Source organism: Lacerta agilis, chromosome 7 (assembly GCF_009819535.1).
Source record: "Lacerta agilis isolate rLacAgi1 chromosome 7, rLacAgi1.pri, whole genome shotgun sequence".
Taxonomy (NCBI): domain Eukaryota; kingdom Metazoa; phylum Chordata; class Lepidosauria; order Squamata; family Lacertidae; genus Lacerta; species Lacerta agilis.
Window position 1 is genome coordinate 63,701,246 of NC_046318.1, and position 1,153,433 is coordinate 64,854,678.

General features: G+C 41.4%; 16 protein-coding genes, 1 long non-coding RNA gene and 1 pseudogene across 46 annotated transcripts; 6 read left to right on the forward strand and 12 right to left on the reverse strand.

The window, feature by feature from the left end:
- Positions 1 to 16,876: 16,876 nt before the first annotated feature.
- NIPAL2 (NIPA like domain containing 2) lies at positions 16,877 to 55,996 on the reverse strand. 2 transcript variants are annotated; one of them, XM_033155635.1, is made up of 11 exons: positions 55,654 to 55,993; positions 49,115 to 49,183; positions 46,696 to 46,867; positions 42,827 to 42,886; positions 37,892 to 38,013; positions 33,631 to 33,727; positions 27,795 to 27,930; positions 22,803 to 22,891; positions 20,315 to 20,378; positions 17,361 to 17,455; positions 16,877 to 17,000 (listed from the first exon to the last, which is right to left on the reverse strand). In XM_033155635.1, the coding sequence occupies exons 1-11, from the start codon at positions 55,744 to 55,746 to the stop codon at positions 16,906 to 16,908; spliced, it is 1,092 nt and encodes a 363-aa protein (XP_033011526.1). In that variant the 5' UTR covers positions 55,747 to 55,993; the 3' UTR covers positions 16,877 to 16,905. The 2 variants fall into 2 exon arrangements, with proteins under 2 accessions (XP_033011526.1, XP_033011527.1); XM_033155636.1 differs by lacking the exon at positions 42,827 to 42,886 and having other exon boundaries at positions 55,654 to 55,996.
- A 64,072-nt stretch (positions 55,997 to 120,068) lies between these two features.
- On the forward strand, positions 120,069 to 121,946 carry KCNS2 (potassium voltage-gated channel modifier subfamily S member 2). Its single transcript, XM_033155637.1, has one exon. It carries the CDS (start codon positions 120,103 to 120,105, stop codon positions 121,534 to 121,536), a length of 1,434 nt encoding a protein of 477 aa, XP_033011528.1. The 5' UTR covers positions 120,069 to 120,102; the 3' UTR covers positions 121,537 to 121,946.
- Positions 121,947 to 142,427: 20,481 nt separating this feature from the next.
- Positions 142,428 to 247,348, reverse strand: STK3 (serine/threonine kinase 3). 4 transcript variants are annotated; one of them, XM_033155640.1, is made up of 11 exons: positions 247,123 to 247,343; positions 240,558 to 240,638; positions 239,233 to 239,361; positions 235,743 to 235,857; positions 232,267 to 232,431; positions 231,183 to 231,350; positions 209,691 to 209,828; positions 205,940 to 206,065; positions 196,607 to 196,805; positions 185,065 to 185,240; positions 142,428 to 142,792 (listed from the first exon to the last, which is right to left on the reverse strand). In XM_033155640.1, the coding sequence occupies exons 1-11, from the start codon at positions 247,143 to 247,145 to the stop codon at positions 142,634 to 142,636; spliced, it is 1,479 nt and encodes a 492-aa protein (XP_033011531.1). In that variant the 5' UTR covers positions 247,146 to 247,343; the 3' UTR covers positions 142,428 to 142,633. The 4 variants fall into 4 exon arrangements, with proteins under 4 accessions (XP_033011531.1, XP_033011532.1, XP_033011533.1 ...); XM_033155641.1 differs by lacking the exon at positions 142,428 to 142,792 and adding an exon at positions 175,804 to 175,840; XM_033155642.1 differs by lacking the exon at positions 142,428 to 142,792 and adding an exon at positions 176,187 to 176,219.
- Positions 166,841 to 166,913, forward strand: LOC117050515 (annotated as a pseudogene).
- A 21,119-nt stretch (positions 247,349 to 268,467) lies between the features above and the next one.
- On the forward strand, positions 268,468 to 280,078 carry OSR2 (odd-skipped related transciption factor 2). Of its 2 annotated transcripts, none has more exons than XM_033155643.1 (4): positions 268,468 to 268,880; positions 275,442 to 276,218; positions 277,721 to 277,820; positions 279,447 to 280,078. In XM_033155643.1, the coding sequence occupies exons 2-4, from the start codon at positions 275,512 to 275,514 to the stop codon at positions 279,627 to 279,629; spliced, it is 990 nt and encodes a 329-aa protein (XP_033011534.1). In that variant the 5' UTR covers positions 268,468 to 268,880; positions 275,442 to 275,511; the 3' UTR covers positions 279,630 to 280,078. The 2 variants fall into 2 exon arrangements, with proteins under 2 accessions (XP_033011534.1, XP_033011535.1); XM_033155644.1 differs by having other exon boundaries at positions 279,529 to 280,078.
- A 50,809-nt stretch (positions 280,079 to 330,887) lies between these two features.
- Positions 330,888 to 691,285, forward strand: VPS13B (vacuolar protein sorting 13 homolog B). 7 transcript variants are annotated; one of them, XM_033155647.1, is made up of 62 exons: positions 330,888 to 331,116; positions 332,733 to 332,899; positions 338,893 to 339,036; positions 365,181 to 365,298; positions 365,513 to 365,680; positions 366,089 to 366,270; positions 368,691 to 368,865; positions 373,702 to 373,958; positions 376,067 to 376,162; positions 377,022 to 377,144; positions 377,553 to 377,690; positions 380,248 to 380,335; positions 382,985 to 383,182; positions 385,139 to 385,308; positions 385,570 to 385,764; positions 388,631 to 388,755; positions 398,873 to 399,054; positions 430,868 to 431,002; positions 433,739 to 433,912; positions 464,853 to 464,962; positions 475,507 to 475,648; positions 481,547 to 481,677; positions 491,041 to 491,275; positions 497,053 to 497,273; positions 505,036 to 505,242; positions 511,452 to 511,623; positions 512,702 to 512,816; positions 515,748 to 515,889; positions 518,994 to 519,402; positions 523,318 to 523,429; positions 539,190 to 539,393; positions 546,564 to 546,690; positions 548,970 to 549,113; positions 568,128 to 568,830; positions 583,926 to 584,063; positions 588,357 to 588,761; positions 605,587 to 605,789; positions 609,111 to 609,318; positions 609,622 to 609,806; positions 622,266 to 622,462; positions 627,841 to 628,022; positions 629,999 to 630,348; positions 641,994 to 642,155; positions 652,383 to 652,538; positions 654,072 to 654,335; positions 654,979 to 655,062; positions 655,226 to 655,401; positions 656,366 to 656,536; positions 657,161 to 657,362; positions 660,309 to 660,497; positions 661,220 to 661,366; positions 662,840 to 663,123; positions 666,095 to 666,222; positions 666,534 to 666,733; positions 671,932 to 672,047; positions 673,152 to 673,975; positions 678,207 to 678,383; positions 679,155 to 679,325; positions 685,349 to 685,525; positions 689,070 to 689,172; positions 689,792 to 690,041; positions 690,134 to 691,285. In XM_033155647.1, the coding sequence occupies exons 2-62, from the start codon at positions 332,753 to 332,755 to the stop codon at positions 690,380 to 690,382; spliced, it is 12,087 nt and encodes a 4,028-aa protein (XP_033011538.1). In that variant the 5' UTR covers positions 330,888 to 331,116; positions 332,733 to 332,752; the 3' UTR covers positions 690,383 to 691,285. The 7 variants fall into 7 exon arrangements, 5 of the variants coding, with proteins under 5 accessions (XP_033011538.1, XP_033011539.1, XP_033011536.1 ...); XM_033155648.1 differs by lacking the exon at positions 515,748 to 515,889 and adding an exon at positions 515,150 to 515,216 and having other exon boundaries at positions 330,889 to 331,116; positions 475,504 to 475,648; XM_033155645.1 differs by having other exon boundaries at positions 330,889 to 331,116; positions 475,504 to 475,648.
- A 3,879-nt stretch (positions 691,286 to 695,164) lies between these two features.
- Positions 695,165 to 702,846, reverse strand: LOC117050193 (cytochrome c oxidase subunit 6C). 2 transcript variants are annotated; one of them, XM_033155651.1, is made up of 4 exons: positions 702,724 to 702,846; positions 696,405 to 696,532; positions 696,160 to 696,285; positions 695,165 to 695,283 (listed from the first exon to the last, which is right to left on the reverse strand). In XM_033155651.1, the coding sequence occupies exons 2-3, from the start codon at positions 696,516 to 696,518 to the stop codon at positions 696,166 to 696,168; spliced, it is 234 nt and encodes a 77-aa protein (XP_033011542.1). In that variant the 5' UTR covers positions 696,519 to 696,532; positions 702,724 to 702,846; the 3' UTR covers positions 695,165 to 695,283; positions 696,160 to 696,165. The 2 variants fall into 2 exon arrangements, with proteins under 2 accessions (XP_033011542.1, XP_033011543.1); XM_033155652.1 differs by having other exon boundaries at positions 696,156 to 696,285.
- A 7,247-nt stretch (positions 702,847 to 710,093) lies between these two features.
- On the reverse strand, positions 710,094 to 783,956 carry RGS22 (regulator of G protein signaling 22). Its single transcript, XM_033156102.1, has 28 exons — positions 783,932 to 783,956; positions 782,191 to 782,219; positions 775,561 to 775,623; positions 772,747 to 772,971; positions 769,987 to 770,072; positions 765,694 to 765,859; positions 763,769 to 763,910; positions 760,099 to 760,164; positions 758,443 to 759,082; positions 757,709 to 757,870; positions 756,317 to 756,491; positions 755,224 to 755,378; positions 754,254 to 754,350; positions 752,582 to 752,704; positions 749,699 to 749,800; positions 742,005 to 742,199; positions 740,499 to 740,591; positions 738,826 to 738,998; positions 737,140 to 737,302; positions 733,467 to 733,625; positions 731,950 to 732,018; positions 724,507 to 724,668; positions 722,097 to 722,276; positions 719,493 to 719,633; positions 717,394 to 717,504; positions 714,729 to 714,837; positions 713,353 to 713,463; positions 710,094 to 710,616 (listed from the first exon to the last, which is right to left on the reverse strand). The coding sequence occupies exons 1-28, from the start codon at positions 783,954 to 783,956 to the stop codon at positions 710,600 to 710,602; spliced, it is 3,939 nt and encodes a 1,312-aa protein (XP_033011993.1). The 3' UTR covers positions 710,094 to 710,599.
- Positions 783,957 to 789,939: 5,983 nt separating this feature from the next.
- FBXO43 (F-box protein 43) lies at positions 789,940 to 799,980 on the reverse strand. 7 transcript variants are annotated; one of them, XM_033155657.1, is made up of 6 exons: positions 799,474 to 799,980; positions 797,219 to 797,287; positions 794,352 to 795,865; positions 793,426 to 793,528; positions 790,994 to 791,179; positions 789,940 to 790,480 (listed from the first exon to the last, which is right to left on the reverse strand). In XM_033155657.1, exons 3-6 carry the CDS (start codon positions 795,839 to 795,841, stop codon positions 790,232 to 790,234), a joined length of 2,028 nt encoding a protein of 675 aa, XP_033011548.1. In that variant the 5' UTR covers positions 795,842 to 795,865; positions 797,219 to 797,287; positions 799,474 to 799,980; the 3' UTR covers positions 789,940 to 790,231. The 7 variants fall into 7 exon arrangements, with proteins under 7 accessions (XP_033011548.1, XP_033011549.1, XP_033011545.1 ...); XM_033155658.1 differs by lacking the exon at positions 799,474 to 799,980 and adding an exon at positions 799,161 to 799,326; XM_033155654.1 differs by lacking the exon at positions 799,474 to 799,980 and adding an exon at positions 798,343 to 798,420.
- Positions 799,981 to 801,513: 1,533 nt separating this feature from the next.
- Positions 801,514 to 804,739, forward strand: POLR2K (RNA polymerase II subunit K). Of its 2 annotated transcripts, none has more exons than XM_033155661.1 (4): positions 801,514 to 801,613; positions 802,014 to 802,077; positions 803,490 to 803,582; positions 804,574 to 804,739. In XM_033155661.1, the coding sequence occupies exons 2-4, from the start codon at positions 802,017 to 802,019 to the stop codon at positions 804,594 to 804,596; spliced, it is 177 nt and encodes a 58-aa protein (XP_033011552.1). In that variant the 5' UTR covers positions 801,514 to 801,613; positions 802,014 to 802,016; the 3' UTR covers positions 804,597 to 804,739. The 2 variants fall into 2 exon arrangements, with proteins under 2 accessions (XP_033011552.1, XP_033011551.1); XM_033155660.1 differs by having other exon boundaries at positions 801,546 to 801,668.
- A 2,257-nt stretch (positions 804,740 to 806,996) lies between these two features.
- On the forward strand, positions 806,997 to 836,814 carry SPAG1 (sperm associated antigen 1). Of its 2 annotated transcripts, none has more exons than XM_033155663.1 (19): positions 806,997 to 807,130; positions 809,511 to 809,652; positions 810,703 to 810,862; positions 810,990 to 811,115; positions 811,895 to 811,962; positions 812,757 to 812,869; positions 813,648 to 813,753; positions 815,287 to 815,417; positions 817,565 to 817,671; positions 820,813 to 820,975; positions 822,178 to 822,597; positions 822,960 to 823,059; positions 826,061 to 826,213; positions 830,584 to 830,759; positions 831,100 to 831,250; positions 831,881 to 832,007; positions 832,314 to 832,478; positions 834,954 to 835,322; positions 835,467 to 836,814. In XM_033155663.1, the coding sequence occupies exons 2-19, from the start codon at positions 809,513 to 809,515 to the stop codon at positions 835,596 to 835,598; spliced, it is 2,907 nt and encodes a 968-aa protein (XP_033011554.1). In that variant the 5' UTR covers positions 806,997 to 807,130; positions 809,511 to 809,512; the 3' UTR covers positions 835,599 to 836,814. The 2 variants fall into 2 exon arrangements, with proteins under 2 accessions (XP_033011554.1, XP_033011555.1); XM_033155664.1 differs by having other exon boundaries at positions 806,998 to 807,130; positions 831,109 to 831,250.
- LOC117050199 lies at positions 815,343 to 819,856 on the reverse strand. Its single transcript, XR_004427070.1, has 2 exons — positions 819,702 to 819,856; positions 815,343 to 815,402 (listed from the first exon to the last, which is right to left on the reverse strand). It is a non-coding gene; the product is annotated as an uncharacterized LOC117050199 (long non-coding RNA).
- A 3,461-nt stretch (positions 836,815 to 840,275) lies between the features above and the next one.
- RNF19A (ring finger protein 19A, RBR E3 ubiquitin protein ligase) lies at positions 840,276 to 877,285 on the reverse strand. 6 transcript variants are annotated; one of them, XM_033155670.1, is made up of 12 exons: positions 876,101 to 876,184; positions 872,554 to 872,703; positions 858,091 to 858,870; positions 851,956 to 852,164; positions 849,919 to 850,063; positions 848,760 to 848,922; positions 848,228 to 848,342; positions 847,350 to 847,511; positions 846,622 to 846,835; positions 845,751 to 845,894; positions 843,914 to 844,113; positions 840,276 to 840,390 (listed from the first exon to the last, which is right to left on the reverse strand). In XM_033155670.1, the coding sequence occupies exons 3-12, from the start codon at positions 858,684 to 858,686 to the stop codon at positions 840,356 to 840,358; spliced, it is 1,983 nt and encodes a 660-aa protein (XP_033011561.1). In that variant the 5' UTR covers positions 858,687 to 858,870; positions 872,554 to 872,703; positions 876,101 to 876,184; the 3' UTR covers positions 840,276 to 840,355. The 6 variants fall into 6 exon arrangements, with proteins under 6 accessions (XP_033011561.1, XP_033011560.1, XP_033011559.1 ...); XM_033155669.1 differs by lacking the exon at positions 840,276 to 840,390 and adding an exon at positions 876,998 to 877,285 and having other exon boundaries at positions 841,938 to 844,113; positions 876,101 to 876,142; XM_033155668.1 differs by lacking the exon at positions 840,276 to 840,390 and adding an exon at positions 876,590 to 876,750 and having other exon boundaries at positions 841,938 to 844,113; positions 876,101 to 876,142.
- Positions 877,286 to 923,757: 46,472 nt separating this feature from the next.
- Positions 923,758 to 940,043, reverse strand: ANKRD46 (ankyrin repeat domain 46). Of its 2 annotated transcripts, XM_033155672.1 has the most exons (5): positions 939,992 to 940,043; positions 935,792 to 935,894; positions 931,583 to 931,919; positions 928,210 to 928,368; positions 923,759 to 924,776 (listed from the first exon to the last, which is right to left on the reverse strand). In XM_033155672.1, exons 3-5 carry the CDS (start codon positions 931,891 to 931,893, stop codon positions 924,560 to 924,562), a joined length of 687 nt encoding a protein of 228 aa, XP_033011563.1. In that variant the 5' UTR covers positions 931,894 to 931,919; positions 935,792 to 935,894; positions 939,992 to 940,043; the 3' UTR covers positions 923,759 to 924,559. The 2 variants fall into 2 exon arrangements, with proteins under 2 accessions (XP_033011562.1, XP_033011563.1); XM_033155671.1 differs by lacking the exons at positions 935,792 to 935,894; positions 939,992 to 940,043 and adding an exon at positions 935,227 to 935,326 and having other exon boundaries at positions 923,758 to 924,776.
- Positions 940,044 to 943,380: 3,337 nt separating this feature from the next.
- On the reverse strand, positions 943,381 to 964,332 carry SNX31 (sorting nexin 31). 3 transcript variants are annotated; one of them, XM_033155674.1, is made up of 14 exons: positions 964,145 to 964,332; positions 962,646 to 962,720; positions 959,017 to 959,131; positions 957,800 to 957,864; positions 953,244 to 953,354; positions 952,675 to 952,765; positions 952,152 to 952,239; positions 951,910 to 951,979; positions 948,600 to 948,692; positions 946,969 to 947,172; positions 946,344 to 946,442; positions 945,405 to 945,482; positions 944,423 to 944,476; positions 943,381 to 943,620 (listed from the first exon to the last, which is right to left on the reverse strand). In XM_033155674.1, exons 1-14 carry the CDS (start codon positions 964,208 to 964,210, stop codon positions 943,522 to 943,524), a joined length of 1,308 nt encoding a protein of 435 aa, XP_033011565.1. In that variant the 5' UTR covers positions 964,211 to 964,332; the 3' UTR covers positions 943,381 to 943,521. The 3 variants fall into 3 exon arrangements, with proteins under 3 accessions (XP_033011565.1, XP_033011564.1, XP_033011567.1); XM_033155673.1 differs by having other exon boundaries at positions 944,423 to 944,479; positions 964,145 to 964,330; XM_033155676.1 differs by lacking the exon at positions 964,145 to 964,332 and having other exon boundaries at positions 944,423 to 944,479; positions 959,017 to 959,148; positions 962,646 to 962,700.
- A 12,270-nt stretch (positions 964,333 to 976,602) lies between these two features.
- PABPC1 (poly(A) binding protein cytoplasmic 1) lies at positions 976,603 to 988,914 on the reverse strand. 2 transcript variants are annotated; one of them, XM_033155678.1, is made up of 15 exons: positions 988,575 to 988,914; positions 984,911 to 985,104; positions 984,698 to 984,813; positions 984,095 to 984,225; positions 982,854 to 982,948; positions 982,001 to 982,138; positions 981,507 to 981,602; positions 980,639 to 980,911; positions 980,269 to 980,359; positions 980,049 to 980,159; positions 979,704 to 979,858; positions 979,391 to 979,475; positions 978,475 to 978,605; positions 978,258 to 978,351; positions 976,603 to 977,033 (listed from the first exon to the last, which is right to left on the reverse strand). In XM_033155678.1, the coding sequence occupies exons 1-14, from the start codon at positions 988,765 to 988,767 to the stop codon at positions 978,259 to 978,261; spliced, it is 1,902 nt and encodes a 633-aa protein (XP_033011569.1). In that variant the 5' UTR covers positions 988,768 to 988,914; the 3' UTR covers positions 976,603 to 977,033; position 978,258. The 2 variants fall into 2 exon arrangements, with proteins under 2 accessions (XP_033011569.1, XP_033011568.1); XM_033155677.1 differs by having other exon boundaries at positions 984,086 to 984,225.
- A 33,585-nt stretch (positions 988,915 to 1,022,499) lies between these two features.
- On the reverse strand, positions 1,022,500 to 1,046,562 carry YWHAZ (tyrosine 3-monooxygenase/tryptophan 5-monooxygenase activation protein zeta). The gene is given in 7 exon segments (XM_033155679.1): positions 1,022,500 to 1,023,540; positions 1,023,818 to 1,023,913; positions 1,024,000 to 1,024,125; positions 1,024,127 to 1,024,164; positions 1,030,553 to 1,030,676; positions 1,043,145 to 1,043,448; positions 1,046,401 to 1,046,562. Coding segments are annotated over 6 exon segments (738 nt in total). The 5' UTR covers positions 1,043,439 to 1,043,448; positions 1,046,401 to 1,046,562; the 3' UTR covers positions 1,022,500 to 1,023,480.
- A 96,293-nt stretch (positions 1,046,563 to 1,142,855) lies between these two features.
- On the reverse strand, positions 1,142,856 to 1,153,116 carry ZNF706 (zinc finger protein 706). The gene is made up of 4 exons (XM_033155680.1): positions 1,152,955 to 1,153,116; positions 1,146,068 to 1,146,204; positions 1,144,893 to 1,144,998; positions 1,142,856 to 1,144,492 (listed from the first exon to the last, which is right to left on the reverse strand). Exons 2-3 carry the CDS (start codon positions 1,146,200 to 1,146,202, stop codon positions 1,144,903 to 1,144,905), a joined length of 231 nt encoding a protein of 76 aa, XP_033011571.1. The 5' UTR covers positions 1,146,203 to 1,146,204; positions 1,152,955 to 1,153,116; the 3' UTR covers positions 1,142,856 to 1,144,492; positions 1,144,893 to 1,144,902.
- Between the last annotated feature and the right edge of the window lie 317 nt (positions 1,153,117 to 1,153,433).

The following is a 1,153,433-nucleotide window of genomic DNA, read 5'->3' on the forward strand; positions in this document are numbered from 1 at the left end:
AAATAATGTTAATAAAGCCATGGAAAATGCATGAAGGGTTGGCTCCCTCACCTTAGCCTCAGCTTTTCTGAACAAATTATACTGTGCAAGTGTTCCACTTTGGACAAAAGTCCTTCACTATTCATGAGAGAAGATGGCTTGACTTGCCCTGTAAGCCACACTGCCTTTTATGATCAAGTGGAAGAATCATGTTAGAAGAATCATGTTACCTTCATCTTAAATACGAATTTATTGCGAGAGGTGATATTCTGTAATCAGTAAGTATACTGAAACACGTAGAAGGCAATAAACTTGCTCACAACATAAAAATATTTGTCGTAGTGTTTTGACCTCCTGTAAAGATAAAAGCGGCTTAGTCATGCTGGCCACATGACCTGGAAGCGGTCCACTCCCTTTGCCGGTAAAGCAACATGAGCACTGCAACCCCAGAGTCATCCGTGACTGGACCTAACAGTCAGGGGTCCCTCTACCTTTTAAAGATAGATAAGGTTGGGAGCCCCCTGTTGGAAATCATGGAGAACTGCTTCCAGTTTGTGTGGACAGGTGGAGCAAAGATCTGACTGTATAGCAGCTTCCTATAGTTTTGGTATTGACCATGCTGGTTGGGGCAGGTGGGAGTTGTGGCCCCCACCTACATCTGAAGGCTCCTGTCTTAGCCACCCCTGCCTTAAATAGTAACCTAATAGTGTGTCTTGTGGGACGCCAGTGGCACTGTGGTCTAAACCACAGAGCCTAGGGCTTGCCAATCAGAAGGTTGGTGGTTCGAATCCCCGCAATGGGGTGAGCTCCCGTTGCTCGGTCCCTGCTCCTGCCAACCTAGCAGTTCGAAAGCATGTCAAAGTGCAAGTAGATAAATAGGTACTGCTCCGGCAGGAAGGTAAACGGCGTTTCCATGTGCTGCTCTGGTTCGCCAGAAGCGGCTTAGTCATGCTGGACACATGACCCGGAGCAGTACCTCGGCCAATAAAGCAAGATGAGTGCCGCAACCCCAGAGTTCGTCCGTGACTGGACCTAACGGTCAGGGGTCCCTTTACCTTAGTGTGTCTTGTTTTGGATACATACCGTACTTAATATTACCCAAACCAGTAGATAATTGTTGCACCTGTTGTTGCCATATTTTTCGTTTGCTTTACCGTCTGGTGAATGCAAACTTTAAAATATTACTTTCGTTTTTTGAAAAAACAACAACTCATCTACGTCAAAGGATGTCATTTCAACCAAGAATTCCAGCTTGAGACAACTAAGCAAAACTCAAATCAGAAATATATTTTTTTTAAAAAAGAAAGCACAGTTTCATCTGTTGTGTAACCTGTCTGCTAACCTTTCTTTGTTATAAAATTGTGGTGGGGATCATAATTCATTGACAAAAACGCAACAGCAGGGCCAGATAAGTTCAGTTCATCAAAATGAATGCAGTGGTACCTTGGTTCTCGAACTTAGTCCATTCCGGGAGTCCGTCTGACTCCCGAAACCCTTCAAAAACCAAGGTGCGGCTTCCCATTGGCTGCAGGAGCTTCAAAACTGCATCGGATGTTCGGCTTCCAAAAAACGTTCACAAACCAGAACACTTCCAGGTTTGTGGCGTTCAGGAGCCGATTTGATCGACAGCTAAGCTGTTCAAGAACCAAGGTACCACTATAAGAATATTGAAAGTCAACTGTTCTTCCAAGTGTGGAACTATCCTAAATACTATTGTATATTTTCCAGCTTGGGTTGATTTCAGTCTTCCATGTATCCCATCATTTGCAGATGGCACTGCTGGAGCAACAGTGTCAAAGAGGACCAGTGTTGAATAACAGCATCTTCCATACTGGAGTATAAGATAATGTGACTTGTATAGGAGCTGCATACTTTTAACTGACTTTATCTATCTATCTATCTATCTATCTATCTATCTATCTATCTATCTATCATTATTTTCCTCCTCCAAGGTTAGCTTATGATACGTGATTCCCACCCCTGCAAGCCTTTGAGATAGGTTGTGCTTGAGAAATGGTGATTGGCTCAAGGTCAACCAATGAGTTTCATGACTTAGTTGGGTTTTGCCTGGGCAAAATAAGGAAGAATAGCTTCTGGTAACTCAGCACAGAGACACAGTTTGCACACCACATTAATCCAAACCATGGTGGTAATTTCTTTATTTAATTAATTAATTTGCATATTGCCATTCACCTGACGATCACAGGACGGTTCATAACACAAAAATACAAAATGAGAACACAAAAATGCCTAATAAAACAAGCTTAACTGCAAGCCGTGGTTGAGATGCTGCTCAGTCTACACCAAGTCTTGGCTTATCTTAGCATTGTACAGTAACAAAAAGGATTGGGGAGAAACAACGTGGCTGCGAGCATCTGTGAACTTGCACTAAACTAAGGCTTGGCTTAGGTTGACACAATAAACACCATTTAAAAATCCAGTATATAAAATACACAACCTTTCAGCATAAGAATAAAAGGAAGGGCTTGATCTAACTGACTTCCTCCCGAAGAAGTCCAGGGCAGCTTGTATTTCAGGCTTGCTTAACATCAGAAAGCTTTTAACTGTAGAAACTGAAGGTTTTGCTTTGGCATGTTTTCAACGGCTTTAAGGTACTTAAGTTCTCTAAGTGGCTGCTGTGGACAGAGGAGAAACATGGGTTAATGCTATTTGTCTTGGAGTTAAATAATTCAGATACTGATGTGCTCTGGATGGATTAGTTGCTCGTGGGGTTTCCCAAAGGCTGCATTTGCCATGCTTTGTAGACTCCTTAGTTCCAGCAGCTAGATGTCCTCCTAATTAGCTGCTTTGCAGAAAAGGCTCTTTGTTGTGTGCTGGGTCACTGGCACTTCCATGTAGCTCATTAAGGGACATTTGTCATTCCTGTGCTAAGCCTGACACAGTGCACCTGCTTGCTAGACAGGAAGCAGGTTGCGGCAGCTTAAGGAGCTTACAACTGGTTATTTTGTGGTGGGGTCTGGTTCTTGGGTTTTTCTTATTTGCAGGAGCCACAGCAATAGTCTTGTTTCAAAGTAACAGTGCTGTCAACATTGAAAACGGCCACAAGATGTCCCCATAGGAAAAACAATGGCTGGTTTTGAATCTTAACGCGTCGTATAACCATGTGCAAATAATAAAAACCTTTAAATAGGCTGAGCGTGTTTTTCTCAGGTCAGCAATGATGGATTTCAATCAACCTTTTGAATTGTTTCCCATTCAAAGACAGTTCCAAGGCTCTTTATTAAGTTTGTTTTGAACTACCTCTTTTTCATTCTTCCCTTTTAAAGCCAACCATTTTTATTGGCTTACTAGCATGGGCTTTGGTCTACAAAACACAGTGAGATAAGTCATTAACAATTGCCATTGGTGAGCCTAATTACACCTTGCTTCTTGATTCCCTAAAGAAGAACGGAAGGATTTCCTGTTCCCCTGTCTATCCCTTAAGCCAGAGATGGAGAACCTGTGGCCCCCTGAATGCTGTTGGACTCCATCTCCCATCAGCCCCAGCGGTCAAGGGCGATAGGGAATGACGTTTGGAGGCCCACAGGTTCCCCAGCCCCGCCTTAGCATTTAGCCTCCTATATTTGGCTCACGATGGGCAGCACTGCACAACTTAATGGCTGCCAGATACTGTTGAACTCCAGCTCCCATCAGCCACAGCCAGCATGGCCACTGGTCGGGGATGATGGGAGTTGCAGAGCTGGGACCATGCTCTGAGAGAGCCAGTGTGGTGTAGTGGTTAAGAGCGGTAGACTTGTAGTCTGGTGAACCGGGTTCACATCTCCGCTCCTCCACATGCAGCTGCTGGGTGACCTTCGGCTAGTCACACTTCTTTGAAGTCTCTCAGCCCCACTCACCTCACAGAGTGTTTGTTGTGGGGGAGGAAGGGAAAGGAGAATGTTAGCCGCTTTGAGACTCCTTCGGGTAGTGATAAAGCGGGATATGAAATCCAAACTCTTCGTCTTCTTCGTCTTCCTTGGCTTCTGCCTGTGCTGTCTCTCCATATGTAGCATTTGTTCCTTTAGCTGCACTTTTGACTAATTGCAATAAGTAAAGCCTGGAGTGAACATAAGAAGATCCTGCTGAATCAGGCCAATGGCCCATTTAGTCCATCTTCTCACAGTGGCCAACCAGATGCCTCAACCTCAAGAGCACTCTCCCCATCTCTGGTTTCCAGCAACTGATTGCTTCTAGCACCTCAAACCATTGATTTGGCAATTGAATAAGTCCTGGCAGTCTGTTTTCTTCTGTTCTTTGGTTGACAGTCCAGATTTGCTAGTCGTTATAACATGGTTATCTAGATTTAAATGTGATATAGGATGCCTAGAATAAAATGACTGTTTCAGTCTTAAATTTTGCAGTGCTTGCATCCTGGTGTATCAAGTGTGTTTCCAGCAAACCATTGTCATTTGGCTCCAAGTTAATTTTATACAGTAATCTGGTGTGGATTTTGATACGTTAATTTACCATATTTTTTCACACACTGTATGTTGCATGACTCCCCCCTCCCCATTTCATCTCGGGGAGCTGCTCAACCTGTACTTAGAAACCCAGGAAATACATTTAACCAGTTATTTATATGCCATAGAGACGGTGCAGGCCTTGGGGTCAGATAGTTTGGTGAGGAGGTAGCATTCTCCCGAATTAGCACTTTGGCTCTTGGGGAAATACAAGCTTGGGTTTTGCAAACTTTGCTAATATATCCTGGTTTCTTTTAAATCCACTTACATATTTGATTCCCTTTGCTGGCCAGTTTCCCAGTTATTATTTTGAACATGGGGTGTACGTGCTAACTTGGTGACTTCAAGTTAGGAGTATTGATGAAATCCTTATTTAGGTATTTGACGCTGTGCTGTGCAAACCACGTTGATACGGAGCGGGAAGGGCATTTCAGCCTATGAATCTTAACTCCGAGCAATTTTTTTTAAAATATGGGGGTGGTTTTTGACAAGAAATTGAGTCCACCCTAGAACAATCAGAAGACTGTGCTGAGTTGTCCTCTCCATCTGGTTGCCAGAGTAAGCTGAAATGCTATGTGATATATATCCCACTCTGAATATATATCACAAGCATTTCTGCTTACGCGTTGCTATTTCCCATTGTTAAAGAGTTGCCATTTATGGCCCTTTACCATCTGCACTATACATTTAAAGCAGTATCATACCTCTTTAAGCAGCCATGGTTTCCCCCAAAGAATCATGGGAAGTCTAATTTCTTAAGGGCTCCAAGAGTTGTCGGGAGACCCCTTTTCCCCTCTCAGAGCTACAATTTCCAGAGCGGTTTCACAGTCAGCCTTTCTTCCCAGGGAAATCCATCAACAGCATTTCCTCCCTCTCCCTCTGGTGAGGGACACTAAAAGGTAAGTCTTTTCTGTTGTAGTGAACATGGATGATCAAGAAGAGTGTCATACCTGAGGTTAATTGGTCTGGTACAAAGCCAGCTTGACCACAGCAAAGGATGCAAGGGGAATCTTTGCCAAAGCTACTGCTAAGATAAGGGATGAGGGAATTTGTGGCCACCCAGATGTTGTTGGACTCTGGGTCCCATTAGTTCCTACCAGCATGACCAGTGGTCATGGGGTGATGGGAATTGTAGTCTAAGAACAGTTGTAGGGTCACAGCTTAGCATCCGTACAAAGAGTTGCTGCTCAGTACTTGAGATGGCAAAGGGGTCCCTTTTCCTAGAATGAATGTCAAAGCCCCAAAGAGCTTTGTGGCTACTAAAAGGAAGAAGAAGAAGAAGAAGAAGAAGAAGAAGAAGAAGAAGAGTTTGGATTTGATATCCCGCTTTTCAATACCCGAAGGAGTATCAAAGCAGCTAACATTCTCCTTTCCCTTCCTCCCCCACAACAAACACTCTGTGAGGTGAGTGGGGCTGAGAGACTTCAGAGAAGTGTGACTAGCCCAAGGTCACCCAGCAGCTGCATGTGGAGGAGCGGAGATGCGAACCCAGTTCACCAGATTACGAGTCTACCACTCTTAACCACTACACCACACTGGCTCTCTTGCCTCATAACTCATAAGTGCCAGGGACCAACACAGAGAACTTTACAATATTTGGTGAACCATTCTTTCCTGGCACTTTTCCTTTGAAAATAGAATTTCAAATCCTACCTGTTGTCTTTTTTACTGATAAGTACCAAATGTCTGTCTCATCTGGAAACTCACTCTTGAAAAAGACCCACGACTCCTCTGAGTCAGTGCCTGTTGTGTCTGTATAAAAGTTTTAAATAAGGTCTTGGACAATTCACCGCTTCTGACCTGCTGCCCACTTTTAGGATATTTTTCTAGTTCTGAACTGCTTGAGGCAGTAGGCCTCCTCAGTGAATTCTTGTTGCCTGAGGCAATGTTGAAAATGTAGCTTTCTGTGAGTGGTTGGTGTTTTTTTCTTTTTAAATAAATACTTAATGGCTATTTAGGTAGAATTACATGGAATATGAGGGTTCCTTCACACCTATATTTTTTCTGTGTTGATATTTTAGCAAGAAGTGTGAATTTATAAACAGGCAACCGGAAAAACCATTTCTGAATATTTAAACAGCGGTAGTGTTTATGGAGAGATGCAATTGCCTGAGATGTATCTTTTGAGTACAGTACTCACCTTATTTTGGTGGGTGTAGGTTGTTTTATATGAGTTATTACTGATAACAATGGTTATTGATTATTGATAACAATAATTAGTAGTTGTTGTTTGACTACAACTCCCATCAGGCCTTGCTATCTTGTTCTGATGGGAATTGAGACCTCTGGGTGTAGGGCGGTATATAAATTAAATAAATAATAAAAACATCTGAAGCACATGTAGGTGATGAGTGTCAGCTCCCCAAGGCTTCAGACAATGATCTTTCCACCTGAGGTGCTGAGAGGTGGGCTTTGGATCCTTCTGCATGTGTTCTGCTGGTGAGTTAGGGCTCTGGCGTCTTCAGTTAAAAAGGTTAAGGTAATTAAAGAGATCTTGCCTGTCTTGTCAGTGACTTTGCAGGTTCAGAGTAGACACTGTTTGGTTATACAGACAAATAGTCTGGTAGAAGGCAGCTTCCTTTGTCCATACTGAGTTTAATAAAAAATACCCCTAATTATGCTGTGGTCATAATGAGCCCCTTGATTCCTTACTTGTTTTCCACCAGTGACACAGTCAATGTCTGAGACTTGAAAGAGCCATTTTTTTAAAAACGGGAAGATTTATCTCTGTGGCTTCATTGTGGTTGCCTGTGACCCATAACTGAAAAAAGCAATGGTGCCAGGATAGGATCTTAATGCTGAGCTGAGACTTCTGTGCTAAGTGTCAGGAGCTACACACAAGGTCTCACAGTTACATCATGTGTTCCCCACCCCCTCATGTTGCATAGCTTTGTTAGATTTGGTCCCAACTTGACCAAGGATGTTTCCAAAATGCCACTATTGTGCAGGAGCAAGATCAGGTTGTGCAACTGCCCAATGACACTGCTTCCAAAAACCAAAGCTGGACTTTTTGTGGGAAGGAAAGCAAACTGAAAATCGTGGGACAGCAATTGCTTGGCATAGCATTGTATAACCTCCCCACAAACAAATTGGCACGGATGTTCCATAAGCAGCCAACGTCGTATAACCTGCCCGCAAGCTTTGTGCAAACAAATCAGGACAAATGCTTAATAAAGAAGTCTACTAGAAATGGCCACCGGCAGTTTGTCTGATCTGGGCTGATTATTGCTATGCTTGGCAGCACCGCCTTGCACGTAAGACCAGGCCCACACAGCAGACTGTCATATGCAAAACAGCACATGTGGTCCACACACCTTGAGACTCCCCCTAGATTACTATTCCCCAATGCAATGTGGCTTTCAAAAGACGTGACCAACTTGCTGCAGTAATGCGGACACTTTGGTTGAGGTGTTTTAGTCTCTTGCCAAGTTTAAAGAGTTAACGAAACCAGAACTGCTTTCTGCAAGCCATTTTGTCAGCATATTAATTGCATCCAGGCTTTCCAAATACTTTCGCAGTGCAATAGTTCTTGTAAGTTAGTTGGCAAATATATCAAGGGACTCCAAATTATATCACAAAAATGTATCAAATTAGCTAAGAACTATAACCAGATCCTTCCAAAGGAAAGCAGATGAAGAGATGCATAGGAACATCAGGACGAGTACAGGGAAGGACTTAAATACGCTCTGTAATCAGATTTTTGAAAATCTACTTTTAATCCCACAGAAAGCATGTTGATTGTAACTAAGCAACCATTAAGTGCCATGTGTCTTGAGTTCCTGTTTGCCGGTCATCCAGTGGGAGTGAAGAGCAATTGTCAAATGAATGCAGAGTCTGTGTAGCTGAATTTCGTTTATAAATTATATGTGTTCATAGTGATTTGGGGGCATAAAGGGGCACATGGGTGTGAGGACAGGAAGCTTAAGAGCCCATGGCTTCCTGTTCGCTGCAGTTTTCTGCCCACAGACTAACACCTGCAGATGCTTTGATAATGCTTCACTGTGATTCTATCAAGGTAATTTGATTTTGCTGGCAACTCACATTGGAAGGATTTGGCTCCTTAAGAGGCGGGATATAAATAATTATAATAAGATATTTCTTGTTCATAGCATTGGATGGGAATGCAAAGGCTCGGAGAAACTGCGAAGGAGTGACAGGTTGCTGGATAAGAAACAAGATGGTAGACAAAGATTGGCCAGTGGTCTGAGCAAGCAGGGGTCTTCTTACCTTACTCACTTCTGCTTTTAAAAAAAGAACTCTGCCTCTCCACCTCTTTCCAGGCCATGGACCATTGGGCAAAGCCATCCCGCATGCAATCACATGCAGACCAAGGCTTTACAAAAGTCGAATAAATTAGTGAACCAAATGAACATAACGGGGTTTTTCAGCTGGAACTCACCAGAACTCAGTTTCGGCACTTCTCAGGTGGGCACAGGGGCATAACATGGGGGTGCTGGGGGAGGGGCATTGCTCCAGGTGCACAGTTTTTTTTGGGGGGGTGAACCAGGCACGCCCACGCAGGTGACCCCAGTGTGGCCCTACCCACCTGCCAGGGGCCATGTCAGCTGGCCAAGTTCCCCCTCCCCCCCCCGGACCGGAGGGCAAGCGGTTCAGTGCAGACTTGCTCTGCTCCGGTGGGGGTGGGGTCACTCTGGCAGTGGCGGCGAGGGCTGGGCTGACACACACTGCCTGACATGCACCCACCCCGGGCACTAGCAACCGCTGCTACGCCACTAGGTGGGCGCCATTGCCATTATAACAACATGGGAGGTTACAGGTTGGTAGCCGTGTTGGTCTGCCATACTCAAAAACAAAAATAAATAAAGAAATAAAATCCTTCCAGTAGCACCTTAGAGACCAACTACCGTAAGTTTGTTCTTGGTATGAGCTTCATGTGCATGCACACTTCTTCAGATACACTGAAACAGAAGTCACCAGACCCTTATATATGGGAGATGTTCATGGTGAGTTCTAGCACCTCTTTCTAGAAAAATAGCACTGAACATAACCATGCCCCCCCTCATTGCATAGTGAGATCCAAAGCAGAAAGAAAGTGAGCCACAGATTCCTTTGCCAAGATGTGGGCCCCTCTTACTTAGAAGTCACCCATGGAAACCCATTGCTCAAAGACGTCTACATGCAGACTCTCGCATCTTGGCATCCGTTGGGGAATCTACAAGTTTTGGAGGCTGTTGCTTCCCAGTGCAGATGGTTTGTCTATGTCTGCTGGGGAATATGCAAATTACTTATTTATGGTTGCAGAAGGCTTTTAAAATGTGTGGATTTTTAAATTCCCAAAGGTCAGGAATGCCTTCTTTTTACAAGATAGATTTGATATAACCCTGCTATTAGGAAAACAGATGTTTGTTGTTGTTGTTTTTTTATTTCGAAGGGGAATTTTAATTGTGTGCTATATTTTATCTTGTAAAAATATCTCCATTTTGTTCCTTTTTTATTATTATTAACAGAATGTATCATTACTGCCTGTGGTGACATTGTTGGAATAATATTGTAGATGGAGCAAACAGACAAACAGATCACATCAGAGCCACTTTTATTAGCTGGAGCAGCCAGAGAAAAAAGCTGCGCTGTAGCCTCGGCCATAAATTTTAAAGCAAGAGCATTAAAATACTTGCTTGTCCCAGTTGTGCCTCAGGACTCTGGAGGAGGGCAATTTTAGCATATGTAGATAGATCTGTTTTGGAAATGAGGCAATGAAATGCAGCTAAGCGCTTTTATAAGCAGTGAAGGTTATACGTATTCTACCAGCTGTCCCCTGTTCCCTGTTCTATGGCTGGTGGAGAGTCCTACACATGCTTGGAGTTCTTCGTTTGGGATTTTGCAGCAGCCTGGATGCAAGCATTGCTGGAGTCCCTACAAGTCCCTGGCAACTCACATGACATTATTGTTAAAAGCCAGATCCTAAACACGGCAGTTGAGCTTGACAAGATTTGCTTCAAGTGCGCACAACTGTCGTAAGATTTTCCCACAGTGCTGAAATTGCTTCAGGTGCATATCTGTACTCTCAAGAGTCCCAGGAGAATTGGACAAACAGTGTGCTTGGGTGGTTATGGGCATCATGCTCAATGTTCTTTAGGTGGTTGAGGGAAGCAGTTACGCATATTCCCCTGTCTCAAAAAACTCTTTGTCAACTTTAGTGAGTGCATGGGCCTGCTTTTGGGATACACACAGCTTTCAAGGAATCCAAGCGCAGATTCTAAATGTTTCTTTGCAACAGAAGTTCAACAGAAGAGGCGACCTTCACTTTCATCTGGCAAACATTTCTCCACCATCCCCTTTCCTCATGCTGAGAACAACGATTTACCACAGCAAGTAGAAGCTCAACCTGTCTCGCAGTTACGCTTTGACATTGTCATCTTCAGATCTCTCACCACGCAGGGGTCTAAGTGAAAGGAAAAACTAGTAACCTCACAAAATGTCAGCAAAAATACATTCTAGTAACTTTACTCCTCAAATGATCTGGCCTGAAACGGACTTTTGGCACACTCTTACTGATTAGCTTATGTTTCTAAAAATAAAATATTTAAGTACGAGTAAATTTTTGGCCTCTCACCAGAAACAAAATACAGGCTAGATTAGCATAGCGGCTTATTTAACCATATCACGTTGCAAAGTGTAGGATGTTAACCCTCCCCCCCCACCTTATTTACCACGTACGTTCTTAGGCTCTGGAATGGTGACACGGGGAAAAGAGGGAATTTTGCTCCCACTTGGGAAACAAGAGAACTTAATAAATGGGAAATGCAGAATCTGTTTGCTTTTGGCATCGTGTGAACCCATTTTGTTTTCGTTACAGGGGCAAAAACTAGGCTAAAGACCGCAGGGCTCTTTGGAGAGTACAATAAATGGCACACCAGCAAATGGAGTAGAAAAGAATGCCAAGGTTGTCACTCCCCATCAGTGGTTTGGATGGATTTCCTCCTCTGAGAAACATTTAGAGCGCTTGGGGCTAAATTGTGCGCAGGCAACAGGTGGTTTGCTTTACCAAAGGGCATGTGTAATGCTTAAGTGAACGAGAGCCAAGTTCCAGCAGATGTGCTATAGCTCACTCTGCTTGGTGGAAGGATATTTTTCATGTTATGTGTGGAAAAGAGCAGTAACCCTGGTTCACTGGAAGAGGTTTTGGTCGCAAAATAGCCATTAGCAAATGAGTCATCCCAATCACAGAGCAAATCGCTGTAGGCTTCTCACAGAACACATGCAAAGCTGGACAGCAGAGGGAAGGTCTGCTGGGAATTCGGTCAAAGTAAGCATTTTAGTCATGATATTGCCGTTCTGCTAATTCAAATGATTTGGAATGTAATCCTGGAAGCATTACATTAAAAACAGCAGAGAGTCCTGTGGCACCTTGAAGACTAACAAAAGTGCCTTTGATATTCTTAAAAAAGAAACAAAACAAAAAAACTTTCTTAGGGACCAAAGCTCACCCACCTGCTCTCATTCCTAAGCAGCTGCTTGGTGCTATTGCCGATTTTCTGCTAGGACTGTGTGAATGCAGCCCTGGGATCAGTTGCAAGAGCTATGTGGGCTGGGCTCTTTCTGAGTGATGCTCTTCATCCAGTGTGAGCTGCACATGGAATTTTTTCTCTCTTTTATGCACATGTGCACCCTAGGCAGAGGAATGCAAACAGGTTCTTGGATTCCTGTTGCATGCTTTATTCAGAGCAGTAAGCATGGGTTGTAGCCAGCTCAAGTTTTGCTCCGAGCAGACCCATTGAAATTAATGGACCTAAGTTAGTCATGTTTATTCATCTCGATAGGTTTACATTGAGCAGGGCTAGAATTGGATACAACCTCATGGGTGGAAGTCAACATTGTGCTATTGTAGTCATTCCGTCAACGCAAGCATTTGTCCTCCCCCCATGTGCTATTCTGGGGAGAAGTCCCATTGCGCTAGTGTGATTCATTGAACTAGCTACCATAGGCACAACTGTTTTGTTGAATATGCCCCATGTGTCTAGAAAACAAAAAATAATATAGGATGGCATTTTTATGTATCCTCCAGTTTGCTCTTCCTTGTGCCCAGTTCTTGTTCAGTATGTGGAGTTTCTTCCAGGATGGGGGACTGCTGGTGTTGGGGCCAGTAGGATGACATGAAACATGGCAGCACACACTCCAGATTCATTAATGTTATGTTAGATGGAGCTGCAGGGTGATCAGGATGCTGACTTTTTAAGAGCCAACATGGTTGTGGATTGAATGCTGGATTTCCAATGCTGCCAGTACATGGTTGTTGTTTTTTTTAGATGTTTCCACATCTAAATTTCAGGTCCCTCTTGATGATGATGATGATGATTACAGAATTAATTAAATGTACCATTCACCTAACGTAAAGCAACTAAATGAATTTCACATTTAACCAGCTTCAATAAAACTATATTTCTCCAGCTAAAAACATTATGCATCAATGCATCAAATTTAGAAGGGTAAAATATAATGCACATTAGCTTTGAGCAATCTCTGGGAAAGGACAGCACCCAGATATGCCTCTGTAAGTGGCAGCAGGCTATGTGCATGGGTGCTATGTCTCAAGGAGTAAATGTCAGAATAACAAAGATGGTTACCCCTCCCTTTTGTCAGTCTGTATGTCCCTCCTAGGGACACCAGCTCCAGGGGCCCAAGCCCTTTTGACCCCACTACCACTATGCTTTTGGGGCTGGTGCTGGGCATATCCAAAAAGCATGGAGGCTCATTCTCCTCCTCCTGCCGCAGAGGGGAAGGAGAATTGAAATAGCCGCCTGCCACCGGCCATTGAAGCCAAGCAGCCACTGGATCCAGCTCTGCCCCTGGCTCCTTCCAGTGTCCTGATGTCACACCCGCAATGTTGGTCCACCCCATTGCCCTCATAAGAAGAAGAAGAAGAGTTTGGATTTGATATCCCGCTTTTCACTACCCGAAGGAGTCTCAAAGCGGCTAACATTCTCCTTTCCCTTCCTCCCCCACAACAAACACTCTGTGAGGTGAGTGGGGCTGAGAGACTTCAAAGAAGGGTGACTAGCCCAAGGTCACCCAACAGCTGCATGTGGAGGAGCAGAGACGCAAACCCGGTTCACCAGATTACGAGACTACCGCTCTTAACCACTACACCACACTGGCTCTCATAAGCTGGTGCCTCTGGTCCCTTCCCACCACTGTACTCAGGGAAGATCAGCAGCAACCAAAAAGTGAGGCGAAGGGCAATTGGCACAAGGCATTTGGGCATATTAAAGGGTTGCTACTTTTTCTTCTCTTGTGCCTTTTAATAGTAGCTGTAACCTGCAGCCCGCTGGCAGGTGATAATCCATGTCTCCATGCCATGCAAAGCTGCACCTACTGATTCCTGCAGCTTAAGCTGTTGTGAAAGGCACAGGCACAACTAACACACACACACACACACACACACACACACACACACACACTTGACAAGCCTGTAGTACTGTGCCAACACAAGGGTGAGCCAGTGCTAGTAAGGTTGCAGTAATTCTTTTTTGGGCTGCAGCAACAGAGCAGAACCAGACGATAAGCTTCAGTCATCACACTAGAAGAGGGAGAACATTTGACTCACAGCGCTTCACTATAATGACAGGTTATATTCAATATGTAGGAAACAAACAATGACCTCGTTTGACCATGAAATCAGGAGGGTGCTAAAAGGTGCAGGCAGTTTTCCAGCGAGGAAGCCACAGAGAAAGTGACTGAGCAGTTGGCTTGATGCTGAATGCAGTTAGTCGCTACCGTTCTGATGTTCTGTGTGAAGTGGCACATGGCCTTCGCTTCAGCGATGAAGTGAAGGCCTAGATCATAGCTTTCTGAACTTTTCATGTTGGTGACACACTTTTTAGACGTGCATCATTTCACAACACAGTACCGTAATTCAGTTTTACTAGCAAACCGGAGGTTAAACCTAACCCTTTTCCAGCCAGCCCCGGGAGGAGTGTGAGGAGCATTTGCGCGACACACCAACACACTGCAGCAGACACACTAATGTGTCGCGACACACAGTTTGGAAAGCTCTAGCCTAGATTCTAAGTGAACATGTTGATTTGAACCTTCAACATCCATGCAGGCACTTGCCAATCTTGCAGTTACAAGTTCTGCTGCTCCTGGAGCAAACCTCATCTGCCCTAGACGGATCTGCTTGTGGCTGTCTTTACAGCATTTGTCCACTACAGCAATAGCACGGCAATTGGCAATTGTTCTGATAGCTGATACCCACAGGCACATATTCAGAACGGAAAACTTGGCACTAAGAACAGCACATTTCTTTGAACGGCTCAGCATGCCCAGAAATATGCTTAAACTCTTGTCTCTTTAATATAGCAAGCTAAAAAAATGATCGTGGCTGAGAAAGACTAGTGCCATATGAACGCCGCTGGCAGGCACTAAATGCCTCACAAACATTCTGAATTTTAGTTAGCATCTGAAGCACAGATGAGCTGTATTCTATGTGAAAAAATATATCAAGCATCTTAAACAGAATTGCCAGTTTTCCATCCCATTATCTTCCTTGTATATAGTATTGTCTTGGGCTGCCTATAGGGGAAATCCTGGAAAGTAAGCAATTCCATTTATGGCAATTAAGGTAAATCTCCACATCCAACACCTAGTGGCAATGTGTGTGTGATGGTCCCACCCTGTTCCTACACCATCAAAATTGGTGCTGTTGGCACTAATAATGCAGGGGTGGGTGGTTGTGACATAGTGCAGATGCCTCCACTTATCCCCCCGACCTCATGTGCCGGTCAGTAGGAAATCCTTAGGCAAAGCTGCCCACCATAGAGGAAACATCTGCAGCCAATGAGTTTGGAAAAGGTTACTAATGATAGGGGTTAAAAAAAATAAAAATCCTATTGCTTTCTACACATCCAAACGTGCGTAGTAACTGTGATTGGAAGGGAAATAGTGCTGTTTTACAAATGCTTAAGGGTTTGCGCTGTACTATAAATGGTAGGCGCTGAATTATGGTGCTGGAGGAGACTCTTGAGAGTCCCATGGACTGCAAGAAGATCAAACCTATCCATTCTCAAAGAAATCGGCCCTGAGTGCTCACTAGAAGGACAGATCCTGAAGTTGAGGCTCCAGTACTTTGGCCACCTCATGAGAAGAGAAGACTCCCTAGAAAAGACCCTGATGTTGGGAAAGATGGAGGGCACAAGGAGAAGGGGACGACAGAGGATGAGATGGTTGGACAGTGTTCTTGAAGCTACTAACATGAGTTTGGCAAAACTGCGAGAGGCAGTGAAGGATAGGCGTGCCTGGCGTGCTCTGGTCCATGGGGTCACGAAGAGTTGGACATGACTGAACAACAACAACAACAAATAAATGGTAGGTCCTACAGCAGTTCTCAAGAGCTTTCGTGTCTTCTTGCATAAGCAGAACAACAATTTTGGATTTAGCTTGCCTTTTCCAGATCATCCAAGATGTGTGTGAGGATATGCTCTTCACAGAATGGCTTATGTGTCTTACTTTACAGAGAATACCCCTCTTCTTCGAAGGCTGGGGACCTGTCACCCTCTAGGTGATGCGACTGAAGATCGGTTACTAGCCAAGCCTCTGTCTGAAGGCCTGTCTGGTCCAAGTCTGGCTTAAAGACAAACAACCATGAAAAGGGACAACGGGGTCCTCTAAGCCCATCAACAATTAGCAGTATGGACACCTCCCTGCGCAGGCAGAAAAGTCACCTTGTGACAGTCTTGCCCAGTATAGCAAGATGTATTATACAGTGGTACCTCGAGTTAAGTACACTTCAGGTTAAGAACTCCGGTAAGAACAGAAATCGTGCTCTAGCGGCGCAGCGGCAGCAGGAGGTCCAATTAGCTAAAGTGGTGCTTCAGGTTAAGAACAGTTTCATATTAAGAACGGACCTCTGGAACAAATTAAGTACTTAACCCGAGGTGCCACTGTATTTCTATTTAAATTACAGCAATTATTTCTAAATTTGCATCTAAACATAGAATTAGCACATGCCCTTTTAATGAAAATCTGTGTCCTCTTGTCCTTTCTGTGATGCATTTCGGGGTTTGTTTGTTTTTGGCGGGGGTGTATGGTGTGTTAGCGGCCACCATAGTTCAGGTGCAATTCTGATTTGCTGGACTCATGTTGTTCCACTCAAATGGAAATCAAGGAGACTGTTTGCACAGTTGTGTGTTTATCTCATCCCCGCCCGCCCTGGGCCACTTTGGCCGCAGAAAAGCAAGGAAGAACCACTGCAGAAGGAAAACACCCTGGGTCCATTTAATGACTGCTTGCTTGCTTCTTCCTTTTTTCAGGCACAATAGCTGGCTTAAACCGCAATGCATTTGTGATAGTCAGGGGATCCTCAAAGAGGATTAAATAACCATAAGAACTGTCAGGATAAAATAACTTGACACGTAATGAACAAGTGTGATAAAAGGGTGGTGTTGAATACGAAGCCAATAAATGGAAAGCTTCTCTTGTTAACTGGAATTTAAAACGCTCTATTCTCTTAGCTTTGAGTCTTTACAGAGTCACCTTCATTACATAAAGAGCCGTAGGATAAACTGGTTGAATCTGGCTGTATTTTACTCCTCATCTCCTTTCCTGTGGGATTAAAAGAAGAAGTTTTTTTTTTTTAAAAAGTACTCGGAGCAACAATGATAAATCAAATCTAACAAGTTTAATTATGTTCCTCTTAAAAGGCTTCTCACTGCAGGCTTCATTTTGTTTTGCTATGATAGACTGTGGCAATGGGATGGAAGTCATTCGGGAGTTTTTAAAAAAGAAAAATCTACTGGAAATGGGAAGAGAAATTAAAGGGAAAGCAGTTTTTATTAAACATGATTGGAAGAGCTATCTGATGTGGGTTTGTCCCCCCCCCCCCCTTTGGCCATTCTGCTCATGGATGCTTTTCAGCTGTGTGGATAGGGATGACAGGCAAAATACTTCCAGGATAAAACTTACCAGGAATGTGTCCATAGTCAATATAAAAACTTCTCAAACATCCCTTGCCTCTTTTCCATGTGAGTATAAACACCCCAACAAAGGACAGAAAACACCTGCAGAAGCATTGTCAAAGTCACAAAGTCAGGCGACACCATGGTTTGCATATGAAAAGAGAGTGCCCAAGGTGACCACAGTATAATTATGGGCCCTGCTGGCAAGGAAAGCCAAATTGCTTCAGTAAGGTCTGGAGATTTAGGCCACATGGAAGGAGACTGTGACACAACTCTTCCCACAAGGCTGAGTGTCCAAATGATGGGGAGGGAGAGAGGGGTTAAGCTTGTTGATTAATGAAATCTACAGACCTGCTATTCTCTTCAATTTTAGCCTCATAACCTTCTAAAACCAGAAACTAAGGGGTCCGTCATAAAAGGTAAGGGTGCCAGGCTTGCTCTGGTCACTAAAGTCCGAGCATTTATTGTATTACCCCAGCAGTGAACGTACCGGTAAGAACAGCTTGTGGGATCTGGTCCAGCATCCTGTTCTCAGGGTGGCCAAACAGATGCCTGTGGGATCTGCCCTCAAGCGGGACCCGAACTTGTTTGAACCTCTTTCAGTATGTGAAGCAGCTGGCATATAGTAAGCCTGCAACATACGCCAGGGTTGCATTCCAGGGATCGTGCCTAAAGCCAAAATGGTGCCCAGCGCTCACTTTTATGGTGAAATGCCATTGATACAGCCACTGTCTGGTGCTGTGATAGTTTCACCTCTGGAGAACTTGAGTGTGGTGCTTGGTGTTGAAAGCACAGCCTTCAGGCTGTGTTATCCCATGCCACTGATGTGTGTGTAGGTGAGAAGTGAGAGGACATGTGGGAGAATAAATAGCACCTGTCCTGTCTAAGGATGGAAAAATCAGTCAATTTAGGTTTCTCTTACACACACACACACTCAGTCCTCGTGGAAATTCATCAGCATTTTAGTTTGAATTTCTCTTAATATACACATTTTTGTATGCAACTTTCTTCAGTACAATGCATTTCTGTATGCTATTTTCACTAATGCGTGCCTTTTTATGCAGAGTTTCCCCAGTACATACACAGTTGTATACTTTACTTGGCTGGCGAACTGTGTTGTAAAATTCAGAGACGTGTGAATTTTGGAGGATAGCTGTGTTTCAGTTCACTTTTTGTTTTGGAAGATTTAATAAGCTTGCTTTCAAATGTGAATTTCTCCTCCATCTCTAGCCCTGTCTGTGGACATGTGTGAAGCAATGCAGTCTGAGGAATTCTACTAGCTGACCCATAATTCTGTGAGATTTCTTAACGGAACGTATCAGCAAGTGGAAGCTTAGTTTCCATTCACTGAGATCAAAATCTCTCACAGCACTTTTAAGGCACTCTTACACGGTATCTTGTTCCCTCGGGGAAGTTGCTTCCACCTGGTTTCTCTTCACACCCTGGCTCCAACATCTAGTACAATTGGCAATCCGGGTCCTCCCTATTGTGCAGATTTTCCATGGCAACAGCATTTAGTATCTCTCTTCCTCCTCCTCCTCCCCCCCTCCAGTGTGTCTCAGAGTGTGCTACATTCACCATTTGATTACCACAGTTGGACTTTGAGACTGCATCTCTTCAACTGACTTGCATTTCTGTCCTAGTGTTTTAAAGTGAGTAAACATGTATTCTTAGGGAAGGGCCGTATTTCAATGATAAAAACCACGTGGTTTACACACCGAATGCCTCAGGTTCCCTGCCCTGCATCTCCCGAAAGCCCTGGAGAGCCAGTGCTATTCAATGCAATATTGAATTCAATCGTCCAAAACTCTGACTCAACATAAAGCTGTTTCCTGTGTTTCTTTAGATTATTTACTTATAAGAGAAGTTTTAGACCTTCATCCTATAATCTCAAGGTAGATTACAGTGCAATAAAACAGCAAAACACCACTACATTTATAAGCTTATAAGCTTATGATCAGGATTTTGTTGCTCTTAATTCTGTGTTTTGCTTTGTATCGTGCCTTGCTTTCTTTCAGATACATAACAAATCATAACTACCCAGCATTGGTGTGCAAACTCTCCACAAATACACAGAAACTTGCCTTACACCAGGTCAGACCATTTTGTCCCTCTGGCTCCCTATCACCTCTGACTGGCAGAGCTTTCCAGGGTCTTAAGCAATGACTTCCCACATCACTAGCAACCCAATCTCTTTACTTGGAGATGCAAAGAACTGAGCAAGACCTTCTGTATGCTAGAACATGATGCCTCACCACTAAGCTTAAGGCCCAGTCCTGAATTGGGATGATTGAACATCATTGCAGCGAGAATAAAATGTTGATCTAGCACTTTTCAAGTTGGTTCTTGAAGGTTTTTTTTTTAAGATTTTAAGGTGTAACTGCTTTTCAAGTTCCTGAAGCAGTGTTTTACTGTGAAACGTGTGGAGCTACAATAAGTGAGAAGTGCATCCATGAGAACTGTTCTCTGGTTTGTTCTGTTCATCAGGAGGATTCAAGTGACAAATTGTAGATGGCAGATGCCACAAGTGAAGTGTAGCCATCCAGAAGTGGCCTATTTAAGGCTGAGATAATCTGTAGTCTATCTAGCTCATATATATTGGTTGAGCCATGGTCAATGGCCAGAGTTGATGGGATCTGTATTCCTGCAACACCCAGAAGGTCACACATTCCCCATCCCTGATAAACATAATGAAAAGTTCACCCCCACCGGCACAAGCCCCATAACTGTTTAGCCTATTCTGTCAGGTTGCAACACGACCGGTTCCATTTCCTTTCATTCGTGGAATGGGATCCACAATCAGGTTGCCCTCCTTAGTTGTAGTCAGAAAGGCAGACCCAGCCGGCCCTCGTGTGTCCATGGTTTGACTTGGCCATGTATCCTTGCCTTTCTCAATATTGTTACTATTCGCTTAAATGCCTTACAACCAATGTGAGTGAAGTATTCACGGAATATGCTTACCCAAAGAGAAACATGAAGCCACTCAGCAAACCAGTACCTCGGAATTCCTCATAAAATATGGCCCCTGGATTGAGACAAACCAAAAACAGCAACTCTTGAATAGCAGTTAGACTTGACAGGAACTTAGAGGTATTCTTTTCTATATGGAGAGAGACCCATCCAAACTGCTTGCTTCCACCACCAAGGCTGCATCCTGGCCATTCACAGTGGCGGCGGCAGATGGGGGAGGCCAGGCACACTGACCCAATTGCCAACTGGTACCAGTGGTGCAGCATCTGTTTTTGCCTACAAAAAGTCCTAAATTTAGCTTTTTGCATCTCTGACTAAAATGACCCGGTTACTAGTGATGTGGGAAATCTCTGCTTAACGTCCTGGAAAGCACCCTCAGAATGCGTTTTGGAGCTTTCCATTAGCCTCCACAGGTGGGAAACCCACCAGCAGGTCTTCCGCCTGCCCACACATTTGGTCATGATTTGCTAAATGTCCACCACCAGCATAGTCTGGCTTAGCATTAAGTGCAAACTGAGCCTCTCAGCCCCACTGATCGAATGGGGATACATCTTGACCTATGATTAAAAATTTAGTTACAACAATTACCATGATTAAAGCCTGAAATTTTAATTCCTATGCCAAATTTCATGCCAATTGGTCATGTGGTATTAAAGATAATGAGGGCTAAACTTCAGGTGACCAGTCCAGCATAATCTTAATGGTAAGAGCGCCTGGGCCAGAATAACAGTTGCATATATGCCAAGAGCAAATGTCTATTTCTGTTCCTTATAGCTTTCTAGGCTATTTTACTAATTGCCCAATAACTGCACAAACCTGGCAGGCTCCCATGGCAGCAGGCTGGGAACTCTTCCTAATGCTAATTGATCTGCAAAGGAGCCCTTGACATGGCCAATAATTAATAACAATGCTAACTGTTTTACGTTAACAAACCTGGCATATATGGGTGAAGGGTAAGTCCCTTCATTTTAGTTTTTAAATGGGACTTTGTTTAGGTCAAATTCAGTATGAGTAAGGATATTTAGCAGTTGGCCCAGAAGTGCACACCATCAAATTCTCCATTTGGTTACATCATTACAGCTGTTTTGGGTCAATCTTTCCTCTGGATCATACAGCACAGGCCTATTTTAATCCAGCTGCTGAACCAATCCATATTTTTAAGCTTTGGTGAGCTCCGAATAAGTAATTGACATAAACTAATGGAATTTCTGTATGCAGATCTCCTGAAAACCAATGACAGAGGAGGCCCCTGTGTGTGTGTTAAAGGGGTCATAAAAGTTATAGTAACAATAACTTCTTGGCTCACTGCAAATGCAGCATATTGGTCCCACTTTGCTTGCTTGTTCTTACCACACCATACAATCCCAGGGAACTGGAGTCTCTTTTCAATCATATCCAGTTCAAAAGTTCTCACCCAGGATAAAATGTTAATAGCTTAAAATGGCTTTGGATTCATTCTAATACCTTCGCTGTAGCCTAGCACGTAAAGCCTGCTGAAACAGAATATACACTCTGACCGCTACGGAGCACAGCTGGTTGTTATCTTAAGGGCTTGCTTCATTGCTGAAATTACTTTAGCAGGTAAGAGAATGAGAAGCCAATGTGCACATGGGGAAAACATTCATTGTATGTCACTGCAGGTACCTGTAATAAAACCAGCAAAGCAGGATGGATGGGGAATGTCAACCCTGAGAAAACGACATTTTGATGACAGTAGACTTTCGTCCCCTCTAAGTCATAACCAAAATGCATCTCTGAACGCCGGGCATGCTCCAGCCTCAAAGGAACCTTTTTACATCCCATAGATTTAAATGAGAGACTTGAGCACATATTTGACTCTCTATCTTTGCTATCAATGGAACTTGCAAAGTGATTAACTCTGACTGCATTGTGACTGCCATATACGATGCTAAGCAAATGCTCATTGGTAAGCAGGAGGAAAAGAGAGAGGCAGGGACGTAGGAAGGGGTGTGTGGCCCACCCCGGGTGTCACCCTGATGGGGGTTGACAAAATCACAGGCGGCATTCGTCACCGCAGGGCCTGCAGCGCGCACAAGCCACGCATCTCGGCACCCGCAGGCTCCACGCTGTTGACCCCTGCCTCCCGCCAGCTGTAGGGTGGCTGAGGCCCCGCTGTGTGCCCCATCCCTATGGGGACGGCACGGACGACATGGCACAGGGCGTGCGGTGCCCGTAGGGACAGCATGGGATGCCGAGTGCCCTGTTCCGTCTCTATGGGCGCTGTGCATGCCATCCCTACAGGCACCGCAGCCCGCCCCATGGGCACTGTGTCCCGCCCCTGGGCACGTCGCCCCAGGTGCCTAAGAGGCTTCCTCTGCCACTGGAGAGGTCCCATATATTGCAGGCACCCCTGGGGGGGAGGGGAGTCACAATGAATCTTTGTGAGCTCTGCACACAAGAACACAATGGAGCTCCCAGTTCTGATGCCTATATTTGGTTGACAAGGGTACCTACTAACCTGCCACAATAGCGCTAATGCTGAAGAATATATAGTTCATTGGGACGACCTCTTCTGCACTATAGAGCTTCATTGCGTCATTTAAAAACCTATGAGAAGAAAGTCAATGCACTTTTAGAGTCACATCGATAAGAGTTCACAGGCCAGAGCAATTGCAGCCAACATTTATTAACAACTGGGCAATTGGCATTCCAACACTCCAAGGAGACACAATGCTTGCTCTTCCTGGGCTGCTTCTCTACCATTACTAAAACAGAGCAGAAAAACCCAAAGCGCCAGCATTTGTCATATATGCAACAACCAAGATGATCAAGGGCCTGGAAACTAAGCCTTATGAGGAGCGCTTGAAGGAGCTGGGTATGTTTAGCCTGGAAAAGAGGAGACCGAGAGGAGATATGATAGCCATTTTCAAATGTCTTAAGGGCTGTCACATGGAGGAGAGAGCAAGCTTGTTCAAGGTGCAAGAAAGGAGATTCTGACTAAACAGTCGGAAAAACCTTCTGACAGTAAGAGCTGTTCAGCAGTGGAACAGACTCTCACAAAAGGCGGTGGACTCTGCTTCTTTGGAGGTTTTTAAACAGAGGTTGGTTGATTATCTGTCATGGAGGCTTTAGCTGAGGTTCCTGCATTGCAGGGGGTTGGACTAGATGACCCTTGGGATCCCTTCCAACTCTAAGATTCTATTTCCATAGACCCCCACCCCCTCCTCTTTCTTTCTTTTTTTCTTCCTTCCTTCCTTCTTTCTTTCTTTTTGTGATGCAGATGACATTCTGATCTTTTAAGTTTGACCGGGAACCAGAGCTCTTCATATTTCATAGGGAGTTGGAACACACTCCTCTGTACATTGACCAAGGTGGAAGTCCCTCTGTGCTCAACAGAGCTTGCTCCCAGATAAGTGTGCACAGGATCACAGCCTTACAAAGCTATGGGAAACTCTTAGGCTTTGAAGTTTATTTTAACAAGTCTGAAAATGGGATTATTATTTTTTAAATAAAAAGGTTTTTAAGTCCACAAACTATATTAGGTTAAAATCAAAATATCAAATACTGCAGCCAGGGGTCTAACGGGCTTGGGCAGCATGCTCAGTGGTTTTTAAAAATGTCTTTTCTTTGAACAGCAAACCTCCAGGCTATAGCATAAGCGACTCTTGAATGTTTCTAAAGTGATTTGCCTGGCAGTATCAGGGATTGAGCTAGTATGGTATTATCATTAGAATCTCAGTCTAGGAATGAGGAGACTCAGGTTCAAATCCATACTCAGAAGTGAAGCTCACTAGGTAACCTTGACCCAGTCATCGACTACATATACAGGTGAAACTCGAAAAATTAGAATATCATGGAAAGGTTCATTTCTTTCAGTAATTCAACTTAAAATGTGAAACTAATATATGAGATAGACTCATGACATGCAAAGCGAGATATGTCAAGCCTTTATTTGTTATAATTGTGATGATTATGGCGTACAGCTGATGAGAACCCCGAATTAACAATTTCAACTTTGGGGTTTTCATCAGCTGCACACCATAATCATCACAATTATAACAAACAAAGGCTTGACATATCTCGCTTTGCATGTCATGAGTCCATCTCATATACTAAACTCCAGTAGCTAATGAAAACAATTGCTTACATAAATGGACTTTTCCACGATATTCTAATTTTTCGAGTTTCACCTGTACACCATACATTTAAAGCACACACCACCACCACTCCAAATCCTGGGAACTATAGTTTAAGAGTACTGGAAACTGTAGCTCTGTGAGGGACTCTTTGGGTGCGCTTCAAATGAATGGTGTGTTTGCAGCCACTATCTCTGTCAACCTTATCAACTTCACAGGGATGTTATGATGATAAAATGGCAGTGAGAGAAGCAAACAGAAGAACCAAGGCAGGATATGAATGTAATAAATAAATGCTGTTTAAGAACCCAAGCCAAAAGCCTCTTTGAGTATATATGGAACTTGTTACAAAATACTCTGGTTCTTGGCAGGTACTTCAAAACATGAGCATTACTCAGTGCAGAATAACACAGATGAACAAGCCTGTGAGCAAAATCACCACACCCTCTCACCCTTCCCATTACTTATCTTTCTAGGGAGGAAACTAAGGAAATCACCCATGTTCTTCAGCCTTGGACACCTTTGGCCATGGATGGCACGGAAGAACTCATTTAGTGCAGTGGCTCAGGAAATTCCTGGCTAAGATTTCACTTCTGCCACAAACTCACCAGGCAGGCTCAAGTCAAGCCACTGTCTTGTAGACCCAATCTTACAGAATGGGGATCCTGCCTGAGATCTTGGGAGATCTGCTATTGGTCAGAGTATTATTATTATTATTATTATTATTATTATTATTATTATTATTATTTCAGCTTAGACAATGCTATGCTAGATGGACAAACAATCATGTTATAATACAGCTACCTACGTTGCCAAGGTAATGTTTGGCCTACCTTAAAAGGTTGTTGTATATTATTATTATTATTTATTGAATTTATATACCATCCTATACCTGGGGGTAAAGGGACACGGGTGGCACTGTGGGTTAAACCACAGAGCCTAGGGCTTGCCGATCAGAAGGTTGGCAGTTCGAATCCCTGTGATGGGGTGAGCTCCCATTGCTCGGTCTCAGCTCCTGCCAACCTAGCAGTTCAAAAGCACATCAGAGTGCAAGTAGATAAATAGGTACCGCTCCGGCGGGAGTGTAAATGGCATTTCCGTGCACTGCTCTGGTTCACCAGAAGCGGCTTAGTCATGCTGGCCACATGACCCGGAAGCTGTACACCGGCTCCCTCGGCCAATAAAGCAAGATGAGCGCTGCAACCCCAGAGTCGTCTGCAACTGGACCTGATGGTCGGGGGTCTCTTTACCTTTATACCTGGGGGTCTCAGGGCAGTTCACAGAATAAAATCAAGATATAAAACCACAAAATACCTAATAAAAATAAAAACAACCCAATATTTATATTTAATAAAAGTATTTCTGTACTGCCATTTCATATAATAAACAGGGTTTTACATCACCAAAACATAAAAATGTTGACGCATTTTAAGAACAATAGAGTGTTATATTATATTATTATTTATTAGGGTAGACACGGCTGCTGGTTTCAAAACCTATTATTTAATATTTAGTCCTGTATTTAAATATTCTATTTTGTGAGGAGATGTCAAATCTTTTCTGACCATCAGAGCTTCCAACCATTTCTGCCTTATCAATTGACAAAAGAGCCGCTTAAAAAAAACAACACTGGGGGGGACACCCACCACATCCCCAAAAAGCTGGATCAGCAGTTGAATATAGTAGTCTTAATTTCATGTAGAAAATGGTGTGCATCCTTTAAAAAGAGCAATCTTCCAAATGGCCTACTGATACAACATTAAAGTCCAGCTTCTAATCTGTTTTAGACATTAGGAGTGACTGCAAGGTTATTTTAGCAACCGTTGAGCAGTCTCCATGGAGCTTTAAAAATAAAATAAAAAATCCTGCATATTCATGGCATAGTCAGGATTTCAAAATCACTGCAAACACCTCATTACTTTTGGCCAGTCATACCAATGACACTCTGAAAAAAAAATCCAACATAAATGCATGAAGATGCTATCCCCTCCCCTAAAATAAAATAAAAAGCTGTTCAAATGAGTCACTAAAACAGGGATGGCCGACCTTTGGCTCTCCAGCTATAGACAGACCACAAATCCCATCTTCCCTAAACACTGGCCATACTGGCTAGAACTGATGGGAGATGTAGTTCAGTAACATACCGAAGGCCACAGGTTGGTGACCCCTGCACTAAAATACATTTTGAGTTATGTTTGGCTACAGGAGGAAAAGCTGTAAAAGTGTCAGCTGTAAAGTCCCCGGTTTGAATCTTAATTCTGGTATCAGTGCACCAGGTGGTCTTAGGAAAGCCACGGTGAAGGCTGCATGCGCACCGTACATTTAAAGCACACCCGCCCAAGAGTCCTGGGAAGTGTAGTTTGTTAAGAGTGCTGGGAATTGCAGTTCCGCTAGGGGTAAGCTACATTTCCCAGGATACTTTCAAGAGACGGGGGTGGAATGTGGTTTAAGCCTAAGAACATTAGGAAAGCCCTGCTAGTTCAGACCAAAGGTCCATCTAGTTTGTTTATTCATGATTAAATTTTGCGTTCCACTTTCCCATAGATATATGCTCAAAGCGTCTTATAAAGGAACAACAAAAATGCTAATAAATGCTATTATTAAAATAGCAACGGGTTCACATTGCCTGCAGTTGGTGAGAGTGGAGAAACACAGGGCATAATGATACCACAGCACAGAGTGAGTTAAACTACTAGACAGTCTAAAGGTTTGGGGGAGAGCTAGACACGGAAATGCTATTATCGGCCGCAGCCCCCTGTCTTCTGCGAGAACTACCATCACAGCCAGGTTAATCAATGGACAGACCTTGAAAAGACAGGAAGGAAATCCCAGTTGGCAGAAGAACGCTTTTGAAGACATAATTATATGAGTATTCTGGGGAGATTAAGCCCCTTCCCCTTTAATAGTAATAATAAAAAAGGACAAGGGAAATTGTGTTGCTACAACCTGCGAATACAAAGCGGCATGGGGGAACGGGAAGGCGAAATTAGTGAAAGCAGAGCAGGGTGTTAGTTTTATTAGTGACTGGCAGTGGGTGTAAAAGCTGTGGAAAATGTCAGAATGAAAAAAGCAGCAGGAAACCAGCAAAGGTTCATCTGGTCTGAAATCCTCGGCAAATGTAAAAGCGCATTTAGGGAAACCTGCATGGCTAGTTAACAGCAAAATAAAGCATCGCGGTCATAAATCAAAGCTAGAAGTGGGCGCATAATAATGCATCTGGGCTGAAACCATCAGCGCTGAGTTTGGCCAAGGGCCTGTTAGAAGTTGGCTGTATAAGCTAAGCTATGGTACGAAGCATTAACTAAAGGAACAGAAATTAGCAAATGGCTGTTAATAGGGTAATAAGCTGGTATGTGAATACGTTAGAAACTTACTTGACTTGGTAAGCACATGTTAGTGCCATCAGAATGAGCATGATATAGAAAACAGGGTAGGTTAGCTGCATGTTCCCTCTCACAGAAAGTGTAATCATGGTTGCCACGGCTTTTACTGAGATGACGTTCAGAGATGCTGGAAAAAACAAAACAGGCTGATTCATGCATGCACATTATCTGAATATCTTCTCTCTCGGTGTCTCCTGCCTCAATGTCTGAATAGGCACCGCTGAAAAGTGTTGTGTTTTAAGTGAGCAGAACCAATTGTGTTTGAATTCATTTCTGGTTGCTTTCATTTGTATTTATTGTTTACTTGGAAATGTTAGAAACTGCTTGATAAAAAAAAAAGTGGTGTGCAAATAAAATGATAGGTAAAACACAGCTAAAATCCACAAACCAGTTAGAAAAACAAATACGCAGGAAAACCATAATCAAAATTGAAAATATAAAAAAAAATAAAAAATCAATATAGGTAACTAAATCATGTTTCTGGCTAAGCTAGGCATCCCACCCCCATCCCAGGTTTACAGCAGGCACCTAAAACAATATAGTGAGGGTACCTGCCCAATGTCAATAGGATGTTTTAAAAACATCTATTAATGGGCAGGCATATATTATTCATTGGTTTCTTGGCCTAATTTCTCTGGATTGGATCCAGACTTACGCTGTGGGCACATTACCACTTACTCTGGCTCCAGCATGCTCCCAACACTGGTGTCTAAAGCTAAATGCACATGACATTAGCCACAATCCATTCGTATCCTGTAGTTTCTTGAGAAATACTCCTGTTTGATGCACTTTCCCCTGAATCCAGATTCCATCCAATTATAAAACAGAAGCCACAGTTAAGACAAGATGTGTACATTTCAAGCAGCCATTGCACATGTGCAGGTGATAGCTTTGGTGAACTGGAATTCGGTGTGGGGAAACAAATCAGGTATTGGGCATTGGGTGAAGACATCTCTGCCCCCTCTCTAGTGCGTACAGGAATCCAAGACAGCAATGATAAACTTGGGGGAATGATCTCACTGTGTTTCAAGCTGCTAATGTGTACATACCCTAAGGCTGGCATCCTCTACACACACTTACATAAGAGCAAGTCCCACTGAATTCAGAGGGACTGATTTCTGAGCAGACATGTACATGATTCCTCCGCACGTTAGCTTCACTTCACTACCACTGAAATCAATGGAACTTAGGCATGGCTAACCTGTTCCATTGATTCCAATGGGATCTAAGTTCAACTACCCGTAAGTTGTGTCTGGATCCAGTGCCATATAGTTACCCACAAACGTCTGAATATCTTATCTTTTGAATGACTTGAAATTCACCCATTTGATCTTGATATTTTGCATTAGGAAAGTCTCCCATGTTACCGGTCAGCCTTTCACATTTCCCTGTACAACATGGTATAGCTCACTGGAAATATTTTACTAAGCCTCAATTCATCCTTCACCAAGGGTGTACACAGGAAAACAAGTAACTCGTTTGGATCTTAAGGGCTTGTCTGAATCGGAGCAAAAAGCAGATGTTGCCCCACTGTTGTTCTGAACTTCCCCCCTGTAAATGTGGGGTTTCTCAATCCTGGACATTTTGGACTTTCCAAGGATCAACACACACACACACACACACACACACACACACTTAAAGAAGGAAAAGTCCAAGGCAATGCTACAATGGTGAGGATGTCTAGTGGACCCTCCTGTATCAATGGGGAGACAGGTGGGTGCAAATCCACATTTTGCTCTGGTGTGGACAAGCCTTATGTCTTGTAGGGACTATCACAAATACATGGTGAGAAGTGACATTGTTAATATATGTGACATGGGCAGATATGATGGGCATATCTGGGTAAAGAGGAGAAACAAACCTCCTAGCAACACAGCTCTATGATTTTGTCATCTACAATTGCCCCTTTTTTCACAGAGGCAATTACACTGCTCTGTACCTCATCTGTCCAACACAAGCGCCAAGGTAAAACAATGGGAGATAAACTCGGCAAGTTCAGTGCTGGCACGAAGCTATGTGGAAACAGAGTCAAATGGTGTAAAATAAAAGTTTTCCAATAAAACCCGCCATATCCGTCCTTCCTGCTGACAGCTATATTGCTGGAAGGTGAATATATTAAAGCTGACAGTATTATCAGAGATGGTGGGACTCTTTCCACCCAGATTCTATATAAGTTTAACAATCAGGCATAGGAAGCCCCTAAGAGCCTCTTTAAATATTAAATGCAGGAATTGTTCTTCTGGTTAACGCAGCACCAAAGAGGGACAAACGGCTTTTGCTGACTCCGATAACAGATCCCCTTTAGCTAGCAATGCAGCAGCTGAAAAGTGACATCATCTGCAACAGCAGGAAACGCAGAAATCCTGCTCAGTCTCTCCCATTTCACCCCTCCAGTCTACCATACTGTAAATTGCATGAAGCAAGGTGCTTCTCGATGAGTCAGTTTCCAGAGCTGCATCGCCCAAAGCGTTTGCAGATTTATACCAACACTTCTCTGCTCCTATTCCGGGGGAAATAAAAGCTAGCCCAAATGTATGAAACACAGATCTCTCTGCTTATTACGACCGATGTGACAAATATATGAAAGTATCCATACACCACACCTCTAGTGAGTTGTACATATGCGTAAGGGAGGACAGACACTAAAACAACTCTTTCACAATAAAATATTATAGCATTGTTCCTTGCTGGTTTACACATCATACCCTGAGGGGAGGCAGAATGTAGGAAAGTGTGTTGGTCTTAAATGGCTCTAAAGGGTGATTAGATAAATTTGTGGAGGTTTATCAATGGCTACACTGAAACTTACATGTTCACTTACATATATCCCATTGAATACCAGCTGCAGGGTAGCAACAGCAGGGGGAGGCTATTGATTCCATGCTCTGCATATGGGCTTCCCAAAGGATGCTAGACTAGATGGAGCTGGTCTGGTTCAATAGGACTCTCCTTAAATTGCATTTAAAAAGACATCCAAATGGGGACATCATCTTAACACATTTATAAGGACCAATTCCCTGCTCTGGGATTTTTAGCTGCTCATAATAAAGATACAAAAGACAGGACTGGATGAATCCCAAGCCAGAATTAAGATTGCTGGAAGAAATATCAACAACCTCAGATATGCTGATGACACAACCTTGATGGCAGAAAGTGAGCAGGAACTAAAGAAACTTTTAATGAGGGTGAAAGAGGAGAGTGCAAAATATGGTCTGAAGCTCAACATCAAAAAAACTAAGATCATGGCCACTGGTCCCATCACCTCCTGGCAAATAGAAGGGGAAGAAATGGAGGCAGTGAGAGATTTTACTTTCTTGGGTTCCATGATCACTGCAGATGGTGACAGCAGTCACGAAACTAGAAGATACCTGCTTCTTGGGAGAAAAGCAAGGACAAACCTAGACAGCATCTTAAAAAGCAGATACATCACCTTGCTGACAAAGGACCATATAGTTAAAGCTATGGTTTTCCCAGTAGTGATGTATGGAAGTGAGAGCTGGACCATAAAGACGGCTGATTGGTGAAGAATTGATGCTTTTGAATTATGGTGCTGGAGGAGACTCTTGAGAGTCCCATGGACTGCAAGAAGATCAAACCTATCCATTCTGAAGGAAATCAGCCCTGAGTACTCACTGGAAGGACAGATCCTGAAGCTGAGGCTCCAATACTTTGGCCACCTCATGAGAAGAGAAGACTCCCTGGAAAAGACTCTGATGTTGGGAAAGATGGTTGGACAGTGTTCTCGAAGCTACCAACATGAGTCTGACCAAACTGTGGGAGGCAATGGAAGACATGAGTGCCTGGCGTGCTCTAGTCCATGGGGTCACAAAGAGTCGGACACGACTAAATGACTAAACAACAACAAAACAATAAAGATACTATTCTTGAATGACTGGGAAGGAGATTCACCCTTCCTTTGATGGTTTACAAAGCAAAGCGCTCTTTGACTGGCAATCAGAAAACAAGTTGGAAATGTCAGCTCCTAGAAATTGCAGTCAATTACTTTGTCAAGTGGTTCTATCTCCTCACCCTTCAACCTAGAACGATGATTATTCTCAGTGCTATTTTTCCTGAGGTGCCAGAACTGAGTTCCGGCTGGAAAAAAAAGCCCTGATTATTCTACTGCTTTAGTTGCTCCTGGCAGCTACTGAATGACACCCTGGTCCAAGCAAACTAGCAACAACACCATACAGATATCATATTTATCATGACTGGTACATATTTGGCTAGCTGTGACATCAGAAAACAAACTGAATTTGCTTGTGCAGCTGTGGCAGGCAACTCCAGCCTGTACTTTATGCAACAATCACGTCTGCCACAAATGCAGTGGTGTTTCCTATAGCAAAGCGCAAAAGACAGACACATGTATTGGCAACAGACCTGTCAGAGCTCTCACACATGGGTGTTTACTGACACGTGGCTGTTGTTCACACTCTGCATGTGTGTTTTGCAGGAAACAGCAGCACACCAGTTAATTTCTAGGCATGAAATTCTGTGTAAACTAGAGCTATTCTGAGATCGCGATGTCTTGCTCCGGCTGAATTCAACAGGAGAGGGTTAATTCAGCATAAAAGACATAGATCAATATTGGAATCCTATGCATAACTACTTAGAAATCCCTTAGAGTTCGGTGGGACTTATTCCGGGGTAGAGGTGTACAGAATTGCAGTCTAAGGCCCTTAAATGTCTTCAAACACTTTCCAAACTGGGTGTCATTATAAAGGGGGAAGAAGACATAGTGTGTAACTTGTGTATAACTTGTATTCCATTAAATTCAATGGTTTTTACTAAGGAATGTTCTCCAGGGACTGTGGCATATATCCATAATTTTTATTCTTCTAGGCTGAAGACCGTTTCACTGTGCAAACAATGGAATATGTTTCAGCTTGAGTGCACCATGAAGAAACGCAAACAAATGTACAATACTAAAATTTTTATTTGCTTTGACTCCAACTCTAAGGGGAAAATATGTATGCAAATGAGAGACAAAAACTGAATAGGTCTCCTGTTGCCCATCTCGACACACAGCTTATATACACTTCCACAAAGTGCTTGGATAGGCTTGGGCTTTTATGCTTGAGTTATTGGTTTGTTTACTTCAGCTAGTGCTGGGCGAAATCTCTTTTCAAGCAACAAAGAATTTCAGACAGACTCTCTAATTCACTCTCTCCGGGATCAAGTGGTCCAGAACAGCCATAAATGTCTTACCAACTAAAGCTGACAAAAGGTATCCCTAGTCACTGTGCCTTTATGCGCTTCAAGTGACAAAGGTGGATCAAGGAGCATTCCCAGAAATGTTCATGAATGTCATAGGTCAGAGAAGGCAACAGTGGAGTCTTGGCACCTACGTATGTTCCATGAACTGACCGCCCTACGTATAATCTCTCCCCAAGTGAATATTTGCAGCAGAAAGACGTGGACGGAGTTCTGATTTGACTGAATGGTCTGCACTCTTCAGACTGCAGGTTGGATGTACAATTTATGGATGTTCATCTGTGTTAAAAAAAATTTCCCTGCAAATAGAAAGCCAGCAGGAACCTGTCCCCTTCTGTGCTAGCTTTCTACTCACAAAGAGTTTGTTATGTGGCATAGGATTCAACAGCGGTGTTCTCCACCTGTAGCCTGACATAGAACCAATATCTAATGTGGCATTCTGCTGCATGGATACTCAAGACCCACATAAGTTAGCATGAAGAAGAGGGGCAAGGGGGCAAAATTCTGGAGCCCTGCAAAAAGTTTTGGGATCAGCCACCACAAAATAAAAGAGAACAAAGGAGCGATGTGCACAAAATCAGTACAAAACATTGTAGATGAGCCGTATTCTTACCGAGTACTGCTACCATTGTCAACAAAATCACAATGTGATTCACTTTCTTTCTTTTATGGAAATACAAAAGAATGCAGAATGCTATTACTGCCAGGATCTGAAAAGAAAAAGAGTAAAAGGCTTAAGTTGCTAAAATGCAGAATAAAAGCTTCAGACAAAATCTTTAACAAGATGGCACATACTTATCTCCCCCTTTAAAGGGATGAGTAAGAGGAGTAACCTCACCACCATTTATCAAACAATTATTCCTATAAACCTTTCCTAAGAAACGCTCACATTTTGCTGTCTAGTTCTCTTACCCTTTCAAGTGCCTACTTTGTTTTTACAGCCTTGAAAAGATTTAAAACAAAGGAGAGAGGAGGGAGAGTTCTTGCAGTAATAATCTGGCAAGCAAAGGCTTCCAATTTTAACTATGTATAATCATGTTGAGCCACCACTGTACATGGCAGTGCCTGCCATCCTCCAACTGCAACGAGACTACTCTGGTGTAGGTGACTTGAAGATTGCGGCCCAATATATGGCTTATCTTACTTATCGCTTGCGTTAATTACCTTCACTTACTCTTCTGTCCTCCACCCTCATCAATAAAACTTGGACTGAACGCACAGTTCTGCTCAGAACACCTGCAATGCATTTGTAACTCTGCACTGGTTTTCAATCACTGCCTAGCCAACTACCTGTCAAAAGGTTGCATAAAAGAAAAATATACCAGCAGAGTTAATGGTACGCGAGGAGAGGCTGCTTTGCAAGACATTCTGCAGATGGGATTTCCTTAACGCTGCACGCAGACTGGGCTTGCTGCTTCATAATCGCCAGCAACACCCCCCACATGCACTGTAGCTCCACTCCAAAGTGGCTTCCATATGGGCCATGCTGCTTAGTAGACACATTCTATGGGGTGAATTTCCACTTTCCAGTGCAGATGTTGGGATGTGGTGGGTGCTTCTTTGACCTGGAAGCGGTGGGTATGCATACATAAAATTCTTTTGTGCTGGCCCTGACCTAATACAGTATCACCTAGTATTACCTTATGCTAGGTAATACTATAACCCATCAAGCCCTTTTACATAGGAACACAGGAAACTTTTTTTACATGGAGTTAGGCCATTGATCCTTCTTCTTCTTCTTCTTCTGTGGCGATCCCTCATAGCCAAGTAAGATTGTCTTCCATAAACAAGGTTTTAACAGTAGGTCCCTAAGTAACTGTGGAGGCCAATTCTGGATCCACACATCCTTCCACAGTGGGGACATAGGTTTCCGGGCGGGAGTTGATCATGGTGAGGGTTTGCCAAGCATGCCTTCCTCTTAACACATTTCTCCCTTTCATCCTGAGTTTGAGCGTCTTCAAAGCCCATGACACCTTTGGTAAAGGCTGTTCTCCAATTGGAGCAGTTGCAGGCCAGTATTTCCTGGTGGTCAGTGTTTATACAGTGGTACCTCTGGTTACGTATTTAATTCGTTCCGGAGGTCCGTTCTTAACCTGAAACTGTTCTTAACCTGAAGCACCACTTTAGCTAATGGGACCTCCCGCTGCCCCTGCGCCGCCAGAGCACAATTTCTGTTCTTATCCTGAAGCAAAGTTCTTAACCTGAAGCGTTATTTCTGGGTTAGCAGAGTATGTAACATGAAGCGTATGTAACCCGAGGTACCACTGTACTACATTTTTTAAAGATTTGCCTTGAGAGAGTCTTTAAACCTCTTTTGATGACCACCAGCATTATGCTTTCCATTTTTAAGTTTGGAATAGAGTTGTTGCTTTGGAAGACGATAATCAGGCATCTGCACATCTAACTTGATATTGTCTAAACTGACCGGCAGCAGCTCTCCAAGAGTTTTAGACAAGGGTCACTGCAGACCTTACCTGAAGATGCCAAGGAAAACTGAACCTAGGATCTTTTGCAGGCTAAGCTGTTTTGAGTAAGAATATTTGTCCACCAAGCCCTTTTGCACTCCTACTAGCAGCGGCTCTCTGATCCTTTTTAGCTGGAGATACATAGGGACACAGTACTGGGTCAGACCATTGGTCCTACACTGACTGACAGTGGATCTCCAGGGTATCAGGCAGGGGAATATTCCCAGCCCCACTTAGAGATGCTGGGGATTGAACCAAGGACCTGCATGCAAAGAGATGTTCTAGCATTCAGCTATGGCCTTTCCCCTATGGGAAAATACAGTACTACCAATTAGGTTTCTTCTACAGCAGCAAGATGGCACAGGCTTCCTGGCCTCATCTGCCTTCCCTCCCAGCACACAAGTCTTTCTTAAGGAACCTCAGGGAAGGTGGGGAAGAGCCCCCACTATGTAAGGGGCGGGGGAACCTTGCTTTTCAACTTTTATTACTGATATATATTTCAGAAGACTTTTTTTTTATTTCCTGTGAGTAAGGAGAGTTTGGTAACTGAAAAAGCTGCCTCTTCCTCATTTGCACAGAAAAGCATGTGGTTAAATTCCTTTAAAAAAAATAAAACCAGTTGATTTTAATCATCTGTGTTTTGTTATATGATTACTCTGTTCCATTATGATTTTGGACATCTGTGCTGCATATTCAGTTTTGCTATGGCTTATGGTCAAACAATAAAACCTAAAGAAAATACATAAATAAAACAGCCAATCAGGTATGGGCATTCCTTGGTATTCCAGCTTCCAAATCTGGAACTGTAGGTTTAAAATTCTAAAACTGCCCTCAATCTGTTCAAGTCAATAAAGAGCAGCAAGTCACACTTGGAAACTCCCCTTTTTACTTCTCGCAGAAAAAAAAAGGTTGCCAGTAAATGTTCTGAAAACATGTTCAAATGGGTTTTCTAAGTGCTTCCCTGGACTGCAGCCTAAAGCTTTAGAAGGTGAGGAAAGGTATTTATCCCTAACAAGTCCACGATTTTAAGAAAGTTTTTTTATTCATTGAGAAAGAAACGACGCTGGACATGTTGGCAGGGCAAGGCGCTTGCTTAAAATAATGGTGGAACAAAAGCAGAATAGTGGATATTTTGGCTCCAGGCTAGGAAATTGTTAAGTGTGCTATGGGCTTGCTGGCTTCCCTCTTTTCTGATATGCAAATTTCCCTTCCCTTCCCTTTATAGAACTAACCAAGACGTTGCAGACCTGTGCTTTCACCAATCATAATTTCAAGCCAGAATATGAAACTGAGGTTTGAAACATTGCATGCTGTTGATCACAGAAGTGATTCCGATACTGCTTAAAATGCAATGGCATTTTTACGAACAGCAACCATTTTGTGACAGCGCCCACGACACTTTATCAAAATTCCAGATGCATTCACCAGTCCCCAAAGATTAGGGACCTCTGAAAAGATGCGAGTAAAGATACGGTTTTGAGCCGCATTTAATCCATCCACCTAGAAGTCTTTCTCCCACAAAAAAACTAAAAGCAAACTCCTCTTGTCTTTCAGGGGTGGGTTACAAGACATGAAGGGTCTGTGCTGAACTACTGTATATCCTGAATCCTATGCATTCCTGACTCATAAATCATATTTTCCACTCTGTCAAGATTCCCATAAACAGGCATTTCCACTCAAAAGGCCACCACAAGCAGAGCCTCCCTCTTTGACATCTAGCACATCAAGCCATGCTTCTAAAAGTACGGATTTACTCTCGCCCTTTCTTGAATGCTAGAATGTCCAAGGCAGCCTTTGCAGATTCAGTTTCTGCAGCTAGTACAGAATGCTGCACTGCAGCATCTTTGGGCCAGCTCTCTCATTTAAGAGCATTTTACATAAAACAAATCAAACCCAAACTTACACTACATGTATATAAAAAAAGTTTTGTTACACTAGCATTTAGCTTACTGCAGAGGCAGCCTCGCCTTTCCCCCCCATGCTCATTTCCCTATAGTTTGGAAAGGCGCTCTTAAATTCACACTCCGTTTGACCCAAGGAATGTGGAAGGAGTAGAAGCTGAAGTAAGCAAATAGCAACATCCTTGACCGAAAGAACAATCGGTTCCCACACGAAAAATACCTTCTGACTCCGCAAACCAAGAGTGCCTGGATTACCCTGTACTAAGAGGGAATTCATTCTCTGAGTGCTGATCGTTATGTGCTTGAAAATGGTACGTTCCATGCACAACAGGAAAGTAGCAGTGGACTTGTGGAAACGGCAATGGCCACAGAATGCCAAATGATTGTTGCAGAGAGGGGAAGGTGGACTACACTGGAGGATGCTGGAAGGAGAACCACAGTGCTTCTCACTGTGACGTTTCGTTCTAGACCCCACTTGCAAACAGTGACTTATGAATATTGTACTCACCACATAAATCAGGAACTGCCAGCTAACTAAATCATTCTGTATCTTTCTTGCCGTGACTTCCTGGGTAACGCGTGGAGCAAATGTCACCACCAAAAATGTTCCTGCAATCGTCACAGTTCCACCTTTCAAAATAAATACATGTAGACAAACATGTCATTATTATTATTTTTACAAAACACGCAACTGGAAGTCTCCAGAACAACCTTCTAAACAGCAGCAGTTTGATCAAATTTAGGAGACCATGATTATGCACAAGCTCCATTTATCTGCTATGACCTGGTCACATTACAACCATAGAGGCAGCACAATTCTATGCTGCCCACCAAGAAGAATGGCCCACCAAGTTCAATGGACTTTACTCCCAGGACTGCAGAAATGGGAGCATTTGTTTTCCTGACTATGATTTGGCTACATATATGTCCAAACTGTCTTAGGCAGTTTTACTCATATTGCTCCCCAAGATTACCTATGATATACCAAATAATATAATCAATTAACTTCCCTTCCTCTAATTTGGTGGTCTTTCCATTCTGCTTTGCATGTTTTTGATTTTTGTTGCTTGCATTTTAACTTTATTTCAAAACACAATTCCATAGAATCATAGAATTGTAGAGTTGGAGGGAACCTTAAGCATCATGTAGTCCAACCCCCAGCAATGCAGGAATCCTGTCCACAGCCATCCCTGGGTGGGCTCAAACCACCAACCTTCTGCTTAGCAGCCAGACACACTGACGCATTGACCCATTCTCCTTCTGACATGCTGGTAGTCTCATTGTCCAGTATTTGTATCTACCTGGTGCAAACTGGTTAGCATCATCTGGAATGCTAACCCTCTGTCATAATAATGCTTCTAGATGCCAGGATGATGTGAAGCATTGACACATGCCAGGCCAGGTATCTTAATTGTGGGCTGGGGGTCATTCGGATTTGGGGAAAAGTAAATATCACTGGAATCAAGGATGCAACCGCATATGTAGCAGTTGTTTGAATGCAGAGCTGGTAGCTGCATAGCACAGCTCTGATGCCTTGAGATAGTTATACTGCCCTCCTACCTCTCACCACTAATAGCTACTGCTCCTGGAAGTGGCCAGAACTCTTCCTTAAGCCTGAGGACTCTGGGGATTTCCCCAGGCAGCAAGGCGTATGCACAGAGTCTTCAGAAGGCACTCTGATATCTCAAGATCACTTCCAAGGGAAGTGGGGAGCAGTGTGAAAATTAACGATCGCAGCACAGGAAACTGAGGAATTCTGCTCCCCTTCCTTTGGTAGCAGTTTCCTTCTTTACATCACTCGTGGAAGGGCTGTGTGGTAACTGCATTCATGCAAAAGAGGATGTGGGCTTGTGTCAGAGTGTTCTTGAACGTGCAAGTGCACACAGACATGTGCTTTTCTTCATGAGTATGTCTTGTGTTCTTCAGTGCTGCCAAATGCCAATTTTAAATTGGTCTATGTGGTTTCTAGGCTGCTTTTTAATTTTATTTTAGAGGTCCCATCCCATAAAAATTAAATAAAACAAATCAATAAATCAATGTGGAACGTGAGTTTCTGGGGCACAGACTACTGCATAGAACATCAATGGGACATAATAGCATACTCGCAATTTAGAGGTGGTGGTGGGGAAACAATCCCCACAGTGTTCTATATTTATGTATTTGCACAAACCTCCCAACAATCACCGTATCTGCCATGGTACAGCTAACTCCAATGGAATGCAGCAACATTGTTAAAAAACCTCCATGGCAAAGACAAACTCGCAGAAATAAAATAAATCAGCCCAGAACTCTAGTTAAAACATTGTGCAGTGTACAAGACTGAAGGGGAACATGATCAGCTGAGGGATGAATTCTCCATGTATCACTTGGACCAAATAACTAAATATTATAGGGCTATTGGAGCAGCACTGAATTTCTTTCTCCAAACGCCCACAACAGCTGTGCAATTACAATCATTACACTAACAGCCTGCATCATCTGCTTGCTTATTTGCGCAGGGAGCCCAGTCATCCTCTTCATTTTGCACGAATGACAGGCACTCCAAACAAGATAGACGTTCCCACACAGATAGCACTTCTGCGTAGGAAAAAAGTATGCAAATCGTCACTAGGGATGGGTGAATTCTGTCAGTTTTGGTTATTCCCTGTTTCCTGTTTTTCTAATCTGAAATTCAGTTCTCCACATGCTAGTTCACAATTAAAACAAAAACCAGCCTCATGAAAACCCACCGGCCTTTTAGTGCAAATATCCCCTACTATACACAATTTTTGTCTAACATACACATTTTTGGGAAAGCAGTTATCTGCAATGTAGTGCATTTTGTATGTTATTTGCACTAATATATGTCATATAGAGGTCAAGCTTGGTCGTAAACTGATCTGGCTGGTTTGAGCCCTCCACACCAACGAATTACCTCTGTGGCACTTGTTCCCAAGCAGTTGATGGGAAGACCTTGTCTAACAGCAAGTAGACAGGTAACACTGCTAGACATTGCTACGGAATTTGAAATTGATCCTTCATCCACCAAACTCCCAGTTAGAGAGCGTCTTGCTTCACTGAGTGACAATGTCATAAGGGATCTGTCGACTGATCAAGCATATGGGTACTGGATCATATGCTGTCATAAGGACAGGGAAACTCTCCCATGGATTTGGCCCTTCTTGAAATTGGTCCAGTGAGCCATTCAAGGTGGTTAACAACAGCAAACTGGTTTTGCTGCACATGGGTTTCAAAACATGGCTTTAAAGGCAAATCCCTCAACAACTTAAAGACTGTTAATGGAATACATCATTTGTGCTGGTTCAACATCAAAGTAAAACACTCCTTGAGTAGAAGGCCCACACCACTTCTTGTTTCAGCTGTGGTGAGTTAGGCTGCAAAAGAAGGCTGTGGTAGATGCTGTTTTGACAACTGCCTGGTGCTTAGCATGGTATGCATTCAGTGAAATAATCCATACACTCTCATGCTCCTATGACAATGGGAAGAGGAGAGTTGGTGTCCAAAAGATCATTGACCTGAGGGGCAGAGGCAATGAAACACTGGGAGATCTTTTTGTATGTCTAGAAAGACACCTTCCGTCAACACCAGTGCTTTGTCCCTGTTGGAGCTGATAGACTGGTCTAACAGGATATAAGAACCTCCTTTGACGTGTAAACTTACAACAGAGGTAATAGAGAAGTTCATTGATGAGCCCATGCAAATTCCACAGTTTCACTATCATGTTCAGTCTATAGAGAGGTGTGTGAAACAAGTTGCAGAGGCAATGGCCAGGGTGTATGGACATAAGAAATGTGAGGGCTAAATCAGGCCAAGAAGCAAGTCGGAGGCTGGTGTCCAAGAGCAAATCAAAGCAAGACTTAATGAAACTTATTTAAGTTTCTTATTAACTGATGTCATTAGTTTCTAATGTTGTTTTATGATTACAGTGTATCCTTAGTAGCATGTGCTTTATGCAGAGAAACTAAAACTTTTATAGCATTACCCAACCTTTTTTAGGAGGTAAAATTAAAATTATTTGGTTTTCCAAGAGTAGTTGATGTGCTTTTTAATCAAATGAATGTCCAGTCACAAAAATAATAGCATATTATTATGTTGTCCAGTCACAAAAATAATAGCATATTTATATTCCTCACACCCCAAAACATATTTTTAAGACCCCTCACTGAATAAATTTGCAAAAATCAAGTTTCACCCCTTGAAATGGCACGTCCCATTGTGGTAGACCCATCCATAATCGTAGTGGAGACAAAGACCAGAATGACTTGTCTGCCCAGCTGGTTTCCTGAATTTGGTGCCAAAGCTTTTTGTTGGTTGAAGAAGGTTAGTGAGGGAAAACAATACTTTCCCCAGGAATACATCCTAGTGTTCTGGTTGAGTTTTAGAGCACATGAGCAGAACTATGACTATGAACTGCTGCTGTGGGAATAAGCATTGTGACAAAGTTTGAGAATCACAGTCATCTCAAATATGTCAACAACATTTATGTAGCAATTGGCCAGAGTAATCTCAAATGCCAAAAATAGCTATAGACTGATTGTCTTACATAAAGCAACCAAAATATCTGCTGGAACTAGTCACATATCTAATAAACGAACCGTAGAGCAAGGCAGATTTAATTTGCAAAAATGTTTTTTGAGGCAGACATAAAGTCCAATGTTTTGTGCAACTGAGATCATGTGTGCCAGCAAAACATTGCTGAAATGCTCTTGGAAATAACCAAATTAGTATAAAAGGAACAAACAGTTACTATTTTTTAATGTTATTAAAAAAAGAGCTTGTATGCGAATATCAACACTAAAAGAGCTGTGAGCAGAATGATCAAGCAATTAGATCACGTCTTGTTTTTCACAGGACTCTTACTGTTGTCAAATATATCAAAATATGTAAAATATTGAAGTATTATCTCCCGATTTAAAAACTGGGAGCAAAAACATGAGCATGAACAGAAAATGCCCATTTAATTGATACAGATAAAAGTCTACCTAGGACAGCTCAGTCACGAAGGAGACTCATAATCTCAGGGTCGTGGGTTTGAGCCCCACATTGGGAGAAAGATTCCTGCACTGCAGGGGGTTGGACTAGATGACCCTTGTGGCCCCTTCCAATTCTACAATTCTGAGTCTACAATTGGAACAGGAAGAAAACTTACCAGAAAAAATAGATTCAATGGACTTTGGGATTTAAAATCCAGGCTTACTTAACATTTTTTTGGAGCAAAACTGGATGTCCCTGTCTATTATTAAAACTATGTTCCAACCTATTTTAAAATAAGCATATTTATATTCAGCTGACAAATGTTGGGGGCATAAACATATTTTGCTATTAATGCACATTGTTAAAATTCTGTTGAGGGTTGCTAAAAGATATGTGTTTGAAAAGCAGCATTATTTTCCCTATCAAAACAACACTCCAATTATTAGACTGGCAGCAAGCACTTACTTACCTAATATACCTTCGGATCTCATGTACTCTTTTAGGAATAAGACAGAAATAACTGCACTACCTGGGGAACAAACAGTCACTGTTAAATGTTACATAATAAGAGAATATATTAAATGTGATGAAGTCGCCTGTGGTAACATTGCTTAACAATAATAACAAGAAAAGAACCCATTTGCTCCCACATCAGCAAAATAATCCTGGCAAATCCTGGTGCTGGAACTAAACTCCTAGTTTACTTCCACACACTTTTTTTTTTAATCCCATGGTAAACTGGCTACAATCCAAGAGACAGGAGAAAGGAGTGATCTGCACAGCACATCATAGCTGTCAAGTTTCGGTTTTGAAAATAAGGGATCAGCAGTCTCACCTATCCCGGGGACAGTCACATGTCAGTGGTGGGCGGAGCCAGAAGCAAAAGTGGGCGGAGCAGCAATGTAAACTCCAAGTGGGCTCGGGCTCGGAGCGGAGCAAAGAGGAGGGCAGCCATGTGTTTTGCGCGATGGAGCCCCATCGTCTTCTTGTCTGATCCCATCAAAACAGGACAGGAAGCAGCAGCTGCTCAAAGGCAGCCAGGCTCCGCCCGCCAGCTAACCCTATTGGCCGGCTGAGGGGCTTGGCGGCAACAGATAGGGGCTGATGCAGGGGGAGGAATACACCCCCCTGTAAGCACGGGAAACGGCTCCCACTTGCTTTGAGGGCTGAGGCTTTTCTCTCCAAGTAGGCGAGGTCTTCCCACCCATTTCCTGGCCAACAGGGGAGGAGCTGCTTCCATTAAAAACGGGAAATTTAAGGGAAATAAAAAATAAGGGAGAGCAGCAGGAAACTGCTTGAAATAAGGGAGAATCCCGGGGGAAACGGGATACTTGACAGCACTGCAGCACATCCCTCAAACACTGTTATTTGGGAGCTCTTAAACTGCCACCAATACTACCCACTTCTCCTTGTGCACACATACCGGTAACTTGGGCACCCTTCTGGCAACAAATGGTTGTGGAGTTTCGACAGTGCCTTCCACATGACTTTACAGGCTTTGATACGTGCCATTTCCGCCATGATTTCTGCTTCTTTCCAACTCTAATCCCTGCCATACATGGACAGGGGCATTGTGGTTCCCATTGCTCAACAGAATTTAATTCCCTTTCATTGTGGTCACACCACAAGAACATTCTTACGAGACCTTGTTAGGTGGTACACATAGGTGGTACATATACGCGTCACACAACAGGGATGTGAATGGTGTACCATGGGAAGTTCCTTTTGGGCAGTATCTCAGCCCCACAGAGACTTGCTTAATTTACAAATGCAGCAAAATGAAGTGGTTAAAATCCTGAGGTAGTACAAATAAACAGCACAGACAAATATCCTGGTGCAACCCACTACCCAATGGGCTAGTGTTGTATTTGTAGAAAGTTTTTTTTTTTGTCTAATGGAACATTTAAAAAAGTTTCTGCTGTTCTCAAAAAAAATAAAAGTAAATCTAGCATATTTCCATTCTGTCAATGACCCATAAAAACAGCCAATGAAGAAAATGGCATTTGCAGCAGAAAACTCACATGTGGTTCTTCCAAGCATTGCAAAACATTTGTTAAAATCAGTGTCCTGTTTCAAATGCTGTCAAGGGATTAAAAAGAGATAAACAGCAGTGTGTACACTTGCTTCATCAGCAGGAAACCTCCCCCTGAGGACGCATAACTTTCTTCTCCCTAGAAATAATTTAAGTATAATTGCTATAACGAGCTACTGGGGGCTGTATAAATTATGACGAGGATAATAATAGCAAAGGTCTTTTTTTAAAAAAAAAGGAGTTATTTGAAATGCACTTAAGAAACCTATCAACTTGAGATCGCCATTTCATGTGAAATATTAGGATGACAGCTTTCGTGAGCAGAAAGTGCTAGTATCCAAGCAACATCTTGTAAAACTGCAGCTCTCTGACTGAAAAATAGCCTGTGTGTGTTGAGGCAGGGGGAAATGAACCCATCTAGAATATAAATTACTTGTCTCAATGATGCCTCATGGTGGTAGACTTCTGTCTCACTGGTACCACTTCAGACTGTGGTTGGGGAGGGATGGGGATCACATGACTGAATGCTCTGGTATAAAAAAAAACAACAGCCCCCACACTGGGAGAAAGGGAAAACTTTCCCCCTGATATTCTTATACTCTGTGTGGAAAAACTAGGCCTGAAACTGACGCTGGGTCTTTCAAATATCACCAAGGTACCGAGACAGTTGCTATAACGATTATCTAACCGACACAGGGTTTATCTGCTCAAGCATTTCTGTCCCCAACACAAAAAATACTCTGTGCTGAATTGTAGCTACTCCAGTCTATATGGAGCCAGTGATTTGCACCCCATTGCCATGCAGTGCTTTGACGTAATTGTGACATAGCAAAAAGCAGAATTTGTTTTGGTACAGGCTGAAGCAGTCAGATATCAGACCAGAATTGGCTTTTCCACATCTGTCACAGCTGGAAATAGTCATGAGAACTCATCTTCATCATAGACACTAATGACGTCCGAAAAGGTACTATTCAGACACAAGAGGAAGCTATCAGCAGACTTTGGGAAATCTTAATGTATGTAAGTATGCAGCATATATTTAAGGGGGGAAACCCTACAAATGGTAGTGGTGAATTCAAAACAGCCCCAGGAGGATGACGCATGCTCAGTAGAAATGCTGTTCAACTTGGGGAGGGGGGAGTCAGAAAGCTGAGGGTTAAAGGAAATGGAATATCATGGCAAAGGGCATGACTGGATAGAATCATGAATTACACCTTTTTATTGTGGGTGCCACTTGTTTCTCTCTAACAGGCCTATCAATGTTTTTACGCCATATGCAGTCAACATAGAATGAAATGTCCATGCAATTGAATCCCATACTGCCACCCAAATAGCCAGTTTTCATAATGTCAGTACAAAGCTATACAAACAGAGCAGGTATGGGGGCACCTGCAGCCCTCCAAATCATCCCTGACCATTGGCCATGTTGGCTGGGGATGGTGGGAGTTGTAGCGCAAAACATCTGGAAAGCACCATATTGGGGAAAGCTGTTCTGTCCCATGATCCAGTATGCTCATGCAACAGCATCTTGGAATCCAAGTCAGTGTTATAATATTAAAAAGCACAGGGATTTTATAGCACATCCCTTCCACTGGAATACTTCCTGTTCTAGCAAATCTCTCTCTCCAGAGATCTCTCTTATATGTCTCTTAACTTTCCTTAACCATTTGTGCAATTATCTCAAATAATTTAAAGAAAAATATTGATGGATGTCACAGAGGAAAGGTGGGAGGAACCAGCTGGGGAACCACCAAGGGACGAAGGCTCAAATCCCAGGGAGTGGTGGCGGGACAACAATGAGTGCTCAGGGGGAGAAGACTGGGAAGAGGAGGTGTTGGAAGATAAAGACGTAACAGGGCTCAGTGAGCTGAGAGAATCTGTGGCAGAGAGAAGTCCAGGCTCAGAAGCAGAAGGTGAAGTTGAAGCAAGAGAGTTGGAGGGAGGCAACCAAGAGGCAGGAATGAGTCGGACTGGTGAAAAGTCATGAGGGTCTCCCTCTCCTGCCCTCCTCCTTGACTCTCAGAACCAGAAGAGGCATGAAAAAGGCGGAGGAGAGCTTGGCTGCACACAGGCATAGTCTCTGATTGCTTGGAAAAAAACCTCTGGAGAAGAGGAGACTTAAGGCAGCTGTGGGAAGACCTACCATGGATGAGCTGCTTTGCTCATAAGACCTGACACTCAGCTGAGCCTGTGAAGTTGTGTTTTTGGTAAGAAAGAGTTAACCCCAACTTTGAACTGTGTGAGTTACTTGTGTCTCGTTCTTTGACAATGAATAAGGGATGGGGTTGGGGGTCGGGTCATCTTACCTATGACAGCCACATTTCCTAATGGAGCAATGAGCATGACTGAAGCAAATCCGTAGGCGGCGAAATTCCCAATTTCTCCAGTCCCCATGAGTATAATGCCGAACCACCAAAGCTTGCTTCTGTAAAAGGGCTTCTGACTGCCTTGACGCATGAGTCGAAGATGACAGTATTTCTAAAAGTTAGATATGACGGAGAACATGGGAATGAAAGACATGAGTTTGCATGCATGTAACAGATATTGTACTTGACATCAATATGGCATTGCAGAAGCTTTGTGCATCCTGCTATCAGTGCTGAAGAAATTATATAAATCTCCAGTCCCTAAATAAACACTCCTGGAATAAAAATGACAGCATGAGCTGAAGTTAGCATTCTGTGTAGGTGGTTTGCAATGCATGACTTTGGAGCTACTTTCAAAATAATGAATTTTTCAGAAAACTCTTCGAATTCTTAGGGATGTCCAGGTGTCAACGCCAAGAAACCAAAAAGAATGAAAGACCTGGCCAGGTGCCAGTCTGAATAAGACTGATAAGACATTAGCTTCACTTACAGTAAGTGGGGAAGGTGGGAAACTGCATGTAACCAGAAATACAAAGAGACCACCAAATGACCAAAATTAATATTTGATTTCTTTAGCAGCAAGCTCTAAATGGAATTATTTAGATTTGTATGTAGATCTGGACAGAGGAAACTCGGTTCACACAATCAGTCATTAGGACTGTCTGTGATTTGTTGAGGGTTTCTCCAGACTTACCACTCTTTCCAAGCACAGTCCAGGATTAAAAGCTCCATATTGGAGCAATTCTTTCTTTTGCCCTGGGGCTTTCCCTGTGAAAATCTACTCTTTAAAGCTCAATCAGAGGAAACATCCATTTGCAGAAAACCTGAATTGGCATTTGCTCCAATGTAGCTTTAAAGAGTGGGTCTTCACAGGGAAAGCTTGGAGCAAAAAAAAACCACACCCCAAATTGCTCAGACACAGAGCTTTTAAGTGTGGACCTGTGCCTGCAAAGAGTGGGGCAAAAGGTAAGTCTGGATAAGCTCTGAGATAGTGCTTTCAAAAATCATATTACTCATGAAAAGCAATAATCAGCTACTATACTAAACTGCTACAGAAGGGGCACAGCTTCTTGATGGACACAGTGGACCCCATGCAGTTCTCTGATTTGCCCTCCATTTCATACACATACCTGGCCCTAAATGGGCAGAATGATGGCAACATGAGAACATGCCTTGTCAGTGGTGGCTCCCCACTTGTGGAATGCTCTCCACAAGGAGACATGTCCTGAGACATTTGTTTTGTTTTGTTTTGTTTTGTTTTGTTTTGTTTTTAGCTGCCAGGCAAACATTTCCTTTTTACCCAGGATTTTGGTCCTTAATTTGAATGGCTTCAGATATTTGAACCTGGAATTGCTCAGTCGGTACAGCATGAGACTCTGAATCCCGGGGTTGTGGGTTCGAGCCCCATGTTGGGCAAAAGTTTCCTGCATTGCAAGGACTTGAGGTGGCCCTTGTGCTCCCTTCCAACCCGACAATTCTACATTTTGTGGCCTCTTTTAGTGGTGCAGGATCTGTAAGACCTGACTTCTATTTGCATACATGTGCTTTTTTTAGGCTTTTATTGGTTGCGTTTTGTTATAATTGGTCATAGTGTTTATACTATTTTGGTAAGTTGCTTTGGGTCACCTTGGTGAGGAACGCAGCATAACAACAACAACAACAATCTGAACACTGGAAAGAGAGGGGATGGTGGCAATATGAAAAGCTGCTTTCAAATGGTAGAGCGATTAAGCCAAGCGCTCGCATACAGAATCAATTTCCATTGGCTTCCACATGGGAACTGTAACATTCAAATTGGTAGTCAAAATATCTTTACTGTGGGACAAGGATTACTGAGTGCGTGGTGAGCATTGATTTCATGGAAGGGTGGTAATCCGATCACTGCTCTGCGCTGCAAGCCAACGCTCAGCTCACTTTCAGACGTTTTGTCTTAATATGGGCAAAGTATAGGGACCGAAGAGAAGGAAATGTGGCAACTGTTAAGGAAGGACAGGGATGTGGCTCTTGTTTATATGGAAATTTGATATGGTGGCTCCTATGCTTAGGAACTTTTGCCTAGCATACAAAAAACCCCAAATAAATCACAATACTAAATACGATTCACAGGAAGAAGGTTGAAACTAAGTTGTGTAGTCAAATATCAACGCATTAAATATAAAAGTCGCAGAACTTTAAGTGTGCTTTTATGCCTGAACAGAGAAATAAAACTCAAAGCATATTGTAAGGTAATCAGTAGCTCAGTGCTGTGTTATGTAAGTGCGCTATTAACCAACATTAAATATTATGGCTGGAAGCCTGTGCACACAGTTTGCTGCTTAGATCTCATTACAGCCCACCATACAAAGGAGATTTTTCATACCTGCAGATTCAAAGAGATGCTAATGAGAATGTTTCCTGCGATTGCCAACAAGACGCCTAAGAGCAAAGTCTGCAGAAACAAAACATTTGTGTACAGTAATACAGATAATTAGTGGAGCAGCAGGCAAATAGGTATGCACACATTTTCATTTATTTATAAAATAACAACTTGCTGGGTATTGGGGTTGCAATACTTCCTGCTCTTTCAAGGGTAGGGCTGAGCTACTATGTTGCCTGCTACTTACAAACACTCTTCCATATCCTAACAGCAGAGCCTAAATTGTAAAAGTACCCGAGACATGTTGAATATTCATCTACAGTATGCATCTTGAATACTAGCTCCCCAATTTCCCCCATCTTGCCCACAAAGAAAATGATTGAAAAAGAAGAAAAAAGACTGAGAATCCTAAGGAGCTGCCAACATTGATTCCCACCCCACGCCCAAATCATGCAGAAAGTAGAATTGGTTGTTCTTGTTCTGTAAATAAAAAAATAGTCATGCCAACATACTGGAGCAGTTCAGCAATGGAACCAATTGGGGTGCAGTCCTCTCTCATTGGAAGCTCCCCATTGGCTAGGTCTTCTCAGAGGTGCTTCCCCATTTGTAGAATTCCCTCCCTGGTGAGATGTGTCTCCTTCCCTCATTACTGACTTTCAGGAGGAATTTTAAAACATTCTTGTTAACCCCCAGGTATTCAGTGGCTAAAATATACAGCTCCTAGCAACTTGAAATTATTGGGTGGGAAAATCTGTGATTGTTTCACATATTTTTATTTGCTTTAACTATTTTCTTTTTTTAAATGATTTTTAATTGTATTATTTTATCTGTGGTTTGCCACCCTGGACTCCTTTGGGAGAAAGTGCAGGCAGGGGCGTAGCAAGGGGGGGCGTAGGGGGCGGACCGCCCCATGTTCCATGATGGAGGGGTGACAAATTATCAAGGAACAATTATCTGAAGAAGTGTGCATGCACACGAAAGCTCATACCAAGAACATACTTACAGTGGTGCCTCGCAAGACGAAATCAATTCGTTCTGCGAGTGCTGTCGTATAGCGAATTTTTCGTCTTGCGAATCACCAACGGGGGAATAGCGGTTTGACGGGGGGGAATCGCGGAAATTTTTCGTCTTGCGAAGCAAGTCCATAGGAAAATTCGTCTTGCGAGACAGCCTTTCGCTAGCGAATGCCTTTCGTCTAGTGAGTTTTTCGTCTAGCGAGGCATTCGTCTAGCGAGGTACCACTGTAGTTGGTCTCTAAGGTACTACTGGAAGGAATTTTTTTATTTTGTTTTGCCCTACTAGGGCGGTTCATAAAAAACTTTTTTAAAAAAATGTCTGCTCCAAAGGTCTTATCTTACTATACTAGGGATTATATAGCTATATATGAAATTTCATGCATATCGGTTAATATCTTGACCCTCCTCCACCAAAATAGCTGATTACTTGGCTGTTTTCCTATGTCATGAAGGCTGAAATTTCAGTTCAGTGGAGCACTTACTGTTCCCAACCCTAACCCTGTGGAAAGCCATCTAATTAGACTTTAATTTGATTTTGAGATGTTTTTAGGAGGTAATTTAATTATTGTTTGATTTGATACCAATGTTATGTATCTGATGTTAGCTACCCTGAGCCCGACTTCGGCGGGGAAGGGCAGGATATAAATAAAAGTTTTTTATTATTATTACTTGTTATTATTCCTTTGTAAGAAAATATGAAATAACGTAAAACCATTTTTGCAGGGGGGGGAATCAATGGGGGGTGATAAGAAATTTTCTGCACCAGGTACCACCTGACCTTCCTACGCCTCTGAGTGCAGGATGTGAATTCAATAAGTAAATAAAAGAGTTCTGGATTTCTAGAAAATACTAAAACGAAAAATAATATAAATTATGCAAATCTGACTAAAAGTATGCAAAACCAGCGTAAGCTTAAGATTCTGAATCAACTTGGCAAAACACAGTGTTCTCTCTATAGAATTTTATTATCTCATCAATTACTTTATTGCCAAAGGAAAACGTGCAGTTTTCGTAACGGTATACAAATCTGTCCCAGATATTGCTTTCTCAAAGAAATATATAAAGGACAGTATATAACAACATGTAGAAACTTTTCAATTTGGTTTAAACTACAAGGAGAGATACATTTAAAGTAGTCGTACCTTGGTTGCCGAACGCCTTGGAACTCGAACGTTTCGGCTCCCGAATGATCGAAAACCAGAAGTGAGTGTTTTGGTTTTCGAACAATTTTCGGAAGCCGAATGTCTGGCACAGCTTCCGATTGGCTGCAGGACGCTCCTGCAACTGTACGGCACATTTCTATACCTTCCTTCTAATGCAGCTTAGGGCAACAGATCTAAACAGGCTGTTTTGTAACAGCCATCCTCTCGCTCTCTTTCTCTAAGTCCTTAAAATCACAAGGCAGCAGAGCAATGTAAGGGAAATATTTATACAATGGTGCTACTTCAGACGCCAATACACTATAGTTACTCTGTCCATCTGAAGAGATGCATTCCAGGTGTGGCCAACTCTGAAGAGACTGCGATCTACTCACAGAGTTAAAAACGGGCAGTGATCTACCCCTTTCTGGTCAAAGTTGTTAAGCTTTTTTTAGGGAGGAGAAAGCCCCATTTTAAGGGGTTCAGGTCAAAGTTGTTGAGATTTTCTGAGGCGGGAGGAAAGCCCTGTTTTGGGGGGGTGAGCATTTTTTTAGGGGAACCAAAGTCGTTGAGCTTCTTTGGGGGGAGCCAGTGATCTACCAGGGACCCAGGTGGCGCTGTGGGTTAAACCACAGAGTCTAGGGCTTGCTGATCAGAAGGTTGGCAGTTCGAATCCCTGCCACGGGGTGAGCTCCCGTTGCTCAGTCCCAGCTCCTGCCCACCTAGCAGTTCGAAAGCACATCATAGTGCAAGTAGATAAATAGGGACCGCTCCAGCGGGAAGGTAAACGGCGTTTCCGTGCGCTGCTCTGGTTCGCCAGAAGCAGCTTTGTCATGCTGGCCACATGACCCGGAAGCTGTCTGTGGACAAACGCCGGCTCCCTTGGCCTATAGAGCGAGATGAGCGCCGCAACCCCAGAGTCGGACACGACTGGACCTGATGGTCAGGGGTCCCTTTACCTTTACCTTAGTGATCTACCAGTGATCTACCACAGACGTCCAGTGATCTACCGGTAGATCACGATCTACCTGTTGGACGTGCCTGCTAGACAACCTCTGCTTCAAGAGGGTGGATATTTTTTTTAGCATGCTCCAATCCTAAACTTCTAACATACTGTTCAGATAAACTTAGCTTCACTGCTTAAGGTTGAAACGAAACCTTTCCAAGATTGACTGCTCATTTCCTCTAAGGCTACTCAAACAGCTCCCTAAAGATAGTTTTATAGCCAAAGGTTCTATAGCAATAGGGATGAAGAACCAGAGAAAGGGCATGACTCAATGAAATCACTTACAGCATTTTTGTTACAGATCCCACTTGTTTCTCACCAACAGCACACTCAATATTTTTATGCTATATGCGGTCATAAAAAAAACTTTAAAAACCATGCCGTTGACTCTCACGATGTTACCCAAATAGCCACATTTCCATAATGTCAATACAAAGTGATATAGATAGCACAGGCATGGGAAATCTGTGGCCTTCTAAATGTTGCTGAACTACAGTTCCCATCATCCTGAGCGATTGGCCATGAGGCTGTAGCTATTGAAAGTTGGAGGCCAACAACATCTAGAGAGCCACAGGTTTCCCCACTCCTGGCATGGCAGCGTAACAGGCCTTTCTCATCGCGCCAACATTATACATATACACAAGAGATGATTTAGGCAGTATATATCCTACTGCTCATATATGCTTCCAGCCTGATGGAAGAGACACTGCCTGGCTGCCGCAGTTAACCCAGTAGGCTCTGATGTAATGGATAGGGTCCACCAGTGCAGTGCAGCTGAGCCTACACTCCAGATGAACGTCAGTCCACGATGGTGTGCCACTGGACAGTACTGAATCAAAATTGGCTGTACAATCCAAGAATGCTTCACTTGTCATGGAAGTGACCCCCCGAGAAAAGGTACATTCTCCTTTGACACCACATCACACCAGTGACACGGGAAACTTGATACTTTGGGGTTTTAATCCTGTTATGGATATTTATTTCTGCTGGCGGAAATGGGCTTAAGCATGACCGAATACGAAGGCACTTCTAGAGAGAATATCAAGGTTCCATGCCAAATATCTGTGTTCTGTCACACTTCCTAGACTCCTAACTATATTTCAAAAGCAACAGATCAGTTTAAATCCAAGCACCACCTAAAAGGAAAAACAACAACAGCCCTGGATTAATTCCAGCTTTAGTTTTGCATTGCTTAAGTCCTCCAGCTTTTGCTGAATATAAGGTACCTTACAAGATTTGACACGTAAAAATATCAAGGCTGAACCCTTTCTGAAGGACCATTGAGAAATTTTATATAAGTTTGGAGAGAGAGAAAAATTAGCTGGCTTGAAATAAACCAAGGTTAGAATATTTGAAATGCCCAGGGTGAAAGTTTTATATAGCTGTGTTAACTGCTGGATTTGTATATTTATTTACCAATCCACAAGGACTATGTATATCCAATGATACTTGGAACAGACCCACTGAAATCAATCAACTGGAGTGATTTCAGTTTCAGTGGGTCTACTCTGAGTATTACTAATGTTGAAGATCACCTATAGGTAACAAAGCAACAGCAAACAAGAAAAATTTAGGGCAGTACCACGCTGTGCTATCATAAAAAGAGAAGCACCTCATCAGGTGTGGTTTGGTTAAGACCACAACATCATTTTCAACAATAAAAAGGGCAAGGCACCTAAAAAAGCTTATGTAACTAATAGCGGCACCTTTGAGGATCATGGAAGATAAATAATAAATACACACATAATAAGATCTGGTGTAATAAATATTGCAATTAAGCTTTCTCACGAATTCTCTACAAATAATCTGAGATCTAAAGGGAGGTTGTTTCTTGTTTCTGCTTTGCATTAACAGAAATACCAACGGAATAATGTATGTATACTAAATGCAAGCGTTTCCTAGCTCCTCTGGCAACACAATAGTCACCAAATGTGCATTTAAACAACCTCTCTAGACCATCACAAAAAATTATTTCATGTATATTACACCCCATCCCAATGGACTGAAGTTCAGAATAATAACATATGTCACAATAATTACAAAGGAACAATAAAAACAAGATAAAGCCAAGAAGATAAAATGCCAATTTCGATTTAAAAAGTAATACTGTGGGCATAATCCAGACAAATTTAAGTACATTTACATCCTGCTGGTTTTAATGAGCAAGGGTTAAGCATGTGCTGAACTCCCATTCAAAGCAATGTGACCTCAACCTGGGTGGAACTAGATCTCAGACTTTTGATAAGTCCCCAAGATGGAGGGGTTAGCCATCGAAAAAACTTCTCTCTTGGAGCCATTGTTCGCATTTTGGGTCCAGAGAAAGTTGATCTCAAAAAGCTAATGTTGTTTACTCACATTCTACAGTTTGATTAGCATTTGGTAATAATCCAAGGTTCTACTGTCCTAAGAATTACTGAAGGCTTAACTAGACATTACAGAGTAGACATAGCTATGGCCAACCACATCGTTCCCATGCATCTCCATGGTAATATCCAGTAAAACAAAAGTGGTGTGACCTGACATCATAGCACGCAACATTTCCCCCACCTCAGCTCACTGTCTGCCCCTTGCAAGAGAACGGGGAACACTCGCTGCGATGATGCCACATCATGTGTTTCATTTACTAAGCATTTCTGGAGGAGACAGCTGCCATACACTGCCACTGTCACCTCCTTGTATCTACCGATACTTTATGCTGTCAGGGTAGCAAAACCACTTTCGCCTGGGGAACGAAGAGGAGAAATGTTTTTCTCATTGGCTACATCATTTTGAACTACAGGTAAGTCATTGCCTCAGGGAAGGGCTGTAGCTCAGTGGTAGTAGGCCTGCCTTGCGAGCAGAACGTTACCACCCATAGAAAGGGAAGGTGAGGGAAATATTCCACACCTTTCCCCAGGTGCGCCCAATTCCACAGGGCGCAACATCTGACATCACTGGTTCCTTATCTCGGGCATTCCTATCACCCCACAGAAAAGCTACCACAGCCACCCCCTGATGTTGAAACATTTCCACTAGCTCTCTGAAAACAGCTTCTCGTTGTTTCTGGTGTCCCAGTTGGTTTTTGCACACTGCCCCACGAGGTTCACACACTTACCGCACCCTTCCTCCAAAGAGTTCATGGTTCTCCTGTGCCCTATAGCATCGTCACAACCACCTCTCTGATGTAAGAGTCCTGTATATAAAGTTGACTATACATTTATGGTGCTGAGTGCTAAGAGAGGGAGAAAACGAGGCTTTCTTGCAGTAGGGAATTGCGGAGGTCTTCTTGTTGTTTTACTGGCCAACATTAAACATTTATCTGTGTGCCAAATGCACAATTCTGGCCCTAAAAGTCTATTATTTAGGGCAGAAGTGAAGACTTCTGTGTAACATTTTGCTTACCTGGTTTGAGTAGTACCACCCGCTGGAAAGAAACCCGCCGCTGCTCTCTTTACGCGCGAGGGTGGCGTTTTGCACCAAGCGCGCCTTGGCCATTGTCAAGGCGACCTTTTGGAAACGCTCTCCGGGGGTCTTCAGCTGCGCGCCTCGGATCGGGTCGCCCCAAGCAACGCCATCAGCGATCGCAGCAAGGGAGACCGGATTTCAGACTTTTCTCCCACTTCCTGGTCTACGATTGTTTGGGGAGGAGGAGGAGTAAGAAGAAAGGACTGTTTGTTTTTGGAGAGAAGTGGTTGCTGTTTTCTTTTGCCCGGAAGTTCACAGGTGCTTTAAAGAGCTCTTGACGAAAGAGAGAACCTCTGCTGAGATTGGGGTGGGGGTGTTATTTATTTATTTATGTGTTTATTTGCTTGGGTATTTTCCTTTTATTATTTTTGCGGGAGGGAGGGAAATATTGCAAGTAACTGTGGACAGTTCTGCAGCAGCGCCAAGAGTAGATTTGAAGGCTGCTTGTGTGTTTCGTATATCCCAGCCCCACCTACCTCCTGTTTGAGCTGCGGCAGCCTGCCATTTAACTCTTTCAATACTGACGGAGGACACAATAGAAAAGAATGACACCGAAAGGCCGTTGGATCAGAGGGAAGGGGGCATGTTCAAATGAATGCCCAGTGAAATCCATCGGTTCCTTGCCAATGGCCATAGGGTTGCAATGGATTTCCCAATGGCCATGGGAATGCAAGCACGTGACCCAACACGTTCCTTCTTAATGGGGGCATTGGACTGCATTAAGGCTAAGCCAAGGGACAATGCATTGTTTGTAAGTCCTCAGTTTAAAAAGAGAGAGAGATCCTGCAGACTGGGAGCAGAAAAGCAGCAATATGTAGACTAAATCCAGAAAGTATTATCCAAGTCTTGTGTTAGGCAATGGATGAGTTTAAGTTACTGTGCTGAATTCTGCTTCGTTGATAGTTCATACCCTGTTTCTCCCAAAATAAGACATAGCCATAAAATAAGCCATAGCAGGATTTCTATGCATTTGCGAAATATAAGCCGTTCCCCAAAAATAAGCCATACCCCGAAAATAAGCCATAGTGACGTGGTACCTCCCATTAAAACAGCCTGGAGAGGCGTGGCTATGCAGCGTACCGATGTGACGCAGTTAAAATAAGACATCCCCTGAAAATAAGCCATACTGTGTTTTGTTGAGCGAAAAAAAAATATAAGACGGTGTCTTATTTTAGGAGAAACACGGTAGTTCCTTGTGCAAAAATATTTTTCCCTTGACAGTGTTGGATAATTAATAATAATAATAATAATAATAATAACAACAACAACAACAACTTATTTATACCCCACCCATCTGGCTGGGTTTCCCCAGCCACTCTCGACAGCTCCGAGTAGAATTAAAAGCACAATGAAACATCAAACATTAAAACTTCCCTAAACGGCTGCCTTCAGATGTCTTCTAAAAGTCAGATAGTTGTTTATTTCCTTGACATCTGAAGGGAGGGCATTCCACTGGGTGGGGGGCACTACCAAGAAGGCCCTCTGCCTGGTACCCTGTAACCTCACTTCTCGCAGGGAGGGAACTGCCAGAAGGCCCTCGGCACTGGACCTCAGTGTCTAGACTGAACAATGGGGGTGGAGACACTCCTTCAGGTATACTGGGCCGAGGCCGTTTAGGGCTTTAAAGGTCAGCACCAACACTTTGACACTTGTTTGAGCATGAAGACCCCATGTTCATCATCATATGTAAAAATTCAATTGGATCTGGCACATGGGGAAATCTTAGGTATGCTGGCCAGCACCACTGAGTTGTTTCATATGAAATTCCTTCGGTTTCAATCATCGTGCCTCTTGTCTGGTTATTGCAAAAGATTATGCTGCAACACCAGCATGGCGTTGTGAAAATCCCACCTATAAGCCAGTCCGATGGGAGTCTTTTCAGCTGAAAAGCAGGTAAGAAAGTTCTAAATAAATAAGAAGTTGCTGTATGTGCACTCACATGTGCACACAAGTGCCAAACAGCAAGCTGCTTGATCATGTGAACTGGACACACTGGTATCCAATCAGAATAAGCCCAATGCCATTGACTGGTGGGAGGAACCAGCTGGGGAGTCCCCTTCCTTCTGCACAAATTTCCCCAGGGTTGGATTTCCAAGTTACCGGTATCTCTAAGAACTGAAACCCATGGGAGGGCCATGGCTCAGTAGCTGAGCATCCATTTTGCATGTAGGAGGTCCCAAGTTCAATCCACAGCATCTGCAGTAGGAGTGGGAAAGACTCCTGGTCTGAAATGTTGGAAGACCGCTGCCAGTCAGTGTAGACAATACTGAGTTAGGTAGATCAACGCTCTGACCCAGGCAGCTTCCTATGTTGCGCATTTAATTACTGGGAGAGATCTGATGCTCTGTTTTGCATGCAGCAGAGAAGTGTGAAATGGGGAAATTTCACTTTCTGCACACCCACCTAAACGTGTCAATCATGTCCAAAGCTTCTCCAACTGTTCTATAAATGGAGCCTTAATATTTAAAGGGACATTGAGGGGATGTGGTTACAGTAGGGGAACCTGTGTTCTGTAGAGATTGCTGGACTCCAGTTCCCATCAGCCCCAGACAGCAAGGTCAATAGGCAAGAAGGATGGGAACTGTAGTCCAACAACATCTGGAGGACCAGAGATGCTCTATCCCTAGGTTACAGCATAATGAAGGCAGTCTTTGGCATGTGGACTGGGAATGGCAGGTTTATATTTAGGTATATTAATATTTCTCTCTTTTTTGTTTGTGGGAAGGCTGCCTGAAAAGGGTATGAAACCTTCAGAAGAAGTGCCCATTTTCTTTGGCCCTTAATGTTTAATACCGCCCACCTGTAAGCCTTCTGCAGCTCCAAAGCCAGAACGCTGCTGCCATTTCCTTAAACTGGCACAGGAGGGAGACCATATTTTCAAGCAAAACTCTTTGATTGAATAATTAGGTTGGCAGCCTGCACTCTTTCTCTGCTCCACTCCAGGTTTGCTTATTATTATTACTGGGCAATAGTCCCAGAAACACAAGCCATTCAGCCGTAATAATAGCAGCATGCCCTTCTAGTACATCTCTGCTCATTTACTGTGAGAAAAGACTCATGGCTCCACTGGCAATGAATGCACATATTACTATTGAGGAATTGCCGCAAGAGCAATTTGGATGGGAAACAGAGGAAGGAGAACAGAAGAGAACAAACAAAAGGAAGTGCTTTTGTTAGGCAGTAGATGATAATTGTGCTAGCTTAGAAGGGTTTTTAAAGGATTAGACAAATTCAGGAGAGACAGGCCTGTCAATAACTGATAGTGAGTGGAACAGACTATAGGGAATTGCTACCTCTAACACACTCACTACCTGAGCTTCCCAGAGCCACCTGGTTGGCCATGGCCAATGTTGGAGACCTGTGCTCACATTAAGCTAGGCATAGGCAAACTTGCCCCTCCATATGTTTTGGGACTACAACTCCAATCATCCCTAGCTAACAGGACCAGTGGTCAGGGATGATGGGAGTTGTAGTCCCAAAACATCTGGAGGGCCATGTTTGCCTATGCCTGCATTAAGCCAAGTTTCAGTCTCAGACATGACCCAAGAAACCATGACTTGATCTGCCTAATCCCGGCTCCTTTTTCTCACACTCTCAGTCCCCTCTGACAATGTCCTTAATGCTTTTGAGGTGTTCCTGTATTAAAACACCCTTGATGCATCGCCCGCTTGCTCAAATTGGGTGCTGAATTCTCAGAGATTTGTGGCACTCAAGCAATAAATAAATGCAGTACATTTTTTAAAAAAATAATACACAAAGGTTAATCTCCCTGCCAGAAAATGCCAGTACATCTCTTGGATATGAAAGGCAAATAATATAATCCTGATCCAGCAGTGTTTTGTAGGGGTATGAAATCCAATGCATTCAATGAACTTCTATACCTGCAAAGGATTTCTCAGTTGCTTCAATAGCCCCAGATGTGCAAAGGGATGTTTGTATAGAGCTGCTCCCTTCGTTAAAGTGGATGGGGGTATCCACTTGTGAAAAGGACCCTTATTTGCAAGACTGCACATTGACCTCTGGATTGGAGAAGGACAGTACTTTGGACAGTACTTTTTAACAACTCGGTATATTCAAAGGGAAGATTTGTTTTTAGGGTGGGAAGTCAGAAGAAAAGTTACTTCTGGTCTAACAATGGTGGCTCCCACCCTGGCTACAATTTCACTGTGTAAATACCTTTGAAATTTATATTTACAAAAGGGACAGACACAAACAGCAGGGGGTTAACTTGGAGTAAGTCTCATTGAATAGGGTGGTGAGATCTGATAGAGATGGTCAGTGGTAGGTAATGCAGCTGAGATTGGAGACAACAAACTACAAGTCCCCAACTATATATTACAAGTTGCCAGTTTCCTCAGACAACATTTTGCTTTCAGTGAGATATCACTAATGAGGTCGACTTCAACCATTCATTTAACCTCGGTTCAGGTACTTCAGTCCCAGCTTTCTCGCTGCTAAAAACTTGAAGGTATTCTGACACTTTTAAATTGAATCTGGCACCTTATGCAGATTAGTTTCAAAACTGTGTTAATATATTCTTAAGAGAACCATCTCACCACCCCAGAGGAGGGTCACAAAACTGCAGGCTATTTGGCTCCAGTCATGGGTGCCCTTCCCTGCAACATTTACCACTGCCTAGGCATATTAAAAGTTTTGCCTTCTTGTGCCTTATCGTGTGCTGAGCATAACAATAGCCCATTAAATGATCAAGCCTTGACCAGGATATTATATTCTCATTTTCATTTGTACAGCCTGTCCTGTTTTCCTGCCCAGGGCAGCCAATGTCACTCCACAGTGTCTGCTGAATAGAGAGGATATTAACCACCCCATGCACTGCTAAACTGCATACAGCTTCTAAACATGGAAGCAGTGATACTCTCCATCCAATACATTTGCATAGCTAAACTAGGTGCCCCTGGAATTTGGCACCTCAGGCAAAGTCCTACCTTGGACCAGTTCTGTCACCTCTTATTAAACTCCTTTCACTCAGCTGCAGTATCTAAAGTGCCTCGTTGTTTTAAATACTCTTCTTCTTCTTCTTCTTCTTCTTCTTCTTCTTCTTCTTCTGGAAAATCAAGCCAAACTTAGAGGTAAGAACATAAAGAATGTGAGAAAAGGATGAAAGGTTTTTTTCATTTGCATCCTCCTTTTTACCATTTCATTGAAGCACATTGATGCCACCAAAAACAGTATTTCTGTTGACAGTGGTCCCTGCCCATCCCATGAGGTTCAATCGATTACCTGTTTCCCCCCCCACTCCTGCATTCATTAGAATGCATCAGAAGGTTGACTCTTATCTAGTTAATCTGTGCAGTCAGAAATGTCAACTTGGCCCCACGACTGTGGGTGCCAAGGCCATGAGTGCCATGTAGCATGCATGGCCCCTGTACTGGAATTTGTGGGTGCATGGACCCTTCATGGGGAATTTTGTGCGTGCTCGGGCACTGAAGGCTCCAGGGAGTTGGCACCTATGCTGCAGGTAGTATCAGGAGCCTGGCCAACAGATTCCAGTTAACTTTGTACCTGAGTCTAGTAGCTGAGTCAGATTTCTGAGGTCTCTTCTTTAGTTAATTGGAAACCGAAGTCACAGTTAGGGAGGAAATCTATATCAAAAGTAAATAGAAGGCAAGGTCACAAGGGACACAAAGATGGAAAGGTTGCATGGGCTTAGGCAAGGAAGTTCTGCTTTCTCTGCAAGAAGATACAGAGAGAATGTTCAGAACTGAGGCTGACCCAGAGGGGTTCCTGCAGGGCTTCTTCTGGCCAACCAGAAGGTCAAGATGGACATGAGAGAACTTGAGCTTGGTAAAGCACAGATAGCTAACCAAGATCAGCTTGACTTTCAAGTTCAAGGATGGTGACCTTCCAAATGTTGTTGGACTTCAATATCCATCAGTCCAAGCCAGCATAGCCAAAGGTCAGGGGTTATGGGAGCTGTAATCCATCTAGAAGACCACAGGTTCCCCATCCTACTCAAGGTGCAGCTAAAACAGGGAATGAGAAAATACCATTCTTCAAGAGCTGATTATATTAGATTTCAAAGCTCTTTGTTTCTGGCTAGTCCTTGCATTGTTTTCCTCCTTTGGCAATGCCAACAGCAACAGATCCCAATGACAAACAAATGAAGCAGATTATAGTTCTCAAGCATCCCACCATCAAGTGACTAAGGCTTACCTGAGAGTAAGGCTTATCAAGCTAAATGGGATTTACATCTGTGCAAATATGTATATGGTTGAGTTCTAAAGCTGAAATGTCACGTGCAGTTGTATGGAAGTAAACCACATTGAACTCTATACAGTGGAACTTACTTCTGAGTAACCATAGGTTCTGACTGTATGAAAATGTTCTTTCTCTCCCTAACAGTCATGTAGCATCCCCCCCCCCAAATGTGTATGCTACCTGTGAAGCTGAACAGCTATTATGTGGTTTTTATTATTCCTGTAGTAGACTACAGTATCCAAAGTATACACCATGCATACTTCTTCACTTAGGAGCCAAACACAGCTATGTAAAGTGAGCAGCTTGTTTACAGTAGACCCTTATACTGGTAGGGACCTATGCTATCAAATTAGTGGGAAATCAGTATTCTAGTAAACAGAGGTCAGAGATCAAACCCACAATTTCATATAAAATTCCAGTCCATGTACACAAAATATTAAAATAAAAAAAATCCAAGTCACAAGACCATCAGCTAATCTTAAAGCTAATCAAAAGCAGGGTAAGAGTAAAGGAAGTGATATTTAAATGTAACATTAATCCAAAATTTAATGCAAGAAACAGTCCTATAATGGATCTCTTGTAAACCTTGACAACTGATTGTCAAACAAGCAAAATGGTTAGGTTCCTTCTTATTCAGATGGTGTCTTAAAATGTCAGTTTGAATAGTATTATAAATATATTCCTCAAACTGTACCTCTTCTTATCTGATAATTATTTGGGCTTTGTCGAGAGGTTTTTGTTTTGCCATTAATTTTATGTAAACTTGATGAATTGTAACCTCCTTGATGTCTTTAGTTGCCTTGTTTTATCAGGTCTCCACTTCTCCAGAATGGTTTCACAAGCAACGCCTCTTCCAAGGGACCGTCAGGAACTTCAGCTCTGCAAGGGATACAGGGGCCACCTAACAACTCACAACACACTTAGCAAGCTACCATTCCCAGCATCCTTTGTGTCACTTTAGATTGCAGGTGTGCAGTCCTTTCATATATAAGTGAATGCTCCTTCCCAGCAAAAATTCTATTCTAACAGATGTCATACATTTAGCTGAAGCTAGTTGGATTTGGGGCAATTTACCATCATTAAGCTAGTTCACTGCTTCTAAGCACCAATGCAGTTAACATCGCAGCACTAAGTTCTAAAATCAATAATAAAAAAAGAAACTGCTGAATAATAAATGAGAAACGGATGAAGAACAGGAGCCTCTGAAAGCCTACCGTGCTCTATTTCTTTACCAAATATCTGGTTCCCCAGTGCCACCAGATGTCAGCATACACTACTTGTCTAAAAACAAACATGGGACTTTCTGACAGTGAAATCCTAAAAGCAAAGCAGGTTCCATCCATGCGGAGTTGTGCAAACTGATCCCTCCTTTTGGACAAACTGGATTGTTTCTTTGCTGCCCCACAGAGAGAAGATTGCCTCAGTCCCAAATCTCAAATGCCACACCATTATGTAGCTTGAATATATGCAAAACAGTTCAGTTAAATTTCAAACCACTGCTCTCCCAGCCTAAGCTTTCTCAGCTGATGGCTTCATCTTTTCCGGTGAAACTCCAATCTGCAGAACATATTCAGAAGCACTACACTTCTGCTGAAGAATACGGAAATGATAAAATAAGAATAACTATGCAGAAGGAGCTATAGAGCCATATGGCAGGCATATAAATACAAGCCATATTGTCTATCCTGGTGGTTTTCAAATAATCTGCACTCAGGGAATATTTTTCTACATTTATTTGTCTGCTGAGGAACCGCTGCATGTTTGCCACTGCATCCCCATGTGCTGGCAAGGATTCTCAGCTGTTTTCTACAATGGTGAAAGTTCTAGACTGAGCTCCCCATTTGCCTCACAGAGCAAAGACCAGGGATGTAGCATCCAACTCTTCATCTGCTCAGACCGCTAGTGCACCCTAGAACATGTCCAGCTCTCTTCTGTGGATCTACTATTGCTAAGGAAACTTGGTTAATGGCAAGTGATTTCCCTTTCAGGACGCTGCTAATTAATGAGCCCCAATAATGGGCTTGGGCAGCCTGAAGACAGTGGGCCAGATTAATTTAGGAGTCCAACTATAAGAAGCCTGCGCAAGGACTTCCCTAGCACAATGGGGCTTTTCCCTCCTCCCTGTGTGCCCCCTATGAGCCCCAGATTGGCTTGCAGGGGTCAGGAGAACCCACAGTGCAGTGCGCAGTGAGAAGAGAGGGGGAATTTGTCCATCTGGCAAGCTGATATGCACAGCATGCCATTGTATTCCACCCACTGTGCAGGCAAAGTAGCAAGAGTTTAACTGCCTTGAGAGATGGTAAGTACTTTAGAGATGTAAAATTTCCAGAAATTTTGAAGCTTGGAAACCCCCCCCCCCCGGTTTTTTCCAGTTTTTTTCTGGAAAAACAGAAATTTTCGGAAAAATTGAAAAAGAAAAAAGTTACATTGGCAATTCTTTTTTCTTTTCCAGATTGAAAGTCATTCTGTTACTTTAGAAACATAAAATATAACCATGGACAATTTTAAAATTATCACAACTAGCGTATTAAAAATATAGTGTATCCAAACAATTATTATAAACAGAATTTACTTTTAAAATAATATTGATTTGTATTTGTAACAAATGGAGCAACAATCTCCTGAACTGTTTACTAGCTTATGTGGAACAAAAACAAAAAAAAAACTCCACAAAACAATTTTTAAAAATCCAGAAGTAACAATTATTCATATTTCCTCTCCACAGTATTTAAAAAAATATTCTCATAAAAAGAACTGAAGAAGGAAGTGGGACTAAATTTCAATGAATGGGCATGAAATTTAATCAGAATCATTTTCTGAGCTGTAATGATCAGTATCAGTTTCCGTTTCTGCTTCTGCATCTACTCTGTTGTGTCTGTCATTATCACAGTTATTATGGACTTCTAAAAACTGAATGTTTGCTTGGATTGAAACAGTTTTTCCAATTTTTCAGGGGGAAAAGCAAAAAAGGCTTCAGGGAAAAAAACTGATTTTTTGCCTGAATTTTTCCGGGGGGATTTCTGGGCCTTCACATCTCTACTGTTGATCTACATTGATCATTTCTCAGTGAAACCAAAATGCTTAAATGCATCCTGAAAACACAGAATTCTTCAGCAACTCAGTGTTTAACTTTGATTCAGCAATCAAGCCCGGTGGAATGTGCTTAAACGTCGTCCAGAGCTAACTTTTAAAAGGCTAAAGCTTTGAAATACAGATCACAGAAAGCTGCATTATACATGGCAGATCTTTGGTCCATGTAGCTCAAAACTGGGCACACCAGCCTTCCCCAGGTTGGTGCCCTCCAGAAATTTTGGGTTACAACCCTGATCAGCCCCAGGTACATGGCCAATGGTCAGGGATGATGAAAGTTGTAGTCCATAATATCTGGCCTACTTTGACTGGCAGAGACATGGAATTAGCTCTGTTTAGACATAACACCAAAGCATAGTTTGACATTATTTGAATGAGCCTTGGGCTCACAAAGTTCCTTCTCCTCTCTCACACACAAATTTGCTCTTGCACTTTTACTTTTGTGGCCAACAATAGCTTGCTGTTACATCCAAATAATTTGACTGGTGTTTCCAGCTTTGGTTTACAGGCAAACCATGGTTTATGTCTGTAGATAATTTTTTTGTATCTGTTGTTGCTCTGGTTCCTTCTACTTTTGGTCTCTTGTGGCTTCTGTCCCACCAGCCCCAATGGGCAGTAGCCTGTAACATTCTGCTGCCTCTGCAGGCTATTTGTTTCTTAAGCTTTGGCTACCCCTCTGTTATGTCCTGCTTGCCACATCCATTTGTGACATTTGAGTGGTTCAACCAATTACTGCCAGGGGGATTTATCATGTCACTGACACTACCATAATATTTGTTAGTACACGGCAATCAAAATGTAGATACATACTTCAGGTTACACTGTCTGCTCCCTTAAGGCAGAGTACTTTCTGAGCAGCCCACTGTAAGAAACCAAATGAAATGACTTGGATAGGTGAATACTTTGCTTACTTCAAGCACACATGTGCAGACACACACGCACTCAGACACACAACCCACACACCAGTTTTCTGTTAACAATGTTACTGAACCCTTTTTGAAAACAATTGGTATGTAAAATATGTTTTGCAGAAATGCCATGCAAGATTTACCTTCCTTCAGGGGAGGTAAATCTTTTCTTGTCATGAATTTGATTCTGTGTTTAGAATCTGCAGAACATTCCTTATCATATTTATTATGTTTTCACCATATTATAACAATTTCAAAGTTAAAAGGTCAATGGTTTATTCCATATTTCATGGCTGTGTCCATATTTTTGGCTTGTTTAGCCATCAGGAACTGATCTTTCTTTTGAAAATAACTTTTTCTGTGTGCGTATTAAAGGTCGTTTGATATCCAGTATTTAGAGACTGGCTTTTTACTGTGGGTATAAACATGATGGAAAGAATAATGTGAAAGAGAGAGAGAGAGTCCTAAATTGAAATCAAGCTGTACCAGACAAGGAAGTTGATTATAGATGGAAAAGATTTATGGGGATTTCAATCAGAGAGGCTTATGGGCGTAACACATAGAGCTGGTTGTCGTGGATCATCTTGTTCCATGTCCAGTTTTCACACATATGGAATAAATGGAATCTACCCAAATTCCAAGCCCCCAAGGCTTTCTTTAGCTTTGTAATTTACTCTTACAAGAAAAAGTTTTTGTGTGTTTTTTGAAGGACAGTAATCCCACCACATATGCATAGTGGAGTGGGGTGGGGGAGGCAACCTCACTTTCTAGTTGATTGAGAATTTTTGGGTTGGGCTTTAAAAATAATAATAATGCAAGGCATTTTTTGAGAAATACATGATGAATCTATATAATCCAGTGCAATAGTTTCTCTTCTATAAAACAGGCACAGCTTGGCGAGTTCAAGAATTTCTCATTTGATTATCATAGCTTATAAAATCACTATTAAAGTATGGAGTGTATATAAAGTAAAGTTATTAAAGTTGGTTTTGTTTCAACATTAGGAGTGAGTGGTAACCTCTGGAAACGGGATGGCTATCAATTCTAGTCTTGCTGGAGAACACACAAAGAGAGCTCGCCGTGTGGGAGTCTTCGCAAAAAGACAATTGTGAATTGGACTTTTCCTTATTCGTTTGCAGAGAGTGTTCGCGCTCCCAGTTGGTGGATGACCTTGTGTTTTGCAGTCTTCCTCTTCCATTTGGGATTTTGACTGATGGAGAACCAAACTAAATGTCTTGAGGCAGTTGTTGACATTTCTATCACATTCACATATGATGCACATGAGGTTCTGTTTATAAAGAGGTGGGGAAACTCTGTTCCTCCAGTTGTTGTTGTACTCCAACTTTCATCAGCAGCCAGTAAGTATGTTCAGGGTTGGTGGCAGTTGTAGTCCAACAATATATTCAGGTCCACTGGTGGAAGGGAGGGAGAGGTGATTCCATTCTTACCTCACACTACTCCATTGTTGTAAGCAATGGCGCAATGTAAGCTCAGTTTTTTCTATTAATTTATTTTATTTATTTACTATATTTAAACAGAGCCACCCAATAACAATTTTCCCTGGGTGGCTTACAGAATGAAATAATAACATCCAATTAGAAGCACAATATCATAAAATAACAATTTGCAGCATAAACATTTCCATCACAGAGAAGAATAAAAGCAGATAATTAATGAAATAAACAGCACATAAACAGTGGTTCAGAATGCCAAAGCCAGAGCCATGTGAGGATTTTATTTTTAAAACGCCTCAGCAGCATAGCTGTCAAGTTCTTCCTTTTTTTAAGGGAAATTCCCTTATTCCGAATAGGATTCCTCGCGAGAAAAGGGAAAACTTGACAGCTATGCTCAGCAGGATCACCAGCTTTGGGTGAAAGAAAATCCGTGAGAGGCTTCAGGATCCTGTCTAGTTCTATATATCTCAGGAGACGAACCACCTGAAGTGGTTCCCCATTCCTTCTGTGCAGGGCTGTCTTAAGCATATGCGGTGCCAGGGCGCAAAGATCTGCCTGGCACACACACACCCCAGGTTGCCCAGTCCCAGGCACACAGGAGGGTGGAGCCGGCCGACTGCCTCAGCGTCTTGCTAGCTCGGTTGCCCCCGAACTTGCAGTGCAGGAGAAGAGCCTGCCACTCCAACTCTCAGGCCCCATACCCTTGGCCTGGCACTCCTGAAAACCCGGCGCCCGGGTGCCCCACACCCCTAGTGCCTATGGGTAAGACGGCCCTGCTCCTGTGAGAGGACAGGGGATAGGAGACTGCTGTCGAAAGCCAAAACATTACCAGATAGTGTTTTGGCCAAGGCAAGGTGATGCACTTTATCCTTCCAATAGTCAAACCACCCTACCACTCTCACTGAAGTGAAGACCAAATCAAGTGTGTGCTCCTCCTTATGTGTGGTCCACTGACAACATGGGACAGCCATGAAGTCCTGAACTGCTCCAGACAAGGCAGGCTCAGCATGAATGTTGCCAGTTCTACGACATTGACTTGGGGTTATACACACTCAAGTTGACCTCAGTCAAGGAGACCATTGGGTAGCACCAACAGCATCCCCAATCTGTCCCACAACAGGTAAAGGTATTCAAAGCCAACTCCAAGACAAAGGGGCTTTCTGGTAAGCAGAATAGATGTCTTATGGGCCACAGCAGCCTTCTAGCACCAAGTACCCTGGGGGTAGCTGGAGGCAGAACTGAGTACAATCCACTCCACCCAATTCACCCACCCAGGTCTCAGCTATACAAGTCAGGTGAGCTCCCTCATTCATAGCTAAACTGTGGCCTTATTATGTACTGATGTGGCACATAATAAGAATTGCAGCAGCCTCTGTAGCCAAGTCACCAAGTTACCTGCAACGTAGGATCAGTAGAGGAGATGGCCTGAATCCATTGCTGCCCCCTCTGCTTTTCTGAACGCTATAATTTACCATAGTATACCTTCTCCTCTCAGGAAAAACAATGCAAAAGGATGCCTCTATAGCACACCCTTTACTCCAACACCTCCCATCCCATCCATCCTGCACTTGCAAACAAGTGAATGCTTCCCACTTATCCAATTTTAATTTTAAAAAACCCTGGGAATCGACAGCCTCATAGCAGACCATGGTAATCTTGGTGCTTAAAACCATGGGGACATAACTTCAGTACTGAGAGCTGCAGCAATAGTTGCATCTGGCTGCTCCTTTGGAATCCTGTCCACCACTCCCAGGCCTTGAAAGCATTTGCAATCACGGACTTTCAGTTTGGTTTTGATGCCTTTTAAGGACTCCCTCTGTGATGCATTGTTTCCTCTGCTCTCCCACCCCACCCCTCCCATCACACATAGATGTTTTCCAGTGCATGCTAGCGCTGCTGAAGCATGAGAGATGATGTTACCATTGTAAAAAAGGGGGGAATTGTCTTTGAAGTGGCTTTTGATGAGATTCCTCTTGATGAGATTGTGCATGACACTAACCACAAAGGAAAAAAGCAGATTGAAAAGAGAGAGTGGTTTTAAGTCAGAAGCAGCAGCCATATGAGCACAGGGGTAGAACAGCATCATTAAAAACTTAAAGTACTGATCACAGCTGTGCAAATGCTAGGAAGGGGCTTGCTCCCATGTTTTTGAGCTGCTGGGAATTATTCTTGGAGGCCCTAAATCCAGATTTTCAATGTAAATGTAGCTCCCATGAATCCACCCCCACAAAAACAAAGGCCCCATTTATCTTTTTTTCAAAAAACAAAAACTTGGCTTCTACAGCTATTGCGTAGGTGGAACTTAGCAAAATGTCTTTTTTATTTTTAATAAATTAATTGCCTTAAGGAGATCTAAAGGTACTTTAAGAATCTACCACTTATGGTAAGGGAATATATTTCCTAAAATTGTGAGGTGATGATTCAAAAAGTCATTTCTTTGGAGCGAGTGCCCAGAAGCAAAAGGGGCTACGTGTTTTTAGATCTTATCACAAACCAGCCGCCAATTAGCTGTGGCTTCTCAGACGTCCATATGTGTTTAAAAGAGACAACCTGCACAAAGGCATCACAGTATTTCCTGCACAAGAATGTTTCCCCTGCGTAACACGGAACACTTGAAGTGGCCCATACCTGTAGTTGTGTGTGTTACATGTAAAGATGTCTCCAAGGTGTCCTCTTGACATTTTAGACATAATCTTTTATGGGGTCATTTTTCCTCACAGTCATGTATTATTCTCTCTGCACCCCGAATTTAATTTGTGGGTGGGTACTTTGCAGTACTGGGACCCAGGTGGCGCTGTGGGTTAAACCACAGAGTCTAGGGCTTGCTGATCAGAAGGTTGGCGGTTCGAATCCCTGCCACGGGGTGAGCTCCCGTTGCTCGGTCCCAGCTCCTGCCCACCTAGCAGTTCGAAAGCACGTCAAAGTGCAAGTAGATAAATAGGGACCGCTCCAGTGGGAAGGTAAACGGCGTTTCCGTGTGCTGCTCTGGTTCGCCAGAAGCGGCTTTGTCATGCTGGCCACATGACCTGGAAGCTGTCTGCAGACAAACACCGGCTCCCTCGGCCTATAGAGTGAGATGAGCGCCGCAACCCCAGAGTCGGACAAGACTGGACCTGATGGTCAGGGGCCCCTTTACCTTTACCTTTACTTTGCAGATATCCCTTGGAATTGACTATATCTGTCTCCTGCAACCTGGTGCTCTTCAAATATTTAGGACTCCAACTCCCATTATCCCTGATCATTGACCATGTTGGCAGGGGCTGATGGGTGCAATATGGTGGAAATCTCTTTTCCCCCATGCTGAAATGTCACGGCACTCTCTATGATCTGTGCCTTAGACATGCTAAACATCTTGATATCCATATTTCCTCTATTTCACCTTGCAATCTTTTCTCAACATAACATCCATCTAGAGCAGGAGTCAGCAAACTTTTTCAGCAGGGAGCCGGTCCACTGTCCCTCAGACCTTGTGGGGGGCTGGACTATATTTTGAAAAAAAAAATGAACGAATTCCTACACCCTACAAATAACCCAGAGATGCATTTTAAATAAAAGGACACATTCTACTCATGTAAAAAACACGCTGATTCCCGGACCGTCCGCGGGCCGGATTTAGAAGGTGATTGGGCTGCATCCGGCCCCCGGGCCTTAGTTTGGGGACCCCTGATCTAGAGAACACTGCCTTTCCCCCTGAAATTTGCTCCTCTTAATCTTTTTGCTATCTGGATGGATGGGGTTGTACCTACATTTGTCTTAGCATCTGTTTATTTATCCGTCCATTTAAAGCATCTATGCTAACTACTCTTGGTCTCATCAAAAAAGCGAAGCAGACTTGTATCTTTACAAATATATACATGGCAGTCATTTATTATCTGATCTACATCTTTCTGCATCTGATGGAACCTTGGACTTGAACAGAACTACACATGTGCTTTGCTGTACCCAAGCCATATTTCTGAGCTGTCTTCCGAGCTCACAACTACTTTCATCTTTCTCCTTAAAACCTTTGCTGTGCACCTTTTAAATTATGCACATGTTGAGGGGCTAGGAAAAGAAAAGGTGCTATTTCACGATCTTTCATGACGGTAGTATGAAAAAATGTGCATACACAAGCACATTCAGGCCCTATTATGTATATTGATGCTGTGATAAGAACTTCCCTGTTGGAACAAAACAAGGCCCGCTTCCAAAAGCAGCGAGCCAGATGCCTCCAGAAACCCACAAGCAGGGCGTGAAGGCCATCTCTGGGTGTTTGTCCCATCATCTGGCGCAGGGAAGAGCCAATCTTAGTGGTAAAGCATCTGTTTCCCATGCAGAAGGTCCCAGATAGATCTTGTTGAGCAACTTGCAGGCCACTGGTCTTGTGTTCCTTTATCATGGGCAAACCAGACTTAGACAAAGAAGGGAGCCCTTCAAATCTCTGGCATCTCCAGGAAGGGCTCAGAAAGACTCCCTGTCTGAAGAGCCACTGCCAGTCAGGGTAGACAATGCTAAAAACTATTGGGTCTGACTCAGTATAAAGCAGCTTCATATGTTCCAGTGGTATAGAAACACTGCTTCTGTACTTCTGTGTTTAATTTAGCTATCATCACAACTAGTTGTTAATGATTTCTGCTCCGTGAAAAAAAAAACTATCTAAACATCCTGTTATGATGTACTATGTCAAGAAGTATTTTCTGTGGTTTATCTTCTCCTGCCTTCTCCAAGATCCTGCATAAGTCCTCCATGTCCTTTAGGGTGGCCATGTGTCCTACTTTACAGTTCTTGATTTGAAGGACTGTCAGGAGGGCAGTCCTCTATTTGAAGGGCTGCCTTCTTTGCCCCAAGTCTGGAATTATATTTAAGCACAGGAGCTTGGTTGGAACATGCTCACCAACCATTAGCACATGAGAAGGCCCACATGTCGCCTACAAGAGGATGATAATAATAATTTCAAATCTGCATTTATTAGCATGTGGAAATCTTTATACAAATCTGCATCTCCATTATCATTTTTGGATTATGCATTCCCTCTTTTTTTTCTGGCAGTGCATTAGAGGCTACCCTGATGGCCTCATCTCCATTTCATCTCGATGCTCTCATTGGTTAGGGAATACAAGAGCTGTAGTTCAACATCTGAGGGTGGCGGGATGGATGGACACAATTTCCCAGTCCCTATTGTAAAGCACTATTCAGATTGAGGGTGCCTAATAAAATGAACAAACACAAAAAATAAACGGGCATTCTGTCCAATGTGGGCTTGCATTTCAATTACACATCCGTTTGAAGGGATTTAATGCTCATTTGTGAAAACAACCTGTTTGCCTACTTCTGTTTTTCTAACCAAATGAAAAGTAGGAAGGGCTGTGCCTCACGAGCAGAGCATGTGATTTGTAGGCCAAAGATCCCAGGCTCAGTTCCAAGCATTTCCATGTAGGGCAAGGAGAAACTTATCTCTGAAATCCTGAAGAGCTGCTGGAGAGCTGGAGACCAAACTGATCTAGATGGACTAATGGTACGACTCAGTCCAAAAGAGCTTCCTATATTCCCATGTTCCTAACTAAAAAGCCTAAATCGCTTAACCTTTCCTCACAGAGAAAGCTAATTGGGATAAAGGAACAGTGTTCGCCTCCCACGATACATATGAGATGTAATTAACCTAATATAAACAGATCTCTTGTTACCCAACTTTAAAAAAAAACACCATACATAAGAACCCCATTTAAATTGTAAATTGACAGTACTTGTACATGCAATTTTATTTTCTTCACAGCTGCCAGATGGTGTGGAGCAGATGATGCTTTGCCATTAAAGAGGGTCTGAATTTTAAACAGTCGAGATCACAGTATCCCCTGCCCCACCCACTTTAATCCTTGACTAAAAGGACTGGGTGCCCTTTTGATCCCAGCACAGAGCAGCCAAAACCCAGACACCACTTCTTCTTTGTTTTAATCAGTGCCAGACAAAGAGAGGAAAGGACCAATTGATCTTCTCTCATTTGTCTTCGCTTGTGGCTCAAGAAACAGTTCGGGAGACAAACAAGCAAAAGGTTACGCCAGTCCCAGAAATAAATTGACTTGGAATTGTGCAGTTACAAATCACAGGACATTTTCCTTCTGAAAAGTTGACTGATCATCTCTACTGGTGTCCTTGCTCTGGTGTCACCTGCTGCAAGATGACAAGGTGGCTCTGGCCCAGAATAATAAGGCGTTTTAATATAGTATGGAAAGTGAGTACACTACCAATGTGCAATTTGTACACATGCTGTTGCTGGCATTGCCTACCATTCAGTGTATGATAAGCCCATAAACCTATCATGTCTAAATCCCCACCCCTCGCTTTTCCAAACGGGACACTATCCTCTTCCCCCCACAACGCTGCATTTAATGTCCAAGTGGACACTAAAAGAAAATACTGATTTGATGATAAGTGCTTTTGTACAGCTGGCTGGCTGTCAGAGCTTCAAAAGAGTGTGCTTCAGTGTAGATTGTTTAGGGTTTGGTTCTCCATTCAAATAATAGTTCAGTCATAGTAAGAAGCCATTATCTCAGCTACATCTTCAGTAGAAAGGGATCAATAATAAAGTTCATCTGAGGAACAGAATTGTGAGAAGGATGAAATTTATAAACTTTGAACCATTCTGAGAACTTTTTTTTACAGTGGTTTATGGGGTTTTCAAGAAAGAAAAAAATGAATGGTCTGCCACAGAATTATAGAAGGGCTGTAGCTGGTGAGATTCAAGCCCTGCCATCTTCAGGTAGGGCTGGGAATGCTCCCCACCACCACCACCATCTGAAACCCTAGAGAGCAAACAATGCTGAACTAGATGAAGCATTGGCCTGACTTACCCAGGTCCACTCAGTCCTACTTAAGTTGGTGTCAATTTTATCCCTCAGATCAACAATTGCCAAGGTATTTCAGTGAAATCAGAGCCTGAAGGAAAATCTTCCCTACGAATATTTAACCTCCCTAAAGTAAGGGACAAAAGCAACAGTTAAATAATAGTTAAAACAGGTTATCTGTTCAAAAACCTTAAGTCACTAAATAGCAATGTTAGGTCACCTCCATGTACATTTACAGTACTCGGTTTACCCCAACAAATTCTGGGAGCTGTTGTTTGTTAAGGATGCTGGGAATTTTAGCTCTGTGGGGGTAAGCTACATTCCCATAATTCTTTGGAAGGAGCCATATGCTTTAAATGTATGGTATGGACTGACAATGAAATTTCACAGGATTTTTCTTGTTGACATAAAAAAAGCCTCTGCTTCCTCTCCCACAATGTAGGTGGTTCCATGCAACCAAAAGCCCTAACTTCCTCCTAGCTTTTTGTTCCTTTTTGAAGAACAAACAGGAAAACCCTCAAGGTTGTACTTTCGGTTGTACATTTCTACAGGAGTCCCGAGTCCTTATCATCCCAGAGGTCGCCAATGTTGTGCTCTACAGTTATTGTTGGAGTACAACTCTCAAAATTTTTGACCATTCACCATGTTGGCTGGGGCTGGTGGGTGTTAGAAGGCACCACATGAACTCCCCTTGTGCTAGACTGACTGTTGCTTTCACTACAGAAGATTAACATGACCACCTCTGTGGAGTTTGGCTTACATGCTTGGGAGTTGAACACAATGACCCATCTTCCAGAAGAGTAATGGCAGAAGCTGGTCCCACTGGAATCCAGTGATTATTATTATTATTGTTTTCATGGCCCCTTCCAACTCTACAATTCTATGATTCTATGAAGTATAAAAGTCAAATGAGTTGTTGGTGGCAGAGACCTCTTCCCAAGATGTAATAATGGAAAATTCCCTTCAAGAACTGGTGTTTAGACCTCACAAAAATGCGCAGCAAATTGCACTGTGATTTATTTGTCAATGTCTTTATAGGCTGGGCGTTACTTTACCCACAGCTGGAGTCAATTTTTAATATTTAAAAGTGGAAAGAAAGCAAAACCTAAACACATACAGATTTGTCTGTTTTAGATTGTGCTTTCCCCAAACATTACCGTTTAGAGCTGAACCCTGAATATATTTCACTGGGGGAGGGGACAACTGGCATCCTAACTGGAGCTGGGCAGATTATATAGAACGGCCTCCTAAACTGCAGTTTATCTGATCTGGGATCCGTAACCACTTCAAGGGTCAGGAAATTGCTTTTGCGTTATGCCCCCTTTCCCTGATAAAGAACAACAGTCTGTGTGTACGTTTGCCTTCCCTATCCAGTCTCTTGTGTGGCAAACACTAACGGCATCTGTGTCACCCAGGAGATTGCAGCCGCAGAGATAAGAAAAGAAGAGTCATTCCATTGTCTGGAGACACTTATTGGTTCGCATGGTGAAGGCATTTTCAATGGAGCCCAGTGACAGAAGCACACAGCTAGATTGAGGCAGCACTGGGGATTGAAATCTTGCACCCTTACAATTTTTGTATATTATTTTCACTAACATATGTATTTTTATGGGCACTTTACCTACTATATGCAATTCTTTCCATGTTACTTGACTGAAGAACTGCATTGCAAAATTCAGAAAAGTGTGAATTTTGAAGGACAGCTGTGTCTCAGTTCTTGAATTGTATCAGATAGTGGAGATTTTGACAGGGTCACCTTTAAACAGGAAGTGAATCGAATTTCTACCCTGTCCCTACTTTGCAGAGCAGGTGCACATAGATCCAGCAACTCCTCTCTTCTAAAATAACCTGTGGGGCACCCACTTTGGATTGGGACTGCAGTGCAGGGATAGTCTAACCCTTTTCTCTCCCTCCTCATGGCCTCCACTACCCAAATTGTCCCTTGTCTAGAGTTTTTATTAGCCACAGAGGGGGAAACACACAGGCACTTGTACCTGTATGTTTCCCCCTCTGTGGCTAATAATTGTTTTCAGGGAGAGGTTTGAATTATGGTTGTGGCATGCACACACTGTAGCTGTTTTTAGAAAAAAAGAACAGCACATTTGGAAGTTCCAGTCATGGCTGTCACATGTCCTGAAGTGGGGGAAGGAGTAGCATGAGGCACTCCATCTACTGCTGGGCTGCAACTCCCTTCATCTCTGACAATTGTTCATTCTGGCTGGGGCTGGTGGGATTTGGAGTCCAACAACATCTGGAGGGCCACGAGTTCTCCATCCCTGTTGTAAAGGTATATGCAAGTCTATTTCCAGCCCTTTCTTTGGTGCCAACAATGTGCACAGCCCTTTATTGAGTACAAAAGGAAAAGTCCCTGCCTCAAGGAGCTTACAGTCTGAAATTCAGTGGTAAAAAGGTAAAGGACCCCGGGACAGTTAAGTCCAGTCAAAGGTGACTATGGGGTTGTGGCGTTCATCTTGCTTTCAGGCTGAGGGAGCCGGCGTTGTCTGCAGACAGCTTTCCGGGTCATGTGGCCAGCATGACTAAACCACTTCTGTTGCAACAGAACACCGTGACAGAAACCAGAGTGCATGGAAACACCGTTTACCTTCCCGCCACAGCGGTACCTATTTATCTACTTTCACAGGCGTGCTTCCGAACTGCTAGGTTGGCAGGAGCAGGGACTGAGTGTCGGGAGCTCACACCGTCATGGGGATTTGAACTGCTGACCTTCCAATCGGCAAGCCCAAGAGGCTCAGTGGTTTAGACCACAGCGCCACCAGCTTACAGTCTGCAATTCTGTATAGGGAATATGGCAGGGGAAGGGTGCAGGGGGGAGTAGCAGAAATGAGTGAAGTATGGGTAAACAGAGAAACAACATGAAGATATTTCAGCTGCATGTGCTCAGTCTTAGTTACAGTAGAGAGCAGAAGGAGTCAGTGAGTTATGTCCTGCTTTTCAGCCAAGATTAGCTTACAAAGTCACTTGCAATTAAAATCCACACAGATGTACAATAAAATCATGGACATGTTGGTATGTGTATGGCAGTCTCTTCTAGCTCCTGGCGGTTGATGACATAGTCCAGCATCCAGCCTCTTCACCCCTGAGCGGGAAGGCGGAAGGAGCTGGAGCTGGACTCGAGGGCTGCCTGGTGGTAAACAGCCCACAGAAGCAACTGTTTAGTTAAGCTGCAGAGTATTTTGGCCCCTGGCTCTGCGTGACACAGTCCAGGTTCCAGACTCTTGCCTTCAGAGGGAGGGGACTGGAAATGGACTCGGGAGCTGGTTTACGGCAAAGAGGCTAAGCCACAAAAGCAGCTCTTATCTGTGTGTTTATCCCATAAACACTGTGGGCTTAGAGCCGACCCAATACACCTTGCAGCCTGAGGCAAAGAAGACCATGCCTTCCTATTCTGTATACAAAAGTCAACAGTTGAATCTCATTTCTACACTGGCAATGGAACTGTGTGTCCTCTGCTACAGCAGGCTAGCTTAGTGGCTAGCAAGGGATACCTCATTGTACATACAATTCTTCTCTTCAGCATCTGTTGCCAAAGGCAGTCACCTCACTCTGCCTAATGGTAGGGCTGGCTGGGCCAAAGTGGAACACAGATCCTCAACCAATCTTCTTCATTAGCCCCATCCTGGCTATAGTATCTGTTCCCCCATCAACCTACAACCAGCCAGTGCACAGAGATGCTCCCCAGGGGTTTTCCTCTGGCTGCCTCCACTATCTGAGATAAGACTGGGTGCTGACTAGGAAGGGACTTTCAGAATAATGATGTCCTACATATGGAATTTTTTTCTCCAGGGAGGCTTCCCTATCACCTACATGAATTTCTGATGGTACCAGACCTTTCCATTTTCCCAGACCTTTTAAATTGATGTTATATTTTATGCTGTTTTGTTGTTGCCGTTGTTCTGCTCTTTTATTTATTGCGGTTGATTTATTACATATTTATTGTTTTCTGTCTTTTAATGTGAATCAACCTGGAAAGACTTATTGTTACAGGATGCTAAATGTTTTTGTGGTTTTTTTTTTAACATTTAAAAACCACATATACTCGATTTCTGAGCTGAAAAACAAGGACCAATCTTTCAGGTTTTTGTCCAACCTGGAAGGATCTGAGCATTTCCAGCACTTCATTCCCAACAGCCATCTTTTTGAAAGGACTTTAATGAAGTGAAAAGCAAAAGGGACAGAGTGTGACATTATGATATTACTTCACACGGAATGCTAATCGGGAACTTTGAATTAAAATTTGTTGTTGTTGTTTAATACACGCATTTCATTATTGTGCTGAATAAAAGTCATTAAAACAACAACAGCAACCATCAAACATATGCATATGGCAACAAACCATCCCAGATGGTAACCACAGGAGAAATTACTGAAAATGCATGATACTGAATAGGGTATGTAAGTGGCATGTGGCCTCTGGAAATAATTCATGAAGGAATGCAGCTCTTGGGCTGGAAGTTTCCCAACTCCTGTGCTAGAAAATAGCCATCACACAGGAAGCAACCGAATAGAAGAGGCCAAGGTGAGGAAGTGTCTCCAAATTACCACGAGACGTCAGCCCTCACATCAGTTCCTATTAAAATATACTGTAGGAAAGGGAAATCGACCAGTCAGGCTGATGCTGCTTGACCAATTGTTTCTTGTGTAGCACAACTTAGCTGATATGTTGATTCTGTCAGTATTAAACCTAATTGTGTAACAGACATTAGCTGAGGTGATAAGAGTTGCCTCACCCATTTTCAGGTCATTAGTTGGTTGCCTGAAACAACAGAACTCTGTGCGAAAATTGCAACTCACACCTGAACATGCCTTGTGTCTCTAAACCCTGGTCTACATATGGTGCAGAATGAAGCAGGAACCAAGGCAGTATAATGGGTTGTACTACTCCAAATATTCTTTAATTTGCCCTCCTATTTTATTTTATTGATTTGTTTTTTAAAAGAAAAAAATCCTGCAGGTAGAAAGCCAGCAAAGCAGGAACTTGGTGAGGTTACCACCTTTCTCCTGACAGGTTATCGTTTACTTAGAGGAAGCTGCTGCTGCTTTTTACACACAACAACATGGAAAACGACACCCAGCGACTGTGGCCTGAAGTTGTATGGCATGCTCTGCCACTTTAGCATTCTACCACCTCATTCTGCTGCATGCCTAGACACCAGGCTTCAGATCAGTGATGGTGAACTTGCATCCTTCCACATGTTAGGAACATGAGGAGAGTTCTGCCAAAGACCCATCTAGTCTAACCTCCTCTTTTTGCTGTGGCCAACTAGTTGCCTGTGGGGAAACCCACAAGCAGCAACAGGTCCCATCATCCTTGGCCATTGGCCATGCTTATAGAGACTGATGGGACCGGTAGTCCAGCAACATCTGGAGAGACTCGGGTTCTTCATCCTTCTTGTAATTTGATGTGTGCCAACTTAGTGTATGTTTGAACAGGTCCTTGCTTCCAATGCATAAAATGTGAAGAACTGTGTTTTCATCTTAGGCCTCAGCCCCCTCTGCTTCATGCACTTCCCTAACCCTTTCCAAATCAAAAACAAATATGTGTCCCACAAACATGTTTTGAGGGATTCTAGCATCCGCAAAGAGCCTTGAAAAACCTTCCGCTGGGAGGGAACAGAGTGTTAGTTATTATTGTCATGGAGATGATACCATGCAAAGAAACACAAAGCATTACACTCATTCTCAGGCTTCCTCTTTTCCCAGACTGATGCTCTGTTTGGTAGAAGGCTCTTGCCAAATGACAGCCGCTTCCAGCTCCACAGAGACGCTCTGTGTTTTAGTAAACTGCATATGGAAACATGAACACATTTGGAAAAACAAAGGCATGCGCCTCTGCATGGCATATCACACTTCATGGCCAATTTCAGCCTCAGAGCTCTATTGTTCTGCTGGTGATTGGCACCAGTCCCCCTGAAGGCTGCCATGGGTGTGTTTACCAACATAGCTCTCGTCTTTAACATACACCATATGTAGGAATCACAAAGAAGAAGAAGAAGAAGGATCCCATTTGGTGATGCTGATTGGACCTTTTAGCTTTTCTGGTCTGCATATTGTCTTTCCCCCTATGGAGTCGAAATGGATGCCAAATGGAGCCAAGGATACATAAGGAAAGCTGCCCGTTAACCATAAATTTGTCTTGCTTGAGCTGGGGAGAACTGCAGAGAGCAGCTCTTTTTTCGAAGTTTTATACATACTGTTGGAAGACAGAGGTTTAACTTCTTACTGGCCTGGCCAAAATATTGCTCTTTTCTGCCTCAATCTGGTAGAGCTGTTGACCACGGACCACACAATTTGGTGTCCTTGAAAGCAAATGCAAATAGGTGGCTCACAGAATCCAAGATGGCTGCACTATGTTTTGTCTGACTCCTGGGTCTGCAGGCCTCTTAAAAGCAGCCATGAGGTTCCAAGTCCTAGCCACTTCTATACCTGGCCATCCTTAATTAATATGTCTAATCACTTTTATAGAGGGTGGTCAGGTGTCCTATTTTATGGAGGACAGTTCATTATTCAAAGGTCTGTCGAGTTGCAGTCCAATTTAAAGATAAATGGTATAAGTAGGGGAGAGCAGAGGTCCCGAATTCCCCCAGTTAGCACCTGGGGAAATTCAGCACACTGAGCAGGCACACAGGTCACCTGGTCACAGATTTCTCCAATATGGTGAGATGTACTGCATTTCTATTTTAATATTATATCTTATGTCTCAAATAAGTAGATCATTTACACAGTACCACAGACTTAACAGGACATGCCAGACAAGAAGCCAATACAAGAACTTTATTGTCTCTGTCTAACAAGTACAGAAGTAAGATCAAAACAAAAATCTAAGGCTGAGTGGAAATATGTGGAAGACTATCTGAAAAAAGAAGGTATAAGAACGGATTTGGTGATTTGCTTAGATTGAGATATATGTGGGGAGATTTATATTAAAATGTGAGCTATTTGTTTAGTTATATATTTTTCAATTATTGTATAAGGTATAGCAAGTTTTGTTTTATTATTAAGGGAAGCGATATACAGACAAATGGAAGCCAATTTTTAATTGTTATTTATAATTATTTGCTTTTTTCCATGTGTTTTGTTTTTTCATATATTATTTTTTTGTGGATTACTATGTCTAGATTATATGCTTTTTTGTTTTTTGTTTATTTGTTTCTATTCGTTGATTTGATATGGTTGTATTTTATAAGTTTGAAATTAAATAAAGCTATTTTAAAATCTAAAAGAAAAGAAAAGAAAAGAAAGGCTTTGTGCCAGACAGTTACACAAACGCCACCTAGTGATTAAACTATATAATGACACTATCCACCCACCCACATGGCTTGAGTTTTCAAGGCAAATAGCAGCTTGGGACAGGGCAATTGTTGTCAGAAGCATAGCAGAGGGGAAAGGCTTCCACTTCCTCACTCCACCCTACTGTCTTGATGCTACACCGACTGCTATTTGCACTCCTCCCCAAAAAGAGCTTATTAATTGCATTCATGCAGTCAAGGGCACATCTAGTAGCAAGCAAAGCACTGCAGCCACTGGTTCGTGCAAGCTCTTCCTCCTCACCACACCCTGCCCCTTTTAGTCTTCTCCATGCCTCAATCCAGAAAGAATGTAAAGATAATCATTTTGAGGAGGGGAGGGGAGAGAAAGCACTTGATATTTCTCCTACGGCTTTTGCCTAGGAGTAACTTGAGTTATGAGGTGTATATCTTATGAGTCTGCAGGGATGTATAGTTTAGAATGCATTTAAATGCCTTCCACTTTCCTTACCCAGTGAGATATTTGCTGACAGTTTAGGCAGGACGAGGTGCTCTGCAGCTCTCTCGCTCTGGGAGGGCTTTAGATATAACTCATTTCTGGTGCTCCATTTCATTCTTGCAGCTGTAATTGTTATCTTTGCTCAGCATCCTTCCCTTGGATATCATCATCATTACCGACCTGATCTGAAGGTCTTAAAATACTACCAGTCACATTGACCCTAGTCATGTTCCTGCAATCAGTGCACGAAGGAAAAACTCTCTTTCCCTCGAAAGGTCTCTGATCTTTCTTTCTCCCTCTTCTATTATAAAGAGAAATTAGGCTTGTTGTATATACTTGTGGTTATTTTACCTTAGCCTGGAAGACATCCAAGGCTCAGACTGAGAATTTGGGGTTGAATGGATTTAAAACACTCCCAAAATGCACCAGGAGAGCAGTAGAAGGACTTGTACAAGGCAGGATTATTTGAGGAAAGCCACAACTGTTTCAAGTGGTGTGATACTGCTTTTAATGTATAGTGCGGATGAGACCTAAGGATGCTTTTGAGGTGACCATCTTACCAATGGTTCCCTGACTTCTATAAGAAAACAATTAGGGAAGCGAAATATGCTTCAAAACAAATACGGATGGCTGGAGCTGCAACAGACAGTTCCTGACATCTTCTGAAGCTCCTCCATTCTTCCATCCGATCAAAGTTATTTCCCTCTTGTTTGTTTCAGACTTCCTTTTTCTGGATATTTCAAAAGTATTCTCCCTTATTTCTGCATAGTTTCAGAACAACTGGTTACCTGGTTTTATGTATTGGAGAAAATTAGTTTTTTCTCCAGATGTGTGTGAACAAATTGGTACGTTTCTGATATGTGTGTGTACATCACATTAAAGTCAGAAAAGAATTACTTCCACTTGTTTTGCAGAGCAGTAGTTGTACAGGCCTGTTGTTAAAAACAAAACAAATAATCCCTCTGTATACTTTGAAGAGTTGCCCCTTCAAACCCAGCAGGACCTGTATATGGTGGAGGATTCTAATTCAAGGTAGCAATGGTGAAAATTAAAGCATGGTGGGCTTTGTTTTCATATCGAACAACTGAAGACACTGGCTTTGCCCATCATAATTTTTGAGCCACCCACTGCTGGGATTACTCCCAAAGAAATATAAATCTCGACAGAAAACATGTTGCCAACCCCTGGCATATATGAAAACAGAATTAACTCATGGAAATGAGAAATCTTTTTTTCTCCCACTGAAATTTTAGATGTGGAGTGGGGGCGGAAGAGAGACTTTTGCATTGTTCCTATTTTTGCAAAACCCCAAAATTTTGACCTAATACAACTTGACAGTGTCCCTTTAAGCTTTTCATGATGTGGATTCTTTGAGTTATTGTTCACTTGTCTGCTTTTCATTTATATACGTTTTCCTTCAATGCAACAACTGGCTGCTTTACTTTTAATATCACTGTAGCACGCAAGCAATAAAAGAATGACATCGCTTTCAAACCTACAAATCTTTTTACTAAGAAAAGAAAAAGAAAAAGTTACAGGACTTGTAAGAACGTAGCAGGAATGGTTGCACCTGTGGATTTTCTGCAATTTAAAAAGAGTGACAGAGCATCACATCCTAAGAATCACACATAAAGCTACCTGCTAATTTCTTCTGGCAAAATACCAGGGTGGATAGTGGATGAGATTGCCTTGAAGTTGCTTGTCCATTTTTCTCAGAGAGTAGCTCAACTTTCAAGGGACTCAGCTATACAGATGCAAATACTACATTTTAAGTGTGTTGCAAAGTGCAATATACAAATGTGGCACTAGATGGCGATGGTGAGCTAAGGCAAATTCAATATATTTTTCAAAACGTTTTTTTTAAAAAAAAAATTCGCAGTGTTTTTTTTATATGTGTGTAGATTCCACCAAGGAGACCTAAAGGAGTCTCCACTATAGCAAAGGTACAATGTGGGGAAAGTAGAGGAGAAAGAGTGTTATGGTTTTTTTTTCTTTTCTTTTCTTTGAGCAGCACCTTTGTGGAGGGGGAAAGTGAGGCTTGAATTGAAATAAATAAAATAATTTGAAATATTAAAGAAAAACCAAGAAGGATGTTACCCAGTTAACTAATTTTGTTAGCATAAGGATTTGGGCTATGGCCCAAGGAAGGAATCAGTCTAATTTGGCATGGTCTCACTTGCCTGAGAGACCAGTAGCTTCTACAGGCCGTTGTAGAAATAACCGTTTGTGTATATACCTCTCTCCCAGTGTAATTGTAAAAAGTCAAAGCCATCTTTATCATGAAACAAAGCGAAGTAACTGCTTTAGGTGACAGTGTAGGCCCTTTTCATGACTCTAGTCTTCTTTCTGCATCTTTAAAACAAACACAGTATAAAAAAAAATCCCGGTGCAAAAAAAAAGTCTCTGACTGCTGCTGGAGAAAGAATGTGACATATTTATCCCTTCTACACACCATAGGCTGTCTTGAACTTCGCAGGTGTTATGTATTGAAGTTCTCACTCTAGGCCACTAGGGGTGATAGGGGTGATAGTTTCACTCTGCCCACCGTCGCTGCAGTTCTCACTCAGGTCCACATACAAATGAAGGATTGAGAGTGCCGTTCACGGATTGGGTAGCTAGAGAGAGTTGTTACTGTTGCATGTTACTGAAGTACTATATAAGCAGGCTGGCTCAGCCCTTCAGTCCAGTTCTGTTCAAGCCTGAGAATAAAGAGAGCTGCTCGGAGAATCACTGTGTCGTCTGCTATGTCCACCCACTACTTAATAGCAGGCATGTGTGGAAAAACCAGCATGAGGCATAGGTGACAACTCTATAGGGCTGAGGAGTTTTCAGCACCCCGACCCATGTCTGTTGGGATGGGGCTGAGCCCCGCAATCTTGAGGGGCCGGGTCTCACAGTGGTGGCAGTTGTGGGCTTTCCTGGGCCTCACGGCACAGCACGCGTGATGTGACACATACAAGATTCCCCCCCCTCCAGTGTTGGGTGGGAAATTGAGGACACCTTGGAAGCATTCTGTTCATCTTGGTTCTCAGTCCTGTCAAGATTCAGGAGCATTCAGTCATGTGAGTCCTACCTGCAGTCAGTCAGTGGCATACCCCCGACACAGATTTACAACATCCACAATGACAATGTGGGCATATGACCTATAAAGCTGCCTTATGCAAGGTTGGACCACTGGTTCATCTAGCCCAATATTATCTACTTTGACTGCCAGAGCTTCTCCATAGTCTCAGGCAGAGAGTTTCCCCCCATTACTTGCTGCCTGATCTTTTGAAGGAAAGGCCGTAAGCCAGAATCATTTCCCAACATCTCCAGGTAAGGCTGGGAGAGAACCATGCCTGAAATCCTAGAACGTCCCTATCAGTCACTGTAGACAACACAAGCTAGATGGACCAATGGTATGACTCAATATAGCGTCGCTTCCTAATTTTCCATGTGCTCCTGAACTGGCAATACCCGGAATTGAACTTGGGATTTTCCTCAAGAAAAGCAGGCACTCTACCACTGAGCTATGGGCTAACTAACTGCAAGCTTGACTTATTAGTACATGTTTTGTTTTTGTTTTAAAGGAATTGAGAAAGTATTGGCAATACAATTTGCAGAAAGTGTTGCATGTACATTAGCACCCCCTGCAAAATGCATTATGCATTTTTGGTGTAACAGCTCTCAGGTCTGAATATTTCTCAGCTGAACGCAGTTGTGTGCTTCATTGCGTAGGGGAAGGGGAAGAGGAGGGGAAAGTATCTTCCCCCCCCCTTTGCGCAGCAGCTGATGGAAACCACATTGATGGCTGTAGGTAACTTTTTGATTCCGAAATGCATACCATTTTACTTGCTTGGAGATTATGGTCAGCTGCCATTTTCTTGTTATTTTTAAGTTACATATATATATATATATATATATATATATATATATATATATATGATTTCTATGTTGATTTTATTTCAAGACCAGTGTGATTGCATATTCACTGCACACAGCTTTCTTTGATTGGAGGGGCTCACGTCTGTATTATATCACTGACAGCTACGGCATTTACTGCGCAATGGTATGGAAAGGGTCATGATTACCCAGAGAGAAACATAAATGTGTATGCACTTACTGGCTTATTTGACTTGGAAGCACACTGCTAGGTACGGGTACCCTGAGCGTTATAATTGGTATAGGGAAAGCTGCTCGAGGAGTGCAATCAATTTAAAATATTTAAAGAGAAACATGCATGCGTAGGCAATCCATCGTACTTGCCTTCAACAGGCTGGCTGTTCCACATTACATCGCTAGAAGCAGTAACCGCCTCTTGCAAGATTTACTGGGGCCCATCGTTGCACAAAGGGCAGGGAGTTTCATGTAAAACAGGGTCAGTAATAGTAAAACCATTGACCTTTCTGCTCTCTCCTGGAGTTCATATTTATTAAGATAGAGTAAGAGAAAGCCATATTATTGGTTCCCCCATCACGTTTGTTTGTGTGAGAGCCTTTCATCTGCAAACAACCGATGTTACGGAGAGGATTTTGCATTTGTGTTTTCAGTGCGTGTGTGTGTGTGTGTTCTTGTAGCTTTTGCAATAAGGTTGGGCTGTTGCGAGGGAGGAATGGCATTATTGATGGTAGAAATGCTTAGAAATGAGTTAGAAATTTAAACTTTTCTGGAATATGAGGTGTTGTTCATCATCTAAGATGTTCAGTATTGAGTGTATATAATGTACTGTATTTGAGTCCTCTAAGGAGCAGACTTAAAACACAATAGGAAAACTGATACAACAAAAAGCAAGGAAAAGCAAAAAAATAATCATAACATTCCTGAGCTTATTGCCACTCTGATTTCTAATGCAGAGTAGTGAAAAGGACAGCAGTCTTTATAGCAACTTCAGTCACCGTTTTATTGAATTATGCTAAATTCTTGGGTTAAGTCTACAGTTCACTCTGTACAACTGTACACATTTACACCCCCACATAGAATTTCTGTATTTTTGAAGTCTGATGACAAACAGTGAAGTATTCTCAGCTGTTATGAGCTACTAGAAGAAACCTTTCGTTTTGCAGCAGAACTGCTCAGGGCTGAGTACAGTGAACGAGGCAGGCTTGTGGGTGACAATAAATTATTTGGAATTTGTGGGTGGTGAAAATGAAGACCTCAAAAAGGAATCTCTTCGGTTTGGGTGAATGAGCAACAGGTCTGCAACTGTGGCAAATGCTCCGTACACACCATACATTTAAAAAACAGTTAAAGCACATGAGTTCCCCCCAAAGAATCATGGGAACTATTGTTTGCTGAGAAGTGTAGCTCTATGGGGTGCAAACTACAATTTGGTCTAATATACACATTTTTGCAAAGCATATTTTCCCCAATATTTATATTACACACACACACACACACACACACACACACACACACTTTTATGCACACTTGTCTGTAGAGCTGAACTGAACTACAAGATTCAGAGAAGTGTGAATTTCAGTCTGCCTTGTGCTTCAGAAAGTGCACACTAGGTAGATTCACCTGTAAATGTGAACTGAATCCTATTTCCTCCCTCAGCCCAAATTGAGGGACCTCCTTTGCACATGTTTCTCTGCAGACCCAACATTAGTTTAAATACAAATAAGCACCCACACCAGTCCAAGAGCGAAAAAACGAAACAAAACGAAAACCTACTGTCTATGTTTTCAAAACTACTGCCACAGCTTTATTTGAAATGCTTTGAACTCCAGCTGGGCAAAAAGACTGCCTTTCTTAATAGAACCTGTCATTGCTTTTGAAATCATCCTTGCTCTGTGCTCCGTGAGCTTTTACACAGCCCAGCAGCACAGAAATAGCCTCTGAGCAGAAGCATGATCAAAAGCGAACTTCTGTTATTTAATGCATCATTGTATACTTGTAACACACCCTGGTACCTTATGGTGAAGGGCGGTTAAGAAATCTTATAAATAATCAATCAATCAGTCTAGACAAGGTACTTGCCAGATTATGCCAGTCTTAGCTGATGAAAGGGTTATGCATTACCATCTTGGAACATTTCTATGGTGAAAGCTTTTAACAGAAATAATAGAAACTATAATGGAACTGGAAATATTTATCTATTTCCATGTATGATAAAGATACACACGTAGAAACACAATGCTATATAAATCAGGCGTAGGGAGCTTTGGGCCATCTAGTTGTAGCTGAACTACAAATCCCATAATCCCTGGCTTCTCCTCCTCCTCCTTTTAAGCCCAGCCCAGTTCTTTTTCTTCTTCTGCACTGACTCCCACCACTTAGCCATGGAGATGCGGAGGGATGGGAGGAGGGGAAACCTTCGGGAGAATCTATGCTATAATTTGCAGAGACTGATGTTAATTGGGAGAGGGGAGGAGGACAGACCCTCCCTCCCTTGAGAGTCTTTGCAATAATTTGCAGTTAGCTCCCAGCAAGCTTGCAAGCTGCACGCAGAACACAATACTAATACTAATAATACTACTACTACTACTACTAATAATAATAATAATAATAATAATAATAACCCATTTTAAATGGTGCTTTTGCCCACCTGGAGATTCAAGAACTTCACCTACCAGCTGGAGCACACCCTCCAACATTTCTTCAATGAAAATAGGGACGTCCCATTGCATAATGATAATTTTACTATTTATACTCCACACGTCTTGCTGGGTTGCCCCAGCCACTCTGGGCAGCTTCCAACCTATATAAAAACATAATGAAACATTAAACATTTTTTAAAATTCCCTATACAGGAATGCCTTCAGATGCCTCGGGGGTTGGATAACTCCATACCCTTCAACATTTCCCCAATGAAAATAGGAAAATCCTACCATACCCTCCAATATTTCTCCAATGAAAATAGGGACATGCAAAGAAAAGTGGGACATTCCGGGATCAAATCCTAAACCGAGACGGTTTCTCTAAATCAGGGATGTCCCTGGAAAATAGGGATACTTGGAGGGTCTGCTCCTAGGGGCCAAGATCCCTTCACCTCTCCCTAATAAAATATTTGAGGGGCCCAGCATTGCCATTCAAGTGGTGTGTGCATCATGTAATCTATTATGTAGGGCAGGGCTTATCTCTTTCCCCACCCCCAATATTTTATTCAATTTGGCACCCTTGCCTAGAGGCAAACATGTAGACTCCAGGTCAGACCTAGAGATCTAGCAACCCTGGTGATTGCAGCAACAGCAATGATGAGACACCACAGGAGACTCTTCTATGGGGCATTCCTTCTTCCCTTTTATCTCAAACACAGAAACAGTAGCATCATAGACACCAGGGATCTGGGGAAATATAGGTCTCCAGGGTGCCTGAGGCCTTGTATGGATTGTAGAACCCTACCATTAGTCTATGACCCAGATGCAAGGAGCAACTGGAGCATATAGCCATACTTAGAACTTAGGCATCCAGAGGAACTACAAATCCCAGGATCCCTGATGCTTGGGATGATGTTTCAGCATCCAAGGTCCAGGGAGGACCTTTCCATTGCCACAAGCACTACCAGTTTAAGTTTGGAAGGAAGAAACTGGGGCGGCTGCAGTAGCAGGAACTCATGACGTTGCTGGCAAGCCCACTGCCAACAAAGCCTGAACACCATTAATGTTCAGCCTAAGTTTATACTGAGTTGGGGGAAAGCAAACTCTCATCATGATGGAATCCAACTGTTTCCGAACCACCACTAACCTTTATGCCAGGGTCAACATGGGGTCCACTAAGCCGGGTGCAGCAAAAACAGATGCTCCAGCCAAGGTCTGTATTATATCTCATCATATTTTGGTGCAATCCACAAAGCTTTTCAGGATATGGGGAGCCACGGTCTTGGCATGTGTAAAAATGGGCAGGTCACGCAGACTTTGCCTCAGTATCAGCATTGCCTCCAAAACCACTGTGTGGATTGACTCTCTGCCATTTGAGCTTTGGCTAATGGGGGCTCTAGTTCAATTTATTCTCTCAAGTCTTTGAGGAATGGAATTTACAATATGCACTGCAAGTAAATGCTCATGGACACAGGGGGAAAGCTTTGTATCAATTATCCAAGATTTCAGATATTGCTACTCCATTTAATGGTGCATAAGAAGTATGTAGCATTAATTATATAAGTTAATAGTCAGAAGGCGACATGAATTTTTTATGGTGGAGTTGTGTCTATCTGGAAACTTAATTAATATGCCCTCCTATTTTTTTTTTAATTTATCACATCAGTTCCACAACTAAACACCTCAAGGCAAGAGGCCTAATTGTTATGCCTATTTTGGAAGGGTCCTGGTTTTTCTGGAAAGGTAACAGTATAAATACTTTAATAGCCATGAATAAAACATTTTCTAAATACATGCAATGGGAGATGCAGCTGTTCATGGGCAGAAGCAACAAGGCAGTTTTGTCTTCAGGAATGCAAAAGGATTATAGAGCCCCTTTGCTCAGCTTCCAGAGGTGTAACAGCCCTGTTAGTTTGTCACAACAATATAGAATATTTTGACACTTTAAAGGCTAACAGATTAATTTTAACTTAAGCTTTTATGGTCTTGAGTTCACCTCATCTTATGTGTTGGATAAAGTGGACTCTAATCCACTAAAGCTTATGTGACCACAAATCTGTTAATTTTTAAGGTGCCAGAACCTCTTTTCTCTTTCAACTCAGTACCAAAAAATGAAGTACGGCTGCATTGTGGTTAAGAGAGCCAGCTATGAGCCAGACATCTCTCGGCACATTCATGAATTCATTGTGTGCAAATCCCTATAATTTTATCCTCAGTGTGTAATATAATAGTGCTGACCACCTTTGCAGGGTTGTAGTAAACATTCCTAAAATACTGACTCTGAAATGGTTCCATCACTTAGGGGAAATGTTGTTGAAACAGTAGTAGTAGTAATAATAATTTATTAGCCGGGATTTTTTTTCCAGCTCTTGTCTTTCCTGTTAAATTAAGATCCAATGACCTGCTTTACACTCAGTCACACCAAGGGCTGCAGCTCACTGGATCTGTTTTGCATGCAAAAGATCCCAGGTTCAATCCCCAGCATCGCCAGGTAGGGTTAGGAGAGAACCCTGTAGGGAACATTGGAAAGCTGCTGCCATTTAGACAATACTGAAGCAGATAGACAAATGGCCTGACTCACTATGAGGTGAAGTCTTGTGTCTTAGGTTAATGGGCCATGGATTAAACCCGCTGCTGCTGGCAATCTACAACTCATGGACCTGAACCTCCCCCAATTACTGCAAGGCATGAAACCTATATTCCTGATATAGCATTATTGCATGTAACTAAATGGATATGAACTGGTTTTGTACTTCATCACTCAGGAGCTCCTCTGAGATGACAACAGGAAATTGATTTGTGCAGAATGCATAGCTTCTACTGACCCATGGATAAATACTGAAACCAATGTGGGCAGAATAATACAGTATAAGGACTCTGGAGATCAGGTTTGGTTATAAGTTACATTGGGTTGCTTTGGGCAACATAAAGCAGCTAATGAATTTAAATAATAATAATAATAATAACAACAATAATAATAATAATAATAATAATAATCTGCATTCATAGAATAATCAAGGCAGACTTGTCCTAAAGTCCAAACAACAACAACACCCACTTGTATACATGGTGGCATGCCAGGGTTGGCTCAGGTGTAACACAATGCATTGCACTTTATGTTGCTGCCACTGGGGCTTTCTGGTGAATGAAGATGTGTTGCTGTCTGTCACTTGACCCAGCTCCTTCCTAAACTCAGGATTCCTTGTTTTGAAAAGCAAGTGAGAGTCTATTAAACCAGGAGGCCATGTCACCCTCACCTCTGCATAACCTTTGTGAAATTATTCCTAATGCGCTGCCCGAACCAGGGAGAAGCCATTTACCTCCCTCCAAACAAAAACTCAATCTGCAAACAAACGAGGGAACTCAACCTATGGAAATCGGTTCAAACTGAACAGGCAGCTTGGCATTCCTTACCAAAGAGGTGATTTGTTTTCATAACCTCTTTAACTAAACAGCCCTTAACCCTTAAGGCATGAAAGCATCCATCAACCTGCAGGGAATAGTTAGCTTAAAACAATTACTCACACAGATTTCTCCCTCGTCTCTGGAGCGTAATGCTTATCATTTGGCGTTTGCTACAGCCTTAACCTTTGGAAAGGCTGCCAAACTGCACGAGAAGCCTACAGAGGCTACCTGCCCCCCTCCGACCCACCTCCCTTTCAATAGGGGGCCTCCTTTGTTTGTGTTTATGGTGGCTCCGCGTTGCTGCAAAAAGGTATCGAAAATTCCGCACGGGCTTCCCCAGAGCAAAGGACTGCTTGTGCCAGGCATTGTACAGGTGCAAAGTTATTCTAAAGCCTCCCTTTAGAATGGGGAAGAGAAAGAGCAGAGCTCTCCAGCTCAGCTGTCATTACTGCAGCTGTGGTTACAACACAACCAGAGGTTTCTGGGAGCAACACAACAGGCCTCTTTTAAAGGCAGCAGTCTGTGCTCACAGTCCCTGAGAGGATACAGTCACCGAGACTGGCCTGAGCACAAGTCTTTTAATAGCATTTGCAGGTCAGGCTTGTTCAAACAGCTTTTAACAGTTGGGTAATTTTACATTTTTAAAGATGAAAACGTCAACAATCCGATCCTCTGTGAGCTGACCCTTGGACTCTTCATAAATTCGGTCGGAGAACATATTCTTATTTATACGCGTAAGAGGATGGTTTCTCTGCCGCAGCTGACTTCCCACTTGGAAAGACAGGGAATGGGTCTGTCAGTGATCTGGTTACAGTTCCCTGATTGTTTGCCCAGGCTGAGCAGGGCTGGCGTCAGTAAATGCAGCCTCTCATACATGAGAATGGCAGCAACAGAGCTCAAGGGACCAGTGGGAATCCATTATCTGTAACAACAAACAGAACATCTACAGTTCCTCCTGCCCTCAACTTTCAGGGAAAGAATGAGGATCCAGCTCCTCAGAACCTGAGACCATACTGTGTAAATGGTATCAACTTCTAGGAGGCTTCATGCGTCCATGGGTGTCAAGCAAGGCTTGTAGAACAAGAACTTTATTGCACCTCTCCAACAAGAATGAAATAGTAACAGGAAACTCTTGACTCTGCTCAGCCACAACTAAGTCCAGTGCCACTAAGGAGCAAACCATGCACAGTAGATAGCTTTAGGCTAGTGGTAGCCAATGTGTTGCCCTCCGGGTTTTGTTGGACTACAACTCCCATCATCCTCGACCATTGGCGGTGGTGATTGGGGTATTGGGAGCTGTAGTCCAACAACTGGAGGGCTACCCCTTCTTTAGGCTGGGTTGGGTACTGCCTTCAAAAGGTTTCCATTTACCCTGTTAAACCACTCCTGCCACATTTTCCCACAGCTCCCCTCTGCTGAAACCCATGCAAGCCCCTCTTACAGACTCGAATAATAAATATAGCATTCATCTTCTGAGGGCAGGGCGCCTGTGAACTTCAGGTGTTGGAGACAAGTTGCCTTTCTACTAAGCTTCTCAAAAGGTTTTGATTGGACACAGTAGGATACAGGCTGCTGGACTAGATCAGGGCTGGTTTTAAAATAAGAAGAGCTATAGGTAGGAGGTGAAGAATCAGGACTAAGTGTTCTCGAGTGTGGGTGGGGGAGAATAGACGAAATTGGGTTGATATAACTCCTCGTTGGGTTATTAAGAATATGTAGAGGGAGTAGATAGCGGTGATAAGTGTTCCAGTACCGGTAATAATAATAGTCAAAATAGTATTTGGGCAAGTGTGTTGCCAAAGCCCCAAACTAAGGCTAGGCAGAAGTAAGTGTGACCTTGTATTGTAGTTAGGAGAGGGGGGAGATTTTATTATTATTATTATTAAGCCAAATCAATCAAATTTGCACTTTCCGGAGCAATACGAGAACCAAAACACAGCAGTGTTTGAAATCCACACTTGTCCAAATTTTGTGATGCTGTTCTCCAGCCAAACAATGTGTACAAAATTGCATATACTGGGGTTAAGTGTGCGTAAAAATGTGTATATATTGGTTGAAATAGCACACAAATGTATTGGGGGGTGTAAATACATTTTGCAAAATTGCGTGTATTATGCAAAATTACACACAAATGTATGTATTCAGAGAAATTCATACTAATATGCTGATGAGTTGTCATGAAGACTTTTTAAAAATGCAAAGTGATGTGGAAATATGGAGAACTGAAGAGTGGGAAAATAAGAAACTGAGAGAAACTGAAACCAACAGCTCTGCCCACCCCTATGCAAGGATGCCACTTTTTGTGGCAACCCTGTGCCTGCCATAACTTCTAGTTCCCTCCTGAGTGCATCCCATACCAAGGTGTGTTTGTGCTACAGGTTAATACAGTAGAGAGAAAATACCCTTATTTTCACATGTGCCCAATGTGAGACAGAACAACACACAAAAACAACGCACCAAAGTGTGCACCAAGCTGGCACGATGAAAGGCAAGGAAAGCTATGCAGGGGTCCTGTTGCCCTCTCATCCCTGACTGCGCCGTTGTGCAGCAAAGGCTTGCTTGCTTGAAGGTTTAACATTCCACAATTAACATTCTTACAAGTCAAGCAGCAGCTTGAAAGGGGATCTGTCAGCTAGTTATATTCTTGTTTGTCTTCCTCCACATGGCCACAGAAGAAACGGTATTAAACCTGATACGCCAAAACTATTCCCAACAGAGATACGGCTGAACTCCTGGAATAACAATGTAACATAAACACAGTCAAGTACAGAAGGAGAACGGAATGGGAGCCCCGACCTTTTCTCTTCCCTTCACTTTAGTGCAGCTTTCCAAGTTAAAATCTGGCACAGCCAAACCTGTTACTAGCTACGTTTACTGTCACAATGGGATAGAACGTAATATGCTCTGCTGGAATTTAGCTATGCACTCCAGGCCAAGAGTTGTTCCCGCGAGAGTCACCATACCTCACCTTGTCCTGGAGACAGCTGCAGGTCAAATCAACCCCTGTTGGAAGCCAGAGCAGCTGACACAGAACACATTCGCTGTATGTTGATTGACGTGTAGAAACTGCAGGCCCTGACCCAGAATCTGCACTTTTTGTTGGTAATAATTCTCACCCTTCAAATGACCAAGCCACAGAAATATGGCCTGAAGGAAACATAGAGCCTCAAGTCTTAAGGGAACAGTAGTTAAGCCTGCCAATTGACGAGAGTGCTTGGCTGTGGCCACATTGCAATCTTGAAAGTCTAAGGCGGTGGTTCTCAAACTTTTTTTCTCTGGGCCAAACTTTCAGAATAAAATTTTGCTCACACCAAACCGAATTTTGTATTGATAAGAAATACACTGGAAAACAAAAAGAAGCAACACCCAGCAGTGCTTGATTTATAACACAGAACAAAACTAATTTGTAATATGATCATGGGACATCCAGAAAGTATAAAACAATGCCGCTACATAAGAACATGAATCATTCCCAAAATATAAACAAGCCACATTCCCTGTCATATATGGCACTCTGTCTGTAAAGATTCCAATACAAGAATCCCATGAAATATCACATTTTTCCAAATACTCAGATATTGTTTGGAAAAGATCTTGTCCTCTGGCTTAATTAGGTTGTTGAAAAGTAGAACTGTGTAATAATTTTGTCATTGTGAATGAATCTGATATAGGCAAGCAACTGTGCTTTTCCACTAATGTTAGTAGATTCATCAACTTGAATGGCAAATTTAGAATTCTTCATGCTTTTGGAAACATGCTTCCCAATATTAGCTGACATAACTGTTCTTCTGTGAGTTGTATCATCAGACAAAGGAATTCCCATAACTTGTTGCTCAGCATCATTGCCAAACAATTTTTTCACAATCAAGCCACAGGCAGGCTTAATCAATTTTTCAGCTATCATATGTGATTTTCTTCTGTTGAGCAATCACTTCACCCATTTGGTAAGATATAATTTGCCTCTTATCTGAAGCTTTTGTTCATTTTTTGAAATATTATTGTTGGCATTTCTGCTGTTCCAAAAGCCTTTCAAAATATTGAACATTCTTGTTTGCCAGATTTCCATGTTCTGACAACAGATGTCTTTTCCTCGTTTGGTGCCATATTGGAAATGGAATGCTTCTCACCTCAGATCAAGCACATAGACTGAGGAACGTTGTCATTTTCAGTCCATGTGAAACCGAGACTCAGATGGCTATCCACATATTGTTGACAAACTTTCATTTTTGGAAGTTTGCTTGGGCCTGCTACTGGTGCCGAATTAAATGAGACTTCTCCAGCACTCTGTTCGAACAACGATTCTGGATCACAACTAGGATTGTCCTCAGTGTCATTTGCTGCTCTTGCTCTCACTTTGAAAAGCTATCTATCCATATTCTACAAATAATAAAAAATATGCTATGCTATGCTATGATATACTGAAATGTTCCTTTGATTGTCTGTGATTCTTCCTGTCACACTTGCTATCTTCTCCTGCCACACCAGTATGGTACGCCGCACCCTTTGAGAACCACTGATCTAAAGGCTTGTATAAGCCTCACCAGCTTTTCCATAGAACAGAGATGAGGAACCTGCATCCCTCTAGCTATTGCTAGACTACAACTCCCATCACTCCTGACCATTGATCTGGCTAGCTGGCTGGCTGGGGCTGATGGGAGTTACAACTGAAAGGCCACTGGAAAGTGGTAATCTCTTTATACCTTTTTACCTTTTCCCAGCCCTTCCCTGTCTTGCTTATTTCTGGGTCCGGGAGCGGCGGCGGCCCGGCAACGGAGTGAGCATGCGCTGGATTTGGCGCATGCTCACTCTGTCCTGACGTTGCGTCATGACGTCATGTCACAACGTCAGGATGTTCCGCCCCCAGGGGGTGCCTCTGTTCGCTGCCCCGAGTAGCGAGGAGGCTTCCTCCGCGCCTGTCTGGGTCCTAATCTCTGCTGCTTAGTTTGGAGTATGTCAAGGATGGAGGAACTGGTAGACTCCAGGCAATATCCTCTTTTTGTCATTCAATGAGATCATCAAGAGAACAACTAAGTTTGAGTGATATTCAACTAAGTTTTACTCAGCATAGATCCATTGAAATTAATGAACATCACAGAGTTGGGTCCACTGTTTTCAGCATGTCTACTCTGAGTAACACCTAGTTGAATACCACCCAGTAGATCACTCAGAAAGTTCTGAATCTCCCAAAACAAACTAACATACATAAAACTATCTGGCACCCATAGAGGAGCACAGGAAGGTAGGAACCAAAACTTTTCAAACAAAATGATCAGAGCGTGCAAATGTCTTCTCAAACCCCAAATGTCCACCCTAATAACCAAAAACACATTTTTCCAAACCAGCAAAATTTCAGGCATAGCAACTGCTTCTTGGCATATGACTATGATATATCCTGGTGAATAATTGTCTTGAAGTCCATGAAAATCTGTGCCAGCCTAGATACATATTGGTGAAATTACATAAACCGCTAATCTGTGTCCCACCTCTGAGGTTTCAACTCTGCAAACATGGCCAGGCAGCTCTCATGCAGCAAGGGCATTGGAACATCAAGAGAATCTTCCACCTTGAAACTGATACACTTAAAAAAAAAAAAAAAAGAATACAGAAAAGAATATGGCACACTAATCAGAGATCCGCACACATTTTTGGCTTAGAAGTTGAGTCCTTATTGTAAGCTACTGTGAGAACCTCTGTGCTGAGCATGACTAACCTTTGCCTATATGGTTCCTACTTTAGAACTGTAATTATACAGAATGATAGGGTAAATAACCACAGAGCACTAAATTCACAAGTGACTTGTTTAAAACAAGAACAATGCAACAGTGCCTTTGAATCCAAAGAGAAAATTAGACAACTACTGCTTGCAAACTTTGTAGTGAGTCAGTCCAAATACACCTCTAATTCGCCAAGACAATGTGAGGAGAGAGTGTTTCATGCCACTCCTCATATTAAAAGCTTGGTGGGAGGGGCAGGAAAACTTGTTGACTTCCATCTAGCTCAGACCTTCTTGCCCTGCTCCTGAACTCCTGAACAGTGATTTCTGAGCACTGTGTCTGCTGCTGAGTCTATGCCGCTACTTGCCTGAATGAAGATTTCTTTCTTTCTCATAAGTAAGATCCTTTATCTGCATGTTTTGGACAGGAGCCAGAACAAGCCACTCATAGCTACTATTTTAATTTCCAACAATTCCCACAATATAGTGCCACTCTGGGGTCACAGTGAGAAATCAAAATGGTGGCTCCACGGCATGTGGGCCCACGGCAGGCATCAGCTTGGACGCCAACAGCTGCCCAAAAGTAACCAAGTTGACATCAGGCCTGCTGTTTGGATCCACTGAATTAACAGGACTGATAGGTAACAGGAACTTAGCAGATACAACACAGGGAAAACTGAATGGAGCTTCTGGGACAAATGGTCCTCTATAAAAATTAATGCAGATTGGCTGAAAAGCAAGAACTGTCATATAGATTGAAAACAGGCTGAGGTGCATAAACAAAGAGTAATGAATGATAAGCAGCCAGGCGCAGAGTTCACCAGGAAGTATCCAGTGGGATCTGGATTAGATCTGGTTTTATTTAGCATCCATATTAATGATCTGGACGAGATGAATAAACAGCATGCTAACTCAGTTTATATACATTGTAGAAGATTATAACAAATTGGAGGTGTTGCAAAAAAAGAAAGAAAGAAAGGAAATAAAACTAAAATCCATACACACCACCACAGTGTGGAGAATCACTACCAAGCAACTGGTGAGACTTAGCAAATCTGAGCTGAAAGTGACAGGATGTGAATGATGCTGAATGTAATTTGGAAACAGGGACATCTGAAAAACGGTTACTCATTGGGAAAGAGAGATTTGGCACAAAGAGTTCCAGTCCCACTGTGATGGGCAGCAAGCTTGCTATGGAAATTCAGAACAAGGCACATCTCAGGGTGATAAGCCAGAAGAATTCACTGATGAGGAATGAAGAGAAATGACCGGTGAGTGATGCAGTGAATTGATTGATGAAGTGCTTGCATCTACAGCAACAGTAGAGGCAGGCCATGTGGCCGTATTCTTCCCTTTGCTTTGCTAGGCCCCAGACATTGATGGAAAGCACTGCCAAGAGAACTTTGCATGGCACAGTTCATGCACAACAGCACGCACCACAATGAGCTGGGCTGTGACTATGACCATATGAACAAAGTAACATATAAACTAACAAGACAAACCTGCCTAAGATAAACCTGGCTGCATTAGACCTAGTCCAACTTTGTGCTTCTCAAGAGTGACCAGGCATAGGTTTTCAGGAAGCCAATGTTGCTCTCCAGCAGCTAATATTCAGTGGCTTGCTGTCTCTAAACATTGAGGTTCATATTCTCAGTAAGTGTGCATATTTGTGTGCAAACAATTAGGCTAATTGTCATAGCCTAATAGCTATCGCCCCCTTCATGGATCACTGCCTTGTCGTGGCGAAGGGGCTTGAATTACTCAGGCAAGCTATGGACAGGTCAAGATGGACAGGTCATAGCGGAGAGTTTGGACCAAACGTGATCCACCTGGAGAAGGAACTGGCAAGCCGCTCCAGTATCCTTGCCAAGAAAACTCCATGGACAAAGACAACAGGCATATAAAAGATATGACGCTGGAAGATGAGCCCCTCAGGTCGGAAGGCGTCCAACTTGCTACTGGGGAAGAGCGGAGGACAAGTACAAGTAGATCCAGAGCTGATGAAGCGGCTGGGCCAAAGCCGAAAGGACGCTCAGTTGTGGATATGCCTGGAAGCGAAAGGAAAGTCCAATGCTGTAAAGAAAAGTATTGCATAGGAACCTGGAATGTAAGAACCATGAACCTTGGTAAGCTGGATGTGGTAAAAAATGAGATGGCAAGAATAAACATTGACATCCTAGGCATCAGTGAACTAAAATGGACAGGAATGGGCGAATTCAGTTCGGATGACTATCATATCTACTACTGTGGGCAGGAATCCCGTAAAAGAAATGGAGTGGCCCTCATAGTCAACAAAAGAGTGGCGAAAGCTGTACTGGGATGCAACTTCAAAAATGATAGAATGATCTCGATACGAATCCAAGGCAGTCCTTTTAACATCACAGTAATCCAAGTTTATGCACCAACTACCAGTGCTGAAGAAACCGAAATTGATCAATTCTATGAAGACTTACAACACCTTATAGAAATGACACCAAAGAAGGATGTTCTTCTCATTATAGGGGATTGGAATGCTAAAGTAGGAAGTCAAGAGATAAAAGGAACAACTGGCAAGTTTGGCCTTGGAGATCAAAATGAAGCAGGGCAAAGGCTAATAGAGTTCTGTCAAGAGAACAAGCTGGTCATCACAAACACTCTTTTCCAACAACACAAGAGACGACTCTACACATGGACATCACCAGATGGGCAACATCGAAATCAGATTGATTATATTCTCTGCAGCCAAAGATGGAGAAGCTCTATACACTCAGCAAAAACAAGACCTGGAGCTGACTGTGGCTCAGATCATCAGCTTCTTATAGCAAAATTCCAGCTTAAACTGAAGAAAGTAGGAAAAACCACTAGGCCAGTAAGATTCAATCTAAATCAAATTCCTTATGAATACACAGTTGAAGTGAAGAACAGGTTCAAGGATTTAGATTTGGTGGATAGAGTACCTGAAGAACTGTGGATGGAGGCTCGTAACATTATACAGGAGACAGCAACGAAAACCATCCCAATGAAAAAGAAATGCAAGAAAGCAAAGTGGCTGACCAATGAGGCCTTACAAATAGCGGGGGAGAGAAGACAAGCAAAATGCGAAGGAGATCGTGAAAGATACAGGAAATTGAATGCAGATTTCCAAAGAATAGCAAGGAGAGACAAGAGGGCCTTTCTAAACGAGCAATGCAAAGAAATAGAGGAAAATGACAGAATGGGAAAAACCAGAGATTTATTCAAGAAAATTGGAGATATGAAAGGAACATTTCGTACAAAGATTACCACAATTAAGGACAAAAGTGGAAAGGACCTAACAGAAGCAGAAGACATCAAGAAGAGGTGGCAAGAATACACAGAGGAATTATACCAGAAAGATATGGAGGTCTCATACACCCCAGGAAATGTGGTTGCTGACCTTGAGCCAGACATCCTGGAGAGTGAAGTCAAATGGGCCTTAGAAAGCCTTGCTAACAACAAGGCCAGTGGAAGTGATGATATTCCAGCTGAACTATTTAAAATTTTAAAAGAGGATGCTGTTAAGGTGCTGCACTCAATATGCCAGCAAGTTTGGAAAACTCAGCAGTGGCCAGAGGATTGGAGAAGATCAGTCTACATCCCAATCCCAAAGAAGGGCAGTGCCAAAGAATGCTCCAACTACCGCACAATTGCACTCATTTCACACGCTAGCAAGGTTATGCTTAAAATTCTACAAGGCAGGCTTAAGCAGTATGTGGACCGAGAACTCCCAGAAGTGCAAGCTGGATTTCGAAGGGGCAGAGGAACCAGAGACCAAATTGCAAACATGCGCTGGATTATGGAGAAAGCCAGAGAGTTCCAGAAAAACATCTACTTCTGCTTCATTGATTATGCAAAAGCATTTGACTGTGTCGACCACAGCAAACTATGGCAAGTTCTTAAAGAAATGGGAGTGCCGGATCACCTCATTTGCCTCCTGAGAAATCTCTATGTGGGACAAGAAGCTACAGTTAGAACTGGATATGGAACAACTGATTGGTTCAAAATTGGGAAAGGAGTACGACAAGGCTGTATATTGTCTCCCTGCTTATTTAACTTATATGCAGAATACATCATGCGAAAGGCTGGACTGGATGAATCCCCAACCGGAATTAAGATTGCCGGAAAAAATATCAACAACCTCAGATATGCTGATGATACTACCTTGATGGCAGAAAGTGAGGAAGAATTGAAGAACCTTTTAATGAGGGTGAAAGAAGAGAGCGCAAAATATGGTCTGAAGCTCAACATCAAAAAAACTAAGATCATGGCCACTGGTCCCATCACCTCCTGGCAAATAGAAGGGGAAGAAATGGAGGCAGTGAGAGATTTCACTTTCTTGGGTTCCATGATCACTGCAGATGGTGACAGCAGTCACGAAATCAGAAGACGCCTGCTTCTTGGGAGAAAAGCAATGACAAACCTAGACAGCATCTTAAAAAGCAAAGACATCACCTTGCCGACAAAAGTCCGTATAGTTAAAGCTATGGTTTTCCCAGTAGTAATGTACGGAAGTGAGACCTGGACCATAAAGAAGGCTGATCGCCGTAGAATTGATGCTTTTGAATTATGGTGCTGGAGGAGACTCTTGAGAGTCCCGTGGACTGCAAGAAGATCAAACCTATCCATTCTCAAAGAAATCAGCCCTGAGTACTCACTAGAAGGACAGATCCTGAAGTTGAGGCTCCAGTACTTTGGCCACCTCATGAGAAGAGAAGAATCCCTAGAAAAGACCCTGATGTTGGGAAAGATGGAGGGCACAAGGAGAAGGGGACGACAGAGGATGAGATGGTTGGACAGTGTTCTTGAAGCTACTAACATGAATTTGGCCAAACTGCGAGAGGCAGTGAAGGATAGGCGTGCCTGGCGTACTCTGGTCCATGGGGTCACGAAGAGTCGGACACGACTGAACGACTGAACAACAACAACAACAATAGCTATCGCAATACTCTTGAGTGTCAGTCATTATGCGCCCAAAGCAGCAGCATCCACAAGGTGGAGGTATCGGCAGTGGGGGAAACCCTATGGGGGGTGGGAGACCCAAACACAGCCCAGTGAGGACTAAGCATGCTCAGAGACCACAGAATGCTGACTGACAGTGGGTGGGGAAAGAAAAACCAAGTAGGAGGAGGAATGGAATGGAGTGTCCTGAACCAATCATCATCTTGAACCAATCAAAATCATTTAGTTCTTCAGCCCTCGTTGTAATGCCATGTGGTTACATATAATCATTTTTCAGTTTCTTTATTAAGACCTTGACTAATTTTCCTATTCATTAAATGTCACCCAATATCCTCTTTCTTCTACTTACAAAATAATTCAAGATTAATCACAATTGCTATGCCAAGCCAATTCTCTTTTCACGCATACAATGGCCATAGAGTCTATTCTTTTCAGTGTTTTGGAATGAACGTTTGCTACGTACAGTACCTAAAAGCAGCTAGTCCTGCACTGTAAAAGGTAGGGAGACACAGGTCTTTCCAGTTTTGCTTGGCCACAGGCTCAAGAGGAAATGGAATAATCAAAACCATGCAGTTATATGGAATTATTATTTCCTCCATCAGCATCTTACTGAAAACCACCCAAAGAAGAAGCTTGTGTTATGGGGCAGCATATTAATGCCCAAAATGTAACAAATCAAATTTAATTAAAAAAATGCTGTTGTATAACTGCTAATCAGAAGTGAGTCATCCTAACATGTTTTTATATCTAGATATATGGGCTTGTATGTGTTCAGCTGAATTCAAACAGTGTAAGAAGAGATTTGTTGTAGCTGTGCTCCCAGATATAGCACCCTGGGACCAGCTTTGCAGCTACACCAAAGAGATAAGGAAGTCAGGGACAAGTGAGGCTCCTACTAATCTTTTTTTTTTTTTTAAATGGAAATGCTTTATTTCAGAAATGGCCAGGCTGCTTCTTAAAGCGACAACCGTCAGCTAATTGAAACAATATGCAAAGAACTCTTAACACTTTTAAAGAAGCAATGTTAATTAACATGCTTTGCTGCCATATGCCACAGTGTGGGTGAAGCAGCACAACAACAGATGTTTGGCAAGGCAAGCCTGGAAGGGCAGAAAATAATATGGGTTTCTATTGTTGGTAGCCACGCCATCTGAAAGTCCCAAAAAAACAGTAGCTGCCTCTATGCGCATATTCAGGTACTTTAACTTAGTGGGGCTTTTAAAAAAAGTCAACAATACCTCACAGCTCAAATCATGCGGGTGCACAATGGAAGTGGTCCAATGTGGGCAAAGCTTGATTGGGTCAGAACCACCAGATTCTATGGGTAAATGCATTTATCACTACCCAAAGGAGTCTCAAAGTGGCTCACATTCTCCTTTCCCTTCCTCCCCTACAACAAACACTCTGTGAGGTGAGTGTGGTTGAGAGACTTCAAAGAAGTGTGACTAGCCCAAGATCACCCAGCAGCTGCATGTGGAGGAGCGGAGACGCGAACCCGGTTCACCAGATTACGAGTCTACCACTCTTAACCACTACGCCACAATGGCTCCTGGAGAGAGAAGGAACCATTTCAGCACATGCTAATTTCCCCGCAAAGGCAACTCTATTATGACAGTGGCATCTATGGTGGTGGGGAAGGTAGAAACTTCCTTTTTGTGCATCAAGAATCCTGTTCTGTATTAAAATTGGCCATAAAAGAACCTGACATTCTAAAGCTTGTGTGAGGTTTGCATATAAGCTGCCTGACCCTGTGAAGTTAGCTACAACACACCTAATCCCATTGATTTCCATGGACCTAGGCATTTATTGATTGATTTACTTATTTGTTTATTTGGGTAATTTATATATGACTTGAATTTGAACAAAACTCAAAGCCGTTTACAGCATAGCTTGAACTGTCTTAAATAAACAGCATATACAAAAAAAATCAGGAAATTTCTGTGTTCTATAAAACACAATTAACAACTGTCATGGAAACTTTTGTTGAGATTTCTGCATTGCAGGGGGTTGGTATAGATGACCCTCGGGGTCCCTTCCTGCTCTAGAGTTCTGTGATTCTATATGAAACAGAGAATTCTCTGTGGTATCAAAATTAACATGGCACATAGAAACGTAATCTAACTGCAGGGAGACTAGGCTAGGTTAATATTTGTACATACGCAGCAGTTCTTGACAACAGATTGCAGTGAGATACAAGGGGCCCAATCCACAAACAGTGTACTGGGTCCAGGTTGACTACTTCTGGAGCAGGGTGGTGTTGGTTGCTGCTGCCTATTGTTATGGCTTTGTTAATTCTAGTCTCTTTTTTAAATGCTGCTCTTTTTAACTTCATAAGTTCCTTACCAAAGTGATTGTTGTGGATTGGAAGAGCTTTGTAGAAATATTAGATAGATAGATAGATAGATAGATAGATAGATAGATAGATAGATAGATAGATATGCTCCAGGGGTTAAAATGAAGAGTCCAGTCTTCAGGAAAGCAATGCCTTTATCCCCAAGTTTACTCATCTGCAGTTCAGCTACAGCTGAATGCCTATCTGCAAGGTGTTTACTGTTGCTAACGGATGGAATTGTTGCTTGGAATGTTTAATTCATAGCAGAACGTGCAGCGTTTGCTCTGTGCAACCCAGCTTTCATCCAATGATGATCGTATAAATAAACAAAGAAATACTCAGGGAAAACAAATCACCAGTCCATCAAAATGCCTGATAAATTAGTTCAACAGTCTGGACTACAGACATATTCAGTGAATCATCATCTTCACCCAGAGTAAATAAATTCAGATTAAGCCAAACTTGATTGAACCCTGCTGAAGTTTGGCACTGGGAACACAATGGATCAGTCTGAAATCTCACATTAGGAACACATAATCTCATAAGATTTATGACTGTTATTGCTCACCACATATGTTTCTAGGTTACTGTTTGCTGTGTTAAGAGTGGGATGCTCAGAGTTTATAAAGGTTTCCTGGTTGTTATATGCTTTAATCGTGTTAAAAGTGTGTGTACTTTGCTTAAGCTCACACACTTTCAAAGGTGGAAAGCAAACTTTAACCTTTGTCACATACTTGAGTCCCAATCTTTCTCTTGTTTATATCATCGGCCTCTAATCCACAGGACTTTTGGATCAGAATTCTTGTAAACTGGCTTTGGAGCAATGAAAATGTGCAATTATCCTGTACACCTGAAGTTTCTTGTCAGCTCCTGAGGGGAGAGCTAGATTCAGAGACTTGGTGATAATCTTATAGAACTTGATTGGCCATGAGGAAAATTTGTATGTGCGTCCCACAACAGTCTCTGGTTAAATCTGTGTTTCAGGAAAACAGAAACAAACATTGGTATTCACAGCACATGTTCATTTTGCTGTGACTATTATGACAACCTTTGGGAAAGGCCTAAAATTAGTTGCTTAAACAAAAATGTTTTTATGGGGTCCTGAAAACAGTACAGCGAAGGCACTGGCCAAATATTAGTGAGCAGGGAGTTCCAAAGTGTAGGATCAATTCCTTGCAAGTGCAGAGCAAATAGTATGTGGCATTTGTAAAAGTGCCACCTCCCACAAATCAAAGTGGTTGGGTGAGTATATATGGGGAAAGGTGATCCTTCATGTAAACAGGTCCCAAGCTGTTAATGCTGGAGGATATTCATTACTCACAAGGGATAAATCATGGCTGAATTAAAAGTGTCACCTGCATTAGTTATGGCATTGATTCTAGAGGATTATGTAGGCTTGCATATAAATGTTTCTTGGGTTCCATGATCACTGCAGATGGTGACAGCAGTCACGAAATTAGAAGACGCCTGCTTCTTGGGAGAAAAGCAATGACAAACCTAGGCAGCATCTTAAAAAGCAAAGACATCACATTGCCGACAAAGGTCCGTATAGTTAAAGCTATGGTTTTCCCAGTAGTAATGTACGGAAGTGAGAGCTGGACCACAAAGAAGGCTGATCGCCAAAGAATTGGTGCTTTTGAATTATGGTGCTGGAGGAGACTCTTGAGAGTCCCATGGACTGCAAGAAGATCAAACCTATCCATTCTCAAAGAAATCGGCCCTGAGTACTCACTAGAAGGACAGATCCTGAAGTTGAGGCTCCAGTACTTTGGCCACCTCATGAGAAGAGAAGACTCCCTGGAAAAGACCCTGATGTTGGGAAAGATGGAGGGCACAAGGAGAAGGGGACGACAGAGGATGAGATGGTTGGACAGTGTTCTCGAAGCTACTAACATGAGTCTGGCCAAACTGCGAGAGGCAGTGAAGGATAGGCGTGCCTGGCGTGCTCTGGTCCATGGGGTCACGAAGAGTCGGACACGACTGAACGACTGAACAACAACAACAACAACATAAATGTTGTGGTTGAGGAGGAGGTTCAGTTCTAGGTCATTGCAGGTATATTCCCCTATGCAGTCACTACTATGGAGAGGCTTCTCCCCTAATAAAATGATACAAGGCTTCAGCTTATACCTTTGTTTGAACGTCCTTTGATTACATGCACTATCACCATTCTCATGGCTCACAGCAAAACCAAACTAAACACCTTGGAGCATGCACAGAGTCCTAGTCAAACTTAGCTTCTCATACGCATCTGGGCTTTCTGATCCATGGCTATTGAGAGCTGAGGTGGTATAGGTGGCTAGAGTGCTGGACCAGGACCTGGGAGACCAGGGTTAAAATCCCCACTCAGCCATGAAGTCCACTGGGTAATGTTGGGCGAGTCACTCGGTCTCAATCTAACCTACCATGCAGGATTCTTGTGAGGATAAAATGGGAAGGAGAAAAACTATGATATTGAAAGGTGGGATATAAATGTGAAACAAACAAACAAACACTGTTTCTATTTGGCTCAGTGGTGGAACATCTGCTTTGCATGCAGAAGGTGTCAAGTTCAGTCCCAAGCATCTCCAGGTTGGGCTGGGAATCCTCTGCCTGAAATGCAGGAGATCTACTGCCCCTCATGGTAGGTAATGCTGAACCAAATGAACCATGGGTTTGGCTCAGTATAAAGCAGGGGTCAGCAACCTTTTTCAGCTGTGGGCCGGTCCACCGTCTCTCAGACCATGTGGGGGGCCACACTATTTTGGGGGGGGGGAGAACAAATTCCTATGCCCCACAAATAACCCAGAGGTGTATTTTAAATAAAAGGACACATTCTACTCATGTAAAAACATGCTGATTCCTGGACCATCCACGGGCCAGATTGAGAAGGTGATTGGGCCGCATCCGGCCCACGGGCCTTAGGTTGCCTACCCCTGGTATAAAGCAACTTCCTTTGTTCCCATCTATATGGATTATGCATTATTTACTGGTGGGTTTTTTAATAGTCAGCTTTTAAAGTTCAATACTACAGTATATACTGTAGCTTGCTAGTATGAGATATCCCCAGAAATATGACTTATATCGCCGGCCAAAAACGAGATATACTGACCTTTAAAAAAATACTCTGTAAAACAAAAGCTGCTCAATTGTGGCCTTCCAGGATTTGCTCCAGCCATGAGCCTTGGGTTGACTTTTCAGCTTCCATTGTGTTTCTGCCTGCCAGTCCTGTTTCTGCTGCAAGGCCTTGAGAAGGTCTTACAGGACTTGGCAGAATAGCAACATCCCACAAAGTCAACACTATAGCTCTCTTTCTCTCCAGCTGCAAGGAGAGCTGAAACCATTTTCTAAAAGCTGGGGGGAGCCCTTAAAAAAAATCCATGATCTCACTCTTTCAATGCATGAGCAACAAGTTCACAGCAATCAGTTTTTTTTTTCAACATTTGGTTACATTTCCTCTCCTAATCCTAAATATTTTAGTTTCCAAGTAAAAGCTGCAGATTCCACTGAAAGCAGTCTCCAAGGAAGGGTCCTTAGATTAGAGTTGACTTTGTAAGTGCACAAAGGGATGAAATGCAGCCTGCACAACTTCACCTAATACTGCCTTACCCTGGTGGGAGACGGTGCCAAACCCCCTCAGTGAAGATGGGAGTGAGAGGATGTGACTGGATTTTGAGGTGACTTTAAACGTTCAGACTCTCCCTGTCAGAATACTTGAAGGGTCTGTTATTATCTGTACGTGGCAGCGTTTCTTGATAACCAGCACCAAGGTATTGCAATTATGTGATCAAAGTAAGAATGAGGCACTTTTGGAACAAAACTAGAACTTTTATTTATTTACACTTGATGAGGGTTACAGCTTAATGGCTACCCTATTAAGGCACAACACTTCGTTTTAGACAAACACTATTTACAGAGATAATCGAGAACTTTCTTAAACTCCTAACTTTGAACCTGTCTCTGAATAGAATAATTCCTCCTACAATGACTATAATTTGTTCCCATGCTGCCCCTGACATTGCCTGTCACTGAAGTGCTTAATAAACACATATGCCTAACAAGTTTAATTCCCCCACCCACCCATTTGTTAAACTGCACATTATCAGCTTTCCCACTGCACCATTTCCCTGCAACTCCACATTTTGTATCCAACTGCACAGTGAGAAAAACAACCAATAATATCATTGTTGCTGCATTCAGGTGTATCAGAGGATGTTGCCCTGCTGCAGACCCTCCAAGTGTCCCTATTTTCCAGGGACAGTCCCAGATTTACAGAAGCCTTCCCAGTTTCTGATTTGATCCTGGAATGCCCTGCTTTTCCTTATGACGTCCCTATTTTCATTGGAGAAATGTTGGAGGGTAAGGAGTTATGCAACCCCCAAGCCGAGGAGATAAGCAACTATGCAACCTTTAAAAGACATCGGAAGACAGCCCTGTATAGGGAATTTTTTGAATGTTTAATGTTTTATTATGTTTTTTCTCAGTGCTATTTTTCTAGGAAAAAGGGGTGCTGGAAGTCACCATGAACTCACTCTTGTTCTCTTATAATGGCCCTCACCTGAGAGGTGCTGCAACTGAGGTCCAGTGAGTTCCAGTTGGGGAAAAAAACTTGTGAAATCTCAGAAACACTGTTTCTTTTTTATTACTGTTACACTACTGCTGCTTCTGTAGCTGCAGGATTAGGTATAGTACAATATCATCTGAGAACAGCAATCCTCTTCTGGTTTCTTTTTCAAATAGTAATGAGATGCTGCTGCATTAAAATAATATACAATGTGACTGTAAGATGGAGATGTAGAATCTGCAGCTCTCCTAATGTTGTTGGGCTACAACTCCCATCATATCTGACCACTGGCCAGGCTGACCGGGGCTGATGGGAGTTGCAGTCCAACATCATCTGAAGGGACACATGTTCCCTATCGCTGTTATAAGGGACTGATTGCATCAGGGACGGTTCTGCTGAAATAGGAATCCATCTGTGCACCTGGCCAGCTTGTGGGGGAGCCACAAATAATGTTATGCGATGGGTCATCCTGCTAACCTTCTTATAGGCATTATTTATGTTATATGGCATTAAGCGTACCCCTCGGGGGCATGCATTAGGACCAAGCTAATTGATATTTATAAAGCTCTTTGGAGATCTTGAGCAGGGAGCCACGAGCATTTTGATTCGCCCCGGGACCACCTGCCTCGAAAAAGGATGCATTAATTTAAATGCTGCCTGGCCCAGTGCAGCCACCAATCTGATATCACTCCAGGAAATCCACAGAACAGATGCGGCTGTCACATTCAATTTCTCTCTCCTCCCAAAACACAGAGGACAAGGAACTCCTTGAGGTGGAGCAAAATAAAACAAATGAAAAAGGAACGCATTCAAAGCAGGAGCAGAAGGAAACCCCATTGTTTCACTCTAGCAGCTTATGAAGGAACCACCCGTGTTGCGAGAGAGAGTGAGTGAGTCATTTTTCCTCCCACAGAGCAAAAAAGACCTGGACTCAGTCCCCTCTTCCTCCTCCTTTTTAGCATGTGCATTGGATAGCACGGTGTCTTCACCTTCCCCACATATGCCTGCATTTTGAAGCAGGGAAACCATTGTCAGATATTCCTTGTCGCAGCTTTTAGAGCTCCCTCATCTTTTCCATGAAATCTGGACATGTCAATTAGTGGGCACCATGCAGCAGTGTCATACATTCATTCCCCTGCCCACCCATTCGGTTATCAGATTGTCTCTTCTTATTCTGTAAATAGAGGCAGGTTTAGGGGAACACAACCAGTTCGGTCGCACTGGGTGTGGAGCCTCAGGGGCACCACAGGGGACGCCGCAACAATGTGGAATGAAAGGTGGGGGGGGGGGTCAGGGGGCCACCGCATTTTAGTGTGACACAAATTTGAGGTGCCCATGGACCACCACTGCTGGAAATGCAGGCCTGTGTGCATTTTATCATATGTTTCAGGCATCTTTCTCAGCATGGGTCACAGTATCCTCCTCAGCATTTCATTTCAATTAAACAAGAACTATGAAAGTTACTAGTCCTCATTGTTGCTTAAAAGAAACAAATGGAGGATGATGGCTGCAATCAACCTCTCTGTAGAGAAAAACCTACTGACACGCCTTGTTTGGTTATTTCCACTTGTATCCTAGCCATTCCCGTGGGGTTTAAGCAGGAATGTTATTAAAATTAAATAGAAAAGAGGGATTTTACAGTTAATATACAGGTGTCCTGATTATAAACAACAAGGAAGTATTGAGTGGTATCCAACTAACTCATTCCATTGGTGATTGCGGAATACAGGGAGAGGAGGGTGAATTCCATTGCACAATGAGAAATCCTTGCCCTAACTAAACAATTTAGTTGGATGCCACCCACTGTTTCTAAAACATCAGAAGCTTTGGTGAAAGTTCCACAAGAGGGTATTGTTGGGAGTAAAGCAACAACACCTGTACTAAGTTACCAGAACCAGGGGGTGGCACCTCAAATTTCAGTGGTGCCCTGTTCAGCACCAAAATTCTGTGCCCCTGCCTCTCACCTTCCATTCTGCATCATATTTGCTCTGCGCCCCAAATCCACCTGTGGGTATGTGATAGGCAGAAGGACAACCTGTTGCTCCTCCTTACTGATTCCGTCTTGAGTAACACTACTTGTAGATTGCTTTTCGCTTCCTTCCTGGTATTTCATCAGTATTAGTGTCAGACTTTTCTTTTGTTATCATCATAACCTCTGAAATGGCCAGATGTGCTTTGATTGCCAGGAGTAATAAATCTTAAATTCATTTACACTTATGAGACTCTTTGTTTCTACACCCCGTTGCTATATACACCAACAGGAATTTCATTTTAGTATTCAACTGATCAGTGGAACTCACAGCTGCGAGCGGTGGATAAACCCATTTTCAGATCAAGCAAGCTGGGGAAAGGGAAATTGCTATATGATTGATGATGAGCAAGTTTCAAACTTAGGGCCTGCAATAATGGAGTATTCCGAAACACACTCCACAGCTCAGCTGGGAAAAAAGTGCACACAAGGACATCACGTTGCAGGGATGAGAAACAATTGCTTTGTTCGAGACTGCAGTATAGAATAACTCTCTGAAGTTGCCTTTATTGTGCTCGCACTGTGTTAGCATTTCTATAGCAACTGCATGCTTGCATCTGTCTGATTCCTTCCTTTCTCCTCAAAGAAAGCAAAAGGTGAATTCAGCAGCAAAGTTTACTGCTTAATTAGAAAGATGTGTCTGAACCAACAGGTGTGCATTGAAGTCTGACTCCAAGGACCGGTTACGTGGACATTGTGATGCAAAGCATACGAGGTTTGTTTCTATCAGAAGAAGAAGGCAGATTGCAGCAAGGTTTAGAGACCTGTTCTTGAATGCAATTCAGGTTTACAGAGCATGTTATAAGAGCATTGTGGATAATGTAGTGTCCATACTGACCGCCAGTGGCTCTTAAGGATTTCAGACAGGGTTATCTTCCAGTCCTGCCTGGAGTTGCTTGGGATTGAACCTGAAACCTTCTGCATGTGAAGCAGGTGCTCTCACTGAACTCTCACTGAACTATTTTACAGGAAGTACAAGGCAGCCTCTTGTGCATTGTGGATTTCTGAGCGGATACTTAAAGAGGCCTTTCATGGGCACCACAGGAGGGTATTAGCAGGCCCATTGGCACCTGAGGGCACCATCTTAGTGACCTGGGAGCTAGAGCGAGCATCAGCACAGAGTGTGCCTGGTTGCTCTGCTCAATGCCATCAGATTATACAATCTGATTTTCTCCCCCAGGGATAATTAGGATAGAATATTCTTCATCACCACTCGTTCTTCTTTTTCCATCGCCAGCTAGAATTATCTCGCTATGGATTGAAATAGATTGAAACCAGAAAACAAAGCTGTCATATCCACAATATGCAATTAAGACATTTCTAGGTAAAGACCAAAAATTCCCTCTGCTATTTAACACTCTTCTGAATTTAGAAACTGATGCTCTTGTCAAAAATATGAAGAGAGAAATGAGAAGTCAGCTCAGCTATTCCGCCCGGAGTGAAGGGTGTGAATTAGCTCGGGTATTTTTTTCACAGTTACAGAGAACAACTTGCACGTCCCAATCCTCCCTCTGCCCCCACAACTGCATTTTTTGAGAGACAGAGGCACGTTAAGCGCACAATAGCAAAAAGACAATCCCAGTGAAGAATCTTCGTGCTTTATGGACTTTATTGTAATGTAGATTGTAATCTTCTTGCTGGAAGGGACCTATAATGACATTTTTAAAAGCATAAATGGGGCTGTAGTAGTGCTGTAGTAATAACATGCCAACACAGCGATTATTGTTGCTCCTATTTGATTCCACCTTGTAAAGGAATTTCAGTGGCTGTACACTGGTAAATTATTTGACGTTTTGTTGTTCAGTCGTTCAGTCGTGTCCATGATCCTATTGTCTAAAATCAACAACCCCACACAGCAGTAATGGGGGAATCTGTGGTCCTCCAGATGTTGCTGGACTCCAGCTCCTGTGATGCAACATCTGGAGGGCCATTACTGCTCTGTGGGGTTGTAGATCCCTGTCACAGAGGATGCAATACAGGCCCAGGCAGGTAGGTATTGAATATGTTTAACAGTACCAGAGGCACCATCTTCTCAAGTCTTGACGTCGCCTGTACAACGTCATGAGGAGCAAGGGAGTGTTGCCAAAAGCCCTCTGAACTTTGAGGGGGCCTAGTCCCCTTAAAAAAAAACCCATGGGGGGGGGAACTGCCTCGGCCCCTAGGAGCTTGTGCATATGAACAGCACACGTGTTATAGTGTTGCTTGCAGAAGTCTCTGTGGAAGCTTATTATTATTATTATTATTATTATTATTATTATTATTATTATTATTATGACAAATGTATAATGTTCCCCAAATCAGGATGGTGACTGCAAGGAGGAGCTCATGGTTAGACCTATCCAGCAACCCTTTCAGAAGAAGAAATTCTGTTCCTGTAAAGAGGGCCTGCCAATTGTTTTATCTCTGGGAGCAGCTCAGCAATAATCATTGCCGGTCTGCCACACTTGTGGGCATTCTACCAGCTACAGATTAGATTGTCCTTGTGTAGGGCGTGCCTGACCTATTCTCTTATATGCTGGTAAGTGCCACTTTGGGGGATGTTTACAATTCAGGTCCAAATCCTCAGCAAAGTTTCTATTGACAATAGCAAGGCATACTGCATATATAAAAACCCAAAATGTCAATGCTGATGTCAAACCTTTCATCGTCCCTTGTCAAAGTGTACTGGATGTCTAAGGTCTAGTCTAGTGATTCAAACTGCTACATCTGATCAGAATAAGAAAGAAGAAAAAGTAGGCAGAGGCCTTAGACACACTAATGAATAATAGCGTTTTAATGCCCTGTATACAGTATCACTTTAAGGCTATTAAAAGTATTTCAAACCCTGGCTACCAGGAGCGATGGAAGGACCTCCTCCCGTTCTCTCCGTTTCTCATTTAAATTCAGTTATTCACATTTCTACATCAATGTGCAAATTTCTTTTTTAAAATCCTCCTGAAATTTCTTCAGCATTTTAGTGTAAGTTTCTGTTTGTTTGCTTTGACTAATACACGTCTTTGCAAGCAATTTCTCTAAATATAATGCATTTTTGCTTGCTATTTTCACTAATATATTGATTTTTTTGCACTCCTTCCCCTAATATGTGCATTTTTGTTAACAATGGTTGGTTGGCGAACAGCACAGCAAATTTCAGACAAGTGACAATTTTGAAGGATGGCTACATTTTGGTTCTCATACAGTTTCAGAAAGTGCAAATCTGATAAACCCAGCTTTAAGTGTGAACCAAATCAGTTTTCTCCCACATCCCCCATCACCTGCAACTCCCATCAACCCTGCCCATTAGTCAGTGTGGCCAGGACTGATGGGAGTTGGAATCCAGCAACATCTGGAAGGTACCACATTGGCTGCCACTGGACTAGAGAGACCTGGGTTCAAATTCCCACTTGGCCATAAAACTAACATACAGGGTGACCCGGAGCCAGCAACTATCTTTCAGCCTAGTCTAGCTCATAGGTTTATTGTTTAGATAAAAGCAGGGACTATTTATGTTGCTCTGACCTTGGAAGGTCAATCAATAAATGCAAAATGCTCCGCTGAAGATCATTGCTTCCCCCCCCCCAAGCAGGTGTTCTCAGACTATCCCAGTGAGCTCTAAGATGAGAAACATTTGTTCAGTCCTCTCCAGTTGCACAAACACAAACACTTTGATTGCCAGAACTTTCGACGGTGAGCCCAGGAAGGGACCTGCCAAGGCAAATGCATCTGGATTGTAACCACATGGGCTCACGGAGAGCTTACAGCTCAGGGACTCTTGGGTAGGTGTATCAGCATAGTAATGAACCTGTTTTCCAAAAAGAAAGCTGTGAAGCTAGCTGAGGGCAAGCTCCATTGAAGTCAATGGGATTTGCTTCTGAGCAGACTGTAAGAGATTAGCCCAGTGGACCACAGCATTATTGGTCCAGGTAAGGAGAATAGGAAAGTGTGGGGAGGGGGAAAGGGAGCAGACTACTGAGCAATTTCCAGTGTAAGTATGACTGTTGAACTTAAGCTTTCCCATTCCTGCTGAACAATCAGTGTATCAGTCTGATCTCCCTAATGTGTATTCTGTTTGTGAAGGACAGAAAAGAGAAATGACTCATGGCAGGAGGAGATGCACAAAGAAAGGTCACTGTACGTCTAGATAATTTGCAAAGAAGATATGAGTCTGCTCGGATACATGCAAACAATTTCACCAACTTTATCCGAATATACACAAGGCACCAGGGTGATTGCAGGCAGGACTGAGTCACATGCATTGCTTGCCCAACCCATGGTATGTTTGTTTGTTTGTTTAGGGAGTGATGCCCCACCCCTCAGTGAACTTCCCAGGATAGCTTACAAAAATGTCTTAACAGAATAAAATAAATTAAAACATATGGAAATGTATGAAAGCCACAGTGTTCAAGCCAAGAAAAAATTAATCAATCTGCATTGAAAACCTTGAGAAAGTAAAAAATGAAGTATTTCCCTGGTGGTGAAATGACAGACAGTCAGGTTGTGTATCCACAGCAGTGACCAGAGGAGGAATGACCATTGGGAGGAGTGCGGAGAGAAGAAACACCCTGGTGCATCTGCAGCAGCACAACCGGACACCTTCATCTCCCCCAGCTGCAACAAAACATGCCTCTCCTGTATCAGTCTCTGCAGCCACAGCAGGTACTGTGACCTTCCAACAGTTTACCTCTACCCCCAAATGCACATCCAACAACAAACCTACCTAGGGAGAGCATTCCACAATCAGGGTGCCACCACTGAGAAGGTCACCTTCTTCCCATGGTGGAGGACTGAGTATGCTCACTTCTTCCTCTGTACACATAACATATGGGGTATGGGCACTCACATCTCATACTAAAGAGGTCACATTCTGGACTATATCTGTATTGGGGTTGTGGGGGGAGATTATGTGTGCTTTTATTGTTAAATCGTGTCAGGATGTTTTAGGGGAAATGACTCATAAATAAATAGTTTGCGTGTTTTTTAAAGGAATGCACACACCTCTACCTCCAGCATCAAATGTTTCCAGAGGGGTAGCCCCACGATTCTCTTGCAGCAAAAACAACAAAGGTGGTATACTTGATCCAGCTGTGCACTTTTTATGTTCTATTGTGCATCTGGTGAGATGTTAAACCAAGGTGACATCCACACAAGACATTTAAAGAACAAAGAATCTCAGGAACTGTAGTTTGCTAAGGCCGCTGGATATTGTAACTCTGCAAGGGATAAACTGCAGCTCCCAAAATTATTGGGGGTGAACCATGCGCTTTAAATGTCTGGTACGTAACTAGCCAGATAATCTTGTCTCACCATCAAAGCTAGCACTGTGTTTATAGCATAAGCCTCCACTAACTACACCCCTCTTCCTGTGAGGCATTGGCTAGAGTCCTCCTTTGTCAGGCAGATGGGCAGAAATTGTGTGGCAGGCAGAAATTCAACTGATTAAGCCTTTTCTGGTATGGAAATACAGTGATGGAAAACACTTCACCTGTTTATATTTTGTCTGTCAGACATCTTATTACACATGTGTAGTCCCCAATCTATTCTTACATCCCACCTGTAACAAAAGAACACAAATGCACACATGACCTGAAGTGTATGCAAATTTTATCATTGTTTTGTTTTGTTTTGTTTTTTTTGTTTGTTTGTTTGTTCATACCCCGCCCATCTGGCTGGGTTTCCCCAGCCACTCTGGGCGGCTTCCAACAGAATGTTAAAATACAATAATCTATTAAACATTAAACATTAAAAGCTTCCCTAAACAGGGCTGCCTTCAGATGTCTTCTAAAAGTCTGGTAGTTGTTTTTCTCTTTGAGAAGGTGTTCCACAGGGCGGGTGCCACTACCGAGAAGGCCCTCTGCCTGGTTCCCTGTAACTTGGCTTCTCATAGTGAGGGAACCGCCAGAAGGCCCTCGGCACTGGACCTCTGTGTCTGGGCAGAATGATGGGGGTGGAGACGCTCTTTCAGGTATACTGGAAATTTTTGCAAATTTATACCCTCTTTTGCAACTGAGGCGCTCATCTCACCCACAGGCTTACAATCTAAAACAAATGACACACACAGGGAAAGGGGCAGGAAGGGAAGAGTGGGAGGGAATAAGAATTCAAACACCAATTCTTTAGCAGGCAGAGTTCAGAGTGCCTGATGGAGCTGGTCTGTCACAGCAGAACTGCTGGATTGAGCCCTGCTTCCCATCTCTCCCACTAAGGGAGAGATGTGGTGGCATTTTCTATGGAATGTTTTTGTAATCCAAAGCATCCTGAGGGCACCAGATAGGCAATGACTGGTCTAATGCGACACCCTTGCAACAGTGACCAGACAGGTATGTCTGAGAAGCTTAAACCTTCCCAGTTGTGTGTCTCAAAAACATCTGTGATTGGCATAAGCTGCCTCTGAACCTGGAGGTCAGACACTTTCCCCGCTTGATATGCAGCATCACCACCTCACCCACAGACACCTGAACATCTGGTTGAACATCTGGTGGTAGTGTGATGGCTTACACACACAGAGAGAGAGAAGTGAATAGGAACGATGGCCAGTCGGTGTCCCAAGTGTGCGGACTACCTCTGAATGCACAAGGATTGTGAGAACAGTGAACTCACTGGAGGTGCCTGAAGAAGAGGGAGAACCATTAGCCGTTGTGAACCAGCTGCCAATCCGTTTCAGCAAGGGTCCATTTCTGAAAACGGACGAGACGCTCGCGAATCTCCCCGCTAAGACGGGAAAGCATTGCAAAGCAGGCAATTTCTGGACACGGAAGCGTGACTCGCTGGCGATGGGGCGTCAGCGCGATGGGCTCGATCGCCACTGAGGGCAAGAGAGCTTCCGCTCATCGGGCTGTGATGAAAGCATTGCTCATGACAGATACTCTTATCTGTACAGAAGGAGGCTGGCATCTGTGGCAGAGCTGTGTGTAGGTGGGGGAGAGGAAAGAAACCCCCCTCCCCACACTCAGGCAGGAATCAGTTCCCCTCGCACACGTATGGACTGGCTGCGTTGCCTGCCCGCGTCCTATTTTTCCCTACCATCGATGCCCGCAGGCGACGGGTCTTCTGTCGGTCAGCTCGCCAACACAACACGCCCATTCCCTGCCTGCGCGCAGATCGAGTAAGCGCCCAACAGACAGTGTCTCCTCGTTGCTAGCTTTGCCAATCGCAGCCCCGTCCCTTCCCGTGGCCCAAGAGCACGATGTCTCTGCGAACTTCGACCTCTAGAGCAAAAAAGGTGTAGGGGGGTGTTGTTGACTGTAGGATTAGGATTATGATGACTATTAGCAAGCTGCACGGGAATGTGGAGTTAGGGGGAGACAGGTGGGTAGGTGGGTGGTGGTTGCAGTCGCTCTAGAGCGATCGGTCCCATTCAGTCCCAAGACACGGAGCCAGGATAGTTTTTGTGCACGCGGAGCCCCTGCAAAACCTGCCTTCCCCAAGAGAAGGTGTGCATGGAGCGCATCCCTCTGTGTATCCCCTCCTCAGGTATCTCTCAGCTTCAGCCCGACCGGAGGAAGAAGCAGGCGGCGCCCACCTTGGGTGGGGGTGCGGGGAGGCGTTCAATCCTCAGGCAGGGCTTGCCTGGAAAGTGTGGGGGGCTGCCGGTGGTCGCCATGACTGCTGCTGCAGCAGCAGCTGCTGCCGCCGCCGCTGCCGCCTTCAACTGAGTCGGGAGGTGCGGCTGGAGAGGAGCTGTCCATTCAGCACCACGGCGCCGCGGCTTCGCTCTTGGTAGTAGCTCAACTCTCGGGCGGTGTAGGCGCTCCAGGATGTAAGCGACGCTCGCTGACACCTTCTCCGGGAAAAGGGCTGTCTGCCTACTTCCATCACACAAAAGGTTAGGCGGCGGATCGGTTCCTGGAGCCAAGACATCTTCAGCCTGGATGAAGGACCCCGCCCCAGCGATGCTCGAGAGGTGCTGGGGGAAGTTTCACGCTCCAAAACGGGGTCGTCGCAGCAGCAGCAGCAGCAGCAGCTCTTGAGGTAAACGGGGGTAACAGTATTTAAACGGTGGGGGTTCCTATTTTGGTCGAACCTGGGGAGTTGGCCGTCGGAAACCACTGTCTCTCCTCGCCCTTTGTTATGATGGAGAGCGAGAGAGACCTACATGCTTACTGAGAGGTACCTGGGAGGTAAAGAGAAGGCAGCAAGAGAGACTTGTCTTCACTCCACTCGCCAGCGCTCCAGACTTTGGGGAAAGACGCCTATTAGTCTGTCACCTGGAGCTGTTTTGGCTGCCCATCCAACCATTAAAATCCATGCCCTATTTCCAGCGGCTCCACTCTTGCTAAAGGAGGGGCTGTGGCTGTCAAGGGCTATGCATGGCATTGTGCCAGTTACAGCATTGCCAGAGGATGCGCACGGAAATAAAAAGAGGGGAAAGGGCCAAGGAAGCACAGGGTGTCCATTTGTGGATTTAGCACACATTAAGTGATCCCCTCATCTGTAGTGAAGAACAAATGCTACACCTTAAAGAACGGAGCATCTTTGTGGTAATCTGTTAATATGTGTGGGGTGCTTGGGGTGTAAGTCTATTTTGAACCAAATTAAACACAAAAGAGTGGGGGTAGGAATAATTAAGAATCCCCTCACTACTGGATAACACTGAATGCCTCCTTTAATTATTCCATAGGTCTTCTCTCCCTGCCCCATATAGATTTGGAAGACACTATGACAGGGCTGAGTCTGAGGGATTTATCAGAGGCTGATTTTGAAGACAGTGAAATCAGCATCAATGTCGGAGGCTTTAAGAAAAAGATGAGATCCAACACATTGTTGAGATTCCCTGAAACGAGGCTGGGTAAACTGCTGAGCTGCAATTCAAAGGAGTCGATTCTAGAGCTTTGTGATGATTACGACGACACTAAGAATGAGTTCTACTTTGACAGGAACCCTGAACTTTTCCCTTATGTGTTGCATTTTTATAACACTGGAAAGCTGCATGTGATGGGTGAGCTCTGCGTGTTTTCCTTCAGTCAGGAAATCGAATATTGGGGAATCAATGAATTCTTTATTGATTCTTGCTGCAGTTACAGCTACCATGGGAGGAAAATGGAACCAGACCAAGAAAAATGGGAAGATCACAGTGATCAGGAAAGCACCACCTCTTCCTTTGATGAGATCTTGGCCTTCTACAATGATGCTGCTAAGTTTGACAAGCAACCCTTTGGGAAAGTCAGGCGGCAGCTGTGGTTAGCTTTAGACAACCCTGGCTATTCTGTCTTGAGCCGAATATTCAGTGTCCTCTCCATCGTGGTTGTTCTTGGATCCATAGTAACCATGTGCCTCAACAGCCTCTCAGACTTTCAGATTGTTAATAGCAGTGGGAACTCTGAGGAAGACCCTCGATTTGAAATTGTGGAACATTTTGGTATTGCGTGGTTCACTTTTGAGCTGATGGCAAGGTTTGCCGTGGCTCCAGACTTCTTGAAGTTTTTTAAGCATGCACTCAATCTAATTGACCTAATGTCCATCCTTCCATTTTACATCACTTTAATTGTTAACTTGGTGGTGGAAAGTAGCCCTGCTTTAGCTAATTTGGGTAGAGTAGCCCAAGTCCTGAGACTGATGAGGATATTCCGTATCTTAAAACTTGCGCGGCACTCAACAGGCCTTAGATCTCTTGGAGCCACCCTGAAGTATAGTTACAAGGAGGTAGGGCTTCTCCTGCTCTACCTGTCTGTTGGAATCTCTATTTTCTCTGTAGTGGCTTACACAATTGAAAAAGAGGAAAACAGGGCCCTGGAGACCATCCCTGCTTGCTGGTGGTGGGCTACAGTTAGCATGACCACTGTTGGTTATGGAGATGTTGTCCCAGTGACCACGGCAGGCAGGCTGACAGCTTCTGCATGCATCCTAGCGGGCATCTTGGTAGTGGTCCTTCCTATCACACTCATCTTCAACAAGTTCTCCCACTTTTACAGGCGCCAAAAGCAGCTAGAAAGTGCCATGAGGAGCTGTGATTTTGGGGATGGGATGAAAGTTGTCCCTTCAGTCAACTTAAGGGACTACTATGCCTACAAAGTTAAATCTCTTATGGCCAGTCTCACAAATATGAGCAGGAGCACCCCAAGTGAACTAAGTCTGAATGATTCACTGCATTAGTCTCTGGTTCTAAGACCAGTTTGCATGATGGAAAACCAAGAGCTGTATTTATGTGTGTTGTTTTTCCCCACCCCGGCATCTAATACCATCAATTAAGCACCATAGGCAGGTCCACATAACCATTATTCCTCAACCACCATCCTTTTTTTTGGCAGTAATCTTTCAGTAGTAATTCATATGCACTTCAGTCTTGTGAATGGTTCATCGTACATTCGGATTTAGAGACAACATGCATTTTGAAGTTTGTTCAGCTTGTGCTAGCTTGCAATTGGAAGTGTGTTGAACCCATCACAAAGCCATGGTGCACATAAATACCAACACATGCAAAGGGCCACCTAATGGGGAAAATGGTTGTGGGAATCCACTTACTTTGGCAATTGTGAAGAATATAAAGTTTACTTACAGAACGATATGTGGTGCATTTTCATCTAGCTACATAGAAACAGCCTCCTGGTTTTTCTATGCAGCTGTATTTGTCTCCATGACATTTAGTGCTGGTGATGTTGAGCTTCTTTGTCACATGCATATTTTGCTTTGGAAGTCCTTGTGAGAGAATCGAAAAGAATATTTCCAGGAAGACTACAGAAACAAATCACCTGCAAAGCTGGAAATGTGGCTATCCCAGTTCCATGCACGCTTGTGATACAGTAAAAAGGCCACACAGTTAAATCACTCCTTTGTTTAAGCCCATTATAAAGCAGCTATAACACCCAGATTGCATTTCCAAAACCACTTGCCGCTACCATACTTTACTAGTTAATTGAGAATTCACTTGGGGAATCACTGCCCGTTTATGAGAAGTAAAGCTGTTGTAACCATAATTGTGCAGCTTCAATTGAGTTTGATTATTCTGAAGAAATGGGAAGCAATTGTCAGCAATCCCTACCCTAAAGTGTGATAGAACATTGGGAGAGAGTGACAGAATGTTGGGGATCGATCGATAAATAGAGAGACAGAATGATTTCAAAGACCATCAAGTAAGTGCATATTTTTATTTCTTCTGGGTGTCATTGATAAGACTCTCGTTCACAAGAACTGATCTGTGATGACAGTTATCTCCCATCAGCTCCTGCTCCTGAAACATGCATTAGGCCACCCTCTCAAAAAGAGCGAAAGAAAGAAAGAAAGAAAGAAAGAAAGAAAGAAAGAAAGAAAGAAAGAAAGAAAGAAAATACCCACTTTTGTGCTGAAGGAAATATTTAAGGCCTAATCTTCCTACACATCAGAAACTGATATCAACTCTTAACTTCAGTATAATCTTTCATGCTCAGAATTTACATCACACATACACACACACACACACACACACACACACACACACACACACAATGTCTGAGCTAAGGGATCAATGTAGTCACATTAGAAGATATTCTTACAGCTGACTAGTAAATAGAAATACACCAAATCCAGTGGTAAAGGCAGCAATGTAATATGCAAGCTGACAACTTGAATGGCTTTAAAATAGATTAGACAAATTCATGGAGGATAATGTTATCAGTGGCTACTAGATATACTCTGCCTCCACAAAGTATTGTGGACACAGTGCTTTCACAGTGGGAGGCATATACTTCTGAATACCAGTTCCTAGAAACCACAGAAGCAGAGAGTGCTCTTGAACTTAGATCCTGCTTGCTGGTTTCCCACAGACGTTTGGTGGTCAACCATTGTGAGAACAGGATGCTGGACTAGATGGGCAATTGGCATGATTCAGCAGGCTATTCTTATGCTCTTTGTTTCTGAGAGGGAGCCACAGGTTCCAATGAGAAGGATGGAGAGGACACATTATATTTTAACATTTGAATGGGAGGCCATTTCCTAAGGCGACCTAAATTCACATTCAGGAGGCTTACTATGAAACAAATAAACCATACCCATAAAGAGAGCACAGTTCTATACATCTCTATTCATATGTAACACCCACTGAGTTCAATGGGGCTTGTTTCCAGGTAAGTGGTTATAGGACTGTAGCCTCAAACAATTATCTCAAGCAAGGGTTCCCAAACTGTTGTCTATGGACCACTGCTGGTCCACAAAGTTCATTCAGGTGATCCACAGTAAAAATACAATAACAAAATCATATAGTATCTAACACAGAACATTAAAATTTCTACAACTGGCAGAAAATCAACTGACTGGTCGTCCAAGACCCTCATCGTTTTACAAGTGGTCCAGGGGGCAGGGGGGAATTTGGGAAACCACTAATCTAAAAATTCTGGTTGAAGGAACCTAACTGATCTCTTAGGGGAGGCGGTTCCACACTACAGTTTCATAATATATATGTTGGTCAGTCCTACCATTAAACAAAGTGAGTCAAATACCTCAGGTGGCAGATGCTCCCAGCCATTTTCCTCTGCTGGAGGTCAAAGCATCATATGCTCCATGGTATGTCTTCCCACTGCCACCATCCTCTTAGAGGATATGGAGGATGCTATAAGCTTACCGATGATGAAACAAGATTCAAGCACCTGTCAAGTCAGTTTTTGTACAAGGAAAGGAAAGGGGAAACCATCTTGTCCTTTACCTCAGGCAGCAAAATACTTCAGGCCAGCCCTGCACATACACAAGGCTAAAGAGATGTTGGCACTACCCTTTGAGTCCATGCTTTCACCAACCCAGAAGTTCATTTCCAAGTTGAAAAATGCTGTGGCCTTCTCAGCTGGTGGCCCTCTCTCAGCTTGCAACAGCGTTCAAACCATATTAGATCAGCATTCAACTAGATTGAAAGTTGTTTGTATTGTATCCTGGAGTCTGGTTGGTCTCAGAGAATGTTTAATGCTAAATACTCCAACACCATACATTCCGTGGAAGTGAGTCTCACTGATTTCAGCAAGACTTATTTCTACAATATGGGGGATAAATTCATCTGCACACGCACACACTTCCAAAACACCCCCGAACTCTGAAGTGACTTTTACCAACATGTGTAATTCTGGGTACTTCTCAGGATCCTTGCAGAACTTTGGATCATGGTGCAAGATTAGGAAGCTTTTATATTTAAGAACTTGTGTGAAAAGGACTTGGTCACTATTCCTGATTACTCCTATTTCTGATCAGGTACAGAAGTGTGGTGTGATTTACCCTCCTATGTGGCAGGACCATAGAGTCTGCCAGTTTACCAAATGGTTTACATGAACATTATGGTAAGGCTACTACTTGTTAAATGATTGTGTGTATTCACGCAAATGAATGGTCCTACTTGTGATTTATTGGATTTAGTGTTTTGATAGGTAGCACACAGAGAGCTGCCTTGGACTATGTCAAACCACATGCCCTTCCAGCTCAGTATTTGTCTACTCTGACTGGCAGTGGTTCTCCAGGGTCTCAGGGAAAGGTATTTCCATCAGGTGCCACCCGATTCTCATAAAATGGAAATGCCAGAGATTGAACCTGGGACTCTCTGCATGCCAATTGTGTGCTCTAAGGATCTAACCTTATTTATGCCTCTGTATTAAAAGTCAATACGTTCATCAAACTAGAAAGACTTGCATTATTTACAAATTTAAATCTTTCTCGAGCCATTTCATTTTTTAAAGAAATCCTAATCCCATTTTACGACTGAAGGGTTGAATTCAAAGTGTATATAAATAGTACAGCAGGTAGAGTTTTAGTACAGTATACAGTGGTATCTCGGGTTAATAACTTAATTCGTTCTGGAGGTCCGTTCTTAACCTGAAACTGTTCTTAACCTGAAGCACCACTTTAGCTAATGGGACTTGCTGCTGCTGCTGCGCCGTCAGAGCACGATTTCTGTTCTTATCCTGAAGCAAAGTTCTAACCTGAAGCGTTATTTCTGGGTTAGCGGAGTATGTAACCTGAACCGTATGTAACCTGAGGTACCACTGTATATGGGTTATATACTGACCAAGCTATCCCAGTATATAACCCACATATACTGGAATAGCTTGGTCAGTAGAGTATGAGACTCTTATCTTATAATATTTATAATTTATAATTTATTATTTATACCCCAGCTCCCAACAAAATATTAAAAACATAATCAAACATCAAATATTAAAAACTTCCCTAAACAGGGCTGCCTTCAGGTGTCTTCTAAAAGTCAGATAGTTGTTTATTTCCTTGACATCTGCGGGGAGGGCATTCCACAGGGCAGGCACCACTACCAAGAAGGCCCTCTGCCTGGTTCCCTGTAACTTCACTTCTCGCAGTGAGGGAACTGCCAGAAGGTCCTCGGAGCTGGACCTCAGTGTCTGGGCTGAACAATGGGGGTGGAGACGCTCCTCTTAATCTCAGGGTCATGGGTTTGGGCCCCACATAGGGCAAAAGATTCCTACATTGCAAGGGGTTGGGCTAGATGACCCTCAGGGTCCCTTCCAACTATATAGTTCTATGATTCTAAATAATATGTACTTGGATTATCTGACCTGGGCCTCATCTAGATGTGTGGAAATTGCCAAAATCCTTGTGGCAAAAATAAGGACCACTTACCGGCTTGAACCCAGGAGCGGCAACTGCGATGCGGTTCAGCAGTCAGGAGTTAGGGGTGGTTCCCTGGTCTTCCCGCATGATTGATGGATGATGTCAAATGCAAGCCTCATTCCAAAGGCAGTTTAAAAAAAACAAACCAACCCTTAGTTTTTTTCTCACTGCTCTTTTAGCCAATGGCAAGAATTAATTTCTTTGGTATTAAAACAAAAAACTCCCTGGATTCTTAAACCAACTATCCTTTTAACTTCTAGCCCAAAGGAGTTGCAAGTTCCCTCCAGCTCACAGATTCCTCCAGCTTTAGTCAGGAGCACAGGGAAGCTGCCATCTGCTGAGTCAGACCATTGCTCCACCTAGCCCTACATTTTTGGAATGGGTTGGCAGAGGCTTCATGGGCATCTGTATGAATTTTTAGGGGGTGCGGGTGTGACTAAAACACTGAAAGTTTCTCATTTTAAAAAAACCTGAGGAGAATAATGGCTGTACATTTTCCTCGTATCTCAGGTTCTACAAGTGCTAGAAACTTACTCTTTTAAACAAATGAAAGCTTGAACTATTGAGATTATGGTTCATCAAGAAGGGGGGTGACAACTGCCCCCCCCCCTTTGCAGACACCCATAAGTGGCTCTCCAGAGTTTCAGGCCGGATTGACCCTTGGGCACACAGGACACATGCCCTGATGCTGAGATATCACTATTCCCCATTAGTCACATTTGGGGCACATAAATTAGTTTCAGATTATTCCCTGTTATAGTTTGATTATTGACTGAGGCTAGGCTTTGTTGAAGCTGCAGAAATGGGTTGAAACATTCCCAACATTGCATTTTCCTACGAAAAATGAATGGCTGTTTTTATTGCATTGTTTGGAAGAAATTTTCATTAATGCTTTTAAATGCATTCAAGTGCTTTGATTAATACGGGCTTAACAAATAAAACATGTTGCATTTTAGCATGAAGTCACTGTCCCAGTTCAATAGAAAAACAATGCTACGGTGAAACTTCTCACCCAATGAGTTTAGAAAATGATGACTCATTAAGACTTTATTTTGCCAGTGAAACGGTTGGGTTGAAATATGGAAACTATTTTAAAAGAACGAGCCAAGCACACATTTATCAAAACTGTAGCAAACTGGACGCACAGAATGCAAAATTCCCCAAACCTGGAGAATGACAGAAGAAAATAAACCACAGGCCAGTCTATGGCTTACATTGAAGACTTAGCCAAGTAAACGATCCCATCCCTTTAGAAGTAGTAACTGATGAAGCAGGAAAATAATGGGGGGGGGGGAGGTAAATACCTGGGTCACATCCATACCATACATTTAAAGTAGATTTATACCACCTTAACAGTCATGGCCTCCCCCAAATAATCATAGGAACAGTAGTCCCCAGGTTTTAGTCCAACACTCTATCCACTAGAGCAGGCCAGAGGATCTAAAAGTTGACGGGGGGGATAGAGAGAAAGGCAAAGGAGGATTCCCATTTCTACCATTTTGGCCAGTCCTGTGTGAGGCATTATTTCCATGCACCAACCGTTGACAGGGTCAAATTATCCTATGTATAAATAGGAATCCTTCTCGTGCTTGTTGGACATTGCTGGGGGCAGTGCTGCTGCCTGTTACATCTTTAATCGCTGATCTGCTCGTTGGTGTGTGCATGCTTGCTCTCTCTCTCTCTCTCTGTGCCATTTAAAGGACACATATCTGGCCTCAGTGGAAAACACTGAGCACATGTGACTATGACTGTATCTGTATAGAAATGGGATCTTTAGCATTTAAGTGTATTCAGATTAAGGCATTTCCAGCTGAGCAACTTACTTTGTTAAAAGGATTACAATTTGTTGTGGAACTGAGGTTTCTAATATAAAGTCAATTTGTGCCACTGGAGGAATAAACCATATCATACATCCCTTTTGGCAGCCTAGGAATTATTTTAGAGTTTGAAGTGAAGTAATTAATACTTGCTCAGGTTTAGTGAGAGTCAACATTAATTATATTAGCTGCTAATTGTACTTTTCAGCAGACTTAAGGATTTTTTTTTGTAATGGCTTAACAATGTGTTTTCACTGATTAATTGATAAAGCAATTTGCAAATTCAATTCTATACCACCTTAATGCACTTCCTGGAAGTTCTTGTAGTTTCAAATATCAAGAAATTGATCACAGATTAACCCCCATACAATGTCTCCTGAATCCAATTACATAAGTCTGTAGCCAGTACTAAATGGGTGCTTTCCTCTGGAAAAAGCAGGAGTTAAATCAGTTGTGACTCATGATTCTTTATTTATTATTTGCGTTTTCATTACAAAATGCAACCCAAAGCAACTTACTCAATGCATTCTTACCTCATTCTTCAGCAGAAAAGGCTCCCAGAGTAGCTTACACAAGATCAGTAACTAACAAGACAGCCCTTGCAGGCTTACAATCTAAAAGACACAACACAAAAGGAAAAGAAGAAGAAGAGAAACAAGCAACCTCAGGCAACAGTTCTTAAAGTTACAAGGTTCTTATATCAACCAGCTGAAATGGTAATAGTTCAGGGAGAGGAGAGCTGGTCCCTCAACAGAGCCAATGGAAAAGAAAAGAACTCGCCCTGAAACTGACCCACAGGTGGTACCTAACGCCAAGAAAGTTAGTGCTAATAGGCCCAGGAACCTCACCTAACTGCTGGAGAGGGTGCACCTCCACAGGCACTTACCTCCACATGTGGTGGGAGTGCCCCAAAACCCAACGATTTTGGACAACAATCATACGAGAAATAGGTAATATAACAAGTGCTAGAAATCACTCCAGAACTGGTCTTACTAAACATATTCCAAGATAACAATACCCACTTATACCACAAAGAACTCATAACCCACTTACTCTCAGCAGCCAGCAACATCATAACTAGACACTGGAGAAACCTGTCAGGAGTAAGCATGGACCAATGGTACCAAGTAGTATGGGAAACAGCCCTACTAGAAAAACTAACCAGTAAGCTGAAATTGACATGGGGACAAATAGAAGAAGACGCCTTCACCCTGGTATGGTTCCCCTTCATCACACACACAGCCCAAAAAGACAATGACAAAAATCTACCGACAGCATACAAATCAATATGGCTAACCTGATCAAAAACACTCATCCACCCCACTCACACAGGAAACCAAAGACCACCACAGCCAACGACAAATGAACAATCACACCCTACGCCAACCACAACCTCTCTCATCGCCAAAGGAGCACAAGCGAACAACAGAGAACCTGCACAAACGACGATGACACCAAACCCTACATATATTAAGTAAAGTAGAAACATCCCCACCCCATCCCGCCCACCTCTCCCCCCCTTTCCTTCCTAATGTCTCAACAAACGAAACTGATGTGTAAAATTGTTACATGGAAAAATACGAGAGAGACATTGCATATACCTTTGTAAATCAAGAAAATCCGTAATAAAATTTTTTTTAAAAAAACAGAGCCAATGGAATGCCTCTCATTTCCATCCCTCCTTCTGATGGCTGATCCTAGAAGACCACTGAGAGAGATTTTACATGCCTTAAAACTGGCCTTTGGAGCTAGTTTGCTAGCAGATTGGTTGGGAGGCAAGTCTGAGTTATAGCAGAGGTGGGCAGATTGTGGCCTTCCAGATGTTGCTGCACTACAACTGCTCCCATCCCTCCCTATTGGCCAAGCAGGTAGGAGCTCATGGGAAATGGAGTCCAACAACATTATTTTGTGTGTGTTACTATGTTGCATGTTCTTTCCCAGCCAGATGGGCGGGGTAGAAATAATAATAATAATAATAATAATAATAATAATAATAATAATAATTAGTATTAGTATTAGTATTAGTATTAGTATTAGTATTATATTTCTGTTTATATTGTAAAATGCCCTGTGATCCTTGGATAAAGGGCAGCATCTCAAGGACCAACATCTGCCCACCCCTGAGCTTCATGGAGCTTTCTGTCCTTCTATATATGCAAGTTTGGTTTTTCCCTTTTCCTCCAGTACTGGAAATATGCAGGCGGAGGCGGAGCACAGCTGGCAGTGTCCCCACTTGCCCCTCCGCGCCCTCCGGCTGCCCGCCGTGCCTGGCCCTGCCTGGTGGAGCGCGAGGGGCGCCAGAGGGATCTTCACGCCAGGGCACCAGATTTACTTAAGATGGCCCTGGGGGCAGCTACACCCATGGCACTTCCTGATTGCTGAGGGATAACAGTGTGAATGAGCTAATGGCCTCATGTCCAGCTTGTAAACTTCCCATAGGCATTTGGTCAATCAATGTGAGAACAGAATGTTGGACTCATTTACTGACAACAGCAAAGAACTCCAGCAGAATCTTAACTAAATTGTCTTTCTGGAGGGGGGTTGTATTTTATTAAGCTGAGTATTAATGAAAAGCAGTCCCTTCTGTTCGGCCCCCCTTGCCAGCAAACAGAAGGCACAGAGTTCTCGTTTTCTCTTTGGTAGATTGGAGACTTGGCAAAGCAGCAATAATACTCAGAGGTGCTAAATCAATATGACACGACCTTTCGGCTCTTGCACAACAAGTCCTCTCCCCCCAGGCCCAGCTGTGCAATTGTTCCTAGTGACGTGCTTCTCAAACTCACTGTCCTTTACTGTATCGGTTATTTACTTTCATTCACAACAGGCTTTGTGGTCGTTGTTGTTTTAAGTTTCCTAACTTTGTCTAACGGCACTTGGATAGCATTCATCTTGCTGTCACCATTTCTGTTCCTCGGAAAGCTCTCATACCACAGCTCTTCCTTTGGTTAGCTTGCCTGACTTTCAACAGAGTTTCACCTGGGGCAAATTTGGTCCAGTGTTTCAACTTTCCAGCTGTGTGCAAGGAGGCAGGGATGTAATGACACCCCCTCCAGGCTTTTAGAAGTATCTTAAGCTAAATGTATCCTAAAGAGAGAACGAGTATTTTCCATCAGAGAATAATAAGGCACTGTATTAAGAACAGAGACAGCACATAAAGAATTATATAGAACAAATTGCTGGCTTCTTTTCTATCTAAGAGTCTGCCCTAAGCTTTCCATTGTTTTGTTTTAAACACCGGATTCTGTGTTAGTCCAGAAGAAACTTTTCATAATCCACATACAGGCAAGACCAACAAAAATATCACAAAAATAGTGAGCCAGCTTTTGAGTTCTCTGCGAACTTCATGTTAAGCAAAATGGGGGAGGTGTTGGGTTGATGTTGAAACCACAAAGACTTCACTTAGTGCAAGGCTGAGGGTGGCATATGAGAGGAGATTGTATACTTAGAGTGCAGTCCTACATCCACTAGCCTGGGAGTAAACCTCATGAAACTCCATAGGACTTACTGCTTGGCAGACACCAAAGGATCTGCTCTGTTAATTGAACTACAGTGGAACCTCGGTTGTTGAATGTAATCTGTTCTGGAAGACTGTTCGACTTCCGAAACGTTCAACAACCAAGGTGCAAAGGGCTGTTGGCAATTTCCATTGAAAAATGTGCCTCAGAAGCAGTTCGACTTCCAAAGCGCGTTAAAAAATGGAAGCAATTACTTCCAGATTTTCACCGTTTGGGTTCCGAACCGTTCGGCTTTCAAGAAGCTCGAAAACTGAGATTCCACTGTAGTTTCTACTATAAGGATGGGGATCCTGTGGTGTTCTGGAAGCTGTTGGGCATTGACCACGGTCATATGGAATCAAATTCTATTTCAGCCAGGAAGCTCACATGTGAGCATGGGTGAAACAGCCACTCTCTCAGCAAAAACTTTTGCACCACTTTGAGGTGCCTCTTTGGAGCTCAGTGTTGTCTGGCTTTCAATTTCATCTGGATTTAAAAAAAAAAAACGTTTCCTGAATATATTTACAAACAGAAGCATTCTGCTGGGCAACAGCTTGTAATACAGTCCTTGTGACCTGGATGAGATATATATCAACTAACCTACATATACTCAAATCCCTAAATAGTTCGGTTATAAATTCTGCAGTTTTAAAGAGGAATAATACCCTCTATATCTATTACACAAACACTCATATACACATTCCTGATTATTTCCCCTCCACATTTGACCATGGAACACCTGACAGCTTTGGGTATATAAACAGAGCTGATCATTTCATTTACCAGTTGAACAAGGTTTAGGTTCAGCAAATCCTTGCACAGAACAATCGAGTAGCTACCAGTAACTTAAGGAATATTGCATTATGGAAGATAAACAAACCTGGATGCCATCAGATTTCCCTTAAAGTAGAGCAATCAAGTCTTCAATATCCTTGACTAATAGACGAGACCACTACGAAAACAGCCTATGGTTACATTCAATCAACAATTTGTATCATAGGTGCACAACCACAATCATCACACTTAAAACTTTTCTCCTGTTCAGAAGGATTTTCTACCAAGAGGGCAGGCATTTCTCATGCCCAAGGACAAATGAAAGCTTATAGTCACAGCAAGATATTCAATTTTTATTGATTACTAATTAATTATGACTATTGCTTTTTATTTGCTAAACAGCAGATCCTCAGCAAGCACTGCTTGAGAAAGTTGGGCAATGCAATGCACCATACTTTACCCCCCTGTTACCCTTCACACTAGCATAAAGGCAGGTATCTGAAAGAATTACCACCAAATGACATTAAGTTGTTTCAACTTTATAAACGTATCCTGAGAAGTATATGGTGCACAGTGGCTCCTTCGCATCTCTTCATACCGTTGTAGAAATGCTCAGCCCAGCATTCCTTGCTGAGCTAGGAAATGGAAAACAGTTTAAGGAAATGCAAGAAGCAATGCAAGTATGTGCTGGGAATCTACAGAAAGCCATACAAAAGAATGGTACCCTTTGGCTGTATCATTTTATACCCCTCGAGTGTTTAAAATAACAAACAGAAGGCTGTAGATACAATAGTGTACAGTCGTACCTTGGAAGTTGAATGGAATCTGTTCCAGAAGTCAATGTATGTGGTGGACATGTGGGGAATGGCTCCATTCTGAGAGGAAATATTTGTTGAAATGAAAATAAGTACCAGACAAAACCTTCTACATGTGCAGATATGGCTCTGCTCAACCTTTTTATGGGAGATAACACTAACTTGCAGTTCAATCCCCTAATAAGTTCTCTTTCACTAGCGGCAAGGCTTGTACTAATGAGATACTGGGAGGGTGCTTCTTTGACAAATTGGTATAATAAAGGACGGCAAATAGCACTTGTGGAAAAATGGACTAATAAAATAAAATTAGCACAGGGTTTGAAGCATAAAGACTCTTGAACTAGATTAGAACAGCTTTATTACGTTCGTGGCTAAAAATGGAGGACTCCCCATTATAAAACCTTTTGTTTAGCATAAACTGTATATTACCTGCTCTACAAATGGTTGTCTGAGATATGAACTTACTACCTTACTTGGAAGTCATTTTTGACATATTACCGAAATTTCAACTTCTGCATCATTGTGGGGTATTTTATTGTATGTTTGTACAATGTTGTAATATGATGTCATAATTTAACAACATTTACATATGTAAAAAAAAAAAGACGCTATTTCAGGGATGATCAAATTGTAGTGCAAGAATGTTTGGAAGGCCACAGATTCCCCACCCCCAACCTATTGTTGACTAAAGTGAAAATGGGCCAGCTTTTTGAGAGCACTTCAGAAAAGGAACATTTCGTTCCCTGTTTTACTTCATTTTTTTTATTAAAAAAAATGATGTTCCAAATTACCATTTGCCTGCTTTTACGTTTAGCCATTAACTGGTATACAAATAAGCACCGACAATTCTGTTTTGTACTGAGAAAAGGCAACACAAATTATCACTGAAAGAAAAATGTAGGCTCTCAAACTTCCAACATTGTATACTGTTAAAATGTCACAGTATTCTTGATGGCAGATTGCATTTTTAATACAGGCAGTCTTGTGAAAAAAGGTATAATAGTTATCTGAAGGGAACAGGCACACCAAATAAACTGTAAAAACATCCACCTACTTCTACATGTTGCAATGTAATTTTACCACTAAAATCATCATAAAAACTTGATCAGACAATGTAATCACAGCTTCTTTCACTTTGCAAAATAGGTTTTTGGAATAGGTGCTTCTGGCTTGATTTTGCTTCAAATGCAGGATAGAAAATTTGTTATACCTTCTAATGAGCTTCAAAAGTAGTTGTTGGTTGTTGTTTTTAAGGCCACACAAATTCCCTGTAGCATGCAGTTCTACTGTGCAGTTACACCTAAGGGAATTATTCTCAAACAATACTTTAAAAACAAGGCAGTAACCCAAATTCATAAGCTTTAATAGTAATTGAGTGAGATCCAACAGAGCATGAGGTGGTGTCCACTCATCCAACGCAGATTCTCCTTTCTCTCTGCCCCCATCTAACCACCTGCAGCTCCCTGCATGCCCCAAAGGGGTGGGGCTAGAGGATTTCCTTTTGATGTCACCCATTGTGTGTGATAGAACTCATGATCACACCTGAACTCCACTATCAATTTCCCCCCTCAAGTTATATCAAAGTTGAATGGAATTGGCCTTCTCACCAGTATGCTTTCCAAGTCATGTTTTGGCTTTGTATTACCTAGCCTCTGCCTTTTGTAAGATGGGCAAACTAAAAATAGAAGAAATGTGTTATTTTTCTGATCGTTATAGTCTCACTTTTTGCATAGGTCTATTTAAGGGAATTAACCATGGTAGCAGAACATTCCTATCCAGAGAGAAAGTGAATATTTCTAATTTCACGCCGCTATGTACAAATTACAAGGGATGGCTCTACTGGGCCCTACCTGTAGGCTCTGGTCTGAAGGCACAGTATACCACCTTGAGTTCTACTGAAGAAGAAAAAGAAGAAAGGGTAACACATACATATGAGCTTCCCAGGAACATTTCATTGGCTGTGGCAGATGTTGGAATAAATGTTGGAATACGTGTTTGATCTGATCCACCAAAGCCATTCCTATGTTCTTAGGCTGGGATATCCCCTTACTTAAGACAAGCCTGCACTTCCAGGGTTGTGTTATGAATTCAGAACCAAAATCAACTACCTAGTGACTGTCCATCTTTCTGACTTGTCCAATGTTTCTGACAACTTCAGATAAATGAGGTTTTATTACAGAATACACAAAACAATGAGTACATCATTTTAAGCATTTTTCAAAAGAAAGTGCTTATGTCCAGTGTCATTTTTAAGACTTCGTGCAAACTATTCAAGGTCCTTGCGACTGAAAATTATTACAGGGTAGGGAGGTTTTGTTCACAACACTAGGCTGGATTCCTCTGTTCAGCAGATATTTCCCTGATGAGTGGTTAGATAAATTACTGTGGAAGAAGTTTTAAATGGCTACAACACATTTTTTAAGATAATCCATCATGCCATATTGTGTTAGCAGCCTATAATTATGTTTTCCATTGTTAATCAAGTCAGTCGTATTCTGGGATCTGTTTTCATCAGCTTAATAAATACTCATGTTATTGAAACTAGTATGTGTAAGAATAAAACTGCATTGTTGTACAAAGTAGTTAGTTGGCAGGCAAGATATATGTCTGGAAATGCAGTAGTCTCTTGTTCTTCTAAATGACTTGCCGATGTTGAACAACAAATGGGGACATAGGCAGCTGCCATATGCTGAGTCAGACCAATGGATCCATCTAGTTGAATATTGTGTAAATCAACAGTAGCCAACATGCCACTCTCCAGCTGTAGTTGGTATACAACTCATAGAATCAGAGTTGGAAGAGACCACAAGGGCCATCCAGTCCAACCCCCTGCCAAGCAGGAAACACCATCAAAGCATTCCTGACAGATGGCTGTCAAGCCTCTGCTTAAAGACCTCCAAAGAAGGAGACTCCACCACACTCCTTGGCAGCAAATTCCACTGTCGAACAGCTCTTACTGTCAGGAAGTTCTTCCTAATGTTTAGATGGAATCTTCTTTCTTGTAGTTTGAATCCATTGCCCCGTGTCCGCTTCTCTGGAGCAGCAGAAAACAACCTTTCTCCCTCCTCTATATGACATCCTTTTATATATTTGAACATGGCTATCATATCACCCCTTAACCTTCTCTTCTCCAGGCTATACATACCCAGCTCCCTAAGCCGTTCCTCTTAAGGCATTGTTTCCAGGCCTTTGACCATTTTGGTTGCCCTCCTCTGGACACATTCCAGCTTGTCAGTATCCTTCTTGAACTGTGGTGCCCAGAACTGGACACAGTATTCCAGGTGAGATCTGACCAGAGCGGAATACAGTGGTACTATTACTTCCCTTGATCTAGATGCTATACTCCTATTGATGCAGCCCAGAATTGCATTGGCTTTTTTAGCTGCTGCATCACACTGTTGACTCATGTCAAGTTTGTGGTCTACCAAGACTCCTAGATCCTTTTCACATACAATCTCCCATACAAACTTTCCACAAGGGCCAACACTGATGCCGAAATCCAGCATCGCCTGAGCTCTGCGAGTGCAGCTTTCTCCCGATTAAAGCACAGAGTGTTTGAGGACCAGGACATTCACAGGGAAACCAAAACACTTGCTTACAAAGCTATTGTACTTACCAACCTTACTGTATGCTTGTGAAACATGGGCCACTTATAAACGCCCTCTCCAACTCCTTGAAAGATTCCATCAATGGCATCTCTGAAATTTTTTACATATCACTTGGGAAGACAGGCAAACTAATGCCAGTGTACTGGAAGAAGCAAAGATCAGTGTCAAAGCAATGATTCTTCAACATCAACTTCATTGGACTGTTCATGTTGTTCAGATGCCTGATGATCATCGTCCAAAGCAACTACGCTATTCCAAACTTAAAAATGGAAAGCATAATGCTGGCGGACAACAAAAGAGGTTTAGACTCTCTCAAGGCAAATCTTTTAAAATGTAGTAGAAACATTGACAATTGGGAAACACTGGTCTGCGAGTGCTCCAATTGAAGAACAGCCTTTACCACAGATGTCATGGACTTTGAAGACAATCAAATTTAGGACGAAAGGGAGAAACGTGCTAAGATCAACTCCTGCCTGGAAACCTATGCCCCCACTCTGGAAGGACGTGTGGATCCAGAATTGGCCCCCACAGTCACTTACAGACTCACTTATAAGACCATTTTCATGGAAGACAATCTTACTCGGCTACAAGTAATTGCCAAAGAAGACGACCACCACCACCATTATCATTGGCTGCAGCAGATGAGAGTTGGGAGTTCAACAACATCTAGAGAATACTGCATAAACTACTCCTGGCTATACTAACTGGTAGCAGTTTTTCAGGGATTCTGGCAAAAACTCAGCCCTGACTGGAGACTATGGTGACTGAACCAGCAAATTTTTGCATGTGGAGTATGTGCTCTACCTCTAAGCTATGCTGTTACCCTTGAACATGCATTTATTGTGTCCATTCACTGTGTAATTTCCCTCTGGCAACATTTTATTGTGTGAAGGGGTCTTTCAGTTTATGTATCTTTCCTACACAACCACATTGCTTGTGAGAAAATTAGAAGGCAAAAACATTCTTCAAAAAAGTTGTGAAATGTGTCTAAGAAGTATCACAGCCTACTAAATGGCCAAAGGAGAATTTCTGGAAGCCTCAGATGGACATCTACCTCCAGGCTGATCTGTCCAGTACTTGGTATGGGATAAATGGACACCATAAGAGCAATTTCTGGAGTCAGGAAGTACAACCACTAGGCTACTAAAAAATAAGCCATACTCTGATTAATCTGGAAGACAGTTCTTAATCTGATTTTCAGAATAGCAACTAAACAGGCCTAATAGACATCCACTGATGTCTATTAGAGAAACTTTAATTCAAGACTTAACAGTCAAGCAAATAAAGAAAACAGAGACAATGCTGGCAAGCCTGTGCGTTAATTCTAAGACACACACACACACACACACACACACACACACACACACCACACACACACGTGGAAGACTGCTGAAAACTGTAGCCACAATCCTAAGCATAGTTATTCAAAAGTAAACCCCCAAGTTCAGTAGGACATTATCTAGTAAGTGAGTTTAGAAATGCAGCCTAGCAAAGCTAGAATGAATAGTATGACAAATTGAGGCATAGATGGAAAATAACTTTTATTCAAAATGTTTGGTAACAAACAATTGTTTTTTCCAGAGTTTGGGGCAATTGTACTTTAAAACTTTTATATACAAGACAGGAAACAAACCATAAACCAAGCTGGGTTAAAATTTCACTAAGGTTAATAATAATCAACTCTACTAGATTTATTGCAAATTTTAGTAAAATAAATACTTTACCAAATATGTATGTCTTCAGTGGAAATAAAAGTTAAGGACATTAATAGTATATGATTCAGTAAATATTAATAAATATGAACTAATAAAAGGTCAATTGCATATAAATTCTAACCCCAAATTCAATTTGTAGCACATAGTTTGTTGATCCAATAAACAACTTTTCAACGTTGCTATATTCATTTCTGTACATATAGAATTCCAATGGCATGTTTCGTGTGCCACTTTGCATTCTGATTTAAAGGTGTATTAACTGTAGTTTAACAAAATAAAATAAAACTGAGAGATTCAATTCAGTTCCATCTTTTTGGAGGAAAAGGCTATTGTGAAACTGAGTGGTTGAGTGTGGATATATATATCCTCGCTTCATAAACTGTGATATATACACAAGCCTTATGCTTGCATATTCCATCTTCATATCTCCCATTCCTTCTTTGGTACACCATGATTAACCTGAGAAGTCGTCCATGAAACTTAGTCCCATTATTTCCAAACTGAGAATCATAGTTAACTGGTTTGGAACAAGTCATGATCTGAAACCACAGTTTGTAGTTGATTTAACATACTGGCATGTTCCAAGCCTGGAAATCATATGTTCTCAAACTGGACAGAGCAAGAAACTATGGTTAACTTCCTGGATTAATCAAGGAATGCTGAAAAGCGAGGAACAAAGGGGCAATATAAGGCAAGAGTATGTTTGTTTATTATGCAGATCTTTGTACATTCAAAATGGGCCAGTATGTGAACATAGATTTTCCAGATTCTTTGCATGTGTATTGACCTGTTCACTGGTTCTTTAATACTGTCTTTCCAGGTTACAATGTGTAACAGTAACCAAAGTAACATAAAGTGAGGAAGTCAGAGAATGTCCGATTGGTCAAAGTCAATTATGCATAAGGCACACCAGAGGAAGAAAAGGCTGATGCCCACTCAGATCTTTTTAGTAATTCACTTTGCTTAATTGAAAAAGGTGTGACTTATAAATTCATTAAAAACTTTAAGACTTTGGTGCTGCTCTGCAAAACTGATGGGGGGCCTCTCTTGACACCCTTTGGAGGTCAACTGACTCCTTGCTGTTAGTGGGGCGGGGGGTTCTCACTGAAGCAATAAATAGTGCTGCTATTTCAGTACGGAAAAGCCTTTCTCAGGGCAGAAGCACAATTGGACCCATGCATTCCATTCCCAATGCCCACAGCCTCCTAGCTTTTGTACGGCCATGCACTAGCTAGGAGCTGCATCAAGGAATTATTCTTTACTGTAAATATATCTGTGCAGCTCTGGACTGTTCATCTCATACAGGATGTTACAAACACATGCTAGCTGCTATAGTGGAGGGTGATCATACTGCTAATGAGGCAGTGTGCATGATTCCTCTGCACTGTAGATTATTATAAAGCATATAAAAAGAACGGTTCCATAAGTCACGCCGTAATTACCTATAATTAACAACAAATCTGTATTTTATTTAGCAAAAGGTTTTAGAAATCTGATTTACAACTAAATGACCAACTATGCTTTCACAGTACGTCACAACAACTCTGATGTGATGAAAAATAGTGGCATACCAGGAGCACACAATTCCAATCAAGGTATCTATTCCAATCAAGGTTTGCAACCACAACTTTCCCCACCTCTTTCACGAAAGCAATTCAGGGTTTGCAAGAGCATTTCAGGAAAATATAAATTATATTATATTATTTTAAGGACAGGTACACAGAGCATGTGCTAAGATCATACTCAGCTGAAACTTAAAGATATGGTCTCTCTCTCTGCTGATCATTTCTTTTGACTGTTTAAAGGCTTTTCAGAATGTGTGCTGTATGGTTTGCCTGTCTGCAATGCACAGTACAAATGGAGTATCTGGTGTAAAGCCCAGAAATATTTGCAGAATAATATCTACATAGTGGTCACTATTAAAATCTTTACCAGCACTGTGTACAAGTCATTGTCAATTATAGCAAATTTTCCGGGAGGTATAGAAACACCACAGCTGCATTAATTGTTAGTCAGGGGGGGAAAGTCAAAATGAAATAAACCCATGGTCAATGTGAAAGTAATTGTACAATGACTTATGAAATGGATTGCACATTTGTACAGAAGGAGCTTACTATATTGATTGCAATAGGATACTTCTCCCCTACCGTATATAAGCACAAATCAAAGACTGAAAAAAGTAATAGCAACTTATTAAGAGGCAAACAGCCTGGTTTCCTGGCTGGCTAAGAGAAGCTCCTGCTGCCACAGTGAAAACTCTTGCTGCCATGGGACCTCACACATGTGGGTTACATGAGAAGTGCTTCTTCACACAGCCCATGGTTAAACTATGGAATTCACCAGCTATGAGATGTGGTGATGCTACCACCTTAGATGGCTTTAAAAGCAGCTTTGACAAACTGATGGGAGGATAAGGTTGTCAATGGCTACCAATCATGATGGCTAGATGCTGTCTCCAGGATCAGAGGCAGAGGAGCCAGTTATAGCTGACCTTGCGTCCTGCTTGTGGGTGTCTGATGGGCATCTGGCTGGCCACTGAAAGAAACAGGATGTTGGACTAGATGGACCTTTGGTCCAATCCATCAGGGCTCTTCTTGCACTAAGCAAAACCCATTGAGGTTGCACTGTTCCAAGAAAACCCCAGACAACAGGGCTGCAGTACCTGTGCTGACAGCAACCTGTTACTATGCAAAAGCCAGATTGCCTAACAGTTACAGGAATTTTGCTGTGCTTTTTATTGTCACCCGCACAGTGTTATGCAAGGCTACCTGTCTCTTAGGGTACTGTATTTTTCTCGCAGCGGTACTTCCCTACAGAAAATGTATTTCCTATAAGAAAATACAACTGCAAATATGCAGTTAGGATATTTAAAAAGTACTGATATGCTCTGTCTCCTTAGGGGGATTATTAAATTAGGATTCCTATTTATTGCTCACAATGCAGCAAGGTAATTAAGGCCACAACCCTATGACCACTTACATAGGAATAAGACCCACTGAACTCAATGAGACTTACTTCTGAGTACACATGGATAGGATTGCGCTGTAAGACACATACTTGCCTGGGATTTCCCCCACAGCTATTTCCTTTGCTTGAACAGCAAAATGCAAAATGAATTTTAAACTCAGCAGTTTTTGTTTTTTGAATGGCTTTGGCATTTGTCGTGAAAAGCTGCCAAAAGGGAGAAATACTAAGGGGGGAAAGCCGCCTATGCATGCTTGTAGCTATGGACCAGAATAGTTTTCTTTGGCTTTTCAATTAGTGTTTCTTAACGTATGTTTATAATAAAAAATATTTCCAATACAAGGAGGAAAAAATGGGTGAGGGTATTGGGGGAAAAGCAAAAGAGTTCAAAATGGTCCATTTAGTGTAACAGTATTGTTTTAAAGTGTGGAACCAAGTAGGCTATTAAAATAAAGAGTGTATAAATGAAAAGCAAAGGCAGGCAAAAACGTGAAACAAGAATGAGTGACCTGAATTTCTCCTCCATAATAGGGGGGGGGAGAGAGAGAGAGAGAGAGAGAGAGAGAGAGAGAACGAACTACATAGGCACTTGTCCCTTATTTTGTAAGATCCTTTTTAACAAAAAGCAAAAGTGGTAAGTTTAGGGGGAAACTGCTGGGGACGTTTCCTATTCAAATATTTGGGCCATGAATAGAAGTTGTTTAAGAGTGCGTAACCCCCATTCATATATATTTAAAAAATTTGCACAGGAAAACCTTTTAGTGGATTGTGCCCTATGTCCCTACATGAACATTTTCTCTAGCATTGCCAGTGTTATCACTAGCTCCTCAAAATCTCCACAGTGCTTAAAACGCATGAACTTCAAGCTCAAAAAAAGAAGCAAAAACAAAACCATGAATTCTAAGTGTGCACTTACAAGCCAAGTAGAGCCAACACTCAAAACCTGAGCTAAATCTTAAAATATAGTTGTAACTTTTGTTTAGAGTGTGGCCGCACACATACATTTTACTTACTCTATCACGGCTTCCACTATTAGTATCTGCAATCACTATTTATAGCCAAGAAGCATCAAGCATAAAAATAAATAAGATCACCTACGCATATACAATAAATATGCTTTTAAATGGAGGAAAATATATTGCAACTTAAGGCCCTGCATTATTGTGCAATTAGGAGATAGTTTTAGGTCTTACCAGGAACTAGACACTACTCCTTACTGTACAACACACATCATTACTGCAACATAGCCAAATAAAATATCAGGAAGTGGAATGTGAAATTTCTATTGTATTAAAACATAAAAATAGGACAGGGTTTTCACTCAGGCTGCCAAACATACAATGAGCCTTCTTTAAGGACTTCAGCTTAAGTTGTTGTGAAGCTCAAAGTCGCAAGTTTTCAAGACTTGTAGTTATGTACAGTTTTCACCAGTGTCCACTTCGCTTTGCTGCATTATCTCGCAATGTTGGAAGATCAGAAGTTCTGTTGCCTTCGTTTTTTTGCATCCATAGCATCCAGAATAGGCTGCCTCTTGGCTGTGTATCTTTGACGAAGTTCTTCAATTTCTCGTTCCATCATTGGATCCAAAGCTTTCAACCTCATCTGCAGCTCTTCCAAACTCAGGTTTTTCAGCTATCCAGATAGGAAAACAAAAACAAAAGCCATAAAGCTTATTTAAAATAAGAATAACTTAAGACTGAGCAATAGCTGTGCACAGTGCAGCAAAATGCATAATAACCTAGAACTTGACAACATATGAGCATATCTGTATCTTAGCTTGTTTTTAGCTCCCGTTTTCATATAGTTTCATGGGTAACAAACCATGAGTTAACCACAAGTTGTCCCACAGAAGATCAAACCAACCATGGCTTTTTCTCTGGTTGGTTTGGTTTGCAGTTTCTCTCACCTCGTACCTTTGTAGTTTCACATCCAACTCCCAAGAGACTGCGATATACACCCGGGGGGGGGGGTATGTCAGTGATCTACCCATTGTGTGTGGGGGGGGGGAAGAAGGTCAAAGTTGTGAGCTTTTTTTAAGGGGGCACGTCAAAGTTATTTACCTTTTGGGAACACCGAATAACGCTCACCAAAAAAAGAGCAGGGCAGCAATAACTCTGACTTCCATTTTTGCGATCCTGGACGAATGAACGACACAGCAAGGGGGGGTGGAAATGAGGAAGCAGTTGACCATGATCAACCAATATCACCCGGGGATCGACCTGTCGATCACAGTCGACCGGTTGGACATCCCTGGTATATGGGATGGGGTGCTCAAACAAAGCATGGTTAAGTAAGGGTTTTGAGTTTACATGTAATGCTAAATCACAGTTGGAACAAACCAAGGTTTGTTAACCAACAACAAACCATGGTTTCATACTGTGGTTTGTTGATGGTGTACAAACAACAGTTCAGCTTCTGGGCTAGGTTCACATGCTATCTAAAAATTTAGGAGCTTGTCATGCCTAGTTTGGCCCTAAGGCAGCTCCGTATGTTAGGAGACAGGAACTTATTGTGATACAGAAAGCAACTATTTACTCTTGCCTTACTCCTAATTTGTTTCCTATTACAGTATCTTTGCTAGCAGTGAATGGTCTGCTCACTGCTACCCAGAAACAAGAAGCTATTTTCAACATGCTCATATGGGCCTTCAGACAAAAATTCAGATCCTTCACTGGGTCACTGTTGCACCTACTCAAGGCAAGTTGTCTTGGATGATCAACACTACCTTAAAAGAATGGTCTGGATTCAGAAAAAGAAGACTGTTAAAATCAACTTCCTTCCTCTCAGGGCAGTAGTACATTAGCATTTTTGCAAAAGGAGTGCTTGGTTAATTTCTCAGGAGCTATCCAAACAATAATAATGAGGGCTATTTACAAAGAAAATGGCTCATTTGCATGCCGGCTAACTGCAGTGAACAATGAAGCTGGATTCTTGCCAGCAAGTGGGGGGTGCTTTAAGTGGGGGCTCCTCCACTTGTACTTGCAGGAAATAGTACAGTTTCAAAACAGGGGTAAAATTTTGCCTATTTTAGGGGAAACAAACCATCTAAAAGAATCAAGACAAAATCATACCCTTATGTGGGGAAAAAACAACAACACAAGTTTGATTTTGCAGTAAATTCCCTGACATTTTGAACACATGGGCCTAAGAAAGAAGCAAATTAATAAAAGCATGGTATCTGAATTGACCTGGTTGTGAATCAATACTGAATTAAGTGTATTTTTCCATCATCAAAGTTGGACCTCTTTCTCTTGAGGATATAAATATTATCTTCAATCTTTACTTTTATTGTCATCTGCAGCATACAGATTCGCAAGAACCATGAGTGTTGGGCAAGCAAAATACCATGTGGTCCTGTACTACAGCAATGTACACTAGAGTGCTTTAGGATTGGGTACAAGTACTCTACCCAGTAGATCCCATAAATTTGCCACTGGCAGGCACTCTATTTCCTGGCACATTTCCAGAGATTCACCAGTCTATGCCCACTACAAGGCAAAGGGCCAAAAGAGAGGAGCGGTAGCAACATGACAAGAACAACTGTAGTACACAATGATTAAAATATTTTAAAACAGAACAGCTAAAATAATAACATTATACAGAGGTTCGACAATAATGCTAGCTAAGACCCAGGGCAAAACTCATGTCCCCAAAGTCAGGGTGAACAAAAATGTTTTCAGTTGACATCTGAAACATAGCAGCATGTAGAATGATTACCCTTCCCCAGGGATTGCAGTGCTGTTTTTGACCTCAGAGAAGGTCCTGTCTTTAGTCACCACATCATAGGCCACTCCTGTTGGTAGGAGCACATGTGGGACCTCCCCAGTCAACTGCAAAGCACAGGCTGTGAAGGTGATAATTCAAGTTCTTGGATCCTGAGCCATGAAGGGCTTTGTGTACTACACCATGAACACCGAACATAGACTGGGGGCCAGTGCAGTGTTTTAAGGATCAGTGTTATATGACCCCATTTAGCTGCTTTGTTTAATAGTCAATAAGTGGCATTCAGCATAAGCTGCAGCTTCTAGATATTCTTCAAGGGTTGCCCAACATAGAGGGCATTGCAGGAACTGAGCATAGGTATTCCTCACCACCAAGGACAGTTGTGTTTCCTTTTAAGAACCCCAGGCTATGTATAACCTGTTCCTTCAGGGGAAGTAAAACCCCACCCAGGATAGGCCATCTTCCTAATTCATAGACTTGAGAACCATCCACCCACAACATTGGGTAGATAGAAATAAAAAATAGCTAATGTTCATGCTGTCAACCATGATTGGTGCATACCTCATTTCAAAGGGGCCAGTCAAAATATGTGCTTTGCCTCAATAGAATGTTTTTTGGCTTGATGTCCACATGTGTGTGTGCGTACATGTGTGTGTACACTGTTAACAGGCACTCTCAGGAACTACAACCTCCCATGAATAAAGGATTGAGCAGAATGCACGAAAAAATCAACTTTACTAAAGGCTCTCATGCAGAAAATGTACAAACATTTATTAAAACATTCAAGCTCATAGTTCATTCGCTTCCACTTTCCGTTTGCTATTAATTAAGTAAAAGCTACAAATAAAAAACCCATAAAACCCTCGGTTCAGCTTGGGAAGGGTAGGCTAAAGCTTATGATTTGATTATTTTCGTCATGATTACTTAGGAAGGATTAAACAGAAACTCTGTTTCCTGCTGAACAAAACTCTCTGGCATCGAATACGCCATTGCTTCATCAGATAAAAACAATTTCCTGGTGAAGCTACTCTGTAGTCCAAAAATATCCTTTGTCTACAAAATTGAAAACACATATCATACTTTAATTATGTTGTTACACTAGAAAACAATTCTGGAATGCCAAAAAGTCCTTTGTTTTTGTAAAATATCAATTGAAACAATGAAATTGCTGTTGAGAATCTCCTAGGGCAATCAACTTCTGCTACAAGAAGAGACTGTAGAAGCATTCTCTTCCTGTGAAGGCCACAGGAAATAGAAAAGTTCTTCAAATGACATTTTTATAGCTTTTTAAAAACACAACTAAACACAACAACTCACACAGACCCACGTATCTTTCCTAAATCAGACAACAGCACTTGGTGCTACCTATCCCAGCTATGGAACCATCTTCCCTTTCAATATTTTTCAGGACTGAAAGTCCACAATCCAATAATCCAGTGGTTTGGCAATGTAAGCTACTGGCCAATGTGGAGGAAACAGCAAACACAGCACAGAGCAATGTTCTGTATTATTCTGTAAGAAGACATGTAAATCTTGCACATAGGCCTGCAAGGCTTTCGTCTACCTCCCATCAGAACTTTTTAAGGTCTTATCTGCAGACAGCACACTAAATTTAGGCAGTGGTCTTTCCCCACGTGCATGTTCTTTGGATTATAGCGACCAAGTCAACCTAGTTAAGGTTCATCTCATCTTGCCTTCATTGGCAGTCCCTAGAAGATCATTATATTACATGCTTATTTGCTCCCCTTTTTCAAAATCTGCAGAAGAACAGACATTACTATTTTCCGGTTAAAATGGTCCATGGCATAAATAGGTAACTTTCCTTGATATAGCTGATGGCCGTTTCTGGTCTCTCTCCTGCTGCTTTTATAAAACAGATGCTTTCCTTAGTTTTAAAGTACACATACACACACACACACACACACGAATGAAATGGGAGCACTTCAGAAGGGCCACTACTGTTTTTCCTTCTTCTGCATTAAGGGTAGAGAAAGGAGAAATTACGCAAACATTCATTTGTCATTTGTTTCTGGAAGCTAACTAGCGTAGTTCATAATATTAATGCCGCACGTTTTAAAAGTAAATGCTAGCCGGGAAGAGACAGAATTGTGGAAATGAGTCATTTTCCTATTTGGAATCAGCAATATGTGTTTTCAAAAAAAACCTCCAAAGCAACGCTTGTAGTATTCAAGTGCCAGGGAGGTGGGCAGAACCAAAATACAAGGGAAGGCAACATTTGAGTGAAAAGTGGCATAATGTGATGCACACAGATAGACTGTTTTGTTAACAGCAGCAATGGATTTATGAAATTAAACATGGAGCTCCATAGCCAAGAGCAGATTGTTAAAAATGACATTTAAAAAATGTTAAGATTCCAAGTAGAGCAATATACCCCAACTCATCCTGACATGGTTTGAAAATTTCCCAAGATACAGCTCATGAAAAATTTACCCAAACCCGGTAATGCATTTTTTCCCCTGGTGATAACAAGCACAGGATTCTAAAATTTAAAATAAACAGAATTATTTTGAGAAATTTCTTCTTAAAATCTGAGTATGTCATACTTTTACTTCAAAGGAAGGAAGGCATTCTCTATGATATAAATTACCATTTGATTAGATGTGGCTAGTTATCAAGTAAGAAATCAGATCAATTTTGAGTTAGACAGCTATCAATCAAAGCAAAGCAATTGCCTTCCCCAGTAACACAAATATTGGTTAATTCTTGTCAATCCTACAACTTTTTGATTTGATTTATTCAGTCCCACCAACATAAAGATACTGGGAGGCAGAGAACAGAAATTGTTTGAACCTCTTTGTTTGCAGTCTTGAAACACATTTGCAGTGGTACCTCTGGATACGAACGGGATCCATTCCAGAGCCCCATTCGCATCCTGAGCAGTCCGCATCCTGAGCGCCGCGTTTGCGCATGCTCGCCCCGTGATTCGGCACTTCTGCGCATGCGCATGACGTCATTTGATGCATCTGCGCATGTGCGAACTGCCAAACCTGGAAGTAACCCGTTCCGTGACGAACACAACACGCAGCGTTCGTAACACGAGGTACGACTGTACTTGGAAGTAAGCCTCAGTGAATCCAGTGGGATTGATCTCTGAGTAGAAGAAGAAGAAGAGTTTGCATTTGATATCCCGCTTTTCACTACCCAAAGGAGTCTCAAAGTGGTTAACATTCTCCTTTCCCTTCCTCCCCCACAACAAACGCTCTGGGAGGTGAGTGGGGCTGAGAGACTTCAGAAAAGTGTGACAAGCCCCAGGTCACCCAGCAGCTGCATGTGGAGGAGTGGAGACACGAACCCGGTTCCCCAGATTATGAGTTTACCGCTCTTAACCACTACACCACACTGGCTCCTAACCATGCATAGGATCACACTGGCAATCAATACACCAATTGTCACTGAGGAATTTCAAGATGCTTATGAATCTCCAAATAGTTTTTAAAATGTTGCTCACTTATTGTTTAAAACAACAATGGCAGGAATGCACAGAAGCTCCAGTCCATTTCAGCAACATTCACAAATAATCGATGTTCTGATTTTAGATTAGATACTGTTATTAAATGGAAGACATGGAAGTCATCAGTTAACATTTCCAAAATAACTGGTGTTTAAATTTTTAAACAGAACAGACATTCACTAAGAAACAAATTATATAGACAGGGTTTTGTTTGCTTCAAACACAATTTCTTCCTAGCAACTGTTTAAATGAATCTCACAGATGCTACAGGCTTTATTAGGGGCCTTTGATTTAAAAAATATGGATAGCTAATACTGTATTTCTGAGTCATCTATTTTCCCATCTGCTAGTAATTCCAACAATGTGAGCTATCAACATAACGACTAACAATAATTTTCTATGGCAATTGCAATGGTGGGTTGCCTGTAGCACTTTCTAAGATTTAACTAGTGCATGCCTCAGATTGTTTTGAGTTGTTAATAGATTCAAGTAACAGGCACCCTTTTCTTTCTTTCCAAATCTCCATTCTAGTTCATTCCTTTGCTGCTTGTAAGAAGAATATGGTTTTATTTTATGGAGTTTAGTCCATCAAGGAGCTCATTTTATTAAAAACTGTGCTTGAAACAAGAAAAAGCAAGTTAAAGGTCAAGCAGTTTATTTCTTGATCTGAGGTCAAAAGCCAACGGCCAGAACCTGCTTATTTATAATGCCATTTGTCTCATCCAGCCAAGGACATTTCTACAAGAGTTCACACGATAACAGCTAACTGTGGCTGAGGTGACAGGAATAATGGTGTAAATAAAAACATGGTGCTATTAGATCTTTTAAAAAGCAATATGTTCTAAAGTTTTACTGACAATAGGGAAGCACAGTACTAGCATTAACTGCAGCTTCAACCCAGAAATACAGGCACCCCACAAAGAAGCCGCCCACACAAGTCTGCCAGGATGTGTCCAGGTGCACCTATTCACCTGAAAGATGCTTGGGGGCTGTCTATCTGTATTGATAACAACTATTTCCTGTTAGGAACTGATGGAAGGCTGACCTCTGTCAACAGCGCACAGTAGGGGCAAGGGATAAATTTAGTTAATCCTCATATATAAAGATTTACACTGATCTGTTACTTTCCTCAGTATATTGTGCATGGTTCCTAATCTGCTATCGGGAACTCCATCCAGCCTCAAGTGCTGGTTACAGATCTAGTATTGCAAACCCTGCACATTACTTTTTGGATCATGCATAGGGCACATCTTCCATGAGTTCTAATATGTAAAATGGCTTTAACTGCTACCAGGAATAAAGCTGCAACTATGGCAGGAAAACCATGTGAATTCTGGAGGAGTCCAGTAAATTGGTGAGAAAGAGGGATGGAAAGCAAAGGCATTAGGCTTCAAAGACAAAACCCAAGATGAATTAGTAGAGCAAGGTGCTGCAATAAAAATCTTTTCATTAGCAAATTGAGCACGTTAATCTGCAAGCTAAATCAACATGAGTGTGATGGCCTTATTACAAAGGCCACCAATCCCAAAATCACATTACAGTATAAAAGACATTGCTCTTTCTAAATCCTTCCCGCGTTCAATAAATATACTGAGTAGTGTAAGATATTCAACTGGATTATACAGAAATATAAATTGAGGCTAAGCTTTCACTCCAAATCTATAGCAAAAAGAAGAGAGACTTGCCTAAGGCCACTCAATACAGAGAGATTCAAACTAGTGACTTCCATATTCACAGCTCAGTTAGCGTACACTTAGGAGATTAATGGTTAGAAATAACTAAGTAGGCAAGCCTTGCATTATGGAGACTGTATTTCAATAGATCATCAAGTTAGCTTGCAACTTGGCTCGGCATAAAGTTGTCACTGTATAATTTTCAAAATTACAGTTTACTACTATACCGTTATTTCTCCAAGTAGAAATTCAAGATTTGTTAAGTTTCTCAAACATAAATGGAGGGATTTCAATAATATTACAGATCAACAGAGAAATAGTAATGCTTACAGAGTATTCTGAAATAGGTGACTAAAATTCCTGTTCTATGCTTAATACTGTTAAAGTTTGTTTGAAATTCCAGCCCAGATGCTACCTCAGCATACAGATGTCAACACCTGAAGTTGAGCAGAAATCAAATAATTTTGTCTCAGATATGTTCCAAAATGTCTAATAAGTCTTTCTTCAAAAGAAAGCTTTAGGGCAGGGATGGGTTGGGTCACCTTTTGCAGTCAAAGAGCATCATTCCCTCCTGGGCGACCTTCGAAGAGCCATGTGCCATGTGGTGGGCAGGGCCAGAGAAACAAAATGGGCAGAGGAACATGTAAATTTTGCTTTTGTCAGCAGGCTAGTTTCTTCACACACTCACACAGCCCTCTCTATCCTCCATCCAGGAGTCCAGCAGAGAAACATGCCCGACTGGCATGTTTTCTCCCTCCTGGTTGGTCGGTTGGCAGATTCAAAAACTTTCTCCCGCCCGAACATCACAGCAACTGATACCAAGAGGCATCAGCACACTTCAGGATCAGCAGAGTATAGGCAGTCAGCGTACAGACTCAGTAGCGCAGCATTTGGCTAAACTATGTTTATTTGCATATACACACTTGGAGCATTGTAACTCAGCTCCTTCCTCTTCAGCATCAGACAGCAAAGAGAAGAACAAAGGACAAGAATCCTACATCACGGAAACACAGTAATAAAAACATCCTGTCTCCGTCACTTCCCACAATGTGGAATGAAAACATACACTGTCGTGTGATATAAACAATCCCATGACTGCAACACAGGGAATGAATCCTAACATCCTCCCCTGATTCATGTACCGTGTTGTAGTCATCAGTGTAACTGCAACAAACATACAGATGTCATACGCATAGTATACCCCTGTATCACCCGTTCCACCCTTGGAACTACCTGCAACTGGACTAGCCTTAGGCCTTACCATCTTGCACATCTTGTTACCCTTCTTCCATGGGACTAGAGCTCTAGCTCTGTTCCTCTCTGAGGAAACAGTGTCTACCCTTACAGCCTTTGGGCATGGTTTTCCGGCCTTTGAGGACAAACCTTGTACCCCTTTCAAGACTTCAGGTTCCAAGACCTGTGTCAAGCTACTAGCTACTAGCTACAGCTAAATCTGCACCAACTGTGTCAGTGGAACTCACCTTGGTATCAGGCATCAGTACTCTGTACAAGCCTTTTCCATACCCCAGGAAGATACTGTTTCCTGCCTTGTGATGTCTCCACCCACATGTCAGACCCATCCGTTGGTCCCTTGGCACTGTCCCTATCAGAACCTTTGTCTGATACAGAATCTGTTTCAGATTCATCATCACCAACAAGGTGCCTTTGTAAGATACCCATATTGCATTCCCCTTTTGCTTTGTCCCGAACACCTTTGGTACACCTGACCACCTTCATGTCACACATCAGCAATCTGGAAGATCCATGCATACACCCTGCATGAAAAAAAATGGTTATCCGACACAGCATCATATATCTCCAACCTTTCCACCATCCCTTATGTCACAACACAGCAAGAACAAGCCATTTATACAATCGGCATGTAAAATGTCGCTTTTGTTCTTCTGGATGGTCACATGCTGTTTGTTGACATAAACAGAACAGCCACGCTGCATCAGCTGGGATTCTCTCAGCCTGCTGCGTTTTTGACCTGGAATGAAAAACACGTTAGACAACATAACGTTACAGTTTTTCAGTTCCACGGTCCCGATTCTTTGCACCTCTAAGGAGTCTCCACCCGACTGGTGGATCAGACCCTTCTGTGGTGTAAACGTGGTGAACCAGTTCCATCTTCCACAAAGGTGTGTCTTCGCCTCAGAATCTACCCCAAAACATTCTTGCACCTCTGCGCTGGAACAGCCTGTCACCAAATATGTGCTCTGCGCAAACGTCTCCTGTGCTGGAGATTTCTCCCCCGGAACAGGAAACACCTCCCTCGTGCATTCTTACTCCAAATGCCTCCCATCATGTCTGGAGCTTTGGGTTTCAGCAAAACAACTCTGGAATACTGTATCAGCCTCCCCCGGGGCGTGACTTCTGGCAGTCTGCTGAGCCATTGCCTCCCACTGCTTGTGGGCATTGGAGACAGCAAATCCTGCCCTCCAAACCTCTCTGGCATCCCGGTCAGCAACCCCCCGCCATCTTGAAGTGTCCATTTGTGACGCAGCTTCAATTCCTGCTGAACACACACACTGCCTGTTGGCATCAGACACATCCTGTGTCCCAAACTGCTTTTACAGCTTTGGAAACATAACAACTCCCCCATTCCCCTTTCTTTTCTCAGGGAATAAGGCTACATTCTTGGCAAAGTCTTGTCGTCCCATTCCCTCTACGTAACTCCAGTCCTGCTCAATCTCCATTCCAGAGATTACTCTGAGCCAGGAAAATACAAAAGCATCATAAATCAAAACAGCTTCATCTGTGCACGAGCCGCTGGCATCGGCACAAAAACAGTCCAGCATATTCACTTTCATTTTTAGGCTCTCGCATCTCCAATTACAGCTGTACTCACACAGACTGCACGCTGCAGCTGCTGGTTACCAGAGGCTTCAACCGGGACAAAAACAGCTCCCGGTCCTTTCTGCTGGTACCAAGCCTGCTGTCCTCTGTGGCCACAAACCCTGGGCCCATAACCATTGTCACGAGTAGGAGTCCAGCAGAGACACATGCCCGACTGGCATGTTCTCTCCCTCCTGGTCGGTCATTCGGGAGATTCAAAATCTTTCTCCAGCCCAAACATCACAGCGACTGATATCAAGAGGCATCAGCACACTTCAGGATCAGCAGAGTATAGGCAGTCAGCGTTCAAACTCAGTAGCGCAGCTTTTTCACTAAACTACGTTTATTTACATATACACACTTGGAGCATCGTAACTCAGCTCCTTCCTCTTCAGCATCAGACAGCAAAGAGAAGAACAAAGGACAAGAATCCTACATCACGGAAACACAGTAATAAAAGCATCCTGTCTCCGTCACTTCCCACAATGTGGAATGAAAACATACACCGTCATGTGATATAAACAATCCCATGACTGCAACACAGGGAATGAATCCTAACAAGTAAGAGGAATTATCAGAGTTCAAGGACACTTTCCAGCCAAGCAAAAACAAGCAAACGTGTGAAACAGGGCCAGTGGGAGTTTCAAGGGCCACACAGAGTGGCCTGAAAAGCCACTTTAGGGCCCTGGGCCTGAGGCTCTCCATGCCTATCAGACAACTCTCAACATGCCATCTAAAAAGTCTAAAAAGTCAACTGAAAGCTACTTTCTGGCATTCAAGTTCACTTATGCATGTTTGCTAGCTGTAGCTTCAAGTGATGATTTGCCTGTCTGCCATCCCAGAACCACCACCATAGAACTAGTGTACTACAATGGAGATGGTTCACGTCATGTGTTCGGCTCAGTGTCACGAATGAGTTATCAAATGAGAGAATAAGCAATGCACATGTATGTGTGAATGAGGCATTTTATCCTCCTCTCCTCCCACAGTGACAAGCATGCTCTGAATTTTCTGTGATCACAGAAAATACTGCCACTGAACTCACTGTGCCCCTAGCTCATATGTTTCACCGCTTGCCAGGATACCGCTTGCCCGAAAAACTTTTAAAAAAAAAATCACAACAGAAATTCAATGCCAAGACAGTCCTACAACTGAAATGCTACTTAAAGACTTTTGAAAATAGAAGAATTTGCTTCTTTTTTCAACTTAACATAGCCATTCATTCAGCCTTTACTGACATAATTTAGACAATAAAATAAAAAAAAACCATCCATAAAACATTAACTTAGATAATCAATTGTTATACCTGAACAATCTGTGGTTAGCATTAACTATGGTTTACTGAAACAAACCAACTTCAATCCTTGCCTTTTTAGAAACACAAACCACGTAATTAATATTAGCCACAGCTGAACGTTAAGACATGACAAATGGCAATTAGTTAAAAATGGATGTGGATGATTACAATCTCCTCCTTGAGACTACACAAGCAAAGAAGATAGGGGAGGGCTGGAATGCTTGAGTCCAAGACTTCTACACAACACTAAATTACAGTCTAGTGTTATGTGTGAACTAGGCCATTAAAAGGGATGTCATTTGAAACTGCCTTAAAAATTCTGAAACAACCAGTATTAGAGGCACATAGTATTGCATGGGTGATCTTCAACTAAGTTTTACTCAGAGAAGATCCACTAAAATTAATTGACCTAAATTATTAATGCTCATTAATTTCAATGACTCTACTCTGAGTAAAACTTAAGTTGAATAGCACCTCGTATTTACACTTCATTGTCATTAAGAACATCTTCAAAAACCCATGGTGATGGTCCTCTATTAAGACGTATGTTGTATTTGCATGGTCTATGTAGAAATTATGCAGTTAGGGCTGTCTATTCTGAATGTGGAATAAGTGAACCAACAACCATAGATGAGTGTTAGGTTACATCAGTGCTTTAGCTGTGAACAACAGAAGTTTTATTTTGAAAGCACAAAATGTTCATCTATAAAAATGGTTCACAAAAATTGTTACAGTAAATCTAGCTCATCCTAACTAGGAACGCTTGCTGGAGATCTCTCTCAAGTTCTTCTGAAAACTATTTGAATATACGAATGTATCTTAGTTACTATGATAAATCTTGACTTATATGGAAGTAGGAAAAATCAGCCCAGTTTAAAATCTGCCAATTTCAGAAGGGTCTAGGAAAACAAAACTTAATTTAAGCAATATTATCCACATATTGTTTGTTAACTGCACTTTATACAGAAAGCCACTGGTGGTCCCTTAGAATATGATCTTCTGTAATAAATATTCCAGATGCCTACACAAGTCGGTCTACTACTCCTGCATCTTTTTAAGCACAAAAGATGAGAGAGAAGGATAGAGGGAAATGAACAGATGAGATGGAGGGGTGAGTACATCAGCAAAGACAGTTAAATGGAAGGAGTAGGAAGGATGAAAGAAAGGCAGTGTGAGAGATGAGAGGGGATGGTGAGCAGGCCAACAAGACATGGAGAGGACAGGAGTAATAGTGATGGTGACAAGTGTATGGACTCCATAAGCAGAACAGGAAACAAGCTAGTCAACTACAAAGCTAAGCTTTGGTAGAGAATACAACATAGCTACAAGCATTACACTCCAGTGGGACAAGGTCTATGGCTTCTGATGACTTCTGTTTCTATTGTATCTTATTGCATTTTTATTGACTTGATTATATGTTTTTAGATTATAGCCTTATTCTCTATTTTGCTCACCACCCAGAGAGCTCAGTGGCTGAAAGTAAAGAATAAATAAATCCATTTTCCTTCAGAAAAAAAGCTTATGGGTAGAGCGGAAATTCAAATCCAGATATGCAATCATTGTGTACAGCCCAAGTTCATCCTCCGGCTGCCTAAGGAGCCCAATCTTTCTTTGCCCTCACAAATTTTCTTGGGTGCCTACTTATAAATGACTCACTTAATGCTGATTTCCAAATGACTTCAGGCTGTCAAAATGCCCCCAGTCCTGCATCTGGTATGCCTCTTCCTTTCCCATTTCTGTGCTATGTTACAATTCTCATCACACACTGGTTTGTTACAAATCTTAATTGTGCCTATGGTCAGCAGAATGGCACCTATTAATCTTGTTGCACACTGCACATTTGATTGCTTATTTGGTATTTTAATGGACAACAAGAGCAGAGGATGCATAAGGTGAAGAAAATGCTAAACTACCGTTTTGAATTAAGATTTAAAACTGTTGTTATAAAATAACCCCTCAACCAGTTTATACAATAATTTCCATGGGACAAGGTAAGAGTGCACTGCTTGCAACAGTTGCTAAATGAAAACAATAGTATTTAAAATTTTAGCACAATTATTTCATTAAAAAATAATAGATATTGGGATAGCCATTTACATATATGGTTGGGGGGGGAGGGTTCCAAATCCAGAATTATAATACCATCATTAGCTGTTATATTTGTCTCTGACTTAAACCCAAATGAGCAATCCATTCACAAGCTCTCATCAGCTGGTGATTGTGATGCTTTATTTAGAATTAATTATTTGAACGTGGCATATTCCATTGACAACTTATTCCATGAAGTACAAAATAACATCACTTTATTTGATCAGCTCCTTTAGATTAAATTCTGTAGATACTTTAGTTACTTGGAAGGATGGGGCAGGAATAATACTCAGCTGAAACAAGTGTAATACAGGCAAAGCCAGTTTTTGTTTTTCTACATAAAAGCATGATCATAAGAATATAGCATTATTTCCTGTAGCATTATTGCTCATGAATTGATATACTAATAAAGTTATAAAGGTTTACTGCAAGTCTATAAAACTGGACAGGAGGTAGGTTTATGCCCTACCTAGATAACTGACTGCAACACCCCTCTCATATGCACCCCCGTCATTTCATTTCCCCCCTCCCTCCCTCTCTCTCTCTCTCTCTCTGTGTATGCACACTATTCTTTCAAAATGATTGTGGATTTTTTAAAGGAAGAAGAAGAATAAATATTCCTCTTCTGCCACTTTTGGATCTTGCACAATTAGGGTTCTCCCAACACAGGGACAGAATGTACTTCTCCCCAAGAATCTGCCATACAGTAAGTGATGGGGGAGAAATCATCAACATATACAGATTACTTGCAGTTAGGGATGAAAAAGAATTTGATTTGGTTGACACTTTTAAGCAATCTAATTCACGACTCCCACACTAATACATGGCTCAAAACATAATAATCTTTTGGATTTCACAGTACTCTGAATTTTAGAATATAATTCTTAGCTCAAAAATGCACACTTTAGGGTAAAATATGTTTACAAATGCATATACGGAGACGAAATACATATCTAAATAAGTATTTTGTATGAAAATAACATTTAAATAGGAATTTTGAATAGATTAATATGGATATGGGATGGAATGGGGTTATGAATGTGAAATTGACATAAACAGGAAGTAGACTGATCTGTCCATCCCTAGCCTTTGTTGTTGTTGTTCAGTCATTCAGTCGTGTCCGACTCTTCGTGACCCCATGGACCAGAGCACGCCAGGCACCCCTATCCTCCACTGCCTCCCGCAGTTTGGCCAAACTCATGCCAGTCGCTTCGAGAACACTGTCTTTGTCCATGGAGTTTTCTTGGCAGGGATACTGGAGTGGCTTGCCAGTTCCTTCTCCAGGTGGATCACATTTAGTCTAAACTCTCTGCTATGACCTGTCCATCTTGGGTGGCCCTGCATTATTATTCAAGCCCCTTCACCACGACAAGGCAGTGATCCATGAAGGAGCCTACCCTTATGATGAACTTAATGTGGACACAGCTCAGTGGATGACAAGAGGACAGTTCGTCATTCCATCTCAAGTCAAAAGGCTCTCACGTAGCAGGCTAGGAAAGGTTTGTCTGAGACCTTGAGAAGCCATTTCTAGTTGGCCATTGCCCAATAGTCTGACTTGTTTTTAGGCATTCATATGGCCCTCAGTGATGACCCTGCTAGCAAATGCCTTAGTTGCAGGTATTTAAGCAAAGGCGGGGGGGGGGGGCATCTGTATGAGATGCTGCAGTTCCAAGATTTCTGGACTGAGCAGAGGATTGGACTAGATCACTTCCATTGTCCCCTTTCAACTCTAGCACTGTATGACAATGTTCTCAAGTAGGTATTGTAGGAAAAAGCTGGGAACAAGGATCATGTCACAGCAGGGACTTAAACTTGGATCTCCCCTTACAGGTAGGTAGCTGTGTTGGTCTGCCATAGTCAAAACAAAATAAAAAAATAAAAAAAAAATCCTTCCAGTAACACCTTAGAGACCAACTAAGTTTGAGCTTTCGTGAGCATGCACACTTCTTCAGATACACTGAAACAGAAGTCACCAGACCCTTATATATATAGTGAGTACAGGTTTTCCACACCTATCAGCCAATTCCCACCACCCTTCTGAGTAATACCCCTCCCCACTCTCTCACTATATATAAGGGTCTGGTGACTTCTGTTTCAGTGTATCTGAAGAAGTGTGCATGCACACGAAAGCTCATACCAAGAACAAACTTAGTTGGTCTCTAAGGTGCTACTGGAAGGAATTTTTTTATTTTTTTATTTTGTTTTGGCTCTCCCCTGTTCAACATTTTCAATACTATACTACAGATGAGCAACACTGGGGGGACCTAATTCTCCTCTTCAAGTAATTTTATTTCTCTTTTAAAAATTTTAATCTGGCAAAACCCATACCTTCCCAACTTAACAGTTTCATGCCCCCGCCCCAGGGCATGAAATGCACAGAAAACAGCTCATGTCTACCTTTTGGAGAAATAGGTCCATAAGCTTTCAGAACTGACAAACAAAAGGAAAAGGAAAGGAAAGAAGCTCTGCTTCTACACTAAGAATTACCTTTGCCTCTATTTTTAGCTTTCAAGCACCTGATTAAGGATGACTCATCCTTCACCTTCCTAAAACAGCCATAGAGAACCTCAAAGCTCAAAAACAAAAAGCAAACCCTCTTCACCTTTTCATCCAGAGGGACCACCGTATCCATCTTCATCACAAACTCAGGCTATCTAGATCGTGGGTATTTCACAGTATCAAACCCTTCCTCGGGCAAAATACAGCTCATGTTCAAGCACCATTGCATCAAGTCACCAAACTGTGGCTACCACTTGGGAAACTTCAAACAGCTGTCTGGGGGAAACGGAGGCATCTTCTGAGATGTACGTCCTTGGAAAAAGGCAAGTATGCACCCACTCCTCTGGTTTTCAGCTTTAATTATTCATGTCCACAGTGTGTGAGGCAAACTGAGCATCATTCACCAGTCTGAAAATGATATTAGAACCTGAGGAGTGATTTAGCCTATTTACAGTTGCTATAGAAACAAAAAGGCAGCTATCTGTCTAAAGCAGCAAAAGGAGCTTGACACAACAGTTAAAATGACAGGAACAGAACAGGTTGAACCAGGAGGCTCTTCAGTTCTGCATCAAAATGTTGTGTAGAAATACATCGTGAATTACAGATCTTACAACAACTGCATATATTAAACCAAGAGTGTTGCTTATGTGTCTGTTTCTGCCTGTGCTGGAGGATATCGACACTGGGAGCAGATAGAAAACTGCACCAAGGAACAGCTTCCAAGCACATTCTTATTCTTCAGTTCTAGACCTTGTTTAATCTAGATGTCCCAAGGGTAGAATATTGGCACAATCCAAGCAGTCAGAAGTTGGATGGTATGAAGCAGGAGAAGCTGCAATGTGCATGACTCCTATAACAACAAGGCCAGGTCTACACAAACCCAGAAACAAGCAAATTCCTTCCTCACCAGTCATCCCCAATATGGGTGATGGCAGCAGAACAGTCATGAACTGGTGTCATTGGAGATGAGGAAAGAAAACAAATCAAATATAAAATGCATAAATTGAAAAACACAAAGAATGCTGTGAGAACAGGGCCTTTGGCAGAATACTATGTACTATCTTCCCCTGTTGAATGCCACTGTAAACAAAAACGGCTTACTCAGCCTAGTTCACAGTCCATCTTGGTAAATCTTGTTTCCTATAAACTCATAAGAGAGCTGTTCTTTGGAATCCATTTCTCCTCCAACTTAATTTGTTCATCTGCTTTTCTGAGGCTGTGCCTGTACATTTATTTAAGACATCAAGTGATCTGCTTACGCCTGGCTCAGAAATTCAGAAGTCCCTTCTGACCTGCGCATATCCTACTGCTGTGTATTTCAAATGACAATGATCATATGCACAAATTACCGTTGAACATGAACCAACATAGTTTCTCCCCAAAGTAAGAGCTGGGTTGAGTGTCAAGGCTGTATAGTTCTTTCACACCTCTGCGTATTGTGTATAGAAAGTAACATTTAAAGAGAGAGAGATTCCACATTTATTTGAATGCAGAATTTTACTTGCAATATAGAACCTTATAATAAGGTAAATACTGAGATCTGACGGCTGGTATGTTTTCCATGTGCCATCACACTCTGCCCTCATACGATGCAGAGAGAGAAACAAGCTGTATCAGCGAGGCGTCGATACAGCTTGTTCCTCCCTCTGAATCTTTAAACTGCTATACTGAGGAGTGTGCAGCTGCCCTTACCACAGCCGAGCAGTTAAAAGAGCCCACATATTGGTGCTGGCTCCCGTGAGCTGGTGGCAGGGTGGGGGCTCCATGAAACTGCTAAGCTGAGGGGAACACGGTTGGCACTCCCCACAGTGAGCCCTGATGAGCGGGGGGAGCACTGAGGCTGTCTCAGCTGGGGTGGGGGAACCTTCCCGATCCCCAACTGAGCTGTGCAAACAAGCTGCGTTGTCCCAGCCCATGAGTGCGTGGGTGAAACTGCCTTAGTTCCCGAGGTGAGAGCTGGGGCAGTTTCACCAGGTGCAGAGGCCAATGCAGCTTGTTTTTTCAACATCGTGGTATATCACCAAACCGCAATGTTTAGCTAGCGATGCACTGTGATGTTGAAAAACTGTTATTGCCCAGCCCTAGCAAGTGGAGGCCATGAAGCTGTGTGCAGCTCCAGCATTGTGACCCTCTACAAGAAAAAAGGTGACTTCCATGGCTGGAACAACTTCCATGGAATGCCAAGAGCAGAAATGCTTGGACATTGGACTCTGCCTTCATAGACCTGACAAAGGCCCTTGACCTTGTCAGCCAAAAAACAGCCTAGCTGTATTAGAAATCAATTTATCTGTATGCAAAACAAATAAGATATACACTAATAATCTTTCTCTAAGTTCTTTTGTTAGAGCAAACTCTCTCAAACTCTCTGAAGACTAAAATGCAAGTCTCAACACTTGGGGTGGCAATGTAGCTCAATGATACAGCACATGATTGACATACAGAAAGTCCAAATTTTAACTGCTGGCATCTCCACTTCAAAGGATAAACAGCAGCTGACAGGAAAGACTTTGCCCAATACCCTTCAAAGCTCCTACAAGCTGGTAATAGGCTAGATGGACAATTACCAGTAGTCATAAGGCAGCTTCCTAAGCTCCACATTATGCAGTCATCATTTTTATAATAACCTCGCTTGTTTCATGTGACATGTTGTTGCTGAGTCTTTCTTAGCTCTCTTTCATAGGCTAATTCCATAACAAACTGCATAGGACAACTACTCCATGTGGCTAACCATTTGTGTTCATGTTGCCATATTGTTGCTGTTAAGCCAAGGTGCCAGCTTGCAAAAATGATGGGGGGGGGGGAGACAACATGCTCGGGACATTGGGAGGAGCTGGAGTCAGAAGTAAGCATGGTGGCCGGCAGCTCCTCCTCCTCCTCCTTTTGGGACGCTGCTTCAACCCTCCTTCCCCTTCGCAGCTGGAGGAGGAGAAGGAGCTGGGCCCGGGAAGCATGCCACACTGTGCTTTGCTCTTTGGCTCCATGCTTTTGGGGCATGGGGAGCCCAGCCCCTACCCCAAAAATATAGGGGGGCCCAAAAGGGCTTGTACCCTAGGAGCCAGCGCCCTGCTGCTAAGGATTCCTCTAGATAGTTATGCAATAAGTATGGAGAAATATATGTATTACAGACTGAGGCATGGCAAAACTGCCATGTGGAATTAATGCAAAGCAGCCTCCATGCTGATTGTTGTTTGTGTGAAATGAGACTCACCCTATGAAATCATAAGTTTCTCCTTGTGTTTCACCTTCACTTTCCATCTCAGACTTCACAAACTTCCTTCCATGTGAGGCCTACCAAATTGACAAATGCAGCTACAGAGCTTCATTCAGCCAATCAAGATTATTAATGGCAAAGATCACCAGTTGGTTGTTATTTGACACAACTGTAGCAAAACAGGAAAATTCTCTGAATAAATGGTGCTACAGAATGATTCTGTAACAGAAAATTATTTCTTATGATCCTTAAACTTGCTTGCAACAGCATAAAATGGGAGCTAGTCAACCATTGCTGAAGAAAGCAGAATCGTGATACAGCAAGCCATGGAAATCCCAGGCAAGAATCAGCCTCTGAACTTACTTTTTCCTAATAAACAAAAACCCATTGCATTTTGTCTTCAGCAACATCGTTCTTGCTGCAGAATGATACATATAGTTGATGGCATTCAAAAACACAGGAGAGGAATAAACTGCTGACAGTTCAGCATGGTTCTCTACAATTCCCTCCAGCTGAACGAACCAACAAGTGCCTTAGGACATTATGAGGAAATCCAAAAGAAGTGATTTTTCCAGGTTGCCCCACTACTAACACTGTATAATAAATGTAAACATGAAGAGCGATATCATTTCATCTCTGCTGTTCACCTTTCCAATGACCTCTAAGAAAATACCCTGCAGCCAAATTTGGAAGGAAAAAAAGCATACGAATCATGCAGGCAGGATAATATTACATCCTTACCTACCAGCGAAACACCTTTAATACATTAATCTCTCCTGAAATAAAAATAAATATAGTAATAAGTGAAAGATGGAACTAACACATAGCCATGTTAATTAAAACAGAACTTGTGCATGCAAGCATTTTGAATTCTATTTATTTAAGCATCATTGCTGAGGCAATTATAATCTATTGGAAGGATCATTTTTAATTTCATTGCATTTATTAGTAGCTAGCGATGGGTAGAACATTTTGAAAAGAATGGTGAAATCAAAACTAAATGGGTAACATCCACCACTCTGAAGATAAGCAATTGTAATTCAAAGATAAGCAATGGTAGCTACAAAAAATAGGATTGATAATCCAAGAGGCTAAACAAGCTAGTACTATGGAAACAAAGAAAGACACGCTTTGCCAGTATCAAGCAAGAGAAGCAAACTATATCAGAGAGATACCACATCTTTGGATCCTACCCCCCACCAACAGCATTAGACATCCTCTCCAAAATTAGTGCTCTTATGTAGCTCCAAGTATGAAAAACAGTCTACAAAGAAATTTGTATATTATTCATAGGAGAAGTGACAGCTAAGAAGGTACAGAGCAGCAGACCACTCACCTATAACCACAGTTTGCAGACAATCTTTATTTAAAAAATCATGAATGAAAATAATTCATAGTTTTCTAAAAGTGCTGCCTACTATCCTGACCTAACTGTTTCTTACTTCTGAATTTTTCTTTTGGCAAAATTGGTCACAGCTATGTCTTATCTACCTATCATTTGCTGATAAATGTTTTTATGTGTTGTTTATGTGTATCATAAGTATTATAACACTGTCTGGAATGTTGGTGGGCACAACATCAGTTTTACATGAGTGTACATGAAGTACACTCTTGAGTATTTTCTTTTCTTTCCCCCTATTTAGGGAAGCTTTTAATGTTTAATAGATTTTAATGCTCTGTTGGAAGCTGCCCAGAGTGGTTGAGGAAACCCGGCCAGATGAGTGGGGTATAAAATAATAATAATAATAATAATAATAATAATAATAATAATAATAATAATAATATTTGATTCTGTTAAATCAAATAAGGAGGAAGAAGGTTTTATGGTCATATTTGCAGGGGGTGGAGTAGATGACCTTTGGGGATCCCTTCCAACTCTACCATTCTATGGTTCTGTGGTTCTATGATATTGGGAGGGTAATCCTGGTGTTTATTTTGCTTTAGGAGGCTTAGTTTGATCAGAATTGAGTATAAACTTCCAGACTTAATGCAAATTACATTACTTTTGTTAAATGAGTCACCATAGCTGCTAGAGGGCCGTGAAAATTTGTGTCCTGGGCTTTTTAGACTTGTCTACCCATGTACTAGGATGCGGGTGGCGCTGTGGTCTAAACCACAGAGCCTAGGGCTTGCCAATCAGAAGGTCGGCAGTTCAAATCCCCGCGACAGGATGAGCTCCCGTTGCTCGGTTCCTGCTCTTGCCAACCTAGCAGTTTGAAAACACATCAAAGTGCAAGTAGATAAATAGGTACCGCTCCAGCGGGAAGGTAAATGGCATTTCCGTGCACTGCTCTGGTTCGCCAGAAGCAGCCTTGTTTGTCATGCTGGCCACATGACCCAGAAGCTGTCTGCGGACAAACGACGGCTCCCTCAGCCAATAAAGTGAGATGAGCGCCGCAACCCCAGAGTTGTCCGCGACTGGACTTAATGGTCAGGGGTCCCTTTACCTTACCCATGCACTATCTGGAACCAAAGTGTTGCATTGGTTTCCAGATGTGAAATATTTTGGCATTATTTTCAGCTCTTCCACCCCACTAAAGTACCTGCTGAGAGAACTAGTCACAAAGTGGGAGCTCTCCATGGTCCTGCAGGTACTTTGGGTGCCAGGAACACTGATGGGACACAGCTGAGCTTCTGCTGTAAGCCTTGAGCTCATAGAGCAGGACAATAGCAGATCTTATTGCACAAACTTGTGCAGTTTCCTCATTTGTCAAGGTCAGACTTTCATATCTATCAGTCATAAAAAAATGTTTTGTTATTGTATCTATTCCAAACTGGAGTCCACCTGGCACTGTGCTACCAATCATCCTTGTCTCTGATCCCACTCAGATACGACTTTGTTTGAAATAAAATATTGTGAATCTCTGTTTACACATAAACCTATATCCATACATTTAAAAAGCATGTGATACCCCTTCTAGAAAAAATTCTCAGAGCGCTATATACTATTGAAGTTATTATCATTTTGTTAAAGATGAAATCTAAAAAACTGTTAGGCCAAAGCATGGTTGTGGAAGTTAGCCAATGCCAAAAATCTGACAAGTTAATCAATTCACATTACCCCAATGTATACACACCATGGCTGCTTTTATGTCAGATGACTTTTGCCACTATTTGTCCTCTTAAAGGACAAGCTACAATTGACAAATATTTATAGCTTCAAAAGGAATATGGTTTCACTAGAAGGGAGTTAACAAGTCTTGTTTCTTACTTTGTAGACTTGTTACACTTTTTCAAATTCATTTTATTATTTTCAAATGGCACACATATGTCTTGATTAAAATTTTAACAAATTGCGACACACACTGATATTATATACATTTAACGAGCCACCCAACAAGATGATGTGCCGAAAGTTTTATCTGTTACAGATTTGCTATTTGTGGCCTGAAACTAATTGAGCTTTTAGAACTGAACTGTCAATTTTTGAACTTTAACTGGGTTGTTCTGGTACTGCAGTCATTTTAGAAGCACCCTTAAAACTAAACCAGCCTTATGCACAGCATTACTGCATTCAGGGTACCCCACAAGAAATGACTCAGGACTAGGGATGGGCACGCAGCCTGGTGCTCAATGTGAACATCAACTAGGCTCTTCAAGCATTTGTGCTGAACTGTCAAAAATCCTCCAGAGGAGTGAGAATTCCAAAGGAAAATGGAAGGATCTATTTAATACAGCTACTCCTTCCCTCTTCCTCAGAAGGAAAAAGCTTTGATTTGGAGAAGGGTGTGTGTGTAGCAGCTGGTGGACAGTTTCACTAAACAAGAGTCCCAGTGGGCATCTCCTTAAGAAAGGTGATGCTTATAATGTCTTTTGCACTACAAAAAAACCCCTATAATTTCCAGTAGGAAGTGACAATGTGACTTCCCACCACAGGTCATAGAGGGGTGTATAGCTCAAGCTCATGATCTCTGGAGACAAAATGTCACTGTGAGCAGCACTTTCCTGAAGAAGACACCCACTGAGACTCTCATATGTTTGGCAAAGCCTCCACCACCTGCCACCTCATTCCTCTTCCCCAAATGAGTTTCTTCATATCTGTGAGATGGAGTAACAGCTGACATCGTGTTAGGGCTATGGGGAGAATCAAGACTATGCCCTCAATTCTGCTTGCCACAATTTAAGCATGGTATCTTGTACAGTTATGTGAACAAGCATGTACATACGTCTTTTAAATAAAGATTTAAAAGTCCTCACACTTGTATTTTGCTTTACACTGAACAGCTCAGGATAGCATGTCTAGGGCAGTCCCATTTTATGCTCAGAGAGGGGGGGAAAACCCTAGGTGAGGTGGATTGCTAGCAACTAACTCAAGATCAACAGCAGCTGAGTGGTATTCCCAGTCCAGCATTTTAACCTCAATTTTGCATATGCATTATAGGCATGCCACTAGGATAACAGTAACAGTTAAAAACATTTTGAGCTATTTAAAACTATGTACATTTTTAGAAGCCAATGCAGAACTTGGTTGAAATAGTATGCTTTACCATATTTAAACCTGCAAACCTTACATGTAGAGCTCTACATGTACAGCCTGAAGCGATTACAGTGAAATGCTAAGTACTCTTAAGTTATCCAGACACCTTTCTAGGAAACAATGCCCTAAAAGAGAGCTGGAGAAAGGCTGTAACAAATTCCAGAGTGCATAGCTGTCAACTTCCCCCCTTTTTAAGGGAAATTCCCTTATTCCGAATAGGATTCCTCCCAAGAAAAGGGAAAAGTTGACAGCTATGAAAGAGTGGCTACTGTCAATGGCAAAACTCTGGTTGAAAAAACAGATATAAATTTAACATTCAAGCAGTCACACGAGAAGAACAAGAGCTTAAGTTAAAGTTCATAACTATTCAGATTGTGAATGAATGAACTTTATTACGGTCACATTGCTTCTAGGCCTTTTGGCTAAGATCAAGTGTAGTATCTATTCAGATTGTATGCATGCCAAGTTACCTTCCCAGGCCAATGGGATTCATATCTGGAGAATGAACTGAAGAAGGAAACACTAAAGTAATAAATCTGAGAAGTTATTAATATAGCAACATATAACAGAGGCCATGTTCTCAAGTAATGTGCTAGAACTAAATTATTTGTAGTGAACTTACTACACTGTCATTTCCATGTCAAAGTTATACTCAATTATATCAATTTAAACATTGCTTTAACTTAGTTCATTCATCTAACTTGAATGAACTAAAATTTCAAAGATTATTAACTGAAGGCAGAGGATGGGAATTGCAGCATCTTATCTGAAAGAATGTTTTAATGCAATATAAATGCATGTTTTAGTAAACTGCTATTATGATTATTACCCATTTAGTTATATGGCTGGAAACTACATGGTCTCCAGCTTATATTCAGGAAGAGATACAAGAACATCATTTTTACAGGTATGCTTATAAAAATCTGTGAGTAGTTTAATTTGGAAGTCCTGGACAGCAACTCCAAGCAATCCTTGACCATGTAAAATGTATTATAAATAGTTCCATGTGCAACATTCATTTGGAAGCTCACTGGAGACGAATAATGACCTTGTATTTTGTTCTCATTTACTCTGAATTAGCCAAACCTCCTGTTTCCAATACACCTGGCATGGTTTAATTACAGCAAACAAAACATCATTTAAACAAAAGGTGACCTTGAACATAATCTATCAAAACACTAGTTAGCTTTAAAAGTTCGCAGTTTTTAACAAACTGCCAAGACATGCAAGAGCAATTTTCTGTATAAGTTCATACATCTTTTAAAGCAACAGATTTACCACACTTAAGAAACATCTGTATATGCTTTTTAAAACTGCAAGGGTTTCTTCTTTATTAATTCAAACCCTTAGATTTCAATAGCCATATAAAATACAGCTTATGTGTAATATTAAGGTCATACTAAATATGGTTCAAAATGTTGTAGAGTGATGGTTTGTTAACCTTGGTAACCCCTTAAATAGCTTTAGAGTTTTGTTTTGTTTTTTTAAAAAATGGCAGTCGTGCCCCTTACCCACATACTGGAATCCCTGTTCTCCAATGAGACACTAAAACTTAAAGGAGGTAACCAACATTATTTCGGGAATATATCTACTTTGGCTCAATGCATAAGCAACAAACAGTGATGTTAACAATGTATCAGCCCTTAACAAAAGTAAACAAAACAGATCCCTGCTGAAAGTTTGTATATGGAACCTAGACAAGGAAAACACAACAGAGGGGAATGGGGGTCAGAGAAGCAAAGGGAAATTTGCACAGGGTTATGACAATGCAGTTGTACCATCTGAAGATAAGTTTACAGTGAACAAAGATCAGTACTTCTGTAATAGCTACCTCACTTCAGTACTGCGTACATGTTCTAAATTACATCAATAATCTCATGGCAATCCATGGTGAGCTATTTATTTGCATGGCGGGCTATTTGCATCTGCACAATGGGAAACTACTCATGCATGTCTACACCTTAATTCTGCATGTTCTGACAGATGCATATAGGATTTGTCCATATATGGCCAGTTTAAATAAATGGGAAGTGCAGCAGCCAATCTGAATGTACATACTAAGGCAATTTAAGGGCATTTTTAAATACCGGTAACTGGTCATGCTCCTGGAGTGTGTGATGGCTGTAGGCAGATCTTTGCCCATATTATGTACTGTATGTCTGAACTTTGCAGATAAAATGGGTCACATTCACTTCCAATGTAAATGGCTCATTAACTGTAAATCCTAGGCAGGAGATGGCCGTGGCCTCCAGCAGTCTGATTTGCTTGGCTGAGCTTTTGTCGTTGCTTAAGGGTGAAGACTGTGTCAACCACAGCAAACTATGGCAAGCATTTGACTGTGTCAACCACAGCAACCACAGCAAACTATGGCAAGTTCTTAAAGAAATGGGAGTGCCGGATCACCTCATTTGCCTCCTGAGAAATCTCTATGTGGGACAAGAAGCTACAGTTAGAACTGGATATGGAACAACTGATTGGTTCAAAATTGGGAAAGGAGTACGACAAGGCTGTATATTGTCTCCCTGCTTATTTAACTTATATGCAGAATACATCATGCGAAAGGCTGGACTGGATGAATCCCCAACCGGAATTAAGATTGCCGGAAAAAATATCAACAACCTCAGATATGCTGATGATACTACCTTGATGGCAGAAAGTGAGGAAGAATTGAAGAACCTTTTAATGAGGGTGAAAGAAGAGAGCGCAAAATATGGTCTGAAGCTCAACATCAAAAAAACTAAGATCATGGCCACTGGTCCCATCACCTCCTGGCAAATAGAAGGGGAAGAAATGGAGGCAGTGAGAGATTTCACTTTCTTGGGTTCCATGATCACTGCAGATGGTGACAGCAGTCACGAAATTAGAAGACGCCTGCTTCTTGGGAGAAAAGCAATGACAAACCTAGACAGCATCTTAAAAAGCAAAGACATCACCTTGCCGACAAAAGTCCGTATAGTTAAAGCTATGGTTTTCCCAGTAGTAATGTACGGAAGTGAGAGCTGGACCATAAAGAAGGCTGATCGCCGTAGAATTGATGCTTTTGAATTATGGTGCTGGAGGAGACTCTTGAGAGTCCCGTGGACTGCAAGAAGATCAAACCTATCCATTCTCAAAGAAATCAGCCCTGAGTACTCACTAGAAGGACAGATCCTGAAGTTGAGGCTCCAGTACTTTGGCCACCTCATGAGAAGAGAAGAATCCCTAGAAAAGACCCTGATGTTGGGAAAGATGGAGGGCACAAGGAGAAGGGGACGACAGAGGATGAGATGGTTGGACAGTGTTCTTGAAGCTACTAACATGAGTTTGGCCAAACTGCGAGAGGCAGTGAAGGATAGGCGTGCCTGGCGTGCTCTGGTCCATGGGGTCACGAAGAGTCGGACACGACTGAACGACTGAACAACAACAAAGGGTGAAGACAAGGCCCTTAGGATTTGATCAACTACCTGTGCACTTGATCCTTACCTTTTGTGGCTGGTTCATGCTAGGCTAGGAAGGTTGCCTGAGATGGTACACAGGTAAATACCTCTCCAAGATCAAAGGAATGGCAATACCGCTACTGAAAAAGCCATTATTAAAATATGAGCCAAAATAAATATCAGTAAATTTCCAACCTACTTTTTAAAAGCAAGGTAATGAAGTTTTCACAGTCAATCCTTCCCCTCTCCTCCCTCCACATCATAATTGTTCACAGCACTTTAACTATGTGGTCTTTATTACTGCTACATGGAAATCATTGGTGCTGGCATAGACTAGTTGGTTTATTCTGCACATATATTTGTCTCCAAGTTTGGCTCAAAGTATTACTTGGAGCTGCAAAGACTAAAATTCAAGCTAAATTATGAGAGACAGTTTCAAGGCAGCTCTTAGATTCTGCTATTCCAGGCACCACCAGCAGCTGCCAATCTCAAACAGTTCCCAGGAGCAGTTGGAGGGGGGGGGGCTTTCTGTCCACTGAAGTCCTGGGACGATTGCTGTTTACATGCTATTGGGCTCTCATGATTACAGTTAATTAGTACAGCAGATTTGAAGCATTAAAGCTTCTAAACAACCAAGGGTATGTTTCCATGGGAAATCTACCCATATGCCATGTGACTTGCAGGGATCAGGTAGACCAGTGTTTTTCAACCACTGTTCCGCGGCACACTAGTGTGCCGCGAGATGTTGCCTGGTGTGCCGTGGGGAAAATTGAAAAATTCAAGAGAATTACTTTATATATAGTCAATATAGGCACAGAGTTAAATTTTTTAACATTTTCTAATGGTGGTGTGCCTCGTGATTTTTTTCATGAAACAAGTGTGCCTTTGCTCAAAAAAGGTTGAAAAACACTGAGGTAGACATCTAATTCTCACACATGACATGGGGCCCATTGCCTAGCCGTGGTAGAGCCAATATGGATAGAAGCATCATGGGACTTTGTCAGGCACAGCAACCTCCTCCTCTACCTGGAGTGCTTGAACATGCTTGAAACATACTCTACACATGCTAAGCATCAATACACCACCTTTGCTTCTTCCTTTCTAATAAATGGGACTTCTACCGCATTTCCTGTGGAGTACTGGAGTGTAACCTGGGAACCCACAATTCTTCTATGTAGATGATCTTTAGAAATGCAACAAAGCCACATGCCCCACAGCAGAAAGCTGTGAAGGGGGTTCAAACAGATTGCAGCAATATGGCAGAAGGGCTAAGAGCTGTTATTCAGTTCCTCGCTCTCCCCACCCTACACCCCCCCCCAAAAAAGCAGGCTTCAACTTGAATAGTTTCCAACTTCTAACAGTTAAATGTTATCCAAATAATTCTGAGCTGGAATCATTAGGAAATATGATAGAGCAAGATTTGGACTGGGCATTACTCAGAGAGGACATTACTATCTCACTACAGAAAAACTAATTGCCCCACTGCAGGTGCTCACTACTTTCTATCTAACTACTCTAATTTGTCACCAGTAATCACCGGTTGGAGAAGGAAAGTAAGCCATATCCACTCCAAGTGAGTGGCCAAACAAATCATAGTTTTAAAGCAAAGCTGCTGGGTTCAGACATAATGCCAACCCATAGTTCATAAGCCTAACCAATGTACACAAATTCATGAGTTTAAGAAGAAGGAGAGAGAGAAATTTAACAGGCTCACAAAAGGATATTCACATATGGATTCTTCTCTCTCTGGAAATGCTAACACATTTTATAAAATGCAACTCACTGCTTACCTAATAAATAAAAATGTGACAGAAATGGTAGGTCACTGATATTTTAATTAATGTTGTGAATACCATTTGATTAGCTTCCTCTTCAAACAGTAATCAGCCTGGCAGGTTTGACAAGTGATTATACAACACTAATAGAAGACAATTACCTGTCACAGAACAGAGTACCAGGGTGCTGTCGAGAAGTACCTGCAAGCTTTCAGGTACCTTTAAGATTAAGGAACTTATGGTCCTTAAACATACTAGCAGAAAAAGTAGCTCAGTGCTATCGAAACTTTCTTTCCATTGAAGAATTTAGAATCCTTGGGGAAGTCATTTAATTAGAAATACTGAAAACAGTTTTCAGCTGATGGCTTATTAGCAAGCTACCTGAGCCTGGATTAGAAAGCAAAGATCTTTCTAGTGGAACTTGTTAAAATAGTTTTCTTACTCTCAAGCATGAAAGTAAGGGAGCCAATTTAAAATTTTATTTATTATAGAATTTATATCTATACAGCATGTCCTTATACCTTATTGTCACTAAGCCAAAGTACATGTAATTGAAATAATTGTATATTCTTCTCCAGCCTACCCATTCCTCCATTTCCCCCTTTTTCTGTTTTGTTTCCTTATAGCTATTTTAATCTGTAAACCCCTTGGGACACAGGCCTGTCATAACTGTTATTTGTAAAGCACCAGGCACATGGGTGGCCCTGAATAAATAAATAAATGCAATTTTCAACCATTCTCCAACTTAAGAGAAAAAGTCAGCTAAATTTGACAAGTAATTTAAACAAAGACAAGGTCTAAGAAAGGATCCACATTGCTGTCTATTCAGGTTCAATGCTACAATTTCTTTTTGTTCAGTACAACAGATGGATAATGTAATTAGTTCTCTCAATCAGTGCAGATTATCACAGCAACTCATTGCAGTGGTTAGTAATTTTTGCCCAATCAGCACGTGCAGCAATCACACCAAAATTCACTGTTTCATGAAGTGCCTTGTATTAGGGCTTGCTTGCACCCCCATTTTCAAATCAGCTGCTATTTGCAATTCAGGACAAGTAGATTGATCTTCAAGGTTCTTACTATGCTGGACCCTTTTCTTTAAATTCTTAATATAGTGTGAGAAGCTTTACTCCAGCGGCAGATAACCTCTGCTCTGAAGGCCTAATTAGGCTCTGATCGCAAAGGCCATTTTCCCCAAACCACACCTACTTTTCCTTCACCAGGTGTCACATGGGAAATCGAATGTGGACCAGGTAAGCTCTTGACTCTGAAGGATAGATCAGGAGCTTAAATCAAGCTCCCAATTTTTCATTTGAAAGTGACAATCTCAGACAGCTAACAATGAGCCCCACTGGGATTGGCTGCAGAAGGAAATTCCCTGCCCAGTTCACTCTGGGCCAATTATTCATCTGGTGCTGAGAGTGTGCCTTCAAAGGGGCCCCTTCAAAGTTGTCACCTGACTGTTGTCCCTGGGGTGTTGGAGGAAAGGATCCTGCCCACCCACCCACTGAATCCCATTCCCCTCCCTGCTTCACTCATTGGGCTTCTGTACAGGAAGAGTGAAAACCAATATAGCTCAGCCCAAAACAAACAACTGAGCTTGCCTGCAACCTGGCTCCAAACTGCCATGCCACATAGATTTCTTGACATGGCTGGGAAGCAGATATACAACCAGTGTCCAAAAATAGATAAAACGGAAACAAAGCATTCATACACACACACACACACACACACACACACGAATTTTACTATGGCAAGCAAATAGGCTGACAGAGCTACGAATAATGTGTTTCAGATATTCTGCTAAACAAGAATTAAACTGAATCAGGTACAAAATATTGGTAAAGGGAGCTAGAAAGAAAGCAGCCTAGCAGTGGGCACCACTTCAAAATCAACTCCCTTCTTATCTCTGCTAACCAAGAAGATGAGTCCAGAAACTTCATTCTCTTTGCTCTGCTGGAAATGGAAGATAGAAAACCCTGTTAAATTCTGCTAAATTTTAAAACGGCAAGCTCACTCTTCATCTCTGTACTCAACAAGAGCACAGATAGAAAAAATTGTCCTTCCTCCCCCTGGATCAGCACCCCAGGTGCTGTTTGTTTCCAGAAGCTTTAATGCTCAATCAGTACCAGACATATGCTAATCACCAGTCAAAGGCACAGCAGGCCATACATATCTCTACTCAAAGGCATAGGTATACATGGGCACAAGCAAAGAAGTTGATCCAACAACACATCCCTTGCTTTCCTGTTATAGGGGCAGGCACAACTTAGCACAGCAATTTAGCACTGCCCCTTGAAAGCTGTTCTGTTCATGTCTGCACTAGTGTCTCTGGGAACTGGAGAGGTGGAGGGGTCAAGCACAGCACCCCCCTCTGGAGAGACAGGGCCAGACCCTGTATCTGACTCCAAAGGTAGGGTGATCGGGGCAATAGGCACAGTAAGAGCTTCAGAACAAGACTCTTGAAAACCGTGGAGCTTGCAGCTCTCCACTCTGACAGGGCATGACAGCAAGTTGAGGGAAATCCCCCACACACACACACACACACTTGGGGCCTCCCTAGGATCCTCAGCATTGAGCTCCTCTGGGTCAGAACACAACCCCCAAGCCCACTGGAGCCTTCCCCAGGGTCCATAGCAAACCACCCCTTTGCGATATCCTGACTTGACCAACCTGTGATGTCTTGTGTTCTGTTTGGTGAAAAGACTTTCACAAATTGCTCCTGGACTACCACTCAGTGGTATAAGATTCTACAAAAATAAACCCCAAAGCATCCAAAATACTGAGCGTTCCTTTTAAAAAAAAGTTTGTGTGCTCTTTTCTTAAAAAAAAACCCAAAACTTTATAAGGGTTATAAGCACGATGAGATATGTATATATAAAGTACAGTGACTGTGATGAAGTCTGCAAAACAAACATTTTCACTAGCTCTCCAGTTTTTAGATTCTGAGCTATTCTTTGAAACGCCTCAAGCAAAAAAGTAGCTCTCGGTGTATTTGGCCCCTTGCATGGATTTGAGATAAAACAGTTCCAAAAATTCCTAGCAATGGCAAAAATACATGCACATTGAAGTTTTACCCTTACAACACCCCCAACTTTTGAAAAGAATACATTTTAAGTGCCTGGTCCTAAGTATTGTCACCATCAAATGATTTTTGGTAGTGGTATCTACTTCCCGGAATGGTTGCCTGGTACCATCTTTGTGGTCTTCCAAGCCTTTTAAATAACATTCATCTCATTGTCTAGCCTCATTCTAAAATATGTGTTGTTGTTGTTGTTGTTCTTTTATTAAAGTTTATTTTTTATGTTGTATTTTTATTGTTGTATCTGTTTTGTGAGCCACCTATAAAACGTATTTAAATATAATACATAAATATTTGAGCCTAATATAATATATTTACAAAAGCAAAAAAGCCATAAAAATAGAAACAACACAGTTAAAAGCTAAAAAAAAATGAATCATGGTTTCAAAGTTTTTAGAAAGTCATATGCTCATTAAAGCCTACATTATTAATATATCCATACAGTCAGAAGAAACTGGAATCTATTCTGAAAATGCATATAAATGTTTTGGCAGTGTCATGGTGGAATTGGACATCATAGATAATAAATGTTGACTACCGGGGCAGCCAGTATTTTCTGGAATGCTGTAGATATAGCTATATAGATGCTGTGCAGCTATATAGAGCCAGTGTGGTGTAGTGGTTAAGAGTGGTAGACTCATAATCTGGTGAACCAGGTTCGCGTCTCCACTCCTCCACATGCAGCTGCTGGGTGACCTTGGGCTAGTCACACTTCTCTGAAGTCTCTCAGCCCCACTCACCTCACAGAGTGTTTGTTGTGGGGGAGGAAGGGAAAGGAGAATGTTAGCCGCTTTGAGACTCCTTCGGGTAGTGATAAAGTGGGATATCAAATCCAAACTCTTCTTCTTCTTCTTCTTCCTCTTGATACACGTGATTAGGACAGTAAAGCGAAAATTCAAAATAAATCTCTACTTGCAGTGCCAATTAATGTGGCAACTCCCCTATGACTCTGCAAAGCCTGTGAAAACTTAAACTAGCATTCTGTTCTCTTCCGGCTGCTGTTCCCATGACAACAGCTCTCTAAATCACAGAAAACAGGTCAGGTTTTTAAAACTACCCACAGTTTCCCCCACTAGTTTTACACTAACCAACCTGTTTAAGATCATCAGAGGACTTGTTGCCATAGCAGCTGCGGGAGACAGTGGAAAAAAGAAGACCATTATGTTTTCAGAGGGACAACAGAGAGAGGCAGCTGCCTATATATTTGCCACTTCTTCCCTCATCATCTCTTCCCCCGCCCTATTTTTAAATCTCATCTGTAAACCTCCACATTACTTTTCAATTTTAAATCCAGTATCCAAAGCATTCCGAGGAAAGGTGTAGACTCCCATGCCCTAAATTTAGCCTGGAGAAGAGGATCCCAGTGCTATTAAAACAAATTTACAAGCCATGGTCCCTCACGAATCATTTTTGTGCACATATACTGAAGAATGCTAAATATAAGTTACTTTCCATACTATTTGCACTAGAGCTGGTCTACTTTCTCACTGTCAGTTGGTTTTGGAACCCTAAAATGGGAGGAGGAGGTGAGCAAAATGTGAATTCTTCCATTTCATTTCGGGAGCAGGGGGTGGGAAGGGAAGCTTCTTGATTTACTTCATTTAAAATCTGCAGATTGTGCAGCACAGCAGCAGATAAGCTCTGGGTCCACCACAGTCACAGTCTTTCCTTCTCAGAGTGTCACCTAATGATATATAAATTATTTTAAAGATGAAATAAATAAATAAAGTGTTATTCCTTTAGCATCTTTCCTGAGGAAGACAAGATGGCAAGCAGTTCTAACTGCTACTGCCATAGTACCAAAGTTGCCAGTATAGTGACACCTTTTATTTAAAGACAGAGAGAAATATAAGCATCCTCCCCACGCCTTGAAACTATTTTAAGCTCAATTTATGGTCTCCAAAGTGCCCACCACCAGTTAACTACCTGTAAGTAAGCGTGGCAAAGGGGGACAACCATTTTGATCCATCCGAAATACTTCAACACAGAGAATGGGATTCGCCTCTCACCTGCATAACTTAAAAAAGATCTGGAGCCTTAATCTTTTACATTTGGTTCCAGAGTATGGTCTGAAGGTACATGAGGCTACCACCTTGATGAAGCTAAGCAGGTCATGGTCTGGATAGTTCTACTTTGGGTTCCATGACAGAATAAAGGCGAGATATTAATGTAATACAATACAAATAAATACATCAAGTGGAGACTACTAGCTTCTGGGAGCCAAGAGGGGGGAAGCAAATTCAGGCAAATACTGAGGGCCTTCTCAGTAGTGGCACCTTCCCTGTGGAACGGCCTCCCATCAGATGTCAAGGAAATAAACAACTACCTGACTTTTAGAAAACATCTGAAGACAGCCCTGTTTGGGGAAGCTTTTAATGTTTGATGTTTTATTGTGTTTTTAATATTCTATTGGGAGCTGCACAGAGTGGTTGGGGAAACTGCCAGATGGGCGGGGTATAAATAATAATAAGTTGTTGTTGTTTTGTTGTTGTTGTTGTTGTTTGCAAAGCTACATTAAAGAATGGTTAGAGAATAATGTTGCTTCCAAGCTCCCAATGCATTCTTATGGGAGATGTGTATGTATTAACAACCACTAAACTGGTACTATCCTGGTATGGTAATTCATATTATTATAAACCTTTTAAACTAGGATGGTATTGTTTTTGTTTGTTACTATGTAGTAATAATTTCGTGTTTTTATATTGCAAACCACCCTGTGATCCTCGGATGAAGGGTGGTAAATGAATGATTGAATGAATGAATGGTTGGGCTACAGATTTTATGCTATGTGGATTCATAATACGTTTTAAAATGTGAAAATATATATATAAACTTCAAGACAAAAAAGTAACACATGCACAGCAACAATTTATAAAAGCAAAACTAATTCAGCTAGAACACACCCAATGATGTACATAATTAAACTTAAAAAGCACAAGTTCATTTAAGATGTAAATTATCTCAGAACTAGGCTCATGATAGTCAAATTGCCTGAAGCCCAAAACCCAAATCACACTGATGCATAGGGGGTGGGGTGGGGGCTATGAAATGTCTAGTCTGGTCTAGTTACAAACATTTCAAAGCTGTCCCTGAACTCAGAAGGCTACTGAGCTATGTGCATGAGATGTATTAATATGAACAATTAGTTACCAAGGCAACAAAGACAAATATAACTGCTGCTTCATCACACTATTCTCACCATTTTATTTTATTCATTAGAGTCCTCAAACTATTCATGAATTATGAACCTGTTATGCAACTAAACAGATGTTAACAGAGCTGGCCAGGAACCTTCACAACCTACCGATTCTCCTAAGAGTCAATTCACTACAAAAACCATCCTAGCTTGTCTTATGTGCCCAAGGCTTTGTTTTCATTTAATCTTGATGTTCTACGAAAGATAGCATTTCTGAACTTTGTGTTGAATCTTAAAAGAAGCAGGAAAGGACTATGAAATTTGTTGCAGGAAAACCTGCCTTATCTCATAAGTGAGCAAGGAAACACATGAGAGATAGTGAAAAAGGAATCCAAAGTTTATTTCTGCTTAGAAGTTTGGTCCAGTGGGATCACGCCTCAAAGACTGGACCCCGAACACACCTACAAGCAATCTTTTATAAACATCCCATTCCCTAACGCCCATTCAGAACCCGTGAGTCCTGTCTTTCCCTTATATGATAAGCAAGCTTAGGCTATGCTGTCGGCCTGTGATTGGTTCCCTTTTGCCGCATAGCAAAGCGTGCGCACTGAGTCGTGGCCTCTATGTCTACATATCAAATGCCTAGCTTTCCTGTACTGTCTCATTCCCCCCCCCCCTTTTCAAGCTATAGTGCAAACAAATTGTCACCTATAGCTTGATCCTCAGTAGGCAAGCTTTTATACATCAAAAGCAATTTTCTAGACGTTGTAGCTCCTACAGTAGATTCTATCATGCGCCTAAGGTCCTGCAGAAACAAAGGTATAATACATGGCAGAATCAAGAAGAACAAAAACATAACCAATAATCCTCCTATCAAGGTTTCTGGCCTCTCATCTGGGGAAGCCATGAAGACAACCAATCCAGATTCCAGCCCTCCCAAGTCTGTACTGGGACATGGGCTACTGCTTCCATATGATCAGCTGGAGAACAAACAGCCTCACCATTATCAGATATGTTGAAACAACAAACATCTTTTGTTAAATTAAGTGTGTTACACATCCCGCCCTGTTTGACCAGGACATAATTCAGGCCCATTTTGAGTTGCAGAATGGCAGTTCTACTTTCATCTAATTGTGGAGCCACGACCCGCAGAGTCTGAGTGGTTGTGTTGGTGACAATTTCCACTACAGCCTGCAGCCTAATGATGCGGTTCATATTATAAATAGGCCCCTGGAGCCCCGCTACCAATTCATGAGGGTTCCATATAGCCAGGCAATAATGTTGTATTATCCTTTCTGGAGGCCAACCATTAGTCCCATACCAACTTTGAGCCGAGCCTCCAGCTACCGTCTCTATGGCCCCTGCCGCATTCTGGATAGTTCTCCTCCTTCAGTGGGTCAGATAAGGGAGAACCCACATGAGGGGAAGAAGGGTGGCTAGATAACAAGCCCCGTGCCAACTGGGGAGAATTTCCTTATATGTTCACTGTCTGCACACCCACCACAGAAAGGAGGCATTCCCTCGAAAGGTAACTCTGGCTTCAAATATGACCTTGTGAGTAATGCTACCTCTTGGGCAAGTCTTATTGATATCTCCACTATGATTCCAACAGATTTTCCAAACGTGGCTCAATAATTTTGAACATCTACAATAATCAAATGTCTTTTGAGTCTGGTTCCCACATGTCCAGTTGTTAACATCATGGCGCCACCAATTGCGGGTGCATGACAAAACTCCCACCCCAGTGCTGTTTTGAGTCTTCTTCTGGCGCACACACAGCCCACCTTTTAAAGGCGCCACTCTAATTCTTTGCCTTAAGTTATACATTGGGGGCCATTATTTGAGGTTCCCTTTGGTGAATCCCACATCCAATACTAATCCAGTGGCATTTAAAGGATATAGTAGGAGAGTCATACCTCCCGACAAATCACAGAGTTCTAGGGAGCAAACTAGACACTTTCCCCCATTCGTTGCTACCTCTTCTGCCATTGCTGCCCATTTATTATCTTTTGCCAACTTTCCCCACTGCTCATTTTCTCCACCTCCTTCCACCTTATAGAGAAGAATAAAACTACAATACAGAGTAAAATTAAAATGAGGAGACAAGCATCTTGCTTCCAATCTTCCCCTGTGCGTTGACAGCCAGCATCCAGAGTGGCTATTGCAGAGGGTCGTCGCTCTCACGGTGCCCGTGACCCAGTCAGCTCCCGGTGTGACTAGGTACAAGGGATTTCCTTGTCAAGGTTACCTTTAAATCAGTTTCTGGGTGTTGGGCACATGACCATATGCCTTCAGCTCTCTTGATACATGTGTGGTGGATCCAGGGCACAATCCTCCCTACCCTTACTGCTGTTGGTGAGGTCAATAATACAATGCATGGGCCACACCAGCGTGGTTCGAGTGGGTTTTCTCTCCACTCTTTGACCCACACTTTGTCACCGGGCTGGAATGGGTGCATAGGGTCTCTTAGGCTAACGGGGGTGCGCTCAATGGTCCACCTGTGGAGAGAATATATGACACGGGGGAGAGACTACACTTGCTTCTTTAGCACATGTTCACCCCATTCCATTAATCCATGGTATAAGGGCTGAATAACAGGTGGCAGTCTGCCATTACATCAATTCAAATGGCAAGACTTTTAATTTTACCTTAGGGGCACACCTAATGTGGAATAGGTCAAAGGGCAACACTTCAGTCCACTTTAAATGAGTTTCCTCGCACAGTTAGGCTAGTTGAGTCTTTATAGTCTGATTCATGCGTTCGCTTTTTCTCGAACTCTAGGATCTCCAGGCCAATCACATCTCCCAGTGGGGTCCCATCCACCTTCTCTCTAGTTGGTTGGTGTCCAACCTCCACGCCACTGGTCTTGTCCTCTTCCTCTTCCTCTCCCTCTCACTATAATTCCTCTACCTCTCACTGAGCCACATCCTCCTCTTCCTCCACGTTCCCCTCTTGGGCATTCATTCTTCCAGTGTCCTTCTTCTTGGCATAAAGCGCATTGGTTCGGGCCTAAGCCCCCCCCCCCTTCGCCAACCTCCTTTTGCTCCCCAGCCTCCTTGATATATGGGAAGTCTGGCTAATATGGCCACTGCCAATAACTCCACTTCCCTTTTCATGTTCCTTTCTGCTTCCCTTTTCTCTTCCAAATCTCTATTTATATATACTTTCCCAGCTACTGCCACCAACTGTTCTGGATTCATTCCAGCGAATCCTTCCAGCTCCTGAAGCTTTCTTCTAATGTCTGGTGCACTTTGTTTCACAAAACTCATATTCACCATAATGCGGTTTTCAGGAGCCTCTGGATCTAATGGCGTATAGGTCCTATAGGCTTCATGAAGTCTGTCCAGAAAGGCGCCAGGAGACTCATCTGTTCTCTGTATGATTTCTCCCACCTTGCTAATATTCAGTCCTCCAGCTTTCAAGCCTTCTATTATGGCTTGGCGGTGTCACTCAAGCCTCCAGCTTTCCCCCCCCCTTCATTGGGGTCCCAATGAGGGTCTTGATTTGGATAATTCTCCGCAACCCAGGCCTGTGTGTTGGCCGCCCCATGCCTCTCTGCTTCTCACTTGAGCCATTCCTGTGCTTGTTGATCGACCCTTTGCCTTTCCTCAGTACTGAGAAAGGTTATCAGTAATTGCCTGCAGACCGCCCAATTGGGATAATTTATTCCATAATTGTACTAATCAAATCTGTTATGACTTTGGGCTTTTCAGAATAGGGTGGGCTATGTGCTTTCCAGTTCAATAGATCCATGTATGAGAATGGCACATACTTCCATATCCTAGAGTTATATTTTTCCTTATCATCTAGAGGGGTTGTTGGATTAGGCACTTCCTTTAAGGGGAAGATTCTTGCCCCTGGGATCTTGTTGCATGGACTGCCCAAGGCTTCCAGTGCTGCCGCACTTGGTTTGGGATCTGGGTGGAGACCATATTCTGAATTTTCTCGTTGCCCTTCCTTTTCAGTTTGCTCTGCCGCCCCTGTAGTCCCAGCCTCTTTTTGTTCGTTATCACCCGATCCTTCCTTTCCTTTAAGTAGTTTTGGATAAATGAGAGCATAGGGAGGGGGTTGCTCCCACTGTTCCTGGTCAGGGTCAGCTAGGACAGCAGGGGCTGTAGGCTGTAAGAAGGATTAAGGATTAAGCACATAGCAGGTAACTTCAGACATGTGTGTTGCTAAATAGCCATCAAACCCTGTGCAGCTTACTTCTGCATAGGACTGAGAATACGGCCCCACAATGGAAGGCAACTATCAACAGAAAAAGTTGCCCACCTCTTCTATAGTGTTAGGTGTGTAAGCCTATATATGCCCTGGATCTGCATGCATGCGCGCGCGCGCACACACACACACACACAGTGCAACATGGCTATAAGATCAGAAGCTTTTGCTTCTGCTTTTAAACTAAATTATCTACCACATTTTTTTTAAGTTGTGCAGAAACGTGTTTACAGAAATCACTGCATTTTTAAATTCATTATGGTAACGGCAGCTAAGATATAATACAGTAAAACTCTAATAAAATACCAATTTACATTGTTTCTGAGATTTCTATCTAAATACTGTATATTATCCTTAATCATTTTAATGATTAAATCATGTTATTCTATTACCTAATCAGCTGTCACATTTAACATTTGTAGCACTAATTAAATACTTGCTATTTGCAATGTCATCGTTTTGCAGTGATTGTTATGTTTTAATGTATTTGTTGTTCTAAGAATACATTAAAGAATCATGCCTTTTAGTAACAGATGGCTTTTTTAAAAAAAAAAAAACTGCTCAAGGCATCAAAAGTGTACTTAAACAACAGTGTAATGCCGACACATGATATGCACGTTCTGTGTTTAATGTTAAACAATCTGGATACCAGACCTGTTTGGTAGTAAGTTTAGCAAAGGCAGGAATCTTTCCTTTGGCACTGATGTAAAATGCATTCGCCTTCTCTATTTGAATTATTCTACCCAGGGAGAAAAAGAGGCACTTCACTTAACATGTAGATGCAGTTAAAATAATTGATTCAATCAGCACTGATGAGGCTTTTAACAGTTATCTTTCTAAATTAAATCAATTCCTAATACTAATGCCTGCATTTTGAGCCATTAGGAAAACTTATCTCTTTTGGGGAATGTAGACTCTCATTCATCTGTTAGGAAAAAAATGCAAAATGTAGTAACTTTTATTAAAGAATGTGCTTTTTAAATAATACGGTACTAATTTATGATCTAGCTAGCATGATGACTGTTTTATTTTTCAGCAGCTTTTAGAGTATAGATTAGGTGGTATTCCTTTATCATTTTAAAGCAGTAAGCAGATGGGGAGACAATCTCTGCTAGCCAACTACAGTCCTAAAAGGCAGGCAAAAGAACATCAAGATACTGTACTTGCAATTAAGTTTTCTTTCAACCTCCGTACTGCTATCACTGATGTCCAATCCTCTGAACTGACTCTTATGCTTGCACTCAGAGGTGCCAGCTTCTCTGGATGATTGAGGGGGCCCAATGCAATGTCCTGACGTCACATGCATGACATCATGTGACACTGCAAGGAGCCAGAGGGCAGAGCCCAACACCCTCTGAACACTGATAATAATAATGAGGTCCCCAAGTGCCTCGACCGTCAGGAGCTGATGCCTATTCTTTCACTTAGGTGATCCTGGGTGAAACTCAATTCTTCATTTTTAGAAAGAATGAGGATATTGACCCCTGTAATGGTCTGACAAGAATTAAACTTTTATCTTGCTAAGAGCAGCTACATTGTTCTAAAATAACACTGGATGCTGATTCATTTTTTTGCATTTTGGAAATTAAACTGCTACCCTATTCTTTTAGAACACACAAAATTAGTCATTCCTGATTGCATTCACTGATAAAATCCTTAACTAGGTCCCATAAAGGCAAAATCCAACAGAGAGAGAACAGAGTTCCTTAGAACTGAAAGTTATCCATTATTTACAATTTTCATGAATTACTTAAAGACTGTATGTCAGCAATCTAAAAAATTGATGTCAATTTTAGAAAAGCATGAAATGCATGCTCCACAATGAGTTATCCTTTAACAAGTGTCAGTACCTATAGCCAATAATATTAATAACATTTCCCAAAGCAAGCAACTGGAGAAAATAATTGAATTTTCCACATACTGTACTACTCAGAACACCTACAACAATTATTACAATCTGTCAGCTCATAGGAAGAGCTACAAAGTATGATGGTTAAAATAACTGATAACAAAATCTATACACTTCATGCATGACTATTGCTATCACAAAAAATAGATACTTCTTACACCGGTTTAACTCAATTTTGTAAGTTAGCTTAAAGATGCATATACAACAAAAAGTTGGCCTGGTTAACACACTGAAAAGTGGGTGTTTGTTTTTACACTAAAAAGTGTGTACAGAAAACATTCAGCAGGATAGAAGGGACAGACCTACGACTGAGTGCAAGTGAAACTGAAACAGGGTCTAATAAGCAGCTAGTCATAGGATGTTCACAAACATCCTAAATGGCTGAGAATGAAGAGTCAGATTCATTAGTTATTTCAGTGGTGATAGAGAGAGAAAAAACTGCTGGATCACAAAGGTTTCACATACCAAATAAAGAATTTTATCAAAAAAAACTGCAGTTTGCTATTCAGAGAAGATGGGAGCTGCTGTCAGAGAAAAGAAACCAAAAAAGATAAACTAGGCCACTTCTACATTGCTAGGTTCAAGTTCATTTGACAATATGTAATTCTGCATGCACATTGGAAGAATGCACACAGTGGCCAAGACAAGTTTCTAATAGTGCAGAAAACGATGAAAGGAAGGGACCACTAAACTGCAGAACATGGAATTCACAGTCTGAAAAACCCTACAGTGCATCCTGGATCAGTGTTTGAAACTCCCATTGTTCTAGGCTCATTTTGCAACAGGGAATTTCACTAGGGCGAACAGTTTCTGAGCTCTGGGCACAGTACTGCACCTAAGATTTCAGATTAAAACAGCAGAGTGGAAGGAACGGTGGAATTTTTTCTGCCTCCTCACTTCCAGCTACTCTCTGAAGACTGGAGAAGAGACCCTCTAACACTGTCCTGGATTATGCTATGTAGGTGGCCATATTCCTAAGAGATTGCTACACTGCTAAGAAGTCTGTATAGTGTTCATGTTCGCTGACCTCAGTTAGAACTACTACACCATGCAAAGATACCAGGAAAACAAACTGTACAGCGGTACTTACAAAATCAAAATCACCATCTTGAGGAACCTTCCAGTTATCGGGAAAGACATTCTTCGATATATGGTACGATTCATGCATATTCTGGTTGCAGTTTTCATGGCTTTTATTCTTGGAATCTTGTTTATCAAAGTAGTCCATAAAAGAAGGTCGCTGAGCTTGTGGTGATGTTGCATTTCCTAGTATGAAAATTAGAAGGCTGTGGTTAAAATTTAAAAGAGAAAAGCAGTAAGTTCCAAGTAAATTGTGTTTATAACGGAGCTGCTCAAAAGATAGCAATAGGCAGAGTTAATGTTTGTTTTCTAGCAATTGGGTTCACAGGATAGGGTGACAGGGCAAAGAAGAAAGAGGCACATAATCAGAGTGACGGAAACCTAATGAAATACCACTGTGGTGCAAATGAGTGCAAAAAGTGGCTAACGGCTCAGTTAACTCAGGATACATCTACAGAATTAAACACAGTTGAACTAATATAACTTTTGCAAATCCTGAAATTGGAATATTTCTTCTGAATATTTCTTTTCAGTTTTTCACATTGACACTAATATACGGTAAATGTTCCTCACATGAACAGAAACACTCCAGCTTCACCCATAGCATATAAATATTCTAGCAAAACAGTGCCTCCAACTCCCATCCCAGCAAGCGTAGTACAGAAGGATACCATGGTTGATGGTATCAAAAATTGCTGAGAGGTCCAGGAGAACCAACAGGGACATACTCCCTTAGTCCAGTTCCTGGCACAAGTCACCCACCAAGGTGACCAAATCCATCTCTGTCCCATAATCAGGCCTGAAACCAGATTGAAATGGATCTAGATAATCAGTCTCCTCTAGAAACCATTGGAGCTGAAATACCACCAACATGCTCCAGTACCTTGCCCAAAAATGGGATATTGAAGACTGGCTGATAATCATCCAATACAGTAGGATTCAGGGATGGATTTTTCCATGGTGGTCTTATAACTGCCTCCTTTAGGCATGCTGGCACCCTGCCTTGTTGTAAGGAGAGGCATTGACCTCTCCCTTCACCCACTCAGCCAGTCCCCTGCTGACTCTTTTGATGAGCCAGAAAGGGCAAGGATCAAGCACACATGTGGTAGCTCTCACATTTCCAAGGTTCCTGTCCACATCCTCAGGCTGTACAAATTGAAAAGTATCCATTAACACTGGACTAAGGTTGCATCCAACAGCATGTGAGGGAAGTTCCATTCATGCAATGGGTCTTCTATTTCCTCTCCTCTACTCCATATGTCCCCCCCAAAAAAATCTGCTCTAGAGGAGCTCCCAATCCCCCAGAGCAGTTTTTGAGGGCATGCCCGGAGCAGGGACAGTGGAGGGAGCTTTCACATCATTCCCAGAAGTGTGTTGCATTAGCAGAGCTGCAGCATTGGATACACCCCTAATATCCCCTCTTACAAGTGGAACAACTCAATGAGAACATTCTAAGAAATACAGAGATGCAGATCAATCACATTACATTTATGCTGAAAATTTGCAATTCAGTCTTTGTAAATAACTGCATTGCCAGGATTTTTGCTTCTTATAGTTAGTTTATGGCTTTACAAGCTGATGTTTAAAAAACTATTCACGGGACAAAAAAATGTCTACTTTACCTAAAGAAAAAGAACCAACTAAGAATCTCAAATTTGTGTATCAAACCAAATAGCAAAGTCAAGAAGACCATAGAAAGCAGGAGCCAATAGCAGCATCCTCCATATGTTGTGAACTACAACTTCCATAATTCCTGATCTTTGACTGTGTTACCACAGCCTGATGGGAGTTGATAGCCCACAACAGCTGTAGGGCACTACATTGGCTACCCTTCCATAGAGTAAGGGCAATTATCTCTTAAGGAAAGGGAATCCTAGACTCATGAGGAAACTGTAATAAATTGGTCTGACACATGTTATAAGGTAATCTTACAAACTATTTAAGTGATCATTTGGAATACAGCTTTGGTAGGAACAGCTAAACATTGCTGCAGGAAAGGAAAGTCATGCCTCACTAACTTCTTGATATTCATTCCTATTACTACAATAATCCACAAGAGAATTGCACTGACATCACTTGATTAGATGCTCAGAAAATGCAAAAGTTCCACATTAAAGGATAATCTCTAACTTGCAGAGTTTCACAATCATTTGCAGAATTGGCTGATTACTATCTTAAGCATAGCTCGGGAGAAAGATTAAGCATTTTCAACTCCAAAGAAGCTTCCAGATACAAAGAAAGAAAGAAAGAAAGAAAGAAAGAAAGAAAGAAAGAAAGAAAGAAAGAAAGAAAGAAAGAAAACCAACATTTATAGAGTCCCTACCTGCACCCTGAAACTGTATTGCTAATTTCCCCAAAATGTGTTAAAATGTTGCTACACTTTGCTAGATATAATGGAGACGGGTTATAGTTTAGGTTCTCTCTCTAGCACAAGGGACCCAGGTGGCGCTGTGGGTTAAACCACAGAGTCTAGGGCTTGCTGATCAGAAGGTCGGTGGTTCGAATCCCTGCCACGGGGTGAGCTCCCGTTGCTCGGTCCCAGCTCCTGCCCACCTAGCAGTTCGAAAGCACATCAAAGTGCAAGTAGATAAATAGGGACCGCTCCAGCGGGAAGGTAAACGGCATTTCCGTGTGCTGCTCTGGTTCGCCAGAAGCGGCTGGCCACATGACCCGGAAGCTGTCTGCGGACAAACGCCGGCTCCCTTGGCCTATAGAGCAAGATGAGCGCTGCAACCCCAGAGTCGGACACGACTGGACCTGATGGTCAGGGGTCCCTTTACCTTTACCTTTACCTAGCACAGGGGTTGTCAACCTGGTCCCTACTGCCCACTAGTGGGCGTTGCAGGATTCTAGGTGGGCGGTAGGGGGTTCTATGGCACAAGCTGAATCCTCCTTCCATCGAGCACTGGTGGGTGGTAAGGAAATTTTACCATCAAGAAAGATGCATTAGTGGGCGGTAGGTATAAAAAAGTTGATTACCCCTGCTCTAGCATTTCCATTTAAAAGGACTGCAGACTGCAGGGATGGGAAAGATCACCACTGGAGACCTTAGAGAGCCACTCAAGGTCAGAAAAGTCTGTACTGTGCTAGATGGGCAAATGGATGGACTCAAAATAAAAATGCAAAATCAAATAACACAATTCTTGTTGCCAGAGATGTCACCTTGACATGACCTTAATCCTATGCCCTTGAAGAAGCCCATTATCAACTGAAAACACATTGGATATTTTATCAAGACTATATTAATTTCATAAAGGTTTGCCTTTTAGTGCTGTTGTGAGATTTCCCCTCATTTTTCTCTGGCACACAAAAGCAGCCACTTTGGGGGAAAACTGGAGGGAAACACAGAAAGACCCTAACCCTAAAAGGTGGGAGAGTGAAAATCATTGTGGAAAAAATGCCTTATGAAAACGGAAAATTGTATAAGAGAACTAGCGAGCATATTTAGTAAGGATGTGGGCTTTCCAAATTAAAGCCAGATGAAACTGTAGAAAAGCAAGAGCAGGTCAGTCAAACTGTACCACCATAGAAGGACTCTAGTGCCTACTTGATTTTCCAGACTTCCAGGTTCTGTTTTCTTGTATTGATATAGTGCATCCCTTTCTCACCAACAGCTGATTTCTTGGCTTTAGTGTTTACCCACACAAGCCCCTACTCCTGAAAAAATATAAGGCCAGAAAACACAATGCTATTTATTGCTAGGCTGTGTATTAAAATGTTAGGTTAGAATGTCAAGCTTTGTTTTGTTCCAGATCTCAGCTTTATTTGGGCACAAGTCCCTATTTGTTGGGGGAAAATATGTTTTTACTTATTTTTTGTCATAGCGCCCAGGGGCCTCCAAGCATGGGCGCCTATAAATAAAAAACTTATTATTGTTACTTATTTTGTCCTTGAGCAGGAAAATAGAAAGATGAGGGAAATATATATACAAAATCTAACGTTAGCAAAGTTTTAAAAGATGTTGGATAGTTTTGCATTGCTAGGAGAGGAAGAAAATCCCCCCTCTGTCTAAACACATTTATTTCTGCAGTTTTGTGGCTTGCTGCAAAAAACCATCTGAGAATGTGTCACCCCAAAATCTACACATTTTAAGCAATCTGAAAGGGAGATCTTCCCCAAACTAAATCCCAGTATGTCTGGGGCTATTCCTCCCTTAGTAACATTGGAAACCATTGTTGTAAAGCTCTCTGATAGGTTTTATGATAGAGCAATATAGAAAGACCACCAGATCATAGGTCCCTCCAAATGCATCATCTATAACTCGCCTTTTGCTTCTCCTAGAATACAATTAATTCCAAAATGCTTTCCCCCACTCATTTCTGAACCCACCCTATTCCTGTTACTGTGATTTGTTTTAACTGTTTTTAATGTTGCATTTTTTATTATTGCAACATGCCCAGGGACCTGCTGGTGAAGGGTGGATAATAGGTACAACAACAACAACAACAACAACAACAACAACAACAACAACAACACAGTACTGGGCTGAGAAAAAGCAATCCTGCATCACTGGTGGAATAGAATGAATGGTTTTTTAAGAATATTTAGGGTTAGCAACTCTGCAGATTTATCAGTCACGGCGTTTCACATCTTTATTGCATCCTAAAAGAGCTACATTAAGAGACAGAGAACAAACAGATACAGAGGGCTGCCAGTGAAGGGATCACAGCAACTTTGCTCCTACCCGGTCATTTTTCACCTCAAGCCAGACCTCATGGCTTTGTTCTCTCCAGACTAACTATGAGCCATAGCCAATAACAAACCTTGGTTACAACATGATTAGTCTGGAGAGAGCTAAACCATGAGCCCGGTTCAGAGGACACGGTGAGCCAAGCAAACTATGAGGGAGAAATGAAGAGGTTGCATGAAATAGGCCAATGAAATCATCTAAAAACATCCTGGGGTTCTCATCTTGTGCTCTGATTTCCAGAAAGGGAATAGTCTTTCAGCTTACGGTGGGCAGACACCCTGTGGGAAGAGACGGGAAAGTTCCTTCCTCGTAACATGCACAAGACGAAACAGATCACATGTTAAGAGAATGTACAAATTCTTCTCTCAAGCTCAATTCACACATAACCCATGAGCCATGCTTACTACCAAGACCCAAACTGCATTAATACAGGAAACAATGCCCACATGTGCTGGTATAATTTTTAACATATTTAAGAGAACCATCTGAAAATAAGTGATTTCACAGTCGTAAAAAAAAAAAAAAAAAACCACAACTGCACCAAACCAATCCTAAGAGCTGCTTCACTGAACTGCTTCCCAGGCCTTTTAGCATCTAAATCATATTTCAGCATCATTATTAATATTTTAGCCTCTACTTTTATGGCAGCTGGGGTAAATTTTAGCCCTTATGGGGTTGTTTTTGTTCTCTCTTGATTAAGACATGTTTGTGGCTCATATTGTGTTTATTTTCTATTTTGGTACTGGTCTTTGTCTTACTGGACTTTAGTGCTGAACTTTGATTGTTTTATGTGGATTTTATGCTTTTAAATTTTTTTAATGACTGTCATCCAGAGAACTTGGGTTTTGGGTGACCGATAAAGACGTTAAATAAATAAATAAATAAATAAATAAATAAATAAATAAATAAATTCCAATATAGCACAACTTAAAATGTGGTGGCTATAGGGCTTCAAAACAGAACAAATGTCAAAAGATGCATCAATAATTTGTGAAGTTGAAGTAACATCCACATTCCTTGGACACAATTTGTTATTCGGGGCAGATCATTTCTTTCCAGAGCAATGACATAGTTTAATGATTAACACAGAAACCAAGTATACTGCTGAAACAGCACAAAACTATTAAAGAATTTCACATACGACCACACTGCATTATGTGGAAGAAATTTATCACATACTGGGAGGAGATAAAAGGGAAACACTAATTGAGGACACACCAAAATCACAACGATTACTCATTCCAGTTTTTCTACACAGAACAGAGTCCTCTCTTCAAATAGGCAGAACAAAATCGTATTTCCAAAAGCTGGAGAACTACCTCATCAAGTTTCATTATTGAAGCTAAGCAGTTTTGAGCCTGGTCAATACCTGACTGGGAGAATGTCTAGCAACAAGATGTAGGTAGATTTAAGTTCAGTGTAGAAAGTGAAAGATGCATATGTAAATAATAGGAAAATTAAATAATTCATTATACTATATAACAGTGAAATTAAGCATTTTATGACAAAGCTGCATGATCAGTCCAGTTCACTACTTTTTATACTTTCAACAGAATCTGGTGTCACCTCTTAACTGAGGAGGCAACAGTCCTTGATCAATAAAGTATGGTTGGTATCTATCTGAAGAGTAGATTGGCTTAGGCAGGATTGGTATGTTGGGTTATGGCTCCACATTCTGGTCAAGGCAGAAGTAGAAGATGCTCCCATGATGCTCTAGTGTGCAGACTCGCCAAGACTGATACAAGAATCATGAGCCCATGAACTTAAATAGAAACTTAGAAAAACAAGCACCAGAAAATAAACAGTAGTGGAAAGCCTGATTCCAATACTATCAGCAAAATAGCTTAACAGATCAGTGGGTGTATGGTCCCTATAACAATATGTGCGGTCAAATATGACAGGGTGCAGCCATACCATCCGCGCTAAAGCGAAGGAAATCTACTGTTCAGGTAGGTACCAATCACACTATTTATCTTCAGCTATCAGGGGTGGTATGTTGGGATACACCGAAGCTAATCTTCTTCTTTGGCAATCAATCGTAGTTGAGTAAAATTGTCTTCCATGAAAAATAGGGCACTCCCTGGACTGCATCCAACTGTGCAATGTTCTATGGAAGGACCTGCTGAAGGACCATCCTTTCAAAAGCAGCCTAAATTTGTAATGGCCTATTAGCAGTGAAAGCTGAAGAAGAAGAAGAAGAAGAAGAAGAAGAAGAAGAAGAAGAAGAAGAAGAAGAAGAAGAAGCCATCATGGAATGAGTGGTCAGTCCCATCTTTAACACCTCATAAGCAATCCATTTAGACAAAGTGGGCACACAAACCTTTCTACCCAGAGGTGCTGGATGGAAAGACACAAATAGAGAATCTGCTTGTATGAGCAATTTGGTTCTGGCTATGTACATTTTAATGGCTCTCCGTACATCGATGAGATGTACTGTACCATGATCCATTAGATCCTTAAAGATGAAGCTGAGGGAGGAGAGGAAAAACACTCAAGATGAAAGTCTGAATACAAGACAGAAGAAAGATCAATAGCAACTAGCCTGAGAAGATTACACAGGTGCCAACAGCGATCATAACTGAATTCATCATAAAAAGACAGGAAATGAACTAGAGCATCATAGGAGCCTCAGACTGCTTCCAAAACCTTCATTCCTGTCATGAGGCATAATCCAACATACAACTCCTGCTATTTGGAGGGAAATTTTCCAGCCAAATAATATAAACAGAGTACAGACTAAAGAAGGGCTCGGTGTTCAGTGAAATGTAGTGATGATCTATAGGATAACTAGTAAGTGACACTCAGTGAAAAAGGAGACTGCTTTTAAGCCTGTTTCAACAAAATGTAAGTGTGGGCAGGTTTGAGGCATCCAAGTGGCAGGCTCTGTTCCTGACTTCGTTAAAACATTTACAGAGATCATCCACTTACACTGTTATATGTGCAGAGTCTTCTATCTAGGCCAGAGATCACTAATATGGCACCCATAGGGGCACCTGCACCCATAGAGACCTTCCCTGGCGCCCACAGGATCCTCTCCCCCATGAAATTCAGCATGAAATAAGCATTCTATTGTAGCAAATAAAATAGGCTGTAGTATGCAAATATGCACATGGGTCGAAAGGACTGCTGAACCCTGGTCTATGCTATCAGGAACACTGCTTTTCAGTTATGCCCAAATGCCCAGAGAGAACCCTAAGACTTCCTAAGATATACAGCTACAAGCATGGCAGCATTCTACAGAAATCTCATGAATGTGCAGAAGTTCAGGGGTTGAACCTGCCACCACAACACCACACACACACATGTACATATGTTCATTGAACACATAAACAAGTCTGTAAAAACAACTCCTCACCCACAATAATACAACCACCAGACTTAACATGGACACTGGTACCAGAGCCTGCAATAAAACCAGATGCCAACTTAATGCCACATACACCCGGACAACACCATTACTGGCTCCAACAACATCAAACATACCATCTCAGGACTATTTAATTCCTCATCTTCTAACATTGTGTATGCCATCAAAGGCCAACAGTGCCCTTCAGCAATCTATATTGGACAAACAGGCCAAACCCTACGCCAAAGGATAAATGGACATAAATCTGACATCACAAGGAATCACAAGACACAGAAACCAGTAGGAGAACACTTCAGTTTCCCAGGACATTCTATACAAGATCTCAAAGTAGCTGTCTTATTACAAAAGAATTTCAGAAATAGACTGGAAAGAGAAGTTGCTGAATTGCAACTTATTACCAAACTTAAAACCATGGAGAGGCCTGGTCTGAATAGAGACATTGGATTCTTATCTCATTATACATCTCACCCTTGCTTTTTCCTGTAAGACCAATTGCAGTCATTAACAGTCATCAACAGGTTTATCACACCTATCAGCCAATCACCCATTCCCACCACACTTCTGAGTAATACCCCTCCCCACCCTCTCACTATATATAAGGGTCTGGTGACTTCTGTTTCAGTGTATCTGAAGAAGTGTGCATGCACACAAAAGCTCATACCAAGAACAAACTTAGTTGGTCTCTAAGGTGCTACTGAAAGGAACTTTTTTATTTTTTATTTTGTTTCGACTATGGGAGACCAACATGGCTACCTACCTGTAACTAAGGTTTAAAAGGTTATGATGGACCACAAAACCATGGAGTTGTGTATTTCCAAAAAAAGTGAGAAGCTAGAGAATATATGGGAAACTTAACATTAAAAGAGGGTACTCATTCTGCAATGGGAGCTCAACCCGTCATATGGATTCTAACCACCAACCTTCCACCTGACAAGCCCAAGAGGCTCAGTGGTTTAGACCACAGCACCACCCGCGTCCCTTCTCTTTCACATATACTATGGACTGGAAAATTGTGCCTATCTCTTTGTGAATATATTTCCATCCATAATAATTCATCCATTATTCTTCTTGGAACTCTTACATAACATTATCTTCATGATGTTTTATAATACCCTTCTACCATATGTTAAATATTAGTTCAAGATTTTGATAATAAATCTCCCCATTATTCACAGAAGTTTATAAAGCAAATACCTATTTCAGCATCATACATAAATTAAAACATGTATTAAGTGTTTTATGGATTGAATCATTCTACTCAAGAGTCATCACTCATCAACAGAACTGTTTATTATCTTCTAGCTGGAGATAAAAATCCCTGGTCTACTGTACATAAGCACTACAAAATAAACAAAATCCTGTCTTAAATTGCCAGCTCCACTTCTACAAGTCACAACAAGCGTGTTTCTAACATTCAGAGAAGTTTAAATCTTTTCAGACTTTAATATGGCACGTAAAGCTGCTTCAGTTCATCCTAGCAATAGATTATATTAGGCTAATTTTGTCACATGTATTTGCCAGGCATATGGCAAGATAGCCATCAGATGGGCAACTGATGTTTCTTCTGCATTTCTGGAGAGAAAATATTAGACACTTTACATTGCCAGGAGTTATGACTAACTTCCAGCAGAGCTTTTGCAAAACTTAATTCATTCAGTTGAATGTGTTGGGAGAGACGAAATGCTTTTGGAAACCTCAATTATTATTTGAAGGCACTGGACAAAAGGCAAGCAGTCATAATAGCAAAAGACAGAAAGTTTGTGACATGGAGTTAGATTAATGCCAACATTGTACATTTACCTTTTGAACAGATAGTGAATCAGTTCTCACAACACATTAAGCCATAAGCTATATTAAAATGTGCTTTTTTCACCAGCTGGCAGCATGCTAATGCATACTGCTCCATTGTGCCTCTTTTGCTCCTCCTCACACCTCCTTTTCCTCAGCCAAACTCCTTTCCCTTACTTCTTCTCAGCATTACAAGACAACCAGCACTTGTGGTTTGTTTCTCTTCAAATAAATTGCAAGTGGGAACCAAAGTAGCCAAGCCAACATCCTGGTTTGTTTCCTCCCAACTGCAGAAAAGGAGGGGAAGGGGAGGATTGAAGCGAGCATGATTGAGCAGTGTGCACTAGCACACTTTTTTGCTTGTGGTAAACCATAGTTTATTTTTAACCATGGCATTACAAGATGTGCGAACCAGGCCAATGCTTTATAACATCATTTTTAAAAATATACCCTTTACATTGTTCAACCATTAACTCTTCACTATAAATCTATATGACTATCATAGAACTGGCTCCCAATGGCTCTGGGTTTGAATGATGTGCCCTTAATGAAAAGTATTCTATAGTTGTAAAATATATTTTAATTTTTCCAGTTATCCTACATGAAATGTTATGTGAACGGCTTAACTAAAAATGAAATCACATTTAAAACTTTTATTTACCGTATTTTTCGCTCCATGAGACGCAATTTTTTCCTCCTAAAAAGTAAGGGGAAATATCTGTGCATCTTATGGAGCGAATGGTGGTCCCTAGAGCCGAACTGCCCAGGAGCCAAAAGCAGATCGTGCTTTTTTTTTTTTTTTTTTTACAAAGAGAAAAGGGGGTGTTGAAAGGACCCCGCTCAGCAGCTGATCAGCAAGAGGTCGGGAGAGAGATAAGAGTCCCTGGCTCCCTTTCGGCCCGCCCCCTTGCCCAGGCCTCCATTGTTGAATGTGCTGCAGAGGGAGGTTGTTTGCTTCCCCAGCGACATGTGACTGGCTGATTAGATTATCTGTAGAAATGGCTCCCTTTCCTTAAAAAGCTGCAGAAATGTGAGTTGAACCCCATAAAAACAGGGCGTTTCCTCTTTGCTTTTCCCCCTTTGCAAAAAAAGCTGCACAAATCTGAGCTGATCCTTAAAAAAACAGGGCTTTTCCCTTTGCAAAAAAAGCTGCAAAATTTTTGAGCTGATCCTCAAAAAATCAGGGCTTTTCCCTTTGCAAAAAAGCTGCAAAACTTTGAGCCGATCCTCAAAAAAACGAGGCTTTTATATGAGGAAAACAAGAAAAATATTTTTTTTCTTGTTTCCTCCTCTAAAAACAAGGTGTGCCCTATGGTCCGGTGCGCCCTATGGAGCGAAAAATATGGTAGTTCCATAATAAAGCATGAAGTAAGCAATTTTTTAAAACTAATATTACTAATAAAGGCAATCCAGAGGTCCTGAGCCGTCTTGCTGAAGAGATCTGTGAGTTCATGGAATTTTCTGCCCAAGGGCCGACATGTTGTCAGGGAAAACTAGCTCAAGTACACATGTGAATCTCATCTGCACAAACCACAAGAATGTAGCCAATATCTATATGGACAACTTCCTTTCCCAAGGTTTTAACTCCAACATTCTTTTGTAGAATCCATAACATAATTGATTTTAAGTGCGTATTTATTGATAACAATTTATATATCTAGAAGGAAAATATAACATGCTTTAAACAGAAAGGAAAAGTAAACATACTTTTCATAGTTCCATCTTCATCTTCATCTTCATCATCATCACTGTTTATCACCATGGTCCCCAAATCAGATTCAAGCATGGTGCTATTATGTTCAATCATTGTCTGAGCACTGTCACTCATAGTACTTGTGGCTCTCATTGTGCCGGCACTTTCTGAATTTGTCTTCACCATGGTATGGGAGTCCAGCTCATCCTCATCCTGTAAAAATGTTTAAATAGAAATTACTTCCAAACACATACTGATCTTGAGGACAAAAGAACTTCCAATCACACATTCTGAATCCCTTAGTTCTTTCTTCACATCATGGCTTGTCACATTTAAATTCTGGGTGATACCCAACAAAGTCCTGCTTGGAATAGACTCATGGAAATCAATGGACTTGTGCTCTATAACACTGTGAAACACTGTAACATTTCTTGTTTCTTATATTGAATTTTGGGGCATGTCAGATTTAAGATTTATGGTCATTTTCATGGTTAGGAGAAGGGTTGTAGCTCAGTGGTAGAGCATCTGCTTTGCATGCAGAAAGTCCCAGGTTCAATCCCCAGCATCTCCAGGAAAACAAGGAAAGAATGCCATCTAGAATCCTAGAGAGATATTGCCTATAATTGTAGACAGTGCTGAGCTAGATGGACCAATGCTTTGACTTGGTATATGGCGGATTCCAATGTTCATCATTTCCATTCTTCTCCTTCCCCATCCCCACTCCACAACTTGAAGCCAAAAAAATGTTTAGTTGTTTTGCTTGGTACACTTTTTAATTCTCTCTTTCTCTCTCTCAACTATTAAAGGAGCTCAGAGCAGCAAACACACAAGCAGTGAAAAACCTAAAAACCATTCCAGTACAGATGCAGTAGAGAAAGATCTCTACTTAAAAGGCTTGTCACTTCTCCAGCATTGTTGCTCCTTCCTCATTGCTCCTCGATAAATTAGGCCTGGTTAAATGTTACACAGAGAGAACTAACATGGTAGTTGGGGACAATGAGCAACATTAAGGGAAAGTTTGGTGCTTTCCCCAGTTTTGTAATAGCTACCTGAAATATAACCTACAAGGATTTTCAAAAAATATGTCATGTTTTCCACTGTATTTTATTGTCCTATCTACCTAGACAATTCTTCAAAACTTCCCCTAGTAAGCACCAAAGCACACTTGGTTATGCCCCACACTGCCATGCAGCCCCCAGTGCATCCGCAAAATGGGGAACCACCATATGCAGATGGGGGGGGGGTACTTGATACAACCCACAGTTTTTACACAGCACTAGCAACAAGATGAAAACAACTGGAAAGCATTCTGTGCAAGAAGAATCTCAAAAACAGAAATAGGATATATGCATCCCCCTTACTGTTAATTCACATGACTTGCCCACCTTGCCTGTTTTTTACTGTCACTAATACTAGCTCTTCAATGCCTCAGGCAACAGCCTTTCCCAGACCTGTTACCCAATGTAGTTTTAACAGAAATTTAACAATAACTTAGAAAGCTGCTTTATAGAGTCAGGACGTTGCTCCATCTAGCTCAGCACTGCCTTCACTAAGTGGTAGCAGCTCCGCAGGATTTCAGACAGGGGTCTGCCCCACTCCTACCTGAAGATGCCAGGGACTGAACTGCAGCCTTCTGCATGATAAGCAGATGCTCTACAAGTGACCTAAGGTTCCACCCCTAGGTAAAGGTAAAGGGACACCTGACCATTAGGTTCAGTCGCAGACGACTCTGGGGGTTGCGGCGCTCATCTCGCTTTACTGGCCGAAGGAGCCAGCATACAGCTTCCGGGTCATGTGGCCAGCATGACTAAGCCGCTTCTGGTGAACCACAGCAGCGCACGGAAATGCCGTTTACCTTCCCACTGGAGCAGTACCTATTTATCTACTTGCACTTTGATGTGCTTTCAAACTGCTAGGTTGGCAGGAGCAGGGACCGAGCAACGGGAGCTCACCCCATCACGGGGATTCGAACCGCTGACCTTCTGATCGGCAAGCCCTACGCTCTGTGGTTTAATAAAAACCTCAATAGAAATGAGTCCAGGAGATCAAAAGGGCATTGCATATCATGTAAAAAAATTTAAAAAATAAATAAAATCTCAATGGGCGAAGGCAATTCCTTTCATTTGTATGTACTTAAAGGGTTTGTTAAGCTATGATAAAAGGAGGAAGAAGAAAACCCGTTGATACTTTGTAGAGAAGTATCTGCTGAGCAGATGCTTCAGGACCGTGGAACAGAGTTAATTCCAGCAAAGGATACAAAAGCATTTCCAATCAGTGGCAGTAATGTGCCAGGAATGTAAAACAGAGAACCGATGATAATCCAGTTCATGAATCATAAAACCCATATGGAATAGAAGTATTTGAAAACATTATTAGGAAATCCTACTCTCTTTCTGAAGTCAGATTTAGAGGATGTGTACAATATCCCAGCTATTTAAGGACTAACATGCTGTTCTATGCCTCAAGTCCTGTTACAAGGGCACATTCTACAACCCACAAAAAAAATCAGAATGCAAAAGAGCTGCTTGTTGATTGTATAAAAGTTTCCAATTAAGTGTTTGATTTTAGGTGACTCAATAAAAAGCAAATTCTTTGATTTGTAGCCCTCTTTGAGGGCCAAATAAAACCAGCCAAATACGCTTCAAAAGTCTATCCTAACATCGAGTTTACAAAATAGCCCTACGGATTTCAATGGCTAATGAAAAAGCCACGTACCACTAATCAGTGCCATCGTGAAGAAAACGATCCTGCTGTCCTGGGGGGAGTAAACTTATGAAGCACTGGCTGTGTCTGATGATACCCATGACACAGACTAAAACTATAAAAATCAGGGTTGCTGGCATTATTGTATTTTTTTTAAGTTGCAAATAGTAAGATAAATTCAGCTTAAAGTGTACTGACTGTATTTCAGGAATAGTTATTTTTCTCTAGCCTATTTACAGAAAGATAGAATAATATTTTCATATGCAAAAAATATATGTGGAGTGTATTTCAAATGCCTAAATATGTGTTCTACTGATTTATAAATCAATAAAATCACCACCTTGTTTTTGGGGAGGGACCCTAAATACCACATTGTTAAAAAAGTTTCTTTTAAAATAAGTGATTAAGTGAGCCACAGTTTCAGCGATAAGTCTCAATTTATTAGCCATAACGAAAATCAGCAATTAACAACAGCACCACAAGAAGAAATTCATGGTAACAATTTGCTACTATTCACAATTCCCTGCTGAGTTTGTCTTGTAAATCAAATTTCTACCATTTCCTTTTCCCCCTTGCTGTACATGTCAGTCCTCTAACATGAGATCTCTTTCAAATGTCTTTCCACACTTTTTAATATCTCTACCTCCATTTCTTCAGATTCAAATACCTTCAGGAGTTGTATACTCTCCTTTATATAAACAATAATCAGAGTTTTCTATTTCACATCCACGGAATAGCACTAATACAATTTGTTGTCTGAATTTGGATCTAAATCCATGAATTCAAGCAAATTTATTTACAGGTAATTAAAAAGAATAATTCAGGACTATTGTAACCAATGGTAATCCCTAAATTACTCACATTTCATGTTTCGCTATAGAAAGATTGGCAGGACCCTCTAGGTTTTCGCACTATCATGAATGGAAGGGGCTTCTGTTCAATGTAGTATCGCTCACAAAGGGGGCCTTCCATGAACGCAACTCTCCTTCAGCTCAATGAGTGAAAGATGTATTGCTGAACTATGCTAAATTATATCAATCTTGCCTATACATTGAATCAACAAGAAATATTGGTTGAGTGAGCAAGAAAGCAATGGGTTTTATGGGCCTCCTTGCTAATGGATGATTTCTGTTGAGTGCTCCAAAAAACAAAACTTTTTGTTTCCAATTTGTTTCTACTCAAAATAAATATGTTCACAAGCCTATGTGTTTGTGCTCTTCCCAAGGGCAAGTCTGCAAGACTGGCAAGCCAGAAAATTACATGGAACCATGCACACTCCATAATGCACTGTTAATCGCACGGTGAAATGCATGCCTTGTCAACCAGAATACCTACATTTCAGACAAAGTGAAGAAGGTAAGGAGGACAACAATAACACCTATGGAAATCATTTAAGTCTCCCATTTATCCTAACGTAGCTCCTCATTACAGGATCAACATGCTGCACCCCTTAGTATTTGAGTTCCTTCCATTTTAAGCAGGAAACGGATAGCATTTCTAAAAGAAAATTCAGTTGCTTCAGATGTTTTGGAGAAGCCTTGTCTTTTTGTCCACGCTTTCCCTGACCCATAAGGTTGGTACATGTTTGAGTCCTCTGAATTTCTGTTTTATTTGCTTTCATCTACTTTTATGTGTTTTTATACTGCTGCTTTATTGATTTTAGGTTGTGTTTTTGTTTTAATAATACAGTGTTCATTTGTTAGACTGTACACAGCTTATAGATTTTTGAAATATGTATGGAACTCTTTACATACTAATAAACAGAATATCATGTCATAAAAAACAAGCTTGGACATTCCCTCAAGACACGTTTCATGCCTCAGTACTACACTGGGTAGGGCCACTATATGCCAAATTCAAGAAATGCATATGCACTCCTCCTGATGGGAGAAAAATTAAAAATATAATTGTAAGTTCCCTCATTTATAAATTATTTCTAAAATTATTTCTGTTCTAGCATGTTAGAGACAATTATTTGGTTGGGATTTTTTTAAAGCAGTATGTCCACCACATCTACAGCAGTCACATTAAATTTAATATTAATTATATGTGACAATCTTTTCCAATTAATTTTCATATTAATTCTATATAAAAATCTTTTACCATTCAGATGCTATGTCTTTTGTGTTGTACAGCTGGGAGAAAGTTTGCTGATTTTTAAGTTTTCTGGAATTTGTCTCTCTACTCTTTATTTCTGATCTGAAGTATTCAAAATTCTCTATAAAAGCAATGACAGCATCTGCCAAGGAATTTGGAAATGCTTTTCTAGATCACTGGGCCAAAAGGACAACATAATTTGAGTGCCTTGATGTGAAGTTGGAATCTTGTTAAATAAACAGCACAGAAAAAAGTGAAAACAGATACTAGAATTAATTACTCTACCTGATACAATTGTAAGCAGTAGTGATGGCCGATATCTGTAGTGCAACTCACAGAATTGTAGAGATGGAAGGGACCCCAAGGGTCATCAAGTCCAACCCCTTCCAAGGCCGGAAACATTTGCCCAATGTGGGACTCATGACCCTGAGATTAACAGTCTCATGCTCTCCCAACTGTGCTACCCTGGCTGAGGAAGGGTCAGTGGTAGAGTGTCTGCCTTTGCATGCAGAAAGTCTCAGGTTCAACCCTTAACATATCCAGGCTGAGCTGGGAATGTCTGCTGCCTAAAACACCGGAGAGTTGCTGCCAGTCAAAGTAGGCAATACTGAGCTAGACTGGCCAGTGGTGAAACTCTGTATAAGGCAGCTTCCTATGTTCTTCCTGCACATTCTTTAAAAACAATTGTGTTCTGTAACTTAAAGTAATTAACACTTAATGGACTAGATGCACTTGTGCTTTTTAAAAACACACACATACACAGACATGTATTCTAGGAGAGATTTCAATAAATTTGTATTGGGTTCATTATTAGGGTCTGGCATATTTTCCAGTCAGGAAAATTTTGAATAGGTTAGCTTGCCTACTGATAGCCTTTATCTTCCCTTACAGTATGTTCATTCTATTAGTTCAACAGGCAGAACCTTGCTTTGTAAATATCTGAAGATTCTCAGAAGATGTAATGCACAGCACAATTTAACAAAATGTATTCCCCCCCCCTTTATCGCTAGTGAAAAGAATTTGAATTGGATCTCAGTATCAATTTTAACTAATCTCTGACTTATATACACAAGATCACTAGAGGGCAGCAAAGACAAGTAGAGTGTAATGTACAACTTTGCGGACTTAAAAGAACTAAATTTAATCATCTACACAATAAACACCCCATCACTGCTTTGGGGTGGGGGAAATGTGAATATAATTACAGTTTGCTTTTCAAAAAATTAATAGAGTAGCCTATGATCACATAAAAGATGAGGAAATTCAGGAGCTCTAAAAACTGAGCATTTGAGCAAGTACACCCCTTTTCAACAAATATGACGACCTGTACAAATACCGTAAAGTGAAAGAGAACTATATATCAGATTCACTACTTCTGCAGGTTAATCATTATTGTCAATTAGCACATAAAAAGTTATTGTGCTATTTTACAAGCTATGCTAATAATGGGCACACTTCAGTGCTAGCTAAAATCGTATTGATTTCTCTCTCTTCTTCAACTTCCCTGATTTCTAACTCCCTCAAGAGTTAATATCAAGTAATTAGATATATAAGGAAGTTGAACTGTAGGAATTAGTAACATGGAAGCAAGCATACTACACCAATAAAGCTAACTGCTTTTTTGTTCTTAGTTATTACCATAAAAAGCACATTTTATTTTTGTCATTAGGAAGTATTTTCAAACAATCTTGTGATAATGTAGATATTGAAATGTGAAGCAAAAAGATACAGTAAGAGTTGACAATTAGTTCATTTCTTTAAAGAGCCTTTGAAATAAATATTTGGACATGTTTCTTGGGGGCTGCCAGGCAACGAGTTGCTTTACGCTTCCATAATACAGCTGCCTGACATCAGAATCAAATTTGCATCACACTTCAAAAATGCATAAAAGAAGAGATAGATCATGTTTAGTAATGCTTAAACCAACATTTAAACTTTGATATTGGGATTAACCTTCTGTAGAGTACTCAGCTTGGACTTTTTACTTAATTAAAAAAATCTGTAAAGTTACCTCAACACCTATCAAAACATGTCAGTTTGTCAGAATAAATTCTCATCAGACAAGCTATTCTTGTAACATGCCTAAACTCAACTTCATGAGCTCTATTATTGACCATATTCCACATAGCCTTCAAAGAAGGTAGACACTGCTACTTGTTTATAAAAGTCGCCCAGACTACAGGTGTGCCAGTTGAACTTTTGAGGATATACGATATACTGAAAACAACAGGCTTGTGGCACTAACAAATGAAGTGTTATCTGATGAAGTGGATTGCAGTCCCAGAAATAATATGCCATAATGAATGTGTTACTCTGTAAGGTCTGCAATACTGTTGTTTTTGCTGCAAGAAACTAATGCAGCTACCCCTCTGGGTAAATAATTACCAAGGGTTATTTTTCTCTAATAAAATTCTAAAGGGCAATAGATCATTTCATTTTATTTATGAAACCTGACATCAAGCAGCTCAAAATTTTGCAGCCTTTTCTTCAACCAAAGTACTAGTTTTAAGTAACATTGCAGCTGGTAGGTCTTAACTGTTTCTTTAAAAGTATCTAATAAGAGAGGCACCACAAGTTAACTTTTCATAAAGTCCAGTATCCCAGTAGCGTTAATCTCTCAGTATTACATGAATGGAAGCGCTAAGAAAGATTTAGCGAGTCTGATAGATGAAGAAATGGTTCTAAACCCTGCCCTCAAGGAAAAGATGTCCAGCAAAGGAAAAGATGACCACTGATCATGCTACTCGAATTTCTCTCTCTAGGTAGAATGGCAACTGGTGAGAATGCTATGTGTCACAATAAATGCTCTCACCTATATAAACAGTACAATAATGCAGTGCATCTTGCAAAGCAGGATATAAGAACAGGTAAGCAAATCCCTTTTACTTGACAAATTGAAGAATACGCACATTTTCAATTTTATGCAGAAGTCTCTGTCAAACCAAAAGGGAAAGCAGTTCTCACTTAGTAAAGCAGATAGCAGGAGAAAACTATTTACTAATGTAAATGCTTTGAGTCACCTCTGATAAGATTAGTCACCTAGTCACAAAAGAAACAGCACAAAACACTGATAGACAGACATTCACAGACTGCTGCTATACTCCCATTAGCCCTTAGATATCTACTCTGGACCATAAAGAAGACTGGTTGCCGAAGAATTGATGCTTTTGAATTATGGTGCTGGAGGAGACTCTTGAGAGTCCCATGGACTGCAAAAAGATCAAACTTATCCATCCTTAAAGAAATCAGCCCTGACTGCTCACTGGAAGGACAGATCCTGAAGTTGAGGCTCCAGTACTTTGGCCACCTCATGAGAAGAGAAGGCTCCCTAGAAAAGACCCTGATGTTGGGAAAGATGGAGGGCAAAAGGAGAAGGGGACGACAGAGGATGAGATAATAATAATAATAATTTATTAGTACCCCGCCCATCTGGCTGGGCTTCCCCAGCCACTCTGGGCGGCTCCCAAACAAATGTTTAAACAATACATTGTTAGATATTAAAAACGTCCCTAAACAGGGCCCTAAACAGAGATGGTTGGACAGTGTTCTCGAAGCGACTGGCATGAGTTTGGCCAAACTGCGGGAAGCAGTGGAGGATAGGGGTGCCTGGCGTGCTCTGGTCCATGGGGTCACGAAGAGTCGGACATGACTGAACGACTGAACAACAACATCTACTCAAATTGTTGCTTGTATTTGGCAAAGTTATAAATTTAATTCTCTAACATGTTCTTTAAAGGTTGTATGGCCAATTATTATTAAAACAAGGGCCAGAACAGATAGGATGGTCCTACTAGAGTTACTAAATGTCCAGACACACCATGCCTTTGTTTATAGTAGTTTTTCTATGAGAAAGAATATATTTACAATCTCAAGCATGTTTATGTTTTGGCCACAAAAAAGTGAGCAATCACTTTTTCCCCATACTCATGACTTTATCTGCTCCCGAATGCAGGTAAAATATCAAGATTGCATTCCCACTAAAATGGAGGGAGCCAGACTGCTTTTGAGCCAACTGACCATCCCCTTCTAATAATTAAAAACTTACAACAAACCTACAAACTGCTTTTGCAATCTGGGGTTTTATGTGGCACTTGCCAGGAATAAAACTCAGAAAAACCCAGAGGCAACTCTCTGGATCACAACTGATCATTTAAGTATGTAGATACTGGCTGGTTCATATGCAACACTAAACCATGGCTTAGCATGACATGACCAACCTCAGCAAGCCTGAGCAAGCATCAGCTTGTGCATTCCTCCTCCTGAACAGCTGGGAGGAGTGCTGGTGAGATTATTTTCATTTTGGAATAAAAAACTGGAATGGTTTTTTAAACAAGCTAGCTTCATAAACCATGGCTTGAAGATTTAGCAACCATTGGCTTGTTTTAAAGCAGGATTCCCAATGCTAAGCCACAAGTGGGGGAAGCAAGAGGGCGGAGCACAATGCTTTGCTCAGGCTAATTTGTATAGCATTAAACCATGGTTTAGTACTACGTGCAAGCCAGCTCCATGTAACTGGCCACAAAATATATAATTAAATTCTCACACACCGAGTTTTCGTCTTCTTCTTCAAGTTCCCTTTGCTGTTCTTCATGCCTTTTCGCCTTAATTTCCATAGCTTCAGTAATCAGGTCTCTCAGGATTGAAACTGGTTTTGCATTCTTAATAAAAGGATGCTAGAAAATAAAACCATATAGTTATACAAAACGGAGCCTACAGACACTTTACATATAGTATAAATATGGTGTAACATGTTAAAACAACATGTCAATCAACTTCACAGACCAGTGCATGAAAGAACATTTCCCTTTGGACAGCAATTAAAATTTGGAATAAAAGAACATATGATCTGTTTAACCGCTTTGCAGCTAAATAGGATTTTCCATTTTGTTTGTTTAGGTAAACAGCAACCATGAGAAGAATGTTACTACAAATCACAACTGCTTTACAGTTAAGGATATAATTGTCCAAAGGAAATGCGAATTAGGTAGTAAATAAACAAAGAAAAGATAGCCTGACATAGAAAAATAAACTTTTTAATGCATTCAGTTACAGTATTTAATTCATCTTAACAAGCTGACAATGCAAGTTAGTGGCCATAAGCAGAGCAGGCAATATAATGATCCACATAAAGTGAATCATTGAGCCATTGAACTGGTTCACACGTAATGCTAAACCCAACCATGGCTTAATGCAAATAAGCAAAACATACAGGTTCTTGATCACGTCCAGAGTAATCTTCCAGGCCCTACCCTACCCCTGCTGCTGCTATACTACCCAAGGCTAAGCCTTGGCTTGGCTTGGCTTGGCTTAGCATTCCATCAAAACCCAGGATAATGGCTTGTCTTGCTCCAGGCAAACCATAAGCTGTAACCAAACTTTGTTCCTGGTTTACCACCTGTGATTTGTCTGGGGAAAACAAACTACAAGCCACGGTTAAGTTGTGACACTAAGCCAAACCATTGTTAGCCATGGGTAGCAGAACTGGAGGGAAAGTGCTACAGCCACAATGTGCAGTCTGGGAACCTCCACATTTTGTCATTCTTGCCAAGCCACAGTTATGTGAGAGCTGGGCCACCTACAATGATGAAATAAAAATGAAGTAAAATTAAAACCCTCAGGCTGTCCAGATATTGAAGAAATCAAGAAAACCCACCTATTTTAATATAATTTACACTCCTGTTTAAGAACTGGCATGTATTCTGTCACTAATGTGAATATGGCTGTTTATAGATCATCTGCTTTCCTATTCTTTCTATTAACATTTGTACATTAAATTCCAATTGAAATTTTAAACCAATTTATCTAATAAAAACCCAGGAGAGAAATTCAGTGTTGCATTATGTCAATTTTACCACCCATCAGGGCAAGAATGTCACCTTGCCAAATTGAATGGTCCCTCTCTCCTACCCCTGCACACTGTTCTGGGAGGTTTTCCCAACCCCCAAGAGCCAATTTCAGGAGCATGCAGAGAAGATGGAGAAAGTCCCCTTGTGCTAGTTTCCACTGGTGGGACTTTATTAGTTGACTTGTGCCCCATAGGGGTTGTTTTTTGGGGGGAGGGTGTGTTTTGTTAAAGGAGAAAGCTCATAAATTGTGCTCTTGACTCTTGATATGTCCTAATGGTCCTTGATATGTCCTAATAGGCTGTGCTCTCAAAAATATATTTTGCTTCGCTATTAAAAGTCGCTAAAAGTATTGCTGATTTTTTTCTTACGAAAGTCAGGGCAAACTCTTTTTGTAACTTCAGCACAGGAACTTTCCACACAATCACATTTTAGTGCAAGTAATGTACCATTATCCATTTTCAGCACAAAGCCTGGATGTCTCTCCTCAAGGCTGTGTTTTTATTGCACAGGTATCACCTTATTCCCAGCATCAGACTTGTAAACTATAAAATGAAGTTCTTCCCCCATATCCCATGCCACATGGAACATGGTTGCAGGACTATTGTGGTCACAGGGTGGTAATAAGAGAGATGACCTTTTTCAGTGGCGGCATCTCTCCTCTTTTCCCAGGCATTATTCAACTGCTGGTTTTTATTGCTGTAGTTGAAGGGGGGGTAAATATTAGCTGAATAATTTATAGCAAGCATGTCTGTGTCTTTGGGAAGAGGATTTGGATCAATGAATTGTGCCTTATTTATACGTATTGTCAGGGAATTGTCCCCAATGCAGCGCAAGGTGGTGGAAGGGCTCTCCGGATGCTACAGAGAGCCCCAGTCCCACCTTGCCAGCAGCTCCTCCTCTGGCAGCGAAAGGAGCGGTGAGACATCCAGCGAGGAGGGGGAGAGTTCACAGGGGAAAGGGAGTAGACTCAGTAGAGGCTCTGGGGATGCAAGAAAGACCCAGCACTCACACAGTCCCGAGGGCGATACAGGGGGGGACACAATTTCCGTCGCCCCAAAGACGTCGTGGGGTGAAAAGAAAGGATGGAAGGCAGGGTTTTCGTATACCGAAACTCTTTTGTTGGGGTCAGAACAGGAAGGGGCCATTCCCGGATTCTGACACCGCTTGATACAGACATGAACTTTTTAGCTCTGCATTGTACATAGTTTGCACAATAAAATCTTTAAAGGAAACAGCGGAGTCCTGGCTGCTTACTCATGAGCAACTAACTGAGAACCTTACACATATGATCACTGAGGTTATTTTAATCTGTTTTAGTATTTTAACCTTTGTATGATTTAAAGTACTATTGTAATTTTTTTCTTGATTATCTTGTTTTATCTTTTTGTAAATTTTGTGTGTTGGTTTTATTATCTCTCTCGCTGTAAATCAACTTGAGACTTCTTGTAGAAGGCAATTAATAATTAAAATAGTAATAATACATTACCCAACTGTTACAGAATTTTTTTATGTTCCCTGCTGCTTTTCCACTCTGTGCTGTTTATTTTTACTTTTTTGTTGTTTTTATTATGGTTTTCATCTTGTTTTAGCTTTTTATGATTTTATTGTCTGGTTTTATTTGTTGTTGTTGTTGTTGTTGTTCACCACTGTGATAATATTTTTATGATACAGATGTATATAAATATTTTTACAAATAAGTATAAATAAAAAGAGAAACAGTACAGGGATATTGATTCAGTTCCATCTAGAATAAAAAGAGTTACAGTGCTATCCTAACCATAAGCAGGGGTTGGATGGCCATCTGTCATAGACGCTTTAGCTGAAATTGTTGCAATGCAGGGGGTTGACCTTGAGGTCCCTTCCAAATCTACAATTCTATGATTCTATGGTATCTACCCAGAACTGAATTTAATGAAGCTTACTCCAAGGTAAGCATGGTTACAATTACAGTCTTAATATCCACCTAAAAAGCTGCATGAGAACAGGACCGTGTGCTACCTGTGCAGAAACACAGTACTAAAATGAAGTTGGGCCACACTTGTATTTTCATTTTTTGCCCACTGTCACAATAGAAAAGAACTAAAACCCAAAATTACACTGCAACAAAAATATTTAAGAATGACGAAGGTAAGTAGGAAAATAAGGAAGGATGGAAAGCAGAGGGTTGGAGATGACAAGGAGGGAGAAACAGTTCAAAAAAGCAGACTCAGATTTGCTAGCTGATAGAAATGGTTTGGGGAGTTCCATAATGAGGGCAGGAAGAATGAAGGAGGCCAGCAGCATGCAAAATTCAACAGTGACTAAAACCAAGAAAGCTGGGTAAGTGGAAAAGGTTTCCCAGAACTTTCTCTCTGGATCAGGGAATAGCCAAAATGGTGCCATCCATCTGTTGGATTACATCTGCTGGGGGCATAAATCCAAGCTTCCCTAGGGAACACAGCTGAATACTGACCTGCAAAAGTTGGGTTGCAGTTGCTCTCTGCTCAGGATTCTTCACCAAACATTTTTTCACGAAATCAGTGAATTCATCAGACCAAAGCTCTGGCTTCCGGAATGTTGGAGGGGGGTTCGTAGGAATCATAAAAATTGCCTATTTTTTTAGGGTGGAAGAAAAGGTAAGGATATCAGTATTTCAGCAAATTAAAACAACTTTGTTCCTTTTATCTTTATTTTTCAAGCTGAAACCTGGAAGGGGGTGAGGGGAGTTTAGCTAGTCTTGAATTTCCAATATCACCAAGACAAAGGAAGCAAATCCATCTGCTACCAATGTAGCTACTTCCCATTACAATTTCCTCTATTTAAACCGTACCTCATTGTGCACATCATTCTTTATTTTATCTATTATTGCTAATCAGTCTCAAGAGAAGATTTTGTATTTCACAGTCTTTTGGCTGAGAAGCAAAAGCACTTCCTGGTTAAGCACATAAAATATGATCTTGCAGCTATTATATGCCACTTTTACACATACAAAACAGCAAACTGGGTAAATCAAATGAGTAATATTTTCGAGCACTTAACAAATTGATTAGGTTTCTATGAATCTGCCAATGCAATAAAAACCTCGCTACATAAAAATAGATAAAGAATGAGAGGTTAATTGTTAAAGCAGGTAAGCTTGGAACCAAACTACGTATTAATCAGAATGAAGTGGTATGCCAAGTCCCTCTGTCTTAAATTATATTGTGGGAGCTCCTTTTGCATGACTCCTTCAGAGGCTAAAAAAGAAGGCAGCACAGGGCCATTTCCCCCACAAGTCTTGTCTTTCCTGGAAACGGAAATAACAATGGGAGGGGAGAAGCCACAACCTGGATTCCTCAAACATGTCTACGGCTCCTCAGTTTATTCCAAAGGCAGAGGAAGAAACTGTGATTATACTGCAGCTTCCACATCACCACCATAATGGGTGTGGGGGAATGGAGGAATGATGCAATAATAAAATGACTGTAATATGCAAAATTGCAGGGTGTGTGCTTTTACTACTTCCCAATGTAAGAATCTCCCAGAAGCTGCCAAACTTTCCTAGAGATAAAGATTCAGCAAAACACTCTCCCTAAAGTGCTAGTTTATTGCATTTCTATGTGGGCATGCATAGAAAACACACATGCACTGCAAAAAAGGAAAAAAAGAAAGTACAGTGGCACCTCTGGTTACGTACTTAATTCGTTCTGGAGGTGCATTCTTAACTTGAAACTGTTCTTAACCTGAAGCACCACTTTAGCTAATGGGACCTCCCACTGCTGCTGCGCCGCCAGAGCACAATTTCTGTTCTTATCGTGAAGCAAAGTTCTTAACCTGAAGCGTTATTTCTGGGTTAGCGGAGTATGTAACCTGAAGCGTATGTAACCCGAGGTACCACTGTACTTATTTGTGTAGTGCACAGTTATGGGACTTTCTCCCATAGTAGGCAGTGACGGTCACCAACTCAGATGACTTTAAAATAGGATTGGATAAATTAATGGTGGAGAACAATACTGAAAGCTACTGGTCATTATGGCTATTGCTCTGAGCCCACAGCAGGAGGCAGTAAGGCTTCCAAATGCCAGTTGCTGGAAACCACAGGAAAGGACTCTTGTGCTTGGATTCCGCTTGCAGGTTTCCCAAAGGCATAAGGACTGCCTCTCCCCATATGAACCGACCTGGACTCTGCAATCATCATCTGAGGCCCTTCTTCATGTGCCACCACCACAAGAGGTCCACAGGGTGGCAACATGAGAACAGGTCTTTTCTGCAGTGGCTCCCCATTTGTGGAATGCTCTCCCCAGGAAGACTTGCCTGGCACCTTCATTACGTATCTTTAGGTGCCAGGTGGAAACATTTCTCTTTACGCCAGCCTTTTGGCTCATTAACATTCTATGGCCTTTTAAATGTGCTTGTGGGAGGGGGTTATTGGATTGTTCTTGTTTCTATTATGTATTTTGTGTTCTCATTTTGTATTTTTATCTTGTGAACCACCCTGTGATCTTCGGAGGAAGGGCTGTATACAAATTTAATTAATATAATCATCGTCATTGTCATAATCTGGTTGGACACTGTGAGAACAGGATGCTGGCCTAGATGGGTGACTGGCCTGATCTGGCAGGTTCTTCTTGTGTTCTGATGTTACACCCAAAATGTACACACATTGTGCACAGTATGTAGTGCAACCCTGAGCCTTAAGCATAACTGTGAAAAGGTCTCAGAAAAATTGCGACTATTATAATAGTCACATTTTCACAAATGAGAAAAACTGCCATCAACATAAAATGTAATATTCTTTCCCAAACTCCATTCAAGTATTTATTTTTCATGAATAATTCAGATAAACTATTAACTTGAGAGAAATCTGGCAACAAGCCAAGGTGTCCATCTGGTGTAACATAACAATCCCTTCTACAATGATTTTCTTTATCATGTTTAATAAAGATACTCTAATTTAAGGAATAGCATCTTCCAGTTAGAATTTCAGAACAAGCTTAGCAATGATCAACAGATTCGTCTTAGAAAGTCTGCAAATCCAAACTAATGATTAAGCAGCATACTTGAATTTAAAATTAAGGACATACTAAAAGTATTTGCTTGTGACCTTGACAATAACCAACATTTGAACCTGGAAAGTTGGAAAGTTGTCACATAATGTTCAAGTTAGAATGGCAGTTTTGCAGTAGCTTTCAAAAAAAAACTAAAGGGGGAAAATGGTCTAACTACTGTTTCTTTAGTATCATCATCATCCTAGAGTCAGCTGAAGATCCATATTGTAATTAACAGTGACCTATGACACAACGACTCACTATAAAACTTATTATATAAACCACTATATACAGGATAATTAGAGTATATTCCAACCCTTCAGAGTTTATTTCGCTTTACAAGGTTGTTTGAGAATCAGCTCCAAAGCAGTTCAGAACCACACTACAAAATTGCTTTGGCCATGTGAAGGAAACAAACATTCATTACAGTTAAATGCTCAATATACATTGCTCGGTTTACTACAGAAGATAACTGAGTTACTAAGCTTGCACATAAAAGTTGATAAAAACAAATCCCGTTGCTAGACTGGAAGCAGAGTTGGGGCCAAAGCTTTCCTCTCACTGTAAATAACCAGCATGGCGTAAGAAGGAAGATTCTGAACAGGAATGCAGCAGACTCAAAGGATTAAAAAGCCCACCTCTCTCCACACCAGTGATGATCCCACTTATCCCCCAGCCCACATAAAGTGTGGGTGGGTGTGGGTGGGTGTGGGTGAGAGAGAGAGAGAGAGAGAGAGTTATACACACGCTATATGAGGAGGGCTGTAGCTCTGCATGCAAAATGTCCCAAAATAAATTCCTAGCAATTCCAGATAGGTTTGGGCGGGGGGGGGGGGGGAATCCTTGTATGAAAACATGGGAGAGCTGCTGCCAGTCAGTGTAGACCAGAGAAAGCTAACAATGTGCCTCCAAATGTTGTTTAACTCCCCCCCCAATTAGCCCATCAGCATACCCAATTATCAGGGATGATGGGAGTTGTAATCTACCAACATCGAGGTGGATAACTTATTGGCTATGCTGCAGACAGTACTGAGGCAAAGAGGCATTGTCTCTCAGTATGGCTCACAACAAGGCAGCTTCCTTGTACATCTCTATTGACCCTTAGCAACCTGGCCATCCCAACAAGTGTGGAACAGGTATTATGTGGCACCTATAACAGCGAGAGTTCTGCCATTCAAAGTGGTTGAAAGGGCTTATATAGGGTAAGTAAGGCGATCTCACAGGTAAACTGGTCCCAAGTTGTTATAGGCTTTATATACTAATAGTAACACCTTGAACTTGGCCCGGTAGCAAATCGGCAACCACTGCAGATCTCTGAGAACAGGTGTTATATGCTGACAAGGCCTCACTCCTATCATTGCACCAGTAGTTTAGCTGTCCATAATTTGTACCCATAAACTGCAAATACTCTTAAAAGTATGACCTTTGGATATTATTTAATGCAAACTATGATAGGATGGTACAGCAGAAAATGTCACAGGAGAAGGAAAAGATAAGGGAACAATTGTCACATGATTAAGAGCAAAGATTACCAAAGGATAGGCATTTTATCTTCAACTACAAGATTATTCTGCAGTTCTGCACATGCTTTGATAACAATTCAAGAGGTCAAATGTGTAAAAGTAGCTTTCTAGCACTTTTCAAGCATGATACTTTCAAAGAAGCTCAATTTGATTAACTTTAGTTATACATGCTAGCCACAATGGATATGTTCTACCTCTGTGTGCCAATTGTTGGTAATTACCTGAGACCTCCGGGTAAAAGGCGATATATTAATAATAGTAACAACAACAACAATTACAAGTGGGAAGAGTGTAAGATGCACTCAGGTACATATTGCAGGTGTCTTAGATACCTGGTTGGCCACTATGAGAACAGGATGCTGGACTAGATGGGCCTCTGGTGTGAGTTAGAAAGCTTTTTTAAAGTTTACACTAAGGAAGCTGTCTAGAGACAGGTTTGAATCAAACTCTATGTGAAGGCAAAAGAACCATTCTTTGAAAATAAAAAGGCCCACAGGTTGAGGGTGTTGAATTTTTGCCACTTTTTCTTATCTGGCTCACTCACCTGCCCAACCCCTGGGACATCTATTCTGCAACTAGACTCCAGTACCAGAAATGAGTCTGCAATAAAGGAAGTGCTATGGGGAAGAACAGTGTGTGAGGTCTATTACAATCACACATTGTCTGGCCCACAGTTTCTACATTATTTCTTGCATATCAATAACAACAGTTTTCTTTTCTCTCTCTTTTATTCTTAACTGAATGATCTAGCTTCCATAATAATCGCAAATAAAAATCTAAGCACCTGTGTGTAAATATTCCCCATGTGATCTTTAATAACACCTAAACAAGCCTGCCTGGAAAAGACCCTGATGTTGGGAAAGATGGAGGGCACAAGGAGAAGGGGACGACAGAGGATGATATGGTTGGACAGTGTTCTCGAAGCTACTAACATGAGTTTGGCCAAACTGCGGGAGGCAGTGAAGGATAGGCGTGCCTGGCGTGCTCTGGTCCATGGGGTCACGAAGAGTCGGACACGACTGAACGACTGAACAACAACAACAAAACAAGCCTGCCACAGAAATTATACAGTACTTAACTTTCTGTGGATTGTACATGGATCAATTACTATTAGTAGGTTTCAAATAATTACAGAATTACAACATTCTGTTCTGGATCTCTGCAGAGATTCCCTGTACCAATGACTGGTCAGGCTTCATATAATCAGAACTATAGAACCAAAAAGCCAGAAAAAGATATTGTTTCTCTCTCTCTCTTCTGCCCAGACCTTCTTCTGGCAAAGTCAATATAAACTGCACATGATAAAACATGCCACTTGCATTTGTACTAGTCTTCTTGAAACTACTTACAGTAGTCAAAATTTATCTCTCAAATTGACCATTCCTTGATAACCTGCCTATCACTCCTAGGGGGGCACTGCCTATGACTGAGCCTCTTGCATAAGTAACAGACCCCTCGTGCAGGTGTTTGCCACTGTCCAACCTACAAGTCCAGGTCATGGTGGGGCCTTACATGGGAATTTTAAAAAGGATTAAATTGGCTAAAAGAGAAATATATCACTAAAATAACCCTATACTGACGTGAGACAGTCAAATAAGTTTGAGGGAGGAAATGTTATTTTCCAATAGTAAAGAATAAAAAGTAAAAATTTAGTATTTTAAAGAGTCCAAAACAGGTAAAACAGATGTCTAAACCTGTTTCATATCTCAGATTTTATTTATCAAACAGGGAATTTTTTCCAACTTTCTCCTTTCCTGTATGAGACCCAAACTATGTGATATTTTGTTTGTGTTACAATTATACTAATTCAATGCAGGTCATTTGCTTTTTACTGAGTCCAGATGACATTTAGTAAACTAAACATGGAACAATTAGCTTTGAAAAAGTAAGAATTGCAATTGCCGTTGGGTAGGTCATACAGTGGCTACAGAACACTATTGCCTTGGATAACACCAAAACAAAAGAATTAGGAGCAACTAATATTTCTGCATTGTTTTCCTGTTTCTCATCTTCAAACTGACATTTAAACTGAAATTGCTTAATCGCTTGACAGGCAAGAACAGTAGCTTTATACAACATTTTATTTTATATATCTTGGCTTAAACATGGATTGTTGGTACCTCTAGGACACGAATAATGTAATTTGTACTTCTGTTTAAATGTCAGGTGACTACCTAATTTTCAAGCCTGTTGATGTGAAACAATTCTAATGGGGGGGAGGGTGCAGATTCAGTGACCATTAAGAACAACAATAGTCACTCTAAAGCTTGCGCCCTGCTTTTCCAATAACATTTGTACTTTTAAGTCAACCTAAACGACTGTATTATATAATTAGGAATCTAGTCAGCTTTACTGACATCACTGGCTATCAACGTGGGAGAGTGATATTCAAGCTTATAAGCTTTGAATGAAATGGTGTAAGTAGCCTGGAAGTTGAAACTTGAAATAACACTAACAAAGGACAGCATGCTAGCTTAGGAGGCACAGAGAAAGTTGGGTGGTACACACAGTTCTGTCTGCTGCCATTCTTCCCACATCTGCTGTCTGAGGCAGCTGCCTCACTTTACCTAACAGTAAGGGGAGCCTTGAACAGAAAGCAAAAACAAATGAGATTGTAAAGTAAGGCACCTTGAGGCAGCAGCAGTAATCATAATTTTACATATAATCTGAAATATCTCTTGGTGGTTCAAATAAAAATTGGTCAGCTGTGAAGGAAGACAGTCACAGCGTATTTTTGACACTTCCTTACATTTTTATTTGAATACACAAATCAGCTTTCAGGTTGTGCTACAATTACATATATAATCTTGCAGGAAAACATCAACACAGAGAGCAACAATTTGCAAACAATTAAGAAGCATGTTCTTGACCAAGAAGCCTTCCTGCTGACCAACACCTTTACATACCAACTTAAGATCCAGGTAAAGAGCTATCTACTCTAAATAAGTTTAGCAAAAATCATCCAGTTTCCATTACTTTCCAAACATACCTTCAACCAATACAAAGTCTCTTCACTTCTGGAAAAAAGGTTAGAAAAACCACTCTTATCTTTATAATCAAACACAATAGGAAAGAGTGTGTTTTATATAAACATCAATTTCTTAAGAACAACTGTTTCATCATCCTGCAAGTCTTGTGCCAGCTTTTGAATAAGGTTGAAGCCATCCAAGTTCAGAAATAACAGACTTTCACTATCAAATAATATATGCAGTATAGCAAAGAATTATAAATCTAGAGCCACCCATCATATGCAGTTTTTTTTAAATGTGTTAAATACAAATTTATATCATGGAAAGAAGATTTCAAAATGTGTTTAACTGAACTACCTCAGCAAAGTTGCATTAATTATAAATTGAATAAAATTATATTTAATGCTAAATTCAAGGAGCACTCATTTTACAATTCTGCTGGTTATATTTCAGTATGTCTTACTGGCAGATCTCTGCCATTTGGACTTAATAACATCTCATAAATGATCCTCAAAAAAGGAAGGAAAAGACATCTTTAGTTGACTGTCATTGAAATGGTTATTTAAACCTAAGCAATCACACAGTTCTTTCAAATTCTTATCATATTACCAAAATTTCATCAGAAGCATATGTTAGCAGCACAATTTAGCTAGAATTATTGAACAACTTTTCTTTCACTTTCATAACAAATTAGGCAATGCATAGTTGATGCATCTGAAAAAAGTTACAGAATCACAGCCGTAAGGCAAAGCACTGGGTGTCATAATCTAAACCATTTCTGGCTAAAATTCAAAGGGAAAGAAAATCAACATATTACTTCGTACACTAAATTACTTTTATTGATTATCTTCTTTATTTGCTAATCCCCAATGGGAAACCATAGGCTGCCATTGAAGCATTAAAAGCTTAAAGGAATTCTGAAAATCTAATGCAAGATTCATAAACAAAGGGAAAACCAGAATCTACATAGCAGCTCAGTTTACACACAATGTTAACCCAAACTGTGGGTAAATGGGAACGTGTCAATGTACAGGTACTCACAGTAAAAATAAAAAAATAAAAAATCACAGCCACTTCACTCTTCTCTGCTGCTGTTGTACCACCCAGAATTAAGCCATGGCTTGGCCTAGTGTCGCAAGAACACTGAATATGTTGTTATTCCATTAAATTTCAAAGCAAAGCTTATGGGTCAACCAAGGAATTCCAACACCCATCATATGACACCTTTTATAAACTCAAATAAATGCATTGCCTGACCAGACCAGAGACAAAATGAATACAAGTTTGATTTAGATGCCTGAACACCACTTTACCACCTCAGCAAGGGAATTTTGTAACTGATACTAAGCTTTGCAGAGGCTTGCAGCACTCTTAACAACTCATATAATTAACCCAAAGTAGAAGCAGATACTATATGTATGTTGCAATAAGATGCTGATCAGTTTGAAACAAATGAGTATACTTTTCAAGTTAAGGCATCCTATAGAAAACATAACTTCCTGTCAGAATACAAGAGCATTCTCTCATACAAATGTGGTTTTAAAACTAGTATCAAATTTATGTTTTGAGAATGTGATTATGCTTGAAGGTAGGTGCAACATTGCCCATAGAAAACCTTTTTATGTGTGTCCAGTGCAGTAATTATGGGCAATTAGTATTGCTACTGCTAAAACCCTACTTTTGAAAGCAAAAGCGTTGCAGCCTGGATTACAATATAAATAAAATAAATGCAGACTACTACTAACTAAGAGCATAACCCAGACAAATGTTGGCTGGATGACACACAATATGAGATCTAGTTGGAGAAACTATTTGAATTGTTTTGCTTAAATAATATAATTAGGTGGGCCTGGCCATCAATGCATTTATTTACCATTTAATATTTCTAAACTTTCCCCTTGGCAAAGGAAAACGAATGCTACAAAAATGTAACAGCATCAGATAGAATGTGACATACTATACCAGTATTTTATTTAATGCAAGAATAACCTGCTGGGATTTTATTAGACACTGATGCAGCACAAACTCTGGCCCAAGTACTACACATCAGAAATAGACCATTGGGATATCAGCAGAATTCAGAAAGGTGGTCAAACCACTCTTTGTGACATAGGAACCTTTTATTCAGAACAAAATAAAAATTTAAAAAAAAATTCCTTCCAATAGCACCTTAGAGACCAACTAAGTTTGTTCTTGGTATGAGCTTTCGTGTGCATGCACACTTCTTCGTATCTGAAGAAGTGTGCATGCACATGAAAGCTCATACCAAGAACAAACTTAGTTGGTCTCTTAAGGTGCTACTGGAAGGAATTTTTTTTTTTTTTTTTTACTATGGCAGACCAACACGGCTACCTACCTGTAACTTTTATTCAGAGTTAGGGCTAGCAACTGGAAAAACAACTCCGTGGCAGTATCTTCCTTCATCTCGAAATTAGAAAATGGGTAGAAAAAAATTGGAAAACACTGGCTGCCAGTTTACTACCGTGCTGAGTTCAATGTGGTATTATTGAATTAGGACCAGTTTACATAAGGGATCACCTTACGCCAACATGCTGACTCGATCACTTAAATCTGCAGAACCGGCACTTCTATAAGTGCCACACATTGTCCACCCTGCAATTTGGAACTCTCTACCTATTTACATTAGGCAGGCAGCATAACTGTATTCCTTTGTAGTCCTTTATTGATGTTTCTAAGGATACATTTTGCTGATTTTATTCTTCTGTGTTATATACTGCCTTGATATATTTTTTATGAAAGTGTGGATTATAAATATGCAAATAAATAAAATAGATGCCTGCTGAAAACTTTTACTGTTTTGCTGGGAATATCCAAACATACTATTTGGTTATATCAGTCTTTAAACTCGCTTCAGGTGTTTTATTGCTTTTAACAGTTTTTAAATGTTCTAAGTATGGGGGAGGGAGTTTATTCTTAATTGTATTTTTATCACCAAAGTACTTACTGCCCTGGGCTCCCTTAGGATGGAGGGCAGGATATGAATTAAATAAATAAATTATGTAGCCAAGCAAGACCATATGCACTCTGCCTTCAATATGCAGATTGTAGGCGCTGGATCATGTCCAAAATTCCACTGGGCCAGGCTTCCCCAACATGGTGCCTTCCAGTTGTTTTAGACCGTAACTCTCATCAGCCCCATCTGGCATGACCAAGGGTCAGGAATTGTAATAGGTAACATCTGGAGTGCACCAGGATAGGGAAGGCTGTTCTGGGCAAAGTAATGCCTGAAAATGCCTGCTCCTTAATATAACTGGGTAGCCTGGAACAAAACTAGAGAGCAAAAATGTTCCTGAGCCAGGCGCAGCAAGTGTTTTACACATGATGGAATCAGAGCAGATCTGCTCCAGACCAAGCAAGGGAGTAGCTAACTTGGCTGATTTCGGAAAGTAGCAAGAGCAAATTACATTAGCAGAGAACTATTCTTCCCAAAGGGGAGGAAAAAACCCAACACATACTATACAAGAGATCAGTTCACCCACGACTGCTATTTTTTAAGGGACAATTCTGGTGTCATGCAATACTGCAGAAGAGTAATTGTTATTTTTAAAAGGAATAATCCCCTGTCCAATTTCCCTTTGGCCACCAGCATACATAATTCACTTAGATACAATTTTTAAGGAGGGGGAGCATATGCTACACAAAATCTGTGTGACCTTTAAGACAGCATGGCATTTTCCATTTTACTAGTTTATCACCATCATTGTATGGTACCTGGAATGGCAGCCAAGGTTTTCCAGGTTTTATTGTCCTTCCCTGCCCCTGCCTTTTCTAACATACCACCCAAAAAACAAAGCTAGGGACTCATAATGCTTAAAATTCCATACACATCTTTAAACATTTTAACCAATGCTCATAGTCAATGTAAACTTACTGAAACTGTCAAAAAGGCACAAGAGCAAAACTCTGGAGGTAACATTTGTGTTGGCTCTCTCTCTTTCCCATGGGAACCTCAATAATGAAAACTAAATCACATCTGGAAGCAACCTTGGATTCATACAATGTTAAAAATAGACCGTGCAAGCTAAAAATATGAACTTTTAGGTCTATTTCTCAGGACAAGAGCTGCTTATTGCTTTAAAACACACATTCTTACTTCTTGCCTTGTAAAATGTAAATCATAGTTTAATTCTCTTTTCATTTAAAGTGCTAAACATGAAGACAATTTTAAGATTAATCTGTGTTTAAAAAAAATTGCAAATTATGCACCACAAAGTCTTGCTCTACAGCTATGTCACAAACTATAACAGATGTGTTATACCTCTGTTTAAATATTTAGTCAGCAAACTAAAGGAATAAAAAGAAAAGCCAGAGTGATTTCATCCTTTGCTTAAACCAGGGTGGTCTGCTGGTAACTTTTGGTACCAGTGGTGTTGCTGGGGGAACAAAAATGAAACCAGGTGCCATCAAATTCAAATTAAAGATTTTGTGTTCTTTTAAACAATCCTAAACCAAGTTTCCATAAACTCCTTAACTGATACTACTACAAAATTTGACTATTTTATAACAAGAAAGGAATGATAAGTTATCCTTAGACCATCAAATTCTAGCTACAACAAATTTAGATTGATTGGCACCTCTTTTTAAATAAGACTCTTACATTTAATATGCATCATATCCAACAAAACATAACTTGGAATTATGTTTTCTCTGAATAAGCACAGACATTACATGTGTACAGATTTTAAAGAGACTTTATCCCAGTCTTATATTTTAAGCAACTTCCAGACCAAAAAACCTTAACATTTCAGCAAAGTCAATCATTATATTAAGTTTCGTAAAGAAAATGCAGGATGGAAGCTTTAGATATTCTTTTGACTATAGTTTTTTCTCCTTTGCAATTAAAAAATTGACAATCTTAAGGGGTAAATAAGTGTACTGCTACATTTCAAAAGCATTGTGTTTTGAATGTGGATGTTTGCTAGTCAAGTCTCTGCACGTTGCTTTCCCAAATAATCAGTTATTCTGACAGAAATACTTAAAATGCATAATGAAAACACTGAAGAATCTCACTTTTGATCAAAGTTTTCTATGATATTGACCACAGAAATCTCAGCACTCTATTTCCTAACAATGAAATGCCATATTGTTCAACTGACTTCATATAACAAGAGCACCTGGGCAATTGTGAATTAATGAAAGGTAATTAACAAAATACATATGTAAAATGTTACAGAGAGTAAATACACATAAACACTAGCTGGACGAGCAATCCTATAAACAAGAAGATGGCATAAAGCAAGCCAAAGGTAAGCTGGTGTAAAGTTACAGCAGATCCAAACCAAATTCAGCAGGATAGAGGGAAAACAAGCCTTTTAAAAATAGTGTTCTGCATTGGATTGCCAGGTGACATAATCAAGCTTAGCATCCAACCTCTCTGGTCCCCCCATGCCACACTCCTGGGGTGCCCCTTTTGCTGGCTGAGCAAGTTGTGCAGGAAATATCATTGGCTGAGCCACAGTTAAGAGACTTAACACCAGCTGAGTCAGGAATCAGCTGCATTCTAAGCTGCTCATCCTGGTGAATCTTGCCATAGGATTTCACAGTCAATCACAGAACAGTCTACTCCAGAACAATAGGCAGCAGAGTCCTCAATTGTGAGTTGAAAGAGGGGCTGATTGAACAGTTGAAAGAACAGCTGATTCACACATGTATATATGTGCATATGCACGCCTGTCGATTCTTAATGATCTTCAGAGAGGTTCCGTGTTCCATGCTGGTCCCTTTCCATGAAAATAATAAAAGATCTTGTGCCACCTTAAAGACTAACACGTTTATTAGAGCGTAAGTGTTTTGTGGACTCAAGCCCAGTTTGTCAGATGAATGAAATGAAACCTTAGCTGGCATGTATGTAAAGGAGAAACTTGTAAAGGTGCAAGTATAATGGCAATGAGATGCAAAAGCTGAAGTCAGTGATTATTACAGCTGAAACTTATGTTAAATATCACATCTTTTATGGTATCAGATTAGCAATAATTTATTCAGCTGAGTAAACTGCCATGTTGCACTGAGTGAAGTGTGCTTGAGTCCACAAATGCTTATGCCATTATAAATATTTTCGTCTTTAAGGTGCCACAATGACTAAATGTTTCAGCCAGCAGGGGTGATATAGAAGCTTTATCTGTAGTGTTTTGTTTGCAATGACTATTTCACAATTGCAAGTAATAATAGGATAGGGAGGCATGATAGGGAGGGGTCTCTACTGACTACTGAAGGAAGCAGAATGAACTGCGTTTGTGCTCCATAAATCAAGAAAAGCAACCCACCTTTCAATCATTTTAAAGGCACGCCAATCACACCAAAAGAAGAAGAAATTGAAATGCAAGTTTATGGGACTCCCTATCAGTACTGCAGGATGAGCAATGAGCTGTTTGCTTTCTTCCCTTTCCAGTTGGCCTCCAACCCCCAGCCCAGTCAGATTTTCTGCACCGTCAGGAGTTCCCAAGATTACAGAATTTACCGGTACATTTTACCTAGAAGCTGTAAGTAAGCAGGCAAAGACAACTGCTATAGCCTTACCAATCTATGAGATCAAAAAGTTACACCTTGGAAATGACCAAGCTGAAGAGCACAATGTGGCAGAAGATCCTGGTCACAAGCAGCTGTGGCCCATTTTGACCTTCATGTTGTAGAAGAGTTTTGTCTTGTACTTTGATCCATAGGGAGACTTAACTCTTTCTCATTACAAGCAATCATGCTCTGTAGCAGTTTTAAATTCTTTCAGCTTGTTCAGAGTTTTATTTATAACTTTTCTCTTGGGAAAAGGGAACTAGTGCATTACCATACAATAATAATTTACAATGAGCAAGATTTGTTGTATACTTTAACCACAATGACTGTTCCATCAAATATATCTTCAACAAAGCTTAACAGTTGTAGGTCCTGATCCGATGTGTATAGAAGACCAAAGCAGACATCTATCGACATCAATGGAGGTTGAATAAGCTCTTAACTATTGCTACAGTGCCTTTGAAATTAATATTCCCATCTCAAACAATTTTCTATTAAAACATCCTGAAAATAAATGAATAGAACCATGGAACTGCTCTTTTTTAAGATTAGCACTTGTAAGTATTTGAATTATGTAACAAAAATATACAGCATCACATGAAACTAACCAACATCATACTTCCTTTACAGTTATTTTAGTTAAGGTTTCAAGTTAACTCACTGGCGTGTAATTATGAAATTATTGTTCTGATCCTCTGCTTACTTTGAAAGTGATTAATCAAAGTCAGAGAAAGCCAACCATCAAGTCAAGTATGTTTCAAATTTCCTATTCAAGGATAAAACTAAAAAGATGAGCTAATTTTACTTTAATTAAATCCTCATTTAGATGTCTGAAATAAATGTTTTCTATTTAAGTTTCAATTAGACTCAAGCTGTAGTCCAAATTTCATATATTCTTTCCTTCTGCTACTTTATTACACATTCCCAATTAAGTTTTCCTACTTATGCACTCAACGACATAAAAGGTTTAAAATATTTTTCCTTGACTTTGTAACAATACAGAAACACATTTTGAAGTCCTGCAATAAGGTATTTTTTTCTATTCTACTCACTACCTGTGGACATTTGCATGAAGTCTCCTCTAAAAAGAATTCAGTGGGAAATTCCTGCCCATAGTTTGTCATACCCTAGTTCAGCCTAGCATGCTCTTCCCCACTAAGGACAGGAAATGGGGAGGGGAGCATAGTAGTGAATGGAACCCCAAACAAATCAAGCGTGACAGATTCAGGAGAGAAAATGGTCGTTTGTAGGTAAGTCTGATTTGCTCAGAACAATCTTCCTTGAAGGTGTTACAGTTTATACATAATATAATACACTAGAGAAAGTCTGCAATTTAGAGAATGGGATTCTTTCATCCTTTTTCCAATGTCATTTGTTAAAAGAAAAAAACATTCTGCATGGAATCTGGGGGGGAAGACCATGGGTGAAAAAAACATAATCTCATGTTAAACAATTTCTGCAAAACTGTAGAAAAAGAAATGTTGGAACATTAATTTGGGAATGTTCACTATACTTACTAGACTACAAGCACAAACTGTATGTCTGTATTGGCCCACTTGGCTGGTTGTATTAAGCCCAATCACCTTCTCAATCCGGCCTGCGGACGGTCCGGGAATCAGCGTGATTTTACATGAGTAGAATGTGTATTTTTATTTAAAATGCATCTCAGGGTTATTTGTGGGGCTTAGGAATTCGTTCATTTCCCCCCCCCCAAAAAAAAATATAGTCTGGCCCACCACATGGTCTGAGGGACAGTGGACCGGCCCACGGCTGAAAAAGTTTGCTGACCCCTGTATTAAGCCATAGATAAAAGCAGTGATTTAATGTGAATGAAAAGTTCTTGCTCTGCTATTCTCCCACTTCTTCTGCTGCTGCTGCACTGCCAGGAAACAAGCCAGCGTCTGGCTTGCTGTGATGTTCAAATCCAGGCTTGTGATTTGTTTCTCTCCAAACAAACCATGAACAGCAAGCCAAGAGCAAACCTTGGTTCCTGCTCATAATTTGTTGGGGTTTATTTTTCAGTGCCATGGCAATTGCCTGTGTTGCACTTTCTTGTAAGCTGTCTACTTACATATATCAGGCACCTACTCTTTGGAATTCTTTTCCTTTAAAAATCAAACAGGTGCTTTTTCTGTTCTTTTTGTCACCTACTAAAGGCCTTTATCTTCCATCAAGCTTCGGGGGGGGGGGGGGTCTTTCCCAGTCAGAAGTGATATATTTATTTATAGAATAGAATAGAATAGAATAGAATAGAATAGAATAGAATAGAACAGAATGTTGAATTTTGTAACACGGTAGTAACTGTTCCTAATCAATTCAACAACACTTACATTTCACACCAGCTCATGGGCACCACTTAACATTAAGTCCAGGGTTGCTGCCCCTCTGGTTGGTTCCATGCCCAGCTCTTCCTGGGCACAGTCATTTAGGGTTTCCAGACATGTTACCTCATTGTCACAATTGGAAGATATACCCAACCAACCTATGTGAGGGTAACTGAAGGCACTCATAACTAGGAAACTTTCTCCTTTAGATGCCTGCTTTATTTTGTTCTCCATCTCAAGAAGACCCTGGATGTTTTGGCCAGAGGGGCAATAGTGCATCACCAATACAAAATTACTTTTGGGACCTGGTATTGCCACTCACAGTGTTTCCATGGAGGAATATGCCCTGTTTGGGATTTCTAGCTACTTGGGCTGTGCACTCTATAATGTAGAGTTGCACACCACCTCCAGAGCACACTCTTCTCTATATTTCCTATAGAGTTTGCATCCAGAGATAACTGTGTCCAACTTAATTTCTCCATTCCACCATGTTTCCATTATGCTCACTATATATTTGCACTCCAGCTTACCCATCTTGGTATGAAAGCTTCTAGTGTTAGTATATCAACAGCCTCTAATCAACGGAATGTGGCCTTGACAGAAGAACATTTGTCCACCCTTGTTTTAGGCAATCATGTAACAGACATGATCCAAAACCACCTTGGGGATGTTGAAGTATATTTAGTTACCAGGTGCTGTCTTGCTTGTTGAAAAAAGGAAAGGGTAACATTCAATAGCTAATAACGTTCAAAGTAAAATAAAAAAATTAAAAAGTTAACTTTTCAGTTTATACAAACACTGATCCCCAGCAGAATGCCCAAATCTAGACTAAGGCTATATGGTAATATAAACAGCATCAAGAGTTCTGTGGCAAAAGGCAACTGCTTGTAAGATACATTGGAAAGAAACTGATCACAAGCAGATTAGTCCATGGTGGCAGTGACACAAGCTAAGCAGGAGGTATGGATAATCTGGGTAAGTGCCATGGAAAAATAAATATCATGATTGGACTTAAGGCAAATGGAAACATTTCAAATTGGCTTCCTACGGTATTTTGTGGAACATATGATGTCCACATGTCCATTACCAACAACTTCAGCATAGAAAACAATAAAGGCAAATGCTGGATATGTTTTCAAGATCTTACATTACTAGCCTCTCCCAAGACAAAACAGCATAAATTAGAGGGGGGGCAAATTTGCAATGCTAGATTGCTTATACAAAAGGTTGGCAATGTTTTCTTGGAGTGCCACCAGGGCTGAAGCCTTCTTGGAAAGCTTATGTGGGTGTATTCTAAAGGATAAAGAAGGAAAAGGAAAGTAAGCCCAGGGTTAGGTTCCAGCTGGGCTTCAGAGGCCTCCACGGTGTTCCTCACTTTCCAAAAGATTTGCTGGGTGACACTAGGTAAAGCACAAATGCCATTCTCTAGACAATATATGTAAAGTACCTACTTCAGAGTGTAAGATATACAGAAATAATTATCTTGGGACTATATACATAGAACCAACAAGGCTTCAAAAGAGAATTTGGAGATCATGTTTTATATTTTTATTGCAAATTTGTCTATCATATCTAATCCCCCAAACCATGAAAAGCAAGTACTCATCATGAAAAGGCATAAACTATACAGTATTGTAAGAAAAGTGATTGCTAAGCAAATTACTAAGGAAGCAGTTCTGGGTGTAGAAACATAGAACCGGCTGAAGCACAGAAGAAGAGTAGGAAGGGGGTTCAATTTTTAAAGCAAAATGTGGGTACTGCAGAAAGAGTGAACTGACTGTTGAAATGTTGAACTTTTTTTTTTTTTGCTCTATCACAAGTTTTGACACACTGGACATTTCCACATACTACAACTCACAGAACCATACAATTGGAGGGAGGCATTGGAGGCCATTCAACAGCTTGCTTGATACTAGAAATTCAGAGCTAGAGAGCACTCCCAACAGAAGGCTGTCTAACTTCAGCCTGAAGACCTCCAGTGAAGGATAGCCCAACAGTGCTTTGGGTAATTGGTTACACTGTTGAAGTGATATAACTACAAACAAGTTCTCGCAATATTCATTCATTCATTCATTCATCCTGCCCTTCCTCTCAAAGGAGCCCAGTGTGGAAAACACATCAATATATATTTAAGTATTCTAAAAAGAGTTAAAAACATTGTCTCATTCAGTGATCTCAGGTTTTCCAGGAACAGTATATTTCAGACATCAAGTGCCTAGGGTAAACAGGTATGTTTATTCCTCTTGAAAGTTAATGAAGAGGGAGACAGAAACACCTCACCAAGGATGGCATTCTGTGAATGGGGAACTGCCACTGAAAAGGCCCTGTCACAGGTAAATTCCAACCAGGCAGCCCCCATTGGTGGCAACACCAACAATATTCAACCAATGTAATTAAAGCAATCCAAGTTGGCGGCTATCAAGAATAAGACAAATTCATAGACTATAGAGCTGTCAACGGCTACTAGCTACAATGGTTATGTTCTCCCCTCCACTGTCAGAAGAAGCTGTATATGTCTGAATACCAGTTTCTCAGAATAACAAACAGAGAGAGTGCTGTGGCACTCAGGTCCAGCTTGTGAGCTTCTCATAAGAATCTGGTTGGCCAATGTGAGAGAAGGATCCTGTACTAAATGGCCCTTTGACCTGATCCAACAGGCTCTTCTTATGAAACATACCGTCTTATAACCGGTCTTGATAGATCTAGTTTTGCCCTATAAGGCAGCAGAGAATGAGACTTTGCCCTCTTCTGCGTGAGAGGTCTTCAGATATATGAAAATAACTGTCTTCTCCAGGCTAAAGAGATCCTTCAGTCTTTCCTCACAGAGTTTGTTTTCCATACTGTAGACCATCTTCATTGTCCTACTCTGACCCATTCCTACTAGTCTATAATTTTATTAAAGTACAGGGACCAGAACTCATAACACTATCTCAAATTTATTTAAAAGCACAAATTTACCCTGCCCTATTTCATTGGCTGTCATTTGTGGAAGCAGGGGAAACTGCAGTCTGGTAATGTCAAACTGTATGTTTGGTCATACTAAACCATGGTGATGAACTTGTGAGGCACTCCAGATGCTGTTGAACTCCCAAACAGCATGGCCAATGGACAAGGACGATGTAAACCATAGTCCAACCATATCTGGAAGGCCGCAGGTTCCCTACCCCTGTACAAGAGCTGCTGGTTTTTGGTAGCAGGCCACCACATAGAGTTGCCACAATACTGGAACAGAAACATTTATACAATGTCCCCATTATAGCCATCTTTCATATTTCAATCTGCTTCACCATTACTTCAACTCTGATATATGAACAGGAACTCTGAAGCACTCCCACTACAGATTGCAATCTACTACTTACACCAAGTAAATCTTTTCCCCTTTGAGACTTCCTGCCACAAAAAGTTGATACTTAAAAGGTTTTAAACATCTAAAAAGAACATTCACTGATGCCAACGAAGCAGGTGGCCCTTACATCTGACATTCCTAAAACTACTAGTAACATTAGATCAAGTGTGGAAAGTAGCCCCAGGCATACTGCAGAGATTTTAAAATATAGTAAATAGCCTACTGCATTGGCTGATTGTCACCACCTTTCCAACCGCAGCAAGAATGGGTTGGTTTTTGACAAAGATCTGATATATATTCCCAAATACTGAGCCCTAAAGTACTTTTATTGCCATCTTTCAACCTGAAATCCTTTCCTTACCTTCGCACTCTCACAAGATTTAGTACAACTCCTTGAGTAGCTAGTGTGTGGTTAGGGAGAGGAAGCTATGCTTGTTTGCTTGGAATCTGTCATTTCCGCCCCTGCCAAAACACTTGTTTAAAAAGTCATGTAATATCTCTATTAGATTGTAAATGCAATTGACAAGGAAATGGCCTACTGGCAATGCATTACCTTTGTGGCAGTGCCAACCAGCCTACAGCAAAATAGCATAAGGAATAACTTCAGCATGCATTCCCAAGTAACAAAACAGTGTTTTACATAAATACCACAGAATCTAAGCAAGATCCAGAAAAAGCAATGAAAATTTGCCCGAGCTTTCATGCTTGCCTATATCAATTGAATGTCTTAACGAAAACAAAATAGAAAAGCATCTACATATGTCCAGGAATCTTGTGAAGTTGGATCATATAACACTGGGAAAACTATCACAACTGAAATCTGTGTATTTCTTCTCAACCACTGTAACAACTCTCTAATAAAAATTAAGAAGAACTGTAGGGTATCAAATATACAAAAGAGTATTAACTGCTTACAAGCCCTTAAAAACCAGAACACAAATTATTAACAAGAACATGTGCACCATGTAAGCCAGAATTGTTATTTTTAAAATGAATTTGCCCTTTTGATTTAATACGACTGATTACAAGGATTACAAATATTCACATTCTGTCAAGTTAAAACACTAACCCTTAGTTTAAAAGCAGCTATTATGCTTAGAAAATATTCTCCAATAATTTAAGCTCTTACCTTTCATTACCAAGTGCAACTACAAGCAATTATGTCAAAGTTATCCCAGATGCAATGAGGATGATATCATTAAATTTTAAGAAGCCATTGTAGTCATCACTAATCATGTCTCCAAGAATAAGGGCACATATTTCTTTAAGATTCAAAAAATCATTTAAAAAAATATGTTTCCTTTTCACCCCAAACATAAGACCAAAATAGCTTCATTATATAAGAAAAATCAGCTGCTTCTGTAAGATAATTAATAGTTCAAGTTCCAAACTCAGTTCACCCACTACAAAACACACCATTACCCTTTAACAAGACGCATGAGTGATAGAATAGCCTTTTTCACAGCTGATCCCTTGACAAGCCGGAATGATCAAGGATATCACCAAAAAGCCAGAAATACAGATTGCCTATGCATTTTCAGTGCCATCAAAAGTAGCAGCTGCACTGCCTTTTCACATTCCATGCACACATAAATAATAACAACAGACAATAAATAAAAGTTTACAATTAATTATATCAAGCATAGTATGTCCATAGTTACAGCTTTGTTTGTTTCCTATTGGAATAAAAGAGGTGACATCACATAGATATAAGACCCATCACTTTTAAAAAAAAAAAAAAAAAGCAAAGCATGTAGCCACTAAACTATGAAATATGAAAACATTAAACTATTTAGTTCTTGTTCTAAACTCAGTATGTTTTTGGACTCTAGCTCCCCTTATAGCACCATCGAGCATGGTCAATGGCCAGGAATAATGGGAGTTCTAATCCAACAACATCTGGAGTGAAACAGATTCTTCCCCCCTGTGCAAAAGTAATTAACTCCTAAAATGCCAAAAAACAGAAGAATCATTAGATAAGCAATTACACGACATGAAGTAAATGATCATTTTTGGACTATATTAAATGTTGAGTAGCATAACTTATTTTAGTGCCTTCTACCACTGTAAGATTTACACTTTACTCATGGCCATTTAGTTTTAAATCTCAGATCAAAGTTGCAACTGGACATTCAGCTGTAGTTCCAATCACCTCAAGATGACCAACGTAACCACTTGTTCCACTTTTCCAATGAGCAACATTATACAGAGTGTAATTAATAACAAAGTCACTGTGTATGATTCTTACCCGCATTGGGTGTATATCAGCATACGGAGGCTTTCCTTCGGCCATTTCTATTGAGGTAATGCCAAGGGACCAGATGTCTGCCACACAATTATAACCAATCTCTTGTATTACCTCTGGAGCCATCCAAAATGGAGTACCTATGACGGTGTTGCGTTTTGCCATTGTATCCTGCGATGACATTATTAAGAAGCTTAACATCTCTCATTGTATTTTCATCTATCTCCCATTATAATATCACAGTTGAGTTAACACCAATGCCTCAAGAAAGCTCAGCAATGCGCTTTCTCCTAAAAGGTATATTTCCAAGAAAAACAGCCTTATTTTAGATAGGTACAAAAAAGTCTAATACTATGTTCTGGAGGTCATGTTTGTGCCTTCAATAATTAAACAAAATTTGAAGCCGCAAACACATGCATAGTGTTTTTTCACACATTACATATGTTTATGCATATATATACACCCTTAGTGTGTAACTGCAATATGTGCTTACAGAAAATGTGCATCTAAGCACAAAAAAATTACAGTCATATGCACCAGGGCATTGGGACTGGCCACAGCTCTCTACCATACATACGCAAATACATCTGTCACCATATAATGTGTGAAGCACCCTAAATATCTGATCCCACATTCAACTTCAACAGTTTATAATCCAATGTATTTTTCAGTACATGGTCTACTAGCAACTTGGATAGAGAAAGTATTGTCAGAAGTTAGGCGTCCATCACTAAAGGCAAACCACCAAACTATTTTGTTCACATTACTTTCCCAGCCAAGTGATACATGCTGAACTGGTTCTGTGAATGGTTCAACACATGCTCTGAGCATAACAAAAAGTCTGGGCTCAACCCCCTGTTCAAAAGCTCTGCAGGACACTGTTTGGACAAGATTCATAAGGCACACACAATAAAAGCTGACAAGTAAGCAAAGACTTCCAAATTAACTGCATCTTTCAAATAGGAAAAAGCTCCATCTCTCCCTACAACAGACTGTAGGAAGTGCAGTGGAAACTTCCTTATAGTGTGGGCTGTAAAGTCTTTTCTCATTTATAAAATATGACTCTACCCATACACTGTATACTTACAGTTAACTGTCCAGCCACTCCAAAGTCAGCTAATTTAGCATGCCCTTCGGTGTTTAAGAGAATGTTTCCAGCCTTTATATCTCTATGTATTTTTCTCATGAAATGCAAATATTCAAGTCCTTTAAGCGTAGATTTTAGAATGGTTGCAATTTCATCTTCTGTAAGCTATGGAGAAGCATAAATAACATTTTTTTCTTCTGTGTGTACACACACTGATTACACACTTACGTAAACAATTTGAAAGACTGAGAAACTATAACACAAAATTATGCAAACTGTCTTATAATTATTATTTATATGGCATGCATAAGGTTATGCAAAATGTTTTACAAATACAGAAAGCAAGACCCCCAATCAAGGTCCCACTCCTGCAATCCAATCCACATGGCTTGACCTCCTTGAACATGAATTAGATCCCACAAAAATCAACAAGCATCAAACAGGAGCAGAGGTCCCACAAAAAGAAGACTGTGGACAGAGGACATAAACAAACAGGACATGAAAAGTGAGTGTAACAGTTTGTAATGTACTCAAAGCCTGGCTTGTGTTTTATTTTGTTATAGATACAATTCTCCCTGTCTTACCAATTTATCAAAACAGAATTGACAATATGCCCTTTGGGTTGTGTATTTACTGACTGCAATAAAGTTTGAATTGCTGGTTTTGATCTTTAAGGTCTTTTACTGCTTAGGGCTGGGGTACCTGAAGGATCAGCTTTCTCTATATACCTGCCTAAACTTTAGGATCTACTTAAGAACCTTGAACACATTTGGCGCTAAGCAAATAATTTTTTATTCCCACCCACCCCAAAAATAGAAATGGAGGCAGTGAGAGATTTTACTTTCTTGGGCTCCATGATCATTGCAGATGGTGACAGCAGTCACGAAATTAAAAGACGCCTGCTTCTTGGGAGGAAAGCAATGAAAAACCTAGACAGCATCTTAAAAAGCAGAGACATCACCTTGCCAACAAAGGTCCGTATAGTTAAAGCTATGGTTTTCCCAGTAGTCATGTATGGAAGTGAGAACTAGACCATAAAGAAGACTGATCGCCGAAGAATTGATGCTTTTGAATTATGGTGCTGGAGGAGACTCTTGAGAGTCCCATGGACTGCAAGAAGATCAAACCTATCCATTCTGAAGGAAATCAGCCCTGACTGCTCACTGGAAGGACAGATCCTGAAGTTGAGGCTCCAGTACTTTGGCCACCTCATGAGAAGAGAAGACTCCCTAGAGAAGACGCTGGTGTTGGGAAAGATGGAGGGCACAAGGAGAAGGGGACAACACAGGATGAGATGGTTGGACAGTGTTCTCGAAGCAACTAGCATGAGTTTGGCCAAACTGCAGGAGGCAGTGAAATATAGGCATGCCTGGCATGCTCTGGTCCATAGGGTCGCGAAGAGTCGGACACAACTGAACACCTGAACAACAACAACAACCCCAAAAATTTTAACATTGCTGCTTTAAAATAAGTTTTATATGGCCCATGTTATTTATGAATTTCTAATGTGTTTTGTTGATTTATTGTACATAGCTTTAATATTTTTATCATTGCTGTAAGCTAGCCTGAGAATATGGTTACAGGGCAGCAAACAAATAGATAAAACAGTGCCCAAATACTACTCCAAATCCACGTGTGTCACTAAAATACAAGTAATGCCATTTTCATCAGTCTAGATTGTTGAACTACTCCATCTCTGATTACAGAATTCATGGTCTAACTATGACGGTCCACATTTTCAGGGAATCTTCCTTCAGCCTTAGGATGCTTCCACTAGATGTCAGACAGTGACAATCAAAGAAAATGCTATGCTGCTGGGATTCTGACTAGCACATGGCCTCCAAGACACAGGATTGAGTTCACAACCACACTGATTCTGGTGGCTGCACTTAGGAAACACTAGTCTGTGAGGACATATCCATGGACAGCTATATAGAATAAATATGACTGGAAATGTGAGAAGAGGCTCAGTCCTTCCTAGTCATATGTATGCTGCAAAGCCAGTCTGACTTCTAAGCTCCAATTCCTTGTGATGGATATAATACAGTATATGTGCTTCTAAATATGAAATCATAAACCAGCCAGTCCATCGTTTTCTCTCTTTCTTCCCACAACACTCAAGTATGTCTCAAGTGGACTCTCCATCCTTATAGGTTTTTAAACAGAGGTTGGGGGGGCATCTATCATGGATGCTTTAGTTGAGATTCCTGTATTGCATGGGGTTGGACTAGATGACCCTCAGGGTCCCTTCCAACTCTATGATTCTATGAAATTCTTGACTAAACTAAAATTGTTGGCACTGAGTTTACTAGGTATTTTCTAATGGTTTCGTTATTTCCTTCATGGATAATTAGCAGTAAGAAAGAAAGGAAGACAAACTGATTTTGTATTTTACCATATCAAATAATTTTAAAGAGAATAAAGAGAGGAGAAAAGGTAAAACTACCATTCTGAACCAAATACAGGTCTGGTTTATGTGTAACAATAAGCCATTTTTTTTAAATAAACCATGGTTTAATGGTAGATAGCAGGTAGATGACAGAGGAACCCAGGTCCATGGTTTGTTTTTCTCCAAACTATGATTGGAAGTCAAGACCAAGCACTGACATCCAAATGTAATGTGTGTGTTTTTCCACTGAAGTTCACATTTAAAAACAAAGCTCTAAGAGCCAAATAACTTATGAACTACAGTCAGAATCTGTTCATTTAAAGTTTATGATCTTTAAACTTTTAAACTATCAGCCTGGCAATAAATATAAATGTTAATGTTAATAATGAACTTCAGCTTATAAATACAACTGAATTTGCACCCTCATCCTAGCATCCAATTCTTGTAGCTCCTCACCAGCAAAGGGTTTCCTCTCTTGCTAGTCTGCCCCTTCCATGACCCTCCTGAGTCAGGATCACAACCACTGACTGAGCATCAGCTTCTCAGACTCACATTCCTACTTTATGCATCCCAGTTCATGTTCCTACCAGCCCACAAATATGGTATTTTACTTTCATGTCCTCTACAGCTTGAACACCACATAAAAGACAGAGAATATCTTCTTCCTTATAAACAGCCATGAAGACTGGTTGATGCAGGCCTGCTTCATATTCCAGCAACCCAAGAGACTCAGCCTTACTCTTCTGACATGTTGGTTTATACTAGTAATATGATTTGCCAAGGTTAAATCTGTGGTTCTCTGAAAAAACAGTGGATAAATCATATTTCCCTTTCATAAAATTCTTACATTTTTATTAGACATGGTCTGAAAAGATTATTAGACTCTGTCATGGCATGTTATTGTACTTTAAACAGCAGCAGGAGAATCACTATCACTAACAACTAATATAAAAGTAAACAGGGAAAGAATGGGGCCCTTTTGAACATCCTCCTCAAGTAAATAAATCTTTGTTGGGAACACTTTTTTTATTCATGCAAACAACTGCAAAGGTAATAATATTTTATTTTAAAAAAATTAAACACTTACCGTTTTATTACGTAATCTAATTATGTCTGAGACAGAACCAGCTCCACAGTACTCCATAACAATCCACAGGTCTGTGTTCTTAAAATAGCTGCCATAGTACTTGACAACGTAAGGGCTGAACACAAAAACATGGGTTATCAACATACAGATGTGAACCTTCAAGAATATTAAGAACCACTAGTGTCCAGAATAAATTTTGCTAGAATCAGAGCTTGGTATCATTTTTCCAAGCAGCTGCCTGAGTTTTATGATAGGATTTTATCAAAACTTCAGCAAGATAGAAAACAGAACTAAAGATGTTGTTGCACGTGCTAATAATTAAGAGTGCAGAATAGATAACCATCTGCCATTTTTGTATATGAATAAAAAAGTCACACACACAGGCCCAGTGGCCAAATTAGGCCTCCTAGGCCTCTCTATAAGCATTTCTCTAGGCCTCAGGATTTTCTCCAGAGGCCACATACCTCACCAGCCTCCTTCAGTATTTCTGCCTGGCCAGAATGAATCCTTGAATTCTGATAATGCTGCCTACTTGCCTGCCTGCCTAGATGACAGACAGAGAGGGTCATGTGACTGTTGAAACTAGCCTATGGTAGAAGCAGTGCTTTTTTCTTAAAAAATGTTTAGGGGTACTCTCATTTTGACTCAAGAAAATCACCATTTTATAGTTCAAATCAGGAAAAATAAATACAGTAAATGGACAAAAGTACAAAGATTCAATAAATGTTTAGGGGTATGTGTACACCTGCGTACACCCAGAAAAAAACAGTGGATAGAAGGTACAAATCATATTCATTGTTCTACCCACTTCTCCCCTCCCCCAAGCTCCATCCTCCAAGGCCCCTGGAAGGGAATGTGGCCCTCAAGCTGAAAAATGTTCCCCACCCATGTCACATACCAAACTAGAAGAGAAGACAAAGATTCCTAATTATCATCTCTAGTGATTGTCCCCAGTGCACTCAGATTAGAAGGTAATTTAATAAACTCAAAGGCCAAATGATATTAATCTGGGACATTCAAGTATAATAACCTTCTGACAGGTGATAAAAAAGACAAAGGATGGACTCCAATTTGTGTTCCGTACGCTAATGCTCCAAGGGAGGCATCCACTAACTGAAAAGTCACAAAAAGGGAGGCATTTTTTTCTGGTTTCCCCAGCAGATCCCAGAAAAATCTATTCTGGTTGGTCCCCCAACCCTTAATAACAAATTTTCAGGGACAATGGTGACTACAAGGGGAGGGGGAAATTAGCAAAAATCACCTCTCAAGCCTCTTCCATCAATGGCCACCTTCACTGGATCAAAAGCCCTTGAGCTCACAAAACACCAATGGTTAGATACAAGCCAATATGTTCCTGCCCCCAATCTAAAAATCTACACCTTACTGCTCATGCTTGCCAGCCAAATTATTGGTTAAAAGCATGAGCATGAATAATGGAAGCCATTTGCTTGGCACTACATATTCATTCCCAGGGGAACTTCATATGTAACCCCTCGTTTTTATTCATACTCCCAAGCAGCAAGCGATCCACTTACAGACACCTGCTTCTGCACTACAGTATATTAAATGTCACCTGATTAAGGTAACTGTATCTAAAAAGCACCATAAAATATGTATTTGAACATACAAGACAATATTACAATCTATTCATGGGGAAATTATCTCCATTAATTAGGAATTTAAATACATAGTGCCACCACGCTGCATTAGTCTCTTTGCTTAAGAGAGTTTAAGACCTCCCTTTTCTCCCTAGGTCAAGGAGCTCTCGTTGCCTCTAGATTTTAGTGCTTAACTTTTATCTCTCACCACTACTGAGTTAAGCACAACTACTACTACTGACATATCAGTGTCAACAGGACATCTCCATCCAAATCCGACCCGGAGATCTACCAAACTCTGAATAAATACATCATAAAATCCCATTTCATCCTTATCAGCGATATATGGCAGACTTTAAACCTTGCCCCTTACAATTGTGCTATTCCTAGGATACAATATTTTGGGACAATCTCCATAACAAATTCTGAAGACCTTACACTAAAGATTAACAAACTGCAATAAAAACAAATGATAAAAGCTTGCCGAAGTATATATGATATTTAAATATTTAGAGCTGAGCAACATTCTTGCAATCTTCTAATTCAGGTCAGTTAGTCTTACTTTAACTACTGTGTGTTTTGGGGCATTTGCAATTTGTCCATAAAGATCTTCACTGATATAAAAGCAAGCCTCTAAAGAAAGGGAGGTATTCTCCACACAAATATTTTACAAGGGAGTGATTCACAAATATTTTACTAAGGGCACACCCTTATCTACCTATCACTGCCAATCTTCTGCATGGATGGAAACCCCACTTAATCCCTCTTACTGCCTCATCTGAAGAACCAAGGCTCTCATCACCAGTGAATAACTGCAGTATAGTTTAAAGGACTTCCAGCATCTTGATGCTTAGGCTCCTCTGCCTTGCCCTTGCTAGCTAAATAGAATCCCCAAAGCAGCTAAAGAAAAATTCAAACACAGGAGCCTACACCAAGATATGACCTGCTCTCAATCCATGAGATAGGGCAGACTATAAACATTTATTTGAAGGATATCCTCTCTGCTCAGACTACTCAAACAGACATATTTCCAGCTTCTTAGCCCAAGGAAATCTATTCAATGCCATCTCAAAAACAGACACACCCAAGCACCACTACTAAGGAAGACCACAAATGAGGCATAGTGGACCCCACTATATCATTGATGAATGGAAAGGGAGATTGGGATTTTTTGTTGACCACCCTACATGCAAGTTTCCTAGACAGCATTTATGTATTCCTACATCAACATATTTGCTGTGCTAAACAGCATTCTTCAAAGAAACCTTTCTTTAAATAAAAACAAATTGGTCCACTACTCGTTTCATTCCAATATTTACCTTGCATCTAACCTGAACTGCAACTACCTGATGTCAATTCTGAGATGAACTGTGGAATTCATTGCTTTTGTATATTAGACAGGGGTCCTCTGTGTTCAGCCTTAGAAGTCAGCTTAAAACATTTTTGTTTACACAATATTACCCTACCATGCAACCTTGTTCTATGTTCTTTTGATCTTTGCACTTTTGTGTGTATAGCCTTTGAGAATATTTTCCTTCATTCAGCAATATAGTAATTTATGCATACATAAATAATGAACATGAAACATGATCCAGCTTTGTCAGGGCACCAGAGTCAGTACCAAGGCATATAAATACTTCAAAGAAAGAAGAAAGGATGCATCAGTCCTCTTCCACTCACCCAACTGCATTAGCCAGTAGGTAGAAAAGGCATGTAGCAAGATTAAAAACCCAATAAAACATCCACATTTCTCATAACTGAACTGTTAAGACATTAAAGGAGACTTTGAACTTCAGCTTGAAATTCTCAATAGATTCAAACTTACACTATCAAATATTTTAGGCATTAAAAAAAAGACAGAAGAGCTCTCACAATAAGTATGTACTTCATACCTGTCACATTGTTGCATTATAGAAATTTCCTTAATAATTTCCTGCAGATCTGATTCAACAGGGACTTGCTTAATTGCCACTACTTGCCCAGATTCTTTATGAATAGCTTTAAATACACTCCCATAAGACCTAGAAAAGAAAATAGTTTCCAACTAATTTAAGCTCTGAATAACAAAATTGCAGTTCATTCAAACCAACCTATAAATAGTTAATGCAAAAGCCACGTTTGTTCATTGTAGAGGCTTCATTTTCACATGCCTCTAAAACAGGATGCCCTAGCTTTAAATGTTTGTTTGTTTGTTTGTTTGTTTGTTTTCTTTACTGCCTTTTATCTGAGAATCACAGGGTGGCTTACAATATAAAAACACAAAAATGCACAGCATAGTAACAAACAAAAGAAATAACACCCACCACCACCACCACCACCCCACACACACACAGTTTAAGAGGCCATAGATTGTTTAATTAGCCAGAGGCCTGGGAGAAGAGGCATGTGTTCGCCTGGCACCTTAAGTGCCAGGTGAGCCTCCCTAGGCAGAGGATTCCACAAATGGGGAGCAACCACAGACATATGCAAGAGAAATAATGAATAGAAAGATCTCAATAGGAAGTACGTCATTTTCTTAGATGGAACTGACACCCACATAGCAAATTGCTGCCAGTGAAACAGGCCTCAGTCAATGCTTTTTCAGTAGAGCAGGCATAGGCAAACTTGGCCCTCCAGATGTTTTGGGACTACAACTCCCATCATCCCTACCTAACAGGACCAGTAGTCAGGAAAGATGGGAACTGTAGTCTCAAAACTTCTGGAGGGCAGAGTTTGCCTATGCCTGCAATAGAGTGTGAGCATTAACATATTCCCTTGCTCTGTGATAAATGCTAGTTAACCTGGAATAGGTCTTGTTGATGTTTCAAAGAGAAAGGAGGATAGGGAGGTCACATAGTGACAGCTTCAGCTATGACAGCAACAGAAGCATGCAAAGGAAAAGGGTTGTGGGGATGGAGAAAGAAGAAATGCAATCTGGAACATAAGCATGGCTAACAGGAGAAAGGATAATTAGCCCCTTCTCCACTCAAAATCACCAAATCGTTTTTTCATTTCATTTCTTATTTTTAAATGCCTATCAGAGCATTGTTACACTCACATGGGTAATATGGAGCTTTCCCACAGCTCCAAATATTTCTTGGCTCTGGGCACTAGTCCAAATAAAGAAGCTTTGCCAGCTATAGGTCAGTTGTACTATTCTTGTCTGTGTTTGTGCGATATTTTGTATAGAGTCTTCCCAACCATCCCACCTCTCTGCAGCACATAAAGTAATACATACCCTTCACCAAGCTTCTCCAATACATCAAATACTTCTTCAGGCTGTTTAGTCAAGCTGTCTTCGCTTAGCTTTTTCAGTTTGCTATCAAAAATAATTTAAATGAACAAAAATTAGTGATTTGCTATTTCTTATTGTAGATTCATTGGGTCGTATTCAACAAAGCACTGTGCAAATGTGCAAGGATTTTTCCTTGTGCAACAGAACATTTTCTCCTTCTCCTCCCCTGCCCACCCCCTAGATCCATGGTTCCCAACGTGGGGCACACAGGAATGTGTGGGTGGGTTGGGGGAGTGTATAGGCTAGTGAGATGCTGGAACTTGCTTGCAATGCTGCTTAATGATTAGATTCCTACTGTTTAATTCTAAGTTCTTATCAGCACACCAATGCATGCCAGCCTCATGAGACTTTTATGTATGACATGTGCTCCTGCTGATGACTAGACAACAGTTAATAACCACGATATCCCCTACAGAAAGGCATTATACTGAGCCTGCCTAACCTCATACCCTGAAGTTCTAGAACCTCCTCTGCTCTTCAATTCTTACAAAAGATTCATGCTCTGGACAAGCGGGACAGAACAGTTCAATCTCAATATTTTCTCCAGCCCTGTTCTGTGAGTATCTTAATGTTATACTTCCAGTCCCAGAAAAGTTGAGAGCCTACTTTGTAAAATGATTAAACTGAACACTTGAAGCAGCTGCCAGATGTGTCTTAGTTGCCACCAGAAATTCTAATTTAAATGTTTGGAGTGGGGAGACACTCCCAATCTATGATGGGGGTTAGGGTTTGGCAGGGGGCTGGACTGGATGGCCCTTGTGGTCTCTTCCAACTCTATGATTCTATGAGGAAATTGTAGTCTGCTTTCGTGCTTCATAATGGGGGGGGTGACAACAATAAAACTAGTACAATAATAGTAACAGAGCTACAGATTTGCACCACAATTTTGTTTACCGATGACCAGACACTAGCTAGCTCTCAACTTGTATATCCTATTAATCTTTTATGTTGGTTTTAAAATGAGAACTAGGGTTTTCAAGTGTTAAGGAGTTGAATGAGGGCCAAACATGGAAAGAGGAACTGTACAGTAGAAGTAACCCAGAGGGGGCCTTGGTTTGAGGAGGCAGCAGTGGGGGAAGAAACATCGGTCCAAGGAAAAAGCAAAGGCAGAAGAACAGTCATTCCACTGTTATCATTTCCCTTTCATGTACATGTACCACTAAGTCACCAGCACAGATATTTGCCTTCTGTATTGCAAGTTCCCTAATGAAATCAGGAAGCTAAGCTGATGAAAAACAAAGCTAATTGAAGAAATCAACCAATGAAAATTTTGCCTGAAATCCTCTTGCAAGTTGTATAAGATGTATGAACATTCAGAAAAAGTACAAAGAGCTGAGATGCTTCTTCTATAATACTACCCAGTCCTGCCCACATAACAATGCAATCTTATCACAACATGGTGCTTTGATTTTAAAAAAGGAAAAGGATGGCAGATTATTGCCAGTGTGTTACCATTCCAAGCTGGCTACTGGCCAACCAAGCTTCAATTGTCCCTTGATGCTCAAGGATTTCTACCCCAATATATAGCAATGTTTGTTTTCCCAGGCTGCAAGAGTCCATGGAAAAGCACCAGAACATTTTATCCAACTACTCACAGTTTTTGCATCCAAACCTTTAAATTTAACATTTACTTTGCCGTTTTATTTAAGGAACACTATTTCCATTCATTCACATTTGTGATATGAAGTAATGGACAAAAAAATTAAAATAATTCATGAGAGCCTGTCTGGTCTAGAGGACATAAGATCAGGGCCACTTCACAATTAAGTTGGTGATAAATGGAGCTCTTTACCAAAGCACAGGCTTTGCATGCATCAAGTCAATCCCTGCCATTTCCAGAAGGTGATGGAAGGGAAATCTCTCCCAGACTCTGAAGAGTCACTACCATGCATAGCACAAGGGCTATGCAGAAAAATTAACTGGACCTCATATAAGACAGCTTCCTAAAAACCATGGTTGTCCTCAGTTTTATACTTATTTGGGGGCTGCAAAAACCAATCACAGCTCTTTAATCAGTATGCCATATAAAACACTTCACAACAAATCTTTGCTATATTCACATATTAATATTCTATAAGCTTATGTAGAGGATTTTACATGTAAAAAAGTAACATGATCGGGGCCCAAATGCCACATCTCGGTGCTTTTGTAATTGTTACTGAACTGAATTTCTGCATTGTTTAATACATTTTATTGGGTTTTGTTGAATTATATATATCGTAAATAGCTTTGGGACTTTAAAAAATAAAATTATATACATGTCTGGAAAATCAACCTAACACTCACTATATTGACTTGAAGAAATTCCTATATTACAGATTCAATTCCCCATCTCTTCAAAGAGAAGAAAACATACTTGTCTCTTACTGCAAAAGCACCACACATAAGGGACTATACAGAACTGTACCTATTTAACAACCTACATTATTTTACCAGTAGCAGAAGTGGTGGTTCTGAAACCTTGCACCTCTTGGGAAGCAGCAGATTCAAATTCAGACAAAAAAAAAATCCACCTGAGTTACAGTGGTACCTTGGTTCCCAAATGGCTTGGTTGACAAACAAATCGGCACCCGAACGCCGCAACCCCAGAAGTAAGTGTTCCGGTTTGCGAACGTTTTTCAGAAGCCAAACATCCGTTTTGACTATCGGCATTGTTTCCGGAGCCAATCAGCCAATGAGAAGCCATGCCTTGGTTTTTGAATGTTTTGGAAGTCGAAAAATACTTCCAGAATGAATTGAGTTCAAGAACCAAAGTAAAAAGGTAAAGGTAAAGGACCCTTGACAGTAAAGTCCAGTCGCAAACAACTCTGGGATTGCAGCGCTCATCTTGCTTTACTGGCCAAGGGCGCAGACGTTTGTCCACAGAACACCGTTTACCTTCCCGTCAGAGCAGTACCTATTTATCTACTTCCACTTTGACGTGCTTTTGAACTGCTAGGTAGGCAGGAGCTGGGACCGAACAACGGGAGCTCACCCAGTCATGGGGATTCGAACCGCCGACCTTCCGATCAACAAACCCTAGGCTCAGTGGTTTAGACCACAGCGCCACCCGCGTCTAATATATTTGATGCAGTTCATACAGAACTGGGTCCAATGTAGCATTGATTTCTCCATTTTTCTGTCAGGTTTACAGAATGACTTGCCAGATGACTAGTGCCCAAGGAACCATGCTTGACCTCTTCTTACAACCCAACTTCATTCTTCTTACTTGCTTGGGGGAATCATTCTGTATATTTGATCCTTTGAATCTTCTTTAGCCAAACTGTGTTTTATACAGCACATGAAAGTATGCAAACCAGGAGAAGTTGTTAGTCTAAAATAAACTGTATTTAGTTTCTAAATGAAGCTGGGGAATTTCCATTAATTGCTGTGTTGTCTCTATGCTCACTACAAGGATCTGTTGCAGACATTTGTTGGTCCATGTTCATTTTAAATTAAAAGTGGCATCTGACCCAAGAAATGGAGTTAAGAAAACTAGTCTACAGCAGAACAAATTGCTTATGAATACTTGAATATTTATAACCACATGTAAAAACAAACAGCTTCCTTAATTTAAAAACATAGGAAGAGAAGAGAATATATATGTAAATCATAGGCAGTTCTCATGTTTACAAAAGCCAGGAATGAATATTTTCCTCCTAAATGTAAAAAAAAAAAAAAACTTGAATCGAAGTTTATATAAGCTTATGGGTAAAAAAGGCATGAACTACAAAAAACCTCTTGATGATTAATAATTTAAGCATTGCAATTGTAAAATAACACAACACATTGAAAAATACAGACAATTCAAAGAGGTGTAATCTCAAAAAAGCATATTATGTTTTGCCATTGTTAGAAATACTCAAATTCTACCCCAAATAAAATGAAAATACTTTATACTGCATATAATTCTAACCACATCTACCATTCCTGTGTAAGCCAGTAACAAATCTTGGTTACAGTGCACCGTTTCTTTACAGAGAGACAAACCACAAGCCCAGGTTCAGACATAATGCTAAGCCTAGCCATGGCTTAGCGCAGGAGTGGAAGAGAATCAGCTCTGATTTCTCCCCATGCACCAGCATGTTGCTCATTTACTTTTAAACCATAGCAAGCTTAACTGCCAAGAGGCTAGTATTATTCCAGGAAAGGGCTTTTCTTCTTCCATGACTAGCATAGAAACCAAGTATGAAAAGGGAAGGGGAAACAAAGTGTTCCGTCTCTGTCTGTCTGCTCCTTCACCTGCATAAAATTTCTAGTCACCAATGGCTACCAAGCAAGTTGTTGCTAAAAAAAAGGCTGCCTTCTCACAATAACAGCATCAATGCTGGCAGCCCTAACATACCTTACTATCAAAAAAATAAATAAATGCACACTTCTTCAGATATCTGGGTATCTGAAGAAGTGTGTATGCACACGAAAGCTCATACCAAGAACAAACTTAGTTTGTCTCTAATGTGCTACTGGAAGGATTTTTTTATTTTTTATTTTTTTATTTTTAAATTTATTTTTTTATTTTGTTTTGACTATGGCAGACCAACATGGCTACCTACCTGTAACTATACCTTACTATGATTGCAAAGTGGGTTTGCTATCCATGTGTGGATCACAGCACCAGCCATCACTGAACCTTTTTCCGCTGCAAGTTACTTTAAGCTTGCAGCTGTTACTTTAATGTTGGGGAACGAACATAGCTCAATAGTAGAGCACATACTTTGCATGCAGAAGGTTCTAGCACCAATCCCTGGCATTAAAGAGATAAGGAAGCAGGTGATGGGAAATACTATCTGTGGAGAGCAACCAGCCATCCAAGTAGCCAATATTGGACTAAAAAAACAGCTAGGAAATTGCTTGAACATAGTTTAAAATCAGCATCTCCCCAACCCAAAAATACGACAAATGTTTATTATCAATTACAGGAAAAAAATATATAATCTGTTTTTAGTCCTGATCAACTTGAAGATTCAATACATCCTCAGAAAGTGCACATAACAGGGCATTCAAAACACCTACAGTCTGTTTCCTATGTACCCGGTAGATGCTGGAAAGGGAAGCTTGAGATCATTATCTACCCAACCCAACAGATTAGCACAGATAGAATGAGGTAATATATACAGTAATATACCAATAAACATAGTTTTTAGGGTATGTATGTTTTTACCTCCTATAATCTTTCAAATATAAAATAAGTTGTGTGTATTACAAGATTCCCAAAACCATTTTTTTAATAGATGCTGTCCCTTCAGGGATTTCATTTCTCACAATTTAGCACTCTCTCCTAAATCCATAACTTGAGTAAATGAAATCCAATAGCCTAAACTGAAGCATGTTCTTGACAATGAGCCAGAACCTACTGTCATTGTCTGTTTCATACATACACTTCCAGAAAGATTTGTAATAATGCAGACAGGCCGTAATTCCCCAAACTTCTATTCCCACACCCCTTCACTAAGATACGGGTCAGATGTTTCAGCAGGCCTCTTCCAAGGGGACCAAAGGAAGGACATTCAGGAAAATGCAACATTCTCTCTGCCCCATGGGAGGAACCGGCAGGGAGGTCTAAAGTGGGTGGCGTACATGCAAGTATGAGAGAGAAATTAATTTCTGCCCCACTCCTACACGAACTACAAATGGGACCATGTGTGGTCTTTATCCCTCTGTAGGGACTATGAAGACTATATACATAGAGGGGGCATGTCATCAGACCATAGCTGTCAACTTTTCCCTTTTCTTGCGAGGAATCCTATTCGGAATAAGGGAATTTCCCTTAAAAAAGGGGGAGAAGTTGACAGCTATGCATCAGACTGACCCAATGCATTGGGTCAGTCTGATGCATTGGGTCTTAATGTCCTCTAACCAAACTGTCAAACCCACAAGCAGCATAGTAAAAGAATGTCAAAGGGGGGGGGGGATGCCACAATTCCTGCTATGAAGGCAAGCAGTAGGCCTACACATCCCACCTTACTAGTGCCTACCTGGAAACATTAACCCAAACCTGCGCCACTCTGAGGCACAGAGATATGGGGAAGGCATGATCCAGACCATGATGCCTCTTACTGGGCAAGTGTGTGTGTTTGTGTGTGTGTGTGTGTTTAACAGACATGATGGGGCATCCACTGCTTTCCCACATGGGGCATTGGCTTGGGGGAGGGGGAAATGTACACGTGTATATATACGCATTCACACAGCAAAACTGTGGCAATTATGGGGCGTCAATCGACGCTTAGCAAATGCTATAATAGATGTCTTTAAGAAATGGGAGGGCGAAGTGTACATTTGAAACACACACACACACACACACACACTCAGGTTCCCTCCTCAGAAGGAGGCCTGGCAGCAGGGGGGTGCGGGGAGGGAGTGGTGGCCAGACGGGACGGATCCACCGGGAAGCCTCCCCGGGAACCAGGAGCCCGGAAGCTGCGCGGTGCGGCCTAGCCTGGCCTCCTCCTCCTCCCTTGCGCCCAAAATAAACCTCGCCCCCGCCCGCTCCCGCGGCCTCTCGGGAATCGGGGAGGCCCTCGGCCGTTACCTTTTGGGCGCTGCCTGCTCCATGGCTGCGGCCGGCGACTCCTGGGATTATTTCCCCCCTTCCCCACAGCCCACCAAAGGCGAGGTGCCGTTTATATACCCCTCTGACAGGACCTAACAGAAACTCTCCGCACAACTTTCCTTCCGCAGCTGGCCCTTTAAAAGCGACCCTCCCCTCGCGTGGCGTCCGCTGCCTGACTTCAGCGCTACGTACAGGACAGGGCCTTTGCTGCTTGGGACAGAACGCCGCCCACCCAGCCTCTCTATTGGCTGAGGCATAGGAGATGCAAAGCGGGCATTGGCCTCCCCGAAAATCAATCGGAAAACCCAGAAGACGGAAGAGAAAGTTACACTTTACGTCGGCTGGAAGCAAAACGGGAGCGTTTGCTATAGTGGCAAGCAAGGGGAGTGGGCGGGGGGGGGGGTGGCGAGCAGAGTGCGTCATGACGGAGCACGCAAGAGGGGAAGGTCCCCTTTACGTCACTAGGATACCTGCGTGAACCGGTGCATGTTGGGTTATGTAGTATTCTGGGCCACATGGTGATATGTTGTTGTTTAGTCGTTTAGTCGTGTGACCCCATGGACCAGAGCACGCCAAGCACTCCTGTCTTCCACTGCCTCCCTCCATCTCGTCCTCAGTCATCCCCTTCTCCTTGTGCCCTCAATCTTTCCCAACATCAGGGTCTTTTTCAGAGAGTCTTCTCTTCTCATGAGGTGGCCAAAGTATTGGAGCCTCAGCTTCAGGATCTGTCCTTCCAGTGAGCGCTCAGGGCTGATTTCCTTCAGGATGGATAGGTTTGACCTTGCTTTTCCAAGAGGAATAATAGAAGCAAGAGTGGCTTCGTCCCCACCTCATTCCTCACCCCACTGCACCCATATAGCAAAATTATATTCAGCTTGATCTTCAGGAGATGAGATGGGAGGATGAGCAAAGAAAACTGGTCAAAAAGTTACTGCCACATCCTCTTGCAGGGTTGCAGGGCTATTTGACAAAAGCATTCTTCCTATCTTCATGGATATTGCAATGACTCCAAGTATCACATTGGAAAACTTAATTATTTGGGGGAAGGGGTTAAATACCTCCAGGGGATTGGAGTGTGTATGGAAACCTCTGTTACAGGAGTCATCTGAAATACTCCAAAGCAAAAGTTTGAGAAAATACAAGTGCTGATGTCAATTTTAAATATCATGCGAAAAGCTGTGATCCTGAACACTTGACATGAATGGATGAGCTAAAGAGGGTTGTCAAAACTAGCCTAAATTTTACATTCATTGTTTTGCCCACTTTTGCCTCTGGCATAATGTGCTACTGACACATAGCCCTCAGAAGGGAATGCAGTGTTGGGAATCTGAGGTGAGATACCCACGTAGCAAAAGTTGCCCCAAGTTCCAATCACCACACATAGGCAGCTTAAGGTCCAAAATAGTTTACTGCTATAAAAGATACAGTTCCGGGGAGAGAGAGAGAGAGAGAGAGAGAGAGAGCTTGCAGGCTTTTCACTTTGGCAGATGCAAGCAGAAAGTATTTCTGTTGCTCCAGCTTCAAGACTTAACACAGACTCCAACTCACAGACTGCCAGGGGGAGAAGGGCTCACTGACTGACCCCAACACACAGCACAAGACCACAGACACTAGTGAAATGACATGCCTTAATCACTTATATAGACAATACTAGGTTGTTACAGTGGTACCTCTAGTTAGGAACTTAATTCATTCTGGAGGTCCGTTCTTAACCTGAAACTGTTCTTAACTAGAGGCGTGCTTTCGCTAATGGGGCCTCTTGCTGCCACTGCGCCGCCGGCACACAATTTCCATTCTCATCCTGGGGCAAAGTTCTCAACTTGAGGTAACTCTTCCAAGGTTAGCGGGGTTGTAACCTGAAGCGTTTTTAACTCGAGGTACCACTGTATAGCAACTGACTTGGCTGATGTTGCACCTGTTGACTTATCTCAGACGATGGGGTGATTTATGCTCATTAAGGAAATTAACCCCTTCCTCCATGTCCAGTTCCTCCAAAATGCAGCCCTCGGTTTGAAAAGGTTACTCCACCCCTACAAGAAATACTGTCAAGAAGAAAATTAGCAGTTATAATATGAGATAGGTAATCACAAGAGTGAAAAGTAATATTGCACTCAGGTCTTGCTTACACTGTTCCAATAGACATATGGTTGGCCCCAGTGAGAACATGATGGTGGAATAGATGGGCTACTTGCCTGATTCATCAGGCTCTTCTTACGTTCTTAACTGCCTTTCAATTATATATAATGTATATAGATTGTGAATTATGCATGGTTTGTATTTCCAAATACAGTGGTACCTTGGGTTACAGACGCTTCAGGTTACAGATGCTTCAGGTTACAGACTCCGCTAATTCAGAAATAGTACCTTGGGTTAAGAACAGTTTCAGGTTAAGAACGGACCTCAAGAATGAATTAAGTTCTTAACCCGAGGTACTACTGTAGTCAGTAGAACTGAAGATAAGCTGTTGGCATTTTATTCAAGGTTTTATCTTGGAGATAAGAGAAGCTTATTTCTTCCTCTGTTTTGTATTTCTCCTCAGAGGGGGTAAATTCCAACCGTCCTGTCAAACACAAAATAACCTTGCAAGCTTATCTTAACATGTACATCCTTAACCCTGGTTATAAATAACACTGTTGCAATCAGAAACTGAAGGATCTTCAGGGAAGAGATTGCCCTTCAATATTTCACATAAAATTTAGGTTTGATTGAAACAAACTGTTGAAGAACCTTAGGATTATATTGAAATTGATCCATATTATTCGTACTAGGCTGTCCCTTACTTTCACATTGGACATTATGACTGATAGAATGGCTGCTGATTCAGAATTAATCCAGCTCTAAAGCAATAACAGCCACAGGCTGCCCATAACACACATTGATTTGCAATGTACAAGCTGCCTGCGACCCTTGGGGGGGGGGACAAGTTTTCTTTTAAAATATTTTTTAAAGTTTTGCACTTCTTTTAGTCCCATCATGCATATTTTGTGCAAATTTTTGTTCTTAATTATCACACATTAATGGTGGTTGGACTATTAAGGTAAGTGTAAAATTTGGGGGAGAGAGAATCCTAATTTAGAATGCATATCTAACCCCAGTTAGCTGAGAGCAAGTTCCATTGGACTCAGTAGGATTTCTTGAGTAGACATGGTTGGCATTGTCCTAATGCACAGACAGAATGTAAACTGACGATGACTAGCTATTCTATTCCAACTTGTTGTTATAAGAACTCTGTAACTAAGAGCTAGTGTCTGGGCTTGCTGTTTTACTCCTTCTCCCTCACAATTCCCTTTCCTTCTGAGTTGTGTCTTTTATATTGTAAGCCTATGAGAAGGGATTGTCTCACCACTGACATTCGTAAGGTGCTCTGGCAGCCTTGCTTGGCTAAACACCAGAGTTAAAATGTTTGAAATAAATTAAGAGCTATTGCAGTCATGGTGGAAAGCTCAGCTAAAATGCTGTCCAGCGTGCAATACATGTGGAAAAGATTAATTCCATCCTAGGAGTCTTTAGGAAAGGGAACAAATATGTAACTGCTGATATAATGTTTTCATACAAATCTGTGGTGTGACCACACTTAACAAATACTATGTCCAGTTAGATGCCTCTTCTCAAAAAGGTTATTGTAGAGCTAGGAAAAGTGCATTAAAAGTCAGCCAATGTTATCAGGGACCAGAGCATATTCCACAAGAGGAAAAGCTAAATCATGTGAGGCTTTTAAGTTTATTTAAGAAAAGAGTCCCATGGACTGCAAGAAGACCAAACCTATCCATTCTTAAGGAAATCAGGCCTGAGTGCTCACTGGAAGGACAGATCCTGAAGCTGAGGCTCCAATACTTTGATCACCTCATGAGAAGAGAAGACTCCCTGGAAAAGACCCTGATGTTGGGAAAGCACAAGGAGAAGGGGACGACAGAGGACGAGATGGTTGGACAGTGTTCTCGAAGCTACCAACATGAGTCTGATCAAACTGCGGGAGGCAGTGGAAGACAGGCGTGCCTGGCATGCTCTGGTCCATGGGGTCACAAAGAGTCGGACACGACTGAACGACTAAACAACAACAAGAAAATGCAACCAAATAGAGACATTATAGTGGAGAAAGAGAGAGGTCTTTCAGACCTTCTCATTATAATAGAAGCTGGGTGTTGGAAGTGTCAGGTGTGCAACTCTGCTTGCACTGTTGGGTGATATACCTGCTTGTGGAGGGTAGAAGAGAAACCTTCTCACTTCTTAGACTGTCCTTCCCGTGCTGACCTCTTGATCTTCCTTCATTGTTAAACTGACACTGTTAGAATTGTTGATCTGACCTCCCTTCTTCACTTCCTCTTTCTTCTTCATCATGCCTTCCTCATGAGAGGAGACATACTTGAATCTCTCCAGCCCTAATGCACAAGAGCAAGCATGGCTTTAGGCATATCCAAGAACTGGATAACTTTCCTATAAACCACCTATTTCCAGTAATAAACCTTGCTTTCTTATTTAACAAACTTGGAGTTCCAGTGTGATTGTATGTAGAGTATGTAGAGATTGTATGTAGAGTATTCCACCTGCAGGGATTCTGTAGCAAGTTTATGTCTGCTGATAAAGTAAACTCAAAATGCCATCACTGGGATCATCCAGTTAATCTGACTGTGTTTCATGACCTGGCACAAAATTCATTTATGGAATGCTATGCCACAAGATGTCTCATCCAAGATGTACATCACTACAACTTAAAAGGGGAGTAGACAAAATAATGGGGAAATCAGGCCATCAGTAACTATTTGTCATGATAGCTGTAGAGCACCTCCTTGTTCAGAGGCACTGTGTTGTTTGGTTGGTCACTGCAGAAAAGAGGGTGCTGGACTAGATAGACCTTTGATCTGATGGTGTTACAGGGCTCCCCTTACACTCTTAAGCCTGTGCATCAACCATACAAGGAATTCAGAAGAAGAAGCAGGTGGGAATGGTCTCAACAAAATTAATATTTGTGTGCAATCTATGTATTCAGGAAGTGGGGATGCTGGTTATATTTCTTTAAGTAATTCCTGATCAATATGTTGCTGATTGTCCATCTTCCTTTCGTCCCAGTTCTGTGTTCCTTCCAGTTTTATTCTTTGTACTTCTTTATCCAAGCTGGCTGGAATAACTAGCAAACCAACATCAAACCTAGGTTATGTTAAATACATTCACAAACACACACAAAACGTAACCGGCTGCACATAAGTAATACTCTTCAATACTGTATATTTCTCACAGTATCAAAAGTTTCTCTCAGACGTAATCAGCATGTAGAGATCAACAAAGTGTAAAGATCAGCAAAGTAAATAGAAGTACCAATAAACCAGTCATTCATAAAGTCCCAAATAAGAGCTAGTTTTTAATCCACACATGCCTCTGTGTATTCATAAGGTCCAAGGAATCCAAATGGGAACTCTTTACACTTTGTTGATCTCTACATGCTGATTACATCTGAGAGAAACTTTTGATACTGTGAGAAATATATTGAAGAGTATTATTTATGTGCAGCCGGTTACGTTTTGTGTGTGTTTGTGGCTGGAATAACTAGCCACAGTTATTTTCAGTTTAAATCAAGACACTGCTGTAATGATTGGTCCACTTTCCTTTCATACAAAATATTTAAACTTCTTCTTTTTTAAGGATATGGAGTTACTTTATCTGAGAACTGGAGTTTGACTTCAATGTCAGAAACCTGCAGCTGCCACAATAAGAGGTAGAAATTTGACCCCCTCCAGGTTGGAGGTGATGTGGATTAGAAAAATAGTGTTAGAGAACCTTGCCCTGTGAAATTGTAGCCACCACATAAATCAGCCAATAGCCTTGGCTAGCTTTTCCACAAATAACATGAAGATCTGCATTCTCCCTGCTACTATCAGTACTGGTCATCTTGTTCACTCATACTGAACACCAGATGTAACTCAGGGGCCCAGAGGGAAAGTAGGAGATGAGTTAAAATTAATAATTGCAGTGGCAACAAACATGTGCTATTATGATATGAAACGGAAACCTCTGTGATATTTGGGGGCATATTAAAAGCTCCGATAGTGCAGAAAACCTACTGCTGACTTCAAAACAACCCCACTTTCAAACACTGCTGATAACAACTGAGAAGAGAGCAGATGAAACTTTGACTGGATTTATGCTGCTCGCTCATTCCTAGATCACAAATTTTTTTTTGCAGCTGCTTTGATCTACACTTCAGAAGTCCTTGTACATCTAACTGAGGGGGAGGGGGAGAAGAGTGAGCAATACATATCAGCCCTATTCGCTTCCTAGATGTGGTGTTTCTGTCACTATGGGGGAGGGTGGCACTTTAATGAATGAAAAGGTTGGGGGTTTTCTTACATTTCAAAGTTAAGCCAGTTCTGGTTGTTGTGAGAGGTTTCATTTCCTGCTTCTGCATACTGAATGAAAGAGCCAGCCAGGTAGACCAGAGGGGAAATTATAATCCTCACCACCATGTGTTACTCCGGATAACACCTTGTGCATCTGATGAAATCTGTTCCACAAAAGTTTATGCCGTAATGTGTTTGTTGCTCTTTAAAGAGCCAAAAGACTCTGCTGTTTATGCATTTATAAATATATCCCTGTATCCAGAAGAAACAAGATTGAAACATGTGATAAAGTGGATTCTAGCCCATGAAAGCTTATGCCATGGTAAATTTACTAGTGTTTAAACTAGTGTCCCAAGATTCTGTTGGTTTTGCTGAAACAAGCTAACAGTGCAGTCCACAGGAGCCAACTCCTAGGGGCCAAGGTCCCTTTGCCCCCCCATAAAATATTTGGGGGGGCTACAAAGTTGATGGGCATTGCCATTCAAATGGTGTTTGTGTGATCAATCTTGTGACTGATTATCTGCCTTCTAAAATATATTATTCAAATTTACATATTCAAGTTGACACCCCTGGTGCAGTCCTTTACCCATTTACTCAGAAGTAAGTCCTTTTGAATTCAGTGAGGCTTGCTCCCATGTAAGTGAAGCTAGGATTGCAGCCTAACAGGGCTGCCCCTCTGTAAACTAAGATTAAAAGGCATTCTTATCCTCCGCTGAGAAATCAATAAGTATTCATGACCAACCAAGGCTTAGTCCTGCTAATATTACTTTTAGACTGAAAGCTTAGAAGGAATAACTGTGCTGTTAGAACTATTAAAAATGCTCACTCATAAACCACAGTAGGGTAATACTTTCATTAGGACCAACCAAAATGTCACAGCAAGGTTTCACCTTTTCCATAACTTTACTTCAGCCTTGGATGTTAAGCAAGACGGCATCTATTCTTAGTAAATGTTCAGGAGAACTTGAAAGTTTCAGCCCTTATACCTGTATACCCAGTCAATCACAGTAACTCTGTGGGTGAGGGCCTCTTGCAGATATCACCATATTAGGAGGTCCATTCTGATGATACAGGGATTGGGAATTGAGTGTGGAGACACCTACACTTTACACATTGGAATTCCCTCCTGTTATATATTAGACAGGTGCAGTCTCTGTGGTCTTTTCAATGTCTAGTGAAAACCTTCCTCTTTCAGCAAGCCTTTTAAGTGGAGATCTTTATCCCATACCTTATTCATATTGGGACTATTTTTAACTTTTTTTTAATGTGGAAGTGGTTTTAAATGTTTGTATTGTTTATATATGTATATATATGGATTGTTCTTAATTGTTTTATATATGGATTTTAAAAGTATTTTAACACTAGGTTTTATGGTTGTATATGTTTTCATTTCATCTTATTATATATCTGTGTATTCTGTTTATTGTTTTAACCTGCCCAGGAACGTTATGGTAGAGGGCAGGTAAGAAATCTAATAAATAAAGATATAAATAAAAGTTTGTTCACTATTCCACAACATTTGGATTGGCTCTAATTACTTAATAGTGGACCAACATGACTACTTTTGTTGACCGTACCTACTATTCATGATAATCCTGTTTCTCTTCAGTTGAGTAGATTTCAAACCTTTCTCTCCTGGAATGCAAACTCACAGTATGACTATGGATGCTCATGAGGTACATAGTATAGCAGAATCAGAGTCTGGGAACGTACATGGATAAGAACTAGGAAAAATTGGGAATATCATGTGGGAAGCTGCTCTAGGTGATCATATAGGAATAAACAGTAGGTGGAGACAGTAGTGTCACCAAGGCAGGACTTTGAGGCAGATGTTGAGGACCTCTAAAAAAAAAAACAAGAAGGAAGGGCCTCAAATTTAGTACTGGATTATTTTATTTTATTTTAATTTTTTAAATTTATACACTGTTTGATTGTACAAAAGCCTCAAAGTGGTTTACAAAGAAGATGAAATTATCAAATAAAAATTACAATACAGTAATTTAAAGCCAATGCATGCAGAAAATGATCAGCTGCCTTCAGCGTAATTTTCTGAAGTAAGTGGAATAATAGAGATTATCATTAAAAGAGGCCCCTCCCGTAAATGCATTAGGACTAAAAGTAGTCCACAGTAGTCTAATTGCACCACTGGGTGGAGAAAGCAACCCTATCTACTTCAATTCCCCTTTCTAAAGGTTCCTTCTTCAAGGAAAAGCAATCATTAGTCCCTCACAGTGGGAGAGAAGTACTGAGTTCCCTCTTCAGATGGTTATTATATGCCCCCCAAAAATAAATTTCATATGTTAGCCACTCATACTTTTGCTTTCCCCCATCACATTTAAAGTCACTTAAAATACCATAGTTACATTTGCATAGCAGTTATAAATTTCCTACATTGAAAACACTACCCTCTAGAAGAGAAGCATGCAAAACATATGTAGGTTGTCATGTATGATTATCATACAAGCACAGAGTTCGCAAGATGCACATGGAGAGCACACATACTGCAAAGCTGAGACCAAAGGCGGTTTCTGGTGTGTGCATATTCAGAAAAAAATAGATGTGAGTAGAGGTGATTGTACGCAGGGAGCAGAAAACGTGTAACATATGAGTGGCCCTTGGATGCAGTTGTTTTGAGAACAAAACAAAAATGATGTTTAAAAAAATAATAATTAAGCCACATCCTATTGAAATATGCACTAGCTATCTGACTTTGAGGATTTTTTTTTAATAATTTGGGAAATGTAGCAGTGACATGTCTCCAGCACCTCAATGTTTTTACATCTTTACTTGACATTGCTTGAAATTGGCATTCCCATTGAAGTTACTTCCAAGAGGACGTGATGGATGTGATATAAAAACTATTCCACCATCCATATCCCCAAACAAACGGTAAACCTAATAAATCAAGTGCCAAAGCAAACAAATAATCAGAGCCTTCCACGTTGCATGATGTTACCCAACTTTTATTTTTTTTAAAAAAATTCTAGTACAGTATGTTGAATTGTGGGGGGGGGGGAGCAGAAATTCAGACAGGGCGCACATTGAAACTTGCAACGATTTCCTAAGCAACATTGTTTTTTTCTGAGCGATTCCACTTTCCAGAGTTACTTCACGCTACAGAATTGAAAAACTTTAACCCAAATGGTAACAGTCGAGAGACTACTCGCCTTGCCCCAGCATGTGCTGTGGAACATGGAACAAGCGGTATCCGCTACGTGGATATACTGTTCAAAACAGTATTTGTGCGCAAGGCGGACAAAATTCTACCGGATCTCCTCTTCGTGCATAAGAGCTCGATTCAGGAAGACCAGGGAATGTGGACTTTTTGCATGGCACAGAATTTCCCTGCTGGGGTTATGGGCTCTGCACATCCGAATATAATAACTAAAGCACGGGTGCATAAGGTGTACAATGATCAGAGTTGCCTCCAGCAACCCCAAAGAGCCAGGAAGCCTGGAGAACTTGAGACGTCTCACGCGATTGGCTGCGCGCCCCTTTCTATACGTCCAATGCTACGTCCTCACTTGTTTCTCTCGGTGAAAGCCGCTTAGGAAAATAACAGGAGGCGTGCAGAGACTCGCAGGGCTTCCATCAGATAAGGTGCCCAAATACTTCGTTCCTCATCCCATACGCGCATAACGTTCATCTCGGCTCGTTTGTCTTGGGTTAGATCCGTAGCCGCCCAGCTGATTATGGGCCGAGATTAAGATGGCATTAATCAGCTGATCGGTTAAGATTCATATCGCATATTTGAAGTGATTCAGCAACGTGTGGAGCAAAGAAAAGTCTGGCTACCAAATGTCAGTCGTTTTTATTGTCTCCATAATTCATAAACGCTGGGGAGGAGAGCATCAACCCAGTGATTGGAAGCATTGATTCCTTAACGCCTAAATTAACATTTTGATCTGAACTGTTTTACCCCATTTAGAAAGTTTTGTTACGTTCGCTCTCTTTTTCTCCTCTTCAGATAGGATTCCTCTTTCCGCTGCTGTTGTTGTGATCTCCGTAATAAAATTTTTGAAATAGTCAGGTGCTTTGGCGTCCCGTAGCCGTTTTAATTGGCTAACCCACCAGGCAAAAACTAGATCCTTATTCTCCGAACATCTTAAGGGATAGGTAGAAATGTAGTAGTAGTAGTAGTAATAATAATAATAATAATAATAATAATAATAATAATAATAATAATAATAAAGCCTAACAAAGTTAAATAGTTGCATCGCCTTGTTTTTGCATAAACAAGTATTTGTCCATCAAGGATTTTTTTTTAATCCTCTTCTTTTCTTAGTTATGCGCACAGACCACTTAAGGGAAACTACAGTTTGGGTTTCAGCTCTCTCAAATCCCAGCCTTCCCGTTTAACTACCTTGTGGCTCTCTGTCTGCAGGGGTGTTCAAAGATTAAATTCCTAGGTTCTCTGTATTCAACCTGCTTTGCAGAGTCTCTTTTCCTCGACACTTAAAGGAAAGAAAATAGAAGGTGGCATGGGACGGGATAAAACTGCGGAGCCTAGGTTCGCTTTTCCCATTTCCCACATCGACTTGTTTCCAGGCTGGGCCTTTCTGAAGTCCAGACCGAGGCAAATTCCTACCTGAGCGCAAAAAGCCCAATTCTCGTAAAGCAATGCTACCAGAATGTGTGGATTATGATTCTTAAACGGATCTCACATTCACCCTCTGCTGTGTTTTTCCCCTGAGCCAAGACGCAGCTGCAGGATCGGGAGGTCTGTGCTCCTGGAACTCTGCCCAAAATCTACTTGCAGGTCGCTCCCTGCTAAGTTTACTCAGGAGAAATCCCATGGATTTCCATGGGACTTGCTTAGGTTTGCAGTATATTAAGGAAACAAATCCCACTGAACTCGGTGAAAATCTATTTAGGAATGGTCTGTGGGTGATCTTGGTCCGAATGGTACATTCAGAAGGATTAACAGCGCACAGCTATCCAAATGGTTAGTGTAGAATTAGGGGCGCGGAGGGGGTGCTAATCAAATCCATGCCTTTTGCGAGCATGGGGGGCGGGGGCTGGCGGAGGAGTTAGAAGAGGCTTGCTTCGAATTCATGGTTCACGGTAAAAGAAAGCAGCCCTTTCCATGCCTTCCTTTCTCAATAGGAATAAATAAACCTAAAATATTTTCATGCTTCTGGGACGAGGTCCAGAGATTATACAAATGTTGTTGTTTTGAAAACTCAATAAATTGAATTAAAGTAGCAAAGCTCTCTTGCAGCCTGTAATGCACATTTCGCAACGTTAAGCCTGCATTCTTAGGTTTTGCTCTCTCGAAGGACGTGGGAAGCAACTCGGCTTAAAGGCAAGCGATTCGATTTAACGGGGGGTGTCACGTCTATCTGGATTGTTCAGTATGTTAGGAACAACAAGCGCGGAAAGGCAAGTAACTACAAAGTTCCCGGGATTTGACTTCACCAGAAACTCGAACGCAAGAAATACGTGTAAATCCAGATACTCCGCCTGGACTCATTTGGGGATCAAAGGATGAGTTATATAGGGAAGCTGCGGGCTGTTCCGGGAGCCTTTTTCCTCTCGGAAAGGAGGCGGCCAGGTGGGCGAAGATTTTAGCTGTAGTGACAGATTCTGCGGCGCAGGAGCTTATTTACATGCGCCATAACCACGCATAAAGTTAATTTCCAGCCATGTAGACATGAAGGCTTCAATATCAAGCCAAACTTTTCCTCATCGCCATCCCTCCTCCAGCTTTATTGAGCATTATCCCGCCTAGCGAAGAGTTGTGATAGTCTCAGAAGCTTGTTCCCCGTTTTTTTTACATTTCCATTGGTGGTAATAAAGGCGTTGGAGATTTCCCAAAGTAGCAGTTTAGACCGCCCCGCCCCGCCCCGCCATTCCTGCCTCTTTCTCTGAGAAACTTTCTTTTGGGGAGGGGGGGTTTATCTATTAAGAAAACGGAGAGAGGATTCGCTAAGAACACCCCAAGAGATGGTCCCATCGTTACCCCTGCGCTGCGGCAAAGGGGGCTGGGGGCCGGGGTCCCTGCTCCACCTTATGCCACTGGTTAGCTGGGGATCAAGAGCAATCTGCAGTCGCTCCTCTTCTACCCGTGGGGGTGTCTCGACTGAAGTCGAGCATCTTGAATATCCCGGGGGAAATTGTGGTCTCCTTTCTGGGTGAAAAAGGTGTTAGTCCTGCTTGTTCCTAACTCAATCCCATCTAGAAGAAAAACCCTACAGACCGTGGAAGGTCCGCGGCTGCACCTCGGGACCAAGAATGGCAGGTGATGGGAGCAGGCAAACAGGCCCGCCCTCAACATCTGGTCCACTGGCCTGATGTTATCACAGCCCCATCTTTTATTTCTTCGTCGTCAGGGATGGAGATGCTCCTTGTGTTATTATATTTACTTTAAAAACGTTTTATTATTTTCTACAACAAATTGGTGCTGCCACCTAAGAGACCCAGGTTCAAATCCCTCACTCAGCCATTAAGCTCTCTAGGCGGCCTTGGGCCAGACACAGTCTCTCTCCGCTTAGCCTTCCTCGCAGGGCTGTTGCGAGGATAAAACTGGAGAGGAGGCATTCCGTGTGTCGGCCACCTTTGAGCTCCTTGGAGGAAAGACGGGAGTATTAAGAGAAATAATAAATGTGCTTAGCCTGGGGGCAGCAGAAGCAACTCAGTTGTATTCCTCTAGTCCACAGAGTGCGATGATTTATGGAGATCAAAAGGAGAAGCTGTGTGTGTGTGTGTGTGTGTGTGTGTGTGTGTGTGTGTTCAGAGTTATTATTATTTTTTTAATTCGGGTTTGGCAATTTCGGGAACGAAGAAGCAGTGGAATGGCTGGGGAGAAGATAAAGGTTAACGGTGTACTTCGCAAGTGAAGTAATGCACATGGGTCACCTTAAAGGGAGGAGCCGTCAAACCACTAAACCCAGAATTACCTATATGCGCCACGGATTGGATTGTGTCCGGTTGTGCTGAGGACCCCAGCCTGCATCAGACTCGTCTCTCGATTCTTGCTCTCTCATCTCTGAATCGCCGGCACGTCTGCAAGCTAAATGTGTGAACCTTCCCCCTGAAAAGCACAGCAATGATTTCATGAAAAAGGCTGTATGTGGTGTTTGACCCTTAAGAGGTACCAGCTGTGGCCCTCCTTGAAAGTTGAAAGAAGGGCACCGTTTCTTACAAGCTCTGTCTGAATCCCTCGTTTCCTATTGATTTCAGGACACACACGTGTCTATCACAACAGTAATGCACTTAAGTAATTTTAGACTGGGGACTTAAAGGTCTAAAAGCCCCCTCCCATCGTAATATGGCAACGGATATTGTTTCTCTTGCTTCAGAACGTAGCCAGACAGCCCTGCTGCGGAACAGAGACGCAAATCGAGTTGCTTCAGAAAAGTCTGTTGGGTAAATGAGTCTGCCTCAAAAAATTATTAGGTGTCAAAGGGCTTGATTTGTACCAGCGCCCAACCACATAATCTGTTTTTAGCCTGAGAGCCCAGTTCTGGGATATGAAGAGCGTATCTGAGCATGGGCAGAGAGCACTTGTGACCACCATACTGGCTTAAAATGTCTAACTCTGCGCAAGTCCTGATGGGAAAATCTAAACCCTATTTAGTGACCTAACACTGGTGTTTAAGCCACGAGCAAATGTGGTTTAATGTTGTTTTTTCCTTGGGCAAGTAGTTTGAGAGTTTTTATTCAAACGCAGCTTGGCAGCGCTATGAAATCGAAAGCGTGGAGATTCTTCTAAGGATCTCCGTTTGAGTTGCAGCAGAAGCCGGGAATCTGGATGAAATGGACCAGAAGCAAGTTAGGGAGCAGATGGGACCTCTGCAGCTTGTCGGTTCCCAGGCTGTCGCGCTGGGAGTTTTTGCCGGAAGCGCGAACTTTTGAGGTCTGCGCAGGAGAGGCTTCAGCCGAGCTCCACGCGCTGAAACCTAGATCCAACCTCCCAAGCAGAAACGCATCTGGGAAATGCTCAAAGCTTCAGCGGAGACAAGAAGTCCATTGAAAAGACAACGTGGGATGAACTGAACTGCAGTCCACGGGTGTCCCTCTGGGCAAATGAGCAGAGGCCATTTTGCCTTCAGTCATTACAGCTTTATACATTTTGACACTTATTCAAACCCGCGCAAGTCTCTTACTAGCCCTGAATCATGTTGCTATAGGGAAAAATTGGTAGCAAAAAAGAAAAAAGAAAAAAGGGAAACAGACGCCAGAGCATCTATATTGGGTTGTTGCTACAGCGCCATCAAAGTAGGTCTGGGCAGTCAGATTAATTTGTTTGCTTTCACACGTGTACAGGTATATGCAATGGTTATTTCTTCACCGTTGTTTTCTATGCGTGTTTATTTCGAATTCAGGTCGCTGTGTAACCTATAATGGGATTAATTCCTAAGGGAGCAAGCCTTGTGTTGCGACTTTTATTTCTAGGGGTATTTACTTGGGAGTAAGTCCTTTCGAGCTCAGTAGGGTCTGCTTCTGAGCAGGCACGCTTAGCGTAAGTAATTTTCAGAGTAGGCCCATTGAAACCAATTGCCTTAATTTAGTCATGACTAACTTGATTTCAGTGGGTCTATGTATGGCTTAGTCGGATACCACTCTATATGTGGAACGGTCCTGCTCCTGTTGCACTAAAAAAAAACAGCCACGTGTGTTTATCATATTTAACCGTATCCAAATATTTTTAAAAGGTGCGACCTTGCTCTTAATTCCAGGTGTCTGAGGAGGGCCGGGTTTGTAGAAAGAGAGGCGCACTCTGCACAAGCCTGGATGCACGCCCATTTTTCTTAGGCCCTCCAATTCAAAAGGCGTTCTAATCTGAGGGCTATGCTCTGGGTCCTTGACTCGCTTACCTGGAGACGAGTTCACCTGCTGTAGGAATTGCCACACACCTTTGTCCCGGGTTGGCTAGCGAGAAATAGCATTTGCGTCATTGGCTGCAGGGCAGAAGGAGCTACTACTGTATATAACCGGACACACCCAGTTCGTGCCCTTGCGCTGTCCTTAGGGCTTGTTTCCCCCCCCCCCGTCATCAGTCCCCATAGAAAGTCTTGTGGTACCTTAAGAACGTAGAACAGAATAAAAGCCCGCTGGATCGGGCCAATGGCCTGCCTCCGCCAGCGTCGTGGTATCATAGTGGCCAACCAGAGGCCGATGGGAAAACACGCAAGCAGACTTCGAGCACAAGAGCCATCTCTCCTCCTGTGGTTTCAATTTTATTTATTAGATTTATATACAGCTGTTCATCATAAGATCTCAGGGCATTGCTGCCTCCCAACTGCGGAGAAAGAGCAGAGCCATTGTGGCTAATAGATAGCCCCCCCCCCTCTTCCTTGGATGTACCTAATCCTCTTGCAAAGTCATTTAGGGTGGGGGTCATCAATGCGTCCTGCTTTTCCTCTAACCGATTTCTCCATGCAGTGCATACTTTTGCAAACTTCTTATCCCTTCACCTATTTTACAGTGGGCGTCGATCCTCGCAGAGCATCCTTTCAGGGCTGCTTCAGAACAGCGTTTTTGTCTTGTTTTCTCAGAGATGCCATCCCGTTGTCTATTCAGAAGTAAGTCGCTCCGAACTCAATGGCTGCAATCCTAACCCCACTTTACCAGAGAGTAAGCAACATTGAATTCGATAGGACTTACTTCTGAGTAGACATGTCTAGGATTTTGCGCTTGGTACATCAGCTCTAAGCCCCGCCAGCGTCCAAACGACGACATGTTTACTCAAGAAGTAAGTAAGTGGCACTGAAATCAATGGGGTCTTATTGCTCCCGGAGAAGCAAGCACAGGAAAGCAATGCGCGCTCAGCTCAGTCTGCAACCCCAAATGCACTTTATTGGGAGTAAGATCCAACGAGCTCTGTGGGGCTTACTTCTGAGTAGGCATTTATTGGAGCGCGCTGTCCGACTCAGCCGAGTCAGCCCTTTTGAATTCCATAGGATTTATTTCGGAGGGGATCGCGCTGTTCCTTAGTCCTGCGAAATGTTGGTCCCGAGCCCTACTTTATCAATATCTTGTAGATAAAATTCTCTATAAAGTGGATCGATTCTCTCTGGTTTGGATCACATCCTTAGTCTTTCGTGCTGTGGTTTTAAATACACACAACTCCCCGCGCCGCAAGGGGCACAAAATAACCTAAATACTGTACAGTGACCGGGGATCCTCAACCTTAGTATCAGTTAGCGAGGAAGCGCAAGAGTGAGCCGCAGCTCCGCCCAGCCGCTTCTTTCTTGCGTGTCAGGGAAGCATCTTGAGCCTTTTCTGCCCCGGTCGCCCTTCCGCGAGCTTCGCCCTTACGGCCGCAAAGCAAACAGATGCCTCCAGGGGGCGCTGGAGCTCTTCGTTTCCCTGCTGCTGCTGCTGCTTCCTAAGCAGACCCGGACAGGCGCTAACCTCACCGCTTCCCTGCCTTGGCCCCCCAGCCGCCCCCTCCACCCGAGTGCCCCGTAGGCATTTCGTGTCCCTGCGGGATCCGTCCCCGATGCTCAGGAATCGTCCTGCTCCCCTTGCAGGCTTCCTCTGGTTCTGCCTGGACCCCTGGACAGGGGCAGGGGGCGAGAGGAAGGGGGGGGCGCGCGGTGGCGCGGCGCAAAGCAGGCAAGTAAGTGGCCGCGTTGCGCGCCCCAGCCGCACCAGGCAGCTGGGCAAGCCGGGAAAACGACACGCCGGGAAACTGCCCAGGCGCCGGGTGATTCCGCCTAACCTAAGGATTTTATTTTATTTTATTTTATTTTATTTTATTTTATTTTATTTTATTTTATTTTATTTTATTTTATTTTAGTCGGAGGCTGATGTCCCTAACCACGATTTCGGACTATTTGGGCCTAACCGCCTTGGGCAGCTGACTACTCGCTGCCTACCTCTACAGTCCTCCTCCTCTCCCTACCTGGTGTTCCACCCACCCGGCTCAGCCAGCGTGCCTAGTGGGCAGGGATAATCGTCGTCGTTGGAGCCCAGCAGAAAAGGTCTTGGAAGGTCACGCAGGTTTCCCCACGGCTGGTCTTGCAAACGGTGAGCCTTCCAAGGCCTAGAGCGCGTCACCCGGACACAGTGTCTCATCATAGCTTTTAAGAAAAGCATAGCGGCGAGAGAGCTTCCTAGCATGGGCAGAGCGTCTTCCGCTCGTCGGGGTGCGAATCCCACACCGCACTCCCCATCTATGAGATCAGGGCAGAAAGTGGAGCAAGGAAAAGGGCCCAGCACGCGCCTTCTTGATCTTGCAAAACGAAGCAGTGCGCTTTTCGGTTTGAAACCCCCCTCTCTCACCGCTTCCCTGCAGGACTCGGGATCGGGCTTCCTGGGTGGCATCACCAAAGGGGGAAACAGCGCCTCGGCGAGAAGTGGGTCCCGCTGCGCTTGCATTGTTGCCCCCAAGCTCGCGGAGGAGAGAGAGAGAGAGAGAGAGAGAAGCGGGCTGGGGGCGAGCAAGGGGTGTGCGCGCGGCTTGGATGGGAAAAGTCGGCCCCAGCGAGCGAAAGCTGGGATGTCCTTCCCACCTCATTGCCCTTGGAAAGGAACGCAGCCAAGGCCGGATCCGCTCCCAGCGGGTCTCCTCCGGCTCCTGATTCCCTGACAGCGGCCACCGGTGAGGACTAGCAGCCGCTTCCCTAGCACGCGGACTCGGCTTCGGGAGCGCCTTCTTGCTTGGAAGTAGAAAGCTCTGCTGCAGCCAGAGCGAGCAGTTGCTTCCTGGTCCTGGGTTCCAATTCTGGGCACATGGAGTTCCTTGGGTGGCCCGTGGCCCCTCTCTCTCCCTCCCAACCCCGCCGCAATCCCCTCGGCCTAACCTACCTCACAAACTTGTTGTGAAGATAACACAGACACACACACCGCTCCCTCCGCCATCACCCGCAGCTCCCTTGCGCACTCAAATGCCCCGCAGAGTTTGAGCACCGAGAGAGTGCGGAGTCTTCCTTCCAAGGTGTAGGATGCAGCCGGTCTCGACTGCGCCCAATGGGGCTTCCTCGCAAGTAAGTGTGCGGGCTCAAGCTTCCTCCATTCAGAACCAACAGGACAGGTCCCAAATCCCTCCACATTATTTAGAGACTGAGAGGCCGAAGCAGTCGTGCATTTGTTTGTGTGTTTATATATCTGCTTGTGTTTGTTTGTTTGTTTGTTGTCGTTGCTATTCAGCGGCAGACCGTAGGAAACACACATCCAACACCATTTTCAACATCGAATGAATTCGACCCGACTTTGCACCAGATGCTGGGATTCGCTCTTAGGGGAAAGTCTCTGGCGGGGAAACCAGAGCGAAGGAAAAGCAAACTTTGCTAGCTCTCGCCCAGCTTCTGCCCTGTGGAGGCACCTGTTGAGCCTTGTAAATGCCAACATCTCAACCCAAGGATTGGGGCCCAAAACATTGTGCTCTCATCGTCGCCTTGCTCTCTACCACTTGCGACTTTGATAGCGGCATAGAGGCAAGGGCAGATTACTACTACTACTACTACTACTACTGTATTAACCTTAACAGCAGCAGCAGAAGCAACCTCGTGAAATGTTTTGCAGATTCCTTCTTTCACTCCAGTGCCAATACCTTACCCAGCCACTGTAATCCGTGGGTGATTTTGTTTTCTATTATTGCTGAACCTACATAATATAGAATCTAGAAACAACAGTGGGGAAAGATGGTCAATATATTTCCCCTTTCTTTTCATTTGGGGGGGGGGGGGACACCACGGAGCGCCGATGGGAATTTAATTTATTATGGCTAAAGGGAGTCAATATTGCGCGGGATGCGGGGCAGAGACATTTGTCGGCGACGGGAATTTCGCTCAGATCCTGCTGCTCTCGGACATGGGTCATATATTTTTTTTAATGAGAAAAGGTAGGGATTGTTCTTCCTAACATATGTAGTCATGCCAACACATTACAGCTATGGCCACGCATACATTTATCGAATAAAAATAGAGTAGCCCCGCCGGAGAAAAAAAAACTGGCAACCCGGTGGGTCGCTCCTGTTTCTCGGCGCCGTCCTCCATTCACCTTGGAGTCAGCCGTCGAGGGAAGGGGCCTCACTCTGAGCCCATGGTGCTGTTGCCAAAGGCCGCTGGCGAGCAGGAGCAGAGCCACCAAGTCCCACTGCTCTCCGTGGAACTGAATTAGAAGGTTCCTTAGGATTGCAGCCATTGGGGTCAAGGGGGCAAGAAAGATGATGGCCAGGCAGTCCCTTTAACCCCGAAGATGGGGACGAGAAAATTGTCTCGCTTTCTGCCCTGATCGTGCATTCACACACATTATTATTTTTATTTCCACCCCTTATTTTTCTGCTCATTGCCATTCTCCCCCCACCCCCCGCCGCCTCTGCTCCCTCCGTCCTCTGCATCTTCCTTCTCATTTTCTAATCATCTCCTGCTTTCTTTTCTGTGCAGGGAAATTCAGGAATCCTAATTGCTCTAGGACAAGCGCTTCGGAGGAACGGATCCTTCAATGCCCACTCAGTTCCTTATCAATAGGAGAATGGAAACACGGATATCTGGCTTTTTTTCGTTGCCTCACTCAGCATCTCACATTTTCCAAAGTTTCCATCACTGGCGTGTTTATTGAGAGTATTTGTTTCGCGCTCATCGTTTGAACCAAACGCGCTTTCGCATCTGGCCCATTTGCCCGAGATCTCCCTTTCTTTCCTTCCCTGTCTCTCTCCCCTAGCTCTTAAGCAGCACGATCCCGAGAGGTGGAGGGTGATGCGGGGGGGGGGGTGCATGCCTTTTAACGTCATTTCGCCATGTGGATTGTTTTAGGTTTCAGGGAGCCGGTCCTGCGCGGTTCCGTCTGGGGGGCATAATCAACCCTCCGTGCTGCGCTCCGTGCCATTAATGAGTAGTTAACAAATATTCGTCTAAAACGCCGCTTGCATGCAGGGGAAAAAGGAGCCCGACCGCAACTTAACCACGAACAGTAATGTGTTTCTATTTATCCAGGGGCTCAAGTTAAACAACCTGTGATTGGTCACTTGGGATAAGTAAAAACAACAACAACATTAAAAAAAATCCCTCTTAAACTGAAAAGGAGAGAAAGTGGTAGCAAAAGCCCCCGAGGTCCCTATAATCTGCATGCATATGCTTCCAACAATTAAATGTATATAAAATATATATTTATATATATATATTTGGGGAAACTTTCTCATCTAACAGAGCAACAGCATTTCCGAATTATAGTCACTCGGGAAGTTTAAAAACTACCTTTCAAGATTTTTCTAGATGCGAGATATTTTCATTTATTTATTTCGCCCGGGTAATGTTGGCGGTTCCTTGGGATTCACCTGTTTCGGGCAGAAGAAAATCGTTTGCTCAGGAAATCCAGGTTTTGAGAGAGGATTTCTTCAGCTGGGAGATGATGATGATGATGACACTAATACTTTTAAATGGCTGTAACAAAGTGGCGTCCTATAATTTTGTTTTAAAAACACGATTCTCTCGGGAACCTTACAGTCTAACAAATTAAATAAAGAAGAGGCAACGGAAGGGGGGGGAGAAAAAGAGGGGAGGGGAAATACTGGATTAGATAATTCGAAAGAAGCCTTCTCAACTATCGAGTTCACATTGATCTGCTTCACATGAACCAGGAAAAAAACCGTTAATGGTCTGAAGTATTACTCGGAGTGTATAGAGAACATATAGCCAGCATATTTAGTCCGTGAAAACGGTGTGTTGGGCACGTTCAACTTCTAGGGCTTAGCCTGAGATAGCTACCGAAGTTTCTGCAGTTGGAGTAGCCAGCGAACGACAGAAGCATTAAGGAAGGAAGATCTTGATTTATGCACCGATCGTGTTTTCTCAAAGGGAAAAAGTCACCTTAGGTAACGTTGGGGGTGGGGAGGGAAAGTGTGGAGGGGAGAGAGAGAGAGAAAGGAGCTCTGCCCCTTTAAAAGCCAAGTTGCTATCCAAACAGAAGTAAACAGTGGTGGTGGAACAGAGAGGCGAAGGCGGGGCTTCGAGGGGCGGACCTCGGAACGTTCGCAACCTCTCGAGCGTTCGGAGCGGGGGCGTGGCTTCGAACGCTGGGGCGGCGAGCGTTCGAATTGCTGCGGCTCGGGGTGGGACTGCGGGCGGGGACAGAGCCCCGCGCCACGGCGAGCGCTGAAATGCGATGGACCCGCGAGGGGGAGGTTCAGACTCGCGCCGAGCTCCGCCGGAGCCGAAGGCAGGACGGGGCTCCCGGGGAAGCTCTATGCCGGCACTTGACTCGCCGACCCCCAGCCGCCGGAGGAGCCTGAAAGCCCGGGCCGGAGGCCTCCTGGATCCGCCCCTCTGACTTCTCGGAAGCCGCTCCTCGGAACATGCCCGGAGCCCACGGGACTCGACGGCTCCACTGAGCGAGCTCCTCTTTCGAGTGGATCTAATGACACCGCGAAGGCACTTGCTGGCCTGAGGAGTGCCGGGAGGACGTGGGTCCGGGGAGGAGGCGGAGGCCCCGTCGGAAGAAATTGGCAAGTGGCAGGTAGGTAGAGTGACAGCTCCGGAATGGTCGCCCTGCTTGGGAACAGGGCACCTGCGGGTAGGAAGTTAGGGATCTAGGCAGGAAGGGGCTTTAGCGGGACAGAGCAGGGGAAGCACCCGATTCTAAGCTCCTAGGTGCACTCGCAGGGAACCCCAACCCGGAGAATTGTCCTCGGAACCGTCCAGGAACGGGCTTCTCCAACAACCAGAGCCTTCTTGCACTTAGTAATGTGACTGTTAGGATCCTTAAATTGCGCGTTTTACCTGGGAGTAAGGCTCACTGCGCGCAGGGAGACTTCCTTCCGAGTAAGCGCGCGTGTAGAGCTCGGGCTGGCCGCAGAGGGCTTTGTCTGTCAGCTCGGTCTCTCGTCGAGGAGGAGCGAGCAACTCCTCGCCTTTACTTTCGGTTTGAATCCCGGCAGCTCACACCAGAACAGGGGCAGACCTGTCTTTCGGTGCACAGAGCTGGCTGTGTTCTGCGCGCTCCATAACGCTCCGGGCATGTGGAAGGGCCTCCAGACCCCCCCCCCTTAGAAAGTTCGCACTCCAAAGGCTTCCAGGAAACCCATGTGAAGTCGCATTGCTCGTTCAACAAATCTGGGGCGAAAGATTTCCTTTCCTCCTCCTCTTGATTTGTTCGAGATAGCTTTTGGGAACGCCGGAGCGGGACGGAGGTCTTGGTTTTGGCGAGGATAAACAAATACAAATCTGTGGGATCTGGCAGAGATAGTTTTCCCCAACTTCACCCGGCGTTTGCCTACCTGATAGCTGAGCCCCTCGGCGTGCTCTTAGCCTTCTCCCACCAAGAGCGGTTATTTATTTCCCTCTGACATCCAAGCAAAAGCTCCTTTCATGTCCTTGGCCGTCGGAAGCCCTTGGAAAAGCAAGGCAGAGCCAGCCAAAGATCACGCCGGGAAGAATCTTGTTTCTGCAGACACTGGCCTTAATTAAATTAAGGATTCGGAGTGGAAAGGGAAGTGACAGTGTGTCTAAATAACATCCGTGTTTGATTCGCACCCTGACTACCAGTGGGCTCTCAAAGGAAAACACTGCACTTTCTGGCCTAATTTCTCACCCCCACCCCCCTTTCTCATTGTCAAGTTTGGCACCTAAACCTATTTACTTTGTACTGCGCTGCTTACTTTCCGTGGAAGGAAGGTTGTGAATATAGGATTGCAGCCTGCAAGATGGCTCACAGAGCAGTAACGTCTATATCTAAAGTTGTTCGGGGTGCAGTCTTACGCCTTGTTTTTATTTGATTCTGTGAAATGCTGCCTTATGCAGGGTCAAATAATTACATCAGTATGGATACAGCAGGTAGATAAATTCTGCTATGTCTTATTTTAAAAAGACACCACCTTTGGGTTGTGCTGAAGCAAAAACAAGATCGGTGTGAATATTACACAGCTTACACACGTGGTTTTGAAAGTAAACTTTAGCGTTTTCTTAAAAAACTTACAAGCTGTAATGGATATCCAATTGAATCAAAGAGCAAACGTGTGCAGAATCTTGTTGTAGAGAGGCGATCCCATGTAAATGAGCAGGTTCTCCTAAAACCTATGCTATTATTTTCCACGTAAATTTATAAAATGTGCGCCTAAAGATCATACTTGTATGAACACTTACCAGGGAATGAAGTTGCAGTGGTTTAACTAGGATCAAGCCCCATTGAATTCATCAGAACTCATTTCTGAGTAGCAATGGTTAGGATTGTGCTGAAATAAATGGGACCTACTTCCAAATAAACATTAATCGAATTGTCTTTTTTTTCTTGCATTGGGAGGCTCTGAATATATTTGCATTTTTTTTAAAAAAAACCTAAAATTATATTCAAAAAGTGACCTATTTTTTCGTCATATGCCCTTAATCAGAAACGAAAATGTCGGTGTTAAAGAAACAAAAACCCCTTAACTTTGTAGAGAACAATTAATATAAAATAAACCATAACTGGATTTTTATGTGAGCGGCCTAATCCCCGAGTCCTGGCCCTCGGTCTTAAAACAGGTTAACATTAAAAGTAACTCTCGCTTGATTCATTAGGATTGTTTCACTTAATGTGTATTAAGCAGCACAGCAGCAGGAAGTAAACTCTAATTAGATCAGTAGCACTTAAGTTTCTGATGGTTGTGTTTTTAGGATCTGGGGAATCATTTAAACCGACTCAAATATTCAAGCCGCTTGGAAGGAAAATGCCAAAACGAAATTGGAGGCTCTGTCCTTAGCACATTTGCTTGGAAACAAGTACCATCGAAATCCGCAGGACTTACAGAAAATGTGTGTGGTGAAAGTGTTTGGGGACAAATTGCATCGTGGGCGTGTAAAAGCTGCACATCTGAAATATAAATACCTAGGCATAATACCAGTACTTTGGTGCTATGCATTACAGCTATTTTAATAAGAACAGAATTAGTTTTTTAAAATTAAAAAAATCACGTGCTTTCTGGGTGTCCCCACCCCACCCCTTTAATCTCCGATAAAACATTTGTCATTTTTTTGTCAAGCGTACATTTCAATTTTTTGTGTCAAGGTCCTGCTGCATGATGTTTTATCTAAATCAAGCAGTCCAGCCCAGATGGAGAGGGGATCCCCTCCCCCTCGTTAGGAAAGGACCCCCTTGAGTAAGTTTGGAAGCCCCCTTGACCCTGGCACAATGGGAACTCCAGCAGGAAAAAGTAAACGAACCTCTTTCCTTTTTCCTTCCCATCTCTGCGTGGCGATGTCTCTTATCAGGATAGCCGGCCCTTGTGCGGTCGCGTCGCAGTGCCCAGGGGGTGGGGGTGGGGTGGGGTGGGCGCCATGATGTATGCACTTATTTATTTATTTGCAAAAGGGAAAGTGATGAGTGGTGGGAAAGTCGTCGTCGGGGGGGGGGGGAAGAAACGGGAGTTAATAGTTTCGGTTGAACGGGCTGAGTGAAACCCTCTGACTGTCACACACCTCTCATTAACTCCCTTCCCTGCGCACTCGGATCGCATACCAAAGGCCAGGAAGAAGCTGTGTGTGTGTGTGTGTGTGTTTTGTTTTTTGTTGCTCCCCCTTTTTTAAGCGCTGCATTAATTTAGAAATGGCCCCCCACCACCACCAACCCCAGAAGCAAAGCTCTGCTTGGCCCGGGCGGGAGTGGGAAACTGGGCCCAAGGCAACCAGGGCACTTCGGCCCCTTTGCCCATCAGATGTTGATGCAAAAGAGGAAAATAATGCACGATCAAGTGCGCTTTACGTTGGCACACGTATAAGACCCTGATGGTCTCTCCTCCTGCTCCCCTTTTTGCAAGCTGGCGGTGCAGAGGCCTACCGCTGCTATTGGAGAAATCAGTGAAGCCTTTTGCGCCCAGGGGCGCTTCTATCCAAAGTGGTTACCCCTGCGGACTAATAACCCAGCCTCACGATCCTCTATTTTTTGAAATACAAAAACAAAAAACGATGCCTTTTAAAATAAGGGGGGGGGGGAAATCAGATTATTTCAACTTCCCGCCTCGGGCTTGTTAATGGGTCGCAAGGCGCAATTCGGCGATAGAAAACCGGTAGCTTTTTTCCGACCAGGGATTTGAAAGAAAGCTCGGTATAGCTCCTGTGAGCATCTTCCAACCGGATTATTATTTTAGAGGAAAGTATCTGGGGATGCATAGAAAGGAGCATCTGAAGGCTTTTTTTATTTTCTTTCGAAAATTGCCTTGTGAGAGCGAGCGGGACTAACAGATGTGGCGGAGCCGAGCCCGTCCCAGAAGCCCGTTTAAATGCTTAACTCCCAATTGGATTTTAGGGCCGCTTTTATTTTTCTCGAAGTATCACATTTCCCACACTCCTTTCGGGAGGCTGCAGGGACGTTCCAAATGCAATAAGAAAGCGGAGCAGGGAAGAAGAGCCAAGATCCTGGGGCAGGAATGGCCGCGAAACTGCAGTGCTCGATGAGAGAAGGGCGGGGGGGGGGGCGAAAGAGTAAGCCTCGCCTGCCTCCTCGAGTGAGCAGGACAGTGCTTGCCAATGCTACTTCCGCGGGACTAAAGGCACCCTCCCCCCAAAAAAAACCTCGACCCCAGATTAAGGTCCGGCTGCCTGCTGGAAGCCTGGGAGCTGAATCCCATATGGGAGATCCTCGGGGCAGCGCCCGATTGCGTTTGCCTGTCGCAGAAAACCATCCCCCGCTCTTCCTAAGGACTCCCAATGGAGGGGGCGGATGTTTCCCCTTGCAGAAAAGCGCCCAGCTGGGTCCTTGGCCAGGGCGCGCGGCTACTACTTGTCTTTCCCTGAAGGCAGTCTGGGAGAGTCCCCCGGGTGCCCCTCTTGGGTGGCGCCTTGGCCAGCTGAAAGGGATCTGCGAGAGAGGAGCGAGGGGGTATTCCGAGCCTGGAGCGCTTGGCGTCGAGGGGCGACGGGGGAAGTGTTGCTTTTCTCTCTTTCAATTATCTTGATTAATGAGTTGTCGCTGAGGGAAGAAAAATAAGCGCAGCAGCACCGGGGAGGGCCAAGGCGGGCAGTGTGGGCAGCCCCACCGCGGCGAGCCACCACCAACCCCTCCTCTCCAAACGCCCCCGCCTTCCCTCGCCTCCCGCGTTGGGCCTTTGCTTCCCCGCCCATGGAGACCCCTCTGCTCCCCTCCCCCTGACTTAACCCCACCAGGCCAACCTCAGCCGACGACTTCCAAGGCCCGGGACAAGGCGCTATACCAGTTCAGGGCCCCCGAGCCTCGCCACTGAAACCTCGCGGACACTTCCGACGGAGCCGGTGGAACTGAATTCCAATGGCGAGGATGATCCCAGGCGCTGACCCCCACTCCTATATAATCTATAGATACGACGAAAAAAACAGCCCCCAACTTGAGAAGCGCGTTGTAATTGTTCTCAACCTTTCATTCAGCACCGACCGGCCCTGATCGGTTGGCGTTTTATCCCCTTTGCCCTCCTGAGATGATGGGTGTCTCGGGCAAGCGTGCGAATTCGAGGCCCAGGCTGCGATCCTGGGTCCCACCTGCTTAAAAGCAAGCTCCGCCAAGGCGAAGGAGCCCTCCACCTATGTTTCCTCGGAAGTAACGTCCATTAATTTGAACCGGATTTCTCTTCCATGAAAGCATGCGCCAGGTCATCTGCCTTACCGTAGGTGGAGTTGCTTACTTGGGAGCAAGCCCCCTTGTAGTCAATGAGACCCCTATTTTTTATTAGGATCCTTTGGTGGGAAATGCACTGGGTCGGGCTGCGCGCGTTTGGAAGTGTTTCAAGATGGGGCATCGGCTTCTTCATTCAGCCTTACAACCGAGGCCAGCTTCCCAATAGATTGCTGGTAGTAGGTAGCTGTGATCCGTAATAGGCTACAGCCAAATTCAAAGTAGCTGCCTTCGTACCGGTTGGACCTCGTGTGCCCTTTGCATGGTGGAAGGAAGTTAAATCGACCCAACTGAGCCTTACTCTCGTGTAATGTGTTTGGGATCACCCCCCTTCCCCTTTTTCACTGGTTAAATGAGTCGGAAGCCATGTTAGATGCACTGTGCTCGCACTTATTTCCCTGTGCAGAGGGGGAATCAGCGAGTATTTATCACTTTCCCCTCTCCGCCCCCTCCCCCGCAAGCCCCTGACATGACTTATCGCTTCTTCACAGACATCATGAGTTCTTAAAGAGCCTCCTAGGCGCATAAAAAGTCCATTCGAACAAGCAGGATCGCAGCCAAACGCCTGGAAAAAAAAACACTATTTGTGAAGCTCGCTCATGTTGGACGGGAGTCAGTAGCTCGCTTGTAAGGGCGCGCGAACTTCCTTACTTACACCACCACTGTGTGCGCTATGGCAATGACACAGAAACCGCACACCAAAGCAGCCCCCTCTTCCAAACGGCTCCTGTCCTGAACCTCCAGCCTTGCAGGACACCCGCCTCGAGCGTTAAGCCATCGCGCTCCTCCTGGGTCGTTTCAGAAATATGGACTTTGTAGTCAGTTCTGCCATCAGTACAACTCGCACTTACAGGGGGCGTCCTGAAGAAGTCGATGAAATGCTGGATCTGGAACCCCCCCACCGCCGCCGTTTTCAAAGATTCTAGTCCTCGTGACCTTGCACGCAGACGCAGTCCTTGCCAGGGAGCTCTACTTTGATTTCTTGATTCATCTACGATATTGTCAAGAAATAGTCACTCTGCCTAAACGAATCGAGGAGTACGTGTGTTGCAGGGGTCCGTGAGCTTGGCGGGCTTCAATGCTATTTGATATTTTCAGGTGTTATTTTATTTGGGTTGGCCTCTTCCAGGTAATAACGTTCCCTCCCAACTTTGCTTGCATCTCTGAACTTTATGTATAGATTCCGCCGGTTTGGGGCCCACTTCACCAGCGAGATCAATTCGGAGTCTGAATTATTCGCTGCTCTAACGACAGCCCTCTCATTTGGGTCCCCTAATTATTTATCCTGGTTGCGTATTATTGCTGTTAATTTTATTGTTTAATTCTACTTCGTCTTAAGGGGACCTTCAACTTTATTAAAACCAGCCCCCTCTTGTCAAATCCATGTGTAGACGCTGCCCTTCCAATAACCTGCCTCTCCTTGTTTCTTTTCTGTTTCCCTCCCTCCCTCTCTCTGCTCAGGACCTGCGCCCGTGCGTGCGCCCCGAGGAGCCGCGGGTCGCCTCCGGCCCTCCACGGCCAGGCTGGGACGATGGGGAGCAAAGCCCTGCCGGCGCCGATCCCGCTGCACCCGTCTCTGCAGCTGACCAACTACTCCTTCCTACAGGCCGTCAACACCTTCCCGGCCGCCGTGGACCACCTGCAAGGGCTGTACGGCCTGAGCGCCGTGCACACGATGCACATGAACCACTGGACGCTGGGCTGCTATGCCGCGGCCGCCGCCACGGCCGGAGGCGGCGGCCCGGCCGAGATCAGCCGCTGCTCGGCGCTGAGCGAGATGGCGGCGGCGCAGGGCCTGGTGGAGCGCTTCCCCTTCCCGGCGCTGCCCTTCGCCACGCACCTCTTCCACCCCAAGCAGGCGGCTGCCATCGCGCACGTCCTACCGGCCCTGCGCAAGGAGCGGCCGCGCTTTGACTTCGCCAACCTGGCGGCGGCGGCCACGCAGGAGGACCCGCCCAAGGCGCACCAGGCCGCGGTGGCGGCGGCGCACGGCGAGCTGGCCAAGCTGAGCGGCCCCCTGTCGGCGGCGCTGGGCAAGCTCTCCCCGGACCGGAAGCCGGCGCGCGGCAGGCTGCCTTCCAAGACCAAGAAGGAGTTCATCTGCAAGTTCTGCGGACGCCACTTCACCAAGTCCTACAACCTGCTCATCCACGAGAGGACCCACACGGACGAGCGGCCCTACACGTGCGACATCTGCCACAAGGCCTTCCGGAGGCAGGACCACCTCCGCGACCACAGGTCAGTTCCGCCTCTCCCTCCCTCGCTCTCTGGAGATGCAAAAGGGGGATTGTTTGGCTGCCCTCGCTCCAACCTCGTTTGGAGAAAAGGGTGCCCATGGGGTTATATCCCATGCAGGATCCAGCCACTCCCCGACCCTCCCTTTCCCTTAGAAATTAAGCCTTATGATGGATGGGCTAGTGGTGGTTCTGAGGTTGAGGTGCCAGGCAGCAAGTCCTGGGCTCCAGTTTCCTCCTAAACCCACTTAGATAGGCCTAGAGGAAGAAAGGACTGTGTTTCTCAGCCTCCTGTCTGCAATAGGGAGGTGGTTGGTGTTATTGGAATGCTGCCCTAACTATGTAGGAGGGACGCCAGTAGGATTTATTTATGAGGGAACTAGGTTGGGACTGGTAGTATTTGCATAGAAGCAAGTGACATTGATCAGAAGCAAGTCTTCTTCCACTTCAGCGGGCCCGAGTGAGGGGTGGCTTCAAGGTGGTTGGCTTTCATGACACTTATTTCCAGCACTCTGCATCTAATCCGTACCTCCTGATGGGCTTTCCAATCTTTTCCCTTTTGCTTTCTTTTCTAGTCTGAGAGGTACAACTGTAGGACTTGATAAAGGCTTGGTGATTCCAGCAAAAAAGCAACAACAAACTACTTTGCCTCTGTAGGAATAGCACTTGATAGAAGTACAGTAAAGAAGCTGCAGTAAAAATTCAGTAGATTTATAGCCTAGCAAATGTGGATCAAAACTCGAAGGGGAGGGGCAGAGAGAAGGCAGTATGTTCCTTGAAATGAATATTTCCTAACACTAATGGGATGTTTGTTCTTTTCTGTCCCATACATGCCAGAGAAACAACATTTACAATGTGTTTGTAACAATGTACAAATGGCCCTTCCCCTCTCTTGCTTGCTCTGAGAAGCTCAAGGGCTTTCTGCCTTTTCTCATCCCATCAAACGATAATGAACTGTGGGCCAGATCCTGTGGGGGTCTATAAACTTAGTAAGGCAAAATTCCAGCTGACCTCAGCTGGAACAAGTGGGACGACAGCCTTTACATGTTCACCTGAAAGCAAGTCCCAGTGCACACATGTGAAAGATTGCATACTTACATAGGACTTTTGTGCATTGCTACTCAGAAGTAAGTCCCACTGTTCTCAGTAGAGCATACACTGTAGTAAGTGTGTTTAGGATTGTCTCCTTAATTTGTTAGCAGAAAAGGGCAATGAAGCCCTTTGGAGAAACTACTGTTAAGTGGCTGCGGAAAAAATTATATGAAAAGAAAATTGGAAAAGTAGATTTCAGTGTTGAGTTAGGCTTAGGCTGCAACCCTGTACCCTTACCTGGAAGCAAGCTTCATTGATCTCAGTGAGACTTACTTCTGAGTCAACATTTATAGCATTGTCTCATTAGTATAATCCCCCCCCCCCATACTTCAGCTACATAGAGACTACTGGTAACTGTTATGGCTCTTTCTGTGTCTACACATACTGATTACAAATGCCTGTATTGGCTTCTAGGTATATCCATTCCAAAGAAAAACCATTCAAATGTCAGGAATGTGGGAAAGGATTTTGCCAGTCCAGGACTCTAGCAGTTCATAAAACTTTACACATGCAGGTAAGGTTAGATCCATATTGCTTTAGACAGTTTATTTTTTATCTTCTGTTTCAGCTCTTTATACATAGCAATATTCATTGTGAATAAGTAAAGACATGTAACTGTACCAGAGGAGTGGTGTTGATGGTTATTTAAATTAGATAATTTATCCACTACTGACCTCCACTTTGCTTCATTGTGCAGGAAATAAGACACAGGCTGAACTTTTATTTCAGTTGTTCAGATTCATTTAATGCATTTTTTGGGGTGTAAATTGTCTTGACTCATTCTTTATGGTAAAATAAACACACTGGGATCTTAGAAGGATTAAATAAAGCCTGCAGAAGTTGTTTATGGTTGTGATCCAGTGCACAATTACTTGAGAGTAAGTCACATTTAATTTAACAGGATTTTATTCTGAGTAAACGTGTGTTGGCTTGAACATCAGTTCATTTAAGACTTGCATATTCCATAGCTGGAAAAGATTCATTGGGGAGTCTGACATTTCTGAAGCAGATGAAATGTATGCTCTGTTTTTAAAAGCTCAGATTAAAAAAAGACTTGCTTTGTGGAAAGCTTTTCACTGATAGAGATGAAGCAAGTATCCCTGGGAAGCTGGGTGGATTAGCAAGAAGCATTTTTCAGTAGATCCTAGAGATGGGGAAATGTGATGAAGTGAGGATTGTCCTTGACAGGCAAGAAGATATATCCGTGCTGTTAAGGCTGTAATCTTAAGCACACTTACTGGGGAGTTAGTTCCAGTGAGCTCAGCTGGACTGACTTCCGACTAAACGTCTATAAGGATCAGACTGCAAAGAATTGTGATCTTGTACCTACAGCAGATACATGAGCTGCCCCTGCCCCCCCCCAATGCATTTACTAGGAAGTAAACTGTTAATAAGTTCAGTAGAACTTGTCTTCAAGTATGGCTGAACACCTAAGCATACTTGTTTCCTCCCTCTGTTAATTTTTTATCTTCATAACAACCTTGTGCAGTAGGTTAGCTAGAGATATAGGGGATTGGCAGAAGTTCATCTGGTGAGCTTTCTGGCCGAAGAAGAATGCAAATCCACATCTCCCTGGTCCAATCCAAGCTTATATGTACTATCCCTGACCAGCTCTCTATTTTATTTTTAGGGATTTACTTCCAGTTAAATGTGCTTATGACTGGGCAGCAAGTATTCTAGGATCCTCACCTTACTTTCAGGACTCTAATCATCTTCAAACTTATGGATATTTACTTTGGAGTAAATCCTACTGAATGCCATAGGATTTACCTCTAAGTAAACACGCATAGGATCAAGCTACAAATGCACATACAGCCTAATCCTGTTTTGGGTTTATTTGTTCCTTTAAAAAAATACAAGAACTAAGAAGTAAACATGGTTTTCCGTGGTGTTTACTGCCCGTTTAAATGTGCCTAGAATTGCAGCCTTATGTAGAAACCACTTCCATGGCATTTAGGCCTGAGAAGGGGCACTTAGGATTTGTGAAGATTTATTTCCAGCTACCTGTATGGCATTGGTGTTTTGAAGGGTAACGAAACTGGGGAGGGTGTGTGCATAAAACAAGAGAAGTTTTGAGAAACTCAGTAAACCAGGTAGTTTGTAAAGGGTTTAATCCTTTGCTTGCTTCAAATCTGAACAGGAATCTCCACACAAATGCCCCACATGTGGAAGAACCTTTAATCAAAGAAGTAACCTGAAAACTCACCTTCTCACCCATACAGACATCAAGCCCTACAACTGTGAGCAGTGCGGCAAAGTGTTCAGGCGAAACTGTGATCTGCGGAGGCACAGTCTAACTCACACACCACGGCAGGACTTCTAGAACCCTCCACAGGGAGCTAACTCTGGCTCAAAGGACTTGAACTGTAGAGAAATCTTTAAGCCCATGCACATGTGGACAGATGTATGCTGGGCCCCATCCTCTCTCCCTTGGCTCCTGCCAAAGCAGCTGGGGTGGGCAGCACAGGGGAAGTGACAGCAGCCCCAAGCTGCCTTCATCACACCCCTCCCCTCGGCACAAGAGCACCGGCTAATCTCTTGTAGATAAAAACATAGCAGCTCATTTTAGAGCTCTGTACAGAAACTGTGGCGTCATGTGTGTATGTGTACTTCCTTTTTTTTTGTCTTACCAAATGCACATTGGTAACAATGAGAGTGAAAAAGTATTTTTAAAAAGTGTATTGCAAAGTAAACCAGTTTTCCCCCCAACTCTCTCACGTTTGATAATTAATGATTCCACGGACAGTGTGGTTATTCAGTCCTTTTCATGTCAGTTAAAAAGCAGGAGAGTAACTGACAGGTAAATGGTGTTTCTACTTAAGCTGGGTTGTTTGGTTTAAAAAAAGGGGGTTTGGTTTTTCTAAATATCGTCTGTATGTTTGTAAAAGGGATCTACATTTTCAAGTGTTTTAATGGTGCAATCCTTTGCATGTTTATTCAGAAGTGAACTATTATTAAGATCAATTGGACCTCAAGATCAGTTTAAGAGTACACCCCAATACATTTCTCCTCTTGAGTAAGCTTACTTGTGTTATATAGAATTTACTTTTAGGTAATGGATTTAAAGGTGCATATTGGGCACTAAGCCTCATTGAGCAAATATGCAGGGGGAAATGCTGCAGAACTGCAGTTTCTTTACTTGAGAAGACATATTACAAGCATGCATGCGCACAGAACATTTAAAGTACACCCCAAAGAATTCTGGGCACTGTAGTTTTTAAGGGTGCCGGGCTTTGTAGCTCTGTGAGGGGCTAAACTACAGTTCCCAGGAGTCTTTTTTTTGGGGGGGGGGGTTAAATGTATTGTATGTATGGCACGCATAGGGCCGGGCTGCATTAAATCTGTAATGCAAGAAGCAAGCAAGCCAGGTAGCTTTCCTTAAAACGTTAGCACGTTTACCTATATATTTCCTCTCCTACCATTCCCCATGCAAAGCTTTTAAAGAAAGAGAGACGGCAGGACGGGTGGTGGGGTGGGAAATGCTTCAGAATCCTAAACCCTGAAGTTATTTATTAGTAACTTATTGGCAATCGAGCCTCAGAAGCAATAATCAGCTCTTCTCTACAGATTGCCTGAGATAGCGCCCCTGCTTAGACTTTGAACGCGGGCGGCGATTTGCCCGGTTTGAGACAGGGACTTTACACCGCCTAAGACGAGGCTGCGGGCCTGGCAGCTCCCTAGAAAACAAATACAGCGCGGCGCAAAGGCGCCTGCCCGGAGGGGTGGGGAGAAAGGACCCTGCCCCCTCCTACCATCCCGGCAGCCGAGCGGGGCTGCATCCGACGAGGCTGCCCAGGGGGAGCCGCCGAGGGCGCGGGAGCCACTCGATCGCCAAGGCGCAGCAGCGGTGCTCGCGCAGAGTCCACGGGGCTGCCGTGGGGAAAGGGAGCCCATTTCCAAAAAGGAGGATCGGGGCGGAGGGAATCGGCGTTCATGAAGCGGAGGAAGGGATGCAAAGCGAGCACAGCAGCAGCTGCCGAGGGAAGCCAAGCTGACAGCTCCGGGCAAACGCCTCTAGGCGGAAGGCTGCCAAGTCGTGCTCTGGCCGGCTTCCCGCGCTGGGAAACACACTGAGGGGGTGGAGAGAGAGAGCTCGAGGGAGCCTTGGCTCTGCCCGGGAAAGGCGGAGAGGTGGAGGGTCTGGTTGCTAATGGGTAGAGATCTGGGTTGTTATCGGAGGTGAGTTTTCTGAAGTGGGTCCTTCTATATTCCTAAGAATAGATTCGGTTGCACGGCGTAGTATTTTTTCCTAAAACGTGCTGCGGTTACTTGTTTCAGCAACTATAGCATAGCAAAGTTATCAATACAGGCCTAGACATGGGCGCAGCCAGGATTTTTGTGAGGGGTAACCGAAGCAGCTGTGTTGGAACTGGGTGCCAAATTTAAGGGCCTCACAGCCTGGATGCCCCCAAATGACTGTCCAGAGAGCGACCAATGTTGGGGGCAGAAGCATCCATGCCCCACATAAGTACCTGGACTGGCATCTGGGCACGTGGGACCCAGCAGGGCCTACGCTGATTGCCGCAACATCTTTTCTCTAAAAGAAATAAACCCACATTTTATAGTGTGTGTGTGGGGGGGGGGGGTGTTGATGGCCATGTCTCACTCTGACCAGGCACATACATGCTAACAGATGCTCATTTTATAATTTTTATTTTAAATGCTCAGTATCTTTTTCTACAAAGTGGTTTTTATTCCCAAGTGAATGTGCTTTTTACCTTAAGAGATGCAGAAGCAAACCCCATTTTGTTCAGGATGGTGCTATGATTTAAGCGAGTTTAAAATGAGAAACTCCATGTGTTCAGAGTATTCCCCCCCCCATCAGGGTTGGCAAACTTTTTTATTTGCTCTAATGTGTCAGGAATGCAGAAGCAGCTGTAAAACATGAAGTGATGGAGGAAGTAGAGTAATGTTAATTTTGTGCTTCACAACCAAAATAATACACGTGGCTATGTAAAGGAGGGAACGGTTGTAAGACCACTGAGTCTAGGGACTAAAAATTCTGAGCTGTATGGGAGGGTGGGGGAAGGCCAAAGGGATTTGGGCCTTTGACATGCATATGTAGACTCATCTGACATAAGTATAACCATATAGGTCTACTCTACACATTCTGAAGTGGTAGCAAGCTGCCTCATACTGAGTCGGACCATTGGTCCATCATGTGGATTGTCTACACTGAAACTGGAGCTTTTCCAATCCCACCTGGACATGCTGGCTAAAAAACCAGGGACCTTCTGCACACAAATTATGTGTTCTCCCACTGAGCTAATGCTTATCTGGGTTTTTTCCTTTAAAAAATATCTCTCTGAAACTCGAAATCTCGCACAACAAAGAAGCAGGCTAGAATACATGTCTCCCTAGTCTGATATGTTTTTGCTTTCAGATATTTTTTTGTGGGGTGGTGGTCATGTAAAGTATGGGAGCATATAAAAATGGCACACACACATACAACTACAGTCTCAAAGTGGTAACAGTGTTCTGCCGCCTCATTCTGCTGCAGGTGTAGACCAGGACCCAGTGTGAAGAACCATTGAGTTTTCCCAAAATATAGGTGCTTCTGTGAAACGATGCCATGAGATCTGAAAGACCTCTGTATGTGACATTGCTGCAAATCGGTGAGGACAAGATGTGGTTACTCAGTAATGAGGGGGGAGGCTATTCACGTGCTCAGAAATCAGAATACTGTATTATGACTTCACATGCTCCAAAGCTGAGCCATAGTGTGGAAAAAGAAAGGCTGACTTGGAGCCCTGTCTCAGATTAAGTATAATAGTCACAGGGTCAGTAAAATGTTACAAGCCAATGTTCCCAAAGTTGGATTTCAGCTTTGGCGTGACAAACTCAGAAGCTCATATACTAGCTACATAAATGACACTGCTTTCTCCCTGTAAGTGCATTATTTTACAGAGTGACCCTGCAAACACTACAACTGTTGCCCGTGAAGATGTTTGTCATATCTCCATATTATAGTTTTAACCCAAACGTGTGAAGCATTTTACATTTACACTTTACAAACCTAAGCAGAAACCCCAAGGCAACCCTTTCCCTCCACGCCCAACATTTCAAACCACACTTGCTTATTTCTTAGGTGCTATATATTTATAAGACATTAAAGGTAAGCACAACAATAACACTTAAAATGCAATATGTTGGGACTGTTTAATCCTGGATATAGTCAGCCTTTGAACGTTGGCCATTGAAATCTCTTCCTTGCCCATCAAAACACCAAAGAATATTGTTGCATCCAAACTAAGCTGCTCTGTAGTTCCACTGAAATCAACAGGAGTAAAGACTCTCTGACAGCTAAATTGTCAGAAAGCATGATGAACAATTTGGATCCAACAGATTTCTCTTCCTTCACTAATCTAGTTCTCTCCCTCTCTGTAGATACTGATTCCTATGTTCAGCCTACATTTGAGGAGTTAATAAATATAATGGTGTAAAAGAGAAGGAGCATTTGTGCTCAGTATCTTCTTTAGAGTGGGTATTATGTAATAGCCTTGAGGACAGACTTGTATACTTGGCAAAGCACCTTGACATGAGCGGAATGGAGCTGTCTTCTCTGTGTAGTATGCTGTTTCATTTACAACAGTAGGTTTACAAGGCTTATGTTTGTAATGCTGACCTAAACATTTAAAACTCACATAAGACCATTCAAGTACCCTTTGCTAAAAATATTCACACAGCTGGGAGCAGCAGTTCTATGAAGTGCAAAGAATGGGCCACTCATCCCCTGTGAAATAAAATTTCTGCATAATCCTAAAATATGGACCTTTAGGATACATGTTACCAGTTTCAATCACAAATACATGCTATGTGGGGAGACAGATAGCAGAGCATTTCCTTCAGCATCCCTGGTAAAAATGGAGGGCAGGACCCAAATCTGATTATTGAAAATTATTACTATTATTTGCCCACACTTTACCCTAAGGTCCCCAGATAGATTACAACATTGGGGGGATATTTTCAGCCCCCAGAAATGGGTGAGAAATGTTGGGTGGACCTGGAATGTTTTGAATTTGGAATAGAGAAGGAGATTATTACTCTGGGAACGAACAGAAGTGGTTTCCTCTCCCCGCCTAAAAAAATGTCTAAAATATATATTTGTTTCTCCCTGTGATAATGGCAGCTGAAGAGTTCTTCTCAGCAGTCACCAAGAAAAGCTATGAAAAAGAAAGCATTTTAAATTTTTTGCAAGAAAGCAAAGCACTGTCACCTGCTGCTAAAATTTCCCACAAAACCAGGGGGAATAGTCTCACCCCTTAACAATCTACAAATTCCACCCCCCAAGTCTGCTACTTTTTAATGTAGTGGTGTGATGGAGTAATTAATTTCAGCCCTAGCACAGTCAGGGGGATTCCAGAGGAGTATTGATATAGATGATGAAACATTTCAAGGTGCTCCCCCTTTCTATTCTAATGTTCCATGAAAGTAACACATAGGGGAGCAGTTAGAACTCTTTAAGAAAATGCAATCTGAAACTGACAAGTTTGAAAGGCATCCTTAAATGCTTATAAATAAGAGGCTAGGCACAATTAAGTGGAGAGGGGATTCCATGGGGTCACCAAGGGGAAGCTCTTGTCTCTCAGGCCTGCAAACTTCATTGATCTTACTAAATGTTGCATTGTCTTCAACAGGCAAAGAAGAGCAAATATTGCACAGCACATATGACAATGGAATGCTCATATATTCACTCGGGGTTCAATCTAAACCACTTTAGAATGTAGGTAGGATGGCTGTTTTCCATGAAAGAAAACATCCTTGCACATAGAAAACTAATGTGTCACAGAGAGGGGTGGAGGGGGAGAGTGACTCAAACCTCTCTAGTTGATGTTTTTGTGTGCTGAGGGATTAGTTATATTATAGGAAACAGTATTCCATCAGGGAGCCACCACCTGCAATCTTAAATAGTACAGGTTTGAAAAAATCCAGAGCAATTTGTCCTAGACAATCACTCCATAACCATGGAGAGCAGTCATCCAGGATGAATGGTGCAACCCGTCCTTAACAAGTGCTTCTAGCTAATGGATGGAGCTAATTTTCTGTGTCCTGAAAGAGAGAAGTTAAAAATTAAGAACCAAAGCAGCAGGCCTGTGGCTTTATCACACTGAAGTGGAAAAGAATAGCAGTGACACAGGCTATCTCGTAGCTGGATAGAGAGTGCCCAAACAGTGCAACTATACATGACAAGGAACCAAACCAGTCTCAAACAAGCCAGACTTTTGTTGTTGTTGTTGTTGTTGTTTGTTGTTGTTGTTGTTCAGTCGTGTCCGACTCTTCGTGACCCCATGGACCAGAGCACGGCAGGCACCCCTATCTTCCACTGCCTCCGCAGTTTGGCCAAACTCATGCCAGTCGCTTCGAGAACACTGTCCAACCATCTCGTCCTCTTGTTGTCCCCTTCTCCTTGTGCCCTCCTTCTTTCCCAACATCAGGGTCTTTTCCAGGGAGTCTTCTTTTCTCATGAGGTGGCCAAAATATTGGAGCCTCAACTTCAGGATCTGTCCTTCCAGTGAGCACTCAGGGCTGATTTCTTTAAGGATGGATAAGTTTGATCTTTTTGCAGTCCATGGGACTCTCAAGAGTCTCCTCCAGCACCATAATTCAAAAGCATAAATTCTTCGGCGATCAGTCTTCTTTATGGTCCAGCTCTTACTTCCATACATTACTACTCCATGGACAAAGACAACAGAATTTTGTTAGGGACCCCAAAAAGAATATATTAAACCAGTGGGCTATTGAATGAATTATCCAAACAGAGAAGCAACAATTCCACTTTAAATGTGAATTCAATAATATGAATTCTAAAGTGAGAAAGATTAGCAGCTGTAGCAGAATCACACTTCTGCCAAATTACAAAAAAATAAAGGTATGAGTATCAAGGACCTTTAAAACCTCCTGCTGCTAAAATTACAGCCCTAGACAATTTTCAAAAGAGATGTAAAGGTAAAGGGCCCCCTGAACTTTAGGTCCAGTCACAGGTTGCGGCGCTCATCTCGCTTTATTGGCTGAGGGAGCCGGCGTGCATCTTCTGGGTCATATGGCCAGCATGACTAAGCTGCTTCTGGCGAACCAGAGCAGCACACGGAAACGCTGTTTACCTTCCCACCAGATTTACCAATTTATCTACTTGCATTTTGATGTGCTTTCGAACTGCTAGGTTGGCAGGAGCAGGGACTGAGCAACGGGAACTCACCCCGTCGTCGGGATTCAAACCTTCTGATCGACAAGCCCTAGGCTCACTGGTTTAACCCACAGCGCCACCCACATCCCATCAAAAGAGGTGTAGTTGGCCTCAAATCTGCTATCAGGCAAGTCAAGACTCTTCATGCAGCTGATTTGGGGCACAATTAAAAGAGGTAAAAGTTGTTGGTTCTGTGTGAAGTTGGTTAGATTTTCTGTCCCTGGAGTTGAAGCACATCCTGCTTGGCCCTGTTGGAATGTCACATTCTTTGAGCTGGAAGCCTTCCTCTGTAATCTGAAGCATGCTGCAAGTTGTGGTTGCTCAGTGATGAAAGGAAATGCATTCTGCCCATGTTTAGAAACACACTTTTCTGAATTACTGCTGTGCAGTCATATTTAGTTTTCAGCCTAAAACTTTCTCCTCTTCCCTGCCCCACTGAAACACATATTTAACAGCAGGCATTCTGAACCAGCAGGCCAAGTGAAGCTATATTTTCCCCTCCAAACTCTTCACATCTCTTTGGACCAAACTCTTTTACAATTCAGTGGATCAAAACATGACTTTGGAATAAGTTTGATAGCTTACTCAGCATGATGCCTGTGTCATTTTAGATTGCTTCTCACACTGTGGGCAATATAAATGACATGAATTTGTTAGGGCAGTGGTTTTCAGTCTCTGGTCAATGGATCAGGGCCAGCCCACAGACTGCTTGTTGCTGGCGGTAGAGGACTCACAGCTTTTTGCTGCCAGATGGAAACTTCACTTATTTCTCCTTTCTGTATTCTAGCACCAGAGATCAAGCACTCAGTATCCTAGCACTGGGAATCTGAACCAGTTTCTGTTGATTGGCTGGACTGGAGCAATACATTTTCTCTCATTAAAGAGGACCACTGCTGTATGGGGAGAGTGTCTAAGATAGGGATGGGTGACTATGTCAATTTCAGTTTCTCATTATTCTAAACTTAAGTTCGGAATAATTTTTGCATCAGTTTGTGATTTTTTTTATACCAAAAAAGAGAATTGGCACAAAAGTTCATAAACATTTTCCTGTGCATTTCTCAGCAGACCAATAAGTAAGGGAAGGATTCACTGAGGCCAAGAAGTCTGAAAAGCACAGTTATATTTCAATGCCAATGAAGAATCATATCCAGTCCTCGTCCTACTCAGAGTAGACCCATTGAAATGAATGAACATGACTACCTTAGCTCAATTAATTTTAGTAAATCTAAGTAAAACTTAGTTGGATACAATCCAAAGTCATTATGGCTGCAACCCTATCCTCCTTTACCTGGGAGAAAGTCCCACTGAACTCAATGGGGATTGCTTCCAAGTAGCCATTATAGGATTGGACTGTTTAAGGCTTACAGAGATTATCAATGGAACTTGGTTGTTTCCCCCCCCTCCTTAAATTTACCCAACCACAAACACAAAACAAAGGGAAATATTTTAATTAAAAATCAATAGAACACTGGAATAGGATACTAACACCTTTTGCCTACCTTCATTTTTACACTGAGACCTCAATAAAACTCCACTGCTTAAGCACCACCATTTAGAGCAATGCTTTTTTGACCTTGAATGCACTGGGTTGCAATAATATGGCAATATCCTTGTTGCTCATTTAGAGAAAACGGCTTCTGTCTCAAGCTTCAGTAGCTCTTAATTATGAGGTTAAAAGGTCTCGTTATTTTCCAGTAGTGGGAAACCTTTAATGTTTTGTATGTGCACATAAGTGAATGGGGCTGAGTGATTTTACTAAAAAAAGAGAGAAAAGGTAGCATTTTTCTTAAGAAAAAATAATCTGCAGTGGTTTACAAGGTGCAATCACTTGACTTGTCAACCGACATCCTTTGGAGCATTACTTGCTTGGTGAAAGGGTCAGGATCATTGCCCGAGGTGTTTGGAAGGTGCTTCAAGGTGTGTCAGCATATTCATGTCAATTCTGCAGCTCTCTGGCATGGATTGAAAAGTACAGTTTCGAAATCTCCCCGTGACCCATTATCTATGGATCACTGATAAGAGAGAATGCAATTGCTCTTGTCTGTCATATTCATGGCTTTGCCTCTGTGCAAAGCCATGCAGCTGCATCTCATCCTTGTACCTGGAGCTTCTTAGGGCAGAAACGTGTGAATTTATTTACAGACTGTGTATTAAGCAGTTTCACTTACATTATGCAATGTTTAGACTAGCTGTTGCATAAGTAAGTAAAACAGACTCCAGCTCTAATCCTAATTTATTTCTCACATGTGCCTCTGCCTTTTTTCCAGTGAACTCTGGGTGCTGCACACTTCGTTAATTTGTCTTATACTCTCAACACCTCAGGGAAGTAGGTTTACGAGAACAGGTAATAGTCATGTGCCCAAGGCAATCTAGATTGCTCACAGTGTAGTAAGGATTTCCCAACTTACTGGTTTCCAGGTTTACCCCTTCCTGGTCTAATGCTTTAACTTAAGGTTGGCCATATATTGTTGATTCCAGATGTTGCAGAACTACAACTCCCATCATCCCCTACCATTGACCATGCTGTCTTAGGCTAATGGGAACTGGAGTCGGATGAATCTGGAGGGTGCTATGTTGGTTATCCCTGCTGTCACCAGTACACCACACCAGCATCAAATACTCACTTGAAAGTCTTATTCAATGGAATTGGGGCTGAATCACATTACCACCTCTGGCATGATTACTACCTGTGTATGCTCACGGGTGGGTCATGTAACTCCATGCACACAGAATTCTGTGCAAATTGGATTTCTGCACATACTTACAAGAGCTTTTAAAGTTTTGTTCAACAGCACAGGGGTCAACAGGATTTTCTGGACCAGCACACTCTATTATACGGATTAGGCCTTGAAACCCACTTGCAAACAAGGACACAAATTTGCATTTGTTTTGTGCAGTATGCAAATTTGTGTCCTCTTCTGCAGGTGGATTGGAGGAGCAAAAGATAAATCAGTGGCAACACATGTAATATACTGTCTGACAGACAGAATGTGAAACTGCCTGGGTTTGTGCTCTGGGGAGGTCACTTTGGTGTTGTGAACGCAGCGGTTTGACTTCACTCCCAAAGGCGCAATCCATTGTCACTAGAGAAAGATGGATGCCAACAACAACTGGTGTCCAAACAACTCATCATTTACAGCTCTGCCTTCACTCATTGGCTAAAAACGCAGACAGGTAACAGCCGTCAGGCTGGCTCATCTCGCAGTAATCACTTAGAATAGTATCTACATTATACCCACCTTTCAGCAGCCCTGCTCAATAGTAGCATTAAGAAGGCTTTTCCGTGGGAATTCCTGGGCCACCTCCCTGCGTAGTACCAGGAAATATATTCAGTACTTGCCTTGCCAATGATGTTTGTGTAACCCATCTCTTCGTTCCCTGGCTATTGTTCCATGGTGCCAACCATCTATGATCATGTTTCACTGCTTCCTTTGAGAGACTGAACCATTGATAAGCTGCACTTGTTACAGTAGTGTTGACAAGCATCTTCCTTCAGCCCCATGCTAGTTGCGAACAAAATTCAAGCCCACTTTTGACTGACTTGTTTGGTGGCTCCACCTCTTCAAGACTGCTGGCTGATATGAGCATTTTTCTTTTACCAGGCTTTTTTCCACACTTTCCATGACTCTGAAAGGTCTTGTTTTATTTGTTGCTACTCTTTTTGCTGCACACTGCTTTTTTGCATTTTGCCTTGTAGTGACACATCTTGATTTATTGCTCTTGACTGTTGTCAGGCACCTTGTGCACCTCTGATTGGAAGAACAGCCTCTATAGACCATAGCTGTCAACCTTTCCCCCTTTTTTGCAGGAAGTTCCCTTATTATAGCATTGGGAAACAGCATGGAGGATTGACAGCTACGCTCTAGACATGTAAGAAAAATAAAAAATAAAAAGTTGTATAAGGATGAAATGGTAGCAACAGCAGGTAATTGCCTTCACGCTCCGTAACCGGAACACTTCTACTCTGTGGATAAAAAGTCATATCACTGAATTCCTTCCTCTTCTGACAGTGCATATAAAAACTCTGGCCACATCTAAGCAAGGTCCATTGAATCACTCAGCTTCTTTGGTCTCTCCACTACAAGGTGTCAAGTTGCCCCACTCTGGCTACAATCCTGTGCATACTTACCTGGGAGTAAGCACCATTGAACACCCAGTGGGACTTACTTTCAAGTAAGCATTCAAAATATTGGACTGCACAACTTGATTGCTGGTAGCATTAAAGAGCCATTCTGTCAGTGTACAGATCGATGTAAGCAGCTGCCTTTTAAAAGTCAGACTCCTTGTCGATTATCCCATATTGTGTGCTTTCTTTGTGTGCCTCCCCTACGAGAGGTCAGGAGGACGGCAGCATGAGAACAGGTCTTTTCTGTGGTGGCACCCTGCTTGTGGAATGCTCTCCCCAGGGAGGCTTGCCTGGTGCCTTTGTTACATATTTTTAGGTGCCAGGTGAAAACATTCCTCTTCTCCCAGATCTTTGGCTATTTAAACGACCGATGGCTTTTTAAAGTGTGTGTGTGAGGGGTATTGTTTTTGTTTGTTACTATGGTATGTATTTTTGCATTTTTATATTGTAAATTGTCCTGTGGTCTTCAAAATAAGGGTGGTATAGAAATTTAAACAACAACAACGATGATGATGCTTACTCTGACAGGCAGCACGTCTCTGGTGTCTTACAAACACCTGCAACCTTAACCTTTTAACTGGAGACAGATGAAAGAGTGTGCTCTACCACAAAGCAATGGTCTCTCCTCAGCTTAACATAGGGGTTAGAATCCTCATTGTATTTGTTGTACCCGCCCTGCATGGCAATCCTTGCTCTGATCCAGTACGATTCCTCATGGTGGGTGAATGGAGGTGGAACACTCACAGATATGTTGAGACCTGTGCTTTCTAAGCAATGTGTCTTGTATCAAAGGTGAAGTAGCTGAGGGCTAGACAGCAAACCTGGTGGGCCTCTTCTGTCAGGCACTTGCTGCAGGTGGATGAAACACAGCCCTGTTCTTCCATTCTCACCTTTTTACCTATTGTTTTTCATCCTATCTCTGCAGATCAGCTTTGATCAAATGTCCTAACATATTATTATAACACCTGCCTCTTCCTCATCTCTTTTTACATATTTCACTGTGATTTGCCCCCCGCTCACTAGAATGAAAGTATTTAATTTTTAGCAGATACTAATGAATGCACAGTGCAATCCTATGCATGTATATTCAGAAGTAAGTTCCATTGTTTTCAGTGCAGCTTGTTTCCCAGTTAAGTGTTCAATTTACAGGAGGTCAACTTGCAATCCTGCATATGCTTATCTGGGAATAAACCTCAGTGAAAATAGCAGAAATTACTTCCAAGCATCGGTGATACTGTGCAGAGGCTTTCTCTAGCAAGGATTTTCTTTTCTTTTAAAGCACTTTTAGGGCTGGTTTTTATCATCTGAGGTCCATCTCTATGTGCCCTCACCAAGGGAAATGTGGAGGGTGGCAACAAGAGAATGGGCCTTTTCAGTGGTGACTCCCTGCTTAAGAAATGTTCTCCCCAGGAAGGCATGCTTGGTGCCATCACTGGCTACTTTTAGGCACCATAACAACAACAACAACATTATTTGTACCCTGCCCATCTGGGTTACCCTAGCAACTCTGGGAGGCTTCCAACAGAATATTAAAACACAGTAAAACATCAAACATGAAAAGCTTCCCTTCATGTGTCTTCTGAGGCAAAAACATTTATCCAGGCTAAAACATTCTCTTCAGCCAGGCTTTGGGCCTTTAACATAGAGGGTTTTAGATATTATGGTTCCTTTTATGGTTCCTTTAATATGTGGGATATATTAGATTGCCTTCTATGCATTGTTGTAGTTTTTATTTCGTTTTATTTTTATTTTTTATATTATATTATAACTCACTTTGAGTTTACTCTTTGAAAATATGTGACTAAGAACTATACGAAAGAGAAGTAAATGAGATGGATTGAAGAGTGGCAGCACTAGTGCTGGACCACCAGGAACAGGTCTGGACCCCTGCAAACCCTGAGAGCCAATGGCATCATAATAACCAGCAACTTTTGGGGTTGGCTATTCTGCTTCAATTAGAGGAAAGCTTCTGGCAGTCATGTCTGCCATATTTTATTCCCCAGAGAGCTCCTGGGTCCCATTTGGGTCCACTGGCACTCTAAGAAAGGAACATATAGGGGGCAAAAATAGAGAACTTTGCTCCACTTGATGCAGTGCATCTACTCTCTAAAGGACTTTTTAAAAAGGAAAATGAGTTGTGGGGGGCCTCCCTTCACCACCATTGTCATTGCCTGATAAACAGGAGGGGAAAGAGAGACTAGGGAGACTGACCAGGCAAGCTTTGAGGTGAGGTGAGGTGAGGTGAGGTAATGAGCAGGTCAGCTGGGACTTGTCATCCAGGAATTTGGAGTCAACATGTAGGCAACACCCACCTCTATCTCTTTGTTCTATCGGAGCTGGGAGAGGCATGGCTGAGGCTCTTGGAGGCAGTCCTTGGAGATGGTGATGGGCTGCATGTGTGCCAATAAACTGAAGCTGAATTCTGAAACGACAGAGGTGTTATATTTCCTGAATTCTCAAGTCAGGGAGGCGAGGAGATGGCCTGTCCTGGAAGAATCAGGTCTGGAGGATGGGGGAGGTTCTGGATTCATTGGAGTCTCAGGTGTCCTCAGTGACTAAGAGTGCCTTTTTTCAGCTGTGTCCATTTTGCCAGTTGCAGCCCCTTTTGGACAAAAATGACTTCAAGTGGTCCAAAATGCAGCCGCTAGGTTACTGGTGGGGGGTTCAGTTTAGTACTATAATAATAATAATAATTTATTATTTATACCCCGCCCATCTGGCCGGGTCTCCCCAGCCACTCTGGGCGGCCTCCAACAAATACCAAAATACAATACAGAGTCACAAATTAAAAACTTCCCTAAACAGGGCTGCCTTTAGGTGTTTTCTGAATGTCAGGTAGTTGTTTATTCCCTTGACTTCTGACGGGAGGGCGTTCCACAGGGCGGGCGCCACTACCGAGAAGGCCCTCTGCCTGGTTCCCTGTAGTTTTGCTTCTCGCAGTGAGGGAACCGCCAGAAGGCCCTCGGCGCTGGATCTCAGTGTCCGGGCTGAATGATGGGGGTGGAGACGACCGAGGCCGTTTAGGGCTTTAAAGGTCAACACCAACACTTTGAATTGTGCTCGGAAACGTACTGGGAGCCAATGCAGATCTCTCAGGACCGGTGTTATGTGGTCCCGGCGGCCACTCCCAGTCACCAGTCTAGCTGCCGCATTCTGGATTAATTGCAGTTTCCGGGTCACCTTCAAAGGTAGCCCCACGTAGAGTGCATTGCAGTAGTCCAAGCGGGAGATAACCAGAGCATGCACCACTCTGACAAGACAGTCTGCGGGCAGGTAGGGTCTCAGCCTGCGTACCAGATGGAGCTGGTAGACAGCCGCCCTGGACACAGAATTAACCTGCGCTTCCATGGACAGCTGTGAGTCCAAAATGACTCCCAGGCTGCGCACCTGGTCCTTCAGGGGCACAGTTACCCCATTCAGGACCAGGGAGTCCCCCACACCTGCCCGCCTCCTGTCCCCCAAAAACAGTACTTCTGTCTTGTCAGGATTCAACCTCAATCTGTTAGCCGCCATCCATCCTCCAACAGCCTCCAGGCACTCACACAGGACCTTCACCGCCTTCACTGGTTCTGATTTAAAAGAGAGGTAGAGCTGGGTGTCATCTGCATATTGATGAACACCCAACCCAAACCCCCTGATGATCTCTCCCAGCGGCTTCATATAGATATTAAAAAGCATGGGGGAGAGGACAGAACCCTGAGGCACCCCACAAGTGAGAGCCCAGGGGTCTGAACACTCATCCCCCACCACCACTTTCTGAACACGGCCCAGGAGGAAAGAGCGGAACCACTGTATAACAGTGCCCCCAGCTCCCAACCCCTCTAGCCGGTCCAGAAGGATGTTATGGTCGATGGTGTCAAAGGCCGCTGAGAGATCCAGCAGAACCAGGAAACAGCTCTCAGGAAACAGCAGAACCAGGAAACTAGCATAACCTCTGGCTGCATTGGTTGCCATTTAGTTTCTGGAGCCCAAATTAGTGTTAAAAGCCCTAAGCATCTGAAAACCACTTATTTCTCCACAGAGCCTCTCAGGTGTTAAGATAGGCAGAGGCCCTCTTAGTAGTTCCACCATGCTCAGAAGCTCAAGGTGTGTAGGTGTGTGTGGCCTAGGAGAAGTCATCAGTGGCAGACATTGGGCTCTCAAATTTCAGCATTGCCTTATGCAATACTGAAATTACTCCCCCTGCCGCAGCCACCACTCGTGCTCCATTCTACAGCATTGTTTTACTGGCCCTTGCAGTGTGGTGCCCTGTGCAACCACACCAGTCACACCACCCTAACACCACTTCTGAGGGTATTCCTTGTAGGAGCCCCTAAATTGAGGGACTCCTTCTGTATGGATGTACATCTGGCACCTTCACTAAACAACTTTTACCTTTGCCTTCCTGCCATTTGCTCTCACAAAATAACCCCTCACGAGCTGTATTGTCCCCACAGGAGAAGAAATTACGAGGTTTCAGTCAGGTTAGTAGGAAGTTATAAAGGAGGGGGAAGAGAAGGGTACATTTTGAATGAGCAAGGAAACGGTTAAACAGATCCTTACCTCTACCGTTATGAATTCAGCATCCCACAAGTGATTTCAATTTTTATTTTTATTTAAAAAACAACAACAAATCTTGACAGGAGGAAAAACCACTGAACTGCCCATCACATGAAGTTCAGCCCTACATTTTTAGTTTTTATTGGCTTGTTCCATGTGCGTTTGTGTGGAACTTCAATTCCAGATAATCATGATACAAATAAAACATTTCCTCACTGGAGTGAGGAAAATGAGTCAACTGAGATTTGAGGCAGCCTGTCTAACGTTATTTTGATATGCAACAGGCCCAGAGTCCCTGTTTTTATTACCTGCAAAAGACTATCAGAGAAAGCATCAGCTATTCTTACACTTCTGAGGTTTGGCCCGTTCATTTGCTATTCCAGAAAAAGCAGTTAGATTGCAATTTCTCAATCACTACCTTTCCAAGAAGCTGCTTCAGTGGACTATGCAGTTTCGTATGGGCTCCATCTTGGAAACATCTACACACACTTTGCTGATGAGACCAAGGAAATACAAAGAAACAATTTGCATGACGAACAATAGCTAGACAGGCATACATGGGACCAGGATAAGACCATGTCAAAATTCTAATGCATTTTTAAGAACAGGTGGTTGAGCTCCTACCTAAGTCATCACAAGACCAAACTAGGCAGAACTTTAGCTCCATATTTCTGCCCTAAAGTCAGTGCTTTTTTTCTCTTAAAAAAATGTTTAGAAGTACTCTCATTTTCCTACTCATATTGAAATACTGCCCCTCAATGAGGCCGAACTTAGATTCACAAAACGTTTAGGGGTATGCGTACCCCTGTGTCTCCCCAGAAAAGAAGCACTGCTTAAAAACATAGATTGCCCGTGTGTGTGTGTGTGTGTGTGTGTGAGAGAGAGAGAGAGAGAGAGAGAGAGATCTGGATTAGGCGGGACACTAGTGTATGGCTATGGGGCTTTATTCCTCTACCTCCTACTGTAGTTCCAATCTAGATCACACCTCTTGTACAGAAGAATAAGCTCCTGTTAAAGAGAATGGAGCTTTCCCCTTCTCCAAGCTTGCCAGTATTAGAAGTACAGTGGTACCTCAGTTTTCGAATGAAATCTGTTCCGGAAGACCGTTTGACTTCTGAAATGTTTGAAAACCGAGGTGCAAAGGGTGGTTTGCAGAAAACTGGGAAAAAAATAACATGTACACGCAGCGGAAGCCTTTTGACTTCTGAGGCACGTTGGAAAATGGAAGCATTTACTTCTGGGTTTTTGGCGTTCGAAAACTGAAACGTTCAGCTTCTGAGATGTTCGGAAACTGAGGTACCACTGTATTTTGAACTGGGAATAAGGGGGGGCAAAGGGTTAAAGTCCCACTACCCACATCCAGATAAGGCATCCTGTGCAGCCAATTTGTGTATTTTAAAAACCAAACAACCCCCGTAGTTAAGGGTACAGATTTGGAGCTAATTTCTTCAACTAGTGTGGCCCTTGGCTTCGGGGCCCTGATTTAAATTTTTTTCATGCTGATGAGCACAACTTAATAATTAGATAATAAGGCAGCACACCATGTTGTTACCTTGCATACACCCGGCCAGTAGAGGGCAGGCTTGAGACTAACAGATAGTCAGGGGAAAACACACTTTGTGGTTTCCCACTAGCTCCGCCCCTTCCCCCCATCTCTCTCCTTGAAGAAACAGCCAAGAAACTCGCTCTCACTTGTAGTGTTATAACATGGGTAGGCAAGCTAAGGCCTGGGGGCCGCATCCGGCCCCATTGCCTTCCAAATCCAACCTGTGGACGGTCTGGGAATCAGCATGTTTTTACATGAGTAGAATGTGTGCTTTTATTTAAAATGCATCTCTGGGTTATTTGTGGGGCATATGAATTCGTTTATTTATTCCCCCCCAAAAAATATAGTCCGCCCCCCCCCCAAGGTCTGAGGGACCGTTCCCCTGCTGAAAATGTTTGCTGACCCCTGGCTTAGAATATTAACCCATCCTTCTAAATATGAAGAAACGGTAAGTAAAGAACATTTTCTTCTTCAGTGAGAACTCTATGTGTATTATTTTACTCTTTTAAGCAGTGCTGGTGAATTAAATAGAATGTGTGGTGGTGGGATTGGGTAGATCCAGCTTTCAAGCTTTTAACTCTGCTATAAACTAACCATTAAAAAAAAAAACAATCCAAGAGTTATTGATTTATGGGCAGAGCAACCCTATCCTCTAATTACACCAGGAAGCAGGAGATACACTGCCATTTTGGCAGCAGAACAGCTGTCATATCTTATACCAGTGCACCTAAAAAGGCGGGGAAATGGCAGATATGCTCACAGCATCCATGGGAACACAGCCAAAGCCCACTAGTTGGGGGCTGTGTTGGTGACAACATCCACACATAGCGAGAGCCAATGAACCCACAAGAGCAAGGGACATGCCCCCTAGTCCAAACTTCAAAATGACACCACAGCACCACGAATCCATGAACCCCAATAGTACTAGAGAGGGAGCCAGTGTGATGTAGTGGTTAAGAGCGGTGGACTCGTAATCTGGTGAACCGGGTTCGCTTCCCTGCTCCTCCACATGCAGCTGCTGGGTGACCTTGGGCTAGTCACACAACTCACAGAGTGTTTGTTGTGGGGGAAGAAGAGAACTCCTTAGGGTAGTGGTAAAGCAGGATATCAAATCCAAACTCTTCTACTACTTGTTGTTGTTGTTCAGTCGTTTAGTCGTGTCTGACTCTTCGTGACCCCATGGACCAGAGCACGCCAGGCACGCCTATCCTTCACTGCCTCTCGCAGTTTGGCCAAACTCATGTTAGTAGCTTCGAGAACGCTGTCCAACCATCTCATCCTGTGTTGTCCCCTTCTCCTTGTGCCCTCCATCTTTCCCAACACCAGCGTCTTCTCTAGGGAGCTTACAGCAAAGATAAAAATATTAAAGCTATGTACAATAAATCAACAAAACACATTAGAAATTCATAAAAAACATGGGCCATATAAAACTTATTTTAAAGCAGCAATGTTAAAATTGTTGGGGTTGTTGTTGTTGTTCAGGCGTTCAGTTGTGTCCGACTCTTCGCGACCCTATGGACCAGAGCATGCCAGGCATGCCTATATTTCACTGCCTCCTGCAGTTTGGCCAAACTCATGCTAGTTGCTTCGAGAACACTGTCCAACCATCTCATCCTGTGTTGTCCCCTTCTCCTTGTGCCCTCCATCTTTCCCAACACCAGCGTCTTCTCTAGGGAGTCTTCTCTTCTCATGAGGTGGCCAAAGTACTGGAGCCTCAACTTCAGGATCTGTCCTTCTAGTGAGCACTCAGGGCTGATTTCTTTGAGAATGGATAGGTTTGATCTTCTTGCAGTCCACGGGACTCTCAAGAGTCTCCTCCAGCACCATAATTCAAAAGCATCAATTCTTCGGCGATCAGCCTTCTACTACTACTACCAGCCATAAGCTAGCTACATCTGAAGGCAACCCTGTATCTGGAAATGTTTAATGTCTAATGTTTTACCATTTCTTATGTGCTGTAAGCCGCCCAGAGTGGCTGGGGAGTGGCAGGTGTGCTCCTCCCTGGGACACACCTATTTTACCCACAGCTCCACCCCGTTTTAGCTGTGTCACCAGCACATCTTTGCCAGTAGAATCACTAGGCTTTTTGAGTGTTCCACCAATGCATCTGTCATGGTGTCCAGAGATAAATGTGATTTTGCTGGACTACAACTCCCATCAGTCCCAACCAACATTGCCAATGAGCAGACATAATTCAGCAACATCTGGAGGCCTCCACGTTGCCTACTCTTGGCATATTTGTGTTCTGTCAGCATAGCGGAAGTTCTGCCAAATCTTAGAGCCCTTTAACCAGCAGAATTTGAGCATAGGACTGTAACCTAATTCATTTATGTGGATTATGAACATGCTTTATAGCTGATTGCTCATCAAAGAACAGTATAATTTTTCCACAACTATTGCTACTAATGACACCAGTAAATTAATCCTGAGAATATGACACATTTTCACAAAACGAAGTAAAAGCAAATAAATGGATTTATATTTATATTTTTAGCTCTGATGTCTCCTGTGAGTTAAATTATCAGGGCTTGATCTGGCTCCCCATTGGAAAGAAAGGCAAAGCTCACATACATTTTCAATGTTTTGCTCACAGAACTATGAACAACTTTGCCTACGGTCTCAGGAAGGCAGGGATTACACATGATTGGAATGCTGTTGTTTATACTTCCACATGAACGTAACAGGAATGTGAGGAATGCATGGTTTCATTAATCATGCCCAATCAAACCTATCATTTTTTTAGCATTTTAATTGCAGAATTATTCCAACCACAGAGTTATTTTGTTTTTATCTACTGAGAATACACATTTCTTTTCTAACAGTCTGCATCTTCTTATTGGCTCGGACCTAAAAGCCTGTCAGTGAAAATAGAAACTACTGTGAGGGTGTGATCCTATGATATGGATTAGCTGAGCGGCAGAAGGACACTTGGGAAGGCCTCGAGATGCCCAGGTTTTGAAATCACTCAGTCTGCCTGTGGGGCAGCTCTGTGGCAAGAAATGCCTTGCTGTCTAAGTAGTGGATACATAGGGCCCAGAACTTGAGTATGCCATGGGCAAGGTGGGGGCAGATGTCCATAGTGGATACATGACTGTTGGGGGTTGAATTCAATGCTAGTACTACCCAGCATAGACCCACTGAAATTCATGACCACGGCTAACTCCGTTCCATTAATTCAATGAGTCTGCTCTGAGTAGCACTTAGCTACAACCATAGGCTGTACAGTAGTGCTCAGGGAAAGTTTTACAAACAAGGAACAGGGATCCTGTCACAGAGCTGTCAACCTTCCTTTTTTTTTGCATTGGGAAACGGCGCTGGAATAAGGGAAAGTTGACAGCTATGATTCCTGTGTCAAAAAGAGAAAACCTAATTGCTATCATTTTATTGCTGTCATTTGATTCAATTTATAGGTCGCCTCTTTCGCTGCTGTAAGCTGCTCAACACCTTACTAAAATAACAACATTATAAACCCTTCAGTTATCTGAATCCAACATAAAATTGGTAAGCGTGGATGAATAACACTGCATGGATCCTGCTATGATGCTTCCATAGAATTACAGGGGTAAACGTATGCTGGATTTCTATCGTCACAGGCAACAGTAAGTGTAAATTCACATTGGCATAATAAATAACATTATCCTTTACTTCTTTGACTCTAAACTCTCCCCTGCTACACAAGCACATACACACCTTCACACACCTCTGTTCCTATCAGATAGGATCCTAGGCATTGCTGTCAACTTTCCCTTTTTTTGCGGGAAATGCCCTTATTCCAGCGCCGTTTCCCAATGCAAAAAAAAAGGAAGGTTGACAGCTCTGATTCTAGGTCAGTTCTTTTTCATCATAATGTGTCTGTTGGGGCCACTTTTCCACCCTGTCCAGTTCAGTGTACAGAGAGAATTTGTCAATGTATGTATATTTTAAAACGGGTCAGAAAACTTTTTCAGCAGGGGGCCGGTCCACTGACCCTCAGACCTTGTGGGGGGCCGGTCTATATTTTTTTGGGGGGAAATGAACAAATTCCTATGCCCCACAAATAACCCAGAGATGCATTTTAAATAAAAGCACACATTCTACTCATATAAAAACACTCTGATTCCCGGACTGTCTGTGGGCTGGATTTAGGTGATTGGGCCGCATCCATCCCCCGGGCCTTAGTTTGCCTACCTATGTTTTAAAATAACAACAACAGTATCTTACTTTCATTAAGTTAAGCTTCCTGCTGATGTCATTCTTACATTACAAAGGTCTTAATTTAAACCATGACATAAATGCTTTTCATCAGTTTGATACTTTCTTCCTTCCCTCCCCCCTTTTTGATTCTTTGTGCCAAAGTCTTGCATTTTTAAAAATAAAGGGTATGCTGTGTAATAATTGCTGCAGGACAGGCAGCTTTATTCTTAAATATGAAAGACAAATGGGGTGTGACATGCATGTGTTTCAACATGCAGAAGTTATTTCTACAGGACCTCACGTTTTTCCATTCTCCCCCCCCCCATAGAATATTCAGATTCCTTTGAATTTGACCTAATAATAACACTAGATTTCAAGCACAGTTCCCAGAAATGATTGGACCAGGAGGTGAAAACTAATTTGCCTTTTGAATTCTCCGTCTCACTGTCACACATACTCACACTTGCACACACTTCCACGCAGGTACTTGTGGATTATATTTAATGACAGCCTTTTAAAAGAAGAGATAAGATGTTTCATTACATACACATATTCTGCTTTGTGTGATGCCAATAAAGGCCCTTTGCAGCAATGTCAGGAATAATATAAGTGGTTTCTTTTGCTTTGTTTGACATATGACAGACATACAGCAGCACTGATTACCGCCTTTCAAAGGTAACATTCCCCACCCCCCACAGAAGGGACCCCAATTCAGCTTATGTACTGCAACACTTTATGGATGTTTCCCAGGAGTTTCAGAACTCATGAATATAAATTACGAAATGTACTTTGCGTTAACACCCAGATGAGGACACCATTCATCACTTTCATTTTAAACCAATCTTTATGTTTCCTTTTAGACAAAAATTGATAGCAGTGGAGTTAGATTTATACTAGACAGTGATTTGAAACTTATCTGAGATACTGATTTTGTTTATCCTAATTTATTATATTGTTTTTCTTTTCATCTGCCTGTGTACACACACATGCAAACATATAATGGTTTTAATCGCTTTTTGTTCTTCTGAATATTAGTGATCTACTGTGTTTCTGTGAATCTTTTACATTTTAAATTGTATTAGTTATTTTATTATCTTAAAAGCTTAGATGGCCTTGGGAATGTGTGCATGCAAACGGACTCACAACCATAATATGCCAGGGCTTGCCATGACTTTAAGTCTTTGTAAGGGACCTGGCTTTGCCATGCCATAACTTTCATAGAATGTGTCTCAGATTGTTTTGTCTCTGTCATTCCTTCACTACACTGAATTTGGAATCCTGTTGCCTTCCCATGGAAGCAACCAGGTCTGAAGAGAATAGCAGACTATTAATGCACTTACAAAAACAAATAAAGTGGAATTAAAACACAGAATACAGATATGCTGAAATAGCAGGCTTTTTTGCATTTTTAAAAAAATACATTTTTACAAAAGTGCAAAACTTGCTTCCACCCAACCAAAGGGATGTTAACTCTATTCATTGGTGGGAAGGCGCAGCTTGAACATATATCCCTTTCCTGACCCATAACACGTAGCACTGCCTCTGGGGCCCCATCTGCAACATACAATTAAAGTGGGATCATACCACTTTAAACAGTCATGGTTTCCCCCAAGGAATCCTGGGAAGTGTTGTTTGTTAAGCATGCTGGGAGTTGTTAGGATACCCTATTCCCCGCATAGAGCTACAAATTCCAGAGTTCTCTGGAAAGAGGGATTGACTGTTAAACCACTGGAAATTGTAGGGCAGGGCATGGGGTCTCCAAACAATTCTCAGCACTCTCCACAAACCACAGCTCCCATGATTCTCTGGAGGCTGCTATGATATTGCTTTTCAAAAATGGTGTAGATGGGGTCTTGGACAGACTGGAGAGGAAACTTTGCTCTTTGTACCTAATCTCCATCCTTTTCCTGCAGAGGAGGAGACTGAATGCTTGCCTCAAGACAGAGCAGGATGGGAGACAAGTTGCTTGTGCTTACAGTTCTCTTTGGCAAATAGGGATGATTAGGGCAGCAGGGATTCAGTTGGTTCCATTTAACTCAGAATTGTAGAGTTGGAAGGGGAGTTAAGGATCATCTAGTCCAGTGGAATGAAGCAATCACAGCTCAATAATCCCTGCAATGCAGGAGATTCCACCACCTCCAGAGGGAGTGAGTTCCACTGTCAAGCAGCTCTTACCACCAGAAAGTTCCTCCTGATGTTTAGTTGGAATCTCCTTTCTTGTAACTTGAATCCATTGGCTTGGGTCCTACCCTCCGGAGCAGGAGAAAAAAACTTGCTCCAACCTCCATGTGACAGCCCTTTAGAGATTTGAAGATGGCTATCATATCTCCTCTCAGTCTCCTCTTATCCAGGCTAAACATACCCAACTCCCTCAACCATTCCTCATAAGGCTTGGTCCCCAGACCCTTGATTATCTTGGCTGCCTTCCTCTGCACATCTTCCAGCTTCTCAATACACATCTTAAACTGCGGTGCCATTAATGGACTGGCAAAGAGAGACAAATGTTTAGCCACGTGGTCTTAGTTTATTGGCCACATCAGTAAGTCAGCACAGTTATTGCAAACTCCTTTAACATATGTACCCCGTATCTTTATGGAGAGCACTAATTAATGTCAGGGACTGGCAGGGCTCCAAGGAAGGGCTTGAAGAGGCAGGCACCGCGACCACTTCCATTTAAGAGATGTCGCATGTTGTTTGTATGTGCCCCATCAGATGAGGTTACTTAAGCTTGGGTGGAGACGTAGTGATGCTGTTGCTCCAACAGTCCAGCTTGGAGTGCAAACCTGGGGACGGAATGCCAGATATTTTGTCACCCGAAGTGTGTGTGTGTGTGTTCTGTGCACCTTTGGAGCTATTGTAAATGTGTGCTTAGCCAATGAAGAAGCAAACTACCAGCTGTTTGTCCTCCGTGGGCTGGGTGGGCCCAGGACAATTAATCAGCTATCCTACTATGTATGTACCTTACTGTTACTTTTTCTAACTGCCAATCCAATAATATATATGTTACGTTTATGGTGCTGCTGCTGAAAAAATTAATGCAAGTTAAAAACAAAACAAAACTGTGGAGCCCAGAACTAGAAATAGTACTCCAGTTGGGGTCTGACAAAAGGAGAATAGAGTGGTACTATTATTTCCTCTGATCTGGACACCATCCTTCTGTTGATGCAGCCTAGAATTGCATTAGTTTTGTTTGTTTTTTGCAGCTGCATCACACTGCTGACTCACATTCAACTTGTGGTCTGTTAGGATCCTTTTCACATGTAATGTTGTCAAGCCAGGTGTTCCCCATCTTCTATTTGTGCATCTGATTATTCCTGCCTAAGGGTAGAAGCTTACATTTGTCCCTGCCGAAATTCATTTTCTTAGTTTTGGCTCAGTTCTCCAATCAAGACAGTAGACTGTTATCCCATCACCCTTGATCTATGATGGTGATCTAATTCATTATTTAAATTGATTTTAACAATAGTGAAATTTTCAGTTTCGCCATTTTTGCTTTGAGCAATTTGTATTTGTACTCTTGCTGCTCACTTTAGGAAGAAGCAAAGCATAGAAAAATTCAAATTATTTCCCCCTTTTTAGGAAAAAAAATGATTCCCTCCACAAAATAAAAGTGGCCTCCAAGTCTTCTACCCTGAAGTTTATCTGTTGAGGTTTAAATAGTGTAAGCAGGAACCTGTATGGGATTCTTAGCAGGTACTGGAGAGTCTTATGTTTAAGATATAACCATATATTGTTCCAGAAAAGAAAACAACCACAATGCTCCTGCATACCACAGATTATTAAGTTTCCATCTCACTCACAACATAATGAAATCCACATCTCCTATCACTGGATGGCAAAAGAGGACAACAATTGCCCTAACAGTCACAAGTTGATCTGGTTTGGGCAGATATTTCTTCATGATCTCAGGGATGGCAGTTAGAGGAAAGGAAATTTCAGGAATGCCTCCCTACAGTGAATTACTCTTGGGTAAAGCTATTCCACACATTACAACAGTGGCCCTCGGTCTGGGCCTCTTGGGAGTGTAGGACACTTGGATGGGAGCATGAACTTCTAGGAATAGATACAAATGAGGTAGATTGAGCCTTTGTTTGCCCCAATGCCTAGAGCTGGGTGGTTAAATGCCCTTGACAGAGAACCTACACTAATCAATGTTGGACTTCAAGGGATGACTACACCTGTGTAGCCCCATCATGCCATGGGAAAAAGAGAAATTTACAATGTATTCCTGGGCATAATTTTAAGGGGGGTGTCAGAGAGACAGAACCTGTTTTATTCCTTTTCTTATGCCGGTGTTAGTTAGTGCCCCAGTCTGAACACAGCAGCAAGCTGGATATACCTGTACTGCCCTTTGCAGATACACACAGCCTCTCAGCATTCAGGTACTCTGTCATGCAGCCAAATCTTTTCTTTATGTCTTGTGGTTATCAGAAAATACATTTCTCGCCTTTATTTTGAGCAAGATTTTCACTCTGTGTTCATTAGATCTTACCACAGATCTTTGGCAGACACTCTTAAGTCACAATAAGATATATAGAGAGTGTGGCCGGGGGGGGGGCTGACTGATCCCTGACAGTTAAGTATCTTCTAAGAATGCCCTCATAATACTGGCATTCTCATGTTTCAAAGAAGTGCTAATTTTCATGGTTCTTGACAAGGCATCTCTTTAGATCCACTATCACATTCTGATAGGAAGCTACAGGGTGTAATGTCATAAGAGAGATAATAATTCAAAGGCCTTTTCTCCCGTTATGAAGGGAAAGGAAGAAGCCCATAAATCTAAGAAGCAGGCATGTACATGCAAAGTATCTGTAACTGCACCGATGCTTGTGTGATGTCAGCCACTCAACTCATTCAAGTGTAGAAACTATAAGCTCAGTTGAGCAGCATTTGTTTACATTACTGAGGTGCAAAGGAAGGGCTGGAGCCGGTTTTACTCCTCTGTCAAGACCAGAAGAGGCCTAATTTGGTTCGTAATAACAGAAGAGCTGTGCGGCATCAGGCTCAAGGACTACCTAGTCCAGCTCCCATTTCCCACAGTGACCAGTCAGATGTTTATGGGAAACCCAAAGCAAAGCAAATGTTTAATAAAAACCAATTAAAAACAAAAGAGATCCCAGCAACTGGTATTTGTAGGCAGGCTGCCTCTGATCCTGGAGGCAGGATATAACCATCATGACTAGTAGACATTGACGGCCTTATCCTTTATGGGTTTGTATGATCTCCCTGTAAACCCATATAATCAGCAGAAGTGTGTCTGCATTCCCAGTGTCTACCCAGTCTCCAGTCTAAGTGACTTGTCTTGAAAACCAGTACACAAAGTTATGCAAATAAATAAACAAAAACACTCAACAAGTCACTCTGGGTAAAAGGTGCTGCTTCCTGTTTCTATCCAATACTGTAGGCTTATATTTCTTAGGTGAGGAATTCTGTCTGCAGACCAGAAGGTTGGCCTTTTAAGAGACTGTAGTTCTCAAGGAGGTGGAACCCAGGAGAGCTGGTCTGGAAGCAGAGGCTCAAAAGGCCTCTAGACTTCATTGGAGCAAGTTGCTCACTCCATGGAGCTGCCATGTCTTGTGGGCTTCTCTGCATAGCAGAACAGGGTACTGGTTATTTATTCTCTGGTCCTGCCTTTGGGTTTGCCTTGGATTCCTCCTGGCTCACTCCAGACCTCTGCCCATGACTGAGTCCTGGTAAACACTCAGCAGGCTAGCAATACAATTTAAGAATTCCCTTGTGTCTGACCATTTGCTGAAGAAACATCTGCCTTCATTGGGAGCTCTCCTAGGTCCTGAAAATCCTGACCTTGCCCTTCTACATGGAAACCACTCCCTACTATCTGATTATTCCAGCTTAAAGGCCTGCTCTCTTACTGAGTGTCCTGGAGAATGTCATAGGCCAGGAGTCGGCTTCACCTGCAGAGCAGCAGCCTTAAGGAGCAAAGGCAGGAGATCAGTAGGGAAAAATCGCCTCCCACTTCACTTTCCTAGGACCTTCTGTTGTCCCGCAGACTGAAAAACAGCCACTAGGTTGTTCTATGGCAGGCACGTCCAACAGGTAGATTGTGATCTACCGGTAGATCACTGGATGTCTGTGGTAGATCACTGGTAGATCATTGGCTCCCCCAAAGAAGCTCAACAACTTTGGCTCCCCTAAAAAAAGCTCAACAACAACTTTGACCTGAATGCCTCAAAAATGTGGCTTTCCTCCTCCCCCCAAAAAGCTCAACAACTTTGACCTGAACCCCAAAAAGGGGGTAGATCACTGCCAGTTTTTATCTCTGTAAGTAGATCACAGTCTCTTGGGAGTTGGCCACCCCTGTTCTACGATATCTGGACTGGATCCACCCTTCTGTATATTCTGCCTACTTTTTTATTCTGCTGTTGTTTTCTGTTCATCATTGCTCTCTATATCTGTCCTTGCCTTGCTGAGTCAATGGCACTGAGTCCACAAGAGTCCCTGACTTCTTCACAGAACAGGTTCTGTGCCTTCTACATTTCCTAAGAGATTGAGCCGTGAACCAGAAAGTCTGTGCTTCAGACCTCATCTCTATCAGGGATTAAGTGGAAGCTTTAGGCAAGCCACTATCTCTGTCACACTTTCCATCAGCAATATGGCAATAATAATAATAACCTACCTTGTAGGTGTGGTGTAAGGGTTATTGAGAAAACTTATGTGGAACACTCTGAAAATAGCTGCTACCATCATCATCTCATCTACATAATTGTGTTGCAAGCTCTCACATTTATCTAGAACAAAAAGCTACCAGAGGTTTTTTTAAAAAAAATTAATCAATGTGTCTGGAACCCAGTCCTTTAAAATGCCACAAATCCCAGGACCAGAATGCAAAAATAACTGAAATACATTTTGTCAATTAATCAAACTTCCATTTGCTTTTGAAATTTGGAGTTTAATTACGTGAAAGTTTTAGAATATGGTGGAAATGAGGCTTTGTATGTAGCAGAGCAACTCCCACAGTTGTGATGTATTGAAAGTCAGCCCCCAAGTCCTAAGGCAGCATTCTTCAGAAGGTAATTGCATTTTTAATATTCTTCGGGGGGATCCTGCAAGTAGAAAACTAGCAGAACAGGGAGTTGGTACAGTAAGAATCTTGCTTTTAGATGGGCTAGTGTTTTTAGGGAGTTTAACAATAAAAAAATAAATAAAGAGAAAATTATTCAGAAGTAGCTTCCAATACATGCAGACTGAAATTAGAGTGCACTATAGCACCAAAGGATGCTACCATCTCTTTTTGCTGGGAATAATGTTGTATTTTCCAACTCATTGAAAACTTTTTTAATTTTTTTAAAGTGGTTTCACAAACAGAGAGACTTAAGTGGAGAGCCTCAACAAAACACCACAAGTTATTCAGATTCATCAATAGAAGAGAAAACACCAATCTGTGCCTTATTCATGTTAGTTGTGAGAAACTTGTGTTGGGAGAAAGGCTTAAAGATCTGTCGCATGCAGAAGCTCAATCCCTCAATGCTTCTAAACTTTTAGTGTTTAATCTTCTACACCGAATAATTAGGGCTAGAAACTTTTTTTTTTTTAAACTGATGTTTCCTGAATCCCTGTTTTGTGATATGCCACTTTGGGGGGGGGGGGGCATGTCTGTATGGGAGTGTCCCACACTATAGGTTTAGTAATTTACCACAGTGCTTGAAGCATGGGAATGAATCTCTGAGAAAAGTAGGGTAGGCTGCGGTGTGGGGATTAATATGCCAACAGTGCTCCTTCCTATTTGTGAATTATGATTAATGTTACTGAAACGGAACAACCCACCCCCATGTGGGGACATGCCACTAGACACTTTGATGTGAAGATACCCTGAGGCTCATCTGTCCTGATTCATAGATGGTTTTCTGTATTCCAAGTTATAATATGTGCATCTGATAAGGCTGTATCTTGGAGATGTTTGTCCCTAACATTGGAAGCTGTCAATACCCAGGGCAAAATAAACAACTTAAAACATGAACAGACTACGGTGTTTAGTAATCATGGAATGTTTCTAGTTCATGCAGGGATTGTCCTCCGGCAATTCAATCATCATAATTGCAGTTTCACATTGTCTTCTGACATATACTTCTCTGTGTACTCCAGAATCTGGGATTCTTTATTTTGAATAATCATGGTTGTCTCCTTCAGGGTCTAAAGGAGCAAAAAAAACCATCAACTACATTCCAAAATAAACTCTCATAAATGAAAAATGACTGCTTGCAGCACTACTTCTCAACATCATTTTTTTTTAAAAGTGTGTACAAAATTTGCTCTTCTTCAGAAGCAGTGAGGCACAAAGGTGATAACCATTAGGCTTATAGTCAATTTTATGTTTGGATACTTCCTAGTGTTGCTGAAGTCAATGGGAGATTTCCCATTCAATGTCACAGAAAGTAGCTTTTCACCATTAATGAGCTGATTTAGCAATTTATTATGGCGCGCAGGCCAGTTAGTTGCAGCAGGCTGCAGGTAAACAGAGACATTTAAAGATTGGGTTACAGAAGCAGGCATTAGTGTCTGCTTGTCAACACGCTCAACAATTGAAAGCTCCCTGGCAGCCAATAAATTGTTAGGAAAGTGGCCACAGGAAAACTGATGGCTGGGGGCTGCTGTTGACATTATTATTTTTTGCCTAGGGAGTAGAGGGAATACAGCTTCCAAAATGTGTAAGCTACTTTGCTGACTGCATTCAGTTAAACTACAGAATTCTCTAGTACCACAAGGTGTAGTAATGGCTGTCAAGATGGATGGCTTTAAAAGAGGATTAGACATGTTCATGGAAGACAAAGATATATGCCATGAGTAGGCAAACTAAGTCCCGGGGGCTGGATCCGGCTCAATCGCCTTCTAAATCTGGCCTGTGGACGGTCCAGGAATCAGCATGTTTTTACATGAGTAGAATGTGTCCTTTTATGAATCTCTGGGTTATTTGTGGGGCATAGGAATTCGTTCACCCCCCCCCAAATATAGTCTGGCCCCCCACAAGGTCTGAGGGACAGTGGACCGACCCCCTGCTGAAAAAGTTTGCTGACCCCTGATTATATGCCATCTCCAGGGTTAGAGGCAGCATGTTTCCAAATACGAGTTGCAGGGGAATAATAGCACCTGTGTCCTGTTTCTGGGTTTCCCCATAGGCATAGGTATGAACAGGATGCTGGACCTAGGTGGACTTTTGGTGTAACTGGGCAGGGCTGTTCTTATGGAAGATTAACAGGATATATCACTTCAGATACATACCAAAAGTTTGAAAAGTACACAGGTAAGCATTGAGTGTTTCCTCCCAATTTATTTTTTAATCACATGTGTGAGACTTCACGTGTATAACTCACGTAGCAAGCAGCCCCCAGCTGACTTTAGAACAGTGTTTCCCAAATGGTGGGTCCTGGTGTGTACCTGGGTATGTTGCACAATGTGGAACCCCTACCCCCATTTCCAGTGGCTTTTCAGACTCTAGACACATATGCTTTGGTCTAGAAAGGATTTTTGAATTATACAAATAGAAAGACTGGAATTGTCCCAGCACAAGCATCATCCTGGATCCAAACAACTGCACAGCAGTTCCACATGCCCAAGGGCCCCCTGAGCTTAGGTCTGGCTGCATGCCAAAGCTTTTTTTAAACTACTGAGAGAAGTTTCTCAAATGCAGCTTGTGATAGGTTATGAAAGTCTGTCATTCAAAGAGCAGGGGAGTCAAAAGTCCCACAGGGGATGGCGAAAACCATGGGTGCACCCAAAATCCAAAACAGATCTTTGGCCATACAATGCAGGAATACTCGACCTACATCTTCGGCCCCTTCTATTTTCCTTCTTATCTCATGACTATTCAGTTTTTAGGGCATAATGATTATCTACTGGTACTTACTTTTCTTTCTCAGCTCTCTCTCGTTACTTCTGTTTTTCTGTCATTCTCATGACTGGGCCAGTGGGCTAGGAAGAGTTGAGTAATTCATTCCTTGTAGGCAGTAAGCCTTCTTTTGTTTGATATTGCTGAAAAATAAAATAAGATTACAGATATGTGGCTCAGGACCTTAATACCTCAAGGACCACCACTCCTCACATAAACCAACCCAGACACTGCATTCATCATTTGAGGGAGATGCGGAGGGAGGTAACACGAGAACAGACCTTTTTAGGGGTGGCTTCCCGTTTGTGGAATGAGCTCCCCAGGAAATAACACCTGGCACAATCACTGTCTGCTTTTAGGCAACAGGCAAAAACATCAGTATTTATTCAGGCTTATGTTTTTTAATTGAGAAGGTGGTTATATAATGTCAGTGGATTTTGTTATAACCATCCTTTAAGTGGGGTGGGTAAGACTTGTTCCTTTAAAATAAGTTGTTGGAATAGTACTTTAGTTTTCGTTTATTGTTGTTTTTGTCTGATTTTAATGCCGCCGTTAGTTTATTTTTACTATGTGTAAGTCACTCTGAGGCACCTGAGTGCAAAAATACAACAATTTGGACTGAGCAACAGCAGCTCACATACAATCACAGCAGCTTTTAGCCACAAGTTCATGTGGGTTTGAATAATAATAATAAAAAAAACCCCACACAATTCTGTGCCATAAGCTTAGAAGTTTGTGCAAATTGGCATTGAAAGTATATGTCACACGTACAAGATATCAACAATGTATACTGGAATAGATAAAGATAGAAGCTTAACCATGATGCTAATTTGCTCACTGCACCCCTGCAATTCCCATTAACCACATCTGCAGATTATAGGTTGCCAGTCTTCTTAGTCATTTTTGTCCCTTCCAAGGGAGTGTCCTTGGCAGATAGCATGAATACATATTACCAACACACAAACATGATGGGTGGATCTATTTACCTTATTATTGAGGACAAACCGATGAGCTTGAATAACAGCCCCAATGCCCAAGACATATTTTTATTTAAAAGTGAAGTGAAACTAAGGCGCTTTGCAATATTTGAAGATGCTAGGAACCTAGGTATCAACCCTGAGTTTCAGGTTTTGCCTATGAGAACACATATTGAATAGCATTGAAGCTGAAAGTACAGTAAAATGTTAGTAGCTAAAGAATGGGTGGGAACTGATTACACACACACACACACACACACACACACTTATAATATAATGTTGCAGTTTCTGTACAATTGGACTTTGTAGGAAGCAAAAAAGGGACTGACAGCTAAAATGATAAAAGGCAGAAGCCACATGTATTTGCAAAGAAAGAGACTCGATAGCTCAGTTGGTTAGAGCGTGGTGCTGATCATGGCAAGGTTGCAGGTTTGATCCCTGTATGGGACAGCTGCATATTCCTGCATTTCATGGCGTTGGACTAGATGATTCTCAGGGTTCCTTCCAATTCTATGGAACTTCTAGTGGTATCTGTTTCCTGGTAGCCTATTGAATAAACTCAGCACTTGGTCCTGGAGTTACATTCTCTGCTGATGCTCCTAGGCCTTCATTCAGTCAAAATGCTCAGAAGTGTAGGAGAAAATCTTGAGCTTCAAGGGGTACAAAAATTACTTGGGAGCTGGAGCAACTCCCCTGTGAGGAAAGGCTGCAACACTTGGGACTTTTTAGTTTAGAAAAAAAGGTGAGTTTTGGGAGGAAATGACAGAGGTATACAAAATTACACATGGTATGGATAAAGTGGTTAAAACGTTTTTCTTGCCCTCTTATAACACTGGAACTTGGGGTCTTCCAACATTCAGCTTCGTTGAATGATTCAGGACGAACAAAAGGAAGTACTTCTGCAAACAGCACAAAAACTACTAGTCTTCTTCCCTCCTAATCTTTAGCACTTCTGAGAAGATACAAATGCACTTGGGCTGTTAGTTTCTTTTTGTCTGTCCTGAATCATCCAATGAAGCCCCATTGGGTTGAATGGGCTTACTCCAAGGTAAATTCATATAAGATTGCAGCATAAATGATTCAAAGATATCTCATTTACAAAATCTAGCATACCTATATCTATAAAAAATATGCTTGGCAGTGTATTCAGACAGCTTAAGCAGAAGAAAGAATAATAATAATAATTTTGTATTATATTTGTTCATCACTGTTTGTGAAACATCTCAAAGTGACATACAAGACAATTAAAATACAGTACAACTTGCAACTGTTCCTTATCAAAACTTGAACTAAGTATGGAAGTAAAATCCAGACCCAATTTGAGACACATGGCACTACACCTGCCAGAGTTTGCACAGAGGGCCGTGACTGCCCTCGTTCCTTGTGTCCTACTGCCTAATGAGACTGATGCTGGCTCCTAGCTCTCAGTTCCTTATTCAACACAAGCTGCATAAACTGCCTGAATAGGAAACTCAAGCTTCCACAACTTTGCATCTCAAAATCCTTGGGGACATACCAAATTATATATATCCCTATTTCTGGAGACAGTCCTCTTAAAGAATTCCCAGCATTATTTTTTAGCCTTAATATGTCCAAGCCACTGAAGGGTTTGTGCCACAAATCCAGCTTCAACATCATCCCATTCTAGCACCTTCATTATAACTGTTTGGGTGAGTCTCCCTCCTTCCATGCCACCACTGCTGTTTTACAGCTCTGGGCTGTGAAAGGTACCTGTTCTGTGCCTAATGTCAAGATGACAAAGTTAACTCTCCAGTTCCTTGGGGGTGAGGGGAGTTTTGGTTCTGCATAAATCAACCTGCCCACCAGTGTCTGCATGTGCTTCCTGTTCATCTGGGGAAACTCTGCATTTCCCAGCCTTGGGGTTTACTTGTGCTGCTTTGACAAGCTCTTTCATCAGTCTTGTGGTTCTGTTTTCTGACCTGTTCAGTGGGAACAATGGAATGCTCTTGTGATGAATTTGTGATGTTTGTGCAGCTCTCCTGGGAATGCATTGTCAAGCGTGGCACAGGGTGGCATTTAGGCCTTTTTACCTCATCATTATTTGCCTGAAATCAAATAATATTGGCAAGGAAACAAAGAAACAGATCGGGTGGGGTGAAGACAGTGCAGCGATTTGCTTTTCACAAACCAGAGAAGCTCTTGAGAAGCCCTTGTAATTTCTCTCTCTCATCATTCATTCATTCATTCTTTCAGCCTGCCTCTTAAAGTCAAGCACCACCATTCCATACCTGTATTTACACTTCTCAAGTATCCTTTACCCTCAGCTTTTCATCACTTTACAACATTATGTAAGATGGAACAGTGAGTACTCATTTCTCTTATTAGGGAAGGACATCATACTCAAACGTTACAAGCATAATTGCAAAGCTGTTATAAATCATAGACTGTCACTGAATCTTAGCCTCCCATGGTGCCATATCCCTTTTGTGTCTTGTTACTTTAGTGCCTTCTTCTGTGTTTGAAAACTGAAAGGTTCTCTTTGCTCTTCTTTTCCACATTAACGAAATGCATTTCTCCCTTTTATACAACACAACAGCATTGCTGACAGCCGTGAACCCGTCCTGATCCACACCCACACACTTGTCAGTCAGGCGTAATATTGCAAAAAAGGAAAAAAGTTTGTGTTGCAACATTAACCAACATTAATCAATGGTTAATGCAGTCAGGGTATGATGTTAATGTTATAATATATTTACTTTGAATTTGCTTTGATTAAGCAGCAGCTACAAGCTGAACACAAAGTATGTTGCCCCTCCTGTTAGATATGCTGTAGAAACAGGGCTTCGAATATGACCTATCTTGAATAGTCAGCATAAGAAGAGTTTGCTGGATCAGGCCAGTGGCCCATCTAGTCCAGCATCCTTTTCTCACAGTGACCAATCAGATGCCTATGGGAAGACCAAAAACAGGACTTGTGTACAAAGGCACTTTCCCCACATGTGATTCACGGTAAGTGTTATTGAGGGGCATAGTTTTGAGATACCTTCTGGTTCTCTAAGCCAGAGGTAGACATCTTGGTGCCCTCCAGATGTTTTGGACTCCATCTCTCATTAGGTCCAGCCAGCATGGCCAACGATCAGGGAAGAGTTGGAGCCCATGACATCTGCTCTAAGCTATCATTTCACACCCATCCTCATCTTCCTTTGCATTTACACAACGTGCACCATAGCCGACATCTAGGCATCTTTCCCCTTTGCTGTTGAACATTCCAGTGCCATGTCAGGCTATGCCTGGTCATTTGCTACCAGTGTTTGAAATGTCTGCAGAACTGGGGACTTAGCACAGCCCTCCATCATGCAGTAAAGGAGAAGCTGAAGTTTTAAATAAGCTTGGTATTAAGCCTCCCTTTTCTGGTTTTAAGTATCGCTAACAAATACAGGCATGGAGATGTACAGCAATTGATTGATTAGGATGAAGAAGGAACAGATCTATAATCTGTCTCCTAGCCCAGTGCAGATATGTATACATCTGAGTATGAGATAAGGAGGTTTCAGAAGAAGCTGGCATATTTCCCTAACACAGCTAGGGAGATGCATATCCAACTTTTGGAACTGTGGATTTTTTAGTGCCTACATAACTGTTAGATTGCATAATGATTTTATTAAATGCAATTAGCTTTTAACATTCCTTAAAATATAATCAGAACTATAAAATGTGCAACCTTACGAAGGTAGAACACTTTACCTGGACAATTCACAATGCAGGTATTTCTTTGGAGGACTGAACCCTGTGAAGGAAAAGGCATACTGGACAAATGCACTTCACTTAAAAAACAGTATTTTGTTTTAGCTGTTAAAAATGTCGTCTTAATTAAGCATAGCTCAGAGATAGTTAAGTTTGCTATCAGAAGAAAATATGAAATAACTGGGAACTCCCAAGTTGAACTGTATACCGCTGTCACCTGTGTGATAACTTCATGTATTCACACCTTGATCTTTGCACAATATTATTGCATTCCTGGCACAGATAATATATGGTTTTTAAGATATATATTATAAATAGATTCAAGATAGACCCAGCCTATGGACAAGGGCTGATAGAGTAAGCAAATATTGTGTGTGTGTGTGTGTGTGTGTGTAATCTTGTTACATTTCTTACTAGTCAAGGTTGAGTAATCTAATGCCTTTGTAAAATGCTATCTTCACTTAGATCTTCTTTAGTAGGCCATCTGTCAATCATAGAACAACAGGATTCCAACTAAACTTTTTTTTTTACCAACAACACTCTCATGTCAACGCAGCACTGGATTATGTGTTCATTCATATTCTGCTATAAACTAGTTAGTGACTTCATCTGAGTTACAGGAATATATGATCTTGTGCAAACAGGAAGTAAAGGAAATCATCAGCATAATTACTTACCCTCTTCATACAGCAGTCCTTCCTTCCTTCCTTCCTTCCTTCCTTCCTTCCTTCCTTTGTGGCACTTGCCACTTTTACCTTTCCTCTTTGTGAAATTGACAATCTGCTTCAAGGTACTTCCTCAATCTGTTTTCCATCCATATTCATATGAGGGACTTGAAGGTGAGCTGTACAAAAGGGGAAATGTTATGCAGGTAATTTGCAACTTCAACTTATACACATTAAACTTGTGTTTATTCAGCTTTACATGCATGACAACATTATTTTAACTATTAAAAAGAGGGTGGAAAGGGAGGGGGCATACTCCGGGGGGGGGGGCACACACTTTGGCAACCTCACCCACCATTGCACCCAATGTGTTTTGACTATATGCATTTTTGGGTTTATGTGCTTTCTCCAGAACATAACCCCTACATAAAAGGTAAAAAGTAAAGGTAAAGGACCCCTGGATGTTTAAGTCCAGTCAAAGGCGACTATGAAGTTGCGGCGCTCATCTCACTTTCAGGCTGAGGGAGCTGGTGTTTGTCCACAGAAGGTAAACAGCGTTTCCGTGTGCTCTGGTTTCCGTCATGGTGTTCTGTTACCCCCTGCATACACTAAGAGTCGCCTGTAAGCAGAATCGCAGAGTGATTCTGCAAAGACCAAAATGTGGTAAAGCCATACTTTCAAGTTATCATCTGGATAAGCTGCTAAAGTAGATAGTACTGGGCCAGATGAAACACTGATTTCTTCAGTACAGTATAAAACAGCCTATAACATCTGGTTATCAGTATATATTTTAGCTACTGCACAGACTTCCTTGGTGTGGACAAATGTTTGCTGGCATAACATTTGAGCGAGTCCTGGAAATGGAGAATGGTGTCACTGTGGATGTTGTTGGACTCAAACTCACATCAGCTTCAGACAGCATTTCCAATGGCTAGGGAGAATGGATTTGTGGATCAACGATATTTGAAGGGCCACGTTCCCTTTTTCTGCTTTAAGCACAATACAGCCTATGCAGTAAGTGGCATCTTGCATGTGCAAAACTATATTAATGGGGTTTAATGCAATAGAAACAGCTGTTTGGAACTTTACCTCCATTCTAGCATGGGCAGCAATTTGTCTTCTCTTTTTTGTTTGTTTCATTCTCTTTTGCTTGGTTGGTACTCTCTTTTTCTCCCCCCACCCCTGTAGTTCATATTTATGGCACATAAAGTGGATTGCTTAAAATGCTTACAAGAGCAAGTCAGGCAACAGTTTAACCTTTGACAAAGGGAGCATTTTTAGATTTAACTGAAAGCACTTAGTTAAGAAAAATCTGTTTCCACTTTGCTGATGAGATATTTTTAAACAAATGGCAGGTTACAGCTACATGTGGCAAAGCTATGGTTTTTCTAAAAGCCTGAACTTCCATTCTTTATTCCTGTGAAGTCCAGGGATGTAATCAGAGTCATATGACAAAGGGTACAGATTACACTTCCAAACAAGTTCAGAAATGGTACTTCATCACAATGCATGCCCTACAAATCCATTAAGTGTCCTCTGATTCTTTCCCAGTGAGACTATGAATGCAATCCTATGCATACCTAAACAGAAGTATATTCCATTAAGTTCAACAAGACTTTTGCCCAGGTACATTAAGTGTGCCTAAGGCAGCAATCCTGTGCCCACTTACATGGAAGAAAGCACCACTGAACTCAATTTGGACTTTTAAGTAGACATTAACAAGATTGGGCTATAACTCATAAGACTGATGCTTAGTAATCCAGCGCATGAGTCATAATGCAGTCTTAATATACTAATATAAAACCCTGCAGGTTGGATTATATGTGTGTTTGATGTAGGTGTTCTTGTAGACCTGTTGAAAAGCCAAGAAAATAAAGATATTACCTGTCAAACAGGTCAGATCTGGAGAATGCAGCACATCCAATTTGCATGGCCAGATCACTCTCAAAACAGGAGAAACAGAAGTAACTCATTGTTTCAGCTAGCTATGTTACATCTGAGTTAAGGCACAGGCTTTCCTGGATATGAAGGCTTCTGGGACCATAGGTGTTTTTTTTAGAGATACAGCACTGCTATAACATAGATATCTTCAGAATTTTTATCCACTTTGTTCTGAATTCCTGTGCAGTTTCTACTCTACATAAGAATGCAGTCAGATTTGGCATTTGGGAGGCATATGTTCCAAGTTATTTGAGAAGCACCAGCTTACTCCATTGGAAGACAACATGGAGTTGTACAATGGCCACCACCCTGGTTAAACCAACATGCTCTGGCATATCTGCCTTGTAGGAAGTGTGGGAGGGGGTAGTTGGGTTATTGGTTTTTGTTTGTTTGCTTATTATGTATTTTGTATTTTTATCTTGTATTTTTATGCTGTGAACTGCCCTGAGATTTTTGGATGGTGATAATAATAGTAATAATAATAGATTCATTATTTACAGTGGTGCTGTAAGGGGTTAGCTGTGGGGTGTGTGTGTGTGCTGAGCCATGGGTCCCTTGCAGTGGGTCCCAAAACTACTGCAGGAGATTTGCTTTCTCACATTGTCTCAGTCCATGGATTTTCCTTGTAAAATTCAACTAGACATGGAACACCCCCCCCCCCCCCCGTGCAGTGTTGTTGATGTTGTTTTGAACTTGCAATGATCTGTCAAGGAATATGACTTATATGTACTGAGGGAAAACATTACATCAGAATCTATTCTGAGCAGCTGATTCCCTTTGAAACATATCATCTTTGTGTCTCCATTTGCACATGCAGCATAAGCAGCTGAAGACGCATCTCTTAACACAGAAATGATTTAAAAGATGCTGGGAGTGGAATGGAAGGAAAATCTGTGTTACTGTCATGCTAAGCTGGAGTGTGCAACGAATGATCCCATCCTTATTGGTATTTGGGATTCAGAACAGGCAGAGCCAGCTGTTTAGGAGTGTTGACTTTTTGAGTGTTAAAAGACACATTATGCCTTCTTCTGTGACCTCCTTCCAAAATTGTTCTTACTGTTCTTAATATATCCAAACCGATAGCGCTTAGGGAATTTGAGGAAACTATTTTACTGGTTTGCATCATCAAGCAAAAATGTATTACAATGCAACCCAGTGTGTGCCTATGCAGAAGTAAACTCCTAGGTGTGTGTATATTTATTTTAAATTTTTGTTATTATAAAAACACATTTTTAAACTGAACCTTCATTCAAAACATGGATTCCGATACAGTAGCAAATGCAGCAATACATTAAAAAAAATCAAAACAATATATCTGAGAAACAATAGGATGTACAGAATTGCAACTTTAGTTTAATTGTTGTGGAATCTTTATTTTGAATGCTGACGAGAACTAGAAAAAGGGTACTGGGCATGAAGTTACAGAATTAAGTGGTACATAAATGATTAAAGCAAAACAAGCAAAAATATGGGAAGTTCTGGCCTTCACGTTCAAGCCTCGGCCTGCCGTGCATCTCACTGCCTTACAATTGGATTTCAGCCCAACCTGCCTCGAACAGTTGCTTTTGCGATGAGAAAATGAGATAAATATGACAAAGTGCTTTAAAAGGATTATGGAAGCAATTAATAATAACCCCCTCCCCAAAGTTAGATTATATTCACAAACCTATAGAGCAATTCTATGAATGTTTTCTCAAAAAGTAAGCAGAAGTAATTCTCTTCAGTTAAACAATACACTGTAAACCAGACATAAAACATACACTGAATTCTTCATACTCTTAATGTGAGGATTGGGGCAGTGGGGTGGGGGTTCTGCTGCCAAGAGCAGTGGTGACAATGACAGCCACTTGCCATTTGGATGGTGGCAGAAGTCACCTGCCTTTTCACAAGAGCTAAATGTTACTAGGAAAATAACCTGGGGTGTGTGGTAAACCAGACTTTTCTGCGTAAATTTAAAACTGAAGACCATTAAACAAATGCATATCCAAACTAGCAGAAAAATGAGTCTGTGGTGTCTGGTGGTGTAGAATTGTGTTGTTCTCTTTTAACAGGAAATTGTCTGTTTAAATAATGAAGAGTAAACCTGGACTGAAGAAAATCTAGATTTCCTGTTCACTGCCGCTAACTTTAAAATGGTTTAAATAAAAATTACAGATTGTAGCGAAGTAAATTTTACTCAGAGTAGACTTATTGAAATCAATTAACCTAATGTACTCCTTCATTGTCTCCTGAGGCGGACGGATGTCAACAACAAGAAGTAAGTCATGTCCAGTAATTTCAAGGGGCCCGCTTTGAGTAGGAGTAACACTAGATACAGCTGTGTATTCCTCCACATTAACCTATATACAGTATTGGTCCTCAGTACGCTTACATTAATGCAACTACAGCTATTAAAGCTTCAAAATTAACCAAATTTAAAAAGGATATTAACACATCAGATCAGCAAAAGAAAAAAATTAAAAGTGGGGGGGAGGGGAGAGGGGGGGAAAGCTCTACTACAGTAAACAGAACTATCTTTGCTCGAGAATTGACCAAGCAGGTCTCCCTTGGCAGGGAATTCCACGAAGAAGTCTTTACAACTTGAGGGGCCTTGCCACCAAACATATACTGTACCTTACATGCAAAAAGTCCCAGAAACTCCAAGTAAGGCTAAGCCTGGGAAAGACTCTATGAGACCCTTGGAGAGCTGTTGCCAGTTAGTGTGGGCAGCACAACAGCTGATGGACCATGTTCTGACTCAGTATAAGGCAGCCTCCTAGGTTCTTAACTGACTTAGAGACAGTTCACATTGTACTGTTTTTCCTAATGTAATAAGTCCTTGGCTGTGTGCATGTGGTCACAGGGAGAAATGTTGTGATACAGGGAGAAGGTGGATGCAGTCAGACTTTTGTCCAGCTGCATGGATCACAGGAAATGCTACTGACTGTGTTCATGAGACCTGCTCCCTGTTTTCAGTCCGACTCACGTTCCACCTGGCCTGGAAGGGCCCTCACTGACTCCAGCTATGAAGTCTCCTGCTGCTGCTGAAGGTCCTTAAGGACCATCTAATAGTCAGCCCTTCAAGATCCGGTCCCTGTTCTCTGGCTCATTTCCCTCCAACCTAGCCAGGGGTGTGGGCAATTTGATGTAGGTGTTGCTACTTGAGGCAATGTTTACTTTGGTTTTAAGGTTTATGTTTTTTGTTGCTATTTAGATTTCATTTTTGTATTTCTGTTATTGAGTCTTAGTATGAATGATCGTGATTGTTTCATTGTGTGACAGCTCCGTCAATAGAACATGAGAGTCTTAATCTCAAGGTTGTGGGTTTGAGCCCCACACCGGTCGAAAGATTCCTGCATTGCAGGGGATTGGAATAGATGATCCTCATGGTCCCTTCGAACTCTACAATTATATGATTCTGTGATCTTAGTGCACATTTGTTAACATGAGACGGCTTTTGTAACGGTTAGGGAATTATCTTGAAATACTGAATTAAAGAACCTTTTAATGAGGGTGAAAGAGGAGAGCACAAAATATTGTCTGAAGCTCAACATTAAAAGAAACCTACCTCCTGGCATATAGAAGGGGAAGAAATGGAGGCAGTGAGAGATTTTATTTTTTTTGCCTCCATGATCACTGCAGATGGTGACAGCAGTCACAAAATCAAAATACGCCTGCTTCTTTGGAGAAAAGCAATGACAAACCTAGACAGCATCTTAAAAAGCAGAGACGTCACCTTGCTGACAAAGGTCTGTATAGTTAAAGCTATGGTTTTCCCAGCAGTGATTTATGGAAGTGAGAGCTGGACCATAAAGAAGGCTAATCGCCGAAGAATTGATGCTTTTGAATTATGGTGCTGGAGGAGACTCTTGAGAGTCCCATGGACTGCAAGAAGATCAAACCTATCCATTCTGAAGGAAATCAGCCCTGAGTGCTCACTGGAAGGACAGATCCTGAAGCTGAGGCTCCAATACTTTGGCCACCTCATGAGAAGAGAAGACTCCCTGGAAAATACCCTGATATTGGGAAAGATTGAGGGCACAAGGAGAAGGGGACAACAGAGGATGAGATGGTTGGACAGTGTTCTCAAAGCTACCAACATGAGTCTGACCAAACTGTGGGAGGCAGTGGAAGACAGGAGTGCCTGGTGTGCTCTGGTCCATGGGGTCACGAAGAGTCGGACAAGACTAAACAACAACAACAATAACAATATTATGTGAGCTTTTCTAATGCTGTGAACTGCTTTGAGCATGTTTTACCCTGGAAAAGTACACTGGTGGTAGTGATGTGTTGTTTTCAGTGATGATTTGCTCACACGTATAAAAAAATGTCATGAGGCACTGGAGTTTCTGCTGCAGTTAGTCTCATGCTGTATCATCCAATTCCACTTGACATGAAGACATATTAAGGTTCATGTTTGGTTTAAGATTAAAATCTGCTGATAGTGGTATCCAGTACACAGCACTCTCTTCCCAGTCTACCACAGACCTGACGTAATCCTATCTTCAGGTAAGCAGAAATCAGCAAATAATTAGCATAAATATTCCCAGCTTTGAAACACACAGAGACCTGTGTCCCCTTTACAGGATTTCCTTACCTCTACACAACAAATAAAAACATATATATATATATATATATATATATATATATATATATATATATCCAGAAACTTAACTTTCCATCCAGGACAGAAGCAGTGAAAGCAAGCAGACATCTTACTTGCTACTAGTGTTAAACAAGAGCAAGTCCCCAGCTGCCACACTGCATTGTATGGGGATATTTCTGCAGTTTGTTTTGTATGGGAACCCAGGTTTTATAGCCAGATTTCCTGGCAGCACGCTGTGCAGGTTGCATGTGAAATCTGATTGAGGTGAGTGAATTAATGTGGTGGCGGTTTGGAATGTCGTCCAGCTGCCAGTTAGAATTATGTTTGTTTGCCTTTGGCATAAGTGTGAACGGAGCAGCCATACATTTCAGAAGTGTGAGCGTACATTTTTACATCTCACACTAATGAATACATTTTTTTGTATCCTTCTCACTTGGGAGAATGCATTTGTGGCTGTTGTTTACCACTTGTGTGGTACGGGGTGGGGGAACTTTGACCTCAGATTTAATGCGGCAAATACAGCACTAGATAGATGAACAAACTTAATTATGTCTGCAATTAAAAACATAAATGAGGCCATGAGATTTAGGGCAAATTTTGGATGGCTGAAAGGCAGTTTTTATAAGAATAACAAATCTTTAGAGACAAAGTTATTGAAAGATTTATTTATTTATTGCAAAAAATGTATTTTCTTTAAAAATAAAATAATAAATCACCAGTTTCACATGCACACCCTATGTCTCATCCTCATGCACAACCTCTTTTATCAACAAGCTGATGGTAATGCAATTTACAATGTGTTTTTCATTTGGAAGGTGCTATATAAAATTAAATTGCTGTTGCTGCTGATATGGCCAGAATTTTTCCCCCAACCAAAGCTGTCAATAACTGACACTAAACCAATAAGTTACAAAGTACACTGCAATAGTGTCAGACACCATTGGCTTCACTCTTTATCCTAGATAAACTATTTTCTTTCTTTCTTTAAACAGATTGGAGGGTCAGTAGGAGAGGTTACATTTATACAGTATATGGTATAACCAATTTTCATCACCTTCTAATTAATGCATACAAAATCCCCTCTTTTATGTGTTTTGTTGACATGATTTTTCTTATATAATGTAGATGTGTCTGCCTGGCCCTGCCTAAATTACTTCAGGACATGAACCTGGGGATTTGAATATGTAACTTACTTTCACAACAGCTGACATTCCAAACTGTGTAATAACAATTACAATTGGAAATAAACTTTGCTTGCAGTTCTTTACATTGAGCAATTATATGCAGTGTTTTCTTTATTTGTTTTTAATGAGGATTTTTCCTGTGTACCAAGTGTCAAATACTTGTAATCAGTTGTGAAGGACACATTAATGTGTAAATCAGCAGGAGAGGATCATGTCCTGGCCTTCATACATTTTAGAGATTTTAGAGAATGTACAAATCTTCAGATATTAGGTGGGGCACATGTGTTTTGGTACTCAGATTTGTAGTACAAGACTATAAAATGTAGAAAGTCCTGTTCAGACTGAATGCTTTCCAAGATGAAAAGAGGGTTTGCAATGTTAAAATATACTGCAGTTTAAAACAAAATGTGTTCAGTACCCAGTAGAAGAATAGGTAAATCAATCACAATAGATATAAACAGAGGCAATTTTGACAAACATGTTCTATAAAATATGTACAAAGTCCATTGCTTCTCCCATGTAACTATAGCTCTGGAATTTTTGGCACTTTACCCATCATTCTGTTTTCATACACAGAATAAGTTGGGGGGGGGGCAATATCTCCAGGTATTTGTCTTTGACTCCCCCCCCCCCAATTCATTTTGGACCAAATGTGGACTGTTGACCTATGAAAGAAAGCTAAAGTTGCTTTAATATGAAAATAGGGACATTTGATTGATTTGGAACATCTTCATTTTCATGCAGTGTTGGAGAGTATGTGATTGAGTGATAGCCGAGAGGTATATAGGCAGATCCTGTTAATTCACAGGCCTGTGAAAACACAATTTAAGGACTGTAGGACCACATGATAAGAGATTCATCTTCCCACAATGAGACTGATCCAAGTCCCAGGTATGAAAGCACTTGGAACTGAGGTCAAAATCAGAATGCAATGTTTCCAAGAATTCGTAGTATATGGAACTGATATTTAGATTTGATAGGTAAGTCTCAAAATGCTAACACTGTGGATTCCATTTCCCCCTTTTCATTTTTCCCCTTCTAAGTTCAATAACATAGTGATTATAGTGTGTCTCATGAACATGGGAACTCCTCCTACATATCCTTTCTTTAAATTTAAACTTAGACCAATCCTCCTCTCCTTGAGTACTTCCTTGTTTTTGCCAAAATGGCTGCATTTGTTGGCAGCAAAACCTGAATAGAATTTTTAGCTGACCTGCTCCCTCTTCTGGCTGGCATCTAGCTTTGCGGCACCAGAAGGAAAAATAAACAGACTACACGTGCATAGGTTTCTTTAAAATAATGTTTTGTGTTTATTTCTTCTGATTATCCGCAAGCTTAGTGGTTTTATTTTATTTTTTATGAGAGATATTAATCTTGAGCGTGACAAGAGAGGACACTGGTGTATGGGTTGGAGTAGTTCAATGGACCATCAGGTATATGATCTTTAGTTTCATTTTTTTGAAACAGTGAATAAGTTGAGGTGTAGTGCAAGATGAGAAGTCACAACTACTGAGGACCTGTGACCAGTAGTGGCTAATTTATCTTTGTTCTTTACAGGTCTCTGTTTGGGTTCCTTCATCAAAAACTCCCTTTCAAAGATGGCAGATTTCAGTCCCACTATGTTTTAAGGACACCATAGATGCTGCAGTGTCAAGGCTTCCTGGACATCCAGGCAGCTCGTCCCCAAGGACCATTCTCAGGATACCAGGCCCTATACAGCCCCTGCTTCAAAGCTAGCTCCTCAGTCCAAGGAACTAAGCTCTGGAATTTGACTTCTGCCTAGCCCCTGCTCCGTATTCCAGGTTGCTGCTTTGTCTGACCCCATTCCTGCTTCTGGCTCATTTGGGTGGATAGTCAACTCCTGAAACCTGATGGGCCAGATCCAACTGAGGCCAGAAGCACATCAGACCGTGTATCCTTTTTACTCAGCTTGAGATTAAATGATAAATATTTTACAGAAACAGAACAAATAGCTGATTCAATTCTGTCAGTAGAGCTGATAGAGAGTAGGTACCTGTGCGCAGGGTGGTGAACCAAACCTGCAATCCTGAGGCAGATGAGGAATAAGAGACTGTCTTGCCTCTTCTAGTGCTCTGCTGGAAGTAAGAGAGAATAAGCACTCTTGTGCTTCTCTGTAGTTTCCCTGGTTTATATATATATATAATTATTCACTACCATTGGGAAGACTCAATATATTCAATGCCCAGCTATTTGAATACACTGAACACTTTTCATACAATTTATATTGTATAATTATGCGGTGACTGAATACTTAGGATTTCTTCCCACCCCTCTACCCTCACTTATGCTGACCTCCTTTACTGTTTAGCTCCAAAGTATAACAGTAAGTTAAAAAAACAAAAACACCAGAAGTTGAAAAATACATGCAAACCAATGTACTGAATCTGCATAATTCAAAGAACAAATTAATACAATTGCACACAGACAGAAGTGTATTCTGTGTATATATGGGCCAAATTAGGATCCCTGTTCATATTAAGCATATTAAAGCAACAAGAAAATAGTTACTGCTGGTCACTGTTGTTTCCCATAATTATTGTATTTCTAACAGTGTGCTAAATTTGCAGATTACTAGGGTCAGTCCCAACCCATGCTTTTGTAAAAATAAAAACTCTTTCCATGTATTTGGCTGTAGCCTCCATAATTTACATTTTTAGTGAAATAACATTTATTGAAACTGTCCATGTTCCAATGGGATTGTTCAGAATGGAAAACAAAGCACTGTCATTAGAAGCACACAATTAAGCAGATGGAAAACAAAGGTATTGCTGTTGTGTCAGCATGAAATAAATCTGGTTAACTTCTTCACCGCTCTTGTGAGATACATGTAGCCTGTTATACAGCACTTCTGCTTTCCAAGGTGTCAAATGCACTTACTGCCTTTTTCTAAGAAGCCTGATGTTTCTCCACAAAGCTCATTTCATTGTTTTTGGATAAACTTGGGTGGCGTCAGTCATACTACAAAAAGACATTAAGTACTGTACCTCCCTGGAAAGCAACAGAATCATGCATATCATGGAGTAAAAAACTCTTTTCAGATATTTGTATTGCAGTAGGATAGGAGGAGGAGGAGGTGCTGCTCTGATTAGAAAGGAGTAGGAGGAGAGCAAACCATCAGGATGTCAAGTCCATTGAAGAAGAAAAGGGAAAAAAGAACACATCTGTTCTCTATTCTCCTTCTCCCAGTGTCTGGAAACACACAGATCTAATTTCTCATTGCAGCTGGCCACAGGGAGGTCAATTTGAGTGTATTCCTATTCTCTGAAGATTATCTCTAGAATTCTTTGGTTCCAGTCCCAATTTCTAGCTGTCTTCTGCTTTCAGCCCAGTTTGCAGAGTGCATTTTACTCAAATGCATTTTGTTGAAATTTGTATGTGATTCTTGAATCCACTACAAAGTTGACTCCTGAGTTCCGCAGAGAGGAATCTAGTTCCCCCTTGTTGGTTCACATGTGGCTGTTGTTTCATATGATTGCCTTTAAGCTCTCATCCCATGTGATTCTTCATGAATCACTGCCCACTTAGTTGCTCTTAACTTCCTCTGCTTTATGTTTAGATTTTAATCATTTTCCTTAGAATGTTACAAGGGGTTCATTTGTGCTCCTGAAAAGGAACTCTCCAAGGCTATTGACAGGATGTTTTGGTATTTGGTCAATAGGTTGCATTTCAGAAATAGGCAGAAAGAACTCTTGTCCAAATAGCACATGCTCTGAGCTGATTGGGTAATGTCCCAAAGCTCGCCTTGTTGAGGGGGAGAAGGCTCAGCAACGGACCAAATGACTTTAGCGTGCATGTATTGGTCCTTTGGGATTCTGATTATTTTTAGACTTTCAGGTTCAGATTAGGCATACTGGAAGAAGATTAATGAAACTTTGGAAGGGTGGTGCAGAAGAAAATTTGCTTGTAAATACTTATTGGAATTATGTGGCCTCAATAGTTCTTTCCAGAGTGATTTCTACATATTTGGCTGCTTGTATTCCAAAAGTAGTTGAATAGACATTTTCTGGTTTTGAAAGGATAGGCCCACCAGCACAACCAAATACTTTGCTGCCCCAGCCAGTATGGCCAATGATCAGGGATGATGTAATAATAATAATAATAATAATAATAATAATAATAATAATAATATTTTATTATTGTCAGTTGTATTGCAGCAGCATCTGGAGGGCATCATATTGGCTTACCCCTGGAACACCAAAGTGGAAGTTCTTCCTTTTTGAGATTCTAGTTTGACCAATCATATCTAGCCGGAGCCTCTTGGCTCTACTATAATCCGTTTAATAACAATATAACCTATCAATTGATTCAGCTGGATAAAGAAAGTATGGGTGGCTGGGAGACAAAATGTCTTAATGGATGGATTTGCCTAGTTTAAACAATATTTTTGAACTGTTTGGCATTAGGGTGAAAGAATAAGAGCCAGTAGATGTACGGTGGGAATAAAGATTTTAATTCTTTTTGGGTATCAATTTATGATACTGTCAGGCTGTTCTTAGCACTTTTGGCTCAGGAGAGGAAATTGACTTTAGTCTAACCTTAAAGACTTGAGATTTGGAAAAGTCAGCAGTTCCTTAATGTTTGCAGCTCACATGGGAGTTTTAACTGTTTGCCAAATTAGTGAAGCAACCCTTTCCATCTTCTTCTCTAAAGATGGCAGAAAGTGTTTTGTTTCTGGAAGGAAATGAGGATGTTGACCCTATGCATTGGAAGCATTTTCCTTCACCTCCTCTTGAGACATACACTTACATATGAGCAGGATTTACACAGCATTGTAGGAAGAAATGGTCATGCAAAAGCAGCATTTTTGAATAAACACAAATAAAAATGTGAGATCATTGCATATGTAATATTTCAATAAGAAATCTACTATTTCTAACATCTATGTGATACTCTTTGAAAACAAATGGTTTCTCAGAAAGAAGCTGCCATTCATGTTTCACCATGCGATAACATTGTGCAACTTAAAAAAAAAGAATATTTAATACTGGTAGAAATGTTTCATTCAAAATGCCAATTTCCATTTGGGAATAATATTCATTTGTTGATGCTCAAATCTTCCCAGAATATCTAAATAAATGTATGTATTTGATTAAAAACAGGGTAAAGCTGTTTTTGCAAGTTCACAGATTTTATTTCTTGTAAGACCAAGGGCATAAATCTGAGGACATCTGGAGGTTACAATAAATCATGGACCGTTAAAAAAAATATTTTAAGGCTATTTATCATATTTGTACATCATATAATGCAACCAGAAACACTTTTGGGTGGATGCTTCTTGGTTTCAGAAGTATTCACTCATGAGATGTTCAAGTGAAAGATGTTTTGTCAAAAAAAATTCCATTTTGTGTTTTATTGTTGTAAAACACAAAATGGAAAATTGCAAAATGACTTCATACACTTTGGTCACGAATCTGATAAAAAGGTTGAGAATTACTGTGCATATCCTTAATCCTCACAATCAATTTTATGTTCAGGATTATTTTGCCAGCAACACATTAAAGCATAGCTCCTGGAATACTTTTTTTAATGTTTGATTAAGAATAAAGATGTTTATGATGTTTGTTACAGTATAACATCATAAAACACCCCTGTAGAATTGTGGTTCCTCCTTCTCTTTCCACTGCATTCATGGATAGAAGACTGAAGGTTGTAAAGACATTATCAATAAGCTTCCAAAGTTTAATGCTTCAAATGTCTGTCAAAGGGAGTCATATCTGATAACTTTAGTCTCATACATGTTTTAATAGTCTGTTATGATGTCCAAATGTCCAATGTAGTTTAAAGATAATCTGCCTGTCAATGATATTAGGTGCAGAAAATAAAGGACCACCACCTTGTGTGAAATGTTTCTGGTTTTTCTTTTCCATGGGAAACCTTAATATTCTGGGTAATCTGGAATACTTTACTGCATTTCTAATCAAAGTTGCAATATAAGAAACGACTGTTTATTGCTGGCATGACACAGCAAAATCTAAAAGATTGAAATTCAAGATACACAGTCTAAATTATAAGTTATGTGCAGTACTACTTTTTAGGAGTGTGGAGGAATCATATTATTTCCTCCACGTTAATATATTTTTTTTATTTTGCATAAAATGTAAGGATTAACAGTTCTGTAAAATGTCTTGTGTTCCTGCTAGGAAATGTGGAGATACATTATGTCAGCAGGAGGCCAGCAAGTTGCCTCAGTGACCATTGCTTACACTGTTTTAAATATTAGATTGTTATATCTTCTTATTCCTCTTCCTCAAGTTACAATGGTGTTTCAAGGCCAAAAGAAGATACCCTATTATTGCCACCTACTGGCTATAATATAACATAATACTTCTCAATTATAATTGCCCATAAACTATTATTTTCTAAGAACTTCCACAGCACTTGACCCTAAAGATTTTGGTCCTGAAATATATGACCCAATGCTAAATTTAAATGCTGAAGTTATTCAACTTGCGGAAAAGAAACTCCCTCTCACCTCTGCACCTCAAATAACCCTATACTGTACTTAATAATCAAAACAAAATAAAAAATTCCTTCCAGTAGCACCTTAGAGACCTACTAAGTTTGTTCTTGGTATGAGCTTTCGTGTGCATGCACATAAAAGCTCATACCAAGAACAAACTTAGTTGGTCTCTAAGGTGCTACTGGAAGGAATTTTTTATTTTGTTTTGTTTTGACTGTGGCAGACCAACACGGCTACCTACCTGTAACTGTACTTGATAATCAACTTGTTCTTCTACCCTGAAAACTTTGCAAAGTGCCAACCTATCCAACAGTGAGATAGTTATATGAGGTTATATAAAGGAACCAAGACATCAGAAGCTGGTAAATTCTAGTTGGCCAGTTGGTTTGAAGTAGTAGTTAAGAGATGTAATACCGTGCTGTCTGAAATCCTTCGTTTTAAAACAGCACTTTCCCCCCTCTCCCTCCCACCTTGCACAACCTCAGGTCCGGGCAGGAAGCCGTCGCCGGGAGCTCCGAGCGCCCCTCTCCCTCCCTTCCTCCCTCTCAACTGCAACCCTTCGCGTCCCCGGCTGAAGCCTCTCTCTGAAGCATTCCGCCGGATGGTGTCACCGCCAAATGCGTCCGGCTAAACGGAGGCGGCGGCGGCGGCGGCGGTTGTTGTGAGGCTGGAACCCGGAACTGCCTCGGCGGCCGACCAAACAAACCTCAGTCTCTCTTGGCCCTTGGCGACGCCTTCTCGGCTGCTGAGCATGAAGGGCCGAGCTGAGGACGGGGCGCCTCGCGGGGAGTGAACCACCACCGGCGAGCCGCTAGTTGCGTTACGGGCAGGAGAAGCCCCATGAGGAAGCCGAGGCCGCGGTACGGTGAGAGGCGTCTCGTTGGGGGGTGGCAAAGGGCGCTCAGCTTGGGGGTGTCGGGGTGCCTCGCGGGGAGCGTTGAAGCAGGAGGAAGGCGGCGGGCCGTGGGGCGGGGAGAAGTTGTTTAAGAAGCGTGTTGGAGAGAGTCAAGGGTCCTGAGCCTGGGGGGGGGGGCATGAGAATCAAGGGATGTTGTGGTGGGATGTGGGGTGGTGAAAGTTGCACGGCGCCTGGTTGGGTTCCCCGTGGCAGAATACTCGCAGGGCGACTTGCCCTCTCGGAGCCCACGTGGAAGAAACTGCTAAAAGTTTACACCTGGTTGGTTTGGGTCGCGTGACAACAAGGATGAAGTTTGTATGATGGTGTGTTGACCTTAAGAGAGAATAGCAAAATAGCTTACAGCTGTGTCACCTGTGACGCCGTGTGCGAATGCATTGGTTGTGTTTAGGATGAAGGAGGTTTGGGAAATTACAATAATCCCATATGTTCTTCATGCTAAACAGAACCAACACACCATTATTGTGATAACCTGCAGTTTGATAAGAGTATATATTTAAAGTAGGTGAATAAATGAGGAAATTAAGTTATTTTGGATACGCAGAAGATATTAAAAATAAATTTAAGGAACTGCAGAAAGGTGGGAGTCAAGTTTTGAAATGTTAAAATGATTGTAAAATTAGTGAAATGTATAAACCTGAAAGCATAATTTTTTAAAAATAAAATAAAATAAAAAGAACATTTGTGACAGAAATGCCACATCCCATAGCAATAGCCCAGTGAGTGGCTGGGGAAGCCCAGCCAGATGGGCGGGGTATAAATAATAAATTATTATTGTTATATATTGATGGAGGGCACAAGGAGAAGGGGACGACAAAGGATGAGATGGTTGGACTGTATTCTCGAAGCTACTAACATGAGTTTGGCCAAACTGCGGGAGGCAGTGAAGGATAGGCGTGCCTGGTGTGCTCTGGTCCATGGGGTCACGAAGAGTCGGACACGACTGAACGACTGAACAACAACAAATTGTTATATATGTTTGCATGCGTTGCTTCAGATTTGTTCTCTCCTACTAGGCACTTTAAAATGAGTTGTTTTAAATTGATACGATAGATGCATTGTTTTATTATTATGGGTCGCATACAAAACTTATTATATTTGGGCTGCAAATTGTCATCAGAAGTGATACACACACTGGTGGTGAGATTACGAGAGCTACAAAACTTATAGCTTTGGAATTGCTGCTTAACAGCCTGTGCTGTAAACAAGTTAAGAGAGAGAATAATATTATTTAAGTGAATATTATGTTCAGTCACCTGTAGGTATACTTTAGTGCTAAGATACAAAGTTTAAAGGGGCCTGCTACGATAGACTAAGCCTGTGAATGCTTACTGGAAGTCTCCTGTATTTGCTGTTCTTAGTATAAACCTCACTGAATTCAGTGGGACTTCTCAGTTGAAATGCATATGATTTGAATGATGCATAGCTGTTAAACTGCATCAGTTTAAATCCAAGTACAGTACTCTGATTTGAAAGTTTCTGTCAGTCGCAGTAGGTTTGCTTTCTACAGTATTTTTATGCATACTAGGAAGATATAACGTGAGTTTTTATTTTTTAAAGGTTCCATCAACAAAGACACAATGCTTGAGTCGTATGTGACTCCTATTCTAATGAGCTATGTGAATCGCTACATTAAGAACTTGAAGCCTTCTGATCTACAGCTATCACTCTGGGGAGGAGATGTCGTTCTTAGCAAGCTTGAGTTAAAACTTGATGTACTTGAACAGGTATGTTGTTCTTTGTGCTTAACTCAAATAAATTAATGTACTGTAACATTAAATAAGCTGTCCTGAATTTACTTTGGGTGAATGATACCCATTTTTAGCATTATTGAGACTAGTGTATATTCCATGTTTCTCGGGAGTAAAATCATGTGAATTTAGGGTGCAAACGGTGCCTTACTACTCTGGCATACTTTTCTATGATAATGCATATTTCCATGTTTGTGAAGCCTGGCCTCCATTCCTCTCTCAAGGCCCTCCATAGCTCTGTCTCAGGCTGCCTAATTCTATATAGGTGGCATTTCTTTCCCACAAACATCAAGTACCTTTGTACTTACATCTTCTGTTGCTGAGTACTCAAGAGGCCTTGGGATACAGAAGCCACAAATATTGTGCTCCCATTGCTTGATCTAAGGGCTTCATGAAGGATGATCCTTCTTCACATAACATATTGTTAATAGAATGGACCTGACATTTTCATGAATTTAAAAGGAGCTCAAGTCTATTTCTGCATTTGTCTGAGGTAATGAGCCACCTGCTATATTAACATAATTATTTACAATTAAGTATAGTAGACAGCACTACAGGCCACTTGAAGTTGTCTTCCTTGCAGTTTGTTTGAAAAGACACACTTCATATTTTCAGCTGAAGCTTGCTAATTTAAGCTGTTTCTCTTCTGAATATTGTGCTGAAACGATAAAATGGACTTTCTACAGAAAATACTTGCACAATATAACAACAGTCTTGTGTTGAATGTCAATAACATCTTGTTTCTAAAACTGATGTTGCATCTTGTTGACTTAGGGAAAGTAACTTTGGTTAGGATCCAGTGATGCAATGTATGTATACCTGCACCTGTTGCTTGCTTTGGTACAGCAGTTCTATTGCTGAAGAGACAAGTTGCAAATCCTCAGATGTGGGCATTGTTGCATCATAACACAGAAATGTAGGGATGACTCTGCGTGGTTCTCCTGCTATGTGTGCAAATCTTGAATATTACTTCTTTCCTCTGGAGCAGTGTTAGAAACTGAGATATGAAAGCTAGGACCTAAATGGCATCTTAAACCTAGGTTATGGGCGCAACAATGGAATGTCTAGGCACACTTTTTTATAACAAGAATACAAAGCTGAAAATGAATGAATGCAGCTAAAAACGTATGTTCATTTTTCACATGGTCCTTATTTGAAGACTGCAAAAAACAAAGCCATGCTTCTTCCCCTGCCCGCCTCCCTAATAGGGTGTCTTCTCCAATATTCAGAGCGTGGCTGGAAGTGGGGAGGCAGAAAAAGGTCCTTTTCTTCCACTCTGCAGACAAGCCCTGGATTCTCCCTACACCCCCTTTCCATCATATAAATATATCTTTTTTGGCACCACAATTAACACATATTAAAGGCCTACACAACTGATGGCAGAAACACCCACCTTGAGTGTCCAGTTCGCAAACCTAAGACCTATCGTATTTTTCTGTGTATAAGACGACCCCTAGATCCATTGGAAGCCTAGCGGGGAGGAATTTCCAACACCCTCAGCGCCAACAGTGGCAGTTTTAATCTGAAATCTTAGGCGCAGTATTGCGCCCAGAGCTCAGAAATTCCCTGTTGCAAAACATGCCTAGAACAATGGGAGTTTCAAACGCTGCTCTGGAGAATAAACTCTGTTCGTCAGTGGATATTACTCCTGACTCACTGTGCATTTTTATAGTCCTTTATAATATAAAAAACTTGCTTTGGCTTACTTTCCCTGTACATTTATCTAATTACTGTTAGAATTAATTTGATTCAGTGTTAATTGGTCATGTGTTGTGTGTTTTATGATTTTTAGATTTTTATGATTTTTATGATTTTTAATTATTTTATTATACAGAACCATGATATACTTTATGAGCTAGAAGTTTATAAATTGTTTTATAAATTATATATATATATATATATATATATATATATATATATATATATATATAATGCCTACATCATGTTCATGTGATTAAAATGAGCAATACTTTTTATCTCATATGGAAGTAAAAAAGATTAATAGATGAAAATGACCTTTGTTGATCAATGTTTATGAAGTTTAAAATTGCCACACACTGGTGTATCTGAAACACAATATAAAGAGCTACAATAGAGCTACATTATAGAAAGGCTTTTGAAATTGAGAAAAAATTCAAGATCAAGTGTCACACATGGTGTGGAGGAGGCTGCTTTTTGAGGAATATGCTCTGTGTTCTAGCATAAACATTAAAAAAATAACTTCTGAAGGATTCTCAAATTGCTTGGCTAAATTGAACATATTTCTAGACCTCGAAATGAGTTTTAGAAAGAATGTGGGTATGATGTATCTGTTTAAACTTGCCTGTCATTAAAATGGATGTACACATTTGTTCTATGTAGCATCAATCAACATAATAAAGATAAATTCTAATGTAAGATGTTGGACTATATTCTTTTTTGACATATGTATTCTTGGCAATCTTGCACTTTCAGTCAGCATATTAAAGAAGCTCTCTTCATCTAAACAAGAGAGAGCATACAAAACAGATGTTTTGTTTACTCAGGAGTAAGTTGTTGTTCAGTGGACTTGCTCTCAAAAAAGTGCATTGGATTGCAGCTTTAAGTGGTGTCTCCTGGGTTGTCAGCTTTTGACATCTGACTTGATTCTATATTTTGACAACTTCACTTCGTCAAAGTGAAAAAAAACCCACCGACCTGTATTTATACAACAAAGAGTGAGTCAGGCAGCTGTCATAAAGGGCAAACAAGTTGTTTTCAAAATTTCAGCAGCTTTCTATTATCCACTTCTATGTTTTCTTCACTGTTATTCTCTACCCTGATGGAGGCTGAGCTCCTGTGTTTCCTCTTGAAGCATTATGACAGTGGCATTGAATCTTCTATCTTTTCAAAAGTTGTGAAATCGCTACACAATAGTAGTAGTTCATGGGAACCTATATATCTTAAAACCTAGCTTATAAACACAGTGGACCTGAACCTGATCTCGAGAAACAGTTGCACATCTTTTCATAAAAACAGAATTGAACAGTAGCCCCTAAAGTAACTTCTGTCCCCTGCACCATGGTGCTATCTCACAAACTGCTGCTGTAATATTGTGCAAGGGTTGGTGTGTGTTTGTGTATGTACACACACACACACACACACACACACTGGCCTGTGCATGTGTACACTCACACCCTTGCCTGAATGGTTGCACATATAGATGTTAACATGTTTTTAATTATTTTAACTGGTTTTATGTAGTAGATCTCATTTCTCATTGGCATTGCTTCTTGAGTACATGCATTCCTTGTTCATTCAGCCTCTGTTACTCAATTCAACAAACAGCAGTTCATATGCCAGAGTGCTTATGGATCAAGGCAATTTTATGTAGGATCAGAATATAATGTTTCCCCTAGGCTTGACTATACAGTAGCTTCTAATGTTTGTTGTTACATGACTTGTCTGGAGTTCCTTTTATATGTCAAAAGTGAACTGCAAACGTGCAATGCAATTCACAGTGCAACATCCCTTATTCATGACACAGTTGTGGAATAAGGGGCTGACTTGTTATACATTATTGAAACCTATTGGGTGAGCTAACTGGGCCTCACCTTACTCAGATTGGCCTGCCTGAGTATTTGGTGTGGCACCAATCCAGAGGGTGGAGGGTGGTTGCTCTTGGGCGGGGGTCTTTAATATTCAAACTGAGTCCACCTTATTAGGACCACCTCAGAACTTTATGGCCACCTTAACAATTGTGGGGCTGTCTCAGTATACCATTGACCCAGCACATATTGCATGTATGGCAACTGATCTGGAATTTGCTACAGAGTAAATTTGGAATTACCCAGTGGCTGTGCGGAGTTTGACCCTGTTGTTGTGGGTGGAATCACTCACTGGTGAGGTTTGGATTGGCTGTGGCTGTCTCCTCCTGTGGAGGTGTGGCACCCATTAAGATGGATCTTTGAGCAATGAATCAGACCAGTTCATGGCTAGGTCTCAGGTGGTACACATCTCAGAGCAGCTACAGCCAGGCAGAGGTGAAGGTGTATAATCATGCCTACCATGTGGCAACATTGAAAACACCTGTTCCACAACTGTTGCCTCCTTTTTTTAGTGGCGAATGGTCTGGTTAAATCAAGTTTGGTAATAAAGACAGATAATTGTGGAGGATGCTGAATGCTGTTTGTGCTGACTAGTAAGGAGGAGATAGACTACTGCCAAAGCCATAGGTATATTGTATGAAGCTTTCCAAGGAGGAGCATGATGGGAAGTTGGATTTAATTACCTCTGAAGTTTTATTTTAGTCACTGGAGAGTAGAGCATACAGGAAAAGGTTGCCTCCTCTTCTGGAAGGTAGGGTTAAAACTGGAACAAACTGTTAAAGGTGGCAAGACTGACAAAGAGGGAATCTTCTTAGCAGCCTTACAGGCCTCAGGGCCTGTTAGTTTTTTCAGGACAACGGAAAAAGGAGAGAAACACCCGCTCAGGCATATTGCCACCTTTCTCTTTTTTGTGTGTTCTGTTTCTACTATGGAAAAGGAGTGGGAGATCTTTGCTGTTTATACTTGTGGGCGATGATTCATACCAGTCAGTATAAGGTCCTGGATGAGTTGGAGAGTGGGATGAAAGTTGTTAAGTTGCGCAAAGGTCACAAAGTAGAGTGGGGACTTCTTTGTGTGACTATCTTGCTGGGTTTTACCCAAGGTATTTTATTAAATTGAAATTTGTAATTGCTACACTTATTGCAGTTGCTTTGTTTGCATTATCATGGAACTGTTTGTTGTTTACTGGGTCTGTTTATATGATTTTGTAACTGCTGTACATGGTTATATTTTTCTGTATGTCATTTCTTCTTTGTTCTTTTGTTTCCGCACTCTTGGATTGAAAATATTCAATGAATAGCAGGTTATAAATATTTCTAATAAATAGGTAAATCACTCAGAAGCTCATTGTGGTTTATGTAGCACTTTGAAGGCAAAATTGCTCATATTTGCTTCAAACTTGGTGTCATAATTGTAGCAAGCCCATGCTTTTAAAATCTGGAAGGAAGGCCTTGCTTTGCCCATTGATGGGGATGAATCCATGTGCTGATTATACAAGGCAAGGACTCCTCTGTGGCAAATGCCCTGTATGTGGAACTCCTTTCCTGGGGATGTTTGGTTGTTCCCTTCCCTTGATGGCTTTCAAATGCCAATGAAAGATGTGCATCTCATCTTTAGCACATGGTTGAGGAAAGTTGTGTTATGTTTTTATATTTGTACTTTGATGCAAAATTTTAATTGATCTTCTGATTATGGTTGTGAGTATATTTTTGAATTCTGTTAAGTATTCTGAACTCCCTGGGGAGGAAGGGTGGCATAGAAATTTGATAATAAGTGTTTTATTGAAGGCAACCTCAGGATCCACTTCCTAGCTTGAGAATTCCTATTCAAGTTTACTTTAAGCCTTTTGGTATCATGTGTTTTTTTGGGGGGGGATTAGCAGTGTAAGACCATTTTATTCATTCATTTATTTTTGTTTGGATTTTAGTGGCCATAGATAATTAGGCAGAGGAGCCGCCCAGAGTGGCTGGAGAAACTCAGCTGGATGGGCGGGGTATAAATAATAAATAATTTTTATTATTAGAAGTTTTGATTAACTGTATATAGTGTATGGATTCTATGTTTTATAAGTTGTGCTTGTTTTTTCAATAAGTCTTTAAGCTTAGAACTGAATAAAAGCCAAATGAATTAATGCAGTGTGTTTGTGTGTGTGGTGTGATGTGTCAGAATAGATACAATTTGACACAGATTGGTTATGTTCTTGGTTGATTTATATGAATGAGGTAGTTTCCCATTATCTGGGAAACTATTTTGAAATGCACCAAAATTTATGCCAGACAGTTTGCAGCAGAAAAACTTGCTAAATTGTATTTGGATAACTAACTATATGCTCAAGACGCTCATTTTATTTCATTTTGTTTTTAATAGCTAGCTTGGTAATTTGATATGACCTTTGTTTTCAAGGAGCTGAAACTACCATTTACATTTTTAAGTGGACACATTCATGAACTGCGCATCCACGTACCATGGACAAAGCTTGGTTCCGAGCCAGTTGTGATTACAATAAATACAATGGAGTGCATTTTGAAGCTGAAGGATGGAGTCCAGGTAAGAAAATAACATGCAATCTTTAAAAAGACAATATATATGAACTTAATGGATTTTACAGGAACTTGGATACATGGTTAGTTTCCTTAGCAAAAGGCTACTATGATGCTCATCTTATCATGGGGTTTTCTCTTGAAAGTCACTTTCTATTGCTGTCAAGTCGTGATTGGAAGCTCAGTTTCTTCTTGATTCCACTGATTCTTCGAAGAAGGTGAAATGTGTTTCTTGCTGTAGCGATCTTTTGGACTAGCTATAATTGTTCCAGTTTTCTTTTCTTTTTTTTCTTCAAAAATTTATTAGTTTTTTAAGAATACATAAACAATACAATCAATAAAAACATTACAACAAAATACACAAGAATTTTTTAAATAAAAACACTTATTTAAATCCATCTATCCTTCTTTTAGAACATTGTAAATTGACTTCCTCACACCCTCTCCGTCTGTGTTCCTTAAAAATCATCTTTAGTAATTTCTTTACCGTTTTATATTCTCATATTAATACACTAATCATCTTCTCTTATTTAATAACCTTAACATTACTTCCTCTATTATTACATCTTATCTAACTTCTACTAACATGAGTTTGGCCAAACTGCGAGAGGCAGTGAAGGATAGGCGTGCCTGGCGTGCTCTGGTCCATGGGGTCACGAAGAGTCGGACATGACTGAACGACTGAACAACAACATCTAACTTCTATATCTGCTGCCTATCTAATCTTCCTGCTTATTTTAAATACTAATCTTAGCATAATTCTTCAAATAACCTTTAAATTTCTTCCAGTCTTTCTCCACCGCGTCGTCCCTCTGGTCTTGGAGTTTCCCAGTCAGTTCAGCAAGCTCCATATAGTCCATCATTTTCATCTGCCATTCTTCTATCATTGGTATTTCTTCCAGTTTTTTTGCTAATAAAATGCTTGCTGCTGTTGTGGCATACATAAAGACTGTTCTATCATCTCTTGGGATTTCGTGGTTTAGAATACCCAGTAAAAAAGGCTTCTGGTTTTTTTTTACTAAATGTGTTTTTCAACACCTTTTTCAATTCATTATATATCTTCTCCCAGAAGTCTTTTACTTTCGGGCACGTCCACCACATATGAAAAAATGTCCCTTCTACTTGCTTACACTTCCAGCATTTATTAGATTGTCCATGATACATTTTTGCCAACTTAACCGGTGTTAAATACCACCTATACATCATTTTCATGACATTTTCTCTCAAACTATTACATGCTGAAAATTTTATACCTGTTTTCCATAATTTTTCCCTGTCCTCTAATGTGATGTTGTGCCCTACATCCTTTGCCTAATCAATCCTAAAGTACTAACTATAATTGTTCCAGTTTTCTACTAACTAAAAATCTGGATCTCATTGCTGGAGTTGAGTACTGGCATCCTTCCAAAACAAGGAAGTGATGTAGGGAAACTAGTAGTTTTTCATTATTATTATCGTGCTTCAATATTTTCATACCAGTGCTCTTAACAAATTTAAATTTTGCTTTTAATTTTTATTTCAATTTTCTTCTTTGTCATCCTGGAATTGATCTTCATAGTTGAGTTTTTTTCCTTAAAAACAAAACAAAACCTTTCCCATCAATAAGATGTTGAATATGCAGAAGGAATGGGAGGGATGTTGAGATGAAACTACTACTGCTACTGCTACTGCTACTGCTACTGCTACTACTACTTTATTATTTGTACCCTGCCCATCTGTCTGGGTTGCCCCAGCCACTCTGTGCGGCTTCCAGTATAGTGAAATAGATTCTGGTGTTGTGTAGTAGCCCAAGTTTTACTTTCTCCTATCTGCTAAACTTATGAATATGTGCTTTTGCACAATGGTAAATAAATATTGCAGGATTTTTAAAAATAAATAAATAAATAAATATAAATAATACTGATTATGAAAGAAGGTGGCCAAGGAGTGGAGCAACACATGAGCTTGGTTTAAACCAGTAATGCACAAAATTGTGTTTATTTAATGAAGTTTAAGATTAGAGGTCTCTGGTACATTCCAAAAGTGGGAAAGTACCTGTCCCCTAATATCTTTCTTCAGTTCTGCTATGCAAAGCTCCTTCTTCTACCTGTTCTGCCCACACAATCCATTTTTGTAACCCACAATAGTAAAGGGGAACTTTGTGTTGAGACGCAGTACATCTCTGAATGCAAGACATGTAGTGGGGTGGTGGAGGGAAGATTCTTGGCTTCATTCGCTGCTTGTAAGCATCCCAGAGATGCTGGGTGGTATCCAACTAACCTGTCCTATCAGCAGAAGGAATTACGCTTGTGCAATGGAATGTCTACCCTCTCTTCCCCGCACCTCTCATTGTCCCCCTGCGCAGAATTGCAATTAATCTCTGGAATTCACCATCATAAGGTGTAACAATGGCCACTAGCTTTGATTACATTATCTCCTCACCCCCTGATTTATGGAAGATAAAAAACCGCTAACAGGGAGTTTCAAGGTGGTACACCACTAAAAAACAGATGCTGGGAACTAATGGAGAAAGGCCATTGCTTTCATGCTCTGCCTTTGAGCTTCCACCAGCCAGACACTGTTGGGAGCAGAACCCCAAATCACTCTTATCCCTCATATGCACTGAAAAATACTTTTGTCTTTGAAGATTAGCTTTCCACACAGATTTACTTAGAACATTTTTACTCTGCCTTTCAATGCAATAGTCTCAAGACAGATAATAAAAATAAATGTTCATTTACTCATAGTGGTGGTTCTCTCTCCCCCCCCCCCCCCCACCGGGAGTTTTGAGTATATTCTGAAATTGATGCAGTGATAAGGCAAAAAGTGCAAGCATTCAGGTGCACAAAGACTTGCATTCCTTCCATGCAGCAAGCTCTACAATAGCAACCAACTGGAAAGGCTTATAAAATTCCAGTATTTCCGGGATGTTTAAACACTTCTGGAGCCACTTAATGTGGAAATCTGGCTAATCAAACAAAGAAAGCAAAGGGATGGGTTAAGCCAGAAACAGTTTGAATCCTTTTTCTAAATTACAGTATGCTATTCACTTATACATTGTGGCACACTAAAAACACTTTTAGGTTGTTGCAGTATATTTAATGACACATGAATTTCTTACTGGATAGATATAATTGTGTCCAAGTTTGTTTTATACCTGTTTCTGTATTAGATACCGAGTTTCCCCGAAAATAAGACAATGTCATATATTTATTTTTCCTCAAGAAGACACACTATGGCTTATTTTCAGGGGATGTCTCATTTTTATTACGTCAGTTGCTGCCCGTCTTCTTAACTGCTCAGTACACTGCATAGCCACGCGTATCACTATGTCTTATTTTCGGAGCAAACGCTTAGAAATCCTGTTACGGCTTATTTTATTGGTATCTCTTATTTTCGGGGAAACACAGTACATATATATTGCAAAACAAACAAAACAAACCCCAGTGAAATAAAAGGTAACCATTTGAAGCAGCAATGAAAAGCAGTGATTGCAACTATAACTTGTATATTTAGTGGTCAAAAGTTAAGCTGAATGAAAATATTTTAAGTCCCTGAAAAGGACTGTGCTGCTAGATTTGGCAATTTCTTGTGGGAGATGGTTCTATATTCTCAGGGCAACATTCTCACCTGTTGCCACTAATTTTTAGAAGGCAGTTGAAATGCTATTCTTCAAATATTCTACACCTAGGCTTTAAACTTAACTCAGCATCTAGAATCAATCTGGCATCTAGTTGATTGTGTACTTTATTAATTGGTTTATTAAATCTATTTACTCCATTATATTTTCTATCCTTCAGTCTCTGGTTTGTATATGAAGCTGGAAATTGCCCACATTTGTATGCTATGTGAGAACTGATACTTCCTTTTGTTTGGTTGACACACTGTGTACATTGATTAAGAAATTGCCACCATGCTCCCTCTTGAACAGTAAAACCAAAATGATCAGATGAACAGGAATGGAATTACTCCAGTTGGAGTTCTCCTCCATTGCATGAGTTTAATGTATAAAATTGCTATGTGCTGTCCTTCATACTGAGAACTGTAGAAGTGCAGAAAGCTCAGCATAGAGTTGCTACTATTTCTGCTAGAGATGAATTGATTTCAGAAATGATATTCATATTTGGACAAAAATATCTATTATGTGCCCATTTTGTAGCAAATAAGTTATTCTGCAGAAGGTGAGAAGAACCTATGCAGGGAGATGATATGAAAGGTATGAAGATGTATCACCATAAAACTCTACTACAAATGGGCTGATGATACCTGATGTACTTGTGATGGCTCTGAAATGCTTTGATATTCTTATGATTTGTACTGAGATACAGGAAAGCATCTTCATGTAAGTGCTTATGCACCAGTATATTTGGATCAGATAGCACAGTGCCTTCATTTTCTTACAGTGAAAAATGTATTGCACTAGTAGGCACCACAACATTTTGCTATCCGTTTTAAAAATTAGGAGCGCTACCAAATAAATGCATCTATATGTCCTATATAGGTGTACATTTTATTCATTTTGTATTTGGATTATCTACAAAGTACCAGTGCTACTGCATACAATGCTCTAATCTCCTTAACAGAAAAATCTGACTACCTCTGAAACATTATTTGCATACATTTAGATTATTTAATATTTCTGCATAATGATATAAATCTCTGTTTAAGAAGTCTGGTCCTAGTTATGCCACCCATGCAGTGACACAAACACACATATATTATGTATTTAAAATATTCAGAACACTAAGTATTTTTTCAATGCAAAAGGTAGACGTTTCAAGGCCAGATGTCCCATAAGAAACACATTTTAGAAGCAAATTACAACTAATTATAGAAGCTGCAGAAACAGATTTGTAACACATGACTTTGTGCAACCCAGAACTAATATTTGATATTGGACCATGCAGATGGCTACTGCTGGAATGATCATATTTCCTGCTTGCATGGTATTTGAAACTTGAATTTTGTGGTGCATACGGCAAAAGGTCAAATGTCACAAATGTAAAGCACTCTCAAAACAAGTATTTGTTACAGATGTTTAAGAATCTATAGTAAGAGGGGGATTTTGAAAATTACAACTGACATTTGGACAAATTATTCCATGGTATGTACAACCTTAGAGAGTAACATTTGGATTTATGCCAATGATAGGATTTATCTTTGTAATAATAAGAATGTAAATGAAAGCAATCTCTTCTCTTTTTTGAACATGTATTTAGGAAGTTATAAATTCACTTCATTTCATGACAAATAACTCCTTTTGGATTTCTGGTTCCCAAGCTCCCCCCCCCCCCCCGTCTGCCTTTAAGAACTTCAGGTACCAGCTTAAGCCCCTCCTTTGAATTTTATAGTATAATATATCTTAAATTTGTAAAGGTTTTGTAAAAGTTGATTTATGCCTTTGGCTTCCATGTAGCTCTTTACCCTGATAAGAGATATAATATCTCCAAATCCACTTCCATATTATTTATTTATTGTATTTCCCTGTTGGAGAATAAATCTGATTAGTTCATAGTTTTAAACATCTGCACCAACAGATTTTTAAAAACCCGCACGTCTGTTTTATAGTTAATCAACATTTGACTTTATGTCACCTTTTGACTATAAATCAACTTTTGAGTATATAAGATAGCAAATAGCATTGTGTCAAGAACCTTGTGGAAAATTACACAAGTTAATTGGCATGAACTTAGTTAAAATTTGGCTAATTTTTAATAAGGCTATCATATCATAATACTTTATGCTGCATTTTTCTACTTGTTCATGAAGCATATTGTTGTCATAGTAAAGTCTTAGTATGCAGTATAGAAGGAAGGAAGGAAGGAAGGAAGGAAGGAAGGAAGGAGAGTATAGATCAGAGGTGGAGGTTTATCTTCTGTGTCACAGAGGTTTATTTTCCCCAGCACTCATGGCCCATGGTTGACAGGTGGAAAGGGCCACCCACTTGTTAATCACATGATGTCACAATATCATCAGATGACTTGGTTTTGACCAATCAGTCATCTGATTGTAAAGTGCTGCAGATCCTGATTGTTGGCAATGCGCTGTGCACAGAATTTTTCAGGTGTCATTGATCACCTTCAAAACCCCATTTGACACCGAGAGCCAGTGTGGTGTAATGGTTAAGAGCGGTAGACTTGTAATCTGGTGAACCGGGTTCGCATCTCCGCTCCTCCACATGCAGCTGCTGGGTGACCTTGGGCTAGTCACACTTCTTTGAAGTCTCTCAGCTCCACTCACCTCACAGAGTGTTTGTTGTGGGGGAGGAAGGGAAAGGAGAATGTTAGCCGCTTTGAGACTCCTTCGGGTAGTGATAAAGCGGGATATCAAATCCAAACTCTTCAAACTCTTCTTCTTTACCTGCTTCACACTTGCAGGCCAGGTAGGTGTGGCTTAGCCAAAATGGCGCCCCGGACCAAATTGGGAGGTGTGGAGGGACTAACTAGGCATGTGGACTGGAGGTTCTTGTGATCTATATATTAATAATGACTGAAAGAGGACCGTATGGGCAAGCAGTGAGAGTGTGTACATGTTTTCTAAATAGATGACTTCTTGTTTCTTTATTTTTCAAGCCTAATGTTTTGCAGAAAAATACTCAAGTGCTGGGGGAAATAATATTTAAAAATGGGGGGGGGGGAATCACACATGCTCTAAACCTGTAGATATGACAGTGGTTTGCTTTGGTCTTCAGTTGCCTGTAGGTCATCCCATTATTGTTATTGACAGTTCCTCAACCATGAAGTTTAGGGTGGGTATCGTGGGAACAAATGGAAGTGAGCCGAAATCTTCATAGTGACATTTATTAATGGGTACACACACCCTTACTTCAGACCATTTCCCCAGGGTTTGAGTGGGGATCATGTGTGTACTTTCATCAATTTTACTGATGACCTTTTTGCTGGGAAGTAGAATAGTCAGGGGTCCCTTTACCTTTAGAATATGGAAAGAGAGTGAAGGAGTGTTCCCAAGTGAGGTGGATCTGCAGAAACCTTACAGATTTCAGCTAACTAGTATGCCAGTCATTGCAATCCAACCTTACAACCTTCTCCTGTATACAGTATAGCCTACCTACTATGATTATACTTCCTGCATCTGAAGAAGTGTGCATGTCCAAAAAAACTTATGACATATTAGTGCCATAAGACTCCTTGATTGTATATGTGTTGTGAGTGCTAAAGGTGACATTTCTCAAGTCCTCATTTCTCTGTTCTGTTACTAAACTTACTAAATTGCATGTAGTTATGATGTTGGAACACAGACTTGGTTGAAGTTCCAAACGAAATGAATACTTCTGTAACATCTATCTCCAGTTGTTCAATTTGCTTTGGATTTGTTTTAATATGTTGACCTAGTAAACAGTGATGAAAGTTGTAGACATTGTAATAATAAGCAAAATGCATACTTTATGGCAAACCACTGATTCCTTCTCCCAAGTTCTTTGGTAAAAGCTTTCAGAGTAAGCAGTGCTGTCAGGAGAGGACAAGAGTAGCAATAATTTAAAAAGCAATCAGCTAAACTAGTATGTCCATCTGCAGCAACATAGATGTTTTGGAAGAGAAAGTAACCTGCATGTTGCAAAACACATTTATCAGTTCCTAACACATGAAGGGTGTGTGGTTCCCATTTATGGGGAGGGGAATGCTATCTGTGCCTACAGCTCAGGAACCAGTCTGCCTCAAGCCATTACACCAGGCAGCTGAATTCCTTCATCCCTTTTTCTTTTCTCCTCTGCCCCAGCTAGCATTTAAAATGCTATTTTTTCCCTGTGTAGTTTCAGAGTGGCTGGAGCAACCAAGTTAGATAGGTGGGGTACAAATAATAAAATTATCAAAATTATTATTATAAGAATGTAAGAAGGGGCAATATTTTAGTTGCTAAGATAGTGATACCCAGTGATGTCATACTCAGGTAGACTCCTTGAAATCAGTGGATTTGTCTTTGAATTTCATTGAGTGTACTCTTGAGTATGATTCATTTGGCTATAATCCAAATCAATGCTTTATATAATTTTATTCTGGTTGTGTTGCTTAGGGGCAAAGAAAGTCACTTGCTGAAGTGAAACAGACTGGGCACTGTCAGTACCAAGTTGGGAGATGGTTTGGGAACCCCTTGTATGCTGTTTTGAGCTTCATGAGCGAAGAAAGGAAGGGAACATGAATGTAAATAAGTAAATAAATACCTCTAAGTTGTCATATCTGCATAGCTAATAAGAGCAGGAAATGTAATGTCCCCAATACCGTGGCATATTACAATGTATAGTACTAGCATTGAGTCTTCCCCATCCTTTTGCTGTGCGAAAACGCATACATGAACATATGTTATCAATGATTTAAGGTTGTATTTAAGCGAGTGCACAAAGTGACATTATAAGCAAGCCTATTATGTCTGTATTTAAAGATTTCCTTTTCTTATCAATATAGTCAGGTTACTAGAAGTAATGGGAGGACTGTTCAGAATTAGACCTAATCTTTTTCAAGCTTAAACTTCTAAGATGAGACTACTTTTTTTTAGCATGCTATGAGGCATGAAAATAGGAAGATGCTTCCAGAGGAAAAAAGAGAACTTCATCAGGAGTTCAACTATAAAGGAAAAGAATTAATTCACTACAGTAATAAAAGAAAAAAGAGTGCCTCAAATAATTATTGTAAATTTGCAATGGGTATCTCAGAGGGGAACAAAATATGATCCAAGAAAAGAAAAACAAACAAAATCAGCAACAGAAAGTGAACAAAATTAAGGAAGGAGGAGGGAACAATTCAGAGTATAATTACATGCTTAAGTCTTTACAAACAAACAAAATCTGAAACACATGTAAAAAATGAATTTTGCAAGAATATAACTTGGCTTGAAGAAGTGAGGGAATTGTGTATCATAAAAGCAATGTGAAAGAAAAAAAAAGTCCTAAGGACCCTTAAAACATTAACACACTTTGGTTATGTAATTTTTCCAAGAAATCTTAAACGTCAACCAGTATGGGATGCACTAATTTAAACTACACATTTAGCCTTCATTTGTATGTAAAAGTTAAGCAAAGTTAGTATGACTGTAGTGCTAAGAATGATAGCATTTTAATAATACTTACATATATATTTCTCTTTTATTTTTGAGGTACTATTGCATTTTGTAATCATGTTCACTTAAGAAGGATTTTGTACTATTTCTTTCTCTTTGGGTCTGTGCAGACAGAATGCTGCTGATTGCTTTTGGTCATGGCTAAACACTAAATACATGGATTGAATGTATGGGAATGGTTCAAACTCTCCCTCCTTGTTTGCTTTTGAGCCTAATAGTGAATTGCATTACTTTGGCAGCAGTGTTTATCACAATAAGGGGAATCAGGAGCACTATTCAGGTGTTAACTGCAATTGCATGTAAGCAGATCTGGGATGGGGAGTATATTATCAAGTCTTGCTCCTCTGGCATATTGTCCCCATTCTGTGTACCACAAGCCTTAGGGTGAATGTCTGCAGTGGTGAGTTGCCTCTGTGCAGGAACATTCCATGTGTGATTTAGATTAGGGTTTTAAATTGTGTGGAGTCTGATGTAGGTCTTCATCTGCAAACATGGGGATGACTGTACATGGAACAAAAATTATGTGACCGGGTTGGGGGGGGGGGTTTGGCATTGCACCCCCTTGTGTTATTGCTCACATGCAAGTGCAGTCAACGCTTGAATTGGCTAGGATTTCTCTTAACAATGAATTCAAAAACCCAGGTTAAAGTTGATTTTAAAAAATCCACTGTTCAGTGGAAATCCCTTAACCATGGCTGATATTGCTGAGTTAGAGCTAGGTGGGGTTTCCGTTTCACTGAGGACAATGTTACTACCAATGTGGTGGTTAACCCAAGTTAGATCTGGTAGGAGAGGATTCACACCCAAAGAGGAGAGAATGGGAGAAAGAGGGGCATATCTTTTTGTAGCCTGCTTCCCATTCCTTAAACATGAGTTGGCCCTTTCCATTTTGTTGTTCCAATAAGCTCCCATTAAAGGGACTGATAAGGACGTGGGGTGGCGCTGTGGGTTAAACCACAGAGCCTAGGGCTTGCCGATCAGAAGGTCGGCAGTTGGAATCCCCGTGACGGGATGAGCTCCCGTTTCTCGGTCCCTGTTCCTGCCAACCTAGCAGTTCGAAAGCACGTCAAAGTGCAAGTAGAGGTACCACTCTGGTGGGAAGGTAAACGGCATTTCCGTGCGCTGCTCTGGTTCATCAGAAGCGGCTTAGTTATGCTGGCAACATGACCTGGAAGCTGTACGCCAGCTCCCTCAGCCAATAAAGCAAGATGAGTGCTGCAACCCCAGAGTTGTCCGCAACTGGACCTAATGGTCAGGGGTCCCTTTTAGCTTTTAAAGGGACTGATGCCCCTCCTTAGCTTCAGTAGTTCTGTGCATCAGAGATTCCCATTTGGCTCTTCTTAATCTCATACAATCTATCATTTTACTTCTTTCCTGTGCCATGGACTCTGCTGTCCAAAAACCCAGAACATTCTAAAACAATGAACTTATCAATAAACCTGTGGTATTTTATAGCAGTTCAGCCAAAAAATATATGTTGTATTGCTTCATTTTTTTAAAAAATTGTTCTTCTAAAGAAGAAATATTTTTTTTGGCTCAATATGCAGTTGAGAAGAAAGACTATTAAAAGGGAAAAAAAATTAAATAAAGTTTCCTTGACTTGATAGCTTAATTTTCTTGTCACTTGCCTAGCCATAGCTTTGTGCAGTTGTTCCATACATTAAAAGCTGAATCATGTCAATCTGTTATTTACTGCAGTGCTTACAATTTCCACGTATTTACTTGCTTTGTAGGCTCTACTAAATCTTGGGTGTATTTCCTTTTATTGGTTTTAGGAAGCTGCCCTTGGGAAAGAATGTATAGAATCTTCTTGAAATTTAAATTTATTTCTCTTGCTGGAGAACATTTTATCAAAGAGGAAGGTTTTGCCATATGCCCTAACGTTGCTTAAATTCCAAGTGTTTGAGTTCCTAGGGGAGAGCATTCTGTAGCTAGATCCTCTCAACCGATAATGCTTTAGCTCCGGATCACATGCATTTGTCAGGAATTCATAAATGTCATTGTCCCACAAGAGTGCAGCTGTCTTGATGGGTCATGGGGATGTATTTGCAGATGTATTGGAGCCCTAATTAGTGTATGTTATTTTATGTAGTAATTTTAAATCTTAAATGGAATACATTGCAAACTGTTTATGCTGAGCTGATTTGTTCATGAAATAATGATTGCACTAAAGGAATGTATTTAATGTTGGCATTAGTTTTAGCATTAGTTCAGTGGAAAGCAACATAATGCATCTTATTTAAATAACTGATTGGTGATTAATAGCATAATGCCATTTTTTTTTTAAAAGGAGCATGTCAACCTCCATATATGGTACAGGTTCGTAACAATTTTGTTGATTGTTAAAATAACCTTATTTGCAGTCCCATTGATTTTCAGTAGGATTTAAGACTGCAATCCTAAACATAATTGCTAATGAATAGTTCCCATTGAACAAAGTAGAACTTAACTGTTTACTCAGAAATATGGAATTGCACTGCAAGCATTCCAACTTCTGCGCTGTACTGAGTCTGCACAGTCCTTTCAGCTTTGTGTCTGATCTGACCAGTTGCAGGTTTTTGTGCCCTTGCTATGAGATGCAGGTGTTCCCAGATCCTTTGTCTTGTAATAAATTTTATTAGTTTTCAATTACAGTCCAATAATAGCCTCATTATAACAATACCGATTTATAATACAATTATTAATTGCAATCATTCAAATATTGAATTACATAATTTAGTTAAAGTGCATACTAGATTTGATGGTTTGATGATTTTCTTTATTTCTGCATTCCAAAATCTTACTAGTTTCAATTATATTCCGGTCATAATAATAATCCCTTATACAGCAACTGCAATACTAATAGCTTCTATTCGTGTTGACACATTGAATGATTTATAAAACTGCAAGTGAAGAACTCATACTATATCCTTGTTCATCCTATGTGTGGCAATTATTCTGTCCGTGGTGTTTCTTCCTGTCCTTGTAAGATGTTATGTCTTTCTTTCCCCTGATTGTTGCTGATATCCGTCATGCCTTGGGCAGAGCTGATATCCCATTGTTGTTCCAGAAATTTATCCATGTTCCCAGATCCTTTCTGCTGTTTTCCTGTCCCTCTACCTTATCAAAGTCCACTATCCACAAATGAGCTAGCGGGACCTACTCAGAAACAGGAGGGGGAGGGAGGAGGATGTGTTATCACTGTGGACAAGAGGAATTGGAAACAAGTGGTGGCATCTTCAAGTAGGAAGGGCAGCAGCAAGGAGGTAGTGCTGGGCTTGCCTATGACACAGTTCTGTGTATGCCACATATTACTTTAGCCAGTTACTGTTCATGGTGCTCTAGAGATTAACATAAGTAATAGACAGATGCCCGTTTCTTCCAAGTTTAAATAGTGCCAGATGCAGGGAGCATGGAGACAGCAGTGAAGGAAAGCCAAGGGCATTGTCTGCTATCCAGCTTTTAACTGTGAACCACTTTGGGTGGATAGTTGGAAGTGGAGAATCAGATCTACCCACTTTTGTTGCCCTCGTATGCTAAGTTATGCGGCCTAACTATTAATACATTGTGCTGGAAAAATATATGACACCAGATACTGCAAGTTTTATAATATATTATAATATACTGCCTCTTAGCTATTATAATAGATTGTCTTTAAAGCAAACAAATCAATTGATAGCAGACAAAACAGTTATTGCATCTGCTTTGCATGCCGAAGGTCTCTGGTTCAATTCCTAGTATCTCCATGTAGGGCTAGGAAATCCCCCTGCTTGAAACTCAGGAGAGCCACTGCCAGTCTGTGCTCTGACTTGGTATAAAGCAGCTTCCTGTGCTACTAAATTCTTGTGCTTGCTTAACTTACATCAGGCACCCCCAAACTTGGCCCTCCAGCTGTTTTTGGACTACAACTCCCATCATCCCTAGCTAACAGGACCAGTGGTCAGGGCTGATGGGAATTGTAGTCCCAAAACAGCTGGAGGGCCAAGTTTGGGGATGCCTGACTTACATAAAGGAGAACTATGCCAGAGGTTTCATATTTGGTAGTTGAAACAAAAGCTGCAACTAAACATTTGCATCTTAACCAAAAAATTTAAGTGTTTCAGTAAAAATGAGTGCTTATTGGCAAATTGTAAAATGTTCTGAAAAGGAGAGCTGAAATTCTGCTTTGATTGAATGTAATCTACGTAATATATTTCCAGGCTGAACATTTTTTGTGTGATTTCAATCATCAAGAAGTAGGTGGGATAGAATAAGAATTGGAAAAGGCAAAATAACACCACTCTAGTCCTTCACAAAGTGGTTTGGCAACAGCAGTAGCCACATTTTTCATCTGTTTTCTACTTTGAAGAGACAGTAAAGTACACATTGCTGCCCCTTCAGCCTTGCAATCTCTTTAGAGATATTGCCATTTGTCCCCACTGATTTTCTTCCCCTTTTTTGGCTGGGTATAGAACTTGCAGAGGTGAAGTTTGCAGAGGATGGTAGAACTAGGCACCCTTCTTGACTGAATCCTAGTTTTATGTGTGATTTTGAGGACCCCATTAATCATGTAACTTTGGAAATTGCTTTAGTTGTGTGTGTTTTTGAATGATAGTGTGTCTTAAGATCACTCCAAGGAAAGAAGTGAGTGTCTATTTACTGGCAGATTTTGAAGGGGCTAATTTACTCTCTTGGCATGCTTACAAGAATTTCATTCCAAGATTAATGCCTATTATTCTTGTGTATATCTTCAGTGATTTATACTGGAATTATTCCAGATTTACATTACTTCAGAACAGATCAAATTCTGGCCCTTAGTGTCCCATTATATTTTGCAAAGGCCTTAGATTGGTGCAGTTTAACATTGAAAAGGTGAGGTAATGCATTTAAAATTTTACCTCTAGAGAGGAAGTGGGTTTTCCTTATTTGATGATAGATTAAAGAAGAGTTAAATTTCTGGGAGTGTGTTTTTAACATGTTTCTATAGCAGAAGTGGTAGTTGTGCATTAGGTATAACCACATATTTTTGCAGTAGGGAAAAAGTGTAATGTGCCTTAGTTTAATTCTTTAAGTGCCTTCTACAGATCTTGTTACAGGTCTAGATATAATTTCCTTATACTTGAGAATAAAGTGGGTAATGACTCATTTCTATACCAGGCCAATATGATTCCCTCTTTCAATTATAGTCTCTTAAGACAGTGGGGTGGTGTTCTCTTAACCATTGTTAAGAGATTGGGTGGAAGGAAGTGCTTATATTGTATTTGGTTTAATTTCCTAGTAGACCTATTTCCGGGCATGCAACTGGTGCTCTTTAACTCATGGAAGAGCTTTTGATTCAGTGGATGCTTTCGCTAACAGAAGTGGGGTGTAGGTCATTTTTGCTGATGCATCCTCCCAACAAGTGCCCCTTGAAAATTGGGGAGGGTGGTGTGGGGCTTCAGAACAAAGTGAAACAAGCAAAAATTGGCACCCCTCTTCTGTTCATGGATCAGAGCCTTTCAGACAATAGAAGGGCATCAATTGTAGTTCACTGTCATTGTATTTTTCCTTGTTAGGAGGTGGTAGCCTGGCTAATAATTAATACCGTATTGGCCTGAATATAAGCCACACCTTTAAAATTCAAGGGGGGGGGGAGAAAAAGAAAGACAATACCCGAATATAAGCTGCTCCCTTAAAATTCTGCAGGCACTCACACCCATTATGTGTTACCATATGTCTGTTTCAGCAATGATAACATAAAAGCCAATTTTTGTAAGGTCACAGATTTAAGCCACACATTAACTCTTCACGGTCAGAATTTGGGGGAAAAACTGAGGCTTATATTCAGGCCAATATGGTAATTTGTTTGCTGGCAACACTTTGGTGGGTACTTGATGGAGCACAGTATATCATAGAATTGTAGAATTAGATGGCCATGACGGCCATCTAGTCCAATCCCCTGCAATGTAGGAATCTTTTGCTCAATGCAGGGCTCAAACCCACAAGCCTGAGATTAAGAGTCTCATGCTCTACTGACTGAGTTATTCCAGCTCTGGTCTGTCCCAGTCTGTCATAACATTTAAAGTAGAAAGGTCATGGAATGTTGAATAAACACAAAAATGAATCCCACTCTCCCCATAAGCATGCATTGAAAGGCTGTGGGGAAAGTTTAAAAAATAGTAAAACAACAGGAAAGTTTTATTCCCTGGACTTAGATATGGTATGGTTAATTCATGATCCTTGTCTGCCAAATGCCCATTAATCATCTGATATCACAATGATGTCAGGTGATTGGTTGCTTTGAAATCACTTAACTATTTGCAGTTAAGTGATTAGATGCACAAGGGGGTTCCTTGTGCAGAACTCCCTCATGCAGGGCGCTTTGTGCAGGCATTATGTAACCGAGGGAGTTCCTTTGGGAAGCCAGTGGGTACTTTCCCCTGCAAATACACAACCAGGAGAGCACTTTAATGTAAGGTTACCAATTTTTTTCAATTAATCCGGGGACACTTTTCAACTTCAATGGATTTTGTATGGGGACTGATGTGTAAGTCTGGGGACTGTCCCCGGGAAATGGGGACGTCTGGTAACCTTACTTTAAGGCTCCTAATTTTTATTGACAACCATGTATCTACGCACCCCATACTGATATCACATATATATCCACTATTCATTTTTCACTGTATGCTGAAGATGCACCTGTATACTCTGGCCCATGACACTTTTTTATGACTCACCTAGTTATTGTGTTTGCAATTTGTTTTTAATTGCTTTTAGTCTTGAATTTTAAATTGTTGTGACCTGCCCTGGAACCTTAAGTCAGGTAATAAATAAAAAAATAATGGCGGTTAGGTGACTGTGGAATTTGAATCCCTGGCAGACATGGTTTAGCCTGTGGGCCAGAGCGCCCCCCACTTCTGGTTTATTGTAAGGGAAACAAGCCTGGCATGCCTAGATTCAGCATGGAGTGGTTTATTAACCATAGTTCTCATGATACCCAAACCAGGAAACTTTGTTTTAACCACTCATCACAGAGCAAGATATTTGCCTGATGATGATAATAATAACAACTTTTACTTCTATCATAGTGTCGCTTCTTCATGAATGTTGCACATACGCATGTATACACAGTCTTCTATTCTGGGCTACACCTGTGATAGACTTAATGCAGGAACTTAATATCAGGACTTAATGCAGGAACCTGTTTCCATTGCTGGAAATTGATTTTAGAACACTGTAGGAAAGAAAAAAAAATAAGTTTGTAGCTGGTTCTGTGCAGAATATTCTAATTTTATTGCTGAATAAAAGTAACCATTCACGTAAGACATTTTAAATTACTGGTTCCTTTGAGAGTGAACAATTTACGTTTCTTAATATGTTCTGCTTGCTTAGAAAACTGTGGTTTAACAAACCACCATATGTGGGCAAAAGCTAGGTGTGAAAGACAGCACATGAGAACAAGGCTTGTTCTGTATTCCGTGGTGAAATTTAAGAGCTATTTAAGTAGCACTTCAGTGCTAGCGAAAGATGTAAAACAACAGAGGTGTAACATACTAAGGGAATTTTCTCTTTGCAACTGAATTGGCTAAGAAATTTAAGAATCAATGTAGATAGATGCAAAAAATAATAATATGTTAGGTAACAGTGATTTTCTTTGAGATTAAATGTATAGTGCTTTGGAAAATGTTTCAGCAAACGTAATAGTGTTTTCTATGCTGTTTAAACATTGTGGAATCTATTTTTCATGAGACTAATAAACTTTAGTTTTATTTGCCACACAGAAATTATTGTAACCACTGCTTTGTCTTCAGTAAATCAAAAACCAAAAACTCTGCATTCTTTTTGAGGCTGTGGTAACTAACAGAGACCCACATCATTGTGAATAACATGGTAATGGCCTAATTCAAACCAACTTTTGAGAGAGAGAAGCCAGTGTGTGCTAAGTGAGGTATTTGGAGACAGTAAATGATGTGACTTAATGATTCACTGCTTTAGAAAATGAATCCTTTCCCACCAGTAGTGTCAGGATTCAATTAATATATTGCTAAAGTAGGCCTGTGGTGTTCATAGAAGCATGTGATTTATTCAGACTCAGATATGTTACTTTAACATTTCTAGTTTCGATGCGTGCGTTCCATTCCTGATAAATACAGAAGATTAATTCTCAATGTCTTTGTGAGCTTTTGCTTCACTTTTTATACCATTCTGTGGCATAGCTGTCAACTTTTCCCTTTTCTTGTGAGGAATCCTATTCGGAGTAAGGGAATTTCCCTTAAAAAAAGGGAAAAGTTGACAGCTATGTATCTGTGGGCTAGGAGAAACCCTTGAATCCCATGGTGTTTTGGCAGGTGGAGTGCAGCTCATCAAGGATTTTCGAAATGAAGAATTCCAACCCAAACAGGATGACTCACTGGAGATCTGCAATGGGATCTCCTGTCTCTCTTACGCTGAGGGCTGATAAAGACATGAAAAGCAGGATAGATATGATAAAATAAAACTAAAATTGAAGCAATGCCATGTCTTGACAATTTTTAAAGATCTAATGTAATTACTCTTTCTGTGGCTATTGGTGGTTCTACATCTTAACTTTCTAGCAGTGTTGGCCTTATGCATTCTCAGATTATTTTTCTGCCTTTACTGGTAACACAATCTTTGCTGGTAATAGTGATCAGCAAGCATTGTACAAAACTTAACCTTTTTACAGAGAAGGATGAGAGGCTAAATCTGCTCTGCACTATGGGGGCCTAGGAGATCTTGCAGCTCTGGAGTTCACAAGGCCTAGAGTCTAAGAGGAATTTCAAGAGAGAAAAATATATATGGAAAATGAACAGTTACCAGAATCCAAATTTTGTAGAAATTTTACGCTTTTTAGGCAAGGAGTCTGAACCCACCTACACACTACCCATAATTTGAGGCCATTCATTTTCATGGTAGAACAGATCTTCAGGCCAAAGCAGTGTCCTTATACAGGTATAGTCCCTGTAAATCCATTTGGGAATCGTTAGGACCTGCTTGGAGATAAAAGGGGTTTAGGCTGCAATCTATACCTTCCTTTTGCTCTCCGCTCACTTCAGCTGGCTTCCTGCTGGATGATCATATCTCACTGAGATGTGGACTCATAAGCAGATAGCATAGGCCTATTCCAAATGGATATTTGCAAATTTATGGGAATTGCACATGAAATAAGAAAAGTGCATGAAATAACTTGCCCTCCAGGAAAGGATACTGTCAATGCTAACCAAAATAAGCAAGGTATATGACATCCTTTAGCTTTAAAATTGAGACCTTCAGTATTTTGGCAATTATTTGATGTGTAGGAGAATAATTAATTAATGTTTGTTCCTGCCTTTGATTTAGAGATCTGCCAATGGAACTATTTGATTTCTGGCAACTCGGCAATAGAGTTGAGCTTTACAGTGCTGCATATATAATTGACTGAAATGCTGCCATGGGATGCCTGTGGGAGTTCTTTTCATACTAGTTGGTTTGGCTGCCGCTCAGGGAGTTGCTTTCAAAACTGTTTCAAAACTATTTTGGTAAACTTAAGGATCATATGAATAATGAGTCACATTGTAAAACCGAGAGCCCCGAACTCTTGCAGTCAGGGGATCACTTCAAAAGTGGACAGGAGAGCATTAAAGGATGCAAGATCACTTGTATTCTTGAATCCAGTGTTTTGATTACCTTCATAAAACTCATTTTCTTAACTGAACAAAAGCTTCTGCTTTATGCTTGGCCTTCTAATTGTAAACTTGTTTATATTTCGCTAGGGTTTTTTTTGAGACACTGAATCCCACAATCCCTCTCACAAAGTAGTTGCTAAAGGTTATCATTTAGATTTTTAAGAGTTTGGTGACTGTATATTAAAACGTAGAGTGGCAGTCCTTCTCACACATTGAATTCAATAGGACTTGTAGGGAAGACTTACTTCTGAATAGGTGTGTAGGCTAGCACTAATAGCTACAAAAATACCCAGATATTGCAATTCTTACATGTTTGGTACTGTACACATTTTAGATCATCAGTTAATTTTATAACAATAGCATTTAGCATGTCTGTTTGCATTCATGTTGCTCTTACAGTAGATCACAGAAAACTATCAAGCAAAATTATTTTGCACCATGCTTAATGCTACTATTACTGCTATTTCCATTATAAATTGCTTCCCATGAAGTATTCTGAAGCAATTTACAATATAATAAAACACAAACACACACACTGTGTGCAAACCTTGGTTATAGCTCATGGATTGTTTGGAGTGAGACAAACCATGAGCCTGGTTTCGATAGTGTCTTAAGACAAATCATGGCTTTGCTCATGGCAGTGAAGCAGCAACAGGACAGGAGGAAGAGCAAAACTGCTGCAGTCTCCCATCAGGGAGTCTGTATGCTTGCATGTTCATACCAAGACATAGATTGACTTAGCATTGTGTGCAAATCAGCTCACTGTGTTCTATCATTTAAGGCTTTCCCCTCTCAAATTATATTTTTTTATAAACTATAAGAAACAGGTTCCTAAATCTTTACTCCACATTTAATGTGCTGTTATATCCTGCAGTATCTTCACATAGTCTCCCTGCAGATGTAAGCACTATTAACTTAAAATTCTTTTGATCCAAATCATCCTCCAGAGTCATGTTTAAAGCACATTTTTACTACTCGCTGTTGCTAAATCTAGCAAAATATTTATTTTGGGGTAGAGAAACATGATCCAGCATTGGGTTTATCAAGATTTGCAGAATTTGCTTTTCTGTATTTTTGGGGGAAGGTTCTCCATACCTATACACTACTGATTAATTTTCCATGGCATTAAAAATATTCCTGACTATGACAACCTAGAAATATAGAAAGCCCAAAGCTGAGGTTCAATAACCCATAATTGCGTAAAGTGATACAGATTTTAAATGATTTTGGTATCCAATTAAGTCAGGAGTAGACCCATTGAAGTAAATGGACTTAAGATCATCATGACATACCACCCTTTGTTTGGGCTTTTGTCATCTTTTGATACTGCATGTTCTCATTTAAAATATCCTGGTAAATGTTCTAGGTTTATGTTATGTCTTTAGTAGCTGTTATAGCCATTCTAATTCCAAAGCCCATGATCCTAATTTCTCCATTTTGTTGCTCCAGTATAAATACCTCTGATTTGTCCCCCTTTAACCATACCAGTACTTATTAGTCTAAACTCCATGAGCTATGACTTACCTGTTAAGACCCAAAATATTTTATTATTATTCAGTGTGTTTGTTTCCACTCCAAATTATTTTAAAGCTCTCCTGGGGTACATTATGAATACTTACATAGACATTTCACCTTGCTTTTAATTGGGTGTGCTGTATTCCTTTCCAACAAAGCTTGGGATCTGTGTAGACTACATGCCTATCCAATTGCACCTGGTTTTCATACATCATTATCTCCTTCCGACTTGTGAGAATATTACTTCTAAGGTCATGCCATTTAGTTTCTGGCCTTATCCTTGCATTTCTACATCAACTGTATTTGTCTGAGGAATTAAGTTACACCAAAGGATATGAGCCATGCATATGCATGCTCAGCAGAATGTTTGCTTTTCTTTTGTTTGTTCCTTTAAACATGTGGCTCTGTTGTTGCCTTGTAGAACCTAGAAAGCAGGAAGCTATTCCTACCCCTGATTTACGTACATACAATGGGAAATCTAAATTAGATTCTTAACCTGGACCATGGAGAACTTTGTGGTACCCCAACAAAGATGTATGTGGGAGGAGTCAGTCATGTGGCAGAATGTCAGTATATAACATGAATTAAAGCAATTTTAACATATATAACGACAAAATAATAGTATAATAGTAAAATTTGGCTCTACTTTTGCTATAGACTATTACCATGGTTTGCTTTAATTTGAAACTTTACATTATTTTCTCTGTAAACACTCAATACTCCCTAAGCTGCTTCTATCTGGCATTATGTATGAAAATTGGAAGATGCTTCCAAAATTTTACTTTCCCACACTTCCCTTTTCCCCTATGTTACTTGTAAATCTTTATTACTCCATTCTGTTCACCCTGCTTTCCATATTTTTAGTAAACCACCTAATACTGGAAAGCAACTCAATAGTTTTTTTTTCCTTTTCCTAAAGTTTGAAGATCCCCTATACCCATTCATCATCTTGGTTCATCTGAAATAAGTACTTAATAAAAGAAATTTATTTATTTGCTGTAATTATGGCAAAATAATCTGGATAATTCTGTAGCAGAGAGTGAATATTGCTTTTCATGTAGGCTGAAAAATCTTGCAACCTTGTGCATAAATTTTCAAATGAAATTATTTACACTTAATGGATGATTATGTATCTATTTAAATTATGTAGCATCCAAAAATAAATATTGTAACTTTTAACAATTTAGAGTGCAGTAATCAAGACTGGGTTGGATCCAGAGAAGAACAAGCAAACTTATCTAATGCAACTGTTTTCCTGGCTCCTCCTCCCCAGTGAACCCCAGTGAACCCTCCCCAAACTCCTATTTTGCTTGACTGACACAATTTCAGAAGTATATTGGCGAACCAGAACATATTCAGAGAAAGGTTATAATGATGGCTAAATATCTGACCATCAACTTATATCAGAAAAGTCTGAGGGAATTGGCTTGGGAGTAAAAAAAGAAAAAAAGAAAAAATGGATCGGGTTCTTACCTCAGTGCTTTGCCACACCTCAAAAAACTGAACAAGGACAGCACAGGAAGCTTTCAGCAGGTGGCTACAAATGATGGCTAGGCTTGATAAGCAAGTGTTGGTTTCTGCAGGTCAGCTTGTAACATCCAGTCCCACCATAATAGCACAGTGACTGATGTAACTGTTGATATTTTTAAACAAAACTTTTTATCTAAGATTATTTCCACTGCTTTTGACATGGTTTCCCCCTTTCCAATTGTACAACTATTTTTCTTCCTGCCCCCCACCCCCAAACAAGCCCTCCACATGTTTTACACAAGTTAAAATACTGAACAACATTTTTGTTCCTCTTTTTGGTACAGCCACAAAACGTCGGAAGTGTGGCTTGAATTAAGGTAGAATACGGAGGATTTCTCCCATTCACCCCTTTTTGAACCGAGATCTACATTGATTTGTTTTAAATACATGTAAAAATATTTGCTGTTATGAATGTTAATAAGTGGAAATGCAGTTGAATCAAGCTACTGTACAATGCAATATAGCTTTTCTAAGCTGCATGGACAGAGAGTTTCAGTGATACAATCAGGGAAAAACTGCCTATAGAAGTAAACTCTAGCCTTAGCCTGCGAAAATTCATGGCAATTCTAAACACACCTCCTAAGAAGTAAGCTACACTGGAGAAATTTGAACTTGCTTCCAAATAAACATGCACAGAATTTTTTGTTAGTCTTCAAAGTGCCACAGGACTCCTTTTTCAAATGCAGCTCATTCTAATGGTGAAGCATTGCCAGGATTGCAGGATTGGACTTGATGTTTCCCTTTACTTTTTTAATAAACAAAACCTAGGAGCACTTACTGCACTAATAAAAACTGCTTGTAACCAGTTTGAAACCAGAGTTTCAGATATTAAATGGGGTGTGCATCCTCTGGGTTTGTATTAAACATGGTTCATGCTGCTGCAAACCATGATGAACCATGGCTAAGGACAGTGGGAGGAAATTCCTGTGGGGGTGGATAGGGGTTGCAGAAGTGGATTCGTGACCCTGGGACCAGCTTCTAAACTTTAACCCTGTTAAGGGCCTAATGACATTACATCTTTATTTCACTCTATGCTGATCTGTATTCATGGGACAGTGCCATTTGAAATTGGTGTGTTTAATGTGCTTCCTTGTGATTTATATTTTTTAGCATAGCATCAAAATGTTTAAGCCTTTTAAAGTACTGATGATTATTTTTCCAAATGTCTATGTGTGCATTAGCTTTTGGTGTTATTTTTGGCAGCAACAAAGCAGAAATAATCTTGTTTTCAGTTATTTGATTTGTATGTAATCCAGGACATTTTATTTAATGTTAAGCCACTTAAAAATGCTACTTGTCTCTGCTTACGACTTATGAAGGAAGTACCAAGGCCTGGCTCTATCAACTTGGGGTTGAGGCCTTTTGGATCTTAGGCCAAATTGATCCACTGAGGATACAGCCTATTGATTGCCCTTCCCTTATCGAAACCGCTTTCTGTCTTAGGAAACATGGAGGAGGGGAATAATTATTAGAGGATGCAATAGGAAAGAGAAGGGGGGGTACACATGCATGAAGAGGGGTTGGTTCTTTAATGCATATAGATAGCTGTTTTTCCTGCTACTGCCTCAAATCTACAGAATGATTTCAGAAACTTACTGGGACCTGTGCTAACCCAGCAGGATAAGATGCTGGCATGTGTGGGCATAACACTAACTTAGCTGAAATATCAGATCAACTTGCAGCCCCCGACTCTTCTTCACTGGCATCTGTCTTAGGAGAGCACTTTGGAGTTGCAGAAACAAATAAATGTATATAAATATACAGTGTTAGATTGTGTATTTATAATATATATGCAAATATATACAAGTATAATATATGTAAATAAATAGTGGGCAAAGTAGCATTATTCACCTTGGAAACCAGCTTTTCTCCTTCGTGAGCTATCCCTCAAATACTGGAAGCACTGACATCCCCTTTATCTTCTCTATATTTCCAATAATAATCATGCAGACAGAGAAACCTTCCCTTTTACTTACTAGCCACCTTTCATCAGGTGCCAGTCCCAGAAGTGTCAACGTAAAAGGACTTTAAATATTTATAAAATTAAAGTTTGTCTGTTGTTTTTTAAATTGCTTCATCATGAATGCCATAGTTACAGAGGGAAACTCGGCAAAAGTAAATATGAGAGAGGTGGATTGTGAGACGATTATAGGAAAAAAGTATTTAGAGTTCTTTCAGATTTAGGCACCTACAATCACAACTAAAGTTTTTTTGGAATAATTCCTGCAGTTATTGAAACTTTTTCTTTTATGAAATCCTCTATTTGAATTCAAGCTAATAAAATGGATTTTGAAATGGGAAAATATCATTTACATTTCTTAAACTTTAAAATGTTTGTCATATGCTGTGACCTAGATTTATTAGACTGTAGTAGTTTTAGTGCATTTTGGCTGGGAAGTGTGTCATGACATCAGTGTAATCTATGCAGTATGTGATTTCAGTTGGTCCCAGTGTTAAATATTTTCATAATTATGCTGGTTTTGGCAGTTAACTTGGAACTTTTAATGAACATGTTTTATTTCTGGGCTTGTGAGCAGCCACATATGTTTCAAAAATTAATTGTGTGTTTTCAGAGTTAACATTGAGCAGAAATATGTTTGACTGCAGATTGCTTTGACATAAAAGGTCTAAATAGCAAAATAGTTCTTGTAAGGTCATGACCACATGAGTTGTCTTGTAATAATTAGGGTTTACGTATTGTGTTAAAGATATCATTAGCTGTTGTTAACTTAAAAATATATATTTTCAGAGCTTTGTTTGGGGTGATTCCCGCCCCCCCCCCCCATATTGATAAGAACAAGCATAACTTGGTTTGCATATCACATGAGCCATCATCTAAAACAGGTAGGAAAGTGGATCTGGCTAGTGGGTCTTGTTTTGCCAGGTGGTAAGCTGTGCTACAGAAGAAAATCCAAGCCAAGCAAGGCTTGAAGTTACCGCCTGTGGTGGTGACTCAAGCCTGCTTTCTGCAGGGATCAGCTGTGTGACTGAGTTCTTCATGGGGTTCGTGGTTGCATGGCTGACCCAGTGGGCTTGGAATCACTGCCTCTTAGCTTATAGTTGGTGACTTCAAGCCCTCTTTGGGCAGAAGTCAGCTGTGCTACCCAGCAGTCTTTGTCTCAGTGCCAGTCAGCCAATCAGCAGTGACAGCAAGTCTTCGTTGCCAGTGAACCATCAGGAGTACTGTTTGAGGCTTTTGATTTTCTGTTGACAGCCACATCTGTGCTTGCCCCACATATGACATCCAGTTTGGGGCAGATGTGCATGGTTTGTGGGAAGACTGTCTCACATATTAAATTGGGATCCGTGCTGGGCCTTATTAGGTCTGTGGGGCAGAGTGTTACTATAGCATTCTGTAGAAGCCAGTACTTTTGATTTCTTTCTCTCCCAAACAAACCACAGAATGAGGTCAAGGACAAACCTTAGCTGCCTCTCATGGATTGCTTTGAGAGAAACAAAGCACAAGTGCTTTTTTGCACAGAAGACTAAGCTAGTGCTGCAGTTAGTTTTCTCCTGGTTTGGCAAAAGTAGGTGTGGCGTGGCTACACTTTGAGCAGCATGCACTTGTATGCTGCTCTTTCATGATAAACTATAGTGTATTTTAGACTATGGCTTCCTATGATGTGCAAACAGGGCCAGAATTTGATTACCTTAAGATATTCCTTTTGAATTCCACGTTATTCAAATATTAATTAAATCGAGATAAACATAAATGCAGGGCTTTTTTCAGCCAGAACTCACCAGAACTCAGTTCTGGAACCTCTCTGGTGGGCGCCATTGACATTCTAAGGGAACAAGGGAGTCATTCATGGTGCGTTCCGGCTCCTTTTTTCTAGAAAAATAGCACTGCATAAATGACTTTTTCACATCAACAAATACAAAGAGTTGAAAGAGGTGTCAAAATACCAAGGTTCTTTCTTTATTACATTAAATAATTTTATATTAAAAAGAGATATTTCCATTGAAAGGTAGAATTCTAGGCATCTTACACTGTATAGATGTATTGCTGTGAACAAGTACAAACGGCCATTGTGGTGGCCATGTAGTTGTAGTCTGAGAAATTTAAGCCATAACCCCCTCTGAACATGCATATATGGTTCTTTGAAACTGTTCTGTCCACCAACTCAACCATTATAAAATGTTTAAAATTGGATAAGCAATTATAGAGCACAGTTGTAAAGTTGTTAGCACTTTTGTTTGTTTTCATTATCTCGTGGTCAATAGCTTTTGTTTCTAAAGTATTAGACCCCAACTTATCCATTCTGTTGTTCATTCCTTCTCGTATTTAATTACTTTATATCTTTCTTACCTTTGTTACTTTTTACCAGCAATCTGTTTTTTATTCTTTATTTTCTTTAAAAAAATTAAATGATTTCCCCCCACAATTTTTTTTTGACGTTGTGGATTCAGTATGAACATTTGTTAACTTTTATAGGATGATCATGAAAGCTGTGGTTCAAGTTCAACAAATCGTAGTACCACGGAAAGTGCAAAAGCAGCAGTGAAACCAAGAAGAATTCAACAGACTACTCCTGACCCAGATTTACCACCAGGTGCTTTGTGATTAAAAAGAATATATTTAGTTATTTTTAGGACTCTGTTCTTTTGGTGATTGTTAGTTTGCTTGAAGCACAGAAAGCCTGATGTTTTGTTTTATTTAAACACTTGATATCTCTTCAACTGGCAATTTTATTTTTTTCTGTATTTGGCAACTTGCTAGTAAGGCTCCCAAGCAAAGGGTTTAATAAAACAATGATTTCTTTTTAGGCTATGTACAGAGTTTGATCTGGCGGGTTATAAACAATGTCAACATTGTCATCAATAATCTCATACTCAAATATGTGGAGGATGACATTGTTTTGTCAGTCAATATCACTTCAGCAGAATGTTACACAGTGGATGAATTTTGGGATCGAGCATTCATGGACATATCTGGTAAGCAGACTATTGAATTCTTAAATGACATTGTACATTTTTTTTAGATAATGTTCTAAAATAATTTTGCAGAAAAAGTGACCAGAGAGACAAATATTGATTTATTTTAGAGGTGAGCTTTATTTTCTGAGTTTCCCCATTTAGTTCTTATAACACAATGCACTGTACAGCTTCAAGCTTTTCAGATTCTGCACAGACTTGAAGTAGATACCAAGTAGGCAGCATTTGAAACTTCTTCACTCCTGCAGTTTCTCCAGTGTTTTACATAAAACTTTGGATATGTTAAACTTGTGAAGGGTCCTTTAAAAATATTTCTATGTATTAAGTAGTGCTAAATAAATATGAGCGTTTGCATAGTATTTGCTTTGTCTGCTAAGAACTGAGCAACATTTCTTTTCCTTTTGAAAGCAACCGATTTGGTCCTAAGGAAGGTGATAAATTTTTCTGACTGCACGGTTTGCCTAGACAAAAGAAACGCTAGCGGCAAGATTGAATTTTATCAAGATCCCCTGCTTTACAAGTGTTCGTTCAGAACTCGTCTGCATTTCACTTACGATAATCTTAATTCTAAGATGCCATCCATTATTAAAGTAAGTAGCTTTCTAGATCTTTTAAATTTCACCATGTACTCCTAAGAAAAATGAAAATTGACCATCTAAAACAGATTAATTTCTGCTCTGCCTTTGGGGATCACTCATTTCTGAGCCTCCAGATGTGAACATTGGGTGGCTATAGCCATACCAGGACTTTGTGTCCCAGGAAGAGTAGTTTGGCTGTTAGCGGGTTACTTCAACCATTCTATACATTTTTTGAGATGCAGCTTCTAGCATCAGTGTGGCTAATTCATCTTACTTTATTTAGTCACTTCTTCATAGTGTGAGCTTTTGCATACTTAATTCTGGTACTTGTATGGATAATAAAAAGGCTGACTGGATAATAGATAAGTGAGAATTCAAAAATATTATGATGTAATTCAAGGTACTTAATAGTCTTTAATGAGATTGTGTATTCTAATCTACTTCAAGAGAGGATGCACATATGTGGGAACAGTGGTGCCAGAGCAATCTAAAAGCTCATAACAGCATGTACTGTGGATGTTTTGTGAATTTTTGAAATTAGATTGAGAAAGCAAAGTATTGTCTGTTCTGAACATGTTTCCAGATGTGTCCATGAGTACTGTAGTTTATCTGTCCCTGTGTGCAGCTAATTATCCTGATACTATTGATGCCAGATGCTGCATAGGAGTTGTTTTGCACATACATTTATCCAGTAGCATGTGGCTGTAGGGTCTTAATTCAGACTAAAAATTCATTAGTAGGTACTTAAAGCTATTCAGTTTAGTTTCAGTTTGTTTAACTGTAACAAACTTTCTACTGTTTCTAAGCCAAGAATTGGAAACGGATATCCAGAGCGGTTCGGGATCTTTCTAATCAATACAACCTATCAATCTAGCATTCTCTGTGGCATTTATCCAACCTTAATGTTCTCTTAGATCAGGCATAGGTAAACTCCAGCCCTCCAGATGTTTGGGACTACAATTCCCATTATCCCTGACCACTGGTCCTGGCAGCTAGGGATGATGGGAATTGTAGTCTCAAACATCTGGAGGGCTGGAGTTTGCCTATGCCTGTTTTAGATCTTCAGAGTTTGCACTGCATGCTTTAGTTTCTAAAGACTAAAACGGGGGTAGGGAACCTTCTGCAGTCCAAGGGCTGCATTGCCTCACAAGCAACTTTCTGGGGTTTCATCTTGGCAGGCAAGAACCATTATCACAGCTCAATAACACATTCCAGCCAGGCAAAAACAGCCAAGGAGGGAATCTAGCTTGGCCTAGGGAGGAGTGTTGCCTGGTGAGAGTATCAAGGACCAGGCACTCAGCCCCCAGCCTGAGTTCCTCACACCTGTCCTAAAGTCTATGACAAGCACTATAGACAAAATTACTTGTCAGATTCTGGAATTGATATTTTCTCAACTTGTCTACAACTTTGCTATGCATACTGTAACACTAGATGGAAAGAGATGACAGCTAAAGTCATTTTGAGATATTTGTGCTCAGCAGCTTCTGAAACACAAACAGGTTCTTGTCTTCTATTAATCATAATAAACTCTGACATGCTAAATGCACTTCACTACGGTACTATGTGGCTATTGTAAGTTAGCAGAATATTAAATCTTGGCCGTCTCTCTCTCTTAATCTTAAAGTTTGCCAAATTTTTTGTTTTTGATCGAGGAACGAAGTTCAGTTGTGGGCTTGATCATTAACTTTCATGCCAGGTTTTAGCAGAGGGGATATTTTAATGGCAGAATCACAAACTTCTGACAGCATATAATGGAAATATTGACACAGTCTTCACTAATGTCAATTGGTGCTGTGCTTCTAATAAGGAACTCTGTGTTTTCTATTCCTTCATTACTTATATAGATGGTTTTAATGAATTCTGAGTTGCCATAAAAAGCATGCCAGGGAACATAGATTAGTGTGAGCATAATTATAATTATGTTTATAAATAACTTGCCTGGTTATCTCTGTTGGTGGCCACAGTTGCTCATCAGGGTACCCTGGAATATCTGTCATTAAAAATGAAATTAACACAATGTTTAACATACTTCATAATTACAATCTTCATTTGCCTTAGATGTATATTATCATTTACTTTTAAAATCTGAATTTTGTCTCTTGTTGCTTATGTGGAGCCTGGTCCTATATGTGTGTTTAAGTCTGTGCTCAATAATTTATCCCTTATTATGCACAGGTCGCCATCTAAGACTGCAGGAGAAAGGCACTACTGTTTGTGCAAGGCAGTTCAGCTGAATTATTTTAATTTCCCTGTCCTACTGCAACTCCAGTAGCCCACTTATGCTGTTCCAGAGGATCCATTGTTGCACAATTGGAGTTCCATTCATTCTTCCTTTCATGTATTGTAGGGGATTGGGCCAGATGACCCTAGGGGGTCCTTCCCAGCTCTACAGTTCTTCAGATCCAACTCAGTGCTTTTCTCTGTACTTGCAGATCCACACTTTAGTAGAAACCCTGAAGCTCTCCATTACTGATCAACAACTCCCTATGTTTATTCGAATAATGCAACTTGGAATTTCACTCTACTATGGAGAAATAGGCAACTTTAAAGATGGAGAAAATGAAGACTTGGTTTGTCACACTAAGGATGTTTTGGGGAACATCTCAGGTAAGACAGATTGAATTCGTTCACAATCCTCCAAAAGCATCAGAGAAATTGCAGTTCAAGTGCAGATAATGCAAAACTAGTTGTTACCCAGGTTCTTGGGCAATTTTGTAGATTGGTTTGAGACAATTTAAAGACATAATCACAACTTCATGTTTAATTCTCTTATTATGGTTTAAACAATAAGTAATTATTCTGTTAGCTTCCTAGAGAAGCTAATAATAATAATAATAATAATAATAATAATAATTTATTTATACCCCGCCCATCTGGCTGGGTTCCCCCAGCCACTCTGGGCAGCTTCCAACAAAATATTAAAATACAGTAGTCCATCAAACATTAAAAGCTTCCTTAAACAGGGCTGCCTTCAGATGTCTTCTAAAAGCCAGTTGGTTTTTTATTTCTTTGACATCTGATGGGAGGCTGTTCCACAGGGCGGGTGCCACTACCGAGAAGGCCCTCTCTCTGGTTCCCTGTAACTTGGCTTCTTGCAGTGAGGGGAACCGCCAGAAGGCCCTCGGTGCTGGACCTCAGTGTCTGGGTAGAACGATGGGGGTGGAGATGTAAGATTGTGAAGGCAGAACAAATGTCCATATAAACCATTTCATTTTGGTCTTTTATGGAACAATTTTTCCAAGGTTAAATTGGAACTTTGTAATCCATTCAAACAATAACATTGTGTATTATTTTTAGGGCAATGACAAATATTTCAAATTGATTGCAATCTGTGTTGTATTAAGGGCTTGATTCTTTTCTTGGGTTGGTTAAAAGAGCTCTGTAACTGAGTTTGAGGGCCTCTGTACTAAAGGATTACCATCAGTCATTTTCAAAATACGTACCAAAACATGAAGTAAACAGTTCAAAAATCTTTCTTATTCTTACCTTAAAAGTACCTGGAATAATCTTGCTCTGATACTCTAGATTATTCTGTAAATCCTATATTTTAATTTATTTAGAAGTGGTCAGCCCTCAAGTCACATCAGCTAACTTTATTAAAGAACTGATTTAATAAGTCAGTAGAGCAGTTTTCATCAGAAGCTATGTACTAAGTATTCTTTTTCATTATTTACAACACCTCATTAGTATTAATAATTATCTAAAATGCAACATGACTTATGTAGGCATGGTTGTTTGCCACAACCTGCCATTTTTGTGTGTGAAAAAGAGATATTTGCTAGAAATAATGTAGTTACAGATTGGTGTGGTATCCCATGGTGCCTCCTCTGCTAACAGAAAGCATATCTCAATGGAATGGGGAAGGAGGTGGTTTTTGATGATGATTCCTGCAGCCCCATACAGAAGCCCAAATTTATTTAACAAAATTTATATACCGTTTGATTGTAGTAAAACCGCTTGAGTGGTTTACACAAAATGTTAAGATTATTAACAAAAAGTTAAAAACAATTCAGAACATTTTGAAATAATTAAAATTAACAATAAAAGGTAAAGGTAAAGGTACCCCTGACCGTTAGTTCCAGTCGCGGACGACTCTGGAGTTAAGGCGCTCATCTCGCTCTATAGGCCGAGGGAGCTGGCGTTTGTCCGCAGACAGCTTCTGGGTCATATTTATCTACTTGCACTTTGATGTGCTTTCGAACTGCTAGGTGGGCAGGAGCTGGGGCCGAACAACGGGAGCTCACCATCGCAGGGATTCGAACTGCGACCTTCCGATTGGCAAGCCCTAGGCCACAGCGCCACCTGCGTCCCTAAATTAACAATAAAAGAGATTAAAACACATTGACAGCTACATGCCTGGATAGGTTTCCCTAAACAAAAATGTTTTAAGCAGGTGCCAAAAAGTGTACAGTCATACCTTGGTTGTCGAACGCCTTGTGACTCGAATGTTTTGGCTCCCGAATGCTGCAAACCTGGAAGTGAGTGTTCTGGTTTGCAAACATTCTTTGGAACCCGAACGTCTGATGCTGCCTCCGTGGCTTCCGATTGTGTGAAGGAAGCTCCTGCAGCCAATCAGAAGCCGCACCTTGGTTTTCAAACGTTTTTGAAAGTTGAACGGACTTCCGGAATGGATTCCGTTTGAGAACCAAGCTACGACTGTACAAAGAAGATGCCTGTCTGATGTCAAGAAGCTGTGAGTTCTAAAGCATAGGTGTCGTCACACTAAAAGATTGATTTTATACAGCAGTGGAATGAGTATTATGTGGTATCTGTAATAGTATCAGTTATGTGAATCAAAGCAGTTGGGGTAAAGTTATCCTGTAAGTAAACTGGTCCCAAGCTATTCAGGGCTTACTGAAGAGGGTTGAGGAAATCCTCTGGGACAGATTCTTGAGGCACTACCAGTCAGAGAACACAATCCTGGCCTAGATGGTCTGACTCCCTGGAAGGAGCCCTTATATATTTGATTTCATTGTCCCAGTAACTAGGGTAGGTTGGCTACTTTCACAATTTACATTGCCTTTATTTTCATTGGTCTTTCTTATAGGCTCTTTAAAAAGCACAAGATTCTGGAGGCACAGTACTTTTAAAGGGTTTACACATCTTGCAGAAAAATTACGGCCTGAGGCATCAGTTTGTCCGATTAATATGCCATGTCACTCTTGACATAGGAATCAAAAATAATCCCTACAGTTCCTATCATGTTTGGCTATGAGACCACCAGCTAATTCAGACTAATATAGCAATGTTTTATTTGCGGGGAAAGGGCATTTATAACAATGTGAGCTTTTTCCTTTTAAAAATATGCATCTGGACGATAGCTCTGAGCAATGCTTTCATTGCAGTGGTACAAAAGCCAAAAGCATCTACTTTGGTTGCTACTCATGTAGGAATGTGTTGTTGAAAACTTTGTCTGCTTTTATTATGACCTACATTATAATATTAAATCCAATATAAATATGTATAGACAGGACCTGTGCCTAGGCAAAATATCACATACCATTCAGTCTGTACAGCCTCTACTTTTTGCATTGTTTATACTGCCTTTCTCATAAAATAGAATATTGAGTAAAACAAAAATGATAACAAAGGAGATATTAAGATGCATAATTGATTGTGCCTTTTCTCCCAAATTAATAAAGTGTGCAAAAAAGTTGCTTCAGGTATCTATATGGTGGTGGTTAGTAGATATTTTCTTGTTGTGCTACATATTCTATGTTTACTCAAGTGTTTCATTTTTATATTAATTATAATTGCCTAATTTGATAATCTTTGTGGTGTCTAGTTTGTATTGGTTAATGTTAGGGGGAAGAAACCAACTCTACTTCACTCCTACTCAAGTGGAGCTACTGGTATCTGTGGTTTGTGAATATGCTGGTTCAGGCTCAAATGCAAACAGGACCCCTACCAAAGCCATCTCCTGTTCTAAAATGTTCAGGATAAACTCTGCCTGGATATTACAGCATTAGGATGGTACTGCTGACTATCCCAACATAAAATGCGCAATCCCAAAGTGTCTGCATTAAATTCCCACCATCCCCTTCCCAACCTACTTCCAGATGAAAAAGATACCCCAACTGTGGTGAATTTGGGAAAATGGCACACATTATCCACAGTTTTCCAGGCTCCTCTGCAACATGTCTGCTACAAACCATAGTTAATTAAAAGTTCACACAGGTTTCTGAAGGTATGGATTTGATAACGTTATCCATCAGCAAAAGGTGACATAAATGAAACCTAGCATTTTCCTGCCAGTCACAGTTGTCAGTACCTTGAAAGGGATAAAATGGGAACATTTCTGCTGTTGAAGGAGGCCTGTTTGGACATAATATACTTGAAATTGTTCAAGAACAGTTAATCCTTGCGTTAAGACTGTGCTGGTGATGCTGCCAAGGCTGGGGTCCAGCTTGTGTTAACAGCCATGTAAGCACTGATTGCATAAGTTTAGGGATTTTGCCTGATGTTTGATATCAAAGAACCTTTTAAGCATTTGCAGCTCATTTGTTTACTTTTCCTGTTCATCAGCTCTGGAAACGAAGTAAACGTTATCAGCTATATTAGGCAGGGATGTTTTAAAATATTTCTAAATTGGTATAAAACACAGGTTTTTTGCCGTGTCTCCTCTGAAGAGAGTTTAATGTAAATTGCTCAAGTTCACTATGAGAATTCTAACAAGGAATGTATTTCATGACTTACTGAAGTGTATAGGGTGTCTTGTAATTTGCTGCTAATTTAATTCTGCAGTTTTTCATTATGCTGGCTATTGTGTTCAGAAGTACATTTCTTTTTTGTAGTCCATACATTTCTCCGCTGAAAATAGGGACATTCCATTCCATAATGATAATTTTACTGTTTATGCCCTACACATATTACTGGGTTGCCCCAGCCACTCTGGGCAGCTCCCAACATATATATATAAAAAATTAAACATAAAAAACTTCCCTATACAGGATTGCCTTCAGACGGCTCGGGGGGTCGGGTAACTCCATACCCACCAACATTTCTCCAGTTAAAATAGGGACATCCTAAGGAAAAGTGGAACAATCTGGGATCAAATCAGAAACTGGGGCGGCTTCCCTAAATCAGGTGTACCTTTATAATTTGGATCAAAATGGATGATTTAGGACAAAATTAAAGCCAGATTTCATAATTTTAATTAGCATTTTAAATGTAAATTATTTAGTGTTCATCAAATATGACTTGGTTTGAAATGATACCAGGAATGTAATATAAAAATATATTATAAATGCAGGGCGCCCAATCCACATACAGTGTACTGGGCCCAGGAAATCTTGTTGGCATCCCTGTTCATACTGCAAGGTATAGCATATATTGTTTAAAATACATGTTGTATATAAGTATAAAATAAAATGCCTCTTGTTTCTAGCTTGTGGCTAATACTGTATTTCAAGCTGAATAATCCCTGCTTTGCTTTTTTTAAAGGTGCAGAAGATGAAATAGGCCATGATATGCAATATATTTCTCCAGAATCTTATGTTCAACAAGATGATGATCAACAGCAGGGATGGGTGTCATGGGCCTGGTCGTTTGTACCTGCTATTGTGGGTAATGATGATGAAGAGGGAGACTTTCTTGGAACAGATGATGGAACGACAATGAATCAGCATAAATCGCCAGCAGTTAAAGATCCCATTGTTTCTATAGGATTTTATTGTACAAAGGCTACTATTACCTTCAAGGTAAACATATATATATATATTAAAATAAACAACCATAAGTATATTTCTAGTTGTTTTTGCTAAGTGCTAGGACAACAATAATAGATGGCAGTATATGGTCATTAGTTCTCATTGCGGGGGGAAATTTATGCTGGTTCACATATAGTTGAATACCTTTAAGAGTGCAATCCTACATATGTCTATCCCCCTGTCCCCCATGATGCCTACACACGTGTGGATCATCTGAAAGCCAACTTTGTTAGTTTTCAGATGATCCAAATATGTTGGCATCAACTTTAATGCTTCTAGTCACGGAAGCTGATTGATCATTGGGTGTTCACAATAGATCTAGGTTCTACTCTGGGGATATGAAGAAGGGAGCAAGTATATTTTCTCCCAGAGCACCAGTCTCAAAGCAATGATTCTTCAACATCAACTTCGTTGGACTGTTCATGTTGTGCAGATGCCTGATCATCGTCTTCCAAAGCAACTACTCTATTCTGAACGGCATTTGTCTAGCGGAAGCTGCCCCGCTAGACGAAAAAGTCTATGGGGCTGCTTCGCAAGACGAAAAATTTTTGTCTTTTTTTTTTTCGTTTAGCGGAGCGCGGCTGTCATTGCCGCTTCGCTATATGAAAAACCCACTAGACGAAAATTTTCGCAGGACGAATTATTTTCGTCTAGCGGGGCACCACTGTATGAAGAAAGGAGCGAGTATATTTTCTCCCAGAGCACTCACGTTCTTCACTATGCATGGATTAGTTCGTACCTTTGTTATTTTGTAGTTGCCTGATCCTGTCAGTCACTTCTTACAGCCGACTTGTAGGATGAGCCTGCTCAGTTCAAGAGGAAAAGGGCACTGCAGCACTTTAAAAAAGATGTTTTATTTATAATTTAACATGGAACCCAGTGGCCTCAACTCTAGTTCGGATATTATTCCCACTAAATCTCATAATAAACTGCTAGTGTATACAGCGTCCTTTGCTGAAGTAGGTAAAACCCCTTAAAGGAGACTTTGTTTTTATTCTTGTGCATTTAGCATTATACGTTACAATAATTTTACCACATCCTAACATCTTGAATGCTATATTTTTTACACTATAAAATGGTATGCATAAGAGAATTATGCTGGCACTTAGAAGGAAAACATTAGAATTCATTGTTCTGCTTGAATGCTAAGAATGTATGGAATTAATTTGTGGTTCATATTTTGGTCAAAAACAAGCTCAGGTTTCTGCATTAGCATTCTGAATAGCTGATACTACTCCAGCTTAAAAAAAAAACCCATGCCAAATTAAATGTTGCATTTTCCTAATAATGTCGAAAATTGTTCTTGCAATGTTTGAGTTCTTTTAATCAATTAATTGCTTTTCCTCTACAATGATTGCAGACAGCTGAAGGGCGGGTTTTTAAATCCTGTTTTACTTGAGCATTTGCTTTATAGAACTTAGCTTCAAAACAGCAACCATGTGTACAAACAGTTGGAAATAGCTAAGTAATGAGAGCTTCTAGGAATTTTATGTTATAAGAAAATTAGAAGGAATTATTTCAGCAGTTAAAGATGCCAGAGTTAGGAGCTGTTAGGGCTAAACATTTAAATGTTTCATTATTTTGCCCTTGTTTAATGAATGATGTTGAATAGTCAAAAGTACACTGTTGATCTCTTCTTGCTGCTTTATTCATGGTGATCAGAGTATAGACAAAAAGGTAGTATATTTACTTATGATTGAGGTTCGCAAGGGTTGCTTAAGTACATCCATCTTGTGAATTACTTCCTATGCTATTATAATAAACTGTCAAGTTTATTCTGTCAAGTTCATAAACTGAGTTGCACCTGCGTATCTGTTAGATTACCTTTTATTCATTGTTTATGTAACCGAGAAACTAAAAATGCTTCAGTGTTGTTTTTTTGGTGTTTTTTAAAATTGTGCCAATACATAGATTAAAGTTGTTGTTTTCCAGTGTGGATAATATATTGCAGCTGTTTTAGTGCACCTGTTTCCTGCCCAATCATATTCACCAATAGTAAAATTTAATTTGTCATCATCTTTTCTACACAGTAATAATAGCTTATATGTAGCTAATACTAATGTTGACTAATGGTAAGTGTTTGGCATATTGTTACACAGCTCACAGAAATGCAAGCTGAAAGTAGCTATTACAGCCCACAGAAAGTAAAATCGAAAGAAGTAATATGCTGGGAGCAAGAAGGAACTACAGTAGAGGTAATTTTCCATTACTTCTATATATTTATAGTAAATTTTTGGCATCAGTATTTATTTCATCAGAATCATTACTTTGCACTGGCAGTTGCACTATTTATTTTATATTCACCCATTATTGGATGACTATAATAAAAACATAACTGAAATGGAGCCATTCTTGGACTTTAGCTGTAGTACTCTTAGGCAGTAAATAATAAGCTCTCAAATTTAGTGTACATTACTATTGCTCTTCTACTTCATTGGTTTCTTAATTAAGTGCAAAAACTGACCACAATCGTTCTGCTTATACGTTGATACACATAGATATTAATTTCGGATAGATACCGGTAGGTTGCAGTTATTTATGTATGTATTAGATTCAGACCCTGCCCTTCATTCCAAAGGTGCCTAAGGTGGCAAACAAGGCATAAGACGATAAAAACATATTTTAAAATTCTTAAAAAACAATTCCAGACTGGGAAAATCTCAACTTAGAAGATTTGTTGATAAAGGAGAGTCTTCAGTAGGGACCAGAAAGACAACTTAGACAGTGCCTGTCTAATATTCAAGGGAAGAGAATTCCACACGATGAGTCTTGATTCTCATTTTTCTCTTCTGTCCTTGTCCCTTGTCCCATTTGTTTTCTTTTCTTTTAGATTGTAAGCCTATGGGTAGGGAATGTCTTGTTTTGATTTTATGTAAGCCTTTCTTTTGGAGCCTTTTTAGCTGAAGAGTGGAGCACAAATGCTATAAAAAATAAAAAGGCGACAACATGAAAGTTAGATAGGTGAGCCCAACAATGTGTTGGTTCTTGGCTAGAAGCTTAACTCTCTTCCAGTTTCTTTATATACACCCTCAGCATGCTAACATTATTTTTCAGGTCCTCATGAGTGGAGAACCTTTCTTTGATTGCCAAATAGGCTTTGTTGGTTGCCAAGCTCTTTGTCTCAAAGGAATTATGGGAATTAAAGATTTTGAGGAGAATATGAATAGAAGTGATGCGGTAAGTACAAGTTATGCTTTGCTAGCTTGCAGACGTGCACACAAAGACGTGGTTTACACAAAAAAGACAGGTAGCCGTGTTATTAGACAAAGCACGAGCCTCGACTCACATGTAATACTAAGCCAAATCATGGCTTAGCTCTTGGTAGTGTGGCAACAGCAGATGCGGGGTGGTGGTGTAGGGGATGAAGAAGCTGCAATTTCCAGCTGTGTACCAGCAAACTTGATTGTTCATGCTTAGCTGTGGTTTGGCTTATTGTGCAAACAAGACCATGGTAGGGAGGGGGGAAATGGTTTTTTCACATACCATGTTTATAAAGAAGAAATCAAATTGCATGTTCTTTTGTTTGTTATGTTTTGTTACTATCTTTCTACTCCCACTGATATATTTCCCCCCCTTTTATAAAAGGAGGCCTACTTTTTCAACTGTGGTGAAAATCTGAGCACAAAAGGGATGACATACCTTACCAATTCACTATTTGATTACAGAAGCCCTGAGAACAATGGTGTTCATGCAGAATTCATTTTGGATGCAGCCGCTCATAAGGTCTTAAATAAGTTTTCTTTTAAAATTTTGTAATTACGCTCAGTGTTCATAACCTGTCGCTTATTTTGTCCACATCTGATTATGGAGTCAGTGTTAACACCTTATTTCTACTAAAGTATTTTGTCACTTAATGAGTAGATGAGTTATGTCACAATGAGCTGCTTGAATTTACTTTTATTGCACATTTTACTTGAATGCCCAAATGCCATGACTAATTTAGACCTTAGTCTTCTTAAATTAAGCCCTATTGAGCTAAGTTGGAAAATGATTATTTGATAGCTGGGATAGCTCAGTTTGTAGAACATGAGACTCTTAATCTTAGGGTCATGGGTTTTGAGCCCTGCATTGGGCAAAAAGATTCCTGCATTGCAGGGTGTTGGACTAGATGGCCCTTGTGGTCCCTTCCAACTCTAAAATTCTATGATTCTATGAATGAACCACTTTTAGGGCTTCCGCTGAGATAGAAATTTGAAGAGTAAATAGATAAGAGTCAGTCTTGAGTAGTGGGCAAATGTACAGAGTGTTCAGTCTGGAGAAGAGAGACCATGGTTCAAATCGCCTTCAGCTATGAAGCTCACTGGCTAATTATTGAAGAGTTTATCTCTTTCAGCATAAGCCAGCTTTAAAAAGTTGTTGTGAGTAAAAATGAGAGAACAGAGAAAGCTGCCTTGAGCTTCTTGTAAGCAGGGCCGACACCTGATAAAAATGAACGTAGCCTTAGGGCTTATTCCTGCTATAATTTTTTGTACTCGGGTATGTGTATCAGAGTACAAATTGCACAGGGTGGTATTCAGCTATGTTTTACTCAGAGTAAACCCATTGAAATGTATTAATGTTGACTAAGGTCCATTTATTTCAATGGACTCTGAGTAAAACTTAGTTGAATAAAGCCTCCAAGTTTTCACTCAAATATAAAGAGGTAGCAGAGGTAAAATTAGATACCTCTTCTTTTAAAATATTCAGTAGTATGGCTCAGATCTGTTCCCAGTTGCCACTTGCAAATACTTTAGATAACTGCAGTTGATAGGAAACTGTGAATCTATACTCGAAGTCTAAAATGCTGAAATTAATACGTTAAAAAAGAGACCAACTCTTTAATCCTTAGTGTGTTTGCACATTGAACTGGATTGTGCTACATATTTGGTTTCTCTGTTTTTGTTTTTTTAATGAGATGTGCCCTTGTGAATTGAACTAAAGGTCAATTTAGTCTAGCTTCATGCAGTGGTAAACCACAATAGCACAAGCAGGGCAAAAGCTTGTAAACTACAGCCTTCTTTTGCTGTGGACCCCCAGCAACTAGAATTCAGTAGCATACTTCCTTTGAACATGAAAGTTCTATATAGCCACTGATAGATTTGTCCTCTGTGAATTTGTCTAATCCCTTTTTCAAGCCCTCTAAGCTTCTGACCATTACCACATCTAATGGAAGTGAATTCCATAAATGAATGATGTGAATAAATACATTATTTTGTCTGACTTGAATCTATTACTTATCAATTTAATTGGATCATCCTGAGTTATAGTACTATGAAAGGGAGAAAGACTAAACTTTTCCCACACCATACATCACAACATTATGTTGTCCCTTTAATTGCTTTCTCCTGAAACAAGAAAGCTCAATCTGGTTTAGCCTTTTCTTGTAGTAAAAGTGTTCAGCTCCCGAGTATTCTGGTTGCCTTTTCTGTGCCTTTTATAGCTCTATGATACCTTCTTTGAGTTGGGGTAGTCAAAACCACATATAATTTTCCAAAAGTGGCTGCACCATAGATTTCTACAAGGGAATTATGATATGGGCACTTTTATTTTTAACCCCTTCTTAATGACATCTAACACAAAATGTACCCTTGTGGGGAATCACTCTTTTTTTTAAAAAAATAATTGTGTGTTTATATTATATACTTCTTTTTTGTTTCCTCATCCTTCATGCAGCAGGAGAACAGAGAAACACTGAGAATTCCATCATTCACGTTACTGCCCAATAAACTCATTTTGTTAAAGCTGTGAATTCTCCTTTTATTGGTAGTAATAGATTCCATTTACTTAAATGTCAACCTTCATGTCTAATGACATGATTAGAATGTTACTTACGACTCACTGCTTCCTATGAAGACAAGAGCAAACAAATACCTACTGAGTCCAAATAAATCTGATTGTTTTCTAGCTAGATGTCCTAAAATGTTTCGGAAGTTGCAAATGTTAGATATGAAGTTTGCCATAGTCAGCTGGTTTACTAGTGAGTGAGAGGTCAAGCTGAAATAATTGACTCCGCTAAAGATACTAATTAACTAGCTGCTTTGCAAAAGTGGACAAAACATCCAGAAGAGTTATAGATGTCCTTTTGTGTGGTCTAGTCTAGATGTTGCATTAGCTATCTGAAGGATGAATTCTTTGGCTAACCTCTGTCCTTTGTTTTGATAAGGTTTACCATGTATTCATGCACAAACCCAAACAAGTATATATCTCTAGTACTTGACTATAGCCCTGATACCATTGGGTTGTAATCTCAAGATTCTTTCTTAAGAGAACATTAGTTGTATGTACTTTGCTTTGTTGGTAGGAGATGTACACAGAGATAGCTGGAATGCAGAGGTTTGGGGCTTTCTACATGGATTATCTGTACACAATGGAAAGCACCAGTGGCAAAGGTACTTCATTGCTTTGTTTGCTTACTTTTTGAATAACAGAAACAAAGGCTTCTTCAGAGGCACCTGACAGTCCTTGACCGACTGTCCTCAGATTTACCTTTTTGACCTAATTTAAAATCTGGATAGACTTGCTGAAAATTCTGAATTCTAGCGTGCTTGTTTGCTCATATACCCTTTTTCTGACTTTGCCCTAAGAAATACAGCAATGTATGATTTGATATGACTGCTTTGTAATCATGCAACGATTTAGCTTTAGAAAATCTGGGTTCAAATTGCTGTTCAGCAGGGTTGTTGTGAAGGCAAATCTGGAGGAGGGCAGAAGAGGACCCTTGCTGATTCTCTTAACCACTGTGCTACACCTTGCTGTACAGCAAATGTATTTTAAAGCAGCTTTGCAAGCTTTATGCTGTCTTAAAGGAAATAATCTAGTCTGCAAAGGAATAAACTGTGATGATTATGGTAATGATCAATTAAATTTGTATACTGTCCATTTAAGATGATAGGGCAGTTTACAACATTAAAATGCAGAATGAGAACACAAAATACCCAACAAAAACAAATAAAAACAAACCAGTAACCCTCTGGGGAGAGCATTCCACAAATGGGGAGCCACCACAGAGAAGACCTATTCTTGTGTTGCTACCCTTCAGACCTTTTGTGGAGGAGGAACATGAAGAAAGGCCTCAGGTGATGATCGCGGAGTTTGGGTTGGTTCATATGGGGAGATTACATTAGAGAAAGACAAAAGCTTCTCTTCTCTGTGTTTATATTATAGTTACAATCAGTGCTTTTTCTAGAAAAATAGGTGTCGGTACTCACCATGAAGTTGTTACAGTAAGTGCCACACTTTTTAACAACAAAAAGAGGTGCGAGTACTGCGTACCTTTGAGTACCCCCTGGAAAAAAACAACGCAGGTTACTATATTACTTACAGTGGCATCCTATGCATGTGTAAGCAGCAGTAAATAATAGATGCCTTCACAGTATCAGGGCAGATGAATATAATCTGCTTCATATAAAGGACAGGAGTCTAATAATCAAAGTGAAGGACATGAACAAGCCTTGGGCTTCCTTGCTTGCTTTCTGCTTCCCTCTATGAGGAGACTGGAAGCTCCCATTTCTGTTTCAGGTTAACCAGAATTTAGAGCCCTATCTAAACTATGCTCTTAGTCCACCTCAGTGTGCGAGGGCTCTGCGTGATCAGAGCATTCATGCTTATGGGTGTTCTAGTTAATGTGGAGTCCCTGCACATGAACAGGGGTTTGCATGTTGGGTCTTCTTTGTAGACAACTGTGTTCAACATGAAGCTGAAGGGGGAGACTTGATATGTACTAAAGGCATGGCCCTGCTTTCAATTAAGTACAGCATTGCCCTATATCTGAGTAACATAAATAGGGCTTAGTACAGTGGTGGGAAACTTTTCCTAGCCCAAGGGCTGCATTTTTTGCAGGGGTTGCATGACACACGTGTGCAGAGCAAGTCCTTCCAGGGGCAGAGCAACAGATGTGTCTTCTAACTTTGTACTGTAGGATACATTCAATCAATGCAGAAGTTCTGCCCCCCCCTTTCTTTGTCCTCTAACAAAGCAAACGAGGCATTTTCACAGCTTGAGAGCACATTCCAGTCAGGCAGAAGCACTAAGGAGGGTACTGAGCAGAGCCTGGAGACAGCCTCAAGAGTTAGAGAGAGACCTGGAGGATCCACATTTGACTCCCAAGCCTGAGGTTTTCCAACCCTGACTTTAAACATGTTGTAAATTGTGGTTAATCTTGACTGTGACCAAAGTTCTAATGAACTTGAAATCAAAGCAGCTTTCTCATCCCATTAAGTGGTTATTTAAAAACACAGCTAAATTGGAGTTGGCAAAAAAGCATGTGCACTATGGATATGGGTGGTTTAAAACCCTGTCTCCAATTTTGAGTATATAGTGTAATACAGTTGTTGAGAGCATGTGATTTGAGCTTTAAGCCCCCGGTTTAGTTTTCAGCTCAATATTGCCATTCACCGCCTACTTCATCTTTCCTTCTGTAATGGACATGAAGAAAGAAAAGTGGGCCTCCCTGTGAAAATGCATTGGTGATCTTGCTTGTATTAGTTTATCCTAAAGAAACGAAGTGCAGTTAAGGCTATTGTGTGAGTGTTTATAGCTAACCACTGATAATTGCAAGAAAATGTTTTTCATAGGTAGTTTTTCCCCCTCCACCATTGTCCCAATCAGTGTTAGAAACTGAGATATAAAAGCTAGGAGCTAAATGGCACCTTAAACCTATATCATGGGTGCAACAACGGAATGTCTAGGCACACTTTTTAAAAATAACAATAATACAAAGCTGAAAATGAATGAACTGCAGCTAAAATCTTATATTCATTTTTCACATTTTTCACAGACTTCTCATCTGAAGTCTGCAAAAAGAAAAGCCATGCTCCCCCTGCCCACCCCCTAATATTCTTAGAGAATGTCTGGAAGTGGGGAGGCAGAAGAAAGTCCTCCTTCCACTCTGCAGTTTTTAATCTGAAATCTTAGGCGCAGTATTAAGGCCAGACCTCAGAAACTGCTTGTGTTAATGAAATTCCATGTAGCAAAACGTGCCTAGAACAATGGGAGTTTCAAATGCACGTATTAACTATCTGTAAAAATATATATTGTAGTTTTAGTGTCTGGAAACCAGCCAGATGTGACTTCAGTAAAGAGTGAAGACTTTGGCCATGCTCAGGAGATGTCTACAAAAACCCTTATTGTGGGCCCTCTCAGTCTTCGGCTTGACAGCAGTGCAGTGCACAGGATTATGAAAATGATTGTTTGTGCTCTGGAACATGAATATGAACCATATAGCAAGTCTAAGCAAGGTATGTCGTGATTTAATTCTTTATTTTTTATTTTTTTTTTACAAATAAAGTAGGAGAGCTTCAATTGAAAAATGTTAACTGCAAATAATATGTGTGTGAAAAAAGGAAAGCTTGGTAGTGGTTTATTTGAATCTTTTCATTGTTGTCTGTGGCAAGAGCCCAAACAGAATCTGTTTGTGGCACTGCTGATCTGACCAATGCAGTGTTCGGTTAAAGTAGCCATTTGCAGCACTTTTTGAGAGGGAAATATGGCATGTGATACAATAATAGGCAAGTTTCTCCCAATGGCATCATGGGGTCACTGGATTGGGCTCTGACTCCACTCTGATCAATAGCAAAAACTTCTTGGGAAAGTGGGTGGCTCCCAGTCAGATTTTTGCTCCTGCCTGATTGAAGCAGTCATGTCACCTTTAGTTCCCATTTTTCCTACTCTTACTCAGGCTAGTTTCTTCAATCTTATCTTTATCTGTTTCCTGTTTGCCTTCCTTGCCTCTCTCGTTTGCTATCCCTACTACAAAAATATCATATTTTTCTGTGTATAAGACTAGGTTATACACGGGTAGTGCTGAGGGGTGTTTTCTTAATTTGGAATCCCCCGAAATAGGTGACGTCTTATAGACAGAAAAATACGGTACTTTACATAAAAAGTTTTTCTTTTCCACCCACCACACCCCTCTGTTAGTTCTGGTAGTTCTCCTAGTTCCATTGGTTGTTATTATATTTGGGGAAAGTGGACTCCTGTTATTTCCTTAATTATGCTGTCTCAATGGACTGTTTGAGCTTGGCAAGTCTGCAAAACTTTCTCAAAGATTCTTTGTTCCCGCCTCATGATCACAGTGGAGTCAGAGCCCACTCTGGTGACCCCCATGATGCCATTTGAGATCCACACTTCAGATGAGTCCCAATTGTACTTTTTTAGGAAACTGGAGAACAAGCAATCTCTAACATAGGAATATATTATTTACTTATTTAGCTAGTGGTATCACACTTTACAACAAATAGGAGGTCCTTTCCCAAAGAGCTTGCAGTCACACAGGGGATAACCAAAAAGCAAACAACAACAACCCAGAACATCTGAAGAAGTGTGCATGCACACGAAAGCTCATACCAATAACAAACGTAGTTGGTCTCTAAGGTGCTACTGGAAGGATTTTTTTTAAATTTTGTTTTGACTACGGCAGACCAACATGGCTACCTACCTGTGTCTAACCCAGAACTAAGACAGTCCCCACCCTCAGGTTCACAGTCTAAAAGGATGTGGCACATGAGGAAAAATGGTGGTAGAAGGGAAAAGCAAGCTCAAGCAGACGTTCTTCCAAGTTAAAGTTCTTATAACACAGTTATGGAGTTCTGTCTATGTGGAGTCTGGCTGTCTAGAAGAGCAGGAACTCCTCACCAATGTCAGTGGTAATTCTGTCTGTCCTGCCCATTCTTCTTCCAGATCAGATTTAGGAACAGAGCAGGTGACAATGTCCAGGCCAGAAGGACAGGAGAGCTCCTGCTGCACAGTTCTTCCCTCATACAGCTGACTTGATGGCAGTTAAAATGAACTGTGGTGACAATTTAAAGGCAAATATATAAAGAGAGCCGGTTTGATATTCCTTGTGGGAAATGCAACAATGTAAATCTCTTTGCTCTTTTGACACAGAGTGATCAAAAGAAAATAATAGTTACTGTATACAGTGGTTCTGGAGGTCCGTTCTTAACCTGAAGCACCACTTTAGCTAATGGGACCTCCCGCTGCCGCTGCTCCGCCAGAGCACAATTTCTGTTCTTATCCTGAAGCAAAGTTCTTAACCTGAAGCATTATTTCTGGGTTAGCGGAGTCTGTAACCTGAAGCGTATGTAACCTGAAGTGTATGTAACCTGAGGTAGCACTGTAGTAGTAATTATGGAAAACTATGTACATTCCCATTGATAATTACGTTGATTTTGAGTAATAAATTATAATTACAGATTCTGTAGATGGAAGTAAAGCTATGCCAAGCCTAGAAGAAGTAGCAGCTTTGGAAGAATATATTCCAACTCGGATCACAAACTTCACAATTCTGAAATGCACTGTGACAATCCCTATGGCTGAATTCAACTTGCTGGGCCACTTGTTGCCTGTTATCATGGGTCAAAAGGTACTATAATGTATTCTGTCATGAACTATATTTGGAATTAAAACATATGCACCGAGTCAGTTACATATGCTTTTTTCATATAGGTTAATTTAGTGTGTATATATTTGCATACATGATAGACTGATTAAAAAAATAGACTGTGCAAACATCTAGAATGAAACTTTTTTTAAAGTTAGATTTGGAAATGTTGGGCTGTATTTTTAAATGTATGGGGTGTTACATTAATTTGGCTTGTATTTCCCCCTACTATATTACCTGAAGAGTTCAAGCAGCCTCTTAAATACTACAAATCTTCAGCCTTTGCGTCCTCTGCCTTGTATCCAAATACTGGTGGACAAAATGGCCCTGGAACACTCCATGCCAATGTATGCTGAACAACTTGTGCAGACTGTCAGCAGCCTTAGCCAGCCATCTGATAACTTACTTCACTATTGTTACTCACACTGCTATCTTAAGGTAAAACATTTTCAATACTTTTTGTTAGTATATTGAAAATTGCTAAGACTACTCAGAAACATTATTACAGAGCGATCCTAATTCTGGCAGGGAAGCAGCAGAGTGGAAAGAAGTGGCAGATCATCCACCACATTCCAAGTCCTGATGGTGATGGTTTTCTATTCACTGTTCACTGTATCATTTCCAAGCTTGTGCAACCGAGGACTCAAGGATCAGGCCTCTTGGATTAACCACAGGGCTTTGGATACAGTAAATTCAAAGGCTCTGGCATCTGAGACCTGACCTTGGGATCATCACCTGAGGCCCTCCTTTGTGTGCCCCCTCCACGAGAGGTCTGGAGGGAAGCAACACACAAAAAAGCCTCTTCCACAGTGGCTCCGTTTGTGGAATGCTCTCTCCAGGGCAGGGGTCTGCAACCTTTAAGACCAAAAGAGCCACTTGGACCCGTTTCCGAAGGGGGGAAAAAAACTGGGAGCCGCAAAACCATTGCGACATTTAAAACAAATATAACACTGCATTTTATTTTTAAAAATCCGATTTAAATTTTAAAAAATCCGATTTAAATAAAAAAAATCTGATTTAAATTTTTAAAAAATCCATTTATTTTTTTTGAAAATCATTCATTTTTATCCACCCTGGGGACCACTACCAGGTCACAGCCTGATCCAAGGTGGGTTGCAACAGCATACAAATATTTGATTTGTTGTTGTTTTTTTTTAAAAAATGAGTCCTCAACTGCACACTTGTGTTAAATGTTTGTCCCATGTCTTATTGAAGACTGCTGGCTTTTACAATAATCTTAGTGTCTTTTACCCTTAATATTCCAGACCAGAGGCTATGTTCACCTCTTCCAACCTCATCTCTTGCTAAATAAAGCACAGAATTGCACCAGAGAAGCCTGTGATGTTTGTGCTGACTTGCATACAGGTGGCTGTAGTAGGTCGTAGTGTTCAAACCTTTTTAGGGGAGTTCCCTGCCGCCTTAATGACAATGGCGATAGATTTTGCACATGAACACAGATCCAAGTTAGGACTCCTCTCTTCCACGCCAACAGGTGCTTTGTCAAGGCTCCCCTAACACATACTCAGGACAGAGGAAAAACTGCAAAACGTCCCAGCCTTGCTCCGGGGTGGAGAGAGACGCGCGCCCGCGAGAGCGCGGTCTGAGGCTGCGAGCGGAACCAGGAGCGAAGGAGGCAGCGGCAGGGAAACAGACGCCGCTTCCTCGATCATTTTTTAAAAGAGGGCTTCCCCCCTCGCCCGCCACCCGCCGCCCCTGGCCCAGCCCGCAGCTGCCTACCTCGTCGTCGCCTCGACGCAGCAGCCAGCAGCCTTCCGAGAGGAACCGCGGCCAGCCCTCCCCCGCGGTCCCACGACCCAGCCGAGGAGTCCTGGCCTCCAGTGCCCGTGCAGGGACGCGTCTGAAGGCCCCCTTCCTGCCCCCATCCCGTCCCGCCTCCCAGCTGCCTCTGGATGCCGCGGGGTCCCACATACCCGCCGACCCCGGAGCTCCCCTGTCCGCCCCAAGGCCGCCTCCCACGCTAGGAAGACCCCCGGAGCTGGGCAGGGTTGGTCCCGCCAGGCAGGCTCGGGGGGCGGCCTCTCCCATGGGCGCCTGCTTCAGAGGCGGAGGCGGGGTCTTCAAAGTTCCCCCTCCCGCTCGCCCAGCTCCATCTCTTCCCGAAGGAGCGTGCGCGCCTCAGGCGCGCTCCCCGCCAGAGCCCTCGGCTGAGCTGCGCCACCTCTACTGCGTCCCCACCGCCTCTGAGCCCCGCTATTCAAGGCCAGGTGATCCTGGGTACGCCCCTGAGCAGCGCCCTCAGCCTCCGGAGGGCGGGCCGCCGGCCAGCTGGAGAGCGGTCGCTGCCAGCTGGAGAAGTGGGCGGGCGTATCCGCCCCGGAGCTCCGGAGCCGCGGCAGCCGTGTAAAAGAGCCGCATGCGGCTCCGGAGCCGCAGGTTGCTGACCCCCGCTCCAGGGAGACTTACCTGGTCCCTTCATTACATAACTTTAGGCACCATGCAAAAACATTCCTCTTCTCCCAGGCCTTTGGCTAATTAAGCATTCTATGTGGGGGAGGGGGTTATTTTTGTTTTGTTACTATGGTATGTATTTTTGTGTTTTTATATTGCAAACTCCCTGTGATCTTCTGATGAAGGGTGGTATAGAAATTTTTGATGATGATGATGAGCATAATCATCCCAGGCAAAAGCCCCCTGTTTTGCAGCTACTACAGTGGTACCTCTGGTTACGAACTTAATTCGTTCTGGAGGTCCGTTCTTAACCTGAAACCGTTCTTAACCTGAGGTACCACTTTAGCTAATGGGGCCTCCCACTGCCACTGTGACACAATTTCTGTTCTCATCCTGAGGTAAAGTTCTTAACCCGAGGTACTACTTCTGGGTTAGCGGAGTCTGTAACCCGAAGTGTTTGTAAGCTGAGGTGTTTGTAACCCAAGGTACCACTGTATTGGCAGTAGCCCTCTTGTCTGCTAGGACAAACCTGGTGCCTCCACCATGGTGGAAAACTGCCATGGCACTCCTTTCTACCAACAGATACCTATACTGCTGCCCCCCAGAGTGGGTTGTTAGGATTGCACTGTTATACTGACATCATGATAATATGTAATTATAATACTCATTGTGGTTTAGATTTGTTAATGTTTAGTCAGTTGTTTTGAGTCAGTAGGACATACTGTCTTTGTGATATAAATTGTGTGTGTTTTTAAAGAAACATGATTTTCTATCTTACATTTTTCTTGGGGATGAAAAAAATTGGCTTTAAATTGACATTGATTTATATTAAAGTAAAATAATTTGTACTGATATTTTTTGTTACTGTACGGCTTGATGTTTTGGTTTGTTTCAGATATTTGGTTTTCAGGCAGGGCTGTCATCACTGGATATTAATGGATCTTACAACTCGCCAGTTTCAGTTGTTTCTCCATTCAGTACTGCTGTTTATGGCAAAATGCTTAAGCTTCCTAACTACTGGTGAGTATTAAATGCTTTATATCTGCAAGCACTCTACATGTGGGTACATCATAGGTACATTTTTATTTTTACTGTACTATACTGCATTATATTATACACTTCTCCCTTTCTCTAGATACAGATACATACACACATACACATATAAAATTTTCTGCATTAATATGTTTTAAATATTGGTGTCTCTGACCATATCGCTTAGACTGCCATTACCAAAAACATTCTTTTTCTTGTTAGAATTTTAGACCAAAATGTTTGCTACTAATGGATGGATATTGCTATAGACTTGTTTTCATTTGTTCTGAAATGAATACCATAACTTATAGGTTGACACCAAGAAAAATGTGTTGAAGATGTCTCTTCTCATTCAACAGAGTATCCCTTAACCCTGAGGGCTGATGCCAGCTGCAGCAATATCTTAAGTAATCTAGAGAGATGTGCGTGTTCCTTAATCCAGATATTAGTAGTGTTTTGCCATATTTTCATAACTGTCACAAAAATCTTGCAATCTACTCATTTTCGTCATATTTTGTATGGGTCTTGTCATATTTTGCTTCATTGGATAGTTCTTCTTGTTTTATTGAGTAAAACCGTTGTCCATTCAGGTCTGTGGACAAATTCTGCTGTAAGATCTGTTACAATATCAGATATTCAATGGACTATTTCTGTATAATGACTAATAACCACATTTGAACATGAACAAATAGTAGCAGTTTAGACTTGGAACAAATACTGCCTGTTTAATTTTCTTGCTTATCTGTTTCATTGGAAACAACAATTAATGAATTCAGAGTGATTGCTTTCCATTCAGCTACTTTTCTTTTCTTAGTAAAAGAGATGCTTCATGCATTCAAGTTTTTGAAATTATGTCAAAGCTGAAAATAGTATTTATCTTTCTTGTGATGTGTATGAATACAAAAACTACTTTCCAGTGGATTTCAGTTCACTGCACATACATGGATTTGTGTGTGCATGTAACATCTTTGTTTGCCCAGACATTTATATATTGCTGGCTTGTTTTGCCAATCTTTACTGTGCTAAGTGATTTCTTACTTCTATTTTGATTGTTTTAATATAATAATGTTTTAGTCATGTTGTACACTGCTTCTGTATGCACATGAAAAGTCACATAGAAATCTGTTTTTATAAATCAATAATATATGTATATGAATGATTAATTCTTATTGGTTACTGGTATTTTAAAGTTAGTAAGAATAGTGCAGTGGAGAAAAACATTCCCAAGCTGTATGTAACAGATGCATTAGTTAAGCAGAGGGAGAGATTAATATAAAAAAGATTAAACCTGATGTTTGTAGCTAGTGCAGTGATAAACTGGATTAAATCATTGCCTTTTAATATATGCATGTACAAATGTGTGTGTGCATGCACACAAACACACACATACTAAGAATGTAAACTAAGACCAAAATATAATAATTTGAGGATAATTAAGTAGAAACAAATGAATACTGCTGCCACATTGTTAAATGAAGTGCAGTATGAAGTGAATAAAACACCAGATGAAATACATCAAATAGCACTTGAACTAAATCGAAATCAGCATGCTGACTGAGAGCTTCATTGAAGTCATGAAATGAGTGGGAACTAGTCTGGTAGAATAACCTGGTAATGTCATTAAACTTCCACTCTTTTTTTCTCCAAAAAAATTATAGCACCTGCTTTATTTGGATTTTGAGATTTCACATTCCAGAGTTGCCTAAAGTGCACACATCTGATGATACATATGTTCTATATACACAACAGGTCATAGTTTTTAAAAACAAAGACACTTTATGAACTGTTATGGAATCCCCTAGGTAGTATGTTTTGAATTAGCAGTGAAAATCTCAACTTTATTTCTGACATAAATCTGCAAAAAAGCTTTCATTTTTCTTGTTTAAAAATAATTCCAAACGATATACATCCAATATATGGTATTACTGTAATATTTGCGCTTTTCAAACTGTATTTGAAAAACTTGGATAACATACTTCATTGCCTAGATGAAATAGCGTCATTAGAAAGGAGCAATATTAACTTGTTTTTAAAATCAGCATAGAAAAAATAGTTCCATAAAGTATACTACTTGCTACTATAGCTTTCGGTGCTAAGATATACTGAATATCTCAGAACAATAAATAATGTTTACAGCTATGACTTCATTGTCAGAATGACAACACTTGCCTTACTAATTCCACATTTTATATATTTGAATTTTCAAACACTAAGCTCATATTTTGCAGGCAAGAGAGTTGCTCCCCCATAAGCCATTTGAGTGAACTAATATTCAAGATATATTACACCTACCAATACATAATGACGAGGGAACATCTGAGTAAAAACTTGGATTATTTTTTGTTTCTCCAAGGAAACATTCTCAATTCTCACAGGGGAGAGACATGTCCAGGTTGCTTCATAGACTTTTGGCTCTCTTGAAATGAAGCTTGGGTCCTTCCAAAATAGAACGTCTTTTGACTAAACTTTTAAAAGATGCAGCCTAGGTTCTTCATGGTGAGAAGTGATTCCCACACCTTGTTTTATATCAGTCTTATTCAGCTTCAGTTGTGCTGCACTGAGGCACCCCATTACTGGAAAAGCCAGATGTTCACCTGCATTTTTACTTTCTGCATAATAATGGGAGCTCTAAGCCAAATCTCTGGGGATGCAGTGTTTTCACTTTTCCCCTGAAGCAGGCCTACTTTAACAACAGGAATTTTTTGTGAACTTGGGACTGGTGTATATGATTTGCCACCAACATTGGTACAACTGAGCCTGCCTAAAAGAGCAGTGGAACTCTCAATGGCCAACTACTTTTGGGGGAGAGGCAGCAAAAAAGGAGCATGCCCCACATGCTGAGGAATGCTGGATTAAACATTCCAGGGCAGAAGCACCATCTTTCAAGATGCTACTGCATACCTATGTCACCTTAAAGACTCCATTACTATTTAGTATCATATAAGTAATCAAATACATTTTTTTTCATTCCATTCCAGGCTCTCTCACTGATATGAGGAATTGTTACTGTTTTTATTTACATAAAGAAATTACCATCAGTTTATATATATTATTTTATTCATTTATAACGCTTATAAATACTTCTACACCATTTTCTACTGCAAATTCAATATTGATAAACAATATATCAACACACTTAAAGTAATTTTGGAATCCTCCAAAATCAGTAAGGGCCATCAGTTAAAATTTAGTTGGTCTTATGCTATTTTTCTTTACGCTTGGAAAGCTAAGAGTGCATGTTTCTTAGGTTCATTCACAAATTTTAGCTCAGTGAGTAGTCATCTTATGCTTGCTGTTGCTGGACTGAAGCCCAGAAAAGAGAGACTACTTCCTCATCCTCAGATTTCAGGTTTTTGTTTTTCTGTTCATTTTCTCTTGGTCTCACATAGCAAATAGAGTTACAGTAATTTTTCCTCTGAGACTACAGCTTCTGGCTTTACTGTGCATTGTTATTGTGTAGTATTATTCTTTGAAATAAGGAATCTGAATATCCAGGTCTGATACCAGGTAATTTGAATATTTTTGACAATACTAAATATTATAGCCAAGTGATCATATCATTGTCTTAGGGTTATGCCATATGTTAGGTTTTTAATGTTTAGTTTGTAGGGTAAAACTTACCGGTACTTGGTGTTGCAAAATATGTTTTTGGTACTGGTGTACACATTTGGAAGGTCAGCGGTTCGAATCCATGTGACGGGTTGAACTCCTGTTAATCTGTCCCAGCTCCTGCCAACCTAGCAGTTTGGAAGCATACCAGTGCGAGTAGATAAATAGGTGCCACTGTGGCAGAAAGGTAAATGGCGTTTCCATGTGCTCTGGTTTCCATCATGGTGTTTTGTTGCGCCAGAAGCGGTTTAGTCATGCTTACCACATGACTCGGAAAGTTGTATGTGGACAAACGCCAGCTCCCTCCGCCTGAAGCAAGATGAGTGCCTCACCCTATAGTCGCCTTTGACTGGACTTATCCATCCAGGAGTCATTTACCTTTTAACCTTTTACGTTTACACAGTTGGAAAAATGTTTTTTGTCTCGCTGAGATGTCTCCCCATGTTAAATGTGATGCTGCTCTCACACTGGATTCCTAAAACCATTTTTCTTTCATTGTGGTAGTATAATATAAATCAGTATATTCATATTGGCACACAACTTTTCATAAAACTAATTGGTTGAATGATAGCATATTCTACTGCATTCCCTTTTTAGTTTGAGTTGCTTCCTTATCCTAAATCTATTTAGTTGGAAATGTGTCCCACTGATGTTTTTGCTGATTTTGTCTAATCCTCTTATAAAGCCATTCAAGTTGGTGGCCATCACTGCCTCTTTTGGTATTGAATTTCATAGCTTAATTTTATGCTGTGTGAAGAAGTATTTTCTAGTGTCTGTCTGGAATCTTCCAACATGCAGCTTCACTGAATGCCCCTGAGCTTTACTACTGTGAGAGAGGGATAAAAATTATGTATTTACCTTCTCTGCTCCATGTATAATTTTACACCTTTATCATGTCTTTTCCTCCTCTAAACCAAAAAGCAACCAAATTTTGTAGCCTTTCCTAACAGGGGAGTTGCTACATCCCCTTTATTATTTTGGTTGCCCTTTTCTGAACCTTTTCCAGCTTTACAATATCTCTTTTTCAGGTGAGGCGACCAGAACCGTGCATAATAGTTCATATGCAGTTGCACCATAGATTTCTATAGCAGCATTATCATAGTGTTTTCATTCGTTTTCTGAATGACCCCTTGCATGGAATTTACCTTTTTCACAGCTGCCACATACTGGGTAGACATCTTAATCGAGCTATACATTACAATCCTAAGGTCTTGTTCCAGGTCAGACACCATTAGCTTCAGACCCCATGGGGGTATATGTGAAATTTATATAGTTTTGCCCCAGTGTGTATCATATTACATTTCCATTCATTTAATTGCTTTTGCCATTTTCTTATTTCATTAAAAATGTTGTCCATTCACTCAATTTTGAGAGATCCTTTCAGAGCTCTTCACAATCTATTTTTGTTTTAACTACGCCAAACAATTTGGTATCATAGGCAAACTTGTTTACCTTACTTCTCAGCCCTAACTCTAGATCATTAACAAACAAGTTAAAAAGCACAGGTTGCAATACTGATCCTTGAGGGACTCCACTTTCTACACCATTGTATTGGGAGAACTGTAATATATAATAGATTTGTGAGCAAGAATCAATAGCCCTTTCATTAAATATCCATGTGGATTTTCAATTGTGGACATGTATTTTAGTTAACTTACCCATCACGCTCCTCTAAGAGCCAAACCATATCAGTTCCCCATTAAACTGTATTATAAATGGTGTTGTGCCAGCCTTTAACAGCAAGAGAAATATGTTGGGAAGTGTTCAGAATCTTTCCCCTACCTTAAGTGTTTGCCTCCCTACAGCATCTCTGTTTGAATGCTTTTCTCCTTAGCCAGGCTGAGCTACTAAAAGACTGGGCCTAAAGCATTTGGGATATTTGCTGTGGAATGAAATCGGCACTGTGCATGGGAGGGTTCCCCATCCCTCTTTTACACATGCCTTCTGCTGTTAAAATTTGATCTCTTCCTGTTCTTTCTATATTAGCCTTTGCTAACCTAATGGCCTCCACATGTTTTGGACTACAGTTCCCATCAGCCCTAGCCAGCACAGTCTGGGACTAATGCAAGTTGTAATCCACAACATCCAGAGGGCATCAGCTGATGAAGGCTGTTCTGTATGGTTGGGGAAGTTCTTTGTTTAAATGAATTGAACTGTTCCCACCAAATCTAGTTTGGCACCATTCAGTAAGTATTATTGTGAACAAATATTTCATCTAGGGAGCACTGCACCCTCTCTCTCATAACACTACAGTACTACTAACAACGATACAATGTTATAATTTTATTAATTGGCATTGGTATTTAATAGTTGGATCCTACACCAGTCAATAATCAATCAATCAATTTCCTTTATTGGCATAGAAAAAGTGCATCGTATAAATGGATCAGTCTTTAATACCAATTTGTTACCTTGAATGAACAGATTTATATGGAAAGTAGATAAAAAGTGCATATATACATGTATATTTAATTTAAAGACATGGTGTTCTGTCCATAATTTCTGTGTTACAAAATCATGAGCATGTTTCTTCTTGTAGCAAAAGAACCTGTTCACTAGTGATCCTTGAAAACTGTAAGCTACATGATGTTTGAGAGTAGTAGGGGAAATTGTGGTTGGATTTACAAAGTTAAGTGTGACATTCGTATTCCAAAGTGTTGGTCTATCCATATGTGCTTGGACATAAGTAAAAAATGGCAGACCTGCATATCTCTCTTTATCATCACCACCACTACCATTATAAAATTTAAATTGATATTACTTCAAAGGTGGCAAGGAAAAACAAACAGCCTTGTGACTGTACCGGAAGTGATGCACATACAGTATTTGGCTGCTGACATGTGTAACTGATTGGTTAAAATAAAGTTGGTGTTTCAACTAAATGATCAATACCACTATCAGTATACTTGCAAATATTTCTTTTTCCAAAGAGCTAAGCATGTTTAAAAAATTGTGCCAACTGAAATGTATCCATTTTTAAAAAACAACAACACCCCTCCGGCCCCAAGTCATCACTAGGTTCTGGTAGCAGGTTACTGGTCTTGTGTTGGAAAAAATGAACTAATCTTATTTTACTGTACAGGATATGAGTAATAAAAAAAATTAATTTTTGGAAATACTTGGCAGGTTCCAGTCTTACATTTTGGGACTCTGTATAAACTTTTGGAGCCAGCTGTTCACTGCTATGTTCATTCAATCACTATGAGGTGTTGATTTTAAAGGAATGGGTTGCTGTTTCTAAAGGTACACATTGCTAATATTTCACAGTGAGCCTGTGGACTTGCATGGATTGGTTACATTAGTCCCTTCACATAGAGGGTCAATTCATTTTTACATTCAAGAACAGGAATTAGAATTGCTTTAGCAGTATGTCAGATTAATCTAAACTCTTTAAGGCAACTTGCATCAGGGTAAGCAAACTAGAGAGAAAAACAAATGAATTCTAAAGTAATTCACTTAGGACAGAATCTTTTTTTAAAAGAAATTCCATGCCAAAGCATGGCAAACATTGCGTGTTCTTCTTTCCTTGAATTTATACTGGAAATGTTCCAACTACAGCTTTAATGAGTGGCAGATTCCCTTAGCTCTACTAAGGTTTATTTCACCCTAAAGAATAATAATTGGATTGATAGTTTTTTAATCTGTTCTGCTAAATAGGCATATGTTGCAGGTCTATTTTTAAGGACAGAAGTTGTGAAACAGATGCTTTATAGACAATAAATGGAAATACCTTTTAAAATAATTTAGTGTTACAACAAATTCATAGAAAAACATTACCAAAACTAAAGATAAAAAGATGAGAGATCTGTTTGACATGATAATGATCATTCTTACATTCATTTGCATTTTACTCTGACTACAGTAAAATGTTTTCAAAACTTCGTATTTCAAAACAGTTATAATAAAATTTCATCTAAAGGCAGTTGAAGCTAAAAAAAAGCCTCTCAGAAACATTTGCTGCACATATGGTACAGTAGAATGTACTGATTTTTTGTATGTGTCCTGCTTTTGAGTGTGTAATATTTTCTTTAAGTCCTCCCCATTCACTGAAAATCAGTATCTTTCTCCCAAAGGAAGTATTAAAAATACAGTAAGTTTTAAAATTTGCATATTGTTAATTTTTTTATTTTAATATAGTGTTACTAGCCATCAGGGAACTTTTTATGTGAAAGCTGTAAGTTTAAACGTCACTGTAGTTCAGTACAGTAGCTGTATTTCACATCAAACCAGAGGCTTGTTTGAAAAGAAAGTTATTCAAAGATTCTGCATTATGAATAGTTGTTATTGCTACTGATGTTAAAACCGACGTGCGTTTATTTTCATGAAAATGCTTCCTTGGAATTTGGAGATTCTCTGTCAATGCTTACGTCCATGCTTAGTTCATGACACTTTACATTCCCACTATGTGGTCTGCTCACAAATTACATGTAGTGTTCAACATTCAGAAGAGCAATTTGGTCCAATAAAGCACAACTACATAAAATATTTGAATTAGAATAATAGATTAGAATCAAATAATTGTAGAGTTGGAAGGGACCATGAGGGTCATCTAGTCCAACCCCCTGCCTTGCAGGAATCTTTTGCCCAACGTGGAGCTTGAACCGACAACCCTGAGATTAGGAGTCTAATGCTGCGTTGACTAAGTTATCCTAGTTAAGTTGTTATACTTCAGATATGGGTACGGCCCAAGGGACTCAGTTATCCAGCCTGCAGTGACCCAACCGCCCGCTCCTACTGGCGCGGCGTGACTGCCCACTTCCAGGTCAGCGGAGCACCAGAAATAGCTTGTGCGCATGCGCAAGCCTCATTTCAGGCACTCTTCCGGGTCTGAGGAGGCCTGTGCGCACGTGCTCAAGCTATTTCTGGTGCTCCGCCAACCCAGAAGTGCGCCGGAAATAGCATGTGTGTGCGCGCACACCCCGCCCTCGGGCCCACCGCACGATTGGCGCTGGAGGAACCGGCCCAAGGCCTGGTATGTTTGCCAACCCCTGGTATAGATTCTGAATAACAACAACAAAAACCTGCCCTTCACCAGCAGCTGTCAGGGCAAGTTACAACAATATAAAAATTTAAACAGTCAAAACAGAACAGAATCACAGGAATAAGGTGGAACCTGAAAACGTGTCAGGTTTCAAAGTGCCCATTAAAAGTGCTGCGTCTTTAGCATTTGCCAAAAGTTCTATAGCGACGAAGCCACAGGCACCTCTGAGATAATAATAATTTATAATCATTTATTACACCCCGCCCATCTGGCTGGGTTTCCCCAGCCACTTTGGGTGGCTTCCAACAAAATATTAAAGTACAATAGTCTGTTAAACATTAAAAGCTTCCCTAAACAGGACTGCCTTCAGATGTCTTCTAAAAGTCTGGTAGTAGTTATTCTCTTTGACATCTGGTGGGAGGGCGTTCCACAGGGTGGGTGCCACTACTGAGAAGGCCCTCTGCCTGGTTCCCTGTAACTTGGCTTCTTGCAGGGAGGAAACTGCCAGAAGGCCCTCGGTGCTGGACCTCAGTGCCCAGGCAGAATGATGGGGGCGGAGACGCTCCTTCAGGTATACTGGACCAAGGCTGGTTAGGGTTTTAAAGGTCAGCACCAACACTTTGAATTGTGCTCGGAAACATACTGGGAGCCAATGTAGATCTTTCAAGACCGGTGTTATGTGGTCTCGATTTATACCAAGATCTGCTTGTTCCAGAAGTAATAATTAATGATAAATAAATAGCATTTGTATGACTTTCAAGTGTTCAAAGCACTTCACATACTTTATCTCATTGTATAGGAATCCTTGCAAAATCTTGTAAGGCAAGACAGTATTATTGTTGACAAGCTAAGAGAGACTGGCCACCTAGGGAGTTCATGGCAGGACTTCCTGATTCGTAGTTCAGCCTCTTAGCAATCAGCTCTCTGTTTCATGACTTCGGCATGGGCCTTCTAAAATCCTCACTAACTTATCTTAAAACAAGCTTTTTGCAGACATGCCCCGAAGCAACAAACAACATGGTGGCTAAGTTTTAGTGCATGCAAATTGGCATCTTGGGAATTTTTACTGGGAACTTCTGATGAACTAGAGGTAGAATACACATTTTGATAAATACAAACATGCTGTCTCCCTGCTCTCTCCATAATGTATCATAACACTTAACCCATGACAATATTTCTCATTGGGCCAGTTCGGATGTAACAACCCCATGGTTTAGCAAACCGGGAATAAACACCAAGTTGGTCCCACATGCTCTTGCCTCAGTTCTCTCATCCTCCCATTGCAAGCTGGCTTCAGCTCATTGTATGGTAATCTTTAGCAAAATAATTATACTATTGCCTTATGTTTGTTGTAAATCACTAATTTTTGAAGTTCAGATAAAATGAACATGAACTAGCCACGTTTTCAGTGAGCTTTTCCACTGTTGCCTCTCCTAGGGATTTACCATTTGGCATTTCTGCCAATAAGCCTGTATACAGATTTAATCATATTTTTGTTTCTGTTGTATTTTCTAGGTCCAAGCGTTCTCATGTTGCAGTGGAAGAATGTATATTTGAGCTTCCAAGTCTGACAATTCAAGCAACAAGAGCCCAGACCTTCCTAATGCAAGCTATTTGGCAGAGTTGGGCTTATACTGGAAATGTTAGTTCACCAGTTGTGAATGAAGCTTTAGTGAATGAAGTCTTCCAACCATCAGGTAAATACTATTTTTTTTCTTACCAATATACTTAACTGATATCTCTGCCCCAGTACAGTATTGTTTTTAGTTTTCACATACTGAACTTTATCTTTAGAATCTAGCATTTAAATACATTTTAGTTGGAAAAACAGTTTGAATGTAGTATCAATGAAACTTTCTGCTTATAGATTAAGAAGTCACCAGGCTTCACACTTTGCAAAAGCTTCTGCATGCATTTAAAATTGATTTTATTCATTTTGGATGTGTCATAACATAGTAACCTAAGGAAATTTACATGTAAACCTTTGGAATAAAATGTATAGATCTTGGTTCAGTGCGTTTCAACCAGGAGTGACTTGAACCAGGACACCAAGAGTACATATTTTACTGTATTATATGGGTTGCAGAATTGTAAATGTTTAGAGGTTGCAATGTTTGGAGGGAGGGTAGGAAGTTTTGTCTTTAAAGTGTGAAGAGAGGCTTCTGTAATGGCTTTATATGCTGTAGTGAATGTTTATGTTTGTCTTCTAAATGTGTTTCTATCTTGCTCTGTTGTTATGCCTGGGAAAAATGCAAAACAATTTTTAGTGTAAAGAAAAATATGGAAGATACTCTGTTTCTTTCACTGCATGCGCCATTGCACCCACTCCACCTTTGACTTTTCTGTGTTGCGCATGGGGCTGGTAATAAATTGAACGAATGAGTAAATAAATACAGGCATCCCCCCCACTTACTTGTGACCGTGTATACGCATGGCACCAGGAATAGAATCATACCAGGAAATGGCGGGAGCTGGAGAGCCCTCGTGGTTTACAAGGAGAACCCCTGCAGAGCCCAAAGGGGACCTTAGTGAGGGCACAGGAAGCCCCAAATAGACTCAGAACACCAGAAGTTTATTTAGGCTGCTCAGCCTCCCTGCCTAACAGCTGACATGCAGGTTAGCGCAGCAGCAGCAGCAGCAACAGCTTTCCTGCACAGCCTCCAGCTGACTCGAAGCTCTAGATATTTTGGTCTGAATTGGAGAGAGAGCTGGAGAGCAGGGAAAATAGGCATTTACAGGCTTTTTAGAGGGTGCTCCCCACTTTATGTGATTTCACTTACGCACACGGGAGTGCAGAACGTAACCTCTGCATAAGTGGGTAGACGCCCGTACACTTTAAAAGCCTGAGAAGAAAACAGCATTCATCAGGAGAGATTACCCTCTGCCCCGTGGCTTACCTGGCTTGGTTTTGTGCACTTGTGTACAGAGCAGGAATACACCCATTGTGCTGAATCAAAGAGGCTAGTTAGAACCATTTTGGGGGGCTGTGCATAATTACTATTCTTTATTAATTTATATACTGTATAATGCCAAAATAGGTTTCAAAGCAGTTTACTTCAGAGGTTTATTTTTTCTTCTCTGCTTTCCACCTGCCTGGGAGTCAAGGCTAAGCAATAGAGCAGCATCACGGCACCCCCTGCAGTTGTTCCTTCACTGTGTGAGCCCTTTCCTCTCCTCCTTTGGGGGAGGGAGATGAAGAGACCACCCAAGATCCATGGCTGTGGTGTGACCCACCCAGCTGCCGCACTCCCACAAGCATGCTCCAAGCTTCCACGTGATTGAGGAAGGCGAGTTGGCATGCCAATTTTGGTCCAGCAGCTTCCAGAAGCCTTAAAGTGGCACCCAGCAGCAGCAACTAGAGCTCACAGATGCCAAGAGAAGCAGTAAAGGTGCTGCAATTAATACCCCCAAAATAATACTCCTGGGAATCTCTCCTATTTTCTCACCCCTTTTAACCTCAAGAATTTTACTAACAGCATTGTGGTTGCTCCAGTCTGTTTTTCCCTCTCAGTGTCTCATAGTAGGCATATGGGAGAAGCATTGCTCCTGTTAGCATTTTCTCTTTTGAAGCAGTTGCTCCCCCTTCCCCTCATCTGTGGGGAAAGTGCCTAACTGCAGTACTGAGGCCTAGTAAATTTGATGGGAAATGTGTAAGCAGTACTGTACTGTTAGTGAATTGAGGGTTAGTATGTTTCTTAGCAATGACAAACCTAGACAGCATCTTAAAAAGCAGAGACATCATCTTGCAGACAAAGATCCGTATAGTTAAACCTATGGTTTTCCCAGTAGTAATGTATGGAAGTGAGAGCTGGACTATAAAGAAGACTGATCACCAAAGAATTGATGCTTTTGAATTATGGTGCTAGAGGAGACTCTTGAGAGTCCCATGGACTGCAAAAAAAAAAAAAAAATCAAACTTACTCATCCTTAAAGAAATCAGCCCTGAGTGCTCACTGGAAGGACAGATCCTGAAGTTGAGGCTCCAGTACTTTGGCCACCTCATGAGAAGACAAGAATCCCTGGAAAAGACCCTGATGTTGGGAAAGATGGAGGGCACAAGGAGAAGGGGATGACAGAGGATGAGATGGTGTTCTCGAAGTGACCACTTCAGCCTCAAGTGACACTGGTGGAGCCATAAGTATTCCCAACCTAGTTAACTCCTCCTTCAGAGGGAGTGTAACCCTATCAAGAACAGGCTACTTCCCACCCATCTGGTCTAGGGAACCACTCTAAACAGTGTCTCAGTCTTGTCTGGATTAAGTTTCAGTTTATTGGCTCTCATTCAGTTTTCTTCCAACCAATTTATTCTAAAGAAAAATTAAAAATTTTATACTCTTTAATGCTCTTTCTAAGAACCATTTAAAAGCAATGAATGATTTTTGCCCGGGGAATGATGATTGGCTGTTGAAGGACATATATTTCAGAAATAAATAAATACAATGGGATATAAATATATTGCCAGAGTTACAAGAACTACTCATAAACATTTATGTTTCATAATCAACTGTTTTTGTTAAAATACGTTTGGGTAGAAAACGGATCCCCCCCCCAGTAAAAATCAATTTATCTTGGGAAAGTTATTAAAGTATATTGAATTCTACTGAGTGTGAAGTGGTCAAGCTTTTGTTTCAGCCCTGAATTTCTTAGGTGACAGTAGGCAAGACACTATATTTTGGTTTGCCTGCAATAATTACATTAGTAGCATAATTTTATTTGTATAACTGGGAAGAAAGCTTAGCAAAAAAATACTTGCTGCATACATTGCACAACAGAATGAGTTTACCAGCAAAAGATTGCCTTTGGCAATTCTAGGCCTTTCAGTATGCATGCATTATGCATTATGTTTTCAAATTTCTGTTTATCATAAACCTACTTTACTTCAACTAGAAAGGTACTAGTTGAAGGTACTAGTTTGAAGATGTCCAAAGTGAATATTGTTCACTAGGTTTAATATTATTTGTTTTAATTGAATAACTACATTAATAAAAGCTATCTCCTGCTTTAGAGTTCTCATTAAATGGTTATATTTAGTGCACCTAAAACGTCTGGCAATAGGCCTGCTAGTATGCTAGGAAAGCATAGATGCAGTTGCACATGCTTTGGTTTTCTCAGGAAACTGGAATTGCTGCTGCACTCTCCTTGTGCTGTTCAGGTAGTTCATAATTTTGTTGACAGTCCAGTTCCATTAATCTGGTACCTTTAGGAAAATTGCTAGCAGACCTTAAATTTTTCTGCTTAAGGTGATCAAATAGGCATTTGCATCCTTCATGTAAATGATGTATTAAAGTTAAAATAAAATCTACTTTCCAGAAAGTAACTGCAAAACTATTTTATGCAAGACTTCATGTGGGATACCTTAATGGTTGAATAATAAATTTTACCTCATAAAAATGAAATTCAATAATACAGTAGCTTTCTCAGCGCAGTAGCATCTGGTTAAATCTCAGGAGAGCCAATATTTTCCAACTCATTAGGATCATGTCATTCTGTATGTCGTCAACATTGACTTAGCCAAGCTACCTTTACTTACATAACCACCAAACTATTAAATAGGTCTCTTGTGGAGTGAAGTCAAATATTCCTCTTATTTTCCTTTTGCCTTAGAAGAAGAGAAGAAAATGTACATGTTGTAACATTTAAACATCTGGTCGAAACCACATCAGGGTAATGCTGAGGAAAGTAACAGGATTCAGAATTCTTCCCAGGTGTGCATATAAAAAGGGTTTTGGAGTTGCTGCATAGTTCTTTAACCACTTAGGAAAAAGATTGAAATATAGTGATTTGCTGTTCTAATGCCCCTGTTTGAAATCTGCTTTCCCCCTCTTTCTCCTCTTTTTAAAAAACATTTCTGAGTTCAGTTGTAATGCAGGTTGTTGAGCTTTAATCATTTCCTTCCAATGTACTGGTTGGAATGTGTGTTCCACATAATACAGCCAAGACTGGTGCTTATTTTGGGCGCTGCAAGTTTTGATTTTAAGCAGTGTGCAATCTGTGTTCAGGGTTGTGTTTTCATGAGTAATTGCTTGGTTGTGTTCAGAGCACATATGGAAGAGTCTTGCAATGTGTAAATGTTTCGTTGTCTCCTGTAGATCATTGTACTTCCAAGAGTTTTGATCCCTGAATAGACTCCTGTGCTCAGAGCTATTGTGCTGTCTTAAATCTGTATTTCACTGATGGGTTTAGCATGCCACTCCAGAGAAACTCGTGTTTTGCCTGTGGCTTGCTAGAAGTTGGTATGGGTTGATATCTGTCACCATAAGGACTCTTGGAATTTCCTAGCCTCTTAGAAGCAGATTTTTTGCTGCTGGCTGAGCAGCAAAGAGGTAATCAGAATAGTTTGCAGCAGGGCTGCCAACTTGAATAAAATATTGTGGGGGCCCAGGTAAGCCCTGCCCCCCATAATCGATCACATGACGCAGTGCACACTCCATTTGAATGGGAATGCCCATCAACTTTGTGGGGGCCCACCCCCTCAAATATTTTATTGTGGGTGCCAAAGCGCTCACAGCCCCTAGGAGTTGGCTGCTATGGTTTGTAGGGATACCTCAGAGTGATTTAAATGGATCTCCTACTCAGATTGTCATGAATTTGGATGATCACTTTAGCTATTTTTCAGAATTGGGTTGCAGATAGAGGAGGAAGTGGGAGAGATAGGCAACACTGCACAAGCAAGGTTCAGAAAGAAATATAGGGAATTACATAGAATATGTGTGGCAAGCCTGCTCAGTTTTGCTATTGGATGAGACCATGTCTCACGGAACCTAGTTCTTAAGCATTTAAAGAGCTTATGCTTAAAAAGTTTTCTTCAGTTTCTGTAGAAGAAAGGCAGGATATAAATTAAAAAAAATAAAAATAAATTTCATTATTGAGAACCCAGCTTCTTCATTGATCACTTTGGTAGCTGCCCACTTTCAACGCAAGCTGCCTGCCTTTTTGTCTACTCAAAGCCATTGTAAATGTTGCTTATTTCATTTAGTTCCTGCAAGTCTAGGTGTTTTGTTAGCTATCCAGGATATTAAAGCCCCAGAAAAGTGAAGTGTAAATATTGTAATTAGCAGTCTGAAGATAGCACAGCTGATTTAAGATGACTGCAACAAGAAAATGACAGCCAAGCATAACTTCCTTGCAAATCTGTGCAAGAAATACACACTGTGTAGTCTTGAGCCAAGATAGATGCTGACAGCTGAGATAGCTTCAAAGAGTTGCTGTTCCAAATGCTCCCAGTAGCTTCAAAGGCAAACTGACTCAGCTGTTCCCTCCCCCCCTCCAAAAAAGTATTCTCACACTCTTAATCCTGTGCTTTCATTACCTGTCACCTTTTCCCATGCAAAGTTGAGTAGTTAGTTTGTGCTATCACTTAAATTGGTAGAAGTAAGCACTGAGATTGTTGAATTGTGTGGTACATTTAGGTTAAAGAGAGAAACAGGGTGCTTTGTTAAGCAAATAGATCTGCAGCTCTGCTCTTTCTACTAGGTATGGGGAGCAGTACCCCACTGGTTATGTAGCATTGTGTGTTTTCCTGTGCTCCTTGAACAGTTACCAATTCATTTTGCTGTTTCCTGGCATCCCCTACCCCAGTGGATTTTTGATTGCCTCAATGTTAAGAACTGGATGAGAGCAGCAGTGGGTCTCGTGCCCAGGAGGCATAGAAGGCAATAGAGAGACGCCATCCTAGACTTCATTGAAACTGCTCTACTTGGTGCTTTTCATGTGCAGTGAGCAGGATTCCCTCTCAATGTTATAATCCTAAATTTAATTATGTATGTGTAGCTCCTAATTTTTGGCCGCCTCATGAGAAGAGAAGACTCTCTGGAAAAACTCTGATGTTGGGTAAGATTGAGGGCATGAGGAGAAGGGGACGACAGAGGACGAGATGGTTGGACAGTGTTATAGAAGCAGTGTTATAGAAACTCCTAATTTAAATTCATTAGCCTCATACCTGTAAGCAGGAATACTGTTGTTGTTGTTGTTGTTGTTGTTGATGATGATGATGATGAAATATTCAAAGCATCAGTGATCAAATTACAGTCATCAATAAATACAAGTAATCTTGCCTGAATTTCAGCAGTGCATGATTCCACAGTTAACAGTATTGTTATTATAGGCTACCAACTTGATTATGAGTCCTGGAATACCTGCTCCCTGCCTTGCAGGCCTTTTCCCACCTGGCCTGGGAGGGTGGGGTTCTGGCTGACTCCAGCTACAAAAGCAGAAGCTGCTGAACAGAATCTTGGGCTGGGGTATTGTTCAGTTTTTGTTGGAGGTGAGGAGTTGTTGCCCATGTCAATGTTTTGTAGCTTTACAAATCTTAAGATTTATGTGTAAATTGTTCAGTGTAGCTGTGTACATTTTATGTTTTGTTTATTGTTTATGACTATTTTCATTACGCTTGTAGTCAGTGCTTTTTTTCTTTAAAAAATGTTTAGAGGTGCTCTCATTTGGACTCAAGAAAATCACCAGCCAGCGTGTAGGAATCAAAATCAAAATCCAGAATCAAAATCCAGGATCTGTTGCTCATCAGAATTTCCAGGCTCTTACTACCAAAACACTTTAAGTTTATTCTTGAACCCAAGTTTCATCGGTATTGCTAAGGGCTGTTTAATGCTGTTACTTTGTACATTTCGGCACCTGTTTCACAGAAAAGAGTCTTCTTTCTAGGATTTATGTGCACAATAGAGTTGTCTTCTAGATTGTTTTCATCTGTGTTAGGAACTGTTTGATATTTAAGTTGCACAACTGTTTCCCAACAAGTCATGTGACATCAGCACTGAGGTGCAATAAGAGCTCTCTTAGGATTACATTAAACAGAATGGAAGACTTTGAGTATGTAAGGTTGTGTGGCCTTGAGTACAGTTTATATTTGATATATGAGCTGTCACATAGCTGTTGCATGACTGAGATGTGCCTGTAAGCAATGTACTATGCAGATGGGTTTTCTGTGAAACAAAGCCAGAGACTAAATCTGAATGTGTTCATTTGGAGGGTAGAGAATACTTCATAGAACATATGGAAGCATTTCTATGTTTTTATTAAATAGGCCTTTTAGTATTTAAGTGGTTTTGATAATAATGTTGATGCCAGTTACCTGAAATTTCAATGTCTGAATCTAGATGTGGGAGATATACCGTAGTTAGAATAATATGGTGAGGAATTAATTTCTTTAAGTTATCAGTTTTTAAAAAAGTATTGTTATTAAGTATTGCAGTTAGTAAATGCCTCAAACAAGTTATTTTTTGTCTTCACTAAGCATATTTATCCAAGGACTTCCTAGGTAAATTTCTTGCTACTCATTAAATAATAATCTATTTTTGCTTTGGATGTAATCCTTTGGGGTCCTATGTAATTTATGGACCAAATTCCACCCATGCATTGTGTTTCAGTGTGGTTCCCAAGACTGACTGGACAAGGCTTCCTTTCATGTTTCTCAACTGTTTTAATCTGTAATCTGATCTCTGATAAATTTCCACTCTTCTTTGACTTGCATAAGCCCTTCAAGCTTCCACATGTCCTCACCCCCTTTCCTCTTTATTTTCTAATTGTATCTGTGGCTTGCTCATGTTCTTTATACTTTCAATTTCCCCACACTGTTATATTGGACTAGTCCTCAGTTTCCTAGAATGTGCTCTATCATACATGATGTCCTCTTCTTTACACTTGGCACCAGTCCTCATCCCTTTCCTGCTTCATCCAATATTTATTGGTTAGTTTTCCTTTCTCAACTCACTTTACACATTTTTCTCTAGCACCTCCATCCTTCTTCCCTTTTTGGGTTTTCCCCTAAAGCTTAAGTTATTTCTTTTTTCAACATACAGTAGATTGATTTTTAATGTCTTTTACCATATATACTCTGTTTTTGATTTCTGCTCTATATCTTCTAACCTCTGTTAAAGTGAGCCCCAGGTGTATCCATTGCAGCATGCAATTTCTTATCTTTTATTTCCAATTTATTTCTGTTTAATAGATCATGCAGCTTTTCTTCTGTGTCTACCATTACCTTTTGTTTGAATGTAAAATATTCAAACCATTACGAGATCTTGATTAGTTGTGGCTCCCATTTTTATAGCAGTGCTTTTTACTGAAGAGAGTTCTCTAGGGCTACTCACCTAACATCCTATGGATGTCAGTGAAGGTGTGCAGTATGCAGGAAAGGGTTAACTCCTCTTCTGGCTGCCCAGAGTGGCTGGGGAGACCCGGCCAGATGGGCGGGGTATAAATAAATTGTTGTTGTTGTTGTTGTTGTTGTTGTTGTTGTTGTTGTTATTATTATTATTATTTATTATTATTCTGGAAGGCAGGGTCAAAACTGGCCAGAGGAGCAACCAGCCTGGACTCTGCCTTTGTTGGAAGAACAGAGTTAATTGGTGGCTTCTACATGCCATTTCTGAGGGTGCAGGGCAGCTGCTTTTTCTTGAAAGATGTAGAGAAAGGGTTGTTTTTGTTTGTGGTTTGTCCTGTCGCCTCCTTCACTTCTGGTATTCCAGTTGCTGATGTTGGTAGAAAAGGCAAAGAAGGGTGTTTGAGTGGGAATAGCAGGCATTTACATGTGGAAAATGGGGCCCACAAAGCCACAGAGGTAGACAGCAGTATGTGTCTAAAAAGTGGCATGCTGCAAACCACCACCACAAAGCAGGTCTCCAAGGAGGAGGACAGTAGAGCGGCTTGGCACTCTCATTGCTCACATGCCAGCAATTCTTTTCCCAAGGCAAGCAAGGCAGCAGGAAAACAGCTTAACACACTTCTTGCTGCTCCACCAATGCTTGTTTCCGTGTCACTCCTTAGAGCGGGTTGATCTCCTCCTGCTTCTGTAGCCCACCCTCATGCTCACTGGGATTCAGGTGGGTGTTTATGAGGAGAATCAGGCAGAAAGACAGTCTCTCTCATCTCTTCCTCCACTTTAAAGGCTTCTATTACCTGCACACCCCTGCTTTGACTAAAACGTTGGGCTACTACAACTTCTTGCCAAGTCATGTCCATGAGGGAGAGAGTAGGCTATGTGTGGGAGGCATGTGTCAAACTCTGGCTTTTGTCATGGGCACCATTTTGCTTCCCACTTCAGGGAATGCAGGAGGCATGAACAAGGACTGAGAGTCCTCAAAAAGGATGTAATCTCCAGCTTGAGGCAGAGCCTTTGGGAAAGAAAACCAAATTTTCTTCAGATACGTTAGGCTGGATTAATAGGGAGGTAGTTTTCATGTAATACCTCAGGCCCCAGTAAGTGATGTAGAAATAAAAGGTGTAGAGGTCATGGCTCCATTTCATCCTTCGTACTCTTCCAGTTTCTCATCTAGGAGTGTTGCAGTAATGGGAAGGGGTAAAGGTAGGTGGCACAAAAGTAATAGAAACAGTTGTTTCATGGGGACTGAGAATAGTTCTTCTCCTTCCCAGTCCAGATGTTGTCTTCATGCCAAGGACTTAAACTCTAATTCATGAGGAGAGGATATTTTTCCTTTCCCTGAACAGCCACTATCAGCTCCAGTTCCACCCTCTATCTCAGGAGGGGGTGAGGAAGAGACTTCTCCATAAAAGTTTGCTTCAGGGAGAGAAGAGTGCAAACTGTCAAATGAACCATTATCTCCCCCTGCCATTACAAAAGCATCTTTCCCACATTGAAACTTATCTATTTCTACTCAATAAAGCTATAAAGACCTTGCTGATAGAGCCATGTAAGTAGGCTACCAGTATTCCTGAAAGCGGAGGAGATAAGGCTTGGGGAATCAATCAAGGTTTTCCCTAGAACAAATCTTTTAGACCCAGTAGTTTATTAATGTCCTCAACTCTTTAATAGCACTTTGTTGCAGGAATAGGGAGAACCAGACAAACCCAATATGCCTGCCACTTTCACAGAAACTCTGTGTATCTTACTCAAAGCAGTTATGGGCATTCTGAATGTGCTAGCTGTTCTAATTCCTAAATCTGTGATTTCATAAAATGGTGTCGAATTTGTATTTGCCAGGCAATAGAATGAATAATGCTGTTTATAGATATCTTCATGACTGGCCATTAGACCAATTTCATCATGACAAGGACTTCTTTCCTCTGTGAATTGCTGTTCTACTGAAAGTGCCAGCTGAAGCATCTCTCAAACTCTGTCTGCAGCACCTCAACTAGCTCCATCCATGGGGCAGCTGCCACAGTCAACTCACACACAGGTGCTTCTATAAAGTACTGTATGACACCTATTTTGACTCACCAGTCCACCAGTTAATGTTTGTCAAACACTGTATTCATCCACTTTTGGCAGAAGGGTCCTTAAACAGGTAACAGAAAGTTTTCCCTTTCTTCTGGGCATCCCTTTCTTTTCTCACCCTCCTGTTCCACTGACCAAGAATGGCAACTTGGATTTACTGTGAAGTGTTTTTCTGGTCAGTGGAGAGTGGATAGTTAGGAGCAGCAACAGCAACCCTCCTGTTTAGCTCTGTTTACCTATTTGGTTCCTTGTTTTGTAATTTAAATTGGTCTGAGTTACAAGGTTCTTTGAATTGCAACTATGTTCTTTGTTGAGGCTTAATCCGGCGACTGGTGGAAGGTTGCTTGACGGGAGCCAGCCCGTCCTGTGCGAAATGACCAGTCTCACAACAGTGTGGGTTGAAGGAGTCTGATGATTTTTGGGGCTGCAAGAGCCTGTATTTATAGGGCAGTTACAAAAAGGCATACAGAAATATTTCATCATATTTGGACTACATTTCATCAGCCATAGGATATGGAAGTACCATATATGGGTAGCGTGGGCTTATTTCTTGCTTACGTAGGTAACATGCCATGTCTGCGTGGATCAATGGGCCTGTCTGTATATGATGTTCACTGCGCCCTAGTTAGGTGTGGTGCACGTTGGTGCATGGTCTTTCTGATAAGGGCAGTTTGTGGTTTTTGTCATATACGCCCAAACGGCCAGTTTCCCTACAGTTGCTACCTCTTCAGGCTGGTCACCACACTTGAGATGGTAGACAATTTTGTCTGCCTGGGTTCCTAAATAACCAACAACCTCTCCATTGACACTGAGCTGGATAAGCATATTGGCAAGGCAGCTACGGCAATGACTCATATCTCCAAAATGGTATGGGAAAATGTGATGCTAATGTCCAATACCAAGATGGAAATCTACCAGACTTGCATGCTAAACATGTTGCTTTATGGAAGTGAGTTACGGGCAGCTTACAACTGCTAGGAGCAGCACCTCAATGCCTTCCACATGTACTGCGTCAGGAGGATTTTGGCCATCATATGGCAGGAGAGTCTCAAACAAAGAAGTGCTCTCCCAAGCCCACATTCCCAGCATGTTTGCACTCCTGTCTCAGTGGCATCTACACTGGCTTGCTTATGTCCACAGAATGGAAGATGGCAGGATCCCAAATGACTTGCTCTATTTGAAGTTGGCTTCAGGAACGAGGCGAGTTGGCAGACCAACTCTGCATTACAAAGATAATCTGCAAACGTGACATGAGGGCTGGCATCATGAAGCCTGCTGTGTAAAAATCCCTTGCAGACTACTGCAGTGCCTGGAGACAGGCAGCCTGGACATGTACCGGTATCCATAGCAGTGACAGAGGAGGAATGACTGCTGGAAGAAGTGCAGAGAAATACCATGGTGCATTTGTAGCAGCACAACCAGACGCCTTCATCTGCCCCTGTTGCAACAAAACATGTCTCTCCTGTAGGTGCTGTAACCTTCCAACAGTTTGACTTCACCCTGAAAGGTGCACTGTTCTGTTGTCTCCCAAGACAGACAGATGTCAACCAAGTACAAATTCAAGTTCTCCCAGACCATTCACAGACGGCCTGGCATTTTGCATCTGGGAAGTGCATTTGTTGCTCTTTGTAAAAAGAAAAAGAAAAGAAAAGAATTCTATCTTCTGAAATGAGCTGGGAATGATGTTATGTTTCTCTTAATCCCATATTTTTCTTTCAGTGTAAGAATTTATTATCATATTTCCTTGTGTATGAAATGAACATAGGAACTCTTTGTAATAATTGGTGTGTGGTATAGATTTGTAAATAAAGTGTATTTATGTAAGTAAAGGTAATTTCCCCAGCTCTTAATCAGCTCTAACTCCTCCAGTGCTTAAATCTCTCATACTGCTGTTGTTGGGGCTCTGGGGGCTTTCTTTACAATACATACTGTGGTCAGTTTTGGGGGTGTTGAGCCAAACAGATTTTTTCTCTTTGTTTGATTTCCACTTTTAATTTCCCCTGATATTTTTTATTTCCTATGGCAGGGTTAACCCTTATTTCAAATGCTTGCATATTTAGATTGCCCACATACTGTGTAGTCACTGGGGTGGAACAGCAACAACTGTTTTCTATTGTTCCCATCTCCTCCTCCCCCCCCCCCTTTTCTCTCTACAGTCAATGTTAGAAACAGAGATATGAAAGCTAGGAGCTAAATGACACCTTAAACCTAGGTTATGGGCACAACAATGGTGTGTCTAGGTGCACTTTTTTAATAGCAAGAATACAAAGCTGAAAATGAATGAACTGCAGCTAGAATCTTATGTTCATTTTTCACATGGTCTAGTCCTGCCCCTGCCCACCCCCCTAATATTCTCATGAGGGTCCCTTCTCCAGTCTTCAGAGAGTGGCTGGAAGTGAGGAGGCAGAAAAAAGTCCTCATTTTCTTCCAGAAGTGGCAGTTTTAATTTGAAATCTTAGGCTCAGTTCTGCACCCAGAGCTCAGAAACTGCTTGCATTAATGAAATTCCCTGTTGCAAAATGCGCCTAGAACAATAGGAGTTTCAAATGCTGTCTACAGTTGTTGTTGTTGTTTAGTCGTGTCCGACTCTTCGTGACCCCATGGACCAGAGCACGCCAGGCACTCCTGTCTTCCACTGCCTCCCGCAGTTTGGTCAGACTCATGTTGGTAGCTTCGAGAACACTGTCCAACCATCTTGTCCTCTGTTGTCCCCTTCTCCTTGTGCCCTCCATATTTCCTAACATCAGGGTCTTTTCCCCTTCTATTTGCCAGGAGGTGATGGGACCAGTGGCCATGATCTTAGGTTTTTTTTATGTTGAGCTTCAGACCATATTTTGCGCTCTCCTCTTACACCCTCATTAAAAGATTCTTTAATTCCTCCTCACTTTCTGCCATCAAGGTTGTGTCATCTGCATATCTGAGGTTGTTGATATTTCTTCCGGCAATCTTAATTCCGGTTTGGGATTCATCCAGTCCAGCCTTTTGCATGATGAATTCTGCATATAAATTAAATAAGCAGAGAGACAATATACAGTCTTGTCGTACTCCTTTCCCAATTTTGAACCAATCAGTTATTCCATATCCAGTTCTAACTGTAGCTTCTTGTCCCACATAGAGATTTCTCAGGAGACGGATGAGGTGATCAGACACTCCCATTTCTTTAAGAACTTGCCATAGTTTGCTGTGGTCGACACAGTCAAATGCTTTTGCACAATCAATGAACATAAGTAGATGTTTTCTGGAACTCTCTAGCTTTCTCCATAATCCAGCACATGTTTGTAATTTGGTCTCTGTTTCCTCTGCCCCTTCCAAATCCAGCTTGCACTTCTGGGAGTTCTCGGTCCACATACTGCTTAAGCCTGCCTTGTAGAATTTTAAGCATAACCTTGCTAGCGTGTGAAATGAGTGCAATTTTGTGGTAGTTGGAGCATTCTTTGGCACTGCCGTTCTTTGGGATTGGGATGTAGACTGATCTTCTCCAATCCTCTGGCCACTGCTGAGTTTTCCAAACTTGCTGGCATATTGAGTGTAGCACCTTAACAGCATCCTCTTTTAAAATTTTAAATAGTTCAGCTGGAATATCATCACTTCCACTGGCCTTGTTGTTAGCAGTGCTTTCTAAGGTCAATTTGACTTCACTCTACAGTATATCTTTTAATTTATAGATCCTGGTATGCTCATTTTAAAATACCAAGATAATGGCACAAAACTGATAGTTCAGGTTGTAAAAATGGACACAATGCCTGTTATATTTTAAGCACATTTTCTCTAAATTCTTTTATCATATGTTCTGGTCCTATTTAACAAAACTGCTTTCAGTTTCTTTGAAAAGTTAGAAGAACTGCACACTCTTGATTTTTATGTTGCTTATTGATCAACGTATCACCTAAAGATGAAATATTTGCAATAAATGTTAGTATTTAGGCCTCCATGGTTACAATCCTGTACACACTTAGATGCTAATAAGTCTCATTCAATTAGTACATCAAAGAGGACATAGTGTCTAACAAGTTAAAATCTTCAAACAGAGCAGACTCTTCCACAGATCAGTAGTAATTTAGTACTGGGGGCTTACTCTTGTTCCTCTAAACAAAATGTTTAGGGTAATATTTCTATTTTTGATGGATCACAGGGATGCTGTGGATGTAGTGTATCTAGATGTCAGTATGTTGTTTGACAAAGCAAAATCCCTCATGATATTCTTGTGGAGAATCTGATAAAATGTGGGCTTGATGATGTTACTGTTGGTGTATTTGTAGCTGGTTGACTGACTGAATCCAGCATCATCCTGGAAAAAAGTAACAAGTGGAGTGCTTCAGGGTTCTGGCCTTTGGCTGTCGTTGTTTAATGTCTTTATAAATGTATTGGATGAAGGAATTGAGGGGATGCTCATCAGATTTGCAGAGGACCTCAGACTGGGAGGGGTAGCTAATGCCGCAGAAGACAGAATCGGGATTCAAATGACAGTAACATAATGGAGAACTAGGCCAAAACTTGCAAAATGAATTTCAAGAGGGAGAAATGTAAGGTTCTACACTTTGACAGGAATAATCTGTTACAAAAATGTAAAACGAAGGGCACCTGGCTTGCCAGTAGTACATGTGAAAAGAATCTTAGTAGACCACAAGCTTAGCATAAGTCAGCGGTGTGATGCAGCAGCAAAAAAAAGCTAATGCAATTCTAGGCTTCATCAACAGAAGTATTGTGTCCAGATCAAGGGAAGTCATAGTACTGCTGTATTCTGCCTTAGTCATACCAACCCCTGGAGTAATGTGTTCAGTTGTGGGCACCACAATTTACAAAGGATATTGACAAACTGGCAGAGGAGGGCAACCAAGATGATCAAGGGTCTGGAAATTAACTCTTGTGAGGATGCTTGAAGAAGCTGTGTATGTTTATCCTGGAAAAGAGGAGACTGAGAGGACATAAGATAGCCATCTTCTAATATCTAAAGTGCTGTCACATGGGAGATGGAGCAAGCTGGTTTTCTCCTGCTCCGGAAGGTGGGACCAGTGGATTCAAGGTACAAGGTAGGAGATTCAGGCTAAACAGTAGAAAGAAATTTCTGACATTAAGAGCTGATTGACAGTGGAACTGAATCCCTCAGGAGGTGGTGGACTCTCCTTTATTGGAGGTTTTAAAGCAGAGGTTAGATGGCCATCTGTCATGGATTCTTTAGTTGAGGTCCCTGCATTGCAGGGGGTTGGACTAGATGACCCTTGGAGTCCCAACTCTACCATTCTGTGATTCTATATTGTGTTTAAACTTTATTGAAGCCTACCTGGATTACGATAAACCTGCATACTGTACTAAATGCTCTTGATAACTGGATTCTAAATGCAAGTTTAGAAGTGTAACCTTCTGCTTAGTATTTTTGCTTTGTCTGAGGAATTTGTATCTGAACGGGTTCATACAAATAGCCCTAGTTTTAAGAAGTGGTACAGTTGCATGCTTTAAGATAGTAAAGTTATACACTGGTTGTGCATCACTCAAATTGTAGGCCTCTTTTTGCCAGACAGAATGGAGACCTTGGAAGAGAGATTACGAGTTCTGAATGTAGTGGTCTCATTGCAAGTGTTCCTGAGAGAAATGTGGGTAAAACTCTTAGTGTGATGCATTTCAATATTGAATTAATTTCTAAAAGAATGTCTGCTTCTTATTTTGAAGATAATGCCATATTAATGTATGCTTGGCATATGAAAATGATTATGGAAATAAGGGTGTGAGATCTGAGCTGCATTTTCGGTTGGAATGTAATACAGCTTCTGTTAAAGACCCATGTAATTCAACACTTCTGCTAATAGAAATATTAATGTTTCTTGTTAAGTGTAATGATCTCTTCCATCTTTATATGTCTCTCTTATTGTTGCTGGGAGAGGTATTATCATACATAGTCATAGATAAATTGCAATTTGATTTTGACACATTTCCTCCATTTATTGTAATTAGAATAAAATGGATTCAATTTTGCTTCCCTTTGAAATGTATCTTGTAGACCTTCCTTTGAATGGAGAACTGGTGGCTCTTTTCTACAAAGCAAGATATTAAAAGCATTATATATCATAAGAATTTCACTTTCCCCAGTATACTAAAGAACAAAAAAAGTACAATGATTAGGTTTAACTGGGTGACCTTAAGCCAGTAGTAACTGTCTCTCAGCCTAACTCACATCACAGGGTGGTTGTGAAGATAAAATGTACACCACCTTGAGATTTTTGGAGGAAAAGGTGATATATAAATGTAAGAAAGAAAGAAAAATTGAGATTGTTACTTCTTTTTCAACTCACTAAAAAAAATGATCGAGGGTGGCATATATGTTACCTTTGTACTAGAAAAGCATCATGAAAGTTTACATTGTTCGGCAGCTGCAGCTTTAGAAATGGAAAAATAGAAGACATCCGTCCATATATTTATCTATGTATTTATCTTAGACCTGTGTCTCAAGTGACAGGATCCCAGTGCTAAAAGAGGAAGGGAGCCTACCAAGTCTCAATCCTGAATCTGCAGCTTTTTCTCTTGTACCTACAGCTTTTTCGCCCTGCCCCCCTTACATGTGATTGACTTGCACGAGATTGCATGTGCACATGGTGCCGGGAGATAAATAAATAAATAGATTCAAAACAGGAAATGGAGAGGAAGAGGGTTCTCGTGGCTTGTGAGGAGACCCTTCCCAGAGCCCGAAGAGGACTTCACAGAGGGCAGAAGAAGCCCCAAAGAGACCGGAGGCACAGTAGGGCTTTGTGTAAGCTGCTCAGCTTCTTGCCTGGCAGCTGAAATGTATGGTAGCGCAGAAGCTGATGCTGCTTTTCCATGCATCCACCAGCCTCCAGCTAGCCCCAGAGCTTCAACTCTAGTTGAAGAGAGAGTGTGCAACCAGGATAAAACTGGTGTCTATTATCTTTTTAGAGTGTGCTCTCCACTTACGTGATTTTTGTTTATGGGAGGGGCAGCATAACGCAACCCCTACGTAAGTGTGCTCTTGTTTATGAGGCAGAGCAAGGGTCAGGATGTCTGAGACCCTTTCACATGCAAGTTCAAGGAATATCAGAGCAATACAAGGGCACCAGCTTCTGCATAAAATTTTCCAACATAGTGCCCTCCAGATGTTTTTAACTACAGATCCCAGCAGACCCAACCAGGTTGGGAAGGCTGATTTAGGTAATGGAGGCAATAAGTGTCAGCCTCTAGTGTAGGAAGGGGGCAAAGCTGTAGTGGGAGTAAGTGTCTGTAGCTAACACAATCAGATCTTCTCATTGGCCAGATCAGGAAGCATCCTATAATTTTTTACAGGAGGTTGGGGAATATTTCCTGAGCTGCTCTTGTCTGTCGGTGTGAAAGCGTCCTCATCAGAACAAATGGGATTGGGTGGTGGTACACAGGCTAAATTCCCACCTGAGTGATTTATGTTACCAGTTCAAGACCTGCTACATGCTTGAGTCCTGAAAATAGGTCAGGTTTAGGTGGCAGTAATCAGAGGTGACCCCAAAATTGGCTCTGTACTGTATGCAGGGGAAGGAGCGGGAGGATGTTCTGTCTGGCAAGCTGAAATGCTTCTGCAGATGGGATGATTGTACAAGCACAGCATTGAATTCCATCCTGTGTGACTAGTATTGGTAGATAATGTATTAACATAGACATTTCATATATATTTTAGTGACAACAGACAATTGGAGATTTTCAGCAAAGTGGTAAGTGCAAATTGAGTCACAGTGTCTGCTGGAAAAATATACTGTACTTGGATGTGAGACTGCATACCAGTTTCTGCTATATCCAGCAGAATCTGTATCCAGATTTTTAAAAAGAAAGAAAGATAAAACAACCATTTTATATCTCATTGATCTTCCCTCCACATCCATGAACCTATTCAAGACAGATCCATGAATATATAACCTAAGTCTGTAGAAACAAAAAAAACCTCAACCCATTTGTATTGTTCTTTCGCATTAAAATAATGCAAACTCAAAACAGTGGTAGTCCACTGATTTAATTATGAAGAGATGCAAGAGATAGTATTTACTGGAGGCGAAGGAGTTCTTGAAGATTAGGCAGTTGTGTAGGTTCCAAGCAAGTAACAGAGCACACATTTTGCTAACTTAAGACATGGCTTAATTTCATTAACTGTGGTCTAATATGTTGTGCATCCCACTCTTGGTAAACCACAGTGGCATTTACTGGCTATTGCTTCAAAGCACTACTGTTTTTCATCCATTTTCATTGACGAAATGTGTCATAGCAACATTAACTAAAGTCTGGAAAATAGTTCTCAAGGCTTTTGCTTTAATGAAAAATCTAACATGTACTGCACTTGCTGATATAATCAAGTCAATGGAATTTCCAAAATCTTGACTTAATGTCTTCTGAGTATGAAGCAATAATGTTTTTATGAAGTAGCTTTTAAAAAGCATTTGTTGAAGCGGAGAGCAGATGGATTAGAAGGGTCTGTTTGTAACAGCAATCAGCAATGATCATGGTATACTATTACAATCACCCTATAAAATAGCCTGTATTAAAAAAAAAAGTGGAAAAGGAAAAGAGAGGTTGTGGGAGAAGGGAAAGCATCCATATATGTGAAGCCTGTGAGGGATCTGGAGCTCCTTATATTTTGAAATTGTTTCTCCAGCTGTCTTGATGAACATTAGTTTTCAGTCTGCAAACTTCTATGACTTTAGCTTTCATTTTAACTTTGTTTATAGTAATTATGGTTATGGTGACTAGAGAGATATTTAATTATAATGTTTCCCAGACCCCTGTTTTCAAAGAAAAAATGCAAAAGCTAAGTTGTGTTTTAAAATGCTTCCTTTTTTTTTTTTTTGCCTGCACAGTCATGACAGGGTAAAATATGCCTGCCCGTTTTTGACTCTATATCTACTGCCAGCTTCTAAAATCATTGGGCCCTTTCTGAATTGTCTGGTCTGTTTAGCTCAAGTTTGCATACTGTCTTTCTTCTGTTATTTCTTCTGTTGTGTCTAATAAGATAATCAAGCAATCCTATGCTCTATTTAAGCTGTGGGGGCACCTTTCCAGTGCATCCCCCCCTCTCTCTCTCTGTGTGTGTGTGTGTGTGTGTGTGTGAGAGAGAGATGCCACAGCAGAAAACACAGTTGAGGAACATTATCAGCCACACTTGGTGTTAGCACAAACCACTGTACCACACCAGTTATGGGGTTCATGAGTGACAGTACCCCATGTCATTCTATCAAGGAAGGAACTAGTCTACTCACAGAAATAGAGACACACTCTCCAACACCTCTCTATTTCACCTCACACACAACACAGCACGCATGACTTAAGTCCCTGGCACAAGTAAGAGTGACCCATTCTGTCAGAGTTCCTTGCAAGCCCTGAATGCAGTGGCTCAAATGCACACATGCATTTGACATGTGTACACTCCTCAGAAATATCTTTTTGACAGAGATGGATTTAGGGCATCACAACCTGTTTCCCTGCACAGGGCTCAGAGCCAAGAGGGGTGCCTTCGTGCCTCCTTCCCAAAGCCTAGTAAGTGCTTGCTTCGGGAAGGAGGTGTGAAGGCTCTGACAGGGTCCTAGAGTCCTTCCCAATGGAGAAACTGTGGCCCCCAAGAGGTTGTTGCTCCCACATAATCCAGCTAGTCCCTTTGGCTCACCCCTCACCTAGCAAACCATGTGACCATTCCCTTCCCTACTATTTTGTCTGACAGGCCACTGTATTATCAGTGCAATTGTGCTGTCCTTGGAATGTGGTTGGCTTCTGAAAGGATATAGGATTTGACATGTCTGCTTCTTCCCTGTTCCATCCATGTATGTACCCCATTTTGGGATTCAGACAGGTAGAGCAAACACTCCATGTATCGCTGTGGTTGTGTTGGCATAATTTATTTCTGCTGGCACAATGTATGTGACTCTATTATTTCTGTTTAGGCAAATGGATCTTTTCTGTCATGCCAGTACTGATTTAAATGGCCTCTTTCTAATTTATTCAGACAGTAATGAATGCCTATTAGGTTGCAATTTTAGGGGTAACTTCCAGTGTTCTTTCTTAGATTGTCACATTCATTTTTTGAAATGTTTTTCGTTTCTGTCTACTAAATAATATCAGGTCTTGATATTTATTATGTCTCCCCCCTCCCGAAATTTGAATTTTCATGAACACATTTTGTACAGATGAAATGTGATCTCTGAAGAGCAATTGTATTAAAGTGTGTATTAAAAGCGCCAATGCAGACACAATCCTAAATTACTGGTGTGGGTGGAGAATCTCAAGTTACTTTATTGGGCCTTCTTTTTAATTAGGATTTATTTGTATGTTAGGAAATCACTGATGCAGTTAGAAAATGCACAGCAAAAAGGTTCACTGTCTCAAAAACTCACACAGGAAAAAACCTGAAAACGCAAATAGTAAGAAAGAGACATCTCAAGTGATTGTAGCTGTGAATGTTGAGTTTTGCATCTTTTAAAATTAATAATTAAGCAGACTGAATGTAAGAGAAAGCAAATATAAGCTCCGAAATGTTACAAATAACAGCACCAAATAAAATTAGTACTTCATTGTGTAATGCATTTAGTGTTATAGAGGAACAGTAAAACTAAGTGGGAGGTAAAGCTCTTGTAAATAACTTAACATTTGTAGTTGTGATCACCATACACCCCTCTAACTTAGCCTAGGACCACTTGCACTAGGCACATTCCTAAAAAATGTTTCCTACTCAGTAGAAATAATGATTTGATTGAAATACCAGAAAACAGGATCCAACTATAGTGACTCACTAGCAGACTTGCTTGCTTTTATTTCCAAGAAAGGCTACTAACCCCATTGCTTCAATAATCCTCCGTGTATGTTCTGGCAGGAAGGTGAGCCCCACAGCTGTTTAGCCCCTCCGTAGGGCAGTCCTGCTCTGAACAAGCTGCTACTTACACATTCTGGCTGGGCATTTGTCTTCTGACTTAGATTGGGGAAGGTTGGCTTTCATATTCTTAATAGATTTGTTCAGAGAGTGGTGGAAAACAATACAAGGTTATGTAGACTCAAGGAAACATCTTTCACCCAGATGACCTTGCCTTTTACAGAAATGTGGTGGTCTAATGATAGATAGACAGATTGATAGATAGATAGCGGTGTTTACTTCTTGGTAAGTGTGTTTTAGATTGCTGCTAAATGAGAGTTAGTTCTGCTGAGCACAGTGAAGATTACAGTATTGCTGAATACCGAATTTGGATCTTTATTATTGTAGTGCTACATTTCTTCTATTCTGGATACACTGCGTTCAGGTTCCATCTTTAGAAGGACATTTGAAGAAGTACCCCCACCCCCAATATTCCTCCCCTGTGTTATCCATTAGGAAAAGTAGCTTAATTTATATGATAGGATAAAGCAAAGATTCAGAGAACTTACTCAACAACATCCTGTTACGTTGTCTACATGTCTTCCTTAGAAAACATTTAAGTAGAATTATTTCCCTTTAAAAGAAATCAAATTCTATTTTCAAAATAAAGTATGTTAAAAGCCTAACTCCAGGGAGAGTTTTCACAGCACAACTTAATATATTATTAACTAAGCCTTTAAGTGTCCACATAAGGATCACAATATTTAAAACATGCTTGCAATTGAGCTCCATCACACAGAGAGATTCACATTGCCAGGCATGATCAGTCCTGTCTTGGGATCTCATCTCTATGCATCTTGTTATAGCGTCCTATGAAACTGTCATTGTCATGCAGATATTTTCTTGACAGGCGCCTCATGACAGTTTTAATGTGTGAAGCAACCCAGTGTCTCTCCCTATGTCATCTCCCTGGAGATGGTATAGCCTATTATGGTAATTTGTTAGAGATCAAGAACATCAGATCCTAAAGCTGCCCTGACTTCACTGTCCTTCTCTTCGTAGGCTAAGCAAGCCATATTCTACCAATTAAGGAGAAACCTGTTGACTCAGCTGCCTACCCTTAAAATGTGCCATTAATTTTTGGCCTTGGACACTGGAAATTTTGGGGTGATTTTGTAATTGCCAGATTTAAACCAAAATCAAAGCTGTCAAAAATTTGCATAAACACATGATACTAATATGACATTTTACAAGAGAAATCTTTTCTCCTTAATTTGATGTCAGGAGAACTCCCAAATATTTGTGCTCACCAAAAATATGTAGAAACCTCTTAAGTCAGTTGATCTTAAAAATCCATAGAGCAGAAAGCGCTGTATAATTATGGCAAAATAAAATATATAACCAACAGGAAGTTTCACAATGTACTAATTTGAACTGATTCAAATTATCCTGCTAAAGCCAATGCAAACAATTGTAACATCTGTCAGAAACCACCTCTAGTGTAAAACCCTTTTAACATTTTACACATAATAAACTATTTTATATATAAACTACCTATTGTTTATATTGCAGACTAAAAAATAGCCACTCTTTTTCCAGCATTCAAACAAAAACTTTAATAAGTAGACATTGCATAAAAATGACACAATCCAGCAGTTATTTCGTAAGGCCGGCATAATCATAAATTTGCCATCCATGCTTTCCCAAAAATACTAACCCATATTGTTCTCTCTGGACCTGTTGCAGAGATGATTAATCCAGCTGCTGAGGTCTCCCTTTATGCGTTTGATGGAACACTTGGCTTGCTAGGCTACAGCTGTGTGTTTATGTGTAGTGCACACCTGCAGGGGCCTGACAAATAGCTGTAGTATGCACAGTATACAAAATTACCCTGGCAGTGCTGCAAATAAGGAAGTTTCTGTTTTGAAGTCCATATGTGTGAGAGTTTGAGATGCCAGCTGGGGTATTTTTGTTGCGTTGCACAGATGTAAAACTGCCAACTGATTTTATACCAAATAAAGGCTAATCTTTTTATACATACTTGGTGTCAGAGTTATGAAGTGGTACGTAAGAATGTTCTCACGACTTAAGCGTCTTTTAAAATAAAAGCTGATGTTTAAAAAGGCTCTAACTTAGAATGTGTGTAGAAAAATAGAAACAAAAATAGACTGCATTTGTTTAGATAAATGCTATATTAAAGTTTCCTAAAGGGGTTATTATCAATGATGTATAGTTATTAGGTGCAAATCATGATAAGGATTTGATTTATTGTATGCATATCCACTATATTACAGAACCTTTTTTCCTGTAGGTCACTTCATCTCTGTGTTGAATCCATTTTATGGGCTCTGAAATGTGAAAGCCAAATGTATATTGCTGCTTAACTTGAAAGCTTTGCCTTCCTGTTTTCAGGAGTATAATTTGTAACAGACTGAAATGTATAAAACCAGACACTGTGTACATGTTTAGCATTTATTTTAGTAAATCAAACTTATTAAATATATTTTATTTTTCACAGAATAGAACTTGGCGCATTTCTTTTGAATGTGTGCTTAAAACAAATAAGTGTAAAGGTAGTAAATATTAGTCAAGCTTCTGTAGATGTTAACAGCCGAATCCTTGTTAGATATATGATTAGGGCATATAGCAATAAAGAAGATAAAATATATCAAGTGGCTTGTTAAATGGGGGGGGGGGGGAACTCGCCTCTTGTAAATGGTTCTGTGCTGAATTTTGAGAGCATGATTCAATGAAAGGCAAGTGCTCTAATGTTCTGACTTCAGTGGAAGAGTTAAAAGTTTGAGGTCATACAAATTCCAGTGGAAGGCAAGGTACATATACAACCCAAAAGGTTCTATTGAGCAACGGAAGAAGTGTGCACCATTTTTCTATGCAGAAGCAGAAACTAGGGAGTAAGGATCAGAGCAAAGTCTGAGAAAAGGGGAAGCAAGTCTGGGAAGCAAGAGAACTAAGTCTAATGTGGCTTTGATGAGTTATTCAGATAGAGAGGGTACTGTTCAGCTAACACTGGATTCTCATTTCCTGTAGGCTGGTGGTGTGCAAAGAGGGAGAAAGGCAGCTTGGATAGGAACTTACCCCTTATTACAGCCACTACTGTGATCTACAACCTGTCCCCCAACTGTTTCCCCCATCTACCGTTATGGGACACGCATAAGTGGGGATTTCCCTATTTGGCCCTGCCCCCTTTCAGTGCCATTTTTTGCGAGTGTGTGAGTGCATGTGTCAGTGGGAACTCAAGCAATGCCACTGCTCCGCAGGGTCGAGCTGATGCACTCCACATGGGCGCCCAAGAACAGTCCTCAAGTCAACCCAAGGTGCCACAGCACTGCTTGAAAACCAATGTCTTAGTTATTTTGATAGTTACTTGAACAAAAGTCACCTTTTGGCATATTTTGTTTTCTCATTATTGGCACAATATGCTAATTTGAATTTATTCAAATGATCCTGCTAAATTTAGAAAACAAATATTTGTATTTGATACACAGCATGGGGCTCACTTAAAGTCAGGAGACTGAGGGTAGATGGTGATTTTAAAAATTGTGAAATGAAATTCTGTTGGACTGTGATGCTAAACTCAATTAGGCATTATTTCCTTTATTGGGAATATTTTATTAATCCATTTAACATAGGTTATTTAAACATAATATTGGACCTCCTGTGAGAGGCAATACTACAAAGATGGCCATTTTACTTAGTGACAACTTCAACACTTCTAAGAAGGTTTTCACTTCAAACAGCTTGCCGCCACTGCAGGTTGCATTATACAGTGGAGAGTTTCTAGTTCTTGGCTCATGCACAGATGTCTTTCAATAATGCTGGCCTGTAATTTCGTCAAATTGCTTGGTTTATCAGCAGCACATGTCATCAATCCTAGAGTGCTTGCTCAAGTCAGGCCTCAGAATTCTTAGCTTACAGATGCAGCTGCAAACAGGTGAACTGGCAGAAAGTAATTTGTGCAGCTTGGTGGCTGTCAGACAAAAGACAGACAATCTGTGTTTTAAACAGATTGCAGGCCTTGCATGAGCCAGACAAAAGGGATTTCTACAACTGCAAATAATTCCAAGGTTGACATATTTTCCTTTCTGCCATTAGGTGATTTGTTAAAATTGGAAACAATGAATGTAATAAATCTACACAGAAACCAGAGATAAGATGAAAGAAAGAAGGAGATCACTAAATAAGTTTACATTGCTCTGTTGAAAAGGATACAACTGACATTCATATAGCTTATTCTCTTGCCAAGTTACGGAGTTAGTCTTTGTAATTCACAAAGCTACTTATAGGCACATGCAGATGTTACACAAAGGCAAAACATCAAATAACAGGAATTATTTGTGCATTATATTTATGAGACACCTCATAAAATAAATTCTCTCGGCATCATACAAATAAAAAACCACACACCTTACAACAAAGGTGGTTATCTTATACCCATTTACCTTGTAGCAAACCTATTGAACTCATTAGGTCTTACTTTAAAGTAGACACATATGAGATTACACTGTAAATGAGGTTTTTAAAAAAACTAATAACAGGTGATTAAAAAATTGAAGAGCTTTTGTGAGGCAAACAGTGAGCTGCTTTATTTTCCAAGCTGCAAAAAAAAGAAAAAGAAAAAAGGGGGGATTTACTTCTGAAGTTTATTCAGATATTATTTCTTCTGATAGCTAATTGTGTCAGATGAACATTTTATACCCATGGGTATGATACAGTGTGCTGTGTGATCTGTGCCCAAAGGCTTGCATTGCATACATTAGCAGAGAAGGTGAGATCATCATCTAATAAAGAATGGTTTCAATTTGTCTTAGTGAATCAAATGGATGCCGTATTTAAGGGGCGGGGGGAATGCACTCATACAGGTTGCTGTCTGCAGTCCAAATTGCTGATCAGAGAGTCTTTATACACATTGGTAATGTGCTGTGCAACATAAGCTGAAATATATTCCACAAGGGAGGAAAACGGAATAGTTTACATACACTGTTCCTAAGTGTAATGAATATAAAACTCCATTACTCACTTTAAGCAGGTGCTTTTTATATGAGGCTTAAAAAAAAAAACTTCTGGTGAAATTATTGGTTTCTACAGGCACTTAACCTCCAGTGGTCTGACCAGATAAAGAGGCTAAAAATACTATCAAAAACATTTGTTTAATGCTTTATGGGATGAAAGGTTAATATCCTTTTGATAGAAGGAACTGTCATTTTGGACAGTAAAGTCAAAAACCCCAAAACACTACTGTTGTGTAGTTCTGCGGCTCAGCAGGTGTATAGATCTCTGATAGGATGGGGTAAACTGAAACATTTCAAGCTTTTTTTGGATTAAATTCTAGTAGTGATTTCAGATACTCCTTTATATTAACATCCATGCCAATGACTGAGGAACAGGGATAATCTGTATGTGTTTTACTTGCTTTTATAAGTGTATATTATATTGTTGTATTATGCTGTGGGATCTTATGGTGAAGGGCAGGGGAAAAGTCTTAACCAAATTAGAGCTGCTGAATTAATAGAGCAGCTATGACCCTGTTAAATTGCATCTTGGACCATTTGCCCACTCCTCTTTTCCTTATCTCCCACAGAATATCATGTGTTTCTTTGTGGGTTGCCGGGGAGGAGTGTTTCCCCCTTTGGGTGGGTATGTATTTAATGCCTTTATGGCTGCATATCTTGCGGTTCCCTTTTGTTTATGGGTGGAACAATTTTGGCTGCAGTGTTGTAGGTACAGCCAACCTGAATTCAGTATTAGAGGAAGTTTGTTCCTGTTTCCTATTAACTGTATTAACAAAAACCCAGCACAGGACTGTGTAGATGAAAGGGCCAATACTAGGTAGATAAGGACTCCTTTGGGTCTCAGTGCTCCTGTTCGGCTTCTGTGTGACTGCCCATGTAGGTTGCAATCAAAGGCGTAGCTGAGGCATAAAATACTATAATTTCCTTATACTCTGAGATATCAAGGACGTATTTAGTTTTTGTTCCATTATTTCCCCCATTTATTTTCTCCTGTATGAGCAATTAGATGAGCATTTGCCCTCATGGGAGGAAAGCAAAGCACTGGACACTGTAGTGGGGGCGAACCTTTTCCACTCCCCTTTCTATTGTGTGGTTCACAGACACATCACCACTCCTAACGAACATCTTACTAGAGCCAGTGTGGTGCCGTGGGTAGAGTGTTATGCTAGGACCTCAGAGACAAGGGTTCAAATCCCCTCCCAGCCATGCAGCTCATTGTGTGACTTTGAAAAAGAGTAAGACAGATTCAGGGAGAACCCCTGTGGCTATTAGTTGTGATAAGTAGAAACAAAAACTCACAGGCAAGTGAGATGAGCTGTTCCCATCATGACTCATTTCTGAGCTTACTTGATGCATTTGTTGATGATAGTATGCTACGCCATACTTTTTGATTGACTGAATGTTATTATGATAGAATCCTTTAAAGTATTAGAGATGACAGAGTCAAAGCAAACCTACCCTACCAGCAGGGTGTTTTAATATAGGATTCTGAAAGCTAGTTTTGTGTCCTTGCCCTCATCCCTGGGTTTGTGTTTCTTTTCTTTGACCCAGCTCTTTCTAATTATAGTGTTCAATTCTCCAAGAAGTCCATAAATAATTATAGAAATTTATAACTACTGTAACAGGGTGTGTTGTGTTGTTAGGTATTGCTACTAAATCAGTATTTTTTCTATTATTTTTGACTGCAAATTCAGCAATACCCTCTCCACTATAATTATTCATTTTTATAGACCTTGTTTGATCTATTTTCTCTTATATTTTCAGTATCAACATTTTGTTCTCCATTGAATTCATAGGGTGGAATTCAACACTGAACTATGACAGACGTTATGTTGGTACAAGCATTTCAGATTGTTAGATGGAATGACACCCACTCCCTCTCCTGCTCCTGTGCACTGTTCTAGGGGATCTCTGGACATCATTCAGAATCAATTTTGGGGGTTGTAGGAGGAAAGTGAGGAGGAGAGGGGGAAAGCTGTGTTGCTCAAGCTGAAGTTTTTGCTCTGATGGGACTCATTAGATTAATCCCACCCATAATTATTACTATCTTATGGTTTTGTTATGCTAATTCCACTAGAGACTGAAATACATGCCCAGACATCTCAAAGAATCCAGACTTCTATTCAGCAAAGCACTATTGTATTATACATACATGTAAGCCATTTGTGAGGTCAACCTTTCTCAATTTTAGCTCCCTGGATGTTGTTGGACTACAACTTCCATCATTCACAGCAAGTACGGCTGGTGGTGAGGGATCATGTGAGTTGTACTTCAATAACATCTGGGGACCTCGGGTTGAGAAAGGCTGATTTAGGTCCTAGATCAGGCACCCCCAAACTCGGCCCTCCAGATGTTTTGGCACTACAATTCCCATCATCCCTGACCACTAGTTCTGTTAGCTAGGGATGATGGGAGTTGTAGTCACAAAACATCTGGAGGGCTGAGTTTGGGGATGCCTGTCCTAGATGCTGGGATGGTCATGATCTGGAGCACAGAGCTGAGGATAGGGAGTTGAGGTTCACTTTGTTCTCAGTGTCATATCAAGTCTTATGGGACAAAGTAAGCAACCTCCAGTCACTAAGCATATATGTACATGGGAAAGTATTCACAAAAGGCAAGGGCAGATTCCTCTTCCATCCTTGAGAACACCAGAACATTCACACCATTTTGATGTCCCTCATACAAATAAATGTTTGCTATTCATTCCAAGTAAAGCCTTGAGCTTGAGGATTCTGGAGCAGTAGAAGCAGCATATGGACATGCTTGACATTAGATCGCCCATTCTCCATTGAGAAAAGGGACTTGACTCAGTGGTAGAACACACATGTTCTGCTTGCAGAAGTTCCCAAATGAAGCCCACAGCATCTCCAGAATGGTTTGGAGAAACCCCAATCTGAAACCCTGGAAGGCTGTTGTCAATCAGTCTAGACAATACTGAGCTAAATGAACCAGTGGTCTCACTCAGTATAAGGTAGCTTCCTGTGTGATTTTCATCCAATCCTTGGGAGGCTTCAGAATGTTTTTTGTGTGCAGAGATTTACACACACACACACACACACACACACACACACACAAACACTCAAATCACACTCACACTGATAGGCATTTTACTTCTACTTGGTGTTGAGATAAAGTTTTATTCTGGTTACAGCATTTGTATCTTGCTGTTCCACAGAGGAGCTCAAAGAATGTCACATAGTTCTCTCACCTCTTCCAGTTTATCCTACCCTATGAGGTAGGCAAGGCTGAGAGATAGTGACTGGCCCAAGATAACTCATGGCCAAGTGGAAATTTGAACCTGGGTCTCTCCACATGGGCTCTAATTACAATCATACTTCGGAACTCGAATGTCTTGGTACACACATTTTTTGGCTCCCAAAAATCAAAACCCAGAAGTGATCTGGTTTTTCAACGTTTTTCGGAAGCCGAACATCCGACATGGCTTCCGCTTGACTGCAGGAAGCTCCTGCAGCCCTTTGGAAGTCGCGCCTTGGTTTCTGAACGTTTTGGAAGTCAAACGGACTTCCGGAACAGATTCCATTCCAGTTCCGAGATATGACTGTTTTAGTTTCCATGATGATGTCCCCTCCACCTTTTGAAAACATTGAATTGCAAGCAGAAACAGATCACCTAATTTTATTTTATCTGTGCTACTGAAATGGGATTTGATTAATAAAAATGGTATCTGTACAGTAGTGCAGCCTTATAACTTCTCCCTTGGGCCTTGTAACAGTGTTTGATTACATTGTCTCATGCTATTTTTCCACAGCAGGGATGGCTCTCTTGAAAAAGCACTGTTCTCATCTTTCGGTATGTGGCCCCATAGCTTTTAAATACCAGCTGGCCATAAGAGTTTATAGTGGAAAGAGGCCCACTCATTTATTATATAGCAATCGGTGCAAACTCACCAGCTTTGGTGTGCATGAATCTGCTACAACACCAATTAAGTGATTGGAAAGATATGGCCTGGAGAACCATGTGAAATGAAAACCAACATTTGGTATTAGTGGTGTTGACCAAGTAGTAAGTTGGTGTGTGTTAATGCAAAAAGTGTTGCACACTGTGCAAATACTGCAGCCTACTTTAGCTAATGTGAGGGGTTTCATCTATGCTCTGCAGTATGCAGCTGGAGACTTCATATCTAAATTTTAAAAGGCGTACTTTCCGGTTAGGAAATCTGTTCCTGTCCAGCATGCAGCTTAACAGAGCAATTATTTTATGTGGTTAATGGATGATAAGGTGCATCATTTGAATATAACAGTCAGCCATGACGACTTCAAAGGGTCAAGCAGATTTCATTCATTTGAATTTTTGAACATTATTCAACAATCTTCTTTTATTTTGTTTTCCTGGTACATCATACGGAATATGATCTGCACCCCTTATTTCAGACAATGAACAACTTGTTGTGGATTGTATTCAGTGGGTGGATGAGCAGAAGGCTACCTGTGCAATCATTCTCTCTCTCTCCTACCACTGCAACCTCCTGTACTCCCAAAAAGCCAGTCCAGAGGGTCTCTGGGGACCCCCAGGGCCATGTCATAAGGGGCTGCAGAAAGAAGGGGGCATTGCTGAAGATTGGACAGCAGAATCTGACACAAGCAGAGCTCTGCTGTGTTTGGAATTCCTACTTTTGTACAAGGGAGATTTCCCCTCCTTCCCTGCAACTCACTGTTTGTCACAGGTTCCCAAGCTAACTTTTCCAGATACTGTGAGTTAATGCAGCTTTCCTGAATTTTGCAGTTTATGAAATAATAGCAATGGATACCGCCAAATGTAATGTGGGTGGGTGTTCAGTTAGCTTTCCTGTGCAACTGCCAGAGTTGTGCACTTGTGACCTGTTACATCCCCCACCGTTGCAGTTCTAGGTCTCTCTTCAGAAACAGCTGCCAGTAAGTGCTGAGTTGTTCCAAACTGTGTGGTAGCCTCCTTGAGTGTACAAATGGAGAAAGAAGAGACCACCAAACCAATTTCCACTTCTGACCTGAAGCAAAGTTTGAACTTTGGTTTCCGCAAAAAGATGACACGTGTAGTTACCTGCTGTGCAACTCAGCTGCATAAGTTTAATTTTTATTTTGCTACTGAACCAAATGGTTTTAAGTGAAATCTTAGACGGTTAAAACAAAACAAAACTTGTTTTAACACTCTGAAATTACAGGATTAAAAAGAGGAGCTAGAGGAGCCTGGCTTGCCTCTATATGAAAATAAAAGCAAAGTTTAATGCATATATGAATATGACCAGCTAATTAATTTAATGCAACATTCTGTGTTTCTATGTATAATAAAGATCTGTATTCTTATGTAGAAGAGACATTTGTATAGATCTAAGCATATAATAATTGTATACTATAAATAAATTTTCTTTAGAATCCAAACAAAAATATTATAAATCAGATAATTAAAGTATAATTAAATTTAAATGTCTTGGTGAAAGAATATAAAAAAATATTTAAATTCAGCAGGCTAGTACATTTGCAGTTTTCTTTTATTAGGTGTGAAATCTAAGAATCCCCTGCCAACTCTTGAGGGCTCAATCCAGAATGTTGAATTGAAGTACTGCAGCACATCATTGGTCAAATGTGCCTCTGGGACCATGGGATCAATAAAAATTTGTGCCAAAGCCCCAGGTATGTGCAGCTGGACCATGTAAAAGTTTATAGCCTGTGTAGGAGAATTGGCCTTGCTTTTTACAAGGAGAGTTACTGAAACAAGAATTTATTCATTGTTCCTATGAATCAGATGTATTTTTAATTTTTTTGTTTTTAGAAACAGGATAGGATGATGTAGCATCGCATCGTCAAAGGTAAAAAATAAGAAACTATGTTAAGGTGTTTTGGTCACTACAATTTTAAAGGCATTCAAAATCAAGAGGCTGCTTGATAATACAGTGAATGTGAGTGTAGAAACTGAATTTTGCATCTCCATAATGATTACGTTTTTGGGGGGAGAAATGAAGCATTGCTTCCTTGAATGTTACCTAATGCCAGATACATGAAGTGCACAACATTTTAAAACTGTTTTGCATATGAATGTAATATCTTTGCTGAGTATTACCTATATCTAAAATTGGATGGTTTCTGTACCTGTGCTTAAATATATTGAATGTTGGTTTTGCTGTGGGCTTTTGGACTAAGAATCACAAAATGTCAGGTAAGAGCTTCCAATTTATGCATGTGGGAAAAATGACAACTAGATAATTCTAAGTGCCCTAACAGAATATGATCGTAGTCTTAGAATTAATGATTCATAAACAATATTCAGTTAACTAATAGAAAAAATAGGGGCAGGGAATCAATTGCTAAGGCCTATTTTGGATCCAGTTAAGAGAAAACAACATGGCTACTTGAAAGTGTACCACCTGCTATAATTTACTCCTTAGGTAGATTTGCTGCTGCTGGACAAAAAAGGAAAGAAAAAGCCCTGCTTCTGATTTTTCCCTAAGGCCCCTATAAATGAGGCCAGTACTATAATTGCAACCAGAAGGAGTGCAACACCACACAGCAAAAAGATGACAAAAAGGGCCAATTTGTGCAAAAGGAGATAATTGAAGTATTAGCTTCAGTCTTTTATGGCAAATCAAGAAAACTGATTTATAGCATATTAACAAATGTTCAGGTATACCAATATAGTTGACTTATGCACATTTCAACAATTAATCAAGTATAATAATTATTCCTTCAGACTAATAACTTATTTTTCACCATTTGTGATCAAAACTAAGTTGCACCCACTGCAAATAATACTATCTTATAAGTCACTGTAGTGTTAATATCATGCAGACAAAACCAGTAGGCCTATAGATTTTGTTGCTTATCTCACCATTTTGAATCAATACACATTAAATAAAAAGCCCTACTTTTGTCAGCTCCATTTCACTTGCTGGCTAGACATGCCAGCCTCCTATGACTATTCAATAGACATAGTAATTCCATATTTAATAAAGAGGATACAACCAGTCTGGCCATCTATTCCCTAGGGATATCCATGCTAGATTATACATACAGCATCTCTTAAACAAGTGAGGTACAGACAATTCCGTATTAGCAGCCCAAAAAGTGGGTGGTAAAATCTACAAATAATCACTGTTTCGTACTGAAAACATATACCAAAGAGAGAACAATATTTGTTTTCAGATTTTATGTCTTTGACCTCAGAGTTTGACCATATTGATAAATCAGATTTATGTCAGAAAATTGAAAAACTGGTTTAAAAACTTTCAGCATTCCTATGTTCTTCCTCAGGACACGATATAGTTTAGTCATGGAAAAAGCTGTTTTCTTCTAGTTAGTTTATGTTGCCATGGTTACACACCGTTTCAACCCTCGTGGTTTGCTGCTTACCACCAAGTTACATTATTGAAATGGCAAAACTGCAAAATCAGCCTAAGTTGGGGAGAACAGTGTTTTCTATGACCTGTCACTGTAAAACAGTAGTAAAATGTCCTGTGAGGAAGGCATTTTAAATGTGTTGGGAATTCAGAGACATTTTAAATATAATTTTTCAATAAATCTGGAGTCTTTGCACTGATTGACCTTGCCCTTCTCTTGTTTTCCGTATTGTTCAGGTATGTAGCTGATCAGGAGAGCAATGTATTGGACAGTGTCTCATTCCTCTCAAAATATTTTTCTCCTGGCTTTGGGGCAGTTTCTCTAGTTTTTGACAAGTGGATGTGGCAGCCAGCAGCTGTCTTATCCAGTTTGTCCCATATGCAGAAGAAGCATACATAATAATTATTTGGAGCAAGTGAATATTTTCTCTGTGATTTTTCAAGAGAAATTGCCTTCTACCTTACAAAGTCAGTAAGGCTATGTTCAACCTACCACAGCATTGTGGCCATTTTGCAGATTAGTCCTGAGCTTGATTCACTTATCTTTGTCCTTTAGTCTTCATAATAGGGAGGCAGTAGCCTCCTCATGACACTTTTGATCTATTTCCAAAAACTGATTTTGAGGAGGCTTCTATGATAAGTGAGCGTATGTATGACTGGAGTTCATGTGTTCAAGTAACTCAGAGAACATTTAAAGATGTTTATTTTATATGTTGAAGCTTTGAAATGTGATGCATTTAATGACTCCGTAGAACATACATTTCATGCAGTTTAGCCCTGAAATACTTTGAATGTGCTTAAAACATTTGCAGGTAAACTACTGATATCATCTTTTAACATATGCAAATTATTTAATACATTCTGACCATTTTTTTTGGAAATTATTATTTGCAGATTATTTCTGTCCTTAGTAATAGAAAAGGCAGTGTTATCTGGCTTCTTAGATTCCATAAATGTCATTGTGATTATATAGTTCTCTGAGGTTCACTGAACATCTATTCACTAAACCACAATGTTGTTGTTATAATACACTTAGGGGATGGTGGAAAGGAGAAGCTGATCCCTTTAATTCAAGGCCCATCTGATACCAGAGATTTATACAGCAGCAAATGGCTTAATGAAAGCAGAAAGCCAGAGTCTCTCCTTGCTCCAGATTTGTTTGCCTTCACAATTCAGATCCCTCAACATAAAGACTACAGCTACAGTTCTGGTGAGTGCAGAAATTATGTGAAATATTCGTTATGTTATCTTCCTGTATCTAATATAGTATTCAGAAGGATGGTAAAGAGTGTTAAGGGAACCCATGGAAGCCAATGGAAACTATATGTTTTTCACATTGTGAAATACGTTGAGAGGCACTGCAATCTCATTTGGAAAGCTGAAATTCAAGCCAGCTATTGGAATCTTATTGTGTTCTGCTAAGGTATAGTATCTTAACATGGTCCTGGGTTGCTTTGCATATATATTGTCCTTGTGCTACTGGGCTGGGGTAGCCAGCCCATTGCCTGGCAGGTTCCAGTGTGCTTTCCAGTCCCTTTTACAAAGCCTGTGAAATGTTTGAATAAATCTCCTTTGAAACCCATAATGCACACGAGTTTCTGTTTGCACTGGTTGACCTCTCTTATGCTGACCCCCCCCCCCCAAGCATGCCCACATTTCACCGGATGCCAGGATTGGGCACCTACCCTCCCTCTTTTTCTGAACTGAGTAGGGATGCAAAAAGCTTCTCTCTGTCAGTGAGCACAGTAGTGGCTGACCTAGGTGCCTTTTTTCCATTTCTTTTGTGGCCATTCCCATGCAATTTTGTGTTTCTCTTTTTCTGCTCTCTTAAATGTGGCAGAAACTCCTGCAACAGCTGTTTTGTGTCTGGTGCTCATGACACTTTCACAAAATTCCAAGTGGGCCTACTGGTCCCAAAAGGTTGGCAACTACTTTAGTGCTATGTGGACAAGCCTGAGCTAAGCGTTGAGTTCTCATGCTGCCCCTTCTTCTCTAATAGAGTTCATAGTAAGTCAACTTCAAACCATAGGTCATAATGATGACTTGTTAAACTAACCAGGATTTCTGGTTCAGACATGACATTAAGAAAGCATTCTGTAACAGTCAGAATAAACTCCACTGAAGTCCTCCTCCCAACTGTGGGGGGGGGGGAGGTGAAAGAGGAATGGGGAGCAAGTTAGCTTGATATTTCACTCAGACTTGCTCAGGCAGTGCTAAACAATTGTTTAGCATAAAATGTGAACACAGTCTTAAGTCAAAACGAAATAAAATAAAAAATTCCTTCCAGTAGCACCTTTTTTTTTGTTCAGTCGTTCAGTCGTGTCCGGCTCTTCGTGACCCCATTGACCAGAGCACCCCAGGCACGCCTATCCTTCACTGCCTCTCGCAGTTTGGCCAAACTCATGTTAGTAGCTTCGAGAACACTGTCCAACCATCTCATCCTCTGTCGTCCCCTTCTCCTTGTGCCCTCCATCCTTCCCAACACCAGGGTCTTTTCTAGGGAGTGTTCTCGTCTCATGAGGTGGCCAAAGTACCGGAGCCTCAACTTCAGGATCTGTCCTTCTAGTGAGCACTTAGGGCTGATTTCCTTAAGAATGGATAGGTTTGATCTTCTTGCAGTCCATGGGACTCTCAAGAGTCTCCTCCCGCACCATAATTCAGAAGCATCAATTCTTCGGCGATCAGTCTTCTTTATGGTCCAGCTCTCACTTCCGTACATTACTACTGGGAAAACCATAGCTTTAACTATACGGACCTTTGTCGGCAAGGTGATGTCTTTGCTTTTTAAGATGCTGTCTAGGTTTGTCATTGCTTTTCTCCCAAGAAGCAGGCGTCTTCTAATTTTGTGACTGCTGTCACCATCTGCAGTGATCATGGAACCCAAGAAAGTGAAATCTCTCACTCTAAGGTAGCACCTTAGAGACCAACTAAGTTTGTTCTTGGTATGAGCTTTCGTGTGCATGCACACTTCTTCAGATACACTGAAACGGAAGTCACCAGACCCTTAAATATAGTGAGGGAGTGGGGAGGCGTATTACTCAGAATGGTGGTGGAAATGGGTGATCAGCTGATAGGTGTGGAAAACCTGTTGACGACTCTTACAGTTGGTCTTACAGGGAAAGGCAAGGGGTGAGATGGCTAAAGAGAAGTGTTTGCTACTTTAAATGACTGAAATGTTATTAGGAGCTCTTTAGAATTCTGTGCAAACTAGGTATTTAGCTTTTAGTCTTGCTTTTAGCTGTACATATTTTGAATGTTGTGTGGCAACTCTGAGCCATTCCTTGACGCTTTCCATCATTTTGTTTATTTATTTAACAAAATTTATATACCGCTTGATTGTAATGAATTCTCTAAGCAGTTTACAAGAAATCATACCCGTTTGCAGGATGTCATGGAGACCCCTGAATTGGGCCAACAAGAAAAATGAGGATGGAATCCAGGAATTTTAATTGGCTGAAAAAAGCCAGGATTTGGTTTTAACTCTCATGCTCAGCATATTTTGTTAGTAATTCAATATATTCTGTAAACATTGAGAGCTGCCTCCAGTTTTTGAAAGAAGCCCCCTCCCCTTTAGATCAGACCAAGATGCATGATGAGAGGAAGTGCTCCCTTGTCATTTCATTTAACCATCTGAAGTGGTTTGAGGATAGTGATATGCAGTATACATACTCAGACATAATGCTACATCTCATATTTGCAAATTAGCCTGATTTGTCCACCTGTTTTCAGAGGGCAAAAGCAATCAGGAAGTTTTAAATGTGAAGACTCAGAAACTGTTTTACTTGCAGAAAGAATGAGCCAGTAAAGTAATGAATGAGTTGGGAAAGCAGATTGAAATAAACCAAATCAAACCATAAGATGCCAGAACATAAGTTTGTTATTTTTACTTACATAGTTTGGGAAATTTGTTCACCACCTGAAGATGGCTATTGTTCCTAGTTACTGGAGTCTGTTGCATGGGAATCTCCCAATTGTGCATATATAATGTAATAAGAAATCACTTGATTTTGCATTAATATTAAACTATATGCCATATTTCCCTAGTAATGTTGAAGTTTGATCTTGTTTGCTTTTGTTAATCCTGTGGAAGCCATGCAAAAAACAACTATAAATTTGTTTCAAGTATTTGCAATGCAACAGGTCATATTTTTCAAATCGATAACTTCTTTTTCTTTCTTAAATTTTTATGGGAAAATCTAGGCCTTTCTGCATCCTAATAATGTTTGTTGTGGTAGGATATTTCACATATTACCTTTTTTACTTTCCCACCAAAGTATAAGGAACAAGTCCCATACTGCAATCTGCAGAAACATAAATTATAGCAGCAGCAACAATGTTACTTGATACATCCATACTTTGTAAAGGTTAATTTTGTTCAGTGGGGTTAATTGGAAAGGAAGGGATGGGCATAAAATCCAGGTTTGCTGCCTCACTTTTTTTTTTTTTTTTGCATTCAGGAGAGGGCAAAATGAAGTTGCCCATATTTCTCATTCGTAATTCAGGTCCAAGATGCCATCAACTCTAAAAGGGTCTAGACTGCAAACAGTGTGTCATATATATATATATATATATATAAACGTAAACACGCATGATCAAGATATTTAATACGTTAACTGATGGGCTTTTAAAATGTATAATAAATGCATTAAAACATTGTAGTAATTAAAGACAATTCACATTTATGATTTGGGCATAAAAGCATAAAAATGATACCCATCTATCTTGTTACACTTCCTCTTCTCTCCCTGAGGACTTAACTATGTACTTTATCTGTAATTGTTGCCAGTTTTCTATCACGTTCCCACTGGATTTCTGGTGCAAAAAAAATCTTATCCTCCTGCTGACAGAGCTTGCTTGAATGATTTCATGCTCTTAGCATTTTTGTTCACGGGAATTAGGAGCAAAATGTAAGTGCAGCTGAACATAGCATCTATTTTTGTAATTTTGAAGTTTATATGCCATTATTGGAACTAAATGAAGAGATACAGGTGTTCTCCAGCTCTAGTCTGTTGGGATTTCTTGATGGCCGAAGCTTGAAAAGAAAATGCATGTGTTTTCAGAGTCAAACAGCAGCTGTGAGACAAGGATTTATGCTTTTCTCAGAACTTTGGGATTTCAAAATGTTACATTTAATCACAGGCACAGAAAGAGAGCAAATGTTAAAGATGTTACATCTGAAAGTAGGGATTGATCTCTTTACCATACCAGTCAGTTGTGGGAATAGAGGAACAAAATAGTCTTTTAATCTTAATATGAATAATTTCAAAAGTATTATGATAGCTGCCAGTACTCAGTGGTCAAGGTACTTTCACTGGAGCACAGAATAATTTAATCTTTCCCACAGAATTTGATATATTTTCATTACTTTATCTTTGAATGCTTGGTAAGAGAAAAAGTCCTGTAAAGTTTGATAAAGCCAACAGTAATTACTTTAAAGTCCCATTGAATTTAAGTCCCTCTGAAATCAGTTGGACTTAAAAATGTCCTTTTGTAATTTTGAAGAGCAGATTAAAAATAGTCTAAACTCTTACATAGGGTTTGCTTAGGTAAAAATAATATCAAGATGAGTATTTGATAGTTCATTGTCCATAATCTCCATGAGGAATGAGAGCCATCTACAATTTCTAAATTGCTTCTGTCTCTCTTAGATTTCCAAATGGCACTGTGTGGAAATACCGGTATATCATAATATTTTGTGTGAAACTAATAATAAAAAATGTACACAACATAACAGAATACACTAACAATAACAGAAAGTTGACCACATAAAAGCTAAATAATAAAATGGCTGTGGCACCATTTACTTTCCTTGGAGGTGTGGCAGAACAGATAGAATTTAACCTGTGCTCTGATACCGATGATGTTTCTTGATAGGCTTTTTTGGAAAAGAAATTTCACAGCTTTGTCAACCAGTGTGCATGCACACACATGCAACCCAGCTCCAAACCAATACAAAATGAGTCTGTCTAGAGCAGAGTTTAGGAAAAGAGCCCCATCTGATTATGTCAGTTGCCCCAGGGGAAGTAATCTCTAAGGTACTTGGTGTCCACACCATTTCACACTATATAGCACTAGCACCTGATGATAGTATTTAATATATATATATTTAAAGTTCATGCTTAACCTTTTTAAAGGGACAACAACATTCCAACAGTAGTCATTGAATTAGTACATGCTTTGCTGTGGTATGTTTCTGAATTAGGGTCTGTGTTTCATAGTTGCTACTAGATACTTTTATGGGTTGAAGAAATTGTTTTTTCTGATGCTATGCAGGTTCTCCTCCTGCCAGATCCTGTGGTGAGGTCATAGTTCTGTATTTATGATGTAATGTTCTGTTCCTATGGAAATTGTGATATGGCAAATTCAGCATTTCAGATTTATAAAGATTAAATAGGAGAAACAGAAGGGATATGAGCAAATGCAGTACTTTAAAAATGAAATCTTGCTGATTTAGAAACAATAGCAGCCATAAGAATTAAATTATAGCTATTCTAAAGGTTTAGCTAATGTAAATAGCTCTAATCTCCTTTAAGTTGTTTCTACAAGTGTAAGTGATTTCTTTTGTACTCTGTAAAGGGGCTTTGGATACTTCAGAGAACCTTGTTCAGCCCCAAATCACTTCTGCATCTGCTAGCTTATAAAAACCCGTGACAGTTTTAGGGTTATGAAATGTTGTGATCTAGCTACCTATAGGAAGTGAGAAACAATGCATTTCATGTGTTGCTTCTGTTGCAATTTCAGATTATGTTAGGGGCATATTATAGTGCAAATCCAAAGCTTTCTCCATAGGCACAACTGTTGGTTAATCAGGGAATAGTGGTGGTTTTATAGACAAAGGAAGTTAGTTCCATGCACTACAGTTCTCTGTATGTAGTTCTATGCGTTATGGAATGTACCTGTATTTTTGTGCCTGTTCAGTGTAGTGGCTGTAGCCTCAATCTGACAGGACCATGTCTACCCCTTCACTGAAATGTACAACCCCTTCCCTTGTTGTGCTTTTTAATTATTTGATTTATTTATCAAATTTTTATCCTGCTTCATGATACACAAGGACCCACAGGGCACTTTATATATGAAATAATGCAGTGCAATTACACGTAAGGCAATTTTTACCACCTCTAACAAATAGCATAGCTCTGAGGTAGCATATCCTCTCCACCTCACCCCACCCCATGCAGCTTTCATTAGGTCATTGAGGATTTTTCCACTGTTATTTCATTCCCTCAATTGCTGGCAATGGCTGTGTGTTCCTTACTGCCTTCCCCTGTGGACTGCTGGTCTTTTTGCCATCTAAGTGCAGGGAAGGAGAAGTCCAATGCAGCCACTGTGAACTGCAGAATGATGGCAGCTAGAAGTTCTCTTGCCTATCTGTTTCCTCGTTAGTCCCTTCCTGCAGGATTTCAGGTCCTTTTGCCATTCAAGTGCAGCGGACAATTTTAGCTTGTCTCCATGAGCTAGTACCCTGTTTCTCCTAAAATAAGACATAGCCATAAAATAAGCCATAGCAGGATTTCTATGCATTTGCGAAATATAAGCCGTTCCCCAAAAATAAGCCATACCCCAAAAATAAGCCATAGTGACGTGGTACCTCCCATTAAAACAGCCTGGAGAGGCGTGGCTATGCAGCGTACCGATGCGACGCGGTTAAAATAAGACATCCCCTGAAAATAAACCATACTGTGTTTTGTTAAGCGAAAAAAAATATAAGACGGTGTCTTATTTTAGGAGAAACACGGTAGTGGTGACAGGGAGGGAACTACAGTCATACCTTGGTTTTCAAAAGCCTTGGAGTCCAACGTTTTGGCTCCCGGACGATTGAAAACTGGAAGTGATTGTTAAAGTTTTTAAATGTTCTTTGGAACTCGAACGTCCACCATTACTTCCACGGCTTCCAGTTGGCTGCAGGAGCTCACTGCAGCCAATCGGAAGCTGCGCCTTGGTTCCCAAATGTTTTCGAAGTCGAATGGACTTCTGGAATGGATTCCGTTCAACTTCCAAGGTACCACTGTAGTTTGGACTTGTGGGAAATTTAGGACAGGAGTGGGAAACCTGATAAAATGTTAGTAGTGGTGTCTCCAGTTCTGTGTCTGCTATTAAATATATTGTGTCCTCCACATCTGGATTCTCAGTGCTGTTTGGATACATTCCCTTGTCTGCTTTTTGGTCAATGCTACAAAGTACTTCACTAAGGGTAACTCCTATCTTTTGGTTAGTTTACACCAGGTCTCTTTTGATATAGACTTCCTATTACAGAAGTGAGGTGGTGGTCACAAGAAACAGGAACATTCATTCCTTACCCATATGAATTGGAGTGGCAGATAAATACCTCACATTCCAAACATTGCACATATTTACTACTTTCAGGAAGAAGGTCAGGTTGACTAAAACTCAGAATGAGCTCAGGGAGAATGACCCTCAGAAAGGGAGGGAGTTGGCTATGTTTAGCTTGGAGTAGACTGAGAGGTGATGTGATGGCCATCTTCAAATATCTAAAGGGCTGTCACATGGAAGATGGAGCAAGCTTGTTTTCTCCTGCTCCAGAGTGTCAGACCCGAACCAATGGATTCAAATTATCAGAAAAGAGTTTCCAACTAAACATGTTTGGACCCATGTTTGGTTATAATGAAGGCTTTTATGCCTTTAATGCCAAACCGACTGGGACTGCACAGCTGCTTTTTCTCTAAAATAAAAATGGCCAGGTTTGACTCCTTTTGTGAAGCAAGAGTTTATCCAGCTCAGGCTGTGGAAATGACAAAGCAGGAGTGAACACTTAACACACTGCTCATTTGCAGTAAACTACAGTAAGACACAAAGTCTGGCTAATTTTTGCATGTAAACACAGTGGCTGCATTCAGGCTTATCAATGTGCTATGACCTATTACAGGTGGGTAGCCGTGTTGGTCTGCCATAGTCAAAACAAAATAAAAAATTCTTTCCAGTAGCACCTTAGAGACCAACTAAGTTTGTTCTTGGTATGAGCTTGGTATCTGAAGAATTGTGCATGCACACGAAAGCTCATACCAAGAACAAACTTAGTTGGTCTCTAAGGTGCTACTGGAAAGAATTTTTTATTTTGCTATGACCTATTGTTAGGATCAAGCCTTAGCAAGCCTTGGTCTTGTGGTCTCGCCCCTCCACTAGCATGGCTGTGATTAGGAATTCAGAAGCTTTCGTTTCCTTTTCCCAATTAATCAGTGTTTGCCATTCTATCCTAACTCTGAATGGTCTTAATGATAGTTTATTGAAACAAAGCAGCTTTTTAAACCTAGGGTTGAAGATGGCTTGTTTTAATAATCTATAGTTAAGACTAAGCAAAGTTGGTCTAGGTTTGCATGAAACGTAAAACTTGGTTAGTCAACAGCAGATGTGAAAGCTTCTGCCCGGGTGGGGGGTATATGAGCCTTAGACTCATTCCTGTAATGATAAATTATCATTTATTCTTATGTCCAAATGCAGGTATTGGCACAGTTACTTTTCAGTGTTACTATCCAGCCCTTGGGTTCTTTTGGCTTTGAACCTCCAGTAAGGCAAAGTAAAATATATGTGAGAGGCGGAAATATTTGAGAGGGAGCTGAGGATGTAGCTGCTTTCAAATTCCCTTGCCTCTTTCTGCTTGTTAATAATTACTGCTAAATTTGGGTATTAATGATTGTTTTAGTACATATTTGTACGTGAACTGGTATCCAAGCAGCTGCATATGAATTGTATTTGTTATAATTTGCCTTCCAGCTGTGATTTTATAATAGATACTTGATTATTTCCATTGAGAGAACAAGGAAGTCCTCAAGGCTAACTGCTGACAGTATGAAAAATTTATATCCCTCTAACCTAAACATTTTCTAGTCATTGGACAGACGGGGGAAGCCCTCTATTCCACCTCTTTCTCACTCATTTTGAGGACCTAAAAAAGCACATTTAGTGCTGAAGTCCATGCTGGTTATTAATGCTTCTCATTTACTTAAATGGTGAATATTTTGTCAATGTAGCCCAGCAACAATATATTCCTTTTTTACGCTGCTGACTGAAATGTTTGCATGCAACATTTGTTTGCATGCAACAAGCAATTTAGCACATATTTGGCAACTTGCATACTAATTTTTGATGGTTTATATATTGGGCAATATTTGCAGAAGAAAATGATACACTTGTTATGTGTTTTGGATTTTTTGGTAATGCATTTTAACATATGAAACTATCAAATAATGTTAAATCTTAAGTCTAAAATTAATAAAGAAATAAAAATAATTTATCTTAATTTCCCCCACTATTAGTTAAATATGGTATAAGGCAAACAGACCCTCCAAAAGAGATGGATAAACACAAATGTTAATGTATTTGGAGTGAAACATCTTTATTAAGTTAATACAAGATGTAGTCGTGCCCTACTTGAATTACTCATTTATAATAGCTGAGCAGCAGCCTGCATGTGGACTTTGAAATCCTGGGAAAATAAGATGCATGCATGCATTCTGAAGTCTTTGCTTTAAACAGCTGGAAAATGTTCCAGTGAGTAGTCAGCTACTAGCTAGTGTCTATTGTTTCTGTCTTCAGGGAGACATGATCAGTTTAATTACTGACTAGCTTCATTATTCCTTAGTCACATTCTGAGTTGTGAACTTGGTCAGTTTATATAACTTCAAGGTTTAATTGGCCGTATTACATAATTATTCTTCTCCTTTGTCTCTTCTTTGTGACTGTCTACAAACATAAGCAACTCCTTCAGTAACTTGAACTCAATTACAGTTAAGTTTGACAAGTGAGTTGTCATTTTTGACATGTGGAACCAGGATAATATCCAGAGCCAATGTTTTGGCAGCTAGAAAGCCAAATATAAGAGCAAAAAAAGGTTGTTCAATGTTTTTTATTGTACTGTGGCACATTATTTTAATAATGATACAAGTTGAGGAAAATATGTACCTATTCTATATCCAACAGTGTGCTTCATGTGGTGCAAATACAATCTTTTCCTCAAAGGGATTTATTTAAGAAAATTGGTCCTAAAGTGAGAAAGCAGAAGAAGGAAAAACAATTCAAAGAAGTTATGCAAATAGTGGTTGGCCAACTGTTTGGTCTTTGCTTCAGAAGCAAGTTTTCTCCCTCCTTTTGCATCTCCAGAGAGCCAGTGTCATGGAATTTGACTGGAAGTACTCAGGGTGTTCCAAGTCTGTCCATTTCCTCAAGCAAAGCAGAATGAGAATATTTGATTTTTTTGTTCTTAGTTGTAGAGCAATTTTGACAATTGTTGGTGTTTTGTGAGGTAGAACAATGTGTTTGGTTCCATGACATACCGCAGTGATTTCCATTCCTGATATTTATTAATGGATTATTTCTGGCATTTTCTACCTGAGGGAGAACCCTGAAGGAAACTGAATGTGATGGTTTAGTTTCTCTGTGCTTATTATTTTTACATCATACCAAATAATTTCAGCCTTTAAAGGTGTTAGAGCTTTATGGATATCATAGTGCACATAATGGGTGTAGAAAGACAGAAGCAGCTGTGTTACATTCAAGGATTTCTAGACAGATAATATGGATTTTTAGACTTCAGCTGTTCATATGTATTCTTTTATTCTCACATGTTCAAAGTGGGGCTAAAGCTCAATGAATGAGCATCTGCTTATCACACTTAAGGTCCTTCTCACTGTTCTCAAGGCAGCACTAATGGAATTTTTCTGACTAAGGGTTATCTACAGTGAAGCACTGTGGGCATATTCCACCTGTGCAAGGATATGCTTGTGCAACATAATGTTCTCTGTCTCTTCTTTGCCAGTGTGCCCCCTAATTCTGTTCTAGTGGTTTCCCCAACCCTCTGGAGCAGATTTGGGCTGCACGTGTAGGGGAGGGGGAGGTTCAGTTGTGCAAAAGGAAGTCCTTGCACTTGGTTAGTTGAATAATTTACTTAGAGCTTTTTGAAGTGGTGATGTGATTGTTACTGTATTATCAAACAAGTATGAGTGGTTAGGTCTCTACTTCAAGAGAGTTACGATATACAATTCAGCACAGGGCAGATAAATAGAAAGGAGAGGGAAATGAAGGAAAGAGTAAATGGGGAGAGATGTTGCCACTGCATCTCAAGTTTTCAAGGTGCCAACATTAAAAAACAAACACACATCAGTCCTTACTCACATGCTTACAGTTAAATAGATGTGATGCCAAAGGGAAAAGGAACAGTGAGGAAACAGGAAAACAAGCACATTCAGGATCTAATCTTTATAAAGTTTCATACTATATATAAATATTAAAAGTATTGATGAAAGTTCTTAGTGATGATTAAAAAGGTGCATTTTGAAGCCTTAGATGTGGTTGCAGCAGCTGCTGTGGCAGTTCCAGTGTTTTCTCATTGAAGGTCCCGTGGTCAAGAATATACAGTTATTTCAATTAAATGCACTTAGGCTTATTTACAGTAGGGTGAGGGCACTGTGATCACCTCAGTTCACTGCCCATTAACTACAGAACACATTGTATCCAATTATAGGAAATTAAAAGGAGGTTATCCAAGGGTACTAAAGGAATTTGTAATCTCAGAGCCTCTGTCTATAATCTTTGAGAATTCTTGAAGAACAGGTAAAGTCCCTACACATTGGAGATGGGCAAATGTATGTATAGGAGGGCTATCAAGATGATAGAATCTGGAAACTAAGCCTTATGGGGATGGGCTGAGGGAATTAGCTTTGTTTAGCTTGGAGAAGTCTGAGAGGTGATGTGATGGCTACCTTTAAATATTTGAAGGGCTGTCACATGGAATATTAGGAATAACTTTCCAATGGTAAGAGCTGTTTGAAAGTGGAATAGGCTACCTCAGAAGGTGATGCACCATAAGCAGGAGTTGGATGGCCATCTGTCGTGGATGCTTTAGTTGAGATTCCTGCATTTCAGAGGGGTTGGTCTGGATGATGCTTGGGGTCCCTTCCAACTCTTCATTTCTGCTTCATGACACTTCAAATAGAGGACTGTTCTCTGTAAAGTGGCACAAAATGAGGTAGCACAAAATGAGGTAGCCACAAAAACCAAACTAATGAGGTAGCCACAAAAACCAAACTCCTTATCTGACTCAGCGTGGGGGGGGACCCTCAAACACACCAACAGACAAGTACATACGCTTCGGGTTACATACGCTTCAGGTTACATACTCCGCTAACCCAAAAATAACGCTTCAGGTTAAGAACTTTGCTTCAGGATGAGAACAGAAATAGTGCTCTAGCGGCACAGTGGCAGCGGGAGGTCCCATTAGCTAAAGTGGTGCTTCAGGTTAAGAACAGTTTCATGTTAAGAACGGACCTCCAGAACGAATTAAGTACGTAACCAGAGGTGAAACAGCTCTCTAGCCACCAGTCTAGCTAAAACATTATCTCCTTGTATTCCCCAGTAGTTTCTCTCCCCTCACAAGGGATTGCAGCAGCAAACAGCAGGATAATTCAGGGATGTGCCACTATTCTTGTCTTTTATATGTTGGTTTTAACGGCAGTTAGACACTGCCTGGGCATAGTAGGTATACATCTTCTCTGGATCTTAAGCTCTTTTTTCATTATTGGATGTAACTGAGTAGAGCAAGCTCTTCCATGGAATTTCTATACATAAGAAAGATTATTAAGACCTTTACGAATTTAGAAAAGACTGTAGGAAAGTGATCAGCATTCTTGTCTAAAATTTCAGAGAATACAGAAGGGGAAAACAATTTATTGACAGCAGCTGAACCCCATTTTCCTCTTGAATTATTCTAGCTGTTTGTTCAAGTAGCACATATACAAGTTGACCCTATAAAATACCCTACCACAGTGTCAAGGAAATTGCTAACAGCCTGATCACATCTAGAGCTTAAAGTGATGTGCACAAAATATACAAAGGAAAGTGGTACATCTGTACAGAGCTTTGTTCCACTTGACTCCCAAATTGTTTTTTATTTCTGCTACAACTATGACAGCATTAGATGGACAGAAATATTCCCAGGCCTTTCTGGAACCAACCAATGGGCAATGTGTGACCCTTGTTTTGATAGGGACCCCTCTCCATGTTACTGCTAATTATGGCTGCTGTCTTGGTTCAAGGGAAGGGGACAGCTCCCAATTCACTTGGCAGATTTTTAACTTTGCTAAAAATCTTAGCATATGCAGCATTCTGTTATGGGGGAAAAATGCTTTTAATGAGCACCATTCATGGCTTTTTTTTCAGCCGTAACTCACTGGAACTGAGATCCGGCACCTCTGCAGCATTGCGTCACGTTGGCACATCGCTCAGTGCTGCATGACGGGGGCTGCTGGTGGCACTGCAATCAGTGCAGTGTGGCTGGTGGTGGTGGTGGCGTAAGCAGAGAAGCTTCTTTAGGGGAGATCTCCAAAACTCAACAGCTTCGGCTGGGTGCTCCCCCAAGTTTCGGCACCTCTTTTTCTAGAAAAAAAGCCCTGGTGCCATTTATATCTCTTCCAAATTTCTGTACGCTAGCGATTACAGAAAACAAACATGCAACTTTGCAACTAACAGAAAATAATCCAACTTAAAATATGCTCTTAATTGGATACATGAAAAAAGTGTTCAAGACTCAATTGTGTTGAGTGATACATTTTAAAAGGACATTTCCTGCTATAAGTTTAATTTACTATTATACAGTGGTACCTTGGGTTACAGACGCTTCGGGTTACAGACTCCGCTAACTCAGAAATAGTACCTTGGGTTAAGAACTTTGCTTCAGGATGAGAACTGAAATCACACGGCGGTGGCGCGGCAGCAGCGGAAGGCCCCATTAGCTAAAGTGGTACATCAGGTTAAGAATTGTTTCAGGTTAAGAATGGACCTCCAGAACGAATTAAGTTCTTAACCCGAGGTACCACTGTATTCCATTTGCCATATAAGTTCATTTGAATGCACTTAGATCTGATACACATGGTATACCTAATGTTTTGTTTGCTCAAGATCAACAGTTAAATATACATCACTACTTTATAACTTAAAAATATATATTAAAAGGCTGTATGAGCCCAAGGAGATACTAGTTTCTTTCAATGTGTTTTGCATATCGTAATTGTTTTTGCTAGTAGGTGCAATTCAATCTGAGTTATCTGTAGTGCTCATTATATTTGTTATGCTTTGGATCAAAAGAAAGATAAAACAGATTCAGTTACCAAGCACAGAATGATTTAGGATTTTGTCCGAACGATAGAAGGGAGCTGAAGTTTAGACTTACAGTGAATAATTCTGAGTGGTTTTCTGTGCCATTAGCGGAACAAATTAAACTTTCACTGGTTGACTGCATATACCTAAACAGTGCAGTGTGGGAGGATTATCAGCCAGTTAGTCTTATTGGTTTATTGGCAGCAGAGCAGATTTAAACCAAATTTTCCCATGGCAGAGGTACTGTACTCAAAATTCCAAAAGTTGTACTAAGAAATTTATGAAGTGGTATGAAAGTAAATTACTGAAGAGCCATCAAAGTAAGCATGTTATTAATTGACAATTTATTGACTTCATCCTCAGTGCCAGTTTTTTTTTTTTTGGTTTTTTTTTTTAAAAGAGGATTAGCTTACAGACTGCTTTGAAAGCTGTGTGAGGTCTTCAGTTTAAAATACTTCAGTTAAGCTGTAATTAATTAACTTAATTAAACAAATATTAGTAAAAAAACAAAAGCACACTCTTATAGATCTGGAAAAGCAGTAGTCACGAAATCAGCATAAATACCTAATCGAAAGTGTGAATCTGGATCTGGTTAGGATTGAATGCAACACTGGCTATCTTTGATCTTCTGAGAAACTTGGGACTCACTCAAGTGAATCTTTTGCTGACAGCACTTGACTAATTGCCTTAAATTGCATGATACGTAGCCCCCTAGTTGCTTATGGTTAATAATGTATAACTTGTTCAAACTGCTGAGCTTGCAATTTATGTTGGCAAATTGTTGGAACATGTATAGCAGTAAAAATACAAAATCTGCTTTCCCAGCTCAGAGGCTTGTATGACTTCATTGTGGCATACATTTTGGTAGGCAATAGTCTACTTGGTCAGTAAGACTGAGCTGCCAGCTGAGACCATTGCCGTGCAATGATAAGCTTCATGTTGTGAAGGAACAGCACCATCTCCACCATACACCTGAAGTAGCACATTGTGCAGGTGCTGCATATGGAGGCTAATATGTGCAGCTACATAGTTGGCATATTAATTTGCTAGGGGAAGGATTCTGCAAATTGGGCAACAACACCTTGAGACCTCTGTATGGTAGGCACACCATATGTTATGTCAGGTGCCTGCTGAAGAAGAGGGCTATCATTACCATTTATCCACCTCACAAAATTCTGTTGCTACCTTTTAAACATCAAACCTTCTGGTCCCACCGACGACACTGTCTGCCGCCCCGCCTCTTGCTGAACGCGGCGGACCAGCGTCAGGGTGGCTCCCCCCCGCTTGCTTTAAAGTCAGCTGGGGAGAAGGAATGGACCGTAGTGCCCTCCCCTTCTCCCCTGCTAGCTTTAAAGGCAGCAGCTGCGGAGGAGGAACATGCAGCCCAAAACCTGTTTTGTGGTTGCATGTTCCTCCTCCTCCGCAGCCGCCACCACCAGCGGCAAAGGGGCGGGGGGGGCGTTCCTCCTCCTCCCGCCGCCGCTTGCTCTTCCCGGGGCAAAGATATGGGAGGTGGCAGCGATCAAAGCCAGCAGGCTCCGCCGCCGCCCCAATCCTGCCAGCAAGGCGGCGCCTCTCCTCCCGCTTCGCTCGAGCCCAGCTCAGCATGTGGGGACCCACAGGTTTGAGTTAGAATATTTTTTCCCTTGTTTTCCTCCTCTAAAAACTAGGTGCGTCTTATGGTCAGGTGTATCTTATGGAGCGAAAAATTATCATCATCACTGTCAGACAGCTCTTACAGTCAGAGAGTTCTTCCTTTGTTTAGTTGGAATCTTCTTTCTTGGAACTTGAAGCCAGTGGTTCAGGTCCTACCCTCGAGAGCAGGAGAAAGCAAGCTTGCTCCATGTTCCTTGCGACTTTTATAGTTCAAGTACTTAGTTCCTTATTACAGTATAGGTCAGATGTCTCAGCATATACTGGCCTGTTATGTATTTTATTAATAGTATTTATAATCCTCCCTTCACTCAAAGGTCCCAGGATAGAAATATGTGCAATCTAAACCAAGATTAAAGAATGTGATCAAAACAGCTTTACACAAAATTCATACTTCAGTTACATATAAAACCAGCAGTACAATCATCAAACACCTCTCCCTCTCCACTTTCCACCAAAATCACTTTCTAATGTATTCTAGTGATATGGTGACACCTCCACCAGATCATTATGTGTTTTTCCTTTCTTTTTAATGCTACTTCTTCTTTGGCAATCACTTGTAGCTGAGTAAATTTGTCTTCCATGAACACAGTCTTAACAGTGTGTCCGTAATTGATTGTGGAGGCCAGTTCTATTTCATTTGGGGATGATGATGATCTCCTCAAGTTCTAGGCAATTTCATGGATGCGTGGGAGCTGGTTGAAGTTAAATCCTTCAAAGACAGAGGTCCTCTGGCTGGGTCGGGACGACATGGGGTTGGGAGGCCAACTCCCATCTCTTGCGGGGGCCCAATTAGTGCCAGCGCCTTCTGTCAGGAGTTTGGGTGTAACCTTCGACGCCTCTCTTTCCATGGAGGCGCAGGTTGCAGCCACAGCAAAGGTGGCATTTTTCCATCTCCGCCGTATTAAGCAGTTGGCCCGCTACCTCTCTCGCCCTGATCTGGCCATAGTGATCCATGCAACGGTCACCTCCAGACTTGACTATTGTAACTTGCTCTACGTGGGGCTGCCCCTGAAGCTGACCCAGAAACTCCAGCGGGTGCAGAATGCCGTGGCAAGACTCCTTACCGGATCTTTGCTGCGGGACCACATTCATCCAGTGCTCTACCAGCTGCACTGGCTCCCGGTGAAGTACAGGGTCAGTTTTAAGGTGCTGGTTTTGACCTTTAAAGCCCTATGCGGCTTAGGACCCTCATACCTAAAGGACCGCCTCTCCTGGTATGTCCCGTGTAGGACCTTAAGGTCCTCAAATAATAATCTTTTGGAGGTCCCGAGCAACAAAGATGATAGGTTGGCCTCTACTAGGGCCAGGGCTTTCTCAGTATTGACCCTGACTTGGTGGAACAGTCTGTCACAAGAGACCAGGGCCCTGCGGGATTTGGCATCTTTCCGCAGGGCCTGCAAGACGGAGCTGTTCCACCTGGCGTTTGGGTTGGTTTCTGTTTAATATTTATGCTTCATTCTTTTATTGGTGGGCTATTTCAAAATGAGACTGCAATTTTAATTTTGAATTTTTAAATTTGTATTTTAATCTGTATTTTAAATTGATTGTTTTTATGTTTTTGCTGTGATTTTAATTAGTGTTAGCCGCTCTGAGCCCGGTTTTTTGGCTGGGAAGGGCGGGGTATAAATAAAAAATTATTATTATTATTATTATTAGGAAATGCATTAAAATGATATGCCTCTTTCTATAAAACTAGACTGCATGAAATGATTTGAGAGGTCGTTTCAGTCTTTACTTAGGCAAACTATGATAGTGTGGGTTAGGTTTTTCTTTTGGAGTTTTGAGATAAAGAAGTTTTCCAATATATTGCAATAAAGGTAAAAGTAAAGGTACCCCTGACTGTTTGGTCTGGGGTTGCGGCGCTCATCTTGCTCTATAATCCGAGGGAGCCAGCATTTGTCCACAGACAACTTCTGGGTCATGTGGCCAGCATGACTAAGCCGCTTTTGGTGAACCAGAGCAGCGCACGGAAACACCGTTTACCTTCCTGTCAGAGCGGTACCTATTTATCTACTTGCAATTTGACGTGCTCTCGAACTGCTAGGTGGACAGGAGCTGGGACCAAGCAACGGGAGCTCACCCCGTTGCGGGGATTCAAACCGCCAGCCTTCTGATTGGCAAGCCCTATGCTCTGTGGTTTAGACCACAGCGCCACCCGCGTCCCAATATATTGCAAGAAACAAAAACTAAAAATGGCAGAAATCACTAACTAGACAAAAGTAAAAGAAAACTGGCACTCTAAATGTATTTAGAAAGAACTGGACTTCTTTTGTTGAGTTTTATAATAAATTGTTTTTTTCAGGGTGAGGTTAGTTTTTAATGAAAAATAGATATTGAAAGATATTTTCAAAAGCTTTAGTTTTCCAATATTTCTACATGGCTAGATATAGATACAGATATAGAAGATTATCCAAAGGGTTCTTTTGCAGCTTGACGTTTTATTTATTTATCTATAAAACACCCAGTTTTCTAATCATCACCAAGCAATTGGGAATGATCCTCATTATCTGTTCTCATTCTCTGCCTTCTAGAGTGAAATGTTATGTTGTCCGAAATATTAGGAATGATTAAAGATAATTGCTGGTCCCATTTTTAGCATTTGAAATGAAGTTTGAAGCTACTTGTAAGTGCTGATCAACTGTGACCCCCGTTTAGCCTGAACTGTGGTTAACGTTGCTGCTGGTATAATGTTTAACCATGGTTGAGGCCTTTAGTGGGAATTTGTGCTCCAGAAGACAACCTGTAGAAAAGGAAGTTTATTATCCCATGCCCTACTCACATGGTGCACTATGAAGAAAGAAAGACCCAGAAATGTCCAGAGAAGCAAAACAAGGGGTTAATTGGTTCTTGGCCTTATTTCACTGTATATGTGTACAACTTACAGCACAATTCTATATATGTTTATTATATTCAAAAGGAAGTCCCATGGAGTTTACTCCTAAGAAATTGTACACAGAATTACAGCCTTGGTCTTTTAAGCTGTGTTGAGGTAACAGGTCTTGATCCTTTCAACTTTCATACCAAAGGAAACATTCACCAGCATAAACTTAACTTAGGTAAAGGGACCCCTGACCATTAGGTCCAGTCCTAGACGACTCTGGGCTTGTGGCGCTCATCTCGCTTTATTAGCCGAGGGAGCTGGCGTACAGCTTCTGGGTCATGTGGCCAGCATGACTAAGCCACTTCTGGTGAACCAGCGCAGTGCATGGAAACACCGTTTACCTTCCCCGCTGGAGCGGTACCTATTTATCTACTTGCACTTTGACGTGCTTTCGAACTGCTAGGTTGGCAGGAGCAGGGACCGAACAACAGGAGCTCACCCCCGTTGCAGGGATTCGAACTGCTGACATTCAGATTGGCAAGCCCTAGGCTCTGTGATTTAACCCACAGCACCACCCGCATAAACTTACTACCTATTTACCGTAATTTCAAGGAATTGGATATTTTATAGGATACAGAGAGCCACTTTGGATTCTTAATCAAATATTAAAATGTTCACACTTCTAAGCAGTTTCAATCTTTAGTTATCGAAGCATGCCTTAAACTTAGAAGCAGATGACCGTGGCTAATTTTTCTGCCTTACAGAACTTTGGAGAAAACAAAAATCATCAAAAGGGGAAACAAGCCCACCATTTTTAAATGGACTACCAGAGCAAGTAAAAAATACACTTTTCTCAGTAATTATGTTAAAGAAAGGGTGGTAGGGTACAGTTTAAACTGTTTATCAATTCCACTTTCGACAACAAGTTGCTGAGAGCAGTTCCTGCAGCTTGACTTAATGATTTTCTGATGTTCACAGCACTGTTTTGTTTCAGAGCCTGGGTCGCAGCAAAAAACTTTCCCCTGCTTTTATCTATTAATGAAGCTACTGTGTACTATGTGCCCCTCTCCCTCTTTATGACAGTCTATTCTATCGCACCCACCCCAGATTCATTACTTCACCCCATTAACAATCCGTGCAGAGTCCTCTGCTAGTTTTATGAGGCAAAACCACAAAATGTCAGGTTAAGAAAACTCTCTCCCAAACTTATTTCATAAAATACTGACACATAATACATTACCTGTCAAGTATCTGTTTACACAGATTCTCACGGAACTAGCAACATGGAGTTTAATATTAGAAAAGGTGGGTAATGAATTGCCTACTACTTTTTTTTTAAGGCAACTGGATGTAAAATATTTGGTAACTTTCTAATCATAATGCTGCAGCGATGCTTATTTTAATTAAGGGAAATAAAAAACACCCTCAACAAACAGCATTATGATGTGCTCTAGGATAGTGTTCTTCAGTTTGGATTCCTAGATAGTGTTGGAATCATCCTTGGCCATTGAGATAAGCTGGATAAGATGATAGTTGCAGTCCAACAAATCTAGGGTCCCAGGGTTGAAAAACACTAGCCTAGGACACTTTATTCAGAAACAGATGTCTTACTACAATATACTTTAATCATCAGCATTATTCTGAGGAAAAACCATCCCAAATGAATTTCATTTTCTTTTGGAAAGCAGCTTTGCCACACATAAGTGAGAAGAGAATCGTAAGTCACATATGTACACTTTTAATGGATTGGCTGGATGAAAATATTGATATCCCACCTCTTGGGCCTGAAGAAACATTTGAAGTGGCTCACAATATAAACGAAAACCAATACTAAGTACACATGCAGGTATACCCTTATATAAGTTATAAAACTACAATTTCTGGTGTTCTGTACAGCTATGATACATCAAGAGATGCAGAAAGGTTTTTACAGAGCTGTACTGAAGATGATTTGATGTGTGTGCAGATTTACATTTTTAAAAATAAAGTTAGAAAGATGTAAAATGAATCTTCATTTTTAGTTGCTTGCTGTATTACTTGTGCAAGTGAGGCATATGAAGCAGCATCACTCACTCGGAACAACATCTAAAGGTGACTTAGGTGTCTAAAGGCACCTAAGGCCATCAGCTTGCTGAATCCGAGTCTGTCAGTCTCTGAATGGGTGACTCTGCCTAGGAAACACTTGTGAGCTGCTTTGGGTTCTATGATGGAAGAAAGGTGGGACAGAAACACACTTCAGCTTTGGTTAAATCTGTGAGTCTGGACAATTCTAGGAGTCATTTCTCAAGCCAATTACTGCCCTGGTTCCAGAATTTAGTACTTTTTTTTGCAAAAGTATTTGCCTTTACTTCTCCAGGCAGCCATATGGCCTAGAATTTATTAATTCCTCAATGTCCATCTCAGTAGAGCAGAATGTGACTGACCTGGGAGTAACACAGTGGTCTCCCTGTAGGTGTGAAGCATGCCAACAAATTGTCCCAGATCCCCCTATGAGGGGAGTGGAGGGGAATAAAGGCAGTGGTTGCCATGGGACAGAGCAAGGTTGCAGGAGAAACTGATGAACAAGATCTGAAAGTGTTCTCTAAACAGGGTTTAAAAAGGTTCAATAGTGAGAGTGGAACATTCAGCCATATGTTACTTTTATTGATGCCAGGAAATTTCAGCAGATGCCGGATAGTGTCTTCTGAGATGTGTGTCTTAGAGGGTGGGGCTGTGCTTGCTAGCCTTACCTTCTGTTGCACCCTCTGCTTCCCCTCCACCAGGTGTTGTGTGGGAAAGTCCAAAGAGGGCACCTTGCTCTACATGCGTAGGCTCCTCATGTGATTTTGAATGTTGATTGCGTATGGAACCCATGGATGAATAGGGGAGCCTGTTCCTGCTTCACACTTCACCCACCCACCACCCATGCATAGATGGGGATGGGGACTGGGCTGGCAGGCAAAAGCAGCAAGAGGAACATTGGAAGTTGTCTTCTATGGAATGTGATCCATCTAGCTCAGTATTGTCTACTCTGACCTGCCATAGCCCTCCAGGGTTTCAGACAGGGTTCTCTCCCAGCCCTACCTGGAGAATCCAGGGATTGAACCTGGAACCTTCTGCATGCAAATCAGATGCTCTACTAAAGAGCCAATGCCCCTCTCTGTCTCAGGGATAGGGCTAGCAAGCATGGCCCTGCTTTTCTTGCCAAACGATTGTAACCACATGGGACATAACGTTTGAGGTGGGCAAATCTGTTTAATCAGTTAAAGCCGGCAGTGGAAAGTTACAATCCAGAAGGGAGGGCCTGAAAAGAAGGGAACTGTTATCTCATGGCTCACTCCCAATTAACTTAAGGATAATAATGCAAAAAAACAAACAAAAACAAAAACACCCAACCCTCACAACCATCTTATCTCCAGCCATCAAAAATTGACATACTTTTAAAAACGTCCTTCTATATTTTAGGAGTGCCACAAACAATTTATGTACAATCCCAGAACATTTTGGAGAAATTATATGAGAGGATGGCTAGACAACATTTATTTCTAATGATGGCCCTGATGAAAGACCTTATCCAAAATGTGTCAGTCTTTGAAATACATTATTTGTCACATTCCTGAGAACTTTTCTCTCTTTGTTTTGCTGGTTGGTGCAGTGCCCCCCCCCCCGGATTTCTTCTGTATTTAAAAAACAGCAACCATGCTTCCATGGTTTTTTTTCCTGGAACAAAACAGAGGAAAGGCTCTTGCAAAAACAAAAAAACACCTGATCCTAGTTGCATATGTTTAATCTTGCTTTTATGTAATTTGTAACTGTGAGCAGGATTATAATAAAAATTTGCAAAGGTTGCAAATATGGAGCAACAGGTTCATAGAACAGAGGGTTGTGAATGTCTTAGTTGATCTTACTAGTTATTTTGATATTCTAGATCATTCCTGGATCAGATTTGCAATTGAGAGAATTGTCAGCTTTCTGTTTCTGTGACTATACTTAGCTACAACTGTTAAGGTCCTGCTCCAGTAGGCAGAGAAAATCCATCTGCCATAGAGGAAACTCCTTATTAGTTCCAAATTATGAAGAAAACTGATATCTTTTCAGTCTTTAAGCAACTTCCATCTGTAATGAACCCTACAGTTCCTACTGGCAGTCAGCTGGAGTTAGAGCTATCAGCTTAATCACCAGATATGCTCCATAGCTTTGACCCTCTTCAGCTCTGGATAGGGCAGTGTCTGTTCTTTGAGCTAACAACCTGACACAGATAAACCTTTCCTTTCTCTGAACCGGAAATCTGCATTAGTCTTAGTCTTAGCCAAGTCAGGTTGTGATTTAGTCATAGTACTCTTCTGTGACTTAGAGCAAACAAATCTTTCCCATCTTTGACTTGCGTGCAAAACAAACTTTTTGCGCCATACCTTTAAAAAAACAAAACAGAACAAAATTACTGTGGTTGACTCCTAGTTATAAACCTTCCTGACTTTCTGTACACCCCAATAAATTTGACTAGTGGGTCCTTTAAATACATAATATATTTTCATCACATCTGTGAGTAAACTTTCCTTCCTTCCTTCCTTCCTTCCTTCCTTCCTTCCTTCCTTCCTTCCTTCCCATTTTAGGTACAGTGATCATCATGACTTAATGCAAAGATTGCAGATTTGATCCCCTTAATGCATATTCCTGCATTGCAGGGCGTTTGACTAGATGATCCGCAGGGTTCCTTCTAACAGTATGATTCTATGACTTAGAGGCTTTGCATGTGGAATTGACATAAATCCTGAGTTAAGATTGTGAAGTAATATGGAAATATCTCACCATCTCTGTGCTAATAGACCTTTGAACTCTTGAGAATCCAAACAGGGAGATTTGAGCACTGTCTCCTGATTTTGAAGTCCCCTGATCCTGCTAATTGACCCATCAGTGTATATAATGACATAAACAGCAAATCCATTTGCAAATTACAGATGGGAACTTCAATTACCTGTTGGCAAGGATTATTAATGTGATTAAGAAAGGGGAAAAATCTTATCTTAGAATAAAATGTGCATACCCAGCCATTTTAGCTGTTAAATTGTATGTATAGATATGGAAAATGAAAAACAGCTCTGTACATGATTTGTGTAAAAATAGTTTGAACACATTATTCTCAGGTTGCATCACTGCCCCTATTCCAACCATTCATTAATGGTATCTTGTCAGTTTGGGATGGAGCACTCAGATAACTGGTTCTATTGCTTTCAAGGGACACCATATGCAGTTCAGTGGTTTTTGATGGTTTGGGACTTGCTTAGTCTTGTTGATAAGGCATGCATTATATCTTACCATGACCAATCAATACAGGTTCATATACTTGGCAGTATTTCATGGTGGAAAAGTAGAGAGAACTGGAAAAAAGATGGTAGAATCTCTTAACCATCTACTGGGATGTTTTTATGTTGCCTTATAGATCAGTTGCAAACACACACAGCAGTGGCTAATCCCAGGAACATACTTCATCAGGATAACATCATGACTGAAACTTGGTGGTAGACATTAAGATGTGAAACTGCCAATATATTTTGTTGAGAGGAAAATCCTATACACACTGGAGACATAGCTGGACACTGGGTGGTCTTAAATATAATTCTTCAGCAGCATTTTAAAAGAGGGCTGTTTGGTAGGCCATAACCTTAATGTTTTATACTGTATTTACTTCTTTCTGACGAACTGCTTTATATATTTTTTTCATTGAGAAAACCGAAGGAAATTTTCTGAACAAATAATTAAGGTAACTATAGTACAGTTATTATTTTTCTTAAACGTTACTGCCCCCATATGGACACAGTGATGAACATACGCTAGCAATGTAGGTAAAGCTGCTCCCTAGGTTGCATGGCTTTAAAATGTCTACTTTAAAGTTTTAATCCAGACAGATATAAATAAAGTTTGGGTGATTAATGGTTAAATCAAGTTTATCATGTCTCTAGACTTTATATTTGTGTTTGCCGTAATTACTTGTTTTCTGGCATACCAAATATACTTCAGTACTCACCTAAACTGATTGCACCTGCAATTGCTTAATGTAGTTTACTTTCCATAAAACTTACTCATTTTTTGCACTGGCCATCTTTCCTTTCTGAGGATAAATTTATAATGGGTTTTGAGGTGTTTAAGGTTTGGTAAATGCTTTCCATGGTAACTTGGACACACAATAACTACTGTGTTACTTTCATAACATGTAAAGACCAATTCGAGGTGGTTTCATAAACCCCTGAAATTGCAAAGTCTATCCATCCTTATCTTTAACAACATTTGTAGCTGCATCCATAGAATAGAATTGCTGACAGTTGCCAGGCGTTTCTGAATGAGGCACATGCAATTTGCACCTCCCATTATTTTCTGGGATTCACTAGATTGTTATAAAATTTCCAGGCTTGAAATAGGTGGGGTTTAAAGATTTTTAACTAGCTATGTGTGCGTGCAGGGATTATAAGGTTTTAATAACATTAAAATTTACTGCTACTACCACAGCATTTTTAAAGTGGAAAGCTAAAGAACAGTCATACTTATTTTTAATCAGTTAGAAGTACCAAGTGCCAAGTCAAGTGTTCTTTATTTATTTCAAGTAGTTCATTCACTGAATTCTTTGACTGTCCCAGAGGGCTCAGTGTGGAAAGGATGTTTACAAGTACAAAGTCAGAGTTATACACACTGCCTGCTCAACTCTGGTTTGATTCATATGCTGTGGAATTGGTTGTTCTTTTCAACTTCATAGCTGCATTTTCAAAGACAAAAAGCACAGCTGCATTTCAGAATCGGCAAATAGTTACAAATCTATATTTTCTCATACTTTTGATCAATACATTACAGTACAGGAATATGGCATTAACAAACTTAAAGTAGCCTATATGTTCAGTCTTGGCAGGAAAGAGTTTGCTCCATCTGTAGCTGTGTCTATTAATGCATCAGAACTATAATCTTCTTAAAGTCCACTTGGAAATAATAATGTGTGTGCCACCTTCTACATTTATAATGTTTAATGACAGTGGAATTCTGTTTGTGCCACTGTTTAGAAATATGTTCATAATCATCCAGCATAGGAGCTATGCACCTTGTTACATGCATACCAACATGCATCTAGATTAATGTGTATATCACATTGATGTCTCCATTGGAGGATGGCCAGCTTTAGGTAAGGAGTGAGTTGTGTGTCATCGATATACTGGTGAAACTGCACCCCAAACCTTCCAGTAGTTTCATATAAATGTTTAAAAGCATGGGAGACAAAATAGAACCTTGTGTGGACCCCACAGCGTAGCCACCATGGGGGCTGCAGAAATCCCCCAGTGTTACTCTCTAGTAGCAGCTCTGCAACCTGATGCAGTGCAGTGCCTCCTACTCTTAATTCACAGAACCACTCCAAAAGGACACCATAGTCAATTATATTAAAAGCCACCAGAAAGTAAAAGAGAATCAGCATGTTGCACTCCACCACCTCTCCCTCCCTCCCTCTTTCTCTCAAAAAGAAAAAGGGGAAAAGAAAGAAGAAAATTAATCAGGGCAAACAAGATAACCCATTTCATCCAGGAGCATTTCGCTGAACTAGCACCACTCTCTAGATCACTTTCATGGATGATACAGTGGTGCCCCGCTAGACGAAAATGATTCGTTCTACGAGTGTCTTCGTAGAGCGAATTTTTCGTCTAGCGAAGCGCCAATGCAGAGCAGAGGTTTTCGTGACGAAAAAAATATACTTTTTCGTCTTGCGAGGCAGCCCCATTGACATTTTCGTCTTGCGGGGCAGCCTTCCGCTAGCGAATGCCGTTCGTCTAGCGAGTTTTTCGTCTTGCGAGGCATTCGTCTAGCGGGCACCACTGTATGTCTAAAACCATCTGGACTTGTCAAAGACATTTTGATGTCTGAAGTGGAGCAGCAGACGATGCCCCCTAGCCAGTCAAGGTGCACAGTACCTGGAACATGCAAAGAGTTGGTTTTAACAGCACATTTTCTGCAAGTTAGAGCAAACATAAACTACATTACTCTGCCTCTTGCTTTTCTTTCCTGAGGACTGAAAACATGGCTTTACAAAACCTATATATAAGAAAGCTCCACCTACCACTGTGTCTGGCCTGCTTGTGCAAGGCAGCCCATGAGAAAGGTGGTCATTGGGCTGAAAAGGTTTTAACCACCCTTGATTTAAAGCATTTATATTCTGTCTTTTCTTAATAGAGCGCAAGGCAGCTAACAATAATTAAAATAACTTTAGAATAGTGAAACACTAAAAGCAGCACACTTAACTAAAAAGATAAGAAGTGCAAACAGCCATTCAAAGCAAATTAACCAAACTTGTTACAGTAAGTTAAAAGCAGTTCAGTGAGAAAGCTATTATTGCTGATGGCCCAAAGCCCAAAAAGGAAGGTTTCTACAATCCATCTGAAGGACATTAAAGAGGGGCCAAGATGAGCGCCTTTGTAGAGGAGTTCCAAAGCCTGAGTATAACCAGTGAAAAGGCGTTATTGCTCCAACTTGACATACTGGGTATGCCAGTACATACAAGGCAAGGGCATCCTTGAAAGTAGTCTTTAGAGAACAACAGGGATATCAGATTTCTTTTTTCACAGAAAACATTATTATTGCAGAAAATAATTTAGTTTCTTACATTATGCATAGATGCTTAACGGGAGAATTTTTGATTTCTGGGAGTGGGGGTGCGTTTCATGGTTTCAGAATGAAATGCAGGCACATTCCACTGAAGTCTATGGCAAAACCTCATGGAATTTTGATTCCTATGTGATAAAACGTGTGTGTGTGTGTGTGTGTGTGTGTGTGTGTTGAATTTTCATGCTGTATAAGAGACTCTTTAGCCTCTGCTTCAGCTTCAGTTATAACTGAAAATTATCACAGTACTCTGGAGTATCCAATTTGAAAAGTATGCATGGAATGTCAGTGTTTTGGCAGTATGCAGTAGCATCAAAACACCAAATGTTGTCTGCTATACTAAAATTAGAGACAGTTGGATATTTCCTTTTAGTGATTTATAGATCTGTTATGTACCAGATTGTCTTGTGTACAAAATGAATGTTGTTTGCTCACATTCATACGGGATAAGTTGAGCTGTTTATAGGCTCATGTGCATTAAAATCACACTCAAACATGCACCCACCCACACCCCTTCTGCGTTACATAGACAGCCACCATAGTTTTTCCATTGCATATTACAGGCTTAGGACTACAACTCCCATCATCCCTAATTAACAGGACCAGTGGTCAGGGATGATGGGAGTTGTAGTCCCAAAACATCTGGAGGGCCAAGGGGACTCATTTAAGTTGAAAAGTTATGATCAAGTTAAAAGTCAAGTCCCCGACTGGCTGCAATATCACCAGGTACATGAAACATTTAAATTAGATAAAAAAATTGGTTTTCAAGTGGAAAAATCAAAACTGGAAACAGAACTGATCGAATCGAACTCTAAAAACCTTTCCAAGATGTATAATTTATTGCTAGAGTGGCATACGAAAGATGAATTGGTTAAATCGACAATGATAGATTGGGCGAAAGATGTGGGACATAATATTATGATGGATGACTGGGAGAGATTGTGGCAGAAAGGTATCAATTTTACTGCTTGTAACAGTTTAAGAGAAAACATAATGAAAATGGTATACAGATGGTATCTGACACCAGTTAAGATAGCAAAGATGAATATTAAAATGTCAGATGTGTGTTGGAAATGTAAACATGCGAAAGGTACCTTTTTTCATATGTGGTGGTCGTGTCCAGGGGTAAATGCTTTCTGGGATAAGATTTACAATGAGCTTAAAAAGGTAATGAAAATTACCTTTAGCAAGAAACCAGAGGCATTTCTCTTGAGCATGACCAATGAAGAGATACCCAGTCAGGACAGAGTATTTTTTATGTATGCCACAACAGCGGCTAGAATCTTATTGGCAAGAACCTGGAAAGGTGAAGAGATCCCAACAGTGGAAGAATGGCAGATGAAGCTAATGGACTACATGGAACTCGCAGAACTGACCGCCAGAATCCGAGACCAGAGGGAGGAGAAGGTGTCGCAGGATTGGAAAAAATTTAAAGACTATTTAGTTAAATCTGAAAAATTGAGTATTTGAGCAGAATTAAGCAGAAGATCGGCTTTAGCAGGGTTATGTTAGTTAAAACTGTTTAGAAGAAATTTTTTGTATGAATGATTTAATTGTTAAAAAGTATTCTAAGATTTTTAAGTTTAAGCTATGATTTATATTTGATTAAGTAAAGCTAAGTGCATCAAGAAATATGGTAAATGTTAATGGAATAAGATATAAAGCTACCTATAACATATATACGATTTGGAAGACAGTGGAGGGAACAGGGGAAGTCCCCTGAATAGAGAAGAATGCAATAAGTAAACTACAAAGATAAGTGTTGGTTAAGGTTAGTATATGTTTTTCTTTATGTTTGTTTATATTGTTATTGTTTTTATTGTGTTTATGTATTGTGTTTTTATGGTGTTTATGTTTATGTTTATGCTATGTTTTTCTTTGTTTTAATGGAAAATAATAAAATCTTTATTAAAAAAAAAAAACATCTGGAGGGCCGAGTTTGCCTATACCAGGGATATTAGAAGCTGAATATGCTTAATTAGCCATATCAACTTGTGTAATACTAATAGACTATGATTGTTTAGAATGCTTCTTGTTAGTTTACTGGAGTCTCTTGCTGCCACCTCCTTTACTAAAATATTTGCTTGCCAGAATCATATTCTTAGCTACAGAAACCTTTCACGTTATTAGAATGGCGAAGTTTGCTATGCTATGTAGAAAACAAATGCCATGTAGTTTCATACTGAATATTTATACTGAGTATTAGATTACAAAAAAATGCATTACTATTTTATGTTAAATGCTTGGGAGTCATTTAAACTCTAATTAAATTCTCTTAATAGCTGTCTACTTGCAAAGGACAGTGGTATGATAATAGTTTTATGATGGTTAGTGTTTTACTTAGAAGCTGCCTCCCTGGATCACGTGAGCATGAAAGAATATTTTCATATACATGAAATACATAAACATTTGCAAAAATATTTTCAAGTCTTAATATTTTTTTAAGTACTGTAAATGGATTTTTTAAATTCACATGTATATTTATTTACTGCCTTATTCAACACATTATGGATTTTGTGGTTGCAATAATGTTTCCAATATCTCTTAAATAAAAAATGTGGAAGGTTTCTGAGCTGGCTACTTCTATGTTAATATACATTGCACAGAGGCAAGTGGTTTTAGCCCTGTATATTTCATTATTTGCCAGATGCAAGAGTGGCCAAAAAATCGACAACTAAGGCTGACTTGCTACTTGTTTGGAAACTGCAGTTAACTAAGGGCCATTGCACTCATACTACAATCCTACACTGGTTTACTGTGAAAAAATCCTATTGAAATCCATGTATGATTTATTAATAATTAAAGATGCTTAAGACATTTTGGAATGCATTTCAATAAATTTGAGTTACTATAATTATTTCTAAAAAAGAAAAAGGCATTTGTCGCACACCTGTCTCTAAAAATCTTCTGCAAATTTATGATGAGACCCTGATACCAGCAGAGCTGATAGAATTTCTTCTTCTTCTTTTACTAACTTTTAGGAGAACAAGATCAACACTTCAGTTTTTGTTATTTTAATTGAATTAGATACTATGTAACCATGACCTAGAAGTCTTTTATGTTTTAATCTTTTCATGTAGTATTCCCATGGCAATGTGTAAGGGCTCTCACTAACATACACACGCGTGCAGAAGCATGCGCGCACACACACAGAGAGCGAGCGAGAGAGAAGCCAGGGCTGTTGTAAAATAAACTTGCCAGCTCAGTATTATTTTCCATCTATAAGACGCCCCCTGACTTAAATTTAAGAAAATTGGGGGAGATGGCACAGAGTTGTTGAGCTTTTTTTGGGGAGGGGGGATTGCTGAAATTGCTTACCCGCATGCATCACAAAATCTTCGTCCCATCGCTGGCAGAAGCTACCTATCGCCCGCCCAACTGCTGAAGCGTCAGCCAATCAACACCACCCATTAACGCAGCAACCAATAACACGCACAATAGCCACTGACAGCCGCAGCAGCAACCAATCAAATGTCTATCCTTTGCACTACCCATGTATAAGACGACCTCCACTTTTTAGCATGATTTTTTAAGAAAAAAAACATAATCTTATACACGGAAAAATATGGTGACTGGTGTGCATGTAAAACCACCTGATGCTCTAACTCAGTAATTCAGTTTTCAAAGTGTATTCTGCCTGTGGCTACTCAATGGAAAATAATTGCAATTTTTGAACTCAAAACCATGGAATGGGTCCCTCTAAAACATACTATGTAATGAGAGAGTACCCTGAATTGCAGCTGCCACTCCCTAACCTTCCTTCTAATGTTGACTTTTATACTATTTGTTTTGTATTGTAAACTGCCTCAGAGTTATATATGGGGTTCTGTGGAAAATAATGAGTATAGGTGTTTGGGATATTGCTACCCATGGTGTGTCTGAGATGAGAGGGATTTTTAAAAACATTTCCCCCCATGTGTGTAATCTGTACATCTTTGTTATTTTTGTTGTTATGTAGGAGCTGTGCTTTTGGCCAGCATGCAGGGATTAACAGTCAATATCGATCCAATTTTATATACTTGGCTCACGTACCAGCCTCAGAAGCGAAGCAGCAGACCGATGCAGCAGGTAAGAAATACTGAAATGCCTTCTCTTTGTGTGTACTTAAGTAGGATGTCTTGTCTACATTAGTGGGAGAGAAACGAATGCCATCATGCTGCATCTCTTATAAGTATCTTGCTGTTCTTCAATAGTAGAAGCACAGCTGTGCTTATTGTTAAAAATAGGAGTCTTCTGTTTTGTTAGCTGTTGGCTTATTTTATGTTCACTGTATAAGTGTGTGCTTCTATCTATATCTATCATCTGTCTATCTATTTGTCATCTATCTTTTTATTATCTATCGTTAGTTTGCCCCCTTTGAGAACAACATCATTGAAAATGTAACTAATAAAATCAACAGGACAAAATCCCCTCTAACATAAAAAAATGTATCTTTAAACAGGTAATTTATGTGAAAACTGACTTCATTTTAATAATTTATGCCCAGATTAAAAGAAAAAAAGTTAGAGAACAGCCAAATATATATCTGGCTATCTTCTAAAAATACTGTAACCCCGCTTAGTGATACATTGATCTCCACACTACGTTTTCTGACCCGTATGTAATAATATACTGTATAGGCTACTCTGCAGCAGGAGAGGCTAACCTGTGGCTGTCCAAAAGTTGTTGGACTCCAATTCCTATCAACCCTAGAGAAAATGGCCAATAGCCAGGGAAGATGGGAGTTACACTTCACCAACATCTGAATGATATATTTGCAAATAGGATTAATAAGAGTTTTAAATCAAAATGTTAATATGTTAAGCTGTTTCTTTAATGGCTAGCTAAAAGTTGAACATGGCATTGTATTGTTCATGAACATTCTTCTTTAAACGTAACTTTAGTTAGGAGCCTCATGCTTTCAGAATATAGCAACATATGTCTTATTTGTGCTTTTCCCACTGGAAATGAAAACACAAGCCAAATCGTAGCGGCTGTTACATATTTGAATAAGGCTCTATGTAGTTCCTGTTGCAACTATGTGGTTAGTGCTTTAGGGGCAAAAGAGGATGTTTTCCCATATCTGCATTTGGCTTCCGCATGTATCTGAACATTTCCCCCCATTTTGAATAGTGAACAATGTGGACATTCAGCTTTAAAAAAAAAATAGTAACGGTCCATGAAAAAGTTTATGAATGCATGCATAAATCTGCATAATACCTTCTGACTTTCTTTACTGATCACTAGTAAAATACAGTATTTCTTTCTTTTTTAAAAAAAGAAAAACAAATAACTTAAGATCAACTAAAAGTGTTGATTTATGGAAAACCAAGTTCATAATCATCCAGTATATCATTCAGTTATGATTATCGCCCAGGCTGTCCAGAGTCTAAGCTGTGCTGCTGATGCCACAACACCTAGGGACGCACCCGATCTTTAATCAGTGTATGTGCATTAACAAAGGGGAAGATTCAAGGGGAATATAAAGTTAGTGGGAAAAGTTTGGGGGTTGATGTCATTGCACAAACTTAACTGTCACAGAATGTAACAATAATAACTGCTTCCCTAGTGGCTGTGCAGCATCTGTCACAAGCACAAAGCACTCGATAGATTGGGCTGTTGCACTGTGCTGAGAGCAATGTTCCCAATAGCAGAATAGTTGTTGTGCTTGTGGGCTGCAAAAACAGGAGATCACCCAGTGTGAAATATGCCTTCAAAGTCTAATATACTTATTTAATGGGGTGGCCGATGCCCACTAGAGGTCATGGTAGGAGGTCATGGACACATGGGGTAGGGGGTCAGATTCAGAATAAGGAAAAAAGCCTAACCTGAAAATCAAAAACAAACTCAGTTGGTCTCTAAGGTGCTACTAGAAAGAATTTTCGAGGTATCTGAAGAAGTGTGCATGCACACGAAAGCTCATACCAGGAACAAACTCAGTTGGTCTCTAAGGTGCTACTAGAAAGAATTTTCGATTTTGTTTTGACTATGGCAGACCAACACGGCTACCCACCTGTAACTGAAAATCAAAGAAAAAGTAATCAGGGACACTATCAGGCCTTGTAGGTCCTCAGCAAATCCAATTTGTCTGCTGGGATAAGCTTGCCTAAGTGTGTAAGTCATGATCCCATACTACATAAAGGCGCTGTAGCCGGAGTTCTCATCTGCACTATCCTATTTTTTGTAATAGCGTTTTAAGTTTGCCAAGGTGTATTTTTATCTTCAAAACAACCCTGTAGAGCAAAACAAAAACTGCAACACTGTCAAGTTTATTTTATTTTAAAATTATGGTATAAGCTTTGGGGGCAGCAGCGGCTAAAGTCCACTTTATCATGTGCAGTAGGCTTGGTGATCCATGAAAGTTCATGGAATAATACATTTTCTAGCCTCTAAAGTGCTGCTTCACTATTTCATTTCCTCTGTAAGCCATGTTTAGTTGGCTGCCCTTTTGACTGAAAGCGTATAAGAGTAATGCTCCCAACACTGCAAAATGAGCCAGTGACAGAGAGGAACATTAAGTTCAGTCCCCAGATCCTCTGGTGTGGCTCTATGTTAAAGTTATGAGGACAAGGAGGCACTTGCCAATAGGCTTATTGAGAAGGAAAATGTGTAGGCAATATTCTACCCAATCAAAATGCTGCCTAAGTGGTTTAATTAGCACCACTGATTCCTCCTCTTCTCAAACCACATCTTCCTCTCCCAGAGGAGACACAATTAGGAAGTATAAGTTCCAGAAATAAATGCCATGTACATTGCACAGAATTCACCAGCATCATTAGTGAGGAACCTCTGCTGCTATGTAGTAAGATGATTCCACAACAGGTATCCTTTGCGTACATCGTATAAGCACCACAGTAAAATATCCTGCAGGATCAGGCAAAAAGCCCATCTAGTCCAACATCCTGTTTTCACATTAGCTAAACAAACAACTCCCATGTAGCATTTTTAAACCTAAAACACAGGAATGCAGAACCTCAGAACTTGTCTCAAACCTAGACACACATGGACAAAACCTGTAGTTCCAATTACCCACAAGTGTTAAAAATTGCAACACACACAGAAGCCACCCACCATTTCTTCTCCATATCCTTCTCCCCCAGTCACAAAATATTTCCAAATATAAAGTGAAAAGTTGATAATATTGAAAGATATTCACACACCTCACCATTGTTCTCTTCCTAACAAATACAAACGAAAAGCTAGCTGCTCTAAACTAGCAACCACACCCTTCGCCATGCTAGCAAAAATGAATGTGCTTTGAGGTCTGGGCATTGCCCTAGGGCAGCCATGAGCATGCTTGGACTGCCCTTCAAGGTAGCCCTCCTAGGCTAATACTGAGACTGCTAGTTAGCCTCATAACAACAGGTAGAATATAGTGTGGCTGACTTTCAGACCACCCAGTCACATGGTTTCATGTTTAGAGACACAGGGGAGGGACCTGTGTGCCCTCTCTGTACTTTTACAGAAACCTGATTGGCTAGAGAACTATAGATTGACAGAAATGCTTGCAGAGATTCTCCACGTCCAAACAGAAGTATAAAATGTGTCTGCGACAGGAAAGAGTGTGTGATGTTGACATTTTGTGGGGGATATTTTTTTTAATTGCTTGACATTTTCCTTGGGAGGGCTGTACCATAGTGGACCTGCCTCCACTGAATGTTTTTGATATTGCTTTTGTTATATAATTAATAACATCACTTTTTCCTTTATAAATCCAGTTGGTTATTTTTGTACTTTTACATGCTGATTGCAGCATCTGGACTCGATGAGGCATGTGGCCCTCACCTGTTCTGTGCCTATTCCAGCTGAGGAATCACACACCTCCTCCCAGAGCTAGCAAGCCCCACCCACCCACCCAGAGAGCTGGGCTCTGGGCCTTTGCCAGCCTTAGCCAACTAAAGCACCCCTCCTGCTGTTCCCTATGCCTCAGAGCCTGCCGTGTTCATGGGGACAGGGCCCCCTCTGGTGATGGGTCCTGCTACTCCGGTTTCTGTGAATTGACCCCCATTGCTTCTCCATCCTCCATCACCCTGTGAGTACTTCTTTCCCCATCCGCAGCTTGCTCCGGTATGTCGTAGTCCCGGCTACACCCCTCGTGGGAGCCTCTTCCTCCTTCCCATCATCCTGCCAATTCATGACAGATAATGGTGTTGAAAAGAAATAATAATTACTTTAAATGCTGTTGCTGAGGTATAAAGAAGCTTTTTAAAAAAAAAATAAGGGAGACCATGAATAGTATTGCATTAATTTTATACCATGTTGTGAACCATGAGATAGGAAAATACTTCAAGGAACTCAGAATGGCAAATTTGTCGGCTATCCAAATTACCAGCAAGGCCCAGACTTCATTAATTCCCTTTAAACACCCTTAGACTGGTCTCTGATCTACTATGTGTAATATACAATCTTTATACCAGACACTTAACTAACTAACTAACTAACTAACTAACTAACTAACTAACTAACTAACAAACATATGGCACATGTTTCGTCCAAGGAGCTCAAGGTGGCACATGTCTCTCCCCTATGCATTTTTCCTCTCTCATAACAACTGTTTGAGGCAAATAAAGCCAGGAGATGGTAGCAGGCCCAATTCACCAAATAGCCTTCATAGATGTGTTGAGATTCGAAATTTGGTCCCCCTAGTCCTACGGTGACACTCTGGCCACCACACCAGCTCTCTCGGCATGTGTCTTTTTTTTTAGCATAAATAAATAGTTACAGTTTACTATAGCCTCTTCTCTGATCTATGGCTGGATAGGCCTACTCAAATTTAGGGCTTAAAATAGTTAACATTCATTCAGAGGAAATGTCAAATTGAGTACCCTTGATAAAGCTCACTTTTGAGGGTCAGTCTACTATTTGCTACATTTTAGTTAATGTTTTCCAAAAAAAACACATGTGGGTTTGGCCGCATTAATCCCATTGACTTCAGCAAATACACAGCCTCTTCCCCAGCTTTGAAAATATACCCTGTAATGCTTGCTCTGTGGCTTTCTATATTTTCCACAGTGATGCATTAAAAGGTTAGGTAAAAGCCATGTAATTATTGTGCATTCTATACAATCTTGTGACTGTTCATGGGGGTGGGGAGCATATGTCCACATGTGTTCTCCTCTAACCATCTGGTCTACATCAAGACAATATCTGCATTAAAAAATAGCTGTAGTGTTCTATATTTGTAAGCCTTCCTTGAAATAAAATTTTCTAGTGTAGATCAGTTTAGACACAAAATTAAACACGTGTGCATTGCGTGAAGGGGAATCGTGAGTGGAATGAGGCTGCAGGGCTATGCGGCGTTAGGTGTAGATGTCTGTTAGATAAAGGCTTTCCCTTACAAATGTCTGTGCCTGATGCGTTGCTGTGAGAAGCAGAGTCAGACACACCTCATTACCTTGGGGTAGACCAGAGTTCTCCACTCACATCCCTTTGTATGTGTGATTCTTCTTCATGCAGCATACAGTGTAGTGAAATGTCTGGTATATACTTGCAACTACCATAACACTTTGTTTGCACGAAGAAATGAGAACAGTGGGAGTTAATAGTTTATAGACATGGAAGGTTTATTTGTTGATATGAGGACCAGTTAAAATCAGTTCCATACTATTGGTGATTCTGTGGTTCTCAACAACAACACTCCTGCTGTTCTTTATTAAGCTTTGTCTTAGGGTCATCCAGAGAGGAGGAAGAAGCTTCATGTCACAAAAAGGTCATTCAGGTCCCACTTTTCTGTGTGTGCAATTGGCACACAAACACTCAACCAGTCTGTGTGTAGATAATCTGCACAATAGTGTTGAAGGACTATGGCCCACTTCAGATGTTAGGTACTCCAGTCAACAAACCATTAGGTAATAGTTTCAGTCTCTTGTCTGAGAGCCAACAATGGTTACATTGGTTCAGACATCATTGTAAACCATACATGTGAGTGAGACCCAGGGTGTGAGCTCTATAGAAGAGGGATCTGTGCCAAAAATGTGTCAGACATTTGCCCTACTTCCCCTTAAGACAATTCCAGTGCTACACAAGTGTTCTATCAGTGGGAATTGGTAGTAATGGTGGACTTGGCTCCTCAGCTCCAACTTGAGGCACCAAATAAAAATGTAAAAATATGCAATTTTGTTCTAAAATAAATGCTAATTTGTGCTCTGGTGGATGTTGTACAAAGGATATGTGCAGAATCAAAACAGAAAACGTGAAAAACTGTTCTTATAATAAATATACTATTGGATATTTTGCCACTTCTTTATTGCTGTTTACTTTGCTATTAGTTAGGTGAGTCACCCAATTATATTCTCTCCCCCCCCCCATTTATATTCCATCTTCCTTCTATAGAACTCAGAGTGGTATAAATAGGATTTCTTTTTGGTCTCCCATTGACCAAACCAGTCCTGCTTAGCATTTACAAAGTTGCTGTATCATGTGTCTTCAGATCATGTCCATTATAGTGGCTGAGTCTAGATTTTTAATGTAAAAAACCCCGTAAATTGCCTTTGAAGAAAATGTAGCATCAGTAACTGCAGCTTGATAGTTGGCACGCATCCATTTCTTTGTATACCAGGAAATGGCTGTGACTTTATATTGAAAAGTATAAGGTTTTATTTTTATTTTTATTGTTGTGTGACTCTCTTTTATTGCCGTCATGCCAGTTCCAAAGTGGTAATGTAATAAAGGTAACAGTGTATTATTCTATGTAAGTAGAACTGTTTTTGAAATATGGAGCTATTCATTATATTTTGCTCAGTTGTAGTAGCCTCCAGTGGAAAAGTGTTTCCAATAATGATGTTGAATAAGTAAGCTGAAATCTCACTTCTTTCATTGCTTTTGTTTTTATTCAGTTCATTTTGGATTTCAGAAATAGTGCACCAGTCTTTGTTATTTTAATCATGTGCAACTATTCATTCTACATGCATTGTTTTTCATCTGTTAATTTTTGCCTGCTGTAATTGTTACCTCTGTTTTACATACATTATAAAATGAAAGAATAATAAAAAATACAAAAAAGAAATAATGCACTAGTAAAACACACTATTGTTCAGGAGCCTAATTCAATTCTCTCCTTTCTGGGGAACAAAATAGCATAAATCCGTCATCACAACCCTTTCTGAGCCATGAAATTAGGTTTTTTTTTCATGTGGGTCATACATCCTTAGCATTCCAGAGATGAGAATTTGAAATTTTTAATACTTCATACACAGTGCCATGGCCCAGATGTTTTCAGAGCCCTAAAAATAACTGAGCACTTCTTTTAAATGATGCATTCTTTCAGAAAGCTCATGTGGCTTATTGAAGCAGAATGTTGTGACTGAGTCAGTCCAAAGTGCACATGCCAGATCTTCCTGTGTCCTCTGGCTTTTCCTTTCCTTTTGCTTCACAGCTCCTGTTGTTGAATTCAGAAACTTGGAGAATTTTAAAAACAGTTTGTGGTGTGGTGAGGAGAGCTGCTGAAGAAAACAAACACATGCTAAAACCATTGCGTGCTTCCTCTCCTTTTCACATTGTGTTATTGGCTTGCCAGAATAGCAGTCTTAATATGTTTGTGTTTCAATGTGGATTTAGATTTTGTTTTATGTGCCTTTGAGTCATCACCCCCCCCCCCCAATTTCAGGTTCTGATCCTAAAGTTTCTGCATGGAACTAAATCAGGGACAGGCCACCTATGAAGTAGGGTGAAGCAGCTGCCTCAGGCAACACCCATGTGGTTCCCACCCCCAGCCTGCTGCCTCCACCACTGGTGGAGAAGTGGCACTGGCATCAGCACTGATTTCCGGAGAGAACTTGCCAAAATTTTGCAAGATCTCACAGAGCGTGAGAGATCACGTAAGATCTCGCTGGTGCCGCTTCTCTGTGGTTGGTGCTGTTGGCAGAGGAGAGGGCAGAGGTGGCTACGCGGCAGAGTAGGGACAGTAGCCTACTTTGCATTTTGCCTGATGCAGCAAAATGGGATGTGCCATCCCTTAAGTAAGTGCCATTTATTCCACCTGATCTTGCTCTGTTCACATTCAATGGTCTTGTTGCAAAATTACTAATTTCTTTTACAGAAAAGAGGCATGTAAAAGTAGGTGGACTAAAAAGACTCAACTATTTATTGGTATTGAAAAACGGAATTGTCGCTGAAGCAACTGCTAGGCAACTGTTGGTATAGCGTATATTTTGTTCAAAGGACACTAGCAGCCTCGTACTTGGTGTTGCTAGGGGATTCTAAGAAACAAAAAAAAAGTTTTGAAATCAGATTGCCCTGCCATCTTGATGCGAAATATGGATCCTAATCTAGTTCACTTGATCCTGTGAAGTAGATCAGGATCTACTTTGGGTGTTTGTCTGGCAGTTTTATGTGATGCAACTAACCAAAGAGGTGACAAAATTTAAACAGTATCTTAAAATTTAAAATGAAACCCTATTGATCATATCAGTGAATTGAGTTGTTAAGTATGTAGGACATTTCTGTTATCAATTAAATGTATATCAATACACTTGTGTATGTTCATATGTTTATCAATTATTGTCAGATACATCATTTTCAAAATTAGCAGGAACTTTGGTGTGGATCTTTTTATTTGCCTCATGCAAATTGTCCTATTACCTCCTCATAATGCAGAACAATTCTGTTTGTCGTATTTTCTCATTATTAAGCAGTTTTCTAGAGATAGTTGGCATAATTAGCATAGTTATAGAGTTATATTGAATAATTGAAATCTTTAATTCTCATAAATGCATTCCAGTTGCTTAGTTTTCTGTTAACTGGTGAGTGATTTCTTCTTCTTCTAATGTTAAGGTGGCTGTGCAGAAGTGATAGAGATAACAAATCAATGTTGTATCACTTGCATAAGAATCCTTCTCATGTTCTCCAGCTGTGGTGCAGTTGTCATTTGCTATTTTTTCCAACTGCAATTTCCTTGCTGGTTTGTGGCTAAAACCCAACATCTTGATCATTTTCCACCCAGTTTAAGATTGATCTTACATTTACTTTATAGTTACAGCCAGCAGTGCCAAAAAGCTGGCAAAATTGTATTGGGTGTCATCAGCTTCAGCTTCAAGCCTGAGTGCAGTGAGCAAAGATGAAACAGCTGTTTCATTGTCCAGATCAGCACCCAGTACATGGCCATAATTTTTTCCATCTTTCTCTGGCTGTGATCATTTTTATTTCTCCCTCATTTCAAATAGCATAGTGTACAATATTTACCCTTCTCTACTGTTATACCAAACTGACTATATTGTCAAGCCATATTTTTGCATCAAACTAGTTGTACTGTCTCCAACTTTTGTTTTGCCAGGTTTTCAGCTTTCTTTTATATTTGACATAATAGCATCTTGGCAACAGTATGGTCAGTAGTTGGGAGGGAAATGTCTTGTTTCATACTTCTTTTTAAGTTGTATGTTGTATGTTGTTGATTTAAGAATTGTAACTCAGAATTAAAATGACATGTAGCAATCCTATCTTCTGTATATTAGCATCCAATCATAGAATTAGGAGCTAGTGGGAAGCAGACAGTAGGAATAAATTAACATCTCTCCAAATGGAGGGATGTACAATGTTGAGTTCCCCAAGGATCAGTATTGGGAACTGTGCTTTTTAACTTGTTCACAAATGATCTAGAGTTAGGGGTGAGCATGAGGTGGCCAGGTTTGCTGATGATACTAAATTGTTCAGGGTCATTAGAACAAAAAGAGATTGTGAAAAGATCTAAAAGGATTTCTCCAAATGAGTGGTAATGAGAGAATGAGTGGTAAAATGGCAAATTCAATTCAATGTAAACAAGTGTAAAGTGATGTGTGTTGGGGCAAAAAATAATAATCTTAATTTCACATTTTACATTTATGCTAGTGGGGTTTGAATTGGCAGTGACTGAACAAGAATGAGAGCTTGGGATCATAGTGAGTATCTTGAGGAAGATAGTGATCCTGTGTTTGGCAGCTGTAAAAAAGGAAAATTTTGTGCTAGGGATTATTAGTAAAGTTTTTCTTTCTCTCTCATAATGTTAGAACATCCAGTGAATATGAATGCTGGAAGATTCAGGACAGATAAAAGAAAGTATGGGAAAGTTAAACTGTGGGACTTGCTCAGATAGCTTCCATCTTGAATGGCTGTACAAGTGCATTAGATAAACACATGGATAAACACTGTTTATCTGCGAGCCTGTAGGCTTGCACATTTGCACTAAGCCATGGTTTGTCTTAGCATTATGTGCAAACCAGGTTTCTGACTCCCATAGCTGTAACTCTGCTCTACAATATAAGGATAATAAGGATTTGCTTTGGGACAAATTCTTAGACCGGCATCCAAAGCAACTGTGGGGCCACCAAAACGGTTGACAATGACAAACATTACGATGATGTGTAATGTTAGGGCTCTTTCAGTGGAAACTTAGTAAAAGCTTGTTTTCTATAATTGTTAGGAAGAACAAATAGAGTGGAGTTGTATACAAGAATGTGACTATTAAAGCTTTTCATCATTCCATTTTCACAATTTGCTTTGGCATTCTATATGCTTTAGTTATTAAGTCAAGGCTTTTTCCTAGGAACTTGTGGTGATAAAAGTACTGCTTATAGTGCCCTTCCTATGATATGAAGTATCTTTTCCTATGTACTGTTCATAGTTTCTGAATAAGTCACTGTACTTTTCTTCTTTTCTAGCAGTCTGGATCTGTTTCTCTGGGGACACCAGTGACTAGGAAAAAAGAGGATGAGGTATCAGTTGGAAGTATGCCTTTGGCTAAACAGCAATCAAATCAGGCCTCTGAATATGCCAGCAGCCCTGTCAAAACAAAAACTGTAACAGGTATGTTTTGTTTTCAGTTAAATCAACCCATTCTCCAGGAACTCCCCCCCCCCAACATGTGTACATTCCTGCAGGGTCAGGTGTACATATCGGGACACATTTCTGCAGTTAATGTAGGAAGCTTCATATACAATTTCTAGAGTTTTAATGGATATATTTTCAGTTCAGTTCTACAATGTTAGATGGCATTTTCTAACTTTAATCCCAAATTATTATTTTTATAGTACTTCATTTTAATACATTATTGGGTCAGCTCAAGTTTCCTGGCCTCTCCAAAAAGATAGCTGTTCAGGGAATGCTTTAGTGAACATAGTGTATCTTAGTTGTCCAATGCATAAACAAGGCACAGTGTGGTATTATGGCAAAGAGTGCTGTGTTTGGTTGCAAGAAACTTGAGTTAAAATCCACACTTTGCACTGAGGCTTGCAAGATGGTTTTTTTTTTTTTGCAAGTGTAGATGGAGATAACATATTGTAAATAATAGGTCACCTGGTACATAATGCAGGAGAGTTATTGCATGCCATGCTTTGGGGCTTCTTGGAGGCACCTCTGGGAAATGGGATGCTGGACTAGGTAGACCTTTGGTCTGAAGCAACAGGGCTGCTTTGTTTCCTTTCCATTTACATTAACATCCCTTGCAGTGGAGGCTTCTCTGTTGGGTGAAGTGGAGCATAGCCCACCTGAGATTCTGAGCCACCCCAAACTCCAAAGCCATAGTCCAGTCTTTCTCCTGTCTCCCACAATCATTATTAATGCGTTTTCTACTGATTTAAAGGCTTCCTATATACTTTTGCCCATCTCCTCTGCTTCGTCAGTCAAAACAATCACCACCAGCTGGATCCATCCCTTCTCCAGCAGTTCTCTCCCACAGAAATGACTTCAGTAGGCCAGTTGATTCTTTTGATGCTACTTAAGGAGTGGTCAGTGACTTGATTTTTCTTAATTCTCAAGAACAGTCGCAGAGAACCAAAGTGTTGATGGCTGCATTAGAGGAAGGGAGTGCCCTGGGTTTTATGCCCTGCTGCTGTACTTTAGCACAGCTGAGGGTTTGGCCACTCATCTCTATTAATTCAGCTATGAAAAGAAAAGGCCACAACAAGTGTCTTTAATTTGCTGTCTCATCTTTTGAAGAAAAGCTGTATCTTAAATCAACCCTTGAGATGGATGGAATCAGTTTCTAATTATTTAATGAAATTAATATTTGCTCATGAAGAAGGAAACTTTTCTTGGTGGGACTGATACATTTAAAAAAACATTTCCGTTATAATAACATACTTTCTTTTACCAGCTCAACTTAAATCTGTTTCTTTTTCTGTTAATTGGATCTTTAGTTTTATTGTAAAATAATTCTGTGGAACTGAAACTTGCAATTAATGAACAGCATATGGTAGGTTTTATTCTCTTAGGAGATTGTTTGGTTTGATAGCTGTTAGGCTTTATTATAATTTTTTGGACTGTTTGCATTTGTTGATTTAAAAGTCTGCTGCTACCTATCAAACCTTAAAATTAAGGTAGCAAATATTTTTGGAGCCCGTTTTTATGCATGCTAACTTGAAAGCCCCAGAGAGTTCAATGGGGAAATATTCCCAAGTGAGTGGGCATAAATTGCAGCCTTAATTTCACAAAAATGGTATATTTTAGAATTTTTTTAGTGATTAACAAAAGTCCTGTGCACTGTCTTAAAAGTGCTTTATGACTTTCAGTTACAACCTGAGTCTTAGGGAGTTGTCTTGAGAACTGCTAGAAACTGATGTTGTTGTGATGGCAACTTTGGTCGCAGCTGGTATATAGCTTAAACTCCTGTTCTTTGATTCTAGTAGTTTGGGAAGTAATGGCAACTGAAACCTTGTTAGAAATAAAGGGTGGGAAAATATGATTTACTCGGGAAATAATAATAAAAAGCCCAATGTTTTACAAACACACAGAGACACACAGCTCTTGCCCTTGCTCTCAAAATAAATGGCCTTGTCTCTTCTGAATTCCCAATAATTTTCTCAGCTGACATTTTCTTTTCCCTCTGCTGTTTGGAGACAAACAAAGGTTATGTCATCTTGAGGTCAAGACTTGCCACTTTGAAAATATTCCCTAGTTCTGTGTTTCCATTACTGAGCATTCAGCAGAGAGCATTCCATCCAGACATATATCACTTTTTTAATATGGTAGAGCTTTTTATAAGTTCAGCTAAAGTTTTTGTGCCTGTAAACTATTTTTATTGTTTGATCAGTATACAATAAGAGTTGAACATTTTCACAAAGAGGTGTTCTAACAAAATGACCCACTATAGTCCTTAGGTATCTTCACTTACTTTGAGCTTTTAGCAATGTGATTTCTCAGAATGAAAAATGTATAGGGATAAGAAAAAGGGAAACTACTTCCCTTCATTTCAAGAGATACTAGAAATGACCACCACCTCCAGTATGCAGTTTTCAGTCCATGGCTAGAATTTGTCAGTGGCTGAACAGAATATGTGAATTCTTATCTTCTTTTTTATTTTGTTGGACTTCTGCCATCCTTCTCCATTGGCCATGCTGGCTGGGGCTGATGGGGTTTGTAATCCAGTATCTACAAGCATCATGTTGGCTATTCCTTGGATTAGAAAATTGGCTAGAGAGAGGGACCCTTTAACTCTTTCCCTTGCCTGCTCTGCCCTGATTCCTTTAGTGTGCACGAGGACATCCTAACTGGCAGCTATTTGAGGAAATCCAAAAAGTGCTGCCGGCAATTTAATCTCCATATCTTATGTAGCATTAACTATGTGCTATCACGGTCATGAGGGAATAAAACGTGGACACTTTAGGAGGCTAATTAGATGGTGAGACTTTTATAGTCTTTCTGCAACACTTAGTGGGGTTTGAGGTGTCTTAGAGTATGGTGTATAAGTGCATGAGTTAAGTCTGAGCCCTGAAAGTGACATGTTCAGTCCAGCTCTGACTGAAGGAGGCAGTGATACATGGAAATAATTCAAAGTTTCATCCATGCTTTGTAATGTGATATTTAATGTGATTTTTCTGTACAATAAAATTTATTCATGATAAAATTGCATTGTTATGTGAAGCTCCTCCTTTAAGGTGTGTGTGTGTGTGTGTGTGTGTGTGTGTATCACAATTGATTTTTACTCCCTCCTCTGTTTCACTTTTGTGAGTGACATTCCCACACCTCCACTTCACCTCTGTGAATAAATCCCACCACCCCTTTCTTTCCTTGCTGAGTTTGTCACAATCTTAAAAGGATTTCACATCCTAATTAAGAGGAAAGCCTAGTTTGTGTTAGGTTTGTTTAACATTGGGGTTGATGTAATACTTAATTGCAGAAGTGAACAGTACATGCAATCCTGTGACCCTCTAGCAACTGAAAGATCCCTAACCATTACATCTGCACCACCTCTTTGAATGGAGGAAGGGTGTTACAGAAATAAATGGAGAGAGGACTAAGAAGTTGGGACAACTGGAGCATTAAAACCAGCTGCAAAATACCCAGAAAATTTGGGGGATTCAATGTTGGGCAGTTGATCCTTCATAATTATTTTTTATTGGTTTTGTTTTGTATAAACTTAGCAAGCAGACATGATTTGAATACAAAACTGGATTCATTCTTAAACTTAAATGGTAAGACTTTGGTAGGCTGTGAAATCTGTTGGCAGAAGGGAAGCACTTAAATTAGTAGATCATACATTTCCGTTTAGTAAACCGAAGGGCTATTGTTTGTGTGTGCCTGCTATGCAGTGGGTGCTTGAACAAGGATGCTTTAGGTGGGTGAAGAATGTTAACTAGACATGAAAGAGTGCAATATTTTTATTTAAATCTGATATTTCCCACAAGATTTGGAGTGGGGGAAGAACTTTTTCCGGTGTATTTTTCACATGCTGGCAGTAATCCATCAAAACAAGACCAACCATGCTGTTTTGTAAAGATTCTGTTTTTGTCCTGCATACTAGTGACCACAAGTTTTTATTCTTATTGATGCAGAGCACATTGTACTGCTTTCTCTTTTGTGTATCAACATCTTCATCCTTGGGAGCTGGTGAAAGGCACCATCAGTGATTAAAAGCAGAAGTATTTCTCTTATACAAAACTTATGCAAAGTAACTTTTAGCAAAGGCAACTTTTACAACTCAATAAAGTATGAAAACCATAAGATGCTTGGTTCAAGGGGGGGGAGGTGTCCCAGAAATTCAAGTACCTTGTCAGGGTTGTTCTGTCAGCAGTTTGCATACATAATAAAATCTATCCATTCACCACAGAAAGTGTCTCGTTTGCTTGCTCCCAAGGCAGTCAGACCGTTCTTGCTGTATTTTCATACATTGTGAAGTCACAGAGCTTATCATACCATCTATTGTTGTCCCTTCCAAGGTTTTCCATAACCATATTATTACAAGTCTGCCATCATCATGAACCCAATCAGCTCCTAACTTTTAAGATCATTTTTTTTTGTCCATCTGAGATGTTTAGCAAAGTCAGCGTGGAAATAGAAAAAGAGCTGGTTTAGTGATTATGTTAATTTCCAAGGACTCTTTCCCCAAAAGTTTGCCACACAAGGGAACTCCCAACAAAGTTAGTAATATGGCAACACTAGCAAATCGGAAACAGGTTTTTATTTATGTAAAATAACTTACATAATTACTGAGGTGTACAGTGGTACCTCTGGTTACATACTTAATTCGTTCCGGATTAAGTACTTTGGCCACCTCATGAGAAGAGAAGACTCCCTGGAAAAGACCCTGATGTTGGGAAAGATGGAGGGCACAAGGAGAAGGGGACGACAAAGGATGAGATGGTTGGACAGTATTCTCGAAGCTACTAACATGAGTTTGGCCAAACTGCGGGAGGCAGTGAAGGATAGGCGTGCCTGGCGTGCTCTGGTCCATGGGGTCACGAAGAGTCGGACACGACTGAACGACTGAACAACAACAACTTACATAATTACTGAGGTGTACAGTGGTACCTCTGGTTACGTACTTAATTCGTTCCGGAGATCCGCTCTTAACCTGAAACTGTTCTTAACCTGAAGCACCACTTTAGCTAATGGGACCTTCCACTGCTGCTGTGCCGCCAGAGCACGATTTCTGTTCTTATCCTGAAGCAAAGTTCTTAACCTGAAGCGTTATTTCTGGGTTAGCGGAGTATGTAACCTGAAGCGTATGTAACCCGAGGTACCACTGTAATGCCAATGATACACAGTTTTTATATAGTTTCCTTTAGTTACGTGGAGATCAATGTTAACTGCTTACTCTCCCAAGCTTGTTCCATGCTGAGAAAGTTACTGGTAAGCAATTGATTTAAACATAGTGCACAATTACTCTGTCATTGTAATTTATGTTGATATTTATTGAAATTTCCTATTGTCTTTTAATCGTTCTTCGATAAAAGATACTTGGAAGATATGTTGTTGTAATTGTAGAGGATTTATAAATGTGATATCCTGCTTTTTATGTGCTTGAAAGAGTGATGCTATTTATAAATAATAAAATAATGAATAAAAAATGCATGTACAGATAGCATCAATTTTTTAAGGAACGTGATATAAATTGAAGAGACTTCCCAGATTTGATAACCAAACTGCTGAATTGCTAATTCAGGTTCTTTGGCACATTCAAAGCTAAAATCTCCCACATATTTGCCAAATGTTTTTGTACTAAATTATTTGACTATAACCACTAGCTATATGAAATGTTGGAATGCTATTGGAATATTTTAAAAATCTGACCTTTCCACAATGCTTGCTCATTTAGTTCAGTTCAACTAAGGCCTGTTGAAACTAATGGAATAAGTTACTTCTGATTAATTAGAGTTACATAGGTTTCAGTAGAACTTGTGGTGACTAACTTTGGTTAGATCATGCTACTATGCATCAAGTAAAACAAACTAAGTTCTCAAATGTATTCTTCCTTTTATTTTTAAGAATCACGACCTTTATCAATTCCAGTGAAAGCCATGCTGAGCTCATATGAAAGCTGCAGCAGAAGTCCTGAGGAAAAGATGAAAGAATTTATCGGTGTATTGTGGAATGCAGTCAAGCGCCTTACACTTCAGGTAAGATGCTGGGGTGGTGGTGGTGTGAGAGAGAATGCAATATTTGGAATACTTGACACTTTCTAGGATTTTAGCTTATTTTGAAACTCTTTTAAGATAAGTTCCCAGCATTTGTTTATATAAGAAATGATGAAGCCAGTCTTAAGCACTTTAAGCCCCTTTGGTTGAAACAAGAGAAGAGTTTAAGTATGGTCTTCTGCACATTGTCTTGTGTGTGGTCACATGTAGCAATAGCGGTGCATTGACACTGAACTTTCTGCAGTACCTTGTTTGTTTGTATATTTTGCACAATATCTCATGGTCATTTACAAGCAGCAGATTAGTGCTGCTTTTAAGAACTCCCAACATCCAAATATCCAGTTAGACTTCAACCTATGACTATATTTTGATTTAAAAAAGAAATTAAACTTACAGGTTGTTGTGGGAACCAGGCAAACTTTGCTCCAACTCCAGTGTATGGCAGGCATTTACTCCATTACATTTCCTGTTCACTTGTATTTGAAAAGCATAGATTTAATAATAATAATAATAATAATAATAATAATAATAATAATAATAATTTATTTATACCCGCCCTCCCTGGGCTCAGGGTGGCTAACACCAATAAAATTACAATAAAAAGTAAAAGAAAGAAAAAACAGTTAATTAAAATACAGGTTAAAATACAATTTAAAATGCAGCCTCATTTTATTAGTAGCCCATAAATGAAAACCATAAGGGGAGGGAAACATAAGGGTCAGACTGAGTCCAACCCAAAGGCCAGGCGGAACAGCTCCGTCTTGCAGGCCCTGTGGAAAGATGTCAAATCCCGCAGGGCCCTGGTCTCTTGTGACAGAGCGTTCCACCAAGTTGGGGCCAGTACTGAAAAGGCCCTGGCCCTAGTTGAGACCAATCTAACTACCTTGTGGCTTGGCACCTCCAAAGTGTTGTTATTTGTGGATTTCCAACTACTACAGATTGCCTTGCTTATCTATATATACTGGTTGGATGGAATGATATGGACATCTAAGTCATAAGTTCCTCTATTCTCAGCAGAAATTGTTGTCAATTGATAATCCCAAATCCTGTTGGGATTGTTTGTCAGGGAGATTTGAGCTCATGGCACTGGGTGCCTTTTATCATTCATTTCACTTTGAAACTAGCAATGTATTTGTACTTGTGGGCAATAAAGTTATAAATCTAGCTCCTGGTAAAGCAAATTGGTAGTCAGCCTCAGGAATGCATCCCTCCTTAAGCTTAAAATCTAGAAGACAGGATGCATGAGGAAAAAGGAATGGGAGGAGAGAAAAAGCCAGCTCAGGCACCAATTCTTAAAGTTTTGCATTCCTATAGCACAGCTATACAGTTCTGCCTGTGCAGTTTCTGGCTGTCTTGGAAGAGCAACCCCTTCCGCAGAAGAACTCCCTGCCCCACAACCAGATCTATGAGCAAAGCATGTAACAGCATCCAGGCCAGGAGTTCAGGGCTGCTCATGCCACACAATTCTTTCCTCCAACTGCTGACTTGATGCTAATTGGGATCATCAGCACAGGGGGCTTGATAAACTCCTCTTCTCTTATTGATGTTTACAGCAGTTTGTTGTTTTTAATACTGATGTAAGGGACTCCCTTGCTAATCATGTTTCAAGCTAACAGCAGTACTGTCAAAGTGCTTAACTGCAATTGAGGAGGGATTTGCTTGAGGGCAGTGGGATGCAGTTGAGGTGTGTATGAACCCAATGTTCCTGATTTGCTAATCACATTTGCAGTGTGGTTGTGGAGCCAGTGTTGCATCTGCTCTGGTCCTTATTATAATGCCCAAGGTATTTTTTCTATTTGAACAATGGTATAGCATTCTCGGAGTTCCCCCATCACTAAATATAGAACAACAATCTGAGAAAACTTGAAAGCTGCCCTTCTCATTGTAGTCAGCCTGGGCTTATGTGGATGTATTTTGGCAGTATGGTTTGGGGATAGTGATTTACAGGAGAGTGATTTTATAGGATGACAAATATAGACTGAAAAGGAGTCCTGAGTTGTCAACAGACTGTTGTCTTCATAATTTGAAAGCATGAAAGGGTTGTTCTTTGTATTTATAAATAAATACATAAATGCTTAGAACAGAAACACCTGGAAAATTTACTTTGGATCCAAGGCTAGTGTCTGCTTGGCTGTTTTGTTCACAATGGTGTCCAGCATGACAACTCCGTGAACTAGGCTTGTTGTAAGTAGTTATGATGTAATTTTAAAAAATGCTGTTATGCAAGGGCTTTTTTCTATAGCTGCTAACAATTTCAGCATAAACTTTGCAGTGTCTTTTGGCAACTATAGCATGAGGGAGGGAAGTGTTCACTTTGCATGTGTTCCTGGTACTAATGGCTGCTCAACTTATGAAGTAACGTAAACACAATTATTTTTAAATGGTTGTTAATGCTTGATTTCATTGAAAATAACAAGGCTTCCACATTTTGGCATGAGTTAATAATGAGTAATAGTATGTTGAGCACCGACCAAATAACTCCACATTTTTATTAATATGTTTCACATAAATATGCTATTATCAAAATGTTCCTTAAGTGCTTTATAAAATGAATCCTTAGTTACTTGAAAATATTTGAATCAGTATTTTGAGTCAACGTGGTTTGTATTAAATGACATATTGAAAACAAAATGAATTGGAGTTACAGGTGGGTAGCCGTGTTGGTCTGCCATAGTCAAAACAAAATCGAAAATTCTTTCTAGTAGCACCTTAGAGACCAACTGAGTTTATTCCTGGTATGAGCTTTCGTGTGCATGCACACTTCTTCAGATACACTGAAACAGAAGTCACCAGATCCTTAAATATAGGGGGGAGTGGGGAGGGGTATTACTCAGAAGGGTGGTGGGAATGGGTGATAGGCTGATAAGTGTGGAAAACCTGTTGACGACTCTAAACGGCTGCAGTTAGTCTTGCAGGGAAATGCAAGGGGTGAGATGGCTAAAGATGGCTTTGTTATGTATAATGAGATAAGAATCCAATGTCTTTGTTCAAACCAGGTTTCTCCATGGTTTTAAGTTTGGTGATTAGTTGCAATTCAGCCACTTCTCTTTCCAGTCTATTTCTGAAATTTCTTTGTATTAAGACAGCTACTTTGAGATCTTTTATAGAATGTCCTGGGAGATTGAAGTGTTCTCCTACTGGTTTCTCTGTCTTGTGATTCCTGATATCAGATTTATGTCCATTTATCCTTTGGCGTAGGGTTTGGCCTGTTTGTCCAATATAGAGAGCTGAAGGGCACTGTTGGAGTTGGAAATATGGTGATGGCGTGGTGAGTGCAGTATGGATGGCTCTTAGCATCAAATGAAAAGATAGCCAGAACTGGTGCTCACAGAGTCCTGTACTCTTAAGTGCTGTTTCCTGAACTGTCCATGTGTGAGTGGAATAGACTGCTGCTCATGCAAAGGGACTTCCCCTTCCCCTCACGCCTTGCAGTGCTCCCCCTACAGCCTTAAAATCAATTCTGAAAGGTTGGGACTCCCTCTTGAGCAGATTTTGGTAGTACACAGGAGGCTGCAGGTGGAAGAAATGAAGGTGAAATTCTGTGGCATAAGCAGAAGTTCACTTGCGCAGTTAGACTCCATCTTAACTGGCTATTCTACACTTTGACAAATTATTCTCTTGGGTTCCCTCACTTGCTTTCTGATTATGTCACAATTCCTACTTCATTTGCACTCATAGTTGTTCTAGTAGAATGTCTAAACCCATGAAGTCAACCTGACAGGGATCTTTGCTGCAGTACAGTATAATATTTCCAAAGGAAACATTCCCATTTCCTCTGTGTGTGTTCATAAGATCACCACAGAAAGCAAAAGCATATGCACAAAATGTGACCTTGGAATCAACTCTTTGCTTCACCCTTTGGCCTCATCCCTTCCTTCTGCCTTGCATTACTTGCTGCTTACCTTGGTCCTTCCATACTTGCGTTCATTGATCTCCAGGCTTTTGAACACCAGTGCTGAATTCTTCTTGTTGGAGTTGCTGAAGATGATGGTGTGGATCATCTTAGGATCTCTTGTGAACATCATCCAACAGCTGGTTGTTGCTAATTTCTAGGCTGTACAGTGTCATAGAATCATAGAATTGTAGAGTCAGAAGAAGACCCCAAGGATCAACTGGTTTAACCCCCTGCAATGCTGGAATCTCAACCAAAGCAGATGGTCATCCAACCTCTGCTTAAAAACATCTAATGAAGGAGAATCCACAACTACCCAATAATACTCCTGGGTCCTCCCCCACCCCTACCCCCCAAAAGCCCCAGCATTGATTTGTTTGAGGCTGGCAGATGCCAGAAAGCTGACACTTAAGGTGTTGGAGTTGATGATGGGGTTGTAGAATAGATTGGAGTGTGGGCGGGGGGAATTGGTCCAAGGACCATGTTCCTTTACAGCCAATCTTCCAGGGGCCATATACCCAGGGGTGGGTGTCCAGAGGCAAAAAAGGGGGGAGGAGTAACAGATGTGGCTCTTACTTTTTCAGTGATGGATGTATTGAAACCACGCACAATTCAGAGGTTTCTATACATACATCTCTCCATCCTGGCAAGTAAAACATATTATCACTGTTGATGGACGCATCCCATCCAGGCAAAGACACTTAAGCAAGAGATGTAGTAGGGCTGATGAGGAGTGTTGTGTAGTCAGAGGGGGTGGAGCCTGGTGAAGGGAGCAGGGCTGGGGCGAGTAGACTGAGGGCCAGACAGGGATCCCTGCAAGGCTGCATTTGGCCCCCAGGTGTGAAGTTTCCCATCCCTGTTATAGATGTTACCTGTCTCCCTCAATCTCACCTCCAGTGTTTCACAAATTTTAAATATTATATTTGTCATAGATTAATATATACAGTAATTACAATTTACAGTGTTTGAGAACATCCCTATTTTACAATACACAATTTAACATTTAAATCGTGTGGACATATGAAGTACAATTCTTAAAAATATGAACTGGTGCAATAATTTTCTGGAAAGATCTTGTTCAAATCTTAGGTGAGAGATGATTCATAAAATTACTGTGTTTTTAATATTTATTCTGTTTATAATATTCTGTTGGGAGCTGCCCAGACTGGCTGGGGCTACCCAGTCAGGTGGGCAGCATACAAATAATAAAATTACTATTATTATAATAAAATTATAAATGAGGACACTTTTACCTCAGACTGTATATGAATTATGGAGACTATAATGCTAGTCTCTTTTGCAGGTTTGGTGTAAAGATTGCTTAGAAAATGTAAGTGAAATATTTTGAAAACGTGCCATATCAATATGGATATTGCCATTTTAATACTATATTGTTCTTTTTTCTAATAGAAAACTAAAACTTCCCTGTTGTGTAACTTAAAATTCTTGTTTGGTTCAATTTGAAGCTATACAACAGGAGAATTTTAGTTTCTTACTAAAGACTGATTTTATTAGTGTGGAAATTGACACATTTTGAGGCATGCATTTTATCAAGAACACAAAAGAAATGCATATTTTGAATGCATATTAGCTGCCCTTTGTTGTTCTGTTATTAGGGAATGTTGCGTAGCAAGCACAATCCTTAACATAATCAAAAAGGAGGTGATTTTGTTTCAAGAATTTGTAATAATTCCTTGTCTTTAACACACAAGTATGTTCGGTATTGGCAAAAGAACACGTTGCTACCAAAACTGAAATACGATCCTTGAAACAGAAAGGATGTTGCCATGGAAAAATGAAGTAACACTCAGTGCAGCTGTGATGCATTAATGAATAGGATATTTTTTTAAAAGATCATTTGTGTTTGGTGTGGCTTAGAGGGTCCCAACCAGATGGTTTCCATGAACAGGATCTGACCCCCAGCTTGAGGACTTCTTACTGGCAGATTACTTCATTTTCTTTCCCTTGGATTGTCAGATCCTTACATTAATGTAAGATTTACTGCTGCAGATTTATATTCAGTTATATAAATCAGTCACATTTCACATTAAATTCACAATTTTAGACACACAGTTTAATAGTTATTTTTAAAGTGTAAAAAGATTTATTTGATAGCTTTAATATAAACTATTGATGTAACTTTAAGAGTACAGGAATTTAAAGATATTTGGATTAAATATATTTTAAGCACTATTTCTATCAATAAAGTGATACATGATACATTCTTGTTTAATCAAACAACTAATAATTTTTTAGAAGTACTCTTCCTTTTCTTTTACTCTCTCTCTCTCTCTCTCTCTCTCTCTCTCTGTGCAGAGCACACACAGTTACACATCTGTGGTATCTGAAGAAGTGTGCATGCACACGAAAGCTCATACCAAGAACAAACTTAGTTGGTCTCTAAGGTGCTACTGGAAGGAATTTTTTAATTTTTTACTAGCTGACCCAGCCACGCGTTGCTGCGGCTAATAATGTAGATTGGAAAAGGAAGTATAGTGGGGGAAAAGAGGAAATGTATGGTTTTTATACCTTATTTTGTTGAAGTGTAGGATGTCTGCAGTGTGTTTTGATGTGTAGTTGTTGTCTTTGTGCAGTTTGGAGGTGTTTGTGGTGGGACAGGATATGTTTTATAAAAAATATAAATGAATTCCTATGTCCTTGGGACGGGGTATATTTTCTGAAAAATATAAATGAATTCCTATGTCCTATAAAGAAGAAGAAGAAGAAGAAGAAGAAGAAGAAGAAGAAGAAGAAGAAGAGGAGTTTGAATTTGATATCCCGCTTTTCACTACCCAAAGGAGTCTCAAAGCGGCTAACATTCTCCTTTCCCTTCCTCCCCCACAACAAACACTCTGTGAGGTGAGTGGGGCTGAGAGACTTCAAAGAAGTGTGACTAGCCCAAGGTCACCCAGCAGCTGCATGTGGAGGAGTGTAGACACGAACCTGGTTCCCCAGATTACGAGTCTACCGCTCTTAACCACTACACCACACTGAAACTTAGAGTTCCATTTTAAATAAAAGTACACCTTCTACTCGTGTAAAAACAGCAGGGAGGCCCCATAAATAACCCAGAGATGCATTTTATTTAAAAGGGCACATTCTAGTCATTTAAAATCGTGGTGATTTCCAGACTGTCCGTTGGCCGGACTTAGAAGGCGAGTGGGCCGTATCCAGCCACGGGCCCTAGGTTGTTTACCCCTGGTGTAGCAGGGTAAGGTGTTGCCATGGCGTGCGTTTTTGGGCGGGCTTGTTTCTGTGCATGCGGTGGAGACTTTGTCGGGAGGTGGCGTCGGGTAAAATTTGTCTTTTTGGCCGGCATGGTTGTGGATGTGTGCGAGGTGAGTGCGCCAATTGGGGATGCGTGTTTTTGTGGTGGAGTGGCTCTGTGCAGGCGGCGGAGGAAGCAGCCGAAATCGGGACTTGGGTAAGTTTTGTTTTTCGGCATCCTGGTTGTGGAGGTGGGCGAGGTGAGGGAGGAAATGGTGGCCACGGCTTTTTTCTCCGCTTTTGCTCTTTACAGGCGGTGTTTCCGTTGTTGTAAAGTCGCGGCCTGTGGAGGTGGGCGAGGGGAGGCAGCAACTTGAGGTGGGGCACTTTGCGGGTTACGGTTTGTGTGCCTCGGCTCCGTGACAGTGGATACGTACGAGGTGAGTGCGGCAATTGCGGAGGCATAATTTTGTGGCAGACTGGCTGTGTGGAGGTGACGGAGGAAGCGGCACAAAGTGGGAATGTGGTAAAGTTTTGTTTTTGGCCCTCGGTTCTGCACAGGGAGGGTGGGGACGCAATAAGCTCGCTCTGTGTCAAAGTCGCCTGTGTAGGTGGGCGAGGGTGGGGAGCAACTTGTGGACGGGGGCTTACTGCTTTGCGGTTTGCATGCCTCGACTGTGCACGTGGGCGATGTGAAGTCGGAAATGGCAGACGGCGCTTTGCAGGTCCGGACGGGTCGGGCAATGTCTTAGGGTGATCTGTCTTTCTATTGGCTGCTGGCAGTGCCGGTCAAAAAAGAGGGGGAGGGGCAAGAAACGTGTGCTGTGTGCTATACCTTCAAACATCCACTGGAGGGGGTAATTTTTTTGATGTAAAATCATATTTCTACCTATGAAAGGTGTGGTATATTTGCAATCCAGGTACACAAGATCACTCCCACATACCCATGGAATGTTGTGTCCAAATTCAAAGAGAATTGGTCAAGCGGTTATGGAGCATTACGGCTACATCAAACGACCCATCTTGAATGTTTTTATATATATAGATTTTGTTATATCTTACTAGTTTTTGTGTAAATGGTATATGTAAAAATTTATTTCAAACATTAGTATTATTTCAAGAGGAAGTTACGGTTTGGCAAGTTTATATTTCAACTGGTTTTTTGTCATGTAATTTTCTGCGCATACACACACAGAGAAATCATTGTATTGACTATCTAATCTCATTTTTAAATTATAGGGTTGCATGTGCTTCTATATTATTCAAGTACCTTTACCAACAGCAAATTATAACAATTGGTTACATGTATAGTTTGCCTTTTTTGTGCACAAAGCTACTTAAATTGTGATCTTTTATTCTAAATATGATAAATTCAGTTATGCAAATTTTGGATAGTTTTTATTTCATGGGGGGCAAAGGAGAACTATATTTGTAATGGCAGATAAGATAAGATGCAGCGAATGAGTAAGGTTTGCATGACTAATAGTACAAGGAAGGAGCATCTGGTCATAATTGAAACCTATGACTATTACATCCTTTTTGGCACACTGTGTGCACACTTTCCCTTCTAAACATGGACAACATGCACACTTTCAGATCTATTTCTTGTGCAATGAAGGCAAGAACCCCCCCCCCCAACATAAACACAAAAGCTAAATTTCCCAAGTTTCTGTGCCAGTTCCATGTACACATAACTGCAGAAGACAAACCGTACTAGTAGTATGTTGTTTTTCGCAATAATTAGCAATATTTGGCGAAATAATGAAAGTTGTACTTTCATTACATTTGTTGACAACGATGCAGGCTCAAACTACAAAGAAAACAAAAAGTAGCAATATATGAGCTACTAGTCAAATCTGAAGCCTTAGCTAGTGCTAACAAAAGGTAATAAATGGCAAACGGAGCAGGATTTTCTTTCTCTCTCTCAAGTTCACTTTTCAAATCAATCACCTCTCTTGGAAAGAGGTGTGGAAAGGTAGATATATATTCAGCTTTTTGTACAAACGGTTTTCTGAACAAGTTTATAGGCTAAAAAGACACCTCTTTAGGTGTGACTTTTTTCTAAAAGATTTCCAAAATACAAACCACCTGCAGCTTTTGGGCCTTCACTTGAAATTCAGTTGATAAGTTGTAGAAATATTTTTAGCTGATTTTGATTCTTGCTATTGTGTGATGCTTACATACAGTAAACACATCTTAAGGTCTGTTTATGAGATTCCTTTCATGGATTTGTTTTTGTTTTTCAGCTTGAAGTTCAGTCCTGCTGTGTGTTCATTCCAAATGACAGCCTGCCGTCTCCTAGTACAATTGTGTCTGGAGATATTCCTGGGACAGTCCGCAGTTGGTATCATGGGCAGGCTAGCATGCCTGGAACTCTTATTCTTTGCTTACCTCAGATAAAGGTTATGAGTGCTGGCCACAAGTACATGGAGCCTTTGCAAGAAATTCCCTTTGTTGTGCAAAGACCAGTTCTCGAAGAAGGTAGAGTATAACATATTCTAAAAGAGAAAAGTTCATTCTATGGTCATCATTTTCCCTGTGTACATTTTCAATGTGATGAAACCTTTATGTTGAAAAATGTCCTTCAAAATGCTTACATACTACAAAATTTCTTTATTTTGTGATTTTGCTCCTGAAATTGTGTTACTTGATCTTCTCACTTCTCAATCTTTAATATTTTTGAAGGCCATCGTTCTTTCTATTGCTGTGGTTAAGTTGCCAGTAAAATCCAGGCTTATCTTGTTTATAGCAACTATTTATTTATTTATTCATTCATTCATTCTCTTCCTCTTGCAAACTTTTCCCATCAGACTCATTTGTTTAATATTTGATCATCTTGTACCCTCTTTTATAGTTATCTTAACTCGATGTTCCTTTTAGTGATACAATTTGAATGATTCTCTTGAAACCCTTCATGAATGAGGTGGTTGCTGTTGAGAGCTCCACTTTGTTGACTTTTCATAGCTTGAGGATGTGCTGTTCTGTTACATGTGCTTGACTTCTTTTCATTGGCTTGAAATGCCCTTCTAAGATGCATTGAATCTCTTCGTAGAAAATGTAAAGCTTGTTCCTTATTATCTTTCTACTGCTGGCAGCCCCCCCCCATGCATGGAGGGGTTTTGTTCTGAGGAACTGTACATGCTCGTGAAATCAAGTATAATCAGAGGCGTAGCGTGAGGGGTGCTGGGGGGGCCAGTGGCACCGGGCGCAAAATCTGGGGGGGCGCGCTCGCACCGACGACGACGACCCCCTCGGCACCTGCCTCCCATGATAGAGGCGCCCTTCTCTTCCCCTACCGCACCTGACGCCGCTGCTGAGGCGTTTGCCGGCCGACGGCAGCCGCGGGGAGCCTCCGCGGCGCCTTCTCCGCAGCAGCAGGAGGCGGCAAACGGGGGCGCAGGTCGCCGCCGTCGCTGCCGCCATATGCAAAGGCCGAAGACGTCGGCGGCCTCTCGCGCCGGTCTCGCCGGTCGCGGCCGGCTTTGGGGAGGCTCCGCCTCCGGCTCCTCCCCGCGCCCGCCCAAAGGCAGGCCTCGCCGCCGCCGAGAGAAGCACAGGGGCGCTGGGGGGCAGGCCGAGTGGGGTGGCTCAGAGGGGGGAAGGAAAGAGGGACTGGTTCCTCCGTATCAGGAGGAGAGCTGATCTGTCTCTCTCTCTTTCTTTCTCTCTCTCTTTCTCTCTCTTTTTTTTTCTTTTTTCTTTCTTCTCTCTCTTCTTTCTTTCTCTCTCTCTTTCTCTCTCTTCTTTCTTCTTTCTTTTTCTTTCTCTCTCTCTCTCTCTCTCTCTCACCAGCCCCCTCTCCCTTTTATCCCTCCCTCCATCTCTGCCCTCTCTCTCTCTCTCTCTCTCTCTTTCTTTCTTTCTTTTTTTTCTTTCTTTCTTTCTTTCTTCTTTCCATCTCTGCCTATCTTGCTCTCGCTCTCTTTCTGTCTCTACCGCTTTCTTTCTCTCTCTCTCTCTCTCTCTCTCTCTCTCTCTCTCTCTTCTATCTGTACCTCTCTTTCTTTCTTTCATCTCCACCTCTACCTTTCTTTCTTTCTGTCTGTCTTTCTTTCTGTCTTTCTCTCCCTTCTTTCTTTCTTTCTTTCTTTCTTTCTTTCTTTCTTTCTTTCATCTATCTCCACCTCTACCTTTCTTTCTTCTGTCTTTCTTTCTGTCTTTCTCTCCCTCTCCCTCTTTATTTCTTTCCATCTATCTACCTCTATCTCTATGTATCTATCGTTTAGCTATATTTCCCTACAGTATCTCTGTCTCTCCTCTCTGTTCTCTCTCTCTCTTTCTTGACTTACTGTAGTTTATTAAATTGTCACATAGCTCCATCCAGATCACATAACATTTTTTTTGTTTTTCCTTTGACTTCCATATCACTTCCCAAAATCTCTTTACTGCTTTATTGTTTATAACAATACACCCAATATTAACCTAACAATAGGAAAAAATATTGGGGTTTCACCCCCCTTGCTTATTATGCTAATCCATTTTGTATTGCCAAAAAATCTAAATATTTACATCGGTAATCCAAAAAGGGTTCTTCTACAAATGCTTCATTCTAGGGGTCTGGAGGTTCATTCTCTCTCTCTCTTTCTACCCTTCTCTATCTATCTTCTATCAATCTACCGGTATATTTTTATCTCATTCATTCTCTCTCCCCCACTCTTCTATTTTGATCTACCTCCCTTTCTCTCTCTGTCGCTCTCTATCATCCCTTTCTCTCTCGTTTTTTTCTCCACCTCTACTGTCCATTTATCTAATTATCTATCTTAGATAGCTCAGCCAGTAGAACATGGGACTCTTAATCTCAGGGTTGTGGCTTGGATCACCACATTGAGCAAAACGATTCCAGCATTGCTGGGGGTGGACTAGATGACCATTGTTCCTTCCAACTCTACAATTCTGACTCGAGTGCTAAAATCCACGGGTTAGGGGGCGCAAATTACTTGCCTTGCCCCGGGTGCTGACAACCCACGCTACGCCACTGAGTATAATTGTAACCCATTGAACCTGCAAATGTCCTGCCCCACCCTTTTCCACCCCTGCCCCACGCCGCCATTTTAGCAACATTTCAGTGACATCTTTATGATGTTTCCAGGTCATTTCTGGGTTTGACATGATGCGTGTATACACGGTCGCACATATTATAGCACATAAATGTGTGGCTGCCTGTACTTGTTCTTTAACACATGAAATTGAAATTATTCATGAAAATTTTAAGTAAGCCTGTTTCTATCTATTGGTTCATTCAGCCAATAATCATTTATCACCTGAATATATATACACACACACACACAAAACACACACAAACACACACATATATACACGGGGGAGGTGTGAGTTCATGGCAGCCAGTGTTAGTTATCTTCATGATTTTCATCTTCATCTGTGAGAGGAATAAAAAACAGTGATCATGTTTAAGATGCTATGAAAATTGCCACTAATAATTGTCATTCAAGTATGCTTCATATACATTATCATAGTAATCCTCAGAGTTAGACCAATGCTAATACTGTAAGTTAAAGTAAGTTAGGCCAATGGTAATATTTTCATATTGCAGCAGTGGGTCTGAGTCAGCAAGGGTGATGGGGGTGGGTTATGTTTTTTAACGTGAGATTTGAGCCAGGACTTCCCAGTACATAGCTGATGTTTTAGTGGTTCTCAATAGCCATCTGTTTAGTTTGTAACTGAGGTAAGACTTGCCCCATGTCCTTTACAGGCCTTGCACTTGGCCTCTCTACTAGACAGTAGTTGTGAGAACAGTCAACATTAATAGTTGCTTTTTAAAAAAATGTGTAGTTTGCCAATTTCATGTCATAACATGGCAACATTTGGGAAAGAACTATATTTGCTACTAAGCTGTGAATGGAACATTCCTGACAATTGTGGTAGGTTTAAAGAATGACATGTGTAGATTATTTATTTTTGTTAGAATAGGAAATACATGCTATCCATATTTTAGGCCGTATACTATATGAATTTATTAAACCAGTTATAGCTTATGTTAACCGTAGACTTAAGTTTCATCTATATTTGTGCAGTGTTGTTTAAAATTATAGTTTAGGCTGCCGTCCTAATCTCATTTACCTGGGAGTAAGATCTGTGGAATTCAGATTTACTCAGACTTGCTTCTGAGTGGACATAGGTAGGGCTTGAACTGTCATGCCTGTTTTACTGCCATTGGCCTTTCTTAGTGCACAAAATCACTTACAACGTTTCCATTTTATGACTTTCCTTAAAATGTGGTTTGGATGTATCCGAAGGTACAGTATATTAAAAGATACATTCAATAATCATGAAATCCAGTTTTTTTGGCAAATAAATAAATAAAATGCTTCACATGTTCTTTATAAACTCTCAAGTAAAACTAGCTGTGTCCATTTAATTCTATCTCTACCCCTGCCTTTTATATCATGAAGTATTAATTCACCAAACCACAGTAAATGTTACCTATGTAAAGCTAGTGCTAATCTGTGTACATGGATCAAAACAAAAGTTGAACCCAACTGTGGCCATACACCTCATCATTTGAAACACTACTACCTAATGTTCTCGGAACTCGCTCAGCTGAATTTGTACAAATACCCATAAGTCTGGATGAAACCAAAACCATTTGGCTAGGTAGACTTTCAGCGCAGTAACTCCCCATAGATTACATTTTGGATGAAGCTACAGTGCACATGTTTGTTATGAATGGAATCTTCATTCAGCACAGTTCCTCATTGAAAAACCTCAGTGTGCTTCTGATAAACACAATTTTTTGCTTTTCAATGCTGATGCCACCCTGCCTGATATAAAGAGACGCTTGTGTAGGCATATGTATCTGTATGTGTATTATAGACATAATGGGTGACATCCAATGCTGTCTGTGCAGTGAACTGCCCCTCATGCAATGGGGCTTCTCTTTCCTGTTCTCTCCCCTCAGCTTCCTGCACCCCCAAAAATATATATTCTCTGGAGGCTTAGGGGATCCTCCAGAGGCAATCAGTATTTTTTAAACAGATTCTAGGTCATTAAAGCATTATAAATATATTTGTCTTTTTACTGACCCATATGAAGAAGGATAAACATTCCTTTAACAGACTTCTTGCTCTCAGCAGTTTCCATTGTTGGTAGGGAGGAAAATATTTAATTCATGGTACATTTCTAACAATGTAAATGATAGTGTTGATCAAGATTTCAGCTCTTTAGAACAGGCTGTAAAATGTTAAAAAGGTTTTGCCAAGAGCTGAACAAAGTAAATGAAGTGAAATATTACTTGGGGACTACTGAGAGTGTTCTTAGCCCACAGCTACCACTGTTATTGGTCTGGAAGGTTGCCATGCTTGGACTCTCCAGTTGCATAGTAGCTCTCCATTTTAGGGAAATAAATTTCCCAAACTTGAGATAGGTGGATAGCAAACACATTTGCGCTGATGGAATCATCTCCTTAGTGGTATGCCTCCTTCTGCTTAATGGAACTAAGTTAGTTATGTCCATTAATTCCAATGGGTCTACTCTGGGTAGGATTATAATTGCTACAGCCCTAAAATCTGTTCAATGATCTCAAATTGAATGATTACCCAGAACTGCCATGCCCTCTTTTCATATTCCTGTGAACATATTTGTTCTTTTTAAAAACTTTGCTATCAATGTTTGTTCTTGGTATGAGCTTGGTGGGGAGGGGTATTACTCAGAAGGGAGGTGGGAATGGGTGATCAGCTGATAGGTGTGGAAAAGCTGTTGATGACTCAGGAAAGAGTCCTCCCCACTCCCTCACTGTATTTAAGGGTTTGGTGATTTCCGTCTCAGTGTATCTGAAGAAGTGTGCATGCACACGAAAGCTCATACCAAGAACAAACTTAGTTGGTCTCTAAGGTGCTACTGGAAGGAATTTTTTTATTTTATTTTGTTTTGACTATGGCAGACCAACACGGCTACCTACCTGTAACTGGAATTATGTTGGCAGAGTCATGGGTGATTGCTATAAAAACATTGACAATATGGGGTCCATCACATGGACAGGTGCAAATATGGAATATACTGGTAATAATAGATATTCTTGATGTGTGTATTATTTGTAGCAGGAGATGATAAGGGCTTTGTTAATTTTAAGTTCCACACAACACAATGTGGTTGCTGGTGATCATTATTTGATTTGAGCTAATTTTTTTATTAGTTTGGTACAGGAATCATCCAGTCATGAGGTGGGTTGATTTATTTAATGTATTAAGCTTTTGATATTTTCTTTATGTATTGAATATTTTGCTTTGTTCTTGATCCACTAGGTGATGCTTTCCCTTGGACAATTAATCTGAATCATTTTAGCATATATACTCTTCTTGGGCAGCAAATGACCCTGAATATAATAGAACCAATGGGCTGCACTTCTACTCTAGCAGTTACGTCGCAAGCGCTACCTGCTGCAGGACCTGAATCCAGGCACTCATTCTTTGTGTGTCTTCATGTTGATCTTGAATCTCTTGAAGTAAAATGCTCAAATCCTCAGGTTGGTGCATTTGTTTGATTTATTGGGGCAAATCAAAAATGGTTGATTTAAGAATTACTATTCTGGGTTTTGTAAAATAAATACCTTTCTTTTAAGCGCTCTCTCTCCCTCCTCCCAACCTCAGAAGAAAGGAGCCATCAAGATCACTGTACTTAGATTAGATTACAATTTGCTTTGAAGCTCTTTCAACTTTCGTAATTTAAATTCGTCTCAAAGTGTAATAGCTACGGCACATAAATGCATCTTTTGGCTGATGGAGTGAAATGACTTGCAGATGTACTGTTCAATGTTGGGGCCCAGCTTTGCTGTCACTGTGGATGCATCTGTTGAAATGATCTAATGTAGTTTTTGTGCAAATTAGCACATACCTGTTCTCGTTCAGCATAACATACTGTCCATTAAGGCGAGAGGCTATTTATTCCTTTATTTATTTATATACTTTCACTATGGCTTTCCATCCATGCAGACCCCAAGGTGACTAACTACAACTGGAGCATAAAGCAGATTTAAAATATACGTAATTATTACATTTTTAAAAAAGCCAGTAAAATTCAAAAAGGGAAGCAGGAAAATAAGTCTTCAGTAACTGCCAACACCAAACGCACATTGAAATAACAGCATCTTCACCTTTTGTCAGAAGCAGGGGTGGAAGGAGGAAAACCAACTGGGTATTCCAGGGCAAAATATTTCATATTAGTACCACTGCTGAGATGCTCCTGTCACATGTATCCACATAACATACCACAACTAATAGTAGGATAAGTGGCATGGCTTCAAACGACAATATAAACCTGCCAAGTGAGCCCATAGGGCAGGCGTCGGCGAGGCTATCCGGCCGTGGGCCGGATCCATGGGCCAGACATGCACAGCGCGATGCCGGAAATCACGTCTGTGCATGTCCCCTGCACTGGAAATCGCTTCTGCGCATGCCCAGACACCTGCACAGAAGCGATTTTCAGCATCTGCGCATGCGCAGGTGCCATTTCCAGCGCCACTCGGCGAGTCCCCCGTGCCGCGCCAGTTTAGCACAGCGTGTGGGGGACTTGCCGAGTGGGTGGCTCGTGACTGGGCGGCTCGTGGGTCGGTTAAACGGCCTTCGTGGGCCACTTCTGGCCCATGGGCCGGAGGTTGCCGGTGCCTGCCATAGGACATTCCTTAAAGCATTCCAGGCCAAAACCATTTTGTACTTTTAAGGGTCAGAACCAGCACTTTTAATTTGGCTTAGAGGTTTTTCGGGAACTAATAAAACTGATATAATATTGGTGTCATGTTCTAAAAAACAAACAAACAGGCCCCAATCAGGCTGTTGTATTCTGTATTTTGCACCAACTCAAATTCCAAGTGATCTTCAAAGACAGTTCCTTGTAGAGCAGATTGCAATAATCTAATCTGGATGTAATCAAGGCGTGTCTAACAGCGACCAGATCCAGGCCTGCATATTAATTGTATTTGGTTGCATGGGTGGAGCGCAACACCTCCTCCCTATTCATCACCTCATTAGCAAGGTGCTGAGTTGGAGGCAGTCATGTCAGGGGTTGCAGTTCAATCCCAAAATGGTTTTGGTAAAGAGGGTTTATAATGGTAGCAGCATGCTGCCCCCCCCCAATCTTCTTCCTCTTCTTTTTTTCTTTTTTAACTAATAAAAGCTGTCAGCTTGGGCGGTGCAGCAGAGCTCTGGCCACTGTTGTTCTTCTCATGCAAAACCAGCTCCTTTTAAAAAGAAAGAGGGAGAAAAAGATCAAGGAGTATATGATGATGCAATTAATGCATGCCTACAAAGGGTAGACATGTAATTAAATTGCTATGGATAATTATTTGCTAAATTATGATATGCATAATAGCTATTTAAAGGGTTACTCTCTTGCATTCCCATCACTTCTCTATCACCTACTTGCAACCACCTGTGTCACATCACATATGCTTCTGGAGGGTTACCTAAACTTCAGAAACATCTCTGCAGTAGCGTGGAAGGCAGGGGAGTGTTACAAATTCAGATACAAATTCATGAGATTTTTCCTGTGTATTTTTATTTGTAGAGAGCGCAGTTTATAGCAAAATAGACAGCACAGTTCAGAAAACCGCTAATTGCACATCTGTGGGTCTGGTGTGCGATGTGATTTCCCCTCTTTCATCAGCATGGTACTTATGCGACTTTCTCCGGCTGCTTTTCCTTCTTGCATTGCCTCATGCATCTCTCTCTCTGTCTATTGTTGACACATTGCCAACAATTCATTGTACCTAGAACCTGCTCTAGTGGTTAACCTCCAGCACAAAACAAGCCACTGCCACCCTCAAGCTTCTCAGACAGAGGCAGTGGGGCAAAAGCCAGGTATTCATCTGGCCTGTATTTCATAGATCAACTTACTGTTTCTTGCATGGAACCGTTACTCTGCATGTTGCTAAGCAGTACACCTGAAAATGCCCTCCAGGACAGGATAACCTGTATCATGAACATTGTGTGGAAAGGCAGGACATTCCCTTAAATAACTCAAATGTCTGTTCTTCCTAATTTTCCCATTCCCAGGTCAGCAGGATGGGTTGTTGGCTCCACCTCTTTGGTTGAAGGCAGGCAGCAACTTTTTGGGAGGCAGGGCTCCCACCATGCATATTTTCATCAGTTCCTGCATGTTTTCGTCAGTTCTCTTTGAGCACCCACTTGGATGACAAAGGGTTTAACAGGGGTTAGTGTTGCTGTCACAAGCCTGGTTGGTCCCCAGAAATTCCTGTGGGTAGTGGGAGGCACAATAGATTACTCTGAATGACAGCTCATAGAAAGATCCAACAGCTGCTAGTCTCCTTAGTTTGAGAATGCCTTGTTTTTCTGGGGTACAGGCAGTAGTCTCTTTCTGTCTTCAAAAGTGAGAGTGACACATAGAGCAGGGGACTTAAGCCTGTTCCCCAGCTCAGAACATTCAGGTTCTAGGTTTAGCTGATGTAGGGTTGCCTCAATTGCCACAGGAGAGCTGTGTGCTCAGGCCAGCGCAAGCATGCACTAACTAGTGATTTGGAGCTAATAGGATCTGCACTGTGTCTAGCTTGATTCTCAAAACAGCGCTCTCTCTTGTGCTGAGGTCCCTATTACAAGATTTGAATAGGGTGTGTACATTTTTAAAAAGAGATTTGCGCATCTCTGGATTGTTAGTCTTGCTTTTAATTATACTATACTTCTAATTTTGAAGATAAGTTTCCAAAGCTACCACAACATTTAAGTAGTATTGCCAGAGTTGGGAATGAAAGGGACCTCACACCAGTACCGGCTCTCTTTAAATGATTAGCTGCGTATATGGGAATGATCAAACAGTTCACTTCAGAGTTGCCACCAACATGCTAAATAGAAACCACCACCCTCTTTATAATCAAATGCAGTTAATAAAATATAATCGGATACATTTCTAACCAATAAGTGAAACCTTAGGTCTTCTGCACTTTACCTATGGCAGGGTTGTTTAGTGTTTCTTTCATACTACAGAAAGGGTCTCTTTCTGTATCTTGTGTGCAAACAACACATAGGGTATTTTAATTTTTTGTTTTCTTCCCATGGGAAAGTAGGCCATTCATACATCCATGGTGTATGTTATAGATTCAGGTTCAATACAGGTTGCAAAAGCTTGCTTGCAGATAGGCATCTCAGGCACAACTATTCTGAATCATAGAATCATAAAATTATAGAGTTGGAAGGGATCCCGAGTGTCAGTGTGAGCCAGTGTGGTGTAGTGGTTAAGTGTCAGTGTGAGCCAGTGTGGTGTAGTGGTTAAGAGCGGTAGACTCGTAATCTGGGGAACCGGGTTCGCTTCCCCGCTCCTCCACATGCAGCTGCTGGGTGACCTTGGGCTAGTCACGCTTCTTTGAAGTCTCTCAGCCCCACTCACCTCACAGAGTGTTTGTTGTGGGGGAGGAAGGGAAAGGAGAATGTTAGCCGCTTTGAGACTCCTTCGGGTAGTGAAAAGCGGGATATCAAATCCAAACTCTTCTTCTTCTTCTTCTTCATCTAGTCCAACCCCCTGCAATTCAGGAATCTCAACACGTGTTGATGACATCTCTGTTTCAGAATACATTTCTCAGCAGGGGTGTGAGATCTCAAATTCTACACAATCCTCAGGCTTCACAACAAGATAAAAGGGAGCCAGGAGCCAGAGTGATGTGTATATTTTCTTAATTGCTTACAGTGGTACCTCGCTAGACGAATGCCTCGCTAGATGAAAGGCATTTGCTAGCGAAAGGGTGCTTCGCAAGACGAAGTTTCCTATTGCCGCGACTTGCAAAACGAAAATGTTTTGCGGTCCCCCCCCCCGTAAAGCCGCGCTTCCTCCGACCATGCTTCGCAAGACAAAATTTCCGCTATATGATAGCACTCGCGGAACGAATTAATTTTGTCTGGCGAGGCACCACTGTATTTACTTGTGCCTTAAGAAAATGTTATGAAAAAGTACCATTAAAAGCTGCCATAATACAATAACAAGGCATAGAAATGGACAGATGCTGCAACCGAAAGACAATTGATGGTTTTTATCTTCTTTTACTTTGCCTTGCAAATATTTGGCTAAACCCTAAAAAATAATTGTTAGGTATATGGTTTTACTGTTGCATTGTATTTTGTTTGTTTGTTTGTTTTAGAAGGAGTACTCTGCTACGGCCTCTACAAGTGTAACACTGGCTCCTTGTTAACCAATCTAATTTATTAATTGTGATGTTTAATGCTGTTTTTGGCTAGGGTGCTTTTGAAACATTTGTATTGAGTTTCATTATATTGATTTGTCTTACAAGCTGGCTTGAACGCCCTTTGTAAACAGAAAGGCAGAATAGAAATATTTTGATAAATATATACATAAATCTGGAGCCTGCTTTGGATACTTGTATTCCCTCCTCGTTCCTCCACTCACTTTCCTTCTCTCTTCTTCTGTAACCACAATTAAGCAGTTTATTGGCAGATGGTTTGAGATACTCTTTAAAAGGTTTTCTTACCAAAAATGTGGTTGAAAACCTCCAAGTACAGTGGTACCTCAGGGTACATATGCTTCAGGTTACATACACTTCAGGTTACATACTCTGGTAACCCAGAAATAACGCTTCAGGTTAAGAACTTTGCTTCAGGATAAGAACAGAAATTGTGCTCTGGCGGCGCAGCGGCAGCGGGAGGTCCCATTAGCTAAAGTGGTGCTTCAGGTTAAGAACAGTTTCAGGTTAAGAACGGACCTCCGGAACGAATTAAGTACGTAACCAGAGGTACCACTGTATACTTTCCATTGAAGAATTTAGCACAGAAATAAATGTATGCCATAGCCCTTCTAGAATAGTGTAACTTCCGTAGCTGTAAACATTGTTCCCAAATTTTGGCCAAAATTTTCTTTCTGTAAACAAAAGGTGTCTGGGGCGAGATAGAAACCACAAAATCTATTGATTTTGGGAATTAAGGTATTTTCTTGTCCCAATCAATTTTAACCTATTGGGAGTCTCACATGGTTTATCATGCAAAAACTGATCAAGGTTATATATTGTTTTGTCTTCTCCTGACACAACTCATGTGGTTTTGTTTGGGACAGTCTTGTGCTCCGAGGTACATTTGAATTGGGCTTGAGGTAACAAAATCCTCCACAAAATCGTCTCTGTCAGTTTCTAAGTTTTTGTCAGTGAAGGTTAGGAAACCATTATAGTGGTACCTCGGGTTAAGAACTTAAATTGTTTTGGAGTTCCATTCTTAACCTGAAACTGTTCTTAACCTGAAGCACCACTTTAGCTAATGGGACCTCCCACTGCCGCTGCGCCGCCAGAGCACAATTTCTGTTCTTATCCTGAAGCAAAATTCTTAACCTGAAGCATTATTTCTGGGTTACCGGAGTATGTAACCTGAAGCGTATGTAACCTGAAGCGTATATAACCTGAGGTACCATTGTACTTGCAGTAACGTTGGTGCTGAAAGAGGATTTTTACCAGGAAGCCTAGGATCCTGTTTGTTAGTAGCTTTCAGCAGGAAGTCATTGCATTATGTGATATCCACATTACCATAATACAGTGAAGATTTTAAGAAGTGCAGTGGTACCTTGGTTCTCGAACAGCTTAGTTGGCGAACAAATCAGCTCCCGAATGCCGAAAACCCGGAAGTAAGTGTTGCGGTTTTTGAATGTCTTTCGGAAGTCGAACATCCGACGTGGCTTTTTCCTGAGTGCAGCCAATTGGGAGCCACGCCTTGGTTTTCGAAGGTTTCGGGAGTCAAACGGACTTCTGGAACGGATTACGTTCGAGAACCAAGGTACTACTGTATCTTTTCTGTGGCCTAATAATGAAATTACACAGAGTATTTTCACGCCACAGGTAACTGGGAGAGAGGGCTTGCATGAATCATTGACACTTGATCAGCTTATCAAAGTATACTAGAAATAGGTCAGATATTTTTCCATGTTAACAATATTAGATTTATGCTGTACTGCCATCCATATGTGCCATAATCAATTTCCTTATGACAGTTACCTATGTAAATACTGAAAGATGTTAAATGTATAAATTTAAAAAGTACACCTCTTGACAAAAAGCTGTATGACAAATTGCATGAGGACTGCTTTCTATCAATGTTTGATTTAAATATGAAACATTAAAATATTAATTGAGAAGAATTTTGGGCTCTTGCAAAAGAACAAATACCTCCAATGCTGTAACTATATAAAGACAGTGAAACCAAAATCTGAGGATAAATCATATTCTCATATGTACAAAATTAAGTCCTGTTTTCTATCAAATTTAAACTGACAACAGTGTTTTCCTGCATCTGTTCTGCCCACATTAGAAGCCAACGTCATTCTCTGGATATATCCCGAGGCTGAAGCTTCTTTATAATATATGAAAATTTTGATTCCCCTCACCCTCAAATAATGGCAAGCTGGGTATGGTGTCCAGCTGTGCATCTGCTTATGTATCGTGTTTGCAGATTCCCTGTTCTTTTTAAAATACAGTATGTGGCAAACTGTTGTCATACAGATTCTATGATTAATGCTTATTTGTGAAGCCTTGTGTAAATACCTTAGAACTGAGTCAGACAATGCACAGTTATACGGAGTGTTTTGTGAATACTGAAAGGACACATTCCAAGAGATTGTTCAGTATTTTGTTCCGTGCATACTGAGAACAGCTTCATATCTACCATGAACAAATAATTTTGCTTTTTGCAAACTATAATAATAATATTTATTATTTGTACCCCACCCATCTGGCTGGGTTTCCCCAGCCACTCTGGGCGGCTTCCAACAAAAATCAAATACAAAAATATCACACATTAAAAACTTCCCTAAAAAGGGCTGCCTTCAGGTATTTTCTGAATGTCAGGTAGTTGTTTATCTCCTTGACCTGTGATGGGAGGGCGTTCCACAGGGTGGGCGCCACTACCGAGAAGGCCCTCTGCCTGGTTCCGTGTAGTTTTGCTTCTCGCAGTGAGGGAACTGCCAGAAGGCCCTCGGCGCTGGATCTCAGTGTCCGGGCTGAATGATGGGGGTGGAGACGCTCCTTCAGGTATATTGCCTTTGTTTTTAGAATTTGAGATTGTTGTGAGTGCACTGAATGGGATGAGCATTTGTAAGAGCCTGTGAAAAAGTGTATTTTTAAAAAAGTGTTTGTAAAAACTCTACCTTGCATAGGGCTTGCATTTTTATACTGTACTTTTACATTTGTTACATGCGTTTTACCATAGCAAAAATGCTGATGTTGGGATTTCTACATTATAAAATCTTGAAGTTTAAATGATTTGCTGAACCTTATTACCCTTTTCCCATTTAAGGTGCAGCTGCTGTATGAACTAGCAGATATAATGAACAAAGTCTGGAATAAGATTCAGAAGAAGGGTATTTTGCACCACTCTCCAGCTTATACAGAATCCACTTCAGGACCTGCACCTCCAGGCTCCCCTGTCAAAAGTAGTGTTGGGACAGCTCCACCAGATACCAGCACATGTAGCCCATCTGCTGACATTGGGACAACTACAGAGGTAATTAAAAATTATATTGACATGCTATGGTAATTAACTAAGAGTCTGAGCAAGTGACCAAATAGGAATCAACAGGATAAAAGATGTAAATAAATGAACATGGATAAATATTCATTGAGGTTTAATGAATCATGCTCAACATCAAACCTTCACAAAACAGAAAGAAGTGATACAAATAAGAACATTATGAATGCATCCATGGTTTATTTTCACATAAATGAGCTGCAGTGAGCCTTAGGCTTGTCCTTCCCCACCTCCTCCCTATCCAGGTGCAGCAGTGAGGGGGAGATTGGAAGCTGTTGCTTCTGTTTTTGATTAACCACAGTTCTCCTCTTCGTATCCTGAGGTCACTGGATTGGTCACAAGGCAAGAGAAGAAGCTCTTTGGGAATGTGGGCAGCTCCCAATCAGCTTTTTGCTTCTGCCTGAACGAAGCAGCCACATCGCTCTTGGCTCCCACTGTCTTGTGGGACATACTTTTAGTTTGCACTTTCTGGATAGAGTTGCAAATTATATTGACTATCATCCTGAAACATGAAGAGCCATCTTGTGCTGCTGCAGATACAATGCCATTCCCTGTCTCTTTTAGGTGGATCTATATATATCCATCTCACATGTTTTCATATTAACTCAACCAAGTCTGGTCTAACTATCCTACTTAAGTCAATGGCAAAACCTATATGTGATTAGTAAGCTTTGCCCACGGGGGAAACAAAGCAGAATTCTATTTTTTTTAAAAAAAATTTAATATAAATTTTATTTAATTCTTTAAAAATATTCATACATATATCACATATACACATGAATATATACATATACAAATTTACAACTTATATTTTCAACAAAAGAAAAAAGAAAGAAAAGAAAGTAGGACAAGAGATAAAGAAAAGAAAAGGAAAAGAAAAGGAAAAAAAAGGGGGGGTAAGAGACAAAGAAAGGATGATAAGAAGAAAAGAAAAAGAGAAGAAAAAAAAAGAGAAAAACAAAACCCTCAGAGATCAGAGGGTTTCCACTTAAGATACTTAATTAGATTCCAACAAGTACTTCCGCTGCTTTAACAACGTTTCCTGATCATTAATAAATCCCTTATTATATCTGTCTTTTTTATATTCAAAGCAGAATTCTAAAGGAATGCCTGTTGGATAATGATTTTCCCCTTCCTTCCTTCCTTCCTTCCTTCCTTCCTTGAAACACTTTCGGCCAGGGTTGGGGGATTTGTGACCCTCCTAGATGTTGTTGAACTCCAGTTCCCATCATTTCTGACCCACAGGATTGATGAGAGTTGGATTTCAACAACATCTGGAGGGCCATAGGTTCAGCAAAACTGCTTTAGGCAATTTATACTTTAAGCAAAAAACCCACCCAACAACCTAGATTTTTATTGTATTTTGGTAGTTATCCATTATACCTCATTACTCATAAATTACCTCATTTTAGCTTCAGCTAGCTTTCTCCTAACATCAGATCTGGCTCACTAGGTGTCCATGAACACCTAGCCAATTGCTCTGCAAATTGATAGTAAAAATATACTATGTTTTGTAATGATTTGTTTAAGTAGGCCATATTGGCAAGCTGTGTTTCAGTCTCTCTTGTGGCATTCTAATTCTAGGGTGCTTCAGCATGTGGTAACTTGTTTAAAAAGGGAGCAAGGAATAAACTTACCCCTGCTTCTTTACAGAAGCATTTTCCTGGTTACATTAGAGCAAATACATGTTGACAGCTGATGGGGAAAGCAAACACAGGATAAGGTCTTTCTTGACTCCACCTGAAGTTCCTTTTGGATTATTTTTTTGTATGGACCAGGATTTACTTCCAAAGGATTCACTTGGTGGAGAATAGTGCTAGGGACACCAGTAGATGCTGCCCCGTTGAAGAGGCTGTGATGGTGCTTGACTTAGACTGTACCACCTACCTTGTACACAGCATTTTATAGCACCTATCGTTCTTAGGCTGGGGAGGCAGCAAGAGCAACAACAGCAGAGGTTCAGAATTTGATTGCAGAAATTATTAAAGAAATGGAGTCCATGAGAAAATAGGTTAGATTTAGAGACCATAGATAGAATCAGGGATCATCTGAGATCTGAATATAGTTTCTCAGATATTATTAACTTCTTCTTTTACGCTGTATTGTGAACAATAATAGTTTAGTAAACTCATTAAGTTAAAAGAGTTTGTTTCATCAGGGTTTATAATATTTTAGCTATGTATCAGTTACTGGGACATGGTATGGTGTAACATTTCCTGGATATATTTAGAATATTGTTGGAAGGGGGACTGCTCTGAAATTTGTTACTGTTTTGTTTATACATCCAGTACAATTTATGTTTAAAGCCTTGAACGTTGTCAAATAAAAATACACTTGCATCCTTTGTATGAATTTTTGACTTCAGATATTTCACAGTTAAAGCATACTACTTCTCTTCTGGACCAGAATGATTATTTTGAAAGGTTTCACCCCTCAAAGTTCTTTCAAGTATACAAATCTTTCCATAAATGAACTGGGGGGGGGGGGGGAGTTGGGGTGGTATGACCCACTCCAACAATTGTTTGTATTAAATAGCATATGAAGTATTTATTTATACTATCCATAGATGATTTATACATTTAAGCTGTGAGTAATTCTTTTCATGCTGACAGGTTGATAGGGAGTGCTGCTCTCTTATGTGTGTAAAGCTATCAGGATTCCTGAATTTCAAACTGGGTGGTGGCTAAGATGGAAACATGAGTGAGAGGCTTAAGCACCAGAGCTTAGAATCAGTTAATCATTTTTACCACCCCTGTATTGGAGCAAAGGTAGTATAGAATACAACAGGCCACTTGTTACTGTTTACTTAAGTACAAACAGTTGAGGAAGTGTTTAGTCCTTGGGGAAACTGTATGACTGAACAGAAACACAGAAGTTATTTTGATAAGGCAGAGCAGTAATTTGCCCAAAACTCTGATCATCCCTGAGCTTCAATGCGGGCCAAGGATGAAGGTCCTATATGTTTGGTTCTTCCAGATGAATAAAGATAAATTCTCCTAGAAAAATAAACTCACTATTTTGGGTCAATTTGCAAGAACTGGCAAAAGAATTAAACTGTGTACTTTAGGGCTTGACATGAGGAGGGGTGGGGAAATAGTTCAGCCTTCTAGATTCTGGCATTTTTATGGATTTGGATGCAAAGTGGAAAATTAAGGCATAGATTTACTTAAGTATGCATGCGATGGATTAGGAATTCAAAATAAAGTGGAATGAGAAATAAAAATGTTTCTTGTCAGTATTCCTAACATTTTTATTGGAACCTAATATTTCAAAAATAAAAAATTAAACTTATTTTAAAAATACAGTGGTACCTCGGGTTACAGATGCTTCTGGTTACAGACTCCGCTAACCCAGAAATAACGCTTCAGGTTAAGAACTTTGCTTCAGGATGAGAACAGAAATTGGGCAGTAGCGGCGCGGCGGCAGCGGGAGGCCCCATTAGCTAAAGTGGTGCTTCAGGTTAAGAACGATTTCAGGTTAAGAACGGGCCTCCGGAACAAATTAAGTACGTAACCAGAGGTACCACTGTAGTATTAGAATTTATAACAAGAAATTATTCCCCAGTCTGTGCAAAAGTGTCTAGACAGCTTTCAGTTTAGTGGTTGGAAGAGCTAGTTTGGCACCCATCATGGGACCCATTGTTATGATGGCCTCCAAAAACACAAACTGCATGGAAAGCTGTTTGTGTGAAACATGATTTTAGACAGTTCTAATCAGGACATTAAAATCATTCTCTGCAGTTTTTCTTGTGTTGTCTTAATTGCACAACCAGTTTTCTATGCAGTTTACATTCTCAGCTAAAGTCACACCAGCAGTTGCTCATTTCTTCCTGCAACTTGGATTAAGCCATAAAATGGGAGATGTTTTGAGCAATCATCTTTCAGTATTTTTTCCTTTTCTTATATTTGACAAGGAATGAGAAAAACATTGAACAATTTACATTTCTGTATACTTCAGAAGCAAGGGCATGATGACCCATGCATCTGTGATAGATTTTCTGTAATGTTTGGTTCATACAATGAGATATTATGTGATATTTTCATGCAGTTATTACCTAAGAAGTGTTGTCGGCTCAGATAACATTTGTAGTGTACTTCTGAGAATTTGCTATGTTTGCTGTTGTATTCACTGGAACACAGATTTGAGTCCTTGAAAGTTAAACATGTGGTAGATAATTACATACTCATTCCTTCTGTAGAGAATGATTGAATATTTTTGAAATGCTTACCGGTAATTTATGTTAGGCTCCATGGATTTAATTAATGCTACCACAGGTGAAGTTATGCCCTAATTATTAACCAGTTGATTATCTGTGGAGAGTGATTGAATTTCTAATATATTCAGAATATATTTTGAAGCCTTTTCCCACACTCGGTTTTTTTTCCTTCAAACATTGCAAAGATATCTGTAACTTCCAACTGCTAAACACAAAACAGATTTCTCTGGAAGGAAGTCCTACATCTTGGATTAAAGTCTGAAACAGCTGAATGCAAAAGGTTTTTTAAAATCCAATTTATAAATATCAAATCTTGCCATGACCTTGTTATTTTCTTCTTTCTATGACTTTTTGTTTACCATTGTTAGGATAGATCTTTTGTCATGAAAATGAATCATTTTTGCAATTAGGTCAATAAAAAAATCATATATATGTGATGGTATGTGTATATTGTCTATAAACTATAGTTTGGCAGATCTAACTCTGAAAATGATCAACAAAGAAGTTCTGCAATGCTGCTGCTTTCAAGCACTTGGAAAAGTATTATTTTATTAACATTAAACCACTTGGGAGCAGCAAACCTATCCAGAGAACATCAAAACTGACTTGAACTTCACTTTTGGATCAACAGAGAACACGTTTTCATGTTTTAAACAAGTAATATTTTGACTCCTAATAAGATATATTTGTTTACTTCCGCTATGCAAAATCCATACATTCCTTTTGCAGAAGGGAGATTCTGACTCTTTGTCACTTTTAATTTTTAGTGTTGACCCCAACTTATTTGTCTGTTACATGCTTTTGTGCCTGACCAAGTCAAATGAATTGTAACTCATTTTCAAAAGTTTGTATGAAATTTAGATGAATTTTTTGAGAAAAACTTGATGCAAGAAGGTGAAAATATAATGATGGATGTAGGTTGTTTAGTTACAAAAGAGTGGTGGGAAGGGGGGGACTTGTTAAGTAGCACTATATCAGGGACATCCAACTCCCAAGAGACTGTGATCTACTCCGGAGGGGGGGAATGACAGTGATCTGCCCATTTTGGGGGGAGGGGAGTAGAGAATTGTTGAGCTATTTTAGAGGAGCAGGTCTAAGTTGAGCTTTTTTTTTGAGGGGAGCCCCCCAAAGTTGTGGACCTTTTTTTAAACAATAAGTGTGCAAAATCAAAATATATCGCTCACCAACAATACAGCCGCTAACAGCCTGGCGCAGTGTTACAGCAGACAACAAAGGATCACTCACTAAACGACCGTTTGGACACCCCTGCACTATATCTTGAATTGGGCTCAGTAGCATGTAGGCAGCCAGTACAAACTCTTCAGAAGTAGTGTTATATTGTTCTGGACAACTGAACTTGACAATATTCTAGCAGTTGCATTTTGCACCAATAGCATCTTCAAGGGCAGCTCAGTTTAGAGTGCATTATAGTAATCTTGCCAGGAGGTCACCAATGCATGGGTTACTGTGGCCAGAGTTTCTCCATTTAGGAATGTCAGTAGCTGATGAACCAGAATAGGCACTCCATGACACTGACACGACTTCCAACTCCATTGAGAAAATTGGATCAGGGAGTACCCTGAAGTTAAGTACCTGCTGTCTCAAAAGGAATACAACCCCATCCAAAACAGGCCATTACTCAATTATTGAACCTGAGAACCATCAACTCACAACACCTTTGCCTTGTTGGGATTCAATTTCAGTGTCTTGTGTCTCATCCAGCCCATTACCACCTTCAGGCATACTCAGCCAAAATCCCACTCTTTTCTGCCTCTGCATTGTAATTCTGTTGAATTTTCCATGGTCTTTTTTATATCTAGGGAGCAGGAGAAAGAGATACAAAGACAACAAAAATGAAAAAGATCGTACAGAAAAGCATATTACAAATGTATTTTATATAGATCGGATCTAAATATCTTACATTTATGCTAGGTTTCTACTAATTTTGGGGTTTTTTTTTTTTTGGCAGGGTGAATCTCTACAAGGTGGTGATGATTCTCCGTTCTCAGATTCTGTTACCTTAGAACAAACAACAAGCAATATTGGCGTATCAAGTGGACGTGTTAGCTTATGGATGCAATGGATGTTGCCAAAACTCACTGTAAAGTTATTTGCACCAGATCCAGAAAGTAAAGGAACAGGTATTAAATACAGAATTTATAAAACAAAACTAGTAATTTGAAGTTACCTGGCAGTTTTGTTCCATCAAGTCTTCTAGTATTAACAGAGATGGCATTTGGGAGTCCTAAATCTACAGTCTTCAGACTTATTTATTTGAATATTTAAGTCAAACTCAACAGTGAAAGCTCAGGGTACGTTACAATTAAAATGACAAAACAAATATAGAAACACATCCACTTAAATATTAAGATAAGCCCAGAAAGATTAAAATCTTAACTTGCTACTCTCCATCCCCAGTGCATCTGTGACTAACTCCTTTTTCCAGCCAGTACATCCAACCTTTGCAACAGATTACTATTTGGAAAATGCTGCTTTTTTATGGGTGCTTGGAGATTGCTTATATATTTGGGGTTAGATCCAGAATTGCCCTCCTACAAATGGAAAAGCTCCTTGTGTTCACAGAAAGATCTGAGATCAATCAGGGACTCGTATCAGAATAAGTTGTAGAGAGGACTTTTAAGATTCCACTTTTCCATTACAGCCCCCCAGCCCCCAGTATCACTTCCCATAGTGCTCCACTGAATTCCATAGCCACCTGGAGTAGTTTTTCAGAGGGCAGAAGGCACTGCAGAGAGAAGGAGGCCTCAAAGTATGGTCCCAGTTGTTCCTTGACAAGCAGGGCTTGTATTTGATGCCCTTCAAACTTGGTACCAAATGCAAGCTCCCTTCGTGTCGGTCTCACTCAGGAACTCCAGAGTGCAGTCTATCCCTGGCAAAAGCTTACCAGCACTGACTACAACCCCTGCATGGATCAGCTGCACTTTAGAGTTCCCAGTTGAGAACCCCCAAATGCAACTGATCCCTGCTAAATGCAGGGTGTGCAGTCAAGTGCCAAGCAGCTGGAATTAGCTGCAGAGCTATTCCTTTGCAATCCAACTTGCCGCCTTTTATGGAATACCTGCAATAGCTGTATAGGAAGACTTCATTTTTGTGGTAGAGAACTTCAAATAAAATGTGGTCAATGCATATATAAAACGACAACTTCTTAAGGGTTCAAACTCATGGCTTATTTTCATTGGATATTTATTTATACTGCAGAAATATGTGTTGTTGGTGAATTAGAAGACCTCAGTGCCTCAATAGATGTACAAGATGTCTACACTAAAGTCAAATGTAAAATAGAAAGCTTCAATATTGATCACTACAGAAACAGGTAGCAACCACACCTTATGTGCAGCATTATTATTATTATTATTATTATTATTATTATTATTATTATTATATGTTAGTGCTCATGTAGAAACATTTTACTCTTCTTTTTGATCGGGGTGATTAACTCGTTTCAGGCATTGACTCAAGATCAACTTTTCAGGGGCTGCATCTTAAAAGTGGGCATGGCTGAAGTGTGAAAGTGGGTGTGAGGATAACTACAGCTCTGAGTTGAGCATTAGAGGTGCCCAGGGGGTTTCTTCTACCACTTACAAAGCAGAGAATGAAATTAATTCTTTTTGCCAGCAGCTCCTCCCTCTGCTGAACCTCAGTTTCATTTCCTGCGTTGCCTGGAACAGTACCCACTTGCCCCTTTCCAATGCATACTTCTCTTTTTTAATCTCAGTGTCACTATCCAACAGCACATTCCACTAGAACAGCCACATCCTCACCTGCCTTTTCTACCATACATCTCTGGGAGACGATTGCTGTAGTAGACCATACACAGCCACCTATCAGAGGTTAGCTGGGGTATTTCTCACTGAGGCACCTTCCACGCTCATCTTAGAATACAGTGTTGGGAACTTACCATGAAGATTATTCTGAGCTGAGTCCCTTGGTGGTGTCCAGGGCCACACTCTGCTAGGTGGTTGCAACTAATCACATATAGATGGTACTCTTCTCTTAACTGGGTGTCCTTACAGTGTCAGTGTTCTGGGGTGTTCTTTGTTTCTTTCATTCTCCTTCCCTTTATAGTACATTATGCTCAGCATTGCCATGAAACATAACTGAGGTTCAGCAGAGGGAGAGGCTGTCAGCAATGGTGGGAGCCAGTGTGGTGTAGTGGTTAAGAGTGGTAGACTCGTAATCTGGTGAACCGGGTTCGCGTCTCCGCTCCTCCACATGCAGCTGCTGGGTGACCTTGGGCTAGTCATACTTCTCTGAAGTCTCTCAGCCCCACTCACCTCACAGAGTGTTTGTTGTAGGGGAGGAAGGAGAATGTTAGCCGCTTTGAGACTCCTTCGGGTAGTGATAAGCGGAATATCAAATCCAAACTCATCATCATCATCATCATCATCATCTAATTTCCTGCCTTCTGAAAGTTAAGAGGAATTACAACTCACTTAGATGCAGTAAGCTTCCATCTTCCCATTCTCAAAGCTTCCAAAGGTCTTTCCCATCAGCTATTCTACACAATTTTAAATAAAATATTTTTATCGCTCCATTACTCATCCAGCAAATAAAATAAAAATTAATGGAAATTTTTTAGATGGGGAGGCTTGGGTGCCCCACAAAAAGCCTTTTGGCACCATGGCATCATAGCATTTTGTGTGTGTGTGTGTGTGTGTACATAGAAATCTCTAATATTTTTAATGTGCTTTTGGAAATTACACATTTTGGCAGGCCACAATAACATATTGGAGTCTCAAATATGGCCAGTGGGCTGCTGATTAGTCACCCCTGTGTTTAGTGGTAGTAATAATAATACAAATAAAAAAGAGATGATTTGAAGTGATATTGCTTTGCCACAATTTGCACATGTAAGAAAGCAGCATTAGTTGTAATAAGAAGAATATACTCAGTGTGACAAAGAACATGCCTCTGCTAATATCTGTAGGTTTGATACAAATATTTACCTTCATAGTCTCTGGAGAGCAATATGTAGTCTTATGGTACAAACTGAAGATTATTTAAGGTTAGCTTTCTAATCATTTTATGATGGTGGTTAGCTTAAGACACAAAGCTGGATTCCATAACTGTGAAACCAGAAGCTGGTGTTTTGTATTTCACATTAATTATACTTTAACTATCACCTTCTGGAGTTCTTGTGTTTATGAACTTGTGTGAAATTTTGCAGCTATAACAAGCAGCCTGTGGAATTAGGAAATATCTGTGCACCGAAACCTTAAAATGATCTAGTGAAAAAAGGCTTGCAATCTGACATTAAACAATTTTCTTAGTTTTTTCTTCTTATTCTTCAATATTGTAACTTTTTAAAAAACAAAACACTCATGTATTATAGTAATTAATTCAGCATACTTTTCATATATCTATCCAAATTATTAAAATACTCTTTCTGTCTACAGATTTAGCGCAAATGCTGAGGCAGTTCAGTTGGTTAAATTCCCTATTAAAATATAGTAGTGTTATTTTCTTGATGCTAATTTTCCAATGTAAAATGGATTAACACTGGTGGGTTTGTACAGTTTGGTTTTCAAATCAGAATGACTACTATTTATATATTTTTAAATATTCAAAATATAGTTTCATGTAGTTTAAATGTATAGATTCTGACCAGCTGCAGAGAACAGATAAGGTGAATGTTATGTTTTCCAGACCAGGAGAAGGTTGGCAGTCTGGACTTTTTGAAGGCATATTCCTACAATGCAAAGAAAAACTTGTGGTGAGATTTTTGTAGCAGAATAAGATATTTAACCAAATAACTATCCTAAAATCTAAACATTTTTTTTCTCATGCAGAAGGGCGAAGGACTGCAAGAATTATGGTATAAACCACCAATAGCTTTTAAAAAGTCAAATTGTTCTTGTGGAAAAGGAGAAAATACAATTTCCAGCTTTTAAAAAGTTCATTAGTTCTTGCACTCCATCTCTTTCCATTCTAATAAAGCTTCTATTCCCTTTTTATAATTAATTGCAAATCAAATTACACTTAGTCATTACCTAGAGAGAGTCCTGCTCTACTTTAATTCCTGATAATTTTTTATTCTACTGCCAAATAATTAGACTGTGGCAAGTTTCAAGTTTATGATTTCCTTCTTTTGATTGAATTGAATTGAATTGTGATATTTGAGGTGAATGACTTGCAAAGCCTGCAATGGATATTGGTCGAATTCAGCTTAGTTTTAAAATACATGATTCCCGCCTCCTTATGGCTTTATATTTCTTTTTTGCTTTTTTGCCTGCATCACCTCAAGCTTTGGGGAAGACTCTTGGTCTCTGGGGAAATGTGGAGGTGTCTTCCTTTCCTGTACTGACAAGCTGAACAGACGTACATTGTTGGTTCGACCCGTCAGCAAGCAGGACCCTTTCAGTAACTTCTCTGGCTTCTTTCCCTCTGTAAGAAATCAATGCAATATATATATTACAGAACTTCCATTAACGAACAGTAGTTCAGAATGATGAACAGCTACTCATGCAAAAGCTTATTTATCAAGCTGGTGTTTTTATTTTGTTTTAAAATAGCCTTTCTCTCCCAGTAATGTTCTGGCCTGTCTACACAGTTGGGAAATAGGATGGCTGCAGAGCAAAGGAAGAATATTCACTTGAGCACCTTTGTGTGTTACAAATGTGACCCTAAAGGGGAGGTCACTTTGATGTTTTAAGCTATCATGCATAGGTTCAGGATAACTCCTGAAATATTTGAACTGTGCTTAATTTAAATCCATTGATATTGGTGGCTCTGCTCTGAGCAGAGCATGGCTTAAGCAAGCATATTACCAGAATTCAAAGCTGCAGATACCGTGTTTCCCCTAAAATAAGATGTAGTCATAAAATAAGCTGTAGTGGGATTTTTTAGCATTTGCGAAATATAAGCTGTACCCCGAAAATAAGGCATAGTGATAGGCGCAGTTCTGGAGGGTGCCAAAAGCCCCCACAAAGCCCTCAGAGACCCCCCTCCCCACACCAAGAAGCATCTGCCCTCCGGAGCCAGTGGGGATGGCGGAGGGAATGGGGGCTTTGAAAGCGAAGGAGAGTCTGCTGGCCCACGTCCTTTCTTTCTCTTCCCGCGCTCGCCAGGCCCTCCTCCCCTCCTGGCAAGGGGAGAGCTGGAGGCTGGTCAGCTGCGAGGCGCAGAGCAGGCAACTCACCCGTTGTCGCCTCAGGGGTCCCGCCGGCGGCGGCTCAAAGGAGACGCCGCCATTGTCCCCGGCCCGGCCCCTCCTCCTCAGCCCCCCTCGTGCCCCCTCGCAGGGAGCCAGCATGCAGGGAGCCAGCGAGCAAGAGGTGTGCTGTTCCTGACGTAATAAAAATAAGACATCCCCTGAAAATAAGCCATACTGTGTTTTTTTGAGGAAAAAAATATATAAGACGGTGTCTTATTTAGGGGAAACACGGTAATTGGTCTTATTAGGTCCAGCTAAAATGCACGAACTAGTGATGAGGCTTTAAAGTTGTCAGCTTTAAAGATACATAGACTTCCAAAATTTTGTGACTTTGGATGCCAACAATTGGTCTGGAAAAAAATGAGTTAGTGCTTTTTTTCTTTAAAAAAAAAATGTTTAGGGGTACTCTCATTTTGACTCATGAAAATCACCATTTTATAGTTCCAATCTGGAAAAATAAATACAGTAAATGGACAAAAGTACAAAGATTCACAAAATGTTTAGGGGTATGCATACTCCTGCGTCTTTCCAGCAAAAACAGCACTGACTGTGGCTTTAGGATTTTTTCCCCTAACGGACCAGTGCATCTATGTACGCCATGTAGTTTTTTTTACAAAGGGTCCAGATTTCAGACATCCACATATGCATTATTTATATTTGTGTATTTAAGATGTGAATCTTAAGATGTTCCACTTATTGGGAGTAAATCACTTGTTACTTTCCAGTGAGAAATTTCAACTTGGTGTCAATCTGTGGTATGTGATCATACCTTGCTCTCCAGTGCCAACCCCCCCCCCAAAAAAACTGACTATTTGATTGCAGCGTCTCCCTGACCACCTAACTGAAAATGTACTTATCATTCAGCAGATCAAATAGCCAGAGAGACACTGCATTCAGATAAACACAGTGCAGTCTGGTCCCCTTGTTACTTTTTCAAAGGCTCAAGGTGAGAAAGAGCCTGAGATTTTAACTAAGTTGAGATTCCCCCCCCCCCATGGAGAGTAATGAATGAACAGACCCAGCATTAGTTAAGAAACCCAACAAGGGAGGTTATTGTTATTGTTATTGTTATTGTTATTGTTATTGTTATTATTAGTTAGTGGAAGTTCTGTTCTCCATGATTATTTTCTGTCAAGAACATGTACATGCAAAATTACTGTTGCTACTTACCTGAGTTACGTCATTCTACCACAAATGAAGCTAATTTACTAATTCTTTACCATTTAAAAAAATTGCATAAATGTAACTAAATAATCAAGTGTATCTGAATGACATTGTTTGAAAATGTATAAAGAGCCATTTGTGCTATTAGCTAAATTGGGCTGAGATACATATGTCTTAGTAGAACATTAAAAGAATATGTCCAGATTCATTGAACGTACAGTAACATTATTGTATTTGCAAAGCTCCTGTTTAAACAAGGATTTCCCCATTGATTTCACACATAGGGTCGCACATTCTCATTTCCACTCTATGAATGGAAATTCCACTGTTATTGAAATGAATGGGGTTCCTGCAGAACTTTGGATTAGATCTCATAGAGTCAATTTGTTGACTATTCTGCTATTGGCTTTGGTGAGATTTTGGTTGTGTTGGGGTCCAATGTGTAAGCACAGAAAGTCAAACTTCCCACCATTGCCATTTCCAGTAAGATTAACATTACTCTGTTTTGCACCAAAATAGATGCATTTTTCACATTTGTCTTTTTAAACTAGTAGGAACATAATAGATAGATATTAGGTCAAATCTTCATTCAGAAGGTCTGGTTCAGACAGAATGCTATGACAGTGACTTGTAGCGAGCTCTGCCTCCTTCTTTGTGTGCAAAGGGGAAATCAAAGCTTCCATTCCTGGTTTTGAATACATCCATACTTCCAAGTCCACTTTATTTTAACTGTGGCTTGTTGGCAAATCAAGATTAAACCATAGTTTCCAGAGATTGGATGTAATAGCAAACAGCTGTATATTGAAAACTAAAGGGGGAAACTTTCATTCTGTTCTTGCACACAAATGAGGTCAATGAGGCACGTGAGCCTGAAGCTTGCTACAGTTCATTGCATCTGAACAGAAAGATGTCAAAGTCAGCATACCCTGATCTGAAACAAATGCATTTTAAAATATCACTTGTATGTATATTTGTATTTGAATCAGTTCTAAGAGTAGCCATGGCAGTTAGCATGTACTACATATTCACAGAAACCTTTCCATCTGATGTTCAGGGAAGTGTATAGCTGAAAATAAATAAAAAAATGAAAGGGTTGATTGACAAAAGTTCTCATAATTTTTACACAGTGCAAATTCATTACTTATTTCTCACAATTTCTATTTCCTGATGCAGGCAACTGCAAAACTTTTGGATGGTTCTCATCAGCAACATGGATTTCTGTCACTGACTTACACAAGGGCAGTCACAAAAAATGTCCGTCACAAATTGATTTCAAGAAATGAGCGAAGAACTTCGCATAAATTATCAGAAAGTTTCACTGATGGTTCTCCTCATTTCCTTCATGAGATTCTTCTCTCAGCTCAAGCATTTGATGTTGTCCTCTGTTTTCCTTTTCTCAATGCAATTGCAAGTATATTTCAGGCAAAACTGCCAAGAAGCCAAAAAGAGAAAAGAAAATCACCAGGCCAACCTATGAGGACTCATATTCTCACATCTCGGAACTTGCCGCTTATTTATATCAACACTGGGGTAATCAGAATCTTTTCCCCCAAAATGGAGGAATTGCAGCACAATATTGAAGGTACTATATTCTCCACCTTATATTAACACAATAAACATATTTTTCTTGGATACTGTTGTTCATGAAAATGCTGTCTCCACTATATATATCTGAAGGCTATTCATGGCTTGTTCTCCAGTCTTACTGATTTGCAAATTTTAGAGAAAATCCTTTAGAAGTCCAACAAAAGCCTTGCCTGCCTTTCTGGTCATAGAATGCATGTAAGCTCAGGGTAGCTACCTCTGCAGTGACCTCTCCAGGTTTCCTCTTACTAACCTTCCCAGGGAAACACTTGTGGCAAAGGACTACTGTGCTTTTGTTATATGTATATATTTTTGGCCTTTCATTCAGTGCACAGCTCTACTGTGTCAAATCAGTGGTTGAAGTGGATTCATACACTGTCTATATTCAGTATACTTAATTAAATCTATGATTTTGACATAATAATGGGCAGTAAACCTCAATTTGCCCTTTGTATTCTAAATAAGTTTCAGGCATGCATAAAGATACAAGCAGTTGTTAAAGGATTTACAGTGGAACCTCGGTTTTCGAGCGTCTCAGAAGCTGAACGTTTCGGAACCTGTATGCCGAAAACCCAGAAATAATTGTTTCCATTTTCGAACACGCCTCGGAAGTCAAACAGCTGCCAAAGCACATTTCTCAATTTTCACCGTTGAAATTGCCGGCAGCCCTTTGCACCTCGGCTGTTGAATGTTTCGGAAGTCGAACGGTCTTCAGGAACAGATTATGTTTGACAGCTGAGGTTCCACAGTACAATTGCTTTCTAGAGTGCTCAACTATCCCTCCCCTTCCCAGGGCTATGTCTTGATTGCTCCAGGAAGTTTTTTATTGTCAGAGATTGAAGTGGGAGAAGAAAGCTAGTGAAATGGCTTCATTTCAAATTAGCTCAGTCATGTCTATTGAAAAGTAACAGGAAGGCACCCCATCCCACTTTATAACATTTTGAGTGCTGCCCACTTCTCATTATTTTACCTGGCAGCCACCTGCCTTCTCGCTTCCTGCCTTGATGGAACACATTGAAAGATGGCAAACAAGCATTCTAATACAGGGGTTGGAAACTTGTGGCCCTCTAGAAGTTGCTAGGCTCCAATTTCAGCACAGCTAGTAGTCAGAAATAGATAGGACCTGTCATCCCTCGTCTTCTGGAAGGCCAAAGATGTCTCACCCTTGCAAGCTCTACTACCTACATAGAATATATTGAGCTCTTCCAGCCCTAACCCCATTTCCATTAGGGACCTAGAAGACTAGCTTGTTTTCTCCCTCTTCTTCCAAGGATTTGCTTTGTCTTCTGTGTGGGTAAAATTGTTTTCTGCCAAGTAATTAATAATTGGTGCTTTTTGGACAAATCAATTCATTGCTTTTTGATCTAGAGTAGTTTCCAGTGATCTTGGAAGTGGCTTCACACAGAACAAAAGGTCCTAAATGGAAATTTCATTTGAAATTTCCCAAAAAAGGAAATCATGTCAGACTCGTTTGTTAAATGTGACAAAAGTGCTAATGTCTATTTTGTGCTGGGAGGCAGATAAATAGACAGGTGTCCACTTCATTGATATACAATGATATTCAAAATTCATATAGATTTGCTTTGTGTTCCTACTGTCAAAGCCCAAATTAGTCAGTTTGCCCATTGTTGGGCTACATACTACTGGAAGATTTTTATTTTTTTTAATGCTGCTCATAGGATTATCATTTTGCACATGCTTCTTCACAAAGGCTGTAGCAATGTTAGTTCATTTGGATGGTGCTGAATGATACTTTATTTGATCATAAGTGAAAGCATGCATGAAATATGATGCTTAGAGCTACATTTATTTAACAGACTTACTTTAAAAGTCTACAGATGAATTAGAGGGAGCCCCAGGAGTCAAATCAGCACCACTAAGAAGCTAAGTTTGATGATTTAGAAGTTGGGTAAAGTTGATAGCATAAATGTCCTGTAGTTTAAAAAGAAAAATGTTCTTGAGGTTAGCTTAGACATCTACCAAAGTATTTGTAACTGGGGGGAAAACCAAATATCTATTTAGCCTGATTAAAATACAAATGCTTTGTCCACTTAACTTCCCACATAACCATGGCCTCCCAACCCTATTTTCCCAAATAGTTTATTATACCTTATCTTCAGGGCAATTCCTTAATTATTTTTGATGTATTTTGTAAGTATTTGATAGCATTGCCTGAGACACCCACACCCCTGCCATGGTTTATTCATTACCTGTGTGTCCAGATTGTTAATCATAGCTTCACTATGACTGTCTGATTCATCCTGGATGCATCTCAGTGGTGTTGCAGAAGCCAGCTTTTATATACACAACACACATACACATGAGTCTTCTGAGCTGCATGCGAAGTTTGCTTGTTCTTTCCACATCAAGCAACGTGTTATTTAGTAAAGTACTTAGCACTCACCACACTCTTAGCATCTGTAGCTGAAAGCTTAGCTTTCAAAACAAGTTGTCTGGGATATCTCACTGGGTGGCCACAGATGGGGAAAGGGGATTGAAAGCTTACGTACATCCTCAAAGCATAGGCTTGTGGAGAACACTAGGCCCGACTGCATGTATATATATCAGATGTCACTGTCAGCTTCTAAAATGTCATAAAATCCTTCATGGGCAAAAAGAAATGTTACAGGATATAGAGGGCTGGTCTCTGTACTGAAATACATATTCACGTCTTTATTTCTTCACAGTTTACATTGTTTCTTTTAGTAGCTGTGTTAAGTAATTGCAGTCATGGCATAGGCACAATATTTAATAGGAGCTAAAACTGTTAAGATCTCTAAAAAAACAATTAAACACTTACTAGGTAAAAACAAAATAAAAAATAAAAAAAATCCTTCCAGTAGCACCTTAGAGACCAACTAAGTTTGTTCTTGGTATGAGCTTTCGTGCGCATCCACATGAAAGCTCATACCAAGAACAAACTTAGTTGTTCTCTAAGGTGCTACTGGAAGGATTTTTTAATTTTTTTATTTTGTTTTGACTATGGCAGACCAACACGGCTACCTACCTGTAACTTACTTGGTAATCAGCAAGCTTGCCAATACCCAACATTCTTTTCCATTCTTCCAGCTGCCAGTGCAAGAATCAGGACTTAGGGCATAGCTATGCCAATAGGAAAATACTTGTTTGTTTCCCATTAAGCTTTGTGGGGGAAAGTATATAGACTGTAGATTAGGACACCATTGGAGAAAAATATTGTTTCTTACTCCAGACACTGAGATAGGTGTAGGGAGCAGTTTTAGCTGCCCCCCCTCCCCCAGCATAGTGTACCTGAGTCCATCCCTTTCCTTTCTTTTCATACAAATGGGTGACCCACACAAAGGCTGCATACACACTATATATTTAAAGCACACAACACCCCACCCAATCATAGGAACTGTAGTTTACCCCCCACAGAGTTACAGTTTCCAGCACCTTTCACTACAGTTCCCATTATTCTTTTGGGGAAGTCATATGCAAAGCCAAAAATGCACAGAGAAGCATTCATTCTCCTTTTTCTCTTTCTTCTCTTTGTCAGAAACAGATAGATAAACACACACATTTTCAGTCCCAGTAATATCCCCAGGAACACTGGACTTATAATAATTACAGTACTGGCATTTCACTAGTCAATTTAAATATATTCTCATGTTATCCTGATGGTGTTAGGAAGCCAAAATAGCATGAATACCAGGCCTAGGGATGGGCAGGGGAACTAGCTATCTGGTGGCCTGCCTGTCTGCCTATCTGTCTATTTTGCGTGGTATTAATTGGTTTACCAGTATTCATTGCAGAAGATAATAATAACAACAACAATAATAATAATATGGTTGCTCCACTGAAAAGTCACCTCACTCATTGCATTGGAAATACCTTAATACATCTGGCTTTGTATGTATACTCAAATGTTGTTTGTTTCCTACTTCAATTGCAGATAAAAAGACGAATAAGGAAGATACTTTGGTACTTAAAATTGGCTCTGTATCGATGGCTCCTCAGGCTGACAATCCTCTTAGTAGAGCTGTGCTGAGGAAAGACATTTACCAGTAAGTGTTTTTTATTTAACAATTTAGAATGAGAAAAATGTTTGAAAAATCAAGAAATGTTTTTAAATATCAAAACAACATATTATCTTGAGGGAGAAGATAGGAAATCATTGATCTGGCATGCATGGTTGATGATTGGGATTGCATTGTTTTATCCCTGCCTGCACATTGTACATTGAATAGTATTTGCATAGCCCAGTGTGCCTGAGTTCTGTCTGCACAATCTGTACTCTTGATTTTGTATTCAAAACATAGTGCTCATGTAGTTTGAGCAACACTTGTTGGGTTCTGCATATATAAGCTCACATGCAAAAATAAAGTTGAATACTCAAAGAACTGGCAGCCTAAGCAAACTTGCATGATCCTGAGCCCCTCACTAATTACACAGTTTAAACATCACCACAGGGCCAGAATAAAAGTTATCCAGTAAAACATGTATTCTGATGAAAATCTTTTTGTATAGAATTTTCCTTTTTTACATTGATTACTGAATTTTCGTGCGTGCTTTCATATTTTTTTCAGACACTTGAACAGTCTATGAAGCACTGATGAACAATAAATTAATTTTCAGTTAGGTTATCATGATCATAAGGGCTCCCCCACGCCTGCAAGGAAAAAAATCAGGAAAGGGATTTCTCTCTTTTTGCAAATACCTTCTCTCTCAGTAGCTGCCTAGTGTGAAAGTGATTTTCATAATGTTAAATGGTTAGCAGACATTCAAAATGCTGGACTGTTGATGTCATGTGGATCAAAGCTGTGAAAGAAAGCAAACTTCTAAGGCAAAGTTTCACAGTAAACACATTTTTTGTGTGAATGTCGTGCTCTGGATTGTGTCACTGACTTTCTGCAAACCACACTAATCATATGTAGGCAGCAAAACTGGAGAACATATGTAATCAACATGATAAAAATAATATATGATTCTTAGTAGAGTTGGCACTGCTGAGAAACATGAAAGTATAGTTGCAAATAATACCAAGTGAGAAAAGTCACAGAAATACAGATGAACAAGTGTCTTATGCTTCCTGTTGGTCTGTTTCTCAGATGTGGCATTTTTGTAAAAAAAAAAAAAAAAAAAAAAAAGTACTTCGAACTGTACTTCAATAGAAGTATGTTACAAACATCAAAATCCTTTCCCAGCAGTAAAACGTTTTACGGCTTTAAAAATGACAGATATTACTTTGTCAAGCATAGGAATTCCTCAACTGGTTCAGGCTCCTTGCAACATACCAGTTTCTATCCAAGGTGGTGGGGGGGGGAGGGGACTTTGTCATAGTGCACTTAAAGGTGGGTTTGCCTCTGAATACCATTTTCACATATTCAGGAAAATGTGATATATGAACTGGTGTCATGGGTTTGACTTGGAAATAGACCCATAAAAATCAGGAATGTTTTCCTTGAGCATGCAAGCACACTAAGAAAGCAATTGTGTCATTTTCTTTAGGAAAATGAAGATTAGATGGGGTGATAGGATTGAATGGTTTTCTAGGAAGCTTACATATGAGAAAGTAAGAATAAATGCCTAGGGTACCAAAAGTGCATGTCGTCGTCGTCGTCCCCCAATATACCTTAATGTGCCTGATAAAGGTGTGCCACAGTAGGGCAAAGTGTGTGTCCATGTGAGGTTGTATTCTGTGAATGTCCTGTTTGGCAAAAGCGTTTGGGATGCACGGCTTTTTGTATTGTGAGAGCTGTGAGGTTGTAGAAACTACAAAGAATCTTGTGAAATCTTAAAAGACCTCTCTGGAAACTGAGGTTATGATAGTACTGTTGTAATCAAAACACTACGTAGGGTATTTTATACTGTGTACTGTTCAGAGGTACATTGTGCATTTTGGGGATGGAAGCATTATAGACTAACTTCCTTCATCAGTTCAAGCTTAATTATTTTTAAAAGACCTAGTTCCATGTGAATTTCAGTGTGTAATGTGAATTTCAATACATGATTATAGTGCTGCATTATGGTATGAAATTCTATAACTTCTCTGTAAAGAAACTAGATGGCTTCATGCATTTGTGGCAGGGGATAGGGAACCTGCGCCTCAGACATTGCTGGACTATAGATGCCATTATCCCTCCCTGACAATTGGCTATGCTGGCTGAGGGTAATAGGAGTAGGAGTCCAGTAACATCAACAGGGTTACAAATTTCCATCTCTGCTTTATTGTCTCTCAGTTAACACAGTTTAGCATTCTCACTTGAATACAGCAATCACTTACAGCTGTACTTGACATCCATTTTTTCACTGGGGCATATTTCTATCAGATGAAAAGCTGAAGGGCTGCACAGAACTTCAATAGAAGCCAAGAAACAAGAACTAAATGTATTTTCATCTGAAACAGGCAGATGAACCTTTTCTTAGTTGCTCGTTTGAATATTTATTGTACTACTCTTTGGTGCCCCAAAATTTTCCCAGGGTAGTTTACAACAAGGTACAAAAACACAATGCACAATAAAAACAAAACAGCAAGCAAGCAAGCAAGCAAACAAACAAACAAACAAACAAACAAACAAACAAACAAAAAACAGCAATATTTACCAAATAAAGATGGGGATAAACGCTAACAAGTCACAGATTTAAAAGGTCTGGACAAATAAAAAGGACTTTACTCAGGTGTCAAAAAGATGCCAGACTCTTCACCAGGCAGAGTAGAGTCCAGAGAACATTCCAGAGCTGGGGTGCCACAGCAGAAAAGACCCTATTCCCAGTTCATACCTGCCTTCCAAAGGCATAAAAAAGGGGAAAGCTTCTCAGGAAGATCTTTGTGAAGTTCATATGAAATAAAGGGGTCCTTTTGGGGGCAAGCCATTCAGGATTTTGAATGTTAATTAATTAATTAAACAATGAATTGTGCTCAGAAGCAGTATAGAAGCTGCTACTGCCGTTTTAAGACTAGAAAGATACATTCTGTATTTCCAGACAGCAATCTTACTAGTCTTATTTTGACCCAAATACACTCTTAACAATGTTCAACAACAGCCCAATGTACGTATCATGCACAATGGTGATTATAACAGCTCCTTCCCTGTGTCTCCAGTGTCATAGCTGTCAACTTTTCCCTTTTCTTGTGAGGAATCCTATTCGGAATAAGGGAATTTCCCTTTAAAAAAGGGGAAAGTTGACAGCTATGATTGCCATATGATAAAATGTGGTCAGGGTGTGTAACATTGTATACATGGGGTGTTATTGTTGGGATCAGAGGATATACTGGAGGCTAGATGGAAACCTCTGAGGTTCTGTGTTGACCTGTGTGCATCCAGCTGCTTATCCTTAACTATTAATAAGCAGTTTCCTTTGTGACAATACTTAAAGTTTGTTAGAATGTGGAAGCAGTTTGTAGGGAACCAAATTCTCAGCTTAATATAGTTGAAAGAGGTCTGAAAACTGGTAGTTGGAAGAATACCCCACTATATTGTCTTATTTGAATTTCAAACCACTTATTTCACCTTGTCTAAAAGCTGCCCTTTTCACCTCCTGTTACATCATGGCTGGTATTCATGAAGGCTACTTTATCTTTAATGGCTGCTAGAAGAATCTGTACTTCAAGATGCGGCTCCCTTAACTTCACTTAGGCTGGAAATGCCTGCCTGGTAGTAGTGTGCCTGGTGCAATTTAGCAGAGAATGTGAGTCTCCCTTGTGCACAAGCACTGCTAGCATTAATCACAATTAAAGCAATATTTAACATGTCAGATCATTTACTAAAATTTTCTGCAGCCTCTATGGTTTTGCTGCTGAACCTTTTACGCCAGCTTGCTATTCACAACATTATACTGTTTTTCTATGCTTGACAGGAAAGAAGATTCATACAGAGCACTAGAAAATGAAGTCAGGGTTCATCATGGTCTAGGGAGATTATTTCTTAGGTGCAGAACCTTAGGTGCAGAACCATAGGTATCGGGGGGGGGGGACAGTGGCGAATAGTGGCGAACCTTCGGTTCTCAAATTTCAGCAGTGGCCTGTGCGACACTAAAATACAGTGCCCCCTGCCTCTCACGCTCTGTTTTACAGTATGACACCCAGTGCAGCTGAACCAGTCATGCTCCCCTAAAACCGCCTCTTTCGGGAAGATTATTACACCAGAGCACTGTCATAACTAAGTAGCTTCATAATATTAATAAATTAATAAATGAAAATGTGGAGAGTTGTTTTCTACAAATTTTCCAGACTCTGGAAGAACAGTTTTCTATGGGTGATTAAATTACCGTATATGATTTCAGGTCTTTTCTCCTGTATGTAAAGGTTTAGAGAGCCTGACATGCATTCTTTTTTGGACCAAAGCAGTAAAATGCCCTACTGTGCATTTTGCTGATGTTGCCTGTTAGCATGCAAGTGTATTTGTATTTAAATCAAATTCCAGTTGGGCAAATAGTTGACTTTCCACAAAACATTTCATTGTCCCTTGGGCTCTTCCTGCTGATTTCAAAAATATGTTTTTGAACAGTCATTTCAAGGATACTTTGCTGCCATATACGTTTAACATTGACATATAAAATCCTTGGTTGTGGTAAACAGTGTTACTGTAAAATAATTCAGAAAAGCTTCAGAAAGCTTACTGTTACCATTCTTTATTAATGGCTTGTTAGTAAATATAATTTACATTGTATTTGGTTTCAACAAATGTTTTGTTTGTTTGGAAAGTATTCTCTGGTAATATTTAAAACAGATTATTTTCTTTCTTTTAATTATGGTGGAATTTTAAGTTGAATATAATGTGAAGGCTATGCTTCTGTTACTAAGGTAACCATATCCTTGTTGTAATGAGACATTTGTTAACTTCTGTATACAGCTTGTGGTTCATTCCATAAATACTTGTGGGTTCTCTGATGTCCTTCACAAGGTTTTATCTATGACAAATTTTTACCACAGCTCTTGAAGTGCTTTGTGAGAATGGGTGTGGGTTTCTTTCTTCTTAAAATTATTCTCTAAAATCTTAGCACATTTTTTTAAAAAACCTCCCTCTTCAGCTTTGTTGCTATTTAACGTATTCCATCCTTTTTTTTTTTTTTACCATGTTGAATGTTCACCTATTGAGATAGATTTATCAGTAGCCCTTCATTGAATTAAGGGTAAACGTCTTCTGTTTATTCATTAGGTAAATTTATTTTACATCAGTATTGTGGGACCAATACCTTATCCCAGGTTTACTTTTTATTGCAAAATTTACACTAATGATGGGGAATTTGTTGCCTTCTAGGCTACAACTCATATTATTCTTGACCATTGGCCATCTTGGTGAGAACTGATTGGAACTGTACTGATGCGACATCTAAAGGAGCATAAGTTCCCCACCTTTCACAATCCTTTTAGTATTAGCTAACATGGTGTCCTTTGACTCCCAAATTCCCTCAGCCACAGCCGGCATGGCCAGTGGTTCAGAATGATGGGGGTCGAATTTCAACACCATCTGAGGAACACCACTTTAACTCCTCCTGTTCTAGGGCTGGGTGCTGTTTTCCCAGTGTGTTCCATGTGCGGAAGACCCTGGCAGAGCAGACCCCCGCTGCCTTCAGGACTGAATCCTCTGGAAGATCCAATCCTGCTGGGGTCTGCTTCCAGCTGGGGAGCAAATGGCTTAGTCCTGCTCAATTTGTCTATACATGTGTGCTCCCCTGCGGAACAGGCATGTGCAGGAAAACTTCTTTTATTCTATTTCTCCTACCGCCATGCCCCCAGATCACATGGGATGCCCATCCCAGTGCAATCTGGGGCTGTCTCCATCTGTGTAGCCTGGTTCTGCACAAATAAGCCCAATACGATTGGGGCTTCAACTGAATCCAGCCTGCTGCCCTATCAGATACATTAACTGATGGGAGTGCCAACATAGGTATTAATATAAAATAACCCTGGAACTCACTAGCAGACACCTGAAAACAAATTTCTAATTTAATGGTAACTGATTTGATATAAGTAACATTTTCTCACAAGTGGAAACTAGTGCGACAGTGCAAAGAACTGTAGCTGGCATAAAACCACCATTCAAAAATGTATTTGGCATATGTCTCCTGTATATTGTGTGCATTGATGTTTAGCTGATTTAACTTGAAGGCTTTTTGTTTGGCTTTGACAGTCACAAAAGCAATAGTGTACACTGTGGCTTCCTGCAGCAGGAAATAAATTTCAAGGAATACTTTCCCTCTTGCTGCCAAAATTTACCATAACAATACTGTTTGCCATTTTACTACATTTTAACTCTTCAGGTTTAAAAAGCATGTTTTCTAGTTTTGCTTGATATTTCATGGGAATCTGTCCTTCTGTTTTACTTGTTTAAAAAGCTCTTTTTCATTCAGGTGGTATCTGCTACTTTTCAAATAGTTGCATGTTTGCAACCAGGGCTGTAGTCCTAAGCACAGTTACCAAGAACTCTGTCTAATTCAACCCAGTAGGACTTAGGTTTGAGTAAATATGCATAGGATAAATATGCATAGGATCACACTGAGTTCTTTGGTCCCCTTGAGATCAATGGAATTTTAATCATGCTTTACTGTACAATAATGCCTGACCCTGTTGTAGAGTCAACAACACAAGAGACGACTCTACACATGGACATCACCAGATGGGCAGCATCAAAATCAGATTGATTATATTTTGTGCAGCCAAAGATGGAGAAGCTCTATACAGTCAGCAAAAACAAGACCTGGAGCTGATTGTGGCTCAGGTCATCAGCTTCTTAATCTGGCAACATATGGCAGTGCAAATGTGCAGTCATTACACAGTAGTAATTTTGGAGGGATTGGTGGACAGCAGCGGGATAGTCATACTAAGATTGGTGTTGACAGATAGATGATGGAATACTAGCCGATTACTGTTGTAGTTAAATGTGCATAAATTTGTATCCAAATAAAATGAGTTGGAAGGATTTTTTTGTGAGAGGAGTTAGAGATGCCTTTTAAAATGTCACCCACCATCCATGGTTTTTGTTAATACATGTATTAAATATTCTCACATCTACTGCCCAGAATAATTGGAAATAACTTTTAATACATATAGCTTATCAGTCAGAAAAGGCAGAGGTATTATGTGCCTTCATGCCTGGGAGGTGCAGAGGCCACCTGCCCTGGATGAGATTGCACTCCCCTGGAAGCAGCAGGTCCACAGTTTGTGGGTGCTCCAAGATTCAACACTATCACTGGAGGCTCAGATGGCCTTAGTGGCCAAGAGTGCCTTTCTTTAGCTACAGCTATTTCATCAGCTACTATTTGACAAAGATGACATAGCCATTGTATTCCATGGTCTGGATTGGATTATTGTAATGTGCTGCCTTTGAAAACAAATTTCAATTGGTCCAAAATGCAATGGCCAAATTACTGGCTTGGGTTCCCTTCAGATGTCCCATTTTGAAACAGCTGCACTGCTTGCCAGTTCGTTTCTGGGCCCAATTCAAGGTGCTTCTGTTAGAGTTTAAAGCCCTAAACAACTGAAGCCCCAGATACCTGAAAGATGACCTGCTTCCCTTCAGACCCTCCCAGGTGCTGAGATTGGTGGAGGGAGCCCTCTTGGTTGTTCCACCGCCATCAGAATCTCTGTGGGCGGTGGCCTGGGGGATGGTATTTTCTGTGGCAGCCCCTAAGTTGTGGAAGTGTCTTCCTTCAATGATGCATCCAGGGCCTTCATTATGCACCTTTCAGAAAATGCTGAAGATACATCTTTTTACCCTGGCTTTGGACACTTGAGATGTGTGTTCTGTAATGTAAAGTTGTTTTAAACTCTTTTTTGTATTGTGTTCTAATTGTACAGTGATTTATGGCAGTATATATTATTACTTTGTGTATTACTCTGCAAAAGCAATTGGTACATCCAAAGCGATCACTTCAGTTTCCTCTCCTCCACCCATGCGCCCCGGAAACTTCTTCAGAGAGCCCCCAGACCTCTGGAGCTGATTTTGAGGGGGCTGCAGATGAGAGGAGAGAAGGGGGACATTGCATTCCACTAGTACAAGTCTCTTGTGCTAGCAGAGTTGGAGCATTTGATAACATCCAATTAAATCATATAGCAATATTTCTAAACATGTAATATTTCTAAATGCAATCTAATTATCAAAAGCTGCAGTTAATATGAGTTTAAGAACTCTCAAGAAATTTGAAACAGCACTGAAAGCACAAAAACTGCTTTGTTATGCATAGCAAATCTTGACAACTACAGGTTTTACATATGATTCAAACGCCTACATGAGCTCTCTGCCAGACTCCCATCAGCAATATTGGAATGTAATGATATAAAAATTAAATATGCTGATCACAAGGTCAAATGCAAGTATATATACCATATTCAAGAATCTAACTGCCCAAATTTGTAGTTTATTACACATAAATTTAGGGTAACTTGCCACAATATATTTATTTCGTAATCGCTTTAAAGAGTTTTATCCATGACAGTAAAAGGAGGAATTCAATAGACAGTATAAATTTGTCTTATTTTGTTTCTTAATTTGAGAAGCAAGTGGCAATTTTTTGGCGGGGGGGGGCATTGTAGAAAATTAATAATTCTGACCTGCTTTGTAGGTTTCTTGTAAGCTTTACTGAAATAAGATATGAACGGTGCTTCAAGTACTCAGACAGGCTGAGATGAATGACTATTGCCTTCTGGTTTCTTGCCTCGGGCTCTTTGTTGCCAGTTCACTCATTCATCATAAGGAAGATTTTTGGCTTTCATTTCTTTCTCCCTGCCTTCTCTTCTAGAACAACCCCATTGTCCATACCCTTTCAGAGAATATTAATGTGCAGATTTCATTGAGGGCCTATATCACTAAACCTTCACAGTCTTTCCCAAGGCTTGGCAACGTCTAATTTTTTTTTACTGGTTTGTTTGTCTCTGAAAGCAGACATATAATGTTTTGCAGACATATATCAAATGCTTTACATACATTGTTTCTCTGAAATGACTGTGATTCTGTACACCTTGGCACCCACCTGGCTTCTTTGGGTATATTATAATTTCCCACAGATTTTTACATTTAATAGTCAAAAGCACAGCATACACATTCTACTGAATTCTGAGACTAAGGCTAGCACACCAGTATAGAACTCGCAAAACAAACATACACTTCTATCTTACTAAAAGTTATCATCTCTAAAACATGTGAATTAGAATAAGAATAGAGTATCTTAGTTACTGTTACTTCTTTGTCAATGCAGTCTTCCGTGGTTAATATTTCACGTGATTCGTTAGAACAAGCATTAGCTGAAGACAAGACTTTGAAGAAAGAGCAAATGTTAGTTTTGTTAATGTAGCAGAGTATTGCATTTCAACTTCGGGAAAGGATAGTTGATTGATGCAGCTTGGCAGGAGGGTAAGGCCCCACATGCTGCTGAAGTAGGGTGAAAAAACTGTAGATTATAATGTACCTCAGGATGGGTGTTTTAATATGTTTACATTTTTTCTGCTTTGAGATGCTGATAACACTTGGTAGAATTCCACGTTTGTTATTAACCTGGCTTGTATCACATTTAATATCGAAATACTACATTGGGTATTTCTATGGAAACTCTGACATGCATGCTGTTCAACAGATAATACAATAAAAGTGTGAAACTATAGCAACTTGGGTTTCTCCCCCCCCCCCATAGAATATAACTTCACATCATAAACTCTGGTCCTCCTTATGATTGCATTTATTATGAATGCAGTTATTAACTAATGTGGACTCCCCATTACATTATTTCCCCCCACTATATACTGTATAAACAATTGCATAAGAAATTAGAATGGTACAGATATAATGTGTGTAACATATTTTTTTCTGTTTCTATAGAGAGCACAGTACATATCATATGCATAAATTATCTATTCAAATAATTTCAGTGTGGTCATTAGAGGATTTGACCGATATCCACGTATGGGTTTGATAAACTGACACAACAGCGAAAAAAGAACTCCTGTCCCATGTCAGCTTATCAAACACACTATGGATGTTCTGTCTTTTATCCGACATCAAAATAACATCCACAGAGTAAATAGGAAGCTTGTGTTCAGTGAAACTCAACCTCAGTACTTCCAGGTGAATATATACAGCACCTGATAAGGCTGAGGTATTGTACCACTAAACAAACAGAACCCTGAGCAACCAATGAGTACTAGGTATGCCAAAATGAAAATGGGTGTAGAATCCGAAAGAGGTTGTTTGCCTCAGTTTAGTGGTAAGCCAAATATTTATGTAATATTTTAGAAAGCCAAAACCTAGTGTCCTGTTACAGACAAGCAATGTTGAGTTTTGAGCTAAAATTATTTAACCCGTAAAACAAATCAATAAAGAATGTGTTATGTTCTTACATCTGGTTTTAGCACCAGTTATTTTTTCTTGCTGCTGACATTACTCCCTGTTCTTTGTCATCCTTTCTGAGTCTATTTAGAAAAGTTATGTTCCTCTTGTGACTGGTGGAAATGTTTTATCATCCAAACATATCACGAAACCTCCATTTAGAATTATGCATATGCATCATTTGCACAGCTATCAAATCAACATTTAGAATAAGTCCTGCAGTAAAAGTAAATCAACATTATTCTCTCTAAGCACAAAAAAGTATTAAAATGTTCACTCTCACTTAATTTTTTGTTGAAGCGTTTAAACAAGAAACAGACACTTTTTAAAATTACCAGGCAGAATACACAATTAACACAGCAAAAAGCTGAAAGTTAGTTGACTTTTACATTTCCCCGCGTTTAGCCTGAAAATATATAGTTGCCATACTTTACCTTTTTTCCTTGCTATTGTGCTCCAGATATACGTCTAAGAGACAACTGCAGTGGAAAACGGTCTTCTGCTTATTTGTGGTAAATGTACTGTACACAGAGCTTTTTGCAACAAGGCACTACTTTTAAATGTCTGGTCACCTCACGGGATATGTAGTGCATTTCCTGCCACTAGGATAAGAGGAAGGAAGCACAAGGCCAAAACGTTTGATGTGTGGTCTACTGTAATTCCTTTCATGTGTTCAGTGGCTTTTGTAGGATCCATGTACTACAATCAATTCTGACCATGCTGTGGTCCATTTCATTAAAGCTGACCTTCCTAAATGGAAAACAAATTCACATTATAGTGGCATTCACCTGCCATCATTAGTGGGGAAAGAGTTATCATATTTTGCCCTTAGGCTGATTCTTTTATAAGTTTTATGAGAAGATTTCCTTTAGAGTTCATTTGAGAGTGGAGATAAAAATGCAAAGAAGAGGCTCAATATTATTTTTCAAAGATTAATATATTAATATTCTAAGATCAAGTGTGAGTGAGAGGCCTCTTAGACCACTTTTCATAGTACAGATGCCATGTGCAAGCCATTTTGAACTCTGTGTTTTGGTTGCTGCCAGCTTCCATTCATTTAATGTAAACCAACCAGCCATGCAGATCAGTTCCCATCACAAGAATTTAGATCAATATATTTTTGCTCCATGTCAGTTTCACATAGTGTGCTTATTCATAATGCCCTTTCTGTCACATTTCTGCATTAATCTGTGGGGTGGGGTGGGTTTTAAAAAAGAAACTATGCAAATATGTATTTAAATAATACTTAAATATTTATTTGATTATTTTGTCACAAAATATAATTTACCTTTTCCCATCAACATGTATGTTAAAATGGATGTTCATACACATTTTGGTACAATTTTTGAGCTGAGCACTATATTGCAAAATTCAGGGAAGTGCAAAATGTAAAAGATAATTACGTTCTAATTCATGCATTAATCTGGGAGGTGCAAATTTAGGTAAGTTAAAAATATGGATCAGATAAAATTATCCACCCCTAGTTGGATGCAGCATGGACACAAACTGTGTAGTGTGGGCTAGTCTATACAGTGGTACCTCGGTTTAAAAACAGCCCTGTTTACGAACTATTCAGTATACGAACTCCGCAAAACCGGAAGTAGTGTTCCGGTTAGCAAACTTTACCTCAGTCTACGAACAGAATCCGAACGGTGGAAGGGCACTGGCAGCGGGAGGCCTCATTAGGGAAAGCGCGCCTCGGTTTTAAGAACAGCTTTGGTTTAAGAACAGACTTCCGGAATGGATTAAGTTTGTAAACCGAGGTACCATTGTATGTTGAATAAAGGTAAAGGTAAAGGGACCCCTGACTGTTAGGTCCAGTCATGGACGACTCTGGGGTTGCGGTGCTCATCTTGCTTTACTGGCCAAGGGAGCCGGCGTACAGCTTCTGGGTCATGTGGCCAGCATGACTAAGCCGCTTCTGGCGAACCAGAGCAGCGCACGGAAACGCCGTTTGCCTTCCCGCCGGAGCGGTACCTATTTGGCTACTTGCACTTCGTGCTTTCGAACTGCTAGTTGGGCAGGAGCTGGGACCGAGCAACAGGAGCTCACCCCATTGTGGGGATTTGAACCGCCAACCTTCTGATCGGCAAGCCCTAGGCTCTGTGGTTTAACCCACAGCACCACCCGTGTTGAATAGATACCCATAAAAAATGTTGAATAGATACACATAAAAATGACTTGTGGCACGAGGCAGCTGCTATGTAGACTCAGCTCAGTGTGACCTCCATGCCAAAACTGTATCATGAGAGGTGGCTTGGAATATGGGTTTATACCAACAATAACATTGTTAGGTGAAAAACAATTATGTACCATTTCCACTCCTGTGTAAAATGCTGATGCAAATGCAGTTGGTGGCTCATTTGCCTTTCCCTGTTTAGGGAAGCTTTTAATGTGAGGGCGATCTGGCTGCGACATCTGTCACCCCATTGATCACCAGGGTTGATTCGGCTGATCTGGCTGGCTAGGCGGGTGTCCCCTTCCTCCCTCACTGCTCCATGTGCGTCCCTCCCGAAGCTGTGCGCTCGGTGGAAGAGGACGACCATCCCAGATAGGAGGAGTGTACCATTCTTCGGTCAAGGGTATACGATAGCTTTTAATATTTGATGAATCATTTTATTTTAATATTCTGCTGGAAGCCTCCCAGAGTGGCTGGGGAAACCCATCCAGATGGGCAGGGTATAAATAATAAATTATTGTTATTTGCCAGACAAGATGCAACCTGGGGTATCTATGAATAAGATGTTTCATTTTTCAAAAGTGTTAACAAGTAGCAGCAGGAGCGCCTAATTTGTATCAATACTGTAGCACTGGGATAGGATTTTAAAGATGTCGTCGTCGTCCCCTCACCATTTTCCTGATTAAAATTACTAAATTTCACATGTTTTTGGTGGAAGATGGCAGAGTGCTCCATGTGTACTTCTCAAGAGGATGGGGAATGTTGTCTTGTTTAGAATAAGCATATGACATTTTTGTTGAAAAGTAATTGGTTTTATTGAACATTATAAAAATGTATAATTCTTCAATCTGCATTTTTTTTCCAACAGCCAGAATGCAAAAGTCAGTTTGTGCAGTTAACACTTTTAAAGGGTTGTATTGCCATAGACGCCTTCTCAAGCTTCTGAATTGCACTTCAAATTGCCCTGAGTTCATTTTGGTTCTTGGGCACAAGCAAGAACATTTCAAATACAGGATGGGAAACACAGCACATGGAAGCTAGCATTTGTCCTCTTGAAAAGTGCTTGCACCTGATTATTGAACTGCTTTTTGAATTTGAGGACAGTAATCCGTTGGGGAGAGGAAAATCACATGACCCTAAAGAATGTGCATGCACGGTCTCTGGAGCCTGGTTAAGGGCAGGTTACAGTGCATCCATATTCCATGTTTCAGCTTTACAACCCTGTGTAAAGTATGCTGACTTAGGCAGGTGGGAGTGTGGCTTTCCCAGTCACCCAGGAAACCAAAGCTTCCGAACAATAACCTTCAGAGCCAGACATTCCCAATATATAATATGAATATTCCCCTAGCTTTGGAGTGAAGAGAAATGTGTGAAAGTAAGGCTTCCTTTAATAAATACGATTAAGCCATACATCACTATTATTTATATCCTTTTTCAAAACTACTATTTTTTATTTTTGGTTTCTGCAGTCTTTTATAAGTCTCAACTGACCTGTAAGGGAATACATTTGACTTTCTTACAATGAACCTCTGAATTATGCCTATTCAGCAGTGAGTAATAACTGATTCAACATGAGCTGTGTCTTATATAAACATACAAAATGCCTGACCCAGACTAAATCAATTTAAAAAGGAAAACATCAAAGTTATGTTTCCTGTTACATGCTTAAGGTCTTCTTTGGGTGTATTACATTAGTATATTATTTACCAACTATAGTAGGCTTTTAGTTTATTCTCTGATGCCACCTGCAAAGAGAACGGTAGAGAACGTATTGGATACAATAAATTGTACGTCTAATGTAATATGTCACAGTGATTAAGAGAAGCTTTTACAACAGGGATCAGGAAGTCTTTAGCATACCTTACAGTCCAGTTTTTAGTTTCTATAATGTTCTTATGCTGCAGAATGTGACCAGGGTAAAGTTCAGAGGGGCCACTGATTGCCTTGGGTCATGCCTCACCTGGATTTTAAAGTCCCAAGAAAATCTCCAGGGTCTTGGAACAGGGGTGAGAGACAGAAACATCTACTCTTGTGCCCCAGAGAACATTAGCTCAATTCTCTGAGCTGTCCCAGTGTGTTTTTGGCCTGAACCGTGTAGCAGAAGGAAAATGAACTTCTACATAATTTACAAACATCATAGGCCCTAATCTGTTTCACTGCCACGGCGAGTGTGTTGGTAATATGAGATGGGGATCTGTAACTCCCCCCCCCCCGAGAGATTTGACTGGACTGCTCCATTATGCTTTTTAGATGAGCAGTCAAGCACTTTTATTTTTCACCAGGCTTTTAATTTATTTTAATTGTAAATTAATTTTGCTGTTGGTTAGGTTGTTTAACTCTGTTTTGGGGTGGCTGGCATGTGATCCTTCAGATGTTGGACTCCAGCTTCCATCAGCCCCAGCCAGCATTGCCAGTAGTCAGAGATGATGAGAGCTGTAGTCCAACAACATCTGGAGGACTACATGCCAGCCATCCCTTGCTTTATTCTCACTCTTATTGCATTATGACTGTGTTTTATTGTTGTGAACATGTGTGTTAGGGTATTGATGAAGAGTCATCTGATGTTTAGAGATGAGCTCCTCACTTTAATTCCACCCCCTCTTACTAGCACATAAGTTTTTGCAGCAATTTAAAATGCACCCCAGGTCTCCAAACTCAACTTTTGTCTGTTACACTGGGTACAAATGGGGCAGCTGTTCTATTCTACTCAGATACAGGACTGGGCATTGTGTGTGGCTGACATGCAAAGGGCAGTCCAGATGGCAATTTCCCCTCATTAATTTTGAGATATGGCAGAGTAGAGGGTTAGCATGCAAACTCTGGATCCAAGTATGGTATTTGTTCTCATGCACATACTGACCTCAACAGAGGCAAGATGAGGTGGATAAGGCAAAACAAGGGTACTCTAGCTGTGCAGGACTCGGGCTGAATACTACATGAGAGCAGAGCTCACATAATGTTTCTACAGCAATTGCTCTCCAGCTGAGCCTTTTGTAGGAGCTGCAGGTTTGTCTTGGTAGCTGGCTCCACCTTCACTTAGATGCTTCTTCATTTAAAGGGATGCAGTGGAACAGAGGATAATTTGGTTGTACTGGGGCTTCTGAGATGAGTCAGAGAAGACCATATGACTTCCTTAGTCCAGAAGCCTTTTCAATAGAGAAGGTGCTTCTGGGGGTGACCTTAAAGCCATTTACACCTCCCACTCTGAATCACCAACCTCATCCTCCAAAGAAGGAGAGTCCAGCCCCAGGTCCAGTCCATAATCTCAGAGATGAAAACAATGCAACCTCTCTCTATCATCTCTTTATTTTTTTGTCATTATAGGAGAGCACTGAATCTGGGGATTCTTCGTGATCCTGGATCAGAGGTGGAAGACAGACAGTATCAAATAGACCTCCAGTCCATCAACATTGGTACTGCTCAGTGGGATCAGTTGAAGCCAGAGAAGGAGAATGGTAAAGAAAGGACAGTGCCAGAGAATGAAAGGAATTCTCAGAATCCAGCACTTGAGTGGAATATGGCTAGTAGGTAAGAAAGCAGTGCGAAAATAGTGCCTCGCATTCTTTAGCAAAAAATTTTTTTATGATAGTAACATCCCACATATTTCAGCTGAGCATGCTGTTGTTTGTACATTCAAGTGTGTGTGCATTCCCTGGCAAGCATGTTTCCCGTAAGCTAGAGATCTGAACAGTACACTTAAGGTTTTTGTTTTGTAGCACTGTTGCACTGTAATTTCCATGCAGATAAAGTTATGTCTATATTTCCATAATAGCTTATAATATGGCCATAAAATATAACTCCAGGCTGAAACCTGGCATTCACATTTCCAGTCTATGAACAACAGAGTTGTTACCCTTTTGTTCTTTTACAAAGTTTGAACAAAACCAGTTTAGACATTTTTAAGCCGGCAGAGGACAAAAAGAGTTTCCCCCCTTTGTTGGCTGCAAACCAGTTTCTGTGCTTCTGTAAATGAAAACAGCTGCAATTTCTGAAATGACAAATTTCTGCTGATTTGTTGATATGCAAAAGAGGGCTTCCAGCTCAAGTCTACTTATAAATGTTACTTTGACATCTTCCATTTTTAGTGTTCCATTTTGATTATATTGCTACAATAGACTTTGATGCTTTTTTGCAGTTAAGAGGTCACAGTAGCCCTGTGCAGCTAACATGCTTTTCAGAATGAGTGCTGGGGGAGGGAGTTGGGATTGTGCCTGGTGAACACAGTTTATGTCAGGCCTGTCTGCCTGCACAATCTCTACCCTGCAAAAATGTACAATATGGATAACACCAACATAACCTGCATGTTTACATTCACAGCAGAATACTGAATTGTTGTGCTAAGGTTTAAGGGTGGAGCTTCACTCCCAAATCCATTCGTTGTACAAGTATATGGTACACACAAATCGATGGTGACATTTTGTTACATCTGCATGGGAGATATAACATGGTAGACTTGCGATAAATGCTTTTTTTGCATTAAACTAAAGCACTACATTTTGATTCCTGAATTATAGTTAGTATTGTTTAGTTATGTTTCTGTTTTCTTTATCATGGCTATCCAAGCTGTTCACACTGTCTTGAACAATCTCCTACATATTCAGGATTCTGAGTTAGCCCAGCAATATAAATATGCAGAGATAAGGCAACAGAGTAGACGTCAGAAGACATGAAAGATTCAACCCAGTGGAAGCATACACTAGGAAACTACAAGATGTTGAACACCATATTTAACAGACTTTAGAATATCACACTGACTCTTATAAATCATAAATGTTAACTGTAATTTTGTTTTAAAATGATATAATTTTAATGACTTTTTAGAGCTGGAGACTTTGTTTCAACTTTCAGTCTGCAACGAGTCATTCTATAAGCCCCAAAAAGTGCAGTTTGCAAAGGAAGTGCTGATTCCACAGTAACTTTAGCTATGATCATGATAACTGTATAGCATGTACGTTTGTAAAAACAAACCACAGGTGGGGCCCCTATCAGATGCTCTGAAAAATTAAAGAGCCTTTAAAAGCTTTGCAAATGATTCACTGCTCTTATCTATTAGATGAAGTAAAATGTGCTGATATTTATAACTGAAACTCTTGATGTAAAACATCAAAAACTCCTTTGGTGCCTTCAGTTGAAGCACTTAAGGACTGGATCAATGACAGTAGTTTAAACGATTTAGGCAGATTTGAGCTTTTAGCTGTTATGAGAAAGACTAGATAATGGTCAAAATGTAAGAAAATTAGAACACGGTGTATTCCTCTATACACATTTTTTAAAGGGTGGGGAACATGGATCACCTCTCCTTTGCAGAATGCCATTGTCTTTGTTTTAGGTTTAAAAACACAGCGTATGGGCTTTACTAAGGTCCCTGTGTGTCTTATTTCAATGGGTGCCAAATTTCTAATGGAGAGGTCTAAATATTCCTCTGGGGTGTAGTGGTAGAGAACCTATTCAAACATGCTCCCCCCCCCACCATGGGAATGTGCAACATGTGGAAAACATATGGCTGGAATGGAAAATCCAAGTGGATTTCACAGGACAGCTATGATAAAAGGATACCATCAGCTCCTGTGCCCTGATATTTCCTGCAAAATCCATGTGGATGTTTAATTGTGCAGGTCTTCATGAGATTCAGCATAGAGGCTTGAATGTACTATGATAAGCTAATCAATAGGAAACATGTATTTCATTTCTCTTACTGTAAAAAAAAGTTTGTCAGACTTCTCTGATTTTTTTTAATCAACATTAGTGCTTCCCAATAACTAAAATGATTGTTGCATCAATGATATTAGGAGAGATCTAGTTTCCACTCTCCTTTTTTAGAATGGCTGTATGGCTAAGTGACTCATATCTTTTGCAGCACAGTAGTAAGCTGCACTGTTAAAGTGTGCATGAATGGAAAGGCCCAACTAATATACTTATGTAACCAAACTTGTGATTGCTGGTATTTCTCCATTATTCCTCCTTATAATTATTTTGTGTGGACATATAACAGCTTTCTTGTTTTCTCTATTACTCTAAACAGATGTTCTTTAAGGTATACTAAGATGGTCAGCTACTTTAATATTTCTGAAAGTCTTGTCTTTGAAAAAGGTATAAATATGTAACAGATGCCTAAGTGGATCCTGGAGTGAACATAGTATGGTCATAGTACCATCATTACACCGTTCCTTATTGAGGATGATCATATGGTACCCAGCTGTGTCAAGTTAGCAGAACACTTAAGGATAGTACAGTGTGGAAGACTTAATAAAGAAAGTGCAGGTTTATTTCATTTTATTTCCTTGGGATCACTGAAATGGACACCTCACTTTTGAAGACAAAGTTGTCCTCAGTTTCTCTTTATAGTTGCGTTAATTCTAATACCTGCTTCAGCCATCTTCCTAGATCAAACCATTAAAAAAAACTTAAAAGACCATTTTAATGATTAGGAAATTGGTACTGATATAGTAAAATAGTGAATGATCTTTCCTTTCTCTGAATATCAACCAATGTGACGATACTTGAGGGCTGAAAATGTCAACTCTGCAAAGATGATATTAATCCTTATGTTATTATATTTTCTTCCACTATTTTTTTTTCCATAAACCATTTGTAAGGTCCTTGGATGGTTGCTCATGAGAAACCAGGCAAAACTCCAGCCGTTTCTTTAGTAGTTTTATTGTGCATACTATGTACAGTACAGAGCTAAAAAGTTCATGTCTGTATCAACCGTCTTCAGTATCCGGGAGTGGCCCCTTCCGGTTCTGTCCCCAACATAAGAGTTTCAGTATACGAAATCTCCGCCTCCCCTCTTTTCATTTCAGTCCTCTACGTACTTGGGGCGACGGAAATAGTGTGTCTCCCTCCTCACCCGCTGAGCGAGAGGAGTGCAGGGTCTCCAACATCCCCAGAGCTTTGGCTCTCCAGCTCCTGAGCTGCCTGCCCCTCCCCACTGGAGACCTTGCTGCTCCCTCCGCTGGACGAGGAGGTGCTACTGGTCAGGTGTGGCTGAGGCTCTCTGTAGCATCCCGAGAGCCCTTCCACCACCCTGCGCTGAGCCGGGGACAGTTCCCTGACACCATTAATTGCCTCATGACTTCATTTTTAACCTGGGAATTTGTTTAAAAAGACCTTAAATGGTAGCCTAATAGCCATTATATTCCAATTGATTTTCCATCTCATTAATGGTAAGCAGTAGTTCATCTTTGTAAACATCTTTCAAATAATACAGTTGTTTTTCTTTCCACACATCTATATTAAAGGCTCCATGTTTATTTTTGAAAACCCAGTGGAACTGTAATGGAATAATGGGTGAGAGGCTGTTGGACCATTTTGTCCAAATTTTGAAAGTTTGTAAGTGTGAATGGATTTGTAAGCCACCGTAAAGAGCATAATTTGCTTTTTGAAAGTTACTATTTTTATAGGGACACCATCTATTACCAAGTTCTCTTTTTTTTTTTTTCATAAGATTTTTATTATTTTCCAATAAAACAAGAGAAAAACATAACATAACATAAACACCAACATTAACACAATAAAAAAACACATTACATAAACACAATCGACAAAGAAAACAATTAAAACAAAACCAAAACCAATACATACCTAAACTGGAACACCAATCTATCTCTTACTACTTAACAAAATCTAGTTTCTGACCTTCTATAGGGACCTCCCCCGCTTTCCCTCCTCTGCCTTCAATACTAATATACTTTGGTAACATCCATTTTTAACATTGCAATTCATTATCCAACCTTTTGTAATATCATAAAGACTTAACATCTTATAGTATCATGAAATAATTCTTAAATCAATCTTATACTTCTTTTCACTTGAGCTGCTGCTATTAATTGGTTACATATCTCTTCACTAATTCAAAATTCCCAAAATCGTAGCATCAAAATCTTAAAACTTAACATCAAAATCCTAAAATCTTAACACACTATCTTCAGGGTACCATAAATCCATCCTAATTCAATTTTTATCATTTTCACCCTATTCCCCTTCTCACCATTTTTCTGCTCTCTCCCATGCCCCCCCACCATTCATCTTTACATTCCCCTCTGTTGTCTTTGTTCAGTATCATCTTAAAATTTATAAATCTCCTCCTTGGGCGCCTCAAGAGGCACCAGCTCTCCTCTCCCAGCAACTCCATTTCGCAATTTTGGTTTCCTTCCACTTGTGTCTTCAAAAATCTTCTCAACTTCATCTCTGGACTCCCACTCCAGAGACTGAATCTCGTAGCTCCAGTCAAAACATCAGCCCTGTGTTTCTCACTACACCAGGGCCGTCCATTTACCTGGGGTTGCTGAATCAATTCGTCCCATTTCACCAGCACCTCCCCCAGTTCCCTGGAGAAATCTGCTTCCAAATTATCAAAATTCTCCCAGATCTGGCTGGTCTCTCCTGCTCCACAACAGATTTCTTTGAAATTACGTCCTAGCCAGTCCATTTTCCGATTCACAAACTCCAATTGCAGAAGGATTGTTCTTTGTTCCTGGGTAATACCCGGATCTAGAATCAGTTTAAAAGCGAAAGCAAGCATGGTTGGAGAAAACAAAGGGTGTCAAATGTCAGTAATTTTCCATCTTGCGTATTAGTTTTCCAACGCCATTTTCCCTGAGACAGGGTGCCAAAAATAATTCCAAAAGCCACAGAAGAGATATTTCCAAAATCTTCAATCCCTCAAATTGGGATTTAATCCATCTTCTCTGTCAAAATGCTTCGTAGCAACATTGTGTCTAGTGATGCAGCTGCAGCCGCTTGAAGCTTAATTACCTCCTCTGCACAACAAAGGAGAGGGACGGGCTTCCTTTTATCATCCCTCCCGGTTGCCAATTATTCAAATGTAAATCCAATTAGTCCCGTACTTACAGCAGCCGGGGTTCTTCTTTTTTCTTTGAAGTTAGCAGGAAAAGCTTGGTGCTCAGGTCTGGCAGAATTGCTGCTTTGATCTCCCGGGGGGGTGCATCCGCCTCTTCAGTCCCGTGTCGGTAGCTCCGCTCGCTTGAATTCCCCCCCTTACGAGGGTCAATCAAGAGCAGAGACGGCACGTCTGGGACCCACGAGGCCGCGGTCCACGGGACGCTCTTCCCGTGGCTTTAAGGGGCCCTTGGCGCAGACAAGGAGACCCCTAAAACCCCCCGGGGACTGGAGCTGATTCAGCTCCACTCCGCCATTATCCGGCACCAAACCGGAAGCCTCGCCATCTATTACCAAGTTCTCTAATGTGCTCCATATATTTCTCTTATTGCCAGACATTAAGACTGTCATGCTGCTAAGTTGGCATACATTGTAATAGCTGTTTAGATTTGGGAGCCCCGATCATCCAACAGTTGGGTGATGGTACAGCAAAGATTTTTAAAGGTGTGGTCTGTTGGATTGAAATATGAATTTGTTTTAGTTGCAGGCACTCATTCCATAATAGAAAGTTTCATTTTGTTCAAGCGTTGCATGTCCATATTTATTATATTCCAGACTTTGTTATAATTTGTCTGATAAAATTTGTTTAATCAGTTATGGGCAACCTGAATGTCTAAGTATCTGAAGCTTTTTTCTAGCCATTGGGCTTTGTAATATTTTGGAGAAGGTTTCCTGAAGTTGCAGGGGAATATGAAAGAACATTACTTCCAATTTTTGAAATTTTACCTTAAGTCCAGAAACATTTAAAAATGTATCCAATTGTATACTCAATAACCTCCCAGCATTACCGGTAATTGAGTCCCATAAGCAGTACATTAAAAAGTATCACCAGCATGAAATCCCAGAATGTATTCCCTTCCATTGATAGTTACAACCTTTCCTGTTGGAATTTGGTGTAATCTCATTGCCAGGGGTTCTATAATTAGAGCAAATAATAAAAGTGATAATGGGCAACTTGGTTTTGTCCTGAGGCTAAGTTAACATTTTTGTGAATTTGTATTACTTGTCCTAAGCAGATGTAATATCATAAATAGTTGCGGTAAGGGTTCTGCTGTGGTTCCTCGTGAGTAAAGAGGCTCGACTCAGGTCCTGTATATTTACAGGTTTTATTGTGCAGATATGTACAGTGCAGAGCTCAAAAGTCCATGACCAGCTTAAGTCACTTTCAGATCCTGGAAGTGGTGCTTTTCTGGAGCGCCCCCAACATAAGAACTTGGGCACCCCTAGTCTCCTCCTTCCCTCCTTACATTTCACACCCCTGTGTAAATGGGGCAACGGAACTGTCATTGCTCCCTCTTGGCTGGATCCACTGAGGAGGCGTTGGGTCTCTGAAGCATCGCCCAGCCCTCTCTCCGCTGGACTGCTTTCCTTCCTGTCGCTCCTGCTGGAAATCCCCCTGCTATCCCTGCAGTGCTGTGGCTCTCCATCCCTTGACAGCCCCTGCACCGCCCCACTGGGCACTGACTGTTCCCTGACAGTTTCCAATATTCTTACCAGTTTAGGGCCAAATCCAAAAAATGTTATGACTCTGATTAAGTGCTTTAGTTCTACACAGTCAAATGCTTTAAATATATCTAATGATAAACACACTACTGAGGCAGTCTGTTTAGTATGCTATGTTATGTTTAATAATTTCCAACTTGGTTCTGCAATTTTAAAAGTTTTCATTCTGTTAACCCTCACTGTTGTGAAAATCTTGTAATCTAAGTTGAGCAGAGAAATTGGGTGATATGATTCCACTAATGAAAGTTCTTTTTTAAGGTTTGGGAGTTAATATAAATTTTCTTTTTCTTTTAGCATCAAGCGGCATCAAGAACGAAGAGCTATTTTAACTCCAATTTTAACAGACTTTACAGTGCGAATAACTGCAGCTCCTGCCATAATTTTCACAAAAGTAATCTCACCAGAGAATTTGCATACAGAGGTTGGTATTTGACTTGAGATGTACTCACATGGCTTTCGGATTCATGTATCTTTCTGAATGCAGATATTTGCAATACTTAAAATGCTACATTAAATTGAGTTTAATTATAAAACAAAAACCCAGCATTAGCTATCAAAATGTTTTTGATCTTCTTTAAATCCTTGTATGTAGGTCAGAAATAGTGATTATTGTATGTATGCTAAGAAAAGCAATAGATGGTAATTGTATGCATGTTAGCCTGTGTTTCTGTGTTTCTTAATTACATTTATAGCACACATGTACATTGTTTAATCAGCAGAGAAACCCTGTGAGGTGGATTAGGCTGGCAGCAGGGATGGACAAATTAGTTTATTTCTGCTCCATGTCAGTTTCACATGTGTCCAGTCATATGCCGGGTTCATCCTTTCCAACATGCGCGCACGCACAAACACACACACACACACTTGAATTCTATATATTTCTCCCTAAAATACATGTCTTTGATTTAAGACACAGCTCCAGACCAGAATACCACCTCTGCATTTCCTTGCAGCTTCCTTGATTTTTGCTTCATCCAGTTCCTTCCTTCCTTTCCGTTCCTTACAGACATCACACACAGAGCCGTCTCATCCATTGGGGCTGGTGGCGCGGCGCACCAGGGCGCAATGGCCTGGAGGGCGCCTCCGTCCTCCAGCCCCGCTGGCAGCGCCTGCCGGCAGCGCCCTCTGACTCCCGGCAAGGGAGCTGGCCGGCCACGCCACGCCCTCTGGCTGCCCAGCAGAGCACAGGAGCTCTGCGCGCCCTTCCAGCGCTTCCGGGACGGGAGGCGAGGGCAGCCGGCTCGCGCTTCGCGCGCAGCCGCCCGCCCGCCCGATGCAGCGCGAGCTGCCCAGCCGCGCCGTCCAGCTGCGCGCGGGAGCGCGAGCCGGCCGCCCTCGCCTCCCATCCCGGAAGCGCTGGAAGGGCGCGCAGAGCCCCGCGCCGCTCCAGCGCCACGCCCCTCATCCCCCGCTCGCCCACCCCCCTCCCAAGGGGCGGCAAGCGCGGGAGGGAGGCGGCGGAGAGGCGGCATGGCGGGGGCGCCGGAGGGATAGCCGCGCCAGGGCGGCAGATCCCCTTAAGACGGCTCTGATTACACAGCACCCTCTTTGCTCTCAGTCCAGTTGGAAAAGGAACCTTTCCTTGCTATCCTTTCACTATAAATGCCAGGGATTAAATAAGGGGGTTATGGCATAGCTGTCAACCTTCCCTCCCCCCCTTTTTTGCATTGGGAAACGGCCATAGCTGTCAACCTTCCCTTTTTTTGCAGTGGGAAATGGCACCGGAATAAGGGAATTTCCCGCAAAAAAAGGGAAAGTTGACAGCTATGGGATATGGGGCATTCTATGTTCAAGGGATATTGTGTATTGATGAGCTGTGGCTCATCCTCACAATGCTGACTTGCTACTGCAAATGTGCTGGAAATGAAATCCAAAGGAAAATGTTAAATGACCTAGGGAATTGCTGTGCTGTAGAGAAGTCATTCCATGAAAAGTAACAGATGAATTTTACTGTAGCTCTTGTTAAAGAATGTAAATGTTTTGGTTATTTTTTTTAAATCAATTCCATTGATGAAATTCAGTGAGGAAGGGAGAGGCCTACTACAGATTACTAATAAATACTTAATGCACATGTCATGATAAGGGTTATGAGCATCTGCTTAGTAAGCAAACCTGCTCATTTTCTTTTTTCCGTCTCGGAAGTAATTTGCCAGAAATGGTCAAAAGCTTTTCCTATGTGTTTAACAACAGCCATAAAATAATGGTCATCTAACTATAATTCTGCCAAGATGTCAACAGTAGTTTACAGGCAGCTACAAATCAATTAAGTCAGTTATTTGTGGGTTGCAATGTACAATTTCATTATAAACCATGATGAGTTTGTATTCCACAATGTATATCTGAGAGCAAGGAAAGGGGAAGTGTATTCCTCTGCCAAGAACATGAATAGAGTCTCTGACAGCCCAGAATTTGATGCAACAAAGAAACAGGACCTCACACATGAAACAAACAAAATGTATCTTAATCATCAAATATCCTGTTGGAAGCCTAGTGGTATGCTATTCCACCACTCCTCCACCTGATTTCCTTTTACAGATGGTGCACAGTGCTTTTCTGCCTGAAGAGATAAGAAAATGTTAATAGTCCCAATTTGGAGAGTATAAATAGTCTACATTGTGTTTGGTTAGAAAAGAAAATTACATAATTGCCTTGAAACAGCTGGTATCCATTGACTTTGTTTTACAAACTTGTTTTTCACAGGAAATTTTAGTATGTGGCCATTCTTTGGAAGTGAATATGACAACAAGCCTGGATTTCTTCCTCAGTGTGGCTCAAGTACAACTCTTACAGCAGTTAATACAGTCTAATATGGTTGGACTGGAACCATCCAATAAAGCTGCAGAGGTAACTTCATTCTTTCAGAGTTACTATGGTTCATATACTGCTATCCCCCCCCCCCATGTACTCTTCAGCATGTTTTGGCTAGAAATGTGTGTTACCATTTTTCTGCTACTGAGAATGTCACCTGAGTGTTGGGGTCTCTCCTTCATGCTATCTATGCAGGGACAAAACCCTGTGACATCTCTGTGGTACATATTTCCTTGGTCTCCTTATGGTGTCCAGATCATTTGAGGGGAGAGGGTATTCCTTTTCAAGATTTTCTTCTCTTCTTCCAATTATTGGCAACAGTAAAACTGCCAAATTCACATTGACATAATCCTTCTGATGGGCCTGCTGGGTGATCCGTACCTCTGGTGCTCGTATAGGCAGGCTTGCATGCCTAGTCCTTGAAGTCCTTAGTTTTAACCCAAGTCCCTAAACATGTGAATGGATGGGTGTTTATTATTACGGCCAAATAGCCAGCACAAGTCCCTAAACACATTTCTTAGGTATTTCATTTATTGTATTATTTATCATCCTTTTCTTTTAGGATACTTAAGAGTAGTTTACCTGGTGTTCCAAGTGGTTTCCCATCTAGGTCAGGTCTACACCGGCGTTAGCTCCAGTAATAACAGAATAAATACTAAAAAGCTACAGGATTCACTGGGATTTCAAGAGATATAAGTTCCTACCCTATGCCATGGGATTGATTGGGGGCTGTGGGCTTAATCTTAATCACACAGTGAGGTTGGTTCAATTTGCTGAATACCAATTTGACATGTATTTATTTATTTCATAAAGTGTATACACTGCTTGATTAAAAAAAAATCCTCAAAGCAATGTACGAAGTATAAAACAGTAAAATCAAGGAAAAAATAACAAGCCTACTTTAAAACATACGAAAGTTAGAATACAAAAAAATAAAAATAAAAATTTTACCTCAACTTTCAAACATCAGGGTAGGTTTGCCTAAACAGGAAAGTTTTTAGCGGTTTCTGCTTGATCTATTAGAAGCATGGTAAGTGTCAAGAGAAAAGGACAGTTGTGACACTTGACTTGCCACAACTGTCTGGCAGAGGAGGCCAGTTGTGCAGTATCATTCTTATCCTTTTTACCACCACCCTCTGCCTCTGGCCAGTAATGGATTCCAGAGCTATGAATCAGTTATCTGCCTTGGTAAGATAGCACCTTCCCATCTCCATGCATTTTCTTTTCAGAAAGGCAGATCATTCAGTGGATGGGATATGTGCATCATTTTACCGTATTCATGTTTGCATCCAGGTGGCCTTGATTGAATGGCTGTTTGAACAATCAATGGACTGAGTTGCTCATAGGCAGGAAAGCAACACCTTTTTAGGGGCCAGGAGAATTAGCTGGAGATGTGTTAATTGAAAAGTGGACTGCCCAGCCTGCTTCCTTTATACAGGATATATCAAATGATGTAACATTTATTGGAGTTGCATGACTTGGTTGCTTGGAAGGGATGATTACTGGAGAGGCTGTATGTGTGAAAGAGGCATACCCTGGTATGGCAGGTCTGTGTCACGGCAATGTTTCTATTTTTGTTGAAATGCTAAATACAAGACATGCTTTTTCTTGGATATTTTGCAATCATGGGGCCCCTTTTGGAAGTTAGCTTTCAGAGCAAGTATACTATGGGAATATTTGCAATAAATAACTTACAAGGCAATGTTTCCCATCTTGGTGGAATGGATAGAATCATAAAGTTGAGCGTGTGCCCAGAATTTTAATTTAGGGACGGTGCTGCTCAGAAATCCAGCACTTTGTCAATAGACCATAAAACTTTGACAGTGAAAATCACTTTGCAAATACATAGCACTTTTATCATGTCCAGAGAATGAAACACTCTTTCTAGTTCATACACTTCTTAATTAGCATAGGCCTTTCAAGGTAAAACACAATTTTGTATTCTGCTATAGAAACAGCTAGTCAATCAGGACATAGTTATTTAATGCCTTTGCATGAAGTGATTCATTCCATACCTGCTTCCAAACCATTCCATTGTAAGCACTTCAAAATAGTCACCCCAGTTTTACTATGCTTGGTGTCGGCTGGGGTTCTGTTCTGAGAGGGAGGAGCTTAGCCCACACAGCACTTCAAAGACTGGGTGGGAAGCAGCAGAAAGAGTATAAACAAGTTGTGTTGCTTTAAATTAGGGAACCGTGTTAAGGTGGTTTAGTTTCTGTGCTGGAAAGATCTTATTTTCTTGTAACTTGTCACAGAAAAAGTAATCCCACGCCCCTTAGATTCTATATCTACGCTTCCTAACCTTGCTGTTTCTTCCCCTACTCACTATTTAACCTTTCTGTTTATTCCCCCCAACCAGACCCTTGCCCTTGCTGTTTCTTCCCATCAGTTCCAGATTTACATAAAGGCTGAGTGGGCTACAGCCCAGGGCCTTGTAATCTTGGGGGGGGGGGGACTCAGTCTCTTGCCAAAATAAAAAACAAAAAAGGCACATTTTACTATCTAGGGCCAGTTGCTTAGTAACATTAAACATGTGATGTATGAGTCTGTGACTGTATAACAGTTACACAAGTGCGTACTTACTGTTTAGTAAAGTTCATGGGGGCTTTAAAGCTACTCAGAATCAACTGATAATTTCAGCTATGAAACAATACAAGTGTTCAGATCATGGTATATAATTATAAGGTGCATTCTGAGAACAAGTGAGGATTCTTTTATATCATCGTGAATCACAATAATATCTAATTTTGACTTTTCGTGAAAATAATGAGTAAATGATATGAAAATGGTGCTACTCCTAGCTTCAGCTGTTCCTAGCTATCCTGACCTTTGCTCCTTCAGCTGCAGTGGGCTGCTGCTGACCCTGTTGTGATGGATCTATAACTGAAACTTTGCTGTTACAGGTAGGTAGCCATGTTGGTCTGCCGTAGTCGAAACAAAATAATAATAATAATAAAAAAATCCTTCCAGTAGCACCTTAGAGACCAACTAAGTTTGTTCTTGGTATGAGCTTTCGTGTGCATGCACACTTCTTCAGAAACTTTGCTGTGTTTCCTCTCTAACCCTCAAGTGTCAGACTTGAAGTCTCAAACTTCTCTGTCACATACGAGGCAGAATTACCTTGTCCAGCACTTCTAATGGGGCTGACGTCTGACCACATGGCATGCCCAACAGTGTAGGGGTGGAGAGATATGGGGGGTTGCAATTTGGGTACAGTGGTACCTCTAGTTACGAATTTAATTTGTTCTGGAGGTCCGTTCTTAACCTGAAACTGTTCTTGACTAGAGGCGTGCTTTTGCTAATGGGGCCTCTTGCTGCCGCTGTGCCGCTAGCACATGATTTCCGTTCTCATCCTGGAGCAAAGTTCTCAACTCGAGGTAACTCTTCCAGGTTAGCGGAGTTTGTAACCTGAAGTGTTTGTAACCTGAGGCGTTAGTAACTCAAGGTACCACTGTATTTTTTTTTTCTTACGGCAAGAGTGATGGTGTCATCTGCCAAAGCGGTGTTTGCTAGCATTCTTAATATGTGTTATTGAAGGTCAGGTCTAGCCTGGCACATGATCTCTTTATCTGGAAGGCTTCGCTCAGAAAGTTACCCAGTAAAGCTTCATGGCTTATCAAGGATGTGAGCCCAGGTCTCCGCAGCCAAAGTTTCACATTCTATACACCACAGCGCCCTTTTAACTCTTTGTGTGCCTGGGGAGTGGCAGTGGAAAAGGTCCTGAACTTCAAAATTTCCCACTGTATCCCTGCAAATGTCCTGACACAGCTATTATTTTACAAGAGATCCAGGAGCAAACACAGTTGTGTGTTTATTGGAAGCTTCCTGGCAGTGCCCCTTTAAAAACCCTCAATGCTTAACTAACCCTCAGACTGCATTTTAAACTTTCATATCAGCATACAGACTGTGTAATAGCGCCAGTCTTTAGGAGTTTTGATTGTTTCTTTTATCTTTCTCTGGGAGTTGTTATAAATTATTTTATGGCAAAGGGCTTTTGTTTTCCCTTGCCTCCCTCTCACAACCATGTTTTTCTTCTCTGAGGAATGAACAGCCAGAAGAAGAAATAAAGAGCCAAACATTTGTTCCCCTTGCTATATGCTTTCCAGCTCCCGCTAGAAGCTTCACATTTCCTTCACCAGTAAAGGAAGGCCATCTTCTGTTATCTAAGCTGCAAACACCTCCTCCAGCAGGCAGCCCTTTGAAGCATCTACAAACTAAAAGTTCAAAGAAAATAAACAAAAAATATCCAGGACTTTAGGCTGATTTATTATCAAGGTTTCTGAAGCTAAATATATATAGTTTGACTAAGAAATGACAAATGGAAAAGAAAAGCCATAAATCTGCAAATATTTGCAGGATGTAAACACAAGGGAAAAGGGGAAATGTTAGTATTTCGCAAGAGATCACTACTAGAAATCAGATGTTGACATTCAGAATGGAATTGTTTTAGAGGGAGACCAGGAAGCCTATTGCATGTGTTAATGCATAATGCTATAAAATTGTTTTGCAAGGAATTGTGTTGAATTGTTTAAATTAAACTGAATTAAACACTAGAAACACCAGGCTAACCTATCTCTTCCTTCTCCTGCAACTATTCTTCACTCTCCAGTCCTGCAGCTTCTCCTGCCTCTGCCTCTTGTTTCCTGGCTGTTACAGGTCCCCCCTGTTCACTGATCACTTCTTCCAAGTCAGTCTCCAAGCCTGCCATCCTCTGCTGCCCAGAATCCAGCCACCACTCCTCAGTGTCCAGCCAGCCCCTAACACTTCTCTGTGCCCCCCCCCCCAGGTTGTAGAATAACCACACCTCTGAAATGCATCTTGCCACATCACAGTATGCTTTTCTGTGATTGTCCCAGCTGCACCTCTTAACCCATAACTTTTTTTGAAGCAATGTCTTCCCTTCCTCTGTATTAATATACACTGCTATTCTGTGGGTTTGTTTTATGATTTTAAGGTAATCCTTATTTGTTTTTAAATTGTATTTTGTTATCCATCTTGAGACCATTTGGCTTTTAGGTTCAGATTATCACTAAATGCCTAGCTGTAGTTACAGGTAGGTAGCCGTGTTGGTCTGTCGTAGTCGAAACAAAATAAAAAAAAAATCCTTTCAGTAGCACCTTAGAGACCAACTAAGTTTGTTATTGGTATGAGCTTTTGTCTGCATGCATGTATCTGAAGAAGTATGCATGCACACGAAAGCTCATACCAATAACAAATTCAGTTGGTCTCTAAGGTGCTACTAGAAGGAATTTTTTTATTTTGTTTTGCCTAGCTGTATATGATTGTGCCCTAACATGTTGCTTTCTCTCCCCGTAGGACTTTATAGGCAGGTAGTCTCTATCTTGAGAATTTTCCTTGTTTTAAACTTTGCTTAAGGCCCAAACTCACTTGCAGTGGTGCAAAGTTCTCTAGGGGTAGCCTCCCAGCCAGTGCTGGCCACGATTCCAGGGATGATATAGCACTCTGGTGAAGTTAAATTCACCATTTGGTTAAACCACAGAGCCTAGGGCTTGCCGATCGGAAGGTCAGCGATTCGAATCACCGCAATGGGGTGAGCTCCCATTGCTTGGTTCCTGCTCCTGGCAAACTAGCAGTTCGAAAGCATGCAGTGCAAGTAAATAAATAGGTACCGCTCCGGCAGGAAGGTAAATGGCATTTCTGTGCGCTGCTCTGGTCTGCCAGAAGCGGCTTAGTCATGCTGGCCACATGACCCGGAAGCTGTACGCCGGCTCCCTCGGCCAGTAAAGCGAGATGAGCGCCGCAACCCCAGAGTTGTCCGTGACTGGACCTAATGGTCAGGGGTCCCTTTACCTTTACCTAAACACAGGAAGGTTGTGGATGGAGATGAGACAGATTTTGTGGAGGTTAATCCTAAGCTAAAGCCACAACATCTTCTGTCTCCTATCACCTACACACACTGAAGGGGACAAAGGAGGCAACAAGAAGGTTCTTTTACTCTGAGAGAGGCATCAGGGACGGACATGCTTTGTTGGCTTCTTCTAGTCCTTCTTTGATGCAGCTGTAACATGTATAGCCCTTTGAGGATCAGCAGAAGCTAGCATGGTGCAATGTGGCTGGAAACGGGACTGTCAGCCCAGCATGCTCCACGGGAGATGGGTGGATTCGCAGGAAGTGGCAGGACTTTATGCAGTTCAGGCCCAGAGCAACCATACCATTCTTACCACCCTACCCCCACCCCTTCAGCAGCCATGCTTCTTCTATGTAATTTTGTTTTTGTCTGAATTTTAAATATTGACTTGGAGGCTATATGATATAAAAGGAACCCTCCAAAAGTACAAAAGCAAAATGCTACTGCTACATTACAATAATTGAATAACAAGCTGGTTTTAGAATGTGGGCAGCAAAAGCTGAGTGTATCAAGACTGCGTGGACTAGATGGATTTGGAAGCAGTAATTACTTTGTTCACAAATATCAAGTAATCATCAAATTAAACCCACTTCCAAAAGAACCATATGTAAGGAATAACATATGTATACTTCTGAAACCAGTGTTACAGAGTAAATTAAATGTTTATATTTTAACAAAACAAAAAACATATTGTGTGGAGGCTAAAGAGGAACCACATAATTAAGGCCAAAATGGTTGCTCTTTGATCTAGGTAGGTGCTAAAGGACAAGGCATTATTTTATGCTAATGCCACATTCTGAATTTGTTGATACCTCATGCTACAGTTCTCAGAGCCTAACTCATACACAGTTGCCTTATTCTGGTAGAACTTGCTTCTTTAACATTGCCATTCTTTTTAGAGTTTTCATTTTACTTGTTTATCTGTCATTGAGATTAAAGCATTTAAGACAAATATAGAAGCTTCTGTGGGATTTAGTTTCTGTTAACATAACAAAGACCTTGCAGCTCTTTTATGTTAAAACTTGTTTTGCAAAAGTTAACTTTACATTACTTAAGGTAATGGAGAAGCAACCTAAATCATCTGGCATGTTACTTCACAGAAGAAATACTTGTAGACAATGCACTGTTGAAGGAATCAGACACATTTGCTAGTTTAGGGGGAAAAAATCTTAATTTTGAAAGAAGAATGAAGCTGAAACTTTTCTGTAGTTCACTAAAGATACTTGATGACCTCCAGTAGTGGTCACCTACCAATGGAAGAGGCTTCTTCTTGATTGCCAGACAGCCTCTCCTCCATACTGCAGTGCCTTGTGCACTCCCAAAATATGCTCCAAAGAATTGTGAGACCCTTTGGAGCATATTCTGCTCCAAAGGCTCCAATCTGAAGATTGGTGAACACACAGGGGGGATGACAAAGTCCCACTGCGTGAATGCAAGTCCACTCACATAACATTGAATGTTGCCTTATCCTTTCTGTATAAATCTGCAAACAAGTGAGCAAGCTTTCTTTCATATTCATCAAAATTCTTTATCAGGCTGGAAGCAAAAAAGCAATGGTAAGACAATCAAATGTTGCTGTGGCTGACAGAAACCCCAAGCTGGCAGTTAATATTCATAACAAATGAACTAGCAGGTTAGGTTGTTCATTGTGCAAAAGGATCTAATTTTGTGCCAAATGCTTCCGAGAAAATAACAGTGCTGGCATTTATTTAGATACGTATTTGCACCGAAGGGCCCCTGTTTCAATTAGTAGTAGGGGTAGGTCTGGCTGACAGCAACAACAATAATATAGTCCACAATAAGCATATGAACAGAAAACAACAATTGACTTTAAAAAGAGTTAAACTAAATAGAGGGTTAAAGTGTTGTTTTTAAATGGTAAGTTCTTAAAGGTCAGACAAAAGTAAAAGGTAGATATGTTGAAAATAAGATTTTGTATGGATACATTGGGCAGACACAAGTACAGTGTCAAGTAATTGTATTGCTGGATAAGTATATAAATATTTGATTCTGAGAGTGCAGATAATCATTAATTTGTCAATTTAAGGAATTTATACTCAACCCTTCATCAAGGCAGATTACAAAAAAATATGGGCAATATCCAATTGAAGTTGTACTCTGATTAGACCCATTGAAATGAATCTCATCCCATAATTATAATAAAGCAAGAATATCAAAATACAAGATCAATTTAAAAAGGCACCAACTCCTAGGGGCCCAGCTTTTTTATGGGAAGGCCAGTATTTGGGGGGCAAGGCCTCCAATGTTCAGAATGATTAGGGGTGGAGGAGGCTGAGTGTGGAGCCAAGCATGGCACAGCTTCAGTGACCGGCTCCTCCTCCTTCTCCTGCAGAGGGGAAGGTGCGAGAAAACAGCCCCTAACTGGTGATGGCAGAAAGAAGAGGAGGCCAGTCGTGGAACTGAGGGTAGCACACCTTGGCTTGGCTTCAGTGGCCAGTGGCTCCTCCCCCTCCTGTCGCGTAAGGGAAAGACGGAGGAAGCAGCCCCTGGCTGGTGGTGGTGGCAAGAAGAAGACACTGAGCATGAAAGAGAAGGAGCCACTGGTCATTGAAGGTGTGCTGCTGCTGCTGCGTTCGGCTCCTCCCTCTGGCTCCTGATATCACATGTGCATTATGCCCCCCCCCTCAATCTTCTGCTCAAGAGGATTCTGCGCAGTCCTCTGTTGTAGAATACCCCATTAAAAGAAACCTTGGTATTCTCCAAGACAGTAGCAGAAGGGGAGTATAAGTAGTATAAGTATAAAGCTACCTTTTTCTGAGTCAATTGTTCTACCTACCCCATTGTTCTGATCTGATTGGCAATGGATCTCCAAGGTCTCAGGCAAGCGTCATTCTCAGATCTTTTAAACGGAAAGGTTGTGGATTAACCTGGGCCCATATGCCTGCAAAACATGTAGTTGCCACCAAGCGATGACCCCTCCACATAGCAGGGGGAAGAAGGAAAAGGCATTTGTTAAGTTTGTCTGTGGTACAGTCAATTCAAGGAGAATTATAGTTTGCACACACATGAATTCAGGGGGTTGTGTGGGGTATTTCCAGTAGAGGGTTATTTGGTGCATGCTCATGGAGCGAAGTGTGTGTGGACTGGCTAGACTGTGTGTGTGTATCAAATGGACAGATAATTCAATTTATTTTAAATCTCATGGTATAAACTTGGGGTGCACTTCTGCTAAAATGCACTCCACACTGCAGCATTAAAAGACTACTGTCCACTTAAACCTGATATGGACAAATGACTTGTCCATTTTTTTACCAATTTGAATTTGAAGTTAACAACCCAAATATTCTTGTAGTTAATTATAAAGTGCTGCCTTTTTGTTTCAAGTAAATTTAAGGCCACTTTGCAATTTGTATTTCATTTGAAAAAAAATCATAAATATTGATAACACAAGATTCCAGAAAGCCATATACAAGAAGCCAGACAGCTTAAATGTGAAGTGGCTGATACACATGCTATGCCGGTGCCATTGATTTGTTACCATCCCTGATGAAAATCTGTACATACATATATATACAGAGAGAGAGAGAGAGAGAGAGAGAGAGAGAGAGAGAGAGAGAGAGAGATTATTTCTGAAAATCCATACATTTTTCATACAGTTTTACATGCTTCCATTAATTTGTGAGATGCTAACTGTATTTTGTATCCAAAAGTTAAAACATGTATGGTAAAGGTACTGTAATCGATGTAATGCAAATGTAGTGCTGCTTTTTCTGAAAATTCATACTTCAGCAAGATTCCCTTCCCACAATACAGCCACCATGTGGAGGCCACATGAAGCTATCTCAGCTGAGTGGCTGCTCCGTGCAGCAAATTGTTTATGTTTACTGGCTCCCACCCATGTGTCTTATTTCTACACTGTCAGAAACAGCTTGGAAATTGTGTGGACAGAAGCCACGTGGTTAGCGAGTGCTGAGGGGCACTGAGTACAATATGGCCACCACAAAGACACTGTTTGAAACAGTGAAACTACTTGGCAATTGTTCCCACGTAGCACACCATGATCTATAAAATGGCTTGCCCTGCAGAGTCTGTTTGAAGCAGGAATGTTAGGGGCTGCGTGCAGAGAAACCACATGGCAAGGTACATACTGTACCACACAGTGAGTTGGCATATGCACATGAAACATCACCACCACATGGAGACAGTTTCAGGCAACCATCCTGAGAGGTCCATATCATGAGAAGCAGCTCACACAGATATCTGCCCACCCTGCGGTCCAAGCCACCATACAGAGGCAGTTTCTGGCAGCCTCCATGTGGCAACTGTGTGGAAAGAAGCCGTTCTTAGTAACTAAGGTGTCAGAGTTTGTTGTAATGTGTATTAGTGTGTGCATTAGTATGAAACAAATTATAACGTCATGGGACCAGGTTGCACAAATGGCAGCTTTTCCTATGTTAATCCCCGTTTATCCAGTGTAGCATATAGATTTTTTTAAAACCCCCAAGAACTGGAGTAACAATTACTGGTTTATGGTTTCAAAGTATGCTACGTTTTCTTCTTTTTGTATTAACAATGCTTATCTAATTAGGTTTTAGGAAAGTTTCATTGGAAACGTTGCTTCTCTTAATAAAGAAATGGAAAGTTATTTGTAAGCCAATGCTCTCCTTGACACTAGTGGTGCATTCACATACCATGTGATGTTTTTCTTTAGGACTTGTACAAGAATTAGTATGTAATTCATGTATTGTTTACAGATAGAAGAGCACACACATTCATGGGCAAAGGAACTAGGATTTAATCATCCTTTCAAAATGATTGTAGATCAGAGCAACATGCAAGCAGTTCTGGGTTCTTCTCACTTTAAATAGCAGCCTGAGCAAGCAAGGTCAGAGTGATGCTTCTTGGAAGTCTGCTGTGATTGAATTCACAGGTAGCCAACATGGCGCCCCCTAGATGTTAAAGGTAAAGGTACCCCTGACCATTAGGTTCAGTCGCAGATGACTCTGGGGTTGTGGCGCTCATCTCGCTCTATAGGCTGAGGGAGCCGACATTTGTCCGCAGACAGCTTCTGGGTAATGTGGCCAACATGACTAAGCCACTTCTGGCGAACCAGAGCAGTGGACAAAAACGGCGTTTAGCTTCCTGCCGGAGCGGTACCTATTTATCTACTTGCACTTTGATGTGCTTTTGAACTGCTAGGTGGGCAGGAGCTGGGACCGAATAACCAGGAGCTCACTCCGTTGTGGGGATTCGAACCGCCGACCTTCCAATCGGCAAGCCCTAGGCTCTGTGGTTTAGACCAGATGTTATTGGACTGCAACTTTCACCAGCCCCAGCAAATATAGGCAACAGTCAGTGGTGATAGGAGTTGTAGTCCAGTGATATCTGGAGTGCACCACATTGGCTACACTTGATTTAAACAAATTTCTGAGAACTCTAGAGATGTGATGCTGGGCTTCCTCAGAGTCCTCTCACAGAGTTTTGCACTCTTTTGGTAGCAGGTAGTACAGTCAAGGTGGCACTTCTTGTTGATCTCAACCATTGTTCTAGTACAAAGGAGTAGAAGTCGTTTTGGGGGTTTCTGGGGCCCAAGTCGTTAATCATTTGCCCTGCCATCTTAAATATCTAGCATACTGCATCCTAAGCATTTTTTGCTGGCAGAGAAGGTAATGGGAATTTAATATGGTCTTTTTCTTTTTCTTTTATTTCTTGTAAAAATCAGATGTGATTCTATCCTTAGCATGCAATTTCCAGAATATAGGTGCCCCACTCACATGACCTTAACTTCGTATGTTATTCCAAAGGATAAACATTTGTTGCAATGGATTATGTAATCCTCTGTTGATAAAGACTTAACATTTACTTTTTCCCCCTAGTGAAATTCAGCATGCTGGCCCATAAACAAGATGATAATTGTCCCCAAGAAGTTGATTTTCCCTAAGAAAAATCATGAAAAAATTGTGCAATCAAAAACGTAAAAGATAAATCATGTACTTGAACCAAAATAGATTTCCGCACTCGTTTTTTAAAAAAAGTTAATCTGAATTATTGTTATTTATTTTTCAATGTGTTTGAGAACTAACCCTTATGGATCAAGCAGTTTAACCTGAGTGTTAAGTGCAAGATTGGGTTCAGTCCAGATTTTAAGGTCTATGTTATTTGGTTATCTGAAACAGACCTCTTTGTTATTGGGATTATATTTCTTTTTTCTTTGTCTTACCTTAGTTTAGTGGTCTAAAAGAGATGAATGTTCTAGCTAGTCCCTTTCAAGGTCTATCAAAATATTGGATAAAATGTGTCAGACCTTTTTTAATGTCTCATGTATAGCTTAAACAAATTTTACTAAAACTTCGCAAACCTAGCTTGGTGGTGAAATGGATTGTGTTGTGTTTCAACTGTTTAAATAGTTATTTAGACCTCCAACAGCTAACTATTCTCTTGTTTTATATTGCAAAGCACACAAATACTACATCCTAGCTATTTATTCCAAATATTTTTTTTAAATCTTCTCCTTATCTAAATAGAATGCTGTCACTTTAAGAAATTTGTTTAAAAGTGTTACACCAAACTGGCTTTCACATTAAATCACAGTATGTTAAGAGTGCTAGATTAGGACTTTGGCACAAATCCCTACTTAGCCATGAAACTCACTTTCTTACTGTGAATTTCTTCATGCCAGTCACCCCCTCCCCTTCTCAACCAATTCTATCTCATAGGGTTAGTAGGAGGATAAAATGAGGTGACCACAGTTTTCCTCCACTTATGTTCAAGCTGTCTCCCAGCTTGTTCTCTTGCCCTAAGCTCTGGGCAATTGTGTTAGCAGCCCAAGCCATTTGGGTGTTTAAGAGTCTGGCCAGGGCTTCAGCAGGAGTGTCAGTCATGGCAGCTAAAAAAAATCCCCAGAGCTGTCAGGAAACCCATCAACCTCTTGAGGGCAGATCATCCTAATTGGTCCCCTGCCTCTGCAGAGGGGAAATGTTTCTGAAAGCCTCAATCCCAACAGAAAATGATCTAACCATGACAAAGGACTGATGCCAGTATCTCCTTTTTTATCACCCTCTTCCTGCCCTGTTGAGAAAACGAAGTCCAGAGCATGGCCTGCCACATGCATTGGGCCAGTGACATGTTGGGACAGCCATGAAGTCTTGAGCCACCTCGGTAGGATGCTGAAGTCTTCCAAAACCAGCAGTCTGGGAATCCTTGGCACTGCCTACGAGACCATTTCTGTCAGCTCAGGCAGGGAGACTGCTGGGCAGTGAGGCAGGCAGTAAACCACCAGAATTCCTACTCTTATCTCGATTGCTCAATGCCAGGAACACCACCACCACTGTGAGTTAGGTTAGACTGAGAGTTATTCTTAATGGCTGAATAAGAATTTAAACCTGGGTCTCATAGGTCCTATTCCAGCACACTTAATCATGACACTGGCTCCATAATCCCCACACTGTAATTATTTATGGGTGTTTTTTTTTCCATATTTTGAGCTGATGTGGACTCGAAAGGATTTCCATTTCCATAGGAATAGAAAAAAATGAATCCCTTTTCTAAAATTGTGATAGAAGAAATCAGAATTAATGTTCATGCTCTAGTCGTGATATTCTTGCCCACAAAAAAATTAACTTAGCTGGAGCACAAAATTGGGTCAGACGTCATAATGAAGAAGATATGATTGGCACGTTTATTCTGTGGTTTCACGCTTGCAATTTGTTCCATATTTTATGTGATGTGAAAAATGAGCTCATGATTGGCTAAAGATGTTTAGATGAGAGTTTGAAAATGACTATGATGCAAGTTGGAAAGAGGACTTAAATAGTCCTGTTACATAATCATAACTAAAATAAAATGGAATTGCTTCATGCAGATGTATAACATTCTTCATTCAACGCACCCACTTCAGAAGTATATTCTGTCTTGACTATGTGACCTGAGGAGTTTTCTCTGTTGTTAAAATATAGTACCAGAGCCAGTAAATCCCTGAAATATATATTTTTGCCACCACTACATATATATTTTCACACAATTTAATCAAGCATTTCAAACATTAAAACAAGCTTTGTATTAATTCAGTGTTTCCAATTGGTTAAATGATAAATTAAACTACTGGTAGCAGGAAATGCACTCATTATTTTAAGTTGTTCACTTTTGGAGCAATCTTTTTGACCATCAAGGAGAGATGATGGCTCAAGCAATGGGAAGGTCAGTAGTTCCTGGTTCCCTTTGCAGAGCAGATGAGCAAGGCAAAAGTCAGCACCTGGCTAGGAGACCAGGATGTGGGTCTAAGACCATGGATACCACTCCTGCAACTGAGGCAAAGCAGATACCAGTAAGTTGTCTTAGTAAAATACTGGAGCAAATAGTTGAGTTGTGTAACAGTAGTGTGTAGTCGTGGATTAGAGGCCCCATCTCCAGAGTGTTGCATCGTGGCTAGTTAAAGTGTTGATGCTGCCTTCTTCAGCTTTTGGCTCATCCAAGATAGTGAAGTTTGCAACTATGGGTTCAGTGTTGTGGAGGTGGTCTCCAGTGCCAACAAACCCACAGGGCATGGGCAAAGGCATGGATCCATCTCTTCCTTAAAATTGCAGTTGTTGGAAGACATTGCCTCTTAAGTCTGGGACTTCCCTGCCACAAATAAGCATATTACAATTGTGTGTGTGTGTGTTCGTGTGTTCATTCATAAAGTAAGAAATGATATGCAAGAGAACTGGATTTTCTTCCAGGCTATGTGTTTAAGAAAGTTCTTCGGTTAAAGCAGGAGAGAATAGCCGAATAATTTTATACCAAACCTATTTGTGATTGTAAAGAAGTCAGGTCTGTTTCAGTCATCATTTCAAAGTTGCCAACTGATTTTTAATCTATAGACTATAAAGGAAGCAACCCACTGCAGTGTCAGCAAACTAATTGCAAGCCATCCACCTCTCACTTGAACAGCTTGAACCATGAGGTTTTACAGAAAATAGTCCATGATCCAAAGAACATCTTAGATCGTGTCATGGGGCTAGTGTTAGCATACTATGATTTTTAAACTTGAATAACTAGTTGAATAACCATTCCATATTACAAAATGCTTTTGAAACACTCCTCCATTTAAAAAAAAGAAGTTTAACGTGCAACCTGTTAGTAAGACAGGTCTAACTTTAATGGGGTCACTGTAAATGTCCCAAATCCTGTCTGGCATAAAATGATTTTGAGGCTGGCTTTTCATTTCCTTGATTTCCTTGGAGATTTTAGTTTTCATATTAATAAATTGGAGTGACAGTCCTTCCAACTATTAAGGTAATACGGCTGCTTAAACAGGAAGATTCATGACATATCATGGCTTTAGTAATAAAAAGCACCTGAGCATATTTACAACGATGCTTGAGGATGCCCAGCAACAGCAGCGTGTGTCTGTGAAGTGGACACGTACTGTAGCAGCTATAGTTAAGCCTTATCTCTCTATCTTCCCTAAATGCTTTTGAATTCAAGGGGTTAAGCTAGTAAAGTCACTTATCTCAACACATGACAAGGAAGAATTTGCCACAGTTCCCTAGCTACTAGCATAGCTTTCATCACCTTCTCTATAGAGACTGCCATGAAGTGAAAGGATGGAGAAAATGCACTGAAGCAATCTAATAAGTAAACTATCAACTTGACATTTTTCAGCGATTGAAAACTTTTTCACGTAGCAATTCACTCAGACAGAGAAACTGTAGAATCCCTCTGATTTAAGACCCATCTGGTTATGCTCAAAGTTTTAAAGCTATTCTATCAACATAAAAAAATTCCAAGTTGTATACTACTTTTCTTCGCCAAACTATCCATTTTTAAGCCACAAATATTTTCCCAGTACTTTTAGATTTTATCTAAAAAGTATATTTTAACAGTATTTTAAATAGTTTTTAAAACAATAACAATTTATCTTGATAGATGACATGCCGTGTTTTTTCATTTTATTTTAATTAGCCATTGTGAAACCAAATTCCCCTTTGTTTTATTCCTTTGAATACTGTTTAATTACGGTTATCATGCCAGATATCTTAAAGGTTATTTTACCAATACAGTTTCATTTAACATAAGCCATATGGAATCAATAGTGCTGTTTCCTAAAGTAAATGCTTGGAAAATCTTACATTCATATGTTAAGAGTGCACATCCTTTCCTCATTAGTTGGAAAGTACAGGGATTTTGGCACAGGTTCTGTGTGGAAGCATTGTGCAGCTTTTATATGGATTTTGTTTTTAGCCTTTGATGACACTGTTTAGAATAGGAAGTATCTAATAAGTAAAGCATTTTGTCTAATGTGCTGCCAGTGTGTTTAATATATGCCTGGAGGTCTGAAACATTATCTTCTCCACTGCAGTAATATGCATTTAATTCTCTGAAAGCAGAAGGTCGAACTTTTAAAAGGGACTCAAAGTACATTTTCAACTAAAATAATTTAAAACACATGTGATAGGGGACCTGAGTAATGTACAGTTGGTTTTTATGGTTTAATCATGATCATGTTAATGCACACCAGTAGCTAATTAAAGAAAACTTTTATTGTTCGTTTTAAATGGGTTATGTAAAGAGTAAGTGAACTGATATAAATGCAGCTCAACGATAAATGTTGCCATTACATTTGCTATCAGGAAGCCGATATTGGTGCTTTTGACATCTTTAAAATATTGGCCCATTTCTTCCATAACAAAGCATGGAACGTTTTTAGAGTTCTTGCATTTGGAATTGTTCACCAGTATAAAAGGATATTCCATTTGATGCCCAGATTTATTGCCAAGCTTGCCTTTTAAAGTTAATAGCTGCAAATCCCAACTCAGTAACTGGCTAAGTGACATATAACGATATATATCCTCCCAGAGATCATCCCTAGCAGATCTCTGTGTCTTGCCATAGCCCTTAAGGTCTGCTGGATATACCATACTTTCCTGGAGGCATTGCCTGTGTGCCAAGTCAGAACATCAAAAGGTGATAATGCTGGTGTACTTTCTAGCTATGCAACTCCCTCCCCTCAAAAGCCTGTTTAATTCCAAGTCTGGCTGCTTTCTAGAGACAGTACTGGCCTGTGCTGACTAGTGATTGATGACTTTATCAAGCTTTTCTTATATATTGCTTTATTGGTTTTTTTGGGGGGGGGGTGGATTTTATGGTTTGATTTTATATATTCTACTTTTTGTGCAACTGTTTGCACTTCTAGATTTGCATGGTAAAAAAAATAGTATTCAAAGCTTCAGTACAGTTCTTACTAATTTATTAGTGACACACATATTCAAACCAATGTTCTATTTTGCATAATATTTTGAAAAATAAGGCTGCTGTTCTGTTTTGTACAATACTTTTTTTAGAGGCAAAAACCATGCGACAATGCGTTAATAGAAAATGCCTGTTCAAGATAAAACCAGGGATTTGGGTATTAAAAAACAGGAATCATGCTTCTCTGTCATTAATTGATTGTGCCTGCCATCTTCTCTGTCATTAATTGATAGTGCCTGCCGTATACTGTGTAATATCAGTACAGGACTCGCCACTCCTACTCAGTTCAGCCTGTGTATAATATAAAGACTTTTGCAGCCTGCTTCAGAAGCCATTCCAATATATTTAAATATAATGGGTTTGTCAGGATTACGGTAATCAGTGCAGAAGTTTAAGAATTAGGTATTGAATTCAAGTTGGAAAATCTGTAACTAGAAAACAAAAAAATTATAGTATTAATGTTTCTCTTTGCAAAGCTATGCTTCAGTAAATTGATAGGTCTAAGGAAATAGTTGTTTCCTTTGACTCATAAAAAGTCACTATGTGGACACATTTCAGTGGGAATTTTTTCTTATATATTTTATGCTGAACATCTTCTAAGTAGACCATAGTGCTTTTTCTTTAGCAACGGGCCTATTGGGAAGACAGTGGCATTAGTCCCAATTCTTTGCTTAACCACTCAACAGTTCTTGTGGTACACAGCAATGCATTGAGTGGGAACAAAGTCAGCAGGACTTGTTTGTCGTCATGACTTCAACACACAACATCCTGTTAGCGACCAAGATGGTTTAAAGATGTGAAAGGCAAACAAGTGGCTTGCTGAAGAAACTGGTCATATTTTCTCTACAGCAGGGGTGACTAAACTTTTTCAGGCTGAGGACCATACTGACTCATGCTCAACTCTCTCCTCCTGGGGCCAAACTGGGTGTGGCAGAAGTGTATAAGTGGGCATAGAATGGTGGAGTTGGAAGGAACCTTGAGGGTCATCGAGTCTAAACTGCAATGCAGGAATCTCAACATGTGGTCCCCTCCAATCTACTTTGAAACCATACTGGACCCTGCATAGCCTTGCAAATGTGCTAGCAGAACAGCCAGTGTTAATTCTGTTAAGAATGAGTTTTCAGGGGTGGGGCTCAGAAAAGTCTTTTGGCTCCACAGAATCACAGCGGGGGAGGGGGGAGGCTATGGAGCAGTCAGTAACAAATATTGTTTTTTTTTTATAATATTGACAAATTGGGAAGCTTTGGGGGATGACAAAAATTCTTTTGGCATCACAACAGGGACTTATAGCAACAACTGAGTTATAGAATTTTGTGGGTCATCCTGGTGTCACAGCAGCAGATCAGTAATCCAACCAGCAATTTTAAATACTATATACTACTGGCAAGCTAGATGCGCCCCCCCCCCCAATCTTATATTTGTGCAGCTGTTTCTTCCTGCCTAAATGTAGAACCTTACCTTTGGCCCTATTGAAATTCATTCTATTAGTTTGGGCCCAGTTTTCCAATCTGTTAAGATCATCATGAATCCTGATTCTGTCTTCTGTGGTAATAACTACCCCTCCCAGTTTGATGTCCTCTGCAAATTTGATGAGCATCTCTTCAATACCTTCACCCGGGTCTGTTATTTAAATATAATTAACTACTTAAAAGGCAACTGATCAGTTAAAACTTCTTTAACTGGCTGACACACTATCTTTTGAATTCCTAAATGGTCTGAAAAACAAATTAGTTTGAACGTAGGAAACATGTATTCCTCCTGCCACATCTTTCACTAGCATGTCATTAAATATGAGTCACCATTTCTCTGGAACAGACACCTGCTGAGTTTTCATGAGTGATTCTTATTTTAAAAGTTAACTTGGCAAGTTTATTTTTTTATAGAATTCTCTCTCTCTTGACCTCATGTTTATATAGCAATTGTTTTATGTTGTGAAATGGAAATACTTTGGATATGACTATTTTAAGTGAATATGATATTTTTCTTCCCAGGTTTCCAAACAGGAACAGAAAAAAATGGATACATCTGATGGAGGAATGATTGAAACATCTTCACGTTACAGTGGAGCCCAAGACAGTGGCATTGGCAGCGACAGTGTTAAAATCAGAATAGTCCAAATAGAACAACACAGTGGTACCAGCCATCACCGCATTGCCCGTCCTTCTCGGCAATCTTCTATTGTGAAGAACCTGAACTTCATTCCCTTTGATATTTTTATTACAGCAAGCCGAATATCCTTTATGACTTACTCATGTGCCACCTTACCTAAATCAAAATCGTTGGAAGATCACAAAGATGGAGAGAAAGTGGCCAAAACTTCATTAAACCTTCCTGAAGCAAACTTGAGAGTTGAGCACGATTTCAAGAAGCCTAGTGGAGCAGGCATTTCATCTGTGACAGCCGATGATCTATTGAATGCTAACAGTTCACTACCTTCTGGGAAAAAAGCAGGTCTTCTATCTCTTGAAAGTCTTCATGCTTCTACAAGATCATCCGCTAGGCAAGCCTTGGGCATAACTATCGTTCGACAGCCTGGTCGCAGGGGAACTAGTGACTTGCAGTTAGAACCATTTTTGCACCTTGTCGTATCCCAACCTTCTTTGATCTTAAGCTGTCATCATAGAAAGCAGAGAGTGGAAATATCTGTGTTTGATGCTGTCCTTAAAGGTGTAGCTTCAGACTACAAGTGCACAGGTAAGACCATTTAATGTCTGGCAGAATAATAATTATTTTGTTCAGAGATTACCTTGATGTACTGTGGACAGCTTTCCTTCATGACCACATAATCTGGCCTCTGCTCAAGTTTAGAAACATTTTTTTTAAATCTTAAGAAAGCAGTATAGCTAAACATTTCCGTTTGAAGTGTTTTCCCCTTTCCTCGCACAAAGCAGTACATGAATGTCATTATTAACCTTTAAAACATCTGAATTGCTCCATATAAAATGGAGTGCTTTGCTGTGGAGCAGTACTGTTGTTCCTATGATGTCTTTCTTTTAAGCAGTACTGCCTTAAGAGTACTGCCTTTGTAAGTACTGCTTTAAAAATATTTGGGCCCATGAAAAGCCTTCTAGTCAGCTTATCAGATCCAAATATTAAAGGGAATCTGGATCTGCTAGTTTTTCTCTGGGGGCTCTACTTGAGCAATGCACATTTGGCTGTGGTTCCCCAATTATTTTTAAAAGATATGATTGCATGTCAGTGTTGTTTTGAAGGGTCTGTTCCATGCTGCTATCTCAATCCCATTTTCACTCCTGAAAATGTCGTGTCAGCCACTTGTCCACTTGGCAACATCAGGGTTTTGATTTCAAAGGGTGATATGAATCCTGCACAGACATTTGTGGGGAAGTGGCCACAACTAAGAGGACCTTTGCACAGAAGGGAAGGACTGTGCAGGAACTATCAACCACCCTGCTGCCTGGGACCCTTAGAAGGCACAGCTACCTAAGGATTTTCTCCTGCTGTCTGAGATTGGGCGGGGGTGGTGGTGGTGGGGAGTTACTTTTGGGCAGAAACCTGAGTGCATTTGAGTGTAACAGGTTTTTGAAATGTATTAGAATTTTGTATTTGTGTGGCATCCTTTCTGAGCCACTTTGCAGGCCTTTTTAGGTGGCACTTAAATAGGCAAGAACAAAAGATCCCAGGTTCCATCCCCAAACTCTCCAAGTAGAGTAGGGAAACACTCCTGCCTAAAACACTGGAGAGTCAGCCAGCATATACAGTACTGGACTAGATGGACTAGCTAGCTTCCTAGCTTATTGTGGCTGATCATGTACAGAGGTAAGGACTACCATATTGGTATGCATGTGCATCATTTGCAGAAAAGGATGAAAAGGAAATGATGTGAAATAGAATGATTTTCTACTTTAGTCCATTGCCAGTAACAAGCATTAAACAGGAAAGAAAAATATCAATCTTCTCACTGACAAAACTGACAAATAGCAGAATTTTGATCCAAGGTACTGTTTCTCTATCGCTCCAAAATATTGATATTCATATTTGAAATCGTTGGCCTAGATTTACTTTAACGTCTTCAGCATGTGGTGGCTTTAAGATTAACAGCAGCAATCCTTCTCCTCTTGCCAAACTTTGGGCAATCCATTTCATTTTCAGAAAAGAAATACATTGTTAGATTTAGATGTAATATACCACATTTTTATTCTCCAAATTTCTGCCTAAAGATATTAACAAATTTGTTAAATGTTTTGAGCAAAAAGGAGAGTAAAATCATACTGGAAGCCATAGTGAGAATAAATGACATCTGTACTAAAGCTGTCTGTAGAATAAAATACTGAAGAAACTGAACTGATACCTTGGCTGGGATCCAAAGAGCTACTTTAGATGTACCCAGCAAGTGCAAAGTTTTCACCTTGCCTCTAAAATCCCCTCTCTTTTTGTGTAGTTTAGATTTTGAACATGTGGGCAGGGCCTGTGTGCTGTATTAGTGTATAGCACCAAGTATCTTTTTAATACTTTTATAAGGAATAAATGGTGATGACAACAATGGGGACCATACACACTTCTCTTTCTTTATTCTGAGATGTAACAGGAGCATTTTAAAGCAGCATCACTAGTATATGTAATAGCACGTGCTCCTCAGATGGGTCTAGTGTGTGGTCATCAGGTAGGTCATTTTCTCTGTTTGCAGGACTTTACTAGCATCTAGAATCTAGATTAATGAATAAATTGAATGCTTCAGCCATGAACTATTCCATTTTGGAATACTTTCTGTTCACGAAAGTTTCTGAATTCTGAGTTCCACTGTAAAGAGGGCTACTGGTAATTCTAGCAACCAGACACCACACTTACTCATCGTGCTACTGTTTGGCCACTTGCTCGAATGGCGTCAGCTTTATATCTAGTCCATCTGCCCATTGCCATCTCTCTCCTCTTTGTGCTCATGTCTGTGGTGCTTCTTAACTATTTAAACCTATAAACAAACAACCAGATTTAAATAAATTAAGGTATTTTATCAAGTAACCAGTATCGCATCAAAGCCATTGTGGTGGCTTATTTAGCAGTACAGTATTTCATTGGCTTATTTTCAAAACTTCAACCCTTAAAGCACAGGCTACTAAGAAAAAATAAATGTGGCTTTACTTTGACCAAACAAAGCAATGATGTGGCTCCATGAAGTTTTAATTGTCTCATAATTGTCAGGATTTGTGGTCAAAACTCACTATTCCATCACTCATGAGGAATGTGGTCATCCTATCATGTCAGTGTCATCGTTTGGCGGTTTAAAAAAATAAATAAATTAGATTTGCCACACACATCTCAGGGATATTTGGCATATATTATTTATTACCAGAAAATATGTCATTGGGAACTGTGCATGACATTGTTTAAACCACTTAATTCAGTTAGTAATATTAATATTCAAGCCAATTCCTGCAGCTCGGGTCTGATGGATCATCTGTTAGTACTTTGTGGGAAAAAGTGGTATCTTCCAAAGAAAATGTAGGGTTCTGAAAAAAGAAAATTAGTGTGTTCGTGCGCATCTCTAGCTTGTGGGCAGAGCTGTCCTGAAGCTGAAGACAGCAAGGAAGCTCCTCATATGGAAGTGTGATAATACATACACCACAGATGTTCTATAAAGAAGCCATTGCAGCCTGTTCCTGATCTGGTGATAGGTTGGGACACTGGAGGAGGAAGTTACTATTTCTTTCTCTCTGCTAATATGATAAGGAAATGCTACTTTTCTCCACTGTCAATTTATTCCTAATCTCTGCTTCTTAATTCTGTCGTAGTAATAATGCATCAGCATTGTCTTCCTACCTTTATGACTGCTATATTCCCTCCCACCCCTTAAGAATCTGAATGACTTTTGTCAAAAGCTTTTTGAAAGTTTAGGTATAGAATACCTACTTATCTATAGACTGCACCAGCTGCATAGAATGCTGCCTTATATCGGGTTGGATTTCTCCCATCTATCCCAATTTTGTCTACTCTGACTGGCAGTGGATCTCTCCCAGCAGTGAACTTTCATGAAACCTGTTACCTGATCCTGTTAACTTAGGTGTGCCAGGGATTGAATCTGGGATCTTCTGTATACAGAACATGAGCTGTACCACTAAGATGTCACTCCTCCTCTATATTACATTTTGAATTTTTTAATACAACAATTCTAAGTGGTTGGTGAGGCAAGACTTCCCTGTGCTGAAATCACAGCACATCAACAAGTTCTGTAATTCTAGTTTTTCACCAGTTTATCTATGATTTATTAGGATGATGGGTTTTTTTATAAAACAAATCATCACATTATTCAAATTATGTGCCCCCAGTAATCTTTTTCTTTATCTAAATTTACAAAAATGTGAAGCATATTCCATTAGAAAACAAATGGAATATGTTTCTCAGACAAAATCAGTGAACGTATGCAATTTCCCCTTCAGACATAGTTCATTAATTATCCATTTTAGCAATCTCAAAATTTTTGATAGGGATTGACAGGTCTAATGGATCCCCTCCTTTAATTAATGTTACATCTGCTGTATTCTATAGGGTTGTGGGGTGTTTTTTGTGTTGTTTTTTTTACAAAAACACAAATTTTTGATTGATCCAGGACAAAGCGCCACCTTTCAAAAATTCCCCCATGAAATCAATTCTGCCTTTGAAATCTCAGTAATGTCCGGGAAAATCTGGGTGTATGGCAGCCCTATTTTAAGGCAGTACTGCTTAAAAGAAAGATGCCCTAAGAATAATAGTACTGCTCCACAGCAAGCACTCCATTTTACATGGAGCAATTCAGATGTTTTAAAGGTACTGTTATGTACTGTTTTAAAGGTACTGCATGTACTGTTATGAAACATAGATTTGTTGAAAAATCAATAGTTTCAGTTTGAGTTATTTAAGAACTCTCAGGTGAATATTAATGAGTTGTTATTTTTTTAATTTGTCAGTTAAACAGATACACTATCAAATTTTAAGAATGCAGAAAATGCCTTTAAGCTATCCAGTATTGTATTCTTTTGTAATTACCATTGGAGCAGGCAGTAATTTTAAGTGAAAGAAATGGAAGAGGGGCATTCCATGAAAAGTGGTCCTGTGGTCTAAAATATTAAAATTAAAGATAAAATTCCCAAAAAAAAATATTTTATGTAGTTGAAAGTGTATATTTTGTTAAAATGACAATATAATTTGATATAAAGAAAATTGGGGGAGTGAAAATTGGAAATAACAGTACAAGTTCAGAAAGTCACTTTTTAAAATGAAATCTTAATGATGGGTTCATGTTTTTTTAAAAATGCAATAAACATAATAAATAATAAAATATTAACATATATCATAACAAGTATATCTGTTCTGCCCAAAAATATTTGGCAGAAAAGTATTTTTGATTTTGATTAAATTTTGTCCATGTTAAAGTGACTGGTTCTGGCTTCCAGTGTCACACACGTCACAATAAGTTAATATTTTTTATCTAATAATGTAGCCATGAACTTCACCATGCTGAAATTTTTTTTTATAAGCTTATGAAACTTTAAAACACTAAAAAAAAGTTTGGAATTTTTTTTGAAAAAAATATAAAAAAATATTGGGCTTTTTAAATTTAGTCACACACGTCACTATTTGTGACGTGTGTGACTGTGACGTGTGTGACAGGAGCATTTTTTTAAAATTAAAAATGCAAATACATGTAAATAATAAAATATTAACATAGATCATAACAAGTACATCTGTTATGGCAAACAAATATTTGACAGAAAAAATTATTAGGTTATGATTAAGCTTTGAAGTATTTTGCTCCATAATTTGGCATCAAAGGGCTAACTGTGACTGTGCCATCTTCAAAACATCACAAAAAAATTATGCTCCATCAATATTCATTTGCTGACCAAATATTTTTTCTATTGAGTAACAATTCACAAATTTGAAGTTGCATTTGCAAGTCAAGGTAAGAGTAGTATGCTTAAAAATAAATAAATAATGTTAAATGTGGAAGGCCTCCTTCCACCTGCCTTGCCCCACCCCCTGGCCCTGGGACTCTTCATAAGGGAGCTGTTCCTGAAAGAACTGTGAGGGGAGATGTGGCTTGGATTTCAGATGAACAAAGAGCTAGAGAAAATTGTCCAAAATTAATTCACTTTGCCAGAGAACTGAATATATTTGAAAGTAAAGTGAATGTGTTCGAATGAACCAATGCAATGCTATTTTTGGTTCAGTAACTGTCAGGGGATGACAGAGGATGAGATGGCTGGACAGTGTTCTCGAAGCTACTAACATGAGTTTGGCCAAACTGCGGGAGGCAGTGAAGGATAGGCGGGCCTGGCGTGCTCTAGTCCATGGGATCACGAAGAGTCGGACACGACTGAACAACAACAAAACTGTCAATAAAATAAGGCTGTTCTACAAGTTGTGCAGGGACCCAGGTGGTGCTGTGGGTTAAACCACAGAGTCTAGGGCTTGCTGATCAGAAGGTTGGCGGTTCGAATCCCTGCCACGGGGTGAGCTCCCGTTGCTCTGTCCCAGCTCCTGCCCACCTAGCAGTTCAAAAGCACGTCAAAGTGCAAGTAGATAAATAGGGACCACTCCAGCAGGAAGGTAAACAGCGTTTACATGCACTGCTCTGGTTCGCCAGAAGCGGCTTTGTCATGCTGGCCCCATGACCCGGAAGCTGTCTGCGGACAAACGCCGGCTCCCTCGGCCTATAGAGCGAGATGAGCGCCGCAACCCCAGAGTCAGACACGACTGGACCTGATGGTCAGGAGTACCTTTACCTTTACAAGTTGTGCAAACATTAAAGATGATTGCTTTGTGTCCAATTCCACTTTTATGTTAATGTTTATTAATTTGTTAACCTCAATCTGTAAAAAGATAACAATTATCCACACAAATGATATTTTTAAGGGTTTCATTAGAAAAAAAATTCATATGCGGTCACACACGTCACGTTAAATGTCACACACGTCACAGTACTATTCGTTGTTTTTTAGCCTAAGTATTGCTACTTCATATTCCTAAAACCCCTCTTTTGGATTTACACATATATGGCTTAATTCTAATAATTTTTATTTCCATGAATGTTACAAGAACTCACAGAAATATTCAAAGAACTTGAGAAGAGAGGGAAAAACATTTGCAAAATGGTCACACACGTCACGCAAAATTAAAAATTTGTATCTCTATTCAGGCAACATAAAAAATATTCCAAATCATATTAATTATATCTTAAGACATAAATGACAGGTGTCAATTAATTGCTTTTGAACCAGCAGTTGTTTTAGGGTTTTTTTTTTTTTATTATATAATTTTTATTATAGATTTTACAGATACAACCAAAAAAGGAAAACTCCACCATAAGTACAGTCTTAAATAAAGTTACATACAGTAATCATTTTGCTTGTATGCGTCTTATTTTCCGATTTTGAACACAATATAATGTACTTGTTATACATATACAATACTATACAACCATCTAGCAAACAAATAAGAAGTTAAATACACACCGTGAAAAAAGAAGAAGAAGAAAAAAAAAGAAAGAAAAAAGAAAAAAAAAGGAAAAAAGAAAAGAGTAAAAAATAATGAAAAAAAAGCAAGAAAAAAGGAAAAGAAAAAAAAAAAAAGGGGGAAATTCCCCGTCTTCCTGAGAAATCCCTTTGCTTAAACCGCTATAAATGTGAATGCTTACAACCCTGCATACTTCCTTGACTCCCTTCTACCATGCATTCTTAGGCATTACATTGCTCCCATCTCTTTTCCTTCAGGCTATTTTCATTCCCTTCACTCCTCGAATGCAGGCATGATACCAGTACTTTTATTGTATTTTAACACGTATTTTTTATACACCTCCCATTTGCCAGTAAAGTTCTGCTTTGTATTTCCTCTCAGATTGTTTGTCAACAGAGCCATCTCTGCATATTCTTGTAGTTTGATTTGCCACTCAGTAACCGTTGGCACTTCTTGCTCTTTCCATCTTTTTGCTATAACTGTTCTTGCCGCTGCAACTGCATACAAAAAGACTTCTTTCAACTTGTTTGGGATCACCTTGTCAACCATACTTAATAAAAAAATCTCTGGTCTTTTCACAAAAGAAATTGCCATCATCTTTTTTATTTCACTGTATACCTCCCCCCAAAAAACTTTGATTTTTACACATCGCCACCACATATGCATTAAGTCTCCATATTCAGATCCGCATCTCCAGCAGACATTTGCAAGACTTCTATTCATTTTGGCAAGTCTGGCTGGTGTAAGATACCACCTATGTGCCATCTTCATCATATTTTCTCTTATATTATAGTTTGCGGTGAATCTTAAATTGACCTGCCACAGCTTTTCCCACTGCTCGAACAAAATTGGATACCCAAAGTCTTGGGCCCATTTAGTCATGGCAGCTGTTACCATCTCGTCCATTACTTCGTAGTCTAGCAAGATCTTATATATGCGGGAAATTAGCTTATTTTTCCTATTTAACACTTCCTTTTCAAATATAGAAGGTTCTTTCCCAAACCCGCAAATTTTGTCTTTTTTAAAAGTTTCGTTAATTTGAAAGTAATCCAGCCAGGTTGAGAGTTGGTCTTTAATCTCCTCATAGTTTTTAAGTGCTAATTTCCCTTGCCTTTCTGTTAACAGATTATTGTATGTGATCCACTCTTCCTTTTGATTATTTATTCTTTTTAATGCTGTGGCCTCGAGCGGGGAGATCCATTTTGGTGTTGCCCTTTCTAAATATCTTTGGTATTTATCCCAAACTCTGAAGAGTGCGTTCCTTATAATATGACTGCAGAAGCCTCTATGTACCTTTACTTTACCATAATTCAAATACGCGTGCCATCCAAAACGTAGGTCGTGTCCCTCTAGGTCCAGGATTTCCCAATTTCTCAACAAGCACCAGTCCTTTAACCATACCAAACATGCCGCTTCGTAATAAATCTTGAGGTCTGGCAAGCCAAAACCGCCTTTATCAATCGTATTAATCAATATCTTATGTTTTATTCGCGGTCTTTTGCCCTTCCACAAGAATTTTGAGATTTCCTTTTGCCACTTCTCAATATTATTAGTTTTACCTATAATTGGGATTGTCTGAAACAAAAACATTAATTTTGGCAACGCGTTCATTTTAATTGCTGCAATACGGCCCAGAAAAGATAGATTCAACCTGTTCCATATCTCCATCTGTTTTTGAATTTCAGTCCAGCATTTAATATAGTTGTCGTTATATAAGTTTATGTTCTTTGCCGTTATCAATATTCCTAAGTATTTTATTTTGGGATAGATTTTGATCTGTGTTACCCTTTCCAATTCTTCCTTTTGAGCCTTCGATAGATTTTTAACTAGTAGTTTGGTCTTATTTATGTTCAATCTAAAGCCAGACACCCTGCCATATTCTTGTATTAATTCTAGGACCTTCGCCAAGCTTCGGATCGGATACTCCGTGGTGATTATTAAGTCGTCTGCAAAAGCCCTAAGTTTATAGCTTCTCTGCCCCAGTGTTATTCCTTTTACATCTTTTTCCTCCCTTATTCGTTTACATAGGATTTCCAATGTTAATATAAAAATCAATGGAGACAAGGGGCATCCTTGTCTAACCCCTTTTTTTATTTCACAATCTTGTGTAAGATTGCCGTTTATTATAATCTTGGCCTTCTGTTTAGAATAGATTGCCTCTATTCCCTTCACATAGCCTTCTCCAAATTCCATGTGCTTCAATATTTCTAGCATAAATCTCCACGATACCCTGTCAAACGCTTTTTCCGCGTCTACGGCCATGAAGGCTGCTTGTTTATTGATATTTAAGTCCAAATACTCCAGTAGGTTTATTATATTTCTAGTATTGGTATATATGTGCCTCCCTGGTAGGAATCCGGCCTGGTCTTCGTGGATTGATGTCAGTAGAATTTTCTTTGTTCTTTCTGCCATTATACTTGCGAAGAGTTTGTAATCGTTATTCAGAAGGGCAATTGGTCTATAATTGCTCATCATTTCAGGATCACCTCCCTGTTTAGGGATTAGAGCTATATAACTATGGCTCCAGGATTCCGGCATAGATCCCTCTATTAAAATATTGTTCATAACGTTTTTTAACGGCTCAGATAGAATATCCTCTAGTTTTTTATAATATATAGCTGATAGGCCATCAGGTCCCGGTGACTTTCCTGATTTTGCTTCTTTTATTGCCACTTGCAACTCATACGGTGTTATTGGGGCATTTAATAGTTCTCTTTGTTCTTTAGTAAGTTTTTGTAAACAGTTCTGCTTTAAGTAATTTTTAATCTCCAGGGGTGTCTCCTTCCCTTCACTATATAATTCTCTGTAGAATTTAACAAATCCATCCTCAATTCCTTTGGGATTTGTAACTATTTCCCCCTCCACTTTAATTCTGTTTATGATTCTCTCTGCCTCTCTCTTTTTAAGTTGCCAGGCTAATAACTTTCCTGGTTTGTTAGCGTGTTCAAAATATTTTTGCTTTAAGTATCTTAATTTCCAATCTAGTTCTTCATTGATTAACATTGAGTATTGTGATTGCATAACTTTTATATCTCTTTGGATCTCTGCACTATCTGGTTTCTCATACAGTTCCCTCTCCTTCTTTTTTATATTATCCACTAACTCCTGCTTCTTTTTTTCCTTTAATTTCTTTTGGATTATACTTTGCTGAATGAAAAAACCTCTCAGTACAGCCTTGCTGGTATCCCATACAATTTTTAACTCTGTGCCTTGATTCAAATTAAATTCAAAGAATTCTTTTAATGTCTTTTTTGCATTTTCGATTATTTTTTCATCCTTGATTAATGACTCGTTTAACCTCCATCTAGTTACTTTTCTTTTCTCCCAACTAAGAACTGCCTGTACTGCACTGTGATCCGATAATGTCCTGGGCTGTATTTCCGTTTTGCGAATTTTGATTGTCAGGTCTTTAGTTAACCAAATAGCGTCGATCCTTCCTGCTGATTTGTTGGGGTATGAGAAGTATGTAAAATCTTTGTTAAATGGGTTTTTAATTCTCCATGCATCTTCTAAGCTTAGCAAATCAATTAATTGAAAAAAAGATGTTGGTAATTTGATTTGCTTTTTTTTTGGTGTCTTTACGGATCTGTCCAATTCTGGATACACCACTCCATTTTGGTCTCCCAAAAAAATAATTTTTTCTCCAATACATCCTTCCAGCTCCTTACTAAGTTTATGAAAAAATTGACTTTTCTTTTCATTTGGTGCATAGAACCCAATTACTTTAATTCTCTCCCCCTGGACTGTTATCTCTACAATCACAACTCTCCCTTGCACATCTGTATGTATTAGTTTAGGTTCCAGATATGGTTTTGCATAAATTACCACGCCATTTTTTTTAGACATACCTGAGGCCACAAAATCAATTCCAAGTTTTTTGCTGGATAAAACTCTGATATGTTGTTTTTTAATATGCGTCTCTTGCAAGCAAATCAAATCATATTTCTGTTTACTGAGAATGTGCTCTACCTTGTTCCTTTTCTTTTTTTCGTTCAAGCCATTTACATTCCACGTAACAATCTTTAACTCCATTAGTTCCTTTATTGAGTAAACAACTTTTTTTTTTTTTTAAAGAGGTAAAATCAGAATAATGAGAGTAAGGAGCGTTAAAGGCAAGTAAGGTATTAAAAAAATGAGTAAACAAAAGAAAGAGAAAATAGTAGAATAAGAGAAAGGAAAGAATCAAGAAAAAGCAACCACTAGGTTGATCTCTGCTCAACCAAGCACTATATCTCTTCTGGACGAGATTTAAGGCTCTTCTTCCTCTGATGACTTTTTAGCCTCATCTGTCCCTCCTCCCAATTGTCGTTTACCACCCAACTCCTCTCTATAAGTCCTCCAGAATCTCTCGGCGTCGGCCCAAGTAACGAATCTCCTCCTCTTGCCCTTGAAGAAGAACGAGATTCCCTCAGGGAATTCCCATCTATGTACTATTGATTTTTTCCTAAGAGCTTCGACTAAGGGTTTATATTTGTCCCTCTTCCTCAAAAGTCTAGATGGGACTATCTTATGTATAATCACTTCAGACTCTTGAATTCTAAATTTTTTCTTACTACATGTCTGTAAGATTCTGTCTCTAATCTCCATGCTGACAAATGTTACCAGACAATCCCCCGGCCAGTTGTTTTCCTTTGCGATTCTTGATTTAATTCTAAATGCCCTCTCGATTTTACCCTCCATCTCCCTCTCCTCCATTCCCATCCACTTAGCTAATTCTGTAATCACTTTCTGTTGTAATGCTTCGTCGGGTTCTTCTGGAATAGATCTGAACCTCAGTGTTTTTTCTCTACGATGCATTTCGATCATCGAAATTGCATCCAGCACCGCCTCATGAGTCTCTTTCATATCTGCGATCTCTTTTTTAATTTTCTCTGTTTCCCCCTTTTTCTCTCGATTTTCCTTCTGGATTTTCTTTACTCCCTCTTCCAAGGCCCCTGTTTTCCCTTTTAGGTCTTGTACTGACTTAGTTATTTCTAAGTTTTTTACAACCAATTCGTTAATTTTTCCCGTCATTTCTGTAACCATTCTTGCATTATCATCTATCTTTTGACCCATTCTATCCAGCTTTTGGTCTGTTGACCTTGTATTCTCATTCATCTCTTTTTTTATATCCGCTAAGTCTTTTTTCAGACTCAGAAGGAGTTCTTTCATTTCTAAATTCATTTCCTGTTCTTGCGTCGAATTTCTTCTGTTAGGGATCGAAATTCCCGTCGCTTGTGCTGGATTTGTAGATTTCTTATTCAAATTCGACATATCATCAATATATTAGGAAAAAGGTTTGACCTTGGCACTTAAAAATAAGAGACAATATAGTACAAGAATCAATAACGAAAACCCTGTAATCCCCGAGGATGGCGGAGGATAACAAAGATGGAGGTCCTGGTACAGTCTTGTATAAACGTCCACTTTCAGCCAGAAATACCCAAGTCAGCCCATAAGAGTCAAACACAGCATATAAGTATTCCTTGCCGGCTGGCCCCTCTCTATCTTCCACCTCTTTCCAGAGAGACCTTTTCACCCCCGCTGCTGTTCACTTTCTTTCCTGTGGAGGCAGCATTTACTTCTTACTAGGCCCTTCTGGTGTCTTTATGAGTCAATGGCATCACCATTCAAAAAGAAATCGCAAAGTCACTATTGTCGTCGCCTTCATCCAGATATTCCGTCTGTTCCTTTTTTTTTAATATTATTATTATTGTTCTGGAGGGAACGCTTTATCTTCCCCACATCCAACTCTTCTTACTCCCCCTTCTCTTCCCAAATGCTGCCCCTTATACCGGCCCCGATGATCCAGAAGTGGTATTAAGTGTATTGTCCTCTGGGGCTTTCCTTTGCCAAGGTATGACTCTTCCTCCAATATCTTTTTAGGGGATATAAAATATTACTTTCCCAGAGTTGGGGTCATCAAAAAGTGCTGCCGGGAATTAGGACAGACTAAGGCATTTCAAGCTCATCCATTAATAAGTTCCATTGCACTCCTTACTGGCGAAGATTAAGTCTATTTGACTGGGTATCCCCAAATTTTACCGTTTATTTATTCATTGGTCATATCGCCACTCTTCCCAAGATGTATACTTGTAAGCACGTACCATGCAAGCATTTTGTCCACTTCAACCATGAAACGACAATTTCCCCACTATTTTCTGGAGCATTACACGAAAAAAAGCCCAGAGATTTTCTCCCGCTCACAAATCATAGTGTTAACGCCGGATAGATAGTCTTTTTTCCGCTATTTTGGAGTCCACAAAAATCGGCTTTGGTCGCCTTGTTGCTCCTCTCCCGTCAGCTCAGCCAAAGCTTTTGGCTTGTTCTTATTTTTGGGGGGGGGGGAGATTCCAACGTCACCGGGCTCCTCCAAAACTAACCTTTTCCAGCGAGTTTTTCCTTGGGGGCTTGACCGCCTGAGTTCTCCCGGAAACAGGCTTCCTCTCCGCGGGGTAGGAACGCTGACTCGGCGTCTATGGTCCCCTTCACTTCGGGAACCCCTCCAACGCCTCAGCTGGTCCTTATTGGATCCAGGGAGCCCCCCTGGACCCCTAGGGGGGTTGCGAAGCCTAGCTGCCCCCTTTACTAACCCTGCCAGAGAGTGCTTGCTATCGGAGCTCCGTAGCAAGCGACCGGGAGCGTTCCGCGGCAAACCGGAAGTCAAAATAATTACAAAAGTACTGAAAACGTTGTCTGAATGTCACACACGTCACGGTGGAATGCCCCAAGAGCTTATTGTAAAATATATAGTGCAAGCTTGCACAGTGCTGTCAAATCAAGACCTGAATATTGATCAAACAATGATATTGAAAAACCAACAGAGGAATGTGCTAACTTTTAGTTTAACCTTTAATTTCCCATGTAGAACTAAAGTCACAATTAGTTTCAGTGTGTTATTTGAAATTACTGGTACACAAGGTTCAATATCTGCCAGGTTATATAGCAATCCTATGATTAAGTCAAGAAATGCATTCCAAAACAGACTTTATATGTCCATACCACACTGCCAAATGTTGACTATAAGCAAAGGTATGAAACTACCATACTTGAAAAGAAAGCACTGCATCCTACTTGTGAATAAAGCTATTGGTAACATATTTAAATTATCTAACTCTCAGGGAGCAGTATTCTCTGCAAGCATCACTATAGAACAAAAGAGGATTAAGAGTCAGGGTGGTAATGCAGTGTGGGATTAAGCCAGAATGAAACAATTTTGTGGCTAAAATTCTTAAAGCAGTTCTTTTTAATGCTTAAACACTGCAGCTACTTAAGAGCAGAAAACAAAACACCCAGTAGAAATATTATAACAAAGACTGTGGGTTGCCATAGATTTTAAAAGTTTTACGCAGTGCTGATTTCTCATATACATTGTCCAGGACATGAAGAAAGACAGAGAACTGAAAAGTACCAAATGTGAACTTTTAGTCACAATTGGGAATATTAAGGATTGAGCAAAGGGGTTTCATTAAAGAGGGCCAAGAGGAAAAGCTACTGAAGTTAACTTCAAAAGCCTAGTAGTAAAAGGGGATTGCAATGTCAGTGAAACTGCAAACTGTATCAAATAACCCATAAGTAGAACCACTCTACTGCATTTCCAAACATGTGGTTTTCTGATCTCTAGGGCTTGTTTATAGTTTATTCCTTTTCTTGTTTGCTAGCTTTTACTTTTGTGCTTATCGTTTGAGAAGAATGCTATGAAATTTTGAATGCATTGCTGATAGGGTTAGAAATTAGATCATAGACGTATTTTGAATGCACGGCTAATAGGCACCTATTAGTAACACTGAACTTAACTGTTTATACATGGCACCTTTAAACATTTGATGGTAGTATCTGATGATTTGCAGCCATTTCTATATTACAGTATTTATATGAGATATGCGTGTACACTGTGGCCCGGTTTGCGAGACAAAGTAAGCCAAACCATGGTTTACCAGGGCCGGGTGAATGTGTGGGCTCCTGGACAGACCCCATACTTCTAGTTTGGTTCTCTCCTCCCTAACCATGAGCTGTTGCAAAGGTTTGTTCTTGGCTACAGTTTGCGGTTAGTGAGTAGATACCATAATCACAAGCCTGGTTTGGACACTTAGTGTTGCACAGGAGCAGAAAGGACCAGGGAGGAGAAAAGCAGCTGTGAGTTCCTTTCCAGGAGGTCACCACTTCTCACTCTCCCATCAACCCACAATTTTCCTTACTGTGTCACATGAACCAGGACTCTATCTATATAAACTAGATGGTATAGGAACCAGACATAGATATTTAAAAGCTGTGAATGCACATTACTTCCTTTCGCTACTTTATTACATTGTTAGCTGTTGTATTAACAACATGTCATAACCAGACTCTTCTCACTGTGGTAGACCCTGGAAAAACTCTCCCAGAAACTCTGGACTATTGCAAGGCATGGTTACAGACAGTGGCAGGGGAAATCGATGCTAAAAGCGGCATCCCACCTCCTCTCATCTCATTGCAGATTAAAGACTTCCTCAATGGACCAGGTAAGCATACCGTTATTATTACTCTTGCAAAGCAAGAGGCGCAAGCAACAGTTAGGCAAGGTTCAAAGTCGCTCTTTTTCTCTTAACCGTTAGTGTTCACTGGGTAACCAAGTCCGTGTTTCCCAGTTCCATGTCCGATTGTGGGCTTTTTGTCCATCAGTTTTCCCAAGGATTGCTGTTTGTTCCAATTCTGCAGTAAACAGTGAGTTTTCCCAGAGAAAGTGGCAGGAGGAGCGAAAAAAAGCCCCGCTCGGACATGGGCATGGAAATCACAGACCTGTGCTCGGAAAGCAGATTGCAAAAGGAAGTCTAGATAAGTCCTTGTTGGTCAGCTAATTGTTTCTGGCCATGATGGAGATTATCATATTGTTTTATTGCCTCACTGTTATTTCTAATGGATAACTTAATATTTTTCAAAGATAAAAACATCAAATATGGGAATGTTTTGGCTTCCCGACATACTTTATCCCAGTCTTTGTGAAAATATATTAAAAAATCTCTCAGCAATTCATAAAGTTTAATATACCTAATAGTTACTAATTCCAAGTCTTAAGAAAAATGCAAGCTTTCTTGTGCCAGAATGCATGCCCTTGTCGTTTTCTTGGAATGACCTGTATGTATGAAATTATTAAGTTTATCCAATTTCAGCTGTATGAGTTATTTTTATGTACAACATTTTATCCATTCAAATTAAGGAATATGGTAGACTCTGTTTTATCTTTCAGCAAAGGGGCTGCAAGAGGTTTGTTTGTCTAGGTTTTCCCCTCCCCCACTTCTGTTGGTCGCATGTTGTGATGAATAACATACCTCTCGCCATACATAAAAAAGCACTTTGTAGGGTTCCCTCCCCCTTTACCTCCAAAGGCAACAATTGTACCCATTAGCAAGGTCAGTGGTTTGGAGAAACCTGGAAAATAGCAGCTACCAGAAACCCACTACAATAATATCTCCAGCAGGTGATAGATTAGTTGGAACAAATTGGAACCATTGCACTTCGACAATCCTGGTTTCTTTCAAGCTGTTTTAAAATGTCGTCATTTTAATACACAGCCTCAGCCCTGCGGAACAGTCCACAGCAGGTTAATTTGAATCGTATGATGTGTCACTGCCCTCAGTTGACATGAGCTCCATTCCATGTGTGAAGCCATAATAAATCCATTCCCAACCGAGGCAAATTCCCTGTGAGAAGGTGAACTAATCCAGGCCTCACACTGGCATGTTAGCCCTCCATAATTGAAAGCAGGGCCACCTGTTCCCAGCACAGTTAGCCTATAGAGAGAGAATTAGCATTAGATCAGATACTTACTATATTGAAAAATCATTCATATTTTTGCGAGTTCAGCTGTGGGCTGCTTAGCATGACATCATATATAAACCTAGGAATGTGCCCACTTGATCCCAGTTTAACAGTTTTGTTAACCATGGTGTTGGTTAACTTTGAAATGAGAATTTTTTGATTTAATGAGAGCTGACATGTGAGAAGGGGAACTGACCGGGGTGCAGACTTTTCTAATTAACTTAGGGTCATTTGCAAAAACACTCGAACACTCTGGTAGGTTTTTTTCTTCTTCATTGCTTTGTTACAAATAGGTTTTTGAAATAGTGACGTAATTGGATAGCTGCATTTCTTAATAGAATGAAGAAAACTGTGCCAAATAGTAAATATTCATTAACACAGGTATGGTTTTAGTTGTTGCAAAGCATAGTTCTAGGAAATGCTTCAAACAGCAAGAAATTGTACCTTCTCCATCCATATGAGGTATCATAATCTTCATAGTCTTGCTTTTGTTTTCATCAAGTATCTCTCTTCACACCCCAGAAGCACTTGAGCTTTTAGGTTTTCACTATATGTCTTAATTTTGGATAGATTAATTGTTGCTGAATTATGGATGAGGGTCTTAATTGTATTCCTCGGGTGTTTCAGTTCGTGAACAGGAGGGCTTTTGATCCAGTGGATGACTCAGCTGACAGAGGGAAAGGAAGATAGTTTTCACCAATTCATACTCCACCGCTACAGCTACTTTAGCCCCCAGAATATCTATCCAAGAAAGAGCAAATCATGATTGTAATGGATCATGATTGTGATGGAAATGGTACATACGGCTTTTTCCATATGTACTTGCCAAGTAGGATAGTGAAAATAGCAACAGTGGGAAGCAAAAAGAACGAATTTCTGTCCTCTTCTTTTCCCTTCCTCCTCTGCCATTCTGATATTTTCACAGTGACCTGGATATGCTAAACTAAATCATGGCTAATAATGAACCTCTGGTGTAAAGTGGTATATAAATTATATTCAATAAATAAATGAACACATGAGTGTACAGCTTCCTGAAGAGGAGTTAGAGGCTGCTTCCCTCTCCCCTGATAATTTTGCTGCTGCACCATGCTAAATGTAGACACTGCTTGGCTTAGCATGTCATCAAAGCCTAGGCTTGTGGTTTAGCTCTGTCCAGATTAAGCACATGCTGTAACCAAGGTTTGCCCTACAGTTTATGGCTTGAGGTTGATCTGGGAGAGCTAAACCCTGATCTGGGGGACTCTTAAGTGAAACTATGGATTAACTCAGTGCAGCACAGCTGCAAAAAGCTCTCAATCTCCTTTCCCTGAGCCTGCATCATGCTAAGCAATGGTTTGGCTTAGTGCAGTGTTTCTCAAACTTGGGTCCCAGCTGTTGTTGGACTACAACTCCCATCTTTCCTAGCTAGCAGGACAGTGGTCAGGGATGATGGGAGCTGTAGTCCAACAATAGCTGGGGACCCAAGTTTGAGAAGTACTGACATATTTGAGAAATACTGACTTATTACTTGAACAATGGAGGAAGCTGAACTAAAGTGAACAGAGAAATTATTTTAATGAATGGGAGCATCAAGAGCTGGACAATTAAAGTGGAGATTCAGGGCTTGGAGAAGAATAATGGCCAAGAAAAGAAATGAAATAAAAGTATAGGATAGGTCATTTGTTCATTGTATCATTATTCCGGCATCGTGTACAATAGGAAAGGCTGGGCAAGATTGTTAGCTTTAACATTTGGATCAAGAAGAAAAGGAGAAAATAGACAAGCTTTTCACATTACACACTTTTAAAGATATCGTTAAGGAACATACCTCTCAGATAGCATCAGGTGAACAACGACCTCCCTACAGACACTACATTGAAAGCAAGTTCAGTTGGCATCAGATAAACTTCCAAGTATGCATGTTCCAGTTCCAATTTGGCAAAAACATTGAGGAACTGAGATTTTAAATTCAATAGTTAAATGAGAACAATGTCTACAATCCAGTAAGGAGCATGAGCACACTGAAGACTTTCAGCAGTCCCTCAGGAAAGCTTAAAAAGCTGTTTGGCAGTTTAGTAACGTGAACTGCCAGAAAGGAAACATTTGGTCCAGACTGTGGTCCTATTCACACATAAAATTAAAACTAAACCATGGCTAAGTGTGACTGTGGGAGCGTATGGATAGTCCTAGAAAAGACTTGTGACTGTGATGCTTCTCTGGTCCTGTTGTTGCCATGTTACCCAGGGTTAAGGCATAATTTGGTTTAGCATTACAGCTGAGCTCAGGTTCATTGTTCCTCTTCCCCACCACAAGTGGTACATCAAGAACCAACTTTGGTTACAGCTCATGGGTTGTTTGCAGCAGGTGTGGAGAACCCTTGGCTGAACTACAACTCCAGTCAGCCCCAGCAAGCATGTCCAGTGGCCAGGAATGACAAGAGTTGTTGTTCAACATCATCTGGAGGACCAAAGCCTCTCCACACTTGGTCTAAAGTGAAACAGACTATGAACTCAGGTTTAGATGTAATGCTAAGCCAAACCATGGCTTACCTCTGGGTAGCAGGACTGAAGGAGAGGCAGCATTACCACAATTTTTCCTTTGCATAGTTTTACTTTAAGGATTCCCAACACTTTTACTACATAATCCCCCCATCTGTAAAACAATGCTCTTCTGATTATGTGTTTTGTTAAAACATTTGCTGGAAGGGCTGCATTTTGAATATTTATGAAATGATAAATGCAATTAGCCAAGAACAGATTGCTGAGGAATTTGGGTTGTATTCAACTATATTTTACTCAGAGTAGGTCCATTTAAATTAATAAACATGATGAAGTTAAATCCACTAATTAATTAACTTTGAAGTAGGAAGCCATGTTATTACCTTCTTTGAAAAGCAGTTGGATTGAACTTTCATTTTACAGTAAATTAAGTAATTGAGGATGCATAATTTTTATGGGGGGGGGGAATGGTTAAGACAAATTTCTCTCTCCACCCCTATTTTCCTATTTGTCCCACAGCTGAGATAAATGTGGATATATCAAAGCCTCTGAAAGCAAATTTGAGCTTTGTCAAGTTGGATCAAATAAAACAATTTCTGAAAAAGATCAGAGGCAAAAGTGATGATGAGACTCAGGAGGAAAATGCTTCAGCAGCTGATAGCCTTCCAAAGAAGGATGACACATTAACATCCCAGTGTTACAAATGCCAGATTTCTGACTCTGAAGACCATGGTGATGGAGGACAAAAGGCATCCCAAGAAAACTTATGGATGGGCATTTCCTTTTGTCAGAAGGTTTCTATCCACACCACTCAGATTGTCATTTCTATGGAAACTCATCCAGATCCTAGGAAACCCTGCCTATTAACATCTTTATCAAATCTCAATGGAAATTTGAATGTCAAAGCTAGCTCGAAGAGCAAAGGTAAGAACATTTTAAGTCCTACTTGTTTATCACAGTGGTATCATGAGAACGTTGAGATAGAAGCAACTTGAATTAGACACAAGGCACTAGTAGTACCAGTGGATTGACATGCCTGTCTGTTGCTCCCATTTCCAGTACTTAAATGTAAGAGATCTATAGAAACAATTTTATTCCATGGCTCACCTGTGGTTTATGTAATTTTGCTTAGATTTGATCCCTGAAAACAGAACTTTAATTCTGCTTATTATTGAATTTGCATGTCAGAATATGTGTATGGTTTAGTTAAATTGAGGAAACTGCTAAAATAATGTAAGTTGAAATACTACATGTGCTTGAAACGGAAATAATGCAACGTTTATAATATGCTTTGGACTCTGAACTAGAATACAATTTGTTTATATTGATTAATTTGCAAGCTATCAACTTGAGTAAAGCATTGGCTCCATAAGATGCAATAGCATATAAAAGTACCAAATGATTTGTTGAATATGCTCCTGCATTATATGTGTATGAAAGACACCCATGACTGTCTTCTAAGAAACTTTGTGGTATCTACTATGTGCTCAGAGGATCAGTACAATTCGCCATCATAGGCCCAGTTCAGATAAACCAAGGTTTAGAACTCGGAAGATTGGTCCATGTGATCTTGTGCCTCCTGTCTTGCACATATTAATTGTTACCATCACCACCTTTCCACCAAGGTTTGGCATTAGTTGTTAGTACTAACCCAGTGCAAAAATTAACCAGATAATTTAAGTGAGTTTCTGGATCAGTTCAGACAAAATGTGAAACCACGGTTTAGCATTTCAACAACAATAGGAGCATTTGAAAGCTTCCACTTTCAGTGTTGAATAAATCAGTTTCTTTTGATTCCCAGACACAGGAAACCACAATCTATTCTACCTGTGGTTATTTAAACCAGCTAGTTCAAATCCTCTAGCTGTAGTTCCAGATCCTGAATTATTCAGACTAACCACAGCTAAAATAAACATGTGTTCCCCCAGATTCAGACATAATGGTAAACTGTGGTTAATTCAAAACTAAAAGTGGAAGCTTTCAGTTGCTCCCCTTGATGCATAAAGAGAAGAATGAAGAGATGAACATGTATGCCTGAGGCTCACTGCAGGATGTTCTCATAATGTTAAAACATGGGGGCTGGGGAATCTGTGTCCCTCAGAGGTTGTTAGACTCCATCTCTCAACAGTCTTAGCCAGTACTGCCAATCATCAGATGTGATGATAGTTTTTATCTGGAAGGCCCCACTTCCTTCATTCTAGCGTTACACATGAATTGAGCTTATGAGTGTATACTAGGTTTCATTCTAATCTGGTTTGCTGATGTCAAATATATAAGAGTGAGTGTGGAGTGCTTTGAGGAGTGTGCACAATTCTGTGGTCTCTCCCTTTTCCCTGTGACCTGGTTTTCCTGGACCCTAGTGAGTAGCTTCTGAATATCACCCAACAGAATTTGAGGCATCTGTCCCTTTTGTTCGATAAAACAATGGACTATGGTTGCCATTATGGGAACAACTCTAGACAAACCTTGAACTCATATACTCCACTGCCACTTCTCTTATTGTGGCACAGCCACAAAGAGAAGATCAGAGAGCTTTCGCTTCCAATTTTGACTAATAGCAGCTTGTCATATATTCCAAACCAGGACAGACTATGGTTAATCTTAACTATAGTTTATTAAGGCAAGCTGGCTGTGTAAGCAAAGGTTCGGTGTTGACTTGTTTATATAAAACACAGATAAGACAAATTGCAGTTTGTCTTGATTTTGACAAAACAACAAACTGCATTTAGTCAAAAGCAGAAGCAAAAACTTCCAGTTCCTTTGCAAATATACTCAAAGAAAGGGGGGTGTCTACATGAGATGGAGACTCATCAAGGGTCATTCCCATAATAATAAATCATAGCTGTTAAGTCTAAACAACTGTAGAACATTTGGTGTTTCATAGAAACAACAACAACAACAGAAATATTGGAAGCATACTGAACTGGAGATGAAATACTACTTTGTTGTTGTTGTTGTTGTTCAGCCGTTCAGTCGTGTCCGACTCTTCGTGACCCCATGGGCCAGAGCACGCCACACATGCCTATCTTTCACTGCTTCCCGCAGTTTGGCCAAACTCAGGCTAGTCGCTTCGAGAACACTGTCCAACCATCTCATCCTCTGTCGTCCCCTTCTCCTTGTGCCCTCCATCCTTCCCAACATCAGGGTCTTTTCTAGGGAGTCTTCTCTTCTCATGAGGTGGCCAAAGTACTGGAGCTTCAACTTCAGGATCTGTCCTTCCAGTGAGCACTCAGGGCTGATTTCTTTAAGGATGGATAAGTTCAATCTTTTTGCAGTCCATGGGACTCTCAAGAGTCTCCTCCAGCACCATAATTCAAAAGCATCAATTCTTCAGCGATCAGTCTTCTTTATGGTCCAGCTCTCACTTCCATACATTACTATTGGGAAAACCCTAGCTTTAACTATACGGACCTTTGTCAGCAAGGTGATGTCTCTGCTTTTTAAGATGCTGTCTAGGTTTGTCATTGCTTTCCTCCCAAGAAGCAGGCGCCTTTTAATTTCATGACTGCTGTCACCATCTGCAATGATCATGGAGCCCAAGAAAGTAAAATCTCACTGCCTCCCTTTCTTCCCCTTCTATTTGCCAGGAGGTGCTGGGACCAGTGGCCATGATCTTAGTTTTTTTGATGTTGAGCTTCAGACCATGTTTTGCGCTCTTCTCTTTCACCTTCATTAAAAGGTTCTTTAATTCCTCCTCACTTTCTGCCGAAATACTACTTAGCATATACTAAATCAATATGCCACATTTTTTTAAAATGATAATTTAACCATCCTTTGGTTTGAAGGGGGGATCCATTATGAAATTAGGACATTAAGTTCCAAATTTTCTCCACTGATTCCATTAATTATTGGAAGCTTAACTGAAAAGCATGGATCATAAATGGTTTATCATTCAGTGTTTGGATTTAGTGCTATTTTTTTAATGCTATGTTGGGGAATCTCATAATAAGAGTCATTTAAATTGTACATTTTCCTCACTGGATGTTGGCCAGGTTTTAGTGAGTTGGCATAAGTAGCTTAAGAGATATAGATAGCGATTTGTAGCTGAGAAATACAAGTTCCAGGCCAAGCTAGGTGATTTACAGCTTTTTCATCAGGAATCTTCCTTCTCGGGCCAATAAATCTTAGCACTTTTTATTGTTTTAAAAGTTAAAAATGAAAAATTTAAGGTTCATAGAACATGAAAGACTGTGGAAGTGCTAGAGGCCAAAACAGTTTTTATCCATTAATAAACTGCTGTACAGACAAGACGAGCTATGGCATTCCCACCTTTTTCCAGTTGTGTCTCAATTGTAGCATGAAAGACCACCGGCAGGAAAGAATACACTGCATTTCTTAACATATTTACGTACTTATGAGCCCATCTTGTCAGTTCCGATCGTCCTTTTCAAACGCTTTCCCTCAGCTTCTCTTGCATTATTGCTTGTCTGGTATGTTTCAATTTCTACAAGACGTCCCTATATCTCCAAGCCCAGGGTCCTTCCTGTTATGAGGTTATAAAAAGCAATTTGGCAGGCTGAACAGTAGGTATCACTGTTTCTTGAACTTCATCCATCTGTTTCAGCAGCATAATCCTAGTAGGTGGGTGGGTTGTACCCAGACCCGGTTCCGGATCTTGAAGGCACATCCCCATCTGCAAGACTTAAGCACAAGTGACTGCACCTTGACAGTCACCCTCACTCACGTGCTCACTCACCCAAGTTGGCAGGTGGTAGTGGTGACCAAGAGCGTGGCCCAGAAAATCAGACAGATGAGCACGAGGCGGCTTCTTTTCCTAGCCACCATTACCACTTGCCCAGTGGCTTGCTTGGGAAAGCAAACAGACTCTGCCCCTTTCCTCATGAGTTGTGGTTGATGCTCCTAACACATGTTGCCACTCAACATTTCATTTATTTGGGCAGGCAAAAGAAGATCAATGGCAAGTAGCAGCTGCTGCCACCATCTGCCGTCTGCCCCTTCCTGGAAGAGAAATGTGAGGTGGTGGTGGTGCTATGCAGTGTGGGGGAAAGGATTGGTAGCCCTCACTCCTGTGGCTGTAGTGGGATTTCACAGTAGCTTACAAACCATTGATTCCCATTGATGATGGCATATTCCTCCATTCTAGAAATCTCCTCCACATAGTTTTGGGCTATTCCTTTGTCACGGGTGGGACACTTTGACCATGTTTTTTGGTATTCACACATGTGTAACAATGTAAATATACATAAAAATTAACAACCAAAATTTAAACTATGTTCTTAATAAGATGCTGAACATTTTACTAATTTTTTATTATTTTTATGGCTATTTTTGACAATTTTATTAAATGTTAAAAGTGTTGTCACAGGTGGTACAAAAAAAGGACATAGAGCTTGAGATAAGTTTGATTTATGGAAAAACTCTGTGAGTTGGGAGGTGAATCAATGATAAACTCAGCATATCTATTTACATCAATGTTTATTGGTTACAACTATGCAATCAGGAATTAAGTTTAAGAAATTTAACGATACAAAATTAAGGAAAAAATGCTGTCACGGGTGGGACAATCATCAGAAAACTTTTAACTTGAACACTTCTGTGAAGACTACGTGGGTGGACTTTTGAAAAGAAGGTCCATAAAATAAACTTCTTTTGTCTTTAGCTTTTAAAAAAATGGTTAGACTGCACGTTTGGAATCTTCCTCACCAAAGTCCAGCGCTCATCTAGCATTCTTATCAGGCTCATTTTTCATGGAATGGCCCTTTTCTGATATGTTAGGGAGAAGCATTATGATCTCCCCTTCTCCCTGACATGCTAGAGTTTTTTGCAGATGGGGAAGGGTCCAGGTGGGAGGAACCCATTGTGTGAGTGACTGCCCACCTGCAGTCTGAAGTGGCACAGCCCAAATGCAGGTTGAACATTTCAATGAGAACTAGCACATTCTTCTGCAGTCAGTTATGCTCATACACATACATGGTATGAAGGAGGAGAGCAAGACTGTGAATTTAAAAGCAAACTGCAGGCAAATTTCAAGAATGTTTTTAATTCAGTAAGAACACGTAATAAAGTCATAGCAGTGTCAGACCTAATTAAAATGAAAATTAATCATTGAAGGGGAAGAACATCACTAACCAGATAGTAAAGAGGGAAAGGCAAAGTGATTTCATATTTCTCTTACTGTAGCAATAATGAATTTCAAGTTGATCAAAAAACAAACAAACCCAAAAACCTCTTGGCAGTTTCTTGATCTGGCTGTAATAATTAATGAAATGAATACATTCTTGTTTTTAATCAGTAGCAAAGCATGTTTCATGTGTTTTAATCTTAGGCATTTTGTGTAATTTTAAAAATAGAAAATATTCATAGGAACAATAGGATAAATGCATTAATTTTCATTCAGTAAAAAATTCAGATAGGACTGCCATAGAATATATATTTTTATTAAAGTTTTACTGTGCAAATATATAGCTTCACAGTTAAGTGTAGTTTGCCTGGACATAAAATTGCAGTAGCTATATCTAAAAAAGAGAGAGTATAATATTAAAAATATGTCAGTCGGACCCTTTTTATTTTTCAAGTTTTATGGATATACCTTTTGAGCTGAATAGAGCTGGTGTTGGCATATGAAACTAATACACAAATACTTCACTGTGTTTCGGGTTTTTACAATCGCATAACTATGGTGACCATCTGCAGCAGCTGCATTTTACGAATTATTTGCTGAAGCAAATGGCGTACAATGACAAAAAGTAGTCATCTCAGATGGACTGTTAAAACAGACAAAATAGCATTGCTTGCCTTTTATACAGAATGGCCATCTGCTGTACAGATGTTATAATAAGGAATGACTTCAGATTCAATAATTGTAGAAAATGTTCATTAAAACCTCAACAATTTGCACTTGTTTACTTGAATCTGCATAATTCTCCCATGAGACAACACAACACACTTGGTTTTTTATTTTAGTTCTCACTAGCATTGGCTTTGATCCTTTTTGATGTGCTGACTTTAATAAACATAGTCAAAAGGCGCTGTTCAGAAAACATCATGGAAAAAACTACAAAGGAACAATTATAGCAGCAGAAACTACTCTAATCCCTTACTTACGCAAGCTATTTTTAGTGAAATATGTTTTTTTACAAATTTTATTTGACAGTATTTTATAAACAGTGTAAAAGGCCTCTTTTCCAGATGAGTCTTTGTGTAAGAGATGGAAGTTGGTTTGTAATGTAAGAGGAATCTTATGTGCCGAGAACCATTTTTAAAACCCTCACTTGGGAATGTGTTGTAGGCATGTTTCCTCCTTCGTGGAGGCAAAAACAAGAGCTTATGACCTCGGCTAATGACTTTAAAAGAGTTTTGATTAACTGATAACCTTGCATTAAAATATTTTCCCCCAGATATTACTAATTAGGACCTTTTAATCAGGAATTTTAATAGCTAGGTTTTTGTCCTACTTTGTACTTTCGTAATTCTTAAAAATGTGGTTTCCTTTTATTAGTTGTAACTTATATATTTTTTCTATAAAAACAACAACAACACCTCGATCCATGTAGAGAAGTTCCACCCACAGAACATGCTCTGAGGGATCCTTTTAGCAGAATTCCACATGTTTAAACAGACACAGTGGTGATGCATGCCATGTGGTTAGGTAGTCTGTTCTTCCGCTTGAAACTAATCACGTTTCATATTTATGTGTGAAATGTTTATAATGCTTAATGTAATTAAAAAATAGTGGTTTACATAAAAACAATAACATTCCTAAAAGCTAGATGAAAATAAGATTAAAAACAACACAACTGTATATTGCAAACTGAGCAACACACAAAACAAAAAACAAAGTGTTAGAAGGTGCACAGGCTGTAACTTCCAAGCTAGGTGCAAGTGAAGCTCCACAGACAGCACATTAAAGTAATCTAATCATAATGCTATCACTACATGGGCCACCATGACAAGACAGTCCCTGTCCAGGAACAGTCATAGTTGGTGTTGTGCATTCTGAACCACTGAGGTCACCTGAGTCCCTAAAGACAGCAGTGACTGGCTATAGGAGTGTCCTCAAACTGTGCACCTAGAGGAAATGCAACGCCATTCAGAGCTGGTGCACAATCCACTCCTGGACCTGGGAACTAACTACCCATCCATAGGATATTTGCCTTGTCTAGATTCAGCCCACGACTGCATCCAGGCAGCAGTTTAGCACCTGCTCAGCCTCTTCTGATCCAGATGTTACTTAGCAAAATAGTTGGAATCATCAGTATGCTGGTAACACCTCACCCCAAATCTCCTTAAGATCTCTCCCGGAGACCTCATACAGATATTAAATAAGATTGGCGTCATTAAATGGAATTGGGTCTTGAGTTCTATACCAAGCTTTTAAAAATGTATATTCTGTTTAAAATTATTATTTAACTTTTAAATGCGAACAAGGGGTATCTATGTCAGATAGATATGTGTATTGTATGGCTCCTACTTACAATGCATTAGTATTATTATCTCATTTTCTAATTTTCTTCAAAAACTCCTATTATCCTTTCCCCTCAGAGGAGAGAGACCTCCCCCTCCTCCACACACCCTAAAACTCTGTCTTCCAACTAGCTTTACTCAGCATGCAAGCAGTACCTGGTTCTGGCAGTGGTCTAACCAAAAAATACCATGGCACAGCTAAGAGATGGGGCAGGCTAGTGAAGAAGAGGCTCATGACAGGCTGTGACACTGAAGCCCATAGCCCACTAGTGGGTCCTAGGCTACTTCCACTATGAGGAAAGGTTGTAGCATTTTGGAAGTTTTTTCTTTTTAGTTTAGAGTAAAGGCAAGTAAGATACGTCACAATAAAAGAAAATTAAGGTGTTGCTTATAACCAGCTTGTGGTTAAAGTTAGGTGTTCGTTTATAAAAATATTTATACGGTAGAAACCTTCTAAAAATGGCATTGTTTTGTTTTTGTTTTGTTTTTTAGTTTCCTTTGTTGCACTTCACAATAATGCAAGCAAAGCTATAAATACATTTTGCAAACAGTCCTTAAATGGTCTTGAGGTGGAAGGAAAGAGTAGTGATATATGCATTCTGCAAAGTGAAAGGAGGAGATCCATTTAAAACAACAAACCTCTTTAGCCAGAAAGAACTTCAGTGTCTTGGGCTACAGAAGGAAATGCAGTGAACTGTATAGCTGCACTTCAGAATAACATTGTTGTGGTTTTTATTGTGTGTGATATTTTATCTTTAAATATTCAGCAACACAAACAAAAAAATAGTCTGAATTTCTTCAAAATTCTTCAAAATATAGTGCCATGGAAATATTTGCAAAATATTATAAATCAGAGCAGTTAATGATGAGTATTGAGCAGAAAACATTCTTATCCAATTGAGAATTAACTGGTTCTCATGAGAGAATTCTACTAAGATGTTGCAATGGACCTTGGATGCTTCAGATCTATAAGTTAGCCTAAGGAGAAATAAAACATCAAATTAATTTTGACTACCTAAAATAATATGCTAGAGTAACAATCCATTTACAGCACCCAGAGGACCTTTGTTACTTTTAGAAAGAACTGTAAACTCTTTCCAACACTTGAACAATAGGAAATGAATTCTTTGTCAGTAAAAGCCAGAGGACAAACTAAACATTTTAATGGCCACCGAGGATTGAAGTGGAAGTTTAGCCTGTAGACAGCTATACAAATCACTAACGAACCATAATGAATATTGGGTGTAGGCATCAGGGTCCTGTCAGTTTTGACACTGTGTCCCAAGTAGCTTAAACACAACACTCAAGGAAAGGTGGAGACCTCATCAGGTCTCTAACATCTGGGATTTTATTTGTCATTTTGGCATACCCTACAAGCGCAAAAGAAAGAGTAAAAGGGGATTATCCTGACAATGAAATGAGTTACTGAATCTTGTGATAATGAAAAGCAGAACAATTCTAATTCCTTTCTATAGTCCCTGAGGTAGAGGTGCGTTTATAGTTCTGCAGAACTAAATGTAGGAGGGAAGAACAGATGGCCTAAAATCCATGAAATCAGACACCACCTAATCCCAGGACTGAGTACCACTATTAATCCTGGTCAGGTTCCCTACTGTTACTTTATAATAGAGTTCAGAGTTGCTACTGATGAACTGGCATGTCCTATCCCCCCCCCCCCCAAATTACAAATTAACTGTAGCTTGCTGATTTTGGGAAAGAAAATGCTCAAAAGATATATGCCCATTAAAACTGTAGTTCCACCTGCCAGTTCACTTAGGAAAGTGCAAAGCAGGGATGACATTCAGATGGACTGATCTTAAACTATTTTGTTCCTTTCAAAATGTCCCCCCCCCTTACTGTTACATTCATAATGGATGTAATCGCATATCCTCTGAGAAAGGAACATTTTGTTTATTAAATTGACTTATGTGCTGTGCATGACATCGGTACGTTGGAGTCCTGGACCTGACACATTATATTTTACTATTATAAAACTACTATCAGAATATTGTTAGCTGTAAAGTTATACTTTGCTGGAACAGCTGGGATCTAGTAAATAGAATATGGAAGGGAGACTCCCGAGATTAGGGACACAATCTTCCAGAAACTTTTTCTGCACATGCTTTAAGAGGGGTTTGCCCTACAGAAAAATTGAAAGTATGCTTAGGAGTATTGCTACTTTAAAATGTTCTGTCTGAACTGAATTTATTTTAACAGCCACTCCCATATTCTCATTTCCTTACTTCCCAGTTGGGTAGTAATAAACTACTATACTATTTTCAAGCACAAGGCTTAATTCTTTTGAACTGCATTCTTGTAGTCATTTATTTAGTAGATCATTATATGCATAAAATAGTAGTTGACTGAAAGTGAAAAAGTGTCCAGAATTAGGGTAGTATTTTCTGTGGACCAAGTTGCTGAAACAATAAATAAATCAAAAATTATCAAATCACTTGCTATCTTGTGATTTCCAGGCTGTTTAGCATTCAGTATTGAACATGATGTACCTGCTTAGCCTTTCTTAAATGGAGATGAGCTCATTTCATAAAGATAACCATCTTTGACTTTGCTTCTGATTCATCACTGGCCTGAACTCCGCTTGAACCTTGTTAGACACAAAACAAGCAGGACTCCTGGCCCAGGCTATAAAATATAATTAAGCCCTTTTGAAAAGATGCGTAAGAGAGCATTGCTGTCTGCCCCTCAATATATATCCCACTACCGCCAGCACAGCCAATAAAGTTAAATCAAGCACTGCCTGCAATGGATTAAAGTAATAGATGTTCCTGAATTCTTTGTGTTTGAAGTACTTGAAGAAAATACATGCTCAAGCTGCCAGAGCTGCTGTAATGCAGGAGGGACATACATTAATGATGAATTCAAGGATTTGGTCTGTTCAAGGTCATTAATTTCTGTTTACCATTGGTAACACATCTTGTGTTTTTACAGAGCCCACATGTGGCCATATACAATGCTGAAAAACTCTCTCAGTGAAGAATGGTTAATTGGTAATGCAGAAATATAGTACTCTTGGGGAGAATGAACCATCACAAGACTCTGTTTCACACTAATGAGAAATCCAGTAGTCTAATTCATTGTACTCAATCATTGCTAGCATTTTCACTTAACTTGATGTCTTCTGTTTCTTTGCTGATGGTGTTGGTCTGGTCATTCCATTTAGCACACGATTTCTGTTAACTGGTGTACCTGCTCAACAGCTCTGTTCTTTCATCTTTTTATATTCAAGTGTGTGAGTCTCTGCATAAGCTTTTGAAACCCCATTAACCATTTTAAATTGGACAGTGGGAGGATCCGAGAAAGAACACATCTATATGGGGACAGTGCTTCCCTTGAGCACTTGCAGTGACCGGAGACCCTTTCAGGGAGTAAATAACTGCAGAGTACCCCTCATTAGTTTTAAGAGCATAAGCCCATTAGAGATGTCCTGGTGGATCAGGCCAATGGCCAATGTAGTCCAGCACCCTGTTCTTATAGTAGCCAACTATGGAAAGCCTGCAAGCAGGAATTGAACACAACAGCAATCTCCCCATGTGGATCCCAGCAACGGGGATTCACAGGCAGTGGCAGCTAGTATTGGCTGTGGAATGGGAATGAAGCAAGCTTACTTTTCGTCTTGTTTGTGGACCAAAAACAAGCAGGATGTAGCTTTAAAGCATAATAGATTATGTGGAAGAGTTGCAAGAGAACGAAATGGAAAGGCGAAGGGTGTTCTAAGAATTCTTCCTCCTTACATACAAATATAATTATGTATGGACCGGTATGTATGTAGGTATGCTCAAATACCCTGGGGAAAATACAAAATACATAAACCACTGGAATTTTGCTGTTTGCGAATAGAATACCCTTGCCCTTACTTATTTGCTTCTGTCAACTATCACTGTACAACATGTTTTAATATCTCATTTTCAACAAAGATAAATAAGTCAAATGGTGGAGGGCAGCCTTTGGTTTTATAGGATTTTAATAATTCAGTCTTGATGTAATTGTCATGCAAATCAGCTTCTGGATAGTATCCATCCACAGACTTGCGGATTTGTCAAGTGGTCCTAAATCATTTCCAGCTGTATAAAGAATACCTGGATATTCTTTGCTAACATATGTCATCCCAGACTAATCTTTATAATGACATACAGAAGCCTCGTTGTAAAGAAGCCCAATTGTCTCTTGCTCCATCAGCACGGTGGTACATCCGAGTACTATTATAGATCAAAGCAGAGCCTGACAATGTAAGGCTGGCAGCATTTTGTAAACATCATCCAAACCAAGTGCTTCATTTTTATTAGTCTCCTGAAGGGCTATTTTTAAAAGTCGTGAAACTGCTTGCTCCTCATGCTAAATTATTGCGCTCCCTGAAAAGTATGCGAGGGCACAGCAAGCGGCGATGCAAACTGAGCGTGTTAACTTCTGGATATCACAACAGTCGTTTGCAAAGATACATTGATTCAGTGAGCTGCCATATCAGGTTGAGTTGAAATTGTTGCCGTGATTTAATCTGTTTAAAGGGAAGAACAAATTCTATGGTAGGTTTTTGAGGGAGGCCGGAGGAAGCTGTATAAAGTCCTTTGGGTGAGTAGGAAGGGGAATTTCACTTCATTTCATCGTTTCAAGTGGAGCTATTCAGACATAGGAAAGTAACCTTATAAGTTCAGCTCATGCTTTGTAATTCAACCAGGTGCTTAGAAATCCTAAAATAAGACTCTGGGCACACTGATATATGTTCCATTGGTGCTTCTGCGCTTCTTTCCTTTAGGATGCAAATTCCGTTTGTCCACACATGGCAGCCTATTGAGATTTCTCTGAATGTGATGCTCCACTGAAAGAAGCTTTACTAAAGCCCATGCCTTATTTCACTCACCATTATTCTTGTTGTATGTTCATAGCTGTCTGTCTTCAGCTGTTTTTAAAGTACTTACTCCGTTAACCCTCTCATGATTGCACTTTGTGTGACTTCTGACTGAATATTCCCCTTCATTAGGTGCACTGTGATTTATATAGCAAGATTTATTTCACCTCAAAGACGGAGCAGAACAGCTGAAGAAGAAAGTTATAATGTCCTTGAGGAAAATTCTGGCTCTTAGTAAGATTAAAATCAAAGAATACATTTCAAAATTGTCCTGCATCCCAGTGCAGTTCTTTTGCACAATGTAAATCATTGGTTGAAATTCATAGAGCCTTTTTCGTTTATAGATCATTGGGGCTTGAATGAAATTCATACCACTTGGAATGTCTCTTTATCACTATCCCACCTAATTGGGATAGTGATAAAGAGACATTCCAAGTGGTATGAATTGAAAATACAGTATATTCCCGCACTGATGCTGTTGTAGGCTTCTAGATATGCTCTTTGGTGCAAAGTATACAAGGCCCTTCTTGGATCAGGCTTTGTGGTATAATATTTTTACAGGGCCAAGCAAGCCAAGGGACAATTTCAGCTATGCCAAGGAAGCAGAATGTGCCCCGGGATCCCTTTCAACATTAGAGAACAGTTTGGGGCACACCCATCTGGTCACACGTGCTGATGTTTAGGGCAGTAGAAAAGTTTTGGGGTGGTTCTGTGGCTCAGCAGTGATTTAAATAACAGGTAAATAGGCCTCAGCTTTTATGGCCCACTCCCATTTATGTTTAGTGATGGTAGGACTTGGTTAACCAGGATCCCTGGATAGCCATAGCTGCATTTATTACAAGCAGTGAAACTAACTTTGGAGATGTTAGCTCAGTGAAAGGGTGGGTGGGTTGCATTACGTAATTCTGCATTGCAAAAAATGCCTGCTGGTCCTCAGAAATAAACATTTCAGAAGTAGATGTGGACCAAAAGGGGCTGAGGAAGAAGGTCCTTATCTCGGGAACATTGCATTGCTCTATCTTAGTAGCTTTCTGCTATCAATAATTAGCTAAAGACACATGCAGATTGCAGCTTGATATTAAAGGGTTGCATGTTCATGGGAACAACCTGGTAACAATTTTGTTGCAATGAGTACTACACATAGGGAAGGAAATGGGGGTAATATCCCTCTCTCATTTCTCTTTCTTCAGATACCTCTTTAGAGTCCTAATGAGATCTTAAAAGGGGAAGTGAGTTCCATTCATTTACCCGGCAAAAGCCTCTTCTGCACTATTTTAAAAGACCTAAAGGTTTATTGGTTCTTTACTTTTAGAAAGTAGCATTTTTAGTCCCTCTTTGGTGGTGTAGTCATGGAAGTTGTCACCATGAGTTCCTGTACTTCAAAATTTACCACTAGCCCAGTGTGCGGAGAAATCCATTCAGGTGAGAGTGAATAAGCAGAAATAGGTTGGCATGATAGAATTCTCACCCCCTGCCTGCTTCCTTCCCTGAACATGCATAGCCAGGAGCCTTCTTCCAAACCTTTTTTTATGACAGAGGACCTGAGTGAGTCAGGCATGTACTGCACCTGTGCACAGTTGTGTTTTAGCTGTGGGTAGTGGAAGGTAGCTTCCGTTGCATTTCCTACTATTTTTGTTTATATCACCCTCTTACATGTTAGTGATGCTGTTTTCCCTACACGAGAATTGGCACTCACTCCTGTACGACAGAGGGATGATCGCACTGGCTAATGGTCAGTTAGAGTATAGGGCAGCTTTTTGTGTTATGTGAACCTGTGGTCCACTCTGGGTCTCTTAACCGCAGTTTAAGAGAAGTCCCCTATTAGGATTGCACTGTCTCTGTGAGGAGTCGAAACAAAATAGAAAATTATTTCCAATAGCACCTTAGAGACCAACTGAGTTTGTTCTTGGTATGAGCTTTCGTGTGCATGCACACTTCTTCAGATACACTGAAACAGAAGTGAGGAGTGTGAATCTGGTGCCTGTGTGGCTTTGCTTTGGCATGTGCGCCATTTTGTAATCCATGTACAGATGTTCTTTGACAGAGGCACCTGAGCAACACTTGGTTTGGGGCCTGAGATTTTTCCATTGTTGCTATCAAATTCAATAAAAGCTTTGTGCCAAAAAATAAAAAAATGGCTCGTGCACATTATTGTTCTGTAATATAAACCATATTCTTAAGGAGCAATAACTCAATACATTTATGAAATTATTCTTGGCATGATAGTTACATTTGGAAATTTACATTAAGGAAGCAGACCCATTTTTCCTAATTTCTAAAAAAGATTCATAAGCACATCCCTCTGCTTCTTCCTCCTCCAGCACATATTTGACACAGGTGTGTCTACGTTATACATGGGATAGAGTTTTGACTTATTAGAGTTCATTTTTTTAGCAGACATTTGAAAATCCCATTCTCTAAAACAGCTGTCTGTTGTAGGCCCTGGATGTTTTCTTAATCTTTCATCTTTTATAAATATTAAATTACATTAGAAAAATAAGCCTTAAGCGTTACAAATTAAGTATGCGAAATTTAATATTCACAACGATAATTCAAAATATGGATAGCAAAGTTGGTAGTGGAAGGGAAGACTCCCTGATCCTTAAGTCCAGTGTTACACAATTTAATGTCCTAAAGTGTGGATGGGTGGGTGGGTAGGAAATAGGTGCAGGACTTCAAACTATAATAGAAGTGTGTGGAATTATAGGCAATCTTTTGCTCAGATAAAATAATTTTGGGGCATTATATCTAGCACTGTAATCACTTCAAGGTGTAATAAACATTATCTGCAAATAGTTATGTTATTTTTTTACATATAGCGAATTATTTTGATAGTAGAAATAGCAAAAGTGGCAAAATATATTCAGTGAAGAGAAGGTAGAGAATAGTCTGTTAGCTTATGTAAATTATATGCAACTGTACATTCTCTTTCATTTCCTTCCTTCTTTCCTTCCTTGGTAATGCGAAAGTGCCTAAGTAATGAAAGCATCCGTTTTCTGCTTTAAACTAGTAAATGTCTATGGCTATGTAGAAATTGGGAGGAACTCTGGTTAAGAAATTCAAGATATGGTTTGTTGAAAGAAGCCAGGATCATGCTGTTGTTTGTGATCCTGGTTGTTACTGAAGTTTGTAAATACATGGTTTAAATGAAGCTGAGTTTGCTCCAGTTTGTTTTAAAACCAGAAGTTGCTGCACTGGAGACAGAGAGCAAGAAGCGTTTAAGCCTTCTTCTTACCTTCTTGCTTGTTCACGTTTCTGGAAGAGGAATAAGAACTTGAATTCTTATTATTGTTCTAATGTATTTTAATCACTGAGTAATAATTTACAGAACAATCCGCATCGCAGCTGCTGCCCAGCAATGTGTGATGGAGCAGAAGAGCCACAATCACATCTGTAGCCCAGAAAGAAGATATGGGGCAGGCAGATTGCTGTGACAGCCTAGTTCGGGCCCAATGCCATCAAATGACAGCCGTGGGGTTGGCTTGGGATTCATTGGGATCCAAGAACAAAGCTTTGTACAGCTTGTGGTTTGTCTAGAGTGAAACAAACAGCAAGCCTGGCTTCAGATAGAAGATAAAATCAAACCATGGCTTTGCTCCGGGTAGTTGCAGCAACAGTAGGGCAGGGGAGAAGCTAAGTGGCTGAGAATTTACTCTGAGTACCCACACTCACCTGCTTTCATGTTTAACCATGGTTTTGGCTTAGTGTTGTTACATGTGAACTGGCCTCTATCTTTCAACCTGTAGTGTTATGCATTGTATTAACAATTTAGCAGACAAAATCACATTTCATAAGCTCCCTTAAGGCTGAATCTGTAGCTCTTTCTAGTCACAGTTCAAGGACATACAGTAGATGACTTGAGTATGTAAGTGCCTGAAAAACCTTGCAAGATAAGTAAGTGGTTTTGCTGCAGAATCATTTGCATTTGATGCCTAGTTTTTTCTCCAGTCAAGTAATATTTTCATAAATATTACACTTGTGTTTTTAAATATACAGAATGAGAAGTTCTCTTTGTAAGTTGCCTTGTGTTTTCATATAATATGAATTAGTTGTTCATGGAATAAAACAAATGGTAAAAATTACTGTTTTATGCACAGCTATGGATGGACCTACAGTGGTACCTAGGTTTACGAACTTAATCCGTTCTGGAAGTCCGTTCTTAAAGCGAAACCATTCTTAAACCAAGGCGCTCTTTCCCTAATGAGGCCTCCCACCGCCGGTGCCCTTCCATCATTCGGATTCTGTTCTTAGACCGAGGTAAAGTTCTCAAACCGGGACACTACTTCAGGTTTTGCGGAGTTCGTAAACCAAATCGTTTGTAAACAGGACTGTTCTTAAATCGAGGTACCACTATATATTGACCTTCCTTTCTATGAAGGAAAATGATACCAATGTATTTAAGAAATGGGTTTGAACACACAACTAACTGTAATGACATTTTTTTGTCCATTTGAACATTAGGAATAATTAATGGATCGTCATTTATGCTTGACATCAGTGATATCCTAATTAAGACAAGTGTCCAAGAAAAAAGCAGAACTCTGGTTGGACCTGTTTGCTGCTCTGTCACTGTAGAAGCCAAATGGTGTAAACATAGTGGTAATCCTGGTCCAGAGCTGTCAGTTCCAAAAGTCTATGTTGATGTGAGAGGTGGACTGATGCAGGTTTGTATATGGATCATGTTGAATAATTCTTATTTGTTTAACTGTGGACAGTGTTAAGTTGAGGAGCAGGAAGAAAATCCCCCCTCCACCAGATTACAGAACATTTTAAACCATGTGTATTCCCCCCCCCCAAAAAAAATGTGAAAACTGACATTCAGCTTTGAGTGCCCCTTAGGAAGTATCCGATTGCTAGCAAAACCCTCTTCAGCACTCTGTGCTATGCAAGCATGATCCTGGTTTGCAGCTCTAATAAGTAAACATCAGTCTTATAGCAATACTGGAAACATTCACAGGAATCACTTCATATTGTTGATTGTGACAGGTTTTTAATATTCATTTTACAAAACCTCCCCTAACTTGAAAAGAATCCAACGTTTAGTGACTAAACATGGCAGATTGGCAGATGTTCCAGAGCCTAGTTGCTGTCTGTCTGTTGTTAAAAAGTGCCAACCACCAGAAGCTGACGTTCCATTGATCTTAAGAGCCTCCTGGTATCTAGCATTTGATAGAACCTGAACCACAGATCAATCTCCAGAGAAAAGGGGCAGAGGCTGGGTGTTGGTAAAGACGTCAACCCACAGAAACAGCCCTTTGGGGAGATTACATGACCTATTTGCTCAAACACTTTCTGCAACCTGTAGCTACCTTAGGTCAGTGGCCTATTTTGGGAGAGAGGAGGAGGAACATGAAGTTGCTAGACAGTGGCCTGGTTTCTACCACGGGCTCAAGCAAACCTTGGCTTAGCAGGACTGTGCAAGTATGCTGCCTCCTGCCTTGCTCTTCGCTGGTCCTTTCAACTGCTGCCAAGTTGGGACTTGTGCTTATGCTCTCAATGCCACTAACCACAAGATGCAGCCAAGTGAAGAGAGAGTTTTGCCACGAGCCTCAGTTTGAATGTCACTGCTGTGGGGAGAAAAGCATGGGGTAGAATTGGTGTAATGTGGCAGCTAAGACTCTGAGCCTGGAAGTCTCCTGTTCAATTCTTACCTCAGCCAGGTATTCTTAAGGGAGCCTCGCACTCTGCTGCCCCATTCCTTTGCTGTATTGGGGGTAAAAGTGACTTCCTTTACAAGATTGTTGGTTTGTGTGTGGGTTGTTTTTTTCTTTATATAGCACCATCTGTTGTAGATGGTGCTTTACAAAGAATGAGAAAGCAAATCCATGTGCCAATGAGTTTACAGTCTAAAAACAGACACAAGAGAAATAAACAGAGGGCAATAAACCTCTCCCTCTGTTGATCCCCAGTAGCTGATTTTCAGAGGCCTGCTCCCCATGAACCTGGGGGCAGCATGTAGTCATCATGGCATATAGCCGTGGGATGCAGAGTAAAACAGAAGAAGTGCCGTATTTTCCGGCGTATAAGACGACTGGGCGTATAAGACGACCCCCAACTTTTCCAGTTAAAATATAGAGTTTGAGATATACTCGACCGCAGATTCTCCACCCGGCGTATAAGACGACCCCCGACTTTTGAGAAGATTTTCATGGATTAAAAAGTAGTCTTATACGCCAGAATATACAGTATATATGATTTTCTGGGGTTATTATACACAGTACGGCTGATGTAAGTATTACAGAAAGAATTTACATGATGAGCTTTGAACACTAGAAAAGTCATTACATTTCTGTAATGCTTTCTGTCCTCTTCCTCCTCATCTTTAGAGGCCTTGAAGCAAATTGCAGGTGCTCGTTTTAGCAACTGTATATGACCTTGATAAACTGGCCATGTTCTCTGTCTCATATGGAAGCCTGTTTACAGCAGGTTTTCTTATTACACCACCCTAATTCCCATAGGCATTTCGGCGACCACTGTGAGAACGGGATGCTGGACCAGAAAGACCTTTGGCCTGATCCAGCAGGCTCTTCTTAAATTCTTAATCTTATTCCTTTCAATTTCCTTTTCTTAACCACCATTTGTAAAAATAAAGTGGCCAATGACAGCAACCATACCCCTAGGCCAGACCCCACTATCCTGTAGATTTACCTGTGCAATCTAAGCCACAGAGTATCATGTACAGTACAGGGGTGCCTACTTGAATAATATATTGGGGGAGCAGGTAAGCCCCACCCCACATAATCATATGATGCCGTGCACACACACCATTTGAATGGCAATGCCCATCAACTTGGGGGGGGTCCTCAAATACTTTATTGGGGGGGACACAAAGGGACCTTGACCCCTAGGAGTTGGCTCCTATGGTGCATAGTATGTATACAGTCGTACCTTGGTTTTCAAACAGCTTAGTTCTCAAATGTTTTGGCTCTCGAACGCTGCAAACCTGGAAGTGAGTGTTCCAGTTTGTGAACGTTTTTTGGAAGCCGAATGTCTGACACGGCTTCTATGGCTTTGGAAGCCACGTCTTGGTTTTTTAACATTTTCAGAAATTGAATGGACTTTCGGAACAGATTCTGTTTGAGAGCCAAGGTACAACTGTATTGCTGAAAGTTGCTTGCAGAGCAAATAACAAGCCAAGCTGGATATTTCAAGAGAAAACAGGAAAGCTTCTGGTTTCAGACAGGGCCAGGCAAACAGTTTGAGTATCTCACATTCTCTGGGGACATTTTTTGAACTGAAAATTTATTGATAGATAATATTTGCTGCATCTAGTTGTCTTATTGAAAACTATATTAAATCTAGGCGTCTTTTAACAAGAACTGTTAGAGCAGTAATCCATGGCTCAAAAAATAAAGTGATGATAATTTCACAAAACAGCAGAGGTATTACTACTATGGTTCAAGTTTTCCTGAATTCCCCAGCATCCCATCTTCTTCCTTTTTTGTACATAGCAGAGGATCAGCTTGCCCCTGCTCACCTTCCCCAAACATAAGGAAGATCCCAGTGTCTTCTCTGTATCTGTATTCCATTAAACTGATTGACAAAAGGCTATGCCTATTTTATTTTTCTTCTCCTCTGGGGGTTCTCTGATTAATTTTAAAGGGTATTACATCCCATCATAGACCTCTGTCTCTTTTTACTTGACCTATGCTTTCTGCAGAGGGGCAAAGCCAAGAATCCTGTCTTTTCTGCTTGCTTAATACAGGAGGGTATAAGTTTTATTTTTCTTTGATTTAAGGAAGTTCACTGTGAGCTGTCATAAGAAACCCTGCTGCTAGTTCCTTGCGCTCAAAATCTTTGCCACTATAAATAGCAAATATTTCAGGGCCAGGGTCTAAACTTCTAAACCCTTCAAGATGCTCGAGCCTGTTTATCTGATAAGTTGGAGAATTCCTAGAATAAACTTGCTAGCAATTAAGCTGGCTTCATGAATGGCTGAACACAAAGTGCTTAAATGTTGCTAAATTTAGCTTTCTTTTTATAAGGTTTTTTGGGGACAAGAGCATTTGAACTGCTTACTTCTTCTGCATGAACTTCTGCAAAGTTACCTTGTCCAAGAAGGCAAGATGCACGGACAGAACACCGATCAAGCACATTTGGTGCAGAGTCCTACAGACAGGTGCCAGGGTTCTAAAACAGAGCATACATCGGACGATCTGAGAACAGGCCTGTTTCAATACATACAAGATACAGGTACAAATAGCATTTTGAAAACGCACATCAATAACAAAATAATTTCAGTAGTAGGCTATTAAGGATCACTTTCCTTTAACAGCATTTTTTTTGGTAATTAAAGAAGCATCTGGTAGAAAAGTACCTTTTTGATTTCTTTCCATTTTACTATGACCTTTTAAAACTTAGGGAAACTGCTTTTTTATTTTCCCTCTGTTTGATCCTAAGAGATTTGTTTTTAACTCTTTTGTTCTTGTAAACCAGCATGCTCCCTTTTTAGAAATTATTTAACCAATTACGGCTTTCCCCCTCCTAATTTGATAGATGCAGAGAAACTACCCAGTGCCTATGAAGTTGTGTTTTACAATGAAACAGAGGATAACCCAGGAATGATGTTATGGAGATACCCAGAACCCAGAGTGCTCACACTTGTGAGAATCACTCCTGTTCCCTTTAATACCACTGAAGATCCTGATATCAGTACTGCAGACCTGGGAGATGTTCTTCAGGTGGGTAGGGTTTTTGTTATTTTGGAAAGTATATTTTCACAGTGCTGGTGGGAGGTCATTTATTATATATATTTTAACACACCCCTGGTTTATAAGGGTAGAAGAGACTTAGGTGAGTGAAACTGTTGATTCTCGTTTGCTTTAAGCTTTTAATAGACCTGAGAAAATAATAAGAAAAACTCTAGCTCTCTACAGACATAATGTTACAGGGAACGAAAAGCATCAAGACTAGGCTATAGGATCACATACTTCCCACCCCATGGCCTGGACCAGATTTGTTATTCAACCTGCTTAAAATTAACCTAGAGACAATCCTAAACACCTGTGCAGAATCCTGGATTAAAGCCTGAGTTCCAAAGGGGTGCTTACTAACAAATATTAGTGTATTTATTTCATCTGTTCATACATATGAAATATTTCCATGGAGTTTGGGGGTCCACATAGATCCACCATTGTCACTCTGTTTAGGGTCTTTTGGGGCCATCAGCCTATCTAGACAGGAAAAACCTGGCTGCAGTAATCTATGCTCTGGAAACCTCATGAATGGGTTAGTGTAAGACTGTTTGGAAACTGCAGCTAGTGCAGAATGCAGCTGCTGATTGTTGCAGACTTGAAGCAAGCTAATCATATAACATCAATTCTGCCACAGCTTCACTGGCTACTTGTATGTTGCCAAACCAAGTCAAAGCCCAATTCAAAGCCCTAATATATTGGAGCCCAGTATCTTTTGGAGCCTCTCACCCCATGAACTTACTTCAACCCTTTGGTCTTGTCTGAGGCCCACCTCCAAATGCCACTTCTGAGGAAGATTCAATGGGTGAGAAGGGCTTTTTCAGTTGTGGAAAGCTTTTCCCGGTGAGGTTCACTTAGCACTATCATTAACATCCTTTCTGCACCAGGTAGAAATATATCTCTTTTGATGGATTACTATGTCTTTGCTGCTGTTTTATTGAGTCTGTTCTGTGAGTTGGCATCTGTCTGTCTTCAGAGACAATGGAGTGCGCCTCTGGGGGTGTGGTCAAACTGCTGTTTTAGCAGCACCAAAGTTACCTCCCGGGGCATAGCAGTCTTAGGCTGCCCAGACAAGTTCTTGTATGGTTTTTAATGTAAAATATTTTTTTCCTTTTATTTTATCCTTTAATCTCTTAGAATTTTGTAAGTCACTCAGAGCATCAAACAACTAATAAATTGAAATAGTAACCACAATAGTAGCCTTTCCTGAGAGGTCCAGGGTTGTCCCTATTTCAGCAAGGACAAAGAAGCCCATGCTCCTCCAGTATTAGGTGGGCTGTCTTAGCAAGAAGCAAGGAACTGCTATGGAAAACATCAGTTTTTATTTGTTCTCACACAGGCAACTCCATGTATGACATAGCTGGACCCAGATGGGGGGGGGGGGCGTTCAGAATGTTACAAATGAGAGTTTTGCTAAGACTCATTAGAGGGAAAACCTAGTTAATCAGCCCAAACTTTGGAAATAAATGCAAGAATCCAGCAAGATTTGTTTTCTTTTTTATATTTGATTCCAGCAATATGTATAATAAACTACAGTAGGGTAGTTCCTTACCTTGAAGAGCTTACAGTCTAAAATTCAACACAGGGGAATCTAGAGGAAGGGGAGGGGAAAGGACACTTGGTAAACAAAAGTTAACTGTGTCAGAGCTATAAAATAAAGAGTTTGGATCCCAATGTGGTTTTGCCTGAGCAGAAAATGATCTACCATTTCCCACCCTCCCACAATATAAATCCATGCTGTTTTGAAAGGTTACCTGATCTCAAGTGGTTTGAGGGAGGCGGTATAGAATGGAAAGCCCCATCAGATCTCCAGGTCCAACCAAATATGTGCTACATTTCATTATATGTATCACTGGAATTTTTAGGTTTAAATGAATGGATCACATTTAGGGCATATTTATTGTCTTAAGTGCATCAATAAGCCTGTGCTTGTCTAAAGTATTCTTGCACTAAGAGTTTATGAGTTTGATATTTTCAACACTATGTGACCCTATAAATTGACCGCTTTTTAAATACTCAGTTGCTGCTTAAAACAGTGGCTAAAGGAAGTATGGGCTTTAGAGCAATTGGCTTGAGATTTACTATAAGTCATAACTTCAGGAAATATTTGACATGGCAGTCAACAGGAAACTAATTATGGTCAACGTCAAAGGCATTAATTTTTCCTTTTAACAGAGAATACCTCATATTTGGCTGATTCCATTTCCTTTTTGTTTTGCATTCCCCATTGAGACTGCAAGGTTGAGCTGGCATTTGAGAGGCTGGGAAAAGGGCTTTTTGGAAAACCACAATTTTTACTGATGTTTGACTCATTTCTCAAATTTCAGAAGCAAGTATTTGGGAAATCCAAATAATTTGGGCATGACAAGGTAGTGAGTTAAGTTCATAGCATTAGCAAGGGAAGATTCTGCCACAAAGTTCTGCCACAATTATTGACAGTAAAGAGTAACACTAGCCTGTTCTAAATGCTAGTTATAGCAAACTGGTTGAACAGATATTTTTTGAATATGTAATCTCTTTCTCTTGGCATTTTAATTGGTAAATAAAATGACCACAGCTTCTTATAGGTAAATAAAATGACCACAGCTTTTTCAATCTTAAGGGTGCGATCCCATGTCCCTTGGGAGGGCATCTCAGGGACCATAGAATATATCAGGTCTCCCTCTTTGGCATCCAAGAGGGAGCTCTGGTGTCACATTCCCTTCCCTACCACCTTAAAAACCTCCTAACACCCCAGCACAACTGCTGTCAGATCTCCAATGTCACTGGGCCCTCAAAGGGGGTACTCTGTGGGAAGAGTGAGAATTGCTTGGATCCAAAACCTTCTCAGTCCCCCAATACCCCCCCCCCAGACAGTAATTTCCCTCCTATTATTCCCAATGGGGGTGAGAGTGGTAAGAGTGACCTGGACGGAGCTCCAAGCCCAACAGAGCTTAGGATGGTGTAGTGGTTAAGAGTGGTATACTCGTAATCTGGTGAACCAGGTTCACGTCTCCGCTCCTCCACATGCAGCTGCTGGGTGACCTTGGGCTAGTCACACTTCTTTGAAGTCTCTCACTCACCTCACAGAATGTTTGTTGTGGGGGAGGAAGGGAAAGGAGAATGTTAGCCGCTTTGAGACTCCTTCAGGTAGTGATAAAGCGGGATATCAAATCCATACTCTGCTAGGATATGGATTTTAAAACAGCCTTCATTTCCCACCAACATCACCACCTTAGGACTGCAGCCTAAATTCTGTCTGTTGCAAGGTTCCCAACCTCTGATGTCCAAACATCAAGATGTTTTCTTAGATCAATTGGTGATTTTTCCATACATGGAGATGGAATGCAGGCAGTATTTATATGTCTGTGGGAGCTCTCAAGCTTGCAAGCAACTGCCGAATCAGAGTATCTGCCAATGATAATTAGAGCTATGTGCTTGAAAGCCCCTGTGGTTATATCTTGAATGCCATCATTTTAGCCTCAAAGTGCTAAAATTATAATTTAGCAGTACTGTTATTGCTGGTTGCGATCCCAGAACCACTAGTTAAAGGATCTCTGGTAGCAAGGTTGGGAAAGAGGAAACTCTTGCCTGATATGCTGGAGAACTGCTGCCTGTCAGAGTACTAGGCTAGATGGAGCAATGGACTGATTTGCTGTAGAGCAATTTATAGTGATAGAGATATATAAAATATCCACACAGAGAGTCCACAAAGCACTACTGCTGTCTGACCTCAATCCATTATGTATCAATTTGTCTTTCTTAAAGTGCCTTTCTTATTTGTTTGCACAGCACATGATGTTCTCTTCCTCAAAGTTAGTTGAGAGCTAAATAAACAAGCAAATGCCTACTAGCATGTTTGAATCTACATTTCAAGGTGATATGTAGCAGTTCAGTATGAGATGTGCATCCATAGCTCTGTATGATACATAGCTCTGTATCCATCAGTTGCAAAACCAAGCAGTACATACTAAGAGCAGAATATTTGTACAACGGCTTTCTTTCTTTCTTTCTTTCTTTCTTTCTTTCTTTCTTTCTTTCTTTCTTTCTTTCTTTCTGTCTTTGCAGTCAAAGTTTTCAGTGACCTCCAAGGCTATTTGTACAACAAAAGACAGGAGAGGCATTCCTCATATGAAATTGGTTTGAGTCTTATCAGCATATTATCTTATTTCCATATATATATGCATGCACATGCACATGTTTCATGCACTGTTCTCTCTGTGTTTTCATGAAACCAATATTTTAAATATCTGTTTGTTTGTTTCCTTTTTAATGAGAATAAATCCAGTCTTTGTAGCACATTGCAGTCCACAGCACACCTGCATTTGCTCTAAAACCTAGTAGCTTGATGAATTGATAAGATAAGCTGGCCACATGCTTTCCCTAAAAATAAAGGAATGCCGCATATTTCTTCATAAAGGTTAAAAAAGTATTTCTCAGGGCTCTTGAATTACCATATTCTGATACCAAGGGAAAATAAAACCTCAGCTTAGAGTCTTGTTTGTACTTAGAGGGCTTTCCGGACAGGAAGGCAATCTTGATGCAATGCAGCAAAGCCACAATACCAGTGGGGCATTACAGGTGAAAAGCGTGCAGCTGTACCCCATACCACAATGTATTACAACTGTACAGTGGAATATTTCCTGAACAGAAATAGGGCTTGGTTAACTTTGTTTCCCAAGAGTAGATCACATTAAAATGTTATAAAATCATGATTTCCTGCATTTGAATACTTGTGGTTTCTCAACTGGTTCCAATATTACAAAGGGGGTTTTATGGCTTCTATTAGTTGAAGATGTATAGAAGCCTCTTTCTAAAGTCATCTAAAAGGCGGGGAGATAATGTAAAAAGAGAACTATATTTTTCCCTATTCAAACATGACTTCTCTGACATTTCAGCTATATAACTGAGTGTCTATGGTTTGTTTTATAGAACATAATATGTACTCAAGTGTAGTGGAATGAGTATAGAGTATATACTAGCAGCTTGGTGCATGTAACGGTCATGACTTGGAAGCAAAATGCAGATTGTTGTTTTATTTTAATTTTTAACATTAAAGGAGAACATTTTTAACATTAGAGTTTATTCAAGGCAGAGGTCCTGTTCTTAATTATATGTGAACAACTCCCACTGAAGTCAATGGATATAGATGCTGATGATTAATATTCCTCAAATGACTGCCTTTAACTTGCAGCATAGCGGCAACTTGAATACCAAACAACCACTCTTTAATAAAACCCAGGAACATAGAAAGATAGGAAGCTGCCTTACAAAAGTCGGGCTATTTGTCCATCTATCCATTATTGTCTGCTCTGACTGACATCTGCTCTCCAGGGTCCATCTTAGTCCATTTTCAAATTTATTTACTTATTTTATTTAATGTATTTACATCCTGCCTTCCTCCCAAGTTGGAGCTCAAGGTGGATCCCAACTGATTAAAAACATCCTTACAAAATCCAAAGTAACAAAAACAAGTTAGAAACAATAGTTAAAATAAAAATAAAACACATTTAAAATCAGCATTAAAATAACAATGGCTATTGATTTTAATGCAACTGGGGTGGGGCAGAAGTTATGTATCAATCAATTCTTTATTACAGTCACCGACCAGCACAGATTTATGTATTATGTAGGAGCACAGATTTATTATGTATTGTAGGAGACATTCCTTCAAATGGAGAGTATCTAGTCATGTAAGACTTTAGCAGTATGAAATGGGTAACTAAGGTAGGGCTGGTGTTATACCGGTGGTGTGCACTCATATTTTTTATTTTTTGGACATTGCTTTTCATAACTCTCTTCAGAGGCTGCCCCACATACAACACATCACAGTGATGTGCTTGGTTACCATGAAATGGATTGTGGAAGCAAGATCAGTAATCTTGAGTCAGCACCTGCAATGAAATTTGAAGTGATTTTACTGACATTTTTGCCTGGGTATCTCCCACTAGAATCTGCTAGGATCTTTTGCAGACTCTGCTTTCCACAAGGAATGGCATCTGATGCAACATGATTTGGTTCCTGACATCTACAAGTAAAGGCTCTCTGATAGCCTGTTTCACAAAGAGGTCTAGTTGAAACTATGGAGAGGCACTGCTAGTCAAGGATAGAGAGTATGGAGCCTAACTGGACCAGTGGCCTGAATCACAGGCCTGTACAGAGGGAGTACACTTGCCCCAGGCTTGGGAGGGCTAAACCGGTCAATAGCACCTTAGAGACCAACTGAGTTTGTTCTTGGTATGAGCTTTCGTGTGCATGCACACTTCTTCAGATACTAAGGTGCTACTGGAAAGAATTTCCTATTTTGTTTCGACTATGGCAGACCAACACGGCTACCCACCTGTAACTGCAACTTACACTGTTAAGCCAAGAACAAGACTCCAGCCCTGGGCCTCAGACAAGCTCTGCAAAGGCCTGCTGAATCAGTTCTACATATTTACTCTTCATTCTAATGACAGGGTAGCTTAAATATAAACATTTTCTCATTAAGTAGGTCAGGAAGAAGTGAAATTCAGCTTGCCTCTTGCCCCAGATACATTGGTCCCTTGAATAATTCAGGACTCTTAAGAAGGATGATTGGTGGAGATGGGCATGGGAGAGAAGTTTTGCAGTCTGAGCAAGTGATTAAAGAATCCTTGTGACCACAAAAGAAAAAGGAAGAAAGCAGACTAGTTTTGCTGAAACCCTAAGATAGTTTTACCCTTTAAAAATGGAACTTACACTTGTCAAGCTGGTTCATATAAGCCAAGTTCACCAAGGCATCTAGTTTGTAGGAACATACCATGTCTTCCATTGGGTCACATCACCTCCATAACTAGAATAAAGAAATGCATGGCAATATATAGTTTTACACTGGTTTTCTGCATTGAGCCTCAGAATTTGCTGGAGAAATTTAATGGCTTTGCATTGTGTCATACATTATGCAGAATGCTCTCTCTCTCTCCTCCCCCCCCCTCTCCTTCTCTCTCTCTAAACCAAACATGCATAGTCAAGGATTAAAGAGTAAAGCTTTCAGATAAGAGGCCCAATTTACAGACAGTCATGGACCTAGGCACCTCTTATTTTACAAATTAATCACTGGCTGTGAGGTATGTTAGTTGAACTCAAGTAATGTTCAGATGGCGCATTCACTTGAGGGAAATAATGTGGATTTTTTAAAAAGTACATTGGCTTCTAGGGGACACACAGAACGACACTTGTGAAATGCAGATCAAATAGTTTTCTTTACATTTGTATACATGTTGTGTGTATGTGAAAGGGTGGGGAGAGAAATGTATAAGGGAATTGGCAATAAACAGGGGTGGAGTGGGGATTAGGAACTTCTTAAAGAAATTGCCTGAGCCCTGCATTACCCTTGCCACTCCCATATATGCACTGCTCTCCTCCCTTTGTCCCCTCAGTCTCCACCTGACACCAGTGGCGGGGCTTAATTCTCCGGCACCGGGGGGGGGGGGAGCAGGTGGGGGCGGGGCACACTGCCTGCAGGGTCAGGGGGCAGCTGCGATGGAACCCCACCGGGATCGCACTGATGGGAGTGGTGCGTTCCCATCGCCCCCCCTTCCTCCGCCCCTGCCTGACACCACCCTGCATTCTTCCACTATGCAGCATCCATAGGGCACCCCACTCTCCTCCCCCAGTCTCTTCTGTAGCGGCCTGATCCCTATACTGCACATCCCCATTTTCTCCTCCCCATCCCACTTTCCCCCAATCCTTCTTACCAAGCAGTGGAAACTGTCCTTCCTCCTTCTTTCCTATTTTTAGAGGGCCCCAAACCCCTAAATTCAGCTGTCAGTTCAAGAGGCATGATGGGGAAGTGAAGCCGGCCGGCAGCTGGAGGCCAGAGCTTTCCTTTGTGGTGCAGGTGATAACTGGGAATATACTATGGCTGATGATATCAAAAGCTGTGAAGAGATCCAGCAAAATAAAAAGGGTCTCAGACCTCCTATGTCGGAATACGTTTCACGGATCCGCCATGGATTCATATTTATTTGATTATTTTATAAGTTTTTCGAGGTCTACTTTTGGTATAATTGCGCGTAAAAGCGAAAGTGAAAGCATGAATGAATAGTGTGGTTCACTTATGAGATTAATCCGCCTTTATTTTGTAGATCCGGTCATGTTCAAAATTGTTAATGAGCGTTAAACTTGCTTCCCGCCTTTTTGGAGGGCAGCAACAGTGATTTTATTGGTTAAAGTACTAATGATGATGTCACGTTTGTTCCCTAATAAAAGGCAGAGGCACCCCGCTTAGGCATCGTTCTTTTTGGTTAGTCGCACGTTCTTTTACTTTAAGTTCAGGGTTTAGTTTAAGGGTATTGGGAGCGGGCTGGACGGGTTGGATGGGTTTTTCTTTAGTTAGAGTTAGATCGCGGAAGATTATTCGGTTTTAGTTTTAGTTAGGTTTTCTTATAGGTTAGCCTAGGGTTAGGCCCGCGGAAGATATTTCGGTTTTAGTTTATTTAGTTAGCCTCGCGGAAGATTGGGCGCGCAGGGTCTTTAAGCTTAGGAGAACTTAGCTTAGGGGACGAGCCTACGCGGGTTCTGCCGAAGCCACTAAAGATACAACCGGTGTCTGTCTTCCTTTGGGGTTAACGGGGGGAGTAAAGTAAAATTTTTAATTTTCTGTAAATTGGTCCGTCTGTTCAGAGTCAGGGTACATATTTTATTTCACGAGGCAACTTTTCTTTAAAGAAGGCAATTAGGAACTCACACACCACCAGAGTCTTCAATTGGCTTACTCATCATCCTTCAGACTGTGAGGCTTGGCCGGCGACCGTGCTCAAAAGCACGCGGAACGCTGGCCGCTTTCCCCGCAACTGGTACCTCGTGCATAACCAGTCCAAGGCCGTGCACGAGGAGCTCCAGCACCCATACCCCGACACTCCTATTCTCCTAACCTCCCATCAGGATGACCAGAGCTGTTTTGGTGCCAAACTCAGGCACTGAGGGCTCATCCACACAAAAAGTGGCCCATTTAGCATTCCAGGGAGCTACATACCTCAGGCCACCCAGCTTACTTAGACTTTAGCACTCACTGTCCCCTCATGCAAGAGCATGTAGGCTTCAGTAGCAGCTGCTTGGCCCACCTTTTTAGTAGGAGCCCAAGTCATTGTCGTCAATGCCCTGCCCTGCCTTTGACTGCTTCTGCTCAGCTTCATTCATAAACTTGGGTCCCATGCAACACATGGAGAACTGAGGTGTGCAAAATTCAGAGAGCTGCTCTGTTCTGGTTCACTGTGTGTGTGTGTGTGTGTGTTTGTGTGTGTTTTAATGGCACTATGCCAGTGTACTTTCCTTGCTTTTATTGTGGAAATGGTAGGAGCAACATCCCAGGAGGTGAGCATTATTTGAAATGTAGGTAGAGTATTAATCATTTTGAAGACAAAAGGAATACAATTTTATTTTTCTTATGGGACACTTTCTAGTGCAACTAATATCCTCACTTCCCTTGCCCATGAGTCATTTTGTGGGATATACTTGATATCCAAGTTTCAAACTATTATTTTTGGCAGCTGCTACTGCACAAAGCAGTCATCTTCCTTTATATTTACCAAGCCGGGCCATTAGTAATAACCCCCATCCACCCACAAGGACAAATAATGTGATATGCTTAGAAATGTAGAGTTTAAATCAGTTTAAATTGCCAAATCCAGTTTCCAAAGCTCTGAGCCACTGTAAACCCCATGCATTTCAGTGGGACTTTCCTCCTTGCTAGGCCTTTGGGTGTCAGGCTATAAATCACTCTTAAATATTTCACACTCCAAAGTTTGATATTTTTCCGACTCCCAGAATCTAACTAGCATTCCTAAAGGGGATCACTAAAGGATGAATGTGCAGTTTTTATTTTACAGCATATTACATTTTCACTGTATCTTGTATATTTGTAAACATATGAGGGCTTTTATGTTTCACACTTATTAAAATGAAAGATTATGTGAAAATAAATCTTTGCTTTGCTTTTTTAATAGCTGTGTGTTTGGATTGGTGTTGGGTTTTTTTTTTAAGGTCTTCTTCTAGTTAACCTTCCATAAAGACATAAGAAGAGCTCTGCTGGAACAGACCAAAGTCTCATCTAGTTCAGCATTCTGTTCTCAGCAGGGGCGCCAGGTCCAAAAGACCAAGCCCTTTTGCACCTCCCTATATTTTTGGGGTTGGGGCTGCCCCCCCATCCCAAAAGTGCAGAGGCGAATAACAGAGCTGACCATGTTACAGCCATGGAGGGGGATGAGGGTCGAAGCAGTAGCCTCCAGCTAGTGGCAACATCAGGAGGAGGAGCCACCAGCCATTGAAGCTGTGCAGATGCAGTGTTTGGCTCCAACCCAGCTCCTCCCAACGTCCTGACATCATGCGTGTGACATCAACCCCCCAGTTGCCCTTTGGTTTTCACAGTGGCTAACTAGATGCTTATGGGAAGCCCAAAAGCAGAGCATGAGTGCAGTAGCTGTCTGCCCAACTGTTATTTGACTGATTCCTCGTGTGTGTAATCACATGACCTTGAGAGAGGAAGGTGGTGTTCCAGGTAATGCCACTGCCTAAAAAGAACAGTTAAATAACTTACAGGCCTATCAAACTGGGTCAATATGCACATGGGAAGAAGGGGAGCAGACCAGGAGGGGGAATGTAGTCAAGATCCCACCCCAACTAACATGATCTGCACTATTCCCAACATTTTAAAGTTATGTTTTATTATGACTTTTTGTATTGGATCCAATAATTATAAAGTGTGTGGTGTTGTTGTTGTTGTTGTTGTATATTTTGTTGCTGGCAACCACCCTGTGTATAGTAATATAGAAAGGCAGTATACAAATTAAAAATGAAATGAAAGTGAAACTAGTCCTATACCACCTCTGGCCACTATATGGGGATTTTAAGTGTACTGCAAGTATGCTGCAGTACACTTGTATTCATGTATATATTTCTATTGAAACCTAATGCTTGTCTCAGCCTGTTACCTTAGCATATGCGACCAGTAATTTCTTCTGGAAAATCTGCAGAGCATAGGGGTAATTCAAGACAGTGTGCTCTAGTGATTTGAGTACTATATATTGTTACAAAAGTTGGGTGCTACTCCCACTCTCTGCTAAGCGGTATCATGATTGCAGGGGGTTGCAGGCACTTATGCAGGGTCTGTGTTCTTTTGGAGAATTGAGACCCTGTGGAGACTGTCCTAGCTTTAAGAAATATGGTTTATTCGCCTATTTACACCTTCACTCTTCATGGAGGGAGTCCAAAACTTATAGCGTGGTCATCTCAAGCAGGGCTTGTTCCCCAAAGCAATGCAGCACTGGAGTCAAAGGCTTCTCTCCTAGCCAGCCTGCCCAAGATGGATACCTGTCTTTTTTCTTTCCCTTCTTCCCAGCACACCTTGCTCTAAAGACTCTTTCCCTAACACCTCAAACACACATCCCATCACCATGGCAACTTCTGTTCCCCAGGCCCAAGAATTTCTCTCAGATGGGCCATCAACACCTTTTGTCATGTTAATGCCTCTATCCCTGGTGAGGCCCTGGATTGGTAGAACGCTTAGCCTGTACTTTTTCACTGGCCTCCAATCTTCCAGTCAAGTAATCAAAATTCTACAATTTGATTAATTTATAGGGTTTGGGGGGGATCCCCCGCAAATCTATAACAATATTGGATCACTTGGTGAAATATTTGGTGGGTGATATTTGCCCTTTCCATAGGATTGAATATGTAGAGCTTAACAGGACTGTGTTTTGCCACTTTGCTTGCTTAATAGCAATTTGGAATTGGTGGAGTTTTGGAGTTTACTGTTGTCAATATGTTCTACTTTTCATAATCTGAATTGGTAGTAGCTGTAACATTTCTAAACTGGTGCTTAGATACAGTAGGGAGCTATACAGCAGTTAAGAAGCTGATACTGTATCTAGATAAGAACAAACTTTTGATGGTTGGTTTCCACTGTGGTTTAAGAGAGGTGGAATATCCTTTCTTGGATGGATCACACCCTTTCTGAAAAGGGCCCAAGTGCATAATTAGCTGCTTACTGTAATAAGTTCTGATCACTAACATATGTACATTGGGAAATAATACTTTCTGTCTCCAACTGTATTTATACTACACAGAAAATTTAAGTCACTTAATCAATGTCTTAGGAAAATATATTCTTGATGCATGGTGGAATTCACAATTCATTTGTGTTTTAGAGTGTTTAATATCTATTCATAATGTATTTTTGTGTGATCCTGGGGTGTTTGTACAAATTGTCTGGTATTAACTGGAGATGTATTCTAACCCATTGAATTGAATAAAAACCTATATCAATGCCAGCTATATTAACATGAAACTTCTAAAAAAATCTGTTAAGGATATGGCTGAAGTGATGGCAGCAAACAAAATATCTTAGCTATTTACCATTAAAATAAACCAGTAGTATAGCTACAAACGCATGTTTTTATATTTGTCTAGAAATGTCAAGCAACTAAGATTTGTTTGCTAACTTTACAGATTCCCTGCAGTTTGGAATACTGGGATGAGCTCCAGAAGTCATTTGTTGCTTTCAGAGAATTCAGCCTATCAGAAAGCAAAGTTTGTGAGCTGCCACTGCCTAATATCAACTTAATGGTTGACCAAAAAGAGCTTGTAGCCTCAGATCTTTGGAGGATTGTCTTGAACAGCAGCCAGAATGCAGGGGATGACCAAAGGTAATCAAAACTGCAGTTGTTTAATGGAAATGCATAACTTATGGTATCAGGTCACAGAAGTAGGTCACCAAAGCAAAGAAAGCCATTGACTCTTCCCACAATATATTATTTCTGGCAAGAAAGTTTGCTAGCCTGACAGTCGACTAATACACCAAACACTTCAGTATGCCGGTTTGCAAGACTAGAAGAATGCTAAAATCTGCATGGTCAAAACACATAACTGGGCAAAGATATTCCAAAATACCAATTTAGACATAGAATCATAGAATTGTAGAGTTGGAAGCAGCCCTTAGGATCATCTAGTCCAAACCCCTGCAATGCAGGAATATGCAACTGTCCCATACAGGGACTGAACCTCACAACAGAGCAGCCACACAGAAAACACCCCTGATAAATACCTGTCCAACCTAATTACTGTGTTTCTGGTACTTACTTGTTTGCTTGCTTGCTTGTTATATTTTAATCTTGTTCTTTTTCCAGTGACTTCAGGGTTCTTCCCCCCTCTCCTACTTTTATCCCCAAAACAACTTGGCTAGTCTGAAAGCACAGGGTCATCCTACATGCCCTAAGGAGGATTTAAACCCAGGTCTCCCCAGGCTTGTCCGACATTTTAACCACTACACCACATTGGATCTTAGAATGGACACAGAAACACAGAAGTTCTGTTTTTTTTATTAATCTCTCCTACTGATTTTTTTTATTAATCTCTCCTACTGTTTTTTTTTATTAATCTCTCCTACTGAAGTGTCATGAATGCATATATGTACCTTTAAAGTCCTAAATGTATCAGGCACAAGATACATTAGGGTCTGCCACCTCCTGTAGCAGCCTACCTGTGTCCTTTTCTGTGTCCTGACTATGGCAACAAAGGTCTTTTCAGTGGTTGCACTGAAATTATATTATTCTTTGCTCCACAAGGCTTGATTGGTCCCCTTATGCTGTTGTTTTGTGAAATGGTGAACATTTTTTAATTCCAGCATACCCTTGTTTTACTAGTAGATAATTTCCTGTTCTATGTCTTCGTTTTATTTGCGGAATCTCTCTCTGTGTGTAGGTGTGTCATATTTTTACTTCTACAAAATATTGTATTTTATAACTGTTTCTAAGTGTAAGCCTCCTTGAATGGTGTGTAGAAGGGGGGATATAAATCATTACATATAAGTAAATATACATACATATCTATCTATCTATCTATCTATCTATCCATCCATCCATCCATCCACACATTCTCACACACAAAAATAGCAAAGCAGTTGAATTAGGAGAGTGGAGTTTGCATATTTTTTTGTCTTTGTGTGTGTGAGAGAGAGAGAGAGAGAGAGAGAAAGAGAATAATCTAGGGAAGAAAACGGATAACAAATCAATAAAAAGTATTAAACATCTGGTTTCCATTGATCATACTAGGTTGAAATGATTTCTTGATGTTAATTGTGAAGGAATGCATTTTCATCACTGAGAAGTTAAGTGTTTCAGACAAGGTTAATTCCTCTGAATGTGGGACCTTCGCAAAATTACCTTCGTGGTCAGCTTAGTACCACAGAAATGTGAACTCTGTGAGAATTGAGCAAAAAGCTTGTGGAATTCAGTAGTGCTCCCCCAACCCCTTGCCCTTATCAAAGCAGTTAGAATTGCAGTCACAATTCTTGTTATATGTTCATTTGGGATTTATCACTGTGCCTGAGATTTTATTAAAAAGTGTTATCTGAAAGGGTTTTTGCCAGTGATAGCCCTGCTATAATTACTTATTTGTATGTGGAATATTGTGATGTGGAAAAAATTCATTGTTCCCTAAATTGTAAAATAAAAGCATAAATGTTTACATCCATTGACAAAAGAATAATATGACTCAGAAGGTACATTCAAGGCATTAGGAGATGGTGCTGGATAAGTATAGGGACTCTGGAGCGTGACTATAATTTTTGTCCCTAAACAGCAATACTGGTGTTTGTAATGTAAGAAAGCCGTGTGATTTAACCAGCAAGAAGACAGGTTGATAAATAGTAAGGGAGGAGGGCAGTGAGGTGACCAAGGGTAGCCTCTGCATGAGGTGGAGGGGAGGGGATGTTTCATTGTAGCTCTGGGGAGAGGGATTTCAGGTTAGAATCATGGATTGTTGACTTGCTTAGAACTACGAAGAGAGAGATTGCATGTGGTTCTGCTAACTTAAAATTGGAAAGAGGAAACACAGCATATCAATTTATCAGGTTAGCTGCATTATACCGTATTTTTCGCTCCATTGGACGCGCCGGACCATAGGGCGCACCTCATTTTTAGAGGAGGAAACAAGGGAAAAAATATTTTTCTGGTTTTCCTCCTCTAAAAGCCCTGGGTGTTTTTGGGGTTTTTTTTTAAAGGATCAGCTAAAAGTTTTGCAGCTGTTTTTGCAAAGGCAAAGGGCCTTTTTTTAGGATCAGCTAAAGGTTTTGCAGCTTTTTTGCAAAGGGAAAAGCCCTGGGTTTTTTTGTTTTTTGAGGATCAGCTAAAGGTTTTGCAGCTTTTTTGCAAAGGGAAAAGCCCTGGTTTTTTGTTTTTTTTAGGATCAGCTAAAGGTTTTGCAGCTTTTTTTGCAAAGGGGGAAAAGCAAAGCTCCTTTTGCAAAGGGGGAAAAGCAAAGAGGAAAAGCCCCATTTTTATGGGGTTTAACTCACATTTCTGAAAAAATCTTAAGGAAAGGGAGCCATTTCTACTGTTTGCAGAAAGATAATCTAATCAGCCAGTCACATGTCCTGGGGAAACAAATAACCTCCCTCTGCAGCACATTCAACAAAGGAGGGCGTGGCTGAAAGGGAGCAGGGACTCTTATCTCTCTCCAGTTCTCTTGCTGATCAGCTGCTGAGCGGGGTCCTTTCAACACTCCCCTTTCTCTTTGTAAAATAAAAAGCACAATCTGCTTTTGGCCCCTGGGCAATTCAGCTCCAGGGACCACCATTCGCTCCATAAGACGCACAGGTATTTCCCCTTACTTTTCAGGAGGAAAAAAGTGCATCTTATGGAGCAAAAAATACGGTACTTTTAGGCCTAGGAATTAGGAAGCCAGTTACGGGTATCCTTGTATGCCTTCTCAAAGTGTCAAAAATTTTGTCTTGCTCTCCATATATACTTTGATATATTTTGAAGTTCCCCAGCATTGTAGCCCTTCATATGTTATTGAACTGCAACTTCAATCTTCACTGAGCATCGGCCATGTTAATGAGAGTTGAATTGTAACAGCATCTGGAGGGCCACACACTCCCCATCCCTGACCTAGCACAAGTAAAAGGTAAATACAGATGCCCTAAGACAAAGATAATTAGATACTGGGTCTACCGTTTAGAGAGGGATGTGGGTGGCGCTGTGGTCTAAACCACAGAGCCTAGGGTTTGCCAATCAGAAGGTTGGCGGTTCGAATCCCCGCAATGGGGTGAGCTCCTGTTGCTCGGTTCCAGCTCCTGCCAACCTAGCAGTTCAAAAGCACTTCAAAGTGCAAGTAGATAAATAGGTACCGCTCCAGCGGGAAGCTAAAACGGCATTTCCATGTGCTGCTCTGTTTCTCCAGAAGCAGCTTAGTCATGTTGGCCACATGACCTGGAAGCTGTACGCCGGCTCCCTCGGCCAATAAAGCGAGATGAGCGCCGCAACCCCAGAGTCATCCACGACTGGACCTAACTATCAGGGGTCCCTTTACCTTTTAGTACTGTTTAGACGACACTACTGCTGGTAGTCAACCGCTAATGCTATTCCTCTGGGTTTTCTTTCTACTGTCAAAAGTAAACTGGCTCCAAGTGGAGCTGAGCTACTGGGCTTTGCACTGTGAAAGTTCATCCTCTCCTACTCTCTGCAGTTGAAAGGAAAGGGTTGGTTAAGGTAGCATTTACACCATTTAAAGCATTTGTATGCTACTTTCATAGTCATGGCATCCGCCAAAGAACCCACAAAACCCAAATTTATGGGTAGTATGAGTGCTTTTAGTTTATGGTGTCAATGTAACCCAGGTTTTACCAGACTTCTTTTCGTTTTGCCCCTAAAAGCCAAAAGGTTTCTGAGATGCCACATATTGTATCAGTAACCCTACCTCTGTCTGTCCTTATGCATAAATGCCCTTGTGTGGCATTGCTCTTCTTTATTAGATACTGTAATGGTGTTCCAGTTGTGCACATCCTTGGTAGTCCTAAGCTGCTGTGGTCTAAAACACTGAGCCTCTTGGGCTTGCTGATTAGAAGGTCAGTGGTTCGAATCTGTGTGATGGGGTGAGCTTCCGTTGCTCTTTCCCAGCTTCTGCCAACCTAGCAATCTGAAAGTACACCAGTGCAAGTAGATAAATAGGTACCACTGTGGCGTGAAGGTAAACAGCATTTTTGTGCACTCTGGCACTCGCCACGGTGTCCCATTGTGCCAGAAGCACACATGCTGGCCACATGACACGGAAAGCTCTTTGTGGACAAACGCTGGCTCCCTTGGCCTGAAGCAAGTTTAGCGCCGCACCCCATAGTCATCTTTGACTGGACTTAACTGTCCAGGGGCCCTTTACCTTTACCTTATCCTTGCTTTTATTAAGTCACAAATTTAAATCTCCAAACAAAAAGAACAGGGATGATTATGTGTGTATGTCACACCATAATGTTAACCTATATAACAGATGGTGTGGTTGAACTCCAACTCCCACCAGCCTCAGCCAGCATTGCTAATCGTGAGCATTGATAGGATTTGTAGTCCAAAAACATATGGAGAGCCACAGGTTAGCTACCCCTGCTATATAACATTTACAGTGGAATCCTATACCTGACTACTTAGAAATAAGCCCCATTGAGGGGATTTGTGGATGTTTGAAAATGATTGCGGAATAATTTTTGGAAGCATTTCATGGCACTGCAAATAGTTACTGAGAGGCAATGTAATGGGATAGTATGTTAATGGTAAAATTACAGCTTTAGATTTCTATCTTAAAGTCTAGGTCTTTCCACATTTGAGGAAGTCATTTTTAGAGGACAATTTAAGTGCAAATAGGAAGGAGAGCAGTATGGCTTGAGAAGTGTGCAGTGCGTTTGTACTTAAGTGATAGGCTCTGGTTACGTTTTTAAAACTCCTGTATTGTGGTGTTGAAATAAATGTTCAGACATTTATGAAAAAGTGTTTAATAATTGCTGAAAGGTTGTTTCCCTCACCCTTTTCTCCTCAAGAGTACTTTCCTTGTTCAGATATGCTAGCATTTTAGAAAAATTTGCAAACTCTTCCCTAGAAATGATGCGTGCACCGGTTGTGTTGCTGCGGTTATCCAAAATAATCATGGTCTGCTCAGTGTTTGTGCCCCAAACACAGCATTGCAAATGGTCAAATCCCATGATATGCACCAGGATATATTGAAATAATACTCTTCATGTTTTGTTTTGTTTTTGCCACAGCTCTGAAAGCGAATCGGGCTCACAAAGTGCGTGTGATCAGCTTGTAACTCCTACTGCACTAGCAGCCTGTACCAGGGTGGACTCCTGTTTTACCCCTTGGTTTGTGCCTGCCATTGGCGTTTCAGTTCAGTTTGCTCATTTGGAACTTCACCTTTGCCACCATCTGGATCAGTTGGGCACAGGTACATATAGTACACTCACAAGAAAAAAACTGCAACTGTTGTTTTTACATTTCCTCATCATCACCCCACCTGCTTTATATTTGCAGTTTCTTGGTTCCTGGAACCATATGCTCAGATAACTTGCAACCATTTATCGGAAGCAAGAATGCAAAGGAAAGAGTGTTTTGGGGTCCAGTACTGTATCTGCAGAAAGCGCTGCTGCCTTTTCTAAGCCCTTCACTTTATTTTGGGCCATCTGATAGAACAAATTCAGCCCCTTGCCAGCGTACTTGCCCTGATGCTGAAAGTTTTTACATCCTCCTTTATCAAAGAAATTATGAAGCAAACTCCAAGCATTGGAAGCTCATGTGTTACTCTAAAAAGAAGGGGAAGGGGAGTCCCATCTGTTTTTGTTCAGTAACTATGTGCTGCTGTGTTAATGTCAAATTTATTCCAAGAAATTTTGTTAGATTGTCTGATATCAAATAATGCTTTCCAGGAAAGATGAGCAAATTAACTATGCACACTTCAAAAATAGGGTTTCTTACTGAAGTTGTTGAGCCTTTAAAAAAAAAGAAAAACACAACTTAACAACTAAATATTAGAAAAACAAGTTTTGCTAACGTTAGTATGTACAGTCTTGAATATAGTAGTGTATTCCTTCTTCCCCTGAAGCTATGCACACACTTCCATATTTTTGACTTTTCAAATGATAAATAATAAAAAGGCAAAAGCTGCTTGAACCAAATACAGTTCCTATCAGTATATAAATTTTCCTTTTTCAGAAAGAACTTTCCTTAGGCAGCTATTATCATTGTATTCTCTGCTTGTTTATTCATATTAGGACAATTAAATACCCAAAGCTGTGGTTACTTCAGACTTGCTATAGGGCAAATAATTTCTAGGATGTTGACTTTCTGCAAGTTAAAATCCTATTATTCTGGAATGATGACATCCATTTACTTAAAATAGCATCTACATTTTTAAAATACGGTATGATTTCATTTATACCTAGGATAGTTCTGTTTCCTTTCTACTTTGCTATTTGTAGGTATTTTAATCAGTTTTGCTTTTCTGTTTCCCGTATGTGTTTACCAGATGTTGAGGCCATTCCTGTTAATAATTGCATTTTTTTCTCCAAAGTGCACATCAGCACTATATCTAAACATAATCATATGAGTTTATGTGCATTCATCTCTCAATCCTAATTTGGTCTCCAGTTTTTACTTTCCAACATCTTTTGTTGGCTCTGATCTGTAGTACATATTTCTACTACTTTGGGGCTAATTCTTGATTAGCTCTATTTGTTGTGTAGGGGAATTATTTCTGCTGATTCTGTTATTGTTGTCATCGTAATTGCAGTGGTAGTCAGGGATAACTAGTTTTTCTACTTAGTTTGCCCAACACAAAAAAGACTTAATTGTATTACATTCATATCCCACCTTTTTCCATTGTGGAACTCAAAGGTGTTGTATGTGGGATTCCCAGGCTGTTTTCCATTCAAGCACTGGCCAGACTCAGATTTGGTTAGCTCCCACAAGAATTCTATCAAGTGCCTTTAGACCATGTTTCAAGCCTATGCTTAAATATGCACATACAGAGCAGAAACCACAAGCTTTTGAAAAAATAAATATGGCTCAGCTCAGACCCAATCCAGTCAGATAGGTAAATGTACATGTACATACTTAACCGTTTTGATTTAGAAGAAAGTAAATAATATACAGTTCCTGACAGCACTGAGTTTTGAATAACAATTATTTAATTATTTATTATTTGTCAGTATTTAAATTTCAGGTTTCATTTTCATTTCCTGTGTGCTTATTCTGGTTTCAAATAAGACGGGATTTCCATATAACAGTGACTACTTAACTGAGCTGAACAAATACATAGATTTTTTTTCTTGTAAAGTGCTCTGCATATATTGATCTACCGACCACACTCATTCCCAGTCTGCATTTGTAACATTGTACTATTGATTTCCCCCCTTTATCTTACAGTGCCACCAAAGTTCCTTCATCCATTTATCTCTGATAAAAATGTGCCATCTGAACTAGAATACTTGATCATTTCTTTCAAAGAACCACACATCTATCTAAGGCAATGGAGTGATGGATCCATCTTCAAGGAGATCCAGTTTTCTACTAGGATTGACTGCAAACTGTTGGAATACCGAAATGTAACAATGCAGGATGTTGTGAAGCCCTTTGGTGTCCTTGGACAGATTGCTATTTCTGGCAATTTAGCGGAAAAGATACTGGATGGAAATGTGATGGTGGATCCCATATTTATAAGCTTTGGGCAACATGCTATTCACTCCCTGCATAAAACCATCCAAGCTTGGCAACAGGTAAGGCCAACAGCTGAATGTTAAATGAAAATGTTAATCTGGATACCCTTATACAGGATTTCTAAAAATGGGGAAGTTACAAATAGGCTAGTAGGGTGAAGGGAGAGGGAAGATAGGGCACACTGTTACCTGCCCTTTTTGCAGAACCAGAAACTTGATTGAAAGTAAATGAAATTAATAGGCAAAGTGATAACATACAACATTATGATGTATATAGAACCAGTTCACATATAATGCCAAACCAAGCTTCAGTATATTTTACATGAGTTGGCAGAATATAAACACTAATAGAAATGAATAAAATGCATTTGCAAGCATCAGACTCATGTGCACCTTCCTCCTTCGCACAGTCAGATTCAGTTGTTACTTCCTTTTTAGCAGAAACCATAAAGGTAAGGGTAAAGGGACCCCTGACTGTTAAGTCCAGTCACGGACGACTCTGGGGTTGCGGCGCTCATCTCACTTTACTGGCCGAGGGAGCCAGTGTTTGTCCGCAGACAGCTTCCAGGTCATGTGGCCAGCATGACTAAGCTGCTTCTGGTGAACCAGAGCAGCACACAGAAACGCCATTTACCTTCCCGCCAGGGCAGTACCTACAGGTACTCAAAAAATTAGAATATCGTGGAAAAGTCAGTTTATGTAAGCAATTGTTTTCATTAGCTACTGGAGTTTAATATATGAGATAGACTCATGACATGCAAAGCGAGATATGTCAAGCCTTTGCTTGTTATAATTGTGATGATTATGGCGTGCAGCTGATGAAAACTCCAAAGTTGAAATTGTTAATTTGGGGTTCTCATCAGCTGTACACCATAATCATCACAATTATAACAAATAAAGGCTTCACAAAGCTTGCTTTGCATGTCATGAGTCTATCTCATATATTAGTTTCACCTTTTAAGTTGAATTACTGAAAGAAATGAACCTTTCCACGATATTCTAATTTTTCGAGTTTCACCTGTATTTATGTACTTGCACTTTGATGTGCTTTCGAACTGCTAGGTTGGCAGGTGGTTTAATGGTGGTTTGCATTCTGACAAGCCATAATTTGCTGGTTTGTTGTAACGCCCAAGTATGGTTTACTGCAAACAGGAAGCAACTAACTGATCCTCGGTATATGGGAAGAAAAGCAAAGGGACCTCGTGGGCCCACAGCTAGTTCCTGATTTTCCAAACCATTGGGATAATTCAAAGCCGCCATGCATGACTAAATGGCACTTCCACTCTCACAAAGTGGTCCCCTAAATTCTGCCAATTCCCTGCTTCCACTGCAGCCCCTCATGCCCATCTTATGCCATTTCAGAGGGCGCACTGACCCTCCAAAATACCATTTTCTGTGGTGGAGGAGGTTTCATTGGTTTGGGGCAGAAGCCCCATTGCATTGGCAGAAATCCACTCGCAACTCCCTGGATGCAATTCAGTGGTTTGGAGCAGTGCTTTTCTTCTAGAAAAAAAGGTGCTATTACTCACCATGGTTGTTACAGCAAGTGCCATACTTTTAACCAGTACTTTTCTTCTAGAAAAAAAGGTGCCGGTACTGCAGGGGGCGGGGAGCACTGGTTTGGAGGATCAAAGTCTTACATCTGAGTTGAGCCATGTCAGAATGGGCAGGGGTTGTGATAGTGGGTTTCTGTCTCTTCAGTTAGCAGAGAGCTAACTGCGCAGGGTAGGTGTGAACTTCTGAAGGTTTGGCAAAAGCTTTGGGAAATCTAGCCTGTCACTTTATTGTCAGATTTCCCCACACTTTAAAGTAAAAGTCTTTTTATTATCACATAAAACATGTTTTCAAAGGAAATTAAAGCTCCTTGGGCCATTTTGGGTGGGTTTAAGTCTATGCCAGTGAGATCAGGATCTGACCTGGCGAATTGTAATATGTAGCATTTCATAGTATATGTTTTAGAAAGTCAATGATGTCGGGATAAGCAACTATGAGGACCAAACTCCATGTGAGATGGAGATGTGGTCACAGATCTTCTGAGTTGTTTTCAGTGTTAAGCCTACAAAGAGTAAATTTATTGAACTTATTGTACATGACTTATTTAGTTTCATAAATTTCAGTAGGGCTACTTGGAGTAAAACTTAGTCAGATAAAGCCCTCTGTCAGGAGTTGTTTTCAGTGTTAAGCCTACAAAGAGTAAATTTATTGAACTTATTGTACATTACTTATTTAGTTTCATAAATTTCAGTAGGGCTACTTGGAGTAAAACTTAGTCGGATAAAGCCCTCTGTCAGGTATCTCTAGCTATTTCCCCCTTGTTACATCATTGAAAGCATTCACTACATCTTGCATCCTATTCTGTTCATACAAAAATAATGGTGCAAGGCAATCCAAATATATATGTAGATTATTTTTCCCTGCAATTGTTCAAAATGCCTTGAGTTGTCCTAAGTTATCCAGGCCTGCAAGAAAATAATTTTCTTTACCAATCTAAATACCAAAACGAAGTACTGTGCATTAATTACCCATCGCAGAACTACAATAGCAAAGCTAGAAAAGATAAAAACATCTGTTTTCTATCAAGAGTTTCTTTTTTTTAAGCCATTCCATGGTTTTCTTATTGTAAAAGGACATTCATAAAACAAGAGCTAGTGTGATTTAAATCTTTACAGCTGGTTCAAATATCACTGTGAAAAAAGAGTCTTTGTAGCTCCAATTTCTGCTTTTTGTCATATTTTGAGCAATGTGCTTAACAGAAAACAAGCAAACAGAGTTTTGGATGAGGCCTGTTACGCATGGGCTGGCAGGGCAGCAACTACTGCAAAATGGCCTTCAGAAAGGTCAGTTGCTTTGTGCTGTTAAGGAGTATCAGACATCGTATACATATAAATAAAATGTAGTGTATAAATATTTAAATGTCTGAGACCACATCAGAGTGTGAATGACTGACTTGGACTACAGGGTGCCTTACAGGAATATTCTTGAGTTGAAAATAACAGAATTGTATATTTGATTAAGTAGAGCCATATGTTGCATAGCAGCATACTCCTGACAGGTACATTCTATGAATAGTTGGGTCTGATTTATACACGGGGGTGGCAATGTTCAAATGACCCACAGAAGGATATGCTTCTGTAATTGTTGTTGTAATTTTCTCGTTTCCTCTCATGTCAAGGGTTCTTGCCACCATCTTCTGATGTGGTAGGTGGGTCTCTAGCCCAGGGTGCACTTGATTAAAAACTCAGCCTACTTTTAAATTAGGGGACATCAGACGCAGAAGTGGACCCAGAGCTGCTTATTAACGTTAATTGTTAATAACATGTTCCTTATGTGGCTTCTCCTCTTCCACATACCGAAAATCAGCTTCCCACTAAGTGTTGTTTGGTGTGCAGTGCTCATAATTAACACATTATTCTGCTGGACAAAGTCAAGAGCACCACCGTTAGTTGAGTTTTTCACATTTTCTAGCTGAATTATTAGAGACAAGTAATTTTGTACACATTGTAGATGGGAGCTGACATATGAAGCATAAAGCAATTTGGCCTTGCACCTTTAGGTCAAGAGTTCAAGATTAACAGAAGCCTCTGTCAGTATTTGTTTCTACCAATATGCAGACTAATTTTTTCCCCTAAATAATGATGGTAGTTTTAGAAGTAGAATTAGGCTTTAAAGACATCATCAGCCTCTTTGCTTGTAATTCTAGGTCACATGTTCAAATCCCAAGATGATGAATATCTCCCCCCCCCCCCTCACACTGATTCTCTTTTGTAGGTAACAGTCTTAAGAGTCTAATGTCTTACAGTGGAAAATGCCTTCTAAAACACCAGAGGCACAATTTAGCCAAAACGATTTAGCTTAATTTTAAGCACCTGCTTAACTCTCCCATTGAAATTAAGGGAACAGAAACATATTTAACTTCAGTCAGCTGATTGATCAACTGATTGTTAATAAGGTGCATTTGAATTCTATGAGTCGTTTATTGTTGAAAGCAGTTCTAGAAGTCTTTAAAATGTGCACCTTTTTGCCAACAAAAGATTGGCCCAATAAGCTCTATCCCCTCATCAGATTTGTGTTTGAACTGTAGTAAGATTTCATTTAAAAATAACCAATTTATAGAGAATATAAGTAGTTTTTAATTCAGCAAGATTGTATAAGTAAAATGAAAATATATGAAAACATATTATTTGCTTCAATTGCATAATTCTTTATTGCTTTTAAAAATAGTTCTTTGAAATGAAATATAGTGGAGAAGCTCCACATATTCCATAGTATTTCATTATTGCAAAGGGCTACATATATAGGGATAATGAATTCTGTGGTGAATGGGTTAGTTAAGTAAGAAGGCCCCAGATATTTCATTAGGGAATGCGGGGATTCGGTGCTGAAGCTTCCCGTGTGTAAGCCTAGGCCACCTACACACGGGATACCAGTTGCTGGGGATCTGCGGCCAGCGTTCCACGTGCGTATTGGCAGGGGCGCCGGCCAAGCCTCAAAATCTGAAGGTGCGTGAGTAAGTCGGAAATGAAAGGATGCCTCGAAACTAAACTTGAAACCACTTGCGACCTCCTGTACTGTTACCAAAGCAAAGGCGACTAAACTAAGGGCCAAGTTAAAGCACTAAGTGAAACCCCTAACGTTTTTTAAATTAAATCAGAACCTTTTCCCCAATAAAGACAGACACCGATGTTTCTTTTATGGCTTTGGCTGACCCGCATAGGCTCTTGCACTGACTTTGACCTACCACTATTCTAAGCTTCTCCTAAGCTAACGAACCCTGCACCGCCAAATCTTCCGCAATGCTAAGGCTAGCTAAATCTATACCGCCAAATCTTCCGCAATCTAAACCTATGCTAGGTCTAAAGGCTATCTAACCTTTACCGCCAAATCTTCCGCGAGCTAGACCCTAACTACCACCTGCACGCGCTTCCAACCCATCCAACCCAGCCAACCCTCAGCCCCAAAAACCCTTAAACTAAACTAAACTCCAAAATAACCTAACCGAACTGACATGAACTGAGAATCTAAGCAATACTAAGATGCCTAAGCGGGGAGCCTCAGCCTTTTATTGATAACCAAGTGTGACATCATAACCAATATATTTACCAATAGGAACGCTGTTGCTGCCCCCCAAAAAGGCGGGAAGCAGAATAAACGACCATTGACAACTTTGAAAACCTCTGGAACTACAATTTTAGGCGGAGGGATCTCAGTGGCAAAATGCCTCCTGAGCCCTGCTTTTACTTTCACTTTTGCGAGGAAGTATACATAAAGTAGTGCTTAAATAATCATTAAATTAAACAAATAACCGTGGGTTCAAAGGAACCCACGAAGTGTATTCCCACAAGGGAAATGTAAACCATCCCACCAGACACATTCTTGTTAAAATAATTTCTAAAGTGCCACAGAATTTATTACAGTACAAATAAAAGGGTTATAGATTTAAGGAGGCTGTGATGGGTCTAAGTCCTCCAAAACTACATACATGGATAGCTCTAATACTCATTCCAAGGAACTTACAAGTGGTTTACATAGAATTATTTATTTACAATAACCCTGTAATATAGTTAGACTGGAAGACAGTGATTGGGTGGATTCACCCAATGAACTTTGTGACTGAAGGTGGCTATGAATATGGGTTTCTCATTGCATTGCATTGGACTGCACCACATTACCAGGATAATTTCTTTAACTGGAAACAGATAAATGAGCAGAGAGCTATATGTTGGTGAAAGTGTGTGGTTCAGGAGTATATTAGGCTTGTTTTTCTCCTTTTCTTTTTTCATGATACTCCCCAGATCTCCCAAAGGGAAAATAGAGGTCTAGGAATCCAGTCTAGAGGGCATTGGTGCTTTTTCTCTTTAAAGTGATCTGCCCATAGACAGCTTGGGGTGTTGAAGTGCTGTTGAATCTTTTGCTTTTTAAAAGCCCCACCCCAACATCTTATTCTATAGATGTTTATTTCAGACTCCTGTTTTCTTCTTGTGCATCCATTCACTTGGCCCAGTTTGGTTAAGTTTAGCCTCTTTGTACGTACTCCTGACTGAGATTCAGTGTACACATGCCTTACTGTAGCCATACTAAACATGTTCCCATACCTATCTTTTCCCTTTTGTTTTTTAAAATTGCAATCCAGTTATGCCTAATTAAATACATCAGACTCAGTCAGCCTAAGTTGATGTGTTAACATAATGGGATGCTGGGATTTCTAGTGACCATCACCATGCCTAGGAATTTCAGTCAATGTCTCATGGGCTGTGAACACCAAAGGTCTTCTGAGACTGTGTTCCCTTGATCGCTTTCACTCTTTCAAAGTGTCATTTTAGGAACATTTCTTCTTTTCTATACTCCTCATTTGTTGAAAATAATAACTAGATAGAAAGGATGTTATTGTGGCACCAGTTAAAGAGTTCCAGCGGTGTCATTATTTTGTTTGATATGTATTTTGTTGTAATTTTCATGAAATGAAGTACTAACAACAATTATTTCAAAGCATTAATTCTATCATTCAACAGCAAGGTATCACTCAGTTTTGGAACACATTTTTAAAAGAAAAGCCTGGCTAGCTTTTCAGATACCTTTTAATTGAATAACTATCTAATCAAATGCTTGAAATAACTGATGTTATAGTTTGAAGTCTTGTTTATTCTATTATATTTTACTCCAAGAGGACCCATTAATCCTAAATATAACCCAGTAAGGCAAACATGTATGTACAAAATATTTTTGTTTAATGTGATCCCATTGAGATTCCAAGATGAATTTTTGCAGGTAGCTCTTAGAAATATTAAATAACCAATACAATTTTGGACATATCATGTGACATATCATATTAAGGCCCATGAAGTTCTGAAGAGATTGGTATTTTTAGTTTTGAAATATCCTAATTCTGGGCTGAGCTTTTATGGTTTTTGTGTAATCCGGCAAGGCCAAAAGTATCAATTTTTTGAAATTTCAAACCCTCATAACTCTAAAATGGGATGAGATAAAATAATTTAAAATTTAAACTTAGTTCTGATCATTCCACAAGTGTACAAAATATTAAGAAAATTGGATGACATGAGGTAAAAAAAAATGGATCACTTGATATGGAATGACCCTTCAATCCTTCAGTCAATATAACCAGTAAAATACAAGACTTCTTGTATGGAAGAAGTAGCTCTATTTTAGCTGATCCTATTTGAATATTACTTTAAATCCTAAGTCTCAATTGGACAAAAAATTAATATTCAAAACTATTTGAACATTATTTTATATCCTAAGTCTCAATTGGACAAAAAAAGTATATGGCTTTATAGTGCATAAAGTGATATTTAATCGCTTCAAATGCAGTTTTTAAATCCATGGAGCTTATTCTGGGCTGCTGTATCTATGCTAGTAACTAGAAAATAAATATACTGACATTACAGTGTAGACTAGAACTTTGATTTGCACAGTGATGATCCAATCTGTTGCAGCCCCCTCCCAAACAGATGCTTAGCTTCTTGGAGACCATCCTGTTTCCATTCTTTTAGATTAGGGATGGCCAACTGCTGTATATCTGGAACCACTCTTTTCTCCAGGTGGTGGTCCTGGGCCAGAAGTGTATTATGCTTTATGTGCTGACACCCTCATAAGTGGCCAGGCTCCATATACCCTTTGGCACCATCTAGCAGTAAGGGCTTTGCAGACAGGCAACCAATGCACTGAGGCATAGTATTACATATAAATGTGTACATTTATGTATTACATGCATATTAATACAAATAGAATGCATAAACATTTCTATCAACTACACAGGTTTTAAAAGTATGGTTGTTTATCTTGGATTCCACTGAAGTTAATAACTGAGTGCATAGATTTCCAATAACAAGCAAATTCATTAACAAAAGCTGCAAGCCTACACAAATCTATTTGGGGGTAAATCCCATTCAACTCTGTGGAACTTAGTTTGAAGAATGCATGCATATGATTGTCCTGATTGGTAGAGTGCAAGCCAAACCTGTTACCTCTAACCCCATGAGGTTTTACATCTGAGTATGGTAAGATGTCACTGACAATTTCATGCCTAAGGAAAAGAAAAATGCTTTCAAATAATATAAGGAGTTTGATATTACTCATCTGTTCTCTACGTGGGTTTTCTGCTCATAGGCTTAAGCCCATAACCATGCAAAAATATTCACTTCAGTAAACTGACAATAATTTCAAATACAAAAACTTCAAATTAACTTATTCCACCAAGATGAATTTTAAACATGTTGCAATGCTAAGCTTTTCAGTCTTTCTGGGTACAGATTTAACAAGAAAATCCAGTAGATACTTCCTTGAGGGGAAAATGCTTTATATATTCCTATCTGTACTTGATAGCAACATACTCAGTTCTTTAGATTTCAAATCCTTCCTTTAAAGAAGAACATTTCATAAATCTGTAACAAGGAAATCCATGTTTGTGGGTAGATTTCTGAGCATGTGGGTATGGCAGCTTGACAATATAAAGTAATAGATCCACCATTGTAGAGTGCCAAAACAAACTGTGTGCTCTGAAGTGGCACCAGGAATGTCAGCCTTACTTTCCTCAGATACACTGTACATCCAGATGCTCTGTAGTAGTCTTCCCTGCTTACAAAATGCGAGTCTTTGGCTGTTCTACTGACCTTTTCTGTATAGAATATGTTGATGAGAACAGGGCCAAATTAAACACCGAGATTTATACATTGTAGCATGGAGCCCATAGCTTTAGAACTCCCAAAGGAAAATCCCCTTAAATCTAGTTCTATCCCAGCTACCTCTGGTACCCTTCCCTGCATTCACCCATTTTTTGCCAAACTTAACTGATTCCACCTCTTTCAGCATGATGTCAGCATGTGTTAATCAGTACATGTGTGGATGGACGTCCATCTACAGATACATTTTGGGGAAAGTAAAAGGTGGGTATATAAGCAGCCTATATAGAGTGAGCACTTACACATGGCCAAAAAAGAGGAAGTGTATCATCTAAAATGAGAATATGGATTTGAATAAAAATTTGCATATGCATTGATGCATATTTAGAAATACTATAATTTAAATATATACACAATGCATCTCACTATAGCAGGAAAGACTGTAACCAGGTGACCCGTGTGCTTTCTCATTCCCTTTTCTAGGCTCTGCTATCTGTTGATGGACAACTTCTCTCTTACGGTTCTTGAATTTTAAACAGCACTTTTAAATGCACAGCCCTTCACATAGAGTACTGTTCTCTGTAAAATAGGATACCTTGTCACCATAGACTTATGTGGGAAGGGTGCAAGAAATATGTCTTAACATGACTCCTGCCATTCCTCCAATATTTTATTCCACCTCTAGAAAAGAAAGCACTAAAGCCGAGGGGAGATGTTTTTGAAATGCAGGAATGCAGTAAGAACATAGTTACTCATAACGGAAAATGAAGTACTGTATACACATTTGAATATCTGGTCACCATAGAAGCCAAGTTCTGCTTGTGTGTGATGATGGGGGTGTTCATTTAATGTGTGGAAATTTTGTACACCCAAGAACTCAAAATTTCTTTTTCTTTTTTCTTTTGGTCAAAATGAGGTGTTGACAACAGCAGCTACCAGACTGAGCTCTGTGAAAAACTAGTGGCCAAAAAGGAGTTGGCTGGCTAGAGAGACCTGGCTATCTTCCTTGTTTTTATATGCTTCTACGCATTCTCTGGCATTTTGCTGACAGAATCTTGAAGCAGCTGTAATCAGCAAGGGAAGAGCCTGTGTTGGTACTGGTGCCAGGAGAAGATGCTACTATGGAAGAAAAGGACAATGGGAAATCCAGCTCTCTGACAGACTGAAGGCCATCTTGAAGCTGCCAAACCAATCAGGGGTGGGGCGGTGGTGGAGGAATGGTTAGGGAAAGTCAAAATGGTTGAGGGGAAAGGCAACAAAAAGGAAAAGGAAACATTGCTTAGATTATATTGACTCAAACAGAATGTGTGAAACCAAAATAGAGTTCTTCATAATATGGTATACAGTATTACATTGTTGGAAAAGAGACTGCTGTGAATTGGAAGGTAGCTTCAAGCTGATGGAAGGACTGGATAGGAATATTTTAAGTCAATGATACAAATCTCCTTGAAGGACTTGTAGAAATATTGCCATCTTCTGCTAGCATCAAATCATTCCCATAATGCAGTGAGTTACAGGGATTAATGAACCCCTGAGACATTGGTAATTTATATCAACCATCAAGTAAGCCTATCATTCATACAATATTACCAGTGAAAAATGCCCTGTTTGCTCGTAGATCAAGTCTGATCACTCAGAGCATCAAAGAGGATACACGTGGATGTTCAGGAAGGATGATCACTATACTGAGGGAGGACCATGAGATATTTTCTACAATCTAAAACAAACTTTGAAAGTACACTGAGCAGTGTAATACTTCAAATGCCAGAAGCTGTCTGTGTGCATTAAAAAAAAAATCCAAGTGGATTTGCCATGCTGTGGTCCAGGTTTCATGTCCACACCTGTCCTGCTATATATACATATTAATACAGGAACCTTGCTGTAGAATACTGAAACATTTCAGAGTGAATACTGAAGCATTTCAGGACACTTGTGAGTTGACATGGCATCAAATTACTCCTTTACTACACAGACCCTTTGCACAAAGTGGACTTGAGTAAGTTGTATTTGCTTAAGTCAATGCAACAGAGCATTCTGGAAGCTAAAGGTGAACAGTGGGGCTAAGACCAATTTCGAGAACTGAAGTAAATTTAAAAACAAAAAATCTGATCTTGGTATTTTGATATTTGTAATTTCTGCTTTAAAAAAAGGAGAGCATGTTTGAGTGTGTATATGCAATCAAACATCAATTGTAGGAAAGTGCAGACTTTGATGCTATTTTACTTTTTGCTCCAAAAAGTATTAAAAATACATTTTATTTTTCAGAAACCTTACACTAAATCCTAAATATCAGTTCAGATGTCTTTGAACTAGTGGTTTTATTGTCAAAACCCAGACAGCTCTAGTATGTGTGGATACAGAGGGTCATTTGGAAATCTAAGAAACTGTAATGGGTCCCACAGAATATGCATTTCACAAAAGAAAGAAAGGCAGTGCTCAGAAACACTCCACCCCTGCAAACACAAAACACTACAGCCCCCAAAACTAAATGTGGGGGGGGGAAATCAGGTAACACCCCCCCACCAAAAAAACAAGCAACTCCCTCCCAGCCAAACAACCATCTCAAAAGCAGAAAACTATCCCTTAATTATAAAGAAAGTTGGAACAGGCAGGGGGGGTCTTAGCAAGCACTGTGGGGGTGTCTGAGGGCACCAGGTTGCCCATGGGCAGTACGTTGGAAACCCCAGGCATAATGGCACATGAGTAGGTTTTGTATTATTATGTAGAATCTCCTCAGGCTGTTCTGTACACTACTCTGCGGTAGTCTCTGATGTTAATTTGGCTCAGATAATCTTTTAAAAGTTGTTACAGTATTTCATTGTCTTTTTGCTTGTGGTTTACAGTTCAATGAATATAAATATATTTGGGGGGTACCCATAAAAATATATTTTGGGGTACCCATAAATTGCTTTGTGATTTTATGATATAGAAATAAAGTTCTGTAGGAAAAGCTTGTGACAAGGGAGGGGTTTTTTTGTGTGTAGAAACATTCGCCACTGGGCAGGCAGCTGCCAAACATATTGCAATTAATCTGACCCTTGTTTGGCTTTCATATTCTTTTCCTTTCAGAACCAGTGCCCTGAGGCAGAAGAGTTGGTCTTCAGCCATTTTGTAATCTGTAATGACACACAGGAGACACTGCGGTTTGGCCAGGTGGATACTGATGAAAATGTTTTGCTGGCTAGCCTCCACAGTCACCAGTACAGCTGGCGCTCTCACAAGTCCCCGCAGGTATGAAAGAAAAAAGCATTACAAGTGCAGCGATTGTTAAAATTGGGTGGTGTTTTAATCAATGATTCTGGTTTTTTATTCAAGCATTTAGCTATCTTTAGCTTTCCAGATTCCAGCTGGAGTCACACGCTTTAGCTGCAAGAGACACAAGAGATAAACAAAATGGATGAGGAAACCCAGAAGTGTTTAGATTTCATTCAAGTTTGGAACTGAACACCCACACCCTTTCCAAATGAAACGAGAGAGAGAGAGAGAGAGAGAGAGAGAGAGAGAGAGAGAGCAGCAAGCTTCTGAACCCAAAGTACAGCAATAATTTGTTGGGTTTAAGAGAGAGAATTTAGTATTCAGGTTTTGGTATTTTAATCCTAACAGTGTGGACACAAAGCTCCCATTGAAAATGAAATTGCCGTTGTCATAATGCCTTCATGCAAATCTATGGTGTTGACCACACTTGGAATACATGCTGTGTGTGGTTCTGGTCTCTGCATGTCCAAAGGAGCAGAAAAAGGACACTAAAATGATCAAGGGGCTGGAGCAATTCCCATGTGAGGAAAATTTATAATACTTCTGGCTTTTTAGTTTAGAAAAATGGCAAGAAGGACAGGGTAGAGATGTGTAAAATTATGCATGGTGTTGAGAAAGTGGATAGAGAGAGGTTTTTCTTCCTAACTTTAATAGTATCAGGGGTCATTCAATGCATTCAATGCAACTGGGTGCTGAGAGATTCAGGAGAGACAAAAGGAAGTTCTTCACACAGTATATAGCTAAACTGATGTGATGGCCACCAGCTTGGATAGCTTTAGAAGGCCACAAATTGATGGAGGATAAGGCTATACCTTTTATATGCCACCTCCAGTACCAGAGACAGTATGCTTCAGTTGCTGTGGAACAACTGCTAGAGAGCACTATCATATTCATGTTCTGCTTGTGGGTTTCTCATAGCTATCTGGTTGGCCACTGAGAGAAGAGAATGCTGAACATGATAGGATTTTTCTCTGATTCATCTTATGTTTTAATGGTTACCAGTCCCTGAGTCTCATATTGTATTGCTGCTACTGCTGCTGCTACTGCTGCTGTTTTCCCAGAATAACCTGCAGCCCCTAATGAGGAAGGATTGCAGCTTTCACTTATGCTTAAGAAAAATCAGCTTGCAAAATCAGCTTATTTAAGTGCTTGAAGTTATTTGACATGTCTTTAAAATGCTGCATGTTAATTACAATTTATTCCTTTGGCAACTGGTGTGTGCTTTTCATGGGGGGGGTGGGGGCGGTCCGTCCCGTGTTCCAGGGGAGGGGGGTGACACTTGGGCCAGCCCCGCCCCACTAGCGGACCCAAGCAAGCCGCAAAGCAAAGCCCCGCAGCCCGTCCAGGATCCGCCCGCCAGCGGCACTATGGGTTCCAGGGGAGGGGGGGATGACACTTGGGCCAGCCCCACCCTGCCAGCGGGCCCCAAGCAAGCCGTGGAGCAAAGCTGCTCCGCCCCGTGGCCTGTGCGGGGTCCGCCCGCCGGCGCCGCTATGGGGCTGCCCTGCACGATCAGGACAGGGAAGCCCCAGGAGCCTGCGCTCACTCAGCGGGTCGCCACTGGAACAGCAGCGCCGGCGGGATGGACTGCACATGCCCGGATTTCCGTGCATGCGCAGTCTGTCCTGACGCATGCATCGTGACGTAACGACGCACGCGTCAGGTCGCCCTGCCCCCAGGGGGTGCCTCGGCGCGGCAACACTGCCTCGGGCACCCGAGAGGCTTCCTACGCCTCTGGTGCTTTTTTATTTTTCAACTTTTCTCTGGCAGTGGAATACTCATGAGAAATGTACATGAAAATCATTGTGAAGATACAAAACCATATTCTTCCATTAAGGAAAACTGCTACATCAGAGTTAGTTTTAAACGGAAATTGCATCTAAGAAGGGAGGGCTCCTTACTCCACCTTTTTACTATGCTTTACCTCTGATAAAGGTAAAGCGGTGAGATGCTGTGGAAGGCTGCTTCATTTGCCATTTGTCTCCCAGCTGTAAATTTTGCAAGCATTTATAAGCAATTGAATCAGAATGAGGAACATTCAGTTATGAATGGCTGCATTAAACATGACAAAATCCTACACAAAATATACTTCTTTGGAGGATATAGCAGGTACCCTGCTTGTAATTTTTGCACCTGTGTTATTTCAGTATAAGCATGATGGCAGGCTGCAGCCCAGCGTTTATATCTGTGATACAATGCACATATTTGTTATGTATATGTATTGTGACCTGCTCTTTCCTGCACAGAAGTGCCTTCTAGGTACATGATTATGTGAATATCAGCCCACAGTACTGTAGCATATGATAATTCATTTGTGAATATTCATGAAGACAGTTATCTGATTTCTCTCTCTCTCTCTCTCTCTCTCTCTCTCTCTCTCTCTCTCTCTCACACACACACACACACACACACACAATCATAGAACCTAAAAACATAGCCAGGGTCACAATTTGTTCTGGGCTTTTGTAGGAATTGAAAGTAGAATACTTGTTCCATAACTAATGTAATTTATATTGCCATAAGAGTGATGGCTACTGGTTTATAGGTGGCTGTAAGAGACAATTGGGAAACAACGTAAAAAGTCACATGGTAGCTTCTACTACCACTGGCTGGAGAGCAGTTCTTGATTTTCTGAAAAGTTAGATGATTGGGACGTTTTCTGGCAAGAACTGAACTAAATGAGTAACTCTGTTGAATGGCCCCCAAGCCTTGTAATATTTTCTGTGTTATTATTGCTCTGCTGACACTTGATCGCCTCTCCCATGTCACCAGAATGTTGAGATCTTAGAAATGAACCATTTGGGTAATTTAACATACCAGGAGCATGGGGCTCTTTTCGTGCATGTTGATTCCATTCGTTAAATGCTGCAAAATCCCCACACCCGGATCTGGGTGTAGTTTGTATTGTGAATTTTAAACAAGAACTCAACAATGCTGTGTTCTCTGGAAAGAACTCTGGACATCTTGATACCTTATCATCTCAGATAAGCAAAGTTTTATTTTTAACACTGTGTCCTAATTTTTCAAAGGGGGGGTGTAAGCCTACAAAATTAATGCAACTTAATTAGGACTTCAGATTGTTGTGCATATTTTATTGTGGCACATTCCAAATTTCTTAATTGCTGGAGACGTTCTTGAGGAACTCATTATCCAGAGGTCAGAACGGTGCCCAAGCATGGACAAGCCACTCGAGTGTCAGATTAATGGAATGCTAGATTACTTCATAGTTTTGAAGTTATTTCATTCCTCATGATAATTCTCATCTTGCCAAGTTAGTGAATTTTAAGAACTCTGAGAGCAGATTGTGAGATAAATGTGAAATATGAAATAATCCATACTTTTGGAGTCAGGGACTTTCCTCTAGGCATTAGTTCATACTTGACTTTCTTGACTCACACTTGGGGATAAAAATGAGTTAGGACAAGGTCTCAGATACCACATTCCCTTACTGGGAAAGAAAATCCACTTGCACAACTTTGGACAGCTCATGTTTCTTGTTACACAGGCACTAAGCAGCAGCGGTTGCCATAAAATACTTTATTTAACCTTTGCAAAAATGTTTTTTTTAGTATGGCAAGGCAGCTCAGTTAAATGAAAATAAATATTTTTCAAAAGATTGGGTTTCATTAAAATTCATATCATTTAAAGTATTAATTTTTCTTTCACTGATTAAAGTTGAGGGGAGGTGTTGTAATTGACTGTTTAGAATAGATAATATAAATAAATGAAAGTAGTTTTAAGATTTCTTTCGTTTTGCTGTGGCGGTACAAAGCTAAAATCTCAAAACACATTTGCTTCAGAAGTAAATGCATATAAATAATTGAATCATTGGATTTAAAGTAAACAATTTATTTAACAGTCACTATGCACAGGCAATATACATGTTCTATTTTATTTTCTCATATTTTGAAAAACCTCTGCAAATCCCAGCGAGTATGAGGGACTTCTCTTTTTTTAACCTGGAATTTCTCAAAATTACCCACTCCCCTGCATTCTTCCAGCTCCATAAAAATTCATTTTTTTAATGCATCATTACATTTAGTTAAGATTTTACTTCACTGGGAGACAGTGGATCTCTCTCTCTCTCTCTCTCTCTCTCTCTCTCTCTCTCTCTTTCTCACTCACACACATATATATATATCATTTGAATTTTGCATTTGCTCTAAAGTTCTTGCATTGGGTTCAAGGTGTTTCTGATATGGTTCTGCACAACTTTGTATGTAGGAAACTGGTGAAATGTCTTTACTTTCAACAATAACTTAGTGACAGTATTTGCATGCAGCAATAAGCCAATAACCTTGGTTTAGTAACCCATAATATACACACAGCCCAATTGCTTCCACTTCCCTCCTCCTCTGGCACAAGTAGGTAAATAAATAGTTAAGCATAACAACCGAACCCAGGATTGTGGTTTGTTTCTCACTCATAGGCCAATATTTGTAAGCCAGCAACAAACCTTGGGTTAAGTCTTGCCAGAGATCTCTGTTTATTAGAGAAAAAAGCCATAATCCCAGAATTGGAATGTTATGCTAGGCTGTTTTGTTTAGCTGCTCATGCCAAGAGAGGGGCAAAGAGGTAGTGATCAAACTGCATGCACTAGCTGGCAGCTTTTACACACTATGGTTTATTAAAGGTTCTTGGGTTCTTGTTAAGGGAAATGCAACTAATGAAAATCTAACATTAAAGTTTAGAAAAGTAAGAGGTCTTCTGAAGGCCTATTTTTCCAGACTGATAAACAACATGAGCTGCTGAATGCCATAGTAAGCAGCAGCCCATCATTAGATCCATTCCTTTAATTGTGATTCAAGCTATGGCAGAAGCCATAATGCTCTGCAAAACAACAAGATGTTTGGGCCCCATGGAACTTAAGTGAAACTCTTCTGTTCAGAGGTATCTTTTCAGTAGCTGCTTCACAACCATGGAGTCTATTACTGTGGCACAGTAGTGTGTCCAGAGGTCTTCAAGAATAAACCCAATGCAGAAAAATAATGTGGAAATGAATCTAGGAAACTGCCTTACACAGAGTCAGACCACTGGTACATGAGACAGGGTAGTGACTGTCCAAAGTTTCAAACTAGGATCTTTATACTGTTGTGCTTATGAACTGCTTGTTGGCATCTCATTGGCCACAGGATACTGACTTTTGGTCTGATCCAGCAGGATTTTCCTGATGTTCCTAACCCTGCGTCCAGAGATCCCGTAGCTGTGTTATATCACTGACAGGCAGCATCTTCTCTCAAACCCTGAGTTCTCTTTGTCACCTGTTATGTTTCTTAATAGGTCCAGTAATTTTTGTAAAGCAACTCTACAGAAGATCCATTGTATATAGGGAAGATCTTATCCCTGTTCTTTATACTATTTATGACTTCTTGATGTAAAATACAATAGTGGTCAAATCGCTTTTCACTTAAATCATCTCCTGTCTGTTATCACCAGTCAACATATCCCAGGCTGTCTTTCCCTTTTCCTGCTTTGTTTTATCACTCTGCAACCAGAGGTTTAGCAGCACCTCGTGGCATTGATGCCTGGTTCCTTAGCCAGCCTCCTTTGTTGCAGAATCATGAATTCCTTGTCTGTGCCAGCCTTGCTAGAACTCACAAACTTTCCCACTTCTGATGATTGGCTTGCAACATTGATGACTTAATGATTCTGAATGGCAATGAATAAACAGTTTGGCTCAAAACTAAATTTAGTAGCTTAAAATAGAAATCATGCAGGCAATTCAAATTAAATATTGAAGGAGAACAAATTACAGTGGACTCTGTAACCAAGGCCAAAAATGATATGTGAGTCTCAGTCTTGTTAGCCAATTTAAACATTTCCATGAAGACCTTGTGGTTCCTAAATCTGTAAATTAGGTGGGTGGTTCTGAATTGGGTTGCAGACCCACTAGATGAACAGGTACATAGTCTAGGGATGCTCTATCATCCATCATTGTTGCTGGAGGCACAAGCAGCCAAGGCATCTTAGCAAGCACCTTTCACCAGCTTGGCCACCTTGTTCTGTTTCATACCTTCCAACACAATGCAGCCCAAATCTGGCATGCCTTCTTCCAGGTCTGCACTCCCACACAAGTTACATGACCCACGTGAGCTAAATTCCCAACAGTTCTCAAAATGTGGGGGGGGGGGGGACTTAAAAGGCAGCAAAGATATCCCCTAAAGCAGTGGTTTAGCTTAATTGGCTGAGTGGTTTAGCTTAATTGGCTTTAGATTGAACATAAATAAGACCAAACTACTAGTTAAAAACCTATCGAAGGCTCAAAAGGAAGAATTGGAAAGGGTAACACAGATCAAAATTTATCCCAAAATAAAATACTTAGGAATATTGATAACGGCAAAGAACATAAACTTATATAACGACAACTATATTAAATGCTGGACTGAAATTCAAAAACAGATGGAGATATGGAACAGGTTGAATCTATCTTTTTTGGGCCGTATTGCAGCAATTAAAATGAACGCGTTGCCAAAATTAATGTTTTTGTTTCAGACAATCCCAATTATAGGTAAAACTAATAATATCGAGAAGTGGCAAAAGGAAATCTCAAAATTCTTGTGGAAGGGCAAAAGACCGCGAATAAAACATAAGATATTGATTAATACGATTGATAAAGGCGGTTTTGGCTTGCCAGACCTCAAGATTTATTACGAAGCGGCATGTCTGGTATGGTTAAAGGACTGGTGCTTGTTAAGAAATTGGGAAATCCTGGACCTAGAGGGACACGACCTACGTTTTGGCTGGCACGCGTATCTGAATTATGGTAAAGTAAAGGTACACAGAGGCTTCTGCAGTCATATTATAAGGAACGCACTCTTCAGAGTTTGGGATAAATATCAAAGATATTTAGAAAGGGCAACACCAAAATGGATCTCCCCGCTCGAGGCCACAGCATTAAAAAGAATAAATAATCAAAAGGAAGAGTGGATCACATACAATAATCTGTTAACAGAAAGGCAAGGGAAATTAGCACTTAAAAACTATGAGGAGATTAAAGACCAACTCTCAACCTGGCTGGATTACTTTCAAATTAACGAAACTTTTAAAAAAGACAAGATTTGCGGGTTTGGGAAAGAACCTTCTATATTTGAAAAGGAAGTGTTAAATAGGAAAAATAAGCTAATTTCCCGCATATATAAGATCTTGCTAGACTACGAAGTAATGGACGAGATGGTAACGGCTGCCATGACTAAATGGGCCCAAGACTTTGGGTATCCAATTTTGTTCGAGCAGTGGGAAAAGCTGTGGCAGGTCAATTTAAGATTCACCGCAAACTATAATATAAGAGAAAATATGATGAAGATGGCACACAGGTGGTATCTTACACCAGCCAGACTTGCCAAAATGAATAGAAGTCTTGCAAATGTCTGCTGGAGATGCGGATCTGAATATGGAGACCTAATGCATATGTGGTGGCGATGTGTAAAAATCAAAGTTTTTTGGGGGGAGGTATACAGTGAAATGAAAAAGATGATGGCAATTTCTTTTGTGAAAAGACCAGAAATTTTTTTATTAAGTATGGTTGACAAGGTGATCCCAAACAAGTTGAAAGAAGTCTTTTTGTATGCAGTTGCAGCGGCAAGAACAGTTATAGCAAAAAGATGGAAAGAGCAAGAAGCGCCAACGGTTACTGAGTGGCAAATCAAACTACAAGAATATGCAGAGATGGCTCTGTTGACAAACAATCTGAGAGGAAATAAAAAGCAGAACTTTACTGGCAAATGGGAGGTGTATAAAAAATACGGGTTAAAATACAATAAAAGTATTGTTATCATGCCTGCATTCGAGGAGTGAAGGGAATGAAAACAGCCTGAAGGAAAAGAGATGGGAGCAATGTAATGCCTAAGAATGCATGGTAGAAGGGAGTCAAGGAAGTGTGCGGGGTTGTAAGCATTCACATTTATAGCGGTTTAAGCAAAGGGATTTCTCAGGAAGATGGGGAATTTCCCCCCTTTTTTTTTCCTTTTTTCTTTTCTCTTTCTTTTTTTTCCACTATTTTTTACTTTTTTTTTCTTTTTTCCTTTTTTTTTTCTTTCTTTCTTCTTTTCCTTCTTTTTTCACGGTGTGTATTTAACTTCTTATTTGTTTGCTAGATGGTTGTATAGTATCTGTATATGTATAACAAGTACATTATATTGTGTTCAAAATTGGAAAATAAGACGCATACAAGCAAAATGATTACTGTATGTAACTTTATTCAAGACTGTACTTGTGGTGGAGTTTTCCTTTTTTGGTTGTATCTGTAAAATCTATAATAAAAATTATATTAAAAAATAAATAAATAAATAAATCTGTAAATTAGGTGGGTGGTTCTGAATTGGGTTGCAGACCCACTAGATGAACAGGTACATAGTCTAGGGATGCTCTATCATCCATCATTGTTGCTGGAGGCACAAGCAGCCAAGGCATCTTAGCAAGCACCTTTCACCAGCTTGGCCACCTTGTTCTGTTTCATACCTTCCAACACAATGCAGCCCAAATCTGGCATGCCTTCTTCCAGGTCTGCACTCCCACACAAGTTACATGACCCACGTGAGCTAAATTCCCAACAGTTCTCAAAATGTGGGGGGGGGGACTTAAAAGGCAGCAAAGATATCCCCTAAAGCAGTGGTTTAGCTTAATTGGCTGAGTATGGTGTTTGCTTATGTGTGCTCAGGCTGCTCATTCTGACTGCCATCTTGGAGTCCTTAGGATGCCTATTTAAATCATAATGCACCCAACAAGATGGTAGTAGAATCAGTGCTCGAATTTTGTGGGGGGAAATAAGGAACCCTTTATGAAATTCTTAACCCTGGCTGTTGATTGTATCCATTCCCCAAGAGAAGCAGGTTCCATTGGACACCTGGTGATGTACGAAACAGCAGTGGGAGCATGGAGTCGTGAAGCTCTCACAAATCAGTGAGATATAAATAGGAATTCTTTCCGTAATACAGAGCTTACAATGTCATTAGATACTCGCTCCCAAGAGTACTGTTTTCCTAGCCTTTTCATGCATTTAACATGAAATGCACATCAATCTCCGTGGTGCATTGTTAGAAAATAATTGGCCAATGTTTGTAAAACTGTTGATGTAAACTGATAGCATATTGCTGGGTGATATGAGCTGGCTGTTCATAAAAGGTGGGAGAAGATGTTCCAGAAGGGAAGTTCTGTGTTCAGACTCATCATTATCTATCACAGAGCATTTGTTTTCAATAATTTTTGAGCACATAGAGCCAGCTTTTGTATAGCATACCTCCGTTTGTTTGTTTGTTTGTTTGTTTGTTTGTTTGTTTGTTCTCTCCCCCCCCCCCATTCTCTGAACAGTCAGCAGCCTTCTCATTTCTTTCATTTTGGGTATGTGGTTTCTCCTCCATCCCCCCCCCACACACACTGAGGCTGTGAGCAACTTGGTTTTAGCCACAGCAGTTGTTTCTCTTTATTCTGTGACTAAGATTTAAATATCAAAGCCATTAGGAGCTTTTATGTCCCAGAGTACATTTTCCCCTCAGGGTATACTTATTATCTTGTATATTTGTGTTAGTAGTCAAGGTCTAACTTTTGTAATTCAAAAGCCACCCACTGTATTGAATGTGTTTGTTTTACAAGCAGTTTTGTGCTGAGGGGACCAAAAATTGCCAGCAGGCTACTGAGTTGTAACATCTTAGCCGTTTGTTATTGTGGCTCCTTCTTAAAGGTCAAAGTCAAACTTCACTGGAAAAAGCATAATTTCAGTCCATTAGCCTTGATTCATTGCCCTTGATGTGTGGGGGGCTTCATTATCTCCTTTTTCTAGACCTTGATGTAACTTTTTTTTTAGTACTGTATTCATAAATCAGAAAATTGGTGACTTTTTCTTTCTTTTTCCCTAGGCAGCGGCTTCATACTGAATAACTATATGATAAACCGGCTTCACTTGGCCTCTATTAAAATAGAGAAATGTACTTAGAAGTTCACTTTTAAAGACTGGAAGTTTATTTATTTACTTTATTAAATATAAAGCACATGATTATCAAGACCTATGTTGTACACTAGGTTACAAGGGTCATATGGCTTTGTTTGTTTTTAAAGAAAGGTATTAAACATGTTCAAATCTTATAATTAGAACTTTTGCAATGATAGGACCTAGGTTTTGCTGTAAGGTTAGCTGATTAATACATGTCATCAATTAATGTGCTGCTTGTTTGCTTTTGGTTAGTTATTATTATTTTTTATCTTTTTCAGCTGCTACATATCTGTATTGAAGGTTGGGGAAACTGGCGGTGGTCTGAGCCATTCAGTGTAGATAATGCAGGAACATTTATCAGGACTATTCAGTACAAGGGAAGGACTGCATCACTTATTATCAAGGTCCAGCAGCTCAATGGAGTACAAAAACAAGTGAGTGTTCTTATGCATGTACATTTTGCTCAGGAATTTTTTCCCCAACAAACATTAAGTTGTCCAAGAGGATGCCACTAACTTGAAGTAAGTATTACTTAGATCCATTCTGATCTGGGTTCAGGCCTGGCTACGGGACTGTGTTGGCCTTGGTTGCTGGGTACAGAGAGCAGAGCAGGGGGAGTACAAACTTGCTTATGGATTGGTTATTGGCTCAGAATGAGCCAAATGAAAGTATTTGAAAAGTAATGCCTATGTTAGATATTAGGAATCCTTTCAGTTAGTGGCAAGTTCATTTCATCAGTATTTTAGGCCAGTGCAGACATAATGCTGGGTCTTGGAAATCTTCATTTTCTAGTTGGCAGTTAGCCTTAGTGCTTTCCCCCCTCTATTCCTTCCCCACATTATGCCTGGTTTCATGATGCATATGCACCAGTGCAAACAGTAATTAATGCAAACCAGGCTCCCCTGTGGGACGTGGGTGGCGCTGTGGGTTAAACCACTGAGCCTAGGGCTTGCTGATCAAAAGGTCGGTGGTTCGAATTCCCGCGACGGGGTGAGCTCCCATTGCTCGGTCCCAGGTCCTGCCTACCTAGCAGTTCGAAAGCACGTCAAAGTGCAAGTAGATAAATAGGGACCGCTCTGGCGGGAAGGTAAACAGTGATTCCGTGTGCTGCTCTGGTTCGCCAGCGTTTCCGTGCGCTGCTCTGGTTTGCCAGAAGCCGCTTTGTTATGCATGTTTAACACTGAGGGGAGAAGAAGGAAATGGGATGCTTTTACAAGTCTGGCTCTTCACATGGAAACTATTTTGTTTGGGGAGCCACCATTCCATCTAGAGTGGGCCATAGACAGGCTGATTCAGATATTTAATATAAACATTTCTCAGGGTTGAACTTTATACTGATAATGGCATAAAGATAAAAAAATTGCATTTATTTTGCTACAATGCAAAATCGGTGGTGATGGTTTTATTCCTAAATCTAAAATCCTATACACACTTTCCTGGAAGCAGCCCCCATTTAACTTGGTTGGGCTTACTTCTGAGTATGGGAGTGTCCTGCAGGACATTAAACAACTGGTGGCCTCAGTCTTGTAAAGTTCCATCAGAGTTCTTAGGGCACTTAACATCACACAGTCTTAATTGATACTTCTTGTATCTCCAAAATTGCTTAAATTGAAAGCATTCACTGTGACGATGCAATTGAATTTAGTATTTAGTTTAATATTAAATTATTGGTATCTGGTCAAAATAATACTTTACTGATGATACTTTTTCATTAAAACTTTATTGTCTAGATGGTTACATTTGTGAATTTGTGCCAGCAGCAGTTCAGCAATATACTGGTTCAAATGTAACGTGAAAACATGATTTGGTGAACCAAAATTGTTATAGCTGAAATAGTATTACCAGTATGTCTCTTTATCTCCATGTGAACATCCATAAAATAGACATTTTTCAACTTAAACTTTATTGTAAAAATCAATTCATATAAAATATTTATTAGTGTTTGTGTCTCATTGTTCCTGATTTAGATAATTATTTCTGGAAGACAGATTGTGTGTAGTTACCTCTCTGATAGCATTGAAATGAAAGTTGTTCAGCATTACACTGGGCAGGATGGACAAGCAGTTGTAAAGGAACATTTTGACTGCCTTGCACCCAAGCAGAAGCTGCCATCGTATGTCCTAGAAAACCATGAACTAACAGAGCTGAGTGTGAAGGCTAAAGGAGATGAAGACTGGTCAAGAGATGTCTCTCTCGAGTCTAAAGACACTGAATATAGTACAGTCATCCAGGTACACAAACAAATGGTTTGCAAATCAGAAGTTTGTAATTTTCAAAAAAAACCAAAAAAACTAATGTGTTTTCCAAGATAATAATTCTCTTATTATGAATGTGAATTTTGGATGAGCATAAGGATACTAATCACCCTTAAACCCATCTGCTAGAAAGTGTGCTTGTTTTCAGAATCAGGTGGGTGGAGTAGGATTAACCCTTTGTCTCCTGCTACAGTCCATATTGGACCTACCCACCCACCCACTGGGAATTTGCATTGGGGAAAACTCTCATTGATGCCAATAGGAACTTTACTCCTGGTGTCAATAGGTGGGTGTAGAACCCCTGATTCAGAATGGAACCACAGTTGAAGCCATGGGGTAAAAGCCCCCCCCCCCCCATAACTGCCATCTAGGTTCTTATCAAAACTTGGGCAGCTTCCTGTTTATTTACATAAAAATGTAAAATTGCTAAGTATGCAAATGGTTTCATGTGTAGTTTAGCCCTATCTAAAACAATGTGCAAAAAAGAGAGATTGTTTTTCTTTGAAAACTGGTCTTCTTTTTGACTTGCAATGTATTGGTATTTCAGATGATACAAAATATTTAGCTCCACAAGGCTACCGTAACCTCAGGCAATACCTATCTTTTTTCTTGTCTGCAGGTGCCATCATCAAACAATTCCATTATTTATGTATGGTGCATGGTTTTGACATTAGAGGCCAATTCTCAAGTACAACAACGAATTGTGAGTACATTCCCCATTGCCCAAATTAATATGACCTCACATGTTCTGAAACAAATTAAGGTCAAACTGACCCACAGCAGAGATTTAGTGACAGTCTGTTATAGCTGGAATGCTGGATCCACAGTTAAAAAGCTGAAACTGTTCTACTGCTTTGATTTTGTAGATTGTTTTCAGCCCTCTTTTTATCATGAGGAGCCATCTTCCGGATCCCATCATCATACATCTGGAGAAAAGGAGCCTGGGACTAAATGAAATGCAAATTATTCCTGGGAAAGGGCAAGAAAAACCATTGCAAAATATAGAACCTGATTTAACCCATCACCTCACCTTCCAAGCCAGGTATAGTAATTACACCTAAGCATGCTGGGCTGCAGGATGAGTTTAGTGTCGGAACAAAAGTTTACTAAAACCACCCGTTTCTCTGGTGGGTAATGGAAATGCCATTTTGCAGTGTAGACTCAAGACTGATTTTTGTGTGTAAATGGACTGTGAGCTCCACCGTGGTGCTGAAAGCCAGTTCTTAGGCTGAGCATGTGCTCAGGTGTGCTCCTTTCCTGAATTTTTCTTACAAATATTATTTTACGTATACCATTTAGAGAGCTTTTTTATTAAGTGGCTGTCAGGGAACTGTCCCTGATGCAGCACAAGGTGGGGGAAGGGCTCTCCGGATGCTACAGAGAGCCCCAGTCCCACCTTGCCAGCAGCTCCTCCTCTGGTAGCGAAAGGAGCGGCGAGACATCCAGTGAGGAAGGGGAGAGTTCACAGGGGAAAGGGAGTAGAGGCTCTGGGGATGCAAGAGAGACCCAGCACTCCCACAGTCCCGAGGGCGATACAGGGGGAACGCAATTTCCATCACCCCAAAGACATCGTGGGGTGAAAAGGGAGGATGGAAGGCAGGGTTTTCATATTCCGAAACTCTTTTGTTGGGGTCAGAACCGGAAGGGGCCATTTCCGGATTCTGACACCACTTGATACAGACATGAACTTTTTAGCTCTGCGCTGTACATCGTTTGCACAATAAAATCTTTAAAGGAAACAGCGGAGTCCTGGCTGCTTACTCATGAACAACTAACTGAGAACCTTACAGTGGCATATAAAGATTAGTAAGCAAATAGGCTAAATAAATTACAATTGTGTCTACCACCACCTCTGCCACTGTCTGCAGCTGGCTTCTGATGGTGAGTCCACATGCCTATTTTTAAAATAATAATCCCACAAGCCTGAAGTCTGGTGTAGAGCACATACTCAGTTTCTCTGATTAACCAATGCAATGCATTACATCTCTGCTTTATTCTCATGGCAGGGAAGAAGATGATCCTTCTGAATGTGCAGTCCCCATCTCAACAGCACTCATTAAGCAGATTGCCACCAAATCAAATGCAGGAGGCACTGCAAATGAAATACTTGCCGATTTCTATGGATGCTGCAGCTCCCCCCAGTCTGTGTGGCCTTATACTAAGAAAGATTTTGTCAGGTACTGGTGTCTTACTATTTTCCTTTGGAGTTGCACTACTTGCAATGAAATAAATACATTTGCAAATGGTAGGATCCTAAAACAACTTTTATTTCATTGGAAGAGCATCATATTTTCAGCATTTATCAATAACTTTTCTAGGTATATCAGCTCCACCTGCCTCCTGGATAGAAAAGACACATCTTATTTTTTTAGCTCCTTAGCTTAAGCAAATTCCAAAGCAGAGAGTGGCTTTTCATATTGCAACATATTGAAAATATTTTTAAAAATCAGAATCATATTTTCAGGGAATAATTTGCTATCGTATTTGTAGGACTAAGAAACTGCCAAGGAGACTGAATGCCAGGTGTTGTCCTGAGACTACTTTTAATTCAATTATTTCAAAATGTGACTTGCTTTTTGATCCTTGAATAAAAGCCTATTTCAATCAAAGAAGAAAACCAGCCTAAATCAGGGACAGATTTTCCCTGGCAGAATCTCTTTGTATTTCAGAATCATATCTGTTATCAGGAGGCACTACAGTGTAACAAAAGCTTTATGAATGGCTAGGATGATAAACTGCAAATCTTACCAATGAATTAACCATTTTCTTTTATCTCTCCTTTGATACGTTACTTGGAAAAGCAGCGAACAGCTCACTCAGTGGGATAGCCCAATGCGAGTGAAACTGTCAGTGTGGAAGCCATGTGTGAAAACGCTGCTGATAGAACTCCTGCCATGGGCTCTGCTGATCAATCACTCCAAGTGGGATCTTTGGCTGTTTGAAGGCGAGAAGATTGTCCTGCAGATACCTTCTGGGAAAACAATGATACCTCCAAACTTTCAGGCAGGCATACTATTCAAAACAATATGCATTGTTTTATTTTAACCATTCTCTTTTCATTTGTGTACAGGGACAGATCAAAGGTTGCAAGGCCCGCAACACATCCTGCACAACATGTTTTTTATTTGTCAGTACATGCAAAGATAGACAAACATGCAAACAGTGGCAGGCTTCTTCCCCACATGGAGTCTGGGTACATCTGGTCAGTTGTTTTGTTCCTAATGTGGGGCAAGCAGTGAATGCTGCAAATTCCTCCTTGGATCATAGTCAACACATCATTGCTGTGAGAAATGAGAGTAGCTACCACTTTTTAAGCTATGAAGAATTGTAAAGGGAGTCTTTAATCAGGAAACGGAAAATATGGTCATTGCATTTGGAGCCCCTAAATAAACTGCACCAAGACCCTTTGAAGCAGCTTACCCATTTCCCAGTTTACAACAATAAATGGCAGCCATCTACTGTGGATTATTTCAGTGTCTTAATTTTTTTTCTATGAACCATTTGACCACAGGGCCTCAAGATGGGCAATTCATGTACAGATTGAGTTTTATACTGTACTACCTTGAATATACGAAATGCAACAACTGCCAACCTAGCAGTTCGAAAGCATGTCAAAGTGCAAGTAGATAAATAGGTACCGCTCCGGCAGGAAGGTAAACAGCGATTCCGTGTGCTGCTCTGGTTCGCCAGAAGCGGCTTAGTCATGGTGGCCACATGACCCAGAAGCTGTACGCCGGCTCCAGCCAATAAAGCGAGATGAGTGCCGCAACCCCAGAGTCGTCCGCAACTAGACCTAATGGTCAGGAGTCCCTTTACCTTTAACCTCAGCCTTGGCTTATTCATTTAGCCAGTTTGGCACTTAAGGTAGCATGATGGATGAGTGGCTTAAGTCCCTCTCTCCTACAAACAGCCTCCGGTGTCAACTAGGACCTGATAACTAAATGCACTGAGGCCAAGTTTGGGCCTCCCCCTGTGTTTTTTTAGGGTGTGTATGAATAGAATGCTTGCATCCAGACTGTTCTTTGCCTTGAGTACAAGTGCAAACCTGCAGGGTGCCAGGAGAGTTCTGTATGCAAAAACTGAAGTTATGCAGATATCTATTTATTAGTAGGGACAGTGTTAATTGCTTTTGTTATGACCAGGGCTAATTAATGGCCAAATAGAAGTGCATGTTTGTGATAGCTGTTGAAAACTACCGGTAGTTCAGGTGCAGAGTAGGTCATTTGCAAACATCAGAAGTGCTTGCTGCTCCCCAACAGTGGGAAAAAGTTTGTCTTCTGTGAATGAGCGTACCAAATGTATGTCAGGGTTTGCTTTCTCTGTTGTGCTTGCAAGAGTGCATCCTCTGTGCAGTCACCTATAGCGTGAACCTAAAGGAGTTAAAGGTCATGCTTAGGGCGCCAGCTAGACTGGGTACTTTGGTAACACAATTGTTCTACCACATTACTGCTGCACCACTCACTGAATATATAGACAAACTGTGGCTTAGGGATATGGAATAGGAATATGAAATAGGACCATGAAATCTTGTGATGAAATGCAGTTCAGCATACACATTTGGCAACACTGCTTGATATCGCACAAGCAAATAGTAAGTTGTTGTTGTTGTTGTTCAGTCGTTCAGTCGTGTCCGACTCTTTGTGACCCCATGGACCAGAGCACGCCAGGCACGCCTATCCTTCACTGCCTCCCGCAGTTTGGCCAAACTCATGTTAGTAGCTTCGAGAACACTGTCCAACCATCTCATCCTCTGTCGTCCCCTTCTCCTTGTGCCCTCCATCTTTCCCAACATCAGGGTCTTTTCTAGGGAGTCTTCTCTTCTCATGAGGTGGCCAAAGTACTGGAGCCTCAACTTCAGGATCTGTCCTTCTAGTGAGCACTCAGGGCTGATTTCTTTGAGAATGGATAGGTTTGATCTTCCTGCAGTCCATGGGACTCTCAAGAGTCTCCTCCAGCACCATAATTCAAAAGCATCAATTCTTCGGCGATCAGCCTTCTTTATGGTCCAGCTCTCACTTCCATACATTACTACTGGGAAAACCATAGCTTTAACTATACGGACCTTTGTCGGCAAGGTGATGTCTTTGCTTTTTAAGATGTTGTCTAGGTTTGTCATTGCTTTTCTCCCAAGAAGCAGGCGTCTTCTAATTTCGTGACTGCTGTCACCATCTGCAGTGATCATGGAACCCAAGAAAGTGAAATCTCTCACTGCCTCCATTTCTTCCCCTTCTATTTGCCAGGAGGTGATGGGACCAGTGGCCATGATCTTAGTTTTTTTGATGTTGAGCTTCAGACCATATTTAGCGCTCTCCTCTTTCACCCTCATTAAAAGGTTCTTTAATTCCTCCTCACTTTCTGCCATCAGGGTAGTATCATCAGCATATCTGAGGTTGTTGATATTTTTTCCGGCAATCTTAATTCCGGTTTGGGATTCATCCAGTCCAGCCTTTCGCATGATGAATTCTGCATATAAGTTAAATAAGCAGGGAGACAATATACAGCCTTGTCGTACTCCTTTCCCAATTTTGAACCAATCAGTTGTTCCATATCCAGTTCTAACTGTAGCTTCTTGTCCCACATAGAGATTTCTCAGGAGACAAATGAGGTGATCCAATAGTAAGTTGCTGGGGGGAAATACAGTGGACGTTCAGGTTGCAAACGCAATCCATGCGGGAGGCGCGTTCGCAACCCGCAGCACCACGTCTGCACATGTGCGGGTTGCGACTTGCTGCTTCTGCGCATGCGCGAAGCACCGAACCTGGAAGTAACCCGTTCCAGTACTTCCAGGTTCGGCACGTTTGTATCCCGTGGCAAACACAACCCACGGTATGACTGTATATAGAATTTAAATGTGATCAGATTTATGTGTGCGATTTCCTCTTGTCTTGAGTGGAAGTATTGAAAACAGGAGGTACTGAACATGGCCCATTTTTTATTTTTATTTTTTAGGAAGCTTTTCAAATTGGCATATACTGGGCGAACACTAACACTGTGCACAAGTCAGCAGCAGTCAAGCTGGTCCACAATATGACATCACCCAAGTGGAAGGATGGAGACAACGAGGAGGTGGTGACACTGGATGAGGAAGGATTTGTTGAAGCTGAGATAAGACTTGGAGCCTTTCCAGGACACCAAAAGGTTAGAAATATTTAAGAGATTATTTCCTAATGTTGAATGGGGGAAAATATTATCTCATTCAGAAATATGGTAAACTAAGGAGAACATTTACAGGATGAACTGATCAAGCATACCCAAAAGAAAACTGTAATTGGGAATGGTCTGTTCATATGGATTTGTTTAAAAAGGTAGAATAACCTTAGCTGCCTTCCCCTGGACAGAGTGATTGCAAAAGGAACGTCAGAATTATGTCATTCAGGTGTCTTTTTGGACCCAGGACCCACTTTTAACATTTGGGGACCCATTTCTGAATCCTTTACCGTATATTTGCATGGTAGTAGTGCTCTTGTTACAACCCACTAGTGGATCCCAACCCATCGGTGATGTAGTTCAGCTGCCTGCCAATGACAAAAATCTACTTTTACCGCATTCCTGAAAGGTAACCATCCAGTCTCTGCTACAGAAGGTGGGAGCCTGCCACCTTCCAGGATAGTTTGTTCCACTGCCAAGCAGCTCGTACCATCCTAATGCATGGTTTAAATTCTTTATCTGAGGGATAAAGTGGCAGCAAACAGTGATTTGCTAATGATTTTCTTCCTTTAAAAAGTGCTTAAGGTGGTGTACATAATAGGGTTCCTATATTTTTGAGCATCAAAATGAAATATTTATTTAGCCGTTCTTACATTGTTGGAAAATATTTGTCCTTTACCTACTAATGTTCTGTTCCTGATATTATCCTGCAGCTGTGTCAGTTCTGCATTTCTTCTATTGTTCAACGTGGTATTCAGATCCTGCAGATTGAAGACAGGAGCATCATCATCAATAACACTCCATACCAAATATACTATAAGCCACAGCTATCTATTATGAAGTCTCAACTAAGAGAGGAGGTAAAATATCAACACTGTATTTTTTGTTTTAGCTTCTACAGTAGGTATAAATTACTATTTATATAAAGGCTAAACTTCTTATTGAAAGGAAAACACTGGATCAAGACTTAATAAAAGTCACTCGTTTTTAATTGTTTTAATTGAGAACATAGATGCCACAATACAGTTGACCATGGTAATTAACTTGTGATCTCTGCATAGTTGTGGATCTTGATACTCTGTAGAATTGATTCTGCTTTGTCCCCAAATGTTCAGAAGCTGAAGGCTGCTGTTGAAACAGAGGCAGCATAATCCATCATAGCTATTGAAACAGTTCTAGGAATTCCCATATAGAAAAGGTGTATCTGCTTTATAAGCACTGGGAATAAGCTTCATTGAATTCACTGGGTCTTACTTTTGAGTAGGCAGTGTACTGCCAGGGACTTAAATCAACTGTGCTTGCTGATAATAGCAAAAATGAATAATAACTATATTTATTTAAATTATTTTATAATCCAGTCTTCATTGTTCACCCAATCCCAGAACCAGGAACAACATAAAAATTCAGTAAGGCAACATTTCATTTGAATACAAAATGTAACATCAAAATATGTTGCTGCTGCTGCTGCTGTTGTAGTTGTTGTTAACTTTTTGTACTACAACGTAGCCAAGAGAGGGGCACCACTTTAACCAAATGCTCAGGTGAGTAGCTATGTTTCTACCTGACGGCGAAACTCCATTCACATTGTTTTGAACTGCACCTGAAAGCGATGCCGCTATTGAGAATGTCCTCTCACAAGTTGCCGCAGGCCATATCACAGAGAGCTGAGGCACCATGAGGAGTCTGGGCAGGTTATAAGGGAGCAGTGGTGTTTCATGTATACGTACAAGAAATGCATGTATAAAATAAACTAATCAGATGATACTCACAAACAGATGCTACTGCAATTGTAAAATGCTGTAATTTCAGAAATCTAAAAAGCAAGTAATGTGAAGTTCATGGTAGTTTGCAAGCGTGAGTATAAAAACCAGAAGCAGCAGTTATGTGTGTGAAGCTAGTAGGACAGTCCACTGGGAGCAGGGAGGAGAATGGGAGCAAGAGGCAGCATTTGCTGATCCACTTTAGGTAGCAGAATATCTTGGCGCAGCCCTGCATAGGTCTATCAGGGAGAAAAATGCACATCCTATATTGCAATTGTTCACAGCTCTTTAGAGATGCTTCACAGTTCTTTGAGTACTATTGCCCTGGATTATCTGGGAAATACATCTTTCATTAGTGTATTAAATGACAGGCAGACTGTTCTGAAGTGTATTAAATGACAGGCAGAAAAAAGCATTGTACCATACCAAAGAAAAGTGGACACAGGCAAGATGTTTGGAGATTTAATGTAACCTTAACATGAATATATTCTGAATTGTGCCCATTACAAATTCTGCAGAAACTGAAGACTTGCATTAAATAGCTATGTACTCCCTTCCTTGTTTCATTCCTAGTACTTACAAGTTCCAGACAGCAGTACATTCAGCATCTGCTCAGCTACAGAGACAGACACTGCCAAAGCAAGTTCTGTTGTTTTTTGGGACTTGATTCCTGATATTACCCAGCCAGTTTCTGATATGCTCCCTCTTCAAAAGTACATGTTGCTAAGCTTCAAACATAGCATTAATTGCCGCACCATTTCATGTTGGAGCCCGCCAGCTGTCATCCGGCAGGAATTCCCAAGGCAGAGTATAGCTATACCCATTGGAGGTAGAGCTGAAAATGGATTCTGCACCAGGTATGTAGAATGCGTGTGAACAAGCTTTATATTGACAGGCAGAGGACAATGCCAGTCTTAAAAAATGCAAGGGGTTGATTTAAAACTTAAAATAGTGAGGCTGTTCCTCAGTAATGTTATAGGCTCTTAAATACAAATAAAGTGGTACCTTGGTTTTTGAACGTAATCCATTCCGGAAGAGCATTTGAGTTCTGAAATGTTCGAAAACCCAAACCTCAATAGCCGACACCTAGGCCTCAGAATCCTGCACTCAGCGGAAGCCGCATGGCATGTTCATCTTTTGAGGCGTTCAAAAACCAAGGTACCGCTGTACAAATACTTTGATAGTGTGCAAGAAATTTACTTGGACTGTTTACTCAATCCTCCCCATGGGGCAGGTTGTTCAAAATTAGCTGATTTGAAGATAGCTTTCCTACACTATGGGTACACGGTATGTTTTCAACAAAAATAAAATGAAAAGTGTGTTGCATAATGTTCCTGTTCCCCCTTTCTGGCATAATTTGTGTGGGCTAGAAGACACAAGGCAGAAGTTACCTTTAAAAAAAATATATTATTTATTTGGTTTTTCAAATTACAATTTTACAATCACATATCCAACATACAACATAAAAACAAGATTCCAAAGAATCTCCTGGACTTCCCTCTTCCCCTTTGTGTGTCCTATTGTTAATCATTTCCCCCTGCATCATCTTTGATAATCCAAATCATTTACTTCTCCATTGTGTCCAAAATTCACCATTAAACAACAAGTGTTATTCTAATTCTACTAACGATTTTAACTGTTTACAATGGTTTTTAAGATAAATTATAAATTTTCCCAATTCCTTATTAAAATTTTGGTCTTTCTGATTTCTGATTCTTCCGGTCATTTTAGCCATTTCAGCATAATCCATCAATTTGATCTGCCATTTTTCTCTGGTAGGGACTTTATCTTCTTTCCATCTCTGGGCCAACAACATCCACACAGCCATATTCGCATACATAAATAGTCTTTTCTGCTCCATTGGGATTTCGGCACCTAGAATTCCTAAAAGAAATGCTTCAGGTTTTTTAGGAAAAAATTATTTTAAACATTTTTCCCAACTCATTATATATCATTTCCCAAAATTCTTTTACCACCTTACATTTCCACCACATATGATAAAAGGTGCCCACAAGGGAGAAGATAGCATATCATTCTTGAAAACAAGAGGGTAGAGTTCTTGATTATTTCATATGTTGCATTCAGACAACAGACGCAACTAGGGAGGCATTCTTGATAGCTTGTATTCAATTATGAAATCAACTTGCTTTGGAGATTTACCTAGGTCAACACTTGAGCATCATAAGAAAGCAGTATGAAGCCCTTTGGTTTGGACAAGTGGGAAGCAGATTGGAAGGGTATCTGCTGGAAATTCATGCTGATTCATGCTCCATCTTACTTACAGTCTACGATATATGCACCACCACATTCTACATAGCACCCAGAAATAATAACAGCAGGAGTGGAGGGCTGAAATACTGCCATTTGTCTTGAGTGACATATAGAAATCATGTATTTCTTGCATGAAAAAAATGTATGTTCTGCTTTTAATCGCTTAAGCTTTGCCATTTTTGATATGAAAAATGATTTTGTTCTCTTTTCATCTACTTTAGTAACATCTTGATAGCTTGAGAAAGAAATGTGCTCTCAGACAGCTTGTGAACTATTATACTTTTAATAATCCAATTGTATGTGTCTGTGTCTTCTACAGCAGTGTAGCTATTTAAAATGGCACATTATATGTTAAAAGAAGAGGGGGCGGGGAAACAATACTGAGAAGACAGTAGGAAATACAGAAAACTTTCCAAGTCTAAAAGGCTGCCTATATCTAAAATGGCATCCCCTTTTGAAAATAAGCCACTCCGTATAGTAAAAATTCCACTGCTTCATAGAAGACATGATTTCCGTTTCCTGCCCCCAAAACTTATGTTGTTCTTACTGTATGGTGCAGATCTAAATAAAGGGCTATATAGAGCCACATAAGATCAGAATCAGCCATATGGTATTGCCCTTGCTGTGAGCTGTGTGGGAGATGCTTTGAAGACAATGTGTGCTTCAATCTCTGAGCATTGAGGAGGGAATACCTATATCAATTCAATTAGTCAGCAGTGACTCTTCTGGGTGATTTATGAATGATGTGGCTGGACTCAAAGAGATTCCAATATGGGCCTTAGAAGAAAGGATGCTGACAAAATACAGTGATCCTAACAGGTGAGAGCAGGAGTCAAAAGCAGGATTATGAGAAAGAAGAAACTGTTCCCTCTTCCAAACTGACACATTTTTATCTTTACATATTCTTGGAAAAAAATCACTCTAATAGAATAAAGGTGAACAGGCAGCTTTAAAAAGAATATGTGCGAACAGGAATTTGTCTGTGAGCCCAGTGATGTAGGCATCACTGTCAATGGGCATGATGCGTGATGCAGTGCCCATCAACCCCAACCAGGTTCAGAGATGTTGGGAGTTGTAGTCCCACATCCAGAAGAGACCCTTGGTGGGAGGTATCTTTCTGCTTCAATGCTTTTTTGTGTTTCTTTCGTACCAGCAGCATGCAAGTTGCTTTACAGTGTATGCTGGTTTTCTATGCAAAAAGGCTATTTAATAGAATTACCAGCAAAAATTACTTAGAAAACAAAGTTTCTTTTAAAATCCATGAAAACCGAGGCCACCATCATGCAAACTTTTGTATGTGAACTTAAATATGTTCATAGGAAGTTTGATCCTTTGTTGACCTTGTTCCCTTCTCTTTCTTTCTTTTGAACTTCGTGTTGCTGAACACACAGCCACTTTTTTTAAAGTGGGCAAGTATTCATGAGATCTTGGTTTTAAGAGTGGAGAAACTTCCCATAACTGGTTGTTTTTTCATACATTACTAGGTTGGTATGAAATTTGTAACAGTAAATTAAGTTGACTTTCAGATGTCTAATGTTACAATCTTGTTCGCTTTAGAGCTATTGCGCTGACTTATCAGGAGCATCTTGGGGTGACGTACTTAACTCTATCAGAAGATCCTAGTCCTCGCATAATTATCCACAACAGGTGTCCTGTCTCATTGCTTGTGAAAGAGAACATCAAAGGTATGTAATTTATCCTGCTTCGACATAATGTTTAAGCCTTTGAATTAATTGGCTTGCTTTCCTCTTAAATTCTTAATTTAAGAAGTGTGCTCAGAATTAACATATTTAATTCAAGAAGCAGTTTGTGTACAAAGGGGATATGAAAGGGGGGTCTGAAAAATAAGCAAAAAGCAATAATCGTATTTACTGATAATTTCTTGGGCAGAGGTTTGTTACAGTCTAGCTTGTGTGTGTGCATTGAAATCAGATGAAACTGTGCTATAAATGCATCTTTCCTTAAAGAGCTTTTTGGATCTTTTATTAAATTCCAGACACACCAAAGTTTGATATTTACTGCAAGCATGTTCCAGCTGAAAGCTCAGTACACCATGAACTTTATCATCAAGTTTCCGGCTATCCAGATTGCAAAACCAAAGACCTGGTGCCCAGCATCCTTTTGAAAGTTGTATCATCAGAGGAATTAACAAATGAATGGAGTGATTTTGTGGATATTAATAACCAAGGCACACAGGTTAGTTCTTTGTTTTAATTCTGCATTTCCAGTGTGGTAAAATAATAAATTTAACATCCTCATCTTAAAACACAGGAGTTGGTTGGAAGTAAATGTGTTTTAGAATTAGGGTCCAAACACAACCATAATTAGTAAATGGGGGAAAATTCATGTACAACCCCCGTTAAAATGATTAGAAATTGAACATAAGGTGTTTGTGGGGGACTCCCACTCATTTCCATGATGGTTTGTGCAAAGAGGGAAATGTAATACCTAATGGAATTTTTCTTTCCCTTGCACCAGAAATTTGTTGCCATTGTTGTGACCAGTGCATTGGCACCGAATGTATACAGCTCTAATCTCACAGGATCACGGGACATTTGCTTTTTCAGTCCAGGCATTAATTTATGTCAGTGTTTTCAACCAGTGTGCTGGGGTGCCTTGAATGATGGTCAGGGGTGCCATAGGCAACACTGACCTCTGTCCCTCTTTCCTTCCCTCCCACCTCTGAGGCCCTCTCGCATCTCTGCCTCCCAAAGGCTTGCACAGCTGTTTGTTGCAGCAGCCCTGGCTACAAGCTCCTCAGGTGAAGGGTGCCTCTGACAGGCAACTCTCTTTGGGGCGGGGTGGGGCGCAGCTCAGAGACCAGGGTTGGCAGCTGTGGCTGCACAGAGGACTCCCAAGGAGAGGGGAGGGGAGAGTAGACTCAGGGAACAGTCCACAAGGGAGGGTGTTTGAAAAAGGGTGAGAGGCTGCCAGCTCTACAGGCAAGGGGTGACATAACTGGGCTCCTGGGCTCCACAGGGGTGCCGCAGAAAGAATGTAGTTGGTTAAGGGAGCTATGGACTCAAAAAGGTTGAAAACCTCTGATTTAAGCTAAGTGTTCTTTCTTTGTCTAGTAAGAAAGCTATATATGTATTTACTGAAATTCACATCTGCCATCCACGATCAGAGGCAGCTCTGGCTCAGATTCCAAAGTTATTTGATTGAAGTGTTCAGAAACAGGCAAGAGTTGCAAGGGGTGGGGGAGCACTTTCCACAATGCGAGATTAAAAGGATATTTGGTGAAAAGAATGTCTCTAAATGTAAAGAAACTAAATAGAAATACTTCCTCCACTGTGTTTATTTGACCTGTGGAATTAATTGCCGTCAGGAAATCTTCAAAGAAATAATTTAGCAAGATGTTATTTCATATATCAGAGCAGTGCTGTGGCCGCTAATAACATTTGTAAGCCAAGATAAGGGTAGTACGGAAACAAAAACTAATTTATCTAGCTTTTAATAACATGGTTGGTTTTGGAATGGATCCTTTCTCTCCACTGTGAAGTTAGTGCATTCCAGGGTTATTCACCTGACTCGAAAGCAAATGAACATGGGTCACTGGGAGGGATGTTGTTAGATGGCTCCAGCCAATGGCTTTATGATGCAGTTACAGTAAATCAGGGGTCAGCAAACTTTTTCAGCAGGGGGCCAGTCCACTGTCCCTCAGATCTTGTGGGGGGCTGGACTATATTTTGGAAAAAATATGAACGAATTCTTATGCCCCACAAATAACCCAGAGTTGCATTTTAAATAAAAGGACACATTCTACTCATGTAAAAACACGCTGATTCCTGGACCATCTGCGGGCTGGATTTAGAAGGCGATTGGGCCGCATCTGGCCCCCGGGCCTTAGTTTGGGGACCCCTGCAGTAAATGAATTCTGGGCCAATTAATTATTAAGATACAGCATCCGTGGTTTTAAATTTATATATAGCAATGTGTCTACTATCAATAAACCTATGAAATAGAAAGTGGATCTGACTGCTGTAATTTTTCTTTAAGAAATGCACATTCCTTTGGTGGAATGTATAGATTCTTCAGCTTCCAAAGCCAACTAGGCTGCCCACTTTTGCTTCTGCCTTAATCAGTCGGGGATTCAGATTATTACTTATTAGTGAGATTGTCCATTCTCCCCATTTCTTCTGCAGTTTTGGCTTTATCAGTGCTGGAGAGGTGCCTCTGTCAGGTCTCGCCTATAAACCACCTCAGTAGGAGCACCATATTTGTGCTGGTGTTTGTTACTGTGGGTGGCAACTGGTGTTTCCCACCCACCCACCCACCCACCCATTGCACAGTCCTGCCCCGTCCTGTTCCATGCAAGGTGGTTCTCTCTCACCAGATCATCTCTACCCTTCTCTTATTCTCACTTAGCAGAAGCAGACTGGGTGGCTTTACAACTGCATTTTAAACTATGCTAAGAGTCCCAGTCTACATTCACATGGTACCAGGAGTGTTGCATGACTCCTTGAGCTGCTACTAGAGTGGAAATCATCACTGCTTTTCCATCAAGGCATTTGAGGGAAAGCTTGGCCAGGGCTCCTAATATGACCCCACTATACACACACACATGCACACAGTCCGGGAGCAAATGTTTGCCTCCCATTTCCCTGTCTAGCCCCCGCCACTTGTTCTTTGCCCACATAATGATTTGGTTTTCTGAGAATATTACTACATAATCCTCTTGAAGAAGAAAACTTGTTTAGTTGCCAGGCTGTGTAATGCCACATGTCGGGCATGGAGTCCCTCCAGATGTTGTTGGATTGCAACTCCCATTAGCTCCATCCATCTTGGTCAGTGGTCAAGGATAATGGGAGTTGTAGTCCAGCAACATCTAGAAAGCCACACTCTTCCATATGAAGTTACCTCCACATGTGGGTGCTGTGTCCATGGTGGGCTGGATTGGGACCATAATATTTTGTGCCTGGCAAAAATGTATGTTTCCCAGATAAATGCATTCATAACCATTGTGTTTGTTCATAGCTTATTTCTGAGAGGGGCTAGTGCCATTCCTCTTCTGTGTTCAGTTACATTCTGCTAGCTGCTCAATATTGCCATGGCATACTGTAAACATTTTCTCCATAGATAGTGCATATGAAAGTTGGCATTGATTTTCTGCATTCTTAACTGAGACTTGCATTTTATTGCTATTTCACCATTTAGCTCTTGGCTTTCCTTTAGATATTTTCTGTTTCATAAATATAGCCTTCTTGGTTTGTGTGTTCAACCTGCCTTGGTGTAGCTCCATAAAATCCACTCTGCATGCTGCTGTTTGGTTTCTTCTTCCATAAAAAAAAACAAGCGTTGCACTCTTGACTATGGAAAAAGTAGATCAGGCTACAGCTATAACAACATTCCCAAGTTGTCAGAGCTGTTTAAACCAAGAGAGCTACCCCCAAAACTGTATGTCTTGCAAACCACTGCATGTTACATAATGTTCCTGCTGATATAGATTCTACACTCCCCTTTGATTGGCTCCTTTGATTTCTCAAAAATAGCATTGGGAAAAAATGAAAATGTTGCTTCTATGTAATTTCCTGAGAAATAAGCTTTTCTAAGTGTTAATCCCACAACCCCATACTTGAGGTGTTTGGAATCATGCTGAGTTCTTCCTTTCCAAAGCGGCATCAACAGCAATAAAATTCTCTAGGGCAGATTATTGCTTCATGAACAAATATGCTACTGCCCAAACTGTGCTGTCTTCTCTGCTTTTCTTTTCACCTGAAATAAATAGGTGGTGTTACCTTCACCATAGCAAACAATAGAAATAAATCTTGGTGTTCTGGGAAAAAATTGTTAATACAATCCTGATCTGTTTACTTTGGTATTGAGACAAAAAGAAAGGAGGGCCACACTGAAAATTGCCACAGAAGGAAAAAGAGAGGTGAACCTTAAGCAAGAGCCTGAAAGAGAAGTTACTGGCTCAAATACACTACCCCACCCCCCACCCCCCAAAAAACTACCTTCCTCAGGGACAATTGTTTCTTCTATTTAATTTTTTAAAATGATTCCTCAGAATGCTTTTTAACGTAAGATGTTCTCCTGGAACATTTCTTTAGACTCCTTTTTTAAAGGATTACCTCCCTTGCTTCACCACCCATTTAGACCACAGCCTAAATTTGAATGTCTGCCCATCTGAGTCTTTATTTTGGTAGGTCATGGGACCTGCTCCACAGTAAAGCCATAGACCTGGGGTAGGGAATCTTTCTCAGCCCAAGGGGCCACATTCCTCCATAGGCAACTTTTCAGGAGCTACATGCTACTGATGGGCAGGGGTCAGAGACAAAAGTGGGTGGCAGAATGATGAATATGGCTCTCCTGTAGTAGGCCACATGGCTAAGTGCACCTCAGTGGGGAGAACCTTTCACAGATGTTGAACTGCCACTGAAAGTTCCTTTTCCATGGGCCCCAGTGCTGTGCACTCAGTCATGTGTAGGGTTGACCAGTTTGGCTGTGAAGTAGACACAGTGCTAAAATTTCCATAACAAGCATGCCAGAGCTGGAAGAGTTGCCAGACAGGAGTGCCTGTGTAACTTAATCCAATATTGTGCTAACTTCTGAGGTATTACCGTCTTTGCGCCAGTTTTATGTGAAATAGTTATGAAAAGTTACATATGAAACATCAAAAAATGAATCACATTGAAGAGAACGCTTCCCTTTTCCATGCAATGGGAGCATTTTTACACTGATGACTTTTAAACACTTCTCCATGCTACCAGGCCATAGTGGTACTGAGATTATGAACATCTTGGTGGCATGATGAAGTGAATGATTCTTCAAATAGCAGCCTGCAAATGGATATCAGTGGTCAAAGTACATCTCCACAAGATATTTTAGGCCATAGTTTCAAATAAAGGTTAGTCAAATTATGTAGAACTCTGTCATTAGCCTCCTGTTTTTCCCCTCTCTTCTCTACTGCTAATAAGAAATTCTGCTGTTTTGAGGAGTGTGGTAATGTATGTTTATATGCTCCCTTGCTTGTGCAGTAATATACATACTACAAGCCTTTTTTTAGTTTCTGCCTCACAGAAACAATTGCAGGACTGTGTGGCATACATGTGGCAGTGTGCACAAGCAAGCAAAACAAATGGCAAGAGTGAGGTAAAGAAAAAACGTTTTGTGCCATGTCCAGTTCTGGTGGCTTTTAAAGAAACCAGATGTTTGAATTGTTGGATCTTTGTGTCTGATGCCGTAGGAAATCTGTTTTTATTATTGCACTTGAAACAGAAAGTTAAAACTAAAAGCTGCAATTTCCAAACAAGTTGTGTCACTATATTTGTACAGATGTCTATAGAACTACGTTGGAGTAAGTGTTTTTAGTCCAAAGAGTATTAACATTAATTGGCTCAAGGTGTAGCTATATTTCATAAATTCTAAGTAAGTGTTTTCTCCGCTTCTAGATTGTGTTCTTAACTGGCTTTGGCTATGTTTATGTGGATATTGCTCATCAGTGTGGAACAATAATTGTCACTTTAGCGCCTGAAGGAAGACCAGGACAACAGATCAGTTTGAACAGGTATGTTAAAACTGCTTTAGAAGGTCATAAAAGAGAATTTTCCCGTGTTCAGTCCTTTAGGTGTGAAGTGACTTATTAAATCTAGCACAACTGTTTGTTTTGTCTAGTGTTGCTGTGTATGTGTTGCGTATGTTTAGACCACATGTTAACATTTTGTATATCACAGTAAAACATGACAATCTAACATCTGAGGTCATGTCACCCTAGGATAAACATGAAATGCCTGGTACAATAAACAAAGCTAAGAGAGGACACACAAGTTTAAAGTTTATTTGACCAGATTGGCAGTCCTTACTTGCATAGAACTCCCATTGAGATCTGTGGGAGTTCTCACTCATGATGTAGGGCAGAAGAATGGTCCTAGGCAAACTATGTAGTCAATCATCTTTATTACAACTCCTTATGCCCCAAAGTTACAAAACCTTTGTTGCAAGCCACACTCAGCTTCAATTATAACATCACCTTTTTATAACAGTTGAAGTTCTTGGCTTCCAGAGGTGCATCACAGAAAGAGCAGGGTGGGTTTTTGTGGATTTTGCTTATATGCCCTATAATTAAGTATTAATACCCATGAAATTAGTGATTCCCCGTGCTTAGCAGCCCACTTATTAGTTAAGTTTTGCCAAGAGCAGTTAACGCTATAAAGCAAGCAACCCATCATCAGTTTAAAATAGTTACAGTGATTTAATAAGGGAATATATTGCTTCCATAATGTGAAGTTAATGATCCATATTAGAAACACTCTGTTTTGTCTGCTGCAAAAGAGCCAAAAAAGTAACATGTGACAATGTGTGAGGATATTTTACGTTGTCTGCTTTAGCTTCATGCTACATTGCAAGTACGACCAAGAACCACTGTGCATAAAATGTTATAGTGAAGGTCAAATATATCTTTATGTTAAATGGGTGGGGAGGATGTAACTTGGCATTGACAAGCAATAATACCTCTTTCTATGCTTTGGCTGTAGGTAATTTGATTTCTAAATCTGGTTCCTATTTATAACATTTGCACATTGACGTACCCGATTATCATTTTTTTCCCTTGGCTAATTTCATTTGAAATTGGAGGAAACTAGTTGCTGTTGTTTATTCCCCCTGCCTACAGAACTCAAGAGCAGAGCCTCCTTCTTAAAACGTTCATCAGCCAGCTGAGCCTCACTGTATATGATGACATCACGAGCCCAAAAACATCGTCTGAACTTTTGCGGTTCACAGTGGACCACATTTACCTTCATATGGTTCCAGTTGCCAGCTACCTTAGGCCTCTCTCTCATGAATTTCACGGAGAGGCCACCAGTGGCCTTCAGCAGTTTTATACCCTCCATATCTATTGTGGAGACTTGCAGCTGGACAATCAGCTGTACAACAAATCCAATTTCCATTTTCCTGTCTTACTGTGCCAGGGAGAGAAAAATGAAACCACACAGTGGACCAAAGTGCACAACCTCATGGTATCCAACAAAGATCTGGAAGAATATAATGAAAATTCCTTCATCAAACTCTGCCTCACTCTGTCGGAAGAGCAGAATTTGCTGTTTCATGTGAATGACCTCAGCTTTGAAATGAAACCAGCCAGGTTATATGTAGAAGACACATTTGTTTATTACATTAAAACTTTATTTGAGACCTACCTGCCAGACAGCAAAGGCATTTGCCATTCTGTAGAAGCCTCAGCTATTAGCCGGATACTTCCCGAAGCAGTAAGGCAGCATGCAAATGCTTTAGCCAATCCAGTGAAATTAAGGAAGTTAGCAATCCAGCCGGTGAGCCTCTTGGTCAGCATCCATGCTTCCCTGAAGCTCTATATTGCTTCAGATCACACTCCTCTCTCCTTCTCTGTGTTCGAACGAGGACCCATTTTTACAACTGCCAGGCAGCTCATTCATGCATTGGCCATGCATTATGCTGCAGGAGCATTATTCAGAGCAGGTATGTTCGTTCCATAACATATTTGTACCTTTTTGACATAGCCTAATGTTTGCAGCATGTGACTAAGTGCATGAAAACAGACAATTCAGGGTACATTTGATTACACACCGATGATGATCAACAAGCTTAAATCCACACAACTATGATCAGGCTGCCTGTTGGTTTTTGTTGGGGAAGTCAAAGATGACCAAGGCTTGGACATCACATTGAGTAAAATGATAGATCTAAAAATGATATGTGAAATAGTAGAGATCAACATTCTCTTGCAGGCTATTTGCAAAGCCTGTGAGAAATAGGGGAATAGTATTCTGATTTTCTTTCTTTTCTCCTAGCCAGCCTGCACAACTCAGAATTCATAGCAACTAATTCCTAACATGAACTCAACAAAAGGAATTTCTTTCATGAAATTATTCAATCTGTCTCGATACATTTGAGGCAAATTATGCCATTGAACACTGTTTTCTTGTTCAATCTCCTTTTGGCTGCCGTTTATGATTAGCAATCTGTCTTTCTTCACAGAATCCTCATGCTAGACTGGCACACAGATGTTTATTGTCCTTTGATCTGAAGAGTGTGTTTGTTTTACTGATTCTTTCCCATACAAGATCAATAGTGAGCAAACAGTCTATTAGATTAATGGATACCTTGTCTCACTTCCATACATGTGCATTCATAAAGTGACTCCATCTCTGCTGTACCTTTGCTATATAGGAACATGTACGTTGCAGTGGAAAAGGAGACTAGCCTTTGATCACCCACAGCCAATGCACGATTGCTTTTGCTGAAATATGATCATTATCTTTCTCCATGCCAATTGCTGTTGGGCCCTGTACCATTCAACAGCATAACAGTCTGTGAACCGCTTTTATTGTGTGTTATGTGCAATTAAGAAAGTCCTATTTATTCAACAGTCGCATGCACATTATAATATCGTAGCCAGATAGGCTACTTGTAGGAACTTGGATTCTCTTATAGTGCAAGCCCATGCAGGAGCACATTCATCTACATCAGGGTTTCCTAAACTTGGGTCCCCAGCTGTTTTTGGACTACAATTCCCATCATCCTTGACCATCAGTCCTGCTAGCTAGGGATGATGGGAGTTGTAGCCCAAAACAGCTGGAGACCCAAGTTTGGGAAACCTGGTCTACATGGACTGGCACACAAGTGACATGCTATACATAAAGAAGATTCTGGCTTGAGTTCCTGGCATCTCCTAGAGCTCTAAGAAAGACCTATGCCTGAGACCATGGAAAGCTACTACCAGTCAGAACTAAAAATACTGGGCTACAATAGCATATGCGACAAATAGGCTGACTTGGTATAAAGCAGTGTTCTCATATGTTCATTTGTCATTCATTCATTTATTCAAGTTGTATAGTCAATAATGATGGCTTTCCTCGTAACAGTCCCTTCACTTGGTTGTTCAAATTGAATACAGGGTCAATTCAAACAGTCTAACAGATCAGACTTCTTAGGATAACAGTGAAGTGGTATGCAGTCTGAAAGGTGAGCCTCAGAATCCCTTACAGCAGGGATGATTCACCTGTGAGTCTCCATTTGTTGGACTATGATTCCCATCATCCCTGATCATTGGCCATACTGGCTTGGGCTAATGAGAGCTGGAGTCTCATAACAACCAGAGGGCCACAGGTAAACTACACCTGCCTTACAATGTTACAGGGGATGTTAGGGCACAAAACCTGCTATAAATGTGATTTGTGTATTGCACTCAAGTATCTTCTGCAACATTTGCATCCTGGTGTGCATATGCAGCTATTTGGGATGGTGCCTGATGAGACGCTGCCATTTGGCTGAGTCCCAAGAATGAAAAAAACCTCTTCAAGTGGTTTTTGTAGTTTCACATATTTGCAGCAGGATCAGATAAACCCCAAAGGCACAAGTCTTGCTATATATGCACATGTTGGAGGAAGCAGCAGCCAGTCAGCAAGTCCCTGTGGAATGTACACATACATATTTTTAATGTAAATCCATTAAATTCCTAGTATGTAATAGACAGGTTTGTGGTGGTGGTGGTGGTGGTGGTGGTGGTGATAATAATAATAATAATAATAATAATAATAATAATAATAATAATAATAATTTGAATTGATATACCGCCCTATACCTAGAGCCCTTACTAGTGTATGGTTGCATTCATTTGAATCTTTCCTCCACTTGTGTTCAAATTGTCTCCCAGCATGTTTCCTCGCCCTAAGCTCTGGAGTATACAAACTTGAGCTATGCTACTCAAACCACTGAAACCAAACTCCATAAGCATTGACCGTTTTTCTAAAGAGGATTATCTCTTGGACTCCTCCGTTCTAGGGATCTGAACAAACTGCACAACACAGAGCAACTGATTTTGCCCTCAAACAGGAGCCAGCTTATGCCTTAGGGTGCCAGGACAAAGGAGAGGAACAGGTTTTTTTGGGGGGGGGGTATTTGGTGGCCTGTTTGTGAATTAGCTATTAAGACTCACTGTAGAGTCAGTGAAAAGGCATAGCTCTTAGTATATGAGACTCTGAAAAAGGAGAAGTCAAAAGGAGACTTTAAGTTTCAGTATATGCAGAATCAAAGTTTCTGCTATTGAGGTGTCTGAGTCATGTAAGTGCATGCTTAAAAATATATTTATTAGTTTTTAAGGTGCCACAAGACTCTCTTGTTGTTCTTGAAAAATTTAATTCAGATAACATCTTGTGATGAACATCATCAATAGAAATAATTTTTGCCCACCTGCTTACGAATCAGGCAGCATACCAAGTTACTCCTGGATTTTCCACATAACCTTGTTTGACTCATGAGTTAATAAATATAAATCCCTCTCACATTATGATTTGTTACAGAAGTACAGTGGTTCCTCTGGTTAAGAACTTAATTTGTTCTGGAGGTCCATTCTTAACCTGAAACTGTTCTTAACCTGAGGTACTACTTTAGCTAATGGGGCCTCCCGCTGCCGCCGCACTGCCGGCACGCAATTTCTGTTCTCATCCTGAAGCAAGTGCTTAACCCAAGGTACTATTTCTGGGTTAGCGGAGTCTGTAACCTGAAGTGTCTGTAACCTGAAGCATCTGTAACCCGAGGTACCACTGCACATTACTGAGGCATACCATTTACCCAAAAGTACAAATGTGGGAAGGAGAATTGTCTTGTCTGTTCTGCCGATACCTACTATAATTGGCAGCTCAGTTGATCATTAGCTGCATGATTAAATGTCTTTGTTTTACTTGTACAGCCAATGCACAACCAAACCTGCAGGCAGAGACCACTCCTGTAGTCTTCTGATGTCACAGGCTCTTTCCAGGTAGCCTCATGGGGCCATGCTGTTGGGTGCTGCAAACACCCAACAGTTGTGTGACCTTACAATCCCTTTTGACAGTTCTTTTCTGGCTTCCAAGGCAGCATAGCAGCACAGCTTGTAGCAAACAAAGGACAATGCGCTTGGACATCAGGCTACCTGCCAGCAACTGTAATTTTATGGAGGAAACTAAACCCTAGGAATCCTCCATACTCATCCCCTTGTGGGGAACTCATAAGGGATTCTCCTTCTGAGTAACATAATCAGCATGCAAATGTCATTGCTGTTTACACAACTGCACTGAGCAAAAAGCCATTTATCTGGCTATAACTAGACTCCGCAAGAAAGTGATCAGCACAGAGCTGTTGGGCTGGATTAAAATAATTCCTTGCGCACTTGTCAAAAATCTGCATCCCCTTTCCCAACACCCCATCAAGCAGTTTGACCTTCACACTCCCCCAAGGCTGTACACTGCATCACTGTAAACTAGCTGTCATGATTCTTTCACTGTGAGGACGTGAAATAACAAAGTTGCTTTACAAGATGTAAAGCCTTCTAAGCAAAATAAGCCTCTGCTCCTATTACTTCAAGCTATTTGAATGCAGCATCCATCTCTCCACACGCAGTTTTAGCAGAAATACGGGAGGCTCATGGAAGGAAGTCATTTTAAAGCTATTTGTGTTTTTGCCAAAGGGATTTCTTTGATTTAGAAAGCATGAAAGATTGCCATTGCTGAATCCGTAGTGGATGAGCTATTTCCCGTGTTTTTCTCAAAGGAAGTTCATGATGTGATAAATTTTTGTGTAAAAGTGGGATGGAGGGAGGGAGAATAGAGGGGGTTCGCTTCCCTTCCTTTTTGGTTAAACTTTTTCTGTGGTTTTAGTGAACATCAACTCCCCCCCCCCTTCTTTCTCTCTCTCCTTTTTCCTTATGTAGGATGGGTTGTTGGATCTCTGGAGATTCTTGGCAGCCCAGCCAGCTTGGTAAGAAGCATAGGGAATGGAATTGCCGATTTCTTCAGGCTCCCATACGAAGGGCTAACCCGTGGTCCTGGAGCCTTTGTTAGCGGAGTATCCAGAGGAACAACATCATTTGTAAAACACATTTCCAAAGGTAGATACCCTGCTACCTTTTTTCTAATGGTTTTCAAAGACAGCGCTGAAGCTCTCAGATTTACCGTCCTCATCTTAGTTCTAGCTTGTTGGGTTTCAGCAAAATGCTGGGAGGATAACAAACCTCACCAACCCTCTGTGTTTTTAAAGCAAGCAGTTCCCTTTAACATTATCCTAGAAACACTTGCGGTTTAAGCTTTCCCGCATGGCCACTTTGTCATGCAGCAACTGAACGGAGATGTTAAAGAAGTTCAGTACTTTTGCTGTACCTTGGAAATCCTACACCACATTGCCTCATCATTTGTAGCCTTTTTAAGAAGAAAAGTAGGCACCATTGCGAAGTATTTCTGAACATGTTTTTGGAGCAAGCATACATCTGGATTTTCCTGGGCTTGGACACAGACATAGTGCCATCTTGTGGCTTCAAAACCCAAATACAAAATGCAGAGGATTCAAAGCAAGAACTGTTGCTCTTCCAGCATGGCAGAGCAATATAAAAACTCCCTATGTGGACTCATTTTTCTGTATCTGGGTGGCATTAGATTAGTTGAGCAATTATTGCTAGAAGGCTTGGTGGGTTACAGTTATGCCAGGCCTCATAAGAAGACTGAAGGGCTGTGGTAAAACCTGCACTGTACCCAATAAAATGCATTATTGATCCTTAACATAACAGAAATACTGTACTGTATAGATTTTGTGCCTTGATTGAATGGACAAAATGCCATTGTTTCAGCAATTTGTTGATTTGACTTTCTAATCTGTTTGCACTTAGGTACGCTGACATCAATTACGAACCTGGCAACAAGCCTTGCTCGGAATATGGATCGACTGTCCCTGGATGAGGAGCATTACAACCGGCAAGAAGAATGGAGAAGGCAACTCCCTGAGAATCTGGGAGAAGGACTGAGACAAGGCCTCTCTCGGTTAGGCATCAGCCTTCTAGGTAATGGTTGTATGATTTCATTATCACTATACCCAGTCTTTGGGAGGATGGGCTCCAAAAATAGTTACAAAAAATATTTTCTTATTTTTAGGATGTTCATTTGGGGATAGTGTCCCCCCACCTCCCCACCACCAAATTCTTGTGGGTTGAAAGACAAGAGTGAGACAGGCTTTCACAGTATATTTGGTCTCATGGGGCAAAAGATGCGTAGCTGTTGGAGGCAAGGGTGGGTAAAAGAGCAGACTGCACTGAGCAAAGCACACTTCCTCAGCTGCAGTTAGCTTTGCTGCTTTTTTCCCTTAGAAACTGACTGGTATGTTCTTAGGTTTTGTTCTCCACATTCATGTAGACCAAAGACTGTTGAAATGAAGGCTTATTTGTCAGATCCAGCCAACTGTCAAGTGAAAGGCATGGGGTTTAGGGAAGAAATCCAGGCAATGCTGACAAGGTAAAGGCAGAAGGTTCCTCTATTATGGGGTAGCAACAAGCTGAATTCTCAAACTGTGGGGTGGCTGGTGGTGGTGGTTATGATGTCCCAGTGAAAGTTACAATTTTGAAGATGGAGCCTTCCTCCTCCTAATCAGGGGGTGGGTAGGTAGATTGTCCTCAGCAGAAAGCTCTCACTGACCTATATCCTCAAACAGAAAGGAAGCTGCTTTGTTTATCTGTGCGCAGCTTTACTTACAGGAGGAGAGCGGGGTTCCCTGTTCTGGTCCTCTTGTTATGCCAGTGTTGAGTTAGTGTTTCACATAAAGGAGCAGCCTGTAATCAGTTGCATATGAAAATTATCTTACAGAGGCTGAGCATCGCAGGGTAGAGTAAATTCAGAAGAAGTAGGCAATTTCATCAGAAACAGTGGTTCAGATCAAGTCTGACCTGGAACCTTCTGTGGAAGTGAGGTTTTGCAACATGGCCTGCCTTTGCTTATCAGTGTTGCAAATTCATTGTCTTGCAAATTCAGATCGGCATGTTCTAGCTCCCCACCTGTAGTTAGCCTGTGTATACAGCATGGGGATAAATCCCTGGCCATATATATCCTGATGAGGAGCTGCTGCAGTCTTGAGTTCCTGACTGAACAGGTTATCCTGCTCTTTAATCCAGCATTAAATATTAGATTCAGTGTTCTGTTCCATTGCAGCTAGACAGGTTACAAAACATTTTCTGATGGCCCTGTTAGTTGAGAAGGGAGTTTAATGCACATTTAAAAAACAAAAAAAGTCAGCTGCATTTAAAATAGTGGCTGCAAGGGAATACATTTTTATTGTTAATAGTAATTATGGATATTAAGAAGTACAGTTATCCTTTAATTTAGATGTGGCAAAAGATGCAGGGGGGAATGAATGTCATCACGTAAACAACATAGATACAAAGACATGATCATTCCAGTGTTTCCTTTTAATGAGCTACAGAAAAACCGTTCAGACTGGTTATTTGCTTTGCATCATAGATAACTTAGATGCTTGTTTTTGTTTGAAAAACACTTGAGTATAGTTCAAATGTCAAGTAAATATTGACAAAAATATTTCTGCTGCAGAAACAGTCACATTGCATCAACATTGTATAATAATATTAAAACTCCAGCCAAAAAGCTTAGCTAGGGGAGAAGAACATCATGGGTGTTTTAAACTATTACTTGCAAGTTTAAAAATTAACCACTTCATAGTAATTTGTGAAATGAAAGTAGGATTTAAAACTGAACTGTTTAGAAGCATGTGCATTGCAGAGCGTGCATGCATCCATTTCTTAAACTAGCAAAAGAACACAATTTATATTGCTTGGTAAAATGGTTTTGTGCATACTTGGGAGTATGTATCACCCTACAAGATCAAAATGCTTAGAAATCAGCAGGCTTAGAAATTTAGAGGCTAGCTTCAAAAAATATTCACTTTTAAAATTTTCAGTTGCTATACAATTCAACCTAACAGCAGAACTTTACATAAGAAACCATCAGGCTGTCATAAAGATCAGCAGCACCATCTCAAGCTCTCTTTGCTTCTTTCCAGTAACCTGTACTGGAAAGCTCCTTTATGACATTGTTGTGCCATGTATTTCACCTTCCACACCAACAATATTTATTTACTTCTAGGCTACCTTATAGGGAAAGCCCTCAAAGCAGCTTGCATAAAAACAATTGAAGAAATCAGTAGCCTGCCCCAACCTGGTACCTTCTGGTGTTATTATAGCCAAGTCCCATGTTCCCTGGCCATTGGCTCTGCTGGGTATTGTAGTCCAGAATATCCAGAGGGCACCAGGTTGGAGAAGATTAGACTACAGTATCATGTTTCAAGGCAAATGGGCAGCATCTGGACACAAAGTAAGTTTAAGTAGCTATTATAGAGAGAGAGATTCAACACAGAGCAGCCGGCTTCAGTGGTAGATTCATATTTCTTTTAATGTATTGCCAAGGAATTGGTGAAATGTTGGAAATTAGGTTAGGGCTGCTGGAAATTATTTCATAGCATGACATAACAGGGGCTTTGAAAAATGCAGGATGATTCAACAAGACTTTCTCTCCTAACAACAGGTGAGTGCCATTTCCTTCAGGTGCAAAATATTATAGTCTATTAATAAAAATGTCCATGCAGTAGAAAGCAGATTTGCTGGGAGTGGGGAATGCAGATATAAAAGAAGTATACCTACAGTAGTTAGCATCTCAAATACTGAAAAGCAGAATCTTCAACAAAGATCTCCACTAAAATGAATTGGAGCAATTTAAGATCTGTCACATTGTCCTGCTAAGTTGCCTGTTGTATACTCAGCTCACAACAGTGAAGAAATTTTGATAAATGGTGTCAGTTTTTAAGAAGCAGTTTCCTGTTTTAGCTATGTTAGGAAGGAAGCAGAAACTGCAATAGACAAATTGTGGAGTGTTGTTAATACACATCCAGCGTGTCCACAACTTACTGGGGCTGCTGGAATCTACACCACCATATACCGTAACTCTGCAGAAATGTTCCTCAGCAGTTCTAATTTTTTGGAAGTTAGTAAAGTCCACAGTGTGGTAGAAGTCATGGCATCAGCAAATTGCTCTTCGCTTAAGCATATATAAGATCTACTTAATTTATCTTTCTCTAAAGATTTCCACTCTTGACTTTGTCTAGTTGTGGAAGTGGTTGTAGTTGTTGTTGTTGCTGCTGCTGCTGCTGCTGCTATTGTTATTGTTATTATTTACCCTACACCAGCAGGTGTCAGGGTGGGTTACTAAAATTTAAGATTCAATATTAAAAACAATTAAAACACAGGTAGGTAGCCATGCTGGTCTGACGCAGTTGAAATAAAATAAAATAAAAAATTGTCCAGTAGCACATTATAGACCAACCAAGTTTGTTCTGGTATAAGCTTTCGTGTGCATGCACACTTCTTCAGTGCTTCTTAAAAAGTGCACATGAAAGCTCATACCAAAACAAACTGAGTTGGTCTATAAGGTGCTACTGGACAATTTTTTTTAATTATTTTTATTTTTATTTCAATTAAACACAGTCACAGGGTGACCCCTGAAAACACCTCAGGTGTCAAAGCCAATGATAAACTGGTACATCTTCAGCATTTGCCAAAAGCTTTATGGTGAAGGTGCCAGGCTTTGACAAGAGAGTTGCACAATTTAGGAGCTGCCACAAAGAATGCCTTCTCCTGGGCCATGACCACCCAAAACTTCTTAGGGCACTGGAACTAACAAAAGAGCCCCTCTGCTGATCTTAATACCCAAGAGGGTCTTTAGGGTAGCAGGTGGTCTCCCAAATATTTGGTACCTAAATTGTTTAGGACTTTAAACACTAGTGTCAGCTCCTTAAATTTTGGCCCATTAAGGGACTAGCAGCCAGTGCAGCTGTTTTCAAACGGGTTACACAAGTTCTAAAGGCAACCCCAGCCAGTAATTTTGGCCAGTTGAGTTGAATTGGAACAGTAGAACCAGTTTTTCAAGGAGGTTAGACATTGTGCTGGAAATCTGAAGTTATTGCTGTTATATTTAAGCATACCAGACTGCTTCTTTTTCTTTGTTGCTGCCTTTACTCAAGATATGGACGACAAACTTTAGTTTATAAATTGGCTTAGACTGCAGTTGCCTGCACTGTTTTACTTACACAGAACGAGGAACTTAACCCGTCTCTCTGATTCTGTTTACAAATTCTTTATTGCTGAAATAATGCCCACTGTTCTTAGTCACAGAAGAAATTAACCACCCAAATAAATATATGCACATGCATTGTAATGTGAACAAGCAAGTGCCCAGATTGTATCTTACAAGTGAGAGATTAGCAGGCACAGTTGTTCACGGGGCATCAAATTTCATAGTTTACTATACAATCCAGCATGCTTGTATAGTTCTGTAAACAATTGGCCCATCAGCACACCAGGCCATTAGTGTCATTCTTGCAATCTCTGCTCTGTCTTTTGATAGGCTGGTAGGTTGTGATATGTCATGGCTCTTCTAGCTTCCACTGGCTTATCTGATGTCATAAACAGGTTTTCCTAAAGGGTCTCAGAAAGTCCCAGTGCAGCTATAATTTGAATGCAAAGCACCCACAATGAGAAATATTCAAAAGCACTGCAGAACATAACCATATTGACTAGTAGCCATCAGGAACAACAACATTTTAATGAGACTGGATTATTTCCTCAAAGAAATAGAAAGCAATGAGGGGCAAACTACATGTTGCATGATGGCTACATGTCGTGAAACACTGATGGCCCCTTCTGTTCTCCCTTACACATTAGGGAACTTCACCCACCTTCACCATTCTGTGTTTTGGGGGGGCAGCCAAAATCACTGAACAGTAACATCTGATTTCATGCGCACATAATGAACTGCAATTGACCAAGGTGCCCATTTTTGTTGTCCACATGGAACCAAATCGATGTCCCTTCCAGGGGAGCTGTTTGATCTCTGTTTATACAAAGGGGTATAAAGACTTTTCCCAGTGATTTCCTCTGTGCTGAACAACCGTGGCCTATTGCTCAGGCAGCTAAGCTTCAAATTGTTGTCACGTAACACCTTGTCACTTTGTTCAATCATTGTCCTTTTAGTGAGTTCCAAATAGCTTATCCATCAAAGTTACAACAACTAGAGACATCTCTGTGGTAAGTGGCTTGAGTAAACTCAAGATCAAAGAGAGATCCCACCTTACATACCTGTTTACATTTAAGAAGATTTAAACTGCAGTCCTCTGTTGATACTAAAAGCCGGAGGGGTCATTAAGGCACTTGTAAAAGTTTGACCCATGTACATTAAAGTAAAATATGGTTGTGTTCACAAAGATAGTAACAAAAAGTCCCAAAGCCTAATTCTACTAAGCTTGGTAATATATCAGAGGTTGCATTAGTTTATGAGCATTTGTGGCAATAGAAGGGGATATTAAAATGATATATGGAATGCAGGTCTTTTTTTCTTAAGAAGTCCATCTTAGGCTTACATGAAAATCTCATTTCCATAGTAGCTAAAAAACTGAATGTTAGCAGACATTTATTCCAATCTAAAATAAATATATATAAACAGTATCCTAAATCCTTTCCAGTCAATGCACTTAGAAAGAAAATACCTAGAATAAATGCATTATGAAGCCACCAAGTGGCCTGGTTTGCACAAACTTCAGCTTAGTGAGAACATACTAGCTTCCAGGAGTTTCTTCTTACGTTGTAGCTCATGGTTAGTTGGAAAGAACCAGGAGCCCAGGTCTGGACAACTTGCTCAGCCAAACCTTGGCTCAGCTCCGCACAGCGTAGCAGGATAGCAGGGGGAAAGGGCTGGGAAGAAGCAAATTGTGTAAGCTCCTCTCTGGAAGCCCACACATTTATGCTGCGCCAGGGTTTGGCTTCGCATGAAGTATGAACCAGGCCAATGTAAATGTTTATATGAAAAAGAGAAACACAAGAAGGGACAAGTGGTGAACTGAATTCAGTGTATTCCTCAGGTTAATTGGTATTCCTTATTGCTATATTAGGCAGGTGATACTCAAGATTCTCAGTCCAATATTTTCTGTTAATATTTATTCTTGTTCTAGGAGTTTATCCTTCTGTCGTTACAGGTGCGATTGCTGGTATTGTAGACCAGCCAATGCAGAACTTCCAAAAAACGTCAGAGGCCCAGGGTTCAGCTGGACTCAAGGCCAAAGGTGTTATCTCTGGTGTGGGGAAGGGAATCATGGGAGTTTTCGCTAAACCCATTGGGGGAGCAGCTGAGCTAGTATCACAGACCGGCTATGGTAGGTTTCAATTAATCTGTGAAACTCTTTGTGTTCTTTATTAATTGCCAGTTTTTTTCCATAATAGGTTTTTATTGATATAATAAACACACAAGATAGAGATTACAACAAACCCCCAAGTTCCCACGCCCCCAGTCATCATCCTTATACCCCCAGTGATATCGGGTTGTATAGCCGCATAATTGCCTTTTTGATCAATGGAGGATAAATATATGTATAAAGTTTAATGTCCAGGGGGCTATTTTGAAACGGGTCCTATGAACCATTCTAGCCAAGGAAGTTGACAACACCCTAAGTCACAAGGTCATTGTCAGATTTCAAATTTTGTTTTAATTGTAGCATGTTGCGTTCTTGCAGATTTAAAATAGTATGTGTTTTCACAGGATCATGGAGTTAGAGAAGACCCAGTCATCTAGTCCTATCCCCTACAATGTGGGACAGATGACCATCCAACTTCTGGTTGTCCACTACCTCTCTTGGGAGTCCGTTCCACTGTCAAACAGCTCTTACTTTCAAAACATTTAGTTTAGATTCTGATGTTTAGTCAGAATCTGCTTTCTTGTCACTTGAAGCTAAGGGTTTGGGTCCTACATTCCAGAGCAGGAGAAAACAAGCTTGCTCCATCCTCCATGTGTAACAGCCCTTGAGATATTCGAAGATGGCTATCATATCTCCTTTCAGTCTCTTTACCAGACTAAACATACCCAAATCACTCAACTATTCTTCATGGGATTGTTTCCAGACACTTTATAATATTGGTTGCCCTCCTTTGCACATTCCAGCTTGTCAATCTCTTCCTTAAATTGTGGTGCCCAGAACTGGACACAGTATTCCAGGTGTGGTCTCACCAAGGCAGAATAGTGTGGTATTATATGCTGTGAGCTAACAGGGGAGGACAACCCCTACACACACACACCTTTCTGGATAGCTCAGTTGGTTAGATCATGGTGCTGACAATGCCAAGGTTGCAGGTTCGATCCTTGTATGGGATAGCTGCATATTCCTGCATTGCAGGGAGTTGTATTAGATGGTCCTCAGGGTCCTTCCAACTCTAAAATTCTATGATTAAAGGTAAGCCTGGCTACATTGCTCAGACTCTGCCTGGCATTCTTATGCTAGCAGTTAGATCTGCCCTCCTCCATTTACCAAACTGAGCGAGGATGCTTCCTGCTGTTTCTGATCAAGAGGACCTGTGCTGGGGAGAGTGGAGAATAACTGCCAAAGATAACGCGAGTCCTGCTATAGCATGTTAACTACTTACTCCAGCACAACCCCACAGGTACAGTTGTTCCATTCATTGTTAAATCAAAAAAAAACGAAGGACTTGCAAATACTTTACTTTTTACTCATATAATGTGAAAGTCCCTTTTTCTTTAATGGGCTCAAGGTTTCCCTTCATAAAAAATGAGTCACTGTCCACTTACACTGGCAAAGCCCCACTGAAGCTTTTAGATTTCCATTAACTAAATCTGTGGACATCATTTTTCACCCAAAAGGTTGTCAAAAGTCTGACCACGAAGTCTCTCTGTTAGGCTCTCCAAAGCTTTTTCAAACATTTTGAGGTAACAATCTTGTCTGTGAAAGACCTAAAATGAAAGGCCCATAGGCTCCATTTATTTGTAAAAATACCGGGTAAATAAATTTGTGTTTGTGCCCAGCAGTTATGCCTGTGGAATGGGACTTTCTGGCCCCAACCACCTCCTTCCTGTGACCCCACCACCACCACCACCACCACCAAAAAAAAAGCATCTCCTGGAGGATGGGAGACTTATCAGGAAAGGCTGGAATGTGACTAAGGGGGGATTTGGATGCAACTATTGCCTCTGTGTATTTGTACTTGTCTTTAGACTGCTGGGCAATTAGAAGTCTGGTGTACAGATTATTTTCCCATCATGACCATATAAGCTTGGGATAGCTTGATTTTAGTGAAAACTAAGCCTTTGTGGGATGGGGTGTGGCATAGAAATTAAAATATACCGTAGTAAGTTCAATTCTTTTGAAACCCACAAGGAAGCAGTACAAAGCTGGGAGATGCTGTGCGTAATAGGCTTCCCGTGTATTATTTTTAAAATGTTAGTAAATGGTAAACAACCCAAAATAATATAGAGATGCAAACAGTGGCTTGGATCCAAGAGTTACTTTAAGGGAGGTCCACAAGGTTACAAGCACCCAGTAGGATTCACCCTTCCCTGGTTTTGCAGAGTGGTCACACACACACACACACAGTGGCTGCTGTCCAGAAAGCACAAATTCAGAATTACCTTGGGTGCACAGAGTGAGTTCCCCCCCCCCTTTTGGATGCTAGCCAGTGTCTGTAACATATTTTACTTTCTATATCCATTGAACAATAGTACTAGGAGAGGATACACAAGTGGCTTCAGATCATAATAGATGGTACTGCATGGTTGAGTACCCTCATCCTATCTAGACTGCAAATGGGATTATGCCCAATAAAGAGAATGAGAGACCACACAGAAGTCAACACATGTTCTTTCTTTCTCCACTGCAAACGACATTTTCATTCGCATAACACTGTAAAACCTCAATCAGTTAATTGTTACAACAGGAATGCATCTTTTAAGCATTGCCATAAGCAGTTAAATATTAAGCTATACCACCCCCCTCGCCCAGCATAACCAGTGCATTACTTAATCTGGGCATTAGTTATTAGTTTTATGAAATGGACTTGAGTTGCTTACACCCCAGTGCAAAAATGTCTGCTTTGCCATGGAATTACTTGACTTGTCCAAGTCATTCCTGCCTCCCCTCCCCAAATGCTTACATCTTAGTGCTCAGTTCTTTGCTGCATCAGGCTTAGCCTAGCTTCGATCAGTCTTGTAAAACTTTTATTATATCTGTGAAGTTTTTACACCCCGCTAATTCTCCGTCTAATGACCATGCCTTCATTTATAAAAATTTACAAGCCATCAGAAACCGCACATGCCAGGTCACCCCTTAGCTCTGGCAGTTCTGCTCAGAACAAACAGGAAAAGAAGCTGCTCCACAGAGCTCTACCTTGGCACAATGAAGCACTCCTCATATTTTGGATGCCCCAGGAGAACCCATAAACGTTTGGGATCCATGTTTAACAGCTGGATTAAGTAACCTCTATTGAAATGCAGTATCTGTGGCAAGCTTGCCTTCTAATGTTTACTAATCATGACATATACATGGAAGAATCTGAATATGAAGCAAGAAAGTTAACTGTGGCCTTGACTTTTTATGCATACATTGTTAAATGACGTTTCCAGTCCCATTCTGGACTGATGGCTCTTAAGAGCATTATGTTTCCCCTAATTGCTCGTATGTGACTGACATTCTGTCTTTTGTTTATTTCTAGCTAATGCTAAAATCCACCAGGGTTAAGTGCACGATTATTGTATTCTAATGTTGAATGAATTATCTCCGCTAGAGTGTCCAAAGATGTGACATCACTTTGGATCTGCACTGTTTTATGGACTACTCTAAGAAGATGACATCACTACAACATGTTCCTGTTTTCCGAAAAAACAACTAGTAAAAATCTTAACTTCTCTTACCACAGGTATTTTGCATGGAGCTGGACTTTCTCAGCATCCCAAACAGCGTTATCCTCCAAGTGATCAACATGCTGAGCAGGCACCAAACAGCCACGTCAAATACGTCTGGTAAAATTATTGAGACACTTGCTCATTTTTCTGTCCACATTGTTGATTAATAGATTTTGGTCTGTGGTCAAGTTAACAGGCTATTGGCCTAGGAAGAGGTTGAGTTACAACAGTTTATTTAGGAATGCTAAGCAGAGTTACTGCACAGAGGCCCATTTTGCAAATGATAAGCGGATGATCTCCTTTGAGCTTTGTAACTCCGATGCTACTCTGTGTTTGTTTATCTAAGCTTTTACTTAGTTGCCTTTGCAGTGGACCCAAGTTCTGCACATTTCCAGAAATAGCTGCTGGTCTCTGCTCTGTGTTTGGTTCCAGCTTCTTGGGGTGGATTCTCCACGGGGAAAAGAAATGAGTTGGAAAAAGAGAATGCAATTATGAGCATCGATTAGGTCAGCTTTGCTGCAGATGATTAAGGAGTTTTTGATAATGTTATAAAACAAGTATGACATCCTTTTGATTTAAAACTGAAATGGGATTTGCAAAAACTGTGGTGCTTAGTATCCTTCCAGCTTGTTGTGCTTCTTTTTTATATTTTTTAATGGCAGCTTCACTGAGAAACGATGCAATTGACCGTATCCTTTGAGCACAAGTTCCTAATCTTGAATTATTCTTTTAACAGGAAAATGCTTCAGTCTCTAGGGAGGCCAGAGGCCCACATGGCCTTGGATGTGGTAATTGTGAGTGGATCAGGCCAAGAACACGAAGGATGTTTGCTGCTTACCTCAGAGGTGCTGTTTGTGGTTAGTGTCAGTGAAGACACACAGCAACAGGCATTTCCAGTGACAGAAATTGAATGTCTACAAGACAGCGAACAAAGCAACCTGCTGAAGGTGCAACTCAAGCAGCAAAGAGTCCCTTCTGATTTGGAGGTAAAGCTTCCTAAACACTGATTTGTAGCCTTTATTTAAATTTGCAGCATGAGTGCTGTACATTTCAATAAATCTGCATTGTCTCATTTCAGGCAGATGGAGTAAGAGAGAGATTGTCTGAACAGCAGTACAACAGACTTTTGGACTACATCACAAAATCATCCTATCACTTTGTTCCCAGCACTTTATCTGCGCAAACCACAGCACAAGTGGTAGCTGCCGAACCCATTCCTACAACAGTTAAGACTTACCAGTACCTTGTTGATCCTGTTTTTGCCCAAGTATTCATCAGTAAATTTACTATGGTAAAAAATAAAGCCTTGAGAAAGGGGTTTAATTGAGAACACCCAGTGGCAAGACTTGTTTTCAATTTTTAAAGTAACATCTATGCAGTTGCCTAATGTGAACTTTTAATTTCACATTGTATCAAACACATGTGTTTAAACTTTGTGGCTGGTATAGTAGGGTAGCACTTAAAAAACAAACAAACCCACAATAGTCTTATTTTTTGCCCAGCCTATATGAAATGTACTGATTCTCAATCTCTGTGCATGAGGCAAAAATTCAGGAAATATTAGTGATGCAAACCTTGTTATAAGCTAAGCTGTCTAGTAAAGGGAAATGTAGCAGCCCTATAGAATGACAGTGAACACGTTCAGTCCATTCTTTTAACTGGAAATCAGACAGGCAAGGAGAAGCAAAACTCTGCATGTTGCAGTGTTCTTGTCCCAGAAAGAATATCTGTGTTCTCTGTGTCCTATTTTAGGGTCTGCCAGTTTCTATTATAAGCAGAATTTATAACTCAGCTGTAAAAACTAGCTCAGGGCTGAAACTTTTACCCTAAGTTTTCCATCCAATAGCAAAACATTTACTCCCACTCCAACTGAAAGCATTGAAGTGGCTGTTTTAAGTTACTAGTGACAGCTGGGTTTTAGCACTGCTTCAACCTTATAATAGCCTTCTTTATTTGACTGAAATTCTGCAGGACTTTAGTCCTTAATATAAACTAGTGCCTTTGTGTAGTTTGGAGAGCAAAATGGTAACTACGGCATTAATTTATTTTTGAAACTTCCTGTCTGTAGTAATCTTATTCCCCAGCAGATTTTTCTTAAGACTTTTGAATGTATATGATGTTGTGGATTGTTGGGCAATACATAATTATGCAAGGTATGTCATCTCTTATTATTGTGGGACCAGTAATATGCATCATATCAATTTTAGGAGTGGTGTTCAGTCAAGTGTACAAAAAAAAACTAGACAAAACTCAAGTCTCCAATCCAAGCTGCATTACTCAGAGGTCAGTCCCACTGTAAGTAGTATGATTTACTGCCAAGGATATTGTTTAGGGTTGTTCTGTCATTCTTGTTACACATTTCAACATAAATGCTAATTAACTAATCTTGAGGCCTGTATCTGTGCTCTTCAAAGAGTTTATGTAATTTGAATATTTTGTTCTTGGTCTCAATCTTACCTATCTAATATTTAAAGGTTAAGAAATATAACTATTGTTAGTTTTACTATATCTCTGTGGATACAATGAAGATAAGATTAATCTTGTAGTAAAACAATCTAGGAACTGAACAATTTGGGAGCAAATAGGTCATTCCTTTCAACATCTTTGTCACCACTTTCTACATTGAAAAACTCACTTTAATTAGGAAGGACTTGTTAAACCATAAAATTAAATTCCAGAAGTTTGGGGTTCTGCTCCTAATGCTGTTCCTATTGTGTTTGAGAAGTCACATTTCCCACCCCTTCCAATACAAAGACAAATATGTTACTGAGTACTTGAAGCCTTATCTAAACCACTGCATAGAGAACAATTAAAATTATGACTGATGGGACTCAATCCCATATTGGGGCGATGAGTCACGTCACATTTACATTTATAACATCCATTATTGGATGTTATCAGCCTGATTTGATGGCTTCTCACACCCCTAAAGGAGCTCCCATTTGATTGTCTGTAGAGTTCTCCTTGCACATTTAGGATTTTAGTGTTTTGAATGAGTTTTGTTATAGGCGATTCAAATCCAGTTTTCCTCTTTTATTTTAGAAAAATCACTGTTGCAATGGGATCAGCAGTCTTAGGTTTGAGAAAATCTATTTAATGTTGGTTCTTAGCTATTACCTGTTTCTGCTTCAAAACTTTTGTTCCAAATGATACTCCTGGCTCAACCTCTCAGGGCAAGAACTCAACATTCTTCTGTGGAGATTCTTCCTATACTTCAAAACTATGCCCAAGACAGGAACTGAAATGAAACCAAGCCACTACCGTAATAATGAACTATTTTTGTTGTCGTTGACATCTCCTTTGCATTCTTGGTACAAACTACAAGAACATTTTGATTTAAATGCTTCTCTTGTAACCCACTTTGCTATGAGTTACTTCTGGAAGCCATTTTTCTTATTTATTAATCACGATGAGTGTGAAGTGAACACAGCCATTGTTAACATCTCATATGTTGACTTGTCAAACTGGTCATTGTTTACCTTTGAAAATGTATACATTTTATTCTTGAATCTTTTATGGGAAATAAAGAGTTATATTGCCAATGGTGCATGCTGACTGCATATATTAGAACAAAGTTATTCAAGGAAAACATATTTTAGCTCTACAGTCATACCCCGGGTTACGGCCACTTCAGGTTGCGTTTTTCAGGTTAAGAACGCGGCAAACCCTGAGATGTTTACTTCCGGGTTTCACCACGCACGCACGCACAGAAGCGTTCTGCACAGTTTGCACATGGGCAGAAGCGCCACTCTGGTTGCAGACTTTTCGGGGTGCGAACGGCACCCCAGAATGGATTGTGTTCGCAACCAAGGTACTACTGTGCACTTTTGTGACCCACACACAGATAGCTGAGCCAGGCAGGCAAGCCACCATATTGGTTTACAAGACTCTTTACAACTCATCTATGAGTGAACTGAACTATTCAAATATCATTTTAGCACCTTCCTCCAAAAACACTTTCCCCACTGTCATCCAATTCCTGCAGACACAAAGGAATGGTGGGAGGCAGAGTGGGAGGCAGTGTCAGAAGCTGAAGAGGTAAGAGGGTTTAGTGAGCAGGCAGAGGCTATGGCAGAGAGAAGTCTAGAAGTAGAATCAGGAGAAAGGCCAAGAGGCAGAGGTGAGTCAGCCTGGTGAAGAAGTCATACTGTCTCCCACTCATGCGGCAACAAGCTCCCCTCACCACTGGGCTCCCAGGACCCTGGGAGAGGAGGAGACTTAAGTCAGCTGTGGAAAAGACTTTCAATCTCTACAACTGCCTCACAGAGACAAGACGTACTGAGACGAGTTGCTCTGCTCATTAGGCCTGGTGCTTCTGAGCAGGCCTTATTTCTTCTAATAAAAAGTTAACTTCACTAACAGTGACTTACTTCTAGCTGGCTCACTGACACACACATTCCTTGCATTTGGGACAGCCTTGCTTACAATGACAGCATATTTTTTCTGCAGCTACACTACTTATATCAAGCTGCTTTAAATGAATAGTGCTTTTCCATGGTTCCAGCACAGCCCTGAAGCAAAACACAACTTTTAAAGGAATTTTCCAAACTCTATCTACACTGCCCCAAGTGTTCAGTGAAGCGACAAATTAATCCCCATAGTTTTGCAAGCATTTTGGTCCATCCTCTGTAGAGCAATTTAAAGTAGCACCTCATTCGCTCTTACTGATGGCAAAACTACTCTTCAGAATAGAGTTTCATTAGTTTTAATGGTTTCAACCTAGTCCTGCAGTTTATCTATATGAATAACACAATCACCCATCAAAAGGTTGCTGCTTGTGATCTTTTGAGCTGACTATAAAATCTTCACATAAAACAGGATGCCAAATTAAGCCATCTGTATAGTATTTTCAAGCTTGTAAATTCAAATCCCGATAGCAAAACATCTACTTCAAATGGACCATTAACATCAACACTTTGTATATATACACATTCTCCAAAACCATTCACTATAGTAAGCTACTTAGTAACTTCTTCATTGATTCCAAACACAAAGTTGCAGTAACGATGGACTTTCAGACTTTCCAGGCACTAGACTCTTGCCTTAAATTAGGGAATACATTTTTATTGGCATTTTTACATCAGTATTTGGAAGACATCTAATGGACAAACTCACTCACACACTGTTCCATTAAACATCAGCTGGAGAGCTGTGTACCGCTGGAAGCAACTCTATAGGATACTAGTGGACAAAGTTCAAGAGTGTGCTACGAGCAAGAATGCAAGACCTAAGGAAAGCTAAATGATTATTAAGCCAGTCACGATGAGATGTTTTAAGGACTTACTGGGAATATCTGAAAATACAATTACAGAAGTTGGCTGCTAGTTGTACAAACTAGACAGATATTAGGGGGAACATAAAGGCTGGCATGCCTGTCAAAACAGATGTCAAGCCTGCACAACACAATACTGCTATGTCTGCAAATGTGCATCCTTATCCACAACTAATCACACAACTACATATATCCCCCATTATCATAAGGCAAATTGTTAACTGATCATGTTCTAGTACCCATTAGGTATTTAATCAGCTTTTTAGAGGCAGGTGTGCCCATTATGGACCTAGCAATCATCCAACACAGCCCAGCCTAGACTTCTCTTCCTGCCTGGTTCCTTTAGAGCAGTGGTGGCCAAACTTGGCCCTCCAGCTGTTTTTGGACTACAACTCCCATCATCCCTAGCTAACAGGACCAGTGGTCAGGGATGATGGGAATTGTAGTCCCCAAACAGCTGGAGGGCCAAGTTTGGCCACCACTGCTTTAGGGCAACAATGACCTGCAGCCCTATAAAGTTGCAGAACTACAGCTCCTATCTTCCTATCAACCATACTGGCTGAAGTCCCAACATCTGGAAGGCCGCATACTCCTCACTCCTTAGAGACAAGTGTTAATAAACAAAAGACCAGGATAAACCAGATAGAAGGCTTTTGCTCTCAATCTCCCTATCCAGCACGATTTTTCCTCTCTCATTCATCAATCATTCTCCAAAAGCTTTCTAAGAAAACTTGAAATGATGACTGGCAGCTAGTACCTCAACAATATTACATAAGCATTCTGGAACAGATATTACTACCTCCTTGCTATCCAGTTTGAAAAAAGTCCAAACATCGCTTAACTGAAATACTTAATTTAATGATCAACATTACAGCATGATCAACACCAAAGTGGATCACAAGGAATAGTTAACTGAAACAGTGATGTTCAGTTGTCAGGTATCCGGAGACGAGGGTCTGAAAAGGAAGAAACAACAAGTTATAAAACGAATCTGTTTTTAATCTCAAGGCCACTTATGCAAAGGTTTTTGTCTAAAATGAGCAACAGGTTGCTTTCACCTAGATATAGGAGTTTACAGACCAAGTTGGACAAACCAATGTGAACAGAGACAAACACATAGTACACATACGCAGATAAATACCTCACTGCAGGCATAGTTAACAGTTCTACCACTAGGGGGCTTTGAATAAAACAGGTTTTGAAAAGTGGGTAGGAAGGCAAAAGCAGCAATACAGCATAGATATTCCAGAATAAGAGGTCAAATATTTTAAAAAGTAAGGGGACTAGGCCAAGATTATTAAGGAAAAGATACTAGAGACAGGGAACGATAGCAGGCCCCCTCATGGGGACTGAAAAGACAATATATAAATGTTTCTATAAATAAATAGGTTCAAATGAGTCTTTAGTAGAGATGCAATCAAACACAAAAGCTAAAAAGTAGAACACTACAGGGCTATCAATTGATAATAAGTACATAAGATGGGTCTGGTGGATACAGAGCTAAGACAAAATGTTACACAGTTTAAAATAGTTTTACAGGATGACTTCTTGTTGGTTTTCTCACTTTCTGGGGCCAGGACATTTGCCATTGTCCTCATTCAACTTCCTTTTCACACTTAAGAATTGCTTTGCATGTATGCAGCATGAAATATATTATGAGATAAATCAGCAGGACATTATATACACAGCTGCAGGATCATACTATTAAAAGCCATCACCCACCATAAGCCCCAGGGATATAGCAGACCTCACAGCAAAACATCCATCATACCTAGTCAAAAAGTAATATTCTCCTGCCAAGGTTAGACAACAGAAAATTTTCAGATACCTACTCATGATCATTTGGGTGGTGCACTTTCAAACACCCCAGCTTTTCTCATGGCTTCAAACTCCTTCGTGGCATCATAGTTTTTATAGAACTCAGCATATGCTCTTTTCCTTGGTTCAGCCACACCAAACTAAAGAGAAAGAGATAAGGCTGCAAGTTATTACTGGAAAAAGTTTCATCCTCTCACTACGACAGTCTTAATAAATGAACTATCTCACAAACTGACTTCTTAATTCACCACAGTCTGACCTTGTATCCAGCTGCACATCCCATCGAAAAAAGGAAAGCCACTACAATGTGTTTTCTCAGACGACTGGCCAGGAGGCCTCTCATCTGGGGCTTGGGCAACAATGCAGCAGACATGGTGATGTTTTCTCCTAAAAAAGCAAATCCAAGAAAATTAAGCAAGGCCTTGCTGTCACAAAAGCAACTCTACGACCAACAGTGAAAAGCATCAGCAACAAATATGTGGTTATTTGAATCTCTAAACCCTATGCAGCTGAGCCAAGCTTCATAGGCAAGGAAGTCACTTATATAGCTCCCTAAATTACTCAGAAATTCCTGATTCTTGGATTTTCAATAAATATCTAATGAGGCATGCTTACAAGCTCTACAACCTTTCTTACTTCAATAACATGTCTTACTTGTAGACTTAATTTTAGCCTTACACTTTTGTATGCAAGGCATCATTTGCCCACACAATAGGAAGAAATGGGGGCCTTTTTATTTATTTATAGGATTTATAACCCTTTTCAGCCAAAAAGGCTCCCAGAGTGGCTTAAAGGTAAAGGGACCCCTGACCGTTAGGTCCAGTCACGAATGACTGGGGTTGTGGCGCTCATCTCGCTTTATTGGCCGATGGAGCTGGTGTACAGCTTCTGGGTCATGTAGCCAGCACGACTAAGCCGCTTCTGGCGAACCAGAGCAGCGCACGGAAACGCCGTTTGCCTTCCCGCTGGAGCGGTACCTATTTATCTACTTGCAGTCTGACATGCTTTCGAACTGCTAGGTGGGCAGGAGCAGGGACCGAGCAACAGGAGTTCACCCCGTCACAGGGATTCGAACCACTGACCTTCTGATCAGCAAGCCCTAGGCTCTGTGGTTTAGACCACAGTGCCACCCGCATCCTTCAGAGTGGCTTACATACAGTCAATTAAAATAAGACAGTCCGTGCCCACAGGCTTGCAATCTTATATATATATACACATACACACATACATACATACATATACACACACACACACACACACACACACACACACACGGGGAAAGGGACAGAGACGGTGACAAAACTCAAACTCATGCACGAATTATTAAACAGTTGTTGTTATAGTGACCACCAGGCTCCATTCAGGTAGGAGGTGCCTGATGGAGCTAAGCTTTTGACCAAACTTATGGAACAAACTGCGCTTCCTATCTCTCCCTCAGAGGCAGTCTGATGGAGTGTCTTCCCATGTAAGTGACAGTTGAGAGAAGCAGCCTAACAGAGCTGGCCAATCACAGCAGAGCTGATGGGAGTGCTCTGCTTCCCATCTCTCCCACTAATAGAATGGCTGCTTCTAAATGAGAGTTGAGGGAGGAGGTCTGATGGAGTTGGCTATATACAAGCTATCCCAGTGTATGGTTCATAGAGGACAAAATGTTACCATGTCTGCCCTGTTTAACCATCATTTTGCATCTGGTTCCACCCCCAAAGACACATGTACCTTGGTTTTCGAACAGCTTAGTTTTTTAATGTTTTGGCTCCCAAACGCTGCAAATCCGGAAGCGACTGTTCCAGTTTTTGAACTATTTTTGTAAGCTGAATGTCTGACGGGGCTTCCGCAGCTTCCAATTGGCTGCAGGAGCTTCCTGGAGTCAATCAGAAGCCACGCTTTGGTTTCCAAACATTTTGGAAGTCAAACAGACTTCCGGAACGGATTCCGTTTTACTTCCAAGGTACGACTCTATTTTATGCTCTGTTGCTAAAGGTGCCTTCAGTATCCTAATTCTGGACACAATTTCTTACAATATTGTACATGCTGTGCGTCATATGGAAACATAACACCTGAGAGCAATGTTCGAAATTAACCACACGCCAGCCATTTTTTGTGACACAGGAGCACCACCTAGTGACCAAGTTTAAATTTCCAGTCACATAGTTTGTGACTGGCTGTGCGGGAGAACCACAGCATCAGTTTTCCCTTTCTGCCTGATCCCCAGGAGGCCTTTTGATGTGCTAAAACAGTTGTGGTTTGCAAACAAACAGATAAGCAATGGGGGGGAAGCAGCAGGAGAGATCCAGCTGTTTTGCCTCTGGTCACAGAAAAACAGATAAATTGGTGCAGAGTCTATAAATTAGAATCTTTTAGAAACAGAAGTGGGGTTGATTTGTATGAACTTTTAAGTGCAAGGGATGCCAGTAAATCCTAGTTATCAATATGGAACGGTATCTCTCTTTTTTCCTTTTAAGTGCAAACATTTCCCACAGACCTCCTCTCATCCACACTCAATGGAGTTCATACACTACAGCTGCAATGGTAATTTGGGATAGGGGCAAACCTACAAAGAAACTAATGGTCTTGAAATAGTGGAGCATCACCCTACTTTTTAAAGATTTGCATGAGTGCTCCTGTACCATTTACAGGGAAGTGCTTTCCTTTACAGAAATAAAAACATTAGAACTTTGAAAATAATCACATTACATGAACATGAATGGAGACAATGTCCCTCACTGGTAGCTCCATCTATCACGGAAACTGTGGCTTTGCAAACTGAAACATAAGAGGTTCAACCCAGTGAGAGCCAGTGTGCTGTAGTAGACTGTAGGACTAGGACCTGGGAAACCTGGGTACAAATCCCCACACTATGTGTTACTGTCCTATACATGGCTAAACTTACCGGTAAGTCTCACTGTTAATCTCTGTATGACTTTTTTTGCTATGACTGGTTATAACCCTCCAAATACCACAAATTACAAAAATAAATAAATAAATACTCTATGAAAAAATAAATAGAAAGTGCTGTTGCATTGGGGGGAAAGGCGACTAGCCATTGTTTTTGCACCTGTAACCCAGCTTCCACAAGCCATGTAGGCAGTTTCTAAACTACCTTATGAGTGGTGCACCAACGTGAGGAGGAGGTGCATAGAAAATGCAGTCACACCTCAGAGCTGCCCACTTTGAATAATGTAAAGCTTATGTCTTGGATGCTAACCAAGATCTCTTTCCTCTCCTACTTTTGGGGCCCATGCAAGTTTCTTTTGCCAGTCTGACTTTTCTACTTGACTCACTGATGGTTCACAATGGATCAATATTCCACTGATGATAGCTTTCCTCTGAATAGGTGAAAGGAATGTTTGCAAACATTTCATAGTATCACAGCAGCTTAGCCAATGACAGACTACAGGTGAGTTTGGCTTCAGCCAATCAGATACAAAACTATCTGGTGGGCTATATCCATAAATATGGAACCTGATGAGCTTTACATTTAAGTAAGCAAACAAAACCTCTTCCAACACCTCCAATTCACATACTTATTTTTATACACACATCTTTGCCCAATAAATAAGGTTTTCAATGGTTGAAAGAACCTAGACATGCCCCATTGGTCTTTGGGAACTGAGCACCAACCCAGCCTCCAACAAGTACCCATGTAAAACACGATCAGGTTTTTGCCAAGTTCTTTCAGCTACTACAGATCAGCTTACCTCAATGAAGCTAGCTACGTTATAAAGACTCCTCCATGCCAGAGATGTCAAGCTGGATCATGTGCAGGTCTTTGCATTTGATAACAATGGTGCCAATAAAACATGTTTCAATGGAACAACCATTGAAAACCTTTACCCTATGACCTGCCAGGCTTATGCTGGCAGGGTGGGAAAATGGTCCGTTTTCTGTTTTAACTTTTTTCCTTTTACGCTTAAGTTTCCACTCCCATTAAAAACAGTGGTAGGGAAAGCAGAGGGAGAGATTTAGTCACACTCAAAAGCATCTCTAAGTTTCTCGCTGGGTTGGGTGTCTGTCAGGGAACCAGGATGGCTTAGGATCCTGCAGACTGAAGCCACTTCCTGGAATGCCCCATTTTTAGCTCTTCTGATTTCACAGCTTTGACAATAGTTGGGCCAGGACTTTGGAAGAGCCAAAGGTGGCTGGGAGGCAAACTCCAACTTCTGACATCAGAGGAACAGATCTGATGAATCTGATGCCCTCACATATACCGGTAACTGCATCCTAACTATCACATGATCATATAATTACATTACACAATTGTGCCCTAGATGAGTTGGTCATGGAACTGACCAATCCTTGACTTCATCTAAAGTGGCACCCAGGACCTGGTGCAAGATGTAACTGTTGTCTAACCAATTGGGAGCAGTGGCCATACCATTAAATATAATATACATGGATATGGCCAAGAAAATCCGACATGGCCACATTAGACTTCAGCAGAGGAAACTTCCCAAAAATGAGGTGTGGTAAAAAGGAAGTTGAAAGGCAGAATCAAGAAGGTCAAACCACTTCAACATGCTTGAAAGTAACAGAAGGGTGGCTAGAGAAGTAGTTAGTACCTTGGATGGCAACTGAGCCAAAGGTATGCTAAAGGAGGATGAGGTTGCAGAGAAGTGGAATGTCTTCACAGCATAAGATATAGGGCAGATCCCTGTTCCTCAAGTAACTTTAGCGGGAGGGAAGTATGAGGAACTGAGGCATATAGTAGTGATGAGGGATGAAGTTCTAGGCCTAATAATAATAGAAAAACTGACTTATAACCAGGTCTGGATAGCATCAACCTGAGAGCTCTCAAAGGTGAGAAGCAGTTGCAGCCTTGGTGGCTTTTTAGTTTAGAGTAGGCATGGCCAACAGGTAGGTTGTGATCTACTGGTAGATCACTGGATGTCTGTGGTAGATCACTGGCTCCCTCCAGAGATGCTCATCAAATTTGGCTCCCCTAAAAAAGCTCAACAACTTTCCCCTGCACTCCTAAAAAAATGGGGTTTTCCGGCACCCTAAAAAAAACAACTCAACAACTTTGACCTGAACCCCCCAAAAGGGGGTGGATCACTCCCAGTTTATAACTCTTTGAGTAGATCACGGTCTGTTGGGAGTTGGCCACCCCTAGTTTAGAGAAAATGTGCATGAGAGGTGATATAACTGATGAAAACAGTTGATAGAGAAAGGTTTCTCTCTCTCATAACACAAAAAAATCATGGCTATTCTGAGGCTGAATGGAGGATTCAGGGCAGATAAAGGGGAGTACTTCTTCACACAACACACAGTAAAACTGGAATTCGCTCCCACAGGAGGTAGTGATGGCCATCAACTTGGATGGATTTAAATGAGGATTAAGGAAGTTCATAGAGGTAAGGACTCTCAGGAAACTGCAGGATGAGTGTGCTTTCCATAGGCATCATGCTGGTCACACTGAGAATGGGATACTAAAATAGGCCAGTGGCCTGATCCAGCAGGCTCTAGTACAATTTTAACCTGCTCTTCCTGTTTCATTCAATGTGGTGTACATGGTCCCACTCCTTTATCCTCAATATTCACCCTAGGAAATAAGTTAGGCTAACTTTAAAAAGGCTGGGCCCAAGGTCACCCAGTAAACTTTGTGGCTCAGGGTGGAAGTAAAGTCAAGTCTCCCAACGCTATCTACCACACTGCATGGACAATTTTTATATATACTCAGTTTTATTATGCACAAGCCTAAAAAAACAGAGGGCCCCGACAAACTATGTTAGGTACTCAAAAGTTTAGTTTCATGCTTTTGAGAACCAGCACAGCTCAACACAATTCTTTTCCATTCACAATTTTGTTAAAGGGATCTGAGACCGCAAGTGCCCATGTTCCAGCAGAAGGCAACTAAGAATTTACTCCTACAGCTTTCAGCATTTTCCTAGGTCCGAAATTGTGAGGGTGTAATATATACACACACACACACACACCATGAAGGCCTGCAGCCTTCTCTGCGTTTTTAAAAATGCAACATTGTCTCTCCATGCACACACATGCTTCACACGTATGGAGAAAGGGGCAAAAGCGACAAGGAGCCGATTTCTCGCCTTGGGCCCCTTAAGGGCAAGTGGGCGCGCGACTGTTCACGCGAGAAATTATTAAAAGTCCCCGAAGGCCCTAAGAGGCTCCGCCCCGCCTGGGCGTCTGGTAGCCAAGAAGCTCGCCTTCCGTGCACCTGAGGAGCCTAATTTCGAGCAGCTTACTCCACCACTGCCAGGAGCAGCTTCCTTGCCCGGTGGCGGGCAGGGTGGGCGCAGCTGCCCTCACAAGCACCTCCAGTTAGCGCCATTGCGACGGGGCGGGCCACTCCCAGGGCAACAAGGCCGAGGAGAGAGGAGATGAGCCTGGCCGCAAGGTAGCCAAGGACCAAGGCCCAGGCCTCCCCCTCCGACGCTTCTTCGACCCTTCTCCTCTTCCGAATCCAAGCCAGCCGAGTCCTCCGCCCCCCCCCTCCCCGCTCAACTTCCTAACGGCCCAACGGCCCATCAGGAACGCGCGGGAGGAGGGTGGGCTGAGGGGAGGAACGGGCGGGCCCATTAACCAACACCAACCCCCCCCCCCCGCAAAGCACTCACGTCTCACAGAAAGCGCTGGAACCGCAAGGTCCTCCTCGCACACTCAAGTATCCTGCGCTGTCCTTCCTCGTTCACCTTCCGAACGGCAGCTCCCGCCTGCGCACGCGCGTTGCGACGGCTACGGGAAGGAGCTCGGGTCAAATTTAATAGCGTGCGGAACGCGCCGAGGTTTCTCCTCCAGCAGTCTGATTCTGCGTGTTTATATTTGACTTCCTTCAGTAATGTTTTGTTCTGGATTGTTTTATTTGATGTTTTAATGTGTTGTAAACCAGGTTGAGATTTATTTTATTTTTTAAGGCTTAGAAATGAAATTAATAATAATAATAATCACAGAATCGTAGAATTGCGGCGTTGGAAGGGATCCCCCAGGCTCAACTATTCTAACCCGCAACCAACAGCCTTCTGGGTAATAGCCACACACACTGACCCAGAAAGGCTTGGGCTAGCAACTCTCACGTCATGTTTGTTATTAAATTGAAAAATAAATCTAGCTGTGAATGTGTCACAATCAAAATCAGATTTCTTCTTATTGTCTGAGGCCAACTCTTGCCTTAGGACCAACAGACGTCAGGCCCAAGACAGTACTGTATACAGTACCACCATTATGAATCTGGGATGTTAAAGTGGCAGTTAAATAAAAATATCAAAATTGTATCAAAGTTAGAGACATAACTTAAGATTTGTTGACTGAACACAAGTATTACACAATACAATTCTAGTAATAACACACTACAGATCTGCCATCTCACATTTGTTTGGTGATTCTTATTTTCCAGTGATATCAGTTAATTGTTTATATTGCTAAACTTGTGTACTATATCCACAACAATATTCTTGGGTCACTTATAGACTAATAGCACATTGCGCAAACCTCCTGATTTGTTTATACAACATTTGTGCAGAGGTTATACGATATGGCCATCACATGGTTGTTATCCTCTTATTTTTTAACCGCATAAAGTTCATTTTCTTTCCTTTTTCTTGGAAGCAGTTGCACAAAAGCACTATTTAGCTGTTCCTATTTATTGCAGGCTGCCCACTTTCTTTGTGCTAGATTATGAAGATGCACTCTTATTGTGCATACAGCATGTACCTGGATGTGCAAAAGGGAGACAGTCTGAAAGCACCCCTGGTGCCATGGTGTGGTTTTAAGATTTAGATATCTCTTATCTAAATCTAGACAAGGTTCCAATTTACAAACCTCCAGTGAATCAAGTTTTTTAAAGCTTAGACTATACTTGGCATCAGTGTTTTCATTGCAAAATGGCCTGTTTCTACTTTATTGTTTTGTTGGAAAAGAATCTAATTAAGAAATAGGGGATCTCATGTTTCTTCTGTGTTGACATGTTTGAGCTTAGTGATTAACAGAACTGGCAATAGATAGCAGCGTAAACAATCCCACTTAAACGTATTTTGATTAAATGAATTTGGTGCACATTTTCGCAAAGCACATTTGGCCATGTTCAGCATGGTAGGCTGTGTATACATAATGGAAAAAATTGTGGCGGCCTCCAATTCCCACCCCCGAGCAGAAGGTATGCAATTGCTACAATTCATAGCCTCCCATCCCGGTATTAATTAGCTTGTCTCACCAACCCGAGCTGTAATATATATAAATGAAATTCTAGAAAGGCATCGGCAAGAACAAGATGTTGAAGCCAAATGGAAAACATGAACCAATAAAAAGGCTGAGCTAGTAGAAGGGCAAGCTTAGCCTTTGAAGTTGTTTCAAGTACTGCATGCTTTAATTTTGGGGTAATCGTATGACGATAGATACAAACAAGAAATGCAGGAACAGCTTTTGTAACTTTTGGGCCAACTGGAGACAAATCAATGTGTTGAAGGTTACCAACAATTGCCACAGCCATTGAAAGCATTAGTTATTGTTAAGATGGATTTTTAATCACCGGCTTGAAAAAGATTTGTGAAGGTGGCATGAGCACAAATTTCCAGTGCCAGCACTTTTTTAAATGGGGGGTAAAGCACCCCAGTTCTTAAGAACCTAGAGAAAGAGATGTATCTTAGTAGTTTGGCAAACAATAAGAAGCCTGCATTTCTTCATATCCGATGTTTACATTGACTTGTTCAACTTAATGGACCTGTTTGGGGTTAATTTACCATGGCAATAAATTAATGATGAGTGCTCAAGAAACATGTAAGTTGCTTGCCATCATTATTTTAGGTCATACTTTTTGGGTTATGTTTATATGGTTTTAAAACAAAATTGTTGTTGTTGTTGTTGTTGTTGTTGCTTTTTTAAGAAAAAAGGTGCCAGTACTCACCATGAAATTGTTACAGTAAGTGCCACATTTTTAACATCTGGGGAGGAAAGGTGCTGGTATTGTGTACCCTTGAGCACCCCCAGAAAAAAGCACTGATGATGATTATCATCCCCCAAGCTTCACCCTAAGGTGAAGGGGCAGGTTGCATCAAGTGAAACACAGTATTAGAAACAGTATTAAACAACTTAACTATCACAGAAATTAGGTGGATCATTGTTGTTGCTGCTGTTACGATTAAATGCTCTATCACCTGGTGTCCCCAGGAACACTCACTGAGCCCCACTGAGCTGTGGGTGTAACAACTCTTCCCAACCACCCCCAAATTCGGTCAACTGGGAGTGGGAGACTGGCTTGGTATGATGTGTTTTTTTACTTTTACACAGGGCACCAGAAAAACTAGAGTCAAGGCTATCCCCCTCCCAGAAGAAAATCCATATATATATATATAGAGAGAGAGAGAGAGAGAGAGAGAGAGAGAGAGAGAGAGAGAGAGAGAGAGAGAGAGGCTGTTCATCTTCTTAGATTAGCCAATGCCAACCTGATGCCCACCAGATGTTTTGAGCTTCAGCTCCCATCAGCTCCAGCCAGCACGGCTTTTAGAGCAAAGATGGTAAACTTTTGGCCCTTCAATTGTTAGACTACAACTCTCATCAGCCCCAGGTAGCATGGCCAACAGCCAGAGATTAGAGGAGTCCAACATCTGGAGGGCCTCAGGTCTACCATCCGTGCCTCAGAGGCTCAGCACTCTTATGCTGTACTGATCCAGTATGGGGCCCTTGTCTAGTCCCCCCCCCCTTCTTCTTCCACGTAGAAAGCAATCTCTAGCCTCCTTCTCAACCTCTGCATCCTGCTCTGGCAGCAACAACCGATTGCTTAATGAAGTTTTTACTTTCACTCGGTAATTATTTGAGGGCTGTGTGCTCCCTGATCTATCCCAGTTTTTCCCAAATATATGTTTTTATTAATAGTGGGGGGTGTCCCTCCCCCTCCCCATTTTAACAACATTATAAAAGAAGAGAGAATGAGAACAGCTTTAAAAAGTGTTTATAGGGTTAGAAAATACAAGGTTTGCCAGGTGCATAAGCTTCAAAGCATACTACTGTGGTATGTTTTTACATAGGATCAGGATAGAATGATTTAGGCCTGCTTAACAGAAGGTTCTCCATTTACAGAATAAATGAAAGGGTGCCATTTTGCATTTAAAAAGGATCTGGGTTGGCCAAATCTCTGGATGAGTGTACTTTGTGAGTCAGTTTTTCCATTTAAAGGGAGGACTCCTAGATAGCATTGATAGTATAAATGTAAAGGGAAAGTGCCATGCCTTTCCAATGCCTCAGAGATTTCCAAATGTGCAGCAAGGATGAGCCAATGTGATAAAGATCTGTATGAAGCAGATCTTTTAGCTCTTCTGGGAAGATGCCCAGTTGAGATGGCCTAGGAACTGGGCAAATGGTGTGGCCTGTTGTTTTGTTGATTGCTTGATATGTCTAATCCAAGAATTTAAAGATTACCTCACAAGCCCACATGTGATAGAAGAAGCTTTGTGTTCTTCTGCAACCCTACCAAGCATAGTGTAGAATGAATGGTGGAGTTTAACAGTGAAATGACAAGAACAAAGCATGAATTTTAAAAACATTTCTGAATTTCTACCCAGTTTTTTTTAACAAAGGGATAAAGAGCAATGTTTATTCCCACACCCCAATATATTACTTGAAATTACATTGTTGCACTTTGTGTAAATAGCACGCGGTTAGGATCCTTATTTCTCCCTGGTCATGCACTAAACTCTTAGCTGGATGCCATCTTGGCTTCCCTATTAATAATTTACCTTAAACACCCAAAACCACTCCTGTCTGGGGGCAGAGGGTCCCAAGGAGATGTCGTGGCAGCCTATAGAGCTTTGGTTATGACATAACTACCTCAAGAGGCAGTCATGGGAGGAAGGGGGGGGGAGAAGCAGGCTTTTTGCCTCCATCTCCCACCATGATGGAAAGTACCAGATATGAAAAAAGAATTTGTTCTAATAAACAGTGTAAACACCAAACAAGACACATGCTAGCTTATTAGCTTTCTGTTAATATAAAATTCTAAAATGGGCTTAACGTTGCATCAGAGAAACTGAAAAGCTTGTTAGAACTGCATTCTGTTATTGCAGCTGCAGAAGTATTTGATCCATGCTAGGGATCATTTGGAAAGGGACTGAAAATAAAAGTGCCAATATAATAATTTCATTATATAAATCTATGGTATGACTGCATTTGAATTACTGTATAAAGCTCTGCTCTGCTCACCTCACTTCAAAAGGGATACAGTCCAACAGCTTGGCTTCCGAACAAATCGGTTCCCGAATGCCACAAACCCAGAAGTCAATGTCCTGGTTTGCGGACGTTTTCCAGAAGCCAAACGTCTGATGCAGCTTCCACTTGAGTGCAGGAAGCTCCTGCAGCCAATCGGAAGCCACGCCTTGGTATTCGAACCGTTTTGGGAGTCAAATGGACTCGCAGAACGGGTTAAATTCAAGAACCAAAGTACCACTGTATTGTGGAGCTGGAAACGGTTCAGAAAAGAGCAACGAAAATGGTCAAGGGGATGGAGCAACTCTCCTTTAATGAAAGGTTACAACATTTGGCACTTTTCAGTTTGGAGAAAAGGTGAGTAAGCACTTGCGCACAAATTTATTGACCGCTGCACAAATTATGATAGCTAGGAAGTGGAAGGTGCAAGCAGAATATAAAATGGAAGAATGGAATAAAGAGATGTGGGATATAGCTATTAATGATAAATTAACATGTGCCATTAAGGTAAGACGGGGTATATGCAGGAGAAATGATTTTGAGGAGACCCGGAAGGTGTTTTGTAGAATTTGTACTGTTAAAACAGAAAGGGGTCAAACCATTGCAAGAGGTGTTGAAATTTTGGGAGGTTGGATAGTTACAATGGAATGGCCTTGGTCGTCGGGTGCACATTTTTATTCTTATTTATTTATGATCATTACTTTCTTTCAAAATAAAATAATTTTATTTAATTAAAAAATTTAAAAGGTGATTAAGGGGAGCTATGATAGAAGTGCCCAGTTACTTAAATGTACTGTGTATCCCACATGTAATCTTACCCCACTAACAAAGTCACGGAAAGGATGAAGTGCAGATATTGCTAATACTGGATCTAAAGGGGAAAAGAATCATTGTTCATTCAAATGCACATTAAAGACAATGCAACATTTTGCAGATGTGGGAAATGCAAATAGCAATTTAAGAGCTGCTTGTAGAAACTGCTTATGTAAACAGACAACTTAGATAAGTAGAATGACCTAGCATCAGATATCATTGAGAAAAATGTCAGCAAAGTGCAACACATTAAGATAATTTAATAAGAAAGAACTGATTTCCAAACGTTTGATTCCTCTCGACATCCACCTCTGCTGCTGCAAACTTTTTTTAAAAAAAAACCAATGCATCAAAACACATCAAAAATACAACTAGGTAATAGTGATATTTCATGGCATTAACATAAAACCATTTCTTTAAATAGTCACAAAGAGTGATATCAAATGGTGTCCATCCACTGATCTCTGTAATCAGTGCAGAGTAAGAGGGAAATTCCAGCAGTACCCCTTGCAGCTGTGCACTCATCAGAAACTGCAGCATAGGGCCCCCAGTCTTCTGAAGCAGATTGGAGAGGCAGAGAGGGCTGTGGCGGGGAGAATGTATTGTCCAAGGAGGGGCTGGTAGCTAAGTGGTAAAGCTGCTTTGCATGCAAAAGAAACCAGGTTCAATCCCTGGCATCTCCTGGCAGGAGTAGGAGTGAATCCCATCTGAAACCCTAGACAGCTGCTGCCTGTCAGTGTAGGTAATTCTGAGCTAGTTGGACCAGTGGCCAGATTCAGTATAATGCAACTTCCAATGATCCTCTGTACCAAACATTGCCACTCAATAAATCTGTTAGTCTTTAGGTGCAATAATGCTGGTTTTTTATTTTAAATAGCCAGTTGGGAACAAAACATATGGGGCACAATCAGAAGTAGAACACTTTTTAAGTTCAACTGATTTGCAGGGAAGAGACGAGGTCATGATAAACTTTCTCATTAAAATCAATTGTATTCAAAAGTGTTTTAACTTGGCTAGATCATAACTTGGCCCAACTGTTAGCTGGATATATAAACATCAACATCAATTTGTGAAGTATTCTGGAAGGTTTAATGTTGATAAAGGAATGAATGAATTACAGCCAGTCATGCAAAATTCTACCTATGCACCAAAGCAATTCCAGCTCCTTTATGACAGGCAAATAAGACATTCAGTTACACCACCTCCATCAAGACCACAAGGGAAACAAGTCATTTAACTGAATGGGTGGATATAATTCTGAAAGGCTGGATAGCATTCATATGACATTTTATCCCCTCTGACATGTATCTGGATAATATCCTTCATATAACAAGTCCACCTAGTATAACTCAGAACAGAGCTACCAATTAAGATATACAGCAGGGTCTTTAGTTATTAAGTTCTTCAGAATACAGTAGACAACATGGAAGAATGAATTGGCGGACATTTGGACAAGGGTAAACCAAATGTTGGGTGTGTAGGTAATTTTAGATTGCACTTTTTATTGTAAAAATAAAAAATAGAAGCTGCCTAGAAGGCTCTTTAATATATGATATTGATCCACTGCTACTGTAATTTCTACTGAGAAAGGAAATGATCCTGATTGCAGTTGTTTATCATATGCCTAAGGAAGCAGTCTGCCAAGAGATGGATCTGAACCAAATCATCAGTAGTAAAATTATTCATCATTTAACTGGAATGGTGAAAAGGGAAGGGATATCTAATATGTGTGGGTCCTCCCACCCCACCTCACATCACTTGTAACCTATAGAAAGAATAGGCTGTAGCTTTAAAAACAATATGATAAACACTGGTACAGACCTTGCAGGGAATTACAATCCCTCAGGAGTCTTCACATAGTGTTTTTTCATATATTTCTAGCATTTGCTGAGCTACAGCCTCTGTCCTTAGGATAGCTCTTTCTACTGATACTCCAACATGCCAGAAGGCAAGAGGCAGTGTCTCGATTTTCCTTGTTTCATGATATGTTGGAATGGTGCTAACAGACCCTCTTGCTAATATCATTCCCAACCATCAGCAGACTCACAAGCCATCTGGATCCCTCCCCCTTTGGCTCTGAGCTGCACCAAGATTTATGTTTCAAAGGGAAGTTGAGCACAGATAGCTATCTTAAACCAAGACTATTAGTCCATATAATTCAGTTATTGTCTACACTGACTAGCAATGAGCCTTTCCCTACCTGGAAATACCAGGGATCTAATCAAGGAACTTTTCCATGCAAAGCATCTGTTGAACTATGGCCATTCCCTTACACATACTTCATACTGTTGTGTTGATGGACAAAATCTCCACCCCACAAAGGGGCGGGGGGAACTGTAGCACATAATAGCACAATAAATAAGGCCAATGCCCCCCTTGCCACTGAAGGAACCAGGGTACAAGCAAATTGCCCACAATAGTTTATTTCTGTGTTGGACTGCTCCCAGAGTAGCAGCAAATCCATCATGTCTTCATCACATTCCACGCTTAAAGTTTTGGAGTTCCTGGGCAGGGGAAAACAAACCAGAGCATTAATATAACGTGAAATAAAAGGTGACAACTCAAACCTGTAAGGAAGAAAAGTAGCAAATAATTTTAGGAGCTGCACTTGTGATTAAAAAAAACTATAGGCAGAAAAATTATGTACCTATTTTGATCCCTTAGCTAATGTTAAGAAGTGCATTCTTTCCATCAAATACGGGTGGCGGGGACTGAATGTGAGACCCTGGAATACCATTGAACTTTATTTCCTAATCCTGCAATAACACTACATATTGGCCTTGAAAAGTTACATCACACTTTTTGCACTTTAGCAGGGCTGGGGGATCTGTGGCCCACTCAAAGCTGCTGGATTGTAAATCCCATCAGCCCCAGCCAGCCAGCATTGGTCAGTGGTCAAGGGGTGATGGTAACTCCAGTCAAGCAAAACATATGGAGGGTCACAGGTCCCCCAATTTAGATAATTCACAACTAAATACTATAGAGAAGATCTTACTTGAATTGTAGAGCTTAGAAATATCTCTGCTCAAATTGGAATGAGTTTGCATGTTTTCATGTTTATTGTGCACATATATGGTGAAAGACATTATAAATTGCTGATTGCCATCTTTACCACAGAGAAAAATAACACCTCCCAAGAACATGGTCTCTCTGGTGGAAGAAAACTGATTTTCTGCAACAGCTTGATCCTATGTGTGATTACTTAGAATAAGTATCACTTTAAAAAAATTAACTGACTTAAGTAAACATTTGTCAGATAGCAGTCTACACCGAACCAAGGGGGCTTGGGGATCGCAAAGAAAAATATGCATTGTAGCAGAGAAAGCAATCTGATTTAACATGTGTTCACTCTCAAGAAAGCCCCACTGAATTCCATTTGACTTTCTCCCCAGTTAATGTGCACAATATTGCGGTCTTACAACCTAATGCAATGCATGTCTATTTGGGATTGTCCTATTCTTCTCAGTGGGGTTTACTTGCAGGTGGGAGTTCACAGGGTTGCAGCCAAAGAGCCCAAAGGGTAAACGAAATCAGTGGAAATGTTAAGTGCATGCCTAAGTACACCCCACTGAGACCAACGGGGCTTATAACTTGGGGCTGGGCAACACCCTCAGAGTGTGAAAATATTAATGTGTTATGAACAGGAACCCTGCTGTGTTGGCAAGACGCCACTGTGCAGATGGGGAGTTCTGCAATAAGACAGACTAAATCACCAATGCCAGTGTTTCTTGTGAAAGTGGACTTTGGCAAAGCAAGAGGCGGAAGAAGCAAGCATGGCAGAAGCAGCTTCTCCACAGGGCAGGCAGAATGACAAGAGTATGAAGTCAGAGCAGCACTAATAATAATAATAATAATAATAATAATAATAATAATAATAATAATAATAATAATAAAAAATTTATACCCTGCCGATCTGGCTGGGTTTCCCCAGCCACTCTGGGCTGCTTCCAATAAAATATTAAAATACAATAGTCTGTCAAATATTAAAAGCTTCCCTAAACAGGGCTGCCTTCAGATGTCTTCTAAAAGTCTGGTACAGTGTTACCTCAGGATAAGAACTTAATTCGTTCTGGAGGTCTGTTCTTAACTTGAAACTGTTCTTAACCTGAGGTACCACTTTAGCTAATGGGGTCTCCCACTGCCGCCATGCAATATCTGTTCTCATCCTGAAGCAAAGTTCTTAACCCGAGGTACTATTTCTGGGTTAGCAGAGTCTGTAACCTGAAGTGTCTGTAACCCGAGGTACCACTGTAGTTGTTTTTCTCTTTGACATCTGGTGGGAGGGCGTTCCACAGGGTGGGTGCCACTACCAAGAAGGCCCTCTGCCTGGTTCCCTGTAACTTGGCTTCTCGCAGTGAGGGAACTGCAAGGAGGCCCTCAGAGCTGGACTTCAGTGTCCGGGCAGAACAATGGGGGTGGAGACGCTCCTTCAGGTATACTGGACCGAGGCCGTTTAGGGCTTTAAAGGTCAGCACCAACACTTTCAATTGTGCTTGGAAACGTACTGGGAGCCAATGTAGGTCTTTCAAGACCGGTGTTATGTGGTCTCGGCAGCCGCTCCCAGACACCAGTCTAGCTGCCGCATTCTGGATTAGTTGTAGTTTCCGGGTCACCTTCAAAGGTAGCCCCGCATAGAGCGCATTGCAGTAGTTCAAGCGAGAGATAACTAGAGCATGCACCACTCTGGCAAGACAGATGGAGGCTCATTAAGTGTTGGTGGACAGGCTGCAGCAGTACCTGGGCTTTCATTGCCAGTCTGCAAAAATAACTTAAGACTGCATCAGGCTATTGCTCCATCAAGCTCAGCGTTGTGTATACTGCCTGGTAGCAGCTCTCCATGGTTTCGGACAGAGGGTCTCTCACAGCCCCAGCCAGATGCCAGGGATTGAACATAGGATGTTCTGCATGCAAACCAGCTGCTCTACCACTAAACTATGGCCCTTCCCATAACTTGGGCAAGTCACATATGCAACAAGACAAAGGTAATTTAATGAAGCACCAAGGGATTAGCAAGGTATTGGTCCATGAAGCATGCAGAACAGCTACAACATTTCAGATATATATTTACTTCCCTAGTCTGAGGCCCTCCAGATGACACCTCTGGCTTGAGTATCACCTAAGAGCATCAACAATATTTCAGTTTGTTTAAAGTAGCAATAGGAAAACACAGTTTACTGAGCATCTGATGATATCACACATTCAAACCGGAGAATTACGACCCCACCCCACTTGAAACCTACTTTCACCGTCTTTGGGATTAAATGGACGTTTCACAAAAGCAGAGCTGTAAGTTGTTGTGATCATGGGTTTTTCTGACTGATCGCTCTTCAGCGTGAGAAGGTTTGAGAGCTCTGAATGCCAAAGAAAGAAAGAAAAAAAGAAAATCCGAAAACTGCAGGAAAAGCACATAACGTTTCAGGCAATGCAGTGTTGAGAAATGCTGCTATGTTTTGTAACTAGCCCAGCAGAATACATGGAAGGCAACTGTTGTCATGATCTGTGGGACAAACAGCAAGATGCTCTAGCAAAATTACAAATGGGGTGGGTGGGTGTAAGCTGGGAGTACTAGACTGTACTTGGGTACAGTACCAGAATAACAGCTGTACTTTCTTGCACGGTATATGCTACATCTTGACCCTCTTGTACAAGCAGTCCTTGGATGGAAATTCTCCTTGTCTCAGTTACATGCAGGAATGGATTATACAACTGACTAGGAGAGGCTTGTCCCATAAAGGAAAAAGGGGGAGCAAACCACCAACAGCAGCTAGTTCCCCCACCCAGTGGCACCTCTCCCTCTGCCCTTCTCCTGCATTACAGTCGTATTCTGCCTGTCTTCCTGCTTTGTCTCTGCATTGCCATGTTCTGGCCCCCTTCCATAACTCTCCAGGAAAGAGGGGGAAACACACATTTCCCTATGCCCATGCTATTTCCCTTGAGAAAATGGAGATCAAGCACTTCAGAAGCATGTCAAAGGCACATGACTGTTTTCAGGCTTCTAAGCATTCTCATCCCCCCCCCCAATACCCCCAAAGGGACCCTAAACTTTGACAACCCTAGAACTGGTGCAGTTAATTCCCTCCCACTGGCTACAATGTGGGTTGGGAAAACTCAAAAGCTTCCCAAACAAACAAACAAAAGGGGGGGGGGAGCTTCCTCCCTTCTCCTGCTAAGCCACAGCAAGTCTTTGTTATGCTGTGTAAGATAATGTCAGTGCTTTTGCAAGCAAAACAGAGTTTTGTTTTCAATGAAGCTGTAAAAGAATCATAGAATCATAGAGTTGGAAGAGACCACAAAGGCCATCCAGTCCCAAAGAGATTAAAATGCTGTAGCACTATAGGCAAAAAGGACAACTGAAACCTCTATTGCATCTCTCTAATAACCACCTGTGACCAGCAAGGCATACAGATATCTTTGAGATTCATGCAGTTGCTCCACCATGAAATCTTACTGCTACCACCAACAACCACCCTGCTCTGCCCAGGAAGCTCCATGAAAAGTATTCCATAGAAGTGACTGTGCATATGCAGCTGTGTTTCATACATTTAAGCAAGAAAATGAGTCATAACTGGATCTACAGCGACCTCTCTCTAGCAGCAGAACCTGATGAAAAGCTGACCTGTATACGCTGATGATGCTATTGATTTTTTATCCAGGTCATCTTGGATCTTCAGAAGAACTCTTTCCTGCTGGAGAGCTTCTAGGTACTTTGAATAAGACCAGGAAACCTACATTAAAAAAAACCCACCACCAATAAATTAATTGTGGCACAATGGTTTAGGGGGCCTTTGTTTTGCTGTGGAAGATAATGTCAATGTTTTTGGATGCAAAACAGGGTTTTGTTTTGTTTTGTTTTTAATGAAGCTCTAAAAAGTTTTATCATGCTGTAGCACATCCTTTCTCAGTCTTGGGTCCCCAGATGTTTTTGGCCTACAACTCCCATCATCCCTGACCACTGGTCTTACTACCTAGGGATCATGGGAGTTGTAGGCCAAAAACATCTGGGGGCCCGATGTTGAGAAAGGCTGCTGTAGCACCATAGGCAAAACAGACAACTAATTCCTCTGTTGCAGCTCTCTAATAACCGCCTGTGACCAGCAAGGCACATCTTTGAGATTCATGCATATCCCACCCCCATCCACAATTTCAGCCTGTACTGGACCTCTCCTGATTTATTTTGCACAATGGGGTAAGTAGGAAACCACAGCAGGCTGCACTTTGTACATGCAGTCAGATGGAACGCTGAAATGGAGCTGTCCCATATGGTGCTGTATGTTCTCCAAATTCCCACTTTGGAGATAAGGAGCTAAAACTCAAGCAAGAGATGGTCCCATTTAGATGTATCTCACATGCCTATTGAACCTACAATTCCACCAGGCAGTTCTCTTGAGCAATCCCCAGTGAAATACATGAGAACCAGCCTCATTCATTTCAGTGGGGCTCACCTACGAGAGGTCCTGTGAGGGCTTGTATATTTTGACTCAGATCTAAGTCCCTCTAAGAGCTTCCTTCTGCAGCTACTGTGAAAACATAAGAGAGGGGTCTCTAGATAGGGTACCCGAGTAAAATATGCTTGGAAAGGCAAATTCCCTATATACCCTGGGCCCAAACCTGTAATTTTTCATTAAAATATGTCAATTTGGATTTGACATTGAACTATCGTTCCCACTTCAGTCCCATATTATGTAAACTGCTTAGAAATTTTCATTAAGTGGTATATAAATCTTGTTAAATAAATAGCAATAATGGAGAAATCAGAAGTTATTTCTACAGCTCTGACTTCTCCGATTGTTAATAAATTAAATATGATAAGTACCACCATATAAATGATCATAATACCTTGCAATGGCATATTAATAGCTATTAGAGGATCAGTCCCTTTGCTTATCAGCTGAAAATATTTCAATATGTGTGGAATATGTTAGGCAACATTTTGGGCTTTCTTAGGGATCTGAAAAAGTACTCATGGCCCTTACACAGGTCTAGCAATCCTGTGTTTGATCTCTTATTTTCAAAGGATAAGGACCATATGCAATAGAACAAAGTGCATATGTTTTGGTTTTACTGTCATAACACTCAACGGGTACTGCTTGCACTAGGTGTCCCTCCCTTTCATTTTGCCTCTGAGGAAGTTCTGGGTTTTTTGTGTTTGTGTTTTTAATTAAGAAGGTGAAAACATTTGGGGTTTATCCATCTGTTTGCACATGCACCCCTTCAAAACAGTAAAACGCCCCTCCTTCTTTTTGCAATGCCCAGAATTTAAAAACATTTAGGGTATCGTTAGTGTAAACAGAGCTACAACTAAAAGGATGGGTCCTTGCCCGAAAGAGCTTACAATCAGGGCCGGGCGTCCATTAAGGCGAACTAGGCAATTGCCTATGGCGCCAAAATGGAGGGGGCGCTGACCAGGCTTCGGCGGGGGGGGGGGCGGGATGGACTAGCAGCAGCTTCTCCGCTGTAGCGGAGAGGTGCTGCTTGCCCCCTACACCACCCCCAGCTCCTGCTAAAGCAGGCTTTGGCGGGGGGCGGGGGTGGGACAGGCGAGCAGCAGCTTCTCCGCTACAGCGGAGAAACTGCTGCTTGCCTCTACACCACCCCCCACCTCCCGCTAAAGCAGGCTTTGGCGGGGGGCGGGGGGCGAGACAGGCAAGCAGCAGCTTCTCCGCTACAGCGGAGAAACTGCTGCTTGCCTCTACACCACCCCCCACCTCCCGCTAAAGCAGGCTTTGGCAGGGGGCGGGCGGCGAGACAGGCAAGCAGCAGCTTCTCCGCTACAGCGGAGAAACTGCTGCTTGCCTCTACACCACCCCCCACCTCCCGCTAAAGCAGGCTTTGGCGGGGGGCGGGGCGCCAGAAGGTGGTCTCACCTAGGGCACAAGAAGCCCTAGCACTGGTCCTGCTTACAATCTATATTTTGACAAAGTGGAAGACAAAGATGGAAGGAGGGAAGGAAGGACAGAAACTACCAAGTAGCAAGGGGGGGAATATTAGCAAGTGCAGTTACATGTGGGCAAGCTTCATTTCAGTTCCATGTACTGTACAAATGAAATCAATTGGATCAGAAACTGCTTGCAATCTGTTCTAAACAACGTCACTAATTCACTGATCTATAATGGACTGTGATAAATGCAATTAGAAACTGAAGAACTAATAGGCATGTCCACCCCTTTAGCCTTTGTACAAATATCAAACTACCAATTCAGATATGGGGCTAGTAACAGCAGCAGCTTCAACCTCCCGTTGACACATAAAGGAACAACTTTACATAGTTTATCACCAATCACCTGTCGGCCATATTCAGTAAAGCTCGGCGAGGATGAAAGCTCACTTTTACTCATTTTACTCTCAAGAACAGAACCCATCTTAGCAGACATGGGAGTTCTCTTCCCAAATGCCTAGCAATAAAAAGAAAACTTGATTAATCTCAGTTTAAGGTGAGTTAAAGCACTGTACTTTATATGCTTTGTGAGATTTTTAAAGCTTTGCTCTACACCCTTTTATACTTTCATTTTTTTCAAATTCCCAAAAGCCAGTTAGAAGAGGAAGAGGAGGAGGAGGAGGAATTTGGATTTGATATCCCGCTTTATCACTACCCAAAGGAGTCTCAAAGCAGCCAACATTCTCCTTTCCCTTCCTCCCCCACAACAAACACTCTGTGAGGTGAGTGAGGCTGAGAGACTTCAGAAAAGTGTGACTAGCCCAAGGTCACCCAGCAGCTGCATGTGGAGGAGCAGGGAAGCGAACCTCTAGAGCAACCTCTCAGTAATATCACCTGTCTGGACAGCTAGAGGAGATGCAGAAGAGTCTTTGGCTGCTACCCTTCAGTGAGATAACTCTTGCCTTACGAATCGAATGAGACCTGTTTTATGCAACTCTTGAGACACCATCAACAGAAGAATCAAGAGCTTGGAAAGGAACTTCAAATTAACATTCATATGATGTGAACACGGATCAGACACAACTCACAAATGTTCATTAATTTATATTTCGGGTTAGGGTTTTATCTTTCCTCCTTCTCAGGTGCTCAGCCTCCACCTTCAGGGTGACTACTATGGGGAGAGACTGGGCTCAGAGACAGCACACTGCCACTGTCTGAACCTATTCCCCATCTCTTCTGCAATCATTTGAGGGTGTTCAGCCTCCTTTTCCCCCTCGGCAACCTTTGGGGAAGAGGAGAGCATTTGCTGGCCCTTGTGTAGGCTGAAGGAAGCTACCAAAGTTAAACCCCCCACCCTAATCCTGGTTCCTGGTCAGAACTAGCACCTGCATGTTGCCTCCTGCTGCCCAGGGGTATTCCAAGAAGGGTACATGCATCACCCATGGCTGCAGCTTGAATAATATCTACTGCTGGTAGATTTCCTATTCTAATCTGCCTTCCCATCCAGTAAGGGTAAGGTGTTTATCTGCTATTGCTAAAGACCCTGCCTGGATGGTATGGAAGCTGCACTTCTTGGGATAGGATTGTGTTGCGAAGAATTATCAAAACAGCAGAGAGTATTATTGGCTGTTCACTCTCTACCTTAGAACGTATCTATACAATCAGGTGCCACAGAAAGGCATTAAATATATCAAGAGACCCATCACACCCTGGTCATGGTTTCTTTGAGCTTCTGCCATTGGGACAGAGATACAGAACAATGAAGGCGAGAATGAGCCGTCTCAAGAACAGTTTCTTTCCTAGAGCAATTTTGGCCTTAAATGGAAACTCTGGACTCTGGAGTCATTTTATTTTATTTGTTATATTGTCCTGTATTGTACTGTGTTTATTAGTATTTTTAAATTATGTGAAGTGCCTTATTTGAGTTGATATATCAACCGAGGAATTTCATTGTTCCCGCAAGGGGACAATGACAATAAAGATCTATTCTGTTCTGTTCTGTTCTGGATACCTCCCCTACCTTCCCTTTCACTGGGACTCCCAGCATTCCAGATGTGGCAGAGCTACTTTGCTACTACATTTAGATGAGTGGGCCCATGTTCATATGGAAGCAACTCTCTGAAATGATGGAACACCTTTTCTCTGGAGATGCTTGAAAGCCCAGGGTTTTCTGGCATCGCTAGAAGCCGCTTTCATTTAGACTAAGCTTTAGCATGCAATGTTACAGTTCAGCAACATTTAAATGTATGCTTTATATTAAAATGTTGTACCTGCTTCAAGTTCCAAGGAGGGCTGAAAACAAAGGTAATGAATGAATTAGAATTAGCATTTATGGGAGGGGGAGGGAGAGAAACAGAGCGAAAGAAACACTATTTTTAAAAATCTGGACAGTGATGTCCTTCCATTGACTTCAGCAGAATTTGAGTCAGCTCCATATCAAAATTGTTTTTACTGTCCCGCCTGTCTAAAGTTGGTGATGCTCTTTCGTTTCTTAGCTTTTCTCACCCTGTCATCTGTTTCTCTTGTTTTTCTCAGCTTCTTTTCTCTTCGCTTCTCCAGAAGAGGCAAAATCTTCTCATCAGCCAAATTGCTTCGGAACTCACAAAATTGTGGCCAAAATTTAAACAGAAGAGCAAAAATAGTCATCTAGAGCAGGAAAAAGAAGAGAGGGCTTTTATTTGTTTTAACAGCATATAGCAGGAGTACGCAGAAGGTGGATCAGGGTCTAATAGAAGATCTCCAGCTGATCTGAAGCAGACTGACCGGGGATCTGATTTCCAACTGTTCAACAACAGCAAATGCAAAATAGCTTTCCCCACCTAAGTTGGGCAGCTGAAATGGAGAAAGCTAAGGAGGGTCTCTTCCTGATGAACTGTGTTAAATTATGTTTCATCAAGCATTATCCCACCTTAGCAATATGTTTTCCCATCAATTTCCTTCTCACAAAAATATCAATTTGGGGGTGGATTTCTTCAGCAAAATCTCCAAATCATCTCTAAACCTGAATTTGCTGGTACGTGATAAGAATCCCACCTAAAAATAGGAACAGCCTGGAAGTGTGAAAGGACTTGGGAGTTCAGATCAGCTCCAGTTCCTAGCCTTACAATGTGCTCAGAGACACCCTGTTCCTAAATTCTAGTTGTCTCTCTTTTACGCTTGGCTCTGGTTAGTAGATCTTGGGAGTTCTTGTAAAAACCAAAGTAGCTCCAACAAGCCTGGTGTCTGCTCATCCCTGGCATAGAGAGAAACTGATGGAACTGCAGACAATTGGGGTATTTGCCATAAAAACAAAGCACATCTCTCTTTCCTAATGCCCAGCACAAACCTACACCTCCCTCCATATTGTTTCCCAGTATTTTGCCTCAGACCTGCACATACTTCTAATCAGTATGTGTTTATTGCTGATGAGAAACCTACCGGTACCTAAAACCAGAATTAATAAGCATTTCATTAAAAGAATGTCCTAAATAATTCCTTGCATTAATAAAAGCACAGAATAGCAGGTTTTGGTTTTTAAAAAAAATATGTGTGTGTGTCTGTGTGTGTGTGTGTGTGTGTGACAGAGAGAAAGAGAGAGAGAGAGAGAATGAATCACTTTAAGCTTCTATGACAAATGACAGTTTCCAGGTCTCTAGGATTCAGTGGCGCTGTGGGTTAAACCACAGAGCCTAGGGCTTGCTGATCAGAAGGTCTGTGGTTCAAATCCCCGCGACGGGGTGAGCTCCCGTCGCTCGGTCCCAGCTCCTGCCAACCTAGCAATTCGAAAGCACGTCAAAAGTGCAAGTAGATAAATAGGTACCGCTCCGGCAGGAAGGTAAATGGCATTTCCGTGCACTGGCGTAGGAAGGGTGGGGCGTAGGAAGGGCGGGGCGCCAAAGACAGCGGGATCCCGATAGGGTTCCATCTCAGCACGCCCCGTCCCCAGAACGCGTGCCACGCCCCGCCCCCACCTGCTTCCCGCCCCCAGTGCCAGAGCATGAAGCTCCGCCACTGTTTCCGTGCGCTGCTCTGGTTCGCCAGAAGCGGCTTTGTCATGCTGGCCACATGACCCGGAAGCTGTATGCCGGCTCCCTCAGCCAGTAACGCGAGATGAGCGCTGCAACCCCAGAGTCGGACACGATTGACCTAATGGTCAGGGGTCCCTTAACCTTTTACCTCTAGGACTCAAGGCTACCCACTATCCATTATTGGCCTGATGAAAGTATCCACCATCTCTGGGTTTAGCTGCATTTTCCATTCATACATTGGAGCCCTTTATCTACCCCACAATCTGTTCCGACTCTTGCGATCAGGGATGTTTTATGGATTCATATTAATATTTGTTTAAAAGGTGAGGGATGTTGGTAGGGAAGAACTGTTGGTGGTATTTTGTGGAAGTGAAGAATTAGCTAAATGGCCTTTCAAAACAGAAGCATAAAAGGCAGTAACTGCTGGTGGTCAACAGTACTAGTTTTTACAGATGACCCTATTTGGTCAGTACAGCAGAATAAGCATACTTTTTTAAAAAAAAAAGCGGGGAGGAGGGGGAAGAGCCTACAACCGCATCCAATAACATCACTCATCTAAAGAAAAAGGGCAGTGCATCTGATCAAGTTAAGCTGCCCTTGTGCATTGCTGACATTTGCAAAATCCCTAGCTCAGATCCAAAAATCCTTAGGTGTTTGCACTCACACAGTGGGATGCACTGATTTTTCATACTGGCAGCAGCTTTTATGAACTACATTGGAGAGAGAGAGAGAGAGAGAGAGAGAGAGAGAGAGAGAGAGAGAGAGAGATCGCTAGAAGGTCAGTCTATGAGTGACTACTTCAATCTGAATCTTTCATATTTGTTACTTAATATGAGTAAAGGTATGCCTATGGCTCCTTTAGTCCAGTTTCATACACTAAAAATCTGATGAGACTTAGAGGTAGGTTCTGGTTTTCTGGGCTGAGATTCGTGCCGGTAAATAACTGTGGTGGATGCAAAGCTGTTTCTTCTTTTTTTTTAAAGCTTTGCATCCACCACAGTTATTTACCAGCACAAATCTCAGCCCAGAAAACCAGAACCTTCCTCTAAGTCTCATTCTCAACACCTCCCAACTGAACCCAGGGTTTTCATCATTCTTATACCTGTGCCTCTCTAAACACATAAGGGCCTAGCTCTTTCCTGTGCTCAATGATCTTCTGGGCCTGCTCCTCAGGTATGTCAATCTGAAGAGCTGGTGGAATGGCAGAATTTATGAAGCAGTTGATGATGGTCGTGATCTTATTCTGGATGATAGCACTGTCACAGTGGGAATGGCACAAGTCCTGAAAGGGAAAAGTACAATAGACAGGGTAAAGACTCTCTGTAATATAAATATTTTATTTCAGAGCAACAAACAAAAATGAAAAATAACACAATGCAATAAATACATTAACACAATGTAAAGAAGAAGAGGCAGCAGCAACAAGAAGAGAAACAGATTAAAGCAATATAGAAGCCAATTTCTTAAAAAGCTGGGGCAAATAAGGCTTTACTTGGTATTAAAAATACATTGAGCTCAGTGCCACATAAGCTGCCTTGAGGATAGTACTCCATCATTGGCACAACACAACTGTAAGACACTCTCCCTGGTCACTGCTGCCTCATTTCAGCATGCAGAGGGACCCTGAAGAAGGGTCTCAAAGAAATATTTCAATAACGTGGCAGGTTGGAAGGGAGTAAGGTGGTATTCCTTAAGGTAACCTAATAAAACCCACCCTTAAAGAAGGAAGATCTTATTCCTTACCCTTTTATTACAGCTCTTGTAATAGTTGTAAAAAGGATTTCTATTCTCTGAAGACCTTTTTAAGGCTTCTTCAAATACACAGCTTAGCCATACCATGTCACTTATGCATTAGCATTGTTCCAGACATCCACTTAATCACCAAAAAGGCAAAGTAAGGTAGCTTGTAGGCAGGTTAATAGCCACAGCCACATGAATTTTCTACCACCTCAGTTCCATGATTATCCAGCTGTTTGGATACATATCCGCCCTGGTCCAGTGCCTCTACAGCACATCCAGGGGGTCTTCAGTATACAGATCAACCTAAGTACACTTTTCAGGTCAGTGTTGGAAAAACACTCTATTCAGTTCCATTGCATGTACAAAGCATTTCCCAACATTGGGAGAGATGTGGCAATCCTATATACTAAAGCACATGGCTTCCCCCAAAGAACTGCGAGAACTGTAGTTTGCCCACCACAGAGCCAGAATTCCCAGCACCCTTTGCACACTACTTTTTAAGGGAAGCCATGCACATAAAATGTATCATGTAGTTGTATTAAACACTAACCACACCCAAGAGTGAGGTCTATAGAAGCTAGATAGCTCAATTGGTTAGAATGTGGTACTGACAACACCAAGGTTGCAGGTTCGATTCCTGTAAGGGACAGCTGCATATTTCTACATTTACGGGGGGTTGGACTAGATGATCCTCAGAGTCCCATCCAACTCTGTGATTCTATGAGATTTCTTTGAGATACCGGTTATCTATGAGATAAGCAGGCTTGGTGGTGCCCCAAGGGTTGAGGAAATGCATGCGCGCACACACAAAATTATATATATAAACAAATACAAAGCAGGGAAAACTCAAAATAGTCCAATAATGGCTGACTTTTTTCTGTTTTTCAGCATGCTCAAAATGATGAGCGTCTGTTGGGTGGTGAAGCAGGGGTTGGGGCATAGAATGGAGTATCATGGAAAGAGGCCTGCCAGGTTGGCTGAAACTCTGAACAGAAGCACTCCAAACACAGCAATATTCTGTTGCAGGTCCCACTTGCCTACTTGAATGCTCAGACAAGCCTTCTGTATATATACGTCTGGCTACCGGAAAGATGGATTCTGAAAACAGAGCAATTTTTCAAGTCTTATAGTTGCACGATGAACCTACAAATGGATTTCAAACGTGCCTCATCTCTATGGCTGTGTACACAGTATACATTTACAGCACACCGGAAGCACATTCTCATTTCCCTCAAATCATTCCAGGCTCTGTAGTTTATCCCTCACCGATGCTTAATTCCAAAGCTGCCCTTAACAAACTATTGCGTGGGCACAGACTTATGTTGAATATTTGTAGTCATCCAGACAAGGGTTCCTTGTTCCCTACAACTGGAGGGATGTGTCTCATTAAGAACCACGCGGCTGTCATCACAGAAGAATTCAACATCTTTGACACAGTCACTTGAGTCTTATACGAACGATGTGAGGCGTTTTTTGTGTACAAAATGTGAAAACAAGCTTCAGGTCTTCCAGCCACAGCTAAAGCCACACTAGCCTGTCTCATATTGAATCTGGCAAGCTCAGTGTGATAAAGTATGTTCTGATATCCAGCTCCAAATCAGAGGATTCTTAACTATCATCCACCTGGTGTGGGGAGCCTCTTACTCCAAAAAGCATCAAGGAATCAAGTGGTCAGCCCCAGCTTTCCCCTATCCCAAAGAAATACCATTGCATACATAAATGTCAGAGTTTATGAGAAACTGAGTTGTTTCCCTTCCTTGATAGCCCTGTACCTTATATTTCTGCACCTCCTGCCAGAAGATCACTCCATTCTCCAGTAAATCTCCTTTCAGAGACACATAGCGTTGAAACTGATAGGCTGTGATTGGATTCAACAGGGCTTTGCGGAAAGTAATTATTTCCCGAGATGAAGAAACCCACTTACTCTCCAAATGCTGTCAAAAGGAAAGGGAGAAAGCACGGTGAGTAAACTCTTGTTTTGAAAAGCAATACTACAAGCATTAGTTAGGGTAAACTGCCTGATACTTATCTTTGCACTGACCCCCAACTTTCAGTAGTTTATTACAGGGACACAATAAGAACTTGGCAACCATTTTCTCCCTCCTATTCTTTTGTTTGATTTGGGCAACATTTCTTTGGAAGGGACGAAAGGGAAAAGGAAATGACTAACAGTGATTTAGAACATATGACTCCATAGTGTAAGTATGGAAACAGCCATCATTGTTGATTATGGCAAGAAACTCTTTTTTCTTATTGTTTTGCAGGCGGGGTGGAAGGGGTTATGAAGAGAAGGGGAAGAAGATCAGTTCGAGATCTAGTGGAAACAAATAAGAGCTGGGAAGAAGCGGGCAAACCACACATCCTACACATCTAAAACTCCCCTTGACAGCAACCTCACTAATAAAAGTCGCTTTGAAATCCACTGCCACAAGCACAACGGAAGCTGAAGGTTTGTTGTTTCTGGAACTCAGTTTCACCAACAGTAAAACGCGATTTAATGTCATCAAGACATTTGGAGGATCTTCACGCTGAGAAAATAGGAACGTGTAAAGCAGGTGCAAACAAGGAGAAAGCTCAGAAATAAAAACTTGAAAGAAATGGAGAGAATCTATGGGGATTAAATAAAAGACAAAAATGACTGCAGAATCAAAAAGCTTCCCTTCCCCCATTCCAACAAATCGCCTTTAGGTGACTCATCACCAGCAGCAGTAGTCTGCAGTGCAAATCTTACAGCAAGGTGTAAACCACTTAGGGGTTTATTTACAATTAAATGGTATATGAATTTTGTTAAGAAAATAAATTACATTTGAATGTGGAGCTCTCACAAATACAGCGTAAGCACTCACAATTCCTCTTGCCCTCCTCCGTCAGCATTTATAAAATAGGAAGTTACTACTGGGAATAGAAGACTCTGTTCCCTGTTTCCAGGCTATTTTTTACCTCCCATATGAAGTCTCTAGAGCCAAGATCTCTACCCACGTTCTTAAATAAACTTCCTACCTTTCTGAAACAGCCCAGACAGCTGGGAAATGAAGTAAGCAGAGATAACAGAGGAGTTGCGAGGAGAGGGGGCTTCACATGGCTCACTTGTCCTCAACCCTCTTTAGAATTTACACACACACACTCTCCTTTATTTCTCAGGCTCAAGGTGTGAGTCCCAATGCTTATGCAGCCAAAACAGCAGCACCCATGTAGAAGATAAAGGTTATCAGAAGGTTTGGAGGAACACCAGATTTTGCGCAAGTATTTTTTTTTTTAAATCATTACGGGGGAAACCCTGAAAACGGGAACCTGAAAAGTAGCCCAATGAGGAATGAGCATGATCAGTGGTCTCAGAATGCTGCCCAACTGTTTCGCGGCAGGAGGGAAGCAAAAAGGGCAGAAGGACTAGAACAATTAGTAGGAGCACTCCACACCGCAAAATGCTTCAGCAGGCACCATCATTCCTCAGCATTATACAACACACTAGAATTCCATCATTATGCTAGAGGAGATATCTATCACACTTCCTTTGGGCACTCTTGAAGCAATGTGCAAACTTACACATCTCACCCATTAGCATGTGTGAGGTGTGCCTGCCTCCAGGGGTCCCATACCTCCTTATGGGGGGCATGAATAGGTTTCCCTGTTGCAGGGGTGCCATCTTGGATAAAGTATTGTGGTGGCCCAGGTAAGCCCCACCCTGCACAATCAATCACATGACACCGTGCACACACCCCATTTGAATAGGAATGCCCATCAACTTTGTGGGGACCTGGCCCCCTCAAATATTTTTTTGTGGGGGGCAAAGCCCCCATGGCACCTAGGAGTTGTTTCCTATGCTCCATTGCCCATGATGCTGAAAGTGCAAAATGAAGAAAAACAACTTGCATATTATGGCATCGTGTGTGCATTTTTGGATGTAGCCCACTGACTATAAGAAGTTATTGCTCAGCTCAGCTCAGCTCCTACAATAGGAAGCAGAAAGAGCTGCTGTTTGTAGGTTGGTTTTTGCTGAGAGCACACTGGCTTTGCATTTTACCAAGGATGGGGAACCTGTGGTCCTCCTAATGTTTCTGGAGTAAAACTCCCATCATCCCTAACCATTGACCATTTAGCTGGGGCTGACAGCTGTTGAAGTCCAACAACATCCAGAGGTCCAGGAGACACCAAGCTTTGCTTCCTTGAATTTGCCTGGTGCTTTTTGGACCCTGCAAAACTTACCTCTTGGCTCTTGCTGCCTGCTATGACATACTTCCCAGTCCTGCCTTTGCCTGTATTCCCTGGTTTTCCTACACCTGACCCTGCCAAGATATACCACTCTGTTTCTGATCTAGCAAATTGCATTCATATCTCAGCTGGCTCCTGGCACTGGCAATATGGAGCCCAGACAAAAAAGAAAATGTCCCCCACCCCTTGCATAATGTATACAACATGTGTTATACAGAGCTTGCTGCTCTTTGACAAAGAAAGGAAAAATAGAACAGAAAGGCAAAAAGCCCTCCTGAGATGACATGTTACAGTGCTTTAAGATGTTTAACAATTGATATGATCTTTGCATTAGAATGCAGTTCTAAATGAAACAGATACTGTGAGATATGATTAATCCTGCCCACTTTGCTACATGCTTCGGATTCTTTTTTGGTGACTGCATTTAATCGCTCTCAATAATAAATTATCTTCCAGATGCTGGAGCAAACAGCTTGTCCCAATGAGTCTAGTGAATGCAAAGTACTGTACTGAAAATGTGCGTTAAGGTTACCACATTAATCCCTGACCTTGCAGTCATGGCAAACAATTACATTACATGGAAGTCCAAAAAATAATAATGTTATGGCAGCAGTGGAGTTGTCCGGAACTCAGTTGTCTTCTTGCGCATGCAAGAGCTTCTTCATGTACTGCAGCTTTGTTGGCATGAAATGGTGGTCCAGATCCAAACCCCAGTCTGCAAACTGCCCGCATCTGCCTCAGAAGGCAATGCAATGAAGCAAAGAACACCCCTTTGCAAGAGTCTGCCTTGCTCAAGAGGTAACACTGTGGCTTGCACAGAAAGGGATATGTCTAGCTGCCCAGGAATTAAAAATGTGTGCCTATCTCCTTAGGAAGCATTTATGTGCCCAGTTATGCCATGAGCAGTTTCCTGTGTCAGATAATACAATGAATGCATCTGCAAGTCGCTTCCATATATATTATAAATCACCTTCTAAAAAACTCTCCCAAGTCAAGAAGATAATTAAAAACAATTTAAAACAGCGAATGCATTGAAAACAAAACTGAAAACATGCAAAGTAAACATTCGTGATAAAGACCCATTTATCCAGCTGGGAAAACCTGTTGGAACAAAAATGTATTTGATTGCACTTCCGGTTGGGGTGCCATGGATGATGGCTGACAAATTCCATCGCTCCAATTCTCAGGGGGAAATTAGGGGCTGAGATGGGATTAATCAGCCTCCCAAATCTTCCCAGGGCTATGGAAAGACACTGCCTCATCCGCGGTTGCCTATTAACCCGGCTTCGGGGCTGGGGGCACTGGATGCAAAGCCCCTGAGTGAATTTGGCACTCTTTGACGCTTTCTCTCGCGAGCACACTAATCTCCATTTCCTAAGATGAAAAATTGGATATAGGATTTGGACATGCTTCAAATAAGAAGGGAGGAAATATTTTGCTAAACAATCCAGCCTCTGAGGTGCTAAAGAAGATCAAGAGGAAGAAGACTTAATCATCTAATTGGTATGTGGGAATGGGACAAAGGGGGGGGGGTGAGCCTTCTTTGCCATTGTACTTTATTTCATTACATTATATTACTGGGCAAAAAAACCCTTCAAGAAGGGCCGTTTTCATTATTTACAACAACCGAGATTTGAAAGTTTGATATTCATGGATATAATTTGGCTTCAGAATTTAGAACTGTGTGGAAATGAAAATAATATATAATAAGGCATTGGATGTTTGGATTGCTTGGAAGAGGATAAAGGGTTCTCCAAAATGTTGATATCGGGGTAGAGGTTGAGCATCATTAGCCGTTGAATGTCTTAGTAATGGATTTTGGATGGTTTCCTGGATACTCCTTGCTTTGTGAGGAATGACGCAGCTGTAATTAGGAGGAAATCTGCCATGTTGAGGACTGAGACCGTGCTGCGAAACTATAAGCCATTGGGGGGGGGGGAACCCTTAACATTTATTATCTCATTACATGTGTATGTCCAGTCTGACTGGGTAATCCCCCCTGGAAAGGCTGAGGTTAAGCAGCCGGTCTGAAAGAAGTACTGAGCTGTCGCTTAGTTTGGATTTTATCAGAACTGTGTGAGATGGCGACGGCCAGCTGCAATGACTTTTGGATTTGGCATAAGCATAAATGTGCAAGGAGGCACTGCAATTTATGGGAGAATCATCAACATTAAATCCACACAGCAATATATCTTTGCTTCTTTTATATCACTTGTCTGAAAAACTCAAGAGGCTATGAAGAAAGAATGAAGGATAATATCAGAAAGAATTAGGGGAATCATCGGAAATGACTATGGAATGCAAATGAAATTTGATGCTGATCAGAGCTCTTCACGTTTGAAGCATGGGAAGTCGAAAAAATTATAATTTGGCAGAATATTCAGATTATTTCATATGTTTATATATAATTTGGAACATTTAATGTGATTTGATTGGTTTGTTAAAGTGAAAAATTTAATAAAAATGATTTTTTAAAGTGTATTTGATTGTTCTTGGAAAGTGCAGGTAGCAGGCACCTGTCATATGTCAACAGGGATGCTATTCTACAGAACAGCAGCAGCAACACTAAAAGCCCTGCTCCAAGTTACTGTAGAGTGAGCTTCTGGTATCTTTGGAGAAGCTTGCAGGGAAAACTCTCCCACCGACTGCAGCATTCTAAAAAATGCATAAATGTAAATCATATATACTTGTAGTGAACTCAGTTGTCTGGCTGCTGCTCCCTCTGTAGCCAAAATACCATCCATGCAGAAGAGGGAGGTTATCACCAGGCTCAGAGGAACCCTAAGGCTTGCAGAGTACAAAAAAGAACTTGGTCGCGGGGGGAGGGATTCCTAAGGGCAGGGCACCTGAAAATAGCCTAGTGAGCATGCTCAGTAGCCACAGAATGCTGGAGGAGCCAGAAATAAGCAAATAGAAAACTGCAAGAGTGGGTGTGCTGGAATGGAGTTTCCTGGAAGAGAGCATGACTAGCTGGCTAGAAACCTGAATAGGAGCAATCTGCTATCCTGCTGCAGGTACCACTTGACTTATCTATATATTTGTATCCATGTTTGCAGCTCATGGCAAAACATGCATATGGTACCCAAGTAAACTCCCAAGTAGTCTCCCATCCAGGCATAATCAGGCCAAGACTTCCTTAGCTTCAGCAGCGGTTACTGTAGCTTATGCTTTCAGATCATGTCCCCTGGGCTCACTTAAGTTGGCACTTTACATCCTTCTTAAATTACCATTTCAGATGCAGGAGCGACGTAAGAGAGTACTGCTATGCCACAGGAATGATTGACCGGAAGACTGGCATCCAAACCATGACCTCCTGTCCACATTTTGTGGAGCTCCATTACCAAACTGTACTGCATTATCAAACACAATGCTCACGTGGCATGGGGTGGCAAACCAGGCAGGGAAGGGCAAACAAGGAACTTCGGCAAAGAGCTTTGCAGCCATTCAGGAACTAGCCTTGGAGTTGAATGCTGACCAGACACGAGCCACCTTCAAGGTATGCTAATGTGTGAAGCAGAGCTTCTACATGGTGACTGCACAAGCAGAGGTAGGTGGCAATTCTGGTTCAGTTGAGGGGGTGGGGAGGAAGTGATTTGTCTATTTGATTTATTTGCCTCCCGTGGGTTCCAAGCAATACACTACAGCTCAGGTTGTTTTGAGATATAAGTGCCCGTAGATATCAGCAGCGTGGGAAAACAGGGTTTCGGCATAAGGAAAACATTTAAGGTGACTAATTTAGAATGCAACAATTACTTTGAAGAATGACACTCCTATGGCTTCCCCATGATCTGAAGGCCATAAGAGTTTAAGCTTGAATACCCACAGACTGATAAATTAGACAATGCCGGATTAGGGAATTATTCATCACTCAGTACGGTGCTGAAAGTTATATTTCCTCCTCGCCTTCCTTTTTCCTTCTCACATCCCCTCCCCTTTCCATGTTGCCTGCACTGCCTTTTGTTCCAGATACTCTCCCAATGAATGCCTGCTATGCTAGACTGTCTTGTTTTCTGGATGTATACTGGTAAACATAAGCATGTATCCAGGTTAGGGATGGGGGAGAAATTCAGTTTGGTTAGGATTTTAATGTGAACCTAACCAATTCCCACTCCCCCCCACCAAAAATCAACACTATTCTCACTATCCTTCAAAATTCTTACTCCTCCAAATTTTGTGAGGTCGTTCTCCAACCAAATTATGCGAACGAAAACACAGATATTAGGGGGAAGTGTCTGTGCAAATGCATATATTAGCGAAAATTACATGAAATCCATTTCATTTGGGCAGAATTGTTTTCAATGATGTCTATATTAGGAGAAAGTCTCACTAAAATTTGCTCTCACAATAACTTTTTTTTTTTAACTGCCAACTGATGTGCAAATGTGGACATGGAAGTGTTCATCTAGTGACATCTGGAGGTCTGCGAGTTCGCCAACCCTGGTTCACAGCATCATGAAAGGAATAATGACTGCATGTGACCAGCACCAAGTCTTTGTGCCCAAATGTGCAAGGGTTTACATTGAAAGTACTGAGCATTCTTACTAAGGAGTAAATCCCACAGAGTTCAATGGGTTTTACTCACTAGAAAGTTTCCTTAGTACTGCAGCCTTAAGCTAAAGGTAAAGGGACCCCTGACCGTTAGGTCCAGTCGCGGACGACTCTGGGGTTGCGGTGTTCATCCTGATTTACTGGCCGAGGGAGCCGGCGTACAGCTTCCGGGTCATGTGGCAAGCATGACTAAGCTGCTTCTGGTGAACCAGAGCAGCACACGGAAACGCCATTTACCTTCCCGCCAGAGCGGTACCTATTTATCTACTTGCACTTTGATGTGCTTTCAAAATGCTAGGTTGGCAGGAGCAGGGACCGAGCAACAGGAGCTCACCCCGTTGCGGGGATTTGAACTGCCAACCTTCTGATCAGCAAGCCCTAGGCTCTGTGCTTTAACCCACAGCGCGTATGTAAACCCAGAATACAATCAAGGACAAGAGGTAACAAACATAGCTTGCCTTCCATGCTTCTGCTCTCTTCTCAAGTCTTTGAATTAAGATATCTTCTGCTGCATCTTGGAGGTGTGGCTGGAAGGAGGGGGTAGGAAGCAACACAGTAGTTATTGCTGATGTGCACCTTCATACTTTATTCAAGTGCTTGTTATAACAACATAGACTGGTGGACAACAAATTCCGGGGGCAAGGAGAGGATTGGTAAAAATTAAGACTGATTGTTCTGTCCCTAGGAAAGCAAGTGACAAGTTTCCATTGAAGTTAGGAAAACCTAACATTGCGTGCGCAGATTGCTTGTGTTTGTCATCTGAAAAAGAACCTTTTCTAACCTGAGGACAACACTGCCTTGTAGCTAACCTCATGTGAATTGTGGGCAGAGCCAAAAAGGTGTGTGTAGCCAAAGCCTACAGGGCCAGCTCACAATCTCTCTCACAAATGCATATGAACACACTTTGCAGATATACAACACACATATGCACTCTCTCATATAAGCCATCTTGTAATGGCAGGAGGTTGTGTGGGAGTCATCCTTAAAATATGACAGGTATGTGGGAAAACCACAAGCATTTGTTTCCTGAAATAATCTGAATCTGGTCGCTTTCAGAGAGAGAATACTGAACTGAACGGACCACTGCTGAAAAAGTACAGCTGCCCATATATCTGCAGATGCTCTTGCCAAAAGTGATTATCTTTCCCGGTCAAAAAAACCCCAAATATATAAAAGAAATCCTGGAAAACAAAAACAAAACCAGGTTTCGCTCATTCCTTTCTCTGGCAAGTGTGTGAACAGCCAGCAGCACTACCATAAAAATCAGTGAAGTGAAGACTATGCAAACTCACTAGTTTTTTTTCCTCTCTGATGTGGCACTGGGCTCCAAAGCTCATCCCACCCAGTAGACTCGTTGTGCAATGTAGCAAATAATAATTCTTTCATAGTCTGTCAAAGGCCTGGCTGATAGCCAGTCACTGACACTGCCTTCCTTAACAATTGTGCAGAAGAAGAAGGGATCAGAACCATTCTTGAAAGAATAGACAGCCCCAGATGGGAGGATGGGGAGGGAGCAGTGTGAGAAACAGACGGGGCGGGGTGTTGGGGAGCCAGCTCATTTTCTTCGGGCTCATGTTCCTCTGTGCTACTCAGCAACTTCCAGCTTCCAATGTGTGGCTGGATTGCATTTGTGTGCTCTAGAGAGGGAGGAACCGTGTGTGGAGGGTGGAATTCTACAGCAAAAATCAAGCTCTCTGCACACACAGAGCACTCCCCAATACACACTTCAAAAGTTACCAGATGTGGAACCAGACTTCCAACATGTCTTTGGTTGCTAAATGGAATACCTGCTAGATGGGGTGCATTAGAAGCAATACTGCATACAAAGCTATGAGCCTTATTTGGGTTTCTTCACATATTCTCCTGTTTGCAACCGATTCCGAGCTAATTGGCCATTCTGCTGTGTGTCTGCCTCACCCACAGGTATACGACAGGCCACCACAAAGAAATAATAACGAGGCAACACAGGCCTTACCTTTACCCTTGTCTGTGCTCCAGATTCTTCGCTTGTATAAAATAGTGGCATCCACTGCTTCTCTAGTCTCCTCTGAACGCACTTTTGAACCTCCAGCAGGATCACAGGAACGACTTGTTCGTGAAGTAAATACCCCCAGCCTCCACCCGATTTCATTATCTAAGGAAAATGCAGATATATCAGCAAAATATATTGCCCTGTACCTTCAAAGCACATTTCCCATCTCAAAGCAGTGATGTATTTATTTTGTCTGCCACCTCTGGGCAGAAAGATTTGCTGCCCTTGAGAAGAGAGAGCTGCACAGGAAACTGTCTCTGATGTTGAGGTGGCAGCCTTCCCAAGAGCCACTTCAGAGAAGGCACGCAGCTGTTATCTATCAAAGGGGGTTGCGGTGGGGAGGCTCTTCTGACCTTCTTCTTTTGCCTCATTCTGAGGAAAGGGCCTCAACTGAGGGGCGCTACCCTTAAAGTGTCATTGCCAGTGCAACACCCTTGGCATGGCCTCCAGCTGCAGTGGCCCAGAAAACACCATCTTGCTAATGTCTCTTGAAGGCAGAAGGGGGAGCTTCTCTGAGGAGAGCTGGCAGGGCAAGGAGCTGGAACAGGTCCCCACATCCTGGTGCCTCTTCTCTCTCCCCAGCCATGATGTGACGCCTCCTCAAATCCGCAAGTGCCCCGGTTTGCCCACCTCAAGGGCGTTGTAATTTGTGTCTCTGTGAGGGCTAAACTACAATGCCCAGAATGCTTTGAGGGAGAGAATGTGCTTCGAATGTGCTTTAAAGGTACTGTATAGTGTGCATAGAGCCATAGTACAGAAACAACTAGAAAAGCACGGATAATTTCTATGAAAAATGAAGCCTGGCTACCGTGCAAAGTACAATCTAGAAATTCTCTTTCCTATCAAATGCCAGTAATTGTTTATGCAGACATAGCTAAACTCAGTGACACCAGGATGGTGGTACAGTGGAACAGGGTCACCAATATGACACCCATGGGTGTCTGTGTGCTCACTAGTCCTCCCATGGCAGCTGTGAATTATCTCCTCAAAAATCCAAAATGCACAAGAGACTGTATGCTTGCCCTGCTCATTCCCTGATTTTCAGCCTATTACTGTTCTGTGTCAGTTTCATTTCTGATCAATCTGGATCATTCTGTAGTGGGTTTTTAAAAATTAAAAAAACACCCAAGAGCTGCATATAAATTGTGTGCACCTTTCGTATGCAGCCAGATCTTCTTCTTCTTCTTCTTCTTCTTCTTCTTCCCCTAATTTTATTTATTTAGTTCCATTTTTAAGCCACCCTTCACTGGTGAAGATCCCAGGGTGATTTAGAAAACACAGCAGAGTCATTCAATTAAAAACAACAGAAAACCTTAATTTTTACTTTGAAACAATGTTCAAACAGACACATCAGCAGAAGGCAATATCAGTGTATCTGCCCTAAAACATATTTCTCTCTTAAAATCTTGAATGAAGAGGTGTATATGCTTTTCAAGGCATTCATTCCCTCAAATGTATGTTTTTATAAGTATTTTCCATGCAAAGCAAGGGATTTTAGTGCGGTTGGGTTTTAAAAAAATTTTTTAAGAGTGATTAGATTGCAAAATTCAGATCCACACATAACTGGATTAATTGCTATGTCCCAATCCACATATAAATCCAGGTGAATTACATTGGTGAATTATGCTGGGTTTGAAATGCAGACGGAACAAATTTCACCCCTGGTGGAAGAATACTTTTGTATATATCTTGTCACCTTCAAGGATTTTATACCAGGGATTTTATATATAACAGAAGCCACACAGAGTAAGTCCTCAGTTCTTTATGGTTCATACTTTATGGGTTTGAACTTCTCTCTCTTTTTTATGTTGATTGTAGGTCTTGGCTCATTAGGCAGTGGGAAAATTCTTGGCTGTTTTCACATAATATCTTGGCTAGTTTTTCTTCAATTCCCTTCGTCTCAAGGCTAATCTTAGAGTTCCCTGACTCCAAGACACACCATAAAGTCTAATCTCTTTCTTCACTGTGGTAAAGCCATTGAGGGATTATTTCAACGTATCGATTTCTTACCAATGCAGAAATCTTCTGCATTTCTTACCCCTCTCCCCACTGCCGCCACCGAAATGTGCGTGCACACAGTGGCAGCTGATGGTACAAACCACGCTATAAATTAAACCTGAGAAAGAAGCACATCCTTGGGAATGTAAATACCAGCAGTCCACCAGATGGAGGTCAGTTTTATGTCATGGAGTTCCAGGAGTTTCCAGTCATGGGGACACAGCCAAACTCTCCACATACACCAAGCATGGAATGTTGCTTTAGCTGCAGAAGAACAGGTCACTGCAGCACAGTTTGAATGCCGTAACTAGTACGGATGGGGGAGAATCGCTTCACATTTAAAGCTGAACCTACCTTACATTCACACACTCCAAAACAATACACGAACCAAAGCACAGCAATCCTTTGAAATGCACGTTTCTCCAGATTTTGCAGCAAGCTGAGCAAGGGGCAGGTGGCACAGGCCATTAGCGACTGTGCCATGCGCCAGCTCTTCCTCCAACCTGGGGAATTGCTGTTGTTCTTATCAGCCAGCCCTTGGGGTCTGCGGCTGCTGCTGCTGCTGAATGCCAGGTCGGCTCTGAGTAAGACTTCCTTCATCCATGATGACTGTGGGTGAGAGGGCCGATCTGGTCTGTATCACTGAGACCTGGGTGGGTGAACAAGGTGGAGTTGGTCTCACCCAGCTGTGCCCACCTGGGTACTTGGTGCAGCATCAGGGAAGACTTGTGAGACAGGGAGGAGAAGTTGCTGTGGTTTATAGAAATTCTTTCTCTCTCTACAGGCTCTGTCCAGTTTATGGGGGCAGGGGATCTAGCGCATGTGTTCCTGGCACTGGGCTATTGGGGACAGATTAGTGATTCTGCTGGTTTACCACCTGCCTCGCTGCCCAGTAGTCTCGCTGCCTGAGCTGACAGAGCTGGTCTTAGAGGCAGTGTTAAGGACTCTGAGATTGCTGGTTTCTGGTGACTTCAACATCCATACCAAAGCAACTAGCTGTGAAGGCGGTTCAGGACTTCATGGCTGACATGACAACCAAGGGGCTGCCTCACTCTGTTTTCTCAGCTGGATAGGAAGAGAGTGATCTGAAAGTGGGGGACATCGACCTCAGTCCTTTGTCATGGTCAGATCACTTCCTGTTGAGATTGAGGCTTTCAGCACCTTTTCCTCTCTGCAGAGGCAGGGGACCTATTACGACGGTCTGCCCTAGGAGGCTGATGGATCCTGTGGGCTTCTAGATGGCTCTGGGGGATTTTCTGGCTGATTTGACTAATGGTCCTGTGGAAGCCCTGGCCAAACTCTGCAACGTGCAAATGGCTCAGGCTGTTGGCACCACCATCCAGAGCTTGGGAGTACTTTTTCAGCGATATGCCGATGACACACAGCTCTACTTCTCTTTTACATTTGCAGGTAAAGCAGTGGATATGCTGGACCAATGTCTTGCCTTGGTAATGGACTGGATGAGAGCCAGTAAACTGAAGCTCAGTCCAGATAAGACTGAGGCACTGTTAGTGGGCAGTTCCCTGGATAGATGAGGGGTGGCCTGCTCTAGAGAAAGTAAATGTTAATGCAATGTGAGAACTGATCTGTCCAACACTGTCAAATCTTAAGCTCTTACCTCCTCTTGCTCCATTTTTGTAGCTGGACTGTCAGGCCCAAAGAAGTATTTCCTATTCAAATATTTATTCTTAATGTCCTTAGATTTCGCTTCTCTCATTTCTTTATTTCTGTGAAGCATCCTACGGAACTGTTCAATGTCTAGCCAGCACGTGAGGTCGATGCTGCAAGTAAGGTAAAAGAGTACTTATTTCCATCTCATTACAATTTCCATTGACCAGTTAACAAATTAGGTCCTTAACCATCAAGTATCCATTATCATATGAAGGCTACAAACCAGGGGGAATTGCTTCTGAGTAAACACACATAGGATTATACCACAGAGTCACTGTGCACCACAAGTAGTTTACCAACCAGACAAAATTATTTTCCCACACCTTCACAGCAGTCATGAAGAAAGTCTGGCAATAGCCTGGTAAGAGCAACAAAGAATCTTCTAGCGCCTTGATGTTTAACACCTCAGACACTATCTTCACTATGCTGTATAATACCACAGTAAACAGTTGTGGCTTCCCCCAAAGAATTCTGGGAAATTTGTTAAAAGAGCTGGGGTTTTATAGGAGACCTCTGTTCCCCTCACAGTCATACAATCCCCAGAGGTCCCCGGGGAAGAGGTATTGACTGTTAAATCACTCTGGGAATTGTTTTATCTGATAGTTAGATGTCATTTGTATATGTATATTGCTTTGTTGCATATTTTAGAGTCTCTAACTTTGACTCCCATCTGTACCTTACATTTAAAGCACCTTTATACAGTGGTACCTCTAGTTGCGGACTTAACCCCGAAAAGTCCACAACTAAAGCGCCTCTTCCGGGTTTGCCGCGTTCATAAGCTGAAAGTCCGTAACAAGAGCAGAATGCAACTAGAGGTACCACTGTACCATTTTGACAGCCATGGGTTCCCACAAAGAATGCAGAGAACTACAGTTTGTTAAGGGTCCCTCACAGAATACCCAGAGTTCCCTGGGAAGAGGGATTGAGCATCCTTAACCCCTTAACCAACCGTGGAATCCCAGGATTTTTTGGAGGAAGCCATGACTGTTAAATTCAGACAGTAGTACTTTAAATGTATGGCTATAATCCCAGAATCTCCTGTGAAAAGCCAGCCAAGGATTCTGGATGGAAAGCTTCAGCTGAGTAAGACAGCAAAATGAATTGGATCAGCCTTGCATAGCTTTTATATTTCCTTTCAGTTATATTTTCCTTTCTGGTGAGAAATTACATCTGTTGATATAAACACCATGTGCGTCCCCCACTGACATGAATGAGAAAGACATGATGAGCAGGCCAGAGTAGAGTGGAAGGTGCCCCACGTGTACCCGGGAGCATACATAAGGCTCTGGATTGGAACACATGTGTGTCCGTGATACACCAGCACCACCACATACCCACAAAACCCTTTCCTGAGATGGAATTCCGAGAATCAGCTGAGAGGCTCATTCCTTCTGGGTGCATGAAATAAACGACTCTTTTCATTGCAAAAAATCTAGCTCAGCCTTCCCTAACCCAGATGTTTTAGACTACACCACCTATGTGCCCTAGCCATATCTGGAGGGCACTACATTGGAGAAGGCTGATCTAGTCACTGCAGCAATAATTTTATCATGAGATAAGATACCAAATATCACATGCTCCGGTCAAGAAGACACACTTTCATTGCAAGGATATACTAGCACAGAAAAATTACCTTGCAGACTGCAGTTCAAGGAAAGTCCGGAAAGCTTCCAGCTCCAGTTTCTTCTTTAACAGGTCGTGAATGCTATATGACGTAACTTCTTCAGGAAGTGCTTGACTTGGGGGTACTGTGACTAGGGTAGGTTCAGGTTGCAATGGGATCTCCTCTTCTTTGACAGCTGAAACCTAATGAAAGAATTGTACCAAGCACTCTAGATAATCTAATTAACAACCCATTTTCATAAGCCTTATAGATTTTCCTCTGCCTTCCTACTTTCTACAGCTTGCTGTTGTTTTCTGCTTCTCCATGGAATTGCATTTCAGGACCAAACATGAAGGGGCAATTACATGTATCAAGATATGGGACAGGGTGCCCTCCACCAAGGATGACTGCCAAGCGACCGACAGTTATTACACAATGGCTTCTATGGGAGCCAAGAGGAGAGGGAGATGTGCGCTGAAATCAGTGTTTCCTTATCTCTGAGATGAGGCTTATGATATGACTGTAGAAAGCCTTTAGATCACATTTTCTGGCTCAAGGGCCACATCCATGCTTGACCAGCCCTCTGGGACTGCATGCCAGCAATGGATGTGACTGAAAGTAGATGCCGAGGTAGAAAAATAAAAGTTGGTAGGACCAGTTTAATCACTGCCCTCAGAATACTACTGATTAAAATGGGGGCCCTGGTGTAAGGAAGGACTGCCAGATCAACTAACTAAGGCCACATTCACTCAGTATATTTCAAGCACTAAGATGCCACTTTAAACAGTCATGGCTTCCCCCAAATAATTCTGGTAACTGTAGTTTGTTAAGGGTGCTGAAAGATGTTGAGAGACCCCTGTTCCCCCTCAAAGAGCTACAATTTCCAGAGTTCCCTGGAAAGAGGGGTTGTTAAACCACTCTGCGAATTGTAGCTCTTGAAGCGGTATCATGGTGCTCTAAATGAATTGAGTTGAAGTGGCCCAAAAAAGATGTGCTGTGCAAATTAACGCATGGACCACTAACTGGAGGCTGCAATCAAGTATGGCCTATTGATTAAAATATTCAAAGTAGATGCGGCTCTGTCTTTTAAGGCAGCCTTTCCCAACCTGGTGCCCTCCAGATGGACTACAACTCCACTCCCATCAGTCCCATCCAGTATGGTCAGAGATTATGGAAGCTGTAGTCCAAAACATCTGGAGGCCAAAAGTTTAAGGAACCCTGTTTTGAGGCAACACCCCATGGATTAATCCTCACCACCTAGACAATTCCATGTAAAAGTGATCTGCATTCTCCTAGTGTAAAGACTTGGGCCCTATCCACACCACTTGAAATGCAAGCAAATGGAGGCTGTCCCATGTGTCAAAGCTGTGCACCACTTGGGTCTCATGACTTTTCATAGACCTTGTTTCTGTCTTTCTCCTCCTCCTCCTTTTGTAGTTTGCATGATGACTATTACTGATTTGTGTGGCTGGCCACTTCTCATGAAACACTTGCTATATAAGTTTTCCAAGGAGATGACATGCTGTAGCTTGTTGCCATGAGCTGGACCTTAGCGTGGGTAGTGTGTCCCTCAAAAGCCAGTGACGCCGAGCCACAGTGTGTAAAAGTCTACAAGTTATCCCACCCGAGAAATACAAAGAGTTAACCTCCTGCTGCTAGGCAAAAATAAAGAGCTTGTTTTTGTTAATAGGTGCTTGTCTTACCTCATCCTTCTTGGAAATGCTGTCTCCATGCAAAGCCTGCAGCTTTCTAAAGTACACTGAGTCCAGCTGTCGAGTTTCTTCCACCAGCTCCACCTAATAAAAATAATATCTTATGTCATCCACACAGTACACATTATAGAAAGGAAGATGAAGGGGTTGGAGAGGCAGCCTGCCAGTGACAGTGGGTAGAAAAGAACCACATTTGCCAATAACAAGACAGATGTTTAGGAGGCATATCACTGGAAGTTGCATCCTCTGGAGCATATGGTTCAAGGAGAGGATTCGCTGAAACAGCTAAAAGGAAATTCCCTCCCAGAGCTGCTGGTGCTTCTCACTCGGGGGTGAATGCACCAGCAAAAAAGGAAGCATGATAAAGTTGTTGCAAGCTTTGTGCAAGGAATGATTTTTTTTTAATGCATTCAGAAGGAAAACACATCAATTTTATTTAAACTTGTCCAGGATAATGTTTTAACTTTCAGATAAACAACAAATACATATACATATATGTACAGAGGAGTTATCCTGATGCTGGAGGCACAGAGAACTTCACTCCTTTTAATAGCAAGCTCAGGCAGCTAGTACCGCTAGGATTATAGCCGAAACAGGAAACTAGGAAAGCAAAAGTAGGTATTAGCATCCTTGGGGGAACCCTGAGATTTGCAAAATACCCAGAATGATAACCAAAAAAACAAAGGGTGGGGGAATCTAAAATGCAGCCCAACATGGACTGAGCACGCTCAGAAGCAACAGGTCCCACCTGTGATGACCGAACATTCAAACGGCTGTTACTATATAATGAAAACTGGACAGTGTAGCATCCTGTTAGCCACGCTGATCTGGATTTTTTAAAGAATGTTTTTATTTGTTCTACATGGTACAAAAGATAATTTTGAGAAAACAATTACCCAGTATTAAACCAGTAAACAGTGAACTACTTGTCCCGACAGAACTAGAGATTTTTGTCATGCTATGTAATAAAGTTTCATTTTGTTACTCCAAAATATCACGCTAGATCTGGATGTCTTATCTTGGATAATTTTGTCTAGCCCTCTCTGTGCACAATTGGGAAGGGCGTGATGACCATTCTCTCCCGGACAAACAACAACATCTATGACCCACAGGGCATCAACATTACTGGCAAGGGATCCGAGGCAAGAAGATGAACAGGCTTAAGGTTAAATCCTATTTTATTAGTTGCTTAGAGCCCTCAAAAAGCCAATGAACACCCAGTATGCTAGAAAATACCAGGGCTTTAAGGGCACAGATAATAAATTAAAGAGTCGGCACTCAATTAGGAAAAAAAGAGAGGATGAAGTTCTTTGAATTATTTTGTAGCTTAAGGGTTGCTAGCCTCCTTACACAAGCCGACAACCAGTTCAACACTGCATGAATCCAAATGCAGGGATTTAAGATGCAACAGCTTAGCAATTCAAACAAAAGGAGCCAACGATGAGTTGAAAACAATACCACTTCTTTCTCACTTCGTATCATATATCCTTAAATTACCTGCCCGTAAGTTTTTCTGTCTTGTTCTACCATCTTCATCCATGGATCTAAAAGAAGGGTGAGGATGTATTCTTCTGCTGAGTCGAAAAGATCCTCAAACGGTGGCTCAATTTTCTGGTAAATCTCATTTTTTGTGATCTGTTGCAGTCCAATATCCATGCTAGCAGAAGGAGCAATGTAATTGGCATAAAGAAACTGTGTTAAGTGGAAAGAGAAGCAAACAGTCAGGTGGTCATCCTAACAGACACATATTTGTAATTTGTGTTTTCTGTAATTTGTGTTTTCTGCTCTCGTTTCCTATTCTCATTCTGCTATTAATTATTCCAAAATTCAGTATCTGCTGTCAGTTGTTATGCTGTTTATAAAAAAAAAAATTGGTTTCTTCTCCAAGTTTGTTAAAGGTGCTAGAAATAGAAATCTGTGAAGGGGAAACTACAGGTCCCCAGGATACTCTGTGGTAAGTCAAGTGCTTTAAATGTGCATTGAATATGCTGTAAATGTACAGTGTGGATTTGCTCTTGGGTGGCTTTTGTGATACACACTATTTTAGCATAACTCAGGAACTCTGCGACAGTTTAAACACTAAAATATTTGTTTTAACAAAGTTAATGTTAATTTGACATGCATGAAAAATGTAAACAAATTAAAACTAAGTAGAGCTAAGAGAAAGCAAAATGGAATGATATATCCCAGCTCTTGTTGTGTTCTACCTGGCTGCAAAATAAAATGCACTTTTCAGATACACAACAATACTACCAAAACTTGGAATCTTTATGGAAAACTAATGCTACAGTTACATCAAATTTTAATATGATCTACACTGTTCAAATGTAAAAAGGCTACATTAGCAAAGAACAGAAAAAGATTTTAAACAACGCAACATCTATAAACGTTTTTTCTTAGAAGGGGATTAGTGTTTTATTCAGACTGAGCTAGGCAGTTTCAAGGCTAAATTAATTGCCCTCCTATGACTCATAAATTAACACATAGGAGCTGAGAATAGGAAAGGATGAAAGAAAGAAAGTAAGTTTTCCTTGCCTTGCTGGAAATGTTCTCTCACCAATGTGTGTGTTTTTAGAAGCTCAAATATCATCTTTTTTGTTTTACTCATTGGAAAAGTGGTGGAAGCTGTGTGTCCATTATTTACAAAGCCATTCTGCAGGCATGCATGTGCACTGTACAGAACAGTAATCCTTAAATTTTGTTACGTTACGAACATTACCTTTGGCATAGCAGTTGATACAAACAAAGCTGCTTTAAAAGCTTAAATTTAGAGGGCTTTTAGGCTGTTGATGGGACAGCTGGGTTGGGATTCAGTTGCACTCCAAAAAATTCAGGTTGCACAATTAACACTGAATTGGAGCGCTTGCACCACAAACCCACTTCCCCCAAATATCAGACTTTTTTTGCAATAAGTAAAGTGAGGGGAATCATAGAACCACAGAATCACAGAATTGTGGAGTTGGAAGGTACCCTTAGTTTCATCCAGTCCAACCCCCTGCAATGCAAGAATCTCAACTAAAGCATCCGTGACAGTTGGCCATCCAACCCCTGTTTAAAAACCTCCAGTGAAGTGGACATCACCATTGGAAAGTTTGGGGTAGCATTCGTTAGGCACAACATCATCCAACCCTCCCACAAACAAATCAGAATGAATGCTCAATAAATAGCTGGCCTCATCTGATCTCCCTGAAAACAAATCAATAAACATGCTCAATAAACTGGCCATCTGGAAGTGACCCATATTCTTACTTCATTCTGATGCAGAAAAACATAGGGACATGGGAAGCCGCCTTATACCAAGCAAACACTTAGCAGCTCTCTAAGTTTTCAAAGAAGGGTCCCGCTCCACCCTATTTGGAGATGCCAGGGATTGAACCTGGGACTTTTTGCATGCAAAGCCAATGTTCTACCACTGAGCCACAGCTCTTCCTGAAACATTCTTTACTTGTCTGACAAATGTCTGAGTGGCACAAACATAGGAATCAGCTTTACTCAATGTCAGATCACTGGTCTATCTAGTTCAGTACTGTTTATACTGACTGGGAAATGACAGTACGTAGGGCAGGGCTGGGGAACTTGTGACCCTCCAGATTCTGTTGGCCTCCAACCCCTATTACCAACAGACCAATAGTCAGGAATGATAACAGTTGTAGTCCATCAACATCTGGAGGGCCACATGTTCTCCCTGCCAGTTTTAACGGATCATCGTCATCATTAGTATCCCACTTTTCTGTTAAAAGCAGAAGCAATTAAAACAGTACAGTCAAAACCATACAAAGCAAAAATCAGTCTATGCATAAAAGGTGGCATGCCTCTCCATTGCTTCCCCTGGTATACATATTCATTTCTGTGGTCCCACAGACATCTATGGTCCAACAAGTGTTGCAGCACCACACAAAGCCAGAAGTGATCACAGGATACAATATAAAGTAATATGGTTACTTCAGGTAACCATATTTCTACCACACTACTTTCAGTTTCAACTCACACACAAAAAATCCACATAGTTTATATCCTGTTTAATAATGCAGCCTTTTTCTGGTGCAAACCTAAGTTTGAACATATGATGGCAACAATTGCCAATGTTGTTCTCACTCTCAGTGGTGAAGATTCTCCTTTAAAGATCACTTTATTTCCCACTCCATCTGTGCTTTCCAGACTTTTTCTGGGGTAGTCAAACTTCTAAATGCCCCTTGTACAGGAGGACAGGGCTCTGAACAATTAGAGTATGATACCGTCCATTACATGGAAAAAAATGTTTTAATGGGGTATCTATAAACACCTGAAAAGTTCAGAGAAAAGTCACAGTACATATAACAGCATATCAGACTTCATTTATTCAGTGATTTTTTTTCTTCAGTAAAAAGAAGAATGCATTTCCCTATATTGCCTCTATATAATTTCTCAATAATATAAAAGCAAATTCCAGATGTGGACTGTGTTCGGTGTTTGCATCTTTATACTATTTATAAAGATAAAATCTGGAGGCAGTAAATTTATCTAGCGCCTCCCCTTATTCCCAAATCAAGTCAGCATTCAGGTATAAAACCCTGACCCCAGGAAAGTAAATTGGGCATTGTCTTGGCTTAGTACAGACAAAACTTGTCCTCAAGTCTTTATTTCTAAACTCCCAAGTAACCTGGTTGAACCAGAATTAAGCATTAAATCCCTTTGAAGTAAATGAGAAAGTTTAATGAAACTACAATGAAATGTCCAAAAGTTACACACACACACAAAATTCAAGTTGTCAACATTGTTTTCAAGCAATTTAATTTCTGTACATAAAACACTGATAGTTCTTTTCATCTAAAATTGTCCCTGGCATAACAGCAGCATATTTCCCATAACAGCATTACATTTTTCTACCTCTAAATAGCATTTCTTCCTCTGGCCTCAAGCAGATTTCCACATGTGTTTGTCGTTTTCCTTTTCCAATTCATTTTACACTTTACTATATGTACTTTTAGCAAAATAACCACAGTGCATTCCTTTTGCTGTGCATACAGTGGCGTGTGTGTGCGCGCACACACACACACACACACACTGAACCCCCTGGAATGCACTGTTGTTTCTTGAATACTGTATATCACAAAGCTTGAACAGAAATAATCAAAGAAATTATAAATGCTTTTTTATTTTTTTTAAAAAATCAAATTTAGTGCTTATTTTCAGTGGCATAATAAGCACACCCACATAGCACGTATGAAAGGCTTTGGGCACAGTTCATGCAGAAGTTGTCCTATGGAGGCCTCAACGGAAGGAATGAGTTTTACAATGTCAAGCCCTGTGAAGCATTCAATTCGCTTGTACAAGAGAATCAATCCCATTCATAGGGCTCAAGGAAAGTTATAGCACCAAAGCATCCATTTAACAATAGGATAAAACCTTGTGCCCAATTATAAACTAAATACCCTGACCACCAAAAGCCAAACCAAATAGAAAGTTCTTTAATGCTTTCCGTGGAGGTTTGTGAGATAGGGCTTATGTGGCAGGGGCAGCCAATATGGTACCCTTCATGATGTTGGAATCTAGCTCCCATCAGACTCAGCCAACATGGTCAGTTGCAGAAACAGCAGCCGGTGTCATCCCTAACATGTGGATGGCACCAGGCTGATTCTTCCTGTTCTATAGCGGAGTGGAGTGAGGAATTGATCCAGCCAGTGGGCCAGATCCTTTTTGGCTCTGACACAAGTGGGTGAATTCGCCCACCTGTCAAGCACGATGTCATAATGACATCAGGAGACAGCTTCCAAGGCACACTGTCAGTCCCAATCAGACCACATATTCAGAAGGGCTTGCTATAACCACCAATCAGCTGAATCCAAACCACAACTACAACTTGCCATTTTTCCTCTGTAGGCAAATGCCATTCCATTTCTACATTTCTTTAAAATGTATTAAAATACATAATTAAACACTTTTTAAAAAAAATAAGCATTTAAATGTGGATTTGGTCTCAAGGCATGTATTTACTTGCATGGTTTGATACCTTTAAGCTACTGCAAATTATTTTGCCACTTTCAGAGAAGTGCAAAAGCCAATGAATTAGCTAAGTTTCATTCCACACTTGAGGTGTGGATCAGATTGTTTTGTACAGGCATTCACAGATATCGTATTCCTCAAACATCCCTTTTTGAGTGGCATAACGCCTAAAAATCTGGATCAGCCTCTGTGTTGTTGCCTAGCGGGGCTACCTTTCTTGGAAACATCCTCTGAACACTCAAACATTTATTGAAGTACAGCAGACAGGGAGCCCTGCTTACTCCTAGGTCTCCAGGCTCAGACTGGCTTCCTTCTGCCACTCCTATCTACAGGAAGTTCTGTCTTCAAGTACTTCACCTGGACCCAGAACTAGTTATATACATAGCCTCTAGGCTGGCATGCTTCTTGCTTTTCATAGTCAATATTGCTTGGCTTCAGTGGGCTCTTACAGATGTCACTATTAACATAGATTTTTGGAGCTTTTGGTTATTTCATTTTACAATATTTTGACACAGTTTATATTTTAAAATTTCAAAGTGGTGCACAGAGACAACAAATGCATAAAGTAAAAGCACTGTGGAACTATAATACATGATTCACAATAACGTAAAATTCAGTGACCACAGTAACTGGCAATATGGGCAACAGTAACTGGCAATATAGCCAAGAAATGCCTGGATAAACACATAGGTTTTCAGTGTGCACTAGAAGCACAGCAGAGTCAGTGCATAGCTTTTATCTGCGCCTTATTTATTTACTTTTTGCTATGCTGGTTTTTATATTAATTGTAATTATTGTATTGTGAGATCTTTATTGATTGTTGTTAGCTGTTGGCAGTACGTGGAAAAATAAAATAAAAATAAAAATAGGATAAGTCAGTCTCTTAAGATATCTCCAGGGCACAAGTCACATAATTTGTTCTAGTTTAAAGCTTTCAAACTAAAATAATAACAAACAGGATTGTGCATACTCTCCATTAAATATATACCAACTGCACCAAGATAACCCAAATTCTATGCCAATTTGAGGTGGTATACATATATTTTATGTGAATTGGGCTACTTTGCATGCAAAGTAGTTTGTACAATTTATTCTGCTTCTGCTATTCAAGGGGAAGGCTAAGGAGCTCGCAGAACAGTACCCCCCCCCAAACCACTGAACATTCCGATAACCATTCCACTTCCGATAACCATTTTCAAGCTTATCTTTGAACAGAGTTGAGGTAGAAACTTGTTCAAAAAAGTGGAAATTCTCAAGATTGATGAATTCTGCCTCCAATGTCATTTACTGTGTCATCAGAAAACTGCAGAATACACATAGCACTGTAGTAATAAATGTTTGAAATAGAAGCACAGAGAACACAATATGCTTTTCAAATTCCCCCTCATCTGTTCATGGGCATAATCAGAATAAGCATATTAATTTCCATGCCAATGGTGAGGGCAGAGTTTGGAAAAGCACAGTGACCAAAAGCAGCCTCTTTTCTTGATTGGATGCAGCTTGAGACTCATCTGTGTTCCAATCGTGTTATATATATATAATCATGATGCCATAAAAAGCAAACTCAAGAATGATACCAAATGTTGCCGCACATGTGTTGATTTGCTATGTTACATTTGGGTTGTTAGTTATGCTAATGGAACAGTTTCACATATTGCATTTTGATGTATTTGCTTTTAATGATCATGCGGATATCACTTTCTGCAATTTCCTAGTTACACTCTTTGTGCAATGTTCTGCTGTCACCACCAGGCCCAGCATGGAAATGAGATTAAGGAGAAAAAGAGTCAGAGGAAAGTCACAGCTCCAACATATATTCATGCACTGCCTGGCATATGCTCCAAATGCCCAATTTTAGGCAGTATTGAAATTGTACTGAACACAATTTCTCTTTCTTTCTTTCTTTCTTTCTTTCCTTCCTTCCTTCTCTCTTTCTTTCTTTCTTTCTTTCTTTCTTTCTTTCTTTGAACTAAGGTTGACAGGTCTAACTTACACAACAGTTTTTTAAAAATCAAACAAGCATGATGGCTAAATGGAATGTTCCTTCAGAGAGGCTGGCTAGGCTTGTAGTTCAGTGACAGAACATCTGCTTTGCATACAGAAAGTTCCAAGTTAATTGTCAGCCTCTCTACCCGTCTGGTGTTGACCTACAGTATAAAGCCTTAAACGGCTCGGGACCACTTGCATGTTAAGCACAGTACATTGTAGAAGCGAGGCGTGGAAGTGAGAAATGGAAGAGAGCACAGAAAGAAGAAACACCATGGTACACTTGCATTGACACAACCGGATGCCTTCATCTGTCTGATATTTCTTGATCAATGATCAGCATGCTGGCTGCAGCTAGGATCGTGGAGTTCAACCACACAGGGGACCAAGCTTTTGGGAAGGCTGGTTTAAATCATGACCCCCCCACACACCCCCTTTGAATTATCGTGCTTGTGATTGACAACATTCACACTCAAAATATGATGGATGCAAGGAAATGCAATAATGGCTACTGAGGCTCCATTTCAACTGGGAATAACTAAGGACATACAGGTGAAACTCGAAAAATTAGAATATCGTGGAAAAGTTCATTTATGTAAGCAATTGTTTTCCTTAGACTCATGACATGCAAAGCGAGATATGTCAAGCCTTTATTTGTTATAATTGTGATGATTATGGCGTACAGCTGATGAGAACCCCAAATTAACAATCTCAACTTTGGGGTTTTCATCAGCTGTACGCCATAATCATCACAATTATAACAAATAAAGGCTTGACATATGTCGCTTTGCATGTCATGAGTCTATTTCATATATCAGTTTCACCTTTTAAGTTGAATTACTGAAAGAAATGAACCTTTCCACGATATTCTAATTTTTCGAGTTTCACCTGTACTTCCAAGGCATAAATTTAACTGTTGAAGCCTGTGCTACAGAAATGGGAAGGTCTTGTTGGACCTAATAACCATTCAACCACTCTGACTTTTTCACTGATGCAAAAATATAAGTGTGCTATTTCCAAATAACAAGCAGCACAGCGACTGCAAAAGGATTACACAAAATGCCTGGAGTCCAGATACATATCTGAGCGAACACCATGCCCAGCTAATGTTTAGATCATCTACAGAAACCATTTAAAGCATCTTTTGCTGATAGTGACTCCAGAATAATTTCCTTGGGGACAGACATACTTGGAAGCAGTCTTACTGTATATTTATGACTTACTTGAGCTTGCTGGCCCACTTTGAAAGGGTGGATGGTTTCTTGATAGAAAAGCTGGTGATAATCCTGCAGGTCAAACCAAAAATATGCGCTGTTCTTCCACAGCTACAGATGGAGGGGGGAAATAGAAGTTATTACTACTCGATTTTTGTGAAGTTTTCCAAATAAAAGTTTGCATTTCCAGGGTTAAGTTGATTGCGCAGCTCCTTGGGGTTCACCATAAATCACACTTAATTGAGAAGAGCTTGAGTCATGTGTTCCATACTGGCAGAAGGAGAACTCACGTAAAAGCGCTGCCACTGTAATACATGTATTTCCAATACGTGCTCTATCTTTTATTGTATCCTTTTGCATATAATTGGCTATTAAAATTGTTAGTGTGGTAGTTAACATTTGAAGATTAACCCACATTTGAATGGAATTAAGCCAAGGGTTCATAATGCACATCTGAAACTTACGCTGTGCTGGGACAGCATTTTTCTGCAATTGCTGAGATCATGAAATGTTTTTATCCTGACTATCTTACATTTTTTAATTATGCGCCTTTCATCCGCCCCTCACTAAAACTTGATGCTGTTGCGCAGAGCCAAGCATTTCCATGGGGACAAAGCACTTAATGAACTCCATTACCTCAGAGGCTCTTGTCATTTTGAAACAAAATCAAGGGAATTTATTCTGAAATGTTACAACAGGCATCAGTGCCCCAAGTTTTGACACTTAGGTTTGAAGATTTTGGCCAGCCGGAGCCAAGACAAATGTAAATTTTGACCATGAAGTCTGCACTGTATGTGAAATGATACGAGGATATTTTAGTAAGTCTGCTAGTTTGCTGGATTATGTTTTTAATTTATTTCTCTTTTTAAAAAATTGATTTATAACCTTTTCTGAATAATGAACAAGCAACCATAACATATTATCATCTTAAGAATTACACATCATTAAAGTATATATAAAAGTCAATATTACATAGTTCATACGTGGCACTTCTCTTGCAGAGCTGATTCCTTCAAGAGGACTTATACATCCCCCGGGAGGGGCGGGTTCTGATTCTTAATTATTATATATGTTCTGAATAATTAAAAGTTTGCACTACTCTCTGAACTGTGTCTGTTAACTGGATAATAAATCCAAATGACTACAATGAAGAGTACTTCCAAATAAATCTGTTCAGGGTCTATAGGTAAGTCCCACTGATATCAGTGGAGTCTAGGGCTTGATTACGTTTAATGTTAAAATCATCACCTGGTAATATCGTATGAGGTATTTCTACTTAATAGTAAACACAGGGGCTGCTTTGAATTGGAATCAGAAGTTGAACGTTTATCTTCCCCACCACAATGCAGACAAAAATCACTCCCTGGGGTAGCAATTAGCAACATGAAAGAAAGCTTCCATTGGTGCCAATGGGAGCTTCTTCCTGTTGCTATTTGTAGCATGGGGAATATTCTTTCCCCAGGTAAATTGGAGGTAAAAGTCCAACCTCCCATCCATGTGTGCTGTGTTTCCAATTCAAAACAGACTCTGGCCTTGCTATTAAACACACACACAGCTATAGACAATGAATTTTATGTCCCCTGTTGTTAGGCCGTAATTCCCAGGTGGGCGTTAAGATTCTAATTTTAGAATGAAATTTTAAAACACACCTACTTGGAAGCAGGGATGAAGGAGAAATTCAATTCAGCTTGCATGCAAAGACAAAAAAAAACCCTGTTTGCTCTTTTTGAAACAATATGTGAGCTGAAACAAAGCTATCCTTCTGAATTTACAATCTGAATTTTGCAATGTTGTTCTCCAGTCAAGAAATGTGTACAAAAATGTTTGTGCTATGGGAAAGCATGCATAAGAATGCATACATTTATGAAACAGTATACAAAAAATTGCTTTGTAAAAATGAGTAAATTGCATACAAAAAGGTGCATAATACAATTTTCATGAATACTTTAAAAAACAAACAAACCCCAAACTGATGTGGAAACATAGAAAACTGAACTTAAGTTTGGAAAAATATGAACCGAGAGAAACCAACACTGATAGATTTGCCGACCCCTACTTTAAAATAAGATCCCAGAAATTAATGGGGCACACTTCCAAGTAAGCAAGTTCAGGATGGAACCTTCCAGATGGCAATTCTCTTGTCTTTTCTCACATTCAGTCCACCCTAAACAGAATCTCCTACATAGGCTTTGGAGGACTGGAGTGGGTGGGATACTTCAAATGTTTGATACTCTCACTTGTCCTCCACGGATATACCCTGCCTTTAAAATCCTCCAATGTGGTTGGATCCCTTACATCTCAGGTAGCAAGTGACAGGAAAGACCTCTGCCTGAGACCCTGGAGAGCCACTGATAGTCACTGTAGACCAGACTTCCCCAATACAAAGCCTTCCAGATGTTGTTAGACTACAATTCCTGTCATCCATGACCATTGGCCATGCTGACTGGGTCTGATGGGTGTCGCAGAGCATCTGGAAGGCACAGGATTGGGGAAGGCTTGTGTAGACAATACCAACCTAGATGGAGCAGAATAAGGCAGTTACATTTGTCCATATTTTTAAGCAGGGACTTTTTAGAAATACCTTCTCTAGCATCTTCCTTTACCAATCAGCTATTTTCCTATCCCCAGCCCAATCTAGCATCACCTTATTTAAAGGGACATTATAAATATTTAGGCATGATAAGATAGCTAACGTGTCTCAAGGCCTCTGAGGTTCAAAACCATTCTTGGCTGCTCAGTTCAATGAGTTGCCTTGGGCAAGCCAGCGTTTTCTAGCCTAGCCATCTTCACTGGGCTGGAGAGAGGCCAAAATGCTTCTGCATATTCCTAAGAAGAAAGTGCAAAATGCCCATCATAAGAATAAAATACCTTGATAAAAAAAAATCATTATACCTTATTTTCTGACTTTTCACAGAATTCAGTAAAGATGTAGCCTGATCTGCTCTCCACGTTAAGGGACTGAAGCATTCTTTCCATTACAGAACTTCCCAGTTCTGAAACAGCTGTGGTCGTGCCCTAGGATGACAGAAAGCACAGTTTAGCAAGGCATAAAAGTCTCAGATTTAAATAGTGGCAGCCAAATAAACCAGATGAATGGTCTCACCTGTTTTCTAATTTCAAGTTTCTTGAATGTGGTGCTTTTATCTCTACAGTGACACATTGCAACACTTGCCTCTCTCATGTTTTCTTGTCCTACTATCTTCAGTTCTTGTCCTACTATCAAATTTTAGGAAAGAATGGCTTTTTAAATTCTCCCCCGTGTGCTTGTGGAGCACTGTGGAACATGGTGGCACTTCATAAATATATACTAATAATGAAATGGATGTTGCAGACTTAAACATTTGTGCATGTTTTTACTGCTTTGTGATAGGGCTGACAGGGTCCTTAGGGGCATCCAGAATCTGGGAAATCTTGGGTGATGTTTGGTTAAAAGGAATCATAGAATCATAGAGTTGGAAGAGACCACAAGGGCCATCCAGTCCAACCCCCTGCCAAGCAGGAAACACCATCAAAGCATTCCTGACAGATGGCTGTCAAGCCTCTGCTTAAAGACCTCCAAAGAAGGAGACTCCACCACACTCCTTGGTAGCAAATTCCACTGCCAAGCAGCTCTCACTGTCAGTAGCATCACATCAACTGTCTTCCCTCCTGTGGGATTCTCAATATGCATTTAGAAGGGATATTAACTGAGTATGCATCTGGGACCTTGTAGGGTAAAAAAAAAAGTTGCCAGGAGGGAAAAGGAAAAGGAAAAGGAAATGACTTGTTGGGAAGGGCTAAATATTCCAAAAGCTCCCCAACAGCTTCCTTAGCCAAAACGACAACTTTCTGAGACTGCTTTTCATTATTTCTTTTCTTTTCTTAAAAAACTGTTGGGGCTCTGTTTTCTGCAGTTTGCCCCTTAAGCAAGCTTGGCACTGGTTTACATTTGTACTGCCTTAACATCAAGCTTTTGGCCTGAAACAGAAATGGCCAGTAGGACAATTCTGGCCCCTGTAGGAACTCCATCTGACAGCTGGTAGCTCTGCCAGTTTTTAATCGAGGCATGGTAAAAAGGTTTGCCTCAGGTTCACTTCTAAGGAAAACAAAACAGAACAAAATAAAAAGGAGGTTTTGAAATTGTGGAAATAAGATATTTCACAGTTTGATGCCATCTCGCCCTCTCTCCTTTTTATTTTGCATGTAACATAAATAATACGCAAGTGTACTTATTTGTGTGGTTAATGCTGTGCCTGGTCACATGTGGTCCATTACAGTGAAGGCCTTATAGTGTGACAAATTCATTCTGCAGCTTGTCTGTTCATGATAGCGATGGGGTGAATTTTATGCAGCACGATATACAATTCAGACCTCAGACCACGGTCTGGAGAACAAAGTCAGCTGCCTCTTGCCTTTTGTAGCCAGATTTGATGTTATCAAGAGGATGGGGATCCAGAGGTGGCTACTACAGGGTAAGCCCAAACAAGAAGCTATCATACCTCCACTCTGGTATGGAGGGCAGTATCATAGTCACCTGGTCACCAAACCATTTTCAGCAGATCCAGGAATTCCAAATGCTACTCACAGGGATCATTTCCGCGTAGGTGTATTTTCTATCTAGCTTTGGCATCAGATAATCTGTTTTGTCAGGAATTGTTGTCATATGAGCAGCTGTTGCTGGCCTGGACCCATGAAGAAGAAATAGGTTCAAAAGATGCTTGAGGATCATTGGAGACTATGTCATGTGTTACAAAGGAGATAAAATAAGTGAGTTCACGGTTAGGGTTATTGAGTTCTACTCCTGGAGACAGTGTCCTTACCTTTAAATGTTCCAAGCAAAGAGAAGATGCAGACAGTGTACCTCCAAACTTATTCCTCCTCCAGCTCTTGCCCAGGTGTGGGGAACCTTTGACCCTCAAGATGTTTCTGAACTACAGCTCCCACCAGCCCCAGCAAATATGGCCAATGGAAAAATAGCCAGGATGACGGGAGTTCTAGTCCAGTTACATTGGAAGGAACAGAAGTTCCCCACACTTGCCCAACCCTTTCCCAACACTTGTTGAGGAGCATAATTAAGAGTCCTGCTAGCAACAGCAGGTTGAGGTAGAGAAGAGGAGGACAGGCAGTGGGGCTGGTGAAGGAAGAGAATGAGAGTCACCAAAATGGTGTCCTTTCTCAGTGCCTCTGAACATTAAAAGACACATTCACCATTTCCAGGCAAGGATCTGTAACAGGTGCTTATGACAAAATATTAAACGAAGATGCTGTCAGCGGAAGAATAAGCAGGCAATGAATGAAATTAAAATGTAGTGGAAAATGTTATGAATGAAAAGAATAAACGCTTTTTGCATTCAGGCAACACCCTGTTTGTGCAGGTGTTGCATTCTGGGACATTGCACGTGCCTGCGGTCATGCATAAGCCCATTCCATCCCCACCCAGTTCTGCCCCCTGCTGGGGCTGAAGATGACACACATGCCAGCGGTCACACATCAATTAGACACATTCAAAATGGTGCATGCAAGAATATTTTATATGTGGAGATCTAAGTGCTTACCGCTTCTTGTCAACATCCATTGAACTCAAGAGGAGGGCAGGATCTTCCTGAATAGCACTTTGGCTCCGGGGCAGGACTGCTGATAACATTCTGGAAGGCATCTGCTGATCCAACATAGCTCCTTTCGGTGGTGGTGGTGATCCCGTTTCTCCTCTCTAGAGAGAAAGGACTTCTCAGAATTAACTTGTCCTATTCCATCTACTGCATATCTGTTTTCAATAGATACAGTCTAGATTTAGTAAAAAAAATAAAAAAATCTTTTGTAATAACCCAAAATTCTTTGTACTAAAGGTAACTACAGCATCATACCAAAACCATGAACTTGCTTTTTCAATTCAGGACAATTTTAAAGAACAGTTTAGTGGTTCTGTAGAAAGGACAGCTCTTGAAAAGAGAACTCACAGACACGTTTAAGTACACATACCCAACTGGCAGGGCTTATGAATGCCATATATTTTTCTACTTGATGAAACAATCAAAACAACGTGATGGTTCCAGGGCCAGCTTTTAGGCCAAGGGAGATGCATTTGATCCACTAGGTAAAGGTAAAGGGACCCCTGACCATTAGGTCCAGTTGCGGATGACTCTGGGGTTGCGGTGCTCATCCCGCTTTATTGGCCAAGGGTGCCTGCGTACAGGTTCTGGGTCATGTGGCTCGCACGACTAAGCTGCTTTTGGCGAACCAGAGCAGCGCACGGAAACACTGTTTACCTTCCCGCTGGAGCGGTACCTATTTATCTACTTGCACTTGACGTGCTTTCAAACTGCTAGGTTGGCAAGAGCAGGGACTGAACAACGGGAGCTCGCCCCGTCGCGGGGATTCGAACCACCGACCTTCTGATCCGTAAGTCCTAGGCTCTGTGGTTTAGACCACAGTGCCACCCGCATCCATTGATCCACTAGCTGAGCCAAATTTCCCGCTAGCTGCATTTCCCACCAGCACGTTACAAATTACAGCACCATCTTTCTTGACCAAGCCTCCACTATCACAGTTCTTGCAGATCAAGTTATATAATGGGGTTCTGCCCTCTTCACCACCTCGTATAGGCATCACATATTATGGATGAAAGCCCAAGAGTGACAGTAGCAGTACCTGGGGCTGTGCTATTTTTGGCATGCAAGATTTAGCTCTCAGTGGCAACAGTGACACCATCTGTGGGAATGGATCCACATCCATACGTGGCTTCTGTTGCCGAGAATGCCAGATTTTCAGTTTGGCGCTGACATCCTGTGTGGCTCCTGTATGGATAACACAAAACCGGGGACCCCTGGAGAGGATACAAAGAAACAAGTAGTTAGATGGACATTGTAAGTGGGCTCAGGTGAATGAAGAGAAACAATACTGTCTTTTGTTTCTCTTTGTGTCAGAGAGAGCCCTTGACCCATTCCTCTTGTTGCCCCCAACTGGCAGTGGTAGCAGGGAAATGGGAAGGATGACAGGAAATATGTCCTGCTGCAGAAACAGAGAGATGCTCTCACTGTTTTGGTCTATTATTATTTATTACTTATTGGTCGCTTGTCACCAAACAGGTCTCCAAGCAACTTACCACTGAAAAACAAAAACAAACAAACACACACACACACACACATATAAATTTTAAAATAGAATAGAAAAGGAGGAAAATCATATAAACATTGGCATACCATATATTTACATCTATGTGCAGCCCCCTTCCTAACAGTAATAACAACAAGCAAGAATCTTCACTCGCTCATTATCTTTTAGACTACTTTTAAGAGCGAAAGTCACAAGGCAGCTTGCATAAAAATGTAAGAATAACAAAAATCAGTGTGCCAAAAGCCACCAATGAAGCAGCAATATATAGCATCATCCCATTAAAAGTAGTATAAAATACTAGTATAATTTCTTTTTTTTAAAAGAAAATTTATTATATTTCATATAAAAAACACAATACAAAATACAAACACTACACATACTACAACCCAAAAACAAAAGAAAAGAAAAAAGAAAAAATACACATAAAAACACTTAACTAAACAACAAAAATTCAAACATCAAAAATACAAGTAAATTCTTTAGCATCCTCAAACTTGTTTGGTTCTTACTTAATGGACTTCCTCCCATCCTCTGTGCTGCGTTCATTTCAAATTTACTTTAGTAACTTTATAACAACTTTAAATCATCATAAACAATTAATCTATTCCTAATCTATCATCTTATCTCTTCCTTTATAAACTTATATCATGCCTATACAAATCAACAATTCTAGCAATTATATCCTACTTTTTCTAAAAACAGTTCATGCTGTCACCTAAAATACTAGTATAATTTCAAGCCAACAGACAATGACATCTTAAGAGAAAACAGTTTGGTTCTTCAGTCATCAAGCACCATGTTCAGCATTTAGCTGCTGGTGTAGCAAATGTTTAGTGGCATAATTTTCTCTCTCCTCCCCTCAACTTCCCACAAAGTGTTGAGACAAAACAGGATTTGATTGAATGGCTTTGATTTTCATCCTCTTACCAGTAAAGAAGCAAAGGTTTCACTACTTCAGGTTGAGCACGTCTTAAGTTATACATGTTCCACTGGTCCCCATCAATCAGGTTTAGCTTCATCAAAACTTCAGTGGTAAGGAAATAATCTCCATTGCTCACTAAGTAGATTTTTTTCATTTTATCAAGCTGTCTTGAATGAAGGAAAACATTCACACAGAATATGCACAAATGCACTGCAGCTAACAACCGAGAAGCTGTCATTTGCAAACTATATTTTCAGATAAAATTCCACAATTTTATCTTCCCCAAAAGAAAATAAAAAAATTAGGTGTTTCAAATAGGTCAGTATAGGGCAGGGCTGGGGAACCTGCAACCTTATAGATGTTGTTGGACCCCCAGTTCCCATGAGCTACACACAGTCAACATGACTGATCATCGGGGATGGCTGGAGCTATAGCCCGTCCTGACATAGGGACCAATCAATCAAACAAACAAGATGTGTATTAGCTAGGATGCTTACTGCTAACTCAAAAATCATTCTTCCACTGATCTTCTTAGGTGCTAACTAAATCCAGTCTTTGTTAACCTGGTGCCCTCCTGAGCTGGTTGGACTCCAACTCCCATCACCCCAACCAGCACAAGGATGATGGGCAATAGAGTACAGCCCCATCCAGAGGGTACTGATTCAACATCCCCAGCCTCTTTCGGAAGAGCCGAAAGGCTCAAGTTATAAATATTCAAAACAGGACAAAAGGGAAATACCTTCTTTGTCTTTTAGGATCCCGCAGAACCTTTAGTCTTTCAATGTCCATCCAAAGCCGCAAGTACCTTTCTCCCAAAGTTCCTTTGATGAACCTCTTGAACCTTTCAAATTCATGCCTGTTGCCAATATCATAAGTCTTGTGGCTAAGACACCAGGCAGCCCTGCTTTCAGTGTTATCCTTTTCAGATTTTGTACTAGCGCTTATTTCGCTCCCCTTATCTGGTATATCATCCGCAGGAAGTGGAGGTTTTGGTTCGAGTGGTTCCATGAAAGGTTGAATGTTTGCTATCTCAACTATAAACACTCTAGACATTCCGTCGAAGTCGATAGCAGGTGGGCTGGCTTTGTGCGTCTGCCCAGTAACCTGCGCTACAGAGCTGCTAAGTATATACTGAGCATAGGCTAATGAAAACTCATCTACTGTTTGAAAATACATGGGTTGTTGGTCAAGTTCCTTGTTCTTTGCTCCTTGAAGGGCAGCATCCCAGTCCTGCCCTACATACGCTCTTAAGACAGTGCTTGAAGGAGTATCAGGAAGAGACACAGAGTGGCCCTCATCTATGCTTCTTCTAGCTACTACCCTCTGAAGAAGTGATGTACCAGACTGGGTGCGCTTCTTCCTCATCCTGGTTTCTGGTTCTGCATTAAAAACAAAAGGCTTTAGTGAGAACTTAACTGACACACCACCACCCCTTTTTCAATATGCAATAGTTGAATGCTGTATTGCATTCTCAATTGCTTTCGGGTTTTTCTCTCCATTGTATCTGTCTTTTGTTTTATTTTTCTATTTCTGCATTCATTTGTATTGGTTACACTTTTACTGTATTTTGTAAAAAAAAAAAAAAGAGAGAGAGGGGGGGGAGAGAAGGTCAGTTTTGCAAAGCCCCCCACCCCACCCCAGGTCTTTGTATAACCTAGCACTTGACAATGAATTGTTATTTATGGGCTTTGGGGCTACCGCAAGCCCCTGGAATTTGTGCCACCTCTCATTTACCTGGGATGTTGTTGTTTTTCCCATCAGTGCCTACATGTGCAGAAAAGAGAGTCAAAATGTTGAAGTTGCTCAGATTGCCATGAAGTTTCTGGCAATCCCAAACAGCTTGCTTAAGACACTGGAGTGAGGGGCCGATATTGCTTGGAAACTAGTGCTGCAATGCCTTTCCGTTTGCCTGCTTGCTTACCCTCTGCTCCTTCTGTATAAGTTTTAATTTATTATTTTTTATTATATTTATATCCCACAATTTATCCAAAGAACTGAACATGGCATGCATGGCTCTCTCTCTCTCCCCCCCCCTTTCTCATTTCATTCTTAGAATAACCCTGCAAGAGAGGTCAGGCTGATATACTGTGACTGGCCCAAGGTCATTCATGGCTGGTTTAGGGTTTGATCCCTCGTCCCCCAGGTCCTAGTCCAGCACACTAATCATTACACCACTCTGGCTTTCTACTTCATTAAAAAGAAGCCATCTAGTACACACACACAAATGTTTTCAAGTATTCAGTAATATTCCACCATTGCTAGGGGTCTGGTGCTACAAGCCACTTTCCTCTCAAAATTCCTCACACTCAGGGAAGTGAGGAGCATGGCACCTCCTGTTTCTCCATTTCTGCTTTATCCTAGCAAAAGAGGCTCCTACACAATAAATGCCACTTACCTCCAAGGGCAGCAGCATGGAGAATGGTGGATGAAACACTAGGCATCCCTTGTACTCCCCTGAAATCTAAAGTAATGGAAATTAAACATTAAAATAATCACAAGGTGAATCTCAAAGCTATTAGCATCCACCTTAGTATTTCCACTCGGTTATTTGAACTGAAGGACATCTAAAAACTGCCCACAGTCAGAACAGGATGAATGACTAGATTGGCCTTTGACCTGATATATCTTATACTGTATTCAATATTATTTATTGCCAGCCCTTCAGACCCCTCTTTCCCTTCTTGGAATTCCTGTGAGGTGGAAGTTTTCTATTGTAAGATAACTTAGACAGTAGACTGGTTTTGTTTCTTTTGATGGTACTTTCTGATTCCTCCTCTACCCCATCCTTAATCTTTAACAACCCTATTAAATTTGGAACAAGGGGTTTGACTGTATGTTTTGATGTCCCAAAGATAAACTCCTCCATGTGCTAGCTCACTCTTTTCATACTAAGCATTTTGTTAAAGGGGAGGTAGATGACGCCAGTGGAAACTGGAAGTGTCTGCTAAGTTCCCCCACCTCGACCTGCCCAGGCATTAAGATAATCTCAGATGCTCTCCCCTTCTGAGATGAGTCAGGCCACTATAAATGTCAGACAATTCCATTGAGATAAGAAACGGTACTGGAAACTGCATAAGTTCATGTGTCTGTCTGCAAACAGGAAAGGAAATCAGGCAGGCAAATACGATTGGTATTTGCTATCACCATTTTCCCCCCAGTCTGCAGTTCACAGTTTTTATTTTTTCACTCTGTCATTATGTTTTCGTTCCCTACCCCCGCTGAAATCATGTAATAATAAGGTAATGAATTACGTAATCAAATTTGGTCACAGCAAACAGAGAACTGAATACCAGAACCTGCAGAATCCGAACTGTAGCAGAACGAAACCAACACTGCATGCAACAGGTATGGAGTGGAATGGAAAATCCCTACATGCCGCATCTGAGAAGACCAGCCTCTGTAGTGGAGGTCTGTTTATGGAACTCCCTCTGCAAGGAGGTTCATCTGGCAACACCAAGCAAAGTCATTTTTACAGCACAAGCCTCTACAGGTCAACTTGAAAGTGAAGCCCCATTGAGTTCAGTGGGATTTACTCCCAAGTAAATCCCACATAGGATTGCAACCTTATTTTCCCAGGCTGTTTCTGGTTTTTAAGTTCTGCGTTTGAACTTCTTTGAACTTCTGCTTTCAATTGACGGGTTTTATTGTGATGCTATCTTATTCTGTTCTATTCTTGAGATTTTTATTGTTTTTATGTTTTGTTTGTAAACTGTCTTGGGAACCGTTTTTGCTGAGGGCAGTACAGAAGTGTTCCAGATAAATAAATATTGCTTCAGCTGGTTCCACTTCCACTTTTGGTAAGCTGTGTTATCATTGCTGTTTGTTTTAACTGTTCTGCTGCTGTTAACTAGTGCTTGTTTTTTAACTACGGGTGGTGGCCATTTTAGGAGAGTTCAATTGATGCGCAACCACCGACACATGGGTCCTTTTGGACCTGGAAAAGGGAGGATTGTGGTGGGGGGGTGGAACAGAACCCCCACGCAAAATGGTTGCGGCCTGTATTAGTTTTTATTATGATTGGTTTATACTTGCCCCGGAATGGCATTACTGAAGGGCAAAACACATCATTCTGACATCAGGTGAAGTGACAGGTGAGCGGCCTCACCCACCTGTCAAACTTGACCCATGGAGGTGGGGAGATAAAAATCTGACCCTTCGGCCAGATCCTGTTCCCCACCCAATATAGATCTCAAAAGCTGCAATCCTCTGCACGATTTCTTAAGAGTTAGTCCCACTGAAGACAGAGCAATTTAATTCTGAGTAAGCGTGTACAGGGTTGTGCTGCAAATAAAAACAGGCAAACATAAATACGCAAACAGGCATTAATTAACAAATGGTGATTTGCAGGGTTTTGACAGGATCCGATATGCATAATGTTGAGCTTTTGGGGGGGAACCACAGTTGTTCAGCTTCTTTGGGAAGAGCCAGTGATCTACCGCAGACATCCAGTGATCTACTGGTAGATCACGATCTACCTGTTGGACATGCCTGGCCTAGAGGCATTCTGATCTTCAGCCAATGCTAGTCTTCTGCCATGGTTCCAATAAAAGTGTCAGACACTGACAGTGTACACAGGGCCGTCTTAGAGGGATCGGCCGCCATGGCGCAGCGATCCCTCGGCGCCCCCAGCATGCCGCCTCTCCGCCCGCCTCCCTCCCGCGCTGGCCGCCCCTCGGGAGGGGCGGGGGGCGAGCGGGGGGTGAGGGGCGTGGCACTGGAGCAGTGTGGGGCTTTGCGTGCCCTTCCCAGCGCTCCAGCTGGGGCTCCGGAGGGCGGCCGGCTTGCAACCCGCCCGCCCACGGGGGCGGGTTGGGGAGGGGGCGGCAGGTATGCCGGCGGGCTCGCAGGGGTGCCCCTGAGGGGCCTGGCGCCCTGGCGCGCCGCACCACCCAGCCCCTATGGCGAGACGGCCCTGGGTGTACATATTCAGCCCTGCACGAAGAATCCCAAAGGCTCTGGAGGAGTTATAGTGATTACCCAACATCTTATTTTTATATCAGTTCCCATCCCTGAGTGGCTCACTAAACCATAATCTAAAGTAATTTGTGGGCTGGGGGGGGGGGCGGGGTAGAGAAGACATGGAAGAAATAAAAATAAAATAATGTTAACATCATGCCTTACAAAGGGAATCAAATATGGTTTTAAAGACATATCAACCCTTTCCCAAAATAAAAATAATGTTCCATATGGAGCAGCTCAACCATACAGGAGGGACCATAGCTTAGTGGTAGATAGGGACGGGGGAGAAATCTGATTCAACAAGCGTTTAAAACCAGCTAGTTCAAGCTCACTGTTTCCAAGACAACATGGAAACCAAACACAAGTACCCTTCGAAATTGCAATGCAGTTCTCCAACCAAATGACGTTTGCAAAAATGCTCATATTAGGGGGAAGTGTGCACAAAAATGACATTAGGGAAAATAACATACAAAATGCATTATATTAGGAGAAACTGCTTGCAAAAAATGTGCACAATAGTCAAAAGTGCATAGAAAAATGTATTTATTAGGAGGATATTGCATTAAAATGATGATGAATTTTCATGCAAACTTTCTTTAAAAATAAACCCACAAATGTGGAGGACTGAACTTAATATTGGAAAAATGAAAAATGGGGGGGGGGGGGAATGGACAGCTCTAACCTTCCCAGTTTAAAAAGCAACAAGTAGCAGGAGAAGAGAAATACCCAGCAGAGAGGCTGTCGGTCACGGTAAATATCAGGTTAGGTGGACAAATAGTATGACAGCTTCCTATGTAGTCAGGAATGCAGATATGTGCAGGAAGTAAATTGCAAGGATATACAATTCTTATTGAAACTTTTGGTATTATATGATTCTCACCATAGAGATGCATGGATAAGATGGTGTCCTATATGGGTCTTGATCAATAGTGGTGTCCAATTTACAACCAGAAACTCAGGATGTGCAGCAATCTATTTTTTAAGACTATGGTATCTTTTGACTCTCCACATCCCCCCTCCCAATTGCTAATTCCTGAGGGATGGGGGAATTCACCTGAGTGCGGTTGCATGTTTTGCTTAATATTTATCTGTGTTGATGACATTACCTAGGATTGAAGATGACTCTGAAGGCCAAGGAGAAAAATGAACGTGGGAAGATGCCACAGGATGAGTAAAAGAATCCGTAGTAATCATGCGCTGACTTAGCTTGGCTAAAGTAAACCAATCCCGTGTCTGGGTGACAGTAGCCTATAAAATAGAAACATTCAATGGTTTAAGTTTATTTCAGTGCAAACTTTTATAGGTTCAAAAAGAGGAACAGATTTGCAAAATCTTCATTCCTTTGACACTTGTGTGAATAATCAAAGTAAAGGTCTATAAGGCTGAGATGACACATTGTAGAGCCCGATAACACAACACAATATAGTGGTACCTTGGTTTAAGAACAGTCCTGTTTACAAACAATTTGGTTTACAAACTCTGCAAACCCGGAAGTAGTGTCCCGGTTTGCGAACTTTACCTAGGTCTAAGAACGGAATCTGAACGGTGGAAGGGCACCGGCGGCAGGAGGCCTCATTAGGGAAAGCGTGCCTCAGTTTAAGAACGGTTTCAGTTTAACAACGGACTTCCGGAACAGATTAAGTTTGAAAACCGAAGTACCACTGTATGTAAATGTTTAAGCAGGTAAAGTTGTGTAAATGCAGTATATGCCAATTAAGCCATACAGAAAGTGGTCACTGATAGCTACAGGTTGCAATAAATAACACTACTGAGATGTCTATCTGACAAAAATACATAGATCTGCATTGTGATGATAGGGACCTGAATATTTGTATTCATCTTCTTAACTGTATCCCGGCATGTTGTTTATGCACCAGTGAAGGGCATTCAATTCTATGTCCCTAAATCTGCATTAGTGATGACACAATTGTATTCTTCCATAGCTCTTGTGCCTTTAACATCATCATGGCTAGAAAATGTTCAAGCTTTTCCAGTATCGCAATGCTGAGAAAACATAATCTAGTTACATTGCCCTGACAGAGTTGAAATTCCAAGAGTACAGACATTGAAACAGGACATTAAACTGTTTCAATACGCAGTGACTGCAGCTAGGATTTTGCTAGCACAAAGGTGGAAACAAGAAGAAATACCGACAAAAGAAGACTGGACAGTAAAACTGATGGAATATGCAGAACTGGATAAAATGACGGGAAGAATCCGGGAACAGCGGGACCAGAAATTCATCAAAGACTGGTCAAAGTTTACGAACTATTTGAAAAACAATTTACAGTTGAATACGCTAATAGGACTTCAAGAAGCTTTGTAGTTAATGGGTAGAAATATTATTGTAAGTATGGTAGTTAGAGTATGCATGAGATTTATGATAATGTAAGCAATGGTAGATTAAATAAGTATAATATTAAGATATAATTCTGAAAGCCATATGGAAGGTCTGAGGGAAGTCACGGCTAATGTTAGCCAAAATTGGAAAATGTATGCGAATGTATATTTTATTTTTTGTAGTAATTTAGTATAAAACAATAAAAAATATTTTATTTTATTTTTTTTAAAAAAAGAAATTCCAAGAGTTCCCTAAGGAGGAGGGATTGATTGTTAAACTACTCAGAGAACTGTAGCCCGGTAAGGGGAACAACTCTCAGCACCTTTAACAAACTACACTTCCCAGGATTCTTTGGGAGAAACCACAATGGTTTAAAGTGATTATGATACTGCTTTAAATGTAGAGTGCGGGTGGAACCAAAGAGTCAAGGACTCTAAAATAAGGAACAGAACAATACACATATAAAAATGACAAATAATCAGCAAATAAAACTATTTTTAAAAAGTGGGGTGGGGAATCAAATAGATTACACAATTCTAAAAATAATAAATGCAACATAGTAAGAAACAGATAATCAATCTGTGGTCCAAAGTCTTAGCCAAATTTCATGCAGGTTGCAAGGAGAGATACAGCTGCACACAGAAAAAAGGCTATCATGCACCTGTTTAAGTCACACGGCATCTATTTTACCTGGCCAAGAGAGACGTAGAACTTTTTCATAATTAAGTCATTTTCATTCTCTTCAGAGGTTTCTGAGGGTGGTAGGCTTTTGGTGAACCAAGGATAATACGTTTTATCTATAACAACGTTGACGCCAGTTCTGCTCCACTCCACCTGAGATATCAGCTTAGCTAACCTACAGCGAGGTGACAAATATCATATGGTCACTTAGATTATCTAACCGGTTTTAGCAGCAGCACTACTGTTCTCTTAAAGAAACCAAAATGTTGGAAGACACTTTATGAATCTACCGCTCTTATCCTTTAATCCTATTCAAAGTTTAAAGCATTTTGAAGGGTACTTTAGCAAACGGCCTTGTCAGGATGCAACCCAGAGAAGCCCTCCCCCAACGCTCCTTTCAGTCTGCTGCCCGGTTGCTCATTCCTGCTATAGGTGAAACTCGAAAAATTAGAATATTGTGGGAAAGTTCATTTATGTAAGCAATTGTTTTCATTAGCTACTGGAATTTAATATATGAGATAGACTCATGACATGCAAAGCAAGATATGTCAAGCCTTTATTTGATATAATTGTGGTGATTATGGCATACAGCTGATGAAAACCCCAAAGTTGAGATTATTAATTTGGGGTTCTCATCAGCTGTATGCCATAATCATCACAATTATAACAAATAAAGGTTTGACATATCTTGCTTTGCATGTCATGAGTCTATCTTATATATTAGTTTCACCTTTTAAGTTGAATTACTGAAAGAAATGAACCTTTCTACGATATTCTAATTTTTCAAGTTTCATCTGTATCTGCTAGGGAAAGCAGGGGATATTGTTTTTCACTACAGCAGACTAAGGTGTTAGGTGCAAGGACATGGAGGATTGCTGGGCTGGAAAAGCAGCAAATGCACATTAATTTGCATCTCTGGGAAGTTGTTTAAAAAGTGACAGAAGGATACCCTGTAAATACAGCATGACCTTAGCCTCAGGTCACTCTGGAGACAGACAGATTGCAAGTTGGCAGATTCCATCTGGGCTCTAATTGGTTTACAAACAAAATTACAGGTAGCACAGACTAAGGAGTCAAACCAGGATCAGTCAGTATGTATGGCCAGCTGGAACCCCATTGGCTCATGTCACCTGATACCCCCTGGACTGAAAGCTGCAGTACATCCTCCAGTCCTCTGCTAGAGCTGTAGTGCCAGAGTATAGGCCTATGCTTCCCTCTGTTTGTCAGCTGCCCTGCTGATGCACTGAGTCAAGCTCTCGGACCCTGCCTGCCAGAGTCCCCATTTAGAAACCTTTGGAGCACTAAACCGTAGCAATTAATTTTTATTTTATTTTATTTACAATAAAATTGGACAACCCACTCTCCCCCTTCAATGGAGATGTTCAAAGCAAAATAAAACAAATCCAATAAATTAAAACAAGTAAAAACATTAAAAAAAAAAAATAGAACTTCCGGCGGCGACGCAATCGCCGGGTGGTCGAGGGCTGCTTCGGGTCCGAAGCGCCCGGTCCATCCCGGGGGTTAGGAGCCGCGCTACCGCAGCGCGCGGCTCCGGTTGGGGTGCGGGAAGAGCGTCCCGCACCCTGGGCTCCCCGGCTGCGCCCGCGGAGGCTCCGAACCCTTCCCTTGCCCCCCCTGTAAAGGGGGAGTGGGGGTGAAGGGACAACGGAGCCGGGCTTACGGGGACATGCCCCAACCGGGATGTAAATGCGGCGGCAAAGCCCGCGGTGAGCGTCTAAGTTCTACCTGTGAAGAATGGAGCTAAAGGAACCCGGTGGTCGTGAGTAAATAATCTTGGCAGAAATCGTGTTTTTGGAACGATCCGGGGGGAAGGAGAAAGGCAGCCTGCCTCCCTCCCTTCGAGCCTAAGAAATTAACCAATTTGAGGGATTGCTGCCACAGAACTGGTTACAAAGTATTTAAAATCGATACATGAGACTGGCAAACTTTTTTCTTGGGAAGCTAACTAGCGGAAAATATCTCCATATAAAGTTGCAGTGTTTGCGCTCCAGCTTAGGAAAATGGCGACGAACAAAGAGACAGGGGAAGAAATATGATACCCATTTCCTCCTCCTCTGCCAGTATGTTGGGTTTCGTCCTTGAACTGGTATTGAACTCTGGACTAACAGATGAACAAAGGCTCACTGCCCTGAATGTGGAATTACTTTATAGAAAAGTCAAAGTCTTGTGTGGGGGTCTGAAATGGAACCAACTGCCCACAGAGGAGGCTTACAAAACTTTTGACACTTTGGAAGAAAGTCTTGCCAAAGAGCTGAGAGGGTGGATGGAAAGATGGAAAGAAATGAGTGAGCTACTTCGGAGAAGAAATTCGCTCTTTGGGGGTGGCAGCCCCAAGGCGATGTCAAGATTTGTTATATCCAGTCCCCGAGGTGTGAGCTCGGGGGCCAGGGACAGAGAATTAAGGTATTTACAAGAAGAAAAGGAATGTTACAAAGAACCGGAGAAGCTGAGAGAGGAAGAGATGGATACCTCGGAGCTCGTGGCAAGGAGAGTTTTGGACTGTGCCCGGATCTGTGGACGTTTGGAGAGGGAAGCTGCAAGGAAGTTCAGTGCTGATGCCATCAGGAGAAGAATAATGGACAGAGGGGGTGTGGGGTGAAGCATTAAGTAAAATCTAAAGCAATCTGTTATGGTATTTTGAAATCGGAGGGTGAACACTGTCAACAATAGTTTGTTTTATTATTTGTTTGAACATGAAAGGAGATATTTCAAGTTTTTATGTTATAAGCAGCAGTTTAAAGGATAGAAGAGATAGATTTGATGAGGATGATTTGTGAGGATTTATGAGGATGTAGTATAAATAAAGTCAATTTAAGTGGTTAAAGTTTATAGATTAAGACGATTAAGATTAAGATGAAGATTAAGATGAATGTTTTACTTTATATATATAATTAAGATTAATTTTTTAAATGAAGAGGTTAAAAAGTAGATTGTGGATATAAACTCGAAGGTGAAAAGGCAGGGGAAGTCAACTGTCAAGATTGGAAAAAGAAATTTTTTTTTTTGAGATGTCTAATTAAGAAGAAAAATCATGGCAATTTTTGTATTAGATGTGTAATTGTATTTGTTTTGTATGTGTATAAATGTAGGTGTGGTTAAGGTTGTATGTTGTTATGAGTAAAAATGTCAATAAATTCTTATAAAAAAAAAAAAACATTAAAAATAACAGCTCCACCACACTAAAAACAGCTTTAGAAATCAAGGCGGGCAGAACGAACGCCAAACCACATGGAAGCAGCTGTTCCGTTTGCCTTGATCTCCTTGAGCTTATTGTAAAACAAATATATGTATTTTCTGCCATCAATCACTTCCATTTCCTCTATAGTTTTATTGACGCCCCTGGCTACAGACTGTGTTTTTGTAAACTACCCTGGAAGCTCTGCTGAAGGGCAGTATAGAAATATTTTTAAACAACTAAATAAACAGTGGCTAGATCCCCCCCCCCAAGAAAATAGTAGGTTAGAGGCATTGCTGCCCCTGGTGCTTGCACACAATTGCCAATCATCTGCCTTGTAAGTTTTATATTTGTATTACTGCCTGTTTAAAATCAAAGCCAAAGCCAATTTAAGCTTCATGTATGAAAACACTCTTAGTTCATTTAGATATACGCTCCCAATACCTTAATGGAGAAGAAGGTCTGGAGAAGGAGGAGTTGGTTGTGGGGCTCCATAAGTAATTTCTATTTCTTGGGGAAATGTCCTTGCCATCTCCCTACCATAGTTAATCAGGGCTCCTTCCACACTGGGCATTTCCCATAGAATAGCTACTGTACATCTGCATGTCATGAACAAAACACCCGTCTACTTCCATATTTTCCCTCCTGCCCCACAACAGCTCAGAAAATCCAACTTTTTAATACAGTGGAGCAGTTCTGCCATTTCCTCAACACAACTACTGAGTAGTTTCTGGGGCTGATTTCGGCCTGTATAGATATTGCTCTACCCATATCCTTTCCTATAGGCCGTATAGAGAATATACGGAGCAGATCAGGCAAAATGAGCCACAATGGGAATGCTGTGGGAGAGATCTATTGATTAAACACATGCATACCAGTAAAGTTCGGTAATGATTAAATGTGGAACATTATGTACAGGCGATAAATTAGGACTGCCTGTAAAAATTACAGAATGAGAGGCCATAAAAATAGCATCAGTTTCATTATTCACAGAAATCATTAAACTTATATAAGCTAGGCCAAAAGTATCTGAGCATTATTATCATATTTGTTCAAGAGAAATGTACAGCTTTAAAAACCTGCATTCCAATTAGAAGTTGCATTACCTGTATTCAAAGTAACAGTCGCTCTCTAAAAACGATGGGAATCTTTCCTTCTTAATCCACGCAATAGCCTGCTCTCGGTCCAGACACTAACACACACACATAAAAACCTTTGTAAATTATCTTTCACTTCAGGTAATATATGCCATGTAGTCAAGAAACAGGTTTGCTTACAGACTAAGGGAGCAATCCTAACTCTAGCAGCCTGGCAGGACTTTATGAAACGGTGAGGCCATGATGGAAGAGGGGGCAAGTCATAATTTGGCAGCAGTGGAGACAGCTTGAGATCCAAAGGTATAATCTGAAAATCACTGGATTTCAGAAGAATCCATGCCCCACACTGTGATGGTCTGGGGAGGAAATTAGAATGGGGAGAAGTGGACCTCTGCTCCACCCTGCTAGCCACCCCACCCCACGACCCCACTGGCACAGAGCTCCCTCTCTTTCACCTGCCAAAAGCTCTGAAACAGCAGTCTAATTGAATGCATCTTTTGTTTGACAGCTGTCCAGTACAAGACTGATTTAAGAATAAAGAAAAATTTAAAAAAGGAGAGTGGGAGCTTTAAAGTTGCCCATTGACAGTTAGCAACACCAGGACAGCAGACTGAGCAGCAACACAAGTCACAAGTCTGCCCCATCGGAGTGAGACAGAGCACATTCCTATTTAACTTATAGTAATAATTTCTAAATTTGCATCTCTATACATAAATCACCACATTCAAATTGGTGGAGTATTTTGTCCTCTTTTGTGATGTTGCAATTAATCATGTATGCCTTCTTTGAAATGCAGGGTGAGCTGAAAACAACATGTTAGAGCAAAGATGGGAGAACATATTCTGGCTGGTGGACCAGATCCTTATCTTCCCAACTGGCAGGCCAAATATGACAGGTGCTTGGGCCCACCTACCTGTCAGTCATCTAATGTCACCATGATACCAGATGATACTGCACTCTGAAGCCCTGGTTGTCAAGACTTCAAAGCACAGCACAGGGCTGTTTGAAAGCCCTTTTGGAAACAGCTCCATGCTGCTCTTTGAATCTCTGAAAGCCAGACTTTTAAATAGCAATGCAGGGATATTTGCAAAAGGGCTTTCAAACAGCCCCACACTGATTCTGAAGCAGTGCCCACCTGATGAATGAAGACTTCGAATCTGCTCTCTGCAAGGGTCTGAGCAGGATTTCATTTCCACTCTTCAGCTGAGTGTTTATTTATTTATTTTTATTTAATGAAGTATTTCTAATTTGCACTTTTTATGAAAGTATTGCACTTTTTATACTTTTTATGAAAGTATAACAAGACGGTATATAGCTTACAATATATATAATGAAATCAGTAAAACTTAACTAAAAATATCAATAAAACATCAGTGAATATGGGTTATTTTTTTTTAAATAAAAGGCCTGTCTAAACAATACAGTTTTCAGAAGATATCTAAAACAAGGCAGGGCTGATTCCTGAACCCTCTACTGACAAGGAGCTCCACAGGGCAGCAGGGTCTGTCACATTAAAGGCTCCATCCATACTAAAGGCCAACAAAACCTTGGGGGTGTGGAGGAACCACCAGAAGTGCCCATCAGAGCATCACAGTGATCAAGGTGGAGCATAAGGAATCAGACAGTGCTTAAGGTACTTTGCTAGGTTGTCTAGGACTTTGTAAGTAAACACAAACACCACAAGCACTTTTACATTTTCATTAATAGTCGCCACATCGGCTTGAAATTGCTTCTTTGTGTCTATTCTAAGTGGCAAGGAATTGTTCCCAAAGGAAATAGTGAAATCCAAGAAGCCCTGCTACTTGGCAACCTTCATTAGGTTCTATAGGGTTGTGTGGGAAGCATGCTCCCTGGTGCCCCTGAACATCTGCAGAGGAGAGGGGGAAGCCTCACTCTAAACAACGTCCCAGAATAATGAATGCTGATGTTGGCTATGGATCACATAATACTTTTTGCAGAGGCAAAGGATAGCTGTTCTGCTCCTGTTAGAATATGCCTCCTATGGTTTACTGATAATGGTTTCTGGAAAGACTGAAGACCGCTTCTTTATTTTGGCCAATTTTTTCTGCATGTAAGAAAATAAATTTGTAATTATTTATGTTCAGCTGAAACAAATTCCAGCCTTTTGTCTGCAGTGTTCCTGAGAAAAGATGATATGCCAAAGTCAGATTTATCATGCTAAGGGAAAACAAACGTTCCAAAGTTATGTTCTAAATTTAATAATACAATAATACTATGCATGTCTATGTGTTCACTGGGGTCTATTCCTTTGTAAGCGTATTTGGCATTGCACTGCAAGTGTTGTTGTTGTTGCTGTTGTTGTTGTTGTTGTTGTTGTTAAGCAGATTATAAGGGCAGCCATCCTATTAACGAAACCTTAATCCCTTATCACACAGCAAATGTATATGAAAGCTTGAAAGGAGGGGGCGAGATCGTGTCCATCAGTGCTACTTTTCATTTCCATGCATTCCTCCAGTGGTGTGTACAAAGCATAAAACATAAAACTGTAAACATAGTATGGTCAGGAAAAGGCAGGCTCTGTGATCATGCCGGGGGCAGCCCTTGGTAATATGACACCCTGTGCAAAGCCAAAATTTGATGCCCCAGCCCCAGCCCTGCCTTCCTAAAGCCACCAATTGGCTAAACATGAGACCCCACCAATTGGATAAAGATTTTGGAATTGCTAATATATAGCACATCTTATTGGGTGAATACCTCTTAAATGCATAAGAACAATAATAAAAATAACAGTACCAATCATCATCTTACCATTGTTGAATAATTCGGGTCAAAATTTAACATTGGTGGGGGAGGGGGAACAGGTCTGAGGTCTGGAATTTCTTGCTTTACTGGCCTTATGACATCGTAAATGGGATTCCGAGGTTTCTTTTCACGCAACATCTTTTTCAGCTGGTTTTCCAGGTGCTGTGGGGCATCGGTAGCAACTTCAAAAACGCCAAAGTCAGGATTAAACTTAATTGGCTCTGCAAAGGTCTACAACAAAACGTAAAGATTAAAATATAATAATTATCACAGCACTGATAGGTTGCAGTATAGCTGTGTATTGGTGGATGTTCCTGAAGCTGGAAGTCCAGCTGCTTACTTACCTGGGTGCAAGTTCTCTGGAGTTCAGGGGGACTTACATTTGAGTAGGCTTGTACAGGATCGGACTTTCTTTCTATGCCTTTCAACCCATGTGATGTAATAATTTGCATTCTGGATGGGTTTCTCGCTGAATTTTTGTTGATGGCATTAGGTTTTGCTTTAGAACATTCTGAGACTGTGACCCTTCACCGGGGATATGGAACCTGTGGGCCTCCGGATGTTGCTGGACACCCCCAGTTCCCATAATCCCTGACCCTTCACCATGATGGCTGGGACTGATGGGAGCTGGAGCCTAGCTACACCTGGAGGCCCACAGATTCCACTTCCCCCTGCCTTTCACCTTCTAAACTTACTAGAAGGATCTTCCATGCATTGTCAACATAGAAACCTTACTGGTTATGGGCATCTGGTGGCTGGTGGCTCTGCCTCCTCCACCTCCTGGTGCTGCCACCAGAAGGAGGCTCCTTTGACCCTCCTTCCCCTCCCTTCTTGTTTATGTTATTTTGACATTTCTTAACCTTGGGTCAGCGGGAACCTAATTATACAGTCTTTGCGATGTAAGAATTTAAAGTTTCCTGCAGTTATTTAAAGAGGAGGAAAACACAAATAATAACAATAAAGGATTAACTTCTAATTCAAAATCATTGAACCATTGCTAGTTTATATGAGCATGCAAATGAAGCACGTAAATTCCATAATCTAGAGCTATTTGAATAGACACTAGATAATTTTAGCTGTACAATATTTACATAGAAAACTAACCAAGGATAACATTAATTAATCACTTGTAACTATTTTTAATTCAGTCCCTAGCTGAAGAGCCCAAGGGCCCATTTTCCAACATGCATTCCAATTAACTAAATTGAAAACATCTGGTTCCTTTAATGTAGTAAAAAAGATGCCAATAACAATGTTTTGAATATAAATCGTATTGTCATTTTGGATGCTTCACCACCAATCACTTACACGATATATACAGGAATGGAATGAAACAACCAATTGCCTTCGCCAGTATGATTAGCACCAAACTACTAAGTTAATCAAAGGCACATTCCCGAATTCAACAATTGACTTCACTCTTCTGAACTGGGCCTCACACATGCAAAAGGGTTCAGTGGTATTGGAGAAGACGACTCACATTTTGCATCCTGGAGCATTGCACAAGCACGGCTGAACATATGAGTAGAACAGTGCTGATCACTTGGTTGACAGTTGGGGGAACTAAATCCATCTCTGCCCCCTGGTGTATGGGTTACTGTGACTACATGAATTTGCTGGCTCCCAAAGAGGAGCTCACATTCACTTTCCTCCTGCCCGGGCTTTTTAGGTCAGTGTGGGATGCCAGCTAAGCCAAGGTTTGGCTCACTGTATCATCTACACATGGGATCATGATTAAGGTCTCCCTTTCTTAATCATGACCAGTAAACATACGAGGAACCTTGGGTACAGGTTGTGGTTAAGGAAGAGAGACCTCAACCACAATCCCAGGTTTAGACAACACACTAAGACAAACCTTGGCTTAGCTGACATGCTCCAATGAACCAAAAACCAAAGGAGGAGCAAAAGGGCAGTGATCTCCTCCCCAGTTAAGCCACCTGGCTAAACAAACCATGGCTTAGCATTCTGCTCAAGCCACGCCTATGAATAAACTTACTAAAAAGATCTAAATTCTGATGTAATTTCCATGCAAGAAGCGCCATTCTTCTGCCCCTTAGAAGTAGGCCATCCAGCGACCACCATACCAATAAAATCCCCCATTATACAAAAACCACAATGTATTGGTTAATTTTGTCAGATGAACACTTCTAGCATCTATGTAGGCTAGCAACAATTATTTCTCCTCAGGCACGTGCTTCCTGGGGTAGATGACATTCAGCCCAACGCTATTCTTTAATTTAACCTCTTGCCTACATAGTAATGCTTACACCTGGGTCCTGTTTCTAGGCAACGGCTGCCTAAGCACAACAAAGATAAAAGGCCAAATTGTAATGGTGTTTTAACAGGGGCGTCACATTCTTCCCAAGTAACTCGTGTGATGAGCTGCAGGAGAGTCAAACTGGAAATATAAAAATGTTCACATAAACCACATTAATGTTGACAAGAGAAAACTCTCCTGAGAAAATCAAATTATGATGAGGTCATGATTTCTCAACAGCCACTTTCCATTTTGTTGCTTTGACATGCATTGTAGCATTGTTCTCTCGACCTCGCAACCCACTGGGGTTTCCCGCATGAGATAATTCTTACAAAGTCAACATTCTCTCTGCGATATTTTCATGGGCAACCAACTATGTGTGCTCACACTTCGGAAATTCAGTTTAGAATCTGCCGTGACCTGGAGGCAAGCGGGAGGGGCTATTCCACTTCACCTATTCCACTTCAAGAATACAGACGTCACCCTATTACCCTATATTATCTCATAAACCAGTTAATATTCACAGTAAGAGTTTAAGGAAAAGTTTGTATCAACATACTTACGGGGAGATTCAAGAATTCATTAAAGAAGTCTACAAGCATATCATCAGTTGCTAAATAATCCTCCTGCAAGGGCCAAAAAGAACAAAACTATGTGATTTGATGAAGCAAGAACAGTTTACATCTAACAGGAGTAGGGATGTTGGAGAATTAAAAGGTAGCAGAAATTGCTGCAGCGTGCATGTTCTTTTGTGGTCAGGAATGGAAATCAGTTAAATATGATTTGTATCTGTTCACATTGTTGTTTCAAGTCTGCAAACTACATGTGGTTAATTATTTTTTTTTATAAAACTGCTTTTACATTTCCTTTACATTGAATACTGACTATAACAATAATAATTTATTTTTGTACCCCGCCCATCTCACTGGGTTGCCCCAGCCACACATGTCATCTTTCAACAAAATATAAAAGAGCACAACAAAACATCAAATATTAAAAGCTTCCGGAAACAGGGCTGCTTTCAGATGTCTACGAAACAAATGTAAGTTATATAATTTACATTCAACAGTTGGCAGCAAAACTAATAACGTAAAATTTGGTTCAACAGAAACAGTGCCGATTGTGATGAAGGTTGGAGTGGAAATTGCAGCTTTCTTAGAGGGGTTGGCAATTTACATACTGTCAGTTTGCTGTTTGTGAATTGTTTTCAACTCTCTTTACAGGTACACAGGAGGCTGCTGCCACACCAGGTGAGACTGTTTGTCCATTTAGTTCAGTATTTAAAGCATACTAGATTAGAAGGATAAACTATCTGGCCTAATAAAAGGCCAGCAGCTGCTTACTGAACATATACTACGGAGCATTTACTGCTACCTTGTTTGCTCACATTTTATGAAGGAGTCTCCTCTCGTGGTTTCTTTTTATTATTTAATTTATGATTTTCAATTTTATACATTCCAATAATTTTATAATCATTTTAACATTTCAAAACTTGACTTCCCTCCCCCTCTTTCTGTGGTTCCTTAAATTTATTTTTAATATTTTCTGCATATCCAAATTAGCTGAATTTGCTCATTTGTTCATCTGCTTTAAATATATACTCATACAGCTGCAGGTTATTACAATAATCCTGCCAATGTTCTTATCTGTTTACAGTTCTTTTAGTAAATATTCAATAAACCATTTCCATTCTTTTATAAAAAGTTTGTTATCTTGAGTTCTTATTTTTCTGGTAAGTTTCGCCATTTCTGCATATTCCACAAGCTTTTGTATGCATTCTTCTTTCGCTGTGACTTCTCCTTTCCATTTGTGACCCCTCCTCTCATGGTTTCCATCTTCTGTTTCCATGTTTAACTCAACGCAGTAGCTGTGTAATTTCCTCACACGGCTGTTGCAGATTGCTCTAGCCATTTTCATTCTCTGTGGTCTGCCTCTCCTCTCTAGGAATCAGCTCCATCACTTTAGCTCTTCGCTCTTCAAAAAGAATTGCCCCGATACCTTCCTCCCCTGCCCCTCTGAAGTAGGGCAATTGTGATGGGGAAGGCAGTGAGGGAGACGGGTGTATTTAAATACCTTTCCCCACACACAATGGTCTCAATGAAAATCATGCCTCCCTCAAACATTTGGGGTTGAAGAAATGGGGGGGGGGCTACCCACTTGGTGACTATTAGAAGTGTGACAGAACAGTTCCTATTCCAGCTAAAAGAAGAAAAGCTGGAAATGGCTTGATCATTAGGTTAGGGTTGCTTGGGAGAGGACAGCAGCAACCCTTATCCCTTTTGAGCCCCTCAGCTGTTCTTCTCTCTTAGCACCATCTTCTCCTCTGCCTCAGACACCAAAATGCCTTGGACTAGCTGGCCCTAATGATTGAGAGCTGCTAAACTGTCCACATCTGGAAGTACTTGGGGTCTCTAACACAGGTCTGTCCTTGCTACCTTGATCCTTATAACAAAAGGAATCAGGGCTCTCCAGGAGCCTTCTACATTCAAAGCATGTGTTCTACCACCCAACCAACAGTCTTTCTCCCAATGACTAGAATTAAGGCATGTTTCTCTGGACAATCCGCTCAGAGAAAGGCCCACCTCCACATGAAAATAACTACCTTTAAAATAAAGCACATTGGAATTCTTATCAGAAGGCAACTATATTCAACCTCCTATTTCAATTTCTCATACCTACCTAAAAACATCTGGACTACAATGGTGCCAGATGCTGGGATTTAGAGGTTTGCACAGAGAGTTCCCAAACTAGAAATCTTAAGGTTGAGGGTAGGGCCTACCCTGGTCAGAGGCAGATTTAGGGGAGTGCCACTAGTTCAGTCACACTGGGTGTCAAGCCCTGGAGGCACCGCAACTATAATTTAGTATGTAGAGCGAGAAGCCGGGGGAATCAAATTTTGGTGCCACGCAGGCACTACTGAAATTTGAGTGCCCAAAGTCTGCCACTGCCCTGGTGAGCTACAGTGAGCTGCGTATGTGTAGCTCTCAGCACTCTCTTTCCATTTCAGAAGGGAACAGGAGCCTCTGTGAAGCATAAGCCTGTGATTGGCAGAAAGTAAAAAGCCTGGCTCAACCAGGTCTAGTCTAATGGTCAGGGGTCCCTTTACCTTTTAGGGATGTGGGTGGTGCTGTGGTCTAAACCACTGAGCCTAGGGCTTGCCAATCAGAAGGGCAGTGGTTCGAATCCCCGTGATGGGGTGAGCTCCCGTTGCTTGGTCCCTGCTCCTGCCAACCTAGCAGTTCGAAAGCACGTCAAACTGCAAGTAGATAAATAGGTACCGCTTTGGTGGGAAGGTAAACGGCGTTTCCGTGTGCTGCTCTGGTTCGCCAGAAGCAGCTTAGTCATGCTAGCCACATGACCTAGAACCTGTACGCAGACACCCTTGGCCAATAAAACAGGATGAGCGCCGCAACCCCAGAGTCATCCGCAACTGGACCTAATGGTCAGGGGTCCCTTTACCTTTTTAAAAGCCTGGCTCAGCCAGGTCTAGTCTTAAGATCAAGCCTGGTAGAAGACAGAGCAGCACGTTCTGTTTAATGCTTTTCAGCATGCAGCTTCCCGCTCAGGCCACTGACTTCAGAATGTCAAGAACTGGATTTAGGTACAATCGCCACAGCTCCATCCTGGCCTTGACATCCCCATTGCAAACATAGTTTCTCACGTGATTAGATAATGATGATCTCAAAAGTGTAACAATCTCTGTGTAAACCTCTGAGATTAATGGGGTTCACACAGCAGCACATTGACACAGGCAATGATCTGAGTCTTAAATGTTTAGTTGTGTTTTGCATGAAAAGCTATTAGAAACAGGCCACAGTCAATAAACTGACATATTTCACATTTATTCAGTCATCATATGCAGATAGTTTTGAAATCACCACATTGCAGATGACTGGATTTGAAAAATTAACAAGAATTGCAGATTTTCCTGTCCCCAGGGAACTGTATAAAACAAATCACTTCTTAATAGAGGAATTAGAAACCCTTTAGAAATATGCAGACGTGTGCTTTTATTTGACCATAACCATGTTATTTGGGGGACTAAAATATGGGTAAGAAATATATATAAATTGTATCAATTTAGATATTTTACTATTATCCACACACTTAGCATATTAATGGAATTTTATTTTTAAATATAAACAACAAAATTTCCCCATAAGTTGTTAATTGTTATTCCCCTTTTAAAAATCCACCTTTATTCCCCTTGCAACAATGGCAGCATCAGAGGGGGGAAATAGAGAGAAGGGGAGAGAAGGAATAAAGTAGATTTTGGAGAGAGCAAGTCCCAATTCACATTTTACAGTTTAAGCCAGGCTTAATCTTCTCAGATGAAAACAGCTGTAGATATCACGTTAATGTGTTTCACAAGTTACTCTGAATTCCATAACAATTAGATTTGAGCAATTATGTTTTGAATTGAAGCCTTGAAACTTCTAATTTAAGATTCTGTTTATCTTTGGATTTAGTTGTTGTCCCTTGGTGCTGGTAGAAACACAAATCTTTTTGTCTGACTAAAGAACAATCCTGGGAAACCTTGATTCTTCTTGTAGGAATACGTTTGCTTTTAACAATTGTATGACAGAAATTCAACAGGAGGAAGTTATTGCTAACACTTTATGTTACACTGATGGGAAACGTCCCTGGGAAGTCTTGTGCAACAAATCCATTTCCCTAAAAGACTGGAGTCTTACAATAAGAAAAGTGATGAGGAAATACACTTGGAATTATGAGTAGCACTTGCTTTGACACAAGGTCATCTAATCTTTCTGCAAATCAGAATGAATGCTTAATAAACAGGTCATCTGGAAGTGACTGCATTTTGGGATATTGTTACCTCTCTTCTCTTCCCTATTGCCTAAAAACTCATCCAAGGGTCTTAGTGTCCTCATCTCAGGCAAATTTAATAACAGAGTGCTTTGAACCCTTTGATAATACAGCACTTAGTACATTCTGGCTCAGTCCTGGCTGTGCCTACAGGGAGCCATCCCAACTTTCTAGAACTAAGGCAAAGTCGACCAAGTATTTTATCAACATTGTGGGCGAACCAACCACTTGTTCCCAAATAATTATGCTGTTTTTTGCCTGAGCCCTGAGTTTGAGCTAGCAGCCAAGACAAATAAAAGCAGTAGAAATGGACTATGTCCTCTGCTAGCTTCAGGGATGTAAGATAGCAGAGACTTCCATTCTGACCTGTATTCATCTTAATCAGTACTGTTTCCTCTCCGCTGCAGTTGGGTTTCTGCCAAACGCTACCATACTCATCTCACTGTCCCCTATTTAACATAAATTATATCATTTACAAAAACCTTTCATGTAACTTATATTCATTTCCATGTAAAGGAAACATCAAAACAACATAAAAATGACTTAATCGTTAATTATGCATCATTTGCAGACTTCAAAAAAACCACAACCACCAAGTGAGTGAATACTGATCATATTCACTTGACTGATTTCCACTCCTGACCATAGATGAGCTCCTTAACTATAGCTATTTCTATTTCTTTTTCCAATTTCATTGGAATTCTCTGACATCCCTAGCTAAATGGGGAGAGGGCTCAAAGAACAGGCAAGTCAATTTTCATGGGGACTTGCTCGCCTTGTGATGCCATCCATATCTTGCAAAGATAAAGGGGCAAGAAAAACCTTACTATATTTAAGCCTATACAAAAAGTGGGTGGGTGAAATAAAAATGGGAAAGTGTTGACAGGGCCAAGCTCTTAAAGCTGCAATGTACCGTATTTTTCACTCCATAAGGCACACTTTTTTCCTCCTAAAAATTAAGGGGAAATATCTGTGCGTCTTATGGAGCGAGTGGTGGTCCCTGGAGCTGAATTGCCCAGGGGCCAAAAGCAGATCATGCTTTTTATTTTACAAAGAGAAAAGGGGGTGTTGAAAGGACCCTGCTCAGCAGCTGATCATTAAGAAATCAGGAGAGAGATAAGAGTCCCGGCTCCCTTTCAGCCCCGCCGCCTTGCCTAGGCCTCCTTTGTTGAATGTGCTGCAGAGGGAGGTGGTTTGTTTCCCCAGCGACATGTGACTGGCTGATTAGATTATCTGTCTGGAAACTGTAGAAATGGCTCCCTTTCCTTCAGAAGCTGCTGAAATGTGATTTGAAACCATAAAAATGGGGCTTTTCCTCTTTGCTTTTCCCCCTTTGCAAAAGGAGCTTTGCTTTTCTCCCTTTGCAAAAAAGCTGCAAAACTTTTAGCTAATCCTCAAAAATAAAGGTTTTTCCCTTTGCAAAAAAAGCTGCAAAACTTTTAGCTGATCCTCAAAAAAACAGAGCTTTTAGAGGAGGAAAACCAGAAAAATATTTTTTCCCTTGTTTCCTCCTCTAAAAACGAGGTGCACCCTATGGTCCGGTGTGCCCTATGGAACGAAAAATACGGTAATAACCCTATGAGAGCTACATGTTTCAGGGAAATGATGGATGCAGTTACAACCTAAACCTTTGTTATCTTATCTTATTTCAGGGCCCACCCTATTCCTGTGATTGTAATCTGATTGTAATCTGTTTTAACTGTTTTTAATTTTGAACTTTAAACTCCTGTAACCTGCCCTGGGACCTGCTGGTGAAGGGCAGGTAAAATTAAAAATTAAAAAATGTGTGCCTAAGCTTGCTTACGGGAAGTAAGTCCCACTGAAATTCTGAATAGACAAGCATAGGACTGCACTGTAGGTATGTGTCTAGTAATTAAATGCATATCTGGCAAACCTTTAATTAATATAAATTAGTATGCTTTTGTTAGTTTAATTTTGAAAATTGTCCTAATTTTGAAATTAATATCCCCTCTGCTTTGTAATTTGAATTTTCTTACGTCTGGAGTCTAATGCTATACAAATTTACTAAGGAGTAAGTTCTATTGGACACAATCTGACTTACTTCCAGGAAAATATGAACCACTATAAATAAAATAATAATAATTTTGAAATAATATGTTTAAAAATCTTTTCCAATTTTTCCAATTTCTATCCCTGTCTTGTGATATAAGAAGTTAGTTTTCTTGGTTGAGTGGATGACAACTAATAGGGAGTGGAGTGTGAGGTATTGTTGCTCCTGTTTCACTCTTGTTTCACTTAAGAAATTGCATAACATATAGCAATTATATTTATATCATATTTATATCTATAATGACTACCTGATTCATCTATAAACTGAGGGCAGTAGAAAAGAAATGTCTACTTACAAACTCATCGTCTCTTATGCTGGGGGGCACTGAAACACAACACAAAAAGAGAAAGGAAATAAAAGTTATTCAGCCAAAGCATTTTTCATTTGTTTTCAATCTTACCAGAGATCAATGATCACTAACTATGCAAATGTAGTTGTAAATATTGCGAACAATGTACATTTTAGAAGCAAGAACCCATTTACATATCCAAAAAAGCAGCTATTTCACAATAAAATGAATATATTCCAGATAATATTATTTGCTTGATACAGACTGATATACTTGTTTGTAGATGACAGTAAGGAGGAGGTGGAGATATAGATCATTTTGGGGGGCTCATTCCCATATTGGGGACCTCACTGAGGCCCTTTTCAGGATGTTTGGTATGTAAGTTTAGCCTTGGTAACTTTGTCATCAGCTCGTTTCTTGTATATTTAAGAGCAGCTTGTTTTGCAAATATTCACATATCATCTGCTTATTAGCCTACCGGTATATACCACCCACACACAAAAAGTTTCACCTGCTGATTCCTGCATATGAAGTTGCTGCTAAAAGCAAAGGAACCGTTTTGGAATGAATTTGTTTTCTAGCCAGTGGCCAATTCTAATGAATTATTCTAAAAATTGATGTACAGAATTGAAAACTTGTAGTGGGCCTAAGCAGTAACAACAACAACAACAACAGTTTCCTGAAATAGTAGGGGAATGACAACTGAATCTGCCAACTTATGAGTTATCCGATACCTATAAGATGCACAGACACTTGAGAATTTGAGTTGTTGCATCAAAATTAGAAGCAGAAGGCTTTTAAGAACATTTGCCAATGCATGTTGAATAATCCTCATTTCAAGTGCCATAGATTATGAATTCACTAAATCCTTGTCTAGGACTTAGTGCATTCAAAATCTAATGGGTTCAACTCCTGGACGAAGCCTGCTAACAGAAGCAATCCTGAATGGCTGATACAGTGGGTACAGAACTGGACTCTAATCCAGGAACCTTTAAAACAGGTGCAGCTAACCTGTGGGCCACAACTTCCAACATCCCTGAGCATTGGCCAATATGACTGAGACTGATGAGAGTGGAGGCAACACCACCTGTAGGGCCTAGTTACCCCTGGTAACTAGGCTTTTCCCTGCAAAGCTTCAATATCTGACCCTGTGCAGTGAGTCACTATCACTACAACTCAGTTTACCACGTAGAAAATGAAAGCTACATAATTTAGGAGTTTGTCAGGAGAGAACACGCTAGCACTTGTAAATAAATACATGACTGTGCACCTTTATAAAAAGAAGATAGGCCTATGTTACCAAATTTGTGCACAACAATCCCAGAATTTGGGAAACAAATCTACTGATTTCAGTGACCTTTAAGCGCATCACTCTATGTTAAAGAGTGAACAAGGTATTTCCCCTGTGGAATAGTGTGGAGTCCATAAACACACTAATTGGACAATACATACAACCAAGTCCTCTGTCATTTGTATGAGCTTTTGCAATATGGGAACAGATTGCTCTTTCCACCTGGGCCTGCATTAACAATGTTCACAAGTGACGCATTCCAATCTAAAAAGCGCTTCTGAGTATCTCTTGTGATCATGCCCTTTAGGGTTGTGGGGGCTTGGCTGGCTGACAACTTATTTTCCTTTCAGGGTTCATCTCTGTCCCTCCTACTGAAACATGAACTGTGACTGGATGAAAGCGGAGCACATCCGATCCTCTTCATTGTCTGCTATGCTCTCCGGCCACATTACATACCTGTGGTGAGTTTCTTCTCCCGCATGGTGAGGATGGGCGCACTGACTCTGTATAGCTCGTAATCCCTCCTAAGCGCCTGAGCTAAAGCCTCATGGTCCTCAGGGGAGCCCGGGTAAATAACTTCTGCTGGGCCCGGGGCAAAGAGACTGCAGCGGGCCTAAGCCTGCGAAGCACGAATTGCTCGGCGTTTACAACTTGTCCTAGTTAATGTGCGCTAACACAGCCAAGCTGGGTTGCTATGGAGCTGCTGCAGACCGTGCACAGGGAAAACAAGGCTTCTTGACTCCATGAACAAACATTTGTCTTCTTGGGGGCGAAAGCTTTCTCTCGGCTTGGGTAGCCAGCCGGATAAAGCGAGGCGCGCGGAAGCAACGAGCACACAGTAGTTTAACCTGGGGGAGAAAATCTACCCGTCGGTGGACAGGCGACCGGTTCCTTCCAATACGCCTTGCCTTCACTTTCAGCCTCGAGGGGGCGCAGGACCGCCCTGCCGAGTCTGCAAACGACAGCGCCCTCTCCAGTCCTAGCCTGTTAGGAAACAGCTCTCTCGCTCGCTCTCTCGCTCGCCAAAAAAAAAAAAAATAGCCCGCTGCGTTTAGACGGCTGCAAAGACTTGCGTTGGTGATAGGATCCGTCAGGTGTTGCCCACGCTGCTTGCAGCTCCCATCACCTGCAAGAGGAGGGGTTGGTTCGCCGATATTGTGATGCATTTAGCAACGCGTAATGCTGCCTTGGTGACGATTGTACTGTGTAGAATTCTTATCTCCGCTTGCCTGGCAAGCCTCCCCCCTCTCTCCTTTAAGCAAACAACTCTTTGGCATGACCCTTCGGCTTCAAAATAACGTCGACCAGTCTGGCAGGGGCACGTACATTCCATTTCCATGGAGGAGTTACTCTTTGAACAGACTTTTCTTAACTATCCTGGTGCAGATGCCATCAGGTTTAAGGCTAAACGGGGAAAAGGCTTTCTCCATAACTTGAAGAGCCACGGCATAATTTGAATGCAAAAAGGGTATGGCCTTTAGTTGCTCTGGATTGACTGGTTCAGAACAAATACCTCCAACAATTCTCAGCCTGGTACAGCTGAGATTCAAAATATCTCTGCAAAAGAAACGGTGCTGGTGACATTTGTAATCAGAGTTAATTCCTCCTTTGAGAGTTAATTTTAAGGATTTCCAGGCTCCCCCCCCCCATTTAGCATCCCCCCCCCTCTTTAGCGATATGTGGAAATGTTGTTGTTTAGTAGTTTAGTCGTGTCCAACTCTTCGTGACCCCATGGACCAGAGCACGCCAGGCACTCCTGTCTTCCACTGCCCCCCGCAGTTTGGTCAGACTCATGTTCAAGAACACTGTCCAACCATCTCGTCCTCTGTCGTCCCCTTCTCCTTGTGCCCTCAATCTTTCCCAACATCAGGGTCTTTTCTAGGGAGTCTTCTCTTCTCATGAGGTGGCCAAAGTATTGGAGCCTCAGCTTCAGGATCTGTCTTTCTAGTGAGCACTCAGGGCTGATTTCCTTCAGAATGGATAGGTTTGATCTTCTTGCAGTCCATGGGACTCTCAAGGGTCTCCTCCAGCACCATAATTCAAAAGCATCAATTCTTCAGCGATCAGCCTTCTTTATGGTCCAGCTCTCACTTCCATACATCACTACTGGGAAAATCATAGCTCTAACTATACAGACCTTTGTCGGCAAGGTGATGTCTCTGCTTTTTAAGATGCTGATTAGGTTTGTCCTTGCTTTTCTCCCAAGAAGCAGGCGTCTTTTAATTTCGTGACTGCTGTCACCATCTGCAGTGGTCATGGAACCCAAAAAAGTAAAATCTCTCACTGACTCCATTTCTTCCCCTTCTATTTGCCAGGAGGTGATGGGACCAGTAGCCATGATCTTAGTTCTTTTGATGTTGAGCTTCAGACCATATTTTGCGCTCTCCTCTCTCACTCTCATTAAAAGGTTGTATTTGTCCATGGAGTTTTATTGGCAGGGATACAGGAGTGGCTTGCCAGTTCCTGCTCCAGGTGGATCACGTTTAGTCAAAACTCTCCACTATGACCTGTCCATCTTCAGTGGCCCTGCACGGCATAGCTCATAGTTTCTCTGAGTTATTCAAGCCCCTTTGCCATGACAAGGCAGTGATCCATGAAGGAGTATGTGAAAATACGGATGGTTTAAAAGCTGATAGTTTAATTTTGCGGAAACTTACTTTGGGATTTGGAAAAGTGAGAAGTGAATAGTAAGTTGCATCAAAGGGTTCCATTGTCTCACTAAACTATTAATTCTGAATCCCTGCTCCTGATTATGCTGTTATTCCTATCTCTGCTCATGGGTTGGCTGTCTGCCATTTATTTTCTTAACTCATGCAGTCTCCTTTGCGCCGAGATTAGTAGACTTGCTTTAAGTTAATTTTCATAGTGGCCATAATAGCCTGTAATTTATATTTCTCCATATAAAATGGAAATTGAACATACAAGATCCCCATGCATTTGTGCATGTTAACACTTTGGTAGTAAACAATAAAATCATATTTTATTTTATTGTTAGTAGAGGCTGACTGTGCAATCCTTTCATGTTTATTCAGAAGTAGCCCAACTCCATTCAAGGGGGCTTGCTCTCTCAGAGGAAAAAATAAGCCTTCTTGCCTACCCTTCTTCCATATCTGTGGGGGATTATCAGATGAAATTCATCAGCGTAAATGGACAGTACTGAGCTTCTAAATGCCTCAAATCCCAGCTTCAGACAACTAGAGTCAACTCAGATAAAACTATCACTGGAATCAAGATTCAGCTCAGGTTAAGTAGCCCATTCACTTCTTATGCTAGCTCTGTTGGATAGCACTTTACAAACGTAATGATTCCAACAAAGACAAATCTTTTGACACAATGAAATTGATATTGAAACCTGACTTTACTGATGACCAAAAGTGTATTATTATTTTATAATTCTAAGAGACCAACAAAACATCCGCTAAATGAGAGGATATATTCCACAGAGTTCTGGAGGCCCATGGTTAGGCTATTCTAATCATCCTATCACCACAAAGAAGCAACAAGCCTGGGATTTGTCAGCAGCCTAATGACACCCCAACTTATTGGAATACTTGTGTTTCCAGAGCTATGCTGAATATTCTTATTTCCAGCAAATGTCCTCCTATGTGCACTAAGCCAGCTGAGCTGTTAGGGAGACCAAGAAAGAAGTCATAACTTAGTCCTGATGAGCCAGCTTCTTCTTGCCTTCCAGGTCTTTAACATGATCTCACTGAAACAAAGACTCAGAGCCATAAGTTATAACTGATAGCCAAAGGAAACACATTTTAAATATTAAATACTCATTGGCTATAGTTGGCAGGCAAGACTGGAGCAGGAACCTACAATGCTAAGTTTACAGATGCACTGAATAGCCTAAAAGCATTAGTTCAGGTTCCCCCCCCCCCAAAAAAACAAGCTTTTGCGAAGTATTTTTAGAAGATGAATCTTTGATGTCCTCTAGCGGTGAAAATGAGTATATTTCAATGAACAATGCACAGAAGAGCTTCAGATATCAAACATCAAGGGAATAGAAAGATGTTTGGTACTCTGAACCTACTCACTCCAAACCCTCCTACATGCCTCTTAGCACAGGCTCCCCTGAAGATCCAAATTCAACAAAGAAAGAATGCCCTCCATTTCTCACAAGATCATCTGGCAGCAACTTAAAGTACTCAGAGGGGGGAAGAGTAGGCGTTTTTGTGTCTGGTTTATATCACTTGGGTTAGTATGGCATGGATACTGCTGTAATTAATTTCATTCTAGTAATGGAAAAGCACAGGCAATTTGGAACCATATTTCCATGCTGTGACAAAACTTTTTTTTTGGAAAAGATTTCTTCTGGCTTGTTCTCTTTGCCCCTTTCTTATGAAATCTCAAATTAACCTTATAATTATCTGCTTCAACATACTTCATGTTGAAACAGTTAACGTTGCCATCTTCTTTCTATGTATTTTACAAACACTGTGCCCTTATTTATGCCCATTACAAATTGCCACCTATGCTGCTGATCCATAATTTCTCTGGTAAGCACTCTTGTGCTCTCTCTCTCTCTCGCTCTCTCTCTCTCTGTCTCTGTCTCTCTCACACACACCAACACACACACCAAGGCATTTCCACATGCAACAACTGGTTTGTGGACAAATTGCCACAGACTATGTGACTGCAGGTCACAGGAAAAGGAAACACATACAAGGACTTTGAAGAGGCACAAACTCAGGACAAAAGGGAGAAATGAGCTAAGAGGAAGACACGTTTGACAAATCCTCACCATTAAACAACTCCTGCTTGGATATCTATGCTCCCACTGTGGAAGGGCGTGTGGATCCAGAATTGGCCTCCACAGTCACTTACAGACACAAGACTGTGTTCATGGAAGACAATCTTACTCAGCTACTAGTGATGGCCAAAGAAGACTGTGTCCAATTCTGGGCACCACAATTTAAGGAGGCTAGAATATGTGCAGAGGAAGGCAATCAAGAAGATAAAGGGGCTGGAAACCTTATGAAGAATGGTTGAAGGAGCTGGGCAAGAGGAAACTGAAATGAGATATGATAGCCATCTTCAAATATTTCAAGGGCTGTCACATGGAAGATGGAACAAGCTTGTTTTTGCCTGCTTCAAAGGGTAGGACCTGAACCAATGGATTCAAACTATAGTACAAAAAAGGATACTCCAACTAAACATAATAGGAAAACCTTTCTGACAAAGTTGTTCAAGATGGAAAAGGTGGTGCACTTGCCTTCCTTAAAGGTTTTTAAGCACAGGTTGGATGGTGTTTCCTGCATTGCAAGGGATTGGACTGGATGATCCTTGAGATACCTTCTAACTCTACAATTCTATGATTCTATTATCACTTGTAGAGCTTCACTTGCATTCACAGCACAGTTGATTAGGAGGAAATGCATACTATTAATCAATTTCTGTTCCTTGTTAGGTGGAGGATGTATTATAAACAGAGCTTGGAATTAAAGGAGTCATGAATGAAGAAATTATATTTGTTTATTCTAAACTGATAATTTTGATGTATTTGTAGATCTTCCAGACTGCCTTATGTTTGATCTCTTGTGATTTTATTATTCAGCTGCAACCGCCAGTTGCCCTGGCACTGTGGAATGGGGTGAAATGATGCTCTAGCAATAGCCATCAAGCAGAAGGTTGTGGACTGCCTGTATGCTTCTGCATACTTAGAAGCAGGGAGTGTCACACCTCTGTCCAGCTCAAATGATACTGCTGAAATTATCAATTTAAGTACCGGTAGTAACAAATTTTATTAACTTGCAAGAACTGTTACCTAAATTTACTTGGTTTTCTCTTCCTTACCCACACCTTTTTCATTTTGCAGTGTGTCTATTAGATTGTTAACTTAGGCAAGCAGGGAGTCTTATCTTTTGATCTCTGTATAAGACTTCAAAAATAATAATAGTGATGCTTGATATTAAATAAAATAATTTTGGCTTGATTTATGTAGTATGTTTTACTGTACTATTATGGCAATATATTCTCACATTTATCATAAAACACTCCTTAAAATGTAACAAATAATTATTTTTATAATTATTATTATAATAATTATTATTGTTTATTATTTGTACCCCACCCATCTGGCTGGGTTTCCCCAGCCACTCTGGGCAGCTTCCAACAGAACATTAAAATGCAATAATCTATTAAACATTAAAAGCTTCCCTAAACAGGGCTGCCTTCAGATGTCTTCTAAAAGTCTGGTAGTTGTTTTTCTCTTTGACATCTGGTGGGAGGGTGTTCCACAGGGTGGGTGCCACTACCGAGAAGGCCCTCTGCCTGGTTCCCTGTAACTTGGCTTCTTGTAGTCAGGAAACCGCCAGAAGGCCCTCAGCACTGGACCTCAGTGTCCAGGCTGAACGATGGGGGTGGAGATGCTCCTTCAGGTATACTGGACAGAGGCCATTTAGGGCTTTTTAATTTACCATTGTGACAAGAACTGTATTTAAAATTTCAGAACACGGTTGTAAGATGTAGTGAAAACTACATTGAAAGTACTTTATTGAAATCTCATTGAATGTGTCTGGCAAAGTGACAAACACCAAGACAAAAGGAGTTTAAAATGTTTTCACTTTTTTTCTGAAATGTATCAAAAGTCAAGTTTAGGATATTTACACAGAGAATTAAATTATCAACTTGATTAATGGTCAAAATTACAATATGTAATACTTTCAAAATGCATAATTGTTTAAAAGTGCTACCTATACAAAATAGAGAATTGAAGGGGAGGGGAAATACGTTCCATTCATTCGAAGATATTTAGAGACGTTTTAAGTTTCTCTTGCTTTTTACACTTCCTGGCAGAGCATCTTTTATGTTTTGTCGTTTAGCAGATGGACTGCTACAGTCTCTTGATCCGTGGAAGGCATAAAGACATAAAGTGCAGAAGTCAAATGCACAGTCTTCCCGGCTACAGAGTCCTCTTTTTTGAAAGACTTGGTATTTTGCAGGACACCGACATCTTGGACAAGGTTTTAAAGCTTCGTCACTGAAGAGGGATTGGGCAACCTACATCAGGGGAAGAGATATTTAAGATTTGGTCATGCATTCATTTTTATAAGGCTACCCCATCCTGTTTCTTTAATTTCTAGAGAATTGCAACAGAATGAGCAAATTAATTTTCACTATAGAAATGACAAGATACAGCAAAAGAGACAAATGGTAAATGTTACTAATATGGGCCTACGGGTAGTATCCAACTAAACAATTCCTCTAACTCTACTGCAAGGACTTTTAGCTGCAAAATAGAACTTCTTCATCCTCTCCTCTCTCCCTGTGCAACCCCTGAATCTGTTATGGGGTTTTCCCCAGGCCTCTGGGGCCAACTTAGGGGGTCGCATAGGAAAGGACAGAGTGAGGAAGGTCCAGCTAAAAGTCCTTGCACTAGAAGAATTGTCTATTTGGATAACCCCGTCACTTTCCCCTCATACTTCTTGTGACAGGTGACAGCCTTCACTTAACCTGTATCTGGCAACGTTCATTACTAAAGGAATCTTTCTCACACATACTGCAGTTTCCTACCTTTACACACACTTCTTCTTTACTAGCTGACTGAAGAACAGGGCTGCATCCACGAGGTGTCAAAGACTCGTCACAAGAGGGCTGCATTTGTAATACAGCAGGTTTTGCTTGAGCCTGGACTGATCGTAGTGCAAATCTGGTCATCAGAAGTCTAGTGGCAGCATCTTCAGTATCTGGCAGGTGTCTCTGGTAAAATAACCAAACACCACAAATTACTTCCTCAAAGAACAAACTGAATGTGCTGTTTACTATTTAGTGCCAGCCATGGCTCATAGCAGAAGCCCATACTGGGAAGAAGGGGATACCACCATGCGGTCAGAACAATCTTGGGTGCTGGCTGGAGAGGTGGCAACACAGAGACTAGGGAGCATAGCTGGCTGCTCTAGACTCAAGCTGCCTGAAGCCATGAGAGAAGCAGGGAGACACCCTTGAGAGGACAATGCTGTAAGATCTGCAGCTCCCTCCAGCTACACTCTGGTTGTATATATGTGAATAAAGTCACTACAGTCTATGCCACGTCTTGACTCTCAATGGAAACACAACCCTGGGTGAGAGGCTGGAACCCCCCAGAATCTTGTGCACTGCTCAGCAGAGATTGGGGGTTGGCATGCCACCTTTGTTACAATACAGCTTGAAAAACAGAAAGGAAATAAAGATGATTTGAGTATGGGTCAAAGGGAGAGGACTATGAAAAGGACCAGGTTTAATCCAAAACTGACCTGCCAGAGGCATTTTTAAAAATCAAACAAACCCCCAACAAACCTCTAAGAGGTCTTGAAAGAACTATTTTAAAATTATTATTATTATTAATTTATACCCCGCCCATCTGGCTGGGTTTCCCCAGTCACTCTGGGCGGCTTCCTACAGAATACTTAAATGCAACAATCTATTAAACATTAAAAGCCTCCCTAAACAGGGCTGCCTTCAGATGTCTTCTAAACGTCTGGTAGTTGTTTTTGACATCTGGTGGGAGGGCGTTCCACAGGGCGGGTTCCCTGTAACTTGGCTTCTCATAGGCCCTCGGCACTGGACCTCAGTGTCCGGGCAGAATGATGGGGGTGGAGACGCTCCTTCGGGTATACTGGACCGAGGCCATTTAGGGCTTTAAAGGTCAGCACCAACACTTTGAATTGTGCTCGGAAACATACTGGGAGCCAATGTAGGTCTTTCAAGACCGGTGTTATGTGGTTTCGGCGGCCACTCCCAGTCACCAATCTAGCTGCCGCATTCTGGATTAGTTGTAGTTTCTGGGTCACCTTCAAAGGTAGCCCCACATAGAGCGCATTGCAGTAATCCAAGCAAGAGATAACTAGAGCATGCACCACTCTGGTGAGACAGTCTGAGGGCAGGTAGGGTCTCAGCCTGCGTACCAGATGGAGCTGGTAGACAGCTGCCCTGGATACAGAATTAACCTGTGCCTCCATGGACAGCTGTGAGTCCAGCATGACTCCCAGGCTACGCACCTGGTCCTTCAGGGGCACAGTCAGTTGCCCCATTCAGGACCAGGGAGTCCTCCACACCTGCCCACCTCCTGTCTCCCAAAAACAGTACTTCTGTCTTGTCAGGATTCAACCTCAATCTGTTAGCCGCCATCCATCCTCCAACCGCCTCCAGACACACACACAGGACCTTCACCGCCTTCACTGGTTCTAAACAAAATAAAAAATAAAAAAATGGTTCCAGTAGCACCTTAGAGACCAACTAAGTTTGTTCTTGGTATGAGCTTTCGCGTGCACACACACTTCTTCAGATAAGAAGTATCTGAAGAAGTGTGCATGCACATGAAAGCTCATACCAAGAACAAACTTAGTTGGTCTCTAAGGTGCTACTGGAAGGAATTTTTTATTTTGTTTTGACTATGGCAGACCAACATGGCTACCTTCACTGGTTCTGATTTGAAAGAGAGGTAGAGCTGGGTATCATCCGCATACTGATGAACACCCAGCCCAAACCCCCTGATGATCTCTCCCAGCGGCTGCATGTAGATGTTGAAAAGCATGGGGGTAGGACAGAACCCTGAGGTACCTCACAAGTGAGAGTCCAGGGGTCTGAACACTCATCCCCCACCACACTTTCTGAACATGGCCCAGGAGGAAGGAGCGGAACCACTGTATAACAGTGCCCCCAGCTAAATGTGTGGCTAGACACTAAAGACAGTGGGTTATATCCAACTACCGGTAAGTCATACTGAGTAGGCCCACTGTAATCAATAAACTGTGAATCTAGTTTATAGACTCATTTCTATTCTCAGAATGAATTTGTTGGTTATCACCCTAAATCTTTTAATCAATAAGTAGCACATGTAAGCAGTACAAATTTCATCTGATGAAATGTCTATTAGATACAGTATGGAGTTTTATTTCTGCTTTCCCTCTTCAACCCATACTGTCTCACCAAACACCCTCAATAATGCCCGTGCAGTGGTATATTACCTTAGCTTCAACTGTCAGCTGTTTTATGTACAACTTTCTCCTCCGATTTGCATGTCTATCTTGTATAACAATTTCTCGCCAGTTCTTGCTTACTTTCCACATACTAAAATAAAGAATCGCTATCAGCCACAATTCAAACATTTTGCTAGAATTCAGAATGGGGCTGCTTTGTCTTCAAGGAACCTGATCCGCATTAATGTCTTCACCAAGAATGAATAAATCAGCTTCAATGATAGCTGCAGCACAGGATCAAGGGGACAAGTGTTCTGAAACTGATATACATCAAAGTATAGGGATATTTACATATATATTTGTCCCTTTTAACCATCATACCCTCGTCACAGAGGGACAGTCAACAATATTATTTTATTTGCTAATGTTTACCGTTAATACATAGCATTTTTAAATATTATTTATGCTTCAACCTTGCTATGCGTCAGTTATATGCCAAATTCCCAAACCTTAATTAATGGAGGAATCCAAAAGATTTGTCATTTTGTAAAAGGTTATCATAATACAAAAACAGGGTATCCAAATGGGGAAAAGGGAGTGAAGTTGTAACTGCAACAAAACATGGAGTGCTTCAGGTTTCCAGGCACTCTCTTCCATTTTTCCTTCCTTCCCATTTTTCATCCTCCACCCCAGGCAGCTAACACCTGTGCCCACTAAGGATGTTCAGTCTTCTGTGGCCTGCTCTAGGTTTTCCTTAGATTTTTCTCTAAATAATTTTTGTTCTTCTGCAAATTGTGATGCTCCCACAAGCCTCATGGTGCCTCCCATGTGTGCAGATGGTGCCATTTTTGCTACATAAGCATAGGCACTCAGATAACTGAGTTCACTACTAGTATACAGAATTTCAATTATGTTACACTTGTACAATGTCATTAGGGGGCACCCAGTGAAAGTCCCCAAGTTGTTTCTTTTACCTGCATAGGCTTTCCACAGTCAGGATATCTAAAATCAAAGTAAGAACATGTCTTAAGTCTCTGATTCTTAATTCTGTTAATATATCTAGTTTCTCAATGCCCATTTTCCTGCCAATGAGTTGAGCCACAATACACTTCAGCGCAGATATGTCAGCTCCATCAATTTTCTTCAACAGGTCACCTTCTTTTGTTCTTTTACTTCTGTTTTGCATAAAAAGCTCATGCACTATCTGCAAAGCAGGGGTCCTTGACAGACTGCCAAAATCTGGAGCCATGCATTTGTCATCCTCATGAAAAACCAATTCATTGCCTTCGTTGATAGAGCCAGCTATCTTTAGCATGCATTTTGAATGAGCAACAGTGGTATCACAGTCCTCCTCTTTTTCTGATTGTGAACCACATTCTGAAAGTGTGGATAATCTTCTTGAGCGTTGTAGCTTTCTTACCTTTCTTTTAGAGTTTAGAGTGCTAGATGATTCCGTGCGTTTTTGAAGTAGTTCTTGGAAAGATCCCTCATGTTCTGACAAGGACTCCTCCAATTTATCTAAACTAAGTGAATTATAGCTGTTGCTACCAGGGGTTGATAGGCTCAAGTCACTTATTTCTTTAACTGGAGGGGTATTTATTTCAGATATATTAAGACTAAATCCTTCTACAAGACTATTGATGGGTGTGGTAAATCTATCTTCATTTGTCTCAGACAAAGTACAGTTAGGAGTTTCAATCAATTCTGGACAAGTGCTTTGATCAGTAAAACTATTAAGAACATTGTCAATAAAAATATTAGGTGTATTTGTAGATGATTTAGGCTGGATTGGAGATAAACAACCTGGCTCGGACAAGCAGCTGCCTTTAGATTTTGAATCATCTATTGTAGATGTTCTCTGCTGAGAGAAAACAAGCCTGAGTTTCTGACAACCAGAAATAGGGTCCTCACTTTTTAAAGTACTAGTAGCCAAAGGCTTGTAGCTCTTCTCTCTTGGAGAATCCAAGGCACATTTTGAAATTATTTCATCAAGACTAAGAAAGTGAGCTAAACATGCTTTTTTCTGACAGCTCCCTGAAGATACTTGTTTTTCAGAACACCCCAAAGAACCAACAGAAGCTGATTTAGACACAATCAATCTTCTGCGGAGTGACAAGTCTTTTTTAACAAGTTTTGGTGTTTCATATAAGTCTGTATGTGTAATTGGTTCCTTTCTTTCTGATAAAAAGATAACATTTTCATGGTCAATGGGAGACAATGAAGTGCTTAAACTGGAATGTGCATGTTTTGAATATTCAGACAGGCCTGTTTCATTCTGTTCGCCTTTATGTTCTGCATCATTATAATCAAAGCTTGGGTCTTTTAATGATCCATTGTATCCACTGTCATGAAATATGGAAGGGGAGCAAGAATCTTTAAAGCTGAAATATCTTGCACTGTTGCCGGGAGAGGTCAGTCTGCCTCTTTTAAGAATACTGGATAGAATTGAGTGGCTTTCTGACATCTTGTGCTTGGAACTGGTTATGATCTGTAAAGTGAAAACAGCATTTTACAATTAATAACATCATACCTGGAATCTCTGGGTACGAAACAAAACACTTATATGAAACCATTTCATCAGAGAAGGAAGCCAGTCACCACAGTTGAATGCTGCTAGAATGAGGATTGCCGATGTGCCCATTATAAAGTTATAGGAAAAATGCTCCACTATGTTCGTAGTAAGAGGTCACACAAATTATCATTTACTATTCAGTTACCTCCTTTAAAAATATCATGACATTACTTATTCACAAATAAGGGTTATAGTTTTTCAAAAAGCTCATATTGAAGTAACCGGAAGCTCCTGTCATGCAATCTTAACCATATCTAATCAGAAGTCCTATTTAATTTAATGGGGCTTCCCCCTCTGGTAAGTACAGTTAGGAACGCAGTCATAGCCTTCATTTGAGTGATATGGCTTAGTAACCTTGCATATATAGACATAGCAAAACAAAAATCTGCCTTATCAATAAGCAGTAAAATGTTGTACTGCACATAGCATGAGGGGCATTAGAGATTTCAGATTATGTTCCTATGTGGTATAAAGGCTCTGCTTAACTACAAGCAAATGTGTCTTGATTTTTATAGCAGTTAGTTAGTAAAAATGATTTTAAACATTGGCTTAAATTGGTCTCTGTTCTTAGTGATTTAAAATCAATCCACTCTGGGGGCGGTGCATTCTGTTTTGCTGCTTGCTGCTGCCTCGCCATACCACACTTACCTGTGTTGTGCGGCAGCACCCACAAAGCACCACCAGCAGCGCTGGCTTCCATGAGATCATAGAATCATAGAGTTGGAAGAGACCACAAGGGCCATCCAGTCCAACCCCCTGCCAAGCAGGAAACACCATCAAAGCATTCCTAACAGATGGCTGTCAAACCTCTGCTTAAAGACCTCTAAAAAAGATATTGTGAGTTTTTGGAGAGATCTCATTGGATACCGGCACCACTGCCAGCGGAGGCAGAGAGGCAGGCAATGGAGGAGAGGTGGGTGCTGCCTATTGGTATTCTGCCACTCAAAGTGGGCACCTCACCTTGCCTCGCCAACAGGCCGGGCCTGAAACACCCCGCTCTCTCCCTAAAGCTTGCTAGTCTAATGGAATTGTTTGTTTTATTTAAAGCGCTGACTCTCGTGACAGATCACAAATTATTTTTTGCAAATCCACCCAATCTTACAAATGGCTTGCCATGCACATTTCAGGAGCTGTTCAAAAAACAAAAACCCGTTCTTGTGGTATAATATAACAACAGTAGCTGCTCAGTTCTTTGGATCTTGGCCAGTATTTGCAATGACTCTTCAGTATTTGCAATGACTCTTCAACAAACTAAGATTTTGTACTTACCCTGATGGAGTCACAAGGAGGCTGAAGTTAAATAAATACTCCACAACTGTACAGGCATCACCTAGGATGCTGAGGGACAAAAAGATCTGATATTACAAAACATAGCATAGCTTTCTTATACTTTAGTATATGGTGGGCCAAAGTTTCTTATGATTGTATGGGAATCGCAAGTTGTACAGAATGCAGCAACCTATCCCATGGAAGGTTATCAGCTGACAGTATAAATGAGGTCTCCCAAGTCCTGCACTGCCTTCCAATTATAATTCAAGGTAGACCTATACAGTCTTAAAATGCATTTGTAATGCAGTTACTACCTCCACCCTCCAGTTAAGTTTGTACTGTGTGCTTGGGATAACATTTCATGTGTTTGATGAAGTGGACTCTACAAAGGTATTGTGAATTATAAATGTTTCACTCTTTAAGGCACAAGACTAACACAACAATGCAGAGAACAAACTGACATTTTTAGTGTCTTCCTTGTTAAAAAAAAGAAGCTTAAGTAGCTGAGTTTTTAGTTTAAAGTAAAGACAGCTGAAGGAACATGACACAAGATTATAAAAACCATTAACAATATAAAGAAAGTAACTAGAAGAAGTGTTATTCACGTTCTCAACACAGGAGAACCAAGGGTTATCTAACGAAACTGATTGTTCTGAACTTGCTACTAGGGAGATGGAAGTACCAGTACTTCAAACAATACAAACATTTACCTAGAAAATAAACTGTCACAGTTGTTCATATAGCCACTTGCACAGGTGGCTTTAGGGTTGTCAAATCACAACCCGGAGGTTCCTCATGTACTTTTAATCTAACACTGAATCAGAAGACTAGGTTAAGTTCTCTCTCCCCCCCCCCATTTTCCTGTCTTTTTGCTTGTGTCTTGTCCCTCTGTGGTAGTAAGCACTCCTGATCAGCTGCAAATCATGGATGACTAGTCTCAATCAGTGGTGGACTTAAAAGTACAGAGGAGCTTTTCAAACGAGACCTGGAACGTGGAAACTGACTATTTTTAAAAGGCTTAGATATATACACACTGTTTATTGCTTAGGAAAATTGCAAAATCAAACCTCCATTGGTGACAAGTTGTAATTACCAGCTATCTGGAGCAAACAGGAAATTATCACCTGTACACAAGATACCAAGTGTCATCTTCCTCACTTGCTTGGAAAATGTTTAGAATTTAGGACTATGATCCTCTGTTTTAAGTAAGTAAGAAAAGAAGCAGTTATTAGCATAAATGCAGAGCCAGTAGAAGACACAGAAGGCAATAGTGTGTGTTTCTGGAAACAACTAGGCTGGGATCATAATTTCTTAAGGCACCATCCCCAGTATGCTCTATTTAAGTGGCCTGCAAATTAATGCAAAAAGGATAATTGTGCCTAAAAACAAAACTATAAATGTAAAGTCTTAACTTTATAGCTTTCTCTATAGTGACTTTTAAAAATGCTGAATATAAAAAACAAGTTTGTCAAAACAAAATAAAAAATAAAAAAATTCCTTCCAGTAGCACCTTAGAGACCAACTAAGTCTCTAAGGTATGAGCTTGGTATGAGCTTTCGTGTGCATGCACACGTCTTCAGATCTGAATTTTTTTATTTTTTATTTTGTTTTGACTATGGCAGACCAACATGGCTACCTACCTGTAACTGGAAGTTAGTTTGTCAATGTGTGTTTTAAGCAAGAGCATTAGAAAAGCAGGATTTTCTATTGCAAATATGTATTTTCTTCACCATCATTTCATCACCTACACCACAGTAACAGTACAATCCTAAAGGTGTCTACTCAGAAGTAACTCCCATTGTTATTCCCAGATAATTAAATCCTAGCTGGAAGAGAAAGTGTTCTGTAGAGGCTGTACACGATTAACTCCATCATTCAGGACTGATTTAGAGAACAGTGGCTGTTTGAGATCTCCCTCAAAACACACAACAGCCCTACTTACCTTGTGAATTTGAAAGGCAGGAGTCACTTCTCATGAAGGTTTCCTTATTGTTAAAATCAGAATACCATTTTAACCTGGGGAGGAGGGAACGGTGAAATGGAGGAAAGGCGTCCAAGATGGGAAAAAAGAAACAGAACAAGCCAAGCACACTGCCAAACATATAATCTTAATCATGAAACTGATAGGTATGGTTAGAGTCAAAGTATGTTCAAATAAATGGATTAGCATTAGAGTTAATTAACTGCACTGTTTTCTTTTCGTAAATGGCCTAAAACAACAGGGACAGAAATGGGACTTTGAGGGGTTCAGTCACCTTGAGTGCAAAACATCACCAGCAGCAGTTCCACACACCCCAAATCCTCGTACAAGTCAATGGAGACGGTGAAAAGGGCTCTGCTTCCGAATGTGGAGCAAGAGATGGGTGGGGGGCGGCGGCGGCGGCTGGGAAGAGTGATTAAAGAGGGCTTTTAAAAGGGAACGAATTCGCACCCATCCCAAGAACTGGCAGGGACTGAGCGCAAGAACTATGCAGAAAGAGCGCTGCTCTCTGCCTGTTGGAGAAAAAGCAGCAACAGCAGCTCTGGGCTTCCCCTGCTCCAGCTCGCCTCAGCTCCAGAGCGTTGCCTTAAGCGAGAAAGAGAAACGCCTCCCGCTGCACTGCCCGCGTGCGCCTGCCGTGGTTTTCCCTCGCTCAGTTTTGAACTACCCGCCTTTTCCCAACTGCTGCAGCTTCTCTCCTCCGCTCCCTCTTCCTCTGCGTTGCCTCCTAGGAGAGTAGCTCAGAACGGACGTGCCACGCGCAAGACCGGCAAAGAGAGGGAGGGAGCGAGGCAGAGGGGAGAAGTTGCTGTTGCGCATTAATTTTTTTTTTTTTTTGTGAATTCAGGAAAGTTTTGTGAACTCAGGCTGGGCAAGGAGCAAGTTGCAGAGCTTTTCTCTGAAGACGTGCTAGCTAAAACGCGTCGTTGGTGTGCATTTTTATAACCTGGGGGCGTGTAAAGGAGGGCTTTGGCCTGTCAATTTCCTATAGTTGACCTCCTTACCCCATGACCCACTTCCTTTCACAAGAACTGGATTTCTCCCACCGTCTTCGGTGGTTTTCAACCACACAGGAACACATTTTATACTCCGTATTAATTGAGGTGGGTGTACATTCTCTCCCCCCTCTTCCCTAAAGTAGATTAGAATTTCCACTTCCCGCCAATATATTAAGGAGCAGAGAAATGTCACCTTTCACAACAGACAGAACTAATGTTAAGAATGAGCCAGGAAGTCCAAGGTCCAAATCCTGCAAGGACCACGAATTGCAGTTCCCTCACTCCACCTGCAATGTTGACTAGCTGTGACTGTATTTTTTTAATTACTGTATAAGGTTTTTAAAAAGTATTTTAAATGGCAATCTGCCCTGGGACTTTAGGATGAAGGGCAATCAATACATTAAAAATGAAAATAATAAAAATAAAATATTACAAAACATTGCAAGATAATGCAAGTGAATTGCTTTGAGCAGTCTAAAATACTACTGTATACTACTTAAAAGATTATTCTTACTACTTGCTACTCTGTGTTTGGTTTGCTCCTACTGTATTTGGTTTACTCCTAGTGAGTCTAATTCTGTGTATAACTACTCAGAAACAAGTCCTACTACGTTCTGTGGGTCTTACGTTCTGTGGGGCTGTGGGGCATTATAGCTTTAAGGGCACCTAACCATTTGTTCAGTGATCTGAAAGATACAGAACTAACTTGCATTAAAAGACGCCTTGTGACAATACACGCTGCCTCCTCACTTTTTTTCTTGGTGGGGGTGGGAATTGGCGTGGCTACTTGACGTGAGAAAAATACATGTTGCAAACGCTCAGAACCATTTTTCATTATAACCAGCCTATAAGCTTTTAGAAGAAGAAAAGGAGGGGGCAGGAAGTAAACTACAGTAGGTGACACAAACCCTGATACCTGTATAGATTTTGGGTCTGAGCTCCGAGCCACAGTTCAAGTTTTACCTATAATAAATCTTCAAAACGTACGTTGTTGCAGTGTAGTGCAATACTGGAAGTTAACATACTGAAGTTAAAACCGGAAAAAGTTGTTAAAAGAAAAAACTCCTTTGAATTACTATAACAAAGTGTTTGCTGAACAAACCATTAACAGCGCAATCCTAAAACATGTCTACTCAGACGTAAATCCCACTGAATTCAATGGGATTTACTCCCAGGTAAAAGCGATTAGGATTGCAGCCTCTTAGTTTACTGAGTAATTACGAAAGATTATATAGCGCTAAATGGGGTTGCAACGCAGCTCTTTAACAACACGCCTGAACTATAAACCTTCTTCTTACAGAAGCAGTGGGGCGGGACTTGCTGGCTTGTTGCGTGTGCTTTTACGTCATCAGCCTGCGCCCAAGAGCAGTGCTCATTAGGCTGCGCCCAAGAGCCGTGTATGGGAGATACGAATCGGTAACGGAGCTGGTTTTTAAAAACCTGTTTTGGGGGGAATTGTTTCTGTTGAAAGGTGATAAATTCCCTAATCAGGTCCTTCCCTAAAATTTGTAGCTCCTTCGTGCAATTTCCTGCCTTCTGGGATGAGACTATAGATCGACCCGCGAGGGTTGAGTCATGGGTTGGTTTCGGGAGCGTCTTCCTCGTGTCGCGTGCTCTTCTTTTGGCATACTCTTGCTTGGTTTTAAAAGTAAAAAAATCGGCGCAATAAAGAAATCGGGTAGAAATCGTCCCTTTTCCAGCCTGTAACACCGTCACCCGATTTTATTTAACAACAAGCCTGAAGTGGACTTGTAAGAGAACTATGCTTACGAAACTCATAACAGATGTGCATGATTTTTCTTCTTTTTACCGACAGAATATGGACACCCAGAAAGACGCTCCTCCTCCAAAGCAGCAACCTATGATATACATCTGTGGAGGTAAGATCATGTCATGCCTAACTGGTAGGAGTTGTGTGGTATAGCCTCTTGGTAAGGTGGTTGTGCCATAGAGTGTTGCTGAAATTGAGTTTTGTCTCACGTTCATGCAGCCTGTCATTAATTTCATCTCAGAATTCTGTAGGTTTAAATGAGAGGGAGGGAGATGAAGATGACACAAGTGCCTGTTGCTGCTTTGTTTGGGGTCTCCGCTCCCCACCACAGGGCCATTGGCTACCAACTGTCCTGTGGAAAGGAGTATCGGATCCCAGTGTGTGCTCCAGTGGAATTAATTTTATTGGTGTATCTGTTGTATTTTATAAATGCTCTAGGCCACTTTGAGGACTGATGAAAAATCAAAATATAAAATATAAATCTTTATATAAATATTGAACTCAGTATTGAACCATTCTAATTTTACAAACTCCAATATGAAATGTTAAGAACCTTTCGTAATTCTAGTGTAAACTAATTTATAAAATACAGTGTGAATATAGGTTTTCTGGCTTCACAATCTGCATAACTGAGGAGTAGAGGGGTTTAACAGAGTGGCAGGGCTGGAGCTAAAGCTGGCATAAAATAAGCTGTTGTAGTTATACCAGATCCAAACCCTGTTGAGTAGCAAGGCTGTTGCTGCTGTGTTGAAAACAGGGAAAACAAGGCTTTAAAATGGTGTTCTACACTGGATTGCCAGGTCACATAACCAAGCTGGACAAGTTTAGGATCCAGCCCCTTTTCTGGTTGCAGACCAGGAATACCCCTGTTTTTGAACCTACATGGGCCTCGGCTCAGCTCCAGCTCAACCAAGATGAGCAAGTTACACTGTTGTATCTTCAGCTGAGCTAGGAATTAGCCAGCTGAACCAGAAATCTGCTGCATTGTAAACTGCTAATCACAGCATGTCTTGCCATAGAATTGCCCCCTAAATTTGGATAATGTCAGTGCCGTAATATGATGATAGTAGGGTCAGTTTGGGATTCAGAGGATCCTAGGCCAGCTCAGCCTCTACCTGGAATGTTCTAGTTCAGGGTTTTCTGCCAGCTGCTGGTGGCAGAATTGCACCCCCCCACCCCCATTAGCACCTCCACCTGCATGTTCAGTGGGTGGAATGGAGAGTTGTATGCCAGCAGTGATGCATCACTCCACAAGTAGAGGCCGGTAAGGCTGGGTGGAGGGACACCTCCGCTCAATCCAACTTTCCCCTTAACCCCTCAGGACTTGGATTGTAGCCTAACTTCTCTAACATTTTAGTAAAATGATTTAGCCAGACTCTGTTCTTTTCAATAAAATGTGACATTGTTTATAATATTTTGTGCGTTATAATTAAAGGAGTTTTTCTCTCATGTTGCTATGCTTTTTTCTCATTGCTTTGTTTCAATTTTCATTTTTAATATACTTTTTAAATATATTTTCAGAATGTCACACAGAAAATGAAATAAAAGCAAGAGATCCTATCAGATGCAGAGAATGTGGATACAGAATAATGTACAAAAAAAGAACAAAAAGATGTAAGTTTCTATGTGGGCCTGTTCATTGCTTGATTATTACATGCTGATCCTAACTACCTGAACTTTCAGAATTTGTTTAGAGTTGCTGTAATGTGATGGTGTAATTTTACACTAATAAAGGTCTACAAATTTCATCAATACTTAAAATACTTGTGCTGCGGTACTTTGATCCACTTTATATATTACATTTCCTATACAGATACTCTGGTTGGTAAATGTGTTCTTTGCCTGCCTGCCATTATACACAGCTTGGATGGATTAGTCATATTGTGAAGTGTAATGTGTAAACTGGTCAGTCATAAATATTTTCAACTAAGGTTGCTACACGGGGATGCGGGTGGCACTGTGGGTTAAACCACAGAGCCTAGGGCTTGCTAATCAGAAGGTCGGCGGTTCAAATCCCCGCGACGGGGTGAGCTCCCGTTGCTCGGTCCCAGCTCCTAGCAGTTCGAAAGCACGTAAAAATGCAAGTAGATAAATAGGTACCGCTCCGGTGGGACGGTAAACGGTGTCTCCGTGCGCTGCTCTGGTTCGCCAGAAGCAGCTTAGTCATGCTTGGCACATGACCTGGAAGCTGTACGCCAGCTTCCTCGGCCATTAACGCGAGATGAGCGCCGCAATCCCAGAATCGGACACGACTGGACCTAATGGTCAGTGGTCCCTTTACCTTTAAGGTTTTTACACCACATAGCACCATACTTGTGCATATGTATATAGTGTACCCTAGTTGCTTTTATTTGCATGTCAGTGCCATTGCATTCAGTGGTGTTTAAATAGATAGAACAGCTGACTGCAGAGGGAGATGTGAAACTTACACCTTGAACATTGGAAAGAAGCACAGAGAGCACAAAGCACAAACTATTTCTGCTGCTTGCTTATGCCTCTTGTTGAAATGTGTTAGGAGTGTGAAATAATTGTTTGCATAATTCTTCATTATAACTAACCATTTTTTTCTCATGCTCTCCAACTTTTTTCTTTAACTCTACTATAGTGGTTGTGTTTGATGCCCGATGAAGAAAACAGAAGATGCATCTGGTTTATCGCAGTGTACTTTAGATTATTTGTGTTAGACTTTGATTTTCTTATGGGCATATGCATTCTTCCATTCTGACAGTGTGTAAATTATTCTGTTATGACAATAAAGTTTTATTCCAGTACTTGGTTGACATTTTTGCCAGTAATGAAATCTGATAAAACTTTTTAAAATCTTTTAAAGTTCTATAATATCACCCACTACCCTAAAATCTAATTCTCTTCCTAACTGGGAACAAAAGGGATACTATTTTATGTTAATAATGATCCTGTTTCTTTGGAATATCTAGCAACTAATACAGGAAATCTGAATTTAGAGTGGTTCCAGATACACCAATGACAACATTTGTTATTGGACCCAGGATTGAAAACACAGGCTTGTCGGCCATTAACATGTTTTGAGAACTTAATATCTATGTGTGACCATGTAAGGGTATGGTTTCATTAATTTATGGAGGATTTGTAAGCAATTTGATAGGCCCTCTAGAGCAGTGTCCCTGACCACTGGTCTTGCTAGCCAGGGATGATGGGAGTTGTAGTCCAAAAACAGCTGGAGACCCAAGTTTGGAAAACACTGCTCTAGAGGATATGGGAGACATTTGTGAATGTGACTGGACACAACTTTAGACAAACCAGTTAAATCTGTCTCAGCATATGTTTGGGAAAATTCTATCAAGATAATCCATAGATGGTATAGGACACTAGTGTAATTAACCCATAGGACATATGGATTTGCACCTACCTTTTGGGAGGGATGCAATCACAGGGAAACATGTCCCCTGTGATTGTCTTTCCCTATGGCCCAGGACTATTGACAATACGTTTGGAAGTACCACAAATTATCCAGGAGCATGTGGACTTCACTGCTTAGTGTAGTGGTTATGAAAGGGGGAAAAGAAACTACACACACATTTTATGCTGTTTGATGGTCATTTATTACATTGGCCAACAAATCAGGTTTACAAAACAACTTATCACCAGCAGCATCACAGATTTGTATGTCATTATATTTCTGCTCTGAAATTTATCCTTGGATATCTCAATCTCTTCTGGCTGAAGGAAATTGTGACATTATCTTGGCAATATACTCTGTAAGAACAACACAGGCAACAGTGAATATATATAAGAATGAACGTGATTACTTACCTGGCTTCTGACACAGAGGGGGGATTGTTTTTGTGTTTCTTGTTATAGTCAATTTCTATTTTGTGACTTTGTACGATATGTATATCATTGAAAAACCAATTAAAATAGTTAAAAATTCATATAAGGGCTGATGTGATTGTAGCATCTAAATCAAACAGGTGGCTAAATCTAGTTGATAGAATCTCTTATGTTTGAGGGGATGGAAAGAAGCATGGGGTGATGATAGTGGGTTCAGAGCCAGGTTAATGTAATCGTTAAAAGACTCATATCCTCAAATGCTTGGTCAGCCTTGAAGCCCTCCAAGGGAATCAGACCTATTTTTCTTTAGCTTTGTGTACTTTGCAGAGACCTAATAACTTGTCCTAAATGCCCTACCATCTGATGGTGCAGAAATAATACAAATTTCTACCAGCTGAGTGAAGAACCAAGGATTGTCTCCATTTACTGTTCCTATGCCATCAATTTGCAGCAAGCAGATGGAGGAAAGCTGGATCTCTTTTTTATATTGTGTTAAATTGCAGCGTAACCCTAACATCTACTCAGAAATAAATACTGTTGAATTTGAGGGTTAGGCTAGGGCTGTAACCCCAACTCCACTTGGTATTGTGAGGCCCCATTGATTTAAATAAGATTTACCTACATCTCTGTGTACAGGGTTAGGATTGTGCTACTACTTGTGTATTTATTCCATTGTGCAGGTTATCTTGTTTGCCTCCTTGAGCCTACTAATGAAAAGCCACCTGTAAGGCGGCATATTGGTTGTACTGTTCTTATAGCAGAAGTTTGGTCCTGGGTGGTTTTTTTTAATTAATTATGATGATGCTTTTTAGTTGCTGAACTTCATTGTTTTTATTGCCCGCTGGTTTTGTTCGGCGAGTGTAAAACATGGTGGGATTGAGATATATTTAGAACAAATGCATCAGACAAGAAGACGGGACATAAACCGTTTTTCAATGTACGCTTTTATAAAGTGCGGGAGGAGGGAAACGAGCGCCTGCCTTCACAACGTTGGCAAGCCGCCCTTTCCAGAGGGTTGGCGGCGGCGGCGGCGAAGCAGCGTCTCCTTAGCAACCGCCCCGCGAGGCCCTCGGTGAAGACAGTCTTCCTTGGGCGACGGCGCTGGGGTGGTGGTGGGCCGCTCGCCTTCTGCGCATGCGCTTGAGGGGAAACGTTCTGTTGCTCGAGCGAATTCTATTTAAAAAGTGGTTCTCTTGGCGAGGCCACCTGTAGGGTTTCCCTCGGCGGCGTCGGCTCTTCCCCGCCACTGGCGCCGGTTCAAGGCCGCGGCGAGGGGCGGCGGCAAAGCGTTGCTGGGGTCTCTCCTGTGGAAAGGACGCTGGAGCGGCGGCGTTCGCTGGGGAAGGAAGCAGGTAGGAGCGTCCGGGGCCGGGCAGGGGATGCTGTGTGTGGCCGTTTGAAGATAACGGCAGGAAGAAGAGGGAGGGCGAGGAATCGCGGAGGGTGGATGGATGGGGGGCTGTGGGAGATCTAGGTGGGGGCGCATCTAGGGTGATGCAAACGGGGAAGGTGCGATGATGCTGAGAGGCAGCTATAATTGGTAGAACAGGTTTCATGAGGGGGGGCAAACAGGTAGTGGGGCCAATATATGTATTTCTTTTTTTAAAATAATAATCTGATTTTTCCTTCCAGTAAGTTCAGGGTATGCTTTTCTCTGTCTTCACAGCAACCCTGTAAGGTAGGATAGATTGTGGTGGTAAAGTTTCTCAACTACATGGGCGTAGACAGACCCCCCCCCCCCAATCAAATCAAATAAATAAAAAATACTCAAGTAACTGACCAATTGTGTCACAAGGAGCTCAGTTCTGCCCCCCCCCACATAAATCCTGCCCCCCCAAACATAACTCCTGGCTATGCCCGTGCTCAACTACATGGGCATTTGAAACTGCAAAAAGCCTCAACAGTATATATTACATGGGCAGCATACATCCATAGCTGTATCTTTCATGCTCCTTTTCCTACCCCCCATGGGCGTAGCCAAGGGGGGCAGCTGCCCGCAATCAATTAATATCAATACAAATTTGAGGTTCTGCCCCCCCCTAACAAAAGCCTACCCCCTAACCAAAATCCTGGCTATGCCCATTCCCCAACCAACACCACCCTCATTGCTCTGAGTGTGAACATAGGGGTGTGACTGCTGTTGCTAAGGTAAGTTGTTGATTTTTGTGGGAATTGGGGCTAAGGCTGTAGAAAGTACTTTGAGAAAGGGGCGCTGGCTAGGCCCTTAAAATACTCATGGTACAGGTCCCTACCACAAATTCACATGTGCTGCTTTATACAGATAGATACAGATTTAGACCTCTGGGCACATATAGATGGTTGGTGGCTGGAGTCTTGCCAGCATTGTGATTTACATCTATGCCCAGATGCCCTGTAAGCAAATAAAAGCATTTTATTATTATTTAAAAAAAAACAAAAAACCAGAGGGAAGGAGATCGGGGACCTAACACAAATGATCCAGTCATTTCAGACTTGCATATAGAATAAAGTGGAATACCTTCAAAACGTTATTTTGGGAGCTTGCTGCATGTACTGAAAAAGTGTGGCTTGCATCCATGGTGTTGTGAAACTGTATGTAGGGCAGGGCCTAATTTCAGGAGATGGCGATCTCCTGAAATTTCTGAGCTTTGTGGCTCACTTCAGTACATAGCAACAGTTGCTAGTAGATTATTTATTTATTTGCTGCAACCTGTTCATTTTTATAACTGTAGAGGGCATTGTCCTTGAAGTATGCTTTATAAAAATGTATTTCCCCATTACAGTGCTGAAACTGTATTGGGTGCTACATTGTGGGCTTAAATAATTCTTGTTTTGTTTTTTACGTTTCAAAATGGGGATGGGTCAAAATTTTCTGGCATTCCATTTTCATGGGAAATTACAGGGGTTTTTTTTTTATTGATGCTGACATTTTGCACTTGTTAACCAGTACACAGTAAAATACTCAGTTTTCTTACAAACTGTAGCAGTATAAACCATGTTCAGGAAATGAGCTTGTAGGTATTCTGTATGATTTGCATAAGGAGGACAGAAGGTAAATAATGTAGAAGATCTCTCACAACAGATAATTCACAAATACACAATGTTCTCTGAACCTATGATTCTCTAAGATCATCTGTCACATAATTTGCAAACATAGTTCAATAAATGATTTCTTTATATGCAAAAGGATCTGAGAATAATTCTCACAAATAGAATTAAGTTCAATTAGTCTGTATTATGGAGAAAAGTTTGACATTCAGATGGCTGCCAAATCTGAATGAATATAAATGTTATGAAGACTGCACTTGGCATGTTGTAATAAAAAGCAACTGTTACTGCAAATACAAATAAGAAAACAGTGGCTGCAAAGATTTAGAAACAAAAAACAGTATTATACATGTGAAAAATTCTGCTAAGGAAATTCTTTTCACTTAATCATGTTTTTGTTTTTTTAGCAGTAGCTATTTATACATATAAACATTCATGGTGCATACTATCCAAACAGAAAGTCCTGGTCCTATAAATTGTTCCATTTCAATGGACTGAAGCTAGAAGGATTTAAAACAGGTGCACAAGCAAGTATGTTTGAAGTCAAAGATTAAGTCAAAAATTAAGGCTGCAATCTAATAATCTTCTGTAGATGAAAAGTGTTTGCAAATTAGGAAACTATAACACATTATTCAGTGAGCTTATGCAATTTCAATATATATATAAACACTGGAAAAATGTAAATATTACCCTTTATATTTCTAGTTATGAGTGCTGACCAAGTTTCATGCTTGTTAAGCCAAGGAACAACAAAAACATATCAAATTCCTATTGAGCATCTGGACTACAAATTCATTGAAACATGCAAAGATGTTAAGCATTTGGAAAAGATTCTTAAGATATTAAGGTAAACATTTAAATTACATATTTATTTTATTATGGTTTAAATATTTTTATTAATATTAACTAAAGATTAACTAGAAACCAAAAAGGCCATTACTTCTTTTGTAGACTTTGTCAGAAAACTTGTTTAAAAGCTAAATATTGTCATAATTTTAAATAAGTGAAAATAGTTTAGTCTTGCCACCATGGCATTAGTATAACATAAATTGGTTGTTTGGACTGAGAAGGTGATATATTTATACTAGCTAAGGGTGGGATATTCAGATTTAAGATTTTACAGACCTTTTGGTCATGCAGAATTGAACCGCTGAATGGTTATCGAGCTTAAAAAAGCAATACGAAAACAATACAAAATGTAGCAATGTCAGCTGTAAACTACTTACAAGTCTAGAGCAAATCAAACAAAAGTAGTGGAAGTCTTTATCTCAGAAGGGGGGTGTTATAACCACTCCTGAAGTTAATATTTATGGTTTATGCTTTAAAAATTGCTATGGGTGATATCTAGTCTTGTATGTGCGGAGGTCCACTCATCCAGTAGGACTTATTATTTCTCTGCACACTCTCTTGTAAAGGTGAAGGTACTCCTGACCATTAGGTTCAGTTGCGGACGACTCTGGGGTTGCGCGCTCATCTCGCTCTGTAGGCCAAGGGAGCCGGCGTTTTCCACAGACAGCTTCCGGGTCATGTAGCCAGCATGACTAAGCCTCTTCTGGTGAACCAGAGCAGCACACAGAAACGCTGTTTACCTTCCCACCGGAGCGATACCTATTTATCTACTTGCACTTTGATGTGCTTTCGAACTGCTAGGTTGGCAGGAGCTGGGACCCAGCAACGGGAGCTCACCCCGTCGCAGGGATTTGAACCGCCGACCTTCTGATCTGCAAGCCCTAGGCTCAGTGGTTTAGACCATAGTGCCACCCGCGTCCTTACTGCACACTCTCTTGCATTTCCCCTAACCTGTCACAGCATATTTTGAGGATGCATGGGGGAGAAGAAAGATAATTCCAGTTGTGCTTACAGAAGTTCGTATAATGTCACATTTATTAATTTTTAGGTCTGGTGAAGAAGGCTTCTATCCTGATCTTGTATTATTTTGTGAAAAACGCATTGAGTCTTTGGCTCCAAACAGCAGAGCTCTGCGAAGAGATAAACCTGCAGCCACTGCTTCTGATTTTACTACTGAGGAATGGAAAGAAATAGAGAATGAAATGAAGGTATTGCACTTCTTCATTCTGTAGCATGCTAATTTTGTATGTGACTTTTAAATAACAAATAGTTGTTGCCTGGTAAAAAAAATGATTTCAGATTTTTTAATATGTTTATGTTTTCAAATTCTTTCAGAGCTGGATTACCAGAATGAAAGAAGATGAGTATAAAATGCAGTATGCTACAACAGAAGTTTTCAAGGAGAAAGTGGAAAATTTGCCACCAGTTCGTAGTTCAGATAGCTCTCTTCCTTCTAGACAGGTGTGAACCTGTGCTTCTATACAATATTCAATATATATTGATTTTTTTTAATGTGTTGTTGGCATCTGACTAAGTCATACCTGAAGGAGACCCATTGAAATCATGGCCAATTTGTCCCTATTTCAATAGGCCTATTCTGAGTATGACTTGGTCATGTATCAAATGGGAGGGGGGGAAACATTTAATAACCCTGGAGAGAAGTACTCCACAATGGAACATTTTGTCATAGGACCCTACTTGATTCAATTCAATTCAGGACCCTACATTTAAATTCCGTGAGTGCCAATCCTATAAAATGAAGCTATCAGTAGGTTCAGGGCATCTCAAAGGTTTGCAGAAGTAGGAAAAAAAGTACAAACAAACCCCAATCAACCCAGTGATGGCAAAGCATTCCATGCCCACTAACTGGAGGTGAGGAATGGAAAGCTGGAGGTGGAGGGGCTGGATTCTTGGATGAGATAGCACTCTGCTGCTATGTTTAATTGCAAGTCCCACTTGATTATGTATGTTTGCAAATGATATGTTTGCAATTCTCATTTTTTCCCATATGAGAATTTTTAATATCAAAATATTGATATTTATTCTTAGTTGATAAGCACATGATTGTAGAAAGGATAGCAAGTGATTGAGTTACTTACTGAACATATGTGAACTCCAAAACCTCAGTTTGAGGTAGCTAAAACATGTTATAATGCTCATATTACATGAAATGAAAAGTAACAAAACAATTTCTTTGATGAAGCTTATTTTTTTTAATATTGTCTGACTTCTCATTCTAGAGCAAAGCTTCAAGAAATGGTGTAATAAAGAATAAAAATATACCAAGGGACTATAGAGAGTGGGATAAGTATGTCAGATACCTTCTGCATATTGTTGAATTCAGTTATTTTCTAATGTTCTATTTAGGTTGGTTTTGAAAAAGGAAGGTTTGTTTCTATGTTAATGTGCCCTTGAAATTCTCAAAATCTCACAGGGCTAACTATAGACAAATGGTATTCGAAAGTCTAGTATTAATGGAGAACTTTACACAAAAATTGCATGTTGGGAGAAAGTGCTCTAAATATGATGAGTTGTATTCAACATCATACTAAAGCAAGTATTTGATCTGTGCAAGAATTTTTCCTAGCACAACATCTTGCTTGCCCTGCCAATATCCTCCTTAAATTGTGGTGCCCAGACCGGGACACAGTACTCCAGGTACGGTCTTTCCAAGGCAGAATAGAGCAGTACTATTACTTCATTTGATAGAGGCACTATACTTCTGTTGATACATCCTATAATAGCATTAGCCTTTTTTTGCTGCTTCATCACACTTTTTACTCACGTTAAATGCGTAGTCTACTAAGACACCTAGATCCTTTCCCATATCTTATATTTGTACAGCTGGTTCTTCCTACTTAAGTGTAGAACCTGCCCACTGTTGCAGCTCAGTTGGTTAGAGCGAGGTGCCAGTAATGCCAAGATCATGGGTTTGATCCCCATATGGGCCACCTGCATATTCCTACATTGCAGATTAATAGTCCATCCTACCCTTAAACTATGTAAGTGTGAAGTCTTGTTATAGTTAAACACACATTTGTATAATTTATGGATGTTTATTATTATAATGGTAATATATTAAATGCTTTTTCATTTTTTAAGGTTTGATGTGGAAAAAGAATGTTCCAAAATTGATGGTTATGAGGAAAATAAGAGTAAATCCAGTTTTAGAACTACTAACAAAGGGTTACCAAAATCTGATATAGACACAACAGGTAGGTTTTCACACAGTACTAGTGATTTTGGTTGCTGTTGCCTTTTATTGAAAATTAAGAAATCTACTACACATAGGAATCCCTGATTTCAAAAATACTGTGACTTGATGCTCATATAGAATTATGACAATTTCCCAGAAACATTTCCCCCCCATTTTACCAAGTTACTTCAAAATTCAGTAATGCAGTCAGTACTGCTGGATTACAGTATTTAAATATCCTGTGTTTTTGATTGCATAATTCTGCTAAGGTAGTAGATAAATCAGCAATATAGCTAGATTTTTTTTTGTAAACAGGGTTTTAAAATGTTATAACCCTTACCTTGAAAAAAATAGCATACCCTTAAATAATAAAGCAAAAAATTCCAAAGTGTAGTTTCAACTACAGTAGGCTTAGTGCTAAAAGAATTGAGTATATGAAGCTTCCTTATACTATGCTAGACTGGCAGTCTAGTCCATAACTGCCTACTTTGACTGCCACTAGTCAGGATCTCGGAGGTGCTTCCCAGCCTTGTTACAGGAGTTCCTTTTAACTGGACACACTGTTAAATAAAATTGTTGCCTTTTGTATACAAAGTATGTGTTCAACCATTGAGATATAGCATGTTGCCTGAAGTGGGTGGAGGCTCAAATCAACACAATAGAGCACTTGTAGATTATGTCTTTTACAATATTCTCTCTCTCATACCTGTATATTCTTTCTCTGTAGTGTTAAAGAGAAATGTTTTTGGTTTTGCCTGCAATTTTTCTTCCTTTAATATGTAATAGATATTTTCTAGGTTTGACTACAAAGGAAAAAATCTTCATTGCTAATCGTGAAAAAGAAAAAGGAAATGAAGCATTTGTTACAGGAGACTACAAAGAAGCAGTTATCTACTATACTCGGTGAGTCATCCATAGTAATTAGCCTGCTGCAGTAGCTACAGTAGCAACCTGGATGCAAGGCAGGTATTAATATGTAGTCTTAAAAGTTACAACTTCCATTTAAAAAATAATTTAGCTGCTACACTATAAACTTTGTTGTTTAAAAGTGGTTTAAACAAAATTTGTACTAGTATACATACCCGGTATATCAGTTTTATGGTATGCATTTTTCTATGTATATGTTTAGCCACACAGCAGCCCTCACAATAAGGCATTCTAGACTGAAACCGTGTACTGACAGAAACTTCAGGAACTTGAATGTGCGACATGACACTATTTTTGGCCTTCTTATCCTGTCCTATCAGACAGCAAAAATGGCTTGGACTGATCCTGATTGTATTGAATATGGTATATATAGATGCCTTCTTCCTGGTGGTCTTTGCCGTTGTGCTGGGCTTTGTTGGAGGTTTGAAACTCGGCATAACTGTGGGGATGACTCCCACCCTCCTCCAGTTCCAAACTTGTAGGTGGAGAACTAGAATTTGTTTTGGCACTGGACAGCTGATGTACTTGATGTGCCTTTGTTGCCCATTATCCAAATGAGCCTATGCCAACCTTCACCTCCAAAGCCAGAGAGAAAACTTGTGCCTGTTTTGGTACTAGGCAGCAGAGGCACTTTGTGAATCTTTAACTGCCCAAGGCCAACATGGCAGCCACAGCCTTCGTCTTCAGCTTGGAGTTGGGGGTGGGTGCAACTTAAGTTTGCTCTGTAGCTCAGTGCAGTTGCAGGAGATTATCCCAGCTCTACCTTCACTTCTAAGCTGGAGAATTCATCATCATTGACATATGTAACTTTTGACATGACAAGGGTGACAGGCAGAATTGTAATCACTTGGCCTTTCTTACATGCTTTATCATATAGTCTTCATATTATAGCATTATGACTTGTAGTCAGTTTTCTGCATTGAGTTGCATGGGAGCAATAGAGAATGAAAATGGCTAGGTAACTACAGAAAATAATTTGTTCCTCTTTAGGTCTTTATGTGTATTCTTCATCTTCCTTTGCCATTTTCATTAGCAGATGGGAGGCCATGCCCACTCGGATTGGATTTTTTACTCTTTTGACCTGTACAGTGGTGCCCCGCTAGAAGAATGCCTCGCTAGACGAAAAACTCACTAGACGAAGGCATTTGTCTAGCGGAAGGCAGCCCCGCAAGACGAAAAAGTCTATGGGGCTGCCTCGCAAGACGAAAAATTTTCGTCTTTTTTTTTTTGTCTAGCGAAAACGTGGCTTGCATTGCCGCTTCGCTAGACGAAAAACCCGCTAGACGAAAATTTTCGCAGGACAAATTGTTTTCGTCTAGCGGGGCACCACTGTACTTGTTTTCATTTGTACTCTGCACAGTATTGCAACACTCCTATCTTTTTATTATTGGGCCTTCTGGCTTTACTTTGTAACAACATTCCTGCATCTTAGGCTTTAAGGCGTCACCTGACTCTTTTCTGAAGTGTCTGTCTTCATTTCAGCCTGCCTAATGCCTCAGTATTTTGCAGGAGCATATCTGCATTTCCCACTGTGGCTGCATACAATAATAAAGCTCAGGCAGAAATAAAACTTCAGAATTGGCATGTTGCTCGTCAGGATTGTGAGACAGTGTTAAAAATGGACCCTGAAAACATAAAAGGTAAAATTAAATCACTTTTGAAAAATTAATGCTAGCAAAAAATCTTTTTAAATTAATGAAGCAAAATCAGCATAGGTGACAAACACTGTTTTTTGAAATTTGTGGGTTGCATTCTGATTTACGCCCCCTGCATCAAGAGTACTGTAGAGTAACCACTCTCAAATTTTTATTTTTCCACTTCTGCTATAGTGGGAAATGAACTGTTCAGCACATAGTTGCTTAGTACTCATGCTAAGTGCTTTACATGGTTTAGTGCAGTGTTTTTCAACCACTGTTCCGCGGCACACTAGTGTACCGCGAGATGTTGCCTGGTGTGCCGTGGGAAAAATTGAAAAATTCAAGAGAATTACTTTATATATAGTCAATATAGGCACAGAGTTAAATTTTTTAACATTTTCTAATGGTGGTGTGCCTCGTGATTTTTTTCATGAAACAAGTGTGCCTTTGCCCAAAAAAGGTTGAAAAACACTGGTTTAGTGGAAGAGAATTTATGGGGGTACAGTATTTGTGCTTTGCCATTAGAACCCTGAATATTTTCCCACTCATCTCCAATATTCACTGTAAAAGCTTGTATCCCTTCAATTCAAGGTAAATTCTGAGACAGGGCTAACCAGGCGATGGTGGGGAAAAGTTTATTCCAAGCAACAAGAGTTCCCCTTCCAACTATTAATCAGCAGAAGGAAGTTTGTCTAAAGCAAGTTATTGCAATCCTGACAGGTGAAAAGTTGGCTTTTCCTAGACAGTGTAAAAGGGAAGTCCCCACATGTCTAGGTACTGCCTTTTCCTAGCACCAAACTAAGTAAATAAAAAGGGAGAATAACAGAGCAATCCTACAGAGATCCAGGGAAGCACACGATTCTAAGCACCAGATAGGACTTAAAGTGGTGCTGGTGGGCTTGTTTCCTATTCTTATCCCCAGTTGGTTTCAGTAGGAGCAAAGATATGCCAATTCCAGGGTTGGCATAGTTTGTATAAAACTTACTACTGCAATGAAGAAGCATCCAGGAGTGGAACTCCTCCATCTGGTGAGGAAGGGGTTCAGGGTCCAATGGTTCCACAGCTGTCTTTCCTGGGAGTGTAGAATTCCTCCTTGAATTATGCTTGCACCTTTAAAAGATAGTTGGCCTCTCCCACTCACAGCATCTGTTATCTCTTTTGCTCTGTTTTCCCATGACAAGTGATTGTGTAGAGATACTACATTTTGAATTTATGTGTACAGGCCATGCAATTCTCATACATACATATGCCATATGGGAGACTTTTTATAGTGTAGTTGTTGGACTAGGACCAAGGAAACCTGGCTTCAAGGTTAGCCCACTTTACAGATCGTTTTGAAAATAAAACTGGGGAGTAACATAAGCCACCCCAAGGTCCTTGGAGGAAGAACAGCATAAAAATATAATGAATAAAGAATCAATAATGCAATGTTACATTATATAGGTTATTGCAGCTGTAATCACATCTCTTTTAGTGGGTTAATTTTTGGTAACAGATTATACTTTGATGGGAGAACTAGGACAGACTAGAAATTTAGTGGAATAATTATGGTATTAAAATAAGGCTTGAGGATCCTTTTTCAACCTGAGGGCCTCATTCGCTTTTGGGCAGCCTTATAGGACCTTGTGCCATTGATGGGCAAGGCCAGAGGCAAAAGTGGGCTAAGCAACTACTGCCATTTTTGCCTTGTGTGCTGTAGGTTGGCTTCTTCACACACACATCTCTCTGTATTCTCCATTGAGGGAAGCAAGAAGCCTTATCAGAGTTAAGGACACATTCCAGCCAGGCAAAAACACTACACTGGGGTGTAAAGAAGGACTGGTGATGGGTGTGGTTCAGAAGGGGGTATGGCCTGGGGAGAACTTCAAGGGCCAGATGGAGTGGCCTGGAGGGCTGTTGGCCCCTCGGCCTGAGGTTCTGCATCCCTGTACTAAAATGGATCCTTATATGTGAAGATGGTTTGTCTGTGTCAAATTGATATTATTTTTAAACCATTTCTCTTTATTACAAAGCTATATCCAATAGTTGCAAGTTATTATATAATTAATGCAGAATTATTTTACATTTCCACTATTTCACATTATATTGACATATTTATTATGTAACTTAGAACATTGCAATAAAATAATGCATTCTTTATTGATCTGCAGCTTTTATGCGCCGTGCCACTGTTTACACTAATCTACATAATTTCAAAGCAGCTGCAGAAGATTTGAAGAAAGTGTTACATATTGAGCCAGAAAATGCTATTGCTAAGGTAAGTATTAATTGTTGACTTCATGGACATATTGTAAACTATGGATACTGTTTGTATTAGACATATTTGCTATTGAAAGGTGGTACACAATGAAATATATCTACTGTATATTCTGGCATATAAAACTACTTTTTAATCAAGGAAAATCTTCTCAAAAGTCGGGGGTCGTCTTATACGCCGGGTGGAGAATCTGCGGTCGAGTATATCTCAAACTCTACAGGTGATACTAAAAAAAAAAAAAAAAAGAATATCATGGAAAAGTTCGTTTATTTCAGGAATTCAACTTAAAAGTTGAAACTAACATATGAGATAGACTCATGACGTGCAAAGCGAGAGATATCAAGCCTTTATTTGTCATAATTGTGATGATTGTGGTGTACAGCTGATGAAAACCCCAAATTCACAATTTCAGAAAATTAGAATATTAAATGAAATCATCAAAACAAGGATTGCAAATAGAACAATAGTGGACCTCTGAAAAGTAGAAGCATGCATATGTACTCAGTACTTGGTTTGGGCCCCTTTTGCATCAATTACTGCCGCAATGCGGCGTGGCATGGATGCTATCAGGCTGTGGCACTGCTCAGGTGTTATGGAAGACCAGGATGCTTCAATAGTGGCCTTCAGCTCTTCTGCATTGCTCGGTCTCATATCTCTCAACTTTCTCTTGACAATGCTCCATAGATTCTCTATGGGGTTCAGGTCAGGTGAGTTTGCTGGCCAATCAAGCACAGTAATCCCATGGGCATTGAACCAGGTTTTGGTACTTTTGGCAGTGTGGGCGGGTGCCAAGTCCTGCTGGAAAATGAAGTCAGCATCCCCATAAAGCTCATCTGTGGAAGGAAGCATGAAATGCTCCAAAATCTCCTGGTAGACAGCTGCATTGACCCTGGACTTAATAAAGCACAGTGGACCAACACCAGCAGATGACATGGCTCCCCAAATCAACACAGACTGTGGAAACTTCACACTGGACTTCAAGCATCTGGCATTGTGTGCCTCCCCATGCTTCCTCCATACTCTGGGTCCTTGGTTTCCAAAAGAGATGCAAAAGTTGCTCTCATCAGAAAAGAGGACTTGAGACCACTGAGCAACAGACCAGTTCTTTTCTGTTGCCCAGGTAAGACGCATCTGACATTGTTTCTTGTTCAGGAGTGGCTTGACAAGAGGAATACGACATCTGAAGCCTATCTCCAGGATCTGTCTGTGTGTGGTGGCTCTGGATGCACTAACTCCAGCCTCAGTCGACTCCTTGTGAAAGTCCCCAATACGTTTGAATGGTCCTTTCCTGACAATCCTCTCCAGGCTGCGGTCATCCTTGCTGCTTGTGCACCTTTTTCTTCCACATTTTCCCCTTCTGCATAATGTTCCATTAATGTGCTTTGATACAGCACTTTGGGAACATCCAACTTCTTCCGCAATTACCTTTTGAGGCTTTCCCTCCTTATGGAGGGTTTCAATGGTGGTTTTCTGCACAGCTGTCAGGTCAGCAGCCTTCCTCATGATTGTGATTCCTACTGACCCAGACTGGGAGACCATTTAAAGGCTCAGGGACCCTTTGCAGGTGTTATGGATTGAGTAGTTACTGCACCTTTTCACAATATTCTAATTTTTTGAGATTGTGAATTTGGGGTTTTCATCATCTGTATGCCACAATCATCACAATTATGACAAATAAAGGCTTGACATCTCTCGCTTTGCATGTCATGAGTCTATCTCATATGTTAGTTTCACCTTTTAAGTTGAATTCCTGAAATAAATGAACTTTTCCACGATATTCTAATTTTTTGAGTTTCACCTGTATATTTTAACTGGAAAAGTTGGGGGTCGTCTTATACGCCGGAAAATACGGTAATACAAATACTGTATATGATACAAATACTGCCATCCTACAGACGGCGGCAGGTTAAGCTGGTTTTTCAAAATTTTGATGCTGCTCTGCAAGCTAAGTTATCTGATTTGGAGGGAAGGTCACACAGGAATAATCTGCACATTTTGAGGGTTCAAGAGAGATCTGAGCAATTGAATACCTCTGTGGTTGTAGCCACTCTGTTGTGGATATTGCTATGGTTCTGTACACTGAGTGGGCCAATTGCAGCCCAGTTCCTTCCAGAATGAGTATCTCAAGTTCCAGTGGCATAGCACGGCGTTCAACAAATCCTGTAGCCCTCAACCAGTGGAATACAAGATTTCTGGCTGAGCCATTGCAGCAGATTGAATAGGGCAATCTGGTATTGTGTGTGCTGGGGATGTGGTATTGTGAGTTCATTGGCTCCTTGTGTGGGTGTTGTCACTGGCACCGTCCCTGATTGGTGGGCTTTGGTAGTGTTTCTCTTGACACTGAAGGCATGCCAACTTGCAGCTTATTTTCCCCACTCTGGTTTAGTGCAGGTGACCTAAGTGGCACATATATGTCAGGAGAAGTATGGTAATGTATAATTGCTCCACACAATTTATATTTATTTAGTAAATTTCTATACCACCCTTTGGCTGAGGATCACAGGGTAGTTTACCAATTACACATGATGAATTTAATATAGAAGATATTCTAAATGGCAAAAAGAATCTAGTTTTTCTTGCCCTTTCAGTAGCTTAAGTTGGTGAATGAGCCTTTCTAATACAGCAGTATTCAACAGATCTTTGTGCCAAATTGAGAGAGAAATCCTGAGCCGATTTCTAATGATGAACTATAGTCAGTCTGGTTCCAAAGGCCATCCTGATAGACTGATAGTAATGAAAGTATCAAACAAACTGTATTCAGTAATATCAATTGTGGTACTAAAACAGCTGCCTCCTTCAGGATTTTAGACATTTCTACTTTAACAATATCCCACTACAATACCACTATAGATAATTTAAATCACCACTCCCAATATAATATTCCTACATTTACAACTGTATTACCTGAATTTATTAGAGAACTACTACTGTACTGAACATGTTCTTTTTAAATAGAATTTCCTGTAGAGGTATGTGTACTTTCAGTTCTAAGTACTTTGGTTCTGATCTCACTTCTGACACTAGGTTTTCTAATTTTCTCCTTTTGCAATTACAGTATTATGAAATGTTGAGTATCTTTCAGTGGTGGAACAATTTGTGTATTTAAAATAATAATGAATAAATATTGCTATATTACTACAGAAAAACTTGTTGGATATTGAGAAGAATCTGAAAGAGTCCGAACCTATTTCTCAAACTAATAGCAAGGGGAAAAAAATACTTATTCAAGATATAGAAGACTCGGATGGTGACGAAGAACTAGGAGGGAATGAAGCAGAATGTGAAAATGACAGTGGAGATAAAAGTAATTTTAACTTGTTAATTGTTTTAAATGGAAGGACATGGAGCTGACTGTAGTGTCACCTCACTGGAAGATAGTACTGCACATCATCCCAGTCTTGAGCAGTGTGAGATTCCAGGGTTTCCAGGCACTTACACTCCAATTTTCCTTTAAAAAGTTTTCATAGCATAACCTCAAACAGTTGTTTTGAATTAATATGTCTTTTAACAGTAGATGTGCACACACTGGAGCAATTTTAAGCGGGAAACTCTCATAAAGTTGTGGTCTTCTATTTTTGGTTTAAGATTGTATTAAACAATTTTGTTTAATATTTTAGGTTTAGATAAGTAAGAAATAAACATGTTCAATATTGCAAGTTTTACTTTTAAAATCTGGAATTATTTGTTTTTAGGAAGATGCTGCAAAATGATTATTTCACCTTTTTACTATCTCTTTAAAATGTCATTCTCTTTAAGATGACTATTTCATACTATTATAGGGGCTAACTGAGATAAAGCATATGGTAAATCTTCTTATTTGCTATACATTTTATACATTGAATATTCATCAAGTTTATAAATCTCCAGATTGTTCGCTTTAAGCAATCTATTCCTTTTTTCAGAGAGTAGCAAGTGAATACAGCTCTACTAGTATAAAAACTGTTAATTGGTTTATCCAGTACCATTTTGGCCCCTGCTGTCTCTTCTAGACCATTTGTATATGAATAGAAGGCCTTTTTAAAATAAAGGGTAGAAAAAATTATCCTTACCTTTTAATGGACTTGAAACTGTATGTGAAACTTCACAATGTAGAACATGGCTTAATCTTTTTATATGTTTGATGTAATCTCAAAAAGGTAGGTTGCAACTGTGACTTGAAATGCAGCTGTGATTTGCTGTCTAATTTGCTTGTCAGGCCAAATGTTTACGTTGAGCGTCTAGTATTTAAAAGGTTAATTTCAAGGTGATTGTATACCATTCAGAAGAGAGTAGTGCCAGTTCTTTAAAAAAATTACTGATTTGATAGTGTTAAATTCCCACAATGTCAAACCGTTTATACTTAGCTGTGCAGTCTAAAAAGACTGCAGAAAATGTTATCTTTTACTGAATTCATTTCAGTAAGCTAATATGTGTGATATACATGCTTTTAATCCACCCCTCCTTTGCGTTTACAATGGTTCCTTCTGATGATGCAGAGTCTAACCTAGCCGATTAACTTCCTTGTAGAAACTGCTGTGCTAGTGGGAGGAGAGATCACAACTGAGAAGACAGAAATGGGGAATGCACAAAAGAAGTTTCCCAGCAAAGGAGATGGCTGTAAATGGGAAAACAAGGAAACACAGAAGCCCAGGGACCCTTTGGAGAATAGTGTTAAAAAAGGCACACCTGAAAAAAAGACAGCCAAGGTTTTACAGGATTCTGAAAATGAAGTAAATGGCTATCTGAGCAGTGACAAAAATAATAGCGAAAACAAGGAAGTAATACAGAAAAATGCAGAATCTTCAGCAGCTGGAAAAAACAGTTCTACTTTGCTCCCTTCCACTGCAGCAACACTGAAAGCTGAAGGAAATGAATTATTTAAAAATGGACAATTTGGAGAGGCCGTCCTCAGATACTCAGAAGCAATTGAAAATGTAATTAGTTCTGGTGAGTTATATCTTTATGCAATTCTTATGGTGATTTTAAAATGTATCCTTCAATTAATATTTTTTTAGGAGAAAGCTGAATTTCTGTGTAATAAATATGCACTTGTGAAAATATTCATATACAGTTGCCATGAGAATCAGATTTATCATGTAGAATTTCATTGTAACTGAGTTATGGCTGCATATTAAAGCAGTAGGATGTATTTATAGGTGATCCACTAAAAAAAAGATCCTTGAAGCTTTGCTTCATCAGCACAATTGCACTACTGCAATGCAACTTGCAATCTAATGAAGTATTTTATACTGTACTAATAAAACTTGATTTCAGTGATCATAATCCACTGTAATTTTTTGTAATTTAAGGAATCCAAAGTCCAGAGGATCTAAGTATTTTGTATTCAAACAGAGCAGCATGTTACCTAAAAGAAGGAAACTGTGCTGACTGCATTCAAGACTGTAACAGGTAATTACCAATCTTATGCAGATAAACAATTCCCCCCATGATTAAAAGAGCATTTAACCTTCCTTTAAAGAGTTTAAACAGTTTGAAATGTGTAACCCCTATGAATATGTTAGTATATGTTTCGTCAGAATGTGTTGGAAATCACTTCCTTGCTAAGAGGGAGGAAGATGAGAAAGACAGTTAATATTTCTCCAAGTTATATAAACATGTAAGGTTGCTTTGAATGTTAAAATTAAAGCAAGTTCATTACAGAATTGTGTGTAAGTTCCTATAGCTATTAATGCATTTTCCATTTGATACCTGAGCCTAGAATTATGTTTGATATTATCCATAACATTTTTAAGTAGTTGCATCATAATTGCAACATGATTGCAATTGTGTTGCAGTGGTTCCCAGAAAACACATTCTTGGTCTCTTAAGTATGGTGCAGTATAGAGTATAGTTCTGAAGGCAAATGTCTTGAATCCCTTCTCTCTCCTAGAACATGAGGGGAAGGGTGTAGCTCAGTGGTAGAGCATCTGCTTTGCATGCTGAAAGTCCCAGGTGCGGTCCTTGGCACCTCCAGATAGGAGTGGGAATGTTCGCAGTTTGAAACATAGGGAAGTCATCACCAGTCTGTGTATGCAATACTGACCTAGATTGACTAATGAATCTTACTCAATACAAGGCAGCTTCATATATTCTTAACTTGCTGTAAATGATTTAATCAGTATCTAATGAGTTAGACATAGCAGCAGAGCTATAGCTCTCCAGGCCTTGCCTAGTTAACTGTAGACATTAGACGGTCAATGTATTTTATACAGGGGTAGCCAGTGTGATACCCTCCAGGTGTTATTAGACTGCACTGCCTGTATGCCTCAGGCAGCATGGTCATGATGAGGGATGATTGGAGTTGTAATCCAATAACGCCTAGACTCTGGAGGATGCCATGTTGGCTACCTTGTGTTAGGATTTCTGATTTAATTTCTGTTTTAATATAGTTAAATTTCTGATTTAATAAGCATTTTTGGATCACAGTTTTCTTTAATAGCTCTTGAATCTCACAGGCGACATATAATTCTTAATTTTTAGGCAACTCACTCAAGCTTTCAGGTGTCAGAGATGTCTGAGACAACTAATCATTGTTATATAAAAATAAGTACAAAATAGGTTAGCATCTTTAATTGTACCAACTTTTGTTGGTTTAGAAATTTGAGAGTTTTAGAAGTTACAGAGAACTTGTAGTAATGGGTAGTGATAACACTGGAGACAATGCTTAACTCTGTCATTACTCATTGCTTAGAACTCTGCCTTGAAAATATTGGACAGATAGTGTAATCATAAAGTTGTTTTATGAGAAATTTTTGTTACTTAATGCTGAATGAGCTAAGAAGAATGAGCAGTAGGAGTAGGGACCAGTTTTAAATATGAAAACTGTATCCCAAATTACTGAATGGTGAGATTGGCAAGACTATTTTCTAAATATTCTCCAGGGGAGGAATGGAATTATCTGATGCTTCAGGAGTGGCTCAAAAAAGGAAATCACCAGAAAATTCTCAGAAAATTATTCGATAAATTTCAGCTGAGCCACTCAACCCACCTGCTGAAGTTCCTCACCACTGAAACTATGAAGATAGGCTTGAAAGTTGTGTGCAGTGCTTTAAATCTTAGAAGGCAGAGAGTGGGCACAGCAGGATTTCCAGAGCTAAGGACATTGGTTTGGTGTTTTGCATAACTCTTGTCCCTCCCTATGATTACCTGACACATAATAAATTATGCAAACAGACGAAATATTTCTAAACAGTCTTAATTTGCATAATTTATATAGGCCACAGAATTCAGCTTTTCTTGATTCAAAATGTTGGTTTGAATTGAAGCCCTACCTAGTATTGTTCATATCATTACATAAATGCTTAGAATTCTCAGAACAAGTGCTTCTCCCTCCATTATAAAAATTCCCAAATGTTGGATGTTACTCTTTCATGATATCTTTATTAAAGCTACAGAGTTCATCATATAATGGGATGAACCATTTGTAGGTAAATTCTGTATATAGCAGTATTGTGTACCTTCACGTAGGGGTGACAAATTCAGGTAACATTACTTGTAAAGATATTTGGACCAAGTAATTGGCAGTTGAGTATATTGCAAGGAGACAATAATAAATAAATAAATTGTCCAGCTATTAGGCTCTGGGTGTACCTCTACTTGCGGACTTAATCTGTTTCAGGGTGCTGTTCACACCCCGAAAAGACCGCAACTAGAGCACCTCTTCCACGCATGTGCGCGGCGCAATCGAGCGCTTCTGCGCATGCGCGCGTGGCGAACCCAGAAGTAAACACAGGTTTGCTGCATTCATAAGCTGAAAGTCCGTAACGAGCGGAACGCAACTAGAGGTACCACTGTATTTTGTACCTGTACATACTGAACACTCTGCAACTATAACAATCTGCAAGCTATATAGATAAAGATGTTAACAACAACATCAACAACAAATTATTATTATTATTATTATTTATTTATTTATACCCCGTCCATCTGGCTGGGTTTCCAGGGATGGGGAATCTGTGGCCCTTCAGAAGTTGTTGAACTCCAACTCTCACCAGCCTAAGCCAACATGGCCAATGGTCGGGGGTGATAGGAGCTGTAGTCCAGCAGCATCTGGAGGGCCATAAATTCCCTACTGCTGACCTAGATACTACTTTAAGCACGATAACCATTAATCCTCTGAGTTGCTTCTCTGCTAATAAGTATCACTCAGTTTAAATCTGTCTCTTATCTATATGATTAATAGACTTTCCTTTATATTGTCCCAATATAAAAAATAATATAATAAAATAGCAATAGATATTAAATAATATAATAAAATAGCAATGGTCCATTATTTCCTTTCCCTTCAATTTATTTTAGGATAGGCCCATATCTGAAATATGCATATTTATAAGCATATCAAAATTCTGCATGTTTTTTTCTGTGTTTTTCTTTCAAGCATTTGTAATAACTTCTGAACATTTGTCCTTAGTGCACTAGAACTTCATCCATATTCTCTGAAACCTCTTCTGCGTCGAGCAATGGCCTATGAGTCTATGGAACGATATCGGCAGGCATATGTTGATTATAAAACAGTACTACAAATAGACAGTGGAATCCAGGTAGCAAATGACAGTGTTAACAGGTAAAACCATTTATAATATGAACATAAAATTGTAGCATACCAATGTGGAATGACTACAAGCTTCAGTGTCAGTTCATCTAAATGGACTTCATATACTGATCTGTTGGGTGGGGACCAAAATCTTAAAAATGGTGGCTGTATTCTGCCTCCTTTACTGCATACCCTCCTTTTAAAATTCATCTATTATTTTTTGTGCTGTTTTTAGTTGCTTTTATTCTGTTCTGTACGTGAGATATATATGTGGAAGGTGTGATTTAGTAAATATCCTCACCACCATCAGTTTCTCTGCCTTATTTAGCAATACAGTCATACCTCGTGTTGCGTTCGCTGCAGGTTGCAAACAGCACGGGTTACGAACGTGCCAAACCCGGAAGTAACAGAACGGATTACTTCCGGGTTTGGCGGGTCGCGCATGTGCAGACGTGTCAAATGATGTCACACACATGCACAGACGCGCCGAATTGCGACCTGTGCATAAGCGACGCTGTGGGTTGCAGACTGCTCCGGATGTGAACGGGGCTCCGGAACAGATCCCGTTCACATCTAGAGGTACCACTGTAGTGGTTTCAATGTAAAGTAGTTTGGAGTCTCCCAGGTTGGTGAACCTGAGGGAATAAATTATTCATTTGTCTGGAGAATTTCAGGATTTCGTGGCTGCATGACCACTATGGGTCAGTCTCAATCATTTTTGAGCTTCATGTTTCTGGCAGGTTATAATGTTGATCTGATGATTTGTACTTGACAGAATGATGGGTTCTATGGAACTTGATGTGGTCCCTTTATCATGAACAGATTGATACCTCACACTGTTAAGGTTTACTTGGACCTCTAATCTCTGCAGGGGTGGGGAACCAATTTGGAACAGTTTGCCTGGGAATGGATGCATCCAAATGGATTCCTGATGCTTCTTTGGGAGTTTCCTATTGCCATGTCTAGCAGTCCTGTTGGAGCCCTAGTCTATCTCTAGAATGGGGAAATGACTAGGGCAGTTGACATGATTGCTTCTAAATCTCTACTTCACTTTTTAAAGCCCAGCTCCACAGTTTTTGGGATGAAATAGCAGATACATCAGCTAGACACACAGTGGTGAAATATTCAAAGTGAATCCAACCCAACATGGACTAGAGCCCATTTTAAGACTCTTTGGTGGTACTCAGTGGTAGTAGTGATGGTGGCTATTAAATGTTACGGTTCCATCATAATTTGGTCCGTGTGATTTTGGCAAGTGTAGCTTTTCCAGGTGGTGAGAGGACATTTACTCTTACTGTAACTGATTTCATAGAATATTATAATCATATAATTGTAAAGTTGGAAGGGACCATGAGGGAGATCTCATCCAACCCCCCCTTCAATACAGGAATCTTTTTGCCTAATGTGGGGCTGAAACCTACAACCCTGAGATTAAGAGTCTCATGCTCTACCAACTGATCTGTTTTCTACACTTGTTTACAATACATTTCCTGCATAAAGTCGCTCACATCCACTCTGTCTTGGATGCCATAGTAATTGCACAATCATTATGTGCATTTAGAACTCTTGCTCACCCTGTTATTATGGATACACTTCAGCTTGTGCATCATTGAATGTTTGAAGCCTACAACAGGGAAAGATTGATTGTACACATAACGCCTTATACCTCCAAGGATCTTGCAGCAAGAGGTGGAACGATGGGTGAATCAGTAAATGCTTCTTTGAGAGAAAGGAAGTTATGGTGAAAAGGTGATTGGCAATGTTTTCTTGGATGCCACCAATCTGCGCAATTAGTAGTCTGTGTCCTGCATACCATTTTTGGACAAAGTGCTGAAGCATCTAGTGATGGCACCCAGCAACAACAAATTTTTATTACAGCTATGCCAGCATAAATGACACCCAAATTCTTTATGTTACTAGATGATAGAGGGTATCTAGATCCTTTTCAGTCTGGTTTCTTGTTTGGATTTGGGACAGAGACTACTTTGGTTGTCCTGGTAGGTGACCTTCGTAGAGAACTGAACAAATAATGTCCCTCTTGGACAGATGCTTTCAATGTCTGTTGAAGACTTATGTTTTTCCCTGACTCATAAAGTTTTACAAGTTTGAAATTGCCCAGATTTCTGCTTTATTTGCTTTTATGTGGTTTTCTATTTCTTAAGGGTTTTAGGTTGTTTTTGTTTTAATGAAATATTGTTCCTATTTAGACTGTATACCATTAGTGTTTTTTTAAAAAAAAATACTAAGTGGTATATACGTACATGTTTTTAAATAAAACATGCATATAATCTTGTGCAACATCCTTTTCTGTGGATGTAACTCCCATGTTGCTGGGGATATTTGTACGAAGAAGCCTGCATGTATTGGAGCAGAATATCATTGCAGAGGTTTGCTATGAATGTAGCTTTCAAAATGAAACCATTTGCCTAAACATCTTGGTTAATGTACAGTACTAATAAGTTTGCTTTATTGCTGTGATAACTGTATTGGCACAATAAATTTAGTACAGTTTTAGTTTCCCCATAAATTGATCTCCAGTGTACTGCCAGATTTAATCTTAAGATCTGTACTGTACATTAATAGGGAGCCTTTAAGAAAAGTGGTTTGTTGTTGACCACTCAGTTAGGTGTTTCTTGCACTGAAGGCCAATTATTAATGTACATAATATACCTATATTTCTGTCACCACTGAAAATCTAATATTAGTTTTGAGGAACCATAATAATAACCCCACACCACTTTCGGGACACACTACTTGGAAACTGAACTGACATGCCCATTAGGGAGCTATCTACCAAGATCTGCTACTGTCAAGTTTTTTCTTTCCTAGCCCACTTTGGATGTTATTAAAACGGGGTAATCATTAAAAAAAATTAAAGTTATAAAACTGCTTATATATAATAAATAATTCCCTTTTATTTTTGTCACCTGAGATGATTATACATGTCTCTTAAGTGCTACCATTCTCCTTAATGCTGTATAATTGCTATTTTAGTTCATGTTTTAAGTTTTATTAAATATGGCTCTTGTGATTTCACAAAGTATTATTTTTCCATCATTTCTCCAAACAGAAGCTTAGATTCATAACACTGGAATTTTAATATGAGTTTACAGTTGGAGCTTTGTAAGAGTTTAACATTCAACACTAAGTCATATGTGCAATATTTCCATTTTATCTTGTATTCGTCACACTGAATTACGTTTTTTAATGTTCAATCCAGCTAAGCATTTTGTTTCCCTTTATTGATTTCTTTCTACTTCTCAAAACATTGCAGGCTATACAATGTATTTTAGGCTAGCATGGATATCATTTTGTACTGTGGTGGTCTGGCTGCAGATGTAAACCATTTGAAACTAAATCCTGTGATATTTAAAGAAATAAACAGTGTTCATGGCATATCCATCACTCTTTGAAAAGTGCTTGAGAGATTTGTGTCTTGCTTTGGTTAAACAGAAAATGTTTTATTCCGTATTTGCTTTGAGAAATGGTGGGAAGCACCCAGTGTTAATAGACCCACTGAAAACTTTGGGCTTAACATAACTTGCCCATTGATTTCAGTTGTCCTGCTCTGAATATCACTGACATCAAATATCACTTAATATCTTTAATTGCTGCTATGTATATTCAGGTGTTTTCTGTCATGTGAAATGGATGAAGTAGAAATTGGAGGTCATAAACTTAGGATTTCCATTCTTTTCATCTTATGTTTGCATTTAGATGTTTTAAGAATTGCTCCAAATACCTTCTACTTTCTTGCTTCTTATGATGGCTTCTCCTGCGTAATTCTGAACACATGGACTCCCCAGCCCCTCTCTAGGTCTTACTTATGCTTTTGCTTCACTGCTTATTGCTCTCTTCCTGGCAACCCATCTCCTTATTTCAGCTGCTTCCTTCTCCTTCTGGTAATTCATTTTCAGCTTGCAAAGTATTTGTTTCTGCACAATGTGAAATAGAATTAAACTAAGTTGACATGGTATTATAAAACCTGAGGTTTGAAAAATACTCTTTTGGTTGGAATTTGATTCCTATGAAGTAATTATTGAATACCTCAAATTATATGAGTGGAATTCCCCTAGCAATACAAAATAAACAGAATCTGATTATCTTGGGCTTGATTTGTGTGTACTATGCAAGTGGTCCTCACTGGGTCTGAAAGAGAAAACAGTTCAGTGTGGCTTTCATGCTTGTACTTAGCTGGACCTAAGTTGACATATTCAATAGATAATGTTATTGTTACAAACATTCTAAAGATAACATGGGTATGGATAATAATGTGATTTTTAAAAAGATTTTTAAAAACTTGAATGCATACCATTTAAATTGTTGCAGTTTTTTAATTACCTAGTTTACTGCATTTCATTGCAATTGGTGGGAAAAAAACACACCTTGTTTTTCTCTAGGATAACAAGAACTTTAATAGATGAGGATGGCCCAAACTGGAGGGAGAAGCTGTCCCCAATTCCTGTTGTTCCGGTTTCTGCTCAGTTACATTGGTGGGATGGAGGAAGTGTTACTGCAGATCCAAAGCTGAAGAAAAATGCAGCCAGGCATGGAGATCAACAGTCACATTTTCCTAGTATGTGTAAAGTGTTTGCTGATAAATGTTTTATTTGAGAAAGCTTAATACTTGGGAAATTCCTGCTAGTAACAAAAGGGCTGCATATATAGCTCCCGCACTCTCACTGCAGGGTCCTTGCATGGGCTGGGGGAGGGAGTTATTAATTTTTGCTTCCTCGACAACTTCTTGTTCCCCCAAAGCCTGGATGATTCAGTGAAAAGCGTGATGGTATGAACTTGCTCTTAAGAAATAAATCCATACTCTATGAATTCCAGCCTTGCTTTCTGAATGCCGCAAAACTAGTGCATGAATGTTCTCCCTACTCAGGTTGGCCGATGACTGACAATCTCTTTGTTTGGGAAAATAGATGAAAACCCAGAAGAAATGTTCAAGTCACTTAAGAATAAAGGAAATGAATTTGTGAAAAAGGGTAACTATGAAGAAGCATTGATAAAGTACAATGAATGCATCAAGTTAAATTCCCAGGAACAGACTATCTACACTAACAGGTAAGGAGAGGTTTAAAACACTATCACATGCAACCAAGCTTATTCAAATCAGCAGGCATTTGTCATTCATTTTAGTAGGAAATTGATTTTATCCAACTTTTAATTTTGTAATTGAAAGCTAGTTTCATTGCAGTTCTGTTATATGAAAGTCTATGCCTTTATATTAAGACTTTATACTCTGCTATGCAGGGAGGACCACAAACATCTGGGCACTTAATTCTCATATTGCCTTTCCAACTAGTACAGTCATACCACAGTTTTCAAACAGCTTAGTTCACGAACAACTTGGAACTCGAATGCCGCCATCCCGGAAGTAGATGTTCCGGTTTGCAAACTTTGCCTTGTAAGCCGAATGTCTGGTGCGGCTTCTGATTGGCTGCAGGACACTCCTACAGCCAATTGGAAGCCACACCTTGGTTTCCAAACGTTTTGGAAGTTGAACAGACTTCCGGAACGCTTTCTGTTTCAAAACCAAGGTATGACTGTAAATCAGAATCAAACTAAGTTGGCCATTTAGCCGTTCTTATTGCTACAACTATACACATTTTTAAATATACAAATAATGAGACTTTGAGAATTGGCCTCAGGGTTCTATGGGTGCTTACAGTGCTTTTTCTTTTTGCTCTGTAGGGCCCTTTGTTACTTGAAGCTGTTTCAATATGAAGAAGCCAAAAAGGATTGTGATCATGTTCTTCAGATTGATGACTCAAACATAAAAGCTTTATACAGAAGAGCTCTAGCATACAAAGGATTACAGGTAAGAAAAGAGTTTTAGCTCTTAACTTGCTCAGTGTTAATTTAAATGTTATCATTTATGCTATAACTATCAAAAGTTTGGAGGAGGGGAAATTCCTGTTGTTCGAAGGAATAGAAATGGAAAAATGCTGACTGCTGATTTGGAGGGACACTGTGTGGTAGTCGCAGCATCACTTGACCTAGTCTTAATGCCAGTTCTTACTACCAAGGTTTTGCTGTGTTTCATATTTCTGAGTATTTGTAAATTTTGTGATATTCCCAGCTATTCAATGTATAAGGCCAATAATTGACTTTTTAAACATTTCAGAACTACAAAGCCAGTATTGATGATTTGAAGAAAGTTCTTCTAATAGATTCAAGTATTGATGAAGCAAAGAAGGAGCTGCAGGAAACAACACAGTTGCTAAAACTGAAAAATGAGCATACAGTCAATGGGCAACAAAAGGAAAGGAAAAAAATTGAAATCCAAGAGGTATTCAGTTTAAAAAAATCATGTACTGGGCCTACAAGTGTCTAAGAGTCAGACCTCCTTATGAAATGTCTGAATTGAACTGCTGAGTTCTCAAGCACTTTGTGGTAACTGCTAAGCTAACTAAGTTGTGCAAGGCAGTTGTAGACCTGCTAGTTGTGGGAACTCTTTTCTGAGAAAATAGTGGAAGGCTAGGACCAGCTAGTCTATACCTTTGCAGATCATGCTTAGGGTCTTCTGGACTTGTTTTATTAACTGGATCCTGTTTCGTTTGATGTTATAAACAAATGTGGCTAGCCACTAGCTGATTATCACATAGTAAATACCATATTAAAGTAAATAGTTTTGGCTTACTTATTGCTTATTATACAGCAGTCATATAGAGAATCCTATTACAGTACTAAAGTAAGGTAGTTTAGAATGTTGCTTATTACAGCCAAAGTTTTTTTAATGCTTAAAATCCTGATGCTGTATTTAAATTTAAAATGCCCTTTTAGTCCCATTGCTTCCCTTTCTATATTAGAGGTAACTCACAACTTGTTTGCATTCAGCTTTATGTGCTTGGCAATTTTTCGTTTAAAAAACCCGTAAATGTGAAAATTGAACCACCCTGAGATCTTATGATGAAGGGTGGTATATTAACACCAGTATTTTTTCAACTTTAAACCCAAATATCATGTGTTCATTTTCCTTTTCACTCAAAAAGGGGTTCCCAGTTAATGATAAATGCCAAGAATGTTTTCCCCCCTCTAATTAAATGTTTAAACTTTCCCTCCAGTTTCCAAGAGTCTATCTGCTGTGGTCATATATTGAGATAATATTTCAGAATCCTTTTATTATGTATCCATTGGCCCACACACCGTTCTGTATCTTCAATTTCCACTTCGTTGTATTTGCCTTTTTTTTCAGCCTTACCTAGTACTGACTCTTCCTTTTGTGTTTCTCTTTCCAAAAAGAATGCCAGAGGTTTAATATATTTATCCCTAGAATCACTCGTAAGTCATAGGTAGAACTCTTTCTCTCTCAATTCCATCAATTATCCAGATCTCTCTTCATTTATGTCATTTTTGTTTTCCAAAATCTTACCTTCATTTCTCCGAACACTTGTATAGTGGCTACTTCCATTTGATCAGTTGTTCCTTCTAGTTTTGCCATAGTTTTATCTCTCAGTCCTGCTAGTTCTTTGTCATCTTTGCCTCTATATAATTTCTGATCCTAATTTCCATTTCATTAATCTCTGGTTTAATTTCATTCCCCATTTTAATTTTTTGTGAAGCTTTATTATTATTATGATTGTTCTGTTTTATATGCATTATAAAATAACATATTAAAAGATGAAAAACATAACTATACAATAGGCATGTAGAACAAGTAGCACTTTATTTTAACTATCAACGTTGTTATGCGCTTGCTGTTGAGTCAAGATTATTGTCGAGTGATTGAGGGACAGCAAAAGCCCAAATCAGCAAGTGGGCAGGATGGAAGCTAGAGGGAAATGCCCTGGGTCAAGGGCCACCAACACATGAAAGGGCTTCCCTGGCATCTGCAGGGTCTCCTCTCCTCCACTGAAATTACCGAATTGGCCTGACTATAAGTCGCTTCTGGTTGCATACTGGGCGGCGGCGGAGCCGTTGCCAGCAGCCGTTCCCTTTTGTCGCTCTCTCCCTTCCCTGCCTTGGAGGAGAGGATGGGGGACTGCATGTGGGATGGGCGCTGCTTTGCCGTTCTCCTGGATGCATGCCGTAAGGTTGCGAATATAAGCTGCACTTTAACTTTTCATGGTTGGAATTTGGGGGGAAAGTGAGGCCAATACGGGAGGTTTGAAAGTAGCTTTCTGTTGTAGCTAGTAGAATGTGTTACAGTGTGGGTGTGGTGCCCATGGCAGTTTCCCTGGTTTGCAGATATGCCCACAGGCCTCCAAAGGTTGGTAACTCCTATCCTAGACTCAGCCCAGTCTCTTGGTTCTGAACAAGTTTTTTGCTGCTGCAGTTAACATTGAAACTGTTAATCGTCCCTCCTTCACCCAACCTCTCTGATTTTGTAACTGCACCAGTTTGTTTACTGCTTTTAGTATACGCTGCAGCCAGCTTTGTGGAAGTCAGTTAAACACATAAGAGGCCTGGGCGTGCAGAGGATGAACATGAGCAAATGGGTGAAGCCAGGCATGATATTTACATGCTTTTTTACCATGCATTCAGCACCCAACTGAGAGGGATGGAGCCATCACAATCAAGATCACCTATGTTATAATCTGGCAACTGCACATGTGAACAGGTTCAGACATTGAATATATCATTTTGATGGTGTCTAGGACAAAATGTCTCTTGGGAGAAAGATTTTCATAAGTTAATTCTAAGTTTTACTCAGGTGGCAATAATAATTTATCTGACTGTGCTCCTGCTTATCACAATTATGAAATGTTACATGTTGCATACATATATCAAAACCAACTGGGCATGTGGTTATTTCTTTGTGAAGGTGAATGAGGAAGAGGAAGCTACAGAGACCTGTGCTTCAGAGAAGTTTACGTCAAATCACGACAGCGCTAAAGGAGAGCCTGACGCAGTGCCAATGAATAGTTCAGAAAAACTCATTATTTCAAAGCCATCTAATGCCTATGAATTTGGTCAGATTATAAATGTTGTGAATGCCAATAAGGACATCACTGCTTGTGCAGAGCTCTTAACAGCGATTGAGCCAAAAGATTTACCAGCCCTTTTAAGCAACAAACTAGAAGGAGACATTTTCCTGCTCTTTATCCAAGCCCTGCAGTCGGATGTATTTTGCCAAGACCCTGGACTGGTGTACCAGCATCTTGTCCACCTGAGTAGAGCAGAAAGGTTTAAGGTGAGGAATTATGGCATTTGCTGTCAATTCTTTCTGAAATGTACATGTTTATGAAATGCTAGCATTTACTAGGCATTTAGACAAATGCCATTTGTAGATACCATTTATAAATGCTAACTACACATTTATTTTTTTCCTTTTCAGATGGTGCTAACACTACTTAGTAAGAATGAAGTAGAACAGGTTCAACAACTGTTTGATTCTCTTTCCAAAGAGCAAAACCAACAATTTTCTTTAGATGATCTGAAGAGCCTTAAGAGAGACTTTGAACTTTAAACAACTTCATTTTGGAACTGCCTCTAGCATGCCTTCCCTTAATGCTTGTAGGATGGGCATATAAACTATGCAGACTTGCATGAGGTAGCGTCAGTCTTTTATCTGGACTGTTCAATATGCTGTACATTTTTTACAGTGCTTGCACACTGAAAAACTGCTCTTCCGACTTGTATATATTTTATCCTACAGAGTACACACGCATGGCTTTATAAGTAATGGGCCTGTTCACTCACCATTTTGTTCCTGCAATTATACAATGAGATTGGGAGCACAGGACTCAGGCTTGCACATTCTCTTCAGAGGGGAGAGAACACATGAACCAGTGAGGACATGGTTCTCTGGGACAAATCAACAGTTTCTAAAATGTGGGTCCCATATATAACAGTATATTTATTTAATAATTAGAATGTATTCAATGACATCAAGCTGTATTAACGGGGCAGAATATAGCCACCTATGTTGTATTCCCTTTCTTGTAATACAGGAGAGTCTTCTAAAGATGCTACTGTTTCAGAAATGTCTTTGGACATGTAGCAGAACATCGTGTCCCATTGACTGAATGGAAATTCTGCATCATTATCTTTCAGTGGGGCTTATGCCAAAAAAAAAAAAAAACAATCCTAGTGCATTTGTTCCTATAGCCTTCATTTTCTTCCTGCTAGTCACATCTAACTGCAGTGCAGCTGAAACCTACCTTTTTTTTTGCATCAGTCGCCGATGCACTTGGACAAACACTTGCATCTAGCTCCAATTCTGTGTGGCTTCAAAGGAAAACACTGGCACACTTCTTAAAATTCAATGATAACTTAAATATATGCAGTAAAATGCTTTATGGCACTGAATGTGTAAAGTTACACCTGCACTTTGGTCGTCTTCTACGTATGCAAAAATCATTTTATATGGCTTGTGGACTACTGGTGAACAGCAAAACTGGAGCAGGATAGACTATGTTGTTAAATGTTTTAAAGTAATAGAACAGTTATATTTTTAAACCAGAGACTCGTAATTTATTGTTAGTGCGCATATCCAATTTTATTATGAGAGGGACTGCTCAGGTACTTGCACTATTTTGAAGGTGATGTTAGTCAGTGACTTTCCCCATTATTAAATAACCTATGTATGACATTTCTGTTACCTTAAGACTTTACCCGGTTGAAAGCTGTTTCCTTGAAGAACCCTTACAAGAAAATATTTAAAAATAAATATATTTGGCATATTTATGTTTTTGCCTTTTCATTGCCCTAGTGTAGCAAGGCAACAGTTTTAGGATGCTTTCTACACTGGTAAGATAGTTTCTAGAAGACTGCAATAATTTAGATATTGTTGGTAAATATGAAATGGGGACTTTTCTGCTCCCAATTTAACTCTTGTTAATTGGCCAGTCCAAATGTAGGAATGTCCTCTGTAATAATTTGGTATCCTCTGATAACTGGCTACCTCAGTTCTGTTCTCTCTCACACACATATCAGTTTCTAGCTCATTTTAGAGGTCAATTCAAGTAATAGCAAAGAATAGATATTACATTTCAGTTGCATTCTTAAGTAGGAAGAGGCATAAACTCTCTGAAGACAGTTTTCTTGCCTAACAGCTTCTATAGGCAGATTCACATTAGAAACCTATTTGCAAGGTGAAGCAAGCCTGTGTCCTATAAGCCCATATACACAAAAAAAAATCAGGGTAAGCAGTTCTCTGTTCCAAGTAAAATCATGCTTAAGGCCGTTTTTCACTGCCATTTATTACAAGCAGTATTTTCTTGTTTTCCTTGTACAGTATATGCTTTCTGGTTTCAGCAGAAGTTACTTAATAAAATACAGTGGTACCTCGGGTTAAGAACTTAATTCGTTCTGGAGGTCCGTTCTTAACCTGAAACACCACTTTAGCTAATGGGGCCTCCTCCTGCCGCTGCACCGCCAGAGCACAATTTCTGTTCTTATCCCGAAGCAAAATTCTTAACCTGAAGCGTTATTTCTGCGTTAGCGGAGTCTGTAACCTGAGGTACCACTGTACTGTCCACCGTTGATTCAAACCAAAATTAAGTGTTTTGCTTATACCAGACAACAGCATAAGCCTATCTACAGATTTAATTTTGAAGGGTATCTGTACCTGAATGATTTGTAACTTAATGTATAGTGTTGAACATTATTATCCTAGTACCATGAAATTAGTTATTTTCCCTATTAGGTTTCATTTATTCATATTATATATTGTCTATATCCTTATGTGTGGGGTAGATTAGTATTAAACATTACTCTTTTTAACTGAAACAAAAAGCTGCATTGTCCGTAACGTCTCATCTCTTGGACAAATCTGTCAGAGAGTCCTATCCTACACAAGACATGTGCACACACAACTTGCATTTTACCTACTTAATAGCCTTGATAGTTCTGATTACAAAATTTTCAGGGTATTCACAGCTATTAGCCATTGATAGCCCTGTAAGCCATATTACTGTATTTTGTTCAGTCAAAGGTTGACAATACTGAGGACAGAGAAGACATAGTTTACCATGATCATATTCATATGAAACTTTTTTAAAGTGCTTCAAAATCATTTTCCATCTTCAGTGTTTTGTTCAGGGCTCTTCCATGAACACTGATTTGCAGATAGGTGCAGGGTACCTAAATGGTATGGTTTGCTTCCTGGAATGCTAATAGGTTTACATTAAAATGCTACCAGTGTTCTTAATTTAGAACTTAAGTAATTTTAGCTTACTCATCCGTTGATCTCTTGATCATTTTCATCTTAAACTGAATTAACCTTATTATTGCAGTCTTATAGTTAAGAAGTGCTTTTTAATTAACACAAACACTTACTTGATTTAGTATTTATTTAAAAGCCTTTATGTATCACAATATTTCAAAAATATGTAAGTTGTGGCTCTTAAAAGTATAGAGATTAATATTTCATGTACAGCCTAAACAAATATCTATTTCACCATATAGAGAACCTCTTTTTCTTAGAAAGTCAAAGAGTAACATTTCATTTCAGTATATTCTTCTAACTCAATCATTAGACAAAGGCAAGGAGTCTATTTCCTTTGCTCAACAAGCTATCCTGACTTGCAGCAACAGTCATCCTGCAACTTGCTCAAGGTTGGACAGCAAATTGTCCACTCTGAAGATAAGATTCATGTGATAGCTAGCACATTGAGAATTGTTACAAAATTGCTATATGTATAAAAATTGCTACTGATGTGCATGAACTGCTACTTACATATTTAGCATAGCCATGTATATGAATACCTACAGCAATTACAGTAGATATCAACAAGCGAGACCTATTGCAGTATATCCTTACCCAGTAACAGAAGGAAGCCAGCCAAATTCCCTACCTTCAACTTTGTTTGGCTTTTCCAACTTATATAGCATTTATGAGGCTCCTTCCAATGATCACTGAGGAAGCTCAACTCTCATTGGGCTGTTTAAGGAAGATGGTCCCATTAGGGTATTTGCTTTTTAGGTGTTTTGTACTTCTGGAACCTCTGGCTACCCCAAGCGTGCTAATCTCTCATTTCTCAGTAGCCCCACTTTTGATTGAAAGTTCACTATTAAGAGGAATGAGTCCTATATTCAGATGTCATCTACACAAGAATGTTGTAGAAGGATAAAAAGCCCTAACTTCCTCCACTAACTCCAGAGAAGACCCACTCTCTGAAAGCTTGTTTAGAAGTCTTCCACAGAGTAACAGAAATAAAACAAGGTCAGTAGAAATAGCCTCAAGGAGCTGGCAAAGACTGTGAGAAAGGGCTTATAGTATTAAAAGCTCACAGTTGATCTAATATTCTATGGAATCGTAAAGGCAATGCATATTCCAGTTTTCCATGGGATTGTTCCACAGAGTCTGACATGTGACTCTCCCTAAAATTTTAAAAATCTTTAAATCCTGCTGCCAATAGAGAACATGAATTTAGAGATGGCTACTGATAGTCCAATGTCATTCACAGTCCTTGCTTCATGCTTCCAGTCCCTATCCCCACTGCTGTATCCTTCACCAGTATGAAAATATAGACAAAGCTGCACACATGCATAACTTACTGATTCTGTCAACACATTTAAATGCCAAAAAGTGGCATGCATATGCTAGTTTCTGGAAGTACTGTGCCCATGGTTCTTGCAGCACAGCCCATCCACCTTCCTGCAGATATTCAGCTAACCTTCCATGTGAAGTGAATTAACAGCACTGCTTAAAATTCAGCCATTGCTACAGATTGGTTGAAAGTGAGTTTGGAGAAAAGATAGCAACAATTATACTCTACAGAGAAAAGGGTGTACAGTGGTACCTCGGGTTAAGTACTTAATTCGTTCCGGAGGTCCATTCTTAACCTGAAGCGTACTTAACCTGAAGCACCACTTTAGCTAATGGGACCTCCTGTTGCCGCTGCGCCGCCAGAGCACAATTTCTGTTCTTAACCTGAAGCGTACTTAACCTGAAGCGTACTTAACCCGAGGTAGCACTGTATTTAAATGGGCTCTTCAAGCAGAGCTTAAATGGAGGCATAGACACTGGAAGCCAAAAGCTATGCGAATGAACCCTGTATTAACACTGTCTTCCCATTTGAGGAAGGGTGATTCACATCCACAATTTTAATTGTACAGGTATGAAAATCGAGAAATAGAAATACTGAGCTTTCATAATTGCTTTAAAAGAATCCAAACCAAGAACTGCAAGACTCAAAACTTAGTGCACTCCAAAGGAAATTCCATAACTCCTTACATTTAGTCAGGTGTGGAGTACGAAGAGAGCACATGAGCTTTTTTCTATCTTGGCAGCAGCTTCTTTCCTAGCCTGGGCCCTGCAGTTACACAGAAGTATGAGTAAATTAAAAATATTCAAAAACGATGACATCTACACATTTACAAACCTTGTTGCGCAAGTTTCTTCCGCTATAGTGGTTCATAAAGGTAATTCTTTGTAATATGTGGAACCTGTGATCTTACTTAATAGCACTGTCAGATCAGAGCAAAGTACTGTTTTCAACAGTGGCCAACCAGACATTTCTTAGATACCTTCAAGTATGGCCCCAGCCCTCAGGTGCTTGTCACCAGCAGCTGGGATTCAGTAGTAACTACTTCTGACCCAGGAGACTCCCATTTAGTTTGTGGGCTAATCGACATTGACTGATAGATAAGATTCATGGAGAAATGATGTATTTCCCCTTTAAGTCAGCGGCCATCACATCTTGTGGCAGTGAATTCCTTAATTATGCAGTATGTGAAGTACTTGTCTATCCTGAATCTACTTTTAGTGGATGACTCCAAGGTTTCGTGCTTTGCAATAGAGAATAATTTGTTTACCTACCCTCACCATAAATTTTATGAACATCTATCGTGTCCCCCTCCCCACTTAATAACTTTTTAGTTTAGGAAAAAAATACTAACAGTTCAGTCTTTTATTTTTCATATGGTTACTGCATAATAGTTGGTCAGTAAATATATGGTTGCTGCAGCAAAGGAAATAACTGGGAGCACATACATAGCTATATCCAGCCTGACTTATGCCATCACCACTCATATGCTATCAGAAGTGAAACTACCCATTAGGAACTCCTACATCAAGCAGTTTTAAGGATGTTTTGACCATTTTGCAGTATCTGACTAGGAAGCCAAGGAATTTTACAAAATGCCTACCATATTATTATTTTTATTAAGTCTTCTTACCCATCCATCTTAAGATCCCAGGGTGTGCTACACAAACAGAATATACAACTATAAAAACAAAACAAAATTATAGAACACTCTTTAAATAAAATGTTCAGGTCAGGTTTCCAATTAAAGTTAAAAAGATGGCAAAACATGGGAAACTTTCGTTTCCAAGTTTACATTTGTCTGTAGGATAAGACATACAAAATTATATTACACACTGTTTGCCATAAAAGTTTTTAATGTAGTAAAAAATACTTACTGGAAATAAAAATAAGATGCTATATTGAATATTTTCTGTTAAATGTCACAGGAGACATTATTTGCCCATGTAGCCCCGTACTGTGTACTCTGGCTGGCAGTAGCTCTCCAAGGTCTGACAGACAGACCAACTTCACATTCCCTGCTACCAGATCTTTTTAACTGGAAATGCCAGAGATTTAACATAACATTCTGCATTCAAGGCATATATGTGCTCCACAGCTGAGCTATGGTTCTTGTCCTATATTCACCACAATAAACTATTTCTGATGGCCTCACCCCAACTTGATTAAGTAGCTGAGAAGGGAGAGGTGAAAATGCAAGACACACTACTTTCAGGGGCCATTCTTTGAAACAGCTATTTCATCCCACACCAATAGTGGATATGCTTGATCTCCAGACTAAAGGTTCTTTGTTCAAATGGACAGAAGACAACCAAAATAGTACTCAGACATTTATTTCAGGTATGCAGTTTACACACATCACTGAGCAAAAGAAAAGAGCAAATATACAAATATTGTAACAAGCGTTACCAAATGACATATCTGGCACTAGTGTTATAAGCCGATTAAAGAAACTGGTGAAGGGAAGTCATGGAAGAGGGCTGCAGCTCACAGCAGCCGTCTTCTCATACAACCAAACTTTCAGTAGCACCATAATGGCAATACTTACAAAAAAACAAAGAACAAAAATTGGAGGCTATTATGCCAAGGATAATCATTTTTTTTTTCTTTTGGGGAGGGGCAGAGGGCACATATCATTATGGATTGTGTAGCAAACATCTAACAGTGCAGACGCCTGAGCTAGCTTCAACTTATGTTTAGCTGAATATCTTCCATAAGGAGGATAACGTGGGAAAGCCCCAAAAGCCAGCCAAATTTGAAGCCCAACTTTTGTATATGTGCAAGCTCTGCACTGTGCTTTATTTCTGTGCATGTGACTCGCAAAAGGGATGTCGGAAAAGTTATCCACTAAAAGCCTGAGTGAGTCTTTGGTAGGCTAATACTTCAGTATTATGATACCCATTAATCTACCACAGTCAGTTGATTTTCTGAAGTTTTCCTTTAGCTTCCAAAAAGGTGGCAAGAGAAAACATTCTGGAAAACTGTACAGTGAAAGCATCAACAGACCAGGCACTTAAACCCCCAGTCTTTTCCAAAGGCACCAAGAATTAAACAGCATAACTGAAGTCCCCTGTGTGAAAGGTGACTATATCAGCTTCACTATAATGGATTACAAATTAAAATGATCTTAAATTTTACAAAAACTTTTATACAGCATATCATAACCTTACCTTCTGCTGTCAGCTGCAAATATAATTAAATTACCCCCACTTGCTTGATAAGGAGACGTCACCTTGCTACCTATCATATATCAAGTACCAGTTTTTCATACTTAAAAGTTATATTAAATGCCATAACTTTGCTCAAAGAATGTTGTGTGTCTTAGCATTGCCTAGAACAGATTACATTCTGTCCCAGACAATATTAACAGCACTGAAATATTTGGTATGGTTAATGCAACTTATTTTTGCTAGGTGCGATTCACCAGAGCATGAAGTTAAGTTACTGCTGGGGGCTTGAAAGCACTTACTGAGTTTTTACATGATGCCTATTAACAAGTGGTCACTTGCGCAATTGACACGAGTCAGCTTTTGCCCCTACCCAAATGCAGACCTTCAGCAAAGTTATGGCAATAATACAAAACAACATCTTCATTTCATTGTAATGCACTTGTTTACACCTTCATGTCACTTCACATAGTTCTGAACAGAGTTCCACGCAAAGCGTTCTGCCTTAATAGAGATATATATAAAATGTAAATTGCATTGAAGCTTTGCTTCTGATGGCCGCTGAGAGTTACCTGACCAGCTAACAGAAAAGGGCTCTTTAGTGGTAAATACATTTCTGCAGCACTTACAGGTTTAAATCTCAGTCTGAATTGCAGCGTTTAACTCCACAGCGTGCTGTGAATGGTTGTTGTTTGCTTCTTTCAGTGTTTCACCAGTACCCATATCTGCAACACTTGAAGTCCCATTATAAACACATTCTTCAGCAATGTAACTCAGCTGTGGAACCTCTGAGTTTGGAGCAGCTGGAATCAGCAACGGATTGCCACTTTGGTGGGGAGAGTTTTCTAAACGGTCATTTTCTACCTCTGGGAGGATGTTAACTGTGGTAAACCGGGTGTGATAATCACTGGAACCATGGCTACATGAGGTTTTCATACTCTCCATATCAGAACAACTAAACTCAGAAAAATGACTTGAGTGGGAATCAGCTACAGATGGGATACTGTCACTGAGAGAGGGAGAGTCAAATTCACTGGAGTTTGTGCTTTGTTGCTCTAATAACTGAGCATCCATGTCCTCTCTGGTCTCATTTATCTTCATGCTACTCTTTTTTCTTAGTTTACCTTTGCATTTTTTCCCTGCCGATGCATCTTTGGACCACTTGGTGGCACTAGATTTGTTTTCTGACAAGCAGACTGATGAACAACCAGCGTTACTTTGACATGCAGAATTACCATCGTCAACACTACTGCTGCCACTGTTGTGTCTGAATTTTGTGGGCTTTGATTCAATGTCTACTTGTACCTCCATACTGCTGCTATCTCTAGAAGGGGGAGAAGAGACAAGTATTCATTAAAAAAATGTTTCAATCTGTGAAATTAAAAATGGGAAAATACAATTTAAAAGCATTTTAACACAATGAAGTATAGCTTTAGAAAAAAATGGTACTAAAAGCCTGGTGACTCATTCTGCTAATACTGCCTTTAATAAAATGATGTAATACAATCCAAACACAACTATTTCAGGTGCTGAAGCATTGCCTCTATCTCTACCCATCCCTTTAAGGAAAAATGAGCCACTATTACTCAAATATACGTTTATTTTTTTTATTTTTTAGAACTGCAGATACAGTATAAAGCCTTGTAAACTGCAACTGATTTATGTGTTGAAACTCTGCTTTAAGAAATAATTAACATATCAGATTTCTCACTGGACCTATGCACATAATCCATTATCTTCACTGTTCAGTTCATTGATCAGTTGCAGTAGGTTTTTGCCTTGGAAGTTCTTGTCACCATCCATTTTAGTCCTTGAAGTGTCATAGGACTTTCCGCAGTTTTTTAGTAAAAGGTAAAGGGACCCCTGACCATAGGTCCAGTCGCAGATGACTCTGGGGTTGCAGCACTCATCTTGCTTTACTGGCCGAGGGAACCAGCGTACAGCTTCTGGGTCATGTGGCCAGCATGACAAAGCCGCTTCTGGCAAACCAGAACAGCGCACGGAAACGCCATTTACCTTCCCGCCGGAGCGGTACCTATTTATCTACTTGCACTTTGATGTGCTTTCAAACTGCTAGGTTGGCAGGAGCTGGGACCGAGCAACAGGAGCTCACCCCGTCACAGGGATTTGAACCGCCGACCTTCTGATCGGCAAGCCCTAGGCTCTGTGGTTTAACCCACAGCGCCACCTGCGTCCCTAAAAAGCACATTATGAGAATTCCTTCCTAACTTTAATGTGCCACAGATCCACAAGCATACATTCCAGAAGCTCATAAATCATTTGTAAAAGATATCCAGAAAGAAAACCATACAGGGTTTGATCCAGATATGCCAAATGGAAAAGGGTGAGAGGCAATTTCCAGCAATTCCTCCTTCCTCCTGCAGCCTGCCAAAAGCAGTTCAAGGCATGGGGGAAGAATTGGTGGAAATCACTGCTCCTGTCCAGCAGGTAGTCTCTACAAGACCCTAGTCCTTTCTGTGAATTGGATAAGTCTGAAATTCACAGGATAGCCAAGCTGGATCTACCTTTACCAAGCTTTGCAAACTGTGGGAGGTGGTGAGATATAAAGACATCTCACACCAGTCTGTCAATAAAAAAAGAAATGTGCAAATATAATTTTTTAAACAAAGCCAGGAAAAAAATTCTGCCAAGAGCTTTCATTTCAAGGCAAAACAGATGCACTAAGTGGACAGTGAAAATTCTGTATAGTTCTAGCAAGAAATCTGATTGACAAAGTTACTTCATAAAAGCAGAGATCCAAAGCATTTTTAAAAAAGGTTTTGTATCTGCAGTTCAATAAAATTATATTTGAGTAATAGCAGCTCAAACCAAGAAGAAACTAAAAATCCCACCACCTCCCTGGCTCTGAAGGACTGAACTTCAGAAGGGCGGGGCAGAAATTTGATAATAAATAGATAAATAATATTGTTACATCCAACAACAATCATACTTAATTCTTACCTGTCCAATGGGATATATGAATTTAAAATGGATCCAGCCATTGCTTTGGTGCTGGCATTGTCACTAACTGTTCCTAAACTAACGGTGCCCGACTCTCCACTCAAACTGCATCTTTCCTTCTGCACGTCTGCTTGAACCTCCAACCTTGGGGAGAAATTCAATTTTAGTTCTGTTATTATCTTTCAGCTTTCATTTCACTTGGGAGTCTTTTCAGAAGCTTCTGCTTGCAAGCTACTCACATACATGTGGCTAGAGCATGAGACTCAAACTCAGGGTCGTGGGTTTGAGCCCCACAATGGGTTGGACGATATGAACCTCATGGTCCTTTCCAATACAATACTATGATTCTATTATCTAGTTGGCTACTGTCAGAACAAAAGCTTCCCAGACTACAAAAGACCCGTGTTTAGACAACATTTTCCTGTTGCCCCTGAAGCCATACACATGGTACTCATTATGCTATTTTGGTACATTGCCAAAAAGAGGGGCAGAAATTATCATTTATTATGAGCCCAACTCATTTCAGAAAAAAAATCTTCTCTCAAAGCCCCCACTTTTTAGCCACAGTTCTGAAACACCAAACACATTGCACTAAATTCTGTTGCCAGAAACTTTCAAAGTGTTTTTGTAATTTGCAGCACCTGAACTTCCTTCCCTTCCTTTAACTGTAATTGAGTAATTGAGAAATCAGGGATCAGAATTCTTCTTTAATCCATGTAAACAAAGTAACTGTTTTTAGACTACATAAAATCAAAATAAAAAGTATCACATCAGAATGTACAACATGAAAAAGTTCATCCTTTCAGAGCTAACTGTAGTTTGTATACAAAAGCAGACACAAAAGCTGAACTTTGGACACAAATTATCTTACCTGTTAAAGCAGTTGACCATTGCACTTCCCGACAGACTCCCTGTTATACTGGCTCCAGCCAGGGCCATAGTGCTGGCAGTTTCGCTCAGATTGTCTCGAATTGCTCCCATTCTGTCCATATGGCTACCACTTGCACTCAGGCTTCCAGTCAATCCTCCAACACTTTCTTCCCCTATGCTGGGGTTATTACGTGCCTCTGCTACTGATGTGGTATCTAAATATGAAAGGTAAAGGTAAAGACTATCGAACTCAGGACACAAGGGAGAAACGTGCTAAGAGGAAAGCACGCTTGGCAAATCCACACAGTAATCAACTCCTGCCTGGAAACCAATGTCCCCACTGTGGAAGGACATGTGGATGCAGAATTGACCTCCACAGTCACTTACAGACTCATTGTTAAAACCGTGTTTATGGAAGACAATCTTACTTAGCTACGAGTGATCACAAAAGAAGATCTAAATATGAAAAGGGGTGGTACTAAAAATGAATAGGAAAAGCATTTCACTGAAACTCCTTCAATGTAGAGAAAGACATTGCTCTTGGAAAAGCTGGAACAGTGACTACTAGGGTTGCTATTAAGCTTTTCCATGTGTCCCAAGAATCTGGGTTAGTGCTGGTCCTATACTGATATAACTACAATGTCTGCAAGAAGAGAACATGTATACCATCTATCAACTCCAGCCATCAACTGAAGACATTGAGAAGAGACTAGAACAGACTTCCCTTACCTACTGCTGCATTTGTTCCACCAACAGTTATATCATTTTCATCATCAAATTCTATTCTGACACCCTTTCCATTGCCAGCCGATACACCGCAACCTCCGCTTCGGCAGAGAGAGATAGGAACTACTCCATACACATAGGCCAACATAATAGGGACACCAATTCCTGCAATGAAAATGTAGAACACTGTAATCAGTACAGAGTTGTCATGTTGTGTGATATCTGTCTGTCTGTCTGTCTGTCTCTCTCTCTCTCTCACACACACACGAGAGAGAGAGAGAGAGAGAGAGAGAGAGAGAGAGATATCACTATATACCTCCTTATTGTATACCTCCTTATTGTACAATTTAATAGGCTATCACAAAAAGTGGCAAAGAAAAGAAAATCTGAATTACTACTATAAATGAAAAAGATACCCCCCTCAATCCTATAAACACTTCCTGATGCCAGGAGTTTCTATGTGACACTGAGATCCTCTGCTTCTAATGCCTCGCCCATTCATTTCAACTGATGAATCAGGTCTGTATGTACACTGTTTTGTACCGCTGGGTGCGGTTCTTCCAATGGAATTGATGGGGCTTGACCCCAGCGCTCACATACATATCTGAGCACACACAGGTATATTGTACTGAGGCCCTGGTTTTCAGAGAGAATCTTACCAAACCTACAATAATTGCTTAGGCACAGGGATTGTTTCAGCTCCACATACTTTTATAAGCTAAAAATAGGGTTCAGAGCTGTAAAATGAACTGCTAGCAGCATCGATATCAATTCTTTGTGCCCCACCTTTACAGCAAAGTGTAAACAAAGCTTTTTATAAATCAGTACAAATAACTAATTCTGCAAGGGTTTTCCTGATTTTTACCTGCACCTTTACTTACCAACAGTTACTGCAGCTACAACCGGTGAAACAATTACAGACAAGGTTACGCCACCTGCAATGGCCAAGTTCCTCTTGTGCTTTGAAATGTCTTTACCTTCATAGCGATTGTGAATCTTTAAGAAAAAGAGCATTTTAGAATGCATTACATATCACATGCAAAAATACATATCTTTGTTTTTATTTTGAGCTTTTTCTTAAATAAAGCGTCTTAATTGCCACAGATTTATAGACAGAAACTGTTTGCAAATATTACTAGATTATTTAATTCTATGCTGCTGCATTATACAATTCTTTTTAAAGTGTTTTTAAAAAAACATACATTTTTCCTGTTTCTAGGTACATTTTATTTATTTATGTAGTTGACTAAAGGATATATATATATATATATATATATATATATATATATATATATATAAAACTACAATATCTTAAAGTACAACATGTTGCTGTGTGAACAAGTCTTAAACATGTGTACTAAAGTATCCAAGTCCTATGTAACTGAAGACTCTAAACACACACAGTTAACTTACCTTGCGTCCCACATATACAGGTATTCCAATAATCATAGCTGGAATAGCAATGCCTGCTATTAAGGCGATTCCTACAGGTGCACCCACAAGCGTCCCTAGTTGCCACAGTATTTTCTTCTTCCGACTCCATGGTTTTTTCCCCCAGAATGTACAACCTGATGGACTATTTGAAGAAATTTTCCATAAATAAGGCAAACTTTTGACTCACAGTGAATAGTCTTAACTAACCATCAGTTTTATAATAACATTCTCTAACAGAGAGAGCAAGTATGCTTGAATCTGCAATCCTGCTAAAAGTGTTAACGTAATGTGACATTTCAGGTTGTGGAGAGAGTAATCTGAAACTAATATAGTACCAGACCAGCAGTACAACATTTATTTCCAGTGCATTTTCTTTTTGGTTCCATCAGATCATGGCTCTTCCCAGGGCTGATACTATAATGTGCAACTCAGGGTTTGGAACAAAGTTTCTCCATCTACGTTTTAAATGAGCCTCTTTACTATGAATGGGGAAATATTTACCTTCCTCAAATTTAACTGAAACATCTGACAAGTTTTGTCTTTCTCTAGGAATTGTGTGTTTTACTTAGGCAAAAGCTCTAAGGCCTGTTGATGAAGTGGTATGGCAGCAGCTGTCCCACTTGTTCTGAACACAGCTAGACACAATAACAAACAGAATGTCCTCTTTGCAAAAGGCTTCTCCGAGCATGTGTAGGACATAGGATGGGAGGCGGGGATTGTTGTGATAGATTTGATTCCATTGCTATCTTTCCTAGTGATATTTACTGCAGGAAGTCCATTTTCTAATTTCCCACAATAAACTAAGTCCTGGGGCTTCCGATGTCACTTTATCATATTCTGAAGAGAGCTTCAGTGTGCATCAAGCTTTAGAAAGCAGGGCACTTCCTGTAGTTGACACCCATGCAATGGAAAGTCCTACCTTATCTAATGTCAGTAAACTTCCTCTCAAACCAGTTTTATATATATATAAAATCTAACAAGGTATGAAAATAGACTACATCAAATGTGCATGATCTAAACAAATGTCACTTGTTCCTTCCTTCCTTCATTCATTTTAAAGGATTTATAGCCTAGCCTGCTGTTAATTAGTGGGGTACAACATGAAATGAGGTACAACATGAACTCTTTCAATACATACCTTAAATAATGCAAGTCTGAAATCTCCTTCATGCATAGCCAACAGAATTCACATCCACAGACCGCACATGTCATATGATTGCAGCTTCCATCATTCATCTTTATTATATAAGCAGCACAGCGTGGGCATGGCTTTATGTCATCAGCTGTTTAAAAAGAAACCCAATGAACCCATGCTGCTTATAAGAAAAAACAACACTGAAAATCATGTCTGGAAATGTTTGAAAAATTTAACTGGTTGCAAACAATTCCAAGTTCAGCCTCACTTAATAAAGAATTAACCTAAAGGGAGAAAAAATTAACTGGAGAACCCAGAGATCTGTGGTTGTATACAAAATTAATAAAAAATAACAGGTACATGCAGGTACCCTTTACGCAATTTTTGTGCAATGAGCTAGCTTGGTTGCTTCAGCCTGTTGTTTGCAGTGAGCAAGGAAAGTCAGTGCTGTTTGGACACCTGGGATCCTAAATAACTTCTGTTTCCTTCTCCCTTTTAGTGAATTATTCCTGCATCTGTCTTATTTAGAGTTGTCCTTGGAATCTTCATAGTTTGCCCCTTTTTCCCCATGGCAACCAGGATACATCTATCCTATGGATAGTTCATTTGCAATCAGATACTCTCTAGAAGTTATTTACCGCAACTACTACTACACAGTAAGTGTGGGTGGAAGCTAAATAATCCCTTTTCCATATGGCAAATGCAAAACATGAACACTTTGGAAAGTGGCTTAGGTGTGTCTCTTGCAGTGCAGGAGTACTCCAGGCACTCATTAAGAATTCAATGTATATTTAACTTACAGTTCAACAATACCCATGCCTCCTTCAGATGTAGTCTCTGTGCTTAATGGGGCTTACTCCCAGGTAAGTGGGTACAAAATAGCAGCCTTGGCTTTGGTTTAAAATTGACACTGGGGGGAAATGGGGGGGGGGGTTGTGCCTTTAACAGTTGCATCTCCACAATCAAGACCAGCAGGACACAGATCTTCCCATGATAAACATGAGGTTGAGGAGGTTGACTATGTTCTCTTATTTTGTGTTATACCATGCTCCTATGGCAGCCATTTTGTGGCAAAACATGTCCACAGGCATGGGTGTAGCCAGGATTTTTCTTAGGAAGGGCAGGCTTTTTGTTAGGGAGGCAGAACCTCAGGTAGCTATATATTTTTATTTATTGGGGGGGGCAGCTGTCCCTCCCTGTCGTCCCCCTGGCTATGCCCATGTCTACTGGTCCCAAAAGGTTAGAAACCCCTGTTCTAAGTCAACATCTGTGACTCAGTATAACAAAGAAGCACCCGGGTCGGATGTTCTGACTATCCACATCCAAATAAAAATCCAACGGTGAGTACAATGAAGTTTTTCGCTCAGTAATTATGCTCTAAAGAGATGCCAACTCCTTGCCCAAGATTCTGATGAGGTTTCTGGCTGTCCAGTATGAAATAAGTTCACTGACAAAGCAAAGCATTATATGCAGTCAGTCCTCTTGCACAGGTTACCAAGGAGTATATTATTATCATAGGTGAGTCAACAGATAGTCTGTTTTCTCTTCATATTGTATAAATCTTTTGCCTTTAAAACAGGTGGATAGGCAGAAGTATAAGCACAAGGACAGTTTTTTTAAATAAAAAAATCTAGTATAGTAAGCTCTGTCCTTCACTTTCTACCTAAGTCATTGCTTATATTTTGAAGGTCTCCCCAAAAGTAATCATAAAAACAAAATAATTCATGAATGGAATCTCAAACCAAGACAATCATGAAAATGTCTAGTTTCACTGCACTGTGATCCTTGGATGAAGTACGATATAGAAATTTAATAAATTATAATAATAACAATGATATTGGTTAACCTCTATTAAGTCAAACATCCATCGACTTCTGGATCATTCTGTTTATGAAATTTTGCAACATTTGCATAATGCTGAAATAAGGGCTACTGGACTCAACTCTCCTCTCTTTATAAACATCAATAATCGGTGAACAAAACAGTTATCAGATAGTTTAAAATATTTTAAAGACACCTAGTATTTCAGGTAATAAATACCTGCTGCTCCAGACTCCTGGCTGTAGCTAATGGATGAAGAACGAATTGTTCGCAAGCGTAGACTCTGGGCTCTCTCCTGGCGAGCAGCATCACAAGTCTGGTTGGGATGCCAAATTTGTTTACAATGATAGCAAAATTCAGTTCCACAGCCTTCACGTCCACATGTAAGTTTAGGACAGCTTGCACAGCCAAAAGCGATTACAGCATACCTTAAAATGTTCAAGAATAAGTAGGAGGAAGATTGTTATTCTCAGCACTGCACAGTAGCAAGCAGAAGAGCTGACTTTTGGGGATAAATTAAGAAATATCCCTTATTCTGGAAACAAAACTGCATTGTCAATGTGACCCATCTAACCCACAGCACAAAACTCTGAAGATCTGAACCTAACAATCTAAGTCCTTAAGTATTTCACAGTCTGTGTAGCATGTACTCTTTGATCTAAGTCCCAATTTTAACAATGAGAATGGTACATTCTAGATTTCCACATTTCTAAATGCTTGGTGCTGACCTCGCCATCTATAATAATGGTGTTATTTTTGAAGGTCTTTCAAAGTTGCACACATTTTAGTGGTTAAGAGTTAGCCCAAATAGACTATGTAATTGTCATACTGCAGCTTGCAATTGCTTGTGTTCAGTGAAGCCCACAGTAGACACTACAAATGACAAATAAGTAATCAATAGGTCTAATCTTAAATTCCCCAAACTACTTCATCAAACTAAGGCAAAAAGAAGTACCTACCAGTTGCTTGCAGCCATTTTATATAGTAACTTGAGTTGTGAGAATAAAATTAGTTATTCTCAAAACCTCTTAAAGCCAAACTATAGGAAACTACCATCCTCAAAAGCAACAAAAGGTCAATATTGTGTAGCATGAACTAATATAACTTTTTAAAAAACTACTTCCAAACCTGTGACTTGTCTACTATATAAAATACGATTAATAGAATAAGGATCATCTCAGACTTCCTCATCATTACAGTGGCAGTCAATGACTGGAACAGAAGATCCCACTAAAATGCAGTCTCTGGTCCTGCATTCAAAATGTTATCTCCTGGTTCACCCTATACGTTCCCTCCATGGTGTGGAAGCATTGGGAGGAATGTGGAAGCCCAAGGTTTGCTCTGAATTTCACAATCTGTAAAATCCCAGGGGCCCAGGTGCAGCTGAAAACAAGCTTAGATTCAAATATTATTTCTGAGAACACAAAGTTGATGGCAATCTTAATTTTCATATTCCAGCCCAACAACTACCAGAGAGAAGTGGGACACATTGTATCAAACAGACATAGTGCATATGTGACAGAAAATCAGTGAGCACTGGAGAGTTAACCGTGTCTCTTATAATACACAAGAGGTTTGACTCTGAAATTAAGCTGTTAATCCCAGCTTTTCCCCATGAACATTCTCTAATCAATAGTAGTAATGCAATAATGCCATTTGTAGAAGGGAAGGCATGTTCAATAGACCAACAGGGATTCTGCCCTTTTGTGCAGAAATATGGGCTTTGCTGGCAGAATCAGCAAACAGAGGTATAAAACATTAGGCGTCTGCATTTCAGTCTTCTCACATGCTTAGAAAGTAATCCTCAGTATCTAGAAGCATCAAGCCTCGGCCTGTTTAAAGATATTTCACATGGGGGGGCAGGGAGAAGCAGAGAGGAGGGACAGCGGCACTTACTTTTGTACTATAGGCTACATTCCAGCTACACAAATACCTCAGGATTCCACAGACACACACACACACCCTCCATCCTCCAGCCAGGCAACAGCAATCAAGGAGGCTGCAGAGCAGGGCTAATGAAAACTATAACTTGGAGAGGAAGCATAGCCTAGGGAGAGGTCTGTGGGGCTGTGTCATTCCCAGATTCAACATACTAAGCAACAGCACAGCACAACAACAATGGGGAGGAGCAAAGTTCTCTGATCTTTGCTCTGGGAGCCTGTGCAATTGTGCCAAGCCATGGTTTGGCTTAGTATGACATATGAACCAGGCCACTCACAGAACTTGCTAGTCAACAAAAGAGAACTGATGTGCTGCATATTAAAAATCAGCACACTTCTGGGTGCAGAATGTTTATATCAGGGGGGGACCTCAGATCCAGGAGCTAAATGCAGCCCTCCAAGCATTTCTATCTGACAGTTGGGACTAAGCCCAGCTCATGCCTCCTCCCCAGACTACACCAGCATTCCCCTTTCAAGAAGGAAAGTGAATATTTTTGACCAAGAGTTCAAGGACAGCAACAAAGGAAAATACAACATGTAACAGAGAATGAAGAAGAGATACTTTATGGCTATGTTAGAGAAGTTACCCACCAAGAAGAAAGATACAACCTTGAAAAGAAGAAGATACAACTTAAAATGTCAAGCTTAAAATTGGGCATGATGGAAACAACAAAAGAAGATGAAGGAGCTGGAAAGAGTGGACTTTGGGGGGGATACCCGTGGGGGATGGGAAGGGAAAAGGGAAGGGTTAGGATGGTTAGGAAAGGTATGGGGTAAAGGAAGATTATTTAAAGGGAATATAAAAATGGCTGACCACGGAATTCCGAAACCAGAGGGGGGAAATGGTGTATGAGAACTGGAAGAAACATTTAATTATTTGATAGGATGTGATTAATTAATATCTGAAATTGGAATCAGAAGAGATTTAGGCTACAGTAATTAGAAGTTAAGTTAAGAGAGGATATAAGAAGTTGGAGTTGCGTAATGTTTATTTTATTAGGAACAAGATTTTAGGTATATGATGATTATGATTTGTGAGAATAAGATTAGTTGTGAGAAGGAAGATTTTACAATGTTATAAAGTTACTAAAGATTAGAAATGAACGCAGAAGGGAGGACGTGAGGAAGTCCCAAAATAATGCTTTAAAGAGGATAAGGACAGTTAAAAAATTGTGTGTAAGTTTTCTTTTTGCATTTTTTTAATTGTTTTGTAGTTCTTTTTTGTAGTGTTTGTTGTATTTTGTTTGGTTTTTATGGTTAAAATTCAATAAATTCTTATTTTAAAAAAAGGAAAGTGGATATTTTTATCCCAATCTGTATTGGATATGTAATTGTTCTTATATGTGCAAGTGTTTTATATGTGTTTTTATTGTATTGTGAAATAGCTTTGAGATGTTTCACAGGAAGTGGCTTAATAATAACAACAATAATGATGCAGAGCCCTTTAATTACAGGCCTGACCAGTGACATGCAATCCAGCCATACAAAAGTAGCTCCCTCACCACTCTTGTAACACATGAATCATCTCTAACAAAGCAATCTACAGTTTATGCAAGATCACTGAGAAGTAAATCCAAGTGTGTTCAATGAAGCTACCTATCAGAAAAGTGTATGTAAGATTGAAGCCCCAACCTAGGACACAAAACTGAATCTGAACATTACACAGGACTCAGTAGATTAAAAAAATAAAAGGTACAATCAACAAAAAACCCTTTAAAATGAAAAGTCACCCAAATAAATCCATAGCATTGTGAATCAAGGAAAGGGGTGGTGAACAAAAACATATTGTATTGTACTGATTAAATAATCAGGTTCCATGGTCAATCAATTCTATTTCTCAACGAGTTCCTCTTACTGTTTAACCAAAATCTAGCCTCCTATAATTTTAGTATTGTCTTGAAGATGTGTAGTCTTCTCTTGGAACATGTTCCAACGCATGGTTTGGAATCTATACGTTGCCAGGTTCATAAATGCTGTGGTAGGGCAGAGGAGGATATTCAAAATAGCTACAACGTTGTCCAGATAACTGGCAACATCTCAAATTAAAAGAATTTTATGCTCCGTACTTTTGGTCTAGGATTGGACTGATAAGAACAAGATGCTAAGCGTAAAGCAAGAAAAGCAAACCATGCTTCTGCAATGTTTCTTTCTAAATAGGACCACAATCCAAATTTGATTCAAAGCCAATACTGGAGAACATGCAATTACTGTCATTTGAACTACTAAAGAACTGAGTAAAATTTTATTTATTTATTCAGTCAATCAATCAATCAATCAATCAATAGATATTTAGTAATTACTATCCAATATATGCAGATGTGAAAAAACATGCTCATCTGTTATTTTCCATGGAAAAGCAATTACTTCCCTACTACCAGCTCATTTTCCATGCTATTTTATTTACAACATCACTATACTTTTTCTCACCAGCCACCTGTTCATAGCTACACACAATCTTCTTGCTAACGTGATAATGCAGCACTTCAGGTCACAGAATTAGTATATACTTTTAATGTAAAAAGTGCTTGGCTTAATGACTTCATGGATACTAATGCCATGTATATGATAAACACGAACACATAAATTGGTCTAAACCACAGAGCATAGGGCTTGCCGATCAGAAGATCAGTGGTTCAAATTTCCGCGACAGGGTGAGCTCCCGTTGTTCGGTCCCTGCTCCTGCCAACATAGCAGTTCGAAAGCATGTCAAAGTGCAAGTAGATAAATAGGTACCGCTTTGGCGGGAAAGTAAGCGGCATTTCCGTGAGCTGCTCTGGTTTCGCCAGAAGCCGCTTAGTCATGCTGTCACATGACCCAGAAGCTGTCTGTGGACAAATGCCAGCTCCCAGTAAAGTGAGATGAACGCCACAACCCCAGAGTCATCCACGACTAGACTTAACGGTCAGGGGTCCCTTTACCTTTAAGTTGAAGTTATTGTTTTGCTAAGGATTAAAATCATCTAAAAATCAACAGAGGAGGGGACATGGTATTTGTCATTGAAACTAATTTGTGCTGGTTGGCATACTGCTGTGTAAATTTTGTGCAGGAAGGTTTGTATTATTTAAGATAAGGTAAATGCAGGGGGGAGTAAAAGAGGGATGGAATGTTTGTGTGTGTTGTGTGCTGATTGACAGGGTAGCATATGACAGAATAGGTATGTGTCTGGGGAGTGACAGTTGGGTTTTGGAGGAAGTGAGAGTAGCTGGTCTGGGTACTGAGGAGTAAGGGGTAGAGTAAGTTGGATGAAGAGAAGAAGAGTTTGGATTTGATATCCCGCTTTTCACTACCCGAAGGAGTCTCAAAGCGGCTAACATTCTCCTTTCCCTTCCTCCCCCACAACAAACACTCTGTGAGGTGAGTGGGGCTGAGAGACTTCAGAGAAGTGTGACTAGCCCAAGGTCACCCAGCAGCTGCATGTGGAGGAGCAGAGACGCGAACCCGGTTCCCCAGATAACGAGTCTACCGCTCTTAACCACTACACCAAACTGGATAGGATACAGTTAGGAATAGAGGTATAAGCACATGTTAAAATATAAAATACACAAGCACAGTTATTAAAGCAAATCCCATAAAAACCTGTTATATTCAGCTTTTACTATACTAATGAAGTTTTGTTTGTTCCAATCACATTTCATATTTGGCCAAGCTATTACAGCTATGACAAAATAAGTCAGAGATATGGTGTTTATATGGTAGCAGCAGAATAACAGCAGTTAGGAGATTGCTTGAAGTTTTGGGAACCCAGAGCTGGTTACCGAACAAGGCAACCAAAGGTGGGGAGAGTGGCGAGAGGAGCTTTACCAAGCAAAACAGTGATTAGAATGAAAAGTACCCTCTTGCTCCTCCCAAGTAGTGGGCTTGGAAAGGGAAGAATACGACAAAGGCTACACTTGTTCTGGCTTAATGATGGCAATCAAATGTGTTTCCTTGAATATTAAAACATTTGCAGCTTAGGAAAAAGTATTCTGGCATCAAGCAACAATTTCTACTGGCAGCCAATATTTGGGGTTTCTGGCATTAAAACTGCCAATGCCAGGATGTGTAACTACAAAGTTAACTTCTTTGTTTTATAAAAACTTTCACAATTTACACTCAAGAAACTGCTAGGTTTCTTTTAAAAGTGTATCGAAATATTTCAATTTTATTTTAAAGGAACAGCATTGAAATAACAGCGTTTACCAGAATAAATCTCCCTGTCTTTTCTTTTACTTTGTTTCATCTATGCCATGAAACAATAAGGACTACTTAGCACAACTTGAGCAATGAGGGAGGCACAAAACTTCAAATGTTAAAATAGTTACAAATTAGTAGACAATTAGAGCAATTTAATGAGCTGAATAATATATTTCAGGATGATGACAAGATCCATGTGCTTCATTAGAATGGGTATGAAGGGGGGGGGATAATAACTTACCCACAATCAGGAGCAGGACACCACCTACAATCAGGGTCTGCCACAAGCCATCTTCTAAGCATAAATTCTTCATATTTTTCCATCAATATGTCATCATTTAATATCAATCGAATATCATGGGGATTGAATCGCTCAGAGCACTCTGGACAGCTGATATTAACTCTGCTCTCAGAGATTTCTATCCGGAGATACTGACGTAAGCAATCCACACAAGATCTATGGTGACAAGTCATTATTTCCGGAAACCTCTCCTTGGAGTGTCGCAAAAGGCACAAGGGACACTCCATGAAGTCTCCGCTCTGTTTGCTGATGATGGTTGTTCCATTGTCAGAAGACATATAGGCAGAGAAAATAGAGTTCTTGTCCATACACATTTCCGAATGTATGCTTTCAATACTTGCAATGCCATCCACACCTCCGTTTATATCTCTGGATTTGCGTTTTGTATCCCTTTTTCTTCGAAAGAGAGACCCCAGTGAAATCCTTCTTTTCTTTGGTGCCTTTTTAATTGAAGGCAAGCTTACAGAGGAGGCAGAAGATTGCAAGTCTCTATCAGATCCCATTTGCCGATGTAAACTCATGGCTAAAACATTCATCAGAAATGGATCAAAGCATGTGTACAACACTGATCACTTTAAGGAAAAATGCCTATTGAGAAGCAGCACACTTAGAGGTCATGTTGGGGAGGGGGCTAAGTCATGTTATACATGGTCGGGTCTGTCTTCTTCACATACAAAATTCTTCACAACATATAATTCCAGGAAACTCTTCACAGCAATTCTACAAATGAAAGGGAAAGACAAGAGACAGATTAGCATCACATATATTCAGGTTCTTTGTTGTTTTCAAAGGACTTGTATTACTCTGCTAACTCCTATTACAGCTACCTCATCAACTAAACCTCCACCTTGTTTGCTTCAGCCACCTGTGCACTTCTGTCAATTAGCAAGTTGATATAATCAAGGGGTAGAACTTTTTTGTTACAGTTTAATGATTATACTATGTAAGATATATACAACAAGAAGAAATAATCTAACAAGGAGAATCACTTGGGAGTTTTCCATTCTGGTGAAATTGATGCATTATTTAAGAACTAAGGGGGTGGGGGGAAGCAACATGATAACTTCACGGCAAGCTAGAATCCTTTTATTATCGTAGCAGCTTAATATGCTTTGAGTTGGGGGGGGTGTAAGACACAAATGCTGAATTTGCCAAAAGGCGATATCCTATATAGGTAGTAGAAAGTGCACAAGGGGGGGGGGGCTGGAAAATGATTGTTAATCACACTGACAATCCTCCCAAGTTACAGATGCATTTAAATCCAGTATTTTATTGAACTCCAGTATTTTACCAGACTAGCTGATAAAGGGCAAAGGAGAGAGATAAGAACAACCATACTCCCCAGTTAGATAGATCCAGGCAGGACCATGGAGAAAGTGAATAGAACCAGCTGTAGCTAATAATGGACACCCAGTCTGAAAGTTACAAAACTAGCACTGGCAAGCTGCAGTGGGTGTCACTGGCAGGACACCCCAGATAGGGAGACATGGAAAGGGAACTCTCCCCTTTGGTCTGTGCATTCGGGGTTGCAACAAGGGTGCCCTCCTGCTGGTTGGGTTTCTATTTTCTGTGGAGTGTCTGTGATGTGGGTAAAAAATGTCTGAGGTTATTCTTTGGTGAGAGGAAGGAGTACCAGGGAAGGGTGTGTGCAGTTCCACCTATCCTTGGGTGAGGGCAACCAAAATGGTCAAAGGCCTGGAAACGATGCCTTATGAGGAACGGCTTAGGGAGCTGGGTATGTTTAGCCTGGAGAAGAGAAGGTTAAGGGGTGATATGATAGCCATGTTCAAATATATAAAAGGATGTCATACAGAGGAGGGTGAAAGGTTGTTTTCTGCTGCTCCAGAGAAGCGGACACGGAGCAATGGATTCAAACTACAAGAAAGAAGATTCCACCTAAACATTAGGAAGAACTTCCTGACAGTGAGAGCTGTTCGGCAGTGGAATTTGCTACCAAGAAGTGTGGTGGAGTCTCCTTCTTTGGAGGTGTTTGAGCAGAGGCTTGACAGCCATCTGTCAGGAATGCTTTGATGGTGTTTCCTGCTTGGCAGGGGGTTGGACTGGATGACCCTTGTGGTCTCTTCCAATTCTATGATTCTATGAAATAGCAAAATGGGTGAGAGCCAGATTGCCATGCATTTCTTTTGATATTTTACAATTCTGACAGTGAATAGTTTCATTACCTCCTGGTGATTCTGCATACATTTTTAGCAGAAACAGTGGAGCAATTGGTCACAGCAATGTGGCGAATGAGGGTGATACTGGAGTAACGGAGTGGATAATATATTTTTAATGATGGATGTGTGTGAGTTGTGGAAGTGAACTGGGACGAGTGATACAGATGGGTAGGTGGTAGTACATTATTTGTATTTATACAGAAGGGAAATTGATTGGGAATACATTTAAAATAGAATCTGGAGTGATATGCATGTATTACTGGAATGAGTTTTGCTTATTATGAGTAAATGTGTCCCTTGGTAATAAGAGTAAAATTGTTTCCAAAAAAGTACTACTATGTTTTGCTTTGGGGGGAAGTTATTATTTTATTTTGTATTGTAGTTTTTCAGTTTCATTGTCTATAAATATATTTGTTACTTTTGTAAACCCCCCCAAGACACTATCTTGGTATAAAATGGTATATAACTATATCAAATAAAAACTTGCAATCCAAAAAGCAGGAGACACACAGCTTCATATTTTCCAATACTTCCCTCTTAAATATTACCGTTTTGGCCACTTAAGGAACAGCACTCACATAACTGAACTGGAATCAGAGGACAAAATGCTGGTTATTAGGAAAGAATGGAGGCATTTGTTTACAACAGCTATGACCAGGGCTTTTTTGAGTCGGCACCTCTCAGGTAAGCGCCACTGCCATTGAAAAAGAGGCGTTCAGTTCCAGCACCTCTTTTTCAAAAAATTAGCACTAGAACATCAAGATCATAGAATCTTAGAGGGGACCCCAAGGGTCAGCTAGTCCAACCCCCTGCAATGCATGATAAGGCTTCTCTCCTGATGTAAGATTAAGCAGTGGACGTCTGAGAGCATATTGACAGCTGGAATGCAACAGAAGATTCAGTTTAGGTCAGAGCTTTCCAAACTGTGTGTTGTGACATGTTTGTGTGTTGGCTGCAGTATTAGGTGTGTCACACGTTCCCCACGCTCCTCTCAGGGCTGGAAAGGGGCTAGTTTAACCTTTGGTTTGCTAGTAAAACTAAATTACTGTGTCGCAAAATGATGCATGTCTAAAAAGTGTGTCACCAACATGAAAAGTTTGGAAAGCTCTGGCTTAGGGGGTTGAAGGAAAAGGGACATCCTAGGAAAGAAACACTCCTGTAACTAAAGTGACTGTAAGGTCTAGCAGTTCAGCATAAAAATAATGCAAAATGTAATACCATAAATTAGAGCACGGTGTTTTGTTTGTTGTTTTGATTATCTCCTTAACTTGTTGACTTTGTGCACAATGATACAAATTTATGCCTTGGACAAATGTAGTTCGTTGTTATTCTCAAGGCTAACAGCTGCCATAGCAACAACCCAAGTTACCTTTGTATATTTGAGGGATACATGGTAATGGAAAGAAATTCTTCAAGCAGTTGAAGTGGGCTGGTAATAAAAGACTGTACTCAAACCCACATGGTGTGTTGTCATACATATTAGCATTTTAAAATTCTGTTAAATCATTGGAAAGTAATGTTTAAAATCTGAAGAAAATTGAGTTTCTTATTAAGAGATCAGCTGTCACTAACAAATGGTCTGGTAGTGGCATTTTCCAAATAATAGTTCTGCAATGGGAAAGGCCCAGAGAAATCTAAATTGGGACTTTGCCCAAATTCTCTCTCTCAAAATCATTCTATGGTTCACCAATGTGGTATATATTCCTTAGGCAACAGCTACAAAGGAGCCGAGGAGAAGCTGCTGTTAGACAAGTTCATTTGCCAGCCATCTCTAATTATTCGGCAACTTCACACTTCCTCACAGAGAGCTTATTCCCAGCTGATACAGAAACATACTATACTTAAAGCAGAAGCATATATTTAAAACTTTTAATTAGCTGGCTGTACATTTAAAGTCTGACATTCATTTTTTCTTTCTGTAAAAACAGTTCAACAGGGGTGTTGTAAATTACTTTAAAAGACTTAGGGCACAGGCCTAGAACACATTTTTTAAAAAAGAAGTCGCTCTTAAGTATTGACATTTCCTTTCCCAAGTTATTCCATGTAACTGTCCACCCCCATATCTAGTAAAGGAGCTTAAATGAATAAATGTGGCTATTTAATTTAGCTGGAAATGTAAACGATGTACAAAATTAGTAAAGTAAATGTATGCATCGGAGTTACTGTTCACATTAGCATATATAGATACAGCATTTGTTTTCACTTTTAATGCTTCAGCAAAAATGAAATAAATATTTTACAATGCATGCAAATATGAAACATGATTTACATGAACTGTGATTAACAATTCTTCAAGGCACTTAGCAGGGAAAGTTCCACTATTTATGCATCATCAACTAGCCGTTGTTGTTGTTGTTGTTGTCAGCAATTCCAATAGGTTGACTTTTATTTATTGCTTCATACAATATAGTATAAAGTAGCACATATTAAAATTTAATTTGCACCTATTTCCATGATGTGAAATATGAATCTCCCTCCTCCCACCATCATGTATCCTGCAGAAATAGGCCACAGCTCCCAAACCTATAAGCGTTTAAATAGTGCCCAAATATAACAAAACTGGCATGAACAATAAAAACATTAAGAGTCAGGGAACCATAAAGAGTAGCAAATTTTAGTACAATATAACAAAGCTTTTAAAATCTGGAGTTCACTTTGGCTGATGCATGAAATGATCTCTTAAAATAGACATGTGGGCACCTAGGTACAGATGGGGGGGGACAAAAATAGTTTTTACAGATGGTCAAAAGGCCAGGAAAAGGCAGGGATAGCAGTCAATATTAGGGTGTATGCAAGGGCTTCAAGATTTGTCCTATATATCTGCACCTCTGCATTTGTAAAAATACTGATCTTTTTTTGAGTCACACTTTGTTCAGCTCCTGAGCTACTCTGAATGAAATGAAGTTTGTGTTTTCCCATTCACTATAATCTATAAAATCTATAAAATGGCCATAATCCCCCCTTTTGGCTGGATGAAATTTAACTGAAACTTTTAACCTTGCTAGTTTCAGCATCTGTATATTTCAGGCAGGAAACTAGGACTCCAAACCAATTTAAGCATCAGGGAATACAATATCCAACTTCATACAGAAAAGAAAATTAGCACAGAAAGTGGAAGAGAAACTGACAAAACAGCCCCACCTAATTTGCACTCTACAGGTCTGTAAAATATACATTTTAAACCCAAGGATGGGGAAAGATAGAAAAATGCCTTGTTGATATTTAACTGAGCTAAAAAGTAGATATCACATTCTAGCTGATTTGTTGGAAATTTTTAAAATGTAAACTAAGCAGTACTAGAAAATGGCTGAATGAAAACAGGTTTTCAACATGGAAATTTTTAAACAATCTTCAGAAGGTCACCATAAAAGTTACTACATATTTGAAAGTCAATACTGAAATCACCACACCCTTAGCGTATATTTTCTATACAGTGGTGCCTCTGGTTACGTACTTAATTCGTTCCAGAGGTGCGTTCTTAACCTGAAACTGTTCTTAACCTGAAGCACTTAGCTAATGGGACCTGCCGCTGCACTGCCAGAGCACGATTTCTGTTCTTATTGTGAAGCAAAGTTCTTAACCTGAAGCATTATTTCTGGGATAGCGGAGTATATAACCTGAAGCGTATGTTACCTGAAGCATATGTAACCCGAGGTACCACTGTATTATGTTTGCTGAATTTAATCTTTACCCTGAACAGTATTTTATATGTTTTAACTGAGAGGCCATAAACTCGAGAATACAAAACGGGATATGTGTGTTAACTTATGACATATTCAAGAATGAGCATAGGATTTCAAACATTGTCAAGCACTTTCATTAGGATTCCATGTATGACCTAACACGGATTGATGTGAACACTGCCACTGTTGTCTGGTAATGTATACACCTCTGGTCATTACTACTGTAGGTAGTATACAATCAATAGCTACAATTAATTTATTTTTTGGGGTCTCTCCTGCTGAGTAAAGTGAGCTGAATAAAGCTGCAACATACAGCTTGGGTAAAGAAAGTTTGTTTTCGCTAACCCTGCAGGAGACAGAGCCAGTGAATTGCCCAACTCTCAGGAACCTACAATTTCTTCCATTCACTTTGTAATAATATATTCTCACACACATACAGTTTATGTAGTCTTCTACAGTTACAATTAATTTTGTTTGTCAAACACATAACGCTGGTGTTGGTGCATCCCCTGGATAACTACCATTTGCTGGCCAACTATCACTCTGCATAGTGACAAGCACATTGTTACTCCCCTGCCCTTACATAGTCTCCCTTGATGGGTCCGTACCCATGCAGTCCTTGGAGTCATGCTTGGTGCAAAACTTACAATTCAGACCAATTCCTTTCATTTTCTGCTAATCTTAACCCTCTTCACATTTCCAAAAAAGATGCTGAGTGCCTAACAGCTTTTAAGGTCTTGGAAGAACCTGCCAATTGTTCATGTTTGAAAGATACAGCAAGACTGTCTTACCAATAAAACATTTGTTATTGAGAAATTACTTCCAGTAAAGGGGTAAAATGTAGGCCATATTAGCAGTCTTGTCTTCGAACTGCTTGTATTTCATAAAACTATCGCAATAGAGAGGGGAAATAGCTAGCAAGGATAAAACAATAAAATTAAATGCAGTCTCATAAAAGGGATAAAGTGCTTTTTTCAGTTGATAAATTAGAAATAAAACTTTCTCTTAAGGCTTTTGTTGTTAAAAAAGGGGGGGAGCAAAGAAGAGGAGAAGGCATCTAAATGAAGTTGCATGTGAAGAACTGGTTTTTCCACAATTTAACAAGTCCTGTTTTGGATTTCCTATTTTCCTGGGGAATTATATATAAGAAACTACAACACTATAGGTAAAAACTGGATATCATACATCTTCATTGCAAGCTTTAAACAACTTAGGTATGATGAAAAACAGAAAAAGAACTTTCCAGGGGAAATTGTTTTGTATAATTAGAAACCATTACTTTTATACTTTAAACATTTCCATTTCAGCTTTCCATAAGCTAGGGTAGCTAACAAAGTGCATATATCCAGTTACAGGTAGGTAGCTGTGTTGGTCTGCCATAGTCAAAACAAAATAAAATAAAAAATTCCTTCCAGTAGCACCTTAGAGACGAACTACGTTTGTTCTTGGTATGAGCTTTTGTGTGCATGCACACTTCTTCAGATACACTGAAACAGAAGTCACCAGACCCTTATATATAGTGAGGGAGTGGGGAGGGGTATTACTCAGAAGGGTGGTGGGAATGGGCAATTGGTTGATAGGTGTGGAAAACCTGTTGAAGACTGTTAACGACTGCAATTGGTCTTACAGGAAAAGGCAAGGGGTGAGATGGCTAAAGATTACATTACGTATATGTATATAAATTATATATGTGTATATAAATTACATATATGTGTAATTTCTAGAAGAAGTTACAGATAGGTAGCCGTGTTGGTCTGCCATAGTCAAAACAAAATAAAAAATAAAAAAAATTTAAAAAATCCTTCCAGTAGCACTTTAGAGAAGCACCATAGCAGTGCTGGGATAAAAGGAGGGGCTTAAACCTCCAAATTCAGCTTTAAACCTCTGTTCTCAGCCCAGTGCTATGAGGAGAATGAGCATGGTTTGTCCCCGCATGTGTTTGTGGTGTGTGTGTGTTTGTGTGTGTGTATATGGATATGTGCACTGTACGTGTACGTTTGTGTGCAGCATGCACACACAATATGTTTGATGGCCACTTTGGCCATTATGACTGCTGGCATGCTGTTCACAGAGGACCGACCAATCTTGAATGTGGCCCTAAGACTGAAAAAGGTTACCTCTCCATAGACTAAGTCCAATCATTTTTAGAAGTATCCAATTAAATAGAGTGAGGAAGTCATGGGTAGTTCTGTCCCATTGCTGGCTATGTGTCTGCTTTTGTAGTACAAGATATAGAAACTGGTTAACCATTTATGCCATTTGCATTTATGGTTACAGCTGAGATGATATGAAATTATTTAATGTGCCTTATTTAATAGTCTTTAAAGTTTGATGCAAATTGTTAAGATTTCTTACTTGCCCTTCAACATGAGGTTCTAGGGTTGGTTGCAATAATTTAAAGATACAATATTTTAAAATAACGAATTACAATTCAGAGATAGGGTGTCAAGGGCCAGGGTAAAGAGATATCTGGGAGATGTGGCAGTGGTCTTTGCCCATCCATAATCCATTTAAATCTGCAGAGCACAAAACGAATCTGTTAACACTATCAGAAAACAGTATTAGATTAAAATAGAAATAATCTACCAGAAAACATTATGATACGATGCTTTGTAAGTATTTGTTTGTTTGTTACTAACGCCAAACAATTGTGTTGGCTCTCTGAGAAAAAGGACCGTCTGAAACATATGAAATGGGATCACAATACAAGGAGATAATTATATACCAGTATATTTTAAACTGCTACTTTGTTCTTATATATTTTCTGGTGCATGACTTTTGAAGCAGGTGAGTAATATCCTGTTCTCTTCTAATGCCTTACAGGACTAATGCACGAATCCACAGATGATAGCCTATTGTTGCCTGTGACTATGTACACAAAACTATGCAACTATTCACGTATGAATAGCTTCTAGAAGAAAGCATCTAAAATTTGAGACACTGCAGAACCAATAAGGGAGACACATAGTCCAGGAGTTAAATGAATACTTAAGGATGAACAAAGATCAGGCCTCCTTACTTGCACTCATCTCACTATTTTCAGAGTGGTAGGTTCATAGCTCCAGTGCACCCTACTGCTTTTAGAATTTGAAAATTAGAAAACAAAAAAGGTTCAGAATTTTTCCCCACAATCAACAGACCTTTATAACTACTTGTAATATATTTTAAAATGGCTGAAAAATAGCTGGTTTCTGCTTTTGGCAGTGTAATAGCTGAATAACAGGAAATGGTTCAGACTACAAAAACAACTGTTAAAGTTAAAACACATGCATTGGAAAGCATGTGATTTAGCCATGAAAAGAAATGATTTTATTATGGGAAGTGCTATAAATTTCATCTTCAATTGTTGAACATTAGAAAGAATATAAGCAAGTCAGTGAAACAGAATTACTTGTAGAATCAAATATATGCTGCTAAGCTAACAACTAAAAATATCTAGTTGCTAATATGGAAAAGATGATAAGGCAGGTAAGTAGCCAATACTAGTTTGCCTGCCCAAAGTGAATAAAAGTTTGCTACAATTCAATTTCTATTACTGGAAGATATACATTTCCTTTCTGATATTTTTGCTCTGAAGTTAAATCTTTTTAAATACCGGTAAGTGGATTCCAGTTTATCTGGAAACAATTGGTGCCACTCTGAAAAGTCCTATGGAATAGGATGGGAATGTCATCCACCAGCTCATACAAATTCCTTTAATCTTTTAAGAAGTGTATATTGGGTTATGTGTGATCGCTGAACTTTGAACACTATTTTAGTACCTACTTAAATCCTCACATGTATAATAACACCAGTAATTACAATGCACTATTGACATTATAAAGTGACTACCATTGAGGCAGTCAATGGGTACATCAGCTCCATGGATGTTGGTAACATGGCAGGAGACAGAGCCAAGGAAGCTATAAATACATAGATTTCCTAAGAATACTATACCAAATGATACAAAACATCATTCATTTATTCCAAATATTTCCAATTCACCAAAAAGCCCCCAAAGTAACTACACAACCTGCATAGAAGGTAACCTGATAACACAGATGCTCCTTGATAGGGGTGGGGAACCTTTTTCAGCTTAAGGGTAGTACTGTTCTAGGTAACTTTCCAGGGCCTACATGCTACTGGTGGATGGGGCCAGAGGTGAATGTGGGTGGACAACAAGTGTAAATTTTACCTCTGTACAGTAGGCTAGCTTCTACACACAACTTATGCCCTTTGCTATTCTCCACCTTGAGAGAGAACCACTTGAGGATATTAAGTAGGGATGGTAAAAGGTGTGGCCTGCTGAGATTCCCAAGTGCAAACAGAGAGGCTAGGGGGCTGCATTTGACTCCTGGGCCTAAGGTTCCCTACCCCTGTTCTAGAAATTTTATTCTTATGGCTCTCTATGTTATGATTGCTGCTGAAGTTGTGTTAACTTCTGATTTGATATGACAGTTGTATTTTATGGTGTATTTGTGTTACTGACTGGTTTTAAATATTGAACTGAATGTTTCAAATGTATACAACACCCAGAAAACTTTGTTATCAAGCAGCTGATAAATGCAGTAAATAAATGACTAAAGGCTCAAACCAGGCATCCCCAAACTTCGGCCCTCCAGATGTTTTGGACTACAATTCCCATCATCCCTGACTACTGGTCCTGTTAGCTAGGGATCATGGGAGTTGTAGGCCCAAAATCTGGAGGGCCGCAGTTTGGGGATGCCTGGCTCAAACCCTTCAGAAAGGATAAATGGCCTATGGGGGGGATCAGAGCAAAGCAATTCAGAAGCCCAAAATGCCTTGGCACCTATGACCAACATGCACGGTAGTAAATATAGGGTGAAAATTTTTCCACTACTATATTTTTCCATTTAAAAAATGTTCCATTTCTAAAAGTACATTTTCCCCATAAAATTGTTTTAACATAATGAACTGATACAATAACAGTAAGTTGCACAGTTTCAAACATGCAGTTTAATATTTTAGGTTCCTAGGAATCACAACCTGCCTACCCTTGTGCATGCCTGCATACCCATATCTCCAGCCCATTTCTGAAAATGGGGTGGGATAGTAAAACTAAACGTCTAAATAATCCAACTATGTTAAGTCAGATCCCATTCTATTCAAGGCATTTGAATTTTTTCAAACTAAAGTGCCCTAAAAAACATGCATCTTTGTCAATAAGTACCGTAACCTGCAGAAGTAGTAAGAAGCTTTGCAACTTTTTTGCAGGGCAACAGCAACTCTCAATATCAATTATTGTAAGGATATATGTTTCCTACAGTTACGTATTTTATTCATGATTTTCCTAGTGGGTTAGGGGACTTTCTGGGTTTTGATACGATAAACACACCGATAAACGTGTTAAAAACCTCAAGTGAAAAGAGATATTGATGAAAATCTAAAATTTGCTTAATATTAAGACTCTGTAAGCCCTTGGAGATTCAAGTTTGGAACTCCCATTTCCAAAACCTTTGAACATATGGCATCATGGGTAAATATTTAAATCAACAATTTACAGAACCACAATAGCACATGCATAAATGAGCCAAATTTTTGTATGGTATTACTGTGGGCTTCATATAGGACCCACTGACTAGCTAACAATAACAGGTGCTGGGATCCAGGAGATACCATCCATATATTTCTAGAATAATCCATTGAACAACTGTATTATTATTTTAGGTCCTTCAACTAGCTGATCTCCGCAATTTGTTGTTTGATTCTACTAACCAGAAAGAATGAACACTTACTTGCCAACTCATGAAGAAATGGTAGTTTGTACAGTAACTGATATGGCTTATGAAAAGTTCTGGGTCCAATCTTTAACTAAATAATCTTGCCTAATATTCCTGCACAAAGACAGCCAAACCAAAATCTGCCTGCCTCTAAGCAAATATAATTCTGCAGTGTATGCAAACTACATGACTGAAGGGTCGGGTTATGTTCCTAGGTTGTATAAAAGCTCTATATATTTTAATTGCTATAGCAACCATATTTATTAACTTGCTATATTTGTTTGAGGGCCCAACATGTTCTCTAGAGGCTCAAAAATTAAATAAAATGCCATATCAAGAACACAAGCTAACCAAGATGTTTGTTCAGGAAATGTTAAATTTCAAAATGGTAAACTTGATTTTAAAAACCAATCCACCGTTTCCAGAATATGCAGTGTCCTCCATGCTACATTTCATTTATGTAGAGTTTCCTTCCAAAGTTGCTTCTTCCTTCCCCCAATGATCCCCCTGCCCCTGCATAAGCACATTATATTCCAAGATAAGATGGTACAGAAACAGTACTACACACATTGCCATTAAAAGCATACATGTAATTTTACAATTCATTACAGGGTTATTAGGGAACTTCCACATGAACGCCAAGTTCTTTGTACAACATCTGGAAAAAATAACTTCACTATGACATTAAGGACTTGCCAATGAGTCCTTATGGATACAAATTAGCCAAAGCAAGTTTGCATGACAACCCTATACATGTCTACTCGAAATTTAAGTCCCACCGAGTTACTCCCAGGTAAGTGTATAGGATTACAGCCTTCAGTGTCTATAAAAATAGAATTAACACCATTCCAGAGACTTCCCTCAATAATAGCAGTTCATATGTAAATACAAGTAAATACAAGCATAATAAAAATGAACAACTGAAGCATCCTTACAGTGTTAGAGAAAGGCAAAATATTTCACTTACAGTGACTCTCAGAGCATGAACAAGCCATTTTTACTGTGAGAGTTGTGATAATTGTTAAAGCAAAACTGAATAATTTAACTTGATGCAAGAAACAATCTTTTAATAAGAAGCTAAGAGAATTACTGATATGCTAAAAAGCATAGATTAAAACTGCAGAGTGAAAGGAAAGGAGGACCTTTTTCTGACTCCACACTTCCAGCTACTCTCTAAAGACTGGAGAAGAGACCCTCTAAAGAATATCAGGGGGGCGGGGAAGGTGAAGGACCAGAGTCCAGACCATGTGAAAAATGAACATAATATTTAAGCTGCAGTTTATTAATTTTCAGCTTTGTATTCTTGTTATTAAAAGTGTGCCTAGACATTCCACTGTTGCGCCTATAATTTAGGTTTACGGTGCCATTTAGCCCCTAGCTTTCATATCTGTTTCTAACACTGCTTTGTTCTTGAAACAAAAAGGTGAACTTGATCCAAAATAAGTGTTTATTTTTAAAAATACTAGACAATTTTGTCTGTTGGTTGTCCAATACATTAGGATAGAGTAATTTTTAAAAATCTGAATGCCCCCGTTTTTTCTAGTGTAAAATAAATGACATTACTGTACTTCTATTGTTGTGATCAAATGGAGGTAGGAATTTATATCATCTAATCTGGATGCATTCAACTCAAAATACTGCCATCACATTTCTACTGTATAACATGTAGCTTTTACTATGCAGTGTCTATTTCAGAAAAGCAACCCCTTTTCTTTCCAAAGCAGCCTCCAGGGCACACCCTCAAAAAGTACCATTATTGAAGGGATGGAACAGGAGCAAGGTGGCCATAATAAAGACAGTTTAAAAAAAAAGGCAGGCTTAAGTTGTGTTATACCTGCCAAAAAGCTAGGGAGAATTTGGTAGAATAGCTCTATGCTATGTAGATAAATAAGCTGCTATCTAGAACTTTTCCCTATGGAAATGTACACCAAAGTTAAATATGATTAGCAGAGCTACTGCCATTTCTCAATTCCTAAAGGAAGTTCTCCAGTCTTTTTGCTGAGGATCTCTTCAGGACAGTATCTTTTCTCTAGGGAAAGAAATTTTTACAAACACAAGGAAGCAAATGAATCCACCATATGAAAAGGTGTTATTAAAGCCCCTAGTAAGTTACTTAAAGTAAACTTACAATACAGAATTGTGTATTTAAATATTTTTTATTAAAAATCAGTCTGATTTGCAAGCATCTTACATTTCCAGGGTTGTGGCTACACTCGGGTAAGAGTGAATTCAGTTTTGTTTTCTTTCACCTATGTGCGCAGGACTTTCCGCCTTCTACAGCAGAATCTGACACTGCCGTAAGTAAAGACACAGAATACTGGATGGGAGAGACTTCTATATCCATACAACATTTCCTTTTGGTGATATATGCCACATGGTTTTGCTTCATGTTAGGATAAGAATGTTCCATTTGTAGGTCATAAAATAATTCTATGCCAGGTCAGATTGCCTAGTGATAGATTTAGCAAAAGTATTGAAAAGGTAGCAGCTTACATATTTATCTTGCAACTTATGCAATTTAAGGAATTGTGTTTATTGAATTAATGCTGTGCAAAAACTGAGCTATAAAGACATAAGTTTTTGGTCTTGAGAAGTTAAAAGTGAAAGAAAGCAGAATAGCCAGAAAAAGAACAAAATGCAGGTAGCTTAGGAATCATATCTTAAATAGGAATCGTATCTCAAAAGGATGATACATGTCAAGATATAGCTGAAAAGCTTGGCATTTATTTAACATAGCTTCTGTGTTTTCAATAGAGAAAATAAAATATTTATTAATTTATGGAAAAATTGAATAATTACATTGCAACTCAAGAGTCTTATTACCTTCTTGGAGGAAATCAACCTCCATGTGCCAGTCAGATGTACATATTAAGCCAGGGAACCTTAAAGATCATGCTCAATCTTGTAATGCTGTCATCTGTTGAATTAGTCCATTATATCTTTTGCCAACTAAGTGAAAGTGGAACTTGAGAGCTGAAATACAAACAAAAGGAGAAAACAGCATTAAGCCATGAACAATAAAAGGAATCCCCTCTAACAATATACAAAAAATGTCTCAAGCAGTAGATGCAAATTCCATTGGAAGGAAGTGAAAGGTGGACTGGAGATGGTGTAATTTTATATATCAAAGAGAACAAGCTAGATATCCCCAAAAAGGACAGACACCTTCACAGAACCACTATGGGTAGCAATACCAAGGCCAAAAGTGTGATTCAGTACTAGGGATGTACTAGGATACCCCTGACCAAAATGCCCACAATGATCTTCTGGTGGCTAATAAATCGAGAAGGTCCCTAAAATACGACCTTGCTGAAGTAACAGGAAACTTCAATTACGCTTCTAAAGACTGGATACATGCATGTTCCACTTACGACAAAGAGGTAGAATTTCTAGATCCCTAAATGTCTGTGTGTATGGGTGTAATGTGGGGTGTATGGGGTGTCAGCAGAGTAGTACCTCTGGTGGGGACATGACATGCTCTTTCTGGGGTTTTTTGTCCACCTCTCGTCCCCCCCTGCACTCAGCTCTCACTTGTGGCTCCACACTAGTGCAGCAAAAACAATGTGTGAGGCAGCAGTTTTAAGTTACCAGTCTCTACAGCCGTAGCAGGTGCAGTGATTGTCCAGCAGTTTCACTTTACCCCTGGAGACACTATTGTCAAAAATGACTGTACTGTACCTAAAATAGTTGGTCATGAACCAGAGGGGCAACAAGCCTGGACTTTTTAAGTAGTGTTCAAGACTTGATGCAATATGTAAGTGTTGTCAAACCAACTGGCCACAGCGACTGCACAGTGCTATCAAATTCTATATATATGTAAGTGGACAATTGCAAAAAAAAAAATAATCCAACAGCCACACCTGACTTCAAAAGAGGAAACGTCTTTAAAAAAAGGAGAGGATTTGTAAAAAGGAAGTTGAAAGGAAAAGTGAAGACCATCACATCTTTCCAGAGCACCTAGGGTTATTCAAGCTACAAGTAGCTACAATGTATATGGTACCGCAAACAAGGAAAGGCACCATCAAAGCCAAAGGGATGTCACCATAATTAATGAGCAGTCAAGGAAGCTTTTAAGAGGCAAGAACACTTTCTTCAGAAAATGGAAGCCCCCTCCAAATGAGGAGAACAAAAGGGAACATGAACTTGGACAAAAGAAATGTAAGCAGACAATAGTGATGCAACAAATTTGAGGAGTACAGTGAATAGCTAATGAGAACACTTTGTTCTTTCACTGTTTAAGTAAATCTATCTTAACAGGCTTAGTTCAGAATTCTAACTTTACTTTTATGAAGTGATCATAGACTTATCTCACAGTTTTCAACCTAGTATTTAAAAGAGAAAAGCTATAGCTCAGTGGTAGAGCATCTTATTTGCATGCAGCAGGCCACAGGTTCAATCACTAGCATCTCCAGGCAGAGCTATTAAAAGCTGCTGCCTAAAACCTTAAAAGGTAAAGGGACCCCTGACCATTAGTCAGGTCGTGTTTGACTCTGGGGTTGTGGCGCTCATCTCGCTCTATAGGAAGACCAGCACACAGAAACGCAGTTTACCTTCCCGCCGGAGCGGTCCCTATTTATCTACTTGCATTTTGACGTGCTTTCGAAGTGCTAGGTGGGCAGGAGCTGGGACCGAGCAACGGGAGCTCACCCCATCGTGGGGATTCGAACTGCCAACCTTCTGATCAGCAAGCCCTAGGCTCTGTGGTTTAACCCACAGCGCCACCTGGGTCCCGCCTAAAACCTGAGGGTGTAGACAATACTGACCTGCCTTTTACTATGTCAAACCAATGGTACATCTAGCTCTATTATCCACACTGACTGGTATCAGCTCTTCTGCATTTTAGGCAGAAGTCTCCCCTAACCCCACCTGGAGATGCAAGAATTGAACCCGGGAACTTCTATATGCAAATAAGGTGCTCTACTACTGAGCTATACCCCTTCCCTTTCAAATGCCAGTGCCTATGATCACTCATTTTAATCAATTTCAAATTCATAAGACTAAAGCTGGACTTCTAAACTAAGCCTGTTAGTTTGGACAAATTCACTGAAATAGTAACTGAATGTTAATTAAGACATTTAATCTGTTTAGTCAGAATCTGCTTATCATGAACACTAAATACTTTATAGTGGGTAAAAGTACTAAGAACTCAAATACCAGTCCTACTTGCACTTTTTAAAAACACCGGTTTTTAACAGAACTTCAACAAGGTTCTGGGGCTATGTATGATTAGCACATTTAGTCCTACAATTCCACAGTCCCCTCCACAAACACCCTCTGACCTTTTTGCAACTCTCAGTGACTTTAACTGCACTGTGACACACCAGTGCCTACAAAAATGTTTTACATTAGCAAAATCTGCTGTGTCCACCAAGTGGAAATAAAGGTGGATTGTGGTAGAAGTTATACTATTGTCAGTCCTCCCCCACACTTTTACAATTAGCAGCATTCCAATCTGGGCACTGAAAGCACACTCTGAATTTTTGGTTTCAAATCCAGAAACTAGCAAAAAGATCCCTCAGGCAGTACAGATTTGGTTGCTGGTGAAATACTATGGGGAAATTCCACATTACTTCATGCAGTTCATTTGATCAGCAACAGCTCTCCTTTCATTAGACCTAAGCTTTTTAGATGCACTTCTGATGCCTATGTAGCTCTCAGGGCTTAATGTTAAAGCTCCCATGTCCACTTGTATGAAAAGGATCCCACTTCTGCAAGCTACTAAGCTGTGCTGTTATTCATTAAAAACTTTTCACACTGCTATCACCCAAGTCAGCCTCACAGGAGTTCCAGGCATAAGTAGTGAAATGCCAGTGACCACCTACAGGGTGAGTTGCGTTGTAGTTGCCTTTTTCGTTTTTTAAATTCAATACTCCTCCACTGAGAAATACTGTACAGTTCAAGAAAGTATTTAAATATGTCAGGCTGCCCTTTGAACACTAGCTTCTTTAAAGAGATTACATTTAAGCCTACCCATTTTATTCAACCTCCCCAAAAGGCAGGATAGGGGACAAGGACGGAATATCGACATTCTCAATAAATTGTAATCCGAGGGGAAAGGGAAATAGTAGTAGTAGTAGTAGCAGCAGCAGCAGCAGCAGCAGCACTGCAGCCTTTACAGGACAAAAGTTTGCTAGTCTCGCCCCAATTTGGAGTGGATGTAGAAAATTTCCCTCTCCCCTGGAAGTGAACTTCCTTGTAGTTTCGGCTGTGCGTGTGTTAGTGTGTCTTTCTAACGCTTTCGGTTTTACAAAAAGCCCCATTTCTGACAGAAAACGGTTCTATGTCACAACTTCTAAAAGGGGTCTTTAATAAAATTACTATTTTTTTCACGGATTCCGCCCCCCACCCCACCCCACGGCAGAGAATGTACCTTTGTTTTACAAGAAGGAAGTGCAATAGAGACGCTCCGAAGCTGTATGAGAGAAAGGAGAGGGCGTTTTTCCAAAGTCCTTCCCTCAGAAGGGGGGAAAAAACTTATTGGGGTGTGGAAGCGATCGAATATGAAGTTTCCACCCCTCCACCCAGAGTTTCTCCTCGGACTTCGCCCCGCGGAGTGGATTAGGGCAGTGTTTTTCAACCACTGTTCCGCGGCACACTAGTGTGCCGCGAGATGTTGCCTGGTGTGCCGTGGGAAAAATGGAAAAATTACTTTATATATAGTCAATATAGGCACAGAGTTAAATTTTTTAACATTTTTTAAACATTTTTAATCATTTTCTAATGGTGGTGTGCCTCGTGATTTTTTTCATTAAACAAGTGTGCCTTTGCCCAAAAAAGGTTGAAAAACACTGGATTAGGGTTTCAAAGTCTGTCCAGTATTGGCCCCCCCGGGGGTGGGGGGGTGAGAAAGAGAATTTACCCGGCGGCTTCGGAGAACAAGGCGGGCCCCACGGCTCGTTGCTGGCCTCCCCCCTCTGGCGGCCCAGCCGGGGAGCTGAGGGGAGACAATGGCCACGATGACTTCACCCTCCAGCAATGCGAGGAGCAGCAGCAGCAGCAGCAACGGCCGCCGCCGACTAATCCCCTCTGAGCGCCCGTGAGCGGCGGCCTGGGAGGGACCCCTAGGCTAGGTGGAAGCCTCTCTCTCCCCCCCCCCCTTTAGGCGCCAGTTCGCTCGGGGAGCCACTCCCGCCCGCCTCCCTGACGGGCGGCTTCTTCGGGGACCCCTCCGCCGCCCCTGCGACCAACTGCCGACACCTCGAGCCCTCACGGCAGAGGCCCTCGGAACGTGAACCGACGCCCGCCTGTCCCTTCCCTTCCCCAATACCTTTTTAACTCCGCCGAGGCGGCAGCAGCGATCCCCCCTCTCCACCCGACTGGGCCCGGCCCGGCCCCGCGCAGGAAGTGCCTGTGAGGAGGAAAAAGAAAGCGGAGCTTGTGAGGGAGGCGGGCGGGGGAGGCGCAAGGCGAAGCGAAGCTACCAGGCCCCAGGCAGGGCTCGGGTTGGGCTTTGCCCGGCCGGGAGGAGGCTTCTTTCCGCCTCTCTTTCTTCCCCTGCTGAGATCACAGACAAGGCGGGGCCGCCGAGCGGTTGAACCCGGTGTCCGTCCCGCGGGGGAGGAGGGAAGTCTCGTGGATGTGGGGGGAGAAAGGGGCAGGAGGAGGAGGCATTTTACCCGTGCGCCTTGGAGGGCAGAAGCTGCTCCTGATTCCTTTACCTCGCCGACACCTGAGAGGTAGCCGCGCTCCTCTGCCAGGGGATTAAGCTCACCTGACGCTCACACACCCGGAGTCTCAAGGACTAGGGCAGCAAGCTCCTCCACGTATCTGCGAGTAAGCTCCATTGAATTCAGTGGGGTTTACTTCTGAGTAGGATTGCTCTAGAAGAGGTTTTATTGCGGCGTGTGGCCCACCCCCTTTTTTGGCACTGGAACCCACTCCTGTCACAGTCTGTTAGCCTTGACGGTAGGTGCCCCCAAATTATTATTTGTAGTTATTTACATAGTAATACCTGTTTCTTTATTTAGGCTTTATTCATTGCCTCCGGCATTATGTCAGCTGAACATTAGTGCACTTTTAAAAACATGGGGGGGGGGGAGTGCTCTCCTAAACATGTGTATGCAGAGTTAGACGGCTTCCCCTAATAAGTGTGCTTAGGCATCCATGGGAAAGGCTGAATTTTTGCTTGGTATGCAACTGTTATAGTATTCATGGAGAAGGAGGATTTAGCAATCTAATCCAATGTAAAACAACCTAGTAAAGTAGAAAATGTCCTATAATGCATTGAATTTGAATAATAAAAGAAAATTTATCTTACTGAAGAATGATGTGTAGTTTCTTTTATAAACTTTATACTGTAGGGTTCTTTTCCTATTTTCTAGTAAAAATATTGAATTGGACATTTTCACGAAGGTTAAACTTTGGTCTTTAAACATTATCTAAAAAGAAATAGGTGCTTCCCTACTCCACTGGTTTATACCCAGATTATAGTGTATTCCAGGATGCAGATAGGCGTTCCTATGTTTCAATACAGCTCCACACAGAAAAATATAACATGCCAGGGAGAAAGCTAAACTGAGCCATTCTCCACACAAGGGAGTTTTGTTTTAAAGAAGAGCATTCAAGCAAGTCAGCTTCTACCTGTTTTCCCCAGCAAGTACTAGTCACTGGATTCTACTGGATGGATTTTACTGGACCTTACAACTTTTGGAAAATGCCCTTCTGTTTTTTTGAATAGTGTTCCATGGTTGCTATGGGGAAACTGGAAATGCTGGTATGCTTGCGTCGTTGTGTCCAACCTCTCAGCAAAGACATATAGTTTGAAATATTGTATATGTCTCTTTTCTTTCTCACTCACGCAACTATAATTAATTACTCTCCTCTCTGCAAGGCTGAGTGTCAATGTGGGTGAGACAACAGAAAACCCAGTAGTTCCATCATCCATAAACCACCTCACACCCACATTTTCTCAGAAGTGCACTTTAATTAGTTTTTAAACCAGTAGTAAGTGTATTTATTAATGGTCTCCACACTCAAAATTTATGACTAAATCTCATAATAATTTCTTTCATACTTCCAAACAGGCCATACTACTTCACACCCACACTGAAATTATCTCAAAAATATTTTGTAAAGTTGTTCCACTTGTTGATTTTAGTTCACACACATTGTGTTTCCTCAGTAAATGCATGATGGAGAATTTCCATTCTAAATTAAAGTCGACTTTCAGTACAGAGGACTAAATAATAAAATTACACACATACCCAACTATATTATTTATGAACAGCCTGACTCTTTGCATGCACCCTTGGAAGGTGTGTGAAGCTTCCCCAGTGAAGCTGGACTCTTAGTAAACTTATGACCAGCCTGTGTCCATTGCTTTTTGTATTTCCTGTATGCGCACAGTGACACCACACAGTGACCCTGTTTAATACATGTTCAAATCTTAATGCTTTTGTTCTTTGACAACTGCCTTTCCATAATTTCCTCCTATAGGAAAAGCTACATTTATATGCTTAAGCATTTCTAAGGAACATATAGTGTGATATGTGACTGATAATGCATAACTTTAATAATAACTGGTTGAGAGCAACAGGAAATAATGTAATCACTGTATCATTGAATTAGTCACATTTCTTAGAACTACCCTTTGAATTAAATTTACTTTCCTTTGTTACATGCAGCATTAACCATATGTTCATACCTAAAGCTGTATGACCACCCCACAGGCCTTCTGTTGTTCCTTACCAATCGTACCGGTAAGTTTGCATACATGAGTTTGCATACAAGAGTTGAGGATGCAACTGTGTAATGAAAACACAGGCTGTATAGCCATGCCTTATGTATGATGTGCAGTTAGATTTATATTTTTCTTATATCGTATCGACTTTATAAGGATTACAACAGTAATTTAAAGTAGTTAAATTGATAAGTAAAAGAGCAGAAGAAAGATTTATACTGTACTGGAATAAAGCAATATTGTTATGTACTTGTTGACCTGCTAATTGGATTTTATTACATTTAATTTATTTATTTCATAACATTTATACACTGGTTGATTGTAAAAAAAAAAACAAAAAAAAAAAAACCTCAGAGTGGTTTACAAAGAGATAAAACAAACAAACAAACAAACAAAAAACAGAATAATTCACCACCATACATGCCAAAACACAATTTTCCTTAGTTTTCAGGCCACACCTTTTGCTTCACAAATAACTGTATTATGCTTCAAAATGTCGCTTGAAAGTTTGTTCATCTAGGTTTTTTCTTAGGCATGATGAAGTACAGAAACAGATCACCAGCAAGGACCAAGGTTGATGAAATATTTTTCCTCCAAGGGAGAACACTCCATTGAAGGAACTGGCATGAAAATCCTATGAAACATTCATAGGAATGCAAAATATAGAATTTTGCAGTTAAGTTGAAGAGATTTGTAGAAATGCCTCTGTGGAGGCAAACCCATTAAACTGGATTGACTAGTAATCACAGAGGCTGGATTATGAGCAAAATGATGGGTGAGCTGGCTTGATGTTGAAGCCACAAAGTCTACATGCAGCCAGAGTCTTAAAATGTAATGTATGAGGAGACTGCAAATTCCCAGCTGCAATTCTGTACTTACTTACCTGGGTGTAAACCTCATGTTTTTCACATAACACCATTAACCTTTAGAGCAAATTGACATAAATGCCATGATGACCAGTAGGTGAATACAGAAAAGTTGCCTCGTACTGAGTCAGACTACTGGTCCACCAAGGTCAGTATTGTCTACTCTGACTAGCAGTTGCTCTCCAGAATTTCAGATGGGATTGCTCAACACTACCATGGAGACTCAACCTGAAATGAATTGTGTGCAAAAGATTCACTTTGTCACTGAGCCATTGCCTTTCTGGTACCTTTCACTAGCTAGTAGTAAGCAGGGGCAGAGCAAGGGGGTGCGTTGGGGGCGGTCCGCCCCGAGTGCCACCCTGGAGGGGGTGACACTGGGCGCCCCCCTGCGACACCCAAGCCGACCCCCCCTCCCTGGCCCACCCCTCGCCTCTGCCCAAGCCGGAAAAAGCAAAGCGCGCGCCAAGCAGGTTTGCAAGCACGTCGCTGAGCGTGGCAAAAGCCTCGCTCTGCGGCTTGCTCACACTTTGCCGGTGGCGGTGCTCCGTAGCGCACATGCGCAGTGTCACTACGTAGTAACGCTGCACATGCGTGCTACAGAGCAACAGCCCACCCCCGTGTTTGCCGCTCTGGGTGGCCAGGCGGCTTCCTTCACCGCTGGTAGTAAGACTAGCATGAACTGCTTGCTATGAAAGCAAAAACTAGAACCTTTCTGTTCAGCACTGTTCAGAAAACCACGGACTACAAGGTGCTAAGGAATGCTTATTTTGCTTAAACCATCTTTCAGGAAAAACTACCCCCTGCCTCTGAACTTCCTTGATGAATCTGGCTAGCACTTTGCCATGAGAAAGAATGCTAATGTAGAGGAATTGTTGGTCTAATGCAGGGGTAGGCAACCTAAGGCCCGTGGGCCAGATGTGGCCCAATTGCCTTCTCAATCTGGCCCGCAGACGGTCCAGGAATCAGTGTGTTTTTACATGAGTAGAATGTGTCCTTTTATTTAAAATGCATCTCTGGGTTATTTGTGAGGAATAGGAATTTGTTCATTCCCCCCCCCCAAAAAAATATAGTCTGGCCCACCACATGGTCTGAGGGACAGTGGACCGCCCCACAGCTGAAAAAGGTTGCTGACTCCTGGTCTAATGGTACCAAACATGGAAATCCTGGCACTGTTAAGGGCTTGTTCTGGTTTTATAACCACTGAAGTTAGAAAGGCTCTGCTTATTGTCTCAACTCTTAACATTTGTCAAGGACAAACTGCTAATTTCACACAAACACACAAACCTATAAACTATGTTTTATTCACCCGCTGTTTCAGCTTTGTCATTCAGCTCCACAAATTTGTGTTGTAGCAAGCACAAGCAGAAAAATAAGTAACTCAGAAGAATACAGATATTTCTTCTATTAATAAATGTATTTTTAAAAGAAGAAGAAGAAGAAGAAGAAGAAGAAGAAGAAGAGGAGTTTGGATTTGATATCCCGCTTTATCACTACCCGAAGGAGTCTCAAAGCAGCCAACATTCTCCTTTCCCTTCCTCCCCCACAACAAACACTCTGTGAGGTGAATGGGGCTGAGAGACTTCAAAGAAGTGTGACTGGCCCAAGGTCACCCAGCAGCTGCATGTGGAAGAGCGGAGACGCGAACCCGGTTCACCAGATTACAGGACTACCGCTCCTACACTACACCACAGATAGTTCGTTACCAGAGATTTCAGCCTTCTGGCTGCTTTTTACCCCTATAGATGAAAGCTCCTGAAAAGAATGATTTCTAGATTAACTCAATTTACTAAAGATATAAAAGGGAGAAATCTTGCAGAATATAAGGAATTTATGAATAATCCAACAAAGGCAGTGGAACTTGCTTGACATTCCCATGAATTTTGAAGCCAGATTTAGGCCTGAACTGTGCCATTGTAAAGAGAGAAATGAAATTTAATTTGCCAGGGTTTGCTGTGCACAAACTTAGATTTGTATTACCAATTTACCCACAATTGCATTAAAGTTGGTTTCAGCTGCTATGGTGATTCTTCATCTAAAAACTTTCGAAAATGAAATGTAATAATAGTCTAAATTGCTGAGCTAAATATTGTCAAATTATTGTTCTGGCTGAGTGATGCCCTTTAGAGCAGATTTTTCTGGTCGCTTCTCTATAAAAGAGGGGTGGAGAACTTCTGGCTTGCAAACAAATCCTGGCCCCCCAGGAGGCCTGATTTGGCCCATGAAGCTACGTTTCCCATAGAGTATAAAAGGTGCCAATTTCCTGATCCAGTTTCTACACAAGTTATAACATTTCTACACGAGTTAAAACAACTTTGCATCAAAAACAATCAGCTGAAACTATTAGTATCTCCCCTTTGTTCAGTTTGGAACTCTGAACTTGAACTTCATTGGAAAATACATTTTGGAAGCTTTATAAAAATGGTAATGTAAAAATGAGAGAGATGAAGGAGGAGACTGGCACGAGGGTAATTTTTGCCATCTGCTTATTTCAGTCTGTCAGAGGTTGCCAAGAGAGGTTGCCATGAGAGTTTGCTGTGCTTAATGGCATGGCTGAATTGCCTACCCTGGGATGCCCAGTCTTCTGACCTGAAATGTTCAAAAAAAAGTGGGGGTCATCTTATAAAGACAATCATGAGATGGAGTTTGAAGTAGGTTCCGTTTGGATCATTTCTTTTCTGTAGTTCACATTGCTTATTTCCAACTGGCCCATCAGGTCCAGGGTCTAGTGGTGTCTGTTCTGTTCCTTTTAAATGCACTTTAAACAAATTCTGTTGCAAGGAAATGCCAAAACAATCCTCCTGGCAGAAGAGAGTAAGGACTTATTCTTCTTCCTTTTAAGCACAAAAGGAGAAGTACGGAACTGTCACTAAAGGTAACGGTAAGTTTGGCAACAGGGCTGTAATTAAAAGAGCAAAGAACAATACAAGTAATGTGGGGGGGATTCTGTAGGAAGGAGCCTTGAGCATGGTGACAGCTTTGACTCTTCTACAACAGCTCTTGCTGTGAACAACATGGATTAGTGCTCTTGGGCTCTGTCTGCGCCCGCTTAAAAATGCTGGAAGGAATTGTTAAATACTGGCCGAATGCCAGCACTCAGCCAACCTTCATAAGCTGCACCAAATCATGAGACAATTGCGTGTTTGGCTATGTGCTGATGTGCAGCTACGCCAAGATGTCTAGATTCCAGCCTGATGTGATTAAGAATGCTGCCGTCATGCCACTGGGGCCCAGTTAATTTATTTTGTGATGCAGTAGCTAACAAAAAAATGCCTTCCCATGGCCAGGCTCCTACATCACTCTGATAAAATGTGAAAGCACTAATCATGTGGATTGTCTAGGTCAGGGGTAGGCAACCTAAGGGCCGGGGGCCGGATGCAGCCCAATCGCCTTCTCAATCTGGCCTGTGAACGGTCCGGGAATCAGCGTGTTTTTACATGAGTAGAATGTGTCCTTTTATTTAAAATGCATCTCTGGGTTATTTGTGGTGCCTGCCTGGTGTTTTTACATGAGTAGAATGTGCGCTTTTATTTAAAATGCATCTCTGGGTTATTTGTGGGGCATAGGAATTCGTTCATTTTTTTTCCTTTCAAAATATAGTCCGGCCCACCACATGGTCTGAGGGACGGTGGACCGGCCCACAGCTGAAAAAGGTTGCTGACCCCTGGTCTAAGTCATGTGGTTACTCCTATGCCAGCTTCAGAAACCCCCAGTTTGGGTCGTAACCCTGATCCTAGCACATGATTCACATTTACAGAATCTTACACCTATTTGCTACTAGCCTGTTTCTCACCTGGAGATTCTTGGACCTCAAATGAGGGAGAAAAGCAGCTGTGTCAGGGAATAAAAAACACATTTGTTTATCATCTGTTAGTTCAAACATTTTAGAAATGTGCAGTATTATGCAATTGTCCATTATCAACATCTTTGAGAGGCATTTTATGCTAGCCCTACTCAGAGTAGATCATAGAATCATAGGATCATAGAGTTGGAAGAGACCACAAGGGCCATCCAGTCCAACCCCCTGCCAAGCAGGAAACACCAGATCAACTGGTGGTTTCAATAACTCTAGCATTGCTGTTTCCCCCCCAGAGTTCCTAAGCCTGGAGTGCTCTATGGATCTGTTGGGCAAGACAAGGGTGGGGAACTCCTGGCTGCTGGTCAAAGCTGGCCTGCCAGGCCTCACCAATCTGGACTGCCAGCTATGAGCACCCACAGATCTCCTGCCCCCCTCGGCGGCGGTGGCGGTGGGGGCTAAGTATATATTGCAAATAGATAAATATACAGACATCCATACATTAATAAGCACCAGAGAGCAGTGTATCTGGTGAATGGGCAGTGCCAAGGCCTGGCTAAACATGGCCTTTGAGAAACTTTTATTCCAGATCTACCCTTACATAGTGGGTAGACCTGCTGCCCATCTATGCATAGATCTGGCATCTAGACATCTTTCCAGTCACAACTGGAAACCCCCGTTGTTTTCTGTGGGGTGGCAATCACTTCTCCACCAGCACAGAAGGCTTAAAAACAAACCAGGAAGTTCCTTCTCTAGAGTCTGGACAATGGGTGCTCCTCGTTGTCTAATTAGCTAGATCTGCTTTCCGAAATGTCAGCCATTGCTCAGACTTCGCTCATTGACTAAAAACGCAGACAGGCAGCCTAGTTTTTCCCAAAACAAATTTGGTGAATAGTACCTGCACAATGTGTCTCATAACTTGCATTCTACAAGGGCTAGAGACTTGGGTTGGGGTTTTTCTCCCAAATAAAAGCTGAGAATTGGGGAGGGTGTGTGGCTCACCTGGTGTGTGTGTGTGTGTGTGTGTGTGTGTGTGTGTGTGTGTGTACGCGCAACTGTTCCTCCTTCCCACTTGACATGTATGCTGCCAGCCTCTTCATAAGCACCATCTCCTCTGCTTCTTCTGCTTTTCAGCTGAGAACAGTCCTATGGAGGGAGTGGAGTTTGGTGGTGATATAGTGAAAGATACTCGGAGTCCAGTGTGACTTTCATGCTCTTTATTCAGCTCATAGTAGTGAGGAATGTAGTTCCCCCAAAACGTTTGCTTTATATACACTATTTACACAATGGGCCCCACGTGATTGGCTAATTTCAGGATACTCCTGTATGCCAATCAGAGTGTGGATTCACTTCCACCTGGAGCTGGATTGGGTGGCTCCTGCAGACCAATCAGACTGCTGCAATCTCAATCCTATTGTTCTGGGACCAATCAGACTGCTGCAATCTCAATCCTATTGTTCTAGGACCAATCAGACTGCTGCAGTTTGGATCCTATTCAACTCAGTACATAACATATAGTAAGAGGACCATCTCTTCCATCATCACCAGCCAAGGATGGTGGTTCAGCTTGTTCTCACAGTGGCCAGCCAGATGCCTGGGAAAACCCACAAGAAGGATCTGAGCACAAGAGCCCTCTGCCCTCCTGCGGTTTCCAGCAACTGAAATTTGTTAGCATTACTGGAAAGGCAGAGCATAGCCATCATAGCTAGTAGCCACTGATAGCTCTCTCCTCCATGGATTTGTTTAATTCTCCTTTGAAGACTTCTAAGTTGGTGGCAATCACTACCTGTGGGCTTCTTGTTGCATTTCCTCTCTGTGCAGTAGAAAGGGGTTCTCATTTCTCAGCATGCTGCAGAGAGAGAGAGAGAGAGAGAGAGAGAGAGAGAGAGAGAGAGAGAGAGAGAGATTCTGTGAAAGGACAGAGCTAGAGCATGTGGTTCTCCGGTGTATCTCTGGTTATGCCACTGCAGTATGCACTGGGGTCAGGACAGCACCGATGGAGGATGCCTCTGTAGCATATTGTTTGTTCGAGTTAGTATAAGCCAGAAGAAGATGAGAGGGAGAGTTTCCAAGGGCACGTTATTGCATAAGCATGTCTCATATTGGCAGCTGCCACTTGGATAAGAGACTTCCTGGAAGCCCCACACAAGCTGCTCTTGAGCTTCTTGAAAGAGAAGAGAAATGCTATGTATTAAAAACAACCCCCGTGATCAATAAATGATAAGGCCAGCAGGAGCAGGACCTTGGCTCAGATGCCTCTGCTCCAAATGGTTCCATTGCTGAGTGCTTCGTTGTATCGAGTAACATCTTTTAAGAAATAAGGCAACTAGAATAAAAAGTACTCCCTAATAGCAATGCAGTATTATAATGTGCAGGTGCCCCCCCCCCCACCGCTCACACCGCCACATAAAGAATTATACCCAGTGCAATCCTATAGGTGTCTATTCAGTAGAGGCTTATTCCTATATAAGTGGGAATAGAATTGCAGCCATAATACAGTATTACAGCCCTTGAAACACAACAAATTGTCTGAAGGGCCTCTGGTGGCCTTTGAAACAAGGACCCTCAAAGCTAGAGATAGCTCAAGTCAGTACAGCATGAGACTCTTAATATCAGGGTTGTGGGTTCAAGCCCCATATTGGGCAAAAGATTCTTGAATTGCAGGGGGTTGGACCAGAAGACACTTGTGCTCCCTTCCATACAATTCTATGAAAGCTGATAATCCTGCTTTGAGATGTGGTTCTGCTGTTATAGCAGAAGGAGGCAGAAAAGTTCACTTAGCCCAGGGGTCAGGAAACTAAGGCCCGCGGGCCAGATCAGGCACAATTGCCTTCTAGATCCGGCCCGCAGACGGTCCAGGAATCCAGGCAGCCGGCATAGTGCGCACGTGCGATGGTTTTTGTGACTCAGCCAGGCTTGGGTGTCAAAAGTGAGGCAGGCAGCTGCTCAAGAAAAGCCTATTCTCCGTCTGTTGTGCGCATGCAGCAATATTTTCTTCTGGGGGGGGTGGGGAAGAGGGAAAAGGAGCCACAGTTCGGATTTCCACCATGGAGCTGTCGGCAACTGACCTCAGGAAGGCCAGTTGAGGTGGCAGAGGCTCAGAGGCACCTCAGGAGCGATGGCCACCGGTGTATGTGGCGGCAATGCTCCCCGCCAAAGGAAGCAGGGAGCTCCTGGGCGGCTGCACTCCAAAACACTTTTAGGCTCTACTGGGGAGGCCGCTCGTTAGCTACACAGTGCAAGCCACGGAAAGGTAAATAGCCGCTGCCGCCTCATCTTCCCTCACGCGGAGAAAAGGAACGTTTTCGCTTGAGCAGTGCCGGCCTGACTTAGCGTGGCCGACAGCTCTTCCCTTCACCCACGCATGCACACACGCTCTCCAGGGCTGACAGGAATGGTGCACTTACCTCAGCCCCCCACCCCCACCCTGCTTTACGAGAGAAATAATAACTGCCAACGCGTAAAACGCAAAGGAAGCAGCGTGGGTGTACGGTATGAGGGAACACCCCCCCCCCCCAAAAAAAAATCACATTTGGGCAATGTTGGGGTTGGTCTCAATAATGGTTTTTGCCAAAAATGTGGGTCATAATAATGGCAACATATAGTGTAGCCCCCCACAAGGTCTGAGGGACAGTCGACCGGCCCCCTGCTGAAAAAGTTTGCTGACCCCTGATAGTCCGCAATCCTATGCATACTCACCTGGGAGAAAGTCCCATTGAGTAAACAGGAATAGGGCTGGTCTGTTAAGCAATCACATAGATGAGAGGTTGGGGAACCTGTGGTCCTTCAGATGTTGCTAAATACAACTCACATCATCCTTGACCAATGGCCCTGCTGTCTTAGTTGAGCTGACGGGAGGTGTACTCCAGCAGCATGTGGAGAGCTACAGGCTCCCCACCCCGACTCCCGACATATATAATGAAGTTCTACTCATCTCATGTCATGGTGGGTGGCAACTTGTTTATTTATTTATTTATTTAATTTATTACTACCCATCTGTTCAGGTAGCTCACAAAAAAGTTAGAAAACAACGGACGAACATACTAATGAAAACTTTATCATATATATATATATGCTTAGCAGGATCAACCATTCCTTCAGGCCCACTTAAAGCCTGAAAGAGAGGGAGCTAAGCAGAATTCTCAAGGGATGGAATTCTACAAGTGTGGGGGCCACCACTGAAAAAGGCCCTGTTCCTGGTAACTGCTAAGCTGATCGCTCTGCCAGTGGCGCACAACAGATAGCAGGGCACTCTGAGACCAATCTGAGGACCTGGGCAGATTCATATGGGTGTAGGGAAACTTTCAAATAATGTGGTTCCCAACCATTTATGGTTTTAAAGGTTAGTTTTGCACCAGCTCAAGTTTGCAGACTGTCTTTTAAGGCAGCCCCACATAGAGAACATGACAGCAATGTAGGCTGGGTATTGAAAAAAGAGTATGCATAAGAAAGAAGCCCATTTCCCTCAGATAGTGGTCCTTGGAGTGCTCTTAGTTGGGCAAGCCCTCTTCAGAATCTTTACTGAACTCCCCACTTCTCCATGCATGGCAAAGGGGCTGGCAGATTAGATGCTAACACCCACTATCAGTTCTTGCAAAGAACGTGCAGGTGGGTGCAGAATGTATTCCCGTATTCTGAGCAGAAACACAGGCCTGTCTTCATTTCTGATGAGGATGATGAATTGCCTTTTACATGTGTCTCAAGGCCATTTACAAACACATTATGAAAACAGCTAAAATAGTTTTTAAAACAGTGCAAATGCAACAAACAACTAAAGATAGGTCTTTAAAAAGTACAAAAAAGAATACCCAAGGCCTTTTCATCCAGCTTGGAAAGTGTGTCCACACAAAAATGCCTTCAGTCGTTCCCGGAAAGGACAAATAGTGAGTGTCTGTCGTATCTCAACAGGGATGCTGTTTCGCAAAACGCGGCCAGCCACTCTGAAATCCCTGCTCCAAGTTACTATAGAACAGGAGAGAGAAAGGGAGATGACTTATGGAGAGCGTTGACCTGGAAAAGAAATGCAAGAAGAGTATCACCCGGGTATAATAACCGCTGGTGGTTGCATCAGAGCCTCTCTCTTTAAACAAATGCTCCCCATGCCAGCAGCTTCCAAGCAGAGTGCTTGAAATAATAGCCACATGGGGCACGTCACTAGATTTTCCGAGTTCTTCGTGCATAGCGAGAAGAAATATGCATCTGCTCAAAGCTTCCCCTCTATTAATTGCTGTGTGAACTTCCTCTATAAAAATCACCCGCGTCTCAACAGTAAAATGTTCCAAAAATAAATACAACAAACCATGTTCACATTACAGGTCTAATTTAAATGTAAAAGCAAGTCAACAGCAAAAGCAAGCCAATGTCCAATAACAACAGCAAAAAAAAAAGCACTCAGCAACCACAGAAAAAGAGCAGAAATGCATTTCTAAAGCAGACACAGATGGCAGAATGGACTTTCTTTCAATCACCTGGGTGCATTTACCTCTATTGAAGGAGTTAACATACTCGAAAACCATGTTGGTTATATATGACAGGTCCGAATAATCTGCTTATCACATATGTTTTCATGGATTTGCCCCCTCTCTCTTTCTAATGTCGAGGGAGCTGAAGCACTGAAATTCTGATAATCCTCACTGTACCTGCTGCTGCTGATCCTTCGTGGGGAGGTTATCACTCCACGATTAGAGTCCTTTTGAAATGCTATTTCAGTAGGCTGCTGAATTCTTCTTGGATTCCTACAATTATTTCAAAGTTCACTAGATTCTCCCTCAATGAATAAATGATACCGTTGCTCTTGTATAGAAGCTTACAGCTGGGGGGGCGCATCTGGGAAGGTCAGCAATGACAATGTGTGTTGTCAGCCTATATAATAGGTAGTATCTGGTAGGCAGCACAATTAAAAAAAAACCCTCCCTTAGCCTGGGATGCTGTGTGTGTTGAAATAGGTGGTGGTATCCCTCTGCGAAGCCCTCCCAGCCCCCTGACTTTCCCTGCATACAGGAATAGGTGTTAGCAGAGGGAAGTCTTGTAATGGGGTGATCTGAGGGTGGGGACAGGGTGGGCCTGAGGTGGCCCAGCATTTGCAAGATCCCAGTTTTACAGCTGCCATACAATGGCATCAGGCCCAATCTAACTCATTGAGTACAGATCAGGCCCGATCATCCTGCACCTTCTATTGCAGCCACTGTGAGCAAAAGGGTTACAGATGTGGCAGTGGTCCAACCGCCCCACCACCCCCTGTTGATGGGAGGTTGGACTTAGGGTTGTCTTTGTCCATTGAGTTTTCTTGGCAGGGATACTGGAGTGGCTTGCTGGTTCCTCCTCCAGGTGGATCACATTTAGTCTAAACTCTCCACTAAGGGACGACAGAGGATGAGATGGTTGGACAGTGTTCTCGAAGCGACTAGCATGAGTTTGGCTAAACTGCGGGAGGCAGTGGAAGATAGGCGTGCCTGGCGTGCTCTGGTCCATGGGGTCACGAAGAGTCGGGACACGACTGAACGACTGAACAACAACAACAGGAGTTAGGGTTGCACCCTGAGTCATGCTCAGAATCAACCCATTGAAATCCATGATTTTCAAAGCAACCTACTGGGCACACATGACCAGTTTGATGCAGTTTTTGAGGGCTTGCAAAAGCACGCTAGAAACTCAGTGCTTTCTGTGGCAGGTCCACAGAAGTGAAATTCCTTTCAACCATACAGTTTCAGAGATGTAACTGCATCATGGTAATTTTCCAATGTCCATTTTATTCCACTGATGGCAACTCATGGATGTCGTCGTCTTCTTCTTCTTCTTCTTCTTCTTCTTCTTCTGCTTCTGCTTCTGCTTCTGCTTCTGCCATCAAATGTCAAACTGGAAGTTATATACCTTATTCACAATCACCCTTTTAAGAGTTGCAAAAAGCAGCAACACATTCAGGTGGGATCAGGTGTGCTTAACATGGAGAGCACATTAAAATATTGCTGCGAGCCTAGGGATATGGACAAGAGATTGATAAAGGGGCCACATCTGGATGATTGCATCCTTTGGTTAAGTAAACTACAGGTGATACATCACCACTGGAACCAAACAGTTAGTCAACTGCCTCTTGATACATGATCTTTTGGGGAATGTTCTGAATATTCAAAATGAGCAGACATTCCCACTTTCCAGGAAAGGTTGATGCAGTCCAGGTGTCTGTGTGCAAAGGACAGGCTGTGTGTGTGGTATGAGTCAGAAACAAAGAAACAGGGAGCTGAGCTGGGATCTGTAAGGGTCTGGCTAGAATCTCATATGGGTGCAATGTCCAGTTGTTTGTCTACAGAGGTGCGTAAGCTTTGCCTCTATCTATACTCAACCTATCTATGGGATTTCTCATTGATCACCAAAGAAGGGGTACATAAGTATTCTTCAGGCCTGTGTCACTAACCCTCTGCTGCCAACCCTGCTGCTCTTTGGCCCACTCAGTGCACCTCCCATCGGCCTCAGGGCCCCAACATCTGCGCCACCATGTCATCCTCTTGAGCCAGCAATGAAATAGGATATCCCATTTCACAGAACACATATAGCAGTACTATGTCAAAAAGTTGAAGAAGCTAAAGAGGCATTTTCAAAATGTGGCCTAACATAGTTTGGTTTGCCATATAAGAATTGAAATGTCTTTCGTAAGCTGCGTACGATGCAAGAGATGTATCTGCGGCAGCTACACTTGCGACCATCTTTATGGCCTAGTTTTCATGGAGGGCATAAAGCTGTGTCTGGTCTCTGCCACTTTAGACTGCTGGTCGGAGGTCGCAAGACCGAATGAGCTTCTGCCACAATCCCAGCATCAAGTAGCAGCCAGAATTCAACCAGCATGATGAGCTGGTGGGATCTTAAGTCAGACCTGGGGAATCAGATGCAAAAAAAATGACAGGGCTCCTGCACCTCTAAAAGTTGCATTAAAAACTGTGTTAAAAGTGCAGGAGCCCTGCCCTCTTTTACATCTGGTTATCCTATCTGAAATAGCCACGCATCAGTGCAAGGAGCCACCAGGTGGGAAGTAGCAAAAAGGTGAGAGAGTCTAGAGACTATGCTTTCAAGGAACTCCATTCCTCAGCAAGGGTGTCAAACCCTGGCATGGCAGCCTAGGGCAAGAGAGATGAAAGGCCTCAATTGGAACAACTCACTTCTCACTTCCTGTGATCTGTGTGTGATCCTGCAAGCGTTATGTGTGATTGTCCTTATTTTCCAGGCCCTGGACATGCCTGCCTGCTTGCTACCCTTGCCTTTGTGAATACTGGGCTGGACTGTCTGGTTTGCTGATCCCAGTTATCTCCAGCACCCCAGTCGACTGGCCAACCCTCCTTCTACCCTGGTTGTTTCCGAGTTCTGGCTTCCTCAAGAAGACGGACAAACAACAAGCCCCCTGCATAGAAAACTAGCTGTCAGGGATATTTATTCCCCCCCCCCTCTGACATCCAAGCCCTCTTCATGTGAAAATCATGCATGCAGCTAACATATGGAGCAGGGAGGGGATCAGGGTGATGCCCCGAGTTTCATCCACCCATGGCCTCCACATGTTCAGCTACAGATGTGCATAGAGCCCTACAGACATACAGTTAGCCTCCTATATCTCAGGTTATTAAAGAACAAATGATGTGCTTTTAAAAATATATATTAAAAAGTGAAACAAGTGAAAACAACTTTGGGGAAATGATTTTGGACAGGAAAATGACTGAAAGGGGGAAAGGGTTAAGTGCACTCAAACTCCCAAATCTGATTTTCTTTCTTTTAAATATCAGGGATTTGTTGCTCATATTTCCATATAATGTGGTTTGCCAATCAAACACTCATTTCCTCAGGCTTCCACCCAATATTCATACTGCCTTCTTATGCCACCTCTTCCCAGTCCGACAGTCAGTTCCCATATTATCCCTATCTGGCCATTCTCCCTCTCACAATTAACAAACATGTATGCAGAGGGGGCGAGAGCGGAGGCAGCACCCGTCGGCCCTGATGTGTGCAGAAACATCATGTCCCTGCTACTCACACTGGAAGGACACACCTGCTGTACGGCACATAGGCTCTCCGTGATTTACAACCTTGTGATTTACGATCCTGCTAGTCATATGAGGGAGGACACCCACATAGGGCTATTGCTTTGCAGTTTCTGCTGAAACTTTAGAGGAAACAAACAAGGAATAATGACTTTGGCCGTGCACTGAAACAGCTCAGATGTGAAAGTGAGCATATGGAAACCACATGGTTGACTTAATCACATGCTACTCACTGCACAATCCACCCAGAGATTTGGGATAACAGGTCACCATCAGTCTACCAAAGAAGAGGATCATATGGCTCATGATTACATATTCACCGCCACATTTCACAGATGAAAAAAGGTTAGCCTTGTTTGCCTGTAACATCCCTGTGTCCAAACCACCACTTAACTCTGCACACCCAGCTATGAATTGCTGAATGTTCTTCCCTGTATTTATTGAATCTGAAATAACCCATCTTTTGCTGGATTCTGAAGCATAACAGTTTCCTTTTATAAAAAAAAAACAAAAACAAAAACCCAACCACCTAGGAATTTTTTTATTGCCTATTTAATCACAAAGCAGATCTGGTTGTATTGATTGCAGAATGGCAGCAACACCCAACACATTTACTATCTCAATTGCTGGTTATGGGGAGATTGAAGCAGAACGACCACAAGCTGATGTGCCAGTGTGCATACTAACAAAAGTTTTAACAGGTACCCCAAAAACATCCCTGGAAAGGCAAAACAGAGACAAAAGAGACACCAGAATCAAGACAGCAGGGAAACAGAGGCCACTCCTATAAAATTGGAACAGCTGGGTCATATGTAACTGTGTTATTAGCATTATAGTGAAAACCTCACTTGACCATTTTTTAATCCAAAACTAGAGACTGCTTCTTCCAACAGGGGAAGAGGCCATAGCTCAATGGCACATCACATGCTTTGCACACAGAAGACCCCAATCCCAGGCATCTCCAGTCAGTGCTGAGGAGACTCCTGCCTCAAATATTGAAGAGCTGCTGCCAACCAGTGTAGGCAATTCTAAACTAGATGGACCTGTGGCAGCTTCCAAGTCAGATGTTGCTCAGGGGGAAATGATGTGAAGTAAGCCTAAGCCAAATGCTGTTTTGTACGTGCAAGATGTTGGCACATGACGAGGTCTACAGAAAGAGAAATTAATGATTGCATTACCCCCTCCCCCGAACAGGAAGAGCTTATTTGATGTGCTTTGTAGCAAAAAATAGCAGAGGGGAGGGAAAGCTCTTTGCTTCAGATTTAAAACAGGCTTTAAAGACGACGCAAGTGCTTTACTCTCAGCAGCCAAGAGCAAACAGTTCATGTAAATACTTTTAACAGCATTAATGCAATATCTGCAAAGGACAAAACAAGCATACAGACGGAAAGATAATCCACAGTTTTTGGGACTATAGCTGGCAGTATGGGTTGAGGGAGCAATAGCATACACAAACCAAGAGAAGAATGTAAGTAGGATTCAGGCATTCCTGGGACAACTTACCCTTTATTACTTAAATATAACTGTTACTCCCCTGAATTTTAATCATGTTGCAGACTTTGGTGTTGAAAACACAAAACTGAAGCACGGGTGTGGCAAAAGGAAGATCATTCCAGACAGAAAAATCCTTGCCCTGGAGCTCAATTTTATGGGAATGTATCTGTCTCCCATTACAAATTTATTACGGCAGAAGGTTTCATCAGATACATGGAGTGTTATCTTGAATACACACACACACAAATTATAAAGTGAAATCAGGGAAGATGAAATGCAGAAAGCAGAGAGTGATAATTAAGTTATTAACAGTGGCCATTCACAAAACAGTTGTTGGTGATAACACAGACATCTTGGCATTTAATTAACACATGTAGTGCAATGGGAAAAAATCCTTCTCAAGTGTCAAGCCAAAAAAAGTACAACTGAGCCGTTTGATGAATTGTGATTCAGTGGTTTCCCAGGGCAGTCTCTCTTTGAAGTTCCATTGTTCATTAGAATATAAGAGGATCTCTGCTGGATCAGACCAAAGACCCCTGTAGCACAGCATCTCGCAGCGGCCATCCCAATGTCTTATGGTATGCAAGGACACGAGCCCAATAGCACTCAACCTGCTTGCGATCCCAAGCTACTGGTATTCAGAAGCACATTACTTCCACTACTGGGGGTAATATAGCCATCACAGTCAATGGCCATTGACAGCCTTATCCATGATGAATCCATCTAATCCTCTTTTAAAGTCATCTACGTTGTGGGGGGCCAAGTCTATAGTTGTGTGAAGAAGCACTCTTCCTTTTGTTTGTCCAGAATCTCCCAACATTCAGCTTAATTGGCTGAAGCCTGGTTTCAGTATGATGAGAAAGGGAGACGAACCTCTCTCTAGTGACTTTCTTCATACTATGGATAATCTTATAACCTCTTCCATGTCCCTTCTTACTTGCTCCCCCCCCCCCAACTAATAGAGACGCTCTATCTTTGGGATCATTTTGGTTGCCCTTTGAGAATGGTGGCTTGAAAGGAAATCACAGGCTGCATTCACACAGCAGTTTATTCCATCTCCCTGACTTTCCCCTAATTGTTAATTTCCACACGGTATTTGAGCCATATGATGTAAACACCACTTCCAGACGGATGCCAACCGCTCCCCGCCCCCCCCAAACCCCAACCCAATCATGCAACTTTAGTGCTTATTTCCATGTTATTTGCAAATGCACTTCCTGGAAGCAAATGACATAAAAATGAGCACTAAACTTGTGCTACATTTCTGGAAAGGCTTTTTACCAGTGTTAGAAACCGAGATATAAAAGCTAGGAGCTAAATGACACCACAACAGAATGTCTAGGCACACTTTTTATAACAAGAATACAAAGCTGATAATGAATGAACCGCAGGAAAAATATCATGTTCATTTTTCACATGGTCTAGTAGTCCAAGCATAGGCAAACTCCGGCCCTCCAGACTTTGGGACTACAATTCCCATCATCCAATAGCTAACAGGACCAGTGGTCAGGGATGATGGGAATTGTAGTCCCAAACATCTGGAGGGCAGGAGTTTGCCTATGCGTGGTCTAGTCCTTCCCCTGCCCACCCCCTACCACTCTTTAGAGGGTCTCTTCTCCAGTTTTCAGAGAGTAGCTGGAAGTGGGGAGGGATAAAAAGGTCCTCCTTTCCTTCCACTCTGCAGTTTTAATCTGAAATCTTAGACTAGTACTGCGCCCAGAGCTCAGAAACTGCTTGCTCTAATGAAATTCCTTGTCACAAAATGCGCCTAGACCAAGGGGAGTTTCAAACACTAGTTTTTACATTGTGTGAAATATAACGCAAAAATTAAAAGCTAGGGAAATGGAATTAACTGTCATGTGAATGCAGCCACAGAGTGATCTAGGAGGCTAAAATGTTTCCCCTCCAGTTTTCAGAACCTCCCATTTCTGATGCTATATTTTTATTTGTTTGTCTTCAATGTTCCTAAGAGCAGTTTACAAAATATTAAAAAATTATACTGCAACACGTTAAAATGGCCTGGAATCCACATAACACCACATGGGTAACACCTCTTCCCATTCCAGACCGCCTGCGCCTCAAGATCTTCCACAGAGCCCCCTCTCAAAGTACTTTCTCTAACAAAGGTACATTATGTAGTCACAAAAGAAAAGGGGCTGTGGGTCAGTTACAGAGTACATGCCTTGCATGCAAAATGTCCCAGTTTCATTTCTTATTATCTTTGAATACAGCTGGGGAGGACTCCAGCCTCAAACCTGGAGATTTGCTGCCTGTCACTGTAAAATAATATAGGGCTAGAATGGGCCAATGGCCTGATGAAGGGTAGTCCCGGACAGGGGCTTAATGTCACAAATGGGTAATTTGGATTCCTGATAAGATTAACTTTTGATGCTGACGTCATGTGACCATTGCAAAAAGAAAAAGAAAAGAAACACCTTCATGCATGAACACATCCCATCATAAGTACCGGTACACCTCTGAAAGTACTCTCAGCAGAGACCTTGAGAGTTCCCTTCTCCCCGCTTGGGACCAGGAGTAGCCCACATCTCCGACCATTAGGTATGCTGTCACCAGCCCTTCCCAGGGCAATTCTCAAGGCTACAAAATATTTATATTAGTCAGGGAGATGAGGAGCATCCAACCTGCTCCTCTTCCTCTTCTGGGAGACAAGGCAGCATGCTTTCCTCCAATTCTCCCTAGACACAAATGTGCAGTGTGAGTTCAAGGGATGTAAGCACAGTGGGGAGAACACAATCTCCCATGAGGAGTCACAAATGCACAGCAAACTCCAGCAGCCCATTTTAAGAGTGTTTATTAAGAACACGGTTTTAAGAGAGCAAAGGGAGAAAGGCAGAACAGTGCATGAAAGAAAATAAACTTTTCAAGTTTACCTGCCTTCTGCAGCTGCTTTTACACTTACACACACACACACACACACACACACACACACACACACGTAACAAAGCATCCTGGATGATCAGAGGGATGAGGGATGGGTGAAGAAATGCCGGCAAAGTTCCATTTTTCAGCGCTCTTGACCTAGATAATTGACAGGTGGCTCTGAGCAGCCAATCACAGTATAAAGCACACACAAAGCAGTATAGATGCATCAGAATTAAAAGCAAACACTAAAACTCAATTTACAACACCGAGGCAACGTACATATTATTAAAAAGTATAAGAAAATACCTGGCGCCCTGCAAGCCTCTTGCGGGGAAAGCATTGCACAGATGGATGCCACCAGCAGGGAGACTCTTTTGCCTGTAGCCTTCAATGCTTAAGGGGTGGGTTGTTTATTTCTTATTACTGTTTTAAGCCTGGGGGGTTGGATTGGATTAAGACCAGGGTCCTTCCAACTCATTTATTCTGATTCTAAAAATAGGATGCTGCCTTATATTAAGGCAGGCCACTGGTCCACTGTCTACTATGCCAACTGGCAGCTTTCTAGGATTTTAGACAGGGAATCTGTCCCCGGGCCTACCTGGAGATTGAACTTTGGGCCTTCTGCTTGCTTCCCAAAGATTGGAGCTGATAAAATTGGGGCTTGGAAGGAAAAGGTTAATGGGCAAAACCAGCCCCCTCCATTGGGTTTGCATGGCGGCCATTTTGGGTGCCGTGATCTCACTTCATGTGGGTCATGTGATGAAAGCCCACAAAGTGTTGTCCTGTTTTTCGCCTTGATATGTTGAAGGGTAGGCTATGTGATCTGATATCCGACTTACAATCTTTCTCTCTTTTTTAAGCCCTGCCACTGTGCTTTATGCAAACCAATGTATGTATTTATTATTTAACAAAATTTATAGATTGCTCCAAGCAGTTTATGATAATGAAGGAGGAATTGCTTTTGAGGAATAAAGATAAAACAAGAAAGACCTCATCTGCATCATGTGTCTTGGTAGCGGAAGCTGTGGAGTAACCACTTGCTAATCACTGCACTTTGCAAAATGGGTGCTCTTAAAGGCACAGGGCCGAGGCTGTAACAAAATGATGACAACCCTTAAACTACAGACATTCCTCCTGGAATTAACTGAATTTGTTTTTTGCTTTCGTTAAAAAAAAAAAAAGCCAAGCCAAACTGGATTGCATACTCTTGAGTTTATTTCTTGCTATGAAATAATACACTTCAAAAACTTTTTAGCGGGGGCTTTAAAAAATATATCTATATATCAATCTGTCTATACATCTATATATATATGTTTGTTCTGTATTTGACAGTGTACATCACATGGAGCAGACACAAGGCTATCTCACAAGCAATAAATCCTGCCAGGCCTTAGCAACAGCAGTTTATATAGGTGTTTTGGATACCATCCAAAGATTACATCAAAACCGCTCTGCTTATTGAGCGACTGAGAAGGTGCTAATCACTATGTTTATATATATATCAAGCAGCCTGTGGTTTTTCCAATGGTTGTAAAGTTAAGAAGAAAAGAAAAATTCATGTATTCTTTGACTCTGAACTTCAGGACATTCATTATCAGTTAATATGTTTGGTGATGTGCATTGTACACTGACTGGCAGTGGCTCTCCAGGGTGTTTTGAAAGGAGTCTTACCCAGAATTATTTGGAGATGCCAGGGATTGAACCAGGGATCTTTAGCATGCAGAGCATGCACTATACTACCATTGAGCTATGGTCCTTCCCTAAAGGCCAAGCCTGACACTGTTCTTTGATGCAAAGAGACACACGTTATCTTAGCCGATGTGTGAAGTGAGGGAGAAAAATGGGTTTGAACGAAATGGGATGGTTTCAGCTAGACTGTCCCCAACTCCTGCTGCGCCATGGTTGAAACAAGCCTGAATTGAAATTGATGTTTCATCTGAGCTCCAGACAAATCACAACCAGCAACCGAGGTTTGTTCTTGCTTTGTTTTGGGGATGCAAATCAAAACCTGGATTCAGATGACACAAGAAGCCAAGCTCTGGCTTGTTTCATCAACAGTGCAGCTGCAGAGCGAGGAGAAGCAGAAAAAGATCACTGCATAATCTTTTGTCAGGGTGCACTGTGCTGCTTGTTCACATTAAAACCATCAGTATTTTGAAAGTGGTTTATTGTGGCATGCACATTGGACCAGTGTATGCATTCTGAAGCACTTTGTGCACCGTAAATGTGAACTATAAATGCTAAGTGCTTCTATATGTTTTTCACTTTTTTTCTAGCACGCTGCCAGCTGCGTACTTTTTATATTTTGTTTGGCTTTGGGCTACAGTGGGCAACCTTTCTTCCCAGCGTACACAGCTCCTTTGCTGAGAATGAATGAAATGGCTTGCAGCACTTTCCCTTCTCTTGTCTCTTCCCTCTGAAAACGGCATCTCAATGCCTCTGCCTTTCATCTGTCAGCGCAATGCAGACTCCAGTCTGGAGTATTTAATAGGGACCCATCAGAATATTTCCTTGCAGCTTATTAGGGAACTATGTATTGACAGAGATGACAATGGGAACATGTTACTCTCTGCCAATCCACCAGGAACAGGCAAGGTGACAGACCATAGTGTGGCAGACCATAGAGTGACAATTAGCTCCCTTTGAAAGAGTTCTCTTGCAGATGAAGTAAGGAGAGATGAGTCAGCCTGAGAATGCAGAAGTGTTTCACTGGAGATGAAAATAAGCCTGCTGTTCTGGGAGGGCCATCTTTCATCTGTTAGTGACTGATGGATATTTCAAAGATTGAGGAGCCGCTCTGGGGTGATTTTAATCAGAGAATATTCATATCTACAGTGGAGACTTTAAGTGGTTTAATACAAGGGCTGCACTGCATCCCCTTATGGCTAACTTTCCTGGGGCTGCATGCTAGCAGTGTGCAGGAGGAGCCAATGCAAAATGGGTGTGGCTATGCCCTGCCTTTCACACACAACATCCACATGCACCCATTCACATAGAGCAGGGGTCAGCAAACTTTTTCAGCAGGGGGCCGGTCCACTGTCCCTCAGACCTTGTGGTTGGCCGGACTATATTTTGGAAAAAAAATATGAACGAATTCCTATGCCCCACAAATAACCAGAGATGTATTTTAAATAAAAGCACACATTCTACTCATGTAAAAACACACTGATTCCTGGACTGTCCGCGGGGCGGATTTAGAAGGCGATTGGGCTGCATCCGGCCCCCAGGCCTTAGTTTGGGGACCCCTGAAATAGAGGGAAGATAAGCCTTTTAAAGCCGCCCAAGTTGATGACCATCACTACTTCTAGAGTTTAGGGAATTCTAGAGTTTTATTATTACTGTGTTGTTATTATTATTATTATTATTATTTCAATTTATATACCACCCTTTAACAAAAGATATCAAGGCAGTGTACAACTTTTAAAACAATTCAGATCAAAGCTAGTTTTTTTGAGGGGTGATGCAGGACTGCATAAGAAATAACATTATAGATATGGATTGCAGCTAATGTTATTTATATACCACTTCTCAAACCATTGATGGGAGTGCAATGCGTTCAGAGTAAATGGGTGTATATACACAGCCTATGTCCAGTCTTTATTGAGCATGCATTCTGATTTGTTTACAGGGTGGTTCTATGACAATGAGCTTAGAATCACAGAATTGTAGACTTGGAAGGGACCACAAAGGGTTATCTAGCCCAACCCCGTGAAATGCAGAAAGCTTTTGCCCAACGTGGGGCTCAAACTCACAACCCTGAGGCTTGTGTTCTACCGACTGAGCTACCCACATTCCTGTGGGAAGCTTGCAAGCAGAAACTCCTAAAAGACTCCAATTGCAAAGCAATTTGAAAGCTGAAATATAATTACAGAACTAAAATTGAATTTCATCCTGAAATGCTTGCAGGGTGTTTACACATCTCCCCATTGATCAGTCATTCATCCCACACTTTCCCCTATCACTTTCCAAACTGCAAAAAAGGTCTTTTTTAAAAAGTGGGTTCCTTTTTGTGCTAAGGCAACAAAGCACTTTAATCCACTATAAACATTAAATCCTAAAGTTGTGGAATGTGCTTGAATCCCTCTTGCAAAATACTGACAGTCTTTGCCGAACTAGCCTGTTAATATTTCCACAGTATGATAATTAAGAAAATATGTGACAGGTTGTTCTGGTTTCTAATAGGAGACTAGAATGTGACCTTCTGTTCCAAAGTTCCCCACTTTATCACTTCCTTCTCCAAAATATCTGGTTTCACTCTGGTTAACTAAGAACTCTTTCTGCCCAGTTGAATACCAAAGACAGTCTCCAGTCTGCAGGACTGGTTTAACAAGGGCTGCTTTTCACAATTGGCTGTAAGCCAGAGGGATTCTCTTGCAAGTACCGTAACTCACATGACTAAAAATCAAACCAAGGATAGGGTGCATCGTACATGTGTCTACTCATAATAAAGTTTGTTGAGAAACCCAGACAAGCTCATTACTGGATAGACCTTCAGTGAGATTTGGAAGAGTACTGTAAACATCAGAGAGAGATGGTGTGCGTTATCTGATTAACTACATTAACAGAGATTGCATTAATTAACTTTTTACAGCTTAACATTTCCCCAGCTCTCAGCATCTGAAAATATTTGCCACAGTTGTATCTCACCCTTTCTCCAAGGACAAAAGAGCCCTGTTTTAGCCTGATAACAACCCTCTGTGAGATTGGTTAGGTTGAGAGCCAGCCTCACCACAGCTAAGCAGGGTTTGTTAATTTTTAAAAATGCTTTTAAACCTTTTCTCTCAGGAGCTCATGGCAATGTTCATGCAATGTTCTCCCCTTTCCCTGCCCCCATCATTACAGCAACTCTGTGAACCTGGATTGCCCATTTATCTCTGGATGTTGCTAGACTACAACTTCAATCATGTTCACATTGGTCATGCCCACAGAATGGAAGACGGTTTGCTCTTTGGGGAGCTGGCTTCAGGCACCAGGTCCATTGGCAGACCAACTCTACATTGCAAAGATGTCTGTAAACAAGACATGAAGGCTGGCAACATTAGCCGTGCTATGGGGGAAGCGCTTGGAGACGACTGCAGTGCCTGGAGACAGACAGTCAGGCCATGCTTCCATAGCAGTGACCAGAGGAGGAACGACCGCTGGGAGGAGCACAGAGAGAAGAAAGGCCATGGTGCATCTGCAGTGGCACAACCAGACGCCTTCATCTGCCCCAGCTGCAACAAAACATATCTCTCCCCTCCCGTATCAGTCCCTACAGCCACAGCAGTTGCTGTAACTCTCCAGCCAAAGGTGCACTCCTCTTTTGACTCCTAAGACAGACAGATGTCAACAGTGACAACTTCCATTATCAACCACCATTGGCCATGCTGGCTGGGCTGATGGCATTTGAAGTGTAACACGTGTCTCCTGATGCTGCTCTACATTCTAACTTAGGGGTGGCTAATCATAGGCCCGAGAGCCAAATGTGGGTGTTTTCTGTCTGGTCCTCAGGACTGTCCCTAGGCCAGACTCCTCACCTGCCCTGCTTCACACAGTCCTTGTGTTTATGCCTGGCTGGAATATGTCCTTGAGTTCTGGTACTGTTTCTCGCTTGTCTTAGAGGGAGGATACAGAGAGTGGGAGGTGTGAGCATGTGCAGAAACTAGCCAACTGCGCAATGCTAAGTCTTGTATAGTGAAGCCCTGACTAGGGAAGTTTTTAATGTTTGATGTTTTATTGTGTTTTTACTATATTTTGTTGAGTGCCACCCAGAGTGGCTGGGGCAACACAGTCAGATGGGTAGCATATAAATAATAAAATTATTATTATTATTATTATTATTATTATTATTATTATTTGCTTCTGTTGTTCTGCCTGTTTTGGCTGCTGGCCCTGCTCACCATTAGCACATGATCCTTCAGTGGTTGCCCAGAAGGCATTGCAAAAGGCGAACCACATCTGTTCTAGTAGCTTCACCTCCCAGGCTCTCTCTGTTGCTAAAAATGATGGGTAAATTCCACACATATCCAGTCCTTCCCTCCAGGGTAAAACAAAGCCTAAGTGTGCATCATACAGGAAGCAATAAAGGTCACTGGGTGACCTTGGGCCAGTCATGCACTCTCGGCTTAACTTACCTCACAGGGTTGTGGTGAGAATATAATGGGGAGGAGAACTCTGTACACCACCTTGCATTCCTTTGACGACAAAAGGCAGAATATAAACATAATTAAATTTTAAAAATGTTTTCTCTTACTGCTACCATTGCTTCTCTTTCCTCTCTCAAATTTCTGATTGCTTGCTCCTAGGGGCAAGTGTCCTGCTGTGCGGGGGGAAACCTCCATATGTACTGAAGGCACTATATAAAGTCAACCATTCAGCCTCCACTCACCATTTGAGATTGTACAGCCTGGCTGGGCTCAAGTTGAGATTTCTGCATTGCAGGGGGTTGGACTAGATGACCCCCAGGGTCCCTTCCAACTCTACAATTCTAACATTCTGTAAGGAGAGTATTTCCAAAAATGCAGATCTGGTATAGGCTGCTTCCCATGTCACTTGTTTTACTATTTAAAGACAATATTGAGTGTTTCTCCTTCAAGAATCTAAGAGGTCGCTGCTGTGACAGCTGTGGAGGATTTGTTCTCATTGGGGAAATTGATTGGTGGAGGAAGGGACAACAGATTTAATTATGCAGGGACAATTTCTAACTATCTTTCTAAGTACCCAGACACAAACAAGGCCACCCAGAATTTCCTATGTCCGGATCCCCTTTCTCTTTGATCCCCATTGAGTAAACTATCAGGCATGCTTGTCCTCAATCAATAGCCCATCAAAAGAGCCCTGGTTTTGTAAAACACCCCTGATTTCTCAAACTAATCACAAGTATTTGAGGAAATGGTTTCCTAAAGGAAGACAGCACAGCAGGCAGCAAAGCCATTCCTCATGACATTGCCAGGACTGGGAATAATAGAAATGGAGCTGCTCTAGCAAGATGCAGCTATATTCAGCACATGCATGTTAGGCACTGGTACTGTGTGTAAAAATGGGCAAGTTTATGTTTGCTTCCTTTACATAAACACCTTAATTTTTATCAAATTTCCCTCTTGTGTTAGGGACGGGATTAAACTCTGTACTGTAATGGATGGACTGTAACCACTTGGAGGCCCATGGAGTGGGGCGGACCTGTAGAGTCCACCCTCTGTGAGTTTTCATTTAGAAAACAAAAAGGAAACTTCTGTCTCTTGGCTTTTTTTGTTGTGCCTGAACTTGCTCACAGTATTTTGTCCAGTGAGTACAAACGAGGCACTGTGATTACTCACAAAGCGCTAGGCCCTTATTCTTAACTTTTAGGACATTTGACATTACTTTATTTAATGTTTAATACCATATAAACCTTCCTTTATTTGGGTTCTGGCAGTTCAGCATCAGTTCCCAACCTCATCAGGCTTGTCAGGCAACAGAAGGACTCTGACAAGTTGGATATGAGAGCTGCCATTTAAATTTCCCACGATATCTTGGGAAAACCTGTATCGTGGACAGGTCTCACAACTTACCAAGGGCCATCGTTTCTGTTGTCATGCCCTGGAAAAGCATTGTGAGGCATCCCTTCACATTACAGAGGATTCTAGGAACTGGGAAGTACTGTAACTCAGTGCACAGTGGGGCCTGAACAGACAGGCTGGGGCTTATTGTTGCTTTATGTGCCTTGTACCCAATACTTCCCAGCACAGGAGATGAGTCAGGCCTAGTGGCAGCTTTGTCCTGTGTTCCTGGCCTTATCACTGCATGCAGGGAGTCAAAGCAGTGTTTGCTATACTATTATCTCCTTCATTTTCACAATGTGGAGATACGGAGTGTCAGTCGTAGTCAACAGGAGGCTTATCTATGGCTTGGCGACTCAGTGTTATGTTGACCTTCTATCTGTTGTAGCTTGCCTACAGAGACATGGGCAAACTCCTCTGCATGCCCACCAACATTTCTGCACAATTCAACCTTTTTACCCTGCAAGCAGGCAGACAACCCACACCAGCCAGCACAGCAAAACAGTTTGCCCAGGAAATGCTCATGTATCTTGAAATTCGGTTTGGATAGGAGGCGTGAGTCCACTGAGCCAGCTGATGTGAGGAGTCTTCTGGAGATGGGAGTGCATTATATTTGGTAGCCCAAACTTAGTTTAGAATTTGCACCCCACCCTTCAGTTCTTTCTTTGCAATGGTCAATAGCATTGTGAAACAACAAACACGCCAAGCCTAGCTGTTTGGATTGGAGAGAATTCTTGCGGATCTTGAAGGAAACTGTTTCTCAGTCAAGGAAGCTCATTAGACCGCCTAAAGTTCATTTTGCAGCCCAGGGACACATATGTATCAACTCCAGTTCTTTATTCAGGTTGCCCATTCAGCCCTGTTTTGAACTTTTATGGAATAAGGAACTGGAAACGAGTACTCAGTTTCAGCCTGGCAGATATTCTCATGTGCTTTTTTGGATTGCAGCCTCAGTCCATGATAAAGTAGGGACAGTGGAATGATTTGTCAGGGTATTAAAAAAAAAAAAAGGTAAAAGGTCAAGGACCCCTGGACGGTTAAGTGCAGTCAAAGGCGACTATGGGGTCGTGGCACTCATCTTGCTTTCAGGCCGAGAGAGCTGGTGTTTGTGCACAGACAGCTTTCCGGGTCATGTGGCCATGACTAAACTGCTTCTGGCGCAATGAGACACTGTGACGGAAGCCAGAGCACACGGAAACACTGTTTATCTTCCTGCTGCAGCAGTACCTATTTATCTATTTGCACTGGCATGCTTTCGAACTGCTAGGATGGCAGGAGCTGGGTCAGGGCAACGGGAGCTCAACCCGTCGCAGGGATTTGAACCACCGACCTTCCGATCGGCAAGCCCAAGTGGCTCAGAAAGCTCCCCTTCTTCTTTTCTTTGTCAAAATAGTGAGTGTGTGTGTATGATTATCAGTTGAAGCAACATTTCTGCAATGAACACCACTTGCCTACTGGACCTTTCTTTAACATCTAGGAGGAAACAATGGTATTGTTATACAAATAGGACTGGGGCAGAATCGAGTAAAAGCTGAATCACTTAACCAACTGTGTTTCACATTCATGTTTACATCCTTGTAGCCTCCTATTGTTTTAAGCTTTTGATTCCCTTGCTTGAAAGAATGCCCCTTGTGCCCCTGTGCCATCCCAACCAGAACCCTATGGGTGCATGTCCTCAGGATGCTCCAATGCCAGGGTTTAAAGTGTTCCTGTAGCCACCACCCTGCTGGGGCTGGGTGGCCACACAGTTAATTGCAAAAATCCTTTCCAGGCTGTGGAACGGGTTCAGCGCCTTGCAGTGACTCAACTCATGGTGGAATGTAAGGCTGAGGATAGTTCCCCAAATATGTACTGTGTGTCTCATGAATAGCTTGGCCACACACAAGCTCATAAAACTTAGTAATAACACATCACAGGGCTGTGTAAACTGCAAAATGTGAATTTCAATAGATAAATACAGTGGGAAGTTTGATTCAGTTCCAAAATGAGTTGGCAGTCGTTCCCATCTTCTGCCCACAGTGGACATTCAGGAATATTACCTGTTGAACAAGTGAAGGCATGTAGCCTTAGCAATGCTGTGGGCGCATACTGTGATTCTACACAAGCACAAAAGTCATGTAGAATTTGGCAAGGAGTGCAAAACCCGAAGTTCTGAGAAATCTCAGTGGTTTTTTTGTTTTTTTTATAAAGAATGTTTCCAGCCTTCGTCACTGGAAGGTGGGATTGAAATGGGTTTAGCAACATCTGATGAAATAGTAAAAACTAGAAGTGACTTCAGCAGGAATTCTAGACATTCAGGCCCAAGGCTGCAGTCTTCTTTCCCTTTTCCTTAGTTATCAGAAGTGCGGAATCTCTCAAGGTGGAGAAAAAGCAAAATAGAGAACATGCCTCATTTGTACCATTTATATACATTACAGAACTATTTATTATTCATTCGGTCACAAATTGGGTTTCCTTGGTGTGTAGTTTTAATTTCTTCAGGGTGCACACAAATGAGGGTGGTTGTTGTTGTTGTTTTACTAATGGCTCCCGTGTTTCAGATGGTGTGTAAGCTCGACCTTTTTGCTGGTTTCCCCCTCTACCTCTTGCTGCATCACATAATAATTAGATCCGTAGGCCCTTATTCATACCGGGTAAAAGTTGCTAAACATACCACAGGACATTATTGCGTTCAGCTCAGTTTACAACTTAATATTCACTGTAGTTGCCCAGCAACAATAGACTATTTTTAACATTTCCGTTAACATTCAAGCTCCAGCTTGACAAGATTTCCAAATAAGCGGAATGGAGGGCACCAATGTATGCATTCATTGTGAGGGAGGGGGGAATCGTAACCCCTCACTGCATACATAAGCAATCTAACAAACCCATTCTTGTCTAGCTAGGGTGAGAAACACTGCATGCCAAGGCTAGACTCAGAGTCTCCCAACTCTAACTGTGTTTTAAAAAGTCAAAATCATATAAATGTAAGAAGAGTCCGGGTGGATCAGACAAAAGGTCCCTCTAGCCCGGCATTATGTTCTTGCAATGGCTAACCACAGGCCTCTGAGAAGCCTGCACTTTCCCCATGTGTGACTCCCAGCAACTGGGAAACGGGGAGGCGTACTGCCTTCAACACTGGAAGGAATCAAATCACTTACCAACCAACTTCCCTGTTTTAAGCAGGGCACCCCAGAATCGCAGATGCCAATCCCAGTTTCTGTTTGATTCCTGGATGTCCCATTTTTTTGGTCTGGCGCTCTGGTGTGAGTCCTTGCACCATGGGACCAAAAGACACTCACTCTGGCACTTGTGAGCAGGGTTGCGCCAGAGTGCATGACCCTCTGACAAGCCCAGAGCACCAGTGCTGTGCTCTCTCGACCCATGCCTTGCTCTCACCCCCGAAAAAAAGCAGGGCATGTGACCCAATGTGTGTCCCAATTTCAGGTAAGAAAAAGTTGGACAGTATGAAATCATAATTACCTTATTCACCCTTTCTTTCCCATAACAGGAACTCAGAGAAAATTAAGAAGCAAAATCTTTATTATAGCTTTTGCAAAAGAGTGACTCCCCTCACACACAGGAGAGCAGGGGAGGGACCTAGAACAAAGGTGTGCCTGCCCTTATTGTTGTTGTTGTTGTTCAGTCGTGTCCGACTCTTCGTGACCCCATGGACCAGAGCACGCCTATCCTGCACTGCCTCCCGCAGTTTGGCCAAACTCATGCCAGTCGCTTCGAGACCACTGTCCAACCATCTCATCCTCTGTCATCCCCTTCTCCTTGTGCCCTCCATCTTTCCCAACATCAGGGTCTTTTCTAGGGAGTCTTCTCTTCTCATGAGGTGGCCAAAGTACTGGACCCTCAACTTCAGGATCTGTCCTTCCAGTGAGCACTCAGGACTGATTTCCTTAAGAATGGATACATTTGCTCTTCTTGCAGTCCATGGGACTCTCAAGAGTCTCCCCCAGCACCATAATTCAAAAGCATCAATTCTTCAGCAACCAGTCTTCTTATATAGACATTTAAATTTCCCGCCCTGGAGTCCAAGACCACCCCCAGAGACATCATACATACATCACAGAAGGGGTGTAACCCAAGGCCCCCCCATACATCATGGTTACATCATGAAAGGGGAGGTCTGGTGGCAGTAATCTGAGCATCCTGGACCCTGCCCCATGCCTCCTCTTGCCCTCCACCAAACACCCATCAAGTGAAAAAAATAGATATTTACATTTCCCTGTTTCCCAGCCAAGTTAATCACACCCTTTTGTCTTCATCTGGGTTTTGTTATTTTTGTAATGGCTACCTGTCTGGCACTCAGGTATCAGGATGCCAGGGATTATCACTTTAATTCCTGAGACAATGGGAAGGTTCCCTCACCTCCTCCCTCCTTGCAGAAAAACACTTGGGTCAGCTTGAATGGTGTCAGGCCTGTCTTCCACCATTTTTATGGGGCCTTCTAACAAAGGCAGCAGGTATTTGTATCTTAAACTGCTCTGCTGGTTGCTAAGAGGTTGCTCTTTATGGAATGGAAATGTCCATACTACATTCCAGCAGCTCAAGAGTGGCTATTGCAAATAGCTGGTTTATCAGTAAAGAAAGAACAGTTTATAGAAAACAAGACAAACTCGATAAGCATGGACAAATTTGGACATTTTTCTCTCCATAGTGTTTTGGAAGCAGTTCAGGTTTGGTTTTGGTCACTACTTGTTCCAATCCTGGAGGATTGTTTTTTGGGGTTTTTTTTTTGTGTGTGTTCTGTTTGTTTTTCTTCTTTTCTCTAATAATAAAATTATTTTGAAGACAATTTTTAATGTCTTCCCACACATGCCTGCTGGCTCTTCTCTGCTCATATAAATCCTTACCCAGCACAAATAATATCCTCCCTTCTACTGCCCAGAAAGCCTCCCAGAGTGGTTGGGGCAACCAAGTCAAATGGATGGGGTACAAGCAATAAATTACTACTATGGGGAAGGGTCACAGAGCACCTGCTTTGTATGGTACTGGGTTCAACCCCTGGCATCTCCAGGTAGGACTGGGAATGGCCCTTGCCTGAACCCTGGATAGTCACTCCCAGTCAGGGTAGACATTACTAATCTAGATGGACCACTGGTCTGAGTTGGTATAAGGAACTGTGTTCCTGTGGTCCCTTTTCAATTAGGAATAAGGAACTGGAAACTAGCAAGAGATGCCAGTCTCATCATGGGCACACAACATAAGAAGAGGCCTGCTGGATCAGGCCAAAGGCCCATCTAGTCCTGCATTCTGTACTCAGGGTGGCCAACGAGATGCCAATGGGAAGCCCACTCTCCCGCGTATGTTCCCCAGCGACTGTATGGCTCCTTATAAATGTGCAGCTTTTGGTGCCTGCCTGAGACTTTAAAAACCAGAGGGACTGGCTGCGACATGGCAGGCTGCGGACATAGCCGGCTGACTTCATTCGTCTTGGTGGGTGGGTCACAAGTTGCTGAGTCCCTGAGTGGCTCCTGTGGATGTTTATTTGTCTGCATTTTGCGATGTGGGTCCACTTAATCCTGCCGCTCCTTTAGGAGGCCCAGAGGTCTGCATTCCATTCTTTGCAGCGCAGATGATCTGACACACATCCTATTTGGAAGGCCTTTTTTTTTTAAGAGAGTTTTCTCTGGCCACGTGCCCAACCCTGCAAGTGCAGGATCAGGATCTCGTTTCATCAGTAGCGCTGGAAATAAAATAGCTATTTTAACATGCGCCTTCCATGAAGAGACGGCCGCCAGTTTAGCCTGGAGCCTGGTTTCTGATCTGTCTTTCATTTTGGAGCATGCCCAACATTACACAAAGTTAAACCAATTTTCCTAAAACATTCTGCGTGTGTTCTTATGCCGCAGAAGTTCTTAACCGTTTAAAATCATCCTTAAAAAAAAAAAATGTGTTTGAGTTGTTTTTATGTTTTATTGTCACTTTTATGATATTAGTACTGTTGTTTTTAAGTCTTTGGTTGTAAGTCATTTTGAGCGCTGGTTTGGATGGCAAGATTATTCCGTTTACAAATAAACATGTACACCGATAAATCTTGCGTCTTGACAAAGCTTTGCCTTCATTTCATCCCCTCTTATTTTAATATGCATTTTGACCGACAGATACAAGACAAAGCATAATATTCAGTCCTTTTTGAGGAAATGTAGGCTGAGTACACACCATACATTTTAAAGCACATGAAAGCATGCGGCTTCCCCCAAAGAATACTGGAAGCTGTAGCAGAGCTACAGTTACCAAAGTCCTGGAGAGGAATGGCAGCTTCAAATATCTGGGCCAGTGCTGACCTCAGAAAGCAGCACTCCTCAGAGGCGACCATTTTAATGTACTTATTAAGCTGGAGAGCAGGAATCATGTTGTGCACTCATGGGGTTGGGGAACTCATTCTATGACAGCTTCACTCTGCATAGTAAGAGTTTTGTAATAGGCTACAATGTGAGAAATGGGTAATTTACCAAACCATGCTGTTTTTTGGCAGCACCCTGTGGTAAAATAATGTGAGCTCCAAGTCTCAGTGGTGATTTCTTTCTTTCCTTTTCCCCCTAAGTGATTATTTCTGAGACCATTAAAGCTCTTCCAACTTGGTTGCTTCACTATTCAGTTTTGTGTGGGAAAATGTTTGCCTCGCGCAGGCATGAAATAATGACTCATCGTGACAGAGAGGCTGATCGTTCCCTCCAGTTGCAGGAAACGTCCGGCTTCTGCATGTGGCACTGGGTTGCCCTGCTGCACACAAGCACACACAAATTGAAGACACAAATAAAATGTCTGAAAACCAGCCCATTGTTTGTTTAAATACACAGGGGATTCAATTTTCTGTCAAAGTTAAAAGGAAACAGAGCTGGAAGAACACAGATTCAATTGCAGGTCATTCAGCTGAAACTATAAATAAGAACAATAGATAAGAATCATTCCAGAACAGGATGCTCCAGGATTTTTGCCGAATAAACAAATGCAAGTGGAGAGCAGATCAAGACGGCATAAAGTGGGTGCCTAAGTTTCTACAGTATTACACTTTTGAAGGTAGTCCAAATTCTCCCCCTTCTCATTAGTATGCTGTTAATCGATTTATGAAGCTTCCTGAATACCGTGTGTGTGTGTGTGTGCGCGTGTGCATATGTAAATGTAAATGACACACGGCAACCTGAAAGTAAAAGATAAATTACAAGAAGGGCTATGTTGGTAATTCTCTGCTCTCTTCCCCAAAGCCTCTGAATAACGGCCGCCGCCCCTCAGCAGAGGCCAGCTTGTTGGATAAAATCATAACATGCTATACACACGCTTACCACTCAATTTTTGTTTCCTGGAATGAGCAAAGTAGGAATTCAATCTCTGACTACTTCCAAACATTACATCTACAGTTCTGTATTCTCCCTCATCACTGAACAGAATTTGAGTTGGGGTTTCTTTTTTTAAAAATCACCTTCTGCTTGATTATGTGAATGATATAACGAGCATATCAATTTAAGGAAGTACTGGATCCCAGAAGGAGTGTACTTCATTTGTGAACGTTATTATTAAATTATTTGTTCATTATTATTGTTATTAACGGGAAGGCTGTAGGTCCAGCTTAGCATCCATTGATGGTTGACATGGATCATCACTCCACTCTGCTCAGCCTGTTTCTGCAGGGAGATGACAACCAATGACTCAGCAGAGAAGGGACTCCACAGCTGGAAGCCCTGGCTGCTGTCTGGGCATAGACCCAGTATGATGAGGCTTCTTTATAGAAGACGTGGCGGGGCGGAGGGAGGCAAGGAGAGACAGAGACAGAAAGCAGAGAGAGAGAGAGAGAGACACAGAAAGAAAGCATAATTGGATAACATGCTTCCAGATTTGTAACTGCGAGAGTCCCTCCATATAATTTATTTGTTGAGCATTTAACCTGATTTGGTTGCACAAATCTTACATGGAAGTTAGATTATAATCTGGAGTTTAACTAAGTATTTATTATGGTTTGCTTGTGGGGTGTTAACACATCTTATGATAAGTGATTCGTTCATCACACACTTTCCAATGCATTTTCCCATCAGTTTCCAAGCTGGGGAAAAAAAAGATCTATTTTTAAGTGGATTTGTTGCACTAGGTCAATAGAGCCCTTTAATCCACTTTACTTGTACAAACCTAACAGTCTAGTAGGTGCCAGAATTCCACCCACAAAATAGTGACTATCTGGAGGCATTTTCAGACATGCTGATTCGTAATATCTGATATGGTCAAGCAACAAAGAAACTGTGATGATCCCTGAGCTGATGGTCAGTACAAAAACCAACCAGCAGAATAAATAGTGCCCAGTCAGCCATCACCCTGCTGACACTTTCCTTACTAGGAAGCTCTGATATCCAGAATGGCTCCGTCACCCATCATCACCCCAAAAGAACTGCTAAATTAACAGCTGGAACCAATTAAACAGTTTATTACAGCCTCACCCAAAGGGTTTCCATGACCCTCTGATGGATCCCATCCCAGCATTTGTGAATTAATGGTTTGGCAAGCATACTATGTACACCAAAATCCCCATACTGTATTTGCATGCACAAGCTTAAAAGAGGCTGAACTCTTTCTTTAAGCAAGAAAGGTCACATTTCCTTCACTTGATTCACAACATCAGTTCTAGTTGGCTTTGCTAAATGTTTTGTGATTACTTTAATCCTAATCATTTACACCAAAAACAGAGGCTTTGGCCATGTTATAAATTGCCACCCAGTTCAGAAGCAGGTGAGAGTTCATGCATGGCTTAAAAAATAGTAAGAGGAGGCAACATGCCATGTTCTGATCCTTCCAAGAAGCAAGGACTTCTGCATATTTTGTAGCTTTTGTGCTCTAAAACCAATGCCACTGGCACAACCCAGAACAAAGTCTCCCGTATTTATCAGACGTCCTGGGAACTGTACAGACGTCTTGGTAATGTTCCAGCAATTTAGCTCAAAATATACCTAGACCTGGTTGTTTGCAAGGAACTGCCTGCTGTGTTCAATATAATGAAGGAAACTGTGCCAGAGCTGACATTATCCCGTATTACTGTGATCTTCTTTAATAATACTGCCAAGGCCACAAAGGGATGAGATGCCCTTATTATTGTTGTTGTTGTTGTTTAGTTGATAATTAAAGAAGTGTCCTCAGTGACAACTAGTAGCTTGAATAGGTTTCTTTAGTAGGTTTTTTTATGGCTGATAACTAGCTGCTGCTGTACACACCCAGGGCAGGTGCTAGGGTTTTTTGGGCCCTAGGCGAGACCACCTTCTGGCACCCCCCGCCCCCCGCCAAAGCCTGCTTTAGTGGGAGGTGGGGGTGGTGGAGAGGCAAGCAGCACCTTCTCCGCTGTAGCGAAGAAGCTGCTGTTCACCTGCCCCGCCCCCCGCCAAAGCCTGCTTTAGCGGGAGCCGGGGTGGTGGTGTAGGGGCAAGCAGCACCTCTCCGGTACAGCGGAGAAGCTGCTGCTAGCCCCCCCCCCCGCCCAAGCCTGGCCAGCGCCCCCTCCATTTTGGCGCCCTAGGCAACTGCCTAGTTCGCCTTAATGGACGCGCCGGCCCTGTGAGTATACATTACCATTTACTCTGGCTACAATGTGCTCCCACTGGTAGTGTTTGAGCTTTGTACACATGACATTAGCCACAATCCATAGTGTTATTAAGTTTTTCTGGGCAATGATAGTCTGGATGATACCCTGTATACCTTCCAAAACTGTGATCCTGCATGTGTGTATGTGTGGAGGGGAGAAATGTATAAGGGCAAGCTTGCCAAACCAGTTCCTTTGTCCAGGTCAGTGGTTTTCAACACTGGCCTCTGTCCCTCTTTCTTTTTCTCCCTCCTCTGATGCCCTCTCGCCAGTGGCGGAGATACCTGCTCCAGCACTGGGAGCGGCATACATCTGGGGGCGTGGTGAGCGTCAGGGGGTGCGCGGCAAGTGTCCTGGGGGTGGGGGTGGCCGCAATGTCACCTCCCTCCCAGGTGGCACCGAGGGCAAGCCGGTCCCCTGCCACCACCTTCGTCCGCCAATGCCTCTCGCGTCTCTGCCTCCCAAAGGCTTGCACAGCTGTTTGTGGCAGCAGCCCTGGCTACAAGCTCCCCAGGTGAATGGTACCTCTGGGGCTGGTCAGGGGGTGCTTCCCAGGCCCCTGTGGGGCAAGGTGAGGAGGCACCTCTCTTTGGGGCAGGGGGAGCAGCTCAGAGACCAGGGGACGTGAGCTGCGGTTGCCCAGAGGACTCCCAAGGAGAGAGCTGTGGACTCTTGTCAGTGCCATCCCCGTGAATCTACCTTTGTACACCGTACTCATTGTTCTTTACACTTCACCTGCACTAACAGAAAAGCATGGCATTTTTAGACACGGGGGGGGGGTGCTTCCCTGGTCTAGAAATAAGCAATTTGAGCCTTTCCCAAGAGTAGCTCAGAGAAAACAAGCATGACTCAGCGAGCAGAACTTGCTCTTATCCCAGGCACAGAGCCAGGTAGATCAATGGCAAGGGGAAGGAATTTGGCTAGCCTTTAAGGTCTGTTAGTGTTCAAGGAGGGAAAACTTTTGCAAAATGTAGGCAGCACTTCTAATTCTAGTCTTGAGCGCATTAATCCGGTAAGCTGCAAGGAACAAAATGAATTATTCTTATTGTAGAACTGCTCCCAACATCAGTGGCGTAGGAAGGTGGGGGGTGATGGGGACGGGGCGCCCCGGGTTCCAGGGGAGGGGGGGTGACACTCGGCGGCCCCTGCCACCACTCCCCAAGCTGAGCGCCGCCGCCTGGCATGGCACCCTGTCTGTGCGGCAGTGGCTTGTAAGGTTGCTGCAGGAGCAGCAGCGCCGGCCCGGACGGAGTGCACATGTGCGGAATGTCACACATGTGCACTCTGTCCGGGCCGGCACTGCTGCTCCCACAGCAACCTTGCAAGCTGCCGAGCGATCGGTGGCTTGTGGGGCTGCCCCGTCTGTGCTGCTTTTTGCACGCAGCAGCCCCACAAGCCATCAATCACTTGGCAGGTCACCGCGGGAGCAGCAGCGCCAGCACGGAGGACTGTGCATGCGAAGTCCATCCTGACGTGCATCGTGACGTCACTACGCAAGCATCAGGATGCCCCGCCCCCAGCGGGTGCCTCCGTTTGCCACTCCAGGCAGCCAAGCGCTTCCTCCGCCACTTCCCAACTTTCCCCCCGGCCCCTCTGCCTCTTGACCCAAGCAAGACATTTGCAAAGTGATCAAGCTGTTGCAGGCTAGATTTCATTTCAGCAGGAATGGAAATGGGAATAATGCACACTCTTGAGTCAATGGTGGAGACATCCCATGCAAAATGATTTGTATGATATAGGATGGGAAATGAGGGCTTCTGTCAATTAGTCTGTACTTCTTTGAAGACAATGCAGCAGATGAAGAAATCTGCATGTCTTGCATTCCTACTGCTCTCATACTAGATGAAATCCCATTGGCACAGTTGATTCCAATAGCACACATGTTCTATCCATTTTGCTTTCAGTGTTTGTGCGATTTTTAAAAATAAAATTAAGTCACTCACAAATAGTTGGGTTCAACATGGAGGTTCTGTGCAGCGCCTGCAAAGCCCTGTGCACAGTGCTTTGTAAGACCCAACCATCAGCTAACTGTCAGGTCTTGTGGAGTGTTTTGCAAGGGGCATTGCAAGTGATAATCAGCACTTTGTGGGCTGTACCTTTGCCTGCATGGTTTGAGTTCAAATATCATGCAGGCAAAAAAGGGTCACTTGATCTCATTATGATGCCAGGTGTTTTGACATCTTGGTGGTCCTGCCTTCTGGGACGGTCATTTATCATGCCTCTTGTAATTTCTGAAAAAGCATTTTAAGTCAGTAGCGTATTAGTCAACCTTTGATTCCAACTGCAGCTCCTGCCCCCTCCATTTAGAGGGGAGAACCTGGATTTCCAGATTAACTATTTGTTGAGCATCCATCCTCATTTGTTTGCACAAGGCTTCTGGGAAGGTTAGACAACATCAGCTTTCTATTGAGTATCCATTCTGATGTGTTTTCAGGGAGATTACAGAGGTCAGATGGCGTCAAGCAAATGTTATCCCACACTTCTGAGTGTATTTTCTGATCACTGTCTATATCGAAGAAAGTCCAATTTTTTTAAAGGAAGCTGGTCTCCTTGGAAGAGCTCCAAATAAACTAAAATTTGCCAATGAAAGATTGAATCCTACCCCAAAATAGTAACAGCCTGTGTAATCAACTTCAAGATGTCAAAAAACGACTGCTGGTCGCCCTCACCCCTAATATAACGCATTCCAGATGTAAAATCCTTTGTGTGGGTTTTAACTGTAAGTCACATCAGGGGCAAATCTTGTCTGAAGATCAAACAGGATCTATAGAAATTCCATCTCTAAAAGAGGCTCACATGTCATCAGCTTTGAGACTGATATTCAAAATGGATTCACACAAGTTAAAGGCATAAGGGAATTCTTTTTCCAGCTATAAGGGTGATGATTTGAGGTCCTGAACTGCAAAAACAGCTGTTACTGAGATAAGAGACGCTACCTAAAGTCTCAAAACTGTATTGATCCCACAATTACTGCCTCCCCACATTCAGGAACAGAAAAAAGCAGCATTGCCTTTAGATTGCAGGAGGCAGGCTATGATACACAAAGAATGAACGTTGTTACATAAAACTGATTTCTTGTTTGGACCCAAAATAGAAGCAAACATGAGTATAGTTGGATGGCCTACTTTTCTGATGAAAAACACAGCTTGGAAACACAGCATGTCACACCAAAAACCTGTTCCCTAAAGTCATTTGAACCTTGATTTCTAGCTTATGCTTTTGAGTGGGAGAGAGTGGGGATTTATTTCTCAAATTGCTTCTTAAAGCTTTGGTGAACAGAATGATTCTTTTACCGGTACTTTGCTTGGATTGCAAGGCTATACATGGGTACCTGAGAATAAGGGTCTTTTTGCAGGTGGATTCTTCAACATGTCATTGATGCAATAATCATGCAATAGTGGCAGATTTATGCTGGAACATCCACACATCTTTCCATATTATTAGTTTGGTGATGTTTCTCCAATGATACCGCTTTGCTGCTATCTGGAGGGGCTCTCTTGTGCTATAACTCAACAAAACTGGAACAAAAGACAAACAAAACCAGAACATTTGTGGCATATAAAGGACTTGTCCACACCAGGAATTAGTGAGTGCTTGCAGCTTTTTGCATTCCCATTTAATCAACATATTCCACATGGTGCTAGCCTTAACACCAATCTTGATGACTGTCTCCTGTAAATTTGAATTTATCTGATATGGGAATATTCCAATAAATTGGGGGAAATTAGGTGTTCTATACTTTGGCCATTGGCCTAGGGCAGGACTGGCTAACCCACTGCCTTCCAGATGTTGGACTACAATTCCCATCATCCATGACCATTGATTATGCTGGTTGGAACAGATGGAAGCGGGAGTCCATTAACATCTGGAGGGCCACATCCTATAGTGTCCTGCAAGAATTCCACCTGGTTCCCCCATGCAGATTAACAGCTATATGAAACCTCTGGGCAAGATAAATAATACAAAATGATGATGGCGGTGACGACGACGACGACGACACAGTACATCACATTTCCTTTCCTTCCCCTCCCCCAAAAGAAAGGAAATTTGACACATTTATGTGATGGCGGTGAACTCCTGAAAAGTCACTGGATACTTATCAGTGATGATTACAACAAAGAGTTTGACATGAATTTTGTTTCATGCTATCCCTATTGGCTCAAAACACGAAGAGTGGGCAGACTAAAAAAAAAAAGTCTATTGTTTTGTACAGCAGTATTAAAGTGCTGATTATTACTTATCCCTTACAAAAAGGAGCCACTAGCTTTACTGAGAGGTTTCTCAGGCTGTGTTGCTAGGCTCCTCTCTGAGCCAAGAAAAAGAGTGAACTGCAGCTACAGTACTTGTCTCCCAGCCCTAAGTTGAACAAAGGACAGTGAGGAGAGAGGGCAGGGGGAAGAATCACAACTGAAATACTGGCTGACCATGTGCATTCTTGCCCCTGGCCCAGAACTGGGCAATACAAGAAAGATGCAAGAAAGGCAAATAACTTGTGAGCTTCTGTCCTCCATGGGACAATTGATTCCCCTCACAAGACAGAAATTTGGCAGAGTACTGATTAATTTTTTCCTTTTTCCTTGGAGCCCCTTACTCAATTTACCACACAGGCCTCAGCCAACGAGCTAGCTACATACACAGGCAAGACAGACAACTGTCTGTTTTTCATCACCAGATGGCCATTGACCATCCCTACCAAGTGCTGATGAAATATTTCTTACTACACATCTGCACCTGATCAGAAACCTGGGGAAGCAGGGGTGACAAAATTCTCCTTACAACTTGGTGGAGATTATAGACAACAATAGCAGTAGCATTTGTACATGTATAGGGCTTTTAAGCAAGTATTTGAGGCATTTCGCGTGCATTATGGAGAGTTGCAGTCCTTACAACAAAGGCAATATTTCCCATATTGCAGATGTAGAGAACGAGGCTGAGAGAAAGAGAGGCTCACCTAACACTATCTACTGAGTTCAGAGCAGAGTTCAGACTTCTTTCTTCTTCTTTTACATACCCATGTCCTTCCACCATGGAGCCCAAGGTAGTGCAATGTGGGTCCCAGGCTGTTTCCCATCCAGACCACTGACTGGACCCTGACCTGCTTAGCTTCAGCGGGGTTGTGGCCTTATGTGTCCCTTCACACCATACCCTGGGACTGGAGATTTCCTGAAGGACAACCTGGACTCTTAGGAGTTCCTCCAGACTTGTGTTTTATTGCAGGTGGGTTCTCCAACATATTCTTGACACAATAATAGTGAGCTAGTGATGGATTTATTCTGCTTTATTGGTTGTTCTGTGATGCAAGCCCATTAGAATGACTAGAGAATGACTGTAGCTCAGTGGCAGAGCGTAAGCTTCACATGTTTAGCTGAGGGATCAACAGATCAAAAGAAGATCTAATGGATGATCTAATGGATTCTGCCTTCCCTTCAAAAGAAAAGGGAAGGCAGAATTTAAGAAGCATCAGCTGACATTATTTGAATATGGCACTATTTCAAAACAGACACCTGTAAATACAGTTTAAGTTCTCATAAATACTTTAGTGTTAAAATGGAAAACACACACTGGGACACATATTTATAAATGTATTTAATCTATTCTCCTAGCAGCAATTCAGATTTCATGCACGTTTCCCTCGTCCAGGTACAAGGAATCTGTGGCCACAAGACTTGGTTCTAACTAGCTGCTTTTTGCATCCTCCTCCACTCCACCCCAATCTATCAGCTGTTCCAGGGATTCGTACCAAGCACCATAAATGGGAAAAGGATTAGAAGTTGGATGAGGAATGGAATTGGCAAGGCTAAGTGGCCGAAATCAAAACCCTGGTCAAAGTGTGCTCTCCATTGTCCGCTCCCATTTCTGTATAAGATTTCTCCCTCTCCTTCTTCTTCTTCCAGCTTCCAGCTTCAGCATCCACCTTGCCGAACTCTCAGCCTCTGCTCTACGAACATCTGTTTTCCAAGTGTGTGTTCTGAAAACATTTCACAATGATAACTGCCAGGCAGATCAGCTGCTGTGGAGAGCTATACAGGGACGTCCTCTGCCAAAGATATTAACTCTTATCCTGGAAGGAATGAACCCACTAGCCTTTCTTAGCAGCACTAAAACATCTTTCAGAAAGCTATGAGTTAGAGTGGCACTTGGGGGAGTGTAACTTCATTTGAAAAACACCTCCAAGAGGGAAAACTAGTGTTTGGATTCCTTGAATCATAGCAGGAATTTATTTTGAAAAAAGAGTTTTCTCATTTCCTTTGAAAACAAAAAGAACACACACACATATGTGGCATAAATGTGCTGCTAACGTAAGAAATGGAAGAGAATGCCGTTTCCTTGGAAAGTATTGTACAACAAAACAAGTATTAATGTGACAGCAAGAGGCTTTTCTTAGGAATTTGAAAGATATAAATACCTCTTAAAGCAGCATGAAGGAAAAAAAAATACAAGGCCAGGCAACATCTTCCAGGGTTTCAAGGAAACCAAATTAGTATTATAGGAAGCACAAAGACACTTACATGGGAAGAACCTGAATCCAGCAGCCCTTGGAGCTCCTGCTTCTATGAATGATTAAAGCTATGACAAAGGTATGCCTGAGTTGCTTAATTCTTCGTTGTCATAGTAACAAACACTCTTCTAAAGCTTTAAGATGGATGCAAATCAAGCTCCTGCATTGGGAATACTTTGCATGTACTGTACAGAGATCAGAACAGTGGCCAAGTGTGGTTGTAATCTACGCTTTGCTTCCTTGAGGCAGGATTTCTTACAACCCGGTCTCAATCTTCAGCAAAAAGAATGCTAAATGTTGTCTTCCCTCCCACTATGCTGGTTGTGCAGAAAAAAATGCAGGAGAGGAAGGACCCATAGGATGTAGTAAATTAAATTCAGTGGACTGAAGGAGATGGAAACCTTTGAGAACTTGGGAAAGGTAGCCAATTATCTGCATTATATCAAATGGGGTGGGAATAAAAGCACGTTTTTTATTTGAATGATTCAACAGGCAGTGTTAAAACCAGCTAGTTATTACTGACTGCAAATATTTATAGTAAGCCCACAACTTACACAGGGGTTACGTTCTGGGGATCGTGCCTAAAGCCAAAATTGCATATAGTCAAAATTGCCAAAGTCTTTCTTCCTGGACGCAGACTCCCTTTTTAATTAATTCTTTTTTCCCTGCAAGGTGCTTAAAGCTGAACATGCACAAGTTAAATGTGCATAAGTTTCGGGCTAACTATATTAACTTAAGCCAAATATATACTACCCAGTGCCCGTTACAGATTGGAGGCAGGGCTTGAGAAGGCAGCCTCTCTTTTCCAGATCTTGCATCTGTGAAGCATAGAAAACTGCACTCCTATTTAAATGACACCTACAGTTCTCAGGGTTTAAGAGCCAAAGGTACCCAGGGAAGTACCTCAGTCTGATACAAATAATGGGGGAAACTTACTGCCCATCTCCTCATTTGTGACAAGGCAAACATGCCTCATATTATATGACCACAGGGTTATACCGTAGCAAATAAACTCATCTTTCCATCCTTCCCTATCAATGGGTGGATTACTTGCAGCTTAGTGCACTCGCTTGATAAATAATGTGGGGTGGGGGAGAACTACTCACACTGCTGGTACTTCCATATGGGTCTCAAATATCTTAACTGGTGCATTAAAAGAATCCATTTGCCTGGTATATTTGATCCAAGTTCTTTTTCCCCACTGTGTCAGCCAGGCAGTCTCATTTCATCTGTATTCAGGACATACTCTGGAAGCATTATGGATTCCTCCAGATTGGAAGCTGCTATATTCATTTCTAACTGCATTAACATAATAAAGCCATAAGAATAAAACCTCATTAAAAAGTCAAAACAACCATGTTCTAATAACCTATTTATTAGAGTTAGGAATGCTACAGATATTTGTGTCTGCAATACATATTTCAAAACATCCAGTGTGCAGAACTGATCCAGAGACAGTACATAGATTGCATGGTTATTATGGTCTAAAACAGTACAGAAAATATACATGCACACAGTTGGATTATACACATTTATGAGGAGCGTCTAATCATGCTTAAAATACACTTAAAGCTTATTACAGAAGCATAAAAAGAGAATCTGTAGTGAAACAATACAGATAACTACACCAAATTAACTGTTGAGAAGTTACTTTGTACCCCAGTATTGGAGCCTTCTCAATTTGTTGTATATTATCAAAAAACGATCCAGTGATTTTTCCATGAAAGAATTAAATGCAAGCTTAATTTTCTCTTCAAACTCAATGGAGTCTTTAAAAGCAATTAACTGTGGCTGGATCATTTTCAGATCAGGTACAGCACACCAAGAAGATTCCAAAACTGGCATGCATGTGCAGTGCTTACCATTTTTGCTACCTTTAACTGAAGAATCCTTCAAGAAAACATTTAGATTAGATGCATATACATTGCCGGGGGGCGTGGGGAACCACTCTCTTCAGACTTCTGCTAGAGAAAACAACAACACAGAGAATGCACTTATCCCTGAATATACCAGTACTCACCAAGTATTTGCTTCCATTTCTGAGTTTAAAAATGCTTATTTTATGTTCACTCATCTGGATTTACATGGATTGTAGCTTACCAAACAGAGAAATGAACCATTATTCTCCCTCTTGCAATTGAGTGTGTAAGAGCACGCACCCCGTTCTGTTTAGTAGAAAACTGTTGCCAAATTGCCTTTAAAATAGCTGCACTACTTACCAAATAGTTACACAATTTTTGTAAGAGTGTATTAATGACATCTCATATAAATTAGTAAAAGGACTTCAAAACTATAGTACTGAGACAGATTTCAGGTAATCCCATATATTAAAATGTTAAAACACTTGAGTGTCTCTCTGTTGTGTTAGTTATCATGTTAGCAGAGAAGGCATCGCATTAGCTTTTAAGTGCTATCTGAAAAACACTATAAACCTTTTCACATTCCTGCCTTCTAATGGAACAATGAGATAAATATTATTTTCTAGCTCCTAACAAGAATGTAACAGACTAACATATCACACATAAATATGCTTTGAATTATACAGCAAATGAATGCCATATTAGAAATTATTTGTGTGCTTTTGAGAGAAAAAATGGCTTCTCCAATAGGGAAAAAACCCCACTCAACATGTTTAAAGTCAGAAAATGTTTTCATCCACAACCAACAAGTTAATGTCATTAATATTAATATTTGTGCACTCTAAATTAATTAGGTGGATTGCCTTGAACCAATAAACAGAAAGACTGACATTTCAAATAATGTAGAATGTAAGGAAATGATGTTATGAAGTGAGCCCACTTTACAAAAAAGCACCCTTAGATGAAAGAAGTGCCCTTGCAGTACTGTATTATGCTATGCATATTTCTGGTGGAAAGTTAACACTATAAGCAACCACAAGGATAGATGTGGTCCAATAAAATAGTGATGACTTGCTCCCATATCCATCTTCCTATTCAATTTGTCATGCTGTTCACGGGCATTTAATACCCTTTGTATGTTATCAGTAGGGAGTGCTAGTAATGATGTTTTACCCAAAGCCAAGACTCATTAGAGGTAGCTTAAGGCAGCCTTCGGTAACCTGTCATGCATCCACACCATACATTTAAAGCACACTTACACCACCATCACAATCACTGGCTCCCCCAAAGAATCCTGGGAACTATAATTTGTCTCCCAAAGAGCTACAATTTCCAGCACCTTTAACCCAGTACCCAGGGTTCTATGGGGGAAGCCATGTGCCTTCAGTGCATGGTGTGAATGGTACCCTGGTGCCCTCAAGCTGCTTTGGACATCAATGCCCACCAGCCTCAGCCAGCACTGATGTGGAGGGCGCCAGGTTGGTGAAAGCTGATTTAGGATTACCTTTAGTCGAAATGAATGCATCCTTGCTCAAAAGGATTTCTTTATAAAGGAACATACGTATATATGTCAAGGACAACAATACATGAAGCCGCTGCCACCTGCACCAAAGAAAACAGACTGAGAAGATAAAAAGAATGGAAAGGGCACCCTTTGTCTGCGTCGTCTCTAATGCAGGAGTTCGGGCTGGTTTTCTACAAAGGGAAGAACTCCACTAACATAGTATGCAATCCCCAGAGAGAGCAAGGCAATGACCACCAACAAGAGCAGCACCCTCCAGACGCCAAGGTCCTCCACAAATTCTTGCCAGGTGGTTCGGAAGCTGGAGAGGACTCCCTCACCTTGCTGCAGGTTGGGGTTGAGAAGTGAGTGGCTTTCCATTGCACTATAAAAGGAGCACAGGTGAATTAAGGTTAATGCATCAAGCGAAAACTCCAAACCGCAGAACATTAATATTGACTTAACTGTGCAAGCAACATGCCAAGGGCTTACTGAGCTAGGGTTGGGTTTTGGATGTGGAAAGCCCAGATTAATATGACCAGGCTGCCTCACACTTTGGTTGGCTGCGTTTGCCAAAACTACAAGAGTGTTACAGTGGTATTTCCTACCAAAAAACCCACACTAAGTGAATTCTGTTTATGGTTTAACCAAAAGTGCATAACCATTTTTACTAAACATATGCTATTACACAATACACTGCACAAGGAGCCTTCGTCACTGACACAGACCTGCTGCATGTTAAAAGGAAACATGTTTGATATTCCCTTCACAGATGCGGCCCTGTACCAAATGTGGTAAACAATGGTTGTGTAAAGAGACTCTCAGCAATTAAACTGAGGGATGTCATTGCAAGAGAAAGAAGTGAATGTAACAGGACCAATGAGGAGGGATGAAAAAAAACTGGGGGTAGGAATAAGGTACAAGTGGAGAGTGAAATTGGGAGTAGATATTTCAAGAGTTGGGCAATGAAGCATGTGATGGTGTGGGAAGGAAAACATATAAAAGAAAAAGCTTTCTCCACTTAGATGCTCTAGGTCTACACATTCTGCCTAAAATGGGGAGGCTGAGTCACAATGCCTGCACAGCAAATGCCTGTACTTAGCTTGAGGAAAGCTGAGTTATGGAACTCCTTGTTACAAGGAAAATGCTGTGGCAAAGAAATTTCCAAAGATAGATTAGATAGCAGTAAAATCATTATGAATAATCGCCAGCTGAGTATGACAAACTCTGCCTCCATGTGCCGCCATTTTGTGACTAGTGGGCCCCAGTAATCTATGGCCATCTCAAGTGGGCGGGGGGGGGGGGCAGAGTCTGAGAGGGTATTGCAACCTCATCACATTCAGTGACCTGATTTCTGATTGGCTGGGATCACCACTAAAGATGGTTCCAAGGAACAGCAGGGGAGGAGGAATAGTGGTTGCAATCAGCCATAAAAGATACACAAAAAAGGTATTAATTGCACCTCCTGAATTTTAAAGAAAGTTGAATGAGAATATTTGGCTATCCACTGGCCAGAAGGTGGGAGTACATATACCGCTTGCCAAGTAACTGGGTAGAGTGTGGGTTTTTCTTTATGCTTCTGAAAGGAAAAAGGTTAGAAACTTAAATGCACACACACGCTTCTAAAAATTTGGTAAAGGGTCATGGAGTGAGGGGACTAGGCCTGCACCTGCCACTATGCAGTCTACACAACTGCTCCATAGCAGAACACATGCGCAGGATCTCAGAAAGAGGAGAAACAGACAGAAAGCACCTGATATTTGTAATACAATTCCCTACTTTTGTTTTTAAACGTTTACTTCCCTGTAAAGAACCTTGGTGTGTTTGCTACTGCAGAATCCAGCCATTTCACCCTTGTTATCAACTCCTCTCACACAGAACAGGAATGTTTACTAATTAAAACTCAACCTGTTAATCTATAACCACTATAGAGGTTAAATAAAGGTATGATGTATTTTAAGTGGAAAGATCACATGGCTACTGAAAACAAACTAGGCCTCTTTCTTTGAAAACAGAAAAAGGCTCACCGAGAAACCACCTGTGTTATTTTCCATTACCACCAAATTAAACTCTCAGCACTAAAATGGTAGGAAGTGCTGGAATACCAGCTATTTTGGAAGAACTTGGGAAGTGACGTGAATCCCAGATGTTGTTTCTGCTGCTAAGAAAAGCAGGCTGCATTTTTGTTAGATGTTGCTACCAACACAGTGGTTGGCCGTTAGTTACGGGTCTCGCTAAGGCTAAGAACACAAGGAGAACACACCCTCAGAGTTAAAATGCTTTCAATCATACTTCACACTAGAGTAAAAGGGTGAGAGTAGTTGGGAATCCAAGCTTCAACTGCTAACAGAATGAGAGAAAGAGAAACAATTAATTTGGTAAAATAAGAAACAGGAAGGAGATAGAATGCAAGGCAAAGAATCAAACCCTAATTGCAGTCTTCTGTTTATATTTTTCTATTAAACCACAAAGGGTACAAATGTAAATGCATCTTTGAGCCCTAAGTATACCTATTGTTGCCATGAGAAGTCCTGTATAAAAAGATGGTACTTAAAAGACTGTAGAGCAATTCTAGGGACACTGGGCAGCACATTGTTTAGATATTTGCAGCTCAATAAGGCATTTTTCTTTGCCAAGTCATTTCATGGGAAAAAATAGGGGATAAGGAAGCAATGGATTAAGTTTAAATGCACTAGATGCACAATGCTGATTTGCAAATGAAAGCTCGATTAGAATTGAAGGTACTTCTTAAATGGAAGAAGTGGGCTGCATCTCCTATAGAACGGGCAAAGAAAACCACCGTTTTGATTTACTTGATGCGTAAGAGGATCTTGGAAAAACCCATAAAATGTTTAAGGAATAAAGATCTTGCTCCTCTTTCCCAATGTGTTGATAAGGATTGGGGGAGGGGCATTAAAAAGTCTAGCCCAGTTTCTACTTGACAATAATTTTCAGGATGAAAACCTGAACATATCAATGTTGCAGCTGCTTCACTATAAATATGAAGCACATACATTTCCAAGATAGATAGTATTTTCAACTTGCCCCCCAGCAGCTGAGAAGGGGCCTATCTGCACAAAACAGCAGGGATGGTGGAAGTGAGAGCTCCCTTGCTTACCCCAGAAAGACTATGGAAAGTGTGTAGCACCAGTCAGACAAATGTAACCTGCAGCAGGTGCCTGGGATTTACACAAGCGTATCTCCCTTTCCAATAACACAGTGTTCATTGAGAGAACACAATGGACACACTGAAAGCAGGTCTGTCATATAGAACACGAAACTACCCTCAGAGACTTTCTACTGCTGAAGCCACTCAATACAGCCTAGTTTGGGCTGGGCTGGGCCGCTTCAAAATGCAGGCAGGTCCTTGCATGACTGAATGCTCCTCCGTACAAAAATCACTCTCTGCCCGTGGTTTTCCAACATGTCACGGAGAAAGTTAAGCTAGAACCCTTTTCCCCAACACCTAGTTTTCTATGTCTAGGGTTTCCGTTTTTTGGTATGGAGGAGAAGTCAGATCACATGAGCCTCCTCTGGCGATCTGAGATGGTACAGGCTCATTGAGAACTAACCATATGTGATTTTGGCTGGCTACCAAAGTTCATGAGTCACATAAGACACAGGCAGTCCAGCTTTCGAAGAACCTGAAAGATCAACTTGGAAACTAAAGCCCAAACATAGAGTAAAGGTTCTATGGAAACGCTTAGAATAAGCCCTGACCTTTTTGAATACGCAGAACAAGCTCCAAACATGAGAACTCATTCAGCTATGTTGAACCAGTAAACAATACTGATTTGTGTTTGTTTTTTTTGCAATACCTTTCACTCTCAGCAGTCTGCATTGTTTCCAGCTTCGAGTGAGTTCCTCTGTTGAATCCTTTCACTTCTTGCTCCTCCAAAGATTCTAGCAACCGGATCACATCTTTATTTACACCTCTTCGTTTTGCCAGAACAAGAGGTGTAGCACCTTGGTGATTGCTATATTAAGCATAGAGAGAAAGAGCTCACAGAACTGTTTCTACTTGAAACATGGATAGATGCAATAAAACTGTTGCCACATTTGCAAAGCTAAGTATGGTTTCAAATTAGATGAGGGACCGCGTGTTGAGATTCCTGCATTGCAAGAGGTTCGACTAGATGACCCCCGGGATCTCTTCCAATGCTACAATTCTATGACTTCTATATCACAACAATTTTTAGGGACATTCCTTGCATTATGAGGGAGATATGTAATATTTCAGAACCATTTACCATGAGATTCCATCAACACAAAGGTGCAGCATGGCAGTCATCTGGATGATGCAGCATCAACACTATCTCTCCAATTTAGACAGGTGAAACAGGTGGAAAGCAATTTCCCAATGTTATAACTGCCACATGAAAGCAATTTTTGGAGGTGTAAGCATGCAAAGCATATCAAGTGGCCTTCAAGTAGCACATTATTGCAGTGTTTTTATTACTACTTGAGGTTTTTTTTCCCTAAACAAGCACCAATGTAGACAAGATAAATAGCTCCTTCATTTTTATTATTTATTAAAAACTCTTTTGAATTTAATACTTACAATGGATGGAGAAATGGGGAAATGAAAGCAACTTTTCCTAAACAAATTGTTAAGAGAATGTTTGGGATTGCAAGATCCAGGTTTATTATTTTATTTTAAGTCTGCACAATTGCATTTGATCACATTTTTGCTCTGCCCATATCTTTCCTCTTGTATTTTTGTTGTCTTAATTTTGCTCACCAAGGATTTGTTTTATTTATGTACCACATATGTCAGTACCATAGCTGGCACCAATTCTTTTTCAGAGCTTCCTGTTGCATTATCAGAGGATCTATCCCAAAGTTAATTATGATGATTTTTGTTGAATTCATGCAAAGTACAGGTGAACTTACTAAGACTGCGCTGTCTCTAGATCTCTTAGCCAAATACAAGTCAATAAGATAAAATGTCAAAATACAGCTCCAAAAGATAAAAACAACAGTTTTCCGACAATAAGGAAATGTGAGCAGATAGTTCAAACAAGAAACCATTCTGGGACAATTGTTAAATGTGTTTATTTATTCAGTAAATTAAGTGCTTCTGTCCGGGCACTGGCATTGACAGATGCTGGGAGCCTGGCAGAGCAAATATGCAGTATTTCAGAGAAAAGTCTGAATCACAAGCTCTGGGAGCAGGTAAGGTGAATGCTGGAAAACAATGTTATCCACAGCAATGAAAAAGAACTGGGGGACACTTTTTTCTTTACACTGAAACCAGCAAGTCGTGAAATGAGGCCAGTTATTTTGAGATGACTCCATTCTTCATCTCCACATTAAGGATCTGTATCAGAACACCAACACCACCTATGACCATAGACATTATTCCTTTGTCAGGTGCGCAAGTGCTCATCTGACAGTATCGCATGGAAGGCACTGGAAATAATCTCTGCCTGATACCGCTTCCATGGTGCCACCACAACATGCAGTACAGTTAGTCCTTTTACCTTCCATGGAGGGGGCTTATGACAGTGGAAGCAACCATCAATAAGAGGCAGTGGTACTGAGGAAACCATCCTCATAATCAGCATTCGAAATTCCCCAGATGCCAGGTGTGTTTTGTTACTGGCGCTGGTCCAATTGTGACTATGTGGAGATCTCTGGGCGCCAGGTTAGCAAATGACATCTCCATCAAGCCAGTAGACTCATGCGCAGCAAAAGATGCACGATTTATGTTTCTGCACTGCCATGCAAATCATGGACCCCTTGTTGGGAGTCTTAGTCCTCCATCATCACATCAGATAAAGTAAGAGTACACATATATTTGATTGAGCTGCAGCCTTTCCACAGGCCAGCAAAATGAAAAATGAATATGATCTGTCAGCGGAATTGCGAGACTGGGAGGGGGAGGTGGGGGAGTCAGAAAATTGGAAAATTATAAAAGTTAATGAATATATGATTTCAAGGTTTAAGATAAGAAATTCAGAGGATATACCTAGGGGTTCCTGGAAGCACTAGTAATAGTAGAAAAAAAGGATGGGGTAAAATAAATATGATAGTTAAGAAAATAGGCAAGAACGGGTTATAAAATGAATAATTGATTAAATGGATAATAAGAGGTAGGAAAATTAAATATGAAGATGAACCTGCTTAAAATAGGAGTTAAAATGGAAACCAGGAAGGGAAGACTGGAGGAAGTCCCATTAAGATGTTAAGAAAATTAGATAAAAATTGTATATTTTATTGTTGTGTTTAACTGTTTATGTTATGTTTTGCTTTTGTTGTTGTGTGTTTGTTTTGTTATATTAGATAAAATGAATAAAAATTATTATTAAAAAAATAAAAAAGAAACCCACAAACCAGAGTTTATAAACCTCTGTCTTAGTCCATAGTTAATACCCATTTCCATTTCCACCATGTGTGTTTCTCCTTCTTGCATACTGGGACAAGTGAATTGTTGTAAAAGTCAACAGTTAAGCAATGTAGTTGAAATCATAGAATCATAGAATTGTAGTGTTGGAAGGGAACCAGAGGGTCATCTAGTCCAGTGTTTTTCAACCACTGTTCCGTGGCACACTAGTGTGCCGCGAGATGTTGCCTGGTGTGCCATGGGAAAAATTGAAAAATTACTTTATATATAGTCAATATAGGCACAGAGTTAATTTTTTTAACATTTTCTAATGGTGGTGTGCCTCGTGATTTTTTTCATGAAACAAGTGTGCCTTTGCCCAAAAAAGGTTGAAAAACACTGATCTAGTCTAACCCCTTTGCGAATAGACATTCCGTTGTGTCGACTGTAACCTAGGTTTAGGGTGCCATTTGATGCCTAGCTAATATATCTAACACCACTATATATCTGTGTTATATATCTAACACAGAGTTTCTAACATTGCTCATAATGTGGGAGAATCACAGTTCCTCATGTTACACAGTCATTGGGGAGGAAAAGCAAATCCATTATAAGCTATAATAATGGACCTGAAGACCTTTCCAGTTTCTCCTATGTCAACTCTGAAACAGCTTTTGTTTTTTGTGCAGCTCATTAGCCCAGAACTATGCTGAATTTCTACTCCGGCAAGGCTGCAGAATAAACTGACATATCTCAAATCCCTCACATGTTCCCTTGCATGGCCCAATCTGCCTATTACAGTAGATTATCAAGCAACAAGTTTGTTTTTAAAAAAAATGCAAGATGCAGGGTTTCAGCATACTTACCAAATATCTATTTTGAGCCCGTTGGACACAAGGAATTGAATGGTATCCACATGCCCACACAGGTGAAGGGCTGTGTTACCTTGATAATCAGTGGCCAGCAGATCAGCACCAAATTTATGCAACAACTGACAGATGTCTACGTTTCCTCTAGCCGCTGCTAGGTGGAGGCCTGTTCGGCCACGGCTGTCGCGAATGTTTGGGTCAAAGCCACTCTCCAAGAGCCTCTTGGAATAGTTAAAATCTCCATCAATGCAAGCCTGCAGCAGAGGCACATTTGTCTGTGAAGAATCGTTTACAAACACATAGGACATGTCTGTTTCTGGGAAATGCAGAAAGCCTGTAGTTGAAAATGAAATGAAATGAAACCAACGGTGAGACCATGCTGGTGAAAACAATGCTAACACTTCAAGCAAGCAATTATTTTCCTGAATGAGAAAAACTGTCACATGGAAGTCAGATCCAAACTATTGTACTGTATACATATAGTGCAGGATTCACCTAACATGTCACCTCAGCAGAAGCTCTGAACAAGGATTTCTACTTATGCAACAGGGTCCATCCCCACTCCCCTCAAAATTGGCTCTTGGGGGGAATTGAGGAAAAAACCCTGGCAAGCTGCAGTGCTTATGCAGACAGAACATTCACAATAGCACAACAATGAATTTCACCCATAGTCCTTCAGATTTCACTCTGAATGGAGAACACTTTTATTCCTTTTCGCCCCTACAAGGATTAGTAACTCTCTCACTTCTGAGGGTTGGTTCAGGTCACTATGATGAATGTCAGACAGTTGGTAAATCCTTACTAAGAAGAGATCTCCTTGACCTCTGCAGCTTAATTTCAGAATATAAAGGGTGATCAGGAGGGAAGGAAAGATCCCCTGCAAAGAGGCTTGCCCAGCTCCCATTTTATGCCCCTTCTGGCAACTTTTTATTTTCCCAGGCATTCTAATTTTAAAATTTGTTGCTGCTTTTCAATCTGCCATATTAAATAGCTTGGGTATTGCTGGTTTTACGTATTTCAGTTTTTGTGGTAAGTTTTATTCTGTTTTTGCTTCATGTTTTAATATTTTACCGTTCATTTCCCAGAGATCATTGATGACTGGGTGATATACAAATATTGCTAATGATTATAAATTTGAAAACCCCAGTTTCCTCCAACTGAAGAAGGGTACATGGATATACATTATGCAGTCTCCAGATAAGAGACAGTGATGCAGATGAGACATTCTTATACGTGCTATAAATAAAACCTCTCTTAATGCGATTTCATTTCTCATTTATCCGTTCCTTATTTACATTTGAACTTCAGCACAAAAGCAGCAGTGGTGTGTTTCTGCTTAAAATACCATCCTCCCTGAATACATCAGCCCCTTCAGACTTACTTTAAATGTTACCTTCTCTACCATACATTTCATTTACACAAAGATTTCATTCAACTCATGTGCATCAAATGCCCAATGTAGAGACAGAGAAACAAAAGCAAACCATTAAAGATGTATGCTATGCAACCTCCATTCCCTTTCAAAGAGAGTTCTACAATTGTACAGTCTGTTGTTGTAACCTACCCTGGAACCTTATAACAAAGGACAGGTACGGAATCTCATAAATAAATAAAAATCTGTTGTAATTCATGGAAGTTATGTAACAATAGTGCTTGGTGGACCACATCCGTGGCCACCAAGTATCCTGAACTGGGTATCAGTAAAGGAAAAGCAGTAAAACACAACCCAAAGTGGAACAATACAAGTTGAGGCTGTGGAAATGTGAGAGGCAATTACACAACCAGAATAAGAATCATGTGAACAACTGAATCTGTTTAATGTGTTAATTCCACTGCTACTGTGTTGTTCTACTATCTAATTATTTTTCTTGAGGGTTAAAAATTGGGATATGGAAAGGAAAATATGGATTTTGGATACTCAGGACTCAGCATTTTCCAAAAAGATTCCCAGTATATTTTACACAATAATTCTGAATAAATATTTGGATCATTCTGATTGTACACAAAGACTCTGATCCTTAGCACTCTTGTAGAAATCAAGTTCCTTTGAAATTAACTGGGCTTATTTCTTCTAAGCAAATATAGCGAAGAGCTGGTGTTTGTTTTTTAATATTCTATAAACTGGGTCTTCCCACACTTTGCTCTTTTATGCTTACTTTTCAAGTTTACAGAAGCAACAATCTCCCCCCCCCCTTTTAAAGCTGTTTCACAACCATTGGAATTTTAGCAGTTATTCCACATAGCTATGATGCCCCAATCTAGTCTTATGACTAGACTTCAACAACTGTAGTGTGGCACTGCCCTCTGGCGACCATGTTGAGTGACAACAAGTTTCCTCCCAACTTTGAAGCTGCAGTGGGAGTGGGACCTGGTAGCTTTGTGGCAATTCTATTTCCAGCTCCGAGACTGGGAGAAAAGCTGGCATGCTCCCCATGCCCCAGGTCAAGCCAGCAAGCCCACCACCCTTTCCTGCTATAGAGACTTATTGGCTGCTGCCCAGTGGCAGCGTTCTGAGCATTAGCACTCAGTGTGCTCCTGCCTCTCTATCTCATAGGAGAGAGGGGCAGGTGAGGGGGACAGGCGTCTACAGCTGTTGCCCAGCAGAGGATCTCTGAGTCTTGCCACCAAGCAGCGGCTGAAGCCCTCACACACCTGCCTCTATATCCTAAATGAGAAAGAGGTGTGTGTGTGTGGGGGGGTCCATTCAGAGAAACACAGTCAAGCGGCAGCCAAAGCCTACATTCTCCCTGCTTCTTGTTTCTAAGAAAACAGGCTCTGAGCAAGGCCAGTCAAAAATTGCAGACTCCTGCCTATGACCCTTAACTGCAACCTGAAAAATGGAGGCTACTTCCAACTTTTTAACCACACACATTCAGCTTCCTGCTTTTCTATCAGGACCAACCAGCTGTAAAGGAGGCAGTCAGGGTTCCCTATTCAATATGGCAGATTGAATTCTGGTTGGCACAGCTTATCAGGCAGGGAGTTAAGAAACACTGCACCTTCTGAAATTCCTTCTTATACAAAGCTGTTAAAAAACCCCTTGGGGGTTCTGACCCACTGACTGAAGATCAATGTCCTGTAAGAGTTGAAAGTTAAATTCTCTATACAATAAAACTAGCTTGGCAATGGAAAGCCTGAATTTAATACAGAGTGATGGTAGTTGAAATTGTTCCAACTGGCTGTGTTTCCAGCATCATGTTGCTTTGCATTTTATACCTTGAAAAATTCCAAAAAGCGTTTATCCAAACCCTTCTAGATAGTTATGGTTTACTACAAATACAGAAAACAAACCCTGAAATGAAAGATGTGAAAAGTACGGTTCTAAAGGATGCTATTACTGCCTAATTTGTGATAAACTTCTTTGAGGGATTTCCCCCAAATCAAGCGGTGTATAAATTTTATGAAATAAATAAATGTCAAATGAACATAATTATTCTGTAAGTGCTATTCATCTACAGAAATGGTTTGTGGTCTATTCAGCCTCCTTTGAAAACTAAACAGTTTTCACTAAAGGGGCTAGACAGAATTCGTAAGAGATCACCAGTGCCTTCTAGAGTAGCAGCTGCTTCCATTATATCTGGAAGAACAAAAACTAAGCACATAAAGCTGCTTTCATTTCCAGTCTGTGATGCTGGGCTCATCCATGCTGTCATTTAATGTGGATGGTAAGCTTCCTGTACTTTCACAGATTCTCCATTGTCCAGATGACATTCTCCTCCAAATTATTGCCTTCCCACACTTTCCACTTCCTCAATCCAAATTTTCTCATACCAGGGATGCTCTGAAAAGTAGAAGGTATGAGAACATCTGGAGGGGGGAGGAAGTCTGGGAAGGGAGTGTTTTAGAGGAGAATGTCATGTGGCAACAGAGAATTAATGGAGGTACAGAAAGCTTACTATCCACTGTAAAATACAGTATGACTGAGCCCACTGTTAAGAACTCTAATGAGCTACACAACTGGGGGTGCTCATTCAAAGCCAGTCAGGCTTTCTGGCCTAATTCCCAGCCAAAATCTGAAGAAGCCCAACTCTGGCTTCATCACATCTTTGCAAAACAACTGTCCTAATTTCTAGATGCTTACAGGCTCACCCTGCTGAAGATGAATTTTCCTCTTTCAGAGGTCAGTCACAAATTTGCTGCAAACTAGAATTACAGACTGAGATGCTGAAGTGATTAAGTAGTAAAGATCATATCTTAAATACTCACTTATTAAGAAAATATCAAGTCCTGTCTTCAGTAGGTAAGTGTGGTCTACTCACAAGGTTGTTAACATTCGTTCTAATCACATATTTTGTGGTCCAGTACAAACCTGTAATAGAACAGAAGAGTCTTACCAAGTAGAGCTCAGTATTCCCCAGTAAGTTTTAAACTGAGGACAATACACCTAGAAATGTAATGTTATTTTACATTTCTCCAAGCACAGAATTTCTAGCAAAATCTACTAATCAGAGATGCCATTTCAGCTGCATATTATGCTAATCTAAACAACATATTAGCAGAAATATGTGGGTGTTCTGAGAGAGGAAATCGATACCATTGCACTCCTCCCAAATTCCTGCACTGCTACAAGTGAAGACCTGGTTTGGTTTAGCATGTTGTCTGAACCTAGGCTTGTCTCTAGACACTCTCTGCAAAGCGCTGAAGTCCCTCACTAGACAAATGAGAGTGGAAAAAGGTTTAACAATGGTAGGGAGTCTGAAATCCATTGCTTTCCAAGTAAGGTACTAACGTGTGTGTGTGTGTGTGTGTGTAGGATGACACACCAAACTGCCTCTATATAGATCTCATGTTGAATATACAATGTTTACTCATGTAATTATTCTGTTTCTAAAAACTGAGTTTAGTAATCTGCACATACTCTAAAAAACAATGACAAACCTAGACAGCATCTTAAAAAGCAAAGACATCACCTTGCCGACAAAGGTCCGTATAGTTAAAGCTATGGTTTTCCCAGTAGTAATGTACGGAAGTGAGAGCTGGACCATAAAGAAGGCTGATCGCCGAAGAATTGATGCTTTTGAATTATGGTGCTGGAGGAGACTCTTGAGAGTCCCATGGACTGCAAAAAGATCAAACCTATCCATTCTTAAAGAAATCAGCCCTGAGTGCTCACTAGAAGGACAGATCCTGAAGTTGAGGCTCCAGTACTTTGGCCACCTCATGAGAAGAGAAGACTCCCTAGAAAAGACCCTGATGTTGGGAAAGATGGAGGGCACAAGGAGAAGGGGACGACAGAGGATGAGATGGTTGGACAGTGTTCTCGAAGCTACTAACATGAGTTTGGCCAAACTGCGAGAGGCAGTGAAGGATAGGCGTGCCTGGCATGCTCTGGTTCATGGGGTCACGAAGAGTCGGACACGACTGAACGACTGAACAACAACAACAACAACATACTCTAAGCTCAGACTGAGTGCTTACTTTAATGAGGACCTAAAGCTGCTTATGTCTATATTTTATTTTAGTGATATCTGTATTATATCCTCCTCATTCAGGTGGCAGTGTACACTCCACCCTGCACAAAATTTGTTCCATAGATAATTTGATAAGGGAAGAAATTCCAATATAAAATTGAATCTTATTCTGACTGTGGATGTGCGGAAGCACAATGTGTGGTTTTTGTTTTTTTTTTGTTTTTTTTTAGTAATGTTAAATTCTTGAGATTAATCTTTTGGATAATATTCTCGATTAATGAGATTAGAGAATTTTCATTTAAAATAGGAGAATATTCATTTTAATGCAATCTAAGGTGATGGCACCAGTAATTGTCATGTTAAGGTTTGGTATAAGGAAACTCAGTAGTTAAATCATATTTTATTCTTCCATTAAAACATGTACATGTTATAGGACAAGTCAAAAAATACAATTAGCATGTTAAGGTTAGATACAAGTACATTCAATAATAGGTTAACTTGTGCTTCTGATAGCTCTAACACTTAATAACTGTTTCGGTGACTAAAACACAGCTTGATAAACAAAACTACATGCATACATATAAAAAAGAAGTCATTAACATTAAATTTATTATCATTATATGATAATATATTTCAATATGTCAATCTCTTGTAAATGGCACCTTGTACCATTGAATGGCACTGCAAAAACCAGTTACTGGCACTAAATAAAAATATAGAAACGCCAACTGTTTAAATCAAGGCCACCTCACATGCTGTTACACATAATTGTATAGGCTCAGGTAAGGGGTCAGCAAACCTTTTCAGCAGGGGGCCGGTCCACTGTCCCTCAGACCTTGTATGGGGGCAGACAATATTTTTTGGGGGGGAAATGAACGAATTCCTATGCTCCACAAATAACCCAGAGATGCATTTTAAATAAAAGCACACATTCTACTCATGTAAAAACACGCTGATTCCCAGACCATTCATGGGCCGGATTGAGAAGGCGTTTGGGCTAGATCTGGCCCCCGGAACTTAGTTTGCCTACCCATGGCCTAGATACTTAAGTGTATAAAGCATTAAAGCTACTTTGGGGGGGGGGAGGGAATCACACTGTATGGCCAAGGACTGCTAAGAATAAGATCACACCAAAATAGAAAAAAGGCTATTACATATAGTTGAAATACATACGAATTCAAATATTCATCAAATTAAATGAATAGCATTTTTAAAACTAAAAAAAAAAAGTTTACTGTAACTCACATTTCAGAACTGCCAATGGTGAATGACACAATGCCCAGTAATGTAACTGGATCAAAAAATTCATTATTCATTACTTACACTGGCAATATCACAGCTTGACTTATTATTTACTAGATTTTTTTAAATGTGGGTTGTAAAACTGCTTCTTACATTAGAATTTACAGTTTGTGGAGAATATCCTCCGAAGAATTTTCTAGCAGAGAATTTTCTCGAGAGAATTTTCTCGAGAAAATTCTCATTCTCAAGAATACTCTCCAGAGTATATTCTCACCTCACATCACTAGGTTTTTTAGACGTGACATTTGGCTGAGTGCCATCTATTGCCACAAACCCCTACTTTCATTTTGTTTACATCATCCCAAAGGAAAGGATGCAGCCTGCCCTTTCCCCACCAGTTAGTTGTTGCTGAAAGCACATTTACATTTCTTTTTTTAAACAACCATCTTTTGTGCAGACCTGCTCTTGCACAAAATTATATTAAATGTTAATATATAATTTGCCTTTTCAAAGGCGACAGTAAAGGGGATGAAAGAAAGAGAAAGTGACTCTGAATTCTTACCAACTTGAATAAAATATGGGGGGAGGGCTGCCCTGCGTAATCGATCACATGACACACCATTTGAATTGCAATGCACATGAACTTTGTGGGGAGGGGGGTCAGCCCCCTCAAATATTTTACTGCAGTGGGTGTGGGTGGGTGAAGGACCTCACCTCGGCCCCATGAGTTGGCACCTAGGCCTCCATAGCAAGGAGGTCAGACTAGAAGACCCTCGTGGTCCCTTCCAACTTGACCATTCTGTGATAAGCAAAACAAACTCAAACCTCTTTTTCTGAGATACAGGTAGGTAGCCGTGTTGGTCTGCTGTAGTTGAAACAAAATAATTAAAAAAAAATTCCTTCCAGTAGCACCTTAGAGACCAACTAAATTTGTTTTTGGTATGAGCTTTCGTGTGCATGCACACTTCTTTTTTTGACAGCTGCAAGGTGAATTTATCCCCGCTTCTCCCGTGCCGGATTTACGTAGAAGCTAAACAAGCTATAGCTTAGGGCCCCACATTCTTGCCCCCCCCCAAAAAAAAATTAAAAGAAAAAACAAAACCTGGATGTACATTTCCAAAATACAAGATTAAAAACAAATAAAATGAAACCTACATACAGCAACAGTGTTTTGTGTTGTGTAGGCTCCTATGATGTAAATAATAAGTCCCGCCTGCTAGCCTTTTGTTATGTGCAAATGGCTTTAGATACCCATTAGGTCCATAAATGACCACATAGCATACACTCAACACAAAAAACAGCGATAATTTGTTGTTGACAAAGGACAGCTGGACATATAAAGGGCCCCATTACCTTCAGTAGCTTAGGGCCCCATCAAACCTAAATCCGGCCCTGGCGGGGGACGACGACGACAGCTTCACCTGTTTAATCCCCGCGCGTGGCAGCACACTCTAAAAAGGGGCGGGCCCAGGATTGGGCCACGCCCCTAACCCGCCACCTGTAGTGATGACACGGGACCCCCCATACCTCCTTCCGCAGAGGCGGCTCCGCTCCCCCCCCCCCCCCAAGCTGGAGCCCCTCAGGCGAACCCGCATCTATTAAATCTCTGGCAATTCTTATTCTTCCCCGCCTTCCCCTCACGGCCACCAGTGCTCAAGGGCCTGAGGCAACAAAGCACCGCTTTCTTCCTCGCCACCAGCTGCGGCCCACCGAGAAGGCGGGCGCCGCCTCGCCCCAGCTCTTTCGCCCCTACCTCGCTCTCGAAGGCCGTCGTCAGCTGCTGCTGCTGCCTCCTCCCAACCGCCAGAAACCAGGCCCCGGTTGCAACAAAGAGGTAGAGACGCCCTCGCGAAAGGGAGCCCGACCTTGCCTCGTTCTTCCGGTTCCCGGTTGCAGTTCATGGAACTCGCCTCTCGGAGGGGAGAGAAGCGCTTTGGTATCAAATGCTGGCGCTCGAAGGGTTAGAACGGAACAAGGCGCCTTTCTCCTGCTTTGAAGAAGAGAAACAGAATTGCAGTGTTGGAAAGGACCTCGAGGGTCATCTAGTCCGACCCCCTTGCGAGGCAGGAATCTCAACTAAAGCACCCGTACCGGATGGCCATCCAGTCTCTGCTTAAAAACCTCCACCGCCTTCCATTGTCAAACAGCTCTTACAGTCAAAGTTCTTCCTGATGTTTAGTCGGAATCTCCGGAACATGAGAAAACAAGCTTGCTCCCATTTTTCCTGTGACGGTTCTTTCCATATAGGGAGATGGCTATCATATCTCCTCTCCGTCTCTTTTTTTTCTAGGCTAAATCTCCCCAGCTCCCTCAGCCATTCCTCAAAAGGCTTGCTTTCCAAACCCCTGATCATCTTGGTCACTCTTTTCAGCTTGTCAAAATTCTTCTTAAATTGTGGTGCCCAGAACTGGACACAGTATTCCCGGTGGGATTTGACCAAGGCAGAATAGGTTGCTCACTTCCACCACGTTATTTTGCCAATTAGATGAGAGCCCCCAATGGCTTCTGGAGTTTATTTTATGTATGGAGTTAAACACACACACACATTTCTGGGGTGTTTTTTAAGGGAAGTGTAGGGTAGTTGGTTTCTTGGGGATTAAAGTCTGTTCAGCTACCATGGGGTTTCTTACTGGAACCTTTTATTGCTGTACACAGAATGGTTTTAAATTAACCCTGGGGAAAAAGGAGTGTTGTCGTATCTGTCCAATTCCCCCGCCCCGCCCTATGTTTGTGTGAGACACACACACACACACAATCGGAGAGACAGCAGGCATGCTTAATTTAAAAAAAAAATAATCAAGGATACGAGCTTCTTTAAGCACCCTTCCTTATTCTGGGTACCACATTGGCTCCTATGAAGTCCCAATGACCTGTACGTGGATTCTTGCAGCGTCGATTGCGGACCATTACTGTGCGCAAAAACAGCTGAGACCATAGCCGCTTGGGTTTTCAGCGCTGCCTGACTCAGGGAGCGAAATGACGTGGAGCAGAGAAAAGAGAGCATCCGGCAAAGCGAGATCGATCCAGCAGCGCCCCTCACGGGCTGGCTGATGGAGAAACGTTATGCATCAGCAGACCCCCACCCCCAGTGTCTAGTGAGAGGCGAGATTAGCTCGGTGGTAGATAACATGCTTCGCATATATTGCAGGTTGGATCCCCAACCTCTCCAGGTAGGTTTGCAAAAGGAGTGTTTGCCAGTGCCTGATTCCGTACATCTTCTAGCACTTCCCAAACGCTGTTTCACCTGCCCCTAGCATCCGCACTGGTTGTCTAACACAAGACTATGTCGCCTCTAGCATATTTGCAAAGCTAGGCAAGGGCCAATAGGATTTCAAATATTGGATAGAATCTCATAATTTTTGAGTTGGAAGGGATCCCGAGTATCATCTAGTCCAGCCCCCTGCAATGCAGGAATATGCAACTGCCTCATACAGGGATCAAACCTGCAACCTTGGTGTTACCAGCACCACACTAGCCAACTGAGCCATCCAGGCCATGTGTTGAGATGCCTTCATTGCAGGGAATTTGACTAGATGACCATAGGGTCCTGTCCTTTTCTTTCAAAAATTTATTAATTTTTCAACAATAAGAACAAACAATGCAAAACAAACAACAATAAAAATAAACATTACAACCAAATATTAAACAATTAAACAAAAACACTTACATCTATCTATCTATCTTTTATATCATTGTAGGTTGACTTCCTCTCATCTTCTCTAGCTGCGTTCATTAAAAATCATCTTTAGTAAAAAAAATCTTTTTGTATTCTCATGTTATAACCCTATTCATCATTTCTTATCTACTAGCTTTAACATTACATTCATTTATTTATTACTACACCTTATCTAACTTCTATATCTTCTGCCTATTTAATCTTCCTGCTTATATTAAATACTAATATTAACATAATTTTAAAAATATACTTTAAATTTCTTCCAATCTTTCTCCACCGCGTTGTCCCTCTGGTCTTGGAGTTTCCCGGTCAGTTCAGCAAGCTCCATATGGTCCATCATTTTCATCTGCCATTCTTCTATTGTTGGTATTTCTTCTGTCTTCCAGTTTTTTGCCAGTAAAATTCTTGCTGCTGTCGTGGCATACATAAAGACTGTTCTATCTTCTCTTGGGATTTCATGGTTTAAGATACCCAGTAAAAAGTCTTCTGGTTTCTTACTAAATGTGTTTTTCAACACCTTTTTCAATTCATTATAAATCTTCTCCCATAAGTCTTTTACTTTCGGGCACGTCCACCACCATAGGGTCCTTTTCAACTCTACAATTCTATGATTAGCCCATAAGGCAACTTTTCCAACTTTGCACCTCCACTAGTTGCCTGAGTCTGTCAACTATTCAGCAGTGGAGAGACAAAAGATGATCTAATGTAGCCTCCCCCAACCTGGTGCCAATAACCAGGGATTATGGGAGTTGTAGTAGGTGACACCTGGTGTCCACAGTATTTTTAGCTTTGTAAGAAGTGTATTTTTTTGGGGGGGGAAATAACGACAGTAATAATAATTTCACAGTGCTTATATTTAACATAATCACAGGTTGTTTACCACAAGTTATCTCCCACCTTGCATATCTTTTTTTTAAAAAAACACTCATACAAAACATAGTAGGTTAACAACAACAAAAAGAGACAAAAATTGCATTATGTTGGAGTAGTTAAAAATGGAGCATTCCTAACAGTCCTGAGGGTAATTATTCCAGTAGTCAGCGCACAGTTGGGATGCAGGAACGGGTGGAGATAATCAAAGACATGTTGGATGAAAATCTGCATTTAAACAGGTACTGGAGGGAAGCAGGGATCATTGTAAGATGATGTACTTTGTACAAAGGAAGACCTTACCACAAATTCAGTGGCATTCTGTAATTTATCATTAAGCTGAAGACCTGTGGGGAGAGAGTTTGTATCCCATGGAACAGAACAATGGTAAACATTCCAGAGGCCAAAGATTAACTGCTTAATGTCAAAGATTTTAAAAGGTGTTACTGTGATCCAAGATATGTGATATGTTTCCCATTTTTTAAAGGTCCTGTACATTTTTATAATAAAATGAAATATATGTGCAAAATATTTACAGTCTTTCCATTATAACGAATTCTGGTTCCCAGGAGCAGCTAACTGATGTTTTTTTTAAAAAAAAACCTCAAGAACAAAAACACGTGAGGAGTTAGAAAATGTAGACTGCTATTAAACAGAGGACAACTGCTGTGATAAGTTTGCTATTCCTCATTTTTAAAAAAAAAAAAACCCAGAGGCAGCAGCAGCTGAAGTGCAGGTCACAAGTCTTCTTCGCGTATTTTCTCAAACACACAGTCATCCTCATTTGGTCTACTAGCGTTCGGTTTTTTTCTTGGCTTAAAACCAGAATGAAATATCTGCACAGAATCAAATACAGGATATGTTAAACCAATAGATCAAAAAAACCTCTAGTCAATAATACATGAAACACACACCAGTAGAACACCACCTAATTGCATGTTGGGGAATACTACCAGCAGCTATGCTAATGATACGTAACAGGAAAGAAAAGGTTTGTGAAAGCCAGCAACTATCAAGGTTTTTGATCCTGCTTTCTCCAACCTAGTGCCTGCAGATGTTTTGGCAGCATATACTGGCTGGGGCACCAGGTTGCAGAAGGCTGTCCAATAGGTATTATAGTTATAGTACTGAAGCAATTGTATTGAACCGACATAAGCAGTGGCAGCCTCTATGACGCAGTGATAGTAACTGCTTATATAGCACTATGATGTGTACAGAGCACTTCTGATAAGCTCAGTAATCCTCACAACCACCAGGAAAGGCATAACAAAATAAAAAATAAAAAAATCCTTCCAGTAGCACCTTAGAGACCAACTAAGTTTGTTCTTGGTATGAGCTTTCGTGTGGATGCACACGAAAGCTCATACCAAGAACAAACTTAGTTGGTCTCTAAGGTGCTACTGGAAGGATTTTTTTATTTTTTATTTTGTTTTGACTATGGTAGACCAACACGGCTACCTGCCTGTAACAGGAAAGGCATGTCAGCGTCACCATCCCCTTATTGCAGACTGTGTGTGTGTGGCAAGGTTAGGAGGAGAGAACAGCAACTTACATTAGGGACCCATGTCATTTCCTTTCCTAACCAATCCCAGCCCCTCTCAGGTCTCCACCCAAGTTTATGTCATTTAATTCACAAACCTGACTTGGATGGATGCTTGGTTTCTTAGCTTTACCTGGTTCAGGAAGTTCAATCTGCTAAAACAGATTGATAAAATGTAAAGATCATTGCTAGGCAGAAAGATAAACACACAAAGGCAGGCAACATTTAACTCAAGTGTATTCACACAAGGGAGACACTGGCAAATAAACTATAGTATCAGCAATTTTAATCACATTTCTCTTTGACCTTGTGAACATGATTTCCATTGGTATCTGAAGAAGTGTGCACGCACACGAAAGCTCATACCAAGAACTAACTTAGTTGGTCTCTAAGGTGCTACTGGAAGGAATTTTTTATTTTATTTTGTTATGATTTCCATTGATACCAAGCACCAGTGGCATTTATATGTGGAGAAGTGGATAGGTTTGTTTTTTGGTCTTTTCCTTTAAGCAATGAACCAATTTCTGTGGTGAGCCTAGAATCTAGATACCAGACAATACTCACCCCTACTGAAAAAGAAACCATTGCTAAAGTTACCATGAATATGATTTATGAACCTTACCCAAGAGGATGTGGCATTCTATAGGTTGATGATCAAATGTTGAGCAAACTTCCCTCTCACTAGGTTCCTTGGCCTCCCATTTATAAAATGGAAAGTATGCATCTTGGTTCCATGTGCATGTTTACTTGGAAGTACTTTCTAGTTCCACTGAACTCAGTAGGATTTGCTCTTAAGCCTGTATATGATTTCACCCATAGGGTGGGTCTAGTGAGAATCTCTGGAGCCAGTATTGGCTGGTGCCCAGAGACTGGCAAGACAGAAGGCAGGGAGACCAACAGCAGGCCCAAGCCAACAACAGGCAGAGCCACCTTCTGATTGGTTTTAAGTAGGGGCTGGCTGAGTTTGGTGAGGCAATGTCCCAGTTGCTCTAATCACCCAGCCTCCACTGTTGCAGAAGCAATGGAGCCAAGAACCTCACATCAACAATCAGGCAAACTCGATTGCGAAACTTTGCTCACCATTTCTTGATCACCTTTGGTTGGTGTCATCAGCTGTTCCGATATTATCTTTTTTAAGCAGCTGCTTAGGAGAAATGCCTAGATGTGGGATAAATATTACATTTTGATTTTAAGTAACAAAATACTATATATGCGGAATTGCTGCTTTCCAGACTACATCAGCCTTGCTCTGTGGTTCGAATGTTGTTGTTTTTTTTACTCCCAGCTTAATCTATCTGATTACAGTCCACTAGCCATATCATTCAATTTACTCAGGACTTACATATGAAAGTAAACCTGAACAAGCCTTTCCTGATGTGAACCTAAACATATAACAGCAACGCCTGGGGATATTGCCTTTTGTGAATCTTCATAAGTAACAGATATAAGGCAACTTTTTTTCCTTTATATTTAATACTAGGTGGAAGAACGCAGGGGGATGAACACAACTTAGCTGTAAAAGGACACCCTTTGCATCTACAGTGTCCCAACTTCAACCCCTGACATTAGCAAAATGAAGGAAGATGTCTGGGTAAGGCCTTGAGCTGTTGCCTTCAATGGGTTAGGTCAGGGTTCTGGCCCACAGACCTAATTAGGGTTTACACGAGTACCAATTTGCCCTGTAAGGCTATTACCCACAAACCACACCCATCTGCCATACCTGGTGTCATATGTGACGTCAGGTGTGAGGGAGGTATATGGATATGGCTACAAATAAATGGTCAGGAGCTTGAAGTGGGCTCCAGATTATTCCACTGCAAGCAGGGCTCCCTGGGCAGAAAGCCCCACTGGGATCAGAAGGACTAGGGATTTCCTCCACTGGGAAATGCACCTTCAAATGAGGTCTCTAACTGCTAAGAAACGACACCCCCCCCCTTTCAGCAAGCACACAGTAAATGGTTGTTCACTCTTCAGGCTTCTCCTTTTATGTACATTACGTTTGTATTATGTAATACAAACCTGCTTTGTGTTAAAGGCAATCCATCTCCAGGTGTCAGAATCGTTGTACTCAAACCTGAGCTCCAGGAATTGGTCAAGGCCTTGGCCTGTAACAGATCCCTAAGTAGATTTAAAAAAATGATGCAGTAATATTAGTCGAGAGATCCTCCAGTCTATACTGATGCCTAGTCACTACGCTACACTAATATTCAGAGGATATCTCCAATGTTGTTGTTTTTTAGAGAAGACCCACTAAAATTATTGTATGCAAGTTAGAAATGCCCACTAACTTCAATGGGTTCACTCTCAGCAGAACTTTCATTCCTTGTTTTCTACATGCAGCTATCACTTTCTCCTAGGTCAGAGGAGGGTGCTTAGAGGAATCTGAAGTAAGGCAAGACCACAGGAGTATTAATTTAGTCTACCGTTGATGATACTTGGAACACAGAATGTTAACAATGAACAACTTCTTCCTAACATGTGTATGTGCATAAAGGCAATCTATGAACTTAGAATTTGTTTTATTGCTTACAAGGCAGGCCCTCCCATTTAGGGATTTTTTCCCCCTCATGAGACTCAAGTTTAAAGGAAAAAGTTAGCATTAAACAATGTGGTTAAGTAGTGAAGTTGCTCACAAGGTACTTACTAGAAATGTGACCTGCCAGCACCTCACCCTGTTGATCTTGAAGCTGACCTCTTTGATCTGGTTGCTAGGCAACTTTATGCAGCAGCTAATCTCATTATTTCCCACATGAATAGCAGCAGTACAGCCTGCTTCAGGATAGTCGCAGGAGCAAGGAGCAAGCTTAATGTATCCATAGTGCTGGACCTCCTGAGCCAGCTCTAAAAACTGTGCAAGAGAAACAGAAACTGGAGGACAACAGTGGGTTATATACTGTACCACATGATGCAGGAAGGTACTGAGGGCTAGCAACTTCAGCAAGTGACCGAAAGCCAAGGACTCTGTTGTTATCTGGATAAGCCCCCGCCCCCTCAAACTCATTGCCGGCCACGTCTCACATATAAAATCAATGCAGGAATTATCCCAGTGCTCATTTGAAAATATACATGTCAATGTCAGGTGGGGATGATTAACACACTGGAAAAAATGTGTATGGCAGTGCAGATGGAATACCCTATACTACTGACTTTTATCAGCAATTCCTTTCCAAAGTCTTTGCGCACAGCAGTAGCTTAATGGGGCTGGACCGGGAGAAAAAAGGCAGTACTCAACACTGTTGTTCTGCTAGCACTATGGAACTTCTGCAGCCCGCTGTGCACCCTTAAAATCTGCTCCAGGGGGTTTGAAGATCCCCCAGAGAGCATTTTGAGGGTGTACATGGAGAAGAAGAGGAAGGGGAAGTCCACTTGTGCGAGAAAAATTCCACATGAGCAGTGTTGATTGCAACAAGTCTCCAGGTCTCATCCATTTAAATCTGGAGCACTCTATAAGAGTTGTTCTAATCTTGTAGCAAGTGGTCTGCAGGCTATACTCCTGCTTTGCATGTCTAGAAGTTTGTCATTGTACAAATGCTACAGGAAATTCTGCAAAACTGATCTATTATTTCTCTGTTGCCTCTCTTTGTATGCTTACAACGAACTGCATTTTCACCCATGAAATAATTATACCGCAGCAGGCATTCTATGGAGGTAGAGCTGGAGATGCTAATATAGAGTATGCTGGGGTTGAAAGATCAGAAGGGAAGGAAAGGGGTCTGGGTCTCTAGGTCTGCTCTTTCCCCTCTCTAGGCCAATCTCACATCTCATCTCCTGGCTCTGCAGGAAGAGCTTAAAGGAAAAGCCAGACGGGTAGAAGCCGGTCTGAGTTTGCCAGAGAGCAACCTTTGCAATAGCTTTGATGCAGGCAAGAGATCTCACCTTCCTTCCCTCCTAACACATGATTTGTAATATGCATGGGAAGTTAAACTTTAGATAGGCCTCAGCTAATTTTCATGAACAGCATCAACAGAATCTAACACACCTGGACAAATGTTGTGAAATGGGGACAATTTTTTTGTGTAGCTGGGCTTGATTAATAGAGTTTCCCATCCTCATCTCTCCCTGAGACCCCTGGCAAGTCATTCTGTTTGGGTCCAGCTTGAGCAGACTGGGGTGGGATGGGACACAAGGAGAGGATAGAAGATTCTTCTATTTACAGAATAAAATTAAAAAGCCACGGCAGAGCTGAAGAACACAGCAAGCCTTTATAAGCAGATGCTCTCTCTGGTATCGTTGCATCATAGCATGCACCCTGAAAAGGTTAAAACACTGTGTTACCTTCATTTTGTTAGGTACTTTCTGTAGCATTTGAAGCTTCTGCATCTGTCCGTCTGTAGGCTTGATCCAGTTCTTCTCCATTTCCTGCAGAACCTTAAAAAGAGAAAAAAAAGCATGTATTAAAGTCCCTGATGCATTGTTCACCCTGACTTAAGAGTCATGTCGGAATACGCTACACGGATCCGCTATAGGATCCACATTTATTTAATTGTTTAATATAGTTTTCGGGAACTACTTTTGGTATTATTATGCGCAAAAGCGAAAGCGAAAGTAAGAATGAATAGTTTGGTTCACCAATGAGATTAATCCGCCTTTATTTTATAGTTCCGGTCATGTTCAAAGTTATTAATGAGCGTTAAACCTGCTTCCCGCCTTTTTGGAGGGCAGCAACAGTGATTTTATTGGTTGAGGCATTGATCATGATGTCACGTTTGTTCCTAAATAAAAGGCTGAGGCTCCCCGCTTAGGCACGTTCATTCACGTTTTTGCTTTAGTTGGGTTTTAGTTGTAGTCAAGTTTAGTTTAAGGGTATTAGGAGCGGGCTGGATGGGTTGGATGGGTTTTTCCTTTAGTTAGAGTTAGATCGCGGAAGATCATTAGGTTTAGCTTTAGTTAGGTTTCTTTAGGTTTAGCCTAGGGCTAGGCTTGCGGAAGATATTTCGGTTTTAGTTTATTTAGTTAGCCTCACGGAAGATTGGGCGCGCAGGGACTTTGAGCTTAGGAGAACTTAGCTTAGGGGACGAGCCTACGCGGGTTCTGCCAAAGCCACTAAAGATATAACCGGTGTCTGTCTTTCTTTGGGGTAAAAGAGGGAGTAAAAGGTTTAGAGTAAAAAATTTAATTTCCTTAAGTTGATCTATCTATTCAGAGTCAGGGCATATCCTATTTCTCGAGGCAACATTCTTCTTTAAAAGGCAATTAAGAACTCATGCACCTTCGGAGTCATCACCCGGCTTACTCAACCTTCAGATTGTGAGACCTGGCCGGCGCCCGTGCTCAGAAGCACGCGGAACGCTGGCCGCTTTCCCCGCTACTGGTACCTCGTGCATGAGCAGTCCAAGTTTGTGCACGAGGAGCTCCAGCACCCAAACCCCGACAGAGTCAAGCAGCCAAACCACCAGGCCAATGAACTTCTCAAATTGCCAGTCCTGCTGATCCAGGTGGGATCAGGTCCCTCTAAGACTGACATGGCAGAAGGGGCACAAGAACGGTGGAGAACAGTTCTCTGAAACAGCATAATCAACATGACTTTGCAAAGAAATTGCAGCAATAGGATCCTGCAACCCTAGAGTCCCACCAGGTACTACTAGGCTGCAAGCAGCTACCCAGTTGCTTGTTCAACTGTCTGCATTACTGCAGCTCAAATAGCTCTCATGATTGTTGTTTAGTCGTTTATTCGTGTCCAACTCTTCATGACCCCATGGACCAGAGCACGCCAGGCACTCTTGTCTTTCACTGCCTCCCACAGTTTGGTCACTCATGTTGGTAGCTTTGAGAACACTGTCCAACCATCTCATCCCCTTCTCCTTGTGCCCTCAATCTTTCCCAACATCAGGGTCTTTTCCAGGGAGTCTTCTCTTCTCATGAGGTGGCCAAAGTATTGGAGCCTCAGCTTCAGGATCTGTCCTTCCAGTGAGCACTCAGGGCTGATTTCCTTCAGAATGGATAGGTTTGATCTTCTTGCAGTCCATGGGACTCTCAAGAGTCTCCTCCAGCACCATAATTCAAAAGCATCAATTCTTCGGCGATCAGTCTTCTTATATAGACATTTAAATTTCCCGCCCTGGAGTCCAAGACCACCCCCAGAGACATCATACACCTCCAGCACCATAATGATAGAACTATCATAGATAGATAGATAGAACTCCAGCTCTCATGATAGAACTATGATATAAAAAAACATCTGTAACATGCATTGCAGTAAGAGGGAGTCAAGCACCAATTTATTTACAGTAGAACCTCTACTTACAACCGCCTCTACTTGGGCCCAATCCAAGTTGCAACCGCGGCAAACCCGGAAGTAAATACTGGGTTGCCGCGATTCACGCACAAGTGGCTGCCGCCATTTGCACATGCACGTAAGTGCGCTGCCACCAAATGCGCCCGTTCACAACGGCACTTCTACCAGCGACCCGGATTGACTTACGGACGGACCTCCAGAACTGATTACGTCCATAAGTAGAGGTTCCACTGTAATTTCAACCCAACATGGTAGCATATCATGACTCTCACACAACTATTAAGCAAGCATTTAGCATGGTGCTAAAAACCCTTACCTTTTGGGGGGGAGGGCAAGTATTAGAGTGCTAATCTCTAAACCAGTTACAGGTGGGTAGCCGTGCTGGTCTGCCATAGTCGAAACAAAATAGAAAATTCTTTCCAGTAGCAATAGGAGACTGGTGACTTTAGGATCTGGTGACTTCTGTTTCAGTGTATCTGAAGAAGTGTGCATGCACACGAAAGCTCATACCAAGAACAAACTCAGTTGGTCTCTCAGGTGCTACTGGAAAGAATTTTCTATTTAATCTCTAAACCAGTTATTGCTGGATTACCCATTTCCTACCTTCCCCACATCATGGGCAGAACTTGAAGTGAGCTGTGGCAAATTTCACTTGGGATTAACCAGAGATGATGGCAGCAGATTCAGCTGATGCTTAAACTCAGATCTGTGACAAGTGTACGATTTTAAACAACAAATGGGGTACACACAGGTGATGAATGGTTCGAGTCTTCCACTGCCCACTGCTTATCTCCCTGAGGTTGCTCTCCTCATGAGCAATGGGCTGTAGCTCAGTGGTAGAGCACATGTTTTGCATGCCAAAGGTAATGGGTTCAATCCAGTGTTCTCCAGGCAGGGCTGTAGAGCAGCTGCCAGTCAGTGTTGGCCATACTGAGCTAGATGGACCAATGCTTTGACTTGGTATAAGGAAATTTCTTAAATTCCTACATTTCCTCCGAGCCAGGCTCACGTCAGTTTCAGTAATATCCTAATGCCTGGGAGGGAGAGAAAGAAGCCACAGGGAAGTAATCTATAAGGAATATTTACAAAACTTTTGCTATGAACAACCCTCTGTGGTGTGGTTTAAACCCAGATCTATCACTCATACATCTAGTTGGGTCAGCCTGCTCCTTGGGCACACCTATTTGTTATTATACATCAGGTAGCGTTGATGGACGGGAGTTAAGAAGCTCTGCTCTGTTCATGAAAGCCAACTTTTAAACACAACAAGAAATCAGTTTCTTTTCATAATAGTATTTCAGGATTAGTGCTTTTCTAGAAGGAACTCACCTTTACATGAAAAAACCTTACCTGTATATAAAGTAAGTTCACTGAAGTTCTGCAATTCATAAGCATTTTATCAAGGGATGGGTCCATGTACCTGTCCAACAGGGAGAGGGAAGTGGAAAGTTTAAAAGAAAAAAAGCCACCGATCCAGTGAAATATCTACAATGAGAGCTACTACTGAAATATTGTATTTCTGCCCTTCCTCCAGAATACTTATACATTTTAATGCATCTTGCTAAATTTGCTTCTTTATCTTCCTTGCTTACCACTTTCTGATCCCAATCTTACAAGGCGATTCTTTCATGCTCTGAAGACTCACATAGGGAAGTTCAAATTCTGCCAGTTTTTTCAATACTAGAGGTGAGGGGGGAAGAAAGGGGGAGGTAATTTTTGAAAAACTTTTTTAAAAGGGTGACTTTTTAAAAATATGTATCTTTTAAAGCTCACACCTGTCTCCTTCATGCAATGCATTTAAATATGTGCTTGCTAAACACACAACTTGTGAAGTAACCCCAACCTCTTCCAAAAGGAGAGAAATAAAAGGGATATTGTTCCAGCAAAAGCAAACCAAAAGTTCTTGCATTTTTATGATATGATAAAAGGTTTGTCTCCATGCGACATACAGGCTTTGTTTTAGGTTTCAAAGTCAACCAAAAACAAAGAGGAAAAACCAGAGTTCAGCCAAAACGTTGCTTCTACACAGCAGTCACCCATAAAACTTTCCCACATTGCACAAACAGAAAGGAATGTGAATGCAATGTCTAATGTACTAAACAATGCACCTCTTACCAGACAGCTCCCCATTGTTGTGGTCTTGAATAAGGAACAAGCTGAAATAGCCTATTAATTCTCTTGAAAGCTCAATCTTGTACGATACAACCTGGAAGGGGGGCAGGGAGAGAAGAGAGGTACTTTCCCATTAAGATTACGAATGAGTTACGTAGTTTAAGACAATATTTTAAAATGGCTTTTGTATCAGGGTGGATTAGAAAAATGCAACAAATAAATCTGTTGCTGCTTCCCCACAGAGGTTTAGAGAGATGAAATAGAAATATTGCAAGTTTTCACAACCTTCATAACGGTTCATCATGAAAAATGAGTTTTAAAAGGCCCTTACATATCTACCTCACTGATTCTATCCATGGGTGTGTTTGTACTGGTTCTTTTCTGCCAGAAATCACTGGTTCAGTCCAAATTGCTCCATTTTGTTTGGGCTTGGCCACCAAGAAATAAGTGTCTTTTTAAGCTAGTACTTTCCCTTGAGATATTTGGACAGACACAACAGCAACGTATTGCTTAACATGCTTGTGAATTGGTTCATGAGAGGTACTGTAAAGTACATTTGAAAAATCACTTGCCTCTAGCACTCTTTCAGCGGTATCCGATGTCTGAATATCAATTCTGAGATACCGTCCATCAGCAAGATAAACATCCAGAAAAGATTGTTGGGTTTGGATTTTAAATGTATCCTGCAAGACATGAAAACAAGGGATTGGAGTGCCTATATATGTGGTCCTTGCATCTGAAAGCGAAGATTGCAGCTTCTTCACTACAGGAAAAAAATATGGTGGATCGTTAAGCAAACTGGGTCAGAAACGGATGGTCAGTGGTTGGGGCTGAAGGGAGTTGTAGTCCAAAATATCTGAAGGGCAACATGTTTTCTATCCCTGTTTTTGATCTCCAAAATAGTAAAAATGGGCAACTGGCTTTGGTAAGATTTAAAAAAGCAGATGTTGAAGTCTGCAGCACTTAATTGATTAATTGGTTAGGTAAAATTGATTTTTTAAAAATCAATTAAAGAAGTGCACCAAATAAATTGTTTATTTTTAAGCTAAATGCTTATAGATCCAAGCCCTTCTGAGAGCGGAGGGAATATCTCTTCTGATATGGTCCTCTGTGACACAGGAATGCAAGCAGCTGAAAAACACTATTTTGTTCTGAATTGCAGCTGTTCATATACAAGTTTATGCAGATTTGATGAATTATAACTAACTGATTAAAGGTATACTTTAAATCAAGCGACAGCACTGCAATAAAATATAGTTGTGGACCCTAGGCATTTAGTTACAAACACACACACAAACTTCTTATCTCTCTTCATGCTGAGAAGCAACTATTTTTAGAACTAATTTCTATCTCATTGCTTTCAAAGTAGTTTACTTTCTACAAGATGTGCTTTGGATTACAGCCTTAGTTTATACCAAAGGGTTGTATCCAATGCTAGTCATATTTAGGTCTAGCCAACAAGGTGGCATCATCATGACCCTCACACAGCCATTTAACAAGCATTTAGCACATTGCTAAAAAAGAACCTTACTTTTTTTGCAAGTGTTAAGAGTGTTAATCTCCAAGACAGTTACTGCTGGATTATTCATTTTCCCCTTCTCCCCATTATGGGCAGAAATTGAAGTAACCTGTGGCAAGTGCACTTGGGGTTAAACCAGAGATGATGACAGCAGATTCAGTTGATGCTTAAATTCAGAACTGTGACAACGGTGTCCAATTTCTAACAAAAATGGGGTATACACAGGTGATGAGTGGTCCGAGTCTTCCACCACTTATCTCCCCGAGTTTGCTCTGCTCATGAGGAATGGGCTGTAGCTCAGTGGTAGAGCACATGTTTTGCATGCAAAATGTCATTAATTCAATCCAATGCATGTGTCTATAGAACATGAGACTCTTAATCTCAGGGGCGTTGGGCTACATGATGCTCATGGTCCATTCCAACTGCACAATTCTGTGATTCTATGATTCTAAGTACCTCACCATTCTATGATCTTGGATATGTTGAAGGAAGAGAGCCCTGTTTCACTGCCAAAGATGTCCTCAACCCATACAGAGTGGGCACGTGAAATGAGGAATGCTTGAATCTGTGTTGCCGTGCTCACAGCCCATTTCATCAGTAAACCTCTTCACCAAGCTCTGTACTTAGAATATCACAGTATATTCCTGTTTTGCCCTTCCACTGCACCATCAAATTCAAACCAATAGTCACTTCTACTGTACAGTCTCACTTACAAGGATATTTCATGCAAGTGTTAATACTGAAGAATCCTAGGAAGGAAATCATGTGCTAAATATTGCCACTACATTTATGCAGCAACTTAAAACAAATAAATTAGAGGATGTTCTCAGGTCATGCTGTACCAGTAGAAATATTACAGAGGGGAGGAAAAGGTTTGTTCAGCTGTTCTACAGCTCCTCTTGTTTACAGGCCATTGCAGAAAGGCCCTAGATCCTCTATAAAACGTTTTGCAAGAAAGCAGCACTGAGTATCAGAACATCTTTATTAAAAGCTATTTGCTTACAATCTTTCATGCTTGGACAATGTTTACTTAGCCTTCAATCGCTGTTTTATAAATGCACTTACAAGTACATCGTGAAATACAATGGACACTTGCTGTTCACACATAATTTATGGTCCTTCCCATAAATAATCTCTTCTACTGAAAAAAAATGACATATTGAGATTTAGGCTATGTGTTTGGCATCATAATGCAGCATTGCCACACTGGCACCAGCTAGCCCACAGACATTTGGTGGAAGGAATGCTAACTAGGCATTCTATTGCATGGCTCTTCTCATGCATGGATCACATTCCTGGACAAAAGCTCTGGGTTGGGCATGCGAACAGCCTGAGTAAAGTACAATCTAACATTTGTGATGTTCATGAACTACACAGAGAAATGAAAGTAGTAAAAACTTGGGAGTTACTTTATTTGGAAACCATATACAACATGGATACATTGCTGCAGGCCTGAAAGTTGCTCTCTCCTACAGAATATTAAAGTGTGTTGGGGGGGCCTCCAGTACAAAACTGCTGAGCTGAAACCAATAATGAAATTTGATTCTATTTGTTTGGACATGAACAAGGTAAGGGCACTGTTTTCATTTCCCACTACATTTAATTAAATCTTATAAGTTATCACTTACGTCATCAATTCAAGTGCATACCAGAACTTTGGGTTTGTGCACATAAAGGAGATTAAATGACTGTCCCCTTAGAGCAGGAATGAGGAACTATGGATCTCCAGGTGTTATTTGACTCCAAATCCCAACAGCCCTAGCCAACATGGCCTACGGCAGCATAGTCAAACTCAGCCCTCCAGATGTTTTGAGACTACAATTCCTATCATCCCAGACCACTGGTCCTGTTAGCTAGAGATGATGAGAGTTGTAGTCCCAAAACATCTGGAGGGCTGAGTTTGCCTTTGCCTGGCCTATGGTTAGAGATATAGTTGGTATTGTATTCCCAATGGGCTACAGTTCTCTGCTATGCAACAAATGCACTTTTTTAAAAAAATAAAAAAGAACCTAACTTTTTGCAGTTTGGAAAGGGATGGGGAAATGCATTGAATGTACGGAATGAACAAATTATTAACGAGAAGACCCAAGGGCAGCTTGCAAGCAAATCAGAATGAATGCTGAATGAAGACTGGACATAATTGTAAGTTTTGTAAAAGCAAACCAAGATCAATACTTAATAAGTAGGTGATCTGGAGGTGTCCTGAATATAACATTTCATGCATCTGATTTCATGGCTCTAGTCCACGAAAGTTTTATGCCATACTAATAAAACGAACTCTTGTCACATCATTTAAATGTCCTTGCCATCTGTGTCACTAAAATGGCATGATATTAACTGAAGGCCAAAAAATACAGTGGTACCCCGCTAGACGAATGCTTCGCTAGACGAAAAACTCGCTAGACGAAAGCATTCGTCTAGCGGGAGGCTGCCCCGCTAGACGAAAAAGTCTATGGGGCTGCCTCGCAAGACGAAAAAATTTCGTCTTTTTTTTTCCGTTTTGCGGAGCGCGGCTCCCATTGCCGCTCCGCAAGACGAAAACCCCGCTAGACGAAAATTTTCGCGGGACGGATTATTTTCGTCTAGCGGGGCACCACTGTATTGAGAAAATTACTGAAACTAAACTCTGCCATCATCTTTCCAACCTTGCAAGGCCCCAGGACACTGCACCTCCATGATCATACACCATATTCACACTGTTTCTACTAAGGAGAATATAGGCAGAGAGGCTAGAAGTTCAAGTTGCAACACTCTGGAAGTACGTGCCAGACTGCAGCTGTCGCCACCATTACAAGATAAAGAGATGTTGACATTTTCACATCAACACACTTATCGTTTCTTGTCCCGACATAACCCAAAGCTATTTTCTTGAAGCCAAGTCCCAAGGAGCATGCTTTCTTTTTTTAAAAAAAGTGCTCACAGAGTTTTCTGGGAATCATCTAGTGACCGGAAAGTCATCAGATCTTTCCTCAACACCTAAATAAATAAATAAGCAAACCCTTTTGCCACACTTAAAAAAACCAACCAAAAACATTAGAGGCATGAGAATAGCATTAGCTTTTAAACGGGTCAGCTTATATCAAATTGCAACTATTGCCAACTTGGTAGCTAATGCAGCAAAGTAGGCAAAGTTAAGCAGTAAGGATCTATTTATCCTGCACACTAATTACCAAACTCAAAGTGTAGGCCAAAACACCACCATCCAAGCATGAGGAGGAGGAAGCAGCAGCAGCCTTGAGGGAACCCTTAAGGTTTGCAGAAGTACCAAAATAAAAGGGGAGGGTGGGCCCTAAGGGGAAGGGGGTGGGGCCAAAACATTGCAAGGAGAACTGAGCATGCTCATTGGCCATGGAATGATGGCCAACTGTTGGAAGGGGGAAGGGGAGGAAGGAAAACTCAGAGGGAAGGACGAATGGAACAGAGTCCCCTGGATATGGCCATGGCTTCCGAACAAAGAGAAGTTCACACTATGGTATTTTGTCCCAGGGCCCATTTGTTACTTTCTAAAAACAAGCTGATTTTTCAGTTCGTTTTAAGACAGAATAAGGTGCAGAGAGCAAAAGGCAAGCACTTTTTCCAATAGGTTTTCTGTGAAAGACTAGAGTTTACCTGCTGCAATTTCCTAAAGAAACTAATAAAGACGTCGCTGTTCGTAATACTAGGATCAATCGACACTGAAAAACAAAAGCATAAAAATCAGGACCGAAAGCTTAAAGGATTATCTATATATGTAAGCTTTCAGTCATTTTACAACTGAAAGGGAAACTAACAATATAGATATGAGGACAGTACATGCATATTCAAGACAAACATGGTAGAAAATAATTATTAAGTGTGTATAATAGAATGTGGATTTTTTAAACAGTACATTGGGAGGATCCAGAAAGGATTGTGTAGAATGGCTTTCAGGAGTAATGATCATCACATTTCATAAGCTCCTGATGAAAAGTCTTATAACTCAATATACACAATGATGTTTTAGACGACCGCATTTTCTCCTCACCCTTTCATTATTAAGTAAGGATTTAGGAAAAGAGATTTAATTTAGGTATTGGATTTTTTAATGTATTTTTTATGTTTATATCCCATCTTTTTCTCCAAGGAGCTCAAGGTGGCATAAATGAATTCTCATTCAATCCCCACAACTACCTTGTAAGGTATGTTAGGCTGAGAGGCAGTGACTGGCCCAAGGTCACCCAGTGAGCTTCACAACCAAGTGGGGTTTTGAACCCTGGGCTAAAACTCTTAACCGCTACACCGCACAGTATCCAATGCAGCTCAAGCAAGGGGCATTTCCTACCCCCCATCCCTCCTGAACCCTCCAGTTCCCCCTGCCCAAGGGTAAGAGAGTCCATTCAGGCAAGCTGCTTCCATGCAATTCCCCCCAATCTTCCCTCTCGCTGCATCCATTCACTCCAAATCCTATGCCTTTCCTGAGAGTCCCCAATGGAGGACTACAATGGGTGAGAAAACAGGGGGATCCTCTTTCTTGTGCACCGCATCAGATGCAACTCATATATATAGCAATTTGAATTGTAGTGGTGGTGCTTTTGGAAAGTTGGCCTGAAGGCCATTGGCTAATATGAGGAAATAACAATACTTTGCAGGTTTTACTTAGCGGACGTTTTAAAGAACAAGACAGACCAGCAGCAGTAATAAATAGTTTGGGGCTAAATAAACATGCTCAGCCCATGAGAACAGATGAGATACCATCTAACAGTTTATGATCTGATAAAATCATGTATAAAATTTACATTTGCACCATGTGTCATGAACCACTATTGAGATATATATGTGTGTGTGTGTGTATTAAGGATTCACTGTACCATTCTGTAGATATTGTTCAAGCTGAGCTCTCCTTTCATCAGCCATTGACTTCGTCATTGCGAGGTAGAATTTTGGAGGGAACGCAGGCACACCTTTCCCAAAGACCCGCCTTAACTGAAAAGACAGGGCAACTGGATAGAGCACTTTACTTGTTAGAGACAAGAACGACACTTGCTGGACTGGAAGAGCAAAGCAATTCTTATATTCTTGAAATACCACGGGCTGTACGTCCCCTATTGTGTCAACCTAAATGTTCCTGTGAATCTGGAGAGGGAGAATCGACAACTCATGTTCTTACGCATTGCTCCTTTTATCATGATATATGTACGGTTTTTACAGAACCTGTTGCGTGTAAAACTTGTCAGGGACTACTAATTTTAGTAAACTTGTAACTTATGCATGGTGTTTCACATTACCATACAGTTACTAGTAATTCACTGTTATGGTTCTCCATTTCAATCAATCAATATCAGTTTACTGTTCTAGCCAAAGGCCATGACAACAACCGTAGCAACCATACGAATTAAAACAATACAGATCATAATATGACCCAACATAGATGATGCAAGAGAGAGGTTGCCAGAAACACCAAGGAATGCAAATCCAGCTTGATTTCAAATTAAACTCCAAATCACCACAACAATTTATAGTGATTTTATCCAACTCCTTTTTCCTGATTTTTGTTTGTTTGTTTGTTTTTGCAGCCAGTGTATAGAGGGCCACTCTGGAAGCTTTTACTAGAGGCAGAGTATTACAGCAGCAGAATGCCGATGCCTCACATGGTTCAAATGGAAGAAGGCTGTTGTAATAATGTTCGTGGACGTGGTGCAATATGGTTACCTGGATCTTTCTGGTGAGGGTACGCTAGGAATCTGTATCAGTGATAGCATCTTTCTGACAAGAACATTGAAGCTGGGTGCTGGTGGCTAACACAATCTGATTTTTCTGAAAGATAAACACTGAGAGGCCATTGTCTCTCATGCCCAGGGAAGGTATTTGACATAGTTTGTTTTATATTGCTGGTTACAAGGTGTTCCCGTTAAAGGCACCTGAAAAATGAGAGAAACCTGTTCTTCTCAATGTTACTCAGTTCTCCTTTGGATATTCACTAATGCCAGTTGGGATTAAAAGAAGAAACTTTAAGCCTTTAATGGGGAATCTGAGTAAGCAAAAAATCAGCAGAGAGGAACAGGAGAAAAAAGAAACTTTACTTCAACTCTACACGCCTTTTCCCCTTTGCCTTTTTACTTTGACTTGCCCTGAAAGATATACCCGCCATCCTGACATTAAGCCTGAGAGATCCACCACAGTTCAGTCCATGTTATGTCAATGAAGTCACTCTGGTCCAAACACTCGACATATTGCGATACATCCAATTTAAGTTCTACTCTAGAGTACACCAAATGAAGTTAATGGCTATGATTAGGTCCATTAATTTATATGGATCTAGTCTAAGTGGAACTTTCCTCTCCGTCCTTACATTCTATTCAAAACCACCACGTCCCTAAGCTCTGGCAATACAGTATTTAGTCAGTTGAAGTAGGATGCTGCCTATTATCTTAAATTACAGTCGTAACTTGGAAGTCGAACGGAGTCCGTTCCGGAAGTTTGTTCGACTTCCAAAACATTCGGAAATCAAGGTGCAGAAAGCTCCTGCAGCCAATCGGAAGCTGCAGAATCCATGTCGGGCTTTCGGGTTCCAAAGAACGTTCGCAAACCAGAACTTCCAGGTTTGTGGCGTTTGGGAGCCAAAATGTTCAACTCAAAGGCGTTCGACTTCCGAGAAGGATTTACACTTGTGTAATAGGACTTTCTCCTCCTCTCCCATTCCCACATGCACCCCACACCCTTTCCAAATCTGTTCCAGAGGCTCTGGAGAACCCCTAGAACAGGTTGGGGAGCACAGAAGGCGGATCTCTTAGCGCTACTTTGGATTCAACCCAATGACCCAAAATAATTAAAATTAACAATGGCAGAAATGAGACCCTTTGAAACAATGACAGAGAGTAATAAAGCAACTAAACAGAGCTATATTTTGGAACATATCTCTGTAGTTGTTTGTGTGAAAAGAAGTTATGAAAAAGAAACACACACAAAGGACAATGCCCATTACATATCCATACCCTCTCTTATAAACTACAGTAAGGTAGTTTATCCCTGTATATACCTCACTTATCTAAACCCTAAAAGTGATAACTAGCCTTATAAAATTCAACTTCGCCAGTGAATTACAAAATAAACTACTGTACTAGAACACAGAGGGCATATCACGTTACAAGAACCTTTGCAGGTTTCCTACCTGTATAACTATCATAGCTTCTCCTTTAAGGATCCTGGGAACTGTAGTTTGGACAAGCTGCTGCAAATCAGAAATCCCTTGCCCCTTTACAGAACTACAGTTCCCAGGGGAAAATAGTATCCAATCACTTAAGGCTGCAAAGCAGATACACAATACGTACTGACGCTATGAATTCACCTTGTCAGAGTCCTGAGGTTTGACACTGAATACAAACATTCCTCCTTCCTCAACTAGCACCAGCACTGATATTTGGCATGTAATGTGGTTGTGCAACTGTTATGGACACTTAGTGGAGACTAATCATTATATTTTCTCTTTCTATCTCTCCTCCCATAATCGCTCGATTTTTAAACCATTTTGGGGATAGGGAATTTCCCCCTCTGCAGCAAAGCTCTTCCATGCACATTTCTATTTATAACTCCTACCCACCACCCACCTTTTCATTGGAACAATTAGCACTGCACATGTGCTGGTATTATTTGCTCTTAAGAAGTACTGGCTGCATACTGCCTAATACTTACTGTCCCTGACCTTTGTATTTGTAAAGGCCAAACTAATTATCTATTTCTAATTCTGAGAATATTCTTGGGGAGGGAATGTTCCCCAAGTGCAGGAAGGGAGAGCAAAAATGTAATTAAACACTTTTGAGGCATACACACACACAAAGTTTCATTTGACAGGAAACTGCTAGCATGCAGATAATCTCATTCATTTGTGTAAAAATTCAGATGGATATCAAGTGCTCTGAACAAAGGGAACATTTACATAGCTACCTATTGAACCTAAACATTAGAACCATATGTTCCAAAATTTAGGTGACACTCCCCACTCACAAATCAATCAATGTCAGAGAACAGGGATGGGCGGAAGGCAGATCATGATCTACTGGGTGATTTGTGGTAACCACAATGATTTCTGACTCCCAACTGCGTAGCTATAGCAATAACAAAATGAACACTTAAAAAGAATTAAGACTGCAGAAATGAACAAAACTTGGAATAACCAGGGATTGATTTTTACATGGGAAAACTGAGTTCATCTCAGTTCTGGAACTCAGAATAAAACCCTGTACTCAGCAGTAGCTCAGAGGCACCATATTCTTTTGTTCTAAGTGCAAATCTTTTGCACCTTGCTCCAGCTGGTAGATCTCAGGACTCTTGGAAAATACAAAGTAGATTCAACAAGGGCTGGAGTCTGACCTTCCCCCCGCTGTAGAATGTACCCCACTTCCATGTAAAACATATCCTCTGAAATGTTGTCTGGCAGAACATGAAAAAGGAGCAGCGATAAGCGAAAGGGGAAGGTGGCCAATGAACCGGAACATCTTACCTGTTCATTCCAGTGGTGCAACTGACTGTAACGCACTTTGCAGAAAAGGAAGCCTTCAAGATACACGGAGTACAGCTGAAAATACACAGATTCTCTAAATAAATCCTCTTGGGAGAGTTAGGGGAATTTATCACTTCCTATTACAGTATCTGCATTTCAAACTTTCTTGCATAGAGCCCCACAATTCTTCTCATGCAGTTCCTGCAAATTCCGCAGACCAGGGCATCCTCCTATTATGACTGCACACCCATCATGCCTCCTCATCCTACAATCAACTCACAATTCCCATCACACTGCTATTCATTCCCATGCCTTCCCCAAGTACATTTAAAGTACATTACACCCCCCAAAGAACCCCCTAACAGAGCTGCAATCCCCAGCAACATCAACCAACTACAGCTCCCAGGATTCTTTTGGGGAAATAATGCACTTTGAGGGTGCATTAAAGGGTGTATATGCAGCTCTCTGCCTACCCTAGGCTTGCCAGATATTTATTTTAAAAGACTGGTAGCTCCAGATCATTTGATCATTTCGGGTATTGCAATGGGGTGCTTAATACAAATGAATATGGGCAACCGTGATTTCTTCAAATACAGGGCGAGAATCATCGCAGTTTACTTGAGAAGCAGGGCACAGCAGCATTTTATATTTCCCCCTTCTTTCTAGCCGTTGTACTGTATAGTCTGAGCCTGCCCCCCTCCTTCTCTTTCTTACACACACACTTCCCCCAACCCCGTGAAACCACGTGCCAACCACATTCTACTCTCTCAAATGCTTCTCTTTCCTGGCGCATCAGTACAAATCTGTGCCATCCAAGCACAGACCCCTCCAAATCTTTACTCCCGCAAAGCCCACGCTCCTTCCCTACAGACACTATTCAAGTTATTTGCCTCTGGCAATCACTCCCCACTCCCAATTCCTTTCACACAGAGGCTGTGTGTGCATCCCACCCACCCTCACCCCACATGTCACGCAACCCTCCTCCTCCCCTCGCATACACACACGCCCCAATTCCCCCACCTCAGCTGCGCATAAAGCATCCCCCAACCTCAGCGCCAAACGACGCGGACGGATCCCTCAACCAATTGCCTGCAACGGGCAGCCAAATCCACGCTCTCCTTCACCGTGGAACCCTCCCCCCTCCATCTCCCCCTCTCAGACCCTCCCCACCGCGCCCCACAACAAGCAGCCCTGGAGGGAAAGGCGAATGATGCAACGCGGCTCTTAACACCGCGTCAGGTGCGCGCCTCGCGCCCTCTTCGGTTGTGCTCCTTCAGCGCGCGCAGCGCTGGGCAAAAAAAAGGCGCGGCTCCTGCCAACTTGCGGGCAAAGTGGCGCTTGCAGCGTCTGGTGCAGACGCGGCGGGTCTCCGCCGCCTCGCTACTTTCACACACACACACAGGCGCGCGCCTCCTCTCTAACCCGCCCTCCTCACCGCAAGCGCGGCCACGACGGTCGCCCATCCGCCCTCCATCCCTCCCGCTTCCTTGCTACTTCACCACATAGCGGCCGCCAAACTTCTCCAGCAGCTCTTCGGAGAGAGGGATGCTGAAGTGCATCTTCATGGTGCCGGCGGCGCGAGGGAGACGGAGAGCAGGAGGCGCGCGCCGCCTCGCCAGCCCAGACCCCGCCGCGTGCCTGGCCAGGCTGTGCTAATGAGGCAGGGCGGCCGCGGGAGCATTTGTTTTTCCCACGTGATGGCGGAGCCGGGACGCGGCTGTCTCCTCCCTCCGGAGGGCGGGGAGCAGCAGCAGACGAGGCGAGGCGTAGCAACAGCAGCAGCAGGTGGAGGTCGTGGGGCGGCCGGGCCAGGGAAATCTCTTGGCTGGCTTGGTTTCCCTCCTTGAGAAACAAAAACCGGGTAGGGAGCCCTCACCATTACCCAAAAGGTGAATTCCCCACCATGTGGCAGATAAGTTACTACGTGGTGTATATTGGATTTTAGAAAATAAAATAAAATGAGAGTAGCCTGAGCAAGTGTTGCCCCCCTTGTTGCAGGGCCGGATTTAGGCTTGATGTGGCCCTAAGCTACTGAAGGTAATGGGGTCCTTTCTAGGTCGAGCTGTCCTTTGTCAACAACAAATTGTCGCTGTTTTTTGTGTTGAATATTTTAGGGAGCAGGCAGGGGCCCATTACTTACATCATAGGAGCCTACACAACACAAAACAAATGTTGCTGTATGTAGGGTTTTTTAATTTGTTTTTTATCTTATAGTTTGGAAATGTACAACCATTTTTTCCCTTTAAATTTTTTTGGGGGCCCCAAGAGAGTGGGGCCCTAAGCTGTAGCTTGTTTAGTTTATACGTAAATCCAGCACTGCCTCATTGTATGAAGCCTCCCACGGAAGAATTTGCTAATCTATCCTTTTTATCCATTTAGTACATTTATATCTGGCCTTTCCTGCCAGGGCTGCGTTGGCTATTAAACCAGTGGTTGCCAGCCTTTTTGTGGCAATCCCCCACCTAAGCATCTCTAAAATCCTGATCCCCTCCCTGACATATACTGTAATTCTTATTTTAGTGGTACCTCGGGTTACAGATGCTTCAGGCTACAGATGCTTCAAGTTACAGACTCCGCTAACCCAGAAATAGTACCTTGGGTTAATAACTTTGCTTCAGGATGAGAACAGAAATCGTGTGGCGGCGTGGTGGCAGTGGGAGGCCCCATTAGCTTAAGTGGTACCTCAGGTTAAGAACAGTTTTAGGTTAAGAACGGACCTCCAGAACGAATTATGTTCTTAACCCGAGGTACCACTGTATTCAAAAAGTGAATAGTTCACGTGGAGGAAGCCTAAAAGGCCATTAACTGTTAATAACTCAATTCTCGAATTGCCCCCCCCAAAAAAAATCAATTTGCCCCCCTGTGGTGCATGTGCCCCACATTGGGAACCACAGCATTAAGCAAAATAATGAAGCACATGCTAAAGGCATCAAGGGAAGGGGGCACAATATTGCTGGAAAATTTCCACACACCATGTGGTGCAGCTGAACAGGTTCCACAGAAAAAGGCTCCCACAATATGTGCATCATAGTGCAGCAAAAAATGCAAAAAGATTCAGTCGTGCTGAACTTTATAAAGTGATTGCAGAAGACAATATTTTACGGTTTATTATTGTTTATATTTTGAATTAGATCTACATGGGGGCATCAAAATCTTTTAAGTGCTATGGGCTTCTAAAGGTCTTAATCCGGCCCTGTGAGTTGCTCATAAAATCAAAGAATTGGAAGGGACACTGACTATCATCTAGTTCAATGCAGGAGTCCCATGCGGGGACAGAACCTGCTCAAGGCATTACACTATGGTTCTGCCCCCTCCATTTTATCCTCACAACAACAGCCTTGTGTCTGCGGCAGCTTCAGTAGTGAAACAGTGGGTGCTTCAAAACTGTCTGGGTGGAATTCAATCAGATACCAGCAAGTTTAGGACACACAAATTGGGCTGGGAAAAGGTCTTGCACAACAAACCTGCTCGCTCCCACCACCACCAAAATTGGACTTTTTTGCAATGAAAGCAATGGGAAATTGCACTGGGAAGTGTGGATTAGCGCTTGCTTTGATGCAACATCATCTATTGACCCCCGCGACCAAATCTGCATGAATGGTCATTAAACAGCCAACATCATCATCTAATCTCTCTGCACACAAGGATGAATGTGCAGTAAACAAGTTGTCTGAAAGCACTCAGTGACTGGCACAAGGACAAGCAGAGAAAAATATGAGATAAAATAAAGGGGGGAAGTACCATTTCATTTTCTTACTGAACTGTTATTTTAACTTCATAATAAAGTCCTGGGGGAATTTTCTTTTTCAAAGGACACCCAGAGAGCTTCATGGCTGAGGGGGGATTTTATGCTGAGAATTGCTGTTCTCTCTCATGTAACACTCCAGCTTTGGGCATGGAACCTGTGACCATCCAGATATTTTAGAATATAAGTTTCATCATCCCTGACCAGGTAGACTTGGACTGATGAGAATTGGAGTCCCACAGCAAAGTTTCCCTTGGGCAGTAAAATGTCCTGGGTCAGCCTTGACTTCTGAGAAACTAGTAATGAGGTGCATGGACCAATAACAGTCTGTGTCAGTATAAGACAGTTTCCTACATTCCTGGGCTCATTTAGATTATATAGATAGTAAGGTTATCACCTTTTGTTCCTGAGTCTTTAAAAGCTGCATGACGGAAATTCAGCAAGGGAACAAAAACAGAGAGTTGAGACTCTGGTACACAGGAAGGTGGTTTATTATGCCCAACACATCTTGACAAAGGACTTCTTCAGGGGAAGCATGAGACAAAATTGTAGACTGACACCAGTGTGCTTTCTGTATCCTATTTTCAGCTGGATATTGATTCTTCTTCCATCTAACATTTTGTTTCACGCCTGAAGACACTTTATCAACATACATTTGGCCTAATAAACCACTTCCCTGCATACATTTCTGTTGTTTTAACTTTTTTTCTGAATTGGATGTTCTTCCACCATATATTCTTCTGTCTGCTGTCCTGAACATGTTGTTGTTGTCCCAAGCATCCATAGTGGATGAAGTGACCATTTTAATTTCTGTGTAAGGTGGTTGTTAAAGGCCTGTAAAACACAACCATTGAACCCCTCACCAGCTGCAGTACATGTCCATCATATTTATTAATTGTAACATGGATTGTGGTTGCAGGAGTGGCATCCCTGAGACTTTGTAAATATAGCTTAGGCCATTGTTTGTGATTAGGAAGGATGTAAGACTCTTCCCCTCTTGCTTAACCACATTCCATTACTTGTCCAAGCAGGCAGTGCAATTTTGTGATATATATATATATAGTGAGTGAGTGAGTTGTTGGATGTTGTACACACCCTCATTGCCTGTCCGGGTTTGATCTCTATTTGATGTACAGTGGGGTACAAAATATGGTCTGAAGCTCAACATCAAAAAAACTAAGATCATGGCCACTGGTCCCATCACCTCCTGGCAAATAGAAGGGGAAGAAATGGAGGCAGTGAGAGATTTCACTTTCTTGGGTTCCATGATCACTGCAGATGGTGACAGCAGTCACGAAATTAGAAGACGCCTGCTTCTTGGGAGAAAAGCAATGACAAACCTAGACAGCATCTTAAAAAGCAAAGACATCACCTTGCCGACAAAGGTCCATATAGTTAAAGCTATGGTTTTCCCAGTAGTAATGTACGGAAGTGAGAGCTGGACCATAAAGAAGGCTGATCGCCGAAGAATTGATGCTTTTGAATTATGGTGCTGGAGGAGACTCTTGAGAGTCCCATGGACTGCAAGACGATCAAACCTATCCATTCTCAAAGAAATCAGCCCTGAGTGCTCACTAGAAGGACAGATCCTGAAGTTGAGGCTCCAGTACTTTGGCCACCTCATGAGAAGAGAAGACTCCCTAGAAAAGACCCTGATGTTGGGAAAGATGGAGGGCACAAGGAGAAGGGGGCGACAGAGGATGAGATGGTTGGACAGTGTTCTCGAAGCTACTAACATGAGTTTGGCCAAACTGCGAGAGGCAGTGAAGGATAGGTGTGCCTGGCGTGCTCTGGTCCATGGGGTCACGAAGAGTCGGACACGACTGAACGACTGAACAACAACAACAACAACGGGGTACAATGCCAATCACACAGGCATTGTTAGGACATGCTTTTTTTTTTTGCTCTCACCTTGTAAGTATTGAAAAAAATCCTTCCTCTAAAATTCTGTATTTCTTTCTGAATTTTAAACTACATTCAGCCTGGTAGCATCAGAGATGTCTCCTTCTTCTTTACTTGTTAGGCTATGCACATTAGCGGTTTGAAACACAGCAAGGTCATTTCCCTCCACTCAAGTATCGAGTGGCATTTGCATGTTGCTGTACACACCAAAGAGGGGTTGGGAATGTCTTCGCCTGGTGCATATTACCCATTTGCTTTTCCCAAACCTGAACCCACCCCCAAAGCAACTTCTGTTCATGCAGCCGTGATCTGCACATGCGCAGTGGCTACCTCATATGTATACACCTCAGCCAAACTGCAGTGAACGTGGCTGACATTTTCAAATCAGATGGAAGCTGGTTTGAGGAGGGGCACATCAAACAACAGTGTGTCTTAAGAAACTGCATTGCGGCTAACCCAGAGGTAGATAATAGGGTGGATATAGGGCTGGGCGACTGGTGCACATGTACTGAGTGCTGTGCTGAGGCAGTACCATTTCAAAGCCCAGGAAGTGTAGAGCTTTGGGAAGGAGACGGGCTCTGACAGGGTCCTAGAGGTCTTCCACCTCCTTTCCAAAGCCTAGTTAGTGCTTTTCCAGCTTTGGGAATGGGGTGGGAGGGCTCTAGCATCCTGCCACGGCCTTCTACCTCCTTCCCTGCCGTTGGGAAGGCAGCAGAAGGGTTGCCTCTTACAGAGCATCATAGTACCCAACTCTGCCACATGGCTTCAGACCCCTCTAGTGGGAGCACACTGGAACAAGAGTAAATAGTACTTAGTTAATTCCTCTGCTTAGGTCTGTGTATATGCTGCAGTTCCATGCAGACAAAAGAAATGCAGAATGCAAGAGGCTCAGCAGATAGGCTTCCAAGTTTACGAGGAATTCCTGGTGAAACTGCCATAATTAGAGAGAAACTCAGCAGGATTTCTAACTGCCAGGGTCCAATTGGACCAGATAGTGCAGCTATCTGAATGAAAAAAGCAACATTGCATTATTTTTAATGGTGCTTTACATTTTATTGTTGAACACCACCCTGATATTTTATTATATGGTGGCAGACATACTTTATTAACAAACAATGTAAAATAAGGCTAGATTAGAAGGCCCTTGTGGTCCCTTTCAATGCTACAGTCCCTTCCAATTCTATGATTCTATATGAGAAGTACTGTATGCATCATTTGTTAGGGTTTTTGAATGAAACTTCCTTGGCGCAAATTTCAGATAGATTTTGTTACTCTTGGTTTTTTTTGCCGCAGTGTACCACTGTAACGGAGTTAAGAGTGTGTTGTTCTCTAATTACAATGACATCCTTCAGTCTGATGCAGCTCCCTATTTCTGAACAGAGCTCTTAAATTATCATTGTTCAGCCAGTTTAATTTGAGTTGGCTACATTTCCCCATCCCTTTAGTACATGGAAGAAATGCCCAGCAGGTTGTAAAATGAGACTGATAAACTAATGCTAGTTTATTTTCAGCACAGCTTTCGATTATCTGAAACCATTTCACAATTTGTGGAGTGGGCAAGGAGGTGGGAAACAGAACCTCTCAGTGCTTCTGAGTGTGTAGACACAGAGCTGTTTTATAAAGAACAAGGATTAATCCAGGATATATGGGATTAGGGAGAAGAGCTTCCAAATTATGCATGCAGTTGTGGGCTGGTGCGCCCAATGGCACTGTTAGGGCAGAAAGCTGGAAGACCAACAATGGGTGGAGCCAGAGCCAGTGACAAACAGACCCCCCCCCCAAGACTGCAAGTAAGATGGCTGAATCCAGACTGAGGTTGGCGGGGCAGTGCCCCACTTGCCCCAGTGGACCGGCCTCCACTGTATGCAAATGAAACTTCCAGGTATGGTTTAACTCTAGCATCTCTCTTAAAAATTATGCACCGTGGTCAAAGGACTGGATGACTAGTAAAGCAAGCATAATTGGTGTAAGTGCACATACTAGCAAGTGAGTCAGCTCTCTTCCAGCTGGGCTAATATGAACCTTAGGAAATCTATTTATTTAAAGATGTATCCCACTCTTCAGCCTGAAAAAGGTTCCCAGATGATTTTTATTTTTATTTTTAAGAGCCTACCTTCAGGGTTACAGTGTTAGATGACAAAGTAAAATGGGAAGGAGGAAATAAGCAAATTTAGGCACAAGTTTTTACTTAGGAATGAAATGTACGTTAGTAAGACACGAGACAGAAGAGAACCGCTGAGCAAGCAGGATAACACGCAGAAAAGAAAATGCTGACTGTTACACACAAGCAGCAGTGAAGGGAGCTGCAGCAGATTTTTCACAAGCTCTGTGCAAAAAACAAGACATTCGTAGACAAGGAGAAAACCTTAATGAATGCAAGGTTGTCTTGGTTTGATATTGTGAATGCGAGAACACAAATGTTCCGTTTGTTGAAGTTTACTGTTGTAACAGAGAAAAAAAAATTAAATGAACGTGAGGCTGATACATCAACATAATTATGTTTGTAAAGTGAGCATTCTGCCGTACCACAGTAGGTACCAAACCAGAGGAAAGGACGGATACATGGAGGAAGAACTCCTGTTATATGCAACAAATCTCTTATTTAAAAAGACCGGCCCCCGCACCAGCATGGACTCACATGCTGCCAGAGAAGGGTTGCTGATGTAAGGTAACATGTTCTCTCTCACACTTCCTTGACTAGGAGTTTAGTAAGAAGAGGGTTGTGCATGGAGAATTGCATGTCCTTGCGTGGACTTCTGAACCCAATTTCTCCCTCGTGCAAAAGATTCTTTAAAGTAGAAAGGGCAACACCACCTTGAATGGTGAAGGACTTCAGAGGTGAATCAGAAGCCTCACTGAATGCACAGCAACTGAAAATGCATCTCGTTAGTTACAGCATGGTGCTGATAATGCAAATGTTGAGAGTTCGATCCCCATATGGGGCAGCTGCATATTCCTGCATTGCAGGGGGCTGGACTAGATGATCCTCAGGGTCTCTTCCAACTCTAAAATTCTATGTTTCTATCATTCATCTTAATGTGCATTCATTGCTTTTGCAATGCGATGTGCCAATAAACAGCATCTACACTGGGGTGCAAGCCAAGAACCCATATACTGTATGTGACTGCAGAGATGATGGGACATGAATAGGACATAATTTTTAAAAAGCTGCAAAGCAAATTATGGTTTGCTGGACCTCCAAGTAGAATTCAAAACTATTATCTTTAAAAATGTGTCTTAGTTCTTCAAACATCCCCCTTTGTTGTTTCTTTCCCCTTTCCTGTCGGCTTTAAACTTAAAACCTTTAGAAAATTTCCCCACCTTTACATTGTAAGTCCATCCTCTCCTGTTTCAAAATCCTAAGTTATAATTGGAGAAAAGGGAAACTAAGGTGGTGTACACACACACATTTCCCTCAATGAATTCTGGGCGTTGTAGTTTACTCCTCACAGAATTGCAAGCTCCCTGCAAACAACAATGATCAGAATTTTTAGAGGCAAAGAATGCACTTTAAATATATAGTGTGTGCACAGCCTAAATCCAAAATATATTATTGCATTTCTGAAAGCATGTGCAAGGGGAAACATGAGAGCTGCCAGAGCTTGCCTACTCCAACATTGCATCAACTATTCTACTATTGCTTACACAAGCATTTGTAGATTACTATCGCTGGCTATTTTCCTTATACTCCATTCTTTGGATCGAGCAATCTGTCCTGCAAATTATGCACGGCTCCCAGCCAGCCCAAGGGCCAAGTCTTGGCACATTTTCTTATCTGAACTCCCTGCCAAACCACATCCATTGGCCTCAAAGTCTGATTTCTACTTGCAACAAGCAAGGCTACATAATTCTTTCTCACCTCAGCATTCTCACACCTTGGTGATGGGAGGAAACAAAGGAGAAAGGAAAACCACAAAGATACCCATTGCTTAGTGTGAACCACCCATGTCATACAACAGTGCAAGAATATGAAATGAACTCAGCTCAGACAGATTCAAAATTGAGCAAGTTTCATGTGTAGGCAAACCTCGCCAAGGAGTTTCTGAATTCCTGACAGCTCAGGATAGTTCTGTGCTATAAATTAAAAAGCACATCTCAAGTGTAGAAGCATACAGGTGACAAAGCAGCAGTTATATTTTTTTAAAAATCCCAAGTACACCTTCTATATGGAAATTTCTGGGATAGCACCACCCAGTGGCATATACTCTCGCACAAGGTGCTGTGTGCCAACCTTTGGGACCTTCAAATTTGCACTACATTGTGTTCATGTGACTAATTCCAAGGAATTATTCTGAAGGCTTGATCAGCATCCTTGTTCCTTGACATACAAATGACTTACAAGAATACTGTGAGTCAGCTACTCTTAAGCTAGGAAACAATCTCATATCCATAGTTTACCCAAGCTCTGCAAACTGATCTAGAAAACATTGAAGGTTCACCCGAAAAGCAGCCTTATTTTATTTGCAGGGCACTGGGAAGGGGGGTGGGTACAGACCCAGAGTGGCATTCACCTCTAACTGGGGTTGGCTTTTACAGCACAAGCCAAAAACCCAGGGTTTAACTGCAACATTCTACTCCCTACAGTTCTCTATAGTAAAGGTAAAGGGACCCCTGACCATTAGGTCCAGTCGTGTCCAACTCTGGGGTTGCGGCGCTCATCTTGCGTTACTGGCCGAGGGAGCCGGCGTACAGCTTGTGTGTCATGTGGCCAGCATGACTAAGCTGCTTCTGGTGAACCAGAGCAGTGCACGGAAACACTGTTTACCTTCCTGCTTGGAGCGGCACCTATTTATCTATTTGCATTTTGACATGCTTTCAAATTGCTAGGTGGGCAGGAGCTGGGGCCGAGCAACGGGAGCTCACCCTGTCGCAGGGATTCAAACCGCAGACCTTCTGATCAGCAAGCCCTAGGCTCTGTGGTTTAACCCACAGCGCCACCCGCATCCCTCACCTATAGCCCGTCTCACCTATAGTCCCTTCTCTATAGCTTGTGTCCAAATGGAATCCTGATCCTGAGCTTGCTCTAAAACAGTAATTGTACTCATTCAGATGTCAATATATACACAGGGGGAAAAGACGCAGGATAGAACCCTACAGCAAAATGGATCGAACTCGAAATTGTAAGTTACAGGCAGGTAGCTGTGTTAGTCTGCCATAGTCGAAACAAAATAGAAAATTCTTTCCAGTTAGAACCTTAGAGACCAACTGAGTTTGTTCTTGGTATGAGCTTTCGTGTGCATGCACACTTCTTCAGATACACTGAAACAGAAGTCACCAGACCCTTATATATAGTGAGAGAGTGGGGAGGGGTATTACTCAGAAGGGTGGTGGGAATGGGCGATTGGCTGATAGATGTGGAAAACCTGTTAACGACTGCAATTGGTCTTACAGGAAAAGGCAAGGGGTGAGATGGCTAAAGATAGCTTTGTCATGTATAATGAGGTAAGAATCCAATGTCTTTGTTCAGACCAGGTCTCTCCATGGTTTTAAGTTTGGTAATTAGTTGCAATTCAGCAACTTCTCTTTCCAGTCTAATAGATTGGCTCACGTAGCCAATCAGAAGCTGTGCATTGGAAGTTGAATGTTTTGGAAATCGGACTTTCGGAACGGATTCCGTTCAACTTCCAAGGTACGACTGTACTTACAAATGCGTGCAACAAAGCAGCAAATTTTTATTGCTGTGAAATGCAGCCTCAAGAGGGCAAGTTTGAGCAGGAATTGAAGGGGGATTGACTTAATCCTTTCCCTTACAGTTGATTTCAATCTTGAAGGTCATTTTGAGATGCTCCCAGTCTCCAGTTCAAAATATATATACTTACCTGAGAGTTGTCCATTTGAACTCAATGGGGATTGCTTCCTAACAAACATGGTCTGCATCGATGGCATTGCTAGCCATTGTTGAAGGATAAAATGTCCACGCCTACTGTCTAGAATTCTAAGAGCATGCACTTATCCTGTATATTTTAATTATGGACATTTATATTGTAATGTTTGTGTAAATGGTTTTTATCCCTGTAAACACTTAGAAGTCCATTTTAGGTTTAAGTGCTATATAATTTCTTCTCAATCTACTAACTACATACTGTGCTGCTGAAATGAGCAGCCCTTTTGTATTCCTCCCCACGTCCAACACACATGCTCCAGCCATCACTGGGCTCTTTTTTTGGCAGGGTCCCCTATTAATCTGCAAACCTTTGGACCTCCCTCCCAAACCTATTGATATCTCCCTCTTAGGCATGGATGGTGTCACTTTGGATATTTCAGCATGGAACTCACTTCTGAACATTGAAAATTGAGGTGGTGGGTCAGAAAAACCATCTGGGCATGTGGTAGCAACTAATGTCTGTAGAGGTCAGTCACGTGCAGGACTGCACTTTTATGTCAATGGTGACCCATTTAGAACACTGGTAGCGAAGCTCAGGCCTGGGAGCCAAATGAATCCTGTCTCTCTCCCCCCACCCCTGGAAATCCTTCAAGTCACACTCCTTTGGGAACAGCACATAATAGGGTCACCAAACATCACTCCTTCCTCATCCTCCATTAGTCATCAGGGTTGGGTTGTTTTAAACGACTAACAGATAGCACTAGTTTCAGGTATCAAAAATATCTCATCTGTACCAATGAACTTTCCTGTAAGCTCCTCCCCTTTCTTGTTCAATAGGTACTCTCACCTCCAACACTCAACCCCAGCCTTGCAGAATACGGTACAGTAAGCCCCCAAATTATGCGTGGGTTATGTTCCAGGGATCACACCTAAAGCCAAAATTGCATATGGTCAAAACACACTGGCTGTCCCACCCACCATTGAAACCAAGGTTCCCCCCAAACACCTTTTTTTTGGGGGGGGGCAAGCGCATAAAGCTGAATGTGTGCAAGTTACAGGCTTACTGTATTACACTTGCTCTCAGGTCCAGCTGTCCAACATCCACAATTTGTTGACACTGAATCAGAGGTCCTTCTTTCTTGGGGAGACTCATTTTCTTCTCCTTGTTGTGCTCATTTATTCCTGTTCTCTCACCTCAAAATCTCACATCTCCCTAACCTCACTACTTTCAGCCATTGCCCCAAAGTTTCCACCTGTCTTGATTTTCAGCTAAAAACTTTCCCCAAAGCCCACTAACCATACCTTGCTTATTTTACAAGAGTTGGGTTGCAACTCAGCTTGCATTGTAAAGATATATCTGCAAGCGAAGGGCAGAGAAAACTCCAAGCTTCCTAGCAGTGATTCAGAATTGTCAGCATTTTAACTCCCTATGCCAGGCATGGCCAAACTTGGCCCTCCAGATGTTTTGGGACTACAACGGGACCAGTGATCAGGGATGATGGGAATTGTAGTCCCAAAACACCTGGAGGGCCAAGTTTGGCCATGCCTGCCTTATGCCAATATCTTACACCTCAAACTCTGAATTCTTTTTAAAAGCAACCAGTTCTTATCAGCATCCATTTTTCTCTTGCAATGCCACTTTCTGCCCTTCAGCCAAACCTCCTTCGACCGCATTCAATTCCACTCCCTTTCCCTGACCACATTGTTTTTCCCCACGTGTTCCTAGGAACGCTTCTAATAATTACTTGTACTGGCTTTACACTGCTAAGATCAGACTATATTTAGTGTGCTGTTTTATTGCTTAATTTTTTTTAGTAAATGTGCTGCTTCCCTTTTGAGACAATAAGGTTAATTCCCTTCTCATTTCTGCTGCCTATTAATTCTATAGGTGATGGAACACTGGTGTGTCGTTCTCTATCAAAAGATCCCTAGAACTGAGTATCAGGATTGCATGTGGGTCCTGAAGCATACATGTAAACTGCATACCTAATAGTAATATATGAGAAGCTGGACCATGCTGATTTGCAACAAAACGCAAGCACGGTTCTATTCACTCCATTACTGATTGTTAACATATCTTGTCTGCCTACTCCCCAAATCTACTCTGCTCCTTTTTGTTAGGCCTTTGAATGTACCATTAAAATTATCTATTTTGATTTCCAAGCTTAATTCAAACCTACTCATATTTACTTAACTTCATTTTGCGCCCAGCTCAACAGAAAGATACATACCAACGCATTACTTCTATTTAAATTTCACTACAATAAAAAAACTTTGCATATTCAGCTCTAGGAAATGCTGGCAAGAATTTTAAACTACAATAGAGATGAATCCAGTTGTTCATCCATTTTAGTGCTTACAGATACCCCATTAACAGGTGGCTCAATGTAGGTTAATCTCATCCACAACTGAATTTGCTGTATATCTACACCCAAACTCTATTGTTGACATCTCATTAGAAGCACAGAAATAAAATGGCAATTAGATCAGTGTTTAAGGAATTTTTATTAAAGCAAGAATTTTATAATCCAAATTATGGTTCTTTGCTCAGCTATCAATTCCTACTGTTAACTACAACAGTAGTGATATTCTGAGCGTTTTCCACAGTAAATTACAAAATTAAAGAAAGGAATGCTTTAAATTTTTGTACTGTGCTGAAAATTCTTTTCCTGGGTTTATAAAACATTAATTTGTTTTTTTAACTTTTGCTATTTTTTTGTATTTTAAATCAATAGGTAATCTAGGACCAACAGTTTTGCTAGTCCTGGCTTTTGTTGTGTACATAAGCTTCAAAGTTTCCTTTCCTTTTTTTATTTATTTTATATTTTGCAATGTTTTTCTCAATATTTAGTAGTTTTTCCATGTTTAGATATTTTTCTTCGGTGAAGCGAAATTATAATGCGTAGTCCCAGATCTTCTGTAACCAAAAGAATTAAAATATTATTACTGAAATATATTTCCTTTAGAAAAACAGATTTGTATTATATTAAATATTACTAAAACCAAACAGCATACTCTGACCAGGATCAGGTTTAATATGGGAACATGCCATGAGCCTGCTTAATCTTTTTATCAAGAGGGAACTAACTGTGTCAGCCCACAGAAATCTTGCATTAGAATTGCACCAAAGTTACTTGGACAAAAGATATGAAAAACCATCGAAATACATTCCTTTAGTTCTGAAATCAACAAACTTAAGGTTCATGGATTTTAGTGGTTTACATTCAGTGTGGATATCACCCAACCTATAGTCAGTAACGCTGCACAAGGGCAAAAATTCAGCTAACATCTTTTCCATTTGCTAAGTTACCAGTCCTTACGACTATCATGGATAGCCCTAGTTTTGGTTAAAAATAAATGCAAGTTGAATACTAATCTTTGATCTAGAACAGTGGTTCCCTCCTGCGGTCCACAGAACCCACTTGACGGATATGTGCCATGGACCCCCTAACTATCCAGGACATCCCATTTTAGAGGGACTGTGTCCAAAAACATGCAAGATCATGGCCAGACACATGTCTCATGTGAGATCACAGCACCCAAAGCTACATGTTTTGGGGTACCATACTCACATGGGTCATGTGACTTGCGTACAAGCGCAGCCTGGAAGACATGCAACCCAGATTTGTACTGGGACATGTTGGAGGGTATGGTGGCACCATAATAAAAACTACCACAGAGATATCAAGGTTTTCAAAAGTAGGGGGTCCATGTCTTGGCTTTTGAAAAACATGGGGGTTTGCAGTACTTACCTAATTGGTAACCTCTGATCTACAATATCTAATTTTAAAAAAAACTGTACTCCCTGACAATAAATGCTTCCCCACACTGTGAAACTGAAATCTTCATTCATGGTTGTGTAGGATTCAGACAGGGGATACGGTAGTAATGTATTTAAGGGCACACACTGCAAGTTAAGGAAAGCATCAACCCACAGTCCAGCATGACAATCTCTGCAACAGAGGTGGGACTGTTAGTAATTATGATGCTCCAGTACCAACGAACATTAAATAGGAATCACTGTGAGCAGAACTTTGGTACATCACCTATAGCTTGTCATCCTCCCCAGACATAAGATTTATTTCACACACACAGGTGCATCTATGCCTGCATTTGAAGCCGTTTTTTCCAGAATACTTACATTAGACACTTGGAACACCTGCTGGATTGTTAACTGCTTTTTGAGCAGCTTCTTTAGCTTGGTGGGCTTGCAGTACGGCTACAGCTTCATCAACCTAGTTAAGATGAAAACAATGTTATAAACATTGTTATAAAGGCAAGCTAGTTTAACAGATAAGCTGTACTTAAAAGAAAAGCACTTAAAGGAAAAAATACCATTGACAAAAGAATCCACCTACCTTCGAACGAAGAGATTCAGGAGACTCAAGCATATGGAGGAGTTCAGAATTGTCAATCTCCAACAACATACCAGTGATTTTACCCGCCAGAGTAGGGTGCATGGCGTGAATAAGAGGGAAAAGACGTTCTCCTAGAAAACAGTTGAAAAGTTTGCAAGGTTTATATTTGCCTCTTAATACCATTCCAAATAGATTTTCTTTTAACATGCCTCAAAATAAATACATTAGCCATCTACATATCAATATTTTTTACCCCTTTAGCTGAATAGCAGAAGTTTTTTTTAAAGAATAAACCCACTTAAGTTACTAGAACTGAAAAACTGTAATAATTAGCAAGCAGACATTGCTTCATAATTTGTAAGGTTATGAAATCACATCCCTTTCTCCAATTATACCCTAACACACTCAGGCAGTTTGCTCACCCAGATTCTAAACTCTTCAGATTTATTCTTTCTCCACCCCCCTGGATCCTCAATACCCTCTTTTCTCTGCACAACTTCCCTTCAGAGTTAACTGGGCCCTCAGTAGTAGACCCACTTTTCCTAAGCAATCCCAGTGGGAGCCACATTTCTAGAAATCCTGGCCCTGTAGGGTTGGATCCAAAAGCGCACTACACTGGGGTAAATATATAAGAAAAACAAAGCTATAACCAAAGATGATTTCTGATTGTGCAGAAGAGGAAAAATAAGAACTGCTGCACAGCCCACCTATCACTGCGTGTGCTACTGCACAACTATTTGGAGGAAGCAGCAGCAACCACTTCCCCAGCACTCACGGGTCATTGGACTCAGCCCTAACTTTTTGGACTTCTCAGGAAAACATGCCAAATGGTGCTGCTGCTATCTGCCCTCCCCCATGCATGGACACCCCAACTCTTACCACATGAGCCCCACCTCTCTGCCAAATATGGACTTACCCAACATCTGCTTTTGTTCCTGTGGAGGGGCAGAAGCCAACATGGAAGCAGTCAAAGGTTCCTGACCTTGGACATGGACAGCAGGCTAGAATTTGAGACGATTTAACAGGATTAAAATGGAGAACATAATTTGTGTAGTATGTTCCAAGTTACATTTGCATTAATGTCACTCAGAAAAACTATTTCTAACCCCATACAAGTCCACCTAACCCTATTGTTTTCAATAGGCTAGGGCATGTCCAACTCTGCAAGTGCTCATGTTATTAATATAACCGACCCCATACCAAAGTGCTGCTGTAACTGTTACGCTTACCTGCTGCATAGCAACCTGGGGCTGTGTATTAAGGTGTTGCTGAGGATTGCGAACACCTGCCGCATACTTGTACTGAGGAACCGTGCGTACGGCTGGAGTAGCAGCAGCAGCAGCGGCAGCTGGACGTGGACCCATTGTTTGTGTTGATGTGTTTGCTGGGAAAACAAAGACTCTTTTCAGGCCAAGCAGCATATTCTATTCAAACTGTTTCAGCAGACTACCTTTCACAGTCTAGCTTAAGACAGTCTTTTAAATACACAATACATTCAAATTTTCAGACAATTAATAGCGTGCATTAGCTAAACCAAGCCAGTATACTTAAAATAACTGATCTCCAGAACTCACCAACACGCTGTGTTGACATTACTCGTGGAACCTGTGATGAAGCTGGCCTCATGGTACTGAATGGTGGTCTGGGAGCTGCTGGGCGGATGGCACTTGGCATGTTCTGGAAAGCTGCATTTGAAATTAATTCATGGTAAGTATGCATTTCTGAACCAACACAAATCAAGCTTTGGTCAAATCCAAACACCCCCCAAATCCCTAAGAAAAGCAAGTCACTTACGATGAGGTCTGGCACCCTGAGTAGTCCAGCGAGGACTTGGTCTGAGCTGAGCAATTTGGCTAGTAGGATAGTATGCAGCACGGTTTTGCATCTGTCAAAAAATAATAATGTATTTGTTTCATTCATCAGCTTCAGTGCTTTGCTGTACCAGAAAAAAATGCTTAAGGAAATTAACAGTTATTCCATTCAAATTAAAATGCCTGATTATTATTTATTAAAGAATAATAATAATAATCTGGGCTTTTTAAATCTTCACACTCAAAGCTAATTTAAAACACACCATGTGTCTAGCAAGTCCATTGCAACCGTACATGTTTGTACTCAGTAAATATAAGAGTAAATGTAATAGGGAACATAATGTAAATCATACCTGTGGAATAGCTGCCATGACATAACCTGAAGGAGGCGCTGGCTGGTACGGGTTGATGACTGGATTCGGCACTGCTCTCACACTTGCCATTCTCTGCATGTACTGGTTGGTGAGGTGAGCTTGGCGTTCTTCTTTACGTTGGGCTAAGGCTACATAAAGTGGTTTGGTGGCCACAATTCTACCATTCATTTCTGTGACTGCTTTGGTTGCTTCTTCTGGTGAAGAAAAGCAGACAAACCCAAATCCTTTACTGCGGCCCCCTTCCATCATAACCTGTAAAAATAAAAAATGCAACCATAAAAATGCAATGTAGAGAACACTGGACAATGTTATTTGCACAAGCTGCAATAGAATATAGTGATTGAACATAATCTAACTAATTAATCGTGTGTAACGTTTCTTTTTGCTGCCAAAAGCATACCTAGGAATTTTCATTCAGGGGATGCATCTCTCAGCAGAATTCAGGAAACTTTTGCAGATTCCCCCTTCCCCTCAGAATCCCCTGCTTTGGAGGGTTAAGGTGTAGAAGATGGTGCTGAGAGGAGGAGGGAAGAATCAACAAAACTCACTTCCCACTTTTCCACAGTGGAATAATCAAAAGCCTCCTGTAGACAGAATGTGCCTTTTTGTTCACAATAGTGAAACCTGGCTCTACTTTCATTTCTCTTAAGTTTTAAAATAAAAGCCACTCAACAGCTTTTGAAAATCTAACAGCATAGATTTTGTTCTGCTACAGACAAATCTCTATGTATAGATATAGAATTTATTTTATCTACTGTACTGCGGGGTACAAATAAATTATTATTATTATTATTGACAGTTACTCGCCCTACAAGTCACTCTAACAGCTAATTAAAATGCCATTTACCTTTGCACTAGTGATGGTACCAAATGGTGAAAATTCTTTGCGTAGGCGCTCATCATCAATTCCATCATCGAGGTTTTTCACATAAAGGTTTACACCCTGAAATATTGAGTAGTTGAAGCGATCAGTATGCAGAACATATAACCCATTGAAAATAGTATTTTTTTTGTATTTAGTCGCACCTCATGTTGCGTTCACTGCGGGTTGCGAACGGCGCAGGTTACGAACACGGCAAACCCGGAAGTGTTTACTTCCGGCTTTCGCTATGCATGCATGCACAGAAGCACGATATCGCCGCTCAGGTTGCGAACTTTTCGAGGTGCGAACAGCACCCCGGAATGGATTGTGTCCGCAACCCGAGGTACCACTGTATTAAATTTGTATACCACTCTTCACCTGTAGATTTCAGGGCAGTTCACAACATAAAAATACCATATAAAGAACCCCACCACCACCACTAAACCTCCCCTCCCCCAAATATTCAGTTAGCATCCTACCTGGTATCTGGTGATCCTGTCCTGCTTCATTTGTTCAAATTTGCGCTTCAGCTCTGTTTGTCTTTCTACTTTTTTCTGAGCTCGACCAACATATATTTGTTTTCCATTGAGTTCCTTTCCGTTCATCTCATCTACAGCCTTCACAAATAAAAAAGGTACTTTAACTTGTTTGTCATAGTTGATTCCACATGGCATTAAGTCAGGTCCCCCAATCAAAAAGCTAGAGCAAGTAAAAAAAACAAGGAATCTAAACACACATAAACTAGGTGGATGGAATGCACAGGTTGAGGCAGTGTGCTTCTATCTTCCTAGCACATGAGAGGGAATAATACACTGTAAGAACACTATATGAAGAAGTAACTTGGCAACAGATTTACAGCAGGACTGGGGAGATGTTTTGGTTCAGTAGGCCAGATCTGCATCTCACTCACCCTGTGAGACAGGTGGGTGGGACTATATATCTATAATCTGATGTCATAATGCCCAAATTTGACCCAAATGAGTGAGGAGATTGGTCAACCAGGATCACATTTGACATCAGGTGTGGGGTAGATGGGCAGTTTGGGAAAGGTTTGATGAGTCAAATGAAAAAACTTGACAGACCAAATTTAGTTCATTGGTCAAAGGCTCCCTAGCTTGATTTAGAGGACAGATTAATATTCCTTGGATCACTATTAGACGTATTTTAGAAAACCTATCTATTAAGAGAATCAATTAATATAAAGATATATAAAAATAAAAATTAGGCATATTCTGTTTTAGATCCGGTTACACTAAATAAGAGTGTCCAAAACCATTAGTATTAATTAGTGACCACCCACAACACTTATTCTTATAAAATGTATAGACTTACTTTCTGAGCATCCTCGTGTCTTTCAAAACTGACAAAGCCAAAGCCTTTGGATTTCCCACTCTCATCAGTCATAACTTTCACACTTAAGGCAGGCCCTAAAAAGTACAAAGATTTAATTTATTTTACATTTTATTTATAATATTAATATACACCATTAAAAGATATCATGGCAGTGTATAATAAAAGCATTAAATAATAAAATACAGCACAAATGACCAACACGGATTCAAATTAATTCTCTAAAAAGGCTTGTTTTCAGCAGACAACACTTTTTACTTAGAATATTTGTAAACTGACTACTTGTAAGGATACATGAATACCCTGTGTTTAGAAAGAATGCACTCTGTACAATATACAACACACTAATTATTAACTAAATCTTGGCAAAATCATTTGTAGCCAAGGCAACCCATTTGGGAGACTAATTTCCCAACTAGTTATAAATTAGTAGTCTGACAAATTACATGGCCATGTCAGACTCTGGTTGGCCTTGTGGATCTCATTTTATAATGAATGCCTTAATTTCTTGGACATGCTACAATATTAACTCCTTGAAGAAAATTAACACTGCAATCATGGACTGAACAGACTATAATTTACAATTATTACTAACCCAACAGTAAATTGGCTTTTGGTATTATACTAGATTAAAGTAAACACATTAGAGATTTTATTCTGCCCTACATTAAATCACTTGGCTATTTTCAATGTAGAAGAATGGAATGATTTTTCTTGTTTTATTTAATGCTAACTTACCAATTGTTAAGATGACAACAAATAAGCAGCTGTGTTATCACACATATTCCCCTTAATACTTCTGTTCTTGAGAGCAAACTATTGTCTTTGGCCTTATCAGAGCCAGCTTACGTTACATTGCCAAGACCTTCAGATTTCCAAGGATCTGAAGTCAGTTTGGAACCTTGGTTTCAAATCCTTAAGTGGAAGCTCTGGTTGGCTCCAACGGCAATCAATAGTGCTGCGAACCTAACTCATATAGGTTGAAATCAATGGCAGGAATCTGCACTCCAGAAGGGAGTAAAAGGGCACAAGCGATTGCAGAAGGTGCCTGTCTCAGTTCCTGCCATCTACAGCTAAAAGGTTAATAATAGCCTGACTGTATAAAGCAGGTTATTATCAGGAGTTGGGGTAGGCAAGCTGCAGTTGGGTGCAAGCACTATGATCACACCAGGTCCTAAATCATTTTCGAATACATGAAAAGGAAGTGACATTACCAAACTTGCCAAAGAGTTCCTTAAGTCTCTCATCATCCATGTCTTCTCCAAAATTCTTGATGTAAACATTAGTGAACTCCTTAGCACGAGCCCCAAGCTCTGCTTCACGTTCTTTACGAGATTTAAACCTTCCAACAAACCTAGTTAAAAAAGCAAGGTGAAAAGCTGCTTAGATTTGACAAGATTCAGGGCATTATTTTCTTTCTATTAAGGAGGTACTTTATATAGTAAAAGCCTGGTGCTTACCCATACCCTGTGTCAGCTCCTGGCAAGCGAGCTGCTGCCATAGCACACTGCAATATTCCCCCGGTAAGGGAAACAGCAGAGTAAGCTACTCCCAGCCTCTCTATCTGTCATGGAAGACAGATTGTTCAGAATGGGGCAGCCATACTACTCAAAACATGGCAATGTGCTATGACTGCCCCCAATTGTGACATACTGTCGCTCTCACAGTTCATGTACAATGAATGAAATAATTCCCTCCCTTTTGTTTTCTGAACATATTTCCAATTACTGAACAAACACTAGAAGCAAGAAGTTATAATTGATAAAATCTCTCTTCTAAATTCATTTCAGCATTAAAATTTTTTATAAAGCATTAAGGAAACTCACACTTTACGATCATTAAGCAGCATTCCATTCATTTTTTCAATAGCTCTTTCTGCAGCTTCTTGTGTCTCAAAGTGTACAAACCCATAGCCTTTGGATCCATTTTCATCACATACAACCTATGAAAATTATTAAGATACGTAAGATGACTGGAATGTAATTATGCTAATTTCAATGCTGAATCACTGTCCTAGGTTCTTTTTCCTTTCAACTCACCTTACAAGAGAGGATGTTTCCAAAAGCAGAAAATGTATCATACAAAGCTTTATTATCAATTGACTTATCCAAGTTTTTAATGAAGATGTTTCCAACACCACTCTTACGTAGAGATGGATCACGCTGAGACCACATGATACGCACTGGCTTGCCTTTAATGACATCGAAATTCATAGTATCTAAAGCTCTCTCAGCTGCAAAAGAAGTTAGTAAGTGTTAAAATTATTTAAATCTTTAAGGCAACACAAATATCACATAGATACCACTAAGAAAATTAATTGTTAACGTCTTTGCACCCACTTACAAAATTTAGTTTGATCTTGGCTTCTGGATCACCACCAAAATCAAACACTGTTCTAATTTGTGATGTCCCGGAAAGGCAGTGCAATTCCAATGAATGGGGTAAAAACTGGACCCAGGGTAAGCATTCCAAGGAGAAGACAATGGGCAATATTCAGTAAAGTAGTTTTGCTAGTACAAGGATTTTTGTTTGTACAATGAACCTCTCTCCCACAAGCTTTCACTTTTAAATGTATTTCAAATGTGAATTTCAGCACTATTTTAGCACAGTCCCATACACACAGCCATCAAACCTCTTTTTCTATTCTTGTGCCTCTAGGCTTTCTGCAGTTCTGTTGCATGGTCCCAAAATGATGTTAGCAAAGAAATCCTCAGCCCTCAGCCCCAAATGATGCTGCACTTTTCAGAGTGGAAGCTCAATGTTTCGACTTACCCATGAGAATGTTCCTGAGATAAGAGTATTATGGGCCAACAAGCATATCAGACACATGCATTGACTCTCCCCACCCAACACAGAAATTAACCTGGCAAGGAAGGGGCAAACTGTCACTTGAACAGGAAAACTATGTCTGGTTAGGCACTATGAACCAAGTGGCACCTTTCTTCCCTACCCACCCATTTCCCTGCTCAGAGCAATGAAACAACTGGAAAGACCCACCATTTCCAAGCTGCTTTTCTGCCCAGCAGCTCATTCAAGCATTACCAGGAGCTTTTGGCAGCCTTAGGAGCTATCTGTAGAAGTCAATGCTGTTACAACCATTTCCATGTATTTACTGACCTTCCACAATTACTGCAAGCAGTTACCGGTAAATCATAAATCCTATGTCATGATTCCTGGATATGATCCTGTAAATCAACTGTCTCTAGGTAAGCATCTGAATGAGCCAAGTAGTACCACCAAATACCTGTGCAGACTGAAAAAGCTTGAGTGGAGACTCCCAGTTAAAACTTGCATTTCTGTCTAAGAAGCTTATTGCTCTGTAAAGAGGCAGAATCTTCAACTCAGATAGCAAGCCCCAGCTAACAACCCACTGGAAAAAATAGCCAGGCTCTGACCGTTGACTATTCCTATGGTGGAGAGAGAGATGCAAAGGTAATGGCTCTGCAAAGCTTTCTGTACATCGGAGCCAGCCAAGGCTGTCATCTGTTTTGTACAAAGCAGCACTGAGACAACAGCTCTGCTTGTCTCTCTCTAGGCACAGATCGCACTGTGTGAACTGCTAGCTCAGCACAGCACTGCTGTAACACAGCCCTTTTCTATGCCTACATAATCTGCAATGAAGGGATAAGGAGCTAGAATTCAGCAAAGAGCAAAGCATGGGTGGCTATTCCTTGTGATCCTGTTTGCAACACTGCTTTAAGTGTGTAGTCACTATAAAAGTGTAAAAATTCCTCCCCACTGGAATGCTTATGCAAATTATTAAAAAGCACAAAAGACAGTGTCCTACTCTTGTTCATTCTAGCATTTATGTTGGAATAAAGTGAAAATTGTTGAAAAGCTCTCCCCTCCAAAGGAGGTTTATTTTGCTTAAACAAGTTTTCTGTGAACTCAGAAATATTGGTCATTGAAAACATGCTTCTTCACATCACTTGAAGAATTTACAAATGTCATTTTTTACTAGAGTCTACACAAAGACAAAACATGCTGCTCCATCTCTGTAGAATACTTCTTACAATGAATTTACTAGAACTGGTTGAATGGATCACCCACCAGAGAAAAGGTCAAATTATTCTGCAGCTGGTAGAAAAAAATAGCAAAATACCTTAGAGAAAAATACCTACAGGTAAGCTCACTCCTGGTCAGTTTAGATGTGTATGTGAATTGGCTTACTCTTGTCAAGTGTATAAACTTAGGAACAAAGGACGCAGACGCTCCCATTCTTCTCACTTAAAGATAAGAGCTCTAATGCAACTTGGCAATAAGCTGTCAAGACAGACACTATTTGGTGTAGGACCAATGTGTCCACAGAAAATTATCACAACTGTCTGACATTTAATAGAAACTAAACTGGTTCAAGTCATCAAAGGTACATTAAAAAAACCATTCTTCTCTACACATCAGTGCAGGCCACCTGCTCTCAAAGTGTCAGCCTTAAGGTAAGACTAGCAGACGGGCTTAGGAAAGAGCTTCTCAAAGACCCCACTCCCTTCCCATTTCTGGTGTCTTGACTGGGCAAATGCTCACCTGCCCCTCATCAACCAGGAATGGTCAACAATATTGGCCTCTTAAAACCCTGTTTGCCAGCAAGAGAGATGGTTTTGGCAACTTCCTGTCCTGTCTGTGGGGAATCGACTCCCCCCCCCAATACACCAATTTGATGGATTTTTCATTACATGCAAGGTTTATAAATTAGTACCCGCGACCAAAGGGCACCAAGCAGCCCAATTCAGAAACTTATAATTAAGCGTGGCTTGCCCTAGTTTTATTTCGCGCGGTCACACGACCCACTTGCGCCCGTTCCTCCGTCGCCATTTAAGGCCCAAATTATCGAGGAATTTCCTTCAAGACGCCTCTCATCTCGGACTTCCTCATTGAGCCGGCGGAAGCGAGGCGACAGGCCCGCCCTGGTCGCTGACTCCCTCCCCCCCCCCACCCGCGCCAACTTAAGGGCCCTGCCTCGTGATCCGAGAAACTTGGGCCGGTTCCGAGATGCCAACCCAGGCCTTTTCGCGGAAGGAGGCCCCGTGGCAAAAAAGCAGGCCCTGCCGATGACGAGGCCTCCTTTTTTCCCTCCCGTTCAGGTGCCGCGGGGGCCCCTCCCCGCCACGAGGCCTCTCCCGGCTCCCCGACAACGCGGTGGGGTCGAGCGGCGGCAGAAGCTGGCCTCGCGCGTGTTTCCCCCCCCCCCGTTATTCCCCCCTCTGGACAGAAATGTTTGATAATTTCACATGGAGGACGAGTCCTTGCGGGGTCGGGGAGAAAATATTTATTGGGAAGCGCCGCCGCGAGGCAGGCCCAGGACTCTCCGAAGGGGCCGCGTTTAATCCGTAAAATGGATGCTCCGGGGATGACTCGCGTGGAGGAGGCGGGGAGAAGCGGAAGGGGAGGAATGCGCGGCGGCCCTCGTGGGGGTGCGAGAACATGGCTCCGGGAACAGGAAGCCAGAGGCCGGGAGGGCAGCCACTCCCAAGCCCCCACCCCCAAGATAGGGCAGATTCCGCCTGGAAAGTCCCTGGAAATGCCTCGCCGCCGTCCCCCTCCGGCGCTCCTAGCACGTGTCCCCGTCCCACCCGCTCCTTCCCCATGTGCCCGCTCCTCAAAGTGTGGGGGTAAAATAAGATAAGAGAACCAATCGCCCGACCAGCTATGGCAGCTTCTCTGCCCTCCCCGTCCCCCCCCCCCCCCCTTTTCCCAATTCCTCACCGTCGGCAGGCTGCTGGAAGTTGACATAGGCGTAGCCCAGGGAGCGCCGGGTGATCATGTCCCTGCAGACGCGGATGGAGAGGATGGGCCCGGCGGGGCTGAACTTCTCGTAGAGCATGGCCTCGGTGACATCGGGGTGCAGGTCCCCCACGTAGAGCGAGGCCATCGGGTAGCTGGGGGCGCTGGGGTTCATGCTGGCGGGGGGACGGGGAGGGGGGGCGAGGAGGCAGGGCAGACTCGCGAGCGCCGAGGAGGCCGCGACGGGCCGCCGGGTTCGATACTCAACGGCTCCGCGGAGGCGGTTGGCGACGGTTGGCGGGCCGCTCGAGCGCTCGTTGCTGCCGGCAGCAGGAGCGGGTTGTTGCTGCTGCTACTACTGGAAGCGGCGGCGGCGGCGGCTCTTCTTTTTCTTCTTCCTGCTGCTCTTGGTAGTGGCTTGGGCGGGTCTCCTCTCGGCTGCGCCGGGTCTGGGACTTCGCTTCGCTTCGCTTCACCGGGTTATTTTATACCAAACCGGCCGGTTTCAGATAGGGGCGGGTGGTAGTCGAGGGGTTTTTTTTAATGGTTTTTTCGGGCTTTTAAGATTTTTTTGGATTTTTAAAGGTTTTTTTTTCTTTTAGTAATAAATGGTGCGGCGGAGCTGGTGTGCCCGGGGAAGGCCGGAGCACACACACTACGCACAACAGCACCTTCAGCGGCCGGGGGACAAGGGGGAGGCCGCCGCCCCGGCCGCGCACTATATATAGAAGCCCCGCCCCCAGCCGCCTCTACCATACAGCACGCCACGCACTGAAAGGGCTCGGCGCGCACGCGCCGACACAAAAGGGAGAAAAAGAGAAGGAGGAAAGGGGCGGAGCAGAAGTGCGTGGCGGTTGCGTCTGACGCCATGGCTTACGAAAAGGTGCCCGGGGTTGGGCAATAGGTTGCGCATGGGCAGTTGGAAGACGCAAGAGAGAATAGGCGGCTAGATCACAGGACTATTGTGGCGGTGGGGAGAGCGGCGGTAAGGAGGGAAAAAGGAGCGCATGCGCTGCTGGCTTCCTTGCGGTTAAAAAAAACACCAGGCCATTAACCTTTGTAAACGACGCATGCGCAAGGGGAATGGCAGGCTATTACAGGTCTACGAATAGCAAGCGTTTTCGTAAAGAACGCTTCAGACTGGCGCATGACAGTCAGGTTTCATGAACGCATGCGCAGAAATGGGTGTGTTTTTTTTAACAGAAAAAGCTGCTCACACAGCTTTAGAGAAGAAATAATTGTTTAGTTAATAGGGAGAGGGAAGAACTGGTGGTTGTTTACTGTGCTGCTGGTAAAAAAGTAAACTCAAGGAGGGGGGATCTTACTCTGAATAGTTTAGACTGTCATTGTTTCCACCATTAAAATGTCGATCATTTGTCCTTGTTGCTGTCATAGTTAAGCTTTTCTGCTAAGGTTGGCTACCAAAATGGCTTTGCAGCAGTTAAAATCCAGAACAAAAAAATAGTAGATTTTCAGACTGTTCTGTTGAAAATACCATTTCTTGGATAGCCCTACCCAACAAAGGCACACTGCTCCATTCTCTTCTGAGACTGACAGATGCTAGGATAGCGCAGTTGGTTAAAGTGCGCTGCTAATAGCACAAAGGTTGCAGGTTCAATCTCCATATGGGACAGGTGCATATTCCTGCTTGCAGGGGGTTGAACAGGGCAGGTCTGTGGTTGTTTCTGCCCTCCACCCCCAATTTCAGCTCCAAATCTTTCTGCCCTGAAGTAGGAAATTCTGTGCATCTGAAGTTTACCATCACTGACAGATGCTTGTGATGGGATCCTGACATTATGGCTGGATAAGAAACTGGATGAACACCTGTTTATTCATTACATTTGTATCCCAACAATTCAATATGGTACAGTAAACGGAGAGCTCCCATCTAGCTGCTGACCAAACCTTGATCTGTTTGGCTTCAGCATAATTCTACTTTCTTAAAAGAGATGAGTTACCTCTTATTTATTTGTTTGTTTGTTTGTTTGTTTGTTTGTTTGTTTGTTTAATATCCTGCCTTTCTCCCAGGACAAGACCCAAGATAGCTCACAACATGAATTAAAAAACGTGAAATTATAAACTAGACATATTAAAGCTAAAAGCACATCGATCAATATAAATATTTAAAAGCACACACAAATAAGTTCCCTATTAAAACAACACTGAATTCAAACACCTAAAACCATTTAAAAATAAACCAAAAAGGAAATGTATATCACCCACGCTCAGAATACTCTGCCACAATAACCTGTTAGTGGCCATAGGCCTGTCCTAAACAAAATAGTCGTTGTCAGCTAGTGAAAGAAAAACAGAGAGGGGGCCAGCCTAGGCTCTTGGAGAGGAGTTCCACAATCTGGGAGCAGTAGCTGAGAAGGCCCTTTCTCATATCCTTAACAAGTGTGCATGTGAAGGTGACTGGACCAAGAGAGAGTCTCGCCCAGAAGATCTCAAAGCCCAGACAGGCTCATGTAGGGAGATATGAACTTTCAGATTTTCATGGCTCTTGTAAAAAGCAGTAGAAATCCTGCCCACCCTTGTAACTCATGCTTATGAGCAAGGTGGATTATCATCCCCTTGTGAATAAAGTGGGCATGCTGCTTCTGGTTGCTGGGTGCAAAAACGGGGGGGGGGGGCGAGTGAGCAGAAGCTGATCCCCCAAAGCAGAGGGAAGACTCTTGAGGTATGAAGGGAAACGCAGCATTTTTTACATGTCCCACCTCTCCCTGTTAACCTCCACCTTCAACTAGGAGCAGGCTGAGGGGCCTAAACAAGTTTGCTGCCACAAAACATTTATTTAAATGCTTGTTTAATTAATTAATTAATTAATTATTAGTTTGTACCTACCCCACCTTTCTTCTCACAAAAGCCCAGGATAGCAAACAAACAATGAAACAATTAAAACATCTGAAAACAATTCCAATGCATATGCAGACTGAGAAAGAGCTCCACTGCCTGTCTAATATTTAACGGGAGGGAATTCCAAAGGGTAGATGCCACAACACTAAAGGCCCAATTCCTTCATTATTAAAATACTGTACATCTATTCTGCTCTTCCTGGCCCAACAACAGAACCTGCAAGAGTACAAAAGCACTAAATCCCATTTGGAATCATCAAGTTGGAAGGAACTTCAGAGGTCATTTATTCCAACCCCCCTGCCAATGCAGGGGACCCACTATGCCAGTATTCAAGTTAGGTGACTGCCCGGCCTCTGTTTAAAAACCTTTAGTAGAAGAGAGTCAACCAGCCTTTCAAGACAGCCTGTTCCACTTGCAATCTCCGTCACTGTGAACTAGGAGTTATTTTGTTATTTCAGATGTATTAACATGGAAAGCCCAAGATTCACGTCTGACTGGGATGAGGGACAAAGCAATGCTAGAAACACCCCGCCTAGAAAAGTCCACCTCACCCCTTCCCTTATGTTCTTTTGTGGCAATGCAGAAACTTTCCTTTCCAGCATGGCTTTTGGCTTTTAATAGTTGAGAATCTTCATTGAAGACTTGCTGTGTTAAACTGCTATTGTCATTGTTTTCATCTGCTGGGCTTCCACCTCTTTCTTATAAACAATGGTACTTTTCAATAAGGGTTTAAAAAAAAATGTAACTTTTTGTATTTTTTATACTGTTTGTATATTCCTTTCTTTTTCAGATGCCTTGATTTTTTTCCCCAAAGGGAGGGATTTAAATGTTTTAAATAAATAAATGCAACAATGTGAACCTGTGTTTGTGGTGTTAATAAGATCTGCGTTGCATTCCTGCTTGTCAATCATTTCTGTATCATGTGAAAAACTCACATACTCTGAGCTTGCTTTTCCTTCATCCTTCTGTCATTTCTCTTGCATCAGGAAGCCTCATTCACCTTTTCCTCCTCTGGCTTGAACTTTGCCTTCTGCCTCTCGTTACTATTTAAATTAGTGAGCACTAATCCTGAAGAAACTGCTGAAGTCATCAGTCCTGTTTGCCAGTTACTTCTGTTTCTTCTTCTTCTCACTGAATCATAAAATCATAGAAATGTAAATTGGGAAGTGACCCCAAGGGTCACCTAGTCCAACCTCTTGCAATGCAGGAATCTCAGCTAAAACATCCATGGCAGGCGGCCATCCAACCTCTTCACAACCTCTTGAGGGAGTCAATTCCACTCTCAAACAGCTCTGACTGCCAGAAAGTTCAGAATCTCCTTTCTTGTAACTTAATACCATGGGATTGGGTCTTACCCTCTGTAGCAGGAGAAAACTTGTTCCATCTTCCATGTGACAGCCCTTTAAATATTTGAAGATGGCTATCATAACTCAATTGCCTCTTATCCAGGCTAAACATACTCAACTCCCTCAACAGTTCCTCATAAGGCTTGGTTTCCAGACCCTCCTCTGCACACATCCCAGTTTGTCAATATTCTTCTTAAGCTGTGGTGCAAAGAAGGCATACTTTGTTACCTCCATTGCATCCTCATTGTGCCATCCAGCACTTTTTCTGGGGAGTGCACGGACTTCTACAGTCTGAGCGTTTATGCTGTTCGTCTCCACCTCTGCTCAGCTTTGTTGTTGTTCAGTCGTTCAGTCGTTCAGTCGTGTCCGACTCTTCGTGACCCCATGGACCAGAGCACGCCAGGCACGCCTATCCATTACTGCCTCTCGCAGTTTGGCCAAGCTCATGTTAGTAGCTTCGAGAACACTGTCCAACCATCTCATCCTCTGTCGTCCCCTTCTCCTTGTGCCCTCCATCTTTCCCAACATCATGGTCTTTTCTAGGGAGTCTTCTCTTCTCATGAGGTGGCCAAAGTACTGGAGCCTCAACTTCAGGATCTGTCCTTCTAGTGAGCACTCAGGGCTGATTTCTTTGAGAATGGATAGGTTTGATCTTCTTGCAGTCCATGGGACTCTCAAGAGTCTCCTCCAGCACCATAATTCAAAAGCATCAATTCTTCGGCGATCAGCCTTCTTGATGGTCCAGCTCTCACTTCCGTACATTACTACTGGGAAAACCATAGCTTTAACTATACGGACCTTTGTCAGCAAGGTGATGTCTTTGCTTTTTAAGATGCTGTCTAGGTTTGTCATTGCTTTTCTCCCAAGAAGCAGGCGTCTTCTAATTTCGTGACTGCTGTCATCATCTGCAGTGATCATGGAACCCAAGAAAGTGAAATCTCTCACTCTAAGGTAGCACCTTAGAGACCAACTAAGTTTGTTCTTGGTATGAGCTTTCGTGTGCATGCATATGGAACCCAAGAAAGTGAAATCTCTCACTGCCTCCAGTAAATAAGCCCAAATATTGCAAATGTGCCATACACTGCTTCCAAAGGATATTAAGCTTCCTCTGGAACATCTCGCCAGTTGGAGAAGTGGGGAGTGAGTTAGTAGCTACTTCATAGTAAGCAAAGGGTGTTGATCCAGTTTATTATTATAATAGTATTATACACGGCACTTTACAAAGAACAGGTGTGGCAGGTCTCTTCCCTGAGGGGCTTACAGTCTAAAACAGACACAGGGAAACAAGAGATAGAGTGGGGAAATAGAAGCTGAGAAGGCAGGAGAAGAATATGTGGTGAATTTAATTACATGTACTTTGGCTTAATTGCAATAAAGTGCAGGAACTAGGCCACGGGCCTGGAGCTGGGAGCCCAGCAGATGTTTTTCGACTCCCGACTCTCATCATCCCTGACAATTGTCCATGCTGGCTGATGGGAGTGAGTCCCAACATTTGGAAGGCCATAGGTTCCTCACCCCTAAACACTTGAAAGGCTTTCCAGAGACGCACATTCTCCCCCTAACTGTCCTTGTGCTCTGTCTCACCTACTTGTATCTTCCCTCAACCCCTCTTGGGCTCCATCTGGAGTCAGTGGCAAGAGGAAGCAATGCAGTGATGACACATTAAATTGGCTTGTTAGCTGCATGTGTCTCTGAGGTTCTACAGTAGCATCCTGAGAGCAAGGATTTCTCTTTCATTTGGCTTTGTCAAGCAAAATAAGCAGCTATGGTTTATGATTTTATTCATCCGGATTCTGTTTGATACAGCAGCAGAACTCCAAGGTTTTTGTTTTTGTTTTTTACATCTTAGCAAACCGAAGATCACACTTTCTCCTCTAATGATGATAACTTTTCACCATGGCAACTAGCAATTCATGCCTCAGAAAATTAACAGAGGGAAAATGAAGGGGTTTTTTGTTTTTGTTTTCAGTGGTCTTTAATAGAAAGAAGGAAGTTAGGTGGTGCTGTGGAGAAGTCTTTACAAACTCTGAATTGCAGATGGAAGCTGTAACCTGAGGGTGCAAATAAGGTCAAAGCAGGAAATCTAGCAGGGAAAATCAAGGTCCAGCAGAAACAAGAACTAGCCCTGGAATACAAGACACTTTCAACAATAAACACAAGCAGGTTTCTCTGGTTGCCTGAATAGTCTGTAAGTGGAAGTTTTTATACGGTAAGTGGCAGGCACATGCCCCTTCCCCCATCCCCCCATGCAAAGACATATTCACCACACTCTGGTGTCAGCCAGGTAACCCAGTCAAGAAGGGCACCCACTCATCATCAGCAGGTTGCAAAAACTGCAAGTGATTCCAACAAAACATGGCTTGATGGAGCATTGGGGACTTCAGTTGGAGCTGCATCAGTTGTGGCATCCAGTTCACTATGGGGACAAGCAACCTTGTCCTTAAAAGTGTCCAGCAAGCTACTCACAGAAGGTCTCTGAGGTGTTCTAAGATCTGTCCACTAAGATAGGTGTGAATAGCCTATAGATCACCTTGAAGAGCTCTGCTGGGTGATTACTCAAATACATGAAGGAAGCAGCGAAGCAGGCTCTTTTTGCTGCTTCCACCACCATGCAGTAGACCCAGTTATGAACGCTAGGCACATGCCTTTGCAGTGGGACTTTCATAGTTAATCCAGAGCTGAATTAACTATGACACTAACTATAGTATAGAGAAGGGCACTTACCGCACTAAGTGGGTTGCCAACACTGAGTAGTGGCCAGTCTGGTGGGTCTGTGATCCGTCACTCAACCACGGCTGCAAACCCACTACTCAGTGAAGGGATTACCAATATTTAGTAAAACTTGGCAGAAACTGCAAACTCAGCTTTTGAAATATAAAGTGGAGGTATACAACATCAACATTATTTTCCACATTGCTGTAGGTTTTGTTTCATTTTGAAAGATATTTTTTTTTATTTTATGGTTTATTATTGTTTCTATTTTGAATTAGATATATATGGGAACACCATACACACACACACACACACACACACACACACACACACACAGTATATATATATATATATGGGGACTCTAAAGGCCTTCATCTGGCCTTGCTTCTGAGAGCCCAAACAGACAGACTTGTGTTTGCTAAACATATGCTGGTTGATCCTGTGCCTTATCTCCCCACATCTCCCCATAGCTCTGCTTATTGAAGACTCCCTACCCCCAAAAAACAATTCATTTCTGGCACCAGAGCCAAGCTTGTTGGGGGTGGGTGGGGGTAATCAAAGCTGTGCAGCACAGGGAGGTAAGGCAGGATGGAGATGAGTTTCACTCCCCTTCCCCCATAAATTCTATTTAGTAATAAGAGTAGCACTCACTCACACCTAAGTTAGATCCAAAGTACACATTTAGCAAATGTGTTGTGGTCCTGCATTGCAGGGGGTTGAACAAGATGACCCTCAGGGTCTCTTCCAACTCTACAATTTTGTGATCTTAGAGTTTGTTGCTGGGCTGCAAATAACCTAGCAAATAAGTATTGAAACCTTGTTTTATTATCTACCTTCATGTCCATTTTCAATAAGGCGTTTCAAATCAAATCAAATTGTTTAGTTAATTATAATCTGCAGAGCCCCCCCTCCCCACCGCACCCAATAATCCATTTTCTGCACTGATAAGATCTGCAAGTCTTCAATTCCATTATCCAGAAACTTGTTTGGTTGCTGTCAAAGCGTGTGGATTTCTTTTGTGCTATTGAAGATTCTGCAGTATTATGCTCACAGTTTTTTTCTTTTGCTAGGCTGTTCAGTTTGCTTAGCAATTGATCCAGTTTCAAATGCTGGTTGTCCCATGGAGTGTTCATTATCGCCATTAACTGCGGTTCTGAAGATGTGGGTCATGGGTCATTTTGTCTCACCTTGAAAAGTCCAGGCTTTATCTTCGCTTTTCTATTAGACTTTTGTCACAGATCTACAGCAGGCACATGAGGATCCCACTAGTCGGGGAGGGGGAGAAGAAAAGAAGTAATAGATCTGAACATTTTGTGCAGTTCATGCAGGCAGCATGACAGTGTTGCTTGGCTTAGTTATCTCACATTTCTGCACCTAAAATGAAGCATATTTAAAGGGTAGGAGTTTAGATTTTATTCTCCCTCTCTCTCAAAATGTATAATTGTGTTATGTGGGTAGCAATTTAACTGAAGAACATTTCAGATCATTTTGATTTAAAATAAGTTTATGTGTTCATAGTACAAAGAATGCCATATTGAGACTCTGGACAAAAGCTAGGAAATTTATGGAGAGCTTATCTACCTTTTGTCCTGAGAACTCCTACATTGGGCTGCCCTTCATGAATGTTTAGATAAGAGGTGGCAAACCTCTTTGGACCAGTGGACAAATTTGGATTTTTTTAGAAGGCATAATGGGTGGCAGCCACAAAATGCCAGCTGCCATGAGGGAATGACATAACACAAAATGGCTGCCATGGGGTATGAACAAAATGGCGGCCATTTGGCAGACCAACTGTAAACTACAAAGTTGTCTGCAAACATAACGTGAAGGCTGGCAACATCAACCCTACCGTGTGGGAATCCCTTGCAGACAACTGAAGTGCCTGGAGACTGGTAGTCAAGTCATGTACGCAAAAGAGTGAGCAGAGGAGAAATGACTGCTGGGAGGAGCGCAGAGACAAGAAATGCCACAGTGCATCTGTGGCAGCAGAACCAGATGCCTTCATTTGCCCCAGGTGCAGTAAAACACGTCTCTCCCACATCTACAGCCACAGCAGGTACTGCAACTGTCCAACAGCTTGATCTCGCCCCCCAAAAGTGCACTTCTCCATTGTCTCAAGACAGATGCCAGCAACAATTTGCAGGCATCATAGAAAGTTCCGGCAGGCACACTGCTGCCTCCAGGTGTCACATTAGCAACCCCTGGTTTAAAAGCTGCAGCTAGTGCAGAATGTGGCCCTAGAGTTTGGCTGCTACAAGCACATGGGTTTTGTGCTGTTCTTGTTCTGTTCTTGTTCTCTTTCTTTGTCTGATCAGTGGGCTGGTGGTATTCTATAAAGCATTAAATACCTAATATGCTAAAATGGCTAGCTTCCTCACCTGTGGCCCAGACATCTCACCTGCCACCCGTGAGCTGCCCAAATGTTGAGGATACACAGAGAAGTATCATTTGGGAGCACCCCACAATTATGGAAACATTAGAGGCTTGCCAGAGTTGAACATCTTGTGGAAGCATTGCCAGACTTTTTAGTTTGGGTCTGGCAGTCAGTACGTAGGGAGGACTGTATGTCCAATGAAGAGGATGGTGGTATCATAAGTTGGTGGACAAACATTGTAACTTTTATGAAGCATATTGTAAACTACCTGGAGTCTTGGGAATTGGGTATGGTAGATTCTCTGTCCCCTATCTTCAAAAATAAGTTTTGTTGTTTAAAAATTCCACATACTGATATACTTTAGCAACTGCAAATTCTGGTGTTCATATGTGGCAAAATTGCCTTGTTCTTGAACTCCAGTACATCAGAATCCTTCTTGCCCTGTTTTCCCCACCCTGTTTCTAAACTATCCACAGGGCTGTGACATGTACTTAAATGTCATTGTGAAAACTAAAAAGCCTGAGATCTGTACCAGCAAGATAAGAAAGGAACATGTAGCTTTCACAAGGGAGTGCCAATTTTTTTTCAGACTGATATAGTATGCTTTTGATAGCACTCCATGGCTTACTCGGTTTGGACATACAGTTCTGTGATACTCTTTGGCAGCACAAACTCCAAGTAAATTTTAAAGAAGGAATATTATGAAACAAAGGACATAGTGTGAATTCTTTCTTTCTTTTTTGGAGGTGGGAAAATCACTCTTTGCCCTTATGATGAAATATATGGGTGTGTATTTTTCCAGTTCTTCAGCTGAGCTGGGAAAGGATACAAGGAAGTCCTTTTGCAACAAATAAGACAATTCCCACTTTGCATAACGTCTAAACAGTCAGGTTGGAAGCAAACAAAAGAAAAGAAAAGGCAATAATTCCACAGGAACCAAGTGTAAGAAAGTAATGAAGTACTGGTATATCTCCTGCCTGGACAAAAGGAAAGGCTAAGCTAGCCATGATATTAACTGTGTGAATACAAAACTTTTAAACTTGTGTTATCTGTTTGCCTCCCTGGGCTCCTCGAAGGAGGGAAGGCGAGATATTAACTGAATAAATAATACTTCAGCAGGTGTACGTCACCAAATTCCTTGTTGCCCACAGCTGATAACAATAGCCTGGTCATTTGACGTGTTTGCTCATGTTCAGCAGCTCAAAGTCACAATCCTTTCTGGGCAACGTTTCAGGATCTACATCCCATTTGGAGGTGGCAGAGGCAAATGCTGGCACAGCAACCAACGTTTCATTTTTACTTTTCCTTACTCATTGTCCACTATACTTTTAAATCTGAAATGTTAGCCCTCTGCTCTGGTGCTAAGGTGGCTGGTGTGTCTCATCCACTACCTTGTCAGGTTAGGCAATCTCCTGCCTTCCCACATTGACCGGAGGTTAGATTAAGAGACAGTTCGTCTACCTGCGATTCCACGTCAAGACCAGAAGCCGCAATAGGCTTCAATGGGGACTCGCACCAGCACCTGGCATTTGTGGGCAGCTGCCTAGCCCTATTGCTGATGGGGGCCCCTCTTTTGCGATGATCTGAGAAGTACGGCACCACTTGCATTTCCTACAATGCTCCGGAGTCTTTCCCCAATGTAGCATCACTCCAGGGCATTGTGGGAAATGTAAAAGGTAGCTCCAAAATGCCACAGTACTGATGGGGCTGCTACTGTGGCTGCTTGCTGGCAAGAAGGCCCACGTGGTGTGTGCATTCATGTCCGCTGACTGACATAGGAGAGGACCCACCAGAGGGCACCATACCAGAGGTTTTATCTCATAGCTGCAACTGGTCCTGACCCAAGCAAACCATTTCTATCGAAGAAACTCCTTTTGCAACGGAATGCAAACAATATTTCCATGAGGTTCTCCTGCAACGAACAAGTGTTCTGCTGGGTGCGCTAGGCTGACACCACATCCCTCTAGAAGCTGCCAGCAGGCTGTGAGGACAAAAGGTTTTGATCATTCCTTTTTTGGTTCAGTTTGTACTTTCTCATTTAAAAGACATAGCTCTTTTGATCTGTGAGAGTACTTCAAAGTCAGTCTTTGTAAAGTGAGCCGGCAAGCGGCGACAGTCACTGACATGTCCAGGCGTCCTCTTTTTCCTTTCTTTCCCTTTTTTTAAAAAAGAGCCAGCTTCCATGTAACATTAGAACAAAGTGGGTTTCCCCCCACCCACCCCCACACTGCCTCTGTGATCACAGAAGCAGCATTAAATTTTGGAAGGTGAACAGTGACAGGTGTGCCATGGCAAAGATCTAAGGTAAACAAATGCCACTGTTCCCCTGAAGGAAGTCCCTATCTGGGGAAGAAGAAGGATGCACTTGTGGAGGAAGGGGGTGCAGTGGGTGGCACCCCTGGGACCCTCGCCGAGGGTTAGCTCCACCTCTGGAAGGATGCACACCAATCACAAGCTACAAGAGGCTAGGAGATCAGTATTCTTTTCAACCTTTTCTCCACACTTAATTTAAGACAGGACTGGGGAACTGAGTCAGGCTGGTTAGCCCCCGCCCGCCCCCCCCGTGCCAATCTCCTGATGTCAGGTGACCTGGTTTTGTCTGCCAGGCTTGGAATCAGACACAGTGCTTTGTAAGGCCCACTGATAAAGCTGATTGCCAGTGCTTGGCTGGCACCACTGATCATAGGAGCCAACTCCTAGGGCCATGGAAGCTTTGGTTCCCACAATAAAATATTTTGGGCGGGGCAGGCCCCCACAAAGTTGATGGGCACTGAATCATGTGATCGATTATGTGGCCCCCACAATACAGTATTTTATTCAAGTTGGCACCCCTGCCACTGATAGTATATGACGGCATATATGATGCCAGTGACACCATTTTGATGTCAGAAGTAGGGCAGGTAGGCGTGGCTTCGCCAAAATTGTCTTGAGGGCCAAGTGGGGAGGCCTGGGAAGCCTAAAGGCCTGTGGGGCTGTGAGTTTCCTACCACCACCGAATTAAGAAATGCCTTGCCCTGTAGCTGCAGCCTATTGGCTGCTTGTGTGTAGATGTTGTGCTAATGTCTGTTGCTTCATCAGAAGAGGGAAGGATGTCAACAGAAGGAAGGAAATCTCAATATGGAAGGGAGAATTCCCAGGCTTAAACATGTAGATGTCTGCTGTAGGGCTTGATGGTTTGTTGCAAAAATCTTCACGGTTATCAGCTCTTCTGCAGTTTAAATGCATGCTTGGCATTCAGAAGGTCTCCAGTTCAGTCCGTCACATCTCTAGCTAAGGAATTTCAGGGAGCTGGACTGGGAAGGACCACTGCCCAAAAAATGGACAACAGAGCCAACTGGAGCAGGCAGGACTAGGTTAGATGGACCAACAGACTGAGACAGCACTTATACAACTTCATGCGTTCACATTTCATGTATGCACCATGTATAGCCTTGCAATGTTGCATCAGCACCTGAAATTTTATTACAGTGATGCAACATTACAGAAACTACAGCATTGCAGCATCATGCTGAATAGGCCTGGAATCACTCAGTTAGTGAAACCTTCTGCTTACACAACTTTACAGCCTTTAGAGCAGGAATGGATGAGGAGTGTCACTGTACACAAGGCTTTGGGGGAGAACATGGCTGGACTGCTGATAAGTATGGCTGTCGCTGCTCGGAGCAGCCGCCAAGCTACCCTTTAAAAGAAAATCTGCCTCAATAACCCCCTTGTACATTCCTCGGGTTTCTTTAACCTCTCCCCCATGAAATATTCAACACTTTCTCCCTCCCTTTGGTCCCCAACATCCTGGGTTTTTTTGTGGTGGGTTGGGGAGGCTTCAAGATGAAACTTTCAGTTCAGTGTTAACCCACCTAGAGTGGATTACTGTAATGCACTCTATGAACCCCCTGGGAGTTTCAGCTGACAAAGTGTCATGGTGAAAAAGTTAAGCAGGCAAGTGAGTCATGCACCTCTCAAGCTGCCCCCCTGCCTCCCACCGAGAACATAGTAGACAAGGGAAAAAACCAGCCAAGTCCAATGCATTGGCCAGAGAAGCAGCCGATGCAGAGAATTTGCTTCTCTGCACAAAGGACTTTACTCGTCAGCTGCTTATACCAGACATTTAAAGCAGAGTCTACCATGTGAACTGTAGTTTAAGCATGCTGGGAATTGTAGCTCTGTTCTCAGAATGCTTTGGAGAGGGGGAATGTGCTTTAAATGTATGCTGGGTGTGCAGCCAGAATGCTTGCTTCCCTCCCCATTTCCTTTTCCTTTTGTGTCTGCCCTATGATGCCTCACTCGGAGAGTGACAAATCCCAGAGTGTTTTAACGATAAATCCCTCTTCCCATGGAACTCTGGGAATTGTAGCTCACTGAAAGGGAATTGAGGTCTCTTAACAACTCTCAACACCCTTAGCAAACTACAGTTCCCAGGATTCATTGGGGGGAAGCCATGACTGGTATGTCACTGCATTAAATGTAAACATAGTGCAGATAGGACCTTCCTTAAAATCCTGGCAACAGGACAGCATCCTACATCATACCTCAGAGCAGCAGCCTAGCTTTGGAGATGTGGAGTGGGCTGTGTCATTCGGCACTTCTTCCCTCACCACCTGCCCCCTAAGAGCTGCCTTTTGTTACTTAGTGGTAAAGCTAGCCCTAAGAGAGGGGTAGGAACATAGGAGCCAACTCCTAGGGGCTGAGGTCTTTTCGGGGGGTGCAATAAAATATTTGAGGGGTCTGCTACCCCCAAGTTGATGGGCATTGCCATTCAAATGGTGTGTGCATGCTGTGTTTTGTGAGGAATTATGTGGGGTGAGCCCCCCCCCCAATATTTTATTTAAGTTGGCACCCCTGGGTAGGAAGAATCATGTAGAGGTGGGGCAGATATAGCAGGATCCTCACAAAGGAGGAGATAAAATACCTGTTCGCACATGACACTGAACAAGCATCCACACTGTATGGTCCACACATTCAGGAGGCTGTAATAGTGCTATTCCGGCATGTTAAATTAACATATAAGGGGCCTGTGAGGATGAAGTAAGTTCTAGCGTTTCTTCTTTATTGGGGTTGCAGACCTACCAAAAGCATGTTTAAAAATGCAGGATGCATTTAATCATGACAACACTCCTTGAAAATGAATGGTACCAATTAACCCGTAGCACCGCAGTTAGTAACATCTGGGCTGAAATAGAATAGAAATAGAAATAGAATAGAAATGTCAAAAAGGTGGTTTTCTTTTTAAACATAATGATAACGATGACAGAGCAGCATGCATTTCCAGGTAGGGGGTCAAGTGAAAAAGAGGACAGGGGCTTCAGCACCTTTAATAGTTATGAAGAAAACAACGAAAGGTGTAGGAGCCCTGACCTATTTTGCATTCGGCTGTCCTATTTTCACATTGGAGGGTTTGTGGAGGAACGAGGAGGCTGAAAGGATGATTCGAAGAGCGGAAAGGGGCACCGCGCTAGGATCTGCAAAAGAAGGCATGTTTATACGAGGTGACAAACCCAGTCTCTGGCTGCTTGCAGGCCTTTGGCTTTCTGTGGTGAGGCGCTAAGAGGAAGTTAAAAACCAAACCTCCTTCCCCAACGCACAGCCCCACTGTTAACGTTGCACATCCCTCACTTGGCCACCAGAGAGCAGCCCTCTAGTTCAGAGCTGATGAACACAAAGAAGAAAAGCAGCAAAATAAAATGTTGTCATTCCTCGAATTCTCAGACTGTTCTCTTGTTGCCAGTCCCACAGGGGGATCTGTGAGGACTACATAATTCACCGAATAATGCCTTGAACATTAAGCACTTCTGTAGAAACATTACATTTCCCATACATTTGGGTGCAGAGACGAGCGGGCCTCTTGAATCGTGCTCTGCTCTTTGTGTTACGTCCCCTGTAATTTATTTTGTTTAAAAAATTGATTGGGAACCTTCTCCATGTTTTTTTTTATTTAAATTGACTGCTTTGCTCTGTACATATCATCAAGCAGCCCTATTTTCTCCTGCTGATGAAACCAGAGCGTTCCGCTTGCATTTTGGAAAAACCCTCTCCCTAGGCAGCCTGCTAAAATATTCTTCTTATTGGGCTATGTTTTTCTTGATTAGCTGCCAAAGTTAACTACTGCATTTCAAGCCAAAGGCTATTTAGAGCCATTAAGTCACTGGGATGGCTGCCTTTTCTGCATTGGCTTGAAGAAATACCTGTGCAATTTTCTTCTGCAGGGCACACCGTACAGACCAGAAAGGCACTGGGGCAATTCTTCAAAAATGTCTTGATAGCTGTAGGGTTTCCCCCTCACCCCCTGAATTGCAGGACTCCACACTTTTACAAGTAAAAAGATGTACATCCAATGCAGAGACAAAGCAAAATGTACAGATCAGCAGAGGGGGCCCTCTTCCTACTTCCATCATTTTCAGAGATTTGGAGTATGTGTATGACCTAGGAAAAAGCGTTCTCTGGGGGCATACCTGCCAAAATTTTGAAGCCAAAATCTTGGACGCCATCTTCCCTGATGCCATCTTCCCATTTTTATTTTTTATTTTTGCAAGAGCACGACAGACCATTACAGGTGCCACATAATACCCATTCTGCATTTGAGACAAAGCAATCTTTTAGTGTGGCAGCACGTAAACTTTGGAACTCCCTGCCTAATGACAGAAAGCAGGTGCCTTCGCTGTACTGTTTTCAGCACCTGCTAAAAACATTTTTGTTTAGACAATCCTCCCCAGATATGTAGAATGCTGATATGTGTTTTAATTCGTTTTTAGTTTACTGCTGATTTAAAAAAAAAAAGTTTTAAAACGTTGCTTTTAACTGTTTTTACTGCTAATTTTATTGTTTCATTCCCTCTGTTTGACACTTCGGGGTTTTTACACTTGTGGAGTATTTTTATGAAATAAAAAATAAATAAATAAGTAGACTGGGTGAACATCTCAAGTGCTTATCAGAGAGAAATAATTTGTAGAAACTTGTAAAAAAATATATATCAGCCAGATTTATTTAGGGCTCTGATCAAAGCAATAGCAGGGCTCTGTCATTCTAGTGGCCAAAGTCGATCATAAATACATACAACAGCTTGTTTTCTTAATGCATTTTTACAGGTGGCTCCCATAAAGAACACCTTAGATTTTAAGCTCTTGGCTACTGTTTATATAACTGTGACGTTCTGAAGATTGTATCTTGTTGTCCCTTTCCCTTCTAGCAGGGAATCTTTAACATTTTTACAAGTGACAGTCAAAAACAAGCTTTTAGTCTGGACCATGCTGTTAAATCAAGCAAGGGAGCATGTGGCAACCGGTGTGTGGAAAAGCCAGAGTGCTGCTGGATTTGGAGTAGAGAATTCTGAGTTAAAATCCCTGCTCTGCCACGAAACACCCAAGATTTGCAGCAGACAAACACAAGGTCCTAGCCCTCGTGAACTGTAGTGCCATGAAAAACCCAGGGTGACTTGGGGACAGCTATTGTTAGCCTAACCTCACAGGATCACTTAGCCTGAATTTAGCAATGAAAGTGGGGGCGCTTGTTGTTTGATGCGCTGCCTCTTCCCCTGAGCTTCCATGTAGGGCTCTGTCTTATTACGGCTGTTGGCAAACTATTCTTTTTGTTATGCAAACTGCTGGTGTATGGTCTAGGTTGGTTGGTAGATGCTTTCTCAACTGGAGCTAATGGTTAGGCAATAGTCGGCAGATCTCTCTTGAGTATTTGAATGGGTGAGCTATCAAAGTTTGGAGAGTGACACACCCTTTCCTCTGCAGCTAAGGAAACAGACTGATATGTGTGCTACTTTACTCAGACCTCTGCTGTTGTTTAAAGCCGCTATTTTCCTCTCAGTTTCCCCCGTCCCTGCTTTACTCTGCCATGGTTTTAAACTGTACCACTTTTCCCTCTCATCGCTTCCTCCTTCTCAATTCAATGCCTTAGCCACTGCTGTTGTTTAACCTGCCTTTGCTTTTTCTCCCCCACCTCCCCTGGCTTCGTGCAAATCCAGGACTGTGATGCAGCACCACAAATCCTCCAATGGGGGCTACATGACGACATTCTGGCATTTTTATTATATACACAGAAATAAACCAAATATGACATACCTTCCAACATTTCTCCAATGAAAATAGGGGCGTCCTCTTCAACAACAACATTTACTTTTTTTTCTTTAACTATCTGACTGGGTTGCCCCAGCCACTTTGAGCGGCTTCCAACATGTATAAAAACATAATAAAACATTAAACATTAAAAAACCTCCCCTATACAGGGCTGCCTTCAGATGTCTTGTAAATGTTTTATAGTTACTTATCTCCTTGGCTAGGGGGGGTCGCATAACTCCATACCCTCTAACATTTCACAGAAGAAAATAGGGACGTCCTAAGGAAAAGTGGGACATTCTGGAAATGAGTCAGAAACTAAGACGACTTCTGTGAATCTGGGACTGTCCCTCAAAAATAGGGACACTTGGAGGGTCTGCTATTACAAAAAGCCAACATTTATTTATTATATTTGTATCTTTCACTGTAAGATACAAGGTTCTGCTCCCGCCCCCCAGCACACACACATTACATTCTTACAACAACCTTGTGAGGTAGGTTAGGCTGAGAGAAAGTGACTGGCTCAAGGTTACCCAGTGAGCTTCATGGCTGAATAAGAATCTCTGCAGTCTTATTCCTGACACTCCGGTGCAGGAATAGAGTCTAGGGCTATCATACGTCTGGAATTTCCCAGATATATCTGGGGTTCATCCGTCAAAAACAGCATCTGGGCAGAAATTCCTTTAACTGGTTAAAATGTGTTGTTGTTGTTGTTGTTGTTGTTGTTGTTGTTGTTGTTGTTGTTGTTCAGTCGTTCAGTCGTGTCCGACTCTTCGTGACCCCATGGGCCAGAGCACGCCAGGCACGCCTATCCTTCACTGCCTCTCGCAGTTTGGCCAAACTCGAGAACACTGTCCAACCATCTCATCCTCTGCCGTCCCCTTCTCCTTGTGCCCTCCATCTTTCCCAACATCAGGGTCTTTTCTAGGGAGTCTTCTCTTCTCATGAGGTGGCCAAAGTACTGGAGCCTCAACTTCAGGATCTGTCCTTCTAGTGTCCTTCTATGTCCTTCTATGTTTAGGAAAGCCCATATCGGAAGTGGCAGCCCATATTGGAAGTGTTGATTTTTTTTGGCAATTTTCCTTTAAAAAGCTCAAGAATTTCCTTTTTTGTTGGAGATTTTTGAAAAAATAGTTCAACAACTTTGGGCAAATGAGATGGAGCTTTAGGGACCAATCAGTTTGACAATAATATACCTTTTGCCTCCTTTATGTATTGTTTAGGATACATGGGCTCTTCTTATGTTGATCCCTTCCCTTTTCGGTTCGAAACCAGCTTACAAGAGTCAAAGTGCAGACAAAATGGTACAATGTACAAAGAACATTGGCAGCCCAGCCTTGGTTTCTGGCTCTTGCCTCCAGGATAGGAGAGGAGCTGCAGATAGACTGGGAGGCCCGCTGAAGGTAAAAGGTCTCATTCTGCACAGGGAGCCCTTTTATTGATCTGCAGACAGATTTATCTAACCCAGAGGTGGGGGACCTGTGGCCTCTCAGATGTCTTTGGACTTCAAATCCCATCACCCACAACAAATGTCTCTGCTGGCTGGGGCTGATGGGAGTTGGAGTTCAACTGCATCTGGAAGGCTACAGGTTCTCCACTCCTGCTCTCGCCCTTTGCAGTTTGTGTTCCCTGTCCCCATCTTCCTTACACTTTCTTTAGAAAGCAATGCAATAGAACAAGTATATTAGCTGATCCCCAGTCAATTGGATTGTTTATTTTAGGTGTGATGCTTGCCAGCCTGCATCCCGTCCCGACAGGAGCAGAGAATCAATGAACTGATGGATATTTTCCGTTGCTGGCTGGCTGGCTGGTATGATCCCAGCCCCTTTTTTTACAGCTCCCTGAACAAGAGCCAGAGCGAAGTGGCCGGCAGCGGCACTGCCAAGTTGCAACTCCCAAACATTACTGCTGCTGCTATTTATAATTCTGCCTCAGCCTGTGCTATGCTGATGAGATAATAGCATTGCTGTTTGGCTATGCAAAGCTAATATCCCTCCTCCCGCTCTTCTGCTGTGTGGTAATTGTTTCCCAATTTATAATTGGCTTTAGTGGTTTTGGTTTTTTTAATTGCTTAAATTTTTTGATTGGGTTTTGTATTTTTAACTGTCCGTAAACCATCTAGAGACCTGAGTCGTGGGCAGTATGCAAATGTAAAACAAATAAATCATTCACATGTATTCATTTCTCTCTTTTAAAAAAACTTTAGTTATATAACAAAAGGAGGTTATGGCTAGGAAAGGGTTGTGAGTTAGGTTGTTAAGTGGGAAATTTTTCTAAGTGAACTAGAGAGCGACTGCAGTTGCACGTTGGGTTGTATGCAGTGCAATGCAATGCAAGAGGCATTCTGCTCAGACAACAGGAATCGCCCCCCTCTCCTCCCCTGTTCTCTGTGACCCCCCCACCTGCTCCAGAAGGAGGGGGGAGAAAAGGGAAGCCCCATTGAGCAAGCAGAATTGCACAGTGGCAGCATCTGATACAACCCTGTTAGTCCCAATTAGTGATGGGTGAGAAATTCGATTTGGTTCACATTTAAAGGCAAATTTATCAAGTTTGTGCTTTCTGAAACAATGTGAGAACTGAAACGCAGCCATTGTTTGAATTTTGCTCTTATCTGAATTTTGCGATGCAGTTCAACCAACCAACCAGTGTTTACAAAAATGCACATATTAGCGGAAAGTGTGCGTAAAAATGAGTGTTTTCGAGAAAATAGCACACAAAAGAACACTATATTAGGGGGAATTTCTTGCAAAAATGTGTACTTGGGTCAAAACTGCATACAAACGTGTTTACTTGGAGAAATTCTCAATACATTGCCAATCAATTTCATTTGGGTTTTTTAAAAATTACAAATTGCTGTAGAAAGGTGGAGAGCTGAATTTAAGATTGGAAGAAGGAGAAACTGAGATAACCAAAACTGACAGATTATTCTATCCCTAGTCCCTATATATCATATCATAACCAGCAATTATGTGGCTGTCACCCAACAGGCTCAGTCTTGTGCTTAGCGATTCCAGTGGGCACCTTGACACTCATGGTGCTGGTTCAGTCGTACATATGTACCATTCAGTTTCACATAAATTGACGATTCACAGCCAAATGTGTGAATTGAAATTACTCTTCTGAAAAGCAATTCTGCCTGTGGTAATTTTCACACATGCAAACCTTCATTTGATGTTGTGCCCAGCAAGTGAGGGAAGAGACATGCGAACCAGTTCAGTAGCCAGGGACGAGGAGAGTTGGTAGTCCCAACAACATCTGCAGGGCCACAGGTTCTGCATCCATGCTTTAGACTGAAGTAGATATGTAGGAACTTTTTTGGCTTTTAAAAAATGATACATTAGCAGTAGTCCGCATCCTTAATATACTCTTCCAACAGCTCTCGTTACAACCACCTGAACCTCTTCTGGGTGTAATGGACAGATTTCGACTCAAGGAAACAAGGGTACAAAATCTTCACTCAGCTATGAAACTTCCTTGGCGATTCTCAGCAACATCCCTGTAGCTCAGTCCACCCTGCCTCACAAGTTTGCCGTGAAGATAAACAAAAACCTCACCCAGGCCTCTTTGAGCCTCCTTTGGAGGAAATGCAAGAAGCGAGTGTTATAGGCAGATAGACCTAGGAGAATTTAAAGCAGTTTACGCATTCCACAGATGTATCTGCCAAGAGGGAAAACTATCTCGCAAAAAAAAAAAAAAATGGTAGGCAGGCAAGTTGTTGTGCGGAAGCAACTTGTGACCCATCATGCCCAATGCAGCCTGACAGTCAAATACTCTAGCTTGCTAGATGTTTGATGGGCCCCACTATTGCAAAAAACAAAACCCCAACCCCAACCCCTAGAGGACCATAGAGGGACAATGTTTGGCTTGGTGGGTCACAAGTTGTGACTGTGACCCTGGAGCAGGGTCAGACTGACATTTAATTCAGAATTAAAGAGCAGCTCCATTGGTTTTTTTGCTGAGTTGTGTGTCTTGGTATAATCAGGCCTCTTACTTTTTATAACAGATACTTGTGTGTGCGCTTTTATCAATTCTTGCATGAATTTCTTTCCCTCTTGCTGGTTTTTATAGTGATTGTATACTGCTGGTCCTTATTCTGGCATTTAGAATGGGATCTTTTGTGCTGCTTTGATTTATTATATATATAATACTACTAACATGAGTTTGGCCAAACTGTGAGAGGTAGTGAAGGATAGGCGTGCCTGGCGTGCTCTGGTCCATGGGGTCACGAAGAGTCGGACACGACTGAACGACTGAACAACAACAACATATAGCATTTTGCATTTTTAAAATAAGTTTGTAAACCATCCAGCATACATATCTACACATATATATGAATGATGAAGGCAATAGATGCACAGTGACTGAGGCTAAATATTATTGCTGCTGGTTTTGATGCAAAAGCATGGCTATAGAGCTGACAGGATGTCACCAACCATCACATCCTTCCTGAGATGCTGGTCACTCAGCTTCAGGTGGGAGTATGCATGACTTGAGGGGAGGAAAAGAAGATGCTGATTGGATAGAGAAGAACGAGCGAGTAATGAAACGGGAGCACCAGAGAGGATCAGTTTCCTAACCCATAGGCTCACAGAAAAATATAGCTGTAAGCTGTAAGCTATAATGTAGTACTGCTGCACGTGGCATATAATTGGGAGAGGGAATCTCCTGTAGGTATTGTCTGGTTTTTTTTCTAAAAACAGAGGGCTCCAGTGCTCTGGAATCAGTCGCCAACACAAATTAGACAAGCACCTCATATCTTGATATTTAGGCAGCTGCTAAGTAAGTTTTTGTTTAAGGCGTTCCCTGAAGCATGACCCAGTTATTTTATGGAATGTACAAATAGTTTTACTATTCTGAGTGTCTGTATCTTTCGTGCTTTACCTTATGGCACACTGCTTCGATAGCTTTTGGCTGATCAATCTGTAAAAAACAAATAAATAAACGTTACACACACACACACACACACACACACTTTTGACCACGGCCATTTAGCTTCATCACTCCCTTCTATTACCTCACCTCTTTATTTAAAGATATGGCCATCAAATAAAAATAGTACCAGTGAGAACATACAGGGAGTGCTTTCCTCTCATCAGCAAGGAACAGAAGCTTTTGCCAATACATTTATGGAATTAAGCTTTCCATGCAGATGTCAATGTTGGGTTGGTTGTGCAGTGAGGTAACTTTAGACCAGGTGTGGAGAACCTTTGTTCCTCCAACTCCCATCAATTCTAGCTACCAGCTGCACTTGCTGGGGCTGATGGGACCCAACAGTTCAGCAGCAACTGGAGGGCCAGAGCTCCCCACCACCACCTTCTCCGGACTCTGATGGTAATTGCATCCTGCCCCTTCAAAATATGTTCAGCCAGCCTTGTCATGCATACCCTCCAATATTTCTCTGATGAAAATAGGGATGTCTTATTTAATAGACACTTGGAGGGTCTGGGTGTTTTGGGTCCTCTTGTTCATTTTCCTCAGCGGAGAGCTGCGCTAATGGTGGCTGTCTCTTTGAAAAATGTAAGTATTGTTCCCACCTCCATTGACCGCATTCTGAGAACACAGTCCTCCCCTAAAAAAAAGGGTTCTGAAACTTTTAAAGCATGTTAACGCTTGGTGGTATTCGTTCTTCTCCACCACTAAAATGTGTGCTGGCACTCTGCTCCAGACGGTGGTGGTAAGATGAGTGGGTGCAATCGAGTGCAATTAAACTACCGCTTGGCTCGGTGAGCCAGGGTTTCAGAATCGAGTGATCGGAGAAGTTAAAAATGAAATGAAATGAAAAGGCATTGGTGGAGCCAGATTGTTTGCTCATGTGGGGCAAACACACACAGCAGGTTCCTAAGGTTCCTAACTGCACCACTTCAGATTGTGGGTGGGGCTGCAAATTCAATTTCTGAGGGCTCTCTTAAAAACCTAACAACTTCCTGTCAGTTTAAACAACAACCAAGCACCCTGAGAGGGCTGGGCCAGAGACTTCCTTCTAGATGTGGCAGATTTCTGCTTGTTGAGAACTTATATATGGGGAAGTGTTCAAAAATATAACCTCACACACATCTGCAGTCTGAAGTCGTAGAGTCCACTCAAACCAGCCTTCAGTGTTGTGTGACCTCAGACTAGACCTCAACCTAAAGGGACTGGGGGGGGGCAGACATGGTGCAAGTAAAGGACAAGGAAACCCTCTGTTAAAAAACAGATTTGGGGTCCTAACTTGATTGCCGGGGGGGGGGGGAAGGAGATGAGCACTGTACACACCATACATTTAAAGCAGCCCTCCCAAATAAAAAAAATCCTGGCAGCTTTAGTTTCTAACAGTACTGGGAACTGTAGCTCTGAGGGATAAGCTGCAGTTCCCAGGATTTTTTATTTTTTTTATTTTTTTTAGGGTTTGCGCGCACACTTTAAACGTGTGGTGTGCATATGGCCTAGGGTTGGGACTAGCCAATGCTGGTCCTACTTGGAGTAGACCCATTGAAATGAATGAACCCACGGTCATCGTGGTCATTAGTTTTAGTGGGTCTGCTCTGAGAAGGACTGGCATCAGCTACAACCCTCTGAGACTCATTTAGGCCCTTACTAGTAATATGTCCCTTTTCTGGTGGTCATGGCAGAAGATGGAAGCATCTTACTGGAAAGGGAATAAAGTACGGTATCTGACCAAAAATAAATAAATAAAATCCTTCCAGTAGCACCTTAGAGACCAACTAAGTTTGTTCTTGGTATGAGCTTTCGTGTCCATGCACACTTCTTCAGATACACTGAAGCTCATACCAAGAATGAACTTAGTTGGTCTCTAAGGTGCTACTGGAATGAATTTATCTTATTTTTATTTTGTTTTGACTATGGCAGACCAACACGGCTACCTACCAGTATCTGACTCAGCAGTGAAAGAGTGTCAGGGCATCTCTAACAGGAGAATTTCCTTTTATTTCCCTGTGGGCTTCTTGTAGGCAGTGAGGGGCGGAGGAGCCTGGAATTTTATTTTTCTGTCTCCTGCTGATTTTCTTTAATGGAAGCCATGCGCCCAAAGCTGTGCGGTGCTTTGAAAATTTGGGAGTGGGGAGGCTGCAGACTGCGGCATGGCACACGTCAGGGTACAGAAATGGAAATGCTAATAGTTCAGGCACAGTATGGGGGCAAAGCTGAATAACAAAGATTCCTTTCTAACAGCTGTAATTTAGCACTGGAGTTTGGGTGTGACATGCAAAGCCAAGAAGAAGAAAAAGAAAGGGGAAAAAGTAGCTTTTCCTTTTTTGTCAGGGGGAGGGGATTCAGAAAACATGTTCAATAAATCTGGAAGGTTTCTTTTCCTAACTTTCTTAAAATTATGTGCAGGAAGCGGCAAAAAGGTGTAAAGGCTGCAGAATAAACGAAAAGAGACGGCAATTTGCTTCCCAAATCTGAAAGCTCTCTTAGTATCAGGAACATGCTAAGCAATGGTAATCGTATTAGCTCTTGGGTGCTAGCCAGAATTTTGGGTGAAATTGTTCTAACAATTAGCTGCAACTGTCAAGGACATATCAGGTCCCCCTCTTGCTTCTTTCAAAGGAGGTAACTTATATAAAAGTGTTAGCAGTAGCATGCTGGATTTAGTTCAAACATGACTCATGGAGGCCTTTTTATTTAGGAAGTCTGAAAAGGGATGGGTGCAATTGCACACCAACCAGGACTTATTTTCCAGCCGGAACTCACTGGAACTCAGTTTTGGCACTTCTCAAGTGGACGCCATTGCCATTATAAGAGAACAAGGGAGGCATTCATGGTGAATTCCAGCACTGATCTCCATGCTAGGAGTTGAGATAAAAAGGGGAGGGGTGACATTGTATGTGTGTGGTGGGTGCTTGTGGGACACACCTACTAAATAAATACTTTGCTTATATTTTCATCCTTACCATTCACAATCCACTTTATGCCATTGTTTTGCCTCCTGAAGTGTTCAGGGTTCTTGCGAATTCTGTTGCAAAACCTCCTTTTCTCACAAGAACCAGTCCAGTTTCCACTTGGCCAAGTGGATTTGAGCTACACAATCAGATGACCTGTTTCCTTGAGATAAAGAGACCTTTGTAATATCTGCTCACTCACACATATCCAAGTAGAGCACAGCAAAAAACAAATACGCTATCTATGAAAGGCAGCGTAAGCCTGCCTGCTTGTAAGATTTGAGGGTAAATCACTTTGGGTGTGTGGCTACATGTGGGATTTTATGCAGAAAGCCGTGTGGTTGGGAGGAGGAAGAAACAATTAGACCTTTAAGCCTGAGAGGGCTTTACCATTAACCAGATGCTGAGAATGCTTTTGAACTAGTGTATAGGCTCTGGTGGGCATTCCTTAGGCGTCAGGTGGACCACTCTGGGAAACAGGATATTGGCCTAGATATGTCTTTGGTCTGGACCAGCAGGGCAGGGTTGCCAATTCCAGGATATCTTCACACCAAGCATGTTCTGTGCGGAAGGCAGAGGTAGATGTACTTTTGACACCGCTTACTTTGCACCAACCTTCCCATATTTATGCAAGAATCTGTACTGAACCTTTCACGCTGCTTTGCCACTCTAGGCGGATATTGCCTGTCTTGCCTACTGAGTGGTATCCAAGTCATACTCAAGGAAGGTCAATTGAAATGATTAAGTCAAACTTATTGTGTTCATTGATTTCAATAGTCCTGTGTATGACCAACCAGTCAGGAATTTTGCTGGTGCGATGTTGTGGATGAGTAGTCCGAGCCTTTTCGCAAAAGGCTGTCAGTGTTCCTTAATAGTTGAGGCGGAGTTTTGCGGAGTGGGGTCTCTCAGACCAGTAGAGTGCTGCAGGATGTGTGCATGTGAATGCACACACAAAGCAAATTTGGAATTTTAAATTGATGGACACAGGCAGAGAGAAAACTGTTCCTATCTGGATTGTAGGGTCAAAGCAGAAAATGTATTTAAATTGTCATTTGAAGCTGTGGGAGCCTTGATCTGGATTCAGATGGCGAATTGGTTTATTCTCACGAGATCATTGTTCATAGTTTGGGCAGAATGATGGGCTCCTAGATCACCATGAGCTGCAAGTATCAGCTGTGGTTTGCTTATTATTTCCCTGGCTTCCTGGAGGTAGAATAGACCCCAGCACTTTGGACTGCAGGAGGCAAACAATTTCATTTCTTTCAGTAAAAGAGTGGACATACTGTGAATGGGACAAAGCCTTTCCCCAACCAGTAGGTGCCCTAAATTGTTCCTGGATTATACCACTCCAGGAGGGAGTTTTATTTCGCTCACTTGAATGCTCCTCTCAGAATCTCCCTACGCACAGACAACCAGCCTGTCAGAAAGAAGACCGTAGTAGAATTCTTATTGCCTGACACACAAACTTTCCATGTGCAGGTATGCTTTTAATAGGGAGGGAACATTCAATCATGTGATTCCCCCAGCTGTCTAAAACGGTACAGACCAGGAATAGCTTTTCTTGTGTTGAGCTGCTGTTTATCTAGACTAGCTCTTAGGGTGGAGGTACCCACTTCAAATTCTCAGAATCTGTTGTCAGAAGATTAATGGATGCCATGGAATTCACAATAACCTAACCATACAAAAGCAGATTTCTTCCACTCCTTCCCTCTTGAATCCAGCTTCACTTATGGCTAATAGTTTCCAACATGCATATAAGGACTGGACAAGCCTTGTCAAATTACCTAATGAAACATTTGTAAGGCTTGATGGAAATACCAAAACATAGTATTGCTCAGAGCTATTGAGGAACAATTATGTAACTCTTAATTGCTGGAAGGAACTGAACACCAGCTACTATTTTCAGTATGAATATAGAAGTGAATATTTGCCTTTTGAACCAAACAATTGTGCAGACTTTCAGTGGAGTAAAAATACAATCCTGTACACATCTACTCAGAAGTAAGTCTCATTTTAATTGGGGCTCACACTCTGGTAGAACTGCAGCCTTAGTTTCCCCTAAACATTAGCTCCAAGCAGGGCTTGTTGCAAATACAGTACCATTTCTTTCATCCAAATGGTCTGTGAAAGCAGTAAGGGTAAACTGGGATGTATGAAGCTGCATGGGGGATACAAGCTAAAGTTAGAGATTTATATTTTCAACCCTCCTGAGACAGCTAACAACAGATTTAAAATGCCCCTTAACATTATATTAAGAACAGGAAAAATAAACTACATCTCAACCTCCCCATTTTCAAAGCATTACTTGTGAAGAATGCTTAGAACCACTTCAGAAATGCAAGAGTAGATGATAAGTCCTTTTTATACAGCAGACTATAGATAGGTTACTGCACATTTTAATAGCCCTTGCCCCCACATTAAAGTAATTCCCTGGACATTTGCAGATGGTTTGTCACATTAATGAAGTAACCTGGACTGGGGGGGCAGATGGCGAAGCAGACATGTAGAGTGGTTATGTGAACTGACGTAAGAGTAGGGTTGCCTCATCTTTTAAAGACATGGCAGTGACTGTGGTATCCAGATCTGACAATGTAATGGCAAAGATAAATTGCATGTATATCAAAGACAAGATATGTGCAAGGAAAAAGCCACAAGTAGACTTCCATCCACCTGAATCAGGCCGGTGGCCCATCTAGTCCAGCATTCTGCCTTCAGAGTCACACCATTGTCTTGTTCGAAATGACTTTCAGACAACAACACGGGAAATTCACATCAATCTAGATAGCATGAATGATTCTGGCAGCCCAGGCTTGTCCAAAATCTGCTGCTTCTTAAAATGAGCTCCAAATTAATTGCCACAGCTGGAACATGGAAGCCTACTTCACAATCAGGCCACCCTTGGTGCCGAAACCCACTGTGGCCAGGACACCTGTGATTTTCTATGTTCAGTAGAGAAAAATTGGCACGTGAAGCTTCTGCCACCGTTGCATAGTGATGAAAGAAGATGCAACAGGGGAACCAATAGCAGGTGTAAAGCCTTTTCAGATGATACCCCTTCCTTGGGCACTTGCTTTGGTGTAATTGTGCTAACCTCAGGACTGTTATGCTTGACTCCATCCTGCTTCCTTACATCTTTTATTAGCCTCTTAACAAGGCCAATTAGGTCACCATATTTTCTTCCCCCATCCCCTTACGATGATCAAATCAGAGTGCAAAACCAAGGGGAAAATTGTGAGTAATTGGCTTGGAGATTTCACGTTTTGTTAGCGTTTTATATTCCTCCCGTTTAATAGAGTTGGAAACGTGCCTTGCTGGCGTCAAATGGCTGTTTCACTGCTGTGGGGGTAAAAAATGGCATAAATAAATTACAAGGACGTTGGTACAAGGCAGCGGTCTTTTTTTGTAAACCTTATGAAATGTAAATGTTTATAAAACAGTATGGTGGGCAGACTATATCACTCAACACTTGCCAAGTCATAGGTGCCTAAACAGCAAGCCACTGCAGTGGATAGGATAGCTGGCAAGCAAATGCATTTTTGCAGTTGCGAAACTATTGCCGCTTGCCCGGAAATACTGTATTTCCCCAGGACTTGAGATGTTACCATCCATCGCAAATGGCATTTAGAGCTGTCATTAAAGAGAAATTACTGTAACTGGACAACTGCTGCATAATAAACGCAGCTTTGAAAGGCCCTAAGAACAGGAGCCCTGTACAAAAGAGCATCAGATCAGCAGCAGATGGTATTGTGGGGTGGCAGTGCTCAGCTGATCTCTGGCTGGTTGCATTGCTGCTGCTTATGGGTAGATGCGGGAGTGGACAGGTTGGCGCTATGCAAATGCACCAATGGGAATGTTGTATTGGCTTCACAAATGCATTTGCACTGCGTTGACCTTGTTTTGCCTTGTCCCTCCCCCTCTACTCTCAGTAAGCAGCAGCACCATGACCAGCTGGAGGTTAGGGGAGTGGCACCACCCCACGATACTGTCTGCTACTGCTAATCTGGATTTACATGCAAACCCATTCCTACTTGCATGATCATGAAACGCCACGAGGAGGTACAGAAGGGACTGAGCAAACATAGGGCCACAACAGGACACAACCTGCCTTCTATCAGCTCTTCCTGCCAAGAGCACAGAGTAAATGCCACAGTCAAACCTATCATGGAAACTTTTATTGCCCGCAGAGGCTACTTAACATGCAGGGCCTATCCCATTGTCTTTTATACAGCACGACTGCAACTTATGCAGGGTTAAGTTCCAGGGATCGCGCCTAAAAGCCAAAATTGCATTTAGTTAAAAACACACTGGGTGCAATGGCTTGTGGGATTGTCCCAGTATTCCCCCCTCTCTGACGCTCATTCCCTTTCTGCTCCTTTTTAATTCTTTTTCTGCTAAGTGCGTAAAGCTGAATGTGCAAATTAAATGTGCATAAATCGTGGGCTTACTGTACAGAACACTTTGTCTGAAAGGTAGCTGTACTGTTCTAACTGGGTTAAAAAAATATGCCATCACCCTTCTTAAAATGTATACTTACCCACATCCAAGATGTGCACCCATGTGATTTTCACTCCCTTGAGACTATTTGACCTAGATGTAGGCTGTGACGTTGTTAAGTTGGAAGTAATAGTGTTTTTTCTTTGACAGATACTTGTACATTTGATCAGATTTTCCTTGAGCTTGTAGGCTCTGCTACAAATGAAGCATCACTGCAAGTTTACAAAAATGTTTCTGAAATACTCTCAAAGGTAAGCCTTTCCTTAAGCCAACAATATAATGCTCACCACACCATTCCCCATCGCCACCCTCTCCCAACTCCAAAAGTTCAGCTGATTTTACAAGTGGCCTCTAAGTGTGTCTTGCTTACCCCTCCTTGAAGCAAGCTTTTACTCTTTTAAAGCATGTAATTATTTCCCCTTTTAAAGTGCGTAGCAAGCCCTGTGTCTACATGACATTTTATCTCTACAAAGGATCTGAGACACTCCGGTTTCCTTGGAGGTGGTGTCTGAGACTTTATGCCAACAGATTCCTTTGCATAAACATACTATATTTGCCAGTGAGGAAGGGATGTGAAAATTCAGATTAGATACATGCAATGTTAGCTCTACTCAAGTGTAGACCCATTTATATAATGGTTATGACTAACTGGGTTGATATCAAAGGGTCTGAGTAGAACTTAAGTTGAAAACAGCCCAAAGACTTTTTGGAAGTATCCTTCAGGATGTTGCTCAGGGGTGAGCCAAGAGCAGTGTCGGAACCTTTGAGACCAAGGAAGGTAACACTTATTTCTTTTGTTCCATTGTGGGAAATCTTTCCACAAGGTCTCATAAATCCTGTTTGTAGAGGCATGACAGAAGGTCAAAACGATCTGGAGCACTGCAGAGAAACAAGCCTGTTTCTACCAGTTGCTGTTCAATCTCCAGGCGTGCAACTGTAGCTATGATGGATCTGGATGAGTAACAGGTCAACTCTGGGAAGAAGAGGTCAGCATTTGTTGACACTGAGTTCTGTAAAACTGGGGAAGTACCATCTCTGCGGCTCAATCACCTCCATCTCAAATTACCTCACCTTGCACAAGACCCAGAGGAGAAATAACGTTGTTTTTTTAAAACCATTGAACTGATCGAATTGGTTGCTGGTCTCCAGTGATTTTTTCTCTTAAAAAATGTTTAGGGGTAGGTACTCTCAATTTTGATTCAAGAAAATCACCATTTTATAGTTCAAATTGGGAAAAATACAGTAAATGGACAAAAGTACAAAGATTCACAAAATGTTTAGGGGTATGCATACCCCTGCATCCCCCCAGAGAAAAGCACTGCTGGTCTCTGGTTCTTGATGCAGGTGTTCAAAGATGCACCAGGTCAGCGACCAGACACTCCCACAATCATGAAGAGTCTGTTCATAATCATGTTGAAAACTTCAGAGTGAAAAGCCTGCTTTCCTTAATCTTAACTTTTAAGCAGCTAAGCCAGTCCACGACTAGGCAATGGAAAGCAAAATCTCATCTGCTCAGGCTAGAAACAGTGAATCTTTGAGCCTTAAATGTGACCAGATTCTCCCAGACCTTCAGAGCAGACCTGGAGGCACACCTTGAAAAGCTAGGCCAATGGCCTTACCACAAACTAGGAAGTTGTGGGTTAAACTCTTGGCTTCAGAAGTGGCAAAATATTGAGTACTGCACCCTTCTTTCATTGGATCTGATGTGAGCTCATAGGAGGGATTTGTACCAAGGAGAAAACAGACAGCAACATTATTGGGCTTTACACCTGAAAGACAATAAATAGGTATAAAGGACCAAGGTGGCCGATGGGCCTTGAGGTAAAAAGCAAAGGGGGGGGGAAAGTTACTTCTTTTAAGGCTTGGAGGCAAAAAAAAAGGAAGAAAAGAAGAGGGAATACAATAGATCCCATTCTCTCTCCAAAAGCAGTGTCAGAACTGGCAACTTTGGAGAGTTCACCTCTAGCTAGGTTATCAAATCTTCGACCCTTGAGCGGCTTCCGTCCAGAATTAACCTTTGCTGCTTGCTCTCTTACAGTATAAATGTGAACAGGCTCAAATTGCAGCTGGAAGTATTTAGGTTAGAGGTTTGGCATTCTAACAGTGGAGGTGCAGAACATATTGCCTAGGGGTTTAATAGCATCTCCAATCACAATCAGATGTGCTAAATTCAAAAAATGTTGACAAAGGTGACACATTTAGTGCCTCTCATATTCTATAATATTCAGTGCCAGAGCCATTTCTAATTACAAATAAAAATGACCATTCGGGGGGGGGGGGACACTTATCACTATTGCTAATTTGCCAAATACATAGGCTTTTGCACATGCATTTTGCTCTTCTCATCTCAAAGGAAACCACCCAAGGGGGAATGAGAGGTCACTATAGATTGTGATCTCTCATTTCCCATATGGAAGTATGTCTTGTGGCTAAGGAATGGCACACTGTACATTCAGATCTTGGCACTGGCAAGCCCTAGTCAAACACAGTTGCTTAAGAGGCAGTGCTGACATTTGCCAGAACAGTATGCTGTTGTTGTTGTTCAGTCGTGTCCGACCCATGGACCAGAGCACGCCAACCCTTCACTGCCTCTCGCAGTTTGGCCAAACTCATGTTAGTAGCTTCGAGAACACTGTCCAACCATCTCATCCTCTGTCGTCCCCTTCTCCTTGTGCCCTCCATCTTTCCCAACATCAGGGTCTTTTCCAGGGAGTCTTCTCTTCTCATGAGGTGGCCAAAGTACTGGAGCCTCAACTTCAGGATCTGTCCTTCTAGTGAGCACTCAGGGCCGATTTCCTTGAGAATGGATAGGTTTGATCTTCTTGCAGTCCATGGGACTCTCAAGAGTCTCCTCCAGCACCATAATTCAAAAGCATCAATTCTTCGGCGATCAGCCTTCTTTATGGTCCAGCTCTCACTTCCGTACATTACTACTGGGAAAACCATAGCTTTAACTATACGGACCTTTGTCGGCAGGGTGATGTCTTTGCTTTTTTAAGATGCTGTCTATGTTTGTCATTGCTTTTCTCCCAAGAAGCAGGCGTCTTCTAATTTCGTGACCTGCTGTCACCATCTGCAGTGATCATGGAACCCAAGAAAGTGAAATCTCTCACTGCCTCCATTTCTTCCCCTTCTATTTGCCAGGAGGTGATGGGACCAGTGGCCATGATCTTAGTTTTTTTGATGTTGAGCTTCAGACCATATTTTGCGCTCTCCTCTTTCACCCTCATTAAAAGGTTCTTTAATTCCTCCTCACTTTCTGCCATCAAGGTAGTATCATAACAGTATGCTACTTTCAGCCATCTAGCTGATGGCCCTACAACCAAAAAACTTAAAGAGATACTGCTGGCTGGAGAAAAGCAGTGTATTCATGCACTGCTTTGGATTGGATGGCAACTGCTTAGAGAACAGGGCTAGCATTTTCAGGCTAATTTGCTCAGGAAAAGGTGAAAAGAGGCTACCTCACTCCCTAGTCAAAGCTGGCCACTGCTGCCTTAAAAGATGGAAATGATTGTATTATGTCTCCTTCTCAATATGCTTCATGCCCTTCTGGGTGGCTCAAAGGAAAAGGGGAAGTGGACAGCTGTTTCATCTATGTTTTGAATACCTATTAAATCCTACTGCATTTCAGGTCAGTACTCTATACTTCTTATGAGTTTATTGTTTAAATAATTGTAGTCGCTAAAAGGAACTATTTTAAGAATTATGCTAATCAGCATAATGCACACCCAATGGAAGGAATGTGCATGGGCCAGTTTTTCTGGTTGTTGCTTGCTTCTGTATGCTTGGATCTTTCTTGACTCATTTACTTCCAAGCCTCATAAATGTGGCAATCTGTGCTACTTTCCCCAGTATAAGGCATGTGGGTTGCTAAGGCATGCAAACAGATCTACATTTAGCATGGTGGCTAATGCATACAAAGCACAGTGCATGTGCGAAGCAATGAAAAGTTGCACATTCTACAAACATTTATTTAACTTTGTCTCTCTATCTCCCTCAACATGTGCCAGCAAACTATTTAGAAAGCAGCAGCCTCTCAGGCATGTGGGACGTTAGGGTTTTGGATTTTTTTGGAGGGGGAAGACACTGGATACAGGACAACTTCAGAAATAATCTTACACTATGGATTCTAATACAGAAAGATATTTTGAAAAGGAGTCCAGATGTACAGGAAAGCTAGAGAGAAGGTAGTTGAAAAGTCCATTCATAAAACTTTTATTCCACTTACATCAACTTAATACACATGTTCTTAACAGTTATGCTAGATTGTTCATGAAATTTTCAGGAGACATTAAACAAAGCTAGCCATCATCTCAAGTTATTTCCCTGTTAACTATTTTACAGCACATGCATGTTAGGCAAAGTATCAAAAAAAAATCACAAAAGCAAAACCCTAAAAAGTTAAATACATGGGTTTTTGTTTACTGCTGTGCTCGATATACAGTGTAATATGGATATCAAGCATTTCATTTTTACTGCATCTTTACTTGTACATTGTTCTTAGGTTGCCTAAACCATTTAAATACAAATAAATGTGTAGCAAAAATAATGAAAGCAACAGCAGGTAACTTTACAAGTAATGGAATGTGAACCGTTTCTGCCCTTCCCTAGAGAAAGTCATTGGGTTAGCAAACCACCTTAAGGAACACTTTTCAGATGCAATCAGAGATGTATACTTGGACTGTAGATTCCACAGATTCACATGATTGACATGTAATATCCATGGGACATTAATTTTCCTCGGCTATGTGTTCCACCTTTGAAGTACCCACATTCTCTACACCTGCGTGGTTGCAACCAATCATCCCTTTTTTACCACTGTGACAGACCAATATGCAAGCAGTTTTTTCTTTGCTCAACATAGGAAGCTGTTTAACATTGGCTTTTGTGGGAAGCCACAAAGTACCGAGTACTATGCCAAACATGTAAAACTTTTATAAAAATTCCACATCCCTATATTGGCCACCTTGGATGAACAAAAATTCCCCAAATGTTAACTGGCTCTATTCCCCTAATATTAAACATAAAACCACATGGGAAATATAGAAATCCAAATAGAAGTAACATAACCTGTCATAAATCGTAAACAAAAAACTATTTGTGGGACAGCATGGATGACAAATGGTCTACTGTGTAAATTTTAGAATGAGGCAGACAAAATTGGAAGGCTGGTTAATTCTCCCCTCCTTCTCCTGCTTCAGCTTCATCTCCTTGGGTATCCGATGTCCACAACTGTTTAAGAAAAATGCAGTCATGTGTTACTGATTAAAGCATCAGTAGTGTGAATAAGAAAGCACTCATCAGGATAATCTCTAAGAAAGCTATTCCTTATCTTTAAAAAGGCACTCTTTCCAAGAGCTGCACAACTGAGCAAAGCATTCGTATTATGTATTTCATTCCATATTAGATTTTTTTAAAATTTAACCCTTTGCTACCTGGTGATTTAGCAGACGCACAAGACTGTTTTCTCTTTGTTGTACATAACTTGATTTATAAAAGCTGTACTTACTGTCAAATTGTCTCTCAGTAACTGCATTATTAGTGTGCTGTCTTTGTATGATTCTTCGCTTAACGTATCAAGTTCAGCAATGGCTTCATCAAAAGCCTATGTAAGAATGAAAAAAAGTACATTTGTACATGCAACACTGGCAAAAATATTATATTAGTGCAGTAATTAGACTATTAACTCACAGTCTTTGCAAGGGAACAGGCTTTCTCCGGAGAATTCAGGATCTCATAATAGAACACGGAGAAGTTTAGAGCCAGACCTAATCTGATAGGATGTGTTGGCTGCATCTCTTTTTTGCTGATTTCGAAAGCCTTCCTGATATGCCTGTTGCGACTGCTCCACTATCCCTTTAAACCAAAGAAGTAAACACAAAGTTAGCAATGGCACTTTGGAGTATGTTAAAACAAATATTAGACTAGATGCCTTAATATATAGGACAAGAATTGTACACGGTTTCAGAAAGTAGCATTTTTTGAAGCTGTTAATAAATCTATAAATAATAATTAGAAATAAGGAAGTAATGCCCATGTGTACTGAATTCAGGTATCCAGTAGACACTGTCCTATAAAACCTTATACTCAATCCTAACCATGAGAATTCAGAAGTAAATCCCACTGAATTCAGTGTGGTTTACTCCCAGGATTGCATTCTGTTATACAAACAAATAAAGGCCAAATTGATGAGGTTTTGTCTTTCCATGCACTCCAGATTCAATTAAGATTTCTAGCATATCACAGTTTTCAGGTTCAAATCTTGGCCAGAGCTACGCTAGCTATCCAACTGACTGATGAGCAGCTTTCAACGAGTAACAACAATGCTAGCCGAACTGCAGAATGCTAAAAACCCACTCTCCTACAAATCTGACTAGTAAAAGATCTCCTAGCAGCTGGTTCTTGCCTTCACAACAGCAATGTTTTTAAGCAACGTGGATAATGGCTAGCATTGCATTTTAGTTTACAAAATTTAAGACAAATGTGACCTGTAACACTGAAGCACAAAAGGTAAATTGGCCAGCAACAGTACTGCTGAAGAGGATTTGAATGACAACCACGGTACTGCAGACAAGTGGAACACTATACTGTAATTCATCAAGAGGAAGATAGCATCCCAACCACAAGCTTCTGTCCATTAGCTGGAGGAAAGATGCCCACTGATATGAGAATGTGTTTGGGTAACCTGCAGCAAGATTAGTAAGGAGTTTAAACACACCTTTCCCAAAACAGGCATATCTAGCCTACTCAGAGAGAGCTGGCAATAGTAATTCAGTATTTCAGAGGATGGCTAATGGCGGGGAAACAAAGGTGAAATTTTAAAAAGTGAAGCTCTATCTGTAGAGAAAACTAAAGCAGCAATAGCCCTTCTGCCACAGGCAACAGAAGATGTATGTGGACTAGACACTAAAATGTGCCACATTTGCTGGATATTTATCTAAAATAGATCCTGGGCCTGGTTGGAATGGACTACCTATATATCCAACCACCTTCATTAAGAGGCACTAAGAAGCTGTTATACCAATGCCAGTAATTAAAATACTAATATTGCAAACATTCAGAACAGCCCCTCTGTTTGCTGCTCACAGAAGGGATACTTCCCTTCCTGTCTGCACCCCGCACTAATCTCCAAACCTGCCTGTATCATTTAAAGCAAAGAAACCAAAAGCATTGGGAGAACCACTCGTAGCATACAAAACCTGCAATATTCAGAACAAATATTTTCTTTAATTTCCTGAAAGCGCACAAACCCCAACTGATACTAGCAGAAATAAAGACATTGCTCAGCAAAGTTTAATTTGGGAATGACAGACCGACCTCATGAACTGGAGTAATAGTTGTTCTGCAAACAGTTGAATGCCTTAGCTACAGAGAATTCTCAATGCATAATCTTGCAATTAGTATTACAGTTTCATTCATGACTCCTTTTTGCAAAAATGGCAAGTTTACTTTGGGGAAATACAGTGAGGTGTTTCCAGAAGTGGCAAGAAAGAATTGGTATGCTGTACAAAAGCACTGAGGTTAATTCAAATACTGTGCAGACTTTCCTGCCGCTAATTCAAAGGACTTAGAAGTGGAACAAAGAAGAGCAGCTAAGCTATCCCTTTTTGGAGATCTATGAATTATGATGAAATCTTCATCAGTGAAAGCATGTAACAGTATTTCTGAAGGAAGAACATCCGTACACAGAGGCCTTAGAATATATTTTTTGGAAATTCTACCCTTGAATTATGCTTAGTTGGAGCGTAAGATTGCCCTCAATCCCCTTTAGTCAGCATAACCTTATAAGCTGTTCAGTGCATCTATGACACTAGATTTAGCTATGAAAGTATAAGGGAGTGGACAGTGTTGGGAGATAACCATACACGTGCCCAGTTTATTTGGACCTACTATATGTCCTGGCAGCAGCAAGTGGTCAAATAAGTATTCCCTCAAAGGAATTGGTGTAGAGCCCTTAACAGCTGCCCCGCCACATCTGCCACGAAAGAATGAGATGCCAACTTGCTCTAACCAAATCAGGACAAAATACCAGGAGTATATAAGCCCCGGCAAGGGAACAGAGACCCCAAAGACATGTAACTACATTTCTTTGCTGTGTTTTAGAGAGCATGGGGCACATAATTGGCAACAGAGCACTTTTTTGTTTGTTTTTGGGTACTCCTCGTGAAAAGGATGCCTAGACATAAAAAATATTAAGTCAGAGAAAAGGTTAGGCTAGACCCTTCCCTTTTTGACATGTTAGTTTCCTATTTGTTGGACTGAGAAATATTCCACCATGGCACAGCCTGGAAGATATGCACCGGAACAAATCGACTACAAATGGAGCCATATGCAACTCTGTCTAAAGGACAGCAGTGTGCTGTCCTGAAAGCAAAGGATATCATTCCTACCCATTGACCTCTGCCTTAGTAGGCAGCAGAGCCCACCGAGGTCCTCTGAGGCAAAGAAAAGTAGCTAAGTAGCTGGAACTTGCTCACCCTATGATTGAGACAACTCATGCATGGACAATACCATTTGGCACAGAGAAATAATCAAGTCATTTAATCTGAAATCATTGGCTTATTTTACATACTTCTCCCATAAGCACACAGCCTGGAAAATAATCTCCAGCAAAACTAATTCCATAGCTCAGTAATTAAGAGAACACCCTGTATCTGGAGTCAGTCAACTTCAGGGGTCTGCTCAGTTCAGTTCTCTTGATAGTCCAAACAGGCTTTTTGCCAGGCTCACAGAAGGAAACAGCAAAGGTTAGCAAGGCAGAGGACAGAAAATGCTACTGGCATGATCCTGGCACCATAGAGACATCATTTAATTTCTGTTCTTTACACCAAACATGACTTGAATGTGATTTTTTGTAAGATGTTTTGAGAGCTCTTGGAGCTATAAAGTGGGGGTAAGTATTCTACATAATTAAATACTAAAAAACTGTGGAGGCAATCATTGGGATTGGTGAATGGCAGTTATTAGGCACTCTGTGGGAGCCGCTGGCACTGTTGCAATGCTGCTTCTTTTCTCCACTGCAATTGTGCTTTTGACCAGGATCCCCAGCTACTTATGCTCATGTAATAGGTTGTAGCAATAACTATCTTAGCTGGAGCATAGAACTGAGAGTCTATGGGACAGTCAAGGAGGAAATAAGCAGCCTGGATTGATTCTATGAGCTAGAGATTTGCAGGTCTTTTATGGGAAACTGACTTACCAAATATGCAGTGCAACCACCTAGAAAAAAATTTGAATACAGACAGCAAGCATTTCACATGGTGGTTCTATTTCTGGCCCCCCATGTGCGTATCGGCAGCTTGTATAAATGGCCCCCCCCCCCGCCCCACACTCTCCCAGGTCCAAAAGGACCCACGCATCAGTGATCACATGTCAACTAGACGCGCCTAAAATAGTTTTCGCCTGTACTACAAAGTTATCACTGCTCTATAATCCACCAGACTACCTGTTTTCTGATACAAGAGCAAGTTTAGCAGATAGCTAGATAAAAGCCATTAGAAACTACACCAGGTTTTTACACAATAGCTAATTCCATTTATTACTACAGAGGCCACTGCTGTAAGGAAGCATCCAGTGGAGTTAGAATAAGGGAGTGGACATTACAAGCATTAAGTTACCAACTTTGTCTGGGTTAAATTGACACTGCAAGCTGTGGTTAATCAAAAGGAAGTAAAAGCTTCCGAACACCTTTGCAGGGAACCTAAGATTGTAGTTTGCTTTGAAGTAACTACAGTGGTGCCCCGCTAGATGAATGCCTCGCTAGACAAACGGCATTCGTCTAGCGGAAGCTGCCCCGCAAGACGAAAAAGTCAATGGGGCTGCTTCGCAAGACGAAAAATTTCGTCTTTTTTTTCCCGCTTCGCTAGACGAAAAACCCACTAGACGAAAATTTTCGCAGGACGAATTATTTTTGTCTAGCGGGGCACCACTGTACTTTTCAACTCCACACATTTTACAAACTTGAAGAGATTTCAGAAGCCAGCTGTAGTGAGGATACAAAGGGTAATCTTGGGTGTTTTTATACTAAATGGAAGACAACTAGAGCTGTTGGAAGACAACTAGAGCTGAGAGTGGTGATCTAGTCTTCAAATTTTTAAAAAGCTACAGGGAGATAAGAAGTATCTGAAGAAGTGTGCATGCACACAAAAGCTCATACGAATAACTAACTTAGTTGGTCTCTAAGGTGCTACTGGAAGGATTTTTATTTATTTTTTATTTTGTTTAGACTACGGCAGACCAACACAGCTACCAACCTGTAACTAGGGAGATAAAGGATAGTTTGAAAGCTTTCCATACATCTATTATGGTAGCTCAGTAAACAAGCTTGCCTAGAAGTTTTGGAAATTTTGATGGTTTTCAAGAGAGGATTTGATTGGCAAACCTGTCAGGGATGTTTAGGTATTCTGTCATTGGGCAAGGGATTGGCATAAGGAATTCTGTCATTGGGCAAGGGATTGACTAGTTAAAACTTCAACACATTAAGACAGGAATTAAAAGACTCTCACTTTTATATGCAGCATGCAGAGAATAGTGGTTTTCAAAATTCAAAATCTTTATTTGAGTAACAACATTACTTGTGGAAATCTAGAAATGCCTGAACAACAGTATGCCATAAAAGTTATCGGAACAAAATAGCAACAGTCCAGATTTGTATTTTAAAGGAAAATTACCTACAGTAGTATTAAGAGTACAGTGGTACCTTGGTTTACCAACTTAATTCATTCCGCAAGTCCATTTTTAAACCAAAGCGTGCTTTCCCATAGCAGTGAGGGACTCAATTTACAAATGGAACACACTCAACAGGAAGTGAAACATGTTCTTATTCCAAGGCAAAGTTCACAAACCAAAACAGTTACTTCTGGGTTTGCAGCATTCTTAATCCAAGTTGTTCATAAACTAAGCTGTTCTTAAACAAAGGCACCACTGTACATCTTTTGTCACACCATAAACAAGAATTTAAGAATGGTTTTAAAAAGGTGTTGCATAGACTATTCTTTACTTTCTAAGTACATGCTATTGGCTGAGCCAAGAGTGGCACCTCAAACTCCAATGTTTCATCCCTGCAGAAATGGAGACACTATGAACTCACCAATGGTTTATTATACCCATGACTGAGATGTATTTGTGTGCACAGGGAGCTCCTTTGCCTGGTACCCAAGGGGGAAGAGACCTTTGCTCCCATTCAGTTAAGGTTTTGTAAGAGGCTTAAAAAAAAAAAAACTAACTTGGCTGAGTCTGGAATCCTCACCTGCCACCTCAATGCAAGTATACCTTCCATATGGGGCAGTTCCCCCGTAAGCCCCAGTGTAGTATCTTGCTCCAGGTTCCAACCACAGGGTCCCAAGCATGGCTTAATATTTACCTATTATCCTCTAATTTGGCCTTCTGCAGACAATCTTTCTCTTCTGGTATGCTCTTCTTCCTACTTCCACCCATTCTCAGTTATAGCTTCCTCCCTGCACTGATGACAGTGATCTAGCTTTGTTCATTCCAGCTCCTCAACATTAGATCTTTTCCTTCTCTGTGCTGTACCTCTCTGACTCTCTCCTGACCAGCTTGCCTGTTATCCTGCCTTCTCACCAGACCCCACCCTCCTAACACGTGGTCTTTAAAAATGAGTGACTTGCAGCTCTGTTTCCTCACCCTTGCTGGCGAGTTGTTCATCCACGGCTCATTCCTAAAACTGGCTTGCAGATACTCAATAGTGAGCATTAGAGCCTGTAGTTGACCCTACTGTGTCCCTTCAGGGAGGGGACAAACCACACTAAACACCAACAGTAGACAGCCATGAAATATTAGATGCCCACTGTTCTGACACACTGAGTAAAACTATTAATGCTGCAATTTTTCACTATTGCTAAGAACTTCAATTCTACAATTCCACCTTGCAAAATCTACTTTTAACACTAGAGTATACTTATTAGGCAGAGGATACAAAGAGTGTCAAAAGAGCTCTCCTGCAATCAGCCATGAATGCATACAATAGCAAAAATGGCCAGTGCACGTATTTGAGACCCTGTTGATTAACTTTAATAGTCACTTACAAAAGCTTTTAAACTGCTGATTATGTTTATTTACGTGTCACTCTGAAAGTCAATTCTTCAGATAAGCATCTTTAAAATATTACAATACTGCAACATTCAAAACTTGTTTCCTTTATTGACGTGTAACATTCAGAAGTAAATACCAGACTGTTGGAAAATTTCATAGGAACTTTTGACACTGAGAAGCCAACACACTGTACCTTTCTTGTCATCACCAGCAGCAACTTCAGCCAAATAACGGTAGTAGTCACCTTTCATTTTCAAATAGAAAACTTTGCTTTCTGCTTGCGAAGCATTAGGAATCAAGAACTTTTCCAAAAGAGACTGCAATTGAAACAAAGAATAATCAGAAGGCTATACACATTGACAACTAGAAATTGTACACATTGGTTGGCCTATGGCCATTGAAGTTTCCCCATTAGTGGTAATATCAGAAATCAAGCCACTGTAAATGATCTATTACTAGATAATTGAAAATAAACTCACAAAAGTTACTAGTTCCCAGTTGTCTTTTTACTACCTGGTCAACCATATGCACCCAAGGCTAAAAAAAATGAAATCTTATCTGTAATGCTTCCCTGCTGGGTTGCCCAGAGGCAATTCTTACTCTGGAGATAAGTAAGTAAGTAGGATTTTATACAGGTGTTATGCCACACACCAAGCTCTACAGACAAGAAGTCTATCTTTCACAAGTTTTTGAAGTAACAGAATGGGTAGCAACTCATGCCAGTCTGATCCTATGCTGCTGCTTTAGCTGCTAGTGTCAGCCAGATGTGCATGTAAGGAGGACCTTGGCTTCATCTGATTTTAATGCCGCGGAAGACCAGGGTTTACTACATGCTTTAATAGTTTATCATTGCACTGGAGAGTCTGAAAGCTTGCTCATGGTATTATGCATTTTGGTTGGGCCTAAAAAGCTTTTTACCCTCCTGGGTTAGTACACAAGAAAAAGCCCACCACTCCCTTTGTGTTAAAGAACCAAGAAGATTTAAGTATTATTGCACATTCCAAGTCTCCTCTCAGTTCTATTGTTTGGGATAAGGAAAATTTCACCACTCAGAAGGAAGCCCACTTGGGGGCCCTTTAAGACTGCCCTAGTTTACTTTTCCATGACTGGTTCCCACGTGAATGGGCTAATATTTAAGTGACCCAATCACATGGGAGCTGCTCATGGAAAAGTAGTACTACTTGTTCCTGAGAAGGCCTTTAAATGCCCTACTAGCCAAGATAAAAATTCGGTTAGCAATAAAATATTCACCTATTCACATTTAAATTTGTTACTATAGCATCAATGACAAACTGCAATAATGATGTTTGAAGATGTTTTACCTTAACTGAACTGAGTTAAGATCTCCTGGGTGGCTATCAAGAGTTAGAACTAGTATGCATATTGCCAACTTTCATATGTGACGCCAGGAGCATTCCCCTTAAGATATGAAACTTAAAATTCACCACGAGTGTCAATGAGGTCCCAGGGTGGGGTGCAATTTAAAAACACAAAATTAACATCAGTTACAATTAACTTCAGTAAAGAGAATAGGCTAGATCCTAAATGAACACTTCGGGCGGTAAAAGAGGTGTATCTTCAGCATACAAGAACTACACCATGAAGGTGACAAGACACACCTTTGTGGGGAGGGAATTACAAAGCTTAGGGGCTGCCACAGAGAATACCCTCTCATATACCTCTGTACTACTTTATTTAATTAAGGCAGAATAATACAGTGGTTGTAAGAGGAGGCTGTCCAATCCGAAATTATGTGATGTGTAGTTATTACTAACTACAATCCAATGCATTTTCACTCAAACCAGGAGCTTATTTCAGTAGTTACTCCTGAGGAACTTCCAAGCTGTTTGAGGGGCTGTAACAGGAGAAACTGCTGAAAGGGAAACTTGCTGGTGCAGAAGGAGCAGATAATCAAGCTGTTTCTCTATATGAAGTCTAGTGCTGTAACACCCACTAATCCTTTTAATACGATCACCAACCTTCCATTCAAGAGACAGCCACACTTTTAAGGTGAGGCAATCTAATCCTATTCAACTTGCATTCCCTCCCAAGACAAGTAATTGCAACTTGTTCTTAGTATTGTAATTTCCCAGGATGACCATGGTCCCTATTATTAGATACTACTTCAATACTACACAGATGAGAAACTATAGTCCTACCCTTTTGCAAAAAGAGTAGATTCAGGGTTTAACTGTGTATGCAACATCTTATAAAATATGTGGCCTTAAATAAAACCTCTTCAGCTACTTGAAGAGCAAGCGACATTAGGCAAAAATCAAGCAAGCCTAATGAAACAGATATATTTGAAAGCAAGCATATGAAAAAGCAGAAGAGCAAACTTCACTCAATATACATGCAACAGTGTTCTGACAACTTGTGCCAAATTCATAAGTGGATATCAAAAGCAATCAAACAATTGTTCAGTTAAGTAAAGCTGTGGATGATGCAAAATGCAAAACACCACACCACTTGTGAATCACATTCATTCGGGTTTCTGATTTAAGCAAATTTAATATAATTATATATTCATCCTATTTTGACTGCATCGTTCTCTAACACCAGAAAGTAGTAGAATAAAGTTGAAGTCCTCAGTAGGGACAATGACATAAATGATACAATTAGTTTTGTATCAATAACAAGCAAAAGTTAAAAGTGACAGAATGTTGTGTGCACAAAGGGGCAAATGGAATCTGGGCTATGTAATTGAACTGACAATGAAATCCAGCATGCATACCACTGACAACGCATTGCAACAGGTAAACTCTCTATTATTATCAGCAACAGCAGTTCTACAGGCTTTTCCTAGTTACCCTAGTCACAGCATCACACTCATGAGGTTGTTATGTAGATGAGCTTCTAGATTTAGTGGATCAGCACCAACTACTAGAGGACAGCACTCCATGCTGCTTGCTGCCACTGCAAACAAAATAAATTAAATGTCACACAAGTCTTTTTGACTAGCCACAAGACAAGACTAAGAACTACACAGTAGGCATCAAATTCCCATCCATGTTTGTTACTAATATATGAAGCAGCAGCATTTGTAAAGGAAGGAGCATGGCTGTGCACACATTAACCCTCCTCTTGCTTGCATGTCACTTTTATTCTACGACCCCTTCTTGAGCCAGCTTCCTTTAACGTGACAGGTGAACATGCCTCAAAACCTGGCTGAGGCATAGCAGCTAAGGAGAGCAGTTGCAGAGGCAAGTGGTAGGATTGGGAGGGGTATTTCTCTCCCCCTCCTAGACCTGCATGTTTGAAATTCCACTTGCCAGATATTCAGCTCTTGCCTAAGTTACATTCTTATGAGTCTATGCAAGCACACATACACTTGCAGGGTGGATTCAGCTGATGAGTCACATTTCCAAGAAGCAAGCAGCATAGGCTGTTCATGATTGTTAATAAGCCAGATTGAATCCTGTCCCTTTTATTTATGACAGCAGCTCAGTAATCTTCCAGTATTCTCCAACTTAAAACAAACTATGAAAGAGTGTATGTCTGCAACATGGGATTTCCCTTCTAGAAATACAGTGGTACCTCTGGTTACCAACGCTTCTGGTTATGAGCTCTGCTAACCCAGAAGTAGCTGCTTCTGGTTACGAACTTTGCTCCAGGATGTGAACGGAAATCGTGTGCTGGAGGCATGCACACGCAGCGGGACACCCCGCTAGCAAAAGCACGCCTCAGGATAAAAATGGTTTCAGCTTAAGAACGGAGCTCCAGAACGAATTAATTTCGTAACCAGAGGTACCACTGTAAAGGCTTTATAGCGTTTTTCTCCTTACACACGTTTGTTTTAAGAACTGCAGACCAGCTCACCAAGAAGTCAAAAATCATGTGAACATAACAACTACAGAAATGAGCCATTTCCCTTTCACATCTTTTAAAAGGTGGCATGTCACCTTCAGTATGATGGAGAAATGGAGTGCCTTTCTACCTTACCCCTGACATCCAATCTGTTGGCACACTTGGAATTTTAGAACAGCCAAGGATCTTGGTTCACAGCCCTAAGCTTTTACACCCTAGTCTCTTTAGTGTTCTAGCAGGTGTGAACTCTCAGCTCCTAAACTTCATGCTAACTACACCATAAAAATAACTCCTCAGTCACTGCAGTCAGTGACTTCATGGTTTCCCTTCAACAAGTAAGTGGTCTGGAATCTGAAAAGACAGAACATATAGGCAGAGAGACAGAAGTGTTGCCCAATCACAATGTACTATGTTGCATCCCTTGACTTTAGTAGGTATTCAGAATTTGAGATACTGTAGCTCAGTAGCTCATCATAGGGCTACAGATTCCAGAGCTCCATATACTGCAGATACAGTTGAAACAGCCTTTTCTAACAAGCTAACTTTCTGTAAGGGGCATCCAAACTAACTGGCCTGTTAGAATGAAGGGAGTTACATGGAAATCTATTCAGCATTCAATTTCCCAATGCAGTTGCTGATAATGCATTAAGAGAAGTTACCTGGGATTTCAGTTAATTATACTATTGGTGAATTGCAGTATTAACGTTCTATTTCCCTCTGACAAAGTGGAACAGTTCACTTGTCCCACAAGAGATCAGATGCTCATTAACAGCAATACAGCCAAAAATAAAAATGCATGGGTTTGTTCTTTAAAGGTTATTGCTCCTTCCAAATACACCAAAACACTAATTTGGTAAATTGGCTGAAATATTTTAATTTCATGATATGCTGAAAGAGAGGGGGCTCCACTTGACGTGAATTATTTTGAATGAGATCACAGAAGCGTTTACAATTTTTTTCTGCCAGGAAGTTAAGAGATAGAAAAGTATGACATCTATGGTTATCTACAGTTCCTATAAATGTTCAGTTAAGAGTTCACAAACATGTTTGAGAGCTCATCAATTTGTTTTGGCAAGAGCCACTGACCTTTCAAGACACATCTTGCTGCATTCTAAACCTTGGCATAAGAAAGCTCCTATTCATTGTGCTAAATCACAGGTGGCCTGCCTCTGCAGTTACACTGGGCTTTACAAGTGTATTGAGCACATCAAAAGCTCAGGGTAATGCCACAATAAAGACAAGGTTGGTGGCAAACTCAATTTTTTAAATGTCTGAACATGTTTTTCTCAGAAATAGACAAAATGCTTGAACCTACAGTAGTTGCCACATAGCCTGTAGTCACATCCTGCCACAGCAGACATTTGGTTTTTTTTGCATTTTATTCCAGTTTTAAGTATGTTGTTTTGAAACTGCAAGGCCATCACAAAACATCGAGTGTCAGCCAATTACTTCTCAGTCAGTAACTGATACAGAATATTACTTCTATAGCCAAGGTAATGCTTTCCTACTTCCAACAAAATGAGGAGCATGAATATACTCACATTAAAGAGATGTAGCACATCTGTGCAGTCTGGAACCCATGCATAATCACTTTATTTTACTTAAAACAAACCAACTGCCTTTAGTAGTCAGGAAAATCTTCTCTTAGTAAAAAACCTGCTATATTTTTCATAAATCATTTTTTTCTCTGGTTCACAATACAGGTTTACCACGCTAGCAATTATAAGTTATATTACAAGAAACGCCAGGAGTGAAAAAATTCCAAGTGTATTGGGATTTGAATAACTAATTTACAGACTATCTATATAAGGCAGCACACCTGCAGTATATCGAGAAACATAATCTATAGGCTACTTATCATACCATACTATGGTTTGGCAAAACTGCACCTTACCAAAATATTTTTAAAGCTGTTTCTAGCACTAATTCTCTGCGCCAACAGCCACACCAGTGTGGCTCAAATAAAAAAAGCCCGATGCATTGGTACATTAGTTTTAGTATAAATTACACTTGGCATCTCCCCCCCCCCCGGCCAAATCTGACATCATTATGACATCAGATGACTACTTCAAAGGGGCTCCCTCTTAAAGCTTATCAGCTGATCGGCACCAAGAGTCGCTCCTTTGAAGGTGTGCTAACAGCACCAGTGAGCTGACAATCATCAGAAGAGCTCCTCTGTTCGGTGCCAAGCAGCTGATGGGTGCTGTGAGCAGCCCCTTTGAAGCTGTGCTGTCAGCACCAATCAATGGCACTGACAGGAGCTTGCTCTCAGCTGATTGTTACTGCATCTTCAAAGGAGCTCCTCTCAGTGCTTATCAGCAGATGAACACTTGAGAGCAGCCGCACTGGAGGCACAATGGGAACCCCCCGCAACAAGTGCAGCTGATCTGAGACACTCAGGTGTTTGGCAGATGGGCAGAGTTTGGGGGGAAATGGCCTCATGGGTCTAATTAGGTCTGAGGCTAGCGGTTCCCCACCACTGCCTCACATGAATTCCCTTGCAAATAGTAGCCTGCAAGCAACAAAAGTATAAGCATAAGGGCAGGTGCAAGAAATCCCTAAGTGGCTCCATGCAGAGAGTCTAAACCTTATAGACTTTATGACTTTCAAGGAAAGAGCCTGACCTCAACTTAAGCAACCTGGCACAATGGTACTCAAAGCTAAGTGGCTAGATCTCAACCCTTCCCGAGAGATGAAATCAACACAGGCAGGCAATTTGTTCCCACCTAAAACAAGTATAGAATATTGTGGATACATTTTAATTGAGAATAGAACAAACCTACCAGTGAACAGCAAAAACATTCCTTTATCCAAAAAGAACCATTTTGAAGTTTGGGTTTAGAATCCTGACCCAAACCTATTAAAACATTACCCAGAAAAAGACCTATTAAGTTGGCCAAGTATGAAACTGAGGCAGTTTTATTTCGACAAGCTTATGTTTCACTTAACAGAAGAACAGATGAACACTAACATGCTTTAATACTATGGTCTTCTATCCAATTGGTAGTTCATCTAAACCCCCAATATATATGAAGGGAGGAAAGCAAGCATGTTGAAAAACCTAGGTTTAATATTTCATTTGAATACAAACTTGCTTGTTCTGACACTCCCAGAAAATAACTATTCTCAGATGGATATATACCGGTATTTAAAATAAACTTAAAATGCTGTATTTCAGGCTGTCATTTTGTTTGCTTTTATGCTACTTGTATTTTTTTTTTTTTATAAGAATTTATTGACCTTTTTCTTATAACAACATATACCCACACCCACACCTACAATTAAACAAATACAAAACAAATACATTGATAAAACAAATACAAACAGTGTCAAGTTTTCTTGTTGCATCTTTTCTTTAAAAAGAAAATTTCTATTCCATATCTTGACCATTGACTTCCCCTGCCCTTTCTCCTTCGAGTTCATATCCTTAATCTATTTTATAACCATTTCTCCTGAAATTCAAATTCAATTATATAGTTACACACAATTATATATTCAACATTTAACTAACAATGCATCATCGTAGTAATATCTCATCATAATTCTTCTTCCATTGAAATCTTCACCAATCATTTATATCATATCTATCTCTTCTATCCTTTAAACTGCTGCTAATAACATAGTAACTCAAAATATCTCCTTTCATATTCAAACAAAAAATAAAACAGAAAGATTGTTGACAGTATTCACCCTCCGATTTCAAAATTCCATGACAGGCTACTTCAAATTTTACTTAGTGTTTCACCCCACACCCCCTCTGTCCATTATTCTTCTCCTGGTGGCATCAACACTGAATTTCCCTGTGGCTTCCCTCTCCAAGCGTCCACAGATCCAGGCACAGTCCAAAACTCTCCTTGCCACGAGCTCCAGGATGTCCATCTCGTCGTCTCTCAGCTTCTCCGGTTCTTTGTAGCATTCCTTACCATAATTCTCTGTCCCTGGCCCCCGAGCTCACACCTCGGGGACTGGATATAACAAATCTTACCGTCGCCTTGGGACTGCCACCCCCAAAAGGCGAGTTTCTTCTCCGAAGTAGCTCACTCATTTCTCTCCATCTTCCCAGACACCCTCTCAGCTCTTTGGCAAGACTTTCTTCCAAAGTATTAAAAGTTTTAAAAGCCTCCTCTGTGGGCAATTGGTTCTCTTTCAGACCCCCACACAAGACTTTGACTTTCCTGTACAGCAGTTCCACCTTCAAAGCAGTGAGCCTCTGTTCGTCCGTTAGTCCAGAGTTCAGTACCAGTTCAAGGACGAAGCCCAGCATACTGATAGAGGGGGAGGAAATGGGTATCAAATTTCTACTCCTGCCTCTCTGTTCATCGCCATTTTCCTAAACTGGAGCGCAGATACCGCAACTTTAAATGGAGATATTTTCCACTAATTTACTTCCCAAGAAAAAAGTTTGCCAGTCTCATGTATCAATTTTAAGCACATTGTAGCAGTCCTGTAGCAGCAGTTGCTCAAATTGGTTAGCTTCTTTAACTCGAAGGGAAGAAGGCAGGCTGCCTTTCTCCTTCCCCCGGATCGTTCCAAAAGCTCGATTTCTGGTCAAATTAGTTACTCACGACCACCGGGTTCCTTTGGCTCCATTCTTCAAAGGTAGAACTAAGACGCTCACCGCGGGCTTTGTCGCCGCATTTGCATCCCGGTTGGGGCATATCCCCGTAAGCCCGGCTCCGTTGTCCCTTCACCCCCACTCCCCCTTTACAGGGGGGGCAAGGGAAGGGTTCGGAGCCTCCGTGGGCGCAGCCGGGGAGCCCAGGGTGCGGGACGCTCTTCCCGCACCCCACCCGGAGCCCCGCTTTGCGGTTGCGGGGCTCCTAACCCCCGGGATGGATCGGGCGCCTCGCAGCCGAAGCAGCCCCGACCACCCGCTATGGCGTCGCCAGCCGGAAGCCGCTACTTGTATTTTTTTTTTTTAAATGTGAACAGACCTGGGATTTATTTTATAAATAGCAGAATTAACGTTTCCTATATAACTAAAATATTTTGATTTAGAACAAGATCTATCTATTTAAATACCATCCAATACTCTAATACACACACCAGATTTGAGCCTACTTTGCTATGTAAAAGATTAATGAATACAGAATTACAGGTATGTCTCTGTAGACCACAAATTTATCCTGGTAAATTATAACTACTTCTGATTCCTAAACCACTGAACCTGAACACATTCCATCTCATGACCAAAAAACTTCTGCCCAGTAATTATTATCCCCTGCTCCTGTGTAGGTGTGGATACTTAGTCCACAACTGAGTTCAGACAGATATTAAAACTTATTATTTCAATGGGCAGGATATACAAACTAAAAATGTCCTTTCAAATACACCAACCCAGCCCAACAGAAACCTATTCTTGCACAACCAGCTCCAATTCCTAAGTATACTTACAATTTATAATCCAAAACTATGTGGCCCATAGGGCCAAAGGTTCTGAATTATTGGCCAATATGGTAGGTATAAAGATTTATTTCACTGCAAACTGATAGGTTGCCATAACAGGTAAAGCACCTTATTTATGCTTGCTCAGGAATCAAAATGGAAATGAGATCCATATACCCAACTACTTACTCTGCCATCTCTTCAGGAGGATTTTAGTGAAATTTGTATTTTATAGCTGTGCCTTGATAGCCAGGTCAAAATTGGTGGCCACCAAGATCTTGCCCCCATAAAGGCAACCCCATTTGTGCTTCATTTAAACACAAGGAGGCTTATTTCCATGATGTCAATGGAATGCAATTACCTTGAGCAAGACAGCCCTCTGCTCAGCTCCAAATTTATAAAGTCGAGAGAAAACAGGGACTTAATTACTTTGGTCCTGGCTAGCATAGAGGTAAGATTTGGGGAGGGGGTGCCTTTCCTATTCCTGCACTGAACCATCCAAACTTTCTATAACTGCTCTCCCCATGTCCAAATAAGAGAAAAAGGTTCAAGTGCCTCACTGTCCTTGCTATGACAAAGGTGGTCAGTGGAAAACTGGACCCCTGAGCTAGTGCCAGTGTGCAAGGCCTATATGTGCAACTGTCACAAACTTTATTTAACTTCTAAACTACCAAGTACCCAGTGGATCCTAGAGAAGTTTACAAAGAAAAAAATTACAGAGGAAAATTTAAATAATAAAAATGCAACTTCAAACACAGGCAAAGTACAATTTCTGCAATCACATGGCTTCTCTTCTGAACATGGGTGATACAAGGATGAGATCCCAAGTGCTATAAGTTATGTTCCATGCATGCCCAAGGGATTTTCCGCTCTTCCCATTTCCAAAGGGAATGAAACATTCACAGAAGTCAGAGGCTGCCTAAATATCACCTGTTTCTCTATGGGCATGCATAAGAGCTGCCTGCTTACACATGGGGTGTGATTTTTTGCTGCTGCAAACCAGGGCACAGAGGAGGAAAATCTGGCCCAGATAATAGCCTTAGGGCACACAATATGGTCCAACTGTTTAAGCCAAAAGTATTTGTTGTAGAAACAGCAGGATATTAATATAACAAATTAAAAAAACCCACAAGGAGCAGACTTCATCCACAACACTCAATGTACTTGACTGCACATTTTATTTTTCCCTTTAGAAGGTGATAGTAATCCATTTATGAGTAAGTAATGTGCCATACTTGGGGACAACACTGCCTGTCTGTCCTCCATTCCAATAGAAAGGGGCAGTATGTTGACACCTTATCCTGTAAACACAATAACAAAACACAGCAGCTTGACAAGACTTTTACACCTTACTCAAGAGCCTGACTTGGGTGAAGAGAGAGCAGAACTAGGCTTGAAAAATACTTCTGAACAAAGGGTTCAGTGAGGAATGGGAGAGAATGCACTACACAACGGCTTGGAGGAAAAGGGCTAAACTCTCTTCCCCCCTCTCAATTTTCCAAGCCCAAAGTTTGCACTATATTAAAAAGCCTGTTCCTGGCTTCTGTCTGTCATGTTAAGTCCAATAAAGAAACCAGAAAAGGCTACTTTGTCAATGAGGAAGTAAATGGGTTGCAATCATCTAGATGAGTAGCCGCCAACATTATAACCTCCAGAAGTTGAACTCCCAACTCCTCTCTGCCTCAGCCAGCATGCCCAATGGTCAGGGATGATCGGAGTTGTAGTTTAACAGCACCTGGAAGGCACTACGTTAGCCACCCAGATTTAAATGTAGCTTTCTAACCCAGTAAGTTTTTATGTATCCCTTTTTATCTCTCCCCAATACCTAACAGTTTCTATCCAACAGCTAGTCCTCACCGGTCTATTTGGACACACCACTCAGGTAAAGGCAAATCCTGCCTCCTTTCCATCATTAGAAAGGCTACACTAGTCCACCAGTCTCTTAAAATATAGGAGCTCCTCTGGCTGAGATTCTTTTTAGTACACTGTTAGAGAATGTGAGGGAGCAAGCAATTTTTTAGCATCTGGGTTACAAGCTCTTTTCTAAGTTTCCTAATTTTATAGAGTATTTCCCTTTACCACAGCAACATATAAAGCTCCAAATGAGCACTTTTTCAAGTTTTACAAATAAATCTATAGATTTAATCTCCTGAAGTCTAGGTGTCAACTAGTATAAACCAAGAGGGTCTTTTATCCAAATATATATAAATCAACAGAAATTGAAACCAAGTGCAATGAGGCTTTTAAAAAAGCATTCAGACATGCATTGGATATGGGCTTTAAAGAAAGTATTGCTAATATTAACCATTGTTTGAAACTCTTCTGGATGGGAAAAACCTAGTTACAACACACTTTGAAGATAATGGAGCCAACTATTTGGTATTGTAAGGGTTCAATGTCAACTGAGAATGTCAGGTAAGTATCAACTTTTTATCGGATGAAATGAATGGACTTAAACATCTGATTGATCACTTGTCTCTTACACATAATACATATATTAAAAAAATGAAAGATGTGACAGATAAAGTATGGGTTCCTTTCCCACACCCATGCTTCAGACAGAATAATGGTGTTTGATTAGTCTGAAATGAAGTTTTATGTAGTCATCAGCAAAAACTGCATTTCATATACACCATGCATCTGATTATCCCTCTACTTTCCCCTCAATGTTTTTATATGGCAAGAATCCAAGATAAACTAATGACCTTCAAATAAGTGTATCTAAAATTTGAGCTCAACTATACATACTGGCCTTTGAACTCACCAAGGTATTTGTACAGCTGGTTTTACAAAACAGATGAAAAAACCATGGTAATTATGCTCATATGACTTGACTCAGTGCATCAAAGTATTTTTTTCTCAAGTTCTTGTTGAAATGAAATTGTCTTCATCTTTAGCAAAAACAAATACTAACAATTAGTTGAGTGGTACATCAATAAAATAGTAACGCTACCAAGGGGGGGGGGAAGTACATAACTGTGTTTTATTCATTTAAAAGATTTTATGAGGTAAAAAAAATTGTTGCCAACAGCACAAGTATAAAGTCAGCTTGCTTTGAAGTTGCTATGGCTTCGCTTAAGGTAGGCCCATAGCACTGTTGCTACCTCCTCCTCCTCCCTCTTGCACAGTGTTCTGCATGGGTGAGTCATAGCTAACATTACATCATCTTATTCAGGGAGGGGCCTGATTTCTATAGTGAGAATTACAACTTCTCATAGAAAGCACACAGCACCCTCTAGGTTACGAAGAAAGCACACTTATTTTAAGTAAACTAGGCTGAAAAGTCCCTTTACTCCTCCCAGTTTCTAACTGGTAAGTGGGATCAATGTGACAACTTAATGAATAGTGTCAATAGGGCAGATTGTGTCACTATCATACAAGCGTTTTGCTACAAGCATCCAGCTGCAAAGTTAAGAAGCAAGTCAAGACCACTGTTTGGTTTTCTACAGGTGGCAGGGGAAGATATTTAGAAGTTTTTTTTTATATATAAACAGCTTTATACTTTGATTAAACAATACTGAGTGTTACTAGAGGGTTATCTGCCCTTGAAGGTTTACTTGGGGGGGGGGAGTAGTTAGAGCCTTAATTCTCACCAGCACATCATTGCAGATGTCCCTTAGTTCAGTCTCAATTTTCTCTCTGTATTCTCGGGCCATTTGCTGCTTTTTCTCAGCACCTTCCGTCTTTTGTTCAATGCTTGACACAACCCTCCAAGATGACCTACGTGCTCCTACAACATTTTTGTAAGCGACAGAGAGAAGATTCCTCTCCTCATTTGACAATTCTGCTCCTTGCTCAGTCACAGACTTCATGCAGGCTGCCATGTCATCATATCTCTCAGCCTGCTCAGCCAGTTTGGCCTTCTGGACCAGCTCGTTTTTATCCATGCTGATTTCTCTGGAGAATGAAAAATATCAAATAATTATTTAGACATCTATCAGGCAAAATCATTTGTAACTCAGCTATCTCTTAGCAATGTAAAGAGCACATTGCAACTGATGCACATTTACTTGGATGCAAAAGCCACTAATTTCAATGGCCCATTCCAAAGTTCTACATCAGGCACATCCAACTCCCAAGAGACTGCGATCATTGGAGGGAGGGAGGAGCGTCCGTGGAGTAGGTGGATTGCCCAGAGTTGTTGAGCTTTTTCAGGGTAGGATTGCCCAGAGTTCTTCAGCTTTTGTTAACTTTTGGTAAACTTTATTTAATCCCGCAATCATTAAGGGTACCGTGATCTACCAGGATCAGCCAGGGATCTACCAGTAGATCGCAATCTACTGGTTGGACATGCCTGTTCTGTATTATTGTTGAGTTATGGTTCAAATTAATCTTCATTTTTATTACATTCATGAAACTCGGGAAGGATATGGCCTCTACAACCTTAAAAAAACCAAAACCTTTCAAGCATGGAATGTGAACTATTCCCTCAGATGCCGCTGCTATCTGTCCCCTAGATGCTCCTAGCCCTTTGTTTGAAGGGGCTACTATCAGCATATTGCTATTTTGAGAAACAGCAAACAATTTGGAAGGTTTGCAATCTTAAGAATTTCAGCACAATGTGTTGTGAGAGCCATTCCTTCCTTTCTCAAAAGCCACTCAAGTGTACCTCTGTACCCTCTTTTCTCAAACTCTACATCCAGTACATGGTTTAAAAAATCCTGATTGGTATCAGGGACATTGGGCCCAAAAGCAAATGAATTTAGCTACTACACAGCTCAATCAATATTAGGTTTGGAAGCAAATAACTATGTGGCTTAATCAATGAAACTTAATTCAAAGTGCATTTGTTAAGGTCATGGTGCAAATCACTAATTATAACAGAACTTCGTTTAGGGTCAGGATGCCAAGCTGCAATTGTCAAGCTACTTTATTGAAGCAGCAGAGGCGCGAAGGTTTTGCACTCTATGTTGTCTACTTTTGTGACCTTACCCTCATAAAGACCAAGAAACATCTTGGTCAAGAACCATTTTGCTACTCAGGCACGACAATTTAATGCAACCATGACACTACTCAGGAATAGCAATTTAATATATGGAAATAAAGCTAGGGAACGTTAGCTGCTTAGCGACCCAACCTCTCCCCTTGCAAACCTGGTGGCATCTGGGAAGACTGCAGAGGAGAAGAAACCTTGCTTTTTGAACCGAAAGGAAAGATTCGTGTGGTGATTTCCTGTACACAATGTAGGCTAGGATTCGGCTGTCTAAAATGGTGCTGCTCGGTGCACTCCCTGGCACAAGGCGGTCGAGAGTATGCCGCTGCAGCTGGCACGGCTTAGAAACATGGCTGGGGCGGGTACAAAAAGCGAAACCGGCGAAAGGTGTGGGCGAGAGGGATGGCGGGGCGGGCGAGGGAAGAGGAAGAGGACAAGTCAGGCCAGGCTGTCGCCGCCGCCGCCCCTCCCAGCGCCGCAACCGCCCGGCTCCGAGACATGAAGCGCCTTGTCTGGGCTCTTTGTCATGGCGGATCCGAGTCAGAGCCCAGCCCACTTGTGTGCGCGCTGATCCCCCTCCACCTCCGCCCCGCGCCGGGAGGGGAGATTGCTGCATCTCCTCCGCCCAGACCCAGGCCGGAGAAAAAAAGGGGAAGCCCAGGCGGCGCCTCGCCGAGGGAAGGAAGGAAGGAAGGAGAAGAAGAGACACGCCCGCCCACCTGCCCCTCCGCTGCCGCCGCCTCTCTCCTCGCCCTGCGGCGGCGCTGCCGTCCCCGCCCCGAGGGAGCCTCCACGGCCGCAGCCCACATTCGCCCCCTCGCCTTTTCTTTTCTTCGCTTCCTCCTTCTCTCCCGCTCCCTTCCTTCGCCTCGACCGCCCGCCCGCCGCTCCTTTTCAAGGCGGCCCCCTCCGATGCGGCTGTGGCGGCAGATCGCACCGGCTGGATGCGCCGCTCCCGGCAGGAGGCCACACCCTAACCAGCCGCCCGACGGCCGCTCCCGAGAGAGAGAGAGAGAGAGAGAGAGAGAGAAGGCCGTCGCGGGAAGGGAGGGAGGCGAAGAGATGGAAGAAGGGAAAGGAGCGAGAGGGAGAGCGAATGGGGGGGGAGAGAAAGGAGAGAGGGAAGGAAGCCATCCTACTCCCCAACATGGCGCCCCTCCTTCCTTCTTCCCTCGCTCACATGGCACCCCGCATTTTGAGCAGCAGCAGCAGCAGCTCACACCCCAACAAAGATAATATGAATATGGGTGGCGGAGAGAGAAGAGAGGATGGAGGTCGGGGGCGGCGACCCTTCACCTTCATCATTTCTGCCTCACAGGTAGAGGCGCTCGCCTCCCGAGAATGGGGGGGGGGAATCAGCTCCCCCCCCGGTCCGAGTAGCCAAAGGGCACCGCCCCGGACCTTCACCTGCCGTAGCCTCGCCCGAGGCAGAGAAAGGGGCACCGCCGCCCAGCACAACCCTCCTTCTCCTCCCTCCATTCTCGCCCCCTTTCGCAGGGCGAGGCGCGGGAAGCGGCTGCCTGAGCAGGTGGGGCAGCCGCACCTGTGGGGGGGGGAGCCCTGAAGCGCGCGCAGAGATGGGGGGGAAGAGGAGGAGGCGAGACACCCGCCGCAGGGAGGGAATGAATGGCTTCCCCTCCACCAGGCCGCGGCAGTGGGTGTCGCCCAGCACCGCGGCAAGGAGGAGCCGCCCTTCTGTGCGGGGAAGAAGGGGGCCGCCAACCCGCCTCTCCCGCTCCTCTTCCTCTTTCAGCCGCCGCCGCACCCCACCCCCCCCCCCACCCCGCCGGTCTCTTCTGCCGCCGCCCCTGAACCGCATCGGATCCCGCCGCCGGAGCGCCTACCCGGAAAGGAAGGGGAAGGTGGGGAAGAGGGGGGCGAAAAGGCGGCGAGGCGAAGCCTAACGAGGCCGTTACCTGCGGGCTCGACGGGACGGGAGTCTCTAGGCGGGTGACCGGCGCGGACTGTGCCTATATCGCGGCTCGCTCCGCTGCAGCCTCGCTCTCGCTCTCGCTCTCCCAGCGCCACACACGGGGTCTCCGCCAATCACCGCGTCGCAACGCACGGGCAACACAGAGCCCGTGACGTCAAACGGCGCCATGGCAACCGTGCGCGAGCACGCGCTTGCGCCTACACTTTCCCTCCCCGCCCCCCCGTCTCCCCTCAGTCAGGCTCAACCCTTACCAACCCGATGGCTGCATCAACCGCCTCAAGCGCGCGCCCGGCTGCCCTTCCTGCCTCCGCGCGGCGGCAGCGGACACGCCTTATCCCCGCTGTTACACCCTCCGTCCCCCTCCCTCTCCTTCCGACGACGGGCACGCGCGCCGCCTTGCCGCCCTCCCACTACTGCAGAGCATGTCCGCTCGCGCATGCGGGAGAGCCGCGCCTCTCTCCTTGGCGGCGCGCAGCCAGCAGCTCGGCTGTTGGGAGCAGCGCAGGGTGAGGCTGCGCGCCACCCCGACGCTTCCGTTCCTCTGCCCCACATCCTCATAAGGGGCTGAGGAAGAGGAGGGCGGCGCTCGCGCCCGCTGCTCCTTCCCACATCTATGCAGCCTTTCTCGACTGGGGTGGGTGGGTGAGTGGGGGCAACAGGGATGAGACACGCCAACAGGCAAGCCTACCGTTCCAACAGATCTCTTCAGACGGAGCGGGCCAAAGTAGCGCCCTCCCCCCGCTCCCACGCAGAGACACATGCCCGCAATCCGAATCGCCTTTCCGGTTCCCAGCCCTCAGCCTCTCCGTCATTCAAGGCCACACAGAGGGTAGATTTTGTTTTGGGTTCCTTTGGTCGATTTTCTAGTGTTTTTTATTTTATTTTTATTTTATTAGGGGCACACGTGTTCAACCACAAGCCTTACTGTCTTACTGGAGCCATCTTGGGGAAAAGCACAGAGGCCACTGTAAGGTGTTGACCGCACACAAAAGGTGTATATTCCTTTCTATCGTCTTTGTTGTTGCTTCTGTGGTACATTTTCAGGTCGAAGGAAACCTTTGTGAAGGTAAAAGTGAGGTGTTTTAAAAACAAAAATGCTTCAGCTTTGTGAAATGTATATTCTTAGCATGCAAGTTTCATGGTTTTCCGATTTGATCGGGGATGGCATAGTCCTGGAAACTGGAGGGAAAGAATGCTGTCCTAAACTTGTTAGTAAATCAACTCTGGAGGAGAACCCTTCAGAAAGAATTTAGCATCTGGTTATTGTTCATCTTGTGTCAAGATTCAAGTAATAGTGATGTGTGCTGTTTTTCAAATCACACTAATGAGAGATCACATAATGCAGGCCATGTAACCTTTGCCAACAATCTCAGAAAATGCAAAAGTTTTAAGTGCTATCCCTAGCAAAGTCCATAATGGAACAGTAAGAGAAAAGGAAACAGGGCAAAAGAGGAAGTTCAAACAGTTGATTTCATCAAGCCAACCTTAGTGAAATCTACACACAATAAAGAAATTGCCTATTCTGCAAACATTCTACCTCATGATTCATTATTTAATGTTGCAATGTATGTTTAATTGAACAACAAAACAGCAAGCTAAATTCTGGTGATATAGTAAAGTCACATATGATGTCAAGCATGGTGCAGGTAACTTTCCAAGCTAAGTTCTGGTGACATAATAGCACTAGAAACTAAGGAACTTTTTTTGTTTGACATTACAGAAGTAAGCTTGGTAAGAAGATTAGCATTGTTCAGCTTTGCATGATGACAGGTTTTTGTTGAATTAATATATAGAATACATTTTTAAAAGAAAGCGGAAATACACTTAGTATTCAAAGTGGGAAGCTTACAGGAGGTGTAGTGGTTCAAAAACTGGACTAAAACCACAGAGACCCAGGTTTAAAACGCCATGCTGTCATGATCATTTGATGATTATTGACTAGTCATAATCTCCCACTTTATCTACATCACAGGGTTGTGGGGAAGAATGGGTGAGGGAGAAGAACTATGCAGCCTCATTGGAGGAAGTGTGGGATAAAAATATAAAATAATAATGAAGCGTGGTTTATACAACTACTGAATATACACATTTCCAGACTGAAGGAATTGTATACTCTCCATTGATGGTGGTGACATTTTGAGGAAGGCAGTGTTTATTGGTTTATGACAAACAAGCTTTTAGAGAAGATTAGGATGAAGATGCACCAGTTTGAAAGAAAGATTGGACATGAAATAGTGGACCTTATCAGCACTTTTAATTGGCTGTTTGAGAAGAATTGTCAGATAAAATCTTTTCCCCAAGCACTGCTTGCTGCGGTGAAAATGATTATGAGTTGTGTAAAAAATGATGGATTATCATACCACAGTTTATTGGGTTTTTGTGGGGGCAAACACCAGTCATAAGCCAACTGAAAGTACACTATAGTGAGATCTGCAGGGAATCTCTGTGTACTTGGGACTTCCAATATTTGGAAAAACAGAAATAAATTGTGGGGACATTACATAACCTTTCCCTGTCAATATAATCAATGTGTGTTTTGGAAATCTCATCTGTGCCAGTGTGAAAACTCAGAAGGAAGAAATTGTCTAGTGAAATGACCCTGACTGCTTGTATATGACAAGTGACCATAAATCAAGCAGGACAAATGTTTCTTCCATGTTCCATAGCCCTATCATATCCATACTGTTATAAGCAACATCTGGATTTTCTGATGTTGAACGATTACGCTACTGATCAACCACCAATGAATGAGCATGTTGATGATTTTTTAAATTTTATTTTTTTGCAGTTCAGCATTTACAGAAGAATCTACTTTTTCTGAATGGTCAACAAATACAGAAAGAATGCTAAGACTCACAGATTATCTCAAGGTAAAAGAGCATGCAGAAATAGCTTGCCTCCAAGGTATTAATAGTATGTGCAAATAATATACACAAGTATCAATTGTGGTGAAAATAATACAACAAAACAAAACAACACCACCACAACATAGTATGTGCACCAATATTACTAGATATTTCATGAACAGATACAATGTCAATACCTTGCAGATGTTGGATTGGATCCAGAGTTCCATAGGTAGAATTCTGCTCTCAGGTTTTGACTCACCCTTTTTGCATATTCCAAAAACCTCCAGAGGGTTGTAGCAGGCCTTGAAAAGTATGGTAGGTGGTATGAGTTGGGGGGGGGGGTAGATAAGCAAAAACTCCTGTTTATTGGTCTCAAGCTCCTTTTTGTTCACAGAAGCGGATTTTCTGTGAATGGAGGGCCATATTTGAATCTAACTCATTGTCCCAACTGACTTTGTTTTATGCAAACTGTTCTTCAGTGACTATGGTTAGACATGCAGTGGGCTTTTAAAAACTTATATAGCACTGAACAGCCACCATCTTTGGGGATTGGGTAGATAAATGGACTTAATGTGTTGTTTTCTTTCAGTGAATGAGGATGGTATCTCTTGAAAACCAAAGTAGTCACAAATTCAAGAAATTTGGGGTACATGCTGTGAATTCCAAGTAAACATGCATAAGACTGCACTGCAAATGAGTTGTGGTTAGTTCCCAGTGGGTCTTGTTAAGTCCTGAGTAATTTTTCACATTGATTTCAATGAGGCCTAAATGCAAGTAGCTTGCAGTGTAATCCTATACATGTCTACTTAGAAATAAGTCCCATTAAGCTCAATGGTGTTTTCTCCCAGTTAAGTGAGTATCGGATGGCAGGCAACGTCTTGATCCATCCCAGTATGCCCACCATCCTATGGAAGACAAGGTTCTGTCACCTACCGGTATTTAAGGGCTGGATCCAACACTGTCTAAAATAACTGCACCTTATATCCTAACATATGAAGTTGTATTTCACAGTTATTTCCAAGTCTTATGAGGAACAGTTGAGGAAACAGGGTATGTTTAGCCTGGTAAAGAGGAGATATAATAGCCATATTCAAATATCTTAAGGGCTGACACATAAAGGATGGAGAAAGCTTTTTATTTTCCCTGCTCTGCAGCGCAGGACCCTTACCAACAGGTTCAAGTTACAAGAAAGGAAATTCCAACTAAACACCAGGATAAGCCACCTTACAGTAAGAGCTGTTTGACAGTGGAACAGACTCCCTCGGAAGGTGGTGGACTCTTCTTCCTTGGAGGTTTTCAAGCAGAGATTGGATGGGCATCTGTCTTGGATGCTTTAGTTTAGATTCCTGCATTGCAGGGGGTTGAACTAGATGACCCTTGGGGTCCCTTTCCAACTCTTCATTTCTGTGATTCTATGAAGTAAACATGCTTTTATTACTTAGAATGTAATGATAACAGATTCCTCAATTTACACTTCAATCCTAAACAAATTATTTGGAAGAAAAGCCCATTGATTCAGTGGAATTTGCTGCTGACATAAGTCGTGTGTGTTTGTGTGTGGCAGATTTGGGACCAGATTGCTAGGCTGAATTTCTCAGAACAGTTTGTTTGGCAGTAGGTAGGTAGCATCAAAATGATATTTCGCTTAAGGCTTTCCAGACTTTTCTCTTGTTTGTTTGTTTTGCATGAAAAACACACAGTGGTTCGTTGTTGCAGGGAATTGAGACATATTTGCCAGGGAAAGTGCTTCTGTTACTGGAATCTTGTATTTTCAAGCAAAGCAAAGGAAGAGGTGGGCCGTAAGCTGGTGCTAGAAAACTCTAGTTTATCTGTACTGCATGTACACCACACATTTAAAGTGCATTTCCCACACACAATAATGCTGTGAAGTGTAGTTTGTTAAGCGTGGTGCTGGGTGTTGTAGCTCTGTTGGGTTAAACTACAGTTCACAGGAGTCTTGCAGTGAAGAGGGAGATGTGCTTTAATTGTCTGAAGCATATGCAGCCTTTATAAAGAGTGCCCAACCATACGCCTTCCTCAGAGACAAAGGGATTTCATGCATGTTTCTTTTTCTGGTGTTGCAAAAGCACCTAAGGCAAGAATAAACTTCTGAAATATATTGGAAATGAGTCTCATTGCCTCCAGAGAGCACCAGTGGTTGAAAAACCATGGACACTCTTCAAATTTACCACTTACTTGAATTGATTTGGGGCTTCCTATTTCCTTAATTTTTTGAAGAAAGAATTCCTCAATTCTGCTATGCTGTGAGCTTCTTTTTGTGTGCGCACCCTTCTCCCTTTGGTGGTTTCCTGTGTTCCAGTACATATTGTTGAATTTATGGGAAATACTGATTCCCCCAAGAAATAGCACCATTCATTCACTGACTGCCATTTTGATTCTGGCTCCCACTAGAAAGGGCCAGCAATCTTTCGAATAACCTTTGGTTGGTTGTGTGTTGCTTTGGGCTGCCTTAGGCAAGATAAAGCGACTAACAAACTTAATAAATGAACTATAAGTAAATCTTACCTCTTGTCTTATCTCCACCATTTCTTCCAGCATTTTAAAAAATCCATATTTTCTTTACTGCACAACATGCCAGCTTCATCAAGAGAGAGATATTCTAGCAACATCTTAAATATATTTTCCCCACACTCCTACTTATCTTTAAGGTAGTTGCTGGGGAGGGCAGAGTGAGGGATGACTCCTGCAACAACACTTCTCCAAGTCTCCTAAAATGTGGCATAGGTACTGTTCAGTTTGGAAGTGTGCCTAAGTTAGGAGCATACGAGCCTTATATGAGGTCAGGCTATTTGTCCACCCAGCCCAGTGTTGTGTACTCTGACTGGCAACAGCTCAGGCAGAGTTTTCCCCCATTGCTTATTATCTGATTGTTTTAAACTGGAGAAGCAAGGGATTGGACCTAGGTCTCCCTGTGTGCAATGCCCTGTCACTGACATGATCCTTGAACTTCCTCTTCTTACACATCCCCAGTTAAAAAGCAGTGAGTAGCTATTTGCCAACTGTAGCCAGTCATCTAGTGGGTAGCATGGTCAATGAACTAATGCAGACAATTCTCCACCAAACATAGCATCATTTTTCCTAGAGCTTCTGCATTACACTTGCATTTTTAGATGCAATTCTATACCCACCTGGGAGTAAGTCCTATTGTCATGTATAGGATTGTACTGTTTTTCTTTACCTCCAAGGTTGAAGACATCACACAACCTATGGTCACATAGTACCTACTTGAGGCCTCTTGGTATTTCTGGAGGCACTAACAAATGATTTTACCCTTGTCTCGTTCAAGTCAATGGAGTGCACTTCCTCCATTGATTCTGATGAGACAAGAGAGGATGCTGAAATCTTGTCCTACACATCAGGCCAGTGTTCATTGATCTTTTAAACCCATTTCAGCTGATGTAAAATTCCCACATCCCCTTTCAAACCTGGCCCCTCTAAATTATTTTATTTGGATTTTCAAAAGGTTTGAAATATTGTGACTTTTAAAGATATTGTGACTTGCTTAATGATAAAAATGAATCAATGCATTTATAATTTTTAATACAGTGGTACCCCGCTAGATGAATGCCTCGCTAGACGAAAAACTCGCTAGACGAAAGGCATTCGCTAGCGGAAGGCTGTCTCGCAAGACGAATTTTTCAATGGGCTTGCCTCGCAAGACGAAAAAATTTCCGATTTTTTTTTTCTTTTTTTCGTCAAACCGCTATTCTCTCGTTGGTGCTTCGCAAGACGAAAAATTCGCTATACGACAGCACTCGCAGAACGAATTATTTTCGTCTAGCGAGGCACCACTGTATATATACTGTATTCAGATTTTCAAAAAATCCACATTGCATTTAAACATTCTAAGAGTCTACTTCAGTCATTTTGAATGTGAGCATTGATGTTGCATGCTTGTCACAAGGATTTTGGATGCTGGGCATCACTAAAGAAATCTTAGGTCACTTTCAACACCCAGTCTGTTGCACTGCTTTGTTTGAATAGCCAGAATAGCAGAAAAACCAGTTTCGCAAAGGGATATGGAGGAAAATGGCATAACGATGTGCAGAACCTGCTTTCCTGTTCTGGAGTATACAGGGAGATAATTCAACCAAAACTTTTCTGGAGTGAATTGGTTGATATCATCTTTGGCAATTTGAACCATATTTGAGCTCCAAAAACTCCTCTTGGGGAAGCTCTGGCAAGGACTGAACATCAATAATAAAAGGGTTCCTCACAATATACTTTGCAATCAACAGGATGGTCTTCTCAGTTCCCTCTGCCAGAGTATTTTGTATTGTGTGCAGAATCAAGTTGCCAACCAGTGAAGCTTTTCAGAGGGTTTGTAGATCAGGGGTCAGGAAACTTTTTCAGTAGGGTGCCGGTCCACTGTCCCTCAGACCTTGTGGGGGGGTCAAACTATATTTTGGAAAAAAAGAACAAATTCCTATGCTCCACAAATTACCCAGAGATGCATTTTAAATAAAAGGACACATTCTACTCATGTAAAAACACGCTGATTCCTGGACCATCCACGGGCTGGATTTAGAAGGCAATTCGGTTGCATCTGGCCCCGGGCCTTAGTTTGGGGACCCCTGTTCTAGACGGTCTGTTTCAGACTCAGTCCAGGCCTATGAACAGTCTGGTCACTTGGAAAAACCTGACTAGGAGAGGAAGGAGTTTAGTGAGCAAATCCAAAAAGGATTAATAAATTAGTAGAAGTTCCCTAGACTGGCTTACTAACTGAATCTCCTCTGCCTCTTATATCCAGCTGAAGTTCTCTCTTCATCTCTCTTTTTTGTGTGTTGAGGAGGGGGAAGAAGGAAAATGGTGAGTGTAGCACTCCTCCAAGAAAGCAAAAATTAAAGTCTGCTTTCATTGATAAAATGTTGGGCCATCATTGTGCTCCACAGTAAAGCAGGAGCTGCCAATCTCCAGAAACATAAAACTTTTATCTTTATTATAATATACCACCATTGGCTAAGGTGGACCAGCTGTTTCACATTGGCCTCAGAAGACAAAACAAAGGGTATGAGACAGGCCTAAGGCACAAAACCAGGAGTACTTTAAGGGTATTTACAAAGATGTGATGATACATACCTGCTCCAAGATGAAGGTGGAGTGGAGGAGGTTCTGACCATATAAAACAAGGTGTTTTAGTATGGTTTGGGCAGTGTAAGCATGGAATTTGAGTTCATCTAATTTTCGTACATACTGCCCAACATTGCCTGCCATTTAAGTGCTTAATAAACACACCTAACGTCTACCTTCTTTTGCTGCTGGCTGCTGGAGCCGGGGCATGGAGAGGGGCGGGCCAGCGAGCAGGGGTGACACCCCTGCTCGCTGTCCCGTCCCTCTCCATTCCCTGGCTCCTCTCAGGGAGCCCAACCAGCGGCAAAAAAAAGCCGCTGAAAGGGGGAAAGCCCCCTTTCAGCGGCTTTTCCCCCTGCTGGTTGGAGGCGCCGATCGCGGGGGCGGGGCCCTGCCGCGAGTGTCACCCCCCAGGGCGCTACTCGGGGCAGCCCACCCCCCGCCCCTCCCTTGCTACACCCCTGGCTGGGGTATTGCTAAGGGGGGTAGTTTGCTGCTGTTATTGATACTAAATTTTTGTATCTTTATTTTGTATCTTTATTATGATTTCTGAGGAAATTGTTCACTTTGGTTGTGTGCTTTTTCATGTTTTATTTATTGTTTATTACTATTTTTCTTGTGTTTTGAATTGTGTATTTCCCCCATACTGTAAGCCACCTTGAGCATGGTTTTAACTGTGGAAAGGCGGCATACAACTAAAACAATGTATTTGTGTATATACAGAAAACACAGAAATGCAGTGCAGGATCTCTCCTTGTCATTCTCACACCTGCAAATGGATTAATAGTACTTAGGTCTGTTGTACTCCCAATATATCCCTGCTGCATTTTCCAAAGAAGTGAAAGTGACCCACACTTAACCATTTATAAACCATTGCTTCCATAAAACTCAATGGCTTGGATCTTAAGATGAGTTAACCTTAATGTAGTCTGTGGAAGGAAAAATTATTGTCCCCTTCTCCCCATGGCAGACACCTGCATCCCCCCAAAACACATATTTTGTTTCTCCATAACAGGAGCTAGCATGAGTTTGGCCAAACTGCGGGAGGCAGTGGAGGATAGGGGTGCCTGGCGTGCTCTGGTCCATGGGGTCACGAAGAGTTGGAAACGACTGAACGACTGAACAACAATAGCAAAGTGATATACAGTGATATAGGCAGAAAAACAGTAGAACAGTATTGTAAAAACAAGTAATGGCCTGGTCTTAAGGACTTATACCAGGTGATGGAAGCTGCAGGAAGGGAAGAGTGCTCTTGTGCTCAGGTCCTGCTTGCTGGTTTCACCCATATATCTGGCCATTGTGAGAACAGGATGTTGGACTAGATGGGCCATTGGCCTGATCCAGCAAGCATCCTCTTATGCTCTTAGAGGTCAGCGAAAGCCTGGGCAAAAGGATAGGTAATAGCAGAGGGAAGGGCACTGCAGACCAGCACAGGGGCAATTTGAGATGGGGCATGGGGAAGTTGTTTGGGAAGGGAGGCAATTGGACCCTAAGATAACAGAAGCTAAGTTTCCTATTCCCTTTTCTCCTGTGCAGCCTCCCTGTGTCCCCTTCCATATTCCTCAGGAGTCTGCCACCACCCTCCAGAGAAGCCTTTGAGGAGATGCAGTTGACTTCTGAGGGGAGATAGGAATTGAAAAATTTCCTTCTCTAATTTTGGGCAGACCCAAGCTATACATTTATAGCATATTCAATGCACGTTTAAAGAGCACGACTTCTAAACTCATGGGTACTGTAGTTTGTTAAGGGTTCTAGAAATGGTAGCTCTTTGAGGGGGAAACTACAGTTCCCAAAACACTTTGGCAGAAAGAAAGTGCTTCATTTGTGAATCTAATGTGCTTAAATGTGTGGATCAGTCCATATTAAGATCCATGCTGATGTTTGAAGTGGCTGTTACACCTTTCTCCTCTTAAAGAGGACCAAATAATTTCTGAGTTTGGTAAAAGAAAACATTTTCTTTTTAACTCTTGCCCCAATATTTTTAAAAGGGGAGGATTAAAACAGACTTTAGAAAATGCAGTAGTCTACTGCACACTTGCGGACTTGCGGACAGTTAGATCCCACTGAAACAAACTGTTCTCAAGGCACCCATGTTCTGGAATTTGGCCAAAAGTGGCATCGAAAGTTATCGTCCATCAAATGGTTAATGTTTCACTTGCTGGTTAAACATTTATATTTATTTTATTGTTCCGAAATCTTGATAAATCTGCCAGGATTCTAGCTATGATCATTAGCGTACAGATTGATAATTAACATATATGCACTTCTGCTGATAAGAGTAGTAGCACGCAGCAAACAATGCGACTAGAAAACATGTTATTGAAGTTACCATGAATTATCCTTCTCACGCTGTCAGACGATAATTGAGAAGTGTCTGAAGTATGTGGAGGAGCTGTTGTGGCATAAGGCTCACACCAAAGGGTTTGCCTAATGCAGTGTTTTTCAACCTTTTTTGGGCAAAGGCACACTTGTTTCATGAAAAAAATCACGAGGCACACCACCATTAGAAAATGTTAAAAAAATTAACTCTGTGCCTATATTGACTATATATAAAGTAATTTTCCAATTTTTCCCACGGCACACCAGGCAACATCTCGCGGCACACTAGTGTGCCGCGGAACAGTGGTTGAAAAACACTGGCCTAATGATTCATAGCAAATAGCGTGGCACATATACAAATACAAGCAAATTTTACAGGTAACAGTGTAACAGAGCTAAGCACAGGGCAAAGACCAAGGTTCAGAGCAGATAGTTCATCCCAAGGAAGCTACAAAGCTTAAAGAGCAGTTGGCTATTTTTGCTGATGCTAGCTTGGAGTTGCAGTGACTTATCACCACTATTTGTGCCCTCACAACCATATGTGATGTAATCAGATATCCTAATTTAAATGCAGCCTCTACATAAAATTGCAACACAAAGTAATCCTTGGTACGGATTTCTAAAGGCATCATTTTCCATTCTGCCCTGTATCTGCTGTAAGCAGTGCCGTTTCCATTCTACTGCAGTTCAGATTCTGGAAAAACAACATTATTGAACTGGCTGTTCGCTTACCAAAGAAAGGTGCTTGATGAAATATGAAATCATTGAAAGGATCATGCCTCTTTGAATTCTTCAGAATTAGGTGGTTGCCTTTCAGCTTCATGGAGACTTACTTCTGTGCATGGATGTAGGGGGGGGGCGTAGTGTCCCCTCCCATAAAGTAAGCAAAAATACTTAACTAAAAGTAAAAATAATCAGAATATTTGAAATTGAAATGCTCGCTGACAACACTTGGATGATGTTCGTGGCACATTCTAATGACACAAATGGCAACCTGAGTGAGCAATAGACAGAGCCAGAGGATGAGAACAGGAGGGAGTCTCGTCCCCACCTAACATAAATCCAGGCTACACCCATGCTTCTGAGTAGACATCTATAGGGTTGCGTATATACAGGCACATGCAGCACAATTGAGTCTTGTGCCCATTTAATTTGTGTGATTTCAGCTGTGTGCAGTTGAAGGCTGACCAGTCGAAATGGCACAAATTAAATGCATGCAAGGTTATCCTGGAGTGAAAAGAGCTGAGGAGGAGGAGGAGGAGGAGAAGAATTTATTATTTATACCCCGCCCATCCGGCTGGGTTTCCCCAGCCACTCTGGGCAGCTCCCAACAGAATATTAAAAACATGATAAAACATCAAACATTGAAAACTTCCCTAAGCATTCTGCCTTGCTTATCTGGCAAGGCCTGCTCAGCACGCTGACTCTGGAAAGGTACATATGCTTGTATGGGGGCAGTTGGAAAATGTGGGGTTTTGTATGTGTGAAAAACCCTTGGAACCTCCATGCAAGATGCAATTGTACTGTAGTTTAACACATTTCCAGCACTGAAATTTGTTCAGCTACGATTGCTCCTAAGGCCACACGCTTCTTGGTATCCCTCTGCTAATGCCTCTAACGCAAGTATGTGTTTAGATGGTCTCCCCTTTAAAAGGTAAAGGGACCCCTGACCATTAGGTCCAGTTGCGGACGACTCTGGGGTTGCGGCGCTCATCTCGCTTTACTGGCTGAGGGAGCCAGCATACAGCTTCCAGGTCATGTGGCCAGCATGACTAACCCACTTCTGGCGAACCAGAGCAGCACACAGAAACGGAGTGGTACCTATTTATCTACTTGTACTTTGACATGCTTTCAAGCTGCTAGGTTGGCAGGACCAGGGACCGAGCAACGGGAGCTCACCCCGTTGTGGGGATTCTAACCGCCGACCTTCTGATCGGCAAGCCATAGGCTCTGTGGTTTAACGCACAGCGCCACCCGCATCCCGGTCTCCCCTTTACTTTTTGTCAATTCCAGTAAGGTGGTTCAAGGAGTAATAGGGAAAAGAAGCAAGAAAGTCTTAGAAGAGTGCCAGCAGCAATCAAAGTCAGGTTGTGGGGATAAAGGAAAAACAACCTGAAGGCGATCAACACTGAAATCTAGAATTAAGTCAAAGGTGAAATGCCAAATAGTGCATACTTTTAAAATGTAGGGTAAGAAGCAGAACTGAGTGAGGGGGTGTTCACTTGACTCACTTGTTTTTTAAATCTCGGGTGCTTATATATCTCGAAAACCCAGTCTGCTAACAACGTTGAAACTCATCTAACCTCCTAAAAAAACCACACTCAGCTCCTGGGAAGGTTGGAAAATGTTATCATTTCTTCAGGAAAGTTTGGCTTCTTGCTTTTCCAGGCTCGATGGTCTTCCAAACGATGTTGAGTCTGCTGTATGTTTTGGAGCCCAAACACAAAGCTATGGGGAATGAAACCTTTCCTCTGTGCAGACCCATTATGGAGAAGTTCAGCACCAAATAATTGGCATTGCAAAACTGGGTACGGGAATAATTGCCAATAAGCATAAGATCCTAGCTGTGCAAGGGCCCCGTGGGAAATAAAGATGAACAATCTTAAATATTGAGCTTTTTGTGTCTCATCTAATATTTCCATTCCTTGATGGAGCCTTTCGGCAAGTTGCTCACTCTCCAAGTTGTGTGTAAGGTGTATGCAGAGGGCAAGTCAGAAACCATAGAGACCCAGAAAGAGGCAAAGGTGCACTGAGAGAACTTAGCTAATAAGTCCTTCAGGGATCACACATGGAGTGTGTGAATAATAGCAGCAAACAAGAAGTAGCACTCTTATCGGAAAATGCATTAAATGCTTCTCTGAGTGGATGGGGGGGAAGAGCATCAAAAGGGGCACTGCATTTGTTTCAAGAGGCACATGAATGTAAAAGTGTAGGATAACAGTCTTGTGGGAAAGCATACCTGGTTGCTTCCTGGAAGGAACTCATCTCAGAGGAGCTGTATTCTCGCCACAGGGCACAGAAACATTCACCTTGGTATACAAAGACGGGGAAAACTCCTAGGAGGACCTTACTGGACCTTTGCTACTGGAGTTCCCTAGGGGAGGGAGGGAGGAGAATCTGTGGTCTGTGGCCCGAATCTGAACAGAAGAAGATTAGATGAAGAAGATAATCTAATTCAGTTTTCTGGTATCACATTGGCCAACCGGATGCCTACGGAAAGCCCACAAGGAGGTCACATACCCTCCAACATTGCTCAGATGAAAATAGGGACATTTATCACTCCTAGCCAACTGACCCTCCTTGACCCCCCCATTTCCCCCCCCCCTGGACATTTCCTATCAGAAGAAGCCACCGCCGCCACCACAACAGGACACAACAACAGGACACACAATGTCCACCATCCTGAGGAAACTCCTTAATCCCGATTTTATTAAATTTTATTCTTTGGTAGATTTACAAAAAGAAAAACACATACCAATAAATACATTTTAGAAAGGGGCAAGGTTAGACATGGACACACAAAGCATTTTTTATAAAAAGAAACCCAAGACACCTTTTGTAGTCTCTCCTCCTCACCCTTTTCTCCAGCAGCCACTACAAGCTGCCCAAGGGAGGAGGCCAGCAGTGGCAGCCATGGACAGGCAATGGGGTGCTCCCTCGCGGCAGCGGCCGCCACCACCACTGCCGCTTGGGATGAGTGCCTGCTCATCTTCCCCTGAGCTTGGCAGTGACAGCACTAGTTGGAGGAAATAGGTATGTTCTGGGATCAAATCAGAAGCTGGGATGACTTTTGTCATTCCAGGACCATCCCTGGAAAATAGGGATACTAGGCGGGTATGAGATCATGAGTGCAAAGTATCACCTCTGATACTCAAGGTAGTATCATGACTAGTCATCATGACTAGCAGCCAATGATGGTCTTAACCTCTAGCATTTGTCTCAACTTCTTTTAAAGCTGCCCAAGCAGCCATTACTACCAGCCTGTCAGGTCTCTGAATCTATTGTATGCCAATTTGTGCCAGGGCCCTGTATCCCCATTGTCCTCTAAACTACCTAACCAATGCTCCTGGCTCAGCGGGAATAACGTATTGCCTTAAGTGTGAAAGGATCCTTACAGCAGCAGAAACACCCTGTGGCTGCAGAGACTGTGCAGAACCCCTCTGGGCTGCGAGCATGCCAAGTGGCGGCACGTGGCTGGGCAGCTTGCGCAAAAGCCATTTCATGGCACAAGTAGTTTCTAATCAAGACAGACTGCTGCAGGTTGTTCTGGCAGGCATGTTTGCTTGCTGGCCAGCTGATGCTTCTCAATGCAGCTATTGAGAGAAGCATTTCTCACTTGCTGAGGCTTTAGAGTGGCTGGCAACTTTTCCAGCTCGATCAGGGCACTTCATCATCAAAGAAGCTCCTTGTCCCAAAGTGTACAATGCAACGTAGTGATGGTGGTGAGAAACACACACACACACACACACCCCAATGCTTAGGCTCAAGAAGGATTTGCTCCTTTGAACGAGTCATGACTCGAGAGAATAAACATATTTCGCTTGATAAGTATCCAGCACATTTCATTCATAAAGATTTCCAAGGGCATCGGGGCCAAGAGAGGAATGGGGTTTGAAAAGGGAAACAAATAAACTATGTATCAGAGCTTGGAAAGTTCATTTTAAAAAGGAACTAGTTCTAGTTTGGCATGTCCCAAAAGGATGCAGTTCCAGTTCAGGTTTGTCCTTTTACAAAATGAGCTAGTTTGGTTCACGTTCCTTTCACAGTTCATCCAAATGCTCCTTGGCATTTCCCTCCCAGCATTCATAATGTTACAAGTTGCAGTGCTGAAGTATAAAATATACTTAAGAAGATTAAGAAAGCATCGCACATGCACAGAGATGTAAATTGTGTAATTTATTTTCCAACATCATTATGATCTTTAAGCTTAAATGCCCGGAGAGTTTAAAGCATAAAAAAATGTAAGAGAATGAACTTGAAGATGAACTAGAAATAGTTCAAAGCCTTGGCATATTGGACGAACTCATAAACATCCCATGGTACAATCCAGCACCCTATTTCCCCCCCCCCCCAAGCCAAACCGGGCATGCTGTTAGCATTTGCATCTTGGGCCCTGCAGTGGCTTGATCCAGAGTTGGCAGACTGTGGTGATATAGTTCAATTCTTCCCCTTCACTCACAGATACCCCAGCCAATATGTTGGTAAAAGGTAAAAGGTAAAGGACCCCTGGACGGTTAAGTTCAGTCAAATGCGACTGGGGTTGTGGAGCTCATCTCGCTTTCAGGCTGAGAGAGCTGGCATTCGTCCACAGACAGCTTTCTGAGTCACATGGCCAGCATAACTAAACCACTTCTGGCGTAATGGAAACACTGTGACGGAAACCAGAGCATATGGAAATGCCGTTTACCCTCCTGCCACAGCGGTACCTATTTATCTACTTGCACTGTCGTGCTTTCGAACTGCTAGGTTGGCAGCAGCTGGGACAGAGCAACGGGAGCTCACTCTGTCATGGGGATTCGAACCGCCAACCTTCCAATCAGCAAGCCCAAGAGGCTCAGTGGTTTGGATCACAGCACCACCTTGGATACCCTACCACCTGTGGGATCCGACTTCCCTATGATTTGCTCTGGCATGAGGACCAGCCCAGAGATGGCAACTGCATAATAATTTCACAAAACTAGGACCTGCAACAAAATCCTGCAGTGTGAAGTACTCCTTTTTAGGGTGTCAGCTACCAGCCGAACTGTCTTTCAGAGTATTCCATTTCACCCCATTTTCCTCTTCTCACGCAGCATTTGTTGGCCAGTAAGCATGTTCAGTCATAGAATCACAGAATCATGGAATTGTAGAGGTGGAAGGGACCCTGACAATCTTCTGGTCCAATCCCCTTCAATGCAGGAATATGTAGTTGTCCCATATGGGGATCAACCCCCCCTCCCTATTTTTTTGCTACTTTTTTCAAACCTCCAGGGACCTCTGATCATGATTCTTAGTAGTCTCATTTTGGCTTCAATCCTGTTGGCACTCGTCAACTAATTTCACTATTAGAAGGATGGGTGTGGAATATTTGCTTCTTTCAGAGGCAACAGCAAGATCACAATGGATCTAAAACAGGTCTGGCCCAAATGTGATGAACATGCTTTACATACCAACTAGTGAAATTCCACCATCAGCCAGTGAGAAATGTGCAATTTCACTGACTTGAAATCCTGCATAGATTTATTCTTGCAGGCTGGTCCTCTTTGCATAGTGTGACATTTAAGTCTTTCAGAACATCTCAGCACAACAGCTGGGCAATTACCAACTCTGTTTGTTGTTTCGTTTTAAGAAATGAAACTGTAATCTTCCAGCGTTTGCCCAGATAACTGTGACTGCTTCTTCTCTCATTGCTGTTTAGGAGGTTTTAGAGTGATGCCTTAACAGATTTCAGTCAAGAGAGGCAAATGAGCTTTAACCATAGTCCACCTCCAAGTATTTTGCCATAAAATAATAATAAATGACAGGAATATCCCAAGAAAATTCCCACTATTTATTTTAGGCTTCCTGAGAATGAAAGGACATTATATACAAAAGTTAGGCCTTGTTGACACAAGATCTTTCTTCAGGCAATAGCCCCCAAAACTGCTTCGTCCTTGAATTTGTTTGTACTAAGCTTGCCAGGCCATAATCCAGAGAACAGCCGTGTGTCCTTAGCAATTCTGCACCTGCAAAAGAGGAACACATTTCTCTCTTCTCCACACACACATCTGATCCAATTACTCATCCTCTTTCCCACTTTCTGATACATTTGTGGACAGAACAAGAAAAATGAGTTTTCAAATATCATACTACAAGTGTTGGTCAGCTTACCAATCAACACAAATAATTTTCTATTGCGTGATCGGTCAGTTAATGATGTAATTATCACTGTCTGTGCTTTTCTTTATAATCTCCTGCCACCATGTAGTTGCATATTGGGGTGGAAAAGCTTTGGGACTTGGTGGGACAGATCTTTATTTTCCCCACCCTGGCAGGCCAACTTTGTCAGGAGCACAGGGCCACCCACCTGTCAATCATCTGAGGTCATAACAGCAGATATGCAGGGAGTTCAAGCCTGCTTTCTGTGGGATATAATCCATTGGAGCAGTCAAGTACAACATTCCTTGTTTCCCTAGAGTGGGCACAGGCAGGGGGATGTTACTCCAGTCAGTAAAACTTCCTGTTCCACTGGTCTGGAGCGTCCTCCCCCTGCATGTGACCAGGCAGATGGGCATGACCCTGGCTGACTCCATAAAAGAGCTGAGTCAGGCAGCCATCTCTCTTTAGATGCCATGCTGCGCTCCTGCAGCCATTTTGCTCTCATGATGCTGTTCTCTTAATGTATTTTGCTGTCTGCTGGCTCTCAGCTAGCACACACGGGCTCAATCCCCATAAGGGATGAACTCACACTATGTTGTGTAACTACAAGCTAAAGTCTGCTTTCAGGGATCATACTGTGAACTAAATGTGTGTAAACGTCTTGTTACTTTTAAGGAAAGACTCTTGTGTCTTTATTCTTTTAAGAGGGATCAAAGGGAACACCAGGAATAATCCAGTCTGATCAAGCCAGACTGGACTGGATTGCTTAACTAAAGGGATTCAAATGAATCAGTAAACTAGCTTCCTGCTGTATTGAGGGGAATCTGCTCTGCTACATGACTCACTAGCGTGAGTGAAGGAAAGATAATATTTAATCAATATATTCTCTCCTACTATCCTTAACATTCCCACTCTTTCCAATTTCAGCAGCACCCTGTGTGACACCAAAATTTGGCGCCCCTGCCTCTCGCCTTCTGTTCTAAGTCATTGTTGCAGCACCCTCTTGGCTTGAATCCCAGTGCAGGTGAACCAGTCACATTCCCCTCAATCCACCTCTAATTTCTGCTGCTGGGTAGGCTACCTATCCCAGCCCTGAAAACATCAGGTGTGGAGCTGGAGGGTGTGATTTCAGAAAAAGCAGCTTGGTTGGCCAAATGGAAAGGCCTGGTGGGTCAGGTTTGGCCTGAAGACTGTAGGTTCTCCACTCTTGATGTCTGTACTTATTGCTGTCTGTACTTTTTTGCATTTCCTTCTGACCTCATTGTCAGCTGCTCTCCCCAGTGGTGTAGCGTAGGTTGCCAACGCCCAGGGCTGCATGGAGGGGTGGGTGGAAAATGGACGGACTACGCATTCTACTTCAACTGCCTAATGGTGTCTGCATCACCCAGAAAATGGCACCCACAGAGATAAGAAAAGAAGAGTCATTCTGGAGAGAACAGTTCCTGGTTTGCATGGAGAAGCTGTTTTCAGCAGACCCCAGCAACGGAAACACACAGCTATATTGAGGCAGCACCAGGTGTTGAAATTTTGCACCTCTAACAATTTTGTGCCTGGGGCAGCTGCCCCCTGTGCTCCCCATGCTACATCACTGTCTCCCCCCCCCCAACACACACACACAAACATGCACATAGTGTTGCACTCAGGATAGTGCTTCCTGCATCTGATGAAGTGAACTGTAGTCCAGGATACTTCATGACCTCATAAATTCATTAGAGTTTAAGGTGCCAGAAGACACCCTGCTGTTGTTGCTACAAAGAGGGCTCCTGGTTTGTACTCCAGCGGGTGAAAATAAGTTGTGAGCAATAGGACAGCAGAGGGATCAGAGCAGGAGAAGCTGCTTCTTTTAATGCAGAATAGGAATAATGCTTTTTACCGGTGAAGGAGGAGAGAGAGCAAATAAGCCCATTGAAAATAGATATCAAGCAAGAGTGATTCTGAAGACTTGTATGGGAGCTTGGAGCTGCTTCAAGTGCTATTTTTATCCATAGACATTAAGTTCTTATGGGAAACAAAACTTTAAAGGACAGTTATAATTAGGTTACATACTGAGAAACTTATTACACTTTCGCTAAACTTTATCCCATGAGAACATAACCTAAGTGATTTTCGTATCCTGATTCAGCCACAGTCTTCACTGTTCCACACTGAATTGTTGTTGGTTTTTTTTTTTTACATGTAACCTAAAGTAGGATAAAGATGATGTTGGAACTGCTAAACACTTTAGTTGCAAAGCTTTCCTAGGAAGGTTTGGGAGGTTGTGGACTCCCCTTCCTTGGAGGTTTTTAAACAGAGGTTGGATGGCCACCTGTCATGGATGCTTTAGCTGAGATTACTGCATTGCAGGGGGTTGGACTAGATGACTCTTGGATCCCTTCCATGATTCTATGAAATCTGTATTGTGCCAAGCCAGACCATTGGTCCATCCAGCTCAGTATTGTCAACACTGACAGATCTCCAGTGTTTCAGACGAAAGAGTTTCCTCTCAGCCTGGAGATGCCAGGAATTGAACCTGAAACCTGGAGATGCCATGAATTGAACCTGGAACCCTCTGCATCGAAGAAAGATGCTCTGATCTATGATATCCCTCATGAAAGGCAGGAGGTATGGTCCTTTAAAATGAAAGTGTTTACAGACAGACAGGGACATAGGATTCTCCTTTATACTATATCAGATTATTCATTCCTCTAGCCTAGTACTCTCTGCTTTGACTGGCAGCAGCTCTCTGCAATTTAACTGGAGATAGCGAGGATTGAACCTGCAGGTGCTCCATTAATAATTCTCCTAATAAATGTTTACACCAAAATCACTCCTAATATGTTCAGCGGGGCTTGCTTCCAAATAAGCACGCACAGGACTGCAACCTTAAATTTAGTTTTGTGCAAAATGATCCAGTGTTATATGAGCATCTACTTTCAGTGTTGCTCACTAGAAAATACTCGGGCACTTTATGGAATATGCAGAAATGGCAAAACTTACTGGAAGAATAAGAAATCAAGACAACAAACTTTATTTTTTTAACAAAAAAATGGAAATGGTTTATTGAATATTTACAGATAAATTGTAAACAGATAAGAACATTGGCAGGATTATTGTAATAACCTGCAGTTTTATGAGTATATATTTAAAGTAGATGAATAAACGAGGAAATTAAGTTAATTCGGCTTTGCAGAAGATATTAAGAATAAATTTAAGGAACCGCAGAAAGATGGGGAAGGAAGTCACGTTTTGAAATGTTGAAATGATTGTAAAATTAGTGAAGTGCATAAACCTGAAAAGCATAAATAAAATTAAAGAAGAAAGGAAAAAAGAAATTCTCGACACTGGTAAAATGCTTTAGGTTCACTATCATTCTTTAATTCCTACCCTGAACGCCTGGAGTGTTTAAACAACCAGATGAACAGAGTGAAATGTTTGCATGATGATGCCCTGTATTTCCACTCACCTCCATACATGGATGCCTAATGAATGAACTGACGTATGGAGAGGAACACTCTGCCAATGAAAGATGTGAGTTCCCAGGCCACCCGCAGGTTTTCCAACCTGGAAGCATGTTCAGAAGAGAGAAGACGCTGTTGCTGGGAGTGTGGCCAAACAGCTTATATAAGAAACATCATTATAGAGAGAGACTGGGCCAAGCCATTGGCCATCCCAGAGAGCACTATTCTTACAGGCAAGGTTTAGAGACAAACCACAACATAAGGAGCCTGGTGGAGGAACCAACCAGGCAGAATTCAGAGAGCGCCATCACCAGGCAAGTAAAAGAACCGGAAAGCCCTCTCTAGCTACAACCAAGGAGCTCTGAGCACTTTTATAGGAGCTAATGCGAGTCTGCAGCCAAATCTACCTTGCAGGATTGACGCAAGGATAAAATAGAGAGGCGGAGAACCATATATGCCATCTTGAGCTCCTGGGAGGAAAGTTGGGATAGCAATGTTGTAGTAGTAGTAGTAGTAGTAGTAGTAGTAGTAATAATAATAATAATTTGCAAGAGGCGTGGCCTGGAACATTTCTAAGCAAAATCCAGTCTTGAGATTTCAGCCATTAGGGTATGTGGCTGTTTTGCAAGTTTTAAAATTTTTAGACACGTTTTATTTTTATTTTTAATTGCATTGTTTTATCACTTTGGTGTTTGGTGCCCTGGGCTATTTTTGGAGGGAAGGTGGGCTATAATTTTAATAAATAAACGAGCTGGGCTTTTAAACTTGGCTCATATTGGCATTCCATAAGGGTGGTACTCAGAGGAGGAGAGAGAGCTTCCTGCCTCCATTGCCTGGAGTGGCCCTGAGAGGTCCTCTCTTTCAAACAATTATTTCACAGCCTTTAGATGGGGCCCCTGTCCTTGAGAGCTGGTTGCAGGGCTGAGCGATGCCTCCAATCCAGCTCTCTGAGGCTGAGTACACATGACAAATTAGTAAGATTATTCTCCATTTTTTACACCAATAAGGGCATCGACCCAGGGCAAAAGGAACATTGTAGCCTTTTCGTTCCCGATGTAAATTAGGTTAGCATTGAGTTGGCGAAAGGATTTTGCCGTCACCCTTCCTACCCCCTGCATCATTTGCATCAGGCATAATGAAGAGAGTGAAGTTAATTCTGCCAGGCTCCCCGGTCTTATATTATTGCTTCGCCTAAGGGGCACACACTGCAGACACACACATCAGAGACTAATCCCCAGGCTAAGGTTGCCAGATCAAATTTCAGTAACAAGGGATGCTCGGGAGCTTTGGACTCAGAAGAAGTAAGGGACAGCTATTGTATTTGATGGAAGTACCAAAGCGTGGAACACCCAGGGAGGTCTGGTAGGAAGCGCTATAGCTCAGTGAGAAAGCAAAACAGAAAGTCCTGGGTTCAAGCACTGACGCCTCCTGTTGAAAAGGATCAGGTAGCAAGTGATGGGGAAGCAGGAAGAGATGCTGCCAGTCCAAGCACACAATACGAGGCAAATAATCTGGCCCGTCTTAAGCAGATCCCCATGATTGGCAGGGCCAAGATGTTTTGAAGCAAGAGACATCCTTCAACTCTAAACTAAAGCTAGGCACTGGGTTGTAGATTGGCCAAGGAGAAAGGCATAGGGCCAGGGGTAGGCAGAGTTCAGGGAGTTAGCTTACAGGAGGAGGGGGGCTCTGCACCCACGCAATATATTTGCTGATAAAAATGGACCTACTTCCCCTTTCTGTGTCCATGGGACCCAAATCTATTGTTGCATTTAGTCTTGCCTCAAGAGTTATTAACTTTTGCATCTTGGTCCTCTTAGACAGAGGACTAGTGTGTTGCATGGCAGTTCTAGGCTGGGACTACGGAGCTCTAGGTCCTAGCCTTGGCTTTGATACAAAGCTCACTACATCACATGGTTGTCATGAGGATAAAATGGCAGGGGGAGGAATCATGTTCCTTTGAGCAGAGATGAGAGAGATATATAAAAGTAAATAAATAAATTAGGCTAAATTGCTGAGACTGTAACTGCAGGGGATGGGAGTTGAAAACGTTTTGTCAGGTCTCTGAGCGGTATTTTGTAAGGAAGACACAGAGATAGAGAGAGAGAACTAGCTGGATTCTGCAGTGCTCTTAACTGGATGGATTTTTTTTTTTTGGATTCTTAAAATATGTTAATAGGAAGGAGAACTGCCTGTGTGCTTTCTGCTGTGCCATTATAATACCAGTACAGTGATACAGAGATGATTTACAAAGATGACCCAAATATTCCCATGCTCCAAATGAAATGGACCTTGGAAAGTCCAGCCTGACCTTCAGGGAAGGTGGCCATGAAGCAAGGAAAATGGTAACAGTTTCCAAATAGCAAAAAAATAATCCTGGGTTGTTACTTAAGCTGGACATCTAGCCTAAGGGAAAGATGCACATGTGATAAATAGCAGGACTCAGTTATAGAGGACACAAGTCTCCCTCAGTATGTTAAAGAAGCAAACTAACCACTGGTCTACCCTCAGCAAGGGCTATCCCCACACCATCATCTGCAAGATGGCATGCAATTTGCACCACTGGGCAAGTGTCAAGAGAGTCAAGTGTGGACCCCTGCATAGGCAAAACCTGGAAGGTTTTGTGAAGTTCACAAATCGATCTGCAATCTGCGAAAAGATGTGCATTTATGACCAAGGAGCTGAAAAGCTCCCTTAAGTATGAATGTTGTGAATGTAGGAGAGATCACGGAAGAGAAATCCATTTGTCCTAATCTAGCACCCAACCCGCAGCACGCAGTCACATTGTGGCACAGAGTCAGACCTAAACCAAGCATGAAACTGCACCAGGGCACCAGGGGATTCTGTGTGTATCGCAGTGGGCACTGGAATGGCACCATCTCACACTTGAGATGTAGCTCATACTTGACCAAAGGTTGAGTTTCACTCTTCTAGGCAGCTTGGAGAATTCATTACAGATGGATTTAAGGAAAAGCCCATTTATGATTCATGTATATATATTTTAAAAAGCCCCAGAGGCAGCTTTGTCTTACAGCCAACTTGAAAAAGTGTCAGGTTCAGTAGTTTGGGATCACAACAATATTAACATTTACAGTCCACTCAGCAGTAAGCCCCATTGAGTTCCATGGGACTTCTATGTACATGACTGCAGGGCTGTAAGGAACCTTTAATATTCATTTTCTATTTCCTCTTCTTGATGACTGTAGAGCTAGGATGGGGAACTTGTGACCTTCCAGATGTTGTTGGACTCCAACTCCCATAAGCCTCAGCAGCATTGCCACTGGTCGGGGATGATGGGAGTTGTAGTCCAGGAACATCTGGAGGGCACAGGTTTCTTCCTGCTAATGTAAGGTTACCAGCTTTTTTTCAATGAATTTGGGGACACTATAAACAAACAAACAAACAACGTTTGGGACGTTGCTGCTGCAGCGATGGCGGTGGCAGAGGGGCGGCTGCCGCCTTGACCTCAATCACCACGTTTCCCCTTCCTCCGAGGCTTCTATCTCCTTTCTCCATGAGCTTGGGCAGCCCCTGAGTTGTTGGTTCTTCAGTGGTGGTGGGGAAGCGGTGTGCGGTGAGTCAGGCATGGAAGACAGAGAAGGAGGGCCGAGAGTGGCGTTGGCGGCGAGGCTCGGGCAGCGCGATACCTCCCTTCCCATCAGAGCAGCCCCAATCCCATTCCTACTTATGTGCAAGCAGGAGGGGGTGGGGATCCCTCAGCTGGGAAGGGAGGCTTCCCATTGCCTAACTGAGAGATCCCTGCCCCCTCCTGCTAGCACGCCAGTAGGAGTTAGGAGGCTGCTCTGATAGGCAGCATGAAGCCTCCCTTCACAGCTTAGTTGCTGGGGTCAGGGAAGGTGGAGGCAGCCCAGAAGCTGCATCTTAGAGCCCCTGCACCACCATCACATGGGGACTTCTGAGCAGCTCCTGAAGCCAGTCAGAGCCAACTGCTCTGGGCTGCTGAGACTGCCGCTGCTGCGTTTCCCAGGGACATTAGATGAAATCCGAGGAAATTCTGGGGATGGAATTTGTCCGGGGACTTATTCACAAATCTGGGGACTGTCCCCGGGAAACAGGGACGTCTGGTAACCCTATGCTAATGTGCTCTGCCAAGTTTCCCAGACTCTTTTTAAACAGGGGATCTTCTGTTACTGTTTTGTCTGTTCCACAGAATATTACAGAGCTGGAATTTCCTGCAGTAAGGGAAATGTTATATCCTCCCAAATTATCACCTTCCTTTTTGCTAAAATCAGGCCCACAAAACAACCCCCTGATGCTTAGAGAGTGTATTCTGCTTTTGCTTGCCCAGAATGTCTCTCTTCCTCAAGCCTGCCTGCTCTAATCTTTCCAGCTAATTAGCTCTTTGTTTCTGATATCTAGCACATTTGCCTCCTTTTCGATTATTACAGTGATGTCAGCAAATCTAATCAATCGGTGATTGATTTGAGGCAGAAGCAGCTGAGCTTTGCCTTTGGTTCAGCAAATCTAGCGAAGGTTACTGGCAATCCTGATTATCTAAATCTCTACCAGCTTGAATCTGAGGATCAGAGAGCATCATTTTCAAAGTGGAATAGCATCAGTGCCAGCACAAGGGTACCACTCACATACGCTCAAGTGCTTCACATGGAGACATTCTTGTACACAACAGGGCCCTTTTCATAACAACAAACACCACTACCCCACTCCCCAAATGCCACATTGCCGAAGTCTCTTATCTCTGCCGGCTGTGTGCTAAATGGACTGAAATAGTTTTCTTATAAATCCTGTTTTAATAGAAGGTTTACATCTCACAAAGGATCTTGTTATATGGAGATAGCCTTTTGGAGGTCCTTGCAATCCCCCTCATTTTAATCACTGGCACAACAACAATGTGACACAAATGTAGCACAGAAGACAACTTTTGTCATTTATAGCACCAGATCCGCCAAGTGTCCCTATTTTCCAGGGGCAGACCCAGATTTACAGAAGCCATCCTGGTTTCTGATCTGATCCCAGAATGTCCCACTTTTCCTTAGAACGTTGCTATTTTCATCAGAGAAATGTTGGAGGGTATGGAGTTATGCAACCCCTGAGCCAAGGGCATAAGTAACTATACAACCTTTAGAAGACATCTGAAGATAGTCCTGTATAGGGAAGGTTTTTTTTAAAAAAATGTTTAATGTTTTATTAGTTTTTATATGTATATGTTGGAAGCCGCCCAGAGTGGCTGGGGCAACCCAGTCAGATGGGCGGGGTATAAATAATAAAAGTATAATTATTATTATTATGGAATAGGAGAAATGTTGGAGGGTATGTAGCTCCAGGATCAAGCACTTTATAACTCTAACCCAATCCATAACCCAGTCATATCTGGCTCTGCTTCTGGATGTGGCAGATGTGTGGAAGAATGCAGATTTTGCTGGGCAAACATGCCTTTAATGGCACAGAAACTGTTCCTGAAGGCCAGGCCTAAGAATCAGAACAAGCAGGCCTTGGATGCATTTATATAGACTTTGTTAAAGTTACAGGTAGGTAGCCGTGTTGGTCTGCCATAGTCAAAACAAAATATAAAATCAAAAAATCAAAAAATCCTTCCAGTAGCACCTTAGAGACCAACTAAGTTTGTTCTTGGTATGAGCTTTCGTGTGCGTGCACACTTTTTCAGATACTTCTTCAGATTGTTAAAGTGTCACTGTCACCTACGCTAGCAAAACTAGTCAGCTGTCAAGCTTAAGTACTGCTGTAGCCTTTTACTCACGCTCAGCGATTAAAGTGCAATTCAAACTAAGCTTAAAGGACTATTGTAGCCTGTTAACCACAGTGTTCGGATAAAGTGTAGCATGATAATGGTCACATTGCACCCCCCCATCTTCCCTCAGACATGCATCAGCTATGAATAAAAGTGAGGCTTGCTTGCTTTGCTAATATACTTGGAAGAAGCCCTTTGTGATCTCTGGATTGACATTTGCAGAGCCTAGAGACAGCACATGCTACTTAACATGGCTTGCGTGAATGTACCAGGACAGAATAATCAGCAGGAGCAACTCGATAGCATGTTAATGAAGGATCTGACAGAATAAGAAGCAGGGAGGGTTGATTTAAATCATGATTTAAATCACCAAGAAAGAAGGCCAATTTAAATAATGCATTCAAATCAACTTTTCCTTTCTGTAACTCACGTATTTCTCAAACAAGCACATGTGCTAATTGGTTGCTATAACAATTAAAAGATATCTCTGTGCAACTTCATAGAGCTTTTATGCTACCCATGAGCATAATACAGAATCTCTGGTTGTGCAGCCCACGTGCCTTTCGTAGTGCAGAATTTGTAAGCTTTAAGGGTGAAAGGGTGAAAGAAAGCGTTTGTTTGGCCCTCTGTATCTGTGGTGAGTGGGTAAGGACTCTAAGCAAGATCACTTAGGGCCAAACTAAATGTGAGGATAGGGGTTTGACAGACCAAAACAGGTGTATTGCTGCTCCATATTCCTCCCTTACAACATCTACAGATGAGCACAAGGTGTGATATGACGTCATCATGCTGTGAGTTCTGATGTACTATCAAAGGTTCTCCTGGTGTTGATGGACTACAACTCCCCTCATGCCTGATCAATGGCCATGCTGGCTGGGGCTGATGGGAGTTGGAGTCCAACAACACTGGACCCCTGAAATAGACAGTTCTGAGTCTGTTGTACCACCTTCAGGCACACTCAGCAGCAACAGCACTGAAAAGAGTTGAAGGAGACTCTTTGCATTCCTGTGTTACTGATTCCGATAGCAGCTGCTACCGTCACTCAGAAGCCTCTAAAGAGGCAGTGGCTGTTTCACAGGTTGCTGGGTGAGCCAGATCTACCTCTCCTTGTGGAAAACAGGGCACAGGGCAGGGATCGGAATCAGGTAGCTTAAATAAGACATGGAGCATTTTTCAAGGAAGTCTGTTAACAGTTCTTCCTTCACTATATAACCAGCTTTGGGGAGCCTAGTTCTTGCCAGAGTAGTGGTAACAGTAGCTTTTGCTATTGCAGTGATGTAAGTGTAGTTCTTTAGATTGTTTTTTGTTCAGTCAGCATTTTGGTGTGTGCTGCTGTTTGCCAAGTCAAAAATTCAATAATAAACGATGCCGTGAAGCTCAATAATCTTTTCCTGTGGCTCCTGGTCCAGCAGGCATGCAGTTTTGTTGGAAGTGGTATTCCCCCCCCCCAGCACAGGCCATTGGGCAGCCTCAGTGCACAGGCCTGTTCTCCTTTTCACAGTTACCTCTTTCATCTTGACTCTAAAGTTCTGATCTTACTTTCTTTCTTTTCTCAAAATGGTAAATTAACCAAGCTGTCTAAAGCCCTGGCTTTTGTGAAGACAATGCAGCAATCTGCTGTTTTTAGGTTTCTGCAGCATCAGCATGCCATTTATCATAGACAAAACACAGAGCTCCAAATTCAGATTTGGCAGGTATGGTCATCCTTCTGCTCTAGTTAAAAATACCACTTTACTCCAGTAGCTCCCAGGGCACCTTATAAAATACATCTTCTACCTTTTTTTTTTTTAATGCTCTCGCTGCAGCAGAGAAATGCATAACATGGTCTTGAGACTGAGCCATTTCCAGCTTCATGTAGTCCTTTTCCATCCAAGGTAAATAGCAAGGCTGAAAGAAACATGGAATGCTTGCAGCTGCTGGTTAAGGCTGATGTAGGCTTAATTTATGTGAATATAGGCAAGGCACGTTGCGTGTGTATTGGAGAGAAAGAGAGACTGTCCTCTTGTCAATTGTTTTTGCCTCTCCATTTAGATCAGGAGTGGCTGGATCCTGACTTCCCTGATCATTTGGACAGGTAAGTGGAACCTTCCACTTCTCAGTCAGCTGCCGGGAAAGTCCACATAAAGCATGTTGTAGACTTTCCTTGGTTCCCAGGTACGCAACTGCACAGTGCACAATTCACAGGATTCATTCTTCACACTTGCCGCAGGCACCTGCTCACAGGTTCACAGGGACAACAAGGGTGATTGAAGGTCAGAGTGGCTAGACAGGTACAAGATATTTTACTGCCTGAGGCAGGGCAACAAATGGCATCCCTCCACATACATATACATACAAGTCAAGGTGTATAGTAGGTCAAGGTCAGTCAAGTTGTGGTGGCTCCCGAGGCAGAAAACCGCACAAGGGCCTCTTCCCATCCCTGGCAGTAAACATATAATATTAATAAATGAAACAGCTAACCATTTGTTCCCCACACAAAATCGGCTGCCTGAGCCAAACATCTCACTCTGTTAAATGATAGGGCCAGCTCCAATAAGTATGCCTAACCATTTCCCCATTGTCTTCAATGCTCTTCTGGTGTTACACTAGGAGTACCTGCAAAGATTGCCTTTGAATTTTTCATAGCTGGATATTCAGGTACATTGGGAGAAAAATGTGCATTCTGCTCCAGTTGGATGATGATGAAGTTTCATGATAGCAAGTAGCTCAGTGCACTTTTAAAAAACCCCCAACAAGGATTCTGGTCTCATTGTAGCCCTGCAGTCCCCATGCTTTCTTAGTGGAAGTTTGTGGCCATGAAAGTGGTTTCCAGCTGGTTTAAATTCCTGCAGATACTTGGGATCCTTTCATAAAGAATTGTTGTTGTTCAGTCGTTCAGTCGTGTCCGACTCTTCGTGACCCCATGGACCAGAGCACGCCAGGCACGCCTATCCTTCACTGCCTCTCGCAGTTTGGCCAAACTCATGTTAGTAGCTTCAAGAACACTGTCCAACCATCTCATCCTCTGTCGTCCCCTTCTCCTTGTGCCCTCCATCTTTCCCAACATCAGGGTCTTTTCTAGGGATTCTTCTCTTCTCATGAGGTGGCCAAAGTACTGGAGCCTCAACTTCAGGATCTGTCCCTCTAGTGAGTACTCAGGGCTGATTTCTTTGAGAATGGATAGGTTTGATCTTCTTGCAGTCCACGGGACTCTCAAGAGTCTCCTCCAGCACCATAATTCAAAAGCATCAATTCTACGGCGATCAGCCTTCTTTATGGTCCAGCTCTCACTTCCGTACATTACTACTGGGAAAACCATAGCTTTAACTATACGGACTTTTGTCGGCAAGGTGATGTCTTTGCTTTTTAAGATGCTGTCTAGGTTTGTCATTGCTTTTCTCCCAAGAAGCAGGCGTCTTCTGATTTCGTGACTGCTGTCACCATCTGCAGTGATCATGGAACCCAAGAAAGTGAAATCTCTCACTGCCTCCATTTCTTCCCCTTCTATTTGCCAGGAGGTGATGGGACCAGTGGCCATGATCTTAGTTTTTTTGATGTTGAGCTTCAGACCATATTTTGCGCTCTCTTCTTTCACCCTCATTAAAAGGTTCTTCAATTCTTCCTCACTTTCTGCCATCAAGGTAGTATCATCAGCATATCTGAGGTTGTTGATATTTTTTCCGGCAATCTTAATTCCGGTTGGGGATTCATCCAGTCCAGCCTTTCGCATGATGTATTCTGCATATAAGTTAAATAAGCAGGGAGACAATATACAGCCTTGTCGTACTCCTTTCCCAATTTTGAACCAATCAGTTGTTCCATATCCAGTTCTAACTGTAGCTTCTTGTCCCACATAGAGATTTCTCAGGAGGCAAATGAGGTGATCCGGCACTCCCATTTCTTTAAGAACTTGCCATAGTTTGCTGTGGTCGACACAGTCAAATGCTTTTGCATAATCAATGAAGCAGAAGTAGATGTTTTTCTGGAACTCCTTGGCTTTCTCCATAATCCAGCGCATGTTTGCAATTTGGTCTCTGGTTCCTCTGCCCCTTCGAAATCCAGCTTGCACTTCTGGGAGTTCTCGGTCCACATACTGCTTAAGCCTGCCTTGTAGAATTTTAAGCATAACCTTGCTAGCGTGTGAAATGAGTGCAATTGTGCGGTAGTTGGAGCATTCTTTGGCACTGCCCTTCTTTGGGATTGGGATGTAGACTGATCTTCTCCAATCCTCTGGCCACTGCTGAGTTTTCCAAACTTGCTGGCATATTGAGTGCAGCACCTTAACAGCATCCTCTTTTAAAATTTTAAATAGTTCAGCTGGAATATCATCACTTCCACTGGCCTTGTTGTTAGCAAGGCTTTCTAAGGCCCATTTGACTTCACTCTCCAGGATGTCTGGCTCAAGGTCAGCAACCACATTTCCTGGGGTGTATGAGACCTCCATATCTTTCTGGTATAATTCCTCTGTGTATTCTTGCCACCTCTTCTTGATGTCTTCTGCTTCTGTTAGGTCCTTTCCACTTTTGTCCTTAATTGTGGTAATCTTTGTACGAAATGTTCCTTTCATATCTCCAATTTTCTTGAATAAATCTCTGGTTTTTCCCATTCTGTTATTTTCCTCTATTTCTTTGCATTGCTCGTTTAGAAAGGCCCTCTTGTCTCTCCTTGCTATTCTTTGGAAATCTGCATTCAATTTCCTGTATCTTTCACGATCTCCTTCGCATTTTGCTTGTCTTCTCTCCCCCGCTATTTGTAAGGCCTCATTGGTCAGCCACTTTGCTTTCTTGCATTTCTTTTTCATTGGGATGGTTTTCGTTGCTGTCTCCTGTATAATGTTACGAGCCTCCATCCACAGTTCTTCAGGTACTCTATCCACCAAATCTAAATCCTTGAACCTGTTCTTCACTTCAACTGTGTATTCATAAGGAATTTGATTTAGATTGAATCTTACTGGCCCAGTGGTTTTTCCTACTTTCTTCAGTTTAAGCTGGAATTTTGCTATAAGAAGCTGATGATCTGAGCCACAGTCAGCTCCAGGTCTTGTTTTTGCTGAGTGTATAGAGCTTCTCCATCTTTGGCTGCAGAGAATATAATCAATCTGATTTCGATGTTGCCCATCTGGTGATGTCCATGTGTAGAGTCGTCTCTTGTGTTGTTGGAAAAGAGTGTTTGTGATGACCAGCTTGTTCTCTTGACAGAACTCTATTAGCCTTTGCCCTGCTTCATTTTGATCTCCAAGGCCAAACTTGCCAGTTGTTCCTTTTATCTCTTGACTTCCTACTTTAGCATTCCAATCCCCTATAATGAGAAGAACATCCTTCTCATTATAGGGGAAGAATATTGGCAAACATATCCTGGCATTGATCCTGCCTGTAGTGAATGGGAAGCTATGGGAAAATGCATGTGTGCAGATTCGTTACTGCTTTAATATCTTGCAACACAAGTGTGAACTGAAAGAGGAAATTGGGTAATGTGACTCCAAAGTTTGCTGTGATAGTTTATCATTGTAAGAGAAAATGCTAAAAATATGTGTGTGTTTTAGCAACCCAGTATGAATCTGTAGTGTCCTTCTATGAGACCTGCTGCTCCTTTCTCCCTCTTTTTTTTTTAAACCTGAAAAGCGTTTCAAAAGTTTGTTTACGGGGTGGCTGTGCAGACTGAAAAGCGTGGTGCTGGGGAGACCCTCTCCCCATGCTCTCCTCACCTGCATCTCTACCTAGGAAGGAACATAGGCTCCTCTGATGCAAATCGGTGTCATGGGTTTGTGGCCCCAATCCTTCAGTCATCTAACAATTCCCTTTCAACTGGAGAAAGGAAGTCTGAGTTTACCATGGGTAGGCGGTTGTGCCAATGGCACAACTTTTGTTGGTCAGTCCCACACAGACTGATGAACCGATGTCAGCTGAAGCGCCCTGCTTGTCTGGACGGTGGATCCGAAGCAGTAAAATAGCACTTGTGGCAACTGAAACATAGGACCTGTTTTTTAAGCTTTTGTTCTGACTTGTTTGCAAGGAGGCTATGCAAGAAGCCTTCATCCTGAATTCATCCTGATTTGCTTCTGTAGTAGTTATAAGTCTTCCAATTAACAATTCATTCACCCCACACTTTCCAGTGAGTTTTTCATAAACGTAAGGCAATGATCGTTTTGCGTGGAGGGTTGCCTTCTTGATCCCCACGTGCATTGGTGGAGCATGCGTAAACCTGCCCTGCCCTTTTTTCCCATCTGCTTCCAGGCTGTGGTGATGTGCAGGTGCACAGTCGCAGGTCAATTGGACGCACATAGTCGTTGCCTGTATTGAATGAAGCAATCCTTCCCCTCTCTTTATTGCTCTGTGTCTTCTACCAATTTAATTAGGTGACCCTGTGTTGTAGCATTAGGAGAGAAGGGGAATTTTTCTCCTTTGTCCCCTTTCTTTGGGACCTCAATTCCCATCATCTCTGGCCATTGGCCATGCTTGCCAGGACTGATGGGAGTTATAGCTCAGGTGGGCTTAAGCTTCCCTGCTCCTGGGCTACCCCCATCCACTATTGTATCAGCTTCTGTCATTTCCTCATCACGCCTTTTCACGCTAAACTTAAACACCTGAAACCCTATAGTGTTTCCTCATATGGAAGGTGCTTCTTGCTCACGCACTGAGATCCCAACGTGGCAACCAGCGTTTACGGTTCATGAACTAATTACTAAGCAGCAATTACCATAAAATGTAAGGGATAACTATAGTTGTGCTGCAGACCTCAGTTTCTCTAGGGAAAAACTAGGCCTGCATATCCTATATTGCAACATCTCCTGCTCTCCAAAGTATGTGAAGATAAGCAGTACCTTTTTGTGCACTGGAGGGACAAAGGCTGTTCTCACACCTTCCGTCAGAAAGATTGCCGTTAAGTCAGTGAGACAAGGGATCTAAGAAGTAGAGAACCCGTGACAATTCCCGCAGATTGTTCAGTAATTATATACTTACAGTTGGTGTGGGGGAGGCATAAAATCATTAACGTAGAAGAAAGTTCATTTAGCTGCAGATTGGTTTCAGACTCTGATATATACTGTGCACATAACCCTTGTTTCTTTATTCAGTGTGAACCACCCATCCGCTAGGTGGGCCTGAACTCAGAGCTCTGGTTGTCTCATGGTCTGAAACAAATAGAGAAAGGTCTGAGACTCCAATAAAATATAATGGAGCTTGATAGCATTTACATCACCTTTCCATCCTCAAGGAATTTCCTAGCATTTATGGGAACGGAATAGGAACTGCTAGGGTAGGGGCCCCAGAGGCAAAGGCAACCTAACAAGGCATGTCATTTTCCTCCTTCCTCATTTGCTTCTTTCCTGTGGCAGTTGCTTTGCTAACCCTGGGGTTGTCGAGGGTCGACCCTACCAGTTCCAGTGGTCACCAACTCACAATCAGATTATGAAGACCTGAGATGACTGGGAAGAGTTCCAGAAGGAGCTCTCCAAACTGGATGAGCTGGCAACAAATTGGCAAATGTAGAGCACGAGACTCTTACTCTCTGGGTCATGGGTTCGAGCGTCACGTTGAGTAAAAGATTCCTGCATTGCAGGGGGTTGGAGTAGATGATTCTCCTGGCCCCTTCCAACTCTATAATTTGATGATTCCACACCATATATTTGAAGCACATCCAACAGACATTTAAAGCACGTGACGTCCCGCAGGAATCTTGGGAACTGTAATGTGTTAAGGGTGCTGGGAATTGTAGCTCTGTGAGGGGGAAACTACAGTTCCCATGATTATTGGGGGGGGGGTGTTGTGCTTTAAGTGCCCTTGAGTCACGCACACCAGTGGCAAAACCTACCAGCTTCACATACTCACTCTGAGCTAGGAATAAGCAAAAGAGAAAATCTTCGGGGTCAATAACTCAATGAAAACATTGACACCATGTGCAGCGGCTGTGAAAAATCAAATTCCATGCTAGGGATCATTAGGAAAGGGACCAGATATAAAACTGCCATGCCATAATGTCTATATAAATCTGTGGAGCAGCAACCCGGGGAGCATGGTGTATAGTTCCAAACACACTATCTAAAATAAAAACATTGCAGAGCTGGAAAACGGTTTAGAAAAGGATAGGAGCAGCCTCTCCATGAGGGACAGTAAATATTTTTTAGAATTTTCGTTCAGAAAATGGATTGCAGGGTAGCAGGGATATCAAATGTCAAGGGGCTTAGAAGCCTCTTTTAGGACAGAAGGAAAGGAGCCTGTCACATCAGCCCTTGTGATTGACAGGCAGTATGAAACCTGGCGATTGGTCAGGTCTTGTGTATATATTGACTGGCCAGCCTATTGGCTCAACTTCAGGGTCAACCTCGTTTCAATTTCCACCACCAAGTGACCTCAGGGATCCATCTAGCTCAAGATTTGGGGAGAGTCACTAATGGCCTTGATTTGGCCCTTACACAGGGCCAGGGTATGTATTGAAACCTGAAAGGTGGAAAAGCCATGCTACAACCATGGAAGTCTCCTTTCAGGTTCTCAGAATAGTTGTGTTGAAATTGAATTCCCACATGCAATCCATCGTTTGCTGGCTGTAATCGGAGCATGAGGCCATGTATGGTGATGCCATTGCAGATCAATCGCCATGGGCAGAAAATGCAATTCCATTTCATACCTTTTGTGATGAGTCATTGAGTGATGAGATATTGAATGATGTCTGTGCTTGTATAAATCATCCCTGACTCATGCCTTGGAGATAAAGAAGCAGTCCTTGCTGATTCAGCCACTCCCTGCCCTCCATCAGAAACATATTTACCCTTGGGTACAAGTTATGAGTTAAGAAAGGGTCAAATATCTTTGTGGTTTGAGCGAATAAACTAGCTGTGTTTATTCTAGATGGGAAACCTCATGCGGCCCTCCACTTCATTCTATCTGGCCCTCAGAGCTCTCACCAGGCTACACCCACTCACCCATCCTTTTTTCTCAGGCCACACCTCTCACTAGCTCTGCTTTGCACTATCATTGGTGCTTTTGCCTGTCCTTCAGCTCTGATAACGCTTCCAGCTTGCCTGGGCGGCGGGTGGCGAGATGGGTGTGAGTAAATTGTCATTTGTTGCTCCACCTACTTTTGCTTATGGTGCCACCCACCATTGGCATGTGAACCCGGGAAGGTTGCCTAGAATGCAGCTTCCTTATCCCTGCTTTAGATCCACCACTTGTTTGCCAAGAGCAGAAATGGGATTTGGAGGACCCTTGAGCAAGATGTTTCTGTCGTCGGCATTGCCCGTTGGCCTCTGCACTCTTCTGCTTGGTCTAGGCTGTGGCTTCTCCTTGCTCCTGTTACTGCTTGTGTGCTGAGAGGAGCAGGCAGATGAGATAGCAGCGATAGCATGGTGAGGACCAGGGGACTCGGATTTGGCAGTGGGTCCTGCCAGGCTGTAGGCCACAGCAGTTGCCCAGCAATGCCAACCACATGATGCCATGTAATAAGAGCAAGCCAGCAGTAAATCACACCAAGAAAGCTGGAGTTAACTCTTAATTAGCAAAACAGCATCTTGCCCCCATGAAGCAGTTGCCAAGACTAAAGATCCTTCCCTCCCCACAGCCACCTATGTCTCCACCTCTCCAGGGATTTCCCCACAAGCAATCTTGGACTTGATCCATAAATGGAAATAACTAACTAACTAACTAACTAACTAAATAAATAATAAAAACCCACTCCTGTTTTCCTCACTCCCCAAGTGTTCTTTTTCAGTACTGTATCCTAATTTAGAGGGTGGGTGGGTGGGTGGGAGAGAAGCTTTATAGGGTCGGAAACCCTTTCTGACCTATTGCAAATTACCCAGAAGTCTCCTGGCAGATCCTCATCTACCATTTGCCCATCCTTGATAAGAGAACATATTTCCCTCTCCCCTTTGCACTGGTGATAGTGCCGCTCGCCTATGCTCTGCTGTTTTTCTCCTCTGTCCTGTGAACTCAGTTCTTTGAACCTCTCTCCCAAATGTTATCAGAACCACTTTTGAGTGAGTTTATGCCTTTATCTGCATTGCCATCCTTCTCCCAGTTATTCTCTAGGCAAGTCCTGCTGGAACGGCGTCGTGTCATTAAGGAACTTTCCAAAATGTTTGCAATCCTGTGGCAGTTTTTGCCCCTCAGCACCAGTATTTTGTTGTGGGTGCATCCTGCCACATATTCTTGATGCATTAGGGGCAGGTTTATTCTGCTTTAGTTTTTTTTCCTGTGATGCTGTCACATTATTGCAGTCTGGAGGGCCTATGGAGCAACCAAAGCAGAACGAAAATACACCAGAGCACAAAAAGTTACAGGATTTCATTCAGAAGTTATAGGATTTGCAGCTGAATGGAAGTGAAGCGGTGTGGCTGCCCCAGAACTTTTGAACTGCCCCAACACTATGGAAAGTGGGATCGCATGTGACTGCCCCAATACCATAATGAGAGGAAATCACCATGAATGTGCAATAAGGAAACCCAGAAGGGCCTTTAATAGCAGACTATTCAAAACATCTCAAGCCAGACATAGAACAGACTAACAAGGACGCCTCCTCACACCAGGAAGAAAAAACTTTGCAGCAAGCTAGATGTTAAATGCACAGAAAACCTGCTTGCTCCTACCTTTTGGGTGAATGTAGCAGAGATTCCTGGAGGAAATCAAAGTTGAAACTCTGACGGAAGAAAATAAGCATTTGAGTCAAAATTGTACCACCAAAGGAAAAGAATAGCGGTAAATAAATAAATAATAATAATAATAAATTATTATTATTATTATTATTATTATTATTATTATTATTATTATTATTATTTCCCTGCCCATCTGGGTGGGCCTCCCCGGCCACTCTGGGCAGCTTCCAAAAGAATATTAAAAAAACGATAAAACATCAAACATTAAAAACTTCCCTAAACAGGGCTTCCTTCAGATTTCTTCTAAAAGTCAGATAGTTGTTTATTTCCTTGGCATCTGATAGGAGGGCGTTCTACAGGGTGGGCGCCACTACTGAGAAGGCCTCTGCCTGGTTCCCTGTAACCTCACTTCTCGCAGTGAGGGAACTGCCAGATGGTCCTTGGAGCTGGACCTCAGTGTCTGGGCTGAACGATGGGGGTGGAGACGCTCCAGGTATACTGGGCCGAAGCCATTTAGGGCTTTAAAGGTCAGCATCAACACTTTGAATTGTGCTCGGAAACTTATTGCAAAGATAAATAAATAAGACAAATAAATAAGCAACGTTGCCTAAATTGCTGGTGGTAGATACTTACTCCCCCAGCATAGCTTCTGAGACTGGATTAAAATTTGACGCTGGAATTATAAACACATGCACACACAGTTCCATGTAGAAATCCCAGTCTCTATTTAAATGTAATTATTTCCCCCCTGTGGGATTAAATCTAGGCCAGCTTTAGAGTGAAAATGGATTTTCCCTCCTGTTCGCAAACACCTACTGCCCCGGCAGCTTGCATGGCGAAGGTGCCGCTAGGAAAGCATTTCTGTGATTAACCAAGGCAGATGGAACCACAAACATGTTGCTCCTAAATGAAGAAACGGATGAGCAAAACCAAATGAGAGGTATAAGCAGAGCAGCAATGATAGAAACTGCCTGCCAGAACCATACAGGAATGGCGAGGAAGAGCCATTCTCATTTACATAAGATAATCAACAACCCTGCCAAATGAAGGCAAAAGCCCATCTAGTCTAGCATCCTGTCCTCCCAGGGACCAACTCAATACCTATGCATGGCTGGAGCGCAACAGTTCCCCCTTGCCGAGCTACACTTCCCAGCACCCTTAACAAACTACAGTTCCCAGGATTCTTGGGAGTGGGGGAATGTGCTTTAAATGTACGGTGTGTGCGCAGCCTATACAGACTGTCCGTTGGAGTATTTAAGCCACATCTCCACCTATGCTCAACATGTATATGTGAAAAGAAACACCAATATCACAAGATGCTAACTTCCTTCCAAAGCAGGGATGGGAAACCTTTTTCAACCTGACTCTAAAAGGATTGAAAGCTGAGAAAGTGTCAGATGCCTGGGATGTCTTATCACTCAGATAAATGTGGGGAGTGCAACTTGGGAAGTGGGGGGAAACGGACAAAAAATGTCAAGGAAAAAATGCAGACCTTTGGGAAATGACTACTGGTAGGTATGGTAGCCCCCAACTTACTTAAGGGATAAAGGATGCAGCATTTTATAGGGCTTTGTATCCATAGTTTTTTTTTGTTTTTTTGTTTTTTTTTTACTGTTTAGTGACGCAGTAGCTTTAGGGGCTCATAATTTCCAACTTCTGCCAAAAGTTGTATTCGTTGTATGCAGATTCTTGGTCTGCCTACCTCATTAATTCTTCCTCACAGGCAGAAATAATTCCAAACCTTAAATGCTTAGCAGGCAGTTGAGTGTTATATAACTCTCAAGATGCCCCTAAAGTTCCTGCATGTTGTAAAATCAACTGTTCCGTATTTACCACTTGGCCCAAAGTGAAGTGAAGTGTGTATTTGGAATTCTTGTTTATACCAACCAGCTCAGGCAATTTGTCTAACTTCTGTCCACTCTGAATGGCAGCTACGCCCAAGGGGCTCAGTCAGAGAGGTATTTTCATTAACTACTGCCTGATTATTATTTTTTACAAAAACAAATAGGAGAGGTCAAGTATCAAACTGGAAATTTCTGTCATGGAGCTGCAGATTCTTTCCTGAAATGCATGTGAGACAGAGTGGCTTACAACACGATGATGCATGTATTCATAGCTGTCAACTTTTCCCTTTTCTTGCGAGGAATCCTATTTGGAATAAGGGAATTTCCCTTTAAAAAAGGGAAAAGTTGACAGCTATGCATGTATTCATTCTCTGTCCTGCCCTCTTGGATCGGACCAGAATCCTCTCTAGTCCATCACATGGTCTATGACAGTGGTCAACAAGGTGTTTTGAGAACGTTCACAAATCAGGCAAGGAGGAAATAGCTGTCGCCACTGTTGTTTGTGCCTAGCGTTTTTCATAACCAGATACACAAGTGAGAGCTGCAGCAAAATGTTGTTATGCCCCCTACCATGTAACAGGAACTCTGGTTCAAGGTTTCAGCAACTCATTCCCTCCAAGCAGGAAAGCCCACTCCCCCACTTCAAGTTTACTGATTTTCTTTTCCAATGGACACTCCATATTTCATGGCCACAGAGTTTGTCCAGCTCTCATTGGGCTGCTTCCCTCCCCCCCAAAAAACACCCATAAGTTTTCTGGAGTGCTTCGACAAACTCTAGGTTTCCCCAGAGCATGCTGATACCCCTCCTTATTCCAGTTTTGATCCTGTGTTTCTGTTGGCGCCTGAGTTCATTGTTAGAGAGACTGATATTGCCTTTGAACATAAGGTTCTGTTTACCTTTCATGGTTAGAACCCACGAATACAGCTTTAGAATGTATTCTAACCAGTAGAAGCTGGCAGCTTGGTCCAGATGGGGTTGTAGTGTTGACGTACCTTCCTAACCCCGCACCACTGCTGCTTACAGAGAGGGAGAAAGGGAGGGTCAAGGCAGTGGCAGCTACAAGCTGTGCAGTGGATGCAGTCTGATGCATCTGTCCTGCAGCTGCTTCATGCCTTGCCTTTCTCTGTTTCAGTAAGTGGCAGTGAAAGATACTCGGAGTCGAGTGTGAATTTCATGCTCTTTATTCAGCTCATAGTAGTGAGGAATGTAGTTTCCCCAAAACGTTTGCTTTATATACACTATTTACACAATGGGCCCCACGTGATTGGCTAATTCCGGGATACTCCTGTATGCCAATCAGAGTGCAGATTCACTTCCACCTGGAGCTGGATTGGGTGGCTCCTGCGGACCAATCAGACTGCTGCAATCTCAATCCTATTGTTCTGGGACCAATCAGACTGCTGCAATCTCAATCCTATTGTTCTGGGACCAGTCAGACTGCTGCAATCTCAATCCTATTGTTCTAGGACCAATCAGCCTGCTGCAGTTTGGATCCTATTCAACTCAGTACATAACAGGCAGTGATGCACAGCACAGTGAAGACAACACAGCAATGCAGCCCCACCTGCCCTGCTTGCCACTACAGCATCTGTAGTAAATTCCATCAGTATCCTTTATGAGAGGGAATCCTTCCTTATGCCATTCTGCAGCCTCGTACATGTCGGTTTCATTTGGTGTGTTGTGTGTCATAGCAGTGTGAGGCAAGGCAAAACTGTTCTCTCTTTCTAAAATTCTTCAAATCACTCACCATTTTATAAATCTCCTATCCTGTCGCAATTAGTTGAGTTTTCTTCCCCCAATCGCTAAACAGGCAATTTTAGATTTTACCTGCAGGAAGATGTTCCACCTTTTGCTCCTTTCAGCTGCCCTTATTTTAATGTTTCTGGCATTATAACACCTCACCATTGTAGTATATTAGCAGCTTCCCCCTCTAATACATTTTAAAGATGTAAAAAATATACCAGTACGTAATGTAAAAGGCCCCTTTCCTTTTTAATGCAGCGCAATGTTCTTTCAGTAATAGCTGAAAACAGCACTATATGGCATCGCCAAGTAGCGATTGTTGGTTTCCTCAAAAGGCAGGTTTGTGAAGGCTCCACCTATCAGGTGTAAAGTCTAGTGAGAGCTGATCTTTTTAGACCACAGTCCTACACACTCCACTGGAAACAGTGGAACTTACTTCTGTGGAACTTACCGGTATACAGAGGATTGCACTGTCAACCGAACAGAACAGTTTTGCCTGTCCTATTCAAATGTGATTTGAAGAACATACTGGCCATGTTGCAACCAAGCTCTCTGCTTAGAGCTTACTTAAGAAGGCCAAAACCTCTCAAAACCAGCCATTCCCTCACCTGTTCTGACTGTAGCTGAAATTTCCTAATTTTCTTCTGGAAGGATATGCCAAGCAGGAAACCTCTCTTCTATACAGTGGTACCTCCGATTATGAACTTAATTCATTCCGTAGGTCCGTTCTTAACCTGAAACCATTCTTAAGCTGAGGCGCGCTTTCACTAATGGGGCCTTCCACTGCCACCGTGCCACTTCCGCTCGCATCCTGGGGCAAAGGTTGCTACCAGGAGCATCTACTTCCAGGTTACAGGAGCTCATTACCTAAAGTGTTCGTAAGGAGGACAGTACGTAACCCGAGGTTCCACTGTATTTTGTTCAGCTGGTTACACCCTTTGTTATGACTGGCAGAAGAAGCCACTGTAGTGAGGTCCTGAACATCCCTCTCCAGTGCACGGGGCTAGCCAGGCTAGCTTTGGAATTAAGGAGCTTTTTTACACCAAGCTCCACATAGGTGCCATTCTGTAAGAGTGAACGGGATGTGGGGAGTGGGCAGCATCAAGGAAGCCATAAAAACAAGAGAAGCAGGAGCCCCCAAACTGGTGCTGGATGCAGAATCTGTTAGTCTGAACACAAATGCCAAAGTGTTTTGACAACTCTCTTCTTCAGGGACAATCTCTTCTCCTTCTTCAATAAGGGGCTTTTTCAAGAGAGGTGTCTCTTGAGGATAAGCCATTAAACCTGACAATGAGATATTGAAATATGTGCATTAACGATCGAAAACAACAACAGCTGAAGAACAAACGCACCGCTTGGAATCTGGAGGTGTTTCCCTCCCTCCACTTCTTTGTATGCATGTCAGTGATTTTACACCTTCACGAACAAGATGGAACAAAAATAGCTTGGAGTTCATAGCGAGGGATATTTCCCTGCTGAGCCAATTGGAGGTGTGGGCATGGCTGCAGGGGACAATTTTCTCTGAGGAGACACCCAAGTTGATTTCACCTCTGTCCTGCTCCAACTAAAGTGAGCTTCCGTAGGGTGGTGGGTAAGGTCCAGTGGGAACCAGTAACAGGGATCTGAAAGCAGAGATGAGATTTTCAAGCAGCAGCTCAGAGCCAGTTCCTGCAGGACCCAGGACAGCTCCCAAGGGGAAGATAAGTTGTTCCAATTAGGCTCTTCTATTTTGATGCAGACCTGATGATTGCCAGGGTCCCACCAGTATTAAGAAACTTAAGACGGGTGATATTCCAGCTTGAAGCCATGTGCTGTGGCACCATTTAATGGTGTCAGGTTGTACCATCTGACTCCTCTAATGGAGGCACTTTAGAGAAGCAAACTGCTTTTATCCATTGGTAGGTCCATCTGAATTGCCATGGTTCAGCCCTTCCCAGGAGATTGGGTCTCCTTGGAGAAGGAGGAGAAGCAGGACCCCCTAAGCTGATTTCTGCACCATCAGTGAGTCTGAGGAGCTGTTGGATCCAGACATCCCTAGGACTGGATGTCTTCACCCAAGTTGCCTGAGTTCTTTGCCCACTCCTCACCCTCAGGGTCATAGGAGCCAGGCAGGAACTTCAGGGCTGTTGCAAAGCACTCAGCTAGGTGTGTGTGATGCTACTTGGAAGAAGAGGGACATGCATGGAAGTACAGGTTTTTCTTTTATTATTCCATCCATTTAACAAAAATAAACTAAGAACACAGAAACTGCCCATAAGCACAGGTAAGCAATAACACAAACACACCAAACGAAAAGAAAAACCAGTAGGATGGCATTGGATGCAAATATATGTACCAGCCCTGATCATGAAGCTGGCTGAGAGCCATGAAGGGGTGGAACCTCCAGATCTTATCTAAGCTCTTACTCTGAGCTACTTCACTGCTGAAACAACAGTCCCTAAGAGCTCCAAGCTTCTGTCCAAAGCCTCCCTGAACTGGAGAAATGGACATGGTTGCCTGGTCTGTAGTTTGGAGTAGTGGGTGGGTCCCGTATGGGGTGTGTGTGTGTGATATTCCATATGCATCTTGCATGTGTCCTTCATTGAGGACAATGTATGCATCCCTTTAGAATACATTTTGCTCTATAGCACTTTAGTATGTGCAAATTATATGTTTCACCCACCCCACAATTGCACCATATCTTAAGGTTACTTAACTTAAGGTTACTTCTTGCAATATGGGGGAAAGACAGTAAATGTCTTTGCACTAAGATGCAGTAGAACAAACAAATCACAGCCAAATTCTAGAGAACACACAATAAGTTAACTTCACAAGCGTAAACTACATATAAAAGCATGCAATAAACCACCCTCGCATGACATAATAATTATTCATTACATGATTGTGGTGCAGCTAAAAGACTAAACGAGAACAGGGCTCCTTTGTGCTAGGCAGTGGGAAAATGCAGAGTGATATACAGTCCCAGGCCCCCAAATGAACAAGCTGGATTCAGGGGAAGGGAAAAACATAATGAGGGATTTCATGATTAACGGACACAATGTTCATTTAGCAATTTGTTTTCCCTTGAGGAAAACAAACATTTCCTTGAGGAAAGGGAAAACAGACAAGTATTATGGTGGGTATGGGGATATGGTGGGTATGGTGGGTATGGGGAACTCTTCTTTCTTACACCACCATACACCATTTTAAACATACTCTGAAGCAAGTCCCATTCATTTCAGTAGTGCTTACTTTCTAATGACTGGGGCTGTGTACATGTCACCAGCTTAACATGCAGCTAGGTGGTTCTTTTTCTCAGTTTGGATTGATGGGAGGGGAACGCATCAAAACACAGCATTTCATAAGACAGGACAGGACAGGCACAGGATAGATATGGGCTGATGCTAAAGTTGTTTGTACCCTGCATCTCGATCCTGGCGTTGGAGTGCCCTGGATGCAGAATAAACAGGTGTGCGTACACAGCCTGGATTTAAGGGCAAACTAGAATGCCATGCAGATGTGCCCTACCCTCTTTTGATATGACAAAAGCTGTTTTGGGAGGGTCAGAATCAGAAAAGCAGCAGGGGAAAGAGCACTTAACTTTCCCCCACTACAAATTGTCTCTCAGTCCAAGGAGTTTCCAAACGAATGGTTGTTCACTTGGGCTGATTTGGAGGAGAGGGAAAGGGGAGGAGTTCAGCATGTGATGTCACCTCTCTTTGATGTCAACAAGCCTTCTGGCCTGTGAATTGCAGTTCAGGACACATGCTCCTCCTCGATGTAGTCATTGGCTATGGCGAAGATGAATAATGTATTGATAGTGCCTTTCTCTTTCTCTCTCACACATGGCAAATGAGACAGTGCAACGCACGGAGCCATTTGGGTTTGTTTCACAAATGCCCCTCAAGAGTCAATCGCTGACTATCCCAATTTCTTCCTTGCTAACAAAAGACCATTGTGAAATAGCAAACTGTACTGCTACTTTGTTGGCTGAAAATAAATAAATCTATCCATTTAGTCTGTTTCATACTCAGTGCTCATATAACCTTCAATTAGCACCAGGGAAAGAATTTCATTTCTTGCAGAGTGCATAATTTAATTAAAACATATCACACACACACACACACACACACACACACACATGATGTACGACAGAGGGTCTATTATATATTGCATGATTTACAACACTTACATTTAATGTTAAAGCAATGTTAAATAATTTTGTGGCCAATGTGAACAAGATTTGCAAAATGAGGGCAGGCAGGAGCAGCTGGGAGTGGCAGAAGCGACATTTGTTAAAACAGATGAAGAGACTAGGTAGGGATTCCAGGAAAGGAAGTAGGAAGGACTCATAGGAAGGGAAGATTGGGGGGGGGAACCACTGAGCAATAACAAATCTATATATACCTACTCAGGAGTAAGTCCTGTTAAGTTCAGTGGGGCTCACTTCCAAGCAGGTGAGAATAGGATTTCGACCTGAAAGATTTGTAAGAGCAAAGCCGTAACAATTTATAATAACATTTGTAAACAGCCCAGGGAATGTGATAGAAGGTTGGTATAAAAATATAGTGAATATGCTGTATGAAGATATATAGCTCCAGCTTCTCCTTCTATTCTGGGATAGGGGAACCTGTGGTTCTCCAGATGTTGCTGAACTACAGCTCCCATCATCCCTGATCATTGGCTGTGTTGGCTGGGGCTGATGGGAGTTGGAGTCCAGCAACAACCAGAGGGCCACAGGTTGCCCAATCCTGTTCTTTGGTGTGCCACACATTACTGACAAAAACTACTAACACAATATCATTAAAACATATTTAATTAAAATATACCCCCCAAAAAAGTTAAAACCATAAAACCACAAAATCAGTTCAAGGAAATGCTTGCCTAAACAGGGTGTGTCTTCAGGGCTTGTCAGAATGCCAACACTGATGGGGCCTTTTATATTTCAACTGGAAGGGCATTCCACAGCATTGGTGCCACTAGTGAAAAAGTATAACTATCATGCTTAAGTCGAATCATTGCATGAAGGGGTTAATATCATAGAGTAAGCTGTCCTGCCATGCTTACGTATGTCACTTCCCCTTCCCTTGGGAGGAAATAGGTAATCAAGCCTTTGTCCCTTAACCCCTAGTCTACCTGAGAACTTAGTGTGTGTGGAGGTCTTTCTTGTGTTCCTATATCAATAGTTTGGAAACTTTTACCACTCTGCAACTAAGCTACATCCTACTGCCTGCGCATCTTTTCTGACTGATATATGGGAAAACACATGAATCTGACCTTTGGAGAGTTTGTAAGTAAACCATTTTAAACTTACCAAGGCTGGGGAAAGAGGGAAACTTTGGAAGGAACTTTTAATGGGGACTACTTTCGAATTCACTTGCAATGGTATATGTTAAATGTTTTACAACCTATATTTCCATGCTTTACTTTGCTGCATATTTCGTGGTTTTAAATCTCTGCTGGAGTTCTCTTACCAAATAGTACTTGCCCCATACTTGGATCTTGGCATCCAAGGAAATTTCCATTTTCCCTCTTTGAACTAACAACATGTCCTACCTTGTGGGACATCAACAGGCCATGTGGATGCTGCCACACTGAAGAACTGATTCCTGGCAAGTGTGGAACAAATGTTATGTGGCACTTATGTGAAGTGCTGTGGTGGGAATCTTATCTTCACTATACATCAAATTTCTCTTATACAGCATCAGTTTGCTTTCTTCCTATTGGGCATGTTAAAGAAGGACTAACCTCATGAAAACAGTCAGATTTTCCTCCCAACTTACCCAACTCTTGGAAAGCAAGTTTTCAGAACTGGCCTCACTAAGACAAAACAATTGTTTCTGCTAAGGAAATATTGATCATATGGTGACAATACATTTCCAGGAATATGTAGAAAACTATTTTGGTGTGTTTAACAAATGTATCCAAAGGTTCTGCCTTTAACGATCCCCTCTTTGCTTTGCTTCCAACAAAAGATGGCTATGATCTGGCAAATTGTTCTGTTACTTTGTCAGCTTAAAATAAAAATAAAAATCTATATCTATTGTGTTTTCCACCCAGAGTGCGGTACCCTTAAAATAGAATCTGGGAAAGAATGTCATATCTTAGCAGGCTACATAATTTAATTAGGAAAAGGGGGGGGGCAGAGAAGGTGTTGCAGAAAGCATAATTCTGCAAAGAACAGTCAGGATAAAAAGAGTAAGATCTTTTTTGTGGGTTAAAACCAGTCAATTGTAGATGACTTGTACAATACTTATTATGGCTTCGGGGAAACAACCGTTTCACTCTCACAATTTGCAGAACATTAAAAGAAATCTTTTTTGCCAAATGCATTATTAGGCATGAACTTTGAAGGTAACTATCATGTATCCCCGTTTTGAAGCGAGAAAGCTATTACATTTAACCTCCTGTGGCCATATTTAATGCATTTAAACTCCCATCTTTGGAAACATTGTTTATAGAGTGATGTAATGGCTGCATGAATAGCTCTGGCACCTTCTAACTGGAGTTTTGCTTAACACATGTGGCCCTCGGATGAATGATGGCAACTACAACTGATTCCATGGGATGCTTTATCTGAGAGCAGGGGTCTTTCCTAATTATTCTGATTGTCAGTCACCTGGAAGGTACCTGGAAGGCACAACAATAAGTTTGGAAACTGCATCCACCCACAAACATTCAGGGCTTAGCCTGGGGTGTATTTTTCTCTAACCTTTTGGGGCTTGTGGCCACATTTGCAAACCAGAGCAACTGTTGCAGGGTACTAAATACAGCTCTGTGAGAAGGAAAGAGCATAATCTGTGGGCACAGGATGCTAACTGACTGTTGCTTTGTTATGGGGTGGGAGGACGGGTTGGGTAGGGGGGAGGAAATAGAATGTCCTGGAAAGGGGCATGGTTCATACTCCACAAGTGTCTTGGAACAACCAGGACATCCCATTTTTTATTGTGAGAGAATGGTGGCCATTTTGGTTGCCATGAGCTTGCGTGATTTCCCGCCTTTTTTTCTGGGCCGTGATCTTGCATGGAGCCCCCAAACACTCATATTTGGATGGGTCGCCTAAAAAAAATGCTTTTGGGATGGGGGTGGGGAACCATGGCACAAAATCCTAGCAACTGAAATGGCCACCATGGATGGTTGAGCGGCTGGCAGGCTGGAACCCTGAACAGGAGCATCCTCTATACTGCCCCCCCTCCAAGTTGCTGGTCTCCCTTGTTGCCTATAAATGAGTATGTATGTGTGTTTCTTTCTCTCCATAGAGCTCAAGGGAATTCCTATGGTGGTGGTGCTCCAAGTCTAGAACAGCTTGCCTGGTGCTTGAAGATATAACACATGTCTGAATGAAAGACATATTGATGTGTAACACTCTCAGGTGGCTCCTCCGCAGCAGTCATTTTTTCATGTACTGTTGTAGAATCCTTGCCAATTGCTTTTTGATGGTCTCCTGTCTCTACTTGTCACTGAGATACATACATTTCCCCCTCTCCATGTATGTCACTGGGTTTTGTAAGCCCAAAGTGTTTGTGCCTGGATGTTCCCCGCTCCCCTGAGTCATTGTGTGTATAGTATATTATCTGCAGGTTTACTCCCTCGCTGTTTATACTGGCTACCCCTAGACATAGAGTCTTGGGGCCGATTCATACTTCAGCATGCAACGCTCTATGTTTCATCCCTTTGACTTATCGCTCTGTGATTTGTAGCCAAAAGCATGAGCTGCATAGAAACTGCAGTGCGTGGGGAAATGTGAGCTGATGGTGCTGTGGGACTGGGCAGGAGAGGGTTCATGGAGCCAGGAGCACCGCTGCTGATTCCCTTAGTGATCCTAGGAGAGTTGCCAGATATCTTCCTTTTGCTGTGGACTTTGCTCTCAGTAGCTGACCTTCTAAATCAGGGATGGTGAACCTGTGGCCTCCCAGATGCTGCTGGACTAAAACTCTCATCAGCCCCAGTAAGCACTACTTCTGCAGAGGAGCACCAGAATATACCAGGGGTTGTGTTATATGGTACAGCCCCACCTGCACTACCTTTAAAGCAGTACCGCTTGAAACCGTCATGGCTTCCCCCAAAGAATTCTGGGAACTGCAGTTAAGGGTGCTGAGAGTTGTTAGGAGATGCCTCTCCTATTCCCGTCACAGAGCTACAATTCCCAGAGTTCCCTGGGAAGAAGGATTGACTGTTAAACCCACTTTAAGAATTGTAGCTCTGTGAGGGGGCATCTCCTAACAGCATCCTTCACAAATGATATTTCCCACTTGATTCTTTGAGGGAAGCCATGAGTGTTATACGGCAGATAAAATAAATGTAAAGGAAAATGCAGCTTGTAGACTGAAATATACTTGGGGTCAAGTGTGAATTTCATGCTCTTTATTCAGCTCATAGTAGTGAGGAATGCAGTTCCCTCAAAACGTCTGCTTTATATACACTATTTACACAATGGGCCCCACGTGATTGGCTAATTCCGGGATACTCCTGTATGCCAACCGGGTTGCGGATTCACTTCCACCTGGAGCTGGATTGGGTGGCTCCTGCGGACCAATCAGACTGCTGCATTCTGGATCCTATTGTTCTAGGACCAATCAGACTGCTGCATTCTGGATCCTATTCAACTCAGTACATAACATAGACTCTCAACTGTTGTGGGTCATCAGAAGATCTTGAAAAGAGCTTTGCCAATGGAAGAACGTCTAGTGTCAGTTTTCTCACACAGTAATGTACTGCTTGGTCAGAAACTGACCTTCTGTGGGAGAAAGAAACTTTCCACTCATGGAAATATCCACCAATGTGGATATTGCTTTGGCCATCTTAACATCCGATTCTCAGGCATCTTTCCGACTTTACGCTGGAAATTATAAGGCGAATCTTATTGCCTCCCAGAGGAACATCCTGGGTTGCTGACAGTAAACAAGATTAAATACTCCTGACAGGTTGAATTCGTAGAACATTCCTATTAAAGATGAAAGAATGTTGCTGAGATCAGACAGTACAGGATTGAATCTATGATTCTATGGAGTGATGTAAAGAAAGGAAAATGGGGAGGAATTTAATAGAAGCTCTTAGTTTCCTTTTGTTCGTGTTGGTAGTCCAGTATTGGTGGCGACAATTTCGCATGGGGGTTCCGTTCCTGGCCCCTGCGCACATCAGTGGAATGCATCGAACCGTGCCATGTCCCATTCCACCCTGCCCCTATTCCATCCTGCCCCCTACCCTGCCCCTGCCCCCATCTCATACTGCCCCCCATCCCACCCTCATTTTGCTTCTGGGTTCAAAAGGACCAGTGCATTGGTGACTGCGCATCGGTTGGATGTGCCTGAAATTGTCATGGTCTGTATTTAGTAAACAGGGGCCTACAATTCTGGAAGGAAAAAATAACAACCTTTAGTCTTCCCTCTTGAACTTGAATATAATTAATTCAAGATCCCCTGGACGAAGGGTGCTGATATACCAGCATCATAAAAATATGCCATTAGAAATATGCTAACTCTGGATATGCCAAGTAGAGCCAATTCATTTCACTTGTGGTGTAGGGTCAAGTCCTGGGAGCTCCTCCTCTTTGGCCATAATTTCATGGGTTGTGGGGTTTGTTTTTTTGTTTGTTTTGCCAGGGATCCAAAAGGTGAGTGGGACCACCCAGTGTAACTGAACTGATCGCACTCCCCTAAATCCACCTCTGTCTCCTCCATCCCTACTGGTTGTGAGAAGTACGGTATAATGGGATCTGGCTCCTGCCTGGAGCTGGCTGTAGCAGAGTTGTTGCTGGCTGAGCACTGCACATCACCTTGCATGTTGTGTGTGATGACACAGAGGCATGTGCGAGGATTATGTCCCTGTCATAAGTTTTCCTGGGTGAAGGTGGCATGCGGGTGTTTTTGCCAACACAGTCTCTGGCTGGTTGTTACAGGAAGTATTTCTAGGAAGCCTAGGGTCTCTATCCTGTGAGCCCAATTTTTATTTCCCTATTGTGTGTGTGTGTGTGTGTGTGTGTGTGTGGCTGTTCTTCCAGCTTACGTAGCAACCGCCGATCTCTGGTCCCAGCATAATGCGAGTAAAGGATTGCTCTAGCTGGCACATTGGCATAATCTAATAGGTGTGGCCTGCACTCTTTAATATAGACATAGGCAAACTCCAGCCCTCCAGATGTTAGGGATTACAGTTCCCATCATCCCTAGCTAACAGGACCAGTGGTCAGGGATGATGGGAATTGTAGTCCCAAACATCTGGAGGGCTGGAGTTTGCCTATGCCTGCTTTAATATATTCCACATTTTCAGTTGTGAAAATCTCCCCATCTCTTTCAGGCCACTGCCTCTTTGGTTCCATAAACTCATCCCCAGTGCCCCCATCCCACTCTACCCTATTAAAAGCATTATTCAGAGTAGTAGTTTGCACAACCCACTAAGGAAGATAAAAACACAACAAAATTCAAAACAGTAACGACTAATTGCACACTTATTCAAAATTGTTTAGTGTAATTAATTCAACAAAATGGATGAACTTGACCCGGGGATGTCAACTTTTCAAAGTTTGATAGTCATTAACGCCTCCAGTGCCCCTCCATATAATCCCAACATCCCCCAGAGGGCAGTCCCACCCACTTTGAGAACCACCAATGTCAATGAACAACTGGCCCTATTCTGTTGCTTCTGAGGGGGCCGTAGGCAACAAAATCAGGGGTATGGGCTGCAGTCTACCAAGTGCTGTTGTTGCATGGCTTCCATTGCGATGTGACTTGCACAGGCTCCCCAGGCAAAGCACACTGAAATGGATCCAGGTGGCTCAGCAGGGGTGCTTGGGGTCTGGCTCCCACCTCTTCGAGAAGCAAGAACCAAAGGGTGCAAGTGAGCTTTTCTTGCAACAACAAGCTTTACATTTGGCTTCTCTCTCTTTCTCTCTTTTGCTGTGTGCAGGAATCAGCTAATTATATTACACAGATAGGGCAGCCTGACCTAATTTCTGTTGCATCTTCCAATGAAATAGTTGTTTTGCGAGAGAGCTGTGTGGATATGCTTGGAAGGAGGGGTAGGGGAGAGAGAATGTGCACCAGGGTGCCTACAGATGCCTTGCCAAAATAGAGGAGACACACTGCCAGAAAAGAGGGGACAAAGGGTGACACAGATCTGCATAAAATGTATCAGAGATTCATAGAATCATAGGGTTGGAAGGGAAACCAAGGGTTATCTAGTCCAGCCCCCTGCAATGCAGGAATCTTAGCTAAAGCATCCATGACAGAGAGACAGACAGACAGAGAGAGAGAGAGAGACACTCTCTCCTAAGTAAATTTCAGTGCTGAGCAAACTTTGAATGGCCAGAAACAAATCCCCGAAAAACAGGATTTCTAACACAATTGCAGGGAGGCGTTATTTCATTTGCTAGATATGTTCCTCACCAAAGGCAATGTCATTCCAAATCTGACCTATACCACTCAGGGCCAGCCCAACCATTAGGCAAAGTGAGGCAGCTGCCTCAGGCAGCAGATTTGAGGTGTCACACAAAAGCAATAAATCCTTATTTATTTTATTATTATTGTGCTATTGCTGCTTAGGAGGGGGAGATGTGCTTGTGGGATTTTCTGCCTTGAGTGCCCAAATAAAAGGTTTGGTTTGGAGCATTACCATACACCTTTCCTGAGGTGGCTTTTACTCCTCTACCTCAGGCATTAAAATGTATTGAGCTGGACTTGCGCACCGTATAAATATTAATTAATGATTGCCATGGATAATGGCAGCACATATTACTCAGGGCAGGCTTGAAAGCCTGACGAATCCATCCCCCAAGTCAATAACAGCAGCTCTCAGAGGCAAAAGGAAAAAGAAGAAGAAGAAAAGCACTCCAGTTATTTCTTCAGACTGTCACTCAGGATGCTCTCCCTGCAGAGATATAAGCAAACAAGCACTTAATGTGCAGCGCATACATAATTGCATTGGGAGGGAGGGAGGAGGGGAATAATGTGGCACCCTCTAGCATGAAATATGCAAGAAGCAGCGATTCCACATGGCAAGCAGCACACAATGCTGCACAGGCTTCCTCTTATCTGCAAAAAGCTGCAAATGAATTCAGAGCTGGTTCAGAGGAAAAGAAGGCCTTGAGAAGATGCAGGAGCAAATCACACTCTCCTCCTTGCTCATCGGTGCCCTCTGCAAGGCATGTGTGCATGTGAGCAAGCTGTCTAATGGGTGCAAGAGAGAGAGAGAGAGAGAAACCCATTTAAATTCAGAACCATGTGCAAGGGCCACCTCTAATAGAAGCTCAGTTGCTGGGGAGATTCTGTGCTTCTCCACTGGAAACCTTCATCATGCGGAGCCAAAAGCATCACTGTCACAACTTTGATTAAGAATTAATGAGATAGAAGGCCAGTTTGAACTGAGTTGGGTTTCTTTGTTTGTAATATTCCCACCAGCATTTCTGAGTTCCTGGATTGGCAATATGAATCAACTGCAGGGTTAGGACTGGAGAAGAAAGGGATCAGTGACTTTGGCACTTAGCACCAAGGGTTTAAATGATCTGACATGTGTCTGGGTTAAGAATGTCGTTTGGCCTGGAAAACCTTTGAAACATGGGGTGCATCAGGATGAGCTCTGTCATGGTCTGAACACTCCCCGAAGGCAGAATAGTCAGTGTGTCAAGTCAGCCAGTCAATGGCTGTTGGTTTTAGCTAGTAGGAAATGGTGGTGGGAACTGACTCTTAGGTCGCATACACATCATACATTTAAAGCACATGACTCCTGGGAACTGTAGTTTTTCCTACATCAGCAGTGTAGTGGCAAATTCAGAAGCACAGGTTCCCTTCATGATTGTCACAGCCATGACCCTTCACAGCCACTCTCCCTTCTAAGATTATACAATATTCTAAGATCATACAATAATCTTATAATTGTACAACAACAACAGTAACAATAATAATTAATGATGCACTGCAATGATCAATGCAGATATCTGCGTGTTGCCTTTCAGCTAGATCTACTGCTTTCTGTGCACATGGGCAAATGTTTTGGAGTGCTCCAATATCTTCTTTCTAAGCAACTTTAGTTGTGTTCTTCTTGAAGCTCCATCGTACGTAACAGAACTTGCACACTGTTGTCTTGAACCCGAATCACTTTTATTCTCAGTGTTCCTGGATGCGTAACTTTTGCAGCCTATGGAACAACAACTCCTTGTGCAACGTTTGGCTTCCAGCTCTGAGGCTGCATGCACACGATACATTCAACAGCACATGACTTCTCCCAAAGAATCCTGGGAACTGCAGTTTATTAAGAGTGCCCATCTCACGTATCCTAGAGGTGCCCAAGCAGTATAAAAGGATATATTTTCAGCCATTGAGAAAGAGTTTTCTCATCCTTTGTGATGATTGGAGCCAATCAAAGGAGTAAAAGGTAATGAGTCAGCCAATGAGGATTGGCTCCTAGGGTCACTCTGCAGAAGGCATCTGAAGAACACCAAGGATTTGTTGTTTTTCTACTTTTTATAGATTGGCCTCAACCTCAGCTGCAACAAATTTCTTATAAATTATTAGTGGCAGTTCCAAGACCTACTTCCTAGTTTTCTGTGATCTACAGGTAGGAAGCTTGCTCACCATTTGGAATGGAACACATTAGAAGCTTAGGAAACAGCCACTATCCTTTCTTCCCTAATTTGCATGGTGCTGTTTTATTGGTCCGAGAGCATCATTGGTACAATAAGGGAACAAATATGAGGTTGGAAGCACTCCCATGGGTGGGTGGTGTATTTCTAATTTTCACTGGAGTCAATAGAAAGTAGACAAGTGATGACTGCAGCATTCCCTGGTTTTTTAAACTTATTTATTTAGGAATTGATTCGATGTGGATTGCAGAAATGATATTGTTACCATCAAAACTGCCAGCCAGCAGATAAATATCAGCAAGTTAAGCAGATAGATTGCCCTTATCCGGTCAATAATAAGCAACATAGCTTTATTCCTGCTGTATGCTGCTATGAGGTTCAGTGGTGGGTTGCTCACCCCCATGGGCTGAAGAATGAATGCAAATTTTGGCAATTGAAACCCCACCCTCCTTAAGATAAAATCTGCACACTAGACAGGCATTAGGAAATTGGGTCCCCAGTTTGGAATGGTTTGCTCTTCCATTTCGTTTCGAAGTGGCACCATGTTGCTTCAAAATGTATACAAAACCTGGTTCCTCCATCCTCCAGATTGAATGATGAAATCTCAGTAAGTGTCCATATACATGATGGACAGACAGATGGACAGACAAAACATTTTCCACAGTAGTGGGTCACTGTGTTACCATATGTTTGGTGTTGGTCTGTGATTTTTAGACCTGTGAGTTGATAAGATAGAAGGAGCCCATGGAAGAAACTGTCTCCATCTGTCTCCTCTTCTTCTAATTTTAAATCTCATTCTGCTTAAGCTCTTTACTCATGATTTCCACATTCAAGTTCAGACAGATACACAAGGGAACAATTGCACCGAAGTATTTTCTGCCAAGTCCATTCTGACAGGCAAGACTACTGATAAAGGTCAGGAAAATATGACTGGAATATAAAGGACATCAAGCAGTCTTACTCAGAATGTGAAACCTTATGATTCCATTAAACACACAGACACCAAAATATTGATCGGAAGGCTGTTTACCAAATCAGGTGAAGTCACTAAAGTCCTAAACAAAAATAATGTTTTAGGATTTCAGGGTGTGTGTGCATCTTTTTAAACACCAAACACAACCTGCTTCTTCTTAAAAAGAAGAAGAAGCTGTTTATGACAAACAAAAGGGGAAAAAAACAATAATTTGTTAAACATTTCAGTATGTGGTGCATTATACTTTGGGATTTGACAGTGTTGGTTAAAATAATGCCCTTAGTAAACTTTCCTTCTTCACCCCCAACAGGTCACCCCATTATTTGCCATGTGTGGAGGGGTGTGTGAGAGTAAACCCAATATGCTTCTACGTCGGTTTAACAATCCCTGCAGGACCAGTCCTACTATTAGGCAAAGAGGTGGCTGCTTCAGGCACTGATTTGGTTCCCATGAAAAGGGGAGAAAATTATTATCTTTGTAACATATTATTGTTATCATTGTTATTGCATTTCTATTATGAGGGGGAAGTGCTTGTGGGGTTTTTCTGCCTCAGGGTGTCCAAATAACTTGGCAGCCTTGGGTACAGTTGTGTTGTTGTTGTTGTGGTTGTTGTTGTTGTTAATTCAACTTATACACTGCCCTATACCAGGAGGTCTCAGGGCGGTTCACAACAAGATGATGGCTGGGTGCTGGGGACCAATGTCTTTTGGACCAGTCCTTTCCCTTGGATTAGGACCTTTTGCCGACTTCTACTTTTAACTATGGATTGCTATGACGACTCTACCCATGAAAAAGAGGATGTGTACCTGGAGAAAGAGGACATATGGCAACCGTACAATTGTTCACCCCTCCTCAAGGTGAGGAGAACCAGAGCAAGTTATGAAAAAGGAAGTGCATGCCTTATTTCTAAAGAAAGTCTATTTTTATGATGATAGACAAAAGATCTTCAGGTAGATACCACTACTGTTCTGTTTCAGTCAGAACTTACTGGACAGCATGTTAATGATCTCAAGGACGGACTTTTGGCCTGGCCATGCCTTAGTTTCAGTGAAGACAGCTGCCCTGTTTCCTATCCCCTGATTGGTGTTTGGATTCTTTTTCTCAGACATCCTTGTACATTTTCAAATTGTCACTCCTCTTTCTGCTTACGGCAAAGTCTTGAGGCATGGACAGCTGTGAAAAAGCACCGAGATGCTGGTACTTTCATAAGTGAATAAGAGTGGTAAGAGTGGTTCATTTAGCTTATTGCAGATGTTCTGTTCTATCAAGCTGTCAGTTCCTTTTTAAAACCTCGAGAACACAACGACTTTCGCTCGTCTTCAGCTCTCTCCTATTAGAATTGCCCCAAAGTGTAAAAAATTCTCTGACACGTTTTCCAAGAATAGGGATGTTAGTGTCGGTGTCCTGACTAATTTCCAGCTGATTAAGCTTCTCACTCCAGTTAATTCATGGCAGGGGCAATTTGCCTTTGCTGCAATGTTTCTCTGAAGGTAGCACATATAGCTGCCGTGTGCCCTTCAAAGGGTTTGCTCCATTCTCTCCAGAAGTTGCTGCATTTTAGTGATGGCTGAAGCGATGCCTGAAATTTTAGACTATGTTAAGGTCTGTGTGATCTCTGGGTGGAGGTTCTCCAGCCATGCTATAGTTAGAGGACTCAGCAACACATGCAACGGTATCTGTGCAAATATGTATGAATAGAGGTGGAATCTAGAGAAAATGAGGCAGACCTCCACCCCGTTGGAAAGCAATGGTGCTTAAGCCTGCCACTGTATGCTTCAAAGTGTGAGCCTAGGCAGGTTGGTCAACTGCTAGCAAGGGAAGGTGACAGGAGAGAGCCAGCAGACAGTCACACAAAGTAAGTGACGTTAATTCTTTATTGGGGGGGGGAACCAGGACCCCCACAGGAGTGCCAGGTCTAATGAGAGCACAGAAACTCTTGCTCCTTTGAAGCAGTTGCAGAGATAGAAGGTTCCAGCCTAAGTTCCCTCATCACCAGGGTTTCTCCCAAGCAATCTGAGACCAGAGTCAGCGCTATGAAGACAACACACTGCAAATTGCACAGCTCAACCTGGCCATGTGTTTTGTGCTTTGCCAACCCACAGATGCAGACACAGCATAAACAGCATCTAACGGTGTGCACAGAATCCTGAGAAAATCTGCTTTGCTTTTTTTTTAAAAAAAGAAAAAGGCAAAGTTCTAGTCCTCATTGTTTAAAAAACAAACAAAGCATCAAGGTATATGCACAAATATTTATTTACATCAGTGCTGTTCCTGGCTAGCTGCTGTGCTGAGTATATATATATATTTTAAGCAGTGGAGGACTTGGGGTTTTCTAATTTCATTGGTGCCCTGTGCAACCCCAAAATATGGCTCCCCGTGCTTTTTGCATTCCATTCAACATCATAGTTGCGGAGGCCCCCGTAGCACCTCTGAGGGTCCGTGCCCCTAAATCCGCCTCTGCTGATACCAGGGCATACAATGCAGCCAATCTGTTAACTGGCAAGATCTCGAACCAAATATGCAGAAATTCAAGTAATTCAAAAATCCATGCTAAAGCATAGCTAGTTAGAAACCGCTGTCTTCTTAAATTTGCAAACAGATTGTATTCCAGCAAATGTTTGTGTGATAGCAGAGGATTGCTGAAGATTCCTAGGTTAGTATTAGCTAAGCAAATCCAACACGGGGGGGGGGGGGGGAGAGAAAATGGGTAGAGGAACACTCCCTGAAACAGTACAACAGATGCATTAGTATATGATAGTGGTAATGAGTAGCTCCCTTCGCCTCTACACACACATACAAAAGAACCATGTAGGTGTATGACAAATGTCTCAGCACAGGTCTGAATTATATTGTGTTGAGAAGGAGAAAAAATTGGCAGGCAGCTCCCATCAGGAACTCTCAGGAGGCTTGGATTACAGAGATGGAAAGATGTAATGCTGTAATGCTGTAGGTACACAGTGTATCTGAAAGGAATGATCCAGAGATGTCACAACGGGGGGAGGGGGGATTTGTCTTCTTTCAAACCTACTTGAAACAGCTGGAGCATCATGTCGTAAGCTGCTGTGATTCAGACATTTATTTAGGACAGGGGTGGAGGACCGATTGCCCTCCAGATGTTATTGGACTGTGATTCTGAGCATCCCACAACATTGGCCCATGTTTGGGAAACAGCCCTACTAGAAAAACTAACCAGTAACCTAAAACTGACACGGGGACAAACAGAAGAAGACACCTTCACCCCGGTATAGTTCCCCTTCATCACACACACAGCCCAACAAGACAATGACAAAAATCTACCGACAGCATACAAATCAATATGGCTAACCTGATCCAAAACACCCACCAACCCCACTCGCACAGAAAACCAAAGATCACCACAGCCAACCACAAATGAACAATCACACCCTACGCCAATCCCGACCTCTCCCATCGTCAAAGAAACACAAGCAAACAACAGAGAATCTACACAATCAACGCTGACACCAAACCCTACACATATTAAGGAAAATAGAAACATCGTCACCCCACCTCACCCCCCCATTCCATCCACCTCCTTTCCCCTTTCTCTCCCTAATGTCTCAACAACCAAATCTGATTTGTAAAAATGTTACACGGGGGGGGGGGGGGTGAATACGAGAGAGACATTGCACTCACTTTTGTAAATCAAGAAAATCTTTAACAACAACAACAACAACATTGGCCCATTTTGGCTGAGGCTGATGGGAGTTTGGAGCCAAACAACATCTAGAGGGTCACAGGTTCCCTATCCCTATTTTATTTATTTATTAAATTTGTATATCACCCTTCATCTGAAGATCACTGGGCAGTTCACAACAGAAAAATACAAAACGAGAACCCCCCCAAAAAAACCAGAACCAAAAAGCAAACCAATGTCCCTCCTCCCACAAACACTATTTTTTAAAATTCATTTATTCATTTCTTCATCGTTGCTTTAGGAAATGGAAGAAGCTGTACCAGTTCCCACCTGATTCTGCTCTAGCATTATCTCCTGGTGGATTTATGACACAAGAAGGCAAAGAAAACACTCCCAAGAATGCTCCTCTTTGTACCCTGGCTCCAGTTGATGATTATTTGTTTGACATCAGTTCATTCTGGAGTATGGCTGAAGGGGAGTGAAAAGAGACCCAGTTGTTTCAAAGAGACACTCACTAGCCCTCTCTGTCTTTTCTCGGGGTCCAAAGCCAGCCTTTGTTGGTATCAGTGGGCATTCATTCAACCACTTCGTGTTGCTTTGGCTTTCTCTAGAGCAGAGGCCCCTGATATGGTACCCATGGGCAGGAAGGCATCCTTGAGGTCCTACCATAACACCCACAAAACCTCTGAGCCTCCTCTACTCACTGCCCTCTGTCACGAGGTGGAAGGAGGAAGTGGGAAGGAGGAAGTGGGAAGAGGGACACTCTTTCCCATTTCCTCTTTCAGTTCTATGGTGCTTTTCAAGGCTCAGATAAATTCTATTGGATCAAATGCTTGGAAAAGCAAAGTGTGTGTGTGTGTTCTCTATTTCTGTCTTTGGGGATGGGTGGCTGAGCTGATCCAAGGGAGCGGGGAGAAAATTGGTGAGAGGTGGTGGCATCCATACCACTGTCACTTGCTCAAAAATCAAAATATGTCAATGCCAGGAGTCTGAACTGATTGGCAACCCCTGATTAAGAGCATGAAATCACAATCTGTGTGCTGTGTGGCACAAGAGAACCATTAGTATACTGTGGGAAATAAAATTAACCAAATGATTCAGAACTCCTGCTAGCTCAGCATGGCCTCTGTCCTGCTGACATGCACACCCAGGTGATCCCACGAAGAGTGTGTACATTTTACAAGATCAAAATGCAGCTAGGTTGTTCTTTTTTATCAATTCAGATGAAAGCTGCTTGGGAGAAAACTGCATCAGAACGCAGTATTTTCCAGAGAATGACAGGAAAAGTAGATGCAAGCTGGATATAGATTAAGGTTAGCTTGTGCTGGAGGAGACTCTTGAGAGTCTCATGGACTGCAAGAAGATCAAACCTACCCATGCTTAAGGAAATCAGCCCTGTGTGCTCACTGGAAGGACAGATCCTGAAGCTGAGGCTCCAATACTTTGGCCACCTTATGAGAAGAGAAGACTCCCTGAAAAATACCCTGATTTGGGAAAGATTGAGGGCACAAGAGAAGAGAACGACAGAGGACAAGGTGGTTGGACAGTGTTCTCGAAGCTACCAACATGAGTCTGACCAAACTGTGGGAGGCAGTGGAAGACAGGAGTGCTCTGGTCAATGGGGTCATGAAGAGTCGGACACGACTAAACAACAAGTGCATACACCGCTTCTCAAAGCAGTGATGAGAGAGCATTGGATGTAAATGGGAGTGTGCACACTGCCTTAGAATCATATAAAGTGGGGTGGTTGTTGTTTTTAAGCAGGCAGTGCTAGAATGACATAGAGGAGAATATATTCCATTCTGTCAGTCAGACAAAAAGGTGCAGCATCTTTATTGTTTCCTGTATTTCAGCCTTCCTTCCTTCCTTCCTTCAAGTACTCAAACAATTTGCAGTGAGTTACTTATGTTTGATCACCGGTAAGTGAGAAACTGGGCCGGCACAGAACTCTGGACCTCTCTAGGATTTTTCTGTAACCAAATCAGATCCCACCATGAGGCTCCTTTTCCTGAAAGACACTTTGAATGAGGTCCACTTTGCACGCCTCAGAAAGCTGATGCTTACAAAGCAGATGTGTTCCTCCAGCTGATCTGTTTATTGAGTATTTGTCCTGGTTTGTTTGCACCAAGTTTACATGGAGGTTCAATTACGTCCAATCTTTATTTAGCATTTATTCTGATTTGTTTGCAGAAAGGCTATATGGCAATGAGCACTCGCCCTGCTGCCTTCATCAGGATTTGAATTGCCTGTTCAGTCCACACTTTTCAGTGCCTCTCCCCATCACTTTCCTAACTGCAAAAAGTCTGTTTTGTTTTTAAACTGGATTTGTTGCACTAGGGCAACAGAGCCCACTAATTTAATTGCACAAACGTAAGGGTTTCTTCGGACATCAGTTTCATTGTACATTTGTGATGATTTGTGCTCATGATGGTTTCAGGATAATTATACGTGATCCCATTTTCAAAACTGTTTGTGCCCGAAAAGGTTTCAGGATGGACATACAGCTTCATTTCCAATTGGGGCTGAAATCCTGTAACTTTTAATACTACAAGTGTCTCCAGAGGCAGCAATAATGTTGCAACATTGGGGAAGCATTGTCAAACAACTTATAATGTTGAATCAAGTGTGGACAATATAAACCCGCCCACGAATGCATTTATACTGCATCAATGCATTTTGCAGACTGTATTGCAAAAAAAGAAGTATGAGCCTGGAGGGACCCCAAATGTCCAAATACTGTAGTCCCTCCCCCACAAAATACCGATCACAAAACACTGACAGTCTGTAGGTGCCCAGACAAATGCTAGAGCCAGACCAAAACAAAGATGGAGTCAAATTAATACACACCTTTAGGGAGTTTCAAGGGAACACAGGGTGACACAGATCTTGCTGTGGGTCTGAGGTGGTCTTTTGTTTACTCCTGGTAAACAGGAGGGAGAACAGGAAGCAAACTGGAGATGTACCAGAGTGGTACATGCTCTGGTTATCTCCCGCTTGGACTACTGCAATGCGCTCTATGTGGGGCTACCTTTGAAGGTGACCCGGAAACTGCAATTAATCCAGAATGCGGCAGCTAGACTGGTGACTGGGAGTGGCCGCTGGGACCACATAACACCGGTCCTGAGAGATCTACATTGGCTCCCAGTACGTTTCCGAGCACAATTCAAAGTGTTGGTGCTGACCTTTAAAGCCCTAAACGGCCTCGGTCCTGTATACCTGAAGGAGCGTCTCCACCCCCATCAATCAGCCCGGACACTGAGATCCAGCGCCGAGGGCCTTCTGTCGGTTCCCTCACTGCGAGAAGCAAAACTACAGGGAACCAGGCAGAGGGCCTTCTCGGTAGTGGCGCCCGCCCTGTGGAACGCCCTCCCATCAGAAGTCAAGGGAATAAACAACTACCTGACATTCAGAAAACACCTGAAGGCAGCCCTGTTTAGGGAAGTTTTTAAACTGTGATATTTTAAATGTATTTTAATGTTTGGTGGAAGCCACCCAGAGTGGCTGGGGAGACCCAGCCAGATGGGCGGGGTACAAATAATAAATTATTATTATTATTAAAGTTTCCTTCTCCTGGCACAGCAAGCAAATGCTAATTACACCCTGGCATCTGAAAGATTGTTTAGGATCCACCACTCCTTGGGGTGGGTTTGCTTCACAACACAGTTTTGGACAACTTGGAAATGCATTCCTGGCCTCCGAATACACATGCGTGGCATTAGGTACGAAACATGCCTCTGTTTGTGTATCCCCTTCCCCCCTTCAAAACACGCATGAGCAACACCTCAGCCTTTTTGCCTGTCGTTCTTTCAAATCTGCATTTTGAAGAAGAGAACCGTGAGATCCGTCCTTCCTCTCTATGTGGTGTGTGCATTTTTTATGCCTAGGAATCAGCTCCCGATTCGTACCAAAGAAAAAACCCTATTGTGTGTGCAGCGGAATGGCTGGGACCACCATCTGACACCCTGCCTGAGCCTTTTAAGTTTCCCTGCATCTCTCTCTCTCTCTCTCTCTATCTCTGTGCAGTGTGGATGTCATGTGGTTCTCCTGTTGCCATGGTAACAAGCCTTGCTTGGTGAGCGGCACAGCTGAGTGCAAAATCCCACATTGGGACCATCCCTGTCAGATCTTTGCACAAGCATTCTCTCTCTGTGCACGTGTGTGCATGGCCTCCTGGGGGATTCACGCTGGTACATGGCCCCTCCTTGGATGGAAAACTTGGTTCCTTTTTTACGAAGCTGCTCAAGGGATGAGTTGCCCTCTCTCTCTCTCTCTCTCTCTCTCTCTGTGTGTGTGTGTGTGTGCAGATTTTAACAATATTAAAAGATTCTGTACAATGTTGATTCCGGTTTGGAATTAAAATATGGAAATAAGAGAGGGGGTGGGAAGGGAAGGCTTTCAATGCAGTCGAGAATGTTAGCACTATACCGGTACATTTCTCTTTGATGGAAAAAAGGCTGTAAGATGGAAGGCACCTTTCCAGAGGCGTAGGAAGGTCAGGTGGTACCCGGTGTGGAAAATTTCTTGTCACCCCACCCCAATTGATCCCCCCTGCAAAAATGGTTTTATGTTATTTCATATTTTCTTACAAAGGAATAATAACAAGTAATAATAATAATAAAACTTTTATCTATATCCCGCCCTCCCCGGCCGAAGTCGGGCTCAGGGTGGCTAACATCAGATACATAACATTGGTATAAAATCAAACAATAATTAAATTACCTCCTAAAAAATCTCAAAATCAAATTAAAGTCTAATTAGATGGCTTTCCACAGGGTTAGGGTTGGGAACAGTAAGTGCTCCACTAAACTGAAATTTCAGCCTTCACGACATAGGAAAACAGCCAAGTAAACTGCTATTTTGGTGGAGGAGGGTCAAGATATTAACCGATATGCATGGAATTTCATATATAGCTGTATAATCCCTAGTATAGTAAGATACCTTTGGAGCAGGCATTTTTTTAAAAAAAGTTTTTTTATGAACCGCCCTAGTAGGGCAGTAATTGTTCCTTGATAATTTGTCACCCCCTCCATTATGGAACATGGGGTGGTCCGCCCCCTATGCCCCCCCTTGCTACGCCCCTGCACCTTTCTCCTGTTAATCGGACCCTGTCTCATTTCTGGAAACATTTGCCACAGGAGAACACCAATAGGAAGCTGCAACTGCTTCTAATAGACAGCTTTTGTGCCATACGAAACAAGACAGAAGAGCTTTGTGTTTCACACAGACACAGTTCTGTCGGGAGAATACAAGAGCCTGGTCATTCAGGAGTGCCAGTTGGTTCCCGCCTACACTGATAGGAAGCAGACCTATCTGGGAAGAGGTGGGCATCAGGCCCAGTGGGGAAAGCACGTACCTTGAATGCGAAAGGTCCCAGGCTTGATCCCCAACAAAACTCCCCATCGGAAACTTCTAGAGAGAGCTGTGGCCAGCCAGTGTAGGCTGCAGGGAGCTAGGTGGACCAATATATTGCAGCTTCCTGATAGAAAAAGGTTATTGATGGCTACTAGTCATGGTGGCCATGCTCTGCCTCCACAGACAGAGGTGGTAATTCTTCTGCATACCAGTTTCTGGAAACTACAGGGCTCTTGTGCTCAGGTCCTACCTGCGAGTTTCCCACAGGCATCTGGTTGGCCACCGAGAAAACAGGATGCTGATCCAGTAGGCTCTTCTTATGTTCCTGTGGAGGAATATTTGGTGAAATGCAATTAAGTGGGCACAGTATACTGCAACTTAAGCTGTTCATCGAGGGCTTTGCAGCAGCGGTGGACCAAGCCAATCAGGCGTTTGGGGTGGTGCGCAAGCCCTGCATCCAGGGGCAGGGCCAGCTGCCTGCGGGGCAGGTTGAGCCAGGGTAGGATGCTCTGTGGGGCCTTCAAGGAGTCTGCCTGCCTCCTCCCACTCAACCACCCCTCAGGTGAGGGGGAGGCAGTGGGCGGACTGTTTGGGGAAGCGTGGAGCCTGTGGGTGCCCAAGCCACCGGTTCACTCCCAGGAGAGACGTGTGGCTTTGGCACGCTGCAGGCCCTGCAGTGAGTGCCACCTGGCATTTTGTCGCCCCCTCAGTGGTGACACCCGGGGTGGACAGCCCCCACCGCTCCCCTTCCTCCACCCCTGCTTTGCAGGATCTGAAGGCCTATTCACAATGTCGCACCTCTGTTCTGGGAAACCAAATTTTGTGTGGCTGCAGTTCAAATGCAGCACCACACATAGCATAGTGCCCGATACAGAACATGTGGATACGTCTATCCAGTGCATCAAGAAAAATAGGTGCCGGAACTCACCGTGAAGTTGTTACAGTAAGTGGCTGGTCGACACAGGGCAGCCCTGAACAGATGCTGGCTTGCGCTTGACAACAGCTGTGTTCACTGCCTGTGGAGGTGTTAAAAACTACAGCAAGTTGTCTCCCTAGCTAGTTTGGGAGTTGCCCCTGGTTCTGGTGGAGGTCAAATAAATGTGCCCCCACCTCCCTCGTTCTCATAGGCAGATGGCTAGGACAGCTCGGAAGGGCTGTAGTTTTTAAGGGGTGCTGGGAATTGTAGCTCTGTGAGGGGTAAACTACAGTTCCCAGGATTCTTTGGGGGAAGCCATGCTCCTTGAATGGATAGTGCAGACATGACCTTAGTAACCTTGTGAGCAAATGATTTGTCATCTGGTTGTTTCAATCTTATTGTGCTAGGCCAGTGAGTCATCTTAACTGCCACTTAAATGGTCTATTTCCTATCCCCTCTAGCTGCTACAGCTATCGCTGCTGCTGCTGCTGCTGCTCCTCTTAAAACTTATGGATTGCCTGTTTTGTCAGAGGAGTATCCAACGTGATATACATTCTATAACCGAAAGCCACCAAAGAGCCAAAGCATCATGAAACCAAGGGATTCCAAAGTTCTGGTGCCACCACCAAGTATGTCCTACCTGGGGGTCCTGCAGCTTCTTCCTGCCCCCAGGCCCCCTAGCAAGGCCCAGCAGATCTCAGCCAATGGGGAGCATCGTCTGGGAGATGCCCTTATTGTGGATGCAGTATATTTAGCAGAGAAATGCTTCCACATTTCCCTTGATGTGTGCTCTAGTTTTGCTGCCTGTCAGGACAAAGATAGCTTTCCTGGCGGTACATCAATGTGCAAGCTGCAGAGTGGAATGCTCATCAGCTTGTGGTGAGTCGAGAGTTGGAGCTGGCCTCACTCCCTTCACTGTTTGCGTTGTGAGGACTATCAAGAGGCAGGAACAGCCTTGCCATGCAGCAGGTTGAAGCAGCCTGATTTAGGCAGGGGGAGATAAAGGTGGGATCTGGTGACTGAATGATGCAGCAAGCCAGTGAAATTTATCAGCTCCAGTGAGTCCCAGCAAATTCCCCATTTTGCTGGGGGCTCATGTTGACCAATGTGGTGCCCACCTGATGTTGTTGGACTCCAACTCCTATCAGCCCCAGGCAGCATAGTTAGTGGTTAGGGATGATGGGAGTTGTAGTTCAGCAACATCTGGAGGGCACCATGTAGGATATCCTTGCTCTAAGGTAACCATGGTTGCAGAGGAAAGCCTGAGTTCATGACTTCAATGAATTCTGAAAGACTCAAAGAACCCGGTGACTCATCAACATAAATGTGCTTTTATGTCACGATTTCAAAAAGCAGTTCAGTTCGTCTGCAAGTTGGCAAATGATTTTGTGTCGTTTGAGCTTGCTGCACTTCAAGTAGCCCAAAGTAGCAGTGGAAGTAGCAACGTTAAGGCAAGAGATTTATTTGTTTGCTTACAAATATTCTAGACCGTTAACCTGACCACGGGTTTACATGTGGTTTACAGCGATAGAAAAATGAATTATAAAATAAGGATGGGGGACCTGTGGCCTCACAGTTCACCACATTTTCTGATCAGTCTGTGGATTTGTTTTTCATTTCTTAAACAAGTTCTCACAAGGATTCCTCAGTATTTTAGTGTGTTTTCCTCCTAATTTTAGTGTGAAGGAGGGCTGTGTTTCAGTTCGCATAGCATTCTGGGAAGTGAAAACGAAGTAGGTTCAACCTTTAAATGTATCAATCAATCTCTTTTATTCTCATAAAAAAGTGAATCGTATACATGGATCAGAACACAACACAGTTAACGAAACAAAGTAGGACATACTTTAGGATAAAACTGTCCAGACATCATGAGGTACGAAGATGGCTCTTAGGACCTATGATGGTGTAATTTCACAGTGTCACTCAAAAATCTTGCCACATTTCCCACAACATTATTATTACAATTGTACAGCAGATAAGACACACTGGAAGAGTCAGTGCGATAAATCCCCTCCTTCAATAAGGGTGTGCTGGCCCCAAGGGTTTGTCCATGAAGCGAGGTCCAAGTCCAGTCCTGGGTCTAGGGGTCCAAAGGAGGTCAATCCGGCGGGGAGCAAGGCAGGGAGCAGGTCAAGGTCCAAGGCAGGTTCAGGCACAAGGTTGCAGGTTGAGCACACGCTTGCAACTAAGTTGCTCACGCAACTTGGGCTGGGTCTGGCTGGCTTTTATCTGGCCCTATGCTTAGGGCGGTCCCGATCCTCCGGAGACTCGCCTCTCCTCCGGGCCTGGAGGCGAGCACTCCTCCTGCAGACACTTAACTCCCTTCGCCTCTCTGCCCTGAGCCTCTGTAGCTCAGGAGAGGCTGGTGGGTTACTGGACCCAGGGGATGCCTCAGCTTCCTCTGAAGAGGCTGGGAGTGGAGCACCTGCAGGCAATGGGTCCTCCCTCCCATCAGGAGCCAGAGCAGACTCTGCTGATGCCTGCACCTGGGGATCCAGCACAGGTGGGGATCCTTCAGGCTCAAGCCCTGGCCCCGGCTCAGCTGGTTCTGGAGGCGGGGAATCCTGTGCAGGCTGGGATCCCTCAGGTTCAGCATCAGAGTCTGACTCCCAGGCCATCACACCATCCCCCCTCCCAGGCCTCCCCCTCAACCGAGGGGCCGGACCAGGCTTGCTGGGGTAAGCTGCATGGAAATCACGGAGGCAGGCAGGTGCGTGGACGTTTCCCGCTGGTTCCCATGAACGATCCTCAGGCCCATACCCCTTCCAGTCGATGAGGTATTGGAGCTTCCCCCTGCGGTATCGTGAGTCGAGAATGCGCTCCACCTCGTACTCAGGCTCCCCCTCAACCAAAACTGGCTGCGGTCGTGGATTGTCCGGGTGGAACTCGTCGGGCGGGGCGACTGGACTAAGTAGGGACCGGTGGAATACTGGGTGAAACTTGAGCGATGGAGGTAACTGGAGGCGAAACGCCACCGGCGACACCTGCGCAGTGATGGTGAATGGGCCGGCAAACCGTGCATCCAGCTTTCGTGAGGGCCGAGAAGGATGCAGGTGACGGGTAGAGAGCCACACCCGATCGCCAACATGGAGTTCTGGCCCCTCCTGACGATGTCGGTCAGCCTGGGCCTTGTATGCGTCCTTGGCCTGGCGCAGTTGCTCCATCAATAATTGTTGCTGGGACTGAAGCTCCTGAAGCCAGTCTGTCACTGCGGGGACCGCGGAAGCTGGCAGCACGTCCGGGAACAAACGTGGATGGTAGCCGTAGGAGGCCTGGAACGGGGTCTGCTGGGTGGAGGCGTTCACTGCATTGTTGTAGGCGAACTCCGCCAATGGCAAGTGATCGACCCAGTCATCCTGCTGAAAGCTGCAGTAACACCGGAGGTACTGCTCCAGCACCGCATTTGCCCTTTCCGTCTGGCCATCGGTCTGCGGGTGGTGGGCCAAAGATAGACAGACCTCCGTCCCAAGGGTCTGGTGCAGGGCTCGCCAGAAGTGGGATGTGAACTGGACGCCGCGGTCAGAAACCACACGCTCGGGCAGGCCGTGCAGGCGGAAGATGTGCTGCAAGTACAGCTGAGCCGTTTCCTTAGCTGTGGGTATGGACGGGCAGGGGGCACAGTGCACCATCTTAGTGAAATGGTCCGTGAAAACCAGGAGGCAGGTACAGTGACGAGATGGGGGCAAGTCCACCACAAAGTCCAGCGAGACCGTGTGCCAGGGACGCGGTGGGACTGGTAATGGCTGGAGCAGACTGGGGGGTCGCCCGGTAGGACCCTTGGCCCGCCGGCAGACGTCGCAACCAGCAACATAGCGTGCCACATCAGCCTTCAGGCGGGGCCACCAGAACTCCCGGCTTACCAGATGGGTGGTCCGGTACCGCCCAAAGTGCCCTGCTGCTGGGGCATCGTGGGACATCTGGAGAACCTCAGCCCGCAATGGTCCTGGTGGGATGTATAGACGACCCTGGTGCAGCAGTAGGCCCTGGTGCAGGGCCAGCCCCGGATATCGAGGGCATGACCCGTCAGACAGTTCCCGGAGCCGTTCCTGTGCCCAAGCATCGACCCGTTGCTGTTCTCGCACCCGAGCCTGCAGCGGCTTGGCCTCCTGAGTGGCCAGGAATGCGGCTGGTGGTAAGATAGTCGTCGGTACTGCCTGCTGTACAGTGTCTGCGACGTCCTCAGGTTTCCGGGACAGGGCATCCGCTTTCCGGTTTTGGGAGCTAGGGATGTAGCGGATCCGGAACTGGAACCGGGAGAAAAACAGCGCCCACCGGATCTGCCTTTGGTTCAACTTGCGGGTGGTCTGGAGGTACTCCAGATTCCGGTGGTCCGTTCTCACTTCCACCGGGTGTCGTGCCCCCTCCAGATGATGGCGCCAGACCTCAAAGGCCACCTTGATGGCCAGTAGTTCCCGCTCCCACACGGTATAGTTACGCTCCGCCGGAAGGAGCTGCCGGGAGTAGTAAGCGCAGGGTAACAGTGGCGCATCGGGTCCGTGTTGCTGAGACAGGATGGCACCGAGAGCCGTACTGGAGGCATCAGTCTCCACCACGAAGGGACGAGAGGGATCAGGGTGCTGTAAAATTGGCGCCCTCTGGAAACAGGCTTTCAACCCCTGAAATGCCACTTCAGCCTCCTCATCCCAGGAGAAGGGCGTCTTGGGGCGCAGCAGTCGGGTTAATGGGGTGGTGCGATGAGCATAATCTGCAATGAAGGTCCGGTAATAGTTGGCGAACCCTAGGAACCGCTGTAAGTCCTTGCGGTTCCGGGGCGCTGCCCACTCTCGAACCGCAGCCACCTTCCCAGGGTCCATCTGCACCCCGTCAGGGGAGAGTCGGTGTCCAAGGAAGTCCACTGACCGCTGGTGGAACTCGCACTTGCTGAGCTTGGCGTACAGGCGGTGCTCCCGCAAGCGCTGCAACACGGACCGAACATGACTCTCGTGACGGGCTGGGTCACGGGAATAAATCAGAATATCATCTAGGTACACCACCACGTATTTGTCTAGCAAGTCCTGGAACACGTGGTTGATGTACCGTTGAAACACGGCGGGCGCGTTGCATAATCCGAACGGCATAACCAGGTATTCAAACTGCCCATACCGGGTCCCGAATGCAGTCTTCCACTCGTCCCCAGCACGGATCCGAATCAAGTTGTAGGCCCCTCGGAGGTCCAGTTTGGTAAACATCTGCGCCCCCTGCACCCGCTCCAGCAATTCTGCAATAAGGGGCAAGGGGTACCGGTCTGGGATGGTGATCTTATTCAGGGCCCGGTAGTCATGGCAGAGGCGAAGCTCCCCACACTTCTTCTTAACGAAGAGTACAGGAGCGGCAGTGGGTGAGGTAGAGGGTCTAATGAACCCACGTTCCAGGTTCTTGCGAAGGAAGTCCTGCAAGGCTTCACACTCTGGCTCCGAAAGAGAATATAGGCGGCTCACAGGCAGGGGCGCCCCAGGCTGTAGGTCTATGCCGCAGTCGAAGGACCGATGAGGCGGCAGCTTGTCTGCTCCCTGTTCCTCGAACACGTCTAAATAGTCCTGGTACACGGCAGGGAGCGTTGACACAGCCTGCCCCATGGGGGCAGCTGCTACTAACTCGGACTGAGCACGGGAACCCGGGTCTGGGAAGCGTACAGTCCGATTGACCCAGTCGATCTGAACATTGTGTGACTCCAGCCAGTCCATCCCAAGCACCAGGGGAAACCGGGGCATGGTGGCAATGTCCAGGGTTCGCACCTCCCGGTGCTGCTGGTAGCACAGGACCAAGGGCTGGGTCTCCCGAGTAACAGCGCCCGAGCGTAGGAGCCGTCCGTCAATTGCCTCCACCTGTACTGGTTCCGGCTTGTTCTGAAGCGGCACCTGATGCTGAGTGGCGAAGGCAGAGTCCATATAGGAGCGGGTTGCCCCCGAATCCACCAGAGCGTGGGTGAGAATCCAGGGCCCACCGGGGGGGTATAGACGCACCGGTATCATGAGGTGTTGCAATTCCACTGGTGAGGGCCCATCATGCGATGCTTGGGTCCCCAGGTAGCCTGGGCCATCGGCTACTGGGGTTGGCAGTTTTCCCTGCGGCTGGCGTTTCTCAGGGCAGGTTCGGGCGTAGTGTCCACTCCCACCGCAGTAGAGACACAGGTTCCCCTCCCGACGCCGAGTCTTTTCCGAGGGGGAGAGGCGAGGCCGCGCTGCCCCGAGCTGCATCGGCTCCTCCAATGACTCAGCTCTGGCCACGGAACTGCAGGGAAGCACCGGCGCCGGGAGCCCGGAGTGCCGGTGGCCCCGGGCCTGGCGACGGTCCTCCAACCGATCGTCTATCTGCAGACTCCGTTGGATGAGGGCATCCAGTGTGGCAGGGCGATCCAACGTGGCCAGCTGATCCAGTATCTCGTCTGAAAGTCCCTCGAGATACTGGTCCCGCAGGGCAGAGTCGTTCCAGGTCAAGTCCTGCGCCAGCAGCCGAAATTCCGTGGCGTAGGTGGCCACTGTGGACTTGCCCTGTTTCAACCGCCGAATTGCCCGATTGGCTTGACTCCCCTTCTGAGGGTTGGCGAACGTGGTTTCCAGATGATTGCAAAACCCCGTATAGTCTGTCAGCAAGGGGGAGTCTTGCCGGAGCAGCGGCAACGCCCACTTGGCCGCCTGGTCCTTCAGCAAGCTGATCAGGAAGTGCACCTTGGTGCGGTCATCAGGGAAATCCCGAGCTCACCCCTGAATATACAGCTTGGCCTGGGCGAGAAACATGGGAAAGCTGGCTGGGGACCCATCAAATTTCTCTGGCAGGGCCACTGGGTACTTGCCAGGAGCTGGGGCGGCGGCCCCAGGAGCCGGTAGGGCATCCAAACGCTGCTGAAGCGCCGTAACCGCATTGCTTAGCTGCTGCACGGTGTGGGTCAAGGCCTGGTTCTCCTGGGCCAATGCCACTAGCGCAGCCGCCTGGTCAGCCATGGCTACTAGTTCCTCCCGAACGCACCCCAGCGAAGGGGGAGTGCGGGTGTGGCGTGAGCAAACTGTGCTGGCCCCAAGGGTTTGTCCATGAAGCGAGGTCCAAGTCCAGTCCTGGGTCTAGGGGTCCAAAGGAGGTCAATCCGGCGGGGAGCAAGGCAGGGAGCAGGTCAAGGTCCAAGGCAGGTTCAGGCACAAGGTTGCAGGTTGAGCACACGCTTGCAACTAAGTTGCTCACGCAACTTGGGCTGGGTCTGGCTGGCTTTTATCTGGCCCTATGCTTAGGGCGGTCCCGATCCTCCGGAGACTCGCCTCTCCTCCGGGCCTGGAGGCGAGCACTCCTCCTGCAGACACTTAACTCCCTTCGCCTCTCTGCCCTGAGCCTCTGTAGCTCAGGAGAGGCTGGTGGGTTACTGGACCCAGGGGATGCCTCAGCTTCCTCTGAAGAGGCTGGGAGTGGAGCACCTGCAGGCAATGGGTCCTCCCTCCCATCAGGAGCCAGAGCAGACTCTGCTGATGCCTGCACCTGGGGATCCAGCACAGGTGGGGATCCTTCAGGCTCAAGCCCTGGCCCCGGCTCAGCTGGTTCTGGAGGCGGGGAATCCTGTGCAGGCTGGGATCCCTCAGGTTCAGCATCAGAGTCTGACTCCCAGGCCATCACAAAGGGGGCCAAATACTCATCACATATTTTTGCATAAAATGGGCAATAGAATAAAATGTGTGTGATGGATTCGGCCTGTTTTGTGCTTCAAGGGGAGTGTCTTTCAGAGTATGTGATTTTCAAGAATCTACCTTGCAAAACTGCAGACATTAAATCTTGCGAGGGAAAGATCTCTGCGTAGCTGGGGGTCATAAAACTGGTGTAAATATGGAGTGGAAACAAAATAAATAAATAAATAAAAATCCTTCCAGTTAGAACCTTAGAGACCAACTAAGTTTGTTCTTGGTATGAGCTTTCGTGTGCATGCACACTTCTTCAGATACACAGATAAATATGGAGTGGTTGGCCAAATGAGGGTGGAATTCCCAACCCCAAAGGTTCCCCATAGAACTGCTATGTTCTGCACTCCACAGCAGAAGACGGTTCTAGAAGGCTGTACATGTTACTAATAGTGTCAGATTTTCCTTTCAAGTCGAGAACCATGGCCTTCCATCAGCTAAAAACCAGATCTCGTTAACTGAGACTTCAAACAAGAAGAACCAGCTAATCGGTTTCTTTTAAAAATAAAATGTGAAGACAGGGTGTGGACGACTCTCTCTGCCAGGAGATGAAACAAGATCCATATGGTGCAGATTGGGTACCTGCCTGGTTGTAAAGAAAAGGCTGGCAGCATGCATCTAAAAAGGTGAAAACGCAGGAGCGATGTGGGCTTAACAATTATGAATAATACCGCACAACACCACACCACACACATACACACATTCCCTCTCTCATACATGCATTTGCCTTCATTGTTGATCACATGGCCAATCTTTGGTTAACTTCTTGCCTGCAGAGCTTCCTGGATACATGTGGTCTAAATTCTCTAAAAATAAAGCATTGGGTAGGTAAATTCCTGGCCTTATTGTACAATTGCTGCTTCGAGGCCATATTGCATCAAATTCTAGGTGCTTCCAGATGGCCGCTATTTTCAGGTTGGATTCAGTCACATACCAGCAAATTCAGGCTGCACAATTAAGATCGAAAACAATTGAGAACGAATGTGCATGAAATGGCCGGAGTTGTTTAACCTCCTTGCAAACTTTCTGCAAACAAATGGAGACAAGCGTTCAATAAACAGGCCGGCTGGAAGCAACCTGTAGAATATCTTTAAATGCTGGGGTGTGTGAATCACATGGCAGGGCCACAACTTGGTTCAGCTCCTGCCTGCCGTGCTTGAAGGTTGAATTTGACTTATGACCCAGGGAGTGGCTATGAGCTGGCTCACAACAGAGACATGACCAAAGAAGACTTTCCTATCACTAAACTTTGAGGCCGCATTTGATGAGAGGATCAGAATTGTGATTGCCTGTCCAGTGTGTAATGAAGACTGCTCCACCAGCCCCAGTCTATCCTCAGCCAGCCCCACTTCCCTGTCTTCCTGGGATTGGGAGGTGGCACTGCAGGAAGGAGAATGGGAGCAAAACTAGAACTAGTTGGCTCCGCCTGTCTGGCTCTGGCTCTGGCTCCACTTCCCTGTGCCCTCCTACCTGCCCCAATGGGCACCAGCCAGCGCTGCTAATATGCTTCCCAGGGGCTGCACATGAAGGTCCAAACTGTGTGTTCTCAGGCCTGGACCATGACATTTTGCTATGTAGGGCAAAGCAGGACAAGATGCCTTCTTCATTCAATGTACAAAAGAAGAATAAGAGAATCTTAGAATTGGAAGGGACCCCAAGGGTCATTCAATCCAACCCTCTGCAATGCAGGAATCTCAGCAAAAACATCCAAGACAGATGGCCATCCAACCTCTGCTTAGGAACCTCCAAGGAAGGAGAGTTCAACACCTCTCGTGTGAGTCTGTTCCACTACTGAACAGCTCTTACTGTCAGAAAGTTCTTCCTGATGTTTAGTTGGAATCTCCTTTCTTGTAACTTGAAGCCATTGGTTTGAGTCCTATGCTCCAGAGTAGGAGAAAATGAGCTTGCTCCCTCTTCCATGTGACAACCTTTAATATATTTGAAGATGGCTATCATATCTCAGTCTCCTCTTTTTCCAGTCTATACATACCCAGCTCCTTCAAGCGTTCCTCGTAAGGCTTAGTTTCCAGACCCATAATCATCTTGGTTGCCCTCCTCTGCAAACCTTCCAGTTTGTCAACATCCTTCTTAAATTGTGTTACCCAGAACTGGACACAGTATTCCAGGTGTGGTCTGACCAGGGCAGAATAGAGTGGTACTATTACTTCCTTTGACCTGGACACTATACTTGTGTTGACCCTAGAGCTGAGTCTTATCATTTGTATAGTGTATATCATGTTGTGCACTGCTGTGTTATATTGTATGAATTGGTAGCCTATACTTTTATAAATAAAACAAGCTTCCTACCACTCCAGATTGTTGTTGTTGTTTAGTCGTGTCCGACTCTTCGTGACCCCATGAACCAGAGCACGCCAGGCACTCCTGTCTTCCACTGCCTCCCGCAGTTTGGTCAGACTCATGTTGGTAGCTTCGAGAAACACTGTCCAACCATCTCGTCCTCTGTCATCCCCTTCTCCTTGTGCCCTCCATCTTTCCCAACATCAGGGTCTTTTCCAGGGAGTTTTCTCTTGTCAGTGTGGTGTAGTGGTTAAGAGCGGTAGACTTGTAATCTGGTGAACCAGGTTCATGTCTCCGCTCCTCCACATGCAGCTGCTGGGTGACCTTGGGCTAGTCACACTTCTTTGAAGTCTCTCAGCCCCACTCACCTCACAGAGTGTTTGTTGTGGGGGAGGAAGGGATAAGGAGAATGTTAGCCGCTTTGAGTCTCCTTCGGATAGTGATAAAGCGGGATATCAAATCCAAACTACTACTACTCCTCCTCCTCCTCCTCCTCCTCCTCCTCCTCCTCCTCCTCTTCTTCTTCTTCTTCTTCTTCTTCTTCTTCTTCTTCTTCTTCTTCTTCTTCTCATGAGTTGGCCAAAGTATTGGAGCCTCAACTTCAGGATCTGTCCTTCCAGTGAGCACTCAGGGCTGATTTCCTTAAGAATGGATAGGTTTGATCTTCTTGCAGTCCATGGGATTCTCAAGAGTCACCTCCAGCACCATAATTCAAAAGCATCAATTCTTCGACGATCAGCCTTCTTTATGGTCCAGCTCTCACTTCCATACATCATTACTGGGAAAACCATAGTTTTAACTATACGGACCTTTGTCGGCAAGGTGATGTCTCTGATTTTTAAGATGCTGTCTATGTTTGTCATTGCTTTTCTCCCAAGAAGCAGGCGTCTTTTAATTTCGTGACTGCTGTCACCATCTGCAGTGATCATGGAACCCAAGAAAGTAAAATCTCTCACTGCCTCCATTTCTTCCCCTTCTATTTGCCAAGAGGTCATGGGACTAGTGGCCACTCCAGATTAGACAGCTGAAATGAGCAAAATGTGAGGTAACTGGAAATGGATTTTTATGTGGCAGAACTTTGAGCTCAGCTCAAATTTGATTCTTAGAACTAATTCCTGTACTTAACAGCAGCTGAAGGTTCATCCAGACTTACAGAACTGTAGAATTGGAAGGGACTCTGGGGGTCACAAATCCAACCCCCTGCAATGCTTATACTGCCTCTTTCCCCCAGGGAAAGCTGTTCTTTAGCGCTGAATAGGAGCAAACGACAACCAGGTTTTCAGTGGAATGACATTTGCTCCCATTTACCGTAGTGTGAAACAGTGAGTTTTTTCCCAGGACAATGGCAGAACTGTCAGAAAACCTCTTGGACCCATGCCTGGAAATCATGGGACAAGCAAAAAACCCTAGATTCTTTAACCTTTAACCTTTCACTTTGTACCTGGCTGCAGTTGGTGGATCTTTGGGTTCCAGTAAAGCAGATACCCACAAGGCTGAAGTCTCCTGCCCTCCCCTGATGTAAACTAGCATTTATCATGGCACCTGACAGCAATGACTCTCGTAAGTTAATGATGCATTGTGTCAAGGCATACTTTGTTTTGTCTGTCCTGAGCATTCTGCCATCCCAGCAGGGGATCACAGATAATCAGCAGCGAGAACTAGAGGGATTAACCAAGTGATGTTTCAGAAGCCCATTTATTTGCTCAAGAAGGCAATAACTTAACAGCGCCTAGAGATGGACTGAACGGAGAACAGAACAATTAGTGCGTTAAGGAGAAATCCGAGTGGAGAAATCTAGGTCATGGAATGCCACCTCATATGAATGAGCAGCCAGAGGGCTTGGTTTAACGTTTCATGGAAGAGGTGGGATTTCAAGTGTTTTTTAATAGCTCGAAAATTAAAGGTGGGTCCTGGCATTTGTTCAGCGGAAAAGAATAATCCCACGGCACTGTGAAAGAATGCTTGAAACAAGCAAAGAGAGTTTCAGCGATAAACGGAGGAGGTAGGTTTGAAGGTGCAGAAAGCAGAAGCTTCACTACACCCAAGAATCCGAGAGCATGCTGGATCAGGCAATGGTCCATCTAATTCAGCAGAGGCCAACCAGATGCCTGTGGGAAACCCGCAAGCAGGACCTGAGCACAACAGCACTCTTCCCCTCCTGCAGTCCCCAGCCACGGGTAAACGAAAGGAAGGAAGAGGGAATTGGCAAATTTGACTTCTGAAACAGATTTACTGTGAATTTCTCTTCATAGGCACATTTTTACATGCAGTCTTGACGAATGCGCCCATTTTTGCAAGCAACGTAATCCCAATCTAATGCATTTTCATATGCTGTCTTCACTAGTATACTCATTTTCATGCACATACTTTCCCTTAATAAAAGCATTTCTAGGTTGGTGAACTGCACCACAGGATTTGGGTAAGTGAATTTCGAAGGATGTCTGTGTTTCGGTTCTCGCATTGTTTTGGAAAGTATGAATTTGATAGATTCATCTTAAAATGCAAACTAGACTGAATTCCCCCCTCCCTGTCCCTACCCTCAAAGTATGCCAGTGGGAATTGACATGTTCCCTGTGCATGGCATTCCAGCTGACCATTGGGGTGGTGGAGTGGGGTGAAATGGAGCTTGGGAGAATGGCTCCTGTACTCAGGAAAAGGACATAGTTGTCTGATACCCCAAACAGTAAACACTCTTACACAACAACTTTTTCTTGCAGCAGACCCCATTTGTACATTATTATTACCTAATCCACTAAGGCTGCGTAGATGTGACCATCTACTTTGGCTCCCATGCTCTCCCACCTCTGGTGTTTGAAGCCAAGCACACAGGACATTATCCACAATCCATAGGTATCCCTGATAAATGCTGCCATTAGATCTGCTTCCCCTCAAACCAGCTTCCATCTGATTTGAAAACGCAAATCATGGTTAAGTAGAGGTACATATATTTGAGACGTCCATTGCGCATGCACAGATGATAATTTAATTTGGGGAGGGGAGGGGGTTGCACGTGTGGGGAAAATATATCAGGTAATGTGCACCTGCCCCCTCTTTCATGTGTACAGCAGCATAAAATTGAAACTTGAAATACTTGGGGGGTGGGGACAGGACGACAACCTCTCCGTGTTTTCAGCCACTAATGTGTACAGCATATGATGCTGAGTACCATGTACTGAGGCAGTGGCAGAGCTTCATGCTCCGGCACCGGGTGTGTGTGTGTGGAGAGCTGGCAGGGGCTGGGCTCGTGGTTGTCCTGGGGGCGTGGCACACAGCCTGCGGGGGCAGGGCATCCAGCGTGGGCGGGGGGCAGCCACGATGGCACCTCACCAGGATCACGGTGCCAGGGGCGGTGCACTCCCCCCAAACTCCTCTTCCTCCGCCAGTGTACTGAGGCCATGTTTCCATGGTCTTAAAAACAACCCCTAAGAGGGTAAATAAAACTAGATTATGTTAATATGAAAAGCATTTACATAGAAGGGAACAAAAAATATAATTCTGGCTGCAATCATAGAGGTGTTGCTAGAGACCACTCTATTCTGCCTTGGTCAGACCACACCTGGAATACTGTGTCCAGTTCTGGGTAACACAATTTAAGAAGGATGTTGACAAACGAAGGTTTGCAGAGGAGGGCAACCAAGATGATCATGGGTTTGGAAACTAAGCCTTACGAGGAACGCTTGAAGGAGCTGGGTATGTATAGCCTGGAAAAAGAGGAGACTGAGGGGAGATATGATAGCCATCTTCAAATATCTTAAGGGTTGTCACATGGAGGAGGGAGCAAGCTTGTTTTCTCCTGCTCTGGAGGGCAGACATGAACCAATGGTTCAAGTTACAAGAAAGGAGATTCCAACTAAACATCAGGAAGAACTTTCTGAGAGTAAGAGCTGTTCTACAGTGGAACAATCAGGAGGTGGTGGACTCTCCTTCCTTGGAGGTTCTTAAGCAGAGGTTGGCGGCCATCTATCTTGGATGTTTTAGCCGAGATTCCTGCATTGCAGGGGCTGGACTAGATGACCCTTAGGGTCCCTTCCAGCTCTACAATTCTTTTTCTTCAGGGTGGTGGTTTTTTCATTTGGTTTGACACTCTGAGGTAGGATTTGATCTCTGTGTGTGTGCCCCGCACATGTTTTTCCGTTAAGATGTGAGAGACATTTTCAATGCAAGGAGAAGGAAGCAGGAGCCTCTTTACCTCCCCTTTCTCTCTCTCTGTCTCTCTCTCTCTCTCTCATTCTGCAGCATTGGTCTTATGAATAATACAGCACGTTTTAAGCCTTTACATTATGAATTCCTTGTCTGCATGAATTAGGAGAGGTGGCCTACATGAACCATATAAAAATACCTGCCTTTTAGGAATTGCTGGCCTACTTCAAATGCCTGTCAGAAGTTGTTGGACGCTACTGTGTGAGCCAAGCCTGCACAGTCATGTGACAGGACATTGTCTAAGAGAGCAGCATGACGCGGCCTTTCGGTGCTTTGCAGGAGCAGCCCAGACCTCAAAGGCTTCTTTTCTTTGCAGTTTGACTCAGTGGCTCCCAGACAATGCAAGAACACCGATTCTTGGAGCTTCCGAACTGTTCTGCCGAGTCATCCCATGACACATTCTCCCTGGTTTGGTGTCTGGGCTTTCGGTGTCAGAGCAAAACACCAAAACACATGTTATCCGCAATCCTCCCAACACATGGACTTACAACCAGGGCCATCTTAAGCTTATCTGGCGCCGTGGTGCAAGGATCCCTCCGGCACCCCACCCCCACCCCTGCGTTTCCCTCTGGGCGGCTCTTCCAGAAGGACGGAGGCTCCGGGTGCGGCGCTGCTGGCGGGGCTGGAGGGCGGCTCCTCCAGCAGGGAGGAGGCTCCAGCCGTGGCGTGGCATAGTGGAGGGCAGTGCTGCCGGCAGGGTTGGAGGGCGGCTCCTCTGGCAGGGAGGAGGCTTCAGCCATGGTGCTGCATGGTGGAGGTGGGCGAGGGATGCGCTGCCGAAGGGGCTGGAGGGCGGCTCCTCTAGCAGGGAGGAGACTGTGGGCACAGCGCGACATGGCGGAAGCGGATGAGGGCGGCAAGCTGATGCTGGGAGGTGCTGCGTCCAGCCTCCGCCTCTTCCCTGGCGCCCTCCAGAATGTGGCGCCGTGGTTCCCCGCACCACTACCCTCTATGGCTAAGACGGCCCTGCTTACAACCAGTGGCTGCTACAGTTCACCCTCCTTTGGTCACTTTCTTTTTCTTTGTGGGTAATGACGGAGAGAGAAATGAGTGTTGCTGCTCCTTGGATAGCTGAGGGAATGCAGACCCTCCCATTGTCCATGTTTTCCAATGACAGTCCCAGATTTACAGGCGCTGTCCCGGTTTCTGATTTGATCCCAGAATATCCCACTTTCCCTTAGGACATCCCTATTTTCATTGGAGAAATGTTGGAGGGTATAGTAGAATGTCCCTACTTTCACCAGGAGGTATGGAGCTAGGAGACCCCCAAGCCAAGTAACTATACAACCTTTAGAAGGCAGCCCTGTATAGGGAAGTTTTTTTTTAATGTTTAATGTTTTGTTATATATGTTTAAAGAGTGGCTGGGGCAACCCAGTCATATGGGCAGCGTATAAATAATAAAATTATTATTATTATGGAACAGGGTATAGGAGTGCATAATTATGGGTATGGGAGTGCATAATTTTACAGTGGGTGCAGGGAATGAGAGACAATGTTCCCTGGGGAAAGCAGGGGGCTTGTGTGTAATTTTGTCCCGCATTTTAGTTGGGGAGAGAGAGCAGCAGAAGTCAGAGGGCTGCAGCTGGCACTACCTATAAATACATGCTTGTATATTTGGTAAGGGGGGCTGGTTGTTTCTGCTGTATCTGGACCTGCTACTTGTTATTATGGTCCCCATGTGGTAGCTGTTTCAGTTTACAGTGATGCCTAAGAAGGGCATCTGATTTCATTGTTATCTGTTCTGCTGCTCTAACACATGGGATTCTTTGTTGCCGAAATCTTTTTGATGGTGTTATTTTTGGGATGAAGTCAACCGCTTGGAGATTTTCTGTGAAATGTAGATACATTAACTAACTAACTAACTAACTAACTAACTAACTAACTAACTAACTATTGTGCCACTCTGTGCTGCACAGTTCTTGCAGTTGGTGTGCATGTCATGATTACCTCCGAGGTGGCATAACAAAAGCATCCCTTTGGCAATTTTCGCACCCCATCTCTTCTGCCATCTTAGTTTCAAGGGTGTGGGTGGCTCAGCACCGCACCCTGCAGCAATAACTTCCTCCACCGAATAACAGCAGGACTTTTAATTTTCTTGTATTGGTGGGTGCCTTGAGACGGGGGTTTGTTTTTTGTGGGTGTCTTCTGCCCCATGTCATTGCCACAATAATAGTGCATTGATGGTGAGTTTATACTGCACCGTCCATGCATCCTTCCGCTTTATTAGTTGCTCTGTGATGTAACCCCAATGTTTTCTGCGTTGTTGCCATCTGGAGGGGCACTCTTGCACTACAGCGCAACAAAATTAGCGCTTTAAAGTTTTTTTAAAAAATTTTTTTAAGCCGTTTATAAATGTGTATAAATGAAGAAATAAATGTTGGGACGTCTCAGTGAGACAAGGGGCATTCTGGCAGCTGTGGAAGTGGTGCGGCAGTAGGCTGGAGCATGGCAAGAGAGCAGGAGAAGACAAGGCCACGCCTGGTTTTAACTCACTGCGAAAACACCACCACCACCAACAGCAACAACAACTAAACAAGCAGATTCAGGAGAGAGGATGTAGCTTCAGCTCTTTGCTCGCTGTGCTGCTTTTAGATTCGCAGGAAAGAACCTTACAGAATGGCAAACCCCCCCCCCCATGTTTGATGCAATAGACTCTATTCCACCCTCTCAGCATTCTGCCACCTCCGTCAGTTTTATATTTAGATCCTTTATCAGTCACACCCAAAAGCATTCCTCCTCCCAGAGGAACTCCTGTTTTGTGACTTCTTCGCAGTGTGGCAGCCTGACGCATCTGCGCAGCAGAAACCAGGGGTCAACATTATATTCACCTTTCCCCCTGCTATGGTTCTTTCTCCTCCTTCCTCTTGGATGACGTGCAGAGCTGGAGATGAAGGCAGGAAAGAATCAGAGCCCTCTGTGGAATCTGCTGCCCATAGCAGCTGCTTCACATTCCATTTCCGCAGTGTAGGAAGCTGCCTCATTCCACGGAGGTGAGGGCTACTGATGGCGACTAGACATCATGGCTATGCTCTGCCTCCACAGTTGGAGGCAGCAATGCGTCTAAATACCAGGAGAGGAAGATGCTCCTGCGCTCAAATCCATCTCCCATAAGCCCTAACCAGCATGACTAACGATCTGGGATGATGGGAATTGGAGTCCCACAATATCTGGAGGGCCAACCCAATGCCAACAAATTCATGCTGGAGTGGGAGCCATTTTGCACATACCCGGTATTGGAATATCAAACAAGATTTAATTAGAGGAAACCCATTTCCTTTATGGCAATATAAAGCACAATATAAAACACCAGAAGCAAGTTCCATTGAGTCCACCGGAGCTTACTCCCAAGTAAAATGGTTATAGGATTGCAACCTTAAACTGGTTTCCCAACTTAACTTGCCTCAGTTGCTGAAATGTTTTAAAGATTTGCACGTCTAAGTTTGGTTCTGCTTTGTGTAAGGAAGAGTAGGTTTGTTTTAAAAGGCGCATGTGTGGTATGTTTTCATTCTTATGTGAGGTAACCTTAATGTTTTATCCCCCCCCCCAATGCCTTTAATCTAATTGCATAAATTATGGATATAGAATAATAAAAATAAAGCTTGAGTGGCGGTAGAAGGAAGGAAGCATTTCCGTGTGAGCATCCAGGAAACACCTGGTAAGAAAAAGCATGATGGGCTAGATAGACTTCTGGTGTGGTCCGGCAGGGCTCTTTTTATGTTGCAAATACTAGTTAGACAGCTTTTTGAGACCCAGTGGAGTTATAGTGGATACACTGTTAGATTAAGATCAGGCTTCAAATCTGTGGCCTGTATTTGTTATGTAAATTTGCACATGTGCCATTTTAAAAATTAAACCTCTCTCTCTTTTTTGCATCATTTTGTTTCTTCCAGTCACAAGGAGAGACCCAGGCAAAAAGCTGCAGATGTTACCAACACTCTTTCTCCTTGCCTCTGGAAAACCTGCCCAGTTTCCTCCATTACTGTGTTGGCCCTTGGAGAATACCCTGGTTGCTCTCGTGCACTTTCAGGACTTAAATGTTCACAGCCTGGAGGACTAGAAGCTTGTTTGTTTAAAAAAAGAAAGAAAACACAAATGAATTTGGGGCTGCAGCCCTGTACCCACTTATCTGCAAGTACGTCCCACAAGTATACTTGAGGTAGTGTCAGGCTTTGGGGAATCAGATCCCTCCCACAGTGGCAGCCAAGAAGCAGAGAAACGATAAAACTTTTTACCAATCAATTTATTCAATAATTCACACAGAGTGACGAAGGAATGCAGTCTTCCCTAAATAATGGCGTTGCCCCAAGTTAAGTCCCACCCCCCTATGTCTCCCCTATTCTACGTTACCCCTGCTTTGGCTAATCTGAGCTTTCTGCCTCTGAGCTCTCTGTTCTACTTCCCTCAATGCATGGCTGGTCCTGGGAGGGGGTGTCAGGAATGCTTTCCAAGGACACTGAGTCGGTCAGCTGTCTCTCCCCTGGTATTGCTTCTTCCTGTTGTTCCTCTTCCAATATTTTCCAGCCCTCTGCAGCCTCTGAACTATGCCCTTCTGCAAACCACTGTTCTAAATCTAAACTGTCCTCCTGTTCTTGGTCCTCAGTCCAGCCCCTGACAGCTAGGGTCCTGGTTGTATGCTTCTCCATAGGCATCTGGTCAGCCACTGTGAGAACAGGATGCTGGACTAGATGGGCCATTGGCCTGATCCAGCAGGCTCTTCTTATGTTCTGATGTATAGGACTGCACTATAAGAATATTAGGAGATTTTTGCACCTGGTACCAAACTCCATTCTAGCTCTATGCGGTTGAAGACTACACACAGGCCTGCCAGCAACCTATGGCCCACCTCCCAGCTTTCTGGTTAAGAAACTGATCTTGGACCAAACTCTTAAAAAGACTCTCCAGGCCTAAGATTCAATCCCTAAATCCACTTTAGGCTTTAGAGATTAAAAAGTAGCTTTGGATTCAGGGTGGCTGAGCACATTCAGCAACCAGTGGTTTTACAGGGATCTCCCAGCGCTCAGTCTCTCTGGAATTTGGGCTCCTTTGATTTCAGTGCCATAAAGTGGGTTTTCATGAGGCTAACAATCTGCATGCCACTCTGCTTCGGCAGGTCCGGTAATCTGGAAGGTGACTGGCTGAGTGGGTGCTGCACCCATCTTTCCTTCTGTTCTTCTTCACCCTAAATGACACCTAAACCATGCAAGCTCAAGCAAGCATGGGAACTTGCACAGGGATTTATGAGTCAAAGCCTGACTTCCTGCAGAAGTGCTCCTCAGTAGCTTCAAAGGAAAAAGCTTTCCTCTGGAATACCTGCCCTCAGCTTTTACTGGTGATCCAGCTAATGGCAGGCGTGCCACTGGCAATTCACAGAGGTGCTAATGCGCCTCAACACGCCTCTGCAAGAGACACTTCATGGCTCTGCAATTTTTGCCTCAGTTACAACCCACCCCATTCCAATACAAAATAGCAGCCTCAACTTTATATGGTTAGAACAGGGTGGTCTAACATGCAGCCCTTCGGAAGGTAGCGTGAGGGCTTCAGGGAGGGTGTCAAATGTTGGCTTCACTTCCCACCTTCACCCCTGTGCGACAAGGCAGTGTGTGGCCCACAGGTTCCGTGTCAAAGTACTCTTGCGGCCCACTTGGTATGAAAGGTGTTGTGTATTCAGTGGTCTGTGTTCGCCTGAGCTTGAGTCTGGACTAATGATTCTGAGCCCCAGTGTTCTGATTCGATACATGATATCCAATCGCAGAACATTCCAGGATTTGGGCCTCTGCCATTGGCCCTTAAACTCTGAGTCATGATTTGCAGCTTGGAAGTTTAGACAGCCAATCACGTTGGGAGTGGCCCAGGCCTTCAGAAATGTAAGCAGTTGCTTTGTGCCTGTTGTCCAGTTCTGTTAGTTCAATAAAGGTTCTTGCTGTTATCACTGTGTCTTGCCTCGTGGGAACCCACCTACACTTCAAAAAGTTTGACCGCCCTGCGGTTAGACGAAAGACCAGAAGGCCATCAAGCTGAACCTGCCTGCCCCAAGAGAAGACCTTCACTTCCTCTGTCATCTTCTGTCTTCATTATGCCCATCTGAAATCCTGGAGAGCTGCCACCAGGCAGCAAACACAGTTTGCTGGGCACTAGCTGCCAGTTAGCTATCAGGCTACATTCAAGGTGCTGGTCTTGGTCTGTAAAGTCTTCTACGACTTTGGGTTCAGTATACCTGAAAGCTTGCGTCACTCCTTATAGACCCAGCCAGCCATTCTGCTCTGCGGGTGAGGTTCTGCAGCAGACGCCATCTCATCAGGAGGTCTGTTCCGCACAATGAAGAAATCAGTCCTTTAGTGTTGCATACCCATCACCTGTCCCAGAAAAAAAACAGAACATCATCATCTTCTTCTTTTTTGCAAGAAGACGGAGGCCAAAATGGCTGTTGCAATTTCTCACCCCCCCAAAAAAATTGCCTTTTTGGAGCAGTGATCTTGCGCAGCACCGCAAAACATGCATTTTTTTGCCCCAAAAAGTTTTGGGGGGAGGGGCCGTGATCTTGTGTGGGTCATGTGAGTCACACATGCATACCCTCCAATATTTCTCTGGTGAAAATAGGGATGTCCCATTCCATAATAAAATTTTTACTATTTGAACCCTACACGTCTTACTGGGTTGCCCCAGCCACTCTGGACAGCTTCCAACATATATAAAAACATCATAAAACATTAAACACTAAAAAAAAAATCTTCCCTATACAGGATTGCCTTCAGATGGCTTGGGGATCGGATAACTCCATACCCTCCAAGAATTCTCCAATGAAAATAGGGACATTCTAAGGAAAGGTGGGACATTCCGGGATGAAATCAGAAACTGGGATGGCTTGTCTAAATCAGGAACGTCCCTGGAAAATAGGGGCACTTGGAGAGTGCAGCCATGGAAGATGGTGTCCTGGTTTGGGGCCACTTCGTATTGGAGGGTACTTGCCCTTTGAATTCTCACCCATCAGATATTAGGCTCCATCTTGGTTGTCTTTTCGGCACCTGCTGAAGACCTTTCTCTTTCAGCAAGCCTTGTAAGTTGGGCTCTTTCCTAGCCTGCATCTGTATTGGATTTTTTAAAAAATTCTTATTCCTTGTTTGCTGCCCTGAACTCCATTGGGAGGAAGGGGGGGTAGATAGATAGATAGATAGATAGATAGATAGATAGATAGATCGGTGATCTGATTCGGGATATGGCAGCTTCCCTTGGAGCAATGCTCCTTACTGAAGCAAATGAAGAGCATGTTCCGGAATGCAGCCTTAGAGCTACCTCTCTTTCCCCCTTCAAAATCATATCATGCCTTTAATAGTAATAGCCTTTCCAATATTAATATTAATATTAATAGCCTTTCCAAATGATTATTGGGGTATGGTAACTTTGCACAGACTCTCGTGTTGGTTTGTAAAAAGAACAGTCCCTGGCAACCAGCGACTGGAAGTTTGTTGCTCTTCATCTTTGCACAGCCAAGTCAGAACCAAACTCAATGACCTTATGCCTCTTCGGAGCCCTAACAGTATGGGAAAGGTAAGCTCATTAGCACTATCAATTCAAAGATAAAATAATTCTCACAATGCAACACAACTATTTTGAGCAGTTTCTTTTGAAGCCTTAATTAAGCAATCAAACAGGGCGTGTGTTCACAGGCTTGCTGTACAACGCTGTTATGGCAACGTGTGTGTGTGTGTGTGTGTGTGTGTGTGTGTGTGTGTGTTTCATATCAGGTCCAGGAAGCCGCCAGCTGTTGCATTGCCTGGCAGCATCCTGTTGGCTGTTGTTGTTTTTTAAAAAAAGTATCAGTGTAGGCTTATGCTGTTGTGCACCATCAATGGTGGCGAAGGAGAAGGAAACCTGCCGAGCAACTTTTGCAGCCTCATAAAAGGGTGTGGTTTAACGAAGCCTTTGCAAAGGGGAAGCCAGCTGTAAGATGGAAAGTCCTGAATGAATCATTCGTTTGCAATAACTTCATTAGCTGGGGCAAGTTTCTGCAGGTGTAGCAGGGTGGACTTGCAACAATAACAATAAAAAAATACAGACCTTGCAGTTTTTCGAATGCTCGTTCTGTTGCAAAATCTGCCATTCATATTGTTCTGTCAAATGGCTGGGGTGGGTGGGTTTGGAACTGCCCTGCTGTTTGGATCCTGTTTTCCAGCCCTGGTCTAGGATGTATGTATTATCCCCCATAGTTTTTAGTAAAAATATATATCTCTGGTCAATATTAGTCAATGGACTTCCTTATTCTGCTGTCACTGGGAAATGGTTCTGGAAGTACCGAAGCTTGCTGTTGGTGTGGGAGATTCTCACAGATCAGGCCTCATCCTTGAAGAGTTTTCAGTTCAGGTAGGCCAAGAGGTCAGAACTTAGGTGTGAAATAAGAGGGGCAGAAATCACAGGTGATGAGTAAAAATTATTTGAGAGGCACCGGGAAGGGGAAAATATATCTTAGGTGCACGGTGGTTGGATTTCTGATGGGCAACTTTTGAAGGTACCAGAGAACCTTCAGGGAAAAAGAGAGAGAGAAGTAATGAGATTTTGTGGGCAATGATTGATTGATTGATTGATTGATTGATAGATAGATAGATTGATTGATTGATTGATTGATTGATTGATTGAATATATATACCACCCTATACCTGGAGGCCTGAGGGTGGTTCACAGAATAAAATCAAAATATAAAACCACATAATCAAAATAAAAACAACAATTCCATATGTTCTAGATTCAGGTAGGTAGCCGTGTTGGTCTGATGCAGTTGAAATAAATTAAAAAATTGTCCAGTAGCACCTTAGAGACCAACTAAGTTTGTTCTGGGAAAGCTTATCCCCAGAACAAACTTAGTTGGTCTCTAAGGTGCTACTGGACAATTTTTTAATTTATTTCAATTCCATATGTGCTATCTGCTTTTTTTCCATTGCAACCTTTAAAGGGTAGGCTTGCTAATTAACCTGAATGCCCCTTTTCAGCTGGGGGCATTCAGCTGGCTTACGCTTTCACCAATCACACAATGTGTAGAAATCACAATGTGTACATTATGGGAATCAACATGACTGTGTTAATGTCACCTAATGAGCGATTTGTTATAGGCAGAGAAGCAGCAGCAGGCAGTAAATGTTGTCAACCCCATTAAAGACGCACAAGAGCCTGGTTAGGAAAATAAGTTGCAACCCTTCTTTGGCTTAATAAATTAGGCACATAATAGGGTGGTGCTGTAGGTTAAACCACAGAGCCTAGGGCTTGCTACTCAGAAGGTCGGCAGTTCAAATCCCCGCAACAGAGTGAGCTCCCGTTGCTTGGTCCCAGCTCCTGCCCACCTAGCAGTTCGAAAGCACGTCAAAGTGTAAGTAGATAAATAGGTACCACTCCGGCGGGAAGGTAAACGGCATTTCCGTGTGCTGCTCTGGTTCGCCAGAAGCGGCTTTGTCATGCTGGCCACATGACCCGGAAGCTGTACGCCGGCTTGCTCTGCCAGTAACGCAAGATGAGCGCCACAACCTCAGAGTCGTCTGCGACTGGACCTAATGGTCAGGGGTCCCTTTACCTTAGGCATAAGGTATTTTGCACATGAATTCTTGTCCTTCAAAACAGAGTGTGCTTTCTTAATAATGAGGATATTCCTTCCTTACCTTTTTCCACTGAGATTCCTATTTCCAACTTCAAGTTTGCCTGATTAGAGAGTTGGAGGTATAGCCTTCTCAAAACATAAGCCTTTTGGTTTAACAGGCAAGTCTGAGATTTAGGTCTACCAGACAGCTCCAAGATAGTGGTGAAGTTGGAACTAACCACAGGATAAGACACAATACTTGGTATCAACCGGTTGGGCAGGGAAAGACTTCTGTCTGAAACTCTGAAGAGATGCATTTGGTCACTCTAGACCAGGGTTTCCCAAACTTGGGTTTCCAGCTGTTTTTGGACTATAGTTCCTATCATCCCTGATCACTGGTCCTGCTAGCTAGGGATGATAGGAGTTGTAGTCCAAAAACAGGTTGAGACCCAAGTTTGGGAAACCCTGATCTAGACAACAAGGTAGATGGACCAATGGCCTGAGTTGGTATAAAACAATTTCTCATGTTCCTGCATATTCTTGCAAATCAGAGCCATTCCACTAAACAGTGCTTCACCATAATTCAAGTCTAACACAATGGAATAAGTCCTTAAAGCCCTAGATCACAGGTATGGGTTGCAGCGCATAGACGAGGTTGGGTGGACACATAAATGAGAGCTGAAATATGATACCTTTACCATTCGTTTTCACATATCCCCCTGTATTCCATTAGCACAATATTTTGCCTCCCTGAAGACTGTAATTTGAAGTTAAGGAATGAAAATAACATACCAACAGTAAGCAATTGAAAGGAACATAATACATCTGAAAGGAAATATTTTGAAAACTGCATCTCAGGATGCCGTTCTGCCACTGAGTAGCACTGAGGGTTCCAATCAGCTGTAAGCAACAGGATAGAAATAAGGATAGGTATAAGTACAGATGCTGGCAGCCAATGTTTTATTTTAGTTAGAGCAGAGGAATGAATTGTTACATGCAGCTTGAAAGAAGAGCCTTGCTGGATCTTGCTAGTTCAACATCCCTTTATTTTCAGTGGCCAGTGGCCAGGTGTCACAAGGAAGCCTGCAAGCAAGACAAGACTCTTATTCCCGAGACATGTCACCTCAGCTTCTGAAGATAGCATGTAGCCATCTGGGCCTTGGAACTGGGCTCAGGATACCTTTGACCTAGGCCCCTGGCAGGGGTGCCAACTTGAATAAAATATGGGGGGGAGGTAAGCCCTGCCAATCATAATTAGTCACATGATGTTTCACATTTACACCACTGAATGGCAATGCCCATCGAATTTGGAGGGGCCTGGCCTCCTCAAATATTTTATTAAGAGGGCCAAAGGAATCTTGGTCCCTAGGAATTGGCTCCTATGGCCGTTGGACTTCTTCCTAACCAAGACGACTTCTCTTTGGCACTGTTTTCAATCATTCTCCCTATCAACACTTCTGATCAGGGCAGAACCTTGTGCCCAAACGTCAGTTAAGGGCTGTTCTTAATACCATCCGAATACCTATTCTGGGCAAAGAGATCAAACTGTGGTTGAACCATACTACTTCAGAGTTCTAGGGAATGGGGTGGGCGGGTTACGCACAACAACATTCATCGATCTGGAAAACCAGCATGTCATGGAGGCCAAAAGACAACAGTGTTTCCCAAACTTGTGTCTCCACCCGTTTTTGGACTACAACTCCCATCATCCCTAGCTAGCAGAACCAGTGGCTAGGGATGATGGGAATTGTAGTCCCAAAACAGCTGCAGACCCAAGTTTGGGAGACCCTGGTCTAGGCCTAGCTTAAGCTCCATACATAAGCAAGCTCTGTGACATTTCCTGTACCTTCTCGTCTTGTATATTTACACCCAGGTATGCCATGTGGCAATTCATTTACAGTATTAGCAATTTGACAATAGCTGTGCCCTTCCTAACCTCCTGCTGGTCAAGTTGCTGCTGCATACAGGATGAGGCAGTGAGGTGAGGCTGGCTTGGTGCAAACACGCCAGTGGAGCCAATCCCCTTCCCTCCATGACTCAAGAGGCCGCCTGGGTGAAGCAAGGAGCCTTCTGTATTCATGGAAGCTTCCCATGCATTTGGGAATCCTGACGCTCCAGCTACTGCACAGGAGCTCCCAGAAATACAGGGTGCTTCTTGCTTCAGACAGTCGGCCTCCAGCTCAGTCAGAATGTCTGAAGGGGACTTAAATGGAATTTCCATGTTCAGGGGTGCAATACCTCCGAGTACAGGGTGGTTTTAGGAAAGGGCTCTTGGCTTTTCAGACCTGCTAGTGAGCGCTCCAAAGCATCCAGGGGGCTAGTTCTGGAAGACAGAACACTGAACTAGATGGTATGGTTGGGGTGGGGGTGGGGGCTGGTCTCTCTTTAATCACCCATCTGATAGCTGGAGCCCTAGGCTCACTCTGCCTTAGACTCCACAACGGCAAGACTGCTGGTGAAAAGGTGGTGATGAGCAATGTGTTTATTGGGTGAGAGGCCTGAGATCTCGGAATGACTCAAAGTCAGATCTCCCATTAACGAAGGAATCTAGGGCCACCTGCTGCAATTCTGGCATAGGAAGGCAGAGCCTGAGAGGCAAAAGGATCAAGACACGGGTTTCTACCTGTCCCAAGCCACACACCCAAGCAGTCATCCTTCCGAAAATAGTAAATGACTATTACCACCCTTGACAAAACGTAGGGGAGAATTCCCATTCCCAGGCAAGTTGAAGTTTAATCCAGATTTGATATAAATCAAAGTTAAAGCCAGAGTTTTGAATCCTCTGTCAACAGGTACAACTTTCATTACCATTAAATATTCTGGAATATTTGGCACAGGAGTTTTTTTGTTTTCGTTTTTGCATCCTTTTTATTCAACATGATATTTAGAGCATGCAATAAGATTTGTTTTAAAACTAGAAGAAATAGAATTTTTTTTGGACAGATCATATGAATTCTTCCAAGCATGTGAGGTGTTAGCAGAACAATGGCATTAGACAGATTTATGATGCCACTTCCTGGCAAGGATAAAGTGGGAAAGTGAAGTAAGAAGATGCTATTAGGAATCCACATTGGCTCTTTGAACTATGGATCAGAATGTACTTTCATGCCTACAGTTTGTTTCATTAAACTTTGGTTCCCTACCTGTTCACTGCAGGGTGTTTCATTCCATCTCACTGAAAAGGGTACAGTCTGGCTGAGGCTATTCCCTCTCCTTTAATTCAAATACGTACCTCCATCACAACCAAGATGGGTAAAGAAAAGCAATTCTAATTCCAAAATCTTAAGGTCACTTTCCATGTTAAAATATTTTGTATACTGATTTAGCACTTCGAGATTAACAAAAGAAACAACAGTAGGTAGGAAGGCGGCCGGGAGCTTTATGGCAATAAGGAAAAAGATTTATAGCTCTACCTTGAGAGATATCGTAGAGCTGTACCAAAAGAAAAGAGAAAGGATGCAGGAACAGACAAGCAAAATGATCACAGGACAGGAGCATCTTAAGTAAGAGGAAAGGTTATATTTGGGGCTTTGTAGTTTAAAAATGAGGCAAGGTGGGACAAGTTAGAGGGATACAGAATTATGCACGATATGGAGAAAACAAGACTTTCCTCCTTTCATAATACTAGAATCTGGAGTCATCCCATGAAACTGCTTAGAACAGGCAAAAGATAGCACTTCTTCACACAAGTGCATAAGGAAGTGATGGCATCCCCTTGCAAAAGCTTAAACACCTTGGAAATGGGATTAGATAAATGAATGACGGGCAGGGCTGCTAGTCCTCATGATGGCTGAATAGGCTACCTCTAAGGTCAGAGGTGCTATATGCCTCTGAATGCCAGTTTATTTGTATTTATTTCATAAAATTTACATACAGTGGAGAACCTCCACTAGGGGTCCTAATTGGGACTGCTAGGCTATTTTTCCCAAGCCACCCGCACCTGACCTCATAGGCCAACCTGGCATCAGGTGTGGCACAGGCAAAGATGCAACTGCAAAGGAACAGCCAGGAACCTTAAAATGCACTCTTGGTTGTTCCTTGGCAAGTGGGGCTTGCATTCGGCTCCATGATGAGAGGACCTGGTCTCTGCTGAATGCAGTGCTAGAATGATAGTGGTGCTCGGTGCCCTTTAAGTACCTGGCAACACACCTGCAGGAGAGGAAGCAGCTGAATGAATGAGGGAAGGGTCTCATGTTGGATTGTTAGCATTGCCAGACTCTGTTGTTGTTGTTGTTCAGTCGTTCAGTCGTGTCCGACTCTTCGTGACCCCATGGACCAGAGCACGCCAGGCACGCCTATCCTTCACCGCCTCCCGCAGTTTGGCCAAACTCATGTTAGTAGCTTCGAGAATACTGTCCAACCATCTCATCCTTTGTCGTCCCCTTCTTGTGCCCTCCATCTTTCCCAACATCAGGGTCTTTTCCAGGGAGTCTTCTCTTCTCATGAGGTGGCCAAAGTACTGGAGCCTCAACTTCAGGATCTGTCCTTCTAGTGAGCACTCAGGGCTGATTCTACATGCATTTATATTAAACAATACAAAAGGAACTCTGGGTGAGGCATGGGGAAATTGTTCACACCCAACAGGGGACAGTGACAGTTAAATATTGCAGGTTTTATAGGCTGATCCCTTCTGGAAATGACTATTTCAGGCTATCTAATGGGAAATTTCCTTACATTGTACCATTAACGTGCTCTGAAAGCAAGCAACCAGATTAATTTTTATAATTCCAATACAGAACATTAAGACAACAACCAAATGCAAGCCAATTTAGTTAGGAAGCACAGAATACAGCAACACAGAAATCTTCAAGCTGTAATTATGTTTATGTCAGCAAAATCTTAAGTCTTGGGTGTGCAATTATCATAATCACGAAAAATTGGTTACATATTGCAGAGTGGTCAGATGATACTTGGAACAGCACTTGTCTATTTGTGGCATACATTATTGGACACACTATTCATTCCTGGAGAACAGAACTCTGAGCGCTATCCCTTATTGTGCCATGATGGTCAGCTGCTTTATGAAATTACTGTGACCCCCCAATTAAGTTTGCCAGAATTTTCTGTATGCTATGCATACATACTCCAATCATACAGTAAGCTACAAATACAAACCCTGTGAAGCAGTCTTAGAAAAATATCTTTATCAAGCTAAAGGAGGATCTTCAAGGTCAGAACCAGTCCATCTCTGAATACCACATGCTCTTGGGCAGGGAGAGTTGCCTTCATATGCTGTTTATGTGCTTGCTGAAGACATCTTTAAATATAATCCTGGATTAGATGGACTCTCAAACTGATGCTACAGGGTTTAAACCACAGTTTAAACAGCGAAGGTTTTACATAGAATTCCAGTGAACCTCAGTCTGCCCAGCCCAGTTCCCACTTACCCCTCCTGATTTTTCTGCCTGTTGTAGCAATTGTAATGTGCTGTGCTATATGCTGTCTGATTTTTGTATTGCTTTTTTCCTTACTGTATTATATGTTTTATTTTATTTCATAGAATTCAAGTTGCATTGCAATGCAAAGACAATATAAGAAATGGAAAAACAGAAAAAAGTGTATAAAACATCTTTATGAATATATAATGACATGCTGCAGACTATCTGAATAAAATTCATGGGCCACGAGAAGTCCAGAGACCATTTGGGGAACACCCGATCCTTCCAAACCACACACACTCCACTACTATAGTAGCCCCAAGAGGCGGCATCCCCAGTAAGGATGTCAGCATTCTGCTCTTACAGAGGCCAACCAGGTGCCTGTGGGAATCCTGCAAGCAGAATGCGAACTTAAGAGCTCCATGCCCATCTTGTGGTTTCCAGCAACTGGTATTCAAGAGCATTACTCCCTCCAGTAGCAGAGGTGGAGCAGAGCCATCATGGCTAGTAGCCCTTGATAATCCTCTATTCATTTATTGAATCCTCTTTTAAAGTCATCTAGATTGGTGGCCATCACTGCTTCCTCTAGTTAAACCCAGCCTCTTCACTTAAGGACCTGTAATGGAGGAGAGCCGACCATCTCCCAAAGCAGTCTGTTCCACCGTTTTAACCGTCTGTACCATCGAGAGGCTCTTCCTAATATTTATTGTGATGGTGTACTTGTGCAACATACAGCCCTCAAGGCGGCCAGTCCTCATCCACTGATTTAATCCAGACGACTCCTTGTAATTTGAAGTCGTTGGTTCAAATTCTCCCCTCCAGAGCAACAGAAAACAATGAGCTCTGTCAACTTTGTAACAGTCCTCCAAAATATATTCCAACACTTGGCAGCTTTCAGCCCTTTTGAAGACTATAGATGTTAGATTTTACCTTTGCAAATGTTATAAACTGTAGTGCATTAAGGAAGTCATAACCTGGTTGATGTGCAAATTGTTACCAGAGTAACTCGGGCCACCCAACGAATGAGTGCATTAAGTCTGTATCTTCCAAGCATGCTGTGTAGTCATCCTCTGAAGATCTCTGCAGTGAGACATGCAATTTCATCTGAGTGCTGCAGCTGTACTGTTTTCCTAGCAAGGCAAAAAAGAACCTAGATGGCACGTAGCTGGAGTGAAGAAAGAACCCAGTACTTGATATGACCTATAAAGCTCAGCTGGCCTGTTAAGAGACAAAACCTGCCTGACAGTGTAGTATTTGACACTATACATGTAAGTTTCACAAGGGTTCTTGCTAATGCCCAGAGTTCAAGGTTAGGCAGCATTCCAGAGACTAGGTATTCACACTCTTTCACAAGAGAATGCTGTTTCAGCAAATCTACATGCAAATAGCCCTGGAATCTTTGGTATGACTATGAGCAATTTTGTATGAGGCAACTGAGTGAAGGCAATAGCACATTTCCCCCAAGATTATGGGTTTGCCTCAAGTGCTACATGCTTAGAGGGACCTTGTACAATGGAACCTGATCTACTCTCAACGTACCCCACAAATCTGTACCATAAGGTCCCCCAAACTTCTGGAACAGATTTTGAGTGTGTGCAGGGGATTGTACGGCAGAGGAGAGGGAAGTTCCATAGTGCGTGCAGTAGTCTACTGCATAAGCATAATGGCAGTGTTGGATACAACCCTGTATCCTGTTCATTTCAAGTGTGACTTAACCAATAGACAAACATCTGCTCATCACAGCCATGCACTTTTGGCAATTCACCAGGACCTTTGCTGAGATGTTTGTTTACCTCATCTTGGTGTTTCCAAACCCAAGTTACTTGTGCTTAGAGAGTCGAGTGAAATGCTTGCTGTCATTTCCATTCCCTGTACTAAACAAATTGCTAAAGCTGCCCAGCTAGCATCAAAGCTTAATAAAATGACACTTGCTTTAAGTAGGCAGGAAATATCACATTTTACACTTTTGCTTTTTAAAAGATTTTAATCAGACACATTACACTGCACAATTGTGTCTTTATCCAGGATTAACAGGGTACCATCCACAAGATTTGGAAAGAATATTTTTTCCACATTTATCTCCATCTCTTTAACTCAAGCACAGAGAATTCAAGGTTCCTACCACCTCAGTTTTCTCTCCCCCCCCACCCCCATGTTAGCTCTCATGTGTGTTCACCTTCCCAGATTCTGTGGTGACTTTTAACTGATTAGAAAACAAATTACCTGCTGGTAACAGCATTTAGTGTACAAAATCAAGATCTAACTTGCTCAGTGCATAAACACAAAGCTACTGATGACAACCATTTTTTTTAAAATGCAAACTCTGCATATAAATGGGAGTTCCTACAGCTAGTAGGAAACGTATGCTTAATCGTTCCCAAATAATTTAGAAGAAAACCCTCTTTAATTTACCGCTCTGAGGTCTGAAATAATACATGACAAGTATCAGGTTTAGGAATGAACTTATTTAAAGGTGGGGTTTTTTTATTCCCCCCAAAAACAGACTACTAAAAGTAAAAATTAGTGAACAAGTGTCCTTCAGTTTAAAAATCACTCAGTTTCAACATTTAAGCATACCACAGCAGTTTGGAAGGCAGATTTCTTGCCTACTGGGACCTAACTATCATATGATGAACAGGCTGTAATTATCAAGTGAGGAAACAAAATGAACCAAAAGGCTACATTCTAATGTCAGGGGTACAATGCAATGACAGCTACAAAACTGTGAAGATTCACTATAGTAAAGGCAGATGAACTTAAATGGCATAGATCAGACGGGTTAACAAATGCACAAACTGCTATTTACCTTTCCGTATCAAATGTGCAACCTGCATGGGCATGCTTAAGTAAAGAATTAACTGTTCAAAAGATTAAACAACCCAGGCACAAAGCAAAGAGAAGTTGGTCAATATTTCCTTCCAAATATTCAATCAATGGGAAAGCAATAATGCCCATGTCAGTCATCTGCTACCAACATAAAATGGATTTGCAGTTCTTTCCAGTAAAAAGCAAGTAAGACAGAGCTCCAAAACATAGGCACTCTGCATCTGACATTAGAGTATAGTTCAAAATGAAATTTGGGTAGTCCAGACATAAACCAATGCTGCAAGATAGGAAAAAAGTAACACCTATCCTGCTACCATTCACCGGTTCCAACTGAACAAAGCTCAGCTAGTTATTATTTCCATTTCATTAATTATCTCCATTATGTGTGTCATCCTGTTCTTTGAAACAGATTTATTTAACATTTGCTTTCAAACAAGGAAACCATTACAGTAGTCATTTTTTTACACACTAATGTGGCCAGTGTGTCTGACTTCTCATAGGTGCATTTAAGAGTTGCCACAGTGGAACTTCACAACAGAGATAAATTATTTTAACTTGCTATAGCAAATATGATCATTCAGATCACACCAAAACAAAAGTTCAGTTCTACTATACTTCCACCAGCCTGCCACCTAGCATGAGGATTCACTGGTACTGCACTTGTCTCCAGTGCATAAATTTAAGGTAAAAGCTCCTTTATATACAAGAATGAAATTTCATAAGGGTTATTAGAGCAGGCACTCCAAACTAAACAGAGTCGAAAGAAAACACAACTTCGGTCAAGGACATTAAGTCTTTTAGAAAATAACCAGGCTCAAAGCAAGTAGCATACCGAATGGAGAAAGAATTTTCTAGTTAATGTGGACTCAACAGTAATAAGTATTAAAGAGCAAATGACACCATTTAGTTTTTGGCTGTGGGAGAAGTCCACTTGTTAGGATTTCATAAGGCAAATAAAACAGGTATTGAAAACAGAACTTCTACAAGTATTTTACCTGCAATATTGTAAAATCAAAGTACTATTTTATTAAATGAGTTATTTTACACAATATGAACATCAATATAATTACAACTGTAAAAAATTTAAGAATGAACCAATTTTCAGATTTCCAAGTAGGGCACAACTGTACAGTTACATAGATTCATCTTTACATGACGCCCAAGAGGAACAGCATAAAAATATGAATGTTTCTATAGCCCCTTCATTTTTGCTGATCAACAGTTTGTTAGAAAAGCAGCTGCAGGTTTGTTACGCAATGTCTGACAGTAGAAGAGTCAATAGGTTCCATGAATTCACCTGCAACACAAGAGTAATATTGTTAAATACAACCTTATTGTCTCATCTAGTTACTAGCATCTAATGATTCAATGTAATGTCATTTCATAATTAAATAAACCAAACCTCCCTGAACCCTTGCAACAGATAAACACAACAAAATTAGAAGATTATACACATTTATCTTCTCACTGACTTGTTGCCAATTTTGGCAACTCTCCAAGTTGCTATGTAATGCCCTGGCTATATCAAAATAAATTTCTAAATATGACAAGCAACAAAACCAAAATCCTCGTTTATGCTTTAAGTTAGCTCCCAATTTTCATAAAACCTATATTGTAAATGAAATCCATTTGATGCAGTTTTAATTATGATATATACTAAATTTCTTTAATTCAAAACTTAAATGCTAAGTATTCACCTGTGAGCTTTTACGCCTGAACATCTGCCAGTTCTGGAGGGAGCGGAGTCTTCGGATGCTTGCTCTCAAAGTGCTGTTTGAAGGTCTTGGGATCTGGCATCTGTGTCTGATTAAGGAGAGAATGGAGCTTTATGCAAGGCAAAATCCCAAACAGATTCAAATACAGCTTCTACTCCCTGAATCCTAAAGGACTGCATTAGGGTTTTTGGCTCAAGAGCAGCCAACTTTTGGAGGCACTGTTTCTCATTCTCTGCCACCTCCTAACTTCCCTGCTTTGTTCTACCTACTCATTCCTATTCAATTTTTATCCTTTTCACAAATTGTACATAAAATTGTGCCCCCTCCCTCCCATTTGGCTAGTAATTCATGGGTATTCCTTCCTGAAACCAGTGAATTCAGTTTTAACGTTAGTTTTTTGCCTGTTGGGAAGTACAAAATTATTATTTATTAAATTTATATACTGCCCTTCATCTGAAGATGACAGGACAGTTTACAATATAAAAACACAAAATGCATAATACAGTGGTACCTCAGGTTAGGTACTTAATTGGTTCCGGAAGTCTGTTCTTAACCTGAAGCATACTTAACCTGAAACGAACTTTCCCATTGAAAGTAATGGAAAGTGGATTAATCCATTCCAGACGATGAAAAACACCCCCTAAAACAGCAATTTAACACGAATTTTACTGTCTAACGAGATCATTGATCCATAAAATGAAGGCAGTAATCAATGTACTGTACTGTACAAGTGTTGCAGAAAAGACAGACAGTACCGATAACATACACCTTCATCTGATACAAGATTCAAAGGTTTGCCATGTAACCTTTTTGACTTTCTAGCACAGGATACCCAACAGCTGAAATCAGTAGTAGGAGACTGAACTCATACAAATAGGCACAAAGTTGATATAATAGCCGGTGACAACACAAAGGGTGTGTTAAAACTTTATGTATGTTCTTCTGTACTGCCTATGGAGAAGAGAATTCTAGGGAATTATGTGAAGGCAAAAGAGCATGGGGAATCCAGAGTCAAATTATCAATTCCACATCTAGAGTGCATATGTAGCACACAACACACATAGATGTTATTTGTCTCTTCCATAGCTTCATTCCATACGAGTCAAACTTGGGGCCTGGAAAGGTTGCCACAATGCTTCATTTTCAAAGCCTCTTACCCTACAGACGGTGCAGGTGTATATTAGAGCAGCTTTAGCTGCAGCCTTCTGATCATGGCCTTGTTTCTTCTTCGCCCCAGCTTGCTTTTTGGCATTCTTCTGCTGTGACTGGATCTTCTGTTGTCCACGAGCCATATCTAAAAATAAGTGCAAAAGGCATTATAGCAAATTGAACTGTATGAGCAATCTTAGGCATATTTGCTCAGAAATAAATGGCTTCAAGTTAAAAGAATTTGCTCGCTACTGTGTTTAGGATTGCAGCCATAGCATTTAAGCACTTCTTAAGAGCCAGCCTCCATCTAGAAAAAGCACAAGCCGCTTTCAGATATGGACCAACTTTTCCTTAGGCAAACATATCCTCCCCCAAAAAATTATTTTTGTAATTACTTGCCCAGGTACTTTCCTCACAACTAGCATAGGTGCCCCATCATTTATTCCCCTAAAGGAGACAAGAGTGGTTCCACAGATTACAACTAAGAGAATATTTATTCTGTTACAAGGAGGAGGAATTTGGAGGAAAGAATTCAGGTTCAAACTCCTCCATTTAGTTAGAGCAATTTAAGGTGGTGCTATATTTGAGAAGAAACACATGGCTGCTACTGAAACTGGTAGTCCTGGGTCAAATTACAAAACTATCCTGTGTCCTGACATAATTACTGCTGTGCATTTCCCTACTCCTGACAGCCAGTGATTTGGTGACAGCCCAATTACAGCCCTATACTGTTTCAAGGTACTCTTAGATTAAGTACACATTGTTCCATTCACACGGATATAAATCAGTCACAAAACACAAGGAATTCAACACCTTTATTACTCCAACTAGACTTCAGAGAACTCTAGCCTCTATGAAGTTATTTGTCAGCTGTGCTAGGATAATAGTATTTCAAAACTCACTACTGTAGTTGAAAATAAAGGGACAAGAACTGACCAGCCACAAAAAGCCACACACACAAAAGTCTTGCACCATCAATCCCTCCAGGTGCTACTGGAAACAATGGGTTAAAGTGGTCTGGAATATTTACAAAAATACTCCAATTCTCCCTAACAAATACACGTCTCTGCACCCACATTCATATCACAAGGCAAACAGAGAAGGGAACACATTTGCCAAGGACACTTTGCTTACAAAGCAGGGAGACTTTATTTTTTATTTTTTACACCAACAGATATTTTTGATTTGTACCCTACCCTTTCTTCAAGTAGTTCTAGATAGCTGGTATGATGTTATCCCTTCTTATTCGTCAAACAACTCTATGGGGTAGGTTATGTTGAGCGTATCATTATGGTCATATATTATTGAGGGAGCTTTATGATTGAGCAAGATTCACATTAATGTCTAAGTTTGCCATCAAAAGTGACCTAGTAATTCTTTTCCACGCTATAGCCAGTGCTCATTCCCTAGGTGACATATAAACTCAGAATAATTTCCACCCAGTTCTGGTTTACTTCTGATTGCTCCTTGTATCATTGTGCAAGTGTGAAACATGAAGCTAGAGTCTGTCACAATATGCTGTTTCAGAGCATTTACAGTGTTTTGTTGTAAGAGGCCAATAAGACTGAAGAGTGACAGACAACCAGAGCCTACCTACACTTCCCCAAGACATCTAGGTTATGCCAGTGTACTCCTGAAGGTTTTTTTAAAAAAATAATAAAAAGTCCTAGAAGCTTGATAATTTTAACTATTTTCCTTTAATCAGCTGCAAGCCTCATCAAGTTGTGATACTAACACAAAACAAACTCCCCCAAATAGAAAGCTACATATAACTGCTTAATTTTTAAAAGAAATCCATCCTACTGAGGCTCACATGACTGCTTAGTATACATAGCATCCAATTTTTTAAAAAGTCAACTTCTCATATGAGTTTTAGCTGATTAGTTAATAGTTTGCAGTCAAGTACAAATAGTTCTGAAGCAAAATACACACTTTGTGATTGTATGGCAGGCATAAAAGAGAGAAAACCCTGTCTGTGTGTGTGTGTGTGTGTATGCGCGCGCGCGCACACACACACATACAGATGAGGGATATTCTTAAGATAGTGTTTGCCATTCGTACTTTTTAAATATAACTGTATTAAAAATGCTTTTAAAATCAGATACCCTACTAGGGTATCCTTTTAGTCAATGAAATTTTTTTATCATTGATTAACCACATAAGAGATTTTCTTGTAAACCGCTTAGAGGTTTTCTTACAATCAAGCAGTATATAAATTTTAGCATTAAAAGAAGCTGGTATGGCCACTCCTAAAGAAACCCGCCCTGGTCTCAATGGTTTGTGAAAGTTACCAACCAGTTGTAAATGAAGATGACATGGGTAGTGGCAGAACAACAGGAGACATTCTTGGAAGAGATCAATTATCTAGAACCACTGCAGTCTGAATTCAGGCCTGGTTTTGGGACGGATCGGCCTGTTACCCTGATGGATTACTTTAATTGAGAGAGACAAGGAGAGTGAGACTTTGCCTATTTTCAATCTCTCCGCAGCTTTCTGTACCACTGATCATGGCATCCTCCAGGATAGGCTACGTCTGGCTTTAGTGTGGTGGCACCTGCCCTTTGGCTTGTGCTTCCAGTGATTATCAGGCAGCCCCTAGAGTACTGGCATTTAGGCGCCTGCTTACAGCTCACCTGTTCACCCTGGCTTCCCCCAAGTAGTTATCCAGTAAAGTTGATATATTAATTTTATTTAATTTGTGACATGTTTTGTATTTGTTTTATGCCTATAATTTTATTCTATGCTGTTCACAGCCATGATATTTTTCTTAAGGTTAGTGGCGTAGAACCTGCATTCCTCCTGATATTGTTGCACTCCCAACAGACCCAGTCAGCAGTGCCAGTGTTCAAGGGCGATGAGAGTTGTAGTTCAACAAGATCTGGAGAGCTACAGATTCCCTATTCCTGATATAGAATTAGATATGCAATGGAATGACAGCCTATACTTCTTTGGGCTTGCTCCTAGGTTTGTTATTTATTCCAAATATAAACTGGCCATTATAAAAATATGCACCTCAGAGGTTGAACACCTGTTTTGCATTCAAAAGATCCCACACTCAACTTGTGGTGTCTCCAGGTAACTCAAACTCTGGAGAGCCGCTGCTGCCAAACAATGCTGACAACACCAAGCTAAATGGACCAATAATCTGATTTTTAGAAGGCTGCTCTAAAGAAAGGGGTGTTCACAATATAGCATGCAAAAAGAAAAATGGTACAATAAAGCCATTATTAACTTTTGATAACAGGAGCAGCAGCAAGCAACAATGGCCAGTTTCAAAATAACTCCAAAGCCCAGGTGAATATGCATGTCTTGAGTTACTGACAAAAACTCCACACTGCAGATGACTTGAATTCAGAACAAGACAGAACTTTCCTGAAAATTTCAGTGACTGGGTCAGCAGAAAATGGAAGACATACTCCTTTTAGTCCCTCGAGTTCCTCAAACACAGTTTATATTCCTGTATCATTTTCCTGAGAGCATTCTGTATACCTGAAGGAGCGTCTCCAGCCCCATCGTTCAGCCCGGACACTGAGGTGCAGCGCCAAGGGCCTTCTGGCAGTTCCCTCACTGCGAGAAGCAAAGCTACAGGGAGCCGGGCAGAGAGCCTTCTCGGTAGTGGCGCCCGCCCTGTGGAACGCCCTCCCATCTCATGTCAAAGAGATAAACAACTACCTTACATTCAGAAGACATCTGAAGGCAGCCCTGTTCAGGGAAGTTTTTAATCTGTGACATTTTAATGTATCCTAATATCTGTTGGAAGCCCCCCAGAGTGGCTGGGGAAACCCAGGCATATGGGCGGGGTACAAAGAAATTATTATTATTATTATTATTATTCCATCCACATGCCAGCAAAGTGATTTGTGAGGAAAAGGCAGAGACCTATATTCATGTGTGTCATACCTTCAACTAAATTATTAGACAATGAATCTCCAAGCTGTTGTTGGACTTCAACTCCTATGAACCACCCCCAGCATGGCCAACCATCACAGATGATAGGAGTTGTCAACCAGCAACTGGAGGGCCACAGTTAGCTACCTTTGCTGTACAATGTGTGTGTTCTGACAGAGCAGGTCTATAGAAAGGGTCACATATTCTCAGACTACAGATGGGTAACTTTATTATTATTTATTCAATTTATATCTCTCCCTTCCTCCCAAAGCAGCCCAGTGAGAACAGTGACAGGGAAGTGTGAATGACTTCACATATGCTGAACTCGCATACACTGAATCCATAAAACTAGTGTTACCAGATAAAAGCTTAGTGTTTTACTATAATTGAACAGCAAGGTTCTCTCATTTTTTCAACACTGGGGATTATTTTTTAAGACTTCAAATATGATTCTGAAACTTCTGCCTTGCATATTCACATTTCCTATGTTTTAATACAGTCATACCTCAGCTCCCGAACGCCTTGGGAGTCGAACGTTTCGGCTCCAGAATGATCGAAAACTGGAAGTGAGTGTTCTGGTTTTCGAACGTTCTTTTGGAAGCTGAAATAATAAGCCACGCTTTGGAAGTTGAAAGGACTTCCGGAACAGATTCTGTTCAACTTCCGAGGTACCACTGCACTGTACATGGATTCCTCTCCCATCTGCTATCTACATGATCAGAAGTATTTTTGGTGAGATCTCTCATTCCAAAAAACAGGAACAAACTTCTTCTGCATCAAGCCTTGTCTGCCCTGTTGCTGTGGCTGGTTATTATTGTTTTTAATACTGAACTGCTGCTAGTGAAGGATAGTTTTGTGTGTGTTTGTGTATTATATTGATACTTCACCGGGCAAACAACAAGATAAAATAGAAAGAACAATCTATACCACCTTGAAGGATATAAATGCAATGTAATTAATATGAGAGAACAGTTTTTATTCACTTTCTCCACACCATATGTAATTTTACTTATGGTGCATGCATAATAGTAAGTTATTACCCTGGGAAGATTAATAAAGTTGGGATCAACTGGTTTGTATAATTGTTGCCAATTTCCCAAGATGGTTTCCTCCCCAAATAAAACTCATGCAACTGTTTTGTCATGCCTTGGTGGGTATACTTATGGGTATCTTGGTTGGGACAGCTGAGAATTTAAAAAGGAGGCTGGCCAGGATGTTCATTCTAAAGGCTAATATGTAGTACACCCATGAGACTTCAGCCATATCCAATCTGCTATGTCCTAAAAGAATCTCACTGTCATAACAGCAGGCAGCAGTTTCTCCTCTGGAACTGCACACAGCCAACATATGTTATCAGATCCTTCCTTGTTTTCAACCAGATTCCAATTCCCAGAACAAAACATGTGCATCTAATCTTGCTGTGGTAACCTTCTAACTGTGTATGTCGGGAATATCAGTATTAAATGCCTTATTCATCAATATTCCTATATTTGGGGTACAGGGCATACCACATGCAGTTTTCCCAAACTCATGAGACTGCAGACTAGTTCCCACTTCTTAACTTAATCAGACAAACAAGGGTAGAAAATGAACAGGCCTTTGCAGCTGAATATACAAAAAGGTAAAGAAACAAAAATAGAGTAATAAGTTTCTGATTAAGCTGTCAAGCATATCACTTGCACAAGAACTTGTTTTCTAGAAGGAAATGTCCAAGTCAGAAAACAACTAGTGCATGTGACCAAGTAACAAATGGTAACAAGGTTTCATATCTCAGGTCTGACACCAGCAGCTGCCTTTTACACACGTAGCACAACACAGATTAATTTACCATTCAATCAAACTCTTATGATATATAATTTTTAATCCTTACTGTACCAAGGAACACACGCAGAGACAGCATTCCAACCTAATTTTAAGTTGTTTCAAATGTTGATGCGAATGGCAGACTCAGTCCCACCATGTGATGGCAAGGAAAGAAATGAAACAACAAAGAGTAAAGTGTGCCAAGAATGGTGTTTGGCATGAAAGCGTATGAGGCCAAGTGTGGCCAACGCAATACAAATCCTCTTGTTTTGCACAGTCAAGTGCAAGAACCCTAACTGGAGGAAGGAAGGGGGAGCTCACCACCTTCATGCCTGGTTTCCCACTCCGGCCAGCTATCCTTGATACAGCTGGCTTAAAACTTATTTCCAAGAGAGATCATCATGACTTCAATGAAGACGAACATCATATCATTTACCAACTTCACCTTTTCAAGGTGAATTTGATGCTGCCAGTAAACCTGTTACATGGATAACTAGGGGAAGCCGGGGATAATCTAGAGAGGAATCACTGCAAAACTGTTCAGGGCTTTTTTTTAAGGTGGGAAAGCCTATTTCAAAAAACTCACAGCACCATGTAAGAAAGTGCAACTTTCTTACAGGCAAACCCAGACAGCCAACCCCCATAGACATTTTTCTACATGATTTATATGTGTGATGTTCCATTATGCTACTATTATTTATAAGCCGCTTTGGGATTCATTTGAACGAAAAGCGGCATAGAAATATAATAAACCAACCCAATCCCATCATACCCAGCACCTTCCGGCGGGGGCCTAACAGTAACCCCCCCCATACCCTCCCCTCACCCTAAACGTGTTGTGTTTTTTAAGGCGAAGGAAACAAATAAATGGGAAATGCCGCCACAGGGCAAAACCATAAGGAAACCACCATGTTCCCGAATCCCCCCCCCCCAAAAAAACTTCCCGTCCGTGAAAGAAGCGGCCATGTGTCCAGCCCCGCAAGAAACACGAGGGGTCTCTTCTACCTCTCTCAGCCCCCCGCCCGAGACAGGGAAACTTCCCCACGAGAGGGGGGATGAGGACTGGAAAAATAAACCCCTTCAGTCGCCGCCGGGCTCGGGTGGAAGAGACTTAACCCGCACCGAGCAGGCTGCCGGCCTCTCTCCTTCGCCCCCGAGGCCTGGCGGCGGCGCCCAAACCCCTGCCCTCGCCCCCCGCGTTTACCCGGGCTGTGGGGGTCCCGCCTGCGAGGCGTCCGTCGACAGCTACGGAAGGCTCCGCGCGGCCAAGCAGCAGCAGCTGCCGCCGCCTGCCCGTGAGGATGGAGGAGCCCGTGTGTGTGAGGGACGGAGTCTCTCTCGCCTTCCGTCTCCCTGCCCGTCCGTCGGCGGCGGCGGCGGCGGCGACTAAGTGCGCACGCGCCGCCCCTCCCCGCCGCCGAGAGTCGAGTGTCAGGCCAAGCCAGGCCAGGCCGCTCCCGCCAACGCCTCATCCGGCAGCGGCGGCTGCTGCGCCCGGACCGGGCCAATGGCGGCGCCTCCCTATTACATAACGCGGAGGAAAGGCCTCTCGCTTGGCCTGAACAGGAAGCGGAGGTGGCGGCGGGGCCTGTCACAGTTCGCCCCCCAAAGCACCATTTCCCTCCGCTTTCCTGTCTGTCAGGGTCACAGTCGGCAAGCAACGGTTTTCCCGCCCGTTGAGGT

Bases quoted from the DNA above. Each gene is read 5' to 3' on its own strand.
- NIPAL2 (XM_033155635.1), bottom strand. From the start codon at position 55,746: ATGGCCAAGGCGCGCTTGGTGCAAAACGCCACCCTCGCGCGTAAAGAG. The intron at 46,868-49,114 runs GTATGAAAAATC...TCTAACTTTTAG, and splicing joins GCATCTCTTTGAATCTGCAG to AAATACTGTCATCTTCGACT. The intron at 38,014-42,826 runs GTAAGTAAGTGC...TTATTTTGAAAG, and splicing joins GAGATCCGAAGGTATATTAG to GTGGAACTGTGACGATTGCA.
- KCNS2 (XM_033155637.1), top strand. From the start codon at position 120,103: ATGACAGGGCTGAGTCTGAGGGATTTATCAGAGGCTGATTTTGAAGAC.
- STK3 (XM_033155638.1), bottom strand. From the start codon at position 247,145: ATGGAGCAGGCAGCGCCCAAAAG. The intron at 235,858-239,232 runs GTATGAAGTACA...TTTTGTGTTCAG, and splicing joins ATAATGCAACAATGTGACAG to CCCTTACGTTGTCAAGTACT. The intron at 196,806-205,939 runs GTGTGTGAGAAT...ACATTTTTACAG, and splicing joins AAGAAGAAGACGAAAACTCG to GATGAGGATGAGCTGGACTC.
- OSR2 (XM_033155643.1), top strand. From the start codon at position 275,512: ATGGGGAGCAAAGCCCTGCCGGCGCCGATCCCGCTGCACCCGTCTCTG. The intron at 276,219-277,720 runs GTCAGTTCCGCC...ATTGGCTTCTAG, and splicing joins GACCACCTCCGCGACCACAG to GTATATCCATTCCAAAGAAA. The intron at 277,821-279,446 runs GTAAGGTTAGAT...AAATCTGAACAG, and splicing joins ATAAAACTTTACACATGCAG to GAATCTCCACACAAATGCCC.
- VPS13B (XM_033155645.1), top strand. From the start codon at position 332,753: ATGCTTGAGTCGTATGTGACTCCTATTCTAATGAGCTATGTGAATCGC. The intron at 385,309-385,569 runs GTACTATAATGT...TATTACCTGAAG, and splicing joins CTGTTATCATGGGTCAAAAG to AGTTCAAGCAGCCTCTTAAA. The intron at 497,274-505,035 runs GTTGGTGCATTT...TTCCCATTTAAG, and splicing joins TAAAATGCTCAAATCCTCAG to GTGCAGCTGCTGTATGAACT.
- LOC117050193 (XM_033155651.1), bottom strand. From the start codon at position 696,518: ATGTCTGCTGCATTGTTGCCCAAGCCCCAGATGAGAGGCCTCCTGGCC. The intron at 696,286-696,404 runs GTCAGACTGTGG...CTTTCTCTTTAG, and splicing joins GATGTGCAGCTGGATACAAG to TTTGGTGTGGCTGAACCAAG.
- RGS22 (XM_033156102.1), bottom strand. From the start codon at position 783,956: ATGCGGGAGAAGAAACTCACCACAG. The intron at 760,165-763,768 runs GTAATGTCATCA...CCATTACTTTAG, and splicing joins AGAGTCATCTTCAATCCTAG to ATTTCAGGGGAGTACAAGGG. The intron at 754,351-755,223 runs GTAAGCACTTAG...TCATGGGTCCAG, and splicing joins ATGGATGTTGACAAGAAGCG to GCCAGCAACAGCTGCTCATA.
- FBXO43 (XM_033155657.1), bottom strand. From the start codon at position 795,841: ATGTCAGAAAGCCACTCAATTCTATCCAGTATTCTTAAAAGAGGCAGA. The intron at 793,529-794,351 runs GTAAAAGAAACA...TCTTTATTTTAG, and splicing joins ACTGTGGAAAGCCTATGCAG to TATGTGGAAAGTAAGCAAGA. The intron at 790,481-790,993 runs GTAGGAAACTGC...CCCCTGATGTAG, and splicing joins AAGAAGAAGTGTGTGTAAAG to GTTGCCCAATCCCTCTTCAG.
- POLR2K (XM_033155661.1), top strand. From the start codon at position 802,017: ATGGACACCCAGAAAGACGCTCCTCCTCCAAAGCAGCAACCTATGATA. The intron at 802,078-803,489 runs GTAAGATCATGT...ATATATTTTCAG, and splicing joins TATGATATACATCTGTGGAG to AATGTCACACAGAAAATGAA. The intron at 803,583-804,573 runs GTAAGTTTCTAT...ACTCTACTATAG, and splicing joins CAAAAAAAGAACAAAAAGAT to TGGTTGTGTTTGATGCCCGA.
- SPAG1 (XM_033155663.1), top strand. From the start codon at position 809,513: ATGAGTGCTGACCAAGTTTCATGCTTGTTAAGCCAAGGAACAACAAAA. The intron at 815,418-817,564 runs GTAAAATTAAAT...ATTGATCTGCAG, and splicing joins GGACCCTGAAAACATAAAAG to CTTTTATGCGCCGTGCCACT. The intron at 817,672-820,812 runs GTAAGTATTAAT...ATATTACTACAG, and splicing joins CAGAAAATGCTATTGCTAAG to AAAAACTTGTTGGATATTGA.
- RNF19A (XM_033155666.1), bottom strand. From the start codon at position 858,686: ATGAATGTTTTAGCCATGAGTTTACATCGGCAAATGGGATCTGATAGA. The intron at 847,512-848,227 runs GTAAGTAAAGGT...TTTTCATTGCAG, and splicing joins TGTAGCTGCAGTAACTGTTG to GAATTGGTGTCCCTATTATG. The intron at 845,895-846,621 runs GTAAGATAATTT...TTTCTCCCCAAG, and splicing joins ATGGTCAACTGCTTTAACAG to GTTGGAGGTTCAAGCAGACG.
- ANKRD46 (XM_033155671.1), bottom strand. From the start codon at position 935,296: ATGTCATCTGGACAATGGAGAATCTGTGAAAGTACAGGAAGCTTACCA. The intron at 931,920-935,226 runs ATGAGCCCAGCA...TTTCAACTACAG, and splicing joins CACATTAAATGACAGCATGG to GCTTTCTGCATTTCCCAGAA. The intron at 924,777-928,209 runs GTATTGCAAAAA...CTCCTTTTATAG, and splicing joins CAGACTGCTGAGAGTGAAAG to TGCAATGGAAAGCCACTCAC.
- SNX31 (XM_033155673.1), bottom strand. From the start codon at position 964,210: ATGAAGATGCACTTCAGCATCCCTCTCTCCGAAGAGCTGCTGGAGAAG. The intron at 944,480-945,404 runs GTGAGCAAAGTT...AATCTGTTTTAG, and splicing joins CCAAAGGTGATCAAGAAATG to CAGATTGAACTTCCTGAACC. The intron at 943,621-944,422 runs GTTTGTGAATTA...GATTCTGTGCAG, and splicing joins CAAGCATCCATCCAAGTCAG to ATATTTCATTCTGGTTTTAA.
- PABPC1 (XM_033155677.1), bottom strand. From the start codon at position 988,767: ATGAACCCCAGCGCCCCCAGCTACCCGATGGCCTCGCTCTACGTGGGG. The intron at 984,814-984,910 runs GTGAGTTGAAAG...TAATTTTCATAG, and splicing joins GAAACATCCTCTCTTGTAAG to GTTGTATGTGATGAAAATGG. The intron at 980,160-980,268 runs GTAAGTGACTTG...TTTCAAATGCAG, and splicing joins TCAGGGTGCCAGACCTCATC to CTTTCCAGAACATGCCAAGT.
- ZNF706 (XM_033155680.1), bottom strand. From the start codon at position 1,146,202: ATGGCTCGTGGACAACAGAAGATCCAGTCACAGCAGAAGAATGCCAAA. The intron at 1,144,999-1,146,067 runs GTAAGAGGCTTT...CTCCTTAATCAG, and splicing joins ACACCTGCACCGTCTGTAGG to ACACAGATGCCAGATCCCAA.